Source organism: Tachyglossus aculeatus, chromosome 3 (assembly GCF_015852505.1).
Source record: "Tachyglossus aculeatus isolate mTacAcu1 chromosome 3, mTacAcu1.pri, whole genome shotgun sequence".
Classification (NCBI taxonomy): domain Eukaryota; kingdom Metazoa; phylum Chordata; class Mammalia; order Monotremata; family Tachyglossidae; genus Tachyglossus; species Tachyglossus aculeatus.
Genome location: NC_052068.1, coordinates 22266398 through 23419830, shown reverse-complemented (window position 1 = coordinate 23419830; position 1153433 = coordinate 22266398). Strand labels below are relative to the sequence as shown.

General features: G+C 44.8%; 6 protein-coding genes and 7 non-coding genes across 15 annotated transcripts; 9 read left to right on the top strand and 4 right to left on the bottom strand.

Moving 5' to 3' along the window:
* The first annotated feature begins 97251 nt into the window (after positions 1 to 97251).
* On the top strand, positions 97252 to 126648 carry GOT1 (glutamic-oxaloacetic transaminase 1). Its single transcript, XM_038744070.1, has 9 exons — positions 97252 to 97434; positions 114788 to 114969; positions 118444 to 118567; positions 120338 to 120450; positions 120709 to 120813; positions 123775 to 123925; positions 124066 to 124231; positions 125173 to 125315; positions 126120 to 126648. Exons 1-9 carry the CDS (start codon positions 97317 to 97319, stop codon positions 126257 to 126259), a joined length of 1242 nt encoding a protein of 413 aa, XP_038599998.1. The 5' UTR covers positions 97252 to 97316; the 3' UTR covers positions 126260 to 126648.
* Positions 126649 to 132143: 5495 nt separating this feature from the next.
* On the bottom strand, positions 132144 to 167298 carry CNNM1 (cyclin and CBS domain divalent metal cation transport mediator 1). Its single transcript, XM_038743354.1, has 9 exons — positions 166992 to 167298; positions 166292 to 166304; positions 160863 to 161006; positions 149592 to 149749; positions 140179 to 140213; positions 139681 to 139829; positions 139398 to 139547; positions 136404 to 136520; positions 132144 to 132223 (listed from the first exon to the last, which is right to left on the bottom strand). Exons 1-9 carry the CDS (start codon positions 167187 to 167189, stop codon positions 132144 to 132146), a joined length of 1044 nt encoding a protein of 347 aa, XP_038599282.1. The 5' UTR covers positions 167190 to 167298.
* A 15750-nt stretch (positions 167299 to 183048) lies between these two features.
* On the top strand, positions 183049 to 183186 carry LOC119925972. The gene has a single exon (XR_005449892.1). It is a non-coding gene; the product is annotated as a small nucleolar RNA SNORA7 (small nucleolar RNA).
* Positions 183187 to 218339: 35153 nt separating this feature from the next.
* Positions 218340 to 927791, top strand: HPSE2 (heparanase 2 (inactive)). The gene is made up of 12 exons (XM_038744163.1): positions 218340 to 218599; positions 223189 to 223346; positions 282589 to 282750; positions 590224 to 590397; positions 593248 to 593419; positions 608347 to 608394; positions 667456 to 667549; positions 707178 to 707284; positions 717623 to 717737; positions 873043 to 873188; positions 887960 to 888106; positions 927500 to 927791. Exons 1-12 carry the CDS (start codon positions 218340 to 218342, stop codon positions 927663 to 927665), a joined length of 1749 nt encoding a protein of 582 aa, XP_038600091.1. The 3' UTR covers positions 927666 to 927791.
* Positions 291119 to 291256, bottom strand: LOC119926220. Its single transcript, XR_005450113.1, has one exon. It is a non-coding gene; the product is annotated as a small nucleolar RNA SNORA7 (small nucleolar RNA).
* LOC119926181 lies at positions 326534 to 326671 on the bottom strand. Its single transcript, XR_005450079.1, has one exon. It is a non-coding gene; the product is annotated as a small nucleolar RNA SNORA7 (small nucleolar RNA).
* Positions 358259 to 358396, top strand: LOC119926148. Its single transcript, XR_005450052.1, has one exon. It is a non-coding gene; the product is annotated as a small nucleolar RNA SNORA7 (small nucleolar RNA).
* LOC119926204 lies at positions 490878 to 491015 on the top strand. The gene has a single exon (XR_005450099.1). It is a non-coding gene; the product is annotated as a small nucleolar RNA SNORA7 (small nucleolar RNA).
* Positions 528852 to 528989, top strand: LOC119926444. The gene has a single exon (XR_005450319.1). It is a non-coding gene; the product is annotated as a small nucleolar RNA SNORA7 (small nucleolar RNA).
* LOC119926046 lies at positions 634585 to 634722 on the bottom strand. The gene has a single exon (XR_005449963.1). It is a non-coding gene; the product is annotated as a small nucleolar RNA SNORA7 (small nucleolar RNA).
* A 16872-nt stretch (positions 927792 to 944663) lies between the features above and the next one.
* HPS1 (HPS1 biogenesis of lysosomal organelles complex 3 subunit 1) lies at positions 944664 to 983748 on the top strand. Of its 2 annotated transcripts, XM_038744167.1 has the most exons (21): positions 954038 to 954072; positions 955009 to 955157; positions 957366 to 957482; positions 959838 to 959975; positions 960162 to 960304; positions 963176 to 963284; positions 964380 to 964540; positions 964629 to 964731; positions 964959 to 965063; positions 965290 to 965359; positions 971130 to 971459; positions 972517 to 972584; positions 973504 to 973671; positions 973785 to 973964; positions 975479 to 975540; positions 975815 to 975949; positions 976081 to 976146; positions 978793 to 978937; positions 979164 to 979277; positions 981489 to 981571; positions 982507 to 983748. In XM_038744167.1, the coding sequence occupies exons 3-21, from the start codon at positions 957366 to 957368 to the stop codon at positions 982667 to 982669; spliced, it is 2460 nt and encodes an 819-aa protein (XP_038600095.1). In that variant the 5' UTR covers positions 954038 to 954072; positions 955009 to 955157; the 3' UTR covers positions 982670 to 983748. The 2 variants fall into 2 exon arrangements, with proteins under 2 accessions (XP_038600096.1, XP_038600095.1); XM_038744168.1 differs by lacking the exons at positions 954038 to 954072; positions 971130 to 971459 and adding an exon at positions 944664 to 944693 and having other exon boundaries at positions 982507 to 982669.
* Positions 983749 to 993297: 9549 nt separating this feature from the next.
* PYROXD2 (pyridine nucleotide-disulphide oxidoreductase domain 2) lies at positions 993298 to 1030737 on the top strand. The gene is made up of 16 exons (XM_038744122.1): positions 993298 to 993424; positions 995148 to 995167; positions 998178 to 998271; positions 998350 to 998423; positions 1005492 to 1005647; positions 1007039 to 1007192; positions 1007677 to 1007738; positions 1007981 to 1008078; positions 1008768 to 1008909; positions 1009718 to 1009852; positions 1011922 to 1011994; positions 1019707 to 1019863; positions 1021888 to 1022042; positions 1024263 to 1024369; positions 1025782 to 1025902; positions 1030603 to 1030737. The coding sequence occupies exons 1-16, from the start codon at positions 993298 to 993300 to the stop codon at positions 1030671 to 1030673; spliced, it is 1746 nt and encodes a 581-aa protein (XP_038600050.1). The 3' UTR covers positions 1030674 to 1030737.
* Positions 1030738 to 1053596: 22859 nt separating this feature from the next.
* LOC119925766 (U-box domain-containing protein 70-like) lies at positions 1053597 to 1134069 on the top strand. 2 transcript variants are annotated; one of them, XM_038744192.1, is made up of 16 exons: positions 1053597 to 1053662; positions 1061542 to 1061721; positions 1095960 to 1096063; positions 1105197 to 1105280; positions 1115578 to 1115631; positions 1116349 to 1116486; positions 1117589 to 1117634; positions 1118324 to 1118414; positions 1118931 to 1119072; positions 1121322 to 1121426; positions 1123483 to 1123573; positions 1126083 to 1126158; positions 1126390 to 1126467; positions 1129088 to 1129190; positions 1129766 to 1129878; positions 1130758 to 1134069. In XM_038744192.1, exons 3-16 carry the CDS (start codon positions 1095989 to 1095991, stop codon positions 1130891 to 1130893), a joined length of 1332 nt encoding a protein of 443 aa, XP_038600120.1. In that variant the 5' UTR covers positions 1053597 to 1053662; positions 1061542 to 1061721; positions 1095960 to 1095988; the 3' UTR covers positions 1130894 to 1134069. The 2 variants fall into 2 exon arrangements, with proteins under 2 accessions (XP_038600120.1, XP_038600119.1); XM_038744191.1 differs by having other exon boundaries at positions 1126080 to 1126158.
* Positions 1134070 to 1153433: the final 19364 nt, after the last annotated feature.

Below are 1153433 nucleotides of genomic sequence, written 5' to 3'. Positions count from 1 at the left end.
TAACTTCTCTGTGCCACTGAACTACCCTGTGCCTCAGTTTCCTCAGCTGTAAAATGGATATCTGACCACTTCTCCCTCCAAGTTAGACTGTGAGCCCCATGCGGGACAAAGATTGTGTCCTACCTGATTAAATTTTATGTTCCCCAGGCTTAGAACGGTGCTTGACACATAGTAAGTACTTAACAAATATTGTTTTCCAAAAATGATCAGTCCTACATGGGAAGATAGAAACAGTGTAATAGGCATTTATAATCCAAGGGACTAAGTTTTCAGGCAGCAATGTGGAGTGAATTGGCCATTAAGACCAATCACAGTTTTATATCACTTAACTAGAGAAATCCAGCAGCAAATCTGAAATCAAGATTTAGTCTTGGAAATGTAAAGCTTATCTTAGACAAAATTATTCTTTCTGGCTAACAGGAAAGTGTTTTTTTTCTGTGAGCCTGAAGGGTTTGTTATGTGATAATTGTCCATTAAATGGTTAAAAAATGAGAGAAAACTTGCTTGATGATATGGTGGTTAATGAGGAAATTCAACATGAAATTGGAAGAGGTCTTTAGTAGATTGTTGAGACATATACCAAAAGGCTTGATAATGTCACCAGATTGTACATCTACAATTATCTCTTAGTTGAAAACTAGTCAATGGATTAGTACCAAATTATAAAAATACATCCAGGAGATTTTAATTCAATTAGTAGTAATAGCGTTTACCACAAGGAGTTTACACTTGAATAGGGGAAATAGACATAAAAATTTACAACTAAAGTTCTTAAAATAAATATTTGAATATTCAATTGAATAAACATAAACATAAGCACTAAGGATGGATGTAGATAAAAACTTCAGCGTTAGAAAAGTCTGATGGATTTATGAAATTAATATACTGGGCTTGGATAATCAGCCATATTGTAATTAGTTCTCAGGTTAGTTTGAGAAATTAAAATGAACGCTATTCACAATGATATTATACAGTTCTACACTCTTTAATCTTCAATGGATTTATAGTTTGCCTTGTTTTAAGCATCCAATAATTCTTTCCATATTCCCATATCCTTCCTGAAATTTCAGAAAACATTTCTTGCACAAAATTAATTTCCTTAATCTCTTCAGATGAAAAAAAAATCTGTTCCAAGGGTGTAAAGTGATGACACAGATGAAGTTAGGGAAAAGATAGTTAAGGAGTTTAGTTATCCTGATTAAGAGGAAGAGGTCATAGATGAGAAAAAAGAGAAATAACTAAACTGACCTCTCGAAGTTCAGTGCTATTTTTCTCCATGTAAGAAATTTACATGAAAATTTAGGATGGGACTGAAAATTTAGGATGGGAAAAGAACTCATTTGGTTTACAAGCCAGTCTGGCTAACTAGACAGTGTGGATATTGGAATTTCTACATCAATTTTATCATCTGTAAATAAGTAGATGGCAAACACTGATGAAGGACTGCAGAGTACTACAGGCAGGATTAAATGACATATGTTTCAATCAAACAATCGATCAGTACTATTTATTGAGCACTTACTAGATGCAGGGCACTGGACTAACTGCTTGGGAAAGTACATTACAGGGAACAATACGAACATTATGGGCAGGGAATATAATGATTTTACCATCTAAACAGGGGAGAAGCAGCTTGACCTAGTGGAAAGAGCACAGTCCTGGAAGTCAGAAGGGCCTGGGTTCTAATCCTAGGTCTGCCACTGATCTGCTTGGTGACCTTGGGTAAGTCACTTAACTTCTCTGTGCCTCAGTTACCTCATCTGTAAAATGAGGATTGAGACTGTGAGCCCCATGTGGGACAGGAACTGTGCCCAATGTGTTTGGCTTGTAGCGCTTAGTACAGTGCCTGGCACAATTACTATTGAAGGGGGATAGAGACTTTTATTCATTTATTCGATCTTATTTATTGAGCACTTACTGTGTGCAGAGCCCTGTACTAAGCACTTGGGAGACATGAATTTGAATACATTAATATGAATACATAATTTATAATACATAATTTACAGATTACTCTGTTTTGAGGTGGAGAGATGTTGCACTAGGGACCATTTTATGAGTTCCTCAGAGGACAGTACTGCCGAGTTGCAGCTGGGATGTGTTACGGTGCAGAAGAGCACTCCATCCGGCCTTCATTCTCATTTGCGCTACAGTCATTTAGAGTTAGAACGTATAATGTCTCCATGTGTTTTACATAAGGACTTGCATTAGCTCAGAATCACGCTATGGATCTCCTAGGCAAGCAGACATATCTCCCCAAATCTGGGTAATTCTGGGTTTTCTGCATAATTAGAATCTGTAGATGAAGGTCTTTAGTCTACCCCTCTTCTGGAGCGTCTCCCTGATTTATAGGCTGGTAGGCAGATCGTGTAATCCGGTTTAGCCAGGTCATCTGTAATCCGTCCTGGATAATTTGGGGAAGTGTACTAATGTCCCAGGAAGGGGATTATCCTGGAGAAACCGGTCCGGCCTACCGTGTACCACCCTCGGCTGCTCTTGCTCACTTTAAATGCTGGGATTTTCCTGTCTGGGTTTGAGCATGCTCAGACCATGCTTAGTTTAGGTCCCACAGAAATCTGGAATTTACTGTGTGGACATACCAGAATTTTACTCTACTCTCACTGTTCCTGCGAAGGAAGGGAAAAGCCAAAGAAAGTTTCCCAGAATTAAATCTGCCCAGTTTATAGAGAACGGGTCTTCCAGACCGTCACCTCCCGTATTCATCTTCTGAACACGATAACAGCTGCACATTGGTGCCACCCATTCACCCGCCACCCAGAGCACACGCAAACCGCACACCTGACACTTGAGTCATGCTTTCCTTCTGGGTACCCCCCTCTCCCCGAGGGCCACCTCAGCCTCCTTGCCGAAGCCATAGTGGCACAATTTGCCCACTCTGGGGCAGGGTTTCTCCTCTCAGCCCGCCAGACAAGACCCTCCAATTCCTGGTGCTCCGCACACTCAGCAGAGAGTCTGGAAACTTCAAGCCGTGACCTTGAGATGACCTAGAGCTGACCCTTCCTCAATGTTCCATCAGCCGTCGGAAAGGATTGCTCACTGTGGAGGCCCGGCGCTTCCAGGGAATTAGTCAGCAGGCTGGAATCGGGGTGTGTGTGTGACCCTCTGCCACTCTCCCCTTCCCCCCACGGCTCACCCCTTCCCTCTCCCCACCCTTCTCTCACCTCTGGAGTTGGCCCGGTCCTAGAAAACCATTGCTAGGGTGTCAGCGAGGTGTGATGGATGGACAGAGTGGATGCAGAATGGCAGTGGCGTTGGTCAGTAACCCAGAACTGTGTTTATAAGAAGGAAGAGGCTGTTTCCTGGAGGGAACATAATGCAGCTCTAAAAAAGGCAGGGGAAATACATCATGCAAAGAGAGCACAGCTCCGGAGGGCCGCAGGGGAGCTGAGTACCACAGAAAACCCTTCAGGTCAAGGTGCCTTTGACAGGGCTTTTTTTATAGGCCATTTGCGTGAGAGCCTGCTGCTGTTTCTCTGCAGTCCTGACAGCAACTCAAGGTCCGGCTGGGGAGCTGGGGGATCTAATCTTAGCTGCTTCTGTCCAGCCCATCAATGGCAGCCCTGCTGATTTATTTGGAAAATGAATGACCAACTTGGACTATTGTTTAAAAACCACCCAAAATGACAATTTCTCCCAATGAAGTCACCTCCGTCTACCGTCCCGCTGCAGCCAGTCAATCAATCAATGGTATTTGTTGGGCGCTTACTGTGTGCAGAGCACTGTACTGAGTGCTTGGGAGAGTACGATTCAACGGAGTTGGGAGACTCTTTTCCTGCCTGCAAGGGATTAACGGTCTAGAGGGTGATACAGACATTAAAATCAATTATGGATCTGGACATAAGTACTGTGGGGATGAGGGTGGGGTGAATTTCAAGTGCTAAAAGGGTACTGATACAAGCCCCCTCCCCCTTTTAGACTGTGAGCCCACTGTTGGGTAGGGACTGTCTCTATATGTTGCCAATTTGTACTTCCCAAGCACTTAGTACAGTGCTCTGCACATAGTAAGTGCTCAATAAATACGATTGATGGTGATGATGATGATGCGGAAGGGAGAGGGACTAGGGGAGCTGATGGCTTAATCGGGGAAAGCTTCTTGGAGGAGAAGTGATTTTAATAAAATTTTCAAGGTGGGGAGAGTGGGAGTGTAGCATCTGCTCCTGCCTCACTTGGCCAGGTCCAAAACAAACTAAAGTTTAACTGTGCTTCTCGGCAGAGACACAAGAAGGTTAGTTTATCTCAGTTTATTACTATTGTTATTATTTGTTAAGTGCTTACCATGTGCCGAGCACTTCAGATCCCACATGGGGCTCACAGTCTAAGTAGCAGGGAGAACAGGTATTTAATCCCCATTTTGCAGATGAGGTAACTGGAGATACAGAGAAGTTAAGTCACTTGCCCAAAGTCACCTAGCCTTCAAGTGATGGACCTGAGATTAGAACACAGGTCCTCTGACTCCCAGAAGCACTAGGCCATGCTGCTTCCCCTGATTAGATTCACTCCCCATCCTACCCCCTCTTCCTTTTGCAGAGGAAGGCTTCACCATGAGTCTAAGGGGCAAATGAAACCAAATTTGTCTTTTCCTAATGTCCGTCTCCTCCTCTAGACAGTAAGTTCATTATGTAGAGTAAACATGTCTGTTTTTGTTCTATTGTACTCTCCTAGGCGCTTAGTGCAGTGCTTTGCACACAGTAAGTGCTCAATAATATGATTGAATGAATGAATGAACAAATGAATGAACAATAGAAGAGGAAGGTCAATTTTCTACCTCACCGAGGAGGTCCTGGCCTCAGGGATCCTAACCTCTGGACCACCTTGGCTGCTCCTCGTGGTCAAATAAACCCCCATGTCACTGTCCACTCCTGGACTCTCTCCTCAAACCAGGATTGGGCTTGGCTTCCCTCTCTCTCTCTTCGTCGACCCTTGCTCACTCCCTCCCTCCTGCCTGGAACTGGGAAGCAGCTTGTGACCTTGGGGAAGTCACTTAACTCCTCCGGGCCTCCGTTCCCTCCACTGTAAAATGGGGATTCAATACCAGTTCTCCCTCCCACTTAGTCTTTGAGGCCCGTGTTGGACAGGGACTATGTATGTCTGACCTGATTTCCTTGTATTTACCCCAGCACTTAGAACAGTGCTTGACACATTGTAAGCACTTAACAAACACCATAAAATAAAACAAAACAAAACAAAACCAAGCTCCCTCCTCTTTCACATCTCCCTCAAAGTGCTTCATGTACATCGGGCTGCAGATCTATAAGCAGCAGCTGAGCGTTTTGGGCCCCTCTCCCCTGCGGCTGAGTGAAGGGGCAAGGGAATATTTCTGCCTTCCCTCCCCATCACTGAGGAGAGCTCCTGGCCCCAACATGATCTGCATTTGCTGGGCTGCAGGGATATAAGCTGCAGCGGCCTGTCCTTCATGCCCCCAATGCTGGACGCCCAGCCACGCTGCCTCCCCAGGATCCCGAAACTGGCTCTCCTTCCTCCCTCCGAGGAGACTCCATCCTGCCCTGCCTTCCCCAAGTTCGTGTGGAAAGAGAAAAGCAGCTGCAGCATGAAGCCTTCACAAAACCTCGGAAAGACTGTTTCCCGCTGGGGCAGTTGTTGTGCCCTGAACACTGAGGTCCAGAGAACCTGAAATTCTGCTCCTTGAAACATAGCACACTACTGATTTTTGTTTTCATTTTGTTTATTTGTCCTTGTGTTTTATAGGGATTGAGTGTTTTACTATTTTATTGCTCCTTTGGGACCTCTCTTCCTCAACCATAATCTGCATTTGTAAACCCCTTGAGGGTCAGGGACTTTGTCTAATTCCCACATCTGTATACGTTCCCAGGGCTTAGTACAGTGTTTTGCACATAGCAAGCACATAGTAAATACAACTGCTGGAGAAACAGCGTGTCTTGGAGAAGCAGCGTGGCTCAGTGGAAAGAGCCCGGGCTTTGGAGTCAGAGGTCAGTGGTTCAAATCCTGGCTCCGCCAATTGTTAGCTGTGTGACTTTGGGCAAATCACTTCATTTCTCTGGGCCTCAGTTACCTCATCTGTAAAATGGGGATTAAGACTGTGAGCCCCACATGGACAACCTGATTACCTTGTATCTACCCCAGTGCTTAGAACAGTGCTTGGCACATAGTAAGCACTTAACAAATACCATCATTATTACTACTATTACTGCTACGACTTCCACGCTACTCCTGGAGGACCTCTGGTTTCCCCATCTTTAAAGCCCTTCTAAAATCACATCTACTCCAAATCTGCCTTCATCATCACCATCAATGGCACTTATTGAGTGCTTTTTGTGTGCAGAGCACTATGCTAAGCACTTGGGAGAATACAATGCAACAGAGTCGGTAGACACATTCTCTGCCCATGACAAGCCAGCAGTCTAGAAGTGGAGATACTGGTATATATTATGTATATGTAAGTACATGCTGTGTGACTGAGGTTGGATGAGGTGGATATCGTGCTTCATATCTGAGAGACCACCACTTTCCCCATCTTCAAAGCCCTACTAAATGCAGATCTCCTCCAGGAAGCCTTCCCTGATTAATGTCTCAACTCTCCATCTTATTTCCCTCCCTATTATGTCACCTATGCACTTGTCCTCAACCCCTAAGCACTTAGTAGTCACGCCCTCTCCCCACAGCACTAATGTATGCATCTTTATAAAATAGATTTTAATGTCCATCTCCTCAGCTAGATTGTGAGTTCCTAAAGGGCGGGGATTTTGTCTGGGGATTTTGTTTGGGGATTAACTCTATTGAGCTCTCCCTATTGCTTACTACCTACAGTTCTCTGCACAGAGTAAATATTCAATGAATATTACTGATTGATTGATTGATTGAATTGAGAAGAAAATGGTTGCCTTGCAACAGGGGACCTCAGAGACTGCTGCTTGGGTTCACACACATCTCACTTGGACATCTCACTTGGGGATCAAGAAGTCACTTCAAGAGGGTGACAGGATGACTGATTAAGAAAGAGACAATTGAAGCCACTCAGAGAAGCAACGTGGCTCAATGGAAAGAGCCCGGGCTTGGGAGTCATAGGTCATGGGTTCTAATCCCGGCTCCACCAATAGTCAGCTGTGTGACTTTGGGCAAATCACTTAACTTCTCTGAACCTCAGTTACCGCATCTGTAAAATGGGGATGGAGACTGTGAGCCCCACGTGGGACAATCCAGTCACCTTGTATCCTCCCCTGTGCTTAGAACAGTGCTTTGCACATAGTAAGCGCTTAACAAATGCCATCATTATTATTATTTTCAGGATGAGATCATGGTTTCCTCAGGGCCAGTGACAGGGTCTTTTTCTGAAGGGGCAAGCTTTCATTCATTCATTCAATCATATTTACTGAGCACTTACTGTGTGCAGAGCACTGTACCAAGCACTTGGGAAATACAAATCAGCAACATATAGGGACGGTCCCTACCCAACAATGGGCTCACAGTCTAGAAGGGGGAGACAGACAACAACACAAAACAAGTAGATAGGTGACAAGTAGACAAGCTTGTGTAGCAACTGCTCTGCTACAGGCCGAGGAGCTACCCAAAAGTTCAGATTCCTTTCATTTAATCTTTGGATCCTCTGAATGCTGACCTCACCAGGTTTTAGGGTGCACAGAAGCCTTTCTTTACTAATAGCTGATATTGGAATTGTATCATTCCAATGAGCCCAAATTTCCTCTCAGCAATTTCCAAAGAGGGTGTGACCCAGGCATTGGGGAGAAGGACGTTGACGGTTCCTATAAATGCGTGTATGTTGGGAAGAGGGGGTGGGAGGGAGTGTTTGAGTGCGTGCGAGCGCTTGTGTGAGTCATCCCTCAGGAAAGAAATCTTGGAATCCTCATGGACAGACAGTTCTTCTAAATCATTGGTTTAGTGGGTGGCGGCAGCCAAAAAAGCCCGGCCAATTGGTAGCCACCATCAAGATGGAGCTAGAAAACAGAACAGAAGGCAGACTTTCACCATTTTTTAAAGCCATGGCACATCCCCCCCTGGAATACTGCCGGCTGTTCTGGCTGCCACGACACCTGAAGGCCATATTAAAGCTGGCACCAAGAAGGGCAACCAAGATGATCAGGGAATGGAGTATCGTCCTGATAGGGAGAGACTGAAAGAGTTAAGGCTCCGACGTCTAGAAAGGTGAAGGCTGGGAAGGGCATGACTGAAGCCTACAAAATCATGAAGGGTGCGGACACAATGAACCTGGATTATTATTCGGCAAATTCTGAAGCACCAGATATCTACTGAAGCTTGAAGATGGTAGACTCCTAACAAATAAAAAAGATATGTTTCTTCACACACCAGGTGCAACTTGGAAATTGTTCATTCATTCATTCAATTGTATTTATTGAGTGCTTACTGTGTGCAGAGCACTGTACTAAGCGCTTGGGAAGTACAAGTTGGCAACATATAGAGACAGTCCCTACCCAACAGTGGGCTCACAGTCTAGAAGACTGTGAAAATCGTTGCCACAGGAACTTGCCCAGGCTCCCAAAGGGACTGGATTGAGCTACAGAAAAGAAAGCAACTCTGGGAAGACAAGCCGATGGAGAGAAGACTGGGGACATAGAGGCAAAAATTAGGAATGTTAGATGGTCCATCCTCTGGGGAAGTCCACAATCACGTGGTTGTTGATCTCATCTATCTCATCGCCGACCTCTCGTCCACATCCTGCCTCTGGCCTGGAATGCCTCCCTCCTCATATCAGACAGATAATTGCTCTCCCCCACTTCAAAGCTTTATTGAAGGCACATCACCTCCAAGAAGCCTTCCATGACTAAACCTTTCTTTCCTCTTCTCCCACTCCCTTCAGCGTCATTCTGACTTGCGCTCCTCATTCATCCTCCTTCCCAGCCTTGCAGCACATGTGTACATATCTGTAATTCACTTATTTATGTATATTAGTGTCTGTCTTCTCCTCTAGACTGCGAGCTTGTTGTGGGCAGGGAATGTGTCTGTTTGTTGTCATGTTGTACTCTCCCAAACACCTAGTACAGTGCTTTGCAGACAGGAAGTGCTCAATAACTATGAATGAATGAATGAATGAAGATGATTTTCTCCTGTTGCTGCAGTTGGATACAGAACAAGCTAGATGGTTTGTTGGCTATTGGTCTGATTCAGGAATGGTATTACTTAAGTTCGTGTGTGTGTGTGTGTGTGTGTGTGTGTGTGTGTTCATTCATTCATTCAATCGTATTTATTGAGCACTTAGAGTGTGTGTTGTGTTTGCATGATACTAATAAACATTCCTTTTTGCCAAAGGCTTGTGGGATGACAGAGCTGGAGGAAGAAGAAGCAAATGGGGAAATAGCCTTAGACTCCATGCTTGGCACGGTGCCTGTGGCCCTTTGGCCTATAAGGGGCAGTGGAATGGGCCTATTGAGATTCAGGCTCAACCCTTTCAGTGTCCCAAGGGTGAGTAAGCTTCCTCAGCCAGGGAGAAGGAGTGTTGGATGGCACATCTTCTAGACGAGGAAGTCATGACAACAATTATTCCATTTGTATAGGGATGTGAGGAACTTACTTACCTTAGATACTTAGGTAATAATAATAATAATAATAATGGCATTTATTAAGTGCTTACTATGTGCAAAGCACTGTTCTAAGCACTGGAGCGTTTACAAGGTGATCAGGTTGTCCCACGTGGGGCTCACAGTCTTAATCCCCATTTTACAGATGAGGTAACTGAGGCACAGAGAAGTGAAGCGACTTGCCCAAAGTCACACAGCTGACAAGTGGCAGAGCCAGGATTTGAACCGATGACCTCTGACTCTAGAGCCCGTGCTTTTTCCACTGAGCCATGCTGGTAAGGTAAGGTACTTGCAGGTATGCAAGTATGTAGGTAGGAGGTAGCGCTCTTCCTCCCTTCAAAGCCCTACTGAGAGCTCACCTCCTCCAGGAGGCCTTTCCAGACTGATCCCCCTCCTCCCCCTCCCCATCCCCCCCGCCTTACCTCCTTCCCCTCCCCACAGCACCTGTGTATATGTATATATGTTTGTACGTATTTATTACTCTATTTATTTATTTATTTTATTTTGTTAATATGTCTTGTTTTGTTGTCTGTCTCCCCCTTCTAGACTGTGAGCCCGCTGTTGGGTAGGGACCGTCTCCATATGTTGCCAACTTGTACTTCCCAAGCGCTTAGTACAGTGCTCTGCACACAGTAAGCACTCAATAAATACAATTGAATGAATGAATGAAAGGTAGGTAGAGAAGCAGCTAATCATTGGCGGAGCTGGGGTTTGAACTCATGACCTCTGACTCCAAAGCCCATGCTCTTTCCATTTAGTGGTAGTAGTAGCAATATTTAAGTGCTAACTTTGTACAGAACACTATTTTAAGTGCCAGAAAAAAAATGCAAGCTGAAAATCATTATTGTGATTGTTAATAAATGATAATAATTTGTTATGGCAGGATTCGCTAAACACGAACTATGTGTCAGACAGTGCTAAGGGATGGGGTAGATACAGACTATTCATTCATTCATTCATTTATTCATTCAACCGTATTTATTGAGCGCTTACTGTGTGCAGAGCCCTGTACTAAGCGCTTGGGAAGTACAAGTTGGCAACATATAGAGACGGTCCCTACTCAACAGTGGGCTCACAGTCTAGAAGGGGGAGACAGAGAACAAAACAAAACATATTAACAAACTAAAATAAATAGAATAAATATGTACAAATAAAATAAATAAATAAATAGAGTAATAAATGCATACAAACATATATACATATATACAGGTGCTGTGGGGAGGGGAAGGAGGTAAGGTGGGGGGGTTTGGGAGGGGGAGGAGGGGGAGAGGGGGCTCAGTGTGGGAAGGCCTCCTGGAGGAGGTGAGCTCTTAGTAGGGCCTTGAAGGGAGGAAGAGAGCTAGCTTGGCAGATGCGCGGAGGGAGGCATTCCAGGCCAGGGGGTGACGTGGGCCGGGGGTCAATGGTGGGACAGGCAAGAATGAGGCCTAACGGTGAGGAGATTAGCGGCAGAGGAGTGGAGGGTGCTTGCTGGGCTGGAGAAGGAGAGAAGGGAGGTGAGGTAGGAGGGGGCAGACACAGTCGCTTTCCCACATTGGGTTCACCATCTAAATAGTCTAAAAATGTGATGATATCTACCCTGGTCGTCAAAGGGCTCCCAGTCTGATAAGGATGGGAAAAAGGAAAGATGAAGGAACATAAGGATGGGTGAAACCATAAAAGCACAAAAACAAAGACAACAACATATATAAAAAGAGGAAGAGGGCACTGGGGCTGGAGGAGCAGAATTTTGGGCTTCTCGGAGTCTAAAGTCCAACAGACATAGCCACGGCTCAGTAATAATCATGGCAGTGGCCACAGCCTTCTGACATTCTGAGAGTTGAACCAGACTCCCATTGTTTCTGTTCCTCACTCTCCTAGTTGGAGAAGGAGGGGATGATGGGAGCACTACTGGGATAGGTATATGGTGGGGACAGCTTTTCTCCCACATGGTGGGCTCCAGTGGCCTAGTGTCAGAGAACGACAGTGGATTCTCAATTTCAGTGCCCCCTCAAGTTACTATTATGGGTGGAAAGAAGAGAACCCTAGACTCTGAATACTCCACGCCATTCTCTCTCTCTCTCTCTCTCTCTCTCTCTCTCTCTCTCTGTATGTGTGACAGAGAGGGAGAGAGAGAGACTAAACTGACCAGATGTACTGATTTGAATGGGACAGTCCCCAAATCTCAGGATCAAATAATAATAATAATAATATTGATAATAATGATAGTAGTTAAGTGCTTACTACATATCAAGCTCTGTTCTTAACATTTTGGAAGATACAAGTTAATCAGGTCAGACATAGTCCCTGACCCACCTGGGGCTCACAGTCTAAGTAGGAGGGAAAAAGGATACTGAATCCCCATTTTACAGATGAGGAAAACTTAGGTACAGAGAAGTTATGTGACTTCATTCATTCATTCAATCGTATTTATTGAGCGCTTACTGTGTGCAGAGCACTGTACTAAGTGCTGTACAAGTTGGCAACATATAGAGATGGTCCCTACCCAACAGTGGGCTCACAGTCTAGAAGCTTGTCCAAGCTTCTTGACTAGTCCAAAGTCATACAGCAAGCAAGTGGCAGAGCAAGGATTGGAACCCAGGTCCTCTGATTCCTAGGCTTTGATTTTCCATTGGGCCACACTGCTTCTCTGTTCTGCTTTAGGTTCTTTAGGACAGGTTTATGACTCAGAGAACATAAAATAAAAAAAGTTTGGCTGATTTGTCTCTTGTGAGACTCTCCCTCGCACATTCTCTGTTTCTCACCACTGCCTCTCTTTTTCTAAAAAATTGAGGGTCAAACAGGCTGTCATTGAAAAGGATTTGTTTGCAGATCTATGTTTTATATAGATTTGAAAGCTGTTAGTCATCTAACCATAAACCAGAGCCAGAAGGGGCCAGCAGGATATGTAATGTGACACTTGGGGGTGTCAAACCACAAACCCCATCCCATGTCCACGAACAATCCCTTCTGAATCAAATTTGACATATGAAACCTCCTTGAATTTCCTGCTCAGGGGACAGATGAGGTTAGGGCAGTTGGGGTTAGGCTAGGTGACTTCGTACTACAGAAGAGATTGGAATAATGGAAGGCAGATGGCTGGGTCCATTGGTAAGGAGAGGAAGGATTGGTATGAGCAGACAAGGGAAGCTATGAGAAAAGAGGAGATGGACGTCAGAGAATCAGTGAGAAGTAAGGGGTGGAGGGTGAAGCAGAGGTGTGGGTGCAGCGTGGAGTTATGAAGAACTCAAAGGGAAGAATGAGGAGGTGGAAGATTGGGGTGGGAAGCTGAGGCTTGAGGGGAATGGTCAGGGATAGAAAAAAGGAGGTTTGGGAAGTTTTACCTAGCAGGAACAGGAAGAGGAACTCAGGAACACAGTGGTGAAAGTGGGCGGTGGAGGGGGCGGCGAAGGGTATTAAAAGAAGCAGCATGGCCTAGTGACAAGATCACAGGCTTGGGACTCAGAGGTCTTGGGTTCTAATCCTTGTTTCTCCACTTTTCTGCTGGGTGACCTTGGGTAAGTCACTTCACTTATCTGGGCCTCAGTTCCCTCAACTGTAAAATGGGGATTAAGACTGTGAGCCCACTGTGGGCAGGGACTGTCTCCATTTGTTGTTGAATTGTTCTTCCCAAGCGCTAAATACACAGTAAGTGCTAAGTAAATATGAGTGAATGAATGAATGAATGTGGGGCATAGACTGTGTCCAACCTGATTACCTTGTACCTATCCCAGTACTTAGAACATTGCTTGGCATATAGTAGTAATAATAATAATAATGATGGCATTTATTAAGTGCTTACTATGTGCAAAGCACTGTTCTAAACGCTGGGGTGGTTACAAGGTGATCAGGTTGTCCCACGGGGGGCACACAGTCTTAATCTCCATTTTACAGATGAGATAACTGAGGCCCAGAGAAGTTAAGTGACTTGCCCAAAGTCACACAGCTGACAATTGGTGGAGCCGGGATTTGAACCCCTGACCTCTGACTTCAAAGCCCGTGCTCATTTCACTGAGCCACGCTGTTTCTCCATAAGCACTTAACAAGGACCATTGTTATTATTATTACTGTTATTATTATGAGACTAAGGCAGGACATGGACAGGAACAAAGTTCTTGTTGCTTAGGAAATATTGGAATATCGATTCCAGCTTAAAAATAAGTCTTCAAACTTTTCATCCAAATGACATTCCCTACTTCATATCCCTTTTCATAAGGGAAACCCCATTAGAGGCATTGATTGCCATTCCTGTCCAGAAGAGATAACTTCCAGTTTCAATAGGGTGATGAGAACCAAGTCCATAGCAGAAACCCCTTAGGACCCAGGGTCTGCTTAGGTGGAAGAGATGAAACAACCTGAAGGATAGGCCACAAGGAGAAAACCGCCACAGTTTGCTTTGAATTTTCCCCACTTTCAAAGCCTTACAGAAGGCACATCTCCTCCAAGAGGCCATTCCAAACTAAGCCCTATCTTTCCTCATCTCCCACTCCCTTCTGCATCATCCTGACTTGCTCCCTTGGCTCTTCCCACCTCCCAGCCCCACAGCACTTTTTTACATATCTGTAATTTGTTTATTTGTATTGATATTTGTCTCCCTGCCCTCTAGACTGTAAGCTCACTGTGGGTAGGGAATGTGTCTGGTTATTGTTGTATTGTACTCTTCCAAGTGTTTAGTACAGTGTTCTGCACACAGTAAGCGCTCAATACGATTGAATGAACGAATTAATAAACTGTACAAGAGAGTCAGAATCCAGGAAAGGGATGTTATTGAAAATACCCATTCTTTCTCTAGAAGTGAGTCAATTCCCCTCACCCCCCACCCTCCTGCAATTTTTATAACCTGAGGTCCTGTGATTTCCATGAAATGGAGATTCTACCACTTTTACTGTTATGGAAACTAAGGTGAGGACCTGTTTAAGGACCAGGAAGTTTTCTTGTGCAATTTTCTCATTCTAGAATACAGAACAGACCGTGAGGCCTGGTGAAAAGAAATTGGAACTGGGAGTCCAGAGACCTGGGTTCTAGTCCCTGCACTGCTGTATGACCTTGGCCTGCTATATGACTTTGGGCAAATCACTTAACCTCTTTGGGTCAGCTTGTTATGGGCAGGGAATGTGTCTACCAACTCTGTTATATTGTACTCTTCCAAGCATTTAATACTGTGCTTTGCACACAGTTACCAATCAACAAATACAATTGATTGACTGATAGTCTAATTAATCATCATCATCATCATCATCAATCGTATTGATTGAGCGCTTACTATGTGCAGAGCACTGTACTAAGCACTTGGGAAGTACAAATTGGCAACATATAGAGACAGTCCCTACCTAACAGTGGGCTCACAGTCTAAAAGGGGGAGACAGAGAACAAAACCAAACATACTAACAAAATAAAATAAATAGAATAGGTATGTACAAATAAAATAAATAAATAAATAAATAGAGTAATAAATATGTACAAACATATATACATATATACAGGTGCTGTGGGGAAGGGAAGGAGGTAAGATGGGGGGATGGAGAGGGGGACGAGGGGGAGAGGAAGGAAGGGGCTCAGTCTGGGAAGGCCTCCTGGAGGAGGTGAGCTCTCAGCAGGGCCTTGAAGGGAGGAAGAGAGCTAGCTTGGCGGATGGGCAGAGGGAGGGCATTCCAGGCCCGGGGGATGACGTGGGCCGGGGGTCGATGGCGGGACAGGCGAGAGTGAGGTACAGTGAGGAGATCAGCGGTGGAGGAGCGGAGGGTGCGGACTGGGCTGTAGAAGGAGAGAAGGGAGGTGAGGTAGGAGGGGGCGAGGTGATGGACAGCCTTGAAGCCCAGGGTGAGGAGTTTCTGCCTGTTGCGCAGATTGATTGGTAGCCACTGGAGATTTTTGAGGAGGGGAGTAATATGCCCAGAGCGTTTCTGGACAAAGATAATCCGGGCAGCAGCATGAAGTATGGATTGAAGTGGAGAGAGACACGAGAATGGGAGATCAGAGAGAAGGCTGATGCAGTAGTCCAGATGGGATAGGGAGAGTAGTGATCTGTTGTATAGGAAGAGGAACAGAGTTCCAGGCCAGAAGGAGGATATGGACAAGGGGTTGACCGCAAGATAGATTCATTCTTTCATTCCTTTATTCATTCATTCAATCGTATTGACTGAGCACTTACTGTGTGTAGAACACTGTACTAAGCTCTTGGGAAAGTACAACTCATCAGTAAACAGTGACATTCCGTGCCCACAATTAGTTCTCAGTCTAGGATAGGGGAGACAGACATCAGTACAAATAAATAAAATTACAGATATGTACATAAGTGCTTTGGGGCTGGGAGCAGGGAAGAGCAAAGGGATAAATAAAATTACAGGTATGGACATGAGTGCTTTGCCGCTGGACGTGGGGAAGAGCAAAGGGAGCAAATCAGGGTGACGCAGAAGGAGTGAGAGATGAGGAAAAGTGGGGCTTAGTCTGGGAAAGCCTCTTGGAGGAGATGTGACTTCAATATGGCTTTGAAATGGGGAGAGTGGTTGTCTGTCAGATTAGAGGAGGGAGGGCATTCTAGGCCAGAGGCAAGACATGGGCTAGGGGTCGGCAGCAAGACAGGTGAGATTGAGGCACATTGAGAAGATGACACTGAGGTATAATGAATAGGTTAGTGTTAAAGGAGCAAAGTATATGGACTGGATCGTAGTAGGAAATCTGTGAAGTGAGGTAGGAGGGTGAGTTGATTTGAGTGCTTTAAAGCCCGTGGCAAGGAGTTTCTGTTTGATGTAAAGGTGGTTGGGCAAACACTATAGGTTCTTGAGGAGTTGGAAGACATCAATTGAGTGTTAGTTTAGAAAAAGTGAAGTAGAGACTGGGTGGGGAGCATCAGGAAGCAGGGAGTTCAATGAGTAGGCTGATGCAGTAGTTGAGGCAGGGATCTCCCCACTTTCATAACCTTATTAAAATCTTATCTCCTCCAGAGGGTTTCTCTGACTAAGCTCTCCCTTTCCCCTACTTCTTCTTCTTCTGTGTCATCTATGCACTTGGATCTATCCCCTTCAAGTATTTGGTATTCACTTTACCCTCATCCCCACAGCACTTATACATCAACCCATAATATATTTTAATAACTCTCTTCCCCTCTACACTGTAAAATCCTGCTGGGCAGGTAATGTGTCTTCCAGCTCTATTGTATTATACTCTCACAGGTGCTTAATACAGAGCTCTCCACACAGTAAGTGCATAATAAATACAATTGATTGATTATTTGATATGAAAACCAAGCAATCAATCAATCAATAGTATTTACTGAGCGCTTCCTATGTGTAGTCATTCTGGTATTGGAAGGCCAAATAACTAGATTTAGATCAGCATATTTTGGCCAAATAATCAGGGGACTAATCCTCTGGAAAAGACACTTATGCTAGGAAAAGCCCAGGGAAAATAGGGAAGAGGCAGACCAGCAGCTAGATGGATAGAGACCATAACAGCCACAACAGAAGAACTGTTAGAAAGATTGCGGATTATGGCAGAGGACAGGACGTTCTGGAAAAAGTATATCCATGGAGTTACTATGAATCAGAAGTGACTCGATGACACTTAATAACAATAACTATGTGTACAGCACTGTACTAAGTGCTTGGGAGAGTATAATGCAATCAATATCAATCAATCAATCATATTTATTGAGCACTTATTGTGTGCAGAGCACTGTACTAAGTGTTTGGGAGAGTAATAATAATAATGATGGTATTTGTGAAGTGCTTACTATGTGCCAAGCTCTGTTCTAAGCGCTGGGGGAGATATAAGGTAATCAGGCTGTCCCACCTGGGGCTTACAATCTTAATCCCCATTTTACAGATGAGGTAACTGAGGCCCAGAGAAGTGAAGTGACTTGCCCAAAGTCACACAGCTGACAAATGGCAGAGGTGGGATTAGAACCCATGACCTCTGACTCCCAAGCCTTAGTAGACACCTTCCCTGCCTACCACGAACTTACAGTCTAGAGGGGCAGACAGATATTAAAATATATTATGGAAAGGTACTTAAATATAGTGGGGTTGGGGTGAGGAGAATATCAACTGTCCAAAGGTCATAGGTCCAAGTGCATAGATGTGGCAGAAGGGGGAGTTGCCAGGGAAAAAAGGGCTTAATTGGGGAAGACTTCTTGGAGGAGATGCAACCTAAACAATGCTTTGAAGGTGGTGAGAGTGGTGGTCTGCTATATATGGAGGGTGAGGGAGTTCCATGCCACGGGGAGGACATGGGAAAGCAGTCAGTGGTGAAACAGATGAGATCGGGGCAGAGTGTGTTTGTTGGTACTAGAGGAGCCCAGTGTAAGGAAATCAGTGAGGTGAGGTAGGGTGGGGTGAGATGACCCAGTGCTTTAAAGCTTATGGTAAGGATTTCTGTTTGATATGGAGGTGGATGGGCAGCTATTGGACCATCTTGAGGAGTGGGGAAACATAGACTGAACATTCTGTTGAAAAATTATCTGTGCAGCAGAGTGAAGTGTGGACTGGAGTGGGGAGAGACAGGAGGATGGGAGGTCAGCAAGTAGGCAGATGTAGTAATCAAGGTGGAATAGAATAAGTGCTTGGATCAGCATCATAGCAATTTAGATGGAGAGGAAAGTGGGTATTTTAAAAATGCCGTGAAGGTAGAACCAACAGGATTTGGTGACATTGAACAGATTGGTGGAACGGGAGAGATAATAATAATAATTCTGGTATTCGCTAAGCACTTACTTTGTGACAGGCACTATACTAAGTGCTGGACACTTTACTAAGTGCTGGGGTGATTACAAGCAGAGAAGCCAACAAGCGCTGGTGGGGTTGGACACAGTCGAGGACAACACCAAGGTTTCAGGCTGTGAGATGGGGAGGATAGTGGTATAGTCTATAGCAATGGGAAGGAAAGAAGGGAGGATAGGGTTTGGGTGGGAAGATGAGCTCAGTTTTGGACATGTTTAGTTTGAGGTGTCAGAGGGACATCCAAGGTAGAGATGTCCTGAAGGCAGGAGGAAAGGCCAGATTTCAGGAAAGGAAAGAGGTAAGGGCTGAAGATATAGATTTGGGAATCTTCTGCATTTGAATGGTAGTTGAAGCCATGGGAGCCAATGAGTTCTCCAAGGGAATGGATATGAATGAAGAGAAATGATAGGAGGAAAATTGGGGAATTTTAGGAGGTAGCTGTGGGGTCAAAGGAGGGTTTTTTTAAAAAAACATAGGGGATACATAAGCATGTTGGAAAGCAATGCGGAAGAAACCTTTGGAAAGTGAACAGTTGAAGAAGGCAGTCAAGGAGGGAAGAAGGGAAGTGGATAAGTGTTTAAAAAAGGTATGAAGGGATGGGGTCAGAAGCACAGGTGGAGGGTGTAGAATTAAAGAGTAGGTGAGAGAGCTCACCTTGAGTTTTTATAGGGAATATCGGGAGAGTCTAAAAGGGTGGAGAAGGAGGTGGGGATTGGGGGTGAGCAGGGGAGATTTTAAGAAGATCATGCCTGATGGTTTCAATTTTGTTGATGAAGCTTAGCAGTAGCATTCATTCATTCAAACGTATTTATTGAGCACTTACTGTGTGCAGAGCACTGTACTAAGCGCTTGGGAAGTACAAGTTGTAACATATAGAGACGGTCCCTACCCAACAGCGGGTAGCAGTAAGGCATGTCCTCTGCCTCCATTGTTTCTTCCCTGGAAACTCTGAGGCTTCCTCAGCCCTGGGAAGGGCTGGCCTTGGCCCCAGAAGCTGTGCTGTCTTTCACAAATGGGAATCCTTGGATCCCTGAGAACACAGGGAGCAACAGGAGCATGGGAAACAATGGACATTCTCATGGCGTAGTGGCTAGAGCACGGGCCTGGGAATCAGAAGGTCATGAGTTCTAATCCTGACTCCGCCATTTGTCTGCTGTGTGACTTTGGGCAAGTCACTTTACTTCTCTGCACCTCAGTTACCTCGTCTGTAAATTGGGAATTGAGACTGTGAACCCCACGTGGGACAAGGACTGTGTTGAACCCAATTTGATTCTATCCACCCCATTGCTTAGTACAGTGCCTGGCACTCAGTAAGCACTTAAAAAATAACATAATTATTAATATCAGGAGCACCGGGGACACTGGGAACATTGGGAAAACCATTCATTCACTCATTCAATCATATTTATTGAGCGGTTACTGTGTGCAGAGCACTGTACTAAGCGCTTGAGAAGTACAAGTTAGCAACATATAGAGACGGTCCCTACCCAATAGCGGGCTCACAGTCTAGAAGGGGGAGACAGACAACAAAACATATTAACAAAATAAAATAAATAGAATAAATATGTACAAATAAAATAGAGTAATAAATAACTAAATAATAATAATAAATAAATAAATAATAAATAAATACCAGGGGCTCTCTCCAAGGGACAGTCAGCTGCATCTTCTCTTGGCTTGAGGAAAACTTGGTCAAAGAAAATCCAGATGGAGGAGACAGGAAATGACTGTTCAAGGTGTATTTTTGAGGGCTATCTTCTGTTCAACGACGATGCCGCAAACTAGATGTAATTCTACATTTCAGTCCACCTGCAACTACTCTGTCTCTACTGTTCCTTACCTCTTGTTGCCAAGCCAAACTCATTATTGGCTCAGAATCCAATCCACCCCATGTAGAACTATTTTTAACCTCATCCGGCTGAGGACCTTTGGATAAGCACTTACTATGTGCCAGGCACTGTTTAAAGCACTAGGGTAGATACAAGCTAATCAAGGTCCCACATGGGGCTCACAGTGCTAATCCTCATTCTACAGATGAGGTAACTGAGGTCCAGGGAAGTTAGATGATTTTCCCAAGGTCACACAGCAGACTTCCAGTGCTTAGAACAGTGCTTTGCACATAGTAAGCGCTTAATAAATGCCATCATTATTATTATTATGTGTTGGAGCTGGGATTAGAACCAAGGTCCATCTGAGCCCATGCTCTATCCACTAGGCCATGCTGCATCTCAGCAAGAGTTAAAGGAAGAAGATGGTAGGGGTGGGTTTGGGTTACAGGGTCCTGGGTTTGTACCGTTTGCAGTTACAGAATGCAGGGGAGTGGCAGACACAGATGTTTAAAGCGAGGGCAGAAAAGCAGATGTAGAGGTCAGGAAGGGTCATGTCTACCAATTCTGTTATACTGTACTCTTTCAAGTGCTCAGCACAGTGCTCTGTCCACAGTAAAACACTCAATAAAGCAATAAAGTAAGCGCTCATGCTGCTGAGAAGCAGCATGGCATAGTGGCTAGATCAGGAACCTGAGAGTCAGAAGGTCATGGGTTTTAATCCCTGCTCCCCCACTTGTCTGCTGTGTGACCTTGGGCAAGTCATTTCACTTCTCTGGGCCTCAGGTACTTTACATGCAAAATGGGAATTGAGACTGTGACCCCCATGCAGGACAGGAACTGTGTCCAACCTGATTTGCTTGTATTCACCCCAGTGCTTAGAACAGTGCCTAGCAATCAATCAATCAATCAGTCAATCAATCAATTGTATTTATTGAATGCTTACTGTGTGCAGAGCACTGTACTAAGCGCTTGGGAAGTACAAAGTAAGTGCTGAACAAATACCATTATTATTATTGATAATAAATATGATTGACTGATTGATTAAGGAGGCAAGGGGAGGTCAGGAAGCATAAAGAAAAATAAATAATTCATAGCTCCCTTAGGCGGCAGATAGGGCAGTAAAGTATGATTACATCCAGAGGGTATTGGCCAGAAGGAAAAGCCCCCAGGGAACAACTTTATGCTTTCCACCTCTGCCCTATGATGACATATTCTCTCAGTCAGTCAGTCATATTTATTGAGCACTTAGTGTGTTAAGAATACTGTACTAAAAACTCAGGAGAGTACAATGTAGCAATGTAACAGACACATTCCCTGCCCCAGTGAGCTTACAGTCTAGAGAGGGAGACAGATATTAATATAAATAAATAAAAAATAAATAAAATAAATAAATAAAATAAAAAGTTACAGATATGTACATGTTACATACATAAGTTATGGCTTCAGCTATCATCTCTACGCTGATGACACCCAAATTTACATCTCTACCCCTGCTTTCTCTCCCTCCCTCCAGGCTCCTGTCTCCTCCTGCCTTCAGGACATCTCCATCTGGATATCTGCCCACCATCTAAAACTCAATATGTCCAAGACTGAACTCCTTATCTTCCCTCCAAAACCCTGCCCTCTCCCTGACTTTCCCATCACTGTAGATGGCACTTCCATCTTTCCTGTCTCACAAGCCCACAACCGTGGTGTCATCCTCGACTCTGCTCTCTCATTCACCCCTCACATCCAATCCGTCACCAAAACCTGCCAGTCTCACCTCCACAACATCGCCAAGATCTGTCCTTTCCTCTCCAACCAAACCGCTACCTTGGTGGTTCAATCTCTCATCCTAACCCGACTGGGTTACTGCATCAGCCTCCTCTCTGATCTCCCATCCTCCTGCCTCTCCCCACTTTAGTCTATACTTCACTCTGCTGCCCAGATTATCTTTGTGCAGAAACGCTCTGGGCATGTTACTCCTCTCCTCAAAAATCTCCAGGGGCTGCCTGTCAACCTACGAATCAGGCAAAAACCCCTCACTCTCGGCTTCGAGGCTGTCCATCACCTCGCCCCCTCCTACCTCACCTCCCTTCTCTCCTACAGCCCAGCCCGCACCCTCCTCTCCTCTGCCGCTAACCTCCTCACTGTACCTCATTCTCACCTGTCCCACCATCGACCCCTGGCCCACGTCCTTCCCCTGGCCTGGAATGCCCTCCCTCCACACATCCACCAAGCTAGCTCTCTTCCTCCCTTCAAAGCCCTACTGAGAGCTCACCTCCTCTAGGAGGCCTTCCCAAACTGAGCTCCGTTTTTCCTCTCCTCCTCTCCATCCCCCCTGCCCTACCTCCTTCCCCTCTCCACAGCACCTGTATATATATTTGTACAGTTTTATTACTCTATTACTTGTACATATTTACCATTTATTTTGTTAAAGATGTGCATATAGCTTTAATTCTATTTGTTCTGATGATTTTGACACCTGTCTACATGTTTTGTTTTGTTGTCTGTCTCCCCCTTCTAGACTGTGAGCCCGTTGTTGGGTAGGGACCATCTCTAGATGTTACTGACTTGTACTTCCCAAGTGCTCTGCACACAGTGCTCAATAAATACGGTTGAATGAATGAATGAATAAGTTCTGTGGAGCTGGGAAGGGGGATGAATAAAGGGAGCAAGTCAGGGTGGTGCAGAAGGGAGTGGGAGAAGAGGAAAGGAGGGCTTAATAAGGGAAGACCTCTTGGAGGAGATGTGTCTTCAGTAAGATTTGAAGAGGGGAGAGTAATTGTTGGATATGAGTAGGGAGGGTGTTTCAGGCCAGGGGTAAGATGAGGGCGAGAGGTTGGTAGTGAAATAGATGAGATCGAGGTTGGCATTAGAGGAGTGACATACTGGCTGGGTTGTAATAGGAGAGTAAAGAGGTGAGGTAGGAGGGGGCAAGGTGATTGAGTGACTTGAAGCTGATGGTGAGGGGGGCATAACCAAGCTCAACAGAGGCTGTTTGTGGCTGCCCAGCCTGCATTTTGTCTTGGTCCTTGGGGGCAGGGGAAGTCATTGGGGGATGGGGGTGGGAGGTCTGGGCCGAGTCTTGGGTGTGGGCTTTGGCTGGACAGCAATAATAGGAAGTAGGATGGAGATTCAGGATACTCTTGGGGAATGGAGGAAGGTAAGGGAATGGAGGGAAGCCAGTAAGCATGTAATTCCTGAAATTGAGGCAGGAATCCTATTCCTATTCCTGTTGAATGGGATTCTCTCCTCCTAAAAGCCACTTCAGCCCCATCAGATCCTCAGCTGCGACCCCTGGACTGTGTCTGCGGCAAGTAGGCCAGAAGGCCTGCCTACCCACCTCCCATCTTGCTGGCTGGCCTACTCGCCCATCTGCTTGCCTGCCTGGCTGCCTGCCGGGCTGCCAGCCTGCCTGCTCATCTGCTTGCCCACCTTCCTGCCTGCCTGCTCATCTAACTATCCACCTCCTTTTCCACCTGTCTGCCTGCCTGCCCCCCGACTTAATAATAATAATTTTTATTATTATGGTATTTGTTAAACGCTTACTATGTGCCAGGCACTATAGTAAGTACTGGGTAGATGCAAACAAATCGGTTGGACATAGTTCCTGTCCCACATGGTGATTACAGTCTCAATCCCAATTTTACGGATGAGGTAATTGAGGCCCAGAGAAGTGAAGTGATTTCATTCATTCATTCAATCGTATTTATTGAGTGCTTACTGTGTGCAGAGCACTGTACTAAGCGCTTGGGAAGTACAAGTTGGCAACATCTAGAGACGGTCCCTACCCAACAGTGGGCTCACAGTCTAGAAGGGGGAGACAGAGAACAAAACAAAACATATTAACAAAATAAAATAAATAGAATAAATATGTACAGATAAACTAAATAAATAAATAGAGTAATAAATGTGTACAAACATATATACATATAAACAGGTGCTGTGGGGAGGGGAAGGAGGTAAGGAGGGGGGATGGGGTGGGGGGGAGGGGGAGAGGAAGGAGGGGGCTCAGTCTGGGAGGAGGGAGCTCAGTCTGGGAGGAGGGGGCTCAGTCTGGGAGGAGGGGGCTCAGCCCAAGGTCACACAGCAGACAATAATAATAATAATAATAATAATGATGGCATTTGTTAAGCACTTACTATTTGCCAAGCACTGTTCTAAGCGCTGGGGTAGATACAAGGTAATCATGTTGTCCCACGTCAGGCTCACAGTCTTAATCCCCATTTTACAGATGAGGTAACTGAAGCACAGAGAAGTGAAGTGACTTTCCCAAAGTCACACAGCTGATAGGTGGCGGAGCCGGGATTAGAACCCTCAACCTCTGATTCCTAAGTCCGTGCTCTTTCCACTAAGCTATGCTGTTTCTCCATAATGATGGCATTTGTTAAGCACTTACTATGTGCCAAGCACTGTTCTAAGTGCTGGGGTAGATACAAGGTAATCAGGTTGTCCCGTGCGGGGCTCACAGTCTTAATCCCCATTTTACAGATGAGGAAATTGAGGGACAGAGAAGTGAAGTGACTTGCCCAAAGTCACACAGCAGGCAAGTGGTGGAGCCGGGATCAGAACCCATGACCTTCCAACTCTCAGGCCTGTGCTCTATCCAATAGGCCAAAATGCTGCCTGTCTTTTCATCTGCCTGCCCACCATCCTGTCTGACCATCTTCCTGCCTGCCTGATGGCCTGTCTGTCCATCTGCCTGCTCGCCTGCCCGCCTGAGCGGTGGAGAGGAGGCTGCTGCCCGGAGTGAAAGGGTCAGGATATCTGCCGGAGTCGCTGTTCCCCTGCAGGGTCTGAGGAGAGGGTGGGGGTGGCTGCTCCTCAAACCGGGCAGAATCCCAACATGATTTCACTTGTTCCCTGTGAACGTTTTGAGAACTGCAGAAAAATGTTATTTGAAAAAATTAAGTCGAGAAAATCTCTCTCCTCTGGCTGAGTGACATTTCGTGCCCGTTCACATCTTTGTGTCAATCTCTGCAAACCAAGGAGATAAAGCAGCGTCTCATCTCGTTAAACAAAAGGAAGAACAGGGTGTTTCCTGAGTAGGAGTCCACGGTGCGATGAATGAAACATTGGGAATGAGACTGAGTCATAGCAAGCTGTAGATGGGTGGTCAGAGCTCTTCCCCGAGCTCCCAGAACCAAGAAATCTGCTGTCCTGCCGGGGTTACACACATCAGAATAAGGACGTAGCATCAAGTCCAGAACCAGCATCAGAGCTGGGACTACTGCCAGAACCAACGCCGATGACAGCATCGGTGCCAGTGTCCGTGCCAACACCAGTGCCAACATCAATGCCAGCACCAGTCCAAGTGCCAATGTCAGTGCCAGCATCCATGCCAGCATCGGTGTCAATACCAGCATCGGTGCCAATGTCGGTGCCAGGGCCATCACGACTGCCAGTGCCCTGGCATCCCGCTCAACATTATCCTAATCTAGCTTTTCCCTTAGAAGAGACTAGGGGGGAGGTGGGGGATGAGAAGAATCGGGCAAAGATAGGGAAGAGGGAGAGAGTGATCCAGGCCCCACGTGGGACAACCTGATGACCTTGTAGAGAAGCAGTGTGGCTTAATGGAAAGAGTACGGGCTTTGGAGTCAGAGTTCATGGGTTCACATCCTGGCTCCGCTGATTGTCAGCTGTGTGACTTTGGGAAAGTCACTTAACTTCTCTGTGCCTCTGTTCCCTCATCTGTAAAATGGGAATTAAGACTGTGAGCCCCATGTGGGACAACCTGATCACCTTGTAACCTCCCCAGCACTTAGAACAGTGCTTTGCACATAGTAAGCGCTTAATAAATGCCATTATTATTATTATTATGGATTTATTAAATCATATTGAGCTCTTACTATGTGCAGACCACTGTACCAAGTACTTGGGAGAGTACAATATAATAATAAACAGATGCATTCCCTGACCACAATGACCTTACAGTCTAGAGTATGAGCTTATAGTCTAGAGGATTCAGGAAGAGACCTAAAAGGGAGGTGGGGTCCTCGCCCCATCTCTCCACTTCTTTCCCCTGAGAATGTCCCCAAGATTGGAGTGCAGAGGCAGCAGCTATCTCCTTGACCACTGGAGCGGGAAACCAAGGCTGGGAGCCAGGATGTAGCATGGTGATAAGATCCTTCTTCCCACCTTGGCAGTAGCATCTGCAGGAGCTGGGATGAGAGCTCTGGGTGTCTGAGGAAAGATAGTCCTCTCCCTGCTGCAGCAGGGAATGGAAGAGGCCAGGCGTGGAGCTCCTGGGTTTCCCACGTCCTGCCTCTGGCCTCTGCCTCTGGCCTGGAATGCCCTCCCTCCTCAAATCTGACAATTATTATTCTTCTTTCAGAGTCTTAGTGAAGGCACATCCTTTTCTCTTCTCCCACTGAAGGCACATCCTTTTCTCTTCTTGCATTCCCTTCTGTGTCACCCTGACTTGCTCACTTTATTCATCCCCACTCCCAACCCGACAGCACTTATGTATATACCTGCATTTTTATTTATTTATATCAATGTTTGTCTCTCCTTCTAGACTGTAAGCTAATTGTGGGCAGGGAGAGTGTCTGTTTACTGTTATATTGTACTCTCCCATGAGCTTAGTACAGTGCTCTGAACACAATAAGTGCTCAATAAATCCGATTGAATGAATGAATGGATACAGCTATCCCGGCATGACCTGAAAGGGCACCAGTGATGGGGCAGTAACCTGGAAACGTTGGCAACTACCCTATGGTCCTGACTGCTCCTGGGAGGACATCTTCGTGACTTTATTCTTCATTTCTGCAGCTCTGTATCCTGGCCAAACCCCCTCTTGTCATTCCGATTTGGTTTCTTTCATGGCATTCCTGTTAGATCCCTTCCCCAGGGGAGGTAACCGAGGCCCCAAGAGGAATTGGTCCGCCCAAGGTCCCAAGAGGAATTGGTAGCTGGGTCAGGGGAGGACGTGAAAATTCCTGAGAGCCTGCTGGAGTGTCTGGGGAACTCTGCCACTACTCCTTGGTTGGTTGGTGGCAAAGACAGCTTTGTTTTTCATTTTCTTCCCCATTTATTTACTTAAGGGCTTACTGTGTGCCAAGCACTGTGCTAAATCCTGGGGCAGATATAAGAGTATCCATTTTCTTCCCCTCTAAAAAGGATATTTAAGTGCTAACTATGCTGTGCCTCAGTTAACATCTAAAAATAGGGATTAAGACTGTAAGCCCCATGTGGGACATGGACTGTATCCAATCTAATTAGCTTCTATGTACTCCAGCATTTAGTACAGTGCCTGGCACACAGTAAGCACTTAACAAATACCATAAAAAGCACTGTACTAAACGCTGGCATAGATAGAAAATAGAAGATATAATCAAAATTGATACAGTCCTAATAGGAAGAAGAATAATTGAGGTATTTCCTGTACCACATGGACTCACAGTCTGAGGGGGAGGGAGAACAGGTATTTTAATTCCCATTTTACATATGAGCAAACTGAGGCCCAGAGACTGGCCCAAGAGCACCTAGCAGGCCCATGGCAAAGTTGGAATTAGAGCCTGGCTCTTCTGACTCTTAGCCCCTTAGTCATTCCACTGGGATGAGCTGCCATTCTAGAGAATGAAAATCCAGTTGGCGGCCTTGGCAGGAATGCTCTGGACACAGTAAGCACTCAATAAATACCACTGATTGTTGTACTTTCCCAAGTGCTAAGTACAGTGTTCTGCACACAGTAAGTGTTCATTCATTCATTCATTCAATCGTATTTATTGAGCGTTTACTGTGTGCAAAGCACTGTTCTAAGTGCTCGAGAAGTACAAGTCGGCAACATATAGAGATGATCCCTACCCAACATCGGGCTCACAGTCTAGAAGGGAGAGACAGACAACAAAACAAAACATGTAGACAGGTGTCCACATCGTCAGAACAAATAGAATTAAGCTATATAATAGTGATGGCATTTATTAAGTGCTTACTATGTGCAAAACGCTGTTCTAAGCACATCATTAACAAAATAAATAGAATAGTAAATATGTGCAAGTAAAATAAAATAAAATAAAATTCAATAAGTACCACTGATTGATTGATTGTTTGATTGATTGATTACCTTCTGTCTACTCCAGCCCTGAGTACGGTGCTTTGGCACACAGTAAGTACTTAGCAAAAACCTTAGCAAAAACCTCAATTCTTCTTCTTCTTCATCGCCTTCTGAAACCATCCCAGGGCCGCCTCCTTGTCCCTCCGCCCCCATTCCAACTTTGTTCTCTGCCTCTCAGTCTGGGCTTCACTCTGCAGCCCCTGGAAGTGGGTTGGAAAAGCAGCATGGCTCAGTGGAAAGAGCACGGGCTTTGGAGTCAAGGGTCATGCGTTCAAATCCCAGCTCGGCCAACTGTCAGCTGTGTGACTTTGGGCAAGCCACTTAACTTCTCTGGACCTCTGTTACCTCATCTGTAAAATGGGAATTAAAACTGTGAGCCCCCCGTGGGACAACCTGATCACCTTGTAACCTCCCCAGCACTTTGAACAGTGCTTTGCACATAGTAAGTGCTTAACAAATACTATTATTATTATTGTGAAAGGAGAAGGCCCATGGGGCCGAGCCTGTGAGCTCGTGGTGGGCAGGGAATGTATCAAACAACTCTGTTGTACTGTACTCTCCCCAACATTTAGTACAGTGCTCTGCACAGAATAAGCACTCAATAAATACCATTGATGGATGGATTGAGGCACAGAAGAATTCATCCCTGCTGGGGAGAGTCCAGGGGAGTCTGGCTGTGGAGTGGAGGGGATGGCCGGGTCGCTGTGGGTGTGGGAATACAGTGACTCCAGCCGGAGAGAGGTCAGACTCTTTTCGTGGACAGTATTTTTGCTGCAGGAGAGTTTATCTCTAGGGATCTGGACTGGATTCCTGGGTCAACCCTCACCTCCTCTGATAGCAGGAAACAAAGGAACAGTTCCTTGCAGGGGCAGCCTGGGTTAGACAGCACTCGACCGCTTCTCTCCTGGACAATGGGCAGCCATATCCCTCCCACACAATGAGTTCCTTAATGTCATCACCCAGATGGGCTAGGGCTTCTTCAAACGCACACAGACCTGCACATGTCTTGTCATGTATGTGTATTCATCAAGTCACACATGCACGAGCATGCACGCACACACAAACACACTCACCATCTCTCTCATTTACACACATAAGTACTACCCACGTGTACATTTGACCTTGGCCCTGAATTCCTGAAAGTCCTTAGAAAAGTGCACACGCGCCTGAACTGATTACCAAGAAGTTCACATTTGGGCAAGCAAATACTCTGCATTCATGAGCCTAAACACATTTAACTTACAGGCTTAGAACATGCACAAAGAACGACCGAACTCGCCTACTAATGATTCCTTACTGGTAACACATTAAAATGTATCTGCCGTTACCCATGTGCTTCCAATACTGGAGCCCATATATGATCCTACACTTACCTCTCCACTCACCTGAGCAGTATTATTTGTGGTCTTTGTTAAGCACTTACAGTATGCCAAACATAGCACTAGCCCTGGGGTAGATACATGATCAGCATGGACACAGTCTCTATCCCACATGGGGATCAAATTCTAAGTAGGCGAGAGAACAAGTATTTGATGCCCATTTGCAGATGAGGAAACTGAGGCGCAAATATATTGAGTGACTTGCCCAAAGACACCCTGAAGGCAAGTAGCAAAGAGTGACTCCTGGGCCTGGGCTCTTTAATGATAATAGTAATAATAATAATGGTATTTGTTAAGGGCTTACTATATGCCAAGCACTATACTAAGCACTGGGGTAGATACAAAATTATCAAATCCCATGCGAGGCTCACAGTCTGAGAAAGAGGGAGAACAGCTGTTGAATTCACATTTTGCAGATGGGGGAACTGAGGTACAGAGAAGTTAAATCAATCATCTTTATTGATAGCTTACTATATACAGAGCACTTAACTAAGTGCTTAGGAGAGTATGGCACAACAGAATTGGCAGTCACATTCCCTGGCCATAATGAGCATACTTGCCCAAGGTCACACAGCAGATGAGGAGCAGCATAGCCTAGTGAATAGAGTTAGGAGGCCTGGGAGTTAGAAGGACCTGGATTCTAATCCCAGTTCTTCCAATTGTCTACTGTGTAATCTTGGGCAAGTTGCATCACTTCTCTGTGCCTCATTTGCCTCATCTGTAAAATGGGAAGACTGTGAGCCCCATGTGGAACATGGACTGTCTCCAACCTGATTATCTTGGATCTAACCCAGCACTTAGGACAGTGCCTGGCACATAGTAAGTGCTTAATGAACACCATAAAAAAAGTGGCAGAGCTGGGACTAATAATAATAATAATGATAAGAATGGTATTTGTTAAGTGCTTACTATGTGCCAAGCACTGGAGTAGAGACAGGTAATCAAATTCTCTCACCTGGGGCTCACAGTCATCATCCCTATTTTCCTGATGAGGGAACTGAGGCCCAGAGAAGTGAAGTGACTTGCTCAAAGTCACACAGCTGACAAGTGTGGGCAGCATGGCTCAGTGGAAAGAGCATGGGCTTTGGAGTCAGATGTCATGGGTTCAAATCCCGGCTCCACCAGTTGTCAGCTGTGTGACTTTGGGCAAGTCTCTTAACTTCTCTGTGCCTCAGTTACCTCATCTGTAAAATGGGGATTAAGACTGTGAGCACCCCGTGGGACAACTACCTTGTAACCTCCCCAGTGCTTAGAACAGTGCTTTGCACATAGTAAGTGCTTAATAAATGCCATCATTATTATTATAAGTGGCGGAGTGAGGATTAGAACCCAAGACCTCTGACTCCCAAGCCATGCTCTTTCCAAAAAGCCACACTACTTTCCAGACTAAAACCCAGATCTTGTGGCGCTTGAGCCTGTAGTCTTTCCTCTGGGTCCTGCTGCTTCTTTAGCTGTCCTTGAATTCACAGCTCCATTCTCAGCGCCTAGGCGTAAATATCACCTCCCTTAATTCATGTAACCCTTTGGTTTCCCAAAGCACTTTCCCATCAGCTGCACTGAGTTCTGCCATAGTGGGTTTTCACTGTGCCTTTTGCTACATTGGTTGTTTTTAGTGTGAGTTCCACCTAGCTCACTGCTGGGAATGTTTGTCCGACAACGCGGGCCCGTGTGGATATAGCACGCCAAGGAGTCGGAAAGAATGATCTGTGCCCGTGCTCCTGATGCCGAGATCAGTGGTGCTCAGTGGGAACTCTCCTTAACCCAGGGCTTTGCCGGGATGCAACCCCTGCATTATCGGAGATCTTGATTCCACAACAACCCCTTGAGTCTGGAGAAGGCAGGGGTAAGGGTCTTCATTTGCAGGGGAGGAAATGGAGTCCCCCAAAAGCCACCAGGCCCCGTCGACCAGAGCTGGGACTAAAACTCGGGTTTCCCGGCTCCTGGTGTCGCAAACTCACCCTGCTGCCCAGCGTAGGAAGCATCTAGGATTAAGAAGGAGCAGGGCAGCAGGAAGGAGCAGACTTTCTGCCCAGGGATCTCCAAGAAAGCTCATACCAGAGGGTCAGTTCTGGGTTCTTCTCCACTGACCCTGACCCCACCCCTGCCCCGAGAGCCCCAGTTTCCTTCCCAGCAAAGCCGGCCCGGTTTCTCCAGCTGTCTCCAGTGCGACGTCTCTGTAAATGCAAACTATTAGCATTTCCTGTTAAAAAACATTTCTAATAAATAAATTAATACATCATCTCCCCGTCCACGAGTGGGACTGCAAATGACCTAGGAGCTACTTTGAGCCCTGGATGGACGGAGACCACCCAGCACCCAGTTGATTGGCCAGGGGCCAGGACTGCCTTTGTTTGAGTTTCCCTATGAGTAAGTGCTCGGGCTGACGCCAGCCAAATTCTGTGAAAAATTATTTTTAATATTAAATAAATAGTTGGTGGAGGGTTCTTTTTTTTTTTCCTTCAGCAAACTGCAACATCATAGCCTAGAGGCCAGCTCTGGAATCCAGATTTCCTCAGAAAGCAGCCAGGAGGGGGGACATTTTCTTGGGTCTTTTTCATAGCAGAAAAGTCCCCGGAACTCCTAAGCAAGAGTCGGTAGGTCCAGCTGAGAGCCCAGAAGCCCACTAATCCAGTGGGATCCATGCCAGTGTCCAGGCCCGGGGTCTGCTCTGTCCCTGTGCTGCTTGGCACTGGGCTGATTCTCATTAAAGGTCACCACTGCAGAGCTGAGAAAGCAGCTTGGCCTACTGGAGATGGCATGGGTTTGTTGAGAGTCAGGGGATGTGGGTTCTAATCCTGGATTACCAGTTGCCTGTTGTGAGACCTTGGGTGAGTCACTTAATTTCCCTGTGCCTCAGTTTCTTATCCATAAAATGGGGATAAAGTACCAGCTCTCCTAACGAGCCCTACGGGAGATAGAGATTATGTCTGATCCGATTAGCTTGACTCATTCATTCATTCATTCATTCATTCATTCAATCGTATTTATTGAGCGCTTACTGTGTGCAGAGCACTGTACTAAGCGCTTGGGAAGTACAAGTTGGCAACCAGCACCCTGTTTTTATGGTATCTGTTAAGCACTTACTATGTAACAGGCACTGTGCTTAATGCTGGCATAGTTACAAGGTAATCAGGTTGGACAGATTCCATGTCCCACATGAGGCTCACAGTTTTAATCCCCATTTTACAGATGAGATAACTGAGGCACAAAGAAGTGACTTGCCCAAGGTCATACAGCAGACAGGTGGCAGAGCCAGAATTAGAACCCAGGTTCTTCCAACTCCCAGGCCCATGCTCTATCCACTAGGCCATGCTGTTTCCTTAATACAGTGCTTGGCACAGTGTTAGCATTTTACAAATATGACGATTTTGATACCAAAATCTACATCTCCAGCCCTGATCTCTCCTCCTCTCTCCAGTCTAGCATTTCCTTTTGCCTTCAAGAAATCTCTACTTGGATGTACTCCCATCACCTAAAGTTTAACATGTCCAAAACAGAACTCCTTATCTTCCCACCCAAGCCCTGTCCTCCTGCTGACTTTCCCATCACTTAGATGAGACCACCATCTTTTCTGTTTCACAAGCCCATAACCTTGGTGTTATCCTTGACTCCTCTCTCTCTAACACACATATTCAATCTATCACTAAATCCTGTAGGTCCTGCTGTCCTAACATTGCTAAAATCTGCACTTTCCTCTCCATCCAAATTGCTACCATGCCAATACAATCACTCATCCTGTCCCACCTGGATTACTGAATCGGTCTCCTTGCTGACCTCCAGCCTCCTGTCCCGCCCCACTCCAGTCCTGTCTCTCTTCACTCCTGCCCGACTTGTTTTTCTATAAAAACATTCAGGACTTGTTTTCCCACTCCTCAAAAAATTCCAGTGGTTGCCCATCCACCTCTGCATCAAACAAAAACTCCTCACCACTGGTTTTAAAGCACTCTACCACCTTGCCCTCTCCTACTCTCACCTCGCTTTTCTCCTACTACAATCCAGCCCACAAACTTCACTCCTCTAATGCTAACTTTCTCACTGTGCTTCTATCTCATCTACCTTGCCACCGACCGCTCGCCCACGTTCTGTCTCTGGCGTGGAACACCCTCTCTCCTCAAATCTGACAGACAATCACTCTCCCCGTCTTTAAAAGCTTATTGAAGGCACATCTCCTCAAAGAGGCCTTCCCTGACTAAGCCGCCTTTCCTCTTCTCCCATTCCCTTCTGCGTCGCCCTGACTTGCTCCCCTTGTTCTTCCCACCTCCCAGCCCCACAACACTTATGTACATATCTCATTCATTCATTCAATCGTATTTATTGAGCGCTTACTGTGTGCAGAGCACTGTACTAAGTGCTTGGGAAGCACAAGTTGGCAACATGTAGAGACGGTCCCTAGCCAATAGTGGGCTCACAGTCTAGAGGGGGGAGACAGAGAACAAAACGAAACATATTAACAAAATAAAATAAATAGAAGAAATATGTACAAGTAAAATAAATAGAGTAATAAATATGTACAAACATATATACATATATACAGGTGCTGTGGGGAGGGGAAGGAGGTAAAGCAGGGGGATGGGAAGGGGGAGGAGGGAGAGAGGAAGGAGGGGGCTCAATGTGGGAAGGCCTCCTGGAGGAGGTGAGCTCTCAGTATGGCTTTGAAGGGAGGAAGAGAGCTAGTTTGGCAGATGTGTGGAGGGAGGACATTCCAGGCCAGGGGGAGGATATGGGCCGAGGGTTGACGGCGGGACAGGCGAGAACGAGGCATAGTGAGGAGGTTAGCGGCAGAGGAGTGGAGTGTGCGGGCTGGGCTGGAGAAGGAAAGAAGGGAAGTGAGGTAGGAGGGGGCGAGGTGATGGAGAGCCTTGAAGCCGAGAGAGATATCTGTAAATATCTGTAATTTATTTATTGAGCATGTTGTTTCTAGACTGTGAGCCCATTGATGGGTAGGGACTGTCTCTATATGTTGCCGACTTGTACTTCCCAAGCACTTAGTATAGTTCTCTGCACACAGTAAGTGCTCAATCAATACAATTGAATGAATGAATTTATATTAATATCTGTCTCCCCCCCTCCCGCCCCCCCGTATAGACTTTAAGCTCATTGCAGGCAGGGAATTTGTCTGTTATTTTGTTATATGGTACACTCCTAAGCACTTAGTACAGTGCTCTGCACACAGCAATCACTCGATAAATACGATTGAATGAATGAATGAATGAATGAACAATTAATATCATTGGGTGAGAGTCCCTTTCTCCTCCCCTTGGAATGGTGTTTTTTTTTTAACTGGTATTTTTTAAGCGCTTACTATGTGCCAGGCATTTTTCTAAGTGCTGGTGTAGATACAAGCTAATCAGATTGGACACAGACCCTGTCCCATGTGGGGCTCACAGTCTTAATCCCCACTTGACAGATGAGGTAACTGAGGCCCAGAGAAGTGAAGCGGCTTGCCCAAGCTCACACAGCAAACAAGTGGTGGAGCTGGGATTAGAACCCAAGTCTTTCTGACTCCCAGGCATGGGCTTATCAGCCCAGGCCCTCATTTCCAGGCTCTGCCCTCCACAGCCGTAAAGAAGAAAACCCTGTCCCGGGACGGGCCTTTGTTGGTTATCAGGTAGTGTGGAACCTGGTTAGATGGTTAAAAACCCCAGGGTGAGCATCAGCTGGATAGAGAGTCACTGCTGGAGACTGAAAAGGCCATATCGAGGCAGCTCCTGTCCCTCAAGACCTAGCTTTGTTTCTGTGATTTCTTTTTATTCATTCCAAGTCACCAAGTGAGTTAGGAATGTGGGACATAGGACCTGTGGGTCACAGAACCTCCTTCCTTTCCCCAGATGGAAGTAGGGGCAGGAGTGATGGAATCATATTTTAGGACTCTTCATCCATCCACCTGTCCATCCTCCAATCCACCCATCCACCCATTCTATGAATGTGCACTGAGCACTCCATGGCCCGGGGGAAAGTGATCGGCAGGGGTGAGAGAGGGTTAGTGCAAACCACTTGCTCTATAATTAGTTGCTTCCCACAGGAACTCAGTTCTGAGGTGTTAATCCATCATTCTTGACATCATCACTAAGCCCTTTTAGAGTGTCTGTGGCAGACAACATCAAGAAGAAATGGCAATCAATCAATGGTATTTATTGTGCGCTCACTGTGTACATAGCCTGTACTAAGTACTTGGGAGAGTGCAACAGAGTTGGTAGACATTATTATTATTATTATTTTTATTGATGGCATTTGTTAAGCGCTTACTCTGTGCAAAGCACTGTTCTAAGCGCTGGGGAGGATACAACGTGATCAGGTTGTCCCATGTGAGGCTCACAGTCTTAATCCCCATCCTACAGATGAGGTAACTGAGGCACAGAGAAGTTAAGTGACTTGCCCAAAGTCACACAGCTGACAAGTGGCAGAGCTGAGATTTGAACCTATGTCCTCTGACTCCCAAGCCCATGCTCTTTCCCCTGAGTTACGCTGCTTCTCACGCTGCTGCTAGACATGTTCCCTTCCCACAAGGAGCTTACAATCTAGAGCAACATGGCCTAGTGGAAAGAACATGAACCTGGAAGTCAGAGGACCTGAGTTCTAATTCCAGTTCTGCCATTTGCCTGTCGTGTGACCTTGGACAAGTCCTTGACTTATCTATGCCTCAGCTTCTTCATCTGTAAAATGTGAATTCAATGCTTGTTCTCCCTCCCGCTTAGACTTTGACCCCAGGTGGGACAGGGACTCTGTCTAACCCGATCATCTTTATCTATCTCAGCATTTAGTACAGTGCTTGGCACGTAGTAAGTGCTTATCAAATACCAATATTTTCATTACTTTATGGGAATTTTCAAAATAATATAACAGATAAGGTAGCTAAGCTTCCCTCATTCTAATGAAGTGTTTTGGACTTTGGGACAGCTAAGCAGAAGAGGTAGGGATTCTGGGATTACTTTAGTTCAGGGAAGCAAAAGACAGTCAGATGAGAGTCATTACCGGGTTGGGGGCAAGGATAATCTGCTGTGTGACCTTGGGCAAGTCACTTAACTTCTCGGAGCCTTAGTTACCTCATCTGTAAAATGGGGGAGATGACTGTGAGCCCCACATGGGATAAACTGATCACCTTGTATCCCCCCCAGCACTTAGAATGGTGCTTTGCACATAGTAAGAGCTTAACAAATGTTATTATTATTATTATTATTATTATTATTATTATTATTATTATTATTATCACCACTGACAAACTGGGGTCAGGGTAAAAGCAGAAGCATAAGCTGGTTGAGAAAGGGAAGGGAGAAAAGATCAGAGGGCTCAGACCTCAGCCAGGTGAACCAGCAAGTTGAGACAGGACACGGAAGGTTCTCAAATGGGTAGGTTAAAACAGGCTGGACCCCAGTGACCTAGGAGAGCCAAACTCACTATTCATTCAATCATATTTATTGAGCGCTTACTGTGTGCAGAGCACTGTATTAAGTGCTTGGGAAGTACAAGGTGGCAACATATAGAGATGGTCCCTACCCAACAGTGGGCTCACAGTCTAGAAGATAATAATAATAATGATGGCATTTTTTAAGTGCTTACTTTGTGCAAAGCACTGTTCTAAGAGCTAGGGGGGACACAAAGTGATCACGTTGTCCCCCGTGGGGTTCACAGTCTTAATCCCCATTTTACAGATGAGGTAACTGAGGCTCAGAGAAGTTAAGTGACTTGCCCAAGGTCACATAGCAGACACGTGGGGGAGTCGGAATTAGAACCCATGACCTCTGACTCCCAAGCCCGGGCTCTTTCCACTGAGCCTCACTAGCCTGTTCCCTCTAGGGACCGGGGTTGAAGTAGAATTCAGATTCCAAGTAAGGCATTTCTGGTGACTTCAGCCTTAACCTCATCCAATCAATCAATCAATCAATCAAGGGTACTTACTTACTGCCCACTTACTAAGTGCAGAGCACTGTACTAAACACTTGGGAGAGAATAACATGGGTTTTTAGTGACATTTATTCTAAACACTCTAAACTGTTCTAAACATTTGGGTAGATACAAGCTAATCTGGTTGGACACAGTCCCTGTCCCACACAGGGTTCACAATTTTAATGCCCATTTTATAGATCAGGTAACTGAGGCATAGAGAAGACATTTGCCCAAGATCACCCAGCGGACAAGTGGTGGAGGCAGAATTAGAACCCAGCTCCTTCTGTCTCCCAGGCCCAGGCTCTATCCACTGGGCCATGCTCTCTTTCCCCCCTTCCCCTCCCGGCCCTCACCCAGAGTGGCACCCCAATTCCTCTCCCAGGAGTTCACCTTTGCACTCCAGTGAGCTCAAGTCCCTCCCAACCCAACCTTCCTCATGGGCTCCATCTTCCCAAGCCTCAGATGGACATTGCGGGATTCCTCCCTCCTCCCACCCTTCACCAGCCACGGATATGTCCAATCCCCGGGGCGAGGGAAGATGGATGGAAAGATGGAGATAGGGGAACTTCTGAGGGTTCATCTTGCCTCTGACAGTGTTGAGGGCAGTGGGAGGGCTGGAGGTTAAATTTAAGGAAGGCCCGAACCTCTGCTCTCTCTCTGGCCCCATGTGTTGGGAGACACATTCCCTGCCCACAAGGTGCTTGCAGTCAAGAGGGGATAAACTGTAGTAGTTCCTGCAGTAGATTATTTATTCACAGCCATTCCAGTGAAGGTGTGTGTCTGTCCTGGGAAGGCTGTAGAGAAAAGCCAAGGGGGAATTCTTCTTAGATGTCGTCAAGGCGTTTCCGATTCAAACCGACTCTATGGTTCTTTTTTCATAGTTTTTTCTTTGTAAAAAATACAGAAGTGGTTTACCGTTGTCTTCTTATGCACAGTTAATACTTAAGTCTCTGCCATTGTCTTTGATCAACATTTTGATCACTCCATCATCCGCCTTTGACACTTTCCCATGCCTCTGTTGCCCAGCACAGGTGAATCAACTTTGTCTGATGCTTCGGCTAGGACCTTTCCAGTACGGGTAACCCTGATGAGAGAGTATCTCTCAATAACATAGTACTAAGTTTCATTAGTGTACGCAAACTCTCCTGCCATGGTAAGACACTGATTCATAGAAAACAAGGGGGGAACAGGACAGTAAAAAAGGACTCCGCAGAGCTGTGCACAGAGCGGGAGTTGGGGTTTTTCAGATGGAAGTCCTTCCCTGGCAGGGACTCTGCCTTTTAGAGCTCCTCTGAAGTCTGAATTAATAACATCTCTTATTAATAAAATAGGAATTAGAATCATCCACTTGGGACTGATTTGGGATGGTGAACATCACATGGCACCCGCAAACTTACCTGCCTAGCTGACCCCAGCTCTGACTGCTATTTTAGAGCAGCAGATGCAGCCGTGGGGGGCAGAGTTGAATCAGCCCAACTTTATCTCCATATTCTTCTCCCAAGTCCCTAGGCCACTTCCTGAACTATCCATTCAACAGAGAGGAGAGCACAGATAAAAATACTTCGAAAAATATGCATGCAGTTGATTTCAACACGCAAATAATAGCAGTAGGAGGAAGAGGAAGAACAGGAGTATTTATCGAGTACCCAGTGTGTGCAAAGGACTGTTCTAAGCACTTGAGAATTACACACTCCCTCTCCAGGAGCTTACACTCTAATGGAGTGTAATAGTAATAGTAGTGGGCTTACTAGAGTGTTAATAACCAAGAGAATCAAAGGGGGAAGGACTGGATTGGAAGCTCCTTGAGAGCACAGACTATTATTGTACTCTCCCAATTGCTTAGTACAGTGTCTAGCACACTGAGTGCTCACTAAATACCATTGATTGAGTCGTTGATAAGGAGGAGGAGAAGACTGGGTGATCAGAGGAAGGGAAAGGAAGTTGAAGAGCTGCAGAAAGGAAAATCAACAGGGGAATTTAGGCCCAAATTAGGCTGCTCTACACTTCTTAATTCATTCAATTGTGTTAATTAAGTGCTCATTGTGTGCAGAGCACTGTACTAAGCACTTGGGAGAGTATAAATACAACAATAAACAGACACATTCCCTGCCCATAACGATCTTACAGTCTAGAGATGTGTTTACAATCTAGAGGCAAGATTAAAGTCTTCTCGTGACAGCATTCCCAAGCCATGACCTCTAGGGCTGAACCTACATTTGGATGGGGCCAGGTCTTTGGAAGTGAAGCTGTGGCCTCTTTTTAGGATAATTCAGCCCCTGGCTTGCCTTAGGAGAAGATCCTGCAATCTCTGTCTACAGAGGCCAATCTGTCATCACCCCCAGTGACTGACAGACTCCATCCTCGCACCCTCCGAATGGGAGACAGTCTGCCCCAGCTTGGAAACCAGAGGCTCCCTCTCGGTGTTCATTTCCTTAGCACTCTCAGCTCTCTTCTCCCATCTGTCACCCACTATCTCTCCTCTTCCCTCTCACTTCCCCATTCACCCCCAGAAGCCCATGCCCCTTTCCATTTCCCTTTTTCAGATGCTAACTGAAAGACTTTTGCACTCTGCTTTTTCTTGTTTCCTGTTCAAACCTCCTCTCCCTCCTATTCTTTTTCCACATCTCCCCAAATCTCCCATTCTCCTTCCATCCCCCAGCTTCCCACCAACTCTGATGATCATCTCCCAAACTGTATCTGTCATCAACATTTCAAGCCACTCATGCTGACCTCGCCTTGAACCTTGACTTCCCCATTGGCATCTCTTCCCAACTTGGTCTCACACTTAAGGACCCGTCTCATTCTCCAGCCCAAGATAGATATTTCCCTCCAAGCCACTCAGACATTAATGGCGAGGCCACATGGTGTGGTTCCTTTTGCATCACTGAGGGGAGAGAAGTTCCCTGCGAGCATGCTGAACGTGCTACTCCCCTGAGCCAAGAGGAGCTGGAGTCCGGACTTTTTCTCTTAGAATGAGAGGAATCTGGAGCCCTTTTGTTTGAGGCAGTTAGGCCCTGCTCTCCTGCCACAAAATGTGTGGCCTAGTGAATAAAGCACAGGCCTGGGAGCTAGGGAACCAGATTTGAATCCCGGTGTGCCACTTGTCTGCTGTGTGACCTTGGGCAAGATACCTCACTTACCTCAGTTTCTTCAACTGGAAATGAGGATTCAATACTTGTTCTCCCTCCTAGTTGAACTGTGTGGTCCATGGGGGTCGGGGGCTGTGTCCAATCTGATTAGCTTTTATCTACCCCAGCGTTTAGAACAGTTTGTGACACATAGTAAGTATTTAATAATTAACATTAAAAATAAAACAGTTGCTCTAGACATTCCTAAGGATAAGCAGCAACAGAAGCAGCATGGCTCAGTGGAAAGAGCACAGGCGTTGGAGTCAGACGTCATGGGTTTAAATCGCAGCTCTGCCAATAGTCAGCTGTGTGACTTTGGGCAAGTCACTTAACTTCTCTGTGCCTCAGTTACCTCATCTGTAAAATGGGGATTACGACTGTGAGCCCCCCATGGGACAACCTGATCACCTTGTAACCTCCCCAGTGCTTAGAACAGTGCTTTGCATGTAGTAAGCACTTAATAAATGCCATTATTATTATTATTATTATAAGCCTGTTGAGCTATTCCCCAACACATAAGAAGCAGCATAGCTTGGTGGATAGAGCATGGTTCTGGGAGTCAGAAGGACCTGGGTTTTAATCCTGGAATTGCCACTTGTCTTCTGTGTGACCTTGGGCAACTCAGTTAACTTCTCTGTGCTTCAGTTCCCTCATCTGTAAAACGGGGATTAAGACTGTAAGCCCCATGTGGAACATGGACTGTGTCCAACCTGATAATCTTGCATCTATACCAGTGCTTAGTCCAGTGTCTGGCACATAATGAAAGCTTAGGCCCCCATCTATTTTCTATACCTGAGCTGTCCAGAGCCAGTGTGCAGAAGGATGCTGGGAGATGCTAACAGGAAGGTCAAGGGCAGGGACTACAATCCTCATGATCTGTGCTGCTTAGCTGGGTCTCTGGTTCATTCATTCATGCAATCGCATTTGTTGAGCAGTTACTATGTGCAGAACACTGTACTAAGCACTTGGGAAGTACAAGTCGGCAACATATGGAGACAGTCCCACCTTGCTCATTGTGGGAAGGGGACAGGTCTGTTAACTCTGTTGTACTGTACTCTCCCAAGCTCTTAGTTCAGTGCTCTACGTGTAGTAAGCGTTCAATAAATACCTTTGATTTGGAGGCAAACAGGCGATTGGGTGTTCAGTCATTGACTGGGAGCTCAGCCTGGGATCCCAAACCATTCTGGGGAGTTCCATTCTCACCTTTCCCAGTAGTGTTAATCCCTGGGAGGGCTCCTTTCTGGCTTTTCCCCATCAGAGGGCTAATGTGTCCAACATTAGTGGACTCACCACTACACAGGACTCCTTGGATTAGAGTGGAAGTTCGGCTAATTGGGAAGGGGATGACACGGGTAACTTAAATTTACAGGCACCTCCCAACTCTCATTTTCATCCGTAGTGCCCATCTTTCTTCCTCATGATAGCTTTAACCACATCCATTAAACTCTTCTGAACTTCTCCTATTCCAGAAAACAGAAGGAGGAGATGCTTAAAGGTACTAAATGATCTTCGGAAGAGGAAGCGTGGCCTAGTGGAAAGAGTGCAGGATTTAGAGCCTGGAGCAGACCTGGGTTTTAATACCAGCTCTGCTACTGGCCTGTTGTGTGACCTTGGACAAGTCACTTAACCTCTCTGGGCTTTAGTGTCCTCATCTGTAACATCGGGCAAGATACCTGCTTTTCTTACCTGTAAGAGGGTGAGTCCTGTGAAAGGGATTGCTTCTGATCTGATTATAATGTATCCACTGCAGCCCTCAGCACAGTGCTTTGACACATAGTCAGCATTTAGTAAAAATAGGGTGTTTATAGGCTGAATTAACTTTATTATGGACAGAGAGGTTACAGTGATGAACAACCAGTGGGATTGGTGCTTGATGAGTGCCCACTGGATGTAGTGCACTGTAATAAATGTTTGGTAAAGAACAACGGGAACATAAAGTACCTTCCCTGCTCACAAGGAGCTTACACTCTAACAGGGGAGACAGATATGAAAATATTTACAACAAGAGTAATCAGGAGAAATATTTGAATGTACAATTGATGACACACATATACACAAGTGCCGAGGAAGGGTGTAAATAAATACGTAAGTGCTGGAAGGGCTGTAAAATTGAAGAGCTCTGCATGGACTTATCGCTAAATTCTAAAACAGCCTGGCAGTTACTGCTTCTAGAACCATCCCTGGGGTAGGGCAAGAAAATCCCCTTCTCTAATGTTGGCTCTCGAGGGGTCTTACCCTCTCCCCGACTCTCTGCCTGTTCTCTGCTCCATGCACCAGCAACAGGAATACCCAGAGGCTAGTTACTTTTCCCTTTTTAAAGAGCAGACACCTCCAAGAGATGACTTTTCAGCATTAATGGATTAAATTGGTCAACTAAGCACCAGAGAAAACTTGAAATAAGCAGCCCCAACCTTCATGGAATTTATCCTCTAAGGTGGCAACATAGACAAATGCAGTCAAGGCCTAACAATCAATCAATCAATCAGTGGTATTTATTGATTGACAAATACGATAGATATCACTGATAGATTGCTATTTATTGAGTGCTTACTGTCTGCAAAGCACTGATCTAAATGCTTGGGAGAGTACGTTACGATAGAGAAGCAGCATGGCTTAGTGGGTAGAACCTGGGAGTCAGAAAGTTTTGGGTTCTAATTCCAGTGCTGCCGCTTGTCTGCTGTGTGAGCTTGGGCAAGTCATTTCACTTCTCTGGGCCTCAGTTACCTCATCTGTAAAATGGGGATTGAGATGGTGAGCTCCATGTGGGACAGGGACTAGTCCAACCCTATTTGCTTGTATCCACCCAGTGCTTAGCATAGTGCCTGGCACATAGTAAATGCTTAACAAATACCATCATTATTATCATTTATAGAGTTCATGGACTCGATCCCTGCCCTTGAGGAGTTTACAATCTAGCGGGGGCAGACAATCTAGTGGGATTGGTAATCTTTCTGGTTTTGAAAAAGTGATACCATAGGGGAGGTGCATGTTAATTATTGCAGGAGTCCATCCTCTCTTACATCCTTCTCCCTCAAATTGCAAAGAAATGGAAACTACAAATGAAGGTTCTAGACTAAGCTCATTGTGGGCAGGACATGTGTCTAATAACTCTGTTGTAGTCTACTCTCCCAAGCATCTGCACACAGGAAGGGCTCAATAAATGCCACTGATGATGACAAACACTATGATGAGGAGCTATGAGGTGGCTTAAAGTACATGAGATGGCAGGAACAAGCCTTGAAGTAAGACTGGGGCAAGCAATCTATGCTTCTGAGGCATCCCAGCCCTCTGCCCTCCAGTGGTGTTCACAGCAGTGGTAATAGCAGTGATGATGTAGGAGGTTGTGAAGGTGAATGGGAGGGTAGAGACAGGAGGGATAGGCAGTGTGGCTTAGTGGGAAGAGCCCGGGCTTGGGAGTCAAAGGACTGGGATTCTAATCCCAGCTCCACTACTTGTCTGCTGTGTGACTTTGGACAAGCCACTTAACTTCTCTGTGCCTCAGGTACCTCATCTGTAAAATGGGGATTAAGACTGTGAACCCCATGTGGGACAACTCGAAGACCTTGTATCTACCCAGCGTGACTCAGTGAAAAGAGCCCAGGCTTTGGAGTCAGAGGTCAGGGGTTCAAATCCCAACTCCGCCATTGGTCAGCTGTGTGACTTTGGGCAAGTCACTTAACTTCCCAGTGCCTCAGTTACCTCATCTGTAAAATGGGGATTAAGACTGTGAGCCCCCCGTGGGACACACTGATCACTTGTAACCTCCCCAGTACTTAGAACAGTGCTTTGCACATAGTAATCACTTAATAAATGCCATTATCATTATTATTATTATTACCCCAGAGCTTAGAACTGCTAGAACTTCTAGTCTTCTAGTGTGAGCCCGTTGTTGGGTAGGGACTGTCTCTATCCGTTGCTGAATTCTACTTTCCAAGCACTTAGTACAACACTCTGCACACAGTAAGCATTCAGTGAATATGATTGAATGAATGAATGAACAGTGCTTGGCACATAGTTAGTGCTTAACAAATACCATAATTATTATTAATTATTATTATTATAACTGGGATCTCTTCCTCCCATTCAGCATCTAGGACAACCCTGACCACTTCATCTCTTGCTGCTAATTCTGTTGCATTGTACTTCCCCAAGCACTTAGTAGAGTGCTCTGCACATAGTAAGCACTCAATAAATACCATTGACTGATTGATCAAACTCAGTGCTCTACTGGGAACATGACAAGCAGGAAGAGAGAACTTGCAGGGTGATGCCTAAGCCACTGGCAATATAAATCAACTTCTCCGGAAGGGATCTTGGTTCCTAAGTGTCAGGACCAAGGTTTGTCTGTCCTGGTCCGGAGACTCTACCATACAAAAGCCACACCCTCCCTCTGGCCCGGAGTAGTAGTGATGTTATTTGTGAAGTGCTTACTATGTGCTAAACACTAAACTAAATACAAGGCAATCAGGTTGGACACAGTAACCGTGCCACGTGGGGCTCACTGTCTAAATGGGAGGGAGAACAGATAATAATCAATAATAATGCTGGCATTTGCTAAGTGCTTACTATGTGCCAAGCACTGTTCTAAGCAGTGGGGTAGATACATGGTAATCAGGTTGTCCCACGTGGGCTCACAGTCTTCACCCCCATTTTACAGATGAGGGAACTGAGGCACAGAGAAGTCAAGTGACTTTCTCAAAGTCACAGCTGGTCAGTGGCGGAGCTGGGATTAGCACCCATGACCTCTGATTCCAAAGCCTGGGATCTTTCCGCCATGCCATGCTGCTTCTCATCTAAATCCCCATTTTACAGAGGAGGAAACTGAGGCACAGAGCAGTTAGGTGACACAACAGGCAAGTAGCAGAGCTGGGATTAGAATCCAGGCCTTTCGAGTCCCAGACACTGCTCTTTCCACTAGGCCAAGCTGCTTCCTGGCATGGACGAAGGTGAATAGGCCACCAAGCAACTTGATGACTATAAGGTGGCAGGGAGTAATTTAGATTTTATGGAGAAGGTGACCGGAAGTTTTCACAGGGAGGGAAAGGGATTTAAGCAACAGCTGAAGGAGATGATTTTAACTCTTTTCTGATAGGGGTGTTTGTGTGTGTGTGTGTGTGTGTGTATACACGGGAGAAAAGTCAAAACAAATTGAAATGGAGCCCTGCTAACTCATTTCCCGTCTCCTCAGAGAAAGAGGCTGGACCCAGACAGTTCCTGCTGCCGGTTACCTTGTCCTGTCTGAGCTCCACTGATCCCTTTGGTTGAGTTATTTATCCACCTCTCAATCCCTTCTCTAAGCCCCATGCCTTTCTTTTCCCACCAGATCTCTGGAGAGATGCCCTTTCAACCTTCTGTCTTTGAGAAAGGCCTACTGAATAAGGGCTGTGGATGTGTCCAACTGCCAGGTAAGAGCTGAGAGAAAGAATTATTTTCGGCTCCTCAGACTGTCTCCTGGGCCCAGGGGAGAGATGGCAGCACTTTGCTTCTCCCGGATAGTCCTCACACTGTACAACAGCCAAAGCTACTGTCCCGGGGTTTGGGGGTGGAGCGGCTGGGAGGTGGAGGGGGTGGTAAAGGGTTAATACTGCTGACCCCCCCTTATCCCCCAAGTCATACTGCCAGAGATCAGCTAATCTGATAATTACAGCAACAAACACAGTTTAGACAAACGTGACCTGACCCTGAGGGTTTGGAATGAAAACATTTACTCTCCTCTCCCCAAGAGGCACTGCCTGGAGAGAACCATCAGAGAAACACTGGGAAAATACCCCTTCACTGGAGGAACAGGGTGAAAACATCTGTATTCCTGAGCTGTTCAGGAAGATAACGTTAATGGGGAGGGGGATGGAGGGAGGAGGAGATGGGAGTGCATGTTTAGAGCAGATGGAAAATGTACCCGTAACTGGGGCAGTAAGTGGAGTGTGGTTGTTTAAACTGAGATGTGGTGAGAGAGGAGAGGAGCAAACTGAGTAGCCTGTATCTCTGCAGAAGTCATGGGGGATGGAGCGAAATACAGGGGTGTGGTCTGTGAAGAAGCAATAGCGAGAACTTTTTTTTAGAAAAACTACAACAACTCTAAAAAACAAAGTATGGGACTTAGACCTGAGAACCCGAGGGGAGGAATGTTTTAAGCAGTAGGTGATTCTAGGTGAATTGCTTTCTGGTCTCTGGGGAAACAGATGACTTCCAGAGGTAGTAGTGTGGTCTAGGGAGCAGAGGTGAGGAATTTCACATGAAGAGATTTTATTCCTGATTTTACCGTACACCCTTAGGCAAATAAGTTTCCACCTCTAATAGCAACTCCTCCATAAAATGGACAGAATAGTTATAAAAGGTGCTTCAAATTATTTCTGCGGCTGAGTCTCCGGAACCTGAAAAGACATGGGTAAATCTGCTGGGGCAATGATCTGTTTTGGAAGACTATCAGTCTAAAAGGCCAAATTTCCTGAACACCAATCGTATTTTCTTTAGAAGGACCACGTTTTAAGCCTCCATTTGGAGACCATCCACTTAATGGGTCCACCGGAGACGTTCAAAGAGCACTTATAGATGAAAAACCTGTTGAAGGAGGTTAGTGTAACAGAATGTTGAATGGTACTTTGATAGTACTGGAAGGTAATAAGGAAACTCCTTAAGCTTCTGGGATTCAGGGTCAACAGTGAAGCATATAATTCCAGGGAGGAAGGGGGTCCTTGATGGTGGGAAACTTTAGGAAGTAACTTTAAGAAAGAAGTCAGATCCCAACGGATAGATACATTCTCAGGGTGGGAGGAAGGAGTTTAGAGAGAAGCCTTTAACCTGAAGTTCCTCTCCCCATCCTGGTAAAGAACAAAGAGTTTGGAGAGGGTCCCAGCCACTCAGAGAATCTGTGGATTCCTTAGGGTTACTGGTAAAGGAGCTTTTGATGACTTGGGGGGATGGACCCCAATATCCCTGTTAAGAGAATGGAGGTGGGGATCCTGCAGGTCGCAAAACATTGTTTCACCTCCCAAAACTGAATACTGAATATTCCAAAAAAATATAGACTTGGTTTGCAAACAATAGAGCAGTATTAGAACAGAACAGTGGGGAGAAGGCATGTAGAGAAGCAGTGTAGTCTGAGTCAGAGGACCTGGGTTCTAATCATGATTCTTCCTCTTGCCTGCTGTGTGACTTTGGGCAAGTCACTTACCTTCTCTGTGCCTCAATTTTCTCCTCTGTAAAATGGGGATTAAGACTCTGAGACCCATGTGGGACATGGACTGTGTCCAACCTGATGATCTTGTATCTACCCAGTGCTTAGTACTAAGTACAGTGCTTGACACATAGTAAACACTTGACAAATATCAAAAACCAAAACAAAATAAAACAAGAACAAAAAACCCAGAACTTGAATTCAAAGATTCCCAACTAATAATAATAATAATGGTATTTGTTAGGTACTTACTATGTGCCACACACTGTTCTAAGTGCTGGGGGATATACACGGTTATCAAGTTGTCCCACGTGGGGCTCACAGTATTAGTCTCCATTATACAGATGAGATAACTGAGGCACAGAGAAGTTAAGTGACTTGCCCAAAGTCACACAGCTGCCAAGTGGCGGAGCTGGGATTAGAGCCCACAACCTCTGACTCCTAAGCCCGCGTTCTTTCCACTAAGCCATGCCTGGTTGTTTTCCTGGAACCAAAGGTGGCCTTGATTGACTAGCCTTTGGGCATTTTTTTGTTATTCATGCATTTGTACAGGTTGGATGGTGAGGGTGAGGGCGAGAAAGTCATCCAAATGGATAAACAGTTGTATGTCTGGGTTTCATTTTTACTTGTATGCCCTCATTAGGTTGCAGGCTCTTTGAGGGTACAGAACCTTGTTTTATATTTTTCTTGCCATCCCTCTCAGGACTTGGTATACTGCACTGTGGAAGCAGGTGCCTAATAAAAGCTACTGATAGTGAAGATGATTCTGCTCTATTTGTCATCTAGGTTAGGCTGAATCAGATTGATCTCTCAGTTGTATCAAGAAGATGTAGATGTTTCTAGACTGTGAGCCCATTGTTGGGTAGGGACCATCTCTATATGTTGCCAACTTGTACTTCCCAAGCGCTTAGTACAGTGCTTGCACACAGTAAGCGCTCAATAAATACGATTGAATGAATGAATGAATATAGTCTGTGCTTTATTCTTGAAGCCAGCAATCTCATGCTCTGCAAACTAAGAAGAAGGTGTTCTAAGCAGCTGGCCCTTTTCTACTTTGTTTTTAGGACATATTCCCACCAGAGATCTTCCTTCAATCAATCAAAGGTATTTACTGAGCATTCACTGTATGAAGAGCACTGTACTATGCGCTTTGAAGAGTACAAAACAACAGAGTTGGTAGACACATTCTCTGCTCACAAATGAGATGAATAACATGCATTGTCAGAAAGGCTACTGATCAGAGCTTTTCAAAATTTTGTGGGTGTGAACACACACACAACACACACACACAAATATGTTTATAGCTGCCTTTTGTGTTCAAAGAAAATGCCACTGAATGGTGAAATTTATGAATGAGTGCATGTGTGACTGAAAAGGTCAATGTGAGATCCACTGTGCCAACCACAATGTGCACACAACAAAGATTGTACTACATTGTGCTGTTATGTTTGCTGACCAGCACCTCACAGTCCTTATGAAACTTCAACTCCAGAAGACCTGTTCCAGTTTTATTAGTAGAATTCCATGTCAGTTTGTCTACAGCAGTGGACTTCCAGTTTTCAGTCAAGATGTAACGCTGCCTGAGCCTTTGTTTTTCTGTAGCCTTAAGATGCATCCTCTGCTCTAGGGTTTTGGAAATCAAAGAGTAGCTCAGTCTGCTCCTTCTGCTGTATTGTACTCCTCCCAAGCACTTAGTACAGTGCTCTGTACATAGTAAGCACTCAATAAATACCACTAATTGATTGATTGGATGGTATCTTGGCATAGTTAATATTCAAGCATGCAACAGTAGCTACAGCAGATATTTAGGGTACGTAAAATTCTCTCTTGGCTCACCCAGAGTCATCTCCAACACCAAGCATTACAGCAGAACACCCCCAAGTCCTCCAACCACAGACTTTTTTTATGGTATTCGTTAAGCACTTACTATGTGTCAAGTACTGTTCTATGCACTTGGGAAGATACAAGTTTATCAGTTTGGACACAGTCCCTGCCAGACATGGGACTCACAGTTTAAGAAGGAGGGTGAACAGGTACCGAATCTTAATTTCACAGTTAAGGGAACTGAGGCATAGAGAAGTGAAGTGACTGGCCAAAGGCTACCCAGCAGGAAAGTGGTAGAGGCAGGATTAGAAGCCAGGCCCAAGCTCTTTCCACTAGGCCACACTGCTTCTATGTCTATCTAGACTGCCATTTATCTGAGAGCTTCCCAGACTTCTTTCCTGCTGGGACCCTCTCCCTGCTTGTGCTTGTCCATGAAGGCCACCTCCTGGTCTGACCGATGTGTTTGGGCAAGCACCAGACATGTTTGGGCAAGCGAAGCGTGACATCCATTCACTTTGCTGGAGCTTGTGCGCATTGGGCATGTGCAATCGCTTCTAGAAGTAGGCCTGGGCAGCGAAGACGAATCCAAAAGGCCCACGCCCAAGATTGCTAGGGATCGTTGGTGAGCTTGGGCTTCTCTGCTGAGAAGTGGATTCATACAGATCTTCAGGGGTGGACATTTCACCATCTTCCCGTGTTGTCTCTGCTGATATTTACTCACCTTGATTGGCAACAAATTCTCCTCCCTTCTGACTTCCCTCAATTGCTCTGGCCTCATCTCAAGCCCATCTCTTCTAATTCTAGGGTGGCTACCAAGGGCCATCATGGATATTGGACAGGTGGTTGTCACGTGCATTATGCCGGGCACAAAGCTCAAAGTGATGATTTCGCGGGCACCATTTTATGCCTGAGGTCACCTGAACCCCAAGCATTTCTCTGAGGAGGCTCCCAATCACTCTAACTTGTTTCAGAGCCTTTGTATTCCCCTCCGACATCCCCTTAAATGTGAGCACTGCTTCTGAGCTGCAGAACTCAGAAGCAGAAGCTGAGTTGGAGGGAAGCTGGGCACTCCAGTAAAAAATGCTGGACATAAGGCATCCTGTAGCATAGCTGTTCCGGGATAGGGGACAGACAGTTGAAAACCAAGCTGTCTAATATAAAACAGGATGAATGGCCACCCTATCTAGACAGACTCCTATGAAAATAGGTGGCAGCTGGTTAGTGCTTCATTTTGACTACGTTTCACAGATTTTAAAAGAATTGTCCCCCCCACCCCCCCGGCCCCTGGCCCCTGACTTGCAAACTACAGGCTAAATGATCTCCATTTTTCCAAGGTTTCCTGTTATCTCCAAATTTAGATTTTGAGAAGCCTCCACTTTCTCCACAGCTGGGACATCCTGCAAGGTCAAAATTAAATTGAATACCCTGGGAGATAAATTTCATATTGATTTTATAAGCAGAAATATCCCTACTTTGGGACCTTACCTTTTCTGGAACCTCCCCCAACAAACTGAATAATAATAAGAATGGCATTTCTAAGCACTTACTATGCGCAAAGCACTGTTCTAAGCACTGGGGGGATCAGGTCGTCCCACAGGGGGCTCACAGTCTTAATCCCCATTTTACAGATGAGGTAACTGAGACACAGAGAAGTGAAGTGACTTGCCCAAAGTCACATAGCTGACAACTAGTGGAGCCGGGATTTGAACCCCTGACCTCTGACTCCAAAGCCCGTGCTCTTTCCACTGAGCCACACTGCTTCTCCAGCGTGAATCAATCAATCATATTTATTGAGAGCTTACTGTGTGCAGAGCACTGTACTAAGCGCTTGGGAAGTACAAGTTGGCAACATATAGAGACGGTCCCTACCCAACAGTGGGCTCACAGTCTAGAAGGGGGAGACAGAGAACAAAACAAAACATATTAACAAAATAAAATAAATAGAATAGATATGTACAAGTAAAATAGAGTAATAAATATGTACAAACGTATATACATATATACAGGTGCTGTGGGGAAGGGAAGGAGGTAAGGTGGGGGGGTGGAGAGGGGGAGGAGGGGGAGAATACCACCTCCTGTAAGGTTCCAGCTTGGATCTCCCCTAGATGAAAGATTTTTTCTACAGAAACATTTAGTCCATGGTTCCCCACTCCTCAAGAACCTCCAGTGGTTGCCCATCCACTTCTGCTTCAAGAAGAAACACCTTAACGTCGACTTTCAAGCACTCAATCAGCTCTCTCACTCCTACCTTATCTGGCTGCTTTCCTACAACCCACTCCACACACTTCTCTCCTCCATCAACCTCCTCACTGAGCCTCAATTTCATCTATCTCGCTGCTGACCTCTCACCCACGTCCTGCCTCTGGCTTGGAATGCCTTCCCTGTTCATATTAATCAACCAATCTTATAACTGAGGCACAGAGAAGTTAAGTGACTCACCCAAGGTCACGCAGCAGACTACTGTATTTAACCAATCAATCATATTTTAATCAATCATATTTATTGAACACTTACTGTGTGCAAAGCACTGTACTAAACACTTGGGAGAGTACAGAATTAGCAGGCACATTCCCTGTCTATAAGGATGATCACTCACCCCACCTTCAAAGCCTTACTGAAGGCACATCTCTTCCAAGGGGCCTTCCCTGGCTAAGCCCTCATTTCATCATTTCTCCTACTCCCTTCTGTGCTGCTCTGGCATTTGGACTTGATCTTTATCCAAACTTCCCTCAGCCCCACAGCACAGGTGCGTATGAGCTCACTGTGGGCAGGAGATGTATCTATTTATTATTACACTGTACTTTCTCCAGTGTTTAGTACAGTGCTTTGCACACAGTAAATGTTCAATAAATTTGATTGAATATACATAATGTATTTATTCATAATAATGTCTGTCTTCCCAACTAGACTGAAGACTTGCTGTGGGCAGGAAACACGTCTACCATCTCTGTTATTTTGTACTCTCCCAAGCACTTAGTACAGTGCTTTGCACACAGTAAGTGCTCAATAAATATGATTGATTAAAATACAATTGGTTGGTTAAATACAGTAGTCTGCTGTGTGACCTTGGGGGAGTCACTTAACTTAGTGCCTCAACTACCTCATCTGTAAAATGTAGATTAAGATCAAGAGCCCTTTGTGGGTCAGGGACTATGTCCAACCCAATTTTCTTTTACTTACCCCAGTGCTTAGTGCAGTGCCTAACACACAGTAGGCACTTAAATACCGTTTAAAAAAATTGTAAGTTGAAATTGAGGCAGATAGTGATCCAATTGACCTGCCTTCACCTCCTCCGCAGCTTACTTCTAGAAAAAGAGTTTAAGGTAGAGCAGTAGTTTGTATATACAGTACAGTCTGTCCTCTGAAGAGATCAAGATGTTAAATAATGATCTTTACAACAGCGAGCAGACCTTAAGATCAAACTAGTGACGGGACAGGGAATGGTGGAGGGAATCAGAGGGGAAAGGCCCCAGAGGAGGGGGATCCCAAAGGCGAGGAAGGAAGACGAGCCACAGCAAACTCAGAATGCATCCCGACTGTCAGCTCGTCTTTAGACTGTAACCTCTTTTTTATGGAATTTAAACATTTACTGTGTGCCAGGCACTGTACTAAGCACTGGAGTAGATACAAGCTAATCAGGTTGGACATAGTCCCTATCCCACATGGAGTTCACAGTCCTAATCCCCATTTTACAGATGAGGGGACTTAATTATAACAACTGTGGTATTTGTTACATGTTTTCTATGTGCCATTCACTGTTCTAAGCACTGGGGTAGATAATAATAATAATAATAATAATAATAATAATAATAATAATAATAATAATAATAATGGTATTTGGTAAGTGCTTACTATGTGCAAAACACTGTTCTAAGCGCTGGGGAGGTTACATGGTGATCAGCTTGTCCCACAGAAGGCTCACAGTTTTAATCCCCATTTTACAGATGAGGTAACTGAGGCATGGAGAAGTTAAGTGACTTGCCCAAAGTCACACAGCTGACAGTTGGCTGAGCTGGGATTTGAACCCATGACCTCTGACTCCAAAGCCCGGGCTCTTTACATTGAGCCATACTGATTCTCAAGATAATTGGGTTAGACAAAGCCCCACCCCGAAGTGGAGTTCACTGTGTTAATCCCCATTTTACAGCTGAGGGAACTGAGGCACAGAGAAGTTAAGTGAGGTGCCCAAGGTCGCAAACCAGACAAGTGGCGGATCTGGGATTAGAACCCAGGTCCTCTGACTCCCAAGCCCATGCTCTGTCTAGTATGTCACATGCCTTCTTGCTCCCCATTTCTCTTCAGCACTGCACCTGCTTCCTGGAGTTGGGACAGCAGATTTGGGAAGGGCTGATACCACAGCCCATAGTTCCTAGTCACCAAAATCCTCCGTTACTGACTTCATAAAGCAGAAAAGGGGTGATTAGGGAAAGGGCATTCCCCTTCTCTGGGGTGACCTGGGAAGGCTCTGAACTTCCTTCCTAACCTCTGGCTGTCCTTGATCTGCACCCCAGATTCCATAACGAATGGACAGTGCCCGCAGTACCCATATTTCCCTCAAGACTCAGCTGAGGCCTTTTGACCTTTTCTGAAACAATGTCTAATAATAATAATAATGACATTTATTAAGCACTTACTATGTGCAGAGCACTGTTCTAAGCACTGGGGAGGTTACAAGTTGATCACATTGTTCCACGGGGGGCTCACAGTGGTAATCCCCATTTTACAGATGAGGTAACTGAGGCCCAGAGAAGTTAAGTGACTTGCTCAAAGTCACATAGCTGACAATTGGCAGAGCCAGGATTTGAACCCATGACCCCTGACTCCAAAGCCTGTGCTCTTTCCACTGAGCCACTCTGTAAACTCAGCTTGCTTTGGAAAGAGCTAAATTGTGGTATTGTGTGGTTCAGTGTGCCAGGCACTGAACTAAGCCCTGATACGGGTATAAGCAATTTGGGTTGGACACAATCCATGTTCCCGGTGAGGCTCACAGTCTTGATCCCCAGATAACTGAGGCCCAGAGAAGTGAAATAACTTGCCCAAGGTCACATAGCAGACAAGTGGCAGAGGTGGGATTAGAACCCAAGACTTTCTGAATCCCAAGCTTGTGCTCTATCTACTACGCCATGCTACTAAACCCAAAAGCCAGGCTAATGATGCCAGGCTAACAATGCCAGGCTAACAATGCCAGGCTAAAGATCAGGATTCCCAACAGCTCCTTGCTTGTTCTCATCACTGGAGCACGTAGAAGATATCGACTCCTAATGGAGCCTGGCCTGGGCCTGGGCCTGGGCCTGGTGGAGGTAATGGGACTACTTACTGCCACTAAAGTGGCTAGGCAGGCCCCTTTCTGCTGGGAAAATCTGCCAGGCCTGATCCTCATTGTCTGCAGGGAACAAGTCTACCAATTCTGTTACATCGTACCCCCCTAAGCACTTGTACAGTGCTCTGCACATAGTTAGTGCTCAATAAATATGATTGATTGATTGATCTGGCCTAGCCCTTTCTTTTCCAGTACATTTGGGTGATGATACTCTACCCCGTCCTCAGCAGACTTAGGTTAGCTCACAGATTGATGCTAATGACACTGCAGGTAGTATAGGCAGGGCCAAGAACGGGACTGGTTTCAATCAATCATCAATCAATGGTATTTATTGAGCACTTACTGTGTGCAGAGCACTGAACCAAACACTGGAGAGTGTACAGTATAATAGAGTTGGTAGACAAGTTCCCTGCCCACAAGGAGCTTAAACTCTAGAGGGAAGCTAGAGGGATTTCTTCGTAAGGATGATCTCATGGCTTTCATATAAAAGAAAATGAGGGCTTAGTAAGGGAAGGCCTCTTGTAAGGTATGTGCCTTCAAGAAGGCTTTGAAGGTGGGGAGAGTGATCATCTATGGGATATGGGCTGGGAACATGTCTGCTAATTCTGCTGTATTGTACTCTCCTGAGTGCTTATTACAATGCTCTGCTCAGCAAGTGCTCAGAGGGCAGCGAAAGTGGGTTCCTGATCTCCACCAGTCATTCTGCTGGAAAAGACTTTCCTGGAGAAAAAGTCCCCAGAGTACGGAAAACGTGAGTCCAGTCCTCTGCTTCTGTTCAGGCCCAGCTGGTGGAGAGGGAGGGAGGGAGTCTGAGGATGTCCGGGGTCTGGCTAGCATAGCTTGATTCAGGTGTGTGGGAGGCTTTCAGCTGGGTGACACATACTCCCCTTATTTGTCAAACAAAGGCAGACAGGGGGGATTGGGGCGCCTGGGGGGAGTTACCGCCTTGGTTTTCCCCATCACATTTGGTGTCAAGCTTTGTAACTTGAGGAAATGAAAAGAGAGCTCCAGAAGGACAGATTTTAATGAGCTGTCAGCTTGGCCCCACCAAGGGGCTGGGAGCCTCCCTCTTTGTGTCTGTCTGTCTCAGATCTGACTTTGTTCCAGTACTATTAAGGCTAAAGATGTTTGAATTCCTCGTGGGGCAATGAAAGTAGGCCTCAGGCTGAGAACTGCAGATAAGTCATTTCCCTCTTTAGAATGGCGAGTTCTGCACGGTGAGTTTCGAAGAGGAAGAGATATTACTGAAGGCCCCTTAACTCTTCCTCGCAAGTGCCTGAAGATGTCTCAATGTAGAGCTCCACTGGGAAATTTTTTAGATTATTGTTAACACCTGAAAAGGGGAAACTGGGTAACCTAAATACCCTGATAATTCTCAGGGGTTGATACTGAAGTAGAATTTGCCTGGCCCATGGACGAAAGAGACAATGACTGTCTTCCCCTTTGGACTGTAAGCTCACTGTGGGCAAAGGAATGTGTCTGTTTATTGTAATAGTGCACTCTCCCAAGTGCTTAGTACAGTGCTCTGCACACAGGAAGTTCTCAATAAATATGATTGACTGACTCTAGGAGTTGGTTTGTCCTCTTAGGTCACCAAAGGAAAGCTGGAAGGGTAAGTAGGCAAAAAGACTGTGAGGGACAAAGTAAGAAATAGGGCCGAGCTGATGGACAGAGGAGTCAGAGCACATAGTTAAATGGATAAAGATGGGTGAGAAGAGGAAGGCCATGGGGTGAAAGAGGTGGGTGTTTAGCAGGCAGAAGCAGCATGGAGTAGTGGATAGAGCATTGACTCGGAATCAGAAGGTCATGGGTTCTAATCCAGCCTCTGCCACATGTCTACTATGTGACCTTAGGTGAGTCACTTCAGTTTTCTGGGCCTCAGTTACCTCATTTGTAAAACAGGGATTGAGACTGTGAGTCCTACTTGGGAAGGGGACTGTTCAACCCGATTTGCTCTCCACCCCAGGGTTTAGTACAGTACCTAGCATATAGCAAGTGCTTAACAATTACCATTATTAGAAGGGAATGGGAGCCAAAATGTATGTCATGGGGTTTGGTTAACTCATTCATTCATTCAGTCAGTCATATTTACTGAGAGCTTACTGTGTGCAGAGCCCTGTACTAAGTGCTTGGAAAGTACAATTCGACAACAAAGAGACAATCCCTACCCAACAACAGGCTCACAGTTGAGAATTAGGGGTGGAATAATGGCATTTGTTAAATGCTTACTATGTGCCAAGCACCGTTCTAAACTCTGGGGTAGATACAAGGTTATCAGGTTGTCCTGCGCGGGGCTCACAGTCTTAATCTCCATTTTACAGATGAGGTAACTGAGGCACAGAGAAGTTAAGTAGCTTGCCCAAAGTCGCACAGCTGACAAGTGGCAGAACAGGGATTCGCACCCATGACCTCTGACTCCCAAGCCCGTGCTCTTTCCACCTAAATGATGGCCAGCTCTTGGTACCAACTGATGCTGACTCTGCTCTGGGAGAGGAAGGCTAAGGGGGAGCTGTGTTTGTTGAATGTGGTAAAGTCCAAAAGGCAGAGCAGTGATCAGCATCATTAGGTATTGGATGAGCTGGGGTCAATAAGCAGGAAAGTTCACAGATTTGTAATAATGGAAGTCAGCATAGACACTCATCTTCCTGCAAAGCCATTTCCTGTTGTACTTTCCCATGTGCTTAGTATAGTGCAATGCACTGGTGAGCACTCAGTAAACACCACCACCAGCACCACTGTTCAACAGTATGAGGACAGGGGAAGTGGGGGCAGACAGTGGAAGTGAGCTTGGTTTCCAGACTGATGGTTTTAAGGTCTGAAAATAGCAAATTATTCTGTGATTCACACTGCAATGCCCATTATGCCACAATTATTACACCTAGCATGCCTCAAAATCAATCGATAGTATTTACTGAGCGTTTACTGTATGCTGAGCACTGTACTAAATGCTTGGGTGAGTACAATAGAGTAGATCAATCAATCAATCAATCAATCATATTTATTGAGCGCTTACTATGTGCAGAGCACTGTACTAAGCGCTTGGGAAGTACAAATTGGCAACACATAGAGACAGTCCCTACCCAACAGTGGGCTCACAGTCTAAAAGTGGGAGACAGAGAACAGAACCAAACATACCAACAAAATAAAATAAATAGGATAGAAATGTACAAGTAAAATAAATAAATAAATAAATAAATAAATAGAGTAATAAATATGTACAAACATATATACATATATACAGGTGCTGTGGGGAAGGGAAGAAGGTAAGACGGGGCGATGGAGAGGGGGACGAGGGGGAGAGGAAAGAAGGGGCTCAGCCTGGGAAGGCCTCCTGGAGGAGGTGAGCTCTCAGCAGGGCCTTGAAGGGAGGAAGAGAGCTAGCTTGGCGGATGGGCAGAGGGAGGGCATTCCAGGCCCGGGGGATGACGTGGGCCGGGGGTCGATGGTGGGACAGGTGAGAACGAGGTACGGTGAGGAGATTAGCGGTGGAGGAGCGGAGGGTGCGGGCTGGGCAGTAGAAGGAGAGAAGGGAGGTGAGGTAGGAGGGGGCGAGGTGATGGAGAGCCTTGAAGCCCAGGGTGAGGAGTTTCTGCCTGATGCGCAGATTGATAGGTAGCCATTGGAGGTTTTTGAGGAGGGGAGTAATATGCCCAGAGCGTTTCTGGACAAAGATAATCCGGGCAGCAGCATGAAGTATGGATTGAAGTGGAGAGAGACACGAGGATGGGAGATCAGAGAGAAGGCTGGTGCAGTAGTCCAGACGGGATAGGATGAGAGCTTGAATGAGCAGGGTAGCAGTTTGGATGGAGAGGAAAGGGCGGATCTTGGCAATGTTGCGGAGCTGAGACCGGCAGGTTTTGGTGACGGCTTGGATGTGAGGGGTGAATGAGAGAGCCGAGTCGAGGATGACACCAAGGTTGCGGGCTTGTGAGATGGGAAGGATGGTAGTGCCGTCAACAGAGATGGGAAAGTCAGGGAGAGGACAAGGTTTGGGAGGGAAGACAAGGAGCCCAGTCTTCTACATGTTGAGCTTTAGGTGGCGGGCGGACATCCAGATGGAGATGTCCTGAAGGTAGGAGGAGATGCGAGCCTGGAGGGAGGGGGAGAGAGCAGGGGCAGAGATGTAGATCTGGGTGTCATCAGTGTAGAGATGATAGTTGAAGCCGTGGGAGCGAATGAGGTCACCAAGGGAGTGAGTGTAGATTGAGAACAGAATGATCTGATCTGAAATGATATGATATGATCTGATTCCTGCCCCCAAGAAGCTTACAATGTAGTAACAAGGTGACACAAGTGGGAAAGGAGGCAGGGTGTCAGTCCCCTCAGCTATCACCTGTAGTGAGGGGAACCCAAACACCCAGAAAAGAGGTTATTATCTTTCCCTACTTCTTCCCTTGACAAATGCCAAGTGTCTCTTCCCCACCCAGAGGGAGCATGCTACCACAGATTGGGTCAAGCGAAAGCCAGGGTCTCCCTCCTCTTCCCTGGAACTTCAATGCAGGGGATGGCAGGAGAGTAGGAGTGAGGGAGGAGGGAGCAAGCCATCTGCCATTTGTGGGGTCGGGATTGTTTCTACCCATTGCCGAATTGTACTTTCCAAGCGCTTAGTCCAGTGCTCTGCACACAGTAAGGGCTCAATAAATGCGATTGAATGAATGAATTTTATCTCTTTTGTCCTAGGCTAAGGATAGGGCAGGGACTGGGGTACAGTAATGGGTACTAAGCAACAGGGCCTCACTGGCTGTGTTGGGATATGCTGGCTGGACTGGTCTATGTTAGCTGGATAAGGCCATGCTGGGCTGTGCCAGGCCAGAAGGACCTGGGTTCTAATCCCAGCTCCCCCACTTGTCTGCTGTGTGACCTTGGGCAAGTCACTTCACTTCTCTGAGCCTCAGTTACCTCATCTGAAAAATGGGGATTTAGAGTGTGAGCCCCATGTGGGACAGGGACTGTGTCCAATCTGATTAACTTGTATCTACCGCAGCGCTTAGAACAGTAGTACAGTGCTCTGCACAAAGTAAGCGCTCAATAAGTACGACTGAATGAATAAACAGTGCTTGACATTATTGTGCTGGCTGTACTGGGCTGTGCTGGTTGGACTGGGCTAGCAGCGTGGCTCAGTGGAAAGAGCACGGGCTTTGGAGTCAGAGGTCATGGGTTCAAATCCCGGCTCCGCCAATTGTCAGCTGTGTGACTTTGGGCAAGTCACTCAACTTCTCTGGGCCTCAGTTACCTCATCTGTAAAATGGGGATTAAGACTGCGAGCCCCCCATGGGACAATCTGATCACCTTGTTACCTCCCCAGCACTTAGAACAGTGCTCTGCACATAGTAAGCGCTTAATAAAATGCTATTATTATTATTATTAGGCTGGTTGGTCTGGGCTGTGTTTGCTGAGCTGGGCTATACTGGTTGTGCTGGGCCACACTGGTTGGACTGGGCCAAGCTGACTGTGTTGGGCCATGCTGGCTGGGTTGGGCCACACTGAGAAGACACCTCAGAGACCCTCTAGCCATAATGACATTATGACTGGCCACCTCCCCGATGATGCTGGCTCTCCACAGGTCTCAGAGAGCGGGGTTTGTTGCATTCGGTCCATTACTGAGTGGGTGGCTCACTTCCCCACCGGGACTGGGACTAGGGGTCAGGGCTGGGGCAGCCCAGTTCCCCAGTTTCCTGTCTCGGGCCGGCCCTGGGCTCTGCAGAGACAGGGCAGGCAACTCCTTTGGCAGGTTGGATGGTGCCCAGCCCCAGGCACATGAGGTCTAGGCCTGAAATAAATACGATTGATTGACTGATTGATTGACTAGTATCTGAAGTAGGTGGCAGAAGTGGATGCTATGGGTTTCAAAGGAAGGGAGAGAGAAGGACGACGGAGGTGGAATGATGCAAAACCACAAAGCAGAACCAGTCTGCTCTGGACCACAGACCGTAGTCCCTCTAGACTGTCAGTATGTTGTGGGCAGGGAATGTGTTTATTATTTAGTGTCTGTTTACTGTTGTACTATATTCCCCCAAGGGCTTCGTACAGTGCTCCACACACAATAACCCTCTCCATCCCCCGCATCTTACCTCCTTCCCTTCCCCACAGCACCTGTATATATGTATATATGTTTGTATATATTTATTACTCTATTTATTTATTTTACTTGTCCATCTTCTAGACTGTGAGCCCGCTGTTGTGAAGGGACCATCTCTATATGTTGCTGACTTGTACTTCCCAAGCGCTTAGTACAGTGCTCTGCACACAGTAAGCGCTCAGTAAATACGATTGATTGATTGATTGATTGATTGATTGAAAATTGCATAGGATCTGGGGCAGAGGGACCCGAGCCACCATCCAGAGGAGCTGCAGAGCACCCTGGCTGCCTGAGCTGCCCTGGACTGCTGGGCAAGCCCCATGGCCTAATGGATACAGCTTGGGCCTCAGAGTCAGAAAGGCCTGGTTTCTAATTCTAGTTCTGCTGGTTGACCTTGGGTGAGTCACTCCACTTGTCTGGGCCTCAGTTATCTTATCTGTAAAATGGAGATGAAGATTGTTGTTGACTTGTACTTGCCAAGCGCTTCGTACAGTGCTCTGCACACAGTAGGCGTTCAATAAATACGATTGAATGAATGAATGAATGAATGAATGAATGAATGAACCCCATGTGGGACTGGGACTGTGTCCAATCTGACAACTAGCATGGCTTAGTGGAAAGAGGATGGGCTTGGGAGTCAGGGGTTGTGGGTTCTAATCCTGACTCTGCCACATCAGTTGTGTGACTTTGGGTAAGTCACTTAACTTCTCTGTGCCTCAGTTGCCTCATCTGTAAAATGGGGATTAAGACTGTGAGCCCCATGTGGGACAACCTGCTTACCTTGGATCTACCCCAGTGCTTAGAACAGTGCTTGGCACATAGTAAGCGCTTATAAAATACAATCATTATTATTATTATCTACCCCATCACTTAGTACAGTGCCTGACACATGGTAAGTGCTTAACAAATATCATTAAAAAAATTGCTGACACCCCCCACCCCCCAACACCCTGATCCCCAGTGGGAGCTCACCTCTTACTGGCAAGCGGGCTGATGACTGCAGCCCCTCTATGACAAAAGAGTGTTTTGCCACCACCACTCTCCCACCTTTGAACAGTTTCCATAACTGGGAAGGAGGTTCTGAATCTTTCCCTTATTCCAGAGCAGAATTTCAGCCAACGTGTTCCGCAGCGGGATGACAAAACCTAGGTGCCTGTGAGGGTGGGGCTGAAGATGGATGCTAACAAATCCACAGTAGGCTGGGAAGCAGCTGTCAAAGCGAGTGGGGCTCAGGCCTCAGAGCAACATATGGGATCCATAAGGAAGATATCGTCGAAGGGCCGGGTGGCAGGCTCTGGCTAGGGCAGGGCCGGAAAAGAACCAGGACAGGAAGTTGGGTTCGGAGAGAGAGAGCACTTTGCTGGAGGTTTCACAGGTGCAGATGGTGACAGGGTCAAAGATGTGTTCTTGAAGATGGGAGGGGGAAGGGGCAGGTTCGAAAGGGCCAGAGGGAGACAACAGAGTCAACAGTTTGAGGAATGTTTAGTCTTGAATGTGCTACACATTTTTGTGCTAGGGAAAAATAGTGTTCTTTTGTTCCAACTTTCCATTTCTTTAAAAAACATGCAAGAAGCATGCCTGATTGTTTCCTCTGAAACTTCTCTTGGTTAACAAAGACTGAAACTCCCTCGACGCTTTCGAAAGCTCTGTGGGTTCGGGTTTGCCTTGAGACCATTAGGTTTGGAGATCCAACTCTGAGCCAGAGCCAGGCTCTATATTGGGTTCTCTCCACTTCTCTGCCCCTTTTAGCAGGTGGGGGGAATGCGAGCTCCTCATAGCCAGGGAATTTATCTCAGATGTCTATTGTACTTTCCTGAGAGCTTGGCATAGTGCTTTGCACTCAGTAAATGCTCAATGCGTACCATTACTATTAAATGACCAGGCCCCAGGCTCTATATTGGGTTCTCTCCACTTCTCTGTCCCCTCTTAGCAGGCGGGGAGATGGGGATTAAGAAACAAGTCCTTCTTGAATGGCTGTTCCCATCTCCTCCTTGCTGGGAGAGCCCACCCCTGTTCTCCACACCACCCCTCTACCAGTATTGCAATCTTTCTAGCTTCCTTTGCTCTTTTCCTCCTGCCTCACCAGCACAGCGGACATTGATGGGCTAGGACACTAGGGTGTGACTTGGTTGGTTTCTCACTTCCTCGAGCCTGATGATCTCTCATCAACCTGGTTGGCCCCCCCAGATAAATGTCCCAACCTCCATCAGGGGCCTTTATAGATTAGGAGAGGATTAACCTGCCCCCTGAGCCCCAGGAAGCCAGGAACTTTAGCCTCAATGATGCTGCTCCTGAGGAGTTGCACTCCTGAAGACAATGGTTTCCATGAAGACAGACTCTTAGGGAAACAAAGAATTTAATAACAATAATAATAATTTTAATTAAGGGAGTCAATTGGGAAGCAGGGTGGCCTAATGGGAACAGCCGGGGCCTGAGAGTCGGAAGGTCACAGGTTCTAATCCCAACTCTGCCACTTGTCTGCTGTGTGGTCTTGGGCAAGGCACTTCACTTCTCTGTGCCTCAGTTACCTCATCTATAAAATGGAGATTGAGCCTGGGAGTCCATGTGGCACAGGGACTGTGTCCAACCCGACTTGCTTGTATCCATGCCAGCACTTAGTACGTGCCTGGCACATAGCAAGCACTTAACAAATACCAAAATTACTATTGCCATTTTTATTATTAATTCTAGCTCTCACATTCTTCTGCTGTGTGACCTTATGCATTCTGTGTCTCAGTTTCCTCACCTCATGCTTAGACTGTGAGACCCTTGTGAGACAGGGATTGGATCTAACCTGATTATCTAGTGTTCACCTCAGATCTTAAAACATAGTAAGCACTTAAGTACCATAAAAATAAGAACAATAACAGTAATTAATACTGATAACTAGCATTATTAATAATAATTAGGTATTATAGTCTAAAGAAGGTACAGAATTTACAGCCTGATGGGGTTAGATAACTCTAAAGTTCCGGAAGGTTCACAGAACTCCAGCATGGTACTCCCCAGTGCTCCCCAGTGAACACAAGTCATTTTCCCCTCTCAGCAGCCTCCCAGGCAGAGACGCTTCTTTTGTTTTGAGGCCCCCAGCTGGAAAGGAGCAGAGATTTTTGGGTGGATGAGAGTTGGGAGGAAGCAGGCTTCAAAGAGTTTATAATCCAGAAAGTCACCAGTCTGAGTCTTTTCAACCCTGACTGGAAATTCTTATCTGAGTCATAGGAAGAGCAAATTTGGGAATCATCGGCCCCATGGAGTGGTCACCCGCATCCCCAGGAGGGGAGGATGAAACCCTCCAGCGGGTAGAAGACCACCGGCAATAATTAAGACACCCGTTTTTGATTGGCATCTACAATTCTCACTTTGATACCTATCTTTATTCCCCCCCTACACCCTATTTGTGTAAAGCATCACATGAAATGAATTCCTCACCCTCGTTTCAATTATTTAATTAACTTATTAAATGTGGCCGCAGAACTTGCATCCACCCCAAACAAAATAAATATTTCCAGCTGAATAAAAATCTGCCCATATGGTTCCCCGCAGTGCATCTTAATGGCTGAACTGGAGCCACCCAATAGGACGTCTGTAGAATTGTGCTCGGTCCATTCTGTTCCTTCATATTAAGGCATGTTTTACAGTTAATGTGATTTATTGGCACTTACTAAAACAGCTGCAACAATTTGGTCATCGGGGCGCCTCTGTGGCCTGTCTGATTGGAAGGAAGGTTAGCTGATGGTTGGAGTATTCATAGACACTAGTGCCTTTTCACCTCTCCTCTCCAACTTCTGCTTCTCCCCTATTTCCAACCGCAGGCCCTGCTCTTCTTGCAACACCCATCATCAACATCATCACCATCATCATCATTATCGATGGCATTTATTGAGTGTTTACTGTGCACTAAGAGCTTGGGAGAGTCCAATACAACAGAATTGGCACACACATTCACTGCCCACAGTGAGCTGAGAGGGGGAGACAGACATTAATATAAATGATTTAATATATAATTTAAAGATACGTACTGAAGTGCAGTACTGCCTGGTGGGGAGAGCATGGGCCAAGGCGTCAGAAGGTCCTGGGTTCTAATCCTTTCTCTGCCAGTTGCTTGCAGAGTGACCTTGGGCATGTTGCTTAACTTCTCTGGGCCTCAGTTTCCTCTACTGTAAAATGGGGATATCTTTTCTCCCCCTGACTTAGACTTTGAGCCCCATGCAGGACAGGGACTGTGCCTGACCTAATTAACTTGTTTCTACCCCACCAATTAGGACAGTGTTTGACACAGAGTAAGCGCCTAACAAATACTTTTAAAAGAAAGTGCTGTGGGGTTGAGCAAATATCAGCTGCCTAAAGGTCACAGATCCAAGTGTGTAGACAACCCAATTCCTCACTCCTCACACGCTATTCCAACAACTAGATGGGCCTTTTTATAAAATGGTATTTGCTAAGTACTTATGCTGTGCCAGACATTGTACTAAGCGCTGGGGTCGATACAAGTTAATTGGGTTGGACGCAGTCCATGTCCCACAAAGGGCTCTTAATTCCCATTTTACAGATGAGGTAACTGAGGCCCAGAGAAGTGAAGTGACTTGCCCAAGGTCACACTGCAGATGAGAGGCAGAGCTGGGATTAGAACCCAGGTCCTTCTGATTTCCAGGCCTACGCTCTATGACTTACGATGCACTGGTCATGCAGGAAGGAACTGAGAGCCACCAGAGGATTTGGAGGTGGATGGGATAGGATGGGAATATGGCAGAAGGGCAGGGTCAGCCTGATCATCATCATCATCAACCCCAACAACATTTATCTAGTGCCTGTGGTGCTCGGGGAACATACAGTAGAAGTTAAAGAAACGGTCCCTGTCCTGGAGGATCTTACAACCTAAAAAATCCCTAATATCCAGGAAGTAAAAGGGCAAGAGATAGATTTGAATGACAAAAAGCACAAGGAAACAACTAAATAAATAGCCACATATTATATGAGTGTAAAGAGGCTGATGGGATGACATGGGCTTGGAATGTTTGGTGGCAGCAGAGGAAGCTGAGAAGGCCAAGGAAGCAGCCTGGCCTAGTGGCTAGAATACAAGCCTGGGAGTCAAAAGGACCTGGTTTCTAATCCTGGCTCCACCACTTTACTGTGTGACCTTGGGTAAGTCACTTAACTTCTCTGTGCCTCAGTTCCTTCATCTGTAAAATGCGGATTAAGACTGGGACAGGCACTGCAACCAACCTGTTTACCTTGTATCTACCCCAGCACTTAAGACAGTGTTTGATGCTTTTAGGGCTTAACAAATACCATCATCATCATTATTATCAGCAGAGGATTGAGGTTAGGAGCTGGAATCTGAGAGCTGAGTGCTAGAATGTGAGCTCCTCATGGCCAGGGAATAAATCTCATACTTCAGATGTATTTTCCCTAGAGCTTGATATAATGCACTGCACTCAGCAAATGCTCAATAAATACCATTACTACTACTTGACCAGGCCCCAGGAGACGGAGTGGAAGATCAGAGCTAGTGTTGGGTGTGGAGGATGTGGCTGGTTCTGTCCTTGGTCCTGGGGTGTGCTCTGGCCCAGGATTAATGCGTATGTGTATCTGGGAACCTAGCCAGCCCAAAAGACAGAGTACCTTTGTTTGCTTCTGATGTGTATCGTTTCACAGTATATGTTTGCACAAAAAACAATTCAAGCCCGCAAACCCCGTGGTTGCCAGCACGTGTGTCTAGTGGGCCCTTATCCTGGGCTGGAGGAAGCTTCCAAGATCAATATGACTTGGGAGGGAGGAGCTGGGAAATCAATCAATCAATCATATTCATTGAGCACTTACTTTGTGCAGAGCACTGTACTAAGTGCTTGGGAAGTACAAGTTGGCAACATATAGAGACAGTCCCTACCCAACAGTGGGCTCACAGTCTTAAAGACTGAGCACCTTTAAACTGTCACTAGCTTTTACCCAAGAGCACCGATTTACCTCAGGCTTTCTCCACACTCCACCATCCAAGAACTCCATCCTGCAGCTCTTTAATGGAAATATTGAGGCCAGACCTAAAAAATAAACCCAGAAGAGATAGAAAGATGGTTATACAGATAAGAGACTAGGCATCTGCCTCAGCTCTGCCCTGCTCTGCCCTCGTGACTGAAAAACCCCAGGCACTGGAGAAACTTGTGGAAAATGACTTTACCTCTCTGGGTTCAGTTTTCCCATCTGTAAAACCAATCTTATTTATTTCCCAGGAATGTCCTTTTTTTCCACTGTAAGGTCATCTCTTGAATGTCGGTGGGGCGACCTCAGCCCCAAACCTTCAAAATAGTTTGGTCTTGGCTACACCTTGGTCTGGCTAGAGAGGCAGGAGATGACCCTTCAGGAAAAGGCTCACTAATGGCTGCTTCCAAACATATTCACATCCTCATCACTTATCCTAAAAAAATCCACTCCTGACCCTACTATACCGTCTAGCTAGCCCCCCATTCCCTTCTACTATTCCTGTCCAATCACCTCAGAATGTGTTGTTTACCCCCTGCTGCTTTCATTTCCTCTCCTCTAACTCCCTCTTTGGCCCTTCTACCCCTCTGCTCCACTGAAACTACCCTCTTTGAAGTCACCAAGGAACTCTATCTCGCCAAATCTAATGGACTCTACTCCTTGACTTCTTTTTTTATAATGGTGTTTGTTAAGTACTTATTATACATCAAACACTGTTCTAAGCACTGGGCTAGGTACAAGAGAATTATGTTGGACATAGTCCCTGTCCCACATGTTGTTCACAGTTCTAAGAAGGAGGGAGAACAGGTATCCCCATTTTACAGTTTGAGGAAACTGAGTTACAGAGAAATTAAGTGACTTGCTTAAGCCAGCAAAATGGCAGAGTTGGGATTAGAACCCAGGTCCTTCTGACACCAAAGTCTGTGTTCTTTCCGCTAGACCACACTGCCCTTGGCTGCCTTGGATATACTGGACTGCCCCTTTCTCCTGGAAACACTATCTAACTTTGGTTTCTCTCACAGTCCTCCCCTGATTCTTTTCCACATCAGTCAATCAATCAATCAAAGGTATTTATTGAGCACTTACTCTGTTCTGAGCACTGTACTAGGTGCTTCGGAGACTAGATAGTCAGTTCCTTGAGGGGAGGGAAAATATCTACCAACTCTGTTGCACTGTACTTTCCCAAGTGCTTAGTACAATGTTCTGCACATGGTAAGTGCTGAATAAATATGTGCTCAATAAATACCATCGATTAATTGATTGATTGATTGAGAGAACAATATAGTAGAGTTGGAAGACACATTCCCTGCCTTCAAGGAGCTCATAGTTTAGAGGGAAAGCAGAACAAGCCAAACTCCTGCCGTTAGCTTTGATTTACATAATCAGCTCTCTCCCTGCTGTTCATCCATGTTCCTCTCCCTCTATGCACTAACCAACATGCTCACTTCCTCTCAAACCAACCTACTACTTCCTCTCAAACCAACCTACTCAGTGTGCCTTGTTTTTGTGTCTCATCATTGACCTGTGGACACCCTCCTGTATGTCTGAAATTCCTACCCACTTCACATTCATCAGACCATTGATCTCCCCATCTTCAAGGCTCTTCTACCAGGAAAATTGATTTTCCACCAGGAGGCCTTTTCCTGAATAATCTCTAATCTCCCCACCCTATTTCTCTTCCTTACTGGCACTTCAGCACTTTCCCGCTAGCTAATCTCTTGGGTGCTCGTTCTTCCGTTCCTTCTCCACCTTAGTCCTTATGTCCAGATCTGTACTTCCCCCTCCCTGTGTCTGATTGTCCTGTTAGATTGTAAGTTTCCTGCGGGCAGAGCTCTTATCTACTAACTCTATTATACTCTCCGAAGCACTTGGTACAGAGCTCTGCACAGAGTAAGTGCCCTCATTTCCTCTCTCCCACTCCCTTCTGCGTGGCCCTTGCACTTAGATTTTCATCCTTTATTCATCCCAGTGCTTAGAACAGTACTTTGCACATAGTAAGCACTTAATAAATGCCATTATTATTATTATTATCCTTCCTTCATCCCGACAGTACTTTTGCTCATATGCATAATTTTTAAATTTATATTAATGTCTGTCTCCCCCTTTAAATTGTTAGCCTCAGGGACTTCGTCTACCAACTCTGTACTATTGTACTCTCCCAAGTGCTTAGTAGAGTGCTCTACACCCAGTAAGTGCTCAATAAATACAATTGTTTGATTGATTGATATGCTCAAACAATATTATTGATCAATTGATTGATTGCTTGACAGGGAGTTCTCCCAGATAATAATAACAGTAATGATAATAATAATAATAATAATAATAATGATAATGACATTTATTAAGCGCTTACTATGTGCAAAGCATTGTTCTAAGCGCTGGGGAGGTTACAAGGTGATCACGTTGTCCCAAGGGGGGCTCACAGTCTTCATCCCCATTTTACAGATGAGGTAACTGAGGCCCAGAGAAGTGAAGTGACTTACCAAAGTCACACAGCTGACAATTGACAGAGCCAGGATTTGAACCCATGACCTCTGCCTCCAAAGCCCGGGCTCTTTCCACTGAGCCACACTGCTTCTCTGATGTCCTGCAGATGTCCTACAGCTTGGAAGCTTGTCTGCTAGTGGCCCTGTAGCCTGAAGCTAAGGGTGGGGAGAGAAGGAACAGGAAACCCACTGGGGGTAGGTTGGGTATTTGTAAGCACTTACTATGTGCCATGCTGTGGTGGATACAATAATAATAATAATAATAATAATAATAATAATAATGGCATTTATTAAGCACTTATCATGTGCAAAGCACTGTTCTATGTGCTGGGAAGGTTACAAGATGATCAGGTTGTCCCATGGGGGGCTCACAGTCTTAAATCCCCATTTTACAGATGAGGTAACTGAGGCCCAGAGAAGTTAAGTAACTTGCCCAAAGTCACACAGCTGACAGTTGGCGGAGCTGGGATTTGAACCCATGACCTCCAACTCCAAAGCCCGAACTCTTTCCACTGAGTCATGCTGCCTCAAGAAAATCGGGACTCACAATCTCAATCCCCATTTTACAGATGACGTAAGTGAAGAACAGAGGAAGTGAAATGACTTGCCCAAGGTTACACAGCAGACAAGTGGTGGAACTGGGATTAGAACCCAGCACTTCAGACTCCCAGGCCCTTGCTCTGTCCATCACACACGTGTTGAGCTGATCCGTCTTCCGGTTGCAAGATTGGGGCTCTTCTAGGTCAGTTCAGACCCTTGGTTCTGGTGGTAGACTGTAAGCTCATCATGGGCAGGGAATGTGTCTGCCAACACCGTTCTATTGTTAAATTGTACTCGCCCAATTCATCAATCAAATTTACTGAACATTTACTATGTGCAGAGCACTGTACTAAAGCTTGGGAGGGGGCTAATACAACAAAATTAGCAGACTATGCCTCACCGTGCCTCGTTCTCGCCTGTCCCACCGTCGACCCCCGGCCCACGTCCTCCCCCGGGCCTGGAATGCCCTCCCTCCGCACATCCGCCAAGCTAGCTCTCTTCCTCCCTTCAAAGCCCTACTGAGAGCTCACCTCCTCCAGGAGGCCTTCCCACACTGAGCCCCCTCCTTCCTCTCCCCATCACCCCCATCCTACCTCCTTCCCCTCCCCAAAACACCTGTATATATGTTTGTACAGATTTATTACTCTATTTATTTTACTTGTACATATTAACTATTCTATTTATTTTATTTTGTTAATATGTGTTGTTTTGTTGTCTGTCTCCCCCTTCTAGACTGTGAGCCCACTGCTGGGTAGGGGCCGTCTCTATAATAATAATAATGATAATGGCATTTGTTAAGCGCTTACTATGTGCAGAGCACTGTTCTAAGCACTGGGGGGGATACAAGGTGATCAAGTTGTCCCACTTGGGGCTCACAGTCTTAATCCCCATTTTACAGATGAGGTAACTGAGGCTCAGAGAAGTTAAGTGACTTGCCCAAGGTCACACAGCAGACATGTGGTGGAGTCGAGATTCGAACCCATGACCTCTGACTCCAAAGCCCGTGCTCTTTCCACTGAGCCACGCTGCTTCTTAATGTTGCCAACTTGTACTTCCCAAGCACTTAGTACAGTGATCTGCACACAGTAAGCGCTCAATAAATACGGTTGAATGAATGAATGAGCAGACATGTTCCCTGCCCGTAGCAAGCTTACAGTCTAGAGGGGGAGATAGATATTAATATGAATAATTTATAATACACAATTTAAAAACATGTACTTTAGGGCTGTGGGGTTGGGGTGAATACCAAATGTCCAAAGGTCTCAGATTAAAGTGCATGGATGTCCAAAGGTCTCAGATTAAAGTGCATGGATGATGCAGAAGGGAGAGCGAGCCAGAGAAAAGAGGGCTTAGTTGGGGAAGGCCTGATTAAGCTTCCAGTGATGATGATGATGATATTTGTGAAGTGCTTACTATGTGCCAAGCACTGTTCTAAACACTGGGGTAGATACAAGGCAATCGGGTTTTCCCACGTGGGGCTCACAGTCTTAATCCCCATTTTACAGATGAGGTAACTGAGGCACAGAGAAGTTAAGTGACTTGCCCAAAGTCACACAGCTGATAAGTGGTGGAGCCGGGATTAGAACACACAACCTCTCACTCCCAAGCGCGTGCTCTTTCCACTGAGCCACGTTGCTTCTCTCCAAGCACTAGGGTAGATAGCAAACTAATCAGGTTGGAAACTCTCCCTGTCCCACGTGGAGCTGACAGTCTTAATCCTCATTTTACAGATGAGGTAACTGAGGCACAAATCAATCAATCAATCAATCGTATTTATTGAGCGCTTACTGTGCGCAGAGCACTGTACTAAGCGCTTGGGAAGTACAAGTTGGCAACATAAGAAGCTAAGTGACTTGCCCAAAGTCACAGAGCAGACAAGTGGCAGAGGTGATATTAAAACCCAGGTCCTTCTGCTTAGTATAGTGTCCTGCACACAGTAAGTGCTCAATAAATATGATTGATTGATTGATTCGGTCAGACTGGACTGGCTCAGTCTTGGGACTCTAGGGAAGGAAATGAGTGACAGCAGCAGCTCCTGATCAGTCCACTAGCCCCCCCACACACTCCCCACGCCCCCAGGGGCTCTGATTACAGGTCCTAAAAGAGGCTTATTAGGCTGCTGCAGATTCAGCAGAGCAAAATCTTTCTTGGGAAATAACAATAATAATACTTCTTAAGTGGTTTCTTTGGGCCAAGCACTGTACTATGTAAGCACTGGGATAGATATGAGACAATCACGTCCCACATGAGGCTCACAGACCAAGTAGGAAGGATAACAGATATTGAATCTCCATTTACAGCTGAGGAAACTGAGGAATAGAGAAGTTCAGCGATTTGCCCAAGGTCACACAGCAGACAACTGGCACAACATAAGTTCTCTTACTTCCAGGCCGATGCTCTTTCCACTAGGCCATGCTGCTTCTCAAAATAAAAAAAAAAAAAAAAAGAGAGGCAAGGAGCCATTGCTCTCAGATTGCCTTTATATGGAGAAAGTTTAAACACCTTCTATTTTTACATTTTCACATTTTCAACCTCAAATTATGTTTTGTTGCCTTTATCCCCTTTCCATTTCTTAAACAGAATGTTTCCCTGCTCAGAACACGTAACAGTTGTTGTAGAAATGATAACGATGTCAGAAAGGAAAAGACCTCATCAAGGGAAAAAGGGACTTAGATTCATATGTAAACTGTATTTGTAAGGTTAATTTAATTAACATCACTGGGGCTTTTTTGAGGGGGGGAGTAAGTGGAAAGAGAAAGTCTTGTATTATTATTTTTAATCCACATGGATGTGGTGAAGATGACTGCCTATTAAATAAGATTTATCCTGAGAACTTTGGGTTCTTTGGAGGACAGGCCCTTTATAAGTGAAGAATAAAAGCAACAATAGTCAAAGTAATTTACTTCCAGTAATTAGACATGTCAAAAACTCTGAAAATCAAGTGACTGGCAAATAGGTTGTACTTTATTTTCTCTTACTCAGAAAATATATTTTAGATGACTACTCCTCCTGGAATAAGAATCTCTAAATTCTTCATAGGCATGAATTCAAGAATCTTCAGTACTCTTCATTATGCTTACAGCAGTCAGTCGGTCAGCCAAATATTGAGCGCTTACTGTGTGCAGAGCATTGTACTAAGCGCTTGGCAGAGTATAACAATAAACAGACACATTATTCCCTACTATGGTGCTTTTCACACATGAAACACTTAAAAAATACTATTTACTGCTACATTGAAAGCCTGTTGAGCAGATTAGCACTATCCCCTTCATTTTGCCTATGGAGAAGCCAAAGCAGAAAGAAGAGGAAATGCTCCACCCTAGGTTACAAAATATGGAAGTAAATGGTGGATGGAGGCAAAGCAAACATCTCCTAGCTATCATCTGGCCTTCGCTGTCCCGAGGCCAAAAGTTTTGTTTTTTCCTTCAGGCTTTGGCCAGGCCGGTATAAGGCTGGGAGAGCCTTGAAGGCTGAGGATAGTGATTTCTCTCTGATCTCCCAAAAGGGTTTTCAATGCCACCTCTAGACTGTAAACTAGTTGAGGGCAGGGAACGAGTCTACCAACTCTGTTATATTGTACTCTCCCAAGTGCTTAGTAGAGTGCTCTGCATGCAGTGAGTGCTCAATAAATATCATTAATTGATCTCAAAATTATACAACTGATCCAGATACATTTCCTCTAATAACCTGGCTAGAGCGAAAGAAGGTTTTTCTGTGTTTCCTTTGCAGTGGATTAAAAGTGGAACTTCACTAGACCTAGGATTATGTCTATAGTCCAGTCCTGTCTTTGTATTGGAACTGTGTGATTCTTAAATGTTTTAAAATTGAGAATACACAAGTAATAATGACAGTAGTAGTTAAGTGTGTACTCATTCATTCACTCATTTATTCATTCATATTTATTGTGTGGAGAGCACTGTACTAAGTGCTTACTCTGTGCCAAGGCCTAAATTAAGCACTGGGGTAGATACAGTGCAATCAGATCAGACACAGTCCCTGTCCTACATGGGGTTCAGAGTCTAAGAAGGAATAAGAACCGGTATTCAATTTCCATTTTACAGAAAAGGAAATTGAGGCACAGAGAAGTTAAATGACTTGCCCAGTAATATTAATAATAATAACAACAACAATAATAATAATAATAATAATAATAATAATGTGCAAAGCACTGTTCTAAGCGCTGGGGAGTTTACAAGTTGATCAGGTTGTCCCACGTGGGGCTCAAAGTTTTATCCCATTTTACAGATGAGGTAACTGAGGCACAGAGAGAAGTTAAGTGACTTGCCCAAAGTCATGCAACTGACAAGTGGCGGAGCTGGGATTTGAGCCAATGACCTCTGACTCCAAAGCCCGTGCTCTTACTACTGAGCCACGCTGCTTCCCCAAAGAGCACACAGAAGGCAATTGGCAGAGCAGGGATTAGAAGCCAAATATCCTGACCCCAGGCCCATGTTCTTTCCATAAGGCCACATGGTTAACATCCTCCCTGTAAGTATAGTACTCTGAATTGCCTATAAAATAGCTCAAAATTGCCATCTAAAACAGAGAGGAAAAATAAGCCAGAGACTGAGCTTTATCTTGCCTAAAGCCAGTGATTGGTTCTTTAACCCCAGGCCTTTTCCATAGCCAACAGCAACAATTAGAGAAACAGTATGGCTCAGTAGAAAGAGCATGGGTTTGGGAGTCAGAGGTCATGGGTTCTAATCCCTGCTCCACCACTTGTCAGCTGTGTGGCTTTGGGCAAGTCACTTAACTTCTCTGAGCCTCATTTACCTCATCTGTAAAATGGGGATTAAGACTGTGAGCCCCACATGGGACAACCTGATCACCTTATATCCCCCCCAGCACTTAGCACAGTGCTTTGCAGATAGTAAGCGCTTAACAAATGCCATTATTATTATTATGAATTGTGGTGTGTTTGTTGAGTGCTTACTTTGTGCCAAGGACTGTTCTAAATGCTAGAGAAGATACAAGATAATCAGGTGGACCCGGTTCTCTAGTCCTCTAGATGGTAAGCTTGTTGCGGCCAGGGAATGTGTCTATCGACTCTGTTATATTGTTCTTTCCCAAATGCTTAGTACAGTCCCCCCAGACCGTAAACTCTCTGTAGACAGGGAAGCAGCGTGGCTCAGTGGAAAGAGGCTTTGGAGTCAGAGGTCATGGGTTCGAATCCCAGATCCACCACAAGTCTGCTGTGTGACCTTGGGCAAGTCACTTAACTTCTCTGAGCCTGTTACCTCATCTGTAAAAATGGGTATTAAGACTGTGAGCCCCACGTGGGACAACTTGATCACGCTGTATCCCCCCAGCGCTTAGAACAGTGCTTTGCACATAGTAAGCGCTTAACAAATGCCATCATTATTATTATTATTATTATTAATGTGTCTGCTTACGTTATATTGTCCTGTCCCAAGCACTTACTGCAGTGCTGTGCACATAGTAGGTGTTCAGTGAATACGAATAACGGACTGACTACAGCTTTCTGTATACCATAGTGCTCAATCAGTATGATTGCCTGATTGACTGAGTTATTGATCCACATGGGGCTTACAGTTTTTGCCACAATGCATCTCTGCATGTGGCATGCTTACAGTTTTTGCCACGATGCACGCTGGCCATCCAGGGTGACCTGAGCCCGGCAAGGCCAGGGCCACTGGAACATTCACAAGGCAATCCCGTTGGACCAGGCAGGGCCAGGCTGCCCTTTCCCTGTGTCCTGATCCAACCCGCTTCTGGATCAGGAGACTTGAGCAGTCCCACGTTTCGCCCCACAGACAGGCTGCCTCCGTCATAGATCCTGCTATTTCCTCAGTTTGCCTTCCCTCCCCTTGCCACCACCCCCAGACAAAGACAGACAGACAAAAAGAAAAATAATCCTAATGCAAAAACAATAATGAGTAAAGATAAACAAGCTTTTACTGGAAAATAATGTTTCTTTCCAGTGTGACTTAGAGGCGTCTGGGACTATTTTCCATCTATGGATCCCAGCTTGTCCTAATGAAGAGCTGTTCTGCTCTCTGCTGCTGATTTATAATAGTGCAACTAGGAAAATTCAAACATTCGGTCGTGGTGTGGCCAAGTTCCTTCTGGAAAACGGCAGGGAGGGAATACGGCATTCATTCAATCACATTTATTAAGTGCTTACTGTGTGCAGAGCACTGTCCTAAGCATTTAAGAAAGTACAATGCAGCACTAAAGAATGGCAATCCCTGCCCACAAGGAGTTGATAGTCTGCGGGGGGGGGGAAGACAGACACAAATACAAATAAACAGGCATCAATTTAAATAAATAAAATTACAGATTTCAGAGCCAAGAAAACCCTGACTGAGGAAATTTTCTTCTACCACTTTTAAGGGAGTGTCCTGCTCCTTCTCAGACACTTGGAGTTTCTTCAATTACGTCCTGTTACATAATAATAATAATGGTATTTGTTAAGCATTTACTATGTTCCAGGCACTGTACTAAGTTCTGGGGTGGATAATAATAATAATAATAATGATGGCATTTGTTAAGCACCTACTATGCGCAAAGCACTGCTCTAAGCGCTGGGGAGTTTACAAGGTGATCAGACTGTCCCACGTGGATACAAGCAAATTGGGTTGGACACAGTTCCTATCCCGTGTGGGGCTTATAGTCTCAATCCCCATTTTTCAGATGGGGTTACTGAGACACAGAGAAGTGAAGTGACTTGCCCAAGGTCACACAGCAGACAAGTGGTGAAAGCAGAATTAGAACCCATGACTGTCTGATTTCCAGGCCCGTGCTCTATCCACTTGAGATACAGAGCCTGCGGACACCAGCTCCCTGAAACAAATTATTATTATTATTATTATCATCATCATCATTATTGTTGTTATTATGGAATTTGTTACGTGTGTACTATGTGTCAAGCACTGTTCCAAGTGCTGGGGTATTCATTCATTCATACAGTCATATTTATTAAGCACTTACTGTGCGTACAGCACTGTACTAAGTGCTTGGGAAAGTACTATACAGCAATAAAGAGCAACAATCCCTGCCCACAACGAGCTCACAGTCTACAGGAAGGGAGACAGACATCAATACAAATAGACATCAATATAAATAAATAAAATTACAGATATATACATAAGTGCTGTGGGTCAGAGAGAGGGGAGAAGAGCATGGGGAGCCAGTCGGGGTGACACAGAAGGGAGTGGGAGATGAGGAAAAGTGGAACTTAGTCTGGGAAGGCCTCTTGGAGGAGATGTGCCATCAGTAAGGCTTTGAAGGGCCAGAGAGTAATTGTCTGGTGGATTTGAGGAGGGAGGGCATTCCAGGCCAGGGGCAGGATGTGGGTTAGGGGTCGGTGGCCAGACAGGCAAGATTGAGATTGAGATCGAGGCACAGTGAGAAGGTTAGCACCAGAGGTGTTAAGTGTGTGGGCTGAGTTGTAGAAGGAGAGAAGTGAGGTGAGGTAGGAGGGGGCAAGCTAATGGAGTGCTTTAAGGGCAATGGTGAGGAGTTTTACAAGTTAATCAGATCAGACAGATACTCTGTCCGACATGGAGCTCACAGGCTAAGGATAAGGGAGAACAAGTAGTGAATCCCCATTTTACAGTTGAAGAAACTGAGGCACAGAGAAGTTGTGACTTGCCCAGGGTCACACTGCAGGCAAGTAGCAGAGCTGGGATTAGAGCCTAGATCTTCTGATTCCAGGTCTGTACTCTTTCCACTAAGCCATGCTGCTTTTTTTTTATGGTATTTGTAAAGTGCCGGGTACTGTACTAAGTGCTGGGGTAGATTCAAGATAATCAGGTTGGACATAGTCCATGGGACTATGTTGCTCTATATGTTGCTCCACCTGGGACTCACAGCCCTAATCCCCATTTTACAGATGAGGTAACTGAGGCACAGAGAAGTTAAGTGACTTGTCCAAGTCCCACATCAGACAAATGGTCGAGCCTGTGGACTGTAGTTGAGCATGAGCTCATTGTTGGGAAGGGATTGTCTCTATATGTTGCCAACTTGTACTTCCCAAGTGCTTAGTACAGTGCTCTGCACACAGTAAGCACTCAATAAATATGATTGATTGAATGAATGAATGAAGTGACAAATATGGGATTAGAACCCAGGTCTTCTGATTCCTAGACCCATGTTTCCCAAAAGAGTCTGTAAAGCTTCTCTGAAAATGAAATACAAATGAGTACATTTCAGAAATACCTTGCAGCACTCCAAATGTCCTATGTCATGAACAGTGTCAGTCATCCTTTATCCAGTGGCTGTCCCAAATTTAAGTGACATAACTCAGCCAGTAAGTGATGGATAGGTCAATCAATCAATCAATCAATCAATCATATTTATTGAGCGCTTACTATGTGCAGAGCACTATACTAAGCGCTTGGGAAATACAAATTGGCAACACATAGAGACAGTCCCTACCCAACAGTGGGCTCACAGTCTAAAAGGGGGAGACAGAGAACAAAACCAAACATACCAACAAAATAAAATAAATAGGATAGAAATGTACAAGTAAAATAAATAAATAAATAAATAAATAAATGGAGTAATAAATATGTACAACCATATATACATATGTACAGGTGCTGTGGGGAAGGGAAGGAGGTAAGATGGGGGGATGGAGAGGGGGACGGGGGGGAGAGGAAGGAAGGGGCTCAGTCTGGGAAGGCCTCCTGGAGGAGGTGAGCCCTCAGCAGGGCCTTGAAGGGAGGAAGAGAGCTAGCTTGGTGGAGGGGCAGAGGGAGGGCATTCCAGGCCCGGGGGATGACGTGGGCTGGGGGTCGATGGCGGGACAGGCGAGAACGAGGTACAGTGAGGAGATTAGCGGTGGAGGAGCGGAGGGTGCGGGCTGGGCAGTAGAAGGAGAGAAGGCAGGTGAGGTAGGAGGGGGCGAGGTGATGGAGAGCCTTGAAGCCCAGGGTGAGGAGTTTCTGCCTCAGGTCACATCTGAGTCCCATTTTGCCACTGACTTTCAAATTTACCCAGCAATTTTACTAGAAATAATGGCCCACCAGTCTTAAATAAGTTAAGGACCACAGAAGATGCAATACTTTTTCCTTATAAATCAAATATAGGTTCTGGGTGAAAGATGAGACTGGGAAATATCTCCTTAGCTAGAATGAGGAGCAGAGGATTCCAGACTACTTTGGGCCACTGAGTCATGGTTACCTGGATAGCCAGCATTCCCAACTGCAGGAAGCACTTTTGGATGATAAGCTCCTTGATTAATTAATTCAGTCATATTTATTGAGCCCTTACTGTGTGCAGAGCACTGTACTAAGTGCTTGGCAAGTCTACCCACTCTATTATAATCTCCTGAGGGCTTTGTACAGCACTCTGCACTCAGTAATACCACTGATGTTTCAACCAGAATGCAATTCTGCTGTCCCCTTCTTAGTTCAGGTCAGTGATCCTCGACGGGGTGGTCAGCAGATAATTTCAGTATGGCCATCAACAATCAATCAAAATAATCTCCAAAAATAATTGAAATTGGTATTTTCAATGGACGCAAGGAGGTATTTGAGCACGGGCTTGGGAGTCAGAGGTAATGGGTTCTAATCCCGGCTCCACCACTCGTCAGCTGTGTGACTTTGGGCAAGTCACTTAACTTCTATGTGCCTCAGTTCCCTCATCTGTAAAATGGAGATTAATACTGTGAGCCCCACGTGGGACAACCTGATCACCTTGTAACCTCCCCAGCACTTAAAACAGTGCTTTGCACATAGTAAGCGCTTAACAAATGCCATCATTATTGTTTATTATGTACCTACTTTGTGCAGAGCACTGTACTAAGCACTTTGGAGAGAGCACTAGAGTTGCTAGGCATGATCCCTGCCCTCGAGGATCTTACAACCTAATTGGAGAGATAGACATCAGTATAGTTGTTCTGCACACAGTAAGCGCTCAATAAATACGATTAAATAAATGCATGAATGATAAATGACAAGTAGGTGAAGAAGCCGAGTACAAAGATATATATATTATACATATATAATGGAATTTATTAAGCTCTTACTATGTGCAAAGCACTGTTCAGAGGGCTGGGGAGGTTACAAGGTGATCAGGTTGCCCCACAGGGGGTTCACAGTCTTAACCCCCACTTTACAGTTGAGGGAACTGAGGCACAGAGAAGTTAAGTGACTTGCCCAAGGTCACACAGCTAATTGGAATGTCCTCCCTCTGCACACCCGCCAAGCTAGCTCTCTTCCTCCCTTCAAAGCCCTACTGAGAGCTCACCTCCTCCAGAAGGCCTTCCCACACTGAGCCTTCTCCTTCCTCTCCCCCTCCTCATCCTCCCCGCCTTACCTCCTTCCCTTCCCCACAGCACCTGTATATATGTTTGTACGTATTTATTGCTCTATTTTACTTGTACATATTTATTCTATTTATTTTATTTTGTTGATATGTTTTGTTTTGTTGTCTGTCTCCCCCTTCTAGACTGTGAGCCCATTGTTGCGTAGGGACCGTCTTTAAATGTTGCCAACTTGTACTTCCCAAGCGCTTAGTACAGTGCTCTGCACACAGTAAGTGCTCAATAAATACGATTGAATGAATGAATGAATGACAAGTAGGTGAAGAAACCGAGTATATAATGGCATTTATTAAGCGCTTATTATGTGCAAAGCACTGTTCAGATGGCTGGGGAGGTTGCAAGGCGATCAGGTTGTCCCACGGGGGGCTCACAGTCTTATCCCCCATTTTACAGATGAGGGAACTGAGGCACAGAGAAGTTAAGTGACTTGCCCAAGGTCACACAGCTGACAATTGGCGGAGCCGGGATTTGAACCTGTGACCTCTGACTCCAAAGCCCATGCTCTTTACACCGAGCCACGCTGCTTCTTATGTATGTAAGTGCTGTGGGGTTGGAAGGGAGTACTTAAGTGCTGGGAAGAGGGGTGGGGGTGGGACCAAGTGTGTGGGAGAGGCAATTGGGATAGAAACAAGGATGGGAGGATGAGAGCTTAATCTGAGAAGGCTGCCTGGAAGAAATATAATTTCAGTAGGTCTTTGATGATGGGGAGAGTGCCAGTCTTCAGATAACCTCTAGATTGTAATCTCATTGTGGGCAGGGAATGTGTCTACCAGCTCTGTCATATTGTGTTCTCCCCAATGCTTAGTACAGTGTTCTGCACAGTAAGTACTCAATAAATACCACTGAATGATTGATTGATGAAGGGGGAAGTAATTTGAGGCTGGAAGTTGTGGGCAGGGATTGTCTCTATTTGTTGCCGAATTGTACTTCTCAAGTGCTTAGTACAGTGCTCTGCACACGGTAAGCGCTCAATAAATACGATTGAATGAATGAATGGAAGGAGGGTGTGAGCAAGAGGTTATTCATTCATTCAATCGTATTTATTAAGCGCTTACCGTGTGCAGAGCTCTGTACTAAGCGCTTGGGAAGTATAAGTCGGCAACATATAGAGACGGTCCTTACCCAACAACAGGCTCAGAGTCTAGAAGACGGGCTCAATAAATACCACTGATAGATTGACTGATTGATGAAGGGGAAGATAGGTCCAGGCAAGAAGGAGGGTGTGGGAAAGAGGTAGCTGCCCATTCATTCATTCATTCAATCGTATGTATTGAGCGCTTACCATGTGCAGAGCACTGTACTAAGTGCTTGGGAAGTACAAGTTGGCAACATATAGAGACGGTCCCTACCCAACAGTGGGCTCACAGTCTAGAATGGGGAGACAGAGAACAAAACAAATTAACAAAATAAAATAAATAGAATAAATATGTACAAATAAAATAGAGTAATAAATGCATACAAATATATATACATATATACAGGTGCTGTGGGGAGGGGAAGGAGGTAAGGCAGGGGGATGGGGAGGGGAAGGATGGGGAGAGGAAGGAGGGGGCTCAGTCTGGGAAGGCCTCCTGGAGGAGGTGAGCTCTCAGTAGGGCCTTGAAGGGAGCCCTATCTCCCAAGCTTGTCTGGGAGATGATATTCTACCACACCGTCAGCCCTGTGGGCTGGAGCGGGCTTAGGTTAGCTCCCAGGGAGCAAACTAATAACTTGGCAGGGAGTAAAGGCAGAGGGTGGGCATTCCACTCTAGGCCCCCGATCGACAGTGGTAAAACCCACAGAAACAGGTTTCTCATACTGTGGAGCCCCACTGGCTTGCAAATCCTTTGATAGCATCCTCAAAGAAAGTCATTTTTCCAAAGCATCCCCTGATAAAGTCATCCCCCAGCCCACCCACAGTCACCCGAGGTGACCAGAGAACATAGAACTAGAGTGTCCCCCAGAGGCTGTAATGGGCTGAGTCTGCAGGGAATCAGCAGTTCCTTTTCTGGCCAGAGCCTTCTCTTCATTGAGGCTGAATCCTTAGAGAATAAATAATAATAATAATAATAATAATAATGGTATTTGTTAAGCGCTTACTATGGGCAAAGCACTGTTCTAAGCACGGGGGAGGCTACAAGGTGATCAGGTTATTGATTCAATCATATTTGTTGAGCACTTACTGTGTGCGGGGCACTGTACTAAGCGCTTGGGAAGTACAAGTTGGCAACATATAGAGACGGTCCCTACCCAACAGTGGGCTCACAGTCTAGAAGAGGGAGTACTTGGCAAACGGCGAGCATTTCACAAATATCACCATTATTACCAGCATTATTACGGGGCCCGCCGCGCGAATTGCCCCCTCACAGTTTTAATCCCCATTTTCCAGATGAGGTAACTGAGGCCCAGAGAATAATAATAATAATGATAGCATTTATTAAGCGCTTACTATGTGCCAAGCACTGTTCTAAGTGCTGGGGCTGTTACAAGGTGATCAGATTGTCCCATGGGGGTCTCACACTCTTCATCCCCATTTTACAGATGAGGTCACTGAGGCCCAGAGAAGTTAAGTGACTTGCCCAAGGTCACACAGCAGACATGTGGCGGAGTCAGGATTCGAACCCATTACCTCTGACTCCAAAGCCCGTGCTCTTTCCACTTGGGCCATGCTGCTTCTCTAAGCAGTGAAGTGCTTAGCTTTTCTAAGTGCTTCTCTAAGCAGAGAAGTGAAGTGACTTGCCCAAAGTCACACAGCTGACAGTTGGCGAAGCCGGGATTTGAACCCATGACCTCTGACTCCAAAGCCCATGCTCTTTCCACTGAGCCATGCTGCTTCTCCTAAGTGGTGGGGCCTAGTGGATAGAGCACGAGCCTGGAAATCAAAAGGACCTGGGTTCTAATTCTGGATCTCCCACTTGTCTACGGTGTGACTTTGGGCAAGTCACTTAACTCCTCTATGCCTCGGTTCCCTCATCTGTAAAATGGGGATTAAGACTTTGAGCCCCATTTGGCACATGGACTGAGTCCAACCTAATTAGCTTGTAACTACCACAGTGCTCAACAAATATAATTTTAAAAAATACCTGCTGAACACCTCCAAGTAATTCCAGGTGGCTCCTTTGACTGTCCACTAGATCCCTTGGGAACGCTAGTCACAACTTGGGAATTTTTACATAGATGGTGAGAGAAAAATCCAGTTTCTAAACTGAGCCTTTCACTCTAGGTTGCTTCCCCTACCAGTAATTTATTTTAATGTCTGCCTCCCCTGCTAGGTTGTGAGTTCCTTGAGGGCAGGGATTTTGTCATCCCGCTCTATTGACCTTTTCCAAGCATTCCAAGTGAGAAGGAGGGGTTGGGGTGGGTGGGGGGAGGGAAGGGACAGGGAGAGAGAAGAGAAGTAGGGAAGATAAGAGGGAGGTGGGGAGGAGAGAGTGAAGGAGGTGGGAGAAAGAGAATTGGAAACCTGTAAGCACGCTGTGGACAGGGAATCTGTTTATTGTTATACCGAACTCTCTCAGATGTTTATAATAATAATAATAATAATGATGATGGCATTTGTTAAGCACTTACTATGTGCAAAGCACTGTTCTAAGTGCTGGGGGGATACAAGGTGATCAGGTTGTCCCACGTGGGGCTCACAGTCTTAATCCCCATTTTACAGATGAGGTAACAGAGGCGCAGAGAAGTTAAGTGACTTGCCCAAGGTCACACAGCAGACATGTGGTGGAGCCGGGATTCGAACCCATGACTGCTGACTCCAGAGTCCGTGCTCTTTCCACTGAGCCACGCTGCTTCTCTAATTACAGTGCTTTGCACATGGTAAGTGCTCAATAAATATGATTGATGGGTGAATTAAGGACAGTGCTCCACACACAGTAAGTGTTCAATAAATACCACTGATGGACAGGTAAAGTACATGCCCCATCATGTACTGTGTCATCTATGCAGGGAAGCAGCGTGACTCAGTGGAAAGAGCCCGGGCTTGGGAGTCAGAGGTCACGGGTTCTAATCCTGGCTCTGCTGCTTGTCAGCTGTGTGACTTTGGGCAAGTCACTTACCTTCCCTGGGCCTTGGTTACCTCATCTGTAAAATGGGGATTAAGACTGTGAGCCCCACCTGGGACAACCTGATCACCTTGTATCCTCCCCAGCACTTAGAACAGTGTTTGGCACATAGTAATCACTTAACAAATGCAATTATTATTATTATTATGCACTTGGGTACGTACCCTTTGGACACTTGATAGTCACCCCATTGTCATCCCCACAGCACATACCTGGAACTTCTCTCTGCTAATTCTATTGTACTGAACTCTCCCAAATGCTTATTACAGTACTTCGCACATACTAAGCACTCAATAAATGCCATTGATTGATTGATTATATTAATGTCTGTTTCCCCCTCTATACTGTAAGCTTGCTGTGGGCAGGGAATGTGGCTACCATCTGGGTTGTATTGCCTCGTTCTCGCCTGTCCCGCCGTCGACCCCCGGCCCACATCCTCCCCCTGGCCCGAAATGCCCTCCCTCCACACATCCGCCAAACTAGCTCTCTTCCTCCCTTCAAAGCCCTACTGAGAGCTCACCTCCTACAGGAGGCCTTCCAAGACTGAGCCCCCTCCTTCCTTTCCCGCTCCTCCCCCTCCCCATCCCCCCCACCTTACCTCCTTCCCCTCCCCACAGCACCTGTATATATGTTTGTACATATTTATTACTCTATTTTACTTGTACATATTTACTATTCAATTTATTTTATTTTGTTTTGTTGTCTGTCTCCCCCTTCTAGACTGTGAGCCTGCCGTTGGGTAGGGACCGTCTCTATATGTTGCCAACTTGTACTTCCCAAGCACTTAGTACAGTGCTCTGCACACAGTAAGCACTCAATAAATATGATTGAATGAATGAATGAATTGTCCTCTCCCAAGTGCTTACTGTAGTGCTCTGCACATGGTAAGTTTTTTAAAAAATTGTTCTTGCTAAGCACTTATGTGTCAATCATTTTTCAAAGCCCTGGAGTAGATACAAGTTTATTAGGTTGGACGCGGTTCATGTCCCACATGAGGTTCTCAGTCTAAGTCAGAGGAAGGGAGAGGGAGGCACAGAGAAGTCAAGTGGCTTGTTGAAGGTCACACAGCACATAAGTGGCAGAACTGGGAATAGAACCCAGGTCCTCTGACTTCTAGGCATTGCACTCTTTCCATCAGGACACACTGCTTCAATAAATGCTCAGTAAATGCCACCGATTGATTGATTGATTAATCATCTGAACCATTAAAGTGTGCTTGTTTCTGGGACAGACTGAAAGCACCATGCATTCCACTCATTCCTTTGCCTCACTTCTGGGTTTGCAGTGGCTCTGGGGAAGGGAGCGCAGATGAGAAGAGTAATTGCATCTCCCTTCTCCTTCCTCTGTTCCTCCACCTTGAAATGATGCTAGCCCAAGCATATCATCCTCTTGGGAAAGAAATCCCTAAGGCCTCAAGCAGCCCAATTTATCCTGCTGGTTCCATGGAAGGAAAAGGTCAGGAAGAGAAGGGCAAGTGGGAAATAGACCTGCCAGGTATTTCCATGGGTTCCAGTCCTCGGGCACAAAATTTCCTCCCACTTAAGCTCTGTTGATGGACGATCCAGGAAAGAACAGGCTACGGCCACTGAAAGGCGAGGGCAGCAAGAACCACCATCAGTCTGTCTTCTCTGGTATCCTTTCAGCCCTCTTGTTGGAAAAGGATCATTTTTATCTGGCTCTTCACTCCTCTGGGCAGTGTCTGCTTCCTCAATTCAGTTCAGCTGACCGAGCTTCTCTCTGGCTCTGGACACTCAACAGAGTTTCAGGCTAGTCAGCTCTGGGTCAAAGAGCTAAACTTAGCTATGGCCTGTAAAGCATGTGGTTTACATCAAGATTGGAGTCTCACATTAGGGAGGACTTCAGGCTCTCAATCAGAGGGGAACGGAGTCCAAAAAGTCATTCTCCTTGAGTACCGAATCGCCGAGAAAAAGTGGGGTGGAGTGGGGCGGGGGGAAGGAAGGGCCAGGAGGAGGAGGAGAGAAAAAGTGGCTTCAGGAATTTCGGTCCTGTAGAATATAAACAGCAGCTGTGGCCTTTTCCCTCCCAGACCAGTCCTGCATACCCTTTTCAGATTCAAGCCAGGCAGCCGAGAGGAGTCTTGGAGATTCCCAGGGTAGCTGTCCAGGCAGGATTAGTATTGGGCTTCGTGACCAAGCCGTTTAGGTTATCGAAATCTGTTCCCTGGAGATATGCCAGTTCTGAGGTTAAATAGGGTCTTTCCACAGGCCATGGGGCAGGGAATGATATAGCTATTGGTGGACGTGAACTAAAAAGGTTACCTCTTCTCTGGGGAAGTTTTGGCTCAAAAAGGCAAACCGGGTCCTATATGACCTTGAGATCTTCTTAAAGGGATAGCTGAAAAGCAGTTCTTGATCCAAAACTTCCCAGGGGTTGGAAGAAGTCTTTTTCATATAGGTCTCTCAACTTTGATTTCAACGTTGGTTGCTTGTCAACCTACAAATCAAGCAAAAACTCCTCACTCTTGGCTTCAAGGCTGTCCATCACCTCGCCCCCTCCTATCTCACCTCCCTTCTCTCCTTCTCCAGCCCAGACCGCACACTCCGCTCCTCCACCGCTAACCTCCTCTCTGTCCCTCGTTCTCACCTGTCCCGCTGTTGACCCCCATCCCACATCCTTCCTCTGTCCTGGAATGCCCTCCCTCCACATGTCCGCCAAACTAGCTCTCCTCCTCCCTTCAAAGACCTACTGTGAGCTCACCTCCTCCAGAAGGTCTTCCCAGACTAAGCCCCCCTTTTCCTCTCCTCCTCCCCATCCCCCCCGCCCTACCTCCTTCCCCTCCCCACAGCACTTGTATATATTTGTACAGATTTATTACTCAACTTTACTTGTACATATTTACTATTCTATTTATTTTGTTAATGATTTGCATATAGCTAGAATTCTATTTGTTCTGATGATTTTGACCCCTGTCTACATGTTTTGTTTTGTCGTCTGCCTCCTCCTTCTAGACTGTGAGCCCATCGTTGGGTAGGGACCATCTCTATATGTTGCTGACTTGTACTTCTCAAGCGCTTAGTACAGTGCTCTGCACACAGTAAATGCTCAATAAATACAATTGAATGAATGAACGAATGAACGTGAGGATGAAAAAGGGTGAAGGCTTCTGCTACTCCAAGCTTAAAATTCCCTTTGGGCAGGGGAATGTAGCTGCCAACCCTCCTGAGAAGCATCATGGCCTGGTGGATAGAGCACAGTTCTGGGAGTCAGAAGGACCTGGGTTCTAATCCCAGCTCCACCCCTTGTCTACTGTGAGACCTTGGGCAAGTCACTTCACTTCTCTGGGCCTCAGTTACCTCATCTGTAAACCGGGGATTAAGACTGTGAACACTAGGTGATGGAAACATAAGATTGAAATGATAAAACCAGCGTAATAAGCTCCCCTTAGTCACTTAATGTCTCTGGGCCTCCGTTGCCTCATCTGTGAAATGGGGATGAAATACCAGCTCTCCCCTTCCTCCTACTTCAGACTGTGAACTCCATGTGAGACAGAGAGGATCCAATCTGGTTTATCCTGTAGCAACTCCAAAGTTTGGCGTATAATAATGATAATAATATTGATAATAATAATTGTGGTATTTGAGAAGCAGCATGGCTCAGTGGAAAGAGCGCGGGCTTTGGAGTCAGAGGTCATGGGTTCAAATCCTGGCTCTGCCAATTGTCAGCTGTGTGACTTTGGGCAAGTCACTTCACTTCCCTGTGCCTCAGTTTCCTCATCTGTAAAATAGGGATTAAGACTGTGAGCCCCATATGGGACAACCCGATCACCTTGTATCACCCCAGCGCTTAGAACAGTGCTTTGCACATAGTAAGCGCTTAACAAATACCATCATTATTATTATTATTATTTGTTAAGCTCTTACTATGTGCCAAGCACTGTTCTGAGCACTGGGGTAGATACAAGGTAATCATGTTGTCCCATGTGAGGCTCACAGTTTAATCCCCATTTTACAGATGAGGTAACTAAGGCACAGAGAAATTAAGTGATTTGCCCAAGGTCACACAGCAGACAAGCAGTGGAGCTGGGATTAGAAGCCAGGTCCCCTCCTTCCTCTCCCCTCTTCCCCCTCCCCATCCCCCCCCACCTTACCTCCTTCCCCTCCCCACAGCAGCTGTATATATGTACATATGTTTGTACGTATTTATTACTCTATTTATTTTACTTGTACCTATTTATTCTATTTATTTTATTTTGTTAAAATGTTTTGTTTTGTTGTCTGCCTCCCCCTTCTAGACTCTGAGCCCGCTGTTGGGTAGGGACCGTCTCTATATGTTGCCAACTTGGACTTCCCAAGCGCTTAGTACAGCGTTCTGCACACAGTAATCGCTCAATAAATACGATTGAATGAATGAATGAATGAAGGTCCTCTTGATTCCCAGGCCCATGCTCTATCCACTGAGCTATGCTGCTTACTACTAAGCCAGGGTGCTCACCATTATTAATATTGTTTTATTAATAAGGGAGCAGCGTGGCTCAGTGGAGAAGAGCACGGGCTTTGGAGTCAGAGGTCATGGGTTCAAACACTGGCTCCGCCAATTGTCAGCTGCGTGACTTTGGGCGAGTCACTTAACTTCTCTGTGCCTCAATTACCTCAACTGTAAAATGGGATTAAGATTGTGAGCCCCCCGTGGGACAACCTGATCACTCTGTTACCTCCCCAGCGCTTAGAACAGTGCTTTGCACACAGTAAGCGCTTAATAAATGCTATTATTATTATGTAGACAGGTGTCAAAATCGTCAGAACAAGTAGAATGAGGAAGGCATGATTGAGGGCACCTTTTCTAGTCCTTCAGCATTCAGAGTGGGCAGGTGCCCAGAGTGGTTTTAGGATGATCTGGGTGATTGGTCCATTTGGGGTTCCTAGTAAGTTCCAAATAACTGTTTCCAGGGATTGGGATCGAGGAACTCTTGAGCACTTTTAGGCGTATGGATGAGTGATCCCAATCCACCAAGACTGCCCCAATCTTGGCTTCCACAGCTGTAATTAAGACCTGCACCAGCCAGGCCAGAAGCCCAGAGCAAAGCTACTCCTAAAATGGGGATTGAGACTGTGAGCCCCACGTGAGACACCCTGATCACCTTGTAACCTCCCCAGCGCTTAGAACAGTGCTTTGCACATAGTAAGCGCTTAATAAATGCCATCATTATTATTATTATTATGTTCTGTCACTCAGGCAAGCCAGTCCAGAGCCCAGCAGTCCCAGCGGATACAACCTCCCCAGTGTTGGTTAGTGCTGTGTGGAGCAGGGTCTCCTCATCCTCCGCACCCCCTGATCCTTGTATCCCTGGTGTCCCGCATCCACCCAGGCGGCCAGGGCAGGATCCCCAAGGTGGCACTGGGTGGAGGGGAGGCTCCTCGGGCCATGCCATTCTATTTTCCATATATGTGGCAAGTGGAATGAACAATTCCTCTGGAGTTCCTGGAAAGTCCAAATGACTACTTTCCCCAAGGGCTTCCTTTCTTCTATGACATCATCATCCAGGCCTAGTAAAATCAGACTTTTTAGACTTTTATGTGTGACACTCCCAGGGCCCAACTCTGTGCCCTGTGTAGTTTTGGTGGACGGAAGGCCCTTGGCAACTCCAAGAGGCCTTTCTAGACTACGTCCCACTTTTCCTCATCTCCCACTCCCTTCTGCCTCACCCTGACTTGCTCCCTTTGCTCTCCCCTCTTCCTGCCCCACGGCATTTATGTATATACCTGTAATTTTATTTATTTGAGAAGCAGCGTGGCTCAATGGAAAAGAGCACGGGCTTTGGAGTCAGAGGTCATGGGTTCAAATCCCAGCTAAGCCAATTGTCAGCTGTGTGACTTTGGGCAAGTCACTTCTCTGGGCCTCAGTTACCTCATCTGTAAAATGGGGATTAAGACTGTGAGCCCCCTGAGGGACAACCTGATCACCTTGTAACCTCCCCTGTGCTTAGAACAGTGCTTTGCACATAGTAAGTGCTTAATAAATGCCATCATGATTATTATTATTTATTTCTATTGATGTCTGTTTATTTGTATTGGTGTCTGCTTCCCCTCCCTCCAGACTGTGAGCTCACTGTGGGCAGGGCTTGTCATTCTTTATTGCTGTATTGTACTTTACCAAGTGCTTAGTACAGTGCTCTGCACACAGTAAACGCTTAATAAATACAATTGAATGAATGAATTTGGGACAGGGACTGTTTCCAACCCAATTAGAGAAGCAGCGTGGCTCAGTGGAAAGAGCATTGACTTTGGAGTCAGAGGTTATGGGTTCAAATCTCAGCTCCGCCAATTGTCAACTGTGTGACTTTGGGCAAGTCACTTAACTTCTCTGTGCCTCAGTTGCCTCATCTGTAAAATGGGGATTAAGACTGTGAGCCCCCGTGGGACAACCTGATCATCTTGTAACCTCCCCAGCACTTAGACCAGTGCTTGGCACATAGTAAGCGCTTAATAAGTGCCATCATTATTAGAGAAGTAGCATGGCTTAGTGCAAAGAGAACAGGCTTGGGAGCCAATGGTTGTGGATTCTAATTCCGACTCCACCACTTATCATCATCATCATCATCATCAATCGTATTTATTGAGCGCTTACTGTGTGCAGAGCACTGTACTAAGCGCTTGGGAAGTACAAATTGGCAACATATAGAGACAGTCCCTACCCAACAGTGGGCTCACAGTCTAAAAGAGAGAGACAGAGAACAAAACCAAACATACTAACAAAATAAAATAAATAGAATAGATATGTACAAGTAAAATAAATAAATAAATAGAGTAATAAATATGCACAAACATATGTACATATATACAGGTGCTGTGGGGAAGGGAAGGAGGTAAGATGGGGGGATGGAGAGGGGGACGAGGGGGAGAGGAAGGAAGGGGCTCAGTCTGGGAAGGCCTCCTGGAGGAGGTGAGGTCTCAGTAGGGCCTTGAAGGGAGGAAGAGAGCTAGCTTGGCAGATGGGCAGAGGGAGGGCATTCCAGGCCCGGGGGATGACGTGGGCTGGGGGTCGATGGCGGGACAGGCGAGAACGAGGCACGGTGAGGAGGTTAGCAGAGGGTGTGGGCTGGGCTGTAGAAGGAGAGAAGGGAGGTGAGGTAGGAGGGGGCGAGGGGATGGACAGCCTTGAAGCCCAGGGTGAGGAGTTTCTGCCTGATGCGCAGATTGATTGGTAGCCACCGGAGATTTTTGAGGAGGGGAGTAACATGCCCAGAGCGTTTCTGGACAAAGATAATCCAGGCAGCAGCATGAAGTATGGATTGAAGTGGAGAGAGACACGAGGATGGGAGATCAGAGAGAAGGCTGATGCAGTAGTCCAGACGGGATAGGGTGAGAGCTTGAATGAGCAGGGTAGCGGTATGGATGGAGAGGAAAGGGCGGATCTTGGCAATGTTGCGGAGCTGAGACCGGCAGGTTTTGGTGACGGCTTGGATGTGAGGGGTGAATGAGAGAGCGGAGTCGAGGATGACACCAAGTTTGCGGGCTTGTGAGACGGGAAGGATGGTAGTGCCGTCAACAGAGATGGGAAAGTCAGGGAGAGGGCAAGGTTTGGGAGGGAAGACAAGGAGTTCAGTCTTCGACGTGTTGAGCTTTAGGTGGCGGGGAGACATCCAGATGGAGATGTCCTGAAGGCAGGAGGAGATGCGAGCCGGGAGAGAGGGGGAGAGAGCAGGGGCAGAGATGGAGATCTGGGTGTCATCAGCGTAGGGATGATAGTTGAAGCCGTGGGAGTGAATGAGGTCACCAAGGGAGTGTGTGTAGATCGAGAACAGAAGGGGACCAAGCACTGAACCTTGGGGAACCCCCACAGTAAGGGGATGGGAGGGGGAGGAGGAGCCTGCATAAGAGACTGAGAATGAACGACCGGAGAGGTAAGAGGAGAACCAGGAGAGGATGGAGTCTGTGAAGCCAAGGTCAGATAGCGTGTTGAGGAGAAGGGGGTGGTCCACAGTGTCGAAGGCAGCTGAGAGGTCGAGGAGGATTAGGACAGAGTATGAGCCGTTGGATTTGTGACTTTGGGAAAGTCACTTAACAACTCTGTGCCTCAGTTATCTCGGCTGTAAAATGGGGATGAAGACTGTGAGCCCCACGTGGGGCTCACTGATTACCTTGTATCGACTCCAGCGCTTAGAACAGTACAGTGCTCTGTACACGGTAAGTACTTAATAAATATGATTGAATGAATGAATGAATGAACAGTGCTTTGCACATAATAAGCGTATAACAAATACCATTATTATTATTCTTATTATTAGCTTGTATCCACCCCACGGCCTAGTACAGTGCCTGGCACATAGTATGTGCTTAAGAAATACCACAATAATAATAATTGTTATTATTACATTGTACTCTCCCAAGGGCTTAGTGCAGTGCTTGGAACACAGTAAGTGCTCAATAAATAAGATTGACAGTATGATTGAGCAAGTGGAATGGGGTTTGGGAGGAGCAGGCAGGCCTCAGAAATTAAGGAAGCTTTCAGGTCTTGTTGGAATAATAAGCGAGGCTGCAAGTGTAGCAGAAAAAAAGTGGAATAAAAACAATGATTTTCCTCCCCTCCCTATTTCCCTCCCTCCCCTTCACTGCCCAGCCTCTTACCTCCCCGTAGCTGGAAAAGCCAAGTGAGGGAACAGTCCCTATTATCTCCAACTAGGGTACATTGCTAAGCCACGAAAATCCAAACCCAAATTTGAGTTTACAATCTCTTCTGAGGGGAAAGAGGAAGGTTTCGGAGGTAGATCTCTGGTTAAAAGCAGGAGACAAAAACCCGCAAGAAGGGCGAACAGTAGGAGTAACCTGCAAATCAAACTGCCGAGGGTTGGTTTTATTTGGAGGTCTCCGCTAGACGATGGTTGCCATTTCTTGAATCTCTTTTACGTGGGGGGAAACTGAGGCCTGGTGGTCTGCCCAACATCACTAGAGCCACGGGGGCAGCCTTCAAGGCCATTTGGGCTGTCAGACCCCAGACAGGCTTGGACGTAGCTCAGGGCTCTGCAGTTGTTTCACTCTCCCAAGTGCTTAGCACGGTGTTCTGCACTTAGTAAGCTCTCAATAAATACCATTGATCGAATGATTAATTGGGAGGTGGAGAAGTGGAGGAGAGGGCTTGAGAGAGAATAGGAACTCCAGGCTCCTGGGACCTTGGGCCAGTCACTTTATTTCTCTGTGCCTCAGTTTCCTCATCTGTAAAATGGGGATTGGGACTGTGAGCCCCTCGTGGGACAGGGACTGTGTCCAACCCGATTTGCTTGTGTCCACCCCAGCACTTAGTACAGTGGCTGGTACGTAGTAAGTGCTTAACAAATACTATTATTATGATTATTGTTACTAAGCGCTTGAGAGGACACTAGAACAGTACAGGGAAGCAGCTTGGCTCAGTGGCAAGAGACCGGGCTTGGGAGTCAGAGGTCATGGGTTCTAATCCCGGCTCTGCCACTTGTCAGCTGTGTGACCTTGGGTAAGTCACTTAACTTCTCTGGGCCTCAGTTCCCTCATCTGGAAAATGGGGATGAAGACTGTGAGCCCCATGTGGGACAACCTGATTACCCTGTATTCCCCCCCGGTGCTTAGAATGGTGCTTGGAACATAGTAAGTGCTTAATAAATGCCATTATTATTATTATTATTATAACAGATACGTTCCTTGTGCACCATTTATTCAATCGTATTTATTGAGCACTTACTGTATGCAGAGCACTGTACTAAGCGCTTGGGGAGCACAAGTCGACAACGTGTAGAGACGGTGACTGTCCAACAATGGGCTCACACCAGGCCTCTCCCCTTCAATCGATCCCCCACATTCTCCCTTCCCCCATCTCAGAGTCACTGTGGCTTAGTGGAAAGAGCCCAGGCTTGGGAGTCAGAGGTTGTGGGTTCTAATTCCGCTCTGCCACTGGTGTGCTGTGTGACTCTGGGCAAGTCATTTGACTTCTCTGTGCCTCAGTTACCTCATCTGTAAAATGGGGATTAAGCTTGTGAGCCCCACGTGGGACAACCTGAAAACCTTGTATCTATTCCAGCGCTTAGAACAGTGCTTGGCACATAGTAAGCGCTTTAGAGAAGCGGCGTGGCTCAATGGAAAGAGCACGGGCTTGGGAGTCAGAAGTAATGGGTTCAAATCCCAGCATTGCCAATTGTCAACTGTGTGACTTTGGGTAAGTCAGCTGATGTCTCTGTGCCTCAGTGACCTCATCTGTAATAAACCCCACGTGGGACAACCTGATCACCTTGTATCCTCCCCAGTGCTTAGAACAGTGCTTGGCACATAGTAAGCGCTTAGCAAATAATAATAATAAGGGTGGTATTTGTTAAGCGCTTACTATGTGCCAAGCACTGTTCTAAGCACTGGGGTAGAGAAGCAGCGTGGCTCAGTGGAAAGAGCCCGGGCTTTCGAGTCAGAGGGCAGGAGTTCAAATCCCTGCTCTGCCAATTGTCAGCTGTGTGACTTAGGGCAAGTCACTTAACTTCTATGTGCCTCAGTTAACACATCTGTAAAATGGGGATTAAGATTGTGAGTCCCATGTGGGACAACTCGATCGCCTTATATCCCCCCAGCGCTTAGAACAGTGCTTTGCACATAGTAAGCGCTTAACAAATACCATCATCATTATTATTATTATTATTATTACAAGGTCATCAGGTTGTCCCACATGGAGCTCACAGTTTTCACCCCCCCCATTTTACAGATGAGTGAACTGAGGCCCAGAGAAGTGAAGTGACTTGCCCAAGGTCACACAGCAGACAAGTGGCGGAGGCGGGATTAGAACCCACGACCTCTGACTCCCAAGCCCGGGCTCTTTCCACTGAGCACGCTGCTTCTCAATGCCATCACGATAAAGCACACTCTGCATTCACCCTTTTGTGGCTATGAGGGCTGTAGCTATCCTTGCCTGACTAGGCATGAGAAATAGCTACCCCAGTGAGATTCGTCCCCAGGGGAAAAGGGAGGAGAGCAAATATATATATATATATAGGCACTTATAGTTCTGATCCAAATGCTATACGGTGTGATTGGAGAAGCAGCGTGGCTCACAGGAAAGAGCCGGGGCTTTGGAGTCAGAGGTCATGGGTTCAAATCCCAGCTCCGCCACCTGTCAGCTGTGTGACTTTGGGCAAGTCACTTAACTTCTCTGAGCCTCAGTTACCTCATCTGTAAAATGGGGATTAAGACTGTGAGCCCCCCGTGGGACAACCTGATCACCTTGTAACTTCCCCAGCACTTAGAACAGTTCTTTGCACGTAGTAAGCGCTTAATAAATGCTATCATTATTATTATTATTATTTAGGAGTAGCTTTGCTCTGGGCTTCTGGCCTGGCTGGTACAGGTCTTAATTACAGCTGAGGAAGCCGAGATTGGGGCAGTCTTGGTGGATTGGGATCACTCATCCATACGCCTAAAAGTGCTCAAGAGTTCCTCGATCCCAATCCCTGGAAACAGTTATTTGGAACGTAGTAGGAACCCCAGATCATCCTAAAGCCACTCCGGGCACCTGCCCACTCTGAATGCGGAAGGACTAGAAAAGGTGCCCTCAATCATGCCTTCCTTATTCAATTTGTTCTGACGATTTTGACACCTGTCTACATAATAATACTAATGATAGCATTTATTAAGCGCTTACCTTGTGCAAAGCACTGTTCTAAGCGCTGGGGAGGTAACAGAGTGATCAGGTTGTCCCACGGGGGGGCTCACAATCTTAATCCCATTTTACAGATGAGGGAACTGGGGCACAGAGAAGTGAAGTGACTTGCCCAAAGTCACACAGCTGACAATTGGCGGAGCCGGGATTTGAACCTGTGACCTCTGACTCCAAAGCCCGTGCTCTTTTCCACTGAGTCATGCTGCTTCTCATGTTTTGTGTTGTTGTCTGTCTCCCCCTTCCAGCCTGTGAGCCCACTGTTGGGTAGGGACCGTCTCTATATGTTGCCGCCTTGTACTTCCCAAACGCTCAGTACAGTGCTCTGCACACAGTAAGCGCTCAATAAATACGATTGAATGAATGAACAAATATCATCATTCCGGGCCTGGAATGCCCTCCCTCTGCCCATCCGCCAAGCTAGCTCTCTTCCTCCCTTCAAGGCCCTGCTGAGAGCTCACCTCCAGGAGGCCTTCCCAGACTGAGCCCCTTCCTTCCTCTCCCCCTCGTTCCCCTCTCCATCCCCCCATCTTACCTCCTTCCCTTCCCCACAGCACCTGTATATATGTATATATGTTTGTACATATTTTTTACTCTATTTATTTTACTTGTACATATCTATTCTATTTATTTTATTTTGTTAGTATGTTTGGTTTTGTTCTCTGTCTCCCCCTTTTAGACTGTGAGCCCACTGTTGGGTAGGGACTGTCTCTATATGTTGCCAATTTGTACTTCCCAAGCGCTTAGTACAGTGCTCTGCACATAGTAAGCGCTCAATAAATACGATTGATGATGATGATGATCATTCTTATCTCTCATCTTACCTCCTTCCCTTCCCCACAGCACCTGTATATATGCTTGTACATATTTATTACTCTATTTATTTATTTATTCTACTTGTACGTATCTATTCTATTTATTTTATGTTGTTAGTATGTTTGGTTTTATTCTCTGTCTCCCCCTTTTAGACTGTGAGCCCACTGGTGGGTAGGGACTGTCCCTATATATTGCCAACTTGTACATCCCAAGCGCTTAGTACAGTGCTCTGCACACAGTAAGCGCTCAATAAATACGATTGATTGATTGATCTCCGGATCCCCGGTTTTTTTACGTTCCCTGCGAGCACTGGGGGAGGCGGGGAAAGAGGGTGGGGCAACGCTGGATACAATGACGCTATTCTCCCTTGCAATAGGTGGAATGTTCTCGTCAATCAACGTTCGGACGCGGCTATTGGCTGAAAAAAGAAACCAGCCCGCCGTTGGAGCTCTGCGATTGGCCGGGGGATCCCGTCTCCCCGCGCGAGGGCGGCCTGCGATTGGCTGGCTCGGGGAGGCGCTCCGGGATTGGCGGAGGGCGACAGCGCTCCCCGCGGGCCCGGCTGAAGGTGAGCGTCTCCTCCAGTCGCGCCGGCCGGGTCGTCTCGGCGACAGCGGGGCGGGTGTCGGCGACAGCGACCGTTGCCATGGCGACCGCCTCCCTCTTCCGCCACGTCCCGCAGGCCCAGCCCGTTCTGGTCTTTAAACTCACCGCCGATTTCCGGGAGGACGCGGACCCCCGCAAGGTCAATCTGGGGGTGGGAGGTGAGTGTCGCGGGCCGGAGGGGTTAAAAATAATTAATAGTAGTCATCATCATCATCATAGTGGTCTTTGGGAAGCGCCTACTATGTGCCGGGCACTGTACTAAGCGCTGGGATGCGTGCAGCGTGGCTCAGGGGGAAGAGCCCGGGCTTTGGAGCCAGAGGTCACGGGTTCAAACCCCGGCTCCGCCGATTGTCAGCTGTGTGACTTTGGGCGAGTCACTTCTCTGGGCCTCAGTGACCTCATCTGTAAAATGGGGATTGAGACTGTGAGCCCCACGTGGGACAACCTGATCGCCTTGTGACCTCCCCAGCGCTTAGAATCAATCAATCAATCAATCGTATTTATTGAGCGCTTACTATGCGCAGAGCACTGTACTAAGCGCTTGGGAAGTACAAATTGGCAACACATAGAGACAGTCAATCAATCAATCAATCAATCAATCGTATTTATTGAGCGCTTACTATGTGCAGAGCACTGTACTAAGCGCTTGGGAAGTACAAATTGGCAACACATAGAGACAGTCCCTACCCAGCAGTGGGCTCACAGTCTAAAAAGGGGGAGACAGAGAACAGAACCAAACATGCCAACAAAATAAAATAAACAGGATAGAAATGTACAAGTAAATAAATAAATAGAGTAATAAATATGTACAACCATATATACATATATACAGGTGCTTTGCACATAGTAAGCGCTTAATAAATGCCATCATAAAAAAAAAAGAGCCCGGGCTTCACTGTTGTCTCTATATGGTGCCAACTTGTACTTCCCAAGCGCTTAGGACAGTGCTCTGCACCCAGTAAGCGCTCAATAAATGCGATTGATTGATTTGGAGTCAGAGGTCATGGGTTCAAATCCCGGCTCTGCCAATTGCCGGCTGTGTGGGGAAGTCAGTTCACTTCTCTGGGCCTCAGTTACCCCATCTGTAAAATGGGGATTAAAATTGTGAGCCCCCTGTGGGACCACCTGATCACCTTGTATCCACCCCAGCACTTAGAACAGTGATTTGGATATAGTAAGCGCTTAACAAGTGCCGTCATTATTATTATTACAGGCAAATTGGGGGATGGATGCGTGCCCGAGGCCTGTGGCCGAACCTCCGGTATTAATAAATAATAATTATAATTATGCTATTTGTTAAGCGCTTACTATGTGCCAGGCACTGCAGTAAACGCTGGGGTGCGTACAGGCAGATTAAGGGATGGAAATCTGTGGCCGGACCTCCGGAATTAACAAATAATAATTATAATTATGATATTTGTTAAGCGCTTACTATGTGCCAGGCACTGTACTAAGCGCTGGGATGGATACAGGCAAATTGGGGGAGGGATGCGTGCTCGAGGCCCGTGGGGGAGCCGAACCTCCGGAATTAATAAATAATAATTATAATTATGATATTTGTTAAGTGCTTACTATGTGCCAGGCACTGTACTAAGCGCTGGGGTGGATACAGGCAAATTGGGGGATGGATGCGTGCTCGAGGCCCGTGGGGGAGCCGAACCTTCGGCATTAATAAATAATGATAATGGTATTTGTTAAGCGTTTACTGTGTGCCAGGCACTGTACTAAACGCTGGGATGGATACAGGCAAATTGAGGGATGGATGCGTGCCCGAGGCCCGTGCGGTAGCCGAAGCTCCGGAATTAATAAATAATAATAATAATTATGGTATTTGTTAAGCGCTTACTATGTGCCAGGCACTGTAGTAAACGCCGGGGTGGATACAGGCAAATCGGGGAATGGACTTGTGCCCGAAACCAGGGGCCGGTGGGGTAGCCGATCCCCCGGCCAGGGCCCGGGAATCACAAGGTCATGGGTTCCAACCCGACTCCGCCATTTGTCTGCTGTGTGACCTTGGACAAGTCATTTCACTTCTCTGGGCCTCAGAGACCTCATCCGGAAAATGCGGATTGAGACCGTGAGCCCCACGTGGCACAGGGACCGTGTCCAACCTGATTACTTTGTGGCTACCCCAGCGCTTAGTACGGGGCCTGGCACATTCATTCATTCATTCAATCGTATTTATTGAGCGCTTCCTGTGTGCAGAGCACTGTACTAAGCGCTTGGGAAGTACAAGTTGGCAACATATAGATACGGTCCCTACCCGACAGTGGGCTCACAGTCTCTGCTTAATAAATTCAATCGTATTTATTGTATTTATTGAGCGCTTACTGTGTGCAGAGCACGGTACTAAGTGCTTGAATAATAATGATGGCATTTATTAAGCACTTACTATGTGCAAAGCACTGTTCTAAGTGCTGGGGAGGCTACAAGGTGATCAGGTTGTCCCAGGGGGGCTCACAGTCTTAATCCCCATTTTACAGATGATGGAATTGAGGCCCAGAGAAGTGAAGTGGCTTGCCCAAAGTCACGCAGCTGACAATTGTCGGAGCCGGGATTAGAACCCATGACCTCTGACTCCAAAGCCTTTGCTCTTTCCACTGAGCCATAATTATTATAATGGCTGTAATTATTGTTACCGTGGGAGGAGGGGTGGAAAGAGACACAAAATGCAGCGTGGCCTAGGTGGAAAGCAGGAAGGGAATCGGGAGACCTGGGTTCCAATCTCGCCCCCTCCTCTTGCCTGCTTCGTGACCTTGGGCGAGTCCCTTAACTTCTCTGGGCCTCCCTTTCCTCCGCTGAGGAATGGGGATAAAATCGTGGGACAAGCGCCGGGTCTGACCTGATGGGAGCCACCGCAGAGCTTAGCACAGTGCTTGCTTTAGAGAAGCAACGTGGATCAGTGGAAAGAGCTCGGGCTTTGGAGTCAGAGGTCATGGGTTCAAATCCTGACTCCGCCACTTGTCAGTGATGTGACTTTGGGCAAGTCACTTAACTTCTCTGGGCCTCAATTCCCTCATCTGGAAAATGGGGATTAAGACTGTGAGCCCCCCATGGGACAACCTGATCACCTTGTAACCTCCCCAGTGCTTTGAACAGTGCCTTGCAAGTAGTAAGCACTTAATAAATGCCGTTATTATTATATTATTATTTATGGCGAATGTTTGACAAACGAAAAGCGTTTGTAACAGATACTACAATTGATCTTCCCCTCCTCCCCCTCTCCATCCCCCCCTTACCTCTTTCCCTTCCCCACAGCAACTGTATATATGTATATATGTTTGTATGTATTTATTACTCATTTATTTTACTTGTACATATTTATTCTACTTATTTTATTTTGTTAATATGTTTTGTTTTGTTCTCTGTCTCCCCCTTCTGTGAGCCCACTGTTGGGTAGGGACCGTCTCTATATTTTGCCAACTTGTACTTCCCAAGTGCTTAGTACAGTGCTCTGCACACAGTAAGCGCTTAATAAATACAATTGAATGAATGAATCCCCAAGTCTGGCAGGGCCGAGGGGTGGGCCGCCAGGGCCGAATGGATCTTAGAACAGTGCTTGGCACATAATAAGTGCTTAACAAATGCCGTTATTTTATTTTATATATCGAGCCCGGGCCTGGAAGCCTGAAGGTCATGCACTCATGTTGCCAACTTGTATTTCCCAAGCGCTCAGTACAGTGCTCTGCACACGGTAAACGCTCAATAAATACGATTGAATGAATGTATTTATTCTGATGACACCTGTCCACATGTTTTGTTGTCTGTCTCCCCCTTCTAGACTTTGAGCCCGCTGTTGGGTAGGGACCGTCTCAATATGTTGCCAACTTGTACTTCCCCAGCGCGTAGTACAGTGCTGTGCACACAGTAAGCGCTCAATAAACACGATTGAATGAATTGAATGAATGAATGAATCTCCGTTCTGTCACTTGCCCCCTATGTGACCTTGGGTTAGTCACTTAACTTCCCTGGGCCTCCATTTTTTATCTGTGTAATAAGAATTAAATATCTGTTCTCTCCCACTTAGATCCGGACCCCCTGAGGAACAGGGATTGTGTCCAACTTAATTACTTAATCAGTTACTTAATTACAATGACTCTCCCCACCTTCAGAGCTTTTTTGGAGGCCTTCCCTGACTAAATCCTCCTTTCCTCTTCTCCCACTCCCTTCTGTGTTGCCCTGACTTGCTCCCGTTATTCATCCAGCGTGGCTCAGTGGAAAGAGCCCGGGCTTTGGAGTCAGAGTTCATGGGTTCAAATCCCAGCTCTGCCAGTTGTCAGCTGTGTGACTTTGGGCAAGTCACTTCACGTCTCTGGGCCTCAGTTACCTCATCTGTAAAATGGGGATTCAGATTGTGAGCCCCCCGTGGGACAACCTGATCACTTTGTAACCTCCCCAGCGCTTAGAATGGTGCTTTGCACATAGTAAGCACTTAATAAATGCCATCATTACTATTATTATTATCCCCCCTCCCAGCCCCACAACCCTTATGTACATATCTGTAATTTATTTACATTATTGTCTTTCTCCCCATCTAGACTGTGAACTCGTTGCGAGCAGGGAATGTGTCTGTTATAGCAGCGCTTAGTACAGTGCTGTGCACACAGTAAATGCTAAATAAATTCATTCAATCAAGCACTGTACTAAGCGCTTGGGAAATACAAATCAGCAACATATAGAGAAGGTCCCTACCCAACAGTGAGCTCACAGTCTAGAAGGGGGAGGCAGACAACAAAACAAGTAGACAGGTGTCAATGCCATCAGAATAAATAGAATTATAGCTATATACACATCATTAATAAAATAAGGTAATAAATATGTACAAATGAGTAATAAATATGTACAAATATACACAAGTGCTGTGGGGAGGGGAAGGGGGCTGGGCAGAGGGAAGGAGAGGGGATGATGGGGAGAGGAGAAGGAGAGGAAAAAGGGGGGAGGCTCAGTCTGGGAAGGCCTCCTGGAGGAGGTGAGGTCTCAGTAGGGCTTTGAAGGGAGGAAGAGAGTTAGTTTGGCGGATGTGTGGAGGGAGGGCATTCTAGGCCGGGGGATGACGAGGGCCAGGGGTCGACGGCGGGACAGGCAAGAACGAAGCCCAGTGAGGAGGTTAGTGGCAGTGGAGTGGAGGGTGCGGGCTGGGCTGGAGAAGGAAAGAAGGGAGGTGAGGTAGGAGAGGGTGAGGGGATGGACAGCCTTGAAGCCCACGGTGAGGAGTTTTCGCTTGATTCGAAGGTTGATAGACAACCACCGGAGATTTTTGAGGGGGGCAGTGACATGCCCAGAGCGTTTCTGTACAAAGATAACCTGGGCAGCAGAGTGAAGTATAGACCGAAGTGGGGAGAGACAGGAGGATGGGAGATCAGAGAGGAGGCTGATGCAGTAATCCAGTCAGTATAGGATGAGAGATTGATCCAGCAAGGTAGTGGTTTGGATGGAGGGGAAAGGGCGAATCTTGGCGATGTTGTGGAGGTGAGACCGGCGGGTTTTGGTGACAGATTAGATGTGTGTCAGTGTGACCAAGCCTGTACTAAGGAAATGATGTTGGTTTTAATGCAAGTATAATTGGAAACAAAAGCCATTCATTAATATTGGTTAAAAATCCCTTTGATGGTAATGCTTGGGTGCTTTTCTTAAGTAATAGAGCCACCCAGAAGGTGCCTTTGTTATCAACAGTAAAATCAAACGAGTGACTTCAGGGACCTATTATATTGGGTAGTGGGTGGTTCTGCCCGGAAGGCCATCAGCAGTAAGAGGTTCAGTCTCAATTGTGACGGCGTCTGTGTGATGATGTGATGCCATGTCGTCTAGAATCCACAGAGAACCTGGTTCACTCCAAACACTAGCTCCCTAAAAATAAGAATTGGATATGAGCTTTGGGCTTCTCAGCCCAGGGATGTGTTTCCTGTTTTTAAAATGTTCCAGGTTAAATATGATCTCCTTTTCTACCTTCCCATGACTGCCATAGCTCCAGTAACATCACCTTATTTGCTTCTTTAAAACAGCCTTCAGAAAAGCTGTTTGGTAACTGTATATGAGCTGTCTAAGGGAAACCATCTGAAACCCCCTTCCCGCCCACCTTCCAGTGTTAGTTGAGAGCTGTACAGTATTTTCAGTAGTATTTGTGAGCATTTACTGTATGCAGATCACTGTATGGAGTACAGATAAAGGTACAAAGGACATTAATTCAAACTCAGAGTTTATCAGTGAGGAGGAGGGGAAGGGTGGCCATGGAAACATGAGATTGAAATGATAAAAACAGCATAATAGGCTCCCCCCTAGTCGCTTAATATCTCTGGGTCTCAGTTGCCTCATCTGTGAAATGGGGATGAAATTCCAGTTCTTCCTTGCCCCCTACTTTAGATTGTGAACCCCATGTGAGACAGAGTGGGTCCAATCTGATTTATCCTGTAGCAACTCCAGTGTTTGCTCTGACAGAAGCTTTTGTTCATCACGTGCTTTAGGTGTACATAAAACCATTTTTTCTCGCCTATTCCAAAAGCTAAAATGAGGCCTTCCCAGACTGAGCCCCCTCCTTCCTCTCCCCCTCCTCCCCCTCCCCCCCCCTTACCTCCTTCCCCTCCCCACAGCACCTGTATATATGTATATATGTTTGTACATATTTATTACTCTATTTTATTTGTACATTTTCTATTTTATTTTGTTAATGTGTTTTGTTGTCTGTCTCCCCCTTCTAGACTGTGGGCCCGCTGTTGGGTAGGGACCGTCTCTATGTGTTGCCAACTTGTACTTCCCAAGCGCTTAGTACAGTGCTCTGCACACAGTAAGCGCTCAATAAATACGATTGAATGAATGAATGTTTGGCATTTAGTAGGGGTTAGTAAAAATAATAATATGATGATGGTATTTGTTAAGCACTTACTATGTGTCAAGCACTGTTCTAAGTACTGGGGCCGATACAAAATAATCAGATTGGACACAGCCCCTGACCCACATGGGGCTCACTGTTTTAATCTCCATTTTACAGATGAGGTAACAGGCACACAGAAATGAAGCGACTTGCCCAAGGTCACACAGCAAACAAGTGATGGAGCTGGGATTAGAAGCCAGGTGCTCTTGACTCCCAGCTCATGCTCTATCCACTGAGCTATGCTGCTTACTACTAAGCCAGGGTGCTCACCATTATTAATATTGTTTTATTAATAAGGGAGCAGTTTTCATGTTGTCTCTCACTCAGGCAAGCCAGTCCAGAGCCCAGCAGTCCCAATGGATACAACCTCCCCAGTGTTGGTTAGTGCTGTGTGGAGCAGGGTCTCCTCATCCCCCGTGCCCCCTGATCCTTGTATCCCAGGTGTCCCGCATCCACCCAGCCGGCCAGGGCAAGATCCCCAAGGTGGCATTAGGAGGAGGGGAGGCTCCTCGGGCCATGCCATTCTATTTTCCATATATGTGGCAAGTGGAATGAACAACTCCTCTGGTGTTCCTGGAAAGTCCAAATGACTACTTTCCTCAAGTGCTTCCTTTCTTCTATGACATCATCATCCGGGCCTAGTAAAATCAGACTTTTTAGGCTTTTATGTGTGACACTCCCAGGGCCCAACTCTGTGCCCTGTGTAGCTTTTTCCATACATTCAACTCCCTTCTCAGGCCCCCGGTTCCTCACCCTCTTCCTTCCCTCACCCCCAACGATCTGGCCTCCTACTTCATTAACAAAATTAAATCCATCAGGTCCGACCTCCCCAAAGTCACTCCCGCCCTTCTCCAACCTGTCGGCTCTCAACACTCTCTGCTACTCTCCCATCCTTTCCAGTAGTATCCTCAGAGGAGCTCTCCTCCCTCCTCTCAAGTGCTACTCTGGCCACCTGTGCTTCTGACCCCATTCCCCCTCATCTCATGAAATCTCTCGCTCCATCCCTTCTCCCCTCCTTAAATTCCATCTTCAACCACTCACTCTCCACTTGTTCCTTCCCCTCTGCCTTCAAACATGCCCATGTCTCTCCCATCCTAAAAAACCCTCTCTTGACCCCACCTCACCTTCTAGTTATCGCCCCATATCCCTCCTACCATTCCTTTCCAAACTCCTTGAACGAGTTGTCTACACGCGCTGCCTCGAATTCCTCAACACCAACTCTCTCCTCGACCCCCTGCAGTCTGGCTTCCGTCCCCTACGTTCCACGGAAACTGCCCTCTCAAAGGTCACCAATGACCTCCTGCTTGCCAAATCCAACAGCTCGTACTCTATCCTAATCCTCCTCGACCTCTCAGCTGCCTTCGACACTGTGGACAACCCCCTTCTCCTCAACATGCTATCCGACCTTGGCTTCGTTCTCAGTCTCTTTTGCAGGCTCCTCCTCCCCCTCCCATCCTCTTACTGTGCGGGTTCCCCAAGGTTCGGTGCTTGGTCCCCTTCTGTTCTCGGTCTACACTCACTCCCTTGGTGACCTCATTTGCTCCCACGGCTTCAACTATCATCTCTAGGCTGATGACACCCAGATCTACATCTCTGCCCCTGCTCCCTCCCCCTCTCTCCAGGCTTGCATCTCCTCCTGCCTTCAGAACATCTCCATCTTGATGTCTACCCGCCACCTAAAACTCAACATGTCCAAGACTGAACTCCTTGTCTTCCCTCCCAAACCCTGCCCTCTCCCTGACTTTCCCATCTTTGTTGACGGCACTACCATCCTTCCTGTCTCACAAGCCCGCAACCTTGGTGTCATCCTCGACTCCGCTCTCTCATTCACCCCTCACATCCAAGCCGTCACCGAAACCTACCGGTCTCAGCTCCGCAACATTGCCAAGATCCGCCCTTTCCTCTCCATCCAAACCGCTACCCTGCTCGTTCAAGCTCTCATCCTATCCCGTCTGGACTACTGTATCAGCCTTCTCTCTGATCTCCCATTCTCGTGTCTCTCCCCACTTCAATCCATACTTCGTGCTGCTGCCCGGATTGTCTTTGTCCAGAAACGCTCTGGGCATGTTACTCCCCTCCTCAAAAGTCTCCAATGGCTACCAATCAATCTGCGCATCAGGCAGAAACTCCTCACCCTGGGCTTCAAGGCTGTCCATCACCTCGCACCCTCCTACCTCACCTCCCTTCTTTCCTTCTCCAGCCCAGCCCGCACCCTCCGCTCCTCTGCTGCTAATCTCCTCACTGTGCCTCGTTCTCGCCCGTCCTGCCATCGACCCCCGGCCCACGTCATCCCCCGGGCCTGGAATGCCCTCCCTCTGCCCATCCGCCAAGCTAGCTCACTTCCTCCCTTCAAGGCCGTACTGAGAGCTCACCTCCTCCAGGAGGCCTTCCCAGACTGAGCCCCTTCCTTCCTCTACCCCTCGTCCCCCTCTCCATCCCCATCATCTTACCTCCTTCCCTTCCCCACAGCACCTGTATACATGTATATATGTTTGTACATATTTATTACTCTATGTATTTATTTATTTATTTTACTTGTACATATCTATTAGAGAAGCAGCGTGGCTCAGTGGAAAGAGCATGGGCTTTGGAGTCAAAGGTCATGGGTTCAAATTCCGGCTCCGCCACCTGTCAGCTGTGTGACTTTGGGCAAGTCACTTAACTTCCCTGTTCCTTAGTTCCCTCATCTGTAAAATGGGGATTAAGACTATGAGCCCCCTGTGGGGATAACCTGATCACCTTGTAACCTCCCCAGTGCTTAGAACTGTGCTTTGCACATAGTAAGTGCTTAATAAATGCCATCATTTATATCTATTCTATTTATTTTATTTTGTTAGTATGTTTGGTTTTGTTCTGTCTCCCCCTTTTAGACTGTGAGCCCACTGTTGGGTAGGGACTGTCTCTATATGTTGCCAACTTGTACTTCCCAAGCGCTTAGTACAGTGCTCTGCACACAGTAAGCGCTCAATAAATACGATTGATTGATTGATTGGTGGGCGGAAGGCCCTTGGCAACTCCAAGAGGCCTTTCCAGACTATGCCCCACTTTTCCTCATCTCCCACTCCCTTCTGCCTCACCCTGACTTGCTCCGTTTGCTCTCCCCTCTTCCTGCCCCATGGCATTTATGAATATATCTGTAATTTTATTTATTTATATTGATGTCTATTTGTATTGATGTCTGCTCCCCCTCCTCCCAGATTGTGAGCTCACTGTGGGCAGGGACTGTAATTCTTTATTGCTGTATTGTACTTTCCCAAGTGCTTAGTACAGTGTTCTGCAAACAATAAGTGCTTAGTAAATACGATTGAATGAGTGAATGAATTCCTCCTTGGCACTATGGCAGAGACTATCATTCCCCTCTCCCTCAGCCATCTCTCTTCCCTTCCCTTCTAATTTCACACCCTGGTACCTAGAGTCAGAGTGACTTTCTAGACTGTGAGCCCACTGTTGGGTAGGGACTGTCTCTATATGTTGCCAACTTGTACTTCCCAAATGCTTAGTACAGTGCTCTGCACACAGTAAGCGCTCAATAAATACAATTGATTGATTGATTGATTTCCCCTAGATTAGGTCTATGCCACCTCTGCCCAAGGTGAGCAAAGGGGAAGGGTCCGCGGAGGGGGTGGGTTGTGGGAGGGAACATGCCTGCCAACTCTGTTGTATCGTACTCTTCCAAGCGCTTAGTACAGGGCTCTGCACATAATAAGCACCCAGTAAATACCATTGATTGATTGAGTTCCTATCTGGATCAGGGTACTACTTCAGCATGTTGAATCCAATCCCCTCTCCAAATCAAGGAGGTCAGTCAGTCAATCGTATTTATTAAGCACTTACTGTGTGCAGAGCACTGTACTAAGTACTTGGGAGAGTGTAGTATAACACACATTCCCTGCCCACAATGAGCTTACAGTCTTACAGATGAGTTTATAATAATAATAATAATAATGATAATGATGGCATTTGTTAAGTGCTTAGTAGATGCAAAACACTGTTCTAAGCATTGGTGGGACATACAAGGTGATCAGGTTGTCCCACGTGGGGCTCACAGTCGTAATCCCCATTTTACAGATGAGGTAACTGAGGCTCAGAGAATTTAAGTGACTTGCCCAAGGTCACACAGCAGACAAGTGGCAGAGCTGGGATTGCAACCCATGACCTCTGACTCCCAAGCCCGAGCTCCTTCCACTCAGTACACTGTTTATGTGGAGTAGCTGGGGCCACTGCAGCACTGTGAATGCTTATTCCAAATGTGACCTCCTAGACTGATTCGAATCACTTACATTAGAAAGCCCGCTGTTGGGTAGGGACCGTCTCTATATGTTGCCAACTTGTACTTCCCAAGCGCTTAGTACAGTGCTCTGCACACAGTAAGCACTCAGTAAATACGATTGAATGGATTCATCAAATTGTAGGCTAGGGGAAAGAGGCTTTATAATGAGTGTGTGTCCCCAGGATAAGGGCAAGGGCAGGGATTCTCCCTAGTGCTGAGGACTAAAAAAATGTGTGCAAGGATTTATGCCGAGTCCTCTGGGAAATGCTCTGGTAGAAGCCCTGAAACATGTTGTAGGGGTGGGGTCCAAGTGCCAAGGATGATAATAATAATGATGATATTTATTAAGCACTTACAATGTGCTGAGCACTGTTCTAAGTGCTGGGATAGATACAAGGTTATCAGGTTGTCCTATGTGGGGCGCCCAGTCTTAATCCCCATTTTACAGATGAGGTAACTAAGGCACAGAGAAGTTAAGTGATTTGCTCAAAGTCACACAGCAGACAAATGGCAGAGTCGGAATTAGAACCCACGACCTCTGACTCCAAAGCCTGTGTTCTTTCCACGAAGCCACGAGGGTGGTGGCAGGCAGGGAACTAAAGACATCGGGATTACAGTTTGTCTTGATACCTGGGGACGGTTCTGAACTTCTCTTTCATTTATTTCTGTATATCAGTGTGACCGGGCCTATACTAACGAAATGATGTTGGTTTTAATCCAAGTATAATTGGAAACAAAAACCACACATTAATACTGGTTAAAATCCCTTTGATGATAATACTTGGTTGTGTCTCATGAACAATAGAGCCACCTGGTAGGTGCATTTATTAGTAAGAGCAACATGAAACAAGTAACTCCAGGGGCCTATTATCTTGTTATGGAGCTGCCTACCTGCTCTGGTTTGAAAGGATCACTGCGTGGCTTGGTGGAAAGAGCACGGGCTTTGGAGTCAGAGGTCATGGGTTCAGATCCCGGCCCCGCCAATTGTCAGCTGTGTGACTTTGGGCAAGTCACTTCTCTGTGCCTCAGTTACCTCATCTGTAAAATGGGGATTAAGACTGTGAGCCCCCCATGGGACCACCTGATCACCTTGCAACTCCCCAGCGCTTAGAACAGTGCTTTGCACATAGTAAGCGGTTAATAAATGCCATTATTATTATTATTATGAGAAGGACTAGGGTGAAGCAGGAGAAGGAAGGAGTGGTGAAAGAGGAGGTCTTTTTCCTGTTTCCCAAAGTCCTTGCTTTCCTAGTGACTGTGACTCATCAAAGCTGGTGTGCTCACATACTGGCATCCCTGTGGGCTTTAGGAATCCTAACGTGCCACCAAATGGCACCCCATATGCACTTGGCTGTGTTCCCCATAAGTACTTTGATGCTCACCCCAGCCCCACAGCACTTATGTACGTGTCCTTATACTCTACTATTTCCCCTAACTGTAATTTACTTCAGTGTTTGCCTACCACTGTAGACTGTAAGCTCCCTATGGGCAGGGTTCTTGTCTACCACCTTGTATTGTACTTCCCCAAGACTTAGTACAATGCTGTGCACACAGTAAGTGTGCACACTGATTGGTGCTAGGGAAACAAGAAGGATGCTCTGTTATAATAATAGTAATAATAATGGAATTTGTTAAGTGCTTACTGTGTGCCAAGCACTGTTCTAAGCCCTGGGGTAGATACAAGGTAATCAGGTTGTCCCACATGGGGCTCGCAGTCTTAATCCCCATTTTACAGATGAGATAACTGAGGCACAGAGAAGTTAAGTGACTTGCCTGAGGTCAAACAGCAGACAGGTGGCAGAGCCGGGATTAAAACCCACAACCTCCGACTCCCAAGCCCACACTCTTGCCACTAGACCACGCTGCTTCTCATATTATTAGTCTGTTATTCACTCCAGAGGGCATTTCAGGGCTGGGGGTGCCCCTGACCCAAGCTGTCCTGGGGACCCTGGAGTCCTGCAGCCCCTCAGGATCCAGCAGGATCCAGTAAGCTGTGGGGGGCTGGGCAGCACCATTGCTCTTTGGTGTTCAAGCTGGGGTGGGTGCACAAAAATGATTTTACCTCATGAAACATGGCCTAGTGGATAGAGCACGGGCCTGGGAATCAGAAGGACCTGAGTTCTAATCCTGCCTCCTCCACTTGTCTTTTGGGTGACCTCCTCAAAAATCTCCAGGGGCTACCAATCAGTCTGTGCATCAGGCAGAAACTCCTCACCCTGGGCTTCAAGGCTGTCCATCACCTCGCCCCCTCCTACGTCACCTCCCTTCCCTCCTTCTCCAGCCCACCCCGCACCCTCAGCTCCTCTGCCGCTAATCTCTTCACCGTGCCTCGTTCTCGCCTGTCCTGCCATTGACGCCCGGCCCACGTCATCCGCTGGGCCTGGAATGCCCTCCCTCTGCCCATCCACCAAGCTAGCTCTTTTCCTCCCTTCAAGGCCCTACTGAGAGCTCACCTCCTCCAGGAGGCCTTCCTAGACTGAGCCCCTTCCTTCCTCTCCCCCTCGTCCCCCTCTCCATCCCCCTCATCTTACCTCCTTCCCTTTCCCACAGCACCTGTATATATATGTATATATGTTTGTACATATTTATTACTGTATTTATTTTACTTGTACATATCTATTCTATTTATTTTATTTTGTTAGTATGTTTGGTTTTGTTCTCTGTCTCCCCCTTTTAGACTGTGAGCCCGCTGTTGGGTAGGGACTGTCTCTATATGTTGCCAACTTTTACTTCCCAAGTGCTTAGTACAGTGCTCTGCACACAGTAAGCGCTCAAAAAATACGATTGATTGATTGATTGACTTCACTTCTCTGTGCCTCAGTTACTTCATCTGTAAAATGGGGATTAAGACTGTGAGCCCCATGGGAGACAACCTGATTACCTTGTATCTACCCCAGCACTTAGAACAGTGCCTGGCACATAGTAAGTGTTTAACAAATACCATTAACAACGATAACAAAAAGGCCCATGGTCATTCATTCATTTAATCAATCGTATTTATTGAGTGCTTATTGTGTGTAGAGCACTGTACTAAGCATTTAACATTCACTGTGGATGCCAATACAAGATCATCAAGCTCGATAATGTGGGAGATGGGTCCACTGAATAGAGCAGCTAAAGGATAGCTCAAGAAGTCATTTTTTATCAGGAGTTTTAGTGATAATAATAAAAACTGTAGTATTTGGAAGTGGAGGAGAAGATTAAGAAGAGAAAAGGCAGAAAGAGACCAAGCAGGGAATGAAAATACCGAAGACTCAATTGATTAATCAATCAATCAGTGGTATTTACTGAGGGCTTATTATGGGCAGAGGACTGTACTAAGTGCTTGGGTTGGGAGGGTATAGTACAACAGAGTTGGTTGTCACTTTCGTTGCCCACAAGGAGCTTACAGTCCAAAGGGAAGAAAGACATTAAAATAAATAAATTATGGACATGTACGTAAGTGCTGTGAGGCTGAGGGTGGGTAGAATAAAAGGTACAAATCCAAGTGCATCTAAGTTCTGTGAACGTTTCATGTTTCTAAGCCCCAAAGCACTTACGTACCTATCTGTAAATTATTTATATTAATGCCTGCCTCCCCCTCTAGACTGTAAGTTTGCTACGGACAGGGGACATTTCTACCAAATCTGTTGTATTTTACTCTTTCAAGTGCATAGAATAGAGCTCTCTGCACGGTAAGCACTCAAAAAAATACCATTGATTTACTGATTGATCTAAGTAGCCCTCACACGCTTCAATCCTAGTTGTAGGGATTTTCAGCTTCCTACTGGACCTGTGCCTTCAAGTCAAAAAACTAATTAAATAGAGGGAAAAGCCAGTTTGAATTTAACTGGAGCTTTCTTTGGCTTAGAAATAGGCCTTTAAAAACCCAGATTAGGGACTCGAAATAACCGTAGTCCTTTAGACTGCTAAACGTGATGAAGACTAAACTGAACAGTGAAAGGGGAAAGAGCCACCAAAATTTGGGGGTGGAAAATGCAGAGGGGTAGCAAATGGAGCGGAGGGCATGAGAGGGAGTCCTTGGAGAGTTGCATAATATGTTGTGCACAGCCCTTTGTTAGAGGGTTTTGCTTAATCCTCGTCGGTAAATAGCAAGGCCCTCCTGCCCGAAGGATGGAGAACGGGCGTTTCCCCATTCCGCCCCTCTCCACCTCCGTGTTCATATTTACAGAGGCAGAGTCCACCTGAACTTGGGACCAGGCTCTTTTGGGAAAGCTCCGGAGTGACCAGGAAGGGTGAAGGGCAAAGGGTAATCCTGGTGAGGGAACAAACCCGGAGATCTTCTGCTCTTATCCTGCTCAGGGATCCTTCTCCTGCCTGTTCCAGGAGCTCATGGTCAGGAATTTGGGTTCCTCATGGATAGGAATAATCTGATAAACCAGCCACTGACCTGCAAAGGAAAGACCCTGTGAGGCACTTCTGTTAGGCAAAACGGAGGCAAGTTTCCTCCTGGTTATTTTGGCAAACGCAAGTCAGGAGCAAGGAGCCTTGTTGAGCGGCTGGCTTCCTGATGGCAGTTTGGCGTGGCCGACACTCTGCTATCCAAAAGAAAATGAATTCATGAATTGTGGTACTGGTTGAGCGGTGACTGTGTTCCAAGCCCTGTGCTAAGCGCTGTTCTAAAAACAGTACAGTCCGATCATGCACAATCCCTGTCCCACTTGGGGTTCACAAAGTGTGAGGAGGGGAGAGAGCAGGTAATTTAAAAACCACAAAATGAGAATGAAAATGAAAACCACAGATAATCCCTAGACCTCAGTCTAACCATTACTTTCAACATCCTTTTCCATCACATCTTTACAAGAGCAGAAAGAAGTGCATTCAAAACCCAAGCCAATCTTGAGTTTCACTTCTTTTCCCTCTTCCTGCCCATCCACTGGTGAAAGAATTAATAATGGGAGAAATGGGCAAATGTGAGCGGCACTTTTGTTTAAGCCTAGTCCACAAATAACCCTTTCTCATCTCTCTGAGAGGAGGAGGAGGTAAGGGAGAAGAAAGCCAAAGCTCTGAAACTTTGATTATCTGGGAAGCAGCATGGCCTAATTGAAAAAAGCATGATCCTGGGAGTCAGAGGGCCTGGGTTCTAATTCTGCCTCTGGCACGTGCCTTCTGGGTGACCTTGGACAAGTCACTTAACTTTTCCGTGCTTCAGTTCTCTCATTTGCAAAATGGGGATTCAAAACCTATTCTCCCTTCTACTTAGACTGTGAGTCCCGCATGGCACCTGATTATCTTGTGTCTACCCCAGCACTTAGTTCAGTGCTTGGCACATAGGAAGTGATTAACACATACCACAATTAGTGTTATTAGGGATGGACAACAAATACTCAGGTCTTGGAAAGGCACGTATTTCCTTCAGTACCTATCTTTCCTGTGAGTTGATAGTCCATCAGCTGGATAATCAGACCAGGAATAAAATACGGTAACTGGAAGTGGTTTGTATTCAGGTCTTGGAGACACTTTCATTCATTCATTCAATCGTATTTATTGAGCACTTACTGTGTGCAGAGTACTGTACTAAGCGCTTGGGTAGTACAAGTTGGCAACATATAGAGACGGTCCCTACCCAACAGCGGGCACACAGTCTAGAAGGGGGAGACAGACAACAAAACAAAACATATTAACAAAATAAAATATATAATATATATAACATATTATATATATATATATATATATATATATAACAAAATAAAATATAAAAATATAGAGACACTTATGGGGAGTCAGAGGACCTTGAGACCCTCAGCCTCACAGCACTTATGTCTCTGTAGCATATCCCTCCTGTCCGGAAGGTGGGAAGTGAAGGTGACTCCAGGTTCCCATTCAGGTAGGGGAGGAGGGAGAAAAGACGGAGGAGTGTTGTTAGGGGACAGCAGAGAAGCTGAGTTGCTATGGAGGCAATGAGCCACCACAGTTTCACGCCCCCAGTCCAAAATGCCAGCTCATTTTGCGTGACTTCCCACTTCCCATCCTCCAGGCTCTCCAAAGTCCCTGCTCTCCTGGAAGTGCATGGGGGTGTCTGGTGAGGGGCAGCTTGGATTTATCCGTTTTGGCCTCTGAGTCGTCAAGGCAGAGACCTGCACAGCTTAGACCGGCCCCTCCACCTCTTGGCTTCCTCTGGCTGAAATGTGTGGGCCGTTACTTAGAAGGAGCTGATAATAGCAGCAAGAACCCCACTTCCCCTCTGCGACCTCAGTTTTTCTCAGCTTGTCATCATTAAAATCTGACCCTCACCATGTTGCGTTGCCCGTCACCAAAGTGGCGGAGGGGGTGAGGGAGAAAGGATGTCCTGATGAGTCATTCATTCCAGACTTTTGCAGGAGTGAGTTGGGGGTGTTCATTAGGTGACCTCCCCGCCATTTCTGTATTGCAGCTTATCGGACAGATGATTGCCAGCCCTGGGTTTTGCCCGTTGTGAAGAAAGTGGAGCAGAAGATCGCTGGTGACAACACGCTGAACCATGAGTACCTCCCCATCTTGGGCCTGCCCGAGTTCCGAGCCAATGCCTCTCGCATAGCTCTTGGGGACGACAGTCCAGCCATCAAGGAGAAGCGGGTAAGTGTGCTTAGTACAGTGCCTGGCACCTAGTAAGTACTTAACAAGAAAGAGAAGCTGAGGAAGCAGCTTGGCCTACTGGGTAGAGCATAGGCCTGGGTGTCAGAAGATCATGGGTTCTAATTGCGGCTCTCCCCCTTGTCTGCTGTGTGACCTTGGCCAAGTCGCTTCACTTCCTCTGTGCCTCAGTTCCCTCATCTGTAAAATGGGGAGTAAGACTGTGAGCCTTATGTGGGATGGGGACTGTGTCTAACTGGAGAAGCAGCGTGGCTCAGTGGAAAGAGCACGGGCTTTGGAGTCAGAGGTCATGGGTTCAAATCCTGGCTCTGCCAATTGTCAGCTGTGTGACTCTGGGCAAGTTGCTTAACTTCTCTGTGCCTCAGTTACCTCATCTGTAAAATGGGGATTCAGACTGTGAGCCCCACGTGGGACAACCTGATCACCCTGTAACTTCCTCAGCGCTTAGAACAGTGCTTTGCACATAGTAAGTGCTTAATAAGTGCCATCATTAAATGCCATCATTAACCCAATTATCTTGTATCTACCCCAGTGCTTAGAACAGTGCCTGGCAAATAGTAAGCGCTTAACAAATGCTATTATTATTATCATTATTATTATTATCATCAACAAATACCATTTTTAAAGAAGTGCTGGGCAGGGGTTGCTGCTCTCCCTTGGAAAGACATTGAGGGATTCGCTCGATTCAGGGCCTCACTTGGTTTTTTTTTAAATGGCATTTGTTGAGCATCGATGTGTCAGGTGCTGTACTAAGCACTGGAGTAGATACAAGCTAATTAATTAATTCATTAAATTATATTTATTGTAATAATAATAATGGCATTTATTATGCGCTTACTGTGTGCAAAGCACTGTTCTAAGCGCTGGGGAGGTTACAGGTGATCAGGTTGTCCCATGTGGGGCTTACAGTCTTCACCCCCATTTTACAGATGAGGGAAGTGAGGCCCAGAGAAGTTAAGTGACTTGCCCAAAGTCACACAGCAGACAAGTGGTGGAGCTGGGATTTGAACCCATGACCTCTGATTCCAAAGCCCAGGCTCTTTCCACTGAGCCATGCTGCTTCAAAAAAAAATTAACACTGTTCTAAGCGCTGGGGGGTTACAAGGTGATTAGGTTGTCTCACGTGGGGCTCACAGTCTTAATCCCCATTTTACAGATGAGGTAACTGAGGCACAGAGAAGTGAAGAGACTTGCCCAGAGTCACACAGCTGACAATTGGCGGAGCCGGGATGTGAACCCATGACCTCTGACTCCAAAGCCCGGGCTCTTTCCATTGAGCCACGCTGCTTCTCTAAGTTTGAGCGCTTACTGTGTGCAGAGCACTGTACTAAGCACTTGGGAAGTACAAGTCGGCAACATATAGAGACGTTCCTTACCCAACAACAGGCTCACAGTCTAGAAGCGGGGAGACAGACAACAAAACAAAACATGTAGACAGGTGACAAGCTCAGCAGGTTGGACACAATCCATGTCCCACATGAGGCTCGAAGTCCTAATCCCTGTTTTACAGACGAGGTAATTGAGGCACAGAGAAGTGAAGTAACTTGCCCAAGGTCGCAAAGGAGACAAGCGGTGGAGCCGGGATTAGAACCCAGGTCCTCTGACTCCCACGGCCATGCTCTTTCCACTAGGCCACATGGCCTGATGTCAGTGTATAAGCTCCTGTGTGGGCCAGAATGCCTCAACCTGATTAGGCCTACATCACTCTCCCTGTGCTAAGTGAGGTAACACACATCCATGGGAACTGTCTCCCTGACACGCACACTGACACACATTTTGTGCTGAGTATGAAAGGCTACAAGCCAGTTCCTCTGCTATTACCTACCGGAAGGCAGCTGAGCGCATCATCAGCAGTTCAACCCGCTGCCCTTGACTGCTCCTCCAGAGTTCCTGGCTCTGAGCGTTCAGTACAGTGCAGCATCTGGGCAATGAGGGAGGGGGGAAATGGGGATGGACAGCAGAGAGAGAGGGATAACACAGGGAAAGAGCAGCGTGACAGTAGTGGAAAGAACACGGGCCTCGGAGTCAGAGGACCACCTGTCAGCTGTGTGATCTTGGTCAAGTCACATAACTTTTCTGTGCCCCAGTTCCCTCATCTGGAAAATGGGGATTAAGACTGAGCCCCATGTGGGACCTGGATTGCGTCCAACCTGATTATCTTGCGTCTACCCCCAGTGCTTAGGACTGGTGCCTGCCACAGAGTAAGCTCTTAACAAAAGCCATTGAAAAAAATGAAAGGGAGAGAGATTACAGGGTCGCCAAACACCATACACCACACACCCCCTCGAGCCACAGTCGCACATCTGATTTGGAGAAGTAGATAAACTCGGGCCAAAGGACTGCTTCTCCTTGGGAAGCTTGGGAGGTGAGAGGGTGAGCTATCCCAGGACAGGGAGTCAAGCCTCTAAAGTGCCTGGCTCATAGTAAGTGCTTACCATTACCATTTGGAAAAAAAGTCTTAAACAAGGTGAGTTTGGAGATTGCCCCCCTCTCCCAAAATGGTCCTCAACCAGGGGAGATTATGGATTGAGAAGCAGTGTGGGCTTGTGTATAGAGCACAGGCTTTTTCCTCTCCTCCTCCCCATCCCCCCACCCTACCTCCTTCCCCTCCCCACAGCACCTGCATATATGTTTGTACAGATTCATCACTCTATTTTACTTGTACATATTTACTATTCTATTTATTTTGTTAATGATGTGCATCTAGCTTTAATTCTATTTGTTCTGATGACTTGACACCTGTCCACATGTTTTGTTTTGTCGTCTGTCTCCCCCTTCTAGACTGTGAGCCCATTGTTGGATAGGGACTGTCTCTGTATGTTGCCAACTTGTACTTCCCAAGCACTTAGTACAGTGCTCTGTACACAGTAAGTGCTCAATAAATACGATTGAATGAATAAATGAATGAGTCAGAAGGACCTGGGTTTCAATCCCAGCTCTGCCATTTGTCTGCTGTGTGACCCTGGGTAAGTTACTTCAATTCTCTTTGCCTCAGGTTACCTCACCTTTATAATGGGAATAATAATGTGAACCCCATGTGGGACATGGATTATGTCCAACCTGATTAGCTTGTAGCTACCCCAGCACTTAGTACAGTGCCTGGCACACAGTAAGTGCTTAACAGATACTATTAAAAAAAATTGCCGTGTCTCCTCTCTGTGAGCCCAGTTTTGGAAGCTGAAGCTATTACACTGGAAAGCTTCTCTTGAACAAGAGAACAGAGTTCAGTCCTTTCTTACTTAAATGTCCCTTTGCCTGTAATCTTTTCAGCTTTGGCAGTTGAAACTGCTGACGAAAGCCCAGGGTTAATTGTTCAGCTGTAGGAAAGTCGTCACCTGAGCTTCTGTCCCATCTGGATGATTTGCTCTTGGAACAAGCGGTCACATTTCTTGTGGGGCCACTGCCCGTATCGCAGTGCCCTTGTTGGTCAGTGACCCCTGCCTTTTCTCTGTTCAGGTTGGAAGTGTGCAGTGTCTCGGGGGCACAGGGGCTCTTCGCATCGGAGCAGAGTTCTTGGGCAAGTGGTACAATGGAACAAACAACACAGCAACCCCTGTCTACGTGTCTTCGCCAACCTGGGGTGAGTGGTTCAACTTCGGGGAAAGGAGAAAGGGAGAATTGATGAAGTAGCATGGCCTAGTGGAGCATGGGCCTGGCACTCAGAAGGACCTGTGTTCTAACATTGACTCCGCCACTTGCCTGCTGGGTGACCTTGGGAAAATCACTTCACATCTCTGGGCCTGAGTTCCCTCATCTGTAAAATGGGGATTAAGACTGTGAGCCCTATGTGGGTCGGGGGAATGTGTGCCGCCCAATTTGCTTCTGTTCACCCCAGCGCTAGGTACAGTGCCTTGTACATAATAAGTGCGTAACAAATGCCACAATTATTATTATTGTTATTATTAAAACTAACCAGAGCCGCTGGGGAATGTGTGATTCAGGGATGACCCGGCAGGTAGGGCGGAGGCCGGTTTGGAGCAGCTGTGTGAGCCCAGGATGCTTTAACGTGCTCCAGTCTTTAAAATGCTCCAGGCCTGAGTCTACCTGCACCGAGCCCCCGGGCAAGGTGACTGGTGAAAGCTTGACCTGGGTTCGCAGCATGACCTAGTGGATAGAGCCGGGCCTGGGCATTATCCTCGACTCATCTCTCTCATACAACCCGTCACCAAATCACCTTCACAACGTTACTAAAATCCACCGTTCCAACTGCTACTGCCCCTCACTCGCTGAAACCAAAATACACAACTGAGGCAACAAGCTTAGGGAGGCTAAATCTACACACTCCGCTCCTCTACACCAACCTATCCGCTGGATCGCGACCACATCTATCTTGCTGCCGACCCCAGCGCGTCGTCCGGTGCCTGGCACGTGGGAGGCACTTAAATACCGCAAAAAAAGATGATGGCGAAAAATGGCTTCTTTATAGGGGTCAAAGTGAGATTAATTAGGACAAGCGGGTACGACGGGATTTAGGTACGAGGGGAGCTGACCCTTGCTGATCCCGTTTCAGAAGTCATGGATGGGCGCGGTGATCCCCTTTCAGAAAACCACCGTCAAGCAGTAAGCAGCTTACGCATTCCCATGAGGAATGCCAACTTGTACTTCCCAAGTGATTAGTACAGTGCTCTGCACATAGTAAGCGCTCAGTAAATACGATTGATGATTGATGATGATGGGAGCCAGAAGGCCCTGGATTCTAATTCCAGCTCTGCCACCTGTCTGTTGTGTGACCTTGGGCAAGTCATTTCAGTTCTCTGATTGAGGCCCTCTCATCTGTAAAATAGGGATTAAGATTGTGAGCCCCATACGGGACAGGGACTGTGCCCAACCCAATTATCCTGTGTCTGTCCCGGCACTTAAAACAGTGCCTGGCACGTAGTAAGCGCTTAACAAATAACCATTATTATTATTATTCTACTACCATGAGAAGCAGCGTGGCTCAGTGGAAAGAGCATTAACTATATTTATTATTATTATTATTGTTATTATTAGTGGAAAGAGCACGGGCTTGGGAGTCAAAGGTCATGAGTTCTAATCCCAGCGCTGCCACTTGTCAGCTGTGAGACTTTGGGCAAGTCACTTAACTTCTCTGTGCCTCAGTTCCCTCATCTGTAAAATGAGGATTAAGACTGTGAGCCCCACGTGGGTCAACCTCATTGCCTTGTAACTACCCCAGCACTTAGAACAGTGTTTGGCACATAGTAAGGGCTTAACAAATGCTATTATTATTATTTTTTTTAATTTTACCATGGCCTTTTGTCTGGCAGCCACTCTGATACTGGATGAAATGTTGAGTTTCCCAATTATAGACCTGGGGTTTTCCTGAGAGGAATTGTCTTTTTTCTTTCAGAGAACCATAATGGGGTCTTCATGGCTGCCGGCTTTAAAGACATCCGAACTTATCGCTACTGGGATGCGGCTAAGAGAGGGCTCAACCTCCAGGGCCTGCTGGAAGATATGGAGGTTGGTCCTAGGCAAAAGCTGCAAAGAGGGCACTTAGGGCAATCAGGAGAGGCAGGTTGGCTGGCGATGAATGGAGGGCTGAAGCTGTTTTTCCTTCCAGTTCATTCTAGTATTCAGCGGCTTGGGTGGAACAGGTTCAGCTCCCTGCTGCTTGCCTTTCATTGGCTCACCAACTCGCTAGTGATTCTGCTTTGTGACTTTTGCTGTTGTTGCCGTGGCTTCCAGTGAGAACTGACTGGTTTGTTCACCCCTTGGCAGAGTGCTCCAGAGTTCTCCATTTTCGTCCTTCATGCCTGTGCGCATAACCCAACGGGCACCGATCCCACCCCTGACCAGTGGAAGCTGATTGCTGACGTCATGAAGGTAACTGCCGTTGACAACATCTGTCTTGGTGGTGTTTGTTCATTCATTCATTCAGTCGTATTTATTGAGTGCTTACTGTGTGCAGAGCACTGTACTAAGCGCTTGGGAAGTATAAGTTGGCAACATATAGATACGGTCCCTACCCAACAGTGGGCTCACAGTCTAGAAGGGGGAGACAGAGAACAAAACAAAACATATTAACAAAATAAAATAAATAGAATAAATATGTACAAGTAAAATAAATAAATAGAGTAATAAATACGTACAAACATATATACATATATACAGGTGCTGTGGGGAAGGGAAGAAGGTAAGACGGGGGGATGGAGGGAGGGAGGAGGGGGAGAGGAAGGAGGGGGCTCAGTCTGGGAAGGCCTCCTGGAGGAGGTGAGCTCTCAGTAGGGCCTTGAAGGGAGGAAGAGAGCTAGCTTGGCGGATGTGGGGAGGGAGGACATTCCAGGCCAGGGCGATGTCGTGGGCCAGGGGTCGACGGTCGGACAGGCGAGAGCAAGGCACGGTGAGAAGATTAGCGGCAGAGGAGCAGAGGGTGCGGGGTGGGCTGGAGAAGGAGAGAAGGGAGGGTGAGGTAAGAGGGGGTGAGGTGATGGACAGCCTTGAAGCCGAGTATGAGGAGTTTCTGCCTGATGCGTAGGTTGATTGGTAGCCCCTGGAGATTTTTGAGGAGGGAAGTAACAGGCCCAGAGAGTAACATGCCCAGAGGTTTGCACACCTAAAGACTGCTAGTATGAGCCAACAACAGTTTTTGACCCCAAAAACCAAAACACACTGTCTGTGGACCTGATGGGGGATGGTGACCCTAGCGTGAAGGACTCTGGCCAAGTGGTTAAGCCCACTGTCTAACTAGAAACTGTGAGAAGCAGCGAGGCCTAGTTCAGAGAGCATGGGCTTGGGAGTCGGGACCTGTGTTCTAATTCCTGCTCCACCACTTTCATTCATTCATTCATTCAATTGTATTTATTGAGCGCTTACTGTGTGCAGAGCACTGTACTAAGTGCTTGGGAAGTACAAGTTGGCAACATATAGAGACGGTCCCTATCCAACAGCTGGTTCACTTGCCTGCTCTGTGACCTTGGACAACTCACTTCATTTCTCTGTGCCTCAGTTTCCGCATCGGTAAAACGGGTATTTAATGCTTGTTCTCCCTTCTACTTAGGCCTTGAGCCCCATTTGGAACAGGGACTGCACCCAACTTAATTAACTTGTATCTATCCCGGTGGTTAGAACAGTGTTTGGCTCATAATAAGCACTTAACAAATACCATAATTGAATACTATAATTATACCAGCATCCCAGAACCGTCTTGGGGTGGAACACTTGAACTGGGAAGGAGCCTGTGTTGACCTTATCCTTTAACCTTGCACTAGAATTGACTATCATGAAATTTCCTTTCCAGTTCCCCAGGATGTAGTTAAGTCTTGCCCTATAGTCTTGGGGAAAGCAACTGTCTAATCAGAATTTCTTGAAGGGGCTAAGACAGAGCAGGCTTTCCTTTTCGCATTCCCGTATCCTAGACAAATAGATGAGCTCTGATGTTGCAGGTTCTAGCCCTGTTTCTATGAAGCCGTGCTTCTCCAGCTCCCTGCAACTGAATGTCCCCTTGGTAGAGGGTGTACCATCCCCAATTGTTGAGAAGTGGTGTGGCTCTAGACTGTGAGCCCTTTGTTGGCTAGGAACTGTCTCTATCTGTTGCCAAATTGAACTTTCCAAGTGCTTAGTACAGTGCTTTGCACACAGTAAGTGCTCAATAAATTAAGTGCTTACTGCAGTGCAAGCGCTTAGTATATTGCTCTGCACACAGTAAGTGCTTAATAAATATGATTTAATAATAATAATAATAATGGTGGCATTTATTAAGCGCTTACTATGTGTAAATCACTGTTCTAAGCGCTCGGGAGTTTACAAGGTGATCAGGTTGTCCCACGGGGGGCTCACAGTCTTAATCCCCGTTTTACAGATGGGGGAACTGAGGCCCAGAGAAGTGAAGTGACTTGCCCATAGTCACACAGCTGACAAGTGGCGGAGCTGGGATTTGAACCGATGACCTCTGACTCCAAAGCCCGGGCTCTTTCCACTGAGCCACGCTGCTTCCCTGTATTTATTGAATGAATAAATACGATTGAATGAATAAATAAAGCATGGACTTGGGAGTCGGAAGGACCTGGATTGTAATCCTGGCTCCACCGAATAATAGTAATAATAATAATAACTGTGGTATTTGTTAAACGCTTATTATGCACCAAGCACTGTTCTAAGCACTGGGGTGGATAGAAGCTAATCAGGTTGGACACAGTCCCTGTCCCACATGGGGCTCCCAGTCTTAATCCCCATTTTACAAATGAGGTAACTGAGGCATAGGGAAGGTAAGTAACTTGCCCAAGACCACACAGCAGACTTGTGGCAGAGCTGGGATTAGAACCCATATCTTCTTACTCCTAGGCCCATACTCTTTCCACTATGCCATGCTGATGTATGACCTTGGGCATGTCACGTAATTTCTCTGTGCCGTAGCTACCTTATCTGTAAAGTGGGGATTAAGATTGTGTGCCCTATTGTGGATTGTGTGTCCAACCTGATTAGCTTGTTTCTACCCCAGCGCTCAATACAGTGTCTGGCATATAGTAAGTGCTTAACAAACACCATTAAAAAAAAAATATGCCACCGAGTCCAATCTACGAACAGCGTTGCCTGTGGAGCAGAGCCCTTCCCAAGGGCTGATATTTTCACTCAACAGAAACTCACGAAGAAGTGCAGGGCCTGTAGGTCAGGGACGTAGAGTGGTGCACAGTAGAGCAGGTACAGGGCTTGGCTGGAAAAGTAGCAGTTGCTGAGCAGTTGAGGAAGGAGTCATTGTCTGCGAGGGCGAGAAGGTAGTCAGAACAGGTAACGTCAGGGCTGGGAGGTGAAGGATTATCTCTCCTAATTGTCCTCTTCTCCTTGCAGCGCCGGTTTCTGTTCCCTTTCTTTGACTCAGCCTACCAGGGATTTGCTTCTGGAAACCTGGACAAAGACGCCTGGTCCGTCCGCTACTTTGTATCTGAGGGCTTTGAGATCTTCTGCTCTCAGTCCTTCTCCAAGAACTTTGGGCTGTACAGTGAGTGTTCCCCAGACAAATGCCGTCAACCATAGCTCACGGCCGGGGCTGCAGCAGCAAGCAAAGCTGGTGGGGCCGCCGGACAGGGGTGGGGAAGGGAGGGCTGGAAGGGTTTGTTTGACATTTCTTTCTCTCTCTAGATGAGCGGGTGGGAAACCTGACCGTGGTGGGGAAAGATGGTGATAACGTCCTGCGTGTCCTTTCCCAGATGGAGAAGATTGTGCGCGTCACTTGGTCCAACCCCCCTTCTCAAGGAGCTCGCATTGTGGCCACTACCCTTACCAACCCTGAGCTCTTTGCCGAGTGGTAAGGTATAGGGAGGAGTGCGTTGGGAGGGGGAGGGAGGAGCTGTTGTCCTGAAACCAGGCCGTTTCATCCAAGTTGTTCCCAGATGCGTTTGTTCAGCACTTACCATTAGCCCAGAGGTTGATATTCTAGGCCACCCATTTCAGCGTTCTTAAAAATGGCTCCCCAAACATAAGGGAGATGCCGTCTTAGGGGGTCTGCCTTCAGGTGCATTGGTGGCCTGTCAGGCTCCCTTCCATCATTCTCTGGTGGTCCACTTTCAGTAACTATCAAAGGGGAAGGAGAGCAGTCCAGTAGTCCTCTACCCCTCTTCCTGGAAAACCCTACATTGTTTCTTTTCATCTACACTTTCGAAAACCCCATTCCAGTCCCGGGGATGGTAGCTTTGTCCCTCCTCCCTCCCCTAGGCCTTTTATTGCTGGCTTCAGAGTTGAAGGGGCCATGGTGGAGAAAATGGGATCAGCAAGGGGAGCCTGGGGATTGGAGGACAGGGGCTCCTAAATTGGATTAATGAGTTTAGCAGACGAATTCCACGTGACGACCATGGCTCTCTTTTGGATGGTGAAGTGATCCCTAGTTCAGAGACTGTCAGAATGCTAAGACATGCTGTTGTTTTTGCTAGTATATAGATGGTTGGCTTATTTGCTCTGTTGATTTTACATGGAATGAGGGATGCCCCTCTACTGCCCTCAGAAACTCCTGCTAGGTTCTCCTTCTCTGTCTCTCGTAACATGGGACCAAATGCAAGCATTGTGTTCTATTTATCACTTCAACAAGTGGGAGGGTGTCCTTGGGCCCCCTTCCAGAGTGCATCTTTCAACACCTGCCTAGAGCATTTTGTTTGAAAGCCAGTTCTTTTTCAGTTCATTCAGTAACCGTGAACTTAAGCTCCTTGGATCCCTGCCCCAAATAACGGTTCATTTCCATCCCCTCTCCTCTAGGAAAGGTAATGTGAAGACAATGGCGGACCGAATTTTGAAAATGAGATCAGAACTCCGGGCACGACTGGAAGCCCTGGGCACGCCAGGAACGTGGAACCACATCACTGAGCAGATCGGAATGTTCAGTTTTACGGGCCTGAACCGTAAGTCCCTTCAGACCTGCTTCTGAGTTGCCCAGGCAGGTGCATTCTGGCTGCAAGAAGTAACCAGAAGCCTAACTCAATCTTGAGATCTCTTCCTTGATCTCACTCCCTCCTTTCCCCATCATGCAGTCATTTGTAATATGATATTTGTGGTATTTGCTAAGCGCTTACTCTGTGCCAGGCACTTTTCTAAGCACTGGGGGGGTTACACACACAATGGGTTGGATACAGTCCCACTCCCACATCAGGCTCACAGTCTTAATCCCCATTTTACAGATGAGGTAACTGAGGCCAAGAGAAGTGAAGTGACTCACCCAAAGTCACACAGCAGACAAATGGCAGAGCCGTTTATGACTCCCAGACTTGTGCTCTGTCCGCTTAGGTCATGCTTTGTCCTAGTGCCTAAGGAGCCACAAACCTGAATAGAAAATAAAGTCCAAATCACTCCAAACGATAAAAACCAAGGCCATATCTGGATTCTGGGACTTGTGAGAGGCAGGGAGATTTGAGGCTGGTCACTCACTGCGGTATTCGTTAAGCGCTTACTATATGCCAGGCACTGTACTAAGCACTGGGGTGGATACATGCAAAGTGGGTTGCACACACCAGGCTTGGGGTTAGGTGTTGGGGTGGCTGGACAAAAGCAGCTTTAATGGAGGGGGTCTTAAAGCTTTCCACTAGAATAGCCTAACGGTCATTTGAACAGCCCCAGTGTTCGGGGAGGGGCTGGAGGGCTGATTTGAATTGGGGCAGAGTTGGTGTGGCCCCCTGCTCCTCTGACAGTGACTCTTGGTTGACTTGCAGCTAACCAAGTGGAGTACATGATCAAAGAGAAGCACATCTATCTGCTGCCAAGTGGCCGCATCAACATGTGTGGTCTGACCACCAAGAACCTGGATTACGTGGCCACTTCCATCCATGAAGCCGTTACTAAGGTCCAGTGAAAGCCACCGCTGCAACCAGCGTCACCAAAGCTGCTTTGTGTAATGTGTCCATTCTCTGCTTGTGTGACTGTATTCATGTGTAGTTGATTTTAAGAACATAAATGGAGCGGGTGCCATTGTTCAAAGTGGCTTTGGAGGCTGGAAAGCCTACACCAAAGCTGAAGAGGGGCAAACTATGTCAATTAAAAAATGTAAGACTTAGACATCCTGGCCATTCTATCATAATGAATGGGTTTTTAGCTTTCACTTGCTTCTGTACGGGTATTGTTAAGGATGGACTCCAAACATCTTTGCCAGAAAGCAAAATCTTTTCCCCAAAATCAGTCTTGAAGGAGCTCATTGTGATTGTAGCTGTTGCCCAGGTCATTAAAGAGAACATTTCATCTCTCTGCAGACTCCGTCTTACTTCCTTGCTCTCTGTCTCCTCCGGCCCCGAGCTTTCAAACTCTAGAAGGGAGCGCTGTGTTGTAGCACTTTCCATTCAGGCTATTCAGTAGCACAGGGGGGTGGATGAGAGGGCAGGCAGTGCTGTGACTGGACCAGTTGAGAAAGGGAGTAGTGGTAATGATAATAAAAATAATAATAATAATATTAAGCACTTACTATGGGTCAAGCCCTGTTCTAAGTCCTGAGGAAGATGCAAGGTAATCAGGTCAGACATAGTCTCTGTTCCATACAGGGTTCAGAATCTGAGGGAGAACAGATATTGAATCCTCACTTTACAGATGAGGTAGTTGAGGCTCTGAGAAGTTAAGTGATTTGTCTCAGGTCACCTAGCAGGCAAGTGAGAGAAGCAGCGTGGCTCAGTGGAAAGAGCATGGGCTTTGGACTCAGAGGTCAAGGGTTCAAGTCCTGGCTCTGCCACTTATCAGCTGTGTGACTTTGGGCAAGTCAGTTCACTTCTTTGTGCTTGTTACCTCATCTGTAAAATGGGGATTAAGATTGTGAGCCCCCTGTGGGACGACCTGATTACCTTGTAACCTCCCCCAGCGCTTAGAACAGTGCTTTTCACATAGTAAGCGCTTAATAAATGTCATTATTATTATTATTAAGTGGTGGAGGCAAGATTAGAACCCTGGTCTTCTGACTCCCAAGCCTGAGCTCTTTCCATCTTTGCATTAGGTCACGCTGCTTCTCCCATGAATATCAGAGACCCCCATGAAGTATACAATGGAGGCCTCTGCTAGACATGATATATACCTCCCTTCAATGCTGCAGTGTCCACAAGGAACTCTACTACTCTAGGTGGGTCAAGACAAGTTATCCACACTTAGCAACCAGGGCTTTGAGTGTCATTAATTTGCAGATCCTTCAATATCAAAAGGAAACTTCACTTTTCCTTCTTATAGGCGGACACTGCCCCTGGCAACATCCTGCACATTCAACCAAAGCTCTTCATTAATAATAATAATAATAGTATTAAGTGCTTACTATTTGCAAAGCACTGTTCTAAGTGCTGGGGAGGTTACAAGGTGGCTCAGTGGAAAGAAGACGGGCTTTGGAGTTAGAGATCAGGGGTTCAAATCCTGGCTCTGCTGCTTGTCAGCTGTGTGACTTTGGGCAAATCACTTAACTTCTCAGTGCCTCAGTTACCTCATCTGTAAAATGGAGATTAAGACTGGGAGCCCCCAGTGGGACAACCTGATCACCTTGTAACCTTCCCAGTGCTTAGAACAGTGCTTTGCACATAGTAAGCACTTTATAAAAGCCATCATTATTATTATTATTATTATCAGGTTGTCCCACGGGGGCTCACAGTCTTAATCCCCATTTTACAGATAAGGTAACAGGCACACAGCTGACAATTGGTGGAGCTGGGATTTGAACCCCTGACCTCTGACTCCAAAGCCCTGGCTCTTTCCACTAAGCCATGCTGCTTCTCATACCACAATTTCTCATGAGCACTTGGGCTCGGGTCCTACCAGTGCACAGAACAGCACTTGGCCTATACAGACCTAGATCTACCAAGTCTGGCCACTGATCCTGGGCCAACAGACTGGTCAGGCCAGCAAAGGGTCAAACTGAATCAGGTTGAGTCTGTGGCATGGGAATCTCACCAGGACAGGCTTCTCTCTAATAGATTGAATTCTGGTAGGGACAGGATTGATTGTCAGCCTTAGCAGTCCACGGGGAAGGGACAGAGGAGCTGTTGTGGGAAGTTCTAATTTTGTGGAAACCTAGAACCAGTGCCTGGTCAGAGGAGCTAGGGACTCTGCAGTTAGATTAGGAAAAACCACTCGGCCTCTGGAGGAAAAATAGTTCAGGTTCCCGGTCTTTTTTATAAGTCGAGCCCTGGTGTGGGGTCCAGGGTTCATTCATTCATTCATTCAATAGTATTTATTGAGTGCTTACTGTGTGCAGAGCATTGTACTAAGCGCTTGGGAAGTACAAGTTGGCAACACAGAGATGGTCCCTACCCAACAGTGGGCTCACAGTCTAGAAGCTGGATTCTGTCCAGCTTCACCTGGGCCACTTTAAGGCACATGTGAACCTGGAGTGGAGCAATTTAAAAGGTTCCCAGGCCTTGATTCTCCCCAGCCAGGCTTCCTGAGAGCATACAGGTGTGCACTCCCCTTCTTAGCCTAGAGTCTCTGTCATGGCTTTGGTAAGAGTGGAGGTGGGAGTTGCTGTGCTAAAGCAGTTCCTCAGAGATGTGGGGAAAGGATGGTAAAATGGTCATATCTTAGCCTTCAAGGCTCTTCAATAAGATACAACTGTCCTATCAATCACTAGCATTTATCGAGTGCTTATTCTGCACCAGAGCACTTTATTCATTCATTCAATTGTATTTATTGAGTACTTACTGTGTGCAGAGCACAGTAGTAAGCACTTGGGAAGTACAAGTTGGCAACATATAGAGACGGTCCCTACCCAACAGCAGGCTCTCTTTATTGCTGAATTGTACTTTCCAAGTGCTTAGTACAGTGCTCTGCACCCAGTAAGCGCTCAATAAATACGACTGAATGAATGAATGAATAATAGCACTTGGGAGACAACAATAGAGTTAGTACACTTAAGCCCTGCTTTCAAGAAGTTTATAATCTAGTGTTGGGGACAGACACTAAAATAAATTCCAGGTAATGGAAATAACAGAGTATAAAGCTATGGATGTAAGTCCTGCGGGTGGGGGTAGGGCAAGCACCTCAGTGCTTTGGTGATGCTAAAGTGCTGAAGTGGCAATAGAGGGGTCAAAATAGAGAGGGGAGATGAGAGATTAATCACAGAAGGCCTCTTGGAGGAGAGATGCTTTCAGAAGGGCCTTGAAAAAAGGGAGAAAAGTGGTCTGTCAGATGAGCAGAGGGAGAGAGCCAAGGAGAAAGGAGGACGTGAGCATGAGGTCACTGGTGAGAGAGGTGGGAACAAGCGTGGCTGTCAGTCACACTGGCACAAGCTTTCGACAGGGAAGATCAGCAGACCCCTGAGCTGCACCCACGGCCTGCTAAACAAAGGGTTAAAGTGAGAGGGTCTTGCCTAGATCCTTGCTCACTCCTCTTCATCACAGAAAGGGAAGGAAAAATAATAATAATAATAATTGTGGTATTTGTTAAGCACTTACTATGTGCCAGGCACTCTACTAAGCTCTGGGGTGGATACGAACAAATCCAGGTTGGATAGAGTCCCTGTCCCGCATGGGACTCACAGTCTTAATCCCCATTTTACAGGTGAGGTAACTGAGGCAGAGAGAAGGTAAGTGACTTGCCCAAGGCCACACGGCAGACAAGTGGCAGTCAGAATTAGAACCCATGACCTCGTGACTTCTAGGCCTGTGCTGTATCCACTATGCTTATTTTCCTGCCTGACTCCCATCCCTGGGACCAGGGAATAGAGCACTAGGCTAAGGGCAGAGTCCCAGGGTGCTGGCTCCAGTGGTTCCTGTCCCAGCTCCAGAGAGGGAGGGCTCCTTCTTTCCAGGAGGTGATGTCTCCTCTCCATCCCCTGGTCTTGGTGGCCACCCTTGCTGGCCAAATTAATTGCCAGAACTCCAGGGAAATGCATTTGCCTTTTATTTAAAAACTATTTACATTGGTTCGAACCTTCAGAAATACTTTATCTAAAATCCTCCCCCCTGAAGAAAAATCCCTGAAGGAAAATCCATGACAGAGGAACTAGGCTGCTCCTCAGTTGGTTGAGTCAGGGGGTGAAAGCGACAGAAAAGAGCCCTGAGCTGAACCCTGGGGCCCCTTGGGCAGGGAGGACTGCTGGAAGCAGGGGAGGGTACCCCCTACCCCACCGTTCCCTGTGCAGGGGGTGGGGGCCGGGTGAAAGTAGCTGATTACAGGTCTGAGGGGTGTAGACCTACTTCTTGGCTACTGGCCCCGAATGCCAGGTAAATGACTGACAATGGGTGGGGTGGTCAGAGGGTCAGCACACACTCATGCATTGCTAGGCTTTAGGCCATGCATGAAAGGGACGGGTTTATATTGGGCTAGGCCACAGCTCTCTAGCTGGGGTTTGTTCCTGCGGTCAGTGCCGCCTCCTGACTCCACAGCGATTCAAGTCGGACAGCTTGACTTTCACCACCTTTCTCATCATCAAACAGTGGGCTCACAGTCTGAAAGGGGGAGACAGAGAACAAAACCAAACATACTAACAAAATAAAATAAATAGAATAGATATGTACAAGTAAAATAGAGTAATAAATATGTACAAACATATATACATATATACAGGTGCTGTGGGGAAGGGAAGGAGGTAAGATGGGGGGATGGAGAGGGGGACGAGGGGGAGAGGAAGGAAGGGGCTCAGTCTGGGAAGGCCTCCTGGAGGAGGTGAGCTCTCAGTAGGTCCTTGAAGGGAGGAAGAGAGCTAGCTTGGTGGATGGGCAGAGGGAGGGCATTCCAGGCCCGGGGGATGACGTGGGCTGGGGGTCGATGGCGGGACAGGCGAGAACGAGGTACAGTGAGGAGATTAGCGGTGGAGGAGCAGAGGGTGGGGGAGGAGGGAGGGACTGAGAAGGGTTTTTCCATCACTTCTGCCCATGTGACTCAGCCAGCTCAGGCTGCCCCACGTGAGGGGGTAACAGGCACATCCCGCCTTCCCTTGCGGTCCACTTAGCTCTCTTTGGTTTACAAATGGCAAAACTCATCAACAACTGAAAAGGTGCTTTAAATGAAACTTGAACTTCCGTCCCTGGCTTTAACTCAAGGTCTGCCTCGCTATGACTGGTGCAAAGTGACCAGCTGGGGGCCCAGATGCCCTGAGGGTGGGCAGGATGAACAGAAGTTATGGTCTCCCTGCTCTCTTCTCCTCTGAGATCCACTTCACAACTTTTTCACCCCGTTCAGATCCCCAGCTCCTCTGCTAGCCAAAATCTTGCTTTGCAAGAGACCTATACAGAACAAATGCTGGGTCACCCAACTTGGTTTGGGCCCAACTGTAGCCTAATTCCATCTGCTGGGGCAGAGACGTCACCCACCTTCAGGGCACTGCTAGTCCAGGGGTAGCCCGGGTGCTAGGTTATGTGCAGGGGGTGGCATCAATGGCTCTTCATTCCAGAAGGAGGAGGAAAGGAGACTCCAATGCCTACGCTCTTGCTCATCTACTGTCTCCTGCTGGACCCAAGGACACGGAACAGGCAGAGAGAGGCTGGTCTCTGGTCTGGTCTCTGGTCACTCTTGGCAAGCTCCTTCTGAATCACTGCTAGAGTGTCTCCTTTGGAGGTGGCTTTCATCAGCAGTGTTTTGGGCCACATTGTTGCTGAGAGAGGTGGGCTATTGATCTGACAGGTAGGGATGGAAACATGAAGAGGAAAAGCAAACAAGTGTCTCTGATTCCAGGGGCTGGCCTCTGGGACGGAGAAAGCGATGGAGAGGCAAACCCCCAAGGAGCAGCATCAGAATCCTGGCCATTCACACCTCCGGCCCCTGCTCCCTTCTGCTTCCTGTCAGGTGATAAGAGGTGTCAAATTGGAGTTTTCCTCAGGCGTCTGTTCTCCCTCAGATGATCGCTTTCTCTTTCGACCACCTGGAAATACATTACCTGCTCAGTAACATGCTTGTGAACTCCTCTTCCTTCTCCTAACCACCCCTCTGTGATTCCTACGGAGGTCTGGGGTCTAGATGTTTTGGGGAGGGGCTTAAGGTGGGACTTGGATGGGAGAAATATGGTGTAGGCTCAGTTTGTAATCAATCAGTCAGTGATATTTATTGAGCACTTACTCTATGTAGAGCACTGCACTAAGCATTTGGCAAAATACAATCGAGTTAGTAGACATGATCCCTGCCCTCCAGGAGTTGGTAGGTGGCCTTCCTGGCTAAAGTGGGGCTGTACTGGGGAAGCCAACAGCATGGCTTAGTGGAAAGAGCCCGGGCTTGGGAGTCAGAGGTCATGGGCTCTAATCCCGGCTCTGCCATTTGTCTGCTGTGTGACCTTGGGCTTAACTTTTCTGTGCCTCAGTTCCCTCATCTGTAAAATGGGGATTAAGACTGTGAGCCCCATGTGGGACAACCTGATTATCGTGTATCTATTCCAGTGCTTAGAACAGTGCTTGGCATATAGTAAGTGCTTAACAAATACCATCATCATCATTATTATTATTACTAATATTATTATTATTCAGCTGCCCCTCAGACTACATTTGAACCCCACACTTAGCTGACAGCTCCGGGAGAAGCCCAAACTGCAAAGATGAATGAAATCATTTCCTGCTAGGAGGCAAGAGCTGTAAAAGACCTATCAAAGCTAGGGCCACCCACCTGGCCAAACAGAGGGCTTGCCAGCATCCTTCCATTTGCTTTGGAGGCAAGTCTGTATTATCTTAATCAATCAATGGTATTTATCGAGTACTCAAGTGCGCAGTGCTTGGGAAAGTACAATACAACAGGGTTGGTAGATGCAATCCCTGCCTACAAGGAGCTTGTAATCTACAGGAGGAGATAAGCATTAAAGTAGAATAGGGATAGGGGAAATAGTAGAGTCCAACAATATTTACATAAGTAGTATGGGGCTTGGGTGAGCTACCCTAGTATGTTATGAATTCAAACAAACACTTGACTCACTCAGAGATTGAACTGGGCACCTGTATCATCCACCAGGAATACTAAACAATACTACCCGTGGCCCTCGGATTACAAGGGGATAACCCAGTGATAAAGTTACCAGTTACTGGAGAGGCACTAGTAATATTTGTGATGTTTATTAAACATCACTTGTGATGGACAGGGCTCACAGTCTAAAAGTAGAGAGTGCAGGCATTTTATCCCCATTTTACAGATGAGGAAACAGGCACAGAGAGACTAAGGCACTTACCCAAGGTCACTCAGCAGGTCTGTGGTAGAACTGGACCACAACCCAGGTCTCTTGACTCCTAGTTTCCTGTTCTATCCACTACTACCAATTTATCCAAAATATAGGGGGTGAAAAATCCCTTCATTTGCCTTGAGATGATTCAGGCAAACACAAGTCACTGAACGGTTGCCCTCATTCATCATCACCTTGCTCAACAATCTCCCAGCCCAGGGTTCTGCTTAAGTGGGTCGGCTTTCCTCTATAGTAGAAGCCCAGAATTCTACTGTTTCTCCCTCTGGACTGTAAGCTCATTATGGGCAGAGCAACATGTCTACCAACTCTGTTACATTGTAATAATAATAACCGTGGTATTTGTTAAGCACTTACTATGTGCCAGGCACTGTACTAAGCACTGAGGTAGATACAAGCTAATCAGGTTGGACACAGTCCCTGTCCCACATGGACCTCACAGTCTTAGTCCCCATTTTACAGCTGAGGTAACTACAGAGAAGTGAAGTGATTGCACTCTCCCAAACGCATAGTACAGTGCTCTGCACACACAGTAAGCACTCAATAAATACGACTGATTGAATGAATTATTGCTTCTCTCAGCCTCGCAGGCACCAAGTTAAATCTGAGGGGACCCAGGGGAGGAGGGTGGTAGGGATCTCATCTGTGGGCCAAGGCCAATGATAAAGTTTCCTGTGTGATCCTGTAGGTGTCCAGGGTAGACTGTCCCCAAGGAGTCTGGGTGTGTGAATGGCTGTGGGTATTTGTGCTGCCCATGGAGTCACCCCAAAACTGGACTTCAATACCCAGAGAAACCTCTGAAGAAGGACCCCATGAAGACCCCAAAACTGGACTTCAATATCCCCAGAAACCTCTGTTCACCCTACAGGAACCCCTCACAGGCCAGCTCTGAATGCTGGGAGAGGTCCCACTCTGAAAGCGGAGTGTCAGGGAGCTGTGACTTCTCTTCTGAGAGGCACAGAACCCCTTCCCTGGGAACTCTGGTGGAAATTTTACCGGCAGCCTCCACCTCCCTAGGAGTTATTCAGCAGATGGGGTGACCTTGGAGCTGGTCAGGGGTGCCAGTGAACTGTGTCTCCTGGAGAGCCTAGGTACCAGGCCTGCGGGTGATGGAAGAGGGGGAAAACTGTCCACTTTCACTTCTGTCTCTGCAATGGGCCAGGGGGAGGTGGATGGGGGCGACCACCTGTTCCTCTGGTTCTGGGCCTAACCTTCACATCCTTTCTCATCTTGCTCATCTATTTGACTTTCCTCTGTATAGTGACTTACCAGGCCTATTCATCATTTGTTAAGAGCAGAGACACAGGGTGGGAAATACTGGTGTTAGGGTCCTTAAGGGGCCCACAGGGCAAAGTGTGTGCATATCATAGGCAGCTGGTAGATGAGAGTATGATGCTCTCCCTCTTTGCAGCTGTATCTTGCTGCTTGGGCTATTCTGCCCATTTGATCGTCTCTGAACTGCCTTCTGCTTCCAGCCTGCTGCCAGCTGGCCCCTTTAGGCAGGTGGCCACTCTGCTACTTCTCTCCCTAATAATAATAATGATGGCATTTGTTAAGCACTTACTATGTGCCAGGCACTGTACTAAGTGCTGGGGTTTATTTATCCTTTTAATCTTCCCCCCACTCCCAGCCCCAAAGCAATTATGTATATATCTGTAATTTTATTTACTTGTTTTGATGTCTGTCTCCCCAACTCTAGACTGTGAACTCACCGTGGGCACGGAATATCACTGTTTATTGTTGTATTGTACTTTTCTAAGCGCTCAGTACAGTGTTCTGCACACAGTAAGCACTCAATAAATACGATTGAATGAATGAATGAATGAATACAAGCAAATCGAGTTGGACATTGTCCCGGTCCCATCTGGGGCTCACAGTCTCAATCCCCATTTTACAGATGAGGTATTTGAGGCACACACAAGTGAAGTGACTTGCCCAAGGTCCCCCAACAGACAAGTAGCAGAGCTGGGATTGGAATCCATGACCTTCTGACTCCCAGGACCGGGCTCTATGCACTACAGGGTCAGTGGCTGGCAAATCAACCTTTCTGCCAGCCACCTGGGACAAATGATTACTGAATCTCTGGCTGTTGGGGACTACCGCTAGGTTGGGAATTTTACCCGCAGCTAAAAACCCCTACATCCAGGCCTCCACCTCCCTAGGAGTTATTCAGCAGATGGGGTGACCTTGGAGCTGGTCAGGGGTGCCTGTGAACTGTGTCTCCTGAAGACCCTAGGTACCAGGCCTGCGGATGATGGAAGGAGGGGAAAACTGTCCATTTTCACTTCTGTCTCTGCAATGGGCCAGGGGGAGGTGGATGGGGGCGACCATCTGTTCCTCTGGTTCTGTGCCTAACCTTCACATCCTTTCTCATCTTTCTCATCTATTTGACATTTCTTTGTATAGTGACTGCTAGCTACCTGTATATATGTATACATGTTTGTACATATTTATTACTCTATTTATTTATTTATTTTACTTGTACATATCTATTCTATTTATTTTATTTTGTTAGTATGTTTGGTTTTGTTCTCTGTCTCCCCCTTTTAGACTGTGAGCCCACTGTTGGGTAGGGACTGTCTATATGTAGCCAACTTGTACTTCCCAAGCACTTAGTACAGTGCTCTGCACACAGTAAGCGCTCAATAAATACGATTGATTGATTGATTGATTGATTGCTAGTGGCTGCTGGCTACCCACTGGACATGGCCATGCCCAGGCCACTGCTGCTGCAGGGCAGTCTTATACCGGTAGGTCCCAGGTGAACCCCCAGCTGCCTTCTGGTCTCCTCCACCACCAACGGGGATTTCTGTTCCCCAGGAGGCTGGGGAGCTCCTTCTGACCTTTCCATCCATCAGCGGGCTGAGCGGGTGAAGGGTCTACTCACTCAGTGTTCTCAGCAGCTTCTTGCCCAGAGTTTCCTCGAAACCACTCCCGGAGGGACTGGTCATCAGGTCCAGGTTTGGAGCGTCGGCGTCCAGGATGACGTTACAGGATCTGCCAGCTGGCACCAAGTGAGGGGGATAGACCTGTGGGAGGAAAAAGTTCATTTCAATTTTTCATTCATTCATTCAATCAATCAATCAATCAATGGTATTTATTGAGCACTTACTGTGTGCACAGCACAATCTTAAGCACTTGGGAAAATATAAAACAATAATGTTGGTAGACATGATCCCTGTTCAAGGAACTTACAGTCTTTCAGGGCTGCACACCCAGCAAAAACCAAGCTGACTGCCTGATGAAATGAGACAGAGCCAACATTCTTGGCTAAAGGTTTAAGTGACTGAGGGGTGAAGAGGAGGGCATATGAGGCAGTGGTCTTAAGCAGTAATCAGGAAGCAAAAGATCTCCCAAGTCGGATGGGAATCATACCAAAATAAGCCAAAAATAATCACCTTCACTGCCTGTCATAAACCACTGAAGGCAATGAAAGTCTGGTCAAGAGGGCATCTTCTCCTGGTGAGATCCTAGGTAGGCAGAAGGCTATTCTCTTCCGCATAGCACCTGGCACACAGAAGATGCTAGATGTGAAGTACTTTACTAGAGTTATCCTTCAGGCCTGTGGGGTCAGCAGTCAGCTCTGCTGCCACACCTGTGACTACCTCTCATCCAGAGACCTCTAATCAATCAATAGTATTTACTGAGCACCAACTCTGCTTGTCAATCAATCAATGGTACTTATCAAGTATTTACTGTGTGCCAAGCATTGTATGATACGACAGAGTTGCTAGACATGATCCCTGCCCACAAAGAGCTTAATAATTGTGCCATGTGTTAAGCGTTTACTATATGCTTGGGAGAGAAATAACATTAATTGTGGAATTTGTTAAGCACTTTATATGTGCCAAGACCTGTACTAAGCACTGAGCTGCTTAGAACAGGGCTGGGCACATAGTAAGTGCTTAACAAATAATAATATTAATTATAATAATAATGGTATTTGTTAAGCGCTTACTATGTGCCAAGCGCTGGGGCAGACACAAGTTAATCACGTAGTCCCACGCCGGGCTCACAGTCTTAATGCCTATTTTACAGATGAGGTAACTGAGGCCCAGAGAAGTTAAGTGAGTTGCCCAAGGTCACACAGCTGACAAGTGGCAGAGCTAGGATCAGAACGCATGACCTCTGACTCTCAAGCCCGGGCTCTTGCCACTGAACCACGCTGCTTCTCTACCATCATTATTATTACAATATGAGCAGACCACCCTTGGGACTCACAAGTCTAAGGGGGAGGGAGAGCAGATATTTACTCCCCCATTTTACGGATAAGAAAACTAAGGCATAGAAGTGACTTCCCCAAGGTCATACATCAGATACACGGTAGAGCCAGGACTAGAACCCAGGTCCTTCTGACTCCCCAGGGCACGATCTGACCACTAAGCCATCCCAGGTCTCTGCTTTATCCACTCAAGTCTGTAATGATGCCACAGTGCTACAGTAGAGCAATTGGAATCTTTAGTTAGGGTAACAGGCTCCCTGGTATTCTTTTCCGGCTTTCTCCCTTGAGTTCCAAAACCTCCTTGCGATAATCAAAGGGACAGAAGAGCCTCAGAGTCCTCAGTGAGGGAACACCCTTGTTAGTTGCACAGAAAGGGGTTCTCTGAGGAGCCTGAACACTGTAGACCTCAACCCAGTTGAGTTTGGGTTGGGGGAATCCTGGAAGACGGAGGGTGGGCTTCTGAGCCAAATGGGGCCAGGGGCCTGAGGATAGGGGATGGAGGGTGCAGGGGTTTGGAGGGTCCCAAGCAGTGAACTAGGATTTATATCTGCCTCTCCCATTAGAATGCAAGCCCTTCGCGGTCAGGGAATGTGTCTTGAGCTTCTGTTGTACTTTCCCAATTGCTTAGTACAGTTTCTTGCACTCAACAGGTGCTCAGAAAATACCATCACTACTACTACAACTACTATTGCTTGACAGGGCCTGAGGAACAATTGGTCTTGCCCCGGGACACTCACTTTCAAGATGGAAATAATAATAATAATTAAAGTAATAATAATTTTGATATTTGTTAAGCACTTACTATGTACCAAGCACTGTACTAAGTGCTGGGATGGATACAAGATAATTGGGTTGGACATAGTCCCTATCCCACATTCATTCATTCATTGTACTAGGCACTTGGCAAAGTACAACACAACAATAAACTGTGACATTCCCTGCCCACAGAGAGTTTACAGTCTTTGGGGGTGGGGCGGGGTGGGGGAGACAGACATCAATAGAAATAAATAAAATTACAGATAGGTACGTAAGTAGATGAGGCTGGGAGCGGGAAAGAGCAAAGGGAGCAAGTCAAGTCTCATAGCGCTCACAGTGTTAATCCCTATGTTACAGATGAGGTTACTGAGGCACAGAGAAGTAAAATAACTTGCCCAAAGTCACACAACGGATGAGTGGCAGAGCCAGGATTAGAACCCATATCCTTCTACTCCCAGGCCCATGCTCTGTCTACTAGGCAACACTGCCTTTTCATGAAAGACTCCTCAAGATCTTCTCCCAGCCTCCCAGCTGGCAGGAAGTTTAGGGGAAAGGGATCTGGCTTGGAAGGGAGGGCAATGAGGTTGGGGAGGTCCTACCCATCATGCCTCCTTAGTTAGCCAGGTCTGTGGGCATGGAGCTGGCCAAAGGCTGTAAAAGGACTCCTTTAAGACCCAACCTCGAGTCCTGGCCTGCAGATACCTCCAGATTATAAGCAGAAAACAGGTGAACATTTGGAAATGAGAGCTGGGATGGGTCTCTGTTCTTGGCCTGTCTAGATGGTGCGCCGGGGCCCCGAGACATGAAGATATGGGATATAAAGAGGCAAGGCAAGGAAAGTTACCCTCTGCCCTCACCATCCCTCCTCCCCGAATACCCCACTTCCAGATGGCCGCGCCTGACCTGTCCCATCTGAGGCAGGGGCCTTGGGTGGCAAACACTGCCATTTCCCATTCTCCTCATTGTCAGCCAGCTCCTCTTGGATGAAGGAGACCTCCTCCATCCTCAGGTAGCCCGCATCGCTGGGGCTCCTCGGCCCATCTGACCGGCTGCCTGCAGGAGAGAGAGTAGGCCCCCACCCACCTGGGTCAGAGAATCGGGTGGGGTTGTCCAGGGAGCTGGAGTAGCTGGAGAAGAGGTGTAAGTAGTTCCCCTCTTCACACCCAGATCCAGCATGCAAACTCACACTGATGGCTGCTCCAATCATTCAGGAGGGTGGCGGTGGGCTCGTCCTTGGGGGTCTGTGGTGCCCCCCGGACCGTCGAGGCCTTGGTGAAGTCCCCATTGGTGAAGGCCTCTGTGTCGGGGGACTGGGGCGAGTTGTCCATGTGACATAATAATAACATAATATAATAATTATAATTAAAATAACATATTATTTTGTTAATATCATCATCATCATCATCAATCGTATTTATTGAGCGCTTACTGTGTGCAGAGCACTGTACTAAGCGCTTGGGAAGTACAAATTGACAACATATAGAGACAGTCCCTACCCAACAGTGGGCTCACAGTATAAAATGTTTTGTTTTGTTCTCTGTCTCCCCCTTCTAGACTGTGAGCCCACTGTTGGGTAGGGACTGTCTCTATATGTTGCCAACTTGTACTTCCCAAGTGCTTAGTACAGTGCTCTGCACACAGTAAGCGCTCAATAAATACGATTGATTGATTGATTGATTGACAAGTGGTCAGGGCATTCTGGTACTGCTGCCGGGTGATCTGGGAAGAAGCAGACAGAGGCCAAGGCGGCTCAGGTGGGCAAAGAGAGCCTGGGGCTGTGGCGACTGCACCTGCACACCACAAACTGGGCCCAATGCAGGGGTTATTCATTCATTCATTCAATCACATTTATTGAGCACTTACTGTGTGCAGAGCACTGTACTAAGCACTTGGGAAGGATGTTTAGGGAAGCACCATCAAAGCCATAAATGGCACACTCTCTCCCGCCTCTTGTAGGAGCCCAAGCACGGAGGACCGGTTTGCACTTGGGTCCTGGGTTTGCTCAGGATGAGGCCAGTGCTCTGAGCTGAGCCACTTTCCCAGATGAAAGCACTTTCCTAGGAGCCCATGCCAAGAATTCTAAGGTTCAGGAGGGCCAGAAAGCAGCTCACATGGGCAAAGATGGGTGCAGCACCACGTCCAGCTCTCCCATCCACTCCAAAGATGAGCTGACTCCTTGTGGCTAGAACAAGGTGCCAAGAGATCCATTTTGACTCTGGGGAAAGGCACTGGGTATCTGGGGTGAGGGGAAGTGAAGGGACGGTGGAAGGAAGTCTGGGGGCAGAATTATTTCCATTACCTCTACCACCCCTGCAAACTTCTGCTCCTTCCCTGGCACAGCAGCAAAATAAATGCCAGCAAAACACAGGTTGGCCAAGTCACACAGGGCGACATCAGTTTCCAAGGTCGCCTGTGGCTTTTTGAGAGGCAAGCAGAGGGGGTTTAGCTCAGGATTTGGGTGTGGGATTAAATTAGGTGGTGTGGTTCTGACTGGCAAGGGCACAAGTATTTTGTGAAATTTGTCAAAATATGAGCTCACCCTACGTATTCCTGAAGTGGCCAAGTTTCTCAGCCCTCAAGGGGAGAGAGGGCCTGGGGTCTTTGAACTGAAAGACCCCAGGGGGTCTGCGGCTGGTGGGGAAACAGTAAAGGGAGACAGATTCACTCACACACAAACTCACATCAACACAGGCATTATATACAAACTCATACACACAAAGACTTCCACAGGTAAACTCCCAAACTTACTCTCCTACACAATTACATGCAAATTTACACACAAACCCCCACACACATATGCAGAACCTCACCCCCACCCCCGCCAACCCCTACATTGACTCTCTCTCTCTCCCACACACACATCTGGACTGTCTCACTCAAGCCTTCAAACTCAGCATGAGCAGAAGCAAAGGCAACAGGAGGAAAAGGAAGTGTCCAGTGGTAACAGTCAAGCACAGCAGCTTCCTGGCCCCTGGATTTAGCCGCAGCGGCCACCCCAAAGGCCAATCTTTTCAGAAGTAGGAAGAGCTGGGAATGCTGGCCATCTGGACAGGGAGGCTTCACTGCTCTTCAATGTGAAATTACCTCTTCCTGCTGCTGAGTCCTAACTTCAAGCTAAGTTCCTAAAATCCCTATTCTTACCTCCACCTTTCCAGAACTGGGGCTCCTTTCAGACCCGCTGGCCTTCTGCTGGGTGTTAATCAGGGGTGATGGGAAAGGTGAGGAATGTGGAACTGTCCAGGGCATGCTGGATGGAGGGTGACTTTGATCACAGGGTGTAGATTTCACTGATCCCCAAAGACATCAGAATAGAAAAAAGGCAATGTGGAAATCCAGCAACGTCATTATCTCTGAAAATTAGGGACAAGATGCACCCATTTGCTGTCCTGATCATTTCTTCCTTTTGACAAAGTATATAAAATACAGAAAACCTGGATAGCACTCTGCTCTACTCTACCTTGGGCTACCTTAGAACACCAAGATCTTTTACACACAGTTATGTGGCACTCACATGGTATCCTAAGACCCTTGGAAACCTCCAGAGCCCTTAGAAACGAGGATGGCTCAATTAGAGTAATCTCTCGGGGATTGTTTATAGCCTGAACCAAAGCCTAGGGATGGCTGAGGTGGGCTGGTGGTTCGTCTGATTAGCCTGAACAGGTTGGAGGAAAGGGAGATAGTCTCCAAGCTGTCCTCTCCACTCCTGACACCAAGATTTCTCCTCCTCCTCCACTGTAAACTGCCTCCTAATCTCTCTCAGGTTAAGATCTTGCTGCCACACTGAAATGTGGAATTCTCTAATTCCTTGCACCTACACCTCACCCCAGCAGTCAGGAGAGGACTGAGTTTTTCACTCCCTTCTCTTAGCTTTCCTTGCCATTTAACTCCTGGTTTACCATTAACAAACTTTTTTTTTTCATCTTCTTTGCAATGTATTTTGGGCTTGGATTGGAGCCAACGGGAACCCTGCAGTTTTCTGTGGAAATTCCTGGAAGTTCAAAGTTCAACAGGTGGTACAGTTCCAACTTTGGTGTTGTCAGGAAGCCAACATCAGGGGCTGCCCTGAGATTATACAACAGCTGTGCTCCTCTAGACTGTAAACTCCATGTGACGCATGAGAATCAGCGTGGCTTAGTGGAAAGACTCCGGGCTTTGGAGTCAGAGGTCATGGGTTCAAATCCTGGCTCCGCCAGTTGTCAGCTGTGTGACTTTGGGCAAGTCACTTAACTTCTCTGTGCCTCAGTTACCTCATCTGTAAAATGGGGATTAAGACTGTGAGCCCCCGTGGGACAACCTGATCACCTTGTAACCTCCCCAGCGTTTAGATCAGTGCTTTGCACGTAGTAAGTGCTTAATAAATGTCATCATTATTATTATTATGTGGGCTGCAATTGTGTTTACCAACTCTATTGTACTGTTCTCTCCCAAGTGCTTAGTATAGTGCTCTAAAAAACCACTGATTGATTGGAATGGACACCACTTTAAAGTGATAAAATTTATTTAAAAAGCCAGGGATGCCAGTAGCCTAGCACAAATGGCTGATAGCACTGCTCAGGCCCCCTGCCTCACCAGAGAAAAAATGTTGGGAGTCTGATTTGAGCCCAGGCCTGCTCCAAGGCAAGGTGTTACAAACGAACAGGTGGGTGGTTGGTCGTGGAGCTGTTTAGAGCTTCAATAGGGATGAGGCTCGGGATGAAGACTGTTCCAATGGCATTTGGGAACACATCCCTTTTCCTGGGAATATCTGGGGCTTGCCCAGTCTGGAGAAGGGTCTCTCAGGTGCCTGGGTCTGTTCTGGTCCAAACCCTCACTACCAGGGTTGTTTGGGAAGGAGCCCTCAGAGAGGTCTTGGATTAGCAAGGTGCCTGGACCCAGGGGCTAGCAGCCTCAAGCACTATGGGCCTTTGCCAGATAGCCACTCTGGCAGCCACCAACTATGAGAATGCCTGGCAGTTTGGGGCCCCTGGGGATTCTTCCAAGAACCATCCTGAATGAAAAGAAGAAAGACTGGCTGGTCCTGATCTTAATGTCCAGTCTGCAGGGGAAAAGTAAAAGTCACAATTTCTATTCTGCGAACAGAAAGCAATGACTCCCCCTGTGACCCTTGCTCTCTAGAGGGCTAACACATTAGTTAGTTCTGAATTTCCTACTTCAGGCATAACACTGCAGTCTGTTATGACTGCAATTCTGCTTCCTGCAGTAGCTAATACATAATGGTTCAACAACAACGGCAGGCATGATGTCCGCAGAATGAACTAGTCCCTCAACAGGCCTTACATTTCTTCATTAGTCTAGTGCTACTTTATGACTATTGTTTTTTTGTCCCCTGTTGGGTTGGAAACTCCTTAAGGGCAGGGATTGTGTCTATTGACTTTGTTGTACTCTCCCACACTTATAGTACAGTGCTCTGCACAGAGAAGGTGCTCCGTATGATTCATTGAGGGATTGTCTATGGCAGGTATTCACTGCAACACCAGATCCTATTACCCCTCCAAATGCTCCACCATATATGAGAATCTCATAAGCTGTGTCCATCACTCCTGCCTGGCTGAAGAGTAGCCACTGGGGATACTGGCTAGGACTGGACTTCCTGCTGCCCCTGGTAGGTCAGGCAAACTCCCATGATGCCAGAGCCCTGGGCAGAGCTTCTAAATGTGGGGCCTGAAGGGACGGGTGACATCCTGTGGGCTCTCCCAGAGGGACTGGGCTAGGGATGGGGCTGGAATTACATAGGCCCAGAGCCCTCACTGCCATGGCTTCCCTCAAGAACTTCAGAAAACAGCAGGCCAATTGGCACATGCTTGGGTCCCTTTGATGGTGGCTCAGGGGTAGCAGGGGCCAATTAGCAGGTTCTTCAAATGGGGCTCTGGACCAAAGTAGGAAACATTCTGCTAGCTCTCCTTCTGAACTGAAATTCTCTATGATTCCAAGGTCCCTTGGTCAACCCATCCTAGGCAGGGCTCCTTTTCTTGCCAAAGCCCCAGGTCATCGACATCCTGGCCCTGGGCTTTGCTCCTTTCTGCCTCTCACCTGTACCACACTCCTGCCTGAGCAGTTCTGGTCCTCTGGGGGCAGAGCCCTGCAGGGCCTGGAATGCCCTCCCTCTGCCCATCCACCAAGCTAGCTCTCTTCCTCCCTTCAAGGCCCTACTGAGGGCTCACCTCCTCCAGGAGGCCTTCCCAGACTGAGCCCCTTCCTTCCTCTCCCCCTCGTCCCCCTCTCCATCCCCCATCTTACCTCCTTCCCTTCCCCACAGCACCTGTATATATGTATATATGTTTGTACATATTTATTACTCTATTTATTTATTTATTTATTTTACTTGTACATATCTATTCTATTTATTTTGTTAGTATGTTTGGTTTTGTTCTCTGTCTCCCTCTTTTAGACTGTGAGCCCACTGTTGGGTAGGGACTGTCTCTATATGTTGCCAATTTGTACTTCCCAAGCGCTTAGTACAGTGCTCTGCACACAGTAAGCGTTCAATAAATACGATTGATGATGATGATGATATCAGGGAGTTGTCACATCTAGTCCAAGCACCAGGGACATGATAAATGTAAGGATCTGATCCTTCTTGGATCCCCAATTTTTTTTAAAGAGGCCTTGGCATGAGGCTGACAAAGTTAAAGAGGTCATGACCCCTTTAAAGGGTCACTGGGTGACTTTTTGAATGGACAGTTCCAGTAGAAGCAGTCCTGGCTCTCAGGGAAAGGAAATGTGGAATGTCTCGTTTCTCTTCAGCCTGTCTCTCTCCCCCACCCCTGATAGGTGAGGAGATAAAGCCAAATATAAAGAACAGGCAAATGTCCCTAAGTGCCTGCCCTCCCTCTCCATCTCCGTGCTGCCTAATCACCGGTAAGGTGGAGGCAGCAGGACTCATCTTGAACCCCCTAGGGTTGGCCTCTGTGATGGCCTGACCTAACCCTTCCACCTTGGTACTTACAGGATCCTTGGTCCAGGCTGGAACCTGTGTAGCGCTATACCCTATTTAATACTCCAAAACATCTTATCTGGCCTAAGGAGATGGCTATGACTTGGCCAGAATAGTCAATCAAATCAATTAATTGTATTTATTGAGCCCTTAAGGTGTGCAGAACACTGTACTAAGCACTTGGGAGAGTACAATCCAGTGCTCTAGACTTTTGGCAGGGAATATGTCTGACAACTCTGTTATACTCTCCCAAGTGCTTAGTGCAGAGCTTTGCATGTAGTAAGCATTCAATAATGCTTGATGATGACATAACGGAGCTGGTAGACACTATCCCTGCTTACAAGCGGCTTTCAATCTAGAGGAGGAATAATAATAATAATAATGATGGCATTTGTTAAGCGCTTACTATGTGCAAAGCACTGTTCTAAGCACTGGGGGGGGATACGAGGTGATCAGGTTGTCCCACGTGGGGCTCACAATCTTAATCCCCATTTTATAGAAGAGGTAACTGAGGCACAGAGAAGTGAAGTGACTTGCCCAAAGTCACACAGCTGACAATTGGCGGAGCTAGGATTTGAACCCATGACCTCTGACTCCAAAGCCCGTGTTCTTTCCACTAAGCCATGGAACTCCCCTACCCAGCCAGGAGGGGGTAGAGACCCTTTGTACCACCCTGTGATAGCAATGACAGGGTTTCCCAGGGCCAAGACAAGGAGGGGGCATATTTACCTCTTGGCCTGGGAGGTCCCCTGGTGACCAGGAAATAGGGGACTCCAGGTCAGAGCAAAGGAAGGGACCTGACTCTATGGGAGAATGGCCCTGATTCTTTAACTGCAGGCAAAGGGAAGATAAGGAAAATAGAGGTTCACTTGTGCTTTTAACCCCCAGCCTCACTGTTCCCAGGAGCTGGATTCCCCACTTTAATCCCAATTTACCTGAGCAGGGTACAGACAGTGTTCTTGCCTTGGGGCGTGGGGGACTGAAAGGGGGACCTACTTCTCCAGAGTTAAATATTTTTATGTCTGGATTTAGAGTGTAAGCTCCTTGTGAGCTGGGGGTACCCGCCATTCTTTTGTTTTGTGCTTTACAAGCACTGAATACAATGCATCACACCCAGTGGGCATTCCATAAATATTATTGCTGTGCGGAGCACTATAATAAAAGCTGAGAAGGAATATAAAGGTGGAATTAGACACAGTCCCTGACTCTTACAGGGTTCGGAGTAGTAAGGGGATTTTGTAACTGGCTTTCATAAAACGCGTTTTGCAGGACTGCCTGTTGAAACCAGGATCACAGTCTTTAGCCTCACCACATCCACTGGCAACACTGGCACCCTGCCTCCATCTCTTCTTTCTTTTTTTTTTACTGGTATTTCTTAAGTGCTCACTATGTGCCAGGAACTGTACTAAGCACTGGGATAGGTACAAGTCCCTTTTCAGAGCATTTAGTTGGCAGAAGACATAAGGGAAGGAGGAGGAGAACCAAAGACATTTTGGGTTGATTGGCTAGTTGAGCTTAAAAGCAGACAGATAATATTTCAGTAACAAATGTCCACATGTAAAAAAGCTGCATGACTTTCCTTTGTCTAGTATGCATTTATCTGCTCCATGGCTAAATAGTACCAGGACCACAGAGTGATTATATAAGCCTGCTTTTGCATTTAGGACCAGGATAAAAATGAACTGACCCGACATTTCATGCTCCAAAACAACGAATGACATTCTTTCTTGGACTATTAAGATAAATGCAATTTAGGTAACCAGATCACAGAATAGGATTTTTCATTCTTTTCACTATAGCTGAGTTTTAAAAGCTGCCTGCTGCCATGTGACAGAAAATAGCATGTCATTTATTTTAGTTCTGCCTTAGTGGGTAAAGTTATGAGTCACTATGAAACATTCATCCTTTCAGCACATTTCTCCAAGGATATCCATTGTTGGGTAGGGACTGTCTCTATATGTTGCCAACATGTACTTCCCAAGTGCTTAGTACAGTGCTCTGCACAAAGTAAGCACTCAATAAATATGATTGAATGAATGAACTGCTACCAGGTAACGCTAAGAAAACACAATAGTAGTTTTTGCCCAACAGGGAATAATGCTGTGAGGCCTCTTTGGGTCTCTCAAGCTGAGCACTCAGTCAAAGAAAGCCTCTACCTCTTCCTTTCCAGATTCAACAGCCAAATGGTAGCTCTCCATGATGCAAACATACCATGCAGCTCCTCTCGTCACCAATGTACTCTTAACCATTTCGACTGCCTTCTCTATCTCTTCAGCAAAGGTGACCCTAGCTGCATTCAGATCCAACAATTGCTTTACATTGTCCTTGGTGTGCTCTCTAGTTCCACCACTGTAGGGCCCAGGCAGATCCCTTCATCATTGCTCCCATCCTGCGCCCAGCTTGAGCGCTGTACTAAGTGTTTGGGAGAGTACAATATAACAGGGTTAGTAATGATAATAATAATAATGATGGTATTTGTTAAGCACTATGTGCCAAGCACTGTTCTAAGCACTGGGGTAGACACAAGGTCATCAAGTTGTCTCCCGTGGGGCTCACAGTCTTCATTCCCATTTTACAGATGAGCTAACTGAGGCACAGAGAAGTGAAGTGACTTGCACAAAGTCACACAGCAGACAAGTGGTGGAGCTGGGATTAGAACCCACGACCTCTGACTCCCAAACCTGGGCTCTTTCCACTGAGCCACGCTGCTTCTCTAAACGTTCTCTGACACAGGGACCAAAGTGGACTTAGTGGACATAAGTGCTTGGGACATTGAGTCCTTCAGGGCAAGAAGTGACCAAATGACATAGAAGGTGGCCAAGGCGCATGGTGTAGTGGATAGGGCATATGCCTCAAGTCAGAAGGACATGGGTTCTAATGTCAGCTCTGCCACTTGTCTGTTGTGTGACTGTGGGCAAGTCACTTCACTTCTCTGGGCCTCAGTTTCCTCTGTAAAATGGGGATTAAGACCATGAACCCCATTTGGGACATGGACTGTGTCCAACCTGATTAACTTGTCTCTACCCCAGTGCTCAGTACAGTGCCTAGCACAGAGTAAGTGCTTAACAAACACCATTTTAAAAAAATGTGCCTTGGCCCCGAGTGAATTCCTGCTCTTACGGCCTGGTGGGAAGGGCATGGAGCTGGGAGTGAGGAGACTTCAGTCCTAATTTTTGCTCTGCCTCTGGTCTGCTGTGTGACCCTGAGTGTGTCACTTAAGCCCAATGGGCCTCAGTTTCTCCATCTATGAGAAGGGGATAAGATACCTGGTCTCCCTCCCTCTTAAGACTGAGCATGCTTGTATAGGGGTTTGATCTGATTTTCATGCATCGACTCCACCACTTAATAAATAAAATTATGATAATAATAATCCCGTAGAAATTATCAACAGCCAAAAGCCCTATGTTATCTCAGACTCACAGGGATGGCAGAAGCACAGGTGGTGAGATTGCAGAAGGGAAAGTAATGGGGAAAGAGGCGAAAATTAGTTCCCTTGAGGATCCTGGATTCTTCTGCTTCTGTCTCGGTCTCTAAGCAGCATGGCTTAGAGGACAGAGCATGGGTCTGGCAATCAGAAGGACCTGGGTTCCAATTTCGGCTCTGCCACATATCTGCTGAGTGAACTTGGGCAAGTCAATTCACTTCTCTGGGCCTCAGTTACCTCATCTGTAAAATGGGGATTGAGTGTGAGTCCCATGTGGGGAAGAGACTTTGTCCAACCTGATTAACTTGTATCTACCTCAGTGCTTAGAAAAGTGCTTGGTACAGAGTAAGAACTTAACAAGTACCATAATAATTAGGATAATGATTATTTCTCCCTGAACACATGTGCCTGTCTTTGGGACTCCCAGAGAAGGTCTCTCAGCTGAGAGTCCCAAAAAGAGCAAGATCTGGGACTTTCTCTGCTCTGTGATCAAGAGAGAGAGGGAATGTAAGCCAGTCCTAGAGCATTGGCCTGGGAACTGGGGGCTGTGGTTGTGCTTACTGAGTGCTTGGGAGAGTACAGCATTGGGTAGTGGTCTAAGTGGTCTCTCTCATCTCTTCCTGCCAATTTTCCTCTGGGGTCCATCCTGCATCTCTGTTCCCTGAGTGGGTAGGGGCTGGGGAGGAGGGGGTGAGGGGAGGTGGAGGGAAGAGGAGCAGGGAGTCCTCTTGGCGGTTACCTTCACAAACTGAACATCACTGAGGATGTGGACTGAGTAGTCAGGCGTGTTGAGGTTGTTGGTGTACAGCTGAGTGGTGCTCCCCCCATGGTCACTGCGCTCTCGGTTTGGAGACTCTGAGCAATTCAACCCACTGCAGCGAGAAGGGGATCGGTTTACTGCAAATGTTGGAAAAGGAAGGAGAAGGGGGAATAGGAAAGAGGGAGAAGACAGAGCAGGTTGGGGATGGAAAAGGAAAGAGAGGGGACAGAGAAAGAGAGGGGAGAGAGAAAAAGAGACAGAGGGAGAAAGAGAGAGGCATGTTGTTTACTCTTTGCCCTCTGGACTTTGAAGCAGTGGTAATTGAGGGCTGAGTTAACAAGCACCTTGCACTGTCTCGCACCCTGCAGTGGCAGGAAGAGCCGTGCAGTGATTCTTGCTCTTAACTCCCCCCTCAGCTGGCATCAATGCCCTTCGCACAGAGAGGCACCACAAAAGCCAACAGGAAGCAGTGCGGCCTAGTGGAAAACTGCCCGGACCTTGGGGGTCAGAGGACCTGGATTCTAATCTCAGCTCTGCCACTTGTCTGCTTTGTGACGTTGGGCAAGGACTTGATTTCTCTTTGCCTCAGTCACCTCTTCTGTAAAATTGAAATTTTACTCCCTACTCCCACGTACTTAGACCACGAGTCCCATATGGGACACTGACTGTGTCCGACCTGATTATATCTTATATCTATCAAAGTGCTTAGAAAGTGCTTGGCACATATTAAGCGCTTAAAGCGTACCATTAAAAAATAAACAAAATGCTTCCCTGCCTTCCAAGAGCTCTATTCCTCTTAGCTTTGCCATCAACACTCCTGCCAGCCCTCAGCCCAATCTCCTTTTTAGGCTCCTCTGAAAGCAGGGCTGACCCCAGATGGTAAGTCAGTGTCAGGCAGGGCAGCTGCAGGGGCTGAGAATCTGGAAGTTCCTAGCTTCCCTCTCTCCAAGTTGGAAGGGGCTCCTGTGCCAACAGGGGCCTGGGAGGAGAAAGCCATGACTCTGGATCAAGTTAAGGCAGGGCAATGGGGAGAATATATCATGGCTGCCCTGGAGAATCGGGAGGGCTCCCATAAGACATTATGCTCTTCTGTGGGCTCGATGTAACACATACAGCATAACATAATGGTATCATGTTGAATGGGAAGGTGTGGCTATTTTTTTTCCACTTCAGGGCAGTGCAATATCTGAAGCTGGCCCCTTGTCTAATTGGGGTTGGGGAGAGAGTACACAGGGAGACCAACCCATCCTCCCCAGGCTAGGCAAGAATAGAATAGAAAAACAAGGTAAGGGGCTAGAAACTGGTTCAGGACGGGCACCAAATCGTGGGAGGAAATATCTTCTTGCTCATTGCTGGTGGGGTGACCTTGGCCTTCTTCACTGCAATGAATTCACCCATAAAACTAACTCCAGGAAGACAAATGCAGAATTTAGGTTCTCTGAGCAGCATTAACTCACTCACCGCATTCACTCTTCCTGCAATACCGCCTTTACCCCAACTGCAGCTCTCAGACCCTCACTTTCTCTGGCTTGTAACTTTCTAAATGCCACAGAATTATTCACGGCTGAAGAGTCCGGAGCTTTATCTAAGCCCAAAGGGGAATGTATCTGTTGATATGATTCAAGCAACGTTGCTCTGGCACTCTCTAGCATTCACATCACAACCTGGAAGGTCTGCATAACCAAAGCAAGATTAAACCAAGTCCACCCCCTCCCCCAACTTTCTCCTGCATCCCTAATCTCCCTGCGATCTTTTTTACACATGGAAAGGCAGAGCTGGCAAGAGTTGGATGCCAGTCTGAAAGAGGAGGATGGATGGCTTTGGGGACCTAGACTGGGCTTGGGAATTTGAGGCTGGCAAGTTCCTTATCTTGAGAAAAGTCTCAGGGCTCTGCCTGTGAAGCAGGGACTTGAAGCTGCCACGATCTCTCAGGGACCCCAGGAAAGGCAGTCGAAGTGCTTTCCAGAAAGCAGAGTCAGTGAGCAGTTGCCTCTTTCTTACAGGGGATCAGCCACCAGCTCCGTGACTAGGGGAGGAGGCCCCAGATGCTCTCTTTGGGGCCCAAGGAAACAAGCCAGTCTAACCAATTGGGAGCCAAGGCTCTGGAGTTCCATGACCACAGCTGGTTGCCTCCCTGCCGGGGTCTTAGGTTTCCCCACCAACCAAATGGAATGAGGAGAAGCAGTGTGGCCTAGTGGAAAGAACATAAGCCTAGTAGTCAGAGGACTTGGGTTCTAAACCAGTATCTGCCACTTAACCTGCTGTGAGTCCTTGGGCAAGTCACAACTTCTCTGTGCCTCAGTTCCCTCATCTATGAAATGGGGATTCAATTCCCTTCTACTTAAAATGTGTGCCCAATGTGGAACCTGATTATCTTGTATCTACCCCAGCACTTAGTACAGTGCTTGGCACATAGTAATTGCTGAAGTACCACAATCGTTAGTATTATTCTTACAACTAATAATAATAATAACCTCAGTCACTCTAAGTTTACAAAACTCCCAAGGGTTGAAGTACTGATGAAAAGGTGGAATCTATAATGAAGTAAGGATCAGCAAAGCTTGAGAAATACACAGTCTTCTGGGGGGAAGAAAGAAAACATGCTGCTCTAGGGGGAAATCATCCCTCAATAGTCCACTGGAGTCATTCAAGGGGCCAGAGGGTGGGAGCTTTGGAGGGGGGTACCGGGGGACAAAATTGATTGAGAGCTTTCAAAAGCTCTAAGGTTCCAATCCAATACCCTTAAAACAAAACAACCCTCCCTCAAAAAATGAAGTAAACACAAGAATGGTGTTCAGTCCTGAACAGAAAACTGGATAGTAACAGTGTGCAAGAAAACCATGTAGAAATGGGGAATGAAGGATTGGGAAGAAATGCACATTTTTTGGGAAGGAGAAGAGCAAGGAGTGAGGATCCCTCAGAAGAATAGTACCAAGACTGGATTCATAACAACGTAGATGAGGACCCCTGCCATGATACCTTCACATTTGCCAATGCCAATGGAGAAAAACCAGGCAAGAAGCTCCAATAGAGGTGAATAGGATCGAAGGGGCCAGATGAGCTTCGGGGCACCAAGTACAAGAAAGTGCAGCTGGGAAATCTAATCCCCACTCTTATGAAGGCAACATCCATCCCGGCTCAAGAAAGAGATCTCAAATCATGGTGGACAGCTCCCTCATCTCATCCATTCAGTGTGAGCGATCCACCAAAGAGGCCAACAAAATACTGGACATATTTGAGAAGAGCCCAGGGACCAAAGACCCAGTTTAGCTCCTTGCAAACTCTGGAATTCTGCAGCATGAGCTTCTGATTGTCACTTCTAACGAAGAGCATGGCAGAGCTGAAGGTGGGGCAGAGAGGAGCAACTGAAAAGCAACCAGGACAGAAGGGAAAACATAGAATTGTCATTTCCCAAATCCCATGACCAAACGTTGAGGAGAAATGGGATTCAAAGAAGTGGGTTCAAACACCAAACACTTTTTGGTGCAGTCAGTACCTTTAGCCTTTGAAGTTGTGTGGCCTAAAAATCTCATTACGTTCAAGAAGAGTTTGAATCAAGTTATGGATGAGCAGTCCATAAAGGGCTCTTATAGGGCAGGAGGAAGATAGATGGTACATCATTAAGCATGAAATTTGGATATTAAGGCAGAGGGACTGAATGGGAGACAGCATGGCCTAATGGAAAGAGCACAGGAATGGGAGTCAGGAGACCTGGGTCCTAGTCCTAACCCACTACTTAATTAATTAATGAATGATGGCATTTGTTAAGTACTTACTATGCGTGAAACACTGTTCTAAGCACTGGGGGGGATATAAAATAATCAGGTTGTCCCCTGTAGGGCTCACAGTCTTAATTCCCATTTTACAGATGAGGTAACTGAGGCTCAGAGAAGTTAAGTGACTTGCCCAAGGTCACACAACTGACAGGTGGTGGAGTCAGGATTAGAACCCATGACCTCTGACTCCCCAGCCCGGGCTCTTTCTGTTGGGCTACCTTGGACAAGTCACTGAACTTCTCTATGCCTCAGTTTCCCCACCCATAAAACGTGGCTAAATTACCCATTCTCCCTCCTTCTTAGACTGGGAGCCCTGGGACAAACAAAGACTGTGTCCAATCTATTTTGTATCTATCCTAGGGCACCTACTAAATGTTTACCATCATTATCAGGGAGGGAAATCATTATATTGTTCCTCCAAGTATACTGTTTTGCCACTGTTGGAGTTGGATTATGGGCTGTCTGGATTATTGGTCTGCTGTGACAGGGTTGCTTATGCTGAAAATGCTTTGGACAGTGGCATTTTCCATGCTCCATGGTTGTCAATGATGGGCTTGTCAATTTTTTTTATGGTATTTATTGAGCTCTTACTATGTGCCAGGTACTGTTCTAAGCACTGGGTGAGCACTGATACAAGGTAATCAGGTTGGACACAGTCCATGTCCCACAGGGGGCTCGCAGTCCCCATTTTACAGATGAGATAACTGCGGCACAGAGAAGCTAAGTGACTTGCCCCATGTCACTCAGCAGACAAGTGGCAGAGCTGGGATTAGCACCCAGGTCCTTCTGATTTCCAGGCCTGTGCTCTTTCCACTAGACCATGCTGCTTCTCAATGAAGCAGTCAATGAAAAGTCTATGGGGAGAAAGCACCATTCACTACATGTGTGGTTAAGGTAGCCTTGAAAATAATCTAATTGGCAGCAGCATTAGCTACTCCATTTTGGCAGGTGTTCCCCGGTGGCGGCTGGCAAAGGGGAACTTTGGCTCCCTTCCCTTCACCACTCTTTTCCCAAGTTATGGTTTTTGACTTCTTCCTTTCAAACATGATCCGTACTTGACTCCAGGACACCAGGTCTCAACCTCTGCCCAGGGTGGCTTAGCCAGTGGGGAGGAAGGGTGATGGAGCAGTCCCCTCTCCACCCTCTTCCCACACTCCATACCCTCGGCCCTGTATGGGGTCTCCTGCAAGGTTTCCGGGTTTAGTTATTCTGAAAAACAAGAGAAAACTGCTTCCTGATCATCCCTTCAGCTTCCCAAGTTCAAAATATGGGTCCATCCCAAGTCCAAAAGATGGAATGGCAAAGGTCACAGTGGCCCCCTATGGCTGTTAGTTGTCTTCTCCACTTGAGCCAGCCCAGCTAGAGTCAGATGAGCCTGAAAGGAGAACGGTGGCCATCTGTGTCTCTTTTGCTGTCATGGCATCCAGTACAGTCCTCAGCCCCAAGTGAGATCCTTAAATACCTCCTGACTGACTACTATCACTCTCATTCTCTACCTCAGTGCTTAAAAAGAGTGTTGGGAAAATAGTGAGAGCTTAACAAATACCACAGTTATGATTTTTTAAGCCATTTCAAGCTAGGAAATTGTTTGGCATTATGGGAGAGATGAAGAGTGGGGAGATTTATAGCTCTTTGCCTGACCCAAACCAAGGGGTCAGAACAGTATCTGAGTGAGAAGAGTCAGAGTTCAAATCTGGCCCAGTTCGTGAGGGCCTTGGGCATGGCCTGGCCTGGCACGGGGAGGGGGCAGTCAGCCTACAGTGTGGCTTAGTGGAAAGAGCACAGAACCGGGAGGCAGGAGATTTCACTTCTATTTGCCTGCTGTGAGATCTTTACTTCTCTGTGCCTCAAATTTCCTCATTTGTAAAATTAAGTACTGTGGTCCCTTCCTCCCTCTTAGAAACCCCATGTGGGACAGGGACTCTGTCCAATCTGATTGTATCATATCTATCCCAGCACTTAATACAGTACTTGTTCTATACTAAGCACTTAAAAGATACCACAGTTATTATTAATATACTTATTGTTGTGCCTGCTCTTGCCACAGTTACCCACCTGCAAAACGGAAAATAGGACCAACCTCACGACCCTCCTCTCAAATTAGACTCCTTTCCCTGGCCCTGCACTAGAGAAGGGCTGCTGGAGAGACTCTATCTATGAAGCTTAGAGCTTTGCCTGGTTCCAGGGGAGGGCTGGGGTCAGAACGGGGAGGATCCACTGTTGGGAGAGAGGAGGAGGAGAGGGAAGAAAGTGAAATAAGGAGTGACACCTGCTAGCAATAATAATAATAATAATAATAATAATAATAATAATAATAATGGCATTTGTTAAGCACTTACTATGTGCAGAGCACTCTTCTAAGCACTGGGGGGGATACAAGGTGATCAGGTTGTCCCATGTGTGGCTCACAGTCTTAATCCCCATTCTACAGATGAGGTAACGGAGGCTCAGAGAAGTGAAGTGACTTGCCCAAGGTCACACAGCAGACATGTGGTGGAGTAGGGATTCGAACCCATGACCTCTGACTCCAAAGCCTGTGCTCTTTCCACTGAGCCACGCTGCTTCTCTATATATTGAGAAGCAATATATTCTCTCTATATAGAGAATATATTCTCTATATATTCTCTCTCTATATGTTGTCAACTTGTACTTCCCAAGCGCTTAGTACAGTGCTCTGCACACAGTAAGCACTCAATAAATATGATTGATTGATTCTCTAGTTATTAGTAAAATAATAATAATATTTGTTAAGCTCTTACTATGTACCAGTGGAAACAGCATGGGCCTGGAAGTCAGAGGACCTGGGTTCTAATCCAGACTCTGCCACTTGTCTGTTCGATGACCTTGGGCAAGTCACTTCACTTTTCTATGCCTCAGTTACCTCATCTGTAAAATGGGGATTAAGACTGTGAGTCCCGTGTAAGATATGGACTGTGTCCAACCTGATTGTCTTGTGTCTGCCCCAGTGCTTAATACAGTCCCTGGCACACAGTAAGCACTTGAAAAGTATCATTAAAAAACAAAAACAAAAACCAAAAAACTGTATTAAGTGCTGGGATAGATACAGGTTGGATACAGTCCCTGTCCCACGTGGGGCTCTCAGTCTAAGTGGGAGGGAGAACAAATATTTATAAAAATGGGGATTAAGACTGAGCCCCATGTGGGACAGGGGCAGTGTCTAAGCTGATTATCTTGTCACTACCCCAGCATTTAGTTCAGCACCTGGCAAATACGTAAACACTTAAAATACTATTTTAAAAAAAGGACAGGGGAGTCTTTTGGATTTTCTCTGAATACCTGGGGAAAAGAAAAAATAAAACAAAGAACAATAACAAAAAAAATGCACAGTTGTCCTCCTCACAGTTTGATGGCCTCCAGTCAGAAAGAATGAGGAACATAAAAGTAGAGAAGCAGCGTGGCTCAGTGGTAAGAGCACGGGCTTTGGAGTCAGAGGTCATGGGTTCGAATCCCAACTCTGCCACACATCTGCTGTGTGACCTTGGGCAAATCACTTAACTTCTCTGAGCCTCAGTTACCTCATCTGTAAAATGGGGATTAAGATTGTGAGCCCCACATGGGACAACCTGATCACCTTGAATCCCCACAGCTCTTAGAACAGTGCTTTGCACATAGTGAGCGCTTAACAAATGCCATTATTATTATTATTATGTGGAGCATCAGAGGAGGGCATGTGTGGGCAGGTTTGTTGTTTCAGTGGGAAGCCCAGCACTTCTAAACAGTCATTCTACTTCTGGGTAGATCTGGCAAGCTGAATTCCAGCAATTGCTACAGTAGTTATCTCCCCCTCTAGACTTTAAACTCATTATGGACAGCGTGCATGCCTGCCAATTCTGTTGTACTCTCTCAAGTGATTAGTACAGTGCTCTGCAGATAGTAAGTGCTTGAAAATGTCACTGATTGATTTTACATATACAGGGACCTGAGATTCAGAAAAGTGAAGTGATTTGCCCAAGGTCACACCACAGGAAAGTTGTGGAGCTGGGATGAGAAACGCAGGTCTCCTGTCTGCCAAGTTTGGACTCTTTTCATTACGCTATGCTGCTTCCCATATGGGCTTTAGTGGTTGGGAGAGGAGTGGTGCATGTTGAGAAGACTTTCCTCCCTGCGGAGTTTGAAGGACCCAATAATAATGATGGCATTTGTTAAGCGCTTACTATGCGCAAAGCACTGTTCTAAGCGCTGGGGGGATAAAAGGTGATCAGGTTGTCCCATGTGGGGCTCACAGTCTTCATCTCCATTTTACAGATGAGGTAACAGGCACAGAGAAGTTAAGTGGCTTGCCCAAGGTCACACAGCAGACAGGCGGCAGGTCAAATCCTTGACCTTTGACTCCCAAGCACGTGTTCCTTCAACTGAGCCATGCTGCTTCCCAATCTGCCCCTGAATTAACCCTAAGACCCCCCTGTGTGGACTTGACTAGTTCTGAGCAGCGGTTGCCTCAGTGGGGGCGGCCAGGGAGCCTCTCTGGTTCAGTTAGGACAGAAATGGCACTAGCAGCAGCAGTGCTTGACTCATCATAAGTGCTTAACACCAAACTATTATTATTATCATTATTATTACTACTACTAGTAATGAGAAGCAGCATGTCTTAGATGGGTTCTAATCCCGACTCTGCCACTTGTCTGCTGAGTGACTCTGGGCAAGTCATTTCACTTTTCTGGGCCTCAGTGACCTCATTTGTAAAATGGGGATTGATATTGTGAGCCCCACTTGGGACAAGTGGCTGTTTATTAACCCACTGCTTAGTACAGCGTCTGGCACATAGTAAGCACTTAACAAATACCATAATAATAATGATAATTATTACTACTACTACTATTAAGCCCTTGCAGGTCTCTGGCCAGATCTCCACTTCCTGACAGGTGGTAGGTTACTGCCTGAGATCATCATCATCAAAGGCATCTTTTGAGTACTTACTGTGTGCAGAGCAGTGTACTAAGCACTTGGGAGAGTACAGTACAACAGAGTTGGTAAACATGTTCCTTGCACACAAGGAGCTTAAAGTCTAGATGAATTAGGGAAGCCGTTCTGGCTGATAAAAACTCTGAGCAGACGTTTACTTTTGTCTCCAATCAATCAGTGATATTTTTGAGTGCTTACTGCAGGGCAGAGCATACAAAGCACTGTACTAAGCACTTGGGAGAGTGTAATACAACAGAGTCGGTAGACGAGTTCCCTGTATACAAGGAGCTCACAGTCTAGAGAAATTAGGACAGCAATTCTGGCTGGTAAGAACTCAGAGTGGAAACTAACTTTTGCCCTAGCTGATCAGCAGGACTCTCCAGTTGCTATTTGAGGGCTAAATCACCATCCAGATGAAAAGGAAGCTAAGCCCTCCCCTTTGCGGATGGAGAAACAAGAAACAGAAGTCGCACAGCAGTTCAGTGGCAAGGCTGGCATAAACTGTTGGGTCTTGGTTCTGGGCCAGCTACACTGAGCCTCCCTCGTCCTTATCTCCCTTCCATTCCCCAAAGAAGGCCCAATTTTGGCACCTTTAGCTGGCTTTTCTCCAGCAGGGATGTGCCATGCCATGCCATTGCTGCCTCTGATGGGAGCAGGCAGGCAGATTGCCAACAGCCTGAGTCACCTCTGAAGCAGTGAAAGCAAATAACAATCCGTGGGGAGTGTTTTAAAAGGAAAGGCCCCAGATCCAGGGAGACCAGGAAGGTGAAATACTGCCTGTCCAGTGTCCTAGCGGGGTTTCTGCTTTTCTAAAAATAGCATTTGCTAAGTGATTGCCATGTGCCAGATACCGTATTAAGCACTGGGGTAGATAGAAGATAATCAGGTTGGACACAGTCCATGTCCCTTGTGGGGCTTGCAATCTTAATCCCCATTTTAAAGATCAGGTAACTGAAGCCCAGAGAAGTGAAGTGATTTGCCCTAGGACACATAGCAGACAAGTGGCAGAGCTGGGAATAGGACCCAGGTGCTCTGACACCCAGGCCCGTGCTCTAACCACTAGGCAACACTGCTTCTCTGGGGTTCAGGGTACAGCTGGGCCTAGGTTCCCCCTCTAAGTTGTGGGATCAGGCGATCTGCTCCCTCTGGCCCTCTGGCCTCGGGCTGTGTTTCATTCATTCATTCATTCATTCAATCATATTTATTGAGCGCTTACTGTGTGCAGAGCACTCTACTAAGCGCTTGGGAAGTACAAGTTGGCAACGTATAGAGACGGTCCCTACCCAACAGTGGGCTCACAGTCTAGAAGGGGGAGACAGAGAACAAAACAAAACATATTAACGAAATAAAATAAATAGAATAAACATGTACAAATAAAATAAATAAATAGAGTAATAAATATGTACAAACATATATACATATATACAGGCACTGTGTGGAGGGGAAGTAGGTAAGGCGGGGGGATGGGGAGGGGGAGGAGGGGGAAATAATGGCATTTATTAAGTGCTTACTATGTGCAAAGCACTGTTCTAAGCGCTGGGGAGTTTACAAAGTGATCAGGTTGTCCCACGGGGGGCTCACAGTCTTAATCCCCATTTTACAGATGAAGTAACTGAGGCCCAGAGAAGTTAAGTGACTTGCCCAAAGTCACACAGCTGACAATTGGCAGAGCCGGGATTTGAACCCACGACTTCTGACTCCAAAGCCCGTGCTCTTTCCACTGAGCCACGCTGCTTCAGATTGAGATAGTTGAGATTGAGATTGTTTACCCCTTAATCTCTGCTGTCTGCAGTTTGCCTGAAACGGGCAGCATTTCCAGTGAAGGAGGAGATCTCTTCCAAGAGTGCCTTCTCATCACAGCATTCAAAGGTTCCTCAGTTTATGACTGCTTCTTTCTCCTTTCCACTCATTCTAGAGCCCAGGGGCATCTCACAGAAACAGGACTCAGGAAATACCAAGAATGCTCTACTGCCTCTCTCTATTCTTTTGGTAACAGACAGAAGCAGTGTGGCCTAACGTATAAAGCACGGGCTTGGGAGCCAGAGGACCTGGGTTCTAATCCCAGCACTGCCACTTGTCTGCTGTGTGACCTTGGGCAAGTCACTTAGCTTCTCTGTGCCTCAGTTTCCTCAACTGCAAAATGGGGATTCAATACCTGTTCCCTCTCCCACTTAGATTGGTACTGTATCCAGCCTAATTAGCTTAAAACGGTGATTGATACGTAATAATAATGATAGTATTTGTTAAGCACTTACTATGTGCAAGGCACTGTATTAAGCACTGGGGTGGATACAAGCAAATTGAGTTGGACACAGTCCCTGTTCCAGAAACAGCTCACAGTCTCAATCCCCATTTTACAGCTGAGGGAACTGAGGCACAGAGAAATGAAGTGACTTGCCCAAGGTCACACAGCAGACAAGTGGCGGAGCTGGTAGTAGAACCCAGGTCCTTACGCGTATCCATTACGCCATGCTGCTCCCTAATAAGCACTTAACAAATGTAGTAGAACCTTGGGATCCCGGCTTGATGAGAGCAGAGGTCAGGTACTTACTGTAAAGGCCAGTTTCATCCAGGATCTCTGATTTGATGATCTCCTCTATGATGTCTTCCAGGGTGACGATGCCCATCACCTCATAGAATGGATCCCCTTCTCCGTCGTTATTTACCCGCTGGACAATGGCCAGGTGATATTTCCCTACTGAGTCAAGAACAAAAGGAAAAATAGAATCACCTCCATTTTGGAAACCAGTACACCTGGGACAGACAGCTAAGGACCAAGACATGGCAGGGATGAAGAGAGTCAGGATGAGCTCCATTTTGAAGAGGTGCAGATGTGTATCAGAAATAAAAGCGAAAGAACAGAGCATTATGCGGAACACACCTCGTCACTAACCTCAAGAAGAGTGGCAGCTGGGTGAGGGTAAACCGGGAACTAGGCAGGGGCCTTAATGGGACCTGGGCGAGCCCCAAGCATTCAGTTGTCTAGGTGAATTAGCTAGTTTTTCCATGAGCCAAATACGGACCCAAACCTCAGGGGGATCCTAAGAACCAGCCCATTCATCCCAAAGCCCTTCAACATAGGATAATTCTCAACCTGAACCCAGAATCAGAACCTTACAGGCCTGAGGCATTTCACTACCTTCCTACAGCCCCTGGGCTCCCTTCTCCCTTCAGGGATGGCTACAGCACCTCAAGCCTCAGTGGCATAAGTCCCACAGCTTTAGCAATCTAGTCTGGCATAGCCTAGTTCTGCCTAAGCCCTGACTATGCCCCCTTTCCCTATTCTTCCACTCCCTTTTGTGTTGCCCTGACTTCCTCCCTAATTCATACCCCTTCCCAGCCCTACAACACGTGTACATATCTGTAATTTATATATTAATGTCTGTCTCCCCCTCTAGACTGTAAGCTCGCTGTGGGCAGGGACTGTGTCTGTTCAGTCCCTTCTAGACTGTGAGCCCATTGTTGGGTAGGGATTGTCTCTATATGTTGCCAACTTGTACTTCCCAAGAGCTTAGTAGAGTGCTCTGCACACAGTAAGTGCTCAATAAATATGATTGAATGAATGAATGTTAGAAAGTTCCTTCCCAAGTGCTTAGTACAGTGCTCTGCACACAGTAAACACTCAATAAATATGATTGACTGGCTGACCTAACACCCTGTCTTGGGCACCCAGATCTCTCCTGGAGAGATTGTCCTGGTAATGAACTAACCTAATTAACCATCTATCGAGGCTGGCTTGTCTGTCCAGCCTGAATCACCTTGACTTTGCCTCTAGACTGTAAGCTTGTTGAGGGTAGGGGATGTGCCTGTTATATTATTATATTGTACTCTACCAAGCACTTAGTACAGTGCTCTGCACACAGTCAGTGCTCAATATATATGATGGACTGACACTGCCTGTAGGACACAGCAGAGGACCCGGATGATAATATTGTTGCTCCGTTGAAGATTGCCTGGTGGTCCTTGGGTTGGCTGAAGCTCTCTCTTGAGAAATCCATTTCCTTGTGCTATTTGCTTTTTTCCTTTCCTTAGCCTGCTTCACCCCCATCTTTTTAACTATGAGACTGATCTCAGCATCACTGGAGTCCAGGGAACAATCAGGAGTTCTGCAGAAGAGCTGCTTTATCTAATGGCTACTTGATGGATTTTTTTGTGCCATCACGGTTCGCTTGACCCATGGTGGCATCTACAACATATATGGTTCATTCATTCATTCATTCAATCACATTTATTGAGCACTTACTATGTGCAGAACACTGTACTAAGCGCTTAGAAAGTAGAATTCAGCAATAAGGAGAGACAATCCCTGCCCACCACCGGCTCATAGTCTAGAAGGGGGGAAACAGATACCAAAACAAGTAAACAGGCATCAATAGCACCAATATAAATAAATAGAATTATAGACATATGCACATCAAAACAAGTAAGCAGGCATTAATATAAACAGAATTATAGATATGTACATATATACACAAGTGCTGAGGGGTGTGGGGAAGAGCAAAGGGACCCAGTCACAGTGATGGGGAGGGGGAGCTGAGGAAAAGAGGAGTTTAGTCTAGGAAGGCCTCTTGGAGGAGGTGAGCCTTCAGAAGGGCTTTGAAGTGGGGGGAAGTGTGATTGTTTGGCAGATTTGAGGAGGGAGGGCATTCCAGGTCAGAGGTAGGATGTGGGCCAGAGGTCGACGGAGGGACAGGTGAGAACGAGGCCAAGTGAAAAGGTTAACACCAGAGGAGCGAGTGTGTAGGCTGGGATGTAGAAGGAGAGAAAGGAGGTGAGGTAGGAGGGGGCAAGATGATGGAGAGCTTTGAAGCCAGTGGTGAGGAGTTTTTGCTTGATACGGAGGTTGATAGGCAGCCACTAGAGCTGTGCATCAGCTGTTTTGGATTCATAAGACTGCATTTTCAATTTTTGCTTTTTTTTTAGTGGAAGCCCTTAATGGTCCTGATAATTGAAAGAACTCCCTTCTCCTTGATCCCCTCTAGAATGTAAGCTCGTTGCAGGCAGGAAACATTTCTTTAAATGGTATTTGGTAAACGCTTGCCAGGCACTACATAAAGTGCTGGGGTAGGTACAAGCTAATCAGATTGGACACAGTCCATGTCTCACATGGGGCTCACAGTTTTAATCCCCATTTTACAGATGAGGTAACTGAGGCACAGAGAAATGACTTCCCTAAGGCCCCACAGCAGACAAGTGGCGGAGTAGGGATTAGAACCCAGGTACTTCTGACTTTCAGGACTGTACACAATTCACTAGGCCATGCTGCTTCTCTTTTCTGAGGAAGCTAGTACATGTGGCAGTGCATCCTACGCAAACCCTGCCACTTCCTGCTGGTCTGAGACAAGAAATCAATCAATCAATCAATCAATCATATTTATTGAGCGCTTACTGTGTGCAGAGCACTGTACTAAGCGCTTGGGAAGTACAAGTTGGCAACATATAGAGATGGTCCCTACCCAACAGTGGGCTCAGAGTCTAGAAGGGGGAGACAAAGTACAAAACCAAACATATTAACAAAATAAAATAAATAGAATAGATATGTACAAGTAAAATAAATAAATAAATAAATAAATAAAAAGAGTAATAAATATGTACAAACATACACACATATATACAGGTGCTGTGGGGAAGGGAAGGAGGTAAGACGGAGGGATGGAGGGGGGGCGAGGGGGAGAGGAAGGAGGGGGCTCAGTCTGGGAAGGCCTCCTGGAGGAGGTGAGCTTTCAGTAGGGCCTTGAAGGGAGGAAGAGAGCTAGCTTGGCGGATGGGCGGAGGGAGGGCATTCCAGGCCCGGGGGATGACGTGGGCCGGGGATCGACGGTGGGACAGGCGGGAACGAGGCACAGTGAGGAGATTAGCGGCAGAGGAGCAGAGGGTGCGGGCTGGGCTGGAGAAGGAAGGTGAGGTAGGAGGGGGCGAGGTGATGGACAGCCTTGAAGCCCAGGGTGAGGAGTTTCTGCCTGATGTGCAGATTGATTGGTAGCCACTGGAGATTTTTGAGGAGGGGAGTAACATGCCCAGAGCGTTTCAGGACAAAGACAATCCTGGCAGCAGCATGAAGTATGGATTGAAGTGGGGAGAGACACGAGGATGGGAGATCAGAGAGAAGGCTGATGCAGTAGTCCAGATGGGATAGAATGAGAGCTTGAACAAGCAGGGTAGTGGTTTGGATGGAGAGGAAAGGGCAGATCTTGGCAATGTTGCGGAGCTGAGACCGGCAGGTTTTGGTGACGGCTTGGATGTGAGGGGTGAATGAGAGAGCGGAGTCGAGGATGACACCAAGGTTGCGGGCTTGTGAGACGGGAAGGGTGGTAGTGCCGTCAACAGAGATGGGAAAGTCAGGGAGAGGGCAGGGTTCGGGAGGGAAGACAAGGAGTTCAGTCTTGGACATGTTGAGTTTTAGGTGGCGGGCAGACATCCAGATGGAGATGTCCTGAAGGCAGGAGGAGATGCGAGCCTGGAGGGAGGGGGAGAGAACAGGGGCAGAGATGTAGATTTGGGTGTCATCAGCTTAGAGATGATAGTTGAAGCCATGGGAGTGAATGAGGTCACCAAGGGAGTGAGTGTATATCGAGAACTGAAGGGGACCAAGAACTGAACCTCGGGGAACCCCCACAGTAAGGGGATGGAAGGGGGAGGAGGAGCCTGCAAAAGAGACTGAGAATGAATGACCGGAGAGATGAGGAGAACCAGGAGAGGATGGAGTCTGTGAAGCCAAGGTTGGATAGCATGTTGAGGAGAAGGGGGTGGTCCACAGTGTCGAAGGCAGCTGAGAGGTCGAGGAGGATTAGGATAGAGTAGGAGCCGTTGGATTTGGCAAGCAGGAGGTCATTGGTGACCTTTGAGAGGGCAGTTTCCATGGAAGTAGGGGATGGAAGCCAGACTGGAGGGGGTCGAGGAGAGAGTTGGTGTTGAGGAATTCGAGGCAGCGCGTGTAGACAACTCGTTCAAGGAGTTTGGAAAGGAATGGTAGGAGGCATATGGGGCGATAACTAGAAGGTGAGGTGGGGTCAAGAGAGGGTTTTTTTAGGATAGGAGAGACATGGGCATGTTTGAAGGCAGAGGGGAAGGAACTAGTGGAGAGTGAGTGGTTGAAGATGGAAGTTTGATTGATTGATTGTTGGGGAGCAAAGGAGTCTCCCTGCATAAAACAGGAAGGCAGACTAGAGGACCATTCAAGTTTCCATTCTGTGATCATTTGACATTTCTTTTGTTTGACCTGAAATGCTGCTGGACCTCCAGAGAATATGTCAAATCAAAGTTCTCACCGGATTTTTTGGTGAAGAAATAATTTTACCACATAACAAGGTCCATGAGAGCCAGCAGGGAAGTGATGAAATGATATTCTGGGACAAGTCCTTTAAGGAAAGGACTCAACACGGAACTACCCCAAGGAGGAAAAGACACCATTAACAATAAATATTCCTTCACTGCAAATCTGCAGCAATGTATTTTTTCATTCTTCTATTCTGAAGGCAGATATTTACCATAATAAACAAGAGTATTAAAGCAGCATCCAAAAGCCTTTTGAGAAATACAGGTGATAACACCACAGTCAGCTTTTGTCTTCAGTTCTTACAATGGTTGTCTTCCCCTTCAATGTGTCAAATGAGAAGAGCCACTGTGGAACTGCCGCATCCACACTAAATGTCAGAACATGGAAGGGAACTAAGACTGCCGACCATCACCTAGGACAAGAGAGAAATGATACCCAACCACGAAATGAAGAGTGTGTTCGCAAGTGAGGGCCCACGCGGCAGGCCCACCACCGCCTTCTTTTCCCAACTTTGAACTACCATGGATCCTCTGCACAAAGTAAGCGCTCAATAAATATGATTGAATGAATGAACCAGGGACAACCCACGAAACCGGACTTTGGTTCTGTTCATTTGCAGGGGGACAAGAAAGCTATTCAAGTTCAAACACGGAGGTCCCCCTCAGTTTGTTTAAACACCCTTTCTGCCATAGGTGGGGCTTTGCCCAGGGTCACCCACTAGGACAGAGGCAAAGTGCAGGTGAAAAATTAAAACAATACCTCAGAGAGCATTACTTTTGTCACATTTAACTGCTCCCTTCTGTATGGTTCAAAGGTGATGAGTACTCTGAAATGTAGCAGCCAGTCAACGAATGCAACCAGATCTTGCTCAACAAGCAAACGGGCGGCATTAACGAAACCCCTCGCCCCTCTCTCCCCTCTCTCCCCTCCCTCGGTCACTCCCCGACCCGCTGAGCTGAGCAAAGGGCATTTCTTCTATTGTGGACCTCCAGGCCCACAGGACACCCTGCCTCTTCAAAATTTCACCCCCCAGTAGTGAAAACAATGCTTTGCACATAGTAAGCACTTAGTAAATACCACCATGACGATGATGAAGAATTATAATTGTGCTCACCTCCTCCACTGCCTTGGTGCAACATCACCCTGGATGATGTTGAGCTCCTCCTTGTATCCCCCCAGCACTGAAAACAGTGCTTTGCACATAGTAAGCGCTTAGCAAATACCACCATGATGATGATGAAGAATTATAATTGTGTTCACCTCCTCCACCGCCTTGGTGCGCAGCTCCAGGGTGCCCTGGATGATGTTGAGCTCCTCCTTGTATCCCCCCAGCACTGAAAACAGCACTTTGCCCATAGTAAGCGCTTAGCAAATACCATAATGATGAATGATGATTGCGCTCACCTCCTCCACCGCCTTGGTGCGCAGCTCCAGGGCACCCTGGATGATGTTGAGATCCTCCTTGAGCAGGTCGCGGTAGGGGTGGGTGGCCCTGAGGGTCTCCAGCAGCTTCTCCCGGGTGTAGAAGGTGCCGATGTCTGGGCGCAGGGCCCAGTCGAGCAGGCGGCTGAGCGGATAGCAGAGCGGGAAGGCCAGGGCCATGAGCAGGCGGGCAAGGCCGACGCTGCGAGTGGCAATGGGAGCAGAGCGAGTAGGGCCTGAGCTCGGTGCCCAGGAACACGACCCCAGCACCCAGCAGCGCCGGCAGCCAGGGGAAGGGCCCTCTGGAGGGGGCCGGGGTGGCATTGGCTCATTCATTCAATCGTATTTATTGAGCGCTTACTGTGTGCAGAGCACTGTACTACGTGCTTGGGAAGTCCAAGTTGGCAACATTTAGAGACGGTCCCTACCCAACAGCGGGCTCACAGTCTAGAAGGGGGGAGGCAGACAACAAGACAGAACATATTAACAAAATAAAATAAATAGAATAAATATATACAAATAAACTAAATAGAGTAATAAATATGTACAAACATATTCATTCATTCAATCGTATTTATTGAGCACTTAGTGTGTGCAGAGCACTTGTACTAAGTGCTTGGGAAGTCCATGTTGGCAACATCTAGAGACGGTCCCTACCCAACAGTGGGCTCACAGTCTAGAAGGGGGAGGCAGACAACAAGACAGAACATATTAAAATAAAATAAATATATACAAGTAAAATAAATAGAGTAATAAATACGTACAAACATATATACATATATAGAAAGAGAGAGGTGCTGTGGGGAGGGGAAGGAGGTAAGGTGGGGAGATTCATTCATTCATTCATTCAATCGTTCATTCATTTATTCATTCAATCGTATTTAATGAGTGCTTACTGTGTGCAGAGCACTGTACTAAGCGCTTGGGAAGTCCAAGTTGGCAACATCTAGAGACGGTCCCTACCCAACAGTGGGCTCGCAGTCTAGAAGGGGGAGGCAGACAACAAGACAGAACATATTAACAAAATAAAATGAATAGAATAAATATGTACAAATAAAATAGAGTAATAAATCCGTACAAACATATATACATCTCTACAGGTGCTGTGGGGAGGGGAAGGAGGTAAGGCGGGGGGGATGGAGAGGGGAAGGAGGGGGAGAGGAAGGAGGGGGCTCAGTGTGGGAAGGCCTCCTGGAGGAGGGGAGCTCTCGGTAGGGCTTTGAAGGGAGGAAGAGAGCTAGCTTGGCGGATGTGCGGAGGGAGGGCATTCCAGGCCTGAGGTATTCATTCATTCATTCATTCAATCGTATTTATTGAGCTCTTACTGTGTGCAGAGCACTCTACTAAGCGCTTGGGAAGTCCAAGTTGGCAACATCTAGAGACGGTCCCTACCCAACAGCGGGCTCACAGTCTAGAAGGGGGAGGCAGGCGGACGAGGGCGGGGACGAGGAGGAGGCTGCCCCCGGAGGGAGGGCACCGCCCCCGGGCCCGCGGGGCCCGGACCGGCGGGGGGAGGAGAGGAGGGGGGGGAAGAGGAGGAGAGGGGAGGGGGAGCAAGGGGGAGAGAGGGGAAGGGGGAGAGAGGAGGGGGAGGAGGGAGAGAGGAGGAGGGAGGAGAAGGGAGGAAGGGGAGAGAAGGAGGAGGGAGAGAGGACGGGGAGGAGGGAGAGAGGAGGAGGAGAAGGGGGAGAGGGGAGGGAGGGAGGAGGAGAAGAGGGAGAGGGGAGGGAGGGAGGAGGAGAAGGGGAGGGGGAGGGGAGGGAGGGAGGAGGAGAAGGGGAGAGAGGAGGAGGGAGAGGAGGAGGAGAAGGAGAGAGGAGGAGGGGAGGGAGAGAGCAGGGAGGAGGAGAAGAAGAGGAGGAGGGGGGAGGGAGGAGAAGGGGAAGAGGACGAGGGGGAGGGGGAGGGAAGGAAGGAGGAGGGGGGAGGGAGGGAAGGAGGAGGAGAAGGGGAGAGAGGAGGAGAGGAGGAGGGGAGGGAGAGAGGAGGGAGAAGGGGAAGAGGGGGAGGGAGGGAGGAGGAGAAGGGGAGAGAGGAGGAGGGGAGGGAGAGAGGAGGGAGGAGGAGAAGAGGAGGGGGAGGGAGGAGGGAGAGAGGAAGAGGAGGAGGGAGAGGAGGAGGAGAAGGGGAGAGAGGAGGAGGAGAAGGGGAGAGAGGAGGAGGAGAGGAGAAGGGGAGAGAGGAGGAGGAGGGGAGGAGGGAGAGAGGAGAAGGTAGGGAGGGGGAGGAGAAGGTAGGGAGGGGAGAAGGAGAAGGGAGGGAGCGGGAGGAGGTGGAGGGGGAAGGAGGTGAGGAGGAGGAAGGGGAGGAGAGGGGAAGGAGGTGACGAGAAGGGGAGGAGGGGGTTGAATGCCTTGTTGGGTAGGGACCATCTCTATATGTTGCCGACTTATACTTCCCAAACGCTTAGTCCCGTGCTCTGCACACAGTAAGCGCTCAGTAAATCCGAATGAATGGGGGCGGGGAGAGGTGGGGCGGGGGGTTGGAGCCCTAGCCCTCCCCGGCCGGGTGGGCGCTCCGGACCGAGTGGACGGGGGAAACCGGGGGGGCTTCTCCGCCTCCCCCAAACCGCCCCTTCGGAACCCGCCCCGGGAAAGGCAATCAGTCGGACTTATTGGACGTTTTACCTTGTGCAGACCACTGTACTAATCGCTTAGGAGAGAGAAGCAGCGTGGCTTAGCGGAAAGAGCCCGGGCTGGGGAGTCAGAGGACTTGGGTTCTAATCCCGACTCCGCCACTGGTCTGCTGTGTGACGTTGGGTCAGCCACTTCACTTCTCTGGGCCTCAATTACCTTATCTGTAAAATGGGGACTAGGACTGGAGGCCCCATGTGGGACAACCTGATTACCTTGTTTCTTCCCCGGTGCTTAGAACAGCACTTGGCACATAGTAAGCACTTAACAAATACCATTATTATTATTATTATTATTAGAACAGTGCTTTGCACATAGTAGGTGCTTAATAAATGTCATCATTATTATTATTATTATTACTATTATTATGATATAGTTGAGTAGATAGACCGGTCCTCGACGAGCTTACCGTCTGGCGGGGGTGGTTATCTTAACGGGGCAGGCCCAGCGTTAGGCCTTGGTTGTTGGGGTCTCGTTGCACCCGAAGGGGGTTCAGTTGACCACCCCCCACCTTCCCAGCAGCTGCAGAGCTGCTCCACTTCCCCCTCAGGACCCAGCGTTCTGGATCATTCAGGGACCCTGAGCCGTTCAGGGAACAATAGTAACAATAACTGTGATAGTTATTAAAATCTCACTGGCTGTGTGGTGCTGTACTAAGCGCTGGGTTGGAGACAAGAAAACCGGGTTGGACACAGTCCCTGTCCCACGTGAGACTCTTTCACAGTCTCAATCCCCCTTTTACTGATGAGGTAACTGAGGCACAGAGAAGGGAAGTGACTCGCCCAACCTCACACAGCAGACAGACAAGTGGCAGAATTGGGATTCCCAGACCTGTGCTCTAGCCAATAAGCCAACTCGGACTGGTCCTAGAGGCCCCCGACCCATGATAATGAGCCCATTGTGGGAAGGGATTGTCTCAATTGGTTGCTGAATTGTAATTCCCAATCACTTAGTACAGTGCAGTGCACACAGTAAGCGCTAAATATTTATTTTATTTTGTTATGTTGTCCGTCTCCCCCTTCTAGACTATGAGCCTGTTGTTGGGTAGGGACCGTCTCTATATGTTGCCAACTTGTACTTCCCAAGCGCTTAGTACAGTGCTCTGCACACAGTAAGTGCTCAATAAATACGATTGAATGAATGAATGATTGAATGGATAATAATAATGGCATTTCTTAAGCGCTTTCTATGTGCAAAGCACTGTTCTATGCACTGGGGAGGTTACAAGGTGATCAGGTAGTCCCACGGGGGGCTCACAGTCTTAATCCCCATTTTACAGATGGGGTAACTGAAGCACAGAGAAGTGAAGTGACTTGCGCAAAGTCACGCAGTTGACAGTTGGCGGAGCCGGAATTTGAACCCATGACCTCTGACTCCAAAGCCCGTGCTCTTTCCACTGAGCCATGCTGCTTCTCCATTCATTCATGGATGAATAAATGAATAATTGTGGGATTGATTAAGCACTGCTCTGGGCCCTGAAGTATGCAATTGAATGAATGAATGAATGAATAATGGTGGGGCTGATTAAACACTGCTCTGGGCCCTGAAGAAGAGAGAAAATAATTCGTTTGGACACAGTCCACGTCCCACATGGGGTTTGTAATCTAAGGGACTCGATTTGGATTTGACCAGATTACTGATCCCAACTCCACCCTCTCTACTCAACTCGCTCACTCCCCTTTCCCTTCGCCTCTCTCGCACCAATAACCCACAGCCTTGGATCACTGCCACAGTCTGCCTCTTTCACTCTTATGCTCGAGCTGCTGAACGTTGCTGGCAGAAGTCTAAACACAAAGCCAAACTTGTTCCCTTTAAATTTATCCTTCCCTGCCTTAACTCTACCCTCTCCTTATTGACACCCATGTCCATCATCCCCATCAGCTGTTCCATACATTAACTCCCTCCCGAGGCCCCCTGTTCCTCCCCCTCCTCCATCCCTCACCCCCAACGATCTGGCCTCCCACTTCATTAGTAAAATTAACTCCATCAGGTCTGAGCTCCCCAAAGTCACCCCTCCCCCTTCCGCATCCCCCCACCCCCAAGCTCTCAACCCTCTCCGCTCCTCTCCCATCTTTCCCAGCAGTATCTTCAGATGAGATCCCCTCCCTCCTCTTAAGTGCTAGTCCATCTACCTGTGCTTTGGAACCCACTCCCTCTCATCTTATGAAAACTCTCGCCCCTTCCCTCCTCCCCTCCTTAACTTCCATCTTCAACCACTCACTCTCCACTGGTTCCTTCCCGTCTACCTTCAAACATGCCCACGTCTCCCCCATCCTAAAAAAAAACCCTTCTCTTGACCCCACTGCCCCTTCTAGTTATCATCCTATCTCCCTCCTACCCTTCCTTTCCAAATTCCTAGAATGAGTCATCTACACTCGCTGCCTCGACTACCTCAACTCCAACTCTCTCCTAGACCCTCTCCAGCCTGGCTTGTGTCCCCTACACTCCACTGAAACTGCCCTCTCAAAGATCACCAATGACCTCCTTCTTGCCGAATCCAATGGGTCCTACTTTATCCTAATCCTTCTCAACCTCTCAGCTGCCTTCTACACTGTGGATCACCCCCTTCTCCTCAACATGCTATCCAACCTTGGCTTCACAGACTCTGTCCTCTCCTGGTTCTCCTCTTATCTCTCTGGTCTTTCATTCTCAGTCTCCTTTGTGGGCTCCTCCTCCTCCTCCCATCCCCTTACTGTAGGGGTTCCTCATGGGTCAGTTCTTGGTCCTCTTCTTTTCTCTATACACTCACTCCCTTGGGGAACTCATTCGCTCCCACGGCTTCAACTATCATCTCTACGCTGATGACACCCAAATCTACATCTCTGCCCCTGCTCTCTCTCCCTCCCTCCAGGCTCGTATCTCCTCCTGCCTTCAGGACATCTCCATCTGGATGTCTGCCCACCATCTAAAATTCAATATGTACAAGACTGAGCTCCTTATATTTCCTCCCAAACCTTGTCCTTTCCCTGACTTTCCCATCACTGTGGACGGCACTACCATCCTTCCCGCCTCACAAGCCCGCAACCTTGGTGTCATCCTTGACTCTGCTCTCTCGTTCACCCCACCTGTCCAATCCGGCACCGAAATCTGCCGGTCCCACCTCCACAACATCGCTGAGATCTGCCCTATCCTCTCCATCCAAACTGCTACCTTGCTGGTTCAATCTCTCATCCTATCCCGACTGGATTACTGCATCAGCCTCCTCTCTGATCTCCCGTCTTCCTGTCTCTCCCTGCTTCAGTCAATACTTCACTCTGCTGCCCAGATTATCTTTGTACAGATACACTCTGGGCATATCACTCCCCTCCTCAAAAATCTCCAGTGGTTGCCTGTCAACCTATGAATCAAGCAAAAACTCCTCACTCTCGGCTTCAAGGCTTTCCATCACCTCGCCCCCTCCTACCTCACCTCCCTTCTCTCCTTCTCCAGCCCAGCCCACACCCTCCGCTCCTCTGCCACTCACCCCCTCACTGGGCCTCGTTCTCACCTGTCCCGCCGTTGATCCCCAGCCCACGTCCTTCCCCTGGTCTGGAATGCCCTCCCTCCACACATCCGCCAAACTAGCTCTCTTCCTCCCTTCAAAGCCCTACTGAGAGCTCACCTCCTCCAGGAGGCCTTCCCAGATTGAGCTCCCTTTTTCCTCTCCTCCACCCCATCCCCCCCACCCTACCTCCTTCCCCTCCCCACAGCACCTGTATATATTTTTGTACAGATTTTTTACTCTATTTATTTTACTTGTACATATTCACTATTCTATTTATTTTGTTAATGATGTGCATATAGCTTTAATTCTATTTGTTCTGACGATTTTGACACCTTTCTACATGTTTTGTTTTGTTATCTGTCTCCCCCTTCTAGACTGTGAGCCCGTTGTTGGGTAGGGACCATCTCTGTAGGTTGCCGACTTGTACTTCCCAAGTGCTTAGTACAGTGCTCTGCACACAGTAAGTGCTCAATAAATATGATTGAATGAATTGGCTCCCTCTGGGCCAGACTGGATAATGATAAGAATAATAATCGTGGTATTTGTTAAGCGCTTACTAGGTGCCAAGCACTGTATTAAGCGCTGGGGTGGATACAAGCAAATTGGGTTGGACACAGTCCTTGTCCCACGTGGGGCTCACAGTCTCAATCCCCACTTCCCAGATAAGGTAACTGAGGCCCAGGGATGTGAAATGACTTGCCCAAGGTCACACAGTAGACAAGTGGTGGAGTCAGGATTAGAACCCACAACCTTCTGACTTCCAGACCTGGGCTCTGGGGATGTTCTGCATGAGTCATTAACACCCTCTGACCCAATCCCCCTCGCACCTGGAGTTCCTATGTTCCAATGACTCACTCGAACCAGTGATCAGAACCTGCTACGACCGCGGTTGGGCAGTTTATTTGGCCCCCTCAGCCTGGGCTGTACTTGCTAAGGCAGGTCCTCATTCCCCTCGGGCCCCCTTTTCCCAGGAGTGGAAGTTTCCTCTCCACATCAGCTAACTCCCTCCCTCTCTCTTCGTGCTGATCGCCCACAAAGGTGTGCATTTACGGGGCTCTGAACTAAACTCAGCCATAGCCCGGGTCCCCTCGATGGACTCTGCCTTGGGTTGCCCTGGAGGCAGTCAGAAAGGCTGGGCTGGAATCCTCACCACATCTGTTGAGCCTTAGGGGGTGCAAAACACTGAAGCCCCAAATAATAATAATAATAATAATAATAATAATAGCATTTGTTAAGTGCTTACTATGTGTGAAGCACTGTTCTAAGCGCTGGGGAGGATCCAAGGTGATCACGTTGTCCCACATAGGGCTCACAGTCTTAATCCCCATTTTACAGATGAGGTAATTGAGGCTCAGAGAAGTTAAGTGACTTGCCCAAGGTCACACAGCAGACATGTGGGGGAGCCGGAATTAGAACCCATGACCTCTGACTCCCAAACCCGTGCTCTTTCCACTGAGCCATAGAAGTTAAAGCCACAGGGAACAATCAGTCTAACGGGACTCTGAAGCAATACACATCTAGAATGGGCGAGGCTAAAAAGCTAAAGAGGTATTGCTGGCATTTGTCAAGCACTACTGGTCCAAGTTTTTGATAAGGGAAAGGAAAAGTGAACCAGGCTTGTTTAGAGCAAATGTGGTCCCTTCTCTTTATTTACTCGCACTTCCTGTTCTTCTTCCTCCCATCAACCCCCACCCCCATCAATCCAAGGTATTTATTCAATCGTATTTATTGAACGCTTACTGTGTGCAGAGCACTGTACTAAGTGCTTGTATAGTATTTGTTAAGCACTTACTATATGCCAAGCACTGTTCTAAGTGCTGGGCGGGGGGAACCCAGGGTAATTAGGTTGTCCCACGTGGGGCTCACAGTCTTCATCCCCATTTTGCAGATGAGGGAACCGAGGCCCAGAGAAGTGAAGTGAGTTGACAAGTGGCAGAGTCGGAATTCGAACCGATGACCTTTGACTCCCAAGCCCGGGATCTTTCCACTGAGCCACGCTACGGAGCAGCATTTATCCAGCACTTATTGTGCGTAGAGCACTGTACAAGTGGTGGGGAGAGTGTTAATACACCACAGTTGGAAGACACAAGTCCAGTCCTCAAGGAGTTTTCAGTCTAGTGGGAGGGTCAGACATTAAAATAAATTGCAGATATGGGAAATGATAGTATAAATACCCCCAGCCAACAAAAGTCCCCAAAAGTTACCTGAAATCCAGCGGGTCCCTCGTTTTTTTAAAATTACTGGACTGACCAACACAAGAGTCAGACTTTTACTGGAGCAAGGCCTCACCCCACTTCAGAACAGTTATCTTTCTGTCTCACCCATTATCTCTATCGATGGAGAAGAGGAGGACCTGGGAAATGTGCCCCGATGGGAAAATGTCCAGGATCTTTCCTTTGACCATCAAAACCCTGATAAGAAATTCAGATGCATTGTCAATGCCCTCTTGAAGACTAAAGAGGCAGGATGTGAGGTGGAGCATCCTGGGAACAGAAGGGCTGCCAACTGAAATGTCCATTACTGTCCTTCCATCTCTCCCACTGGCTCACATATTTTTTTTGGAATACAAATTACTCGATCAATCAATCAATCAGCTGTATTTACTGAGCACTGACTGTGTTCAGGACAGTGTACTGAGCACTGTACAAAGTATAATATAACATAGTTGGTAAACATGTTCCCTGCCCACAACGAGCTTACAGTTTAGAGGAGGAGACAGGAGACAGACATTAATATAAATGTATTACAGATATGTAATAATAATAGTAATAATAATGATGGGGGCATTTGTTAAGTGCTTACTATGTGCAAAGCACTGTTCTAAGCTCTGGGAGGATACCAGGTGATCAGGTTGTCCCATGGGGGGCTCACAGTCTTAATCCCCATTTTACAGATGCGGTAACTGAGGCTCAGAGAAGTTAATTGACTTGTCCAAGGTCACACAGGAGACATGTGGCGCAGCCGGGATTAGAACTCATGACCTCTGACTCCCAAGCCCGGGCTCTTTCCACTGAGCCACGCCACTTCTCTTAAGTGTACGGAGGTGCTATGGGGCTGAGGGGAAGCTGAATAAAGGGTGCAAATCCAAGTGCAAGGGCACTGCAGAAGAGGAAATGAGGGATTAGGGAAGGTGTCTTGGAGGTCCCTTCAATAAGGCTTTGAAGATGGGGAGAAGTGATAGTCTGTTGCATATGAAAAGGGAGGGTATTCCAGGCCAGAGGCAGGACTTGGTAGACAGGTCTGCAATGAGATAGATGAGATTGAGGAACACTGAGTGGGTTGGCATTAAGGGAGCAAAGTTGTGTGGGTTGGGTTGTAGGAAAACAGGTAAGGTGGGAGGGGCAAGGTGATTGAGTGCTTTAAACACTCACCTGTTTGAGCCTCAAATTACTCATCTAGGAATTGAGCAGAAAAATGCTGCTCCTAGACTAGATCCTAAGAAGCTGTAGAGATGAATGACTTGATGGTGAGTGTGATTCTCTTCATAGGAAGGGGTGAAGGGAAGAGTTGCACGCCACTCCATTGGCTGCCCACATCTCCCCAACCCCCCGCCCTACCCCCTTCCCCTCCCCACAGCACTTGTATATATTTGTACATATTTATTACTCTACTTATTTTACTTGTACATATTTACTATTCTATTTATTTTGTTGATGTGCATATAGCTATAATTCTATTTGTTCTGACGATTTTGACACCTGTCTACATGTTTTGTTTTGTTGTCTGTCTCCCCCTTCTAGACTGTGAGCCCCTTGTTGGGTAGGGACCTTCTCTATATGTTGCCGACTTGTACTTCCCAAGCACTTATTACAGTGCTCTGCACACAGTAAGTGCTCAATAAATATGATTGAATGAATGAATGAATGAATGAATGAATAAATGAAAAGTCAGCCCCCAGTTGTCCCAGTGAGGGCATTTTTGGAAGGGAGGTCAGCCAGCCTGCTCTCCCTGTCGTCCGTGAACCACTGGCTCTGTGGTTATCACTGTGCCTCTCCTACTCCCCTTTAAAAGTGGCTTAGAAAAACGAGTTACGCTTGCAGCCAAGGATCAGAACATCCATAAATTAGTAGTATTTATTGAGAAGCTGTGTGCAAGAGCGCAGTACTAAATGCTTGGGGGAACACAGTAGAGTTAGACATGATCCCTATATTCAAAGAACTTACAGTATAGTGGGGAATAATAATAATAATAGTGATAGCATTTGTTAAGCGCTTACTATGTGCCGAGCATTCATTCATTCATTCAATCAATCATATTTATTGAGCGCTTACTGTGTGCACAGCACTATACTAAGCACTTGGGAAGTACAAGTTGGCAACATATAGAGACGGTCCCTACCCAACAGTGGGCTCACAGTCTAGAAGGGGGAGACAGACAACAAAACAAAATATATTAACAAAATAAAATAAATAGAATAGTAAATATGTACAAGTAAAATAGAGTAATAAATATGTACAAACATATATACAGGTGCTGTGGGGAGGGGAAGGAGGTAAGGGGAGGGATGGCAAGGGGGAGGAGGGGGAGAGGAAGGAGGGGTCTCAGTCTGGGAAGGCCTCCTGGAGGAGGTGAGCTCTCAGTAAGGCCTTGAAGGGAGGAAGAGAGCTAGCTTGGTGGATGTGTGGAGGGAGGGCATTCGGGCCAGGGGGAGGATGTGGGCTGGGGGTCGATGGTGGGACAGGTGAAAACAAGGCACGGTGAGGAGTTTAGCGCAGAGGAGTGGAGGGTGCGGGCTGGGTTGTAGAAGGAAAGAAGGGAGGTGAGGTAGGAGGGGGCGAGGTGATGGAGAGCCTTGAAGCCGAGGGTGAGGAGTTTTTGCCTGATGCATAGGTTGATTGGTAGCCACTGGAGATTTTTGAGGAGGGGAGTACCATGCCCAGAGCGTTTCTGCACAAAGATGATCCAGTCAGCAGCGTGAAGTATAGATTGAAGTGGGGAGAGACAGGAGGATGGGAGATCAGAGAGGAGGCTGATGCAGCAATCCAGTTGGGATAGGATGAGAGCTTGAACGAGCAGGATAGCGGTTTGGATGGAGAGGAAAGGGCGGATCTTCGCAATGTTGCGGAGGTGAGACCGGCAGGATTTGGTGACGGATTGGATGTGAGGGGTGAACGAGAGAGCGGAGTCGAGGATGACACCAAGTTTGCAGGCTTTTGAGACGGGAAGGGTGGTAGTGCTGTCAACAGTGATGGGAAAGTCAGGGAGAGGGCAGGATTTGGGAGGGAAGATAAGGAGTTCAGTCTTGGACACATTGAGTTTTAGATGGTGGGCAGACATCCAGATGGAGATGTCTTGAAAGTAGGAGGAGGCCCGAGCCTGAAGGGAGGAAGAGAGAGCAGGGGCAGAGATGTAGATTTGGGTGTCATCAGTGTAGAGATGATAGTTGAAGCCGTGGGAGCAAATGAGTTCACCACTGTTCTAAGCACTGGGGTAGATACAAGGTAATTGGGTTGTCCCACGTGGGGCTCACTGTCTTAATTCCCATTTTACAGATGAGGGAACTGTAAAATTTCCCAAGGTCACACAGCAGACATGTGGCAGAGCAGGGATTAGAACCCATGCCCTCTGACTCCCAAGCCCGTGCTCTTTCCACTGAGCCACGCTGCTTCTCACGCTGCTGCTTGATGCCTGCCCACTTATTTTGTTTTGTTGTCTGTCTCCCCCTTCTAGACTGAGCCTGTTGTTGGGTAGGGATTGTCCCTATCTTTTGCCAAACTGTACTTTCCAAGCACGTAGTACAGTGCTCTGCACACAGTAAACGCTAAATAAATACAAGTGAATGAATAAATGAACTATATTGTATCTCTCCCAGTGCTTAGTACAGCGTTTGGCACATAGTAAGTGCTTAACAAATACCATTATTATTAGTGTTATTTTTATTATTGTTCAGTGAAGAGAATGTGTCTCTTGGGAAAGCCAAGTGGGAGGGGTTCTAGAAGTGGAATACTATCCTGCAAAATCTGGAGCCCTGTTGAGTGGGCAGGCTGTTGGCCCTGGGGAAAACATTCCTGACTGAGGGACAGTTTGGTGGGGGAAAAACCAAATTGTTCTTTGTGGGCAGAGGTTTTGTTTTGGAGGTCTCCTCCGTGGAGAGAGATGTGGAGGGAATTTAGTAGAGTTTGAATTTTAGACAAGAAAGAACACCTGTGTTCATCAACTCTCCAGTGTCTTTGCTCTAGCAAAGGGAGAGACCCCGACAGTTCCCCCCTTTGTTGCATCCTCTCACAAACGTGTTAATGAAATTTGCAGATGACACTCAGTGAGGAGATGCCGCAAGCACCAATAAAGGCAGGAATGTTTTGTAAAGGGGTCTAGAAAGGTTAGGGATAGCAGAAAAAAAATGATGCTCAACTCGGAAAAACACAAGTTAGCGCATCTAGGGAGAAATAATCAGAATAGCAAATATTATTTAGGAGGGCAACACCTGGAAGTCAGAAATGGCTGAAAGAGGCCCAAGGGTGATGCTGAACAGCAAATTGCTGTAGATAGGAGTCTGTAATGTAATATTCCAGCAAAAATATGATTAGGCCACTCACACAGGCTTCATGTCACAAAGTAGAGAGATATAATAGTCCTTCTTCTATGGCCCTAGTGAGACAGCACCTGCAATACTGTGTTAAGTTTCAGACACTTCATTACCAGGAAAATAGAGATAAACAGTAGAGAATTTGGAGAATTACATTAACAGAAACCAACTCAAAACATTGTTTCTTTACTAAAGAGAAAGGAAAGGGTAGAGGTAGGGGCATGATACTTCCTCTTTTTCAAAGCTGTGTCTGCATGAGGAAAGCATTGTGGTATACTTGGGGGAAAAAAAGCTTTCCTTGCTCAAATTTCAGCATTTAGCAAATGAAAAAAAAGTGACATGAGAAGGAGTTACTTAGCAATAATCTTACCCAGCATCTATATTGCCAATCAGCGTAATTACCAATAACTGGTATTTATTATTAATAATAATAATAATAATAATGATGGTATTTGTTAAGCACTTACTATGTGCAAAGCACTGTTCTAAGCGCTTGGGGGATACAAGTAATCAGGTTGTCCCACGTGGGGCTTACAGTCTTAATCCCCATTTTACAGATGAGGTAACTGAGGCCCAGAGAAGTGAGGTGACTTGCCCAAAGTCACACAGCTGACAATTGGCGGAGCTGGGATTTGAACCCATGACCTCTGACTCCAAAGCCCAGGCTCTTTCCACTGAGCCATGCTGCTTAGCACTTACTAGGTTACTACCTACTAGGTAACAGAACAGGTATTGTATTCCTATTTTACAAATGAGGAAACTGAGGCACAGTGAAGTTAAATGACTTACCCAAGGTCATATAATAGGCATTTGGCAGACATGAGATTAGAACTCAGGTCCTCTGACTTCTAGGCCTGTGCTCTTTCCACTAGGCTATGCTCTGCACCCAATAAGCGCTTAATAAATGCCATCGATTGATTGATTCTGTGTCACCAGTCAGTGCCAGCCATTACTCAACAGATCAGCGGATTAACCTTTCCGGGGAGAGGTACACCCTCAACTGTAAAGATGAGAGTTATACCAATCAATCAATCAATGCATTAATAGGTAGTGATGATGATGGCATTTGGTGCACTCTCCTGGGCTCTTGGGAAGTGCAGAGTAAAGAATTGACATTTTCCTGGTCCACAAGGGTGCTTAAACTCTTAGGGGGAGTCAAACAAAACACTTTAGAATTAGGTCAAAATGATTGAGTACACATATATACATGAGTTCTGCGGAGGGTGAAAATGAGTTCATAAGTTGGCTGAAGGAATAATAGTGGTCAGGGAACACTTTTGGTATAATTTTCCAAGCCTTTAGTACAGTACATTGTATCTGGTGGCTGCTCACTCAGTAAATACCGGTGATAAAAATACAACTTGACCACTCCACTAGGGTTCAAGGTAAGGCCATTACAGTCTCTCATACTGGTCAAGTTTAAATGGGGCAAGAACCAGCATGTGTTAAAAACAAACATATTTTAAGCCCATGTTTCTTACAGAGAAATCTCCTTTCCTTCAAACTAAAGGGGATTGCTGAACAGTGGGCTTCGTCATGCTATTCATTCATTCATTCAATCGTATTTATTGAGTGCTTACTGTGTGCAGAGCACTGTACTAAGCGCTTGGGAAGTACAAGTTGGCAACATATAGAGACAGTCTCTATCCAACAGCGGGCTTACAGTCTAGAAGGGGGAGACAGACAACAAAACAAAACATGTGGACAGGTGTCAAGTCGTCAGAACAAATAGAATTAAAGCTAAATGCACATCATTAACAAAATAAATAGAATAGTAAATATGTACAAGTAAAATAAATAGAGTAATAAATCTGTACAAAGATATATGCAGGTGTTGTGGGGAGGGGAAGGAGGTAGGGTGGGGGGGATGGAAAGGAGGAGACGAAAAAGGGGGCTCAGTCTGGGAAGGCCTCTTGGAGGAGGTGAGCTCTCAGTAGGGCTTTGAAGGAAGGAAGAGAGCTAGCATGGCGGATGTGTGGAGGGAGGGCATTCCGGGCCAGGGGAAGGACGTGGGCTGGGGGTAGATGGTGGGACGGGCGAGAACGAGGTACAGTGAGGAGGTTAGCGACAGAGGAGCAGTGGGTGCTGGCTGGGCTGGAGAAGGAGAGAAGGGAGGTGAGGTAGGAGGGGGTGAGGTGATGGACAGCCTTGAAGCCGAGAGTGAGGAGTTTTTACTTAATGTGTAGGTTGACAGGCAGCCACTGGAGATTTTTGAGGAGGGGAGTAATATGCCCAGAGCATTTGGTTGTGTTATCACAAAATGTTCATGTAACTGGACCATTAATACACCTGATTGAACAATCAATTAATCAATCAATGGTATTTAATGAGCACTTATTGTGCGCAGAACACTGTACTAAGTGCTTGGGAGATTACAGTATAACAGAGTTGGTAGACACATTTCCTGCCCACTGCTGTCCAGGAGTAATTATAATAATAACAATAGTACTTCTTAAGGGCTTACTATGTGCCAAGCACTGTTCTAAGCACTGGAGTAGATACAAGTTAATCAGGTTGGACACAGTCCCTGTCCCGCATGGGGCTCATATTCTTAATCCCCATTTTACAGATGAGGTAAATGTGGCCCCGAGAAATGAAGTAACTTTCCCAGGGTCACAAAGCAGTCTTGTGGCGGAGTCAGGTCTTTCTGAATCCTAGGCCTGTGTTCTATTCACTGAGCCACACTACTGATCCCTTCTCCTTGCTTCCAGCCTCCGTGGACTCTGAGCACTGCCATTAGGCTCCTCAGGTTGGCGAGTAGATGGAGGGACAGGATTTGGGGCAGGCATCAGCTAGAGGTCTTCGATTCAGGGGGTGATCTCTGAACTAGTAGCAACAGCACTAATAGTATTTATTAAGTGCCTTTTGTGCTTAATGTTACTTGAAAATACTTAATAGTACAAAGCACTGTACTAAGCACTGGGAAAAAACACACAGGTGAGAATTAAGAATGGTGCCTGGTCCTCCCAGAATTCATGGTTGAAGAATTGGAACTGGGAGGGGTTTGGCAACAGACACAGTAGGAAAGAAGATAATCTAAATACACAACCAATATAAGAGACAAAGCTCAGAGCCCAGGCATGCTGGAGGTTTAGAGTCCTGGGAGAGGTCACTCAGGCATTCCAGAGTCCACTCACAATCAAAGCCCGAGGAAGGAATGGTAGCCCAAGGCTCCAGAGACATTACCCACCATCTGCCCAGCCCCAGCTCATAAGCCCTGCCCTGGCCCTGGAAGCTAACCTTGATCCAGGCAGATCCGGGATTAGAACCCATGACCTTCTGACCCCCAGACTGTTGCTCTATTCACTATGCCATGCTGCTTCTATGATATATACAATCTCTACTTCTAGGCACCCATTAAATGAAGTGCAGGTATTCCACATGTAAAGTTAGCCTCCCCTCTCAGGGTCGCACCTGGAGAGTTTCCAATACTCTACCAGTCTCGGCTATGGGAGGGAGAATCAAGCAGAGGCCTACCCATTCCATTCCTAACTTGGGCAGTGGCTAGCGAGTGGAAGGCAATCTGCTACAAGTCAAAACTCACCCGTGCTGGGCAACAGCAGCATGGGCAAGAGTTGAGGGTGGAGACTCGAGTTTCCTGTGTGGAAGGCGGCAATGGTAAACCACTTCCATATTTTTACCAAGAAAATTCTATGGATATACTACCAGAATGATTGCAGATGGAGAGCGGGGCGTTCTGGGAGAGATGTGTCCGAGGTGTCACTATGGGTCGGAAACGACTTGACAGCATAAGACAAGACAAGAAAGTTAGCCTGGTTGAAGTGGTTTCCATATTAACTTGCTGAAGTCTTAAGTTGCACAATTTGTTTTGTTTTACGGCATTTGTTAAGCACGTATTATCTGTCAAACACCGTTCTAAGCGCAGGGGTAGCTACAAGTCAATTAGGTCGAGCACTGTCTGTGTCCCACATGGGACTCCCAGGCTAATTAAAAGGGAGACCTTAAGTACAAAGGAGCTTGGCCATTGTTGCTTCACTGCCCAGGACTCTGGACACTTGCCACTTGTACGGGGCACCAAGGGAGGGTGAGAGAGTGGGTGCATCTGTGCCCAAGATCGAGTCACCAGAGCCTTCTTGGTTCTCTCTCACCTGCCATGGCACAAGCCAGAAGCTCCCAGAGTTTCCCTGTCAGGGATGGACTGGGTTTGTCTCAGGCCCATGGGGGCCAGGGGCCACATGGGGGCCGTGGGAAAGTTGGGGGAGGTGCCAGGAGGATGCCAGTTCAAGGCAGAGAGAAGGAGGAGGAGGCTTAAGAATGCAATTTCCACTCTTAAATTTCTCCTTCCTGGTTCAATACCTGCTTCCCCTGATGGGACTCTGGGTAGCCAACCCTGGGGAAGGAAATTCCAGTGTCCAGGGGATGGGATGACAGGGTGAAGAAGCCCCAGCGGTGCTTAGTACAGTGCTCTGCACACAGTAAGTGCTCAATAAATACGATTGAATGAATGAATTAGTTAAGATGCACCTCAGCCCTCATCGTCCTCTTGCTGTGCCTCACAGAAGCAATAATGCATCACCTAGAATCAAGAGTCAAAAATAGCCAACCAGAGCTAGTGGAGCACTGAATTAGATGTTTCATCTAATTAATTAAGAGCACTAATTAATTAAGAGCACTGAATTATTCATTCATTCAATCATATTTATTGAGCGCTTACTGTGTACAGAGCACTGAATTAGATTTAGAGCTACAAAATTAGTTGTTTTCCACCTTCTGACTCTTATCATTTCAAGCTAAACAGTCCTCACTGTACCTTTAATTCTTCTGTAATGTGTATTTCAGATGAATAGCTCATGCCAGTCTGGATAGAATGCTTTTTTATGGTATTTGTTAAGTGGTTACTATGTGGTAGGTACTGTACTAAGCACTGGAGTGAATAAAAGCTAATCGGGTTGGACACAGTCCATGTCCCAAATGGAGCTCACAGTCTTAATCCCCGTTTTACAGATGAGTTAATTGAGACAAAGAGAAGCGAAGGGACTTCCCCAAGGTCACACAGCAGACAAGTAGAGGAGCTAGGGATTAGAAATCAAGTTCTTCTGATTCCCAGGCCCATGCTCTATCCACTAGACCATGCTGGTTCTCTAATGCAATGCGATGTTCGGAGGAACAGTCTTGTGCAGGCTTGTGGTCAAGGCCCACCTACTCGAATGTGAATTTTCCTTAATGTGGGGGTTCATTAAGAACATAATCCCCAACTGATAGGGCTGAATGTATTAAACTTTTCATTTAAAATCATTTAAAACCTCTACTGTCTGTGAACTTAATGTCCTCTGTCTAGTAAAAAAAGAATTTCCCTGGGACCTCAGTCCCATTTACATAACTTCTTATGGGGAGATTGGATTTACTTTACAGATACGCTTAGTAAAACATTTTGGGCAGGGATCATGTCTATCAATTCTATTGTATTGTAACAATCAATGATATTTATTGTGCGCAGAGCACTGTACTACATGCTTGGGGAAGTACAAAACAACAGATCTCCCAAGGATTTAGCATAGTGCTCTGCATCCAGTAAGCTCTCAGTAAATACCACTGATTGATTCTCAATAACAGAAATATGTTAATTGAGGCCCCACATTTATTGCTGTTTCTGGACCTAATGATCCGTAAGAATCTCTGTAATGTCCAAAGGTGCCTGGCTTAAGCCCATCCATTGAGGAGTACAAATAGAACATTTTTGTTTTTGTTTTGTTTCTTGGTATTTATAAAGTGCTTACTGTGTGTCAAATATTGATCTAATTGCTGGGGTAGGTACAAGTTAACTTTTTAGAAATTCCTCTCTGGGACTAGCACTCAATCAATGCCCATGTTTGTCTATCTCCCCGACTTTAGACTGTAAGCTCATTGTGGGCAGGGAAAGTGTCTGTTTATTGTTGTACTGCACTCTCCCAAGCACTTAATGCAGTGCTCTGCACACAGTAAGGGCTCAGTAAATATGATTGAATGAATGAATGAATGTAGCGAGGGACAACCCAGCCCTAGCCTCTATCAGCCGCTATATGTTGGGCCAAGTCTGTATCCCAGGAATCCTGAACCTTGGGAACCACATCTTCCTTGGCCCAAAATGAACTTGATCACTTTGGTTCCAATTTGAAGCCCCCTGTGCCCCTGCCACCCCTGTTTTCAATCAACTTTATTTCAACTCCTTACTTTCCCATCCAAACCCTGACCTCCCCTGTCTTTCCCATCACTGAAGGCTATCCTCCCTATCTCACAAGCCCACAACCTTGGTGTCTTCGACTCATCCCTCTCATTCATCCAATTCATTTGTTCAGTGTCACCAAATCCTGTTGGTTCTACCTTCTCAACAATGCTAAAATCCCCACTTTCCTCTCCATCCAAGATGCTACCTCACTGATACAAGGACTTACACTGTTCCACCCTGATTACTGCATCTGCCTCTTCGTTAACTTCCTGGCCGCCTGTCCTTCCCCACTCGAATCCAATTCACTCTGCTGTACAAGGCATTTATCAACAAAAACGTTCAGTTCATAATAATAATGCTGGCATTTGTTAAGCGCTTACTATGTGCAAAGCACTATTCTAAGTGCTGGGGAGGTTACAAGGTGATCAGGTTGTCCTACGGGGGGCTCACAGTTTTAATCCCCATTCTACAGATGAGGTAACTGAGGCACAGAGAAGTTAAGTGACTTGCCCAAAGTCACCCAGCTGACAGTTGGCGGAGCTGGAGTTTGAATCCATGACCTCTGACTCCAAAGCCCGTGCTCTTTCCACTGAGCCATGCTGGTTGTCATGTCTCCCCACTCCTCAAGAACCTCCAATGGCTGTCCATCCACTGTCTCATCAAACAGAAACTCCTTACCGTTGGCTTTAAAACGCTCAGTCAGCTCACCTCATCCTACCTCACCTATGTCCTACTACAGCCCAGCTGGCATATTTGGCTCTTTTATCACCTGCCCTGATCTCACCTGCCATACCACTGACTCCTTTGCCATATTCCCCCCCCCTAGCCTGGAACTCCCTCCCCCTCCGTATAAGCCAGACCACCATTCCTCCCACCTTCAAAGCATTATTAAGGTCACATCTCTTCCAAGTGGCCTTCTCCTTTTAAGCCCTCTTTTCCTCAGATCCCTCTTCCTTCTGTGTCATGTATCCACTTGGATCTGTGACCTTTGGGCATTTGATATTCACCCCATCCTCAACCCCACAGCACTTATGTACATATATTTAAATTATAAATTATAATTTATTTATATCAATGTCTGTCCCCCACTATAGACTTTAAGTTCATTTTGAGCAGGGAATATGTCTGCCAACTCTGTGGTACTCTCCGAAGCACTTAGTACAGTACTCTGCACATAGTAGGTTCTCAAGAAATGCCAATGATGATGATAATAATAATAATTGTAGTATTTGTTAAGCATTTATTATGTACCAAGCACTGTACTAAGGGCTGGGGTAGACACAACATCATCAGGTCCCAGGTGAGGCTCAAAGTCAAGTAGGAGGGAGAACAGGTATTGAATCCCCATTTTGCAGATGAGGGAATTGAGGCACAGAGAAGTGAAGTGATTTGCCCAAGGTCACACAGCTGGTAGGTGGTGAACCTGAGACTAGAACTCAGGGCCTCCGACTCCCAAGCCCGTGGTCTTTCCTCAAGGTCACGCTACTTCCCATGGTGATGATGATGATGATGATGATGATGATTCAATTAAGATCACGTTTTGAGTCACAGCTATTTGGCCATGGTATTGCTGAGCCAGAAGAGGCTTGAGTCTTACTTGCAGGGCATCTCCTCGCAACATACAAGCAGTGGTTTGTCCCTGGCCCTGTCCCTAGCCTGCTGAGCCACTTATCTCCCATTTAGTGTTCTGTTTCAAGTTGTTCCCCAGCAGCTCCTTGAGGAAGCCATGCATAAATAGCATTGGCCACTAGAAAGGAGCTTTTTGCTACTAGTTTTAGTAGTAATAATGATGGTATTCATTAAACGCTTGTTATGTGTCCAGCACTGTTCTAATCGCTGGGGTAGATACAAGCTAATCAGGTTGGACATAGTCCCTGACCCAAATGGGGCTCATAGTCTTAATCCCAATATTTAAAGATGAGGCACAGAGACGTTAAATGACTTGCCCAAGGTCACACAACAGGCATGTGGTCTCCCCCTTCTAGACTGTGGGCCCGCTGTTGGGTAGGGACTATCTCTATATGTTGCCAACTTGTACTTTCCAAGCGCTTAGTACAGTGCTCTGCACACAGTAAGCGCTCAATAAATATGATTGAATGAATGAATGAATGTGGTGGAGCTGGGATTAGAACTCAGGTCCTTCTGACTCTAAGGCCCATTCCCTATCCACTAGGCCATGCTACTTCTCTAGTAGCAGCCTGTAAGCTCTTTGAAGGCAGGAATCATGTCAGTTAACTCTATTGTACTCTTCCATCATTCATTCAATCAATTGTATTTATTTAGCATTTACTATGTGCAGAGTGCTGTAGTAATAATAATAATAATAATAATAATGGCATTTATTAAGCACTTACTTTGTGCAAAGCACTGTTCAAAGCACTGGGGAGGTTACCAGGTGATCAGGTTGTCCCACGGGGGGCTCACAGTCTTAATCCCTATTTTACAGATGAGGGAACTGAGGCACAGAGAAGTTAAGTGATTTGCCCAAAGTCACACAGCTGACAATTGGCAAAGCTGACCGCTGACTCCAAAGCCCATGCTCTTTCCACTGAGCCACGCTGCTTCTCTCTTTTCCACTGTACTAAGATCTTGGGAGAGTACAATAATAATGATGGCATTTGTTAAGCGCTTACTATGTGCAAAGCACTGTTCTAAGCACTGGATACAACACAATACAGTACAACAGAATTAACAGTCATGTTCCTTCCCCATAACAAGCTTACAATCTAAAGGTGGAGACAGACATTATATGAGTAAATAGGTAATTTATAATGTATAACTTAAAGATATGATATAATTTAAAGTGCTTCCAAATGCCTAGTACAATACACAGAGTAAGCGCTCAATAAATACTGTTGATTGATAATAGTAGTAATATTTAATGAACACCCACTTGTGGTACACTTGGGAAGTTCAGAATAAAGGTGTTACAAGTTCTTTGCTCACAAGGAACTTATGCTTTAATGGGGAGGCAAAAAATGAAAATATTTACAACTAGGGAAGTCAGAATAAATCACTGTGTAGACATATTCGTAAGTTCATTAGTTAGACCGGACTCAATCATATTTATTGAGTGTGTATAGTGTGGGCAGAGGATTGTACTGTGTGTTTGAGAGAGTACAGCCCAACAGTTTTGTAGACACGTTTCCTGTCCACAAGTCACTTACAGTCTAGAGGGGAAGACAGACAAAATAAAATACAGTTATGTACTTAAATATTGTGGGGCTGAGGGTGGGGTGAATAAAGTGCAGAAATTCAGGTGCAAGGGTGATGCAGAAATGAGAGGGAGTAGGGGAAATGGGGGCTTAGGTGGGGAAGACCTATTGGAGGAGATGTGACCTTAATAATGCTTTCATCATCATCATCAATCATATTTATTGAGCGCTTACTGTGTGCAGAGCACTGTACTAAGCGCTTGGGAAGTACAATTTGGCAACATATAGAGACAGTCCCTACACAATAGTGGGCTCACAGTCTAATGCTTTGAAGGTGGAGAGAGTGATCGTCTGTCAGATAACAAGGGGGAGGAAGTTCCAGGCCAGAGAGAGAACATGGACGAGGGGTTGGCAGTGAGATAGATGAGATTGAGGTACAGTGAATAGGTTGGCATTAGAGGAGCAAAATGAGCGGACTGGGTTATAGAAAGAAATCAGCTAAGATAGGAGAGGACAAAGTGGTTGAGTACTTTGAAGTCAATGGAAAGGAGTTTCTGCTTGAGGTGGAGGTGGATGGGCAACCACTGGAGATTCTTGAGGAGTGCAGAAACATAGACTTTAACAGATTAGTAGAAAAATGTTCCAGGCAGCAAAATGAAGTATGGACTTGAGTGGGGAGAGACCATGAGCAGGGAGCTCAGCAAGGAGGTTGATGCAGTAGTCCAGATGGGATAGAATGAGTGCTTAGATCAATGTGGTAACAGTTTGGATAGAGAGGAAAGGGCAGATTTTAGAGATGTTGTGAAGGTAGAACAGACATGATTTGTTAGCAGATTGAATATGTGGCTTGAATGAAAGAGATAATGCCAAAGCTAGGGGCTTGTGAGAAGCAGCATGGCTCACTGGAAAGAGCACTGGCTTGGGAGTCAGAGGTCATGGGTTCTAATCCCGACTCTGCCGCATTCATTCATTCATTCAGTCGTATTTATTGAGCACTTACTGTGTGAAGAGCACTGTACTAAGCGCTTGGGAAGTACAAGTTGGCAACATGTAGAGATGGTCCCTACCCAATAGTGGGCTCAGTCTGCTGTGTGACTCTGGGCGAGTCACTTAACTTCTCTGAGCCTCAGTTACCTCATCTGTAAAATGGGGATTATGACTGTGAGCCCCACGTGGGACAACCTGGTCACCCTATATCACCCCCCAGTGCTTAGAACAGTGCTTTGCACATAGTAAGCGCTTAACAAATGCCATCATTATTATTATTATTATTATTATTAAAGGGAGGTTGGTGGTGCTGTCTACAGTGATGGGGAAAGTCACGGGGAGGTCAGAGTTTGGTTGAAAAGATGAGGAGTTCTGTTTTGGACATGTTCAATGTTGGCGGTACATCCAAGTAGAGGCGACCTGAAGGCAGGAGGAAATACCAAGAAGCAGAATCAGCATGGCATAGTGGATAGAGTTTGGGTCTAGAAGTCAGAAGGTCATGGGTTCTAATCCCAACTTTCCCTCTACTCTGCTGTGTGATCTTGGGCAAGTCACTTAACGTCTCTGGGCCTCTGTTACTTCATTTATAAAATGGGGATTGAGACTGTGAGCCCCACAAGGGACAGGGGCTGTGTCTAAACCGATTTTCTTGTATCCACCCCAATGCCTAATACAGTGCCTGGCATGAATACCATCATTATTATACGAAACTACAGAGGAAGAGAAAAATCAGTCCTGGAGATGTAGATTTGGGAATCTTCTGCGTAGAGATAGTAGTAGAAGCCATGGGAGTGAATGAGTTCTCCAAGGGAGTGGATGAAGATTAACTTTTGGCCTGGACTGTTTGGGATCCTATGGTTTAGGACTTTGTTCAGACACAGCTGTGCAGGGGATTTGGGGATTGGGGGAAGGGGGAGGGAAGGGGTGCAGGGACAGGCAAAATCAGTTCACCTTGGATATTTCCAGCTCGAAGCAGGATTTTACTCGCTGGTATTGTAGTAAATTTGGGGAGTAGAGAAATTGACGAGCTTGGGCCTGGAAGTCAGAAAGTCATGGGTTCTGATCACAGCTCCGCCACTTGTCTGCTGTATGATGTTGGGGAATTCACTTCACTTTTCTTTTCCATCCAAACTGCTACTATGTTAGTACAAACACTCATCCTATCCTGCCTAGATTATTGCATCAGCCTCCTTTCTGACCTCCTAACCTCTTGCCACCCCTCAACTCCAGTCCATACTTCATTCCGCTGCCCAGATGAATTTCCTACAGAAACATTCAGGGCACATCACCCACACCTCATCAAAAATCTCCAGTGGTTGCCTGTCCACCTCCAGCCCACACACTTGGTTCCTCCTTTGCTAACTTTCTCACTTTGCTTCAGTCTCATCTGTCTCATCGCCGACCCCTGGACCATTTTCATTCAGTCATATTTATTGAGCACTTACTGTGTGCAGAGCACTACTAAACACTGGCCTGGAATGCCCTCCCTCCTCAGATATGCCAGACAATTGCTCTCCCCCACTTCAAAGCCTTACTGAAGACACATCTCCGCCAAGAGGCCTTCCCATGCTAAGTCCCACTTATCTTCATCTAATATAATAATAATAATAATAATGGCATTTATTAAGCACTTACTATGTGCAAAGCACTGTTCTAAGTGCTGGGGAGGTTACAAGGTGATCAGGTTGTCCCACAGGGGGCTCACAGTCTTAATCCCCATTGTACAGATGAGGGAACTGAGGCACAGAGAAGTTAAGTGACTTGCCCAAAGTCACACAGCTGATAAGTGGCAGAGCCGGGATTCAAACCCATAACCTCTGACTCTAAAGCCTGGGCTCTTTCCACTGAGCCATGGTGCTTCTCACTGAGCCACGCTGCTTCTCCCACTCCCTTCTGCGTCACCCTGACTTGCTCTCTTTGCTCTTCCCCCTCCCCCTGGCCCCACAGCACTTACATGTACATCTTTAATTTTATTTATTTACATTGATGTCTGTTTACTTGTACTGATGTCTGTCTCGAGCTCGTTGTGGGCAGGGATTGTATCTCTTTATTGTTGTACTGTACTTTCCCAAGTGCTCTGCACACAGTAAGGGCTCAATAAATAAATTGAATGAATGAATGTGCCTCAGTTACCTCATCTGTAAAATGGGGATTGAGACTGTGAGCCTCACCTGGGACAGGATCTGTGTCCAACCTGATTTGCTTGTATCCACCCCAACACTGAGAACTGTGCCTGCCCTTAACAAATACCATTATTATTATTAGTGGTAGTTGTCTCCCACTTCTAGACTGTGAGCCCGTTGTTGGGTAGGGATCATCTCTATATGTTGCCAACTTGTACTTCCCAAGCACTTAGTACAGTGCTCTGCACACAGTAAGTGCTCAATAAATATGATTGAATGAATGAATGAATAGTAATATTATGAATTTCTTAAGTCCACTAAGGTAGCATTCACTCATTATCTGGCAGGGTACTAACTGGCAACCTAGTTCCTTAAAATACTTTATCTACCTCTTCATAACCTAACTGGGATTTTGACACTGGGGAGAATCTTCTTCTTGTAATTAAGGCATTTTAAGGTCCTTGCCAAAAAAAGAAAAACCTGGCTCTTCATCATCATCATCAACATCATCAATCGTATTTATTGAGTGCTTACTGTGTGCAGAGCACTGTACTAAGCGCTTGGGAAGTACAAGTTGGCAACATATGGAGACAGTCCCTACCCAACAGTGGGCTCACAGTCTAAAAGGGGGAGACAGAGAACAAAACCAAACATGCAAACAAAATAAAATAAATAGAATAGATATGTACAAGTAAAATAAATAAATAGAGTAATAAGTATGTACAAACATATATACATATATACAGGTGCTGTGGGGAAGGGAAGGAGGTAAGATGGGGGGATGAAGAGGGGGACGAGGGGAGAGGAAGGAAGGGGTTCAGTCTGGGAAGGCCTCCTGGAGGAGGTGAGCTCTCAGTAGGGCCTTGAAGGAAGGAGGAGAGCTAGCAAAGGTACCCCACAAAGATACTATAAATTTATATGGTAACAAGAACAGAGAACAATTCAGATTCATGATGAAAGGAAGCTATTTCCTCTCTGTGCTTTTTTTGTGTTCTCCCCTTGCCTAATTCCTACTGCAGCCTATCTAAAAGCTCATTACAAAACAGGCAAAATCACTGCCCTGCAAGCAGCTTCATTTCTTTCTGTGATGAGTAAATAACCAGCAAATGCTTCATAACAAGTTGTGGAAGAATACTGAATGCAAACAAATCCAACTCCTTTGAGGATATCTTTGATCACTATAATTCCTGTTGGAAGCAGTGCGATCTGGTGGAAAGAGCCCAGGCCTGCGAGTCAGAGGACCTGAGTTCTAATCCCATTTCTTCCATGTGTCTGCTGTGTAACTTTGGGCAAGTCATTTAACTTCTGTGGGCCTCCGTTCCCTCTTCTGCAAAGTGAGTATTGAGTCAATACCCGTTCTCCCTCCTACTTACAGTGTGAACCCCACGGGGGACCTTATTATCTTGTATCTACCCCAGCACTTACTACAGTGTTTGCATTGTACTCTCCCAAGTGCTTCGTACAGTACTCGGCACACAGCAAGCGCTCAATAAATACCGTTGATTGATTAGCATGTAGTAAGCACTTAACAAATACTGCAATTGTTGCTATCATTATTATTATTCATAATTAATAATATCTCTGCTGTTTCAAACCAAAATTGAGAAACTCTTGGAAACTGTTTCCCTTTCCTACCTTTCATACTTACCATCATTACTGCACCAGCCTCCTTGCTGACCTCCCAGCTTCCTGTCTCTCCCCACTCCAGTCCACGCTTCACTCTGATGCCTGGGTCATTTTTCTACAAAAATTTTCAGGACATGTCACCCTGCTCGTCCAAAAAATCCAGTTGTTGCCCATCCACCTCTGAAACAAGCAAAAACTCCTCACCATTGGGTTTATAGCATTCTGCCACCTTGCTACTGTCCTTCTACAACCCAGCCCGCACACTTTGTTCCTCTTATACTAACTTTCTCAATGTGCCTCTATCTAGCCTATCTTGCCACCTGCTCCTAGCCCATGTCCTTCCTCTGGTCTGGAACATCCTCCCTTCTCAAATCTGACAGACAATTTCCCTCCCCCTCTTCAAAGCCTTATTGAAGGCACATCTCCTCCATGAGGCCTTCCCAGACTAAGCCCCTCCTTCCCTCTTCTCTCACTCTCTTCTGCATCATCCTGACTTGTTCCCTTGTTTCTTCCCCCCTCCAAGCCCCACAGCAAAGTGAATACCTGTAATTTATTTATTTATACCTCTAGAACGTAAGCTCGTTGTGGGTAGGGAATGTGTCTGTTTATTGTTGTATTGTACTCTCATAAGCACTTAGTACAGGGCTCTGCACACAGTAAGTGCTCATTAAATATGATAGAATGAATGAATGTCATCAATATGTATCTATCCCAAGTCTTCTCCATGCTTCAATAACTACCCCAGGAACAGGAGGAGTTTTCATTCTTTCAGGACTTGCTTACTGCCAAGTTGTGATAAACCCTGGGGAGACTAGAGGCCAACTGGTTGCTTGGTGACTGAACTTAGGTTATAGCTTCTCTTTGAACTCAGGCCCAGTGTACAAATGACACCAAGCTGTGCTCAATGAAGCAAGCCTGACATATTTAAATGATAGCCCTCTTTGGTTTAAGTCTAATCTTTTTGCTGCTGTGTCCATTTTTCTTTTGACATCTAGACATTTCCAAGGTTTTTTACTCTTGGCTCTTTGGCCATTTCAACTGATTAAGTTTAAGGTACTTTGCCCAGTTAGGTAGGCAGGATGTCCCCAGTCTCCAGTAAAGAAATCCTGATCTTTTATTTTTTTTCCCCAAGAGATATACATTTGTTTAATACAGAGTACATTCCTAAACATAGATGATCCACATAGGTCAAATTTGAAAGTACTCTCAATAGGATAGTTGGCTTCGTTGCTTAAGTGCATAAAAGCTTGTCCAACTTATTTTGAATGTACATTTTTCTCCAAGAACTGAAGTATCACCATCTGTCATATGTTGTCTTCCCCAATTCAGGTTTGAAAACATTTACAGAATGGTAAGCGTTTAGTACAGTGCTCTGCACACAGTAAGTGCTCAATAAATACGATTGAATGAATGAAGAGAAATTAAGCAATGTTCTTGATTAATCAGGTAGGTGTTTAACTTTTCAATCAACCAGTCAGTCAGTGGCATTGAGTGCTTACTATGTGTAGTGCACTGTACTAAGAACTAGTAAAGCAGAGAGGCCTAGTGGAAAGAGCACGGGCCTGAGCATAAGCTCTGACACATAACTGCTGTGTGACTTTGGGCAAGTCACTTCTCTGTGCCTCATTTCCCTCATCTGCAAAATGAGGAGTCAGTACCTTAGACTGTAAGCCCCATGTGGGACCTGATTATCTTGCATCTACCCCAGTGCTCGACACTATAGTAAGTGATTGTCCGTCTACCTCCATATCAGACAGAAACTCCTCCACCACTGGCTTTAAAGCACTCAGTCACCTTGACCCCTCCTACCTCACCTCACTACTCTCCTACTGTAATAATAATAATACTAATGATGGCATTTGTTAAGCGCTTACTATGTGCAAAGCACCATTCTAAGCGCTGGAGGGTGGGTTACAAGGTGATCAGGTTGTCCCACGTGGGACTCACAGTCTTCATCCCCATTTTACAGATGAGGTAACTGAGGCTCCGGGAAGTTAAGTGACTTGCCCAAGGTCACACAGCAGACATGTGGTGGAGCTGGGATTCAAACCCATGACCTCTGTCTCCAAAGCCCATGCTCTTTCCACTGAGCCATGCTGCTTCTCATGCTGCTTCTACTACAACCCAGCCAGCTCACTTCACTACTCTAATGCTAACCTTCTCACTATGTTGCCAACTTGTACTTCCCAAGCGCTTAGTACAGTGCTCTGCACACAGTAAGCACTCAATAAATACTATGGAATGAATGAATGAACTTTACCTGAATCTCATCTATCTTGCATCCGATCTCTCTCCCAAGTCCTGCCTCTGGCCTGAAATGCAGTCCTTCTTCATATCTGACAGACAGTTACTTTACCCCCACCTGTCCCCCCAAAGCCTTAGTGAAGGCATGTCTCCTCCAAGAGGCCTTCCCTGTCTAAGCCCTCTTTTCCTTTTCTTCAACTCCCTTCTGCATTGGCCGGACTCACTCCATTTATTCATTCCCCCTCCCAGCCCCATAGAACTTACACACTCAGCTGTAATTTATTTATTTATATTAATATCTGACTCCCCCTCTAGACTGTAAGCTCACTGAGGGCAGGGAATGTGTCTGTTATATGTTATATTGTACTCTCCCAAGCACTTAGTACAGTGCTTTGTAAGTGCTTTGTGCATTGTGCATTGTAAGCACTCAATAAATATGATTGACTGACTGACACATAGCACTAAACAGATACCACAGTTATTAGTAAAAAACAGGACTGCTGAGCAGTTATTTGCAAGCTAAAATCATTGCACCCATAATTTTTAATTTAGTTGCAAATCGTGTTTGTGTAGGGGAAAATACAGGAATTACATTTCACTGTTGCAGGCCTAGTTTTGATCACCTCTGGATGTTGCCAAGAGGAATTTCCTAATGTCACAGTGAACTCTTCATCATTTCTGAAGCCAGGTTGCAATGAGCGCCTTATTTTTCAAAGAGCCATAAAAATGATACAGCTCGTTGTTTTTTATGCTTTTGCTCCTCAGGGAAAGCCCCTTTGGTTTGTATGGTGGATGAATTAACTCTAAACAGTTTCGAACATCTGTTTCCTTTAAATATTTCTATTCTGTAATTAGGTCAAAATCCACAAGATGGCAATCACTGCTCACTTTTCCTCAGCAAACCTTGCATTCTTTGGAAAATCCTCTAACTCAGAAGTTGGAAGAATGTTTTTGGTTGATACAGAGACCTTTATTAATGCAACCCTATAATTTTTAGTTTTCATCCCCAGCCCAGTTTTCTCATTCATAATTAAAAGCACCTACAGTCGCTGAATTTAAACTTCTCCAATATTATTTCAATACTACAACCTTAGACTGTGAGCCCCATGTGGGTCAGGAACAGTTTCTGACCTGATTGCTTTGCACCTACCCCAGCACTTAGTACAGTGCTTGGCAAAGAATAGTGCTTAACAATTATTATTATTATTGTTGTTGTTATTATTATTATTATCCAATGGGCTGCATTCTTCCCTGAAGTCAAGTCACTACTTGTTCTTGCTGGCTAAGACAGTATTCAGGAATAACATTTTTTGCATCATGGCTAAGGTATGATTTAATACTAATGCATCCATCATGCAGAAACTGATCTAATCTGATATGGTCCAGTGGGGGCAGATACACCTCCCAAAGTGCCCACTTGATAACGGGGAGTAGCCCTGGTCATGGGGTTGGAGGGTGGTGGGTTGGGGGAAAAGCGAGATAGGGGAAGGGAGCGTGAAGCTTTTTTTCAGTCACTTGATTCACACTGGCTAGAGCTACAAAATGTTATTTATGGAGTCATTCAGCCTGGGAGGGAGCGCTATTATTTCCACTAATCTCAATAATCCTGGTAAAAAACAAAACTGCTTTTAAAGGAAAGAGTGCCTGCTAATGGCATTGTTAGCTCTTCCGTGCTTCATCTATGTTGGTTGTAATTGAATAGATCTGCAATTGGAGGGAGTTTAGAGGCAACTCAGAAAGATGGTTCAGTGATTGAATAATGGGGTCTAAAAGGAAAAATCAAAAGGAATGGATTTTTGAACCAGGAGACGAAGTCTGGGGGAATGGGTTGATAACTTCCCACTCCTCCCAGTCCCATTACTCAGCATGCTTCCTTAGAATTGGGTGCAGCCTGTGAAGAGGCCTTAAGGAAGTCCTTCCCCACCTGGGATCTGCAGCCTAGTCATCAAGCAGCAGAAGGTGGAACCCCAGGAAATAGGCTTTAAGAGACCTGGCTCCTTCTGCCTGCTCGTAAGAAAGGGAGAATCCCTGGGCTACTTCTTGGTGTGGCATTCATTCTGCCTAGGAGGACATTTAATAGTGAAACCACTTCTGCTGCAGCACCTTTTCATCATGCAATTTGGAGACAACATGATGACCTGGGTTCTAATTCCGACTCCATCACGTGTCTGCTGGTGAGTTTGGAAAGTCACGTAACTTCTCTGGGCCTCAGTTACCTCAGCTGTCAAATGGGGATTAAAACTGTGAGCCCCATGTGGGACATGGATTGGGTCCAACCTGATGAGCTTGTATCTACCCCAGTGCTTAGTACAGTGCCTATGTTAAGTAAGTGCTTAACATAGACTATTAAAAAACAAACAAAAACATTCTTCTCCCAAAATGAGTCCTTTCTGTCAGAACATGATATAAATTGGCAAAAGTAGCTTCAGTCTAGGAAGAGCTCATGATAGCATACCACTCCTGTGTCCACTGCTCCCTACTCACTTTTGTTGCTATTTCATGGATCTCGTCTTTGTCCCTGTCCCTTATGCTGTTTCACTGTTTTAATGTTTCATTGCTCCTGATGGGTCTCTGTCCAATTCTACCCATTCCCATACCTATATCCATAGTCTAGGGGCCCATTGAAGGACTGCATCCATGTCTAATTGATTTATTTATTTGTAATTTATTTATTTATCTATGATGATGATGATGGTGTTTATTAAGCACTTACTATGTGCAAAGCACTGTTCTAAGTGCTGGGGAGGTTACAAGGTGATCAGGTTGTCCCGTGGGGGGCTCACAGTTATATTAATGTCTGTCTCCCCCTCTAGACTGTGAGCTAGTTGTGGGTAGGGAATGTGTCTGTTGTTGTCTTGTACTCTCCGAAGCACTTAGTACAGTGCTTTGCATACAGTAAGCACTCAAGAAATAATAGAATGAATGAATATTTACTACCTATCTATTCTATCCCAGTGCATAACACAGTATTCTGTTTACAGAAGGGCTTAATAGTTACTACTATCAGTACTACAACGCTTTCCAGCCTCTGCTAGTGCTTTGCACATAGTAAGTGCTTAACAAATGCCATTATTATTATTATTATTCTACTGTTCCATACTGAAATTTGTCTTTCATTCTCACCCCAAAGGTTACCAGGGACCCCAGAACTACTGTAGCTTACTAGACTCAATCTGACCTTCTCTGAGATGATTCCAACTTGGAATCGTTCTGCTGGGGTGGCCCTAAATCCTTACGTGATCCTGGGATAGCCTGACATAGGCCCAGGAGATGAGACGGGGGGAAGGGGAGTTTCTTTCCCTTTGGAATTTGAGCTACAGCAGCACCAATAGCTGGAGCTTCTCTTGTGGCAGGGATTACAAAATGAAACAGTTATTTCATTTCTTCTTCTCCCATTCCCTTCGGCATCACTTGGATTTGCATCCTTTATTCATCTCTCCCTTAGCCCTTGAGCACATATGCATTTTTCCACAATTCATGCATTTATATTAATGTTTGTCTCCCCCTCTAGATTGTAAGCTTCTTGTGGGCAGGGAACATTTCTACCAACTCTCTTATATTGTATTTTCCCAAGAGCTTGGTACAGTGCTCTACACACGGTAAGCACTCAGTAAATACAATTGATTGATTATGATCCAAACTGATATCAAACCTGTTATTAAAGATCTCCAGTTAATAGGAAATCTCTACAGTGGTTGAGAGGCCTCTGAGGCCACAGATGGGTTATTTCAGAGAGGGCATCTTCATTGCATCATCAAGTATTCAAGGTAGCTTTAAGAAAGATTGCTCTGACTGACAGAATCATTGGGATGGATTCTGAAGGAAGGTTGCCTTGACTGTAGATCTTTTGAATAGAGTAGATTGCACCCACCTGCTGTGATGTTAACTGTAATAACTTTAGGATTCTCTAATTATTGCAGTTTTTTTTCTTGGGCTAGTCAGCATAATTCATTCTCCTTTGGTGGGGAGAGGAAGAAGGGAGTAGTGGTATGATGGTGGGTAGGCTCATCATCAACATCATTAATGGTATTTATTGAGTGCTTATTATGTGCAAAGCAATGTACTAAACACTTGGGAGAGAACAATACAAAAGAGTTGGCAGACACATTCCCTGCCACCACAAGCTTACAGTGTAAAAGACTCACATGAAGAAGTATCGGCTCCATCTGGCTAACCTTACCTATCAATTAATACCATACAAATATCATAAAGATTGTATTTATTGAGCATTTACTCTGTGCAGAGCACTGTACCAAGTGATTGAGGGAGTACTGTAGAATTAGTAGATATGATCTCTGTCCTCAGGAGTTTAAAACCAGCAAGGGAGATGGTCACTAAATTAAATTACAGGTAGGAGAAAGCAATAAAATATGAAGATACAAGAGGAGGAATCACTCTTCACAATGAATGATGATGATGATGATGATAATAATAATGATATTTGTTAAGTTCTTATTATGTACCAGGCACTGTACCAAGAGCTGGGGTGATTACAAGCAGATCAGGTTGTACACAGTCCCCACCCCAAGTGGGGCTCACAGTCTCAATCCCCATTTTACCGTTGAGGTAACTGAAGCCCAGAAAAGTGAAGTGACTTACCAAAGGCCACACAGCAGACAGATGGCAGATCTGAGATTAGAACCCATGATTTTCTGTCTCTCAGACCCATGCTCTATTTGCTACACGATGCTACTTCTGAGTGCTGGTTCCTCAGACAGCAGCCTAGTCCATCAGCTGAGAGTGCACTGGGACATGACACCCAAAGAGGCCTGGTCAGAATAAGACTGACAAAAATGCAAGCCCCACATTTTCTAGGATGAACTCTCAGCTCACTTTTGTCCCTCTATCTGCTCCCTGCACAGGACCCTTTCCACTCAAAGTGGGTGTACTGTTATACGTGGCAGAGGGCTCAGCTCCTGGGGCAGGGGGAAGGGAGAATGCAGGATGGAAAAGTCTCCTTTACTCGTTTACATTTGTGAAACTCGTGGTGTGGAAGAAGAATTGATCATGAGATGCGGTTTTCTTTATACCAAATATCTCTGTTGAAAAACCGCAATAGTCATTTAGCTATTAATAATAATAATAATAATAATAATAATAATAATGGTATTTGTTAAGCACTTACTATGTGCAAGCGCTTAATACAGTGCTCTGCACACAGTAAGCGCTCAATAAATATGATTGAATGAAATACGATTGAATATGTGCAGAGCACTGTTCTAAGCACTGGGGGATACAAGGTGATCAGATCATCCCACGTGGGGCTCACAGTCTTAATCCCCATTTTACAGATGAGGGAACTGAGGCACAGAGAAGTGAAGTGACTTGCCCAAAGTCACACAGCTGACAATTGGCGGTGCCGGGATTGGAACCCCTGACCTCTGATTCTAAAGCCCGGGCTCTTTCCACTGAGCCATGCCGCTTCTCTCTATTTGTGTGTGTGTGTGTGTGTGTGTGTGTGTGTGTGTGTGTGTGTGTGCAGTATATGTATGTGGCTACATATAGTTCAATCATCCTAAATTCTGTCATCTGTCTCCCCTTTCTTGACTGTGAGCCCGCTGTTGAGTAGGGACCGTCCCTATATGTTGCCAACTTGTACTTCCCAAGCGCTTAGTACAGTGCTCTGCACACAGTAAGCGCTCAATAAATAGGATTGATTGATTGATGGTGTAAATGTAAGGAAATTCTAAACGAGGGTCTTTACAATTCATGCCAATCAGCCTGTGTGGTGACTTATAGAGATTTGGCCAATAGGTGGCGCTCCAGAATCTACATCGCACGAGCTTTACGGGCACTCAACCGTTCAATTCACCTTTGGGAGAAAAAAATAATTCATTCAATTCTTTCAATCGTATTTATTGAGCGCTTACTGTGTGCAGAGCACTGTACTAAGCGCTTGGGAAGTACAAGTTGGTAACACGTTCAAATTCCGGCTCCGCCACTTGTCAGCTGTGTGACTTTGGCCAAGTCAATTCACTTCTCTGGGCCTCAGTTCCCCCATCTGTAAAATGGGGATGAAGACTGTGAGCCCCACGTGGGACAACCTGATCACCTTGCAACCTCCCCAGCGCTTAGAACAGTGCTTTGCATATAGTAAGCGCTTAATAAATGACATTATTATTATTATTATTAACATATAGAGACAGTCCCTGCCCAACAGCGGGCTCACAGTCTAGAAGGGGGATACAGACAACAAAACAGCACATATTAAAATAAAATAAATAGAATAGTACGTATGTACAAGTAAAATAAATAGAGTAATAAATCTGTACAAACATATATACAGGTGCTGTGGGGAGGGGAAGGAGGTAGGGCGGGGGGAGGGGGAGAGGAAGGAGGGGGCTCAGTCTGGGAAGGCCTCCTGGAGGAGGTGAGCTCTCAGTAGGGCTTTTCATTCATTCATTCAATCGTATTTATTGAGCGCTTACTGTGTGCAGAGCACTGTACTAAGCGGTTGGGAAGTACAAGTTGGCAACATATAGAGACGGTCCCTACCCAACAGTGGGCTCACAGTCTAGAAGGGGGAGACAGAGAACAAAACAAAACAAAACATATTAACAAAATAAAATAAATAGAATAAATATGTACAAATAGGGAGGAAGAGAGCTAGCTTGGTGGATGTGTGGTGGGAGGGCATTCCAGGCCAGGGGGAGGACGTGGGCTGGGGGTCGACGGCGAGACGGGCGAGAACGAGGCCCAGTGAGGAGGTGAGAGGCAGAGGAGCGGAGGGTGCGGGCTGGGCTGGAGAAGGAGAGATGGGAGGTGAGGGAAGAGGGGACGAGGTGATGGACAGCCTTGAAGCCGAGTGAGGAGTTTTTGCCTGATGCTTAGGTTGACTGGTAGCCACTGGAGATTTTTGTGGAGGGGAGTAACATGCCCAGAGTGTAAAAATAATTATGGTATTGTTAAAGTCTTAATATGTGTCATGCACTGTTCTATGCTCTAGATAAAAGTTAATCAAGATGGACATAGTCTCTGTCCCACAAAGGGCCCACAGTCTAACTAGGAGGGAGCCTAGGTATATAATTTCCAATTTATGATGAGGAAACTGAGTCAAAGAAATGTTAAATGACTTGTCCAAGGCACACAGCAAACAATTGACAGAGCAGAGATTAGCACCCAGGTCCTCTGACTTCCAGACTTGTGGTCTTTCCACTAGGCCATGCTGCTTCTCAGAAAATGATATCTCTACCCAGTGCTATACACAAATAGGAGGAGCAGTATGGCCTAGTGGCAAGAGCACAGATTTGGGAGTCAGAGGTCATGGGTTCTAATCCTGGCTGTGGCACTTGTCTGCTGTGTGACCTCGGGCAAGTCATTTCACTTCTCTATGCCTCAGTTACCTCATCTGTAAAATGGGGATTGAGACTGCGAGCCCTACGTAGGACAACCTGATTACCTTGTATCTATCCCAGAGCTTAGAATAGTGCTTGGCACAAAGTAAGCACTTAACAAATACCATAATAATAATTATTATTAACCTAAAAACACAAGAAGGAGTAGAAAGATTAACCCAACCTCTCTGACCCGTCCTCATGCTGTTTCCCAGCCAGGAACTTCCCCTCTTCCTCTGCTCCCCACCCACTTGTGACCCCCACAAATTAGCCTGACCACAACCTCTCCCAACTTCAAAACCCTCTGAAAATCCGGAAGCCTTCCCTGATTAATTCCCAACACCCTAAGTTGTATTAACTCAACTGCCACCTCTAGTATTTACTTATTTATACCCATCCTAAGCATTTATCCATATTTAATGCTATATTCAAATATTTATTATGATTTATTATATTGGATCTTGTGAATATTTGTTCTAGTCCCTATCTGATCCTTGTTCTTCCTGCTACTCACACTATTTGTACTGACTAGTTGTACTATTTTGCTTGTCAATCTCCCCTATTAGATTATAAATTCCTTGTAGACAGGGAATGTGTGTTTGGCTTCTGATATACTCACCCAAGTGCTTAGTATAGAGTATTGAAGTCAGTGGGTGCTCAGTAAATACCATTACTTTTAAAACTGATGCCCTATGGGAATTGCTTTTTTAACAAATACCATATTTATACAAAACACTCAAAACACAGAATCACCTTAAAGAGTTTCCTTAATCCATGATTTTCATATTTCACATTGTAAAAACCAGGGAACATCTATTAAGCACTTACAGGGTACATGGCACTGTAGTAATTACAGTAACACCAAACACTGAAACATTATGGAGCATAATAGAATATTATAATATATGATCTTATGAATTTTGAATAATCATCCTTGTTTGTTTCCCCATGATAATACAAAGAAGATTCCCATTTTTCAACCAGTTACTGTACTTGGAGAATTCACCCTTCAGATGAATGGCTTCTTCCAGTTAATCATCACCAAAAGTCAGTCTTCACAAATGACATTTACTCACTATCAATCAATCAATCAATCAATCAATCGTATTTATTGAGCGCTTACTATGTGCAGAGCACTGTACTAAGTGCTTGGGAAGTACAAATTGGCATCACATAGAGACAGTCCCTACCCAACAGTGGGCTCACAGTCTAAAAGGGGGAGACAGAGAACAGAACCAAACATACCAACAAAATAAAATAAGTAGGATAGAAATGTACAAGTAAAATAAATAAATAAATAGAATAATAAATATGTACAACCATATATACATATATACAGGTGCTGTGGGGAGGGGAAGGAGGTAAGACGGGGGGATGGAGGGGGGGGGGACTATCAGTCAATCAATGGTATTTATTGAGACTTACTGAGGGTAGGGCACTGTACTAAGCTCTTGGGAGAGTACAACTCACATAGGGCTAACAGTCTCAATCCCCATTTTACAGATTAGGTAACTGAGGCCCAGAGAAGTGAAGTGAGTTGCCTAAGATTACACAATAGTATTAGCGGACCCATTCCCTGCCCATATGGAGCTCACAGTCTATTCACTATCGATCAATCAATCATATTTATTGCACACTTACCATGTACAGAGCTCTTTACTAAGCGTTTGGGACAGTACAATATAACTGTTGGTAGACATGTTCCCTGTCGACAAGGAGTTCATTCATTCTGTCATATTTACTGAGCCATTACTGTGTGCAGAGGTCAGTCCAGGAATGGAGAGAATGAAGGAGAGAGAAAGAATATTCTTGCAAGAGTTCACCTGAGAGAATGATCCCTTTTGATGACTCTTGATCCTTTTTACCACCTGGGGTGCTGGGCACGGGACAGCTGCCTTGGTTGACCAATGATGTTGGTATTTGTTAAGTGCTTCCTATATGCCAAGCACTGTTCTTAGCGTTGGGGTACATACAAGCTATTCAGGTTGTCCTGCATAGGGCACACGGTCTTCATCCCCATTTTACAGATGAGGTAACTGAGGCACAGAGAAGTTAAGTGACTCGCCCAAGGTCACACAGCTGACAAGCAGTGCAGCTGGGGTTAGAACCCATAACCCCTGACTCCCAAGGCTGTGCTCTTTCCACTAAAGCAGGATTGCCTCCTACCTGCTGCAGTCTGGTGATGTGTGAATTCCATCTTTATATGGTTTCACGAACACAAGTTGAAGCAAAAACATCCAACAGGAAGCCTAGAGAAGCAGTGTGTCCTAGTGGAAAGAGCACAGGCCTAGGTCTCAGAGGACCTGGGTTTTAATCTTGGTTCTGCCACTTGTCTGCTGTGTGACCTTGGGCAAGTCACTTCACTTCTCTGTACCTCAGTTACCTCTCTGTAAAATGGGATTAAGACTGTGTACTAAACTGTGAATTTAGTACAGTGCCTAGCACGTAGTAAGCGCTTAACAAATACCACAGTTGAATTGTTGTTATTATTAGCAGACAGCTCCTGGGTCCATAGGGATCCAGGGGAATTGTTTTCTCAAATAACCCTGGGTTGGACTCCCACTTTTCATGAACCCTGAAGTGAAGGCTAGGATGTGTGTGGTGTTTGTTTGGAACAGGACAGAGTGGTTACAGCGGAGAGAAGCTGACTTTTGAATCTAATTAGTTGGTTCAAGTTTCATGTAAGAGGTGGGATTTCAGGAGCGTTTTGGATGATGGAAGGGAACTAGATGAGCTGGGAGAGAAGGCTGTTTGATATGTTGGCCACATAGGGCCAAGCATGGAGTCTGGTCAAAGAATAATCAGAAAAACATGAGGAACCAATGTTGAATGACTGCATGCGTGGTGGGGATGTCAAGGGCTGTTAGGCAATTTAGGCCTTGAAGGTAAGGGGGAAGCCTTGATGCTAGAAACAGTTAATCAGTCAGTCAATTGTATTTATTGAGTGCTTACTGTATGCAGAGCTCTATACTAAGTGATTGGGCAAGTTCAGCGTGGCTTAGTGTCTAGAGCATGGGCCTGAGAGTTAGAAGGTCATGGGTTCTAAGCCTGGCTCTGCCACTTGTCTGCTGCGTGACCTTGGGCAAGTCACTTCACTTCTCTGGGCCTCATTTACCTCATCTGTAAAATGGGGATTGAGACTGTTAGCCCAAAGTGGGCAGGGACTGTGTCCAACCTGATTTGCTTGTATCCATCCAGCACTTTGTACAGTGCCTGGCACACAGTAAGCGCTTAATGAATACCACAGTTATTATTATTATTATTGTTACAATATAATATAACAGGCACATTCCCTGCCCTCAACAAGCTTACGGTCCAGAGGGCAGATTACAGTAGACCCGGGTGGAGATCACTAGGGGCATCTGGGAGAGGTGAAGTGTAGTGGATTTGGGTTTCAAAGGACACTGAGGAGTCACTCACTGTTGATTCTTAGATTTATTGGTTGCCAATCAATCAGTCAATCAGTGGCATTTACTGAGTGCTTAATGAGTGCAGAGCACTGTACCTAGCACTTGGGGAAGTACAATGCAGCAGAGTTAGTAGGCATGATCCCTGCCCACAAGGAGATTAGAGTCTATAGTGGGAGACAAACAATGCATTAGATTAAGGATAAGGGAAATAAAAATAAAACATTCCTTAGTAGAATGACTGGAATCTGCTCAGGGTCCCCATACTGAGTCAAACTCCTGTTGAGAAGGGAGCAGGAGATGAAGGAACAGGAGAAGGAAGAGGAGGAGAAGAAGGAGGTACTTTCCATCCTGTCTGGAAGAAGAGGAAAAGTAACTACACCTGCCCAGGCAGAATACCAACCCCAATAGGGACAAGTCAGTGAACAGAAAATGTGCTGGTTAAGGAGCATGGCCCATGGAGGTGGAGGTTTGCCAAGGGGTGAGGCAGTAGCTGTAAAGCTGATGGGTGACTTTGGTATAGAGAAGGGTGTGTTTAGCTCTATATTCACTGTGTTTAATTTATATTGACTATCATCAAGTTGGAAGTGTCTTGAGGGCAGAATGTAATGCCCTTTTCAGAGATTTTGATTTATCAGTGACAGCTCCGAAAGCACCTGCCCTCTTAAAGCCTGTGCTCCCCAATTACCCAATCCTTGGTTCATGCTCCACCACTTACCTGCTGTGTGACCTTGGGTAAGTCACTTAAACTCTCTGTGCCTCAGATCCCTAACTTGCAAAATGGGGATTCAATCCCTGTCCTCCCTCCTACTTAGACTGTGAGCATCTGATTATCATATGTTTACATCAGAGTTTAGTACAGGGCTTGGCACATAGTAAATGCTTAAATAGTATTATTATTGTTGTTAATAATAATAGTCAATAATTATTATAATTGATACCACTGTACAAAAGAAATAGTTAATCAGTATCAAGCCCCTCAGTACGCCAAGGATATCCTGTGAATAGGTTTGCTGTATTCTTTCTGTTGGAAACCATCCTCAATTTTCCTCTTTAATCCTCTCCTCCATGAACTTTCCTAGCACAGTTGAGTGCACCACCATTCTCCTTATCTCTGAAGCTTGTAACCATTTCGTTATTCTTGACTTCTCTCTCTCTTTCAAGTGCTATACTCAGGTGGCTGCCAAATCTTACCAGCTTTTCTCCACAATATTTCCATAATCGAAAAGCAGTGTGGCTTAGTGGAAAGAGCATGGGCTTGGGAGTCAGAGGACATGAGTTCTAATCCTGACTCCACCACTTGTCTGCTGTGTGACCTTGGGCAAGTCACTTAACTTCTCTGTGCCTCAGTTACCTCATCTGGAAAATGGGGATTAAAGATGTGAGCCCCACGTGGGACAACCTGATTACCCTGTATCTACCCCAGAGCTTAGAATAGTGCTTGGCACATAGTAAGTGCTTAACTATTATTATTATTATTATTATTATTATTATTATTATCCCTTCCACTTTTCCAAATGACCCCCTTGCTAATCCAGGCCCTTGTCGTAGTCCAATTTTCCACTGCATGAGTCTCCTCATTACTCTTCCTGTTTCTAGTCTTCCCCACCTTCTCTAGTCCATATTTCACTTTGGCCTGGATCATTTTTCTACAATATTGTTCTGCACATGTCTTCCTACTCCTCAAAATCCCCCTATCATTACTCATTCATCTCCATATCAATCAAAAACTCCTACTCTTCTCGCTCTCTTCTTCCACTACTCTCCAAGTCACATCCTTCATTTCTCACCAACTAACGTACTTACTTTGCATCATTCTCATATCTTGTCACTGACCTTTTGTTCACATAATAATAATAATAATGGTATTTGTTAAGCGCTTACTATGTGCCATGCACTGCTGTAAGTCCCGGGGTAGATACAAGGTAATTGGGTTGGACACAGTCCCTGTCCCACATGGGGCTCACAGTGTTCATTCCCATTTTACAGATAATTATTTTCTAATTTTTCCTCCTTTTAGTGTCACGACCGATACTTCAGCATTTCTTACCACCTAAACCCTTAAATTATCATAGACTCCCTAGCACTTCCTTTATCTTATGTACTCCTATCACTTCCTCTTATCTGTAATTTATTTCAATGTCTGTCTATCAGATTGTAAACTCCTTCAGAGTTTGTATCACACACACACACATATGTATGTATCATACACACATAATATATATATTATTCTATTATAGTCTCCCAAATGCTTAGTTCAGAAGCAATGTCAATAGTGGAATGAGCACAGGCCTGGAAGTTAGAGGACCTGGCTTCTAATCCTGGCTCTGCCACTTGCTTGCTGGGGTGATCTTGGACAAGTAACTCAACTTCTCTGTGCCTCAGTTTCCTCATCCATAAAGTGGGGATTCAATACATGTACTCCCTCCTACTTAGACTCTGAGTCCCACATGGGACAGGGATTGGGTCTGACCCAATTATCTTGTATCTACCTTACTGTTAAGGTAGATAGTGATTAGGAAGAACAGCTAGGGGTTGTTTAGCCAGGACAATCCCAACTCTGAGACATTTATATATTTTTCTAAAGTTACTCAAAAGTCTTCAGAAACCCAGAACTGTCCCAGTTAAACCTGGATAAATGGTCAACCTTCCTAGGCAGAACTTGGTGAATCATTGTCTACTACAGGTATCAATCACTCATCAATGTAACACCTCCGCTGACTTGGAGGCCAGGCTAAGTGACTTCAGGAAATCTGGGCCATATGAAAACTCTTGCTGTTTGTGGACAAAACTCTTCAACCGCCCTACAGTTTACTCGTCATTGAGATTTTTTTTTTCTTTGGTCCAGTGTCCCAGAGCAAGACACGCCTATGGAATCATGCTGACTCAAGGAATGGTTTTCATTAGCAATTAAGAAACAAGTGCTTTGTTGTAGCCCTTACCATCTGTCCTCCTGGTTTTAGACCTTCCACCCCACCTAGGGGCTCTGCAGAACACATTTCAGACTGGCTAGTCCCTAGGCAACCAACCTTTACAAATGGGGTCAGCTTGAAAATTCAAATCGCAGCTGTGGCCAAGCAGGCTATGGTGCATGTTGGGTTTGATTCTTCCCCCTGCAGCCCAGAGGGCTCTAGCAATAAACTCTCCCAGCCTACCTTTTTCTCCCTCCTGAATTCTTTCCAGCCACCAGCAGCCCACTCAATACCAACATGTTTTTGTTACATTGCTTCAAAGACACTCTAACAAAGGTCCTGGGAAGAGGCATTTGAACTGTCTAAACTGCCTGTAGGTTAGTAGCAGAACAATTGCTTATGTGCGGTTGCTGGCTTCTCCCTAACACACCTTGGCCCTGAAGAGCTGCAACATCTGTGGAGAAGAATAAGCACCCCGTGGCTAGCTTGATGGTTGCCCAGTGATAGTGAGTACAGCAAATGAAGGAGTATTTTGTCTGGACTGGTGAAAAGGGGTTTTTCTAAAAAAGATAACAATCTGAAAAACCCATCACAAAACAGACACTTAGTACAAAATGAAAATTCTCCCCAAATAAGTGCAATTTTATAAAGAGAGCTGCTCCCGTGCAAAACAGTGCCTGCAGCATAGCTCCCATTCCAACTTCGTGTTTTTCCCTACAGCCAACCAGAGGTGGGTAGAGTGGGCACTAATGCAGAAAGCCACTGGTGTACCTTCTCATCAGGTGTGTCTTCTGCAAAGCTCATAGGTGAGAAGCAGGAGAGGCAATTGCCTGATTTAAATTTTGATAATACAATCTGCATATGGCTTCACCTACCCTTCTCATTTGTGGAGAGGGATACCTCGGGCTACTAAAATACAGAACAATTCTGCATCCCTTTCCAGGAAAGTGAGACAAGACAATGAAATAAGAATAAGTTTCAGGAGTACAGACTTCCCAGTAACCTCATGACTCTTTTATGGCTGGGAGGTAGTTTTTCTGCGCTTTCCATGGATGGACTGTCAAACTGACTTTGGAACATATCTTTTCCTTCTCTAAGTGAACCACCCCTCACTTCGGACTTTCTCATTTCTCACCTATTGAGCTCAGGACATTGATTCCACTTGCCAAGCCCTTCCTATTCAGTTTCAGTCTTCTCTTTCCTCAAAGCCACCTTCTTTAGGATCATCTAGCCTTTGTCCATCCACCTCTTCAGTCCTCAGGAGTCACTTTATGTATTTGTTAGTGAATCATCTTGTAGTCATTAAAAAAAAATCTATTCTCACGTTCTCTGAACTTTGTCTTCTTGGAGGTTTTACATGTGTTCTTCCCCATTAGCTTGTAAACTTGAGGACAAAGATTGTGTCTCCTAAATTTTCGGGATATTCCGTAAGTGCTTAATCAGTGCACTGTGCATAGCCAATAAGTGTTGTGTTGTTGTTGTTGTTTTAAATGGTATTTGTTAAGCACTTACTATGTGCTGGGCATTGCACTAAACACTGGGGTTAATGCAAGCAAACCAAGCATTGATGAAGATAAGCTACTTGGGTGAACGATCTCGTCTTTCGTATTCTTTCTCTCACAGTGCCTGCTGTAAAGCAGGTTTGGGATGCTGGAAAATTCCAGTGGGAATAGAGGTGATGGGTGAGACTAAAGGTGAACAGGACACAAACCTTGTACTGGTGGAATGACCTTGGGCAACTCTTTTTGCTTCTCTAGGCCTCAGTGCCTTCAGCTGCCAAATGGGGATTCAATACCTGCTCATGTATTCGTTCAGTCGTTTTTATTTAGTGCTTATTGTGCACAGAGCGCTGTACTAAGCACTTGAGAAAGTACAATCTAACAATAAACAGTGACATTCCCTGCCCAAAATAAGCTCACAGTACCTGTTCCCCCTCCTACTTTGACTGTGAAACCCGTGAGGGACCTGATGATCTTGGAGCTCCCCCAGTGCTTAGAACAGAGAAGCAGTATGGCTTAGTGGGCTTGGGAGTCAGAGGTTGTGGGCTCTAATCCTGCCTCCGCCACTGAGCAGCTGTGTGCCTTTGGGCAAGTCACTTGACTTCTCTGGGCCTCAGTGACCCCCGTCTACATGTTTTGTTTTGCTGTATGTCTCCCCCTTCTAGACTGTGATCCTGTTATTGGGTAGGGACCATCTCTATATGTTGCCAACTTGTACTTCCCAAGCGCTTAGTACGGTGTTCCTTTTACAGTAAGTGCTCAATAAATGTGATTGAATGAATGAATAAAGTGGGGATTAAGACTCTGAGCCCCCTGTGGGACAACCTGATTACCTTGTATCTACCCCAGCACTTAGAATGATGCTTGGCACGTAGTAAGTGCTTAACAAATACCATAATAATAATAACCTACCAACTGTGCTGTAATGTATTCTCCCAAGTGCTTATTACCATGGTCTGCACCAAGTCAGTGCTCAGTAAATACCATTGATTGATTGACTGGATGCAGCACGGAGTGGTAGTCATTTGGCCCCAGAACTGGAGCAAGTACATCAGCTCCCTGGCCATCACAGCAAACTCCAGGTAACTCTGCCCAGAGTATTGTCGCACCATGTGCCGAAGACCCAAAACACTGTACTTCCCAAGCACTTTAGTATAGTTCTCTGCACACAGTGAGCGCTTAATAAATACAATTGAATGAATGAATGAATGAATTAGAGTAAAAATAGCAAGTCCAATTGCTCACTAGGCCTGCGATCATAAACACAACACCTGGAGCAGATTTAGGACTGCAGAGCCAAAGGTCTTGTTTTTCCTGTCACCTCCAGTAATGAATGCTGCACCGTCTTCCCGCCCCGCCCTCTTGGGGACTCCTTCGAAGCTCCCCTCCTATCTCAAATCCTCCAGACAATCACTCTCCCCCCACCTTCAAAGCCCTACTGAAGGCACACCTCCTCCAAGAGGCCTTCCCAGACTAAGCCCCAGCAGCGTGGCTCAGTGGAAAGAGGTCAGGCTTGGGAGTCAGAGGTCATGGGTTCTAATCCCAGCTCCGCCACTTGTCAGCTGTGACTTTGGGCAAGTCACTTCACTTCTCTGTGCCTCAGTTCTCTCATCTGTAAAATGGGGATGAAGACTGTGAGCCCCAGGTGGGACAACCTGATTACCTTGCATCTCCCCCAGCACTTAGAACAGTGCTTTGGCACATAGTGAGTGCTTAACAAATGCCATCATTATTATTATTATTTTCCTCATCTCCCATTCCCTTCTGCGTCACCCTGATTTGCCCCCTTTGCTCTTCCCCACTCCCCATAGCACTTATGTACATATCTATCATTTTATTTATTGACATTGATGCCTGTTTACTAGTACTGATGTCTCTCTCACCCCCGTTTGGCTGTGAGCTCATTGTGGGCAGAGATTGTCTTTATTGCTGCATTGTACTTTCCACCGCTTAGTCCCGTGCTCTGCACGTGGTAAGTGCTCAGTAAATACGATTGAATGTATGAACGAATGAGTGAATCCTTAGAATGGGTCCGAGGACAAGCTCACATTGGGGCCGCCGTGAGACCTTCATGGTGGCGAACAAAGGGGAAGGAGGGTGGCAGAAGTGCCAAGGAGCATCCTTCGAGTGCATGTGCATACAAGAGAGGGCTCCACGTGCCACCCCTCCGGCAGGGGGCAGTTCGCGCTTCGCATGAGGCCGGTCATTCATTCATTCAATTGTATTTACTGAGCACTTACTGTGTGCAGAGCACTGTACTGAGCGCTTGGGAAGTACAAGCCGGCAACATATAGAGACGGTCCGTACCCAACAACGGGCTCACAGTCTAGAAGGGGGAGACAGAAAACAAAACATGTAGACAGGGGTCACTGAGGCCCAAAGAAGTCAAGTGACTTGCCCAAAGGCACACAGATGTTCAGTGACGGAGGTGGGATTAGAGCCCACGACCTCTGACTCCCAAGCCCAGGATCTTTCCACTAAACATACTGCTTCTCTGTACTAAGCACTGGGGGAGCTCCACGATCCATCACAGGTTTCACAGTCTAAGTAAGAGGGTGAACAGGTACTGTGAGCTCATTGTGGGCAGGGGATGTCACTGTTTATTGTTAGATTGTACTTTCTCAAGTGCTTAATATAGCGCTCTGTGCACAATAAGCGCTAAATAAACACGACTGAATGAATGCATGAGCAGGTATTGACTACCCATTTGGCAGACGAAGGCACTGAGGTCTAGAGAATTCATTCATTCATTCAATGGTATTTATTGAGTGTTTACTGTGTGCAGAGCACTGTACTAAGTGCTTGGGAAGTTGGCAACATACAGAGACGGCCCCTACCTAACAACAGGCTCACAGTCTAGAAGGGGGAAGACAGATAACGAAACAAAACAAGTAGACCATTCATTCATTCATTCAATCGTATTTATTGAGCACTTACTGTGTGCAGAGCACTGGACTGAACACTTGGGAAGTACAAATTGGCAACAGATAGAGATGGTACGCCGCATCCAAACCGCACGTGTTGGGCCGCTGGCCCCCGCCCCTCCCAGGCCTTCCTGATGATGAGGTACCCCAAGGAGTTGGGCCATGGGGTTTTTCTCCAAGTCCCAAGGGGCGGCTAAGTGGGTAAGTGGGAAATAATGATAATAATGGCGAAGCTCTGTAATAAGCGCTGGGGAAGTTACAAGGTGATCAGGTTGTCCCATGGGGGGCTCACAGTCTTAATCCCCATTTTACAGATGAGGTAACTGAGGCCCAGAGAAGTGAAGTGACTTGCCCAAAGTCACACAGCTGACAAGTGGTGGAGCCGGGATTTGAACCCTTGACCTCTGACTCCAAAGCCCATGTTCTTTCCACTGAGCCACGCTGCTTCTCTTGAGGAAAGGACCTCATTCTCGCCTGTCCCGCAGTCGACCCCTGGCCCACGTCCTACTTCTGGCCAGGAATGCCCTCCCTCCTCACATCCGCCAAAGCCCTACTGAGAGCTCATCTCCTCCAGGAGGCCTTCCCAAACTGAGCCCCACTTTTCCTCTGCTCCTCCTCCCCTCCCCATTGCCCCACTTCCTCCCTCTTCCCTACCCCCTTTCTCCTGCCCAAAGCACTTGTGTATATTTGTACATATTAATTACTCTGTTTTATTATTGATGTGTATATATCTATAATTCTATTGATCTATTTCGATCAATAGATCAAATTGATCAGTAGACACTGTCTACTTGTTTTGTTTTGTTGTCTGTCTCCCCCTTCTAGACTGTGAGTCTGTTGTTGGAGAGGGATTGTCTCTGTTGTCGAATTGTACTTTCCAAGCGCTTAGTACAGTACTCTGCACACAGTAAGCTCTCAATAAATACGATTGAATGAGTGAATGAATGAAAGGACCAGCTGACTCCGAAAAATGGCTATGGAGGCTGTTGAATCCCGCCCCATCCCCCGGCCCCGCCTCCCACTCCCCGGGTCTTTCATTGATGTCTTGGTGCCTGTTTACTTGTATTGATGTCTGTCTCCCCCCCCACCCCCACCCCCACGTAGACTCTGAGCTCATTGTGGGCAGGGATGATCCCACTTTATTGCGGTATTGTACTTTCCCAAGCGTTTTGTACAGTGCTCTGCACATAGTAAGGGTTCAATAAATGCAATTGAGTGAATGAATGATCCTCCCTCTTAATAATAATAGCATTTATTAAGCGCTAACTATGTGCAAAACACTGTTCTAAGCGCTGGGGAGGTTACAAAGTAATCAGTTTGTCCCACGGGGAACTCACAGTCTTAATCCCCAATTGACAAATGAGGTAACTGAGGCACAGAGAAGTGAAGTGACTTGCCCAAAGTCACACAGCTGGGAATTGGCGGAGCCGGGATTTGAATCCATGACCTCTGACTCCAAAGCCCGTGCTCTTTCCATTGAGCCACGCCGCTTCTCAAACTTCCTTTCCTCCCAGCATTTGGGAGCCCAGACGAAGGGCGAGACATTGGGGGCGATGGATTTGCCGCGCTGGGTCTGGGGACGGGTGGCAAATGGGGAACACGTGGGTGGGAAAAAGGACCTGCAGTCCCCCCGTCCCTGCAGACCCCGAAGTCTCCTCAGCTTCTGTCCGACAGAGCCCATTGTGGGCAGGGATTTTCTCTATTTGCTGCTGAATTGTACTTCCCAAGTGCGTAGCACAGTGCTCTGCATACAGTAAGCGCTCAATAAATATGATTGAATGAATGAATGATCCAGGGCCCAAGCCGACTGGGCTAGGGCCACGAGGCTGGAGGTGGGGGCCACCTAATCAAGTACTCTTTTCCTTCTCGGGCTGCCCTTTGCTATCTAAAAGTCGGAGGATTCAATCAGTCGAACTTATTGAGAACTTACTGTGTGCAGGGCACTGGCCTGAGTACTGGGGAAAGTACAGTATGGCAATAAAAAGCCAAGTGAAGCAGCATGGCTCAGTGGAAAGAGCACAACTTGGGAGTCAGAGGTCATGGGTTCTAATCCCCACACCACCACTTGTCAGCTGTGTGACTTTGGGAAAGTCACTTCACTTCTCTGGGCCTCAGTTACCTCATCTGTAAAATGGGGATGAAGATTGTGAGCCTCATGTGGGACAACCTGATCACCTTGCATCCCCCTAGCCCTTACATCAGTGCTTGGCACATAGTAAGCGCTTAGCAAATACCATCATTAAAAAAAGAGACAATACCTGCCCACAAGGAGCTCACAGACTAGATGATATTGCCATCCAGTCAGTCTGGGCTAACTCAAGCGCACGAGGGGTCTCCAAAGTCACCATAATCACGCTGTGGTCCCGGCAGATCCTGGTAGATGACGGGGGCGGTGGTGATTAACTCAACCTCTTCTGTAAAATGGGGATTAAGATTGTGAGCCCCATGTGGGACAACCTGATCACCTTGTAACCTCCCCATAGCTTGGAACAGTGCTTGGCAAATATTAAGCGCTTAACAAATACCATTATTATTATTATTATTATTTTATTTTTTTTTTTTTATTATTATTATTATTTTATCCTGCTTTCCAGGTCCGGGAAGGCTCATTGTATGCCAACCATCCCAAACTGCCCGAAAAGCCCCCTGCCATCAGAAATGATTGCACAGGGAATCAAATAGACAGGCAGCCTAGAGTCTGGCGTTAAGATGGGCTCTGCCTTTCACTGTTTCAGCATCTGGATCACACTTCCAGTTACCTCACATGGAAAACAAACAAACTATTCATTCAGTCCTATTTATTGAGCACTTACTGTGTGCAGAGCACTATACTAAGCGCTCCAAAAACTTTGGGCAAGTCACAACTTCTCTGTGCATCAGTTACCTCATCTGTAAAATGGGATTAAGATTGTGAGCCCCCCATGGGACAACCAGATCCACCTTGTAATAATAATAATAATGGCATTTATTAAATGCTTACTATATGCAAAGCACTGTTCTAAGCACTGGGGAGGTTACAAGGTGATCAGGTTGTCCCACAGGGGGCTCACAAGCCCTACTGAGAGCTCACCTCCTCCAGGAGGCCTTCCCAGACTGAGCCCTCTTTTTCCTCTCCCCCTCCCCATCCCCCCCACCCTACCTCCTTCCCCTCCCCATAGCACATGTATACATGTATATGTGTTTGTTTATTTGTCTATTTATTTATTTTACTTGTACATATTTATTCTATTTATTTTATTTTGTTAATACGTTTTGTTTTGTTGTCTGTCTCCCCCTTCTAGACTGTGAGCCCGCTTTTGGGTAGGGACCATGTTGCCAACTTGTACTTCCCAAGCGCTTAGTACAGTGCTCTGCACACATTAAGCGCTCAATAAATATGATCGAATGAATGAATGAATATGTTTGTACAGATTTATTACTCTATTTTACTTGTACATATTTACTATTCTATTTATTTTGTCATTGATCAATCAATCAGTCGATCATATTTATTGAGCACGTACTGTGTGCAGAGCACTGTACTCAGCGTTTGGGAAGTACAAGTCGGCAACACATAGAGACAGTCCCTACCCAACAGTGGGCTCACAGTCTAAAAGATGTGCATCTAGCTTTACTTCTATTTATTCTGATGACTTGACACCTGACCACATGTTTTGTTTTGTTGTCTGTCTCCCCCTTCTAGACTGTGGGCCCGTTGTTGGGTAGGGACCGTCTCTATGTATTGCCAACTTGTTCTTCCCGAGCGCTTAGTACAGTGCTCTGCGCCCAGTAAGCGCTCAATAAATACGATTGAATGAATCCCCATTTTAAAGACCTCCCCAGCACTTAGAACGGTGCTTTGCACATAGTAAGCGCTTAATAAAGGCCATTATAATTATTATTAGAAGTAAGAAACCACCCTCCCGGTCTGTCGAAGGTTATCGTTACGATCTCCTTTTCTAGTTTCCGACCCGAGAGGGTTAAATTCAGAAGCCTCCAATGCCCCCTCACTCTCCTCCTCCCCACCCCTCCCCGCCTTACCTTTAAAAAGTTAAAAAATGTCTGCAGTCTAAATCTCTTAAAGGGGCGGCGCTGGTGAACGAGGACTCTTGGCACCAGTCTCTGAAAAGGCTGGCCAGGGGCGTGAGTTCCCTCCACCAGCACCAAAACACAGAAAGAAAAAAAAAAAGGGGGAAGAAAAAAAAAGAAAAAAAAAAGGCAGACAGACACACACTTTAGATAAGGACAATTAGTCACCAGCAAGACCCTGTAGACAGAGGGGTTTAAATCAGAGGGATTTAATTAGGTGTTCTGTGCCTTCTCTCCACGCCATGCCCTATCCTAGCTCCTGCCCCCCTGCGTTTCTAGCCCCGATGGCACTGTTGCTTGCTCTGATGGCTCATCTCTCCCTTTCCTCCCAAGCTGGAGACAGGAGAACTTTTCCTGTAGACAAATCTCAAGGTGTGAAGGAAAAGACCCTGGTTCTTCTTGATGTGAACACCAAGAGCCCTGTCAGGACAGTCAATGAAAACTTCCTCTCTCTGCAGTTGGATCCTTCCATCATTCATGATGGCTGGCTCGATTTCTTAAGGTAAGGCAGGGGCTTCGATGTATCATCTTTTTTAACAACCTCCCCCTCCCCCTCCCACCCCCCCACTCTGAAGAGGGAGGAAAAAAAAAATCCCAAACAGATCTCTCAAAGCGAAGATAGAAGAAAGGAGGTTTTCCTCTTGGATATTTACGCCGGGGCTGTAATTTGTGATTGAGAGAGGCAGTGTTTTCTATTAAGATGCACATGTTTGCACTGCAGAAAGCATTTCAGAAACGTATCAGTTGTGACTGAAAAACTGTTGTGCTTACATATATCCACAGCAATTAGCCTTGCCGTCTCCCTCTGAAAAGAAACAAGAGATGCAGGGCAGTTGCAAAGAGAAGAAACGTCTGCAGCAACAAAGACCTGAGAGGAAGGGGTGTGTGTGTTTGTGTGTGTGTGTGTGTCTGTGTGTGTGTGTGTATGTATGGGTGTGTGTCTGTGTGCGCGTGTGTGTGCGTGCCTGTATGTGTGTGTGCGTGCGCGTGTGTGTCTGTATGTGTGTGGAAGCGGGGAATCGCACGAAAGTGGAATTTTCCACGGAAGATCGTTTCTGTAATTTTTCCCCCACCCCCGCCCAGAGAACTAACTTGAAGAGAGGCTGATGGGTGCGCAAGAAGGATTTGATTTTTTTTTTTTTGTTTAATATCTTCCGCTGTCTCCTCCACCGCTCAGGACTTTGCAGGAGTCTTTTTATAGACGTAATGGACCCCGTTTCCTCCTCCTCAAATCTCCTGCGGTAACTGTGCGTAGTTCAGTTCTTCTTAAAAGGAAAAAAAAAAAGAAGAATGATGCCCCCCTCTCCCCTTCGCTCGGGTCGCAGAGGGTTTAAGGGGAGCCGAAAGTATCCCCGAAGTACTCCGGGGATATTTCCCCTTCTGAATGGGGCGCAGGCGGATGAGCCAACCAGGAGGTTTCCGAGTTGCTGTGCATGCTTCGGAAACTAATTCGGTTCGCCTTCTCCCAGGTTTTTGGCTTTTTTAGCAGTTACGCAACCGCGATCCGTCCGCATTAGAGACGAGGAGACGCGATGTAAAAATAAATAAATAAATAATCGATCCGCTATGTCCAAACGAGTGTTGCTCTTTTAAAATTCCCTCCACCGCGGAGCCTCGGCTGCGGGTAATCCCGGAGTCCTGACACTCCAGCGGAGCGATGGCCCAGGCCGGCTTTCCCATTCCCGAGGCCGCTGTCCGATGCTCATCTTTCGTGAGTACGTCTCGCTCCTTGGGAAACCATCAGTTGGGTTCCTCGGGATCCCCCCCTCAGCCGCCTTCTTCCCAACTCCGAGGTCCGGCCGGGGTCCCGGGGGGATCCTCAGGGACCGGCCCACGTGGAGCGCATCTTCCGCGTGGAAAGGACGGGCCTGGGAGACAGGGCCAATCCTCCTTTTGAGGTGGCGACGGTTTCGGTGTTTTTTCCATGTCTCGGCTGGGAAGAGGGAAAGGAGCCCCAACCCGCCCGGGATTTTGGTTTTTTTTTTTCTTTGAGAAAGCACGAAAAGCCTGATCCCGGTCTAGAAGAGTCGGTCTGGTTCCACGTGAGACATCACAGATGGGGCTGTGGGCAACAGATTTGCGCTCCTGGAAACCAACCCGGGTCTCATCGCCCCCATCGCTGGGGGTGGAGCGGGGGGGGACGGTAGAAAAGTGAAGGAAAATCGTGCTAATGCGGATTGCCGATCGCAGTCATTATTGACAATGTTGCCTTTCGGGGGAAGGCGCCGGGGGTGTAGTTGGTTGCGAGTTGTCACAGGTTATGCCGGCGTCGGGCAGCTAAATCCTGATTATAACGCCCAGACCGCTCCTTTCACCTGAACGCGGACTCCAGGGTGCTCAGATACATCACCTGCAGAAGTAAGTTTATCTGCAAGGGCAGAGCCAGGTTTTCTTTAACGCAGTTGGGCCAGGAGCGTGCTCTTAGCCTCGATTTTACTCGCCAAATGACCGTTCTACTAGTAAGCTCCCTCTGAACCGCCCTGCTCCAAAACTTGAATTGTGATCCCCGGGGAGAGGGGGACTGTATATTCTCTTATCGTCTCTCTCGCTCCCCGTCTCTCTCTCTCGATTTATTCCTCTTGCATTCCTCCTCTATCCATGCCTCCAGGTGGGGTAAGGGCCTCTTCCTAAACCGAGCCAGTTAAGTGTTAAAAATGACAAACCAAAAGCCCTGAACTCAGACCCCGGCTTGTCATTTTTCCCACTCGGCCAGCAGCTTCTCTCTCAGACCTTGGAAATGTCCCCGGGCTGCGAGGGAACAAGGAGCAGGAATTTAGCCCTCTGTAGAGCCCATGCAGATCCCTGGGGGAGGGGTTCCAAGCGCTCCCAGGGCTCTGTACCCCGAAACCACGGGCGCCCCGTCCTCTGTCCACGCCGACTGGTTCGAAAATGGACTTTTGGGCGCCTTGGGCACGTTTTCTCCAAGGCTTTGCAACAGTCCCTTCTCCGCCCCCTACCCCAAGAGGAGGGTGGGGGGTAGAAGAAAACAGAAAAATCGGAGATCTCCCCTCCAGACACCCGATGGGCTCTCGGAGAGCGAGGAAGCGGCCCCTTGTAGGAGAAGAGCTCCGAAGGTTGTCAGGGCAGGCGCTGGGGTCGGTCAGAGAAAGTTGCCTTGTCTGTCCCGGAGGTCGTTGATGGCTGGAGAAATACGGATCAGCTCCCACTCCCTTCCTCGTCTGCTCTTCCTTTCTCTCCCCGCCCCACAGCACTTATGCATCTATGTGTATATCTATAATTCTATGTATTTATATTGATGCCTGCTTACTTGTATTGACGTCTGTCCCCCCCCCCCCCCCCACTTCTAGACGGTGAGCCCGTTGTGGGCAGGGATTGCCCCTCTTTATGGCTGCATTGTATTTTCCAAGGGCCTAGTCCAGTGCTCTGCACCCAATAGGCGCTCAATAAATACGACTGAATGAATGTTTGTTAGTATGTTTGGTTTTGTCCTCTGTCTCCCCCTTTTAGACTGTGAGCCCAATGTTGGGTAGAGACTGTCTCTATATGTTGCCAATTTGTACTTCCCAAGCGCTTAGTACAGTGCTCTGCACATAGTAAGCGCTCAATAAATATGATTGATTGATTGAATGAATGAATGAATGAAGAGGAGGGGGAGGGGGCGGGAGGGGAGATGGGGGCGTCTTTCATTGGGATACCACAGGCCCGATGGCCTGGACGCCCCGTCGGGGTAAGGAGTTCGGGTTGGGAGGCCAGGCGATGGACGAACAGGTTTACCTGGTCCACTTCTGGCTCAGCGCCGGAGAGAGCTGGCTCCCTGGACCCCGATGTGAAGGAGGAGGAGGAGGAGGAGGACGAGGAGGAGGCGGCAGCAGGCCCCAGTGGGAGTCCGGCGTCTCCCCAAATGCCCTCCCCAGCTCCAGGGTGGCCAAACCATAGCCCAAGAGGCGGAGAATGGACGGATGTACTAGGTTGGGCTGGCAGAGATCTGGGTGGGACCGGCCTGAAGTGCGGAGGGAGGAAGGGAAATAATAATGACAATAATGATGTTGAGCGTTTGCTCTGCGCCAGGCACTGTAGAAAGCGCTGGGGTGGATACAAGCAAATCGGTTTGGACATGGTCCCTGTCCCCCATGGGCCTCACATTCTCAATCACCATGGTCCAGATGAGGTCACTGAGGCCCAGAGAAGTGAAGTGACTTGCCCAAGGTCACTCAGCAGACAAGTGGTGGAGCCGGGATTAGAACTCATGACCTCTGACTCCCGGGCCCGTGCTCTATTCATTCAACCGTATTTATTGAACGCTTGTGTGCAGACCACTGTAATAAGCGCTTGGAAAATACAATAGAGCAATAAAGAGAGACATTCCCTGCCCACAACGGGCTCACACCATGCCATGCTGCTTCTCATGAGCTCGCAAACCACGATCCACATATTTATTCTATTTATTTTATTTTGTTAATATGTCTTGTTTTGTTGTCTGTCTCCCCCTTCTAGACTGTGAGCCCGCTGTTGGGTAGGGACCGTCTCTAGACGTTGCCAACTTGGACTTCCCAAGCGCTTAGTCCAGTGCTCTGCACATAGTAAGCGCTCAATAAATACGATTGAATGAATGAACGAATGCATGAACGATTGAATGAATGAATGAATCCCCCCGCCTTACCTCCTTCCCCTCCCCACAGTACCTCTCTCTTTCTATATATGTTTGTACAGATTTATTACTCTATTCATTTTACTTGTACATATTTATTCTATTTATTTTATTTTGTTAATATGCCTTGTTTCTTTGTCTGTCTCCCCCTTCTAGACTGTGAGCCAGCTGTTGGGTAGGGACCGTCTCTAGATGTTGCCAACTTGTACTTCCCAAGCGCTTCGTACAGTGCTCTGCACACAGTAAGCGCTCAATAAATACGATTGAGTGAATGAATGAACGATCCGCGGGGAGTTGGGGCAGACAGGGGGGAAAGGGGCCGACAGACTCGAGCAACAACCCTTCCCCATCACCCCTACCCCTTCCACCCATTTTCTCATCCCTGCCCGGCTCGGCCCAATTCGGCCCAGTTAGCCAGGCCCCGCAACTGGTCTCCCAGCCTCCTGCCCCTTTTCTCCTCCACTGTCTCTTTGTCTCCGCAGCTCCAAGCGGCTGGTGACCCTGGCCCGGGGACTCTCCCCTGCCTTCCTGCGCTTCGGGGGAAAAAGGACCGACTTTCTCCAGTTCCAGAACCTGAGGAACCCGGCTAAAAGCCGCGGGGGGCCCGGCCCAGATTACTATCTCAAGAACTACGAGGATGGTGAGAGTCTGATGACCCCCTTTCCTCCAGAGGCGAGGGAGAGGGGCGGGAGCCTGGCTTGGAGAAATAAATAATAATAACCGCGGGTTGGGGGTGGGGGTGGGGGGGTCTCTGTGGCTGGGGAAGATGTGGGGAGTCCCTGGCTCTCCAGGACGGAGTTTGAGTTTCAGGAGTAATGTTGGCACGTATCTGATTAGACGGGGCTCCTCTAATGAAACGAACAGGCCCCGGGGTTTCTAGAAAGAATAGAGCTTCTAGGAAACGTGTCTATATTGTTACATTGTTCTCTCCCAAGCGCTTACTACAGTGCTTTGCTCACAGTAAGCGCTTAAAAAATACGACTGACAGTGCTTTGGAGGATGATTAGTGCTTTAACTGTTCTTTGATCCTCTGGTTCTCCATGAGAATGAAGAGGATTTTAATATCCAGCGCCTCTGCGGGTCTTTATCTGCCCTGCCCGCTTTGGGAATCCACCTTTTTAGGTCGGTTCGGCTGACCCCTTTCTACTGGCCCCTTGACCTGTAAAACCTTGTAGCGTGCTAAATTTTTGTTCAAACGTTTTCCGCGCTGTGCCGCAGGACCCCTTATTAGTCAAATCACAAAACCCAACGCATTTTATTGGAGGTGAGTTTCTAGTATTGTCAGTGCCTATGCCCTCCGTGCGCTTTAGAGGTGAGTCCCTCATTCAAATTACCTTAAGTACTTCTGCCTTCAGCAGCTGAGAGTTTGAATCGGGAGGAGAATTCAGCTCTGATTCTTTGATTTCTGTCTGCTGATGGCCGTGCGGTTACCTCTTGGGGAGTTGAGGGGGCGGCGGGATAGTTTTGTTTTCCGGTGACTTGAAGGTCTGTGGCCTGTCGTAGTTAAATTTTGTCTCCCGTTTGACCAGCCCGGGAGAAGAAACCTGTCCTTTGCCGGCATCGCAAAAGCGTTGGGCAGAATGACCGCTGAGCGTTAAAAGGAGTGGAAAAAGGGGCACAGCGAAAGTCCCGCGAATTGGCTTTCTGCATAGTCTTACAATAACAGAGCCCTTCAAAATATTTGCCCCGGGACAGAGGGCTGAAAATTCAATGTGCCCGCAAGTAGTCAAGGAGGGCTCCCGGGAGTTCACAAGGCTGGGAGTTTTTAAGAGGTAAATGTCATTTCGAGGATGAGTCACTGTCACTGACTGTAAATGCTGAAAGGTAAATTGGAACGGAATAGTGAAGCAGCAAACTACTGGTGGGATCCGGACAGGGAGCCTCAAGGAGGTTCACGCTACCGCTACCCCTGAGGCAGCACCCTGACGGGAGTTGGAGATGAGAGGAGCAATGGAGATTTTACTAATTAAATCGCATTTCCTAGTCTTTCCCTTTTGTTTATGGCGATCCCTGCAAGAGCTCAGGAAGCCCCGGAAAAAAGACTTGTGTCAGTTTAAGAGTTGGCTTTCTTCTGACAAACGCGTCCCTGGGATTGAATTACCAATTCCCCGAGAACAATGAGATGTGTTTAAAATGAGGGATGCAGTCCGCCTCCTTTGTAAAAGGAGAAAGTGGGCACCCCGGGGAGAAGGGAAATTGGCAGAAGGCCTGGGCCCATAAAACTGAATAGTATCACCAAAATGAGAGATGGAAAAGATCTGAGAGGACATCTCCATCCATCCACCACTTCAGGGGTGAGGTTAGGCTGGATTCTTTCCCTACGGGGTCCCCTCTCTGGGGTTTGGTCCAGGCCGGTATTAAATGTCTCCAGGAATGCCACGGAGTCGTCGGTTTGGTCATCCTCTTGGTCTCTCCTGTCAGCAAGTGTCTCCCGAGGTTCAGGTCTAATTTTACCTTTTCAATATCTTCTCAATCCTTCCAGATAATCTGGTTTGCCCTTCCTGAATTCCCAGGATCCCCCCTGTGAAATCCCCATCCTTTGCCCTAGACAGGACCAATTTTGGAAAATATTTCTCCTAAGACTGCTGTTTATTCAAACTGCTTAGTTGGAGTCATTAGTGCAAACCATAATCTATTTTACTGCTCTTAGTCCAGTTCTTTTTGATTTGATTTATAGCTTGGATAATGTATTTGAGGTTTTAGCTGAGTTACAGAATATCTCTCCCCTTCTCTGGCCCGAGAGGTGAGATGAGCTACACTGGCAGACCTGCAACATGACTTTTTTCTTGTTGCTTGTTAGGCTGCAAAAATCAAGGCTAATTTGTTATCTGCTTATGCCCTTAGAACTCCTTGTATCGATATTACTCTGCAGGGGTCTCCTTCCCATCAAATGCAAAATCCGTAAGGTCTAAAATCCTTTTAGACTGTGAGCCCACTATTGGGTAGGGACTGTCTCTATGTGTTGCCAATTTGTACTTCCCAAGCGCTTAGTACAGTGCTCTGCACATAGTAAGCGCTCAATAAATATGATTGATTGATTGATCAAATGCAGTACTGTATTGGTATTTTAAAATTAAATGACTACCCCTGGGTACATTTTGATGTATTTTTTTCATGGTGGAACCACATTCATATTTAGATGTTGTTCATATAATCTCGACATTTTCTTTTCCTTTGGTGAGATACATCAGTAAATCCAGGTTGCTTGCTATTTAACTTTACTTTCCAGATTCATCATCTATCAGTTTAGTGAAGGTGGGCTCAGAAGAACATCTCTCTCTCTCTCGCCCTTTTTCATCGACCTCAGTGAACCTCTTTATGCAATATATATATATACACATATATATATATTTGCAGACTTTCTATAAAGCATTTTCCCTTCAATCTAAACACACATCATTTCGCTCTCAGAATAATCACACATTCCATTCCATTTGGATACCTCTCTGCCTTTCAAGTTAAATACAAAGTAAAACGACAGGGGGCAGCATGTTTTAAGGTGGGGAAGGAAGGGAGTTGGGTGGGAGGGCCACTGGCACAGAACAGTTTAAAGAAGAGAAGTGAGGAAATTGGGGAAAAAGATGGACCCTTCCCCCAGGTTGAGGCCCTCCCTGGCCCCACACTGCTGGTCCCCAAACTTCACTCGGTCATCTTTCCCTGAGGCTGAATGTAGGTTGACCAGAAGTTCCTGGATAGGTGCCTTTTTTAGCTAGTACACGATAAAGACAGAGCTTTTTTTTTATTTCAAGTCTTCCCCTCAATCCAATTGTCCTGCTTGCTTCCAAGAAAAAAAACAAAAAACAAACCCATACCAAATCAAAACAAAACAAGAACTCAAAAACCCAAACCTTGGAGTGTTCCAGGATTTCTCACTTTTACTGTATTGCCAAATCTTGCTGCTACTACTACTTCCTGCACAGCATGGGCTGCTTTCACTCTTTCTTCTCTTCTCTTCTATTCATTCAATCATATTTATTGAGTACTTACTATGTGCAGAGCACTGTACTAAGCACTTGGGAAGTACAAATTGGCAACATATGGGGACGGTCCCTACCCAACAGCGGGCTCACAGTCTAGAAGGGGGAGACAGACAACAAAACAAAGCATATTAACAAAATAAAATAGAATAAATATGTACAAATAAAATAAATAGAGTAATAAATACGTACAAACATATATACAGGTGTTGTGGGGAAGGGAAGGAGGTAAGGCAGTAGGTAAGGTAAGATAAGGTAAGGGAGGTAAGGTAAGGTAATTCCTTTCATACATGAAAGGAATGCTACAATGCACTTGTACTGTGATGACATCAACCATCCTAAGTGGCCAGAAGGGTTGAAGGGGAAGCGGGGGATGCGACAGAAAGAGATGTGGTGGTACCCTCTGGGGACAACTGTCCTAGGGCCCTTGGAAGAGGCAAGCACATAGCTTCTCTCTACAAGGCCAGACCACACAAAAAAGGGCATGATATTTTACTGCGTTTCATTCCCATCACCTTCTAGTCAAATGCTTAGTGAAGGCCCGGGAAATCTCCCATCTGGACTATTGCAACCCCTTTGCTAGTGATCCTTGAAGCTGTCTTCCAAATTCTCTTTCTAGTCATCCCCTGACCATTCATTCATTCATTCAATCGTATTTATTGAGCGCTTACTGTGTGCAGAGTACTGTACTAAGCACTTTGGAAGTACAAGTTGGCCAGATCACCCATCTTACTTAAAACCCTATGGTGGCTCTGTTTCACCCTAGGAATCATTACTAACACCCTCTCCTCAACTTCAAGAGCTTCCACTAGGGTAGTTAAGCTTTCTAACTTTTCTGACTGCCCCTTTCTCCCTTCCTGATTTCTCGACTCTGCCTAAATGAACCAATGTACAGTTTCTTTTGGTTGTTTCTCCATTCCTGACTTTTCTTTTGCCATTCACTAACCTTTATCTCCTTTTTTCCTCTGTCCTTCAGAGATCTCTGCAAGTCCCACTTCTGCCTTACCAGAGACAAGATGATGATTTCTTCTTCCTGTAATCCCAGCAATTATTTTTCCTCAGATTCCAATAATTAATGGACACATTACTTAACACAAACCCCCTGGATTCCAAAGCCAGTACATAATGTAAATATTTATTAGCTTGTCCTGAGCTCTTTCACTATATAATATCTTTGTGGATGTGTTGTGCTAGCATATGGAGTTTCACATTAATGACCATAATCCTGCTTTCAGAATTTTGTGCTTCAGAATATAAGAGTCTTGAGGATTAGGGTCATGTTGAACTTGCCTCCTCCCCCCTCCATCCCCCCTGCCTTACCTCCTTCCCTTCCCCACAGCACCTGTATATATGTATATATGTTTGTATGTATTTATTACTCTATTTATTTATTTTACTTGTACATTTTTATTCTATTTTATTTTGTTAATATGTTTTGTTTTGTTCTCTGTCTCCCTCTTCTAGACTGTGAGCCCACTGTTGGGTAGGGACCGTCTCTATATGTTGCCAACTAGTACTTCCCAAGCGCTTAGTACAGTGTTCTGCACACAGTAAGCGCTCAATAAATATGATTGAATGAAAAACAAAAGGAGACCATAGTTTCCAAAGCACAATGAGACTAGGGAGCAGGATTTCTGTGGGGGTATGACCAAGGTTCAGAATTAGGGGGAAGTAGAAGGAAGAAAAAGGAGACAGAGAAGACTGAGGTAAGGACACACATGGAGAGCTAAGAAACAGGGGGGGAGAAAAGGGAAGGGACATGAGAGAACAATAGAGAGAAATGGGAGAAAGAGGGGGAAAGATATACATATACACATATGTATGAAGAGATGGGGAGAGAGAGAGACAGAGAAAGAAACAGAAACAGCAGGGATGATAAATACATACATACAGCTCCTCCCTTGAAATAAAGTCCCAATCAACAGTATTCACAAAAGATGTCTTCTGCTTGGACAGTTGAGCATCCCACTGCTGTTTCCCATCAGCATCAGGAAGCCCTGCTTCCAGCCCTGCTTCTGCTCCAAGATGGGTTTGCTACTGTGGCTCCTGTAACTACTACTGCCAGGGTCTGGTCTGAGGGATTTCTGGCACTGAGGGACTGCCAGAAGGGGCTGGAACCTTTGGGGATGACCTCAAGCATCTGGCTGCTGGCTATAGTGGGAAGGCATGGGAAGCAGCGTGGCTCAGTGGAAAGAGCACGGGCTTTGAAGTCAGAGGTCATGGGTTCAAGTCCCTGCTCTGCCAACTGTCAGCTGTGTGACTTTGGGCAAGTCACTTAACTTCTCTGGGCCTCAGTTACCTCATCTGTAAAATGGGGATTAAAACTGTGAGCCCCCCATGGGACAACCTGATCACCTTGTACCTTGTACCTTCTAGACTGTGTGAGCCCACTACTGGGTAGGGACCATCTCTATATGTTGCCAACTTGTACTTCCCAAGAGCTTAGTACAGTGCTCTGCACACAGTAAGCGCTCAATAAATATGATTGATTGTAACTTCCCCAGCGCTTAGAACAGTGCTTTGCACATAGTAATCGCTTAACAAGTACTATCGTTATAACTATTATTATGGGTTGGAAGTGAGGAGGGTGGCATGACTTCATCTCTCCCTGCTTCCTACTTTGGTTTTGGCGATAGCAGTACCAGTAAGAGAAGCTGTGCTCCCTGAGAAGCCTTTCTCACTGCTCCCCTGCTGCCATCATCTTCCTTGGGGCTAACCTCTACTTTTGAGGGTTTAAAATTTTTTCATGATACTTGTTAAACACTTACTATGTGCCGGGCACTGTTCTAAGCATTGGGGTAGCTACAAGCTAATCAGGTAAGACACAGTCCCTGTCCCACATGGGGCTCACAGTCTTAATCTCCATTTTACAGATGAGGTAACTGAGGCACCGAGAAGTGAAGTGACTTGCCCAAGGTCACCCGACAGACCAATGGTAGTGCGGGGATTAGACTCGAGGTCCTTCTGAATTGCAGGCCCAGGCTCTACCCACTAATAATAATAATGAGGGCACTTATTAAGCCTTACTATGTGCATAGCACTGTTCTAAGCACTGGGGAGGTTACAAGGTGATCAGGTTGTCCCACATGGGGCTCACAGTTTTAATCCCCATTTTACAGATGAGGTAACTGAAGCCCAGAGAAGTTAAGTGACTTGCCCAAAGTCACACAGCTGACAACTGGTGGAGCGGGGATTTAAACCCATGACCCCTGACTCCAAAGCCCGTGCACTTTCCACTGAGCCACGCTGCTTCTCCGCTGCTTCGCTGCTTCACTAGGCCACACTGTTTCTCTATTATTTCTGCCATGACCTGGGTTGCTCCCCAGGGATCACAATGGACATGATCTCAGAAGTCAAGGTCAGAAACTGGTTGTTTGGTGACGGCGGAGTTGTGTAGGTGATGGCCACTCTACAATTGTTGCTGCTGTTGCGGCGAACTGCCGACTGCAAGTGGTGACAACATAAGGGCTACTTCCACAGCCAGCATCACAACCAGTGTCACAACCAAAGCCACAGCCAGAACCACAGTAAGAGCCACCCTCTCCCCCAAGTTGCTGCAGCTGCCACTAGCACCTCAGCCACAGTTTGTGTTAGTGACACAGGGAGAAAGATGTAACTGTCCTGCCTAGTGAGAGACATCTGGTTACTTTAAAAGAACCTGAATTGTGAGGGAACTGAATGTGTTAAACCATTGTAGCAGGAGAATCTGTGTCTGGAGAAGAAGTCAGGCTCTTTTGGAAGGGGCATTATCTCTTTGAAGCCACAAAGGCAACGTTCAGTACTCTGAAATACTAATTTAGAAGATGGTCATGCAGTGGCTTGAAAGAGGTAATGTAAGTTTTGAAAATGTCTGTTTTCTTCCTAAAATACAGTTCTGTCTCCTAGAAAATAATACTTTTAGCTCTGGGGATATTGGGGAACTTTTCATACATGCTGGTGTGTCCACACAGCCACCAGGTTCTACTTCCTTTTGATCTTTTTCCTTTTTCCCCCTTCTTCTTAGCTTTTTGCTTCCCACTCTTTTGCTCCTCACATATTGCCTCACTTAACAAATACCAAAAGGAAAAAGGGATATGATGTCCCTGTCATCATATCCCTTTTTCCTTTTGGTATTTGTTAAGCGCTTACTGTGGACCAGACGCTGTACTGGGGTAGATACAAGTTAATCAGGTTGGACACAGTCCCTGTCCCACATGGGGCTCACAGTCAAAATCCCCATTTTATGGATGAAGAAACTGAAGCATAGAGAAGTTAAGTGACTTACTCAAGATCACATAGCAGACAAGTGGCAGAGTCAGGATTAGAACCCAGGTCCTCTGACTCCCAGGCCCCGGCTCTATCCACTAGGCCATACTGCTTGGTGATGTATCAGTGTGGAGTGGAGTGTTAAAGTACTAGAGTACTTGAGAAGCAGCGTGGCTCAGTGGAAAGCGCACGGGCTTTGGAGTCAGAAGTCAATCAATCAATCAATCAATCAATCGTATTTATTGAGCTCTTACTGTGTGCAGAGCACTGTACTAAGCACTTGGGAAGTACAAGTTGGCAACACATAAAGACAGTCCCTACCCAACAGTGGGCTCACAGTCTAGAAGGGGGAGACAAAGAACAAAACCAAACATATTAACAAAATAAAATAAATAGAATAGATAATAAATAAATAAATAAATAGAGTAATAAATATGTACAAACATATATACATATGTACAGGTGCTGTGGGGAAGGGAAGGAGGTAAGACGGGGATAGAGAGGGGGACGAGGGGGAGAGGAAAGAAGGGGCTTAGTTTGAGAAGGCCTCCTGGAGGAGGTGAGCTCTCAGTAGGGCCTTGAAGTCATGGGTTCAAATCCCGGCTCCACCAATTGTCAGCCGTGTGACTTCGGGCAAGTCACTTAACTTCTCTGGGCCTCAGTTACCTCATCTGTAAAATGGGGATTAAGACTGTGAGCCCCCTGTGGGACAACCTGATCACCTTGTAACCTCCCCAGTGCTTATAACAGTGCTTTGCACATAGTAAGTGCTTAATAAATGCCATTATTATTATTAGAGTGAAGTACTTGCATCCAAAATGATAGGCCATAGGAGTCTAAACTGAGAAGCCAGTAGTTGGGAAAGGAAGGGTGAGGCACTATGTGAGAAGCAGTTTTGCCTAGTAGAGTATGGGTCTAGGAGTCAGAAGGACCTGGGTTCTCATCCTAGCCCCACCACTTGTCTGCTTGTGACCTTGGACAAGTCACTTCACTTCTCTGTGCCTCAGTTACCTCATCCGTAAAGTGGGGATGGAGACAGTGAGCCCTATGTAGGACAGGACATTGTACAACCTGATTAGCCTGTATCCAACCCGACCTCTTAGTAAAGTGCCTGGCACATAGTAAGCACTTAAATGCCAATAACAAAAAGAAGCAAGGGAGCAGTGAGGTAAGCTTCTTCTCAGTGACCACCCTTTTCTTGCTGGCACCGCTGCCTCTGCCACCGAAGCAGGACCTCTACATAAACTGGGTGTGGGTATAGCCATGCTGGCTGCCGAGGAGAGCTGCCTTCAGTTCCACAGACACAAACAGGGTCCTCACATTAGAAAATCACTTCACAATGGACACTGTGATTCACAAGCAGATCTAGGGAGGGAGCATGGCTGGCTCTGGGACAGTCCATCACCATGACTGAAGAAGCAACCCTGGAAGGCAATTCTTCAACAGGCCCTGGTCATTTTAAAACAGCCTTTTTTAAACAGACAGACTTCAATTTATAGCAGACTTTGACAGGGACAAACATATAAAAAGGCATTCAGATAAATAAACATGGAGCCAAACAAATACATACATTACATTCAATTAAATAAACACAACATTTAAAGTACATACAGACATTATGCAAGTATTTGGCTTTCCAAGTGGTGGGAAGGGAAGAAGGCAGTGTTATTTGTGAATTGCATGGCAGGAAAAGATGGGGGCAGGGGTTGGGAAGAAGGTGAGGAGGCGGAAGGGACTCATCCCCCTGTTTCCAGCTGGTCTTCAAATGTAATGACTCATTAGAAGGGAGGGAGCTTCGCAAGTTGGAATGGGTTCAGAAGTTCAACCTAGGCAACGTTGTCCTGCCCTTTAAACATTCTTGCACATTTGCATTCCCTGTCTGCCTTTGGCTTCTGTGTTACTTCTCTCCTTCCTGAGGTGTTCAGATTTTTGCCACATGATAACTATCACTTATTGCCACATTATCATTATTCATTCATTGATTCATTCATTCAATCGTATTTATTAAATGCTTATTGTGTACAGAGCACTATACTAAGTTCTTGGGAAAGAACGGTACAACAATAAACAGTGATAATCCCTGTCCACAAGGAGCTCACAGTCTAGAAGTGGGGTGACAGACATCAATACAAGTAAATAAAATTACAGATATATGCGTAAGTGCTGTGGGGCTGGGACTGGGCGCGGTTGAGGGGAGGAGAACAAAGCGAGACAAGGAAGGAAATGGGAGATAGGAAAAGTGGGGCTTAGTCTGGGAAGACCTCTTGGAGATGTGCCTTTAATAAGGCTTTGATGGTGGGGAGAGTAGTTGTCTGTTGGATTTGAGGAGAGAGGGCGTTCCATGCCAGAGGCAGGACATGGGCCAGGGGTCTGCAGTGAGACAGGTGAGATAGTGGCACAGTGAGTAGGTTAGCACCAGAGGAGTGAAGTGTGTTGGTTGGGTTGTAGAAGGAGAGAAGCCAGGTGAGGTAGGAGGGGGCAAGGTGATGGAGTGCTTTAAAGTCAATGGAAAGGAGTTTTTCTTTGATATGGAGGTGGATAGACAACCACTGGAGATTTTTGAGGAGGGGGTTGATGTCCTGAATAATAATAATAATAATAATAATGGCATTTGTTAAGCACTTACTATGTGCAAAGCACTATTCTAAGCACTGGGGGGAATACAAGGTGATCAGGTTGTCCCACGTGGGGCTCACAGTCATAATCTCCATTTTGCAGATGAGGTAACTGAGGTTCAGAGAAGTTAAGTGACTCACCCACGGTCACAAAGCAGACATGTGGCGGAGTCGGGATTAGAACCCATGACCTCTGACTCCCAAACCAGTGCTCTTTCCACTGAGCCATGCTGCTTCTCACAAGCCCCTAACTTTGGTATTATCTTTTTCATTCAAGCCACATATTCAATCTGTTAACAAATCATTTTTGTTCATTCAAGCCAAATATTCAATCTGTTAACAAATCACATCTGTTCTACCTTCACAACATCACTAAAATCTGCCCTTTCCTCTCCATCCAAACTGTTGAATGTTTTTGTAGAAAGATCAATCAATCAATCAATCAATCGCATTTATTGAGAGCTTACTGTGTGCAGAGCACTGTACTAAGCGATTGGGAAGTACAAGTTGGCAACATATAGAGACGGTCCCTACCCAACAGTGGGCTCACAGTCTAGAAGGGGGAGACAGAGAACAAAACCAAACATATTAACAAAATAAAATAAATAGACTAGATATGTACAAGTAAAATAAATAGAGTAATAAATATGTACAGACATATATACATATGTACAGGTGCTGTGGGGAAGGGAAGGAGGCAAGATGGGGGGATGGAGAGGGGAACGAGGGGTAGGGGAAGGAGAGGGCTCAGTGTGGGAAGGCCTCCTGGAGGAGGTGAGCTCTCAGTAGGGCTTTGAAGGGAGGAAGAGAGCTAGCTTGGCGGATGTTGGGAGGGAGGGCATTCCAGGCCAGGGGGAGGATGTGGGCCGGGGGTCGACGGCGGGACAGGCGAGAATGAGGCACGGTGAGGAGATTAGTGGCAGAGGAGCAGAGGGTGCGGGTTGGGCTGGAGAAGGAGAGAAGGGAGGTGAGGTAGGAGGGGGCGAGGTGATGGACAGCCTTGAAGCCGAGGGTGAGGAGTTTCTGCCTGATGCACAGATTGATTGGTAGCCACTGGAGATTTTTGAGGAGGGGAGTAACACGCCCAGAGTGTTTCTGGACAAATGCAATCCGGGCAGCGGCGTGAAGTATGGATTGCAGTGGGGAGAGACATGAGTTGGAGAGGTGGCTGATACAGTAGTCCAGACGGGATAGGATGAGAGCTTGAACGAGCAGGGTAGCGGTTTGGATGGAGAGGAAAGGGTGGATCTTGGCAATGTTGCGGAGCTGAGACCGGCAGGTTTTGGTGACAGCTTGGATGTGAACTGGGAAGTGGCGTGAAGTATGGACTGGAGTGGGGAGAGGCAGAAAGAAGGTTGGGAGGTCAGCAAGGAGGCTGAAGCAGTAATCTAGGTGTAATAGGATGAGTGATTGCATTAACGTGGTAGCATTATCATTAGATAATATAATTAGATAATAGCATTAGAGAAGCAGCGTGGCTCAGTGGAAAGAGCCCGGGCTTTGGAGTCAGAGGTCATGGGTTCGAATCCCGGCTCCGCCATGTGTCTGCTGTGTGACCTTGGGCAAGTCGCTTGACTTCTTGGAGCCTCAGTTTCCTCATCTGTAAAATGGGGATGATGACTGTGAGCCCCACACGGGACAACCTGATCACCTTGTATCCCCCCAGCACTTAGAACAGTGCTTTGCACATAGTAAGCACTTAACAAATGCCTTTATTATTATTATTATTATTATCAGAGAGGCAGAATGGCTTAGTGGATCAAGCCCAGGCCTGGGTGTCAGTAGCACCTGGGTTCTAATCCTGGATGCCACACTTATCTGCTGTGTGACCTTGGGCAAGTCACTTCATTTCTCTGGGCCTCAGTTACCTCATCTGTAAAATGGGAATTAAAACTGTCAGCCCCATGTTGGACAGGGACTGTGTCCAACTCAATTAGCATGTATCTACCCCAGCACTGAGGACAGTGCTTGATACATAGTAAATGCTTAACAAATACCATTACTATTATTATTACTTATTGAGCACTTCCTGCATGTAGAGCACTCTCTGGGCACTTGAGAACATACAGTAGCAGTTAAAGGCAGCCCCAGTCAATCAATCAACCAATAGATCAATCAGTGATGTTTATCTAGTGCTTACTGTGTGCAGAGCATGGTACTAAGCACTTGGGAAAGTACAATGCAATAGACTTGGTAGACATGTTGCCTACATGTACTTACCAAGCGCTTAGTACAATGTTCTGCATACAGTAAGTGCTCAATAAATATGATTGAAAGAATGAATGAACATGATCTCTGCCCACAAGAAGCTTACTGTCTAGAGGGGGATAGGGATTTTGAAAAAAATTACAGATTGGGGAAATGGGAGAGTAGAAGGATATGTACACAAGTGCTCTAGACTGTGAACTCATTGTGGGCAGGGAATATTCATTCATTCATTCAATCGTATTTATTGAGCACTTACTGTGTGCAGAGCACTGTACTAAGCGCTTGGGAAGTACAAGGTGGCAACATATAGAGACGGTCCCTACCCAACAGTGTTTTTATAATGTACTCTCCAAGCGCTTAGTACAGTGGTCGGCACACAGTAAGTGCTAAATAAATATGATTGAATGAATGAATGAAAGAGCTGCAGCGTTGAGGGTGGGGTAATTATCAGGTACTTGATAGGTACAGATCCAAGTGCATAGGTGCTTCAAAGCCCTACTGAGAGCTCACTTCCTCCAGGAGGCCTTCCCAGACTGAGCCCCCTCCTTCCTTTCCCCCTCCTCCCCCTCCCCATCCCCCCGCCTTACCTCCTTCCCCTCCCCACAGCACTTGTATATATGTATATATGTTTGTACATTTTATTACTCTATTTATTTATTTTACTTGTACATATCTATTTAATTTATTTTATTTTGTTAATATGTTTTGTTTTGTTGTTTGTCTCCCTCTTCAAGACTGTGAGCCTGTTTTTGGGTAGGGACTGTCTCTATATGTTGCCATCTTGTACTTCCCAAGGGCTTAGTACAGTGCTCTGCACACAGTAAGTGCTCAATAAATATGATTGAATGAATGAATGAGGTGTTGCCAGAGGGAGGGAGGGCTAGAAGGGATTACTTATTAATATTAATATCTGTCACCCTCTAAACCTTCCAGACTGTGAGCCTGCTGTTGGGTAGGGACCGTCTCTATATGTTGCCAACTTGTACTTCCCCAGCTCTTAGTACAGTGCTCTGCACACAGTAAGCGCTCAATAAATACGATTGAATGAATGAATGAGGTGCTGCCAGAGGGAGGGAGGGCTAGTAGGGATTACTTATTAATATTAATATCGTCTCACCCTCTAAACTGTAAGCTCATTGTGGGCAAGGATCGTGTCAACCAACTTTGTTGTATTGTATTGTATTGTGCTATCTGTACTTGTAGAGCAGTAGCATGGCATAATGGCTAGAGCTCAGGCCTGGAGGTCAGAAGGTCATGGGTTCTAATCCCGGCTCAGCCACTTGTTTGTTGTATGGCCTTAGGTAAGTCCCTTAACTTCCTCTGTGCTTCAGTTACCTCATCTGTAAAATGGGGATCGAGACTGTGAGTCCTATATGGGACAGGGGCTGTGTCCAGCCCAATTTGCTTGTATCCACCCCAGGGTTTAGTTCAGTGCCTGGCATACAGTAAGTGTTTAATAAATACCATAATTATCAATATTATCATTATTACTCTCCCAAGTGCTTAACACGGTGCTCTGCACAAAGTAATGGCTCACTAAATACTAATCATGATAATAGGGGAAATAAGGACTTAGTCCGGGAGGAGTTATTCTAGTAGGAGAGAAAAGCAGACACAATTTAACAACATAAAATATTTAAGAGGAAGAGTATAGTTGAAAATGATAAGAACAAAAGTAATTAAATAAATATAAATAAATAAACAAATGACACATACCCTTCAATGGTGAAGTAACTGATAGGTTAACATGACCAGAACGGTGGGGATTAATCTGGAAAAGTTTCCCAGAAGAGTTAACATTTTAGGAGGGTGTTGAAGATGGGGATGGATGTGGGCTTTTTTATGTGTGTTTTTATGAGGAGGGGAGTGATACATTTTATGAAAATGCCAAGTACATTTTAAGAAAACGATACATTTAGCGCTCTGCAGGATAGATTGAAGAGGGGAGAGGCTTAAGGAAGGAAGATCAGTAAGGATAATGTTATAGAAATTCAGCTGGGAAGTGAGATGGGCTTGAACCAATGTAATGAGGAACAGCTGTATTTGTGAAATATAGAAAAGTAATTCATAGGATTTAGAGGCAGACTGAACGTTTCTTCAATTTTATGTAATGAACTTCACCTGCTCCACCCCAGCCCGCAGGCTTCACTCCTCCCAAGCTCAACTTGAAACTGAACCTTGCCCTTGAATCCCTTGCCCCTTGGTTCATGCTGTTTCCCTGATCTGGAATTCCTCTGCCACCCCAGTATTTCAGACCATAGCTTTTTAAAGCCCTGTTAAAACCCTACTGCCTCTGAGAAGCCTTCCCCAATGAATTTATAACTCTATAGTCAGATCAAACCAACAACCACTCTTAAAACTTAAATATGTAAATTCTATTCTCAGCATTTATGCACATGTGAATGTCTTTATTTCTGTATTTCATTATTCAATAATTTTACCCTGACACATTTGAGGTACTTCCTGCTACCACCCATTCTTCTTCCTGCTCTCACTCTTTATAAATAATTTCGATCTGTTGGTCTCCTCCATTAGATTGCAAGCTCCCAGTGATCAGGGAATTTATCACTTGCTTCTGTTGCCCTTTCTCAAGCTCTTAGTATAGTGCTTTGTCCTCAGTGAGCACTCTGTAAAGATCTTTGTTTTTGAGGTAAATGACAGAGAGGCATAAAAGTTGGCACCAAGGTGCCATGCTGGAAGCAGCATCGCGTAGTGGATAAAGTACGGTCCTGGGAGTCAGAAGATCATGGGCCTAATCCCGGCAGCTGCATTTATCTCCTGTGTGACCTTGGGTAAGTCACTTCACTTCTCTGGGCCTCAGTTACCTCATCTTTAAAATAGGGATTGAGACTGTGAGCCCCATGTGGGACAGGGACTGTGTCCAACCCGATTTGCTTGTATCCATCCCAGCGCTTAGTACAGTGCCTGGCACATAGTAAGTGCTTACCAAATACCATAATTATTATTATTATTAAGGTGCTGAGCTCTTGGTGCAAGGAGAATAGAGGGAGCCTTGATGACAGTGGGAAAGTTAGGAGTCTGGAAGGTTTAGGAGGGAAGATGAAGAATTCCATTTTTGACGTTCTGAATTTCACGTGTTCATGTGCCATCCAGGTGGAAATGTCCTGGAGGCAGGGGAACATATATAATTGTAAACAGAGAAAAGCTGAAGTTGGAGAATTAGAGTGGCTATATAGAAGTGGTAGCTGAAACTGGGGGAGTGGATGGGTTCTTTCTAAAGAATGAGGGTAGTTTAAGAATAGCGCTCCCAGAGTAGAGTCTTTCAGTCAGTAAGTCAGTCAGTCATATTTACTGAGCACTGATCATGTGCAGAGCTCTGTACTAAGCACTTGAGAGAGTACAATTTAATAATAAAAAGACATATTCCTGCCCACAACGAGTTTATAGTCTTTAGACACAGTATTAATCTGGTTCTCCTACTTCTCTGACTGCTCCTTCGTAGTTTCATTTGCTCCTCTTCTGCTTCTCACCCTCCTAGTGTGGACACTCTGCAAGCCTCTGTTATGGATTACTTTCTTTTCTCGCTTAACTCTTGTTCTCTCTGGCAACTCATCAGATTGCATGGCTTCAAATGACCTCCAAATCTATCTCTCGATTTCTGACCTCTCACCTGAACTGCTGCTATCCTGCAACTCCTCTAGCTTCCAGGACACTGCCACTAAGATATCCTGCCCCAACTTTAAACTCAAAATGTCTAATGCCTCACCTTTCCCCTTGCAGCTTGATAGTGAATAGGGCATGGTCCTGGGAATCAGAAGGATCCAGATGCTAAACCCAGCTCTGCCACTCGTCTACTGAGACCTTAGATAAGTCAGTTCACTTCTCTGTACCTCAATTATCTCATCTGTAAAATAGGGATTAAAACTGGGAGCCCCACGTGGGACACGGACTGTGTCCTACTTGATTTGCTTGTATCTTCCCCAGCACTTAGTACAGTGCCTGGCACATACTAAGTGCTTAATGAATATCATAGTTATTAAGCCCTCCTCTCTCTCTAACTTTCCCATTTGAGTTTAAAATACCATCATCCTTCCTGTCCCAGAAGCCCACAAGCCAGTGTCATCTTTGATCCATCACTCAATCAATCGTTGGCATTTATTGAGCTCGTTCCGTCTGCAGGGTATTATAATAAGTGCTTGGGAGAGTATAATGCAGCAGAGTAGGTAGACACACTCCTGCCCAAAATGAGATTACAGTCTAGAGGGGGAGCTCGATTTCTCGTTATATTTCATCTCCCACATTCAGTCCTGTCATTTCTTCCTATCCTATCCTATCCCTAATCCACTCTTTCCTCTGCACCCTAACCATTACTGCCTTGGTTCAAGTTCTGGTCATATTGCTGCTAGACTACTGCACCAGGGAATGTGTCTACCAACTCTGTTGTTCTGTACTCTCCCAAGCACTTAGTACAATGCTCTACACACAGCAAGTGCTTAATAAATACCAATGATTGATCAGCCTCCTCACTGGTCTCCCTGCCTTCAGCCTCTCCAGTTTAACTACACACTGCTTCATCCATTTGATGTGTCAGCCCACATCTCTACTCTCCTCAAAACCCTCCACTGCTTCCTGCATCTCTCTTCATCAGTCATTCAATCAGTGATATTTATTGGGCACTTACTGTGTGCAGAGAATGTTTGGTAGAGTACAACACAATAAAACAGACACATTCCCTGCCCACAATGAGCTTTCAGTCTATTCCCCAATACACTGCCTTCATTTCTCCCAACAATCTTTTAGCTGTACCTCACTCTTATTCCTCTCACCTCCATTCCCTTGCTTATACTGTGCCCCTACTTCCCCCTTCCCACCTCAAATATGACTGACCACAACTCTCTCCACATTGAGAGCTCTCCTAAGATCCCACCTCCTCCAATAAGTCTCACCGATAATTTTCCAACAACCTAAACTTTATAAAACTATTAGCCAGCCATTAACCCTAATGCATTTATTGAGAACCATCCTTAGCACTTATATATGTATACTTATATTCAGAGGTCAATTCCTCTAGATTGTAAGCTTGCTGTGGGCAGAGAACCTGTCGACCAACTCTGTTTAATTGTACTCTCCCAAAAACTTACTACAGTGCTCTGAGACATTAAGCACTTAATAAATACAACTGATTGATTGATTGACTGTTGGAAATTATTTGTGGTGCTTGTTAAGCACTTACTATGTGCCAGGCACTGTCTTTAGCGCTGAGATAGATACAAGATAATCAAGTTGGACGCAGTCTCTGTCCCACATGAGGCTCACAGTCCATGTCAGAAGGAAGAAGATTTAATCCCCATTTTACAGATGAGGTAACTGAGGCACAGAGAAGTTAAGTGGCTTGCCCAAGATCATAGAGCAGACAAGGGGCAGAGCCAGAATTATAACTCAGGTCCTCTGACTCCTGAGCCTGTGTTCTCTCCACTAGAGCATGCTGATTCCCCTAAATATGTTTCTTCTGTCAGAGTACTGAGAGCTCACCTCCTTCAGGAGGCCTTCCCAGACGGAGCCCCCCTCCTTCCTCTCCCCCTCCTCCCCCTCCCCATCCCCTCTGCCTTACCTCCTTCCCCTCCCCACAGCACCTGTGTATATGTTTGTACAGATTTATTACTCTATTTATTTTACTTGTACATATTTACTATTCTATTTATTTTATTTTGTTAATATGTTTTGTTCTGTTGTTTGTCTCCCCCTTCTAGACTGTGAGCCCACTGTTGGGTAGGGACCGTCTCTATAAGTTGCCAACTAGTACTTCCCAAGGGCTTAAAGGTACAGTGCTCTGCACACAGTAAGCGCTCCATAAATACGAATGAATGTGTGAAACCTCCTTGTGGGAAATGTACACTTGATTCTGTATGTCCCAAGGGACTAGTACAGTATGCTGCACCGTGTTCAATAAATAATAATGATAATAATAATTATGGTACTTGTTAAGTGCTTACTATTTGCCAAGCACTGTTCTAAGTGCTGAGGTACATACAAATTAATAAATTGGTGTCACATTCATTCATTCATTCAATCGTATTTATTGAGTATTTATTTTATGCAGAGCACTGTACTAAGCACTTGGAAAGTACTCTTTGGGAACAAATAGAGACAATCCCTACCCAACAACGGGCTCACAGTCAAGAAATGGGGCTCACAGCCTTAATCCCTATTTTACAGATGAGGTAACTGAAGCCCACAGAAGTGAAGTGATCTGCTCAAGGTCTCACAGCAGACAAGTGGCAGTGCTGGGATTAGAACTCAGGTCCTTCTGACTCCCGGGCCTATGGTCTATCCATTACTTCTCAGTAAATACTACTATGGCTACTACTTCTACACCCACAGTTAAGAGATGAGGTCAGGAGGAAGAGCCAGCAAAGGGAGTGGTTAGAGAGCTAGAATTGCTTGGAGAGTCAGAACAGGGATATGGGCAACAGTATTTGGACAAAGACAGGGGTGTTATGCATGAGTCGTCTGTGAACAGGATCTGTTGGAGGTCCACTGGATCACAAGTTGGGGTGGTAAAGATCAGGCAGTGTGGTTTAGTGGCTAGACTACAGATGTGGGAGTCAAAAGGACTTGGGTTCTAATTTTGACCCTGCCACATGTCTGCTGTGCAATCTTGAGCAAGTCACTTAACTTCTTTGGGCCTCAGTTGCTTCATCTGTAAAATGGAGATTAATGATAATAACAATAATTTTGGTATTTGTTAAGCACTTACTATGTGCCAAGCACTGTTCTAAGCACTGGGTACGTACAAGGTAATCAGGTTGTCCCATATGGGGCTCACAGTCTTAATCCCCATTTTCCAGATGAGGTAAGTGAGGCACAGAGAAGTTAAGTGACTTGCCCAAAGTCACACAGCTGATAAGTGGCAGAGCTGGGATTAGAACCCATGACCTCTGACTCCCAAACCGGGGCTCTTTCCACTGAGCCATGCTACTTCTCTAAAATTAAGAGCGTGAGCCCTTTCGGGGACAGGCACCGTGTCCAATCTGATTAACTTGTATCTACCCCCCGTGCTTAGAACAGTACCTTGCACAGAGTAAGCATTTAACAAGTACCATAATTATTGTTATGTTGGTGGTGGGTGAGGAGAGGGAGTGCTTAGACTGTGAGCCCCATGTGGGATAGGGACTATGTCCCATCGGATTATCTTAGACCTACGTCAGGGCTGAGAGCAGTGCTTGGCACACAGTAAGCACTTAACAAACACCACCTAGACTGCGAGCTCCTTGTAGGCAGGGATTGTCACCGTTTATTGTTGTATTGCACTTTCCCAAGTGCTTAGTATAATGCTCTGCACACAGTAAGTGATCAACAAATACGATGGAATTGAATGAATGAATTTTCCTCAACTCCGACTCCCTTCTGACTCTCTCCCTTTCCCCTTCTCCCCACCAGGCCCACTGCACTTATGTATAGATCTGTTACTTTACTGATTTGTACTGATGTATGTCTTCCCCCCTCTAGACTGTGAGCTCGTTGTGGGCAGGGAATGTCACTGTTTATTGTTTTATTGTACTTTCCCAATCATTTTATACAGTGCTCTGCACACAGTGCTTAATAATTATAGTAATGATGGCATTTATTAAGCGCTTGCTATGTGCAAAGCACTGTCCTAAGCACTGGGGAGGTTACAAGGTGATTCGGTTGTCCCATGAGGGGCTCACAGCCTTAATCCGCATTTTACAGATGAGGTAACTGAGGCAACAGAGAAGTTAAGTGACTTGCCCAAAGTCACAGCTGACAATTGGCGGAGCCGGGATTTGAACCCCTGACCTCTGACTCCAAAGCCCATGCTCTTTCCACTGAGCCACACTTAGTAAATATGATTGAATGAATGAATGAATGAATGATTATTATCATTTAGTCCCAGGCCAGAAGCAGTGAGCTCCCCTTTGCAACCACTGTGGGGCTGGACCCCTTGGTATTACTCCTCTAGACTGTATATATATATACAGTTTAGAGGAGTATATACATATATATCTTGATTACATTAGAATGTGGAGCCCCAGAAATGCCATCTCAGAATATGAAAATGGCCATTTCAGGGGAATTAATGGGGAGTAGGTAGTGATGGCAGAGAGGTAGTGAGGCACAGAGAAGTTAAGTGACTTGCCTAAAGTCACACAGCTGACAGTTGGTGGAGCAGGGATTTGAATCCATGACCTCTGACTCCAAAGCCCATGCTCTTTCCACTGAGCCACGCTTAGTAAATATGATTGAATGAATGAATGAATGAATGATTATTATCATTTATTCCCAGGCCAGAAGCAGTGAGCTCCCCTTTGCAACCACTGTGGGGCTGGACCCCTTGGTATTACTCCTCTAGACTATATATATACATATACAGTCTAGAGGAGTATATATATATATATATATATGTATGTATGTGTATATATATATGTATGTATGTATATATATCTTGATTACATTAGAATGTGGAGCCTCAGAAATGCCATCTCAGAATATGAAAATGGCCATTTCAGGGGAATTAATGGGGAGTAGGTAGTGATGGGGAGGGTGTCTTGTAGGATGGGAAGGAGCATGGCTTAATGGATAGAACACAAGCCTGAGAGTCAGAAGAACCTGAGTTCCAGCTCTGCCACTTGTCTGCTGTGTGGCCTTGGACAAGTCACTTCACTTTGTGCTTCAGTTACCTCATCTGTAAAATGGGGATTAAGATTGAGAGTCTCATGCAGGACAGGGATTGTGTCCATCCCGATTAGTTTGTATCTACCCCAGTGCTTAGTATAGTGGCTTGCACATAGTAGGAGCCTAACAAGTACCAAAAAAAGAGAGAGAGGGAATCTGTGCCTTTGTGGACTTCAGCATCCCAGACATTTATCCACTTACCTACCCCTAAGGCCTAGTATGAGTCTGAGGAGAGGGGACAAGAGCCTTCATCCTCTGTATCCTCTTCAGCTATCCTTTTAAAGCAATAGCTACTTTTCACATTTATCAGATGGTAAAAAATCTAACTGGTACCTACTTTTATATGATGTTTTTGAACTCCATATTTTAGCCAATTCACTAATTCATCCCAACCAGTTCAAAAATTACAAAGTGAAATGCTAGATGATTAACAAATCAAAAATCTGCTCTCTATGATTGCACCCTTTTTTGGCATTTATGCTCATTATCATGGGTTTGATTTTACTCACAAGATACATGGATTAAATGAATGTTCAAAAGATACTCTGCAGTTTTGCATTTCCTCCTGCCTTTAAGACATCTCGACTTGGCTGTCTTGCCATCACCTCAAACTTAACATGTTCAAAACAGAACTCCCTATCTTCCCACCCAAACCTTGTCCTCCCTGTGATTTTCCCATCACTGTAGACAGCACCACCACCCTTTCCATCTCACCAGCCTGCAACCTTGGTGTTATTTATTCATTCATTCAATCGTATTTATTGAGAGCTTACTGTGTGCATAGCACTGTACTAAGCACCGGGGAAGTACAAGTTGGCAACATATAGAGACGGTACCCACCCAACAATGAGCTCACAGTCTAGAAGGGGGAGACAGACAACAAATCAAAACATGTGGACAGGTGTCATGTCGTCAGAATAAATTGAATTAAAGCTAAATGCACATCATTCTCTGATCTCCCATCCTCGTGTCTCTCTCCACTTCAATCCATACTTCATGCTGCTGCCCGGATTATCTTTGTCCAGAAACGCTCTGGACATATTACTCCCCTCCTCAAAAACCTCCAATGGCTACCGATCAATCTGTGCATCAGGCAGAAACTCCTCACCCTGGGCTTCAAGGCTGTCCATCACCTCGCCCCCCTCCTACCTCACCTCCCTTCTCTCCTTCTACTGCCCAGCCCGCACCCTCCGCTCCTCCACCACTAATCTCCTCACTGTACCTCGCTCTCGCCTGTCCCGCCATCGACCCCTGGCCCACGTCATCCCCCGGGCCTGGAATGCCCTCCCTCTGCCCATCCGCCAAGCTAGCTCTCTTCCTCCCTTCAAGGCCCTGCTGAGAGCTCACCTCCTCCAGGAGGCCTTCCCAGACTGAGCCCCTTCTTTCCTCTCCCCCTCGTCCCCCTCTCCATCCCCCCGTCTTACCTCCTTCCCTTCCCCACAGCACCTGTATATATGTATATATGGTTGTACATATTTATTACTCTATTTATTTATTTATTTATTTTACTTGTACATTTCTATCCTACTTATTTTATTTTGTTGGTATGTTTGGTTCTGTTCTCTGTCTCCCCCTTTTAGACTGTGAGCCCACTGTTGGGTAGGGACTGTCTCTATGTGATGCCAATTTGTACTTCCCAAGCGCTTAGTACAGTGCTCTGCACATAGTAAGCGCTCAATAAATACGATTGATTGATTGATCATTAACAAAATAAATAGAATAGTAAATATGTACAAGTAAAATAGAGTAATAAATCTGTACAGACTTAAACAGGTGCTGTGGAGTGGGGAAGGAGGTAGGGCAGGGGGAATGGGGAGGAGGAGAGGAAAAAGGGGGCTCAGGTTTGGGTTATCCTTGAGTTGAGTTATCCTTGATTCATTCTTTCAATCATATTTATTGGGCACTGACTGTGCACAGAGCACTATACTAAGTGCTTGGGAGAGTACAAAAAAACAATAAACAGACACATACCCTGCCCACAACGAACTTACAGCCTAGGAAGTGGGAGACAGACATGAATATAAATAAATAAATTACAGATATGTACTTAAGTGCTGTGGGGTTGGGAGTGGGGAGAACAAAGGAGCAAGTCATGGCTATGCAGAAAGGAGTGGAAGAAGAGGAAAAGGGGGGTGCTTAATCTGGGAAGGCCTCATCGAGGAGATGTGCCTTCAAATAAGGCTTTGAAGAGAGGAAGAGTTATTGTCTGTCAGATTTGAGGAAGGAGAGTGTTCCAGGCCAGAGGCAGGATTTAGGCGAGGGGTTGGCGGCAAGATGTTGCCAACTTGTACTTTCCAAGCACTTAGTACGGTACTCTGCACACAGTAAGTGCTCAATAAATACGATTGAATGAATGAATGAAAGATAGGCGAGATAGAGTTACAGTGAGAAGGTTAGCATTACAGGAGCGAAGTATGTGGGCTGGGTTGTAGTAGGATAATAGCGAGCTGAGGTAGAAGGGGGCAAGGTGATTGCTTTAAAGCCAATAGTGAGAAGTTTTTGTCTGATGAGCAGATGGATGGGAAACCACTGGAGTTTTTTGAGGAGCAGGTGACAGGTCCTGAATGTGTCTGTAGAAAAATGATCTGGGCAGCAGAGTGATGTAGGGGCTGGGGTGGGGAGAAACAGGAAGCTGGGAATTCAGCAAGGAGGCTAGTGCAGTAATCCAGGTGGGTTACTGTTATCGACAAGTAGAGGGAAAAGAAAAATAAGTTAACCAGTGTAAATCGGCCGCAGTGTTCAAGAACCCAAGGTGGAGACGCAGATAGGAAAAAAGCGACTCGGAGACTTGAGTTCAGATAGAGCAGTAGAGGTAGGAAAGCTGACTGCTCGCCCGTTTACCTCCCTAGAGGTACGAGTGATGAACAGCCCCACTTTCAACCGCTTCTTCCCTTTTATTTGGTTCCCCATCGGGGTTACCCTTTGGTACCCTGTTGTGAGGAGATGAGAAGCAGCGTGGCTCAGTGGAAAGAGCACGGGTTTTGGTGTCAGAGGTCGTTTGAATCCCGCCTCTGCCATGTCTGCTCTGTGACCTTGGACAAGTCACTGAACTTCTCTGAGCCTCAGTTACCTCCTCTGTAAAATGGGGATTAAGACTGTGAGCCCCATGTGGGACAACCTGATCACCTTGTATCCCCCCCAGCGCTTAGAACAGTGCTTTGCACATAGTAAGCGCTTAATAAATGCCATTGTTATTATTATTATTATTATCATTCTTATGTTAGCAGGAGACATCACCCACACAGGATGGGGTCGTTTTAGACAGGGCATAGCGGCTTTGATCAATCGCTTTTATCAGTGTCAGCCCTCCTGGATTACAGAATCTTCCCCAAGGCCGACGCCTATTCCTCACATACACTGCCGTTGAGCTCTGCATGCAATGGAGTCGGTTAAGGTAAGCTTTTAGGGAAAATGCAGTCAATACCGATTCTGCTGGAATACTCGGCTAGGATGGACAACAGTTAAGATGAGTATATTAACGTGGTAGCAGTTTGGATGGAAAGGAAAGGGCAGATTTTAGCGATGTTCTCAAGGTGGGACTGACGGGAGTTAGTGATGGATTGAACATGTGTGTTGAATGAGAGAGAGGAGTCATGTGGGACAGGGACTGTGTCCAACCAGATTTGCCTGTACAGCGTGGCTCAGTGGAAAGAGCACGGGCTTTGGAGTCAGAGGTCATGGGTTCGAATCCTGGCTCCGCCACATGTCTGCTGTGTGACCTTGGGCAAGTTACTTTGAGCCTCAGTACCCTCATCTGTAAAATGGGGATTAAGACTGTGAGCCCCATGTGGGACAACCTGATCACCTTGTGTCCCCCCCAACTCTTAGAACAGTGCTTTGCACATGGTAAGCACTTAACAAATGCCATTATTATTATTATTATTATTATTATTATTACCCCAGTGCTTAGTAAAGTGCCTGGCACATAGTAAGCACCTAGCAAAAAACATAATTATTGTTATTATAATAGTGCTCTGCATACAGTAAGTGCTCAATAAATACAATAGACCGACTGAATGAACTAAGACTGCAGCAGTGGGAGACTAAGACATCCTCCTGCTCATTCTCGGTGCTGCAGTGCTATGATGCAGTTACCTCAAACTTAAGTGGGTCCGGCCTGTACAAAATGTTGATATGACACTTGGCAATGTGCTGCCCCTCTGCCCACCTCCTTGCTCCTTGCACTGTGTGCTCCAGGGGGAACATGACTGCCAAGGATAAGAGAGTGTGAATGACCCTGTGCTAATCGCTATCACTACAATCAGTTCCTTAACACAGATTTTGGGTCCTGAAGTCTCATGCTCCTTGTGGGCAGCAATCATATCTATGAACTCTATTGTATTATATTTTCCCAAGCTCTTAGTACAATGCTCTGGCAGTGAGTTCTCAGTAAATACCATTGACTGATTAATCCCAGGACCAAGGTTAGTCCATTGTTCTTGATGGGAGACTCTTTACTTTCAGTTAGGTACTGAAATACTGATTATGTATTCTTGGGCTACTATAACCTTATGTAAACTTAGAAAAGCAGCGTGCATGGCTCAGTGTCTCAGTGGAAATAACACAGGTTTTGGAGGTAGAGGTCATGGGTTCAAATCCTTGCTCTGCCAATTGTCAGCTGTGTGACTTTGGGCAAGTCACTTCACTTCTCTGTGCCTCAGTTACTTCATCTGTAAAATGGGAATTAAGACTGTGAGCCCCCCATGGGACAACCTAATCACCTTGTAACCTTCCCAGTGATTAGAACAGTGCTTTGCACATAGTAAGTGTTAGTAAATGCCATTATATATATATATATATATATATATATATATATATAATATATATATACAGAAAGTTAAGAGTCTCCCATCAAGAACAATGGATGAACATTCACCCTATGATTAATCAGTCAATGGTATTTACTGAGCGCTTACATGTATACATGTATATATATATATTATACATAATAATAATAATAATAATGATGGCATTTATTAAGCACTTACTATGTGCAAAGCACTGTACTAAGCACTGGTTTTTGACATTTGTTAAGCACTTACTATGTGCAAAGCACTGTATAATATATATATACAGAAAGTTAAGAGTCTCCCATCAAGAACAATGGATGAACATTCACCCTATGATTAATCAGTCAATGGTATTTACCGAGCGCTTACATGTATACATGTATATATATATTATACATAATAATAATAATGATGGCATTTAATAAGCACTTACTATGTGCAAAGCACTGTACTAAGCACTGGTTTTTGACATTTGTTAAGCACTTACTATGTGCAAAGCACTGTTCTAAGCACTGGGAGGGATACAAGGTGATCAAGTTGTCCCACGGGGGCTCACAGTCTTCATTCCCATTTTACAGATGAGGGAACTGAGGCTCTGAGAAGTTAAGTGACTTGCCCAAGGTCACACAGCAGACATGTGGCAGAGTTGGGATTCAAACCCATGACCTCTGACTCCAAAGCCCGGGCTCTTGCCACTGAGTACTTCAGTACCTAATTGAAATATATGTACATACACACATGATTAATGTGGAGGAAACAGCCATTGCAAGCCACGTACAGAACAGAGTTCTTTTAACACTGCCTTTGATTTTTAAAAAAAGTTCCTGGTGGTCTGGAATATTTACAAAGGATAGACTGTATTTAGCTGCACTTTCTTTAAAACTTTGTTGTTGTTTCAATAAAGGCAATCTAAAATGGCTCACCATGGTAGCTGTACAATTAATATGGTATCCAAGGGCTTGACCACAATTTTAGAATTGAAAACTATGAAGTAGAGATATCTGTAAATTATTTCTATATCCGTAAATTATATATCTGTAAATTATTTGTATAGCCCTGTTATTTATATTACTGTCTGTCTCCCACTCTAGACTGTAAACTCACTGTGGGCAGGGATTGACTCTTTTTGTTGTTGAATTGTACTTTCCAAGCACATAATACAGTGCTCTGCACACAGTATGCGCTCAGTAAATACGATTGATGAATGAATGAATGAAAGAACATGTCTACCAACTCTGTTGTATTGTACTCTCTGAAGTGCTTAGTAATAGTAATAATAATAATGATGGCATTTGTTAAGCGCTTATTATGTGCAAAGCACTGTTCTAAGTGCTGGGCAAGGTAATCAGGTTGTCCCACGTGGGGCTCACAGTCTTCATTCCCATTTTACAGATGAGGGAACTGAGGCAATTGAAATGAATTAAATATTCAATATTAAATGAATGAAAGTGGGGGGTGGGGGGAATGTGTCTGTTTATTGTTCTATCATCCTCCCCCAAGTGCTTAGGACAGTGCTGTGCACCCAGGATGTGCTCAATAAATATGACTGAATGAGGGGGACGAGGAGGGAGCAGGAAATGTGACTTGTTTATTGTACCATCCTCTCCCAAGCGCTCAGTACAGTGCTCTGCCCCCAGTAAGCGCTTGATAAATACGATTGAATGGATGAAAGAAAGTGAGGGGGACGGGGGACAGAGAGAAGAGAGGGTGAGGGACCTTGAACGAGTTGTCTACACGCGCTGCCTAGAATTCCTCAACAACAACTCTCTCCTCGACCCCCTCCAGTCTGGCTTCCGTCCCCTTCATTCCACGGAAACTGTCCTCTCAAAGGTCACCAATGACCTCCTGCTTGCCAAATCCAACGGCTCATACTCTGTCCTAATCCTCCTCGACCTCTCAGCTGCCTTTGACACTGTGGACCACCCCCTTCTCCTCCACACGTTATCTGACCTTGGCTTCACAGACTCCGTCCTCTCCTGGTTCTCCTCTTATCTCTCCGGTCGTTCTTTCTCAGTCTCTTTTGCAGGCTCCTCCTCCCCCTCCCATCCTCTTACGGTGGGGGTTCCCCAAGGTTCAGTGCTTGGTCCCCTTCTGTTCTCAATATACACTCACTCCCTTGGTGACCTCATTCGCTCCCACGGCTTCAACTATCATCTCTACGCTGATGACACCCAGATCTACATCTCTGCCCCTGCTCTCTCCCCCTCCCTCCAGGCTCGCATCTCCTCCTGCCTTCAGGACATCTCCATCTGGATGTCCGCCCGCCACCTAAAGCTCAACATGTCGAAGACTGAGCTCCTTGTCTTCCCTCCCAAACCTTGTCCTCTCCCAGACTTTCCCATCTCTGTTGACGGCACTACCATCCTTCCCGTCCCACAAGCCCGCAACCTTGGTGTCATCCTCGACTCCGCTCTCTCATTCACCCCTCACATCCAAGCCGTCACCAAAACCTTCCGGTCTCAGCTCCGCAACATTGCCAAGATCCGCCCTTTCCTCTCCATCCAAACTGCTACCCTGCTCATTCAAGCTCTCATCCTATCCCGTCTGGACTACTGCACTAGCCTTCTCTCTGATCTCCCATCCTCGTGTCTCTCTCCACTTCAATCCATACTTCATGCTGCTGCCCGGATTATCTTTGTCCAGAAACGCTCTGGACATATTACTCCCCTCCTCAAAAACCTCCAATGGCTACCGATCAATCTGCGCATCAGGCAGAAACTCCTCACCCTGGGCTTCAAGGCTGTCCATCACCTCGCCCCCTCCTACCTCACCTCCCTTCTCTCCTTCTACTGCCCAGCCCGCACCCTCCGCTCCTCCACCACTAATCTCCTCACTGTACCTCGCTCTCGCCTGTCCCGCCATCGACCCCCGACCCACGTCATCCCCCGGGCCTGGAATGCCCTCCCTCTGCCCATCCGCCAAGCTAGCTCTCTTCCTCCCTTCAAGGTCCTGCTGAGAGCTCACCTCCTCCAGGAGGCCTTCCCAGACTGAGCCCCTTCTTTCCTCTCCCCCTCGTCCCCCTCTCCATCCCCCCATCTTACCTCCTTCCCTTCCCCACAGCACCTGTATATATGTATATATGGTTGTACATATTTATTACTCTATTTATTTATTTATTTATTTATTTTACTTGTACATTTCTATCCTACTTATTTTATTTTGATAGTATGTTTGGTTCTGTTCTCTGTCTCCCCCTTTTAGACTGTGAGCCCACTGTTGGGTAGGGACTGTCTCTATGTGATGCCAATTTGTACTTCCCAAGCGCTTAGTACAGTGCTCTGCACATAGTAAGCGCTCAATAAATGCGATTGATTGATTGATTGATTGATTGAGGGGGATGGGAAGAGACAGGCAACCCAGTGCTCTGCACACAATAAGTGCTCAATAAATATCATTGAGATATATGGACATATTTATTGATTTTATTTGATTGATATTTTATATGTGCATATATCTATATCTATTTACACCCCCTACTCATATCTATCTGTGTGCGTTTGTATGTATACAAGTAAATCCATCCATTCATTCAATCACATTTATTGAGTGCTTACTGTATGCAGAGCACTGTACTAAACGCTTGGGAAGTACATATTGGCAACATATAGAGACGGTCCCTACCCAATTATAAATGTAATATGTATTTAAAGATATATAGATACACTTTCATATACATATATGTGTGAGTTCCTTGAGGACAAGGTGCAAAGTATACTTTATTGAACTCTCCCAAATGTTTAATACAGTGCTCTGCACATAGTAAATCCTCAATTAATACCATTAATTGATTGATTCCCTGATCATTTTAACTGATCATTTTACAAGATCTTTATCAGTTGCTAACTCTCCACTATTTCTATTTTACCAGAGCGATTTAATAAAAGAATCCTGTATTATTCTCTTCTCAGTTTTCATTGGTAACTTTCTCTAAAGTGTATCTTTCCCTGCTAACATCCTTTAAACAACCGCCTATTCCCCTTAATCCCTCTCACTACAATAAACTATTCGAGTAAGTGTCAAGAATGCCAAATTATAACCTTATGCATCAAAGTATAATAGTCTTTAAATGCGACATGCTAAGTGTTTTGACTACAAATGGAAAACGACACTAAAAATATTTTGACTTTTCATTTAAATAGTGTATCACTCGAAAGAGGTTTTAGATGGAAATTTTCCAAGAGCCATTTAAAATTCATATCATTAATCTGAATGCGAGTTCTGGTATGCCGAGATCGAGTGTTGTTTAAAGCAGGATCAAGAACCCAGAGAGGAGACACATGGACCAGGTCTTTGTATGAGAGCAGTAAGAAATCTTGCAATGAAGCTAAAGACACAGGACAAATTTTCCAGTACCCTTTACCTTGTCCTCCCTAATCCTGCCGACTAGGGTGGGTCCAGACTGGTTTCTAGCTGACCCAGATCACTCTTCACCCCAAGGATCCTGGCCGGCGGTGGGGGGCATTCTGTATTCCTGCTCTCTGGTACCCAGAGGATTCAATTCAGTGATGTCTAGCCCCCAGATTGGCTTTGAACCTCTCTAGCTTCTCAAGGAGTTGATGCATTGTTCCCTCTGAGTTCCCCATGGTTTGGACTTAGCCCGTGGCTCCGACTTCTGGAGATGGGAAGATGGACGAATTACAAGACTCAGGGACCCCCTGGAATATGGCAGTATTGGGATCACTGCCAGCCAGAGGGAAGACTGAGGGCACCAGCTATTGTCTCTGGTCTGTACTCAATCAATCAATCAATCATTGGTACATATTGAGCACTTACTATGTGCAGAGCACTGTACTAAGCACTTGGGGGAGCAACAGAGTTATCAGTCATTCCCTGCCAAGGCAGCTTTAGGGCCTCCAGAACCTTTTCAAAAGTGCAGGCCTATACTGGAATGGGCTTGGGACAATCCTTGCTTGAGATCAATGCTTGGCACATAGTAAGCGCTTAACAAATACCATCATCATCATCATCATCATTATTATCCTGGTCTCAGGTACTCAGTTCTGGGCATTTACTAGCTCCAGAGAAGCCTAGGTAGGTAAACATGTTTCCCAATCTGTCCTACCTTCTTGGCATTGAGGCTGGACCAGGGACTAGGGAGTTTCCATTGCTGAAAAATTCCAGTTGGTGAAAGAGCACAGGCTTGAGAGTCAGAGGACCTGGGTTCAGGATTAGAACCACCTGCCTGCTGTGTTATTTTTGTCAAGAACATTTCACTTCTCTGTGCCTCAGTTTCCTCAACTGTCAAATGGGGATTCAATAACTGTTCTCCCTTTTGCTAAGACAGTGTATTCCATGTATCCTGGTCCGTAGTTTATAAGCTCTGTAACATCAAGCGCTGTCCAGTACCCTGCACACAGTAAGCATTCCATAAATGCCATTGTACATATCTATTCTTTGTACATATCTATTCTATTTATTATATTTTGTTAGTATGTTTGGTTTTGTTCTCTGTCTCCCCCTTTTAGACTGTGAGCCCACTGTTGGGTAGGGACTGTCTCTATATGTTGCCAATTTGTACTACCCAATCTCTTAGTACAGTGCTCTGCACATAGTAAGCGCTCAATAAATACGATTGATGATGATGATGATGATGTAGCATGGTGATTGTCTGACCTGACTTTCTTGTATTTACCCCAGTGCTTAGTTTGATCGTTTGGCACAAAGCACTTAACAAATACTATTATTATTAGTACTACCAGGCTGTAAGAGGGTATGGAGGAGGGGAGCTTTGGCACACTGCAATATATTCTGCAGCCAACACCATGGTGAAAAAGCAGCAGAAGTTTGTGGCCTCTCTGTGGATAGGAAGTTGAGGAGCTGTTCACCTTTAAACTATAAGTTGAATACGTCTACCAACTCTGTTGTATTGTACTCTCCCAAGAGCTTGTAGAGTGCTCTGCACATAGTAAGTGATCAATAAATATGATTGATTGATTGTTTGGTTGCCATCATCACCTTCCCAAGCATCCAGCTCTCTTTCAGGTCCACAGGAGTCCACGGTAGTGCCCTTCTCCGATTTCTCCCACAGCACTTATGTACATACCTGTAATTTATTTTTTTATATTAATATCTGTCTCCCCATCTAGACTGTAAGATCTTTGTGGGCAGAAAATGTGTCTGTTAATTGTTAAATTGTACTCTCCCATGCACCTGGTACAGTTCTCTGCAAACAGTAAGCGTTCAATAAATATGATTGAGACATTCAAAGCACTTTACATGCAGCTTCTTGCAGGGCCCTTAATGAGACAGAGGGACCATGTTCACTCCATTTCTCAGATGAGGAAATTAAAACCAAACGGGATGGCCTAGTGGATAGAGCACAGATCTGGGAGTCAGAAGAACAAGGAGAATCATAAAGAAGAATAAATTATCAACTCTCTACCTAATGTTATGACTTTTCTGGTTTATGACCCCCATATGTCCATAGCTGCCCTTCATTTTCAAAGATGACACTTTAATAATGATGGCATTTATTAAGCACTTACTATGTGCAGAGCACTGTTCTAAGCGCTGGGGAGGTTACAAGATGATCAGGTTGTCCCACTGGGGGCTCACAGTCTTCATCCCCATTTTACAGATGTGGTAACTGAGGCGCAGAGAAGTTAAGTGACTAGCCCAAAGTCACACAGCTGACAATTGGCAGAGCCGGGATTGCTGACTTGTACTTCCCAAGTGCTTAGTACAGTGCTCTGCACACAGTAAGTGCTCAATAAATATGATTGAATGAATGAATGAACCTGGATTCTAATTCTGGCTCTACCACCTGTCTGCTCTGTGACGTTGGGCGACTCACTTCACTTCTCCGTGCCTCAGTTACCTCACCTGTAAAATGGGGATGAAGTCTGTGAGCCCTATGTTGGACATGGACTGTGTCCAACCTGATTAGCTTGTGTCTATTCCATCATTTAGAGCAGTGCCTGGCACATAGTATGTATTTAACAAATACCATTAAAATAACCAAAAACAAAAACAAAAACTTGCCCAAAGTTACACTTAGTGGCAGAGATGACAATAACACTCAATTTTTTATTGACTCCAAGCCTAGTGATGGATCTTCCAAACCTGCCACCTCCTAAAAAAATCATTTAAATTTGTTTCCAATAAATCTAAGTGTATCTGGCTGTCTATGGATAAATGAGCTATTCACATTTGGATGCTTGTTCCCACTCTGTGGTTCACAGAGAAAACTAATCATAGTCTTGCTGGGACTCCCTATGAAGTTGTAGTGAATCTCTCAGGAAGAGCAATCTTAAATTCAGTCAGGTGAATGTATGTTCCAGGGGAATGCTGACGCGCTCCGGTCAACCTCAAGTCCATAGGAGGATGTAAGCATGCAGCCTAAAACCATTTGAAAAATAAATTCTGTTGGTTCAGAGAAAACATTTGTTGAAGCGAATGAATAGTTCTGCAGTCCAAAGGTCACTATTGGGACAACTCACAGCAGAGAACTTACCCTTATTAAATGTCTTCACTGGCAGGGGTTCTGTACTAGTATATGACTGAAGTCTTTTGTTTCTTCTGTTTTCCTCATGGCAGTAAAGTTGAAATGTAGCAGCCTTTCAAAATGAAATTTCTCATAGAAGTTATAAGCACAGGTCTTAAGTTTTCATCACCTAAATGTGGAACAGAACCATGGCAAACCTGGGGAGGGGGAGTGGGGAGGAAGGGACGCATGTGGAGTGTATCAGGAATCAGTGTAAATCAGCAAGGTGTGGTAAGGGACATTTCCTGTGTTACAGAGCTGCTGAAATGAACGTTCCCCAGGCCAACTTGTAAACTCCATGTGAGGACACTGGCCCCTCAGAGGCGATGTTGACCTGAGGGGATCTTGGAGCCTCAAGGCTGCACTGAAGAGTTTGTTGTGAGCAAAAATGGGTCATACTTTTCCTTTTTAATGGTGGTATGCTCTTTCTATTTCCCTTCCTTAACAGTACTGGGAGAATAAGTGTCATGAAGGATGTCCTTTCAGCCCTTTAGAGTCTTAGGAAGGAGCCCAATCTTCTAGTGAGATCTTGGAGTTCCTGGAGAAGAGGCCTCCAGTCCTTAAGTCCAGTGGAAAGAGTACAGTCTTGGGAGTCAGAGGTCATGGGTTCTAATCCTGACTCTGCCACTTGTCAGCTGTGTGACTTTGGGCAAGTCACTTAACTTCTCTTTGCCTTAGTTACCTCATCGGTAAAATGGGGATTAAGACTGGGCACCCCACATGGGACAACCTGATCACTTTGTATCCCCCCAAGAGATTAGAACAGTGCTTTCCACATAGTAAGTGCTTAGCAAGCACCATTATTATTATTATTAACACTCTGCCTCAACCAGAGATTGCAAGTTTCCTTAATATCTGCTGTTCCCAAGGAGTGTGCATACCCCTAGCTCAGCTGGGATTCATCTACACCCACCTGTGAGTTGGTTTCTCTTTCTGTAGAGGAGGCAGCCTGTGGGCACCCCTGCAAAGTTAGAATGAATTTGGGACTTTTTATTGACTCAATTGTGGGATTTTGCTGCTAGGAGGATGGCCATGTATCAGGGCCAGTAAAATGGACCAGAGCTTTCAAAATCCTGCTCCATCTTTCTCCATTTCCTCCCAAGAGGAAGAGAGGAGTTAGGGATGGAAAAGATATTGAGCTAAACAAACTCTCTTGAGTGCTCTTTTTAAATGAATGATCACTGTGATGACTGACATTTTAAGTGCTATGATCTGGGGTGTAATCTTGAGCAAGATAGGTTTCATGGGAGAAATAACACGATCAGGACTTCCACGTGTTGCTCCCCTGATGGCTCCAGTTGTTTTGGGACTTTGGAGATGGGAATTACACTACAATTATGCTGATTTTCATCTATGCCTAGTGAAAGCCAAAATGGTTTCATTCATTCAATTGTATTTAGCACTTACTGTGTGCAGAGCTCTGTACTAAGTGCTTGGGAAAGAACAATACAACAACGAACAGTGACATTAACTGCCCACAACTAGCTCACAAAAGGAATGACTTGTTTTCTAGGCAGATTGACTGGAATCACTACAACTCTTCACCAAGCGCTGTGAACAGATTCTTTCCCAAGGTCAGAGTCAGGCACCATCTTTTTCCTTATTTCTATTCACCCTTATCCTAGCCTACAGGTTCTTTGTAGGTATTTCCCATCAGCTACGGGAATGAGACTGCTTCGGATGAGAAACAGGGTCTTCCCACCCCCCCGACCCACTCTACAAGGGCACTTAAAATGCTTCCTTTAAGGATATTAGATGTCATCTCTGGCTGGTCGATTTAGGAAAAGAGGTGTATCCTTTATTCCCCTGTCCCTCTGCCGATCCTGTACCACTAATCCACAGCTCCAGGTCTCCTGCACAGTACACTTCCTTCTCTCCTGTGCTTTCATTCTGCCCTCTCCTCTACCTGGTAACATTATTTCTTCATCAGTCAATCAGTCCTTATTGACCCCCTTGCCCTTGCCCAAATCAGCTGTTTCAGACATTTAGCTCCCTTTTCAAAACTCTGTCCCCCCATCTCTTGCCCATAATGATCTGGCCATGTACATTATTGATAAAATTAAAATTGTCAGTGTGATCTCCCTAAAATCTCCCTTGCTCCTCCCTCCCTCCTCCTGCTCCTTCTGTAGAGGAAATCTCTCATCTTTCTCAGAGGGGATCTCCCACTTCCTCTCAAATCTACCCCCTGTACGCATGCCTCCTACTGCATCCCTTCACACCTTATCAAAACACTTGCCTCATCTTTTCTTCCCTCCCAGACCACCATCTTCAACTGTTCACTTTGCAGTAGCTGCTTCCTCATTGTCTACTGCTTCCTCATTGTCTTCAAACACTCTTATGGCTCCCCTATCTTAAAATTATCCTTCCTTGACTTCATGGCTCCCTCTAGTTGTTGCCTCAACTCCTTCCTACCATTCCTCTTAAAACTCCTTGGGCTAGTTGTCTACACCTTCTGCCTCCACTTCCTCTCCTCCAATTCTTTCCTTGTCACTCTCCAACCTCGCTTCCACCCACTTCATTCCCCAGAAACTGCCTTCTCAAAGGTCACAAATGACCTCCTTCTTGCTAAATCCAACAACTTCTACTCCATCTTAATCTTCCTAGACATCTCCGCTGCCTTTACACTGTGGAGTACCTCCTTCACTGACATTGTCCTCTCTTGGTTCTCTTTCTTTGTTTCACATTGTCCTCCTCTGTTCTTGCACTTGGATTTGCACACTTTATACATCCCTCCTTCAGCTGCACAGTATTCATTCACATATTCATAATTTATTGAAATTAATGTTTGTCTCCCCCTCTAGATTGTAAGCTCATTGTGGGCAGGGAACACAAGGGCTATCCAACCTTGGCTTCACAGACTTCGTCCTCTCCTGGTTCTCCTCTTATCTCTCTGGCCATTGATTCTCAGTCTTCTTTGCGGACTCCTCCTCCCCCTCACATCCCCTTACTGTAGGGGTTCCTCAAGGGTCAGTTCTTGGTCCCCTTCTGTTCTCTATCTACACTCACTACCTTGATGAACTCATTCACTCCCACGGCTTCAAATATCATCTCTACGCTGATGACACCCAAATCTACATCTCTGCCCCTGCTCTCTCTCCCTCCCTTCAGGCTTGTGTCTCCTCCTGCCTTCAAGACATCTCCATCTGGATGTCTGCCCACCATCTAAAACTCAATATGTCCAAGACTGAACTCCTTATCTTCCCTCCCAAACCCCTCTCCCTGACTTTGCCATCACTGTAGATGGCACTACCATCCTTCCCGTCTCACAAGCTCGCAACCTTGCTGTCATCCTCGACTCCACTCTCTCATTCACGCCTCACATCCAATCCGTCACCAAAAAACTGCTGGTCTCACCTCTGCAACATCGCCAAGATCCTCCCTTTCCTCGCCATCCAAATCGCTACCCTTCTGGTTCAGTCTCTCATCCTATCCCGATTGGATTACTGCATCAGCCTCCTCTCTGATCTCCCATCCTCCTGTCTCTCCCCACTTCAGTCTATACTTCACGCCACTGCCTAGATCATCTTTGTATAGAAACGCTCTGGGCATGTTACTCCCCTCCTCAAAAATCTCCAGTGGCTACCAGTCAACCTACACATCAGGCAAAAACTCCTCACTCTTGACTTCAAGGCTGTCCATCACCTTTCCCCCTCCTGCCTCACTTCCCTTCTTTCCTTCTACAGCCCAACCCACACCCTCTGCTCCTCTGCCACTAAACCTCCTCACTGTGTCTCATTCTCGCCTGTCCTGCCATCGATCCCTGGCCCTCGTCCTCCCCCTGGCCTGGAATGCCTCCCTCTGCACATCTGCGAAGCTAGCTCTCTTCCTTCCTTCAAAGCCCTACTGAGAGCTCACCTCCTCCAGGAGGCCTTCCCAGACTGAGCCCCTTCCTTCCTCTCCCCCTCCCCATCCCCCTGCCCTACCTCCTTTCCCTCACCACAGCACCTGTATATATGTTTGTACAGATTTATTACTCTATTTATTTTACTTGTACATATTTACTATTCTATTTATTTTATTTTGTTAATATGTTTTGTTTTGTCGTCTGTCTCCCCCTTCTAGACTGTGAGCCCATTGTTGGGTAGGGACCATCTCTATATGTTGCCAACTTGTACTTCCCAAGCGCTTAGTACAGTGCTTTGCACACAGTAAGCACTCAATAAATACGATTGAATAAATGAATGAATGAATACGTGTCAACTGTTATAAAGTACTCTCCCAATTGTGTTCTATACAATTAAATGTGCAACGAATATGACTGATTACCTCCCACCCTCTAACAATAGGTTCAGGCTCAGTTCTGGGTCGCCTTGTATTTTCCATCTGCACCCATCCCCTTGGAGAACTCTTTCATTCCTGTGGCTTCAGCTGCCATCTCTATTAGGATGATTCCCAAATCTCGATCTCCAGCCTGGATTTCTTTCCTTCTCTGCAGTCTTGCATTTCCTCCTATCTTCAAGACATCTCTACTTGGTTGTCCTGCTGACACCTATAACTTAACATGTCCTAAAAAGAACTCTTCACCTTCCCACCCAAACTCTGTCCTCCTCATGACTTTCCCATCACTGTAGACGACACTATTACCCTTCTTCTCACAAGCCCTTAACCTCGGCATTATCCCTCTCATTTGCTCTCATTCAACCCACCTATTCAGTCTGTCACCAAATGCTGTCAATTCTGTCTTCAGAACATCTTTAAAATCTGCCCTTTTCTCTCCATCCAAACTACTGCTACTCTGATTCAAGCAATCATCATATGCCATCTGGACTACTTTTATTAATGGTATTTGCTAAATGTTTACAGTGCATAGGCACTGTAATAATAATAATCGTGTTTATTGTACTGCACTGCACTAAGCACTGTATTAAGCACTGGAGTAGATACAAGGTTCATATCCCATCTGTGACTCACGGCCTTAATTCCATTTTGCAGATGAGGAAACTGAGGGTACAGAGAACTTAAGTGACTTTCTCAGGATCACACAGCAGACAAGTGACAAAAACATTATTAGAGTCCAGGCCTTGTGTCACCCAGGCCCACACACTTTCCATTAAGCCATGCTGCTTCCCACACCAATCAACCAATCAATCGTATTTATTGAGCACTTACTGTGCGCAGAGCACTGTACTAAGCACTTGGGAAGTACAAGTTGTCAACATATAGAGACAGTCCCTACCCAACAGTGGGCTCACAGTCTAAAAGGGGGAGACAGAGAACAAAACCAAACATACTAACAAAATAAAATAAATAGAATAGATATGTACAAATAAAATAAATAGAGTAATAAATATGTACAAACATATATACATATATACAGGTGCTGTGGGGAAGGGAAGGAGGTAAGATGAGGGGAATGGAGAGGGGAACGAGGGGGAGAGGAAGGAAGCGGCTCAGTCTGGGAAGGCCTCCTGGAGGAGGTGAGCTCTCAGTAGGGCCTTGAAGGGAGGAAGAGAGCTAGCTTGGCGGATGGGCAGAGGGAGGGCATTCCAGGCCAGGGGGATGCTTGCAGTCTAGTGGAACTAGAATAAGGCTTCATCTTTCTATTGGTTTGGGCCATATTTGTCTTGGAGAAGTGAGACTCTTGTAATTTTCCTCAAAGAAGTGTTTTGGGGTTAAACATAATTCTTATGGGAGCTCAAGGACTAATAGCATTGGTATGAATCAGATTTTATGCAACAAGCACCGGGCACACTGTTCTGCCAATTTATCTTAACCTTAACTGGAAGCAGCCTTGGCTCTTCAAGCCTGAGATCTCCCTGAAAGGGCAAATTATAGCAGACAATTGAGGGTCAATTGGGGATGATATGATAATTTTTTCTGAGGGCTTGGACTAGGGTAGAAAATTCCTTTGTCTTTGAGTCTTCACCAAGTTCCCTGCTGTGGTTTGAAACCCAAGCTGATGCACAGGGTTGCTTGTGTAACTGGTTTGGACTCCAGAAAAAGGGGAAGGGTAACCTTCCAAAATGTTTAGTGTAGGGCATTGCACATCAGAGACATTAAGCAAGGACAGACCAACTGATTGCTTGACTAACTGGGCCTCAGTTCCCTCATCTGTAAAATGGGGATTAAGATTGCGAGGCCCATTTGGGAGACATAGACTGTGTCCAACCTGATTAACTTGTAACTACCCCAGCACTTAGTACAGTCCCTGGAACATAGTAAGCACTTAATACCATTAAAAAAAAAGGGTCCCATTCCTTCTCTGCTCTACACTTACTGGTAATGAGAGGGGCCTGTTGAATGGCTGATGGCAGGAGAAGCTCTCCAAATAATGGGGATGTTTCTGGTGCCTCCTTGGTTTGAGAGCCCTGAGGGTGAGTTCTGTCAGCCTTGTCCTTCTGCCAGTCTCCGGGTCTTGGGCCAAACTATTGGAATTCATCATCAGTGGTATTTATTGAGTGCTTACTATATGCAGAGCACTGTACTAAGCACTTGGGAATTCCAATCTGTTGATGATGATGATGTTTGTTAAGCACTTACTATGTGCCAAGCACTGTTCTAAGCGCTGGAGTAGATATAAGGTTATTCATTCATTCATTCAGTCAATCGTATTTATTGAGCACTTACTGTGTGCAGAGCACTGTACTAAGCGCTTGGGAAGTACAAGTTGGCAACATATAGAGACGGTCCCTACTCAACAACAGGCTCACAGTCTAGAAGGGGGAGACAGACAACAAAACAAAACATATTAACAAAGTAAAATAAATAGAATAGTAAATATGTACAAGTAAAATAGAGTAATATATCTGTACAAACATATATCCAGGTGCTGTGGAGAGGGGAAGGAGTTAGGGCGGGGGGGAGGGGGAGGGGGAGAGGAAGAAGGGGGTCAGTCTGAGAAGGCCTCCTGGAGGAGGTGAGCTCTCAGTAGAGCTTTGAAGGGAGGAAGAGAGCTAGCTTGGCGGATGTGCAGAGGGAGGGCATTCCAGGCCAGGGGGAGGACATGAGCGGGGGGTCGACGGCAGGACAGGCGAGAATGAGGCCCAGTGAGGAGGTGAGCGGCAGAGGAGCGGATGGTGCGGACTGGGCTGGAGAAGGAAAGAAGGGAGGTGAGGTAGGAGGGAGCAAGGTGATGGACAGCCTTGAAGCTGAGAGTGAGGAGCTTTTGCCTGATGCGTAGGTTGACTGGTAGCCACTGGAGATTTTTGAGGACCACTGGAGGTTATCAGGTTGGATGTGGTTCCTGTCCCAAGTGGGGCTCACAGTCTCAATTCCCATTTGAAAAATGAGGTAACTGAGGCACAGAGAAGTTAAGAAACCTGCCCAAGGTCACACAGCAGACAAGTGGCGGAGTCAGAATTAGAACCCAGGTCTTTCTGACTCCCACGCCCGTGCTCTCTCTCCTAGGCCTCTACTGATCCTCTGCATTTGTCTATACTTGCATATTCAATTGTACGTACACTTATTCATCACGATTCCACTGTTAAACAGTATTTTTATATCTGTTTTGTGTAAGCTCCCTGTGGGCAGGGAACACCTCTTGTGCTTCTACTGTACTTTTCCAAGTGCTTAGTATGGTGCATGGCATACATTGGGAGCTCAGGAAATACCATAGTGGAAAGCTAGACTCGTTCTCTATTAAAAACACTTCACAGCGACTAAACTAGAGCTCGTACCCATCTAAGTCATTATTTAGGCCTCGAGGGTTTGTGTCAGGTAGGTTCGGTTTTTTCATCCTTCAGAGCCAGGATTGACAGAAATGATTTTTATTGTACTTTTTGTTTGTTTTAAGTATGGTACTTGACAGAAATGACTTTTATTGTGGTTTGTTTTAAGTATGGTACTACCTTTCCAGTAAACCAGCCTTGTGGACTTCAATGAGGTAACTTCACTGTTACATTTGAATTCTCTTACACCCTTCGGTGACAATCAGGGTCTCCTGGCCCTTTTTTTTTAATGGCATTTATTAAGCGCGTACAATGTGCAGAGCACTGTTCTAAGCCCTTATCCTTCTGCTTCCACTGTTAGAGGAGAGAGAAGACTCTATCACCGGCTTTAATTCTATTTGTTCTGACGACTTTGACACCTGTCTCCGTGTTTTGTTTTGTTGTCTGTCTCCCCCTTCTAGACTGTGAGCCCGTTGTTGGGTAGGGACCGTCTCTATATGTTGCCGACTTGAACTTCCCAAGCGCTTATTACAGTGCTCTGCACACAGCAAGTGCTCAATAAATGCGATTGAATGAATGAATGAACCATAACTTTACTACTGATCTAACCATGTACATTTGGGAAGTAGGAAAATGGAAGCACAAGCCATGAAAGTGAATTTCTCAAGGTGACAAGGAAAGTTGCCCCAAATTCTAGATCTGGGTTGACCGGTAATGTGCTTTTAATTATTTATGGCTCCTTTAACCACAACTGGCTTTTGGAGTTATAAATAGAATCTGCTTGGGGCCAGATAAACAAGAATGATTGGAAACCCCCAGTCCTAGATTTCTTAACAGCAAAAACAGATCGGTGTGGCCTTCTCAAAAATAGAGAAGCAGTGCGGTCTGGCGTCTAGAGCATGGGTCTGGCAGTCAGACGGACCTGGGTTCTAATCCCAGCTCTGCCACTTGTTGCTGTGTGACCTTGGGCAAGTCACTTAACTTCGTCATGCCTCAGTTGCCTCATCAGTATAATGGGGATTAAGATTGGGAGCCCACTGGGACATGGACTGTGTCCAAACTGTTTTAAAATCCGCCCTTTCTAGATTGCTAACATTTAGAATGCAACATTCTAAAATTCTCTATCTAAATTGCTACCACATTAATAAATCACTCATCTTATCCCTCCTAAATTACTACATCAACCTCCTTGCTGACCTACCAACCCCCTCCTTTCCCCAATCCAGTCCATACTTCAATCCACTGCCTGGGTCATCTTTCTATAGAAACGTTCAGGATATGTCACACCCCCTCAAAAATATCCAGAGGTTGCCCATCCACCTCCATATCAAATAAAAACTCCTCACCATGGGCTTTAAAGCACTCCATCACCTCACTCCTTCCTACCTTACTTTGCTTCTCTCCTTCTACAGCACAGCCCACACACTTCACTCCTCTGCTGCTAACCTTCTTACTGTGCCACAATCTCTCCTGTCTCACCACTGACCCCTGGCCCACATCCTACCTCTGGCCTGGAATGTCCTCCCTCCTCAAATCCGCCGGACACTTACTCTTCCTTCTTCAAAGCTTTACTGAAGGCAAATCTCCTCCAAGAGGCCTTCCCTAAACCCCTGACTAATCCCTGTTACTTGCACGAGAATGACCATACCTAATATGTGGCCTAGTAGAAAGAGCACTCATTCAATCGTATTTATTGAGTGCTTACTATGCGCAGAGCACTGTATTAAGTGCTCAGGAAGTACAAGTCGGCAACCTATAGAGACGGTCCCTACCCAACTACAGGTTCACAGTCTAGAAGTGGGAGACAGACAACAAAACAAAACATGTAGACAGTGTCAAAATAGTCAGAACAAATAGAATTATAGCTATATGCACATCATTAACAAAATAAATAGAATAGTAAATATGTACAAGTAAAATAAGTAGAGTAATAAATCTGTACAAATATATACAAGTGCTGTGGGGAGGGGAAGGAGGTAGGGTGGGGGAGTGGGGTGAGGAGGAGGAGAAGAACAATCCAGGAGAGCCAGAGTCTAAACCCACTTCAGTCACAAGCTTGCTGTGTTACCTTGGGCAAGTCACTTAACCTTTCTGTGCCTTAGTTTACTCAACTGTAAAATGGGCATAAGACATAAATACAAATGAAATATGATGAAGGAATAAGATACTTGATCATTTTAAAAATTAGACATAAGGTACCTGCTCACTCTTCCTCTTAGATTGTAAGTCCCTTGTTGGGGCATGGACTGGATATGATCCAATCATTTTATGTATGGCCTAGCACTTAGTACATTCCTCAGCCCATAGTAAAGCTCTTAATAAATATTGCTAGTATCAATGATACTAGCAATAACATGCTTATTTCACTCTGGCAAATTGTCTTCTTTTGACTGGAAATATGTTTCCTGGTGTTTGACTCTTGATTCACCCCAGAAATTGTCCTGAGTGTCTTGAGCATGGATGCTGGAGATTGGGGCCGCCTACTGTGCCACACTAGCTGCCTAGGTGAACTCTGGGTAATAATAATAATAATAATAATAATAATAGCATTTATTAAGCACTTATTATGTGCCAAGCACTGTTCTAAGCACTGGGGGAGATACAAGGTAATCAGGTTGTCCCATGTGGGGCTCACAGTCTTAATTCCCATTTTACAGATGAGGTAACTGAGGCACAGAGAAGTTAAGTGACTTGACCAAAGTCACACAGCTGAAAATTGGTGGATGCAGGATTTGAACCCATGATCTCTGACTCCAAAGCCCATGCTCTTTCCACTGAGCCGCGCCGCTTCTGAGGCTCCCCTGATAGCGGTGATCAGGGTGATCAGGCTCCCGATTGATTGAACGGTGCAGGGCTGGGCCTGGCAAATCCCTTCATGCTCTTTGCCAGTAGGACTGGACTAACTGCCTCCACCAGGCTGGAAGAGGCAATTTTTACAAGGATAAATATTGTCCACCCCATTTCATTTCTTAACAATTCTCAGAAGAAAACTTTGCATTCCAGCATATTAAAGACATTTTTTTTTCATTGGACTGAATATTCTTTCTTTTTTATGTCTCTTGATTGGACACCATCTGAGTGTTTCCAAATGCCATAAGTTGCTCATTATCCAACTATTCCAAATGTTTCACGTTGCAATTAGGGGACATGGTTTCTCTGGTGGACAAGTTTTGTTAGTTATCTCTCACATCCCATGCTGTCTTGGAGGGAGGGCCCAAGAACGAGTGCCCAACCATGGAAAAAACCCTTGACTTATTGGGTTATAGTTCTAAATTTGCCTCTGACTCATCTGTCCTGTGAGATGGCAGAGGCTCAGGCCGCTGTTTTCATTGCCCGGGTCCTCTTCTCGCATTTGACTTCCGCACTCTCATAAAACACCGCCAGGCATCTAATTAATTTTTCTCGCCGTGTGCAGCTGACACCAACCAATCAGACCGAGGGGAGGAGAGAAATGGGGCTGGTCCAAGATTTACTGATGAAAACATACTTTTGGCCAATCTGGAACTGGTACTATTTCTAAAAGGCCTGAGGACTCTTATAATTAGCAGACTTATCTGGACAACTGTCCAACCAATGGGAGTTTCTCAGTAAAGAGACTCAGACCAAGAATCTTGTAGAGCTGAGCTGGTTTATCAACTGAGGAAGCTGCTTCTGCATATCTCTTGGGATCTCTCGTTATTTAATTTGCACTGGTCTCTGACATTTGAAATTTAGATAAGCAAAAAGTCAAGCCTACGACCACAAAGATTTTAGATGGAAGCTCCCCAGTGCACATAACCCCAAAGAAGCAACTTCCCTCTTTCCTGCCCACTGCCACAACCAGTGCCAGAACATTGAGCTAAGAAAAAGAAAACAAAACCCCATGTGTTGCCAGTGGAAGGGAAGATTGGATATAAGCAATAGCTTGTCTGGAGAACCCTCCAGACAAACCCTCATGACACAGTAAGAAGGTTAGCAGCAGAGGACTGAAGTGTGTGGGCTGTGCTGTAGAAGGAGAGAGTTTACCTCACTCCGTGGAAATTCTAATAAAGAGGATCTACTTTGTGTCTAATGTTAATTAAATGCAAAATATGACCTTAGCACCATCCAAAATCTGGAGCCTTAGCTCAAAAGTCAGGAGTTGCAAAAGTTTGTACTCTGACATTACTTGTCCATGTGTGCTAGATGCCCATCTAAAAGGCAGCATTTTGTAGAATTTGTCTTTTTGTGAGTTTCTGAAGGCTTATTACTCTTACGTAGCTAACATTTTGTGTTTTCAGCACTCGTTTAGAACTTTAAACTCTTTTAAAAAGTTATTCCTCATGAAGGCGTGGTTAGATCATGGGCCTGGGAGTTAGAATGACCTAGGGTCTAATCCCCGCTCTACCACTTGTCTGCTGTGTGATTTGGGGCAAGTCACTGAACTTCTCTGTGTTTGTTAACTTATCTGTAAAATGAGGATTAATACTGTGAAGCCCCATGTGGGACATGGACTGTGTCTAATCTCATAACCTTGAATCTACCCCATCTCTTAGAACAGTGCCTGGCACATAGTAAGTGCTTAACAAATACTGCAAAAAAGGTGTAGTGACATTTTGGATGGGACCCGGTGTCTATGGTCAAAAGAGACTGTGGGTTCTAAGCACTCAGTGTGCTGCCTAGTGGAAAGATCATTGGCCTGGGTATCAGAGAAGCAGGGTTCTCAACCCAGCTCTACCACTTGCCTGTTTGACTTTGGGCAAATCACATAACTTCTCTGTGTCAGTTTTCTCATTTGTAAAATGGGATAAGGTATCCATTCTCTCTCTCCTTCTTAAACTGTAAACCTCATATAGGACAGAGACTGAGTTAAATTGTTTTGACCCAAGCTTTCAGTCCAGTGCCTGGCACATGGTGAGTGCTTACAAATACCATAAGTACCACAAGAGACCAACTTCCCAGTGGAAGAGTTAACTATGGGCTTCTCTGCTGCGCATCACATAAGAATCTGCTGTCTCCATTGCAGGGGTTAGAGAGAAGCCAGCTCTGGGCCTGCTATGCAGCTGATGAGATATCCTTAACCCAGAGGAAACTGGTTTGAGCCCTGAAGGACTCAGCCCCGAAGGATTTGAGGAATCCTTCCTGGAGTTGCTCTCGACCTTCAGAGCATTATTGTGCCGTATCTCCTCCAAGAGGCCTTCCCAATTAAGCACTTTTCCCCCAACTTCTTTTCATTCATTCATTCATTCATTCATTCAATCATAGTTATTGAACACTTACTGCATGCAGAGCACTGTACTAAGTGCTTGGGAAGTACAAGTTGGCAACATATTTTCCCTTCTGCATCATCTATGCCCTCGGATCTGTGACCTTTGGGCTTTTGATATTAGATCCACCCTGAACTCCATAAATTATTCGTTTATATTAATGTCTGTCTCCCCCTCTAGAAAGTAAGCTCATTATGGGCAGGGAATGTGTCTGCCGACTCTGTTGTATTCTCCCATGTGCTTAGTACAGTTTTCTGCATAGTAATCATTCAATAAATACCATTGATGGATTGATGGATTGACTGAGTTTGGTCCAGAAGTGTTCATTTCTCTTGCTGGGTCATCCTGGGGGAATCCCTGAGGTGACATATCTGTCCCTGTTGCTCAGAAAATCTCCATTCCTCTTCATTTTTCAAACGGGAGACCTGAAGTCCAGAGCCATTAGAACTTGTTGCGTTACTCATGGTTTAGCTCAGTGAGCATCACTGGGGCTAACAAGATCAAGGTTTGAAATTTGATATCTTCCTCAGAACCACTCAATACAGCAAATACATTACAGAATGGACCACATTCTCCCCTATTTTCCTCAACGTGTAAATGTAACTCTGTAGGGTTATAGGAGCCAACGTGCAAATCACTGCCAACTACTTTGTCCCAAATGATTCCAGATTCCTCATTTTATCTGCATATAAAAGGAAGGGAGAATTAAACTCATTGTGCAGAGTGGATTTCTTCAATTCTGCTCTCTGCTTTCTTTCATCTGGAAATGTTCCCTGGCCCAAGGTGGCAGATCTCAGAACATACTTGAAGAATCTCCCTAGGATTATACAGAGGTGTCTTGGCCCTTCTTAAAGAGTCTCAGTTTCAGGGTAGTGGCTCAAATTTAGATGAGTTTTCCTATCGAAAGTTGCTTTGATTACAGAGACAGTGTTAGTGATTAAAGCACAGTACTGGCTACTGTTCTGAGCTTTGCATGATTCATTTTTCCTCAACCTTCCTTTCAGCCAAGTGTTGTTTTGAAGATTAATGAGGTTCAGTGTCCAATACTCACCTATGAATATTTTCCCAGTACCGTGGTATGTTCACAGTAGTTACTGAATACTATTACTGTATTTTTCTAAGAAAATATTCAGTTCATCTCTCTCCACACCTCAAGAAACTCCAAAGGTTACCCATCCACCTCTGCATCAAACAGAAACTCTGTACCATTGGCTTTAAAGTGTTCAATAAGCTCACCGGCCCCCTCCTATCTTACCTCACTGATTTCCTATTGTAGTCCAGCCTATACACTTTACTATGCTGGAGAAGCAGCGTGGCTCTACTGAGAGCTCACCTCCTCCGTGAGGCCTTCCCAGACTGAGCCCCCTCCTTCCTCTCTCCCTCCTCCCTCTCCCCATCCCACCCGCCTTACCTCCTCCCCCTCCCCACAGCACCTGTATATATGTGTATATGTTGGTATATATTTATTACTCTATTTTATTTGTACGTATTTATTCTATTTTATTTTGTTAATATGTTTTGTTTTGTTCTCTGTCTCCCCCTTCTAGACTGTGAGCCCGCTGTTGGGTAGGGACCGTCTCTATATGTTGCCAGCTTGTACTTCCCAAGAGCTTAGTACAGTGCTCTGCACACAGGAAGTGCTTAATAAATACAATTGATGATGATGATGATGATGAAAGAGCATGGGCTTTGGAGTCAGAGGTCATGGGTTCAAATCCCGGCCCCGCCACTTGTCAGCTGTGTGACTTTGGGCAAGTCACTTAACTTCTCTGGGCCTCAGTTACCTCATCTGTAAAATGGGGATGAAGACTGTGAGACAACCTGATTACCTTGTATACTCCCAGTGCTTAGAACTGTGCTTTGCACATAGTAAGTGCTTAATAAATGCCATTATTATTATTATTATTATTATGCTAGTGTCAGCTTACTCACAGTGCCTCAGTCTCATCTATCCCACCACCAACCCCTTTCCCACATCTTCTTCTAGCCTGGAACCCCCTCCCCCTTCCTCTATCTCAGACCTCCACTATCTCCACCTTCAAAGCCTTATTAAGGTTGCATTTCTGCCAAGAGGCCTTCTCTGATTAAGCTCTCTTTTCAATCACATTTATTGAGCACTTCCTACGTGCAGAGCACTGTATTAAGTGCTTGGGAGAGTACAATATAACAATAGACACATTCTCTGCCCACAGTGAGCTTACAGTCTAAAGGGGGAGGCGGACATTAATATAAATAAATTACAGATCCGTACCTAAGTGCTGTGGGGCTGGGAGGGGACATGAATAAAGGGAGCAAGTCAGGGTGACATAGGAAGGAGTGGGAGAAGTGGGAGTGCACTTGGATCTATGACCTTTGGTTATTTGATATTTGTCTCACCCTCAACACCACAGACATTATGTTGATGTTGTAGTTGTCTTATGCTGTCGAGTTGTGTCCGACCCATACTGATGCCATGGATGCATCTCTCCCATAATGTCACACTTCCATATGCACTCGTTCTGGTAGTGCATCCATAGAGTTTTCTTGGTAAAAATATGGAAGTGGTTTCCCATTACCTCTTTCCATGCAATAAACCTGAGTCTTCCCCCTTGACTCTCTCATGCTGCTGCTGCCCAGCACAGGTGAGTTTTGACTTGTAGCCGATTACCTTCCACTCGCAAGCCACTAGCCAAGGTAGGAATGGAATGGATTTCCCTCTGCTTGACTCTCCCTCCCATAGTTGATACTGGAAGAGTGCTGGAAACTCTCCAGGTGTGACCCTGAGAGGTGAGATCTTATATACATAACTATAAATTATATATTATAAAATATTTATTTACAATAATGTCTTTCTCCCCTTCTAGGCTCAAAGCTCACTGTTGGCAGGGAATGTGTCTACCAACTCCATTGTGTTGTACTCTCCCAAGTGCATAATACCGTCTCCGCACTCAGAAACAATCAATTGTATTTATTCATTCATTCATTCATTCAATCATATTTATTGAGCGCTTCCTGTGTGCAGAGCACTGTACTAAGCACTTGGGAAGTACAAGTTGGCAACATATAGAGATGGTCCCTACCCAACAGTGGGCTCACAGTCTAGAAGAGTAGGTTCACAGTCTATTATTGAGCAGTTGCTGTGTGCAAAACACTGTACTGAGTGCTTGGGAGAGTACAACATAACAATATAACAGGCACGTTCCCTGCCTACAACAAGTTTAGAGTCTAGAGGATGAGCTTATAGTCTAGAGGGGGAGAAAGACCTTGATATAAATTAATATTTTATAATATGTAACTTACAGTCTGCTTATTGTTATATTGCACTCTCCAAAGCACTTACTACGGTGCTCTGCACACAGAAAGCACCTAATAATTATGATTGATTGAATGATTGAATAATAATAATAATAATGATGGCATTTATTAAGCGCTTACTATGTGCAAAGCACTATTTGAAGTGCACTGTTTCATCAATAACTACCATTGATGATACTACTGCTAGCACAAGCAGCTTGGCTTAGTGGAAAGAACACTGGCATTGGAGTCAGGTCATGGGTTCAAATTCCAACTCCACCACTTGTCAGCTGTGTGACTTTGGGCAAGTCACTTAACTTCTCTGTGTCTCAGTTACCTCATCAGTAAAATGGGGATGAAGACTGTGAGCCCCATGTGGGACAACCTGATTACCTTGTATCCCTCAGCGCTTAGAACAGTGCTTTGCGCATAGTAAGGGCTTAATAATGCCATTATTATTACTACTACTACTACTACTATTACTCCAACTACTATTTCATCCATTCATTCATTCATTCAATCGTATTTATTGAGTGCTTACTGTGTGCAGAGCACTGTACTAAGCACTTGGGAAGTACAAGTTGGGAATATATAGAGACGGTCCCCACCCAACAATGGGCTCACAGTCTAGAAGGGGGAGACAGACAACAAAATAAAACATGTGGTCAGGTGTCAAATCATCAGAATAAATAGAAGTAAAGCTAGATGCACATCGTTGACAAAATAAATACAGTAGTGAATATGTACAAGTAGAGTAATAAATCTACAAACACATATACAGGTGCTTTGGGGAGGGGAAGGGGAAGAAGGTAGGGTGGGGGGGAGGGGGAGAGGAAAAAGGGGGCTCAGTCTGGGAAGGCCTCTTGGAGAAGGTGAGCTCTCAGTATTTGAGTACTTTCATTCATTCATTCAATCATATTTATTGAGCGCTTACTGTGTGCAGAGCACTGTACTAAGCGCTTGGGAAGTACAAGTTGGCAACATATAGAGACGGTCCCTACCCAACAGTGGGCTCACAGTCTAGAAGGGGGAGACAGACAACAAAACATATTAACAAAATAAATAGAATAAATATGTACAAATAAAATAAATAGAGTAATAAATATGTACAAACATATATACATATATACAGGTGCTGTGGGGAGGGGAAGGAGATAAGGTGGGGGGGATGTGGAGAGGGAGGAGGAGGAGAGGAGGGACCTAATTTGTAAATTATTTTATACCTGCTTCCCTGTTTGATTGTAAATACTTGTGGCCAGAGATTGTGCCTTCTACCTCTACTATGGTTAATATGGTGCTCAAAAAATACTCCTGATTGATCATCAGGCTATTCAGCAGTGGGAACTCCTTGGAGAAAGGTGACATTTACAGAGTTTTAAGAAATACCATTCCCTTATACACAGAGATGTTAGTCTATTTCGCTTACCTTTTTTTAATCACCCTTCAAAAAGGTTCCAATCTTAACATTCTGTGGAATCCAGTCTGATCAATCAATCAATCAGTTGTATTTATGGAGCGCTTACTGTGTGCAGAGCACTTTACTAAGTGCTTGGGAAATACAAATTGGCAGCATATAGAGACGGTCCCTACCCAACAGTGGGCTCACAGTCTAGAACTGGAATGCCAGGACTGCACTCTCTGAGCAGAGAAGCAGCGTGGCTCAGTGGAAAGAGCATGGGCTTTGGAGTCAGTGGTCGTGGGTTCAAATCCCGGGTCTACCAAGTGTCAGCTGTGTGACCTTGGGCAAGTCACTTAACTTCTCTGGGCCTCTGTTGCCTCGTTTGTAAACTGGGGATTAAGACTGTGAGCCCCCCGTGGGACAACCTGATCACCTTGTATTCTCCCCAGTGCTTAGAACAGTGCTTTGCACATAGTAAGCGCTTAATAAATGCCATCATCATCATCTTCATCATCATCAAGGAGCGTTTTTTAGTGTGGTGAGGTGTGATGTCACCAGAGGCAGCCACTAGGCGGCTCCAAAGCCAGCCACATAAATGAGACCCTTTGTCCCCACCCTGGACGGACATGAAACTGTTTAAACTAATAATGATGGCATTTGTTAAGCGCTTACTATGTGCAGAGCACTGTTCTAAGCGCTGGGGGGGGACACAAGGTGATCAGGTTGTCCCACGTGGGGCTCGCAGCCTTAATCCCCATTTCACAGAGGAGGTAACTGAGGCTCAGAGAAGTTAAGTGACTTGCCCAAGGTCACACAGCAGACATGTGGCGGAGCCGGGATTCGAACCCATGACCTCTGGCTCCAAAGCCCCTGCTCTTTCCACTGAGCCGCGCTTCGTTAAGCACTTACTACGTGCCAAGCACTGTATTGAGCTCTGGGATAGATACAAAATACCATTCATTCATTCGTTCAATCGTATTTATTGAGCGCTTTCTGTGTGCAGAGCACTGTACTAGGCGCTTGGGAAGTCCAAGTTGGCAACATATAGAGACAGTCCCTACCCAGCATTCATTCATTCATTCATTCAATCGTATTTATTGAGTGCTTACTGTGTGCAGAGCACTGTACTAAGCGCTTGGGAAGTCCAAGTTGGCAACATCTAGAGACGGTCCCTACCCAACAGTGGGCTTGCGGTCTAGAAGGGGGAGGCAGACAACAAGACAGAACATATTAACATCTTCTAGACTGTGAGCCCACTGTTGGGTAGGGAACGTCTCTATATGTTGCCAACTTGTACTTCCCAAGCGCTTAGTACAGTGCTCTGCACACAGTAAGCGCTCAATAAATATGATTGAATGAATTAACAAAATAAAATAAATAAAATAGTAAATATGTACAAGTACAATAGAGTAATAAATACGTACAAACATATATACATATATACAGGTGCTGTGGGGAGGGGAAGGAGGTAAGGCGGGGGGATGGGGAGGGGGAAGAGGGGGAGAGGAAGGAGGGGGCACCCAACATAGGGCACTGGGACATGGGGTATTGACTGTGAGCCCCACATGCTAGACTGTGAGCCTGTTGTTGAGTAGGGACCGTCTCTATATGTTGCCAACTTGTACTTCCCAAGCTCTGCACACAAGCGCTCAATAAATATGATTGAATGAATGAATGCCTAGAGAAGCTGCGTGGCTTAATGGAAAGAGCCCGGGCTTTGGAATCAGAGATCATGGGTTCAAATCCCAGCTCTGCGAAGTGTCAGCTGTGTGACTTTGGGCAAGTCACTTCACTTCTCTGGGCCTCAGTGACCTCATCTGGAAAATGGGGATTAAGACTGTGAGCCCCCCGTGGGACAACCTGATCACCTTGCAACCTCCCTAGCACTTAGAACAGTGCTTTGGACATAGTGAGTGCTTAATAAATGCTGTCATTATTATTATTATTATAGGGCACTGGGACATGGGGTTTTGACTGTGAGACCTACATGCTAGACTGTGAGCCCGTTGTTGGGTAGGGACTGTCTCTCTATGCCAACTTGTACTTCCCAAGCGCTTAGTACAGTGCTCTGCACACAGTAAGCGCTCAATAAATACGATTGAATGAATGAATGAATGCTTAGAGAAGCAGTGTGGCTCAGTGGAAAGAGTATGGACTTGGGAGCCAGAGGTCATGGGTTCTAATCCAGGTTCTGCCACTTGTCAGCTGTGTGACTTTGGGCAAGTCACTTAACTTCTCTGGGCCTCAGTTACCTCATCTGTAAAATGGGGATTAAGACTGTGAGCCCCATGTGGGACAACCTGATCACCTTGTATTTCCCACCCCCCAGTGCTTAGAACAGTGCTTCACACATAGTAAGTGTTCTAACAAATGCCATCATTATTATTATTATGGGACAGAGACTGTGTCCAACTCAGTTTGCTTGTATCCACCCCAGTGCTTAGAACAGTGCCTGGCACATAGTAAGCATTAACAAATACCGTCATTATACTCTAGACTGCAAACTTGTTGTGGGCAGGGAAAGTCACCGTTCATTGTTGTATTGTACTTTCCCAAGCGGTTAGTACAGTGCTCTGCACTCAGTAAGTGCTGAATTAATACAGTTGAATGAATGAATGAATCACAAAGTAGAGGGGAACGTGCTTTCCACCTCCACTGAACTGAGGCATCAGTAGAGGTTTGTTGGGCTTCAGGTGAACCTGAACTATAGATTGTAAGCTTCTTGTGGGCAGGGATTGCATCTACCAACTCTGTAGTACTTTCCTAAGCACTTAGTACAGCACTCCGTACACAGTAAGTGCTGAGTAAATACCACTGATTTGGTAACTGATTGAACTGGCTCTGTCATAATTGCTTGGATGAAAGAATTGAATGGAACTTCTTAAGCACTTATTATAGAGCTCTGCACACAGTAAGTGCTCAATAAATATGATTGATTGATTCTTCTTTGCCAGATCAGATAGGAACCTCTGCTTCTTTTTTGTTATCATCGTCTTCAGCATTATCATCATCTTCTTCTACCTCCTCCAATTTTGTATTAAATGCCTTTCTGAATACCTGAACAGTGCATTTGTGAGGTGCTGTGTAAGAGCAACTTCATTTCCTCATCCATTCAACAGTATTTACTGAGAGCTTACTGTGTGCAGAGCACTGTACTAAGTGCTTGGGAGAGTACAACATAACAATGAACAGACACATTCCCACACTGAGCTTACAGCCCAGAGACTTATTCCCTACCCTCTAAAATCTAAAAAGCTAAAGATAGACAACATTAATATGTATAGACATAGAAGGGACACAAACAACTGAACAAACATGGAGAAATTACATAAAATATTACTGGAATTTTTAATCCAAGGTGTACGCATGTTTTCTGGAGTAGTGTGAGTGGGGGAGATGCTTGTAGGTGGGGTAGAACTGAGAATGTTATCGCTAGTTTAGGTAGTCAGGGAAGGCTTCATGGAGGAGTGGTTCATATAGTCATTTTTCTACAAAAACGTTCAGGATATGTCTCCCCACTCCTCAAAAAAATCCAGAGGTTGCCCATCCACCTCCGCATCAAACAAAAACTCCTCACCATTGGCTTTAAAGCACTCAGTCACCTTGCTCCCTCCTACCTCACTACAATCCAGCCCACACACTTCACTCCTCTAATAGCTAACCTTCTCACTGTGCTTCGATCTGATCTATATCACACTGACCCCTGCCCCACGTCCTACCTCTGGCCTGGAACTCCCTCCCTCCTCAAATCCGACAGATAGTTACTCTCCCCCACTTCAAAAATGTTATTGAAGACACATCTCCACCAGAAGGCCTTCCCTCGCTAAGCTTCCCCTTTTCCTCTTCTCCCACTCACCCTGTCTGTTCCCTTTGTTCTTCCCCCCTTCTCCACCCCTCAGCACTTATGTCCATATCTGGCCATGGGTTCTAGTCCCAGCTCCACCACTTGCTTGCTCTGTGACCTTGGGCAAGTTACTTCACTTCTCAGTGCCTCAGTTCCCTTATCTGTAAAATGGGGATTGAGACTGTGAGCCTCATGTGGGACAGGGACTATGTCCAGCCCGATTTGCTTGTATCCACCCAGCGCTTGGTACTGTGCTTGGCACATAGTAAGTGCTTAACAAATACCATAGTTATTATTATCTGTAATTTATTTATTTCTATTAATGTCTTTCTCCCCCTCCTCAAGTCTGTAAACTCGTTGTGGGCAGAGATAGTGTCCACTTACTGTTGTACTGTACTGTCCCAAGCGCTTAGTACACTGCTCTGCACATAGCAAGCACTCAATAAATACAGTTGAATGAATGTATAATGGAAGAGAGAGAGAGAGAAATGGAAAGTGAGAGGGAGAAAGATAGAGGTAGAGGCAGAGAGAGCTATCTTGGAGAGCTATTGGGGAAGGGCATCCAAGGCATAGGTAGGGGGGCCGATGTTGAGAATGGGTTGAATTGGGTGTATTTTTCTTAGCTGTGATGGGAAAGGTCAAACCTTAGTCTTAACACCTCTATTTCCTCTGTATGGGAACCAAGACTCTCCAGCCTTGTTGTCACTCAGTCCCCCCGGCCCCCGACCTCCCCATCTTTTTTCAGATTTTATTTTTTCTTCCCACCATTTTCTAATGTGTGTTTGAGGTAGTTCTCTCTTCTCGGAAGTGAGGTGTCCTTCTTTCATCATCATATTCATCATCAGTGGTATTTATCGAGGGTTTACTCTGTGCAGAGCTGTGTACTAAGTACTTGGGAGAGTATAATACAACAGAGTTTTTTATGGTACTTGTTAAGCACTTACTGTGTGTCAAATACTGTTCTAAGCACTGGGGTAGGTACACGTCAATTAGGTCGGACGCAGTTCCCTGTCCCGCATGGGGCTCACAGGCTAAGCAGGAGGAAGAACAGGTATTGAATTCCCATTTTACAGTTGAGGAAACTGAGGCACTGAGAAGTCAAATGAGTTGCCCAAGATCACACAGAAAGCAATTGGCAGAGCCCGGATTAGAACTCAGCTCATCTGACTCCAAGGCCTGTGCTCTTTCCACCAGGCCATGCTGCCACGTATGAGTTGGTAGATAATGATAACAATAATAGTTAAGGTATTTGTTGAGCACTTACTATGTGGTAAGCACTGTTCTAAGCACTGGGGTAGTTAGATACGTTCCCTGCTCACAATTTCCTGGGTTGTGATTCCCCTGCCCTTCTAGGGTAGTGGATTGTAATGCTGAGGCAGGCTCAGTGCAGCAGATGCCTTATTGCTACCTTCAAAATAAGCACCTTGGGCCATCACAGATGAAGAGCATGTGTGCTTAGTGGAGGCCCATTCCCCAACCCTACTTCTACAAACATTCTTGAGACAGATCTTGTTTCTCTCCAGGGAAATGCTCTGACATTGGGTACCCATCAGCTTGTTTCTAAAACTTTCCAAAACTGTTCTTCTCTCAATCAATCAATCAATCAATCATATGTATTGAATGCTTACTGTGTGCAGAGCACCGTACTAAGTGCTTGGGAAGTACAAGTTCTCTCCTTAGTCTGTTGGCTCAGGAGGAAATTGCTGCTCATAAAAGGCCTTTTAGAGACAGTTGAACAATAGGTAATGTTATTGATAGTGGCCTTAGTTCTGCCTCCTCTTGGTCCAGGAAAAGTCTCCAAGTTTGTCATGGGCAGGGAACATGTCTACCTGCTCTGTTATGTCGTATGCTTCCAAGTGCTTAGTACAGTACTCTGCACACAGTAAGCACTCAAAAAATATGATTGATTCACTGAATTATTGGTTTTTCTTGAAAGATTAAATATCAGTGTCGTTAAACTTCTTACCACTAAACTTCAATGATCCCTTCCATTCCCATCTTCAGTAGTTCAAGACCTTTGATTTTTGTGGCTGTGATCCTTGCCAGAGTAAACTTTAAGCTCACATTTCCCAGTGAAGCCCAGACTCTTATGCTAATTTTTTGTTTTTAGTGAATCCTCAAACTTAAGGGTAGGCATTACTATTTTCCAAGAGCTAACCAGGATGACTTAATGCCTTAGATAAGGTGGAAGAAAAATGTGGAACTACTCAAATACTTCAAGTAACTAATTTTGCTAGATTAGGCATGCTTTACGGTCAGAAGAGGGTTGTCCTCAATGACTAGCTAGGAAGAGTGGATTACTTCTTGGTGGACATACCTTTGAGTAATGACCTTCTAAAGAACCCTTCTTTGTATTGCCTCATGTTACGTGGCTGATGGCTGCTCATGAATATATATGGCTTTATTCCCCTCATAAAAGCTTCTTTAGCATGTTTATAAAGATCAAATTATGCCACAAAACTGATTGCTTTTTCTGATGGAATTACAACTGCAGAAGAAGGAAATGAAGTAATGAAGGAAATGAAGTAGATATATCTTGATTTCTTCAGAGCATTTGACAAGGAATCTCATAGAATCTCACTTGAAAATAGAATTCAAGTTGGTTTTAATATGAGCATTGACATGTAGATTAAAGAGGGGCTAAAGGATTCTTAACGAAGGACAGTAATGACAGACCCCTTAGAGATATTTAAGTAGATGATGAATGTGGTGGTGAATTAGGAAGTCATAGGAATTGTCTCTTGTAGATTTTAGTGCCAAATACAGTTGCTTTTAATGTTTGCAAACAACCCCAAGTGGGTCAAACAGGCTGTTTGCTACTGGCGCAGTTCAAAATTGGAGGTTTGGAGCATTAAATTGGCAATATTGGATGTTAGAGCAGTGAAGGGTGACTCTGAGGTCAATGGTGGGGCCCCATTGGAGGATGGAAGAAAAAGAAATGCTGAGAAATCTGACGGGGATGTAGGGATCACCTATGATCAGGTTAGGGAACTGGGAGGAAAAAGGGAGACTACCAGCATGGTTTGAAAATCATTTGGGAAGGAGTACAGCCAGATCATTAGTAGGTGGCAAGGATCATGAGTTGCAGGTGTGAGATTCGAAGGTGAGTAAGAGTCAGATGAAACACCTGGGCTGGACAGTGGGCAATGAGAATAAGGCAAGCTTCATCTCTTAGGTCATTAGGCTGTGGGGAACTAAGGCAGTAGGATGGGAGCCATATTTCAGTGGTGATGAGGAGCTTTTGGGATCAGGTGAGAAACAGGCTGATTAAAATGGCAACATGAGGGTGGGGGGAGGAACTCCTGGAGGCTGACGAGGAGTGAGAGGCAATGAGGAGCAGGTCAAGTTGTGAGAAACAATGAAGTTGACTGCATTGAGCTATGGCAGGTGAGATTCACGTGGGAATAGGATAGTTGGGTAGAGGAACAGGAATTTGTTGGAGGAGGGTTAGGTAGGTCTGGAATTCTGGAAATTTTTCAGGTGCTGTCTTGGGGGCCCTGGGAGGAAGGGAGGAGAGAAGTGGAGAGGTGGAATGGGAGGTTTGGCTGGTTCCAGTGAAAGGGCACTCATTTTTTCTGCTGTCTGCCTCAGAGAGGCACAGCATCCAGGCAGAGGATCCTGGGCAAGGGAACAATTGAGGGAGAATGGGCCATGAGGTGGATTGTGAGTATCTTTCTAGTGGGATAAAACGTTTGCAGCCACTTTTGTCCTGGCAGAGAAAACAAGTGAGGCTGTCAAGGTTGCTGAATCACTTTTTTATTGCCCCAGTTCACTTGACAACACTAACTTGGGGAACAAAAGATTCCTTTTTAGGATGGATGTTTCTACAGGCAGGGGATTATTACTATACACTTCCACATTGTACATCTGCTTTGAGTGAAATTAAACTGAAGCATAAAAAGCAGCCGACCACTAATGGGAAAATAATTGTGGAAGAGGCAGAGTTGCAAAGTGACTCCAGCCCTTCTCTCGCTCTCATCTGAGATCAACAAAATACCTCTGTGAAGGAAGACTGATTACTGAATTGGGATGGGGGAATCTAGTGGCTCTTTACCATGTACCACTGAGGCACATGGTAAAGAGCCACGAAATGCCCCAAATGGGGTAGCAGACTTATACCGAGCTAAGTTGATGGGTTTGGTAAGTGATTTGTTGGGGGTCTTAAGTATTGGTTGAGGCATTGCAGCCCTCACCAGCCCCAACCCCCAGAAGATTGGAGACATGAAGTCAGGAGTGTAAGGGTTTAAGAGCAGGTATTCCACAAAGAAAGGGAAGGGGTGAGATACGAGAGCAGAAAGGTCATCACCATCAGTGATATTTATAGAATGCTCATTGTGTGCCTAGCGCTATACTAAGTGCTTGGGAGAGCAGAGTTGCTAGAGGACAGAGGAATAAATGGGAAATGAGACCAGACTCTTAAAGAAGATGGGGCCAGTATCCCCTTAAAACCCAAATTCGTGGCCCTCATCTTAATGATGATTTTGACTGCAATGCTTTTGACCATTTTAGGTGGAATGCCGACTTTGTTTTTGCAGCCTCCTTTCTTTCTTTCTTCCTGTAGATATTGTCCGAAGTGACATCGCCCTGGATAAGCAAAAAGGCTGCAAGATTGCTCAACATCCGGATGTGATGCTGGAACTGCAGAGGGAGAAAGCAGCTCAGATGCACCTGGTTCTCTTAAAGGAACAGTTCTCCAATACATACAGTAACCTCATATTAACAGGTAAGGCTGACACTCCAAAGCAGCACTGGAGTGGGCACTTTAAGGTAACATGATGGGGGAAACACATGGGGGAAGCCAGAGTGGCATCCAGTTAGTTGAGCTCAAGCTCACCTTCACTCCATATATTCCATTTGTCTTTTTTTTTAAAGTAACTTTAGCTTTCCTGACACAACATTTCTTGTAGTTTGCATAGGTATTTTTCTTATTTTTGCTTGAGATTTTTAAAGTTATAACATGTTTCAAAAGTCAGAATTAATGAGAACCTAAAGGAAACAGAAGGCTTGTAAAAATATAACTTGCGATGTGTGCCAGTGGATTTGGGAGAATTACTAAATTTGGTGTCCTTCAAGCTGCAGCTGATTTCCCTCCCCCGGTTCTGAGTATGTCCTTTCTATGAACCCAGTAAATATAAAGATGAAATGTAAAAGAGATAATGGACCCCAGACAAAACCCACACTCCTTCATTCCTCGTGGAGTTTGAATGATCTGAATAAGACAGACTCTGCTCTTACAGTCTTGCTCTAGAGGCAAATGTGCATGAATTGGAGCTTTTGGGAAAAGGGATGGCAGGTAGGATGAGAAGCACCTTTTCTGGGGGCTGCCTACGACTGTTGCTAGTAGCAACAGGGACCTTTGCCATGTGATTGAGTGTGTTGTAACAGCTGAATACAGTGTGAGAATTCCCAGTTAATCACTAAGCATTTTAGACGGGATCAATGGCAGCAACAGAAAAGTCACCCAGTTTACTTGAGGGAACTGGGAAAAGTCCTGTTTTATATTGGTCCAAGACAAAAAAAAAAATCCCATAAAATCCCAGAATGTGCATATCTCCTGTTTATGGATATTTTATAAAAGAAGGTGGAATGCTTTTCAGGCAGTGAACAGCTCACGTTTTTACACCCCCAAGCCAAACTGGGAAAGTTTTAGCTTTCATTATGGGCTTCCTGGCTTTCCTCCAGGAATTTCTGAGCAGTCCACAGATCGTTTTGATTTTTTTGAAAGCCTGAAGCCCATCCTCACCTTTCAAAGTCAACCTGAGACAAAAGCTTGAAGAGTCAACTGCTGACTTTGACCATGTTTTTAGTGAAGACTGATTAGGGCAGGCAGGAATCTAAGGATCATTTTTGCTGTCTGAAAGAGCTCTAAGGATTTAAGGGCCCGAGGGTGGTGTGTTTAGCTTTCTGTTATTTTTATTTATTTTGGTGGGGGCTTCTTCGAAATGGTAAGTTTTATATGCCTGTAGGTGGGAGGGCATACAAGATGATGCTGAATTTCCCCATGCTCCTCCACCCTTTTCTAATTCGTGGGGAAAGTCCCATATTCAGGTTCCTCCTTCCCCATGCCAGTTTTCACTCTTTGCCCAAATTAGGGGTTTAGACCACAGAGTCCCTCATCAAAACATGGGGGAAAGGGGAAGTTAACCCCAGCCCCAAGCCCAGGATCCACGAATGTAGTCGAAGGGCAGAATTTCTCTGAAAACAAAAGCATGAAAAACTGAATTCAATGGAGTCATTTCTAATTCTCAGTAACCTAATCCTTTTGGATGTTTATTCTCAGTTCAAACGGTTGAAATCAACATTGTCAACTTTTACCCTGACAACTTGCTTACTTTCCACTAAACAAACTTTCCCCAAAGAAGAGCTCTTCTCTGCTTGTGCTTCTCCCAGGCCTGCTTCAAAGAGACCTCAGACATTTTTCATGTTTTTCATCCAAGTGGCTGGGCAGAGGAGATACCTTGCTTCAGCTTTTGGTGTTTCCCAGTTGGTTTATGCGAGAGCTCAGAAGGCTGTGATTCCAGGTGTTGAGAAGCAACAGAGTCATTTCAGTTTAGCACCTTTGGTGAAACTATTTTAATGTCCTTTAACTAGGTCTTTGATTTTGAGCAGTGTGGTTTTCTAATTGTTATGAAGTTTAACCTTGATTTCTTATATAAATCTTGAGAACATGGTCTCCAGACAGCTAAACATAATATTTAAACATAACCAAACTCACTTTTGTAAATATTTCCCTTTTCGGTGATGAATGAGTGTTGGTAAGGGCGGTTGTGGGGGTTGTGGGGGAGGGGGTGGGTGTGTTTGAAGGGGTAGAGACCTCTAAGATAAAGGGATTTTCCAACCTTTCCACTCGAAATACCTTCATTGGGACCTCTGGTTGTTGATGCTCTATTGATTGGTCCCTGTGGTCCAAGGTTCACCTTATCTGCAAGGTAAGGATTTATTCATTCATTCAGTCCTATTTACTGAGTGCTTACTGTGTGCAGAGCACTGTACTAATTGGAAAGTACAAGTCAGCAACAAATAGGGACAATCCCTGCCCATAATGGGCTCACAGTCTAGAAGAGGGGAGACAGACATCAAAATAAGTAAACAGGCATCAGTAGCATCATTATAAATAAATAGAATTCATAGATATATAGACATCATTAAAAAAAATAAATACAATTATAATTATAAATATGTACATATATACACAAGTGCTGTGTGGCGGGGAGGGGGGATAGAGCGAGCATAGGTCATGGGTCAGGGCAATGGGGAGGAGGGGGGAGCAGAGAAAAAAGGGGGCTTAGTCTGGGAAGGCCTCCTGGAGGAGGTGAGCTTTCAGTAGGGCTTTGCAAGGGGAAAATGTGCTAGTTTGGTGGATTTGAGGAGGGAGGGCATTCCAGGCCAGAGGTAGGATGTAAGTCAGGGGTCGATGGCGGGACAGGTGAGAACGAGGCACAGTGGGAAGGTTAGTACGAGTGGAGTGTGAGGGCTGGGAGAAGGGAGGTGACGTAAGAAGGGGCAAGGTGTTGGAGAGCTTTGAAACCAATAATGAGGAGTTTTTGCTTATGTAGCTGAGGCCTGAGTAGGTCATGGGAGCCCCATATGAGACAAGGACTGTGCCCAACCTGAATATCTTGTATCTACATCTGTACTTAATATAGTGCCTGGCGCATAGTAAGCACTCAATAAATACCATTTAAAACAAAAACAACAAATTCTAACCCATGGAAGAGGTCTCTTCTATGCATTTTTTCTTTTTAGAGATTGTTGGCAATTCAGATGCACCTTGAGATCATCCATAGACCTCAGATTATCTTTTATGCCTCATCCAGACAGCCCAGGGCCTTTCACATACTTCATTCAGTGAAGCCATTCCAGCAGCCCAAGTGTACTAATCCTCATTTTCCAATTGAGGAAATTAAAGCACACAAGGCTACAGGGTGCTAGGGGGTGCCCTATCAAAAATACAGAGAACTATTAAAAAGACATATTAAAAAGGATAAAAAGAGGTAGAGCCATTCTGAGCCTCTCCCAAACACCTAGGACAGTGCTCTGCATATAGTGACCACTCAGTGAATGCCATTGATAATAATAATGGCATGTATTAAGTGCTTACTATGTGCAGAGCACTGTTCTAAGCGCTGGGGTGGTTACAAGGTGATCAGGTTGTCCCATGTGGGGCTCACAGTCTTCATCCCCATTTTACAGATGAGGTAACTAAGGCACAGAGAAGTGAAGTGACTTGCCCGAAGTCACACAGCTGACAATTGGCAGAGTTGGAATTTGAACCCATGACCTCTGACTCCAAAGCCTCTGCTCTTTCCACTGAGCCACACTGCTTCTCTATCATCTATCGATGATGATTGATCACTGATTGGCTTGTCTAAAGCCCAGGAAATCTCCATGAAGGAGAGAGGGTTGGAGCCTCCTTTCGGTAGTTGCTCAGTGAAAGTGGTGTTGACAGTGGCCTGGGAACTGGCCCAGGGCCAGCAGTATCATCTTCAGCCGGCAAGGACACACATGGACAATCACTGTAAGCCAAGTCAAGTTTTGGAAAACTGATTTTTCTGACATTATTCATTCAATCATATTTATTGAGCACTTACTATGTGCAGAACCCTGTCAGAAGATGTTGTGAAGTGTCTTGGTTCAAGATGTCAGAGTGAAAACTTAATTCCTCCAGAGGAGGAATTAACAAACACATTAGGTCACAAAAGTGCTTCCCAAGTGCTTAGTACAGTGCTCTGCACACAGCAAGCACTCCGTAAATACGATTGAATGAATGAACAAGGAAACAATCTTTATCCATGATTTGTTATTGTTGTCCGAGTGTTCCTTTTCAGTTATCACGTATGTCCTTTCTTCTGAAAAACAAGAATGACATCAAGTTTGCCTAAAGATAAGCTTTGATTTGCAGATAGACTTCCTGTAGATGAACAACCAGTGGGCACTGTTACTATAATAATAACAATAATAATAACAAAAAACCAATTGGTATTTATATGCTTACTTTGTGCCAAGCACTGTACTAACTGTTGAGGTATATACAGATAATCAGATTGGACACAGTACCTGTCCCTCATGGGGTTCACAGTCCAAGTAGGAAGGGGAACAGGTACTGACTCCCCATTTTACAGATGAAGAAACTGAGGCACAGAGAAGGGAAGTGATTTTTCCAAGGTCACACAACAGGAAAGGGGCAGAGCCAGAGTTAAAAAAACCTACTGTGAGAAGGACTCCAAGCCACACAAGACTCTCTTTTTAATCCAACAAGAACTGATTCATTCAATCGTATTTATTGAGCACTTACTGTGTGCAGAGCACTGTACTAAGCGCTTGGGAGTACAAGTTGGCAACATATAGAGATGGTCCCTACCCTACAGTGGGCTCACAGTCTAGAAGGCTGTGTTGGTAACTGATGTTACCAACTGGACAGCCAACAGAAACCAGATTATTGGCTGATATAGGATGTGTTACCAGGATCATCTTTTCATTCAGTTCTTCCATAAAGCAGGTTTTCACTACACATTTTAGTTAGGATGAGATTAGGGACTATGGCCTAGTGAAAAGAACAAGGGACTCAAGGGCCAAGAGCCAGATTATAGTCTCAGCTCTGCCACTTGCCTGCTGTGTGACCTTAGGTGAGTTACCTGATTTCTGAGCTTCAGTGTTCTCAGCTATAAAAATAGGGATAGAATACCTGTTCATCCTCCTTCCTAGACTGTTTCATATGAGATGAGACTGTGTCTGATCTGATTACCTACTGGGTACCTACTGAGTGCTCATTAATGCCATCATCATGCTTCAGACAACTTGAGCCTATTTGGGTTTGGCATACCACATAGAAGAAACTGTGTGCATACCTAAGTCATCTGAATGGGTGATTACTACAGCACAAGTTTTCCTTAACTTCCTCCCCTATGACAGACTACCACTCTCCCTACCTTCAAAGGCTTACTAACATCACATCTCTAAAAGGCTTTCCCCAGCTGCCCTCATTTTCTCTACTCCATTTCCCTTACACTATACACCTGGATCTGTATCCTGTAAGCATTTGATATCACCCCCCAACCCCATCCCCAGCCTTACAGCACTTACATACAAATCCATAATTTATTTTAATGTCTTTCTCCCTCTCTAGACTGTAGACTCTTTATGGGCAGGGGACAAGTCTACCAATTCTGGTGTACTCTCCCAAGCTCTTAGTACAATGCTCTGCAAGCAGTAAGAGCTCAATAAATACCACTGATTGATTTAACATGACATTTTTCAAGAACATAACCCTAACATTCTAGGGTAGAACAGGGTGCATTGATTTAGCATGCTACCGTACACAGCCAAGTGCTAGACACTGTTCAGGGCAAGATAAACAAACTTGGGCCCTGTTTCTCTACATGCTCCTTTGGGATACTTAGCTGCACCATTAAACTGTAAGGTCCTTGAAAGCATAGATTTATCTACCAACTCTATTGTACTTTCCCAAGTGCTCTGTTTAGTATTTGGTACAAAGTAAGTGCTCAATGAAAATACAGATCCAAGTGCATAGGTGATGAAGAAGGAGGAGGGGTAAAGAGGGCTTTGTCAGTGAAGGGCTCTTGGAAGAAATATGATTTTAAAAAGGCTTTGAAAGTGGGGAGGCTGGTGGTATCATATTTGAAGTGGGAGGGAGTGCCAGGCCAGAGGGAGGATTAGTACAGTGCTCTGCACACAGTAAGTGCTCAACAAATACGATTGAATGAATGCGGGCAAAGTGTCAGGGGTGAGATAGATGAGGTCAAGGAACAGTGACTAAGGTTGGTGTTGAAGAAACAAAGCATGCAGGGTGTAATAGGAAATCAACAAGATAAGATGTCAGAGGGCATTATTGAGTGCTTTGAAGCCAGTGGTAAGGAGTTTCTGTTTGAGGAGGTGTATGGGCAACCATTGGAGGTTTTGGAGGTGTGGGGAGATGTGAAATGGCCTTTATTTTACAAAATGATTCGGACAGCAGAGTGGAGTAAGGACTGGAGTGGGGAAAGACAGAGGCAGGAAGATCGGCAAGCCCACAGAGACTGTAGCCCAGGTGGGATATACTAAGTTCTTGGATCAGCATAGTAGCAGTTTGGATTGAGAGGAAAGGGTGGATTTTAGCAATGCCTCTGTGAAAGTAAAACCAGCAGGATTTGGTGACAGATTGAATATGTGGGTTGAAGCAACATGGGTGTGTAGAAAAGACCATGGTCCTGGGAGTTAGACAATCTGGCTTCTAATTCTGGCTCTGTGAATTGCTTGCTGTGTGATCTTGAGCGAGTCACTTAACTACTTTGAGCCTCAATTTCCTCATCTGTAAAATGGGGATTCAATATGTGTTCTTCCTCCTACTTACACTGTGAGCTCCATGCAGGACAAGGACTGTGTCCAATCTGATTAACTTGTATCTACCCCAGTGTTTAGAACAGTGCTAGACACATAGCCTCCAGGAGGCCTTCCCAGACTGAGCCCCCTTTTTCCTCTCCTCCTCCCCCATCCCTCCCTGTCCTACCTCCTTCCCCTCCCCACAGCACCTGTATATATGTTTGTACAGATTTATTACTCTATTTATTTTACTTTTACATATTTACTATTCTATTTATTTTGTTAATGATGTGCATCTAGCTTTATTTTTATTTATTCTGATGACACCTACCCACATGTTTTGTTGTCTGTCTCCCCCTTCTAGACTGTGAGCCCGTTGTTGGGTAGGGACCATCTCTATATGTTGCCAACTTGTACTTCCCAAGTGCTTAGTACAGTGCTGTGCACACAGTAAGTGCTCAATAAATACGATGGAATGAATGAACATCGTAGCTGCTTAAGAAAAACCACAAAAAAGGAGAGAGATGAGTTGAGGATAATGCCAAGGTTGTGGCCTTATGAGACAGCTGTGATAGTGATGTTGTCTGCTGTAATGGGAAAGACATAGGGAGAGCAGGGTTTGTGTGGGAAGATAAGGAGTTCTTTTTTGGACATGTTTAGTTTGAGGTGTTGGCGGGGCATCCAAGTAGAGCTGTCTTGAAGTGTCCTTCTACACTGTGAGCCCGTTGTTGGGTAGGGACCGTGTCTATATGTTGCCGATTTGCACTTCCCAAGCGCTTAGTACTGTTCTCTGCACCCAGTAAGCGCTCAATAAATATGATGGAATGAATGAAAGTATGAGGCTGCAGAGAAGGGGAGAGGTCAGGGTTGGAGATGTAGATTTGGGAATCATCTTCGAAGAGATGGCAGTTGTAGCTGTGGGAGAGAATGAATTCTCCAAGGGAGTGGGTGTAGATGGATAAGATAGAAGGGCACCCAAAACTGAGCCTTGAAAGACTCCCACAGATAGATGTTGGGAGGCAGAGGAGGAGCTGTTGAAAGGGATAAAGATGGAGTGGCAAGAGATATTGACAGCATCAGAAACTCCTGAATTTTTTTCAATGAGATCAAGAAGCTAGCTCTCTTCCTCCCTTCAAAGCCCTACTGAGAGCTCACCTCCTCCAGGAGGCCTTCCCAGACTGAGCCCCCTTTTTCCTCTCCTCCTCCCCATCCCCCCGGCCCTACCTCCTTCCCCTCTCCACAGCACTTGTATATATAGTTGTACAGATTTATTACTCTATTTATTTTACTTGTACACATTTACAAGTATTCTATTTATTTTGTTAAGGATGTGCATATAGCTTCAATTCTATTTGTTCTGACGACTTGACCCCTGTCTACATGTTTCGTTTTGTTGTCTGTCTCCCCCTTCTAGATTGTGAGCCCATTATTGGGTAAGGACCGTCTCTATATGCTGCAGACTTGTACTTCCCAAGTGCTTAGTACAGTGCTCTGCACACAGTAAGCGCTCAATAAATATGATTGAATGAATGAAAGAAGGGCTTGCTTGCCTTGTCTTATGCCGTCAAGTAGTCTCCGACCCATAGTGACTCCATGGACACATCTCTCCCAGAATGCCCCACCTCCATCTGCCATCGGTCTGGTACCGTATCCATAGAATTTTCTTGGTAAAAGTACAGAAGTGGTTTGCCATTGCCTCCTTCCACACAGTAAATTTGAATCTGCCCTCTACTCTTTCCCATGCTGCTTTTGCCCAGCACAGGGGAGTTTGGACTTGTAGCAGATTGCCTTCCACTCGCTAGCCACTGGGCAAGCTAGGAGTGGAATGGTTATGCTTCTGCTTGACTCTTCCTCCCCTAGTCAAGACTAGTAGAGCACTGGAAACTCTCCAGGTGCTACCCTGAGAGGGGATTGCTTGCCTTACTGATGATGAAAACAGTGAACCTCAGGGAATATGGATCTATGGCTTAGTGGGAAGAGCCTGGGCTTGGGAGCCAGAGAACCTGGGTTCTAATCCTGACTCCATCACTTGTCTGCTGTGTGACCTTGGACAAATCACTTAACTTCTCTGTACATCAGTTACCTCATCTGCAAAATTGGGATTCAATACCCATTCTCTTTCTTAGATGGGGAGACCCATGTGGGATGTGGTTACCTTGCATCTGCCCTAGTGCTGTGTATATAGCTATAATTTGTATATAGCTATAATTCTATTTATTCTGTTGGTATTGACACCTGTCTACTTTTTTTTTTGTCTGTCTCCCCCTTCTAGACTGTGAGCCCTTTGTTGGGTGGGGACCGTCTCAATATGTTACCGATTTGTACTTCCCAAGAGTTTAGTGGAGCGCTCTGCACACAGTAAGCACTCAATAAATACTATTGAGTGAATGAATAAATACAGTGCATGACACATTGCATTTATCAAATACAACAATTATTAGTAGTAGTTGTAATAAACATAACCAATTAGCATAGCTTGAGAGCATCTAGCTACCTACCGCATTTTGGGGCACCACTTTTAAAGACCTTTCTATTTCTATTTGAGGACTGCAGCCTCTTTGTTCCTGATAATTGAGCACCAGATGTCAATAGAATCCTAAAATGGCTTCTAGAAGTTAACTGAGAGGAAAAATCCCTCCCCCAGGGGGAATGGGTTCAAAGAATTTGCAAGGAGGGACAGGTCCCCACATAGAATCTATTGCACTGCTCTAGAGAGCAGCATGGTAGACATGGTGGCTGTACCAGTGATTCAGTTATTATGCAGGAGCAATGTCTTAACAGGAGCTACAATAACCAAAATCATTAGCATGAAATCTTTACTTTTTTTCGCTGTCAGGATAAAGTTTCACTCTGGGAGAAGTCATATTGCAGAAGGAGAAAACAAACCCTTTTCATTCCTATTATAATTTCTGAAAAAAGCATAATTGCCATCTTCTGGTGCTCTACGCCTTAGGAGATGGGAAATGTCCTTCTTTAAAGTTTCTTTTTCTGTGCTGCTTTCCAGTCTTTGCTCATTCTGAATCTATGAAGGTTCCAGCTGTAAACTGTCACAACCACAAGCTACTTGCTCCCTTAAATGACAGGCAGTTGTAAGGCTAACTTGATTCCAGGATGTCACACTCTCTTGGTTGAATGGATTTGATGTCTTGTCAAAGAGGCAGTCTGATCCCAAAGGGAAGAGGCAGGAGAAGTCCACGGGCGAGAATGACAGAGAGTGGTTTCAAGTTCTGTAGCCCTTCCTTTCCTCCAATTTCCTCAGTTACCTTCCCTTCTTTCTTGGTTCTAACTATTCTCTTCGAAAAAGCACTTAGTGTCCATTCAGATCTTCATAAGAACCGCAAACTAGTGCTCACATGTGCCAAAAGAACGAATAAATTGGGGTCTCAGATCCATGACAATGCCAATTTTAGAGTTGGTAGATGCTATGGGGAACAATCAGTATTTCCATCCTTTCCTTTTCCTTGCAGTAAAACAGGCTACTGATCTGTGACATGTATGAAGGTGTCTGTGATGAGGCTGCGATTTCCGTAATAGACAATCTAGTATGTAACCATGTGGGGTCCTCACCCACCTCACTATTCCTTCCTGCTAGACCCAATCACAAATTCTTGCATAGTCAATATCTTATATGAGGTGATTCCCCCACATACTCCCTCACTCTTTGCTTCATAGGAAATTCCCCATGTAACCTTCCTTTGGGCATTCCACTCTTGTTCTTCATGAGGTATAAGATGGGATCAGGGCCAACTACTGGAGTGAAACTGAAGAAAATGTTGCTGTCATAAGTCTGTCTCCTCCTGATTCTGAGAAGCAGCGTGGCCTAGTGGAAAGACCACAGGCCTTTTAGTCAGAGGACCTGGGTACTAATCTGGCTCTGCCACATGTCCCCTGTATGATCTTGGGCAAGTCATTTAAATTTCCTGGGCCTCAGGTACCTCATCTGTAAAATGGGGATTAAGACTGTAAGCCCCATGTTCATTCATTCATTCATGCAGTCATATTTATTGAGCACTTACTGTGTGCAAAGCACTGTACTAAGCGCTTGGGTAGTACAAGTTGGCAACATATAGAGACGGTCCCTACCCGACAGTGGGCTCACAGTCTGTGGGTCATGGACTGTTCCCAACCTGATTAATTTACATTTATGCCATTTACATCTACACATGGACTTAGTACAGAGCCTGGCCCATAGTAAGCAATTAACAAATAGGAAGGAAGGAAGACAGGAAAGAAGGAAGACTGAACCAAGGGTAATAGAACCTAGTCTTTTCCAAGTGGTGTTCTGTAGCCTTGAGGACTTCCCTGGTGTGACCTGAAAAGTTCAGGAGTCACCAAGTTTCTTTTATTTTAAATTCAAAGTAGGTGGTGCTCTGAAATTGGCATCCCACTGCAATGCCCTGAGCTCCTCACCCAGTTATCTGAGTGGATATTAGGGATGTGGGCTGACCATTGGCTCCTCAGGTCTGCCCCCAACCAAAAACAAATCATTGGGAAGCACTTGTACCAGGGCAGGTCCAATGTTCCTCTTTCAGGAACATATATAAGGAGTTTATAATCTAGTGGGCTTAGCCAGTGGCCATTCATTTTTGTAAACTTCCCTTTTCTTCTTGGTCAGAATGAAGGATAGTTTTAAAAAGCAGCTGGGGTTCTGGTTTGGAAAATCCAGGCTGCTTCTGAGGCAGGAGTGGGAGCCCCGGAGTAGCTGATGTAAGCTTTCCTGGTTCATGTCAAGAGCAGAGCCACCTTGCAGACCTGTTCCAGGCCCTTCTCAGAGCCATTCATACTTTGTCTTCCCCAAGGATCACTCCATCTGGGCTAAGTGGTCTATTTATATCCTGGTATCACTTACTGGTGTGGGTCGCACCCAATTCCCTGTAGATGATGAAAATCAAGCAGAAGGTTAAGGCTGAATTAATTAGTTTTCTATTAGATTTAAACTTTCAGTTCTTTTTTTCTCCATATTAGGATACGATGTGACTGTTTCCCTTCTTAGCCTTCTGTTTTTTTTTTAGCTTCAACTGCCAATCAAAGAGGCCTTTCTGCTATAACAAGCCCACACACAGCGAGAACTCAGCAGCGTCGTGTGGTCGCTGTCACAGATGTGTGCAGCTGTGGAGTCACGCCAGTTTTTATCCATTTTAATTTTTAGTTGGGTGATAGATATTTTCCCTTTATAATTCTAGGTAGACTTTAGATGCTGGAAATCAATTAGACAATATCAAAGAGGAAATCAGTGATTTTGCTGATCTTATTATCATAATACGGAGTTTGATCTTTTCAGTCATCCATTTTTAAAAAGTCAAATGCTTTTCCTAGGGGAAGTCCAAATGAATGTTTAATGGGCATGCTCTCCTATCCAGTAATAATTATTACTATTATCATTTTTGTCAAGCACTGTCAGAGGAGGAGGAGTTGGCCTAGTGGACCCAGCATGGCCCGGGGGTCAGAAGAACCTGAGTTCTAGTTCTGGCTCTGCCACTTGTCTGCTGTGTGACCTTGAGCAAGTCCTTTAACTGTGCCTCAGTTGCCTCATCTGTAAAATAGTGATTACAACTGTGAGCTTCATGTGGGACGTGAACTGTGTCCAACCTGATTGCCTTGTATCTACTCCAGCAATTAGAACAGTGCTCGGCACATAGTAAGTGCTTAACAAATACCATAAACCCCCTTACCCCCCAAAAAACTGTGTGTCAAGCACTGTTCTAAGCATTCATTCAATTCATTCAATTGTATTTATTGAGTGCTTACTGTGTGCAGAGTATTGTACTAAGCGCTTTGGCAGCAATTCAGCAACAAATAGCTAAACACTGGGGTAGATGCAAGTTAATCGGGTTGGATACAGTCCCTGAACCACATGGTAATCAGAGTCTAAGTAGTCTACCTTATTTAGTCTCCATTACCGTCTTTCTGTGGTAGTTTTTTGCTTTGGGAAAGCTTGCCTAAGACAGTGCCGTGCACCCAGTAAGTACTCAATTACCATTGCTTGAAGTCACTCATTTTATTGAGGAAAACACAAATGAAGGAGAATGTTTTTAGGAATGGAGATTCTCAGGGCTTTGTTTTCCTTAGTCATCACAATTTTCTTTATCTGATGATCTTGTATCTACCCCTGAGCTTAGTACAGCACTTGGCCCATATTAAGTGCTTAAATATAAAATCATCATCAGTAGCAGCAAGCATGGTTGGGGCATGCGTTTTGGAGTCCTTAGAGTTTTGAGTAGTAAGGGCTTAATAAATACCATAAGTATTATTAATCATGGTCCTCATGGTGATAAGGTGGAGAAGCAGAATGGCTTAGTGGATAGAGGATGGTCCTGGGAGTCAGAAGGATTTGTGTTCTAATTCTGGCTCTTCTACTTGGGTGCTGTGTGACCTTGGGCTAGTCACTTAATCTCTCTGTGCCTCAGTTACCGCATCTGTAAAATGGGGATTTAAGACTGTGAGCCCCGTGTGGGACATAGACCATGTCCAAACTGATTAGCTTGCATCTACCCCAGAATGGCACCTGGCACATAGTGCTTAACAAATGGCATTTTTAAAAAAACAGAGTGGGAGAGCATGCCCACTCTTTTCCTGGAAAAGAAACCTGGACTCTTCCTCACCCTTCTTGAGAGAAGGAAACTTGGCTTAGAAAGTAGTGGGGGACACCACTAGAACTTATCTAATGGGGCAAGCAGAATATTTTCTGATTCAAGATCCAATCTGCATCTAGAGACTATTGATCCTCAGTTCAGCTCCTGGCATTGGGAAGTTGGCCTTCCTCTAGGACAAGGGAATCGGTTGCCCTGGACAAGGGAATTGGTTGCCCTGGACAAGGGGGGAGCTCAGTTTCCTCTAAGTTGGCCAGAAGGACGTGGGCTGTCAAGTTAGGAGCTTCTAATTTCCACTCTGCTCCACATTCGTTCATTGTCGTATTTATTGAGTGCTCACTGTGTGCAGAGGACTGTACTAAGCACTTAGGAAGTACAAGCTGGCAACATATAGAGACGGTCCCTACCCAACAACGGGCTCACAGTCTAGAAGGGGAAGACAGACGACAAAACAAAACGTGGTCAGGTATCAAATCATCAGAATAAATATAAGTAAAGCTAGATGCACATCATTGACAAAATAAATAGAATAGTAAATATGTAAAAGTAAAATAAATACAGTAATAAATCTGTACAAACATATATACAGGTGCTGTGGGGAGGGGAAGGAGGTAGGACTGGGGGGATAGGGAGGGGGAGAGGAAAAAGGGGGCTCAGTCTGGGAAGGCCTCTTGGAGCAGGTGATCTCTCAGTAGGACTTTGAAGGGAGGAAGAGAGCTAGCTTGGCGGATGTGCGGAGGGAGGGCATTCCAGGCCTGGGGGATGATGTGGGCCGAGAGTCGACGGCGGGACAGGCGAGAACAAGGCACAGTGAGGAGATAAGTGGCAGAGGAGCAGAGGGGGCAGGCTGGGCTGGAGAAGGAGAGAAGGGAGGTGAGGTAGGAGGGGGCGAGGTGATGGACAGCCTTGAGTGAGGAGTTTTTGCTTGATGCTTAGCCTGACTGGTAGCCACTGGAGATTTTTGAGGAGGGAGTAACCTGCCCAGAGCGTTTCTGCACAAAGATGACACATCTCCTGATAACAAGAAGCTTACAGTCTAGAGGGGGAGACAGACATGTAAATCAATTCCCACCCTTCTTCCCTCAGTTACATATGCAAATTAATCAATTATATTTCTTGAGTGCTTACTGTTACAATCCACAGGGATTGGGCTGACAAAACCTCCAACTTCTCTAACTCCTCACTGAGTTTTCTGTAGTAGGGTCATTCCTCAGGTGGAGAATTCTGGATATAGATCATTTTCTGCTCAGCAGCCTCAATCAGTCAATGGTATTTATTGAATGCTTACTCTGTGCAAAGCACTGTACTAAACACTTGGGAGAGTGCAATACAACAGAGTTGGTAGGCACATTCCCTGCCCACATGCAGCTTACAATAATCCAGGTAACCAGAAACAAATGAACTGAAGGGGCTCCTTTGAGATAGCAGCTCTTCACTGCTACAATTCCAGTGGGCAATTCAGACTCACAATGAGCAGGGGACAATGTTGCTGGCAAGACTACCCTTCTGGGGCATTTTTGAGCAGAAATGTCTCCTTAATTACTTCCTCTGAGGTGACCAAGTCCTTGGTAAGAACAGCTTCTCCCTTTAGGTCCGAATTTAGAGTTCTCACACAATTTTCCCTCCTTAGCTCCTCATGATTCCTTGGACTTGCTTGGGAGTGTTCCAGCTGCAAACCTTTTAGCATTTGAATCCAGTCCTGTTTTATCTCCTCCATACTCTGAAACATATGGGCCTGCAAACTCAAAAGAGAGTTCATCCATAAAAATACTATGTGTCTGCTCAGAAATTTCTAAATCCAACACTCTTTCCTCTGAATTGTAACAAGTTAGTCCCTTCGTGGTTGCCAATTTGTTTCCCGCTAAAATGTCAAGAATGAGACACTCTAGCGGCCCCTCTTCAGATTAGGCATTCAAAAGGTGAAACAGTGTGGCCTAGGGAAAAGAGCATGAACCTCGGAGATAGAAGGACCTGGGTTCTAATCCTGATGCTACCACTAGTCTTCTATGTGACCTTGGGCAAGTCACTCAACTTCTCTGTGCCTCAGTTACCTCATCTGTAAAATGAGGATTAAGGCTGTGAGCCCCATGTGGGACAGGAACTGTGTCCAACCTTATTAGCTTGTATCTACTCTAGCGCTTAGTACAGTTCCTGGAACATAGTAAGCACTTAACAAATACCATTAAAAAAAGGAATAAAAGAGATCTGGCATCTGGACAGAATCTAAAAATAGTCTCTGCCTGAGTACTTTAAAGAATTATAAAACCCTGATTTATTTATGCCTGCTAAATAATATTCCTTGTGGTCAGGGAATGTGTCTACCAATTCTGGTATATTGTACTTTCCCAAGTGCTTAGTACAGTGCTCTGTGCATAATAAGAGCTCAATAAATACAACTGATTGATAAATTTAATCAGAGATACAATGAAAAAGAATGCAAAAAAGTAAATTCAAAGAAAGGTTTAAAACCACAATCAACAATCTTATTGAGTGGTTACTGTGTGCAGAGCACTGTACTAAGCACTTGGGAGAGTTCAGTAGGACAATATAACTTGGGTGGTAGACACATTCCCTACCCACAACAACCTTCTGCACCTGAAACATCACCAGGAAATCTCCAGAATAGATAATCAACTCCACCTCTTTTCCATTCAGTTAATTAGGGAGTAAGGGTTTACTTCCATGGACCCAGTTTTGAAGAAGCTCCTCATTAATCAGTGTCCAGATTTGTGAATCTGCAGATCCAGGTCATCCTCCTTTCTATCAAGGGAACTCAGGAGCTTGGCTCTGTCCAATACCACTCCCTTCTGTGGTGAAAAGAGGCTGCAAGTCAGCCTATTTGCCACCTGGGAAAAGTAGATTTTCCTTTCCTTCCCTGCAATTCCCATGCCAACCTTCAACAGAACAACTGGGATGATTTGAAAGGCTCTCATCCAAGACTTGGGTTCGAGTCCCTGCTCTTCCACCTTCCTGGTTGCTTGACTTTGAGCAAGTCATTTCATTTCTCTGTGTCTGTTTCCTTATCTCTAAAATAGTATCTTATCCCTCCTTTTCCTACCTGTTAGATTGTGAGCCCCATATGACTGGGACTGTGGTCATCTTTGGCCTGGCCAAGGCACAGATGGTAGAAATGGACCTAAGAGATTCCTCAAAGACAGACCCGCCAGGATTTGGCAATTGAGCACATGCCTGAGGTTAGACAAAGGCTGTTGTTTTTGAGGGCAGGACTGGTGATGGTGTCTTTGATAATGGGAAAACTGTAGGGGATTTGGGATTCAAATCCTGGCTCCAGCAATTGTCAGCTGTGTGACTTTGGGCAAGTCACTTAATTTCTCTGTGCCTGTTACCTCATCTGTAAAATGGGGAGATAAGACTGTGAGCCCCCCGAGGGACAACATGATCACCTTGTAATCTCCCCAGCACTTAGAACAGTGCTTTGCACATAGCAAGTGCTTAATAAATGCCATAAAATAATAACAATGATAACAATAACAACAATAATCATATTAAGTACTTACTAAGCGCCAAGCACTGAGGGAGATCTACGATAATTAGGTTCCTCATGGGACACGGTCTAAGTAGGAGGGAGAATAGATTTTTGAATCCCCATTTTGCAGATGAGGGAACTAAGCCACAGAGAAGTTAGGTGACCCACCCAAGGTAGCTCACAGGTAAGTGGCAGAGCTAGGATTAGAACCCAGGCCCTCTAACTTCCAGCCCTGTTCTTTTTCCACTAGGCCACACTGCTTCCCTAATCTTCCTAAGCTATATTGAGTTCCAGATCACAGTGCGGACATTCGGTTGGAAATACCCTCCAAGCAGTAGGAAATAGAGGCCCCAGACCAATCAAAAGTGGGTAGGGAGGCCAAGGTTAGGGAGCTAGATTCACAATCATCCGTGTTCCAGTGGTAATTGAAGCCATGAGAGTGAATGATCTCTCCAAGGGAGCAGGTGAAGAGGAAGAAAATAGCAGGCCAAGAGTTTGTAGTAGAGCTGAGATTAGAATTTACAACCCTGGAGTCACATTACCTCCTACCTCTCTCTGGGGTTTTCTCATGGTCTTGTGGAGAGTTATTGATGCAGCCGGAATTAGAACTCAAGGCCCAAGAGTCAATCTATTAAATGACTGTAGTATTGGAGCTCCTCTCGCTTCATTTGAGACATGATCCCATACTGTGAGGGTCTTCTGGTCACAATATTCTTGTTTCCAGATATTTGTGTAAATGTTCCTTTTTTTAATCTTAATGTAGAGTGATTGTCTACTCCATTAGTGCCATGTTAAATAACTCTCCAGCCTTCCTCCCCATGGTGTTTATGCCTTTCAAGTACACAATATATATTCTGGCCATATCTCATTTTACATGTTTTTCAGTTAAACTCTGCTCACCACATTTTACTCTTCTAGTATTTCACCCTAAATCCTTCCCTTCAGTCCTTGAATTAATTTTCTTGCTTTTGTTGCTTTCCTCTGAACTTCTTCCAACGCATGAGCATCATCTTCTGGCACAAATGGGCACACATTGAATGTAGAATTCCAGGTGTGGTCTCACCAGACTTGGGTGGGAAGGGACTTTCATTTCCCTGCTCTGATGCAATGACTCTTTGTACACAGCTCAAAACAACTGCCACATCACTTTATAGTCTCATAGTTAATTTGCTGTGACTCTTAGGTCTCTTCTGGCATTTCTGGTTTCCAGGTTTCTCTCCCAAATGAGTATCTGCATTTCAGATTACTTTTCTTACATGTGTATTTCATTTTGGTCAACTGGAGCTCACTTTGTTCTTTTCTGTCCTGGTCTCTAATTTCCTTGGTCCAGTTGGACGATTTTTCTCTCCTCGCTAGTGTTTGCAGCGCAACTCCCTGTTTAGTGTATTCTGCAGATTGCATTAATGTGCTGTTTATTCCGTCTTCCTAATCATTAATTAAGATGTTAAAAGTAGAATAGGACCTAAAACTGACATGTGGAACACCCTCCCCAGACAGCTGTTCCCAAGTGGATCGAGGGTTATTTATCATTGCATTTTGTAGGAGGCCTTGGGACGTTTTCACTCCATGGAGCTGTGTTCCTTCCAAGAGAACTTGAACTGTCCTTTCAGGTATAAATTCCTGAGCCGAATGCATTGCTAAGATTCTACTGCAGTTTATCCCCTATGTTCCTGCTAGCCACTAAATTTACGTGCGGAAGACACGAAACAGGTTTGTCTGTAATAATACTATTCATTCTAATTCTAAATAAATTTACATTCAATTTTGAACATTTTTATTATGAATACTTGTTCCATTTTGTAATTATTGATATTAGGTTTCTAGGTGAGGAAGTCTCTTCCAGCCCTGCCCTCCCTGCCCTGTGCCTCCACTAATAGCCCCATGTATTTCTTTCAATGTTATGTTATTTCCAGGCTGGTCCATGGTTTTCTAGGGGGAACAAAATGCTTAGAAAATTATTCTAGTAATTCAGGCTCCCTGGCTTTAAATTCTCAAGGTATTTAAGGTGAAAGCAGTTTTTTTGGGATTCAAACAGCTGGATAATTGGACTTAAATAGCCGACTAATTGGAGTCAGAGTAGTTTCTAATTTGAATTTTCTGGATAAATTATTACCATGGTTTTAGTTTAAATGTTTTTGAACCAATGCACTCATTTCTTATGGTGTGGGATAATCCTAGGAAGTACTTTGGAGCCTATTCAACCATACTGAAAATATATTTTCAAATAATTTCCTTACTGCTTCCTGGAATCCTCTTCCTATAGGATCCTCTAGACTGTAAGCTGGTTGTGGGCAGGGGATGTATCTACCAACCTTGTCTTCTTGTACTCTCCCAAGTGGTTAATACAATGCTCTGCGCATATAATGGTCTGCACACAGTAAGCCCTCAATAGATGTTGTAGATTTATGAAATATGGAATTAAGGCCCTTTTGAATTAGACACTTCAATTAATCTGGAGTTTCCCACTGTAGCTTCATTGTATCGGACTTGAGAAACCTCCCCCGACCCCAACCAGCTGTTGCCGCCGCCTCCTCCTCCTCATCATCCTACTGTTCTTCTCTTCCTCCTCCTCTTCTCATCTTTCCCATCTCCCTGTCTGTATGTCCTAACTTGCACTTTTTGCTCCTAACTTTGCTCCAAACTAACCTCCTAAATGTGCTTCTGAGACCTCAACTCTCTCATTTCTGACTGATTACTCACCTCCTTTTCCATGGCTGGGAGCCCCCTCAACCAATTAATTCAGTGAACCATGGTTCCTCCTCACCTAGAAAGACCATTTTAAAAAGGCATCTCTTCCAGGAGGCATCTGTTCCCAAATGGATATATTGTTTTATCAGTGTATTTTGTTGGAGTCCTTAGGACATTTTTACTAAATCTGTCTATTGATTTATTTTTTGGTAGCATTTGTTTGTGCCCATTGTATGTATGTTTTTACTCTTGTTCCCATTTTAGGATTACAATTTGTGTTTGTCTCTCCCTTCATTCCATTGTAAGCTCCTTGAGGGCCAGGGCCCTGCATTCTACTTTTCTATTGAATGTTCCCAAGTACAGTTCCCAAGTACACTGTACTAATGTACATTGTTCTGCATATAGTATCCACTCAGTATTTGAAACATTATCCAACCTTGGCTTCACTGACCATGTCCTCTTCTGGTTCTCCTCCTGTCTCTCTGGCCATTCATTTTCAGTCTTCTTCCCGGGCTCCTACTCCTTAACTGTGTGGGTCCCTCGAGGTTCAGTTCTGGATCTCCTTCTATTCTCCTTCTACACCCACTCCCTTGGAGAACTCATTCGCTCAGATGACTTCAACTATCACCTTTATGCAGATGATACCCAAATCTACCTCTCCAGTCCTGATCTCTCTCCCTCTTTGCAGGCTCACATTTCCTCCTGACTTCAAGGCATCCCTACTTGGATGTCCTCCCGTCACCTCAGGCTTAACATGTCCAAAACAGAAAGTCTTATCTTCCCACCCAAACCCTGACCTCCCCCATCACTGTAGATGGCACCACCATCCTTCCTGTCTCGCAAGCCCTTACCTTGGTGTTATCCTTGACTCCTCTCTCTCATTCAACCCACATATTCAATCCATCACTAAATCCTGTTGGTCCCCCCTTCATAACATCACTAAAATCCTCCCTTTCCTCTCCATCCAAACTGCTACCACATTAATACAGTCACTTAGCCTATCCTGCCTGGATTACCGTATCAGCCTCCTTGCTGACCTTCCAGCTTCCTGTCTCTCCTCACTGCAGTCCACACTTCTCTCTGCTGCCTGGATCATTTTTCTACAAAAAGTTTCACGACATGTCACCCCACTCCTCAAAAACCTTCATTTGTTGCCCATCCACCTCTGTATCAAACAGAAACTCTTCACCATTGGCTTTAAAGCACTCAATCAACTTACCCTCTCCTACCTCACCTGGCTCCTATTACAACATGGCCTGTACACTTCGCTCCTCTAAAGCTACCTTTCTCACTCTGCCTCTATCTCTTCTATCTTGCCGCCCACCCACTGCCACGTCCTACCTCTGGTCTGGAATGCCCTCCCTCCTCAAATCCAACAGACAGTAACTCTCCTCTCTTCAAAGCCTTATTGAAGGCACATCTCCTCCAAGAGGCCTTTACTGACTAAGCTCCCCTTTCCTTTTCTCCCACTCCCTTCTGCATCACCCTGACTTGCTCCCTTTGTTCCTCCCCCGACTCCCAGACCCACAGTACTTACATACTTAACTGTAATGTATTTATATTAATATCTGTCTTCCACCCCGCATGCCCTTGCCCTCCCCCCGCCACTTCCCCTCTCCTCCCAGACTGTAAGCTCGTTTTGGGCAGGGAGTGTGTCTATTGTTGTATTGTACTCTCCCAAGTGTTTAGTACAGTGGCCTGCACATAGTAAGCGCTCAATAAATACTATTGAATGAATTCCCACCATTCCCTCAGCAAACTCTTCTTTCCATCAGCAAACCCTCTCCATTGCAAATCACTCCTCCCTTCAGCAATGTTCCCACCTTTAATAACCTACTTGACTCTGCCTCATTCACCCACTCGTCTAATGCTGCAGGAAATAGGAGAAATTTCAGCAGTTGCTCCTTTGAGGGCTGCTTTGCTTTATTAATAATAATAATAATAATAATATGAGTAGTAAATAGTGGCTTTTAAGTCCTTACTATGGATTAAAAACTGTTCTAAGCACTCGAGTAGGTATAAGTTAATCAGGCTGGACATAGTCCCTTCCTCACATGGGGCTCAATATCTAAATAGGAGGGAGAACAGTAATTGGACAGTGACTGGGCAGCACCGAAATAATCAATCAATCAGTGGTATTTTTTGAAAACTCACTGTGTGCAGAGCACTACACCAAGCGCTTGGGAAAATACAAGAAGACAAAGCTGGTAAGCCTGTTTTCTGCCCACCAGAAGCTTCCAGTCTAGAGGAGAGGTAGAAACCTGGCCAGGTGGGGTTGAGAATGAGGGATGATGATGGCATCTTCCACTGAAACCATCTGATATCTCAGCTCTGAGCCTTCAGGACTGAGAGCTTGCATGAGCCCGCTGTTGGGTAGGGACCATCTGTATATGTTGCCAACTTGTACTTCCCAAGCACTTAGGACAGTGCTCTGCACACAGTAAGCGCTCAATAAACACGATTGATTGAATTAATGAATGAAGAAATTGATTCTAGTGCTAGTAGTTTAAGCAGTGTCACCCTCCTCTTCCTATCCCTGCCAGTCACTCTCCTGCTTCAGGGGTGTGATACACTGTGAGGGTTTTTATGTGCAGGGCCCATTTTTGGCCAGAGTGACCACAGCATAGTGCTGATGCTGTGCTGTAACAACCTGGGTCCAGATGACCATTACCTTGGTAGGTTCTGAGGTTTTGCTTTGTCACCAAATCTCCAGGATTCCTGCTGGGCCTGTCCACCTTGCTGAACGCCTTAAACATTCCTGACTTAGGAACCACCTACCACTGGTGGCAGAACTCCCCCAGTAAACCTGAATTTAAGAGCAAGAAAGGCACCCAAAGTCCACCCCGCCCAGAGAGGAGTATACCCTGCATCTCATTTCTCAGGAAGGCAGTCTTTTCTGAAAGGGTGAGCCCAGTGTTGTCTTGCTGACCAAGATGTATCCCATCAGCCTTTTCTCCATTGCCAGAACAAAGCTCCAGCTAGAATGAGGCCTATCCAGCTCTCTCTAAACAGAGCAAGATATTGTATCCTGAAAACAATTATCGACTGTAGACATGTAGTGCTGATTTCAAGATTGAGGACCTGTTATGTTTTGAGGGTCCCCCATGCCCTATTTTTCAGAGATAGGTAGAGTGTTTTTTCTTTTCCAGTCTTCAGGCAACTCTCCTGTTCTGGATGAGTTCCTCAAAGTAGAACCTAATGTCTCTGCATCGTTGCTAATTCCACAATAATAATAAATAATAATAACGGCATTTATTAAGCACTTACTATGTGCAAAGCACTGTTCTAAATGCTGGGGAGGTTACAAGGTGATCAGGTTGTCCCACGGGGAGCTCACAGTCTTAATGCCCACTTTCCAGATAAGGTAACTGAGGCACAGGTCGGTTAAGTGACTTGCCCAAAGTCACACAGCTGACAATTGGCAGAGCTGGGTTTGCCGACTTGTACTTCCCAAGCACTTAGTACAGTGCTCTGCACACAGTAAGTGCTCCATAAATATATATGAATGAATGAATGTGGATTCTAATTCTGAATTGAACCCAAAGGCCTTTCCAAGTGCTCTTTCCACTGAGCCACGTTGCTTCTAGAACACAAGAACTTTAGGAATGTGTCATAAACGTTCTGTAAGTTTGAAATGTAGAGTCCAAGCATTTTCTTTCCCATTTTGGATGAACTTTCTACTCTTCCCTCTCAAGTGCCACCAGCTCTCATCTTCTGATCACAGTTGAATATTTGCTTTGTGCTCTGCCCCTAGAACACACTTGATAAATGGTGTTGAGGGTGATCTGTAAAATGCTGGGAAAGTCTCTTACATATTTTCATGTTTTAGGTTTCTCTTCCTTAGTGCTTCTCTTTTCTAATATAATGAAATAATATTTCCATGCTACCATTTCTATCTTTTCCAAGATGTGCTTCACTTTGGATTTGCCTTTATTGATTCCCCCGTCCCCTGCCCCATCCCCCACTTAAATCAAGGCAGGGAATGAACTATTATATTGTACTTGACCATGTGCTTAGTACAGTACTCTGGACATGCAGTAAGGGCTCAATAAATAAGATTGATTGATACCACTTCTTGTAGTCATATCTCAGAAAAAGCAAAGCAATTACTCATGATTTTACTGACCCACTCACAAGGTTTGCCTTTTTTCTCAAGCAGAAATAACCACATTTTTCTCATGGTAGAAAGTGCAGTTATACTTTTTTCAAGGGAAATTGAAATCTCAGACCTATTCACATTTCTCAGATTTGTTTTTCTTACTTCCCTATGGTTGTTGTAACATTTTTATGAGTTGGCTGTGCACTGTATGATAAAATAGCTCCTCTAACTGCAATACTAAATGTTCCCCATTGACAAATGGCAAAATAACCTTTTTATTCACGAAGTACATTTTAATGTTTATAGTACTATACAAGCATTTAAATTTACTGTGTAATTCTGGATATTGACCCTAATCAAAAGCTAGACTCTAATTTAAGACTTTGTACTTGTCGAACAGTTTAGGTCCGGAAATATTGTAACTTCATCTGAAACTGACGGTACAGTATGGTAGGAGTTTTCCTTAGGCAGTTTTTTACACTCCTTGTTTGTAAGTCTGCCATTAGCCATTTATCATTAAACAAATCCCCAGACATTATTTTTCCAACGTCTTGAAATGACTCATTAAAGAATTGTTTACAGATAGTATGCTCTAAAACAAATGAATGGTTGTTCTATTGTTTGCATCTTAACTTTGAATTTTCCTTCATTTTTCAAACCATCATTCCACTTTGAGAGAACTAACTTAAGAAAAGTCCATGTTAGGAAATAAAATTATCTCAAATCTTTTGCGGGGAACGGGAGGGTAAAACTTCTAGACTTTCGAAGCCCCATAAATAATTTTATTGGTTCTGCTAAATTATACATGCCCCGCACGTATCACTCATTCCACCCATTCTACACCCATAGATACACGTGCCCAGCTCCCCATGCAATATTTAGATTGTGAGCCCGGAATGGGACAGGGGTTGTATTCGACCTGATTATCTTGTATCTACCCATTGCTTAGTGCAGTGCTTGGCTTATAATAGTAATTATAGTACCTATTAAGTGCTTACTATATGCCAAGCACTGTTCTAAGTGCTGAGGTAGATACAAGGTTGTCAAGTTGGGCACAGTCCCTGTCCCACATAGGGCTCACAGTCTTAACCCAGTTTTACAGATGAGGTACATGAGGCCCAAGGAAGTGAAGTGACATGCCCAAGATCACACAGCAGACATGTGGTAGAACTGGGGTTAGAATCCATGACCTTTAGACTCCCGGATCTGTGCTCTATCCACTAAGCCATGCTGCTTCACTTAACAAATGCTACAATGACTGTTGTTTTTATTATTGCCGCCCATTCATATTTTCTCCTTTGTCGTTTAGTTGATGCTGACCAGGAACTTTGACCCACCCTCTGCCCCCACAGGTGAGTGGGTGGGCCACTTGAAAGGCTGGCCCAGTCCACCACTGGTCAACCCTCTCTGCTCCCACAACAACCTCTGAGAGAACAGAAGACAAGGAGGATGGAGCCTCACTTATTCTGGGGGAAGAGGCAGCAGAACCAGCATTCTGGTCTGTGTAGTCAGTCAACAGCACTTACTGAGCCCTTTCTGTGTGCAGAACACTGTAGAACACTTGGGAAAGTACAACATAGCAATATAACAAACACATTCCCTGCCCACAATGAGCTTACAAACTAGAGAGGAACTGCCGTGGTCGTCTTCTTACCCCTTGCTCTCCTCATCTTCCTCCTGCAGTCTTAGGAAAGGGGAGAGCACAAAGGAGGCATTAAAACCAATTTCTGTGTGGCCCCAATTTCTGTTTAGACAAGCGAGCAATGCTGGTTCCACCTGGGAGAAATCCATTCGGGGCCCAGGCCAACAGGTGATCCATTTCATGACTGGGCTTATATTCAGAACAGTTGCTGTTCCTGTTTTTGGTAACTAGACAAGAATGCTATGAGCCTAATAAAAATGTGAACAGCCAACTTGATAGAACGCAGCAAGTGATCAGAGTCTATATTTTTACCACTCGCTATAAATAATTTCCTGGGGACTCGAGGAATTATGTCTGGCTAAGAACTGTGAAAGACTGCGGAACTGGATTGAGGAATGTCTGCAGTGGGGTCTGGGAGTGTACTGTGGGGGATGGGGAGCTGAGCACAGCATCTACAAAATGACCTCCAATGACTCTATTGTTTACTGCACTTGTCTCTCTGGGAGTCCAAGAGCTCTTTACTTAGCCCCTCCGGTGGGCTCATGGCGGGGAAGCCTCTCTCTTCTCTGTCACCAATTCCTGTCCAGTCATCCAGTCAAGAATTCTCTAGACAGACTGAGGAATACCCCGGACCCTACCATTGTTGCATAGAGATTGTCTCTATCTGTTGCCGAATTGTACTTTCCAAGCACTTAGTACAGTGCTCTGCACACAGTAAGCGCTCAATAAACATGATTGAATGAATGATACAGTCATACCCTTCGTGGTGGCCAGAAATGGAGGGAAGTCTTTTATGCTATTTACAGTTTATATATGGGTCCTTTCCTCCCCCGTGTAAGTAGGTAATGACCTATTTCCCTCTGCCCCTGACCTCACTAACTTGTCTCTGACCTCTTGACTGCCTCTGGCCTGGAGGGCCCTCCCTCCTGATATCTGGCAATTACTCTCCCTTCCTTCAAAGCCTTATTGAAGGCACATCTCCTCCAAGAAGGCTTCCCTCACTAAGCTCTCTTTTCTCACTCCCTTCTGTGTCGCCCTGACTTACTCCCATTATTCATCCCCCCTCCCAGGCCCCAAGTACTTCTGTACATATCTATAATTTATTTATATTAGTGTCTGTCACCCTCTAATAATAATTATGGTATTAAGCGCTTACTATGTGCCAAGCACTGTTCTAAGAGCTGGAGTAGATGCAAGGTAATCAGGTTGTCCCATTTTACAGATGAGGTAATTGAGGCACAGAGAAGGTAAGTGACTTGCCTAAGGTCACAGAGCAACAAGTGGAGGAGTTGGAATTAGAACCCATGTCCTCTGACTCCCGAGACCTTGCACTTTCCACTAAGCCACGCGGCTTCTCTAGATTGTAAGTTTATCGTGGGCAGGGAATTTGTCTCCCAAGCGCTCAGTACAGGGCTCTGCACACAGTAAGTGCTCAGTAATTGCTGACTGATGGACTCTGCATCAAACAGTAGTAGTAATAGTAATGCTATTTAATAGTAATAATGATAGAATTTGTTAAGCCCTTACTATGTGCCAAGCACTGTTCTAAGAGCTGGGGTAGATACAAGGTAATCAGGTTGTCCCACATGGGGCTCATAGTCTTAATCCCCATTTTACAGATGAGGTCACTGAGACACAGAGAAATTAAGTGATTTGACCAAAGTCAAACAGCTGACAAGTGGCAGAGCCGGTATTAGAACACATGACTTCAGACTCCCAAGCCCGAGGTCTTTCCACTGAGCCACGCTGCTACTCTATTATTTATTGAGCACCTGTTCATTCATTCATTCAATCGTATTTATTGAACACTTACTTTGTGCAGAGCACTGTACTAAGTGCTTGGGAAGTACAAGTCGGCAACAGAGACGGTCCCTACCCAACAACGGGCTCATAGACTACATTGTACCTGTTGAGTGCAATGTACTGTACCGAGCACTTGGGACCAGAGATCAGGGATGGTAACCACCTGATTTTCTGCCTTTCACTTCAGTGCTTTAACCAGTCTAATTGTGCCAAGCAGTGTGATAAGTGCTGAGGTAGATACCATCCAGTTGTCCTTGTCTCACATAGAGCACACAGCCTGAGGGGGATGAGGAACAAGTATTTAATCCCCATTTTACTGATGAGGAAACTGAGGCACAGAGGAGTTAAGCTTCCAAAGGCCACATAGCAGACAAGTGGAGGAGCCAGGATTAGAACCTTGATCCCTTGATTCCCAGGCCTGTGCTCTTTCCTTTTGGCCACGCTGCTTGTCTATCTGTCCCTCCAGTTCAGCATCATAGTTGTTCTTTCTATCTTGAAGGGACATCAGAAACCCAGAGAATAAATAAACCCACACTTGTGGCCTTTCAAAACACAGCAGAAAGTGTGGTTGTGGGACCTATTAGAATTTAAGCTCCTTGTGGATAGGGATCATGTCACTTCTTTATCCTGTACTTCTGAAGTCCCTAGTACAATGAACCACACCAACTGGGTGCTCAAGACTATAGGACTTTACTATTATTTTGTGACAGAGCTCAGTGGGTCATTGGATCGGGCACAGGACTACGGTCAGGGGCGCAGATCTTGGCTGGATTTTGATGACCGTTGCAATAGCAGAGGGGCCGATTGAGGTTTTAGAATTACTGCCAGCGCCCACTGCATTTTACCCTCCTCATCCTCACCAACTTCAGCACTCTTTCTGGCTACCAGATAGAGCTAAATTCTCTCCCTTCCCACCTCCCCACCACACATCACCACCACCTACGTCTTCCCCTGCCTCTAGACCCCAGGGTGGCTGATAATCTGCTAGTTTACAGGCCTCCAGATCCTGGGCTTAGTTCCCCAGGGTCCTACTGCTGTCCACCTATAGATTCTGTAATATGTCTCAGCATCTTATACCCAGCCCATCCCTGTTACCCCAATGGCCTCTTCATAACGTTTCCCCTTCCCCTAGAGAAGCAGCGTAGCCTATTGGAAAGAGTCCAGACCTGGGAGGGGATGTGGGTTCTAATGACGGCTCCACAACTTGCTTGGTGTGTGACCTTGGGCAAGTTACTTAACTTATCTGGGCCTTACTTTATTCCTTTTCAGCCTTCTTTCACTTGTGGGACAGAAACTATGTCTAACCTAATTATTATCTTGCATCCACCCCAGTGCTTACTACAGTGCTCGATACCTAGGAAAGCAGCATGGCCTAGCGGATAGAGCATGCGCCTGGGAGTCAGAAGGACCTGGGTTCTAATCCTGCTCCACCACTTGTCTGCTATGTGAACTTGGGCAAGTCACTTTACTTCTCTGTGCCTCAGTTACCTCATTCATTCATTCATGCAATTGTATATTTTGAGCGCTTACTGTGTGCAGAGCACTGTACTAAGTGCTTGGGAAGTACAAGTTGGCAACATGTAGAGACGGTCCCTATCCAACAGTGGGCTAATAGTCACATCTGTAAAATGGGGATTAAAACTATGAGTCCCATGTGGGACAGGGACTGTGTCAAACTGATTACCTTGTATGTACCTCAGAGCTTAGTACAGTGCCTGGCAATATTATTATTATTATTAGTGAATGTTTAACAAGTATTACAATTATTATTATTACCCAGTTTTGGTCCATTCTCTTCCCACTGACATCCTCTGTTTCCTACCTTTACTCGGCTGTGCACTCAGGCCTTCCTCCCACTGTCTTATTTTATGCTTTCAAGGCATCTCCAACCCATAGCGACTCCAAGGACGCATCTCTCCCAGATCACTCCACCTCCATCTGTACTTGTTCTGGTAGTGTATCCATAGAGTTTTCTTGGTGAACCATATGGAAGAGGTTTACCATCACCTCCTTCCATGCAGTAAACTTGTCTCCACTCTCGACTCTCTCCTATGCCACTGCTGCCCATTACAAGTGAGTTTTGACTTGTAGCAGTTTGCCTTGCACTTGCTAGCCACTGCCCAAGCTAGGAATGGAATTGGTTTGCCTCTGCTTGACTCTGCCTCCCGTAGTTGAGACTGGTAGAGGACTGGAAACTCTCCAGGTGTGGTCTTGAAAGGGGGGGCCTCCCACTGTACCTTGCTCAAATACACTTAGTTTATAGAGCTATCTGAAACCTGGCAAATAATAATAACAATAATGGTATTTAAGTGCTATGTGTCAGCAATGTATGAAGTACTCGGGTGGATACAAGCAAATCATGTTGGGCACAGTCCCTGTTCCATATGAGGCTCACAGCCTCAATCCCCATTTCACAGATGAGGTAACTGAGGCCCAGAGAAGTAAAGTGACTTGCCGAAGGGAACACAGCAGACAAGTGGTAGAGCTGGGATTAGAACCCAGGTCCTTCTGATTCCCAGGCCAGAGTGCTATCCACTAGGCCATGCTGCTGCTTATGCTGCTTCACAAAGAGGCTAGACCTGTGTAGGCCTGGGAAGCTTAGGCAGTTACCTCTCAACTTTCTGCTGAGACAAGCTACAGTGCTCAAGGATTGAAGTAGGATGTGGCCTGGCAGGCTTCCCGCTCCAAATGATGAGTGACAACCTTCCTTGGTGCATTCAGTATGCACCAGAATGGTGACCTCATTCGCCTCATTCAGAATGGTGACCTCATTCACTCCCACGGCTTCAACTATCATCTCTACGCTGATGACACCCAGATCTACATCTCTGCCCCTGCTCTCTCCCCCTCCCTCCAGGCTCACATCTCCTCCTGCCTTCAGGACATCTCCATCTGGATGTCCGCCCGCCACCTAAAGCTCAACATGTCGAAGACTGAGCTCCTTGTCTTCCCTCCCAAACCTTGTCCTCTCCCTGACTTTCCCATCTCTGTTGACGGCACTACCATCCTTCCCGTCTCACGAGCCCGCAACCTTGGTGTCATCCTCGACTCCGCTCTCTCATTCACCCCTCACATCCAAGCCGTCACCAAAACCTGCCGGTCTCAGCTCCGCAACATTGCCAAGATCCGCCCTTTCCTCTCCATCCAAACCGCTACCCTGCTCATTCAAGCTCTCATCCTATCCCGTCTGGACTACTGCACCAGCCTTCTCTCTGATTTCCCATCCTCGTGTCTCTCTCCACTTCAATCCGTACTTCATGCTGCTGCCCGGATTATCTTTGTCCAGAAACGCTCTGGGCATATTACTCCCCTCCTCAAAAATCTTCAGTGGCTACCAATCAATCTGCGCATCAGGCAGAAACACCTCACCCTGGGCTTCAAGGCTCTCCATCACCTCGCCCCCTCCTACCTCACCTCCCTTCTCTCCTTCTACTTCCCAGCCCGCAACCTCCGCTCCTCCACCGCTAATCTCCTCACTGTACCTCGTTCTCGCCTGTCCCGCCGTCGACCCCCGGCCCACGTCATCCCCCGGGCCTGGAATGCCCTCCCTCTGCCCCTCCACCAAGATAGCTCTCTTCCTCCCTTCAAGGCCCTGCTGAGAGCTCACCTCCTCCAGGAGGCCTTCCCAGACTGAGCCCCTTCCTTCCTCTCCCCCTCGTCCCCCTCTCCATCCCCCCCATCTTACCTCCTTCCCTTCCCCACAGCACCTGTATATATGTATATATGGTTGTACATATTTATTACTCTATTTATTTATTTATTTTACTTGTACATTTCTATCCTATTTATTTTATTTTGTTGGTATGTTTGGTTCTGTTCTCTGTCTCCCCCTTTTAGACTGTGAGCCCACTGTTGGGTAGGGACTGTCTCTATATGTTGCCAATTTGTACTTCCCAAGCGCTTAGTACAGTGCTCTGCACATAGTAAGCGCTCAATAAATACGATTGATTGATTGATTCAGTAACAACCAGTGATTGATTGATTGCTAATAGCTATTTTGAGGCATGTGTTGTGTGTGTCCTTTTGTCCCTCCCTTCTGTGTCACCTTTGCACTGGATTTGCCCCCCTGTTCCTCCCCCTCCTCCTTCCCTCACCCCTTCCCTCATGATCTGGCCTCCTACTTCATTAATAAAATTAACTCCATAAGGTCTGAGCTCCCCAAAGTCACTCCTCCCCCTTCTCCAACCCCCTGGCTCTCAACCCTCTCTGCTACTCTCCCATCCTTCTCAGTAGTATCCTCAGATGAGATCTCCTCCCTCCTTTCAAGTGCTACTCCAGCCACCTGTGCTTCTGACCCCATTCCCTCTCATTATATGAAATCTCTCGCCCCATCCCTTCTCCCCCCTTAACTTCCATCTTCAACTGCTCACTCTCCACTGGTTCCTTCCCCTCTGCCTTCAAACATGCCCACATCTCCCCATCCTAAAAAAACCCCTCTCTTGACCCCACCTCCCCTTCTAGTTATCTCCCTATCTCCCTCCTACCATTCCTTTCCAAACTCCTTGAATAAGTCATCTACACCCGCTGCCTCGAATTCCTCAATGCCAACTCTCTCCTCGACCCCCTCCAATCTAGCTTCCAACCCCTACATTCCACGGAAACTGCCCTCTCAAAGGTCACCAATGACCTCCTGCTTGCCAAATCCAACGGCTCCTACTCTATCTTAATCCTCCTCGACCTCTCAGCTGCCTTTGACACTGTGGACAACCTCCTTCTCCTCAACACACTATCCAACCTTGGCTTCACAGACTCTGTCCTCTCCTGGTTCTCCTTTAATCTCTCTGGCCATTCATTCTCATTCTCTTTTGCGGGCTCCTCCCCACCCCCCAACCCCTTACTGTAGGGGTTCCTCAAGGGTCAGTTCTTGGTCCCCTTCTGTTCTCTACACTCACTCCCTTGGTGAACTTATACACTCCCATGGCTTCAACTATCATCTCTACGCTGATGACACCCAAATCTACATCTCTGCCCCTGTTCGCTCTCCCTCCCTTCAGGCTCGTGTCTCCTCCTGCCTTCAGGACATCTCCATCTAGATATCTGCCTGCCATCTAAAACTCAATATGTCCAAGACTGAACTCCTTACCTTCCTTCCCAAATCCTGCCCTCTCCCTGACTTTCCCATCACTGTTGACGGCACTACCATCCTTCCCATCTCACAAGCCCGCAACCTTGGTGTCATCCTTGACTCCGCTCTCTCGTTCACCCCTCACATCCAATCCATCACTAAAAACTGCTGGTCTCACCTCCGGAACATCGCCAAGACCCGCCTTTTCCTCTCCATCCAAACCGCTACCCTGCTGGTTCAATCTCTCATCCTATCCCGACTGGATTACTCCATCAACCTCCTCTCTGATCTCCCATCCTCCTGTCTCTCCCCACTTCAATCTATACTTCACGCTACTGCCTGGATCATCTTTGTGCAGAAACGCTCTGGGTGTGTTACTCCCCTCCTCCAAAATCTCCAGTGGCTACCAGTCAACCTGTGCATCAGGCAAAAACTCCTCACTCTTGGCTTCAAGGCTCTCCATCACCTTGCCCCCTCCTACCTCACCTCCTATCTTTGCTTTTATAGCCCAGCCTGCACCATCCGCTCCTCTGCCACTAACCTCCTCACTGTGCCTCGTTCTTGCCTGTCCCGCCATCGACCTCCAGCCCACGTCCTCCCCCTGGCCTGGAATACCCTCCCTCTGCACATCCACCAAGCTAGCTCTCTTCCTCCCTTCAAAGCCCTACTGAGAGCTCACCTCCTCCAGGAGGCCTTCCCAGACTGACCCCCCTCCTTCCTCTCCCCCTCCCCACCCCCTGCCCTACCTCCTTCCCCTCCCCACAGCACCTGTATATATGTTTGTACAGATTTATTCCTCTATTTTACTTGTACATATTTACTATTCTATTTATTTTATTTTGTTAATATATTTTGTTTTGTTGTCTGTCTCCCCCTTCTAGACTGTGAGCCTGCTGTTGGGTAGGGACCGTCTCTATATGTTGCCAACTTGTACTTCCCAAGTGCTTAGTACAGTGCTCTGCACACAGTAAGCGCTCAATAAATACAATTGAATGAATGAATGAATTTGCGCCCTTTATTCACCTCTCCCGCGGTCCCACAGCACTTATGTATTTTTTTTAATGTCCTTCTAGACTGAAAGCTTCTTATGGGCAGGAGACATGTCTACCAACTCTGTTGTATTGTATGCTCCCAGTCTCTTAGTACAGTTCTTTGCACACAATAGGTGCCCAATAAATCTGATTGATTAATATGTCCAGTCGCTGGAGAAGTGATGTGTTGGGAGTTACAGAATGAGTATGCAGGTTGTGTAGTTAACTGTATTCTAATCTGGGATGGGCTATTCTTAGCCCCATGATGAGTGGGTGTATTGAGTTTTCCCATGTGGTGTTTGAACAGAGAAAATTTGGATCCTGTACTGTTGTAGGTGCATTGAGGATCCAGGTGCAAGACTCACTGTGAGTGTGAAGGACTGCTCTTCTCTCTAAGTTCGTTCATTCATTCAATCATATTTATTGAGCGCTTACTGTGTGCAGAGCACTGTACTAAGCACTTGGGAAGTCCAAGTCGGCAACCTATAGAGACAGTCCCTACTCAACATCAGGCTCACAGTCTAGAAGGGGAAGACAGACAACAAAACAAAACACGTAGACAGGTGTCCAAACCGTTAGAATAAACAGAATTATAGTTCTAAGTTCTAAATTATAGCTTTAAGTTGCCCCTCCATCCCTGCTGTGGACATAAAATTCTGGTATGTGTGAAACTTTGTGACCTTGATATGGGGTAGATAATGTCTAGGATGGGTGTGTATATCACCATAGGTTTGTCCAGTTCCTTTCACTTTGGGAGAAGTGAACCCATGATCTCATTCATGCTTCTAGCATTCTATGAGGTTGAAAGCAGTTTTGTCGATGAATACAAGCAGAGGCATAGAACGAGTAAGTGTGTTGGCTATAGACAAAGGAATGAAGCTAAACTGGTACCTATATACCTCAGAGCCTATAATTCTCTGCTTTTCCCACTAAACCATTCTATCTTTTGTTTAATATTGTCTTGAAGAACCAAGGGTTCACACAGGGGACAAGGAGAAATGTGTTTTAGCTGGAATTGGATGCATTTCTCTCTCTTTTATGAAGGATGCACATGTTTGAAGAATCCATAAGCAAACCCAAATCAACAGTGCCATATTTTCGGCACCTTTGCTTTACTTTGGTACAAACACACATATCCAACCTTATAGGTCCAATGTATTATTCATTCATTCATTGTCACATTGAGCATTTACTGTGTGCAAAGCACTGTACTAAGCTCTTGAAAAGTACAAGTTGGTAGCATATAGAGACGGTCCCTAGCCAACAACGGGTTCACAGTCTAGAAGGGGGAGACAGACAACAAAACAAAATGTGTAGACAGGTGTCAAAATGTTCAGAACAAATATAATTATAGCTATATGCACATCATTAACAAAATTAATTGAATAAGAAATATGTACAAGTAAAATAGAGTAATAAATCTGTACAAATATATACAAGTGCTGTGGGGAGGGGAAGAAAGTAGGGCGGGGGGGATGGGGAGGAGAGGAAAAAGGGGGCTCAGTCTGAGAAGGCCTCCTAGAAAAGGTGAGCTCTCAGTAGGGCTTTGAAGAGAGGAACAGTGTGGCTTAGTGGAAAGAGCCCGGGCTTTGGAGTCAGAGGTCATGGGTTCAAATCCCAGCTCTGCCAGTTGTCAGCTCTGTGACTTTGGGCAAGTCACTTAACTTCTCTGTGCCTCAGTTCCCTCATCTGTAAAATGGGGATTAAGACTGTGAGCCCTCCGTGGGACAACTTGATCACCTTGTAACCTCCCCAGCGCTTTGAACAGTGCTTTGCACATAGTAAGCACTTAATAAATGCCATCATCATCATCAGGAAGAGAGCTAGCTTGGTGGATGTGTGGAGGGAGGGCATTCCAGGCCAGGGGAAGGACATGGGCCAGGGGTCAACATCAAGACAGATGAGAACGAGGCACAGTGAGGAGGTTAGCGGAAGAGTAGCAGAGGGTGCGGGCTGGGCTGGAGAAGGGAGGTGAGGTAGGAGGGTGTGAAGTGATGGACAGCCTTGAAGCCGAGAGTGAGGAGTTTTTGCTTGATTCATAGGTTGACAGGCAGCCATTGGAGATTTTTGAGGAGGGGAGTAACATGCCCAGAGTGTTTCTGTACAAAGATAATCTGGGCAGCAGAGTGAAGTATAGACTGAAGCGGGGAGAGACAGGAGGATGGGAGATTCAAGAGGAGGCTGATGCAGTAATCCAATCAGAATAGGATGAGATATTGAACCAGCAGGGTAGTGGTTTGGATGGAGGGAAAGGGCAGATCTTGGCGATGTTGTGGAGGTGAGACCGGCAGGTTTTGGTGATGGATTGGATGTGTGAATGAGAGGAACAGGGGGCCTGAGAAGGAAGTTAAATGTACGGAACAGCTGACGGGGATGATGGGCATTGGTATCAATAAGGGAGGAAAAATAGTTTTGCCTGGCAGAGGAGAGGGCAGAGTTAAGGCAGGAAAGGATAAACTTAAAGTGAACAAGTTTGGCTTAGTGTTTAGACTTCTGCCAGCAGCATTCAGCAGCTTGAGCATAAGAGCGAAGGAGGTGGACAGTGGCAGTGATCCAAGCCTGTGGGTTAGTGGTGTGAGAGCAGCGAAGGGAAAGGGGAGTGAGCCAGTTGAGTTATTATAGATATTATAGATGCATCTTATAGCTGTCCTTCTGATTTGAATAAGATATCACTGATGGTGATATCAATACTTCCAAAATGATTATGGTAAAAGCACTGGATGCAAGGCACGGTAGTAAAGAGGGATTTCATCATTTTCTCAAAAACTAAGGAACAGAACCATAGATGCAAAGACATTGGCCCCGGGATTGAAAGCGAGAAAACTGGGAACTCTTGAGAACTGAGAACAGGGAAGTTTTTGATTTCTCCACTCAGGTTGAAAACCCCCCGGTCCCTCAGCTGATCCCAGCCCCCACCCATCGGTGGTTTGGTGCACGCTTCTAGACAGGGAGCCCAGATAAAACAAGGGAAGTTTCCACAGTCAGTCACGTGATAAGAATTTAGAGGGCCAAGTCCTGCCCCCAGATGCACACACATAATTTCCACTGACATTAATATTCATTCATGAATATTAACATTCACTCAATCAATCGTATTTATTGAGCATTTACTGTGTGCAGAGCACTGTACTAAGCACTTAGCACTGTACTAAATGCTTAGCACTGTACTAAGTGCTTGTATTTATTACTTGCACGGGTCCAAGGACATGATCTGGCCCTTAGAAATTAAATTAAATAATTCCCTATGTGAGGTGCCAGAAAGTATCACAGATATGCTGTAAGAGACATGCTATGAACTAGGAAGTGAAGTATTTATGCAGGAATGTCAACACCAACAGTTTAAGATGATCCAATGATGAAAATACGGGCCCTACCCTGTGCCTCTTCAGTTTACAAACAATTCATGATGTGTTTTCAAGTGTAAATGGGACCTTCCAATTGGACAAGACAGGGAGAAGGCAAAGTTTTTATTATTCCCATCCCTGTTCAAAAGCTGAGGTGGTTTGTCCTGGAGTGAGCCTGCCCTGCACTCCAGATCTTTTTCTTTATCCCCCTTTGGCCTTTAAGCAGCTGAGAGAAAAGCTGTCACTGCCGTGAGCGTGGCGTGGCCTCCGTCTAGACTTGGCTACAGTCTGAACAAAGGCTGGGCACCTTTGGGCTGGAACTAGTGTAACAGTAAAGGTGGTGGCGGGTGGCGTTTATTTTCTTCTGGTGGGATGATGTGTAGGTACAAATCTGTGGGTTACTGGGCTCATGGGTGTGGAAATCAATCAATCACCATCACCTCTCTCTACAGGGATTTCACATATTCACATGCTTCCAAATAGAGAACTCAACATATTGTTCCTGAGCAAATCCAGTATAGGTTGACTCCCCTTATGATAATCCCAATTTACTTTGATCCTGGTTTGCCCGATGAAAAACTGGTCCTGGGCATTACTGGTACATGGGTATTTCAGTAGCTCACTGTCCCTCTCCTGCCTCACCACCTTGCTTCAATCCAGCATCAGAATGTTCCCTCCTCTTCAGAGCTTTGTCCCACCTCTGCCCTCAAAGAAGGATGATAACAATAATGGTAACAAAGTGGCTCAATGGAAAGAGCTCGGGCTTTGGAGTCCGAGGTCATGGGTCCAAACCCCGGCTTCACCAATTGTCAGCTGTGTGACTTTGGGCAAGTCACTTCACTTCTCTGTGCCTCAGTTACCTCATCTGTAAAATGGGGATTAAGACTGTGAGCCCCCCATGGGACAACCTGATCACCTTGTAACCTCCTCAGCACTTAGAACAGTGCCTTGCACATAGTAAGCGCTTAACAAATGCCATCATTATTATTATTATTATAACAGCATTCGGTAATTGATTAGTATGTGTCAAGCATTGTACCAAGAGTTAGGGTAGATTCACAGTAATCACATCCCATGTAGACCTCACAGTCTAAGTAGGAGGGAGAACAAGTATCAAAATCCCATTTTGCAGATGAGGGAATTGAGACACAGAGAAGTTAAGCAACTTGACCTAGGTCACATGGCAGACAAGGGGCCGAACCGGCATTAGAACCCGGGTCTTCTGATTCCCAGGCCCGTACTCTTTCCACTAGGTCACCCTGCTTCCCAGCCATTCCCAGATACTTATTCCAGCAATTACTTTGAAGGAGGAAATCCTAGATCTTGCCTTTCTCTTTCTGTTTAACCCCAGTTGGGGTTTACTCAATTTCAACTCATTTCCTCTAGGAACTCTCCTCAGGATCTGACCTTGGAGACCTCTGATATTAAGCAGCTCTTCTTACTTCCTCGTTTCACACCCTTGAGAGTTTTCATTTTCCTGAGTCCTCCTGAGGCCACTTCACAGCTGTGTTGCTATATCCTATGGGGTTAGTCTGTGGGAACGCCTACAGTTTGGGAAATTGTGCCCTGGGGCCCAACCGAAAGGGGTGTTGGTGAAATCTGGGACTGCAAGAGGGAGGGAGAAAAGATGGCACAAAGAGCAGGAGAAGCCCCACTGCTCAACCTTGGCCTATAGCACTAGCCTTGCCCCGTAGCCCTCTTCTTTAGAAGAGGCCATTGGAAAAATCCAGTCGTGTTAAGGGAAATGGGAGTCGGGCTGCCGAAGGGGGGAGAGAGGAGCTGATGAAAGAGGAAAAGGAGGAGTGAGGGAAAAGGGACAAAGAAAACAGACAGGAAGGGGCAAATGGGAGCAGGAGTAGGTTAAGATGGAAGTGGGCGAGGTTGAGGTTGGGGGTACTTTTATAGATCCTGAGGTGCCAAGTCCTTCTAGATAAAGCATGGCAGAATTCACTGCTGACAGGTCCACACAGATATTAGCAGAAAACGTAAGTAAATTTGCAGGGATGTAGCTGCAGGGATGACTATTGAAGAAGCTGTGTGGCTTAGTGGATAGAGCACGGGCCTGAGAGTCAGAAGGACCTGGGGGCTGGGCCTGCCTCCAGCACGTGTTTGCTCTGTTACCTTGGGTAAATCACTTCACTTCTTTGGGCCTCAGTTGCCTTATCTGCAAAATGGGGATGAGTGTGAGACAGGGGTCGTGTCTAACCTGATTGACTTGTATCTATCCCAGTGTTTAGAACAGTGCTTGGCACATGGTGAGCGTTTAACAAGTACCATAATTATCACTCTCTGTTAAATTGGCTTTAAATCGCTCAATCATTTTGCCCCCTCCTACCTCACCTTGCTATGCTCCTATTACAACTCATTCCGCACACTTTACTCCTTTACTGCTAACCTTCTCACTGTACCTCAATCTCACCTATCTCACTGGTGACCCCTTACCCAAGTCTTCCCTCTGTCCTGGAATACTCTCCCTCCTCAAATTTGGCAAACAATTACTCCCCCACCCTTCAAAGCCTTATTGAAGGCACCTCTCCTCTAAGAGGTCTTCCCTAAATCCTCCATTCCTCTTCTCCCACTGTCTTCTATGTCACCCTGACTTGCTGTCTTTATTCATCCCCTTTCCCAGCCCCACAGTACTTATGTACATATCTGTAATTTATTTATATTAATGCCTGTCTCCCCCTCTAGATTGCAACCTTGTTGTGGACAGGGAATGTGTCTGTTTATTGTTGTAGTCTCCCAAGCACTTAGTAAAGTGCTCTACACAAGTATGCACTCAGTAAATACAACTGAGTAAATGAATGAAAGTGAGCTTGTTGATTTTATTTGTACATATTTATTCTATTTTACTTTGTTAATATGTTTTGTTTTGTTCTCTGTCTCCTCCTTCTAGACTGTGAGCCCACTGTTGGGTTTAGGAACCATTTCTATATGTTGCCAACTTGTACTTCCCAAGTGCTTAGTACAGTGCTCTGCACATGGTAAGTGCTCAATAAATATGGATGGATGAATGAATGAATGGGCAGGGAATATATCTGTTGTTGCATTGTACTTGAATCCCGGCTCCGCCACTTGTCAACTGTGTGACTTTGGGCAAGTCACTTAACTTCTCTGGGCCTCAGTTACCCCATCTGTAAAATGGGGGTTAAGACTGTGAGCCCCATGTGGGACAACCTGATCACCTTATATCTTCCCAGTGCTTAGAATGACAGTGCTTTGCACATAGTAAGCGCTTAACAAATGCCATCATCATTATTATTATTATTACTCTCCCAAGTGCTTAGTACAGTGCTTTGCACAAGTAAGCACTCGATAAATGCAACTGAACGAATTAATGAATGAAAAGTGGAGAGACAGGATTAAGGAAGAAGTTGGAGTGAGTTTACCTGTTTATTGTCCTCTTCCTCCTTTGTGATTTATCATCCCTTGTCTTCTTCCATCCACCAGGCTTTCTGCCCCACAGACAGGGTGGCTATGGGCACTGGTTAAGGGGAAGCAGGCAGAGTGGCTAATGGTGATAGTGGATGGTATTCTGCTGGGGTTGTTAGGCCAAGCCAAAATGACTGCCTGGGCTGGAGATGGGAGTTTCCAGGCAGTGAGGTATGCCTTTCTGTCTGCTGCCCCAGTCATGAAGTGGGGAGAGGGTGTGTATAAAGCTGCTATCTGCTCTGTTACTCCTCACAGTCAGCTCTGTGACTGTGTCAACTCACGACATCAGTTCCTCAGCCCTGTCAGGGTCTTGGACACATCCTGGGTTCCCTCAGGACCCAGAAGCCATCCTCACCCCACCTCCCTGTCTACAGAGAAGTAACATGGCCTAGTGGATAGATCTTGGGCCTGGGAATTAGAAGGAGCTGGGCTCTAATCCTGGCTCTGCCACAAGCCCACTGTGTGACCTTGGGCAAGTCACTTGCAGCATGGCTCAGTGGAAAGAGCACAGGCTTTGGAGTCAGAGGTCATGGGTTCAAATCCCGGCTCCACCAATTGTCAGCTGTGTGACTTTGGGCAAGTCTCTTAACTTCTCTGTGCCTCAGTTACCACATCTGTAAAATGGGGAGTAAGACTGTGAGCCCCACGTGGGACAACCTGATCACCTTGTAACTTCCCCATTGCTTAGAACAGTGCTTTGCACAGAGTAAGCGCTTAATAAATGCCATTATTATTATTCTCTGGGCCTCAGTTAACTCATCTGTAAAATGGGGATTAAGACTGTGAACCGCATATGGGACAGAGATTGTGTCTAACTCAATTTGCTTGTAATCACCCCAGTGCTTAGTACAGTGCCTGGCACATAGTAAGTGCTTAACAAATACCACGATTATCATTATTATTAATATTATTATTGCCATTACTATTATTATTATTATGTGGTGGGGGTTGGGAGGGAGAAGGGACTCAAAGGTTGGGGGAATTAGACCCTACAGAAGCTAGTGCTGGGCCTCTCCTTTCCCCGAACGATCACCAGTAGCTTCTCCACCTATGCAGCTGCCAGATGGGGTCTGTGAGCAATGGTGTGAGTTGGAGCAAAATCCAGAACCCAAAAATCTGTCCTTCCTCTTGAAGGCCTGGGAAGCTGGTGAGTAAAGTCACCCTCCCCTTCCTCCCTCCTCCCCGCCCTGACTGCTGGAGCTCGTATCACCCAGCCGGACAGAGGCATGCCAACACAACACCCCAGCCCAGCCACAGTGTGGGTAGAGCCAGGGGTGTGCAGGGCAAGAGCTGGAAATGGTAGTGTCATTGCTCCTCCCCACTTTCTCCATTTTCAGCTCTTTCTAACTCTTCAAGAAGCTCCAGTGGCTGCCCACCCACCTCTGCATCAAAAAAACCCCCTCCTCACCATTAACTTCAAAGCAGTCTATCATCTTGCCCCCTCCTACCTCACCTCACTACTCTCCTACTACAATCCAGCCAGCACACTTCATTTCTCTAATGTTAACCTTCTCACTGTTCCTTGATCCCATCTATCTCACTGCTGACCCCTTGCTCACATCCTGTCTCTGGTCTGGACCACCTTCCGTCCTCAAATCCAACAGACAATTAATCTCCCCTCCTTCCAAGCCTTATTGAAGGCCCATCTCCTCTGAGAGGCCTTCCCTGACTAAGCCCTCCTTTCTTCTTCTCCCACTCCCTTTTGCATCGCACTGACTGACTCCTTTTATTCATCCCCGCTGCCAGTCCACAGCATGTATGTGCATATCCCTGATTTATTTATGTGTTTATCTTAATATCTGTCACCCCCTCTAGACTGTAAGCTCATCGTGGGGAGGGACTGTGCTTATTGTTGTACTGCACTCTCCCAAGTACTTAGTACAGGGCACTGCACAGAGTAAGTGCTCAGGAAAAACAATTGAATAATAATAATAATGATGGCATTTATTAAGTGCTTACTATGTGCAAAGCACTGTTCTAAACGCTGGAATGAATGAATAAATGAGGGTGGCTTGGTCGGACTTCTGCTCTTAATCAATCAATGATGTTTATTGAGCACTTACTGTATGCTGAGCACTGTGCTCTTGGCTGTGAATCACAAGCAGGCTGAGAATCTAAGTCTCTGAACTGCCTCCCAACCCTGATTCCGAAGTAGGAGAGGGTCAGGGGGGAACGAGGCCATCAGCTCACTGTCTGCTCATGTTAATCCTGACTCTACCACTTGTCTGTTGTGTAACCTTGGACAAGTCACTTCACTTCTCTGGGCCTCAGTTACCTCATCTGTGAAATGGGGTATGAGACTGTAAGCCCTATGTTGGGCAGGGACGTTGTCCAACATGATTTGCTGGTATCCATCTCAGTGCCTGGTGTACCTGGTATTCATTTAAGAAATACCACAATAACAATAATAATTCTAGCCCTACACTGCTCTCAGGAGATCTGTTCCATTACATCTCACACGTCTCCTTGTTGTCAATCAGAGCTGGGGCTATATACTAGTATTCTCCACAGTTCCTACTTGCAGCCCAGACTTTCTGCATAGAGGCATACCCCATGATATAATGGAGTTATAGTCCTTAAGAATGTAGCTGGATCATGGATTCATTCAATCATATTTATTGAGCGCTTACTGTGTGTAGAGCACTGTACTAAGCACTTGGGAAGTACAAGTTGGCAACATATAGAGACGGTCCCTACCCAACAGCAGGCTCACAAAGGGGGAGACAGACAACAAAACAAAATATATTAACAAAATAAAATAAATAGAATAGTAAATATGTGCAAGTAAAATAGAGTAATAAATCTGAACAAACATATATACGGGTGCTGTGGGGAGGGGAAGGAGGTAGGGCGGGGGTTGGGGAGGGGGAGAGGAAGGAGGGGGGGTCGGTTCTACTGTGGGATCATTGTCCCATAGACTTAACTGTCAAGAGTTAGGATCGGTTCCAGAGCCTCTGGAGATGTAATGTGAAATTACTTTACGTGTTACATACTTGGACAATTATTCCTAAAAGGTTATTTAACCTTTAGTAATGTGAGTCAAAGAATAACATCACAATATTAAATACATAAGGAGTTTTAATATGATTATTAGTCTTTGCCAGGGGCTGTAGAAATAGAAGCCTGCTCATACTGGAAATAATTTTTCCAATTTAAATTGAATAGAAGCTTTCTTTTTTCTTCATAGAGCAGTTTGTTACACATTAGTCATTTCTGACCATCACTGCTTATCTTTGAACTCCTCCATTTGGTTCTTCTACTTCAATCGTATTTGTGAATTTAACCGCTTTCTTGAAAATGATGCAACACATTTTAATCTCAATTTTATAATTTTTAGCTATTGGTGGAGAAACCCAAAGTTCCTCATCTGTTTCGACAACTTGCCATGGACTTATTAGTGTTCAGTCAGATTCTCAATGGATAGTAATTCCTCTGAATGTAATACAATGAACTCATCGATATTCACATTATTTTTAAATTATTGCCTCTCAATTCAACAACTTCTTGTCTATCTGTTCTGGGATCTCTTCAACACCTTAAAAATCTGACACAAATAATTGTCAGAGCTTCCTCCAAGATCCCAAAATGCAATCATTGTTGATTGCATCATCTCAATTAATGAAGAAGGAGTTGGGGAGGGATCAATCAGTTCATCAGTGTTATGCACAGAGTAAGCACTCAGTAAATATGATTGAATGAATGAATTTCTTGAGCACTTACTGTATATTTACTGTGTACTAAGGTCTTGTTTTGTCTTGTCTTATGCTGTCGAGTCATTTCTGACACATAGCAACATCATGCACACATCTCTCCCGGAACACCCCGTTCTCCACCTGCAGTCATTCTGGTAGTGTATCCATAGAGTGTTCTGGTAGTGTATCCATAGAGCTTTCTTGGTAAAAATACAGAAGTGGTTTACCATTGCTGCCTTCCAAGCAGTAAACGTGAATCTCTGCCCTTGACTGTCTCTCACGCCGCTGCTGTTACCCAGCATGGGTGAGTTTTGACTTGTAGCAGATTGCCTTCCACTCACTAGCCACTGCCTAAGCTATGAATGGAATGGGTAGACTTCTGCCTGACTCTCCCTCCCATAGCCGAGACTGCTAGAGTACTGGGAACTCTCCAGGTGTGACCCTGAGAGGGGAACTAAGTGCTTGAGAGAGTACAATATAGTTGGTAGACATTACAACTGCCCTCAAGGGGCTTACCATCTAGTTGGGGGAGTCAGACATCAAAATAAATTGTAGATAAAGCACGCAACAGAGTATAAGATGATGTGCATCAGTGCATTGGCTAAGGAGTGAGTATCAAAGTGCACAAGGGGATTGGTCCGTAGTGTAGAGGTGATGTGGAAAGAGAGCCTCTATATGTTGCCAACTTGTACTTCCCAAGCACTTAGTACAGTGCTCTGCACACAGTAAGCGCTCAGTAAATACGATTGATTGATTGATGAGAAAGTAGTCGGGGAAGACATTCTGGAGGAGATACGATTTTAGTATCTTATCTTGTAGCATTTGCTTGAAACATCAGGGCCTGTCTGTGTGTGCCTCTCTGGATATCTATTTTACTTGTACATATTTACTATTCTATTTATTTTATTTTATAAATATGTTTTGTTGTCTGTCTCCCCCTGGTAGACTGTGAGCCCGTTGTTGGGTAGGGACCGTCTCTATATGTTGTCAACTTTTACTTCCCAAGTGCTTAGTACACTGCTCTGCACACAGTAAGCACTCAATAAATATGATTGAATGAATGGATAAGGCTCATGTAATGACAATGGTATCCCCCGGATGGTTGCATGGTGGGATAGTTGTAACCTGGTAGTAAGGCATCGAGCAATGGTTATATTCAGTTAATCAATCAATGGCATTTATTGAGTGTTTACAGTGCCTGGAGCACTGTACTAAGTACTTGGGAGAGTTTAGTACAATTAAGTTGGTAGACAACAAACCTGCCTGCAAGGAGCTTACAGTCTAGAGTGGGAGACAGACACTGAAATACATGACAAATATGGGAAGTTGCAGAATGTAAGGATATATAGATATATCTATATATCCTTATATCCTTACCAACTCCATTGTACTCTCCCAAGTGCTTAATACACAGTAAACATACCTATAGTAAGTGCTTAGGAAATACCACTGATGAATTGAGTTATCCCTCCCAATCTCCTTCTTCATCAGTTGAGATTAAGCAATCAACAGTGAATTCATCTTGGGAGATATTTATGTATATCTCATTTTTTCAAGCAAAAACTCCTCACCCTCGGCTTCAAGGCTCTCCATCACCTCGCCCCCTCCTACCTCAACTCCCTTCTCTCCTTCTCCAGCCCAGCCCGCACCCTCCACTCCTCTGCCATTAACCTCCTCACTGTGCCTCATTCTCGCCTGTTCCGCCGCCGTTGACCCCCAGCCCACGTCCTCCACCTGGCCTGGAGTGCCTGCCCTCCCTCTGCACATCCGTCAAGCTAACTTTCTTCCTCCCTTCAAAGCCCTACTGAGAGCTCACCTCCTCCAGGAGGCCTTCCCACACTGAGCCCCCTTTTTCCTCTCCTCCTCCCCATCCCCCACACCCTACCTCCTTCCCTTCCCCACAGCCCCTGTATATATGTTTGTACAGATTTATTACTCTATTTATTTTACTTGTACATATTTACTATTCTATTTATTTTGCTAATGATGTGCATCTATTGCTTTGCACATAGTAAGTGCTTAATAAATGCCATTATTATTATTATTATTATCTAGCTTTATTTTTATTTATTCTGATGACTTGACACCTGCCCACATGTTTTGTTCTATTGTCTGTCTCCCCTTTCTAAACTGTGAGCCCGTTGTTGAGTAGGGACTGTCTCTATATGTTGCCAGCTTGTACTTCCCAAGCGCTTGGTACAGTGCTGTGCACACAATAAGCACTCAAATAGGATTGAATGAATGTGTGTGTGTTGTGGGGTTGAATAGAATTTATTGAGCACTTACTATGTGCAAAGCACTCAACTAAGCATTCAGAAAGTACTACTGTTTGATTATAAGCTTGTGGGCAGGGAAAGGGTCTGTTTATTGTCATATTGTATTCTCTCAAGCACGGAGTACAGTGCTCTGCACAGAGTAAGCCCTCAATAAATATAATTGAGTGAATGCAACCACCCCAGAGATACGATCTGGATTGTTGGGAGTTTGTAACCTGTCTTGAGCAGCACTGGTCTTGTATATCCTCCTTCTGATACCACTTGATCACAGAAATGAATCTATCATTTCAAAGCTTCCTTGTCAGCTGTATGACTTTGGGCAAGTCACTTCACTTCTCTGTGCCTCAGCTACCTCATCTGTAAAATGGCGATTAAGACTGTGAGCCCCATGTGGGACAACCTCATTATCTTCTTTCCTTCCTCTTTCTTCCTCTCCCTTCCTTCCTCTCCCCCTTGTCCCCATCTCCATCCCCCCATCTTACCTCCTTCCCTTCCCCACAGCACCTGTATATATGTTTGTACATGTTTATTACTCTATTTATTTTACTTGTACATATCTATTCTATTTATTTTATTTTGTTAGTATGTTTGGTTTTGTTCTCTGTCTCCCCCTTTTAGACTGTGAGCCCACTGTTGGGTAGGGACTGTCTCTATATGTTGCCAACTTGTACTTCCCAAGCACTTAGTACAGTGCTCTGCACACAGTAAGTGCTCAATAAATACGATTAATTGATTATCTTGTATCTACCCCCGTGCTTAGTACAGTGCTCCGCACACAGTAAGCGCTCAATAAATATGATTGATTGATTGCTTGGCACATAGTAAGCGCTTAACAAATACCATCGTTATATATTCTACTCACATTAAAGGAGCCCGCTGTTGGGTAGGGACCGTCTCTATGTGTTGCCAACTTGTACTTCCCAAGTGCTTAGTACAGTGCTCTGCACACAGTAAGCGCTCAATAAATATGATTGAATGAATGAATTAAAGGCCATTAAAAAAAGAAATACTCTATCTAGAAGGCACTGATCCAGGATGTAGCTACAAAGCAGAATTTTGGCCTTTGTATGGGAAAGAGTTTTATTATGTTTAAGACTTTATTAGAGAATTTGTTTGGCCAGGGTCAGATATTAACAGTGGAAATTAGAGAGTTGGTTTACACACATTGTTTTTAACCCATCTGCCAAGACGGCGATGTCTTCTACGTCAGGCTCCTTGCTGAAGATGATAGCATTCTTACAGCTTCTTAAATCTCAAACAGCTCTCATAAAACAGCACTTTAATCATCTTCGTGAAACCAAATCAGAAAACAGCATTCTTGGCATCAATTAAGTTTGTAGGATGATGGAATGGGGCCACGTGATGCCAAGATTTACAACATGATTCAAATCCACACACTCTTTTCTTGTGTTGCTAGTGGGTACTTGGTTCCAGATTCTCCAGTTTCCAAGCCAACAGGAACTTGCCCTCAGACACAGAGTCTATATGAGAAGTTGGATTTGAAGAGGCCACTTTGTTTAGCATTTCTCATCTAGAGCCACTAAAGCAATAAATACCTATTGCACCATTTTGATGTGGTCTCTGGCTCTTCTTTTCCCTAGACATCATTTGCTAGGGAAATGCTGAGCCTGCTCTATATTTGTAAGGGGAGAGTTCTTCTCCTCCTTCTTCCCAACATCCTTATAGGGCAGTCTAATGAGGAGAGAAGCAGCATAGCCTAATAGGTAGTTCACTGTCCTCGGCGCCGGAAGGACCTGGATTCTAATCCTGGCTCTGCCACTTTGTCTGCTGGGTGACCATGGGCAAGTCACAATTTATCTGTGCCTCACTTCCTTTACCTGTTAAATGTGAGCCCCACGTGGGACATGGACTCTGTCTAACCTGATTAGCTTGTATCTATTCCGGTGCTTAGTGAAGTGCCTGGCACATAGTAAGTGCTTAACAAATACCATTTTTTTAAAAAAAAGAGGGGAGAGGGATGGGGCACAATCGGGGCCCACAGTCAGTCACAAAAAGCAGCAGATGAATCAGAATAGAAATGGAATTTCTTATACCTAGTGTGCCTCCTCAGCAGAAGTCTGTCCCTTTATCCAACTCCAGTTCAACTTCCAGCTCTTGGGAAGTACAGTAGTTCGGGATCCTCGACCTAGTTGGGAAGACATTGGAGCCAGATCTGGAGCCAATCAGAGACATTATATAGGAGGGCTGGGTGAGGGACAGAGAATGCGGGGTGGGGGACACCCTAAGAACCCTTGGGATCCTTCTCCTTTCAGTCTTGGCTTCCCAAAGCAAGATTTTGCCAAACATCTGGCCATCATTGTTTATTACTGATTAAAGGGTGCCCTTAGCAATCAAACTGTGTGAAGACAAAGCATGTCTTTAAAACTCAGACTGAAATATAGCCTCATGATGCTGGACCTCACAGCAGATTTTTTTTTTTACTTGCACCATCCAATCTACTTGCCTCACCTTCCCTCATCCTGCCATCCATCCAGTCCCATATACCTATCCCTCTGACCCAGCCCCGTTTCTGTCCTGTCCTGGCTCATTCTCTGCCCTTCCCCTCAAGTCCCTTACCTCCTATAGCTTTGGAAAATTTGGGTGGCAGAGACAAGGCTGGGTCAGGAATATGGTGGGAAATGATGAGCTACAGGAGGAGGGGGGTGGTTTCAGCCCTCTGAGTCCCTGATTTAATCCAGCCCTGAGTAGGTGGTAGGATCTATCTAGGGGGCAGGGTTAGAGGGAAGGAAGGAATAAGGGACCAAGGAGAGTGGAGATGCTGACAATCTACATCTTCAGCCCTGATCTCTCTTCTTCTTCAAAGTCTCGCATTTCTTCCAGCCTTCAGGCCATCTCTACTCGGATGTCCCACCAACACCTCAAACTCAACGTGTCCAAAAAAGAATTCATCTTCTCACCCAAAAGCTGTCCTCTCCATGATTTTCCCATTACTGTAGACAACACCTACCACCCCATCCTGTGTGTCAAACCTGCCACCTTGGAGTAATCCTCAATTCTTCTCTCACGTTAAACCGTATTCAATCTGTCACCAAATCCTGTCCATTCAACCTTCACAACATTGCTAAAATCTGCCTTTTCCTCTCAATCCAAACTGCTACCACCTTAATCCAAGTACTTAACCTGTCCCACTATAACTACTTGTCCAGGATCATTTTTCTACAAAAGCATTCAGTCCGTGTTTCCCTGCTCCTCAAGAACCTCCAGTGTTTGCCCATCCATCTTTGCATCAAACAAAAACTCCTTATCATAGGCTTTAAAATACTAACTCATCATGCCCCCTCCTACCTTACCTTACCTCTCTGACTTTCTACTTCATCCCAACTTACACATTTTGCTCTTCTAATGTCAACCTACTTGCTATACCTCCCTCCCTCTTCATATCTGACAAATGATCACTCTTCCCACCTTCAAAGCCTTATTAAAAGCAAATCTCCTCCAAGAGGCCTTCCCCAACCAAACACTCATTTCCTTTTCTCCCATTCCCTTCTGGGTCACATTTGCACTTGGATTTGGATTTATTCACCAATCCCTTAGATACCAACACTTACATTCCTATCTATAATTTATTTATATTAGTGCCTTTATCCCCCTCTAGAGTGTAAGCTTACTGAGGGCTGAGAACATGTCTACCAACTCTGTTATATTGTACTCTCCAAAGCAATTCACTGTACACAATAAGCGCTCAATACATATGATTGACTGACAAGCTTATTAAAAGAAAAGACTGGCAGGCCAAAAGGGACAGGGGAGGGGAAGGTGAACAAATTGTTTGAGAAAGTTTCTCCCACCAAGTGGCCATAAATTTAGTGGCTACAGGGAGGATTCTGATGTGGTACCCTTCAGTGCAACCCACCAAGGCTCTGTAGGATTGGTAGGGTCAGTAGTTCATTAGCTAACATATTCTTCTCCAGGTTTAAAAATCCCAACCCCTTTCACCTTACTTCAAAGTTTTTATTTTTCAATTCTTAAGTCATTTTTGTCGCTCTACTATGAGCCCTCTCCAATTTTTTTCATAGCCCTCTTAAAATGCCTAGACCTAAATGAAACAACAGACTCAAAAATGAAATTACCAATATAGCTCAGAAACATGCCATTTTTTCAGCTTTACATTGTTGGTTATAACCAACTTGTAATGATCCAGTGGAACTCTTAGCTCTTACACGTTTTCCACGTTGTATTACTGCATTTTATTCCCCTCACAAAATTATATTCCTTCCTTCATTCATTGTCACATTTCCTGAGAGCTTACTGTGTGCAGAGCACTGTACTAAGTGCTTGGAAAGTACAATTCAGCAACATGTAGAGACAGTCCCTACTCAACAACGGGCTGACAGTCTAGGAGGGGGAGACAGACAGCAAAACAGAACAAGTAGACTGGTGTCAATACTATCAGAATGAATAGAATTATAGATCTATGCACATCGTTAATAAAATAGAGTAATAAATATGTACAAATATACACAAGTGTTGTGGGGGGGGGGGAAGGGGCAGGGCAGAGGGAGGGCTCTCCATCACCTCACCCCCTTCTACTTCACCTCCCTTCTCTCCTTCTCCAGCCCAGCCCGCACCCTCTGCTCCTCTGCCGCTAATCTCCTCACCGTGCCTCTTTCTCGCCTGTCCCGCCGTCGACCCCTGGCCCACATCATCCCCCTGGCCTTGAATGCCCTCCCTCTGTACATCCACCAAGCTAGCTCTCTTCCTCCCTTTAAAGCGCTACTGAGAGCTCCCCTCCTCCAGGAGGCCTTCCCAGACTGAGCCCCCTCCTTCCACTCCCCCTCCTCCCCATCCCCCCCGGCCTTACCTCCTTCCCCTCCCTACAGCACCTGTATATATGTATCTATGTTTGTACGGATTTATTTATTTTATTTCTACATATTTATTCTATTTATTTTACTTTGTTAATATGTTTTGTTTTCTTGTCTGTCTCCCCCTTCTAGACTGTGAGCCCACTGTTGGGTAGGGACCGTCTCTATATGTTGCCAACTTGTACTTCCCAAGCGCTTAGTACAGTGCTTTGCACACAGTTAGCACTCAATAAATACGATTGAATGAATGAATGAGTGGGGGGGATGGGGAGAGGAGGAGGAGGAGAGGATGAAGGTGGTGGGCTTAGTCTGGGAAGGCCTCCTGGAGGATGTGAGCTCTCAGTAGGGCTTTGAAGGGAGGAAGAGAGCTGGCTTGGCAGATGTTTATAGGGAGGGCATTCCAGGCCAGAGGTAGGATGCAGGCCAGAGGTCATCATCATCATCATCATCAATCATATTTATTGAGCGCTTACTATGTGCAGAGCGCTGTACTAAGCGCTTGGGAAGTACAAATTGGCAACATATACAGTCCATACCCAACAGTGGGCTCACAGTCTAAAAGGGTCGACAGTGGGACAAGTGAAAATGAGGCACAGTGAGGAGGTTAGTGGTAGAGGAGCAGAGTGTGTGGACTGGGCTGTAGAAAGAGAGAAGGGAGGTGAGGTAGGAAGGGACAAGGTGATGGAGATGATGATGATGATGATGATGATCCCTTTTTAGACTGTGAACCCACTGTTGGGTAGGGACTGTCTCTATATGTTGCCAACTTGTACTTCCCAAGCGCTTAGTACAGTGCTCTGCACACAGTAAGTGCTCAATAAATACGATTGATGATGATGATGGAGAGCTTGCATTCATCCCTTGCAGTCATCCCTAGAGATTTTCATTCTGTTGATGTCTTGACCCTGCTCAATTAAGTGGCATTTATTGAGTGCTCCAAAGATGAGCGTACCCAATACCTGCTGGTGCCATTATTTTAATGTCTCATGCTGAGCGATATGACATTCTGATGAAATATGATTTTAATGCAGAGTTTCTGGCTGTAGACTCAGTGTTTGTTGCCAGGAGGTCTCAAAATGAATAGCTCATCTCTGGATATTCAGGGATTAATGTTTGTCTAGCAGCTCCCAGAAGGAGAGATTTAATTGTGATGTTTGTTAAGCACTTACTATGTACCAGGCACTGTTCTAAGTGCTGGGGTGAATATAAGAAAATCAGGGTGAGCCTGTACCACGTTGGGCTCACAGGCTCAATCCCCATTTTGCAGATGAGATAACGGAGGCACAGAGAAGTGTAGTGATTTGCCGGGATTAGAACCCATGACCTTCTGAATCCCAGGCCTGTGCTGTAGCCACTACACCAATGCTGGAAGCATCACAGGGCTTCCAGTGAAGATGCAAGTGAAAGATCCTGGACTGCCTGACAGTAATAATGACAATTATGGCATTTCTTTCATTCATTCATTCATTCAATCGTATTTATTGAGCACTTACTGTGTGCAGAGCACTGTACTAACCACTCGGGAAGTACAAGTCAGCAACATATAGAGACGTTCCCTACTCAACAACGGGCTCGCAGTCTAGAAGGGGGAGACGGACAACAAAACAAAACATGTGGACAGGTGTCAAGTCATCAGAATAAATAGAAGTAAAGCTGGATGCACAAGTAAAGCTAGACACACAAGTTTAAGTGCTTACTATGTGGCAGGCAGTGAAAACAATATTCCTCTACTCCAATCATTTCCCAATGGCTAGCAGCTCTTTCCTTTGAAAGGGAGAGGTAAGAGTAGACCAGAATCAAATTGCACTGAGAGCTCAGCGAACATATTTTTTCTGGTATTTATAAGTGCTTACTATATACTGGGCACTGTACTAAGCACTGGGGTAAATTCATTCATTCAATCGTATTTATTGAGCACTTACTGTGTGCAGAGCACTGTACTAAGCACTTGGGAAGTCCAAGTTGGCAACATATAGAGATGGTCCCTACCCAACAACGGGCTCACAGTCTAGAAGGGGGAGACAGACAACAAAACAAAACATGTGGACAGGTGTCAAGTAATCAGAATAAATAGAAGTAAAGCTAGACGCACAAGTGTAAGTGCTTACTATGTGGCAGGCAGTGAAGACAATGTCCCTCTACACCAATTCTTTCCCAATGGGTAGCAGCTCTTTCCTTTGAAAGGGAGAGGTAAGAGTAGACTAGCATCAAATTGCACGGAGAGCTCAGCAAACATTTTTTTTTTCTGGTATTTATAAGTGCTTACTATATACCGGGCACTGTACTAATCACTGGGGTAAATTCATACATTCAATCATTTATTGAGCACTTACTGTGAGCAGAGCACTGTACTAAGCGCTTGGGAAGTACAAGTTGGCAACATATAGAGACGGTCCCTACCCAACAACGGGCTCACAGTCTAGAAGGGGGAGACAGACAACAAAACAAAACATGTGGACAGGTGTCAAGTCTTCAGAATAAATAGAAGTAAAGCTAGACGCACAAGTTTAAGTGCTTACTATGTGGCAGGCAGTGAAGACAATATCCCTCTACTCCAATCCTTTCCCAATGGCTAGCAGCTCTTTCCTTTGAAGCAGCGTGGCTCAGTGGAAAGAGCCTGGGCTTTGGAGTCAGTGGTCATGGGTTCAAATCTTGGATCCGCCAGTTGTCAGCTGTGTGACTTTGGGCAAGTCACTTAACTTCTCTGTGCCTCAGTTCCCTCATCTGTAAAATGGGGATGAAGACTGTGAGCCCCACGTGGGACCACCTGGTCATCTTGTAACCTCCTCAGCACTTAGAACAGTGCTTTGCACATAGTAAGAGTTTAATAAATGTCATTATTACTATTATTATTACTAAAGGGAGAGGTAAGAGTAGAACAGAATCAAATTGCACTGAGAGCTCAGCGAACACTTTTTTTCTGGTATTTATAAGTGCTTACTATATACCAGGCACTGTACTAAGCACTGGGGTAAATACAAGTTAATCAAATTGAATGCAGTCTACATCCCACATGGAGCTCACAGTCTTAATCCCCATTTTTCAGATGAAGTAACTGAAGCACAGAGAAGTGAAGTGACTTCCCCAAAGTCACACAGCAGACCCAGTGCTGAGTTGGGAGTGAGGTGACCTGGCTTCCCTTCCTGCTGGACTCTCTGGTCCCTAGCAAGGCCAAAGTGATTAGGAATGTTGCCCTTTGACATTGATTTTTGAGGCAGCTTCTAATTTGTGCTTATGATTTGGATGATGGAATGGAAGATGTGCCCATTAAATATGAGAAGCAGTGTAGCCTAGTGGATAGGGCACAGGCTTGGGAGTCAGGAGGACCTGGGTTTTAATCCTGGCTCTGCCATGTGGCTGCTATGTCATCTTGGGCAAGTCACTTCACTTGGCTCAGTGGAAAGAGCACAGGCTTTGGAGTCGGAGGTCATGGGTTCAAATCCCAGCTCTGCCAATTGTCAGCTGTGTGACTTTGAGCAAGTCACTTAACTTCTCTGTGCCTGTTACCTCATCTATAAAATGGGGATGAAGATTGTGAGCCCCGCCGTGGGACAACCTGATCACCTTTTAACCTCCCCAGTGCTTAGAACGGTAGTTTGCACATAGTAAGCACTTAATAAATACCATTATTATTATTATTCTCTGTGCCTCACGTTATCTGCAAAATGGAGATTGACTGTGAGCCCCATGTGGGACATGAACTGTGTCCAAATTGATTAGCTTGTATCTACCCCAGGGCTTAAAGTGCCTGGCACATAGTAAGTGCTTGGCAAATACTATAAAAAAATAAATCTGCACAGAATTCTACATTGGGTGGGGAGGTGAACACCTATCCTGGAGGGTTGGATTTAAATTCAGTATGACTTGGCAAGTAGACAAAATGAGGGGATGCACACTGAATGCAATGTAATTTTCTATTGTATTGTACTCTCTCCAGTGCTTAGTACAGTGCTCCGCACACAATAAGTGCTCAGTAAATACCGATTGTGATGATGACACACAGAGAAAAATCTATGTTTGGAAGCCCTGTTCTACTACACACTCCACCTCTGAATCCATCCCACCTGATTCCACTTCCTTTGCCTGAACAGAGAGCATTTTAATTCTTGTCAAGCAGAGCAGCTGTCCATGGTGCATGACTGGCCTCTGACCAATTAGGAAGCACCTTAGAGGAGGGAATTTCCCAGTATTCCCACCTTAGCTCCATGAACCCAAATGAAGGCTTTGTAGCACTTTAGAGCTTAATTCATAACAAAATAACGCATGCCAAGTCCCCTGTAGTGAGCCACCTAACAAATCAGGTCACCTAGTGCCCCAGACAGAATTTTTTTCTACCCAGTGTCAGGTGGTTTTCCTGATCTAACATTGCCAATTAGAACTTTAATGAATGCAGGTGAAAATGTGACCAAGTGATTAAGGCTTTTACTGTGACAAATAGGGAGCTCTACATAGAGGTGGGGGGAAAAGCATATGGCTATAATGAGCTGTTTCATTTGAAACCTCACTCTAGTCAGAGGGTGAGAACCATCTTTTTAAGTGCTTAGTACAGTGCTCTGCACACAGTTAAGTGCTTAATAAATACAATTGAATGGATGGTATTTGTTCATTCATTCAATCGTATTTATTGAGTGCTTACTGTGTGCAGAGCGATGTACTAAGCGCTTGGGAAGTATTTGTTGTGCCAGGCACTGGAGTAGATATAAGCTAATCAGGTTGGACACAGGCCATGTCCCATGTGAGACACACAGTATTAATCCTCATTTTACAGATGAGGTAATTGAGGCATAGAGAATGATGATGATGAAGGTATTTAGTGCTTACTATGTGCCAAGCACTGTTCTAAGCCCTGGAGTAGATACAAAGTAGTCAGGTTGTCTCACTTGGGGTTCACAGTCTTAATCCCCATTTTACAGATGAGGTAACTGAGGCACAGAGAAGTTAAGTGATTTGCCCAAAGTCACACAGCTGACAAGTGGTGGAGCCAGGATTAGAACCCATGTCTTCTGACTCCCAAGCCCGGGCTCTTTCCATTAAGCCACATTGCTTCTCAACAGAGAAGTGACGTGACTTGCCCAAGGTCAAACAACAGACAAGTGGCAGAGCCGGGATTGGAACCCAGGTCCCCTGACTCCAGGCCTATGCTCCATCCACTAGGCCACACCGCTTCTCACTTTGAAAGGGTCACTTTAAAACATTTCTCTTGAGTTAATAACTCTTGTTGACATAAGTTGAAGCAGAATGGGGAAAAAGTTGTCTCCAGCAGCAATAAAAAAAAGGGAAGGGGAACTGCTGGTACTTCATGCCCAGAAGATCCAGCATTACTCCAGGTGCCGGGTTCGGACCGCAGGAGAAAGGGGACTCACTATAATAAAACCCTTTTAAAGTGAATGGGAACAAGGGCTTCATCCATGACCAAAGAAAGTCAATGAGCCTTGTGTTAGCAAGGTTTGGGTCAGACAATGATAAGCTTGTAAATGTTAGGATTTTGTTTTAAACTGTAAGCCTGATCTTGAAAGTAAGGGAATCCCTATAAGGAGCAGGCTGACCCAAGTTAAATCGTTCATCTGGACCGAGGTAGACTGGAAGGGGACTCTCTCCAACCAGCCAAGGAGAGGGGCTGGCTTTGTTGTAACTCTGTTTCCCCTCACCCACAGAAACTCTGTGCATGACAGTCAGAGACTACTGGGAATGTTGGTTTGAGTTGTGAGGAGCCTGAAACCCTCCTGCTCTTTTTGTGTTTACTGTCATCCTTGTCTTTTATAATTTTTTTGGGCCTTTCCTTACCTATGCGCTTCTCCCACTTATTCCTAGATTGTGATACCCTTGGGGGCCAGGGACTGGACTTGGATTTCATCCTTTTATTTCTTTTCTAGTGTTTAGTACAGTGACTTGAACATAGTAGGCATTTAATAACAACTGTTACTTCTATTATTGCTTCTAATAGGGACTGGTGCTTTGGTGGAGAGAGGGTGAAGGAGTAAGGAAAGAGATGCAGCTAAAAATGTCACCTTCCCTTGATTGCACACTGAGTGTAGTGTAGAAGTACAATATTTATTTTAGGAGTGTGAGAGTATGTGTGTTTGTGTTTTGGGAAGGGGGCTGCATGTGTGTGGTTAGATGCTTGGTGTAGGATATGAGGGGTTCTTAAATGACTGCAAGAGGAAGTAGACATAATTCATTCATTCATTCATTCAATCGTTTTTATTGAGCGCTTACTGTGTGCAAAGCACTGTACTAAGCGCTTGGGAAGTACAAGTTGGCAACATACAGAGTCAGTCCCTACCCAACAACGAGCTCACAGTCTAGAAGGGGGAGACAGACAACAAAACAAAACATGTGGACAGATGTCAAGTCATCAGAATGAATAGAAGTAAAGCTAGATGCACATCATTAACAAAATAAATAGAATAGTAAATATGTACAAGTAAAATAGAGTGATAAATCTGTACAAACATATATACAGGTGCTGTGTGGAGGGGAAGGAGGTAGGGTGGGGGGATGGGGAGGGGGAGAGGAAAAAGGGGGCTCAGTCTGGGAAGGCCTCCTGGAGGAGGTGAGCAGGTGGGATTTTGATTAGACAGCAGGGAAAGACTTCCTGGCTGAATGCTGAGACTTTGATTGAGTCCTGGAACTAAGGAAACTGGGGAGTCTCCTTCTTTGGACATGTTTATCCATCTTTTTGAAATGGCTTGAGTGAAGACTGACCCGTGGAGTAAGATGACTTCCTGAGGCCCACCTTAGGCACGGGCAGAGAAGCTTGTTTACTTCCTGGCCCACACCGCTTCCCTAGAGACCAAGTTGGAGGCCAGGGTGGGTAGCAAACTCTCACCTCACCCTGCCCCCACCCACAAAATTTGAGGTGGAAGAGAAGGCAGCAGCGGGACCTCCGGGCCCATGGACATGGAGAGAGCAGCCAGGAGGACATTGCTGGGCCGGGGTGATCCGAGAGCCCTGTCTCATGTGGGGGCCTTGGAGCCTAGCCTGGTGCTGTGCCTCCTCACTGCTTACAGACGGAGGGTGTTGAGCAGAGCTGCCTCCCCCCTTTGTGTGCTCCGAGACACTGCCCATTGCGAATGTCACACCCCAGAGGCTTTTCCTTGGCCTTGGAAATAGGCCATGTACCCTAGAACTGCTCTCTTCATCCTTCCTCTTCTGCCTCCACCGCAGCCAATAAGAATAGGAGGAAATGCTCTGGAAGCCAGGCCAGGAAGAGGGTGAGGAAGCACTGCCTCAGGCTCCTTTGACAATAATAATAATGATAATGATAGTAACAGCCTAGGTGCTCACTATGTGGCAAACACTGTACTAATCAATCAATCAATGGTATTTATTGAGCACTTGCTGTGTGCAGAGCACCATACTAAGAGCTTGGGAGAGTACAGTACAATAGAGTAGTTAGAAACGATCTTGGCCCACAAGTAGCTTACAGCTTTGCGGGGGAGACTGAGGTATGAACAAGATAATCAGACTGGACACAGCTCATATCCCACGTGGGACATCATCTAAGTAGGAGGGAGAGCAAGTACTTAATCTACATTTTACAGAGGGAAAGAAGCATGGCCTAGTGGAAAGAGCATGGGTTTCTTAGGGTCTGATAGGCTCTGCCACATATCTGCTGAGTGACTTTGGGTAAGTCATTTTACTTCCCTGTACCTTGGTTTCCTCATCTGTAAAATGGGGGTTAAATACCACTCCCTCCTTTTAAAATCCATCAGATAATTACTCTCCCCCTCTTCAAAGCACATTCCTCCCGGGGGCCTTCTCTGAGTAAACCCCTCCTTTCCTCTTCTCCCCTTCCCTTTCGCATCACCCTGATTTGCTCCCTTTGTTCTTCCCCTGTCCCAGCCCCACAGCACTTATGTACATATCTGTAATTTATTTACATTAATGTTTGTCTCCCCCACTCTAGACTGTAAGATCATTATGGGCAGGAAACATATCTGTTTTTGTATTGTACTCTCTCAAGAGCTTTGTACAGTGCTTTGCATGCAGTGCATTCAATAAATACGATTGAATGAATGAATAACTTAAGATGAGGAAATTGGGTTACAGTTAAGTGACTTGCCCAAAGTCACACAGCAGACAAGTGGGGGAGCTGGAATTAGAACCCAAGTCCTTCTGTCAGGCTCATGCTCCACCCACTTGGCCACATTGCTTCCTTTCTGTGCCCCTTCCTCTGATACAAGTGTCTCTCTCCCCACTCTTCCTGGCTTTCCTCATTCCACTTCTGATTTTAGGCTGCAGTTCTAAGTCATTTCTCTCTTTAGCACTTGATTTCTTCACTTGTAGAAGAGTTGAATCATCATTATCACTATCAAAGATATTGATTGCAGGCCCGAATGAGTGTTAAGCAATACCCTAAACCCTCGGGTGAGAATAACAGAAACAAGACAATCACCTTTCCTCAGAGCTTACCTTCTAATGGGGGTGGGCAGATAGACAATAATTATTGACTAATAGTGGGCTCAGGAGGAAGAGGAAGGTGGCTATATTAAGAAGTCCAAATGTATCAGGATGAAAATAGCCAAAGAAATAACTGAACATGTGAATAAAATGCACATGGGCACAAATGGGCTGAAGATGGGAATGAAAGAAGATGGGTGTTTGCTGTGAATAGAGGGTTGAGAATGAATTGAGAAAGTCTTCCCAGAAAGGGTGGATTTTAAAGAGAGATTTGAATTTGGGAGAATTGTGGTCTGGCAGATTCGTTGGGAGAGAAAGTTCCAGGATGGAAAGATAATCAATCATATTTATTGAACACTTACTGTGTAGACACTGTTCTAAGCGCTAGGGAGAGTACAAAATAACAGTTGGCTGAGTCAGGGTGAGGTACTATTGATGGAGAACATAGGTGGAGCAAACATTGTAAAAGAGAGTAATTGGGTGAAGAAAGCCTTGGAACTAGAGGGGAGTTTTTGATGAAGAGGGAAATGAGAAGCCATTTGAGGTTTTTAGGAGTGGAGAGATTTGTGTTTGAAGGATACTTCAGGTAGATGATTCTTGCAGGAGTGAAAACAAGTCCTGGGCCTGGTGTTTATTGAGCACTAACTGTATTAAGCACTTGGGAAAGAACAGCAGAAGTGTGGGTCCATAGTCCCTGTCCAAAGGAGCTTACTTTCTATAGGGAGAAAGAGACCTAGAAATGCTTATGATCTGGTCCATAACTAAGCGATTAGAATATATCAGAGCTCAGTGCAGAAGAATAAGTAATCTAAGGGAATGACTTTTTTTTCCTGTGCTATGGGTCCTAGGGAGTACGCTTTTGGAAATACTAGACTCAAATGCTTTAAATTTAAATTTAAATACAATCTTGCCATTTCCAGCTCCTGCAAGCTGTCTATTATAATCGCCATAGTTTTGTGCCAATAAAGTGATCCTGATGATGAGGTGATAGGTAACCTGGGAGGCCGCTCAGTGCAGTGGCACTATCTTTAGAGGGCAGGGGGTAGCAGGCAGGCTGACAGTTGGAGGAGAAGGATCTGGAAGAGAAGGAACAGCGGATGATCTCAGAAAGAAAGCATGAGGGTGAAAGCAAAATCTCTCAGTAGAGGGAAGGAGCTGAAGCACAGTTGGAAGCTCTCTTTTCCTATGCTTCAACTTCCTTCTGTGTCACCCTGATGTGTTCCCTTTATTTATCCCCCCCCTTCCCAGCTCCACAGCATTTATGTACATAGCTGCAAGTTATTTATATTAATGTCTGTCTCCCCCTCTAGACTGTAAGCTCATTGTGGGCAGGGACTGTGCCTGTTCTATTGTTATATTATACTTTTCCAAGCACTTAGTAAGGGCCCTGCATACAGTAAGTGCTCAAAAAATATGATTGACTGACTGACTGAACTAAGTGACTGAAGACATAGGTCAGAAGGGAAAGAATCAGTGGAGATGATTTCCCCCTCCCCATCCCCCCTGCCTTACCTCCTTCCCCTCCCCACAGCACCTGTATATATGTATATATGTTTGTATGTATTTATTACTCTATTTTATTTGTACATATTCTATTTATTTTATTTTGTTAGTATGTTTTGTTTTGTTCTCTGTCTCCCCCTTCTAGACTGTGAGCCTGCTGTTGGGTAGGGACCATCTCTATATGTTGCCAACTTGTACTTCCCAAGTGCTTAGTGCAGTGCTCTGCACACAGTAAGCGCTCAGTAAATACGATTGAATGAATGAATGACCCTGGGAGAGGAAGAGGTATGAGACTGTAAAGATGGTGAAATGATAGGACTGGAAATATAGATTTGGGAATCAACTGTCTGTCAGTGTTCCTGTACCCCTGGGAATTGATGAACTCCCTGAGAGAATAAATATAATAATAATGATGGTATTTGTTAAGCACTTACTATGTGTCAAGCACATAGTGCTGGAGTAAATATAAGCTAATTAGGTTGGACACAGTCCCTGTCACACATGGGGCTCAAAGTCTTAATGCCCATTTTACAGATGAGGTAACTGAGGCACAGAAAAGTTAAGTGACTTGTCCAAGGTCATAGAGACAGTAAGTGGTGGAGCTGGGATTAGAACCCATGACCTTCTGACTCCCAAGTCTGTGCTCTATCCACTCTGCTATGCTGCTTCATATGCCATGGAACAATAATAATAATAATAATAATAATAGTGACGGTATTTGTGAAGCCCTTACTATGTGCTACGCACTGTTCTAAACGAATAGAGAACACAGAACTGAGCCTTTGGGGGCCTCTGCAATTAAGGAGGTGAAGAGCCAGAAAAAGAAACTGAGGAAAAGCAGTCAGAGAAGCTGGAAGAGAGCCAGGAGAGCCTCCCTGCTGGCAAATTCCATGCTGATAAAGAGTTTCTAAGAGAAGGGTTGGGTGGCAAGGTGGAAGGCAGTCAAGAGGTAAAGGAGGTTTAAGATGGGGTGTAGCTAGCCATCAGTGGACACCCTGGAGAATGCTGTCTCAGTAGAGGGTGTGGGATGAAATCCAGATTTCAGGAGATCTTAGAAGGGAGCTGTTGGAGGCTCCAGATGTTTGCAGTTCATTCCAGGGAGTTGGACAGGGAGGGGGTGGTATCTGGAGGGTGCAGTGGAGTTGAGGGGTGGGATTAGATTAAAGGAGTCCAATGCCACACAGCAGGCAAGTGTCAGAGGTGGGATTAGAATCCAGGTCCTCTGTCTTCCAGCCCACACTTTCTAAAAGGGCGTATAGTGAGGTCCTTGGGGCTCAGAGAAGGAGGAGTTGGGGGTGTGCAAACCTTCAGGAGGAAGTGGTAAGTTTAGAATGGTCTGAGAGGGCTCTGGGCAAGAGAGTCAGTAAGGAAGAAAGTAGTGTCATCCAGATGAGAGAACAACATTATAGCATGAGAGTACATATTTCTAATGGCAAAGGGCAGCTTGGTTTTTGGATTTCCATCAAGATTGCCAATACTGGGTGGGAGAGAATCTGGACAAAGAGATAGGATTCTTTAACTTTTGAAAGCAGGGAAGACTTTTACTGAAACTGATTTTGGAAGCTAGAAAATTTGCTCTTACAGAACAAATGAGAAGCAGTGTGGCCGAGTGGAAAGAGTACAGGCCTCCAAGTCAGAGGACCTGTGTTCTAATCTGTGTTCCACCACTTGTCTGCTGTGTGACCTTGGGCAAATAACTTAACTTCTCTGAACCTCAGTTACCTCATCTGTAAAATGGTGATTAAGACTGTGAGCCTAATTTGGGACATGGACTGTGTCCAACCTGATGTGCCTGGTACATAGTAAGTGCGTCACAAATAACATAAAAAAAAATCCAAACATTTCCATGATCCTGGGACAATCTGAATTGCTGTGCACTGCCAGAACCGGGAAATGTGCAAAATAGTGATGGAGCCCCTCGGTCACAATTTCTAGACTGTCAATTTGGGTGATCCACCTGGGAGAGAGAAGTGTCTGACCCTGTGTATGTTGATTTTCATCTAACAATGCAAGACATCCCTGAGAATGGTGAGGGGAAGGGAGACTCTAAAGATGTACTGGCCAGCCTGCCCTTGGTGTTTAGACCATAAATGATCCCTTCACCACTGCTTTGGGCCACTGTGCCAAGGATCGTGGCTTCTAACTTTATGAAGAAAGATTTTTAGGAGTTAAACTTCAACTCTGCAACTCTCTGCTGGAAAGAAAAAAAAGAACCAAGAGGCAGATTTGGAGGAGAAGCTGAAACTGATTCAAACAAGATTCCATTAACTAATTAGGGGAGCATTGGGTCTGAGTCTTCCAATCCCTCCTTTTCTCTTCTCCCCGGGCACTCCAAGAATCAGATCACCTGGGGAAAGCAGATTTAAAAAATACCAGATGGTGTGTGCGATGGCCCAGCTGTGGAGACTCACTCCCAGGCAGGCAATCTGCCTTTCTGTCGGGGCTTTCTAAAACTGTGCTGCCCATTTGTCATGCTTCTCCAATTGCAGCCTTCTGGATAGCCTCTTTTTGCCTTGTCTGACTCTTCCTTTCCAGTTTTTATCATTCCCCCCCCTCCATGAGCTAATGTAGTAACATCCCTTCATTGGCTATAAATCCATTGAAGAACTGTATGTAAAATATGGTTGTTTGAAGGAAAATTGGAAAACATCTGTTTTTTTTACCCCTAATATTCAATGCTCACTTGTCTCATATGACGACGTGACTGTTTGTGCATGTGTGAAAAAGGAAAGAGACAGGAAGGGGAGAAGCTTGTATTGTAGGGAGGGTGGGTGTGTTAGGGGCGTGCTTGTGTACGTGCATGTATCCAAATGGACAATTGTTTCCCCCAGTTGTGGCCTAGTGGGTAGAGCATGGTCCTGAGAGTCAGAAGGACCTGCATTCTAATCTTGGCTCCGCCACTTGTCTGCAGTATGACCTTGTGCAAGTCACTTAACTTCTCTGTGCCTCAGTTACCTCATCCGTATAATGGAGATTGACTGTGAACCTCACATGGAGCAGGGACTGTATCTAACCTGTTAGGCTTGTATCTACCCCAGTGCTTAGAACAGTGCTTAACACATAGTAAGCACTTAACAGATACCATCATTAATTCCAGCTCTGCTGCTTGTCTGCTGTGTGACCTTGAACAGTCCCTTCACTTCTCTGGGCCTCAGTTGCATCATCTGTAAAATAGGGATGAAGACTGTGAGCCCCATGTGGGAAAGGGACTGTGTCCAACCCGATTTGCTTGTATCCACCCTAGTGCTTAGTACAGTGCCTGGCACATAGTAAGCTCGTACCAAATATTCATTCATTCATTCATTCAATCCTCATTTCTCAACCTCATTCATTCAATATCATCCTCACGATTATTATTATAGCTATTATTAGATGGGTAGGACTGAGGACTAGGTGGGTAGTTGTGCTCTTCTGACTCATCATCTGACTCATGGGGCTGCAGTGGTCATGTGATGCCTGGGCGGATCATCCTCTGGACAAGATAGGCTAGGCTCTCCCTACCTATTGTACATATTTACTATTCTATTTATTTTGTTAATGATGTTCATCTAGCTTTATTTCTATTTATTCTGATGACTTGACCCCTTTTCGCATGTTTTGTTTTGTTGTCTGTCTCCCTCTTCTAGACTGTGAGCCCGTTGTTGGGTAGGGACCATCTCTATATGTTGCCAACTTGTACTTCCCAAGCGCTTAATACAGTGCTCTGCACACAGTAAGCGCTCAACAACTGCAATTAAATGAATGAATGAATACCGATCACTTCATCCAGCCTCCAGACTTCATTCATTCATTCAATCGTATTTATTGAGCACTTACTGTGTGCAGAGCACTGTACTAAGCACTTGGGAAGTACAGATCAGCAACTTATAGAGACAATCCCTACCCAACAACGGGCTCACAGTCTAGAAGGGGGAGACAGACAACAAAACATTTGCATTTGAGACCTTCCTGGTTTGAAGGTCGTCCATTCTGTGAGGGGAAGAGGTTGGATATTAAGCCTCCATTCCACTGGCTCTTTGTGTTGTGTGTGTGTGTGTGTGTGTGTGTGTGTGTGTGTGTCCTTTGGGATGCAGGTCCCTCCTAACTTAGGGTGTGATTAAATTGATTCATTTAAAAATCTGTTTGGTAAGTCACCTTCTGCAGGTTGGGTTTGATGACAATGGCCTCAGGTGGCATGTATTGCTCTTTATTTATTGGCCAAACTTAGAACTAGGGCCTCTGGAATCAATACAAAAATTTATGGAAAATAATACACAGAGTAGCAGAACTCTAGCACTTTAGAAAACAGTGCCATATCACAGGATCTTCAGTTGCTGCTCTATGTTTCATTATCCTATCCTTGGAATACCTGATGTCATGGGAACAGTGCCTGTTCCTCACTTCTCCAGTCCATATGCCACTTGTCTGCTGTATGACTTTGGGCAAGTCACTTCTCTGTGCCTCAGTTACCTCATCTGTAAAATGGTGGTCAAGACTGGGAGCCCCCATGTGGGACAGGGACTGTGTCCAACCTGAATTGCTGCTATCCACCCCAGTGCTTAGTACAGTGCCTGGCACACAGCAAGTGCTTAACGAATACCACGATTATTATTATTATTATATTTCATTCTGCCGCCTAGATCATTTTCTAGAAAACACTATTCAGTCCATATCTTTCCACTTCTCAAATACCTCCTATGGTTGCTTATCAACCTCTGCAGCAAGCTGAACCTCCTTACCATTGACTTTAAGGTGCTTGCTCAATCAGCTCTTCCCTCCCTGCCCGCCCCTCCACCACACCTAACCTCACTGATCTGTAAACCAGCTTGCACATTTCACTCCTCTACCAACCTATTCTCTGACCCTGAATCTCCATGTCTCACCACTGACCTCTTGGCCAAGTCCTCCCACTGGCCTGGAACTGTGAGCCCGTTGTGGGGTAGGGACCGTCTCTATATGTTGCCAACTTGTACTTCCCAAGTGCTTAGTACAGTGCTCTGCACACAGTAAGCGTTCAATAAATATGATTGAATGAATGAATGAACTGTCCCTCCTGACATTAGACAGACCACCTCTCTCCCCACCTTCAAAGCCATCCTAAAATCACATTTCCCCCGAGATGCCTTGCCTGACTAGGCCCTCACTTTTCCTAATGCCCTCCTCTTCTGTGTCAGCTATGCATATGGATCTATTACCTCTTAAGTGCTTATTATTCACTTCTCATGTAGCCCCACACATAATAATAATAATAATAATAATAATAATAATGGCATTTAAGTGCTTACTATGTGCAAAGCACTGTTCTAAGTGCTGGGAGGGTACAAGGTGATCAGGTTGTCCCATGTGGCGCTCACAGACTTAATCCCCATTTTACAGATGAGGGAAAAGAGGCTCAGAGAAGTTAAGTGACTTGCCCAAGGTCACACAGCAGATATGTGGCAGAGCCGGGATTCGAACCCATGACCTCTGACTCCCAAACCCGGGCTCTTTCCACTGAGCCATGCTGCTTCTCCTTGTGTACATGTGTCATATACCTACACTCTCCCATTTCCTATATCTGTAATTGATTTTAACATCTGTCTCCCACTCTAGACTGTAAGCTCCTTGTGGGTGGAGTTTATGTCAATCAACCCTACTATGTTGTTCTCTGCCAAGCCAGTCTGGGAAGGCCTCCATGACATCCAAGTAGGGATGTCTTGAAGGCTGGAGGAAATGTGAGACTGCAGAGAGGGAGAGAGATCGGGGCTGGAGATGTAGATTTGGGCATCATCTGCATAAAGGTGGTACTTGAAGCCACCGGATCGAATGAGTTTTCCAAGGGAGTGGGTGTAGATGGAGAATAGAAGCGGACCCAGAACTGAACCTTGAGGGACCCCCACAGTTAGGGATTGGAAGGCAGAAGAGGAGCTCACAAAGGACACTGAGAGTGAACGGCCAGAGTGATAAGAGGAGAACCAGGAGAGGACAGTGTCAATGAAGCCAAGGCTGGAAAACTTTTCCAGGAGAAGGGGGTGGTCCACAGTGTCAAAGTCAGCTAAGAGATTGAAGAGGATTAGGATTGAGTAGAAACTGGTTGATTTGGCAAGAAGGTGATCATTGGTGAGCTTTGAGTCCCTTTGTAAGATTCTTGGCCTAGTGGAAAAAGCACAGGCCTGGGAATCAGATGACCTGGGTTCTAATCCTAGTTCTGCCAATTGCTTGTTGTGTGACCTTGGGCAAACCACTTAACTTCGCTGTGCCTCAGTTCTCCTCATCTCCCTCCTACTTAGACTCTGAACCCCGTGTGGAACAGGGACAGTACCAAACAGAGAAGCAGCATGGCTCAGTGGAAAGGGCATGGGCTTGGGAGTCAGAGGTCATGAGTTCTAATTCCGGCTCCACCACTTTTTGGCTGTGTGACATTGGGCAAGTCAAAAATGGGGATTAAAACTGTGAGCCCCATGTGGGACAACCTGATTACCCTTTATCTACCCCAATGCTTAGAACAGTGCTTGGCACATAGTAAGCACTTAACAGATAACATCATTAAACCCAGTTCATTTATTCATTCATTCAATTGTATTTATTGAGCGCTTACTGTGTGCAGAGCACTGTACTAAGCGCTTGGGAAGTACAAGTTGGCAACATATAGAGACAGTCCCTACCCAACAGCGGGCTCACAGTCTAAAAGGGGGAGATAGAAAACAAAACATATTAACAAAATAAAATAGAATAGTAAATATGTACAAGTAAAATAGAGTAATCTGTACAAACATATATACAGGTGCTGTGGAGAGGGGAAGGAGGTAGGGCGGGGGAGATAGGGAGGGGGAGCAGAATGGGGGGGCTCAATCTGGGAAGACCTCCTGGAGGAGGTGAGCTCTCAGTAGGGCTTTGAAGGGAGGAAGAGAGCTAGCTTGGCGGATGTACAGAGGGAGGGCATTCCAGGCTAAGGGGAGGATGTGGGCTGGGGGTTGACGGCGGGACAGGCGAGAACATGGCACAGTGAGGAGGTTAGAGGCAGAGGAGCGGAGGGTGCGGGCTGGGCTGGAGAAGGAAAGAAGGGAGGAGAGGTAGGAGGAGGCGAGGTAATGGACAGCCTTGAAGTCGAGAGTGAGGAGTTTTTGCCAGTTAACTTATACCTACCCCAGCGCTTGGAACAGTGTTTGACACATAGTAAGCACTTAATGCATACCATTAAAAAAAGTGTCATCAAATATAGGACTGCACAGATAGGACTGGAACGGCACAAATGAGAGAAGCAACATGGCCTAGTGAAAAGAGCATGAGCCTGGGAGTCAGGTGATCTGGGTTCTAATCCTGGCTCTGCCACTTGCCTGATGTGTGACCTTAAGTCACTTACCTTTTTCTGTGACTCAGTGTCTTCATTTGTAAAATTGAGATTCATTATCTATGCAGAAGTAGCGTGGTGTAGTGGATAGAGCACCGGCCTTGGAGTCAGAAGGTCATGGGTTCTAATCATGGCTATGCCACTTGTCTGCTGTGTCTGTGTGACCTTGGACAGGTCACTTCACTTCTCTGTGCCTCAGTTACCTCATCTGTAAAATGGAGATTGAGACTGTGAGCCCCATGTGGGCCAGGGACTGTGTCCAACCCAATTTGCTTGTATCCACCTCAGCACTTCGTACAGTGCCTGGCACACAATAATAATAACAATAATAATAATAGCATTTAAGTGCTTACCATGTGCAAAGCACTGTTCTAGGTGCTGAGGAGGTTACAAGGTGATCAGGTTGTCTCACGGGGGGGCTCACAGTCTTAATCCCCATTTTACAGATGAGGTAACTGAGGCCCAGAGAAGTTAAGTGACTTGCCCAAAGTCACACAGCTGACAGTTGGTGGAGCCAGGATTTGAACCCATGCCCTCTGTCTCCAAAGCCCTTGCTCTTTCCACTGAGCCACGCTGCTTCTCTACTGCTTCATGCTGCTTCTCAGAGCCACGCTGCTGATGTAAACTATCGCCACAAAAATACAAATTATCAACTCTGTGGTGTTTCCAGTGACAATGTATGGTTCCCCAAAGCTGGACAGTGAAAAAACAGGTCTACATGGTAAGTACTTAACAAATGCCACAATTATTATTATCATTGTTGTTATTACTATTCCTCCTCTCCCTTAGACAGGGAGACCATCATGAGATAGAGACGGTGTCTGATCTGATTATCTTGTCCTGTTCCTCAGTGCTTAGGACACTATGGTATTATGGTATTACAGTATTTGTTAAGTGCTTACTATGTGTCAAGCATTGGCCTAAGCACTGGGGTAGATACAAGGTAATCAGATTGGACACAGTCCACCTTAATCACAGTCATAATCCCCCTTTTAGAGATGAGGTAACTGAGGCACAAAGAAGTGAAGTGAGTTGCCCAAGGTCACACAGCAGACAAGGGGCAGAGCCGGGTTGAGAAATCAGGTCCTTCTGATTCCCAGGTCTGTTGTTTATCCACTGAGGTACACTGCTACTTTAATTTCCTCAGCTACTGTGAGTGTGCCACTTAAACTAGCTGTCCTCAGATATTTGCAGGGCGATCTTTGCCTCTTTTCTAAACTAGTGGACATGAGAATTTGAGCGTAGCATTGGGTATTTCATAATGTGGAAACAGATATATTTTCAGAAGTGATTGAAATGAATATTCCCTGATGAATTTGAAGAGAAGCAAAGGAAAAAGTGGCCCATTAACAAATGGAAACCAACATCTGTACGGAGTAATGACCAAAGATGGACTAAGTAGCTTAAATTGGCCTTTCCTGGCTTTCAAATGGACTTGGTTGTACTAGTGTTTCACTCACAATCCATCAGCTGTTCTGTCTTGTACATGAAACTGCTCCATCACAGTACCTGCCAAGGGACTACTTCCTGGAACCTCCATTTCTTGAAGCTGAAGAAACCTACGGGTTCAGGCCCAGTATTACCATCTTGTTTACAATCTCTTCCCCTGGCTCTGAAATAAAGAAATGGGTGAATTTGCAGTGGATTTTTGGGAAGTTGCACTTTGTTGGTACTCCGTTTGAATTTTCAGATCAAGAATTTCTACCCAGAAATCATGTCCAATGGAGAGCATGTTATGTAACCAGGTCTTCAAACTGCACCTCTTGAGAGATCTCCGAGGTGTCTGGCTCCGATGTGCGTCATTAGGCAATACCAAAATAGTCATCAAGCTGAGCAACAGCTTATTTTATAAACTGTTTCTTAGAGAGTTAAATATTTCCCCATATCCCACCACTGATTGGTGTCTTGAATCGGTTCCAAATGTTCAACCTGTAAAGCTATTTGAGCAGCCCAGGACCTCCTCTCTCTCCCCAAAATGATAGATTTCACTTGAATTTTCACAAATGGAAAACCACAACTCCCCATAGCTACAAAGAAGCAGCTGTCACCCCAGGTCCGGAGCATGAGAAAACACTTCCGAAAGAGCTCAGGGACTTCCCATTATCTGGGAGTTTTTAGTGCTCTTAAACTTTGTGAAGAAAATAAAAGTTTTTCAGGCCGAGAATTTGCTGCAGATAATCGGCTGCACCTGCTTGGAAGGAGCACTTCACGTTTTCTCCCTAACATGGTGGTGCACGTGTTTGGTTCATTCCTCCCAGAAATGGGAATGTTGTCAAACCCAGACCATAAAACACTGCCCTGAATTAAACAGACTGTGACTGGCATTTTCTAAAAGCCAGGAATGCCTACTGATTTTCTCCATCACTTTAATTCAGGATTTTCAGAACAATATTTTTGGAGAATAGAAGAACAATCAGTCCCTGATGATTTTATATGTATGCATGTTTATATATGTGTGCATATTCATTCATTCATTCATTCAATTGTATTTATTGAGCACTTACTGTTTGCAGAGCACTGTACTAAGTGCTTGGGAAGTACAAGTTGGCAACATATAGAGACGGTCCCTACGCAACAGTGGGCTTATATATATGTTGTCTGTCTCCCTCTTCTAGACTGTGAGCCCGCTGTTGGGTAGGGACCATCTCTATCTGTTTCTGATTTGTATTTCCCAAGCGCTTAGTACAGTGCTCTGCACACAGTAAGCGCTCAATAAATATGATTGAATATCTGTGTGTTTGTGTGTTTATATGCTTTGTGTATCTATGTATGCATCCGCACACACAAATTGATCACTGTCTTTTGTATTCTGTTTAATGATGGAGAGGACCTCTCTATGTGGGCAGATATGGGAATCAGTGTATCCTAGTGGAAAAAGCTCAGGGCAAATATGGGAATCAGAGTATCCTAATAGAAAGAGCCCAACTCTGGGAGTCAGAGGACTTGGGTTCTAATCCTCGCTTTGCCACTTGCCTGCTGTGTGCTCTTAGGCAAGTCACTTAACTTCTCGGTGCCTCAGTTTCCTCAACTGTAAAATGGGGATTCTCCCACCTATTAAACTCTGAGCCCCATGTGGGACAGGGACAATTTCCGACCTGACTGATCTATCTGTGTTTAGAACAGTGCTTGCCACATAGTAATTGCATAACATATACCATTAAAAAAATGACTACAAAGAGCCATCCTGGGTTGACATACCCTACCATATTGTTTATGCATAAAGTATTATTACAGTTCACCCAAAATGGTCCTCTGGTGTTCTGGTTTTGATGTTGAGAAGGCAGACAATGCTTACGTCCCCTTTTCTAGTCTCCCCACCCCCATGCAGAGTGAGCAGTGCAATTGTATCTAGCATCCAAACCAAGGACCACCAAAACAAGGCAGTGGTCCAGAGAGTAGGCATCCAGAATTTAAAAGAACAGGACAAAAAAAATATTGGTCTTCAGTCAGAAAACAGATCTATTTAGAAATTGACAAGATTGGTGTTTGTAACAAGGGCAGTTACTTTTATGAATTGACTATGATTAGCTACATCTCAGGTGAGGGAATGTTCTAAACTCCTTTAAGTGGAGAATGATGTGTGTCACTCTAAATTGGCAAGTGTTTCTTTTTTATGAGGTAGTCGTTTGATTTGTTTATACTCCCTAATCCCAAATTTTGCTTCTAAGCTTTGTTTAATAGTGTGTGAAATGGAAATATCTGGACATCATGGACTCAGAGGAAGCTGGGAAGCCTTTAGCTAAAGCTAATGGGTGTAACCCCTAATTATAGGGCACTTGTCTTTCCTTGTACTAGTCTAGGTCTCTTGGACAGAACTTTCCTTTTAATAGATTTGCTACCCAGCATGTTCCATCTCCTTTCTGTACATCACCCAGCGGGAGACTTTTTCTAGCCTCTGAACACTGCTGAGTTTATTCACTTTCTGCATTTGCATTCAGCCAAGAGGAAACATATTTTCTCATTGAGTTATTTGTAAAATTCATAACTGGTAAAATCTTTGGATGAGAGCATTCAACCGTTGAAGGCCCTTCTACAGTATTCATTATGCTAATAGAGTTGAGCGCTTTGGGAGGAGCACTGGGATACATTCTCTTCAGGGCCAAAGGCCCTTCCTTATTCTTCAAGGAACTTCATTGACTGTCAGGTTGATAGTGGACCTTAAGGCATTACTAAGAATGGAGGTGACTAGAAGTCTGATAAGTATGTAAGATGAGAAGGAAGCACATGTGTTTGAATAAATAATACTCCCCAATGCCTTAGCAATAATGATAATAATAAGAATAACATGTAATCCCCTTGTGAGCAGGGAATATGTCGCACTGCTTTGTATTTCCCAAGCATTTAGTACAGTGTGTTGCACCAAATGCGCACTCAGTAAATATTACTTCTAGTCCAGTAGATGGATCCAGATCTAAATCCAGCCTGTAGCTACTATCTGAGATTTCCTGTCACTTTCCTGGGCTCGTGCAGGACTTTTATCCTCAGTTTTGAAATAGAAGCTTTCTGGAATCGTAATCAGATCTTCCCAGAGTCACCCCTGCCATTTACCCATTTCATCCTCAGTGGGAGGGACAGGAAGGCCGATGAGCTGTCCATATGCTTGTCACAGGTGAAGTGTGGAAACACATGCAGGAATATATGAAAAATGGGTAGCCATGACCCACGCTTCACATCCTCCTCCTCCTTGTTATACGTGTGTTGTATTATTTCTGTAGGAATGCACAGAGCTGGGGTTCTGCCACAGAATATGTCTACCAACTTTATGTTGTGCTCTCCCAAGCACTTAGTATAGTGTGGTGCACACAGTGAGCATTCAGTAAATACAATACGATTGATTGACTGAGCTCTTTAATGTGGGAGTTGACCAGCACACAGTGTTCAGTCAATTAGCAATTAAAAACAAAGGTAAATATGTGGGATAGCCAACATAAGGCTGACTTTATGAGCCAGCAGCCAAACAGCCATGACAAAGCCCATGCACTTATGGAAATGTCTGATTCCAGGAGCACTCGGCTCTCATTTAAGGGCCTAAATCTACTCTCTTGGTGCTCATTAGAAAAGAGAGCAAGAAAAAGTTAGGGAAGCAGCATGGCCTAATGGATAAAGCCCGGGCCTGGGAATCAGAAGGACCTATAGTCTAATCTCAGCTCTGCCACTTACCTGCTGGGTGACCTTGGGCAAGTCACTTCACCTCTCTCTGCCTCAGTTACCATGTGAGCACCAAGAGGGACAGGAACTTTGTCCAACTCAATTAGCTTGTATTTCCCCCAGTGCTTAGTACAGTGCCCGGCATATAGTAATCGCATAAAAAGTACCATATAAAAAGCACCCATCTGGCTTGCCAGACACTATGACTATAGTTCATAATGGAAGAAGCAGCATGGCTCAGTGGAAAGAGCCTGGACTTGGGAGTCAGAGGTCATGAGTTCTAATCCCGACTGCCACATTCATTCATTCAATCGTATTTGTTGAGCGCTTACTGTGTGCAGAGCACTGTACTAAGTGCTTGGGAAGTACAAGTTGGGAACATTTAGAGACAGTCCCTACCCAACAGTGGGCTCACAGTCTAGAAGAAGCCACACGTCTGCTGTGTGACCTTGGGCTAGTCACTTAACTTCTCTGAGCCTCAGTTACCTCATCTGTAAAATGGGGATGAAGACTGTGAGCCCCATTGGGACAACCAGATTACCTTGTATCCCCCCCCCCCCCCCGCAGTGCTCAGAACAGTGCTTTGTACAAAGTGCTTAACAAATGCCATTATTATTATTATTAATGTGCGTGCTGTAAGCCCTGGGGTGTTATATGTGGCAGGAGCACCGGAGCTCCTTAACCCCTTGTCCTCCCACTCTCTACCCTTCCCCCCCAACCTCCACACCACCCCTCTATCTCCTCCAGGACCAGACCCCTGCTGTGAGGTCCATAAGGAATTGATTTTGTCCTTGGGTGCAATCACCTAGGATGGAGATTTATATCTAGCTGTTCTGCTTCCCCTCAAGTACAGTGCACTCATGCCCTGCAGTGATAGGGGGTCCCCCCCATTTCATTCACTTCACAACCCCACCTCCACCCCGAGCCTCTTAGCCAGTTCGATTCCACAAGTCAACCCCCCTATAATCTTTTGATTTTTCTAGAAGGGGCATTCAATAATAATAATAATAATAATGGCATTTATTAAACACTTACTATGTGCAAAGCACTATTCTAAGCACTGGGGAGGTTACAAGGTGATCAGGTTGTCCCATGAGGGGCTCACAGTCTTAATCCCCATACTACAGATGAGGTAACTGAGGCACAGAGAAGTGAAGTGGCTTGCCCAAAGTCACACAGCCGACAATTGGCAGAGCCGGGATTTGAACCCCTGACCTTTGACTCCAAAGCCCGTCCTCTTTCCATCGAGCCATACCTGTGAGCCTACTTTAATGTAGAGCTGTGAGCCCAAAGCCTACTGTATAAAGAGTGAGTCCACAGTATTTCAGGCCCTTGCCAGACAGCGGTGGACCTTTAGAAAGTGAGTAGTGGCTGAGCTTTCCCTGGCTTGTTTCAGGGACGATTTCAGACCCGGCTGGTGCTGCTACTGTTGCCACGGAGCTCAGCTCTGAGACAGTAAAAAGTAAGTGGAGCTGGAATTGGAAGACGCAGCAGGTGCCAGCCATCTGCAGGAACAAATCTTTCCCTCCTTGGGTTGTCACTGGGTGGGGAAAAAGTCCTTGGAGCATTCATTCTAGACTGTGAGCCCACTGTTGGGTAGGGACCGTCTCTATATGTTGCCAACTTGTACTTTCCAAGCGCTTAGTCCAGTGCTCTGCACACAGTAAGCGCTCAATAAACATGATTGAATGAATTCATTCACTCATTCATTCAATCGTATTTCTTGAGCAATTACTATGTGCAGAGCACTTGACTAAGCACTTGGAAAGTACAATTCAGCAACAAAGACAATCCCTACCCAGCAACGGGCTCACAGTCTAGAAGGGAGGCAGGGAGAGGGGTTGAAAAATGTTTGCACGTCTATCAGTCAATCTGAAGCATTTTTTAGCATTTATGCTGTGCATACTGAGCATTTGGGAGAGTTCAATAGAGTAAGTAGTCACAATCCCTGCCCTCAAGGAGCTTGGGACATTGGTCCCAGGAATGCCAGGGGTGCTGATAATGATGTTGGTGAGGAAGCTGGTTAAGATGGCAGGAAATTACACTTACTTCTGACATGAGAAGCAGCATGGCTCAGTGGACAGAGCACAGTCTGTGGACTCCGAGGTCATGGGTTCAAATCCTGGCTCTGCCAATTGTCTGCTGTGTGACTTTGTGCAAGTCACTTCACTTCTCTGGGCCTCGGTTCCCTCATCTGTAAAATGGGGATTAAGACTGTGAGCCCCCTGTGAGACAAGCTGATCTTCTTGTAACCTCCCCAGCACTTAGAACAGTGCTTTGCACATAGTAAGCGCTTAATGAATGCCAATATTATTATTATTATTATCCCAGCCATCTTCCATGCCCAGCCTTTCTCTGGCCTCAAGGTGCCTCTGCCCAAGGATAAGTGCAGTTATGCACTGATTCAGTGCAATGATGATGATAGTAATGATGGCACATTCTTTGTGCCAAGTGTTGGACTAGATACAAGATATTCTGATTTAACACAGGCCCTGACCGAAACAGGGCTTGCCACCCTAAAGGGAGGGAGAACACACTTTCTATCTCCATTGTAACTGAGGTACAGAGAAGGTCCCCCTCTCAGGGTCACACCTGGAGAGTTTCCAGTACTCTACCAATCTCGGCTTTTGGAGGGAGAGTCAAGCAGAGGCCTACCCATTCCATTTCTAGCTTGGGCAGTGGCTAGCAAGTGGAAGGCAATCGGCTACAAGTCAAAACTCACCCATTCTGGGCAGCAGCAGCGGCATGGGAGACAGTCGAGGGCGGAGACTCGAGTTTACAGCATGGAAGGCCACCATGTTAAACCACTTCTGTATTTTTACCAAGAAAACTCTATGGATCCATTACCAGAACCATGGCAGATGGAGAGCGGGGCATTCCGGGAGAGATGTGTCCGTGGTGCCGCTATGGTTCGGAAGTGACTCGACATGTAAGACAAGACAGACAAGTTAAAGTGACTTGCCCAAGGTCACATAGAGGCAAGTGTCAGAGATGTGACTAGACTTGGGTCTTCTGATTTCCAGTGCCAGACTCTTTTCAGTCTACTTTTCAACCTGAAGGCACATCTCCTCAAAAAGGCCTTCCCCGACTAAGCCCTCAGTTCCTCTTCTCCCACTCTCTTCTGCATCACCCTGATTTGCTCTCTTTATTCACCCCTCTCTCAGCCCCACATAATTTATGAATTTTTAGACTGTAAGCCTACTGTTGGGTAGGGACTGTCTCTATATGTTGCCAATTTGTACTTCCCAAGCGCTTAGTATCTACCAGCTCTGTTGTACTCTCACGAGTGCTTAGTACAGCACTCTTCAAACAGAAAGTGCTCATTAAATATAATTGATTAAATACAAACTTTTATGTTATGAAGCATCTTATAATGAGTTCCAGTGGGAGTCGATATGTCTATGTAACTGAATGAATATTAGTGAGTGTGGAGAGAGAGAAAGAGGGAGGGATGAAGAGTCTCCTGATTTCTGTCCATGAGAACAGCTTTGCAAATTATTGAACTGCAAGCCAAATGCTTCAGAAGTTTTCCCGGGGAGTGGCTGAACAGCTTCCATTGTGAGGGCTTCTTGGTGATGCTCTTATTCTGCGCTCAAGAGTGTTGCTGGAGAAGAGAGGAAGGCTTCTCTGACTCCTCTGTTGCGTGATGTAAAAATCTGTAAACAGAAGTTCTTGTTTGATTAACCAGTTTATGTATATGACTATAACTGTCAATTATGAGCAGAGGAGAGCTTATAAAACATCTGCCCTGTCTGGAATACAGTAAGAAAATTGGGTGTAACCTTATTATCAGAAACTGCCAGGGAGAATAGACTTTGGGCAAGTTGGAAACAGAGGACAGATCTTGGTGGAGGATCAATCAGTCAGTAGTATTTATTGAGCGCTTACTGAGCCCTGGGAGAGTACAGTGTTACAGAGTTGATAGACACTTTGCCTGCCCACAAGGAGCTTGCAGCCTTGAGGAGGAACTTACGATCTAGAGGTGATGGGTGTCAGGAAAGGGGCAGCTGCTATGTGAGGTGTGGAATATTAGGAAGCAATGAGAGGCAAAAGAAAAAAGTGTCAGGAAGCAGCGTGGCTCAGTGGAAAGAGCACGGGCTTTGGAGTCAGGGGTCATGGGTTTGAATCCTGGCTCTGCCACTTGTCAGCTGTGTGACGTTGGGCAAGTCACTTAACTTCTCTGTGCCTCAGTTCCCTCATATGTAAAATGGGGATGAAGACTGTGAGCCCCCTGTGGGACAACCTGATCTCCTTGTAACCTCCCCAGTGCTTAGAACAGTGCTCTGCACATAGTAAGCACTTAATAAATGCTATTATTATTATTATTATTATTATTACAACATTAAGCATGAAAGCACAATTAGGGACAACCAATGTAGTCAAAACATTGGGCCCTGCACTGATCTTTTCAGCCACACACACACTTATAGGTGAATTTCACTGTCAGTGGTGTCAGTCAATTGTAATTATTAAGTGTTTACTGTGTGTAGAGCACTGTACTAAGTGCTTGGGAGAATACAATGCAACAATGAACAGACATATTCCCTGCCCACAGCGAGCTTGAAGTCTAGAGGGGGAGACAAACATTACTATAAATAATACTGTGGTGTTTGAAAAATAAGGACAGTTGTATTTATATTCAAAAGGCAGGCTCAGATCAATTAATCATACTGAGCACTTACTGTATATGGAGCACTGTACTAAGCACTTGAGAGAGTACAATATAGCAATATGACAAAGTTGATAGACACATTCCCTAACACACAATGAGCTTAGTTTAGAGGACAGAATGCTGAAGATACTCATGGCATTAAAAAATAAGAAGAAAAAAAATTCACCACATGCATTTTTTGTTCAAGTTCCCAGAAGGTGCTCGGGGGTGTGTCTATTTATAGGCCTTTATTTGGCTTTTTAAAAAATGATGTACGTTTCCCTGCATTTATGGGAAACGTATGGAACTTGGTCAGAGTCCATTTCGTGAAATATTTTGAACCCAGATTAGAATTTAGCATGTGTTAGAGAAAACAGTGGACCTGTGCAGTTGAATGGAAAATAAATAAAAGAATCAGTAGAGGAACCAAAATAACATCTTAATGGGGAGGCTCCTGGGAGGCAGCTTCCGGGAAACGCAAAGCCCATCGTCCTGCACAGCCTGTCCCAGGGAGATGAGCCAGAGGCAGTGAACTGGACACCATCTCTGCCAGCCCCCACTCCAGAGTTTTGCCCCACCTGGGGCTTCAGACTCCATCCTGGACACTAGGGTACAGAGAAAGGAGGGAGGACCAGGTGACTTCCCAAGCGCTTAGTACAGTGCTCTGCACACAGTCAGCGCTCAATAAGTATGATTGAATGAAATGAATGAAACCAAAACTACAAAGCCCCACTAGGAACAGCGTGGCTCAGTGGAAAGAGCATGGGCTTTGGAGTCAGAGGTCATGGGTTCAAATCCCAGCTCTGCCACTTAGCTGTGTGACTTTGGACAAGTCACTTCACTTCTCTGTGCCTCAGTTACCTCAACTGTAAAATGGGGATGAAGACTGTGAGCCCCCTGTGGGACAACCTGATCACCTTGTAACCTCCCCAGCGCTTAGAACAGTGCTTTGCATATAATAAGTGCTTAATAAATGCTATTATTGTTATTATTATTATTATTATGCAAGGGCCTCTACTTCACACCTTTCTCCATTGTGCACAGAGCTATCTGCTAGCGCCCTCTTGTGGCTGGGATGATTCATAGGCGCCTTCTCTGCAGTCATTCATGTATTTTTGGAACTTTTTCGTGTTATTTAGGAAAATGTACTTATCTTTTTGGCATTAACTCTTCTTTATGAATCCAGAAACAGTTCATTTTCAGCCTGAAGCAGGTTTTGCAGACAACAGCGGTGACGGAATGAATAATTTTTGATCTCTGTGTGAATGAGTGTGATAACAGTTTGCCATCATTTCTCTTCCGATTTCAGAGCTCTTCAGAAGTTGGGGGCAGGGAATGTGTCTGTTTATTGTTATAGCATACTCTCCCAAGTGCTTAGTACAGTGCTGGGCACACAGTGAGGGCTCAGTAAATATAATTTACTGGCTAAGAGAAGAAGCGTGGCTTAGTGGAAAGAGTCCGGGCTTTGGACTCAGAGGTCATGGGTTCAAACCCCGGCTCCGCCAATTGTCAGCTGTGTGACTTTGGGAAAGTCACTTAACTTCTCTGGGCCTCAGTTCCCTCATCTGTAAAATGGGGATTAAGATTGTGAGCCCCACGTGGGACAACCTGATCACCTTGTATTCCCCCCAGTGCTTAGAACAGTGCTTTGCACATAGTAAGTGCTTAACAAATACCATTATAATTCATTCATTCATTCAATCGTATTTATTGAGAGCTTACTGTGTGCAGAGCACTGGACTAAACACTTGGGAAGTACAAGTTGGCAACATATAGAGACGGTCCCTACCCAGCAGCGGGCTCACAGTCTAGAAGACTTGACTGACAAGTGTTGCTACAGTGTCCCCTATTCCTTTAATTCTAGGAAGAAAATAATTCACTTATTCTTCAAGAGATGCAATCTCTTTGTCAGGAACTTTTGGATCATTCATGTATTTTTGGAATTTTTTCGTGTTTTTATCGTTTTGGCATTAACTCTTCTTTATGAATTCAAAAACAGTTCATTTTCAGTTAAGCATCTGCCACTTTTGCAATGAGGTCATATCAAATGCCTACCGAATATAGAGCAAGATTATTTTGGTGAATATAATGGAGTTAGAAAACATGAGCCCACAGGGAGCTTACAGTCTCACTGACTCAGTTATCTTAAGTGGAATCTTGGAATACAAAGTCAACTATGCAATATAATGTGTATGAGGACCCACTGTATGCACAGCACAGTTTTAGATATTGTAGGCTGAGATTGTAAGCTCCTTGAGGACAGGGATCTTGTCTACTTAAATTCTTGTATTTTTCCAAACGATTAGTACAATACTTTGCCCAGAGAAAGTACTCAACAAATACCACTGACTGACTGATTCAAAAGTGGTAGGTTGTACTGTCCCTTCCAGAAGAAGGTTCCAATGACATGGAGAAAAATAGGACACTTCAAAAATACCAAGATCAATCAATCAGTGGCATTTATTGAGCACTTACTGTGTGCAGAGCATTGCATCAAGCACTTGGGAGACAAGAATACAACAGGTTTGGTAGATCTATTCCCTGCCCACAACATTACAATCAATCAATGTATTTACTGAGTGCTTATTGTGTGCAGAGCACTATATTAAGCATTTGGGAGAGTACAACAGAATTGGTAGACATATTCCCTGCCCACAATGAGCTTACTGTCTATAGGGGAGACAGATGTTAATATAAATAAATTAAATTATGGCTATGTTCATAAGTACAATGGGGCTGAGAAAGGGGTGAATAAAATGAAAATAATAATAATAATGATGACATTTATTAAGCACTTACTATATGCCAAGCACTGTTCTAAGCCCTGGGGGGGATACAAGGTAATCAGGCTATGTCTCACATGGGGCTAACAGTCTTAATCCCTATTTTACAGATGAGGTGACTGAGGCACAGAGAAGTGAAGTGACTTGCCCAAAGTCACACAGCTGACAATTGGCAGAGTCGGGATTTGAACCCATGACCTGTGACTCCTATGCCCGTGCCCTTTCCATTGAGCCACGCTGCTTCAAACCCTAATGATAATGATAGCATTTATTAAGTGCTTACTATGTGCAAAGCACTGTTCTAAGCGCTGGGGAGGTTACAAGGTGATCAGGTTGTCCCACGGGGGGCTCACAGTCTTAATCCCCATTTTACAGATGAGGTAACTGAGGTGCAGAGAAGTTAAGTGACTGGCCCGAAGTCACACAGCTGACACTTGGCAGAGCTGGGATTTGAACCCATGACCTCTGACTCCAAAGCCCGGGCTCTTTCCACTGAGCCACGCTGCTTCTCTAACCCTAGTGCAAGGATGCTCCAGGAGGCCTTCCCAGACTGAGCCCCCTCCTTCCTCTCCCCCTCCCCATCCCCCCCCAACCTATCTCCTTCCTCTCCCCACAGCACCTGTATATATGTTTGTACAGATTTATTGCTCTATTTTACTTGTACATATTTGCATATTCTATTTATTTTATTTTGCTAATATGTTTTGTTTTGTTGTCTGTCTCCCCCTTCTAGACTGTGAGCCCGCTGTTAGGTAGGGACCGTGTCTATATGTTGCCAACTTGTACTTCCCAAGTGCTTAGTACAGTGCTCTGCATGCAGTAAGTGCTCAATAAATATGATTGAATGAATGAATGAAGAGGAAATGAGGGCTTAGTTGGGAAGGCCTCTTGGAGGAGATACTTTTATAGTAAGGCTTTGAAAGTGGGGAGAGTGATTTCTAGACTGTGAGCCAGCTGTTGGGTAGGGACCGTCTCTATATGTTGCCAACTCGTACTTCCCAAGTGCTTAGTACAGTGCTCTGCACACAGTAAGTGCTCAATAAATACAATTGAATGAATGAATGAATGATTATCTGTCTGATATAAAGAGGGAGGGAGTTCCAGGCCAGAGTCAGGGTATGGGTGAGAGCTTACAATCTAGAGACCCAAATTTCCTAACTCTTCCACTGCATGTGTTCAGAGATATACACGAAAGTCCTGTGAATTGGGTAGGTGGGAAGAAGAAGAAGCAGGGGTAGGGGGATTGCTGGAGATTGGAATGGCCGCAGCGGGGTAGGATGGATCTGAAATTGCTTCATGGGGAAGGTGAGTCTTCAGCAGGACGTTGAAAGTCAAAGGATGGAGAGGGACATGTTAGGTGGAGAGAAGAAGCACCTTTGGCTCAGTGGAAAGAGCCCGGGCTTTAGAGTCAGAGATCATGGGTTCAAATCCCGGCTCCACCACTTGTCAGCTGTGTGACTTTGGGCAAGTCACTTCACTTCTCTGGGCCTCGGTTACCTCATCTGGAAAATGGGGATCAAGACTGTGAGCTCCACGTGGGGCAATCTGATCACCTTGTATCCCTCCCCCAGCACTTAGAATAGTGCTTTGCACATAGTAAGCGCTTAATAAATGCCATTATAAAAAGCAGGGGGATGACACTAATGATTCCTCAGAGGTGGGAGACAGTGTAAGCAGGTTTGGTTACCTGGAGAGAAGAATAGGGAAGAGAATGTAAATGAAGACAAGAAGAGTCCGTTAAGTGGGCAGGGAGGAGAGAAAGAGGATAAAAGGAGGGAGTGAAGAGGGGGACAATTTTAAATTCTTAAATGTTTGATTTAGTTTTGTTTTTCTCATCTGTCATCTCCTTCTCTTCCATGGCTTCCCCGTTCTTCCACTGGTGCATAGTTTTCCTTTTCTTTCTTCTGACCTTTTCCTCTCTCCATCTGTCTCGTTTAGCAAAGGGAACAGAAATGCTGGTTTCATGATCTGTAGAAAGCATGAAACAGGTTATAGACATTTTCCAAACATTACACTTTGTGCAAATATTTTTCTGTGGAGTAGATGAAACAGCTGTTTCTCTCTTTCTCACTGTTGCGCTCCAAGCTCACAGCAGTATCCACTGGAAAACAGACCAATGGTCACCTTCAAACTGTTTTATTTATGAAGTGTCAAGTGACAATTAAGAGGACTGTGCTTATGTGAGAGTTAGATATATGTGGTGATATAGACAGTCAGACAAACTCAGACTAAGGACCCAAGAACAAAGTTTCCATGTTTTTGATAATTCTGGGTTGAGTGCCATAGCTTTGAAAGTAAGTCAGTGGAAATGGCACAAAGACCAATTTCACAACATGCTGCTCTTTTGAGAATTTTTGTCCACCACAGACTCTGAACAGGACTTTCAGTGGAATCAGTTGTTCATTTCATTGCAGATACCTTGTGAGTTAGAGATAGGTTAGCTATCCTAGATTAGGCAACCAACAACGACAAGAAGAATGTATCTAGGAATGGTCTACTGTATACTTTTCTCCAAACCAATGTGCGTTGCTGGGTTTTAGCACTAAAAAAATTAAAAAAGACATCTTTAAAACTCTAAGGATTTTCATCTAAGCTGCTGATGCTGAGGCCATTTCCTCTTGCCTCCCCTTTCCCCTTTTCTCTCCCACTTTGCCCTCTTTTCATGAATGCTAAAGCAGGGGCCATGTTAAGGGAGAAGATACTGGAAAAAGACTAAGATCTTGGTTCTCTGTGTGTTCGTGTCTCTGGTGTACCTCTCCAATTCTTTGCTATTTCTCTGTGTGTGAGTGGGTCTGAGGGGTTTGCCACCTAAGGCATAGAGCCAATCCTCCACCTGCCTTCTGATCTGACTACAATCAACAGGTCTGAATCTAAAATAAAGGAGACACTGGATGTCACTTAGAGAAACCAGAAAGAAAAGGTGTGAAGACCAGCAGGATGACTTGCAGAGGTGGAGAAAAAGGCATGGAAAGATGAATTATTTTCATACACAATCATTATTAGTTTTATATGGGTTAAGGATCTTGGTGTTCCCTGTTGTAATTAAGAAGAAGCAAATAACCGTCTAAGGTCATATTTGAATATGTTCACTGTCTTGGACCAAAAAGGTTCCAGCCCCCAGGTCTTCACCTTCCTTAATACAACCTTCAGCGGTCAGAAGTCCCTGGCAATAATATCTCATTGCCTGCATTTAGGGTACAGCTAAAATCTTTGAAATGGCTAGGTTTGTTAGATGGCCAAGGACAATTTGAGCTTTGGATAGGACTTGTAAACTCTGTTTTCCCCTCCTACTTTCAAATCATCACAATCATGGACAGGGTACAAGAATTAAAGTCATGGGGTGGCCACTGGCAATTGGATATTCTGTTGTGGGTTCCAGAGGAGAAGAGAACTAAGAACTTGGGGGCAGCAGCATGGCTCAGTGGAAAGAGCATGGGCTTGGGATTCAGAGGTCATGGGTTTGAATCCCAGCTCAGCCACTTGTCAGCTGTGTGACCTTGGGCAAGCAACTTAACTTCTCTGTGCCTCTTACCTCACCTGTAAAGTGGGGATTAAGACTGTGAGGCCCAAGTGGGACAACCTGATCACCTTGTATCCCCCCAGCACTTAGAACAGTGCCTCACACATAGTAAGCGCTTGACAAATACCACTATTATTATTATTATTATTATTATTATTATTATTATTATTATTATTATTATTATGTAAACCTCATGGCGACCAGCTTGTTGCTTCATCTGGTAGTGACCTCCTAGCCATTAGAGAACACTGTCTCAAAAGTTCACTAGGCTCTTGAAACCTTCTAAGAGGTCAGGCTGCAGTTTGAGGAAGCCTATTTGATGAAGCCAGATTCCATCGTTATCATTCAATCAATGTCGTATTTATTGAGCGCTTACTGTGTGCAGAGCACTGTACTAAGTGCTTGGGAAGTACAAGTTGGCGACATATAGAGACGGTCCCTACCCAACAGTGGGCTCACAGTCTAGAAGGGGGAGACAGAGAACAAAACCAAACATATTAACAAAATAAAATAAATAGAATAGGTATGTACAAGTAAAATAAATAGAGTAATAAATATGTACAAACATATATACATATATACAGGTGCTGTGGGGAAGGGAAGGAGGTAAGATGGGGGGATGGAGAGGGGGAGGAGGGGGAGGAGTGCTTACTGTATGCAGAGTACTGTACTGAGTAATAATAATAATAATAATAATAATTGTGGTATTTATTAAGCATTTACTATGTGCCAGCCAGTGTACCACCCTGGGATGGATACAAGCAAATCGGGTTGGGCACAGTCTCTATTCATTCAATCGTATTTATTGAGTGCTTACTGTGTGCAGAGAACTCTATCCCATGTGGGGCACTTAGTCTCAATTTCCATTTTACAGATGAGGTAACTGAGGCACAGAGAAGTGAAGTGACTTGCCCAAGGTCACACAGCAGATAGGAGGAGATGGGATTAGAACCCACTATCAATCAATCAATCAATCAATCGTATTTATTGAGCGCTTACTATGTGCAGAGCACTGTACTAAGCGCTTGGGAAGTACAAATTGGCATCACATAGAGACAGTCCCTACCCAACAGTGGGCTCACAGTCTAAAAGGGGGAGACAGAGAACAGAACCAAACATACCAACAAAATAAAATAAGTAGGATAGAAAACGTACAAGTAAAATGAATAAATAAATAAATAAATAGAGTAATAAATATGTACCTTCTACCTTCTAACTCCCTGGCCTGGGCTCTATCCACCACACCACAGACAATTGAGTTGGTAGACATGTTCCCTTCCAATAATGAGCTTACAGTCCAGAGGACATGGCAGGATTCAATCTTGTCTTCACAATGGGCTACAGATCCTCCTTTTTCCAACCTGAGGATGGACCTGGGCCAGCAGAATTAGAAGAGTTATTAGCAAGTTTGTGAGGGCCAGGTCAGCTATGCTGCCTTACACTTAGTAATTTCATGGCCACTCTGGAATGAACCTTCTCTCCAAAGACCTGAATCCTACTCTCTTGAGTCTGAACAGTTCATATAATCTTAATATTTGTTAAACCCTAACAAATGTCCCAGTGGACAGTGGAAAGAACCCAAAGGATCAGGGAAAAAAAGTATTTTTAACTGAAGGGTAAGGAAGAACAGAAATGAATTAAAACAAGCAGCCTCAGAAAATAATTCTGGGCTTTGCTGTTAACTTGGTTCTTTTTGTATCAGTATCACCATCATCATCATTATCATATTTGCTGAGCATTTACTATGTGTCAAACACTTTCCTAAGCACTGGGGTAGATACACGGTCGGACACAGTCCCTGCCCCACATAGGGTTCCAAGTCTAAGAAGAAGGGAGTATAGGCACTGAATCCCCATTTTACATATGGGGAAACTGAGGCACAGACATGTTAAGTGACTTGCCCAAGGTACATAACAGGCAGATGATGGAGCAGGCATTAGAAACCAGGTCCTTTGATTCCCAGGCCTGGGGTCTTTCCACTAGACTATACTGCTTCTCCTGCATACAGTTTAACCATCGTGGTTATGTTCTGTTGTTTGAATGAAAACTGTACATAAAAATTAACTAAGAAGCTCAACAGACTTTTAGCCCTTTCCCCAGCACTTACGTTACCCAAGGCTCAGAAATTTGACCAAGGTAGTAGTAGTAGTAGTAGTAGAAATAGTAGTAGTATTTACTAAGTTCCTACTGTGTGCAGAGCACTGACCTAAGCTCCACTCGATGATAAGAGTTGCTATGGGCCATCAAGCACTGAGCAAGTAACTGCAAAAATACCAAAAGTCTTGGGTCTTACCTTTGAACTGAAGGCATCAACTGGTTGGATGTGTGGAGTCCTTAGAAGTCAGAAGGACCTGGGTTCTCATCCTGGTTCTGCCACTTATCTGCTGTGTGACCTTGGACAAGTCACTTAACCTCGCAGTGCCTCAGTTACCTCATCTGTAAAATGGGGATTAAGACTGTGAGTCCCATGTGGGACAGGGACTGTGTCCAATTTTATTAGCCTGTATCTACCCCAGCGCTTAGAACTGTGCTTGACACGTAGTAAGCTCTTAGCAAATATGATCATTATTATTATTCTCTTCTTAGAATAAGAGAAGAGAAGAAAGGAGGAGGAGGAGGAGAGGGAAAGGGGCTAGATGGAGAGGATGGTGGGACCATTCATATATATGATCATTATTATTATTCTCTTCTTAGATATGAATGGTCCCACCATCCTCTCCATCTAGCCCCTTTCCCTCTCCTCCTCCTCCTCCTTTCTTCTCTCCCTGCTAACCCCTAGGTTGGATCACTTCAGCAAGCCCCTCCCACCTCTTCTGCATCCTTGAAAGCATGGCATAGAGGACAGAGCAAGGGCCTGGGAGTTAAAGGGTAATGGGTTCTAATCCTGACCCCCACCACTTGTCTGCTGTGTGGCCTTGGGCAAGTCATTTCACTTCTCTGTGCCTCAGTTCCTTCATCTGTAAAATGGGGATTAAGACTGTGAGCCCCATCTGGGACAGTGACTGTGTCCAACCCAATTTGCTTGTACCCACTCCAATGCTCAGTACAGTGCCTGACACACAGTAATCACTTAACAAATACCACAATTATTGTTATTATTACTGAAACTGAGCATCCCTGGCAGAAATGCACACTGTGGCTTGGCAGAGCAGTTCCACACTGATACTGATCCAAATGTGGTTTTACTTGTTAGAAGATAGCAGGGGGACTGGCATGTCTGCACCCTGCAAAGCCCTACTGAGAGCTCACCTCCTCCAGGAGGCCTTCCCAGACTGAGCCCCTTCCTTCCTCTCCCCTTCCCCATCCTCCCGCCCTACCTTCTTCCCCTCCCCACAGCACCTGTATATATGTTTGTACTGATTTATTACTCTATTTATTTTACTTGTAAATATTTACTATTCCATTTTATTTTGCTAATATGTTTTGTTTTGTTGTCTGTCTCCCCCTTCTAGACTGTGAGCCCACTGTTGGGTAGGGACTGTCTCTATATGTTGCCAACTTGTACTTCCCAAGTGCTTAGTACAGTGCTCTGCACACAGTAAGTGCTCAATAAATACGACTGAATGGATGTCTGGCCTGGGGAGTGGTCTCTGGGTTTCTGTCTTCAGTTTTGTTGCTGTGCTGAAGGCTCAGCTTCTATTATTCAATCATATTTATTGCATTTTCATGTGTGCGCAGCACAGTACTATGCGCTTGGGAGAATACAAAATTACAGAGTTGGTACACACATTCCTGGCCCACAATGAGCAAAGAGTCTAGAGAGGAAGACAGGTATTACTATATATAAATAAATTATGGATATGTACAGAAGTCCTGGGAGCTGAGGGAGGAGTGAATAAAGGGAGATGCAGAAGGGAGTGGGAGAAGAGAAAAGGAAGACCTAGCAGGGGAAAGCCTTTTGGAGGAGATGTGCCCACAGTAAGGCTTTCAAGGTGGGGAAGGGATTATCTGTCTGAAGAAGGAGGGCATTCCAGGCCAGCAGCAGGATGTGGGTGAGAGGTTGGAGGCAAGATAGACAAGACTGAAGTAGGGTGAATAGGTTGGCAATAGAGGAGAAAGTGTGTGGCCAGGGTTAATTTAAGAAATCAGTGAGATAAGGTAGGAGGGGGCAAGGTGATTGAGTGCTTTAAAGGCACCCACTCCAAGGGTCTTCTGTTCTGAAGCCTCTAGGGTAGGTAGTGATCTATAGGATGGGGAGAGGAGAGTGAGAAATGCCCCACATTAATAAAATGTTGAGGAGTAAACTACATAAATATTAAGTGCTATGTTGGACAATGGAGGGGGGCTAAGGGGAGAGAATTCCAGACCAGATTTGGAAATGTGTGAGGAAGAAGTTGGAGGAGGGAGAGAGTCCCGAATGAAATACAGTTAGAGGGTGAGATGTGGAAGAGTGAAGGGTACAAGTTTAGGGAATAATGGGTGGAAAGAATCAATATGAGAAGGAGTGGAAAGCGTATGGGGCTGGGTGTCAGAGGACCCAAATACCAATCTCGACTTCATCACTTACCTGTTGTGTGATGTTGGACAAGTCACTTCGTCTTCCTATGCCTGTTTCCTCATCTTTAAAATGGGAATTCATTGCCTGTACTCCCCTCTCCCCTCATAAGACTGTAAGCCCCATTTGGGACAGAAGCTGCGCCCAGCCTGATTATCTTGTATCTACCCCAGCACTTAATAGCAAGCTTGGCACATAGTAAGCACAAAACAAATACCACAATTATCATGTAAAATGGAGAAAGCTTGGGGAGGATCCTGGAGCCACTGAGCCAAAGTTTCGGTTGGATGTGGAAGGAGATGGGTAACTCCTTGGAAGTTCTTGAAGACTGGAGAGATGTGTACCGAGTGACACTGAAGGAAGACAATCTGGGTAGAAGTTCAGATTGAAGGAGGGAGATGTTGGAGGCATTGGAACTATAATAATAACAATAATAATAATGGCATTTATTAAGCACTTATGTGCAAAGCACTGTTCTAAGCACTGGGGAGGTTACAAGGTGATCAGGTTGTCCCACGGGGGGCTCACAGTCTTAATCCCCATTTTACAGATGAGGTAACTGAGACACAGAGAAGTTAAGTGACTTGCTCAAAGTCACATAGCTGACAATCTGCCGAGCTGGGATTTGAACCCATGACTTCTGACTCCAAAGTCCATGCTCTTTGCACTGAGCCATGCTGCTTTCCAACTAGTAAAGGGGCAAGAAACTGACTGCTAGAAAACTGAAGGAAAGATCACTGGGGTTGGGGAAAAGCAGTCTACTGAATACTGAATTATTTTTTCCTTCAGGAAAAACTATTGACATTTCCTGAATTGCCCAAGGTCAAATGGTCAGGGTTGCAACATATAAAATTATTTTTAAGAATTTTTCATGGAAATTGAGAGTGTAAGTGAGGCCTGGGGATATCCATTATAAGAAGCAGCATGGCTTGCTGGAAAGAGCAGGGACCTGATTTCTAATCCACACTCTGCCAATTACTCGCTGTGTAACCTTGGGCATGTCACTTAACTTCTCTTTGCCACAGTTTCCTCAACTGTAAAATAAGGATTCAATACCTGGTCTCCCTCCTACTTAGATTATGAGTCCCAAATGGGACTGTGTCCTACCTGATTACATAGTAAGTGCTAAATGAATACCATAACAATGATGATGATGATACAGAAAGAACCAAGTTGAGACAAGCCCAGAACTCTTTTCCCAGACTGCTTGTTTTAATTCATTTCTGCTCTTCCTTACTCTTCAGTTATAAATATTTTTTGTTTCCTGATTCTTTGGCAATGAGTTTTTTTCTTCTGCCCACTCAGCCATCCAGCTGATTTTAACTCTACTGACCCCATGAATATGACCTGTTTCTTGAGGAATAGGTCCCCAGGTCTTGGCATACATTTTTATGATAATTAGCCCATTCATCCTCAAGATGGTTCTCTCAAACATTAATTCAATCAATCAATCAATCCATCATATTTATTGAGAGCTTACTGTGTGCAGAGCAATGTACTAAGCACTTGGGAAGTACAAGTTGGTAACATATAGAGACAGTCCCTACCCAACAGTGGGCTCAGAGTTTAGAAGGGAGAGACAGAGAACAAAACCAAACATATTAATAAAATAAATAGAACAGATATGTACAAGTAAAATAAATAAATAGAGTAATAAATATGTACAAACATATATACATATATATAGGTGCTGTGGGGAAGGGAAGGAGGTAAGACGGGGGGATGGAGATGGGGAGGAGGGGGAGAAGAAGGAGGGGTCTCAGTCTGGGAAGGCCTCCTGGAGGAGGTGAGCTCTCAGTAGGGCCTTGAAGGGAGGAAGAGAGCTAGCTTGGCAGATGTGGGGAGGGAGGGGATTCCAGGCCAGGGGGATGACGTGGGCCCGGAGTCGATGGCGGGACAGGCAAGAACCAGGCACAGTGAGGAGATTAGTGGCAGAGGAGCGGAGGGTGTGGGCTGGGCTGTAGAAGGAGAGAAGGGAGTTGAGGTAGGAGGGGGCGAGGTGATGGAAAGCCTTGAAGCCCAGGGTGAGGAGTTTCTGCCTGATGCGCAGATTGATTGGTAGCCACTGGAGATTTTTGAGGAGGGGAGTAACATGCCCAGAGCGTTTCTGGACAAAGACAATCCAGGCAGCGGCGTGAAGTATGGATTGAAGTGGGGAGAGACACGAGTATGGGAGATCTGAGAGGAAGCTGATGCAGTAGTCCAGACAGGATAGGATGAGAGCTTGAACGAGCAGGGTAGCAGTTTGGATGGAGAGGAAAGGGCAGATCTTGGCAATGTTGCGGACCTGAGACCGGCAGGTTTTGGTGATGGCTTGGATGTGAGGGTTGAATGAGAGAGCGGAGTCGAGGATGACACCAAGGTTGTGGGCTTGTGAGGCAGGAAGGATGGTAGTGCCATCAACAGTGATGGGAAAATCAGAGAGAGGGCAGGGTTTGGGAGGGAAGACAAGGGGTTCAGTCTTGGACATGTTGAGTTTTAGGTGGCGGGCAGACACACCCAGATGGAGATGTCCTGAAGGCAGGAGGAGATGCGAGCCTGGAGGGATGGGGAGAGAGCAGGGGCAGAGATGTAGATCTAGGTGTCATCAGCGTACAGATGATAGTTGAAGCTGTGGGAGCGAATGAGGTCACCAAGGGAGTGAGTGTAGATCGAGAAGAGAAGGGGACCGAGAACTGAACCTTGGGGAACCCCCACAGTAAGGGGATGGGAGGGGGAGGAGGAGCCTGCAAAAGAGACTGAGAATGAACTACTGGAGAGATAACTGGAGAACCAGGAGAGGACGGAGTCTGTGAAGCCAAGGTTGGATAGTGTGTTGAGGAGAAGGGGGTGGTCCACAGTGTCGTGATCCCACCTTTCCTGAGATGCCAGTGAGTGTATCCATGCTGCTGTGAGTGAGAGAACAGAAGCCAGAGAGCCAGCTGATGAAACACCAAGCAGTATTGAGTGCTTACTGTGTGCAGAGCACTGTACTAAGCACTGGGAGAGTACAGTACTATAGAGTTGGTAGACACTTTCCCTGCCCTCGAGCAACTCAGGAGTTCCCACTCCCCAGACTTTTACTGTATCTCCCTGGCTGAGACTAGGGCATCCTTAGCAGTCAGTTTCTACTGATTTTTTTTTTCAACATTTCCATTCTGTAAAAATAGCCCATCAGCTTCCTCTGATCATTGTTAGCCTAAAATTGAGCCTTTAACATCTTTCATTTCTGAGACAATGTTCTCTCTGAGAATATGGTGAGCATGTAAAGCAAGGGCATGGAGAGATAGATCATTTTGCAATTTAAATTCCAGTGTTGAGCATTCTTGAGTTCTGAATGGTAAATCACTGAAGTGATGGAAGTGGTTCTAGCATCCTAAGCATTCAAATATATTTCTAATAAAAAACGATCTCAGCACCACCACAAATCACTCACTTTAGATATCCCCATGGTTGCTGAACTGCATAGAGCACATTATTGCTTCTCTGAAACTACATATAATGAAAAAATAATTTAATGAAGCAAACATTCTAGCTACACGGCCTGATTTGTGCCATTGATTTTATATATAACTTTACAAATATGCATATAGTTGTCATTATTTTCAAAGATGAAACTACTGACAATAAAATCCTGTCCATGCTTGTGAGTTGACTGAAAAGACTAATGTACAATCAACACTTCCTTGAATATTGCCTGTGAATGGGAGGGTAGTTCTCTGCTGAGCTAATGAGAAGCAGCGTGGTTCAGTGGAAAGAACACAGGCTTGGGAGTCAGAGGTCATGGGTTCTAATTCCAGCTCTGCCACTTGTCAGCTGTGTGACTATGGGCAAGTCACTTCACTTCTCTGTGCCTCAGTTACCTCATCTGTAAAATGGGGATGAAGACTGTGAGCCCCACGTGGGACAACCTGATCACCTTGTAACCTCCCCAGCGCTTAGAACAGTGCAACCACTTAACAAATACCATCATTATTATTATTAATGTCCTCATTCCACTCAGGGCCTTTCTCTTTTCAAGATGGCCCCTTGAAAGTCCAATCTTCACAAAGGTCTTGGCGTAAGGAGAGCAGTACCTCTCCCGATTGCTGCTTGCCAGTAAGTTTTTCTTCCCCTGTGATCTCCCAACAGTCCATACTGCTAGGTCACACTGTTGGAGGCTGTGCATCTTTGGGCCTTTCAAGAGTTTACTCTGTACTCCCGGTTTAGGCGTGCCATAGAATAGCTGGTTGGGAATCCTTGTGTAATCTAATCTCTTCACAAGCCTTCCAAGAAAAGCTGTGTGGCTGTGAACTCTGTCTCTGTTTGCCAAGAGTTCTGTCTCCATGCTGGTGAACTTGACTAAGCTCCAGGACCTTGTAGTTCCTCTCCTTATCCTGCATTTGGTGGTGCGTTTGGTTGGCAAGCATCAGTAGAAATGCCCAGGAAGCTGTGTACCTCTTCTGAGGAAGATCCAAGTCCCACAGTCCTCTAGAAGATGAGATGTCATATCCAGTAAAGGGAAATCAATAGCTCAGATCACTGATGATAATAATAATAATAATGATGGCAGTTGTTAAGCACTTACCAAGTGCGAAGCACTTTTCTAAGCTCTGGGGGGGATACAAGGTGATCAGGTTGTCCCACATGGGGCTCACAGTCTTAATCCCCATTTTACAGATGAGGCTTAGAGAAGCTAAGTGACTTGTCCAAGGTCACAAAGCAGACATGTGGCGGAGCTGGGATTAGAACTCAGGACCTCTGACTCCCAAACCTGTGCTTTTTCCACTGATCCATGCTACTTCTCACAATAATAATGGCATTTGTTAAGCGCTTATCATGTGCAAAGCACTGTTCTAAGTACTTGGGGGAGACAAGGTGATCAGGTTGTCCCACGGGGGGCTCACAGTCTTAATCCCCATTTTACAGATGAGGTAACTGAGGCTCAGAGAAGTTAAGTGACTTGCCCAAGGTCACACAGCAGACATGTAACGGAGCCGGGACTAGAACCTATGACCTCTGACTCCCAAGCCCGGTCACTTTCCAATAAGCCACGTTGTCTAGGGGCCATTATGTTTGTCTTGACAAGTTTCTAAGCAACACAAGTAATTATGATGTCATGAAGGCAATATGGCTCCCATTTCATGAAGATGGATATGCCCAAGTCTCAGCAATGGGGATAGCTGCATGAGAAACCAGCCATATTGAAAATGGGGATGACATCAATCAGTTAATGGTATTTGTGTGCATGCTATGTGCTGATCACTGTACTGAGCGCTTAGGAGAGCATAGTGCAACAGAGCTGGCAGACATGTTCCTTGTCCACAGTGAGCTTAGAGTCTAGAGGGGGAGACAAGACATTAATATAAAGTATTTATAAAATATGCAGATATGTACATAAGTGCTGTGGGGTTGAAGGTGGGGAAAGAGGGCAAAATCGGAGAAGGCCACTTGGAGGAGACCTTACCTTAATAATGCTTTGAAGGTGGTCTGGTGCATGTGGTGTGGAGTTTCAGGCTAAGGGAAGGATGTGGGAAAGGGGTCAGCAGAGAGATAGACAAGATGGGAGCTCAGTGAGTAAGCTGGTGCTAGAGGAGCAAAGTTTAGTAGGAGATCCATGAGGTGAGGCTGGAGGGGATGAGGTGATTGGACCTGAGTACCTTCCCCACCTTTGGGAAATTCATCTCTGGGTAGGTTTGGCAGAGTATAAGGGGAGGGGAGTACCTGCCTTTAATTCTGATTGTGGTGGCTTCTTTGAGGGGGTGTGCCATTTTTGCAAGGAGGCAGGAGGAGCAGCCCCACACCTGTTCAACAGTGGTCCCCAGCACAACAAAATCCTGGGAGTTATCATGGGATTGTCTGTTCAGTTTATTAATATTAATAATAATAATAATGACATTTATTAGGTGCTTACTATGTGCAAAGCACTGTTCTAAACGCTGGATAATAATAATTGTGGTATTTGTTAAGTGCTTAGCTGTGTTCCAGGCACTTTACTGGGGTGGATACAAGCAAATCGGGTTGGACACATAGTCCCTGTCCCATGTGGGGCTCACAGTTTCAATCCCCATTTTACAGATGAGGTAACTGAGGCCCAGAGAAGTGAAGTGACTTGCCCAAGGTCACACAGCCAAGGCCTGTGCTATAATAATAATAATAATAATTATGACAATTATTAAGTGCTTACTATGTGCAAAGCACTGTTCTTAGCACTGGGGAGTTTACAAGGTGATCAAGTTGTCCCACATGGGGCTCACAGTCTTAATCCCCATTTTACAGATGAGGGAACTGAGGCACAGAGAAGTTAAGTGACTTGCCCAAAGTCACACAGCTGACAGGTGGCAGAGCCGGGATTTGAACCACTGACCTCTGACTCCAAAGCCCGTGCTCTTTCCACTGAGCCACGCTGCTTCCCCATGGTGCTCTATCCACCACGCCAAGCTGCTTAGCTGAAGCAGACTCAATTCTGGGACCTATGTGTTTTCAGACATTTGCTAGGCCAGTCTATAAAAATCCCAGCTAAGTCTTATTTTAAAAGGACACAAGGTTAGTCTGTGGAGGAGAGATCTTGCTGATGAATGAACTGGGGCCAACCAAGTTAAGTTAATAGACATTAATCCAGACCTAACCCAATCCCTGCTAATTTGTACACTCCCAGGCAACTAGTACAGTGCTCTACACACACTAAGCAGTCAATAAATACAACTGGTTGATTGACGACAAAGGCTCAACTTTCCCACAACCCAGTGGCTCCTGCATTTGAAGAGAGGCAGGCTGGGCTGGCGCACGTGGAAGTAATACAATTTACTGAGCACCTCCCGAGTGAGACATGCTGTACTAAGCACTTTGGAAAGCAAAATAGATGCAAGAGGCACATCTCCTGCCTACAAGAAGCTTCCCCAAAGAGTCCCCTTTTTCCTTGCTCCAGTTGAATGTTTCAGTGGAATTCCAGGATGGGCTGGAGTGTCTCTCCCCCCACCTCCCACCCCTCCCTGCAAAGTTTCCATTCATTCATTCATTCCAGAGTACTAAATTGCTAATCTGAACTGAAGGCTCTTCTTACACTATTACAATGAGCCTGTAGCTTTCCAGGAAAGGCAGTCTTTCCCTTTCCCCTTGGGGCTGCTGCATTAGAACTTACCTCTCCTTTATCTTTCAGCCTTGTTAATGTTTCCATTTTATCATTTTCCCCTTTGGGGCTGAGATATTATCTCTCCTTTCATGTCAGGTTCAGGTCTCTGAATGTAATTTCTTCACTTGTCAGTTTAGATAATGAATCCGTTGATCAACACCCCACTAGGCTATAAATAAATGTACGTAACTCGTGTGTTTCTTCTCTTGCACTGTGATGTTCGAAAATGGCATCCCCCGTTTGCTTATTGGACAGAGGTCCTGTTTCTTTGATGATGAATTGCACTCTGCGGTGGAGCAGATAAAACCCATTTGCATAATAAAATGAGCCTGGTGGCTTCACTCTCTGTCAGCGGGCTGGATGGTCATTAAGCCAGGCAGATCCTGGTATTGTATGTGTAGGGGAGGATGCCATCATTCTCTTTCGACAATAATGGATCCTGTCTGATCTCCCTTGGCTTTCATCAAGTTTCAGCCTATTGGGAGAATAAATGAGATACCAGACGTGAAGAAACTTTGAGCTCTTCAGAGGCAAACCATTCTCTCAGTCAATAAGAATAGTTTTATCTCTGTGAATCCCCGGGAGAGGTTCAGGTGTTGTGTCCTTCCCCTAGAGGGTTTTGTTTGACCCCTGTTGATGTAATCAGCTTTTGCAGAATCAATCAATCAACCTGATCACCTTGTAACCTCCCCAGCACTTAGAACAGTGCTTTGCACATAGTAAGCCATAGAGCTTACACTATCAGTATCCCATTGAGCCCTTGCTGTGTGCAGAGTACTGTACTAAGCACTTGGGAAGTACAAGTTGGCAACATATAGAGACAGTCCCTACCCAACAGTGGGCTCACAGTCTAGAAGGGGGAGACAGAGAACAAAACAAAACATATTAACAAAATAAAGTAAATAGAATAGATATGTACAAGTAAAATAAATAAATAAATAGAGTAATAAATACGTATAAACATCAGAAGACCTGATGCATTATTTTGAAGGACATCTAGAAGTGAGCACACTGTGCTGGCCCTTTCCAGGGCTTTAGAGTTGAAGGTCTCAGTCTTCTAGACTATTAGCTCACTGTGGGCAGGGAACGTGTCTCCCAACTCTGTTGTATTGTACTCCACCAAGTGCTTAGTACAATCAATCAGTGGCATTTGCTCTGCACATAGTAAGCACTCAATAAATACGATTGATGATGATGATTTATTGAGGCTTACTATGTTCAGAGTGCTGTACTAAGTGCTTGGGAGAGAACAACCCAACAGAATTAGGAGACACATTGCCTGCCCATAATGAGTTTATAGCAAGTGATTTACACAAAGCAAGTACTCAATAAATATCACTGATTGACGTGCCTCACACGGACCACTCTTCACCACCTGAGCAAGGGAAAATAATATTAATAAGAAGAATAATATTAATTGTGGTATTTGATAGGCTCCTACTACGTGCTGGGGTAGATACAAAGTAATCAGGATGGATAAATTCCATATCCCACATGGGGCTCACAGTTTAAGCAGATTTAATCCCCATTTTACAGATGAGGGAACTGAGGCACAGAGAAGTGAAGTGATATACCCAGAGTCACACAGCAGTCAGGTGGAGGAGCCTGGATTTGAAACTAGGCCCTCTGACTTCCAGTCCTGTGGTCTTTCCACTAGGTCATGCGCTGTACTAGTAATTCTCTTTGCCAAGTTTGGAAACTGAGGTCTAGAGAGATTAATCATTTGGCAGGTTATAGGAAAGTTCTGAACAGTCCATGGAATTCCAGACTTACAGGTTTAGGCTTTGCTCCTCCTAAAATACTTTTGTCTGACACAGAGTTTCAGGCTTTTTGCTAGCAGTCACCATAACCAAAGATTTCTTTGCCATCTTGGCGTTTCATATTCTATAGAGTAAAACCTCTCTGAATTCACCGATCCTTATGGGATTATTCAAATGACTCTCATCCTTGTTATTCTTTGTGAGAGTTTTGGAAAGTCAGGTGCCCATAAGAGCCTTTACACTTAGAAACAATGTGCTTTCTCAAGGCAGTGGCAAGGAGGAGAGGTTAGAGTAGGGATATTTAGAAGCTTCTTGAGGAATTCAAAGTAATAATAATAATAATGGCATTTATTAAGCGCTTACTATGTGCAAAGCACTGTTCTAAGTGCTGGGGAGGTTACAAGGTGATCAGGTTGTTCCACGTGGGGCTCACAGTCTTAATCCCCATTTTACAGATGAGGTAACTGAGGCCCAGAGAAGTTGTGACTTGCCCAAAGTCACATAGCCACTCTCCCTCTCCCTACTTTCTCTATGAAGTAATATGGGAAACAGCATGGCCTAGAGGAAAGAGCATGAGTCTGAGAGTCAGAGGATCTGGGTTCTAATCCTGTTCCACCATGTAGCTACTGTGTGACCTTGAGTAAGTTATTTAACTTCTCTGTTCCCTCATCTGCAAAATGGGGATTCAATACCTGTTCTACTGCTCACCCCATGAGCCCCATATGGGACCTGATTATCTTGTATCACCTTCAGTGTTTAGCACAGGGCTTGACACACAGTAAGGATTTAACAAGTACCACAATTATTATTCTCTCATACTTCTTATTAATCGGAACCACCTGTAGCACTTTTGTACGTAGCTTAGATTTCCTATTATGTAAGCCCTAGCAAATTGTACACTTCCCCTTCTCCTTCGGCTTCTTAGCTGTAAATGATTTTAGGATCTGCGTCTCCTAGATTGCAAGTTTCTCCTCGCCTCTCCCTCCCCATCCCCCCTCCCTTACCTCTTTCCCCTCCCCACAGCACCTGTATATATGTTTGTACAGACTTATTACTCTATTTATTTTACTTGTACATATTTACCATTCTATTTATTTTATTTTGTTAGTATGTTTTGTTTTGTTGTCTGTCTCCCCTTTCTAGACTATGAGCCTGCTGTTGGGTAGGGACCGTCTCTACATGTTGTCAACTTGTACCTCCCAGGAGCGTAGTATAGTTCTCTGCACACAGTAAGCGCTCAATAAATACGATTGAATGGATGAATAAAAGTTTTTTTAGGAAACGATATAGACCTCAATGAATGCTATTGATTGATTAATAAAACAAAGTAATTCCTCCGTGCAGTCTTACATTTCCAGTTCCCATGGAGATAGCAGAAGGATTGGTTTCATTTCCCAACAGAAGGAAGGGCTTAGAGCCATTTTCACTGGAGGGAAATCTATATTTGTTTCTCTAGGTTTGGCCAAATGATTTCATGCCCCCAGCCCCTGAGTACTTATGTATATGAACTTATACACTGCTGCTGCTTCCCCTATCTGTAATTTATTTTAACATCTTACTTCCTCCACTTACTCTATTTATTGTTATTTTGTACCGTCCCAAGCAATTGCACACAGAAAATGCTCAAAAAATACAAGTGACTGACTGACTAGCTCCTTGAGGGGCATGATTATATCTACCAAATCTATTGCATTGTACTCTCCTAAGTGCTTAGTATATTGCTCTGCACCCATTAATAATAATGATGATATTTATTAAGCGCTATCAAGCACCGTTCTAAGCGTCGGGGTAGGTACAAATTCATCAAGTTGGACACAGTCCCTGTCCCACATTAGGCTCACAGTCTAAGTAGGATGGAGTATAGGTATTGAATCCCCATTTTACAGATGATGAAACTGAGGCACAGAGAAGTTGTGTTCAGTAAATAACGTGGACTGATCAGTGGACTTATAGGAGCTGCCCACCTTGTCAAAAGCTCAGATAGATTGACTTCTGGCCACATTTCTCAGGGAGTTTTGAGCCCCAACCTGGCCTGCATCTGGGATCTCTAGTTGGCTCTGCAAGCCAGCATGGTGAGGAATTATTGCAAAGAGACACTTTGTCAAGTCAGTCAGTGGCATATATTGAGCACTTACTGTGTGGAGATCACTTGGGGAAGTACAATTTAACAATAAACAGACCTATCCCTTGCTCACATCAAGTCTAGAGGGGGCCTTTTGGGAATGAACATGCGACTATCCTGGGAAGAGAATACGAGGCTGTTACCGTTATCCAAGGAAGGTGGTATTTCTTAAGCACTTACGATGTGCCAAGCACTGTGTTAAGCTCTAGGATAGATGCAGGATAATCAGGGGTCCCCAGAGGGGTTCACAGTATAAGCAGGGAGGGAGAACAGGTAATGAATCCCCATTTTGCAGATGAGGGAACTGAGGCACAGAAAAGTTAAGTGACTTACCAGAGCAGGCAAGTGGGGGAACCAGATTTAGAACCCAGGTCTCATGACTCCTGTGATCTTGCCACTGGGCTGTGCTGCTTCTAACTAGGCCACCATGCCTCTTGAGCAGAGTTCCTTACTGAAAGTTTCTGCCTGGCCCAAAAGTAATCCAAAAACTTCTGCCTTTAAAGAGAGAATTATCCCAGTTCTGGAAACATTTTTAAGGAGCTTAGGATGCAGCAGGCTTGACACTTAGTTCAGTACCCATGCACACTGTAAAGATTCCATAAATACAATTGACTGAGGAACATCTGGCAGATAACATTTCTATTTAGGTGGAACAATGGAAAGGCTAAAAGGAACTGTGCCCATCTTCTGTAGGCCCAGTGTGGGTCAATGCCAACCTCAAAGAGCAAGGTGGGAGGTTTGGGAGTGAGGTTTTAGGGCCAAATGATTAATCCAAAGACCGCAATGAAGAGAGAGGTAGTTCAGCAGTGAGCCGGGACAGTTTGGTGGCTGCCCATCGTACTATTATGAAACTCTCAAACTCCCAGTGGGTGGAAGACTTCTGTGTGTGAGATGCCTGCGTGGCCTCTGTATCTGGAGACATCTTGAAGTAATATGCTGTGCTTGATGACACCTCTTCAACACTTAGTAAATCTGACCTCTTCTTTCATCTGTCATTATGCTGGATCATTTGGCGCAGCTAGAAGCTAACACATTGCATCCAAACTTCCCATTTGCAGGCTGGGAACATGTGCTCCCTCAATTTGATTAGTGATATTACCAGTGTTTCAACCCATTTCCTGTCACCTCGGGGGGGGTGGGGCGGGGGGATAGAGGTCACTTGACAGGAAGTCATTTTGCTGTCATCCTGTGGGACTTCCAATGTAATTCCTTGCCTATGTCTGTGAATGGGAAGGAATCAGACTAAGCAGGCCTTTTTCTAGGGCTCTTGTTACACAGTTGAATAATGTAGGCATTTGAACATATCATGGAAGCACTTAGTTGCACTATTAACAAAATGTACATTTTTAAAAAAATGACACTCCCATAGCTTTATATGAATGGTGAAAAGGAAACCGTTTTTGTTAAAAGTGGGTTTACCTTGGGCTGAGTAGTCATGGAGTATTAAGAAGTATATTAAAACTTCTGTAGAAAATTACCTTTTTTGGGATGGGGATAAGAAGTAGAGCCCCAAGAGACACCGATTTCCTCTAATAAATTCAAAAAGTTTTTTTTTGTATTGAAGAGATTATTTGTCCTATGTTTTACTTGTCATGTGGAGCATTCTCAGGCCATTTAAAAAATAGATCTCTAATTTAGACTATAATTTTGGCACCTGTGTATCTATTACAGCTATGTCCTATGTAGCTTTACTGTTCTGAAAATGAATACTCTGTTAGGGCCTAAATGTCACCATTTTCAGCAGATTGGCCTCTGTGGATCTGACTAGAGTTATTTATGACACTTCTGTGCTTAATCTGGATTAAGTGAGAGTTGCTCCCAATCCCTGGGGGATGAATTTCCCACCTTAAGGCAAGTTGAAATCATTCTCCATATACTTGTCAGTGTTAACAGAACAGAATGGGTAATTGCAGGTACCTTGGGTTGCAAATGACTCAGATGGGTTTTCAGCAGCTGAACTAAAGGCATAATGTTAGATCAGTTGTCTTCTGTTTCAACCATCTTTAACCTTGGCACTTTCCTGCCTGTGAGTCCAAGTCACGTGTTTCACTTGACCTGTATTTCTTCAATCAGAGAGTTTAGTGTTGTGCTCAGTCCTCTTCTATTCTGGAAGAATGTGTCAGTTTAAGTTAGGGAAATTGGGTTGGGTGACTGAATCATAATAAAGAGCATTTAGGTGATTCTACATGTTTACATCCCCTTTGCGGCCTACAGAGCAAAGGTAGGAATTCTTCCAAATAAGAGGAGATTTGAGCTAAATATCGGGATTGATACTGATAAAACTTGTCACACCTTTTAAACAAAGGATTTCAGTGGCTTTGCCAGGTATTACTGTAGTTCATTAGAGCTTCTTACACATTCATATGGAAGCAACTATTGTGGCCCCCATTTTGCAAACAAACTTTTAGAAAAGGAGGTGAAGGGAGATGCATATCCTCCCAATCATATAGGAATGAAGAGGTTGGAAAAGAAACAGGAGGACACATTGTGACCTCCCTTAAACAGACTTTTTCTAAAGGGCCAGTCCTTCAATCAATGAAACAGTGGCATATATTGAGCTCTTACTCTATGCAAGGCACTATCCTAAGTGCTTGGGTGTTGGCAGGCACAGTCCCTCCCTTCAAGGATTTTATAATCTGGCAGGGAGCACGGAAATTTAAATGAATGATTGGTAGGGGAAGCAAATGTAGAGATATGTCCATGAGTCTTGTGGAAGTAGATGGGCGAGGTGAGCTTCAGGGGACAGAGGTAGGAGCATAGGGGATGCAGAAAGGAGGGAAAATAGACTGGGGAGAAGAGAGATTAGTCAGGGAAGGTTTTCTGGAGGAGATGTCATTTAAGTAAGGTTTGGAAAATGGGGAAAGCAGTTATGTACTGGATGTGAAATGGAAGGAAATTCCAGGCAAGAGGAAGGGCATGAGCAAGAAAGAGGTCAACTTTCTTCTTCCCTGGAAGGTTTCAGTTTCTTCTGGTAAGGTTTTGTTGAGAATTTTCACAGAAATGTTTAATGGTTCTATGTGTGTGCTCAAATTAAGACTGCATTCTGATTTTGACTCAGGCGCCTCATAAGTCGGACCAGTTTTTTGAGGAGAGGAAAAGCAGTCCAGGCTTCAATTAGCCAGGGCAGGTGAGCGCCTGCCATCGCTGTTGCTGAGGAGGAAGGGTCAGTTACGATCACCTGTGAACTTTGGGCGCAGAAGTGGCTTGTGGGCTGTATAACTTGACCTGGAATTCGGGTGTCTCACAGTTATAGCTGCACATAGATGAATGTGCTGGGCGGAATTTGGTGGGCAGTTTTCCGATCTCAAGCTGGGATCTTGGCAGGCCCGAACTAAACAGGATCGGTTCAGGTTCAGCCCTTAGACCCGTGAGCCCTCCGGAGAGCCCAGGTGCTGCAGGAAATGAAGTGTGGGGCTCAGCACGGGGTTGCTTTTTGCTCGGGAATCTCCGTTGGACCAATGCACCAAGCTGGATGTGAGGGGATTAGGCTGCCAGAGACTGTCCTTAGGGGGCCAGTCAGAAAACTGCCTGTTGGCCCAGAGCCCTAGAGAGAGATCCCTCAACAGGCCTGTGTGGCTCTGCCCTGCAAAGCTAAAGAACTGAGTGGGGAAAGATGTTTCATTAATGCTTTTTCAGCGAAAGCACTGCATTCATCACAAAGTCGGGGCAGATTCTCTATCCAAGTGGTCTCACCTATCAGCTGATGAATACCTATCAGATGCCTAATACTTTGGATTATAGAACTGTAAAGCTACCGAAAATTCCAGAGTCAATGTTAAGAAATGCTTCATGGAAGCTGTCATCCAGATTGGCTTCATTCTATATCCATTCCAGACTCCAGGAATCGAGACTGGTTGCTTTAGCATTCAAATGGCCTCAAAGGACCATCTCTGTCTCTAATTATACGGTAGCATATCTCTTGAATATTAACACATTAAAAACAGTTCACTTCCAACTAAGAAATCTGATCCTAATTGGTCCTTGAATATTGTATTTTTAAAGATCTTTTCCCATTCGGGATGGTGAAGTGCCCTGCTTCTTTACTGAGGACTAAAGAAAACATTCAATTCACCAAAAACACTTTGTTCAGTGCAGCAAGAAAACTGGAATCTCTGTGCTTACCTGCCAATCTTCTATTTCCAAATCTTTGGTCCAGAAACAGGCCAACAAACTAATTGACTTCTGTTCTTTCCCTCCCAGCCTCCCATTTTTCTGAACATGGTGACTCAAATTAAAACAAAGATAAAATTCCAAGGGAAGCTGGCATTGATCAAGGTTTGGATTAAATTAAATTAAGTGCATTTTATTGAACTCAGCAGTATTAGTTATTAAAACCAGAAGGTTTGCCCCAGCTAGTGTAAAAAAAGAAAACAATGACTCATACTGGGGCACAGATTTTATTGGGAAATTGAAGTGCTCATTTTCTCTTATTCCATAAAAACATTTGCCGACAAACACATGTAAACAAGATCAGGAGATGGAAAACAGTGAGGAGTCAGCCTTCCTAGGTTTCTGGAACCCTGTAGCTTCCAGGTTTCAGTTGCGGGAATTGAAAAAAAAAAATATTAACAGGGGATGGTACCAGAATTGAATCTTGGTTGTCTGTTAGTGGGGTTGAGAAAAGTGTCCCTTTGTTGATGTGGAGACTATTCCAATTTCATGGCTTTCCTTGCTAGTCCTCTGCACTGTTCAGAAACCATGACACCCAGTGTGAAAACTCAATTTAATCTAGGCTGATTCTTGTGCTTTTCTTGCCTTGTTGCGCAGGCTCCATTTACTGAAATGTCACTTTTTGGGCTTTCCGGCTTCAATTGGATGGGGCTTCATTGAGCCCTATTTTTCCACCCCAAACTTCTCCCCCTCTAGACTGTAAGCTAATTCACTGTGGACAGGGGGCATGTCTACCAACTCTGTTGTACTGTACTCTCCCAAACAGTATAGTCCTCTGCACACAGTAAATGCTCAATAAATACAGTTGATTGGTTGATTAATTATGGACACAGAGAAGAATCTTCATTAATGCTGTCAACAAGTACTTAACATGGCCTAGTGGAAAGACCATGGGCCTGCCAGTCAGGGGATCTAGGTTCTAATCTGTCACTTACCTGCTGTGTGACCTTGGGCAAGTCACGTAACTTCTCTGTGCCTTGGTTTCCTCGTCTGTAAAAAATGAGGATTCAGTACCTGTTCTCTCTCCCCCTTAGACTGTGAGCCCCATGGCGGACAGGGACGGTGATAGGCCTATTTAACTTGTATAATAATAATAATAATAATAATAATAGCATTTATTAAGCACTTACTATGTGCAAAGCATTGTTCTAAGCACTGGGGAGGTTACACAGTGATCAGGTTGTCCCATGGGGGGCTCACAGTCTTAATCCCCATTTTACAGATGAGGTAACTGAGGCACAAAGAAGTTAAGTGACTGCCCAAAGTCACACAGCTGACACTTGGTGGAGCCGGGATTTGAACCCATGACCTTTGATTCCAAAGCCTGTGCTCTTTCCACTGAGACACGCTGCTTCTCTTGTATCTACCCCAAGGCACAGAACAACCTTTTGAGAAGGTTGAGAACCTTTGAGAAGGTTCTAGACTGTGAGCCCACTGTTGGGTAGGAACCGTCTCTATATGTTGCCAACTTGTACTTCCCAAGCGCTTAGTACAGTGCTCTGCACACAGTAAGTGCTCAATAAATACAATTGAATGAATGAATGAAGCAGCATGGCTTAGTAGATAGAGCATGGTCTGTGAGTCAGAAGCACCTGGGTTCTAGTCCCAGCTTTGCCACATGCCTGCTGTATGATCTTGGGCAAGTCATTTCACTACCCTGTGCCTCAGTTACCTCATCTTTAAAATGGGGATAGGAGTGTGAGCCCCACGTGGGATGGGGACTATGTCCAACCTGATTAACGTATACCTACCCCAGTGCTTAGAACAGTACTTGGCACATAGTAAGTGCTTAACAAGTACCATTATTGTTATTATTATTGTATAGTAAGTACTTAACAAGTGCCATTATTATTAGTAGTAGCAGTAGTAGTAGTAGTATTAGTATTTAAGTGGGTGCCTAGCAATGTTCGTACCTAGGAAAGCCTTCATTACTTGGTGCCTGTTGATTTCTATTTTGGGTAAGCCACTTAACTTTTCTAGGCCTCAGTTACCTCATCTGTAAAATGGGGATTAAGACTGTGAGTCCCCTGTGGGACAACCTGATCACCTTGTAACCTCCCCAGCGCTTAGAACAGTGCTTTGCACATAGTAAGTGCTTAATAAATGCCATTATTACTATTATTGTTATTATTATTATTATTTCTAACCTGGTGGCCCACATGGTTTCCATTCTCATGTGAAGAATACTTGAGAGTAGAGGAAGGGGCTTGGAGCAGTGGCAGCTCCCCTTCTTTCATAACTTCTTATTAGTCTCCTCATGGACCCTCAGTGACTCTTTGCTGGAAGTTCTTCTCCCCAGCTCTTAGAATATGCTTAGCTAACAGTAAGCACTTCAGAAATACCCAAAACCAAATAAGTTGGGAGGCCCAGGTGGGCATCACCCTTTTGTCTTTATACCAATTTCAAAGAATAAGTGCACTTTTCCAGTAGAAGCTAAAAAACTGGAGGAATTGGGAATGAAAACCAACCCATCCACTGTTCCTGTCTCTCACCTTTCCCATGGCCAACCTCTTGCTTTAGAGCTCTCTCCATCTTCACAACTGACAAACCACTGCACTCTGCATCTTCAGAGCCCTTCCAAAATCACATCTCTTTAGGAAAGTTTCCTGATTAATATTTCATCTCCCCACCCTATTTGTCCTATGCTGCCACTACAGCACTTCTGAGACATCTAAGCCTTGGGTGATCCACACGCCTTTCCTCTCCTGCAGCACTTATGTCCATATGTTTATTCTCCATTCCTCCTACCTGGAATTTATTTTAATATCTGTCTTTTCCACTAGATTGTAAGCAATTTGAGGGCAGGAGTCAAAACTACCGACTCAGCTGTATTCTCCCAAATGTTTAATAATCTGAACACAGTAAGTGCTCAATAAATAATATTGATTGATTGATTATTGATTCAACCCTGAACGCAAGTCAAAATGACATTGTTGGGAACTCTGATTCTTAGGTGCCTTTGCTAGAAACATAAACACTTTGTATTCACCCTTCCCCCAGTCCCATAGCACTTACATATATATCCACAGGTAATGTATTTTGATGTCCTTTCTCCTTGTAATCTGTAAACTCTTTGTGTGCAGGGATCATCTATATCTACCATTTTGTATTGTACTCTCCCAAGTGCTTAGTATGGTACTCTGCATACAGTAAGCCCTTAATAAATACGATTGATTGGTGGTGTAAACTCAAGCAGTTTCCTATAAAACTGATGATGATGATAATAATACTAAAAATAATAAAAATAATCATGGTATCTGTCAAGCTCTTGCTATGTACCAAGCACTATACTCAGTGCTGGAGTAGATACAAGATAATCAGGTCAAACACAGTCCCTGTCCCACATGGGACTCACACAGACTAAAGAAGAGGGAGAACAGGTATTGAATCCCCACTTTACAGATAAGGAAACTGAGTCAGAGGGAAGCTAAGTGACTTGCCCAAGGTTCCACAGCAGATAGTTAGTGGAGCTGAGATTAAAGCCCAGGTTCGTTTACTCACGCTCTTTCCACTAGGACACTCTAATTCCCCAAAAGTAGTGATAGTATTTATTGAGCACCTATCCAATGCAATGCACTGTACTAAGCACTAGAGAAAGATTGAAGCCAGGAGTCCGTTGGGTCTTTGACTTTTATACTTTGAAAAAGAAAAAAAAAAGCTTTAGTGATAGCCAGCATGGTGGAGAGTGTTTTTTAAACTATCCTATCCATGAAGTTGAATGTTTTCCCAGGAAAGCGGCTTTGTCCGTAGCACCCCAAGGGGCCAGATGTATGGATAGTTTAAGGTGATATGAATCAATGTTCACTAGAGTTTAAACCGAGCCCATCAAACGTATTTCATTTGTGACTTTACTCAGATTAGAACCAAAGACTTCCAGTAGTGAAATATGAGGGCATTAGCCTACCTCTCAAAAGTGTTCTCAAAACCATGTGCTTTGACCTGTAGCGAGAGAGAAAATAAATCATCAGGCTCCGTGTGCTTTAATGTGTCTGAACATCTGGATGTAGAAGTAAATCGTATTTCAGTAGGTTTTTCACACACCGATATCATCATCTCTCCAAATTAGTAAAGTTGTCAATAGACAGTGATTAGAAAGTCTGGGTGATTTATTGCAAATAATAAAGACATAAAAATATCCCCCTGAGGGATATATTTAGGTTATAGGATGAAAATCAAGACATCAATAAGCATAAAAGTTGTAACACGTATTACCTTTTATACATATCTTTATATAGGGTTTTTTTGGTATTTGTTAAGCGGTTACTATGTATCAAACACTGTTCTAAGCACTTGGGGAGATACAAATGAATTAGGTTGGACACAGTCCCGTTCTGCATGAGGCTCACTTTTTGAAAAGTCTGAAATTTCTTAATGATTACTTTGACCGCCAGGCCCGTGCTCTTTCCACTAGGCCACACTGCTTCTCTGTTGGAATTACCATCAACAGTCTTCATCGATAATATTTGCTGAGCATCGCAACAGAAAATGCAAGATCTAAAGTAATACCCACAAGTGCTGGGAGGTGGGATGGAAGGTGGCCAGACCCTGGGGGATTAATCTGTGAAGATTGCATTTGAGAGGTGGGAATTTAGTAGTACTCTGGAGGAACAAGAGTTTTGCTCCTCCAGAGCAGAAATTGTTTCATTTACTTCTTTGGTTCCCTCAGGGCCTTCAACAGAGTTCTTCATATGGTAAGTGCTCATTAGATGTAGGTGAGAGAATGTGGATTGGGAGTAGTAATACTATTAAGTGCTAATTATATGCAGAGGACTGTACTGAGCTCTGGGAGATAATACCCATGGAGAAGCAGCATGGCTCAGAGGAAAGAGCACGGGCCTTGGGAGTCAGAGGTCATGGGTTCTGATCCTGGCTCCGCCACTTGTCAGCTGCGTGTCTTTGGGTAAGTCACTTAACTTCTCTGTGCCTCAGTTCTCTCATCTGGAAAATGGGGATTAAGACTGTGAACCCCATGTGGGACAACCTGATTACCTTGTATCCCTGCCAGCGCTTAGAACAGTGCTTGGCACATAGTAAGCACTTAGCAAATGCCATCATTATTATTATTATTATGATTAGACACGGTCCTTGTCCCTTGATGGGTGAAGAAGGAAAGGGTGAGGGGCATTCCACGTAGCCGCAATGACTTATGTAATTTAATGGTTCTTGCTCTTAGAGAGTCATGTCTGGGGACCAGTAAACAGGTTAATTTGGGCAGGGTATTGAACACAAGCTGGGGTATAATGGGAAGAGAGGAAGATTGAAAGGGGACACCAGTTGGCAGAGATCCTTGAAGCCCACGCTCAAGAATTGCTGTTTTATTCAAACAGCAAAAGAGAAGACTCAAACAATATTCACCACATACTTGATGGAAGTTTGAGAAAGATAGATCTTGCACTTAAACAAGACTGAAGAGGAGAAATGTAAAGTCAGGAAATCCAGCAAAGAGGCTTGTAAGATGGTCTATTTGCAAGGTGATTAGGGAATTAGACTGTAAGCGTGCTGTGGGCAGAGAACACATCTACCAACTCTGTTACGTTATACTCTCCCAAGCACTTAATATAGTGCTCTGCACACAGTAAGCATGCAGTAAATACCATTGATTGAACCTGTTTTGGGCTATCTATGGTTTTTAGAATGGAGAAAAAGGGGCAGATCCATGAAATACTGTGGTGGGAAAATCAGCAAGCATTGGTGACAGATTGCAAGAAAGAGAGAGGAGTCAATGATGGTGCCCAGATTTCAAGTGTGGAGGATGGGATGCTGGTACTATTTGGTAGCTTTGTAAGAGAGGAATGCTTAGCAGGGCTGGATCTGATATTTTGCCTCCCTTTAGTATTTTCATTAAAAATTCCAAATGGTTATAAAATGAATTTACTATAATTATGTAAATTAAATTTTTATTATGATTACAATCCCCCCCTGCCACTTGTCAGCTGTGTGACTTTGGGTAGTCACTTCACTTCACTGTGCCTCAATTACCTCATCTGTAAAATGGGGATTAAAATTGTGAGCCCCATGGGGGTCAACCTGATTACCTTGTATCTACCCCAGCACTTAGTGCTTGGTACATAGTAAGTGCTTAACAAATACCATCTTTCAAGTGCTTAGTACAGTGCTCTGCACACAGTGAGTGCTCAGTAAATACGATTGAATGAATGAACAATTATGACCTTTGAAATTTATATAGCCCAATGCCTTCCCTTCCTTTTTGCAAAGGGTTTGATGATGTGAAGTTAATTGATGACAGTTTCTCTCCAAAGCACCTTTCTCTATGACTTTTTTCTTTAGCCCATTTCAAAATCTGAATAGTAGTAATAGTATTAAGTGTTTACTCTGTGCATAACACTGTACTAAGCACTGGGAAAGAATACACAGATGGGAATTAGGTCTTTGTCCCTCAAGGGGGCTCACAATATAGAAAATATTGAGCTCCACTTAATCTTTTTCTTCCATCACCCCTGAGGCAAACTCACTTCCCAGCCACTGGGTTCTGATCAAGCAATCTGTCACACTGTTTAATTTGTGGCAGTGAGCTCGAATATTTGGTATGGGTGGTACAAGGAAAATTGCAATGGAAAGAAATTTGGGCCTGAGGGGTTAAGAGGAAAACTCAGTTCAAAGCTGGAGATGTGGATTTGGAAATTATCCACCCAAAGGTGGGGTCAAAATTTGGCAAGCCGAATTAATCCCCAAATAATAATAATGATGGTATTTGTTAAGCACTTACTATGTGCCAAGCACTGTTCTAAGCACTGAGGTAGATACAAGGTAATCAGGTTGTCCCACGTGGGGTTTACATTCTTAATCCCCATAGTCACACTCCTGACAAGTGGCAGAGCTGGGATTAGAACCCGAACCCAGGCTCTTTCCACTAAACCATGCTGCAAAGCAGTGGACCCAGGACTGATCTTGGAGGAAAATCACAGTTAAACATGAAGGAAAAAGGCAAAAGAGGAGGAGACAAAGAAGGAGGGGTGAGAGGAATCCCAGGATAAAGCCTAGTCCCTGAAGTCATGGCCAGAGTTTTGAGGAGGAGACTAAGGCGGGAGAAAGGTCAAGAATGATTAGATTAGAGAAAAAACTTCTGGATTTGGCATGAAAGAAATATATCCCCAGAGTAACTTGGGCCATGACCTGGCTTTCCCCAGGTTTTTAGTTTCACTGTGTTTCAACCAGAGATTAACCTGTTCTGAAGCTGTTAGAGCTTAGCAGGCAACGCATTAAATCAGGGAGTGAACAGGGGAGCTTCAGAACTGAAGGTAAATCAAATCCAAAAGCAGTTAAGCCAAATAATACCCAAACTAGAGTTGCACAGAGACTGAGAAACTAAAGCATTCTTAGTGAACTGGGAGAGGAACTTTCCATCCTTTGAGATTGGCTGCTATTACCCAGTTGATTGACAAGCAACTAGTCATATTAGAGGTCAGAGGAGTTTCATAATCTCTGCCTTGCCCTGTGGGAGAAGCCCTGAGAGATGCAGAGCCCTGGGTAACTCACTAGGAGAGGCGGGAGTGAGCTAAGGTGTGGAAATTCTACCCCAAGGCCACCCTACCGGACTGGCCAATCTATTCATCATCGCCACCTCTCCACTCCCTTGGCTGGGGTCTGGATGCCTCTAGGCTTTGGCCGTAGGTGGGTGAATGGGTTTCAGAAGAATTACCTTCATCTGGGGTGGAGATGGAGGGAAGGGGTGATTAGCCCAGGTAACTGATGACTCGGGTGCACAACTGCTCCTGTCCTACAAGCTATCCTGGGGTTCTCTGAGGGTGAGACTTCTTAGGGCACGATAGTTGGGGCCATTGCTCAGACTGGCTCTACCCTAGGGACCAACCTGCCTGCCCACCCATCCTAACACTCTAAGCCTAGCCCCATTGGGTTGGGGGCAGAGAAGAGGGGCCAGGACTCCCAAGGCGAATGAGTAGGCGAAGTCAGGATTGGGAGATCACGAGCAACCACAGCTCTGGGACTCATGGGTCGGGGCATAGCCTGGGCCATTTACCCCTGAAAGGAGAGCTCTCTGCTCCTAGGAAGACCCTGCTGGCTGTTTTATACTTACGGTATTTATTAAGCACTTACTATGTGCCAGGTACTGTAGTGGCACAAATCCCGGCTCCGCCAGTTCATTCATTCAATCATATTTATTGAGCGCTTACTGTGTGCAGAGCACTGTACTAAGCGCTTGGGAAGTACAAGTTGGCAACATATAGAGACGGTCCCTACCCAACAGAGGGCTCACAGTCTAGAAGGGGGAGACAGACACAAAACAAAACATATTAAAATAAATAGAATAATTATGTACAAGTAAAATAACTAAATAGCGTAATACGTACAAACATATATACATATATACAGGTGCTGTGGGGAAGGGAAGGAGGTAAGGCGGGGGGGATGGAGGGGGGAGGAGGGGGAGAGGAAGGAGAAGAAGTCCCCCTTTCTGACCTCTTGCCATTGAGGCGCTTGAGTTTGGTGCATTGAGCAATTACTATGTGCAGAGCACTGTACTAAGTGCTTGGGAAAGTACTCAGCGTGGCTCAATGGAAAGAGCCCGGGCTTTGGAGTCAGAGATCATGGGTTCAAATCCCGCTCCGCCAACTGTCAGCTGTGTGACTTTGGGCAAGTCACTTAACTTCTCTGTGCCTGTTACCTCATCTGGAAAATGGGGATTAAGATGGTGAGCCCCCCATGGGACAACCTGATCACCTTGTAACCTCCCCAGTGCTTAGAATAGTGCTTTGCACATAGTAAGTGCTTAATAAATGCCATCATTATTATTATTACTAAGCTCTGGAGAGCTCACCTCCTCCAAGTGGCCTTCCTAGACTGAGCCCCCTTTTTCCTCTCCTCCTCTCCACCTCCCCCCCACCCTACCTCCTTCCCCTCCTCACAACACTTGTATACATATTTGTAAAGATTTATTACTCTATTTGTTTTACCTGTACAAATCTACTATTCTATTTATTTTGTTAATGATGTGTATATAACTTTAATTATATTTGTTCTGCGATTTTGACGCCTGTCTACATGTTCTGTTTTGTTGTCTGTCTCACCCTTCTAGACTGTGAGCCCATTGTTGGGTAGGGACTGTCTCTATATTTTGCCGACTTGTACTTCCCAAGCCCTTAGTACTGTGCTCTGCACACAGTAAGCGCTCAGTAAATACGATTGAATCAATCAGTGAATACAAGTTAATGAGGCTGGACACAGTCCATGTCTCACAAGGGCTCACAGTCTTAATCCTCACTTTACATTTAAGGTAACTGAGGCACAGAGAAGTGAAGTGACTTGCCCAAGGTCACAGAGTAGATGGAGTGGTGAAGTTAGGATTAGAATCCAGGTGCTGGGTGCCTTGGGTCATCTGGTGGAGAGGCGGGATCATTGCCACTGTCCCTGCATTACTAGAGTCTTGTAGCTCTCCGATCTGTCGTCCAGAGCAGTATCTAGTGTCCAGGGTTGGTTGATGATTACTACTTTACATAGTGTCTTCTTCACTGGGCCTTTCCTCTTGTCAAAGTCTTCCCACTGCCTTGCATAGCAGGTTGGTCTTCCAGTCCAATGTTTGGGGACCCTACTCACCTCTTCCATGTTGTCTTCTCCTTTCAGTCTGAACGAGGGCTCAGTAGGGCTCAAGGCCCTACTGAGAGCTCATCTCCTCCAGGAGGCCTTCCCAGACTGAGCCCCCTCCTTCCTCTCCCCCTCCTCCCTCTCTCCATCCCCCCTGCCTTACCTCCTTCTCCTCCCCACAGCACCTGTATATATGTATATATGTTTGTATGTATTTATTACTCTATTTTATTTGTACATATTTATTCTATTTATTTTATTTTGTTAATATGTTTTGTTTTGTTCTCTGTCTCCCCCTTCTAGACTGTAAGCCCACTGTTGGGTAGGGACCGTCACTATATGTTGCCAACTTGTACTTCCCAAGTGCTTAGTACAGTGCTCTGCACACAGTAAGTGCTCAATAAATACGATTGAATGGGAATGGGAATGGAACCTGTGCTCACCTACTTAAGGTTTTCCCTCCCAAGTGGAGGAGGTTAGGGGTATGATGGCCTGTGTGGCTCAGTGGAAAGATCCCGGGCTTGGGAGTCAGTGGTCATGGGTTCAAATCCCTGCTCCGCCACTTGTCAGCTGTGTGACTCTGGGCAACTCACTTAACTTTTTTATGCCTCAGTTCCCTCATCTGTAAAATGGGGATTAAGACTGTGAACCTCACTTGGGACAACCTGATCACCTTGTATCCTCCCCAGCGCTTAGAACAGTGCTTTGCACACAGTAAGTGCTTAACAAATGTGGGCTTGTCTTCTTCTTCTCTTGCTCAACCCAGAGCATGGCCCTGTAAGGTGGTTGGACCGTGCCCCAAGGAATCCAATCGATCAATCAATTCTTCAATAGTATTCATTAAGTGCTTACAGTGTGCAGAACACTGTACTAAGCACTTGAGAGAATACACTATTAAAGAATTGGCAACCATGTTCCCTACCCACAAAGAGCTTACAGTCTATATGGGGAGACAGATATCAAAGTGAATTATGCATATGTAGATAAGTTCTATGGGGCTAGGGGTGGACTGAATATCAAATGTTTAAAGGGTAGAGATTCAAGTGCATAAGTGACATAGAAGGGAGAGAGAGAGTAGGAGAAATGAGGGTTTTCTCAGAGGAGGCCTCTTGGAAGAGATGTGATTTTAATAAGGCTTTGAATTTGGGGAGAGTCATGGTCTGTTAGAGATGAAGCGGTGGGGGGACTTCCCGCTCAGAGGTCAGGTGTGGGAAAGAGGTTAGTGGTGAGATAGACAAGACTGAAGTACACTAAGTATGTTGGTCTTAAAGGAACCAAATGAGCATGCTGAGTTGTAGTGGGATATCAGGAATAAACTTTTGAAATATTAAGGATGGGTGTTGGGTTGACCAATTTTTGTGGGCTTGTCAAGTGTTTATTTTTGTTTGCCAAGTTGTTCTAGGAGCTGCTCACAATCCGACATTGTGGAAGCTGGTTTATCTTCACCTCTTTTTTCTGGTTACTGGAGAATAGTGATAGAGAGGATGCTGATTCATTCATTCAATCGTATTTATTGAGCGCTTACTGTGTGCAGAGCACTGCACTAAGGACTTGGGAAGTACAAGTTGGCAACATATAGAGACGGTCCCTATGCAACAATGGGCACTAAGTGCTTGGGAGAATACAATAAGATTTGCTAGACATAATCCCTGTCCACAAGGAGCTCTGGAAAGAAGTTAGGTTTGTAGAGAAGCATCCTGGCTCAGTGGAAAAGAGCATGGGCTTTGGAGTCAGAGGTCATGGGTTCAAATCCTGGCTCTGCCAATTGACAGCTGTGTGACTTTAGGCAAGTCACTTCACTTCTCTGTGCCTCAGTTACCTCATCTGTAAAATGGGGATTAAGACTGTGAGCCTCACTTGGGACAACCTGATCACCTTGTAACCTCCCCAGCGCTTAGAACAGTGCTTTGCACATAGTAAGTGCTTAATGAATGCCATTATTATTATTAACTCAGACAAATTAATGGAGTAGAGAATGGAGCTGTGGTTGCAAAGGCAAAAACGTTTTTTGTGATTCTGATTTTGTGATGCTGTGGAGGAAAAGAAAAGCTGGTGGAATTTATTTTATCTGCCTATTCAGACTGTGAGTCCCATGTGGGACAGGGACTCTGTCTAAACTGCTTTACCCCAGTACTTAGTACATCACTTGGTACATAATAAACATTTACCAAAGACTACAGTTAGCATTATCTGCAGTCGATAAACAAAATTTGTTGTGCTATTATAGGTGGTATTGCACAGTATCAGAGGCTTGTGGATTTTGCATCCTCAACCAACATTTGCTGTACACATTGTGCGGTTAACATTTACACTCTGTACTCTCTATGTCAGCCCTGCTGTTGAAGGAGTGGAAAGCATCGTGGCTTAGTAGATAGAGCACAGGCTTAGGAATAAGAAGGACCTGGGTTCTACTCCCAGCTCCACCACTTGACTGCTGTGTGACCACAGGCAAGTCACTTAACTTCTTTAGGACTCACATCGTCTGTAAAATGGGGACTGAGACTGTGAGCCCTATGTGGGACATGGGCTTTGTACAACTTGATTAGCTTGTATCTGGCCCAGAGCTTAGTATAGCGCCTGGCACATAGTAAGTGCTTAACAAATATCATAAAAAAGGCCCTTTGCCTGGAAATCAGGAGACCTGACTGGGTTCTAGTTCGGGATGCTGGAGATATACCATCGGTGAAGATTTGGGGCCGAAAAACCACCGAGGACATCCTGTGAGGCTGATAAATCTAGCAGGAATCCTGAAAAACAGCTGATCACCATGAGAGGCAAAGACCACAGCGACTACCAAGGCAACCATCTCCTGGGTTCTGGTGCTGTGGAGCAGCATTGGTCACTTTGGCTATCAAAGAGGCCTGCAATGCTCTTCACAATATGCTGCACTCCTGCCTGTCTACACTTGTTGAACTCTGGGCCCGAGAAAGAACATGACTGGCGGAAATGAGGCAGTGCAATTGGCCCCACACAAACTAGTAGCATTAGAATTAATTTCTTTACGCAGATTCTCAGGCCTGAAGTATCAGGACTGATGCTTGACTGTCAAATTAAGTAGGAGGGGCTCCTTCAACATCATCATCGTCTTCATCAGCAGCCGCAGGGCATGGATAATGAGATTGTTCAAGGAAAAGACATTTCTTTCCTGACTTTAAGGAGCTTACATTCTAAAATGGAGACCCTATCAAAGTGTACACGCAAACATCAGAAGAGTCAAACGAGCTTGAAAGCAGATCCAACTGTAATATTCATTCATTCATTCATTCAATCGCATTTATTGAGTGCTTACTGTGTGCAGAGCACTGTACTAAGCGCTTGGGAAGTACAAGTCGGCAACATATAGAGATGGTCCCTACCAAATAACAGGCTCGCAGTCTACAAGGGGGAGACAAACAACAAAACAAAACATGGAGGCAGGTGTCATAATCGTCAGAACAAATAGAATTTAAAGCTCTATGCTCATCATTAACAAAATAAATAGAATAGTAAATATGGACAAGTAAAATAGAGTAATAAATCTGTACAAATATATACACGAGTGCTGTGGGGAGGGGAAGGAGGTAGGGCTGAGGGGATGGGGGGAGAGGAAAAAGGGGGCTCAGTCTGGGGAAAAAGGGGGCTCAGTCTAGGATGGGAAGGGAGGCCACTCTTCAAATATAAAATCCAGATAATGATTTTACATTTTTAAGAAAATTTTACTTATTTTGCTTTTTATAAGGTCTCTCTTTCTCTACTTCCTCCTCCCTCTCCTTTATCCCTTCCAACACTTCTTCCTCCCTTTGGTGAATAAGCAAGGCAGAGTGAAAAGCAGTGAAAAAGAGAGACAGTCAGGAAGAGTCAGAGGGAGAGAAAGGGAGAGAAACTGTAAGAAAGCAGAAGGAGAGCGACCATGAGAGAGAGCAGGAAAGACAAGGGAAGGGATACAGGGAAGCGGAGGAAGAAAGAAAAAGAATGAAAAATGAGCCTAGAACAGAGGAGTCTTGGGGAATCAGGAAAGACTTGCTGTGTGACCTTGGGCAAATACTTAAATTATCTGTGCCTGTTTCTTCATCTGTAAAATGGAATTCGTTGTTCCACCCATAATAATAATAATAATGCTGATATTTGTTAAGTGCTTACTATGTGCCTAGCACTGTTCTAAGTGCTGGGGTAGATACAAGGTAATCAGGTTATCCCACATGGGGCTCACCGTCTTCATCCCCATTTTACAGATGAGGGAACTGAGGTCCAGAGAAGTTAAGTGACTTGCCGAAGGTCACACAGCTGAAAAGTGGCAAAGCTAGAACACATGACCTCCGGCTCCCCAGCCTGGGCTCTTTCCACTGAGCCACGCTGCTTCTCTATAAGCTCCTTGTGGGCAGCTAACATGTCTACCAACTCTATTATACTCTCCCAAGAACTTAGAACAGTGTTCTGCACACAGTAAGCACTCAATCAATTGCATACTGCATACAAAGAATTGTATTAAGCGCTTACAATATAACAGAGTTGGAAAATATCATTGATTGATACTGTGAACCCCTTGTGGAACTGGGACTGTGTTTGATCTAATTATCTGGTATCTCTCCAACATTTAGTACAGTACTTGGCACATAGTAAGTGTTTAACAAATATCAAAATTATTGTTATTGGGGATGCAGAACAGAGAAGCGGCATGGCTTTGGAGTCAGAGGTCAGGGGTTCAAATCCCTGCTCCACCACTTGTCAGCTGTGTGACTTTGGTAAAGTCACTTCACTTCTCTAGGCTTCAGTTCCCTCATCTGTAAAATGGGGGTTAAGACTGTGAGCCCCATGTGGGATAATCTGATAACCTTGCCAGTGCTTAGAACAGTGCTCGGCACATAGTAAGTGCTTAACAAATACAATAATAATAATAATAATAATAGTAACTCAGAGGAGAGGAACCTAATAGAATGCTTAGGTTGAAGAGGAGAGGATCATGACAGCAAAGCCCTCAGCCAGGGTGTAGGGGAGGTGGAGATGCCTAGCACACCTAACAGCCTCGCGTATCCTCCTCGTGGACTGGCAACAGGTTATGCGCTTGTGCCAAGGGAAGAAGGGAACCCCTCTGTCAGGGAGCCGGCTGAGTTCTAGCTCTGCTGGGGTTTGAACGTGTGAATCACAGACTAGGGCACCCTTTCTCAGGGTGGTGTGAGGCTCACTGTGTCTTGGAGGAAGGCAGAAGTCCCTCTTTAGGATGCACCTTTACACTGCCATTAAGCCTTGCTGATATATCTCTACCCTCCAGTGCTCCTTCTGCCACCCTGAGCATTACCGGGGAACCAGCATGGACAGCAGAGGCAAATCAGGGTGACAGAGGACAGGGCGGAAGGTGACAGAGAAAGCTCCAGTGGTCTTCCTTCATCCATTCAGCCCCAGTGCTTCTCCTGTGGTCCCAACATCTGGGCCACGTGCTGATATGCTTTGTCGGCAAAGTGCCTCTGGGTCACCAAGGGGAAGGATAGCTTCCAACTCTGAATTATCTCCTCTGGCTTGGCAGCAGCCCCAGAGGTTTTCAGCAAGTGTCTGGCAGGAGCCAATTTCGATGGCAGCACATCCAAGTTCGCAGCTAAAAATTTTCGGATCCTAAACCAGAGTCCGAGCTAGCTCTGTTATGCTTAATGTCAGTCACATCCACCCTAGCTAAGCCTTACCCTGCTGGGGTCGGTCGATCCCTGGATGGTCACTGTGGGGTCAGCAGCCGAACCTGAGTCATCCAGTGGTTTTGGCAGTTCTTTAGGTGACATGGTTTCTGCTGAATCAGAAATGAGCCAATGCCCTAGCGAGGAGTTAAGGGTCACTGGGCTGCTGGAGACATCGTATTTCAGATGAGACTGCGACCACTAATGGTCCTTAAAGAGCTTGTGCTTTTCATTAGGACAGAGGTGTTAACCACACAGACCTGGCTCGGAGCCAATCGGTGCAATTGCATTCTGCCTCTGAAATCCCTCCTCCTCCTAGTTTCAATTGGCTAAGGAATTCCCTGCTTCCTGTCCTAAACTTTTGTGAGGTGTCATGGCTGTTAAACAGTTGCCATGTTGCACTCCAGATGTGGCTGCCCTCCAGTGTGCTTGAAGTGTTCTTCAAATAAAATGCTAGATAGTGTAAAAAACAGTTTTTCCAAGTTTGTCAATCCCTTGGACTTTTTGCAGATAAACTCGCTCTTGGCACATTTGCACAGCCGGTAAAAATGGTGTGAAACTTTTTCGAGTTGAAGGTTAGGAAACGGAGGGTGGGAAAGCATCCTCTAAATGTCTGGGGTCAACAGAGGCGAGTGTAGTTATCCTACGTGCCTAACGAGGCCAGGTGATGTGTGCGGTTCGTGGTGGTAAAGTTAGAGTGTGCCGGTATAAACCAGGTAATCCAGCCATTGCATGGCCCAGGAGGGCTGAATCAGTAGCGGGCCTGCAGTTTAACTTGCTTAATGTCCAGAAAGGGAAGGTGATGGGGCTTAATTACCTCCGGCTGTTCTGACGTGGACTCACCCTCCATCTTCTTAACCCACATCTGACTTTCTTCATCCCTAGAATATAAAAATGCAAGCAATACCACCATGAGATCTGGCCAATGGTCCATCTATGTTATTCTCTTCCTCCAATAATGAACAACTAGACACTTGGAGGAGGAACGGGTCAATAGTTAGCCCCACCTTAACTAAGTATTCTCGTACTTAGTAGGGATAATGATGGCATTTATTAAACGCTTACTGTGTGCAAAGCACTGTTCTAAGTACTGGGGAGGTGCTTAGGAAATCAGGTTGTCCCACGGAAGGCTCACAGCCTTAATTCCCATTTTACAGATGAGGGAACTGAAGAACAGAGAAGTTAAGTGACTTGCCCAAAGTCACACAGCTGACAATTGGCAGAGCCGGGATTTGAACCCATGACCCCTGACTCCAAAGCCCGTGCTCTTTCCACTGTCATCTCTACATCTCTAACTTTCTCTCCCGTGACTATAATAATAATAACTGTGGCATTGAAGTGCTTACTATGTACCAGGCACTGTTCTAAGCGCTGGGGTAGATATAAGGTAATTAGGTTGGATGTGGTCCTTGTCCCCATGGGACTCCCAGTCTTAATCCCCACTTTACATTTGAGGTAACTGAGGCACAGAGAAGTAAAGTGACTTACCCGAGCAGATTTGCCTTGTCCCACAGTAGACAACTGGTAGAGCTGGGATTAGAATCCAGGTCCTTTTGATTCCCAGGCTCTGCCCACTAGCAAGCTGTTTCTCGACTGTTAGTACTCTCCAAGAGGCCAGGCACGTAGTAATCACGATACAAATACCATTATTAGTGTTATTATTATTTTGTACATTTGTCAACAAAAAATTCAGTTAATGTCTCCCCACCTTTCAAGAACCTCCAATGGCTATCTATAATAATAATAATTGTAGTATTTGTTAAGCACTTACTATGTGCCAGGTACTGTACTAAGCACTGGGGTAGATAGACGGTAATCATGTTGGACTAGGTCCCTGTCCCACGTGGTGCTCACTGTCTTCATCCCCATTTTACAGATGAGGACCAGAGAAGTGAAGTGAATTGTTCAAGGTCACACAGCAGACATATGGCAGAGCAGGGATTAGAACCCAGGTGCTTTTGACTCCCAAGCCCACGCTCTATCCACTAAGCACTGCTGCATTCATTCATTCATTCATTCAATTGTATTTATTGAGCGCTTACTGTGTGCAGAGCACTGTACTAAGCACTTGGGAAGTACAAGTTGGCAACATATAGAGATGGTCCCTACCCAACAATGGGCTCACAGTCTAGAAGGGATCTCTAACCATCCACCTCTGCATCAAACAGAAACTCCTCACCATTGACTTTAAAATACTCAATCAACTTACCCCATCCTAACTCACCTCACTGATCTCCTACATCACCTCAGCCCTCATAGTCTCTTCCTCCGTTCAAAGCCCTAATGAGAGCTCACCTCCTCCAAGAGGCCTTCCAAGACTGAGCTCCCTTTTTCCTCTCCTCCTCCTCATCCCCCCTACCCTATTTCCTTCCCCTCCCCACAGCACCTGTATATATGTTTGTACAGATTTATTACTCTTTTTTACTTGTACATATTTACTATTCTATTTATTTTGTTAATGATGTCCATTTAGTTTTAATTCTATTTGTTCTGACGCCTTGACACCTGTCCATATGTTTTGTTTTGTTGTCTGTCTCCCCCTTCTAGACTGTGAGCCCATTGTTGGGTAGGGACCATCTCTATATGTTGCCAACTTGTACTTCCCAAGTGCTTAGTACAGCGCTCTGCACACAGTAAGCTCTCAATAAATACGATTGAATGAATGAATGAATACTCTGCTCCTTTAGCTCCAGTTTACTCACTGTGCCCTGTTCTTGCTTGTCTTACCGCCAACCTCTTTCCCACATTCTTCCACTACCCTGGAACCCCCTCCCCTTCCATGTATGCCAGACCACCACTTTCTCCACCTACAAAGCTTTATTAAGGTCCCATCTCCTCCAAGAGGCCTTCCCCTGTTAAACCCTTTTTCCCCCGGCCCGCTCTCCCTTCTTCAACACCTATGCACTTGGATCTGTGACTTTTGGACATTTGATATTTGCCCTTCTGCCACCCCAACAGCACTTATGTGCATATCTTCAAATTCTATATTATAAATTCTTATTCATATTAATATCTGTCTCCCCCTCTAGAATGTAAGCTCGTTATGATCAGGGAATGTGTCTGCTAATTCTGTTGTATTGTACTCTCCCAATCACTTAGTAAGTGCTCAATAAACATGACTGATTGACATATCTTGTACTCTGCTATTTCCCTTATCTGTAATTAATTTGTCTGTCTCCCCCTCTGGACTGTAAACTCCTTGTGGAGGGATTGAGTCTACCAACTCTTTTGTACTGCACTCTCCCAAGCCCTTAATACAGTGCTCTGCACAGAGAACACACTCACTAAATACCACTGATCATTTGATCAATTGATTTCTGTCTCCTGGCAGTCTTTCACATCATCCCCATCACCAATGACATCAGAAGTTCAGGACCAGTCCACTGAACTCAGAAGCAGGGATGGCACCTGCTCAAATGGATGAGAAACCTCCCCAAATTTGGTGCTAGAGGTGGCAAAGACTGCTGCTGATACTACTATCGTCATTATCAAGTGCCATTGAGTTGTTTCCAATTCATAGCGACTCCATAGGTATACTTTCTTCAGAACATCCCGTCCTCTGCCATAAGCCACAACCTTTCTAATTTTTCTTCTGTTATCGCTGTTATGGTCTCTATCGATCTAGCTGTTGGTCTGCCTTTTCCATGTTTTCTCTGGATTTTTCCTAGCATTAGTGTCTTCTCTAGAGAATTAGTCCTCTTGATTATATGTCCAAATATGCTAATCTAAGTTGAGTCAATTTGGGCTTCCAAAGACCACTTTGGTTTAATTTGTTCTAAAATCTATTTGTTTGTCTTTTGGGCAGTCCATGATATTTGCAAAAGCCTTCTCCAACACCACAATTCAAAAGAGTCTATGTTCTTTCTATCCTGTTTTTTCACCTTCCAGCTTTTGGAACCATACTGGAAACACCATAGAGTTGATAATTTGTATTTTTGTGGCAATTGTTTACATCAGCACATTTCATGACTTTTCCGGGCTCTTCATAGCCAGTTTTCCTAACATGAATCTTCAGTGTATATTTCTTTTATTATTGATTATTGATCCCAGGAGAGAAAAAGTTTCAACTATTTGAATCTTCTCTTCATCCACTACAAATGTGTTAAAACTTCCAGTTGTCGTGATCTTTGTTTTCTTGACATTCAAATATAGGCCCAACTTTTTGCTCTGTTTCTTAACTTCTAATAATAAGCACTTTAAGTCTTCTTCACTCTCTCCTAGTAGAGTTGCATCATCAGCATAACAGAGGTTGTTTATATTCCTTCCTCCAAATCTTTACTCCCCATTCATCTTCATCCAATCTGGCTTCTCTCATTAGGCATTGAAACTACATTGTCAATAATTGAAGTGGCCTGTCTGGGCATTGCCACAACATCTAAGTCTTCAGCTTGATAGTTTAGAACAACTTGGGAAACCCAAGCACTTTGTTAGCTGGAGCATGCTGGAAGATATCACCCCCAAATCCGTTGACAAGCACCTTGAAGAGAGCAATAGAGGCTAATAAACAGCACAGCTATATACAGAGAAAATTTTCTCTTTCTCTCCCTTTTTTTGGGTTGCTTTCTTTGTGTTCTTTTTCTCTGTGTCCCCTTGTCCCCCATGCCATTGTGACCTAGATGCTGCCATACCAAGAGAGTGCCTAACTTTGCTATAAAGGAGGTCCCAGGGCACAAGCCATTACCTAATATTTCACTTAAATTTGCAGTGATTGAGTGGGAAGTGGCAACCTTGTCATTCCATAGCAATGGCAATTATATCACTTCATGTATCACCAGAACACATGTATTTGAAAGAGCTTATTCGTACCATAGTATTAAACCAGTGTCAGGTGCCAATATCGAAACTGTTAATCTAAAATGTTGGTTTTACTTAGACTTTTATATCTGAAGGGTGAAGATCTAAAGGTGCCAGGGCTATAAATTGCCAATTCCAGAGGTGCCAGTGCTCTGAACTCTGGGAAGTCCTGGAACACAGTCCCAAGAGCAGCAGCAGTGACAACCAGACAGTTCTGTGAGCCCCACATGGGACAACCTGATCACCTTGTATCCCCCCCAGAGCTTAGAACAGTGCTTTGCACATAGCAAGTGCTTAACAAATGCCATTATTATTATTATTATTATTATTCTGTAGTGCTGACTTCCAGCCCAACAGCCCTATTGCTCACCTTGCCCATTCATTCAATCATGTTTATTGAGCACTTACTGTATGCAGAGCACTATACTAAGCACTTGACAGAATACAGTATAACAATAAATTCCCTGCCCACAAAGAGCTTACAGTCTAGAGGGGGAGGCAGACATTTATATAAATAAGCACATTACAGATATGTACATAAGTGCTGTGGTGCTGGGAGAGGGGATGAAAACAGGTAGCAAATCGGGGTGACCAGAAGGGAGTGGAAGAAAGAGAAAAGGAGGGCTTACTCAGGGAAGCCCTCTTGGAGGTGATGTGCCTTCAATAAGGCTCTGAAGTTGGGGAGAGTAATTGTCTGTCAGATTTGAGGAGGGAGGGAATTCCAGACCAGAGGTATGAGGTGGGCGAGCCCCTACCTGGGCTCCTGATTCAGAAAAAGGGAAAGGTGGGGAGGAGGGGCCCCAGGTATGTGGCAACCTTCTCTCTGGTCTCTACTTTGCTCCCTCTCTCCCTCCCCTACAGTAAACCACACAGAGCTGCCTCATTTCTCACCAGCCTGCCTACCATAGACTCTGTATCTGAAAAAAAAGCCCTTTCCATCATCAAAGGGTGTTTTCTCAGATCTTTTCTGAGTGGAAAGGGTTAATGAGGCATCCAGAGGTTTCTAATATGCAACAGGGAGTTGCTTAGGCCATGGGAGAGTCTGTTCCAGTAAACAAACTAATATCAGATTAAAAATAAGCCTAAGAGCTCTGAGTGTGTTGGTGTATCTGACTGTATCCTTTAAGGAGGCCTTTGCCTGTTTGGTGGTCCTTATGGTTAAGGGTTTTTCTTTAATGTTAACTGAAGTCTATATATGTTGGAATAATGCCATAAAACATAAACATATTCCCAGTCTTTGGATAAAGATTACATGAGGGATAGCTACTGAAGTTTCAGAATTTAGAAAGGATCTTACCCCAATATCCTATCTTACTCCAAATCCACTGCCAGACCGCAACTGAGAATGAATAGCATAGTGGGAGAACATTTCAGCTTTGCAGCCAGAATACACAGTATTTAAATGCAAAGGGCTGTGCAAATGCAACAAGGATACTAAATTTAACATTATCTCTATGCAGATGATTCCCAAATCTACATTTCTAGCCCTGATCTCTCTCCTTCTTTGCAGTCTTGTATTTCCTCCTGCCTTCAGGACATCTCTACTTGGATGTCCCACTGATGCCTCCAAGTAAACATGTCCAAAACAGAACTCGTTATTAAACCCTGTCTTCTTCCTGATTTTCCATTACCGTAGACAGCACCACCATCCTCCCTGCCTCATAAGTCTGTAGCCTTGGTGTTATCCTTGACTCATTTCTCTCATTCAACCCACAAAGCCAATTCATCACCATATCCTGTCTGTCCCACTTTCACAACCTTCCTAAAATTTGGTCTTTCCTCTCCATCCAAACAGCTGCCACACATGCAAGCACTCATCCTGTCTTGCCTTGATCACTATATCAGCTTCCTTGCTGACCTACCTCTCTCTTTTCTCTCCCTACTTTAGTCTATACTTCATTAGGCTGACCAGAACATTTTTCTCCTATAAGGTTCAGTTCATGTTTTCCTCGAGACCCTCCAGTGGTTGCCCATCCACCTCCACATCAACCAGAAATCCATTACCATTGGCTTTAAATCACTTGCCCCCTCCTTCCTTACCTTCTTGATTTCTTATTCCAACCAAGCCCACACATTTTGCTCCTCTAATGCTCACCTACTCACTCTTTCAACACCGGCCTATCACTCACATCCTGAAAATCACTCTACCCACCTTCAAAGCCTTATTAATAGCAAATCTCTTCCAAGAGGCCTCCCCGAATAAGCCCTCATTTCCTTTTCTGTGTCACGTTTGCCCTTGGATTTGCACCTTTATTCACCTCTCCTTCAGTCCCACAGTACTTCCCGGGCTTTAGAGTCAGAGGTCATGGGTTCAAATTCCAGCTCTGCCAACTGTCAACTGTGTGACTTTGGGCAAGGCACTTAACTTCTCTGTGCCTGTTACCTCATCTGTAAAATGGGGATTAAAAGTGTGAGCCCCCCGTGGGACAACCTGGTCACCTTGTAACTTCCCCAGTGCTTAGAATAGTGTTTTGCTCATAGTAAGTGCTTAAATACCATCATTATTATTATTATCAATAATTGTATTTATTTATATTAATGTTCACTTTCCCTCCAGATTGTAAGCTCATGGTTGGCAGAAAATGTGCTTACCAACTGTGTTATATTGTACTCTCCCAATCGCTTAGTACAATGCTCTGCACACAGTTATGTGCTCAGCAAATACCATTTATTAGTTAGCTACCAATCCTGAGCAGTTCTAATGTGCTCTTAGTAAGTGCTTTTCACACTGCAAGTGAGCCAGGCAGACAGGTGTGTAGTCCACACCTGGGGAGAATCAACTGAGTAGTCATTGGCATTCACTGAGCACGTACTATATGCAGACCACTGCACTTTAGCACTTGGGAGACTATAAAGGAAATAGAAGATTCATTTGTACCTTCAAGGGGCTTACAGTCTAACATGGGAGGCAGACAAATAAATTAGAGATAAGGTGAGAAATAGTGAATGCTTCTGGGAAGGAGGAGTCTTCCCTCTCTGAACATCTTTGGGCCTTGGCAGGGAAATTTGGAACAGCTGAGAACTCAATGACCCTTGCTTTGAATGCTCTCAGGGGCTTAATACAGTGCTCTGCACACAATAATAATGATAGTATTTGGTAAGTGCTTAGCTGAGTACTGGTCTAGGCACTGGGTGAGGTACGGGTAGAGAAGCAATGTGGCTTAGTGGAAAGAGCACAGGCTTTGAAGTCAGAGGTCATGGGTTCAAATCCCGGCTCTGCCAATTGTCAGTTGTGTGACTTTGGGCAAGTCACTTAACTTCCCTGGGCCTCAGTTCCCTCATCTGGAAAATGGGGATTAAGATTGTTAGCCCCACGTGAGACAACCTGATCACTTTTTATCCCCCCAGTGCTTAGAACAGTGCTTTGTACGTAGTAACTGCTTAACAAATGCCATCATTATTATTACAAGCTAATCAGCTTGGACAAAGTCCCTGTCCTATATGGGGCCCATGGTCTTAATCCCCCTTTTACAGATGAGGTAACTGAGACACAGAGAAGCCAAGTGGCTTGCCCAAGGTCACACAGCAGACAAGTAAGTGCTCAATAAATTCCATTAATGGACTGATGATCTGATCGAGGAAGAAAAAGTTAGGGACAGTGCTCAATCTGTCAATGGTATTTGTTGAGCACTTACTATGTGTAAAGCACTGTATTAAGGGCTGGGAGGGTACAATACAACAGAATTAGCAAACACATTCCCTGCCCATAATGAGTTTACAGTCTAATCTGTTGATGAACTGATTGGTTGGTTAAGGGAAAAGAGTCATTCTCATAGCCTCAAACTCAGCTTCTGTAAGAGGATGTGTGTGAGGGGTTGGGCTCTGCTCACCAGAAAGTGAACAGGGATATTTCTGATGCACTGATGTTTCCACAGTGATTTGAAGGGCCTGAAGTCTCTGAATGCAGGAGAATGTTGAGATCCCAAGGTCTGTTCCAGATATTCAGTTGCATTATTTCTCCCAGTGGGCCTCACTCTCCCCTTTGGGGTCTGGAAAATAATTGCAGTGTGCCTTTCTGGGCAAAGAGAACCCTGCTGCCTTTACCCATCTTCTGTTTTCTTTAAATACTGATGGCATTTGCTAAGTGCTTATTATGTGCAAGGCAGTGTTCTAAGCGCTGGGGAGGATACAAGGTGATCAGGTTGTCCCCCGTGGGGCTTAATCCCCATTTTACAGATGAGGGAACTGAGGCACAGAGAAGTTAAGTGACTTGCCCAAAGTCACACAGCTAAGTGGCAGAGCCAGGATTAGAACCCATGACCTCTGATTCCCGCAAGTGGTTAGTTGTGCACAGTCTAACTCTTCACTGCTACAGAGGGATCTCTCACCCTTAGAGCTCTTTGCTTTGTGGTGGCTAAACTTAATGAACAAAGTACAGCATTACCTCCTCATAGGGACAGGGATGGGTTCTAATTCCCACCTGTATATAATAATAATAATAATGGCATTTATTAAGTGCTTACTATGTGCAAAGCACTGTTCTAAGCACTGGGGAAGCTACAAGGTGATTAGGTTGTCCCATGGGGGGCTCACAGTCTTAATTCCCATATTACAGGTGATCAGGTTGTCCCACGGGGGGCTCACAGTCTTAATCCCCATTTTACAGATGAGGTAACTGAGGCACAGAGAAGTTAAGTGACTTACCCATTCTCTCCCAGCACTTAATATGATGCTTTACCCACAGTAAGTGCTTGATAAATACCATTACTAATAAATGTGGCATTTGTTAAGCGCTTACTACGTACCGGGCACCATAGTAAGTTTTGTTTTGTTCTCTGTCTCCCCCTTCTATAGACTGTGAGCCCACTGTTGGGTAGGGACCATCTCTATATGTTGCCAACTTGTACTTCCCAAGCGCTTAGTACAGTGCTCTGCACACAGTAAGCGTTCAATAAATGCGATTGATTGACTGATTGGAGTGGGCATTTGTTAACCGCCTACTATGTGCCAGGCACTATAGTAAATGCTGGAGTGGGCAAAAGTAAATCGGGGTGGACACAGTCCCTGTCCCACATTCATTCATTCATTCATTCATTCAATCGTATTTATTGAGTGCTTACTGTGTGCAGACGTGGCTCAGTGGAAAAGAGCCCGGGCTTTGGAGTCAGAGGTCATGGGTTCAAACCCTGGCTCTGCCAATTGTCAGCTGTGTGACTTTGGGCAAGTCACTTAACTTCTCTGTGCCTCAGTAACCTCATCTGTAAAATGAGGATTAGGATTGTGAGCCCCACGTGGGACAGCCTGATCACCTTGTAACCTCCCCAGCGCTTAGAACAGTGCTTTGCACATAGTAAGCACTTAATAAATGTCATCATTATTATTATTATTATTAGGCAGAGCACTGTACTAAATGCTTGGGAAGTACAAGTCGGCAACATATAGAGACGGTACCTACCCAACAACGGGCTCACAGTCTAGAAGGGGGAGACAGACAACAAAACAGAACATGTGGACAGGTGTCAAGTCTTCAGAACAAATAGAATTCTAGCCATATGCACATCATTAACAAAATAAATAGAATAGTAAATATGTACAAGTAAAATATAGTAATAAATCTATACAACTATATACAAGTGCTGTGGGGAGGGGAAGGAGATAGGGTGGGGAGGATGGGGAGGAGGAGAGGGAAAAGGGGGGCTCAGTCTGGGAAGGCCTCCTGGAGGAGGTGAGCTCGCAGTAGGACTTTGAAGGGAGGAAGAGAGCTAGCTTGGTGGATGTGTGGAGGGAGGGCGTTCTAGGACAGAGGAAGAATGTGGGCCAGGGGTCGATGGTGGGACGGGCTCACAGTCTTAATCCCCATTTTACAGATGAGGTAACTGAATCATAGAGAAGAGAATAATAATAATAATAATAATAATGGCGCTTATTAAGTGCTTACTATGTGCAAAGCACTGTTCTAAGCGCTGGGGAGGTTATGAGGTTATCAGGTTGTCCCACGGGGGGCTCAGAGCCTTAATCCCCATTTTACAGATGAGGTAACTGAGGCACAGAGAAGTTAAGTGACTTGCCCAAAGTCACATAGCTGACAAGTGACAGAGCTGGAATTTGACCTCTGACTCCAAAGCCTGTGCTCTTTTCCACTGAGCCACGCTTCCCAAGGTCACATAGCAGGCAAGTGGTGGAGCCAGGATTAGAATCCAGGTCCTTCTGACTCCTGGGCCTGTGCTCTATTCACTAGGTCACACTGCTTTTTACTATAATTACTACTACTACTACTATTACTACTACTACTAATAATAACAACAATAATGGCATTTGTTAAGCGCTTACCATGTGCAAAGCACTGTTCTAAGCGCTGGGGAGGATACGAGGTGATTAAGTTGTCCCACATGGGGCTCACAATCAATCCCCATTTTACAGATGAGGTAACTGAGGCTCAGAGAAGTTAAGTGACTTGCCCAAGGTCACACAGCGGACATGTGGCGGAGGTGGGATTCGAACCCCTGACCTCTGACTCCAAAGCCCGTACTCTTTCCACTGAGCCACGCTGCTTCTACTACTACTACTACTGCTACTCCTCCTCCTCTTCCTCCTCTTCCTCCTCCTCCTCCTCCTCTTCAGTGTTAGCCAATGCTCCCCAGCTCTACACAGGGGAAGTTGGGGCACTGGAAAGAGCCCTTTGGGAAATCATAAGGAGGAGGATTCACCTTGGTCTCTTATGCAATGCCCTTTTTAGGTTGTGTCCTGGAGCCTAGCATATGCCCATGTAGCTGGGAGAGAGACATTAGCTCCCTCTCTTGCTCCCCGCAGCTAACTGGATGCTCATGGGCCATGCAAGTACATAATCGTTTAGCCATTCATTCATTAATTCAATCATATTTATAGAGTGCTTACTGTGTGCAGAGCACTGTACTAAGCGCTTGGGAAGTACAAGTTGACAAGATATGGAGATGGTCCCTACCCAACAACGGGCTCACAGTCTAGAAGGGGGAGACAGACAACAAAACAAAACATGTGCGCAGGTGTCAAGTTATCAGAATGAATAGAAATAAAGCTAGATGCGTGTCATTAAAATAAATAGAATAGTAAATATGTACAAGTAAAATAGAGTAATAAATCTGTACAAACATATATACAGGTGCTGTGGGGAGGGGAAGGAGGTAGAGCTGGGGGGATGGGGAAGAGGAGAGGAAAAAAGGGGGCTCAGTCTGGGAAGAGTCCAGCTCGGGAGAGTCTGATTGTCATAGAGCTGTGGGGAAATGGAGAAACTATTTTGTTTAAAAGACACATTGGAGTGTTGGAGGGTGAGAAAAATGTAAGGACCTGAGGGTAGGTGGAACAGGAGAGAGGAGGGGACTGGTTTATGACCGGGTGGAGTCACCAAGGAAAGTCCATGTGTCCCTTTCATTTTCAATGCAGTTCAAATCAACTACCTTGTTGTGGAACCTCTTGGACAGGATGAATACATTAATGAAATGTTAGCACTCATTTATAATTGGTTGACTACATAATTCTGGATAAGAGATGGGGCTTCTGACTTGGGGTCAGAAACCAGTCCCCTATTTCTAATATTGATTCGGACTTACAAGGTCTCGATTTAAGGCACAGGTTTCAGAAGTCGGCCTGTAGGCTGATTACATCCTAGGACATTGCTTGCGATCCTTTACCTACTAAGGTTGAGAGTGGTATAAAGGTGATCCTGATGGAGTTGGCTGATTAAGGATATTGAGGTTGGGTAGGTCAAATCTCACAACTCATAGGACAGTCACAAGTAGGGGTCCTTCATCTTTGAGGATGGCACCTTGATTGTGAAATAATAATAATAATAATAATGGCATTTATTAAGTGGTTACTATGTGCAAAGCACTGTTCTAAGCACTGGGGAGGTTACAAGGTGATCAGGTTGTCCCATGGGGGGCTCAATCTTCATCCCCATTTTACAGACGAGGGAACTGAGGCAAAGAGAAGTTAAGTGACTTGCCCAAAGTCACACAGCTGACAAGTGGCGGAGAGGGATTTGAACCCATGACCTCTGACTCCAAAGCCCGAGCTCTCTTCCACTGAGCCAAGCTGCTCATTGGAATGTATCCAGTGAAATGATGATGATGGCATTCATTATATATCCAGCAGGGAGGAGAGGGTGAAACAGAGGGAAAGTAGCCCAAAACTCCTATGTCTGGGGATTCTTGGGGGCTCCATGGTCTTGGTTCTACCACTCAAACTTTATTTCCCATCATGGCAGCAGAAACAACTGCCCCTCATGGGAGTGTGAAGCGTAATCAGAAATCCTGGAACGTCAGGGATTTTCTGGAGGTGGGAGGGAGAGAAAATTTATCTTGCTAGGAAGCAGCCTTGCCTAATGGTTAGAGCACGGGCCTTGGACTCAGAAGGTCACAGGTTCTAACCCTGGCTCTGCCACTTGTCTGCTGTGTGATCTTGGGCAAGTCACTTCATTTCTCTATGCCTCAGTTCCTTCCTCTGTAAAATGGGGATTAAAACTGCGAGCCCTACGTGGAACAGGGACTGTGTCTAACCCGATTATCCTATATCTATCCCAGCACTTAGAACAGTGCCTGGCACATAGTAAGCACATAACAAATCAATCAATCAATCAATCGTATTTATTGAGCACTTACTGTGTGCAGAGCACTGTACTAAGTGCTTGGGAAGTACAAGTTGGCAACATAATACCATAATTATTATTATTATTATTGCCGTGCAGAGGAGTATTGACAGTTTTTAGACTGTTTAAGATTAAAGTGTTTGTTACGTCTATGATTGTCCCCTCCTCCTAGACTGCGGACTCCTTGGGGACAGGGACTTCTTGTTATATAATTTTGCTGTGTTTTTTCCCAAGCACTTAGTATAGTGATATGGACATCATAGTCATCGAATAAACATTAGCGAGCAGGAAGAAAAAGCGGTGTGGGAAAATAACAGTACACACCTAGATTGCAAGTCCTTTTGAGTTATTGTATTCAGGTCAGACATTCAGCAGCCTTCAAGTGGGGAAAAATTGTCTTCCCCAACCCCCTTAATCCATTTTTCCCCAGCAGTTGCCCCGTGCTAGCTCTCTTCCTCCCTTCAAGGCCCTGCTGAGAGCTCACCTCCTCCAGGAGGCCTTCCCAGACTGAGCCCCTTCTTTCCTCTCCCCCTCGTCCCCCTCTCCATCCCCGTCTTACCTCCTTCCCTTCCCCACAGCACCTGTATATATGTATATATGGTTGTACATATTTATTACTCTGTTTATTTATTTATTTATTTATTTTACTTGTACATTTCTATCCTATTTATTTTATTTTGTTGGTATGTTTGGTTCTGTTCTCTGTCTCCCCCTTTTAGACTGTGAGCCCACTATCGGGTAGGGACTGTCTCTATGTGATGCCAATTTGTACTTTCCAAGCGCTTAGTACAGTGCTCTGCACATAGTAAGCGCTCAATAAATGCGATTGATTGATTGATTGATTGATTGATTGCAGTTTGGCACTGAAAGTATGACATACCTCACTACCACATTGGACCCTAAGAGACGGCCATATGGGAGAGGTCTGGAAGTGGTGGCCACCTCTGGGAGGTGGTTTAGCCATCATTGAGAGAAGCCACCCAGTCCCCATCTTTGAGAAGGCAGCATTGCTTCTGTCTTTAGGAGGAGTACCTTGGGGAGATCCCATGCGTTGGCCACGTGGTTTCATTCTGAGGCAGTGGCTTTCCTCACACACTGAAACGGGCCTGGTTTTTGCCTGGTGTTTTCTGTTTGCCATGCCTGATGCTGTTTTTAGTTTTGCCTCTTGGACAGCACCACAGCACTGCAAACCAATAACTTGGTTTGAAACCTGAAGTCACTCTTTATCAAAAACTTACTATCATCTTATTCTGTTGGGTAGTTTTCTAAAGGATAAGCCAACATCGATTGAGATTTCTACTTTGTAAGCTCTGGAAGGTAAGGGTTGTGTCAACTGGCTCTATTGTATTTTCCCAAATGCTTAGTACGGTGCTGTGCCCAGGGAAAGCCATCAATACCACCGACTTATTGTTTCTCATTAGAACATATGCTCCCTAGGAAATAGAATTCTGGGATAGCTTTTGTTCCATTTTGTTGAAGTTCTTTGGTGAAGATTTCAGGTTGATTGCCAATAAATATTTGTCTATTGCATTGTTTTATTGTGCTCTCCCAAGTGTTTACTACAGCGCTTTGCACACAGCACTCAATAAATACAATTGATTGAAATACGATTGACTGAAATAGTCCTGGGTGGAGTTGGGAAAGCAGATTATAATCAATTGCTTGTCTTCTTGCATGCCTTCTTGCAAGTGTGCCTCTTAAGCTACAGTCATCTTTATGTAGCAACGTCTGAATAACCCTCTCTAGAAATTGTAATGTTTGTAGTTTCTCTTACAAGTATCATTCCCACTTTGCAGGTGGTAGAATGGAGGCCAGGAGAATAAAAATTAGAGCATTTATGAAGTGCTTACCATGTGCTAAGAGAATGTAGGTTTTCCTCAAGGTCACAGTGGCACTGACACCCTTGGAAGAAGACGACTGGGCCTCTCCCTTGGTGGGTTTTCCTTTCACAGTTTTGCTTTCTCATGGCCACCCCCTGTATATACTAACTCCCAGTTTGTGGCACATTCCCTCAATTTTTCATGGTTTTCACTCCACAAAGGCTGGTTTTTCACTAGTTTGCTGCAGCAGTTGCAGCCCAATGGCACAGCTCCAGTTCAGCACAAAACTTATTCTCCTCACATATCTTGCAAAATTATTTCAGTTCTGCAGAATACTCATTCCTTTTCTCTTTGCTCATGCTGATAAGTAGTTTCACAACACAGTTTTATGTCAAAATATTATTAATTCCACTCAAGCATCATTCCACATGGTTTGCGATTTGTATACTACTGGTGTGGTTGAATAAGCAAAGAAACATGCAGAGTGCTTTATGACAACATGGATCTTACAAAAGTGTTTTCCACCATACCTAATAATAACAATAATAATCATATAGTGGTATTTATAAAATACTTACTGTTGCATGAAGCACTTCGGTTGATACAGGATAATCAGATTGCACTCAATCCCAATAATAATAATAATCATAATAACAGTGGCATTTGTTAAGTGCTTACTATGTGCCAAGCACTGTACTAAACACTGGAGTAAGTAATCAGTTCAGACACAGTCTCTGTCCCTCATGGGGGGTACTAAAGGGGAGGGAGAACAAATATTTCATCTCCATTTATAGATGAGAAATCTGAGACACAGGGAAATTTAGTGACTTGCCCAGAGTCACACAGCAGTGGAACAGGGATTCAAACCCTGATTCCCTTGTCATCCAGACCAGTGTTCTTTCCATCAGGCTACACACTGCTTCTCATGTGCAGACTTATGTGAGTAGAAGGGAAATAAAGCAGGTAGGTGAGTGATTAATCAGGGAAGACTTTCTGGAGATGAGATATTAGAACTCATTAGCTCTCATGACTTCAACCACCATCACTACAAGGATGATTCCTAAATCTATGTCTCCAGCCCTGATCTCTGTCCTCTCTATAGACTTATTCATTATTTCATTCAATCGTATTTACTGAGTGCTTACTGTGTGCACAGCACTGCATTAAGCGCTTGGGAAGTACAAGCTGGGAGCATATAGAGACGGTCCCTACCCAACAACAGGCTCACAGTTTAGAAGGGGAAGACAGACAACAAAACTAAACATGTAGACTGTGAGCCCACTGTTGGGTAGGGACCGTCTCTATATGTTGCCAACTTGTACTTCCCAAGCGCTCAGTACAGTGCTCTGCACACTGTAAGCGCTCAATAAATACTATTGATTGATTGTAGACAGGTGTCAAGTTGACAGAACAAATAGAAATAAAGCTAGATGCACATCATTAACAAAATAAATAGCATAGTAAATATGTACAAGTAAAATAGAGTAATAAATCTGTACAAACATATACAGGTGCTGTGGGGAGGGGAAGGAGGTAGGGCGGGGGGATGGGGAGGAGGAGAGGAAAAAGGGGGCTCCGTCTGGGAAGGCCTCTTGGAGGAGGTGAGCTCTCAGTAGGGCTTTGAAGGGAGGAAGAGAGCTAGCTTGGCAGATGTGTGGAGGGGGGGCATTCCAGGCCAGGGGAGGATGTGGGCTGGGGGTCGACAGTGGGACAGGCGAGAATGAGGTACAATGAGGAGGTTAGCGGCAGAGGAAAGGAGGGTGTGGGCTGGGCTGAAAAAGGAGGGAAGGGAGGTGAGGTAGGAGGGGGTGAGGTGATGGACAGCCTTGAAGCTGAGAGTGACTCGCATTTCTTTCTGCCTGGAGGACATCTCTACTTGGCTGTCCCACTGACACCTCAAACTTAACATGTCCAAAACTCACCTTCCCAGGCAGACTCTCTCCTCCCCTTGTGTTTCCCATCACTGTAGACAACAACCACAAAGCTCCCAGTCTCACAAACCCATAGACTTGGCATTATTCTTAACTCATCCATTTCAATCAACCCATATATTCAATGTGTCACCAAATAATAATTATAATAATAATGATGGCATTTGTTAAGGGCTTACTATGTGTAAAGCACTGTTTTAAGTGCTGGGGGGATATAAGGTGATCACGTTGTCCCATGTGGGGCTTGCAGTCTTGATCCCCATTTTACAGATGAGGTAACTGAGACTCAGAGAAGTTAAGTGACTTGCCCAAGGTCACATGGCAGACACGTGGGAGAGCCGGGATTAGAACCCATGACCTGTGACTCCCAAGCCCGTGCTTTTTCCACTGAGCCACGCTGCTTCTCTAAATAATAATTATGATGGTTTTTGTTAAGCACTGATGGCATGCCAAGCCCTGTTCCAAGTGCCTGGATAGATACAGGTTGTCCCATGTTGGGCTCACAGTTTCCATCCCCATTTTCCACATGAGGTAACTGAGGGCACAGAGAAGTTAAGTTGAGAAACAGCGTGGCTCAGTGGAAAGAGCCCGGGCTTTGGAGTCAGAGTTTATGGGTTCAAATCCTGGCTCCATCACTTGTCAGCTGTGTGACTTTGGGCAAGTCACTTCACTTCTCTGTGCCTCAGTTACCTCCTCTGTAAAAATGGGGATTAAGAATGTGAGCCCCCTGTGGGACAACCTGATCACCTTGTAACCTCCCCAGTGCTTAGAACAGTGCTTTGCACATAGTAAGCATTTAATAAATGTCATCATTATTAGTATTAAGAAGCTTGCCTAAGGTCATACAGTAGACAGATGGTAGAGGAGGGAATAGAACCCACGTCCTCTGACTCCCAAGCCCGTGCTCTAGCCACTAAGCCACACTGGCAAATTCTCTCACCAAATCCTTTCAGCTCTACCTCCCCAGCATTGCTAAAATCTGCCCTTTCCCTCCATTTAAACTGCTACTTTGCTGATCCAAGTACTTGTCATATCCCGCCTTGACTACAGCGTCAGACCTCCTTGCTGAACACCTCTTGTCTCTCCCAACTCCAGTCCATACTGCAATCTGCTGCCCAGATCGTTTTTCCAAAAATAAATCAGTTCACGTTTCCCCACTCTTCAAGGACCTCCAGTGGTTGTCCATCCACCTCAGCATTAAACTGAAACTCCTTAGTTTTTGATTTTAAACCCAGTCAGCTCGCCCCCTCCTATTTTACTTGGCTGATTTCCAACTTCAACCCAATCCACACACTTCACCCATCTAATTAATTCATTCAATCGTATTTAATGAGTGCTTACTATGTGCAGAACACTGGACTAAGCGCTTGGGAAGTACAAGTTGGTAACATATAGAGACGGTCCCTACCCAACAACGGGCTCACAGTCTAGAAGGGGGAGACAGACAACAAAACAAACCATTTTAAAATAATAGAATAAATAGAATAGTAAATATGAACAAGTAAAATAGAGTAATAAATATGTACAAACATATACACAGGTGCTGTGGGGAGGGGAAGGAGGTAAGGGGGGGAAGGGGAGGAGGAGGAGGGGGAGAGGAAGGAGGGGGCTCAGTCTGGGAAGGCTTCTTGGATGAGGTGAGGTCTCAGTAGGGCTTTGAAGGGAGGAAGAGAGCTAGCTTGTCAGATGTGCAGAGGGAGGGCATTCCAGGCCAGGGGGAGGATGTGGGCTGGGGGTCGATGGCAGGACAGGTGAGAACGAGGCACAGTGAGGAGGTGAGCAGCAGATGAGCGGAGGGAGTGGTCTGGGCTGTAGAAGGAAAGAAGGGAGGTGAGGTAGGAGGGGGCGAGGTGATGGACAGCCTTGAAGCCGAGAGTGAGGAGTTTTTGCCTGATGCGTAGGTTGACTGGTAGCCACTGGAGGTTTTTGAGGAGGGGAGTAACATGCCCAGAGTGTTTCTGCACAAAGATGATCCGGGCAGCAGCGTGAAGTATAGATTGAAGTGGGGTGAGACAGGAGGATGGGCGATCAGAGAGGAGGCTGATGCAGTAATCCAGTTGGGGTAGGATGAGAGGTTGAACCAGCAGGGTAGCAGTTTGGATAGAGAGGAAAGGGTGGATCTTGGTGATGTTGCGGAGGTGAGACTGGCAGTTTTTGGTGATGGATTGGATGTGAGGGGTGAACGAGAGAGAGGATTCGAGGATGACACCGAGGTTGTGGGCTTGTGAGACGGGAAGGATGGTAGTGCTGTCAACAGTGATGGGAAAGTCAGGGAGAGGGCAGGGTTTGGGCGGGAAGATAAGGAGTTCAGTCTTGGACATATTGAGTTTTAGATGGTGGGCAGACATCCAGATGGAGATGTCTTGAAGGCAGGAGGAGACTGCCCTTCTATGTAGACTGTGACTGCTTAGGGGACAGGGACTGGGTCTGACTTAACTTGTATTTTTCCCAGTGCTTAAAATATTGTTTGACACACGATAAGTTCTTAACTACCATAACTATTAATTTGCTATTATCACCACTGAGGAGAAGCAGGTCTGCATCCAATTTTGTTCAATTTATTCTATTCTGCCTCCCTGAGGATTTGACAAGGAGCATAGCATAGAGCACAGAGTAGTGCACAGGCCTGAGAAGCAGAAGGTCATGGGTTCTAATCCTGCCTCCATATCTTGTCTGCTGTATGGCCTTGGGCAAGTCATCTCATGTCTCTGGACCTTGGGTACCTTATTTGTAAAATGGGGATTGAGACTGTGAGCCCTACATTGGACAGGGACTGTGTCCAACCTGATTTGCTTGTATCCACCCCAGTGCTCAATACGTGCCTGGTACGCAGTAAGCGCTTAACAAATGCAAGAGAAACAGCATGGCTCAGTGGAAAGAGCACGGGCTTTGGAGTCAAAGGTCATGGGTTCGAATCCGACTCCACCACAAGTCTGCTGTGTGACCTTGGGCAAGTCACTTAACTTCTCTGAGCCTCAGTTACCTCATCTGTAAAAATGGGGATTAAGACTGTGAGCCCCACGTGGGACAACTTGATCACATTGTATCCCCCCCAGCGCTTAGAACAGTGCTTTGCACATAGTAAGCGCTTAACAAATGCCATCATTATTATTATTATCATTATACCACAATTTTTCATAATTATTACAAATGACCAGGAGATTAGACCCAGAATCTGCTTCTGATGCCCCAAGAAACTCTTCCAGCTTAACAGGGCTGCGAGAACAATTGCAAATATTTGATCCAGTCATCTAAGGACTGTGAACGCTCCTGACTGTTCTTGAGGAACCAACACAAGGTGAAGCAGCATGGCCTAATGAACAAAGCCCAATTCTGGGAACCAGAGGACCTGGGTTCTAATCCTGGCTCTGCCACTTGCCTGTTGTGTGACCTTGGGTGAGTCACTGCTCCGTCCCTCAGTTTCCTCAACTGTAAAATGGGAATTCAATACTTGGTTTCCCTTCTACTTGATTGTGAGCTCCACATGGGACAGGGATGGTGTCCCTCCTGATAAACTTGTATCTACCCCAGAGCTTAGAACAGTGGTTGACACATAATAAGGGCTTAACAAGTACTGTATCAAAAAAAAAGGAGACATTCAGATGATTATGAACCACTTCACAGAGTCAACACAGCTGTGTGGAATGGCAGTAAGTAATGGCAGAACCAAGGCTCTGAATCAAACTGTATCCGTGAAGCCTGACCCTCGCCTAAGATTTTCATCCACAGCTCAAACATGAAATACAGTCCCTGAACTAATCAGTACCGTATCCTTTGCTGCACAAATAGGCAAAGATGTAGAAAATCAAATATGAAGGCCAGCAAGGCTTTGAAGAATAGAGTTTGAAAACAGGGCATCAAGTTTCATATCAAATTAAAGCCTGTAAAGCTGTAGTGATCTCTAACCTCATTTAGAGCTTAGAAGACACATCCAATTTCTTGAGGCATTCATTAAGTAGGCAGGCTCCTACCACACAGACTCAACAAATTAAATGGTTTTCCAACAATAAGGTTCTGGGACACAGTCAGCTCACTAGTGTTTCCACAGTGTTAAGGGCAACACAGTTTAGATGGGCGTGACACGGGAGGAGAATAGATTTTACTTGAATTCTCCAGTAGCAACTGAATGGTGAACTAATAGGGGGCACACATAAGCAGAGGAAGCAGATACTTGTCTTAAAAGTGAAGCACAGTCTCAAAAAAGGTGATATAGTAGTTGGCATTCATTCAATCATATTTATTGAGCACTTACTGTTTGCAGAGCATGTACTAAGTGCTTGGGAAGTACAAGTTGGCAACATATAGAGACGGTCCCTACCCAACAATGGGCTCACAGTCTGGGAGACTGGGAGACCACAGCAGAAGACAGACCAGACTGGCAAGCATCAGCCAGAAGAGAATGTTCATTTTGAGAGGAGGCTTTATAAACAGCAGGATGCCAAGAGGAGTCCCAAAAAGTGACAGACACCAGGCCAGCAAAGAACAATCTGTTCAGGCACTCGATATATAATGGATGGCAGCATGAATAGAATTTCACCAAAAGTAGTGTCATCTTCAGAAATGAAGAACAAATACTTTACATATTGGTGTGGGAACAAAATTTCTCTTTTCCCATTATTTTCAGATTTGAACTTAAATCACCTCCTTATGAACAGGGAACATTTCTACCAATTCTATGGTACTGGACTCACCCAAATTCTTAGTACAGTGTTCTGCACACAGGAACAGCTCAATAATAATAATGATGATGGCATTTGTTAAGCGCTTACTATGTGCTGAGCACTGTTCTAAGTGCTGGGGGGGATACAAGGTAATCAGGTTGTCCCACATGGGGCTCACAATCTTAATCCCCATTTTACAGATGAGGTAACTGAGGCCCAGAGAAGTGAAGTGGCTTGCCCAAAGTCACACAGCTGACAATTGGCAGAGCCAGGATTTGAACCCATGACCTCTGACTCTGAAGCCCGGGCTTTTTCTATGGAGCCACGCTGCTTCTCAATAAATGCCATTGATAGATTGGTTGATTGTAGCTCACTGTGGGCAGGGAATGTGTCTGTTTACTGTTGTACTTTCCCAAGCACTTAGTACAGTGGTTTGCACATGGTAAGTTGCTCAATAAATACAATTGAATGAACAAATGCAATTTTGACAGAATGTTACCTCTGCTAATGGTTAGAGCTGTGTGTACTATTTCACTCATTCTACCAATTGGCTTCAAACTACTTCCCCACCAAACCTTTACTAGAACTGCTATCAAGAATCAACATTATATATGTATGTGTTTGAATCTATATAGATTTGTGTATATATATATATATGTACATCCTCAACTATATCTTTCTGAGTTGCCTTCCATCCCTTTCTGTTCCCATCTGCTCCCATTATTCAACAAGATAGAAATAGCCAGGAGAAGTAAGAGGAAGGGCAAAGAGCATAGAGGGTGCAGAAACTGGATAATCCATCCATTATTAGTTGAAAGTTCCCTGTAATTATTATTATTATTATCTTGTGAGTTGGTATAATCTTGTCTATCTTCATTGACTTCCTCCGCCAGTAGTATATGTAACTCAACAATACAATACCAGCAGGTTTTATAGTTTTTTGCTAAATCCAGTTGTCTACTATAGCTGAGGCAAACAAATGCACTCCCAAATAATTGTGAAATAGAAACTCCCCAGGAGGTATTACTGGCGATAATAAATGTTAAATGAGAGGGAATGCGTTACTTCTTAAATTTTATCTTCCATATTTTAGCTTTAATTCATTTTATTCATCAGTAAGAATTATTACTTTTGGCCCCCAGAGTAGGCAAATTTAGCATTCAATGTGTTTCTTTGGGCAGCTTTGAAGATCACTGTAGCCGTGTCTCTGTTCAAGTTCTTATCTTTATGAGATTATACTTCTCTGTTAGCCACCTCAGTGGACGCCCTGTCTCCAATCCTCTCCCTACTTCATTTCAGCTTCCACACTGCTACCTGGTTCATCTTCCAGAATGATCACTCAGCATGTGTCTTTCTACTCTTCAAAAACCTCTAGTGGCTGCCCATCTCCCTCCATATCAAACAAAACCTCCTTTTCATTGATTTTAAGGCACTCTGCTCCATTTCTCTGTCTCACATATCACCTGTCACTCATCAGCTAGCACTCTTTAATCTTTCCAAGCTGACTGTACCTTATCTTTGATTCGCCTGCCTCCGATCCCCTGCTCACATTGCTCTTCTGCTCTCTGCCATGTCCAAGAAACCTTAGCCCTCCTCATCTTCTAAAATCCCACCTCCTCCTGCAAGCCTTCCCCAATTTATTCCCAACATCCTAAGTCACATTAACCCAACAGCTGCCTCTGGCATGTAGGCATTTATACCCATTCTTAGCTCTTCTTTATATATACAAATTCAATTATGCACTCAATAATTTATCTTGATAATTCCTCCTGGCATATTCATTCTTCTCCTTACCGATTTTTGTTCTTCCTACTTCTCCCACTGTTCATTGTCTCCCCCTTCTAGACTGTGAGCCCGTTGTAGGGTAGGGACCGTCTCTGTATATTGCCGATTTGTACTTCCCAAGTGTTTAGTGTAGTGCTGTGCACACAGTAAGCGCTCAATAAATATGACTGAATGAATGAATCATACTTACTGAGTGCTTATTGTGGGCAGAGCACTGTACTAAGTTCTTGGGAGAGTACAGAATAACAGAGTTGGTAGCCACATTCCTTGACCACAGTGAGCTTACAGTCTAGAGGGGGATACAGACATTAATATAAGTAAATAAATTACAGATATGTATAAAAGTGCTGTGGGGTTGAGGGAGGGGTGAACGAAAGATGCAAATTCAGGTGCAAGGGCAATGCAGAAGGGAGTGGGAGGAGATGAAATGAGGGCTTAGTCTGGGAAGGCCTCTTGGAGGAAATGTGCTTTTAATAAGACTCTGATGCTGGAGAGAGTAATCATCTGCTGGAGATAAAGAGGGAGGAGTTTTCATACCAGAGGCATATTTTTCAAGTCTATCTGCTCCTTTAGATTATAAAATCCTTGTGGGCAGGGAACACATTTTCTACTTCCATTATACTTTCCCAAGTACTCAGTATCACACTCAGATCAGATTTAAGAAACACCGTTACTTCTACAACTGCTATTCAAACTTTCGCTACTACTAAACCAAGAGTGGGTCTTTGAATAAGAGTTTGAGCTTGTCTTTATTCTTCATCAAATGCCTAGCATTGGAAAACCTAACTCCGTGCCATCTACACCAGAAACACTTAATAGCTTTCTGTGATGAGTAAACAGGCCCCAGACATGCTCATATAAGAAGATCCAATGTAGATACTACCAATCAAAGTGGTGGAATAGAAGCGGATACGACATTTAGTCACTCACAGTGATTTCACTGAGACTTAATGAGTTGCACTTGTACATCCAGCTTTGGCAGCCCGTCAGAAGCAGCAAGAGCATTGTAAAATCTAATTGCCGAATCATTTTTTCCTTATTTGTGATACATCTATAAAAGTCTTAAATTACAGATGCTTTGTCTCACTAAGAAGGATCCAAGCCTTCTCTCTGGTTCATTCTAGCCTGTGAACCCGCTGTTGGGTAGGGACCATCTCTATAAGTTGCCAACTTGTGCTTTCCAAGTGCTTTGTACAGTGCTCTGCACACAGTAATTGCTCAATAAATATAACTGAATGAATGAATTCAGTTGTTCAATTGTTTTTATTAAACTCTTACTGTGTGCAGAGCACTATACCCAGAGCTTAGGAGAGTACAATACAACAATAAACAGACACATTCCTTGCCTACAATGAGCTTGCAGTCTAGGGGTCGGGGAGACAGACATTAATATAAATAAATTGATTACAGATATGTACGTAAGTGCTGTGGGGTTGGAAATGGGGAGAAATCAAGGAAGCAGTTAGGGGTGACACAGAAGAGAGTGGGAGAAGAAGAAAGGGGGCACTTAGGGAAAGTTCCATAAGACTCCCTTTAGATTCTGAATTCCTCTTTTACTGTTCGATACTGTATTTTAGCATTTATATATTCTGGGAAATTCTTTCTGAAAAAGGGAATCAGTTTCCTTTTGGGGAATCAAATCTGTTCTTGTTCTGCAGAAACTGACAGCATGCAGCAAAGCAAAAATAAAAAAAAATTATATTATGCTCCTGGTTGAAATTCACCTTAGTATTGTTGTCGCTTATCTTGTAGGATTCCTTTGGCTTTCCCTTGAGAAACAACACCTTTACTTTTATTTAGGCTGCGAACCCTGTGGGGGACAGGACCTGCATCAGACCCAATTAACTTGTATCCACCTCAGCACTTAGAAAAGTGCTTGACACATAGTAAGTGCCCTTTTTTCTTTAAAGTGCATTTGTTAAGTGTTTACTAAGTGTCAGGCACTGTTCTAAATGGTTGGGTAGATACAAGGTAATCAGGTTGAAGGTAGTCACGAGGTTCAAAGTCTTAATCCTAGTGGATAGAACAAGGACCTGAGAGTCAGAAGGACCTGGATTCTAATCCTGGCTCCAACACTTGTCTGCTGGATGACCTTGGTCAAATCATTTAACTTCTCTGTGACTTCCCTCTTCTGTAAAATGGAGATTAAGACTATGGGCCCCAGGTGGGACAGGGACTGTGTCCAACCTGATTGTCTTCTATCTATCCCAGTGCTTAGAAAAGTGCCTGACATATAGTAAGTGTTTAACAAACACCACAGTTATTATTATTATTAGCAGCATGGCTCAGTGGAAAGAGCCCGGGCTTTGGAGTCAGAGGTCATGGATTCAAACCCCAGCTCCTCCAGTTGTCAGCTGTGTGACTTTGGGCAAGTCACTTCACTTCTCTGCACCTCAATACCTCATCTGGAAAATAGGGAATAAAACTGTGAGCCCCCCGTGGGACAACCTGATCACCTTGTAACCTCCCCAGTTCTTAGAACAGTGCTTTGCACATAGTAAGCACTTACTAAATGCCATTATTATTATTATTATTGTTAGTAGTAGTAGTAGTATTAGCAGCAGCATGTAGTAGCGGATAGAGTACAGGCCTGGGAGTAAGAAGTTCGTGGGTTCTAATCCCGGCTCAGTCTGCTGTGTGGCCCTGGGCAAGTAACTTAAATTCTCTGTGCCTCAGTCTCCTCATCTGTAAAATGGGGATTAAGTGAAAACAAAACCAAAAAACCCAGATACTGTAGGAGGCAGGGAGAGGGGAACGTTTGGAAGTGCCCGGAAAGATAGGGAAGATGTTTGAGCAGAGTCGAACTTCCTGCTGCTCATCCCGGACCAGATCCTGGGCTCTGTCCCCAGGCCCGAGGTGATGGGGAGTAGTGGGTTCAGAATCTGGGGGGAATAATAATAATAATGATAATAATAATAATGGTATTTGTTAAGTGCTTACTATGTGCCAAGCACTGTTCTAAGTGCTGGGGGCATACAAGGTAAAATATAGAGATGGTCCCTACCCAACAATGGGCTCACAGTCTAGAAGGGGGAGACAGACAACCAAACAAAATATGTAGACAGGTGTCAAAACTGCTGTCAAAACTGCCAGAATAAATAGAATGATAGCCCTATGCACATCATTAACAAAATAAGTAGAATAGTAAATATGTACAAGTAAAATACATACAGTAATAAATCTGTACAAATATATACAAGTGCTGTGGGGAGGGGAAGTAGGTAGGGTGGGGGGGAATGGGGAGGGGAGGAAAAAGGGGGCTCAATCTGGGAAGGCCTCCTGGAGGAGGTGAGCTCTCAGTAGGGCTTTGAAGGGAGGAAGAGAGCTAATTTGGTGGATGTGTGCAGGGAGGACATTCCAGGCCAGGGGGAGGATGGGGACCAGGGGTCAACGGTGAGACAGGCGCGAATGAGGTACAGTGAGGAGGTTAGTGGCAGAGGAGTTGAGGGCGCGGGCTGGGCTGGAGAAGGAGAGAAGGGAGGTGAGGTAGGAGGAGGCGAGGTGACGGAGAACCTTGAAGCCAAGAGTGAGGAGTTTTTGCTTGATTCGTAGGTTGACAGGCAGCCACTGGATATTTTTGAGGAGGGGAATGACATGATTGAATGAATGAGTGAATTTTAAGAGGGCTAAAAGGATGGAGAGAGCAGTGGTCTCATAGATGGGGGGAAAAGGAAGTTCCTGACAGGAGGAACAGCATAAGTAAAGGTTAGAGACAGGAGAGTCAAGAGCAAGATACAGTTAGGTTTTAAGCATGGAGGATATGAAGAGTATTAGTTGGGGAAGATTCGAGTTGGCCACCGAGATGATCTTTTAGTTACATACTGAATTTCAAATGATTTCACTTCTAGTAGAGCCAGCGCTGCTATTCAGAGTCAAGGGGGAGTGCTGAGGAATGAAGAAAGGGCAAGTTCACCCTTGATCTATGGCACTTGTTAACAAGGCCATTTAAATTACTGATTGATCTGTAAAAGCAAAGAAAAATTTATCTTAAAATTATTAAGTACAGTAAAAAAAAAAAACCCATGCAATTACTGTGGAGCAGAAACATGACTGAAAAATATAAAATATTTGTGTTGTTTCAAATATAATTATTAAGAAGCACATTCTGTGGAGTCAGAGGTCATGGGTTCAAATCCCAGCTCCTCCAATTGTCCGCTGTGTGACTTTGGGCAAGTCACTTAACTTCTCTGTGCCTCAGTTCCCTCATCTGTAAAATGGGGATTAAGACTGTGAGCCCACCCGTGGGGCAACCTGAGCACCTTTCAACCTCCTCAGCACTTAGAACAGTGCTTTGTACATAGTAAGCACTTAATAAATGCCATTAAAAAAGTAGCCCTGATGTGCATAAATGCATATTCATTCCAAACTCTTCCCCATTACACCCACAGGATGTCATACAAATAGAAAATGCCACTAAGTTCAAGAAGTTTGGATAATGGTATGGATGAGCGATCCAAAGTGGATTGCTAGAGGGAAAAGTTACAGGAGTTTGAGAGCACATTACTAACCCCAACGATGGATATTAAGGAGAGTCAACCCCACCAAGCCCCACATCACTGTTGAAAATAGAATACTGGGCAGGATGAGCCATTCATCTGTCACCAAATGCTATTTCTTGTATTCTTCTTTCCACTGAAAATTGCAATTACTGCTTTTACGGAAATTCACATTTTTACTCTTATTTTGCCGTAACGCAACTTTGCTCTCTATTTCCCATTTCTACAAATCTGGGGACTGTGAGAAAGGGACCTACGAACTATCCCAGGCCTAAGGTTACTGCCTCCCAGCTCTAAGAGTGTGGGAAAGGAGGCTACTCAAGCTCACTACTGGATGCCTGACAGCAACGGGAGGGTGGGGCAGGGAAGAAGGAATAAGGGGATAAGTATTAGGGAACAGGACTGTGACCATTCAACCCAACCCTGGGGTCCATTTTTGGGAGGGGCCAAGTGCACCTCTGGTGCTCTCCCAAGTGCTTAGCACAGTGCACACAGTAAGCACTCAATAAACATGACTGAATGAATGAATGGTGTACATTCCTGAAAATCCTGAGATCAGAGAACTCTAATTCCTTAGGGCAGCTAGGGCTTGGGTGGCAATTCGAGATTGGTAGAGTTTCTAGTTTCTCCATCCATTGCCCTCACCTTCTGGCTAACCTGAATTGAGTGCAGATTTTGGGAGACATCCATGCAAGCCTGAAGGAAGGTTGGTAATCCTCAGCGGGACTAGGTGAATGTTTCAACTCCGTTCATCCAGATAAACATGAAGACTTAATTTTAGCTGCAGGATTGTAGAGTTGCATAATTGCGCTTACACAACTCTCTTGGGTCTTATATAGAACCACCAGATACTGAGAAGTCTATCTGTGCCATGTGGCATTTTGGGTCACTGATGGTTACTCAACTGAAACATCATCAAAACATTTGACTTTGTGTCCCCAGAAGCAAATTTTATTTGCTTTACAATTTCATTATTTAAATGATTTTTTCAAACTTAGCAAAGTGCCTCGTCTAAGTCTCAGCCACATGTGAAGTCTGATGTTTTAAAGATCAGCTGGTTTGAGTTATTTGTGTGCAAGAGTCAACAGATTTTTCCTTTTTAAACAGGGAAAAGTATATTGCTTTTTCCACTTGCAAAATTAAATAAAACAGACAAACAGCTCATGAGTGTTCCTCAAACTTTCCAGGAGGAGTTCATCTTCAGGCTGAGAGTATGCACAAGGACATTTCAGCACACACAAAAAAATTCTTTGTGAAAGTGGTTGTTAGAATGCTTTTTTAACCAGCAGCAGGAAGCAAACATTGAGTGTGTCTTCACAGAGAGAACTATGGGGCAGTTTAAAAAACAAAAGGAACATTTTGCATCCCCAAATGGGTCTTCCCAGTAAACATTAGCAAAGTCGTTTTTAACCTGATGAAAGTGGGTTGGTAACTAGTATTTTTTTTTCTGCAAACCAGTTTGTATGGGTTGGAGACCTCTATGGCTGCCTCCTTATCTTTTCCTCCTGCCTGAAAGCAGAGTCCATAATTGAAAACCACTTCCTGAGGGGGCTAGCAGGCCTGTATTTCCCTGCTGTCTGCCAGATCCCCTTGGGGACTGTTTTTCAATCATTCAATCAATCAATTGTATATATCAAGTATTTATTGTGTGCAGAACATATTACAGAGCAGTTGGGAGAGTACAATGTAGCTGAGTTGTTCTTCAATCCATCAGGCCAATTAACCTGATGGGGAAGCAGGAATGGGTAGCTAGAAAAGCCAGAATCACTCTCTCCCATCAGGATTTTGAGGGCAGGTTTTGTGTGGCATGTTTCCCAAATGTTTGTGTTATCAACCAGACTCTAGAACTACAATGGTTAGTAGTATTATTAGGTTCTGCTTCTGAGTATTTCATTCACTCACTACTCTTTCATTCATACAATCGCATTTATTGAGGGCTTACTGCATGCAGAGCACTTTAATAAGCACCTGGGAGACTGCGACAATAAACAGACTCATTCCCTGTTCACAACAAGCTTACAGTCTAGAGGAGAGGAGACAGAGACATCAATACAAATATCTGTCTGTAGCTTACGCTCTAGAGGAGAAGAGACAGACATCAATACAAGTAAATTACATATATGTACGCAAGTGCTGTGGGGCTGGGAGGAGGGGAGAACAAAGGGAGCAAGTCAGGATGCAGAAGGGAGTGGAAGAAGATGAAAGGGGGCTTAGTCTGGGAAGACCTCTTGGAGGAGATGTGCCTTCAGTAAGGCTTTGAAGTTGGGGAGAGTTATTGTCTGTCAGATTTGAGAAGGGAGGATGTTCCAGACTAGAGGCAGGATACAGGCTAGGGGTCGGCGGCAAGGTAGGCGAGATTGAGGAACAATGAGAGTGATAGCACTAAAGGAGTGAAGTGTGCCGGCTGAATTGTAGAAGGAGAGTAGTGAGGTGAGGCAGGAGGGGGCAATGTGGTGGAGGGCTTTAAAGCCAATGGTGCCGAGTTTTTGTTTGATGTTGAAGTGGATGGGCAAACACTGGAATTTTTTGAGGAGTAGGGTGACATGTCCTGAACGTTTCTGTAGAAAAATGATCCAGGCAGCAAAGTGAAGCATGGCTTGGAGTGGAGAGAGGCAGGAGGCTTGGAGGTCAGCAAGGAGGCTGATGCAGTATTCCAGGCATGGTATTAACATTACCGTTGTATTAACGTGGTAGCAGTTTGGAGAGAAAAGGCTGGATTTAAGCAATGTTCTGAAGGTGGGACTGACGGGATTTATTAATGGATTGAGTGTCTGGGTTGAATGAGAGAGAGGAATCAAGGATAATTCATTCATTCATTCAATCATATTTATTGAGTGCTTACTCTGTGCAGAGCACCATACTAAGTGCTTGGGAAGTACAAGTTGGCAACATATTCATTCATTCATTCATTCAATTGTATTTATTGGGCACTTACTGTGTGCAGAGCACTGTACTAAGTGCTTGGGAAGTACAGGTTGGCAACATGTAGAGACTGTCCCTACCCAACAGCAGGCTTACAGTCTAGAAGGGAGAGACAGACAACAAAACAAAACATATTAACAAAATAAAATAAATAGAATAGTAAATATGTACAAGTAAAATAAATAGAGTAATAAATATGTACAAACATATATACAGGTGCTGTGGGGAGGGGAAGGAGGGAGGGGAAGGAGGGAGGGCGGGGGGATGGGGAGGGGGAGGAGGGGGAGAGGAAGGAGGGGGCTCAGTCTGGGAAGGCCTCCTGGAGGAGGTGAGCTCTCAGTAGGGCTTTGAAGGGAGGAAGAGAGCTAGCTTGGCGGATGGGCAGAGGGAGGGCATTCCAGGCCAGGGGGAGGACGTGGGCTGGGGGTCGACGGCGGGACAGGTGAGAATGAGGCACAGTGAGGAGGTTGGTGGCAGACGAGCGGAGGGTGTGGGCTGGGCTGCAGAAGGAAAGAAGGGAGGTGAGGTAGGAGGGGTGAGGTGATGGAGAGCCTTGAAGACAAGAGTGAGGAGTTTTTGCCTGATGCGTAGGTTGATTGGTAGCCACTGGAAATTTTTGAGGAGGGGAGTAACATGCCCAGAGTGTTTCTGCACAGAGATGATCCGGGCAGCAGCGTGAAGTATAGATTGAAGTGGGGAGAGACAGGAGGATGGGAGATCAGAGAGGAGGCTGATGCAGTAATCCAGTTGGGATAGGATGAGAGATTGAACCAGCAGGGTAGTGGTTTGGATGGAGGGGAAAGAGCGGATCTTGCGGAGGTAAGACCAGCAGTTTATGGTGATGGATTGGACAGATAATGCCAAGGTCATAACCTTGCTTTGCACATAGTAAGCGCTTAATAAATGCCATGATTATTATTATTATAGGAAGGATGGTGGTACCGTCTACAGTGATGGGAAAGTGAGAGGAGGAAAGGGTTTGGTTGGGAAGATAAGGCACTGAGAGATTCAACAGCTAAATGCTATTTCCAAGTGGACATGTTTTTTTCCCCCAAACAGGTATAGCTATAGCTATGTCTTGGGATGCCAAAACAATGGGAGGCAAATCTAGCTGGGCAGGAATGAAACAAATAACTGAATATTCTGGACAATGTTCAATGTGTACACAGCACCTCTGAAAGCTGGTGCAATACAAAACCTTACAGGTAGACATAAGCTTGTGTTTTCATTTGCCCAACTAAAAGGATCCCTACTTAAGACATGAGTGATGGCAAGTATTGTAATCATTATTATTATGAAATTGGTTAAGTGCTTACAGGAGGTAAACAATGGGGTAGTTACAAGTTAATCAGATCTAACACAGATTCTATTCCATGTGGAGCTCATGATGGAAATCACCGGGGAGCTGACAGTCGTGGTCTGGAGGTGTGGCCTGTTTAATTGTGCTGAAAAAGCACAGCCACAGATTCTCACTGGGATGCATTGAGTCAAAATGAGTTAAATAGATGGTGGGTCTAGAAGAAAGGACCCAGGAGGTTGCTCCACATAGTAAGGAAGCTGGGGAAGAAAATCTTTGGGAATTCTGTTAGTGTAAAGAGGGGTTTTTGATCATTCTTGTGTTTGTATGATTTCTATCTTGACAACCCTTAAGGGACGAGTTCTCCTGAAAGTTAAGCTAATTTTTATCCTTCTCTGATCTCTGAGTTTACAATTACTGCTGAAGTGAACTCTCCCTTTCAGTAGAGCGGGTTCATTTAAGTAGTTGGATTACACTTGTAAATCGCACAGAGGCCTGTTGGGTTGATCAAATCACACAACCTCTTCAGGAGAGCTTTTTTTGCTAAAGTTAAGCATTGCAATTCTCCCCTCTTTCTCCTTGTATGACGAAGCTATTGTCCTGCCCATTTCTTTGGCCAGGATTCACCCTGCCCAATGCACTGTGTCCTGCAGAGAAGCCAGGTGGCCTAGTGGAAAGGGCACAGGACTGGGAGCCAGAAGTACTGGGTTCTAATCCCAGATCTGCCACTTACCTGCTGTATGTGACTTTGGGCAGACCACTTCGCTTCTCTGTGACTCAGTTTCCTTATCTGTAAAATGGGAATCAAATACCTGTTCTCCCTCCCATGTGAGCCCCATGTGAGATAGAGATTGAGTCTTATCTGATTATCTTTTATCTACCACACCACTTATAACAGTGGGTGGCACATAGAAAGCACCTGACAAATGCCACAGTTATTTTTACTATCAATGCAGGCAATAATAATACTAATAATGATGGCATTTATTAAGTGCTTACTATGTGCAAAGCACTGTTCTAAGCAATGGGGAAGTTACCAGGAGATCAGGTTTTTCCACGGGGGGCTCACAGTCTTAATCCCCATTTTACAGATGAGGGAACTGAGGCACAGAGAAGTTAAATGACTTGCCCAAAGTCCCCCAGCTGGCAATTGGCAGAGCCGGGATTCAAACTCATGACTCCTGACTCCAAAGCCTGTGCTCTTTCCACTGAGCCATGCTGCTTCTCAACAATAACAGTAAAGACAAGCAGGGCCTGTTTCTGATGTGGATCCCTTTCCAGGACACACACTCTTCCTCTTTCCTTTGGGATTGATTCTTAACCTTTATCTTATTTACTCAGTGCAATCCTTTTTGTGATCTGGAAAATTGTAGACAGGGATTCCTTCCAAAATTATTCTCATCTTTGCATAAGAAAGTATCAATAATAACAATAATATTGTGGTATATTGTATATTGTTAATTGCTTACTCTGTGCCAACACTGTGTTATACACTTGGGGTAGATTCAATATAATTAGATCTGACACAGACTATGTTCAACATAGGGCTCATAATTTAAGGGGGAGGAAGAACAGGTATTTATTTCCCATTTTAGAAATGGGGAAACTGAGACATGGAGAAGATAGATGACCTGCCCAAGGTCACACACAGCAGGCAGGTAGCTGGGATTAGAACCCAGGTCCTCTGACTCCCAGTCCTGTGCAACGTGAGGCGTCGAATGAGTCATCTACACCCGCTGCCTTGAATTCCTTAGCGCCAACTCTCTCCTTGACCTCCTCCAATCTGGCTTCTGTCCCCTACACTCCACTGAAACTGCCCTCTCAAAGGTCACCAATGACCTCCTTCTTGCCAAATCCAACAGATCCTATTCCATCCTAATCCTTCTCGACTTCTCAGCTGCCTTCAACACTGTGGACCACCCCCTTCTCCTCAACACGCTATCCAACCTTGGCTTCACAGACCCCATCCTCTCCTGGTTCTCCTATCTCTCTGGCTATTCATTCTCAGTCTCCTTTGCAGGTTCCTCCTCCCCCTCCCATCCCCTTACTGTAGGGGTTCCTCAAGGGTCAGTTCTTGGTCCCCTTCTGTTCTCTATCTGCACTCACTCCCTTGGTGAACTCCTTTGCTCCCATGACTTCAACTATCATCTCTACGCTGATGACACCCAAATATACATCACTGCCCCTGCTCTCTCTCCCTCCCTTCAGGCCCGGGTCTGCTCCTGACTTCAGGACATCTCCATCTGGATGTCTGCCTGCCATCTTCTAGACTGTGAGCTCACTGTTGGGTAGGGACTGTATCTATGTGTCGCCAACTTGTACTTCCCAAGGGCTTAGTACAGTGCTCTGCACACAGTAAGCACTCAATAAATATGATTGATTGATTGATCTAAAACTCAATATGTCCAAGACTGAACTCCTTATATTTCCTCCCAAACCCTGCCCTCTCCCTGACTTTCCCATCACTGTAGATGGCACTACCATCCTTCCCGTCTCACAAGCCCACAACCTTAGTGTCATCCCCGACTCCGCTCTCTTGTTCACCCCTCACATCCAATCCGTCACCAAAACCTGCTGGTCTCACCTCCGCAACATTGCCAAGATCCACCCTTTCCTCTCCATCCAAACCACTATCTTGCTGGTTCAATCTCTGATCTACCATCCTCTTAACTCTCCCTACTTCAGTCTATACTTCACGCTGCTGCCCGGATCATCTTTTTGCAGAAACGCTCTGGGCATGTTACTCCCCTCCTCAAAAATCTCCAATGGCTGCCAGTCAACCTAGGCATCAAGCAAAAACTCCTCACTCACGGCTTCAAGGCTCTCCATCACCTCACCCCCTCCTACCTCAGCTCCTTTCTCTCCTTCTACAGCCCAGCCCGCACCCTTCACTCCTCTGCTACTAACCTTGTCACTGTGCCTCATTCTCACCTGTCCCACCATCGACCCCCGGCCCATGTCCTCCCCCTGGCCTGGAATGCCCTCCCTACCCACATCCGCCAAGCTAGCTCTCTTCCTCCCTTCAAAGCCCTACTGAGAGCTCACCTCCTCCAGGAGGCCTTCCCAGACTGAGCCCCCTTTTTCCTCTCCTCCTCCCCATCCCCCCGCCCTACCTTCTTCCCCTCCCCATAGCACCTGTATATATGTTTGTACAGATTTATTACTCTATGTTACTTGTATGTATTTACTATTCTATTTATTTTGTTAATGAAGTGCATCTAGCTTTATTTCTATTTATTCTGATGACTTGACACCTGTCCACATGTTTTATTTTGTTGTCTGTCTCCCCCTTCTGGACTGTGAGCCCGTTGTTGGGTAGGGACCATCTCTATATTTTGCCAAATTGTATTTCCCAAGTGCTCTGCACACAGTAAGCACTCAATAAATACGACTGAATGAATGAATGAATGAGGCCTGCAGTTTAAGGGATATTTAATCCCCATTTTACAGATGAGGAAACCGAGGCCTAGAGAAGTTAAGTGACTTGCCCAAGGTCACACAGCAACTTAATGGCAGAGACAAAACTGAAACTCAAGTCCCCTGACTCCCTGTCCTGCTCTTTCCAATAGGCTATTCTCTTTCTCAGTATGGGCAAAGTAGATCAGACTATCTGTTTCAGTGTCCCCTGTCTAGGCCGATGATCTTAAATGGGATGATGTGATGAGATGAGATGATAATGATGCCTAGTGGAAAAAAGCATGGGCCTGGGAGTTGGAAGATGTAGGTTGTAATCCAGCTCTACCAGCAGCGTGGCTCAGTGGAAAGACCCCAGGCTTGGGAGTCCGAGGTCATGGGTTTGAATCCCGGCTCCACCACATGTCTGCTGTGTGACCTTGAGTAAATCATTTCACTTCTCTGAGTCTCAGTTCCCTCACCTGGAAAATGGGGATTAAGACTGTGAGCCCCACTTGGGACAACCTGATCACCTTGTATTCCCCCCCAGCGCTTAGAACAGTGCTCTGCACATAGTAAGTGCTTAACAAATGCCATTATTATTATTATTATTATTAGATGCCAGCTGTGCAGCCTTGGACAAATAACTTCTCTGTCTCAGTTTCCTCTATAAAATGGGGATAAGATACTTTACCTATTCTCTGAGCTTCATGACAGATAGGGACTCTGTCTGACCTGATTAACTGATTAACAATAATGATGATGGTATTTGTTAAGCGCTTACTATGTGCCAAGCACTGTTCTAAGAGCTGGGGTAGAGACAAGGTAATCAGGTTGTCCCACGTGGGGCTCACAGTCTTAATCCCCATTTTACAGATGAGGTAACTGAGGCCCAGAGAAGTTAACTGGCTTGCCCAAGGTCACACAGACGTCAAGTGGTAGAGTAGGGATTAGAACCCACGTCCTCTGACTCCCAAGCCCGAGCTATTTCCACTAAGCCACGCTGCTTCTCAATCTACTACTATGATTACTGCAACCACTATGACTATTACTACTACAACTACTACCACTAATAATGACATCTTTTTCTCACACATCAAATTGGACAGCCTTTTGGCCTTAGACATTCTCAGGAGCCCTTCACAGCTAAGTCTGCAGCCCACAGCTGAAAGTCACAGATTGTTTAGCAGTTGGCCAACAGCCATCCTTCTCAAGTTTTCTGAGAAAGTCTGGATCAGTGAAAGAGAGGCAAGGCCAAGGTAAACATGCAGACCTTCTTTCCCTACTCCCAAACCCATTTTGGTGCTAATGGAAGTGAGACTCTAAAGCAACTGCTACCAGGTTCCTCACTTCATACTAGGCCAGTGTGTAGAACCACTGTCTCCTGAGAAGCTACTTTAACGTGCTCCAATTTATCAACATTCTGGATTAATCAATCAATGTCATGTTTATTCAACGCTTACTGTGGGCAGAGCACTGTACTAAATACTTGGAAGAATACGATATAACTGAGTGGGTAGACATGTTGCCTGTCTACAAGGATGTTGCCGACTTGTACTTCCCAAGCGCTTAGTACAGTGCTCTGCACACAGTAAGCACTCAATAAATACGATTGAATGAATGAATGAGCTTACAGTCCAGAGGGGGAGGCAGACAGTAATATAAATGCATTATGGATATGTACGTAAGTGCTTTGGGGCTGAGGGAGGGGTGAATAATGAGTGCAAATTCAGGTGCAAGGGCCACACAGAAGGGAGTGGGAGAAGAGGAAATGGGGGCTAAAACATCAGTACCAGTTTGGAAAAGGATTTAGCTTCTTCCAGAAGTTAGGTGCCTGCAACACATCAGTGTCTTCAAAGCAGACTGAAGAGTTTGAGTATCAAAGTTCGTAAAATGAGAATGTTTTCAATTGGAAGGAAGGTGTCAGAGAAAAAAGCTACAATTATCTTCCCCAAAGAGAGGCAGAAGGATTCTGAGAAACTTAATCAGCTTCTTGGTTCTTTTTCTTTTTGGGATGCTGTGGCTCCCCTGACAAAAATCTCTTTTTTTACTTTTCCAGCTGTTTTATGCTCAAACGATTTTCTTCCTCAGATTGACACCTACATATGAGTGGCTGTTTCCTAGAGAGGCTTTGACGACTTTGGTTGGTGCACTAGGAAATGAAAAGTGTAACCTTCAGGATAGGGTAGCTATTTGTTGTGTTTTATCCTGGACAATCCGCTTTTTGCTGGTCTGACATCCATCCAAGATGGATACGGCACTGGCTGCCTTTATGAGCAGCGTGGCTTGGGGGAAAGAGCATGGACTTGGGAGTCAGAGGTCATGGATTCTAATCCTGACTCCGCCACTTATCAGCTGTGTGACTTTGGGCAAGTTGCTTAACTTCTCTGTGCCTCAGTTACCTCATCTGTAAAATGAGGATTAAGATGGTGAGCACCACGTGGGACGACCTGATTACCTTGCATCTACCCCATCATCATCATCATCATCATCAATCGTATTTATTGAGCGCTTACTATGTGCAGAGCACTGTACTAAGCGCTTGGGAAGTACAAATTGGCAACATATAGAGACAGTCCCTACCCAACAGTGGGCTCACAGTCTAAAAGACCCCAGCGCTTAGAACAGAGCTTGGCACACTTAACAAAAAGTGAGCACTTACCACAATAAGTAAAGTGTGGTACTTATTAGTGCCAAGCACTGTACTAAGTGTTGTGGTAGATACAAGATTATCAGGTCCCAAGTGGGGCTCACAGCCTAAGTAGGAGGGAGAACAGATGTTGAATCCCCAATTTGCAAATGAGTTAACTGAGGCACAGAGGAGTGATTTGCTCAAGGTCACATAGCAGATAAGTGACAGAGCTGGCTTTAGAATCCAGGTCATCTGACTCCCAGGCTTGGGTTCTTTCCTCTAGGCCATGCTGCTTCCCTAATATGCCTAGTATTTTTATTTTAAGGATGCACTCTCACTCCACTTGGCTACTATCACTGAGTTCCCAAGCACTCTGCATACAGTAAGCACTCAATAAATATGATTGAATGAATGAATGAGTTCCACAACTTGGAACTGGCCCCCAGGTTCAAAGGGAATCAGGAAATCAACATCAATGAACAGGCTCTGAAGCCTTTGGGGGTTGTTCAGGAATCCCTCTAAAGAAATAATAATAATAATGTTGGCATTTGTTAAGCACCTACTCTGTGCCAAGCACTGTTCTAAGCACTGGGGTAAATTCAGGGTAATCAGGTTGTCCCACGTGGGGCTCACAGTCTTAATCCACATTTTACAGATGAGGTAACTGAGGCACAGAGAAGTTAAGTGACTTCCCAATGCCACATTGCTAAGTGGCAGAGGTGGAATTAGAACCTATGACCTCTGACTTCTAAGCCTGTGCTCTTTCCACTAAGCCACGCTGCTTCTGGGTTTGCATGGCTTTGGGCATATATCAGCAAAATGGCACTTATGACGTCATCACATTACATTACATGTCCAGTGTAACACATATAATGCCACTTATACCTCATTGGTATGCATGAGCACCATCAATGGCCTCCCTTCTTCAGGCGAGGATCCCTGTGTGACCTTGAGCAAAGAAGTAAAACCACACTGCCTTTCAGTTCTGCCAATTTAGCTTGTAGTAAAGATTAATGTGACTTGCAGTTCCCCCAAGAATGGTGCTTCAGCAATACAAAATGACTTATGCTAGTATTTTTATAGGTTACATTCTAACATACAAATTTGACACCAGTGGAACCTTTCTAGTTAGTGACCTGTCTGAAGAACAACCATGAGAAAACCAATTTCCCAAATGTCTGAGGAAAGTTGGCAAGTGTCTAGTAAACGTGCCCAATCAATCAATCAATCAATAAATCATATTTATTGAGCACTTACTGTGTGCAGAGCACTGTACTAAGCGCTTGGGAAGTACAAGTTGGTAACATATAGAGACAGTCCCTACCCAACAGTGGGCTCACAGTCTAAAAGGGGAAGACAGAGAACAAAACCAAACATACTAACAAAATAAAATAAATAGAATAGATATGTACAAGTAAAATAAATAAATAGAGTAATAAATATGTACAAACATATATACAGGTGCTGTGGGGAAGGGAACGATGTAAGATGAGGGGCATGGAGAGGGGGACGAGGGTTGCCCAGCAAACTCTTCTATTTATGTTGAGACAGTTGCCTCAGTGGTGGCACTGTTTAAATTAGGTGTTCTCCTTAGTACACTGCAGCTCACTCTAACCTATTCTGTCAATCATTGGAATTTATTGAATGCTTAATGTAGGCAGAACACTGTATTAAGAGCTTGGAAGAGTACAATAGAGTTAAGTAGACACCATCCCTGCCCTCAAGGAGATTATAATCTAGTGCAGGAGAGACATTAAAGTAAATACCAAGTATGGGAGGCACTGAATATAGGTTGTGAACCCTCCTTTCCATCTAAATGGAGCTCTTATTCATTCATTCATTCAATCGTATTTATTGAGTGCTTACTGTGTGCACAGCACTGTACTAAGCACTTGGGAAGTACAAATTGGCAACATATAGAGACGGTCCCTACCCAACAATGGGCTCACAGTCTAGAAGGAGGAGACAGACAGCAAAACAAAACAAGTAGACAGGTGTCAATACCATCAGAATAAATAGAATTATGGCTATATACATCATTAATAAAATAGAGTAATAAATATGTACAAATAAAATAGAGTAATAAATATGTACAAATATATACAAGTACTGTGGGGAGGGGAATTTTGTTATTCCGTGGGTCTGAATCAGGAAAGCTACTGTGGCAATATTCATTCATTCATTCATTCAATCATATTCATTCATTCATTCACAATCGCATTTATTGAGCGCTTACTGCGTGCAGAGCACTGTACTAAGCGCTTGGGAAGTACAAGTTGGCAACATATAGAGACGGTCCCTACCCAACAGTGGGCTCACAGTTTAGAAGGGGGAGACAGAGAACAAAACAAAACATATTAACAAAATAAAATAAATAGAATAAACATGTACATATAAAATAAATAGAGTAATAAATGCATACAAACATATATACATATATACAGGTGCTGTGGGGAGGGGAAGGAGGTAAGGCAGGGGGGATGGAGAGGGGGAGGAGAGGGAGAGGAATGAGGGGGGCACAGTCTGGGAAGGCCTCCTGGAGGAGGTGAGCTCTCAGTAGGGCTTTGAAGGGAGGAAGAGAGCTGGCTTGGTGGATGTGCGGAGGGAGGGCATTCCAGGCCAGGGGGAGGACGTGGGCCGGGGGTCGATGGCGGACAGACGAGAACGAGGCACAGTGAGGAGGTTAGCGGCAGAGAGCGGAGGGTGCAGGCTGGGCTGGAGAAGGAGAGAAGGGCGGTGAGGTAGGAGGGGGCGAGGTGACGGACAGCCTTGAAGGTGAGGGTGAGGAGTTTCTGCCTGATGCATAGTTGGTAGCCACTGGAGATTATTGAGAGCTTACTGTGTGCAGAGCACTGTACTAAGCACTTGGAAAGTACAATTTGGCAACAGTGACAATCCCTACCCAACAACTGGCTCACAGTCTTGAAGGGGGAAGGCAGACAACAAAAGTAAACAAGTAGACCGGCATCTATAGCATCAATATAAATAGAGTTATAGATATATACACATAATTAATAAAAATAAATATAATAATAAATGTGTACATATATACACAAGTGCTATGGGGTGGGGAGAACGGTAGAGCAGAGGGAGGGAGTAGGGATGATGGGAAGGGGAGGAGGAGCAGAGGAATGTTGCTGACTTGGACTTCCCAAGCGCTTAGTACAGTGCTCTGCACACAGTAAGCGCTCAATAAATATGATTGAATGAATGAATGAATGAAAAGGGGAGCTCAGTCTGAGACATTGGAAACCTTGTGAGTGGTCAGGCTTTCTGTTTCCATCAGCCTCGTTCATGTGCTTCTTGTTGTTACCTCTGGGGCTTCTCCATGTCTGTACCAGAAAGGGAAGGCTCTCCCAGAATCAGGGAGTCTGGCAATGGCTTCTGTAGCTTAGCAGGTCAGTGAAGAGTGGTGGAAGATGGGGATAGCTTTCACCCACCCGGAACAGAAGAATCATCCTCACCTCAGCTAAGGGTGATGAGTTGGAGAAGAGGAAGCCTGGAAATGGAATTTAAGTTCTGCTTCCTCTCTCTCCTTCACCTTCTCTCTCTTTCATTCTGATCTGCCTTTTGAGGTGAGACTATGGGAGAGCAGAACTCTATTATGCCTGCCACACTTGGGCTCACTTTCTGGATCCCCACAGTGGGCAACCATTCTGAGGCCCAGATGAGTGAGCACCCCAGAATCTGCATGCTTGGCTGCTTTTGGTGCTAAATGATCGTAATAATAACGATTGTATTTGTTAAGCGCTTACTACATGCAAAGCACTGTTCTAAGTGCTGGGGGGATACAAGATGATCAGGTTGTCCCACATGGGGCTCACAATCTTAATCCACATTTTAACAGATGAGGTAACTGAGGCCCAGAGAAGTTAAGTAACTTGCCCAAAGTCACTAGATTAGAACGAATGACCTCCGACTCACAAGCCCGTGCTCTTTCCACTGAGCCACGCTGATTCTCTGATAGCTCAGTTGCGATTAATAGCTCTCCCTGGGAGGTCCAGTTTACATTAGGCAAATAGATGGTGCCATGCCGAGTTTATCGACTTCAGAAACAGCCACGTGAATGAAGATCACCAATCACATAGCTATCATTTCTCAAAACATCTCAAAACAAACAATGCTTAGAAATAGAAGATATATATTGGCAGTCAAGATAGAAAGTGATGCCTCTTTCCTGGGCTAAATCATTGGAGAGTTATGAGCTCTTGAAATTGGCCGGACACCAACCCATTTGGACTTGCTCCCTACTAGCCCTCTGTGGACAGATTTGACATGGCGGTGGAGGAAAGTTCTCTTAGTACTAGGAGTATGGGCTTGGTGTCGTTTCAAAGTTTATATCATCTTTTGCTTCTATAGAGAGCATCATTGCACATGTCCCCTTTTAGACTGTGAGCCCACTGTTGGGTAGGGACTGTCTCTATATGTTGCCAATTTATACTTCCCAAGTGCTTAGTACAGTGCTCTGCACATAGTAAGCACTCAATAAATACGATTGATTGATTGATTGATGTAAAGAATAACATTTTGCAGCAAAATCCTGTGGAATAATGACATCATTCCCTTAGAAACTCTCAGAGTGTTACCTAGGATATGATCCATGAGGACTTGGGAAGGGGGAGGAAGTGGCAGTAGTATCTTTGAGAAAGTGAACTGTTTAAATCCAATGACATAGAAACACGAGACCTGACTCATATAATCATTTGTCCACTTTTACACATTGGTATCACATCCAAATTTGACAGGCCGGATTCCTAAAGTTTTATGACAGAAATGTTCATTGGTTATCGGAAACTCTCTTGAGGAGTGGCTGGGGGTCAGGGAGAGATGGGAGGTGCTGGACACCTTCTATCTCAGTCTCTCACCAGTACTGTGATGGCCTCTCTCTGGTTCTCCTGACCTACTTGGGCAAAGCTTCTCTGAATCAGCTCTTTCTGGTCACCTCTCCCTCCACTCTGTTGTGGTTTCTCCTATCCCCCTTCCCCCTGCTACCGCTTCTGCCATTTGTTGGAGCTCCCAGAACGACAATTAGAAGCAGATATGCTTTTCTTTTTTTCTAATTCAGGCCTTGATTTATTGCCATCCTCCACTTATTCTCAACTTCGAGTATGTACAAACTAATTAAGTTCCCACAAACCAGTTGCCTCATTTTCAATCCAAATCTCATTCTACCGGTTAATAAAAGACTTTTTCCCACTGATTCTGTTCCTTTCTTTGCCCAATTCATGTCCTTCATTTCTTTTTTGAAACACTCCCGATTCTTGTCTATTTCATGACTTCCGTCTGTATGAATTCTGACTTTGTTTTTAACTCTCGTTATTAAAACTATCCCACAGGAACAATAGCATTTATCATTCTTAAAGCATCTGCTTCTGGGATTTTTTAAAAATCCCACAAACTCCTCTTTATATCATAAGCTTTTTATCCATTTCATTTTCAAATCTGTTGCTAATTCTTTCAAAACAGTTTCTTTCCTCTTGCCTACCCCCAAACCAAATGTCCTTCATTTGCTTTGATTCTTCACAATATTCTGAGTCCCAACTAGAGTTTCAACAATTTAACTTCTCATTTTTTTACTAATAATTTCTCATTTGGGTTACTAGTAATAACAACACTAATGGCATCTATTAAGCCCTTACTATGTGACGAACATTGTCTTAAGCAATGGGGTGGATACAAAATAACCGGATGAGACACAGCCCTTGTCCTGCAAGTGGTTCACAATCTAAGAGGTAGGGAGAGCAGATATCTGATTCCATTTTGTAAATGAGGTAACTGAGGCACAGAGGAGTTAAGTGGTTTCTGCAAGGTTATACAGCAGGTCGTTGACAGAGCTGACATTAGAATATGGGTCTCCCGACTTTCCATCCGATGTCCTTACCTATAGACCAACCTGTCTCCCTAAAGGACAATATGTCTATGTATCTCTACGACAACCATGTGGCCTCAGGATCTCCCGTACTCCCACTTTTCATAGCCTTCTATCTAATCAAATTTGTCCTTTAAGACGTCTATGTATGTTTCTATTCAAATGATCCATATTACTTCCTCAACACACTTATACATTTTGCCAAAATACTTAAATACCTTGCCCTTTTGCTACCCAGTGTTTAATGTCTTTAGTATTGAGGCTCCACTCATTAAGTAATGAAGGGGGTAGGAGCAATTATTCCTTCACTGAATTATTTGCTTTCATTTTCATATAGAAAAAACTCAAAAGAAAGTTTGGGGGTTTCTCATATATAATTTCATTTCCTTTTTCAGCATTTATCCCAACTGGTAATTTTCAAGGTTGATGTTATTTTTCTGTATCAAAGTTCGACATGAATACAAAAAAACCAAGAGCAAAATGAAACTAATAAAAATAATAATAATGGCATTTATTAAGTGCTTACTATGTGCAAAGCACTGCTCTAAGCACTGGGGAGGTTACAATGTGATCAGGTTGTCCCTATCTTAATCCCCATTTTACAGATGAGGTAACTGAGGCACAGAGAAGTTGAGTGACTTGTCCAAAGTCACACAGCTGGCAATTGGCGGAGCCGGGATTTGAACCCATGACCTCTGACTCCAGAGCCCGAGCTCTTTCCGTTGAGCCATGCTGCTTCCCCAATCCCAAAACTAATCCCAAAACAAGAAAGAAAAGAAAGAAAGAAAACCCAACATAAGAGAGATGGTGGCATCTCCTTTCAGGGGAGCTGACGTTGTCTTCTAGACTGTAAGCTTGTTGTGGCCAGAGAATATGTCTGTTTATTACTATATTGTACTCTCCCAGTAGTTTAGTACAGTGCTCTGCACACAGTAAGTGCTCAATAATAATAATAATAATAATAATAATAATAATAGCATTTGTTAAGCACTTACTATGTGCGAAGCACTGTTCTAAATGCTGGGGTGGATACAGGGTGATCAGGTTGTCCTACATGGGGCTCACAGTCCTAATCCCCATTTTACAGATGAGGTAACAGGCACAGAGAAGTTAAGTGACTTGTCCAAAGTCACACAGCTGACAAGGGACAGAGTCAGGATTAGAACTCATGACCTCTGACTCCCAAGCCCGTGCTCTTTCCACTGAGCCAAGCTGAATGAATGAATATGATTGATTGAAAGTTGTGGTGTCTTTCTTGAGGGTAACGTTTTAAGTAATGGAATAAGAAATCCCCTTTCATTGATGGTATAGGCTTTCACCTGCTTGGAGACCGGTGATTAGACCAGATGATTTCTTGAGGTTTTTTCCCCATCTGTGAATACAGGGATTACTGTGAATTTTCATTGTATCCTTTCAGACTCTTACCTCCTCACTTAGTTTTGTTTTTGAACTCAGTGATCATCCATTCTTTTCTGCCATCCAGAGACACAGACTCCTGCTGAACTCCTCTTATAATGTCTCTCTGTAGATTTTGGGTGATGGATAGCAAACTCTTTGAATAAGACCCGCCAATAGACTTTAAGAATTTTCATGTCTAGGACATTTTTGTTTTGAAGATGTCTTTGTCATAGAGAACTGAGTCAAAAGCTTTGCTAAAGCCAGATAAAGTAAGTCTGTCACTTTCCTTTGATCTAAAAGAATCACCCCCCTATTATAGGGAGGGATTTGATGAGGCTGACAGGACTCGTTATTTTCAAAGGCATGGAAAGTCTGATGCCTTATGCTTGCTGGTTGATTTTGAATTTTTCCAGATAGGCAAGCTGAAGTTGCAGGCCCATCATTTCCAGGTATATTCATTTTATGGTTTGCCTATGAAGCAATCAATCCATCAATCAGTTGTACTTATTAAGTGTTTACTGTTTTCAGAGTACCATACTAAGCACTTGGTAGAGTACAATATGACAGTATAACAGAGTTGGTAGACGCGTTCTCTGCCCACAGTGAGCTTACAGTCTAGAGGGCGTTAATCAGTTATTTTCCAGTCATCACTACTTCCTCAATATTCATATCCTCCACAGTATCTATCACAGTAGTAACTAGTGTTCCTGCAATAATGTCAGCTTCCTGACTAACCTAGGATGCAGTTTGACAGTTGGCAAAGTTAATCAGGTAGGACACAGTACCTTTCCAACATAGGGCTCGCAGTCTTTATCCCCATTTTACAGATGAGGTAATTGAGGCATAGAGAAGTTATGTGACTTGTCCAAGGTCACACAGGAGACAAGTGGCAGAGCTGGGATCAGTACACAGGTTCTCTTACTTCCAGGCCCATGCTTATCAGTGCTTTCCACAGATGAACCAAGAAGCCTCTTATAACCAAGATAGTTATGTTCAATGAACTTAATTTTACTACTGAATGAGACATTTTCTTTTCAAGCTCGTTGTGGGATGGGAATGTGTTTTATTGCTGTATTGTACTCCCCAAGTGCTTAGTACAGTGCTCTGAACACAGCAAGTGCTCAATAAATACGATTGAATGAGTGATGGAATAGTAAATTTGAAGTGAAAGGGGGAAAATATAGATTTTTAGCCGCTACCTGTAGTGCCCATGAAATTTCAGAAATATTCTCAATGATCTCTGTTACTTTTAAATCCTGAATCCCTTTAAATTATCCTTAGCATAGCTTCTGCTTTGAGCTGCCCGCAGAGCACGCTGGATTATAAATCTGTCACACTGTGGAAGCGAGGCAGGGAAATAAAATGAAGCTTAAGAGGGCCACTTAGCCTTCCTCTTTAATCAGGCTCAGAACTGTACTTAACAGCACCCCATGAACACTCATAGTATCTTCTTTTTTAAAACAATAATGAGGTAAACCTGTGAGTCCTAAGTCTTATTTGAGTATCTCAGGAATGACCCTTAACAAAAACTGCAATTCCCCATAGAGATTTTCTACATATACAATCAGTCTGGCCCACTTCAAAAGTCTCTCCCTCTGATGTTGAATCCCTTTGAAGTCCTCTGCTCTCAGCTAATGCACCCTTTAACCCATCCTTACTGTCTGGTGGGCCAGATATTGTACCTCATGCGTTATTTTCTGTCACTTCCCTGGGACTGCTCCAAAGCAAATCCTCTGTGTGATCTGGAGAAAGTGATTCCTCCCTGGAAGAACATCCAGTCCTCTCTCCACTTTAACATTAAAGGAGAAAATAGAGTGCTTCTTCCTGCCTGACGTGGTGACCCAACGGAGGCATTCCTGAGATAACCTTTTTGGCTTTTAACCTTACTCGTGTCATTTAAAAACATCAATCCATCAGTGGCATTTATTGAGTGCTTGCAGTGTGCAGAGCACTGTACTAAACACTTGGGACAATACAACACAGTAGAATTGGTGGCTGCGATGGCAGCTCACAAGTAGCTTACATCTAACCTCTTGTAAAGAAACAACTCGACAAAGCCTGAAATCAACTGTACAATTGAACGTGCCCAGGGAGTGTGAAGTTTGGGAGGTCTTGGATGGCTCAGATTAAGAAAAGTCTACGTTCCCTTTCTCGTCCCTCAAAGCTGGTAGGTCATTGTTCAGAGGCAGAAAAAAGTGTAATTTTATGGCAACGGTGGGTGTTTTTGCAAGGATGCTTGCAGTCTCTGGGATGCCATGTGCATTTATTGCAGAGCAGCAAAGATCGCTGGATTTCAGCTTGAGAAAAGGACAACCTAGGGCCACACCTGCGAATTCAGAGGGTCAGTCAGTTACTTACTGCTTAGTCTCTTGTCCCACCTACTCTTTTTTTTATTGGGCTGGAATGAACCCACCCTTCCCTTAAAATTGTCTTTGTGCTGATTTCAGTATACTTGTCATCTTTCTTCACCTACTCCCTCTTTTCTTCAACCATCCCACCAATGTATATTTCCCTCCTTGGTGTTCTCTACTTTTCTAAAAGTGGAAATGGCATGGGACTGGGGGTCAGAAGTCATGAGTTCTAATGTACTGTGTGACTTTGGGCAAGTCACTTTGCCTTTCCCTGCCTCAGTTCTCTCATCTACAAAATGGCAATAAAATTCCTACTCTCCCTACTTCTAAACCTGTGAGCCCTCTGGAGGACAAGGACTATGTCTGATCAGATAATCATGAATCTACCCCATATTTGGCACAGTGTTTTAGTAATGAGTGAACATTTAATAAATATCATTAAAATTAAATGCATTAATTCATCCAAACTTTCCTCTCCTGTTCCTGTTTATTTTGCTGTTTATTGTCCATCCCTTTCTGGGTCCAATTTCACCCATACCATTCCTCTTAGACTTTCTTTTCCTTTCCCTCTGCACAATTCAGGAATGAAAACCCTTATAGCTCCTCCTGATCCTCCTTTTCAATCAAGCAATCATATTTATTAAGCACTTAGTGTGTGCAGAGCTTAGTACTAAGTGCTTTGGAGAGTACAAGATAACAGAGTTGGTAGACATGTTTGCTGACCACAGTGAGTTTACAGGTTGGAGGGGGATACAGACATTAATATAAAATAAATTACTTTTTCCTTTTCTTTCTTTTCATATAGCTACTAATCGATCAATCAGTGGTATTTATCACTGTGGTATCTATCAGTGGTAGAGAAGCAGCGTGGCTCAGTGGAAAGAGCCCGGGCTTTGGAGTCAGAGGTCATGGGTTCAAATCCCAGCTCCGCCACTTGTCAGCTGTGTGACTTTGGGCAAGGTCAGAGGTCATGGGGTCAAATCCTAACTCCGCCACTTGTCAGCTGTGTGACTTTGGGCAAGTCACCTAACTTCTCTGGGCCTCAGTTACCTCATCTGTAAAATGGGATTAAGACTGTAAGCCCCACGCGGGACAACCTGATCACCTTGTATCCCCCCCAGCACTTAGAACAGTGCTTTGCACATAGTAAGCGCTTAATAAATGCCATTATTATTATTATTATTTATTGAGCACTTTCTATGAGCAGAGCACTGTTCTAAGCACTTGGAAGAGTACAATACAAGAAAATAAGCTGACACATTCCCTGCCCATATGAACAGTCTCAGGGGGAGACAGACATTGATATGAATAAATAAATACTTTATAATAAATTATTTAAATATATAAGGATAATAATGATTGCATTTGTTAAGCGCTTACTATGTGCCATGCACTGTTCTAAGCGCTGGGGTAGATATAAGGTGATCAGATTGTCCCATTTGGGGCTCACAGTCTTAATCCCCATTTTACAGATGAGGTAACTGAGGCACAGAGAAGTAAAGTGACTTGCCCAAAGTCACACAGCTGACAACTGGCGGAGCCAGAATTAGAACCCATGACCTCTTATTCCCAAGCCTGTGCTCTTTACACTGAGCACCACTGCTTCTCTAAGTTCTGGGGGTTCAGTTTGGGGTGCATGTCAAATGTCCAAAGGACCTTACTACAAGATTTTGCTCCACATTGGGTACTAGTTAACTCGTTTCTTCCTGAAGGTAGAAGCTATGTAGTGTGGGCACCGATGGCCCTAAAAATACGGGCTTTGGAAGCACACAAGATGGTAATGTGCTGTTAGGGATATGCAGCTTAAAGTAATATCATCAGAAATTCAATTTTGAGTAAGGTTCCCAAGTTTGGCTGAACTCAGGCTATTTCTTTGGGAGACTCCTGACCACCATAACCACCCCGACTTACTCCAGAGCCTTTGTGTTCTCCTCCGAGGTCCCTCTGAACAGAGACGCCACTTCTGAGCCATAGAATCCTTGGGCAGGAACTGCCGAGGAGGAGTACAGTGCAAAGCATTTAGTACAGTGTTGTGCACACAGTAATGGATTAATGAATATGATTATAGATTAATTGATTGATTGAGGTGGGCTCTGAGAATAAAACTACCAGACAATAACAGCAACTGGTATTGTGTGAGCCCACTGCTGGTTAGGGACTGTCTCTATATGTTGCCAACTTGTACTTCCCAAGCGCTTAGTACAGTGCTCTGCAAACAGTAAGCACTCAATAAATACGATTGATTGATTGACATACCTTCCGGGCAGAGTATAGAACAGCTGAAAATCAGACTGCTCAGTAGAAAACCAGATGTCTGGCCAGCCTGTTTCTATGGTTAAAACACCCTAAAGTGACTTGGGACCTGTTCACCTAGATTTTATCCCTGCGTACTGTCACCAAGTTGAAATCAACTGATGGGCTCCCACTCATGATCCCAAGCTCTGTGTAGAAGGATCTGGGGACAAGAGGTTTTCCGCGGAAATCCCGGTTTTGAAAATTTTGTCTTCTCAGCCTGAGAGGTTAGGCATACGCCGCTGATATTCTGTACCCAATGCAAAAGTCTATATCTCTAAGTGCTTTGGGGCATGTGCTTTCTTGCCGAAACTGAGCCTCTCCTCCAATACCTCCATGTTATACTACTCCTTTGTGGCTGGGTTGCCCTGCGGTAACTTTAATTGGTTTTAGGAAAAGACCTGGAGAGAGGAATTCCTCATTAGGAGGCAGACACATTCTGAGTTACAACAGCGTGGAATGTCTTGCCCGGGATTGGAACGCGTGTCTCACCTATGCCCCCTGCTCAATTCCAGGCAATATTTATGCTGTAAATGGATCTTTTCCCTCGCCAATTTCTCACCTCACCAGATGCTACTGGTCGTAGTAAAAACAACCCATTTGTGAAACTCATAAAACTAACTCTAGAGAGGGAAAGGGTTTCTTTTCTTTCCTTTTTTCTTTTTCTAAAGTTTAGATTTTCCTGATTCTTAGAGAAGAAAAGAAAGTGATTTGGGTCAGGGTTTTGGGGCAGAATTGCAAGGGAGGGAATGAGTTACAGAGATGCGTGATTGTTCTCAGTCAATGTTTGAAACCTCGATATTTGGGAATTCTTAGGATTTAAGGCTGAGTTATAATGTTAATGTCTATGCATAATTCAAATTAAGAATTCAAGTGCAAAGAAAGGGCAGAACATTCCAGACTTCTCTCTCTACATGTATATTTAGATATAGTTGTCTTTGTTTTAAGAGTCAGTCAATCCTATTTATTGAGCGCTTTTGTCCCCGGAACTCTACTAAGTGCTTGCAAGAGTACAATATAACAGTATAATAGACACCTTCTCTTCTCACAATGAGCTTACAGTCTAGATGACACTTCTGACAGTGAAGTCCACCTAAGAGTGTATGTATGTGGCTGAAAAGGCTAAATGGGATTCCTGGTCCCAGTCACATTGGGGACACACGTGCACACATACACACACACATCCAACAGTATCAGTCTCTCTGAGGTTGTGTTAGAATCTGGGTTCTAATCCTGGCTCCACCACTTGTCTGCTGCGTGACCTTGGGCAAGTCACTTAACTTCTCTGTGGCTCAGTTATCTCATCTGTAAAATGGGGATGAAGACTGTGGGCCCTATGTGGGACAGGAACTGTTTCCTACCCAATTACCTTGTATCTACTCCAGCACATTTAAACACAAGTATAAATAACAAATACCAGTTATTTATTATTACTATTATTATTATTATGACTATGATTATGTGTCACCTTGGCCTTCTTTCTATTTAGTTTGTCCCAGCATTCATTCATTCAATCGTATTTATTGAGCGCTTACTGTGTGCAGAGCACTGTACTAAGCGCTTGAAGACTCTGGGGCCCCCAAACCATAGCCCCATTGGCTGTGTCCTGCTTAGTCTGTGTCCTGTTTTGTTCTCCATGTCTCCTTAGTGGTAGTAATGGAGTTCATGAAGCAGATCCTGGATGCAATACATTTTACCAAGTACTTTTGTGGTACAACACATGAACAAGACCCGTTTCCTGCCCTCAAGGATCTTCCATTCTATTGGAGGTGATGTAGAGAAGAGCACTTCCTTCTGGTGTTGTCTGGATCAGTAGAGGCTCTGTAAAGAAGCAGCGCAGCTCAGTGGAAAGAGTATGGGCTTGGGAGTCAGAGGTCATGGGTTTGAATCCCAGCTCTGCCAATTGTCAGCTGTATGGCTTTGGGCAAGTCACTTCTCTGGGCCTCAGTTACCTCATCTGTAAAATGGGGATTAAGACTGTGAGCCCCACGTGGGACAACCTGATCACCTTATATCCTCCTCAGTGCTTAGTACAGTGCTTTGCACGTAGTTTGCTTAGCAAATGCCATCATTATTCTTCTTCATATTATTATGAGTAAATCCAGGCTCACTGAGCTCTGCCCCAGTTTCCAACCTATAGAAGCAGTGTGGCTCAGTGGAAAGAGCCCGGACTTGGGAGTCAGAGGCTGTGGGTTCTAATCCCGGGTACACCACTTGTCAGCTGTGTGACTTTGGGCAAGTCACTTAATTTCTCTGTGCCTCAGTTACCTCATCAATCAGATGGGGATTAAGACTGTGAGCCCCACGTGGGACAACCTGATAAACCTTGTATCTTCTCTGATGCTTAGAACAGTGCTTGACACATAGTAAGCGCTTAACAAATACCATCATCATCATCATCACTTTAGGCTGTCATTTCTAGAAGTCCAGCAGTCTGAGCACAGCAAGTCCCCGAGTGCAGCTCTCCTGCACAGTTGCTTCTTGGGGCCACGTCTGTTCAGGGCCCTGCACTGCCCAGTTGTCTTGCAAGCAGCATGGCCTAGTGGATAGAGCATGAGCCTGGGAATCAGAAGGATTGGGGTTCTAATCCTGGCTCCCCCAGTTGTAAGCTATGTGACTTTAGATAAGTCATTTCACATCTCTGGGCCTCAGTTCCCTCGTCTGTAAAATGGGGATTAATAGACTGCCCTATGTGGGACAGGGAATGTGTCCAATCTGATTAGCTTGTATCTACACCAGTACGTAGAACAGTGGCTGGTACATTTTAAGTGCTTAACAAATACCGCAATTATTATTATTGTTACTCTGCTCCTCAACCCAGCCTGCCTCTCACCCTCCCTGCCCTCTGCCTGCCAGGCATGCCCTTTGGTGTGGCTCCCAGAGGCCAGCGGGGTTTGGGAAGAGGCAGCAGTGGAGGGGCCTGAGGGGCAGAAGTCACGATCATGCATCTCTCTGGTACATGCTGGGCACAGACATCCTGTGGCCAAATCCTTGCCCTGGCCCTGCCAGCATGCATCAACTTCTTGACACTTTGTGGTTTGTCTTGACCTAAAAATGCCAAATGGATTATCTTGGTCCAAATGGCTCTTTTTCTCCTTCCATTCAGTACGTGAGAAGCACTAGCAGGCCTGACTCTGTCAATGGAAAAAGGCCTAAACACTTTGGAACCTCAAGAAAGGTGGGCTTTTCATTCCCGGTCTATTTTGACTTGTTCCGCTTTGATTTTCTGAGGTATTTGATTCTTGTCCATTGCTAAGCCACTCTTTCCCTCTCCTGCCATGCTATGAGGGCCTGGAAACACGCAGTTGGCTCAGAGCTGTCTGGCAAAATCTTAAAAATGTGCATTTATTTTTAGGACTATTAAAAGGTTTTCCTCTTCTCTCCGCCCCTTCCCATTCCTTCACTCCTAGTTCCTTGGTGCATGAGACATGCTTTTTCTGCCCAAGAGCCACAGGAACTTTAATAAAAAAAAATTGCCATGAGTGACTCTCTTGTTGTAGGTACTTTATTCTTACCTTCATCCTGGCAAGATTTAAGTCACTTAGTGGTAGTGGCATAATACTACATATTATGGCATAGTCCCCTTTTAGACTGTGAGCCCACTGTTGGGTAGGGACCATCTCTATATGTTGCCAACTTGTACTTCCCAAGCGCTTAGTACAGTGCTCTGCACACAGTAAGCGCTCAATAAATATGATTGAATGAATGAATGAATAATACTAAACACTTAGAAAGTACAAAACTAGCAAGTGACCCATTCCCTGCCTTCACGGTGCTTACATGTTAATGGGTGATACAGACTTAAAAATATGTATGGAGTAATCCAAATAAATAACTGAATTTACAGTCGGATATACATATATATATTCTTGATTGATTATGCCTTAGTGCTGAGAATGAACACCAATAGATCAATGGTATTTATTGAGCACTTACCGTGTGCAGAACGTGGTACTAAGCACTTGGGAGAGTACAGTACAACAGAGTTGGTAGACACATTCCCTGCCCACAACGAGCTTATAGTCAAGAGTATAAATGTCTTCCACAACCATTCTGGAGTGGATTTGAGCAAGGCATTCTCAATGTGCTGCCGGCCAAGGGGCTGCCTTAAAAATCCAGTCCTGACCTGACAGGGTGATTATCTTCCCCTTACCATCTCTCTAAGACTGGGAGAAGACATGCTCTGCTAGCCACATTTTACAACTGGCTAGCCCAGTGGACCTTAATGACTGCTCCAGTCATACAGTGACTCGAAGGTCAAATGGGTACAAAGTCTACATCTTCTGCCAACCTCTTTGGCTTCAGAGGCCAGTTTCTCTTACCCACTCCAAATTTCCTCTCTGCACTGTCTTCCTATTTGTTTACCCTCTGACTTCCTTCCTATTCCTAGATTGCTTCCACTCTGAATAGAAAGTGTATCACTTCAGTACTTATTGCCGAAATGCATTTTCCAAGCGCTTAGTACAGTGCTCTGCACACAGTAAGCGCTAAATAAATACAATTGAATGAATGAATGAATACTCACAAATATAGATTGAGGTCCCATCCAAATTACCCTGACATGCTTATGACCTGCTTAGAACAGTGCTTTGCACATTGTAAGGGCTTAATAAATGCCATCATTATTATTAAGTCAAATAATGGCTGCTGGACCATTACAGCACTGCAGCAGATAATCCGCTGCCAGTTGAGATTGGTGCTCATTCTCGGCACTAATTGGCCAAGCAATTAGACTAATGGGCTAGGAATGAGGTGTGATGGACAGTTTTGGAGTAGTTGGTGCCCCCCAAACCAGCCTATGTTTGGATCAGGTATTGTCCTCTGTCATGCAGCAGGCTTTAGCGTATGCCACAGTCAGACACCAACACCAGCATGTACTAATAATATTAATAATTATGGTGTTTGTTAAGTGCTTAGTATATGCCAAACACTATTCTAAGCACTGGGGTAGATACAAGTTAATCAGGTTGGACACAGTCCCTGCCAACATGGGGCTCACAGTGTAAGTAGGAGGGAGTAGAAACACATCCTCACTCTTCTCCCTCCACAGCCCATTCCACACACTGCACTCTTCTAACTTGGGAGAAGCAGCATGGCACAGTGGAAAGAGCACAGGCTTTGGAGTCAGAGGTCATGGGTTCAAATCCCGGCTCCGCCAATTGTCAGCTGTGTGACTTCAGGCAAGTCACTTCACTTCTCTGGGCCTCAGTGACCTCATCTATAAAATGGAGGTTAAGACTGTGAGCCCCCCGTGGGACAACCTGATCAACTTGTAACCTCCCCAACACTTAGCACAGTGCTTTTCACATAGTAAGCAGTTAATAAATGCCATCATTATTATTATTGATAATACCCACTCACCATGTCTTGCTCTCATTTCTCTCACTGTCAAACCCTTGTTCTGCCCTCCCTCGTGCTTGGAATGCCTTCCTTCTTCACACCTGGGAGACCACTGCTCTCTGCATCTTATTCATAATTTTATTCATACTAATGTCTGTCTCTCCCTCTAGACCAATGAGCTCGTTAAGGGAAGGGAACATGTCGGCTAATTCTGTTGTATTGCACTCTCCTAAGCACTTAGTACAGGGTTCCGCACATAGTACGTGCTCAATAAGTACGATTAATTGATTGATTTTCAGGGTCCTACGAAAGTCTCATCTCCTCCAGGATGCCTTCCCTGACAAATCCCACATTTCCCCACCCTAATTACCTCCCTACTTCTTACCACTTACCCAAGCCTAGCTTTACTGCTATTTATTCTGATGACTTGACACCTGACCACGTGTTTTGTTTTGTTGTCTGTCTCCCCCTTCTAGACTGTGAGCCCACTGTTGGGTAGGGACCGTCTCTATATGTTGTCAACTTGTACTTCCCAAGAGCTTAGTACACTGCTCTGCACACAGTAAGTGCTCAATAAATACTGATTGAATGAGTGAATGAATGAATACTCAATGCACCCTCTCCCCACAGCACTTAAAAACATATCTGCCTATTTGGTTCCTTCAAATATCTATAATTTATTTTAGTGTTTGCCTCCTCTGCTTGATTGTAAACTCCTAGAGAGCAGGGATTGTCTCTACTGGCTCTATTGTACTCTCCCAAACACTTAGTACAGCACTTAGCACAGAATCAAAGCTTGATAAATATAATTTTTCTATTTAATTAAACATTTGAGCCCACATCTCTGAGGTCTCTGGGACCATCCTGGGGAGAACACAGAAGGGCAAAGAGAAATGATAATTTGCTCCTACTGCCAAAAGAATTCCCAGACTAAGCCCCTCTTTTCCTCAACTTCCCCTTCCCTACCCATCCCCCTGCCTCTCTCCCTTTGCTCTACCCACCTCCCTGTCCCACAGCACCTATGAATATAGACTGTCAGCCCGTTGTTGGGCAGGGATTGTCTCTATTTGATGCTGAATTGTACTTTCCAAGAGCTCAGTACAGTGCTCTGTACACAGGAAGTTCTCAATAAATATGACTGACTGAATTAATGTACGTATCTATAATTCTATTTAGTTACATTAATGCCTGTTTACGTGTTTTGATGTGTATATAGCTATAATTTTGTTTATTTATATTGATGCTATTGATGCCTGTTAAGTTGTCTTGCTGGCTGTCTCCCCCTTCTAGACTGTAAGCCCATAGTGGGCAGGTATTGTCTCTATTAATGAATTGTACTTTTCAAGCACTTAGTACACTGCTCTGCACACAGTACACACTCAATAAATATGATTGAATGAATGAAGGAAGGAAGGAACGGTTTATTTTGTGATAACTTTCTGGCCCGGATTCTGGTATTGCTTATCTGCTACTGGAATGAGCTTGCTCTTTAATCACGGGATGTTTCTCTGGACGGAGCCCAAGCTAGAATTTGATTTCTGTCCTGCTGCTCTGATCAAGTACGGAGACTCTCCCTATTCTCTTACAATTTCATCAGCAGAAAATTATGCCACTGAGGGCCCTGGCCACTTCAGTTTGCTCTAAAACTGCCAGATGCCGAAATTTGAACTCATAGATAAACTTCTGAGAGACTTTTAACTCTATTCCATATATTCCAGTATCCACAATGTTAAGCTGTTTGATTTTTCCCCTTGTTTGGGTTAGGTGAATTTAGTGTTACTTTATGGAGGAAATAGGAGTAGTGACATTGAGGCAATACTTAGAACAATTTAGAGACACCTAAATGATAGATCCACATGCCTTTCTGTGGCCTTCCATTCATTGTTCTCTCTGTTGAACAGCCTCTGGGTTGCCAGCCAGAGAAGCAGTGTGATCTAATTGGAAAGAGCATAGGCTTGGGTGTCTAGAGGACCAGGGTTATAATCCTGGCTCCAACACATCAATCAATCAATCAATCGTATTTATTGAGCACTTACTGTGTGCAGAGCACTGTACTAAGCGCTTGGGACAAGTTGGCAATATGTCTGCTCTGTGACCTTGGGCAAGTCACTTAACATCTCTGTGCCTCAATATCCTCATCTATTGAATGAGGATTAGACATTAGTCCACGTGAGACATGGATTGTGTCTGACCTGATTATCTCATATCTACCTGAGCACTCAGTACCATGCCTGGCACTTAGTAAGTGCTTAACAAATATCATTAAAAAACAAACAAGTATTTAATGGGCATTTAACGAATGTACTTCTCTCTTGCTACCTACGCACCACTGAAGACACACTTGGAGCAGTTTTATCAGTGCCATTTTCAACCATAATTTCTATTAAATGGCAGACATTACCAACACTGAGGTTCTGGAATGGAATTGGCTCACCAGAGTTGAAACAAGGGTTGCAGCAACACAGTTCCTCCGGACAGGACATATGAGGAGAATGGATGACAGCAGGATACCCGAGCAACTGCTGTATGCTCCTTAGGACTGTAAGCTCCCTGTGGGGAGAGAACAAATCTACCAATTCTGGTATATTGCACTCTCTCAAGTGGCTACAACAGTGTTCTGCATACAGTCAGTGCTCAATAGATGCAATTAATTTACTATATCATCCCTTGGAAGGGGTCATGTGCTACCATAGAGAACAGAAAAAATAATTCAACAACACAGCGAAACACTGGCACATGCCATTTGGCCTCGTGGAAAGAGCACAGACCTGAGGATCTAGGTTCTAATCCTGGCTCCACTACTTGCCAGCTCTGTGATCCTGGGCAAGTCAATAATTACCTCATGCCTCAATTCCCTCTTACTTAGACAGTGATCCCCATCTGGGACAGAGACTGAGTTCAACCTCATTATCTTATATCTACCACAGTGCTTAGTACAGTGCTTGGAACCAAGTAAACCCTTAACAAATGTCACAGTTGCTCTTATTGCTTATAGTTCACAGGAGATGCTGGTGAAATCACTTAAGAAGTTGGATGTGCATTTTGTGGGGGCTAGGGACCTTGGAACTTCTGCCTCTGAAGCTTGTAAGCAGTCTGAATTGTGCCCCTCGATTAGAAGCACTGCATAAATATACAAGTGCTTAGTACAGTGCTTTGCACACAGTAAGTGCTCAATAAATATGATTGTATGAATTAGCAGTTTACAAGGTCCACTGTGTAACTGCATAAAATCCACTGTTTCCAGTAAATGTATAACAGCGAACCTTTAACACTTATAATTAAGTCTTTATACAATGCTGATGAACTGATACAGTGTTTCTGCAATCTAGTTTGAAGGTGTTCTTGTGCAGAATCTCCTTGTTTTATCAGCCAATGAATCAATTAGTGATATTTACTGAGCACTTAATGTGTTCAGAGTACTGTCCTGACTGCTTGGGAAAATGCGATAAATTAGAGATGGTTGATGCTAACCCTGCCCTCAAGGAGCTTACAGACTAGAGGGGGAGGCAGACATTAAAATAATCAGACAGGTGAATGAGTGTAAGGACATGTGCATAAGTGCTGTGGGGTGACTATCAAGTACTTTAGAGGAAAAGATCAGAGTGCAGAGATGATTCGGGGGAGAGGGTAGATAGGGGCCTCTTGGAAGAGAAATAATTTTAGAGGGTTATCAAAGGTGGGGAAAATGGTGGTCTGTCAGGATACGAAGGCTGAAGGTTTTCCAAGATGTAGACAAGAGGTCGACAGTGGCGTAGAGAAGATTGAGTAGGTTGGATAGTTGTTGGGAGTTTCTGTTCTATGTGGAAGTGAATGGGCAACCATTGGAGGTTTTTGAGGAGTGGGGACATATGGATTGAATCTATTTTTAGAATAATGACCTAGGTGACAGAATGAAGTATGGGCTGGAGAGGGGAGAGACAGGAGGCAGGATGGTCAGCGAGGAGGCTAATGCAGTAGCCAAGGTGGAATATGGTAAATACTTGGATCAATGTGGTAGAGAAGCAGTGTGGCTCAGTGGAAAGAGCCTGGGCTTTGGAGTCAGAGGTCATGGGTTCAAATTCTGGCTCTGCCAACTATCAGCTGTGTGATTTTGGGCAAGTCACTTAACTTCTCTGTGCCTCAGTTACCTCATCTGTAAAATGGGGATGAAGACTGTGAGCCCCACATTGGGACAACCTGATCACCTTGTTACCTCCCCAGCGCTTAGAACAGTGCTTTGCACATAGGAAGTGCTTAATAAATGCCATTATTATTATTAGTAGTAGTAGTAGTTTGGATGAAGAGGAAAGGGTGGGTTCTAGAGGAGCTGGGAAGGTAGAACCCATGGGATTTGGTAACAGATTGAATATGAGGTTTGAGTGAGAGAGATGAGTTGAGGATAATGCCGAGGTTAGGAGCTTGTTAGGGAGAGTAATGGTGTTTTCGATAAAGATAAGGGAAGTCAGCTGGAGGACTGGGCTTAGGTGGAAAGTTATTGAGTGCTTACTGTGTGCAGAGCACCGTACTAAGCACGGGAGAGCACAATGGAGTAAGTAAGGATGGTTCCTGCCTTCAAGGATCATATTCACGCCTATATTATGGCACATGGTCTCCTAACCTTTCATCTGTCCTCCCTAAATCCTGTGCTACAAAGTCACATTCAGTAAGAATGTCTGTGCTTCCCAGGGAAAATTGTACTCAACTCTCAGGGACACACAGTGCTCTTAAAGGTACCACACAGATGCTCTTCTCCCTGGAGCATTTATGATGTCATGACCTCTTTATTTCAATGCCCTGAGGTTTTCATCTGCGAAAAGTTTCCATTAAAAGTATTCTCGGTTCTTCCTCAAGCATAGATAATTTCAGGGCTGTAGAAATGGAATATCTCGCTTGGAAAATTGTTTATTGATAAAATGTTCTTGGGATAGGCCTTGCTGTTCGCCTAACATCTGGAAAGAGCATTTCCTCCATGAGCTGGCCCAAGCTGGATTTGCTTCCGGGCCACCATGTGAGCTTCATTTTCTTTTTAATAAAGAGGGTCATAAATGAGAGGCAAAAGGGAGCTTCTTGCTAGACCCAAATCAGCTCGCGCTCCCTTCGGATGGAGACTTTTTTAAAGCAGAGCTCTCAAGAAGAAGAGGGTGGTGGGCCTGGTTGCAGTGAAGTTTCTGGGTGAATGATCCTTGCTCTAGTTAGGACAGACGAAGCATTGCCAGAGAGATCAGGGACAGAGTGTTGGCCATGGTTATGCGTTAAGACAAAGCAGAGTAGATGATTGGAATATCTTCCAGAATGTGGGCAGCCCTATTGCTTAATGGTTCTATTTATGGAGAAAGAGATCAGGAAACAAACTCTGTTATATTATTTTGAAAAAATGTGTCCCGATGCTAAGCAGAACCAGAGTATTTCATATTCTATGCAAGCCAGGGCTGGCCCAGTGTGATAACTTTTCCTTTTTGAAAGCACTTGATTTTATCAGCTTGTTTACCAATCTGTCACAATAGGGCACAAAACCCAAGAAACACTCTCACATGCTGATATCGAAGAAATGTGTGTTCCTAGTAGCAGAGGAGGAACAAGAGAGTCATGTATCAACTTTCTGCTCTTCGTTATATGAAGTAATAAGCCAGTTCTTCTAAAACCACCTAACTGGATGTCAAATAGAGTGTGACAGTGGACAGATTTATAGCAAGGGGTAGCCATTCTGTGTAACAAATTGCTCTCTTATACCAGTATTTCATGCCCCATGCAGATAAATAAAATGTGATTTGTCACATTCTAAAAAATTCACTCCCATTAAGTTGTTTACCAAAGCAAATAATTTCAAAATAAAGTCTTCAACAGGTCCCCCTCCTCCAGACTCCCAGTCAAAGGTCACCCTCTAGCTCCTGACAAGCTAAGCCATTCGTTATACCAGGAGCCGAACTGGTTAAATCACATTCTGCCTTCCAACAGGGAGCTAAAAGTAATTGCAAAATATTTGGTCCCCCTTGGCTCTGCGTGTAGATTTAAAATTAAATTGGTTCTGGTTAGCAAACTAGAACAGGGCAACAAAATTGAATTTTCTGAGGAATGTTGTGAATCCTGTGTGAAAAAAAATAAAGCACATTGGCAGTCTCTCTCTCTGCCTCTCTCCTCCCTTTTTGAGTCTCTCCTTCTCCTCACACTCCTCCCCCCCTACACTGTTCTCATTTGCCTTTCCCTACCTCTGCTCCATGTCTCATTTACATTCTCACACACACTCATGCATATGGATATCCTTTCTGGTCGCCCCCACTTGCTTTCTCTGTCCGATTCACTGTTTCCACATCTTCGGCCTCTTGCATTGTTGGCTGCTGCTGCTAGTCCCCCTCTACTTCCCTCCCTCTCTCCCCCCACCCCCCTCCACTCAACCCCAGCTCTCTCCCACTCATAGGCTTTTCACACGACCAGTTCAAGTGAACAAGAAACATGTCTGTTACAAGTTGGGGCTATTTAAATTATCTTCTCAGCCTGCCTCCCCCTTCCCCAGTATGTCAGGCAACCCCTCACTCAGCCCCGCTGGGCCCCTCATCTCCCCCAGGCTCCTTTGTGACAGCAGAATCCCAGAACCCGGTTCACATGAGTTCCTTTAATATTTATTTTGCAAGCAAGATGTGCCGGGATTGACACATAACAGAAAACAACTTGTTCGTCTTTGAATCCGAGGTTACCGTAGGTTGACAGAAGTTCTGCTGCCCTGTACTGGAGAGTGTTTACTGTTTGGTCTTCTGGCAGCATATTGGACTAATCCAGCCTTTATTTGATGCTGCTTGCTGTGTGGTGGAAGCGTTCCAACTGATATCTAATTGGACATCTCTTGATTGTTTAAGAAACACAACTGTCAATCTGACCAGGCATAAAGGCTCCATTTTCACCTCCTCAAAACTGCATTTCCTTTTTGGTATCAACAGCATTTATGAAGCACAGGTGTTGGCATTTGGGGAGCGTACATTAGAACATGTCTCTCTGGCCTCCCAGAAAACCTAGCCTCATCAGCGAAAGAAGAGCTGTAAATTGGGGCCTGTAAGGCACAGGAAACTGGAGGGTGAGTCCTGTCTCTGCTGCTGGGAGATGGCGACTGGAGTTTGCTCACTCCAAGCCTGACAGGGGAGCACCAAAAGAGGGAGAGATGGAAGCAGGGTCAAAGAGGGAGGAAAAAAAAGATGAGGGATGGAGGGAGAGAGAGGGTGACTCAGGAAAGATAGGTGACTCAGTGATAGTGAGAAAGAGGAAGAGAGATCCCTCATCCACTGTTACCATCCTGTGCCCTTCAGTGTTGCCCCAGAACTCACTGGCCTCCAGCACTCCCTGGATGTGGTGGTGGTGGAGGAGGGAAGGGTGGCAGCCCCCACTGAGCTGGCTGTGTTTCTTTGGGCTCCCAGCAGAGCTGGAAGCACATCATTTCAACTGCACCAGAAACTCCCAGTTACAGCCTGGGAGAATCCCAGTTCAGCGCCAGTGTTGATGGTAGTTGACTTTACCACTGAAGAGGAAGGGGATGAGATTGGCCAAGTCTTTCCCCACTTCTTTCTTCTTTCTGTAGGCGACCACCACCATCACTGCCAACCATCTGGCTACTTCTCTAATGGCTCCTTTCAGGGTAAGATATGGAAACCCTAAATCTAGCAGACTCACTCCAACTGGAAAGTCTGGTCACTTTAGCTGGGATTCAATAATAATGATAATGACGATTGTGATATTGGTTAAACACTTACTTTGTGCCAAGCACTAGGCTAAGCATTGGGGTAGAAATAAGATGAAACAGATTGGGCACAGTGCCTGTCTCATATGCAGCCCACAGGCTAAAGTAGAAGGGGGGACAGGGATTTAATCTCCCATTTTATAGATGAGGAAACTAAGGCACAGAGTATTTAAGTGACTTGCCCAAAGTCCCACAGCAGGTCAAAGAGGCAGAGTCGGGATTGAGAACCCAGGTCACCTGATTCCCAGCCCCATGGTATTCTCACTAAGCTGCGAAGCTTCTTTGGGCTTCTCTGGCAATAAATACCATTGATTAATTGATCCATTGAAGTGCTTGGAGATGCTTACTTGAGGTGAGCTGTATTTTGTAAGGGTAATTATATTGCTGGCTTGTAGGGAAAACCAGAGAATGGTCAACTCTTAAGCCCCTCTTCTCCAATGTGCCATAGGCCCTCATTCGCGTATGCATCAGGTTGCACTGCTGATGTGATGTTAACCCAGATTTAATATTAACATTTGGATAGAGATGGACACCATATATGAATTCAAACTGCTGCCTGTTTTCTCATTTACTTTCTCGTTCTGGGGAAATTAAAGAAATATAGTAATGGCCTGATAGGATAGAAAAAAATGACATACCTAGAGGAATTTGGGGGCTTGAGGTGAAGAGGCTGTGTGCAGAGCCCTTGATTGATTGATGTATTGACTGACTGCATAGTTATGGGAGTGGTGGAAACAGTCAGCTGTAACACTGTCCAGTCCTTCATTCTGCTGCCTGGATCATTTTTCTAAAACAACATTCACTTCATATATCCCCACTCCTCCAAAACTTCCACAGTTGCCCATCCACCTGTCATCCACTTGATACATCAAGCAAAAATTCCTCACTCTCGGCTTCAAGGCTGTCCATCACCTCACCCCCTCCTACCTCACCTCCTTTCTCTCCTTCTCCAGCCCAGCCCGCACCCCCTGTTCCTCTGTAATTAACCTCCTCACTGTACCTTGTTCTCACCTATCCCACCGTCGACCCCCGGCCCACATCCTCCCCCTGGCCTGGAATGCCCTCCCTCCACACAACCACCAAGCTAGCTCTCTTCCTCCCTTCAAAGCCCTACTGAGAGCTCACCTCCTTCAAGAGGCCTTCTCAGACTGAACTCACTTTTTCCTCTCCTCCTCCCCATCCCTCCCACTGTACCTCCTTCCCCTCCCCACAGCACCTGTATATATGTTTGTACAGATTTATCACTCTATTTTACTTGTACATATTTACTATTCTATTTATTTTGTTAATGATGTGCATTTAGCTTTAATTCTATTCGTTCTGATGACTTGACATCTGTCCGCATGATTTGTTTTGTTGTCTGTCTCCCCCTTCTAGACTGTGAGCCCATTGTTGGGTAGTGACCGTCTCTATATGTTGCCAACTTGTACTTCCCAAGTGCTTAGTCCAGTGCTCTGCACACAGTAAGCGCTCAATAAATACGATTGAATGAATGAATGAATCCACCTCGGCATTAAACGGAAACTCTTTACCATCAGCTTTAAAGCACTCCCTAAATAATTTCACCCCGTCTTACCTCACCTCACTCATTTTCTACCACAAGCCAAACCCAAATGCTTCGCTCCTCTTAATGCCTACCTGCTTACTGTACTTCAGTCTTGTCTATCTTGCCACCGGCCCCCTGTCCACATCCTCCCTCTGGCCTGGCAATCTCCCCTTCTTCATATACAACAGACCACCATTCACCCAACCTTCACAGCCCTATTAAAATCACATCTCTTCCCAGTGGTCTTTTCCAAATAAGCCCTCGATTCCTCAACTCTCTCTCTCTCTTTTCTATGACACCTTTGTATTAGATCTGTACACTTTAAGCACTTCATCATCATCAATGATATTTACAAACACTTACTATGTGTAGAGCTTGGTACTAAGTGGTTGGGAGAGTGCCATACAACAAAGTTGGCAGACACATTCACTGTCACAGTCAATTGTATTTATTGAACACTTACTGTGTGCAGATCACTGTACTAAGCACTTGGGAGAATACAATATAACAATAAGGATATAAATTCCCTGCCCACAAGGGGATTACAGTCTAGAGGGAGAGACAGAAATTAATATAAGTGAATAATCCCTTACTCTCCTCCCCTCCCCTCCTGTATTCTCCTCCTTCTAGACTGTGAGCCCGTTGTTGGGTAAGGACTGTCTCTATATGTTGCCGACTTGTACTTCCCAAGAACTTAGTACAGTGCACTGCACACAGTAAGCACTCAATAAATATGATTGAATGAATTAATTCCCTATGCACTTGGATCTGTATTCTCTAAGACCTCATGTACTTATCCATAATTCATTCTAATGTCTATCTCCCCCTCTAATGGTAATAATAATAATAATAATGTTGGTATTTATTAAGTGCTTACTATGTGCCAAGCACTGTTCTAAGCATTGGGGGAGATAGAAGGTTATCAGGTTGTCCCAAGTGGGGCTCACAGTCTTAATCCCTATTTTACAGATGAGGTAACTGAGGCATAGAGAAGTTAAGTGACTTGTCTAAAGTCACACAGCTGAAAAGTTGCAGAGCCAAGGTTAGAACCCATGACCTCTGACTCCCAAGTCCGTACTCTTTCCACTAAGCTGTGCTGCTTCTCATAGTATAAATTCCTTGTGGCCGGGGAACATGCCTAGTAACTGTTATACTTTACTCTCTTTAGCTCTTAGAACTCTGTTCTGAACACAGTAAGTGCTCAGTAAATATCACTGATCAATATTAAAAATTGTAACATTTGTTAAACTCTTACAATGTGACAAGTACTGGGATAGAGATACCAAATGATATCAGACACATTCCTTATCTTAAATGGGGTTCAAAATCTAAATGGGAGGGAGAACAGATATTTAATCTCCAGTTTAGGGATGAAGAAACCAAAGCACGGAGATGATGGATTCGGGATTGGAATCCAGGCCTCTGGACTCCCAGTCTTGTGCCTTTTCATTAGGCCATGCTTTTCTCACTTGGAAAGACTATTTGACCATAAATAGAAAACTGGCTACAATATTGGAAACAAAGGGTTTAGGATGGATGAAAAAATGTAAACAGGAGCTGTGCTAGGAGCAGAATTATTTGTTATCTTCATCAGTGATGTGAAAGAGGGAATTTACAGTGAAATTTCAAAGTTTGCTGATTATACTAACCTCTGGGGGATGATGAAATGGTAAGAAGGCTGAGTAAGTGGGTTAAAAATGGCACATTTGCTTTAGTTGAGTGAGTAATGATTGCTGCTTTAGAAGTACTATAATTATTATGTGCCACGTGGTGAGAGAGATGCTACGTCCTCAGATTGTACGCAGTCCTGTCCCATATGGGGCTCACAATCTGTTTTATCCCTGTTTTACAGATCATGAAACTGAGGATCAGAAAGGTAAAGTGACTTGCCCAAGGTCACACAGCAGGCAGAGCTGGGACTAGAACTCTCAGGCCTGGGCTTTTTCCATTAAGCCATAGTTCTTCCTTAATACTCAGAGAGAAAAAATAATTGAAAGGCCCAACTACCTGGCGATGGGTTCACGGCTATCCATCACCACTCTGGGAAGAGATCTCAGAGTCACTGTTGATTGTTCTTTAAAACTATCGGTCGATTTATGGTAGGAGGTGGGTGTCATCGGGGAGGGGATAGAAAACCATACTCAAGGCAGAGTGTCACCACTCTGTGAAACATAGTGTGCTTTCTCCAGGAGCAGTAATTTCTGTTCTGATTGCTGAATCTCAGGAATTGCCCAAAGAGTTGGAGAATAGTAATAATAATGATAATAATAATAATGGCATTTGTTAAGTGCATACTACGTGCCAAGCACTCTAGTAAGCTGGGGTAGATAATAATAATAATAATAATAATAATAATAATAATAATAGCATTTATTAAGCACTTATTATATGCAAGGCACTGTTCTAAGCACTGGGGAGGTTACAAGGTGATCAGGTTGTCCCACGGGGGGCTCACAGTCTTAATCCCCATTTTATAGATGAGGTAACTGAGGCACAGAGAAGTGAAGTGACTTGCCCAAAGTCACACAGCTGACAAGTGGCAGAGCCGGGATTTAAACCCATGACCTCAGACTCCAAAGCTCGGGCTCTTTCCACTGAGCCACGCTGCTTCTCGATTCAAGATACAAGATTATCAGGTCCCACATAAGGCTCACAGCTGAAGTAGGAGAGAATGTATATTGAATTCTCATTTTGGAGATGAGGAAACTGAGGCACAGAGAGTTAAGTGACTTTTCCAAGGTCACACAGCAGGTGAATGGTGGAGCCAGGATTATAACTCAGGCTCTGTGACACTCAGGGCTGTGCTTTTTCCACCAGGCCATGCTGTTAGTTATGGTTGACTGGGGAAAATACAACCAAGCAAGTTGATTAGGGGAATGGAGCCTTTTTCTGTTGAGTGCGGACTGATATTGTTAGGATGACAGTCTGGAAAGGGGTATACTGTGAGGGGACATCACTGAAGTCCACCAAGTCACCAAGGGTGTAGAAAGATCAGATCCATAATTGTTGCTCATAAAATTCCACAAGGGTCACTAGAAACTTGGAGTGGAATGATCATTGTGTATTTATCTACCCCTGCACTTAGTACAGTGCTTGAAACATAATAAGCACTTAACAAATACCATAATAATAATAATAATTATTATCATTTTTATTGTTACTACTTTCAAAAGAAACAAAAAGAAATAGTTCTTCACAGAGAGGGTGATATGTAGATCAGTCAATAGTATTTATTGAGTGCTTTTTTGTGCAGAGCTGTATATTAAGCACTTGGGACAGTGCAGTAGTAATAATAATAGTAATAATAATAACATTCATTCAGTTAATTGTATTTATTGAGTGCTTACTGTGTGCAGAGCACTGCTTGGGAAGTACAAGTCAGCAGCATTTAGAGACGGTCCCTACCCAACAACGGGCTCACAGTCTAGAAGAATAACAATAATGATGGTATTTATTAAGCATGTACTGTGTGCCAGGCACTGTACTAAGAGTTGGGGTGGATACAAGCAAATCGAGTTGGACACAGTCCCTGTCCTGTGTGGGGTTCACGGTCTTACTCCCCATTTTACAGAGGAGGGAACTGAGGCCTAGAGAGGTGAGATTCATTCATTCAATCGTATTTATTGAGTGCCTACTGTGTGCAGAGCACTGTACTAAGCGCTTGGGAAGTACAAACTGGCAACATATACAGACGGTCCCCACCCAACAGTGGGCTCACAGTCTAGAAGGGGGAAATGACTTGCCCATGGTCACCCAGCAGACAAGTGACAGAGTGGGATTAGAACCCATGACCTTCTGATTCCCAGGCCCGGGCTCTATTCACTGAGCCAGGCTGGAGAGGGACACGATCCCTGCCCTCGAGAAGCTAGCAGAGGAGACCGGCATTAAATTAGATAACAGGTAGGGAGAAACAATAGAATATAAAGATATGTACCCAAGTGCTGAACAGAGAATGGGGGCAGATAGAACTAATGACAACAGGAAGACCTACAGGCTGTTTCCAGTAAGTTCAAGGTTGGAATCAAATTCCTAGGCAAGTTGTCCTTAGTGAGTTAGTAGAAGCAAAAAGAAATGGGGGGAGACTTAGGGATGTTAGATGGCTCATTCCTAAACATCGGTTTTATGTCGGCAAGGGCAATTTTCTGTTGCCCCTGTCCTAGACCAAATATGCCGGAGAGACCATTGGCCAGATCCAGCAGTGGCACTGCTTATGCTCTTATGACCTTTAGAGGAGATTCGGACCACCCTCTCTATCTGGAATCTCTTCTGTAGTTGAGGCTAAGCTCCCTTCTCCTTGCCTAATAGTGTGTTCTCAAAGGGTATGGTGAGCAGCTGGTCCATCACTAGTCCCTGTGGAACAATCTAAAGGGGGTGGAAGTAGTTACTTGCCATGCCCCCAATTCTTTCTTTGATTTGGGCTCTTGATTTGTATTCCAAGCAAAACCCATGTATTCATTCATTCATTCATTCAGTCATATTTATTGAGCACTTACTGTGTGCAAAGCACTGTACTAAGTGCTTGGGAAGTACAAGTTGGCAGCATATAGAGACGGTCCCTACCCAACAACAGGCTTACAGTCTAGAAGGAGGAGACAGACAACAAAACAAAACATATGGACAGGTGTCAAGTCTTCAGAACAAACAGAAATAAAGCTAGATGCACATCATTAACAAAATAAATAGAATAGTAAATATGTACAAGTAAAATAAATAGAGTAATAAATCTGTACGAACATATATATGTGCTGTGTGGGGGGGAAGGAGGTAGGGCAGAGGAATGGGGAGGAAGAGAGGAAAAAGGGAGCTGAGTGTGGGAAGGCTGAGTGGGGAGGTGAGCTCTCAATAGGGCTTTGAAGGGAGAAAGAGAGCTAGTTTGGCAGATGTGTAGAGGGAGGGCATTCCAGGCCGGGGGAGAATGTGGGCTGGGGGTCGATGGCAGGACAGGTGAGAACAAGGTACAGTGAGGAGGTTAGCAGCATAGGAGCGGAGGGTGCAGGCTGGGCTGGAGAAGGAGAGAAGGGAGGTGAGGTAGGAGGGGGTGAGATGATGGACAGCCTTGAAGCCGAGAGTGAGGAGTTTTTGCTTGATGCGTAGGTTGACTGGCAGCTACTGGAGATTTTTGAGGAGGGGAGTAACATGCCCATAGTGTTTCTGCACAGAGATGATCCAGGCAGCTCCTGAATCAATTGAACAATCAATGGTGTTCATTGAGCACTTACCATGTGCTGAACACTGTACTAAGCACTTGGGTGAATACACTGCAACAGAGTTGGTAGGCATATTCTTTGCCAGATTCTACCTCTACTGCAGTGCCTCCCTTTCCCCTCTCCTCCACACCCACCTTTCTTTTATGGGAGATGCCATCCTTTGGAAGGTCAATTAAAGCCCACTATGCATTGTAGTTGGGTTTCTGGAAGGTAGCATGCCTTATGAAGCTACATGTAGCTTAGTGAGAAATAGGACGAGCAATATGGCTCAGCAGAAATAACAGACCTTGGAGCCCGCTGTTGGGTAGGGGCTGTCTCTATATGTTGCTGATTGCACTTCCCAAGTGCTCAGTACAGTGCTCTGCACACAGTAGGTGCTCAATAAATACAATTGAATGAATGAATGAATCAGAGAACTGGGCTTCTAATCCTGGTTCTACCACTTGTCTGCTCTGTGACCTTGGGCAAATCACTTCACTTCTCCGAGCCTCAGCTTTTCACCTGTAAAGTGAGGATTTAATACCTATTCTCCCTCTTACTTAGACTGTGAGCCCCACATAGGGCAGGGACTGTGCCAAACCTGATTAACCTGAGCACTTAGAACAGTGCTTGACACACAGTAAGTGTGTAACAAATATGATGATAATAATAATAACAATGCCTGACATCCCCTATGAAACTTTCCTTCTCCAGGCTAAATATCCCTGGTTTCTTTGCCCTAAGCTACTAGACTCAATCCTGGATAGATTTCCTTTGAATTTTGGGTAAAGTGGCACTCTGTCCCTGGTTTGTGGAATGCAGAAGTGGCTCCAGGATGTGTTTTTCCTCTCTGCTTTCTGCCTTTGGTCCTATCAGGGGAAATTAAAGGAGGTGAAATTCCAACCAACAGTTTTGCTTCTCCTTAGCACCTTTGGTTGAAATGTAGTGGGGAAGATTCCCGATGGATTTTGGGTCTCCAGGCTGTTCCTGGCTCATCACTATGGGTACTTGAGACTTGGTTACGATGTAGTAAATAAAAAAAAAAAAACTCCACAAAAAAACTACAGTTTCATTAAGGTTTAAATTTAAGCCCCCAGTAGTCAGTAAATTCAAATATTAAGTGCCTAGTAGCAACACTAACTCTGCAGTATTGCACCCAGGAATATCTTAGGTTACCGTTTTAAGTTTTCCATCTATTCTTAATGTATTCAGTCTGGGCAGTGGGACCAAATGAATATTGCTGTAACTTTTGCATTTCCAGACTTTAATGGGCTTATTGATTAACTTGCTCTTTTATATCCAGCTTCCTTTGATATTCTTGTTAAAGGGGGGAAAATTATGGAGAAAACCCTGTGTCTGCCAGTTGACACCATTTTGCAGAGAAACAACTCTTAAATCAACAAGAAAAAGAGCTGTTGCAGTTCCAGCTCATTTAGTGGTTCAGCTACTCATTTGTGGAAGATTTGAGCCAAAGCAGAACCTCACACTTAAATTAGTCTGGAAAATGACATCTTCTGTACTGATTAAGCTGCAGCTTTGCTCTTGTGTGGAGAGTTGACAGAAAAAATGGCAAATTCTCAATTAGTCACTCAAGTGGCTCTTTACACTGCAAGTCTGTAGTGCTTTGCCCTCTTCAACATGTTGTCTCCTGCCATTCTTATAATCTGTTCCAGTTTAATTTCTGATCAGTCAATCAAACAATCGTACTTGCTGACATTTATTGAGGGCTTCTTCTGTCCAAAGCACTGTACTAAAAGCTTGGGAGAGTACACTAGAGTAGACATGAAACCTGCCTTTAAAGAGTTTATAATAATAATAATAATAATAATGGCATTTATTAAGCACTTACTATGTACAAAGCACCGTTCTAAGTGCTGGGGAGTTTACAAGGTGATCAGGTTGTCCCACGGGGGGCTCACAGTCTTAATTCCCATTTTTACAGATGAGGTAACTGAGGCCCAGAGAAGTTAAGTGACTTGCCCAAAGTCACACAGCTGCCGATTGGCCTAGCCGGCATTTGAACCCATGACCTCTGACTCCAAAGCCCGTGTTCTTTCCACTGAGCCATGCTGCTTCTCATAATCTAACTGATTAATAATTATGGTATTTGTTACGTGTTTAGTAGGTGGCAAAGAACTGCGCTAAAGAACTGGGGAAGATACAAGATAATGAGATCAGAAATAGTCCCTGTCCCTACTGATTAATCAACTCAATTGAACTCAAGTGCTTACTGTGTGTAAGATAGTCTAAAATGTAGCAGGCATTTATCCTCATTTTAAAGATGAAGAAACTGAGGCATGTAGAGGTTAAGTGACTTGCCCAAAGTCACATAGCAGGAGAGTAGTGGAGCCAGGATTAGAACTTGGGTCTCCTGACACCCAGTCACTGCTTTCCTGGCCTGCTTCTTCCATGTTGTCCTCCACTTCTTTTCAGCCCCACTGTTGGACCAGTGGAAAGACCACAGCTCAGGGAATCAAGAGAGCTGGGTTCTAGTCCTGCCTCTGCTGGGATCAGCTTGCTGCTTTGCCATCAGTGGTGAGGGCTTTTGATCAAAGAATCGCCTAGACCATTTGGTGGGAATCTTAAAATAAAATAGCCAGCAGTCAGTCATATTTATTGAGAGCTTACTGTATGCAGAGCACTGAACGAAGCTCTTGGGAGAGTACAATATAATATAGCGGGCCCACTTGGGAAGCAAAAGCTATTATGCTACTGCCTGCTGAACCATAGTGCTACAACTCAGCATCGTCACTGGGCCGCAGTCTTTGTGGCTAAGTGTGAGTCCTTTATGTAAAAATAAACTTTGCTAAGCTCTGTTCAGACTCGAGACAACAGGTGGGGAAATTGGGCTAGGAGATTAGAGATTAGTCATGGAAGGCTTCCTGGAGGATGTGATTTTAATAGGGCTCTGAAGGTGGTCTCTCAGATATAAAGTGGGTGGGAACTCCAGGAAGGAGGGAGGAGATGTGAGCAAGGGGTCGAAAACAAGGGAGATGAGAGCTAAGTACAAGACTGAACCCCCTTTTTTCTCTCCTCCTCCCCATCCCCCCGCCCTACCTCCTTCCCCTCCCCACAGCCCCATATATATGTTTGTACAGATTTATTACTCTATTTTACTTGTACATATTTACTATTCTATTTATTTTGTTAATGATGTGCATTTAGCTTTAATACTATTTGTTCTGATGACTTGACATCTGTCCGCATGTTGTCTGTCTCCCCCTTCTAAACTGTGAGCCCATTGTTGAGTAGTGACCATCTCTAAATGTTGCCAACTTGTACTTCCCAAGTGCTTAGTACAGTGTTCTGCACACAGTAAGTGCTCAATAAAAACGATTGAATGAATGAATGAATGGTGCCAGATGAGCCATTTGTATGGGGCTGGGTTATAGTGGGAGGAACAAGGGTAGTTAGGGGAGAGAGAACGGCCTTAAAGCTGGTGATGAGCAATTTCTACTTGATGGGGAGACGGATGGACAACCACTGGAGGTTTTAGAGGAGTAGGGAGCTGTATGCAGAGTGATTTATTTAGAAAAAATTATCCAGGCAGCATAGTGAGGAAGACTTTAAGCTCCTTAGGGGCAAGAATCATATCTACTAACTCTGTTGTATTCTCCTAGGTACTTAGTTCATCTCCCTGCAGACAGAAGTGTTCAAAAAATAACTGATTGATTGATAGACTGGAAAATGGAAATGTTGGTCATTACGGTGGCATTATTATTATTATAATAGCATTGATTAAGCACTTATGTGCAAAGCACTGTTCTAAGTGCTGGGGAGGTTACAAGGTGATCAGGTTGTCCCACGTGGGGCTCACAGTCTTAATCTCCACTTTACAGATGAGGTAACTGAGGCACAGAGAAGTTAAGTGACTTGCCCAAAGTCACACAGCTGACAATTGGTGGAGCCGGGATTTGAACCCATGACCTCTGACTCCAAAGCCTGTGCTCTTTCCACTGAGCCATGCTGCTTCTCACATGCACCTCTGTTTCAGGCATAGGCATATCATCATTTTTGAATCCCATAAGGGACAGGGACCATTTCTAATTTCCATGGCTGTATTCTCTCCCAGTGATTAGTCAGTGTTCTGTACAAAGTAATCGCTTAATGAATAATAATAATTATGGTATTTGTTAAGCACTTTCTATGTGCCAAGCACTGTTCTATGAGTACTATGAATACTATGAGTACTATTATTACTTATACTTTGGACACATTTTGGAGGCTCGGTATGCCAAATTCTTTCTAAACACATTGGAATGTAGGTATGGTTTTATCAATAAATCAATAATATCATTTATTAAGTAATTATGATGTGGGATAGGGACTGTTTCTGATTTAATTATCTCATATGTACTTCAGTGCTTAGTGGAGCACTTGGTAGATAATAAGAGCTTAATATATTCCATTATTACTATTGATTAAGGCATGGCCACCAACCTAAAGAGAACATAATGCTGCTGCTGATGATGATGATGGTATTTGCTAAGCGCTTACTATGTGCCGGGCACTGTTCAAGCACTGGGGTGGATACAAGCAAATCAAGTTGGACACAATCCCTGTCCCACTTGGGGCTCACAGCCCCAATCCCCAATTTACAGATGAGGTTACTGAGGCACAGAGAAGTGAAGTGGCTTGCCCAGGGTCACACAGCCGACAAGTGGCAGAGCTGGATTAGAACCCGTGACCTTCTGACTGTGCTGTATCCACTATGCCATTCTGCTGCTAATCTAAAGGGAGTAAGGATGACAGACACATAGAGGAAAGAGGAAACAAGATAAAGTAAACAAATGAAGGACAGCATAAAAATAGTTCATTACTAGTTATGGGGCGTGCTCTCCCCCTGGCTCCAGGTTGGTCCTATCCTCCCAGATCCTTTCTCATAACCTGAAGCAGCATAGCCTAGTAAAAAGACAATGGATTTGGGAGTCAGAGGATTTGAGTTCTAATTCTGCCTCATCACTTACCTGCTGTGTGACCTTAAATCGCTTAAGTTCTCTGTGCCTCAATTTTTTCATCTACAAAATGGGGATTCAATCCTGTTCTCCCTCCTGCTTAGACTGTGAGCCTCTTGTGTGGCCTGATATTATCTTGTATCTACTCCAGTGCTTAGTATAGTGCTCAGCACAAAGTAAGTGCTTAACAAATATCATAACTATTATTATTATTATTATTATTATTATTATTATTATTATTATTATTATTACCTGCCTTGTGCCACTCTGGGAGAGGGAGGCATGCAGGATGCTGGGAGTCCTGTTTATCAGTTCCTGAAACTCTGGTGGCAGAGCATATCATGACCCAGACCTCTGCCTGCCCTCCACTCTTTCGTGTTCTCTGACCTCTCCCCGAAACCTCCTAAATCTCAGGCTCCAGGTTAGAACAGGTGTTCTTAAAACAGCGAAACATCAGAATATTAATTTAAATGATACTTCATGCCCCTCATCTGCCTCCTTAGTTATCATCCCTTTGAAATAATAGGAAAATTAAGGATTCCTAGAATTTTTCCCATACGTTAAGCATGCTTTGATGTTGGCAATTTAAAAATCTTCCAAATCATTTTAATGTATTTAAGATAATAATACTAATAATCAATAATAATGATAATACTGTGGACTTTGCAAAACTATTACTATACAGTAAACATTATTTGGAAGAGTTTTAAATCAGATGCATGTAGAATCAGGTGGTCTTTTGCCTGAGTGAATAGGAATGATCCGTTTATGTTTCCTCTGAATTAGCCTCTTAAAGGTTATTATTTTGATACTGGAAGAAATTGCCAAGAAGGGACACGGTATTGTTTGGATGATACCTGCCCTCAGAGAATCTCAGGACTCTTCTGAAGACATGGTCTCACAGCACAGTGGGGATATTCATTAACCCTTTGTCTAACCATGGCCTCACAAAGACCCTCCTCAGAGAGGTCAACACTAAATTGGAAAAGCTCTCCTTTAATGAGCCATAGGTTGAGATGAGGTAGCGTAGGGATCCAAGCTGGGATGACCTGGGGCATTTCTGAGCTGGAGTTAGAGGCTCTGAGAGGAGAGGAGCTGATGAGGAGTGTGGGAGTCAGAGCTATCTTGACCTGAGCACTTATTGTGAGCTCTTCAGCCCAACTCCTGAAGTTAAGTTTTTAAACTGAGCAAGAGTATTTGGTGAACAGTGCAAGTTAAGCCAGGAAAGTTCCTGTCCTGGGGTATTTTGCATAGTTTTCTAAAATGGTTTAGAATAGCTGCCAATTTTTGAGACCACCCTGGCTAAATCAGAATATGTGGTCAGCATAATCTAACTTCACAAACTACGGGGTCACTAGGCATATTCACTCTGGGATAGTCCAATCCCACAGGGAGCCATTGATTGGTGTGGATGGGTTTTCCAAAAGCCACTCTTAGCCTTTAGACAAGAGCTGTGAATGGCTCTGGAGTCACTATTTGACTTCCCCCATGTAGGTTGAGGGGAACAACAAGCAATTAAAATTGAAAGTGTAGATGATAGCTGGGAATACCATCAAAAAACCCACTGAAATCTGTACCAAACTTCTCAGGTGGTTTTCTTTCTTTGAGGAAGTAATCTATATTTACAAACAAAACAGATAAACAAACAAACAAACAAAAACCCAGAGGATATAGGACAGGTTTTCTGAAAAGATCAGACATTGAGTGTAGATTTATTGCAGAATGGGATTTCTTGGACAGAAGGCCAATGATTCTCCTGTATTAGACTCAGTGGACCAAGGGGGGAGAAAACCAGATTGTAGAGGGTTAAGTTGGGAGCTGGAAGGGAGGAAGTTGAGGCATCAGTGTATATAACCCATTCAAAGAGTTTGGACAGGATTGGGAGTGGAGAAGGTGGAGTGTTACCTGGATAGCTGAAAGGAACAGACACATATCTGCTCTGGGAAGTTGGACTTTGGTCTATTCCTTCTTGATTGAGTGATGGGTTATTGCAGAATAGGATTTCTAAAATAGAAATGATTCTCCCGTATTAGACTCTTTGAGTGTAACAAGCTCTCATAAACATCCAAAGTTAACATGCAGAATTTATAGATGGCAAACTCACCAAATACAGAGTGGTGGGCACAACTTTTTATAGCACCAGTATAACATGAATCTCAATTTAGTAAGAAGAAAAAAAATGCAGAGAAAAACGTTAAAGTAATGAGGCAAAAAAGCAAAAGAATGAGGAATGAGGATTACTTAATTTGTGTCTTCCATAGGTTGGGAGTTTGATATCATAATGTGAAATTCCTCTGAGCCTAGCTGCACTGTGTAGATTAGTTTCTCAGTCCAACTGGCATCCTTCTGACAGACCAACAGTATTCATCAAGTGTCTAATAATTAATGCTATTTCAGCTATTTAAGGCCACATTCTGTCTCTGGGGTTTTTTATTTAGTTTCCTAGTGCCTCTGGCTTGTGGGGTTTATAGCAGGGTTTTATGTCTGAAAAGAAGGTCAGGCCCATTTCTTCTCCACTCTTTTTTTAAATCAGCAAGTTTGGATTTATTTTGCAGTGACAGTAATTGCTCTGCCTGCATTAGTTTTTAAAGCATTTGCTTGATTATCCAATAATACCAACTCAAAATGGAAGCTGCCAGTTAAAAAACAAATCATTCTAAAATGGGGACGAATGGGAGTGAAGTAGGAGCATAGTACTGATTAGCATTAGCATTTTCTTTTATAAAAACAGGCTACCCACACTTCCCAGGTTGTTTTCTTATGTACAAGTGTCCCCCAACCCTTCACAAACACACACATATGTTCTCAAGGGCACTGAGACCAATGGGAAATGCGGTCAGCCAGGAATGGTGGTCAGAGTCCCAGTTTTCAGCACACTGAAGTTGTCTGGAATTGCAGAGGAGACTTTGTTTACACTTTTCCAAGTGGGGGCTATCCCTAATTTGTCTCTAACCTAACTCTTGGTGATGACAAACAGGTAACCTATCAATCAATTAATCAGTCATATTTATAGAGTGCTTTCTGTGTGCAGATTACTGCATTAGACGTCCTCATCCCTTTCACCTATTACATACAGAGATGACATCACTAATCCCCTGAAGTCCTGTCTCTTGAAACACTCTGCCCACTCTGCCCAACAATTGGCATTATGGGTGTTTGCCCATAGTGAGAAGGCCTAGCTGAGGATCTAATTCATTCAATCGTATTTATTGAGCACTTACTGTGTGCAGAGCACTGTACGAAGTGCTTGGGAAGTACAAGTTTGCAACATATAGGGACGGTCCCTACCCAACAGCGGGCTCACAGTCTAAGCTGGGTTCTTCTCACCAACTGCCATAAGTTTCCCCTTATGTCCCTTATAAGTGTCAATCAGGCTCAATCTCCACCCAAAACTAGCTCCGCTCCTCCTCACGGTTATTCATTTATAAAATAGAATCTTGTCACTGAAAAAGCTTAACATTTTGGCAGTGAAGGTTGGCAGGGTAGCACAGGTGGAACACCCATGTAGAGATTCCCTGGGGACAGGATGAAATCTGAGAAGGCAGAGGTGAGGTCAAGGTTATCGAGGTAGATTTCAGAGTTAGCCTCATTGAGATGGTATTTTGGATGCATGGGAGTGGATGAGCACCCAAGGAAGTGAGTATAAATTGAAAAGAGAATGGGATCCAGAACTAAACTTTGAGGGGCACCCACAGTTGAGGAGTGGAGCCAGAGGAAGAGTTGGTAAAAAAAAGACCAAGGAGTGGTCAGAGAGGTAGAGAGCTGACTCAGAGAACCCAAAATTAGATAGTGTTTCCTGGAGAAGGAGAATAGCCCACAGTGCCATATTTAAGATGGAGTAGATTCTGTTAGACGTGACTAGAACGAGGTCATTGGTGACTTTGGGGCGAGCCATCTCAGTGGATCCCAGGAAGAGAAAACTGGAATTCTAGAGGGTTAAAAGGGTGCTGGAAGGGAGGAAGTTGAGGCATCAGTGTGTATAACCTATTGAAGGAGTCTGGACAGGAATGGGAGTGTGGAGTGCTAACTGGATACCTGCAGTCACATGTCTGTTCTGGGAATCCAGGACTCTGTGGATCTACTCAATCAATCAATCAATCAATCGTATTTATTGAGCGCTTACTATGTGCAGAGCACTGTACTAAGCCCTTGGGAAGTACAAATTGGCAGCACATAGAGACAGTCCCTACCCAACAGTGGGCTCACAGTCTAAAAGGGGGAGACAGAGAACAGAACCAAACATACCAACAAAATAAAATAAATAGGATAGAAATGTACAAGTAAAATAAATAAATAAATAAATAGAGTAATAAATATGTACAACCATATATACATATATACAGGTGCTGTGGGGAAGGGAAGGAGGTAAGGCGGGGGGATGGAGAGGGGGACGAGGGGGGAGGAAGGAAGGGGCTCAGTCTGGGAAGGCCTCCTGGAGGAGGTGAGCTCTCAGCAGGGCCTTGAAGGGAGGAAGAGAGCTAGCTTGGCGGAGGGGCAGAGGGAGGGCATTCCAGGCCCGGGGGATGACGTGGGCCGGGGGCCGACGGCGGGACAGGCGAGAACGAGGTACAGTGAGGAGATTAGCGGTGGAGGAGCGGAGGTTGCGGGCTGGGCAGTAGAAGGAGAGAAGGGAGGTGAGGTAGGAGGGGGCGAGGTGATGGAGAGCCTTGAAGCCCAGGGTGAGGAGTTTCTGCCTGATGCGCAGATTGATCGGTAGCCACTGGAGATATTTGAGGAGGGGAGTAATATGCCCAGAGCATTTCTGGACAAAGATAATCTGGGCAGCAGCATGAAGTATGGACTGAAGTGGAGAGAGACACGAGGATGGGAGATCAGAGAGAAGGCTGGTGCAGTAGTCCAGACGGGATAGGATGAGAGCTTGAATGAGCAGGGTAGCAGTTTGGATGGAGAGGAAAGGGCGGATCTTGGCAATGTTACGGAGCTGAGATCGGCAGGTTTTGGTGACGGCTTGGATGTGAGGGGTGAATGAGAGAGTGGAGTCGAGGATGACACCAAGGTTGCGGGCTTGCAAGACGGGAAGGATGGTAGTGCCGTCAACAGAGATGGGAAAGTCAGGGAGAGGACAAGGTTTGGGAGGGAAGACAAGGAGCTCAGTCTTCAACATGTTGAGCTTTAGGTGGCGGGCGGACATCCCGATGGAGATGTCCTGAAGGCAGGAGGAGATGCAAGCCTGGAGGGAGGGGGAGAGAGCAGGGGCAGAGATGTAGATCTGGGTGTCATCAGCATAGAGATGATAGTTGAAGCCGTGGGAGCGAATGAGGTCACCAAGGGAGTGAGTATAGATTGAGAACAGAAGGGGACCAAGCACTGAACCTTGGGGAACCCCCACAGTAAGAGGATGGGAGGGGGAGGAGGAGCCTGCAAAAGAGACTGAGAAAGAACGACAGGAGAGATAAGAGGAGAACCAGGAGAGGACGGAGTCTGTGAAGCCAAGGTCAGATAGCGTGTTGAGGAGAAGGGGGTGGTCCACAGTGTCAAAGGCAGCTGAGAGGTCGAGGAGGATTAGGACAGAATATGAGCCGTTAGATTTGGCAAGCAGGAGGTCATTGGTGACCTTTGAGAGGGCAGTTTCCGTGGAATGAAGGGGACGGAAGCCAGACTGGAGGGGGTCGAGGAGAGAGTTGTTGTTGAGGAATTCTAGGCAGCGAGTGTAGACAACTCGTTCAAGGAGTTTGGAAAGGAATGGTAGGAGGGATATGGGACGATAACTAGAAGGTGAGGTGGGGTCAAGAGAGGGTTTTTTTAGGATGGGAGAGACATGGGCATGTTTGAAGGCAGAGGGGAAGGAACCAGTGGAGAGTGAGCGGTTGAAGATGGAAGTTAAGGAGGGGAGAAGGGATGGAGCGAGAGATTTCATACTCCTTCTTGCTTGTTAATAGAGTGTCTCTCCTCAGCTATGTTCTCTATGAGCCCTGAATTTTGAGCTATATAGGGTTGAGAGAGCCTGCTCACCGCTGCCAGAGTTGTGTTTTCTCCATTTGGCATAAATTTGAATTGGCAGGTGGATTTTTGACAGCTCATTCCCTTCTTCTCTAGAGACTTGCACATCTACAAGTTACATAGCTCTCCCCATCTTCAAAGACCTGTTAAAATCACATCTCTAATAACAACAGCAACAATAATAATGATAATAATAATAATTATTATTATTATTATTAAACTATTACTATATGCCAAGCACTGTACTAAGCGCTGGGATAGACACAAGAAATTAGGTCAGACAGTCTCCAATCCCATATGGGACTAAATACTCTAAGTAGAAGGGAGAAGGGGTAAAAATCCCTATCCTAATCCCTCCCTCCAGGAGGACTTCCCTGATTAATTTCTCATCTCTGCACCTGTATCCATCCCCTCCCCGGCCAACTTCCACCTTAGTACTTGCAAATCCCCTAGAACTTGTAAAATCCGTGAAGGCAGGGATCTTGCCTAATCCACTGTACACTCCGAAGCACTTAATATATTGCTGTGCATATAGTAGGGACTCAAATACTATTGATTGATGGATAATTAGTGTTAGGGCATGAGCCTGGGTCAGGTGGGGGCTAATTCCAATGGGTTGAATAAACAAAAAGTTGATACTGCTCTGGGTTGCTGGGATAAAACACGGCCTGAACTTTGCTGCAGCCCATCTGAGACTGCCCTGAGACCATCCTGCCCATTCCCCGTGTTGTCTCCTCCCTCTCCCTCCAGTCTCAGCCCACCCTGTCCCCATTCTGCCCAGTTGGGAGGATGACTGGGTGGGCAGAGTGGTTGCCTATGTAACAGAAAAGGGAGGGTTCATAAGTGACCACTCGGCCTATCGTATGCCCTTTCCCCACTGCTGAGGAGACCTGTATGGTATCCGACTTCTATTAAAGGGGCCCACCACAAAATTGTGGGTTCAGATGTGTATGTAGACTTTCTTTACAGGTTGAGTGGCTAGTCTGTAAGAATGGATCAGAGAAAGCTAGTAAATATAATCAACCCATCAATTAATCAATGGCATTTAGAGAGTGCTTACTATGTGCAGAGCACTGTACTAAGCACGACGGAGAGTACAATACAACAGAATTAGCAGAAACGTTCCCTGTCCATAACGAGTTTACAGTCTACAGGGTCAGGCAGACATTAATGCAAATAAGTAAGTGATTTATAAAACATAATTTAAAGATATGTACATACATGTTGTGGAGTTGGGGGTGCGATGAATATCAAATGTCCAGAGGTCACATATTCAAACGCAGAGACAGTGCAGAAGGGAGAGCGAGCTAGAGACAAGAGGGATTAATCAGGGATGGCCTCTTGCAGGAAATGTGACCTTAATAATAATAAAGGTGGAGAGAGTGGTGGTCTGCCATTTTTGGAGAGGGAGGGAGTTCCAGACTAGGGAGAAGATGTGGGAAAGGGGCCAGCAGGGAGATAGATGAGATTGGGACACAACGAGTAAGCTGGTGATAGAGGAATGGAGCGTGTGGGCTGAGCTCTAGTAGGAGATTCATTCATTTATTCATTCATTCAATCGTATTTATTGAGCGCTTACTGTGTGCAGAGCACTGTACTAAGCGCTTGGGAAGTACAAGTTGGAGATGGTTGAGTGAGGTGAGTTAAGATGGGGTGAGCTGATTGAGTACTTCAAAGCCATTGGGAAGGAGCTTCTGTTTAATGTAGTTGTGGATGGGCAGACAATGGAGGCCCTTGAGGAGTGGGGAGACATGGACTGAACGTTTTTGTTTAAAAATGATCCAGGCAGGAGAGTGAAGTATGAACTGGAGTGGGGAAATAGGAGCCAGGAAGTCAGCGAGGAGTCAGATGCAGTAGTCAAAGCAGGATAGGATAAGAGGTTAGATCAGCATGGTAGCTGTTAGGATTGAGAGAAAAGGGTGGATTTGTGAGTAGGAAATGTGTCTGTCATATTGTACTCTCCCAACTGATTAGTACAGTGCTCTGTGCAGAGTATGTGCTCGATAAATACGACTGATTGACTGGATTGAATTTTAGCAATATAATCTCCTGCGAGATTTTGATCCTTCTCAGGGAGATAGGAGACTTGAGTAACACAACCTCATAGAGAACCAGCGTGGCTCAGTGGAAAGAGCAAGGGCTTTGGAGTCAGAGGTCATGAGTTCAAATTCCAACTCCGCCAATTGCCAGCTGTGTGGCTTTGGGCAAGTCACAACTTCTCTGTGCCTCAGTTACCTCATCTGTAAAATGGGGATTAAGACTGTGAGCCCCCAGTGGGACAATGTGATCACCTTGTAACCAACCCAGCACTTAGAACAGTGCTTTGCACATAATAAGCACTTAATAAATGCTATCAATATTATTATTATTATAATGTCAGTCTATCAATCTATGTTATTTATGGAGCGCTTAGTGTGTGCAGAACACTGTACTAAACAATTGGGAGAGTACAATGCAATAGAATTGTAGACACAGTCAAATTTATCAATTTAATATGAGAAAACAATATTATTCTTTTGGGTAGTCAAAGAGTCACCCAGGTCGGTGAGTTTGGTCCCGCAAATCTTAGCTGAAGGGAATTGCAGTTTCAGGATTCAAATATACTATAAGTAGTAGAAATGTCCATATGGATTTGGCAACTCTTTTGGGGCCTCTAACTTTGTGGCCAACTCGATAGAGCATCAGCCTGGGAGTCTCTGCTCCATTATTTCTTTTCTGTGTGACCTTGGACAAGTCACATAACTTCTCTTTGCCTCAATTACCTCATCTGTAAAATGGGGATTAAGAGTGTGAGCCCCTTGTGGGACAGGGATTGTGTCTAACCCAGTTTGCTTTTATCTACCCCAGTGCTTAGTACAGTACCTGGCACATAGCGCTTTAACAATACTACAACTATTACAGCTTGGAATGAGGTCGTTTGGCGAACATCAGACATATTGGGTTATAGGACTCATTAATTAATTAATTCATTCTTTCAATCGTATTTATTGAGCGCTTACTGGGTGCAGAGCACTGCACTAAGCGCTTGGGAAGTACAAGTTGGCAACATATAGAGACGGTCCCTACCCAACAGCGGGCTCACAGTCTAGAAGACGGAATTGTGAACCTGCAGAAAAGAGTAAATTTCACTGAGGAGCAAGATAAATCAGTGGTATTTACTGAGCTCTTACTGCCTGCTGAGCACTATACTGAGAGTTAGGGAAAAGTACCATACAACAAGAGTTGGTAAACATGGTCCATGCCCAGAAGAAGCTTACAATCTAGAGAGTAATTTTTGTGTCTTTTGTTCTGGATCTTGTTATGACCTCATATTTCATTTTTACATATTAAAGTCTTGTGATCTAATACTTCAAGTGCCAATAATTTCCCATCAGCAACCGAATATGGCCCCAACAGAATATCTCACCTTCTTCATGTCCCCTGGTTCAGTTCAGAAATAATCTCGGGAGCCGCTAATTCAGAAATAATCGCAGAAGCCGCCTGTATGATTCTGCACTTTCCATTGTGCTGTTTTCACACGGTAGGATTTCTTGTTTTCTTCTTTTTTGGAAGCCACATCACCTCTCTTGGGGGAACTTTGAAGCTCTGATGAGCCCCTTGCAATCATAGTACTTAATTATGTTGGCCGTGATTTGAGTTTGATCTTCTGAAAACTGGAACAGCTTTGAGAGTCAGGAGCACTCAAATGCATTTAGATTCTGGCACGAGGAACTTGCCCCCTTCATTAGAACATTTCTTTGATGAGGAGAGCAGATTGTTCTGACACAGCAGGATGCTGTTTAAAAATCTCTACATCAGGAGAGCTCAGCCTGTAGGCCCCCTGGCATCCTTTTATTGCCTGGTTCATCCTGTGCAACTGTAAATGTGGGAATGGGATCAGGAATGAGATTGGTGGTACGAGGGTGACAGAATCTTGGTATCCAAGCCCCACTGCTCAGGCCTAGTTCTGAATAGAATGGACACTGTGGGAAAGCTCTGATCTTTTTTTTTTGAATGGTATTTTTTATGATTGGGACCCCCCCTTTTTCCTCTCCTCCTCCTCCCCTCTCCACCTCTGCCCTACCCCCTTCTCGTCCCCACAGCACTTGTGTATATTTGTACATATTTATTACTCTATTGATTTTATTAATGATGTGTATATAACTATAATTCTATTTATTCTGATGGTATTGACACATCTACTTGTTTTGTTTTGTTATTTGTCTCCCCCTCCTAGACTGTGAGCCCGTTGTTGGGTAGGGACCATCTCTATATGTTGCCGATCTATAATAATAATAATAATGACATTTATTAAGCACTTACTATGTGCAAAGCACTGTTCTAAGCGCTGGGGAGGTTACAAAGTGATCAGGTTGTACCACAGGGGGCTCACAGTCTTAATCCCCATTTTACAGATGGGGGAACTGAGGCACAGGGAAGTTAAGTGATTTGCCCAAAGTCACACAGCTGACAAGTGGCATAGCCAGGGTTTGAACCCATGACCTCTGACTCCAAAGCCTGGGCTTTTTCCACTGAGCCATGCTGCTTCTCCAAGCGCTTAGGAAAGTGCTCTGCACACAGTAAGCACTCAATAAATACAACTGAATGAATGAATGAATATTTGTTAACTGCTCACTATGTGCCAGGCACTGTACTAAGCACTGGGTTAAATACACGTTAGTCAGGTGGACACAATCTATGTCATTCATTCATTCATTCATTCAATGTCCCACATAAGGCTCAAAATCTTAATCTCCATTTTACAGATGAGGTAACTGAGGCACAGAGAAGTTAAGTGAGTTCCCCAAGGTCACCCAGCAGATAAGTGGTGGAGCCAGTTTTAGAACCCAGGTCCATCTGACTTCCAGGGCAATGCTGCTTCCATTTCTTATCGTCAGAAAATATAAGCCTCTCCTTTGGCATTTAGCATTTGGCATTTGGATATCCACATGGATATCCCTAACGACTCCTCTGCCACCCGCCTTCTATCTCTCCTTGACGCTGCCAACCTCTTCCTCCACCCCACCTCACCCACTCACCAACTTGGTCATACCCTCGACCTCATCATGTCCTACTGCTGCACTGTGTCCACCACCCTCACCAACTCTGTAATCCCTCTCTCTGATCATAATCTTCTCACCTGCCTCCTCACTCACACTCCTTTCCCCTGTAAATCCGTATTACTCCCTCACAGAGATCTCCGCTCTCTGGACCCCACCCATCTTTCGGAGCGCCTCACACCCCACCTCGCCGCCCTCTCCTCTCTACCCAGTCTTGATGATCAGATTACTGCTCTCAACTCTACCCTTTCTACTCAGCTGGACTCACTCGCTCCCCTTTCCCTTCGCCGCTCTCGCACCACTAACCCACAGCCCTGGATCACTGCCACTGTCCGCCTCCTTCGCTCTTATGCTCGAGCTGCCGAACCCTGCTGGCGAAAGTCTAAACCCCATGCCAACCTCGTTCACTTCAAGTTTATCCTTTCCTGCCTTAACTCAGCCCTCTCTTCTGCCAGACAAAACTATTTCTCCTCCCTTATGGGCACCCATGCCCATCACCCCCGCCAGCTCTTCCGTACATTCAACTCCCTTCTCAGGCCCCCGGTTCCTCCCCCTCCTCCTTCCCTCACCCCCAACGATCTGGCCTCCTACTTCATTAACAAAATTAAATCCATCAGGTCCGACCTCCCCAAAGTCTCTTCCCCCCTTTCTCCAACCCCCCGGCTCACAACACTCTCTGCTACTCTCCCATCCTTCCCAGCGGTATCCTCAGAGGAACTCTCCTCCCTCCTCTCAAGTGCTACTCCGGCCACCTGTGCTTCTGACCCCATTCCCTCTCATCTTATGAAATCTCTCACTCCATCCCTTCTCCCCTCCTTAACTTCCATCTTCAACCGCTCACTCTCCACTGGTTCCTTCCCCTCTGCCTTCAAACATGCCCATGTCTCTCCCATCCTAAAAAGACCCTCTCTTGACCCCACCTCACCTTCTAGTTATCGTCCCATATCCCTCCTACCATTCCTTTCCAAACTCCTTGAACGAGTTGTCTACACGCGCTGCCTAGAATTCCTCAACAACAACTCTCTCCTCGACCCCCTCCAGTCTGGCTTCCGTCCCCTTCATTCCATGGAAACTGCCCTCTCAAAGGTCACCAATGACCTCCTGCTTGCCAAATCCAACGGCTCATACTCTGTCCTAATCCTCCTCGACCTCTCAGCTGCCTTTGACACTGCGGACCACCCCCTTCTCCTCAACCAACACGCGATCTGACCTTGGCTTCACAGACTCCGTCCTCTCCTGGTTCTCCTCTTATCTCTCCTGTCGTTCTTTCTCAGTCTCTTTTGCAGGCTCCTCCTCCCCCTCCCATCCTCTTACTGTGGGGGTTCCCCAAGGTTCAGTGCTTGGTCCCCTTCTGTTCTCAATCTACACTCACTCCCTTGGTGACCTCATTCGCTCCCACGGCTTCAACTACCATCTCTACGCTGATGACACCCAGATCTACATCTCTGCCCCTGCTCTCTCCCCCTCCCTCCAGGCTCGCATCTCCTCCTGCCTTCAGGACATCTCCATCTGGATGTCTGCCCACCACCTAAAGCTCAACATGTTGAAGACTGAGCTCCTTGTCTTCCCTCCCAAACCTTGTCCTCTCCCTGACTTTCCCATCTCTGTTGATGGCACTACCATCCTTCCCGTCTCACAAGTCCGCAACCTTGGTGTCATCCTCGACTCCGCTCTCTCGTTCACCCCTCACATCCAAGCCGTCACCAAAACCTGCCGGTCTCAGCTCCGCAACATTGCCAAGATCTGCCCTTTCCTCTCCATCCAAACCGCTACCCTGCTCATTCAAGCTCTCATCCTATCCCGTCTGGACTACTGCACCAGCCTTCTCTCTGATCTCCCATCCTCGTGTCTCTCTCCACTTCAATCCATACCTCATGTTGCTGCCCGGATTATCTTTGTCCAGAAACGCTCTGGGCATATTACTCCCCTCCTCAAAAACCTCCAATGGCTACCAATCAATCTGCGCATCAGGCAGAAACTCCTCACCCTGGGCTTCAAGGCTCTCCATCACCTCACCCCCTCCTACCTCACCTCCCTTCTCTCCTTCTACTGCCCAGCCCGCACCCTCCGCTCCTCCACCGCTAATCTCCTCACTGTACCTCGTTCTCGCCTGTCCCGCCATCGACCCCCGGCCCACGTCATCCCCCGGGCCTGGAATGCCCTCCCTCTGCCCCTCCGCCAAGCTAGCTCTCTTCCTCCCTTCAAGGCCCTGCTGAGAGCTCACCTCCTCCAGGAGGCCTTCCCAGACTGAGCCCCTTCCTTCCTCCCCCCTCGTCCCCCTCTCCATCCCCCCATCTTACCTCCTTCCCTTCCCCACAGCACCTGTATATATGGTTGTACATATTTATTACTCTATTTATTTATTTATTTATTTTACTTGTACATTTCTATCCTATTTATTTTATTTTGTTGGTATGTTTGGTTTTGTTCTCTGTCTCTCCCTTTTAGACTGTGAGCCCACTGTTGGGTAGGGACTGTCTCTATGTGTTGCCAATTTGTACTTCCCAAGAGCTTAGTACAGTGCTCTGCACATAGTAAGCGCTCAATAAATACGATTGATTGATTGATTGTGGCTTTTGTTAGTGAAGCAGTGTAGCCTAGTGGAAAGAGACTGGACCTGAGAGTCAGAGGACCTGCGTTCTACTCCTGGCTCTACCAATTGCTTGCTGTGTGACCTTTGACAAGTCACTTAACTTTTTTGTGACTCAGTTACCTCATGTGTAAAATGGGGAGTAAATCCTCCTCCTTCCAATTTAGACTGTGAGCCTCATGGAGGGCAGGGATTGTGTTCAGCTGGATAAACTTGTACCTATCCCAAGAACGGTTCTTGATGCAGAGTAAATACTTAACAAATACCATAAAAAAATGAAGCACGTACTATTTTCCAAGTACTGTGCTAAGGACTAGATCAGATACAATTATAAACAAATCAGGCAGGGATCCTACCCAAAGTGAGACTCACACTTTAAGTAGGAGGGAGCATCAGCATCTTATCCCACATTTTTATAGATGAGGAAATTGAGGCAGAGAGAAGCTAATGAATGACCCCAAGGTCACAAAACGGGCAAGTGGTGAAGCAGGGATTAGAACACAGGTCCCGTGATTCCCAGGTCTGTGCTCTTTCTACTAGGCCAAGTTGTTTCTCCTGGTGTTTATTAAGTGCCCTCTGATTGATGTTCTAAGTCTTTGAGAAAGTACAATGGTAGTAAAACACATGTTCCCTCTCAACAAGGAGCTTACAATCTAATGGGGGAGATGGACAGTCTGAATATTCTAAAATAGTGGGAGCAGTAGGGAGAAGGAGAATCAGCCACTCTGTCCCCATTGCCTTTCCCTTTCTGGTGCCCCATCATTCTCTTGCTACTCCTCTTCTTTTTTGACCCTGAACTACTGACGCCCTCTTAATCTGAAATTAAAATTACCGATAGGAGAAACAGCAATGAATAAGGATATGTACATAAAGTCTCCCCTCTCAGGGTCATACCTGGAGAGTTTCCAGTACACTACCAGTCTCTACTATGGGAGGGAGAGTCAAGCAGAGGCCTATCCATTCCATTCTTAGCTTGGGCAGTGGCTAGTGAGTGGAAGGCAATCTGCTACAAGTCAAAACTCACCCGTGCTTGGCAGCAGCGGCACAGAAGAGAGTCAAGGGCAGAGACTCAGGTTTACTGCATGAAAGAAGGCATTTCTGGAGTTTTACCAAGAAAACTCTATGGATACACTACCAGAAGGATTGCAGATGGAGGTGGGGCGTTCTGGGAGAGATGTGTCCATGACGTCGCTATGGGTCGGGGACGACGTGATAGCATGAGACAAGACAATACATACATTGTGGGGGGCTGCAGTGGTGAGAGAATCGAAGTACTTAAGAGATGCAGATCTAAGTACATAGGTGACTCAAAAGGGAGGTTGAGTAGTTGGGGAAATGAGGGTTTAGTCAGGGAAGGCCTCTTGGAGGAGGTGTGATTTTAGTAAGGCTTTGAAGATGGGGAGAGGGATGGTCTTTCAGATAGAAAGGGAGAAGGAGTTCCACACTAGAGGGAGAACATGAGCAAGGAGTCATCAGCAAGCAGGTTGGCATTGGAAGAGAGACATATAATAATAATAATAACAATAATAATGGTATTTGTTAAGCGCCTACTATGTGTGAAGCACTGTTCTAAGCACTATGGGGGGTTGCAAGATGATCAGTTTGTCCCACGTGGGGCTCACAGTCTTAATCCCCATTTTACAGATGAGGTAACTGAGGCACAGAGAAGTTATCTGAGGCACAGACTACCGATCAATCTGCGCATCAAGCAGAAACTCCTCACCCTGGGCTTCAAGGCTGTCCATCACCTCGCCCCCTCCTACCTCACCTCCCTTCTCTCCTTCTACTGCCCAGCCCGCACCCTCCGCTCCTCCACCACTAATCTCCTCACTGTACCTCGCTCTCGCCTGTCCCGCCATCGACCCCCGGCCCACGTCATCCCCCGGGCCTGGAATGCCCTCCCTCTGCCCATCCGCCAAGCTAGCTCTCTCCCTCCCTTCAAGGCCCTGCTGAGAGCTCACCTCCTCCAGGAGGCCTTCCCAGACTGAGCCCCTTCTTTCCTCTCCCCCTCGTCCCCCTCTCCATCCCCCCGTCTTACCTCCTTCCCTTCCCCACAGCACCTGTATATATGTATATATGGTTGTACATATTTATTACTCTATTTATTTATTTATTTATTTATTTTACTTGTACATTTCTATCCTACTTATTTTATTTTGTTGGTATATTTGGTTCTGTTCTCTGTCTCCCCCTTTTAGACTGTGAGCCCACTGTTGGGTAGGGACTGTCTCTATGTGATGCCAATTTGTACTTCCCAAGCGCTTAGTACAGTGCTCTGCACATAGTAAGCGCTCAATAAATACGATTGATTGATTGATTGATTAAGTGACTTGCCAGCTGACAAGTGGGAGAATCGGAATTAGAACCCATGACCTCTAACTCCCAAGCCCTTGCTCTTTCCCCGGAGCAACGCTGCTTCTCTAATGCAGACTGTGTTGTAATAGGAGATTAGTGAGGTGGGATAGCCCTACTGAGAGCTCACCTCCTCCAGGAGGCCTTCCCATACTGAGCCCCCTCCTTCCTCTCCCCCTCTTCCTCCTCCCCATCGCCCCCACCTTACCTCCTTTCCCTCCCCACACCACCTGTATATATGTATATAAGTTTGTACGTATTTATTACTCTATGTATTTATTTATTTTATTTGCACATATTTAGTCTATTTATTTTATTTTTTTAATATGTTTTGTTTTGTTCTCTGTCTCCCCCTTCTAGACTGTGAACCTGCTGTTGGGTAGGGACCATCTCTATATGTTGCCAACTTGTACTACCCAAGTGCTTAGTACAGTGCTCTGCACATAGTAAGCGCTCAATAAATATGATTGAATGAATGAATGAATAGGATGGGGAGAACTGATTGCGCGCCTAACACCAATGGTTAAGAGTTTCTTTTAGATGAGAAGATGGTTGGGCAGTCATTGGAAGTTTTTGAGGAGTGGGAAGAGGCATCCAGAGTGTTGTTTTAGAAAAATGATTTGGGAAGCAGGGAGTAGAGTGTTCTGGAGTGGGGAGGGACTAGAGGAAGGGAGGTTAGTGAGGGGGCTGATGCAGTAATCAAGGAAGGATATAATATGTACTTGGGCCAGCGAGGATAACAATTTGGATGGAGAGGAAGTGGCAGATTCTGGAAGGAGGGAAGAATCAACAGGATTTGGTGACAGAATGATTATTTTTGGAGTGTTTTTATGGTATTTGTGAAGCACTTACCATGTTCCAGGCACTGTACTAAGCTCTGGGGCAGATACAAGATAATCAGATTGGACACAGTCCCAGTCCCACATGGGGCTCACAGTCTTAATCCCCATTTTCCAGATTAAGAGAGATGAGTCTAGGATAAGGCCAAAGTAACAGGCTTTTGAGACAGGATGGTGGTGGTGTCTATAGTGATGGGATCATCAGTGAGAGGAGACAGTATGGATAGGAAGATGAAGAGTTGAGTTTATTTTTGTTTTGGGGTTTTATTTGTATTTAGGTCCTGTACTAAGTGTTGGGGTAGATACAAGCTAATAAGTTTGGACACAGTCCATGTCCCACATGGGGCTCACAGTCTTAATCCTTATTTTACAGATGAGGGAATCAAGGCCCAGAAAAGTGAAGTGACTTGCCCCATAGCAAACAAGTGGTAGAACCAGGATTAGAATGCTGGTCCTTCTGACTCTCAGGTTCATGCTTTATCCACTAAGTAACACTGCCTCATGCCATTTATGTTTTGAATGTGTAACTTTTGAGGTGTTGGCAGGACATCCAAGAAGAAATATCCTGAAGGCAGGAGGAAGAAGGAGACTGCAGAACAGGAGAGAGGTGAGGGCTGGAGAGATAGATTCGGGGATCATCCATGTAGAGATGGTAGTTGAAGCCATACAAGTGAATGGTTTCTCCACAGGAGTGGGTGTAGATGGAGAATAGAAGAGGACACAGAAATGAGTCTTGCAGGACCCTTGCAGTTAAGGGATGGGTAGCAGAGGAACCAGCCAGTGAAGGAGATTGAGAAAGAGTGCCTGGAGAGATAGGAGACACAGGAGAGGGCAGTGTTAGTGAGACCGCGATTAGACAGGTTAGAGGAAGATGTTCAAACATTCCTTTAATCAGTGGTACTTTCTGAGTGTTTACTGTATGCCCAGCGCTGTATAAGCACTTGCAATAGAGATGGTAGACATGTTCCCTGCCCACAATGAGTTTATACTCTAGAGGACGAGCTTACAGTATTGAGGACTGGAAACTCCTCCCCCTTCATTTCCTCTCTGCCCACCTTCTACAACTCCGGAGGCAGTGCTCCTGGTTTTCAGGAAATTAGCTATGACTGGTCCGGCAGCCAGAGAACATTGTCGGAGGGGATGTAGAAGGAAGGAAAAAGCTCTTCTCAGCTCACGTTTCACCAGGGATCAGGTGCTGGGACTCTCATAGACAACAGGTTGGTGGTCCGCCCTAAAGGTGGACCACCGAAGCAGCGTGGCTCAGTGGAAAGGGCACGGGCTTTGGAGTCAGAGGTCATGGGTTCAAATCCCGGCTTCGCAAACTGTCAGCTGTGTGACTTTGGGCAAGTCACCTCGCTTCTCTGGGCCTCAGTTCCCTCATCTGTAAAATGAGGATGAAGACTGTGAGCCCCCCCGTGGGACAACCTGATCACCTTGTAACCTCCCCAGCGCTTAGAACAGTGCTTTGCACATAGTAAGCGCTTAATAAACGCCATCATTATTATTATTATTATAAAGGCTTGGCGTGTCCCCCTACTCTGCCTCACTTCAGTCCTCTGTCAGACGTTCCCCCAACTGGTGATTTGATTGCCCCACTTCCCAGCCCTACCTCTTGTAGATGTTCAAAGAACTTTTGGGAATCTGAATGGCAGACAGAAAATGGAATTTAGTCATCATAATTGGGATCCTTCCTAACCACAAAGGCACCTTGCATTAAAGAAAATAATAATAATAATTGTGGTATCTTCAGGCCCTTACTACATGCCAGGCACTGTTCTATGTGCCGGGGTAGATACAAGCAAATTGGGTTGGACGCAGTCCCTTTCCCATGTGGGGCTCACAGTGTTAATCCACATTTTATAGATGAGGTAACTGAGGCACAGGGAAATTAAGTGACTTGTCCAACATCACACAGTAGACAGAGCCAGGATTAGAACTCAAGTAATTCTCACTCACAGGCCCGTGCTCTATCCACTAGGCAATGCTGTTAGGCCATGGTAAATGGGGAGGCATGTACTTGCCCACTAACCCAGCCTTGGGACAGTAGCAGCCTTGCCACCTCTCTGAGCACCCAAACCTGAAAGCTCCCCATTCCATGTCCTTCTTTAGATCTCTGGAGACATCAAGCAGCCGCAGAAGAATGGGAGCTACAATCAATCAAATGATCAATAAATCAATCATATTTACTGAGCGCTTACAATATGCAGAGCACTGTATTAACTGCTTGGGAGAAAACAATACAACAGTATTACCAGACGTTCCCTGACCATAACGGTCAGTCTAGAGAGAGGGAGTAGACATTAATATAATAATAATAGCATTTACTAAGTGCTTACTATGTGCCAAGCACTGTTCTAAGCACTGGGGAGGTTACAAGGTGATCAGGTTGTCCCACGAGGGGCTCACAGTCTTAATCCCCATTTTACAGATGAGGTCACTGAGGCACAGAGAAGTGAAATGACTTGTCCACAGTCACATAACTGGCAATTGGTGGAGCCGGGATTTGAACCCGTGACCTCTGATTCCAAAACCCGGGCACTTTACACAGAGTCATGCTGATTCTCTATGAATGAATATATGAGTAAAAGACATAATATGAATAAAATATAAATAGTATGTTAATATGAATTCATCTTAATGACTGATGGTGATAATTAGTGTATTTGTCAAGCACTTACTACATACCGATACTAGATGCTAGGGTAGAAACAAGATAATTAGATTGGACAGTGTACCTCTCCCACAGAGGGCTCATAGTCTAAGGGGAAATTTTACAGATGGGGAAACTGAGACACAGAGCAGTTGCCCAAGTTCACACAACAAGTAAGTGGCAGAGCTCCAAAGAACTCTCCTTTGAAATCTCCCACATCCCTTGACTTTCACTGGTGGAGGCATTTTAAAAAATTCAGATGGGAGATTTACAAATAAAATCTACTCCCCTGTTGATTTGGGAAAGGCACTGATTCTCTTTGTGTTAAAGTGCCACCTCAGGGTGATAAAGTGGCATCGTGTTCTGGAAGTAAGAGTATTGATCTTGGAAAGAGAGGATCTGGGATCTGATTCCCAGCTCTGCACTTTGCCGGCTCAGTGACTTTGAACAAGTCACTTGAACCTCTCTCGTGCGTCTATTTCCTCATCTATAAAATGCTCTCCTTACTTCTCACAGTGTGAACCCTGAGTGGCACAGAACTGGGTCTGACAGATTATTTTTTATCCATCTCAGTGCTTTGCAACATGGTAAGCAGTTACTAACACCAGAATTAAAAATTACTTCAGATCTGATAAACTTCCACTAGTTTTCAACCCTGGCTTTGATGGAAAACTCTCCTGCCGAAGAGAGAGACAGAGATTACCTGGGACCCAAAGAAATAACTTAAATCATCAGGCAAATACACACATGCTCCTCATTTTTTCCAAAAGTGGCCAAATGTAAGATGTGTGGTAAATCTCTTTGTGAAATTTGATAATCATCAGCTGATAATATGGAAGATTCATTTTAAGATTCATTTTTAATAAAATGAATATATTATTTCAGCCTTACAGCACTTATGTACTTATCTATAATTCATTCATCTTAGTGTCTATCTCCCCTTCTGGACTGTAAGCTCCTTGTGGGCAGGGAACATGTCTATTATACTCTGTTGTATTGCAGTCTCCCACTTTCTTAGTATAGGGCTCTCCTCACAGTAAGTGCTCAATAAATACAATTGATTGATTGATTTATAGACTTTGTATCTTTGCATTCCGCATGTGGGATCTTTCTTTAAGTCACTGGCACTTGTTCCATTAGCATACAGCTAATCCATGCTAGCTTTTTATCATGCTGTTGTGAGCACTTCTGCTCTCTATGGTCCAGCATCTTGAAATTAGAGATGAATCGCTCTCAAAGCAAAAAAGATGCTGCAGGAAAATATAATGGTCCACGTCCTGGGCGTTGCACGGGATAGTAAATTGCTCCTTTACACTGTCTTTCCTAGCAAGGCTATACTTCTGGGCTCATCTCTGAGAATATCTGTCAGTATGGCTCATTGAAAAGAGCCCGGGCTTGGGAGTCAGAGGTCATGGGTTCTAATCCCAGCTCCGCCGTTTGTCAGCTGTGTGACCTTGGGCAAGTCACTTAACTTCTCTGTGCCTCAGTTACCTCATCTGTAAAATGGGGATGAAGACTGTGAGCCCTACCTGGGACACCCTGATTACCTTGTATCTACCCCAGCACTCAGAACAGTGCTTGGCACATAGTAAGCACCTAAAAATACCATTATTATTATTAATTATTATTATACTAAGTGCTTGGGAGAATACAATAGAACATTGTTTATATATTATATAATAGATAATATAATATATAATATTATATAACATATATTATGTAATAGACATATTCCCTGCCCGCAACGAGTTTACAATCTAGAGGAGGAGTTTATGCCTGGACTCTGAGCACTGGGGATAGACCCAAGTTACTCGGAACTTTTAAGAAGCCATTCCACTAAACCAAGCTGCTTCTCTATGGAGCTCTGGTGCTCCACACATAGTAAGCACTCAATAAATACAATTGACTGACTGAATGATGGCTGTTCCTATTTCCCATCTCCAGTCTGGGATCAGACATGGGTGCAAAGAGGAGGAGAGATTGCTCAGAATCATTGGAAATGGGGTCTTGAAGGGACCTGCTAAGACCTTCCCTATTCCATCCTCCTATTTCATTGCATAGTTAAACCATCCCAGACAGCTGTTATTTCTCCACAGAATGGAGAAGCCTCCAGAAACCATCCTAGAATTTCCAGACTCATCCCTCCATCCCAGACAGATGTTATTTCTCCACAGAATGGAGAAGAAACCTCCAGAAACCATCCTAGAATTTCCAGACTCACCCCTCCATCCCAGACAGATGTTATTTCTCCACAGAATGGAGAAGAAACCTCCAGTAACCATCCTAGAATTTCCAGACTCGCCCCTTTCCTTTTTAAAAAAGTAGATTTTCTGTTTGTATTTTTCCAGTCTGCAGGCTCCTGAATTGTCCGCTACAATAATTGGGTGTGGTTCTGGGATGATTTCAGAGACATTCCTTAAGAACCTATGATGTCAGTCATTAGGGCCAGCAGACACAATCCCATCCAATTTGGTTAGAGGAATTATCTGCCTGGGGTGTGTGCATTATTTCCCACCAGCCTAAATTCTCACAAAAACCTGATATAATGGGGACAGAAAGGTAGCCAGAGACTATTAAATTTCTCTTAGTCCCCCTGATCAATTTCCTTTTCATATGTTACCTAGTTCTCTTTCAAAGTGAGTTTTCTAAGCAAAGGTCCTTGAGGCCCATTTCATTAGATGAATTTGCTGGTTAATCTTGTCTTAAAATCTTTTATAGTGAATTTTCCATTTGCTGTTGGCTCATGATAGCTTCAGGTGCTCTTGTTTGATGCTTTGTTCTCTAACGTCTGGCCATCTGCCTCTGTTCTTAACCTTTCCCTCCTTAGGCTTCTATTTTTCTTCTTTAATAATAGTTATGACAATAATAATAATAATATAATAATAAGCACATACAATGTGACAAATACTGTTCTAAGTGCTAGGATAGATACAAGATAATCAGGCCAGACACAGTCCCTGTCCTACATAGGACTTGGAGTCTAAGGAGAAGGGAGAACAAGTATCGAATCCCCATTTTACAGATGAGGAAGTTAAATGACTTGCCCAAGATCACTCAGCAGGTGAGTGGTGGAACCATGATTGGAACCCAGATCCCCATAGGCACTACTCTTTGATCATACCTCATTGTCCTGAAGTGGAACCTTTCTTCCCATTTGCCTCCTTTTTGTTAAGATGCTTTCTTCCCATGTACCTCTTCCCTTTTGTATTGTTCTACCTGAATATTTTTCACTAGATAATTTTACCTTCATTGTCCCACTCTTCTCTGGGTAAATGATCTTTCTTAATCCTGTAGTTTTCATACTCCCTTTCCATCTTAAATTCATCTTTCCCTTTCCCTGCTCTTGTGTCTTCCACATGGTTCCTATTTCATTCAACCAAAAACAGCTGCATGGGGAGGAGATCCTAATAATAAATAATTAAATTTAGCACTTTTCATGTCTTTGAGCTCTTTACCAACATTATTTAGATAATTCACACAACAATGCGGTATGCAGGTTGTATCAGCTCTTGTTTTCCCAGTGTAGAAACTGAGGCACAAAAAGGGGGAGTGTCTTTAAGAAAGAGACTGAGGCAAAATCAGGTCAACTACCAGTGTCTCAGTAAATTGGTATGTGCGGGATTTGAGAACTGAGCTTCTAACTCTTCCTCTTGCCCAAAGAAAATTAGTCTCTGCTGCTTCCCGGGGTTTTGGAAACCAGAGAAAACTGTGTGTGGTATATGCTTTTTTGATATCTCAATAGGGAGACTTTAGAATTTTATCACTGCCATATTTGACAAGGGCTTTCTCAAGTCATGTTCACATGGTCAAAATTCAACCTGTGATTCCACTGGTCAAATTTTGTTTCTCAGACCTGACCTTTCATTCATTCATTCATTCAATCATATTTATTGAGAGCTTACTGTGTGCAGAACACTGTACTAGGCATTTGGGAAGTACAAGTTGGCAACATATAGAGACGGTCCCTACCCAACAGTGGGCTCACAGTCTAGAAGGGGGAGACAGAGAACAAAACAAAACATATTAACAAAATAAAATAAATAGAATAAGTATGTACAAATAAAATAGAGTAATAAATACGTACAAACATATATACATATATACAGGTGCTGTGGGGAGGGGAAAGAGGTAAGGTGGGGGGGGATGGGGAGGGGGAGGAGGGAGGGAGACAAAGGAACCTTTGTCCCGACTGCTTTTACCTCTTAGTTCTGTGTGGTTCTCCTTGATCCCTCTTGACGTTCATTTACTTAATTGAACAAAATTTAAAATTTTGAAAGTTCAAAAGACAAGGGATGCTTTCCGAAGAGCAACGTGATGGTGAATTCAACCCATCCCCTTTACTTGGATTCTCCTCATATTAATGAAAACAAGAGTAACAGAGAGCTTGAGACTAACAATAAATCAATCAATTAATGTGTACAGAGCACTATACTAAGCTCTTGGGAGAGTACAGGACAACAGAGTTGGTAGATACATACTCTGCCTACAAGGAGTTTACAGTGTAGACGGGTAGACCAATAAAAGTGCTTTATGGATGGAGTGAATATGAAGTGCTTAAAGGGTTTAGGACCAAGTACGGAGGCAATGTGGAACGGAGAAGGAGTAGGGGAAAGGAGGGTTTAGATGGGGAAGGTCTCATTGAGTAGATGTGATTTTAATAAGGCTTTGAAGGTGGGGAGAGTGCAGCCAAATACGGTAGCATGGCTCAGTGGAAAGAGCACGGGCTTGAGAGTCAGAGGTCATCAGTTCTAATCCCGGCTCCACCACTTGTCTACTGTGTGACTTTGGGCAAGTCATTTAATAATAATAATAATGATGGCATTTGTTAAGCGCTTACTATGTGCAAAGTACTGTTCTAAGTGCTGGGGGGATACAAGGTGATCAGTTTGTCCCACATGGGGCTCACAGTCTTAATCCCCATCTTACAGATGAGGTAGCTGAGGCACAGAGAAGTGAAGTGACTTGCCCAAGGTAGCACAGCAGACTTTCATTCATTCATTACAGTACTAAGTGCTTGGGAAGTACAAGTTGGCAACATATAGAGACGGTCCCTAGACATGTAGGGGAGCCAGGACTAGAACCCATGATCTCTGACTCCCAAGCCCGTGCTCTTTCCACTGAGCCACGCTGCTTCTCTTAATTTATCTTAACTTCTCTTAACTTATCTGTGCCTCAGTTACCTCATCTGTAAAATGGGGATTAAGACTGTTAGCCCCATGTGAGACAACCTGATGACCTTGTATCCTCCCCAGAGCTTAGAATAGTGCTTGGCACATAGTAAGCACTTAACAAATGCCATCGTTATTATTATTATTATTTGAAAGGTTTTGGTTATAGGGTGAGTGGCCCAGTAGGTTCCTTGTGGACAGCGTATGGGTCACTTCCTTATTCTATACTTTCCAAGCACCATATCAAGTGGACACTTGTCTGTTGTGTAACCTTGGCCAGACTGAGCCCCCTCCTTCTTCTCCCCCTTCTCCCCCTCCCCATCCCCCCGCCCTACATTCTTCTCCTCCCCACAGCACCTGTATATATGTTTTTTTACAGATTTATTACTCTAGTTTTCTTGTACATATGTACTATTCTATTTATTTTATTTTGTTAATATGTTTTGTTTTGTTGTCTGTCTCCCCCTTCTAGACTGTGAGCCCGCTGTTGGGTAGGGACCATCTCTATATGTTACCAACTTGTACTTCCCAAGTGCTTAGTACAGTGCTCTGCACACAGTAAATGCTCAATAAATACGATTGAATGAATGAATGAAATCATTTACCTTCTCTTTGCCTCAGTAACCTCATCTGTAAAATGGGGATTGAGACTGTGAGCCCCAGGTGGGACAAGGGATTGCCTCAAACCCGATTTGCTTGTATCCACCCCAGGGCTTAGTACAGTGGCTAGCATATAGTAAGCACTTAACAAATACCATAATTATTATTCAATAAATGCTACTGCTACTCAGAAAAGAGACCCAATTCTTGAAGACAGCAACCCAGAGCCTTGGAAGCTTAGAAACAAGAGTGGGGAAGAGAGAGTGCAAGAAGAGAGGGTGATGGGAAGTCATTTATCAAGAGAGGTGTCTTCAGTAAAAATTCCAGGTAGTTATTCAGTCCTTTATGATAGCAAAACATTTTGAAAACACAGCCATTTCTTATAACTGACACTTTTGTGGTGGAGGCAGAACTGAGAAAATGCCTTACCAAAAGCTACTCAAGGAAAATCAATTTGCAACTCTAATGAATAAATTACGTTGATTCTCCCCTTTGTATCAGAGGGTGTCTAGCAGTGAATGAGCACACCCGAGATCAGAGGAGACAGCCCTTTCACAGGCCCTGACTTGGAATCTGCTTCCAAGCTGGGCCCCCTGCTCCAGCTCATTGTGGGCAGGGAAATTGTCATCAACTCTGTTGTGCTGTACTCTCCCAAGTGCTTAGTTCAGTGCAGGGAAAGAGAAGGGAGTGAAGAAATAGTGCTCATTCTCAGGAGGCAGATACAGTAGTCAAATGTGAAGGGGAAGCCAGTTAATTGCAGGGCTGGGTGGGCTGAGGAGGATTTGATCCATAGCTTCAACGGGAGAGAGAGCCCCAGGTCCTCATAGGAGGTCCTGGGCAGTCCAGAAGCACAAGTATGGAGATCATATTGAGGTCTTAACTTGAAGGAAGAAGAGATTATACTGACCCAAGATCCTGACCATTCTCAGAGAGGGGAAAGGTAACTCAGGAATGTTGTTGTTAAAAGCAGAAAACGGAATCAAGGTGAGCTGCTGGAACATTTCTTTGTCATTTACCCCATTACCCATTCCTAATAAAAGGCCACCTTGTGAAATGGTTTGAAGCTGGAAGAGGATTTTACATGAAAGCTAACCAAGAGAGGGACAAAAGAGATGGTCGAGAACAGAAAGTAAAATGAATGAAAGGCAATGTGGTATAATATTCTATCTCACACAACAACCAAGCAGAATACCTCACTCTCAGCATGGTTCTAGACTGTGAGCCCACTGTTGGGTAGGGACCATCTCTATATGTTGTCAACTTGTACTTCCCAAGCGCTTAGTACAGTGCTCTGCATACAGTAAGCTCTCAATAAATACGATTGATTGACTGATTGATGGTGCCTGGCAACACACCCATCTAATGGCAAGGAAGAAACAGTTTGACCAAACTTTGTTTCACCTTTATTTACAAACTGGAAGTTCTGCAGATGAAAGCTGATCTGCTGCTGGTGGAACACATCTTCACCCTCCTCTGTCTTTAAGACTCTCTCTCCCTTCGTTTGGATGGCCTTGTGTAACGTACAGCTCGAAAACACTTGTCCCTGTAAACCCACCTACAGCCAGCATCTTCATGAGAAGATTAAGTACATCCCCCAACGTGTACTCCCCAAGTGCTTAGTACAGTGCTCTGCACACAGTAAGCGCTCAATAAATACGATTGAATGAATGAATGAATTAAGCCTGGGAGTCAGGGAATCTGTCTTCTAATCCTAGCTCCACTGCTTGCCTGCTGTATGACTTTGGGCAAGACACTTAACTTTTCTGGACCTCAGCTTCCTCATCTGTAAAATGGTTTTTTTATGGTATTTGTTAATCTGTTCAAAGTGCTGGAGTAGGTACAAGTTAATTAGGTCAGACACCGTCCCTGTCCTGCATGGAGCACTAAGTAGGAGGGTGAACAGGTATTTAATCCCCATTTTACAGTAAAAAAAACTGAGTGTTAAAATGCGATGTGGCCTAGTGGATACAACCCAGGCCTGGGAGTCAGAAGGACCTGAGTTCCAATCCTGTCTCTACCATTGATCTGCTGTGTGACCTTGGGCTAATCACTTCGCTTCTTCTGTGCCTCAGTTCCCTCATCTGTAAAATGGAGATTATGACTGTGAGCTCCATGTGGGACACGGACTATATTCAAACTGATAGGCTTGTATCTACCCCAGTGCTTAATACGTTTCTTGGCAAATAGTAGGTGCTTTAATCAATACCACAAAAAAGTACCTGTTCTCCTTCCCCTTTCTACTGAGCCCCATGTGGGACAGAGTTCATGTCTGATCTGATCATTTTGTATCTACTACAGCCCTTGGCCCATGGTAAGCACTCAGTAAATACAATTGAATGAATGAATAATAACCACTGAATAAATACCACAGTTGTTGTTATGACTGCAACTCGGTAGATCAGGACACTAAGTTGAGCCCAGATTTATGTCTGGATTAGTTAGCTGCCATCATCTCTGTCTGTGAGTCCATTCCAGATTGAATCGCATGGCTCTTCTTTTCCTCCTCTCATTTGTGTCTGGAGTGGTAGTTTGGTGTGCTCCAAACCAGTGAAGTCAGTCACCAGTGAAGTCAGTCCCAGTCACTGGTGTGACTCTCCACTTTTAGCTAGTAATGATGAGCGTTAGGGAAGTCTGTGATCTAATAGCCAAAGGAGGATCTTCAAGCTCCTAAGGCATTTACATTGTGGCCGCTGGCAACTCTCAACATGTCCTGGACACCCTGTTTGCTGCCCACATGTTTCATACCAGAACCTCGTCTGGGGACAGTCCAGCAGCACCTTAGACCCCCGATCAGAAATGTAATAATAATAATAATGATGATGGCATTTGTTAAGCACTTACTATGTGCAAAGCACTGTTCTAAGCTCTGGGGAGGATACAAGGTGATCGGGTTGTCCCACGTGGGGCTCACAGTCTTAATCCCCATTTTACAGATGAGGGAACTGAAGCCCAGAGAAGTGAAGTGACTTGCCCAAAGTCACACAGCTGACAATTGGAGGAACTGGGATTTGAACCCATGACCTTTGACTCCAGAGCCCGTGCTCTTTCCACTGAGCCAAGAATGACCATGCTGGGTAACTTACAACTGTAATTTTCAGTTGTTGCTGTTCCCTAAACAAAAGAACTAGGGTATTTTTTGTTCTGATGACTTGACACCTGTCCACATGTTTTGTTTTGTTGTCTGTCTCCCCCTTCTAGACTGTGAGCCCGTTGTTAGGTAGGGACTGTCTCTATATGTTGTCAAGTTGTACTTCCCAAGTGCTTAGTACAGTGCTCTACACACAGTAAGTGCTCAATAAATACGATTGAATGAATGAATGAATATTGTGATAATTTTCTTAAATGGTATTTGTTAAGTACTCACTATGTTTCAGACAGTGTATTAAACGCTGGTGTAGAAACAAGCTGATGAGGTTGGACACAATCCATGTCCCACGTGGGGCTCACAGACTTAATCCCCATTTTGCAGCTGAGGGAACTGAGGCACGGGGAAGTGTAGTGACTGGTCTAATGTCACACAGCGGGTAAGTGGCAGAGCCGGGATTAAAACCCTGGTCCTCTGGCCTCCAGGCCCATCATAATTGGCACAGGAAGCACCAACAATGACCCTGAAAAAAGGGTGCCCCAAATCTCAGTTGTTCTCTTGTTACACCGTCTTCTCTCATATCTCAAATTGAGAAGCAGCGTGGCTCAATGGAAAGAGCCTGGGCTTTGGAGTCAGAGGTCATGGGTTCAAATCCTGGCTTCACCATTTCTCAGCTGTGTGACTTTGGGCAAGTCACTTAACTTCTTTGGGCCTCAGTTACCTCATCTGTAAAATGGGGTTTAAAACTGTGAGCCCCCTGTGGACAACCTGATCACCTTGTAACCTCCTCAGCCCTTAGAACAGTGCTTTGCACATAGTAAGTGCTTAATAAATGCTATTATTATTATTATTATTAAGGCTTCTGTGGCTTAAATGACCTTTTCTGGATTCTGTTGCAGCCCTTTTTGAGGGTGGAGTTGCTGTTGATTGAAGGTGAAGTTTGAGGACTTAGGGAAGAGTTGGCCTGGAAAAGGCCAACTAAGGATTCCATTTCCACCATGGCATTGTAGGTGAGAAGGCAGTGCCAACAAATCCTTAATAGCTTCCCTTTGGTCTAGGCAGTAGGAGCTAATGGGCCAGAGTAAGCATCTGCATTAAAGAAGCCATTCACCTTCCACTGCATACTGGCAATGGAGGGTGAATTCTTCTTGTTCAGAACCCAGGAAAGCCAAGAGCTAGGAATCAATCAATCAGTGGTATTTTTTGAGAGCTTACTGTCTGCAGATCACTGTACTAAGTGCTTGGGTATATACAAGCTAATCAGTTTGGACACAGTCCACATCCCATGTGCGGCTCACAGCCTTGATCCCCATTTCACAGATGAGATAACTGAGGCACAGAGAAGTCAAGTGACTTGCCCAAGGACACACAGCAGTAATGCAGCATAGCTGGGATTAGAACCCCGGTCCTCTGACTTCCAGGCTACATCTCTTCAATCCTCTGATCTCTTTTGCAGTGGAGGAAGAAGTGGATTGAAATTTCTAAGTAGGTCAAAGGGAATTTAAGCTAAAGTTTCCCTGTAGGGCTAAGGGCCAGTAGGGGTGAAGGCAATTTCTTCAGTGAATGGGGGAACCAGTAGTGACCCACAGAGTAACAAAGCACTGAGAGAAACCCATTTATAAAATGTTCCAAATCCTGCTAGAAGGTGAAGGTGAGCAGAGCTAGGAGGTTCAGTGCCCACCACAGGAAGCTGCCAGGAATTATACCACCAACCCTGAACACTCCATTACCCCAAGGATATTGACAAATGAGAGGGAATCTCCGAACAGCAACCAATGCAATTAAAAAGTGGGCCAAGTTTGATTCATAGGCCATTGAGAGAGCTGACAATGAAGAGGTTGGCTGAGCAGCATCAGAGGTGGTGTGGATGGGGCATGGAAACTGCTTACAAAAGCATAGCCAGTTTACTCACCCAAGAACAAATCTAAAAGCCATTATGTCATGGTGATTTGCCAGGGCATGGGTCATAAACTGGGGGGGTTGGGGGGAGGGATGGGGATGGGTAATGGATGGGTGATGGGGAAGGTGAGAAGGAAGGGTGTTAATTTTCTTCTTACAAGAAGGTAGCTTTAAGGGAGAATTCCGGGAGAAGGGAGACTGGAAGAGAGAAGGGAAAATCCAATTTAAGCCTTAGGAAAGGCAGTGCAACGGTTTGGACTGTTACCCCATGTGAACTTGTTTGCACAATAAGGTGTTGGAAACAGTCCCAGCTAGAGCGGCTTGTTTGTTGATTCTGTATTAAGGAACCATGGACTTCGTCTACAAAAATAAGTGTCTTTGTTGAGTTGATCTTTCCAGAGGAAAGTACATTTTTGACCTGACTAGCGGTGGGACACAGCATATACCCAGAGGCAAAACTGTGCTCTGAAGTTGGGGAGATACTTGTGGAGTCTGATAGTCAATCAATTAACGCTGTCTTATGGTGTACTAAAGGCTGGGAGAGTACACTAGGATAGGTGGACATAAGCCTTGCCCCCAGAGAGGTGGAATTGATGGAATAATAATAATGATAATAATAATAATAATGGCATTTATTAAGTGCTTTCTATGTGCAAAGCACTGTTCTAAGCACTGGGGAGGTTACGAGGTGGTCAGGTTGTCCCAAAGGGGGCTCACAGTCTTAATCCCCATTTTACAGATGAGGTAACTGAGGCACAGAGAAGTTAAGTGACTGGCCCAAAGTCACACAGCTGACAATTGGCAGAGCCAGGATTTGAACCCATGACCTCTGACTCCAAAGCCCATGCTCTTTTCACTGAGCCATGCTGCTTCCCCTATTCTCAGAAGATTAGCCTCAGAAATCATAATGTCACCATTCCCCCTGATGGACAGATGGTTTTTATTATTATTATTATTATTATTATTATTATCATTAACAACTACAATTATAATTATTTAAAACTATCATTAATAATAATGATGATAATAATATGCCAGGATCTGTACTAAGCGCCGGGGTAGATACAAGTAAATCAGGTTGGATATAGTCCCTGTCTTTCATTCATTCATTCAATCATATTTATCGAGCGCTTACTGTGTGCAGAGCACTATACTAAGCGCTTGGGAAGTCCAAGTTGGCAACATATAGAGACGGTCCCTACCCAACAGTGGGCTCACAGTCTAGAACAGTCTGTCCCAGATGGGGCTCATAGTCTTCATCCCCGTTTTACAGATGTTGTAACTGAGGCACAGAGGAAGTGAAGTGACTTGCCCCAGGTCACACAGCAGAAAGGTGATGGAGCTGGGATTAGAACCCATGCCCTTCCAACTCCCAGGCCCATGCTCTATCCACTGGGCAACACTGCTTCCCCAGTGCTGCCAGAGCTCTGGTACCCTGGGCCCTCCTGGTAATCCCTGGATCCGGACTGAGAGACTAGATTAGAGCTCCTAGCCCCCCTAAATATTGGGTAGCTCTTACACCAACCAAGAGGCCTGCATGGGCATCAGCTGGGGAATGCCAAACAACAGGCCAGCTCCGTCGATCCAGCATTATTCCAAAAAGAACTCATTGAAATTTCCCCTTTCATTGGATTGAGAATGAGGCTCCTTCCACTTATGCCATCAAGAAATGTACGGATTCAGGATTTTTTTTAAGAGTTTCTATCTTGCCCTGTGCAGACTTAGCCATTGTCTGTTGGATTAGAGATCACATGGTTTGTGATCTCTAATTGTGATTTTATGGTGGATTTGGGAAAATGGAGAGGAGGTGTTTTGACAAAGGCCGGCTTCCTCCGTTTAGATGAGTCTAAATAATTAGTCCTTGATGGGTAAAGGTGACCCCGAGTTGGGGGTGTTTGGCAGTGGTTAACTCTATAACAAAAAAATTGGCGACAACTAGCATTTCAATTCCCAACTACGGGCTGAGTCGTCGGCCGCAGCATTTCAATTCTCAACTACAAACTGAGTCGTCGGCCGCCGAAAGTGACATTGGAAAGCTCGCCCAAACAAGCAAATGTAGTCTGGAAAATCCTGGAGAGAGCAGACAGAGATCTAAATTTTTTATTATTATTATTTAGCACCGGGGACAAAACAGAATGTGTGTGTGTGTGTGTGTGTGAGAGAGACACAGAGAGAGCGAGAGCATATGTGATTCTGTATACTGTACATTACTACAGCAGGGAGCAAGTGTTTTGCATTACCATTTTTTTGCCATTCTGTACATTACTGTACCCTTGCTGAAGCTGCTACAGTGCTGGTAAACTCTGATGTTACTTTAGAGCAGCTGGAGGCATCTCTTTTGGCAAGGTTCTGTGTTTATTATAATCTCTGTGATGTGCAAAAGTGAATTTCTTCTTTAACTTTCTCTTTAAATACTTAGAATTATGAATGTGGTTTTAATCAAGGGTTTCAGATTGAAACATTTCCTTTTCCTTGGGACCGTTTCCAGTGAGACTGTTTTGGACTTTTGAAACATACCAGATGCCCAGCTCAGAGAGCGTCTCCTCTCCTTTCCCTGTCAGTCAGCCCCCACAGCTCTGAGGGCAGGGTTGGTTGCCAAGGTGTGGCTTGTGGGGTCCGGGCAAGGTGATAGATGCTCTGCAATTGCTTTTCTGGCCTTCTGTAAAAAAAACTGATCTGCTTATTGGGAAAATATTTCAAAAGTGATTTGTGGGGGATTTTCCTTTATATAATAATAATAATAATAATAATAATAATAATTGCATTTATTAAGCGCTTACTATGTGCAAAGCACTGTTCTAAGTGCTGGGGAGGTTACAAGGTGATCAGGTTGTCCCATGGGGGGCTTCACAGTCTTCATCCCCATTTTACAGATGAGGGAACTGAGGCACAGAGAAGTTAAGTGACTTGCCCAAAGTCACACAGCTGACAATTGGTAGAGCAGGGATTTGAACCCCTGACCCCTGACTCCAAAGCCCGTGCTCTTTCCACTGAGCCATGAGACTGTGAGCCCATTGTTGGGTAGGGACTGTCTTTATATGTTGCTGACTTGGACTTCCCAAGTGCTTAGTACAGTGCTCTGCACACAGTAAGCGCTCAATAACTATGATTGAATGAATGAATGATTAGAACCCGCGAATCGGACTCCCAAGCCCAGGCTCTTTCCACTGAGCCCCACTGCTTCTCTACTTGGGACTTCCCAAGCACTTCAACCAGTGCTCTGCACACAGTAAGTGCTCCGTAAAGACGACAGAATAAATGAATGACGATGACTGTTCTTAATCGCAGGCCTCGCCCTTCCAGAAGCTCCACTAATCTCAGCCTGCTGAGAATCGATCAAAGTTCAGGAGGTGGTTCACAAGAAGGCATGTGAGGGAGAAATCCATCAGAGCTTGGCTTGATGGAGGTGGTTGTCTTAGTAATAAATAAATAAATAATGTTGGTATTTGTTCAGCATTTACTACGTGCCAAGCACTATTCTAAGTGCTGGGGAGGATACAAGGTAATCAAGGCTTTCCCACGTGGGGCTCAGATTTTTGCAGATGAGGAAACTGAAGCACAGAGAAATTAAGTGACTTGTCCAAAGTCACACAGCTGACAAGTGACAGAGCCCGGATTAGAACCCATGACCTCTGACTCGCAAGCCCGGGCTCTTTCCACTGAGTCACGCTGCTTCTCAGTAGAAAGCGGGTGTCACGGGGTAGTGTTCTGAGTACGGTGATCAAAATAACAATAATAATGATAATAATGTAATGATGGCATTTATTAAGTGCTTACTATGTGCAAAGCACTGTTCTAAGCGCTGGGGAGGTTACAAAGTTATCAGGTTGTCCCACATGGGGATCACAGTCTTCATCCCCATTTTACAGATGAGGTAACTGAGGTACAGAGAAGTTAAGTGACTTGTCCAAAGTCACACAGCTGACAATTGACGGAGCCAAGATTTGAGCCCATGACCTCTGACTCCAAAGCCTGTGCTCTTTCCCACTGAGCCACGCTGCTTCATGATAATGCTAATCATGCTAATGATAATAGTGTTTCTTAAGCACTCACTATGTACCGGACAGCAATGAGCAGCTATTGCAAAGAGCAGAAGCTCCTTTCATCAATCAATCAATCAGTCAATCAGTGGTATTTGTTGAGCACTTACTGTGTTAAGAGCACTGTTCAAAGCCCTTGAGTATGATACAAGAGAGCTAGCAGAAACATTCCCTGCCCATAACAAATTACCCACCTTTCTCCTCTCCTCTTTCACTTTCCCCTTGCACCAAGCCCTTTGGGACCGTACAATACAGTCGAATTAGCAGACAGGTTCCCTGCCCATAAGGAGCATCCCACCTTCCTCCTCTCCCCTTTCACTTTTCCCTGAGCCCTTGTAGTAGTAATAGTAGTATCTATTAAGCACCTATTGTCTGCTAAACACTGGAATAAATTCACTGATGAGAATTGGACCTTGTCACTGGCCCCCAAGGAGCTCAGATGGGGCAGTGGTCCTGGATGCAGTCAGAACAAGTGAAATTATATATATATATATATATATATATATATATATATATGTCTTTGTTCTTTGCTCTTCTTTATTCTGACTTTATCTTGTAGCCCCAACTGCATCTGGCCTTGTGCCGACTCAGCCTCAGGCTGCACTATCCCTACCTGAATGGGCTTTCTGTCTAGAGAGAGAAGCCACTTAACCTTTCTAGGCCTTACTTCCCCTCATTTCCTGACTTTGTCTTGAATAATATGAACAGGCAGAAGACTTTGGTCAGGATTGATTTAAACAAGCCTTAAATGAAACACCGAAAGGTCCGGGGAGGACCTGTCCGCTCACCTGAAGCTGAGTCTCCCTTCTTTCATGAAAGCCACCGTTGCCGCAGAGTGTGGTAAATGTGCAGTCCCAGAGCAATCAATCACCAATCAATGGTATGTATTGAGTGCCTTCTATGTGCAGAGTGCTGTACTAAGCTCTTGGGAGAGTCCAATACAACAAAATTAGTAGAGTCTGCTCTGTGATCTTGGGCAAGTCACTTCATTTCTCTGGGCCTCAGTTCACTCATCTGTAAAATGGGGATTGAGACTGTGAGCCCCTTGTGGGACAGGGACTGTGCCCAACCTGATTTGCTTGTACCTACCCAGCACTTAGTACAGTGTCTGACACATAGTGCTTACAAATACCATAATAATAATATAATAATAATAATATAATTATTATTATTATCACCTGCTCCCTGCCAATAGTGAGCTTACAGTCTATAGAGGGAAACAGACATTAACAGGAATAAATAAGTAATTTATAATATATAATTTAACTATATGTACATTAGTGCTGTGCGGGTGGGGCTGAGGTGAATACCCAATGTCCAAAGGTAACAGATCCAAGTCCATAGGTAACACAGAAGAGTCCTTGGCATGGGGGAGGTTGCTCTGATCCTGAAACTCGCTCTGTTTGAGCAGTCAATCAATCAGTAGTACTTAGTCAGTTGGTACGGTCGTGGCTCAATGGAAAGAGCCCGGGCTTTAGAATCAGAGATCGTGGGTTCAAATCCCGGCTCCACCACTTGTCAGTTGTGTGACCTTGGGCAAGTCACTTAACTTCTCTGGGCCTCAGTTACCTCATCTGGAAAATGGGGATTAAAACTGTGAGCCCCACGTGGGACAACCTGATCATCTTGTAAACTCCCCAGTGCTTAGAACAGTGCTTTGCACATAGTAAGCGCTCAATAAATGCCATTATTATTATTATTATTATTACTGTGTGCTAAACACAATACTAAGTGCTTGGGAGAGTACAATTTCATAGACCTGGTAGCTTATAGTCTAGGGCAAGTTGGGCATTGAAATACATTCAGATAGGGGAAATGGGAGAGTATAAGGATATGTACTGAGGCTGAGGGTAAGGTGAATATCAATTGCTTAAGGGGTACAGGTCCAGCTTCATAGACGATGCAGGAGGTTGGGCGAGTAGGAGGAATGAGGGTTTACTCAAGGAAGACCTCTTGGAGCATATGCAATATGAATATGGCAGAGGAGAGAGGTTTACCTGGATCAGAATGGCTTCCTCTGCTCTAGTGACACACTGTTCACAGACTGGTGACAGACTGGGGGAGTGGGAAATTAACTAAAATTAAACACCAGAAAGTGAATCTTTGACAAGTTCTAAATAGCTACATTTCTGAAATCAATCCAAAGTACTTATTTGGATAAGAAGCCATTCTGATCCAGGTAAGTACTTATTTTCCCCCTTCTAGACTGTTCTCCCCCTTCTAGACTGTGAGCCCGCTGTTGGGTAGGGACCGTCTCTATATGTTGCCAACTTGTACTTCCCAAGCTCTTAGTACAGTGCTCTGCACATAGTAAGTGCTCAATAAATATGATTGAATGAATGAATGAATGAATGAATGAACTGGTTTGGGCTGAGACTCATACTGATCCAGGATTCCAGGGATCGTCTGCAAATCCAGCATTCAGGGGTTGGGATCTGCCACATAGAGTGACTTAGAATGGATTGCAACTGAACTTACCTGCAGCTGGCTGACCTACCCCTGGACTAACCTGCCTTTGACTGGATGGCAGACAACTTCAGGACAGGATAGTTGGAACCAACTCTGTGGACTGGACCCAGCTGGTTTGATCAGGACAGGCCTATACTTGGGGGTGACTTGCTTGCAGCCCCAATATCTTGGTGGCTACCTGGCAGGCAGGCAGAGAGGTGGAATGCTGGGAAGATCCAAGACTGCCATCCCCATACTTCATGCTGCTGCCCGGATTATCTTTGTCCAGAAACGCTCTGGACATGTTACTCCCCTCCTCAAAAACCTCCAATGGCTACCGATCAATCTGCGCATCAGGCAGAAACTCCTCACCCTGGGCTTCAAGGCTCTCCATCACCTCGCCCCCTCCTACCTCACCTCCCTTCTCTCCTTCTACTGCCCAGCCCGCACCCTCCGCTCCTCCACCGCTAATCTCCTCACTGTACCTCGCTCTCGCCTGTCCCGCCATCGACCCCCGGCCCACGTCATCCCCCGGGCCTGGAATGCCCTCCCTCTGCCCATCCGCCAAGCTAGCTCTCTTCCTCCCTTCAAGGCCCTGCTGAGAGCTCACCTCCTCCAGGAGGCCTTCCCAGACTGAGCCCCTTCTTTCCTCTCCCCCTCGTCCCCCTCTCCATCCCCCATCTTACCTCCTTCCCTTCCCCACAGCACCTGTATATATGTATATATGGTTGTACATACTTATTACTCTATTTATTTATTTATTTATTTTACTTGTACATTTCTATCCTACTTATTTTATTTTGTTGGTATGTTTGGTTCTGTTCTCTGTCTCCCCCTTTTAGACTGTGAGCCCACTGTTGGGTAGGGACTGTCTCTATGTGATGCCAATTTGTACTTCCCAAGCGCTTAGTACAGTGCTCTGCACATAGTAAGCGCTCAATAAATACGATTGATTGATTGATTGATTGATCCCGATATGCAGGGTGAAAACGGCCTAAGGGTGGGGCTGGACTCACAAAATGAATGCAGGGAGACAACAGATAGGGCTCCACTGTACAGCTTCTTCCCCTCCCACAGTCAGTGCTCTGATTTGAGCCAATTCATTGGAACAGAGCAAACTTCTCTGACTAGTCTATCCTCCTGGAAGGAAGACATTGAGAATTCATACCTGGCTTGGGGGTATTTGATCAATTTTAACCTACAGTTCTTTTGACAATTGATTTTGTAGTTTGGTTAATTCTCTTTTTCATGTAGCAGTAATAATCACATTTGTTAAGTGCTTACTATGTATCAAGTACTGTGCAAAGCACTCCGGTAGATATGTTACAGTCAGATTGGATATAGTCTCTTTCCCGTGCACAGCCCATCGTCTAAGGGAAAGGGAGAACAGATATTTTACAGTTTTAGAGATGAGGAAACTGAGGCACAGAGAAGATAAGGGACTTGTCCATAGCAGGCCAGTGGCAGAACTGGGATTAGAACAAAAGTCTCCTGAACCCTCAGGACCTTGCTTTTTCCACCAAGCCAGACATATCTTAACTATCATTCATCTAGATATCCTTTCTTTTCAGCTATTCCTTTGCTTTCAATGGTCATCGCATTTTCAAATAATAATGTAATAATAATAATAATGGCATTGTTAAGCACTTACTATGTGTGAAGCACTGTTCTAAGCACTGGGGCGGGGGGGGGGATACAAGGTGATCAGGTTGTCCCACGTGGGGCTCACACTTTTAATCCCCATTGTACAGATGAGGTAACTGAGACCCAGAGAAGTTAAATGACTTGCCCAAAGTCACACAGCTGACAAGTGGTGGTGCCAGAATTAGAACCCATGACCTCTGACTCCCAAGCCCATGCTCTTTCCACTGAACCATGCTGCTTCTCTACCCTTGTCCGTCCGTTCCCCATCAGACTATAAGCTTCTTGAGGATGGGGTCCTTGTTTGTCACTCAGCAATACTCTCCCAAGTTCTCTGCGGTGCTTCACAGACAGGAGCTCAATAAGTACTTTGGATTGATTTCAGAAATGTAGCTATTTAGAACTTGAAAAAGATTCACTTTCTGGTGTTTAATTTTAGTTAATTTCCCACTCCCCCAGCCCAACTCTTAGTGAGAGCTCTCTTTCCTCTCTGTAACATCTTCTACTCTGAAAGCATCACAGCTTCATGGAGGGAGATCAGAGATCCGGTCCTGGTTTGACCTTCGCTTTCATCTTCCCATCGCAAAAATGGAGACATTTTCATTCTGAAGGATCAGTAAGTTTTCCAAAATTTATTTAGGCATTGAATATTCTGGTGATTCTCCACTGTAGGTCAGCAGGAAGGAGAGGGTCTCCCATGCTTATATGGCATCTCTTCCTTCTCAGCAAACAAAGTTGAGGAAAAGTGAACTGACCCTCTCAACTAGCAGAGGTTGGCAGACACACTGTGGCTGATATACTGGAATTGGAAATTGCAGGGATTTTAAAGCAGATTTCAATCTTCTCTATATGATCAGCCCATTTAGCATTATATAATTGAATCTATATTAAGTGAACCTTGAGACAATTCTCTCTCTGCCTGATTACACAGCAAACCATTACTCTGACAAGAATCACCAACTCATAAAATAGGCATTATGGAACAAAGTAGCCATGAAACGTGCAATATGGAGAAAGCAGCTAGGATGAGATTGAGGGGAAGAGCTAAGGACATTGAGGAAGTCATCAATTATTTTAAATTAAATTCTCCTTGACTCTAGAGTCCTCAAGATTCCCAGGGCACCGAATAGGTTCTTTGTCCACATTATTTCCACCTCTTCCTCCCCATCCAAATGGCTTCCACAGTGGCCTGGTACTGGTCATACCTCAGCTTGTCCATTGACCAAATCAGCTTTCTCACTGGCCTCCCTGCCTCCAGTCTCTCTCCTCTCTCTATTCTATACTTCAATCTTCTATTCAGATCATCTTTCCAAAGTGTCATTCTACACCTGTCAGTAGTCTCTGATAGTTTCCCATTCATCTTTGCATCAGACAGAAACTCCTGACCATAGACCTCAAGGTAAGCCATCCAAGCCTCTGAGAAAGTGAGCAATCCGAAGACCATAGTTTGGGCAATGAGAGGAGCAGCACAAAGAACTGAGAGGTGAATCTGTAGCTTGGGAAAAACTTAGGCTCCCATTGTTCCACTCTCTGTCCCTTGGGGAGCTCTTCTGCTCACAAGGTTTCAGCTGCCTCTTCTCTATGCTTCTCTCCCACGGCTAATTTTTATCCCTGACATCTCAGTCACAATACAACTCAGATTTCTTTTTGTTTTTATGGTATTTTGTTAAGTGCTTACTATTTGCCAGACACTGTACTAAGCACAGGGGTAGATACAAGCCAATCAGGTTGGACACAATCCATTTCTCACGTGGAGCTCACAGTCTTAATTCCCAATTTACATCTGAGGGAAATGAGGCACAGAAAAGTGAAGTAACTTGACCAAGGTCACACAGCAGACATGTGGGGGAGCCGGGATTAGAAGCCAGATTTTCTCTTGCTTCCTGAACATCTGAACCTGGATGATTGGCTACCACCTGAAATATATTGTGGAAAAAAAACTCTTCCTCCTTGTTGAACCCTCTCAGCTCCCTAATTTTCCCATCCCCATCACCAACATAATTTAACCTTGGCATTGTCTTGGACTCTTTCTCTCTACACTTACTTGCCATGTTTAATCTGCCTCCGCATTCTGCTGGTTCTTTCTAAATAATTTCTTCACCCTGACAGCCACTCTCCTGTTGCTTGCTGAACTATAGGTTCCTTGAGAGCAAGGATTGTATGTACTAATTAGTACAGTGCTCCGTGCAGAAAAGGCACTCAATCCAAACTAGTGATTGATCATTCATTCATTCAATTGTATTTATTGAGCGCTTACTGTGTGCAGAGCAATGTACTAAGCACTTGGGAAGTACAAGTTGGCAACATATAGAGACGGTCTACACAACAGTGGGCTCACAGTCTAGAAGGGGGAGCCAGAGAACAATCCAAAGTGAATGATTGAAATAAATGCCTTACTTTACAGATCCTAAAAATCAGCTGCAAGTCTCTCCATCAACTCAGCTCTCTCTTTTCTCATGCCACATTCCTTACATTGTTTATTCTTCCAAAGATCGTTATCGAACTACCTCTCACCCTTGACTCTTCTGCCTCCAACACTTTACTCACTCTTTTGCCCCTGCCTGGAATCCACCCCTTCCTCATATTTGCCAAATCACATCTCTTTTCTCTTTCAAAGTCCTCCTAAAAAAGTCACCACCTCCAGGAGGCATTCCTAGGTTAATTCTGCCGACCTTTCCAGTCATACCTTCTAGCAGCCTCCTCAGCCATCATGCATACATCTTTTATTTATTTTATATTACTTGCATGGCCTACTGGAAAGAGCTTGAACTTGAGAGTCAGAGGACCCAGGTTCTAAACCTTCAGCCCTGACATTTGCCTGCTGCATGACAATTCACGTGGGCAAGTCGCTTAACTTCTCTGGTCCTCAGCTTCTTCATCTGTAAAATGGAGATAAAATACCTGGTCCCCTCCTACTTAGACTGTGTGCCTCTTGTGAGTTAGGGACTGTCCGATCTGCATATACTGGGTCTGTCACAGTGCTTAATACTGAATCTGGCACATAGTAATCACTTGACAAATATCGCAATTATTATGATAATTACTGGGGTAAGTACAAAATAATCAGGTTGCACCCAGTCACTGTCCCACATAGGGCTCGTATTCCAAGTTGGAGGGAATAGGATTGAATCCCCATTTTACAGATGAAGCAACTGAGGCACCGAATAGTTAAGTGACTTGCCCAAGGTCATATAGCCAAAAAGTAGTGGAGCCAGAATTAAAGACCAGGTTCTCTGATTCCCAGTCCCATGCTCTTTCTAGGAGGCCACACCACTGTATTGTTATTATACTGTCATTATTTTAACCATGATATATCAATCAATTTTGATCTCCACTCTCCCCTGTGGGTTATAAGATCAGTGAGGAATCCCGTATTTTATTTTATTTGTTCCTTAAATGCCTAGCAGTGCTCTGCAGCCAGTGAACGTTCTTGATACTTATCCTCCTGATACTCCATGCAGATGGAGGATTATGTTAAGCTTCAAACATCACAGTGTACCTTAGGTAGAGAGTGAGAGAGACCAAGAGTCCCACGTAGGAACATTGAGCAACTGGCCAGAGCCTCAACAGTACATTGTTGAGGGGGAATCACACTGCCTCCTATACAGGACTGACCTATTCGGTTTTCTATCCAGAGAGGCCTCAAGATTTGAGGATGTGCCTGGGGCCACCATGGTCAGCCTTGAGCACAACACTTTTGGATTCTCTAGACTTTTAGATGAAAGCCCCTCAGCCAGAGGTGTCTGAACTGATTATCTTGGATCCACCCTAGAGTTTAATATCATTATGATGGTATTCGTTAAGCGCTTAATAGGTGGCAGGCATTGTACTAAGCACTGGGGTGGATATAAGCAAATCATTTTTGGACACAGTCCCTGTCTCATATAGGACTCTCAGTCTCAATCCCCATTTTAAAGATGAGGTAACTGAGGCACAGAGAAGAGAAGTGACTTGCCCAAGGTCACACAGTAGACAAGTGGTGGAGTCAGGTTTAGAACCTGTGACCTTCTGATTCCCAGTCCCACGCTCTGTCAACTATACCATGCTGCACAGTGTTCATCATTCATCATTCATTCAATTGTATTCAGTGCTTACTGTGTGCAGAGCACTGTATTAAGCCCTTAGGAAAGTACAATGCAATAATAGACACATTCCCTTCCCACAATGAGCTTACAGTCTAGATTGGGGGGGTCTGGGGGGAGTGCTAAAAAATGCCAGAGTGTCACTGCTCCTACCTTGGAGGGTGGTTGGGAGCCTTGGCCACTGGGATTGGAACAGAGGAAACGGGAAGGAAGAACAGCTGCCGTTGTCAGGGAGTTGGCAATGTGAACATCTGGAGGAGGGTGAGGGATATAGGGCCAGTGGTTCCCACTCTTCCTCCATCATCCCAGCTCTCAGGATTTCTGTTTGCCACCAGTGGCCAATCAGAGTCCTAGGGGACAGAAGGGGCAGATTAGAACACTGATTCCTTGTGACTGTCCCCACTGAGCTATGTGGTTCATCTGGACAGCAATATATATCTATATTATATATCTATATTATATATGTATTTATATATGTATCTTTATATATATTTACCCAGCTCTCTGTGTTTGGCTTTATGACAAGTATAATAGTAAAAACATCTCACTGATGTTTGTATTTAGTTGAATGTTGACTATATATGCACATAATTTTCAGGGAAGTTGAGATTTCCCTCCTCATTCTGCACCGAGAGGAAAACTGCACTTCTACGGCCCCACATTTCATACATGGCTGATTCCATGGGAATTTTTGAAAAAAAGATTAACAAGAATATTTATGAAAATGTCTCTGTGACTTATATTGGGAACTATTCAGATATGTGGCTTTGACCATTTGTATTTAATTTACGTTTTTTAAACACTTTTTATCTGGAGCCAAGCCAGAAAAGCATGTAGCCTGGTAAAGTGCTTTTCCAAATAGCAAACAAATAAATAAAAAGAAACAAAAACAATTAACCCTGGTGTTCTCAGGGGCTCAGCATTTGTCCTCTGTTATTTACTTTTGAAGAGGTGACAGGTAGTCAAGTGGAAATTTTTTGGAGTTTTTACTCTCCCCACCCCCCCAATTCCATTTCCCTCTTCACCAAGGGATCTTTGGGAACATAGAAGAGAGGGTTTTTCATTTCTTCGTATGAAGAGGATCAGTTTTCCAAATGTAAATGAAGGTGTGGATGGCCATAACTGGCTGTCAGTCTTGCCGACAGCATTTCTGACCGCTTAGGACACTGTTCAGTGGCAAAACTAACTGGAGTTGTTATTTGAATGATCTAAAATAGAAATTCCTTTTTGGAAAAAGCATGTCTGCTTGGTACACTGTTAGAATAAATAATTGCTTGATCATTGTCCTAATGGCAGAAAGAGGAAGATATTACCATATAATTATGAGCTACATTTACCTGAAAAGTTTTACATAATTAAGGAAGAATTACCAGAAATATCTAAAGGTTCAGAGAAAGACTTAGAATGAGGACCTAATATGGGACAGGGACTGTGTCCAACCTGATTATCTCATATCTAACCGAGCTTAACTACCACTAAAAAAAGATTAAGACATCAAAACAGGATGTAGAGTGAGTGGAAGAAGCAGGTGAGAAGAGAGCTGGGAATGGTGAAGGATTGTTGTTCAAGCAGAAAAGTGGGAGCTACTTCAATCCTTTCTGATAGAAAGGGGAGGGGACCTAGTTGGGACTGGACTGACTCTCTAGATCTCATATGTTGCCAACTTGTACTTCCCAAGCACTTAGTACAGTGCTCTGCACACAGTATGATTGATTGATTGATTGCTCCCTTCCCAAGAGACCCTCTGTCTGTTATCTCCCCCTTCGCTGCCATCCCCCAAGACTTACTATTCCAGATTCTATCTGATCCTGAATTCACATTCCTTCCCCTGACCTTTAAGAATCTGCACAACCGTGGATAATTGCAGCAGTCACGGGGCGGAAATACATAGAGTTGAAAGCCGCTCAGGTCCAAGGTCACCTGAAGGCAACTTGTATTCCGGATCATGCTTATCAGTTTGTGTGAAGCTGGAGAGTAAAGACATCTGCAAGGAGCTTCCTGACAATGTCCTAGACATTCTCTTCTTCTAATAATGGCATTTATTAAGTGTTTACTATGTGCAAACACTGTTCTAAGCACCGGGGAGGTTACAAGGTGATCAGGTTGTCCCACAGTCTTAATCCCCATTTTACAGATGAGGTAACTGAGGCCCAGAGAAGTTAAGTGACTTGCCCAAAGTCACACAGCTGACAGTTGGCGAAGCTGGGGTTTGAACCCATGACCTCTGACTCCAAAGCCCATTCTCTTTTCACTGAACCCCGTTGCTTCTCTGAATTACTAATTTGAACAATGAATGGGCAGCTTTGCGATGCCTACCAGCTGGTCATCCAGTGGACCTGCTAAGACAAGATTTCCAAGGCAGGTTTTGTAAGAACAAATCAAAGTTCACAGAACTTTACTGGAAGCCAAGCAAATAGCGTATTCTGATCACCTCTCTGGCCCTTTACATGTGAAATGCTTAAAGAAGCCACATGCTCACACGCAGATCTAGTTAAGTAGTATGTGGGACCAGTGGAAGGATCCATGACAGAAGAATTGTGGGCATATCAATCAATCAATCAATCAATCAATCGTATTTATTGAGCGCTTACTATGTGCAGAGCACTGTACTAAGCGCTTGGGAAGTACAAATTGGCATCACATAGAAACAGTCCCTACCCAACAGTGGGCTCACAGTCTAAAAGGGGGAGACAGAGAACAGAACCAAACACACCAACAAAATAAAATAAGTAGGATAGAAATGTACAAGTAAAATAAATAAATAAATAAATAGAGTAATAAATATGTACAACCATATATACATATATACAGGTGCTGTGGGCAAGGGAAGGAGGTAAGACGGGGGGATGGAGAGGGGGACGACGGGGAGAGGAAAGAAGGGGCTCAGTCTGGGAAGGCCTCCTGGAGGAGGTGAGCTCTCAGCAGGGCCTTGAAGGGAGGGAGAGAGCTAGCTTGGCGGATGGGCAGAGGGAGGGCATTCCAGGCCCGGGGGATGACGTGGGCCGGGGGTCGATGGCGGGACAGGCGAGAGCGAGGTACAGTGAGGAGATTAGTGGTGGAGGAGCGGACGGTGCGGGCTGGGCAGTAGAAGGAGAGAAGGGAGGTGAGGTAGGAGGGGGCGAGGTGATGGAGAGCCTTGAAGCCCAGGGTGAGGAGTTTCTGCTTGATGCGCAGATTGATCGGTAGCCATTGGAGGTTTTTGAGGAGGGGAGTAATATGTCCAGAGCGTTTCTGGACAAAGATAATCCGGGCAGCAGCATGAAGTATGGATTGAAGTGGAGAGAGACACGAGGATGGGAGATCAGAGAGAAGGCTAGTGCAGTAGTCCAGACGGGATAGGATGAGAGCTTGAATGAGCAGGGTAGCGGTTTGGATGGAGAGGAAAGGGCGGATCTTGGCAATGTTGCGGAGCTGAGACCGGCAGGTTTTGGTGACGGCTTGGATGTGAGGGGTGAATGAGAGAGCGGAGTCGAGGATGACACCAAGGTTGCGGGCTTGTGAGACGGGAAGGATGGTAGTGCCGTCAACAGAGATGGGAAAGTCAGGGAGAGGACAAGGTTTGGGAGGGAAGACAAGGAGCTCAGTCTTCGACATGTTGAGCTTTAGGTGGCGGGCGGACATCCAGATGGAGATGTCCTGAAGGCAGGAGGAGATGCAAGCCTGGAGGGAGGGGGAGAGAGCAGGGGCAGAGATGTAGATCTGGGTGTCATCAGCGTAGAGATGATAGTTGAAGCCGTGGGAGCGAATGAGGTCACCAAGGGAGTGAGTGTATATTGAGAGATTTTCAAACAGTGTGGCCTAGTGGGGAAAGCACAGGCTTGGGAATCAGAAGACCTGGTTCCAATCCAGGCTGTACTACTCGTCTGCTGTGTGGCTTTGGGCAAATCACTTCACTTTTCTGTACCTCAGTTTCCTCATCAGTACAATGAGGAATGGAATACCTGCTCTCTCTATTTAGACTGTGAGTCCCATATGTGACAGGGACAGTAGCTGACATGATTATCCTGTATCTATCCTAATGCTTAATACAGTGCTTTATTATTATTATTATTATCACTATTATTATTTCAAACTGAAGACCTCTATAGCACCCAGGAAAGATTAGCAGAGAAGCAGCATGGTCTAGCAAATAGAGCGTGGGCTTGGGAATATGAAGGACCTGGGTTCTAATCTTGGCTCTGAAACTTTTCTGCTGGGTGACCTTGCCAAGTCACATAACTTCTTTAAGCCTCAGTTATCTCATCAGTAAAATGAGATCAGTAAATCAGTAAAATGGGGATTAAGATTGTGATTCCTATGTGGGACGTGGACTTTGTCCAACACGATTTGCTTGAATCTACCTCAGTGCTTAGTACAGTGCCTGGATCATAGCAAGAGCTTAACAAGCACCATATTATATGCATGGGAATAGGGGTTCTCTGGAGGGGGCAGCCTCACTTCAGAAATCAATCAATCAATCATATTTATTGAGTGCTTACTATGTGTGGAGCACTGTACTAAGTGCTTGGGAGAGTAAATGCAACAGAATTAGCAGACATGTTCCTTGCCCATAATGAGCTTACAGTCTAGAGAGGGCAGGTGGATATTAATATGAATAAATAAGTAATTTATTCTATGTAACTTAAAGATATGTTCATAAGTACTGTGGGGTTGGGTACGGGGCAAATATCAAATTTCCAAAGGTCACAGATCCAAGTGCATAGATGATGAAGAAGGGAGAGCCAGCTGGAACAAAGAGGCAAAGACGGTTTAATTGGGGAAGGCCTCTTGGAGGAGATGTGACCTTAACAATGCTTTGAAGATGGACAGAGTAGTGGTCTGGCCTATACGGAGTGGGAGGGAGCTCCGGGCTGTGGGAAGGATGTGGAAAAGGAGTCAGCAGTGAGATAGACGAGATCAGGGCACAGTGAATAAGCTGGCACTAGAAAAGCGAAGTACGTGGGCTGAGCTGTAGTTGGGGGATTAGTGAGGTGAGGTAGGATGGGTTGAGCTGATAGAGTGTTTTATAGCCAGTGCTAAAAAGTCTCTGTTTGATGTGGAGGTGGATGGGCAGCCACTGGAGATTCATGAGTTGTGGGGAAACACAAACTAAACATTTTTGATGATAAATGATTTGTGCAGTGGGATGAAGTATGGATTGGAGTGAGTACAGCCAATAGGGTGGAAGGTAGGTGAAGAGGCAGATAATAATAATAATGGCATTTATTAAGCACTTACTATGTGCAAAGCACTGTTCTAAGCACGCACTGGGGAGGCTACAAGGTGATCAGGTTGTCCCCCGGGGGGCTCACAGTCTTAATCCCCATTTCACAGATGAGGTCACTGAGGCACAGAGAAGTTAAGTGACTTGCCCAAAGTCACACAGCTGACAATTGGCGGAGCCAGGATTTGAACTCATGACCTCTGACTCTACAGCCCGTGTTCTTTCCATTGAGCCACGCTGCATCTCTAGTAGTAGATCTCTACATCTCTAGATGCAGTAGTCAAGGCAGGATTGGAGAAGTGCTTGGAACAGCATGGTAGTGGTTTGGATGGAGAGGAAAAAGTGGACTTTAGCAATGTTGTGAAGGCAGAACTGACGTGATTTGGTGACAGGTCGAATTTGCAGGTGGAAAGAGAGAGATGAGTTGAAGACAACATCACGGTTATGGGCTTGTGAGGTAGGGAGGATAATGGTGTTGTCTTCAGTGATGGGAAAGATAAGGGGAGGAGAAAGTTTGGGTGGGAAGAAAAGGCATTCAGTTGTGAACATATTTAAGGTGTTGGCAGGACATCCAAGTAGATATGTCTTGAAGGCAGGAGAAAATGCGAGATTGCAGGGAAGTAGCGGTAAGGGCTGGAGGTGGAGATTTGGGAATCATTTGTAGAGAGATGACAATTGAAATCATGGGAGAAATTGAATTCTCCAAGGATAGAAGAGGACTCAGAACTGAACCTTGAGGGACGCTCACAGTCAGAACGGCAGGTGGGGCGGGGGAGAGGCAGAAGAGGAGCCAGAAAAAGAGATTGAGAAGAAGCCATCAGAGAGATGGGAGAATCAAGAAATCACCTCATTACCACCTCCCAGCTTCCCCCTACTTTGGACAGAGTAATTTCTGAAGCTGGGTGTCAGTTCAGTGCTGACTTTTGGCATGCTCAGAATTAGTAAGAATCGTTACTAATGATGTCCTCCTGGTCTGGATGACACACCTGCTGAGATTTTCAAGCAGAGGTCTGGGACAAAGTGGATGTTTGCATCAGATTTTCCTCAACATATGGAGCACTGAGGAAATGCCCAGGATTTCAAAGATGCCTCCATCATTACCACTGCACATCAAATTTACTGCAGATGACATGAAATTGGGAAGGATGGCTAATGTTTGGTGAAGACAGGAATCAAGTTCAAATTAGAAAAATACAACATGGAGATGCCATTCAGGAGGAGCAAGTCCAGAGGGGGAGATTTTGGCCAGCAAGTGCTGTAAAGTCAAGGTTTGGCTACACCTAGTTACAATGACTGGAGCTCTTCACTCTCTCTCTCCTTCCCTCGCCTCCTTCTCTCTACCTCCTCTCACGCTCCTCTGCCAGCTCCTGCGTGCATCAGAGCTCCAAGAAATTTTAGGGGGAGCTTGATGAAAGGGACTCCCTCTCACTAAATCACACTGGGGCACAAATTTTGACTGTATCCTGGAAAGGGAAAATAGAAAGAGGGCTTTTGTAGGGCTTAAAATGCGAAAAAGTGAAAAAAAAATAAGAACTAGACAAATAGGACTATTAAAGACTAAGTACAGTCGTCTCCATATAGCCAGTGTTCAGTAAATACTACTGATTGCTAAGTTGGAACTTTCAGCTTATCCAGTGAGGAAAGTTTCAAATTTGAACTCCCATGGGGCTTTATTTTTACTATAGTTTTGTGTATATTTATTGAGAATTAAATATTCTTATTCCGCTCCTTAGATGGTCAACTCTTTGAAGGCAGGTACTCAGGGTAGTATGACCTAGTGGTTAGAGCACAGAATCGGGAGTCAGAAGGGCCTGGGTTCTAATCCTGGTTTTACCACTTGTCTGCTGTGCGATCTTCGTCAAGTCACTTAACTTTTCTGCGCCTCAGTTACCTCATTTGTAAAAAGGGGATTAAGACTGCGAGCCACATGTGGAACATGGACTGTGTCCAACCTGACTAGCTCGTATAGACGCCCAGTGTTTAGTACAGTGCCTGGAACATTCATTCATTCATTCAATCGTATTTATTGAGCGCTTACTGTGTGCACAGCACTGTACTAAGCGCTTGGGAAGTACAAGTTGGCAACATATAGAGACGGGTCCTATCCAACAACGGGCTCACAGTCTAGAAGGTAAGTGTTTCACATGGTAAGTGTTTCACAAATACCATTAAAAAAAAAGTTCTGTGATTTCATTGTATTTTCCTCATCACCTGGAGAACTAGTCTGAAAACTTCTGTGCATAAAAAATGATTGATGGTGATGATGGTGAGATGTCAACCGTAAGTTGAATGAGCCAATTAGGCAGTATGGTTATTTTAAAAAGCTAAAATAACACTAAAACAGATTAATAGGACTATGACAAGCAACATTTGGGAAGCAATCCTTCACTATACAGCCATCAACACTCTTCTTTTTGCACTCTTTTGCAATAGTTCTAATGGATTTTAATGTCAGTCTTACTGCTCTCTTTCATGTAGAAAGAGCAGCAGTATTTGAGTGCCCACTTGGTGTAGTAATAATAATAATAATAAAAATGATGGCATTTATTAAGTGCTTACTATGTGCAAAGCACTGTTCTAAGCGCTGGGAAGATTACAAGGTGATCCGGTTGTCCCATAGGGGGCTCACAGTCTTAATCCCCATTTTACAGATGAGGTAACTGAGGCCCAGAGAAGTTAAGTGACTTGCCCAAAGTCACACAGCTGGCAATTGGCGGAGCTGGGGTTTGAACCCATGACCTCTGACTCCAAAGCCCGTGTTCTTGTACTGTAGTAAGCATGGGGAGCTTGCACACCAAGGCATTGCCAAATTATTTACCTGGGCTTCTACCAAGTCTGTTATACACTCCCAAGAGCTCAGTACAGTATTCTACACAAAGTAAGCACTCAATAAATGCCATTCATTGACTAACTGGTTCCCTGACACTTCTGTTCCTCCTCTTCTGAAGTGGTTTGACTGACTTGAAAAGTAATTAAAGCTGATTTCCATATCATCTATTTAGCATAGATGTGTTGGGTTTTGCACCAATGTGTTAGTTAGTACAAGGTGCCTTTGTGCTGAATAGAATGAGAAAGGAAGCACTTTGACTTGATAAGTAATTAAAGCTGATTTCCATATCATCTATTTAGCATAGATGTGTTCTATTGCTTTTTGTACTAATGTGTTAGTACAAGGTGCCTTTGTGCTGAATAGAATGGGAAAGGTAGCACTTTGAAATTCTGTAAATATGCACACACACAAAAATCCTATGCAAAATTTTTCGATTATTGTTGACAATGTAACTATATTATTCTTTTTATCACTTTAAAAATATATTGGTCAGTTTGGGACATATTGGGAATACAGTACTCTTTCCTGTGGGAAACTCTACTTTGTATAGTGCTCTTTCAGTAGGTACACAGTTTTCATGGAACCAGTTAAGAAACAATCCTAGGCTCTGAGAACTACAGTGTGGCTTTAGGTCACATTATAGCATAGGAGAGACACTTTCTGAGGCATGAGAAATTCAGAAGAGCTCTGCACATTGACCTTTTCAAAGCCTTTCAGGTCACCAGTAAAGTCCCCTTTCTAGACTGTGAGCCCGTTGTTGGGTAGGGACCGTCCCTATATGTTGTCAATTTGTACTTCCCAAGCACTTAGTACAGTGTTCTGCACACACAGTAAGTGCTCAATAAATATGATTGAATGAATGAATGAATAGAAGGAAGAGAATGAATAGAATGGTCATGGGTTCGAATCCCGCTCTGCCAATTGTCAGCTGTGTGACTTTGGGTGAGTCACAACTTCTCTATGCCTCAGTTCCTTCATCTGTAAAATGGGGATGAAGACTGTGAGCCCCCCGTGGGACAACCTGATCACCTTGTAACCTCCCCAGCGCTTAGAACAGTGCTTTGTACATAGTAAGTGCTTAACAAATGCCATCATTATTATTGTTATCATTAATATGATCACTATTAAGCAGTTATGCTGACAAGATTTCTTCAAACTTTTAAGGCTACTCAGAGTTGAAGTCAACCAAATGGAACCAGTACCCATCATGAGTCAAATGAGTCAGGATGCGTGACAGGGCTAACAGGTCCGATTTAATTCAGAAAAGGATCTAGAAACTGGTGCTGGATTATTCTTGATGCTCTCTGGGAAGCCTAACATCATACAGGCATTGATCATTATGAAAGCACCAGGCTTTAGCCTAGGGTATAAAGCATGGGACTGGAAGACAGAGGAATTGGCTTCTAATCCCAGCTCCACCACTCGCCCGCTGTGTGTTCTTGGGTAAGTCATTTAACTTTTGCATGCCTTAGCTTCCTCATCTGTAAAATAGGGATTCGACACGTGTTCTCCCTCCTACTGTGACTATGAGCCCCAATGCTCATCAGGGACTATGAGCTGGTAAACTTGTATCTTTTCCAACACTTAAAACAGTACTTGCCATGTAGTAAGTACTAAACCAATACCATAAAAAGTATTTAAGACAGTTAATACTTGATGCTGGCGATCATACTGATCATTAAGACATAGAGGAGATCCTGGATCATTTTGCTAATATAGCAAAGTTCCAAGACTGAAGAAACCTGAGTTTCTTCCTGAATGGTATTAGGGAAATCCTGAATTCAACCAAAGAGGACAGTTCAGAGCAGAGTTATTCATCGATCATATTTATTTAGTGCTTACTTTGGCAAAGGACTGTACTAAGCATTTGGGAGAGTACAGTATAAAAATTAATAGATGCATTCCCTGCCCACAGCAAGCTTACAGTTTACAGTTCTTGTGAGCAGCACACTATACACACCAAACTGAGCTGCAGTTTATCAACAGTATTTACTGAGTGCTATCAACTCTACTCACCTCTCAGAGTCACACCTGGAGAATTTCCAGTACTCTACCAGTCTCAACTATGGGAGGGACAGTCAAGCAGAAGCATCTCCATTCCATTCCTAGCTTGGGCAGTGGCCAGCAAGTGGAAGGCAATCTGCTACAAGTCAAAACTCACCCATGCTAGCAGCAGTGGCATGGGAGGGAATAAGGGTGGAGACTCAGGTTCACTGTGCGGAAGGAGGCAATGGTAAACCAATTCTGAATTTTTACGGAGAAAACTCTATGGATACACTACCAGCACGATCGAAGATGGAGGTGGGGCGCTCTGGGAGAGATGTGTCCATGGCGTTGCCATGGGTCGGAGATGACTTGACAGCATAGGACAACAACAACAACAATCAACTCTACTGTATTGCACTCTCCCAAGATAGACAGGCAGATGGATAGAGTGATAGGCACATTCCTCCTTACACTTTCCAGGGGGAGACAGTCAATAACATAGATAAATCATTTAGAGATATGTTTATAAGTGCTGTGGGGTTGAGGGTGGGGCAAATACCAAATGCCCAAAGGGCAAAGATTCAAGTACATAGATTATGAGGGCTTAATCAGGGAGGGCATCTTGGAGGAGGTGTGACTTTACAAGGCTACAATAATGCAAACAGATGCCAGGTTAAATGAATAGTGGTACAGAAGCAAACGGTAGAAAAACATACTACCTTTCATTTGTGCTAGCAACATTGTCACTGTATGATCTACTTCAGTAACTTGAACATTAATTATTGAACATGGGATCACCTTGATTTTTCAATTATAGAACACAATCAATTCGACAACTTGTCCAGAGTAACCATTATCCACATGACTCATTGTTGCAAGCACTTTCATGGGAAACAAGACAGCTCTGAAGCTTTTCTGAGATCTTCTCTTTCCCATGCCCGGTGTAGTAAATGGAACAGAGCTTTGTTACCTGTCACAACTGTTTCTTTGCCTTGCGTTGGATTAATTATTTCAGATTCCAGTTCTCTGACTCAACGTTTTCTAGAAAAAGAAAGCCAAGAAAGCCAAAAGGCACACCAGACTCTTAGGACGGAAAAAATGTTCATATGTGCAACAGATATACGTAGACATTCCTCTTATACACACACACACACGCGCTTGTAATGCACTGTTAGATTATTTTTCTCCTAATCATAAACTCTCTAACCATGTCAGCAATTGAAAAAAAATCAACCTAAACACTGTATATTAATCCAGTTTATTACCTTGCTCCTTCCGCACAGGTCTTGACTTCTGTGCTGCTATCATTTTTTTTTTTAAATATCCATCCCAATGCGTACCATCATCTTAACCTGTGACAGTTATCACCACTTCAAGTCTGTTATATTGTACTCTCCCAAGTGCTTAGTAAGTGCTCTGCACACAGTAAGTGCTCAATGAATATGACTGACTGACTGTCTGACTTTTCCCAGAATGCTTTTACAACAATGTACTACATTTTCTTTTTTCAAATTACAAGAATGCAATCTCTGCATCAACGTTGAACTCAGCATTTCAAGTGCCTGCTAAATCTACCTTAGAAAGGAGAAAAGTGATGGTCAAAATAAGTGGTTTTGTAATTTGCACCTATAGCTATTAAAATTACTTTATATTTCAAATTTTTAAAAAATGACATGTACAGCTAAAATGTTACATACATCTCTGCTTCCACATAGCCAGCCAGTTTCTTTCATAGCTATTAATACTAAATTAGCAGAAAAAAAAGTTACACTTAAATGCTCTCTGTTTTTAAAATCTCAGGAGCTGATTTGGCCCTGCTACTCTTTGTGATTTCCAGTTTGTCTATTCATACCATACTGAAAAGGTCTATCAAGTAAACTCATAATATCACGTTCCCATGCAGGCTCAGCCATGACAAAAATCCATCCAACGATGAATAAACTAAAGCTGTAAAGAAGAGCTATAAATTCATCTGGCCTAATAGAAAACAGAAATCCTACCCCACGTGCCAGACCTGAGTCTTCTGACCTTGGAAAGACACTGGGAATAAAAAGAATTCCTATTGGATGGGTAGCACAATTAATTAACAAGCTCTTATATCTGGCCTGGAGGAATCCCAAGATAGTCTGTATAGGCAGTGTGCTGTCTCTAGCCCGCCTCAGCTTAATGTGTCATTAGGGGACCTTAGTTGGAAACACTGGCTCTCGTTTGCTACCTGCCCAGCCTTCTCCATTCATTCATTCAATCGTATTTATTGAGCACTTACTGTGTGCAGAGCACTGTACTAAGCGCTTGGAAAGTACAATTTGGCAACAGATGGAGACGGCCCCTACCCAACAATGGGCTCACAGTCTATTCATGACAGACAGGAAGAAAGGCATCATCTGGCTCACTGCCACAGGTTGTTGCCCCTAGGTGTACACGATAGGGATACTCCTAATCGAATACTCCTTTAAAAATGATTTTTTTAGGGGCAACTTTGATTTTTCAGATTCCTCCAATGAAAACACGGTTTGATGATCCTCCCCTTCCACTCCCTCCTCTAAGTGATTCCTCCAGACAGGATCTGACTGGCAGACAAATCTGTCTGTTGAGTACTCACCATGCCCAGGCCAGTTTGGATTGGTGGGAAAAACTATTTGTTGAGTCCCCCACACCAGTGTTACAACCCCTTCTGTTTGAATGACAAGGGTGGAGTGAGGGGAGGGGACACTTATTCCAGGGCCCTGGCAGCTCCTTCTCTTGTGTCCACTTGCACAGAGCATCCCCTCCAAACCAGCAGCTAAACTCCCTCCCTCAAACACTCATACCAGGATCTTATTCCCAGTTCATCCCCTATCCCACTTTGTACCCAACTGTACCCTGCTCGTGGCAGCAAACACTCTCAATTTCCCGGGCCTCCTGATTATGAATCCTGAGCTCTTTTCTTAGGACTTCCAAGAGGAAAAACTCTGGGAAAAGGATTATCCGAAGCTGTAGGAAGTGAGAAATCTGGACGCAATTGCTGAAGTTTTGGGAGGGGGGCACTCTGGGAAGGGAAAAGGCAGGAAAAGGGGCAAGAGGAAGGATCAGTTTCAGGAGATACTTCTGGAAACAAGGAGTGGTGAAAGGGGAGAGAGATGTTTTTTTCCCCTTAAAAGCTTGTCAGAGTTTCAATACTTTTAGTAGAAGTGGATAAGAAAAAAGTCTGACATAAACTACAAGCAAGTGGGCAGAAAAGGAGAAAACATTCTCCAGTCCCTGCCCAAGGACTGCAGCCTATTGTTACATGTAAGGGCAGCCAGGAGATTGAGTCTGAGCTGTATCTCATTCGCTCAGGGCTCGGAAGCCTTTCCCTCCCAGACTCCTTCCCCACTCTGCCCCCTCTTCACTAGGAATGCTAAAATTGAAATTTAGTAGAGTTCAGAAAGAAAAGAATCACTTTATAAAGCCACCGCTAAAGCAATCAGTCATGGAGAATTTGCCAAGCAGGAGATACTGTGCATAAAGTCAGATCAGCTTCATGATAACACCCCCACTTCCTTTCTCTCTGTGGTCAAAAAGACTTTCTCAGAGCTTCTGGCCCCATCCTCAGGTGTCAGAGAGTTGAATCTTCATATGTCCTTTAAGGCATGGCAATGCCTTCAGCCACCATTTTGAAATTGCTATCCCCGGCTTGTTAAGCACAGATGCTAATTAGAAAGCTACGGCCTGATCCTTCCCACTTTCAAGAAGCATCTGGAATGGCCCTATTAGGGAGGAAAACTCATGGGTGAATCGAGGAGTTGTTAAGATGTCTTAATGGCACAAAGTTCATGCACCCAAAGGTGCATTTCACCATTAGTGGCATCTTCTTCAAGTACAAAGGGCAGTTATATAGTGGTAGTAGTAGTAGTAGTACTTGATTACTGCCTTGATGAGCCTCCTTGCTGGCCTCTCTGCCTTCTGTCTCTCCCCAGTCCAATACGTACTTTACTATTCTGCCTGGATCATTTTTCTATAAAAACATTCAGTCCATGTTTCCCCACACCTTAAGAACCTCCAGTGGTTGCCCATCCACTGGGGCTCAGTGGAAAAAGCCCAGGCTTTGGAGTCAGAGGTTGTGGGTTCCAATCCTGGCTCTGACAACTGTCAGCTGTGTGACTTTGGGCAAGTCACTTAACTTCTCTGTGCCTCAGCTACCTCATCTGTAAAATGGGGACTAAGACTGTGAGCCCCCTGTGGGACAACCTGATCACCTTGTCGCCTCCCCAGCACTTAGAACAGTGCTTTGCACATAGTAAGCCCTTAATAAATACCACATTATTATGATTATCCACCTTCTCATCAAAGGGAAACTCCTTACCACTGGCTTTATAGTACTCAATGACCTTTCCCCGTCCTACCTCACTTAAATACTCTCCTTCTACAACCCAGCCCACACAATTCATTTCTCTAATGCCAATTTACTCACTGTACCTCAATCTCATCTGTCTCTCGCCCACATCCTGCCTCTGGCCTGGAACGTACTCCCTCTTCATATCCAACGGACAATTACTCTCCCCCACTTCAAAGCCTTATTGAAGCCATGTCTCCTTCCAAGAGTCCTTCCCTTACTAAACCCTCATTTCCTCTTTTCCCTCTCCCTTCTGCATCACTGTGATTTGCTTCCTTTATTCACCCCTTCTTCAGACCTACAGCACTTATGTTTGTACATATTTATTACTCTATTTATTTATTTATTTATTTTATTTGTACATATCTATTCTATTTATTTTATTTTGTTCGTATGTTTGGTTTTGTTCTCTGTCTCCCCCTTTTAGACTGTGAGCCCACTGTTGGGTAGGGACTGTCTCTATATGTTGCCAATTTGTACTTCCCAAGTGCTTAGTACAGTGCTCTGCACATAGTAAGCCCTCAATAAATACGATTGATGATGATGATGATGATCTCTGTAATTTATTTATTGATATTATTGTCCTCTCCCACTTTAGACTCTAAGTTCGCTGTGAGAAGGGAATGTGTCTACCAACTCTGTTTTAGTTTCCCAAGTGCTTAGTACAGTACTCTGCACAAAGTAAGTCCTCAATAAATATGATTGATCGATTGATTGTAATAATTGTAGTATTTATTGAACACCCACTGGATACAATGCCTTGGACTAAGCATTTGGGATGTACACACAAGCAAATGGCACATGCCCAGCCTAATCAATGGTATTTTTTGAGCACTTACTGTGTGCAGAGCATTGTACCAAGTGCTTATAAAAGTACACTACAATGGAGAAGGTTGATCCAATCCCTGTCCACAAAGAACATATAGACTAAAGGGGGAGACAGTCATTAAAATAAATGCATGTGAGTGCTGTGGGGCTAGGGATGGGATGAATATTAAAGGACTGAAAAGGCACAGATCCAAATGTGTAGATATTGCAGAAGGAGGGCTAATAGGAGCAGCGAGGGCTTAGACAGGGAGCTTAGCCCACAAGGAGCTAATGCTCTAATAGGGGAGATAGACATAAAACTACCAAGAAATAGCATAGTCACGTTAAATGTACATTTGATTCAACTTGTATACACAAGGGCTGAGGTTGCATCTAAGCAAATATGTAAGTGTTAGTGATGCTTGATGGGATGCTGGGAAATAATTGAGGATGGCAAAGTTGGTCTTTGCCAAGGGGAGAACCATGGTGAGGTAAGTTTTGGGAAGACAGGAATTCCATGGCGGGGGACCCTTTGAGGAGGGTTATGGGGGTAAAAGACTTGAGAATGAGGTTCAGTTAGAAGGACAGCAAAACTGGTACTGCAAACTGTGGCCCCATGGGTAAGTAAGGACAAACACTTTCAATCTGAAGGTATCTCAGACTGAGTGTACATCCCAAATGCTTAGTCCAAGGCATTGCATCCAGTGGGTGTTCAATAAATACTACAGTTATTACAATCAATCGATCAATCATATTTGTTGAGGACTTACTATGTGCAGAGTACTGTACTCTTGGGCAACTAAAACAGAGTTGGTAGACACATTTCCTCCTCACAATGAACTTAGAGTCTAAAGTGGGAGAGGACAATAATATCAATAAATAAATTACAGAAATGCACATAAGTGCTGTAGGTCTGAAGAAGGGGTGAATAAAGGAAGCAAATCACGGTGATGGTTTTTTAATGGTATCTCTTAAGTGTTTATTATGTGCCAGGCACTGTACTGAGTGCTGGGTAGATACAAGCTAATCAGTTTGGACACAGTCCAAGTCCCACATGGGGCTTACAGTCTTAATCCTCATTTGTCAGATGAGGTAACTGAGGCCCAAAGGAGTGAGTTGACTTGCCCAAGGTCAAACAGCAAACAAGTGGCGGAGCCAAGATTAGAACCTAGGTCCTTATGACTCCCAAGTCTGTACTCTATCCATCTATCTAGTCCATGCTGCTTCTGGATAAACAAGAATTTTAATGAAATAGAGTCCTTGTAAAATGAAATTTTCATTGAGAGTACTTTTTCTTGATTCTTGGCTGCATTTGAAAAATCCGTAATAAAGCCCCTCTTCTAAAGGGAAAGTCTGAATAATGGAGGCCGAAGTGAAATCTGAAAGAAGGTAAGAGATCAATATTTTAAGATGCATTATATGGCTTCAATGGTTCCACTCTGCAGTTGGTGTCTTTTTTGTCAGTGGGCCAAATCAGTTACTCTCCTAATGGGCTCAACTCCCCTAACTGGAAAAAACAGATTGCTCCTCTTCCTAGGAAAGTTGTGTAAAATTATTGCAATGATGTCTGTTTAAACTTGAGTAACTTGGACTATTTATCTATCTTTTTCACTATAATGTGTGTCATTAAGAACAGAAGAAATACCATGTTGTGTCAGAACCATTATTTTAATAGCAAGAGTATTTTTAAGTGCTTTACTGTGTCATTAGGGTCTTGCAAAACATTCAAAAGAAGTCACTTCTGACCTCAAGGAGCTTACAATGATAATGGGAAAGAAAGTAGGCATAAACTAGCAAGCAGTTTTTCCATAATGCAAGTTTTCACTATGCATTTTAGATAGACTGTGACAGCAGAATCAGGGAATGATCTTTCCATAATGTTCATCTGCCTGGTTTTAGCATGATTTTGTATCGTAAGAAATGGCTGTGTGCAGTGTGTAGGGTTGGACAGTGGGGGAATGCTACAGTGTGAATTTTCCTGAATGCGGGTTTTGCAGTAATATGATCCTTTTACGTTACAGGGGAACTAACCTTAATCCTTCCAACCCGGTACTCTGTCTCTAACTAAGGCAATAAAGGGTGTTTGGAAAATGCTGTGTTTTTTGCCTTCCTTGACTGTACCATCCAATATACTTAATCTTTCCCTTTACTAACACTTTATGTACTTATTGACCATGCATCTACTCAGATTCAACCTTAGACTTCTACTCTCCTAACTTTTACCCTTCTAACTTTTCCAAATCCTTCTTGAGTCTACTGATATTCTCTGCCTGCACAACATCCTGTGGTAATGAATCCTGTGTGCTTACCACCCACCGTGTGAATAAGTTTTTTCTTTTCTTCTTCTTGAACCTACTACCTTCAGGCTTGTATGTCTGACGGGGGACGGAGAGAAGGGAGGGGTTGATGAACAGCAATTTCATGTTTGCCTTGTCCACACCCTTCATGACTATGTAAACTTCAGTCATGCTGTCTCTCAGCCTTGTCTTTCTAGACCACAGTCTATTCCCAGACAGAAGCTGCTCATCCCCACCCTGTCCCCCTGTCCCTCCATCCCTTCGGTGACTCTTCTTTGTACCTTTTCCAGGCCTTTTTTGGTCTTTCTGAGTTGTGGTCTTCAGATCACATGCAGACCTCCAGGGAGGGACTGACCACACTTCTAGAGAATGGCAGCCCTCAGGTTTTTGTTTTATTTTCTGACAGTGCCTAACATTTGGTTGTCTTCCCAGCATTTTGCTGTCACTTCCTTAATGTCAGTATAATGTTTAGAGAAAGATATATTTATATATTAGTAAAGATATATTTCTGCTAGACAGAAAAACATCAGGAGGAAGTGTATTTCTCTGTTGAGAGGAAAGGAGACCGAGGGTGGTCTCATGGATAATGTCTCTGGGAGTCTCCGGCCATGACCCTCACTCCTTCATTCAATCGTATTTATTGAGCACTTACTGTGTGCAGAGCACTGTACTAAGTGCTTGGGAAGTACAAGTCAGCAACATATGGAGACGGTCCCTACCCAACAATGGGCTCACAGTCTAGAAGGGGGAGACAGACAACAAAACCAAACATGTAGACAGGTGTCAAAATCGTCAGAACAAAAAGAATTAAAGCTATATGCACATCATTAACAAAATAAATAGAATAGTAAATATGTACAAGTCAAATAGAGTAATAAATCTGTGTATGTATATGTATATATATATATACATACCCTTATATATATATGGGTGCTGTGGGGAGGGGAAGGAGGAGAAGAAAAAGGGAGCTCAGTCTGGGAAGGCCTCCTGGAAGAGGTGAGCTCTCAGTAGGGCTTTAAAGGGAGGAATAGAGCTAGCTTGGTGGATGTGTGGAGGAAGGGCATTCCAGACCAGGGGAAGGATGTGGGCTGGGGGTCGACGGCGGGACAGGCGAGAATGAGGTACAGTGAGGAGGTTAGCGGAAGAGGAGCAGAGGGTGTGGGCTGGGCTGGAGAAGGAGAGAAGGGAGATGAGGTAGGAGGGGGCGAGGTGATATCGTCATATTGTCCCCAAAGTCACAAAGCCTCCCCACCTCCAGCCTCAGTCTTCAGCCCCAGGAAATCAAACTTGATCCTTCCCTCTTGCTCCACCCTGAGTTATTTCCACAGTTGCTAGGTATGCAAGAGTGGCAACACCTCCCCACCTCCAGCCTCAGTCTTCAGCCCCAGAAAATCAAACTTGATCCTTCCCTCTTGCTCCACCCTGAGTTCTTTTCACAGTTGCTGGGTATGCAAGAGTGGCAACAACTCTTCAAGCCTTTTCGGAGAGCAGGAGGCAATATGGAAAGAAGATATCGTCACCTGCTCTTCGAAAAGGCTCTCTCTCCCAGCCCTCTCCCAGCACACTCCCTCCTTCTCTGGAGCCCATGCAGTTAGAAGGCGTGGAGATGTGGCAGTTCTTGCAGTTAGGAGCATTGTCTCTGGGGAGGATATGGATGGGTCAAACTTGAATTCCATGCCATGAAATTTGATTAATAAGTTTGGGGGATGTGGAGAACCACTGCAATCTTCAAGAGACCCAGAAGCAACTGGGAGTCACAGCATGGCCAAATGAGGTAGACTTCCCTTTTTATGGCCTTAGTTAAATGCTTAGTTATGTGTCAAGCACTGTTCTAAGGGCTGGGGTAAATACAATTTTATCAGACATAGCCAGTGTCTCATATGGGGCTCGCAGTTTAAAATGGAGGGAGGTGGATTTAATCCTCATTTTCCAGATGAGGTAACTGAAACACAGAGAAGTTAAGTGACTTACCCAAGGTCACATAGCAAGCAATTGGCAGAGCCGGGTTTAGAACCAAGGTCCTCTGACTCCCAAGTCCATGCTCTTTTCACTGCTTCCTTTTGTGTTTTTATGATCATTCAGCTTAAAAAAAAATAATTCATTACATAGCTCTTTCTGACCCACCCTGGTTACTGCACCCCAGAGGGAAGTCATCCACTGTGACATCTTCGTCAAAGGCTTTATGAAAGAGCAGAAGCAATTGTAACATTAATCACTCCATCATCCAATGCCAAATTCTACAAGTCTGCAGTATGTGTTAGAACACTAGGCATCAATAAGATGAGACACTTCTAGTTTCTGATCTTTGGGTATTTAAATTTGCAACTTTAATGTTGTGTGACAATATGCCGAGGGCTTTAATTTTAAATCATTCAACATTTTAATTATTGCCAGTTGAATGATCTCATACATTACTTATATGCTCCATTTCTTACATTGGTGAAAAAAGTACTTTAAATTCACATTGCCGTTTCTTATTGCATATTTCTAGAACAGATCTGCCGCCATTATTTCCTACACGTTCATTAATTTTAAGGATAGTTTAAATTATGTCTTTCTGTCCTCCTGTGGTAGGGTGGAGACCCTGTCCTATTAAAGAGAGCCAATAGGAGCCAACAACCCTGAGGCGATTGCTCTATTGTCTACTCATTCTTTTTAAAACCAGTTTGGCTTGAAAACGGGTAACGTCATTCCTTGGAAACTGGCATTGAAAATGTCCTGAATAGCATTTTTCATTCATTCATTCAATCATATTTATTAAGCTCTTACTGTGTGCAGAGCACTGCATTACACGCTTGGGAAGTACAAGTTGGCAACCTGTAGGGATGGTCCCTACCCAACAACAGGCTCACAGTCTAGAAGGGGGAGACAGACAACAAAACGAAACATGTAGACAGGTGTCAAAATCATTAGAATAAATAGAATTATAGCTATCTGCACATCATTAACAAAATAAATAGAATAGTAAATATGTACAAGTAAAATAAATACAGTAATAAATCTGTACAGGTATATACAAGTACTGTGGGGAAGGGAAGGAGATAGGGTGGGGGGGATGGAGAGGAGGAGAGGAAAAAGGGGGCTCAGTCTGGGAAGGCCTCCTGGAGGAGGTGAGCTTGGAGGCATTGAGGTGATGTGGGACTATAAACAGCAGTGCATTATGCTCAAGCGAATCCAGCATTGCCCCCTTGGCAACCAGTCACTTTGAAAGCAAATGGCCACCTCAGGGGTGCAGCTCTGGAGCTGGGCAACTCCTGAAGGATTCATTTAATCCTGTCCTTGGCCAAGGTAGGTTCCTGACAGTGCTGAATTGGATTCTTCCTCCAAAGGTGGACCCAAATCCCCACTGTAACCCTGGAACCTCTCAGGCTATTCCATGTAGGGCCTCAGGGGTAGGTAGCATCTCCCTCTCTCTTTCTCTCTTTTTAATGGTATTTGTTAAGCACTTATTATGTGCTGTACACAGTACCAAGCATTAGGGTAGACACAAGGTTGGACACAGTTCATGTCCAACGTGAGGTTAACAGTCTTAATTCCCATTTTACAGATGAAACAACTAAGGCACAGAGAAGTTTAATACTTTGCCCAAGGTCACAGAGCAGAAAGTGGTGGAGCCAGGATTAGAACCGAGATCCTTCTGAATCCCAGGCCTGTCCTCTATCCACTAGGTCACACTACTTCTCTTGGAAGTGTGGAGGAACGTTTCCTGCCGGTGGCATTTGCCCAGTAGACCTGTCAGATTCTAGGATGCTCCCTGTTCCAGAAGTGTCCGAAGTGTGTTCCAGAGATACCTCCAGAGCTCCTTTTGTTCATCTTGGTGAACACTAGAATAACACTGAGAAATTTTATTTACCTAGAAACCCTTTAATAATGTCATTTATTAAGCACTTACTATGTGCAAAGCACTGCTCTAAGCACTGGGGGGATACAATCAATCAATTAATTAATTGTATTTATTGAGCACTTACTGTGTGCAGAGCACTGTACTAAGTGCTTGGGAAGTACAAGTTGGCAACATATAGAGACAGTCCCTACCCAACAGTGGGCTCACAGTCTAGAAGGGGGAGACAGAGAACAAAACCAAACATATTAACAAAATAAAATAAATAGAATAGATATGTACAAGTAAAATAAATAAATAAATACAAGGTGATCAGGTTTTCCCACGTGGGGCTCACAGTCTTAATCCCCATTTTACAGATGAGGTAACTGAGGTCCCGAGAAGTCAAGTGACTTGCCCAAAGTCACACAGCTGACAAGTGGCGGAGCCGGGATTTGAACCCATGACCTCTGGCTCCAAAGCCTGGGCTCTTTCCACTGAGCCATGCTGCTTCTCTATGTCAACCCTTTGTCATCCACACCTTGTGATTCTTCATTGCTGGTGTTTGGAGGCAGAGAGGGGGCTGAGGGAACACAGGTGTCTAGGAAGCTCCTGGGATATCACCATGAAAGGCAGCAAATTTCATTATGGTATTAATTATGTATATTATTTATTACTTTGATTAAGCACTATGCTTAGCTCTGGGGTTGATAAGATGTAATTAGATAGGCCACAGTCCTTATCTATTATAGGCTCACAATCTCAGAGGTAGGGAGAGTAGGTATATTCTTCTCCACATTTTATAGAAGAGAAAATAGGATGAGAGAGGTTAAGTGACTTGTCCAAGGTCACACAGCAGGCCTGTGTTACAAATGACAATAGACCCTGGATCTATCAACTCTCACATCTATGCTCTTTTTTCTAGGATGATTTTATGTAATCTGTAGTAAACTGGAATTCTCCAAACAAGTTGGGGAAGCAGCAGGGCTCAGTGGAAAGAGCACAGGCCTTGGAGTTAGAGATCATGGGTTCAAATCCCATCTCCACCATGTGTCAGCTGTGTGACTTTGGGCAAGTCACTTAACTTCTCTGTGCCTCAGTTACCTCATCTGTAAAATGGGGATTAAGACTGTGAGCTCCACGTGGGACGACCTGATCACCATGTAACCTCTCCAGCGCTTAGAACAGTGCTTTGCACATAGTAAGCACTTAATAAATGCCATAATAAAGTTGTTTCTTTTCTTCATAGCCATCTTCCACCTTCCCCCTTCAAGTCCTGAATCTGCAGAAAAATAACTGAGATGAAGAGCGCTTGTCATCTTTTATAGATGTTGTCTAGGTCCAAAGTCCTAGAAATTACTTTCTCATGGTTTCTGGTTCCCCCTTCTAGACTGTGAGCCCACTGTTGGGTAGGGACCGTCTCTGTATGTTGCCAACTTGTACTTCCCAAGCGCTTAATACAGTGCTCTGCACACAGTAAGTGCTCAATAAATACGATTGAATGAGTGAATGAAAAAAGCAAAGGGAGATGAACAAGTGAATAAGGATTAATAGAGGCCATATACTGAAAAAAGAAAAGTCACTGGTAGTCAAAACTAGTTTTCCTTAGTTAATCTTTTAAATGATATTTTACCCAGGTCTTACAGTCCTCTGGACTGTAATCATTCTACAACGCAGCCCACACAGTTTGCTCCTCTAGCGCTAACCTTCTCACTGTGCCTTGATCTCACCTGTCTCACCACTAACCCCTGGCCACATCCTGCCTCTGGCCAGGCATGCCTTCCCTTCTCAAATCTGACAATTACTCTTCCCCACTTCAAAGGCTTATTGAAGGGGCTTTCACAGACTAAGCCTCACTTTTAGTCATCTCCCACTCCTCTGTGTTGCTCTGACCCCCTCCCTGCCCCACTGCACGTATCTGTAATTTTATTTATTCATATTGTTATGAATATGTTATTCATATGTTTTGTTTTGTTGTCTGTCTCCCCATTCTAGACCATGAGCCTGTTGTTGGGTAGGGACCATCTCTATATGTTGCCAACTTGTACTTCCCAAGCGCTTAGTACAGTTCTCTGCACACAGTACGCGCTCAATAAATAAAATTAAATGAATGAATGAATATTGGTGTCTGTCTTCCTCATCTAGACTGTAAGCTCATTGTGGGCAGGGATTGTGAATGTTTATTGTTAGACTGTATTCTCCCTAGCTCTTAGAACAGTGCTCTGCACACAGTAAGCACTCAATATATACGATTGAATGAATGAATGAATGAATAATCTCGTGGGCAGAAGGGAAATATCAATCAACTCTGTTGAATTGTACTTTCCCAAGCCCTTAGTACAGCACTCTGCACAGTCAGTGCTCAATAAATAATAATACTAATGATAGCATTTATTAAGCACTTACTCTGTGCAAAGCACTGTTCTAAGCTCTGGGGAGGTTACAAGGTGATCAGGTTGTCCCATGGGGGGCTCACAGTCTTAAACCCCATTTTACAGATGAGGTAACTGAGGCACAGAGATGTTAAGTGACTTGCCCAAAGTCACACAGCTGACAATTGGAAGAGCCGGGGTTTGAACCCATGACCTCTGACACCAAAGCCCGGGCTCTTTCTACTCATAGATTGATTGATTAATCTAAATCTTTGGGTCATCTTAAAATAAGTGAAGACAATCAAGTCTTGCTTCTCCTGTCGTTAAAGGTTCCCGCAAGACTGTTCTTTAGAAAGCATTTTAACAGTCTTTGTCACATAAGCTCCTTCAAGGTAAAACAGTCAAGCTTGTCTCAGTTCTCTTGGCAGATCATTCCGTCCCCTAAACACACCTCGTGGTGAGACCATATTTCTTGGGATCCAATTTGGATTGCCACACCAATTCATTCATTCATTCATTCATTCATTCATTCATTCATTCGTACTTATTGAGCGCTTACTGTGTGCAGAGCACTATACTAAGCCCTTGGGAAGTACAAGTTGGCAACATAAAGAGACGGTCCCTACCCAACAGCGGGCTCACAGACTAGAAGGGGGAGGCAGACAACAAAACAAAACATATTAATAAAATAAACCAATGAGAGCCAACCTTCAGAAAGGAGGCTTTGTTGGTAGATTGGCCCCTCTCCTGCTTCTCTAAGGAATCCAATTCCATTTTTGTCTCTCTGTTCAGTGGTTTGTAGACTGTTGGGTGTTTGGAGAGCTGTCTGCGTCTTGCCTATTTGGGAATGCTTTTAAAAGGTTCCAGAAACTGCTGTTTGTTGATAAATCAGGGTGATCAGAGAGAAGTGTTTTAGTGAAACTGTGTAAAAGTAGGAACAAGATCTTGTGCAGTGGTGCCAGCTGTCAGCTCACTTAGGAACACACATCATAGATTTCAGTGCTTTTCAGACATCTGCTCTCATAGCCATATAAAACAGTCTTTCTGTCAGCAAAAGTCCTGGCAAAAGAATTACATTATTTCAGGAATCACATTCCCAGGCCTGGTGCGTGTATCCTCCTCCATAGTTATGGGTATGGATAAGTCACATAATATTCTTTTGCTATGTTAGTCCATGACCTGGCACTAAAGCTTGTATTTTCATATTGACAGGGGTCGGGGGTGGGGGGGGTCGGAGGGGTGGGAAAGGAAAGTTCTAGCCCATGGACTTCCGTCATTCAGGATCCTCGTTCGACGTAGATGAGGAATAAATAAGTCCTGGCCGTCCCACAGCCACGGGGCCACCCTCTTTGCCTCTTCTTAGGTGGGATCTCAGTCCAACAGCCAGCATCGAAACTCCCTACAATCTGGGCTTTCCTAAGGCCACAAATGACAGATCCTAGAGCTACCTCTAGGCTTTCTGAGGCCTTCAAACTGAACTCACTCCTTATGACAATTAGCTAAACCTTTTACCATTTTGAGAGTGAACCCAGATCTTGCAGTTTATTTCAAGCTGTTTGTCAGCTTTCACTTGAACCTAGAAACCATTGTTGTCATCTGAACTCTTTACCATCTGACGATTGAAACCAGATCCCACGCTGGTCTTCCAAGCTCTTTAATGACAAGAGATTGAACCCAGACCTCATTCCTGTCATCCAAACCTCTTACCATTTGAGGATTAAACCCATTCCCAACCGCATCCGGATGTTGCCATTTGGGGACCAAACTCCAGGTCCTAGGACTTTTATCTAGATTCTTTACAATTTCTGGATTTAACCCATGCTGCTTGTTTGTTATCAAAGCATTCTATCAATTGGAGATTGATTCCACACAACAAGGCTGGGAGCCAAGCTCTTGAGCAGTTGGATATTGAACCCAGACGTCATAGTTATCTTCCAAGTTCTGTGCCAGCTGGGAATTGGGTCCACACAATGTGGCAGCCTTCCAACCCCCTTATTGGTGGGGGAGAGGCACGAAGACCCCAAACTACTCTTTTGGTATTCCATAGTGAGGGACAAAATCTATCTGTGGTCATCATTACACAACTTCTTTACCCGCTGTGGATTGAACCCAGCTGTCAAAAATCAAGGGAAGGGCTTGACTGAAAGCCTACGTTGTTGGTTTTTTTTTTTTTTTTTTTTTTTTTACTTCTTCAGCTGCTAAAGATCTTGGATGATGATATTAGTAACTTCTAGAGCAAGATCTCCTTGTTATCTGTGGGGGAATCAGCCCAGGTCTTCCAGCTGTCATCCAGCTGCTTGCCAGCTGGGTATAAATTGCAGGTTCCTATGAATGCACTAGATCAGTGTATTACTTTATTAGTTGGGCTCTTCGAGCCAAGTTTCCCTGGCTATCATTCGGCGGTGCTATTACCTAGGATGAGACAGCATTCCCCTGGCTTGCCTGAAAATGCCGTGGAGCAATAGGAGAGCAACCAGATCTGACAAAGTTCTTCCCTCATTCCCAGTGGTCCACCAATACTGTACCTTGCCTCCTGGACCACACCCAACAATCCCGAAGGCAGAGCTCTTCAACCTCCCTCACTCTCCACGCAGTCACCGGAAGGGCAGGCATAGTGTTCAGTGGACGGAGACACTTGGTCTCGCCCTCTCCTCTTCTCCATCAGACGGTCAGGTGAGTTACTGGACTCCTAGCCTGATGCACTCCGGTATTTTTGACGCATTTGGAAGTGGACGGAATTATGGTGACTTGTTGAAGGATGTAGAATGAAAGAAGGACAGTCTGGATGCTAACATCTGGAGCAGGCAAAATTATAATGTAAGGACTCGTTACTGTACTGAGTCTGGGAAACTTTTAAACCTAAATCTGGGTAGAAAATTTGCAAGAATGCTTTAATATAAAAATAACTTAGAAAAATCTGTATGGGTTATTGTGAATCAAATTGAATTTCATGTCAGGAAGTGAAAATGTATGGAATTGCTTTTCAGTTGAATTTAAAGGGAAACACTGTACTCTCTCTCCAGGGCTGAAATATGCATGTTTGCTTTACAGCAGGGGATGCTGGTAATTCATCAAGTCTTTAAGACCCCAAAGGCCCTTTTCCACTTGGGGATTTTCTGTGTGCCTTTTCTTACATTATAATGATGATGCTGAAGGCCTTCCTAAAATCCCACCTCCTCCAACAAGCCTCCTCCAATTAACTGTCCTTTCATTCATTCATTCAATCATATTTATTGAGCACTTAGTGTGTGCAGAGCACTGTACTAAGCGCTTGGGAAGTAAAAGTCTGCAACATATAGAGATGGTCCCTACCCAACAACAGGCTCACAGTCTAGAAGAACACCAGGAGAACAGCAGAAAGATATTGTAGTAGTGGGGTCCGATTCTGGTTCTCGAGGACTAACCTTGCAATTTAGACTACAAAGCTTCTGGGAGGTTTGCTCAAATACTCGCCCTCACAATTATTATAGAGGTCAGCAGGTGTAAACGCCCCAGCAGGCAGAACCTGGAGAGGAGGTGAATTAAAGGAAAAAATCCCAGAGGATTGGGAAAAGAGACACTTCTTTTCACCAGGAACTTCCCTCCCTCACTTACTGTTAATGAGCAACCATTACAACCCCTCTCCACGATGACAAACTCTAAACCTACCTCCTGTCCACCTGCCCACTCTTGTGAGCTGTCAACAAAATTCAAGTTACTAAATTTATTCATTCATTCATTCATTCAATCGTATTTATTGAGTGCTTACTGTGTGCAGAGCACTGTACTAAGTGCTTGGGAAGTACAAATTGGCAACGTATAGAGATGGTCCCTACCCAACAGCGGACTCACAGTCTAGAAGGGGGAGACAGACAATGAAACAAGACATATTAACCAAATAAAATAAATGGAATAAATATGTACAAATAAAATAGAGTAATAAATATGTACAAACATATATACATACATACAGGTGCTGTGGGGAGTGGAAGGAGGTAAGGCGGGGGGATAGGGACGGGGAGGAAGGGGAGAGGAAGGAGGGGGCTCAGTCTGGGAAGGCCTCCTGGAGGAGGTGAGCTCTCATAGGGCTTTGAAGGGAGGAAGAGAGCTAGCTTGGTGGATGTGCAGAGAGAGGGCATTCCGGGCCAGGGGGATGACGTGGGCCGGGGGTCGACGGCGGGACAGGAGAGAACGAGGCACAGTGAGGAGATTCGTGGCAGAGGAGCGGAGGGTGTGGGCTGGGCTGGAGAAGCAGAGAAGGGAGGTTAGGTAGGAGGGGTCGAGGTGATGGAGAGCCTTGAAGCCTACACAGTGACACAGTCCTCCCAAACTACCCAATAGTATCATCTATCCTCCTCGAACTGTCTGACATTCTTGGAACTTCTATGTTTTTCTGCCCTTAATTTGCAGCCATGACTATGATATATAGTTGGCTTTCATCATTATTATCATTTCAAATGAACATTTTATGTAGCAAAGTAAAGTGAATGGGGAGCATGGAATTATTCAAAACAGAGTCAATGGTTGGAAGACATGGTGATTCTCTGTTAGTGTTGTTAAGTGCTTACTATGTGTCACGCTCTGTTCTAAGCATTGGGGTAGATACAAGTTTATCATGGTGGACACAGTCCCTGTTTCACATGGGGCTCACCATCTGATTAAAAGGGAGTGAGATTTAATCTCCATTTTACAGCAGAGGAAACTAAGGCACAAAGAAGTTGATTCTCCCTCTCTCTAAATATATATATAGAGTGATTCTCTTTATGTTGCCAACTTGTACTTCCCAAATGCTTAGTATACTGATCTGCACATAGTAACCACTCAATAAATATGATTGAATGAATGAATTAGTGGTGACTTTTCCATGGACTGTTTCCTTTTATTCTTGCAAATGGGGTTTAGAATATAAATTCTAACACCTTTCACCTTCCATCATTGTCCCAGTTTCCACGGATCCTTGAAGACTCCTGAGAGACCCAGGTGAGGGTTATATATTTCATAGGAATGATGGTCTCTCTTCCAAACCAGTTCTGAAGCAATGGAAGGATTTAACAGTCAATTAGACAATCATATTTAGTACATATTTACTCCTATTTATTGAGCACTTACTGTGCACAGAGCACCATACTAACCACTTAGGAAGGTATAACATAACAGAGTTGATAGACATGTTCCCTTGCAGCAGCAAGCTTACAGTCTAGAGAGGGAGACAGACATCAATCAAAAAAAAAAAATTAGAGATATGTACATAAGTGCTGTGGAGCTGAGGGTGGGTTGAATAAAGGGAATAAATCCATGTTCAAGGGTGATGCAGAAGAGAGTGGGAGAGGGAGAAGAGAAGTGGGAGAATAATAATAATAATAATAATGGCATTTATTAAGCGCTTACTATGTGCAAAGCACTGTTCTATGCACTGGGGGAGATACAAGGCAATCAGGTTGTCCCATGGGGGCTCACAGCAGTATGGCCTAGTGGAAAGACCATGAAAAAGCCTTTGGCCTAGGAGTCAGAGGACCTGGAATATAATCCTGGCTCTGACAATTGCTTGCTTTGTGTCCTTGGCCAAGTCCCTCAACTTTTTTGTGCCTTAGTTTCCTCAACTGTAAAATGGGGATTAAATCTTACTCCCTTTTAATCAGATGGGGAGCCCCATGTGAAACAGGGACTGGGTCCACCATGATAAACTTGTATCTACCCCAATATTTAGAACAGATCTTGACACATAGTAAGCACTAAACAAATACCATAAAAAAGAGGAAATTGGGGCTTAGTTAGGGAATTGCTCTTGGAGGATATGTGTTTTAATTAGGTTTGGAAGGTGCGGAGAGTGATTGTCCGTCAAATGAGAAGAGGGAGGGAGTTCTTGGGCAGAGACAGGACATAGCCAAGGGACCAGAGGAGAGATAGGTGAGATCAAGGTACAGTGAATAAGTTGGCATTAGATGAGCCAAATATGTGGGTTGGTTAGTAGTAGGAAATCAGAGAGGTAAGAAAGGAGGAGGCAAGTTGACTGTGAACTTTAAAGTCAAAGGTAAGAAGTTTCTTTTTGATGCAGATGTGGATGGGCAACGACTGGACGTTCTTGAGGAGTGGAGAAACATGGACTGAATGGTTTTGTAGAAAAATGATCCAGGAAGAAACTGGAAGCAGAGGTCAGCAAGGAGGCTGATGCAGTAATTAAGACGGGGTAGGATAAATGCTTGGATTAATGTGGTTGCAGTTGAGATGGAGGGGAAAGGGTGGATTACAGGGATGTTGTGTAAGTTGCAGCTGCAGGATTTGGTGACAATGAATTTGTGGTTTGAATGAAAGAGATGAGTTGAAGATAATGCCAACTTTTCAGGCTTATGAAACAGAGAGGATGTTGGCTCTGTCAGCTGTGATGGGAAAGTCAGTGGGAGGACAGGGTTTGGGTGGGAATTTCCGGAGTTCTGTTTTGGACACGTTAAGTTTGAAAGATAATAACAATAATAATGATGTTGGTATTTGTTAAGCTCTTACTATGTGGCAGGCACTGTACTAAGCACAGGGGTGGATACAAGCAAATCAAGTTGGACAAAGTCCCTGTCCCATGTGGGGCTCATGGTCTCAATCCCCATTTTACATATGAGGTAAATGAGGCACTGAGAAGTAAAGTGACTTGCCTAAGGTCACACAGCAAACAAGTGGCAGATCTGGGATTAGAACACATGACCTTCTGTCTCCCAGATCTGTGCTCTGTATACTATGCCATGCTGCTTCTATAAATGGGACATCCAAGTAAAATTGCCCTGAAGGAGAAAATGCAAAACTGCAGAGAAGGAGAAAGCTCAGGGCTGGAGATGTAATTTTAGGAATCATCCCTATAGAGATGGTAGTTGTAGCCATGGGAGTTAAAGAGTTTTCCAAGGGAGTGGGTGTAGGTGGACAATAGAAGGAGACTCAGAATTGAGCCTTGAGAGACTCCCACACTTAGGGGTTTGGTGACAGAGGGGGAGTCCACAAAAGGAGAAGCGGCCAGAGAGATAGGAGAACCAGTGTTTGTGAAGGCAAGTTAGATAATGTTTCCAGGAGATGAGGGTGGTCCAGACTGTTGAAGGCAGCTGAGATGTCGAGAAGGATCAGGATGAAGTAGAGGTCATTGGAATTGGCAAGAAGGAAATCATTTGTGACCTGTGAGAGGGCAGTTTCTGTGGAGTGCAGGGGGTGGGAGCTGGATTAGAGAGGGTCAAGAATTGGAGGAGAGGAAGTAGAGCTAGCGAGTGTAGACAACTTGCTCAAGGAGTTTCGAGAGGAATGAGAGGAGAGAAATGGGGTGATAATTGGAGGGAGCTGTGGGGTCAAGGGTGGTTTTTTTCGGATAGACGATAGATGAGCATGTTTAAAAGCAATGGGGAAGAAGCCACTGGAGAGTGAACAGTTGAAGATGATGGTCAAGGAGAGAGGGAGAATGGGGAAAGCGCTTTGATAAGGTGTGAAGGAATGGGGTCAGAGGCACAGGTGGAGGGGCTGGATTTTGAGAGGAGGTGGGAGATCTCCTCTTGAGTTATTGCTGGGGAAGATGGGAGAGTCGAACAGGGGGCAGAAGGAGGGGGGTTTGGAGAGCAGCAGAGGAGATTTTAGGAAGATTATGCTCGATGATTTCGATTTTCTCAGTAAAGAATGTGGCCAGGTCATTAGGGGAAAGAGATGATGTGAGGAGGTAGATAGGGGGTTGAGAAGGGAGTTAAACATCTGAAGCATCTGGAAAGAGCAATGGGCATAGGAGTGGTCGTTACTTGGAGAGGAAAGGGATTCCTTCCAATAATATAGACCTGCCAGTTGGGTGCAAAGATGACATTAAGGACCCTGACTGGGTGGGGCTGGTTAGACCCTCCTTATTTAAACAAGGAAAGCTTGCTCTTTGCTGTTGACAAGGCTTAGCATTGAATTACAATTCATCTTGCTATTAAAGCTTCCACTGGAGAAGAAGGAAGCATTCTTCAGTGCTGTAAGCCAGGCAAATCTGTCTGCAGTTTTGCATTCTAATGTTCACTTTTGTCTCTCTGTAGTTCACAAATCTAATAATAATAGCAATAATAGTATTTATTAAGTCCTTTCTATTTGCTAGCACTATTCAAAGCAAACCAATCTGGTTGGACCACTCATCATCCCATAAGGAATTTATGGGAATCTATTTATTCTGATGGTTTTGACACCTGTCTACATGTTTTGTTTTGTTGTCTGTCTCCCCCTTCTAGACTGTGAGCCCGCTGTTGGGTAGGGACCATCTCTATATGTTGCCAACTTGTACTTCCCAAGTTCTTAGTACAGTGCTCTGCACACAGTAAGCGCTCAATAAATTCAATTGAACGAATGAATGAATGCTTCATTGAAACTTTTCAAACCAGGTTTCTGCTTCAATTTCTGCTTCAGAGAAGCAGCGTGGCTCAGTAGAAAAGAGCATGGGCTTGGGAGTCAGAGGTCATGGGTTCTAATCCCAGCTCTGCCGCTTGTCTGCTGTGTGACTCTGGGCAAGTCACTTAACTTCTCTGTGCCTCAGCTCATCTGTAAAATGGGGATTAAGACTGTGAGCCCCATGTGGGAGAATCTGATTACCTTGTATTCCCCCCCGCCCCAGTGCTTAGAACAGTGCTTGGCACATAGTAAGCACTTAACAAAAAGCACTTAACAAAAAGCCATCATTATTATTATTATTATTATTATTATTATTATTATTATTCAATTTACCACTTAGGAATTCCTTGGGTATTGCTGGATCTTTGTCTCCTAATGCGCCCTCAAATTATGATAGACATTGCTTTAATGCTGGATTACTATGTTCCAGGATTTCAACATTTGTAATCCAATCTTGTCATTTGCTTGTAAAGTTAAATTGTAAGCTCCTTGTAGGTACAGAAGAAGTGTGTTTCTGTTTTATTTTCCTCATGCTGAGTAAAGTGCACTGCACTTAATAACTGTTATTAATACCATCAATGTCAGTGGTACTTATTATTAATATTATTATTATTATTATTATTAATGGTGGTATTTGTTAAGCATTTACTGTGTGCCAGGAACTGTCCTAAGCACTGGGATGGATACAAGCAAATCTGGTTGTCCCACATGGGGCTCCCAGTCTCAATCCCCATTTTACGGATGAGGTAACTGAAGTCCAGATAAGTGAAGTGATTTGCCCAAGGTCACACTGCAAACAAGTGGCGGATTAGAACCCATAGCCTTCTGACTCCCAGGCTTGGGGTCTACCCACTAAAACCATGTTGCTTTGAGCACTTACTATGTGCAGAGCATTGTACTAAGCCCATGGAGAGTATGATGAAACAGAATTAGCAGAATTACTCTCTGTATTACTAATACTGTACTATTACAGCTGCTCTGTAGAGACCTTCAGATTGACTGGAGGCTGATTCATTCATTCAATCGTAATTATTGAGTGCTTACTGTGTGCAGAGCACTGTACTAAGCGCTTGGGAAGCACAAGTCCGCAACATATAGAGAGATGGTCCCTACCCAACAACGGGCTCCCAGTCTAGAAGGGGGAGATGGACAACAAAACAAAACATGTAGACAGGTGTCAAAGTCGTCAGAACAAATAGAATTATAGCTATATGCACATCATTAACAAAACCATTTGTAGGTTTTGTGTTAGCAAAACTGAGTCGGGAAGGTGGTTACAAGTAGATCAGTGTCTCAGTGAGAATAAAATATAATCTCCATATTCATTCATTCATTCCTTCAATTGTATTGAGCGCTTAGTGTGTGCAAAGCACTGTACTAAGCGCTTGGGAAGTACAAGTTGGCAACATATAGAGACGGTTCCTACCCAAAGTGGACTCACAGTCTAGAAGGGGGAGACAGGGAACAAAACAAAACACATTAACAAAATAAAATAAATAGAATAAATATGTACAAATGAAATAGAGTAATAAATACGGACAAACATATGTGCATATATACAGATGCTCAATTAGGAAAATTCCAGGATGACACTTTATTCCAAGATCACAAAGGACATAGTTCCTTGACAATGTCAGAAACTATTGATGTAGAATTGACAGGTAAATTAGCCAGGACAAAAATAGTTTTGACCCAGCTGGGGAATAATTGCTTTGCACATAGTAAGTGCTTAACAAATGCCATCATTATTATTATAATTCTTCTTTCCCTTCACTGACTGCAAACTGGGATACTTGGGTTCTTTCATGACTCCAGAAATTACTCAGCCAAATCATCTAGTCTCCATACTACAGCATCTCTAAGGAGATGCTTGACTCTCAATAATATCACTCAAATATTTCATCAGATGAGTTCAGTACTCTGCACACAGTTAACACTCAATAAATGCCACTGATTGATTGAAACGTGCTAATAAAAATAAAATTTACGCTATTGATGTTTTTATTGTCAGATTTATATTGGATTAAACCAAACGTTCATAAACTAAACTCTGTATACATTTTCAGAATCTGTATCTCTAGGGTACAAACCTAGTTTTGGGTTGGCTTAGTAGCTAGTGCTTAATATTTATTGTGGTAAACACAGTTGTGTTATCCAAGTTACTTCACTTGAGGTATCGAGGCAGCAATTTACTAAATAGAAACCTTTATATAATGAAATTGAAGTCTATAGCTAGGACATTGTAATACAGGAACCTATATGGATGTCTTTCTTGGTTTACCCAGTAGCTTGCCGGAATGAATAGAAAACAGTATGCGTGGAGGTTGTGCAAAGAAATTTGAACTCTAGTGCATTTTTTATGATATTTAAGCACTTACTATGTGTCAACACTGTTTTAAGTCCTGAAATAGGTACAAGTTAATTAGGTCAGAAACAGTCCCTATCCTACATGGGCCTTATGGGTCTGAAAGGATTAACGCAGCTCCCAGAAGTTTGTACCTTTTGAGGAGGGAGAAACTTTCAGAATCTGGATAATCAAGAGTGAATAATAAATGGCAATGGGAATATTCTAAATTCAGAATTCAGGAAGAATTTCTCTTTCTAATAAACATGCCCAGCTATTTAATTTGTCCAGCTCTCCCAGGTTTCCCTTTTGGCCCCTTTTTGGGAGGTGCTAAATTGTTCCTTAGAAGCCCCAAGGGGTAAAAACAAGGGAACAAAATGAATCTTGGTGCTGGAATAGGATTAGTGGTCTTCCAAAGTGCCTTGTGAACTCTGGTGTTGAATTCAGGCCTTGAAGAATATGGGGAAGCAGTAGCTAGAAACAGGAAGGTCAGATGGTCCTGTTCTCTTTTACCTCTCCAAACAAAAGATAACGCTGAGTAGAAACATGTGTTTGGATAGGTGGACTGTGAGCCCGTTGTTGGATAGGGACCATCTCTATATGTTGCCAACTTGTACTTCCCAAGCGTTTAGTACAGTGCTATTCACACAGTAAGCACTCAAATATGATTGAACGAAGGGATATATTTCCAGTTACAAGGCCTTTGAAGGCAGGATCACTTGGCTCTACACTTGGTTGTGTGACCTTGGGGCCCTTGGTATTCAACCCTTCCCCAGTCCCTCAGGACTTTTGTCCATATTTATAAATTATACATTATAAATTATTTATATTAATGTCTGTCTCCCCATCTAATAATAATAATAATGGCATTTATTAAGCGCTTACTATGTGCAAAGCACTGTTCTAAGCGCTGGGGAGGTTACAAGGTGATCAGGTTGTCCCACAGGGGGCTCACAGGATTAATACTATTAATAATAATTAATCCCCATTTTACAGTTGAGGTAACTGAGGTACAGAGAAGTTAAGTGACTTGCCCAAAGCCACACAGCTGACAATTGGCAGAGCTGGGATTTGAACCCATGACCTCTGACTCCAAAGTCCGGGCTCTTTCCACTGAGCCACGCTGCTTCTCTGATTGTAATACCACTGTGGGCAGGGAATGGACCTACCAATTGAAATTGTAGTCTCCCAAGCATTTAGTAGAGAAGTAGCGTGGTTCAGTGGAAACAGCCAGGGCTTGGGAGTCAGAGGTCATGGGTTCTAATCCTGGCTCCGACATATATCTGCCGTGTGACCTTGGGCAAGTCACTTAACTTCTCTGAGCCTCAGTTACCTCATCTGTAAAATGGGGATTAAGACTGTGAGCCCCACGTGGGACAACCTGATCCCTTTGTATCCCCCAGCACTTGGAACAGTGCTTTGCACATAATAAGCACTTAACAAATGCCATCATTATTATTATTACAGTGGTCTGTGACAGTAAACACTCAATAAGCTATTTTTTTATGGAATTTACTGAGCACTTACTATGTGTAAAGTACTGTTCTAAGCGCTGGGGAGGTTGTCCCATGGGGGGCTCACAGTCTTAATCCCCATTTTACAGATGAGGTAACTGAGGCCTAGAAAAGTGAAGTGGCTTGCCGAAAGTCACACAGCTCAAAGGTGGGGAGCTGGGATTGATTGAATGATTTATCAGCTCTCATCAAAATGCCCAGAGTGACAGAGTATGCATCCACTAAACCTTCCTTGAACCTGATGTCCCTTGCTCTCATTGTGTCCTTGGTTAAAAATGAAGTGGGAAATGGCAGATCACACCATAAGCAATGGTGTTACAAGACTAAAGCCGTGGTACATCTGCCCCAATTTTCCTGAACCTATTACTATTTTCAGCCTGTGTAGTTTACTTGGGGTAAAGTGATTCCATATGTCTGCCATCTACTGAATAAAATATGTGTTTCATTTTGATTATTTTGAACATGCTTCTGTGAAGCTTCAGTGTTTGCCACCTAGTCATAGTGGTGTGGTTATTTGATAACTTTCAATCATGTCCGCCCTCAGTCTTCATCTTTCCTGACTTAATCCTTTCTTAATCATCAATCATCAATCGTATTTATTGAGCGCTTACTATGTGCAGAGCACTGTACTAAGCGCTTGGGAAGTACAAATTGGCAACATATAGATACAGTCCCTACCCAACAGTGGGCTCACAGTCTAAAAGGGGGAGACAGAGAACAAAACCAAACATACTAACAAAATAAAATAGAATAGATATGTACAAGTAAAATAAATAAATAAATAGAGTAATAAATATGCACAAACATATATACATATATACAGGTGCTGTGGGGAAGGGAAGGAGGTAAGATGGGGGGATGGAGAGGGGGATGAGGGGGAGAGGAAGGAAGGGGCTCAGTCTGGGAAGGCCTCCTGGAGGAGGTGAGCTCTCGGTAGGGCCTTGAAGGGAGGAAGAGAGCTAGCTTGGCGGATGGGCAGAGGGAGGGCATTCCAGGCCCGGGGGATGAAGTCTTAATCCTTTCCATCTCTCCTTATAATAAAGCGACCCCTTTTAACCTTAATTGCCCTTCTTTGGTTTTCCTCCTGCTTTATTATTTCCTTCCTAAAATACAGCCGCAGCCAGAGTGGTATGGATGCCCTATGGTTTTGGTAATATAGTGGCATGACATGGTAAATGCTCAATAAGTACCACTGATTGATTGAAAAACCATGCCTTCTTCTGTCTATCCTCTTCCTGATGATACCCAGAATTTTGTTCCCCTTATCAGTTTTGAACCAATGTTTTAAAGGAACAGTGATCAGGATGCAAAGAATTCTTCCCAGAGAGCTGATTAATAGTTTCAAGCCCATTTTCACGTAGCTGTAATCTGGATTGTTTTCCCAATCATGTTTTACTTTGCACTTGTTCTCAGTGAAGACCACTGCCTTTCTCTCCAAACTCTCCAGTTTATAAAGCTTTCTTGCAGTTTGTATCTTTCTACCTGGAAAAATATAATTATCATCAATAATATTGAGAAGTAGCCTGCCCTAATGGAAAGAGCATAGGCCTGTGAGTCAAAGGTCCTGGGTTCTAATCCAGTCTTGGCCATCTATCTGCTGTGGGATCTTGGGCAAGACACTTAATTTCTCTGAGCTTCGATTACCTTATTTGCAAAATGGGGATTAAGACTGTGATCCCTATGTAGGTCAGGGACTGAGTCCAACCTGATAATCTTGTATCTTACCTAGCACTTGATACATAGTAAGTACTTAACAAATAGCGTTGAAAAAAAATTGAGCAACTATTATACTTGGCACATACCATAGAAGTGATAGATGCAGTCCTTGCCTTGAAGGGTTTACAGTCTAATGGGGGAGACACAAAGATGTAAATTATAAGTGTATATTGAAACCAAAAATACACATGAGCATTGAGTAGACTGATGGGATAACATAACTAGGATTTTTTACTCTATTTATTTATTTAGTTTATTTGTACATATCTATTCTATTTATTTTATTTTGTTAGTATGTTTGGTTTTGTTCTCTGTCTCCCCCTTTTAGACTGTGAGCCCACTGTTGGGTAGGGACTGTCTCTATATGTTGCCAATTTGTACTTCCCAAGCACTTAGTACAGTGCTCTGCACATAGTAAGCGCTCAATAAATACGATTGATGATGATGATGATTTAATTTCCAGATCACTAGAAAAAAAGTTACATAAAACTGCTCTTAGAACGAATCCTTTGAGGATTCTTTCATTTATAATTTTTTAGCCAGAAAACTGTCCATTTACCCCTACCCTTTGTTTTATTTTAGTCTGCTTTTCACTCCTGAAAGAAATGTTCTCTCCAATTCCATGATTAGTCATTTAAAAATCTCTACTGAATGAAATATTTTCTATGACTCTTTGAAAATCTAAATATATTAGTTATATTAGCTCTCTATTCACTCTACTTGTACGTCAAAGAATTGCAGTAGACTAAATTGGAATGATTTCCCTGTACAGAAGCTGTTAGCTGTCTCCCACATTTTGTTTTTTTAAAGTATTTATTGATCCTAACTTTGATTAATAGACTTTATCAATTTACCAGGTATTGATGTGACACTCCCTGAATTCCCAAAATCTACAATTCCTCGAGTCACCTGTTGAGCCAGTCTTATAGCTGGAAGTTCTGTAGAACATATGCCAGTCGTCTGATACAGTGGCCATTTGTAATGATAGGGCAGTAATAGTAGTAAATGTAGTAGTTGTTACAGCAGTAGAGAAGGTCATTAGACATTCTTTCCAGAAGTGCTGCAAATCTCCTCCAAGTTTCTCAGAATTTAAGTATGTTACTAACCAGTTCTGGTTATTTGATTATAGCCATTTTATCAATCTGGGAAGCAGCAGGGAATAGTGGAAAGAAAATGGGCCTGGGACTCAGGGGACCTGCGTTCTAATCCCTGCTCTGTCATGTACTTTCTGTGTGACCTTGAGCAAGTCATTTAACTTCCCTGTGCCTCAGTTGCCTCATCTCTAAAATGGTGATTAAGACTGTGAGTCCCATGTGAGACTTGGACTGTATCCAATTTTGTATAATAATAATAATGATGGTATTTGTTAAGTGCTGACTATTGCAAAGCACTGTTCTAAGGACTGGGGAGGTTACAAGGTGATCAAGTTGTCCCACAGGGGGCTCACATTTGCCAGATGAGGGAACTGAGGCATAGAGAAGTTATGTAATAATGATGGCATTTGTTAAGCGCTTACTATGTGCAGAGCACTGTTCTAAGCGCTGGATACCAGGTGATCAAGTTGTCCCACATGGGGCTCACAGTCTTGATCCCCATTTTGCAGATGAGGTAACTGAGGCTCAGAGAAGTTAAGTGAGTTGCCCAAGGTCACACAGCAGACATGTGGCAGAGCCAGGATTCGAACCCATGCCCTCTGACTCCAAAGCCTGTGCTCTTCTCCACTGAGCCACGCTGCTCCTCTAAATGACTTAAGTGACTTGCCCAAAGTCATACAGCTGACAGTTGGCGGAGCTGAGATTTGAACCCATGACCTCTGACTCCAAAGTCCGTGCTCTTTCCACTGAGCCATGCTGCGTGCAGTGCCAGGAACATAGTGAGCATTTAACAAATACCACCAAAAAAATAAATAAATAAATAAATTTCATCTAAAACATTTTGTGAGCCACCACAAGTTGATCTACACCTTTTCTGTGTAGGATCTTCCCTAGCAACTTCCTCCCTAAAGACTAAACCAAATAATTATTTGAGCTAATAATACTACTAATAATAATTGTTAAGCACTAACTAGGTCATGCAGCTTCTCATCTACCAATCTTTCTGGGCTTTCCCTTTGGTTTGTTTTTTCACTTTGATGAGCTTTCCATACATCAAAGGATTATTTTTCCCCCTTAACTTCTTTAATTTTTCCAGTTAAATGTAAAGGCTCTCTGTGTACATGCTTTTTATTTTTTTTAATTGGCTAATTAATTTTTAATTAGTTAATTGGGAGAATATGGGCAAGGGAAAAGCAAGGTTCTTCTGCCCACTACATTAGGGATTGAACATTGGTGACACAATCCTATGAAGGGGAGAAACGAACTGAATAAATTACTTGTTGGGGATGATGACTATTTAAGCATTTTGGCAGTTTATTGTTTGTAAATGATCATTACAAAGAAGGTAATGCTTTCTTTAGGGGCATTACTCAGGGGTATTGCCTTCCCTGAGGGCAAGACCCCTCTTTATGTTGTTAAACTCTAACTCCTAATCTATTCATTCAATCATATTTATTGAGCACTTACTATATGCAGAGCACTGTACTAAGCGCTTGGGAAGTAATCAGTCAGTGCAACATTAAACATTAGGTGATCTAATTAACAAGCAAATGAATGAATGCTAAAGGCAGAGAAAAATTGTACTTCCCAAAAAAAGAACCATTCAATCAATCAGTCATCATCATCATCAGTCATATTTATTGAGCGCTTACTGTGTGCAGAGCACTGTACTAAGCACTTGGGAAGTACAAGTTGGCAAAATATAGAGACAGTCCCTACCCAACAGTGGGCTCACAGTCTAGAAGGGGGAGGCAGAGAACAAAACCAAACATATTAACAAAATAAAATAAATAGAATAGATATGTACAAGTAAAATAAATAAATAAATAGAGTAATAAATATGTTCAAACATATACATTCAGCACCTTCCTGTGGTAATGACTGTTCTTCTTCCTCTTTCAATTTAATTCTTTTTTTAATACAGTTTTTCCCCTTTACTAACGCCTCTGGGTTCCCATATTCCTTCCACATATGCTAATGATCGAGTGTGTGGTACATTTAGCCTTCCTCTCTTTCTACTCCCGCACCATGTTTCTTCTCATGAGTACGGGGTTCCAGAAATGGAGTTGACACTCACTGCTCCCAGAAGTGTGGAAAAGTGGTTTACGTTACAGACAAAATCTAGATTTGCATCACCTGTCAATTTCATGGATCCAAGCAGTATGGCAAAGAGGTCATGGGTTCTAATTCCAGCTCTGCCACATGTCTGCTGTGTGACCTTGTTCAAGTCACTTCACTTTGCTGTGCCTCAGTAACCTCATCCGTAAAATGAGGACTGGGACTGTGAACTCCATGTGAGCCAGGACTCTCTCCAACTTGATTTGCTTGTGATAATAATAATGATGATGATGATATTTGCTAAGTGCTTACTATGTGCAAAGCACTGTTCTAAGCTCTGGGGGGGAATACAAGGTGATCAGGTTGTCCCTCATGGGTCTCACAGTCTTAATCCCCATTTTACAGATGAGGTAACTGAGGCCCAGTGAAGCGACTTGCCCAAAATCACGCAGCTGACAAGTGGAGGAGTCAGGATCAGAACCCACGACCTCTGGCTCCCAAGCCCGGGCTCTTTCCACTGAGCAATGCTGCTTGTCTTGTATCCACCCCAGCGATTAGTACAGTGACTGGCACATAGTAAGTGCTTAACAAATACCATCACTATTATTATTATTACCACACTTTTCCTGACCTTCAACACCAGAGGAAACTGAAACTTACCTATTTAAACAGGCTGAAAACAGAGTTGCTGACCTGCACCCGTCAACTGGTACTGCTCCTTTCATTATCAAACTTTAGTCTTCTCCGTCTTTCCCCCTCTATCCACTTCAGACCAAAGCCCAAGGAAACGGATGGGCTTTGCCCAACCCCCGGAGGTCAACGAACTCAATATGCCTCCTTCGGTTTTTCATTTGCTCTGGTTCTGCTTATAAATGCAAGAGTTTCTCACATTGTTTTCATCTCCTTAGGCCAGCTTCCCCTAAGATTAGACACAGGAGGACTAAGGGCAGGGCTGTTTTAATAAGGGCCAGCACAACAAACTTGCCTTTGTGCATTAAGCTAGATCTTCCCCTTGAGTGTACAGGCTTCCATTCCGCAGGCCCCTAAATCCTTTGGTCAGAGCACACCCGCTGAAGGAGCTATTGTTGCTATTAAGAGGATACAGCCGGAGACGACAGAGCTTCTGCTGGTGCTTTCATGTACACTAAGTGGATAACATCCCATGTTTCCTTGGATTATGTGATTAATTACAGCTCTGCCTCTCAACAGGCTGAACATTTACATACTTGTGTAATCTGCTTTGTTAAAAATACCATATCATTCATCATCCAAGCACCAAATTTACAAATAGAGTTTCACAAGACACCAGGGTTTTCAAAGGTTTAAGGCTCATCCCCTTCTCTGATTACCAAGTCCCGGTGCTGTTTCTCCCATCTAGGATATCTTCCAGCAGCTAGGAATCTTCTGGGGGCCGGGGTGGGGGGTGTTGAACTTTGGCTGCTGCTCTCTCTCACCTCAATTAGAAGCTTTTGTGGAAATTCTTTAATTAGTGCTAAGCCAGTTCACTATCTTTGTCTTGTTAGTACATTAAGAAACATACTAATCATTTTGCCTTTTGAAAATTTAACAATTTGGGGGTTTCAGATGTATGTATGTATGTATCTATGTAGATCATGCTCAGTTATTTAAAGTATGGTACTACCCTATTCATTCATTCATTCATTCATTCATTCAATTGTATTTATTAAGTGCTTACTGTGTGCAGAGCACTGTACTAAGCACTTGGGAAGTACAAAGTTGGCAACATATAGAGATGGTCCTTACCCAATAATGGGCTCACAGTCTTGATATATAAAATGCACAATATGATATGTACATATATATATATACATATACATATATAATATGATAAACAATATAAAGTATATATCATAAGTGCTTATTACACAGCTTTGCACAAAGTAAGTTCTCAGTAAATACGATTGAATGAATCATAAATTATTTCTTTATATTAATATCTGTCTTTCCCTCTAGACTGTAAGCTCATTGTTGGCAGGGAAAGTGCCTGGAAACTCTGTTATTAATAACTGTATATATGATACATGTTTGTACATATTTATTACACCATTTATTTTACTTTTACATATTTATTCTATTTATTTTATTTTGTTAATATGTTTTGTTTTGTTGTCTGTCTCCCCCTTCTAGACTGTGAGCCCGCTGTTGGGTAGGGACCGTCTCTAAATGTTGCAAACTTGTACTTCCCAAGTGCTTAGTACAGTGCTCTGCACACAGTAAGCACTCAATAAATACGATTGAATGAATGACTGAATAATAATAATTATAATTATGGTATTTGCTAAGCCCTTACTATGTATCAGGCACTGTACTAAGCACTGGGATGAATACAAGCAAATTGGGTTGGAAACAATTGCTTTACTACGTGCGGCTCACAGTCTGAATCCTCGTTTTACAGATGAGGTAACTGAGGCACAGATAAGTGAATTGACTTGCCCAGGTCACACAGCAGACAAGTGGCAGAGCCAGGATTAGAACCCATAATCTTCCAACTCCCAGGCTTGTGCTCTATCCACTATGTTGTGCTGCTTCTACTATGCCATGCTGCTTCTGTTGTACTCTCCCAAGCACTTAGTACAGTGCTCTGCACAGAGTAAAGCCTAAATAAATACCAGTGATGGTGACGATGATAATGCTACCGTGCATTTGCAGGCTTGATCACAGCAAGTCTACAAAGGATGTCATCTAATGAGAAAAATGGGGTTCCAGCCAAAGGGGAGGCCTTAGAATAAAGCATAATATGTCCTATCCCATTGCAGGGGTCATTCTACGAGTCCACTCAATCCAACATTCTGTCTCTGATCGCAGAATTGGAGGAACAATTCTATGACTGACTCTGTTGTCATCCAACTCAACAATGTGGATATGTCATTCATTCATTCAATTGTTTTTATTGAGCGCTTTCTAAGTGCAGAGCACTGTACTAAGTGCTTGGAAAAGTACAATATAGCAATAAAGAGTGACAATCCCCAACCACAAAGAGCTCACAGTATAGAGGCCTGGAGACAGACATTAATACAAATAAACAGACATCAATATAAATAAGTAAAATTACAGATATTACAAAAATTGCAGGGAAGTGCAGTAGGGCAGGGAGATGGGGGAAGTGCAGTAGGGCAGAGAGGTGGGGGAAGAGTAAAGGGAGAAAGATCAGGGTGACGCAGAAGGGAGTGGGAGATGAGGAAAAGTGGGGCTTAGTCTGCAAAGACCTCTTGAAGGAGATGTGCTTTCAGTAAGTTTTGAATGGCGGGGAGACTAATTGTGTGGTGGATTTGAGGATGGAGGACATTCCAGGCCAGAGGTAGGATGTGGGCCAGAGGTTGGCAGCAAGACAGGAGAGAATGAGGCACAGTGAAAAGATTAACACCAGAGGAGTGAAGTATGTGGTCCCAGTTGAAGAAGAAGAGATGTGATGTGAGGTAGGAGGGGGGTGAGGTGGTGGAGTGCTTTAAAGCCAATGGTGAGGAGTTTTTGTTGGATACAGATGTGGATAGGCATCCTTAACCTTCCTTCTACAATCCTAATCTGCCCTCCAGTAGTAACCCCTTATGGATCTTTGCTCCATGAATGTGTTATATAAAAATATCTCAAACCTATTGCTATTTTTTGGCCCACACGACTTCCTGTGGTGTCAATTTCCATACCCAATACCGCTGGGGCAAGTGTTTACCTTTATTTTGAATCTATCACAGTCACACTCCCATGGATATCTTCTTATCCTGTTGTATAATTTGGGTATCAACAAATTTGTGTTCACCCTGTCTCCTCTATGATCTTATGAGTTCTAATTATGGTTCCTCCCAGCCTCCACATTTTCAGACTAGAATGCTAACCTTTTCAGCCTTCCTTCACTGCTGCTACTTTCCTACTCCCTCAACCGAATTCCTGAGCTGCAGCCTACACCCTCCTGTCTTGATAAATTTGAAGAATGAGAACCATCATCAGTCTTTATTGAAAGCCTCCTTTGTATAGAGAAGCAGTGTGGCTCAGTGGAAAGAGCACAGGCTTTGGAGTCAGAGGTCATGGGTTCAAATACCGGCTCCGCCAATTGTCAGTTGTGTGACTTTGGGCAAGTCACAACTTCTCTGTGCCTCGGTTATCTCATCTGTAAAATGGGGATTAAGACTGTGAGCCCCCCATGGGACAGCCTGATCACCTTGTAACCTCCCCAGTGTTTCGAACAGTGCTTTGCACATAGTAAGCACTTAATAAATGCCATCATTATCATCATCATTATTATTATTATTATTATCAGCAGAAGAAGTGATGGTATTTGGTAAGGCATTGCTTTGTCCTAAGCGCCTTACTAAGTTCTAGCATGGTTACATATTAAGTGAATCAGGCATGATTCTGAGTTCTTGTCCAACGAAGGGAAATAGCATCAATACTCCAAATACCCCCCGATCACATCTTCCACCAGTGAAGAAGTGACAGGCTGGCTGAGCTCTATTAAAAGGGATGATTTAGTTTTTTCTTTGATTTACTTTTGTTCCTGTTATCTGTATTCGATCCATGTCTGTCTCCTCCATTTGAGTTTAAACGTCTACAAAGCAGGGACTATGTCATTTGATCAGTGGTATTTATTGAGCCCTTACTATGTGCAGGGGACTGTACTAAGCAATCAAACAGTCAATCGCACTTACTGAATGCATTTTGTGTGTAGATTTCCCTGCCCACAATGAGCTTATAGTCTAGAGGAGGAGACAGGGGAAGCAGCATGGTGTTGTCGACAGAGCATATGGGCCTGAAAGTCAGGTCATGGGTTCTAATCCCAGTTCTGCCACTTGTCTGCTGTGTGGCCTTGGTCAAATCACTTCACATCTTTGTGCCTCAGTTATCTCATTTGTAAAATGGGGATTAAGACTGGGAGCCCTATGTGGGACAGGGACTGTGTCCACCACAATCTGCTTTTATCCACCCCAGAGCTTAGTTCAGTGTCTGGCACATAGTAAGCACTTAACAAATATCATTATTATTATTGCATTAATACGTAATTACATTAATATAAGTAAATCAATTATGGGTATGTACTTGATTGCTGTTGGGCTTATGAAGCAGCGTGGCTCAGTGGAAAGAGCTTGGGCTTTGGAGTCAGAGTTCAAGGGTTCAAATCCTGGCTCTGGCAATTGTCAGCTGTGTGACTTTGGGCAAGTCACTTCACTTCTCTGTGCCTCAGTTACCTCATCTGTAAAATGGGATTAAGACTGTGAGCCTCACGTGGGACAAACTGATCACCTTGTAACCTCCCCAGTGCTTAGAACAGTGCTTTGCACATAGTAAGCGCTTAATAAATGCCATTATTACTAAGGGAGTAAATCAGTGTGATGCAGAAGGTAGTGGGAAAAGAGGAAATGAGGGCTTAGTCAGGGAAGGCCTCCTGGGGGAGATGTGCTTTCAGTAAGGATTTGAAGGTGGGAAGAGTGATGGTTGAGTTTGAAGAGGGAGGGTATTCCAGGCCAGAGGCAGGACACTTCATTCATTCATTCAGTCGTATTTATTGAGTGCTTACTGTGTGCAGAGCACTGTACTAAGCGCTTGGGAAATACAAGTTGGCAACATACAGAGATGGTCCCTACCCAACAGCGGGCTCACAGTCTAGAAGGGGGAGACAGACAACAAAACAAAACATATTAACAAAATAAAATAAATAGAATAAATATGTACAAGTAAAATAGAGTAATAAATATGTACAAACATATATACATATATACAGGTGCTGTGGGGAGGGGAAGGAGGTAAGGAGGGGAGATGGGGAGGGGGAAGAGGGGGAGAGGAAGGAGGGGGCTCAGTCTGGGACATGGGTGAGAAGTTGGTGGCAAGATAGACAAGATGGAGTTACAGCGAGTAGGTTGGCATTAGAGGAGCAAAGTTTGTGAGCTGGGTTATAGTATGAAATCAGGGTGGTAAAGTAGGAGGGGGCAAGGTGATTGAGTGCTTTAAAGTCAATGGAAAGGAGTTTGCGGAAGTGGATGGGAAAACCTTGTAGGTTCTTGAGCAGTGGAGAAACATGGACTGAATGGTTTTTGTAGAAAAATAATCCAGTCAGCAGCGTGAAGTATGGACTGGAGAAAGGGGAGAACAGGAAGGTTAGCAAGGAGGCCGATGAATAATAATAATAATAATAATAATAATAATAATAATAATAATGGCATTTATTAAGTGCTTACTATGTGCAAAGCACTGTTCTAAGTGCTGGGAAGGTTACAAGGTGATCAGGTTGTCCCACGGGGGGCTCACATTCTTAATCCCCACTTTACAGATGAGGGAACTGAGGCACAGAGAAGTTAAGTGACTGGTCCAAAGTCACAAAGCTGACAATTGGCAGAGCTGGGATTTGAACCTATTACCTCTGACTCCAAAGCCCGGGCTCTTTCCACTGAGCCACGCTGCTTCTCTGAGTAAGCAGTCAAGTCAGGAAAGGTTAAGTACTTGGATTAATCAAGCGCTTAGTACAGTACTCTGCACACAATAAGCACTCAGTAAATACGATTGAATGAATGAATTAATATGATAGCAGTTTGGTTTGAGAGGAAAGGGCAGAAAGAGAGGAAAGCACTTGAGAGTACAATACAATAGAATTGATAGACATGGTCCCTGCCCCAAAGGAGTTTACAGTCTAGAGAAGCAGCGTGATTAAGTGGAAAGAGCCCAGGCTTGGGAGTCAGAGGTCATGGGTTCTAATCCCAACCCCACCACTTATCAGCTGTGTGTCTTTGGGCAAGTCACTTAACTTCTCTGTGCCTCAGTTACCTCATCTATAAAATGGAAATTAAAACTGTGAGTGCCACGTGGGACAACCTGATTACCTTGTATCTACCTCAGCGTTTAGAAGAGTGCTTGGCACATAGTAAGCATTTAACAAATACCATCATCATTACAGGAGGAGACGGATGTTGAAATAAATTAAAAATATGGAAAATAGAGTATGAGGATATGTACACAAGTGCATATCAAAGGGCTTAAAGGGCTCATGGCCAAGTGCATAGGTTCAAAGCCCTACTGAGAGTTCACCTCCTCCAGGAGACCTTCCCAGACTGAGCCCCCCTTTTCCTCCTCCTCTCCATCCCCCCTGCCCTACCTCCTTCACCTCCCCACAGCACCTGTATATATGTTTGTACAGATTTATTACTCTATTTATTTTACTTGCATACATTTACTGTTCTATTTATTTTGCTAATGATATGCATTGAGCTTTATTTCTATTTATTCTGATGACTTGACACCTGTCCACATGTTTTGTTTTGTTGTCTGTCTCCCCCTTTTAGACTGTGAGCCCGTTGTTGGGTAGGGACCATCTCTATATGTTGCCAACTTGTACTTCCCAAGCACTTAGTACAGTGCTCTGTACACAGTAAGTGCTCAATAAATGCGATTGAATGAATGAATGAATAGGTGATGCAGAGAGGTGAATGGGTAGGGGAAATGAGGACTTAATCAGGAGAGGCCTCTTGGAGGAGATGTGACTTTTGGTTGAAGGTGAGGAAAGTGGAGTATCAGATAGTACTTAGAACAGTGCTCGGTGCTTAGAACAGTGCTTGGCACATAGTAAGAATGTAACAAATACCATTATTATTCTTATATGAAGGGAAGGAAGTTCCAGGCCAGACAAAAGATATGTACAAGTGATCGGCGGCCAGATAGTTAAGAGTAGGTTGGCATCAGAGGGGTAAAGTGTATGGATTGATTGTAGTAAGAGATCAGCGAGGTAAGATGGAGAGGGAGAGCTGATCGAATGCCTTAAAGCCAATGGTAAGGAGTATCTGCTACGGAGGAGGACGGGCAATCAGTGGAAGTTTTTGTGAAGTGGGAAGATATGAACTTAATGGTTTTTCAGAAAAATGATCTGGGCTGGAGAGTGAAGAATTGATTGGGGTGGGGAGAGATGAGAGGCAAGGAAGTCCATGAGGAGGCTGATGCAGTATTCAGTATTACATGTCTTTTTTTTAATTATATTCTCCAGAGTACCTAGTAAAGAACATGTACCCGGAATGGGAAAGGTGATCATGACTTTTGATTAGCTCATAAACCTTCCTATTTCCCTAGCTTTGAGATCATTTTCCTCATGTGTTCCGGTTGCTGTTCCCTCCCTGTGTCTGTGGTAGTGTATATGGGTCAGTGTAACTTATTCAAGGATGCAGAGAAATCCTTGATTTGGTGGTTGTCTATATAGTCTAGGATCTTCTAAGCTTTGGTGTCCCATCTTTCATAATAGAGAACAACGTGACCTAGTGGGAAGAGCACAGGCCTGGGAGTCAGGTCATGGGTTCAAATCCCAGCTCCGCCACTTGTCAGCTGTGTGACCTTGGGCAAGTCACTTAACTTCTCTGTGCCTCAGTTCCCTCATCTGTAAAATGGGGATTAAGACTGTGAGCCCCACGTGGGACAACCTGATCACCTTGTATCCCCCCAGTGCTTAGCACATACTAAGTGCTTAACAAATACCATCATCATCATCATCGTCATCAGAGGACTTGTTTTCTAATCCCAGCTCTGTCACTCACCTGCTGTGTGACCTTGGGCACGTCACTTAAATTCTCTGTGCCTCAGTTTTCTCACCTGCATAATGGAGATTCACTACCTGTTCTCCTTCCTACTTAGATTTGTGGGACCTGATTATTTTTACCTCAGAGCATGGACTTATAGGCATTTAACAAATATCACAATTATTAGATGTTTCTGAAGTGAAATTTAGACTGTGTAACTATCCTTTTTCCTCTCATGAGAAACTGCCAATGTTACTGCATTTCTTGAACTGCTGCTCGTAGTTCTTCTAGCTCAAAGTCCTCGTCACCAAATCCCCCTGGCATGGTCTTCTAACTGTGCCTTCAGGCTTAATGGCTCTTTGTTAAGCACTATCTGGTGAAGAATCCAATTTTTCATTTGCATCAGTTGGTGCAGATTGCACTTGGGATCTATGCCCAGCCCCATAGCATTTATAAAGATATCCATAATTTATTTATTTATATTAGTGTCTGTGTCCCCCTCCAAACTGTGAGCTCGCTGTGGGCAGGAAACCTGTCTACCAACTCTGTTGTACTGTACTCACCTAACCATTTAGTACAGTGCTCTGAACTGCATTGTAATTGTTTGATAAATACCACTGATGCAGATAGGATTTCTTATTCAGATAAGGCTGTTGTTATAGTGTCACAAAATTTCCTGCAAATACCTTCCTTCTCAAAGAATTTGTTATTAAGCCACCAGGATGGCTTGCTTACCACTTGGCAAATCAAATTTTGCGATATCTCTGCTTAGTTACCCACAATCAGTACTCTTATATCCAAAGGCAAACTCAAGGTTCAAACCTTTCCCCAATTTGTGCTCTCCAACTCTTTGTCCCTCAGTTTCCAAATATCTCATCTGTAAAATGGAGATGTGGACACTAATTTGTGATTTGTCAAGTGCTTTTGAGGATTAATTGATACCAGAATTTCTTAAACAATGTGCTAAGTAACCCCAGCATTCCTCACTTTAGCTTCTTTAGCTCTCCTAAGCCCTCTATAAAGCCATCCTCATTTCTGCTCTTGGTCTATTATTTTTCTGGAAAAGCATTGGCTCCTGCTCAAATAATTTACAATATTTTTAGTGTTTTCATTGTTGGAAAGACTGTGTTGATGTTTGTGGCTGCTATACCCTAGTAAGCCTCTGTTGCTACTTACCCTAGTAGCAGTCCTGGCTCTGAACTCCAACCAACAGAAATCATTTCATTTTCCCTTTTTACACTGAGCTTGTGGAGAGCTGGGCTGTTCTAGGTGCTTTGAAAATCTTACCAAACACCAACCATGCTTCAGAGATATGATGGCTTCTGTCAGTCTGAGAACTAAAGAGAAAGTCTTTTTTATTTGGTAACTACGCTGTTCTCCTGGAGGCCTTCCCTTAAACCAAGTTTGTAGTGTGCGTTGTTCAGCTGACTTAATTTTTGGTAAGCAATAGAAATGCACTGACGGTGAGAGAAGAAAGTCAAAGCTGATGATGTATGCCTTTCACTCTTCCATCTGTTGAAAATGACTGAACAGATTGTACTCATATGTTACGCACACTCACACTTGACCTTTGTTTAAAAAAAAAAAAACAGTCAGGGAGGAGTGCTCCAAGGTGGGAGGTGTCCGCTGAAAAGCAAAATATTTTAGAGAGAGAACAAAAACAAGATTGTAATGGAGATCTCTTTCCATCTGCAAGATCAACCACAGAGTGGACTACAGGGAAAAGAAGAATAATTGACGAGATTTCTATTTTAGATTGGACAATCATTCTCCAAAGCACAAAGCAAAGATGATACTGGTGCCTTTTGTTCAGGGGTTCTAGATTTGAAAAAAACTGGAATTCACTTGGGTGTTATTCTTGAGCAGGTCACTTTTTAACTGCTAAATGGCTAAAACATTGAATTTGAATTTGGGTGATTAAATAAAACTACTGTCATTTTCATCACTTGCAGGAAAATTGATAAAGTGGTTGTAAATGGAATTTTTTTAAGGAGTATTTAATCAAGTGGAAATGCCTCACCATACCACTGCATATGCCCAGAGAGAGAGTAGTCATTTCCTCGGGGGTTCAGGCTGCTGATCAACTTTCCTGTTCCAGAAAGGAAAATTGAGTTGTTTTCCAGGAAGCTTTATAGAAGAATTTGATCGAGTATGTATGACAGCTTTGTGATTAACTCTGGCATCTCAGGACTGGGTGAAAATAGAAAATGTACAAAATTCTAGTAAAGAATGGGTTGATCGCCCATGATTGCTTGCTTCCCCAAAATATAGCATAGTAAAACTTGACCAAGTGGAAGAGAAAAACAGGTTCCGTCTTCTAGATCAGAAGCTTACCCTACTCCTCCACCCTTCTATTCAGAGTAGAGAAGCGATGTTCTGTGAGGGTCTGAACCATCTTGTAAATGCAAGCGCTAAGCACTAATACTAAGCACTAATACTAAGCACCATCAAGTGCTTAGTACAGTGCTCTGCACACAGTAAATGCTCAGTAGATACAATTGAATGAATCTTGCACCCCTCTTTGCTTAAAATCCATGCATCGGCTGATGAGGTAATGGAAACTGTTGGTTTTGTTTTCCGGAATGAAAATGTACAAAAGTTTGAGATGAATCCAATCTCATTTCAACGTAGGAGTGATAGGAATAGGGCTTTGGAAATTGAAGATGTCATTGGTGGTCATGGTAATGAGACCTATCATGCATTTGGGCCAGCTGAATAAACTTATCAGGGACTGACAAACCACTCTACACTTTGAAATGTGAACTTTGTTTCACTGTTGCATTTGAGATGGTTCCCCAAAGGACTACTGTCATTATAAGCTACGATTCGCTTATTTGGTGCAGTCACCCAACACGAGCAGGTAAGATGCTGCAGTATTCTGCTGTCTCATCCATTGACTAAGTGGTTCAAATTATGATAGTCGCCGGCCTAGTGATAAGGGAGTGGAGACAGAGAAGTGGGAAGTGCCCTATTCCTACACATCCCAGAGCAGCCTCTCTGTTCCTCAATAAATGCTACTGAATGAATGAATGGGTATGGAGATGCCGAGGCACAGTTTTACTTCGTTATTTTTTTTTAGGCTTCTTATTAGCCCATATAACTGTGCTATGGATATAGTCATTATCAACTGCATATTATTCTGTGAAAAGACTTCCAGGACACCATCATCAGTTTTGTCATTAGGTCTGTCGATGATATTCATAAGCTTTTGAGGTGGAAGGGTTTTCTGGAGGACCACAGGCACATTTTAACACCAGTTTCCAGGTCTCTTGTTGCATCCTCAAGCCTGACAGACTAAATTGAGCAATTGCACTCCTTATCTGCTCCTTGAGGGAATCAGTCATTTTGACTAACTCTATTGTACTCTCCAACATGCTCAGTGCGGCACTCTGTACACAGAAGTTAGCCAAATATTTTTGATAGAGTGATGCATACTTTTTAGTCCTGATTTATTCCAATGGTTGTAGGGAATTTGATCGATTCAGAGATGAAGGAGCCCAGCCATACCGAGGAATTGTGTCTATCTGTTGCCGAATTGTACTTTCCAAGCACTTAGTACAGTGCTCTGCACACAGTAAGCACTCAGTAAATACAATTGAATGAATTAATGAATGAATACTGTTGAGGAGAAGGCAGCCAAATTTACTTGGAAACTGCTAGAGTCTGAGTATTCTCATGGTGTCTGTTGCATTTGTGAGATCTATGAATGGGATTTAGCAATTCTGGGGACTTTTTCCTTTACTTCTTTGCAGCAAGGAGAATGTGTCTATCAAGTGTTATATTCTCCCAAGTGCTTAGTAAAGTGCTCTGAACACAATAAGTTCCCAATAAATATGATTTATTGATTGATCAATATAGAATATATCTGCTATGTTGCATTTTGATTTGATTCCTCATTATGATTCCTGATATGCCTTTTTTAATGATTTACTTCCAAAAGAACTCTGGCTAAGATCCTGCCGGCAATGGAGGGCAATACCCTAATAATTTTTGGAATCAGCCCTCTTCTCTTTCTTCTTGATGATGGGGATTATGATGTGTCATTCACTTATCAAGCACTGTACTAAATGCATGGGAGGGAACCACCAACCATCCCACCTAAGCTAAAGCATATTTTTTGCTTCTCCCAAAGCCCTTCTAAAGAGGCTCTTCCTGCCCCTGCAAGAAGCAACGTGGCCTAATGGATAGAGCATGGACCGGGAGTTGGAAGGACCTGAGTTCTAATCCTGGCTCCATCACTTCTGTAAAATGGGAATTAAGATTATGAGCCCCATGTGGGACAACCTTATCTCCTTGTATCCCCCCAAGCACTTAGAACAGTACTTCGCACATACTAAGTGCTTAACAAATACCATTATTATTATTATTATTATTATTATTATTATTATTATTATTATTATTACCACTTGTGTGACCTTGGGCAAGTCACTCACTTCTTTGTACCTCAGTTCCCTCATCTGTGCAGTGGAGATTAAGACTCTGAACCCCACGAGGGAAAGGGGCTGTGTCCAACCCAGTTTGTTTGAATCCACCCCAGCACTTAGTACACTGCCTGGCATATAGTAAGTGGTTAACAAATACCACAGTTATTATTATTATTATTCTGTGACAAATGCCCCCACCATCCTGACCAAAGCTATCTTTGGTCGTCTCTCCTTGCAGGCTGTGATGGTGATTACTCATTCTACTGGGCTCTCCAAATTCTTTGCTATGGGCAGGGAATGTGTCTGCTATGTCTGTTGTATTGTTACTCTCCCAAGCCATTAGTACAGTGTTCTGCGCATATTAAGCGTTCAATAAATACCACTGATTGATTTAGTACAGTGCTCTGCAGAGGACAAGTACTCAAATACTATTAAATGATCTGTCCTGAGTTAGACCAGCTCGGTTTACGAAACCTTCGGCAGTCACAAAAGCTTCTTGATTCTCCCCTCTGTAATTAGATGGTGAGTTCCCTGAGAGACAGAGTGTACTTATTAGTACAGTGCTCTGCAACAGTAAATGCTTAATAAGAAACTATCATTACTACTACTATCCCCCTCCTCCAAGGCTCCACCTAGAACAAAATACCACAAGTTAGAAGCACAAGATTTCTTAGGTTTCTCCAAGTCAAATCTGGGTTTGAGATTAGAATTGAGCTGAGCAAATCCAAAATAAAGCAGCTCTGAGGTGACTTTAAAACCTGATGAAGAAATGACTGGCAAGAGTCTTCTAAGGGCAGGTGAAGAGAAATGTAAATGATGAGGAGCAAGACAGGGCAGGGGCCTTTATTCTTTGTAATAGATGCCTTCTTCGGATCTGGAACTATGGCTTCCTCAGGGAGACTTATGGAAATGTCAACTAAATGACCACCATGGATGAAATATTTAGCCTGGGAAAAGGTGGTAAAAATAGGGGAAATTGGGTAAAATTAAAGACCAATAAATTCCTGCCATCATTTTCATTGGCTTTAAAAAAGCTTTGCTGAAGCCAGTTTGTTTCCTGGCCTCTTGCCACCCATCTCTCCCTGTCCCCAGAGAGGGCCTGAAGTCAGAGTTATCAGATTTGAACTGATAGGCTCCCATGGCTGTCAGCTCTGAGGTAGTGGTATGCCTCAAGGCAATGCACAGTAATCCCACGACAAGGTCACTGGGGTCTCTACTTCTAATTTTAAGCAACGGAGTCGGTTCCTGGACGTGCCACTAATGTTAATCATGAAATTTATTGAATGTCCATTGGTCCAGGCTGCATAATGTTGCGCAGGAACGCTATATATCCTGGAACTACTCTCCAAGTGGAAAGAGGCAAGGAGCTAGGAATCCCACCTCCATCCATGGATGCACACAGTGAGCGCTCAATAAATATGAATGAATGAATGAATTACTCCATGGGCTTCCTCTAGTGCCATTTTTCAGGTGGTTGGAGAGCAGAAGAAAGGAGGAGCTACACAGAACACAAATGGACAACAGTTTTGTTCTGAGAAGCAGCATGGCCTAATGGATAGAGTATGGGCCTGTGAATCAGAAGGACCTGGGTTCTAATCCTCCCTCCGCAACTTGTTTACTGTGTGGCCTTGGGCAAGCCACTTCACTTCTCTGTGCCTCAGTTACCTCAACTGTAAAATGGGGACTAAGACTCTGAGCCCCATGTGGGACAGGTACTGTGTCCAACTGATGAGTTTGTTTCTACCCCAGATCTTAGTACAGTGCCTGACACATAATAAGTGTTTAATACCACAATCAGAAAGAGCACGGGCTTTGGAGTCGGGGTCATGGGTTCGAATCCCGGCTCTGCCAATTGTCAGCTGTGTGACTTTGGGCAAGTCACTTAACTTCTCTGTGCCTCAGTTCCCTCATCTGTAAAATGGGGGTGAAGACTGTGAGGCCCCTGTGGGACAACCTGATCTCCTTGTAACCTCCCCAGCGCTTAGAACAGTGCTTTGTACATAGTAAGCGCTTAATAAATGCCATCATTATTATTATTATAACTGGATTTCCAACATTTCAATATTCCTCGACAGAAACCTGTCTATGTTTAATTTGAGTGGCTGTAGCTATGCTCCTCTTTTATTCCAGCATGAATCCCCCACTTGCTCCTTTTTTTTCTTGGTGGTATTTGTTTAGCGCTTACTAAGTGCCAGGCCCTGTACTGAATCCTGGGGTAGATACAAACTAATCAGGTAGGACACAGTCTAGGTCTTATTCCTGGATTTTTTTGAGTCTTAATCCCCATTATACAGGTGCAGTAGCTGAGGCACAGAGAAGTTAAGTGACTTGTCCAAGGTCACACAGCAGACAAGTGGTGGAAGCGGTATCGGAACCCAGGTCTTTCTGACTCCAAGGCCCATGATTTACCCAGTAGGCCACGCTGCTTCTCAGTATTTACTGAACATTTACCACCTTAGAGAAGAATTAACTCTTCTCCTCAACACTGGCTTCTCCTCAACACGCTATCCAAATTTGGCTTTACAAACTGTCCTCTCCTGGTTCTCTTCTTATCTCTCTGGCCATTCATTCTCAGTTTCCTTCGTGGGCTCCTCCTCCCCCTCCCATCCCCTTACTGTAGGGGTTCCTTAAGGGTCAGTTCTTGGTCCCATTCTGTTCTCCATCTACACTCACTCCCTTGGTGAACTCATTCACTACCACAGCTTCAACTATCATCTCTATGCTGATGACACCCAAATCTACGTCTCTACCCCTGTTCTCTCTCCCTCCCTCCAGGCTCGTATCTCTTCCTGCCTTCAGAACATCTCCATCTGGATGTCTGCCCGCCACCTAAAACTCAACACGTCCAAGACTGAACTCCTTGTCTTCCCTCCCAAACCCTGCCCTCTCCCTGACTTTCCCATCACTGTTGACGGCACTACTATCCTTCCCGTCTCCCAAGCCCGCAACCTTGATGTCATCCTCAACTCCGCTCTCTCGTTCACCCCTCACATCCAATCCATCACCAAAACCTGCTGGTCTCACCTCCACAACATCACCAAGATCCGTCCTTTCCTCTCCATCCAAACTGCTACCTTGCTCGTTCAATCTCTCATCCTTTCCTGACTGGATTACTGCATCAGCCTCCTTTCTGATCTCCCATCTTCCTGTCTCTCCCTGCTTCAGTCTATACTTCACTCTGCTGCCTGTATTATCCAGCACTTAGAACAGTGCTTTGCACATAGTAAGCACTCAACAAATGCCATTATTATATTATCTCTGTACAGAAATGCTCTGGGCATGTCACTCCCCTCCTCAAAAATCTCCAGTGGTTGCCTGTCAACCTTCGAATCAAGCAAAAACTCCTCACTCTCGTCTTCAAGGCTCTCCATCACCTCATCCCCTCCTACCTCACCTCCCTTCTCTCCTTCTCCAGCCCAGCCCGTACACTCCACTCCTCTGCCGCTAATCTCCTCACTGTGCCTCGTTCTCACCTGTCCTGTCATCGACCCCTGGCCCACGTCCTTCCCCTGGCCTGGAACGTCCTCCCTCCACACATCTGCCAAACTAGCTCACTTCTTCCCTTCAAAGCCCTACTGAAAGCTCATCTCCTCCAGGAGGCCTTCCCAGACTGAGCCCCCCCATTTTTTCCTCTCCTCCTCCTCCTTCCCTCCCCATCGCCCCCTCCCTCCCTCTGCCCTACCTCCTTCCCTTTCCCACAGCACTTGTATATATTTGTACATATTTATTACTCTATTTTATTCTTTAATTTGTAAATATTCATTACTCTTATTAACAATGCGAATATAGCTATAATTCTATTTATTCTGATGGTTTTGACACCTGTCTACTTGTTTTGTCGTCTGTCTCCCCCTTCTAGACTGTGAGCCTGTTGTTGGGTAGGGACCATCTCTATACGTTGCCGATTTGTACTTCCCAAGTGCTCAGTATAGTGCTCTTGCACACAGTAAGCGCTCAATAAATACGATTGAATGAATGAATGAATAAACTCATTCCCTGCTCTTGAAGACTACCTAGTGGAGAAGATAAGCTAACTTAAATGAACCAGACAATACCTAATAGAGAAAGGATTTATTTTTAGATTTGTACCTACCCAAATAAGACACTATTGATAGGAAAAGTCTAGGGAAAACGAGGAAGAGGCAGACCAGCAGCTAGCTAGATAGAGACTATAACTACGATACAGGAAGAACCATTACAAAGGTTGCGGATTCTGACAGAGGACAGGAGGTTCTGGAGAAAATGTATCCAAGGAGTTACTGTGAATCAGAAACAACTTGACGGCACTCAATAATAAGCTCACCCAAATAATTTTTCCTTAGGACTAAACGCCTACCAAAAAACCTGAAATTTTATTTTTAAATCCATTTTGGCAGTGGAATTGTTCAGAAAAATGTTGTCTTTTTCTGTACCCATCATATTTCACTAATATTTGTGATGAATTTTCAGTATCTCTACTGTCATTACTAGACTCTATATGTAGTTTGGCGTATGGTATCTTGCAGATTTGATCATTTTCAAGTGTATCAGAAATATTCGTTTTTTCTGATCAATTTCTCTTCGCACTGGAGTTTCTCTGAGCAACTGGCACTGCTGCTCAGTTCTTGCTTATCTCTTGTGAAAATGACATTATTGCTTTTGCTCCCCAATAAAATGTGCATCTCTCCACCAAGATTTAGATATTGTAAAGTTTTGTATGGTGAAAAAAGTGCTAGCTGAAAAGAGCCTTTTCATTTACTGGATACAAGGAGTTAGTAAAGGGAGTTAGTAAAGGAGTTAGCAAGGAGTTAGTAAAGGGAGAAATTTTGAGAACTTATAATATCAGTCCTTCCCTTCCCCAGTACAGAAGTCCTCATTCAGGAAAATCAATGACTATGGCATAAATTATGCCAGCGTACTCAACTTGTCTCTATATTTTCCTCTGTCCCTTTCCATCTCTTCTGAAATTTAGTAGTCTGCAATAGACTGTGTAACTTCATTAATTAATATTTATTTGAGGACTCACTTGGTGTTTCCCAGAAGCCCCCTAATCCCCCTCCCTACCCCTCATGCTGTCTCCTCATCCCCCATCCCCACACTGGCCTCGGTCAGCTCACTCTCTCCCAGTGCCAACCCCCCTAACCCCCAGCCAAGTACAGCCCTTGGAACCCCCTGCTCCGTCATCAGAAAGCTTCCCTTCACCCTAGACAACTCACTGCTCCTTCTTACTGCACTGAAATTGGGCTTCCCTCAGATGATACTGCCTCTCCCGAGAGGGCCTTATCTTCTCCCACTCCCCAAGACTCACAGGAAAAGGGGGTGGACTTAGCTTTCTTTTTGTTCCCCATTACAACTTTTGAACAATTATCCTCAAGCCCTCTCTTTTCCTTCCTTTGAAGTCCATATCATCCACCTCTACCACCCATTCCAATTAGTAGTAGACATCATATATAACTCTCCACGTCCCTCCTCCATCTTTCTGAACCATTTCAATTTATTTCTCACATTCCTTTTCTCTTTTTCCATTCCTGCACTGATCCCTGAAGACTTCAGTATCCACGTGGATGTCGCTGACAATCTTCTCACTGCTTGCTTCCTCTCACTCCTCAACTCCACTGACCTCCTGCTCCCCCCTGACCTCACCCACTCACCAACTTGGGCACTCTGCTAAATCTCATCATTGCTAGTCACTGTGTAATCTCCAATCTTGCCAACTCTGAAATTCCACTCTCTGACCACAATTTCCTGACCTGACTTCTCTCCCGCACGCCCCATATTGTTCCTGCACAGAGACTGCCTATCCTTTGATTCCCTCCAGTTTTATAAAGTCATCATGCCTCATTTGGTCTCAAAGTGCAACCTACTTCTCTTGTTGCACAAATCCATGCCTTCGACACCATCCTCTCCACTGAGCTCAATTCCCTCACTTCCCTATCATTCGATCATATTTATTAAGCACTTACTGTGGGCAGAGCACTGTACTAAGCACTTGGGAGAGTACAATACAACAATAAACAGATACATCCCATGTCCACAATGAGGTTACAGTCTGGGGAGTGGTGGCAGAGGGCAGGGAAGCGACCTAGCAGTTTGAGCTATGCCCTCCACTGATCTTACATGGGGTTAAGAACCAGCGTGGCTCAGTGGAAAGAGCCTGGGCTTGGGAGTCAGAGGTCATGGGTTCTAATCCCAGCTCCACCACTCATCAACTATGTAACTTTGGGCAAGTTACTGAGAGCTTCTTCCGAGAGCTTCAAAGCCCTACTGAGAGCTCACCTCTTCCAGGAGGCCTTCCCAGACTGAGCCCCCTCCTTCCTCTCCCCCTCCTCCACCTCCCCATCCCCCCCTCCTTCCCTTCCCCACACCACCTGTATATGTGTATATATGTTTGTACATATTTATTACTCTATTTTATTTGTACATATTTATTCTATTTATTTTATTTTGTTAATATGTTTTGTTTTGTTGCCTGTCTCCCCATTCTAGACTGCAAGCCCACTGTTGGGTAGGGACCACCTCTATATGTTGCCAACTTGTACTTCCCAAGCGCTTAGTACAGTGCTCTGCATGCAGCAAGCGCTCAATAAATATGATTGAATGAATGAATGAATGAATGAATGAATGAAAAAGTCACTTCACTTCTCTGGTCCTCAGTTCCCTCATCTGTAAAATGGGGATGAAGACTGTGAGCCCCACGTGGGACAACCTGATCACCTTGTATCCCCCCCGGAGCTTAGAACAGTGCTTCACACATAGTAAACACTTAACAAATGCCATTATTATTATTATGCCGCCTACCTACAGCCTTGTATGACCTCCACCATACACTTTCTCCACTTTAGCACTTACACTGTGCAGCAATGCCAAAGGAAATCCAGACTCCTGGTCAAACTTGTCCATCTTAAACTCAGTCTCATAACTGGGCTGGGACATAATGCTTCTCCATCCTTATTGACTCTCACACCCACTGCCCACGTGAGCTGTTTCAGATATTTGCCTCTTTCCTCAAACTCCTTGTATCCCATCTCTTGGCTCAGTGACTTTACCACATGCATTACTGATAAAATTGAAATCGACAGGTGTGATCTCCTTAGAATCTCCCCTGCTCCTCTCCAGTCCCTAACCTCCTCCTTCCCAGCAGTATTTCAAGAGATCTTCTGCCTCCTGTTAAAATCAACCCCCACCACCTGTGCCTCCAACCCTATCATTTCTCACTTTATCAAAACACTCTCCCCCTCCTGTTGCACCTTCCTGGCCACCATCTTCAACTGTTCACTCTCCAGTGACTTCTGCTTTCAAACTTTTTCAAACGTCTGCTTTCTGCTCCAGTCACTGCTTTCAAACTTGTTCATGTCTCCCTTATCCTAAAAAAGACTCCCTTTCCCCCAACAACTCCCTCCAGTTATTGCCCAATCTCCCTCTACCATTCCACTAAAACTCCTTGATCAAGTTGTCTACATAGAGAGGCAGCGTGGCTCAACAGAAAAGAGCATGTGCTTTGGAGTCAGAAGTCATGGGTTCAAACCCAGGCTCCGCCAATTGTCAGCTGTGTGACTTTGGGCAAGTCACTTAACTTATCTGTGCCTCAGTTCCCTCATCTGTAAAATGAGGATGAAGACTGTGAGGCCCCCTGTGGGACAACCTGATCACCTTGTAACCTCCCCAGCGCTTAGAACAGTGCTTTGCACATAGTAAGTGCTTAATAAATGCCATTATCATTATTATTATTGTTTCCTCTCCTCAAATTCTCTCCTTGACCACACTCCAGCAAAACTGCTTTCTTAAAGGTCAGTTGACCTGGGAAGTTTTGTTGGCATTTTAGGGGGGATTTGGATGTGGGGAGAGCTGCGGTCTGACTGACGTGGGGAAGGAGGGGGTTCCAAGCTAGGGGACAGCATAAGTGAGGGGACATAGGAGGGAAAGTCGAGAGGGAGGTGTAGCACAGAAGGTTGGCTTGGGAGGAACAAAGATAGTGAGTTGGGGAATAGGGGCAGAAGAAAACCGATAGGGAAGGTGGGGCCAGGTTGGGGAGAGTCTTAAAGACAACTGTGATAGGATTTTGTTTAAGGTGAAAAGACACAGGGAACTAGTGGAGTGTTTTGAGGAGAGGAGAGAAGCAGCATGTTTCAGTGGAAAGAGCATGGGCTTTGGAGTCAGAGGTCATGGGTTCAAACCCCAGCTCTACCAATTATCAGCTATGTGACTTTGGGCAAGTCACTTAACTTCTCTGGGCCTCGGTTACCTCATCTGTAAAATGGGGATTAAGACTGTGAGCCCCCGAGGGACAACCTGATCACCTTGCAACCTCCCCAGCACTTAGAACAGTGCTTTGCACATAGTAAGCACTTAATAAATACCATTATTCTTATTATTATTATGAATAGGCAATGCTTCAGGAAGATGACCAGTGCAGCTGCATTTTTTAGAGTAGATTGGAGGGGGGGAGGCTTCAAGTTGGATGGCTATTGGAGAGATATTTTCAGTCAGTCAAGCATATTAATCACCTACTGTGGCAGACCACTGTCCTAAGCACCTGGGAGATACAATGGAAGAGGTAGTCCCTGCCCTCAAAGAGCTTATGGTCTACTAGAAGAGGCAGAGCAAAAATAATTGGAGACAGGAGGGCAAGGAGAATGAAAAAATGGCTGTGTGCATCTGTGCTTCTGCATTTGCATTGGACTGTGGAAAAAAATGGCTCAGGCTCCACAGCATGAGGAAAAGCTGGCCTAGAGGATGTTCTTCCAGCTCCATTCCTGAGTACAGTGTGCACTCCGACTCTGCAAAATTCCTTTGCTTTCCCCTCTGACTGCAAGTCTTGGCATCTGTGTGGAGGGAGGAACGATTCCGAACCCCATCACTCCCGAGCCGTGCTGGAGGAGAGTCTGTCGAAGATGATGGTTCTTCGCTGGCACTTGGAAAAAGAAAGCAAAGAAGGGAGGAATCTAGGGCATAAAGTAAAAGGACTAAATGAAGTGAAGAAAAAGAGAGCCCAACTGGGCCTTCTTGGTAAAGAGGCAGCAGAAGGCTGTGGGAAGTTCTCATCTGCCAATACCTGTTACTCAAAGGATCTTGACATTTTCCAGACATCCTTGCTGGGAAGGCAACACCTGATTTCACTTAAAACTGCTGTGCCTGTCCCTGCTGCTCCCCCTCACCGCCCCCCCACCCCAGGCCAGCCCCACACCTAACACTCAAAAGCCAAGAGTCCCAGAGCAAAGGAGGATGTAATTATCTAGGGAGTGGGGGGTTGGGAAGAGAAGAGAAACCTTCTCAGAACTTCCATGAAAGTTCTGACTGACTTTGCAACTGTTTGGGGGGCGGATTTCTCACACATGTACAGCACACACCCACAAGGAAGCTCAGAGATGGGAGGGAAAGAGATACATTCATTAAGCTGTTGAACGATTTGGTTTCAGCTGTTATTTTTGGGTCACCCAGACTGCTTTGGCGGGTTGTGTTGAGCAGCCAGGAATGTGCTGTCGGGCATGGTTTGCACAGGACCGTAAAGGAAGCCCCTTGCTCTGTGTCTTAATGTCTGAAGAATAAGTATGTCATTGTCTGACTTTATTGTGAACTCTTCTCCTTGACTCGTTAATTTTTCCCATACTCTCCACTCATTCGTTCAGATGTATAAGCACTTACAGGGAAGATGATCCTGATCCCCAGATGTTGGGTGTCTGGATGTCCTGCTTGCTTACTAAGGATTGAACAAGACAGAAAGACAGAACATTGCACCAGGAGGCAGTAGTGATGGGGGAGGGGGGTAAAAGGAGTGAGGAGGGAAGACAATGGGGAAGGAATTTGGGTTCGACCTAGGAAAGACATTCCTTAACATTAGGCTGATTCGACATTGAAATGGGATTCTCATGGAGATTGTGGACTCTCCCTTTCTGGAGAATTTTAAGGTCATGCCTCTGTGGAGAAAGCATATTGTTGTAATTTGGAAAAGACCATATTTTCCATGCTCAAGGAGAAGAGAAGGTGAAAAAAATAATGGTACTTGTTAAGCCCTTATTATGTGCCAAGCATCGTTCTAAACACTGAGGTAGATATGACTTAATCATGTTGGACACAGTCCCTGTCCCACACGAAGCTCACGATCTCAATCCCCATTTTACAGATGAGGTAAGTGAGGCACAGGGTAGTGAAATGACTTGCCCAAGGTCACAAAGCAGAGACATGGCAGAGTCAGGATTAGAACCCATGACCTTCTGACTCCCAGGCACATGTTCTTTCCACTAAGCCATGCTGCTACTCAGCATGAAAGCCCAAAGGGAGGACCCTCTCCCCTGGGTGACCGACTGAGCCTAGTAGTGAAGCAAATCCTCTCCAGCCCCGAGGGGTCGGGGCCTACCCGAGGTGTCCACATCAGCTCAGCCTCTTTAGGAAGAAAGGTGGAGGAAAGAGCAGAGAAGGGAGTAGACTATCTAGTTCCCTTGAAGGATTTAAGAGGGTGCTAAGTATCCATGTTGGGGATATTTTCTCTCCAATCAATAGTATTTGTAGAATAATAATAATTAATAATAATAATTATGGTGTTTGTTCATTCATTCATTCAATCGTATTTATTGAGCGCTTACTGTGTGCAGATCCCTGTACTAAGCGCTTGGGAAGTACAAGTTGGCAACATAGAGAGACAGTCCCTACCCAGCAGCGGGTTCACAGTCTAGAAGGGGAAAATGAATCGACCACTTTTAAATCACTTGTGAAAATATTGGACAATTATATACAGATGCCTATCTTATCCTTTAAAACTGTACAGTTGTTAGGGATTGAAGTTTTATTTTTTGTTTGCTTCATTTTCTATGGTATCTGTTAAGCACTTACTATGTGCTAGGCACTTTACTAAGCACACTGGGGTAGGGATAAATTAATCAGAACAGACACACTCCCTCTCCCAAGTGGGGCTCACACTTTTGTTTGTTTGTTAAGTACTTACTATGTGCCAAACACTGTTCTAAGTGCTGGGGTAGATACGAGGTAATCAGGTTGTCCCATGTGGGGCTCACAGTCTTAATACCCATTTTACAGATGAGGTAACTGAGGCATAAAGAAGTTAAGTAGCTTGCCCAAGGTCACACAGCAGACAAGAGGCAGAGCTGGAATTAGAACCCACTTTCATTCATTCAATCGTATTTATTGAGAGCTTACTGTGTGCAGAGCATTGTACTAAGTGCTTGGGAAGTACAAGTTGGCAACATAAAGAGACGGTCCCTACCCAACAGCGGGCTCACAGTCTCCGAGTCCCAAGCCCATGCTCTTTCCACAAAGCCACGCTGCTTCTCTACATTCTCCAAATGCCTATTCTGTGAGGAGCTCTGTACTAAGCATAGTCTTAAATTATGTATTATAAATTATTTATTTATATTAATCATCGTCTCCTCCTCTAGACTGTAAGGTCCTTATAGCCATGGAACGTGTCTGCTAATTCTGCAGGAGCAGCGTGGCTTAGTGGAAAGACCATGGGCTTAGGTGTCAGAGGTTGTGGGTTCTAATCCTGCCTCTGCCACTTTTTATGGCGTTTATTAAGTGCTTACTATGTGCAAAGCACTGTTCTAAGCGATGGGGAGGTTACAAGGTGATCAGGTTGTCCCACAGGGGGCTCACAGTCTTAATCCCTATTGTACAGATAAGGGTACTGAGGCATAGAGAAGTCAAGTGACTTGCCACAAGTCACGCAGCTGATAATTAGCAGAGTAGAATTCGAACCCATAACCTCTGACTCCAAAGCCCGTGCTCTTTCCACTGAACCACGTTGCTTCTCTAGTCACTTGTCAGCTGTGTGGCTTTGGGCAAGTCACTTCACTTCTCAGTGCCTCAGTTACCCCATCTGTAAAATGGGGATTGAGACTGTGAGCCCTTAGAGTGTTTAGAACAGTGCTCGGCACATAGTAAGGGCTTAGCAAATACCAACATTATTATTATTATCATTAATTCTGCTGTATTGTAGTCTCCCAAGCTCTTAATACAATGCTGCGCACATACTGAGTGCTCAATAAATGCCACTGATTGACTGAGAGGAAGGATGCGGATAAGGGGTTGGTGGTGAAATGGACGAGATCAAAGTACAGTGAGTAGGTTGGTGTTAGAGGAGCAAAGTGAGTGTGCTGGGTTATAGAAGGAAATCAGCATGGCAATATAGGAGGGAGCAAGGTAATTGTGTGGAGCTGGCCAAGCTCAATAGTTAAGACAGGTTGAAAGTGTAAGTGATTGTAGTATAGCTGCCTGGTGAGATTTCATGCTTAGAAGTATGTGGAAGCTCCTATGAGAATCCAACTATTGTCTTCATCACTATTATCTTTTTTAATGGTATCTGTTACGACCCTACTATGGGCCAGGCACTGTAATAAGCACTGGGGTAAATACAAGCTTATCAGGTCGGACACAGCCCTTGTCCCACATGCGGCTCACGGTCTTAATCCCCATTTTCCAGATGAGGTAGCTGAGACACAGAGAAGTTAAGTGACTTGCCGATAAGTGGCAGAACTGTAAGCTCCCTCAGACTTTAAGCTCCTTTAGACTGTAAGCTCCCTCTACACTGTAAGCTCGCTGTGTGCAGGAGATGCATCTATTTACTGTTAAATTAATAATAATAATAATAATAATAATAATAATAATAATAACAACATTTATTAAGCACTTACTATGTGCAAAGCACTGTTCTAAGCGCTGGGGAGGTTAAAAGGTGATCAGGTTGTCCCACGTGGGGCTCACAGTCTTAATCCCCATTTTACAGATGAAGTAACTGAGGCACTGAGAAGTTAAGCGACTTGCCCAAAGTCACACAATTGACAAGTGGCAGAGCCGGGATTTGAACCCATGACCTCTGACTCCAAAACCCGTGCTCTTTCCATTGAGCCACGTTGCTTTATATTGTACTCTCCCAAGTGCTTAGTATAGTGCTCTGCACACAGTAAGCGCTCAGTAAATGTGATTGTTTGGCTGGGATTGGAACCCAAGAACTTCTGACTCCTAATCCTGTGTCTTTTCCACTATGTCACACTGCTTCCCAACAAAAAGAAGAAGTGTTTAATGACCACCCTGAGGGGGGCACGGTTCTGTGTGAGGCCTAGTTACAGCATCTCTATAGCGTCATAAAAACTATCTTTTCCTGAAAACACCTCCGTCTGTGAGTGAACAGACTTGTTTCCATAGCATTCTTAACCAAAACATCATGCCACAAAGAGCAGTCTCCTCATTATGCCTCTCTCAGACAAGGCCATATGGAAAGAGTGAGTAGGGCTAGAGGATCACGTAGGGCGTTAGGGAAAGCACCATCAAGCTTGGCTGGGATGTTCTATGGATAGGCAACCAATGGAGATACTTGAGGAGTGAGGAAACATGGACTGAAGGGTTTTTGTAGAAAAATGTTCTGGGCAGCAGAGTGAAGTATGGACTGGAGTTGGGAAAGACAGCAGGCAGGGAGGGCAACAAGGAGGCTGATAAAATAATCAAGGGAGGATAGGATAAATGCTTGGATTAATGTGGTAGCAATTTGGATGGACAGGAAAGGATGGATTTTAGGGATGTTTTGGAGGTTGGACCTACAGGATTTAGTGATAGATTGGCAGTGGGCGGCCCCTCCCCCCGCCCTTGTCCTCTGTGCCCCCTGTGAGTGGCTCCTTGGTGGCCATCACCATGGTGAAGGAGCAGTTCCGTGAGTCAGATGTGGCCAAGAAAATAATAATAATAATAATAATAATAATGGTATTTGTTAAGCGCTTACTATGGGCAAAGCATTGTTCTAAGTGCTGTGGAGGATACTAGGTGATCAGGTAGTCCCACGGGGGGCTCACAGTCTTAATCCCCATTTTACAGATGAGGTAACTGAGGCAGAGAGAAATTAAGTGACTTGCCCAAAGTCACACAGCTGACAATTGGCAGAACCTGGATTTGAATCCATGACCTCTGACTCCCAAGCCCGTGCTCTTTCCATTGAGCCATGCTTCTTCAGTGTAAGGAACACTGCTGGCAAGACACAAAAGTTTGGGAATCAATCAATCCGTGGTATTTATTGAGCGCTCACTATACTAAGCGCTTAGGAGAGTAAAGCATGACAGAGTTGGTAGGCAGGAGCCTTGCCCTCAGGAGCTTAGTCAAGCCGCGTGGCCTAGTGGCTACAGCCCAGGCCTGGGAGTAAGAAGTCCTGGGTTCTAATCCCTCCTCCGCCACTTGTCTGCTGTGTGACCTTGGGCAAGTCACTTCACTTCTCTGGGCTTCAGTGGCCTCGTCTGTAAAATGGGGACTGTGTCCAACCTGATTACCTAGTACCTACCCCAGCACTTGGAAAAGTGCTTGACACATAGTAAGCGCGTAACAGATGTCATCATCATTATGATCATTTTTACAGGCCAGAGGGTTCCTTGAGATGGAGTCAGGCCATCCGAGGTTATAAGTCCATCATGGGCATGGATAGTCTCTCTTTATTGCTGTATTGTACTTTCTGAGCACTTTTGGTACAGTGCTCTGCACACAGTAAGCACTCAATAAATATGATTGAATGAATGAATATATGGGTTGAATGAGAGAGAGGAGTGAAGGATAATGCCAAGGTCATGGGCTTGTGAGACAGGAAGGATGGTGATGCTGTCTAGAGTGATGGGAAAGTCAGGGGAAGGACCAGATTTAGATGGGAAGATAGTTCTGTTCTTGACATGTTAGGTGTGAGGTGACTGCAGGACATCCAAGAAGAGATGTCTTGAAGGCAGGAAGAAATGTGAGACTGCAGAAAGGGAGAGAAATCAGAACTGGAGATGTAGATTTGGGAATCATCTGCATAGAGGTGGTAGTTGAAGTCATGGGAGTGAAGGAGTTCTCTCAGGGAGTGGTGTAGATGGAGAAGAGAAGGGGACTCAGAACTGAGCCTAGAGGGACACCCACAGTTAGGGGGTGGGAGGCAGAGGAGGAGCCCACGAAAGAGACCGAGAATGAGCAGGTAGAGAGATAGGAGGGATAAAATATGAAGATAAAATATTTGCTCTTATTCCCTCTGGGACTTTGAGCCTGCAGCAGAACAGGGATTGTGTCCAGCATACTTATCTTGTATCATCATCATCATCTATCATATTTATTGAGCGCTTACTATGTGCAGAGCACTGTACTAAGCGCTTGGGAAGTACAAATTGGCAACATATAGAGACAGTCCCTACCCAACAGTGGGCTCACAGTCTAAAAAGGGGAGACAGATAACAAAACCAAACATACTAACAAAATAAAATAAATAGAATAGCTATGTACAAGTAAAATAAATAAATAAATAAATAAATAAATAGAGTAATAAATATGTACAAACATATATACATATATACATATATACATATATACAGGTGCTGTGGGGAAGAGAAGGAGGTAAGATGGGGGGATGGAGAGGAGGACGAGGGGGAGAGGAAGGAAGGGGCTCAGTCTGGGAAGGCCTCCTGGAGGAGGTGAGCTCTCAGCAGGGCCTTGAAGGGAGGAAGAGAGCTAGCTTGGCGGATGGGCAGAGAAAGGGCATTCCAGGCCCGGGGGAGGACGTGGGCCGGGGGTCGATGGCGGGACAGGCGAGAACGAGGTACGGTGAGGAGATTAGCGGCAGAGGAGCGGAGGGTGCGGGCTGGGCTGTAGAAGAAGAGAAGGGAGGTGAGGTAGGAGTGGGCGAGGTGATGGACAGCCTTGAAGCCCAGGGTGAGGAGTTTCTGCCTGATGCGCAGATTGATTGGTAGCCACTGGAGATTTTTGAGGATATCCATCCATCTAGATGCTTGACACATAATCATAATGAGAATAATAATACTATTTGTTAGGTGCTTACTATGTGCCAAGCACTCTGCTAAATCCTGGGGAAGATTCAAGATAACCAGGCACTACATGGGGCTCATGGTCTAAGTAGGAGGGAGAACACATATTCATTGCCCATTTTGCAGATGAGCTAACTGAGGCAAAAAGAAGTTCAATGACTTTGGCTGAGATCACCCAGCAGGTAAGTAGCAGAGGAGGGATTAGAACCCAGGTCCTCTGACTCACGTGCCTGTGCTCTTTCCACTAGGCCATGCTGGCTTAAGAAATGCTAAATGCATATCTTATAAAAAAAGAAAAGGGGGTTAGAGAAATCTAAACTAAAGCGAGTGTTTAGCTTTTTTCTTCCTCAGATTTGAAATCTTGAAAGACTTTTTTAAGATGGTTCTTTGAGGAAAAGTTGAATAGTTTGGGGAAGAATAGTTTGGGTATCATTTTAAGGTAGGATGAAAACAAGTGTGGTTTCCAGTGTGGAAAGGGATGCATATCTATTTACATATACATGTTTCTCTTTTATTGTATGAGAGTGGAGGGAGGTTTCTGCAGCTAGTTGAGTTTATGATTTTCATGTTGAAGAGCAAGACTGTTTCGTGGCTAGAAATGAAACACCTGTTAGTACCCAAACATATGCTTTTAAATTTAATTCCCAATGCGACACTTGCTCAGCCATGTATCTAGAGATAAAATCGTTGTGGAGAAGTAGCATGGTCTAGTGGATAGAGCATGGGCTTGGGAGTCAGAAGGTCATTGGTTCTAATCCCCACTCTACCTCTTGTCTGCTGTGTGACCTTAGGCAAGTCACTTCGCTTCTCTGTGCCTCAGTTACCTCATCTGTAAAATGGGGATCAAGACTATGAGTCCCATGTGGGACAGTGACTTTGTTCAACCCAATTTGCTTATATTCCCTCCAGCGCTTAGTACAGTGCCTGGCACCTTGTAAATGCTTAACAAATACCGCAATCATTATGATTATTATTCAGCTAAATTATATGTCCTCTTACTTTTGAGATATGGTAATGGCATTTATTAAGCGCTTACTATGTGCAAAGCACTGTTCTAAGCGCTGGATTTCTAAGCGCTGGTATTTCTAAGCACTGGATGTGGTCGGCTTATTTTAGCTCTGATGCAGATGGTTCTTTTGGGTTCCGTTTAAACTGAGTTGGTTAGCTCTATTCCAACCCTTCCAGCACCGCATAGGTATGTGTGGAGCTTCTCTAAGGCCTTCTTAGGAACATCTCCCCAAAGTGGTGTATCTGTAGGTGATCAGATCCCTGTAGGTTATCTAATGAGGTGGAAAAAGCTTCACCCCACAGAACTGGTCTCAAATTCCTGATCGTGGAGGACAAGGGGTTCAGACTTGTCCTGGAAGCAGATTTAGAGCAGACACTATAGTGCCTACCTGCAGAGCCGGGGAAGCGGGAAGAGGGGCCCCGCGGGAAGCCGGGAATGTTCCGCTTCACAGCGGGATGACAACTAACGAAGCGCAGGTGTGCACACGGGGAGCCTCGAACAGATTAAGAGAATCACCCCCTGCCCAGTAGCTGGCCGAGAACTAGGCCTTCAGAGGAGCTGACAGTGACAGAGTGTGGAGCTGGAGAGAGTTCCTGGAGGGACCAGGATGCCTGAGACCAGCGAGGAAGGAATAAATCATAGGGGAATAAGAAATACTTTGATGTCGTCCTCACAGAGAGAGAAGGGAGCTCTCTCCCCCACCCCACCCCCAGCAAACCCTGGATAACCCAGGAGGACACACGAGAAATACCGCGTTGGAATAGAGAAGAGTCCATGCCAGGTTCGACTCTCTATGCATTGATTGCAATGTCACGCTGTGGGGGATTGCTTAATAACACCAACCAATTCACCTGAGAACTGGGCTCTCCTCCACAAGAGAGCCTAAAGAGGAGTGAAGCTGGAAGCTTGTCTGTCACACAGTTATTTATGTAGCTTGGAATCGTTTGAGAGTTACAAGCCTTTTTTTGCTTCTTCCCAGCCAGGTCTCTAGACAAACTTTATAACTTTGCTGACTGCTCTGGACTCCACCTGATATTTGCCCTGAATGCACTGCGCCGTAATCCTAATAACTCATGGAACAGCTCGAGTGCCCTGAGCCTTTTGAAGTACAGTGCCAGCAAAAAGTACAACATCTCTTGGGAGCTAGGAAATGGTGAGTAGCAATCAGCTGTGTTTGCTGGGCACTATCTGTATGCAGTGCACTGGACTGAATCCTTGAGATACTAGATTAGAGGTGGTAGAAGATGTGGTCCCCTCCCTGAAGGAGCTCGAAATACTACTAATAATAATGATAATAATAGTATTTTTAAGTGCTTATTATGTACAAAGCACTGTTCTAAGAGCTGGGGCAGATGCAGGGTAATCAGATTGTCCCTGTCACAGTTTTAATCCCCATTTTACATATGACGTAACTGAGGCACAGAGAAGTTAAGTGGCTTGCCCAAAGTCACACAGCTGACAAGTGGCAGAGCCAGAATTAGAACCCATGTCCTCTGACTCCCAAGTCCAGGTTCTGTTCACTAAGCCCCTCTCCCCAAATCTCATGGAGGAGAAGAGACTTGGCCTAATGGATAGCACATGGACCGAGAGTCAGAAGGACCTGGGTTCTAATTCTGGCTCCATCATTTATCTGCTATGTGACCTTGGGCAAGTCACTTCACTTCTCTGTGCCTCAGTTGCCTCATCTGTAAAATGAGGATTAAGACTGAGGGCCCCATTTGGGGAATGGACTATGTGCAAACTGATTAGCTTTTATCGACCCCAGCATTTAGTATAGTGCCTGGAACATAGTAAGTACTTAATAAATACCATAAAAAAATTTAAAAAGCTGCAGATAAGAGGAAGAAGTGCTGAGAAAAAGAGGAAGGATTCAAGAAAAAACTCAGGCAAGTTGCAGGTACTATAGAGGTGAGAGAAGCATCCCAGAAAGCAATTGGTTCCCAGCGCCATGATCGTAATTGTCACCATCAAAAGCATTTATTAAGAACACACTTCTGAGTGTTGAATAAAGCCAGCCAAATGCATAAAGCCCTTGCTCTTTAGAAATTTGCTGTCAGACAGGAATTGTGGTGGTTCTGTCTGAGCTGGACCCCTAAAAATGTGAAGACGAGTTCTTAACCTCTGACTTCCCATCTGAACATTCACAATGGCCCCTCTCCCCACTAGGTTGTCTGGGAGCCAACTCCTCGGGACATTATGTGGCTCAGGAAATTAGCATGGCCTAGTGGAAAGAGCATAGGCCTGGGGGTTAGAGGGCATGGGTTCTAATCCCTGCCCTACTGTTTGCTTGCTGTATGACCCACAGCAAGCCACTTTACTTCCCTGTGCCTCAGTTCTCCTGTTCTCCCTCTAAGTCTAAGTAGACTGTGAACCTCCTATGTGACGGGGACTGTTTCCAATGTATTAACTTGAACCACTCCAGTGCTTAGAACAGTGTTTGACATATAGTAAGTGCTTATCCAATACCACTAAAAAAAACTTGGCGAGCGCTGAGATTCGGTTATCAGCTTTCACAGGGAGTGGGCCAGGGCTGGCTGTCTCCTGGAGAGTTAGTTGCAGGCCATTTTGAACTCCCCCTTCCTGGGGAAGAACCTTAGCTCTTACTGTGCTTGTTTTGCTTCACACTTCTGGAGAAGAGAGGTCAGGAGAGTGAAGTTCATGTTGTTCTGGGTAAAAGAAAAAAAAAACCTCAATCCAGTCAAGAAAAATAAGCAGAGTCATTGCTCTGCCAGCCGACTGGTGACATCTGCTCTAGGATCCTCAATCCCCTCCAAGACTGATTTATTTTCGTTGCCAAGGTTTATTTACCCAACTGAGAAGTCTTGAATTACTTGCTCTGAAGCAAGTTTGTCATTCTCCTTGTTTCCCTATCCCACTCATTCCCTTTTCTAATTGAATTTGAAATGTCAAACTTGTTATTTTCCCAGCAATATGAGTGTGTGTCGAGGATGGGGCTGGGCTGGATGTCCTTGGAATCTGCAGACCCCTTGTTGTCTCTTGGGGTGACTGAGAGAAGATGGGGAGTTGGGAGAGGGGGCAGGGTGTTCAGGACATAGGTTTGTCTGTCCTTTAATTCCTCCAATATCGTGTTGCAAAATGTGTCTGCCTAAGGCATATCAGGCTTGTTTGGAGAGAGATTGGGAAGATGAGTCCAAGATTGGTCTACCAACCTGGCCTCTGCCAGGCTTTAATAATAATAATAATAATGGTATTTGTTAAGTGCTTACTATGTGCCAGACACCTTTCTAAGTACTGGGGTAGGTATAAGATAATCGGGTTGTACACAGTCCCTGTCCCACATAGGGCTCACAGCCTAAATCCCCATTTTACAGATGAGGGAACTGAGACACTGAGAAGTGCCTTGTGACTTGCCCAAGGTCACACAACAGACAAGTGGTGGAGCCAGAATTAGAACCTATGAACTTCCGACTCCCAGGACCATGCTCTATTCACTGCCCTAGGCCTTCTTTTGGACTAATCTGATGCCTCCGCCTCCAACCACCCACTTCTCAGATATTTCCTTCCTAATCCTCAAGAGATGCACAACTCAAGGCCCAGGTTGGAGACAAGCATCTCCATGGGGTCAGGCTTTCCTTACACACAGTAAGTGCTTATCAAATACCATTAAAAAAAATTGGCAAGTGCTGAGATTCAGCTGAGAAGTAGTATGGCTCAGTGGAAAGAGCACGGGCTTTGGAGTCAGAGGTCATGGGTTAAAATCCTGGCTCTGCCAATTGTCAGCTATGTGAATTTGGGCAAGTCAATTACCTTCTCTGGGCCTCAGTTACCTCATCTGTAAAATGGGGATTAAGACTGTGAGCCCCCCATGGGACAACCTGATCACCTTGTAACCTCCCCAGTGCTTAGAACAGTGCTTTGCACATAGTAAGGACTTAATAAATGCCATCATTATTAAGTGGGGGCCAGGCAAGGGCCAAGCCAGGGATGGGGACAGGAAACCTGGGCTGCCCAAACCTAACTCACACATCTGCTTTTAATCCAGAGCCTAATAACTATCGGACTATGAAGGGCCGTGCGGTGAATGGCAGCCAACTGGGGAAGGACTACATCCAGCTGAAAAGCCTGCTGCAACCAATTCGGACTTACTCTAGAGCCAGCTTGTATGGACCTAATATTGGGCGCCCAAGGAAGAATGTCATAGCTCTCCTCGACGGGTAAGTAAAATCATTCAGCCCAAACAACATTTCACCCTCCTAAAGCCATGGGTGGATGGTTCAGATGCCTTCTTCTCCTCGGCTGACAGAAACCAAGAGAAGGTTCTTCTTGGTCTCCAAGGGGGAAAGGAGTTCACCTTAAACCAGAGGTTTGCAATCTATTTTGAGATAGTTTATTTCTGCGGCCTCAGGATTTCACTAGAAGATCACAAATACACATTCTACCTCCACATCCTACACCTGTCTTCATAGGTGGCCCTAGGTTTTCTGAGTTGGACTCCCAGCCCTATCATCAATGGTTATTTATTGAGTGCTTACTACATGCAGAGCACTATACTAAGCACTCAGGAGAGTACAGTACAATAGAGTTGGTAGATATGTTCCCTGTCCAAAAAAGCTTAGAGTCTAGAGGAGGAGAGGACACAAATACTAGTAAATAACATACAATATGTAACAAAGATATCTACATACCTCATTCATCCCTGGTCTCTGATAAGATGTGTGAGTTTCCTATCAGGTTGGGAAGCCCCAGAGTGGTAGCTTCCTGAGATATTTGTTCTACATAGCCTGTCCCCTCTCAATCTATGCTCGAAATGAAAAGTTGTCACCTGTCTCCCCCCTCATATACTTTCTCTCCTTCTTCACCCCACTCCTCAAAGAATGTTAGTGAGAGCCAACAAAGGGAAGGAGCAGGAGCAGGTAAGAAGGGAAACCACAATAGCTGCCAGCTCCCCAGAGTTCTTACTTCTTTCTGTGCCCCTGGCAGAGCTGTGAACTCCAGGGAGTGAGTAACAAGGGCAGCTGGAGAGGCTCATCCACTCTCTGTCTGTGGCTCTCTTGCCGCTGACCTCTCGCCCTCATCTTTTCTCTTGCCTCAGACGCCCTCCGTCTTCATAGCGACGGATGATCACTCTCCCCACCTTCAGAGCCTTATTAAAAGCACATCTTCTCCAAAAGGCCTTCCCGGACTAAGCCCTCCTTTCCTCTTCTCCTACACTCTTCTACGTCACTGTTGCACTTGGGATTTGCAACCTTCATTCACCCTTCCCTCAGGACTTATGTGTGTATCTGTAATTTTATTTATTTATATTAATATCTGCATCTACCTCTAGAATACAAGGTTGTTGTGGGCAGGGAACGTGTCTACCAACTCTGTCATATTGTACTCTTTCAGGCATTTAGTGCCGTGCTTTGCACACAGTATGCACTCTGTAAATACAACCGATTGATTGATTTTTTTCTCCAGATCTTGCCAACTATAACTCTGGCCTTGAAGGCTGTGCCTGAGATCTGGTCTTACTGCAGAAGGTACATCCAGCTTCTTGGGTGGTTTCACCGTTCTCCCCAGTGAGCCATCCTCAACATGAAATAGTTAACAGTGAGTGCCTAGAAGACTGACAGCTCACCAGGATTGAGGCTGTGAGAGCAGCCACAGAACCTCTCTGGGTGGGTCAATGGATGACAGCCAGATTCCCCAATAGCTGAGGGATAGTGAACTGAAAGAGGACACATCCAAGCATTTTAATGACACGGTGAAACACAGTGACCCAACAAGGGACTATTGAGTGACTGTCAATCAAACAATCGTTTTGAGCACTGCCCTGAGTGCTTGGGAGAGTACAAAATAACATAACAGAGTTGAGAGTCACCATTCCCTGTCCACAATGAACATACAGTCTAGAGGATGAGACAGACATTAAGATAAATAAATTATGACAGAGAGACCACTCTAATGTGGCAGTGGCTGGAATGGGGGTTTCTCTCCTTTGAGAAAAGACTACAAAGATCAGGACACAAAGAGGAGGACTTGAGAATAGGGGCAGGCAAATTTGTCAAAGGACCAAGAGATTAGCTTTTAAGACCCACAGTGCAGAAGGGAGTCAGGCACCTGCCTTTTCAACCGTGCTCATGGACAAGGATCTTCAGAAACAAAGGAAAGATATATACTTTATGAGGAGTAGTGTGACTTAGTGGAAAGAGTACAGGCCTCGGAGGCAAAGGGCTGAGATTCTACTTTCAGCTCTGCCACTTACCTACTGCTGTATGACTTTAGACAAGTCACTTAATTTATCTGTGCCTCAGTTTCCTCATCTGTAAAATGGAGATTCACTAATAACTGATCTCCCTCCTCTGTAGCCTGGGAGTTCCATATGGGGCAGGGACTGTGTCCAACTTGATTAATTTGTGTTTTCCCCAGTTTTAGAACAGCATTTGACACATAGTAAGTATTTAACAAATACCATAGTAATAATAATGATAATACTGTATCTATTATATGTAGTTAGGATACAGGTGTATACATGTATTTGTATATGCATATACAAACACACATCCCAAAGTATTGTGCATCAAAGGTTGGGATATCCCTTTTCCTGTTGTCCTGTTGTCATGAAACATGGCTCAGCTAGTAGAAATTGGCAGGGAGTTTTGGAAGCTTGCTAAATCCTCAAGAAATGATTAATTCTCCCAGAATGGGGAACAGGTCTGTAGTCTATTATAGAAGGGACACACAACCTCAAGTTCCACAACTCTAGAGCATTCTTCCACACCTGCAGGTGCGTGAAATTCTCAGCACGGTAAGTCTACTTGATCTTTTAAGGCCAAAGGTCTACCTTCGGAAAGAATCAGTACTTTGTTCTCCTAACCACTTCACTCACCTTAATCACACAACATTTCTCTCCTTGTCAAAACCCCAAATCAGTGGTGAGAGGACAAACTCTTGGATTCTGAGCAGACTTTTCCCTTGGGAAGTCAGATGTCTGTTGAATCTCACCTGAGTGTTTGACTTTTAGCCCTCAGTACGCTCTGTTTTTAAGTATCCTAAGTAAAGGGACTCACTGATTTTCCAGAGGAGTTGATTCTTTCGTAGAATTCTTCTTACTCTGGGGAATACAATCCTGGTATCTTCCTCTTTGGAATTCTATCTAATATCCCATTATGGTCCTTGTTAAATGATTTCTGCCTCCCTTCCTGATGACTGTATCGTTCCAGGGCTTCAGACATTGATCACATTCTGGTTTACAGGATTATAGTTTTGTTTATTGAGTAGCTGACCCTGGAGAGATTTAATAATCAAAGAGTTGGTAGTTAAATTGTCCCCTCCAGTTATGTAAATATTTGCATTTTCAGTTGTATTCATTAATGGAAGCAGAATTAGCAAGATAAAGGAAATCCTTAGGCAATTTTCAAAGATATTTTCAGCTAAGAGTTTCAGCCATCTTCTCACTTCATCATTCCTTTACCAGACATTTGCAGGACTGATTTGATTTGCATGTGTCTTCTCTTGCCCTGTTCACTCCCTGTAGTAGGGGCAAAAAGCAGTGAAACAGCCAAAAGACAGCTTCAGGAAAGGTAATGATGCAGGAGATGTGGGTAAATCTTAAATACTGGAGAGCTGTTTCTCCGATCTGCCTTCAACTTCAATTCTCCCTCTGTGTCCAAATGGAGAAATCCAAAGACTTGCAGAGCAGGCTGGGCCCCTCCGTTCCTTGAAGCAACATCTGTTAACCCACAGTGACTTTATTGAAGGTTCTGATCCAGGGGGCTTAACGCCAGTTAGCTGGTGTAAAAAGTCAAGTTTGCTGGGCTGCTGAAAGAGCTCTCTTCCTTTGGGACACTGGAGGCTCCCACCCTCAATCCTGACATCTTGGATACACAAGGCACAAAGTGGGTGTTTAGGTATTCTGAGGACTCTCCTACCGCTTCCCAATACTTGCTTTCGTCTTCCCATAGGCTCAGGTTGACTAGGGGCTGCAGAGAAGCCCAACCACCATGTAACCTGGCTCCAAAATCCCAAGAAGTTCTCCAGGAGCTGGAGATGTAGAACAAAGCCACTGTTCCATTGCTCCCGGGCTATAGGACTCTCCTTGGAGCTTCAAAAAGGATGGAACCTGTCCCTCCCAGCCCCCTCAGATGGGCAAATGGAGTCCATGGAGATTCCAGTATGAGATAATTGCGGTATCTGTTAAGCACTTATTTTGTGCCAGGGACTGCACTAAGCTCTGGGTTGGATACAAGCTAAGCAGTTTGGACACAGTTCCTGTCCAACATGGGGCTCACAGTCTCAATCACCGTTTTACAGATGTGGGAACAGACACACAGAGAAGTGAAGTGACTTGCCCCAGGTCACATAGCAGGCAAGTAGTGGAACAGGATTAGAATCCAGGTCCTTCTGACTCCCGGGCTCCGTCTCTATCCACTAGGCCATGCCGAGAGTGGGAGCTGGAAATCCCCACAGCCTCTGGCCACCCCAAGGCTCCAGGGCCGGAGCACTGTGATCGCTGAAGCCCATGCAACTCAGAGCCCATGGGAGTGTGGCCAGGATTCTCCTGGGATTTCCATTAAGCCTCTGTGACCTGAGGGATAAAAATACATTAATCTGCGCCTGCCCCTCGGGGGCTCTGATCTGGATTCTGAGTCCGTAGGTGGCCGGGTGCTTAGTACAGTGCTCTACACACAGTAAGCGCTCAGTAAATATGCTTGAATGAATGAATCCATGTTCCCAGGGGAGGGCTCCCTCTCAGCCCACCCACATCACATCCCCTGCAGTACTTCTCTCTGGCGAGCATACCCACGTCCTCTGGCAACCCACCAGGACCCTCGGTATTTATCTGGCACAGGACAGAGATCATATTGATTTGGATCACTGGGCTGTCACACTCCTAACCCATTTTCAGCCCCAGGCCTATTCCAAAGGAAAAGCAGAGCTAAGTCTCCGGCTACTTATAGTTTCTTTGCACGTGACAGTGTGCAGTGTTCCAAGCAGCTCAAATGAGGGGGAGAAGAGGGGACTTGGAAAGAAGGGCCGGGGCAATGTGTCATTGGATTGAGAATGATCTAGGACTTCTGCTCCCAGCCAGGAAACCTGTTAATTCCACGCACTCCCAGTATAGTGGGAAGATCCACAGCTGGGGACGATTTGCGGGGCAGGGTAATTATCACAGAGTTATTCCTAATAATTGCTCTGTTTTGTTTCAACTGCAAAGTGGTTAAACTATTTAACCAAATTACAATGGAAAGGCGCAGATTCCTCCTTTCGGTTCATACTGGGAGAGACGTGTTCCATCTCCGTCTCTGGAGGGAGGGCGGCTCTTCCAAACAGCTGTTCAGTGCTCACTGGTGCAATGTCATGGCTACTGCAATTCCTGCTCCCCACCAGAGAAGTCTGGGCCAATTACCCCCAACTTGCTCACTTGTTTGGTTCTTCCATGACCAGGATTCCCACCCTCTCTGTTTGCTCCAGACAAGCTTCCATCCTGAGTTATTCTCCCTGCCCCTTTTGTTGGCCGCAGAGACACTGTCTTTGGGCTAAGTTGGTCCAGTTTTTCAGGGCCCAGTGTTCTTCTGTTTAGGCTAGTAGCACTAGCCAAGGACAGCTGCAACGCAGTAGCTGGGAGCCAGATGGCTTCCTATAGCTCAGTGGTTCTCAGCCCTTGACTTCCAGGCCAGCAGGGACTGGACTCATAGAAGACAGACAAATTTTTGGTAGGGCTGTAGTGCACTGAGACCTCTGAGCTCATTTCACATATGATTTATTTTAAGTTAGAATCCCATCTCCAGAAGCAGGAACTACTTAACCCTGCACAGCCTTAGCTGGGTGCGCTCGCCTGAAGCCTTATCCTGGCTTTCCGAACTAATATTTATTTTAGGATTGGAGACGGCACTGTCTGGTGGAAAGTAACTGAAGCCGATCAGGAAATGTGGGTTCCTCTCCTGCCTCTGTCACTCATTGCCTGGGCTAGGCACCTAATTTCTCCAGGCTCCGGTTTCCCTGGCTTCAGAATGGGGATAATATTCCGTGGCCCTCGTCTCCTCAGAGGAATGTGGAGGGGGCCAACTCGATAACAAACTCCACTGAGGAATTGGTTTATGCTCCTCTAATTAAAGCTTGTGTTCTCAGCTGCAAAATCGCCACCCGGCCTGTTCCCAACTTGGATTCTACTTCAGCCGCTCCATGGGTAGGGGCTCCATGGTGCTCAGGGACATTTGGGATTAAGGTTCTGGAGCAGGCCTTGGCAGGGATAACCAACTTTGCCAGGACAGGTCTTCAGCCAAATTCAGCATTCAGAAGAATTCTTCCCTTGGTGATCAAATCCTGAAGGGTCTTTTTTTCCCTTCACAATATCTTAAAGATCTGACCTTTCTTCTTAGCCAACTCTCTGGGTCAGGCGCTAGAGCATCTCACACCTGGTGTAATGAAATCCCCTCCTCACAAACCTCCCCAACTCCCTCAGGTCAGTCCAAAGCGACTCTGAGGAAATGAGTCTTCTGCCAGGCACTTTAACAACTCCCTTGCTGAATGTCCTCTCTCACAGACTGTAGTCATTTGTGAACACTGTGGCCTCCTCATTCTGGGTTCTAAGGAAGTCCACACATCTGCCATCATCCCTCACTTTCCCTTTTCTCTCTGGAGTGCTCCTTCCTTATCATTCTCCTCACCTCATTCTGGTCATCTCCGTTTTTGATGTCCCTAGGCCCGAATGAGTCTCTTGTTCCCATGAACCTCATCTCTTGTTGTTTTAGTATTATGCTTTCCCAAGCACTTTGTACAGTGCTCTGCACATATTAAGCACTTAATAACTATTATTGAATTGAACAAATGAATGAATTTCTCATTCACCTCACTGAAGACTCTTCTTCAATTCCATTTTTCTTTAATGATACTTATTAAGCACTTTCTATGTGCCAGCATTCGGGTAAATACAAATAGGTTGGACAGAGTCTGTGCCAGCATTCGGGTAAATACACATAATCAGGTTGGACACAGTGTGTGCCAGCATTTGGGTAAATACAAATAATCAGGTTGGACATAATCTGTGTCCCACATGAGGCCCACAGTCTAATTCAGAGGGAGGAAGAGGTTGAGGATGATTTAATATGTATTTTATAGATGGGGTGACCGAAGCACAGAGAATTTAAATGACTTACCCAAGTTCACATAGAAGACAACTGGTGGAGCAGGAATTAGAACCCAGGTCCTCTGATTCCCAGGCCCATGCTCTTTCCATTAGTCCACGCTGCTTTCCATCCAAAGACTTTTCAACTGAGATGAACTGAGGGAAGAATCTCCCCTCCGCTCAGCAGCATCCTTCAAATCTTTGAAAGAGGATGACATGATTATCATTAAAATAATTGCAAACAATATTATTACTATATGTTGAGGGGGTACTCTAGGTTAAATGTGTATGCCGGTCAACCATATTTATTGAGCAGTTAACTGAGTGGACAGCCTGTACTAAGCAATTACAAGAATCCAACCGAGTAAATAGATACAATCCCTGGCCTTGAGGAGAGTGTAATCTAGTGGGAGAAACAGACACACCAAAAAAATAGGAGTAGGAGGAAAAGTGGGTACTTAGATGAGTAAATTCCTGAGTAATAGAGTAATAGTAATAATAATAATGGTATTTGTTAAGCACTTACTATGTGCAAAGCACTGTTCTAAGCACTGGGAAGATGCAAGGTGATCAGGTTGTCCCACGTGGAGTTCACAGTCTTCACCCCCATTTTACAGGTGAGGTAACTGAGGCACAGAGAAGTGAAGTGACTTGCCCAAAGTCACACAGCTGACAATTGGCGGAGTTGAGATTTGAACTCCAAAGCCTGGGCTCTTTCCACTGAGCCACGCTGCTTCTCTACTTACAAAAGTTCTTACCAAAGTTCTGCCCAGAAAGTTGTGAGAGCATAGGTGTGCACAGAAGTACTAAGGAGGTAGTTGGGGAGATAAGCCCTGGGGAAAGAAGAAATAATCAGGGAAAGCCTCCTGGTGCAGATGTGATTTCAGCAGCGTTTTGAAAGTGGGGAAAGCTGTGGTGTGGCGATTATGTTAGGGAAAAGAATTCCAGGCAGCAGGAAGGGGAGGAACAAGGCACAGTGTTTAGGTTAGCTGGAATGGAATGAAGTGTGTAAACTGGGATGTAGTCAGAGAAAAGAGTTGGTAAGTAGAGGGAGGTTTGCTGATAGAGGGCCTTAATGGCCATAGGTTTATTGTGCCTGATGCAGGGAGTATTGTTGAACCCACTGAAGGTTTTCAGGTAATGGGGAGATGTGGACAGAATGAAGTCTTTGTAAAATGATGCTAGTGGATAGAGTACATGCCTGGGAGTCATATGGAACTGGGAGCAAGAAGGACCTCTGCCACTTGTCTGCTGTGTGACCCTGGGCAAGTCACTTAACTTCTCTGTGCCTCTGTTCCCTCCTCTTCAAAATGGAGAGTGAGACTGGGAGCCCTACATGGGAAAGGGACTGTGTCCAACACAGTTATCTTGTATCTACCCCAGAACTTAGTACAATGCCTGGGAAAAAATGTAAGTTCTTAACAAATACCGCAATTATTAATTATGTTTAATAATCAAGTGAAGCATTTATGGAGAGGGAAGAAAATAGAGCCAGGGAGATGTATGAGAAGGCATGACAGTCTAAATATGGGATTTGAAAAAAAGCGAGAAGTAAGGATCAATCAGCCAATCAGTGGCATTTATGTAAGCTCCACTAAAACGTAAGCTTTTTGTGGATTGGGAATGTGTCTGTTTATTGTTGTATTGTACTCTCCTAAGCACTTCGTACTCTGCACACAGTAAGCACTCAATAAATATGATTGGATGAATGAATAAATGAGGGCTTAATACAGGCAGAGCACTGAGATAAGTAATCGGGGTGGTACAATAGATTTAATAGACAAGATCCTGGCCTGCAAAGAGCTAAAATCTAGTTGGAGAACAGATATTAAATTCAATTTCACTCAGGGAAAGCAACCAAATAAAATGATTGGCATATATGTGCTGTGGGGGTAGGGAGGGTGTAAGTTGGCTGACTTTGGAAATGGGAAGGATGGCTGTGTTCTCAGCTAAGATAAGAAATTTAGGGGGAGGACAGGGTTTGGGAGGGAAGATGAGGCAGTCTGCCAGACTGTAAGCTTCTTGAGGGCAGGAATCATGATTACTAACTGTATAGTGTCATTATCATCAATGGTATTTATCTAGGGCATGCTGTGTGCAGAGCTGGAAGCAGCATGATTTAGTGGAAAGACCATGGCCTAGGAACAGGAGGAGATAATAATAACAATAATAATAATAATAATAATAATAATAATGGCATTTGTTAAGCGCTTACTATGTGCAAAACACTGTTCTAATCGCTGGAGAGGATAGGTGATCAGATCGTCCCACGTAGGGCTCACAGTCTTCATCACATTTTACAGATGAGGGAACTGAGGCACAGAGAAGTTAAGTGACTTGCCCAAAGTCACACAGCTGACAATTGGTGGAGCTGGGATTTGAACCCGTGACCTCTGACTCCCAAGCTCAGACTCTTTCCACTGAGCTATCCTGCTTTGCTGTGTGACCCTGGACAAGTGACTTCACTTCTCTGTGCCTCATTTATCTCATCTGTAAAATGGGGACTATGAGCCCTATGTGGGAGAGGGACTGTGTCCAACCTGATTACCTTGTATCTACTCCAGCTCTTAGAGCAGTGCTTGGCATCTAGTGTGCTTAACAAATATCACAATTATTATTATTATTGTTGTTATTAATTATTAACAGAGCTGGTAGACACGTTCCCTGCCTACAGTGAGCTTACAGTCAAAGGGATAAGGAGGAGTACTCTCCCAAGTGCTTAGTACACTTCTCTGCACAATACCTTTGATGGATTGAGGTGTTTTGTTGCAAACCTATTGAGTGTGAGTTGTCAATGCAACATTCAGGTAGAGATGCTTGGATGCAAGAAGAAATGTGAGATTACAGTGAGTGGGAGAGGTCAGAGTTAGCAAGGTAGATTTGTGAGTCATCTGCCCAGAGGTAGTGGTGGCACTCATGGGAGTGGATGGACTCCTTGAGGAAATGAATGTCAAGTGAGAAACGAAAGGGACTCAGAATGGAACCTTGAAGGACACCCACAGGTGCACGTCAATCTCAACTATCTCATTCATTCATTCAATCGTATTTATTGAGCGCTTACTGTGTGCAGAACACTGTACTAAGTGCTTGGGAAGTACAAGTCAGCAACATATAGAGATGGTCCCTACCCAACAGCGGGCTCACAGTCTAGAAGGGGGAGACAGACAACAAAACAAAACATGTAGACAGGCGTCAGATTCATCACAAGAAATAGAATTAAATAGAATCTCACTGCTGACCTCTGGCCCACATCCTGCCTCTAGCCTGTAACTCCCTCCCCACTTCATATGTGACAGACCATCACTCTCCCCACCTTCAAAGCTTTGTTACAACACATAGCCTCCAAGAGGCCTTCCCCGATTAGGCCATCCTCTCTCTCCCTTCTGCATCACCTAGGCACTGGATCTGTACCCTTTAACCACTTAATATTTCATCCCACCCTCAGTCCCGCAGCACTTACTACATATATGAAGCAGCATGGCATATGGATAGAGCACGTGACCTTCTGACGAGTTCTAATACCGGCTCTGCCCACTTATCCGCTGTGTGACTTTGGACAAGTCACTGTACTTCCCTGAGCCTCAGTTACCCCATCTGTGAAACGTAGATTAAGACTATGACAAGAGGGACAGGGACTGTATCCAATGCTATTTGCTCGTTTCCTCCCCAGTTCTTAGTACAGTGCTTGGCACATAGTAAGTGCTTAACAAATACCACAATTATTATTATGATGATATCCATGTTTTCCACGTGTCCACCAAATCTGTTGTACTGTACTCTCCCAAGCACTGAGTATCGAGCAATCAATCAACTACGATTAATTGATTGAATGGTTGCTCTGTACATAGTGAGCACTTCATAAGTGCCATTGATTGATTGATTAATTGATACAGAAAAAGCTGGACAGTGAGATTGAGAAGAAGAGCCCAGAGAAGTAAGAAGAGAACCAGGAAAGAAATCTGCCAGTAAAACAAGGTTAGATAGTGTTTCTAGAAGAAGGGAGTAGTCCACAGGGTCAAAGTCAGCTTAGAGGTTGAGGAAGAATAGGAGTGAGTTGAATCCATTAGATTTGGCAAGGAGGAGGTCATTAGTGATCTTGGAGAGAGTGGGTCTCCCTAGAGTGAAGAAGGGGGAAAGCAGATTGTAGAGGATCAACAAGGGAGCTGGAAAAGAGGAAATGGAGGCAGCAGTTGTGTTGTATAGAGACTGTTTGAAGTGGCTGTATTGGAATGGGAGCCAGGAGATGGGGCAGTAGCTGGAAAATGTAGCATGATTTAGAGAGGGTTTTTTTCTTAGAATAGGGGAGATATGAGCATGTAGAAGGCAGAAGGGAAAGAGCCATCAAGACAAAGATGATAGGCAGGGAAGGAATCAATCAATGATATTTGTTGAGCATTTACGATGCTCAGAGCACTGTACTAAGCACTTGGGAGAGTACAATTCAATGGAATTAGTGGACACGTTCCCTGTCTGAAGATAATAATAATTATTGTGGTATTTGTTAATAATAATAATAATAATAATAATGATGGTATGTGTTGAGCACTTACTATGTGCCCAGCACTGTTCTAAGGGCTGGGGTAGATAAAATAATAATAATGACGGCATTTATTAAGTGCTTACTATGTACAAAGCACTGTTCTAAGCACTGGGCACTGTTCTAACAAGGTAATGAGTTTACAGTCTAGAGAAGGGACTTAGGGAAGAAGAATGGGTGCAGATGTTTTCATAAAGTGAGAAAGAATGGGATAAGAATTAATCCAACAACAAATCTATCTATGGTAATAATAATAATACTAATAATAACAATGATGGTATTTATTAAGCACTTAATAAATGTACCAAGCAATGTTTTAAGTGGTGGGGTGGATACAAGGTTATCAGGTTGTCTCACGTGGGCTCACAGTCTTTAATCCCCATTTTACATATGAGGGAACTGAGGCACAGAGAAATTAAGTAACTTACCCAAAGTCACACAGCTGACAAATAGCCGTCAGGATTTGAACCCATGATTTCTAACTCCCAAGCCTGTGCTCTTTTCACTAAGCCAGACTGCTTCTCTAGTTACTGAGCACTTACTGTGTGCAGAGCTCCCGAGTACTCCCAAGTGCTTTTAAGTACTAAGCACTTGGAAGAGTACAATGTAATAGAGTTGCTAGACATGTTCCCTGCCACAGAGAGTTTACATTCTAGAGGAAGTACAGTTAGAGGGAATGGATTGGGAATATGAGGAGAAGAGTTTGGGAGAGGATGGGTAGATAGAGAGAGAGAGAGAGTGGGTGCATGTGTGTTTGTGTGTTGTGCAAACTCTCTTATTCAAATATAGGGTTAATGCTATTATCCTATTCATGTATGCAGACCTATGAATGACCAACAAGCCCTTGTACCTGAGGGAGATTGTGGGCTTAGAATATTTCACAAGCTATTTACAATGAAAATTCCTTCTGGACAGCACTCTTTTCTGTACTGCAGTCCAATTAATTTAAGTCAAGGAAAAGCAAGGAGCTCTGCAGTCATCATAGAAGATGCCCTGGGTTATTATCCAGGACTTTCCAATATGCAGGTTGCAGTTTCCTCTCTTTTTCTAGAACTGTTATTTAGGATGGCTATTGTTCCTTGGCTCGGGGAGGTAATTCACATCACTGTGTATTTTGCCTGGACAAGAGGAACTCACGCAGGCTTCCTCACTGTTGGAACCTGTGAGAACTTGGTGGGGCAGGGGGGACAAATCACCTATTGTGAAGGATTTATCGGCTTTCCCTGGGAGCCGGATTCACAGTGCAGCACAGAACAAGGAAATAAACCAAAAAGGCCAGGAAGAAAGATGTCCCTTATTCTAGGAGAGAGCTGCAATACTCCCTGAGGGAGATGGCCTGACAATATTTCAGACACGTCACACCTGCACGTGGATCACGAAAGAGAACAATCCTCCCAGATTTGGGGATCCTTGGGGAGGAGAGAAATGGTTGAAAACATGAGGGGCTATTTTTGTTGTTATTTATAGCAGTAATTCAGGCCTAAAGGGGGAGGCTACCAAATGCTGAACTATCTGCTGTTGCACAGATTTGTCTCTCTTGTTTCCTGCTTCAGTTGGAGAGGTTCCCGCCTCTTTCCTCACAGAGTCGGGCATCAGCCTGAGAGGAGGCACTCTGTCTGTTCCTCTGAATAGGACCACCCAAAAGGTTATTCACTGGGCATGAGACCTTGGAAAACCAAGCTCATTGATTCCTGGCAGGTTTAAGCATTGGCCTGAACATTGCCAATGGGTCCATGGTGGTCTTTAGATTTCAGATTCAGCCACCAAGCTCCAGAAACCAAAACAGAATCAGTCACCCAGAGATGCTGGTAATCCCGGTTTCTGATTTAAGATTCCCCTGCTTCCTAACAATATTGTTTTTCCTCCTGGATCAGTATTCTGCATATTATTTCATCTTTAAAATTTCTCTTGCATAGCATTTTGTATTAGTCTAGAAATTCATTTCATTTTTCTACTTCAACAACTTAGAATTTAAGGCCAAGTATCCTTGTTAAATAAATCTGAGGGTGTGAGTCTCTCTGAAAAGATCTCTGAGTGTCTCTCTGATGGGAGCAGTGCTCCTACCCTGATCTTTCGATGGCATCTGAAAATGTCAGGGAAAGATGCAAAAAGAAACTGTGCTTCCAGAGGCAAATCAGGGATTCTCTCCATTGATTTGGTTTGAGTGGAGAAAAAAGGGAAGCAGCATAGAAAGAACTCAGGCCTAGGAGCCAGGGAATCTGGGCTCTAATCTCAGTTCTGACACTTTTCTGCTGCGTGACCCTGGGCAAGTCACTTAACTTTGCTGTGTGTCAGTTACTTCCTCAGCAAAATGGGGATTAAAACTGTGAGGCCCATGTGGGACAGGGACTCTGTTCAACCTAATTATGTTCTATCTATCCCAGCACTTAGTACAAGGTCTAGCACATAGAGCTCAACAAATATCAAACTAAAATGAGAATGGAGTAGAAGGAGGATTTTCTCCATGTTCTGCCATGAGGACTAGGAGAAAATAATTTATAACTTCCTTAACCTTGTTAATAATAATAATAATAAGAATTATGGTACTTGTTAAATTCTTACTGTGTACAAAGTAGTGTTCTTAGATCACGGATAAGATACAAGTTAATCAGGTTGGACACAATCCCTGTTTCTCATGGGGCTCACACTCTTATCCCCATTTTAAAGATGAGGAAACCGAGGCCCAGAGAAGTTAAATGACTTGCCCAGGGTCACACAAAAGATATGAGGCAGAGCTGGGACTAGAACCTAGGACCTTATGACTCTTAGGCCCATGATGCATCCACTAAGCCATGCTACTTCTCATAACCTTCTCATAACCTTCAGCTACTATGGCCTCTAGTATTCCTCTGGACCAGAGGTCAGTATTTTAAAGATTTGAAAAGTTAACTGAGAATATAATTCTGAGATCCACCTTCTACCTAAGTAAACCAATTAACTTCTCAAATCTGAATTTCCCCCATTGTGATTTGGTTGTTATAACTTGCAGAAGGAAAAGCAAGGGCTTCTGCCCTCTTTTGCACATGATTAGTCTGGCCAGACAATTCTATAAGACCTACTAATTGTATATATTCCATTAAGAATGAAAATAACCAAGCAACGATGTAGGCATTTTCTATAGGTCTTTAGGTCTGAAAAATCCAAATCTAGTGTCAGAGACACTGCACCAGAGGTCAGTACTGTCAGTCAGTCAGTCTGTCAGTAGGTCAGTCATATTTATTGAGCGCTTTCTCTGTGTACAGCACTGTCCTGAGAGCTTAGAAGAGTAAAATATAACAATGAAAAAACACATTCCCTGCCTACAGTGATCTTACAATCTTAAGAGGGAGAAGGGCTACCTCCAATATTCAGAATAGAGCAGATGGAATCTGAGTTAGGCTTGTTAGACCCACTGACACCACCAATATCAAATTCACATATTTGTATCATGTCCTTCTTAGATGTGTGGTCTCTTATTTTTAGGTTTACTCAATTTCTCCCTCTGTTTTTCACAGGTTCATGAAAGTGGCTGGGAGCACCGTGGATGCTGTTACCTGGCAACAGTAGGTATTCGTCACTCTTAGTTTCTTTTCATTTTGTGAGTGATGTGAAGTGCAAGGACCTTAATCATACTTACCGAGCCTGAGCTTTAGTTTTCTCCAAATTGTCCACTGTTCCATAGTATTACAAGAGCACTGTTTTCAGAGTAAGCAGTGTCTTCCGGTCCTCTCGATGCATAGGTCTTGTCACTCTTGAGACATGTGGGATTTGGTTATTTGATTAAACTCTTAGTTCAAAGGTAATAGTAGTCTGGGGTTTTCTACAGTGGATACCTTCTCTTACCAACCAGCATTTTTGTGGTGTGCATATAATTCCCACAGCTATTTCAACTAGGCGAGACACAAGATAGGGTTGATTATTCTAAGGGGCAAATCAAATGAAAAGCAAACCCCTGATGCTACCTAGAGTGGAAAAGAGGAAGATGCTCCACTAACCTGAAGATAGTCCAAGCAGGCGACAAACTTAATTGAACGGAAACAATGTGACCTGTAGCAAAATCAGCATGGTTCCATGGGGAACTGGAATCAACACCAATCAATCAATCAGTGACATTTATTGAGTGTTTGGGTTCAGAACATTGTAGTAAGCACTTGGTGGAGCATAGTACAACAGTGTTGGAATAAAGCTTACTGATGAGAGGAAATGATGGGTATTAAAATAAATTACAGATAAGGGAAATGGCACAGTGTAAGGATATGCACATAAATGCTGTCAGTGTTGGGTTAGGATGGATATCCAGTGTTTAAGAGGCACATAACCAAGTGCAAATACTATACCAGAGAATAGGGAAATGATATATTTCTTATGGTATTTGCTAAGTGCTTTCTATGTGTCAGGCACTGTTCTAAGCACTGGAGTAGATACAAGGTAATGAGGTTGGACACAGTCCCTGTCCCACACAGGGCTCACAGTCTTAATCCCCAATTTACAGATGAAGTAACCGAGGCACAGAGAAGTAATTTGCCCAAGGTCACATACCAGACAAGCAGCAGAGCCAGGATTAGAACCCAGTTCCTTCTGACTCTCAGGCCCATGCTCTATTCATTCATTCAGTCGTATTTACTGAGCGCTTACTGTGTGCAGAGCACTGTACTAAGCGCTTAGTACTAAGCTCTATCCCCTAGGCCTCGCTGTTTCTCAGAGTGGTTTAGCAGACTTAGGGAAGTCCTCTTGGAGGAGATGTGTTTTTTAATAAGGTTTAGAAGGTGAGGAGAATGATGTGATGTCGGATGTGTATGCATATGTCTATGAATATCAATATGCTTGTATGTACAAATCCATAATTTATCTATTTTAATGTCTGTCTCCCCCTATAGGCTGTAAGATCTTTATGGGCAGGGAATGTGTCTGCTGAATCCCTCTCCTGAGTTCTTAGTACAGTGCTCTTCCCACAATAAGCGCTCAATAAATATAAAACTCATAGACTGATGCTTTGAAACTGGGCCAGTTGTTCACCCCTGTTCCTTCCTAAATTCCCATCCAATGCAGAACCCCTTCTTATCATATTTCAAGTCCAGTGGTGACTTTCATGAGCAGCTCTATTGTCTGTATCCATCCAGTATTCTTTGACTATCGCTTAATCAAGAACATTTCTTAAGCTCTTCGTTCAGACATGGTCCGGTACCCACAGGAGGACCAGATAAACAGGGAAAAGTCAACAGGTAACATGAATCAGAACAGGTAAAGATGAAAGTCAATGACTGAACCGAATCAATAGCCACAACAAAAGAAAAACATGACATTCATAACAGATTGGGAGAGAGCATATGGAATCTGCAAGCACAGGAGGTTATGCAGGCAAAAAATGTCAGTAGGTTCATTAGGTATTTTGTTAAATTCATAGGGCAGTAGTCCATAATAGATTATTACGTAGTAAGTTGGGGATTTAGAGGAGAAAATTAGAGATGTTAACTGGTACATTCACTCCCATCAGGATAAATGGCAATGGGTGGCTTAAAAGAGCACAGAGCTGCTTGTCTGGAGACATGGGCTCTTACCCAGCCTGCCATTTGCCTGTTGAATGATCACGGGTAAGTCACTTAACGCCTCTCTGCCTCAATCTCCTCATCTGTAAATTGGTGCTAAGATACCTGTTTGCCCGTCCTCTTTGACTATGAGCCCAGAGTAGTACACAGACTGTGTCCAATCTCTTTATATTGTATCTTCAAGAAAGGTTAGCACAGTGCTTGATACGTACGTGTTTAACAAATACCAAAGTGGGGACAGCCATTTTACAGTTCCTCCAAGTAGGTAGATGACAACATGGTGATTTTCACTTTTTCAGGAAGTAAGTAGCCATGTCATTCTTAATAATAATAATAGTAATTGTGGTATTTATTAATTGCTTACTATGTGCCAGAAACTATACTAAGTGCTGTGTTGGATACAAGCAAATTGGGTTGGGCACAGTCCCTGTCTCATGTAGGGCTCATAGTCTCAATCTCCATTTCACAGATGAGGTAACTGAGGTATAGAGAATAATAATAATAATAATACTGGTATTTGTTAAGCACTTACTATGTGCCAAGCACTGTTCTAAGCACTGGAGGAGATACTAGGTTATCAGGTTGTCCCAGGTGGGGCTCACAGTCTTAATCCCCATTTTCCAAATGAGGTAACTGGGGCACAGAAAAGTGAAGTGATTTGCCCAAGGTCACACAGCAGACAAGTGGCAGAGCCAGTATTAGAACCCATGACCTTCTGATTCCCACTACGCCATGCTGTTTCCAAGTCCCTGGCTGTAGCCAAATTTCATCCCACTCCTCTCCTCTTTAAAATTTTCCCCTTAAATCCCTCCACATTGGCTTTAGATAGGGTTTTTTTTTTCCATTTCCTACACTTCTCATGCACTCTCTCTGAAGCCCATTGATAGGAGGCCAAAAAATTTTCCAGGGATCTGAGGCAATCAGGAGTGGGCAGGATCTAGGAAGGTTGTATAATTTGAAATAGCCAAGAATCGGTTTGCATTGCGTGAGGCAGTCTCCTTGCTGACCTCCCTGCCTCCTGTCTCTCCCCACTCTAGTCCTTACTTCACTCTGCTGCAGAATCATTTTCCTAAAAAAGCACTCAGTGCAAGTCTCCCCTCTCCTCAAAAACCTCCAGTGGTTATCCGTGCATCTCCACATTGAATAGAAACTCCTAACCATTGGCTTTAAAGCACACACTCAGTCAGCTCTCTCCTTCATATCATTAATCATCACTGGTATTCACTGAGTGCTTACTGTGTGCAGAGCACTGTACTAAGTGCCTGGGAGAGTACAATACAATATAGACATGATTCCTGCCCACAGAGAGCTTAAAGTCTAGAGAGGGAGACAGACATTAATTTAATTATTAGAATTGTATTTATAATATAATTTATAATATGTGCATATCCATCTGTACTTTATTTTTATATCTGTTTCCCCCTCTGATCTGTAAGATGTTTGAGGGGAGAGATCATGTCTATATACTGCATTGTGTTGCACTTAGAAAAGTGATCTGCACACAGTAAGCGCTCAATAAATACCACTGATAAATGCCACTCCCCAGATAAAAACATGCAGGTTCAAAGCTCTCTTCTCTGCCTAAATTCAGAAATTATCTCCTTAACTCTCAGTGTCTGTGAGGCAATTAATGAACAGGAACCAGTAATTTTAGCAGAAATCCTGGGCCAGAGAAACAAAAGAAGTGGAAATAGTCTAATACTCCCAGGCCTGTGTTCCACTTGGAGAACTATCCATATGTCTCCCAGCTATATGAACTCCCAGTTCAGTCCATAATAATAATAATATTAATAGTGGCATTTGTTAAGCAATGTGGCTTAGTGGAAAGAGCACGGGCTTGGGAGTCAGAGGTCATAGGTTCTAATCCCAGCTCTGGCACTTGTCAGCTGTGTGACTTTGGGCAAGTCACTTAACTTCTCTGTGCCTCAGTTAACTCATCTGTAAAATGAGGATTAAGACTGTGAACCCCACATGGGACAACCTGATTACCTTGTATCTACCCCAGTTGTTAGAACAGTGCTTGGCACATAGTAGGCGCTTAACAAATACTATTACTACTATTATTATTAAGTACTTCATATATGCCAGGCATTGTACAAAGCTCTGGAGTGGACACAAGCATATCAGGTTGAACACAGTCCCCGTCCCATGGGGGCTCACAGTTTCAATCCCCATTTCACAAAATGAGGTAACTGAGGCCTAGAGAAGGTCACACAGCAGACAAGTGGTGGAGCCAGGATTAGAACCCGTGACCTTCTGCTCTCAAGCTGTGCTCTGTCCACTACACCATGCTACTTCTATTGCCAATTGTCCATTCAGGTCATGCTGCCATACTCGCTTCAGTATATATTGCACAGGAATGTCAGAAAATAGGCGGAAGGGCTGCTGGCTTTAATACATCAATAAACTTTGCAGGCAGCCAGCAATGGGCTCTCCTGTGCCCATCCTTCCTGGGCCTGTTGCTCATCTAATCCTTAGCAGTATCGGGATTTTGATGCAAGAGTCTCAATGCATAGACTGTTTAGGGAAACAAATAGCAGATACTCCAGCAATTCATTGAGTCATATTTATTGAGTACTTACCGTGTGCAGTGCACTATACTAAACACTTGGGAGAGTACAGTACAACAATAAACAGACACATTTCCTGCCCACAACTAGCTTGCAGTCAATGGTATTTACTCCAAGTGAAGCCAATTTTTCTGGGCTTATTTCCAGTTGCAGCTACAAGGGAACACTCTCTGAGTACCCGTGAGGATTTGCTGAGGTGATTGAGAATTTCTCTTCCCAGCCCACTAAAGGAGAGGGGCCGTGTCCAATTCCTACCTGTTTTTTCCTTCCCAGTGCTTAGTACAGGGCTCTGCACGCAGAATGGACACAGGAATGCTGTCGGGAGCCACATTTGGGGTAAACAAGGAGCAGAGTAGTGGACCCAGGCACCAGTGGCATCTCGCTGCTCCTCTGGAGTGGTGGGATCTCCTCCACCTTGAGGAGGCAGGTCTTCTCTCCTAACAGCCTCCCAGGGAGAAGGCCCAGCCCTTTCCAATTCCATTCCAGGCTCCCCTTCAGGTAGCGATGAACTTGGCAATCATCATCATCCTCATCATAAGTGCTTACAATGTGCAGAGCACTGTACTAAGTGCTTGGGAAACTCCTATACAAAAGAGTTGGCAGGGATGCTCCCTGCCCATGGGAGAGGATGAGGCGGAGGAAGACCCTCAGTGTGTGACGGGCAGCCTCTTGGGCTCAGAGGTGAGAGTCAAGCTCAATGTTTCCTTTTATTGGAAAAACAAAATTTCCTGGAAAACTCATTCCATTTATTGGCCCCTTTCAAAAATATTGGCCGTTGTTCAAGACAAACACCATGTGTTTGCAACTTGTTCAAATATACACAAAACCAAGTGAGGAGTATGTTGTGTTTCTTTTGGCTCAAAGATCTGTACTCTTTGGGGGCAGCAGATAGCACCTGGACTCCACTGTTCTCCCTCCTATCCATAGCCAATGCTCAAGCTAGTCTCACAACAGCTAGAACACATCCTCCCTCATCTCCCCTCTGAGCCCCACAGCACTTACGTGCATATCCGTAATTTATTCATTTATATTCATTCAATCAATCAATCAATCAATCAATCGTATTTATGGAACATTTACTGTGTGCAGAGCACTGTACTAAGCGCTTGGGAAGTACAAGTCGGCAACATACAGAGATGGTCTCTACCCAACAACGGGCTCACGGTCTAGAAGGGGGAAACAGACAACAAAACCAAACATGTAGATAGGTGTCAAAACCATCAGAATAAATAGAATTACAGTTATATGTACATCATTAACAAAACAAATAGAGTAGTAAATATGTATAAGTAAAATAGAGTAATAAATCTATACACATACAAGTGCTGTAAGGAGGGGAAGGGGGAAGGGCAGAAGGGGGGATGGGGAGGAGGAGGAGAGGAAAAAGGGGGCTCAGTCTGGGAAGGCCTCCTGGAGGAGGTGAGCTCTCAGTAGGGCTTTGAAGGGAGGAAGAGAGCTATCTTTCTCTGGATTGTAAGCTCAATGTGGGCAGGGAATGTGTCAGTTTATTGTTGTATTGTACTCTCCCAAGCACTTAGTGCAGTGCTCTGCATACAGTTAGTGCTCAATAAATATGATTGAATGAATGAATTCATAAAGGATAATCTCCAAAAATCTCACAACCAAAGGACTGAGAGAAAGAGCCTGACCTGAGCTTAGTTTCCACAATGTTGAGGTAAAGCTCAGAAGCAATGGAGACTTTCTCCCCAGCACCAATGGGCCCTGTTACACCAAAGGGTATATTAGTGTTCCCAGGAATCGGGCAACCATTTTCAAGCATGAAGGTTTGGGGGACAGCCGCACCCAACGCTTCTCACAGTATCTTTAAAGAACACACATAACCAAGACATGCAATCTAGTACCGTGATCTAGAGTAGCAGCAGGGAGAAGCAGCATGCTGTACTGAATAAAGCACAGACTTAGCAGTCAGAAGGTCCTGGGTTTTAATCCTGGCTCCACTGCTTGCCTGCTGTGTGACCTTGGGCAAGTCACTTCACTTTGAGGGGCCTCAGTTACCTTATCTGCAAAGTGGGGATTGAGACTTTGAGCCCACCATGGGACAGGGACTGTGACCAACCCAATTTGCTTGTATCGACCCTAGTGCTTAGTAAGGTGCCAGGTATATAGTAAGCACTTAAAAAATACCACAATTAATTAATTAATCTAGAATTTGAGGCTTGATGAGTTGGTGCCTCCAATCCTAATTTGGAGAGCAGAGATACATGTACAGTCAGGGTGGGCAATCAATTAATCAGTCAATCAGTGGTATTGAGCGTTTACTGGGTGCAGATCACAGTACTAAATGGAGTCAGCAGACATACCCCAGGGCTTAGTACAGTGTCTGGCACATAACAAGCAGTTAGTACAGTGCTCTGCACACAGTATGCGCTCAATAAATGATTGAATGAATGAATAAACCCTTAACAAATGTCATTTAAAAAACACACACATAATCTAGTTGGAGAGACAGATATTAAAATCAGTTAGAAATAGGGAATGCAGCAGAGCATATGGATAGATACATAAATCCTTGGGGAATGGAATGAGGATCAAAGTACTTTGGGGTCGTGGACCAAAGTGCATTGATAACAGAGAAGGAAACAGGAGTAAAGTTGGGGTGGTGAAAGGTCATTTGTAATTTTAATAGGGCTTTGAAGATGGCAAGAATGGTGATCTGTTGAATATGAAGGGAGAGGGAATTCTAGAAAGGAGGGAGGATGTGAGCAAGGTGGGAAAGATGAGATCAAGGCACAGAAAGTAGGTTTGTGTTAGAGAAACGAAGTGCACAAGCTAGACAACAGTGGGATAGGAGCAAGGTTAGGCAGGATGGGGAGAACCTGTTGAGTGCCTTAAAGTCAATGGTGAAGGGTTTCGATTTGATCTGGTGGGAGACATGTGTGACTGAGTGAAGTATGGACTACATTGGGAAGAGCCTGGTACAGGGAGGTCAGCTAGGAGGCCGATATGATAGTCGAGGTAGGGTATGACAAAGAGAAGTAGAAAGAGCATAGGCCTGGAAATCAGAGCCCCTGGGCTCCTGTAAGGAACAACAGGAGGGAGGTAGAGTGAACCTAGAGGATGCAATGGGGTCAAGGGAGATTATGTTTGGGATGGAAGATCTGTAGGCACATTTGAAAGCAGTGGGAAAGGAGCCATTGGAGAACGAGCAGTTGAAGATGGTCATCAGGAAGAGAAAGATTGCCGTCAGGGAAGTCACAAGTGTTGAATAAGTTGCAAAGGGATGGGGCTGGAGGGGCAGGTGGAGGGGGTAGATTTTGAAAAGATGAGAAAAATATTTTTAGTGATGGCTGGGAAGGTTGAGAAATGGTCGTGAAGAGTCAGTCGATTTTATTTATTGAGTGTCTATTGTGTGCAGAACACTGTTCTGAGTGCTGAAGATGAGAGTGTTGATCTGAGGGCAGGAGGAGTGTGGGCTGAGAGAGGTGCATAGGGAAATTTTATGGAGTTCATGCCTGATTATTTCAGTTTCATTAATGAAATAGAAGGCGAGGTCATTATGGTTCAAGAGATGGAGGAAGCTGGGAACAGGGGATTTAAGAAGGGAGTTAAAATTCAGAACCAGCTGGACTGTTCAATAGGCATGGGAGTCAAGAGTGGAGAAAGATTGCTGCTTGACAGAGGAGAAGTCAGAGTTCTAGCAAGTCTGGATGAGTTTGGGGTGGATGAAGTCGGCTTCAATATCTGGACGCTTGCAACAGCATGAACACACGAACAGAAGAATCATACTGTGCAGGTGACCTGGGGCTGTGGGGTGGTAATACGACAGAGATACTCTGTGGAATTTGCTACCGATAGAAAACTAGTGAGCTGTGTCTCTTTTCATTCATTCATTGATGCAGTCATATTTATTGAGCGCTTACTGTGTTCAGAGCACTGTACTAAGCGCTTGGCACCTTCTAGCTGCAAAGAGAAGCAGCATAGCTCAGTGGAAAGAGCATGGGCTTTGGAGTCAGAGGTCATGGCTTCAAATCCCAGCTCTGCTGATTGTCAGCTGTGTGACTTTGGGCAAGTCAGTTAACTTCACTGTGCCTCGGTTACCTCATCTGTAAAATGGGGATTAAGACTGTGAGCCCTCCGTGGGACAACCTGATCACCGTGTAATCACCCAGTGCTTAGAATAGTGCTTTGCACATAGTAAGTGCTTAATAAATGCCATTATTATTATTATCCCCCCCTCCGTCCCCCCCATCTTACCTCCTTCCCTTCCCCACAGCACCTGTATATATGTATATATGTTTGTACATATTTATTACTCTATTTATTTATTCATTTTATTCGTACATATCTATTCTATTTATTTTATTTTGTTAGTATGTTTGGTTTTGTTCTCTGTCTCCCCCTTTTAGACTGTGAGCCCACTGTTGGGTAGGGACTGTCTCTATATGTTGCCAATTTGTACTTCCCAAGCGCTTAGTACAGTGCTCTGCACATAGTAAGCCCTCAATAAGTATGATTGATGATGATGATGATGATGATGATTATCCACAAACCATTGCTACTCTTGGTCTTACCTGATTTAATGAATGATTCCCTGCACATTCCAGGCAACAGCATGTGGAAACAGTGTGGCTTAGTGGAAAGAGCATGGGCTTGGGAGTCAGAGGACATGAGTTCTAAATCCCGGCTCCTCCACTTGTCTGCTGTGTGACCTTGGGCAAGCTGCTTAACTTCTCTGTTACCTCATCTGTATTGTGTGCAGATCTGGTTACCTCATCTGTAAAATGGGAATTAAAACTGTGAGCTCCCCATGGGACAACCTTATTACCTTGTATCTACCCAAGTGCTTAGAACAGTGCCCGACACATAGTAAGTGGTTAACAAATACCATAATAATAATAGCAATTATTATTATTATTATTAACAAGCCCCACTGGCAACTGTCTCTCCAGGTATGGCTGGTGGAAAACCATCAACCTAAAGCAGTAGCCTCCTACCAGCTTTGGTCCCGTCTGAAGAAGTTAAATGAGTATAATCTGGGGCAGTCCTAGAATATGTTGTCATCCCAAGGCCACTCTGGATCGGACCAGACAGGAATGCCATTTGGTCAGTTCCATTCCCATCTGGAGAGCCAAGGCCATTCAAAAGGCGCTAGACTTATGAGGATCAACCTACACTGATCCTGTTTTATTGATTTATTACAATTTAATCTAGTGTATTGATTTATTCATTATTTGTTAAGCCCTTCCTATGTGTCAAGTACTTTTCCAAACACAAGAGTAGATATGAGTTAATCAGGTTGGACCCTGTTCCTGTCCCACAAGGGGCTCACAGTCTAAGAAAGGGAAAACATATTGAATCCTTATTTTATATTGTTACATTGTGCTCTCCCAAGTGCTTAATACTGTGCTTTGCACACAGCAAGCACTCAGTCAATACAATTGATCGTTTTTCAGTTGAGGGAACAGAAGTACAGAGATGTTCAGTTACTTACCCAAGGTCACACAGCAAACAAATGACAGAGCCAGAATTAGAACCCAAATCCTCTGATTCCCAGGCCTGTCCCCTTTCCACTGGGCCACGTTTTCTCTGATAAAGCCCTGGTCTGCATAAAACCATAACGTTTGGCCTACCCACCACAAAGTTAGCAATCAGCATTCCCCTTTTAGACTGTGAGCCCACTGTTGGGTAGGGACTGTCTCTATATGTTGCCAACTTGTACTTCCCAAGCGCTTAGTACAGTGCTCTGCACACAGTATGCGCTCAATAAGTACGATTGATGATGATGAGGTAGACCACCTCCCAGAATCAACTGACTTGGACCTCTGAAAACAAGTCCAAAATGGATTGGACCAGAGGCTACCAGCACTGTCACTCAAAAGGCTCCATATCTTACTGCCCTGCACCATGTAGGTAGGGCTCATCATGCCCGTTCATTCATTCATTCATTCAATCGTATTCATTGAGCGCTTACTGTGTGCAGAGCATTCATTCATTCATATTTATTCAGCATTTACTGTGTTGCCAAATATGTGTCACTCTACCTTACCCATTGGTCTTCCAGGGAATGCCTTGCCTGCCTATCAATGGTATTCATTCATTCAATTGTATTTATTGAACGCTTACTGTGTGCAGAACACTGTACTAAGTGCTTGGAAAGTATAATTCAATGACAAATAGATACAATACCTGCTCTCAACGGACTCACAGTCTAGAAGGGGAGACAGACATCAAAACAAGTGAACAGGCATCAATAGCATCAATATAAATAAATGGAATTATATATGGATATATATATATATACATGTCATTAATATGAATGATCAGAATTATAATTATGTACATGTATATATATACAAGTGCTTTGGGGTGGGGAGGGGGCAGAGCAAAGGGAGTGAGTCAGGGTGATGGGGAGGGGAAGGGGAGCAGAGGAAAAGGGGGGCTTAATCTGGGAAGGCCTCCTGGAGCCTTCAGTAGGGGTTTGAAGTGGGGAAGTGTGATTGTTTGGTGGATTGGAGGAGGGAGGGCATTCCATGCCAGAGGTAGGACGTGACCTGGGGGTCGATGGTGGGGCAGGCGAGAACAAGGAACAGTGAAAAGTTTAGCACAAGAGGAGCAGAGTGTGTGGGCTGGGACTTAGAAGGAGAGAAGGCTATTGAGGTAGGAGGAGGCAAGGTGATGGAGAGCTTTGAAGACAATAGTGAGGAGTTTTTGCTTGATATGGAGGTTGATAGGCAACTGCTGGAGAGTTTTGAGGAGGGGGATGACATGCCCAGAAGTTTCTGTAGCAGATAATCCGGGCAGCAGAGTGAAGTATAGACTGAAATAGGGAGAGACAGGAGTTTGGGAGGTCAGAAAGGAGGCTGTTGCAGTAATCCAGTCGGGATATGATGAGTGATTGTACTAAGGTGGTAGTGGTTTGGATGGAGAGGATAGGGCGGATCTTGGTGATGTTGTGAAGGTGAGATCGGCAGGTTTTGGTGATCAACTGGATATGTGGGCTGAATGAGAGAGCAGAATCAAGGGTGACACCAAGGTTGTGGACTTGTGAGATGGGAAGAATGGTGGTGCCGTCCACAGTGATGGAAAAGTCAGAGGACGGGGCTTGGGATAGGAGATAAGGAGCACAGTCTTGGACATGTTTAGTTTTAGTTATTCATTGAGAGAAATAAATTAGTAGAGTACACCTGAAGGAAAATTAACACTCTCTGCTCTCCCGAAGCTTACAGTCTAAGGAGGGAGACTGATGGACATAAATTATTTATAAACAGTGGGAGCAGGAGGAAGAGCCAGGATATAATAGTAAGAATGTCAGGATGAAATGGCCGAATAAATAACTGAATATACTTAAGATCTGGGGTTGGATATGAAATTACAATGGCTGTTGGATCGCTACAGCTGGGCATGTTGGTGATTAATTAGGGAAGGCTTTCTGCTGGAGATGGAATTTTAGAAGGGCTTTGTAGATAGAGAGAGCTGCCCTTGGGCAGATCTGAAGGAAGTTCCAGGTAGGTGAAACAGCCAGGGCAAGGAAATGGAGGCAAGAGAGTCAAGAGCAAGGTTCAGTTATATTAATGTCTGTTTCCCCCTCTAAATTGTATGTTCATTGTGGGCAGGCATCCTCTCTACCAACTCTATTAAATTGGACTGTCCCAAGCACTTAGTCCAGTAAGCACTTGATAATTACGATTGATTGGTGGATTGATTCAGTGAGAACGTTAGGTTGGAATAAATGAAGAATGTAAATTGAAGGGCAGCAGGTGAGGAAAGTCGATATGTGATATTCATTCAATCGTATTTACTGAGCACTTACTGTGTGCAGAGCACTGTACTAAGCACTTGGGAAGTACAAGTCGGCAACAGGTACAGATGGTCCCTGCCCAACAATGGGCTCACAGTCTAGACAACGGGCTCACAGCCTAGACAGAGAAGCAGCGTGGCTCAGTGGAAAGAGCCCGGGCTTTGGAGTCAGAGGTTGTGGGTTCAAATCCCGGCTTCGCCAACTGTCAGCTGTGTGACTTGGGGCAAGTCACTTAACTTCTCTGGGCCTCAGTTCCCTCATCTGTAAAATGGGGATGAAGACTGTGAGCCCCACGTGGGACAACCTGATCACCTTGTAACCCCCCAGTGCTTAAACAGTGCTTTGCACATAGTAAGTGCTTAATAAATGCTATTATTATTATTATTATTATTATTATTATTATATGGGGAGAGCTGGTGGACTGTCTTGAAACCCGTGGGAATGTGTTTTTCTTAATGTGGAGGGAAAGGGTACCTTTCTTCTATCTTTCAGTTCCAACTCATAATGCAGCACTCATATAAAGGAAAGACTTGCTTAGTCCCAGTTTTACTGCTCATTTCCAAGACTGCCCTGTGTTGTGCTGACTTTTTTTGCTGGCAATGTCTGGTTCCATGTTTGCTTTTTCCCCCTTATCCTTCCAACACTCAAAAACAGCCTCTCTGTGCTGGATTAAATCTGGATTAATTAGGAACCTCCTTTTAACCAAGATGAAGCCATATCTTTCTCCAGATGACTGCCTTCTGGCCCACACCAAACATCTGAAACCAATACTAGCAGAATGGCAATTTCCATTTCCTAATGGATCCCCAAAGAAAAGTAAATTGCCTTTGGAAATCTTCTCTAGTAGAGAATATCCCAAGAACAGAAATTGGGAACTGCTTTGGATCACTATTTCTTTATTTTAATGGTATTTGTTAAGTGGTTACTATGTGCCAGGCAGTGTACTAAGTGCTGGGGTAGATACAAATTAATCAGGTTGGACACAGTCCATGTCCCATATAGGGCTCATAGTCTTAATCCTCATTTTACAGATGAAGTAACCGAAGCCCAAAGAAGTGAAGTGCCTTGCCCAAGGTCACACAGCACACAAGTGGCAGATCTGAGATTAGAACCCAGGTCCTTATGGCTTCCAGGCCCATACCCTAATTGTACTTTCCAAGTGCTTAGTACAGTGCTCTGCACACAGTAAGTGCTCAACAAATACGATTGAATGAATAAATACCCTATTCACTAGGGCACTCTGCTTCTCCTCACTACAAGGCTATAATCCATTTGTATGAAAATGTTCATTCTTTTGTGTTTCATGATGGTTGGTGCACTTTGCACTGCTACTCATTATTTAGGTGAAATCCTTCAAGATGGTATGATAAGCAAGCAGTATATAATGGCTATTGATTGATTATTTCATAGTTGAAATTACTAGGTCCCCCGAACTTCCAACCAAGGGGCGGCACCAGGGAAGAGAGAGGCGGGATTTGTTCCCCAGGGATGGGTACACACGGTTTTCTCCAAATGCTACGTGGCTCTGTTGGGGACTCTCCCTCAGAATCCCTCTGCCACCCCTCCAGGAGTCAGAGAAGAGGCAGAGGGGCCAGGGGGATGAAGGGTTTCCTTCTCTGGACCAGGGGGTTGAGCGTAGGCGGGGGCTGCGTGGGAGAAGGGGGACAGGCAGATGTTTTCAATCAATCATATTCTCTGAGTGCCTACTGTGTGAAGAGCACTACACTAAGTGCTTGAGAGAGTACAGTAAAATAGAGTTGGTAGATATGTTCCCTACCCCAAGCAAGCTTACAGTCTAGAGCGGGAGACTGACATTAGCCAGTCAGTCAGTCGTGTTTATTGAGCCCTTACTGATGATAATGATGATGATAATGGCATTGTTAAGCACTTACTATGTGCAAAGCACCGTTCTAAGCGCTGGGGGGGATACAAGGTGATCAGGTTGTCCCGCGTGGGGCTCACAGTCATCATCTCCATTTTACAGATGAGGTAACTGAGGCACAGAGAAGTTAGGTGACTTGCCCAAGGTCACACAGCAGACATGTGGCAGAGCCAGGATTCGAACCCATGACCTCTGACTCCAAAGCCCATGCTCTTTCCACCGAGCCATGCTGCTTCTCTGTGTGCAGAACACTGTATTAAGCACTTGGGAAAGTACATCATAACAATAAACAGGCACATTCCCTGCGAACAGCGAATTTACAGTCTAGAGGGGAAGACAGACAGTAATATTTAAATAAATAAATTTCATATATAATAATAATAATAATAATGGCATTTACTAAGCGCTTACTATGTGCAAAGACTGTTCTAAGCCCTGGGGAGGTTATAAGGTGATCAGGTTGTCCCATGGGGGGCTCACAGTCTTAATCCCCATTTTACAGATGAGGTAACTGAGGCCCAGAGAAGTTAAGTGACATGCCCAAAGTCACACAGCTGACAATTGGCAGAGCCGGGATTTGAACCCCTGAGCTCTGACTCCAAAGCCCGTCCTCTTTCCACTGAACCACGCTGCTTCCCCATAAAGCCCACAAGTACAGTCGTTTTTTTCAAATGGGATTCTTTTAAGCACTTATTATGTGCCAGGCACTGTACTAAGCACTGGGGTAGATACAAACTAATTAGATTGGATGCAATCCATGTCCCACATGGAGCTCACAGTTGTAGTCTCTGTTTTACAGTTGAGATAACTGAGGCACAGAGAATAATAATAATAATAATAATAATAATACTGGATTTAACCACTTACTATGTGCCAAGCATTGTTCTAAGTGATGGGGTATATACAAGGTAATCAGGTTGTCCCACTTGGGGCTTAAGGTCTTAATCCCCATTTTCCAGATTTGGTAAATGACGCCCAGAGAAGTGACTTAATAATAATAATGGTATTTGTTAAGCGCTTACTATATGCAAAGCGCTGGGGGGATACAAGGTGATCAGGGTGTCCCATGTGGGGCTCACAGTCTTGATCTCCATTTTACAGATGAGGGAACTATGCATAAATGCTGTTGGACTGCAAATCCAAGTTCAAGGGCAGCACAAAAGGGAGTGGGAGCCCTTCTTATCTTCCTCCTCAAAGCAGGAAAATGGTGCAAAACCAGCAGCTCTGTTCCAACTCCTAGGAAGCTTTGTGCCACCTGAGGGCCTTCTTCACATTCATCAGCATATAGCTTTGACACCTGTCTACATGTTTTGTTTTGTTGTCTGTCTCCCCCTTCTAGACTGTGAGCCCGTTGTTGGGTAGGGACCGTCTCTGTGTGTTGCCGGCTTTTACTTCCCAAGCACTTAGTACAGTGCTCTGCACACAGTAAGCACTCAATAAATACAGCTGAATGAATGAATGAATGAATCAACCCAGGCTCTGAAACAGTGGCCGGGGTAGGGGAAGCAGGAAAGCACTTGTGGCTCCTCACCAGACCTAGGGCTCTCTGGCCCTGGCCCTAGGGCAGGTGGAAGAGACAAAATGAGAAGGCTAGTGATTGTTTAGTTTTGTATTTTCATTTAAAAAACTGACAAAAAATAATCTCCTGAGGCCAGTCATTCGCTCCTGTTTTAGGATTAACCGGGAGAAGCGATGCTATAATGATCATAGTTCAACCCCGTCTTCTGAGGAGACATAGATTTGATAAATAAATCAATTGTATTTATTGAGAACTTTCTGTACACAGAACACTGTACTAAGCACTTGGTAGAGTACATTATAATAATATAATAGACACATTCCCTACCACAATGAGTTTATAGTCTAGACACTGTAATATGACCAAATGCCTTGTATGCAGATCAGTTCCCTGGTGGAGACCCCCTGTGAATACAGAACTCTGTGTTTCTGACCTAGAAGAGTAGTAATAGCATTTTTTGGTGCCCAGTCTGTGTATTGCACTGTATTAGGCACTGAGAAAGTATAGAATAATGGAATGACCCATCCCCTGCACATAAGGAGTTTATAAAACTATTTAGAAGTAGAACGGTCAAAAATAAATGACAGACCTATAAACAGGAATGCTAAAGAGGGTGGAAATAAAAATTTGGTTGAAGAGCATGTTTTGTATATCAATAAAGGATGTAGAATGTTGGCTGTGGGCAGGGAATGTGTCTGTATATTGTTATATTGTACTCTCCCAAGTGCTTAGTACAGTGCTGTGCACATAGTTAGCGCTTAATAAATACGATTGAATGAATGAATGAATATAATTGGCTGACTTCAGTATGTTTGTCTATCAATCATGTCCTTTTAACGTCAACAGTAAGCGCTCAATAAATACCACTGAATGAATGAATGAATATAATTGACTGACTGACCCCAGTACGTGTGTCTATCAATCATGGCCTTTTAACGTCAACAGTAAGCGCTCAATAAATACCATTGAATGAATGAATGAATATAATTGAATGACTGACTCCAGTATGTGTGTCTATCAATCATAGCCTTTTAACATCAACGGGAAATATATAGTGATGCAAACTGATTCCTGTATCTTTGAAGTAGAACAAATAAAATACACTTTAGCATCCATATATATATATATATATATTTGGATTCTAATTCATTTTTAAAAGTACTGAGAAACTTACCTAAATGAATGGTAGTATTTTGTTTTGAACTAATAGATGCTCAGATACTCTGAATCCCACTACATATAATAGATCTGACTACATTCTCCTTAAAAGTATGAGAAACTTACCTAAATGAATGGTAGTGTTTTGTTTTGAACTAACAGACTCTCAGATACTCTTAATCCCACTAGGTGTAACAGATATGACTATATTCTCCTTAATATGAAAAGAAAGAACTGGCATTGATGTGCACAGAAAGATTTTTTAGAAAAGTGATCAGGGCAATAGAGTGAAGTAAGGACTGGAGTGAAGAGAGATAGGATGCAGGGAGGTCAGTGAGGAGGCTGATGCAATAATTAAGTCAGGATAGGACAAGTGCTTAGACCAGTGTGTTAGCCATTTGGATGGAAAGGGAAGGGTGGATGACTGGAAAGGTTGTTAAGGAAGAACTGAAAGGATTTGGCAAAATCAGTGAATCAATTATACTTATTGAACATTTACTCTGTGGAGAAAATGGTACCAAGTGCTTGGGAGAGTCCAGCATAACAGAGAAGCAGTATTGCCTAGTGGGTACAGCACGGGCCTAGGTGTCAGAAGAACCTGGGTTGTAATGCCGGCTCTGCCACTTGTTTGCTGTGTGACCTTGAGCAAGCCACTTCACCTCTCTAGGCCTCAGGTACCTCCTCTGTAAAATGGGGACTAAGACTGTAAGCCCAAAGTGGGGCAGGGACTGTGTCCAGTCTGATTAGCTGTATCTATTCCAGAGCTTAGTATCATGCCTGGCACATAGTAAGCACTTAACAAATTCCAGAAATAAGAGGGTTGGTAGAAACATTCCCTGCCATAGAGAGAAAGGTAGCTGACTTGGGAAAAATGAATGATACTGGTTTTATCCATAGTTATGGGAAAGCCTCAGGAAGAGAAAATGTGGGTGGGAAGATGCGTGACCTTTTTTTTTAAATGGCATTTATTAAGCGTTTCTTGTAACTGCAGAGCTTGGGTCAGCGTGCTATCCATAGATCCTTGCACAAATAGGTTGATTCCATATCAGTCCTGCCTCTCATTTTTTTTTCTATGTCTATATTAGTCAATGTGGTATTTACTGAGCGTTAACTGTGTACAGAACCCTCTATGAGGTGCTTGGGAGAAAACAATACAAGGGAATTGGTAGACACATTCCCTGCCCACAGTGAGCTTATATCCCAAACTTCCCACAGGCTTTGAGCTGGAAGAGTAATCCCTCTCCTGGTTTCTGCCCACCAAGCTGGTCTATCTGCTGCAGTGGTTTTAGCAGTCTCCTGAGACTGGGTTCCATTGTGTCTTTCAAATAACATTTCTGCCCTCTGGGATTTGTATTGACCCCCTTTCAGTTACTTCTTCAGCAGCTGCTGTTATTCCATTCTCCTCACATGTTCCAATCAATCCATCAATCATTCAATAGTATTCTTTGAGCATCTGTTGTGTGCAGAATACTGTACTAAGCCCTTGGAAAAGTACAAGGCAGTAGAAATGAGAGATACTCTCTCTGCCCTCATGGAGCTTACACTGTAGTCAGGGAGAGCCACAGAATAAATTACAGGTAAGGGAAGCAGCAGAATTTTATGATATGTACCTAGGTGTTGTAGTGTCTGGGGTGGGGTGAGTATCAAAGTGCTTGAGTGATTTGGACTCAAGTGCAGTGCAGAAGGGAGGATGGTAGGATGTAGAAAGGCTTCTTGGAGGAGGAGAGGTGAGGAGAGATGGAGGAGAGATGAGGAGCAACATGGCCTGGTGGAAAGAGCATGGCCTTAGGCATCAAAGGACCTTCATTCATTTATTCATTCAATCATATTTATTGAGCACTTACTGTGTGCAGAGCACTGTACTAAGGACCTGGGTTCTAATCCCAGCTCCACCACATCTGCTGTGTGACTTTGGGCAAATCACTGTTGAATATGAGCTGGGAGGGAGTTTCAGGTTGGAGAAAGGATAATATTTAATAATATATATTTATTAGTATTATATTATTATAATTATAATATATAATAATTATTGTATATTATATAATTATTATTGTTATTATTATAGTATTTAAGTGCTTACTATGTTCCAAGCACTGTTCTAAGTACTGGTGTAGATAGATACAAGGTACTCAGGTTGTCCCACATGGGGCTTATAGTCTTAATCCCCATTCTATAGATGAGGTAACTGAGGCACAGAGAAGTTGTGACTTGCCCAAAGTCTCGCAGCTGACAAGTGTCAGAGTCAGGATTAGAACCCATGATCTCTGGCTCCCAAGCATGTGCTCTTTCCACTAAACCACACTGCTTCACTGAACAAGAGGTCAAATCCAAGAAAAAAGTCGTTGAGGTAGAGTAAGAAGATTGACATTAGAGAAGTGTGTGGGCTGGGAGTAGTGCTACTGTGAGAATTTAGATTGGTTAAAAATAGCTCTTCCTCCTCTTACCTCACTTCGAGTCCAAAGCTTGCTACTAGGAAAGGGGACTCCTCTCCTGTTCCTGTTATGACCCAGGAACTTTATAAGACTTCCCAATGGAGATGTTCTAGAAGCAAGAGGAAGTGCCTAATTGCAGGTGAGATGAGGGGCAGGACTAGAGAAATAGATTTGGGAGGTATCCACGTAGAGGTGGTAGCCAAAGCCAGGTGAATTGATGAGCTCCCAGAGAGAGTGACTATGAAACGAGGAAAGTCTAGGACCTTCTGTAATCAAGCTAGTGCCAGAGGTGGAGGCAGGAAACGAAACTGAAAATCAATATGTTGTCATTTCATTTGAGAAACAAATGATCCATTCCACATTCACTGAAGTGTAAAGCACCACAAAGTTGATAAGCTGATACTAAACAATTGGATCCAAAAGCAATACACAGAGGATGTGAGCGTGTGTGTGTGTGCAGTTTCCACTGCCTTTCAGTCCGAGCCATTCATTTTGGAAATTCCAGGCTACCCTGAAGTTTTGGGGGAAAGCCCAACATTGTGGACATCCAATGGAAACGCTAGCAGTGAGGATTCTACCAGGGCTCTCCACTGGTGACTACGTGTACAGATCAAATGGGGGACAGACCACAGGCATGCAGAGATGAAAAATCTAGGGAGTGAGTCAGAGAATGTCTTTTTATGAGCTAGGAGGTATTTTTATGGTGCAGGCCTGATGTTGGGTCTCTGATGTTGGGAACGCAGACTGAAAACAGCTGGGCAGTACTTTGTGTCAGTTGCCATAGCAACTTGATACATTTGTCTCATGTCATTTGATCACTTTGGGAGCTGGATTGCCTCAATGTGGATGTTTGACTTTCGGGATTACTCTGTGCGGTGATTACGTCTGTTTAGCTGGGTTCCCGGGATTACATTGTGCAGTGATTACATTCGGTTTGGGAATTTGGATCCTGGGATTACACAACATGGCTGTACCTTGGGAACTTTCCTCTCAAGATTACCTAGCCCTGCCATTCCATTCCCAGCACTGAGGACAGAGTTCCAGGTGTGCTCTGCAGGACTGATTGCTTGATATAGGGGCTGCAAAACTGAACCTTGCTAAATGAAGTTTTAGTGCATGTTTGGATTCTAAACCTCCATTTCCCCCTTTTTCCTCTTACTCCTTCTCCCCTTCCCTCCTACAACCAAAAATGCAATCTTTGGGGGCCCAGCGTTCTTGGTCTCAATCCAAAAGTGATTTCTCTTAATTGGAAAACTGAAGATTTAGATTTCTGGGCAGGTAGCAATAAATATATTGGTCCCATTTTAAGAACTGCAAAAGTATTTCCAAATGCTATTAAATGGCTCCAAAATGGATGAACTTTCAGGGTCAGTGGGAGAGAGAGGCTCTCCTCCTTCACACTATGCACAATTTCGATTTCAAAAGAGGTTAGTAGGTAAGCAATTGGTCCTGGATTCTCCTAAATTCTCTAATAGGGAATTGGCATATTTCCCCCTCCATTGTGTAAAGAGAAATGGCCAACGGCTTCCCAAATTAGCTAGGCACAATGGCCTCACCCCCAAATATTTCAGGGCAGAATGGCAGAAGATCCAAGCAAAGCAAATACCTCTTTAAAAACTTAGACCCCTAAGGTGCAAATTCTCCATGTGACTCATTGCCTTGGAGAGAGAATCTCCTGGATGATTTCTGGGAAGAAAAAAACAAAACAAAACAACAAAATACACAATGAAATAATGAAGTTAGAAGCAATGGAAAGATGGCTTTTGAGCGTGCGCAGGATGTAATTTCATGACTGTCTAAAGTTACACGGCTGTTTCTGGTACTGGGGAGTTTCGTAAACACAAAGTATTGTTGTTTGATGGCAGCATAGCTGTGGTTTTCTGCTGGTATTCTTATGCGGAGGTGGATAGCTACATCCTGACTTTTCTTCCCCTTTTCTTCTTCACTCTTTCAATGGGTGTAAATAAATAATAAAACAAACAAACAAACAAACAAACTTCACAGTGAAAATCTTTTCTGTTTTGGTGAGCTGCACAAAAGTCAGAGAATGCAAGCTTCTCGGGGTAAATTTTAATTTTCCAGGTTGCATAGATGTAGTTTTTTTCCAGAACCAGTTAGAATTTCAACTACACTTTTTCTAATGTGCATCACATGAGAGGAAGATTCTGGATTAATTAGTATTGTGAGAACTGTAACAGTTGTGTTTCATCCTGTGTGTGAATAATTGTCAACCGTCATGTTCAAACTGACATTTTTATTTTTTCTGCTTATTTAGTTCACTTCCTCTGGGGGAAATTCCTCCCCTTTTGCAAAAGGACCTGGTAACTTTGCTATTTGGCAAGGATGGGAGTAATTAACCCTGATACATATCTGGTTATTTGTTAGACCCCAAAAAAGTGAAATATCAGGAAGCTAAGTGAAATGGTAGCCAGGTTATTAGTGCCATTTGAGAGTAGGGAGAAATTATTCCAATTTTCAGAGTGCCTGATGTTAGACTGTAAATTCGATGTGGGCAGGGAACACCTTTGCCAACTCCATTGTATTATACTCTCCCAAGTGTATAGTACAGTGCTCTGCACATAGTAAATGCTCAATAAATATCTTTGCTGTTGCTGTTGCTTCTGCTGCTGCTTCTGATGATGATGTTAGCAGAAATAGTTTAGAAAACATCTTTAAACTGTCATAATAATAATGATGGCATTTGTTAAGCACTTACTATGTGCCAAGCAGTGTTCTAAGCACTGGGGGAGAGACAGGGTAATTAGGTTGTCCCACGTGGGGCTCACAGTCTCAATCACCATTTTACAGACGCGGTAACTGAGGCACAGAGAAGTTAAGTGACTTGCCCAAGGTCACACATGTGACAAGTGGTGTAGCCGGGATTAGAACCCATGACCTCTGACTCCCAAGACCGGACTCTTTCCACTGAGCCGTATTGGTTCTCTATCAGATGGTCATCACCATCATCTTCACCACCAAAAGCTTTTGTTAAATGAATGTCGGCAACTCTTGGCTCTTTTATTGGTCCATCTTCAGCTCATGAGATTTGGTCATCCCTAACCGCTGTTATGCCTCTACCACTTGCTTAAGAGTCCCTCTTTCATCTGGGATGACAGTGGTTTCACCTAAAATTCAGTGCAGGTTTGGATGGGGCCCCATAGTTGTTGCGGTGAGGAAGAAGAGTCCACAGTAAGTGCACAATAAATAGCATTGATTGATACTATTATTAGTAGTAATAAGAGTAATAATGATACCCCTTTCAGGGTTGCACCTGAAGAGTTTTCAGTATCCTACCAGTCTTGGCTACAGGAGGGAGAGTCTAGCACGGGCATACACATTTGATTCCTAGCTTGGGCAGTGGCTAGTGAGTGGAAGGCAATCTGCTATAAGTCAAAACACACCCATGCTTGGCAGCAGCGGCGTGAAAGAGAGTCGAGAGTGGAGACTCGAGTTTATTAATTCATTCTTTCAATTGTATTTATTGAGCGCTTACTGTGTGCAAAACACTGTACTAAGTGCTTGGGAAGTACAAGTTGGCAACATATAGAGATGGCACCTACCCAACAATGGGCTCACAGTCTAGAAGGGAGGGACAGACAAAAAAACAGAACATGTGGACAGGTGTCAAGTTGTCAGAACAAATAGAATTAAAGCTAAATGCACATCATTAACAAACTAAATAGAATAGTAAATATGTACAAGTAAAATAGAGTAATAAATCTGTACAAATATATATACAGGTGCTGTGGAGAGGGGAAGGAGGTAGGGCGGGGGGGTGGGGAGGAGGAGAGGAAAAAGGGGGCTCAGTCTGGGAAGGCCTCCTGGAGGAGGTGAGCTCTCAGTAGGGCTTTGAAGGGAGGAAGAGAGCTAGCTTGCAGATGTGTGGAGGGAGGGCATTCCAGGCCAGGGGGAGGATGTGGGCCGGAGGTCGACAGTGGGACAGGCGAGAATAAGGTACAGTGAGGAGGTTAGCGGCACAGGAGCGGAGGGTGCAGGCTGGGGTGTAGAAGGAGAGAAGGGAGGTGAGGTAGGAGGAGGCAAGGTGATGGACAGCCTTGAAGCCGAGAGTGAGGAGTTTTTGCTTGATGTGTAGGTTGACAGGCAGCCACTGGAGATTTTTGAGGAGGGGAATGACACGCCCAGAGTGTTTCTGCACAAAGATGACCCGGGGAGCAGCGTGAAGTATAGACTGAAGTGGGGAGAGACAGGAGGATGGGAGATCAAAGAGGAGGCTGATGCAGTAATCCAGTCGGGATAAGATGAGAGATTGAACCAACAAGGTAGCAGTTTGGATGGAGAGGAAAGGGCGGATCTTGGTGATGTTGTGGAGGTGAGACTGGCAGATTTTGGTGATGGATTTGATGGGAGGGGTGAACGAGAGAATGGAGTCAAGGATGAAACCAAGTTTGTGGGCTTGTGAGACGGGAAGGATGGTAGTGCCGTCTACAGTGATGGGAAAGTAAGGGAAAGGGCAGAAGGAGGCAGTGGTAAACCACTTCCATATTTTTACCAAGAAAACTCTGTGCATACACTACCAGAACAATTGTAGATGGAGAGCGGGGCATTCTGGGGGAGATGTGTCCGTGGTGTCGCTATGGGTTGGAAACGACGCAATGGCATGAGACAAGACAAGTAATAATGATAATGGGTCAGAGCTGTACAAGTTTGGTTGTCTGGAGAAATTCACTGAGGTTATTGGTGAATTTCTCAGAATTGGCTGGAGTTCCTTTAATTCTTTGCCCAGTCACAATTGGGATGATGTAGAGCTTGGTGGTGGGTCCAGTTCTGTTCAAAATTTTCCTCAGTCTTTGCTTGAAGATGTAGAGAGAGCTAGTACAGTGCCTGGCACATAGTAAGTGCTTAAACAAATGCCATTTAAAAAAAAAAAACAAACAAAAACTGTGTACCAGAAGATGGGCAAGTGTTCGTGAATCTCTTCACTTAGGCCTAGTGACAATCAGTCAAGGAACAACAAGCATCTAGAAGGGAAGTGTTTTCCAAATATTATATATAAGCTTTGAAGGAGAATGGTCAACAGGAATGATTGGGGGAGCAGTGTGTCTGTTCTTTGTCTTCATGTGCTCAAGTACGGGTTTCAATCAATCGATTAATCAGTAGTGTTTATTGAACGCTTTGTGTGTGCAGAACACTGAAGTAAGTGCTTGGGAAAGTACGGTATAATAGAGTCGGTAGACATATTCCTTGCCCAGTGAGCTTGCAGTCTAGATGGGGAGACTGACATTAATATAAATAAATACATTATGAATAGGTATATAATTTCTATGGGGCTGAGGGTGGCTTAATAAAGGAAGCAAATCCAAGTGCAATGAAAAAGGGAGTGGGAGAAGAGGAAATGAGGGCCTAATCGGGGAAGGCATCTTGGAGGAGGTGTGCCTTCAAGAAGTCTTTGGAGGTGAGGAAAGTGATTATCAGTCAGATATGAAGAGGGAGGGCATTCCAGGTTAGAGGACATAGGCATGGGGTTGGCGGTGAGATAGGCGAGATCAAGGTACTGTGAGTAGGTTAGTATTAGACGAGTGAAGTATATGGGCTGGGTTTTAGTAGCAAATCAAGAAGGTAAGGTAGGAGGGGGCAAGGTGGTTGAGTGCTTTAAAGCCTATGTTAAAGAGATTCTGTTTGATGTGGAGGTAGTTGGGCAACAACTGAAGGTTCTTGAGGAGTGGGGAAACATGGAATGAATGGTTTTATAGAAAAACGAACTGGGCAGCAGAGTGAAGAATGGATTGGAGTGGGAAGAGACAGGAGGCAGGGAGGTCGGCAAGGAGGCTGATGTAATCAAGGCGGAGTAGGATAAGTACTTGGATTACATGGCAGCAGTTTGAATGGAGAGAAGAGGGCAGATCTTAGTGATGTTGTGAAGGATTAGAATTTAGGACCTCACAGCCCTCTCCTTCTACTACTAGTTTATGCAGTGCGGCTTCCCTTATTGGAAATGTTTTATTCAAAAGTTTGACTGAGAGCCAATCAGAGATTACATCTCTGAAAGCATTTTCTCTAAACTTCGCTAATTATAGCAGGAGAAGAAGCTAGAGACATTAATCAGAAGCAAAACCTAAAAAGGGGAACTCTAACCTGGTATTCCAGAGTAATAGTAGTAGTATTTCTTGAGTATCCACAGGAAAAGATTCCATATAATAATAATAATAATAATAATGGTATTTGTTAAGCATTTACTATGTGCCAGGCACTATACTAAGCACTGGGGTAGATACAAACTGATCTGGTTGGACACAGTCCCTGTCTCAAGTGGATCTCACAGTCTCAATTCCCATTTTACAGACGAAGTAACTGAGGCACAGAGAAGTGAAGTGACTTGCCCATGGTCACACAGCAGACAAGTGGTGGAGCTGAGATTAGAGCCCACAGTCTTCTGATTCCCAAGCCCATGTTTTATCCTCTACACCAAGTCCTTGGCAGGGAGATTTCAGACAACTGTTTCAGTGGATGCAGCTGAAAGATTCAAATGCCATGCTAGTTATCAGGAAGATGGGGAGGCAGAGATTCCTGTTCTTCTTGACTCAGGATGCTGGGAGATTAATCAAGAAGTCTTGTTGGAGAATGGGACACCATTCTTTCCCTGACAGGCCTGCCAAATATCTAGCATCTCAGCCTTTAGTGATTTAAGATGGACATATTGTCTTGTCTTATGCAATCAAGTCATCTCCGACCCATAGTGATGCCATGGACACATCTCTCCCAGAACGCCCCACCTCCATCTGCAATTGTTCTGATAGTGTATCTGTAGAGTTTCCTTGATCAAAATGTGGAAGCGGTTTACTGTCGCCTTCTCTCACTCAGTAAACTAGTCTCCTTCCTTGATTCTCTCCCATGCTGCTGCTGCTGCTGCCCAGCACAGATGAATTTTGACTTGTAGCGGATTGCCTTCCACTCACTAGCCACTGCCCAAGCTAGGAATGGAATGGGTAGGCCTCTGCTTGACTCTCCCTCCTGTAGTCGAGACTGGTAGAGTACTGGAAACTCTCCAGTTGTGTCTCTGAGAGGAGGAAGATGGACTTATACCAGGCTAATAATCACTAGATTGTAAACTCAATGAAGGCACAGATCACATCTACCAAGTCAATTGTGGTTTACTCACACAACCGTTTAGTATAGTGCTCTGCAGACAATAAGCACTTTGTTAATACAACTGATTGACTGGTTCCTCCCTCTTAGATTGTGAGTATTGTGAGGAACAGGGAATCTGTCTGATCTGATTATGTTATATCTACCCCAGTTCTTGCACACTGTAGCTCTGCTGTATGACTTTGGGCAAGTTGTTCGACTTCTGTGTGCCTCAGTTGCCCTATATGCAAAATGGGGATTCAATAACCTGACCTCTCTCCTTTCACTCATTCAATTCGTTCAATCATATTTACTGAGTGCTTACTGTGAGCAGAGCACTGTACTAAGTGCTTGGGAAGTACAGTTCAGCAGCAAGTAGAGACAATCCCTGCCCAATCTGGGCTCACAGTCTAGAAGGGGGGAGACAGACATCAAACCAAGTAAACAGATATCAGTAGCATCATTATAAACAGAATTATAAATATAGACAGATCATTAATAAAAATGAATATAATTATAATTATATATGTATATATATATATACACAGGTGCTGTGGGGCAGGGTGATAGAGGAAAGGGAGTGAGTGGGGGCAATGGGGAGCAGAGGGAAAGGGGGGCTTATTCTGGGAAGGCCTGCTGGAGGAGGTGAGTTTTCAGTAGGGATTTATTTATTCAGTAGGTCTCCTATTTAAACTGTGGGACAGGGACTGTGTCAAACCTGAACTTGTATCTACTATGGCACTTAGTATGAAGCTTGGCACATAGAAACTGCTTAACAAATCTCAGTAGTAATAGTAGTATGTTATTATTACTGTTATAATTATCATTGGATCTACTCCAGTGCATACCACAATGCTTGCCCTACAGCAAATGTTGAACAAATAGAACAAATGTTATTATTATCATTACTAGTAGTAGTAATAAGCAATTAATGCTATCATTAAAAAGGTGGAACTTTTCAACCTAACAACTAAAAAATTTAAATTGGAGAAACAGTTTTGCAATTCCAAGAGATTTCTGCCTTAGAGGAAATTTAAATTTGAGGCATTAAAATATCAACATACACATGGTATTTGCTGATAATTATAATAATGATGATAATAATAATGATGGCATTTATTAAGTGCTTACTATGTGCAAAGCACTGTTCTAAGCACTGGGGAGGTTACAAGGTGATCAGGTTGTCCCACGGGGGGCTCACATCCTCATTTTACAGATGAGGTAACTGAGGCCCAGAGAAGTGAAGTGACTTTCCCAAAGTCACACAGCTGACAATTGGCAGAGTCGGGATTTGAACCCATGACCTCTGACTCCAAAGCCCATGCTCTTTCCACTGAGCCACACAATTATGGATTGCAACCACTGAGACCTAGTCAGGAGGTAGAATGGACTTAACGCATATGTGAGAAAGCTTACCTTTCATTTGTTTTCTATTGAGACTTAATAGAAATCACAAAACTGTAGAGCATTCCAGTACAAAATGTAATAATCCAAAATAAACCTTTATTTCCAAGCATGTTGTACCTTCTAAATATGGGAGATAATAAACCATAATTTAGTAGTGCTGAATTTGAGAAATTTACAATGGATTAAAAGTTTCTACATGCTTGAGATACCTTTAGTCAAAGAAGTTAGTAGAAAATGAAATAATCAAAGTATTGTTCACTCAGCAGAATATTCTGAGTAGGACCCCTATTTGGCATTATTAAATTTCTGAACTGTTCCTCTGACAATAGGATGATTCCCAGAAGAGTGAGTACTTGGGAAGAAAGTTAGAAATAGACTTCCAACAAATTTGGAAATGAAATAAGTGAAGAGGATGTTTAATAAGAGACAGGATGACAAGAAAATGACGCTCTGGGCATGTCACTCCCCTCCTCAAAAATCTCCAATGGTTGCCTATCAACCTTCACATGAAGCAAAAACTCCTCATTCTTGGCTTCAAAGCTCTCCATCACCCTGCCCCCTCCCACCTCACCTCCCTTCTCTCCTTCTCCAGCCCAGCCCACACACCCTGCTGCTGTGCCGCTAACCTTCTCACTGTGCCTTGTTCTCGCCTGTCTTGCTGTTGACTCCAGGCCCACATCCTACCTCTGGCCTGGAATGCCCTCCCTCCTCACAACCGCTAAACTAGCTCTCTTCCTCCCTTCAAAGCCCTACTGAGAGCTCACCTCCTCTAGGAGGCCTTCCCAGAGTGAGCCCCACCCTTATCCTCTGCTCCTCCTCCCCTCCCCACTTCCCCCACTCCCTCCCTCTGCCCAATCCATTTCCCCTCCCCACAGCACTTGTGTATATATTTATACTATATATAAATAATACTAGTATACTATTAGTATACTATTAGTATATTAGTATACTATTAGTATACTATTAGTATACTAGTATACTATTTATACTATTGTGTATATATTTATAATAGTACATATTTATTACTGTATTTTATTAATGATATTTTTGTGTCTATAATTCTATTTTGATGGTATTGACACCTGTCTACTTGTTTTGCTATCTGTCTCCCCCTTCTAAACTGTGAGCCCGTTGTTGGGTAGGGACTCTTTCTATATGTTGCCAAATTGTACTTTCCAAGCATTTAGTCCATGTTCTGCACACAGTGCTCAGTAAATACAATTGAATGAATGAATGAAAAGCTGTGGTATGATAGATGCTATGAGCCCATCTCTTGGGATTCCCCTTCCCCTAATTTCAGGCACTAAAGCTATGAGCCCATCTCTGGGGATTCACCTTCCCACTATTTTCAGGCACTTAAATTACGAGCCTGTCTCTGAGGTCCTTGCCTAGTTCAGCCTCCCTGCAGGCAACTAACAAAGGCTCATACCCTCTAACCCACGCGATTCGGTTGGCATTGAGCGCCAAAGGATCCCCATCAATGTTTTGGCCCAAGACCCAATTCAGACTCCATCATGAAGCCAGGCCTAGACTTTATTCAGGCACTCAATGACAAGTTCAAAGTGAAACCAAATCACTACTGAATACAGCAAAAAACTTTATTCAATTCTTAATCTAATTGAAGGGGTAAACACATGCACACACACACCCATACAAATATGCATAGCTATTCATCTGACTGTTTGCCCCAAATTCAGGCAGACGGTCTCATGCCAGAGGATTTCAAGGAGTCCAGCTGGCTCTTGATGGCTGCTCTAATTTGTGATTTCTGTGAGTGGCAGCCTGGACTCCTGGACTTGTTTAGGTTGTTGGGCTGCAAATTTTAGGTGGTACAGCCCCCGTGGCCATGTTCTTAGATCATGGTGGCAGACCTTGTTCGTGACTCATGGCAACCTCCTTGTTTCGGTTGTTCGGCCGCAATTCTTAGGTGGTACCACCCCCAGGAGTTAGGATCTTCCCCCTTTTATTCTTACTAGCCAGGATAAAAAGTCCGTATTGGCTGACCCGGGTGTCATAGTAGTTCCTAATTTGCTGTTTTGGTGGTTGATACTGGCCCATTACTGCATAAAAAAGGGAGGGAAGACTATCTCCCCATCCATGCCCATCCTGCCGGCTGGTTTCGAGCTAATCTGTGCTCATTCCTTCTGTCCTGAGGCAAAATAACATGTGTATGCATTAGCGACAGATCCAGCCTTCAGTGATGTTCAGGTCATTTGCCTAGTTCCTTCTCCAATTCCTTCTTCAGTGTTGTTGTTCACAGGGTCAAAAAGCAGTCACTCGTAAAATGGCTTCTTGACCAAGAAAATGGCTTCCCATGGGCACGCTACAGCAGAATTTATCATAGTGTACTTAAATTAAAGTAGGGCATTACATTTAAGTGGATGAGTGAAAAATATCATAAGGGTAGGGGGCTGTCATTATGTGAGAAGTGGCACCAATAATAACTGTGGAATTGGTTAAGCAATTATTATGTGGCCTAGTGGAAATACCATAGGCCTGGGAGTTAAAAGACCTGCTGTGTGACCTTGGGCAAGTCATTTCTCTGTACCTCAGTTCATGCCTCTGCAAAATAAAGATTCAAAACCTATTCATTCATTCATTCGTATTTATTGAGTGCTTATTGGGTGCAGAGCACTGTACTAAGCACTTGGTAAGTACAAGTCAGCAACATATAGAGACGGTTCCTACCCAACAACGGGCTCACTGTCTAGAAGGGGGAGACAGACAACAAAATAAAACATGGAGACAGGTGTCAAAACTGTCAGAATAAATAGAGTTATAGCTATATGCACATCATTAACAAAATAAATAATGTAGTTAATATGTACAAGTAAAATAAATAGGGTAATAAATCTGTACAAATATATACAAGTGCCGTGGGGAGGGGAAGGAAGTAGGGCGGGGGGAGGATGGGGAGGAGAAGAGGAAAAAGAGGTCTCGGTCTGTTCTTCCTCCTACTTAGACTGTGAGCCCCACGTGGGACCTGATTATCTTGTATCTACCCCAGCGCTTGGCACACAGTAAGTGCTTACTGAGTACCACAATTATTATGTACCAAGCACCATACTAAGCATCGGGGTAGATATAAGTTAATCAGGCCGGATACAGTCCCTGACCCTGATGGGGTAATCAAAGTAGGAAGGAGAACGGATATTGACTGTCCATTTTATAGATAAAGAAACTGAGGCCCTGAAAAGTTAAGTGACTTACCCAAAGTCCCACAGCAAGCTCAATTAAAGGCTAAAATTGAAAGGACCCCAAAATAGGGAATTGGAGAGTCCTGTAACTACTACTGTCTCCGGATAATACAATATTAACAGCAGACATGGACAATAACATTTTAGGGAAAATAATAATAATAATAATAATGGCACTTATTAAGCACTTACTATGTGCAGAGCACTGTTCTAAGCACGGGGGAGGTTACAAGGTGATCAGGTTGTCCCACGGGGGGCTCAGAGTCCCATTTTACAGTTGAGGTAACTGAGGCACAGAGAAGTTAAGTGACTTGCCCAAAGTCACAAAGCTGACAATTGGCGGAGCCAGAATTTGAACCCTTGACCTCTGACTAAAGCCCATGCTCTTTCCACTGAGCCATGCTGCTTCTCTAGAAAACTAGATACTAGGAAGATGAGTGAGGTTTTCCATCCCATATTATGCTGGAGTTTACGTGGAAGCATAAAGAATAATGACAATATCCAAAACAGGGATGGATAAGATGTTTTAGTAATGTTGGTTAGTATGAATAGATGAAAGACCAATTAGTATAATTTTAATCATTATTATTATGGTATTTATTGAGGACTTATTATTTGCCAAATCACTGTGTTATGTGCTGGGGTAGATTAAGACAATCAGATCAGACAGTCTGTGTCCCACACAGAGCTCAAACTGTAAGAGATAGGCAGAGCAGATGTTTTACTCCATTTTACAGATGAGAAAATTGAGGCCCTGGATGGTCAAGTGACTTTGCCAAGGTTACATAGAAGGCCAGTGGCTGAGCAGGGATAATTAATCAATCAGTCATATTTATTGATCATTTACTGTGTGCAGAGCACTGTACTAAGCTCTTGGGAGCATACAAGTGAGGTGGTAGACATATTCCCTGCCCACAAGTCCTCAAGTAAGCTCATTATGGGCAGGGAATATGTCTGTTTATTGTTGCATTGTACTCTCCCAAGTGCTTAGTACAGTGTTCTGCACACAGTAAGTCCTCAATGAATACAATTTAAAGAATGAATGAATAAGCTTACAGTCTAGAAGCTTAAGAAACCAAGTCTCTTTTTTCCCAGCCTACTTAGGCTGTGTGACTCCAGTGGGACAGGAATTGTGTCCAATCTAATTATACATTGTATCTACCCCATCACTTAGAATGGTCCTTGGTACATAGAGAAAACTTAATAAATACAATTCCCGAAGTCCATTCTTCTCACTCGTCCATGGTGCCTCCTCGATATTTCAATAAAGTATCCTGGTGAAATGTGGAAAGTTTCTATCACCTATTTTTATCATCCAAGGTATGTATTTTTTTTTTATTCCAAGGGAAAAATGCCAAAGTGATCATGTTATGCCTTTAAGAGTTAGGAAATTTACAGAAGCAAATACTATGTACAGGAATACACAGCTGAGAATAAAGAGAAGCAAAAGACCATAAGTTTAAAACTTGTCTAGACACCAATTATTTGTTGTTCGACAATCTGCCTTTCCCGCCTTCAATATCAGAGACTAATTAAAATCCTGTCACTGAGCTGCTGGCAGGTGGGACGGAGGAAGAACTCCCTATGGCTGGGTCTTCCTCATGTTGATGAGCAGTGTTCTTGACTTTCTCTCACCTACCCTTACCTTCCCCGCCAGTGGAAGGGTATAAAATCCATCCTTTTGCACTGCTACAATGTCTTCCTCCCTGTAAATATGGAGTGGGAGTCGAGCTCTTGGGAGCGTACAAGTGAGCTGGTAGACATATTCCCTGCCCACAAGTCCTCAGGTAAGCTCACTGTGGGCAGGGAATATGTCTGTTTATTGTTGCATTTTACTCTCCTAAGTGCTTAGTACAGTGCTCTGCACACAGTAAGTGCTCAATAAATACAATTTAAAGAATGAATGAATGAGCTTACAGTCTAGAGGGTTATATTTATATTTTATAAAATATAAAATATTTTATATTTTATCAAAATATAAAAACGGAAGGTAGTGTGACTGCATATTTATGTTTTCAATGTACATAGGTCTAATTGACATTTTGGGATTGTATGGGAGGATGGGGTTTGGTGTCAACAAAAGGAAGGTGAACTCATTCACACACGTGGCTCTCTAACATCAAATATTTTAAATATTTTTGAACCTGGATATAAATATATGTGTATGCCATATATATTTTATTATATAGATATACATCCAGGTTTTTGAAATATTTATAATGTTTGCTATTAGGAGAGCCATTCATCTGGTTTTCAGATGGCCTGTCCCCTGTCTGGAACAGATTTGGCACCGGACGCCTTTAGACCTAGCAGAAAGAGAATGGGCTTGGGAGTCAGAAGACCTGGGTTTTAATCTCTGCTCTTCCCATTGTCTGCTCTGAGACCTTGGGAAAGTCACTTTACTTCTCTGTGCCTCAGTTACCTCATCTGTAAAATGGGGATTAAGACTATGAGCCTTATGTGGGAAAGTGACCCAATCATCTTGTGTCCACCTCCGTGCTTAGTAAAGTGTCTGGCATATAGTAAGTGCTTAACAAATATCATTATCATTATAATTACCGTTATTACTTATATTTCCAGCATTGGAGCTCCCGCGTCCAGAATCTGGAGCTCAGAAACAATGGCTGGGTTCCAAGGGATCTGGGAAGAATGTGATGAAAATGTAGCAGGGCAGGAGGGGGCTAGAGCATCTTGGAGACGTGTTCTACCTTGGGGAAAAATTGAGAGGACTTCCAGAAAATGGTGTCCGTCCCATAATTTGTGTCACCCACTTCTGGAGTACAGTGTTGCTGGCCTCCCTAATCTATGTTGATATGAATGTTAGAAGTGTTGGGTTTGGAGGGCGGGGAGGGTATGGTGTTGAGGAGCAAGCTGTGCCATTTGGGGTTAATTTTTGCACAGTTCTATGAGCATATGGACACTGAATAATAATAATAATAATAATAATGATGGCATTTATTAAGCGCTTACTATGTGCAAAGCACTGTCCCCTTCTAGACTGTGAGCCCACTGTTGGGTAGGGACCATCTCTATATGTTGCCAACTTGTACTTCCCAAGCGCTTAGTACAGTGCTCTGCACACAGTAAGTGCTCAATAAATATGATTGACTGACTCCACGGGGGGCTCACAGTCTTAATCCCCATTTTACAGATGAGGTAACTGAGGCACAGAGAAGTGAAGTGACTTGCCCAAAGTCACACAGCTGACAATTGGCGGAGTTGGGATGTGAACCCATGACCTCTGACTCCAAAGTCAGTGCTTTTTTCACTGAGCCACACTACTTCTCTACAGTTGTACTGAGGGCAACAGACCAATAGGCATTTTAGTCAGTGAGTCAAATGTATTTATTGAGCATTACTCTGTGCAGAGCACTGTACTAACTGCTTGAGAGAGCACAGTATAGCAATCACATTCACTGTCCCACATGGAGCTCTACAGTCTAAAGGGGGAAAAAGACATTAATATAAATGAGAAGAAGCATAGCGTAGTGGATAGGTCATGGGCCTGGGAATCAGAAGGTCATGGGTTCTAATCATGACTCCACCACTTGTCTGCTGTATGACCTTGGGAGAGTCACTTCATTTCTCTGTGCCTCAGTTACCTCTTTTGTAAAAAGGGGATTGAGACTGTGAGCCCCACATGGGACAGGGACTATGATTTGCTTGCATCCAACCTGACACTTAATAATTATAATGATAATAATAATTATGGTATTTGTTAAGCACTTGCTACGTGCCGAGCACTGTTCTAAGAACTGGAGTAGATGCAAGGTATTTAGGTTGTCCCGCGTGAGGCTCACAGACTTCATCCCCATTTTACAGATGAGGTAACTGAGGCACAGAAAAGTTAAGTGACTTGCCCAAGTGGTGGAGCCGGCATGAGAACCCACTCCCAAGCCCATGCTCTTTCCACTAAGCCACACTGCTTCTCTTAGAACAGAACTAAGAACGGTGTGTGGCACCTACTAAGTACTTATCAAGTGCCATAATTATTATTATAAATAAGTAAATTATAGGTGCATATATAAGTGCTACACCCAAGAAAGGGAATCTATCTCTGTGCATCTCTTTCTGGTCCTGGCAGCAGTTTAGCAGCCACAGGCAAGCTAGAACTTGGCAGGGAGCGGGAAGAGGTTATAATCTTAATTCCACCCAAGTAGAGTTTCTTTTGGTTCTGAGGTCCAGGGGGAGAGCACTTATAGGAGCAGAACTATTCGAGGTGCAGGTAGTTCTTTTTAACTATATCGTATTCTCCCAAGTGCTTAGTCAGAGTGCTCTCCAATAGTAAGTGTTCAGTAAATACCACTGATAGACTAACTGGCATCTCCTTCCCTCCCCAGCTTGGGGCAGCATGGCTTCATTCATTCATTCATTCAATCCTATTTATTGAGTGCTTACTGTGTGCAGAGCACTGTACTAAGCGCTTGGAAAGTACAAGTTGGCAACATATATAGACGGTCCCTACCCAACAGTGGGCTCATTAGTGGCTAGAGCACGGGCCTGGGACTTAGAAAGACCTGGGTTCTAATTCTGGCTCTGACACTACCTGTTATGTGACCTTGGGTAAGTTGCTTCACTTCTCTAGGCCTCAGTTACCTCAGCAATAAAATGGGGATTAAGACTGTGAGCCCTTTGTGGGACAGGGATTGTGTCCAGCCTGATTGTCTTGTATCTACCCCAGGGCTTAGTATAGTGCTTGGCACATAGTAAGCGCTTAACAAATACCCCAAGCATTATTATTATCATTATTATTATGGCAATAAAATCCAACTTTTCTGCCCATCTTGGTTTTGCCCCCCTGGGACCCAACCTGCTCACTCCATCCAAAATAGGGGTGGAATGTGGTCTTTTAGTGCAACAAATCCATCCTTTCACTTTCTTTCAGTCTCATGGCTATTTTATTCCCAGTTCCTATTTTATTCCCAGTTCTTCTAGTTAGCCAGCTCACATTTACCCTGCTTGGACAACTTCTCACCATCAGTGAATCTAACACAACACAGCTGTAACCCGCTAGCAGTTGCATTACCCAAGCAAGACTCATCTTCAGTCGCCTAGATGAGATTTAGGGTGCCCCCAAAATTGCAGAAAGCATTTTCCAGCCTCTATGCCTCCCTCCCCTGCAGCCCAAACTTGGGTTAACATAATTATAATGTTCTAGTATTCCAGGCACACGGTTAGTATTACAACAGGATCAGTGTTACAGAATTACAGTACAGACAGCTCTCGACTTACAACATGATAGCTTCTGAAAAGCACATTTTAACCTAAATTTTGTAAGTCGGAACCAATTTTTTATAGAAAAAGTTACCAATGATGAATTGGTTTCTGACTGATTCATTCATTCATTCAATCATATTTATTGAGGGCTTACTGTGTGCAGAGCTAGATGGCTGGATGCCCCATTTTTACCCAACTTCTCTAAAGTATTATAGATGAGTAATATAGACACATTAATTTATATTGATCCAGAGAGATTCCACGATATGGTAGCCAACTTTTACTTCAACCAGATGTAAAATGGATGGATTGGTCTTCCTTGGTGACACCCCTTGGCGTTTGGGTAAATACCTCTCACATATCTCCCAACCTGGGCCTCTCTGTTCCCTTTAAAATTTCCTTCCTTCCCCTCATTGTGGCTTTTTAAATCGTTGACCCATTTCTTTGTAGTTCCCATGTGCCCCATCTTCCTCCCGGCTGCACCCACAGAGCTAGCCCCATGCAGGATGTTCATGTTGTTAAGTCAGACCTCATTGTTATAAAGCTGAAGCAAGTTATAAATTTAGAAACTTGTCATGTGCAGTTCATCCTAATTTGAAATTTCTTAAATTGAGGACTGCCAGTACACCTTCACAAGCTCACAAAGTTACGGTGTCTGAGAAATAATTTCAAGAAATGTGAACATGAGGGATGCTAGTGAGTTCAAAGAGGTCAATTTTTAGCCTTTTCTGTGGTATATGTTAAGTGCTTAGTCTATGCCAGGCACTGTACTAAGTGCTGAGGTGGATACAAGCAAATCAGGTTGGACACAGTCCCTGTTCCACATGGGGCTCTTAGCCTGAATCCCCAGTTTATACATGAGGTACGGAGGCACGGAGAAGTGAAGTAACTTGCCCAATGTCACACAGCAGACAAGTGGTGGAGCTGGAATTAGAACCCATCATCTTCCAACTCCCAGGCCCGTGTTCTATCCACTACGCCGTGCTGCTTTACCTATCAAGTCAATTGAAATGTTATTAATACCTCAAAAGAGCCACAGAGACTCAGGCATTCTTTGTCCTCCACCAGGCACTGAGTTGACAAGCTTCCCCAGTGGATGGATGAATGGATAGATGGATGGATATAATCCTGTGTCATGGGATTTACCTTAGTTTCTCTCCATCCTTTTGTTTTGTTATTAAGCTAACTTGGTCCTTCCAGCAGTTAGCTTAGTTTCTCTCCATCCTTTTGTTTTGTTATTAAACTAACTTGGTCCTTCCAGCAGTTAAAAGCTTACTACTCTCTAAGTCTCTTGAGATACATGCACTTTAACTTGTTCACCTTAAAATTATAACTCTCTTTCCATCTTGTCATCCATTCAATCAGTGGTATTTATTGAGCTCTTAGTGTGTGCAGAACACTGTACTAAGCACTTGGGAGAGTCCAGTAGACTTGGTAGTCATGTGGGATGGGGTGGTATCATTCATTCATTCATTCATTCAATAGTATGTATTGAGTGCTTACTGTGTGCAGAGCACTGTACTAAGCGCTTGGGAAGTACAAATCGACAACATATAGAGATGGTCCCTACCCAACAATGGGCTCATAGTCTGGAAGGGGGAGACAGACAGCAAATCAAAAAAAAAGGAAACAGGTGTCAAAACCATCAGAATAAATAGTTATAGCTATAGATCAATCAATCAATCAATCATATTTATTGAGCGCTTGCTGTGTGCAGAGCACTATACTAAGCGCTTGGGAAGTACAAGATGGCAACATATAGAGACAGTCCCTACCCAAAAGTGGGCTCACAGTCTAAATTAAAGCGCGATCCTCCACCCAGGCTCGGTTCTCTCTTTCGCGGAGGTTTCTGCGCCTCAAGAGCCCGACTTTCTTCGCCCGCCCATCCATCCATCCATTCAATCGATCGGATTGATTGAGCGCTTACTGTGTGCAACCGTAGTAAGCGCTTGGGAAGTCCAAGTCGGCAACAGTCCCAACGAAATAACGGGCTCCCATGGGAGATGCGGCAGGTTTTTGTAGACACATCATTAATAAAATAAATATAGTAAATATGTACAAATAAAATAAATAGAGTAATAAATATGTACAAATATATGCAAGTGCTGAGGGGAGGGGAAGGGGGTAGGGCAGAGGGAGGAAGGGGAGTATCAAGACATTACTACTGGTAGCTATTCTCCAGCCCAAACATGAATCACAGAAGGAAAATATTCTCAGCTTCCCAAGGCCCAGCTACCAAGTAGAGGAGACTAGGAGGGAGAGGAAAAGGCAAAATGTGGGCTCATTGCCTCTGCTCCAGGCCTTCCAGGGCTTTTGACCCCTTCTGGAGTGTAGGGGGTAGGAGAGGAAGGAATACACTCCAATGCAAAGAACTCTAGACTGAGACTAGAGATGAGTCATACAGCAAAATTGATTCATCTGCTGCATGAGAGGACCCAGCAGTTGTCACAGCCCAAAATGTACAGGGAAGCTACTTGAATGCACATGTTGGAATGAACTAAAAAAGGCACCAGGACAGTCAACTTTTGGGTCCGAGCCTGGCTAGGGTGGGGATGAAGGAGGTGAATGATTCCTGAATAAATGTTGGCCTTGGGGTCTCTGAGCCAGTGTTGGCAGGACAGAGGGTCTTCCTGAAAAACACCTCCTCCCTTGCTCTTCATTTCCTAACTTGGAAGCAACAGGGAAGCAGTGTGGCCTATTGGATAAAGCCTGGGCCTGGGAGACAGAAGGTCTTGGGTTCTAATACTGGCTTCTGCCATGGGCAAGTCACTTCACTTCTCTGGGCCTCAGTTATCTCAATCTGTAAGACTGCAAACACCATGTGGGATGGGACTATGTCCAACCTAATTAGCTTGTATCTATCCCAGTACTTAGTGTTTGACATATAGTAAGCGCTTAACAAATACTCTTATTATTATTATATGGTTGCTCTCCTGAACCTTCCCTGTTTGTTACCTGTTTATGGAGTACCTACTAAGCTCTAATCACTTAATAATAATAATGATGGCATGTATTAAGTGCTTACTATGGGCAAAGCACTGTTCTAAGCACTGGGGAGATTACAAGGTGATCAGGTTGTCCCACGGGGGGCTCACAGTCTTAATCCCCATTTTACGGATGAGGTAACTGAGGCACAGAGAAGTTAAGTGACTTGCTCAAAGTCACACAGCTGACAACTGGCGGAGTGGGGATTTGAACCCATGACCTCTGACTCCAAAGCCCGTGCTCTTTCCACTGAGCCACACTGCTTCTCACTTACTTCTCGCTGCTTCTACTTACCACATTAGTGAGGAACTAGAACTCATTCACGCAGAGCCCTGCAGAAACTGAGCTCTGAGAAAAAATAGGAATTTGTGGTTAGCAGAGAAGATCTGGGGAAGAGTTGGCTGGATCATCCGTATTTTGAGTACTCTGAGGTTTTCATATTTTTTCAGGGTCGTTTGACTTGGAAAACACTCTTTAATATCTCATATAAATGATTTACCATGGCACACTCAAAGAAACACGTTTTCCATGTCTCTTCAAGAAAACTGCGAACCCAATAGCAAACAAATCTATTAAATGAGCTGTAATATATATAATATGTAATTATACAATAAATATTTGTTGCTTTGGCAAATAAAGCAGGCTATATAGGAGAATATTTAATTTGTGGCCTCATGTATATTGTAAAACATATTTATAATTAGCATATAATTATGTTCTACAGTATTCTGCCTTCAACATCATTTCTGTTTAATATAATTACATTTGTTATACTCACATAATGTTCTGCCAAGTCTTGATGATTCAGGATAGTAGAGAAACGCCTTGGCATGGATTATCCCAAACCATAGATAATTAACCATATATGCAAATTACACCCTGATTCCCATCACTTATTAGCCCTGCCATTTAAATCTTAATTCAGCAGCCTAAGCCCGTATGAATTATTTCACAAACTGAACAGTCCAGTTGAAAATCCAACAGTTATAGTACAGGAGATATTTATAAGACCTCAAGACGGAACTCCTCCTCTAAGCTATCCCTAGGAGAGCTCAAAACAGATTCATTCATTCATTCATTCATTCAATCGTATTTATTGAGTGCTTACTGTGTGCAGAGCACTGTACTAAGCGCTTGGAAAGTACAAGTTGGCATCAGATAGAGATGGTCCCTACCCAACAGTGGGCTCACAGTCTAGAAGGGGGAAACAGACAACAAAACAAAACATATTAACAAAATAAAATAAATAGAATGGTAAATATGTACAAGTAAAATAGAGTAATAAATATGAACAAACATATATACAGGTGCTGTGGGGAGGGGAAGGAGGTAAAGCTGGGGAGATGGGGGGAGAGGAAGGACGGGGCTCAGGATTATAGATAGTAGAATAATTCATTCATTCATTCATTCAATCATATTTATTGAGCACTGTACTAAGTGCTTGGGAAGTACAAGTTGGCAACACATAGAGACGGTCCCTACCTAACAGTGGGCTCACAGTCTAGAAGACAAATGGGGATTAAGATTGTGAGTCCCACGTGGGACAACCTGATCACCTTGTATCCCCACACCCCCACCGCTTAGAACAGTGCTTGGCACATAGTAAGCGCTTAACAAATGTCATTATTATTATTATTATTCTCTGGCCCTCAGTTCTCTCATCTGAAAAATGGGGATTAAGATTGTGAGCCCCATGTGGAACAACCTGATCACCTTGTATCCCCCCCAGCGCTTAGAACAGTGCTTGGCACATAGTAAGAGCTTAACAAATGTCATTATTATTATTATTCTCTGGGCCTCAGTTCCCTCATCTGGAAAATGGGGATTAAGATTGTGAGCCGCAAGTGGGACAACCTGATGACCTTGCATCCCCCCCAGCACTTAGAACAGTGTTTTGCACATAGTAAGCGCTTAACAAATGCCATAATCATCATCGCCGGCCTGCCTCCCTCCTGGGCCGCCCCCGACACAGTCTGGGGCCTAGTGAAGGGCCCTGGCACCCCTGTGCTGCTGCAGCCTTCTCGGCGTCCCCCTGCTTGGTGGTGGCGGTGGCAACGGTCACTCACCAATCAATCAATCAATCAATCAATCGTATTTATTGAGCAAGTACTGTGTGCAGAGAAGTGTACTAAGCGCTTGGGAAGTACAAGTTGGCAATATATAGAGATGGTCCCTACACAACAGTGGGCTCACAGTCTAGAAGGGGGAGGCGGGCAGGTGTGGGGCGGCGCTTCTGGACTACAGACTAGAAGGAAGCAAGTGTCAGCCCACTGTTGGGTAGGGACTGTCTCTATATGTTGCCAACTTGTACTTCCCAAGCGCTTAGTACAGTGCTCTGCACACAGTAAGCGCTCAATAAATACGAGTAATTGATTGATCTGACCTGCTTCTTCTCTCTCTCTTTCCCCACTGGAGAGACAAGGAAGTAGTGAGGTCGCCAAAGGCAGGCAATCTCCAATGTGCCTGAGGCCTAAAGGACAGTGAAGGAAGATGAGTTATCCGCAAATGGATATCATTGTTTCAGTCCCCAAAGAGCAGTTTCTACAGTGCAGGGGTTTGGGGGGACCCCCCACCCCCACCCCTTGTCCTATTCCCTTCAACCCTTGGAATCCAGGAGAGCTATAGCTGTTGGGCAACATGAAAATAAATGAGGGGGCAAAATATACAAGCAGAGAAGCAGCATGGCCTAGTGGTTAGAGCCCAGATGTTGGAATCAGAAGAATTTGGGTTCTAATTATGGCTGCCATTTGCCAGCTGGGTGACCTGGTGAAAGTCATTTCACAAGCGTGGCTCAGTGGAAAGAACACGGGCTTTGGAGTCAGAGGTCATGGGTTCGAATCCCAGCTCTGCCAATTGCCAGCTGTGTGACTTTGGGCAAGTCACTTAACTTCTCTGTGCCTCGGTTACCTCATCTGTAAAATGGGGATGAAGACTGTGAACCCTCCGTGGGACAACCTGATCACCTTGTAACCTCTCCAGTGCTTAGAACAGTGCTTTGCACATAATAAGCGCTTAATACATGCCATCATCATTATTATTATTGTCATTTAACTTCTCTGTGCCTCAGTTACCTCATCTATAAAATGGGGATTAAGACTGTAAGCCCCCCATCTGACAACCTGATCACCTTGTAACCTCCCCAGCGTTTAGAGCAGTGCTTTGCACTTAGTAAGCACTTAATAAATGCCATCATTATTATTATTATTTCACTTCTCTGGGACTCAGTTATCTCATCTGCAAAATGGGGATTAAGACTGTAAGCCTCCCGTCCAACAACCTGATCACCTTGTAACCTCCCCAGCGCTTAGAACAGTGCTTTGCACATAGTAAGCGCTTAATAAATGCCATCATTATTATTATTATTTCACTTCTCTGGGCCTCAGTTATCTCATCTGTAAAATGGGGATTAAGACTGTGAGTCCCATGTGGGACAGGGACTGTGTCCAACTTGATTATCTTGTATCTTTCCCAGTGCTTAGAAAAGTACCTGGCACTTACAGCACTTTATATGTAATACAGCTAATATATATATATATTAGATATGTATACATCCTGAAGATGATGGCATTTATAAAATGATTACAAGGTGCCAAGCACTGGAGTAGATACAGATTAATCAGATCAGACATCTTCCCTGACCTTCATGGGGCTCACAATTTAAGAAGTAGAGTGCTTAGTACAGTGCTCTGCACACAGTAAGCGCTCAATAAATATGATTGATGATGAAGTAGAGTGTGATTTTCCACTAGATACTCCCTAAGCTCACTCCCTAATAATAATGATGGCATTTGTTAAGCGCTTACTATGTGCAAAGCACTGTTCTAGGCGCTGGGGAGGATACAAGGTGATCAGGTTGTCCCACTTGGGGCTCACAATCATAATCCCCATTTTCCAGATAAGGTAACTGAGGCCCAGAGAAGTTAAATGACTTGCCCAAAGTCACACAGCTGACAAGTGGCAGAGCCGGGATTAGAACCCATGACCTCTGGCTCCCAAGCCTGGGCTCTTTCCCTGAGCCACGTTGCTTGTCGACACTTCAAAATTGGTGGAATCATTCTAAACATTTTCATCAAGCATGGCTCAGTAAATAGACTTTTCTATTATTTTGTGTTCCAATATCTTAACCAAAATTTTTCTGGATGGGCTATAGTCTACTTAAACTTTCAATTATCCCTCTTTGAAGGCAGTCATCTAGTTCCCCCACTGGGAGAGACTGAAAGACACTGTGGAATCCATGCCAATTTCCTAGACTTAATATATGATGTTTATTTAATATCTTTACAATTAAGCCACATTAAACAAATGAAACAAATACCCTTCCTGTCCAAAGGTGCAACAGGACATTTTTTTTTAAAAAAGTTGCAACTGAATGAATTTTGGCACTGACAGAAATCCAATCCAATAATATTATCTGGCCTAAGACGTGTTCCTTTTGATTGACAATTGAAATACATTTTCTTTTATTTTCATTTTTCCTTCTGCTTCAATATTTTGTTCTGAAGTAGTCCCTTGGGTAGGGCTGCTGAGTTCATTAAAATTTCCTTGGTGGTGAAAATGATCTTATTTCAATTGTACTGTTGCCTGTTAAAGATGACCTCATGATATCTGCTATTAATCATGCAAGTATTTACTGAGTATGGGGAGCATTGATCCCTAGTGGAAAGAGTATGGGCCTGGGAATGAGAGGACCTGGATTCTAGTCACTTAACTTCTCTGTGCCTCAGTTACCTTATCTGGAAAATGGGGATTATGATTGTGAGCCCCACGTGAGACAACCTGATTACCTTGTATCTACCCCAGCTTAGAACAGTGCTTGGCACATAGTAAGTGCTTAACAAATGTCATTATTATTATTACCCCAGCTCTGCCACTTGTCTGCTGTGTGACCTTGCACGTCACCTAATTTCTCTATGCTGCAGTTACCTCATCTGTAAATGAGGATTTGTCAAGCAGGGAATATGTCCATACTGATTATCTTGTATCTGTGCCAGGGCTTAGTACAGTGCATGGCACATAGAAAGCATTCAAAAAATACCATTAAAAAATAAGAAAGAAGCAGTGCTGTTTTCTCCCCTGTTCTAACTCCTCCTCCATCTACAGCCTCCTTGCATATCTCCTCCAAGAGGTCTTCCCTGATTAAATGCTCCTTTACTCCTCTCCCACTCTCTTCTGTGTCACCTTGACTTGCTCCCTTTATTCATCCCCTCCTCCCAGCCCCAGAACACCTATATTCATTCATTCAATCGTATTTCTTTGATCCATTCATTCAATCATATCTATTGAGCGTATTTATTGTACTAAGTGCTTGGGAAGTACAAGTTGGCAACATATAGAGACAGTCCCTACCCAAAAGTGGGCTCACAGTCTAGAAGGGGGGCTCCTGAGTGCTTACTGTGTGCAGAGCACTGTACTAAGTGCTTGGGAAGTACAAGTTTGCAACATATAGAGATGGTCCAAGATCCGTTCTTTCCTCTCCATCCATACGGCTACCCTGCTTGTTCAAGCTCTCATCCTATCCCGTCTGGAATACTGCATCAGCCTTCTCTCTGATCTCCCATCCTCGTGTCTCTCCCCACTTCAATCCATACTTCATGCTGCTGCCCGGATTGTCTTTGTTCAGAAATGCCCTGCGCATGTTACTCCCCGACTCAAAAATCTCCAGTGGCTAGCAATCAATCTGTGCATCAGGTAGAAACTCCTCACCCTGGGCTTCAAGGCTCTCCATCACCTCGCCCCCTCCTATCTCACCTCCCTTCTCTCCTTCTACAGCCCACCCTGCACCCTCCGCTCCTCTGCCACTAATCTCCTCACCATACCTCGTTCTCGCCTGTCCCGCCATCAACCCACGTCCCACGTCCCACGGCCCACGTCCTCCCCCGGGCCTGGAATGCCCTCCCTCTGCCCATCCTCCAAGCTAGCTCTCTTCCTCCCTTCAAGGCCCTACTGAGAGCTCACCTCCTCCAGGAGGCCTTCCCAGACTGAGCCCCTTCCCTCCTCTCCCCCTCGACCCCCTCTCCATCCCCCTATCTTACCTCCTTCCCTTCCCCACAGCACCTGTATATATGTATATATGTTTGTACATATTTATTACTCTAATTATTTATTTTACTTGTACATATATATTCTATTTATTTTATTTAGTATGTTTGGTTTTGTTCTCTGTCTCACCCTTTTAGACTGTGAGCCCACTATTGGGCAGGGACTGTCTCTATATGTTGCCAACTTGTACTTCCCAAGCGCTTAGTACAGTGCTCTGCACACAGTAAGCGCTGAATAAATACGATTGATGATGATGATGATGATGATGATTGGCTGAGTGACTCCCCCCCCTGCCCTCACAGTTCTGCCCTTTCTCTTCTTTGAAGCAGTTATAAATCTGGCCAAGAGAGTGTTCTTGAAGAGCATCCCTCTCCGCTCATCATTTTCTAACTTGGTTGCTCTCCCGAACCGTACTCGCACTATCTTTGCTGTCAGTCTCTTACTGGCCTTCCTTCCTGGCTGGAACTCTCTCCCCCTTCACATACCTCTAGACCATTGCTCTCCCTATTCTCAAGGTTTTTCTGCAATCACATCTCTCTCAGGAGGCCTTTCCAGGATAATCTAATTCTGTTGTACTCTCCCCAGAGTTCAGTAAAGTGCTCTGAACATAGTTAGCACTCAAAAATACCAATGATTGACTGATTGACTGAGAATCTGTCATATCCCCAACCTTTTTCCCCACTAACAGCACCTCAACACTTTCATCAATCAGTCAATCAATCGTATTTATTGAGCGCTTACTGTGTGCAGAGCACTGTACTAAGTGCTTGGGAAGTACAAGTTGGCAACATGTAGAGACAGTACCTACCCAACAGTGGGCTCACAGTCTAAAAGGGGGTGGGGGTGTCACCAAAGAAGTCACCAAAGAAGTTTCATGTCACCAGAGAAGTTGGGTACTCACCCCCCGACACCCGCATAGCAATTAGGAAAGCTTCTTGTGTGCAGGGAACCTGTCTTCCAACTCTAATATTGTTCTGTCCCAAGTACAGTGCTTTACACACAGTAAGCTCTCAGTAAATACCATTGATTGATTCATTGGTGATTGATTATGGTAATTGTCAAGTACTAACTAAGTGCTAGTTAGCGCATGCAGTAAGCACTCAATAAATACGATTGAATGAATGAATAAATGCTAGGCACTGTACTAAACTCTAGGGTGGATATAAGCTAATGAAGTTGGACATTGTCCCTGTCCCATGTGAGGCTTACAGTCTCAATCCCCTATTTACAGATGAGGTAACTGAGGCACACAGAACTTAAGTGATTTCCCAAGGTCACACAGCAGAGTAGGGATTAGAACTCCTGACTTTCTGACTGGCTTTCTGACTCACAAGCCTATGCTCAACCCATTATGCCATGCTGCTTCCCTTGCTTCCCTTTTACTTTTAATTTACTTTAGAGTCTGTCTTCCTGCCTCAGTGTAGTATTCCTGAGGGCAGGGCTGATGTTTACATCTGTATCTTTATCTATCTCTAATGTACTTTCTCGAGAGCACAGTACATTACTGCACAGAGTAAATGGTCAAATATTGATTGATTGATCGACTCACAAAAAAACACATTCAAAGCCACAAAATAAGCCAGCTTCAGGTCCTTTCACCTTCCTCTCAGGCTCAGTTCAACTGTAGGCCAAGCCACCAGTGAATTGGTGGCTGGCAGTACTTAGTCAGTCAATTGTATTTACTGAGCACTTACTGTGTGCAGAGCACTGAACTAAGTGCTTGGGAGAGTTATTATTATTATTATTATTATGTGCCATCTAGTCATTTCTGATTTATAGTGACTCCATGGATATACTTTCTCCAGAATGTCCTGTCCTCTGTCATAATCAGCAACCTTTCTAACGGTTCTTCTGTTATCATTGTTATGGTCTCTATTCATCTAGCTGCTGGTCTGCCTCTTCCAAGTTTTCCCTGGACTTTTCCTAAGATTAGTGTCTTCTCCAGAGAATCAGTCCTTCTGATTATGCATCCAAAACATGCTAAATTAAGTCAAGTCATATGGCCTTCCAAAGACCACTTTGGTTTAATTTGCTCTAAATGACATCTGTTTGTATTTTGGTATTCGCAAAAGCCTTCTCCAACATCACATTTCAAAGGAATACGATATAGCAATATAACAGACTCGGCAATATAACATGGCTTTGTGCATAAATGCTGTTGAGATGAAGGTGGTGTAAATATCCAATGCCTAAAGGGTTCAGATCCAAATGCTTAGGTGATGCAGATTGGAGCGTGGGTAAAGGAAATCAGGGTTTAGTCAAGGAAGGCCTCTTGGAGGAGATGTAATTTTAATAAGTCTGAAGATGGGGAGAGTGATAGTCTCAAATATGAAAGGGGAACGAGGCCATAGGCAAGGGGGCAATGGTGAGATATACAAGATTGAGGTAACAATTAATAATAATAATTATAATAATGGCATTCATTAAGCACTTACTATGTGCAAAGCACTGTTCTAAGCGCTGGGGTGGTTACACGGTGATCAGTTTGTCCCACGGGGGGCTCACAGTTTTAATCCCCATTTTATAGATGAGGTAACTGAGGCACAGAGAAGTGAAGTGACTTGCCCAAAGTCACACAGCTGTCAATTGGTGGAGTCGGGATTTGAACCCATGACCTCTGACTCCAAAGCCCGGGCTCTTTCCACTGAGCCACGCTGCTTCTCTGGTTGGCATTGGAGAAGTGAATTGTACGGGCTGGTTGTAGAAGGAAATCAGTGAGGTAAGATAGAATGGGCGGGGGCGGGGGGGGAGGGATCTGATTGAGGGCTTTAAAGCCGCTGATAAAAAGTTTCTGTTCAATGCCAAGATGGATGGGCAACCACTGGAGATTCTTGAGGAGTTGGGAAACATGGACTGAACTACTTTTAAGAAAATGATCTAGAACTTAGAGTGAAGTTAGGATTGGAGTGGAGACAGACCGTAGGCAGGGAGGTCCAGCGAGAAAACTGATGTAGTGGGGTGAGATATAGTTGGATCAGTTGTAGTAGCAATTAGGATTGATTCATTCAATCGTATTTATTGAGCGCTTACTGTGTGCAGAGCACTGTACTAAGTGCTTGGGAAGTACAAGTTGGCAACATATAGAGACGGTCTCTACCCAACAAAGGGCTCACAGTCAGGACGGGAAAAAATGGCACCATCCATAGGTGGGCGTGAACTGCCAACATTTCGGTTAACAGTCGAAGGCACAAAGGGTGGATGTTATGAAGGTAAAACTACTGGATTAGGTGACAGGTTGGATATGTGGGCTGAATGAGAGAGATGAGGCCAAGATAATGCTAAGGTTACAGGTTTATGAGACAAAGATGATAGTGGTGTTGTCTGCAGGAAAGAGAAAGATGGGGGTGGACAGGGTTTGGGTGGGAAGGTGAGGAGGTCTCTTTTGGACATGTTAAATTTGAGGTGTCAGTGGGACATCCAGATAGAGATGTTTTGAAGGCAGGAGGAAATGCCTGACTGTGAAGAAGGAGAAAGGTCAGGGCTGGAGTGGTAGCTGTGGTGTTTGTTATGTGCTTACTATGTGCTAGACACTACACTAAGCGCTCAAGTAGATAAAAGCAAATCAGGTTGGACACAGACCCTGTCCCACATGGGGCTCACAGTCTCAATCCCCATTTTACAAATGAGGTAACTGAGTCCCAGAGAAGTTAAGTGATTTGCCCAAGGTCATACGGCAGACAAGTGGCAGACTTGGGATTAGAACCTATGACCTTCTGATTCCCAGGCCTGTGCTCTATCCATTACACTGTGCTGCTTCTCTAGAGGTAGTTTGGGGAATAATCTGCTTAGTGATGGTAGTTGAGGCCATGGAAGCAAATGAGGTCTCCAAGCAATTGAGAACAGAGTCACTCAACTGTAGAAAAGAAACTGAGGCTGTCAGTTTTCTTCACTTAGAATCTAACCTCTTGTCAGATTCATGCGGGGATTTTCTCTGGGACAGCTCCAGGGTCAGAATATCCAGGGAGCTCCTGTTACAATCGGCATTTGGAAATCCCAGCGAGCAGCGTTGGGTACGGACAATTTAGCATTCTATTCGGAACACCCAGAACAGATGAAAAAAAAAATTCAAAAAAACAGCCGGATCTTATGCAACGCTGCACTCAAACTGTCATCAGATTGGGAAGAGAAATTTGCAGAAAGAAGGCTGCTGAGGATTGCTCCCTGATCTGCTCCCTCTTGCTCATTAACACATGTCCGTACCTCTCCCTCCATGTGCTCCAATTTCCTCTGCACCCCGCCCCTTTCTCCCTCTTCATTCAAACAAACAAACAACAACTCGAGAAGCCAAGAATGAAATTAGGAGCAGGCGGAACAGCTTAGTTTAATGAGACTGCAACCAAATTGTTATTGAACTGAAAATCTGAGCCCCTACCCCCTTTCTTTCTGGGTCCTTTTCATGCCTCAAAAGTACTCACTGAAGTTGGTCACACCTGGGTCTCTTAGGGAGAGGAACATAAATGTCAGTGTGTGGGTACTGGACCTTCTCCTTCCCCTCTGGAAGTTGTCTGACTACCATGTACAGTTTCAGCTTCTGTCCTTTCTGTGTTTTTCTAATTTTCCTTCCTATTTTTATGATTAATTCAACACAGGCCATTTGTTGGATTGCTAATGTCAGGGAAATAGCCCTTCCCCACAGTGAAATGGCTGGGTGCTTAGATAATGAATCATTTGTGATTAGAGGCTTTTTCTCCCTGTACTCACTTTGACTTTTCTAGAGCTATGATAGGAGAAAGGAGAATCAGATTGGGTGCTTAGAAGTTAAGCTTATGTGGTAGAAAATATCTTTGGTAAAATATGAAAAATAAACTAAACTGAGTGAACAGAGGTGTTACCTAACAGTTTTCCCAGACAAAATAATCAGTCATGTTCTCCCTCACCCCCTCCTTCCTTTCTCTCTCTCTCTCTCTCTCTCTCTCTCTCTCCCTCCCTCCCTCCCTCTCCCCTTCCTCATTTTCTTTTCCTCTCTCACCTTGCTCACTTTTCATTTCCTCACTTCCCCCTCTAGATCTCCCCCTCTTCCCCTTTCTCTCTCTCCTCTTTCCTTTTTATGTCTCCCCCTCTCTTTCTTTCCTTTTTTTTCTCTATCCCTAGCATGGTTTAGTGGAGAGATCAAGAGCCTGGGAGTCCGAAGTTCATGGGTTCTAATCCCGGCTCCACCATATATCTGCTATGTTACCTTGGGCAAGTCAGTTCACTTCTCTGAGCCTCAGTTACTTCATCTGTAAAATGGGGATTAAGAGTGTGAGCCTTATGTGGGACAGGGACTGTGTCCAACCTGACTAACTTGAATCTACCTTAGTGCTTAGAACAGTGCTTGGCACATAGTAAGTACTGAACAAGTACCATCATATTATCTCACTCTCCTACCTTTCTTTGTCTTCTTCTCTCCCTCTTTCATTCTTCCTCCCTCTCTCTCTCATTCCATCTCTCTCTCTCTCTCTCTCTCTCTCTCTCTCTTTCTCTCTCTCTCTCTCTCTCTCTCTCTCTCCATCTATCTATCTATCTGTCTCTTGATTGGGACTTGGGAGGAAGGCATGGTTCATATGAAGGAAAAAGAAGACTAACCTAATGATGTTAATGATTATTGTCAGCGATTTGTAAAGAGAGTATCCTAAGAGAGAGCACTGGACCAGAAGCCAGAAAGACAACATCTCCAAGCCCTGCTTAGCTGGGCAGTCATTAAGCTTCATTATCCCTCCTTGGATAGAATTGAGAAAAAATCTCAACCCCAGCCTTCCTCAGGAGAGTATTTTTAAGGATGAATTCATGGTATTTATGAAGCACTCTGCAAACTTATGGTGGCAATGACGGTATGATTTACTCATTCCAGTCTGACACTTGGCTGCCACTACTTCTGAGAGCCAATTCCAGCTCCCAAACTACATGAAAAATGGCTACCAAATGCTCATGAGGGGAAATCCTTTAAGAACAGGTTAAAGGTTAACAATTTTGTGATCCTTCCTAAAACTGATTTTCAGGGAATGAAACTTCGAAATAGAAGGGGATGGAATGTTTTTAGCAACTGAACTTTTTCAGAACCTAACAATCAGGGGAGCAAGAGAAAGGCAGAAACTGATGCTCCAGAGAGAACAAAGCTAACAGTCCATCACCACCCTATTAGTCCCCCCATTATCAGCGTGGTTGGTTTGAGAATGTGTTAATTGGTTGGGGGCTAGATTGCAGTGTTGAGACTTCTGAGAAGGCTACTGGCCACTGGTTACTGTCACTTCCCCTAGCGTGCTTCAAAGCCCAAATCCAAGCCCCTCAGCAAGTTTGGAAAGGGTGAATGGGAGAAAGCACATGGAGCAGAAAGAGAAGGGGCAGGAGATGGCTGATTCAGCTACCATCATAGTCATCAAGGCCCAGAGCAGTGGCATATGTAATAATAATAATAATAATAATTGTGGTATTTGTTAAGGATTTACTAAGTGCCAGACACTTTACTAAGCACTGGGGTGGATACAAGCAAATCGGGTCAGACACAGTCCCTGTCCCACATGGGGCTCACAGTCTCAATCCCCATTTTACAGATGAGGTAACTGAGACCCAGAGAAGCAAAGTTGCCCAAGGCCACACAGCAGAAAATTGGTAGAGCCAGGATTAGAACCCATGTCCTTTGGACTCCCGGGCCCATATTCTACCCATTAGGCCAAAGCCAAAACAAAGAAGGAACAGGAAGGATTGGGGAGGATGAGAAAATGGTCATATTTGGAGTCTGGGTGACTCAGATTTTCTTTCTTGGGAAATTACGGATTCATCATTCAGGCCCTGAGAAGCCAACTAATGGATTAGCCACTGGCCTTTTGACCTCTGATTGCTCCATTCATTGGAACCGCTACTTGAGGATGAGCAAAGAAAGAGAGAATCTTAGAACAGAGAGCTGTCAATGGGTCCAGGGCCCTGCAGTGTCCAGTGGCCAGGTGCAAAGCCAGATCATCGAGAACTGCTGGTGGCCAGTTCTTTACTAAGAGATCTCCATGGATAGAAACTCTGCACTGCCACTTGGGAGATTATTTCAGTGACTACTTTGATAAAATAAGAAGTTCTTCCTTGCGTCCTATTGAATTCTTTCCTGCTTTAATTTAAGCATTCAATTAAGCATTTCTTCTTGTTCCATCCTTGGGTCGGAGTTGCTTCCATAAAAGCCTTCATGAGCTGAAAGGCAGGTTAGCCTTCTCTCTCTAGGTTAAGCAAATCCAATTCCTCAAGCCTTTTCTCATAGGAATAATTATTCCATCTGCTTCCTGGAGCCGATATTATCTTCCACACTGCGATCTGCCTAATAGAAATGTGAGGCAGCATGGTTGAATGCTTTCTCTAAGCCGATCGCTTTCCTTTTCACACCACAGCAAACTTCCTTTTGACGTCAAGTTCAGGTCACAGGAGGAGAACGTCCTGTAACCCAGACCATAGAGGAGGGAAGGAAAGCCATGGCAAAGAGAACCAAATGGGAGGGCAAATGAATGTCAGTCATTCCACATGGGCCTAGGTTGCAGGCACCAGAGGAAGTGGGGGCATCTGTCTGTAAATCTTTATGATCTTTCTTCGCTCCTGTACTGAGCCTGGATCGGAGGTGTCAGAAGGGATTTTATGAGTCTAGCAACGTAGTAGTTGTAATTTGGAGCCCATTTAGGCTTTTTCCCCTTTGGTGGAATAGGCCCCAGTTTTATGAAATACCTGCTTTCCTCCAGCAGACGGGTGTTATAATTCTTAGCAGACTATCCCCCTCCCTCCAGAGCAGCAGGCGACAAAGTAGATCCGGAAATTCCTGAGCGTAGGGAAGTCGGCTCTAATGCAATTACCTGAAATAAAAGAAGGGGTCAGATAATAAGGGGCAAAGGTTTTCCCTTTTAAAATAAAGGGCAGCGTAAACAAAACCAGCTGCCTGGGAGCCAACAAACCCTTCTCATTAAAATTTTTAAGAGCTAATGGGCACACGTGACTAATTGTGAAAGATCTCGCAATGGGGTTCAGGGGGTTATTAAATCGGGGTGAGGGCATTGCCCATCTTCCCCACTGGGACTGCATAAGGCTAGACTGGAATCGGTGGGATGTAAAGGATCGGCAATGTGCGATCACACCAGCGCTCTTGGTCTCCTGTAGATCCAGAGATTTGGTAGGTTTCCAGGTAAAGATACTGAGCCCATGATGGGCAGAAAAGGATTGATCACCCGAGTTCAAGTGAGTGGTTGAAGGGAAGAGCCATCACAGACGAGGTATAATGTAGATCAGTCAATCAGTCGTATTTATTGAGCGCTTATTGTGTGCAGAGCACTGTAGATGTAGATGGTTTCTTTCACTCTGTATGCACTACCATCTTCCACTGCCATCCAGCACTTTTGCTTCAGGTACCTCCTCTCTTGGAGCCAGAAAAGGGACAGTGTACTGCAGAAGGAAACCTGATAGACTGTGAGTTTCATTGAGAGTCTCCTGCCCAGTGCTAGGCTCCTAATTCTACAAAATGAGAGCTGCCTCAGAAAGATTCCTCACTTTATAACTGATTTTTCATCTTCATTTTCATCACCATAATTCTTAGTAAATTATTGGCCTTTGGGGGATCCTTTGGAGGCAGCTAAGGATCACCTTCCCCCTGCCTCTGATGAGGAAAGAGGCAGAAAGATGCAAAGATAACTGTACAGGACGTCCTGTCCCCATTGTCAACTTCATCATCATCATCACTATCATCTTTGACTTATCATCATCATCATCATTAGTAGCTATTAATTGGATGGCTCCATGGATCTGACTCTGGGCTAGGCTTAAGTCATTATTCCACATCCAATATTAACTCGGTGCTGAGCTTCCAGGAAATAAATTTCAAAGTAGAAAATTGAAACTTTGTATTCCACCTCAACTAGCCAAGTAGCCTGGTGAATTTTCTAGAATTTCAACAGTGAAACCAGCTAGTTTGGGCAAGCTCTTTTCAGAAGCAATTTTGTTGTTCCTTTTAGGGACAAGGGCAAACTAATTACAAATTTATTTTCTCACCTCTTAGTAAGCACATAAGAGCAGGCTTTGTTTTGTGCAGACCTGGGCTCTAATAGAGTAATAAAAATTAAGTTGTGTAAAAATCCCCCTAAATAAAGCTTTTGTTGTTGGTCAAACTGATGTGATATGTTAGCCTCACGTAGGTGTTAGTTTATGGTGTATGGCTATTTAATAATAATAATGATGATGATGGCATTTATTAAGCGCTTTCTATGTGCAAATCACTGGTCTAAGTGCTGGGAAGGTTAAAAGTTGATCAGGTTGTCCCACGGGGGGCTCACAGTCTTAATCCCCATTTTACAGATGAGGTAACTGAGGCACAGAGAAGTTAAGCGACTTGACCAAAATCACACAGCTGACAGTTGGTGGAGGCGGGATTTGAACCCATGACCTCTGACTCCAAAGCCCGTGCTTTGTACTCTGTGCATGTACTCTGTGCTTACTGTTCTGAGATCTGAAGTAGATACAATGAGATTGCACACCATACCTGTGGAGCGCAGGTCTAAGGCTGGCTTCCCTCCCTCCTCATGTATGACAGACAATTACTCTTTCCCCCTTCAAATCCCTATTGAAGGCACATCCCCTTCAAGAGGTCTTCCCTGAATAAGCCCTCTTTTCCTTTTCTTCAACTTCCTTCTGCGTCACCCTGACTTTCTCCCTTTATTTTTCCCCGCTCCCAGCCCGACAGCACTTACGTACATGTCTACAATTTTATTTATTTATGATAATGTCTGTTTCCCCCTCTAAATGGTAATCTTGTTGTGGACAGGGAATATGTCTGTTACATTGTTCTATTGTACTCGCCCAAGCACTTAGTACAATGTTCTGCACACAGTAAGCACTCAATAAATAAAATTGAATGATTGACTGACTGATTGGCTTCAGAACAAAGGTAAGTAAAAATCACACAGAGCCACATCAGAGTGGGACACCCAGAATGACAGCGCTTAAAAATCTGAAAGCACCCAGCCTGTGTTGGAAGAAGCCACTTGTGAGAACAGGACCCTGGGAGGAAAATGCAAAACCTCTTGAACAAGGGGAGAAGCATCTGGGTTCCCTCTGGAGAATTCCTCCTAGTTTGGGGATTCAAACAATGACTCAATCAGTGGTATTTATTGACTATTTACTGCATGCAGTTCGCTGAACTAAGCACTGAGTGAGCTGGCGTATGATCTATGGAAAGAGTCAAGGGAGGGAGGCGGCAAATTGCTCTCTGGGCCGGAGTGGCCAAATGTCGGAAGGCGGTTCTGGGAATGGAGAGCAGAAACCTAACCGCTTAACTGCCAAATTTCTTTGGGACTATTATTGTCATCATAATAATGATGATAGTAATGATGATTGTAGTGTATCAGAGTAAGCATTTACTCTGCACTAAGGGTAGGTACAAAGTTATCAGTTCTGACTCAAACCCTGTCCCAGATGAAGCTCGTGGCCTATCTTTCCCCATTTTACAGATGCAGAAATTGAAGCCCAGAGAGTTAAATGACTTGCCCAAGGTCACACAGCAGGCCCGTGGCAGAGCTGGAACTAGAACCCAGGTCTCTGACTTCTGGTCTTATAATAATAATAATAATGGTATTTTCTAAGCGCTTACTATGTGCAAAGCACTGTTCTAAGCACTGGGGAGGTTATAAGGTGATCAGGTTGTCGCATGGGGGGCTCACAGTCTTAATCCCTATTTTACAGAGGAGGTAACTGAGGCACAGAGAAATTAAGTGACTTGCCCAAAGTCACACAGCTGGCAGAGCTGGGATTTGAACCCATGACCTCTGACTCCAAAGCCCGTGGTCTTTCCACTGAGCCACGCTGCTTCTCATGTATCTTGAATGAAGAAAGCCACAAATTAAGCTGCTGTGCAATCTTTGGTAAATCACTTAACTTCTCTGTGCCTCAGTTTCCTCATCTGTAAAGTGGAGATTTAGTATCTGTTCTCCCTCATACTTAGACGGTGAACCCCTTGTGGGACAAGAATGTATCTAACCTGATTACCTTGTACCTACCCAATGTTCATTCAGTACAGGGCCTAACAAATACCATCGTCATCATCATTACTATTATTATTATTATTATTATTATTATTATTAGGCAACAAGTATTTAGTGAGCATCCCCAGGGTGCATAGCACTCAGCTGTACTCCACAAATTGAACTGGTCTCTGTTGGATGACTTACTGTCTTTGTAGGACAGGATAATAGATAAGACTTGGGCCTAGGTGACATCTCAATCAATCAATAAATTGGTAGTACATCAATAAATCGGTAGTACTTATTGAGTGCTTACTGCATGCAGAGCACTGTACTAAGTGCTTGGAAGAGTACAATACAACAAAATTAGCAGAAAAGTTCTCTGCCCATAATGCGTTTATAGTCTAAAAGATCAAAGATGTCAAGGGGGCACAGAAGTACTAAACAAACAGCAATGAATGATTTTAAGTATCTTGATTTGTCAGTTTCTCTGGCTCCTCTTTGCCCCCCTCCTCATTTTGTAGGCATCCCTCTCCCTGCCCCCACCAGACTCTGTCATGAGTCCTCAGCAATTTTTAGTCTACACCCACTTTTTTGGAGAGCACAACTGAGAAGCAGCATGGTATAATGGATAGAGCACGGACTTGGGAGTCAGAAGGTCATGGGTTCTAATTCTGGCTCTGTGTGATCTTGGGCAAGTCACTTTACTTCTCTGTGCCAAATTATTGCATCTGTAAAATAGAGATTGAGACTCTGAGTCCCACATGGGGCAGGGACTTTGTCCAACCTGATTGGCTTGAATCCACCCCAGTGCTTAGTTCAGTGCCTGGAACATAGTAAGTGCTTAACAAATATCATAATTAATATTATTACTAATAGGGCTTCAGCTACCACCTCTGTGATTCCCAAATTTACCTCTCTATCCCTCACTTCTCTTCTGACCTGCAATCCCACATCTCTGCCTTCCTCCAGGACATCTCTACTTCAGTATCCTGCTGGAATGTCAGACTCAACAGGTCCAAAACAGAGCTCCTCATCTTTCCCCATAAACCCATTCTTCCCCATACTTTTCCATCTCTATCGATAAAGGGACCTTCCTTCTTGCCCCAGAAAACTGAAACTCTAGGGACCATATTCAACTTTTTCCTATCATTCAACTTTCTTGTTTCACTCCTCCTCCTCCCCCTAAATAGCCACCACCCTGAAACTCTGAGCTCCAAGCGAGACAGAGACTTTATCCAACTTGATTTTCTTGTATCTACTCCAGTGCTTAGTACAGGGCCTGGAACATAGTAAGCACTTAACGAAGTACCATAAAAACCCAGCTGTGATCTTACTACAGTTAGATTATTGCATCGGCCTCCTTGCTGGATCCCAGCTTTCCACCTCGCCAATCTATACTGCACAGTGCTGCATGGACCATCATCCTCAAACATCCATCAGCCCACATCTCTCTTCTTTTCAAAATGTACACTGACTTTCTGTGTCTCTCTGCATCGAACAACAACTCTTCATAATTGTTCATGAGGCTCTCCACTGTCTGTCTCCTCCTTACCTGTCTGCTCTCTTCATCTGCTATTTCCCAGCCCATTGTATTCCTCTTCCCAAGCCAATCTTCTAATTGTTCCTCAGTCTTGACTCTCCTCCCATTGTCCCCTCCTTCACTCTGTCTCCCAGCTTGGAATTCCTTCCCTCCCCACGTTAGACAAAGCACAGCTCTTCCCACGTTCAAATCCCTCCCAAAATTCCCACCTTCTCCAACTAGCCTTCCCCCCCTCTAATCTCTCTGTATCCAGAATCATTTAGTTCCATCAGATATCTTAAGGGCTTATGAATCTATTTTTACCCATCCTCAGCATTCTTAAATATATGTATTCTCAAGTATTTATTTTGACAACTCTGTGAATATTTTTATGTTCATCTCCTCAATAAGAGTATAAACTCCTTGTTGGCAGAGAATATGTCACTTTTTATTCAGTATTTCCCAAGCCCCTACTATAGTACACTGCACCAAGTGGGTATTCAATAAATATCATTACTATCACTGCTACTAATTCAGCTGAAATATCACAAGCCCAGGTCCTTAAAGAAATTGAGCAGAGGATGAGGGAGAATAGTAATCAAAATGTTAAAACTGAAACCCTAGCACTATAACTGTTCTCTCCTTGCCCCTGGCCACTCGCTGTTATTGTTATGAAATGTTTGTGAGGAATATGATGCTTTTGAATCTATATCCAAAGCTGGTCTGGTTTATCTGACCACCCTCAGAGGAGGCATTGATGATTTTTGAGAGACCTTAAGTATGCACAAATGAATTCTGCTTTGGAGTGAGGGCCATGAAATAAAACTGGCCTGACTTACTGCCAGTTTTTCAGCCTTTGAAGAAGTAAGACACTATTTTCAAATGTTTTACAATTCCTGGGAACACTGTGCCCTCACCTAAGTTCTTAAACATGCCTCAGCTGAAGTGAAAGTATTACTATCCCCACGCTTTTTCACTTTGAGATTCATTCACCAAAGATTTGTTGGCTAAAAAAATAAAGTATCTTTGGATCAGCTTTTTGATCACCCACCCATCTCATTTTCCCTCCCCCACTTTCTCTTGCCACCTCCACCCTCCCCAGCCCCAACTTTCTGTCTTGGAACTGCTACAATTTATAAAATACAGGTTGAAAATCCACACCCTGAGCCATAGTATGGGTGGCAGTTGGGAAAACAGGCTTGTTTGGAAGGATCCAGGAGCTGAATTTTCCCTTGGCATAAGAGAGGTACACGGATCAAATTTTCATTGCCAACAGGGTTGACAATGCCTAGGAAATCAGTCTCTGTGGCCCTTGGCTTTAGATGTCTTCTGACTCTCCTATTATCTTCATTTCAGCTACTACATTGACGGCCGGGTGGTCAAGGTGATGGACTTCCTAAAAACACGACTCTTAGATACACTCTCCGACCAGATTCGGAAAATCCAGAAAGTAAGTAAGAAGTGATGTGGAAAGAAGAGAACTGGGTCTGAAAAGGGGCAAAGGAAAGAGAAAAATGTGACTCTCAGATGTCATAAAAGCCAGACATTGGCAGGAGAATTGATATAGGGAGTGGCGTCTATATTTCAACTCAGTCCCCACAGCCTAAGGGTCTTGTTATTTGGACTTTTGGGAGGGTGTTGTGTTAAACACTTTTCTTTCATGTTGACTCTCTTTTGGTTTGCTATTCTTCTCAGCACATAGCAAAATGTCATATACTTAATGAGTTCTTGAACTAATGATTGAATTAATTAATCAATAACTAAATGGATCAGTCAATCAACCCTAGGATGGGAAACATGGCCTAGAAGCTCATTGTGGGCAGGGATTGTCTCTCTTTGTTGCTGAATTGTACTTCCCAAGTGCTTAGTATAGTGGGCTGCACACACTAGGTGCTCAATAAATTTGATTGAATGAATGAAAGCTATGTATATTAATTTAGCCAACAGTAAATTTTGAATGCCCACTGTGAGTTGAGCCCTATGCTGTAGTGGATCCTATGGAGAATTACACAAGAGTAGAGTTTATAAATTCATTTTGATTCCTGGTTATCTAAAAATCAAATGACAACACTGGAACGGGAAAGTGTCCCCATAGTTATGTCATACTATATGTAATTTTTGTACATATCTGGAATTCATTTGAATGTCTGTCTCCCCCTCTAGAAGGTAAGGTCCTTTTGGGCAGGAAGTGTACCTACCAACTCTACTCTCCAAAGAATTTAGTACAACACTTTGCACATAGGAAGCGCTCAATAAATGCCACACGATGATGATGATTGATTGATTGATGGACAGAATAAAAAAGGGAGAAAAAAGGACAGATATGTGGAAAGGTGATGCAGGCTGTGAAAATCAGATTATAGGTAATAATGGTGACTGGAGAGAGAGAAGAAGTGCAGAGAGCAGAGCCGTTGATTAGGTGTGTCTCTCTACCTCTGCTCTTCCATCCTAAGCATCTACATACAGTTAAATAACCAAGCCATAGATGGCTCTTCCTTAATTGACACCCATGCTCATCACCCTCGTCAGTTGTTCCAGACATTAAATTCTCTCCTCAGGCCCCCCATCCCTCACCCTCATTGAATTGGCCATCTACTGCTTAGGAAAATTAATACCATCTGGTCTGAGCTCCCCAAAATCATCCCTCCTCCTCCTCCATCCTCCCTCCTCCTGGCCCCCTTTTCAACTTTCCCATCCTTCCCAGCATTATCTTCAGAGGAGATCTCCTGCCTCCTCTCAAGTGCCATCCCCTGCATTGGATCCTATTCCTTCACACCTTATAAAACTCTCACCCCTTCCCTCCTTCCCTCCTTAACTATTCATTCATTCATTCAATCATATTTATTGAGCACTTACTGTGTGCAGAGCACTGTATTAAGCACTTGGAAAGTACAATTCAGCAGTAGAGACAATCCCTGCCCACACCAGGCTTGCAGTCTAGAAAAATAATTATGGTACCTGTTAAGCACTTACTATGTGCCAAGCACTGTTCCAAGTGCTGAGATAGATACAGGGTCATCAGGTTGTCACACGTGGGGCTCACACTTTTAATTCCCATTTTACAGGTGAGGTAGATGAGGCACAGAGAAGTTAAGTCACTTCCCCAAGGTCACACAGCAGACAAGTGGCAGAGTCGGGATTAGATCCCACATCCTCTGACTCCCAAGCCAGTGCTCTTTCCACTAAGCCATGTACTGTCTTCAACCGCTATTGTTCCAATGGCTTCTTCCCTACTGCCTTCAAACATGCCCACTTCTCCCCCATCCTAAAAAAAAAAAACCCTTGACCCCACAGCTTCCTCCAGTTACCACTCCATCCGCCTCCTACCCTTCCTTTCCAAACTCCTTGAGTGAGTCATCTACACTCACTGCCTCAAATTCCTCTCCTCCAACTCTCTCTTTGACTCCCTCCAATCTGCCTTCCGCCCCCATCACTTCACTGAAACCACCCTCTCAAAGGTCACCAAAGACCTCCATCTTGCCAAATCCACTTGGCTCCTACTCCATCCTAATCCTTCTCGACCTCTGTTACCTCTGACACTACGGACCACCCCCTTCTGCTCGATACATTATCCAACCTTGGCTTCACTGACTCCATTCTCTCCTGGTTCTCCTCTTATCTCTCTGTCTGTTCATTCTCAGTCTCCTTCGCGGGCTCCTCCCCCACTTCCCATCCCCTTACAGTAGGGGTTCCTCAAGGCTCAGTTCTTGGTCCCCTTCTGTTCTCCATCTATACTCACTACCTTGGTGAACTCGTTAGTTCCCACCGCTTCAACTATCATCTCTACGTGGATGACACCCAAATCTATATCTTCTTCCCTGTTCTTTCTCCCTCCCTCCAGGCTGGCATCTCCTCCTGCCTTCAGGGCATCTCTACTTGGGTGTTCTCCCACCACCTTAAACTCAACATGTCCAAGACTGAGCTCCTTGTCTTCCCTCCTAAACCCTGTCCTCTCCCTGACTTTTCCATTACCATGGACGACACTACTATCCTTCCCACCTCACAGGCCCGCAAACTTGGTGTCATCCTTGACACCACTCTCCCATTCAATCAACATATCCAATCTGTCACCAAATCCTGCTGATCTCACCTTCATAATGGCACCAAGATCCGCCCTTTCCTCTCCATTCAAACCACGACCACCTTAGTACAATCACTTATCCTATCCCTACTGGATTACTGCATCAGCATCCTTTCTGACCTGCCAACCTCCTGCCTCTCCCCACTTCAGTCCATACTTCACTCTGCTGCCCAGATTCTCTTTCTACAGAATCGCTCAGGGCATGTCATCCCACTCCTCAAAAGTCTTCAGTTGTCTTCCAACCTCCGTATCAAACAAAAACTCCTCACTATTGGCTTCAAAGCTCTCCATCACCTTGCCCCTTCTTACCTCTCCTCCCTTCTATCCTACTACATCGAAGCCTGCACATTCTGCTCCTCTGTTGCTAACCTTCTCACTTTGCCTCTTTTTCGCCTGTCCCACCATCAACCCCTGGCCCACATCCTACCTCTGTCCTGGGACACCCTCCCTCCTCAAATCTGCTTACTCATGTACTTCTCGAATTGAGAAGCAGTGTGGCTCAGTGGAAAGAGCACAGGCTGGGGAGCCAGAGATCTTGGGTTCTAATCCCAGCTCCACCACTTGTCAGCAGTGTGACCTTGGGCAAGTCACTTAACTTCTCTGTGCCTCAGTTCCCTCACCTGTAAAATGGGGATGAAGACTGTGAGTCCCACATGGGATAACCTGATTGCCTTGTATCTACCCCAGTGCTCAGAACAGTGCTCAGTACATAGTAAGCACTTAACAAATACCAACATTATTATTATTATTATTATTAAATCCACCAAACAATCACACTTCCCCCCTTCATAGACCTATTGAAGGCACTACTCCTCCAAGAGGCTTTCCCAGACTAAGCCCCCCTTTTCCTCAGCTCCCCCTCCCTTCCTCATCACCTCAACTCGTTACCTTTGCTCTTCCTCCCAACTCCCCAATATATGTATAAATCTTTAATTACATTTATTTTTATTGATGTCTGTTTCCTTGTTTTGATGTGTAAATATATCTATAATTTAATGTCAGTTTACTTGTTTTGATATCTGTCTCCCCCTCTCTAGACTGTAAGCCTGGTGTGGGCAGGGATTGTCTCTATTGCTGAATTGTGCCTTATAATGATAATAATAATAATAATAATAATAATGGCATTTATTAAGTGCTTACTATGTGCAAAGCACTGTTCTAAGCGCTGGGGAGGATACAAGGTGATCAGGTTGTCCCACGGGGGACTCACAGTCTTAATCCCCATTTTACAGATGAGGGAACTGAGGCACAGAGAAGTGAAGTGACTTGCCCAAAGTCACACAGCTGGCAATTGGCAGAGCTGGGATTCGAACCCATGACCCCTGACTCCAAAGCCCATGCTCTTTCCACTGAGCCATGCTGCTTCTCTAGCATTTAGTATGGTGCTCTGCACACAGAAAGCGCTCAATAAATATGACTGACTGAATGAATTAAAAATCCTGGCTCCACCATTTGTCTTCTCTGTAGCCTTAGGCAAGCCACTTCACTTTTCTGTGCCTCAGTTACCTCATCTGTAAAATAGGGATTAAGACCGTGAGCCCACATGGAACAGGGACTGTGTCCAAGTCAATTTGCCTGTGTCCACCCCAGGGCTTAGTACATTGCCTGGCACATAGTAAGCACTTAACAAATACCATAATAATAATAATAATAATAATAGTAATTATTATTATTATTATCATTACCCTGGGCTCATAGTCCAGGAGTGGGAAGGATAGGTATGATATTCCCGTCTTGTAGAGGAAGAAACTGAGATATAGATTTTTGTTTGCTCTGCACACAGTAAGCGCTCAATAAATACGATTGATGATGTTTTTTAATGGTATTTGTTAAGTGCTTACTATGTGCCAGGCACTATGCTAAACACTGGGATAGGTAGAAGATAATCAGGGTGGACACAGTCCATGTCCCACATGTGGCTCGCAGTCTTAATCCCCATTTTACAGATAAGATAACTGAGGCAGGGAGAAGTTGAATGACTAGACACACAGTAGGCATGTGGCAGAACTGGGATTAGAACCCAGGTTTTCTGACTCCCAGGGTCGTGCTCTTTCCACTAGGCTACACTAAGTGATTTACCTTTACTTGACAACTTCTGCAGGGATGGAGATGGGGAGGGAGATGGAGAAACTCTTTCTAGCCACAGGAATAGGTTTTGCTCATTCCTAGCCAAAACTGCAAGAGCCCCACGCAGGAAAATAGAATGTCTCCCCCTCATCCCCCTCCCCATCCCCCCTGCCTTAGCTCCTTCCCCTCCCTACAGCACCTGTATATATGTATATATGTTTGTATGTATTTATTACTCTATTTTATTTGTACATATTTGTACATATTTATTCTATTTATTTTATTTTGTTAATATGTTTTGTTTTGTTCTCTGTCTCCCCCTTCTAGACTGTGAGCCCGCTGTTGGGTAGGGACCATCTCTGTATGTTGCCAACTTGTACTTCCCAAGCACTTAGTACAGTGCTCTGCACACAGTAAGTGCTCAATAAATACCACTGAATGAATGAATGAATGAAAGCGAGAGCTGGGACTAGAACTTAGGTCTCCTGGGATCTTCCCAGTGCTCTTTCCACTAAACTATGCCACCTCTCAATTGTCACTCAATTAATCATTTGGTGATTTAAAAAGTACCTAATCTGACAGAATGTTTCCAAGTGACTGTTTGGTTCCCTGAACTTCATTTCATGACCCTTTGAGTTCACATTCACCAGTTACCCCTCTACCCCAGGCTACTGTGCAATTTCTTTATTTTGGAAGGTGCTATTCTTATCCATGTACCCGAATCTTCAAAGACAAAGATAGCCACCCACCATAGCACTTATGTAAGCTCCTTATGGACAGGAAATGTGTCTACCAACTCTGTTATATTTTACTCTCCCAAACATTTAGTAAAGTGCTCTGTATACAGTAAGTGCTCAATAAACACCATTGATTGATAGGTAGGAAGAATTTCTGCGTCCAGGTAGTCAATGTTGAAATCAGAGGTTGAGGCAAGGAGTGTGGTTTAATTAGATGCTTGATCACTCAGATCAATCAATCAATCAATCGTATTTATTGAGCGCTTACTTTGTGCAGAGCACTGTACTAAGCGCTTGGGAAGTACAAGTTGGCAACATATATCTGAATCACTGAATAGTATGGATATGAGGACTGCATCTCAGGCTAACAGGCATAGTTGCCTTTTATTAAATATATATTTTTCTCTGAATGTGCACAATAAAGAGCTCGATCTTTATGTGGTGATAAACATATTAAGGCTCTGTTTGGTTCCAATTTGTACCAGGAAAGCATTCAACTTGACAACTTCTGCTGGGATGGAGATGGGGAGGGAGATGGAGAAACTCTTTCTAGAAACAGGAATAGGTTGTGCTCATTCCTAGCCAAAACTGCAAAACCCCACACAGGAAAATAGAATGGAAAACCACAGAACCTGTGGTGGTGTCTGACCTTTGGAGCCCTCCAAGAAACAGAAGAAGCAGTGTGGCCTTGTGGAAAGAGAAGGGGCCCGGGAGTCAGAGGACCTGGATTCTAATCTTGGCTCTTCCAATTGATTGCTCTGTGACCTTGGGCAATTCACTTAACTTTTCTGAGCCTCAGTTCTTCTGTTCTTCATCCAGCTTAGATTTTCATCCCCATGTGGGACAGGGACTCTGTGCAACCTCGTTAACTTGTACCTACCCCTGCCCCTAGAACAGAATTTGGCACATAGTAAGTGCATAACAGATACCATAAAATAACAAAAAAGCAAACCCAAAAAAAAAAAGCCCCCCCAAATCACCAGGGAATTCCCTGACCCTTTGGGAAGAATGCCCAGAACAGTTTAGGAATAACATTGACAGTGTGCAGCCTATCAGGACTAATTAGACCAGCTGGCCCTGTCCCCTATTCTTGTTTTATTACTTCCTCCCTAATTAGGAAAGGTGACAATTTAGGATATCCACAGGCAAAATGCCTACCCCTATGAGATCCACTACAGACATTACTCACTGTCAGTTTACACAGCCCCCAGCTAGAACAAGGAGTCTGGAATCCCTTCTGAAGCATTTCTGAGCAACTCAAATTATGTGGCTGAAGGGATTTGCGAATATAGCCAGATAGACAAATACCTTACCTACAAGATTGTAAATTCCTCCACTAGACTGTAAGCTCTTTGAGGGCAGGAACCACGCCTACCAAATCTGTTGTGTTGTATTCTCCCAAACACTTAGTACAGTACTCTTTACAAAGTAAGCCCTCAGTAAGTACCATTGATTGATTGAGTCTCACTGTGTAAAAGAGGAACAGGTTTTGCTTCCCAATAAAATAATTGCTAATTCATCTTAAATAGGTTATAGATAAAGCTGTTTCACTGAGACTTTTAGGTTAAAATCAATCAATGAATAACATTTATTGAGCTCCTATTGGGTGCAGAAAATTAAATTAAGCATTTGGGAGAATACAGTGGAGTTAGGAGACTCAACTCCTGCCCTCAAGGAGTTGAAAATCTAATGGGGGAGACACATATAAAATAACATTGAGTTAAGAGGAAAAAGAAACTAGAAAGATGGATAAGTGGATGAGTATGTGTTTAAATAGAAGGTGTTTAAATTGAAATGTACAGAAGTGCTATGAGTAGTTGAGACTGCCTCAGTGCTGAGAGGGGTGTTTAGGGTTGTAGGGAGGAGAGATGAGAGATTAATGGGAGAAAGTCTCTCCAAGGAGGTAGACTTTCAATCAATCAATCAATCAGTGGTATTCATTGAGTGCTTACTGTATGTGGAGCACTGTGCTAAGTGCTTGGGAGAGTTTCCCTTCCCGCAGTGATCTTACAGTCAAGAGAGGGAGACAGATATTAATATAAATAAATAATTCATAGATACATATATAAGTGTTATGGGGCTGAGGGCAAGGTGAATACCAAATGCCAATACGATACAGATCCGAGTCCATAGGTGATACAGAAGGGAGAGGGGGTTGGGGAAAAGGGGGTTTAATCAGGGAAGGATCTTGGAGGCGATGTGAACTTAATAACACTTTGAAAGTAGGAGACTGGTGATCTGGAGCATACAGACGTGGAGGGGTGTTCCAGCCAGAGTGAGGATGTGGGAAAAGGATCAGAAGTGAGAGAAACAAGATCAGAGCACAATGGGTCAGCTGGAGTTAGAGGACCAAAGTGTGTGGGCTGGGCTGTAATAGGTCAGTAGAGTAAGGAAGGAGGAGGGCAAGCTGACTGTGAGCTTGTTGTGGGCAGGGAATGTGTCTGTTGTTGTATTGTACTCTCCCAAGTGGTTAGTACAGTGTTTTGCACACAGTAAGCGCTCAGTAAATATGAATGAATAAATGAATGAATAATTGAGTGCTTTAAGGCCAGCAGTAAGGAGTTTCTGTTTGGTGTGGCAGTGGATGGGCTACAGCTAGAGGTTCTTGAGGAGTGGGGAGATGATGATTACGATGGCATTTGGTAAGCGCTTCCTATGTGCCAAGAACTGTTCTAAGCGCTGGGGTAGGTACAAGGTCATCAGGTTGTCCCACGTAGGGCTCACAGTCTTAATCCCCATTTTACAGATGAGGTAACTAAGGCACTGAGAAGTTAAGTGACTTGCCCAAAATCACACAGTTGATCAGTGGAAGAGTTGGGATTAGAACCCATGACCTCAGACTCCCAAGCCCGGGCTCTTTCCACTAAGCCACTCTGCTTCTCTGCAGCGTGGATGATGTGGATTGAGTGGTTTCAGAAGGATTTTGAAGATGGGAACAGCTGTAGTCTGGCAGGTTTGAAGTGTGAGGGAGCTCTAGACAGGAGGAAGGGTATCAGCCAGACATTGCAAACAGGAGAGATGAGAGGGCTTCTTGTTCCTCCATTATATTGCTGTATGCTAATGTGCTAACAAGGAACATTTAACCATCATATTTTATCGTTCTTGGTTCTTTAGCTTCTCTGGATCCTGCTGAAAATTACTGTAGATTGTTTGGGTATTTATTAAGCACTAATAATAATAATGGCATTTATTAAGTGCTTACTATGTGCAAAGCACTGTTCTAAGCACTAACTATGCACTACATACTATGTTATGTGCTGGGGAAGACATGAGTTAATCAGATCAGCCACAGTTGTCCTTAGCCCTTAAGAGGCCCATGTGCGCATAGGATAGGGAGAATGAGCATCTTATCCTCATTTTATGGTGGAAACTGAGGCTTAGAGGGGTTAAATAACATGCCCAAGGATACACAGCTGTGCATTAGAATTGAGATTAGAATCCACATCTCCTAGATCTTCTAGACTGTGAGCCCACTGTTGGGTAGGGACCGTCTCTATATGTTGCCAACTTGTACTTCCCAAGTGCTTAGTACAGTGCTCTGCAAACAGTAAGCGCTCAATAAATACGATTGATTGATTGATTGATCTCCTGGCACCAAGGCTCATGCTCTTTCCACTAGGCCCTACTGCGTTCCTAAACTGTACTTGACTTGTTCCTAAACTGTAGGCGGCTTGTGCAAAGATTAAGCTCAGGCTAATCAGATATATTATAGGTTGTTGTTTTGGTGACTCTCAATCAATCGATCAATGGTATTTACTGAGCACAAAGCACTACGTTAAGCATTTGGGAGAGTACAATACAACAGTGTTGGCAGACACTCTCCCTGTTCACAGTGAGTTTAATAAAGTGACCTTAATAACGTGACCTTAAAAACGGCTTTATGAGTCATTTTCAAATGGTAAATGGATATACTTTGATAATAATGATGGCATTTTTTAAGTGCTTACTATGTGCAAAGCACTGTTCTAAGTGCTGGGGAGGTTACAAGGTGATCAGGTTGTCCCACGGGGGGCTCACAGTTTTCATCCCCATTTTACAGATGAGGTCACTGAGGCCCAGAGAAGTTAAATGACTTGCCCAAAATCACCCAGCTGACTACTGGTGGAGCTTGGATTTGAACCCATAACCTCTGACTCCAAAGCCCAAGCTCTTTCCACTGAGCCATGCTGCTTCCCTTTAAAGGCATACTTTCTAAACTCCAGTTGGCAGATCCGACTGAACGGGACTCTTTCCTTACAAATTTCAGCAAACTGCATCAATCAATCAGTCAATCATATTTATTGAGTGCTACCATGTACTGAGCACTGAACTAAACATTTGAGAGAGTACAGTATAACAGAGTGGGCAGACACATCCCTGCCCACAAGGAGCTTTCAGTCTAGAGGGGGAGACAGGCATTAATATAAATAAATGAATTGCCGATATATACATAAGTGCTATGAGGCTGAGGGAGGGATGAATAAAGGCTGCAAATCCAAGGAGCTGCAGAAAGAAAGAAATAAGAGGAAATGTGGGCTTAATCAGGAAAAGCCTCTATAAATATTATATACTAAGTGCTTAATAAGTGGGGTAGTAGTGGATAAAACAATTTACTGCTAAACTATAATAGTAATTTTTAATATACAAGACATGATTTTATCTTTTTATTTTTTAGTGTGTCAGGGTACCATTGTCATCTTCCTGAGTAAAACTTAATGCAATTTGCTTCAGCGTGAATGAAGTGAAACCAGAAATCTTCAACGAGCACCTCAGTCATTCTAACCTAAATAGTCATTTCCTCCAATATCTGTGCTTGACTTTGGTACCACTATAATTATCAAAAGTCACGGCACTTGTTAAACATTTGCTATGTTTTAAGTACTGGGGTAGACACAATTTATCAGAACAGTCCCCAACCCAAACTGGGTTTGCAGTCTGGTGTGGAGATGTGAGTGGATGTTTAGTCCCCATTTCGCAGATGGTTAGAGCACAGAGAAGTTCTTTAGCCCCGGGGTCACACAGAGGGCAGGTGGCAGGGCCAGGATGGGAGCCCAGGTCCTCTGATTCCTGATCCTGAGCTACTTCCACTAAAATAGATATCTCAATGAAGTTAATGAGATATTTCCCCCACAGTACATGAATCACACAGTCAACTGGGAACTGCACTTATTTGACTCTGATTAAATATGTCTTGGGCTCCCACAGAGTTTTAGAAGAAAGTCCAGCTTAATTACTTGAGAGGTGTGTATACCAAGATTATTTATTTCATTTCTAATACCATTTAATAATAAAATATTCTAAAATGGTACAAATATCCAGTGGTTTGGCTGTTCAGGTGCAGAGACATCCTGATTAAAGACTATCCTCTAATAGAACAGTGTTTAACTAACATGTGGAATATGAGAAAAGGAACAATATTTTTCTGACTTTGATTTGCACCATTTATTAATGCCACCCTCAGCCCCACAGCATTGGTGTACAGATACACAATTTATGTATTAATATCTATCTCCCCTTCTAGCCTGCAAGTTCACTTTGGGCAGGGAAAACGTCTGCCAACTCTGTTGGATTCTCCCAAGTGCTTAGTACAGTGCTATACTCACTCAATAAACATCACTGAATAATTGATTGGGGGAGATATGCCTTTAATAAGGCTTTGAGGATAGGGAGAGAGAAATCATCTGTCAGATATGAAGAAGGAGGGAGGTCTAGGCCAGAGGCAGAATACGAGTGAGAGGTCAGTGATGAGGTACAATGATTAGGGTGGCATTAGATGAATGAAGCAGGTGGACTGGCTTATAGTAAAATCAGAGAAGAAAGGTAGGAGGAGGCAAGGTGACTGAGTGCTTTAAAACCAGTGGGAAGATGTTTCTACTCAACGAGGAGGTGGACGAGCAACCACTGGAAATTCTTTAGTGGGGTAATCAATCATTCATATTTATTCATTCATTCAATCGTATTTATTGAGGGCTTACTGTGTGCAGAGCACTGTACTAAGCACTTGAAAAGTGCAATTCAGCAACAAATAGAGAAAATCCCTGCCCAACAACGGGCTCACAGTCTAGAAGGGCAGAGAGAGACTCAAAACAAGTAAACAGGCGTCAATAGCATCAATATAAATAAGAAGAACTGTAGATATATGTAGATCATTAATAAAATAAATAGAATAGTAAATATGTGCTTATATACACAAGTGCTGTGGGGCGGGGAGGTGGGTAGAGCAGAGGGAGAGAGTAGGGTTGATGGGGAGGGGAGGGGGAGCAGAGGAAAAGGGGAGCTTAGTCTGGGAAGACCTCCTGGAGGAAGTGAGCTTTCAGTAGGGCTTTGAAGGGGGGAAGTGGGCTAGTTTGGCAGATGTGAAGAGGGAGGGCATTCCAGGCCAGAGGTAGGATGTGGGCCAGGGGTCGACGGCGGGACAGGTGAGAACAAGACACAGCGAGAAGGTTAGCACCAGAGGAACGGTGGGTGCGGGCTGGGCTGTAGAAGGAGAGAAAGGAGGTGAGGTAGGAGGGGCAAGGTGATGGAGAGCTTTGAAGCCCATAATGAGGAGGTTTTGCAACCACTGAAGATTTTTAAGGAGGGGTGTGACATGTAAAGGGAGTTTCTGTAGAAAGATAATCTGGGCAGCAGAGTGAAGTATAGACTGAAGTGGGGAGAGACAGGAGGTTGGGAGATCAGAAAGCATGCTAATGCAGTAATCCAGCTGGGATATGATGAGTGATTGTACTAACAAGGTAGCAGTTTGGATGGAGAGAAAAGGATGGGTCTTGGAGATGTTGTGAAGGTGAGACCGGCAGGCTTTGGTGATGTGGGGTGAATTGAATATGTGGAGCAGAGTCAAGGATGACACCAAGGTTGTGGGCTTGTGAGACAGGAAGGATGGTAGTGTCATCTACAGTGACAGAAAAGTAAGGGAGAGGACAGGCTTTGGGAGGGAAAATAAGGAGCTCAGTCTTGGACATGTTGAGTTATAGGTGGCGAGAGGACATTCAGGTAGAGATGTCCCGAAGGCAGGAGGAGATACAAGCCTGGAGGGAGGAAGAGAGAACAGGGGAGGAGATCTAGATTTGGGTATCATCCACATAGAGATGATAGTTGAAGCATGGGAGCGAATGAGTTCACCAAGGGAGTGAGTATAGATGGAGAACAGAAATAGACCAAGAACTGGCCCCTGAGGAACCCCTACAGTTAGGGGATGTGAAGGGGAGGAGGAGCCACAAAGGAGGCTGAGAATGAACGGCCAGAGAGGTAAGAGGAGAATCAGGAGAGGATGGAGTTAGTGAAGCCAGGGTTGGGTAGCGTTTTGAGGAGAAGGGGATGGTAAACAGTGTCAAAGGCAACCGAGAGTTCAAGGAAGAGTAGTATAGAGTAGGAGCCATTGGATTTGGCAAGAAGGTAATTGGTGACCTTTGAGAGAGTGGTTTCAGTAGAGTGGAGGAGATGGAAGCCAGATTGGAGGGGGTCCAGGAGAGTCTTGGAGGAGAGGAATTTGACGCAGCGAGTGTAGATGACTCGCTCCATTTATCGTACACTTTCCATGTGCAGAGCACCATACTAAGTACTTGGAAGAGTAAAACCCAACAATGTAAAAGATACATTCCCTGCCCACAACCAGCTTACATTCTAGAGGGTAACATGGATTGAATGTTTCATAGAAAAATAAACTGGACAGCAGACTGAAGTGGGAAAAGACAGGAGGCAGGGAGGTCATCAAGGAGGCTGATGCCTTAGTCAAGGTGGGATAGGATAAGTGCTCGTATCACTGTGGTAGCAGTTTAGATGGAGAGGAGAGGGCAGATTTTAGTGCTGCTGTGAAGTCTTAACCGACAGGATTTGGTAACAGATTGATTATATGCGTTGAATGAGCAATATGAATCTAAAATAGTGCCAAGAATCACCCATGTGGCTGGCTCCATTTTCATTTTTTACTGAAATTTTTGTCTTCCATCTGCTTTCCTTAGGGTCTAATCTAATTTATTTCAGGTCTTTGAGCAATGGGTCTAGATTAATATTCACAATATTGAACATTAATTATGACAATCGTCAAAATAAACTGGAGGGAAATGTGTACACCTTCAAAATCAATCAATCGTATTTTTTGAGCACTTACTGTGTGCAGACCACTGGACTAAGCGCTTGGGAAGTACATGTTGGCAACATATAGAGACAGTCCCTTACCCAACAGTGGGCTCACAGTCTAGAAGGGGGAGACAGAGAACAAAACCAAACATATTAACAAAATAAAATAAATAGAATAGATATGTACAAGTAATATAAATAAATAAATAAATAGAATAATGAATATGTACAAACATATCTACATATATGCAGGTGCTGTGGGGAAGGGAAGGAGGTAAGACAGGGGGGATGGAGAGGGGGATGAGGGGGAGAGGAAGGAGGGGGGTCAGTCTGGGAAGGCCTCCTGGAGGAGGTGAGCTCTCAGTAGGGTCTTGAAGGGAAGAAGAGAGCTAGCTTGGTGGATGTGTGGAGGGAGGGCATTTCGGGCCAGGGGGATGACGTGGGCCAGGGTTCGACGGCGGGACAGGCGAGAACGAGGCACGGTGAGGAGATTAGCGGCAGAGGAGCGGAGAGTAGCCATATGATTAAGGGGTTGGAAAATAGGACTTATTAAGGAATCTTAAAGAAATAGAATTCCACAGTTTGAAGAAAGGTGGGTTGAGGATTAGTTTAGCAGCCTTCTTCAAAACTGGGAAAGATTCTTTTGGACTATAGTGACTGATTGCTCCACATCTCCATGAACTAATAGTATAGAACAAAAACAAGTGAAGAGCTTGTTGATTGATTCTCTCCCCACCTCATCACCAAACCACCTTTAGGCACACTGATACTCTATCTCAGTCCCACAGCACTATTGGCTCCTATGCTTATGTTCTGCTGCTTCCCCTATCTGTAATTTTAATGTCTCTCTCCTGACTAGATTGTATGCTCCTTGAAGGCAGGGATCATGTCTACTTTATTGTATTGTAGTCTCCCAAATGCTTAGTGCAATGTACTACACACTGTAAGTGCTCAATAAATACCATTGATTGGCTTGATTGAATGATTGATAAATCTGCTTACGCTGCCAGAAACACTATGCAGAGCTTGCTCTCCAACGGGAACTTCTGCCTGCATATCTTGGTACCCTACCTACTATTCTTCTGACTCCCTTCCTTCTTTCCCCTGGATCCTTCTGCATTATTATTGTTCTTGTTGAATCGGAAAAGACTGACTGTCCCACTAATCAGTAAAACGTGGAAAATAAAAATCTCTTGGGTATCCCTGTCTTCAGTCTTTAGCCACCACTGTGAATTCATTAGCTGCACATCTCCCTTGCTGTGGAGAAATCGTCTTAACTTCAGAACAGTTGAAAATGAAAATGAAAAACAGTTGAAAATGGAGCCCCGTAACCTAGGAACGGCCAGTTGTAATGAATAATCTTTCAGAAGCAGGAAATAAGATGGTGTTTTATTTTTAAGTACCCCTGGAGACTATAATGATTGTATTAACATTTTAGACCCAGTCTTTATAAGTAAAAAAAACCTAAAGGCTCATTTGCACAGCAGTGTAAACTGCTGCATACTCTGGCCTGAATAAAATATTTATTTTTACTACTTGCAGTCTTCTAAGGAGCAGTGAGGTCTCTTGAGGAAAGCATGTGCCTGAGAGTCAGAGGGCCTGGATTCTAATCCCAGCTCCCACATGGGGTTCATCCTCTAAGTAGGAGGGAGAACAGTTATTTAATTTTCATTTTACAAATAAGAAACTGAGGCACAGAGTAGTGAAGTGACTTGCACAACGTCACTCAGCAGACAAGTGGCAGGGTCAGTATTAGAACCCAGGTCCTCAGGTCCCACCTGAGGCTCACAGTCTAAGTAGGAGAGAACAGATATCCCCATTATGCGGATGAAGGAACTGAGGCATAGAGAAGTTAAGTGTTTTGCCCCAGGTCACCCAGTAGATCATCATCATCATCAATCATATTTATTGAGTGCTTACTATGTGCAGAGCACTGTACTAAGTGCTTGGGAAGTACAAATTGGCAACATATAGAGACAGTCCCTACCCAACAGTGGGCTCACAGTCTAAAAGGGGGAGACAGAGAACAAAACCAAACATACTAACAAAATAAAATAAATAGGATAGATATGTACAAGTAAAATAAATAAATAAATAAATAAATAGAGTAATAAATATGTACAAACATATATACATATATACAGGTGCTGTGGGGAAGGGAAGGAGGTAAGAAGGGGGGATGGAGAGGGGGACGAGGGGGTGAGGAAGGAAGGGGCTCAGTCTGGGAAGGCCTCCCAGAGTAGATGTGTAGAGTAGATGTGTAGACACCTGTTCTCCCTCCTACTTAGACTGTGAGACCCCAGTGGGACCCGATTATCTTGTATCTTCCCCAGCACTTAGTACAGTGCTGGGAACATAGTAAGTGCTTGGCAATTCTTAATACATCCTGGACCTATTTATGGGCAAAGTGACTGCAACACAATGACGACAGAAGGCAGCAGATCCATTAACCACTTGGTGGTTTTTCTCGGCATCTGTGGCATATAGTCTATGCTATGCATGTTTGCCAGTCATATCTCCAGATTCCTGCTCGTCCTGTCCACCTCGCAGACAGTCCAAGGTAGTTCTCTGGTCAGAAATTTTCACCACTGAAGTCATGGTGCCAGCAGGCAGAACCAAGATTAGAACTCAGGTCTCCCAATTCCCAGAGCAACACATTCGCCTAAGGACCAATAATATTTTCGAGAAGTAGCATGGCCTGGTGGCCAGAGCACAGTCTTCAGAGTCAGAGGATATGAGTTCTAATCCCGACTTTGCCACTTGTCTGCTATATGACCTTGGGCAAGTCACTTAACCTCTCCTTGCCTCAGTTACCTCATCTGTAAAATGGGGATTAAGACTGAGCCCCATGAGGAAGTGGGACTGTGACCAACCTGATTAACTTGTATCTACCCCAGCACTTAAAACTCTGCTTGCCACATAATAGGTGCTTATCAAATACCACAACTATTAATTGTTATTGCTACCATTGTGCCTCCTTCCCCTGTTGAGCTGACATTAAGGGATTCATATGTTCACATATTCAAAAATGAATATATTTAGGAGGAAGTTCTGCCCAAAGTTTGTTTCAGATTTGGGGGCCATAGGAGACACTGCTGAGCAGATAAATCAAGAAGTTTAGACCTGGAAAAGCATGGTAATTTTACAATGGGTGATGGAGACATCAATGGGTTAATCTCATCTCATTCAGAGAATTATCATCCCATGAGGCACTCACGGAATTTCAATAATCCAATGCATCATTGTAAGATGTGGAAATAGGTGAAGAAGTAGTTGTGTTGTTTCTACCACCTGCTAAAACTGTAGGATTAAAAATCTCGCATGAGTTTTCAAGAAAGCAGAATGGATTTCTAAATAGAATCAGTGACCAAGATCCTAATAGAGAGAGAGGTTCAAAGAGGTGCAGAGGAGTTTAAAAGCTTTTCCCTAGCTACCAGGTCCATTTAAATTGGACACGTTTCTCACTGAAATGGAAAAATCACTACCTCAGTCAACAGAACAAATTTGTATTTCTCCAGCTTCTTGGAAAGGTTTCTAATCCAATTACAATTCATTTATTTAATAGTAGGTTATACTTTGAATTACTTCAATAAAGATCAAATGATAGTTTACTGATTTCAATCCTTCTAGTATAAAGAACATAAGGGAATTTTATATTGCTTTCCCAGAGGTTCTGGAATGGATCCTCATTTGTAACATGTCAGTGTATAAGAAAATATAACATGCCATACCATTTATGATTCCATGTTATTTTAAAGGAGTGTAGCCTATTGTATCATGGGATACTCGTGTATCATGGGGTATTCCTGTATTACAGATTAAGATTAAAGTGATGTTTAGCAGTCAGATGTATTTATTGAATGCTTACTTGTACATACTACTGTACTAACTGCTTGGGAGAATACAATATAACGCTATAACAGACACATTCCCTGCAAACGAGCTTACAGTCTAGAATACTGTCTATAGTTTATTGTAGCTGTACTTAAACCATTTCATTTTTAATTAAATCCAGTACTATGTATAAATGTATTTGTACATGTATTTCCCATTTGTGGACTTTAGAAAAGAAACAGTAAAATTAGAGTGACCAGTGAAAGTTACCTTAAGTGAGTTAGTGATGAGGCCTAATAAGGAACACGTGTAGAGGGAAGGAGGAGAGAGAAAAGGACAGAGGGGCAAAGAGAGGGAGAAAGGACAGAAGGGAACATACAATACCCACCATGGCCATGGCCATCACAGTCTTCTCTCATCTTCTATTGCGGCCCTTCCAGCATTATCCGACAAATACTCTTCCCTACCTTCAAAGCCTTATTGGAAGCATAACTCCTCCAAAAGGCCTTCCCTGACTAGACATTCCTTTCCTCTTCTCCCACTCCTTTCTGTGTCACCCTGACTCACTGTCTTTATTCATCCCCCACTCCCAGCCCCACAGTACTTATGTACCTACCTATAGTTTATTTATATTAATGCCTGTCGTCCTCCTCTAGACTTGTAAGCTTATTGTGGGCAGGGGATGTGTCTGTTTATTGTAATATTGTATTCTCCCAAGTGCTTAGTACAGAGCTCTGCACACAGTAGGCACTCAATAAATACAATTGACTGACTGATCAATGCCTTGAGTGCCCCTGTCCATGATGGTCTATTTTATCCAAAGGCACTGGGCAGAAGTAGAACTGGTTTTGTCAGCAACCCCAAGCTGAATGATCAGTCTAGAACTGTCTTTGAATGGATGGTCCTGACTGGGTTGGAAACTCCCATCAATACAACATGGTGGCGAGGGTGGCAATGGCCGCTGAAGAGGAGGAGAAGGAGGAGGCTAGCCAACCGCCTCCTCCTCCCTGCAACTGAGCTCCCTCAACCCCTGCTGTACCCTGCACATGTGATAACCACCTCCATGCCCACCACCATCACAACTAGGACTGTGGGGGCGGGAGAGAAGCCTGAACTCCCTGACCAACCGGCCTCAAGTGGGATATCTCGTTATGTCAGATAAAATAGACCGATTGAATTTCCTGAACTGCTTCCTGCTTTGCTCAGGTATACCTGGCTTATTCAATTTTGGACTCCTCGCTTTTCATAAATACTGGGCTTCAGTTCTTACCATATGTAACGCAGGAGCTTAGCTCCAAGCAGATTCATTCTGGATTCGGTGAGACTGAAGAAAGAGAGAGGAGCCTTTGCAATGGGGTTCATATCACCTTTAATCTCGCGGCGGCTGGTCGAGGTCCTGGTGCAAGGACAGCCCCCTTCCACGGGACATCTTTGGAGCATCCACACCGCAACAGGTGTGGGGTGGGTTTTATACAGAAATGGACAAAGGTGGCCGCTTGCCAAAGGCTTATCTATGGCCTACATAAGTGTGGCGCAGTTAGAAATATATGGCGCATGAGCAGAAAGCAGAGCAAGGAATTCTAGGTATCGTAACAAAGTGAGGGATCCTGGATATCATAAAAAAGTGAGGGATTCTAGGTATCGCAGTATTCTGTAGACATACACCATTTATCTGTATTTGAGGTTTCTCTGTATTTGGAAACTCTGCCTTTTAAATGTCTCAAGACTTGAAAGCCCCACCAAGGAGCCTAAAGGAATCAGCTGCCTGGCCTCCTCTGAAGGGGCAGACAATTCTAAACTCCCTGAGGGAAGGTAATGTATGGAATAATATAGTACTCCATACTATATGGAGTATAGAATAAAGTCTATACTCAAGGCTGGCTACAGTCAGTCAGTTAATAATAATAATAATAATGATGACATTTGTTAAGTGCTTACTATGTGCAAAGCACTGTTCTAGACTGTGAGCCTGTTGAGTAGGGACCGTCTCTATATGTTGCCAACTTGTACTTCCCAAGTGCTTAGTACAGTGCTCTGCACACAGTAAGCGCTCAATAAATACTATTGAATGAATGATTGTTCTAAGCACTGGGGGGATAATAATGATGGCATTTGTTAAGCACTTACTACGTGCAGAGCACTGTTCTAAGCACTGAGCACTGTTCTAAGCGCTATTCTAAGGGATACAAGGTGATCAGGTTGTCCCACGTGGGGCTCACAGTCTTAATCCCCATTAATCCCCATTTTACAGATGAGGGAACTGAGGCACAGAGAAGTTAAGTGACTTGCCCAAAGTCACAAATCCTGAGCCGGGATTTGAACCCATGACCCCTGACTCCAAAACCCGTACTCTTTCCACTGAGCCACGCTGCTTCTCTAATGGTTAATGGTATTTACTGAGCGCTTACTGGGTTCAGAGCACTGAACTAAACACTTGGGAGAGGACAATATAAAAGTAGACACATTCCCTGCCCACAATTACCTTTCAGGCTAGAGGGGGAGACAGGCATTAATATAAATAAATATTGCCCCAGCCACTCGCTAAGTGCTTAGCAAGCAGTAGGTGCTCTTTCAATGCGATTATTTGATTGACTGATAGTCCAGTCTTGCCCAGGGAGTAGTCTCCCTGAACTAAAGAATAGCCACAGTTGCATCTAAGGAGCATCACCCAGCTGACTGCACTAAGACATCCGTTGGTCAGAGGGAATCACTGCATCTTTGTACAGGACATTGTGGAAGAGGCAATCCTGGGATTCAGTAGCCAAAACGGACTTTTCAGTGGCTGCAGCCAGCCACATCACTCGTTTTTGAGGCACAGTTTACTTAGTGTCAGTACAAATGACCCCAGAGATCTCACTGTAAGCCTCCATGGTTAAGGGGCCCAAATATTTGTGCAGCCAAGTCTTTTAACAAACATCACAATAACAAACTATTGGTTGCATTTTTAAAAGTATATTTGTATGTGTTCCTAAGCTAAATGAAGATAAACTATTCTGAAAGGATTAAGGTTCCCCGGAGACCCATCCAGATGAGAGTTTACTAAAGTGCCGTTGCACTGTTTCTTTAGCCTCAAGATTTGTGATTACTGCCTGTATAATTGGAATCCCAATTGATTTGGATTGGGCAAATGTGTTTGTATGTCTCCACTTCCTTCTGAAGTGGAGATTAGGAGACAAGTAAGTAGATGGCAGGGCAGGGAAGGGCATATGTTTGTGGGAAGCAGTGTGGTCTAGTGGAAAGAGCACGGGCCTTGGAGTAACAGGACTTGGGTTCTAATCCCAGTTCTGCCACTTGTCTGCTATGTGACTGGGAAGTCACTTAATTTCGCTGTGCCTTAATTTTGTTCTCTGTAAACTGGAGATTAAATTCCACTCCCTCTGACTTAGATTATGAATCCTGTGTGAGATAGCGATTGTATCCAAACTGATCATCTTGATTCTACCCCAGCGCTTAGAGCAGTGGATGGCACATAATAAGTGCCATTTTTTCCCTCCAGAATGTAAGCTCCTTGTGGGCAGATAATGTGTCTGCCAAGTCTGCTATATTGTACTCTCACAAGACCTGAGTACAGGGTACTGCATCCAATAAGCACTCCATAAATACAATGGAGTAATTGGCATGCAGGGTTCAATAAAACAATTAATTTGGCTGATAATGTAACTAGGGTACAGTATTGCACCGGTAAAATAACATTTATTACCATTTCAGTTATTGAGCACTATTGAGCAGCGTGGCTCAGTGGAAAGAGCCCGGGCTTTGGAGTCAGAGTTCATGGGTTCAAATCCCAGCTCCGCCAATTGTCAGGTGTGTGACTTTGGGCAAGTCACTTAACTTCTCTGTGCTTCAGTTACCTCATCTGTAAAATGGGGATTAAGACTGTGAGCCCCATGTGGGACAACCCAATTACCTTGTAATCTCCCCAGCACTTAGAACAGTGCTTTGCACATAGTAAGCACTTAATAAATGTCATCATCATCATAGAGCAGAAACTGTTCCTCCTTCCACTAAAAACCCTTTTCTCCATGAAGATGAGATAAGCTGTCTTTCTACTTTGACAAAATGCATTGTCTTTCAACTCTCTCTCCCCTGCCCTCATCCTACCCAGTTTGAGCAGTTACAATGGTTATCACCATTGTGTTGTTGTCTTTGTTCTTTGCAGAACTTGGTGATGGTTTGACTTTAGCCTATTTGTCTCCAGATACTCATGAAGCACCAGCCCCCAAAACTCCCTACACCTGTATTACAGTCCACCATGCTGGTCTGTCTATCCAAGGAGGATGCCAACCTCCAGCTATGACATCACATTTTCTTAGGCTGCTCTTTACTGAAACCTTATGTGGTTTCCTTTGTCCTTCTATCCTTTCAGTTGTCTCATTTCCATTCAACACACTGCAACTGTTTGGGCATCTTATGATTACCCATTCCCCTCATGTGCCCCTTCTTGGGTAATAATAATAACTGTGGTAATTGTTAAGCAATTACTTTGTGCCGAGCATTGTACTAAGCCCTGGGTTAGGTAATAGATAATCATATCTTACACAGTTCCTGTCACACATGTTGCTCACATTCTGAGTAAGAAGGAGAACAGGCATTTATTCTTCATTTTGTAGATGAGGAAACTGAGGCACAGAGAAGCAAAGTGACTTGCCCAAGGTCACACAGCAGGCTCATAGTGGAACTGGGAGTAGAACTCAGGTCCTCTGATTCCCAAGCTCATGACTTCTATGCTTATAGATTGACTTCTTTCCAGGACTTCATGGTGGATGATTCGAACTTGTTCCTTGATGTTGAGTAGGTCACAGGTGACGCTGGCAAAACCACCCTAGATTCTGGGCATTGCGTCTATGAAAGACCTACAGAAGACTGGGCATCTCTACAGCATTATAGATTGCAATTTGGTCTGAAGTTGGATATCCTGTCGCACAATTCTATCTTTCAATCTCCTGAAAGCAGTGGTCATCTTCTTGATTCTGTCTTCTATCTATTTAGCAGAGCGTCATTGGCGAGCATACCATTTCAGTGATAACTTTATGTTCTGTGGGGTTAAAGAAAATCTTTGTCCTGTAGAATGTTACAGAACTCAGTTTTCTTCTGACATATTCAATCCCCAGGATGATGCAAACTCTATGAAGCAATTCATAATCTTCTATTTGTCTTCCAGTGTTCAGAAACCTCAGCATACAGCAGTTGCTGAGTGACTATTTCAAGGATTTGGGATGAAGCTCCTTGCATGTCCAATTGGGACAGTTTCCTGGAGCCTAGAATACTCAAATCCAATCTCCAGGCTCCTGATCACATTCTCAAACATGGTGACAGAATGGGTTGTATAGTACTGGACAGCAAGCAATCAATCAGTGCTATTTAATGAGTGTTTATGGGGTGTAGAGTACTATACTAAGTGCTTAGAAGAGTATAATTTAAGAGAGTTGGCAAACATGATCCCTGCTCTCAAGGAGCTTATTGTCTAGTGGGTTTGCCCTGACATGATGGGAAAAGGATCAGGTGCAGCACCTCCGATTCTGATTCAACCAACCATCCCACCGTAGATCTTGGGGAATGAATATTCCAAGGTGGCCCAAATGGGCCTAACCATTCCCAAAGCCCAGGCCACTTGATGATATCACATGTTGATGGATTTTCTAATATCTAAAAACAGTTTAGAGATGCCTGCATTACTCCCTGCGTTTTTCCTTTATCTGTCATATAGCACAGAGCAAGCTATCATATTTACTGAGCATTTACTGTGCTAATAATAATAATAATAATAATAATAATAATAATAGTATTTGTTAACTGCTTACTATGTGCTGAGCACTCTTCTGAATGCTAGGGTAGATGTAAGGTAATCAGGTTGTCCCATGTGGGGCTCCCAATTTTAATCTCCATTTTCCAGATGAGGTAACTGAGGCACAGAGAAGTTAAGTGACTTGCCCAAAGTCACACAGCTGACAATTGGCGGAACCGCAGTTAGAACTCATGACCTCTGACTCCCAAGCCCGTGCTCTTTCCACTGAGCCATGCTGCTTCTCTATGCCTCGGTTCCCTCATCTGTAAAATGGTGATTAAGACTGAGAGCCCCATGTGGGACACTATCTTTGTCCAGCCTGATTATCTTGTATCTACCCCAGCACTAAGAACAGTGCTTGGCACATAGTAAGTGTTTAATAAGCACCATAATTGCTATTATTATTTTGACAGATGTCTCATCCGATGTGATTTTCTTACATCTACCCAAGTTCTTGGCACACAATAATTACTTCATAAATACTGTCTTCATTAAATAGTATGTGATCGACTCTTCTTCAGTAGCCTGATCAGAAGGGTTCTTTCTAGATTCTTGCTGGCAAGGGACAGACATAGTGTGATATATGGGCAGTTTCCACAGGTCACTCTCTCTCCTCTTTCTCCTTGAAGATTGTGAGGTGAAGGTATCTTTGGAGATCTGTGGCATTTCTCCAACATTCCATATGTTGAAGAAGAGCTTATTCAGTTTGATTTTTAGGACTCTCTTTCCTTGAAGGTTTCAAAGGAATGCCATCAGATTCAGATGCTTCACCATTTTTTCTTAGGCTATAACTATAGCAATGTCTTTCTCAGAAATTGAAGTCTTGCCTTCATATTGTGGCTGGTTTTCTCTGCTTCCAAGGACCTTTTCCTCAACAGAAGACTTTTCTGAAGATTAATGTTGTATTTTTGCCACCCATGCAAGATTCCTTTCTTCTCTGCAAAGAGGGTGTCTCCATTTATAGTCTCCAGTGTTCTCGTAATGTGGATGGGGTTGAATAGTTTCTTTAGCTATGAGTGAAAATCCTGAGTTGGTGGCGATCATCATATGTCTTCTGCTTTGGCACCTCACTACTGGTCAAGAGTGTTTCTTAACGTGATTGATCTACTTGACCTGGGACAGAAGGTCTACTCTGTTGGAATAATAAGGAGCTCCAAGGTCTTACTGACGCCCTTTTTGCTGTGATGCAAATGGTTTTTTAAATGAGTCATTTCCTCAAACCATCCTTGGTGGAAGCAGCATGGCTCAATGGAAAGAGCCCGGGCTTGGGAGTCAGAGGTCATCGGTTCAAATCCTGGCTCTACCAATTGTCAGCTGTGTGACCTTGGGTAAGTCACTTAACTTCTCTGGGCCTCAGTTACCTCATCTGTAAAATGGGGGTTAAGACTGAGCCCCACCTGATCACCTTGTATCCCCCTACAGCACTTAGAACAGTGCTCTGCACATAATAAACGCTGAACAAATGCCATCGTTATTTCTACAACCTTGAGTGTCTTTGTGGGCAGGGATAGCATTTACGAACTCTATTGTATTATGTTCGCCCAAGTACTTAGTACAGTGCTCTGCACTCAGTAAGCAGTCAATAAATATGAGTGATTAGTTTATTGGGTATTTTGGAGAAGAATCTCTTTGCTCTGAATTCAGTTCTTGAAACTAGGAGTTTCTTGGTCCAATATGGATACTTGTCATATTGTTAAAAAAAAGTCTTGCAGCTTTCTTTATTCCCCAGTAGGTTGATCTGGGTCTTTTATGGTGTTTTGAATCCACTTTCTGATGCATTATTTGTATTAAGAGCTCAGGTTTTTTATAATTGTAATTTATAAACCAGTGGGTGATCTGGTACTTAGCCCCTTGCATGGCTGCAGTGGGACTGTACATCTTTCAAATCCAACTGCGGCATGACAATATCATCTATCTGATGCAACTGTTGGGACCTTGAGGACATCCATGGTGTCTTTCTCTTATTTCATCATCATCATCATCAATCGTATTTATTGAGTGCTTACTATGTGCAGAGCACTGTACTAAGTGCTTGGGAAGTACAAATTGGCAACATATAGAGACAGTCCCTACCCAACAGTGGGCTCACAGTCTAAAAGGTGAAGACAGAGAACAAAACCAAACATACTAACAAAATAAAATAAATAGAATAGATATGTACAAGTAAAATAAATAAATAAATAAATAGAGTAATAAATATGTACAAACATATATACATATATACAGGTGCTGTGGGGAAGGGAAGGAGGTAAGAAGGGGGGGATGGAGGGGGGACGAGGGGGAGAGGAAGAAAGGGGCTCAGTCTGGGAAGGCCTCCTGGAGGAGGTGAGCTCTCAATAGGGCCTTGAAGGGAGGAAGAGAGCTAGCTTGGCGGATGGGCAGAGGGAGGGCATTCCAGGCCCGGGGGATGACGTGGGCCGGGGGTCGATGGCGGGACAGGCGAGAACGAGGTACGGTGAGGAGATTAGCGGCAGAGGAGCGGAGGGTGCGGGCTGGGCTGTAGAAGGAGAGAAGGGAGGTGAGGTAGGAGGGGGCGAGGGGATGGACAGCCTTGAAGCCCAGGGTGAGGAGTTTCTGCCTGATGAGCAGATTGATTAGTAGCCACTGGAGATTTCTGAGGAGGGAGTGATATGCCCAGAGCGTTTCTGGACAAAGATAATCCGGGCAGCAGCATGAAGTATGGATTGAAGTGGAGCGAGACGTGAGGATGGGAGATCAGAGAGAAGGCTGATGCAGTAGTCCAGACGGGATAGGATGAGAGCTTGAACGAGCAGGGTAGCGGTATGGATGGAGAGGAAAGGGCGGATCTTGGCAATCTTGCGGAGCTGAGACCGGCAGGTTTTGGTGATGGCTTGGATGTGAGGGGTGAATGAGGGAGCGGAGTCGAGGATGACACCAAGGTTGCGGGTTTGTGAGACAGGAAGGATGGTAGTGCCGTCAACAGAGATAGGAAAGTCAGGGAGAGGGCAAGGTTTGGGAGGGAAAACAAGGAGTTCAGTCTTCGACATGTTGAGCTTTAGGTGGCGGGCAGACATCCAGATGGAGATGTCCTGAAGGCAGGAGGAGATGCGAGCCTGGAGGGAGGGGGAGAGAGCAGGGGCAGAGATGTATTTGGAAGGCAACACACAGTGTCAGTAACTATGAGTCTGTGTTGGGTTTATTCGCTGAGCAGTTCAGTGCCTGGCACATAGTATGCAAGTAAACAAGTACCATAAAAAATTAACTCATTAACCATTTTGCTCTCCAAACCCATGGTGACATTTTACCACCTAACAGAACTGCTATCCTTCCATGCTTGGAAAGTTCCGGTGACAGTCTGTTTGCCAGATTCTGAAGCAGCTGTCACGATTCTGCCTAAATCGATATAGAACATTTCCTTTCATTGCTGTTTGTTCATGATTAGGTCATATGGGCTAATCACCCCCATGATAACGGGAAGCCAACTGGAAAGAGTGCAAGACAGGGAATTGGGAGAACTAGGTCCTAATCCCAGTGTGACCTGGAACAAGTCACTTAACTTCTCTGTGCTTCAGTTTCTTCATCTGTAAAATAGGACTAAGATACCTATTCTCTTTGACTGTGAGCCTAATGAGGAACAGGGACTTTGTCCTATGGGATATCTTCCATCTATCCCAGCACTTAGCTTATGGCTTAGAACATAATAAGTGCTGAATAAATATTATCTTCATCATGAATCGCACAAATAAAAATGGTTGGATACGGAGGCATGGTGGGAATTTTGCCAAATTGGTTCTGATGCAAATGTTGCCTCTCAAAGAGTGGGTTTGAAGCCACTAAGACTGCGAAGGATAATTTAATAGGATAAACTATATCTGCTGATGTCTCTTTTACGTATGAGGCAAATTGCCAGTAATGTAGATTTTCTAGAAAGGAAGATCTAGTTTATTTTTAGAATAACCTATTACTTAAACTGATGTGGGATTCCTGGACACTGTTAGAAGGAGTCACCTCTGTTTCATCACCGCCCCTCTATCCCATGCAATCCAAGACTTGTGAGCAGACGAGAGTGAGTGTCTAGATCGTGCCCTACGAGAAGGATTGTCCCCTGTTGACTGTGGGAAGGTCTGGGGGAAGATATTCACAAACGTCCTGTCCTTCCTCCTGGACTCATCTTTTTTAACTGTTGGAATAGATTGTAGTTGATTATCTCACAGCAGTTTATTCATAGGACACGCTGAACATTGCTTAATGCTCATGGAACATAAAGTAGCCAAAGAGACCCGTGTGACCGCCCTTCTTGGCTCTCGAAATTAAAAAAAAAAAAAAGGATAAAGATTTGGAGAGCACAAGCTTGCCTAGGGGAATGGGTAGATCTGCCTGTGAAGGCCTTAGAAGCAGAAGGGAAGGCTCAGAGAATTTCCGTTCTGAGACAATAGTCTTAACTCTCTTCAACCTGGACTGGGCTGTTAAGGGAGAAGCAAGGTTTGGGAAAGGAAGAAATGATGATAGTTTTAATTCAGAAACTGAAGTCAGGCCAACGTTTTCATTTAAAAGAGCCTCAGAAGACCATCTAGTTTAAGCGGCAAGAGAGGGGATCAAAGGTGAGGTTCTGATTTCCTTTTGTTGGCAAGAGCCTTGATCTTCTGTTATGAGGAAGAAGGCTTCAAACAATTTCAAGGGAGACAGATAACCCTTTGGGGTCTATTAGAACCTAGTATGGAGCCTTGCACTCACTGGGCACTCAATAAATATTAACTGATAATGATGATAGTGGTGGAAAGTAGGTGCTATTTTAACTACAGGCCATCTGGAGTGGATTTCTTCACTCCAGTGGTGAGAATAATACATTGCTTTGGCTGAAAAGTTCCTTCCTGTACCCCCTCTTCAAGGACGTTGCACCAAAGGAAAGGAAGTAGTCTAACAGCTGTTTTCTTCTTCTAAGATATATCAGAGATGACCCCTTTTTAAAAAATACTACTACTCAGGCACAGTTGACCCACCATTTATATGTGAAAAGTTCAACATTTTGATTCATGATTTGATGGCGAAGCACGAAGCAAAGAGAGAAGGAAACAAAACTTCAGAAGCAAAGTCCTCATCTACCAGAGAGCAGAGGGTAGTGTTTGCACCATAATTTGTGATATATTGCTGCGATGATGGGTTGTGGAGCGAAATTGTTTTCCATCTCCAATCAGGGCAGCATAATAGGAATGGGGCTTAATGGCAGGATTTGGAATTTGAGTTCAATATCAGGAAGAATTTCCTGCCACTCCGCATTGCTAGACCTGTAATGAATTTTAATTGCAGATTGTGGCATCCCCATCTCAGGAGATTTTTAAGAAATTTGTAGTAATAATACTAAGAAGAGGAGTAGTGATAGTAGTAGTAGTAGTAGTAGTAGTAGTAGTAGTAGTGGTAGTAGTAGTAATAATAATAATAATGGTATTTATTAAGTGCTTACTATGAGCAAAGCACTGTTCTAAGTGCTGGGGAGGATACAAGGTGATGAGGTTGTCCCACAGGGGGCTCACAGTCTTCATCCCTATTTTACAGATGAGGGAACTGAGGCCCAGAGAAGCTAAGTGACTTGCCCAAAGTCACACAGTTGACAATTGGTGGAGCCACAATTTGAACCCATGACCTCTGACTCCAAAGCCCATGCTCTTTCCACTGAGCCACGCTGCTTTATTGTTGTTGTAATAGCAGTAATGATGGTAGTAATAGTAGTAGTAGCAGCATAGCCTAATGGATAGAGTACAGGCCCGGGACCCAGAAGAACCTGAATTCTAATCCCAACTTCACCACTTTTCTGCTGTGTGACCTTGAACAAGTATCTTCACTTCCCTGTGCCTCAGTTGCCTCATCTGTAAAATGAGGATTAAAATCATGAACTCTATCTGGGATAGGAACTGTGTCCAACATGATTACCTTGTATCTTTTCTGGTGCTTAGTACAGTGTCTGCCACATAGTAAATGCTTAACAAATACCATGGTCTGTGCTTGGGAAGATATAACAGGAGCATCAGACATGGTCCCTGCCTGCAAGGAGCTTGTACTCTAGCAAAGTATACATATTTAAAAGGACTTACAAGCTATGCAATTAAAATAAGTGAATTGAATGTTCAATCATATATATACTTGTCCCTAGCACTTATGTGACTGTGAGCTCATTGTGGACAGGGATTGCCTCTCTTTATTGAGGTATTGTCTACACGTTTTGTTTTGTTGCTTGTCTCCCCCTTCTAGACTGTGAGCTCGTTGTTGGGTAGGGACCGTCTCTATATGTTGCCGACTTGTACTTTCCAAGCGCTTAGTACAGTGCTCTGCACAAAGTAAGTGCTCAATAAATGCGATTGAATGAATGAATATTGTACTTTCCCATGCACTTAGTACAATGCTCTGCCCACAATAAGCACTCAATAAATACTATTGAATGAAAGATTAAGTGCTAGAGATGGTGGTTGGGTTGGTATAACTCAGGATGGGTTGGTATAACTCAGGATGTGGTAAATTAATCTGGTAATTCTTGTTGGAGAAGGAATTTTAAGAGGGATTTTAGGGTGGAGAGAATTAAAGTCTGGTGCAGTTTGAGGGGAATGGAGTTCCAGGTTGGGAAGACTGCATGAACAAGGGATTAGTGATAGGTGATTCAAGAATGGGGTGCATTTAGGAAGAGGGCTTGAGAGGAGTGAAGAGAGCAGAGTGGGGAGGAGGGGAGGAGAACTGATATATAAAATAAGTAGCTAATTTTGGAAAGTCTTGAAGACAACAGTAAGGACTTTTTCTTTAATATAACTGTGCTTTAACCAGGGTGGTGGCTGCTGGGGTGGAGAAGAAGGGATGGATGCGTGAAAGGTTTGAGAAGAATGACAAAGAATTAACAGTTGATTTAGTGTAGACGGGGAAAGGGTCAACCTTAAATCTTTCTGAAGGAGAATGGAAAGAATGTAACTGTGGAATGGGTGTGAGAGTTGAAGGAAAATGAGCAGTTGAGGATGACACCAAGGTTATGGGTTTCAGCTACAGGGAGGATGAGGATGTTGCAATAATAATAATGGCATTTATTATGCACCTACTATGTGCAAAGCATTGTTCTAAGAACTGGGGAGGTTACAAGGTGATCAGGTTTTCCCACGGGGGTCTCACAGTCTTCACCCCCATTTTACAGATGAGGTAAATGAGGTACAGAGAAGTGAAGTGACTTACCCAAAGTCACACAGCTGACAATTGGCAGAGCCAGGATTTGAACCTATGACCTCTGACTCCAAAGCCCGGGCTCTTTCCACTGAGCCACGCTGCTTCTCTGGAGATGTAACCAGCATTCGAACTGGGATGATTTAAGTGAGAAGCAGAGTAATTTAGTGGACTGAGCATGGGCCTGGCAGCCAGAACAACCTGGGTTTTAATACCAGCTCTGACTGCTGCCCGCTATGTGACCTTAGATAAGTCACTTTACTTGTCTATGCATCTGTTACCTCACCTTTAAAATGGGGATGAAAACTGTGAGCCCCATATTCATTCATTCATTCAATCGTATTTATTGAGCACTTATTGTGTGCAGAACACTGTACTAAGTTCTTGGGAAGTGCAAGTTGGTGACATATAGAGACGGTCCCTACCCAACAGTGGGCTCGCAGTCTAGAAGGGGGAGACAGACAACAAAACAAAACATATTTAAAAAATAAAATACATAGAATAAATATGTACAAGTAAAATAAATGAATAAATAGAGTAATAAATATGTACAAACATATATACATATATACAGGTGCTGTGGCCCCCCAGGAAGGACGTAAGGTGGGGGGATGGGGAGGGGGGAGGAAGGGGAGAGGAAGTAGGGGGCTCAGTCTGGGAAGGCCTCCTGGAGAAGGTGAGCTCTCAGTAGGGCTTTACAACTTGTACTTCCCAAGTGCTTAGTACAGTGCTCTGCACACAGTAAGCACTCACTGTTGGGTAGGGACCGTCTTTATATATTGCCAACTTGTACTTCCCAAGCGCTTAGTACAGTGCTCTGCTCACAATAAGTGCTCAATAAATATGATTGAATGAATGATTGAATGAATGAATGGTCTGTAACAATAATAATAATAATAATTGTGGTATTTGTTAAGCACTTACTATGTGCCAAGCACTGTTCTAAAAGCTGGGGTCGATACAAGCTAATGAGGTTGTATATAGTCCATGTCCCAAATGGGGCCCACAGCCTTGATCCGCGCTTTACAGATGAGGTAACTGAGGCACAGAAAGGTGAAGTGACTTGTCCAAGGCCACAGAGCAGACAAGTGGTGATGCCGGGACTTGAACCCAGGTCCTTTTGACTCCCAGACCTGTGCTCTATCCACTAGGCCACCCTGCTTCCAGCCTGATTATCTTGCATCTACCCCAGTGTTTAGTACAGTCCCTGGCACATAGCAAGTGCTTAACAAATACCATAAAAATATTATTTTTCATTCATTCATTCAATCATATTTATTGAACGCTTACTGTGCGCAGAGCACTGTACTAAGCACTTGGGAAATACAAGTTGGCAACATATAGAGACGGTCCCTACACAACAGCGGGCTCACAGTCTATTTTTACCTCAAGCAGGGAAATAGAGCAGATGACATTGAGAGGGACCACCCATCCAGATCTCTTTCAGAAAAATGGGCATATCAACAACACTGTCACTCTACCAGTCTTTGTTCATGCTCAATTCTATCACTGCTGCTGATTATTATCTTTTCTTGGTCCCCATCAACTCGTTCTTAATCCACAGGAAGACAGCCTAAACGGCCAATCAGGACCTGGAGGAGTGAGTCAGGTTTCAGGATGCTTTGAGCCAAATATATTACATGATAGATGATATATATTAATCTTATTAATTGAGTATCTTGGGGGGAATGGAGTTCCAGTTTGGGAAGACAACATGAACAAGGAATCAGTGATAGGTGATACAAGAATGGGATGTAGTTAGGAAGAGGGCTTGAGAGGAGTGAAGAGAACAGGGTGGGGTGAGGAGAACTGATATATATATAATAAGGAGCTAATTTTCTAAAGCCTTGATGACAGTGAGGACTTTTTCTTTAATACAGTTGTGCTTTAACCAGGGTGGTTAGAGCACTGTACTAAGCGCCTGGGAGAGTGCAATAAAACAGCCCTGGTAGACACATTCTCTGCCCACAAGGAGGTTACAGTCTAGAGGGGAAACGGACAATAATGTGAATAAATAATGAATACGCATTTTAGTGCTGTGGGGCTGAGGGTGAAGTCTAAGTTCAAGTGCAAGGGTGATGAAGAATGGAGTGGGATAAGAAGAAATGAGGAATTAGGTGAGGAAAGCCTCTTGGAAGAGATGTGATTTACTAAGGCTCTGGAGGTGAGGAGAGTGAATGTTTGTAATATATGAAGGGGGAGGAGAGTTCCAGACCAGAGGTAGGATGTGGATGAGGGGTTGGCCATGAGCTAGCTGAGATTGAGGTACGGCGCATAGATTGGCATTAGAGAAGTGAAGTGTGAGAGCTGTGTTGTAGTAGTAACGATGAGGGAAAACAGGAGGGGGCAAGGTGATTAAGTGCTTTAAAGCTAATTGTAAGAAGTTTCTGTTCGATTTGGAGGTGGATGGACAACTACTGGAGGTTCTTGAGGAGTGGGGAGACATGGACTGAACAGTTCTGTAGAAAAATGATCCGGGCAGCAGAGTGAAGTATGGACTTAAGTGGGGAGAAACAGGAGGCAGGGAGATCAGCAACGAGACTGAAGAAGTAATCAAGGCAGCCTAGGATAAGTGTTTGGATTCATGTGGTAGCAGTTTGGAAGGAGAGGAAATGATGGATTTCAGCAATGCTGTGAAGGTTGAACTTACAGGATTTGTGAATTTGGTGACAGAATGAATATATGGGTGGAATGAGAGAGATAAATTGAGGACAATGCCAAGATTACAGGCTTCTGAGTTAGGGAGGTTGGTGGTGCTAGCAGTCACTTTCTAGACTGTGAGCCCGCTGTTGGGTAGGGACTGTCTCTATGTGTTGCCGACTTGTACTTCCCAAGCGCTTACTACAGTGCTCTGCATACAGTAAGTGCTCAATAAATACGATTGATTGGTGCTGTCTGTAATAATATAATGATGGTGTTTATTAAGCGCTTACTATGTGCCAGCACTGTTCTAAGCACTGGGGAAGATAAAAGGTTAACAGGCTATCCCACGTGGGGCTCACAGTCTTAATCCCCATTTTACAGATGAGGTAACTGAGGCCCAGAGAAGTGAAGTGACTTGCCCAAAGTCACACAGCTGACAAGTGGCAGAGCCGGGATTAGAACCCATGACCTCTGACTCCCAAGCCCACGATCTTTACACTAAGCCACGGTGCTTCATCAGCAGTGTTGGAAAAGTCAGGAGAAGGACAGGGTATTGGTGGGAAGATGAGGAGTTTGTTTTGAGCATGTTAAGTTTGAGAGGTGTCAGTGGGATATCCAAGTAGAAGTGTCCTGAAGGCAGGAGGAAATATGAGACTGAAGAGAAATGGCGATATCAGGGCTAGAGGTGTAGAATTTGGAATTAGCTGCATAGGGGTGATAGTTGAAACCAAGGAGTGAATGAGTTCTCCACTAAATCTACTGCATTCCCTCAACTGCTCACCTGGCTATTGATTTTTAAAAATGAATTGAGTTTAGATGGGGTGAATTTATCTTCTCCAATTCACATACCCTTTTTCAATTTACATTTTTCTCTTGAATTCCACCTCAATTTCTTTTCATTTACATTTATATTTCCTTCATTTTTACATTCCCATCTCTGATTTTGCTTGTTGCTCCCAGAATCCTTTATTGTGATTTATTAGCTCCTGTCTCTGAAAAGCTCCAACTATTCCTCAGGCAGAATTTCATTCCACTGAGTAACATCCCTGTAAGATGGGGAGAAAAATGCAATTCTTTATGTTGTAGATGGGACTTGAATCCAGAGGCCCAGCTCAGAAGACTCTGGGGTACCTGTGTCCTAATTGAGAACTCTGTCTATTATTCTGTGTTTACACATTTTTAAAAACTTGCATGTTCCATGATTTTTCAAATATTATGATTAGTTTTCATGGACTACTGTTAAGGACATCAGCTTTTCATTTGGCTATGTGAACACCTTTAGTATCTGTCTATCACTCCATAATTTTTAAAACAATATTCCACAGTTAATTTAATTGACTTCCCTCAGAGAAGGAAGATGTGACTTCACAGACTTTTTATCTGGGTTCTATTTGGAGCTGCAAGCTTAGCTTCTTTTTTTTTACTGTGAAAGATTTGGGTTTTCATGACACTAATTTGAGTTCTTCATCTTCAAAAAACATATATGCAATCCCCATCCTGAGTATGGTACGATGGACATAGATATGACTCAAGCTAAATAAATACAATCAATTAACAATGAGAGCTCACAGTCTAAAGTATATGACATTGAGAAGTAATTAAGGGACATATAGTAGTATCAGTAGAAGTAGCAGCAGCAGAAGTAGCAGTAATCAATCAATCACTCATATTTATTGAGTGTTTATTGTGTGCAGAACATTGTACTAAGTGTTTGGGAGAATACAACATAACAGAGTTGGTAGACACAGTCCCTGCCCACAGTGAGCTTACAGCCTAGAGGGGAAGACAGACATTATTACAAATAATTGTTACAGATCTGTACATAAGCGCTGTGAGGCTGAGGGAGGGGTGAAAAAAGGGAGCAGTAGCAGTAATAGACGTACCGGTAGTATTAGAAGGAATTATTGAGTGCCCATTGCGGGCAGAACACTGTGCTAGGAGCTTGGAAAGTACAGAATAATAATAATAATTATTATTATAGTACTTATTAAGCACTTATTATGTGTCAAGCTCTCTTCTTAACTGGTGTAGATACAAGTTAATCAGGTTGGACACAGCCCCTGTCCTTCATGGTGCTCACACTCTTATCCCCATTTTAGAGAGGAGGTAATTGAGGCACAGAGAAGTTAAGTTACTTAACCAAGGTCACACCACAGACATGTGGTGGAGCAGAGTAACAAAGTGACATGTTCCCTGCCCACAAGGTGCTTACACTGTAAAGGGTAGACAAGCACAAAAATATGTAAAACTAAAGGCACCCAAGTAAATATTTTGAACAGACGCATATATATGATCATTCATTCAATCACATTTATTGAGCACTTACTGTGTTCAGAGCACTGTACTAAGCGTTTGGGAAGGACAGGTGGGCAGCATATAGAGATGGTCCTTACCCAACAATGGGCTCACAGTCTAGAAGGGGGGAGACAGATAACAAAACAAAACATGTAGACAGGTGTCAAAACTGTCAGAAGAAATAGATTCTTAGCATATGCACATCATTAACAAAATAAACGGAGTAGTAAATATGTACAATAATAATAATATAGTATTTATTAAGTGCTTACTATGTGCAAAACACTGTTCTAAGTGCTGGAAATAATAATGGCATTTATTAAGTGCTTACTATGGCAAAGCACTGTTCTAAGTTCTGGGGAGGTTACAAGGAGATCAGGTTTTCCCACGGGGGGGCTCACAGTCTTCATCCCCATTTTACAGATGAGAGAACTGAGGCACAGAGAAGTGAAGTGACTTGCCCAAAGTCACACAGCTTACAATTGGGAGAGCCAGGATTCGAACCCATGACCCTTGACTCCAAAGCCCAGGCTCTTCCCACTGAGCCATGCTGCTTCTCAAAGTAAAATAGAGTAATAAATCTGTACAAATATATACAAGTGCTGTGGGGAGGGGAAGGGGGTAGGCCGGGGGCGATGGGGAGGAGGCGAGGAAAAAGGGGCTCAGTCTGAGAAGGCCTCCAGGAGGAGGTGAGCTCTCAGTAAGGCTTTGAAGGGAGGAAGAGAGCTAGTTTGGCAGATGTGTGGAGGGAGGGCACAAATGTGCTCATGAACGTTAAAGGTGGTTAAAGGATGATAGAGGTGGGAAATTGCTGAGGAAGGTTTGTTGGATGAGGTGGAATTTCAGGGGGTTTTTAAACATCGGGAAAGCTGTGGTCTGTCCGATGTGGGAAGAGAGAGAGTTCCAAGCTGAGGGTACAGCAAAAGTGAAGAGACCGAGTAAGGAGGGTTGAGAGTGAGGTAGTTGTGGTAATAGTAGTGGTAGCATTTATTAAGAACACTCTACTAAGTGGTGGGAAGGGGAACACCAGTGGAATTTAGACACAGGTCCTCACCTCAAGGGGCTTGCAAGAAACAGCTAAAAGTTATTGCTGGTGAGAAACAAAGACAGCAAGTTGGGAAACAGTGAGTAAAGAGAGCAAATAAGCAGATGTGGGGGCTTAGGTATGGCAGATAATAATAATAACAATAATAACAATAATAATAATAATAATAATGACATTTGTTAAGTGCTTACTATGTGCAAAGCACTGTTCTAAATGCTGGGGAGGATACAAGGTGATCAGGGTGTCCCACGTGGGGCTCACAGTCTTCATCCCCGTTTTACAGATGAGGGAACTGAGGCCCAGAGAGGTTAAGTGACTTGCCCAAGTTCACACAGCTGACAATTGGAGGAGCTGGGATTTGAACCCATGACCACTGACTCCCAAGCCCGGGCTCTTTCCATTGAGCCACGCTGCTTCCAGATGATGGAAAGCTTCTAAGCCAATTCTAGGGGTGGGGCCGGGGAGGGTTGGAGGAGTGGAGAGATGTGGGCTGAGCTATGTTTCAGGAAGATGATCTGTTCAGCAGTGTGAAGGGTAGTTTGGAGCAGGGAGAGCTTAGAACAGTGTGCTGTTCTAACAGAGAGCTAACAGAGAGCTTAGATCAGCGCTTAGAACAGTGCTTTGCACATAGTAAGCGCTTAATAAATGCCATAAAAAAAAAGTCTGTAAACTGACACCTGCATATATGTATTATAATGCGATGGGCAATGAAAGGTGGAGATTGCTGTCGAGAATAAATGATGAGTTTCAATCATGAAATCTCAGGACCAAGAATCGTGGTATGGGGAAGAAATTTCTAGGTGACAGTGGTTTGCACAGGAACACTGACACTTTCCCATCCATGATCTCCGTGGGGTTTATAGAGTAAAGCGTGCACTGAGGCAGGCAGAGGAACCACACATTGCAAAGTGCAGGCAAAGGTTATTTATATGCAGCATGACTTAGTAGATAGAGCACAGGCCTGAGAGTCTGAAGGACCTGGGTTCTAATTCCGGCTCCATCACATGTCTGCTCTGTGACCTTGAGCTTGTCAGTTAACTTCTCTGGGCCTCAGTTACCTCATCTGTAAAATGAGAAGAATGTGAGCCCCACGTGGGACAGGGTTTGTTTTCAACCTGATTGATTTGTATCTACCCCAGTTCTTAGCACAGTGCTTGGCACATACTAACCACTTAACAAGTACCATAATCATCATCATCACGCAGATCCCATTAAGGTCGAACTGGCTGCAGCTTGCAAGTTTCTGATCCTGTGCCACAACTCCATAACCTAGCAGGCAGCCACTTGTTGTGGATTTTGCAATCTCCCCCCAACCCCTGTCCCTCAGTTGTTCAGGATAATCAGTCAGCAGTATTTATTGAGTGCTCGCTGTGTGCAGAGTATTGTACTAAGCACTTGAGAGAATAAAACACAATAGAGTCGTTAGACGTGATTCCTGCCCTTCAGGAGCTTACAGTGTAGAAGGGGAGAAAGGCATTAAAATAAATTACAGATAGGGGAAATGGCAAAATGTAAGGATAATGCATAAGGACTGTCGAGTTGAGGGTGCTTTAAGATTAAAAATATAGTAAAGAAATAAAGGACTACCAGTGAGCTCAATTCTCCCCTTCACACTTTCAAGAATGCTGGAAAATGGTTTACCAGATACGAAAGGAAGAGCATCATTTTGCTTCTTCCCCGAGTATTCTTCTCTGGATTTATTGCCATGGGTCCAATACAGAGACTACCAGAAAGATGTTGATTCCAATTTGACATGCCGTAACACGGATATCTACATTTGAGAAGCCATCATTCATCAATCAATGGAATTAAGTAAAAACTTACTGTGCCTACAACACTTATGTAACATATTCTCTACTCTGCTACTTCTCCTATCTGTAATTTATTTTAATGTCTGCTTCTGGGACTAGACTGTAAGTTCCTTGTGGCTAGGGATCATGTCTACCGTGGAGAAGCATCATGGCTCAGTGGAAAGAGCCCGGGCTTGGGATTCAGAGGTCATGGGTTCAAATCCCGGCTCCACCACTTGTCAGCTGTGTGACTTTGGACAAGTCACTTAACTTCTCTGGGCCTCAGTTACCTCATCTGTAAAATGAGGATTAAGACTGTGAGCCCCACGTGGGACAACCTGATAGTCTTCTATCCTCTCCAGTGCTTAGAACAGAGCTTTGCACATAGTAAGCAAATTCCATCATTATCATTATTATTATTATTACCAACCCTACTGTATTGTTCTGTCCCAAGCACTGTGTTCTCTACACAGTAAGTGTAAAAAATAGCATTGATTGATTGATGGATGGATTGGTCATTGAGTCCCTACGGTGTGCAGAGCACTGTTCTGGGTTCTAAGTTCCTGCACATGCTTGCCAAATTGAAGACCCCCTTGCACATGGATGGTGGTGTGGGAACACTCCTCAAGCCCTACTCCTGCAGATTTTTGCTGGGTGATGCTTCATGTATGTCAGTTCAGTCTCCCACTCAGGATAGGAAGCTTGCACGGACCATTCTTGGCTCTCCAACTAAGGCTGCATTTCCCTGCTGTCAGATCACCATGGAAGAAGCCTCCAAACCCTCCCTTAGAGGCTCATTCCAATGTTTACCATCTGTATCTTTCTTTTTGTACCTTATCTAAATCCTGTCTGCTGCAATTCAAGCCCTTTACATTTTGTTATGCTCTTAGTAGGGGTGAAAAACAGATAATAATTCTCTAAGTGCCGAGGGCAGCCTGGTCTATGGGAAATAACAGGGGACTGGGAGTCCAGAGACCCTAGCTCTAACTCCAGCTTTGCCACTGGATTTCTCTGTGACCATGGGCTAGTCATCAAACTGCTCCGGTCCTCAGATTCCTCCTATGTAAATCTGCTCTCCCTTCTGCTTAGATTGCCAGCATGGGACAGAGACCAGATTCATTCATTCAATCGTACTTATTGAGCGCTTACTGTTTGCAGAGCACTGTACTAAGCGCTTGGGAAGTACAGGCTGGAAACACACAGAGATGGTCCCTACCCAACAGCGAGCTCACAGTCTGGAAGTCTAGATAATCTGATCTGATTATCCAGCATCTATACTAGCACTTAGTACAGTGCTTAGTACTTAGCTAGGAAGTACTTCATAGGTACCACAGCTAAACCTATGAGAGCATTATCAAGCCACTCTCATGGAACCCAGTCGGAGCTCTTATAACCTCTCCTCTGAGATCCTTTTGCCCAATCATTTAATCTGCTTTTCTTGCTTCCTCATGACCTTTCCATGTTCTCTTAAATTGGAACGCCCAATCCACTAAATAAAGACCCAACCTGTGCTGAGTATGTTTAGGAATTCTTCTGAAAGGCTCAATGCACAGCATGTTAATTGACTGCACTTTTGTTTTATGAATAGGTGGTAAACACATACGCCCCAGGAAAGAAGATTTGGCTGGAAGGAGTTGTGACCACCTCTGCCGGAGGCACGAACAACCTATCTGACTCCTATGCAGCTGGATTCCTGTAAGTTAAGTCAGAACTAATGTATGATTAATTCCAGTAATGGAGCATGAAGCTGGCTAGACTGGAAGCTCCTTCTGGGCAGGGTTAGTGATAATAATAATAATAATAATAATAATAGTATTTGTTAAGAGTTTATTATGTGCCAAGCACTGTTCTAGGCACCAGGGTAGGTACAAGGTGATCAGGTTGCCCCTAGTGGGGCTCACAGTCTTAATCCCCATTTTACAGATGAAGTAACTGAGGCACAGAGAAGTTAAGTGACTTGTCCAAAGTCACACAGCTGACAAGTGGCAGCACTAGGATTAGAACCCATGACCTCTGACTCCCAAGCCCGTGCTCTTTCTACTAAACCATGCTGCTTCTTAGTTTCTTCTATCGTGCTTCCCCAAGTGCTCAGTACAATACTCTGCACACAATAGTCATTCAATAAATACTCCTGACTGATTGACTTAAAGCCCCTTGTAGCACAGGAACTGTGTCCAACCTGATGATCATGTATCTCCCCCAGTGTTTAGGACAGTGTTTGGCTCAGAGTAAGTGCTTAGGAAATACCACAATTGCTATTCATGTGTTTCTAAAGCCCAGTTCCCTAGAAGCTTGCCTGACTGTGTCTGACTGCTCTGGGCATATAGGGGGACACTTCAGTCAGTCAGTCAATCATATTTATTGAGCACTTATTGGGTGCAGAGCACTGTACTAAGCATTTGGGAGAGTGCAATATAACAATGAAGAGATGCATTCGCTGCCCACAATGAGCCATCCAATTAGACTGCGGCAGGGATGCAGCTCTTAAGGTGGCAGGATTCAATTGTCCCCCAAGAGGGGCCCTGGAAAGAATCTTCCAGGAAATCATTTGATTCCAATAGACCAGTTGTCCCAACATTATTTGATCCCTTCAGGCCTCCTACTCTTCCCTCTCCATAGACCAGTTTGCCTGTTTGTAAGATAAGGGCCTAACCAGAAGGGGCTCTAATCAATCAATCAATCAATCAATCAATCGTATTTTTTGAGCGCTTACTGTGTGCAGAACACTGTACTAAGCACTTGGGAAGTGCAATTTGGCAACATACAGAGACAGTCCCTACCCAACAGTGGGCTCACAGTCTAAAAGGGCTCCAAACACATAGTGCAATGTTAAAATCAGATGGAAGATCCGGTGAATCCAGGAGGACTGAAAAATACTAAAACTGGGTTTCAGTGCCCCATGAGAAGACAACTTTGGCATTCACAAGATTTATATCCTTGGAGGTGAGGCCCCTGTGGACCGCAAACCTGGATTCAGCCTCCTTACTGACCTCCCTGCCTCCTGTCCTTCCAACTCCATTATGTTCTTCATTCTGCTGCCCGGATCATTTTCCTACAAAAGTGGTCAGGCCATGTTTCCCCACTCCTCAAGAAACTCCAGTAGTTGACAGTCCGCCTCCGCAGCAAACTGAAAATCCTCACCAATGGCTTCAAAGTAGTCAATCACCTTGCCCTCTCCTACTTCAACAAGCTAATCCACTGCAACCCAGTCTGCACACTTTGCTCCTCTAATGCTAACCTTGTCACTGAACCTCAGTCTTATCTATCTCACCTCTGACATCTCACCCACATCCTGCCTCAGGCCTGGAATGCACTTCTGCCTCATATCTGATTGATAATTATTCTCCCCCCTGCCAATTTGTACTTCCCAAGCGCTTAGTACAGTGCTCTGCACATAGTAAGCGCTCAATAAATACGATTGATTGATTGATTGATTGATTGATTATTGAAAGCGCATCCCCAAGAGGCGTTCCCTGACTAATCCCTCCTTTCCTCTTCTCCCACTCCCTTCTGTGACACCTTAACTTGCTCCCTTTATTCATCTCCATTCCCAGCCCCAGAGCACTTAAGTACATATCTGTAAATTACTGATTTATATTCATGTCTTTCTCTTCCTCTAGACGGTGAGCTAGTTGTTGGCAGGGAATATGTCTGTCTATTGTTCTATTATACTCTCCCAAGCTCTTAGTAAAGTGCTCTGCAGAAGCTCAATAAATATGATTGACAATCCCTGCCCACTAGGAGATCAATCAACAGTGTCATTTATTAAGCACTTGTGGTGTGAGCAGCACTGTTCTTGACCACAGAAAGAATGCCTATCGACTGTTTCAGACACAGTCCCTGGTTCAATCTAAAATGGGGAGTTGGGGGTAACCACAGTGCCATTGTCCCACTATCCTGCCATCTCGCACAGACAAGGATTAAGCCACAAACTAAGAATGAAACAAAATCAGAAACAGGCGTAGTTTACAAAGCGGTCCAGTTGTTGATCTTTTCAGTGCTCCAGGCTAGGCTGCCTGGTGTATACTGTCACAACCTGCCCTCCGTTTGAAGTTGTGGCAGGGTAGGTTTACACCCTTGCTACAGGAGTCTCAGCTCCCTCGGGGTCAAGCAGGAGGACATCGGTGGCCTCCACACAGCTCCAGTCCTCCAGGGACTAAATTCTCAAAGGAATCATCTTTTTTATTTGTTGGAGTCAATTCCTTGGAATCGGCTAAACTTGAACGTGAAGATTCCTTCCTGCTTGAAACTTCATCTTTGACTAATGGCCTTCCTAGGAATCCTTCTTTGCAGTGAGTTGCACATTACATTGCTGGCGGCTGTTCATGAATATATATGGGCTTATTTCCCCATCAATGTAGCAGCTTCTTTAGCATCTTTATAGGGAACAAATCACACCAGACAAACTGATTGCTTTTCCCTGAAAGAATTACAACAATTGCAGATGAAGGGAATGCAATGGATATCATATATCTTGATTTCCGCCAAACTTTTGACACAGTGTATCATGGAATCTTACTTGAAAATAGAATTCAAATTGGCTTGGCTATGACCACTGTCACGTGGATTGAAAACTGCCTGGAGGGGCATAAACAGTGATCCTTGTAATAATGGTTTTGACAGTAATAGTTATCTTGGAAATATTTTGATAGATGAGTAATGGCGGTACTTTGAGTGGCCACAGAAGTGTTTTGCTAAATTCTGGTCTGAATTCTGAATATGTGAATAAAATCATTGATTTGGTAAAAGCGATAATGATGTAATGTTCAGGGACTGAGCGTCAAAGAAGGATTCGAACTAGGCAGAGCTTGATCCTTCAGTCTTCCATCTTCCCTCCGTTCTCCGAGGCAATAGAAGTCACTTTTGAGCCTGATCTCTCAATAATAATGATGGCATTCGTTATGTACTTACTATGCCCCAAACAATGGGCTAAGCTCAGGGGTAGATACAACGTAATCAGTTGAGATACAACCCCTATTCCAGGCACCATCTTCCCATTTTACAGAAAAGGAAAGTGAGACTCAGAGAAGTTAAGGGAATTGCCCAAGTTCTTTCCACTAGGTCACACGCAAACCTTGGGGAAGATTGAGGCTTAGTGAGGTGCCACATAAACCCTCTCACACCATTAGGGTGACACAACATGCAAATTTGTGAAAACTTCGGTAGGTTTTTCAAAGCCACCCTAAAATCTCATCTCCTCCAAGGGGTCTTCCTTGACTTAATCCCCTTTCCTCCTACTCACTCTCACTCTGTGTCACCTATGCATTTGGATCTGTAGAGAAGCAGCATGGTGTGGTGGATAGAGCCCTATCTGCCCATAAGGAGCTTACAATCTAAACAGGGAGGCAGACATTGAAATATATTACAGATAGGGGAAGTGGCAGGGTATAAGAATGTGTACCTAAGAGCTGTGGGTCTGAAAGAGGGGTGAATATCAAATACTTAAAGCATAATAATAATAAAAATAATTATGGTATTTGTTAAGCGCTTACTATGTGCTTACTTACTATACACTTACTACTTAAGCACTTACCTTATCTGTAAAATGGGTATGAAGACTGGTAGCCCCGATGTGGGACAATCTGATAACGTTGTATCTAACCCAGCACTTAGAACAGTGCTCGGCACATAGTAAGCGCGTAACAAATACCATCATTATTATTATGTGCCAGGGACTCTACTAAGCACTGGGGTAGATAAAATCAAATCGGTCCCACATGGGACTCACAGCCTCAATCCCCATTTTACAGGTGAAGTAACTGAGGCACAGAGAAGTTAAGTGACTTTACCCAGGTCACACAGTAGACAGGTGGAGGAACTGGGATTAGAACCATCCTTATACCCTGCCACTTCCCCTATCTGTAATATATTTCAATGTCTGCCTCCCTGTTTAGATTGTAAGCTCCTTATGGGCAGATATCATTTTTAGTACTAGTAATAGTATTTATTAAGGGCTAACTGTGTATAGAGCACTATACTAAGTACTAGAAAAGTACTGTTCTTCTGGAGGCTGCATTGTACTCTCCAGCACTTAGAACAGTGCTTTGCACATAGTAAGCGCTTAACAAATGCCATCATTATTAAATGCGCAGTTCAGTGTTCTGTACAAGCACTCAGTGCATACCAATCAATGAATCAGGAAATGTTTTTTATTGAACACCTACTGTGTGTTGAGCACTGTACTAAGCGTTTGGAAAAGTACAAGACAACAGAGTTGTAGACACTGTCCTTGCACGAGGAGCTTACAGTCTCCAGGGAAGATTGCATTATTGATTGATTGATTGACTGACTTAGCAAACAGTTGATGGAGTAAATAATAGCCAGACTAGTGAACCGACAAAACCCTTTCACTTTCCAAAATATCCAACTTCCATCCAGTGCAGCGGTCACCTCCTGGGAGAGTTGGAAGACATACAGTAATAATAATTATGGTATTTGTTAAGCACTTACTATGTGCCAGGCACTGTACTAAGTGCTGAGCCCATTGTTGGGTAGGGACCGTCTCTGTATGTTGCCGAACTGTAGTTTCCAAGCATTTAGTACGTTGCTCTGCACATAGTAAGCGCTCAATAAATACGATTGAATGAATGAATGAATGAATGAATGAATGAATGAATGCTGAGGTGGACATGAGCAAAGCGGGTTGGACACAGTCCCTGACCCGCATGGAGCTTACAGTCTTAACATAATAGTGATGACAGTAAAGTCTTTGAATGAGACTCGTTTGAATGAGACTCATTCGTTCAATTCAATTCATTCAATCATATTTATTGAGCATTTTCATTCAATCGTATTTATTGAGTGCTTACTGTGTGCAGAGCACTGTACTAAGCACTTGGGAAGTACAAGTTGGCAACATATAAAGACAGTCCCTACCCAACAGTGGGCTCACAGTCTAGAAGGGGGAGACAGAGAACAAAACAAAACATATTAACAAAATAAAATAGAATAAATATGTACAAATAAAATAGAGTAATAAATACGTACAAACATATATACAGATATACAGGTGCTGTGGGGAGGGGAAGGAGATAAGGGGAGGGGGTTCATTCAATCGTACTTACTGAGCGCTGACTGTGTACAGAGCACTGCACTAAGTGCTTGGGAAGTCCAAGTCGGCAACATATAGAGACAGTCCCTACCCAACAGCGGGCTCACAGTCTGCATCTTGTCCACTTTACTAAGCGTTTGGGAAGTACAATTCAGCAATAAATAAAGACAATCCCTGCCCACAATGGGCTATCATAATAATAATAATGATGATGATGACATTTATTAAGTGTTTACTATGTGCAAAGCACTGTTCTAAGCTCTGGGGGGATACAAGGTAATCAGGTTGTCCCACATGGGGCTCACAGTCTTCATCCCCATTTTCCAGATGAGGGAACTGAGGCCCAGAGAAGTTAAGTGGCTTGCTCAAAGTAACACAGCTGTCAAGTGGCAGAGCCAGGATTAGAACCCATGACCTCTGATTCCCAAGTGCTCTTTCCACTGAGCCACGCTGCTCAAGTGAAAGCTAGTGACTGATATTTCAGCATCTTCATAAGTGAAAGTGGACTTAGATTTTATCAGGAAGGATTTAATATTTAGTATTCATATTTCCATAGGGAGAATGACTATTCAACTTTAGAGACCAGAAAAAAATGGTAACCCATAGATGTTGGGAAGTACTTGGTCTATTTTGGACTTGACAAATAGAAGGCTGCCAGCTAGTTCCTTCACAAATGAATCCTAGCTATCTATGCTCATCTGTAAACAAGACTGTAAGCTCAATGTGGACAGGAGTGTGTCTACCAACTCTGTTGTATCATGTCTTCCCAGGCACATAGTACATATGTTGTCCACACAGTAAGTGTTCAATATATACATATATCATGGATTGATGGTCTTCTGCATTAGGTAATCAGGTCCTTGAAGTCAAGAATCTTCCCTTATACTTCTTTTGGATGTCGTCCGTGCATTTAGTTCAGGGATTGGCACACTGAAACCCCTCAATAAACACTGTCATTGATGATGATGATGATGATGATGCTACATAAGAGGGAAGGAATATCTTTGGTCCGTCCCTCTCCGCCTAGTTCCCATGATGGAGAAAAGGTCCCTAGAACCCGGAAGGGATTGAGCCCTATCAATCAATCAATTGTATTTATTGAGCACTTCCTGTGTGCAGAGCACTGTACTAAGCACTTGGGAAGTACAAGTTGGCAACATATCCTCCCCAAAGAGCCATTCAGAGGTTTCACTGCTGTACAGAAAAATTGTCAAAGCTTTTCACTGCACTGTTTCCAGGGCACACCCAATTCCTAAGCTTGGGAAATGGGGTGAAGTATATTTCACTCTGCGTATCAACTGTGTGAAGCTGCCTAAGTTCCAGGGTCAGTAGGTCCAAAACAGGTACATAAAAGTGTGATCAGCATTGTGCATCCTGTGATTCACACGGGCTCTGTGATTCACCCTTATTCATCCAGCCACAAATTCACAGATGCAGAACAGCCTAACAGAGATACAGACACTTACCTATACACAGCATTTGAATGTGCACATGGGCTTAATAGAGTTAAATGCATGCTCAGTATAGTGCTGTGCACATAGCACTCAATAAATGATGCTGATGAATTGATTGATCCTTCAGAAATGGGAAAAAATAATTATTCAGGACTCTATAATCAAACACTTCTCTCTAGAAGATGTAAATATTTAATTATGTTATTGGAAGCTTACTTTGAGCTTATTATTTTTTCTCAGTTTATGAGAATATAGCTCCATGGTTAAAAGACGCTACCCACAAATAGCTGGCTATTGATGTAGAGGGTTATTTTGGGAGCTCATGTCACTGTTGTTATTATTATATTTAAGTGCTTACTATATGTCAAACACCATACTAATCGCTGAGGTAGCTTTCCTATGTGTAAACAGTGCTCTGCACACAGTAAGCGCTCAATAAATACAATTGAATGAATGCATGAATGTATGTGTGAGAAACTCACTTCCTCCAACCCATCCATTAGCTACTCTTTCCTTCTCATGGGATCATGTGTGGGTAAGGGGAGGGTGAATAACAGAGAGCACATATACAATGTAGGTTGAGTTTGATGTATATGGGCTGCTATCAGAGAAAGGCCTGAAAGCTGCTAGGCTTTTCAGAGTACATGTAATCGGGATTAGAGAGTATGCTTGGCACTGGGAAATACCAAAATTAACACCTCTTCTGGATATGACCTCTTACTGTATATTATGATCCCTCTCAGAGATAGGATCTTTGTCTAATTCCCACCTATGTTCTCATTCCCAGTGCTTAGCATGGTGCTCTGCACACAGTAAGCACTTCATAAATACCATTACTACTGTAATTCTAAGACACGGAGGAAAATGAGTGACCTTTGGAGATAATGAGTCCTTAGACGTTTCTCTGACAGTCCGCCAGTAGTAGTAATGGCCATTATTTCCTGCATTTGTATGAAATATACTGATGCAACTGTTTTCATAAATACCATTATTACTGCTGTAGGTCTAGAGAAGCAGTGTGGCTCAGTGGAAAGAGCACAGGCTTTGGAGTCATAGGTCACAGGTTCAAATCCCGCTCCGCCAATTGTCAGCTGTGTGACTTTGGGCAAGTCACTTAACTTCTCTGTGGTTCAAATCCCGCTCCGCCAATTGTCAGCTGTGTGACTTTGGGCAAGTGACTTAACTTCTCTGTGCCTCAGTTACCTCATCTGGAAAATGGGAATTAAGACTGTGAGCACCCCCTGGGACAACCTGATCACCTTGTAATCTCCCCAGTGCTTAGAACGGTGCTTTGCACATAGTAAGAGCTTAACAAATGCCATCCTTATTATTATTATTATTAGGACATTATACATACTGGAGAATGATTGACTTTTGAGATAATGAGTCCTTGGAAGCGCCTCTGACAGCCTGTCAGTAGTATTAATGAGCAATTTATCAATCATATTTATTGTTTGATTACTGCGTGCAGAGCAGTGTTCTAAGCACTTGGGAGAGGACACTATAAAAGAGTTGGTAGACACATTCCCTGCCCACAGAGAGTTTACATTTCAGAGGGGGAGTGTTGTGGGGCTAAGTGCGAGGGCAATGCAGAAGGGAGGGGGAGAAGAGGAATGAGGCCTTATTCAAGAAAGGCCTCTTAGAAGAGATATGCCTTCATTAAGTCTTTGAAGGTAGGGGAGTATTTGTTCATCTGATATGATGAGGGAGGGCAATCCAGGCCAGAGTTTGGCAGCAAAATAAATGAGATCAAGGTACAGTGAGTAGCTTGGCCTTAGAGGAGTGAAGTGTGCAGACGGGGTTTTAGTAGGAGAGCAATGAAGTGAGGTAGGAGGGGACAAAGTGATTGAGCACTTTAAAGCCAATGGGGAGGAGTGTTCGTTTGATGCGGAGGTGAATGGGAAACCACTGGAGTTTCTTGAGGAGGGGGGAAACACGGTCTGAACGTCTGGTAGGAAAATGACCCAGGCGGCAGAGTGAAGTGTGGTCCAGAGAGGGGAGGGACAGGAGGCTGGCAGGTCAATCAATCAATCAATCAATTGTATTTATTGAGCGCTTACTGTGTGCAGAGCACTGTACTAAGCACTTGGGAAGTACAAGTTGGCAACATATAGAGACAGTCCCTACCCAACAGTGGGCTCACAGTCTAAAAGACCTGTCAACAAGGAGGCTGATGCAGTAATCCAGGTGAAGTGACTGGATTAATGAGGCAGCAGTTTGGAGAGGAAAGGGCAGATTTTAGTGATGCTTTGAAGGTTGGAATGACAGGATTTAGTGACAGATGGAATATATATAGAGTGTGTGTGTGTGTCTATGTGTGTATGTGCATGTAGGGAATATATATGCACTGAGCCCCCTCCTTCCTCTCCCCCTGCTCCCCCTCCCCATCCCCTCCACCTTACCTCCTTCCCCTCCCCACAGCACCTGTATATATGGATATATGTTTGTGCGGATTTATTACTCTATTTATTTTACTTGTACAAATTTATTATACTTATTTTATTTGGTTTATATGTTTTATTTTGTTGTCTGTCTCCCCCTTCTAGACTGTGAGCTCACTGTTGGGTAGGGACCATCTCTATATGTAGCAAACTTGTACTTCCCAAGCACTTAGTACATTGCTCTGCACACAGTAAGTGCTCAATAAATATGATTGAATGAATGAATGAATATGTTTGTGTGTATGTATTGTGTGTGTGTGTGTCTATGAAAAATATAAGGAAGTAGCATGGCCTAGTGAAAAGAGCATGTGCCTGGAAGACAGGAAGACCTGGGTTCTAATCTTGGCTCTGCCACTTGCCAGCTGTGTGACCTTAGGCAAGTCACTTCACTTCTCTGTGCCTCAGTTACCTCATCCGTAAAATGGGGATTAAAACCGGGAGCCCTATGTGGTACAGAACTGTGCCTTGTATCTACCCCAGTGCTTAGTACAGTCTCTGGAACATAGTAAGTGCTTAAAAATACCACAATTTATTATTATTATTATTATTATTATTATTATTATTATTATTATTATTATTATTATTATGTGGATTGAATGAGAGAGATGAGTTGAGGATAATGCCAAAGTTCATTCATTCATTCATTCAATTGTATTTATTGCACACTTACTGTGTGCAGAGCACTGTACTAAGCACTTAGAAAGTACAATTCAGCAATAGAGACAATCCCTGTCCACAGCAGGCTCACAGGCTAGATGGGGGGAGACAGACATCAAAAAAAGTAAAGAGACACCAGTAGCATCAATATAAATAAATAGAATTATAGATGTATACTCACCAAAACAAGTAAACAGGAATTGATGTAAATGAATAGAATTTTACATATATACCTACATACACAAGTGCTGTGGGGCAGGGAGTTATGGGCTTGTGAGACAGGAAGGATGGTGGGGCTGTCTACAGTGTTGGGAAAGTCAAGGGGAAGACAGGGTTTGGGTGGGAAGACGAGGATCATATTAATATTAATGGTAATCACTCCCCACATTTGAATGAAATATCTTAATACAGCTATTTCTCTGCCTTCTAGATGGTTGAACACTTTAGGAATGTTGGCCAACCAGGGCATCGACGTAGTGATTCGACATTCATTTTTTGACCATGGATACAACCACCTCGTGGACCAGAATTTCAACCCATTACCGGTAAGTGAGGGATAAAGATCCCACTCATCTGCTTTGGTTTTTCCTTTTTGCCGCCACATGCTTCTGTTTTGATGTCCCATTTGGTTGGGAGAATTTTCTCTTTTTCTTCATGTTTCCAGTCAGTAAATCAGAAAGATAAATTCTTGTCTTCTGTTCTCTTGACCCATTTCACAGACTTTTGGCTTCACTGTACTTCCCAAGCGTTTAGTACAGTGCTCTGCACACAGTAAGCGCTCAATGAATACAATTGATTGATTGATTGGTTGATTCACCGCAATACCCAAGTGCATTTGAGAATCCGTTTTGCCTTGTGGCCTGTTTGAACTCTACTTGAAAATGAATTTTCCCAGATTGGTTTCTTTCAGTGCTAATAGGAGACATTAGCTAATGTCAAATGCAAACATGTTGAAAGCCGATGGGATTGTATTACCTCTGGAGCTGAAATTTCCGCCAAAATAATAGAGAGTATGAAACGCTGTCTGAAAAAGGAACAAGCAGGTGGGTTACAGAGAGATACTGACCCTTCAGCTGTGATGGAGTTCCCAGAGTCCACTAAAAGGAGAGTAAGAGGTTGGGAAAATTCAGGTGGGAGGGACAAAGCCTATTTCATTCAGGAAGCTTGCCCTAACAATTACTGCTCACCTCACCCAAGCCCAAGTGATCAGTAACCACCCCTATCCCAGGGCCATACTAAATACAAAATTTAAAAATGAATCTTGAGACTTTGCACCTGCCTTCCACTTTGCTTTAGAATGAAATTTCTAGAGGGAAGGCAGTTTCCACTGTAGGTTGTGAAAACTTGTGAATATTAATCTGGAAGAAATGCTCAGGTGATTCAGTGACGTGAGTTTTAGTCACTGATTTGTCATATGCTTTTGATAAGATATAGCCCCTCCAGTCTCCTCATCGTATATGGATGGGATATGATATTTATAGAACTGAGATTTTTGTTTATTTTTTAATAGCATTTGTAAAGTGCTAACTATGTACCAGCACCGTAATCACTGGGGTAGATACATGATAATCAGGTTGGACACAGTCCATGTCCCACAGTGGGCTCGCAGTCTTAATCCCCATTTTACAGATGAGAGACAACTGAGGCACAGAGAAGTGAAGAGACTTACCCAAGATCACACAGCAGACAAGTGATCTTATAGAAGCACTGTGGCTTAGCGAATAGAGCACGGGCCTGAGTGTCGGAAGGACTGGTCCTTCTGAAGTTCTAATCCCCACTCTGCCACTTGCCTGCTGTTTGACCTTGGCAAGTCAGTTAACTTTTCTGGGACTCAGTTTCCTTGTCTGTAAAATGGGGATAAAGAGTGTGAGACCCATGTGGGACAGGGACTCTGTACAACCTGATTAACTTGTATCTACCCCAGTGCTTAGAGCAGTGCTTGGCACGTAGTAAGCACGTAACAAGGACCATTATTAATTATTAATTAATTAATTAAGTGGCAGAGACAGGATTAGAAACCAGGTCCTTTGACTCCCAAGCCCATGCTCTTTCCACTATGCCATGCTGCTTCTCACAGTTGTAATATTGTACTCTCCCCAGAGCTAAATATCATCATCATCATCAATCGTATTTATTGAGTGCTTATTCTGTGCAGAGCACTGTACTAAGCGCTTGGGAAGTACAACTGTAGTGCTTTACACATAGTAAGCACTCAATAAATTCGAATGAATGAATGAATGAATGAGCAAATGGATTGGCTTTAGTTCAGAAAATCTTGAGGCAAGTGGACTAATCCTAAATTAGCCAAAGGACAGACCCAAAGGATTAGGGAACTGGAGTTTCTATTCCTCTTTCCAGTTTATTAAAGTGTACGTGAAAAAACTTCACGGCTTCCTTCTACCAAGCCAGTCGCATCCGCTGAGCACAAAGCTTCTCATTTGTAATTCTTCCCGAGGGAGCTGGGTTTCCAAAAGCACAAAGCTCTCATAAAGAAACCTTATGTAAAAGCACTGTAAAAAGTAGCCGGTTTTCTTTTCATCTTTTTTTGCGCTAATAAATTCTACACCTTGTAAGTGGAGAACTTGGCAGCAAGAGGAAGAGAAGAGGTGCTTGGTGGATCTCCTCCAGAAGGAATTTCCAAGGCCCATCCAGGGCACCTATCTGTCAGCTCCTGCCAGCAAGGCCCTTGGAATGTGTAATGGAGACCTGGGAATCATAATGGCGGCTACTTCAGAGAGTTATTCATTCGATAACCAAACACTGCCAATAAAATCCTGAGGATTTTACATGGCTTTAAAATCTTCAAGGGAGTTTGTTTGGGGCATGAACGCTTGCTAATTTGGTTACTCACGTTTTTTTTGCCTAGAGATATCAACTCCAGTTTGTTAGCTGGTTCATGTAGCCTAACATTGTCCCATCTTAGAGATGCTTATTAGCTCTTGTGCCGGTAACGTTTATTTTATTTTTCTATTGTGTTCTTGGGTGAGTTATTTGAAAGAGGCAGAGCTCATCCTATCTGCATCATCTCAATATCTATTATTTTCCCAACATGCTGCCCTTCAGCCCCACTCTGTGTGCCTCAGTTCCCTCATCGGTGAAATGGGGATTAAGACGTGAGCCCCACCTGGGACAGGAACTGTGTCCAACCTCGTAACCTTGTATCTAGTGCTTAGAACAGTACTTGGCACATAGTAAGTGCTTAACAAATACCATAATCATCTAGTGGGACTTAAAGAGATCATTTAAGAACACCCAGGAGAAGTCAGGAGCCCGTGATAATATATTTGTAGGCTTTTATGGTATTTGTTAAGCTCTTATTGGGTGCCAGGCACTGTTAATTCATTCATTCAATCGCATTTATTGAACACTTACTGTGTGCAGAGCACTGTACTAAGCGCTTAGAACACTGTTCTAAGTGTTGGGTGGATGCAAGGTAATCGGGTTGGACACAGTCCCCGTCCGACGTGGGGTTCACAGTCTCGATCCCCATTTTACAGATGAGGTAACTGAGGGACAGAGACGTTAAGTGACTTGCCCAAGATGACACAGCAGGCAAGTGGCGGAGCCAGGATTAGAGCCCTATACCTTCTGACTCCCAGGGCAGTGCTCTATCTGATACACCATACTGCTTTAATAATAATAATAATAATAATAATAATGGCATTTGTTAAGCTCTTACTATGTGCAGAGCACTGTTCTAAGCACTGGGGGAGATACAAGGTGATCAAGTTGCCCCACGTGGGGCTCACAATCTTAACCCACATTTTACAGATGAGGTAACTGAAGCTCAGAGAAGTTAAATGACTTGCCCAAGGTCACACAGCAGTCATGTGGTGTAGTCGGGATTCGAACCTATGACCTGTGACTCCAAAGCCCGGGCTCTTTCCACTGAGCCACGCTGCTTCTCAAGAAGCTTTCCATGGTTGTTTCATATTACTCCAAAACACCCCATTGTGAAGACTTTGCTCTCTCTCAGTCAAGGAGTGAACAAGAGAGCGAAGTAAGCTTCCAGTGCCGGCAGGGTTGACTCAAGATATTTTGGTGTCCTAGAAGATTGGAAGGGATGTGAAAGGTATCTGAACTATGAAGAGAGAAGCAGAAATCACAAATAGAAAACCGTTGTCCCTAAATACAAACTCCTCTAGGTCACTGCCTACTTGGCCGAAGCAGCGTGGCTCAGTGGAAAGAGCTCAGGCTTAGGAGTCAGAGGTCATGGGTTCAAATCCTGGCTCCACCAATTGTCAGTTGTGTAACTTTGGGCAAGTCGCTTCACTAAATAAATAGTTATAATTTATAGTTGTCTTGTCTGTAAAATGGGGACTAAGACTGTGAGCCCACTGTGGGACATGGACTGTGTCCAACCTGATTATCATGTATCTACTCCAGCGATTACGGTGCTGGTACATAGTAAGCACTTAACAAATGCTATTAAAAAACAAACATAAAAATCCCAGTTCTATAAATATCCCATCCCATCCATATACAGTGAGGAGACTGGAGAGGCTATCTTACCAAAGCGCTTAGTACAGTGCTTTGCACATAGTAAGCACTTAATAAATGTCATCATTATTATCATTATTATTATTATTATTACTTGGCCCTTATGGTAGAGCAGGTTCTGAAAATTGGGTTACTTCAATTCCAAAATGGTGTAGTCAGTGCTTTACCAATCAGATTCTGGCCCCCCCTTCAGCCTGCCCTGGGACAATCCAGGAATACTGGGAAAGGATGCACTAATTTCAACTTTTCCTTTAGACTGTGAGCTCATTGTGGGCAGGAAATGTGTCTGTTTATTGTTACATTTTACTATCCCAGGTGTTTAGTCAATGCTCTGCTCACAGTAAGCGTTCAATAAATATAATTGACTGACTGACTAGTTGAGTGACTAGATACCTTATCAAACATATTTGGTTTCCTCAGACATCCTCTGGCACCTCCTGCCAGTGTCGGTCCTTCCTCGGGAAGAGATATTCTGAACTTGGCTGAGTTCAGAAAATGGACCCTGGAAAGTTATTTAATGAAAGGATTAAGGACCAGGCAGTCATTCCTACTGTTAGTTTTGGTAAACTTCCATTGCTAGTCCACACAGAGGGCAAATGTCACCTCCCATGAAAAGGGTTGATGCCACTGGTTTTCATCATCATCTTAATGGTATTTGTTGAGCACTAACTGCATGCAGAACATTGTACTAAGTGCTTGGAGGAGCACAGTACAGCAGAGTTGGTAGACATATGAGAATCAATCATCAGTGATGTGAAATGAAGAGTGGGGAGGGACAATTACTTCATGGATGTTGAAAGGGAAAGCATCTGCCTGTTAACCAATCCATCAATAGTATTTATTGAGTGTTTACTCTATGCAGAGCAATGAACTAAGCACTTGGAAGAGTGCAATACAACAGAGCAACAGAGTTGGAAGACATGATCCCTGTTCTCAAGGAGCTGAAACTTCCTCCAATAAGGAGCTGATCCCATTTCTCACCACCCCCAGGCCCCTTTCCCAGAAGAATCATATTGGGAATGATATATGAAGCCTCACTCTCAGCTTCAAGGCTGTCCATACCCTCAACCCCTTCTACCTCACCTTCCTTCTCTCCTTCTCCAGCCCAGCCCGCACCCTCCGCTCCTCTGGTGCCGCTCACCTCCTCCCTGGGCCTTGTTCTCACCTGTCCCGCCATCGACCACTGGCCCACATCCTTTCCTTCACCTGGAATGCCCTCCCTCCGCACATCCGCCAAACTAGCTCTGTTCCTCCCTTCAAAGCCCTAATGAGAGCTCACCTCCTCCAGGAGGCCTTCCCAGACTAAGCCTCCTTTTTCCTCTCCTCCTCCCCTCCCCATCGCCCCCCCCAGCCCTACAGCACTTGTATATATTTGTACATATTTATTACTCTATTTATTTTACTTGTACATATTTACTACTGTATTTTATTAATGATGTGCATATAGCTATAATTCTATTTATTCTGATGGTTTGGACATCTGTCTACATGTTTTGGTTTGTTGTCTGTCTCCCCATTCTAGACTGTGAGCCCATTGTTGGGTAGGGGCCATCTTTATATGTTGCCAACTTGTGTTTCCCAGGTGCTTACTACAGTGCTCTGGACACAGTAAGTGCTCAATAAATACAATTGAATGAATGAATGAATGAAAGTGGTGGAGCCAAGATTAGAACCCACAACTTCTGACTCCCAAGCCTGGGCTCTTTCCATTAAGCCATGCCGCAGAGCACTGAACTAAGCACTGAGGAGAATAAAGTACAACAGAGTTGGAAGACATGGTCCCTGTCCCCAAGGAGCTGAAACTTCCTCCAAAAAGGAGCTGATCCCATTTCTCACTACCTCCAGGCCCCTTTCCAGAAGGATCATATTAGGAATGTAATTGAAAGCTTAAGCGCTTAGTACAGTGCTCTGCACATAGTAAGCGCTCAATAAATACGATTGATGATGAAAGCACATATTTAAATGGACTTGTGACTTAAACATAGTGACTTAAACCCTGGAAGAACTTCCTGAATCCTATAGTGGATGCGTTCAATTCCCTGGGAGGCTAGAGGACCAGAGCCTAGGGATAGAGCACACAGGCCTGGAAATCAGAAGGACCTGGGTTCTAATCCCAGCTCTGCCACTTTTCTGCTGTGTGACCTTAGGCAAATCCCTCAACTTCTCTGTGCCTCAGTTCCCTCATCTGGAAAATGGGGATTAAGACTGTGAGCCCCATGTGGGACAACCTGATCACCTTGTATCCCCCCCCAACACCAGCACTTAGAACAGTGCTTCACACAAAGTAAGCCCTTAACAAATGCCATTATTATTATTATTATCTACCCAGTGATTAGAATAGTGCTTAACACTCAGTTAAGTGCTTACTATTACTAAGTATGATTATTATTTATTGTTAAGATTTGGTGAGGTTGCCTACCTTCTTCTCATCCTATCTTTGGGAAATAGGTATAATAATAATAATGATAATGACATTTATTAAGTGCTTACTATGTGCAAAGCACTGTTCTAAGTGCTGGGGAGGTTACAAAGTGATCAGGTTGTCCCACGGGGGGCTTACAGGCTTAATCCCCATTTTTACAGATGAGGTAACTGAGGCACACAGAAGTTAAGTGACTTTCCCAAAGTTACACAGCTGACAATTGGCAGAGCCGGAATCTGAACCCTTGACCTCTGAGTCCAAATCCCGTGCTCTTTCCACTGAGCTGCTTCTCAATAGGTGTCTAGCAATCAGTAGGTATAGGAAGTACAGGATAGTTGAATATTAAATAATTAAAAAGCGGCAGCTCTTGGGAAAGATAAACAAGGCTGCATCTTGGCCCCATTCTAGGCGTAGCAGTTTGTGTCTCTTTCCTGTGGGAGCAATCAGGAAGATGAAAGAAACTGAGGGTACTGGGATGTGAAAAACGATCATCTCATTAGCCGCCGTGACAAAGACTTTTCCACATGCGGCCTTTGTGTGAGTCAGCTGGCCGCTGAGAGAAGTGTAGCTTCAACTGGAGTACCCATCACTGAGAATCAAGCTGGCTGATTGTCAGCTGGCTGAGACCTCGGGCTCCCCTCCCAGTGAGGGTGACTTTCTTCGTTTCCCGTCCATGGCACCGCTGTCCCACACTTGTCAGATCACAGCCTGTGCTGCTGGCTTTGTGCTACGGCCTTTCGGGAAGTTTCAGTGAAGTCTTTAATGGCGTTCCTCTTTTCACATGACAAGCCGTCCTCCTCCTCTTTAGCTTTCCTGATTCAGCCTGAGGGCTTCCGTCCTCACAGAGCCATCAGCATCATATGCTACTGAAGAGAACAGTACATTCTGAGAAGCAGCATGGCTCAGTGGAAAGAACATGGGCTTTGGAGTCAGAGGTCATGAGTTCAAATTCCGGCTCCACCAATTGGCAGCTGTGTGACCTTGGGCAAGTCACCCTCCTTCCTCTCCCCCTCCTCCCCATCCCCATTCCCCCCGCCATACCTCCTTCCCCTCCCCACACCACCTGTAGAGATGTTTGTGCAAGCGCTTAGTATAGTGCTCTGCACACAGTAAGCACTCAATAAATACGATGGATTGATTGATTATACAGATTTATTACTCTATTTTATTTGTTCATATTTATTCTCTTTATTTTATCTTGTTAATATGTTTTGTTTTGTTGTCTGTCTCCCCCTTCTAGACTGTGAGCCCGCTGTTGGGTACGGACTGTCTCTAGATGTTGCCAACGTGTACTTCCCAAGCGCTTAGTACAGTGCTCTGCACACAGTAAGCTCTCAATAAATACAATTGAATGAATGAAGTCACTTAACTTCTCTGTGCCTCAGTTACCTCAACTGTAAAATGGAGATTAAGACTGTGAGCCCCCCGTGGGACAACCTGATCACCTTGTAACCTCCCCAGCGCTTAGAACAGTGCTTTGCACATAGTAAGCACTTAGTAAATGCCATTATTATTCTGGTCGCCAAGATAATACTGGTTGAAAAATGCAAAGGCTGAGATTCCCACAGAAACATTATGTCCTCTACTTTGCCCAACCCCACAGACTGATGTGAATCAACGAATGAATCAATCAATAGTATTGATTGACTGCTTACTATGTGCAGAGTGGGCAGTGAAAGGATCATAAGGAACATCTATATGAGTATTGACGTCCCCAAGGATCAATGCAGGAATGGAGAAAGAGAGAGGGAATGTGAGAAAGGAATCAAGAGGGTTCAAGAAGTTGGAAGTGGCCTGGGGGATAGTAAGTACTATCTGTAGTGGGTGGTAGAGATGGAAACAGCGTGGCTTAGTGGCTTTGGAGTCAGAGGTCGTGGGTTCTAATCCTGACTCCGCCACTTTGCTGTGTGAGCTTGTCTGTTGTGTGCGCTTGGGCAAGCCGCTTAACTTCTCTGTGCTTGTTACCTCATCTGTAAAATGGGGATTAAGACTGTGAGCCTGGTGTGGGATAACCTGATTACTTTGTATCTATCCCAGCACTTAGAACAGTGCATGACACATAGTAAGCGCTTATCAAATACCATAAGTATCATTATGATGATGAGTGATATGGGCTCCAAAGAAAAGAAAAGAGAGGGCTAGGGGAGGTGGAATGGTGTGAAAGTAGCAATGGGAATTGAGAAGCAAGCCCACTCCTCCCCCTTTCACAGAGAACCCCAGGTCATCTAGGAGGAGCCAGAATTCAGTGATCATGAGGGGAAGCAGTGACTGGCTCAGGAACAGGTCACGGATGAAAGGAACCTTTTCCATAATGGAGAGGGGGTTCCACAGGCCGTAATTGGCTCAGACTATGGAAGAGGGAGTGGGGGTACAGAGGGAGAGGAAGGGGTGAAGGGTTGGGATGGGGATGGATAGGAGTGAGCTGATGGGGGCCGGAGAAGGGGATGAGCAGTGGTGCTGGGACAGGATAACAGGGATAGGATCAAGGATGAGAGCCCCAGATTGAGCCCCCTTTTTCCTCTCCTCCTCCCCATCCCCATCACTCTACCTCATTCCCCTCCCCACAGCACCTGTATTCATTCATTCATTCATTCAATCGTATTTATTGAGCACTTACTGTGTGCAGAGCACTGTACTAAGTGCTTGGGAAGTACAAGTTGGCAACATATATACGTTTGTATAGATTTAGGACTCTATTTTACTTGTGCATATTTACTATTCTATTTATTTTGTTAATGATGTGCATTTAGCTTTAATTCTATTTGTTCTGATGAGTTGACACCTGTCCACATGTTTTGTTTTGTTGTCCGTCTCCACTTTCCATTCATTCATTTATTCATTCATTCATTCAGTCGTATTTATTGAGTGCTTACTGTGTGCAGAGCACTGTATGAAGGGCTTGGGAAGTACAAGTTGGCAACATATAGAGATGGTCCCTACCCAACAGTGGGCTCACAGTCTAGAAGAGATGAGAAGCAGCGTGGCTCAGTGGAAAGAGCCCGGGCTTTGGAGTCAGAGGTCATGGGTTCAAATCCCGGCTCCACCACATGTCTGCTGTGTGACCATGGGCAAGTCACTTCACTTCTCTGTGCCTCAGTTCCCTCATCTGTAAAATGGGGATTAAGACTGTGAGTCCCCCGTGGGACAACCTGATCACCTTGTAACCTCCCCAGTGCTTAGAACAGTGCTTTGCACATAGTAAGCGCTTAACAAATGCTATTATTATTATTATTATTATTATTATTATTATTATTATTATTATTAAATTAGTCAGGGAAAGCCTGATTTCAAAATGGCCCTGAAGTTGGGGAGAACAGTGGTCTGCCAGATGAAAAGGAGAAGGGAATTACAGGAGGGAGGAGGTGAGCAAGAGGATGATAACAAGCGAGACAAGACTGGGGCACAGCGAGTCCAGATGATACATGCGAATTAGCGCACAGCTTGCTCCAAAAAAAGGATGTTCCATGCATGAAGAAGTGTCCCTCCAGCACTTAAAACAGTGCTTTGCACATAGTAAGTGCTTAAATACCATTATTATTATTATTATTATTATTATTGTGTGAAACAACTTTGTAGTGAACTGACAGTGCAGCTTCAAGGATGTGGTCGATCCATTCTCTATCAAGATTTTATCTACTAAAGGAACGGCCTACATTTGATTTCATCCTCCTCCAGAGTTAAGAGAACACAATTTTCCGTTGAAGACAATACCTTCAGCCCCTACATGGAAGTAACTTACAAAAGGCCATTTTGAGGGGGGAAACACCATTTAAGTCTGGCTGGGCTGAGGGCCTGGTGTTGGGGCTCGAGTGGTGGGAAGTGCTTGACCTCAGCTCCAAGACCATCTGCATTCATAAGACCAATTCCAGAGCACAAAAGGATGGTGTCATGGAGAGCAACTTGACTCCAACACACATCCACACTGCCTTTCTTCTAAATTCTATGAAACCAAAAGGTGAACACACTTTATTGAAACAGTTGACACTTCGAGAAAGCACATTCAAACCTCCTGTTTTAACAGCCAAAATCTTCTTTCTCCAGTGTTGTGGGGACAGTTAAGTAAAACCTTGCCAAACAACATTTTGGAAATGAACAGAGTACATGACCTAAGCACTTGCCATGTGCCAAGCACTATACCAAGTGCTGGGGTAGATACCTGTTCTCCCTCTTTTCTTGACCGTGAGCCCCATGTGGGACAGAGATTGAATATGATCTGATTAACCTGAATTTACCCCAGTGCTTAGTACAGTGCTTAGCACATTGCAAGCACCTAAGTACCATAATACTAATACTGTTATTATGATGATTTTCATATTTGTACATATATCCTATTTGGAACATTGTGTTAGCTCATCACTCTCATTTCTGTATATTCTGCAAACAGACAGCTCCTTGAAATCAGGGTTGTCTCGCTTCCTTAATCTTCCCCCAGAATTCCAAGTACAATGCCATACGGTCCAGTAGAACTCAATACAAGTTAATGATAATTATGAATTTGGTTGTATGTTGGGGGGCTTCAGGCTTAGAGCTCAAGGATCAAGGACCACTGGGTTCCTACTTTCTCTAGTCTACGCCTTCTAGGATTCAAAGCCTAAAGGCAGGGATTGTGTCTCCCAATTCCATTGTACTCTCCTAAACCCTTAGTACAGTTCACTACTGTGAGCTCGTTGTTGGGTAGGGACTGTTTCTTTAAGTTGCCAACTTGTACTTCCCAAATGCTTAGTACAGTGCTCTGCACACAGTAAGTGCTCAATAAGTACAATTGAATGAATGAATGAATTTAGAATTCTTAAATGTATCCTATATTCTTTCAACTGGATATTGTTAAGAATACCTAGGCTCTTAAGGCAGTTTTGTGACCTTTCAAAGTTAAAAATGGAAAAAGCTACAACATTACCATTCTAAACTTATGGTATTAAATTGGTAAATAATTTCATCATGCATCTATTTTAAGCTTCTGAAACATGGTGGGGAGATGGGCGAGACCCTAATGGGCAGAACCCCTAGTGGGCAGGTCTTTCTGGACTGGAACCGATGGGAAATGTCGCTCCTTAGCAGTCCGGAGAAGCAGTAAGGCATAGACGATAGAGCCCGGGGCCTGGGAAGGTCATGGGTTCTAATCCCAGCCCCTCCACTTGGGCAAGTCACTTCACTTTTCTGGGCCTCAGTTACCTCATCTGCAAAATGGGGATTGAGACTGGGAGCCCCTCGTGGGAAGGAGACCGTGTCCACCCCAATTTGCTTGTATCCACCCCAGTGCTTAATACAGTGCCTGGGACATAGAGAAGCAGCTTGGCTCAGTGGAAAGAGCCCGGACTTTGGAGTCAGGCATCATGGGTTCAAATCCCAGCTCTGCCAATTGTCAACTGTGTGACTTTGGGCAAGTCACTTTACTGGTCTGGGCCTCAGTTCCCTCATCTGTAAAATGGGGATTAAGACTTTGAGCCCTCCTTGGGACAACCTGATCACCTTGTATCCCCCCAGCGCTTAGAATAGTGCTTTGCACATAGTAAGTGCTTAACAAATATTATTATTATTATTATTATTATTATTATTATTATTATTATTATTATTATTTGGCTTTAATTCTATTTGTTCTGACTACTTGACACCTGTCCACATGTTTTCTTTTGTTGCCTGTCTCCCCCTTCTAGACTGTGAGCCCATTGTTGGGTAGGGACGGTCTCTATCTGTTGCCGACTTGTACTTCCCAAGCGCTTAGTACAGTGCTCTGCACACAGTAAGTGCTCAATAAATATGATTGAATGAATGAATGGATGAATGAAAGGGTGTGGATGGAGAGGAAAGGGGGAGGAGGGAGTGTGAAATGGGTTTAAGGCAACTGAGTAAGTGATCCTCCCACTGTTGGGTAGGGACTGTCTCTATATGTTGCCAACTTGTACTTCCCAAGCGCTTAGTACAGTTCTCTGCACACAGTAAGCGCTCAATAAATACAATTGATTGATGGATTGATTGATCCAGGGGACATTTTAATTTTTTCATTTTCCATCTTTGTGCCCTTAAAATCCTTCACCAAACGTTCCCCATGCGTGGCCTGCCAAAAGGGCTTGATGTAACTTTAAGAACACCCATAGACATTGTCTTCAGGGAGTTTACAGTTTCATAGATTGACCAGAGTTTTTCTGTGAAATTGGTCTTGTGGCGTTTAGAGTTAACAATTGCTTAGTACTTGATTTTGTATTTGATTTGTTGTACTAATAATAGCAATAATGTGGGTGTTTAGTATTTACTATGCACCAAGCACTATACTAAACCCTGGGGTGATGATGATGATGATGATGATAATAATAATAATAATAATAATAATAATGATAATTGTGGTATTTGTTCAGTGCTTACTATGTGCTGGGCACTATACCAAGCACTGGGGTGGATACATGCAAATTGGATTGTACACAGTCCCCAACTGAGGTGAGGCTCACAGTTTCTGCCCTCATTTTACAGATGAGGAAACTGAGGCATAGAGAAGTTAACACAACAAGCATGTGGTGGGGCCAGGACTAGAACCCAGGTTCCAAGAGTCTCAAGCTCATGCTCCTTTCACTAGGCCACACTCTAGCTCTCATCCTACTGCTTCTCTCTTATGTATTGGTTTCATGACTTTACAGGGTAAACTGGTGCCTGGGAAGAAAGGTCATGTTTCATATCATATGAGGGAACACTTTCACCTACAGAGGAGGGTCTGCCTCGGTGTCCCTGACACACTGTCCAGATATCTCCCACTGTTGAGTAGGGACCGTCTCTATATGTTGCCAACTTGTACTTCCCATGCACTTAGTACAGTGCTCTGCACACAGTAAGCGCTCAATAAAGACGATTGAATGAATATCTGTGTTCCCACTGGCTAAGGACAGATGGTATGTCAAGAATGCCAGGGCTGACGATATATAGGAACTTTCACAATGCATCCAGAAGGAGAGTCTGGGAAATACACTCTCACTATACTGGGAAAGACAAGCAGTACTTTTTTTGAAAAAAAAAACATTAAAATGCTAGAGAGGAAACTATTCTGCAATGGGACATTCTAGCTGTAGTAGTAATGTTATTTACTGAGTGCCCACTGAATGCAATTCAGTGTATGGAGAGCTTGGGAAAAGCAATAGAAGCATGAGACACGTTCTCTGCCTACAAGGCACTTATGCTGTAGTGGGAGAGACAGACTAAAAAATTTTTAAAAATAGAATGGACATACAGTTGATTTTGTACCATTTCTCTTTAAGTCTCTAGGAATTATGCATGGCATTTGAGGATAGAATTTGGTCAAATCAGGATGGAAATAGAAACAATTTTCGTTGTTGGTAATGCTGCCAAGATCCTCTTCTGTGCTCATTGCTTTCTCAATGTATTAGATCCCATCAAATACTTCTAGCAATTTTTCACACATATTTTTGTGACGATGCAGGCATTTTTCTTCTTCATCTTATCCTTCTTCTTCTCCTCCTTCTCCTTCTCCTTCTCCTTCTTCTTCTTCCTTCTTTCTTCTTTCTTCTTCTTTCTTCTTCCTTCTTCTTCCTTCTTCTTCTTCTTCCTCTTCTTCTTCTCAATAATAATAATAGCAATAATAATGTGCTCATATATCCCTGCCTGACCCTTCCTCTACCATTACTGAAGTAAAGGAGAGTGGTTCTAGTGGTTGCTTTGTGGGACTTCAAAATACACTTCTGATCCACCCATAAACTTCAATCTCAAATGACAGCAGGAATCGCCACTGTGACCATTTCTCAGGAAGTACTGTATGCCAATAGCTCTTCCTCTGGAGGCCCCTGTCATCATCAATGGTATTTACTGAGTATTTACTCTGTGCAGAGAACTATGCTGAGTATTTGCCCATAACCCAAGAAAGCACGGAGATGGTGGGGAACAACTTTCAGAGTCAGCTCAGAGCTATGGATTGATAGTAAAGCAACCAGCAACCAAGATTATGTGCTTAAAAGTGATGTCATCTAAAGGCTTCCATCTAAGCCTTCTATCTTCTCTAAGGTCTGAGAGACCAAGACAAATAATAATAATAATAATAATAGTACTCGTTAAGCACTTACTATGTGCCAGACACAGTTCTAAACGCTGGCGTAGTTGCAAAACAATCAGGTTGGACACAGTCCATGTTCCACATGGGGTTTACAATCTTAATCTCCATTTTACAAATGAGGAAACTGAGGCATTGAGAAATTAAGTGACTTGCCTAAAGTTACACAGCAGACCAGTGGAAGAGCCAAGATTACAACTCAGGTTCTCCGGCTCCCAGGCCTGTGCTCTTTTCACTAGGCCATGCTACTTCTCAACAACAGCATCATCTCTAGCAGTTCCCATGCAGCTGCTGAACAACAAACTGAATCAGGACATGGGTGAGCAGGGAGGGCAGAACGAACATTTTATGAACACAATGAAGCACAGTCCAAGTATAAGTATCATGCTAAGGGCTAGGAAAGGCAGTGCTTTGTCCAATGGGAAAGACAGACAGCCAAAAAATATTTAGAAATAGCAGGAGCAGGAGAAAGAACGAGAATACAGCTGGAAATAATACAAATGTATCAGGATGAAATTGCTGCATAAATAATTGAATGTATAAATAAAAACATGCATAGGTACATAGGTGCTGAGGATAGGAATGATATGCATCAGTGAGACACACACATAGTACCTGATTGACTGTAGTATCTGATCTGAGAAGCGGCGTGGCTCAGTGGAAAGAGCATGGACTTTGGAGTCAGAGGTCATGGGTTCAAATTCCAGCTCTGCCAATTGTCAGCTGTGTGACTTTGGGCAAGGCACTTCATTTCTCTGGCCCTACTGGCCCTGGTCAAGGCCCTACTGAGAGCTTCTAGGCCCTACTGAGAGCTCAAGGCCCTACTGAGAGCTCACCTCCTCCAGGAGGCCTTCCCAAACTGAGCCTCCTCCTTCCTCTCCCCCTCATCCCCCTCTCCATTCCCCTCGTCTAACCTCCTTCCCTTCCCCACAGCATCTTCATATATGTATATATGTTTGTACATATTTATTACTCTATTTATTTTACTTGTACATATCTATTCTATTTATTTTATTTTGTTAATATGTTTTGTTTTGTTCTCTGTCTCCCCCTTCTAGACTGTGAGCCCACTGATGGATAGGGACTGTCTCTATATGTTCCCAATTTGTACTTCCCAAGTGCTTAGTACAGTGCTCTGCACACAGTAAGCTCTCAATCAATACGATTGATTGATTGATTAATTGATTCTCTGGGCCTCAGTTACCTTATCTGTAAAACAGGGCTGAAGACTGTGAGCCCCCCTTGGGACAACCTGATCACCTTGTAACCCCCCCAGCACTTAGAACAGTGCTTTACACATAGTAAGCACATAATAAATGACATTATTATTATTATTATTATTGACCCTTGAATCTCGAGTTTCTCAGTCTGCCAAGAAGAATTGAATTCTGGCCTAATCTCAGGTGGGGCGAGCTCTTAACCAGTCAGAATTGGACTGATGCTACCAACTCAGTGCTCCAAGATCCATTAAGCTTTAATGACTTTAGTTACTGTCACTCTGGATCTGCTTTCCATCTGGCAGTTTTGAAGTGAACAAAGCCAATAGCCTTTTCAGGCCCCTGAGTAGTTAAAATTCTCTCATACGCATCACAGCATTGCATAACCAACACATGTTTGTGTCAAATACAAGGCACAGATTCCCCTCTAAAACTTTTTTCTTTCTTTCTTACCTGCCAAATATATTTTAGAGCTTGAATTTACTTATACTGGGGCAAGATAGAATGTGGATAAGTCTTAAAGATATACCCCTCCTTCTCTCCCAAAACAAGAGTGCATGTCCCAGGTCAGGGATATGGTTATCAAGAATAATGCTTAAAGGCACCATTGCACCTCTGAGAGAGTCTGTGTCATGTTGCTCAGTACCTATAACAGAAGGTCTCAGAGTGGTGATGGAATACAAGGGTGGTTGTTTCATCTATCAGCTTTCTTGCCTTTCTTCCTGGCAGAACTTTCTCCATTTCTCCACAGATAGAGAAGCAGCATGGTTCAGAGGAAAGAGCACGGGCTTTGGAGTCAGAGGTCATGGGTTCAAAGCCCGGCTCCGTTAATTGTCAGCTGTTTGACTTTGGACAAATCACTTCACTTCTCTGGGCCTCAGTTCCCTCATCTGTAAAATGGGGATTAAGACTGCGAGCCCGCCGTGGGACAACTTGATTACCTTGTAACCTTCCCAGCACTAAGAACAGTGCTTTATATGTAGTAAGCGCTAAATAAATGCCATTATTATTATTATTATTGAGGTAAGTAGCACTCTTCAAGAACCGCCTATTTCCTGCTTGTAAATCTTGGCATTTGAGATAGGTTCAGAAGCTTTATTGTGATTATTATTATTACTACTATTACCATTATTATTATATTTGTTCAGTGCTCGATATATGCCATTCATTCATTCATTCAATCGTATTTACTTAGTTACTGTGTGCAGAGCACTGTACTAAGCACTTGGGAAGTACAAGTTGGCACCATATAGAGACAGTCCCTTACTAAGCCCTGGGGTTGGTACTGGGTAATAAAAGCAGACACACTCCCTGGCCCACATGGGGCTCACAGCCTAAGTAAGAGGAATATAATTTAATCCCCATTTTACAGATGTGGAAACCGAGGCCAGAGATGTTAAGTGACTTGACCAAGGTCATGCAGGAGACAAGCAGCTCAATCTTGTACCAGTCTTGTAGCTCTGGCTGCAGAAGTGAGTTTCCCCTACTCGCCTTTACTTTCCCTACTCCCTCTCCCTTCTGTGTCACCTATGAACTTCAGTCTGTATCCCTGAAGCACTTGATGCTCACCTCAGCCCCACATCACTTCCGTACATATACTTTCTGTGGCCTAGTGAGCAGAGCACATCCTGGGTGTCAGAGGGACCTGGGTTCTAATCCCAGCTCGACTACTTGTCTGCTGAAGACCTTGAGCAAGTCACTTCATTTCTCTGAGCCTCAGTTAGCTCATCTGTAAAATGGGGATTAAGACAGTGAGCCCCACATGGAATATAATAATAATAATAATAATAATAGCATCTATTAAGCACTTACTAAGTGCCAAGCACAGTTCTAAGCGCTGGGGAAGTTACAAGGTGATAAGGTTGTCCCACGGGGGGCTCACAGTCTTCATCCCCATTTTATAGATGAGGTAACTGAGGCCCAGAGAAGTGAAGTGACTTGCCCAAAGTCACACAGCTGGCAACTGGCAGAGCCGGGATTTGAACCCATGACCTTTGACTTCAAAGCCCGGGCTCTTTCCACTGAGCCACGCTGCTTCTCTAAACTGCTGCTTCTATAAACTGTGTCCAGCTTGATTTGCTTGTATCTATCCCAGAGCTTAGTACAGTGCCTGGCACATAGTAGGCACTTAAAAAACACAACAATTAGTATTATTAGTATTGGTTTTTGTAATTTATTTCAATGACTCATCTCCCCCACTGGATCATAAGTTCCTTCTGTGCAGGGATAATGTCTACCAACTCCATTGTATATTACTCTCCCAAGTGTTTTATTCATTCATTCTTTCATTCATTCAACTAGTGGCATTTATTGCGAGCTTACTGTGTGCAAAGCACTGTACAAAGTGCTTACTACAGTGCTCAGCACAAAGTAAGCTCTCAATACATACCATTGATTGATTTTTCAAAGGTTAGAATGAATAACAAGTCTTTTTGCAGCGGGGAAGCAGCGTGGCTCAGTAGAAAGAGCCCGGGCTTTGGAGTCAGAGGTCAGGGGTTCAAATCCCAGCTCTGCCACTTGTCAGCTGTGAGACTTTGGGCAAGTCACTTCACTTCTCTGTGCCTCAGTTACCTCATCTGTAAAATGGGGATTAAGACTGTGAGCCCCCCGTGGGATGACTTGATCACCTTGTAACCTCCCCTGTGCTTAGAATAGTGCTTTGCACATAGTAAGCACTTAATAAATGTTGTTATTATTATTATTATTTTTGGATGGTCGGGTTTTCAAGACTTCATTCAGCCTTATCTTTAATGGTGGGGAGCATATTCAGAAGGCCAGGGTATCGCTGCCAAGCCTGCAGCATTGGTTAATGCAGATCTTGAGGAGAGAATAGTCTATATGGAGAAAGCCATCCCCATTCTTCAGTGATCCTGTGGGAAGGAGGATACTTTCATTTAGCCTCTTCAGAGGCTGAACGTTTTAGATGCCAAGTCCCGAAGAGGCCGTGCAACCCTATCCAGTATATAAAATGCTGCCTTTGAGACTTGATCCTACTACAGAGGACACATTACCTTTTAGAAGAGTTTCACCTCTCTCCATAATCTCCACCTTCTGGTTTCCATTGCTTTCTCTTTCTTTCTGGTTTTCCTTCCAGAGCTTCTTCCGAACAACTTCTCTAGTTTTCAGCTTTGACCGCATTAACTTCTTTTGAAGTATGAGGTTTTTGAACAGACTAATTTCTTTTTAAATGAAGACTGGACTTCCAGTTCGTGTCCTGCAAGGAGAATCATGCCAGAAGAGGCATCTGAGGAAAGATAATATTATAAGCAGGTTTTTTGATGGAGAGGCTCAGCGGGGCTTAGTGGAAATCAATCAATCGTATTTATTGAGTGCTTACTGTGTGCAGAGCATTGTACTAAGCGCTTGGGAAGTACAAGTTGGCAACATATAGAGACAGTCCCTACCCAACAGTGGGCTCACAGTCTAAAAGTCTAAAAGACTAAAAGTCCAAAAGTCTAAAAGAGCACAGGCTTTGGAGTCAGAGGTCATGGGTTTGAATTCCGCCTCCACCACATGTCTGCTGTGTGACATAGGGCAAGTCACTTAACTTCTCTGAGCCTCAGTTACCTCATCTGTAAAATGGGGATTAAGACTGTGAGCCCTACATAGGACAACCCGATCACCTTATATTCCCCCCAGCACTTAGAACAGTGCTTTGCACAAAGTAAGTGCTCAACAAATGCCATCATTATTGTTATTATTATTATTAAGATATTCTGGGAAAGAAGATTCAGAGGGGGAGAAATTATTCAGCTAATGGGGGTTACTCTGAGAAAAGAAAAGGTCTTTGGGGGGAACAGAGACGAAGGCCTAAAAATGGTGAGCAGCCAGGAAAATATCTATCTTATAGGGCTGAACCAGAAAGGGAGTGACACTTTTTTTTTATAGTATTTGTTAAGCACTTACTATGTGCCAAGCACTGAACTAAGCTAATCAGGTTGGACACAATCCCTGTCTGAGACAATCCCTGTCTGACACAGAGCTCACAGTCTTAATTCCCACTGTCGACCCGTGGCCCACATCCTTCCTCTGGCCTGGAATGCCCTCCCTCCGCACATCCACTGAACTAGCTCTCTTCCTCCTTTCAAAGCCCTACTGAGAGCTCACCTCCTCCAGAAAGCCTTCCCAGACTGATCCCCCCTTTTTCCTCCCTTCCTCCTTCTCCCCTCCCCAATGCCCCCCTCCCTCTGTCCTACCCCCTTCCCCTCCCCACAGCACTTGTCTATATTGCTACGTATTTATTACTCTATTTTATTTGTACATATTTACTCTATTTATTTTATTAATGATGTGTATATAGTTATAATTCTATTTATTCTGATAGTATTGACACTTGTCAGAGCACTTAGTACAGTGCTCTGCACACAGTAAGCGCTCAATAAATGCAATTGATTGATTGATTGATTGTCTACTTTCATTCATTCATTCAATCATATTTATTGAGTACTTACTGTGTGCAGAGCACTATACTAAGTGCTTGGGAAGTACAAGTCGGCAACATATAGAGACAGTTCCTACACAACAACGGGCTCACAGTCTAGAAGGTTTTGCTTTGTTGTCTGTCTCCCCCCCCCTTCTAGATTACCAGCCTGTTGTTGGGTAGGGACCGTCTCTATATATTGCGATTTGTACTTCCCAAGCACTTAGTACAGTGATCTGCACACAGTAAGCGCTCAGTAAATATGATTGAATGAATGAATGAATTCCCATTTTACAGTTGCGGTAGCCGAGACTCAGAGAAGTTAAGTGACTCACCCGAGTTCACCCAGCAGACAAGTGATGGAACCAGAATTAGAACCTAACTAGAGAAGCAGCGTGGCTCAGTGGAAAGAGCACGAGCTTTGGAGTCAGAGGTCATGGGTTCGAATCCCTGCTCCGCCACATGTCTGCTGTGTGACCTTGGGCAAGTCACTTAACTTCTCTAAGCCTCAGTTACCTCATCTGTAAAATGAGGATTAAGACTGTGAGCCCCACGTGGGACAACTTGATCACCTTGTATGCCCCCCAAGTGCTTAGAACAGTGCTCTGCATATAGTAAGCATTTAACAAATCATCATCAATCGTATTTAGACTGTGAGCCCACTATTGGGTAGGGACTGTCTCTATATGTTGCCAACTTGTACTTCCCAAGCGCTTAGTACAGTGCTCTGCACACAGTAAGTGCTCAAGAAATATGATTGATGATAACAAATGCCATTATTATTATTATTATTATTATTATTATTATTATTATTATTATTAGAACCTATGTCCTTCTGGTTCCGAGGCCTGGGCTCTATCCACCTGTCCACATGGCTTTTCATTGAAGCTTGAGGATGGCACGTTTAAAACAAACCAAAAGAAACACTTCTACACACAGCAGGTGGTCACCAAATGGAATTGGTTGCCATGGAAATTGTCCAGGCAAGGAATATCAATAGATTCGAAAGGATAAATTTATGGACAAGAGATTCATAATGAGCTATTTCACGGAATGTTAGGGAATTAATCTGGAAAAGGTAGGAAGTTATATGGCACACCACTAAATATTAGTATGGATGTGAAAGAGGGCAACCCTCGTGTGGTTTCTCCAAATCAATCAGTCAATCAATCAATTGTATTTATTGAGTGCTTACTGTGTGCAGAGCACTGTACTAAGCGCTTGGGAAGTACAAGCTGGCAACATATAGAGACAGTCCCTACCTAACAGTGGGCTCACAGTCTAGAAGGGGGAGACAGACAACAAAACAAAACATACTAACAAAATAAAATGAATAGATAGGTACAAGTAAAATAAATAAATAAATAAATTGAGTAATAAATATGTACAAACATATATACATATATACAAGTGCTGTGGGGAAGGGAAGGAGGTAAGATGGGGGGGATGGAGAGGGGGACGAGGGGGAGAGGAAGGAAGGGGCTCAGTCTGGGAAGGCCTCCTGGAGGAGGTGAGCTCTCAATAGGGCCTTGAAGGGAGGAAGAGAGCTAGCTTGGCGGATGGGCAGAGGGAGGGCATTCCAGGCCCAGGGGAGGACGTGGGCCGGCGGTCGATGGCGGAACAGGCAAGAATGAGGCACGGTGAGGAAATTAGCGGCAGAGGAGAGGAGGGTGCGGGCTGGGCTGGAGAAGGAGAGAAGGGAGGTGAGGTAGTAGGGGGCGAGGGGATGGACAGCCTTGAAGCTCAGGGTGAGGAGTTTCTGCCTGATGTGCAGATTGATTGGTAGCCACTGGAGATTATTGAGGAGGGGAGTAACATGCCCAGAGCATTTCTGGACAAAGACAATATGGATTGAAGTGGAGAGAGACACGAGGATGGGAGATCAGACAGAAGGCTGATGCAGTAGTCCAGACGGGATAGGATGAGAGCTTGAATGAGCAGGGTAGCAGTTTGGATGGAGAGGAAAGGGCGGATCTTGGCAATGTTGCAGAGCTGAGACCGGCAGGTTTTGGTCACGGCTTGGATGTGAGGGGTGAATGAGAGAGCCGAGTCGAGGATGACACCAAGGTTGTGGGCTTGTGAGACGGGAGGGATGGTAGTGCTGTCAACAGAGATGGGAAAGTCAGGGAGAGGGCAGGGTTTGGGAGGGAAGACAAGGAGTTCAGTCTTGGACATGTTGAGTTTTAGGTGGTGGGTAGACATCCAGATGGAGGTGTCCTGAAGACAGGAGGAGATGCGAGCCTGGAGAGAGGGGGAGGGAGCAGGGGCAGAGATGTAGATCTGGGTGTCATCAGCGTAGAGATAATAGTTGAAGCCGTGGGAGCGAATGAGGTCACCAAGGGAGTGAGTGTAGATCAAGAACAGAAGGGGACCAAGCACTGAACCTTGGGGAACCCCCACAGTAAGGGGATGGGAGGGGGAGGAGTAACCTGCAAAAGAGACTGAGAATGAACGACCAGAGAGATAAGAGGAGAACCAGGAGAGGACAGAGTCTGTGAAGCCAAGGTCGGATAGCGTGTTGAGGAGAAGGGGGTGGTCCACAGTGTCAAAGGCAGCTGAGAGGTCGAGGAGGATTAGAATAGAGTAGGAGCCGTTGGATTTGGCAAGCAGGAGGTCATTGGTGACCTTTGAGAGGGCAGTTTCCGTGGAATGTAGGGAATGTAGGGGATGGAAGCCAGACCAGAGGGGGTTGAGGAGAGAGTTGGTGTTGAGGAATTTGAGGCAGCGTGTGTAGACAACTCGTTCAAGGAGTTTGGAAAGTAATGGTAGGAGGGATATGGGGCGATAACTAGAAGGTGAGGTGGGGTCAAGAGAGGGTTTTTTTAGGATGGGAGAGACATGGGCATGTTTGAAGGCAGAGGGGAAGGAACCCTGTTGCCTCTGTCAGAAACAAACTATTGGGCTGGAGGACAAACTGATCATCCTACCCATGGAATGCCTTATGTTCTTTCACTTTTTTTTCCTCGCAGAGGAGAAGCAGCATGGCCCAGTGGATAGAGCACAGGGCTTGGGAGTCAGAAGGACCTGGGCTCTAATCCCAGTTCTGACACTTGTGTGCTCTGTGACCTTAGGAGAATCACTTGACTTTTCCATGCCTCAGCTGCCTCTTCTGTAAAATGTAGATTAAGACTGTGAGCCCCGTGTGAGACAGGGACTGTGTCCAACCCTATTTGCTTGTATCCATCCCAGCACTTAGTAGAGTGCCTGGTTGAGAAGCAGCCTGGCTCAGTGGAAAGAGCACGGGCTTTGGAGTCAGAGGTCAGGGGTTCAAATCCCGGCTCCACCAATTATCAGCTGTGTGACTTTGGGCAAGTCACTTAACTTCTCTGGGCCTCAGTTACCAAATCTGTAAAATGGGGATCAAGATGGTGAGCCCCACGTGGGACAACCTGATCACCTTGTAACCTCCCCAGTGCTTAGAACAGAGCTTTGCACATAGTAAGCACCTAATAAATGCCATCATTATTATTATGATTAAATAGTAAGTGCTTAACAAATACCACAATTACTATTATTATTATTAGGAAAGGGTGACCTCAAAGTCCTTGAAAGGAGGGTGTTCTGTGTCCCAGGCAAGAGGGGAACCTCTTATATGGGACCAGTTTTTCCCAAGAACAAAGGCAGTGCTGTTGGATAGAGTAAATAATAATAATAATAATAATAATAATAATGGCATTTATTAAGCACTTACTATGTGCAAAGCACTGTTCTAAGCACTGGGGAGGTTACAAGGTGATCAGGTTGTCCCATGTCGGGCTTATAGTCTTAATCCCCATTTTACAGATGAGGTAACTGAGGCACAGAGAAGTTAAGTGATTGCCCAAAGTCACTCAGCTGACAAGTGGTGGAGCCAGGATTTGAACCCATAGCCTCTGACTCCAAAGCCCGTGCTCTTTCCACTGAGCCATGCTGCTTCTCATAAGAGACGCATTCCAGTGTGCATGGAGTGTCATGTTGTGAAGCTCCAGGCATAACTTTGGAAGAACAAAAGTTTATCCTGCTTAATTTACTTTTCACCTCTCTAATTGAAAATACCTCTATATTGGTCTCCCCCATTATAGTGTAAGCCTTTTGCTCGGAAAACATATCACTTCTTTATCTTGTACTTCCGTGGCATCTAGTACAGTGCACAGAGCCAAATGAGCACTAAATAAATGCTGCTGCTACTACTACTTCATATCCTAGCCATATGTCTGGATATAATTTAGTAGTTTAAATCCCTTTGAGGGAGTTCAAACCTATTTGTTTATAGTTATTTTATACAACCACCATAAATCTTGAATTTTCTGGCTGCCATCAATATGCTGATTTACTACCTTGTAAAACCAGGGGTGTAGCGTTCCCCGTTGTCAAAGACTCAAGGGGTCTACTTGAAGAAGAGGGCACAGTGGAGATGCTCACGGGGAGGCAGGTTTTGGGCTCATCCAATAATGTTTGTAAAGTTGGGTACGATGCTGAATGTTGCACAAAACCAGGAAGAGAAGACCCTGTGTCTGTCATTCAGAGTCATCATTTTCCAGTTTTAAAATATGTGGTGGGTACTGAATTTTTTTGTGTGCTTATCAGTTTAAGGATAACTACTTGTTTTGTTTTGTTGTCTGTCTCCCCCTTCTAGACTGTGTTGGGTAGGGACCGTCTCTATATGTTTCCGATTTGTACTTCCCAAGCGCTTAGTACAGTGCTCTACACACAGTAAGCACTCAATAAATACGATTGGATGAATGAATGTATGATAACTCAGATGCTGGGACGAATTAAGCGTCTCATTGTAGCCAGTGGTCTCCACCTCCTTCTCAGTTCTTGCCAAAGCTGGAGGAAAACAAGCAAATTGAATAAGTTGTGGTTTCCTTTATCTATTCCTGCCCAAACTGGCTCTCAGGTAGAAGTGTTCATTGGTAGGGAATTGGCCAGAAAGAAGGAGCTCTGGAGGAAGGAAAAGGAGAAAGGAGCAAGGATATGGGAACAGCATCTCATTCAAAAGAGGAAGAAAACATAGAAAGGGTGTGGGACTCTGGAGAAACCAGATTCTTGTTGGTGATGCTCTCTGCAGGGCTCCACCTTTCTCCGGCTCTCTTCTCTGCCTCAACACTCTTCAGGTTCAGCTCCCATTGCACATGATAACGTTCTCTTTCTCAGTCCATCTTTTCGCTTCTCCTCTGTCAGTCCTTCTGGAGTATTAAAACTACTATGGGATGCCCAGAAGCTCCAAGCAGGTTTGCAACCAAGGCAGAAACTAAAGACGGCCTTCAGCTTACAGCGTTTCAAGTTACAAATGGAACTTACAACTGTTCTGTATGTATATGCTGATTCAACTTTGGAACTGTCGCAAACCCCCGGTCCGTACCCATCAGGACCTTCCCGGACCAGGGGAGCCTCGGTGACACGTAGTAGGGTTCAAACCACACCTCTGATCACCATGGTTACTGTGGAAAGTTTTTACTTCATTTTTCCAGCATGCAAGGGTAACACATACAGCATGCAACATATACATACACTCACTCCACTCCACCAAGGGTCCAATACCAGTCTGTGGTGGTACAGTGCTCTGCACACAGTAAGCGCTCAATAAATACGATTGAATGAATGAATGAATGGTGAAAGGAGCCCGTTAGAACAGTGCTTGGAACATAGTAAGCGCTTAACAAATACCATCATCATTATTATTATTATTCTGCCAATGCTTCTTCTTTCTGCTTCCAAGTGCTGCTGCCTTCTGCTGTTTTTGAGTACTGCTCTTCTGCTGCTTCACTGTTTTCTTCTCTGTTTGTGATTCAAAAGGACCACCGTCCATCTGCCCTAGGAGTCGCAGCTGGGGTTCCTTGTGGCAGTCACCGTTTGGTCCAGGCCTGCTACCCGGCAGAGCAAGGAGAGAAAACCCCTCCTCCCTCCATGCTCCTCCCCCAATAGGCCTGCAATCACCTGTCTCAGGTAGAGCCCATCAGTGGCTTTGCAAAGTCTCTTCTTCGTTGTTCACGGGATCATAAACAGTCATTAATAAGGCAGCTTGTTGTGGGCTCACCACAGGAAAGCTTTCATTCATTTAAACAATTGTATTTAGTGAGCACTCACTGTGTGCAAAGCACTGTAGCAAGCACTTGGGAGAGTCAGCGTGGCTCAGGGGAAAGAGCCGGGCTTTGGAGTCAGAGGTCATGGGTACTAATCCTGGCTCTGCCCCTTAATAGCTGTGTGACTTTGGGCAAGTCACTTCACTTCTCTGTGCCTCAGTTACCTCATCTGTAAAATGGGGATTAAGATTGTCAGCCCTACGTGGGACAACCTGATCACCCTGTATCCCCCCAGTGCTTAGAACAGTGCTTTGCACATAGTAAGCGCTTAACAAACACCGTCATTATTATTATTATTACAATATAACAATAAACAGACACATTCCCTACCCACAGTGAGCTGTTGGTTTTACATTTACAACGGTGGCCATCTTTATGGCAGGAGCTCCGATTAACGCCTAAAGTCCAGTGGTTTGTCAGAGTTGTGGGGAATGGAGAACAGGCCAGCTTCCCTGAAATGCTGCATTGACAGTCTACTTATTAGGGCTTTTTGCCATTAAGCCCTAATAAATGGTCTGCTCCCAGGAGGAAAGATGAGGTTGATACGCTTCCGCCCTGCTTCTTCCCTGAAATGATTTTCCTCCGATTGTTTTCGTTTGAGAAATTGAACTTCAAAGAGCATTAAAGCTCGCCAGTCTCAACTCATGTAATCTCCCAAAATGGTCAACTAATAGGAAACGGGGCTCCTAAATACGGTGCTTGTGGCTTAGTGCTCCTGCAAGTTGAATTCAGCATTGCCAAGAAATCTTAAGTTCATCCAGCCAGAGAGGGAAATGACATCTCAAGGGCTCTCAGAGAGAATTCCTCAACTCCCTTTACATTCTGCTAGCGGTGCCGGCCCCCTCCTGAGATTGTAACGCTTTATCGTAGCCAGGAGTCGGTGAGAGCGACTGGAATTTGACATGGGTGATTTACAATAGCCCCTACCTGTCAAACCACCGGCAATCCCTATCCAGAACACATGCTTCTTCCAGGATCTTCCCATTCCCAGCCTTCTGTCTGCTCCCATTAGGAGCATCATCGCACTTCTCTTTCCTTCCATCTTGTCCTCTAGTTTGAAAGAGAGTCTTCGCTTTACAACTCTGCCTCTCAGAGTCAGTCTGAGGTGGAGTCTCCCATCCGGAAAGACAGATGCGCCTTGATTTGAAAGTTTGGGTGGCATGAACATGGGCCCTCAATGTGAGACTGTATCCAACCCAATTATCTTGTTTCTACCCCAGTGTTTAGTACAGTGCCTGGCACTTTTGTTAAACCCTTAACAAATGCCACAATTATCATTATTATTATTATAAGCTTGTGAGTTCTTGTCCCGAGTTCCCTAGTGACTTAGCTTTTACCCTTCTATAACTCTGTTTCCCCATCTATATCAAAAGGAAAGACTTTCCATATTAGGTTACTGTGAAGAATAAATAAATTTGAGATCAAACTGAAAGGTAAACTCCTCCCACTAGATTGTAAACTCCTGGAGGGCAGCTAGGTTGGAACTCTCCCGAGTGCATAGTATAGTGTTCTTCACATGCTAAGTGTTTAATAAATACCATTGATTTATTGATCAAACTAATATAAAGTGGTAAGCCAACAGACATTCACATAATACTGAAGAATCTGATTTTCCCCATTCACTCCTCAGTGTCCAGTTTTTGATATAATAGAATGTGAATACAAGAGCTTTGATATGGTTCCTGTAGTTTGGGCAACTGGAGTGGCCAAGTGCAGTTAAGTGCAAGCGCTTAGTACAGTGCTCTGCACACAGTAAGTGCTCAATAAATACAATTGAATGAATGAATGAATAGCCCAAGTTATTTATCCCTTCATTAGCCCTTTCCAGACATGACAATTCAATTGTCTCCATTTTACACACTCCCGATGGCCACAGGAAACCAATCTGTGGGCAGAAAATTGAGTAGAATTCCCTTTAACTGATTCGAAAATGGAACAAATTAATGAGTCTCATTTTCTCAACATAACACCTGCTGAAAATGAGTGAGACTTTATGAATCTGTCCAAGGCAGATTAGGACCTGAGATGGTCTAAGCCAAAGAGACTGAAAAGGTTCGTTCTAAGATTTACAGCTAGACATGATGCCGATGGAGAATTTAGCCTCTCACAGAAAGCGAAATTTAGCTAGAACTGAGACATCAAGAAAGGGGCCAAAGTTGTGCAACCAATTTAGATAACTCTTGTTTCTCAGCCACATCAAAGCATCGACAGAGTGGTTGGCCTAGATTAAGTGTCCCAAGGCGTATTAATCACAGACCATGCCCTCAGGGAGTTTACAGTCTAGTAGGGTTGGTTCAGGCCAAAGAAGACTTGTCCGTGGATTACCCAAGAACTCACATGATTGCTAGAATATGCAGAGTAAACGTCAACTATAACTTGAGAATTCCTTTGTACATATAAAAATAGTATCTATGTCAAAACTGTTACAGTAAACAATGATCCACTTGCCATTTAGCAGAAGCTAAGGTACAAACTAGCTTTTTCCACCTTAATTTCTAAATTTTTACTTGACTTCTATTAAGGGGAGTTTTCCAAACAAAATGTGCTGTGGCGCTATCAGAGAGACATTTTACACCACCATTCAGGTAATATGAAGAGAGGAAAGAGTTTGGAGTCCAATGTTAGAGGACTTTAAGTATTAATTCATTAATTCATTCGATCGTATTTATTGAGCTCTTACTGTGTGCAGAGCACTGTACTAACCACTTGGGAAGTACAAGTTGGCAACATATAGAGACGGTCCCTACCCAACAATGGGCTCACAATCAATCAATCAATCAATCAATCATATTTATTGAGCACTTACTGTGTGCAGAGCACTGTACTAAGCACTTGGGAAGTACAAGTCGGCAACATATAGAGACGGTCCCTACCCAACAACGGGCTCACAGTCTAAAAGAGGGAGACAGACAACAAAACAAAACATGCAGACAGGTGTCAAAACCGTCAGAATAAATAGAATTATAGCTATATGCATATCATTAATAAAGTAGAGTAGCAAATATGTACAAGTAAAATAAATATGTACAAATATATACAAGTGCTGTAGGGAGGGGAAGGAGTTAGGGAAGGGAAGAGTATCACTTTCTTCAAAATAATGAATATGATTGTGATATTTGTAAAGTGCTCAATATGTGCTAAGCACTCTACTAAACACTGAGGTAAATACAAGATAATCATATCACAGTCCCTGTCCCACATGGGGCTCTCAGTCCAAAAAGAAAGGAGAACCACTATTAAATCCCCATTTTACAAATGAGGAAACTGAGGTACAAAGATGTGAAGTGACTTGCCCAAGGTCAGTTTTTGAAAAATAGTTTAGTCCTTGTCTCCCCAGTCATCAGAAAGCTTCAGTGGTTGGATGCCTATCCACCTCTTCATCAAACAGAAACTCCTTACCATTGAGAAGCAGTGTGGCCTAGTGGAAAGAGTATGGGCCTGGAAGTTAGAGGACATGGGTTCTAATTCCAGTTCTGCCACATGACTACTATACGACCTTGGGCAAGTCCCATAATTTTTCTGTGCCTCAGTTACCTCATCTGTAAAATGGGGATTAAGACTGTGAGCCCCATGTGGGACAGGGACTGATGTCATAATGCAACCCATCCTGCGCGCTTTGCTCTTCTAATGGCATCCTACTGACCATGCCTCTGTTTTAGCAATCTCATTGCCAACCCCTTGTCCACAACACCCCTTTCATCTCCAAGTTCAAAGCCCTCCTAAAATCACGTCTCCTCCAAGAGGTCTTCCCCGAATTAGCTTCATTTTTCCTACTCTCCCTCCCTCCTTCATCACCTGGACCTCTTAAGCACATGATATCCAACAACGTCTAGCCCCAAAGCACTTGTGTATGTATCCTTAAATTCTGTACATATCCTTAAATTCTTCCATTTCCCCCATCTGTAACGTATTTTGATGTCTGTTTCCCCCTATAATAATAATGATAATAATAATAATGGTGGTGGTATTTGTTAAGCGCTTACTATGTGCAAGGCACTGTTCTAAGCACTGGGGGGATACAAGGTGATCAGTCCCATTATTGTCCCATGTGGGGCTCACAATCTTAATCCCCATTTTACAGATAGTGGAACTGAGGCCCAGAGAATAATAATAATAATAATAATGGTATTTGTTAAGCACTTACTATGTGCAAAGCACTGTTCTAAGTGCTGGGGGATACAAGGTGATCAGGTTGTCCCATGTGGGGCTCACAGTCTTAATCCCCATTTTACAGATAGGGGAACTGAGGCCCAGAGAATAATAATAATAATAATGATGGTATTTGTTAAGCGCTTACTACATGCAAAGCACTGTTCTAAGCGTTGGAGAGGTTACAAGGTGATCAGGTTGTCCTACTGGGGGCTAACAGTTTTAATCCCCATTTTACAGATGAGGGAACTGAGGCCCAGAGAAGTTAAGTGACTTGCCCAAAGTCACACAGCTGACAATTGGTGGAGCTGGGATTTGAACCCATGGCCTCTGACTCCAAAGCCCGTGCTCTTTCCACTGAGCCATGCTGCTTCTGTAGACTGTAAGCTCCTTGTGGGCAGGAATAATGTCTATTAACTCTAATGTATTATACTCTTCCAAGTTCTTAGAGTACAGGCCGCTGCACACAATAAGTGCTCAGTAAATTCCACTGATTGACTGACAGCAAGACCAACCAATCTTTTAAGCTTTGAATAGAGCCTGAAAGGTAGTCCTTTTGGGGGGAATTGGTATGGCCAGGCATGCTGCAAGCCCAACTTTGAATTTTTTGGCTCTCGCACTTCTGCTGTGGTGCTGTACTGCCATTACTATAACACCCTTCCAAGATTTCCCAGGAAACCTGAATTGATGGCAGTTTCTATAGCTCTGGGGTCCTTTTGAACACCTCTCTCTTTGAATTGGCCAAAGGGGAGAGCCCGAGGGGAAACAGAAAGAATTTTTCTTACTTCCATGCCAGGGCTGGGTGGAGGAGAAAAAAGGAGAAAGGAGAGAGGAAGGAAGTCTGGTGAGCCCACTACAAGCTGCCTTATTTAGTGACTGTTTGTGATCAGTGCTCTGCCCACAGTAAGCACTCAATAAATACGATTGAATGAAATGAATGAATCCTGTGAACAACAACAAGGAAGAGACTTGCGAAGGCACTGATGGGCTCTATCTGAGACAGGTTTCTGCTGGCCTGTGTGGGTGGAGCATGGAGGAAGGAGTGGCTTTGTCTCCCTGTTCAACTGAGCATCAGTTACTGCCACGTAGAGTGAAAGCTGCCGATGCCTAAGGCAGATAGAAGGTGATCGCTTCTAGACTGTGAGCCCATTTCTAGACTGTGAGCCCGTTGTTGGGTTGGGATTGTCTCTATCTGTTGCCAAATTGTATTTTCAAAGTGCTTAGTACAGTGCTCTGCACACAGTAAGTGCTCAATAAATAAGACTGAATGAATGAATGAATGGTTGAATGAATCATGAGGAGGCACGCAGAAGACAGTGTAGACACCCACACAGGAGGCACACAAAGGGCATGCAGATAGAGACGTGCAGAGAAGCTGCACAGAGGCACGCAGAGAAACAGAGGGAAGTACCTAAAACAGCAGAAGGCAGCAGCTGTTGGAAGCAGAAAGAAGAAGCATTGGCAGAACAGGCTCATTTGACCACAGACTGGTGTCGGACTCTTGGTGGAGTGGAGTGAGTGAGTGTGTATATGTGTCACTCCCTTGCACACGGCAAAATCAAGTAAAAATCCTTCCATAGTAACCTTGGTGATCAGAAGTGTGGTTTGACTTCTGCTACGTGTCACTGAGGCTCCCCCGATCCAGGAAGGTCCTGCTTAGTACCAATTGTGGACTTGCGACAGGAAGCGTGTTGCTTTGACTCTCCCAAATCAATCAATCAATTGTATTTATTGAGCGCTTACTGTGTGCAGAGCACTGTACTAAGCGCTTGGGAAGTACAATTTGGCAACACATAGAGACGGTCCCTACCCAACAGTGGGCTCACAGTCTAGAAGGGGGAGACAGAGAACAAAACAAAACATATTAACAAAATAAAATAAATAGAATAGATATGTACAAGTAAAATAAATAAATAAATAAATAGAGTAATAAATCCGTACAAACATATATACATATATACAGGTGCTGTGGGGAAGGGAAGGAGATAAGGCGGAGGGGATGGAGAAGGGAAGGAGGGGGAGAGGAAGGAGGGGGCTCAGTCTGGGAAGGCCTCCTGGAGGAGGTGAGCTCTCAGTAGGTCCTTGAAGGGAGGAAGAGAGCTAGCTTGGCGGACGTGGAGAGGGAGGGCATTCCAGGCCAGGGGGATGACGTGGGCCGGGGGTCGACGGCGGGACAGGCGAGAACGAGGCCCGGTGAGGAGGTTAGCGGTAGAGGAGCGGAGGGTGCGGGCTGGGCTGGAGAAGGAGAGAAGGGAGGTGAAGTAGGAGGGGGCCAGGTGATGGAGACCCTTGAAGCCGAGGGTGAGGAGTTTCTGCCTGATGCGTAGGTTGGGTCCAAAGGGAAAACAGAAAATTTGAGGGTCTTCATGGTTGAGCCTCACTAGACAGTGATCGACGTTGGAAGAGCCAAGTGACACCTGTTCAAATCTCTCTCAGTTGGGAAGGGAAGGAGCTTGGTTCTCTGTTCTGGATCAGACTGAGTATTGGCTGACTAGCCTCGGAGATTGGAAACTGCACTAATTGCTAAATCAGCTTATATTATAATGTGCCAATTCCTTGAGGTAATCCTGAACTACTGGTCCAATTGACAGTCATCCATAGGGGAGGCCGGATTCGTGCTCTATTTTAACCAGAGGGTAAGGATCCATTCTCAAGTATCGCTGACAAGGAATGCCATTTCCCATTCAATGAGCCAGTGCCTCTACCATTTCACTTTCGCTTCAGGCAATGACCTGGCAAATTCCAGTTCGGTCCAGTGTCCACTATTACTTCTGGTCCCTTTGGTCACCATGGCTCTCTTAGTTTCTCCCTCCAACCAAATTTCTCTGTTTCTGATTATTTTACCCCAGATGTATCTGCTGCATTTTTCCAGGCTGACTCTCATTTCCTTATTTCCTGTCCATATTTCTAACTTCCCTGGTCCCTCTGGATAATTTATCTATCGCACTAACATTTGCAGTTTGAGAAGCGCGGACCTGCTCCCGCTTACTCTTTGGGTTCAGGAAATGTCTCCAATCATTTTTCAATCACTTAGGGTCCAGAGAGAACCAAAACATGTTTTTCTGGGGAAATTTAATCCACATGTTTATGATTAATTTATACGTAAGTCATTAAAATGGTGTTTTTAAGATGTTTCATTTGGCAAGCTATCCCTCTCACCCTTCAAATCCCAGTTCTAGTCTCTCCGGTGAGATGATTTTCGGGGCCACCGTTCCCAGGTGTTAGTCAGGGCTGGGGGTGGGCAGGGAAAGGCTGCCACGAGAAGCAGTGTGGCTCAGTGGAACGAGCATGGGCTTTGGAGTCAGAGGTCATGGGTTCGAATCCCTGCTCCACCCCATGTCTGCTGTGTGACCTTGGACAAGTCACTTGACTTCTCGGAGCCTCAGTGACCTCATCTGTAAAATGGGGATGAAGACTGTGAGCCCCACGTGGGACAACCTGATCACTTTGTATCCCCCCAGTGCTTAGAACAGTGCTTTACACATAGTAAATGCTTAATAAATGTCATTATTATTATTATTATAAACCGTGGTGGGGCGCATCTGCTGCTCCATACATGCCTAGGGTGGAGACTCGGCCTGCCAGTTACACCGGCAGAAACCCACCCAAGGTCATGACTGTGTGGAATCCTCTTGGGGGGTCCCAGCATAATGCCCCTTCAATTAGTCAATCAAGAAAGCAAGCAATGCTATTTCCTGAGCATTTACTCTGTGTCGAGCACTTTGTTAACCATGTGGGAGCCTGCAATATGACAGAGTTTGGTAGACATGTTCCCTGCCCACGAGCTCTGGGCCCGGCCCCAGGTTGGTCTCTTCTTTGGGGAAGGTGGTTTTGGCTCGATCTCCTGAAATCTGGCTCCTTCCCATCCCTGCTCACTTAAACAACTAAGCATGCCCCAAATCTCCAGAAACCAAATTCCCTAGGCCTGAAATCCACCCACTTACTAAAAGATCATTGGGGAGGGGTCCTTCCTCTCCCCCTCCTCCCCCTGTTGATCCACCCCGCCTTACCTCCTTCCCTTCCCCACAGCACCTGTACATATGTATATATGTTTGTACGTATTTATTACTCTATTTATTTTACTTGTACATATTTATTCTACTTATCTTATTTTGTTAATGTGTTTTGTTTTGTTCTTTGTCTCCCCCTTCTAGACTGTGAGCCCACTTTTGGGTGGGGACCATCTCTATATGTTGCTAACTTGTACTTCCCAAGCACTTAGTACAGTGCTCTGCACACAGTAAGCGCTCAATAAATATGATTGAATGAATGAATGAATTAAGGGGTCTTTCTTTTTCTAATAACAGTAATAATAATGATGATGTTAATTAAGCACTTACCATGTGCAAAGTACTGTTCTAAGTGCTGGGGAGGTTACAAGGTGATCAGGTTGTCCCACAGGGGACTCACAGTCTTAATCACCATTTTACGCATGAGGTAACTGAGGGCCAGAGAAGTTAAGTGACTTGCCCAAAGTCACCCAGCTGACAATTGGCAGAGCCGGGATTTGAACCCATGACCTCTGACTCCACAGCCTGGGCTCTTTCCACTGAGCCACGCTGCTTCTCTAGTAATACTGATGGTATTTGTTAAGTACTTACTGTGTGGCAAGTACTATACTAAGCGCTGGGGTAGATGCAACCTAATCAGATTGGACACAATGCCTGTCTCCCATCAAGATAACAGTCTTAATCCCCATTTTACAGATGAGATAACTGAGGCCCAGAGAAGTGAAGTGACTCACCTAAGGTCACACAGCAGACAAGTGGCAGAGCCGGAATTGGGACCCATGATCTTCTGGCTCCTAGGTTCGTGCTCTATCGTTACGACACCAATACCTAATGGCATATATTCCCAGGCTGAGGACTTTTATTTATATTAATGTCTCTCTCCCCCCTCTAGACTGTAAGCTTGTTGTGGGCAGGGAATGTGTCTACTTACTGTTATATCATACTCTCCCAAGCACTTAGTACAGTGCTCTGCACACAGTAAGTGCTCAATAAATGCACTTGAAAGAACCAGCCACTCACTCAACTAGCTCACCATTCTAAAGAGGTGATTGCTTTACACTTCACTCGATGGCAAATCTGTTGGAGCTTTGTAAACACAGTCATAATCAGTACAAGGCATTTCTTTTTTGCCTCTGGTCAACCCATCTGAACGGACTTAAGTACCCAGAATCTCTAGGTTGAATAGACTAGTGAAATACAAGTGGGAAGAGCCGTTGGTTGGTGGCAACATAACCAAAGCGGTGGATCGGGCTGGAGATCTGCAAGGAGCAGTTCCCATGGGGTCAAAAATTCCTGGGACTCAATAGGATGTGTTATTAGGGTGGACAAAACAGGGATTTAGATGCTTAAATAATTCACAGAAGTTTAGCTTAAATAATTCACAGAAGTTTAGAACCATAGAGCCTGGGAAATGATCAGAGCCAGGAATAGATGTATCCCAGCTCCGCCACACGTCTGCCATGTGACCTTGGGCAAGTCACTTAAACTTCTCTGAGCCTCAGTTACCTCATCTGTAAAATGGGGATGAAGACTGTGAGCCCCATATGGGACAACCTGATCACTTTGTATACTCCCCAGTGCTTAGAACAGTGGTTTGCACGTAGTAAGCGCTTAACAAATGCCATCATCATCATCACGGCTAGCACAAATGAACGACTATTTCATTTTTCAAGATCTCCAGGGATGAGGACTCCTATGACTTCCTTTGTTATCCTGTTTCACTTCCACCTTGTACTTCCCAGTGCAACCTACCGCTTCTGACATTTGATATGACCTATCACATCTCTCAGCCTTAAGCTCGCTGGTGAACTACATTCTTGGCTCAAAATCAACTTCTTATCCTCAGTGGCCAACCCCGTAGATCATTTTTCTGCCAAATTGCTATATTATTCAGTCATTTCCAATCCTGACAATGACACTGAGTCAATCAATCAGTCAACTGTATTTATTGAGCACTTACTGTGTGCAGAGCACTCTACCAAGTGCTGGGGAGAGTAAAATAAAATAATAGATCCATTCCCTCCCCACAACGAGTTTACAGTCTAGAGGGGGAGACAGATATCAATATAAATAAATAAATTGCAGCTTTGTAAGTGCGTGCTATGGGGATGGGAAGGGGGATGAATAAAGGGAGCAAGTCAGGACAATGCAGAAGGGAGTGGGAGAAGAGGAAAGGAAAGCTGTACTAAGTGTTTGGACGAGTACGCTTGTATCAGAGTTAGTAGACGTGTTCCCTAACCACAAGGAGCTTTCCAATGTCAGCTTACCACCTTGCTCTTTTTCATATTGATCTTCATTTTGGTTCAGTCCTGCAAAAGGTTTTGATTATGGAGATTTTCTATAGGATAAATGAACACTTTTTAGGGTATCTTCTCTTAGAAACTCTGGAGGTTGATATGAGGAGACCAGTCTACCCACCAATACCATGAAAGTCTGGATGGGTAATTGAATCCAACAGGTGGAAATGAGCCCTCAACAAGAAGTGGAGAGGACGAAACACTTTGGAAGTGAGGGCTGAGAAAAACCTCTCGCAGACATTAGAAAGCGTCTCATGCCCCTTGCCTATTTTGAAAACAGAAGTGTTTTCTACGATTATCGGCATAGCAGAAACAGCATGACGTAGTGGATAGAGTCAGAAAATCATGGGTTCTACTCCTGACTCTGCTACCTGTCTGCTAGGTGACCTTGGGCAAGTCACTTAACTTCTCTGGGCCTCAGTTACCTCATCTGTAAAATGGAGATTGAGACTGTGAGCCCCACATGGGACAGGGACTATATCCAACCTGATTTACTTGTATCTACCCCAGCACTTAGTACAGTTCCTGGTACAGAGTAAGCACTTAAATAAATACCATAATCATTATTACTATTATTATCAGTACATTTATGCCCACCATAATTGACACCAGTGAACAGATAGGACACTTAATAAAAATAATGATGGCATTTATGAAGCGCTTACCATGTGCAAAGCACTGTTGTAAGCTCTGGGGAGGTTACAAGGTGAATAGGTCGGCCCACGTGGGGCTCACAGTCTTAATCCCCATTTTACAGATGAGTTAGCTGAGGCACAGAGAAGTTAAGTGACTTGCCCAAAGTCACACAGCTGACAAGTGGCAGAGCCGGGATTTGAACCCATTACCTCTGATTCCAAAGCTCATGCTCTTTCCACTGAGCCACGGTGCTTCTCTGCTTCACGAGCCACGCCGCTTCACTTATATAAGAAACTAGATAGAATCAAACCAACAGGGCCAATATTTGCTAAGCTGATTACTATGGGAAGCTTCAACATCCATATAGGCAAGTCATACAGAAATTTGGACAAAAATTATTAGATGCTGTGGAATTACAAATTTAAAGAGCAATCGTCTACTGTTGGTCAGTGGCCGTATTGTAATTGTGAACATAATTTTCCATTTATGGAATAAAAGGTATCTGGGAAATACCCAAAAAGCTAAGAGGTGGTGACATTTTGACTTTTATCATGATCCAAATGGTGAGAAGTCATATGCCTGCAAACTCTTCCCCAGTACAGAATGCTGAGGAAATGTCAGGGAGTTTCAAAGATGCAGCACATTACCAAAGTCTTAAGTCAGTCAATCATGTGTATGTCAATTGTATTTATTGAGCACTTACTAAGAACTTGGGAGAGTACAACAATATAAAAGACACATTCCCTGCCCACAATGAGCTTACAGTCTAGAGTGGGGGCAACGAGGGGGAGGCCCGGGCTTTGGCGGGAGGCTTGCTACAATCCTCCTCATTCATTCATTCATTCATTCATTCATTCATTCATTCATTCATTCAATTGCATTTATTGAGCACTTACTGTGTGCAGAGCACTGTATTAAGCGCTTGGGAAGTACAAGTTGGGAACATATAGAGACGGTCCCTACCCAAAAATGGGCTCACACTCTAGAATGGGGATACAGACAACAAAACAAAACACGTGGACAGGTGTCAAGTCATCAGAACAAATAGAATTAAAGCTAAATGCACATCATTAACAAAATAAATAGAATAGTAAATATGTACAAGTAAAATAGAGTAATAAATCTGTACAAACATGTATACAGGTGCTGTGGGGAGGGGAGGGAGGTAGGGCGGGGGGGGATGGGGAGGAGGAGTGGAGAAAGGGGTCTCAGTCCTCATCATCTATGGCATATATTGAGCCCCTACAGAGAGTGAAGCGCTGTGCTAATCAATCCACTAGCAATGGGGCCTAGTAGAAAAGCACAGTGGCCTAGTGGCCAGAGAATGGGCAATGGATGCCATAGGAACTCTCTTCAAGAAGAGAGACAAGAAAATGACTACGGAGTCTATTGTGGAATCTTTCCATTGCTATCTAGACCCCAGTCAGATGGACTAGCAGCCGAAGGCCATTGCCAACCACGTACAGCCAAATTCTCAAAGGGCTTCACATCCCAGTAAGACCTCTATTACAGTCCAACTACAGGAGAAATGTAGGGAATATCAAGGCCTTTACTCAACCTTAGTAGAACTTACCAAAATATTTGTCATCAGCAGCAGACCAGAGCTGGGTCCGTTTCAAATTCCCACATTTACTCCTTCCCTTCTCCTTAGTACAGTGCTCTGCATGAAGTAAGTGCTTAATAAATACTATTACTACTACTTCTACTGCTACTACACTTCTCCATAGTTGCCTCAAATGCTATGAAAGCATCATTAAAATAGTAAGACTACTCCATGATCATTTGGCTGATTGTTTCAGAACTGATCATTTCTCTTTTCCCAAACTGAATGAAGAAAGACTACATATGAGTTCCTTCCTTCCTTCATTCAGTCATATTTATTGAGCACTTACTGTGTGCAGAGCACTGTAATAAGCACTTGGGAAGTACAATTCCGCAACAGAGACAATCCCTGCCCACAAGGGGCTCACGGTCTAGAAGGGGGGAGACAGACATCAAAACAAGTAAATAGGCATCAGCAGCATCATTATAAAGAAAAATTAAAATAATAATAATGGCATTTGTTAAGCGCTCACTATATGCAAAGCACTGTTCCAAGCGCTGGGCGGATACAAGGTGATCAGGTTGTCCCATGTAGGGCTCACAGTCTTAATCCCCATTTTACAGTTGCGGTAACTGAGGCTCAGAGAAGTTGTGACTTACCCAAGGTCACACAGCAGATATGTGGCAGAGTCAGGATTAGAACCCATGACCTCAGACTCCCAAGCCCGGGCTCTTTCCACTGAGCCACTCCCAAGCCCGGGCTCTTTCCACTGAGCCACGCTGCTCTCATTATCTCAGTATATAACTATAGGTATGTACACATCTATATATTATAGATATATACACACACAATAAAAATACACACCTACTTGAAATAAAATAAAAATAAAAATTTATTTTATTAATAAATTATATTTGTATTAATAAAATAAAATAAAAATGCACACATAATTAAAATAGAGTTATAGTTATAAATATGTACATATATACACAAGTGCTGTGGGGCAGGGAGGGGGGTAGAGGAAAGGGAGCAAGTCGGGGTGATGGGGAGGGGAGGGGGATTAGAGGAAAATCTAAACTATAACCTCGTTGAGGGCAGGAAATGTACTTTCCCCAGCACCTAGCATATTGCTCTGCACACAGTGAGCGCTCATTAAATGCCACTGCTAATAATCAGGCTCTGTCTTCAGCAACACTAAGGACACCCACAAAGAATCTGGAAGCTAGTGTTGGAATACAAGCTAGTGTTAGAATCCCTTTTTGAGAAGCAGCGTGGCTTAGCGGAAAGAGCCCGGGCGTAGGATTCAGAGGTCGTGGGTTCTAATCTCGGCTCCACCACTTGTCTGCTGTGTGACCTTGGGCAAGTCACCTCACTTCTCTGTGCAGTTAGCTCATCTATAAAACAGGGATTATGACTGTGGGCCCCACGTGGGGCAACCTGATCACCTGATCTCCAGCGCTTAGATCAGTGCTTGGCACATAGTAAGTGCTTAACGAATGTCATTATTATAATTATCCTTTGGAAACTCTTCCAACACAACAGGTGATGAGCTTCTTTTAAAATCTTTTTTAGACATTTACGTGTATATTTGCTGTACTTCCCAAGTGCTTAGTACAGTGCTCTGCGCACAGTAAGTGCTCAATAAATACAATTGAATGAATGAATGAATGTTCATATTCCAAGATGCCACTGATGGCGAAATTCATCTTTAGTTATGTGTGACTGAAAAGATCATTGCAGTTTCTTCAGTCCCTACTGCATTATAATAACAGTGATTGTGGCATTTGTTAATAATAATAATAATAGCATTTATTAAGCACTTACTATGTGCAAAGCACTGTTCTACATGCTGTGGAGGTTACAAGGTGATCAGGTTGTCCCACAGTGGGGCTCACAGTCTTAATCCCCATTTTAAAGATGAGGTAACTGAGGCCCAGAGAAGTTAAGTGACTTGCCCAAAGTCACACAGCTGACAACTGGCAGAGCTGGGATTTGAACCCATTACCTCCGACTCCAAAGTTCGTGCTCTTTCCATTGAGGCACGCTTCTTCTTAAGCACGTACTATGTGCCAAGTGATGTATTAAGCACTGGGGTGATTACAAATAAATCGGGTTGGACACAGTCCCTATCCCATGTGGGACTCAAAGTCTCATTCCCCATTTTAAAGATGAGGAAACTGAGGAATAGAAAAGTGAAGTGATTTGTCCGATGTCACTCAGCAGACAAGTAGCTGGGATTAGAACCCATGACCTGCTGTCTCCCAAGCATGGGCTCTATCCTCTACAGCATGCTTGCTTTGTTTTGTTGTCTGTCTCCCCGTTCTAGACCGTGTGCCCGTTGTTGGGTAGCGATTGCCTCTGTTGCCTAATTGTACTTTCCAAGTGCTTAGTACAGTGCTCTGCACAGAGTAAGCGCTCAATAAATACAATTAAATGAATGAATGAATGAATGCTGCTTCTCCTCACATAAAGGCTCTGCTCACATAAAGGCTGTTCCTGGAATAGCATTTAGCTCTGTGTTGCCAATACAGATTTTTCTCTGTGTGTGTGCTGTATAAGATGCCGGCTGATCTAACAATCAATCAATCAATCGTATTTATTGAGTGCTTACCATGTGCAGAGCACTGTACTAAGCGCTTGGGAAGTACAAGTTGGAGACATCTAGAGACAGTTCCTACCCAACAGTGGGCTCACAGTCTAAAAGGGGGAGACAGAGAACAAAACCAAACATACTAACAAAATAAAATAAATAGAATAGATATGTACAAGTAAAATAAATAAATTAATAAATAAATAGAGTAATAAATATGTACAGACATATATACATATATACAGGTGCTGTGGGGAAGGGAAGGAGGTAAGATGTGGGGGATGGAGAGGGGGACGAGGGGGAGAGGAAGGAAGGGTCTCAGTCTGCGAAGGCCTCCACATCACCTCTGTTTTCTTTTCATTCATTCAATCATATTAATTGAGCACTTACTGTGTGCAGAGCACTGTACTAAGCGCTTGGAAAGTACAATGTTTGCAGGTCTCCTGTTGTATCTTCTTCCAGCAGCGTGGCTCAGTGGAAAGAGTATGGGCTTTGGAGTCAGAGGTCATGGGTTCAAATCCCGGCTCTGCCAATTGTCAGCTGTGTGACTTTGGGCAAGTCACTTCATTTCTCTGGGCCTCAGTTACCTTATCTGTAAAATGGGAATTAAGAATGTGAGCCCCCTGTGGGACAATCTGATCACCTTGTAACCTCCCCAGTGCTTAGAACAGTGCTTTGCACATAGTAAGCACTTAACAATGCCATTATTATTATTATTATTATTGTTATTATTATTATTATTATTATTATTATTATTATTATTATTATTATTCCAGCATGGTTGCCCTGAATAAATTGAATGGAACTGGGGCCACTATGCATCCCTGTTTTTTCTCTCTAGACTGTAATCTAGCTATAGATAGGGAACGTGCCTAAGAACTCTATTATACTACCCTAAGCTCTTAGTACACTGCTCCGCACACAGTAAACACTGAATTAATATGAACGATTGATTGACTTCCCATTGGTGATGGGGAACGAGTTGTCAATCAGTCAATTGTATTTATTGAGTGCTTACTGAGTGCAGAGCACAGTACTAAGCACTTGGGAGAATAATTCTCTGAGCCCCACGTGGGTCAATCTGATTACCTTGTATCTACCCCAGCGCTTAGGACAGTGCTTGGCACATAGTAAGCACCTAACAAATACCATAATTGTTATTATCATTACAATATAACAATAAACAGACACATTCCCTGCCCACAATGAGCTTACAGTCTAGAGGGGGAGACAAACATTAATATAAATAAATAAATTATAGATATGCATATAAGTAATGCATTATACTGTGAGCCCTCTGTTGGGTAGGGACTGTCTCTATATGTTGCCAACTTGTACTTCCCAAGCGCTTAGTACAGTGCTCTGCACACAGTAAGTGCTCAATAAATATGATTGATTGATTGATTGATTGATTATAGACTGAGCCCCCTCCTCCCCATCCCCATCCCCCCTGCTTTACCTTCTTCCCTTCCCCACAGCACCTGTATATATGTATATATGTTTGTACGTATTTATTACTCTATTAATTTATTTCTTTCATTTGTACATATTTAATCTATTTATTTCATTTTGTTAATATGTTTTGTTTTGTTCTCTGTCTCCCCCTTCAAGACTGTGAGCCCACTGTTGGGTAGGGACAGTCTCTATATGTTGCCAATTTGTACTTCCCAAGCGCTTAGTACAGTGCTCTGCACACAGTAAGTGCTCAATAAATACGATTGAATGAATGAAAGTACTGTAGAGATGGGAGGGAGTATGAATAAATGGAACTAGTCAGGGCGACGTAGAAGAGAGTGACAGTGAACGTTTCAGGACCAACAAAGTTCTGACTAATTTCTGGAGTCCACATCTACCGATGGTATCAAAGCTTATGTGAGGTCTGTGGAAACTGTGTAGAGGTTTCAGTTCTGTTCCCTACATTTTTTTCTGTATCTGACGCTCTGCAAAGACCAGATCTGCTGTGCCACAGTGTTATCTGAAGCCTCATTCTGATTCTGGGAGCAATTGGCCGACAATATTCTTTTCGTGTAGAAGTTTCAGTTCTGTTCCCTACATTTTTTCTGTATCTGACGCTCTGCAAAGACCAGATCTGCTGTGCCACAGTGTTATCTGAAGCCTCATTCTGATTCTGGGAGCAATTGGCCGACAATATCCTTTTCGTGTAGAAGTTTCAGTTCTGTTCCTTACATTTTTTCTGTATCTGATGCTCTGCAAAGACCAGATCTGCTGTGCCACAGTGTTATCTGAAGCCTCATTCTGATTCTGGGAGCAATTGGCTGACAATATTCTTTATTTAGCAGCCAATCCTGCAGTGCCCTGGCCAGGAGCGTGATGAAATTCTTCGCAATATTTATCATTATCTGATTTTCCTCCTGTCTTCTTGAAGATGAAGGTGATGGTGGCATCTTTGAGATCCTGTGGCATTTTCTCAGGGTTCCATATTTTGAAGCACTTGTGTAAGAGGCTTAGCAGGGTGCCCCTTCTGTGCTCAAAGAACTCAACATTTTTCATAGTTTTGACAGCTGAAGTAACTTTCTCAATAGTTGGGATGAGTACCTGGGGTTGTTGGAAGGTTTATTTTGTTTTGTAGGATCGCATCCTCAAAAGCATTCATTCATGCATTCAATCGTATTTATTGAGCACTTACTGTGTGCAAAGCACTGTAGTAAGCGCTTGGAAAGTACAATTTGGCAACAGATAGAGGCAGTCCTGACCCAACAATGGGTCTCACAGTCCAGAAGGGGTAAACAGACAACAGAACAAGTAGACAGGCACATGAATAGCATCACTTAACTTCCCTGGGCCTCAGTTACCTCAGGTGTAAAATGGGTATTGTTAATAGTAATAATGGTAATAATAATAATACTAATAATGGTATTTATTAAGCACTTACTGTGTGCCAGGCACTGTACTAAGCACAGGGGTTGGCACAAGCAAATCCGGTTGGACACAGTCTCTGGCCCAAGTGGGGCTCACAGCCTCAATCCCCATTTAACAGATGAGGCAACTGAGGCCCAGAAAAGTGAATGACTTGCCTAAGATCACACAGTAGACAAGTGTAAGTCTGGTATGGACAGGGATTGTCTCTCTTTATTGCTGAATTGTACTTTCCTAGCGCTTAGTACAGTGCTTTGCACACAGTGCACACTCAGTACGCTTGAATGAATGAATAAATGAATGGTGGAGCTGAGATTAGAATCCATGACCTTCTAACTCCCAGACTTGAATCTACTTGTATCTACCCCAGTGCTTAAAACAGTGCTCAGCACATAGTAAGTGCCTAACAAGTACCACAGTTACTATATTGAGGAGAACATTTAACTATCCTTGCCATCTCTTTAGGATTCCTTCCTGATCTGTGATGAATCAGTGGTATTTACTGAAAGCTTACTTTGTTCAGAACAGTGTTTTAAGCACTTGGAAGAGTACAATATCATAGAGTTGGTAATAATATTAATAATGATAATAATAATGATATTTGTTAAGCACTTACTCTGTGCCAAGCACTGTTCTAAGCACTGGGTTAGAAACAAATTAATCAGATTGGATACAGTCCCTTTCCCAAGTGGGGCTCACAGTCTTCACCCCCACTTTACAGATAATAATAATAATAATAATGGCATTTATTAAGTGCAAAGCACTGTTCTAAGCACTGGGAGGATACAAGGTGATCAGGTTGTCCCACGGGGGGCTCACAGTCTTCATCCCCATTTTACAGATGAGGTAACTGAGGCTCAGAGAATTTAAGTGAATTGCCCAAGGTCACACAGCAGACATGTGGCGGAGCCAAGATTCGAATCCATGACCTTCGGACTCCCAGGGCCATGCTCTATCCATTATGCCGTGCTGCTTCTGATCCCTGTCCTTAAGGAGCAGGTAAATGTGGAGCCTCAATTGAGTCATACAGGAATTCCTGAACGCTTTTCCTCTTGTTGCCTGGGATGCTATAGGTCTGAGTTCTGGCCCTATCAGCATCTCCTTTCCTTATTCTTTTTACCCAGCATATTTCAGCCCAGCAAGATCTTGGTATTCTAAAGACAGTGCTGAAGAGGGGAAAGAATGTGTGAGGCCAGAGGGCATTCTCAACTCCTTGCTCCCATCCTCAAAACGGAAAGCCGGTACCCCCGCTTGGAATGATGAGTTCAGACACTTGATTGTAACCCAGTGGAAAAAATGGTCAGAATTCAACAATCAAACGGTAAATTGCTGTCTGGAGTGGTGCTGCGGTCCGTATAATTTGCTCTTGAAGTCTCAGGCTGTAATTAAATCAGCCCTCCCTGAGGGTGTATTTGTACAAAAGGTAATACAGTGTCTGCGATTCCAAATGCAAGAAGGATTTTCTTCTTTAAATGAGGATGTTAGAAACAGACTAAAGGGAAACGTTAGGAAATTGCAATCCATGGAATCAGCCTGGAGACTGCTTAAGGATCTCATTAGTCACAGAGGATGGCTTTACCCTAGAGCAGGGAAAAGAGGAGAGCAGGATCAATTCGGTTAAATGCCAGGTAGAAGAGTTTATGAAGTGCTTTTTAAGAGAACGTGCCAAGTATCCTCACATTTTTGGATAGTGCATAGAAAAAAAGATTTGAAAATGGAGAAAATTGGAAGTAGCCAAAGCCAAAGGCACACACTGAGAACTGGACATCAGGTGGCAAATTCAAACCAAGTTTGAATTTGGATCATTGCAGATGATGCACCAGAAGTACAGAATACATTTCCTCAAAGGAAGTGAAAACCCATAGTTGTAAAATGGCCTGGGAAAGAGCCCAAGGCTGAGAACAGACAAACACTTAGCATAAAATCCAAAAATAAAGGGGACCACTGATATTTTGTTCCGGACTCCTAGACTCATAGTTTCTCAGGAGGCTGGTAATCTTACATTCACAAACTAGTGAGACTGTCTAGTAGAAATGATAATGGTATTTATTGACCAACCATTCCTCCTGTCTCACAAGCCCATAATTTGGGCATTATCCTTGGCTCATCTCTCTCATTCAACCCGCATATTCAATCTGTGATCAAATCGTTTCGGTTCTATCTTCACTAAATCACTAAATGTCGCTCTTTCCTCTCCATCCAAACTCCTACCATGTTAATTCATTCATCCATTCGATCATATTTATTGAGCGCTTACTGTGTGCAGAGCACTGTACTAAGAGCTTAATGAATGAAGTGCTTAATTCAAGCACTTAACCTGTCCTTCCTTGATTGCTGCATCAGCCTCCTTGCTGACTTTTTTGCCTCTTATCTCTCCCCATCTCAGTCCACCCTTCACTCTGCTACCCACATCATTTTTTCTATAAAACCATTCAAGACATGTTTCCTAATTTACTAATTCACTAATCCTCCACTGATGAACAGTGGCTCAGTAGCTGGGACTCAGTTTTAGGAGGAAGGAAACCCTGAAAATACAGTCCCAATACTGTCACTGGCTTGCTGAGTGACTGTGAACCCCTTATAATATCTCTTTGGGACTCAGTTTCCTCAACTGCCAAATCACGATAATTCAGATTTTAAGCAGGCATTCCCAGGAAAATTCTGAGAATGGGCAAGATGTGCAGAAAGTGCTTTTGGTTCCTCTGAAATGGGATGAGCAGTGACCCCAAACACAAGCCCAAGTGACAGCAAATTCCAGTAGCCAATATTTCTAAAAATCAGAGTCAATCCATTTGACAGCCTGGTCAGATAAAAACCTCCTTGAGGCTAGTGCGTTAAAACGGAGTTTAGAGGTGCGCCCTTCAATGAATGGATATCCAATTTAATAGCACAGAAATGTACTCACATTTAAGCAACTGATAAGGGCTCTGGTCTCCCCCATGCCAAATCATTCCAAGACGTAACAACCATCAATCAATCAATCAATCAATGGTACTTATTGAGGGCTTACTATGTGCAGAGAAAATAGCAAATGATGCTTGGAAAGACACGGGAAATCTTTTTTAAACTTAGTATTATTAATTAATTATAGCATTTATTAAGCACTTACTATGTGCAAAGCACTGTTCTAAGCGCTGGGGAGGTTACAAGGTGATCAGGTGGTCCCACAGGGGGCTCACAGTCTTAATCCCCATTTTACAGATGAGGTAACTGAGGCACAGAGACTTTCTTGCCCAAAGTCACACAGCTGACAATTGGCAAAGCCGGGATTTGAACCCACGACCTTTGACTCCAAAGCCCGTGCTCTTTCCACTGAGCCACACTGTTGTGGTGTCCTTAGGGCCAGAAAGAATGACTTACTGCCAGGGAGGGAGGTCAGAGCTGACAGTTTATGTTGAAGAGCAGCATGGCCTAGTGGATGCAGCATGGACCTGGGAATCAGAGGACCTGGGGAATTTTCTATGTTCAGATTTTCAACCTGTCTTTTTTCAGAGCACTTGCTAATATCCAAGAAGATAAGTTGCATCTGCTTTCACAGCCACTCTACAACTTCTACGGCTACTACACTACTATTACTACTATTACTACTATTACTACTAATAATAATAGTCGTTAAGCACTTGCTACATGCCAAGCATACCTGATAATAATAAGAAGAATGTTGGTATTTGTTAAGCGTTTATTATGTGCAAAGCACTGTTCTAAGCGCTGGGGTAGATAGAAGGTAATCAGGTTGTCCCACGAGGGGCTCACAGTCTTCATCCCCATTTTACAGGTGAGGGAACTGAGGCCCAGAGAAGTGAAGTGACTTGCCCAAAGTCACACAGCTGACAAGTGGTGGAGCCAGGATTTGAACCCACAGCCTCTGACTCCAAAGCCCGTGCTCTTTCCACTGAGCCATGCTGCTGATCACCTTTTATTCCCCCAGCACTTAGAACAGTGCTTTGCACATAGTAGGCGTTTAACAAATACCATCATGATTGCAGAGAAGCAGCATGGCTCAGTGGAAAGAGCACGGGCTTTGGAGTCAGAGGTCATGGGTTCAAATCCCACTCCGCCACTTGTCAGCAGTGTAATTTTGGGCAAGTCACTTCACTTCACTGTACCTCAGTGACCTCATCTGTAAAATGGGGATTAAGACTGTGAGCCCCCATATGGGACAACCTGATCACCTTGTAACGTCCCCAACACTTAGAACAGTGCTTTGCACATAGTAAGCGCTTACTAAATGCCACCATTACTACTATTACTACTAAGCTCTGGAATAGATACAATACAAGCAAATAAGACACAGTCTCTGGCCCACACAACACGCCCCCTCTAAGTCTAGACTGGAAGTTCCTAATGGGAATCGACAGTAATATTAATAATAATCTTTGTATCTGTTAAATGATTGCTTTGTGCCTATCACTGTACTAAGTGCTGGGGGTAGAAACAGGATATTCAGGTCCCAAATGGGGCTCACCCTGTAAGTAGGAGGGAGGACAGGTACTGAATTCCCATTTTGCAGATGGAGAAATTGAGGGCCAGAGAAGTTAAGTGACTTGCCTGAGGTCACATGGTCACAGCATTGTACTGTAATAATAATGTTGGCATTTGTTAAGCGCTTACTATGTGCAAGCACTGTTCTAAGCGCTTGGGGATACAAAGTGATCAGGTTGTCCCATGTGGGGCTCCCAGTCTTAATCCCCATTTTCCAGATGAGGTAACTGAGGCTCAGAGAAGTTAAGTGACTTGCCCAAGGTTACACAGCGGACATGTGGTGGAGCCAGGATTCGAACCCATGACCTCTGACTCCAAAGCCCGTGCTCTTTCCACTGAGCCACGCTACTTTCCCAAGTGCTCAACGCAGTGCTCTACACATGGCAAACACTCAATAAATACCACTGATTGATTGAAGGTGGAGGAAAAACAGGTATTTGATCCCCGCTGTTCAGATGAGGAAACTGAGGCACTGAGAAATTAAGTGACTTGCCCAAGGTTACAGAGCAGGCAAGTGACAGAGTGGGATTTAAAACTAGGTCCTCTGAGTCCCTAGCCCAGGATCTTTTCACTAGGCCAAACTGCTTCCTGGCCCATCACTAGCGGCTGCTCCTCAGGATGGAGGCATGACGGTGAGAAAGGGTTCTAATAATAATAATGATGGTATTTAATAGTAGCAGTAATAGCATTTAGATAGTCTACTGACTCTGTTGTGTTGTAGGAAAGGCAGCATGGCATTCATTCATTTATTCATTCAATTAATCATATTTATTCATTCATTCAATCGTATTTATTAAGAGCTTACTGTGTGCAGAGCACTGTACTAAGCACTTGGGAAGTACAAGTTAGCAATATATAGAGATGGTCCCTACCCAACAACGGGCTCACAGTCTAGAAGGGGGAGACAGAGAACAAAACAAAACGTGGACAGGTGTCGTGTCATCAGAATAAGTAGAAATAAAGCTAGATGCACATCATTAACAAAATAAATAGAATAGTAAATATGTACAAGTAAAATAAATAGAGTAATAAATCTGTTCAAACATATATACAGGGGCTGTGGGGAGGGGAAGGAGGTAGGGCCGGGGGGATGGGGAGGAGGAGAGGAAAAAGGGGGCTCAGTGTGGGAAGGCCTCCTGGAGGAGGTGAGCTCTCAGTAGGGCTTTGAAGGGAGGAAGAGAGCTAGATTGGAGGATGTGCCGAAGGAGGGCATTCCGGGCCAGGGGAAGGACGTGGGCCGGGGGTCGACGACGGCCGGACAGGCGAGAATGAGGTACAGTGAGGAGGTGAGCAGCAGAGGAGTGGAGGGTGCGGGGGCTGGACTGGAGAAGGAGAAAAGGGAGGTGAGGTAGGAGGGGGTGAGGTGATTGAGAGCCTTGAAGCTGAGAGCGAGGATTTTTGCTTGATGCATAGGTTGACTGGTAGCCACTGGAGATTTTTTAGGAGGGGAGTAACATGCCCAGAGCATTTCTGCACAAAGATGATCCGGGCAGCAGTGTGAAATATAGACTGAAGTGGTGGGAGATACGAGGATGGGAGATCAGAGAGGAGGCTGATGCAGTAATCCAGTTGGATTATTAGAATAATGGATAGAGCCTGAGTCTAGAGTCAGAAGGTCATGGGTTCTAATTCTGACTCCACCAATAGTCTGCTCTGTGACCTTGGGCAAGCCACTTCACTTCTCGGTGCCTCAGTTACCTCATCTATATAATAGGGATGAAGACTGTGAGCCCAATGCGAGACAGGGACCATGTCCAACCTGATTTGCTTGTAACTACCCCAGTGCTTAGTACGGTGCCTGGCACATAGTAAGCACTTAATAAATCACATAATTAATATCAGTATTGTTATTGAACTCTCCCCAGCTCTTAGTACAGTGCTCCACATCAGTAAATGCTCATTAAATTCCATTGAGTAACTGATGGAGTTTACATGAGAAGCAGCATGGCTTAGGGGAAGGAGCATGGGCTTGGGAGTCAGAGGTCATGGGTTCCAATCCTGCTCCATCACCCGTCAGCTGTATGACATGGGGCAAGTCACATAACTTCTCTGTGCCTCAGTTACCTCATCTGGAAAATGGGGATTAAGACTGTGAGACCATGTGGGATGACCTGATAACCTTGTATCTACCCCAGTGCTTAGAACACTGCTTGGCACATAGTAAGCGCTTAACAAATACCATCGTTATTAATCAAATTGGACACAGCCTATGTCCCACAGGGGACTCATCCTGAGAGGGAGGTAGTACAGGAATTTTGTCCCATTTTACAGAGATGGAAACTGTGATAGAGTATAGTTAAATGAGTTGCCCAAGGTCACAAAGCAAACTCTCTTCTAGTGGCTAACAAGTAGCATATTGTATATCACATGGGTTCTAGTTTGAGCTCCTTCACTTGTCTGCTGTGTGAACTTTGGCAAGTCATTTCACATCTCTGGGCCTCAGCTCCCTCATCTGTAAAATGGGGATTGAGACTGTGAGCCCCACATAGGATAGGGTTTATGTCCAACCTGATATGCTTGTATCCAACCCCTGGGCTTAGTACAGTGCCTGTCACATAGTAAGCACTTAACAAGTACAACAACTATTTTTATTATTATTATCCACCGAGGCTTTTGGCCGGTGACTTGATTTTATATAAATTCTCAAAGTCCCTCATCCAGTGTCAGTTCATGGTGCTGTTGACCTTCCCAGAAATATTCATTCATTCAGTCGTATTTATTGAGCATTCACTGTGTGCAGAGCACTGTACTAAGCGCTTGAGAAGTACAAGTCGGAAACATATAGAGATGGAAACATCTCCATCTGGATGTCTGCCCGCCACCTAAAGCTCAACATGTCGAAGACTGAACTGCTTGTCTTCCCTCCCAAACCTTGCCCTCTCCCTGACTTTCCCATCTCTGTTGACGGCACTACCATCCTTCCCGTCTCACAAGCCCGCAACCTTGGTGTCATCCTCGAGCGGAGTCACATCCAAGCCGTCACCAAAACCTGCCGGTCTCAGCTCCGCAACATTGCCAAGATCCGTCCTTTCCTCTCCATCCCAACTGCTACCCTGTTCATTCAAGCTCTCATCCTATCCCGTCTGGACTACTGCACCAGCCTTCTCTCTGATCTCCCATCCTCGTGTCTCTCCCCACTTCAATCCATACTTCATGCTGCTGCCCGGATTATCTTTGTCCAGAAATGCTCTGGGCATATTACTCCCCTCCTCAAAAATCTCCAGTGGCTACCAATCAATCTGCGCATCAGGCAGAAACTCCTCACCCTGGGCTTCAAGGCTGTCCATCCCCTCGCCCCCTCCTACCTCACCTCCCTTCTCTCCTTCTACAGCCCACCCTGCACCCTCTGCTCCTCTGCTGCTAATCTCCTCACCGTACCTCGTTCTCGCCTGTCCCGCCATCGACCCCCAGCCCACATCATTCCCCGGGCCTGGAATGCCCTCCCTCTGCCCATCCACCAAGCTAGCTCTCTTCCTCCCTTCAAAGCCCTACTGAGAGCTCACCTCCTCCAGGAGGCCTTCCCAGACTGAGCCCCTTCCTTCCTCTCCCCCTCGTCCCCCTCTCCATCCCCCCATCTTACCTCCTTCCCTTCCCCACAGCACCTGTATATATGTATATATGTTTGTACATATTTATTACTCTATTTATTTATTTATTTATTTATTTATTTTACTTGTACATATCTATTCTATTTTATTTTGTTAGTATGTTTGGTTTTGTTCGTTGTCTCCCCCTTTCAGACTGTGAGCCCACTGTTGGGTAGGGACTGTCTCTATATGTTGCCAACTTGTACTTCCCAAGCTCTTACTATAGTGCTCTGCACACAGTAAGCGCTCAATAAATACGAATGATGATGATGATATAGAGACGGTCCCTACCCAACAACAGGCTCAATGTCCTATCAGTGACAGACTCTGCATTCACTCATTCATTCATTCAATCAATTGTATTTATTGAGCGCTTACTGTGTGCAGAGCACGGTACCAAAGGCATGGAAAATACAATTCGGCAACAAAGACAATCCCTACCCAACCACGGGCTCACAGTCTAGAATGGGGAGACAGACAACATGAGGTTCAGGAGGTCCTGGACCCCAGAATTAGTGCCCACCCTGACCCTGATTCACTCATTCATTCATTCATCTGTATTTATCGAGCGCTTACTGTGTGCAGAGCACTGTACTAAGCATTTGGGAAGTACAAATCGGCAACATATAGAGACGGTCCCTACCCAACAACGGGCTCACAGTCCATCCCCACCATTAACCAGCCCCAGCCCCCGGCAGCGTGTCCAAGCGGCCTTTCTGTGCAAAGCGAAGACTGTGAATGATCCAATTGTGTACAAAGTAGAAAACTATGCAATTATATGACAATCTTTGTGTAGGTACTGTTCCATATTTATGAACTCTCCTGAGCACTTAGTACAGTGCTCTGCGCACATTAAGTGCTCAATAAATATCATTGATTGTTTCCAGATGTTGTGCTGTCCTATCTCTGGGGCCATTTTCCTAGGTTTTAGCTCGACTTGCTTAGTACAGTGCTCTGCACACAGTAAGCATTCAATAAATACAATTAACTGACTGACATTGCTTTGAATGTGACTGCAGGTGGAGGCTGGTTGTGGTTTTCCAGCCTTGGATGTTTTCGCGGCCTCCAGCCCAGGACAAATCAATTTATCAATCATATTTATTGAGCACTGCACAAAGCACTCTAGACTGTGAGCCTGTTGTTGGGTAGGGACTGTCTTTATATGTTGCCGACTTGTACTTCCAAAGTGCTTAGTACAGTTCTGTGCACACAGTAGGTGCTCAATAAATACGCCGCACACACTTGGGAAAGCACAATAGAACAGAGTTGGTAGACATGTTCCTTGCTACAAGCTTGTAGTATGGGGGGAGGGGAACAGACATTAATATAAATAAATAAATTGGATATGTACATAAATGAAATCCCTCTGAATCTGAAATCCCTCTCTCTGATCATAACCTTCTCACCTGCCTACTCTCTCACACTGCTCCCCCTGTAAATCTATATTACTCCCCCACAGAGACCTCCACTCTCTTGACCCCATCCATCTCTCTCAGCGCATCACACCCCACCTCACCTCCCTATCCTCTCTACCCACTCTCGATGACCAGATTATTACTACTCTCAACTCCACCCCTCTACTCAACTCACTCGCTCCCCTTTCCCTTCATCGCTCTCGCACCACTAACCCACAGCCTTGGATCACTGCCACTGAGAGCCTCCTTGGCTCTTATGCTCGAGCTGCTGAATGCTGCTGGCGAAAGTCTAATCACCAAGCCAAGCTTGTTCGCTTTAAATTTATCCTTTCTTGCCTTAACTCTGCCCTCTCCAAAACTATTTTTCTTCCCTTATTAACACCCATGCCCATCACCCCCATCAGCTGTTCCAGACATTTAACTCCCTCCTCAGGTCTCCTGTTTCTCTCCTTCCTCCATCCCTCACTCCCAATGATCTGGCCACCTACTTCATTAGGAAAATTAACACCATCAAGTCTGAGCTCCCCAAAGTCACCCCTCGCCCTTCTCCATCCCCCCTGCTCTCAACCCTCTCCTCTACTATGCCATCCTTCCCAACAGTATCTTCAGATGAGATCTCCTTTCTCCTCTCAAGTGCCACCCCATCCACCTGTGCTTTCTGTCCCCATTCCCTCTCATCTTATACATTTTATACATCTTATACATCTCTCCTTCTACAGCCTATCCCGCACCCTCCACTCCTCTGCTGCTAATCTCCTCACCGTACCTCGTTCTCGCCTGTCCCGCCATCGACCCCCGGCCCTGTTCCGCCATCGACCCCCGGCCCACGTCATCCCCCGGGCCTGGCATGCCCTCCCTCTGCCCATCCGCCAAGCTAGCTCTCTTCCTCCCTTCAAGGCCCTACTGAGTACTAGACCTTCCCAGACTGAGCCCCTTTCTTCCTCTCCCCCTCGTCCCCCTCTCCATCCCCCCCCATCTTACCTCCTTCCCTTCCCCACAGCACCTGCATATATGTATATATGTTTGTACATATTTATTACTCTATATATTTATTTATTTTACTTGTACATATCTATTTTATTTATTTTATTTTGTTAGTATGTTTGGTTTTGTCTCCCCCTTCTAGACTGTGAGCCCACTGTTGGGTAGGGACTGTCTCTATATTGTGCCAATTTGTACTTCCCAAGCACTTAATACAGTGCTCTGCACACAGTAAGCGCTCAATAAATACGATTGATGATGATGATAAAAGCCTCTCCCCCCTCCCCCCTCCCCTCCTTAACTTCCATCTTCAACCGCTCACTCTCCACTGGTTTCTTCCCCTCTGCCTTCAAACATGCCCACGTCGCCCCCATCCTAAAATAAAAAAAAACCTCTCTTGGCCCCACTGCCCCTTCTAATTATCACCCTATCTCCCTCCTAGCCTTCCTTTCCAAACTCCTAGAATGAGTCATCTAAACTCACTGCCTCGAATTCCTCAACTCCAAATCTGTCCTAGACCCCCTCCAATCTGGCTTCCATCCCCTACACTTCCCCGAAACTGCCCTCCCAAAGGTCACCAATGACCTCCTTCTTGCCAAATCCAATGGCTCCTACTCTATCCTAATCCTCCTCGACCTCGCAGCTGCCTTCGACACTGTGAACCATCCCCTTCTCCTCAACACGTTATCCAATCTTGGCTTCACAGACTCCGTCCTCTCCTGGTTCTCCTCTTATCTCCCTGACCATTCATTCTCAGTCTTTGTGGGCTCCTCCTCCCATCCCCTTACTCTAGTGGTTCCTCAAGGGTCAGTTCTTGGTCCCCTTCTGTTCTTCATCTATACTCACTCCCTTGGTGAACTCATTCACTCCCATGGCTTCATCTATCATTTCTATGCTGATGACACCCAAATCTACATCTCCACCCCTGTCCTCTCTCCTTCCCTCCAGGCTCGTGTCTCCTCCTGCCTTCAGGACATCTCCATCTGGATGTCTGCACGCCATCTAAAATTCAACATGTCCAAGACTGAGCTCCTTATCTTCCCTCCCAAACCATGTCTTCTCCCTGATTTTCCCGACATTGTAGATGGCACTACCATCCTTCCCATCTCACAAGCCCACAACTTTGGTGTCTTCCTTGACTCCGCTCTCTCATTCACCCCACACATCCAATCTGTCACCAGAATCTGCCAGTCTCACCTCTACAACATCACCAAGATCCACCCTTTTTCCTCTCCATCCAAACGGCTACCTTGTTAGTTCAAGCTCTCATCCTATTGTGTATATTGTACATATTTTTTACTCTATTTATTTTGTCAATGATGTGTATATAGCTATAATTTTATTTATTCTGATGGTATTGACACCTGTCTACTTATGTTTTGTTGTCTGTCTTCCCCTTCTAGACTGTGAGACCATTTGTGGGTAGGGACCACCTCTATATGTTGCTGATTTGTACTTCTTGACTGCTTAGTATAGTGCTCTGTACACAGTAAGCGCTCAATAAATCAATTGAATGAATAAATGAATAAGTGCTGCGGGGCTGAGTCAGTACAATTGTATGCACCATTGTAAGTAAAAACATGGGGGAAAATCAACTTCTAAAACAAAAAAGAAGAGGGGAGACTATACAAAACATCATTCTTGGTTTCTCTTCACTCCCAAATCAACTGGCAATAATAATAATGATAATAATAATAATAATAATAATTATGGTACTCGTTAAGTGCATACCATGTGCCAAGCACTCTTTAAAGTTTTGGAGTAGATCCAAATTCATCAGGTTAGACATTCATTCATTCATTCAATTGTATTTATTGAGCGCTTACTGTGTGCAGAGCACTGTACTAAGCGCTTGGGAAGTCGGCAACACATAGAGACGGTCCCTACCCATCAGCGGGCTCACAGTCTAGAAGATATAGACATAGACCCTGTCCCACGTAGGGGGTCACACTCTAATCCCCATTTTATAGCTGAGGTAACTGAGGCACAGAGAAGTTAAATGACTTGCCCAAGGTCACACAGCAGACACGTGGCAGAGCCGGGATTAGAACCCACATCCTTCTGATTTTCAGGCCTGCGCTCTATCCACTGAGCCATGCTGCATCTAACTTCTCCCCATCGATTCCTCTTTGCCTGTGGTCTGTCAACCAGAGGTGATGACAAGCAGCACTTCAGACCGTTTCTCCATCTGTTGCAGTAACCAGGAAGCCGCAACCCTGCCTTCCCCTAGGCCAGTGTAGAAATGCCGGTGTCAGGTCAGGACAGGCTTCCAGAGCCCAACCACAGAACATTTAATACCTGTGCAAACTCCTCATAGAATTCCTATGCCATAGATTCATAGCGCTATGGGTTTTTCCATGACATAGTGTTATTACACCCTGGATTTCTCACCTCATATGTCACTCAAGCATTATCTGTCAGGAAACCAAGGAGTAAACAGCGAGAAGGAAGATTAATATTGGAGCGAGTGGAAAAAAGAAGCTTGAATTTGCCAGATTTCAAGGAAACATCCGACCATATGGTTCAGCTCAGAAAGGGTGTTTATCAGAAAATAAGTTCCTTCTCTTTTTAATCTCACTTCTTGGACATCCACAGTTTTGCTGATTTTCTCCTGCCTTCATATATAAATATAAATATATCTATATATGTAGACATATAGATAAATGTATAGACATTCATGTTTCTATAAATAGAAAAAGATATATCTCCACACATACACACACATATAAATATATATAAATATATATATATATATATATATATATAAATTTATATACCAGCTCAGACTTTTACGTCCCACCTCAGAGGTTGATAATAATAATCAATAATAACTGTGGTGTTTGCTAAATGCTTACAATATACTAAGCAATGTTTTAACTACAAATAATCAGATTAGACACAGTCCCTGTTCCTCATGAGGCTCACAGACTAAGGAAGAGAGGAAAAAAGTTATTTCATTCCCATTTTGCAAATGAGAAAACTGAGGCATAAAGAAGTTGAGTGACTTGCTTAGGGCCACAAAGCAGGCGAGGGGCAGAGCTAGGATTAGAACCAAGGCGAGTCCTGTGCTCTTTCCTCTAAACCATGTATTTTCCATGTATTTTCCAGGTTAAACAGTGAGTCAATTTACAGGTCATCCAAGCAATCAATTAATTAGCGGTTTTTATTGAGTGCTTATTGTGGATAGATCGCCATACTAAATGCTTGGGAGAGTTTGGGAGGGTGATGGGGTGATGACTGGAGGATGAAGAGAGGCCAAGGGAGGATTTTTTTTTGAGAGGGATTACATGGGCATGTTTAAAAGCAGATGGGAGGAGCCATTGTAGAGTAAGTGTAGAAGACGACTGTCACAGAGGGAAGAATGGAGTGTGTAAATGTTTTGCACATAGTAAGCCCTTAATAAATGCCATTATTATTATTAAGTGTTTTCATAAAGTGCAAAGGGATGGAGAAAGGGCATTGGTGGAGTGGGTAGATTTTGAAAGAAGTCAGGAAATCTCTCTTAAGAGATGGCTAGGAAGAATGATAGAATCCGTGAGAGGTTGGAAGGGGATTGGGACTTGGGAGATGTGAGGGAGATTTCACCTTGATGGTTTTAATTTTGTTGATGAAATAGGTGACGAGGTCATCAGAGGTCAGGGATGCTGAAAGGACTTTAATTCCCAAGCAACTCTGAATGAAATCCTGGAGTATGGTTGTACTCTGGCTAGCTAACCCAGATCCTCACCTGCTTTTTCATTTTGTTTTATGAAATGTGCCCGTGGTGTATAGACTGCAAAACTCTTGCACAACATTTTGGCTATCATGTCAAGCCAAACGCTAATTCATTCATTCATTCAATCATATTTATTAAGCGCTTACTGTATGCAGAGCACTATACTAAGCACTTGGGAAGTACAAGTTGGCAACATATAGAAACGGTCCCTACCCAACCCAACCTCACAGTCTAGAATAGTGGGCTCACAGTCTAATGCTTTCTGCACGTTGGGTTACTGAGCGAGGAGTCTAAAGTTGCCACCTCTCTCACAGTGCTTTCTACTGGTGAATGAGGCTGAAGCTCTGTGAACCTGGACTTTTCCTTGAAGCAGTGTGTCCTAGTGGGTAGAACGCTGGCCCAGAAGTCAGCATTTCCTGGGTTCTAATGCTCACTCCGTCACTTGTCTGCCACATGTCCAAGACTGAACTCCTTGTCTTCCCTCCCAAACCCTGCCCTCTCCCTGACTTTCCCATCTCTGTTGATGGCACTACCATCCTTCCCGTCTCACAAGCCCGCAACCTTGGTGTCATCCTCGACTCCGCTCTCTCATTCACCCCTCACATCCAAGCCGTCACCAAAACCTGCCCGTCTCAGCTCCACAACATTGCCAAGATCCGCCCTTTCCTCTCCATCCAAACCGCTACCCTGCTCGTTCAAGCTCTCATCCTATCCCATCTGGACTACTGCATCAGCCTTCTCTCTGATCTCTCAGCCTCGTGTCTCTCCCCACTTCAATCCATACTTCATGCTGCTGCCCGGATTGTCTTTGTACAGAAACGCTCTGGGCATGTTACTCCCCTCCTCAAAAATCTCCAGTGGCTACCAATCAATCTGCGCATCAGGCAGAAACTCCTCACCCTGGGCTTCAAGGCTCTCCATCCCCTCACCCCCTCCTACCTCACCTCCCTTCTCTCCTTCTCCAGCCCAACCCGCACCCTCCGATCCTCTGCCGCTAATCTTCTCACTGTGCCTCGTTCTTGCCGGTCCCGCAGTCGACCCCCAGCCCACGTCATCTCCCTGGCCTGGAATGCCCTCTCTCCCAACATCCGCCAAGCTAGCTCTCTTCCTCCCTTCAAGGCCCTACTGAGAGCTCACCTCCTCCAGGAGGCCTTCCCAGACTGAGCCCCTTCCTTCCTCTCCCCCTCGTCCCCCGCTCCATCCCCCCATCTTACCTCCTTCCCTTCCCCACAGCACCTGTATATATGTATATATGGTTGTACATATTTATTACTCTATTTATTTATTTATTTATTTATTTTACCTGTACTTATCTATTCTATTTATTTTGTTAGTATGTTTGGTTTTGTTCTCTGTCTCCCCCTTCTAGACTGTGAGCCCACTGTTGGGTAGGGACTGTCTCTATATGTTGCCAACTTGTACTTCCCAAGCACTTAGTACAGTGCTCTGCATACAGTAAGAGCTCAATAAATATGATTGATTGATTGATTGATTGATTACCATGTGACTATGGGTGTGTCGCTTAACTTCTCTGGATTTCAGTTACTTCCTCTGTAAAATGGGGAGCAAGACTGCGAGCCCCACTTGGGATATGAACTGTGTTCAACCTGACAAGTTTGTATCTACCCCAGTGCTTAATTCAGTGCCTGGCACATAGTAAGTGCTTAACAGATACCATTAAAAAAAAAGGTTCTGCAGAGACCTCTCATTCTTTTCCCACAGAATTAAGAACTACAGGTCAGGCCTCTAGGTAGGGTCAAACAAGATAAGGAAGCATTATGTGTGAAAGTTCTCATAGGAAAGACAAGTTCAAGTTTGAGTACTATTTGCGTGACTCATTTGATTTGAGAATGGTTGTGCCTGGGTGCCCCTATATGATCTACAGCTGCGTGAGGCGAGGTGAGCGTGAGTGTGAGGTGTCAGCAGAAGCAGCGTGGCTCAGTGGAAAGAGCCCGGGCTTTGGAGTCAGTGGTCATGGGTTCAAATCCCAGCTCTGCCAATTGTCAGCCGTGTGATTTGGGGCAAGTCACTTCTCTTCTCTGTGCCTCAGTTACCTCATCTGTAAAATGAGGATTAAGACTGTGAGCCCCTGTGGGACAACCTGATCACCTTGTAGCCTCCCTAGTGTTTAGAACAGTGCTTTGCACATAGTAAGCACTTAATAAATGTCTTTATTGTTATTATTATCTACCTCCTCCTAGTTGAAGGTGTAGACTTTTTTTTATATGATATTTGTTAAGCACTTGCTATGTGTCAAACACTGTTTTAAGCACTGGGGTAAATATCAGGTAGGACACAGTCCCTGTACACCAAGCGGGACACAGTCTAAATAGGAAGGAGAACAGATACTGAATCCCCACTTTACAGTTGAGGAAACAAAGGCACAGAGAAGTTAAAGTGACTTGCCTAAAGCTATGTTAAATCTTTCAAGACTGGAGGATAGTTTCCTTTACTGGGGTGATGTAGATGCTGGTGGAAACAAATGCTAAGTAAACCTTATAAATTGTCAATAAATGTCTAATATGTGAGGCTCTGGGGGGGTCTCAGTTGAGCCAGAAGAAAAATTCTCCTGAGTAGGGGGCTTTGAAACTCACCTCACATACTTGGACAGAATAGAAGTGGGTGGTGGGTGGCGGAAGGGTAGGGAAGAGGCTCTAAGAATACTTTAATTATGCTCTTCTTTAGTGTTTGAAAGCAGCCATGGAGAATTCTGCCTCTGCTGTTGAATAATTTGCTTTCTTGGGGTTGGAAAATTGGGTGGTGGAGAAAAATTTTGATCCCAGACGAGCAGACTGTGTGGAGTTCCGACCTGGCAGAGTCCTATGAGCCTCTTCCCTCCCCCTCCACACTCCCCTCATAAAATCAAGTGTCTGAATTTCAATCACTCATATGTGATTGCTTAAAAAATATTCCAGTCATAGTTTCCATGGCATATTTAATGATTTTCTTCTTGTTGAATTCTCGTAGACTTGCATTTGTACACTGCCTTAATCGTATAGGAAGTTTCCCTTTCTTTGATTATGTCTTTCATAACTCTCTGAAGCAAGAGTCAGTCAATCATCAACTTTTATTGCATTCCCATTATGTACTGAGTATTGTCCTGGGCGCTGAAGAGGGCGAATGCAAATTGAATCATCCCACTTGATCAGTATGAATTAAAGTAGTCCTTTTTCTTTAGATCTGTTCCTTATTTTGGCCATGCTCTTTCATGCCTGAACTTGATTTCTATTTTAAGCCAACTATGGCTTCTGCAAAGAGAGTTGTTCCTGCACTGTGATAAAATGGGAGGAAAAAAAAACCCACTAGAAGATTTTCATTGTAACAGAAAAAGATGTCTTTGAAAAATCTTAATTTAATCATAAATATTGAGGTTATAGGGAGGAGAATGGGAAACAAAAAAGAGTTATTTTTTGCACTATTCAATCTGATTTTAAGTTTTTAATCAATTAATCAGTGGTATTTACTGAGCACTTTCCACGTGTAGAGCACTGTACTAAGTGTTTGAGAGAGTACAGTACAATAGATCATCTCTCTCCAATCCAGTCTAGGCTTCACTCTGCTTCTCAGATCATCTTTCTATAAGAGCGTTCATGCTGTGTTTCCCCACTCCTCAAGAAACTCCAATGGCTGTCCATCCACTGCTGCATCAAACAAAAAATCTTCACCATGGGCTTTAAAGCGCTCAATCACCTTGCCTCCTCCTACCTCACCTTGCTACTCTCCTACTATAACCCAGCCCTGCATACTTCATTCCTCTAATGCTAACCTTCTCACCATACCTCCATCTCTTCTATCTCACCCACCTCCTGCCTCTGACCTGGTATGCCCTTCCTCCTCATATCAGGTAGACAATTGCTTTCCCCACCTTCAAAGCCTTATTGAGGGCACATTTCCTCCAAGAAGTCTTCCCTAAGTCCTCCTCACCTCCTCTCCCACTCCCTTCTGCACCACTCTGACTTTATTCATCCCCCCTACCAGCCCCATGATGCATATATCTGTAATTTATTCATTTAATTACTTATGTATTCATTCAATTGTGTTTATCGAGAGCTTACTGTGTGCAGAGCACTGTACTGTACTGTACTGTGCTTGGAAAGTACAATTCAACAATAAAGAGAGATGATCTCTGCCCACATTCGGCTGTATATAAATGTCTGTCTCCCCCTCTAGACTGTGAGCTCGTTGTGGGCAGGGAATGTGTGTGTTAACTTTTATATTGTACTCTCTCGAGCGCTTAGTACAGTGCTTTGCAAACAATAACTTTAAATAAATAGGATTGAATGAATGTATGAATGGGGAGGACAGGGTCTGGGTGAGAAGATAAGGAGTTCTGTTTTGGACATGTTAAGTTTGAGGTGTCAGCGGGATATCCAAATAGGCAGGAAGAAGTGTGAAACTGCAGAGAAGGAGGGAGATCAGGGCTGGAGATATAGATTTGGGAATCATCTGCTTAGAGATGGTAGCTGAAGCCATGGGAGTGAAGGAGTTCTCCAAGGGAGTGTGTGAAGATGGAGAATAGAAGGGGACCCAGAACTGAACTTGGAGGGATGCCCACAGTTGGGGGATGGGAGGCAGAGGAGGAGCCCTCAAAAGAGACTATGAAAGAACAGCCAGAGAGATAGGAGGAAAACCAGGAGAGGACAGTGTCAGTGAAGCCGAGGTTGAATTATGTTTCCAGGAGACGGGGGTGGTCGGTAGTGTCAAAGGCAGTTGAGAGGTTGAGGAGGATTAAGATGGAGTAGAAACTGTTTGATTTGGCAAGAAGGAAATCTTTTGTGACCTTTGAGAGGGCAGTTTCTGTGGAGTGAAGGGGACGGAAGCCAGATTGGAGAGGGTCAAGAAGAGACTTGGAGGAGAAGAACTTGAGACAATGGCTGGAGACAACTCCAAGGAGTTTGGAGAGGAATGGTAGGTGGAAAATGGGGTAATAGGTGTAGGGAGCCATGGGAAGACATGAACATGTTTGAAAGCAGTGGGGAAGAAGCCATTGGTGAGGAAACAGTGGAAGATGGAGGTTAGGGAGGGAAGAAGGGAAGGAGCAAGTGCTTTGATAAGGTGTGGAGGGGGTGGATTTTGTGAGAAGGCCGATCTCCTCTTGAGATACTCCTGGGAAAGATGGGAGAGTTGAAGAAAGCACAGGAGGAAGGAGGGACTGGAGAAAAGCAGAGGAGATTTTAGGGAGATCATGGCTGATACAGCGTGACTCAGTGGAAAGAGCCCAGTCTTTGAAGTTAGAGGTCATGGGATCAAATCACAGATCTGCCAATTGTCGGCTGTGTGACTTTGGGCAAGTCACTTAACTTCTCTGTGCCTCAGTTACCTCAACTGTAAAATGAGGATTAATACTGTGAGCCCCCTGTGGGGCAACCTGATCACCTTTAACCTCCCCAGTGCTTAGAGAACAGTGCTTTGCACATAGTAAGCACTCAATAATTGCCATCATCATTATTTTATTTTTAATTTTCTCAATAAAGTAAGTAGCCAGCTGATTAGGGGCCGGGGATGGGGGGTTTTTGGGGGTCAGGGGGTTTGAGGAGGGAGTTAAACATCTGTAAAAACTGGTGAGGGCAGTGGGCTTGGCACTCCCTTCCCCTTTATATTATTATTAATAATAATAATAACAATAATATTTATTGAGCACTTACTATATGCAAAGTACTGTGCTAAGAGCTTTATATCCAACAGATCATTACTCCCACACCTTCAGAGCCTTAGTGAGATTACATCTCCTCCTAGAGACCTTTCCTGACTAACTCCTATTTGCCCTACTCCCTCACTTACCTTGTTGTGTTGCTCTTATAAAGGATTTGTACACTTTATTTACCCTTCCCTCAGCCATAATGTACAGCACTTATGTTCAGGTCCCTATTTTATTTTAACGTCTGTCTTCCCTTCTCGACTGAAAGTTCCTTGTGGGTAAGGAACATGTCTGCCAAATCTGTTATATTGTACTATTCCAAATGCTCAGTACAGTGCTTCGCACATAGTAAATATTTACTACTACTAATAATAATTCTGGTACTGGCTAAGAACTTACTGTTTCCCAGGTACTGTACTAAGCACTGGGGTCAATAGAAGCAAATCAGGTTGGCTGCAGTCCATGTCCCAAGTGGCCTTACAACTTTAATCCCCATTTTATGGATAGACTACCACTCTCCCCATCTTCAAAGTCCTACCAAAGTCTCCAAGAGGTCTTCCCTAAGTCCTCATTTCCTTCAATCACCCTTCTGCATCCCTCCCCCATGCACTTGGGTTTGTACCCATTAAGCGCTTTAATATTCAATATTATTTATTAAATATATTAATATTAATTAAATATTATATATACTCATTCCCTCCCATTTACCTATCTATAATTTATATTAATGCCTGTCACCCCTTTTAGATTGTAAGCTTTGTTGGCAGAGATTGTGTTTATTATTAATAATAATTATTATTATTGTTATTATGGTATTTGTTTAGCACTTATTGTGTGCCAGGCACTGTGCTAAGTGCTGGGGTGGATACAAGCGAATCGGGTTGGACACAGTCCCTGTCCCACGTGGGGCTCACAGTCTCAATCCCCATTTTACAGATGAGGTAACTGTAGCCCAGAGACGTTAAGCGACTTGCCCAGGGCAACACAGCAAAGTGGCAACATCAGGATTAGAACCCCTGACCTTCCGACTCCCGGGCCCATGCTGTATCTGCTTCTCAATTATTTTCAGAAAATGGGCTCATCTGTAATATGTACCTGGGATGTCTAGTACCCTAAGTGAGAATCGTACCCCTAGACCCCTAAGGTGTTTACCAACCCTATTGAAGTGTACCCTCCTAAGCTCTTAGGTACTCCGTAAATGCCATTGATTGACAGACTGATGGATGTGCACAGATCAGTCATTCATAAAAATGACGTAAGCAGCGGAGTGAAGTATGAACTGGAGACAAGAGAGCCTGGAGGCAGGAAGGTCAGCGACGAGGCTGATGCAGTAATGGAACTGAGATTTGAGAAGCTTCTAGATCAGTGTGGTACTAGTTTAATTGGAGAGAAAGGGGTGGATTCTAGGGTTGCTGTCAAAATGAAGAACTGAGGGGATGTGGTGACTGACTAAATACTGAGAGCTCACCTCCTCCAAGAGGCCTTCCCAGACTGAGCCCCTTTTTCCTCTCCTTCTCCCCATCCCCACCACAACTACCTCCTTCCCCTCCCCACAACACTTGTATATGTAGTTGTACAGATTTATTACTCTATTTTACTTGTACAGATTTACTATTCTATTTATTTTGTTAATGATGTGCATATAGCTTTAATTTTATAATGGCATTTATTAAGCGCTTACTATGTGCAAAGCACTGTTCTAAGCGCTGGGGGGTTACAAGGTGATCAGGTTGTCCCACGGGGGGCTCACAGTCTCAATTCCCATTTTACAGATGAGGTAACTGAGGCACAGAGAAGTTAAATGACTTGCCCAAAGTCACACAGCTGACAATTGGCAGAGCCGGGATTTGAACCCATGACCTCTGACTCCAAAGCCCAGGCTCTTTCCACTGAGCCAAGCTGCTTCTCTAATTCTATTTGTTCTGACAACTTTGACACCTGTCTACATGTTTTGTTTTGTTGTCTGTCTCCCCCTTCTAGACTGTGAGCCTGTTGTTGGGTAGGGGCTGTCTCTATCTGTTGCCGACTTGTACTTCCCAAGCACTGAGTACAGTACTCTGCACACAGTAAGCGCTCAATAAATACGATTGAATGAATGAATGAATGAGTGAAGGGTAGTAGCAGAGGGGTTGGTTTATGACAAGAAGGATGATGGTGTTGCCTACGATAAAAAAAAATTGGAAAGAGGAGAGGGTTTGGGTGGGAAGATGAGGAATTCGGTTTCGGACATGAGATGCAGCATGGCATAGTGAATACAGCACGGGTTGGGGAGTCAGAAGGTCATGGGTTCTAATCCCAGCTCCGCCACTTGTCTGCTGTGTGACCTTGGACAAGTCACTTCACTTCTCTGGGCCTCAGTTACCTCATCCGTAAAACGGGGATTGAGACTGTGAGCTCAAAATGGGACAAGAACTGTGTCCAGCCCTAGTTGCTTGTATCCACCCCAGTGCTTAGTACAGTGCCTGGCACATAGTAAGTACTTAACAAGTACCACAATCATTATTATTATTATTATGTACACTGTACTAAGTGTGGACTAAGTGTGCACATAGCTGGTCCTAAGTGAGGAGCATCATGGCTTAGTGGAAAGAGCCCGGGCCCGGGAGTTGGAGGTTGTGGGTTCTAATCCCAGCTCTACCACTTGTTGGCTGTGTTACTTTGGGCAGGTCACTTCACTTCTCTGTGCCTCAGTTAACTCATCTGTAAAATGGGGAAAAAGACTGTGCTTCGAACAGTGGTTGGAACAGAGTAAGCGCTTAACAAATACCACAGAAGACCACAGAATACCAGATACAATAGAAGCATCATGGCTCAGTGGAAAGAGCCCGGGCTTTGGAGTCAGAGGTCATGGATTCAAATCCCGGCTCCGCCAATTGTCAGCTGTGTGACTTTGGGCAAGTCACTTCACTTCTCTGTGCCTCAGTTACCTCATCTGTAAAATGGGGATTAAGATTGTGAGCCCCCCGTGGGACAACCTGACCACCTTGTAACCTTCCCAGTGCATAGAACAGTGCTTTGCACATAGTAAGTGCTTAATAAATGCCATCATTATTATTATTATTACCATCAGTATTATTATTAAGTACTTTGAAGGGTACAATAGAGTTAGTAGTTTAGTGAGGGAGTTTAGAATGCTATTTATTGATTAGCACTTGCCTATTTTAATTTAGTGATTCTGCCATTTGTACCCACTTTTTTGCCCAACCTCCAAATCTTGGTGAAAAAATACCCATGAGAACAAGGAAGAGTCACCCAGTTACCCCAGATAGAGATAGTGATGGCTTATGTCAGTGGTGATTTGTTTTGTTGTCTATCTCCCCCATCTAGACTATGAGCCCGTTGTTGGGTAGGGACCGTCTTTATATATTGCCGACTTGTACTTCCCAACCACTTAGTACAGTGCTCTGCACACTGTAAGCGCTCAATAAATATGATTGAATGAATGAATGGTGTCACAGAAGTCTGTGTGGCTACTTTGCTTAAGACTTTGAAGGATGAGGTAAAACGGAGGTGTTAATGTACGAAAGAATATCCATGAGAGCCAGAGTGTGCCAAAATTCACAGCCCTACATGGAGAGATTAGACAGCCCTCCAGGAGAAGCAGAGTGTGCACAAATATACAGCACTCAGAGGGGAAATCAGTATGTGTGAATGCACTCTGTGGTCTGCCAGGGAGTGAAGTCCACAGGAAAAGCAGGGTGTGCAAAAGCCTACTCAGAAGGGAGATATAAAAAATACAGAAACTTAGTCATTAGAGATGGAAAAGGCTTATTAAATTCCACTTAGTCCATATCCCCGGGACCAGTGTAAATTATTCCGTGCAAAACACTTTGTTTTGCTATGTTCAGCTGTGTTATCTGTGGCTTAAGGGACGGTATTATTGCCATGGCTTTCCTTGGGGAGACCATCTCCAGGGTAGGTCTGGCAGGATTCCATGCTAAAGTTGTCTGAGATCAGTGCCTCATCCCCTGGAGGCAGCGTGGTGGGGTCCCCTCGTTCCTGGAGTTAGTATGGAATTAGGGAATTGACTAGGAACCCGTGGTATTCCTGGAGGCTAGGGATGAGCTCTGTGGCTCAGTTGCCTCATCTGTAAAATGGGGATGAAGACTGTGAGCCCTATGTGGGACAGGAACTGTTTCCTACCCCAGCGCATAGTACAAATACAAGTATAAATAACAAATACCAGTTATTTATTATTACTATCATTATTATGACTATGATTATGTGTCATCTTGGCCTCCTTTTTATTTGAGTTTCTTCCCAGCAGACTCTGGGGCCCCCAGAACATAGCCCCATTGACTGTGTCCTGCTTAGTCTGTGCCCTGCTTTGTTCTCCATGTCTCCTTAGTGGTAGTAATGGAGTTCATGAAGCAACTCCTGGGTGCAATACATTTTACCAAGTGCTTTTGTGATACAACTAAGAGGCCTTCCCAGACTGAACCCCCTCCTTCCTCTCTCCCTCCTCCCCCTCCCCATCCCCCCACCTTACCTCCTTCCCCTCCCCACACCACCGGTATATATACATATATATATACATATGTATATATATATATACATATATATATATATGTATTTATTACTCCATTTATTTTATTTGTACGTATTTATTCGATATATTTTATTTTGTTAATATGTTTTGTCTTTTTGTCTCCCCCTTCTAGAATGTGAGCCCACTGTTGGGTAGGGACCGTCTCTATATGTTGCCAACATGTACTTCCCAAGCTCTTAGTACAGTGCTCTGCACACAGTAAGCGTTCAATAAATGTGATTGAATGAATGAATGAAACCTGGCTGATCAATGAGGGAGTCGTCCTCCTCATCAATCAATCAGTGGAAATTTATTGAGCACTTATGTTACACAGAGCACTCTACTAAGTGCTTAGGAGAGTACAATATAACAGAGTTGGTAAACACATTCCCTGCCACAATGAGCTTACAGTCTAGAGGGGGAGGCAGACATTAATGTAAATAAATAATGCATAATATATAATTTATAAATAATTTCTGATACATAATTTATAAATGATCCCAGTGGTTCGATGGATCTCATCTGATCTCCCTCTACTACCACATGAAATGATGTGCCATGAGCATTAGTAGTTTCGTGGCAAGATTCTGACTTCCTTTTCCTCTCCATCCAAACTGCTATGACATTAATATAATCACTCATCTTGTCCCAGTTGGATTACTGCATTAGCCTCCTTTCTGATCTTCCAACCTCCTGCCTCTCCCCACTTCAGTCCATACTTCAGTCCACTGCCCTGATTATCTTTCTACAGGAATGTTCAGGGCATGTCACCCCCCCCACTTCTCAAAAATCTCCAGTGGTTGCCTGTCAACCTCCATATCAAACAAAAAATCCTCACTATTTGCTTCAAAGCTCTCCATCACCTTGCCCCTTCTTACCTCACCTCCCTTCTCTCCTTCTAGATCCCAGCCTGCACACTCCGTTCCTCTGGTGCTAACCTTCTCACTGGGCCTCGATCTCACCTGTCTCAATGCTGACCCCTGGCCCACAGCACTTAGAACAGTGCTCAGTGCTTAGAACAGTGCTTTGCACATAGTAAGTGCTTAATAAATGCCATTATTATTATTATTATTATCCTATCTCTGGCCTGGAATGCCCTCTCTCTTCAAATCCTCCAAACAATCATTCTTCCCCCTTTCAAAGCCTTACTGAAGGTGGAACTCCTCCAAGAGGCCTTTCCAGATTAAGCCCCCTCTTCCTCAGCTCCCCCTCCCTTCCACGTTACCTTGAATTGCTCCCTTTGTTCTTCCCTCCCATCTTCTCCCACCCCACTTATGTATATATGTATATATCTATAATTCTATATATTTATACTGATGCCTGTTTACCTGTTTTGCTGTCTGTTTCCCCCCCTCTAGACTGTAAGCCCCACTGTGGGCCAGGATTGTCTTTCCTTATTGCTGTATTGTACTTTTCAAGCACTTAGTACAGTGCTCTGCACAGAGTAAGTGCTCAATAAATACGATTGAATGAATGAATGAATGAATGAATATGGGTGACCCGGGTTTGATTTCCAGGTAATGCTTTGTCTCTAGACCATAAGCCTGATTGATCGATACCTAGTAAGTACCATGCTGTACACACAGTAAGTATTCCACTGACTGACTGATACTCACTGATCCAACAGTGACTATTTATTGTCAGAGCTTCTGGACTTCATTAACATTTTGCCCACATTTTGATGATGATGGCATTTGTTAAGCGCTTACTATGTGCCAGGCACTGTACTAAGTGCTGTGATGGATACAAGCAAATCAAGTTGGACACAGTACCTGTCCCATGTGGGGCTCACAGTCTCAATCCCCATTTTACAGATGAGGTAACTGAGGCACAGAGAAGTGAAGTGACTTGCCCAGAGTCACACAGCAGACAACTGGCAGAGCCAGGACTGGAACCTATGACCCCCTGACTCTCAGGCCCCTGCTGTATCCACTAGGCCATGCTGCTTACCCTTTTTCTTCCTAGTACAATCCTAATCTTGTCTCTCTCCCTGTCCCCCTCTCTCCCCTTCCTTCCTCTCCCCCTCGTCCCCCTCTCCATCCCCCCGTCTTACCTCCTTCCCTTCCCCACAACACCTGTATATATGTATATATGTTTGTACATATTTATTACTCTATTTATTTATTTTACTTGTACATATCTATTCTATTTATTTTATTTTGTTAGTATGTTTGGTTTTGTTCTCTGTCTCCCCCTTTTAGACTGCGAGCCCACTGTTGGGTAGGGACCGTCTCTATATGTTGCCAACTTGTACTTCCCAAGTGCTTAGTACAGTGCTCTGCATACAGTAAGCGCTCAATAAATACGATTGATTGATTGATTGATTGATTGATTCTAAACTGTGAGCCCACTGTTGGGTAGGGACTGTCTCTATATGTTGCCAACTTGTACTTCCCAAGCACTTAGTACAGTGCTCTGCACACAGTAAGCACTTAATAAATACAATTGATTGATTGATTGATTGATTTCCCGCCACTTGTTCATTCAGTCATATTTACTGAGTGCTTATTGTGTGCAGAGTTCTATACTATGTGCTTAGGGGTGTATAATATGACAAAAAACAGAAACCTTCCTTACCCACAACAAAATTACAGTCTAGAGGGTGGGACCATCTCTCCCTCACTGAAGGGCTCACCTTCTTTAAGAATTCATTCAAAGCCAATTACCATCTTTTCATCCAGAGTACAGGCTTGGGAGTCAGAGGTCATGGGTTCAAATCCCAGCTCCGCCAACTGTCAGTTGTGTGACTTTGGACAAGCCACTTAACTTCTCTGTGTCTCAGTTACCTCATCTGTAAATGAGAATGAAGCCTGTGAGCCCCATGTGGGACAATCTGATCACCTGGTATCCTCCCCAGCGCTTAGAACAGTGCTTTGCACATAGTAAGCACTTAAATGCTATCATTATTATTATTATTATTATTATTATTATTATTTAGGTTCAGAGCCATTAATCTTCCCTTAATGATCCATTTCCCTAACCTCTTCATCATTCTGGGTGGGCTTTTCCCTGAAATCATTTCCAATTTACCTGCACTTTTCTGGTGTTGCCAAAGAATGCACATGGTTTCAGTTTTGGTACCAGAACTGGGTTGAGAAATCCTTACCTGTACAGTGCTTGACACATAGTAAGTGCTTGCTAAATGTCATTATCATGACTACTGTTACTATTACCTCTGTACATATCCACCTACTTGATTTTTCTATGATGCAGGGAATGTGTCTGTTTATTGTTGCATTGTACCCCCCCAAGTGCTTAGTACAGTGCTCTACACAAAGTAAGTACTCAATAAATATGATTGAATGAATGCTGTTCACCATAATTCCAGGTTCACAAGAGAGGACGGAGTCTGTGAAGCCAAGGTTGGGTAGCGTGTTGAGGAGAAGGGGGTGATCCACAGTGTCAAAGGCAGCTGAGTCGTCGAGGAAGATTAGGATATAGTAGGAGCCGTTGGATTTGACAAGAAGGGGGTCATTGGTGACCTTTGACAGGGCAGTTTCGGTGGAGTGTAGGGGATGGAAGCCAGATCAGAGGGGGTCAAGGAGAGAGTTGGCATTGAGGAATTTGAGGCAGTGAGTGTAGACGACTCATTCTAGGAGTTTGGAAAGGAAGGGTAGGAGACAGATAGGGCGATAACTAGAAGGGGAGGTGGGCTCAAGAAAGGGTTTTTTTTAAGGACGGGGGAGACGTGGGCATGTTTGAAGGTAGAGGGGAAGGAACCAGTGGAGAGTGAGTGGTTGAAGATGGAAGTTAAGGAGGGTAAAGGAGGGTTAAGTTGAGTTCTGAATCACCCTTGCACTTGGATTTGTGCCCTTCATTAAGTTCTGAATCACCCTTGCACTTGGATTTGCGCCCCTTATTTGCCCCTCCGTCAGTCCCACAGAGGTTATGTATTTACCATAATTTATTTACTTATATCCATGTCTGTCTCCCCCTCTGAAATGTAAGCTCATTGTGGGCAGAGAATGTCTCATATTGTACTCTCCCAACCTCTTAGTACAGTGCTTGGCACGCAGTAAGTGCTCAATAAATATGACTGATTGATGGAAGACGACCATCCTCTTCTTTCTCTATTCTTGCTTCCTCTGGGACTCACCCATTTCTGTGTCTTTCAACCAGTGGTGGGTCTGGGGGAGGAGAAGGTGAGTGGGTGCAAAGTAACCACCAGTGTTTCAGAAAATCCAAATTGAGCACAAAGCTTTTAGTGATATTGCAATTGAAGAAATGTAAGGACTTTTTCTATTAGGTCTTGGAACAAAATTATCATTTAAATTATTCAAGGTTTAAAAGGGAAAAGTAAGGAGGTGGAAGATTCACTTCAAATTTCTTCACTTGGGTTTTCATCTGAAGCCCACTTGTATGAGAGGAGGCTTTTGAAGGTTGCTCAAAAGAAAATAATGTTTGTCAAGGATACTATGTCCATATGTTTCGCGATTTGGCTTATGCAGCACATTTCAAATGAAAAAAGTTGAACTTCTGCAAACTGAATTTTGACAAACACTGATGTAGCTGAGTATGAGGTTTTTTAAAATGTTAAACTGTATTATATTATTGACAAAGCAATGTTTATTTTCTCTGATTATGAAGAATCCAAACATTTGCTTGATACTAAATTTACTTGTATCAGAAAAAAAAAGAAACCACAAAAAAGATGAAATGTGTCTTTGGAAGGAGATGATGGAGGATTAATGATTAATTCTATTATCCCAGAAGTCTAAGGATTTAATTTGAATCATATATTGAGACTATGTCATATTTAAAAGCTGTGGTCATTTCTCTTCTTTAAATTTTCTTTTCCCCTCTTTTCTTGTATTTGATGCGGTTTCTATTATGGTCCCCAGGTCCAAACGGCTTTAAATTTAATTACCCTGATATTTCCTTTTCAGATCTGGTATCCAATTGTAGTTCAGCTGATGTATCTAAAATCCCTGTGCTTTTCAGACTTTACCCAACTGGATTATAAATCTCCTTAAATGTGCTAAAGGTTTAGTTGCTTTCATTTATTTTATGTCCTTCCTCTTAAAGAGCTTCATCTGCCTTTCAAGCTGAGGTTTCAGAGGGTGAAAGTTATTCACATAGGATATTTATGTGTTTCGAAAAGATATTTTATCTTCTCTTTTGGTGAAATCCTTTCGTCCTCTCTCATTCTATTCATGTGGCCTTGATCTTCAAAATGATAAATTGCTTAAAGAAGTCTTGCTAACAGTTTCTAAAGCAGAAAATGGTTAGATCTACCCACATTTCACTGGGCCTGCTGAGTTTGTTGGCCTTCTTCTTATAAGTCTGGATTCCTCAGTCTTCCCTCCCAGTTTCACAGTCCACTCATTCAGATTCACCTGTGCACCATTTGCCTAAACTCAGAATTCAGAATCTTACAGATTTCTCTCTCTTAAACAGCGTGGCTCAGTGGGAAAGAGCCCGGGCTTTGGAGTCAGAGGTCATGAGTTCAAATCCCGGCTCCACCAACTGTCAGCTGTGTGACTTTGGGCAAGTCACTTAGCTTCTCTGTGCCTCAGTCACCTCATCTGTAAAATGGGGTTAAAACTGTGAGTCCCCTGTGGGACAACCTGAACACCTTGTACCCTCCCCAGTGCTTAGAACAGTGCTTTGCACATAGTAAGCGCTTAACAAATGCCATTATTATTATTATTATTATTATACACACATACACAGACACACACATGCATACACACACACTCACACATGCACAAACATATGCACCACAAAGCATGCTTTAAGGATGGGTCATCAATCAATGGTATTTATTGAGCACTTACCGTGTGCAGAGCAGTCTACTAAGCACTTGGGAGAGTACTACACAGGCCAAGTGGGCCAGCCATCCAAGGTTGCCAGTTTTCATTCATTCATTCATTCTATCGTATTTATTGAGTGCTTACTGTGTGCAAAGCACTGTACTAAGCGCTTGGGAAGTACAAGGTGGCAACATATAGAGACAGTCCCTACCCAACAGTGGGCTCACAGTCTAGAAATCTGGTGATGGAGCCCTGAATGTAAGAGTTCCCAGGCCGGAAAGAAGGAGGGAATGGGAGAATGATTTAAGGAATGGAGTAGCAAATCGCACTTCCCAAGCAGCTTGGGTCTTTAATCTCCTTTTCTTCTCCCTCCCTGTCCCATTTTTCCGCACCCTGGGCCTGGCATTGGTTCTAACCTGGAAGCAGGGCCTCGAGATGGACAGATCGGCCTGGAGCTACCAGATGTCCAGGGCCAGCCCTATGAGCCCGTGGTGGGCAGGGATTGTCTCTCTTTGTCACTGAATTGTACTTTCCAAGTGCTTAGTACAGTGCTCTGCACACAGTAAGTGCTCAATAAATATGATTGAATGAATGAATGTTAGCCTCAACACTGACTGTTTACAACCTCAGTTCTCAGCGCAGTGCGTGGTGCAAGGTAAGCATTTAATAAATACCATCATCATAATAATAATAATAATAATAATGGTATTTGTTAAGCGCTTACTATGTGCAAAGCACTGTTCTAAGCGCTGGTGAGGTTACAAGGTGATCAGGTTGTCCCACGGGGGGCTCACAGTTTTAACCCCATTTTACAGATGAGGCAACTGAGGCACAGAGAAGATAAGTGATTTGCCCAAAGTCACACAGCTGACAGTTGGCAGAGCTGGGATTTGAACCCATGACCTCTGACTCCAAAGCCTGGGCTCTTCCCACTGAGCCACGCTGCTTCTCCAGCTTCCCAACACTTTCCTATTTTTCTGTGTCTGAGATCAGTCAGCCACACGCTTGCAGTCCCAGAACCCTCTCTCCTCCTCTCATGTCTCCTTCTCTGTGATTCTTGGCGAGACTGTCAAAAGAAGGGTTATTGGACTGATTTATTCTGGAGTTTGGTTTTAAGTATTACTTGTAAGCTCCTGGCTTTCCACTTTCATTTTTTAAACTTAGCTGCAAGCCCGAGGGATCTGATCTCCTACAAGTGGCTTCCTCTTTTCCCCACTTGAAAGGAGTTTGCAGTTTGTTGTTCATCCACAGTAGATTGTCTGTTTCCTACAGGTAAATTTATAAGACATATTGATTCCATGTGTTCTGAGAAACCAGGATCTCGGTTGAGAGGTGAAAACTAAGCATTCGGAGAAGCAGCGTGGCTCAGTGGAAAGAGCCCGGGCTTTGGAGTCAGAGGTCATGGGTTCAAATCCCGGCTCCACCGATTGTCAGTTGTGTGACTTTGGGCAAGTCACTTCACTTCTCTGTGCCTCAGTTACCTCATCTGGAAAATGGGGATTAAGACTGTGAGCCCCGCCGTGGGGCAATCTGATCACCTTGTAACTTCCCCAGTGCTTAGAACAGTGCTTTGCCCAGAGTAAGCATTTAATAAATGCCATTATTATTACTATTATTATTTGTATTAGGGAATCTTCACATCAACTAGGTGATCGGGTTGTCCCACGTGGGGCTCACAGTCTCCATCCCCATTTTGCAGATGAGGGGACTGAGGCACAGAGAATTGAAGTGACATGCCCAAGGTCACACAGCTGACAAGTGGTGGAGCCGGGATAATAATAGTAGTGATGGCATTTGTTAGGCACTTACTATGTGCAAAGCACTGTTGTAGGCACTGGGGAGGTTACAAGGTGATCGGGTTGTCCCACGGGGGGCTCACAGTCTCCATCCCCATTTTACAGATGAGGTAACTGAGGCCCAGAGAAGTCAAGTGACTTGACCAAAGTCACAGAGCTGACAATTGGCAGAGCTGGGATTCGAACCCATGACCTCTGACTCCCAAGCCTGGGCTCTTTCCATTGAGCCACGCTGCTGCTTATAGCATGGAGGGATGGTGGGCAAGTCCGGTTTGGACCTCAGGGAGGAAGGCAGTTGGTTCGCTGCTGGTGGGGCCTGTTTTAGATGTCATCCTTTGGCAGGGAGAGAGGCAAGAGGGAGAAAGCTAGCATTTCCCCAGGGGGAATGGGGTTGGAGGAAAGTCCCCCGGGGTTTGCTTACACTCTCTATCATATTTACTATTCTGTTTATTTTATTTCTGTTAATATGTCTTGTTTTGTTGTCTGTCTCCCCCTTCTAGACTGTGAGCCCGTTGTTGGGCAGGGACCATCTCTATATGTTGCCAACTTGTACTTCCAAAGCGCTTAGTATAGTGCTCTGCACACAGCAAGCGCTCAATAAATACGATTGAATGAATAAATGAATGAACTTCTGTTTTGAAGTCAGTGCTGCATAGAGGCGCTATCTTCTCTAGTGACAATAGTAATGAAGGCTACATGCCTGGGAGATGAACAAGCACATGAAGGGAAGGCTAGAAAACAGAAGTAGGAGCCTGCATTATCATTTGCAGAACAAGAAACAGTGCGGACTCCTGGAAACAGAATATTCCTGGGAGTCAGAAGGACTTCGGTTCTAATCCCAGCTTCACCACTTGTCTGCTATGAGATCTTGGGCAAGTCACTTAGCTTCTCTGTGCCTCAGCTAGCTCATCTGTAAAATGGGGATTAAAACTGTGAGCCCCATGTGGGACATGGACTGTGTCCAACCTGATTAGCAGCACTTAGTGCAGTGCCTGGCATGTAATATGTGCTTTACAAATACCATTAAAAAGAAAAGAAGCCTTCCTCCCTGATATTGCTTCAGTGAAACAGTGAGACCCAATGGAAAGCCCGCACCCTCCGCTCCTCCGCCGCTAATCTCCTCACCGTACCTCGTTCTCGCCTGTCCCACCATCGACCCATGGCCCACGTCATCCCCCGGGCCTGGAATGGCCTCCCTCTGCCCATCCACCAAGCTAGCTCTCTTCCACCCTTCAAGGCCCTACTGAGAGCTCACCTCCTCCAGGAGGCCTTCCCAGACTGAGCCCCTTCCTTCCTCTCCCCCTCCTCCCCCTCTCCATCCCCCCATCTTACCTCCTTCCCTTCCCCACAGCACCTGTATATATGTATATATGTTTGTACATATTTATTACTCTATTTAATTATTTATTTTACTTGTACATATCTATTCTACTTATTTTGTTAGTATGTTTGGTTTTGTTCTGTCTCCCCCTTTTAGACTGTAAGCCCACTGTTGGGTAGGGACTGTCTCTATATGTTGCCAACTTGTACTTCCCAAGTGCTTAGTCCAGTGCTGTGCACACAGTAAGCGCTCAATAAATACGATTGAATGAATGAATGAATGAAAAGGTTCTCCTTCTAGCTCCTCCACCTACCTGATGTGTGACCTTGAGCAAGTCACTTAAGTTCTCAGCACCTCAGCTTCTTCATCTGTAAAATGGGAGTCAATACCAGTTCTGCCTCCTGCTTAGACTGTGAGCCCCATGTGTGACCGTGACTGAGTCTGACCTGCTCAGCTTGTATCCAACCCACCATTTAGTCCAGTGCCCTGAGTGAGCACTTAACAAGTATCACAGTAATTATTCATTCAGGATGGGGCAAAGGAGTTTTGGCATTTCAAAAACAATATGGGATCCGAAAAAGAGAAGTTACTGGGGTGGCCTCCCAGCAGGCCTGACAGATTCCCAGAGTTCCAGAAAGAGCTTCCTAGAGGGAGGCTTCTCCGGGAAAGGTAAACTCCTCCCCTCCTCAGCTCTGGAAAAAGCACCCCAAGCCAAGCTTGAACAAACGTCTGCCTGCCCTCTGCAGTCTGCCAGCCCAGGGAATGAATCAAAATCGGATTTGAAGAGGAAGCCCGGAAAAAAAACAGGACCGGAGTCTTCTCTGCTAGTGGAAAAGTCCTTCGGAGATTGTATGCCCTTGGGTTAGAAAACCATTTATGGTTTGCAGCAGAGTTTTTAAACAATTAAAGTGGAAGGCCTAAAGCTTACAAGGAATGCTGAAAGCCAAACACCAGATTGAATCAGACTCATAGTCCCCCTTCATGTAAGAATCACAGATCAACAGAAAATCGTGAAAATATGAAAATGAAGAAATTAGAGGTTACAGGAGTTTATCATTAAGGTATAAAGTGTCATCCCCCAAGGGAGGGGGATGGTGCCAGGAGATAAGAAAGTATTGTCAGGAGGGAAGAGTATGAACTAGATGATTCTAGGATTCCTAAGACATGGGGAACAAGTCCTAAGGTCTATAGGTCAGAAGGTAAACAGGGGTGCTTAACTATTGGGGATCAAAGTCTGGACAACATAAGCTGCATATAAGGGGTCATCATTAGGACATATTGTACAGGGAAAATGTTCCTCTGGGCCCCTGGCGATGGGAGGCAACCAGAGTGAAAAGCACTATTGAAATGTGAGAATAATAATGTAGTGCAATGATGTAACCCTATTAAATTTTATGTTCTGGCAATTTGGGGAAAATATATTATCTTGGGCCTTGGCCAGTATTAGGACTCACCCTCGGCTAGGCAGACACGAGTTCGGAGTGGGGTATGCTCTACAATAAACTCATAAATGCTCCAGATTTAACAGTCTCTCACATCATCAATTTGCCCTTTAGGTGATGAGAACTTTCACTTCGGGGAAGGGGAATCGATTCCAGTCAGCACAGTCAAATAGAGAGTACAGGGGGCTAGCTCAATAATGATAATAATAATGTTGATGGTATCTGTTAAGCACTTATGTGCCAAGCACTGTTCGAAGGACTGGGGTCGATACAAGGTAATCAGGTTGTCCACATGGGGCTCACTGTCTTAATCCCCATTTTACAGATGAGGTAACTGAAGCACAGAGAAGTTCAGTGACTTGCTCAAAGTCACACAGCCGACAAGTGGTGGAGTAGGAATTAGAACCCACGCCTTCTGACTCACAAGCCCGGGCTCTTTCCATTAAGCCACGCTGCTTCCCTAGCCACGCTGCAGCCACTGACTTACTGTGTGACCTTGGCCAAGTCACTTAACCTTTATGGGCCTCGATTTCCTCCTTTGTAAATCAATCAATCAATCAATTGTATTTATTGAGCGCTTAGTGTGTGCAGAGCACTGTACTAAGCGCTTGGGAAGTACAAGTTGGCAACATGTAGAGACAGTCCCTACCCAACAGTGGGCTCACAGTCTAGAAGAAATGGTGATATGATACCTGCTCTCCCTACTTGGATTGTGAATTCCACGTAAATAGCTGTTATTTATTTATGTATATTAATGCATGACTCCCCCTCTAGACTGTAAGCTCACTGTGGGCAGGGAAGTGTATACCAACTCCATTGTATTGTACTCTCCCACGGGCTTACTGCAGTGCTCAGCACACAGTAAGCTCTCAGTAAATACCACTGATTGATTATGGGCAGGAAACATCTCATGTGTCTTCTACTTTCCCAGTATTTAGTACAGAGCATTAAACCCAGTGTGTGCTAGATAAGTAATTATTATTATTATTATTATTATTATTATATTTATTAAGCAATTACTAAATGCCAAGCACTCTACTAAGCACTGGAGTAGACACAAGATAATCAGGCTGGACACAGTCCCTGATCCACATGGGGCTCACAGTCTAAATAGGAGGGAATAGCATCATTGTTATTATGGTCCTTGTATATATGTTTGTACATATTTATTACTCTATTTATTTATTTATTTATTTTACTTGTACATATCTATTCTATTTATTTTACTTTGTTAGTATGTTTGGTTTTGTTCTCTGTCTCCCCCTTTTAGACTGTGAGCCCACTGTTGGGTAGGGACCGTCTCCATATGTTGCCAATTTGTACTTCCCAAGCGCTTACTACAGTGCTCTGCACATAGTAAGCGCTCAATAAATACGATTGATTGATTGATTGATTGATTAAGCGCTTACTATGTGCCAAACATCGTACTAAGTGCTGGGAAAGACACAAGGTTACCAGGTTGGACACAGTCCCTGTTTGATATGGGGCTCACTGTCGAGGTGGGAAGGAGCCCCCTGACTCAGCCCCCTTTTTCCTCTCCTCCTCCCCATCCCCCCCGCCCTACCTCCTTCCCCTCCCCACAGCACCTGTATATATGTTTGCACAGACTTATCACTCTATTTATTTTACTTGTACATATTTACCATTCTATTTATTTTGTTAATGATGTGCATCTGGCTTTACTTCTATTTGTTCTGATGACTTGACACCTGTCCACATGTTTTGTTTTGTTGTCTGTCTCCCCCTTCTAGACCGTGAGCCCATTGTTGGGTAGGGGCCGTCTCTCTATGCTGCCAACTTGTACTTCCCAAGCGCTTAGTCCAGTGCTCTGCACACAGTAAGCGCTCAATAAATACGATTGAATGAATGAATGAGTAGGATTTAATCCCCATTTTACAGATGAGAAAACTGAGATACAGAGAAGGGGCACCCCCTTCTAGACTGTGAGCCCACTGTTGGGTAGGGACCATCTCTATATGTTGCCAACTTGTACTTCCCAAGCGCTTAGTACAGTGCTCTGCACACAGTAAGCGCTCAATAGGTACGATTGAATGAATGAATGAATGAGTGAGTAGGATTTAATCCCCATTTTACACATGAGAAAACTGAGATACAGAGAAAGGGCTCCCCTTCTAGACTGTGAGCCCACTGTTGGGTAGGGACCGTCTCTATATGTTGCCAACTTGTACTTCCCAAGCGCTTAGTCCAGTGCTCTGCACACAGTAAGCACTCAATAAATACGATTGAATGAGTGAATGAATGAATGAGTAGGATTTAATCCCCATTTTACAGATGAGAAAACTGAGATACAGAGAAGGGGCTCCCCCTTCTAGACTGTGAGCCCACTGTTGGGTAGGGACCGTCTCTATATGTTGCCAACTTGTACTTCCCAAGCGCTTAGTACAGTGCTCTGCACACAGTAAGCGCTCAATAAATACGATTGAATGAATGAATGAAAGTAACTTGCTCAAGTCATGTAGCAGACAAGTGGCAGGGTCTGGATTAGAACAGAGTAAATACCGTTACTACTATGACTATTACTACTATTAGTGCAGAGCTCAGTGGGCCCTGGAAGAGGATGGGACAACCAGGAGCCCATGGAGCAGCATGGCCTAGTGGATAGCGCACGCTTACTATATGCCATACACTGTAAGTTCTGGGGTAGACATGAGCTAATCAGGTTGGACACACCTGCATATATTATATATCTTTATACGTATTTATTACTCTATTTTATTTGTCCATATTTATTCTATTTATTTTATTTTGTTAATATGTGTTGTTTTGTTCTCTGTCTCCCCCTTCTAGACTGTGAGCCCGCTGCTGGGTAGGGACCGTCTCTATATGTTGCCAACTTGTACTTCCCAAGCGCTTAGTACAGTGCTCTGCACACAGTAAGCGCTCAATAAATACGATTGAATGAATGAATGAATGAACCTGTGAGTCAGAGGACCTGGGTTCTAATCAATCAATCAATCAATCGCATTTATTGAGTGCTTACTGTGTGCAGAGCACTGTACTAAGCGCTTGGGAAGTACAAGTTGGCTACATATAGAGACGGTCCCTACCCAACAGTGGGCTCACAGTCTAATCCCAGCCCTGCTACTTGTCTTCAGAGTGACCTTGGGCAAGTCACTTAACTTTTATGTGCCTACATCCTACTGAATCCTAGTCCCTCCTACTTAGAATGTGGGGGACAGGGACTGTGTCCAAATTGATTATCTTGTATCTCCCGAGGGCTTGGTGGCACATGGTAAGCACTTAACAAGTACCATAATTCTCATTATTATCACGTGACAAATCCTGACAGGAAGGAAGTCCAGAGCCTAATTATGCTGAGCAGCAGCCATTCCAGACATGGATCCCTCCATCCCTCCCTCTCATTCATTCATTCATTCATTCATTCATTCATTCATATTTATTGAGCGCTTACTGTGTGCAGAGCACTGTACTAAGTGCTTGGGAAGTACAAGTTGGCAACACATAGAGACAGTCGCTACCCAACAGCGGGCTCACAGTCTAGAAGGGGGAGACAGAGAACAAAACAAAACATATTAACAAAATAAAATAAATAGAATAAATATGTACAAATAAAATAGAGTAATAAATACATACAAACATGTATACATATATACAGGTGCTGTGGGGAGGGGAAGGAGGTAAAGCGGGGGGGGATGGGGAGGGGAGGAGAGGGAGAGGAAGGAGGGGGCTCATTCATTCATTCAATCGTATTTATTGTCTGTGAGCCCACTGTCTCTATATGTTGCCAACTTGTACTTCCCAAGTGCTTAGTACAGTGCTCTGCACACAGTAAGTGCTCAATAAATATGATTGAATGAATGAATGAATGAAAGTAAATAAATTACAGATATGTACATACGTGTTGTGAGGGTGAGGGAGGGGTGAGTTGAGGGTGCAAATCCAAATGCTAGGACAACGCAAAAGAGAATGGGAGGAGAGGAAAGGTGGGCTTAGTCAGGGAAGGCTCTTTCCAGGAGATGTCCTTTTAATAAGGCTTTGCAGGTGGGGAGAGAGATCATCTGTCGGAAATGAAGAGGGAGGATGTTCCAGGCAAAAGGCAGGATGTGGGGAGAAAGGTCAGTGGCCAGGTAGATGAGAGAGTAGTTTGGCATTAGAGGAGCAAAGTGTGCAGGCTTGGTTTAGTAGGAGATTCGGGAAGTAAGGTAGGAGGGGGCAAGGTGATTAAGTGCTTTAGAGAGAGGGGCAAGGAGTTTCTGTTGGACACAAAGGTGGATGGGCAATCCTTGGAGTTTCTTGAGGAGTGGGGAAACATGGACTGAGCATGTTTGTAGAAAAATGATCTGGGGAGCAGAGTGAAGTACGGGTTGGAGAGGGGAAAGACAGGAAGCAGGGAGGTCAGCAAGGAGACCGATACAGTGATCAAGGCAGGACCGGATAGATGCTCAGATTAATATTAATACTGTAGTACTTAAGATGGAGAGGAAAGGGCAGATTTTAGCGATTGTGTGAAGGTTTAAATGACAGACTCTAAACTGTAAGATTAGAAGTTCATTGTGGGCAGGAAACGTGTCTAACAATGCTTTTATGTTGTACTCTCCCAAGGCTTTAGTACAGTGCTCTGCGCAAATTAAGTGCTCAATAAATTTGATTAGTTGATTGACAGAATTTGATGACAATGAATATGTAGTTGAAAGAGAGAAATGAGCCAGAGCAGCATGGTTCAGTGGAAAGAGCACAGGCTTGGGAGTCAAAGGTCAAGGGTTTGAATCCCGGCTCTGCCACTTGTCTGCTGTGTGATGTTGGGCAAGCCACTTAACTTCTCTGTGCCTCAGTTACCTCATCTGTAAAATGGGGATGAAGACTGTGAGCCCCACATGGGACAACCTGATTACCTTGTATCCCCCCAGCACTTAGAACAGTGCTTTGCACATAGTAAACACTTAACAAATGCCATTATTATTATTATTATTATTAGATAATGCCAAGATTATGAGCTTGTGAGAGAGAGAGGATGGTGGTGCTGTCTACAGTGATGAGAAAGTCAGAGGGAAGACAGTATGTGTGGGAAGATGAGGAGTTCTGTTTTGGGTATGTTAAATTTGAGGCATCAGGAAGACGTCCAAGTAGAGTTGTCTTGAAGGCAGAAGGAAATACGAGACTATAGAGAAGAAGAAAGATCAGGGCTGGAGATCGTAGATTTGGGATTCAACCACCTAGAGATGATAGTTTGTTTTTAATAATATTTGTTAAACACTTCCTAGGCACTAAGCACTGTACTAAGTGCTAGGGTAGACACAAGCTAATCAGGTTGGACATTGTGCGTGCCCCACATGGGGCTCACGATCCTAATCCCCTTTTACAGATGGGGTAACTGAGCCCCAGAGAGGTTACGTGACTTGCCCAAGGTCATAGAGAAGACAAGTGGAGGATCCAGGCTTAGAATTCAAGTCCTCTGACACCCAGGCTTTGTAGTTGAAGCCACGGGAGTGAACGATTTCTCCAGGTGATTGTGTGTAGATGATGAATACAAAGGAACCCAGAACCGAGCCTTGATGGACTCCTACAGTTAGGGGTAGGAGGCAGAGGAGGAGCCAGCAGAAGAGACACCAAGAATGAGAAGCCAGAGAGAGTGGAGGAGAATCAAGACAGGACAGTGTCACTGAAGCCAAGGTTGGATATTTCCAGGAGAAGGGAGTGGTCCACAGTGTCAAAATGACCTAAAAAGTCAAGGAAGATTAGGATTCATTCATTCATTCAATTGTATTTATTGAATGCTTACCATGTGCAGAGCACCGTACTAAGCACTTGGGAAGTACAAGTTGGCAACATATAGATACAGTCCCTACCCAGCAGTGGGCTCACAGTCTAGAAGGGGGAGAGAGTAAAGACCATTTCATGTGGCAAGAAGGAGATCATTAGTGACTTTTGTGAGGTTGGTTTCTGTGGAGTGAAGGGTGTGGAGGGAGTAAAGAGAGAATTGGAGGAGAGGAAGTGGTAGTTGTAGAGAACTCACACAAGGAGTTTGGCGAGGAATGCTAGGAGGGAGACAGGGTGATGATTAGAGGGAGCCATGGGAGTCAAAGGAGGGTTTTTTTAGGATATGGGAGTCATGAGTATGTTTGAAAGCAGAGGGGAAGAAGCCATCGGAGAATGAACAGTTGAAGATGGAGGTTAGGGAGGGAAGAAGGGAAAGGATGAGCATTTTGATAAGGTGTGAAAAGATGGGGTTGAAGGCACAGATGAAGGGGGTTGATTTGGGGACAAGGCAGGAGATCTCTTGAAATACTACTGGGAAACATGAGAGAGTCAAAGAAGGGTGAGGAGGAGGGAGGGATGGGAGAGGATCAGGAGAGATTTTAGGAAGATCACTCCTGATGATTTCTTCCAAGGCTAATCCCGTTCCTTTTGTTTTTCTGACTCTCAGTTTTTCTTAAACAACAGAACATTTTTCCTGCCCATTCTTCTGAATTTGCATTGTTCAATTCCCACTTGATGTCACCTCCTCTCTTGTCTGTTGTAACCATGTGCCTGGGTAGCCCCAGGCAGATGGAGAAAGGAAAGAGGGGAGGAGAAAGGGAGAGAGTACTGGGATGATTGGGGCCGAGAAGAAAGGAAATATTATTAATAAAGCCTTGGAAATGCATTACCACAAAGGTAATCTACCTCTACTGGTCAAGGCAGATGATAATAATAATAATGATAGTATTTGTTAAGTGCTTACTAGGTGCCAAGCACTATTCTCAGCGCTGGGGGAGATACAAGGTAATCAGGTTGTCTCACGTAGGGCTCACAGTCTTAAACCCCATTTTACAGATGAGGGAACTGAGGCCCAGAGAAGTTAAGTGACTTGCCCAAAGTCACACAGCTGATAAGTGGCGGAGCTGGGCTTAGAACCCATGTCCTCTGACTCCCAAGCCCGGGCTCTTTCCACTGAGCCACACTACTTCTCTGTAAGAAGCAGATAAGAATCTTTTCCATCAAGAATGGAAAAACAAGCACTGAATGGGGTCATCACAGAGAAAAGAGGTTGAAAGATGACTGTTTTTACAATGAGGATATTTGTTTGGGTCTTCTGAGCTAGCCAGAAAGAGAACTTGGAATTTTGCTGGAGTCACTGTTGAAAAATCATGCTGCACGTGAAAAATTATGCCAACAGGAAGTGAAGTCGGACCAAAATCACTTACTGACCTGAGTTCTCAGGTCTATAATCAGAGCATGGCACTGCAGTTTAGGGCAAGAGAGTTTTCACAGATTCTAGCTGGTTTTATTTTGACAGATGATGCCATCCCAGTTTTGTGTTCAACCCAACAATAATAACAATAATAATGGCATTTGTTAAGTGCTTACTATATGCAGAGCACTGTTCTAAGCGCTGAGGGGGAATACAAGGTGATCAAGTTGTCCCACGTGGGGCTCACAGTCTTAATCCCCATTTTACTGATGAGGTAACTGAGGCTCAGAGAAGTTAAGTGACTTGCCCAAGGTCACACAGCAGACATGTGGTGGAGTCAGGATTCGTACCCATGACCTCTGACTCCAAAGCCCGTGCTCTTTCCACTGAGCCACGCTGCTTCCCTATAAGGGGTTTTAGTAAGTGGATTGAGTAGGTGACTGAGAGTCAGAAGGACCTGGGTCCTCCTGTGCCTGCTGTCCGACCTTAGACAAGTCACTTCACTTCTCTGTGCCTCAATTATGATATCTGAAAAATGGGAATTAAGACAATGAGCCCCATGTGGGCCAAGGACTATGTCCAACCTGATTAGCTTGTATCTACCCTGGTGCTTAGAACAGTGCTTGGCACATAGTAAGTGCTCAATATATACTATCATCATCGTCATCATCATAATGGCATGTTGGATTTCTGGAAATAAGCAGGGGAGAAAGGATAAAGACATAGAAACCCAAATCCGCTATAGCCACAAAGAGCGATGAATGGGAACTGGATACTGGGAAAGCTGGAAAGGTTGAATAGCTAGGGACCCACTTGGGAATGGGCTGGGAAGATTTCAAGGATGAGGAACAAGAAGTCAGAATTATTTTGCATAACTCCACTGAATACCTGAGGTTCTGATTCCTATTCTCCATATATTATATTGTATGTTGAAAACACTCCAAAGAGCTCAAGGCGCTTTGTAGACATTTCATTCTTTATAACTGTGACATTCCTCCCCTAAACTCCAAAATTGAAACTGGAAAAGAAGAGATTTTTTTTTTTTTGCAGTTTCATTCTCTGTGAAAGGTGACACGGGTATTGTACTGAACGGAGTGACCATCTGTTCCTCATCTCCTTCCAGGAGGAAACTAGAGGAAATTGACTCGAACTTCAGCATAGATAGGTCAGAACAAGGTCAGCACAATATTCTTCCTGCCCGAGGTTCTCTCTCTGTGACTGTAAAATGGGGGTTAAAACCGCGAGCCCCATGCGTCACATGGACCGTGTCCAACCTGACTTGCTTGTATCTACCCCAGTGCTTAGTATGGTGACTGGGACATAATAAGCCCTTGACAATTTTTTAAAAAACATATGATGGTGGGTCTCATGGACATCCATTCCAACTCCTGATGGGCAATCAAGCAACTAGTGCCCCATTATGAACATTGAACACCTACCCCTAATATTCCTCCTAGAAACCCAATATAGACTCTTTATCCATGAATTTAATCTTCTACCTCTCGAACCAGTTGATATTTTTGACCTCTATACCTTTGTGTTGCAACAAATTGTATATCTGTGCCCCACATTGTGTTAGTATGTTTCCTTTTGTTCGTGATGATGATGATGATGATAGATGATGGTATTTGTTAAGCACATTGAAGTCTAAAAAGTCATGAAGAGTGTACCAAGCATTGTTCTAAGCACTGAGTTTGTGTAAACCTTCCACCTTCAAGCTTCAGTGTGCATTCTTTAATCCTGTTGAAAAGGGATCTGGAGAATAACACGTTCATGTTGGCCCTGTCCACACTCTTCATGACTTTTTAGACTTCAATAATGACCTGGTCCCTTCTAGACTGTGAGCCCGTTGTTGGGTAGGGACCGTCTCTATATGTTGCCGACTGGTACTTCCTAAGTGCTTAGTACAGTGCTCTGCACACAGTAAGCACTCAATAAATATGACTGAATTAATTAATGAATCAATCAATAGTACCTATTGATCACTCACTCTGTTCAGAGCAGTGTTCCAAGTGGGAAAGTGTAAAAGAGTTAGTCCTGACATCAAGGAGTTTAGAGGGTGAGGCAGACACTAAAATAAATGTCAGGTAGGGAAGAAACAACAAAGGCTAACAGTATGAGGGATCCAGCTGAAAAATCAGAATTCTAATCATTTCCTTTATCTGATCATATTGGTTGCCCTTTTCTATACCTTCTCCAGCTCTGTGATGCCCTTCCTATGATGCAGTGACCAGGTATGGGTGTATCTTGTGTTTTTTTTTCAAATTGGACAAGCAATGACATGCATTTGTTTGGTTTTCTCTCCTCTTCCAAGAGATGCCTGGAATCTGATGGTATTGAAACAGTGACTTAAAAGAACAGCCAACAATTAATTTCCAAATCTCTTTCCTGAGTCACAACCTTTCACCATGTAGTTAAAATTTAAATTCTTTTTCTCTACATACATTGCCTCGCCCTCTCTTGTACTGAAGCTCATTTGCCATTTTTCAGCCACGCTACTCAGATTTATGAGCTCCTCCATGCTATTTTCACCACCCCAAAGAGTCTGAAGTCACCAACAAATCTAAATATTTCACTGGACATTTTTTTCTTGCACGTCATGGAAGATGTTAACAAAACTAAATCTAGTTCTGATTCCTGGCAGTCTCCAGTTCTTACATTCTCCATCTTAAATGGTGCTATTGATCCTCACTCTGTTTCCTATCATTTAGCCAGTTTTCTGTCCATAATAGAACATTCCTTCCTTAGTCATGATTTTTCAAATTTTTAAGTCTTGGGGGTGAAATTTTTCCAGAGATCTTTTGAAAGCCTAACTACATTGTGTCCACTGATTCTCCTGTATCTACATGTTTATTGATCCCTTCCAGCAACTCACCAGCAGATTAGTAGCAGGGAACCGCTCAGTTCTAGACTGTGAGCCCGTTGTTGGGTAGGGACCATCTCTTTATGTTGCCGACTTGTACTTCCCAAGTGCTTAGTGCAGTGCTCTGCACACAGTAAGCGCTCAATAAATACAATTGAATGAAATGAATGAATTAGTAGTAGTAGTAATAATGGTATTTATTGAGCACCTACTGAATACAGTGCACTATCCTAGGCACTTAGGAAATGTGGCATGGTTTCCACTTACAGGAACCATCTTGTATTTCCCGCAGTAGGTAAAGCTTTTCTGTTTTGCTCACAGATTTGAAATTAATTTAGTCCTCTTCTAATTTTCCAGTTATAGAAATAGCACTCACTAAACTATAGTCCCCAATGACTCCCCACTTGAGTCCCCTTTTATAGATGAGAGTTTGATTGGCATTCCAATCAAATACAATGCAATGTAAAATCAATACAGTGCTCTGCACATAGTAAGCGCTCAATAAATACGATTGATGATGATTCCACCAGTCCATGAAGATAGTGGCTTGATATGCATTCCATCACTTCCTCTCAGAGCCCATCAGGTGCTTTTAGGTGAATACCTTCCTTCCCTATCATAGGTTTACATCTAGTGGATCAATTTGGACTAAACATTGTGAATGATCACCTCAATTTAATCCATTTGCTCTGACCTACTTTTTTGTCTACAAAAAATAATTTGGGTAGAGTAGAAGCAGTGTTGCCTGTTGGAAACGGCACAGGCTTGGGAGCCAGAGGCCTTGGGCTCTAATCCCTGTTCTACTTCTCTGCTGTATGATCTTGGGCAAGTCACTTAACTTCTCTGTGCCTCAGTTACCTCATCTATAAAATGGAGATTAAGACTGTGAGTCCTATGTGGGGCATGGACTGTGTCCAACCTGATTAGCTTCTAACTACCCCAACGGTTAGGACAGTGACTGGCACATAGTAAGCATTTAATAAATACCAATAAAAATAAAAAAAATGTGTGCAGAAGCCTCCTTAACACATTCCTCAAGAATAATCAAATCCAAGAAGTCACCGAGCTTTTCTGTTCTTACTTTTGATTGCTGATTTCACCTTTCACTGCACAATCATTCTGTGACCCCAGTGATTCATTCATTCATTCAGTCGTATTTATTGAGTGCTTACTGTGTGCAGAGCACACTACTAAGCTAGTTTCCTGCCCTTAACATATTTGAAGACTCTTTGGCTTTTAGCTTTGGCATTCCCTGCAAGAGCAGTGGTTCTTTAGCCAAAATTTGTCTTGTCTTATGCTGTCGATCATTTCAGACCTGTAGTGACACCAAGGACATATCTCTCCCATAACACCCTACTTTCCATCTGCAATCGTTCTGGTAGTGTATCCATAGAGTTTTCTTGGTAAAAGTACGGAAGTAGTTTACCATTGCCACCTTCTAGGCAGTAAACTGAGTCTCTGCCTTCTACTCTTTCCCAAGCCACTCCTGCCCAGGATGCGGCCAAAGGTTTGACTCCGCCTTACCTCCTTCCCTTCCCCACAGCACCTGTATATATGTATATATGTTTGTATGTATTTATTACTCTATTTATTTTAGTTGTACATATCTATTCTATTTATTTTATTTTATTAATATGTTTTGTTTTGTTCTCTGTCTCCCCCTTCTAGACTGTGAGCCCACTGTTGGGTAGGGACTGTCTCTATATGTTGCCAACATGTACTTCCCAAGCACTTGGTACAGTGCTCTGCACACAGTAAACGCTCAATAAATATGATCGATTGATTGTAGCAGATTGTCTTCCACTCACTAGCCACTGCCCAAGCTAGGAATGGAATGGGTAGGCCTCTTCTTGACACTTCCATCCATAGCCATGTCTGGAAGAGTACTGGAAACTCTCTGGGTGTGACCCTGAGAGGGAGCCAACATTTAGTTCCATTTTATTTCTGGTTTTCAGGTCTCTTTGGCCTTTCCAGTTCTCACCCTCAGGTGAGGTTTCCACTGTCTAAAGGATGGACCAATCAATCAATCAATCAATCAATCAGTACTATTTATTGAGTGCCTACAGTTTGCAGAGCATTGCACTAAGTATTGAGGACAGGATGAGGGGGTTGGAAGGCATGATCCTTGATCTCAAGGAGGTTACAATCAGGTGGGTATTTTTCCCTTTGTTGACCTCTCATATCCTCTCGAGTTTCGTTTTGTCACCTGTTGTTGTTCTTTGAAGTGTGGGACACATTTTGGCTGAGTCCTTAGGCTTCAAGTAAGTTATTTGTTTCCTAGCTACAAGCTTTTTTAAATGTGGCGACAGCAGGTACGCAGTACTCCAAGGCTATGACCAATGCAAAATGTAGAGGAAAGCTTACTTCCCAGCTCTTGTATCAATCAGGCAGTCAATACCATTTATTGAGTGCTTACTGCATACAATGCCCAGGACCAGACACTTGGGAGAGTCCAATATAGTAAAGTAGACAGGATCCCTACCCTCGAGAAGCAGCGTGGCTGAGTGGAAAGAGCATGGGCTTGGGAGGTCGTGGGTTCTAATCCCTTCTAATCCCTGCTCCGCCATTTATCAGTTGTATGACTTTGGTCAAGTTACTTAACTTCACTGTGCCTCAGTTACCTCATCTGTAAAATGGGGATTAAAACTGTGAGCCCCATGTGGGACAACCTGATTACCTTGTATCATCCCCAGTGCTTAGAACAGTGCTTTGCACATAGTAAGCGCTTAACAAATATGATAATGATCATTATTATACAATCCATCCATAAAGACAGACACTAAGATAAATTAAAGGTAGCGGGAAACAACCAATTGTAAGGAAACATACTGAAGTGCTGCTGGAGTAAGGGTGGGTGGTGAACTTAGGGGAAAATGACTCAAGTGTATAAGTGATGCAGTGTGGAGGGAAAATGGGAGGGGAGGAAGATGGGAAATTAGGAAGACTTCCTGGAGGAGATGGGATTTTAGTAGAGCTTTGAAGATGGGGAGCACAGTAGTCTGCCAGATGTAAATTTGTCTGTTTATTGTATTTTACTCTCCAAAGCACTTAGTACAGTACTCTGCACATAATAAGTGCTCAACAAATATGGTTGAATAAATGACTGTGAAGTGGGAAAGAGAGCCAGGTGGAAGGAAATACCTGAGAATGAGAAATGAGGCTCAGCAATAAAGTTGATGTGAGAGGAGAAAAGAGTACAAACTGGGATGTAGTGGGAAAGGAGCATGGATAAGTAAGGGGGAAATAGATGATTGAATACCTAAAGCCAACAGTCAGGAGTTTCTGTTTGATGAAGAAAGGAATGGGCAACCAGTGGAGGTTTTTAAGAAGCATGGAGATGGGCTCAAAATAATTTTTGACAACTGGACCACAGTTCCCCCAATAAAAATTATAATGGTTTTGTTTATGCACTCACTTAAATGTCATGTCCTGTGCTAAGCACTGGGCTACATGTAAGTTAATGAGCTCATCACAGTCCTATCTCACATAGAAAAATCTTTGTCTTCCCTTAGCTTTGTCACCTCCAGGATAATAACTTCAATTCCCATCACCTTCCCTTAGAGCACCTGTTCCAACCAATTAATTGTTCTTTACCAGTCCTAAACCATCCAGGACAGGTAGTTCTTATCTCTTTTTCAAACAATTTCTCCAGGAACAGAAACCCCACATCCTCTCTTTTCTGCTCACCCCAGTTTTTAAACACTTTTGCAGTCAGTATGCTGTCCTTGTGCCCCACTGCAATCTAAGCTATTCGGAAAAGAAGGTGGAAATCTAAGATAAAACCAGTTCTCATATCTACTTTCTCAAATAATCGAGATTATTCCAGAATTAAGAATGAGATTGAAATGCAATGAGTATGTCAGTGTCATGACCTAACTGTACCACAATGACCCAAACTGGGACAATTCCTTGGGGACCAGCGACAGTCTGGAGTTGGGAGCTCAGAGGAGGGGCAGCTGGCCAAGAGGTGGCTCCAAGGGGAGTCCAATATGTAAAGGATGTGAGAGGAGTCTGGCTGGCAATCAAAGAGACACCTGCCAGCTGTCAGAAGATGCTGTTCTGCATGCAGCACCTCATTGCTGTCCTTCCCACGCTCCACCTATTTAAGCTACCACTCCTCCACATGCAACCTCCTCATCCTCCCCCTCTCCATCCCCCCTGCCTTACCTCCTTCCCTTCCCCACAGCACCTGTATATATGTATATATGTTTGGACAGATTTATTACTCTATTTATTTTACTTGTACATATTTATTCTATTTATTTTATTCTGTTAATATCAATCAATCAATCGTATTTATTGAGCGCTTACTCTGTGCAGAGTTACTGTGTGCAGTTAGTATGTTTTGTTCTCTGTCTCTGTCTCCCCCTTCTAGACTGTGAATCCACTGTTGGGTAGGATCCGTCTCTGTATGTTGCCAACTTGTACTTCCCAAGCGCTTAGTACAGTGCTCTGCACACAGTAAGCGCTCAATAAATACGATTGAATGAATGAATGAATGAACCAGCCAGACAAAAAGCACAGAAAGGAAATGGCGTGGGCTGGGCTGAGCAGCAGTGTGGCTTCGTGGAAAGAGCCCGGGCTTGGGAGTTAGAGGTCACGGGTTCTAATCCCGGCTCCGCCGCTTACCAGCTGTGTGACTTTGGGCAAGTCACTTCACTTCTTTGGGCCTCAGTTACCTCATATGTATCCATTCATTCATTCAATCATATTTATTGGAGAAGCAGCGTGGCTCCGTGGAAAAGAGCATGGGCTTTGGAGTAGAGGTCATGGGTTCAAATCCCTATACCACCACTTGTCAGCTGTGTGACTTTGGGCAAGTCACTTACCTTCTCTGGGCCTCAGTGACCTCATCTGTAAAATGGTAATTAAGACTGTGAGCCCCCCGTGGGACAACCTGATCACTTTGTAACCTCCCCAACGCTTAGAACAGTGCTTTGCACATAGCCAGCACTTAATAATGCCATTATTATTATTATTATTATTATTTATTGAGCACTTACTGTGTGCAGAGCACTGTACTAAGTGCTTGAGAAGTACAAGTTGGCAAAAAATAGAGACGGTCCCTACCCAACAGCGGGCTCACAGTCTAGCAGGGGGAGACAGACAACAAAACAAAACATATTAACAAAATAAAATAAATAGAATAAATATGTACAAGTAAAATAAATAAATAAATAGAGTAATAAATATGTACAAACATATATACATATGAACAGGTGCAGTGGGGAGGGGAAGGAGGTAAGGTGGGGGGAGGGGGAGAGGAAGGAGGGGGCTCAGTCTGGGAAGGCCTCCTGGAGGATTAAATGTGTGAACCCCACAAATACCATTATTAATTAATTAATTAAGCCTGGATATACTGAATATACTCCAGGCATGGAGCGTCACTGGAACAGCTTTGTTTTTGATTGAAAAAAAACTCAACACCCCAAACACCCCTGAAGCCAGTTCTAGCCTAGGAGTCTTACCCTGATTTAAAACAGTGAGGACCATACATGAGGTCACAGGGCTTAAGAGGTCACCAAGTCCATCTTTCTGCATCTAGCCATGGCTTGATTGTCAAATCTCCAAGGAAAATAATTTCCCAGTCTCCCATGGAAGCCTGTCCTAGCGTTCAACAACAACTTTTATCTCCCTTGTTGCAATTTAAACCTGCTTCCTCTCGTTCAGTCCTCGGAGGAGATGCTGAGCAGCTGGTCACCATCCTCCTGATTATACACATCAACCACTTAAAGACAGCTATTAAGTCACCTCTCAGCCGCCTTTTCTTCAGACGAAGATACACAAAGGCAGTGGAGAAATCCACTGGAAGCCAATGAAAGCTCTGCTTAATAGCTCTCTGAGGACTTAGTGGATCAGCTTCACGTCATCTGACAAAAATGAAAATAGGTATTTTGAAACTCAGAATGACTATTCATGATCAGCAAGATCAGTATGGTATTTATATGCATTTGAAGTCCCCAGGAAGCTGCTCTGAGGCTGACTCTCATTGGCTGGAAATGCTATCCATTTTCTCAACTTCCAGATTTTGCTGCTCTCCCTCTGCCTTCTTCCCAACTTCCTCCAGTACTCGGGATGAGCAGCATTAACTCAACCACTGAACCACTGATCCTACCTTGACTCAAAAAAAAAAAAGAATTCCTCTTCCTCTATTAAGTAACCTTCTCTCTGGGAGAGTCTGGAAGTTTCCCCTCCTGAATTCCATCCCAGGGCACCCCAGGAAATTTAGACCCACTTCACATCAAAGAGTTAACTAGAGTTTGGAACCGTGCAGGTCGAGTCAATATAAAAAACATATGTTTAAAATCGACAGTTGGACCCACTTTTGCATCCATTAGATCCCACGTTTAGAAGAAATGCATGTGATTAGCATTACGAAACATAAACACTGTGTTCCAGTGACTCTAAAGAGGGCCAGGAAATTCAGTATTAAGGCTGCATTATGTCTTTAGAATATCCCACTGTGACCCCCACAAGTACCACCAAAATGCTATTCCTTGGTCTTGAGAAATCTTCCCACAGATAACGTTCAGGTCTAGCTAATGCTGTGATCAAGACTCCCGACTCCGCAGGCAGGTCATATACAGGGTCCTCTCCGATTGGCCCAAATGAGGCCCTGTCATCTAATTTGTTGGTACCGCTCTCAGCCATCTAGATTATTCAGTCGTATTTATTGAGCACTTACTATGTGCAAAGCACTGTACTAAGCACTTGGGAGAGTACAATGCAACAACAGACTCATTCCCTGCCCACAATGAGCTTAAAGTCTAGAGACGACCTCACGGTCTATAGATGAAATCTGAATCCATAGTGCCAATTCCTCTCAGGCGTGCAGCCTATGCATGTAGCTACAGGGCTATGGTGGTCCTGCCAATTGAGTGCTTACTCTGTGCAAAGCACTGTACTAAGCGCTTGGGAGAGTACAATGCAACAACAGACTCATTCCCTGCCCACAACGAACTTAAAGTCTAGAGACGAGCTCACAGTCTAGAGATGAAATCTGAATGCATAGTGCCAATTCCTCTCAGGTGTACAGCCTATGCATGTAGCTATAGGGCTATGGTGGTCCTGCCAATTGAGTGCTTACTATGTGCAAAGCTCTGTACTAAGCGCTTGGGGGAGTACAATGCAACAACAGACATATTCCCTGCCCGTAACAAGCTTACAGTCTAGAGATGAGCTCACAGTCTAGAGATGAAATCTGAATCCATAGTGCCAATTCCTCTCAGGCGTGCAGCCTATGCATGTAGCTGTAGGGCTATGGTGGTCCTGCCAATTGAGTGCTTACTTTGTGCAAAGCACTGTACTAAGCGCTTGGGAGAGTACAATGCAACAACAAACTCATTCCCTGCCCACAACGAGCTCACAGTCTAGAGATGAGCTCACAGTCTAGAGATGAAATCTGAATCCATAGTGCCAATTCCTCTCAAGTTCACAGCCTGTGCGTGTAGCTATAGGGCTATGGTGGTCCTGCCAATTGAGAGCTTGCTTTGTGCAAAGCACTGTACTGAGCGCTTGGGAGAGTACAATGCAACGACAGACTCATTCCCTGCCCACAACGAGCTCACAGTTTGTAGACGAGCTCACGGTCTAGAGATGAAATCTGAATCCATAGTGCCAATTCCTCTCAGGTGCACAGCCTATGCATGTAGCTATAGGGCTATGGTGGTCCTTCCCACAAGCCTAGGAAAAGGCACCATGGAGCGATAAGGCCTATTTGAGTGGACAGCAGAAGGGCGAGGGGATTTCAGGGGACTGGGGTAGGGCAGGGCCATAAGGCAGGACCCTGGTGGACTCAGAGGTCAGAGGAGAGACAATCCCCACTGGTGCCCCAGATGAAATGACAGTGGTCATGACAGCATTCATTCATTTATTCATTCAATCATCTTCATTGAGTGCTTACTGTCTGCAAATCAATCAATCGTATTTATTGAGCGCTTATTGTGTGCAGAGCACTGTACTAAGCGCTTGGGAAGTACAAGTTGGCAACATATAGAGACAGTCCCTACCCAACAGTGGGCTCACAGTCTAGAAGGGGGAGACAGAGAACAAAACCAAACATACTAACAAAATAAAATAAGTAGAATAGATATGTACAAGTAAAATAAATAAATAAATAGAGTAATAAATATGTACAAACATATATACATATATACAGGTGCTGTGGGGAAGGGAAGGAGGTAAGATGGGGGGTGGAGAGGGGGATGAGGGGGAGAGGAAGGAAGGGGCTCAGTCTGGGAAGGCCTCCTAGAGGAGGTGAGCTCTCAGTAGGGCCTTGAAGGGAGGAAGAGAGCTAGCTTGGCAATAAGGCCTATTTGAGTGGACAGCAGAAGGGCCAGGGGATTTCAGGGGACTGGGGTAGGGTCGGGCCATAAGGCAGAACCCTGGTGGACTCAGAGGTCAGAGGTCAGCGGAGAGACAATCCTCACTGGTGGCCCAGATGAAATGACAGTGGTCATGACAGCATTCATTCATTTATTCATTCAATCATCTTCATTGAGTGTTTACTGTCTGCAGAGCACTGTTCTAAGTACTTGGGAGAGTACAGTACAACAATAAGTAGATACATTCCCTCCCCTCAACGAGCTTACAGTCCTTTACAATCGCTGCTTAGAGAACCAGCGTGGCTCAGTGTCAAAAACCTGGGCTGTGGGTTCTAATCCCGGCTCCACCACCTGAAGCAGCGTGGCTCAGTGGAAAAGAGCCCAGGCTGTGGAGTCTGAGCTCATGGGTTCAAATCCTGGCTCTGCCAGCTGTGTGACTTTGGGCAAGTCACTTCACTTCTCTGTGCCTCATTCCCTCATCTGTAAAATGGGGATGAAGACTGTGAGCCCCGCTTGGGACAACCTGATCACCTTGTATCCCCCCCAGTGCTTAGAACAGTGCTTTGTACATAGTAAGCGCTTAATAAATGCCATTATTATTATTATTATTACTGTCTGCTGTGAGACCTTGAGCAAATCACTTAACATCTCTGTGCCTCAGTTCCCTCATCTATAAAATAGGGATTAAGACTGTAAGCCCCATGTGGTACAACCTGATTACCTTGTATGCACCCCAGCGCTTAGAACAGTGCTTGGCACATAGTAAGCACTTAACAAATACCACCATTATTTTTATTATTGTTATCATTATTACAATCTAGAGGGCCCACCAGGTGCCTGAGGGACTTTGGCAGCAACAGCAAAGCTTGAAATCAAAGGAGAGCAGGGTAACCCTACTCAGCGGTCAGGATCTCGGACCCCCAGGGAGGGCACGGGGAATCTAAAAGAAGGAAGGGACGGAAGGGGAGACAAAGTGAGGGATGGGAGTGTAGGATGAAGAAATCACAAAGAGAAGTTACAATAGCAGCCGTAGGCCTCCGGTTAGTTCTTTCACTTCTTTTACAAACACGTTCCACCTAGCACCAGCACAGAGGTCCCCAAGAAGGCTGCAGCTGATGCAGAGCTTGGCAGATTCCCCACCGAGGGGACTCGACCACTGAGCCTAGTAATCTGTTCCCTGTTAATACCTCACAAATCCAGCTTGGAGACCTTCGGCTTGAGACCCCAGGCTGGGAGAGATCCCAAATAGCAGAGGAGCTATCCCCCGTCCATTCTCCCCAATCGGGCCAGCTGGAACTACATAGATTTTATCCAGTATCGATGGTGAGGGCAGATCTCTACAGACTCTTTCACTGTGGCTGTGTATAATCCATGGAAAGACCCAAGGCTCCTACATGCAGCACGGAGAGGGCCTCTGTGCCTCCGTAAATCTGCAGGAGAGATCTTCCCAACTCTAACATTCTTTCAGAGTCACTCAGCCAGCAGGGAGAACACTGGAAAGAAGCGTACTTCCCATCAAGGAAACGTCCTGGCCATGGCATGACTCAGTTGACCATATGGAGTTGTCTCAGATAAGGTGTCCTGCAGCGAGACGGATGGTAAAATCCCCACCGTCCACTACATCGGAGCCGTGGCCTAAGTGGAGGAAATCGGGGCTTTGCAAGTCGGAGGGCTCCCAAGCCCCCTCATAAATCATTTGTGACACACTAAATTCTTTAGCAATTCTCTGATAGGCTCCTTTAAAGGAGTTTAGCAGTTTGGTTTAATAAGTAACTTTATCGGCGTTGATGAGACAGTCACTAACCTTTAGAGTGTCCACTAGGCACTGCTGAAGTTGCCAAGAGTGGGATCCCAATTCCTGTCCTTGAGAAGCTTAGTGTAATTGTTTAGTGAGAATCCCTCTTTAATGGACACAACCCTAAATAGAGATCCACTTAATGTTTCGACTCCAGTGCTCAGACCCTTAGGAAGTGCGTAACCAGTGCCAGAAATAAAATAATAAAAATAAGCTTGGATGTAAAATGAATATAATCATTATTATATATAATATAAATAAATAATAAAAACAGTTAAGACAGGCACATTGTCCCAAAATGACCGATAAGAACACTAACAATAGAAATAGGTGCACTTTGTTCAGAAGGAAATAAGTGCAGAGGGCTGTTGGAGTGATCTGTTGGAAGCAGAGGTGGCGTTGAGTGGGACTCATCTGGAAAGCTTCTGGGAGCAGGTGAGTTTTTAGTAGAGCTCTGGTGGAGAAAGGAGTTTGACAGAGAACAAAGCAAGGAGGGCATTCCACCCAAAATACCAGCCAAGGCCACTTTCACCTGAGATGCAGAGTGTACAAATATTATGTTGTTTGTGCCAATCTAACAGTCCTTGGCTCCAGGTGCACTAGTTAAGAGGATCAGTGGGACGACACTGTAGAGCTGAAGTTGTCTTCATAGACACACCGGTTCTAGTTCTATCTATAATCTTTAACGGCAAGGTAGCGATCAGTAGAGTCTGCCAGCTCTGCGGATAAGTAAAAAGGGTTTTCTGAGTGGGAGAGGCAGAAGAAAAGGGAGAATAGTAATAATAATAATAATGGTATTTGTTAAGTGCTTACTATGTTCAAAGCACTGTTCTAAGCACTGGGGAGGTTACAAGGTGAAAAGGTTGTCCCACGGAGGGCTCACAGTTTTAATCCCCATTTTCCAGATGAGGTAACTGAGGCCCAGAGAAGTTAAGTGATTTGTCCAAAGTCACACAGCTGACAGTTGGCGGAGCTGGGATTTGAACCCGTGACCTCTGACTCCAAAGCCCGGGCTCTTGGCAGGGAAGATGAGAAGCAGTGTTACCTAGTGGAGAAAACACAGGCCTGGAAGTCTGAAGTAGCTAGATTCTAATCCCAGCTCTGCCACCTGTCTGCTGTGTGTCCTTGGCAAGTCACTTCACTTCTCTGGGCTTCAGTTACCTCATATGTAAAATGGGGACTAAGACGTGGCTTGCATCCAACATGATCATTTTATACCCACCCCAGATCTTAGATCAGTGCCTGGCATGTAGGCCAACAAATATCAAATTAACAAATATCACAAATATAACAAATATCATAACAGGCTTAACAAATATCATAAAAGAATGAGAAAAAGGCAAAACATTTGGTTTAGTGCAGGGATTGCCTAGTGGGAAGAACACAAGCCTGAGAGTCAAAGGACTTAGCTTCTAATACCAGCTCTGCCAAGTAAATGCTGTGTGAATTTGACCAAGTCATTTATCTTCTATGGATCTCAGTTTCCTCGGATGTAAACTGAAGATTTAATTCCTATTCTCCCTCCTACTAAAAACTTGTGGGACAGGGACTATGTCTGACCTGATAACCTTGTCTCTTCCCCAGTGCTTGGTATAATAATAATAATAATAATGGCATTTATTAAGCGCTTACTATGTGCAAAGCACTGTTCTAAGCGCTGGGGAGGTTACAAGGTGATCAGGTTGTCCCACGGGGGGCTCACAGTCTTAATCCCCATTTTACAGATGAGGTAACTCAGGCCCAGAGAAGTGATGTGACTTGCCCAAAGTCACACAGCTGGTAATTGGCAGAGCAGGGATTTGAACCCATGACCTCTGACTCCAAAGCCCGTGCTCTTTCCACTGAGCCACGCTGCTTCTTTATAATACTTGGCACACAGTAAGCACTTAACAAATAGCACAATTATCATGATTACATATTTGACCTAGGGGTACCTCTGAGCTTGGTAACGATTTTACGCAGAGCATAACTTGCTCCTTGCCTTTCTATCTTTTCAGGTTCATTCTTTATTTTGTGCTCCAAGGTCTCCATGGCTCCTCATTCCTTTCTCACCCTCAGAGAAATGAAGCTTGTAATCAGAGCTAGACATATTCTGGCACTGAAACAAGAAGAAGCTAAGCCTTAGAAATAGCATTTGCCCGGGAGGTCCTACAGGACAAAGGAACCTCTCTGCTAGCAAAATAATTTACCCTAGGCTAAACAGATTTTGTCCAAATCAATTGTATTCATTGTGCACTTACAGTGTGCAGAGCACTGTACCGAGTGCTTGGGAGGATACAATAAAACAATAGGTATTATTGGTAAGCCTACTGTTGGGTAGGGGCTGTCTCTATATGTTGCCAACTTGTACTTCCCAAGCGCTTAGTACAGTGCTCTGCACACAGTAAGCGCTCAATAAGTACGATTGATTGATATTATTGGTAATTAATTATTGGTAACAATAATAATAATAATAATTGTGGTATTTGTAAAGTGCTTACTGTGTGCCAAGCACTGTACTAAATGCTGGGGTAGATAGAAGATAATCAGGTCTCACATGGAGCTCATGTAGTAGGAGGAAGAACAGATATTAAATCCCTATTTTGCAGATGAGGGAACTGAGGCACAGAGAAGTTAAGTGACTTGCCCAAGGTCACACAGCAGGGAAGTGGCAGAGATGGGATTAGAACCTAGGTCCTCTGGCCCGTGCTCTTTCCACTAGGCCACGTTGCTTCCCCTAGACACTTTCTCTGCCCGCTGCAAGCTTACAGTCTAGAGAGGGAGACAGATGTTAATATAAATAAAAAATTTACAGATAAGCAAGCTTCACAAAAGTCTTTTGGGACCTAACTGGTTCCACTATAAATGCATTATGGGCCTACAGTGTTAAAATAACATTCCTGCCCTCTCCCTTCACACTTCCACCCCCAAGGTGGAATGCTCTGAGAAGCAGCAGACCCATTGAGACTCATCGTATTCACGGCCAATCTAAACAGACAAAGTGAGAACACAAATCAGCATTGCCAGGATACGAGGAGTATTTTCTATCCACTCTAATTCTCAATAACTCTTACCAATTTATATTTTATTTTAATAATGATGGTATTTTCCTCTATTTCATTTTTCTTTAATAACCAATCATTCATTCATTCAATCATATTTATTGAGCACTTGCTGTGTGCAGAGCACTGTACTAAGCGCTTGGGAAGTACAAGTTGGCAACATATAGAGACGGTCCCTACCCAACAGCGGGCTCATAGTCTAGAAGGGGAAGACAGACAACAAAATAAAACATATTCACAAAATAAAATAAATAGAATAGTAAATATGTACAAGTGAAATAGAGTAATAAATACATACAAACATGTAATCAGAACCCCACAGACTCAAGTGTACATCTATCTTCTTTTACTCTGGCTTCAGGGGACTTGAAAATCATCCTTCATAAGCTGAGATGCTGATATCAAATCACCCACGGCTTTCTCTTCTGTAGGCTGAATAATCCCAGAACAAACCATTTTTTCTCATAAATTTCATTTCCAACCTCTAACCATTTTCCTAGATAATCTCAGAGCTTTCCCTTAATTCTCCATATTTCTCTTGTCTTATGGGGCACAGAATCCTACCCTGTTTTCAAATAAGCGCTGATTATATTGGGAGTTTGACTATTCCTATGTTAGGTATTTTAAATTTTTCACCTTTGCATACAATACTATGATTTCTTTTTTGAGTGATGACTCATGTTGAGCTCATTGTCTTAAGTTTTTTAAATTCATTTTACTCATCTGTAGTCACTCCACAGTAATAATAATAATGATAGTATTTATTAAAAGCTTACTATGTGCAAAGCACTGTTCTAAGCACTGGGGAGGTTACAATAATAATAATAATGTCATTTATTAAGTGCTTACTATGTGCAAAACACTGTTCTAAGCGCTGGGGAGTTTACAAGGTGATCAGGTTGTTCCACGGGGGGCTCACAGTCTTAATCCCCATTTTACAGGTGAGGTAACTGAGGCCCAGAGAATAATAATAATAATGGCATTTATTAAGTGCCTACTATGTGCAAAGCACTGTTCTAAGCACAGGGGAGGTTACAAGGCAATCAGGTTGTCCCTTGGGGGACTCACAGTCTTAATCCCCATTTTACAGATGAGGTAACTGAGGCCCAGAGAAGTTAAGTGACATGCCCAAAGTCACACAGCTGACAATTGGCCGAGCCGGGATTTGAACCCATAACATCTGACACCAAAGCCCGGGCTCTTTTCCACTGAGCCAGTGAAGTGACTTGCCCAAGATCACCCAGCCGACAAGTGGCAGAGCAGGGATTTGAACCCATGACCTCTGACTCCAAAGCCCAGGCTCTTTCCCCTGAGCCACGCTGCTTCTCCAATAGTTATAGTGATATTTGATAGTAATAATAATAATAGTATTTGTTGGAGAAGCTGCTTGGCTCAGTGGAAAGAGCCCGGGCTTTGGAGTCAGAGGTCATGGGTTCAAATCCCAGCTCCACCAATTGTCAGCTGTGTGACTTTGGGCAAGTCACTTAACTTCTCTGTGCCCCAGTTACCTCATCTGTAAAATGGGGATTAAGACTGTGAACCCCCCTGTGGGGCAACCTGATTACCTTGTTACCTCCCCAGCGCTTAGAACAGTGCTTTGCACATAGTAAGCACTTAACAAATACCATTATTATTATTTGTTAAGTGCTTACTATATCCCAAGCAGTATACTAAGTGCTGGGTTATCTACAGGATAATGAAGTCCCACGTGAGGCTCATAGAGTATGTAGGAGGAAGAAGAGGTATTGAATACCCATTCCACAGATGAGGGATCCAAGACATGGAGAAGGCAAGGAATTTGCCCCAAATCTCACAGCAGGTACTCAAGCCTGTACTCTTTCCATGAGGCCACACTCTTTCTCAGTGCTTATTTTGTGTTAAGCATTTTACTGGGGTAGATTCAGGATAATCGGGTTGGACAGAGTCCCTTGTATCATATGCACCTCACGGTCTAATGGGGAGGAAGAACCGGTATTTAATCCCCATTTTACAGATGAGGAAACTGAAGCACCACGAAGTTAAGTCACTTGCCCAAAGTCACACACCAAACAAGTGTAGAGCGAGATTACAACCTACGTCCTCAGACTCTCGGGACAATGCTCTCTCATCTAGGCCACGCTGCTTCTCGATCTGCTTTCCTCCCTCCTTCACGGGTTGGGATACTTTGGTAAGATCTGTGAAAACTCTGTAGTGGTCCTGGTGCTGTTCTTTGTAATCAATAAATTAGTCCATTGTATTTATAGAGCACTTACTTGGTGCAGAGCTCTGTACTAAGCACTCGGGAGAGTACGATACAACAGATTTTAGACTGTGAGCCCACTGTTGGGTAGGGACTGTCTCTATATGTTGCCAACTTGTACTTCCCAAGCGCTTAGTACAGTGCTCTGCACACAGTAAGCGCTCAATAAATACGACTGATTGATTTAGTAGATATGTTCCCTGACCGCAGGGACCTTACAGCCTAGAGGACTTCTCCTGTATCTGTTGTACAGCTAAGATCATGCCCCTTGTGACACATTGTACCTGTATATATGTATATAGGTTTGTACATATTTATTACTCTATTTATTTTACTTGTACATATCTATTCTATTTATTTTGTTAATATGTTTGGTTTTGTTCTCTGTCTCCCCCTTCTAGACTGTGAGCCCACTGTTGGGTAGGGACTGTCTCTATATGTTGCCAACTTGCACTTCCCAAGCGCTTAGTACAGTGCTCTGCACACAGTAAGCGCTCAATCAATATGATTGATTGATTGATTGATTTCCTGCTGCTTGTTCATTCAGTCATATTTACTGAGTGCTTATTGTGTGCCGAGTTCTATACTAAGCGCTCAATAAATACAATTGATTGATTGTTGTCTGAAACTAGAATGGGATTCTAAGGAGTGTTCAATTGACAATATTCTTTAGTGGCTAGTCCAGTGCAAAGCCTTCATTCACTCAATCGCATTTATTAAGCATTTACTGTAAACAGAGCACTGTACTAAGAGTGTGGGAGAGTACAGTATAATAGTAAACAGTCACATTCCCTGTCCAAAGTGAGCTTATAGTCTAGAGGGGGAGCTTATCATGGTTTTCCATTTTTCAATGGTAACGATGATGATGATGATGGCATTTGTTAAGCGCTTACTATGTGTCAAGAACGGTTCAGTGGTAGGTGAGGAGGTAAGGATAAGGACAAAGGGAAAAATCAGAACTGTACTAAGCAATTGGAACGAGTACCTGAGTGAAAATGATCCATGGTCCCTGACCCTCAAAAGACTCACAATCTAAGAATAATGGGGGGAGAGCAATGGTGTTGGTTGATAGAAACACAAGGGTAAGGACTGTCTCTATATGTTGCCAACTTATTTACCCTTAGTAAAACGGAAGTATCATTTGGCCCCTTTTCGGACATCTGGCATCACCCCAGGCCCTCTGAATGCCCCGCCTGAAGTGACATTGGCCAACTCTTGGGCATGAAGCATATGACACTTGAAAGGAGGAAATATTTGGACCATATGTTTACTGGACCCTCTCTTTCTCCAAGTCCTTTCTTGGGTCATTTCTTCCTCTCTGGCCTTTGCTGTTTCCAAATCCTTAGAGCTTTTCTCTGTGCTTTCACGGCCTCGCCCTTCACTGAAGCAATATCCGGAAGGGAGGAATGTCCTGCAAATGAGAACGCAGGCTCCTCCTTTCTGTTTTCTAATTGACCCCTCCTGTTCTCTAGCATATCCCAAGCGTGTAGCCTGTCTTACTTTTCTCATTACAACAAGATGGACTCTGTAGGCAGTAACTCAAAGCAGAACTTCCTTCTAGGAGTTCCTTAGGATGCCCACCAAGCCCTTGGCCCTAAAATGGTGATGCCTACAGCCCCTATAACATGGCATCTTTACAGACTGATGAGGAAGAGGAAAGAGGGTATAACAGTGTCCTGCCCGATTATCTTTTACCAACCCCAGTGCTTTGTAGAGTGCTTGGCATATAGTAGGCGCTTAGCAAATACCCTAGACTGTAAACTCACTATGGGCAGAGAATATGTCTACCACATCCATTATATTGTACTCTCCCAAGTGCTTTAGTACAGTGATCTGCACACAGTAAGTGTTCAATAAATTCGATGGGTTGATCGATCGATTGATTAGCGCTTAAACTTCGGTTATTATTAATGAGCCACCTGAGCTGCAGAGTTAGAAGTTTCAGTATAGCAATGGGGAGTTTTGATACCGCAAAGAATGGAGGAATGGTGAAGATTTGCGAGAAGAGTAGCTCAGGGAGAATTTCTGGAAGGAGGGTGGATAAGGAAAGAGACATGCTGGATCAGGGATCAAGAGGCCTTCCCAGACTGAGCCCCCTCCTTCCTCTCCCCCTCTTCCCCCTCTCCATCCCTCCCGCCTTACCTACTTCCCTTCCCCACAGCACCTGTATATATGTATATATGTTTGTACCGATTTATTACTCTATTTATTTATTTATTTTACTTGTACATATCTATTCTATTTATTTTATTTTGTTAATATGTTTTGTTTTGTCCTCTGTCTCCCCCTTCTAGACTGTGAGCCCACTGTTGGGTAGGGACCGTCTCTATGTGTTGCCAACTTGTACTTCCCAAGCACTTAGTACAGTGCTCTGCACACAGTAAGCGCTCAATAAATACGATTGATTGATTGGTCGGAACCCATTGAAAATTATCATAGACACAGAGCTAAGCACTTGAGAAGCAATGTGTCATAGTGGGAAGAGCACAGGCTTGGGAGTCTGAGGACCTGGGTTCTAGTGCTTAGAACAGTGCTCAGTGCTTAGAACAGTGCTTTGCACATAGTAAGCATGTAATAAATGCCATTATTATTATTATTGCTATTATTATTATTGCTATTATTATTATTACTATTATTATTATTATTATTTTTATTTTTATTATAGCACTGGCTCTGCCACCTGTGTGATACATGTGCAAGTCACTTATCTGTGCCTCAATTCCCTCATCTATAAAATAAAGTTTAAATCCGTGAGCCCTTTGTGGGACAAGGACTGTGTTCAACCTGATTTTTAGACTGTGAGCCCACTGTTGGGTAGGGACTGTCTCTATGTGTTGCCAATTTGTACTTCCTAAGCGCTTAGTACAGTGCTCTGCACACAGTAAGTGCTCAATAAATACGATTGATGATGATGATGATGATTACCTCGAATCTTCTCCAGAATATTTTATTTTATTCATTCATTCAATCATATCTATTGAGCACTTACTGTGTGCAGAGCACTGTACTAAGCACTTGGGAAGTACAAGTTGGCAACATATAGAGACGGTCCCTACCCAACAGTGGTCTTACAGTCTTTTCACTTTATTTTAATTTGTTTTATTTTTATGGTATCTGTTAATGGCTTACTATGTGCCAGGTACTGTACTAAGCACTGGGGTAGATACAAGCTAATCAAGTTGGGCACAGTCCCCATTCCACATAATAATAATAATAATGATGGCATTTATTAGGCGCTTACCTATGTGCAAAGCACTGTCTTAATCTCCAGTTTACAGATGAGATAACCAAGGCAAAGAGAAGCAAAGTTACTTTACAGAGGTCACACAGCAGAAAAATGGCAGAGCCGGGATTAAAACCTTCTGACTCCCAGGAGCGTGCTCTAGCCACTAGGCCATGATGTTTCTGACTTAGTAATGTGTCTGTCACATAGTAAGTGCTTAACAAATGCCATAAAAAATATGCAATTCATTCTTTATCCATATTTATTAACTAGAATTAGGTGAACAGTGCCCTTTAGAGGCTGTCCCCTATCTGTGCCTTCCTTAGGTTCAGTCAATCTTTCCTGCTCCTTGGTAGAGCAGTGCTTGGCACATAGTAAGCGCTTAACAGACACCATCATTATTATTATTACTATTGGAATATACTGAGCACCCTCTTGTTCACTCTGAACTCCACGGGCAGACTGCTATTGAACAAACTGTCTGTGATCTGTGCCTTCCTTGGGTTCAGTCAATCTTTCCTGCTCCTTGGTAGAGCAGTGCTTGGCACATAGTAAGCGCTTAACAGACACCATCATTATTATTATTACTATTGGAATATACTGAGCACCCTCTTGTTCACTCTGAACTCCACGGGCAGACTGCTATTGAACAAACTGTCTGTGATCTGTGCCTTCCTTGGGTTCAGTCAATCTTTCCTGCTCCTTGGTACAGCAGTGCTTGGCACATAGTAAGCACTTAACAGACACCATCATTATTATTATTACTATTGGAATATACTGAGCACCCTCTTGTTCACTCTGAAGTCCAGGGGCAGACTGCTACTGAACAAACTGTCAATCAATCAATCGTATTTATTGAGCGCTTACTGTGTGCAGAGCACTGTACTAAGCACGTGGAAAGTACAAGTTGGCAACATATAGAGACAGTCCCTACCCAACAGCGGGCTCACGGTCTAGAAGGGGGAGACAGAGAACAAAAGCAAACATATTAACAAAATAAAATAAATAGAATAGATATGTACAAGTTAAATAAATAGAGTAATAAATATGTACAAACATATATACATATATACAGGTGCTGTGGGGAAGGGAAGGAGGTAAGACGGGGGGATGGGGGGGACGAGGGGGAGAGGAAGGAGGAGGCTCAGTCTGGGAAGGCCTCCTGGAGGAGGTGAGCTCTCAGTAGGGCCTTGAAGGGAGGAAGAGAGCTAGCTTGGTGGATGTTGGGAGAGAGGGCATTCCAGGCCAGGGAGATGACGTGGGCTGGGGGTCGACCGCGGGACCGGCGAGAACGAGGCCCGGTGAGAAGATTAGCGCCAGAGGAGCAGAGGGTGTGGGCTGGGCTGGAGAAGGAGAGAAGGGAGGTGAGGTAGGAGGGGGCGAGGGGATGGACAGCCTTGAAGCCCAGGGTGAGGAGTTTCTGCCTGATGCGCAGATTGATTGGTAGCCACTGGAGATTTTTGAGGAGGGGAGTAACATGCCCAGAGCGTTTCTGGACAAAGACAATCCGGGCAGTGGCATGAAGTATGGATCGAAGTGGGGAGAGACACGAGGATGGGAGATCAGAGATGAGGCTGATGCAGTAGTTCAGACGGGATAGGATGAGAGCTTGAACGAGCAGGATAGTGGTTTGGATGGAGAGGAAAGGGCGGATCTTGGCAATGTTGCAGAGCTGAGATCGGCAGGTTTTGGTGACGGCTTGGATGTGAGGGGTGAATGAGAGAGCGGAGTCGAGGATGACGCCAAGGTTGCGGGCTTGTGAGACGGGAAGGATGGTAGTGCCGTCAACAGAGATGGGAAAGTCAGGGAGAGGGCAGGGTTTGGGAGGGAAGACAAGGAGTTCAGTCTTGGACATGTTGAGTTTTAGGTGGTGGGCAGAAAGTCACTCTGTTCACTCTGAAGTCCAGGGTCAGACTGCTATTGAACAACCTGTCTGTGGTCCGCCTTGTTGTCCATCTTCGCTGGGTGGGGAAGAGCCACTAGCCGGAGAATTGCCATCATCAACTCAGGCAAAGCGGTTTTTCAAGTCATGCCTTTGGGAAGTAAAGGGAAAATGATATTCCCTGCAAATTACAGGGTATAAACTAAACTCCTCTGCCCTGGAAAAATATTGAAAAATTCATCATAAAGTCTATTTATACACATCTCAAAAAAAAAAAACAAAAAAAACAAGCCCAATGTCCTGGACAGCGCAATGTAGTAGTAGTAGTAATAATAATAATGGCATTTATTAAGCACTTACTATGTGCAAAGCACTGTTCTAAGTGCTGAAGTCATAGTAGCACCAAGAAGCAGTGTAGTCTAGTGGAAATAATAATAATTGTGGTATTCGCTAAACACTTTTTGTTGTGTGTCAGGCACTGTGCTAAGTGCTGGGTAGGTACAAGCAAATGAGGTTAGACACAGTCCCTGTCCTGCATAATAATAAAAATAATAATTATGGTATTTGTTAAACGCTTACTATGTGCCAAGCACTGTTCCAAGCGCTGGTCACTCACAGTCTTAATCCCCATTTTACAGATGAGGTTACTGAGGGACAAAGAAGTTCATTCATTCAATTGTATTTATTGAGCACTTACTGTGTGCAGAGCACTGTACTAAGCACTTGGGAAGTAGAAGTTGGCAACATATAGAGATGGTCCCTGCCCAACAGTGAGCTCACAGTCTAGACGGGGGAGTGAAGTGACTTGCCCAAGGTCACACAGTAGACAGGTAGTGGAGTAGGGATTTGAACTCAGATCCTTCCGACTCCCAGCCCCGTGGCCTATTCACTAGGCCATGAGAGGACCTGGGTTCTAATCCCATATTTAACACATGTCTGCTGTGTTAACTTGGGGAAGATTCTTAACTTCTCTGTGCCTCAGTTCCTTCATTTGCAAAATGGGGATTCAGTACCTGTTCTCCCTTCTACTTAGATTGTAAGCCCCTTATGGGACCTGGTTATCTTATATCTGCCCCATCACTTAGTACATTGTTTAGTATAAAGAAAGCCCTTAACAAATACTGGTAGTAGTAGTAATAATAATAATAATAATGATGATGGCATTTGTTAAGCACTTACTATGTGCCAAGCACTGTTCTAAGCACTGGGGTAGATATAAGGTAATCAGGTTGTCCCACGTGGGCCTCACAATCTTCATCCCCATTTTACAGTTGAGGTAACTGAGGCACAGAGAAGTCAAGTGACTTGTCCAAAGTCACACATCTGACAAGTGGTAGTAGTAGTAGTAATAATAATACTAAATAATAATTTAGTATTTGTTAAGCGCTTACTATGTGCCAAGCACTGTTCTAAGCACTGGGGTAGATACAAGGTAATCATGTTGTCCTACATGGGGCTCACAATCTTCATCCCCATTTTACAGATGAGGTAACTGAGGCACAGAGAAGTCAAGTGACTTGTCCAAAGTCACACAGTTGACAAGTGGCGGAACCGGAATTCGAACCCATGACCTCTGACTCCCAAGCCCGGGCTCTTTCCACCAAACCACGCTGCTTCTCTAGTAGAAGTAGTAGCAGTAGAAGAAGCAGCATGGCTCAGTGGAAAGAGCCTGGGCTTGGGAGTCAGAGGTCATGGGTTCAAATCCCGACTCCACCACATGTCTGCTGTGTGACCTTGGGCAAGTCACTTCACTTCTCTGAGCCTCAGTTACCTCATCTGGAAAATGAGGATTAAGGTTGTGAGCCCCATGCGGGACAACCTGATCACCTTGTATCCCCCCCAGCGCTTAAAACAGTGCTCTGCACATAGTAAGTGCTTAACAAATGCTATTATTATTATTATTATTAGTAGTAGTAGTAGTAGTAGTAGTAGTAATATTATTAATGGCATTTCCTGTTCATGTGAGTACAGTGTACTGTACTAAGGGCTTGGGAACACAGCAGAAACAAAAGACATTCACTCATTCCCTGCTCACAAAGAGTTTACACTTTCCTGAGCCCTTAATATAGCATTTGGTAAACAATAGGCACTCGATAAATATAATTTATTGACTGTACTCACTGAAAGGTAATAGAAATATCCACAAGCAGTAGAATCAGAATACATCAGTCGAATGCTAAGGTGGATATCCATTTATCCTCAAGTTCTGTGAGTGAGTATAAATTAATAAATATCTAAGTCCCGGAGACAGCTGAATAGTTGAGAAGATTCAGGAATACTTATAATTAGCTGGGGGAGGCTTATGAGAGGAGAGCGGATTTTAGGAAGGCTTTGAAGGTGGGAAGGGCTTTGGTGATTAGCTAATCTAATCTCTTCTATGACTGAAGGTCAGGCTACTATAACTAGGGAAAGCCCTCTCTGCACAGTGCAGTAGCTGGGCTTAAGGAGAAATGGGATTTATTGATTGCCTAGTGTGATGTATTCATTCATTCATTCACTCAATCGTATTTATTGAGCGCTTACAGCGTGCAGAGCACTGTACTAAGCACTTGGGAAGTACAAGTCGGCAACATATAGAGACAGTCCCTACCCAACAGTGGGGTTCACAGTGTAGAAGGGGGAGGCAGACGACAAAACAAGACATGTGGTCTGGTGTCAAGTCGTCAGAACAAATAGAAGGAAAGCTAGATGGACGTCATTGACAGAATAAATAGAATAGTAAATATGTACAAGTAAAATAAATAGTCATAAATCTGTACAAACATATATACAGGTGCTATGATGGTACTGAGCCCTTAGTTCTGTTTCTTCTGTGATAAGTGAGGATACTGCCCCTCACCCCAGGGCTTAGCGCAGGATTTTGTTAATATGTTTTGTTTTGTTCTCTGTCTCCCCCTTCCAGACTGTGAGCCCGCTGTTGGGTAGGGACTGTCTCTATATGTTGCAGACTTGTACTTCCCAAGTGCTTAGTACAGTGCTCTGCACACAGTAAGTGCTCAATAAATACAATTGAATGAATGAATGAATGAATGAATGAATGAATGAATGAATGAAAGACAGGTGCCTTGCTAGCACTGTCCTGGTCTGGGAGAGAATCGAGCTAAAATTTAGTAAATCTTAGAAGCCAAACACACCCTAGAAGGGTCAGTCATGAATTAGACATTTGTCCAAAAGGCAAAAAAATAGGAGAGGGGCTTGCTTGCACACACACACACACACACACACACACACACACACACACACACACACACACACACACACTATTACTTTTATGTTTTGCCTTTTTTATTTTCATTCTTATGAGGCCAAGCAAGATTTTTTGGGCAAAGGAGGGGAGGAGGTTGCAGGGAGGAGAATGAATTTGAAAATGCCATTAGGGGAATAGGAAAAGACAAGCCAGTTTCCCATGGGAAAGGAACTGAGGAAGGCGTTGTACATGTGGGAGAGTAGGGAAGTCAGGTGGGGAACAAGGACAAGGAGACAAAGAGTAGCAGAAGGATAAGAAGGAAGAGTATCATCAAAGGCAGGTTGCTTGAATTCCCTCAATCCCACACGAGTCCGCCAGTCAAGTCTGTAGAGGGTGCAGGGCACCTAACTAGGTTTTCTGTGAAGGGTTCCAAAGAAAGAATAAGTTGTTCTGCCTGCCCTCAAGGGGTTTACAATATAATGGGGAAGACAGGACCAACAAATGCAGATACACAGACACACAAATAGACACAAAAACTGATGAGCAAAAAATACAAACAAAAGAATAAACTATAAAGTTCAGTGAGGTCATTCATTCATGCATTCATTCAATCGTGTTTACTAAGAGCTTACTGTGTGCAAAGCACCGCACTAAGCACTTAGGGGAATATAATATAAAACCAAACAGACACATTCCTGCCCACGACAAGTTCACAGTCTAGAGGGGGAGACAGGCATTAATATTTATTCATTCATTCATTCAATTGTACACCAGTTTTCTTGTTTTGATATCTGTCTCCCGCCCTTCTAGACTGTGAGCCTGGTGTCGGGCAGGGATTGTCTCTTTTTGTTGCTGAATTGTACTTTCCAAGCGTTTAGTACAGTGCTCTGCACACAGTAAGCACTCAATAAATATGATTGAATGAATGAATTAATATAAATAAATAGATAAATAAATTATTGATATATATATATATATATGTGTGTGTGTGTATGTGTGTGTGTGCTGTGGGGATGGGAGGGAGGATGAAATGAGGGAGCAAATAAGAGTGGTGCAGGAGGGAGTGAGAGAAGACGAGAGGAGGGCTTCGTCAGGGAAGTCTTCCTGGTGGAGATGTGCCTTCAGTAAAGTTTTGAAGTGGGAGAGGGCAATTATCTGTCCGATATGAGGAGGGAGGACGTTCCAAACCAGAGGTAGGATGTGGGAGAGAGGTCAGCGGAAAGATAGACGAGATGGAGGTACAGTGAGAAGGTCAGCGTTAGAGGAACAAAGTGTGCAAGCTGGGTTGAAGTAGAAGAGTAGGTCACGAACGCAAGAAGCCTACTTACATAACATTCAGAGATAGTCACAATCGTGAGGGGCCAGTCACAGTGATTGGCCTGTCCAGAGTAAGTGGGGGTTAATGGGCCTGGGTTGTTCCTTCCCAACTTCAATCTGGGAATTCAAAGGAGTTGGCGGTCTGATTGCCATTCATCGCAGCCATTCACGTGACTTTGCCATCATGGCCCACCCTTCTCCAGCTCAACCTAATTGAGGTTGGGAAGGAGACAGAAAACTGCTACAGATATTGCAGCTATCACATGATATACATGACTGAGCCCCCTTTCTCCTCTCCTCCTCCCCATCTCCCCCACCCTACCTCCTTCCCCTCCCCACACCACCTGTATATATGTTTGTACAGATTTATTACTTTCTTTATTCATTCATTCATTCATTCAATTGTATTTATTGAGTGCTTACTGTGTGCAGAGCACTGTACTAAGCACTTGGGAAGTACAAATTGTCAACATATAGAGACGGTCCCTACCCAACAATGGGCTTACAGTCTAGAAGGGGGAGACAGACAACAGAATAAAACAAGTAGACAGGTGTCAGTACCATCAGAGAAGCAGCGTGGTTCAGTGGAAACAGCCCAGGCTTGGGAGTCAGAGGTCATGGGTTCTAATCCCAGCTCCATGCTGCTTCATGCTGCTGCCTGGATTGTCTTTGTCCAGAAATGCTCTGGGCATGTTACTCCCCTCCTCAAAAATCTCCAGTGGCTACCAATCAACCTACACAACAGGCAAAAACTCCTCACTCTCGGCTTCAAGGCTGTCCATCACCTCGCCTCCTCCTACCTCACCTCCCTTCTCTCCTTCTCCAGCCCAGCCCGCACCCTCCGCTCCTCTGCCGCTGATCTCCTCACCGTTAGGCCTCTTTCTTGCCTGTCCCACCGTCGACCCCCGGCTCACGTCCCCCCCTGGCCTGGAAGGCCCTCCCTCTGCCCATCCGCCAAGCTAGCTCTCTTCCTCCCTTCAAGGCCCTGCTGAGAGCTCACCTCCTCCAGGAGGCCTTCCCAGACTGAGCCCCTTCCTTCCTCTCCCCCTCATCCCCCTCTCCATCCCCCCGTCTTACCTCCTTCCCTTCCCCACAGCACCTGTATATATGTATATATGTTTGTATGGATTTATTACTCTATTTTACTTGTACATATCTATTCTATTTATTTTATTTTGTTAATATGTTTGGTTTTGTTCTCTGTCTCCCCCTTCTAGACTGTGAGCCCACTGTTGGGTAGGGACTGCCTCTATATGTTGCCAACTTGTACTTCCCAAGTGCTTAGTACAGTGCTCTGCACACAGTAAGTGCTCAATAAATATGATTGATTGATTGAATGATTTAACTTCTCTGAGCCTCAGTTCCCTCATATGGAAAATGGAAAGACTGTAAGCCCCACGTGGGACAACCTGATCACTTTGTATCCACCCCAGCTCTTAGAACAGTGCTTTTCACACAGTAAGCACTTAACAAATGTCATTATTATTATTATTATTATTACCAGAATAAATAGAATTATAGCTATATAACATTATAAAATAGAGTAATACATATGTACAAATAAAATAGAGTAATAAATATGTACAAATATATACGGTGGGGAAGGGGAATTTATTTTACTTGTACATATTTACTAGTCTAGTTATTTTGTTAAATGATGTGCATCTAGCTTTATTTCTATTTGTTCTATTTCTATTTCTATATTTCTATTTGTTGGACATGGACTGTGTCCAACCTGTTTAGCTCATATCTACTCCAGGGCATAGTACAGTGATGACTATGATGGCATTTGTTAAGCACTTACTATGTGCCAAAAACTGTTTTAAGCGCTGGGGTAAGTAAAAGGAAATCAGGTTGTCCCATGTGGGGTTCACAGTCTTAATCCCCATTTTACAGAAGAGGTAACTGAGGCACAGAGAAGTTAAGTGACTTGCCCAGGGTCACACAGCTGATAAGTGGCAGAGCTGGGATTAGAACCCACAACCTGGGACTCCCAAGCCCGTGCTCTTTCCACTAAGCCATGCTGCTCCCACAGTGCCTGACAAGTGCTTAAAAAATACCATAAAAAAAGAATCTGGCTGCTTCATCATCATCATAATAATAATGATGGTATTTGTTATGCGCTTACTATGTGCCAAGCCCTGTTCTAAGTGTTGGGGTTGATACAAGCTAACCAAGCTGGACATCTTTGAAAAGCCTTAAAGCAGATGGGGTACAACTGTTTCTCTATCGCCTATTGACATAATATTCCACACTTAGTCTTCCTAAGACAGTTTTCCAATTCCTTGGCTATCAAAGTATCATCGTTATGTTGCCAGTCCTTTGTTGTCTGTCTGAGTATTGCCGGCAGGATGTGGAGAGACCAAGCTGTTAGTTGGTTGAAACTATGGGTGGCACTTGGGAGCAGTTCATTCAATCATATTTATTGAGCACCTACTGTGTGCAGAGCATTGTACTAAGCGCTTGGGAAGTACAAGTTGGCAACATATAGAGCCCAACAGTGGGCTCACAGCAATGCTGGGAAGGATGGAGTGTGGTCTACTAGAGAAGCAGGGTGGCAGAGTGAATCATTCATTCATTCAATCAGTCATATTTATTGAGCTCTCACTGTGTGCAGAGCACTGTACTAAGCGCTTGGGAAGTACAAGTTGGCAACATATAGCGACAGTCCCTACCCAACAATGGGCTCACAGTCTAGAAGGGGGAGACAGACAACAAAACATGTAGACAGGTGTCAAAATCGTCAAAACAAATAGGATTTAAGCTATATTCATTCATTCATTCAATCGTATTTATTGAGCGCTTACTGTGTGCAGAGCACTGTACTAAGCGCTTGGGAAGTATAAGTTGGCAACATATAACGACAGTCCCTACCCAACAATGGATTCACAGTCTAGAAGGGGGAGACAGACAACTAAACAGAACATGTAGACAGGTGTCAAAACCATCAGAATAAATAGAATGATAGCTCTATGCACATCATTTACAAAATAAATGGAATATTAAATATGTACAAGTAAAATAAATAGAGTAATAAATCCGTACAAATATATATACAAGTGCTTTGGGGAGGGAAAGGAGGTAGGGTAGGGGGGATGGGGAGGAGGAGAGGAAAAAGGGAGCTCAGTCTGGGAAAAGGGGGCTCAGTCTTGGGGTTCAGAATCGAACACAGTCCTGGAAGTCAGAAGGGCCTGTGTTCTATTCCCAGCTCTGCCACTTATCTGCTGTGTGTCCTTGGACAACTCACTTCATTTCTCAGGCCTTCAGTTACCTCATCTGCAAAATGGGGATTAAGATTGTGAGCCCTATGTGGGTCATGGGCTCTGTCCAATCTGATTATTTTATATAATAATAATTATGGTATTTATTCATTTATTATTACTGTCACTGTAATAAGCACTGGGGTGGATGCAAGGAAATTAAGTTGGACACAGTCCTTGTCCCACATGGGGCTCACAGTCTCAATCCCCATTTTACAGATGAGGTAACTGATGCACAGAGAAGTGAAGAGACTTGCTTAGGGTCACACAGCAGACAAGTGGCAGAGCCGAATTCATTCATTCATTCATTCAATCGTATTTATTGAGCACTTACTGTGTGAAGAGCACTGTACTAAGCGCTTGGGAAGTACAAGATGGCAACATATAGAGACGGTCCCTACCCAACTGCAAGCTCACAGTCTAGAAGGGGGAGACAGACAACGAAACAAAACATATAAACCAAATAAAATAAACAGAATAAATATGTACAAGTAAAATAAATAAATGAAAATAAATAGAATTAGAACCCATGTCCTCTGACTCCCAAGCCTGTGCTCTTTCCACTAAGCCACACTGCTTTGGCTGTGAGATCTTGGACAAGTAACTTACTCTCTCTGAGGCTTTTGTTTCATCATATGTAAAATGGAGGTTAAATATCTATTCTTTCTTCGTTAAATATCTATTCTTCCTTCGTTGAATATCTATTCTTCCTTCTCCATGGACCGTGAGCCCCAGGTAGGACAGGGACTGTGTCCAATGTTAATTATCTTGCATTTACCACAGCACTTGGCACATAGTAAGTGCCTCATAAATACAATTGTTACTATTATTATTATTATTATTATTATTATTAAAGAACAGCTGAAACAGCAGTCTCCAGAAAGCTGTGTGCTGTCTTTGAAATGGTGGAGCTAACTTGTTCTGTTCTGTGTGCCCTGTCTCTGCAAAGCCATCCATGACCCCTTACATTGTGTGGATTAATCATTTCCTAGATCTTATTTGCAAAGTTGGAAAAAGTAAGGCTATGTTTTCCCAGACTCGCTGACTGCCACTCTGGGAAGAACAGAATGAGACCTAGATTTTAGCTAAAAAAAAAAACCTGAAGCCATTAAGTATAGGGAAAAAATCAGTGATCTGTAGTCACTTGATGTTTCTGCTATGGCTGTCATTTTAGCTGTTGTGAAGATATAATGATGATAAAAATTATAGTATTTGTTAAGTATTTACTACGATGATGATGATGATGGTATTTGTTAAGTGCTTACTAAGTGCCAAGCACTGTTCAAAGTGCTGGGATAGAAACAAGGTTATCCGGTTGTCCCATGTGGGGCTCACAGTCTTAATCCTCATTTTAGAGATGAGGGAACTGAGGCCCAGAGAAGAGACTTGCCCAATGTCACACAACAGACAGGTGATGGAGGAAGAATTAGAACCCATGGCCTTCTTACTCCCAGCCCCACGCTCTATCCACAAAGCCACACTGCTGTTTTAAGTGCCAGGGTCAATACAACATAATCAAGTCAACCATAGTCTCTGCCCCACATGGGGCTCACAGTCTAAGAGGGAGAGACAACAGGCGTTGAATCCCCGTTTTAAAGATGAGGAGACTGAGGAACAGATGTTAAGTGACTAGCCCAATGTCACACATATTTTTGTGATCTGGCATTTATGTGATATCACACAGATATCAATATTCTCATCTATCACGTCCTGTTTTAGAAAAAGGAACTTTCCTGTGAGCTCGGACCCTGCTATGCTTTGAAACTGCATTTCATTTCACACAAATTGAAAGATATGAGCAGTGCTTTCTTCGCAAACAATAGGTCCGTGACAGTTAACTTCAGAGTCCAGGCTTTCCTTTAGGTCTGTGGGAAGAGATAAACCTGGAAACTGGAGGTGGGAAAAGGTTGGAAGGCAGGGACGAGTGCTTAAACAGTTTCCTAATGGAAGTGTGACTGTTGTGGCTCTCTATGAAAGCCTCCTCCCTTCATTTATTTCCGTGAATTACACCAATACTTATTAAACACTTATTAGTCATTCCTCCACCTGAAATGAACGTTCAGTCTAGTGGAGGAGACAAAATAAACTCCAGATATGTACGTAAGTGTTGTGAAGCTGAGGCTGGGGTGAATAAAGGGCACAAACCCGAGGGCAAGGCCGATGCAGAAGGGAGAGGAAGTAAGGTAAATGAGGACTTAGGGAAGGTTTCTTGGAGGAGATGTGATCTTAATAAGGCTTTGAAGGTGGGGAGAGTGGTCATCTGTCAGATATGAAAGAGGAGAGACTTCCAGGCCAAAGACAGAAGCATGGGCAAGGAGTCATCAGTGCGATAGACGACACAGCTCTGCCAATTGTCAGCTGTGTGACTTTGGGCAAGTCACTTAACTTCTCTGTGCCTCAGTTCCCTCATCTGTAAAATGGGGATGAAGACTATGAGCCCCATGTGGGACAACCTGATCACCTTGTATCCTCCCCAGAGCTTAGAACAATGCTTTGCACATAGTAAGCGCTTAACAAATGCCATCATCATTATTATTAGTAGTATTAGTATTATTATGGAGTTACAGTGAGGAGGTTGGTGTTAGAGGAGCGAAGTGAACATGCTGGGCAGTAGTAGGAAATCAGTGAGGTAAGATAGGAGAGGCCAAACTGACTGAGTGTTTCAAAGCTGACGGTAAGGACTTTTTATTTGATGTGGAGGTGGATGGGCAATCACTCGAGGTTCTTGATGAGTGGGGAAATATGGACAGAACGTTAAAAAAAATGATCCATGCACAGAGTATTAATGATAATAATAATAACGATAGTATTTGTTAAGTGCTTACTATGTGCAAAGCACTGTTCAAAGCGCTGGGGAGGTTACAAGGTGATCAGGTTGTCCCAGAGGGGGCTCACAGTTTTAATCCCCATTTTACAGGTGAGGTAACTGAGGCCCAGAGAAGTTAAGTGACTTGCCCAAAGTCACACAGCTGAGAGTCGGCGGGGCCGGGATTTGAACCCATGACCTCTGACTCCAAAGCCCGTGCTCTTTCCACTGAGCCTAGCATTAAGATTCTAGAATTTATGCTCTCCTTCTCCCTTCCTTTTCTAAACCCAGCTGCATGATCCTGTCACCCCTTTCTGCCGCTTTCCAGCCCACCACCGCTCCTCCGACCACCGTTCCTGACATCCTGCGCCTTATCCTAGCAGACTTGGCTCAGCAGATAGAATAAACAAGACTGGGAACTGTAGGCCATTTTGTAAGGACTATTTTCGGTTGTGGCGTCTACCCCGATATGCTTCTCCGCAGCCTCCATTGGCTCCTTCTGGTCAGCCGGCGTGTTGATTGCGATTCTGGTATGCTTTGAACCGAATTCTCGGAGTGTATTTCACCAGCCACCTGCGGTCTCCACCGCTGATTTTCCGCAATGCCCTCCCGCTCCGCAGGCAGCTGTCAAAGGAGTTTAATGGCTCGGGTGGAAACGGATGGGGATTGGTGAGACAGAACGCAGGCTGTCAGATTTATATGGCTTGGAAATGCACAGAGTCTTTCTTTATCATTTGCGGATAACTGTGAAGTTCATTTCAAGCTGTTGCTTCCAATCCCTGTATTCCCTGTACAGTAATGACTGCCCTAGGGAGCCCTCAAAAATGCAGCTTCTCCTGGCTGATGCTGCAGGCTGAAAGCTCAAATCGTTGGTTTTTTTTTATTTTGTCTTCCCATTCTTTCTGCGGGTCCAGGTTTCCATAAACCTTTTCCTCTCAATAGCCAGTCAAGGATGGTTAGATCTGATTAGGTGCCACTGCTGAGCCAGGTTTCCCAAATGGATCTGAAGACAGATCACCAGGTGACCTGGGAAACCAACGCTGATCAAAGCTTCCCTCGGTCTCGGCTGAAATCACTTTCCCCCTCATTCACTTATCACCCTCTTCAAATATTAGGAGACATCGTTTTGGTCAGCTGACAAGATTTCAGGAATGTAAAGTATCCAAAATAGCATCCCATAAAATCCAACATTGAAACCGAATTTGTGTTGGTTGAGCCAGAGCCAGTCAAATGAAGTGAAAAGGGGCCAAAGGATCCAGGCCCAGGAAAATGGTAGGTGATTAATGACCCGTGGGCTGAACCGGGGGACCTGCTTGGGGTGGGGACTTTCAGAGATGAGCAGTAATTCCATCTCCGTCACTATCATCATCATGTGTAATCTGGAAGGCAGATGTTATTAGCGCCATCGTGCAACCTCAGTTGATGTGAGATGGGGCGGAGTTCCAAAAAGCATTTCTTTCTAGGGAAGAAAATACTGTACATTTTGCACTCTGCTAATCCTTGGCCAAGTCCCTCCCTTCAGCAGGACGGAGTTTCTCCTGGATTCCTGCAGCCTTTAACAAATCTTCTTCACAGTGGTGTACGGGAACGGGGGAGACTTGTTGCTTCAAAAAAGAAACGTGATCCTGAGAGGCATAAACAGGTATTTATTGAGCCTTTACTGGGTGCAGAGCACTGAACTAAACACTGTGCAGCAGTCAGTCAATTGTATTTATCGAGTTCTGACTGTGCACAGAGCACTGTACTAAGCATTTGGGATAGTATAATATAACAATAAACGAGACACATTTCCTGCCCACAACAAGCTTACAGTCTATCGGGGGAGACAGGTGTTAATATAAATAAATCAATTACAGATATGTACTTAAGTGCTGTAGGGCTTGGAGGGGGAATGAATAAAGGGACCAAGTCAGAGCAACCCAGAAGGGAATGGGAGAAGAGGAAAGGAGGGCAGTGAGTTGATAGACGACATCCCTGCTCACAAGATCTGAGTAGGACCTTGGGAAGACTTTCAGAGGAAAGCCTTTATGGTCATTAGAATTAGGAAGAGATGCTAGAGGAACCAATCAGTCCGTCAGTGGTGTGTACTGAGCATTCACTCCATGCAGAGAACTGTATTGAGAGCTTGGGAGAGTACAGAACAATAGAATTGGTATTCATGATCCTTACCCTCAAGAAGTTCCTTATACTGTAAATTCACTGTGACCAGGGAACCTAACAACTCTGTTATGTTATACTCTCTAACAACTCTGTTATTTTATGTTATACTCTCCCAAGCACTTAGTGCAGTGCTCTACACACAGTAAGCACCCAATAAATATGATTGATTGATTAAAGGAGTTTATGATCTAGTCGGAATTGGAATTATTTAACCTTGGGAAAGAAGGCTGAGAGACTGTTAGTAAGGGTCCTCTGTTTTATGCAGTTCATTCATTCATTCATTCATTCAATTGTATTTATTGAGCGCTTACTGTGTGCGGAGCACTGTACTAAGCGCTTGGGAAGTACACTGTTCACTGGGCAGGGGTTATTATTACTACTGTGATATTTGCTAAGTGCTTTCTATGTGCCAAGCACTGTACTAGGTATTAGTACAGTATTAGGAAGCTGCGTGGCTCAGTGGGAAGAGCCCGGGCTTTGGAGTCATCAACATCAATCGTATTTATTGAGCACCTACTATGTGCAGAGCACTGTACTAAGCTCTTGGGAAGTACAAATTGGCAACATATAGAGACAGTCCCTACCCAACAGTGGGCTCACAGTCTAAAAGAGGGAGACAGAGAACAAAACCAAACATACTAACAAAATAAAATAAATAGAATAGATATGTACAGGTAAAATAAATAAATAAATAGAGTAATAAATATGTACAAACATATATACATATATACAGGTGCTGTGGGGAAGGGAAGGAGGTAAGGTGGGGGGAATGGAGAAAGGGAGGAGGGGGGAGAGGAAGGAAGGGGCTCAGTCTGGGAGGGCCTCCTGGAGGAGGTGAGCTCTCAGCAGGGCCTTGAAGGGAGGAAGAGAGCTAGCTTGGCAGATGGGCAGAGGGAGGGCATTCCAGGCCCGGGGGATGACGTGGGCCGGGGGTCGCTGGCGGGACAGGCGAAAACGAGGTACGGTGAGGAGATTAGCGGCGGAGGAGAGGTCAGGGGTTCAAATCCCGGCTCTGCCACCTGTCAGCTGTGTGACTTTGGGCGAGTCATTTAACTTCTCTAGGCCTCAGTGACCTCATCTGTAAAATGGGGATTAAGACTGTGAGCCCACAGTGGGACAACCCAATCACCGTGTAACCTCCCCAGTGCTTTGCACATAGTAAGTGCTTAATAAATGCCATCATTTTTATTACTAAACACTGGGGTAGACACAAGATTATCAGGTTGGACACAGTCCTTAGCCCACATGGTGCTATTTCCACTGTTTCCACTAGGCCCCGCTGCTTCCCTAACTGTAAGGCCTAAAACCAAAATCTTCCCAAGATTTCCCCACCTGCCCCTCCAAGATTTCTGATTTCATTCAATCGCATTTATTGAGCGCTTACTGTGTGCAGAGCACTGTACTAAGCACTTGGGAAGTCCAAGTTGGCAACATATAGAGACGGTCCCTACCCAGCAGGCTCTTTCAAGTCCTAGTCCAGACTATACACCCGAGTCACATAGCCAACATTTTAATAAAATGACACCTACGATCCCAACTCCTGTTTAGATTAAGGCCCAGTCTTCCTTTTTCTGTCGAGCCCGCTCCTAGCAAGTCCTTCCCCATCTTGCATGTGTCTTGTGTGCTTTTCATCTCTAGGTATAATAATAATAATGATAATAATAATAATAATAAGGATGACATTTATTAAGTGCTTAATATGTGCAAAGCACAGTTCTAAGTGCTGGGCAAGTCACTTAACTTCTCTGGGCCTCAGTTACCTCATATGTAAAATGGGGATTAAGACTGTGACCCCCCCTTGGGACAACCTGATCACCTTGTAACCTCCCCACCGCTTAGAACAGTGCTTTGCACATAGTAAGCGCTTAATAAATGCCATTATTATTATTATTATTACAGTGCTCTCCACAGGGCAAGTCCTCAATACCATTGATTGATTGACTGATTAAGCTCCTTGTGGGCAGAGAATGTGTCTACCAACTCTGTTGTAATGGACTCTCCCAAGCGCTTAGTACAGTGCTCTCCACATGGCAGGTCCTCAATAAATAAGATTGATTGATTGATTGGGGACAGGGCTCGGGGTGGGATTTGATGATGCTGATTTCAGCTCTGGAGTTTTCTCTGTTCGCCCCCTAAGCCCCCAGCCCAGCCCCTTCCCTAACAGTGGTGGTATTTGTCGATCGCTGACTCCATGCCGAGCACTGTACTAAGCGCTAGGCTAGCTACAAGATCATCAGCCGGGTTCAAATCCCGGCTCCGCCCCTTGTCAGCTGTGTGACTTTGGGCAAGTCACTTAACTTCTCTGTGCCTCAGTGACCTCATCTGTAAAATGGGGATTAGGACTGTGAGCCCCGCCCGTGGGACAACCTGATCACCTTGTATCCCCCCGAGCTCTTAGAACAGTGCTTGGCACATAGTAAGCGCTTAACAAGTACCATTATTATTATTACGAGGTGATCAGGTTGTCCCACATGGGGCTCACAGTCTTAATCCCCATTTTATAGATGAGGTAAAGAGAAGTGAAGTGACTTGCCCAAAGTCACAGAGCTGACAAGTGGAGGAGACGGGATTTGAACCCATGACCTCTGACTCCAAAGCCCAGGCTCTTTCCACTGAGCCACGCTGCTGTTGCCCTGCAATTGTTCCAGTTGATTTTCATTTGCTTTTTTTGTTAGGACCACTGTTAGTATTTCTCGAGGTTACTTTAAATTGTGTTCTGGCCTTCCAAATTGTTCATAATCCTACTTAATTTAGTGAACTCAGCAAATTCATGAGCAAATTTCCAGTCCCATTATCCATGAATCCAAGACATTATTGGCAGAAACCCATGGGATGAAATTAAAACTTCGGTTAGAATTTTGATCGATTACATCCATTTCTTTCTTTTGATCCATTATTCCATCACAGAAAGAAATTAACTCTTCCCAAAGCCATTTGAGTTATTTCCTGATATCATCCTCTCTTTTTTTCCAGGTTGACCCATAGGCATATTTTTCTATAGTATCTGTTAAGCGCTAACTATGTGCCAGGCACTGTATGAGGCGCTGGGGTAAATATAAGGTAATCAGGTTGGACACAGTCCATGTCCCACATGGGCTCACACTCTTAAGCCCCCTTTTACAGATGAGGTAACTGAGGCACAGAGAAGTTAAGTGACTTGTCCAAGTTTACACCGCCTAAGTTTACACCGCAGATAAGTGGCAGAATCAGGTTTAGAACCCGGTCCTTTGAATCCTAGGTTCGTGCTGTTTCCACTATTTCTTTTCTATTGCATTGCCACCAGTTTGTGGAAGTGGATGGGACCAGGGAATAGAGTCCAAGAACTCAGGTGCTGAATTCTGGGTGAGACCAATGGATAGAGCCCAGGATTTCAACTTCCGAATGCTCTCGTACTGGATAAAAGGGGAGGCCAAGGTGGATTGGGAGATTGCAGTAGTAGCACAGTGTTTTGGAGGGAGGAGAGAGAAGTTCCATTTCTTATAGAATAATAATAATGATAATAATGGCATTTATTAAGCACTTGGGAGGTTACAAGGTGATCAGGTTGTCCCACGTGGGGCTCACAGTCTTAATCCCCATCTTACAAATGAGGTAACTGAGGCACAGAGAAGTTAAGTGACTTGCCCAAAGTCACACAGTTGACAACTGGCAGAGCCGGGGTTCAAACCCATGACCTCTGACTCCAAAGCCCGGGCTCTTCTCCACTGAGCCACACTGCTTCTCTACCTGAGTGGGTTGTGGTTTTATCTCCATTCAGATTCTTCACCTGCCTCTGATGCCTCTAGGGAATTTCAGAAACATCTTTCTGAAATTGTGATGCCAATTTGTACTTCCCAAGCGCTTAGTACAGTGCTCTGCACATAGTAAGTGCTCAATAAATACGATTGATTGATTGATTGATTGATCTTTTCTCTATTAAAAGCTAGCTATCCTTCCAAATTCTCCTGGCAGTCTCTTCCATTCTTTCTGAATGGATTGTAAGCTCCTTGCAGGTAGGGATCACGTACAACTCTATTGTACTCTCCAAAGCACTGAGTATGGTGCTCTGCACACATAAGCGCTTACCTTATGTGTGACAAGATGCCTCTCCCTGGCTCTCAGCAAGCTTCCATGAGACAGGTGGCTGAGAGCTGCTGGTAGAGAAAACCTGCTGCTGATGGTTTCGCTCTGAACTCCAATGCCAAGTTTGAAGACACATTTTCAGATTCCTCTTACGGTTTTGAAACAGCTGCTGGCACTTGATGCTGAGGAAGAGTGTTCTGAACAAATTAGGATAATATTTTCCATCCAGCTCATTCTGTGGGGCGAGTTCCTCTTTGTGAGAGTCAAGATTAATGTCATATTGTACTTTGCAAATGTCAGAAATATTCAATTATATAATGAGATTTGTAGTAATGTCCCTACATAATGTTCAAGAAGCACTTTCCCAGTTGTCAGCAGTTTGCTGGAGCTGGTCTTGTTTCTTGATCACTGAGAATTTCCCACATTTCAAAGACTCTGTATTCTATCCCGTGGCACAGTTCTGCTTCAGGGTTTCAGTTCACTAAGCCTTCCCAAATAATCCAATATTGAATTAGGCAAAGACAATGAAGCATATTGGATAAAGTGTCTACCTTGGGTTTCTGAAACACCAAGTTCAAATATTTGGGGATTCATATTATGGAAAGTTCACTGAGCCAGATTCACCCAGTGCCTAAACTATTCTGGGTTTCCACTAGGCATTAACCGTTTCAGAACAGCAGAGACAGCATTTCACTGAAACGAAATGGGCCATAGTTTATCCTACAATAACTAATTAAATAGGCTCTTGGCAAAACTTTTCCCTTTTTTACAATATTTGTTAACCACTTACGTTATCCCAGGCACTGTACTTAGGGCTGGACTAGATACAAGCTAATCAGGTTGGACACAGTCCATGTCCCACATGGGGCTCACAGTCTTAATCCCCATTTCACAGATGAGGGAACTAAGGCACTGAGAACTTAAGTGGCATGTCTGAGGCCATACAGCCGACAAGTGGTGGAGCCCAGATTAGAAGCCAGGTCCTTGGATTCCCAAGCCTGTGCTACTTTGACTAATCAATCAATCAATCAATGGTATTTATTGAGCACTTACTATGTGCAGAGCACTGTTTGAAGCATGAGGGGAAATATGGTACAACAGAGTTGGCAAACGCATTCCCTGTCTACAGTGAGCTTACAGTCTAGAGGGAGAGACACACATGAATACAAATATATAATTTTATAATATATTATTATAGATATGTATATAAATGCTGTGGAGTTGGGGGGTGGATATCAAATAATAATAATGATGATATTTGTTAAGCACTTACTATGTGCAAAGCACTGTTCTAAGCACTGGGGGATACAAGGTGATCAGGTTGCCCCACATGGGGCTCACAGTCTTAATCCCCATTTTACAGATGAGGTAGCTGAGGCACAGAGAAGTTAAGTGGCTTGCCCAAGGTCACACAGCAGACAAGTCGCAGAGCCAGGATTAGAAGCCCTGTCCTCTGACTCCCAAGCCCGTGCTCATTCCACTAAGACAAGCTGTTTCTCCAGCCACGCTGGTATTAAGTCAAATTTTTAACTATTCTGGCTTTGCTTTTGAAAATTTAATTGAAGATTGGGAATAACTATTTTCTGAAGCCTTTACATTCATTCATTCATTCATTCAATCGTATTTATTGAACACTTACTGGGTGCAGAGCACTGAACCAAGCGTTTGGAAAGTACAATTTGGCAACAGGAAGAGGCAATCCCTACCCAACAGTGGGCTCACAGTCTAGAAGGGGGAGACAGGCAACAATAGCATCAAGATAGATAAATAGAATTACAGGTATATACACATCATTAATAAAATAAATAGAATAACAAGTATGTCCAAATATACACAAGTGCTGTGGGGCCGGGAAGGAGGGAGAGCAGAGGGAGGGAGTAGGGGTGATGGGGAGGGGAGGAGGAGCAGAGGAAAAAGAAGGCTCAGTCTGGGAAGGCCTCCTGGAGGAGGTGAGCTCTCAGTAGGGCTTTGAAGGGGGGAAGAGAGCTAGTTTGACAGATGTGAGGAAGGAAGACATTCTAGTCCAGAGGTAGGACATGGGCCATTAGGGCTTATTGTGTGCAGAGCACTGCACTAAGCTCTGGAGAGAGTACAATAAAACAATAAGCAGACACATTCCCTGCCCACAATGAGCTTACAATCTAGAGGGGGAGACAGACATTAATACAAACAAATAAATAAATACATAAATACATAAATAAATAAATAAGTAAATAAATAAATAAATAGATAGATAGATAGATAGATAGATAAATTACAGATATATACAGAAGTGCTGTGGGGATGAATACAAGGAACATGTCAGGGTGACGCAAAACGGAGTAGGAAAAAAAGAAAGAAGGGATTAGTCAGGGCAGGCCTCTGGGAGGAGACGTGCCTTCAATAGGCTTTTTGAGATTGGCCTTTGAGATCCAGTATTATCCAACATAAAAATCAGTTTGAGGGCCTGCAAGTCCCTAGTAAAACATTTTCTCTCGGAAAGGGCCAAGAAGAATCCAGGCATGGAGATGGCCCTCCAGCATAGCAGATGATGATGGTGATGGCATTTATTAAGCACTTACTATGTGCAAAGCACTGTTCTAAGTGCTGGGGAGGTTACAAGGTGATCAGGTTGTCCCACGGGGGGCTCACAGTCTTAATCCCCATTTTACAGATGAGGGAACTGAGGCCCAGAGAAGTTGACTTCCCCAAAGTCACACAGCTGACAAGTGGCGGAGCTGGGATTTGAACCCATGACCTTTGACTCCAAAGCCCGGGCTCTTTCCACTGAGCCATGCTGCTTCTCTAATGCTTCCTGCAGGTCTTTGGCTGAGAAGGGCAGCTCTGATGACACCCCTTTCTAACCGAGCCCAAATCGGGGTCGCCTGTCTTTAATTGTGCAGTCAATGGATTGATAGACAGAATTAATTCTGTCATGTTTTCCCACAAGTTGCACATTGTTGCCCTTTCAGGTTCAGTCACGCATGCCAAATTGAATTAAACGCTTTTTTAAAAGTCTCCGAAGCAGGAAAACATCTTTCCCGGCTGTTATTTTTTTTTTTAACATATTTGTTAATGAGTGTCTGCACAGTAAAGATGTGGTCTGTAGTTTGTTTTCCGGGGAGGAATCCAATTTGGCTCTTGTGGATGTTGTTGTTGCTCTTCAGATATTGTTTAATTATTTTACTGAAACCTGCTGCATAATCTCCTGGGAGCCCAGCAGACCGCTCTAGTGTCTGGGTGGAGATCACCTTCCCTTTCATGTACCAAGACCTCTGGTCTCCTTGGGAGAATCATTTTTTTTAACAGTATTTGTTTAGCGCTTACTATGTGCCAGGCACTGTACTAAACTCTGGGGTAGATGCAAGCTAATCAGTTTGGACGCATTCCCTGTCCCGCACAGGGCTCACAGTCTTAATCCCCATTTTACAGAGGAGGTAACTGAGGCACTGAGAAGTGAAGCGACTTGACCAAGTTCACAAAGTGAACAAGTGGCGAACCCATGATCTTCTGAGTCCCAGGCCCGTGCTCTACCCACTTAGGTCAAGCTGCTTCTCAATCTCTCCTCCGTCTTGAAGCTGGGAAGGTCCAGTCCACTCCCTGCGCTGAATCATCAGGGTTAGGATTCTGAGGTCCAGCGATTGGGTCTACTAATAATTATAATAATGATGGCATTTGTTAAGCGCTTACTATATGCAACACACTGTTTTAAGCGCATGACTACTAGTAGTCATGGCATTCCTTCAAGCAATTGTATTCATTGAGCACTTACTAAATGCAAAGCACTGTACTTAGCACTTGGGAGAGTGCAAAAAAACAATATAACGGAGTTGGTAGACACATTCCCTGATTGAGAGCCCAGTGAGGGCAGGGAAATACCAAACAAGTAAACGACACTTTCCTTCCATACAAGGAACTTACACTCAGCAAGTTTCTGGACTCGGTGCTCTCTTTCCCTCCAAATCCCTCCCAGGGCTGGACTTCAGGTGGGCTTCCTCCTTGCTGAAGGGGAGAGTGTCCAGCGGCTACTTTGGGTTGGGCAGCACTGAGGGTGGGTTCCAGAAGCAGAAGGAGGGCACCTAAAATGTGTCCTACATGCACAAAAAATGTTCAAATCCAGATAGCATTCCAGGAAGGACTTGACCCAAACCAGGGAATGGACTGAGGGAATTGCTGTAATGTGGACTTTCTGATTCTATCCTGTCCTTCCCCTGTGCTTTGCTTCACTGCTTTTGAGACGTCGGACGGGCAGAGCAGCACCTGGCAACAGTAGGCATGAGAGGGAGAGAAATTATCATGGCTTTTCCACCCCTTCTCTGTCTCCCACTCCTATCCATATATAGGCAAACACCTAGAAGAACCAACCCACTATATGTTGAAGTCATGGGATGCACACTGGAACATCATTATTATCATTATTCATTGGCATTCATTAAGAGCCTACTACGCACCAAACACTGAATTAAGCTCTGGAGTAGATACAAAATAATCACACTGACACTGTCCCTACCCACCCAGAGCTAACATTCTAAGAGAAGAGGGGATCGAATAATTTATTCATCATTTCACAGATGAGAAATCTGATGCACCGAAAAGTTAAGTGACTTGCTCCATGTAGGAGAGTAATTCAACCCCTTCACCTTGACGTTGATAGGCTTGAAAGGGTGAGCAGACAACCTCAGAGATCTATGTTCTTTCCACTAGACCACACTGCCACCCCATAGTTGAAGGGAGATAAACCATCCTTCTACAGGCATTGTGAGAAATAGCTCAATAAATGATTACCTGTCAACAGACAAATGCTTAAGCTTTGACAAGTACCTTATACTGAATGCTTTCTGGCCACTGGTCTCCAATGACCTTTTCATAGCCAAATTTAATTAGGTTTTCCCTGTTCTATTCACCTTGGCCCTCAGCAACCTATAATACCATGATCTGTGCCACCTCCTGGAAATTGTATCTTACCAGGGTTTCCAGTCAATCAATCAATCGCATTTATTGTGCACTTACAGTGTGCGGAGCACTGTAATAAAGGCCAGTACAATACACACTTGGTTCTCCTCTTTCTTTGATTGCTTCTTTTCAGTCTTTAATTCATTCATTCATTCATTCAATCGTATTTATTGAGCGCTTACTGTGTGCAGAGCACTGTACTAAGCGCTTGGGAAGTACAAGTTGGCAACATATAGAGACGGTCCCTACCTAACAATGGGCTCACATCTTTTAATAATGATGGTATTTGTTAAGCGCTTCCTAAGTGCCAGACACTGTACTAAGCACAGAGTGGATACAAGCAAACCGAGTTGGACAAAGTCCTCGTGCCATACGGGGCTCACAGTCTCAATCCCCATTTTACAGATGAGGTAACTGAGGCACAGAGGAGTGAAGTGGCTTGCCCAAGGTTGCACAGCAGACAAGTGGTGGAGCCAGTAGCCTCTTCTCTGGCTCTTCTTCCATCTCTCATCCCCTGCAAGCTCCTGTTCTGGGTCCCCTACTCTTCTCAGGCTTTAGGCATTCTCTTGGGAGGCTCATATGCTATCTTATGTTACCACACTATAAGCAGCGTGACTCAGTGGAAAGAGCCCAGGCTTGGGAGTCAGAGGTCATGGGTTCTAATCCCGGCTCCACCACTTGTCAGCTGTGTGACTTTGGGCAAGTCACTTAACTTCTCTGTGCCTCAGTTACCTCATCTGTACAATGGGGATTAAGACTGTTAGCCCCCTGGGGGACATCCTGATTACCTTGTATTCCCCCAGTGCTTCAAACAGTGCTTGGCACATAGTAAGCGCTTAACAAATGCTATCATTATTATTATTATTATTATTATCTTCAGTAATCAATCAATCGTATTTGTTGAGGACTGTACACGGCGCTTGGGAGAGTGCAACAAAGTTGATAATCATGTTTACTGACCACAATGAGCAAGGAGCTTTCAGTTCAGAAGGGAGGATGGGCATTCTACTGTTAATGGTGAAAATTCCCTAATGTACCTCACCAGCCCCCATCTCTCAACTACTATTAACTGCCCCACCCTCAACCTACAGCACTTTTGTAAATATCTTTAAATTGTATATTATGAATTATTCATTTCCATTCACATGTGTCTCCCCCTCTAGGCCATAGGCTCACTGTGGCCAGGGAACATAATAATAATAATAATGGCATTTATTAAGAACTTACTATGTACAAAGCACTGTTCTAAGCTCTGGGAGATTACAAGGAGATCAGGTTGTCCCATGGGGGGCTGACAGTCTGAATCCCCATTTTACAGATGAGGTCAGTGAAGCCCAGAGAAGTTAAGTGACTTGCCCATAGTCACACAGCTGACAAGTGGTGGAGTCGGGATTTGAACCCATGACCTCTGACTCCAAAGCCCATGCTCTTTCCACTGAGCCACACTGCTTAACATGTTGGCCAACTCTGTTGTATTGTACTCTCCCACATGCTTAGTATGGTGCTGTCCATATAGTAAGAGCTTACTAAATGCCATTGATTGATTGACTGATTCAATCAATGATTGAATGATTTTTTGATTCATTGATTGATTAATCACTACCAATTCCTGGATTTCATTTTTGCTTCAGGGACTTTCCACATGGATGTCCTACAGGTAGCACCTCAAGCTCAACATGCCTAAAACTGAACTCCTTATCTTCCTCCTAAAGCTATTGCTTTTCCTATCTTTTCCATCCCATGCCAAATTACCTCCATAGTCCCTCTCCTAGAAGTCCTTAGCCTTGGTGTCATCTTCCAGTATTCTCTGCCTTTTAGCTCTTACATTCAGTCCGTCACTGACTCCCGCCAAGTTTTCCTCCCCAATGTTTCCCAGATTCAACCTTTTCTCTCAACCCAGAGTCAGCACCCTTTTTTAAGCTCCTTCATCTCAAAACCAGACTACTGTACCAGCCTCTTCACTGGTCTACTATCCTCCTTCCTTATATCCGGCCGGCAATTACACTCCCCAATTTCAAAGCCTTATTGGAAGCACATCACCTCCAAGAAGCCTTCCCTGACTAAGCCCTCTTTTCCTTTTCTTCCACTCCCTTCTGTGTTGCCTTGACTTGCTCCCTCTAGTTCATCCCTGCTCCCATCCCCACAACACTTATGTACAAAGAGAAGCAGCGTGGCTCAGTGGAAAGAGGCCGGGCTTTGGAGTAAGAGGTCATGAGTTCAAATCCTGGCTCTGCCAATTGCCAGCTGTGTGACTTTGGGCAAGTCACTTCACTTCTCTGTGCTTCAGTTACCTCGTCTGTAAAATGGGGATTAAGACTGTGAGCCCCCCGTGGGACAACCTGATCACCTTGTAACCTCCCCAGCGCTTAGAACAGTGCTTTGCACATAGTAAGTGCTTAATAAATGCTATCATTATTAATTATTTATTTATTATATCTGTAATTTATTAATACGGGTGCTTGTTTCCCCTTCTAGACTGTAAACTCACTGTGGACAGGGAATATGTCTGCTATATCATTATACTGCACTCTCCCCAGCACTTAGTACAGTGGTCTGCACACAGAAAGTACTCAATAAATACCATTGACTGACTGACTAATTTTCTCTTCAGTCTATAGTATAATCTGCTGCTGGGGTCATTTCTGCTTTGCTGCCCAGATAATATTACTTGGCACTCATCTTTTCCTGCCATAGAATCCTTCAGTAGCTACGCACTTCCCTCTTCAAAAATCCCTCACCATTGACTTCAAGGATCTCCGAGCTCTCTCCATCGAGTCATGCATTCATTCATTCATTCATTCAATCATATTTATTGAGCACTTACTGTGTGCAGAGCACTGTACTAAGCGCTTGGGAAGTACAAGTTGGCAACATATAGAGACAGTCCCTACCTAACAGTGGGCTCACAGTCTAGAAGGGGAAACATCAATTCTGAACACCTGTCACACCCCAGTTGGCACCATTTCTGCTCCTAAGCTCCCTTAACTGTACCTCACTTCCTGCTTTCCTGCCTCCCACCCTCTGCTTAGGTTTCATCCCTGCCTGTAGCTCCCTGCCTCTTCACATTTGGGCCAGACCAAAACCTTCCCCATTTTTGCTCACTGGAAAGCTCACCCTAATTAAGCTTCAACACATCATTCTGTTGTCATCTCAATAACCAATCTTAGCATTCTCTTTCACAGGTTCCTCTTCTGTCTCCCAGCCCTTAATTGTTGGAGTCTCTCTGGCTCCGTTCTGAGTCTCTTTCTATTCTCCATATAGATCCACTCCCTTGGAGAACTCATTCACTCCCATGGCTTTAACTACCACCTCTATGTGGATGATACCCAAATCTGCATCTCCAGCCCCGATCTCTCTCCTTCTCTGAGTCTTGTATTTCCTCCTGTCTTCTGGACATTTCTACTTGGATGTCCCACTGATACCTCAAACTTAAAATGTACCAAACAGAGCTCCTCATTTTTCCACCCAAACCCTGTCGTCTCCCTGACTTTCCCATCACTGTAGACAGAACCACCAACCTCCCTGTGTCACAAGCCCATAAAGTTGGCGTTATCCTCAACTCATCTCTTTCATTCAACCCATATATTCAGTCACCAAATGCTGTCAGTTCTACCTTCACAACATTGCTAAAATCTGCCCTTTCCTCTCCATCAAAATTGCTATCATGCTGATCCAAGCACTTTTCTTATCCCCCCGCCACTTGGCTACTGCACCAGCCTCTTTGCTGACTTCCCTGCCACCCTTCTCTCCTTACTTCAGTTCATATTTTATTCTGCTTCCCGATCACTTTTCTAAAAAAAGTTCAGTCCATGATTCCACACTCCTCAAGAAAGTCCAGTGGTTGCTCATCCACCCTCATATTAAACAGAAACTCCTTACCATTGACTACGAAGCCTTCAGTCACAATGCCCCACCTATCTTACCTCACTAATTTCCTTCTACAACCCAGCATACTCACTTCGCTCCTTTAACAGCAACCTATTCACCATACCTCAGTCGCTTCTATCTTGCTGCCCACCCCTTTCCTACATCCTGTCTTTGGCCTGAAACTCCCTCCACCTTCATATTCAACAGACCATCACTCTCCCAACCTTCAAAGCCTTATTAAAATCACATTTCCTCTAAGAGTCCTTCCCCAACTAAGCCCTCATTTCCCCTACTCCTTCTCCCTTCTGCATTTCATTCATTCATTCAATCGTATTTATTGAGCGCTTATTGTGTGCAGAGCACTGTACTAACCACTTGGGAAGTACAAGTTGGCAAGATATAGAAATTGTCCCTACCCAACAACAGGCTCACAGTCTAGAAGGGGGAGACAGACAACAAAACAAAACATCTGGACAAGTGTCAAGTCATCAGAATAAATAGAAGTAAAGCTAGATGCACATCACTAACAAAATAAATAGAATAATAAATATGTACAAGTAAAATGAATTGAGTAATAAATCTGTACAAACATATATACAGGTGCTGTGGGGAGGGGAAGGAGGTAGGGCAGGGGGGATGGGGAGGAGGAGGGGGAAAAGGGAGCTTAGTCTGGGAAGGCCTCCTGGAGGAGGTGAGCTCTCAGTAGGACTTTGAAAGGAGGAAGAGAGCTAGCTTGGCAGATGTGTGGAGGGAGGGCATTCCAGGCCAGGGGAAGGATGTGCATCATCTTTACACTTGGATTTGTACCCATTAAATACCCTCAGCTCCACACCACTGGCATACATATCCATAATTTATTTTAATGCTTATCTCCCCATGTATACTGTAAGCTCATTGTGGGCAGGGAATATGTCTACTAAATTGTACTCTAATTGTTATATTGTACTCTCCCACGTTCAGTGGTCTGCACACAGTAAGTGCTCAATAAACGTGACTGATTATAAAGAATATCAGTCAATGCATTTTACTTTTAATTCACTCCCCTTTTCTTCTCTGTATCTTTCCATATTCATCCTACTATGTTGTACACTTGTTCTTCCTGCTCTCAGTTGATGTAAAAAAATTCTGTCAGCCTCTCTCCCCATTACACTGTATATTCTGTCGGGACAGAGATTCTTTTGTTTCTGTTGTACTCTCCTAAGCTTTTAATAACATGCTCAGCACACAGTAGGTGCTCAATAAATACTACTTGGGAACTTACCTCTCCCAGAATGCAAAATGGAGCCCCAGAGAGCTTAAGGATTAAAACTCTGCTCCCTCCTGTCCATCCTCTTCTCCCAATAATCCTCACAACAGTTCCATGAGGAACAAAGAGGACAGAGCCATTTCTCCCATCTAAGACAATTCATTCATTCATTCATTCAATCATATTTATTGAGCGCTTACTGTGTGCAGAGAACTGTACTAAGCACTTGGAAAGTACAATTCGGCAACAGATAGAGACGATCCGAACCCAACAATGGACTCACAGTCTAGAAGGGGGAGACAGACAATAAAACAAAACAAGTAAACAGGCGTCAATACCATCAAAAAAGATAAATAGAATTATAGATATATACACATCATTAATAAAATAAAGTAATAAATATGTACAAATATACACAAGTGCTGTGGGGAGGGGAAGGGAGTAGGGCAGAGGGAGGGAGTGGGGGCGATGGAGAGGGGAGGAGGAGCAGAGGAAAAGGGGGGGCTCAATCTGGGAAGGCCTCCTGAAGGAGGTGAGCTCTCAGTAGGGCTTTGAATGGAGGAAGAGAGCTAGTTTGGTGGATGTGCGGAGGGAGGACACTCCAGGCCATAGGTAGGACGTGGGCCAGGGGTCGACTGTGGGACAGGTGAGAACAAGGCACAGTGAGGAGATTAGCGGCAGAGGAGCAGTGTGTGTGGGCTGGGCTGTAGGAGGAGAGAAGAGAGGTGAGGTAGGAGGGGGCAAGGTGATGGAGAGCTTTGAAGCCAATAGTGAGGAATTTTTGCTTCATGCGAGGGTTGATAGGCAACCACTGGAGATTTTTGAGGAAGGGAGTGACATGCCCAGAGGGTTTCTGTAGAAAGATAATCTGGGCAGCAGAGTGAAGTATAGACAGCAGAGTGAAGTGTAGACTGAAGCGGGGAGAAACAGGAGAATGGGAGATCAGAAAGGAGGCTGATGTAGTAATCCAGTCGGGATATGATGTGAGATTTTATGAACAAGGTAGAGGCTTGGATGGAGAGGAAAGGGCAGATCTTGGCGATGTTGTGGAGGTGAGACCTGCAGGTTTCGGTGATGGATTGGATGTGTGGGGTGAATGAGAGAGCAGAGTCAAGGATGACACCAAGGTTGTGGGCTTGTGAGATGGGAAGGATGGTAGTGCTGTCCACAGTAATGGGAAAGTCAGGGTGCAGACAGGGTTTGAGAGGGAAGATAAGGAGCTCAGTCTGGACATGTTGAGTTTTAGATGGCGGGCGGACATCCAGCTGGAGATGTCCTGAAGGCAGAAGGAGATACGATGCCACCCGTGCCCATCACTCCCATCAGCTGTTCTGGACATTTAACTCCCTCCTCAGGCCCCCTGTTCCTCCCCCTCCTCCATCCCTCACCCCCAACAATCTGGCCACCTACTTCATTAAGAAAATTAACACCATAAGGTCTGAGCTCCCCTTAGTCACCCCTCCTCCTTCTCCATCCCCCCACTCTCAACTCTCTCCTCTACTATGCCATCCTTCCCAACAGTATCTTCAGATGAGATCTCCTCCCTCCTCTCAAGTGCCACCCCATCCACCTGTGCTTCTGACCCCTTTCCCTCTCATCTTATAAAAACTCTCACCCCTTCCCACCTCCCCTCCTTAACTTCCATCGTCAACTGCTCACTCTCCAGTGGTTTCTTCCCCTCCGCCTCCAAACGTGCCCACATCTCTCCCTTCTTAAAAATCCCTCTGTTGACCCCACTGCTCCTTCCAGTTATCACCCTATCTCCCTCCTGCACTTCCTTTCTAAACTCCTACAATGAGTCATCCACACTTGCTGCCTCAAATTCCTCAACTCCAACTCTCTCCTAGACCCCTTCCAGTCTGGCTTCTGTCCCCAACACTCCACCAAAACTGCCCTTGGTGTCATCTGCGTAGAGATGATAGTTGAAGCCATGGGAGAGAATGAGTTCACCAAGGGAGTGAGTATAGATGGAGAACAGAAGGGGACCAAGAACTGACCCTTGAGGAACCTCTACAGTTAGGGAATGGGAGGGGGAAGAGGAGCCCGTGAAAGAGATTGAGAATGAATGGCCAGAGAGATGAGGAGAACCAAGAGAGGATGGAGTCTGTGAAGCCAATCTTGGATAACGTGTTGAGGAGAAGGGAATGGTCCACAGTGTCATTGGTAGCTGAGAGGTCGGGGAGCGTTAGGATAGAATAGGAGCCATTGGATTTGGCAAGAAGAAGGTCATTGGTGACTTTTGAAAGGGCAGTTTCGGTGGAGTGTAAGGGATGGAAGCCAGATTGGAGGGGGTCCAGGAGAGACTTGGAGTTGAGGAATTCGAGGCAGCAAGTGTAGATGACTCATTCTAGGAGTTTAGAAAGGAAGGGTAGGAGGGAGATAGGGTGATAATTGGAGGGGGCAATTACTGGAAGGGACAGTGGGGTCAGTCAAGGAAGTCACAGTGCTTTGCCCACATTTGATGCTCAATGAATCTTGTTACTACTACTATTCGTTCATTCATTCAATCGTATTTATTGAGCGCTTACTGTGTGCAGAGCACTGTACTAAGCGCTTGGGAAGTACAAGTTGGCAACATATAGAGACAGTCCCTACCCAACAGTGGGCTCACAGTCTAGAAGGGGGAGACAGACAACAAAACAAAACATGTGGACAGGTGTCAAGTCATCAGAACATTACTGTCTAATGAATTAGAGTCTTGAGTTGAGGAGATTTGGAGTTCAATACCCTACTGAATACCCTAAGGGAAGCAGCGTGGCTCAGTGGAAAGAGCACGGGCTTTGGAGTGAGAGGTCATGCGTTCAAATCCCGGCTCCGCCAATTGCCGGTTGTGTGACTTTGGGCAGGTCACTTAACTTCTATGTGCCTCAGTTACCTCATCTGTAAAATGGGGATTAAGACTGTGAGAACCCCCCGTGGGACAACCTGATTACCATGTATCCTCCCCATTGCTTAGAACAGTGCTTTGCACATAGTAAGTGCTTAATAAATGCTATTATTATTATTATTATTATTATTATTATTATTATTATTATTATCATTATGCATTAGGGCAGGACAGCCCAGGCCTGAGAGTGGATCATCTGTTACCTCAGTGTTGTAGCCCTAGGAAGGGGTTTTGAATCATGATCAATGGGGAAAGAGTCAGGCTGTGGGCCTGGTAATTCTCTGGACTACTCTATGCTGAAAGACATCTCATCACCGCCTCTACTCCCATGACTCTACTCCCAGTCAAGTGCTAAGAACCATATTTTATTCCTCAGAAAATAGCAGGGGGCAAGGTGGGAGTACTGATGTCTTTACCAGGGGTTCAAAAACTCTTTCCTCTCTTGAATGCTTTTCCTGGGCTTCCCTTGCTGTCTCTCCTTTGCTGAGAAAGGAGCCACGGGGTTTCTCCTGCAGAATGTTTGCTTTGGCTGGTCTCCACTTCCAGCGGCAGAATCCAGTGATGTTGTTACACTCAATTTCTTCCCTGCTCTCCAGGGTCAAATATCTAGGTGAAGGTTGGCTACCGTAGTATTTCGGCTCTGCTGCTCAGGAGAGAAGCAGCAGGCTGGGTCTTTCAGAGTCCGACCCAAGGCCTCAGGCAGAAAAGTAGAGCTAGATGTGACACCATTAAATCTCATCCCATATATTCTGCTTAGAAGAAGAAAGCACTGAGAGCAATCAATCAATCAATCAATCGTATTTATTGAGCGCTTACTGTGTGCAGAGCACTGTACTAAGCACTTGGGAAGTGCAAGTTGGCAACATATAGAGACAGTCCCTACCCAACAGTGGGCTCACAGTCTAAAAGGGGGAGACAGAGAACAAAACCAAACATACTAACAAAATAAAATAGAATAGATATGTACAAGTAAAATAAATAAATAAATAAATAGAGTAATAAATATGTACAAACATATATACATATGTACAGGTGCTGTGGGGAAGGGAAGGAGGTAAGATGAGGGGGATGGAGAGAGGCAGAACAAATTCTAGACAAACCCTGTCTGTCCTCAGCGAATTAAAGATGTCCAGGTCCTAGGAGCTTGCAGGGAGCTACTCTGTGCCCCATTCATTCATTTATTCAATCGTATTTATTGAGCGCTTACTGTGTGCAGAGCACTGTACTAAACGCTTGGGAAGTACAAGTTGGCAACATATGAAACCATGTGTGGCCCCAGTGAAACCATGGTGGTGGTTGCAAGGCAGGGGTGCAAGTGGAGCTGCATAAATCACTAACACACCAATATTATTATTATGATTATTATTAGTAATGATGGCATTTCTTAAGTGCTTACTTTGTGTGAAGGACTGTTCTAAGCACTGGCGGGGTGGGGGGGAATACAAGGTGATCAAGTTGTCCCACGGGGGGCTCACAGTCTTAATCCCCATTTTACAGATGAGGTAACTGAGGCTCAGAGAAGTTAAGTGACTTGCCCAATGTCACACAGCAGACATGTGGCGGAGCCAGGATTAGAACTGTTATTACTGTTAATAATAATTCATTCATTCATTCATTCAATCGTATTTATTGAGCGCTGACTGTGTGCAGAGCACTGTACTAAGTGCTTGGGAAGTACAAGTTGGCAACATCTAGAGACGGTCCCTACCCAACAGCGGGCTCACAGTCTAGAAGGGGGAGACGGACAACAAAACAAAACATATTAAAAATAAAATAAATAGAATAAATATGTACAAATAAAATAGAATAATAAATATGTACAAACATATGTACATATAAACAGGTGCTGTGGGGAGGGGAAGGAGGTAAGGCGGGGGGGGATGGGGAGGGGAGAGAAAGGAGGGGGCTCAGTCTGGGAAGGCCTCCTGGAGGAGGTGAGCTCTCAGTAGGGAGATTGCATTATTTGTTAAGCACTTACTATATGTCAAGCAGTCTACTAAGCCTAGGATAGCACTAGTTAATGCGGTCAGACAAAGTCCCTGTTCCACATGGTTCACTCTGTCTAAAGGACAGGGAGAACAGGTATTTCATACCTGTTCATAGATTAGGCACAGAGGCACAGAGAAGTAAAGTGAATTGCCCAAGCTCATACAGTAAATAAGTAGAGAAGCCAGGATTAGAACCCAGGCCCCCTGACTCTCGGGCCCCGCTCTTTTCAACTAGCCCACGCTGCTTCTCTGGATAATCAAATTCTTTGCACAAGTTCCCAGTCCTGAAGTCTAGGGACTGAAGCCCATCATTGTTCTTGACTCAAGCCACCATTCCTCAGCATTACTACTGGATTCGTGAAGTGATGGTCCTTCTGCTACCCATCCTACTATGGCCAAATTTTCTTACATCTGGGGGTCAGTTCAGTAGTAAAGGCAACTCTCCCAGCAATGGAGCCTGTGTCCTGTAGCACAGAGAAGCAGCGTGGCTCAGTGGAAAGAGCCCGGGCTTTGGAGTCAGAGGTTGTGGGTTCTAATCCCGGCTCCACCAATTGTCGGCTGTGTGACTTGGGGCAAGTCACTTCACTTCTCTGGGCCTCAGTTACCTCATCTGTAAAATGTAGATGAAGACTGTGAGCCCCCCCTTGGGGCAACCTGATCACCTTGTAACCTCCCTAGCACTTAGAACAGTGCTTTGCACAGAGTAAGCACTTAATAAATGCCATCATTATTATTATTATTATTATTCAATCGTATTTATTGAGCACCTACTGTGTGCAGAGCACTATACTAAGCTCCTGGGACTGTACTAAGCACTGTACTAAGCTCAACAATAAACAATCACATTCCCTGCCCACAACAAGCTTACAGTCTAGCGTGGGACTTAACAAATACCATAAAAAAACTCAGTTTGAGCTCCTCTTAGTTGACCCAGGCATGCTCAGACAAACCGTTAATAACGGGGGACTCTGAACACAACCACTGGCTTGCCTACTCTCTGGGGACTGTCCTAAGCTCCCTGGTCAGCTTCTGCATTGGGGGCCAAGATGAAGCAGAGGTGAGAGAGTGGAAAAGCATTATGGCCTAGTTTGCAAATCACGGGTCTGGGGGCCAAAGGACCTAGGTTCTAATCCCCACCTGTGTGACCTTCTCTGTGCCTCAGTTTCCACTACAGTAAAACGGGAATTCAATACCTGTTCTTCCTCCTACTTGACTGCAATCCCCATGTATATATGTTTGTACATATTTATTACTCTATTTATTTATTTGTTTTATTTGTGCATATCTATTCTATTTATTTTATTTTGTTAGTATGTTTGGTTTTGTTCTCTGTCTCCCCCTTTTAGACTGTGAGCCCACTGTTGGGTAGGGACTGTCTCTATATGTTGCCAATTTGTACTTCCCAAGCGCTTAGTACAGTGCTCTGCACATAGTAAGCACTCAATAAATACGATTGGTGATGATGATGATGATGATGATGATGATGATGATGATGATGATGATGATGTGGGATTGATCTGGCCTGATTCATTTGAATCTACCCCAGCTCTTAGAACAGTTTTTGACCCATAATCGGCGTTTATCAAATTTGAGCCCACTCTTCTAGACTGTGAGCCCACTGTTGGGTAGGGACCGTCTCTGTATGTTGCCAACTTGTACTTCCCAAGCGCTTAGTACAGTGCTCTGCACACAGTAAGCGCTCAATAAATACGATTGAATGAATGAATGAATGAAATACCATTAAAGAAAAAAAGGCTGTGATGTCCTCTGTCATACATGACAATGTCCTGACTTCAGGGTAACCAAGCAGGTTTGGGAGTTGCACCGGTCATTCTGGACTCTACTAATATTTCCTGAACCTTCTAGCACAAGCAGCATGGCATAGTTAGACCACGGGCCTGGGAATCGGAAGGTCATGGGTTCTAATCCCGCCTCCGCCACTTGTCTGAGCAAGTCACTTCACTTCTCTGTGCTTTAGTTGCCTCATCTGTAAAATGACAGACTGTGACCCCAAGGTGAGCCAGGGACTGTGCCAACACATTTTGCTTGTATTCACTCCAGCACTTTACAGTGCTGGGCACATAGTAAATGCTTAACAAATACCATAATAATAATAATAATAATAATAAGCACCATGAGTGTTGGGCTTGCCTGTGATTAATAATAATAATAATAATAATAATAATAATAACAATGATGGCATTTGTTAAGTGCTTACTATGTGCAAAGCACTGTTCTAAGTGCTGGGGAGGATAGAAGATGATCAGGTTGTCCCACGTGGGGCTCACAGTCTTAATCCCCATTTTACAGATGAGGTAACTGAGGCACAGAGAAGTTCATTCATTCATTCAATCCTATTTATTGAGCACTTACTGTGTGGAGAGCACTGTACTAAGTGCTTGGGAAGTACAAGTTGGCAACATATAGAGATATCCGTACCCAACAGCAGGCTCATAGTCTAGAAGGGGAAGACAGAGAACAAAACAAAACAAATTAACAAAATAAAATAAATAGAATAAATATGTACAAATAAAATAAATAAATAGAGTAATAAATACATACAAACATATATACATATATACAGGTGCTGTCGGGGGCAGGGAAGGAGATAAGGCGGGGGGGAGGAGGGGGAGAGGAAGGAGGGGGCTCAGTGTGGGAAGGCCTCCTGGAGGAGGTGAGCTCTCAGCAGGGCTTTGAAGGGAGGAAGAGAGCTAGCTTGGCGGATGTGCGGAGGGAGGGCATTCCAGGCCAGGGGGAGGACGTGGGCCCGGGGTCGACGGTGGGACAGGAGAGAACGAGGCACAGTGAGGAGGTCAGTGGCAGAGGAGCGGAGGATGCTGGCTGGGCTGGAGAAGGTTAGAAGGGAGGTGAGGTAGGAGGAGGCGAGGTGATGGACAGCCTTGAAGCTGAGAGTGAGGAGTTTTTGCCTGATGTGTAGGTTGATTGGTAGCCACTGGAGATTTTTGAGAAGGGGAGTAACATGCCCAGAGCGTTTCTGCACGAAGATGATCCAGGCAGCAGCGTGAAGTGTAGATTGAAGTGGGGAGAGACAGGAGGATGGGAGATCAGAGAGGAGGCTGATGCAGTAATCCAGTCGGGAAAGGATGAGGGATTGAACCAGCAGGGTAGTGGTTTGGATGGAGAGGAAAGGGCAGATCTTGGCAATATTGCGGAGGTGAGACCAACAAGTTTTGGTGACTGATTGGATGTGAGGGGTGAACGAGATAGCGGAGTCAAGGATGACACCAAGTTTGTGGGCTTGTGAGACGGGAAGGATGGTAGTGCCGTCAACAGTGATGGGAACATCAGAGGGCAGGGTTTGGGAGGGAAAATAAGGAGTTCAGTCTTGGACATATTGAGTTGAGAAGTTAAGTGACTTGCCCAAAGTCACACAGCTGACAAGTGTCAGCAACTGAACTGGATACTGAAAACTTCAGTTAGAAGAAACGTGATTGTCTGGGGGTAAAAATGACCTTTGTCCCTGTTTTTCCATTTGTCAGATAAAGCTATTAATCAAGACTGACAATGGAGATGTAGTGGGAGCAATGAACTATGAATAACGACCGAGCAGTTCAGAAACGTAATGGGCCGGTTCAGAAAGAACTAATAATGTCGAAGGAAACTCTTGGAGCACATTTCAGGGAATGGCAGAAACATTTGTTCAGAGTAGACTTTTGTCCCATACAACTTCATTAGACATTACTTTTCCTTGAAGAAATTGGAAGCTATCACCGTGGTCGTTTGAAACTACCTTTTTTTATCAATTTTCCAAAGAGGCAGACCAATCAAAGTTAGGACTTAGGTAGTGAAGTGTTCAAACACTAATACTCATACTGTCTGATATCAGTGACCCCGCTGAAACTTCGCTTTTAAAAGGAGTGTTTCAATCAGATAATAATGTGCAATTTCTATAGTATGTATGCAACTAACCGCTACCACAGAGCATGCATGAAAATTGTTTTCGACAAGAATTTTTTTCCTGGGAAAGGGCAGGCATTCGGCCTTTTTATTATATGTTTCTGCCACAGCACTGAGAGGCTGGAAGGAGAATTACCCAAGTCAGGGGCCTCTGACAATTGCTGCTGTTTGGGGCAGTGGGACCCACTGACAATCAATGGTATTTATTGAGCACTTACTGTGTGCACTTAGTACAGTGCACACAGTTAATAAATGGTGCTAACCCATTACCCGGTATCCATCATCTTTTTCTGTACTATTTACTATTGTGTGGCTCCTGATACCTGCCTTTGCATGTTACTGCCAGGAACGACCTGCTCCATCCCATTCTCCTGGTCCTTCCAGTATTTCCCATTCAAACTGTTTGAGTACTCCATGTTGGGGAGTACCCAAATCTACACCTCCACCCCTGCTCTCTCTCCCTCCCTCTAGGCTCTTATCTCCTTCTGCCTTCAGGACATCTCCATCTGGATGTCTGCCCACCATCTAAAACTCAATATGTCAAGACCGAACTCCTTATCTTCCCTCCCAAACCCTGCCCTCTCCTTGACTTTCCCGTCACTGTAGATGGCACTACCATCCTTCCCGTCTCACAAGCCTGCAACCTTGGTGTCATCCTCGACTCCGCTCTCTCATTCACCCCACAAATCCAATCCCTCACCAAAGCCTGCCAGTCTCATCTCCACAACATCGCCAAGACCTGCCCTTTCATCTTCATCCAAACTGCTACCTTGCTGGTTCAATCTCTCATCCTATCCTGACTGGATTACTGCATCAGCCACCTCTCTGATCTCCAATCCTCCTGTCTCTCCCAGCTTCAGTCTATAGTTCACTCTGCTGCCCGGATTATCTCTGTGCAGAAACGCTCTGGACATGTCACTCCCCTGCTCAAAAATCTCCAGTGGTTGCCTGTCAACCTATAAATCAAGCAAAAACTCCTCACTCTCAGCTTCAAGACTTTCCATCACCTCGTCCCCCGCCCCCATTCTACCTCACCTCTTTTCTCTCCTTCTATAGCCCAGCCTGCACCCTCCGCTCTTCCACCGCAAACCTCCTCACTGTACCTCATTCTCACCTGTCCCACTGTCGACCCCCAGCCCACATCCTTCCTGTGTCCTGGAATGTCCGCCCTCTACACATCTGCCAAGCTAGCTCTCTTCCCCCCTTCAAAGCTCTACTGAGAACTCACCTCCTCCAGGAGGCCTTCCCAGACTGAGCCCCCTTTTTCCTCTTCTCCTCCCCATCCCCTCAACCCTACCTCCTTCCCCTCCCTGCTGCACTTGTATATATTTGTACAGATTTATTACTCTATTTATTTTAATTGTACATATTTACTATTCTATTTATTTTGTTAATGATGTGCATATAGCTACAATTCTATTTGTTCTGATGATTTTGACACCTGTCTATGTGTTCTGTTTTGTTGTCTGTCTCCCCCTACTAGACTGTGAGCCCGTTGTTGGGTAGGGACCGTCTCTATATGTTGCTGACTTGTACTTCCCAAGTGCTTAGTACAGTACTCTGCACATAGTAAGCATTCAATAAATATTGTTGAATGGATGAATGGAGATTAGCTATGGGCTTCTCTAGTGGCCTAGTGATTAGGAGTGAGCCCTCTTCCTGCCATGGCCGGTGTTCGATTCCTGGTCAGGGAAGTTTAATTTGTACATTCATCTCTGAGAAGCAGCGTGGCTCAGTGGAAAAGAGCCCGGGCTCTGGAGTCAAAGGTCATGGGTTCAACTCCCGGCTCCGCCAATTGTCAGCTGTGTGACTTTGGGCAAGTCACAACTTCTCTGTGCCTCAGTTCCCTCATCTTTAAAATGGGGATTAAGACTGTGAGCCCCCCGTGGGACAACCTGATCACCTTGTAACCTCCCCAGCGCTTAGGACAGTGCTTTGCACATAGTAATCACTTAATAAATGCCATCATCATTATTATTATTATGGACCCTTGTACTCCTCATCCTCAGTGCCTAGTCTCCCTAACATCATGGTCTGGAAGATTTGAAGAGGGAGGGAGTTCCAAGCAGCAGGAACAGTGTGAGCAGACATAGGAGGTGGATGAGTCAAGAACAAGACACAGTCAGAAGGTTGCTTGAGAGATACTGAGAGTGTGAGCTGGGGTGTAGTGGGAGAAGAGAGCTGATAAATTAGAGGGCAAGGGCTGGTGGGGAGGTTAAATCCCATGACCGGAGCTTAAAGCCAATATTTGATGAAGAGGAATGGCTAGCCCTTGAAGATTTTGAAGAATGGAGAGACAGCCAGAGTATGTTAGAAAAAGGATCCCAGCTGCAGAGTGAATTATGGACTGGTGAGAGGCGAGGCCAGAGGCAGGGACAGACCTCTAATCTGTTGTTGCTCTGCCTTTCCACTTCGATCAACTGACCCCGCTCCCTGCCTGCCTTTTATAAATGTAAGAATGTAGTCATCAGCTTCTGCCACGTTCTTCCCAAAAAGGGGCTTTTAAATTCCAAGATATGATACCTTGCCTGGGCTGCGCTGTTCCCCAGCAGTCAAATTTTGTAACTCCAGCAGGGAGGAGAGAGGAGAGCAGGGTGCAGGGAAAGAGGGAGGCGGTCAAAATCTTGGGAAGGTCCCGGGCAGTGCTATTTACATGAGGCATTCTCCGTGCTTAGAACAGTAATTGCTGGGGGAAATAACATAATAATAATAATAATAATAATAATAATAATAATAATAATAATAATAATGGCATTTATTAAGTGATTACTATGTGCAAAGCACTGTTCTAAACACTGGGGAGGTTACAAGATGATCAGGTTGTCCCAGCGGGGGGCTCACAGTCTTAATCCTCATTTTACAGATGAGGGAACTGAGGCCCAGAGAAGTTAAGTGACTTGCTGAAAGTCACATAGCTGACAATTGTGGGAGCCGGGATTTGAACCCATGACCGCTGACTACAAAGCCCATGCTCTTTCAACATATCACCTCACTCTTCCCCCAGGTCCCAAGGCAGTGAGGAGAGGCACTTCTTGGCCCAGGAACCAATCACTGAGAAATGAGAAGCAACATGGCCTAGTGGAAAGAGGCCAAGCTTAAGAGTCAGGGGACTTGGGTTCTCATCCCAGCCATGCTTTGTGACCTTGGGCAAATCACTTCACTTCTCTGAACCTCAGTTTCCTTATCTGAAAAGTACTTGTTCTCCTTCCCCCTTAGACTCTGAGCCCCATGTGAGACAGGAACTATGTCCTATCCGATTATCTTGTATCTACCCAGCACTTAGTACAGTGCTTGGCTTGTAGTAAACTCTTCATAAATTGCACTATTATCATTATTGTCACCATCATTATCATAAAACAGGGTTTAGGTCTCATGAATGAGGATAAAATAGGATGGTAAGTCCCCATGAATGAGGATGAAAGAAGTAGTGGGGAGAACCTCTTGGGGAGTGTGTGGACTAATTAAGTTGGGACTAATGTAGTGGTGGTGGGCCTGCATCTTCCCTCTCAACCAGGACCAAAGATAGAGCTGAAACACCATCCATCTTCTCCTCAGTCTTCCCCAGATCACTGGAAGGAAATTCCAGAGCCCTTCAGTGATGTCTCCTGGAGCCCCCTAGACCCTATTTGCCCTCCTGATGGCCAGATGCAGCAGAATCAATGTCTTCTGCCTGGCCCTGGATTCTCCCCAGCCACTCACTGGCGTGGGCAAGAAAATTGAAAAAGACAAAGATCAGGATAGAAAAGAGGGACAAAAAAGGAGAGTGAACCAATCGAAAGGAGCAGAAATACAGGAGGGGGAAAAGAAGAAATAGTATGAAGGGGGAGCAAAAATAACACAGGAGTTGACATGGAGAACATGGCGGAAAAATAATGAAAAAGGAGCAAGATAAAAGACATGAGGAAACACGCAGGGAAGTCAGATCCAAAACAAGAGAAATGGAAATAGGCAAGGGGAAGTAGAGAGGAGACAAAGAGAAAGAACAAGAAGAGGAGAAAGAAGCGGGAAGGAAAAAAAATTGCAAGACTGTGTAGGCTGGTAGATGTCTAATGAAAGAATAGATGGGTGAGAGGAAGGAGGGGGTTAGGCAGAATAGAGACAATGGAAGGAGGGTGGGAGACTGAAGACAGGAAGTGGGAAAGGGGCCAAGCATGTTTTTCTGAATTTTGAAATCACTCATCAGGCCCCAGGACATTTGAAGGTTGGTATTATCCAACTTCGAAGCCCCAGTTCCTCACAGTCCCACCCCGTGGTCTGGCCTAATGAATTCCTGAACCTTTTTTCCTTGGAAAATAAGCGCATCCCCCCACCCCCTGCATTCTGGCTACCCACTCACCTCAGTTCAGAGGAATGGGAGCCGCCAAAATTGCTATAGGGAAGTGTTTTTCAGATTATTTTCAGGTCTCTCCGGGCTCCCTGGGAAGCCTGTGGGAGGGCGCCGATGACCCTTCCTTCTCTGGAATTTCCAGATGAGCTATAATTCTTGTAGTCATGCAAACTCTGCATTCTAGAGCTTTCATAAATTTCACTCTAAAAACCGAGCAAAGTCTTGATCCTTGGGTTTCCACTGTACATATTGGTTTTTGCCCCTATTTCTCTTCAACTTGAAAATTTAGATGAGAGTGCAAGATGATTAGAAACAGAAAACTTTCCCTCCTGTCCTTCTCCCATAGGCTATACACTCACCTGCTTGTCCTATATTGATGACCACCCCTGGAATATTTTTGAGGGGGTTGGGTTTTCCCAAGGGAAAACCCTTTCCTTTGACCCATTTGAGGGGTCAGTGGGGCCATTTCACTGGGCCACTCTGTAAGACGTTTTCCTTCTCTCTGAAAGCTATGGGAGCATTTGGAGATGGAAGAACAGTGGAGGCTGGAAATATAGGAGGGGGTAAGGAACTCCATGGACCGATCTCATGATTCTCCTCCTCCCTAGGAGAAGCCTTCAGTGGCAGCTATCAGCACCAAAGTGGGAGAGAATAGAGAGACTGCTAGGGAAGGTGGGGCAGGTTAAGCATTTTGTGCTTCGTAATAATAATAACTGTGGTATTTAGTCAACACCTACTATGTACCAAGCATGGTTCTTAGTAATGGGGTAGATACAAGTTAATTAATAATAATAATAATGATGGCATTTGTTAAGTGCTTACTATGTGCAAAGCACTGTTCTAAGCGCTGGGGAGGTTACAAGGTGATCAGGTTGTCCCACGGGGGGCTCACAGTCTTAATCCCCATTTTACAGATGAGGTAACTGAGGCCCACAGAAGTGAAGTGACTTGCCCGAAGTCACCCAGCTGACAAGTGGCGGAGCCGGGATTTGAGCCCGATTTGAACCCATGACCTCTGACTCCAAAGCCCGGGCTCTTTCCACTGAGACACGCTGCTTCTCCTAAAATCACAGTCTAAGTACTTGAACTTAGTAACTGGTACTTCCCAAGTGCTTAGTACAGTGCTCTGCACACAGTAAGCGCTCAATAAATATGATTGAATGAATTAATGAATAAGGAAGAAGGAAGAAGCAGCATAGCCTAGTGGAAAAAGCATGGACCTGGAGGACCTGGGTTCTAATCCCAACTCTGCCACATGTCTACTGTGTGACCTTGGGCAATTCACTTAACTTGTTTGTACCTCAGTTACCCCATCCTTAAATTGGGAATTAAATCATACTCCCTCCTATATAGACTGGGAGTCCCATGTGGGACAGGGACTGTGTCCATCCAACCTAATTAATTACTCAGTGCTGAGAACAGTACTTGGCACAAGTATCATTAAAAAAAAAGTATCCCCATTTTGCAGGTGAAGGAACTGAGGCACAGAGAAGTTAAGTGACTTACCCAAGATCACCTATAAACAAGTAGAGACATGCTTAACCATGAAGGTGTTCTGTGGAGAACACATATGGGGTAGACAGAACCCGAGATCCTGCCTAAGTGACCTATCAAAATGGGGAAGCTGAGTTGGAGAGGGGGCAGACAGTTAAATCTAGGAATTGAAAATATAACTCCCCTCAGTCAACCACTCAAGTGTCCACTGAGTGTATGACATATACAGAGTTGTTTGAATATAGAGTCACCCTCCAAGGATCGAATCCTGGTCTCCCAGATGATAGACAGGAAAGCTAACTGGTCAATTAATTAGAACACGGTTGCCCCTTAAGCCCCATAACACAGAACCCCACAAATCCAACCCACATTTTTCATATGTTCATATGTTTTCATATGTTCCTCAAAAATCTCCAGTGGCTACCAATCAATCTGCGCATCAGGCAGAAACTCCTCACCCTGGGCTTCAAGGCTGTCCATCACCTCGCCCCCTCCTACCTCACCTCCCTTCTCTCCTTCTCCAGCCCAGCCCGCACCCTCTGCTCCTCCGCCGCTAATCTCCTCACCGTACCTCGTTCTCGCCTGTCCCGCCATCGACCCCCGGCCCACATCATCCCCCGGGCCTGGAATGCCCTCCCTCTGCCCAGCCACCAAGCTAACTCTCTTCCTCCCTTCAAGGCCCTACTGAGAGCTCACCTCCTCCAGGAGGCCTTCCCAGACTGAGCCCCTTCCTTCCTCTCCCCCTCGTCCCCCTCTCCATCCCCCCATCTTACCTCCTTCCCTTCCCCACAGCACCTGTATATATGTATATATGTTTGTACATATTTATTACTCTATTTATTTATTTATTTTACTTGTACATATCTATTCTATTTATTTTATTTTGTTAGTATGTTTGGTTTTGTTCTCTGTCTCCCCCTTTTAGACTGTGAGCCCACTGTTGGGTAGGGACTGTCTCTATGTGTTGCCAATTTGTACTTCCCAAGCGCTTAGTACAGTGCTCTGCACATAGTAAGCGCTCAATAAATACGATTGATGATGATGATATGTTGCCAACTTGTACTTCCCAAGCGCTTAGTACAGTGCTCTGCACACAGTAAGTGCTCAATAAATATGATTGAATGAATGAATGAATGAATGAATAAACATAAACTTCAGTCATGTTTTGATGTTCTTTTTTTTAATGACATTTATTAAGCACTTACTATGTGCAAAGCACTGTTCTAAGCGCTGGCGAGGTTACAAGGTGATCAGATTGTCCCATGTGGGGCTCACACTCTTAATCCCTATTTTACAGATGAGGTAACTGAGGCTCAGAGAAGTGAGGTGACTTGCCCAAAGTCACAGAGCTGACAAGTGGCGGAGTCAGGATTTGAACCCATGACTTCTGACTCCAAAGCCTGGGCTCTTTCCACTGAGCCACGCTTCTTCTCTGAGCATCTCCTTAGGAAGCAGCATGGCCTAGTAAAAAGAGCACAGATCTATGTTTGGTTTTGTTCTCTGTCTCCCCCTTCTAGTCTGTGAGCCCACTGTTGGGTAGGGACTGTCTCTATAGGTTGCCAGCTTGTACTTCCCAAGTGCTTAGTACAGTGCTCTGCACACAGTAAGCGCTCAATAAATATGATTGATTGATTGATCTTGGAGTCAGAGGACCTGTGTACTAAGCTTGACTCCATCACTTGTCTACTGTGTGATCCTAAGCAAGTCACATAACTTCTCTGCGTCTCAGTTTCCTCAACTGTAAAGTAGATATTCAATGCCTGGTCTTTCACCTACTTAGACTGTGAGCCCTTTGTGGGCAGGGATTCCGTCCAACCTGATCGATTTGTCTCTATCCCAGTGCTTAGAACAGTGCTCGAAAAAAGGGACGTTTCTAAGCATTTGGAAAAGTACAAATGAAGTCAAACACAGTCCCTGTCCATAAAGGAGCTTAAAGTCGAATTTACAAGCAATGGAATATGAATAAACTGGACTGTTAATCAAATTTGCCCATCTTCACAAGTGCTGAGGATGGTAATAATTAAATGTGCCAATGCTAATGGCAACTGCTGGGATGACACAACACTCTACAACTCTGGCCTCTGGCCTTTGGCCTCTGTCCCTCTCTCCCAGGAGCCTATCACCTTTGTATTTTGGAAAGCATATCGATCTGAGAAACCTCACAGAATTCTCTGCTTCCCCTCACACCCTTCACATGGACAAATAAGCCTTGGGAGCCGCTGAATCAACTGATGTGGTTTCCTAGCGGGTCACTTCCAACACCAAAAGTTCTCAAAGTTTTTTAGGGTAACTGCTTCATAATGAAGAAGGGGCTCTTTCTGGTCTTTAACTTAAAAAAAGAAAATCCTTCTGAAGTGGAACTGGTTGGATAATCATCATCATCATCATCATCAGTCGTATTTATTGAGAGCTTACTGTGTGCACAGCACTGTACTAAGCGCTTGGGAAGTACAAATTGGCAACATATAGAGACAGTCCATACCCAACAGTGGGCTCACAGTCTAAAAGGGGGAGACAGAGAAAAAAACCAAACATACTAACAAAATAAAATAAATGGAATAGATATGTACAAGTAAAATAAATAAATAAATACATAGAGTAATAAATATGTACAAGATAATGGATAATGGAGCATGTCCCTGGCTGCTTAGAGCCTCTGCAGTTCCACAATGTTTGTGAGCCCCCCGTGGGACAACCTGATCACCTTGTATCCCCCCAGCACTTAGAACAGTGCTTTGCACATAGTAAGCGCTTAATTTCTAGACTGTGAGCCCACTTTCTAGACTGTGAGCCCACTGTTGGGTAGGGACTGTCTCTCTATGTTGCCAACTTGTACTTCCCAAGTGCTTAGTACAGTGCTCTGCACACAGTAAGTGCTCAATAAATATGATTGATTGATTGATTGATTGATTAATAAATGCTATTATAAAAAAAAAACACGTTTGGGCAGGGAATGTGTCTACTAACTCCACTTTATTGTACTCTCCCAAGTGCTCCCATCCCCCTCACCCTATCTCCTTCCCCTCCCCACAGAACTTGTATATATGTATGTACAGATTATTACTCTATTTATTTTACTTGTACCTATTTACTCTTCTATTTCTTTTGTTAATGATGTGCATTTAGCTTTAATTCTATTGATTCTGACGACTTGACACCTGTCCACCTATTTTGTTTTGTTGTCTGTCTCCCCCTTCTAGACTGTGAGCCCGTTGTTGGGTAGGGACCATCCCTATATGTCACCGACTTGTACTTCCCAAGCGCTTAGTACGGTGCTCTGCACACAGTAAGTGCTCAATAAATATGATTGAATGGAATGCACACAGTAAGTGCCTCAATAACTACCACTGTTGATTGATTCCACACCTATTTTCATCTGGTGTGGAATCAAGAGCTGACCAGCTCTGACAGCTGGCCCAGGAACACTGAGCACTTATTTTGGAGATGTCCAACAGCACCTGGCCCCGTCCTAACACACACAACACACACATAACATACCACACACACACACACAACTTTACAGTCCAAGTCCCCAGACCCTATAGGTTGCTTAACCCACATCTGCCTGGGGCAGACCACATGGTAATTAGACTGATTTTTCTTTGTTGCATCCTACCTTAACATGGGGGGCCAAGTCTCAGAGGAGTGATGTGGAAAAATAAAAATATGAATTGGGCATTTCCAGCATCCTTCTTTAGCATATCCAATTTTCCATTTATTTTGACAAAAAACTTCCATGAGATATTCCTCCTCGATGGGCTCCCTCTGGAAGGGACTGGAGTCAGAATAATAATAATAATAATAATTGTGGTATTTGTTAAGCACTTACTATGTGTCAGGAACTGTACTAAGTGCCAGGGTAGACACAAGCAAAATGAGTTGGACACAGTCCCTGTCCCACGGGGAGCTCACAGACTCAATCCTCTTTTTACAGATGAGATAACTGAGGTCCAGAGAAGTAAAGTGACTTGGCTAAGGTCACACAGCAGACAAGTGGCAGAGCCAGAATTAGAACCCATAACCTCTGACTCGCAGGCCTATTCTCTATCCACTACTTCAGGCTGCTTTGCCAAGGGTTTACAGTTAATAATAAAAATAAGGATGGCATTTGTTAAGTGCTTACTATGCGCCACGCACTGTTCGAAGCGCTGGGGGAGATACAACGTAATCAGGTTGTCCCACATTGGGCTCACAGTCTTAATCCCCGTTTTACAGATGACGTAACTGAGGCCCGGAGAAGTAAAGTGATTTACAAAAGGTCACACAGTTGGGATTAGAACCCATGACCTCTGACTCTCAAGCCCGGGCTCTTTCCACTGAGCCACGCTGCTTCTCATACAGTTGTATAAAGCCCTTCTCACTGGGGGTTTCCATCCTACTGGTTGACCTTCAGTGGATGAAAAGTCACTCCTTTGCCTCCCTCCCTCCCTGCTTCCCTTTCTCTCCAGGACTATTGGCTGTCTCTCCTGTACAAACGGCTGATCGGCCCCAAGGTGTTAGCGGTGCACGTTGCCGGTCTTCAGAGGAAACCCCGGCCCGGCAGGGTGATCCGGGACAAGCTAAGGATCTACGCTCACTGCACCAGCCACTATAAGTAAGTTCCCGGTCGAGGCGCCGATGCAGGACAGCTTCCAGCTGCCTTTCTCCCCCTCCCACTGCAGGATGCTTCAAGCAAGGGCCCAGAAATTCATTCATTCATTCATTCAATCGTATTTATTGAGTGCTTACTGTGTGCAGGGCACTGTACTAAGCACTTGGGAAGTACAAGTTGGCAACATATAGAGACGGCCCCTACCCAACAATGGGCTCACAGTCTAGAAGGAGGAAATCAACGCTACAGCCATTATGAGGTTCTGGGGAACATTCATGGGTCCTTCAGGATCAATCTCCTTGCTCCTCTCCTGAACCTGAAAAATGTGCCCTAGGATCTCATTCTAATAACAATAGTAATTGTGGTATTTGTTCAGTGCTTTCTATGAGCCAGGCATTGTACCAAGTGCTGGGGTGGATACAAGCAAATCAGGTTGGACGCAGTCCCCGTCCCATGTGGGCTCTCACGGTCTTAATGCCCATTTTACAGTTGAGGGAGCTGAGGCCCAGAGAAGTGAAGTGATTTGCTCAAGGTCATACAGCAGACAAGTGGCAGAGGCGGGATTAGAACCCAGGACCTTCTGACCCCCAGGCACGTGTCCTAGCCACTAGGCCACGATGCTTCTACATTGAGCGATTCCATTAAATCTGCTTTTCAAATCCATCCAACCAAGACTTCTCCCAGTGGATAGCCCTCAAAAAGTTTAGAAAGTGCACGCCCAATGCCTCTACTCCATAACATCGCCAAGATCCGCCCTTTCCTCTCCATCCAAACCACTTTCACCTTAGTACAGTCACTCATCCTATCCCGACTGGATTACTGTATCAGCATCCTTTTTGACCTCCCAACCTCCTGCCTCTCCCCACTTCAGTCCATACTTCACTCCACTGCCTGGATTATCTTTCTACAGAATCGTTCAGGGCTTAAAAATCTCCAGTGGTTGCCTATCAACCTCCATATCAAACAAAAACTCCTCACTATTGGCTTCAAAGCTCTCCATCACCTTGCCCCTTTTTTTACCTCACCTCCCTTCTCTCCTACTGCATCCCAGCCCACACACTCCACTCCTCTGGTACTAACCTTCTCACCGTGCCTCGATCTCACCTGTCTCGCCGCCGACCCCTGGCCCGTATCCTACCTCTGGCCTGGAATGCCCTCCCTCCTCAAATCCACCAAACAATCACTCTGCTCCCCTTCAAAGCCCTACTGAAGGCTCACCTCCTCCAAGAGGCCTTCCCAGACCAAGCCCCTTCTTCTTCAGCTCCCCCTCCCTTCCAAGTCACCTCAACTCGCTTGCTCTTCCACCCCTCTCCCTGCCCCACAACACTTATGTATATTTGTATAATTCTATTCATTATTATTGATGCCTGTTTACTTGTTTCGTTGTCTGTCTCCCCCGACTCTAGACTGTAAACCCATTGTGGGCATGGATTGCCTCTCTTTATTGCTATATTGTACTTTCCAAGCACTTAGTACAGTGCTCTACACACAGTAAATGCTCAACAAATACAACTGAATGAATGAATAAATCTACAAGCCCCACATTGAAGGCAGGCGATGACGCCACTTGTAGCCGTGTGACCTTGGGCAAGCCACTTAACTTCTCTGTGCCTCAGTTACCTCATCTGTAAAATGGGGATTAAGACTGTGAACCCCAAGTGGGACAACCTGATCACCTTGTAGCCGCCCCCCCAGTGCTTATAACAGTGTTTTGCACATAGTAAGCGCTAAACAAATACCACCATTATTATTATTATTTCTAGAAACCCATCCTGGGAATTATTCCTGCCTGGCAAACCCCTGAAGAAGCCCCCTGCCTGGCCCCCCATCTTATTCTGGGATGTGATCGGATGATCATCCTCCTAGAGAGGAGACAGAGAATCTCTGAAAATGAAGAGGATATTGGGGTTGGAGACATCTCCCTATCGGAGGGATCAGGAGGGAGAAGGACAAAAGGCCCTCGAAGGTCGGGTTACCCAGCAGCCCCAACTCCTTCCCCTCCTGATAAGAGGGGAGGCCCATCCCATTTCATTTCTCTGTGATAAGACTGTCAGTGAACCATTAGAGGAGGAGCCAGGGGGCTGGGGTCAGTTGTCTTGTCTGCAGACACAAGTACCTATTGTCAATGAGGACAGTCAGGGTTGTCACATTCCTGCTGGTTTTCAACATCCCTCCTGCTCAACAGGAAGCCCTACCCCGTATCTGAAAGGACTGACTGCTTCATGGCTTTAGTTTCACGTTATCTGATCTCCAGACAAGGAGCCACTGTCCTCCTTGCCCCTGCTAGTCTCTGGGATAACTACAAAAAAGCTGGACCTCATCCATAAAAGAGAAAAAATACACTCAGTGCCTCAGCACCACCACTACCAACACAACCTCCCATGGGGCACAACCTGCCACAGAGGTCATTTCTTCAACTGGCCCATTCCAGGGAACCAATCAATCGGTGGTGTTTATTGAGCGCTTACTGTGTGCAGATCAGTATACTAAGCACTTGGGAGAGTACAATACAGTGGAATTGTACAAACACGTTCCATCCCACAATGAATTTACAGTCCAGAGATTAGCTTACAGTCCAGAGATGAACCAACTGGAAGAAAAAGAGAATTGAAAGAAAGAGTACTCCCTGCCAGAGTAACGATAGGATAATAATAATGATGGTATTTGTTAAGTGCTTACTATGTGCAAAGCACGGTTCTAAGCACTGAGGAGGTTACAAGGTGATCAGGTTGTCCCATGGGGGGCTCACAGTCTTAATCCCCATTTTACAGATGAGGGAACTGAGGCACAGAGAATTTAAGTGACTTGCCCGAAGTCACACAGCTGACAATTGATGGAGTTGGGATTTGAACCCATGACCTCTGAATCGAAAGCCCGGGCTCTTTCCACTGAGCCACGCTGCTTCTCTAGGATAGGCAGGAGGCCTGGTCAGGAGACCGGAACAGATTTGAGTGAGTGTCTAACTTAGATCCTGCAGTTTGTCAGCTCTGTGTTGACTTAATAACTCTCCTCATTGTTAAGCAGGCCTTGACAGGCCAGTGACCATGATGGAAATGATCTTTTGGAAGACAGGACCCCTTCCCTCTTTAAAGCAAAGTCCTTTGGCCACTTCGTGTGTCTTGTAGCTGCTCACTAGCCTCAGCTCTAATGGCTCCACCATTTCTCACGTAGCAGTTCAGGTCAGTTCTACTCCAGCAGTCAGTCAGTCAATCGGATTTATTAAGTGGTAACCGTGTGCAAAGCACTGTGCTTAACCAGTTAGGAGAGGACAATATTATAACCTACACATTCCCTGCCCACAACGAGCTAACAGTCTAGAGCAGTGCTCTGGAGGGAGGTGTTTATCAAATAATAATAATAATAATGATGGCATTTATTAAGCGCTTACTATGTGCAAAGCACTGTTCTAAGTGCTAGGGAGGTTACAAGGTGATCAGGTTGTCCCATGGGAGGCTCACAGTCTCAATCCCCATTCTACAGATGAGGTAACTGAAGCCCAGAGAAGTTAAGTGACTTTCCCAAAGCTACACAGCTGACAATTGACAGAGCCGGAATTTGAACCCATAACCTCTGACTCCAAAGCCCGGGCTCTTTCCACTGAGCCATGAAGGGCCTGCAGGTGACCCCATTGGGTCCCCGCTGTTCATTCATTCATTCATTCATTCAATCGTATTTATTGAGCACATACTGTGTGCAGAGCACTGTACTAAGCGCTTGGGAAATACAAGTCGGCAATATTTAGAGACAGTCCCTACCCAACAACGAGCTCACAGTCTAGAAGGGGGAGACAGACAAAAAAACAAGCCCAGTCCTTGAGAGTCAATCAATCAATCAATCAATGGTATTTATTGAGTGCTTACTGTGTGCAGAGCACTATTCTAAGTGCTTGGTAGAGTACAATATAAGAAGAAGTGGTAAAACACGTTCCCTGTTCACATTTATTCATTCATTCAATTCTCAATCGTACTTATTGAACGCTTACTGTGTGTGGAGCATTGTACTAAGCACTTGGGAGAGTACAGTATAACAATACACAGAAGCATTCCCTACAGTCTAGAAGGGAGTTTACAGTTCTTTTAACACTTGTCCTTAATCTGGACAATAGGGCATTAGGAGACAAACGCTTAAGACTTTCTGATCTTCCGGACCGCCTCTATATGTTGCCAACTTGTACTTCCCAAGCGCCTAGTACAGTGCTCTTCACACAGTAAGCGCTCAATAAATAGGATTGAATGAATGAATGGTGAAACCAGCTTAGTACCTGCTCCTCAGATAAGCATGAATCAGAAAATGGAGATGCTAGTGACCAGGGGATGTGGTGGGGGACACATTGTCTTGTGGAGTAAACGGGTTTAGTTCTAGCACTGGCTTATTATCATCAATCGTATTTATTGAGTGCTTACTATGTGCAGAGCACTGTACTAAGCGCTTGGGAAGTACAAATTGGCAACATATAGAGACAGTCCCTACCCAACAGTGGGCTCACAGTCTAAAAGGGGGGCGGCACTGTCCACATGTTTTGTTTTGATTTGTTGTCTGTCTCCCCCTCCTAGACTGTGAGCCCGTTGTGGGGTAGGGACCGCCTCTATATGTTGCCAACTTGTACTTCCCAAGCGCTTAGTACAGTGCTCTGCACACAGTAAGCGCTCAGTAAATATGATTGAATGAATGAATGAATATAATATTGAAGACACTGACTTACTATATAACGGTGGGTAAGTCGCACTGCCTTTCACAATACAGCAATAGCGCTTGATTTATCAAAAATAGAGAGGCACATGCCAATTCCAAGCGCTTAGTACAGTGCTCTGCACACAGTAAGCGCTCAATAAATACGATTGATTGATTCCCAGGAATGCTCTCTGATTGCCACTCTGGATTGGAGGGATGAGAACCAGTCATCATCAGTCGTATTTATTGAGCGCTTACTGTGTGCAGAGCACTGTACTAAGCGCTTGGGAAGTACAAGTTGGCAACATAAGTTTACGCAGTCTACCTAGAACCCCTCAGAAAGGGAAAAGGGGATTCTGGGTGGAAAAAATCCCGAGACACGAACCATTCTGGTGAGATAACGTATGTTTCTGAGGAAGTGGAGGGGCCCTTAGACAAGTTCAAAACCTCCTGGATCCCAATGAATCTTGAAGAAAACTCAAACCTTTTGGGGTTCAGTTTCATCTAGTCTTGGCCAAACACGACTTCCTGCTTCTCAGAAAAAACCAACACCACAACAAAACGGCTCATAAAAAAGATTCCTGAGGCTTCTTGGACATCCAATGACTCTTACAAAACCGTATTTTGATGAGTTAAGTGTAAATGAATCAGAGACATGTGGATTAAATTTCCCTTCAAATTCACAGGGGCTTCAGAATTACGGGGAAAAATGTTTGGCAAAACGGGGTCCAACTTGCCGAACCCAAGAAGTTTGAAACGGGCTCGGAGACCGTGGGTAAGGCCTGATTTCAGGAAGGTTTGCCTAAACCCGAGGTGGCCAGGCTCCAGGCCGGGCCTCCGCGCCCAGCGTCCCCTCTCCGCGTCAAGGGGAGTGTTTGGCGTGAGCAGAGATCGTGTGGGATCTGGAGGCCTTCCTGAAGTCCTCCACCTCTTCCACCCAGGACAGCCACAACCCCAACCCTCCCACTCCCATCCCCCACGGCAACCGGGGAAGGATGTCAGATGGGGAAGGAACGGCCAGAGAAGATAAACTCCAGACACGGAGAACTGCCGTTGGTGGGAATACCGTGAGCAGCAGTGAATGGAGCAGAGGTGGGAAAAATACAACCCAGACACTTCTCCCTGGGACGATTTATGGGCCAAAAGGATCTGCACTTGGATCTGTACCCCTTAAGGACTTAATCATGACTATGGTACTTGTTAAGCACTTACTATGTGCCAAACACTGTTCTAACCACTGGGGTAGGTAATAATAATAATAATTATTATTATTCATTCAATATCATTATTATTACTCAAGCGCTTAGTACAGTGCTCTGCACATAGTAAGCACTCAATAAATACGATTGATGAATAATAATAATAATAATAATAATAATAATGATAATAATAATAACACTTGTTAAGCGCTTACTATGTGCAAAGCACTGTTCTAAGCGCTGGGAAGGATACAAGGTGGTCAGGTTATCCCATGGGGGGCTCACAGTCTTAATCCCCATTTTACAGATGAGGTAACTGAGGCCCAGAGAAGTGAAGAGGGCTTGGAATGCCCTCCCTCTGCCCATCCGCCAAGCTAGCTCTCTTCCTCCCTTCAAGGCCCTACTGAGAGCTCACCTCCTCCAGGAGGCCTTCCCAGACTCAGCCCCTTCCTTCCTCTCCCCCTTGTCCCCCTCTCCATCCCTCCATCTTACCTCCTTCCCTTCCCCACAGCACCTGTATATATGTATATATGTTTGTACATATTTATTACTCTATTTATTTATTTATTTTACTTGTACATATCTATTCTATTTATTTTATTTTGTTAGTATGTTTGGTGTTGTTCTCTGTCTCCCCCTTTTAGACTGTGAGCCCACTGTTGGGTAGGGACTGTCTCCATATGTTGCCAACTTGTACTTCCCAAGCGCTTAGTACAGTGCTCTGCACATAGTAAGCGCTCAATAAATACGATTGATTGATTGATTGAAGTCACTTGCCCAAAGTCACACAGCTGACAATCGGCAGAGCCGGGATTTGAACCCATGACCTCTGACTCCCAAACCGGTGCTCTTTCCACTGAGCCACGAGTCCCTGTCCCACATGAAGCTCACAGTCCAAGTATGAGGGAGTAGGATTCCACGTCCATTTTACAGGTGATGTCACGGAGGCACAGAGAAGTTAAGTCACTTCCCCAAGATCACACAGTAGACACATGGCAGAGCCTGGATTAGAACCCAGGTCCTTCTGACTCCCAAGCACATGCTCTATCTACTGAGCCATGCTGCCTCGCTATCTACCGCCCCCTCAGCCCCACATCACTTATGTACGTATCTGTAATTAATTTTAATGCCTCCCACGACTTCTGGACTGTAAACTCCTTGTGGAAAGGGAAAATGTCTACCCATTCTGTTGTATTCTTTCAATCGTATTTACTGAGAGCTTACTGTGTGCAGAGCACTGCACTCAGCACTTACTATTGTACTCTCCCAAGTGCTTAGTGCAATGGTCTGCACACAGTAAATGCTCAATAAATACCACTGATTGATTGAGCCCCTTCTTTCCTCTCCCCCTCGTCCCCCTCTCCATCCCCGTCTTACCTCCTTCCCTTCCCCACAGCACCTGTATATATGTATATATGGTTGTACATATTTATTACTCTATTTATTTATTTATTTATTTATTTTACTTGTACATTTCTATCCTACTTATTTTATTTTGTTGGTATGTTTGGTTCTGTTCTCTGTCTCCCCCTTTTAGACTGTGAGCCCACTGTTGGGTAGGGACTGTCTCTATGTGATGCCAACTTGTACTTCCCAAGCGCTTAGTACAGTGCTCTGCACATAGTAAGCGCTCAATAAATACGATTGATTGATTGATTGATTGTAAAAAGGCTAGCTGATCTCGGGATGTGGCCAAGGCTTCAAACATTCCTGGGGAACCATTACCAACTAGGCCAGCTGCTCCCTAAAGGTATCTTCTTTGGAGTCAGAGGTCAGAGGTTCAAATCCCGGCTCCGCCACCTGGTAATACCAATAATAATGATGGCATTTATAAAGCGCTTACTATGTGCAAAGCACTGTTCTAAGCGCTGAGGAGGCTACAAGGTGATCACCTCCTCCAGGAGGCCTTCCCAGACTGAGCCCCCTCCTTCCTCTCCCTCTCCCCATCCCCCCGCCTTACCTCCTTCCCCTCCCCACAGCACCTGTATATATGTTTGTATAGATTGATTACTCTATTTATTAATTTTACTTGCACATATTTATTCTATTTATTTTATTTTGTTAATATATTTTGTTGTCTGTCTCCCCCTTCTAGACTGTGAGCCCGCTATTGGGTAGGGACCATCTCTAGATGTTGCCAGCTCTCTTCCTCCCTTCAAGGCCCTACTGAGAGCTCCCCTCCTCCAGGAGGCCTTCCCAGACTGAGCCCCTTCCTTCCTCTCCCCCTCGTCCCCCTCTCCACCCCCCCATCTTACCTCCTTCCCTTCCCCACAGCATCTGTATATATGTATATATGTTTGTACATATTTGTTACTCTATTTATTTATTTATTTATTTATTTATTTATTTATTTATTTATTTATTTTACTTGTACATATCTATTCTATTTATTTTATTTTGTTAGTATGTTTAGTTTTGTTCTCTGTCTCCCCCTTCTAGACTGTGAGCCCACTGTTGGATAGGGACTGTCTCTATATGTTGCCAACTTGTACTTCCCAAGCGCTTAGTACAGTGCTTTGCACACAGTAAGCGCTCAATAAATACAATTGGTGATGATGATGATGATGCCAACTTGTACTTCCCAAGCATTTAGTACAGTGCTCTGCACACAGTAAGCGCTCAATAAATGCAACTGAATGAATGAATGAATGAAAGGAAGGGGAAGGAAGAGGATGAACATTCTTCTGAGAACCTAATTTCTCGCTAAAATACTTCAGCACTGGGCCAAGCTTACCAAGCTGTGAAAATCTCTAGCCCCTGCAGTCCTGGTGCAATCTCCATCCCAGCTATAGGGACCCAGGGAGAGATGATTTAGCCTGTTCCATCGTGGGCAAAGTAAAAACTCTCTCTGCCCGTTTAAAGGCATCAACCCTTTCTGACTTGGTTTGACCTTATGTTGCCAACTTGTACTTCCCAAGCGCTTAGTACAGTGCTCTGCACACAGTAAGCGCTCAATAAGTACGACTGATTGATTGATTGATTGATTGACCTCTGCAGGGAATAATGGAAGGGAAGTAGGAAGGTTCATTCATTCATTCATTCATTCAATCGTATTTATTGAGCGCTTACTGTGTGCAGAGCACTGTACTAAGCGCTTGGGAAGTCCAAGTTGGCAACATATAGAGACGGTCCCTACCCAACAGCGGGCTCACAGTCTAGAAGGGGGAGACAGACAACAAGACAAAACATATTAACAAAATAAAATAAGTAGAATAAATATGTACAAATAAAATAAATAAATAAGTAGAGTAATAAATGCGTACAAACATATATACATATATGCAGGTGGAGTGGGGAGGGGAAGGAGGTAAGGCGGGGGGATGGGGAGGGGGAGGAGGGGGAGAGGAACGAGGGTCAGTCTGGGAAGGCCTCCTGGAGGAGATGAACTCTCAGTAGGGCTTTGAAGGAAGGTTGTCAAGCAGCTTGGAGAGGCAGTTTCTTCTAGTGATAATAATAATGATGATGGTATTTGTTAAGGGCTTACTATCTGCCAAGCACTGTTCTAAGCTCTGGGGGAGATACAAGGTAATCAGGTTGTCCCACGTGGGGCTCACCATCTTAATCCCCATTTTACAGATGAAGTAACTGAGGCACAGAGAAGTTAAGTGACTTGCCCAAAGTCACACAACTGACAAACGGCAGAGACGGGCTTAGAACCTACAACCTCTGACTCCCAAGCTCTTTCCACTGAGCCATGCTGCTTCTCCTCCTAGTATTGTGTAGTGACCATAAGTTTCCCTCTCATTCTTCACTTCCCATTTATTCCAGAGGACAATTAAGTGCTAAGTACAGTGCAAGCGCTTAGTACAGTGCTTTGCACACAGTAAGCACTCAATAAATACGATTGATTGATTGATTGACTCCTTTAGACCAAGCAGCTGGAAGAGCAAGTGTGTCCATGCAGACAAGTTGCTGGTTCCCAATGGTGGGAAATCCAGTGTAGCCTCAGCAGAAGAACCATCCTCTAGTCTTGGCTAATAGAGGCATCGTTGTTGATGTCACATCTCCGGTTTTCACCTTCAGACTAAATCCCCTCTTTTTTCTACGGGGATTCCCCAAAAGGGCTCCCATCCAAACCAATATCAATGCCCATCATTAGAGTAATTGGGGGGAAGTCGAACCTGAATGAGAAATTATTTCCTTTCCTACAGGATTTGTCCATCAGAATGTAAAGGATCTGCTCCCCGTTGCTTGTTATTAACACAATGAAACTCTCTTTTCCCAATTGGGAATTTGTTTCTCTTCATGCAACACCTTAATTTTTGACTCTACTGAGAGCTCACCTCCTCCAGGAGGCCTTCCCAGACTGAGCCCCTTCCTTCCTCTCCCCCTCGTCCCCCCTCCATCCCCCTCATCTTACCTCCTTCCCCTCCCCACAGCACCTGTATATATGTATATATGTTTGTACATATTTATTACTCTATTTATTTATTTATTTTACTTGTACATATCTATTCCATTTATTTTATTTTGTTAGTATGTTTGGTTTTGTCTCCCCCTTTTAGACTGTGAGCCCACTGTTGGGTAGGGACTGTCTCTATATGTTGCCAATTCGTACTTCCCAAGCGCTTAGTACAGTGCTCTGCACACATTAAGCACTCAATAAATACGATTGATGATGATGATGATGATGATGATGATGATGATGACTCTATTAAATTTCTGTTGCTGATGATAATAATACTGCTACTGCTAAGAATAACCATGGCATCTGTTAAGCTCTTAGTGTAACAAACACTATACTGAGTGCTGGGGTACTTGACAGATGATCAGGTTGGACACAGTTCCTGTCCCACCTGGGGCTCGTGACTGAGAACAGGCATCAAATCCCCACTTTAGAGATGAATAAACTGAGGCACAGAGAGGTTAAGTGACTTTCCCAAGATCACATAGCACTCAAGTGGTGGCGCTGGTACTAGAACCCCAGTCCTCTGATCTCCAGGCCCATGCTGGGCATGGTGAAGCAGCGTGGCTCAGTGAAAAGAGCCCGGGCTTTGGAGTCAGAGGTCATGGGTTCAAATCCCAGCTCCACCAATTGTCAGCTGTGTGAGTTTGGGCAAGTCACTTCACTTCTCTGAGCCTCAGTTACCTCATCTATAAAATGGGGATGAAGACTGTGAGCCCCCCGTGGGACAACCTGATCACCTTGTAACCTCCTCAGTGCTTAGAACAGTGCTTTGCACATAGTAAGCTCTTAATAAATGCCATCATTATTATTATTATTATTATGCTCTCTCCATTAGGCTATGCTGCTGATATCCATCAAAGTGAATTTCCTCCTGTTTGAACTAGTTGAGAGAGCAAAGCTTGGGCTATTGTACTCTCCCAAGCTCTTAGTACAGTGCTCTGCACACAGTAAGTGCTCAATAAATACAATTGATTGACTGATTGATTGATTGAGCCAAGTGGCCTGGCATGCAACTGGTTAGGGTGAGGAGGAGGAAGCCCTGAGAGAAACCACTTGGCAGTGTCCTCAGTAGCAAAAGAGGCCTGGGAGCCCACCTGGGTGAGCCCGCTGTTGGGTAGGGACCGTCTCTATATGTTGCCAACTTGTATTTCCCAAGCGCTTAGTACAGTGCTTAGTACTACACACAGTAAGCGCTCAATAAATATGATTGAATGAATGAATGTGGGGTGGATGGGGGCAAGAGTGGACAACTTGCTTCTTCCTGGGAGATGGTGGAAACCAAGGTGAGAAGCAGCATAGCTTAGAGGCAAGATCGCAGGCTTAGGAGTCAAAGGATGTGGGTTCTAAACCTGGCTTCACCACTTGACTGCTGTGTGACCTTGGCAAGTCACTTAACTTCTCTGTGCCTCAGTTACCTCATCTGTAAAATGGGGGTTAATACTGTGAGCCCCATGTGGGGTAGGGACTGCGTCCAATCTGATTGCCTTGTACCTTGGCGCTCAGAATAGTGTTAGCCAACTTGTACTTCCCAAGCGCTCACTACAGTGCTCTGCACACAGTAAGCGCTCAATAAATACGATTGAATGAATGAATGAATGTTTGGCATATAGTAAGCACTTAACAAATACCGTGATTATTATTACTATTATTATTAAGGTTGCTTGGGGGGCTGGAGGGAGGGCAGGCACCAGAGGAAGCCCCAGACATCTGCTCTCAGAAAGAGGGAGGAGGGAGAGAAGAGGAGGAAGGAAGACCTTACCTGTTCCCTAAAGAGATCTCCACTCCCACTCTCAGGGCTAAGAATCTTCTGTCACTCTAGTTCATCATCAATCGTATTTATTGAGCGCTTACTGTGTGCAGAGCACTGGACTAAGCGCTTGGGAAGTACAAGTTGGCAACATATAGAGACAGTCCCTACCCAACAGTGGGCTCACAGTCTAAAAGGTGGGCTCACAGTCTAAAAGACTGTTCCCCACCTTCTCACAAGGAGTGGGAAAGGTGTTCCCTAGTTCAGCTGTGACCCTGACACTGTCTCAACCTTGAGAAATTGGAGAGATCTCTGAGGGAAAAGGGCAAAGATATCCTCTTTCCTCACTGCCTCCTCTCCCCTCCTCTCTCTCTCTTTCTTTTTCCTCTTTCATACCTGACAGACAATTACTTTCTCCCCCTTCAAGGCCTTATTGAAGGCACATCTCCTCCAAGAGGTCTTCCTTGACTAAGCCCTCTTTCCCTCTTCTCCCATTCCCTTTTGCATCACCTTGACTTGCTCCCTTTATTCATCCCCTTCCCAGCTCCACAGCACTTATGTAGTAATAATAATAATAATAACAATGGCATTTATTAAGCACTTACTATGTGCAAAGCACTGTTCTAAGCACTGGGGAGGCTACAGAGTGATCAGGTTGTTCCATGGGGGGCTCACAGTCTTAATCCCCATTTTACTGAAGAGGTAACTGAGGCACAGAGAAGTTAAGTGACTTGCCCAAAGTCACACAGCTGACAATTGGCGGAGTCGGGATATACTTGGGATATATGTACATATATGTAATTTTATTTATTTATATTAATGTATGTCTCCCCCTCCAGCCTGTACGCTCACTGTGGGCAGGGAATGTGTCTCCTACAGTGTTATTTTAGACTGTGACTGCTAGACTGTGAGCCTTCTGTTGGGTAGGGACCTTCTCTATATGTTGCCAACTTGTACTTCCCAAGCGCTTAGTACAGTGCTCTGCACACAGTAAGCGCTCAATAAATATGATTGAATTAATGAATGAATGTTATATTTTTTATTGTATTCTCCCAAGTGCTTAATGCAGTGCTATATACACAGTAAGTGCTCAATAAATGCGTAAGATTGATTGACTAATTTTCATTCCTTTCCTCTTCTTATCCCTCCTTCTCTTCCCCTCCACCCTTCTCCTTAAACTTCAACCCTTCCTTTCTTCCCTTTCTTTTCTACCCTTGCTCATCTTCCTTCCTCTCCCAAGCTAATAGCAGGTGCCAGAATTCCAGCAGCTGCCAGCCTGCTTAGCTTGACTTTCCCTGTTTTTTCCTCCCAGAGAAAGGATCAATAAATTGTATTTACTGCGCGTAGAGCACTGTACTGATCGCTCAGAAGAGTACAATATAACAGAGTCGGTAGATATGTTTCCTGCCCACAACAAGCTTACGGTCTAGAGGGATGTCTTCAACTTCTTCAGTTTAATTCCCTGCAGGAAGATTATGGAATAAAATGGGAGAAAAAAAACACCAAAAAAACAAAAACCCAAGATTAGATGAGCAAACTGTGTTTAAATGCCTTGTCTTCAAATGTAAGAACATTACCATTTCTGTGTATATCATAGTACACTAAGAAATGTCCTAATTAAATGAATCCTATATTTACCTTTCCTGCTATTTGCGTCACTTTCTCCCCAAGCTTCAATAAACTATAATAAAAAGAGCGCACCGTATTGTTAACAAGCCTACGTTTTTCACGTTAACCCTTTTGAGAGAAGCATTAATCCTCTAGACTGTAAGCACCTTTTGGGCAGGAAATGTGTCTATCAGCTCTAATGTATTGTATTCTCCCAAGTATATAGTACAATGCTCTGCACACAAAAAGCACTAAATAAATACCAGTGATAGGTGGATCCTTTAAGACCAATGCTCTAACCAGTCCCCTAGTGACCTGAAAGAGCACCCTGGCCTTTATTAATGTTATGATTTCCTTAGTATCTCCAAATACATGGCTATTTGAGGGGTTATCCAAACTTAAACTAAAAGATGGTCCTTGCCCTCCAGGTGACTATAATCTAACAGAAATTCAAGGAGTAGTGAGAATGAGAAACAGTGTGGACTAATGAATAGAGCATGAGTCTGGGAGTCGGAAGGATCTGGGTTCTAATCGTGGCTCCTCAACGTACCTGCTGTGTGATCTTGGGCAAGCCGCTTAACTTCTCTGTGCATCTGTAAAATGGGGATTGAGCTGTGAGACCTATGTGGGACCAGAGACTGTGTCCAAAATGATTAGCTTGTATTTCCCCCGGTGCTTAGTACAGTGCCTGTCACAAGGTAAGTGCTTAACAAACGCCATAAAAAGAGTAAAACAGTACCAGAATAAGGATGTAAGGAATCCAGCATCCACAGAATAAGGTTTTTCCCCAAAGGGTAAGGTAGGAAAGAAAGAGGGTTAAAGGGTTATAGACACAGTCAGCCAAAAAAACTGACAGGCTTCTCCTTCCCTTACATGTTTTTGTTTTTATTAATCTGGAGCCAAGTAACACATTAGGAACAAGGGGGAATTGGAGGCAGAAAATACAGGAAACAGCAGAAGAGTGAAAGCAGAATCTCTGCTCCAGAATTCTTCTCACCTTCACTCTTGTAAACAAACTATCCTCCACGTTTTGATTTTTTTTTTTTTTGCTTCTTGAAAGCAACTTATATAGAACAGCGAGGCCTTCCTCCTGACCCCTATGTTTTCATCTTCTCCCCGTTTCTGTCTTCCCAATTAACAGCCACAACTACGTCCGTGGATCCATTACCCTTTACATCATCAACCTGCATCGATCGAGAAAGAAAATCAAACTGGCCGGAACACTCAGGGACAAGATCGTTCACCAGTATCTCCTGCAACCCTACGGGCAGGAAGGGCTCCAGTCCAAGTGAGTGAAATCTAAGAGGGGCAGGTGGCCGGCAACCACTAACGTGGCAGGAGAATGGGGGACTAAGGGTGGAGTGCCTGCCGATCACCACCACGTTTTACGCCAGGTGGGTTTTCAGCTGGCCTGTACCCTCTCTGGGACCTAAACAGAACCAGGCGCTTTTATGTCCATTTTTTTCTCCTTAAGCAGGTGGCCTCCCTCCACTGCCTAATTCAGCTGCTGCAGTGCATCACGGAAAGCAGCATGGCTCAGTGGAAAGAGCCCGGGCTTTGGAGTCAGAGGTCACGGGTTCTAATCCCCCTTCTAGACTGTGAGCCCGTTGTTGGGTGGGGACCGTCTCTATATGGCGCCAACTTGTACTTCCCAAGCGCTTAGTACAGTGCTCTGCACACAGTAAGCACTCAATAAATACGATTGACTGAATGAATGAATGAATAATCCCGACTACCACCATTTATTACTCTATTTATTTATTTATTTATTTTACTAGTACATATCTATTCTATTTATTTTATTTTGTTAGTATGTTTGGTTTTGTTCTCTGTCTCCCCCTTTTAGACTGTGAGCCCACTGTTGGGTAGGGACTGTCTCTATATGTTGCCAACTTGTACTTCCCAAGTGCTTAGTACAGTGCTCTGCACACAGTAAGCGCTCAATAAATACGATTGATTGATTGTCAGCTGTGTGACTTTGGGTAAGTCACTTAACTTCTCTGTGCCTCAGTTCCCTCATCTGTAAAATGGGGATTAAGACTGTGAGCCCCCCATGGGACAAACTGATCACCTTGTAACCTCCTCAGTGCTTAGAACAGTGCTTTGCACCTAGTAAGCACTAAATAAATGCCACCGTTATTATTATTATTATTATCATGGGTTAATGTGGACCCTGAAGGAGAACGCAATTTATTCATTCATTCAAGAGTATTTATTGAGTATTTATTTATTGTGTGCAGAGCACTGTACTAAACACTTGGAAGGGTACAATGTAACAATATAACAATAACAATATAGCACGATGGTCCTGAAGCAAGGGTTGGGGGGTCAGAGAGCCCCAGAGAAATGCTCTCGGGTTGGCCAGACTCAAGTATGCAGCCATAAAATGGCCACTGTGACACCATCACATGAATCCTGAGTGAGGATGAGCAAAGGCAGAAATTGGTCTGCCCTAGGATAAGGACTGTTGGGTTCAGGGAGGCTGTTGGCACTAACTGTGTGACTCTGGGCAAGTCACTTAACTTCTCTGTGCTTCAGTTACCTCATCTGTAAAATGGGGATTAAAACTGTGAGCCCCCCATGGGACAACCTGATCACCTTGTAACCTCCCCAGCACCTAGAACAGTGCTTTGCACATAGGAAGCGCTTAATAAAAACCATCATCATTATTATTATTATTATTAAACTCTGTCATTCCCAGCCATCAAAACCACAGAGACTTTACAGCTTCCATTCTCTCCCAGCACGAGGCAACCCAGGTCAAAGTTCTGAAGGCCTTTGTAATGGGAGATCTCCCAACCCCTGAAACGCTCCTCCTCTCTGGAAGGAAGGCACTCTGAGGAAATGTACTAATTCCATTCCATTTTTGCTGTTTAATAAGTTTACCAAAGCTGGAAACTTGGAGCAGGTGGCCTGCACCCTCCACAGCTGCCCACCGATATTTGTGCCGTAATTGTTCACCATTTCACTGCAACTTCGGGGGCTCTCACTGGGCTTCTGGCCGCCTGTGTGTAGCAAAACAAAGCGAGCTGGGGAGTCATTTGCTGAAGTTGTTTCCCCCTCACTGCCTCAGCGTCAACACCCGCTTTCTTCCTGTGCCTTCTGAGAAGGAGACTTAACTCTTCACGTGGGTGGCACCGTTCCAAACTTTGCCTATAGTTACTTAAGAACAGACTGAGAAATGTCCTGATGATGTTCTAAGAGCTAATAGACTAAGAAAATGGCTTGCTGCTGGAACAAATGGCCTTAAACCAGAATTTAGATCTTAACAGTTTAGAGGAGAAGTTTGTCTTTACATGCTGCTGGCAGCTACTGCCTTCATGAAATGTACTCCTTCCTATCAAAACCTCATACAAGAATTCTCAGTTATAGATAAATCTCCCTTCTTTTCTTTCCGACTACGTTCCCCCTTTTAGACTGTGAGCCCAATGTTGGGTAGGGACTTCTCCATATGTTGCCAATTTGTACTTCCCAAGTGCTTAGTACAGTGCTCTGCACATAGTAAGCACTCAATAAATATGATTGATTGATTGATTGATTGATTAGAGTGGCCATCCACCCAGTTTTATACTGGGAGGTCCGTTTCTCAAGTGGTGTGTGCAACTTTATCTCTGGTATTTTTGTTTTAAGCACCAGTCTCCCGCCACCTCAGCTCCTGCTGTTGAGTCCTGTGGCTTGGAAGTGGCACCCATGTTCAGGGGGATCTGGAGGGGAAGACAGTGCCTCTGGAGCTCCTAGGATCTGCAGATGCCCGCCAGCGGTTACTCTCTCTGGGTTGAGTCTTCGTGGATGCTACCTGCCCTCCCTTCTAGGTGGATTCCTAACAGGCTCTGCTTACTTGTCTCCAATGCTGCTACCAGATGCCTAATCTAGCTCCTGCTGCACCACTGGCTGCTGAGCCCCTATAGTACTAGTAATAGTATTTAGCGCTTAGAACAGTGCTTTGCACATAGTAAGCGCTTGACAAATACTATCATTATTATTATTATTATTTATTCAGAGCTTACAGTGTGCACTTAATACAGTGCTGAGAGAAAATACATCCGTGGGAATTAAATAGGGCCCCTTGTCCGTCATGGGGATCACAATCTAAAAGTTTAAATAGGATGAAGGTATTGGAGTCTGACACAAAAGAAGTGATGAAACATCATCATCATCAATCGTATTTATTGAGCGCTTACTATGTGCAGAGCACCGTACTAAGAGCTTGGGAAGTACAAATTGGCAACATATAGAGACAGTCCCTACCCAACAGTGGGCTCACACATTAAAACATAACACAAACAAATAGACAGCAGAGGCTCCAAGTTCAGGAGGAGTCTGAGAGCACACGGTAGCAAGCCAGGAGCAAGGACCCTTGGTGAGAGGGACGATAGTGGTTGCAGAGTTCTTTCTGCAGTGGTGATGGAAACTTCCAAAAGCACATGGCCAGCTATTATGCCCAGCCACCATACGTGGAGCATGCAGGGAGCAGGGACCCTCAATGGTGGGAGAGAAGGCAGTGTCTACTGCAGTGCTTTTCTCCGTGACAATGGAAAGATCTGGGACTGTGTGGGAGCACGTTTTATCCCCAGCCTGGCAAGCACAGATCAACCTTGGGAGGGACGGTGGCACTTAGTGCTTTTCTCGGCAAGGAGGGAAAAGTCCCTGGGACATCAGAGGGTCCCTTGAGGGCTGCAGGGGTGTTCCAGGGTGATGCCAGATGAGAGTGGATCTCCCGTCACTTCTGGGGGACCTCCACTGGTCACTGTGGCAAAAGGGACTCATTCAACAGGAACTCAAAGGGTGTCCTGTAATAATGGAAGCTATTTAGGACAGCTGAGGGGCAGGAGTGACTCTGGTTGGGGAAGCTTTCTCCTGCCCAACCAGTGTGGTACTAGGAGTTTCATTCATTCATTCATTCATTCATTCATTCATTCATATTTATTGAGCACTTACTGTGTGCAGAGCGCTGTACTAAGCGCTTGGGAAGTACAAGTTGGCAACAGACAGAGACGGTCCCTACCCAACAACGGGCTCACATTCATTCATTCATTCATTCAATCGTATTTATTGAGTGCTTACTGTGTGCAGATCACTGTACTAAGTGCTTGGGAAGTACAAGTTGGCAACATACAGAGACAGTCCCTACCCAACAACGGGCTCACATTCATTCATTCATTCAATTGTATTTATTGAGCGCTTACTGTGCGCAGAGCACTGTACTAACCCAGTGCTTAGAACAGTGCTTTGCACATAGTAAGCGCTTAACAAATGCCATCATTATTATTATTATTACTAAGCGCTTGGGAAGTACAAGTTGGCAACATACAGAGACGGTCCCTACCCAACAGCGGGCTCACAGTCTAGAAGGGGGAGACAGACAAACAAAACATGTAGACAGGTGTCAAGTCATCACAATAAATAGAGATAAAGCTAGATGCACATCATTAACAAAATAAATAGAATAGTAAATATGTACAAGTAAAATAAATAGAGTAATAAATCTGCACAAACATATATACAGGTGCTGTGGGGAGGGGAAGGAGGGAGGGCAGAGGGGATGGGGAGGAGGAGAGGAAAAAGGGAGCTCAGTCTGGGAAGGCCTCCTGGAGGAGGTGAGCTCTCATGATAGGGCTTTGAAGGGAGGAAGAGAGCTAGCTTGGCGCATATGTGGAGGGAGGGCACACCTCCCCAGCTCCTCCAAGACCCACAGGGAGCAGAACTATGAGAATGGCCATAGCCATCACCCAAGATCGGGGGGGGGGCACGTGAGCTTCTCAAGCTGCCTACCATCCCGTGATACCAGGTACCAGGTGGATAGGAGGGAATGGCAGTAATGTGAGCAATTGAAGCAATGAAAAAGTGGGGACATCAAATCAGTAGAGAAGGAGCATGGCCTAGTGGAAGATTTGGAATCAGAAGAGGTGGCTTCTAATCCCAGCTCTGCCACTTGTCTTCTGTGTGACCTTGGGCAAGTCACTTCACTTCTCTGGGCCTCGGTTACCTCATCTGTAAAATGGGGAATAAGACTGTGAGCCCCATGTGGGAGAGGGACTATGTCCAACCTGATTACCTTGTATCTACCTCATTGCTTAGAACAGTGCTTGGCACATGGTAGGTGCTTAACCAATACCACAATTATTATTATTACTATTATTATTATTATTAAGACTATTCTCATCTCTGCCCATTCTCCTGCCAACTCTTTTCACTCTAGTCAACCAGTCAATTATTTATAGAGCACCTATTGTGTGCAGAGCACTGTACCGTGTTTGGGAGAGTACAATATAACAATGAACATACGTTTCTAGACTGTGAGCCCGTTGTTGGGTAGGGACCGTCTCTATATGTTGCCAACTTGTACTTCCCAGTACAGTGCTCTGCACACAGTGAGTGCTCAATTAATACGATTGAATGAATGAATGAATTCCCTGCCCACAATAAGTCAGACATCTTTGTTCTCAGCCTCCCTTCCCTTTTCCAGGCTGTTCCAGATTCCTGGCACAAATCTTCACCTCCCAACTGCCAAGCCCCTTTTCTTCCCTTTCAGGAAAAGGGAGAAGAGGAGGGGAGGAGGGGCCAGACAAGGACTCTTCAAACCCCTCAGTCTGGTGATTACCCTTTCCCTCGGGGGCTGCTTTAGGCCTTTCAAATGTAAAATCACTAAAACAGAAATCAAGAACAAACATATACTAAATTAGGATAGCAGTCGGTTTGGGTTTGTGTTTGTGTGGCATTTGCAAGCTAATCTAATGGGCTTGTCATGGTGGATTTCCCCTGGAGTGGAAAAGAATCTCTGCCCCTTTGCCACGGGTGCTACTGAAGTGTGAAGAACTCATTCTTACCCTAATTTCGAGCCTGGTGTAGTGGAGAGAGCATGAGCCTGGGGGTCAGAAGGTCATGGGTTCATTCATTCACTCAATCGTATTTATTGAGTGCTTACTGTGTGCAGAGCACTGTACTAAGCACTTGGGAAGTCCAAGTTGGCAACATATAGAGACGGTCCCTACCCAACAACGGGCTCACGGTCTAGAATGGGGAGACAGACAACAAAACAAAACATGTGGACAGGTGTCAAGTCATCAGAATAAATAGAAATAAAGCTATATGTACAACATTAACAAAATAAATAGAATAGTAAGTATGTACAAGTAAAATAAATAGAGTAAGAAATCTGTACAAACATATATACAGGTGCTGTGGGGAGGGGAAGGAGGTAGGAGGGTTCTAATTCCAGCTCAGCCACTTGTCTGCTGTGTGACCTTGGAGTCACTTTGCTTCTCTGGGCCTCAGTTACTTCCTCTGTAAAAGGGGAATTGAGACTGTGAGCCCCACGTGGAATAGGGACTGTGTCTAACCCAATTTGCTTATATCTACTCCAGTGCTTAGTATAGTGCCTTGCACATAGCAAGCGCTTAACAAATGCCAGAATTATTATTATTATTAACCTCCAAAAGGCCCCTAATCTACAGCAGAGCTGGGAGGAGGGATGCACAGATGACTGACACTTTATGGTGATTCCCTTCAACAGGCAGCTGCTTTTGCTACTGAGAATTATAATAATAATAATTGTGATATTTGTTAAGCACTATGTGCCAAGCACTGTTCTAAGCACTGGGGTAGATACAAGATAATCAGGTTGGACACAGTCCCTGTCCCTCATGGGCCCACAGTCTTAATCCCCATTTTACAGATGAGGTAAATGAGGCCCAGAGAAGTGATGTGACTTGTCCAAGGTCACACAGCAGACACGTGGCAGAGCGGGAATTGGAACCCACGTCCTCTGATTTCCAGGCCTGTGCTCTTTCCACTAAACCACGCTTCTTCCCAGTATACTTATGTAAGTAGCCTCTTCGGCTGCCAGGATTGTTTGTGCCAGCCTAGGATTAGTCCATAGATGTTTTGTGTCTTGCCCACCACCTTAGGTCCTCGAGAGCAGGAACCAGGACCTGTGCCCAATATGGAGACTCAATAAGCACTAAATGACAACACGAAGAGGCAGTTGTCTGGGGATGGGGTGTCTCGCAAGAAGGGTGTGGTTCCTGGTACAGATCTGCTCTACAGTGGAAATTAAAAGGAAAGGAAATGCCAGGAAGTGATTTTATTCTTCTGATGTCTCTCTTGCTCTTTTATAAGCCTTTTGGGGCCAGAATGTCTATTCCGCTCATTCCTTGAGGCAACATGAGGCAGTGCTGGCTCAAGATAGGGGAAGGGGGGCTTGAGGAGGAGGAACAGGAGGAGGAGGAGAGGAGAGAGTCAAGCCTGGAGTAAATTTGATGTTATTGCTCAGAAAGACAACAGAGTTAACTCAAGTAAACCTTCAAACCTCCCTCTGCCACCACCTCTCCCAGTTCCCCAGCCCAGTAGCCTCTCAGGGGCACTGACCACCATGATAGGCAAGGTTTCTGGACAAAGAGAGCCATCTAACTCCTTCAGTCCTTAAGCAGCACTCTTGAGGATTTACCAAACAATAGCTCTAGTTTCCAAAATCCTCTGTGACATCCAATTAGAAAGAACATCCCCTCTCACAAAATAATCTTTAGATTTAGCTGTCCACTTCACAATGAACCCCAAAGAGGTTCAATCTCTCCCAGATCAGTATGTCCACAAAATAGGAGGTAGGCACCTTACAGGGCCAAAAATTACAACCCACTTTTTCCAGGACTTTCCCACTATTGGAAAGGGCATCATTTAGCTCAATAAATTGACCATATACCATATACCACATACCATATTGGTATAGTACAGTGCTCTGCACACAGTAAACGCTCAGTAAATACGATTGAATGAATGACCTTTGCTTCAAAGACAGTGTGGCTCACAATGAGATTGTATTCATGGGTGTTAGTGTCGTATTTGAAAATCTCTTGCACAGATTTTCGTAGTGTCTCAGAGAGTACAATAATGCACATTTTCTGGCCACTGGCCATTCAGGATGAACACCGATCAGACACCAATGGTTAAAGGGAGAAAGGTAGAGAAGCAGCATGGCCTAGTTAATAGAACAAGGAGCTGGGAGCCAGAAGGATCTGGGTTCTAATTCTGGATTCACCACTTGCCTGCTGTGTGACCTTGGGCAAGTCACTTAACTTCCCTCTGTCTCAGTTCCCTCATTGTAAAATGGGGATTAAAACTGTGAGCCCCATGAGAGACGGGACTGTGTCTGACCCAATTATCTTATATCTACCCCAGCGCTTAGTACAATGCCTGGCATATGGTAAGCACTTGAAAAATACCACTTTAAAAAAAAGAAAAGTATGTCCTTCTTTTATCAGGACATATGTTTGAGTTCTTTGGGCAGTAGGTCCCTCTTTCAGAGGGCAGTTACCCATCCTATTAATATTATTTTTATTATCATCATCATCGTCATCATCATTATATTTGTTAAGCCCTTTCTATGGGTCAAGCATTATTCTAAGCGCAGAGGTAGATACAAATCAATCAATCAATCAATCAATCGTATTTATTGAGTGCTTACTGTGTGCAGAGCACTGTACTAAGCACTTGGGAAGTACAAGTTGGCAACATATAGAGACAGTCCCTACCCAACAGTGGGCTCACAGTCTAAAAGGGGGACACAGTTCTTATCCCACTTGGGGCTCACAGTCTAAATAGGAAGGAATAGGATTTAATCCCCATTTTACAGTTGAGGAAATTGAGGCACAGAGAAGACCTTCCCAAGGTCACACAGCAAGCAGTTGGCAGTCAGGATTAGAATTTGGGTCCTCTGACTCCCAAGCCCATGGTCTTTCCACTAGACCACGATGCTTCTCATAATGACTTGTACTTCCTAAGCACTTAGTACAGTCCTCTGCACACAGTAAGCGCTCAATAAATATGATTGAATGAATGAATGAATGCCCCATGCCCAAAGGCACATAATGCTAGTCTGCTGGTCCAGAGAACAGAGTATCTCTGAGCACTTAACAACAGTAGGGCAAATCAAACAATATTTATTCAGTGCCCAAATGCCAAGTAGCCATTTTTTGTAAGTGAATGTAGACTGTAGATTGCATGCTCTGACTCTGGCTTTTGGCCTGCTGTGTGACCTTGGGCAAGCTGCTTAACTTCTCTGGGCCTCAGTTCCTTCCAGCAAAATGGGGATTCAATATCTGCTCTCCGTTTTACTTAGACTGTGAGCCCCACGTGGGACCTGAATATACCCCAGCGCTTAGTACAGTGCTTGGCACCTAATAAGCACGTAAAAATGCCACAATATTATTATTATCTCCTTGTGGGCAGGGAATATGTTTGCCAACTCTGTTGTAGTATGCTCTCAGTACAGTGCTCCGCAAACAGTAAGCACTCAATTAATACCACTGATTGATTAATTGCCACCAGCAGAACTGGCACCACTATAGGTGCTTTAGAACACGTAGATGGCCTTTGGCCCAAACTCTGTAGTAAAGCAAAGGAGTTCTAAATGAATTCTAAAAGAGAATGAGTGCAATTGGTTTGTTTTTGATACAGTTTGGTCTCTTTAATGCAAAAAGGATGTTTGCCATTAAGGTTTGTTATTTCCTTGTCAGGGTTGTTTTAGTTCTCCATTCTATATCAGTCCCCTGTTCCTCCTCATTGGAGTTTCTCTGGTGGCCTAGAACAGGGGCCAAACACCATCTGAGTCCAATTCTTAAATAAGAGGTTGGAGAATATTATGCCTAGGCAGTCAGAAATCAATCAATTCTGTTCTGTGAACCCAATGTTGGGTAGAGACTGTCTCTATATGTTGTCAACTTGTACTTCCCAAGCACTTAGTACTGTGCTCTGCACACAGTAAGCGCTCAATAAATACGGTTGATTGATTGATTGATTGATTGATTGATTCTGCTAGGAGAGAACATCTCTTGAGAGTTCCTGGCTTCCTCTCCCTTCTGGGTCATCTATGCAACTGGATCTGTGCCCTTTAGGCATTTGTTATTTACCCCACCCTCAACCCCAAGGCACTTTTGAACATATCTATAAATTATTTATCTATATAAATACCTCTCTCCCCATCTAGACTATAAGCTTGCTGTGGGCAGGGAATGTCCCTAGGAACATGTCTACCCACTCTGCTATATTGTACTCTATCAAGTGCTCTGCACATAATAAATGCTCAATAAATCCGATTGATTGATCGATTAATAGATTAGGAGCCTAGAGACTTGGACGATGGGAGATCTTGGGGAACTATCACCACTCCCCCATGGTGAGGCAAAAAACAGATGATAATAATAGTAATAATAATAATTACAATAATAATAAATAACCGTGGCATTTGTAAAGCCTTTACTATGTGCCAGGCATTGTACTAAGGGCTGGGGTAGATACAAGCTAATCAGCTTGGACACAGTCCCAGCCCCCACATGGGGCTCACAATCTTAATCCTCATTTTACAATGAGGAAACTGAGGCAAAGAGAAGTTAAATGCCATGTCCAAGGTCACACAGCAGACAAGTAGTAGAACTGGGATTAGAACCCAGGTCCTTCTGACTCTCAGGCCTGTGCTCTACCTACTAGGCTATGCTGCTTCAGATGGAGAACACATTTTTTCATTACAAATTCACCATTTACCAACAAAACAAGACTAAAAAATAGAAAAGGGTAAGCCAAGATCAAATTTTCTGTCAACTTCCTTAATGTTCTTCCCTACATATCTCTTTTAATTGGCAAAGGAGAGTCTCCTAGGGTGCTAGCTGCTCCAATCTGTCTGTCTGATAAGAAGGAATCAGCAATTACATCTGTACATGGAATTATTCCATGAATTATGGAAGTCTAAGCCACCCAGTCCATTTTACTGCTAAGCCATTGGACAAAGGAACAGCTCCCCAGTTTTCAATCATAACTGGGGAAGGACCATTTACAACCACATTGGGTTTTTCTTAGTTATTCCTAAATTTTTACTGAAATTTTCAAAGCTTTCCTTAGATCTAACTCAAATCTCTCCTGATGTGGCTTAACCAGTTTACCTGGATCTGCCTTCAGGTGAAAAGGAATAGAGTTAGTTATTATCTTCTATGTAGAAGGCTTACAAACATTTGAAGAGTTATTAGGACTCCCTTCGTTCTTCTTTTCTCTAGACAACATAATCCCAATTTCTTAGCCTTTTCATCACAAGTCTTTAATCAGTTTAATCAATTTAATCATTAATCATTAATGATTTAACCCTTACTTCTTCACTAAATCCCCTTCAACAGAACTGAACCAGGGTGGGCTGAGCATAGTGCAGGTTTGCCACCTGAATGTCCCATTTTCATTAGAGTTCAAAGGTAAAAATGAAATAATAATAATAATTAATAATGATGACTGTGGTATTTGTCAAGCATTTACTATATGCCAGACACTGTACTAAGCGCTGTGGTGGATACAAGTTAATCAGTGTGAACACAGTCCCTATCCCAAACGGGGCTCACACTCTTATCCCAATTTTACAGATGAGGTAACTGAAGCACAGTGAAGTGAAGTGACTTGCTCAAGGTCACACAGCAGACAAGTGGCAGAGCAGGAATTAGAACTCAGATCCTCTTACTCCGAGGCCTTTGCTAATAACAATAATAGTAATTGTATTTCTTAAGCGCTTACTATATGCCAGGCATGGTACTAAGTGCTCTATCCCATTAGACCATGCTGCTTCTCATGAAATGAAAGCACTGGTAACTGCCTTGCCATCCGATGTTGACAAGGGCTCATAGGGTGTTGCCGAAGAAATCACTTAAGAAAGTGGATATGCCTTCTCTGATACATCCAGATCTTTCAGTCAACCAGGAAATATACTTTGAAGCAGCGTGGCTCAGTGGAAGTAGCATGGGCTTTGGAGTCAGAAGACATGGGTTCAAATCCCAGCTCCGCCAATTGTCAGCTGTGTGACTTTGGGCAAGTCACTTAACTTCTCTGTGCCCCAATTACCTCATCTGTAAAATGGGGATTAAGACTGTGAGCCCCCTGTGGGACAACCTGATCACTTTGTAACCTCCCCAGCGCTTAGAACAGTGCTTTGCACATACTAAGCGCTTAATAAATGCCATTATTATTATTATATGCCACTAAATGTCAAACTCTGTCAAACCCCCAAAAGCTAATGCTGGCCATTTTGCATATAGAAGGATTTCTTTGGTGTAGCCTGGTAGAAATCCTCAATTTTGTTTTTTGGGGTGATTTTTGTTGTTGTTGTTGTTTTGCCTTTTTATGGTATTTGTTAAGCACTTTATGTGTGTCAGGTACAATACTAAGTACTGGGGTGGATACAAGCTAATCATGTTGTACACAGTCTATGTCCCACACGGGGTGCACAATCTTAATCCCCATTTTACAGATGAGGTAACTGAGTCACAGATAAGTTAAGTGACTTACCCGAGTTCACATAGCAGACAAGTAGTGGAGCCAGGATCAGAACCCAGGTCCTTCTCACTCCCAGACCAGTGTTCTAGCCATTAGATCACACTGCTTCTCAAGCTTTTGTTGAAGCTGATTGTTTGCCTCTATCACCGAGCAGTCATCAGGCTACAGTGATCCTAAGAAACTATTTCAAAAAGTCCTGTTGATGCCTGTAAGCCTGTTGCCCTTAAAAGTTGGATCAGAAGCATATTCTGACAACAGTTTCCATGTCCCCTTGTCACATCCCCAAATATGAAGCCGGGAAATAGAATTTACAAGATTGGACCTACCAACTTCCCATCTGACTTTGATGACAGTGGAAGAATGATTCAAACGAGACAACTTCAACTGAGACTTGAGTAACCATAATATTTTGGTTAGTGGTATTTATTTAAGCGCTTACTACGTGTCAAGTACTGTTCTAAGTGCTTGGGTAGACAAAAGTTAATCAGACCAGATACAGTCCCTACCCCATATCGTGCTCATAGTCTAGGTAGGAGGGAGAGCAGGTACTGAATCCACATATTGCAATTGAGAAACAGCATGACTCAGTGGAAAGAGCATGGTCTTTGGAGTTAGAGATCATGGGTTCAAATCCCAGCTCCGCCAATTGTCGGCTTTGTGACTTTGGGCAAGTCACTTAACTTATCTGGACCTCAGTTACCTCATCTGTAAAACGGGGATTAAGACTGTGAGCCCCCCGTGGGACAACCTGATCACCTTGTAACTTCCCCAGTGCTTGGAACAGTGCTTTGCACATAGTAAGCGCTTAATAAATGCCATTATTATTATTATTAATTGAGGAAACTGTAGTACAGAGAAGCTAAGTGACTTGCCCAAAGTCACACAGCAGGCAAGGGGCAGAGCCAGGATTAGAACAGTGCTTTGCACACAGTAAGCTCTTAATAAATGCCATCATCATCATCATCCCAGGGCTATGCTTTATCCACTAAGCTACACTGTTTCCTCATTGTGAAGTATAAATCCATCAGCCATCTCTAGTACTTATTAACTTTTTAATAGGCATCCTTAGTACTTTTGGAGATATATTTATGAAATTTTACATTCAATTTTTTATACTGACTATAGTGTTTGTAAATATTTTCATGTCTGCTCCCCTGTGGTAGAGTGTACTTGCTCCTTGTGAGCAGAGAATGCGTCATTTTTCATTTTACACTTCCCGAGTAGAGTGCAATGTACCAAATGGGGTCTCAATAAATACCATTACTGCAGAGAAGCAGCATGGCTCAATGGAAAGAGCACGGGCTTTGGAGTCAGAGGTCATGGGTTCAAATCCCAGCTCCTCCACTTGTCTGCTGTGTGACTTTGGGCAAGTCACTTCACTTCTCTGGGCCTCAGTTACCTCATCTGTAAAATGGGGATGAAGACTGTGAGCCCCCTGTGGGACAACCTGATCATCTCGTATAATAATAATAATGATGATGGCATTTGTTAAGCATTTACTATGTGCAAAGCACTGTTCTAAGCCTTGGGGGGATACAAGGTGATCAGGGTGTCCCACGTGGGGCTCACAGTCTTAATCTTCATTTTATAGATGAGGTAACTGAGGCTCAGAGAAGTTAAGTGACTTGCCCAAGGTCACACAGCAGACATGTGGCGGAGCCGGTATTTGAAACCATGACCTCTGAATCCAAAGCCTGTGCTCTTTCCACTGAGCCATGTTGCTTCTCCCCACAGCGCTTAGAACAGTGCTCTGCCCATAATAAGCATTGAACAAATGCCATCATTATTATTATCATTATTATTATTATTATTACTACTACTACTACTACTATTACTACTACTACTACTACTATAGTGGTTACCCATCCACCTCAGCATCAAACAGAAAAGCCTTGTCATGGGCCTTAAGGCACTCAATCAACTTATCCCCTCCTGTCTTAGCTCCTGGATTTCCTAATACAACTCAATTGGAACACTTAACTCCTCTAATGCCAATCTACTCACCTTACCTCAGCCTTGTCTATCTCTCCACGACCTCCCTCCCATGTCCTGTCTATGGCCTGGAATACCCTCCCTCTTCATATCTGACAGACTAGCACTCTCCCCACCTTGAAAGCCTTAAAAAAAGCACATTTCCTCCAAGAAGTCTTCCCTAAGCCCTCATTTCCCCTTCTCCCATCACCTTCCACATTAACCTTCCATTTGGATTTCCATCCTGACTGACCCCTCCCTCAGCCCCAAAGCACTGCTGAACATATCCGTAGTTTATTTATTTATATTAATGTCTGTCTTCCCCTCTGGATTGTAAGCTTGTTTTTTTTTTTTGATGGTATTTATTAAGCGCTTACTATGTGCAAAGCACTGTTCTAAGTGCTGGGGAGGATACAGGCTGATCAGGTTGTCCCACGGGGGGCTCACAGCTTGGCTCAGTGGAAAGAGCATGGGCTTTGGAGTCAGAGGTCATGGGTTCAAATCCCGGCTCCGCCAGTTGTCAGCTGTGTGACTTTGGGCAGGTCACGTCACTTCTCTGTGCCTCAGTTCCCTCATCTGTAAAATGGGGATTAAGACTGTGAGCCCCCCATGGGACAACCTGATCACATTGTAACCTCCCCAGCACTTAGAATAGTGCTTTGCACATAGTAAGCGCTTAATAAATGCCATTGTTATTATTATTATTATTAGTCTCTATTTTACAGATGAGGTAACTGAGGCACAGAGAAGTGAAGTGATTTGACCAAAGTTACACAGCTGACAAGTGGCAGAGCTGGGATTTGAACCCATGACCTCAGACTCCCAAGCACGGGCTCTTTCCACTGAGCCACGCTGTTTGTTGTGAGCAGGGAACATATCTACCAACTCTGTTATATCGTACTCTTCCAAGTGCTTAGTTCAGTGCTCTGCACACAGTGAGTTCTCAAGAAATACATTTGATGGATTGACTGATTGAAGCAGGTGGAAAAATCATTTGGGGTGAGGAGTACTTGTCATTTAACATAGCTATTCTAGGTTTAGGATTGATTGATCGATTGATTGATTACTACTACTGATTACTGCTGCTGCACTGCCATTAACCATTGGCACATAGTAAGTGCTTAACAAATATTAACATTAATTAATTAATTAATTAGAGAAGCAGCGTGGCTCAGTGGAAAGAGCACGGGCTTGGGAGTCAGAGGTCATGGGTTCAAATCCCAGCTCCGCCAATGGTCAGCTGTGTGACTTTGGGCAAGTCACTTCACTTCTCTGTGCCTCAGTTACCGCATCTGTAAAATGGGGGTTAATCAATCAATCAATCAATCAATTGTATTTATTGAGTGCTTATTGTGTGCAGAGCACTGTACTAAGCACTTGGGAAGTACAAGTTGGCAACATATAGAGACGGTCCCTACCCAACAGTGGGCTCACAGTTAAGAATGTGAGCCCCACGTGGGACAACCTGATCACCTTGTCTCCTCCCCAGCATTTAGAACAGTGCTTTGCACATAGTAAGCACTTAACAAATACCTTCATTATTATTATTATTATTAACCTAAGGTGAATTTTTCAGGGAAGCCAAATTTGCTTAGCAGTTTCCTAAATAATGGCCGTGAATGTGCCAATATTTTTGTAAGATATACAAACACAGTATACGGATCTTGGTGTGGCTCCCCGCTCTTCTTTACTCTTCCGTTGGAATTGTCTAGAAGCAAGGACATCACTGCTCTGCTACTCTTTATTGGCATAAAGAGTAGAATTGGAATTGTCTAGAAGCAAGGACATCACTGCTCTGCTACTCTTTATTGGAATTCACAATGTGATTCAAGGATAATCATCAGTAACCGAACCAGAAGGATTCTAGTTAAAGTCTTGCCAGGCAGTTGAGAGCCGTGAGAAGTCCCAGTGGTTTCTACAGTCAGTTCTCAGATTTTTCTTGGCAATGGAGATCATGGCCCTATGGAATGCTTCAAAGTTCCACATGTTGAGGAGCAGCCTGCACAGACTATTAAGCATTAAATCCTCCCTTTTTTAAATAGATTTCATCAGATCCAGTTGTTTTACCATCTTTCATGGCTTTGACTGAAGAACTACCTTCCTCCAAAGTTGGGGCAAAGGGCCCGACTTCAAACGTGGGCTGTTTTTCTGACATTTGAAGGGTTCACCTTCAGAGGCAGAAGAAGCATCCAGAAGAAGCAGCGTGGCTTAGTAGAAAGATCACTGGCCTGGGAATCATATGACCTGAATTTTAATCCCAGCTCTGCCATTTGCCTACTGTGTGAACTTGGGCAAGTGATGTAGCTTCTCCATGCTTCAGTTTCCTCTTCTGTAAAATGGGGATTCAGTGCCTATTCTCCTTTCTACTTAAACTTTGAGCATCGTCTGGGGCAGGGACTCTGTCCAACTGACTATCCAGCACTTAATATAGTTCTTGTCACGTGGAAGCACTTAACAAATTTTATTATTATTAAGTTCCGTCCAGTCATTTCCAATTCATAGTGACTCTATGGATATACTGTCTCCAGAACGTCTTGTCCTTTGCTATAATCTGCAACTTTTCTAACGGTTCTTCTGTTATCATTGCTCTGGGCTCTATTCATCTAGCTACTGGTCTGCCTCTTCCAAATTTTCCCTGGACTTTTCCTAGCATTACTGTCTTCTCCAGAGAATTAGTTCTCCTGATTATGTGTCCAAAATATGCTAATCTGTCATGTCATTTGACCATCCAAAGATCACTGGTTTAATTTGCTCTAAAATACATTTGTTTGTCTTTTGGGCAGTCCATGGAGTTTGCAAAAGCCTTCTCCAACACCACGTTTCAAAAGAATCGATGTTCTTCCTATCCTGTTTTTTCATAAATACCACAAATGCCACAATTATTGTCATTATTATTACTATAATTAATATTGTTGTTAGATCACGATAGTGTTCTTGCCATCTCCTCAAGATGCCCTTTTTTATCTGTGGTGTTAGAGGATCCATTAGAACTCTTCAGCCATAGAGTAGCAATGGGTCCAGGATCTCTGTATTTAGTGATCAATCAATCAATCAATGGTACTTATTGAGCACTTACTGTTTGCCGAGCACTGTACTAAGCACTTGGGAGAGTATGATACAGTAGAAATGGTACTATGTGTTCTAAAGCACCTACAGTTGTGCCAGTTCTGCTGGTGGCAATTACTAAGCGCTCGGGAGAGCCCCATATAGCTTTAAAGACACATTCCCTGCCCACAACAAGCTTACAGTCTAGAGGGCAAGCTCGCAGAATTAGTAAGCGCTCAGTCTTGATGGTCGTCTGGAAGACAGAGTCCAGGATTGTCTTCTCCATTCCCACTGGACTTTGCAGTTCCAACAAGGAACTGTTGCTAGGGTATTGTCACAAAGCACCAGGCAAATGCCTTCATTCTCCAGGAATTCAATATTAAGCTGCCTTAATGGTTTGGATGTCACATCCAATATGTTGGAAGCTTTCTTCTGCCTGGTTTGACCTCTTTAGGACATTGTCAAAAATACACTTAGAATATGTGAGTCTGTATCAGATCTTACGGTTTCCCTTCTGCCAATCTCCCTCTGACCTCAAATATTGTGATTGAGACGATAGGTCAAGGATGACAGAGATCAGACCATCCAAAGAGCCATCACCCTCCTCTGCTTCAAAGCCTTATTCAAATTGCATCCATTAATCAATCAAACTGATTGATTGAGATCATCACACTGCCTATGCATAGTACAGTGCTCTGCACACAGTAAGAGCTCAATAAATACTGCTGATTGATTGATGTCACATGGTTAAAGTGACACACACATCTTCGAAATTCCACTGTCAATGATGGCACTGTTTCGATCTCGGCTCTAGATTAGATTAGATTTAGATCTATAGAATTAGCTGATTATTGGTGCAGAGGGATTGAATATTTTTCAAATCCTCCCTTTCAAGGCAAATCACTTTTCTCCTTCTGCTAGCTTTCTGAACGTGACTATTACAGGAAGACAAACTTTGGCAGTCTTGAACCAGCCTCAGAAGTGAGGAGAAAAGTGGCGGAGGCACTGGGAAAACCCCACAGATGTCTGTCACCCCCTCTAGACTGTAAATTCCTTGTGGGAGAGAACATTTCCACCAACTTTATTTTTGTTGTACCCTCCCAATTGCTTAGTTCAGTGCTCTGCACTCAGTAAGTAGTCAGTAAATGCAATTGATTGATTGATTGATGCAATTTGAATAAGGCTATGAAGGAGGGGAGACTGATGGCTGGCTGGAGATGAAGGGGATGAGTTCCAGAACAGATGCAGAACAAAGACAGGCAAAGGGTTGCCAGCAAGATAGAGGTTCAATGAGTAGATAGATTTTAGAGAAGGGAAGTGAAGGTTCTGGGTTGTAGAAGGAAATGAGTGAGGTAAGATAGGAGGGGGCAAGGTGATTGAGTGCTTTAAAGCTGATGGTAAGGAGTTTCTGTTTGATTCAGTGAGTAGATAGATTTTAGAGAAGGGAAGTGAAGGTTCTGGGTTGTAGAAGGAAATGAGTGAGGTAAGATAAGAGGGGGCAAGGTGATTGAGTGCTTTAAAGCTGATGGTAAGGAGTTTCTGTTTGATGTGGAAGGGAATAGACAACCACTGGAGGTACTTGAGGAGAGGGGGAACGTGGACTGATCATTTTTTTAGAAAAGTGATCCGTGCAGCAAAGTATGGACTGCAGTGGGAAGAGTCAAGAGGCAGGAAGGTCGGTAAGGAGGCCGACGCAGTAATCAAGGTGGGATAGGCCAAGTGTCTGCATCAGCGTGGTAGCAGTTTGGATGAAGAAGAAAGGGAAGAAGGGCTTCCTGTCAGCACGGCAAAATTTAGCCCTTTGTTGAGTGCTGCACAAAAGCAGAGCCTCCTGATGAGCTGTTGAAACAGACTGCACCCCTTTGACCCTCCCTGATCTCCCACTCTTCACTTCCTACCCCCCTCCCAACACTCCAAACCCACCAGTCCATCCCATGTTCCCCTTCTCTCCCATTTCTATTAATGATAATGATAATGGCATTTATTAAGCGCTTACTATATGCAAAGCACTGTTTTAAGCACTGGGGAGGTTACAAGGTGATCAGGTTGCCCCCGTGGGGCTCACAGTCTTCATCCCCATTTTACAGATGAGGTAAAGAGAAGTGAAGTAACTTGTCCAAAGTCACACAGCTGACAGGCGGCAGAGCCAGGATTTGAACCCATGACCTCTGACTCTAAAGCCCGGGCTCTTTTCCACTGAGCCACGCTACCTCTAACTGCTTCTCTTCTTCTACTGTTGCTACTACTGCAGCTGCTACCATGACTCCCACTGGACCTTTTTCTTTAATGAGGTATTAATAGTACTTAACAGGAGTAATATTATTTATTAAGTGCTTACTGTGTCCAGAGCACTATACTAAGTCTTGGAAGAAAATTAAACATGGTCCCTGTCCCTCATGGGGTTTGCAATCCAAGAGCAAATCTACCAAAATCTTAATGCTATTTGTTAAGCACTTACTATGTGCCAGGCATTGTACTAAGCATGGGGCAGATAGAAGATAATCAGATCATTAAATACAAGATAATGGCCATGAGAAGCAGCATGGCCTAATGGACAGAACTTGGACCTGGGTGTCAGAAGATCCTGGGTTCTAGTCCCGAGCCTGCCACTTGTTGGTTGTGTGACCTTGGACGAGTCACTTAATTTCTCTGCGCCTCAGTTGCCTCATTTGTAAAATGGGGATTAATGCTGTGAGCCCGATGTGGGGCATAGACTGTGTCCGACCTGATTAGTTTGAATCTACCCCAGAACTTAGTACAATGCCTGGTAAATAGTAATAGTATTTAAGTGCTTATTACATGTCCAGCGCTCTACTAAGCATGTTTAAACAAGAAGTGATTTCCACCAGGCTGAGGTGGGGAAATTGCGGAAAGGGGGTATGCTTTTATGCACCAGGTCTATTGTGTTGTACTCTCCCAAGTGCTTAGAACAGTGCTGTGTACCTAGTAAATGCACAATAAATACTGCTCTCTGCCAAGCTGTAGCTGTCTCCTCCTCATCAGCCCCTGTAGACAACCTCCACCAGGCTCCAGTTCCTCCTTACACACCAAGAACTCCAAAACATCAGGGGACTGGTAACAGGACAAAAACCCAGCCTCTGTAACTCTGTTCAGCTACTAATTTTGATTTTTTTTAATTTTTATTTTAATTAATTTTATTATTTATTAAATTAATTTTAATTAATTTTATTAATAGTTGTTAACTACTTGCTACACACCAAGCACTGTGCTAAGCACTAGGGTTGGGCAATAAGGCCCTGTCCCACATGGAGCTCACAGTCTAGGTGGGAAGGAATTAGTACGGTATCACCATTTTAAGGATGTGGGAACTGAGGCACAGAAGAGTTAAGGGCATTTGCCAAGGTCACCCAGCAAGCTAGCGATGGAGCCAAAATGCCTACTGTGGTGGGGAGATTTGGGGGTAAGAGAGGAGCTTTCTTTCCCTTAAACATTCTTTCTTTCTTTTCTCCTTATGTCCACTTCTGTGTTCCCTTCCTCGTGGAGCTGAGGCTGGGAAATTCATGGTGCCTCAGTGGGCTCCCGGACAACTCCGGGAGAAGCAGCGTGGCTCAGTGGAAAGAGCACAGGCTTGGGAGTCAGAGGTCATGGGTGACTGTGAGCCCGCTGTTGGGTAGGGACCATTTCTATATGTTGCCAACTTATACTTCCCAAGCGCTTAGTACAGTGCTCTACACACAGTAAGCGCTCAATAAATACGATTGAATAAATGAATGGGTTCAAATCCCGACTCTGCCACTTGTCAGCTGTGTGACTTTGGGCAAGCCACTTAACTTCTCTGTGCCTCAGTTAACTCATCTGTAAAATTGGGATTAAGATTGTGAGCCCCACGTGGGACAACCTTATCCCCTTCTAATAATAATAATCATAATTGCGGTATTTAAGCGCTTACTATGTGCAAAGCACTGTTTTAAGCACTGGGGAGGACACAAGGTGATCAGGTTGTCCCATGTGGGGCTCACAATTTTAATATCCTCCCCAGCGATTAAAACAGTGCTTTGCACATAGTAAGCACTTAACAAATACCAAAATTATTATTATTATTATTACTGAATGTGGCTTTTCTGTCCCTAGGGCCACAGAGGTGGTAGAGAAGCAGCTTGGCCTCATGAATAGAGCATGGGCCTGGGATCTCATCCCAGCTCCGCTGCTTGTCTGCTGTGTGACCCTGGGCAAGTCACTTCACTTATCTGGACCTCAGTTTCCTCATCTTTAAAATGGAGAGTCACTGTCTGTTCTCCTTCCTACTTAAACTGAGAGCCCTACTGCGGGGTAGGGCCTGGGTCCGACCAGACTCTCTCGCATCTAACCCAGTGCTTAATAAAATAATAATAAGCATGCTATTTGTTAAGCGCTTAGTACAGTGCTCTGCACACTGTAAGTGCTCAATAAATACGATTGAATGATTGAATCTTCCAGGCACTGTACTAAGCGCCGGGTTGAATACAAGCAAGTCAGGTTGGACACAGTACCTGTCCCGTGTGGGGTTCACATTTTCAATCCCCATTTTAGAGATGTGATAACGGAGGCACAGAGAAGTGAAATGACTTGCTCACGGCCATGCAGCAGACATGTGGTGGAGGTGGGATTAGAACCCATGACCTTCTGACTCCGAGGCATGTGTTTGATCCACTATGCCAGGCCTGGCACGTAATAGCAAGTGCTTAATGAGTAACCCAAAAAGGTGTTTGGAGGAGGGTGAGGTTTGAAAAGCTTGTCTCTAATAATAATGTCATTTGTTAAGTGCTTACTATGTGCAAAGCACTGTTCTAAGCTCTGGGCAGGCTACAAGGGAAGCAGCATGGCTCAGTGGAAAGAGCACGGGCTTTGGAGTCAGAGGTCATGGGTTCAAATCCCAGTTCCATCAGCTGTGTGACTTTGGGAGAGTCATTTCACTTCTTTGGGCCTCAGTTACCTCATCTGTAAAATGGGGGTGAAGACTGTGAGCCCCCTGTGGGACAACCTGATCACCTTGTCACCTCCCCAGAGCTTAGAACAGTGCTTTGCATGTAGTAAGTGCTTAATAAATATTATTATTATTTATTACAAGGTTATCAGATTGTCCCACATGGGGCTCACAGTCTTTATCCCCATTTTACAGATGAGGTCACTGAGGCCCAGAGAATTGAAGTGACTTGCCCAAAGTCACACAGCTGACAATTGGCAGAACTGGGATTTGAACCCATGACCTCCTACTCCCAAGCCTGTGCTCTTTCCATTGAGCCACGCTGTGCTCGTTGTAGGCCCAGAATGTGTCTGTTTATTGTTATAGTGTACTCTCCCAAGCACTACGTATGGTGCTCTGCACACGGTAAATGTTCAGTAAATACAATTGAATGAATGTATGAATGAAAAGAGCAGCCCTAGCCTTTAGTTCCATAGGAGGGTCTGTAAGGGGAAGGATTTCCAAGCACTACGTATGGTGTTCTGCACACGGTAAATGCTCAGTAAATACAATTGAATGACTGTATGAATGAAAAGAGCAGCCCTAGCCTTTAGTTCCATAGGAGGGTCTGTAAGGGGATTTCTTCCATAACTTCTGGCACTGTGGCTCAGTGGAAGGAGCCTGGGCTTTCGAGTCAGAGATCATGGGTTCAAACCCCAACTCTGCCAATTTTCAGCTGTGTGATTTTGGGCAAGTCACTTAATTTCTCTGTGCCTCAGTTACCTCATCTGTAAAATGGGGGTGAAGATTGTGAGCCTCCCGTGGAACAACCTGATCACCGTGTAGCTACCCCAGTGCTTAGAAAAGTGCTTTGCACATAGTAAGCACTTAATAAATGCCATCATCATTATTATGATATCCTCACGGAGATTCTAAAAATACCTTCCTCTCTCTGTCCTCCACCAGCTGCACACAGCCTCCCCGGGGGGTGGGGGAGAAAAAAAAGGAAGCCCTCTCCCCTCCCCACACCTCCAAACCTCCCACCCTCTCCTCCCCCCTCCCCAGCCCCCCACCCTCCTTTTTAACCTGCGGGTGACCCGGAGGAGTTGGGGCAGCTGGAAATACCACCTTCCCAACTGTACGGTGGGGGCCAGGAAAGTGCAAACAGGTGACCCCCAGGCTTCTCTCTCAGCTTGGGAGAGTTGGACAGGCCGGAATGGCAGGGGAGGCCAGCCAACAGCCCGCACCTGCAGCGAGGCCGCTGCGGCTCCTTGCTGGGAAACCAGGGCCAAGGAACCCACCTCTCCCCCAGCAGGCTTGCTCAGCCCCCTAATCACACGTTTTCTTAATATTAGCCTGGACTTCGGGCCCGCTCCCTGCCAAGTCGACTGCAGGGAAGGCCGGTGTTCCTGCAATGGGATTGATGTTGGGGTTCAGTCGCAGGCAAGGCCGGGGGTGGGTCGGGGCTGGGTGGACTGAACGGGTGGGGGTCGGGCCTGGGCTGATGGGGAGAGAGGGAGGAGGAGAGGTGGAAGGGGAGAGGAGGGAGACAGGGAGAGAGGGGAAATGGAGAGAGAGAGGAAGGGGAGAGGGAGAGAGGGGAATTTGGAGAGAGAGAGGAAGGGGAGGGGGGAGAGGGAAAGAGAAAGGAATGGGAGAGGAAGGGGAGAGGGAGAGAAGATAGAGAGGAAGAGAAGAGGGAGAGATAGGAGGGAAACGGTGGGGGGAGTAGGGGAGAGGGAAGGAGAAAGAGGGGGGAGGGAGAGAGGAGGAGAAGGAGAGGGAGGGAGAAAGAGGAGGAGAAGGAGAGAGAGGGAGGGAGAAAGGAGGAGAAGGAGAGGGAGGGAGAAAGAGGAGGAGAAGGAGGGAGAAAGAGGAGGAGAAGGAGAGAGAGGGAGGGAGAAAGGAGGAGAAGGAGGGGAGGGAGAAAGAGGAGGAAAGGGAGAGAGAGGGAGGGAGAAAGCGGAGGAGAGGGAGAGAGAGGGGTGGAGAAAGAGGAGGAAAGGGAGAGAGGGAGGGAGAAAGCGGAGGAGAGGGAGAGAGAGGGAGGAAGAAAGAGGAGAGAGGGAGGGAGAAAGAGGAGGAGAGGGAGAGAGAGGGAGGGAGAAAGAGGAGGAGAGAGAGAGAGGGAGGGAGAAAGAGGAGGAGAGAGAGAGAGAGGGAGGGAGAAAGAGGAGGAGAGGGAGAGAGAGAGGGAGGGAGAAAGAGGAGGAGAGGGAGAGAGAGAGAGGGAGGGAGAAAGAGGAGGAGAGGGAGAGAGAGAGAGGGAGGGAGAAAGAGGAGGAGAGGGAGAGAGAGAGAGGGAGGGAGAAAGAGGAGGAGAGGGAGAGAGAGAGAGGGAGGGAGAAAGAGGAGGAGAGGGAGAGAGAGAGAGGGAGGGAGAAAGAGGAGGAGAGGGAGAGAGAGAGAGGGAGGGAGAAAGAGGAGGAGAGGGAGAGAGAGAGAGGGAGGGAGAAAGAGGAGGAGAGAGAGAGAGAGAGAGGGAGAGAGAGAGGGAGAGAGAGAGAGAGAGGGGGGGAGAGAGAGTGGGGGAGGGAGAGAGAGAGAGGGAGGGAGAAAGAGGAGGAGAGGGGGAGAGAGAGAGAGGGAGGGAGAAAGAGGAGGAAAGGGAGAGAGAGGGGTGGAGAAAGAGGAGGAAAGGGAGAGAGAGGGGTGGAGAAAGAGGAGGAAAGGGAGAGAGGGGTGGAGAAAGAGGAGGAAAGGGAGAGAGGGAGGGAGAAAGCGGAGGAGAGGGAGAGAGAGGGAGGGAGAAAGCGGAGGAGAGGGAGAGAGGGAGGGAGAAAGCGGGAGAGAGGGAGGGAGAGAGGGGAGAGGGAGAAAGAGGGGAGAGGGAGGGGAGTGGGAGTGAGAGAGGGGAGAGAGAGAGTGAAGGAGGGGAAAGAGAGAGGGACAGAGGGAGATGGAGAGATGGGGGAAGGGAGAGAGAGATCTAGGGAGAGAAAGACGGGGGAGGGAGAGAGAGAGGGAAAATGGAGAAGCAGCATGGCCTAGTAGCAAGAACACAGGCTTGGGAATCAGAGGACGTGGGTTCTAATCCCGGCTCTGCCACTTGTCTGCTGTGTGACCTTGGGCAAGACGTTTCACTTCTCTGTGTCGCAGTTCCCTCTGTAAAATGGGGATGAAGACTGTGAGCCCCACGTGGGACAACCTGATTACCTTGAATCTACCCCAGCGCTGAGACTAGTGCTTGGCACATAGCGCTTAACACATACCATAATCACTATTATTATGGAGGTAGAAGAGGAAGAGAGACAGAGGGGAGATGGAGAGTGGGAGAAGAGGAAGAGAGACAGAGGGGAGATGGAGAGAGGGAGAAGAGGAAGAGAGACAGAGGGGAGATGGAGAGAGGGAGAAGAGGAAGAGAGACAGAGGGGAGATGGAGAGAGGGAGAAGAGGAAGAGAGACAGAGGGGAGATGGAGAGAGGGAGCAGAGGAAGAGAGACAGAGGGGAGATGGAGAGAGGGAGAAGAGGAAGAGAGACAGAGGGGAGATGGAGAGAGGGAGAAGAGGAAGAGAGACAGAGGGGAGATGGAGAGAGGGAGCAGAGGAAGAGAGACAGAGGGGAGATGGAGAGAGGGAGAAGAGGAAGAGAGACAGAGGGGAGATGGAGAGAGGGAGAAGAGGAAGAGAGACAGAGGGGAGAGGGAGAAGACGAAGAGAGACAGAGGGGAGAGGGAGAAGAGGAAGAGAGACAGAGGGGAGATGGAGAGAGGGAGAAGAGGAAGAGAGACAGGGGAGATGGAGAGAGGGAGAAGAGGAAGAGAGACAGAGGGGAGGTGGAGAGAGGGAGAAGAGGAAGAGAGACAGAGGGGAGGTGGAGAGAGGGAGAAGAGGAAGAGAGACAGAGGGGAGGTGGAGAGAGGGAGAAGAGGAAGAGAGACAGAAGGGAGATGGAGAGAGGGAGAAAGTGGGGGAAGATGGAGAGAGGGAGAAGAGGAAGAGAGACAGGGGAGATGGAGAGAGGGAGAAGAGGAAGAGAGACAGAGGGGAGATGGAGAGAGGGAGAAGAGGAAGAGAGACAGAGGGGAGATGGAGAGAGGGAGAAGAGGAAGAGAGACAGAGGGGAGATGGAGAGAGGGAGAAGAGGAAGAGAGACAGAGGGGAGATGGAGAGAGGGAGAAGAGGAAGAGAGACAGAGGGGAGATGGAGAGAGGGAGAAGAGGAAGAGAGACAGAGGGGAGATGGAGAGAGGGAGAAGAGGAAGAGAGACAGAGGGGAGATGGAGAGAGGGAGAAGAGGAAGAGAGACAGAGGGGAGATGGAGAGAGGGAGAAGAGGAAGAGAGACAGAGGGGAGATGGAGAGAGGGAGAAGAGGAAGAGAGACAGAGGGGAGATGGAGAGAGGGTGAAGAGGAAGAGAGACAGAGGGGAGGTGGAGAGAGGGAGAAGAGGAAGAGAGACAGAGGGGAGGTGGAGAGAGGGAGAAGAGGAAGAGAGACAGAGGGGAAATGGAGAGAGGGAGAAGAGGAAGAGAGACAGAGGGGAGATGGAGAGAGGGAGAAAGTGGGGGAAGATGGAGAGAGGGAGCAGATGAAGAGAGACAGAGGGGAGATGGAGAGAGGGAGAAAGTGGGGGGAGAAGGAGAGAGAGAAAGGGAGCCTGGAGCCCAGGCAATTTCCCGCTACGTTGGCGGGAGTTTTCTAGGACACGAGTGCCCTCTAGTGCCGCTCCAGGAAGGTGAGAGGGACAACGCTGCGGCCTTGCTAAGCCTCATAATAATCATGATGGCATTTGTGCTAACTATGTGCAAAGCACTGTTCTAAGCGCTGGGGAGGTGATCAGGTTGTCCCACGTGGGGCTCACAGTCTTCATCGCCCTACCCCGCATCCCCACATCTTCCCGTACCCTCCTCGTGGTGGAGAGAGAGAGAGAAGGAGGGCCACCTGTACCTGAACAGAGTCTATTTGGGAGATTGCCTCCAACCTGAATTTCTGGGCTCCCCTGGAGCTCGACGGACTCTCTCCTCAGCTCCCTACCTCAACACTCAGTCAATAATAATAATACTAAAATGCTGGTGGCATTTGTGAAGCCTTTACTATGTGCTGAGCACTGTTCTAAGCACTGGGGAGGATACAAGGTGATCAGGTTGTCCCACAGGGGGCTCACAGTCTTCATCCCCCTACCCTGCATCCCCCTCCTCGTGGTGGAGAGAGAAAGGAGGGCCACCTGTACCTGAACAGAGTCTAAGTATTTGGGAGATTGCCTCCAATCTGAATTTCTGGGCTCTGCTGGAGTTCGACGGCCTCTCCTCAGCTCTCTACCTCAACACTCAGTCAATAATAATAATGATGATGGCATTTGTTAAGCCCTTACTATGTGCTGAGCACTATTCTAAGCACTGGGGAGGATACAGTGTGATCAGATTGTCCCACGGGGGGCTCACAGTCTTCATCCCGCTACCCCGCATCCCCCCCAGCTTCCTGCGCCCTCCCTGTGGTGGAGAGAGAGGAGGGCCACCTGTACCTCAACAGAGTCTAAGTATTTGGGAGATTGCCTCCAATCTGAATTTCTGGTCTCCCTTGGAGCTCAACGGACTCTCTCCTCAGCTCTCTACCTCAATACTCAGTCAATAATAATAATAATAATGGCGATGGCATTTGTGAAGCCTTTACTATGTACTGAGCACTGTTCTAAATGCTGGGGAGGATACAAGGTGATCAGGTTGTCCCACAGTGGGCTCACAGTCTTCATCCCCCTACCCTGCATCCCCCCAGCTTCCCGTGCCCTCCTCATGGTAGAGAGAGAGGAGGGCCACTGGTACCTGAATAAGATCCAGTTATTTGGGAGATTGCCTCCAATCGGAATTTCTGGGCTCCCCTGGAGCTCAACAGACTCTCTCCTCAACTCTCTACCTCAACACTCAAAATAATAATAATGGCATTTGTTAAGCCCTTACTATGTGTCGAGCACCGTTCCAAGCGCTGGGGTAGATACAAGGTAATCAGGTTGTCCCATGTGGGGCTCAGTCTTAATCCCCATTTTACAGATGAGGTAACTGAGGCACAGAGACGTGAAGTGACTTGCCCAAAGTCACACAGTTGATATGTGGCGGAGTTCATTCATTCATTCAATCGTATTTATTGAACGCTTACTGTGTGCAGAGCACTGTACTAAGCACTTGGGAAGTCCAAGTTGGCAACATATAGAGACAGTCCCTACCCTACCCAACAGCGGGCTCACGGTCTAGAAGGGGGAGACAGACAACAAAACAAAACATATTAACAAAATAAAATAAATAGAATAAATATGTACAAATAAAATAAATAAATAAATAGAGTAATAAATACGTACAAACATATATATATATATATATATATATACAGGTGCTCTGGTGGGGAAGGAGGTAAGGCGGGGGGATGGGGAGGAGGGGGAGAGGAAGGAGAGGGAGAGGAAGGAGGGGGCTCAGTGTGGGAAGGCCTCCTGGAGGAGGTGAGCTTTCAGTAGGGCTTTGAAGGGAGGAAGAGAGCTAGCTTGGCAGATGTGCGGAGGGAGGGCATTCCAGGCCAGGGGAAGGACGTGGGCCGGGGGTTGACGGCGGGATTAGAACCCATGACCTCAGACTCCCAAGCCCAGACTATTTCCACTAAGCCATGCTGCTTCTCACAATCAGTCGGTGGTATTTGCTGAGAGCTTACCATGTGCAGAGCACTAATGCTAAGCCCTTGGAGGGGAACAGTACAACAGAGTCGGTAGGACATTCCCCTTAGGCCCCTTTGTAAGGTGCGACATACCCAACATTCCCCTTTCCCATCCTTTGCCTTCTGTCCCCAGCACCCCAGCAAAACTAGCCAGGTCCCAGGTGGGGCAGGGAAGCAACAGCGCATCACACTGAATGTTGAGTGAAGCTGACCAATTAGCTAACAAATCCTACATCATTAACTCCAGGCTGAACTGTTCTGTCCAACTGCTCCGTTTTGCAGATGAGGAAACTGAGGCACCAAGAAGTTAGGTGACTTGCCCAAGACCACACAGCAGGCAAGTGGCGGAGCTATCCATAAGCCTATGCTCTGTTTAGGCCAGGTCTATTCTCAGGAAGAGGGCAATCAGCCCTTCCCTAAGGCTTTTTGAGGAGAGCATGGGCTTCGTCAGAGGTCCTGAGTTTTAATCCCAGCTCTGCCACTTGTCTGCTGTGTGACCTGGGACAAGCCACTTAACTTCTCTGGGCCTCAATTACCTCATCTGTAAAATGGGGGTGAAGACTGTGAGCCCCACGTGGGGTAACCTGATTACCTTGTATCTACCCCAGCACTTAGAACACTGCTTGGCACATAGTAAGAGCTTGACAAATACCATCATCATCCCCATTGTTGATGTTTAGGGGCAATTCTCCCCAAGGTTTATGCTCAGTTTGCTTACACAGTTCTCCCTCAACACCTGTTTTCACACCTTAATTAGAGAGCTTTCTCTAGACTGTAATTTCCTTATGGAAAGGGAACGGGTCTGCTAATTCTGTTGCACTGTGCTCCCCCAAGCATTTAGTACAGTGCCTGTACATAATCATCATCATCAATTGTATTTATTGAGCACTTACTGTGTGCAGAGCACTGCACTAAGCGCTTGGGAAGTACAAGTTGGCAACATATAGAGACAGTCCCTACCCAACAGAGGGCTCACAGTCTAATAAGCTCTCAATAAATACCATTGATTGATTTATTTTTTTTTCCCAGCCAGTTGGGATGCAGTGTGATCTGGGGTTGGACAGAAGTCTTGCTTAAGTTCTACAGATCCGGAAATCAGGGGATCTGGGTTCTAATTCCCGATCCTCTATCTCCCGGCTGTGTGATCTTTGACAGGTCACCTAACTTCTGTATATCTCTCGATTTCCTCCTTTGTAAAATGGGTGCTAAATATCCGTTCACCCTCCCCCTTCGGTTGTGAGCCCCATGTGGGATAGGGAATGAGCCCAACCTGGGGAACTTATATCTCTCCCAGGGTTTAATTCAATGCTGTGCTTAATAGAAGTAGTAATATCTATAATACACTTACTGTGTGCAAAGCATTCATTCATTCATTCATTTAATCATATTTATTGAGCACTTACTGTGTGCAGAGCACTGTACTAAACGCTTGGGAAGTACAAGTTGGCAACACATAGGGACGGCCCCTACCCAACAGTGGGCTCAGAGTCTAGAAAGGGGAAGGGGGAGCATTCTATTAAGCACTGGGAAAATATACAGAGGTGGGAATTATCAAGGTCCCTGGTCCTCAAGTTTCTCTAAATCTGAGAATATAAACCAGGTGAGGGAACTAGCGACAGACACATAAGGAAGGATGAAACAATAAAATGCTAAAAAAGCATAAAGGACCAGGACTAATACACAAAATAAAATAAAAAAATCAGTAGGGTGCTGTGGCTAGGGGAGAATAATTTCAGGCCCCTCGTTATTCAGAGTCTCAGGCAGACCTGTAGCCACAACAACTGCTACAACAGCCACTAGTCTTCCCAAAGCTTAGTGGTGGCCTCAAGCTGCAGTTGCTTTTCTCTTTCCCACCAGATTGGTGCAGAACAGGAAGAGGTGAAATCTCCTCAATGAAACGGAGAAAGCAACTTAATAAATGCTATAATTATTAGTATTACTACAGAGCTCCGTAAGAGAGCAGCCCCTGGATTATAGGAGAGTTAGGTATATGTGCTCATGCAGACAGTAAGCGCTAAATGCATGCAATTGAATGAATGAATGTTTTGGCCCCATTAGATGACCAACCAGAGAAGGTATCATTAGAGATTTTCTGTGATGCATCTCTCACTGCTCAATCTTTTTGGCAATCAGTCCCTTTCTATTCCCTCTGAGTGGCTCTGGTCCTCATCCTTTAGATTTTGACACTGCTCCACTGGAGAGCGGAGGCTGAATTTTTTACATGGTATGGTAGAACATCTCACACCTACCTGCACTTCGTTAGACTTGGATTCTCTCCTCCCCGGTACAAGCCAGAGGGGAAAAGCCCATGCCCTTCCTTGGCACGAAAAGAAGATATCCCACTTTGCATACCTCCCTTCTAAGATTCTTTTCACATCAGCCCCTTTGCCAGGATGAAGAGAGGAAGAGCCCAGAGGCCAAAAACAGCTTGTGTCCTGGCAACAGGCCTAACATCTTCCATCCTGGACTGAGACAGGGGGAATATAGAGAGGATGACAAATTGAGCTAGAGAACTAACACCAGTGAGGGCAGAGAGGAACTACAGAGAGACCCAACAGGAGGTTAGGAAGGACTTGCAGAAATTAGGAACATGGCTATGAGAAGGAAAAATGCAATGGCATTTGGGTAAATGCAGATAATATGCCCCGGGAGAAGAGTTAACATCTGTTCTTACTCTATTTACATCGGTCTGTCTGCCATTTACTTAAGGTGTCTATTCCTGTAGTTTCTAAAACACAGCTGTTCGTTCATTCATTCATTCAATCGTATTTATTGAGCGCTTACTGTGTGCAGAGCACTGTACTAAGTGCTTAAGCTCAGGAAAGAGCAAACACGACTTAGGCCAAGGAAGAGAGATGAGACTTTCTCCATTCCCTTCTAGTTTAAGGATTATAACCTAGATAAGGTAAAGGGCCACGTGTCACGTGGGAGAAAATATCCAGAGGAATCCTCTGATAAATCCAGACATAATCTGGATTTTATCTAATCTTTCCATGGACCATCTGAAAATATGAGGAATTGGGATAATAATAATAATAATGGTGGCATTTATTAAGCACTTACTATGTGCCAAGCACTGTTCTAAGTGCTGGGGAGGTTACAAGGTGATCAGGTTGTCCCATGTAGGGCTCACAGTCTTAATCCCCATTTTACAGATGAGGCAACTGAGCCACAGAGAAGTGACGTGACTTGCCCAAAGTCACACAGCTGACAATTGGCGGAGCTGGAATTGGAACCCATGATCTCTGACTCCAAAACCCGGGCTCTTTCCATTGATCCACGCTGCGGCTTCCTGGGCTGTTAATGGAATCGGGGGGAGCTGGAATAATGAAAGTTTGGGGACCTTAACGGGGACCCAGAAATCATTTGAGAAAATGATTGGCCTATACACTTCTGTAGCCAAGCTTACAAAGCTAGGGGCAACCAGAAGCCCACCCACCCCAGCAGCCAACAGTCCATAGTCTCTGCACGTACAGAACATCATCATCATCATCATCATCATCATCAATTGTATTTATTGAGCGCTTACTGTGTACAGAGCACTGTACTAAGCGCTTGGGAAGTACAAGTTGGCAACATATAGAGACAGTCCCTACCCAGCAGTGGGCTCACAGTCTAAAAGGGGGGAGACAGAGAACAAAACCAAACATACTAACAAAATAAAATAAATAGAATAGATATGTACAAGTAAAATAAATAAATAAATAGCGTAATAAATATGTACAAACATAGATACATATATACATCTTCCTAACCCTCTTACCCACCCCTGGCCAGGGCTGCCCTTGGCTATGAAGTGAAGGCCCCTAAACAGCAATCAATCAATCAATCATATTTATTGAGCACTTACTATGTGCAGAGCACTGTACTAAGCGCTTGGGAAGTACAAATTGGCAACATCTAGAGACAGTCCCTACCCAACAGTGGGCTCACAGTCTAAAAGCAGTCCAGTCTCCCTGCCTTGTGAAGTACAGACTTGTTCTTCTAAATACCTGACTCAGGAATAAGTCTTTGAAGAACATAAGTGTCCCAGGCCTGGTGTCATAGTAGGAGGAGTTGTAATAGAAGGAGGAGAAGGAGGAGTAGCAGTAGTAATGGTAGTACTAATCAATCCATTATATTTACTGAGTGCTTACTTTGTGCGGAACACTGTAGTAAGTGCTTGGGGGAGTACTAGTAATAGTAGCAGTAGTGCTAATAATAATAGTAACAGTACAGTAGCAGCAGCAAGATTTATAAAAGTCCACAATTGGTGCAGTACACCATACAAGGCACTGAGTAGACATCTTCTAGACTGTAAGCCCGCTGTTGGGTAGGGACCGTCTCTATATGTTGCCAACTTGGACTTCCCAAGCGCTTAGTACAGTGCTGTGCACACAGTAAGCACTCAATAAATACGATTGAATGAATGAATGAAAATAAATAGAAGTAAAGCTAGATGCACATCATTAACAAAATAAATAGAATAGTAAATATGTACAGGTAAAATAGAGTAATAAATATCTCTATTTATGATCCCTGCCCTCAAGGAGCTTATGGTATAGCCCACAAAATTGTAATTTCCTTGAGGGCAGGGATCAGGTCTACCAGAGGATGTGGGTTCTAATCCCGGCTCTCCCACTTGTCTGCTGTGTGACCTTAGGCAAGTCACTTCAGTTCTCTGTGCCACAGTTCCTTCATCTCTAAAATGGGGATTAAGACTGTGAGCCCCACGTGGGGCAATCTGATTACCTTGTATCTACCCCAGTGCTTAGAACAGTGCTTGACACATAGTAAGCGCTTAACAAATACCAAGAAGCAGTGTGGCGCAGTGGAAAGTGCCTGGGCTTGGGAGTCAGAGGTCATGGGTTCAAATTCCTGCTCAGCCGCTTGTCAGCTGTGTGACTTTGGGCGAGTCACTTCACTTCTCTGAGCCTCAGTTACTTCATCTGTAAAATGGGGATCAAGACTGTGAGCCCCACGTGGCACAACCTGATCACCTTGTTTCCTCCCCAGTGCTTAGAATAGTGCTTTGCACATAGTAAGCGCTTAACAAATGCCATCATTATTATTGTTATCATCATTATTACCAACTCATTTGTATTATACTCTCCCAAGTGCTTAGTACAGTGTTCTGTACATAGAAATGCTCTAGAAAAAAACATTGATTAATTGTTGCTCTTTCTGAATCAGACTGGGGGCTTATATCTCCCAATAATTTCTCCTATAAAGTAAACTCTTGAGCAAGATGCAGATCTGCTCAAAAATGGGCTTTTTGGACCATTCTCATCTGGATCAGACCTCCTGAACCCATCCTGGTCCCAACCTGAGTCCCCGAAGCTGTCTTCAGATTGATGGTCTTCTGCTGGGTCATGCCATAGAGCCCCAGTCAATAATAGTAGGGCTAATGGTATTTATTGAGCACCTATTGAGTAGGATGCTTGTCCTAAGTCCTTGGGAAAGTACATATTCCCTGTCCACAAGGAGCTTGCATTCTAACAGAGGAGGCAGACATAACCACCACGTCTCCGTATCCTCAGGGTTTCCAGAGCCATGAGGGGATGGAGTGAGCAGAATCCTGGAAATATTCAGCCAAAGGGAGTATCCAACCAGGGATCTAATGGTGCTGACCTCCTTCTCCTCCCCACAGCACTTGTATATACATTTCTACAGATTTATTACTCTATTTTACTTGTACATATTTACCATTATATTAATTTTGTTAATGATGTGCATATAGCTTTAATTCTATTTGTTCTGATGATTTTGACACCCGTCTACATGTTTTGTTTTGTTGTCTGTCTCCCCCTTCTAGACTGTGAGCCTGCTATTGGATTGGGACTATCTCTGTTGCCAACTTGTACTTCCCAAGCCCTTAGTACAGTGCTCTGCACACAGTAAGAGCTCAATAAATATGATTGAATGAATGAATGATTGGCAGGAGAAATACTGCCAAGGCTTTTGCAGACCAGTAGAAGATGAGAGAGAGCGTACATTCCCTTTGTGGCCTGAGAGCTAATGCTCTCCCTAAAGTGCATAATACTTAGGGTTTTAGCCAGAGCCTTGGGACATTTGGGCTCAATACATTTTGGAAATTGGAAAGTAATCAAAACTTTGCAAAAGGAGTTAAGAATTAAATCCAATTGCCCTAAGACTTTTGGACAATTTAATTGTGCACCCATCTGGCCAGGCATTCTAGAGTGTTAAGGGAAACAGTCAAAAGGCAGACTGGAACACTTAGAATTTAGCTTGCAAAGTCAGGGAGAACTGGGGAGGTAGCGGAAGATTGAGAAAATATGATACCAAACGTTTAAAAAAAAAGGAGAAATGTGATCCTGGAAATTAGCATCTGGTAAGTATAATGTGAATTCTTAGCAGAATAATAGAACAAATGTTAAAAGAAAAACTATAAACATCTACAGGAAAATAGAACCATGGGCAATAAACAGAGGAGTGTTTTTTTTCTCTGATGGATAGTGTTATTAAATTAGTGGATAAGGAAATGTAATGATGCGGGGGTCTCACAAAATTTTACTTGCAAAGTTAACTCAGATTAGCCCAGTTAAGCAATGATCACGTGGATTGATTTAAGGATTATAACCTAAGATAATAGTAAAAGGGCTATGTGTCATGTTGGGAGAAACTATCCAGAGGAATCCTAGGGGGATCAGAGATAATCTGGATTTTATCTAACGTTGCCATGGACCATCTGAAAACCTGAATAATTGGCATGTTAATGGAATCCATACATGATATTCTGGGGGCTTCCCGGGGGGCTGGAATAATGAAAGTTTGAAGACCTTAATGGGGATCCTGAAATCATGCAAGAAAATGACTGGCCCATAGTAAGTGCTTAACAAATACCACTATTATTAACACAGCCAAGTTGGCAAAAGGGGCAGAGTGAGATTCAATTTATAAAATCAAATTGATGCTATTCATTCGGAAAAACTAATGAGAAATTGCAACATTTGGGAAAGCAGGAACTTTGGGAAGAGGCCACACTCTGAAAGCGGTCAGCGGAATCGTTAGAGGTTACGCTAGGGGGTGGGAGACTAGATGGGCATTGCTGTTAGTTTCCTACAAAATATGAGGATCATAATTCCAGATGGACAGAACACTCCCTCGTCTTCCTTAGAGCTCCAAGGCATCATCCCCAAACTGTTTAGTTTTCTTTGATCCTACTCCTCAGGGCCCCCAAAATGTCAGGTCATTGAAAGAAATAATGTGAAATAGAAAACCTTCCTTAAAAATAAGAGGATGAAATTAAGAGAATTAAAATGAGTTTCATCCTTAGGGTCGGGGTGGGTGGAGTGACCATGAAAAGTGGGAGAGGAAATGAAGTGGGCTAGGGTCAGAAAAGGGTAAGACCAAACATGTAGTGGCTGATCTGTAAGTGATCCAGCACTTCTTAGTGAGCTCTCCTGGCTTGGTTGCCCAGGGGCCTTGCCACTACCCCTTTTGGGTTGCACAGGCTTGCCTTGAAGCTCCTAGGGTCATTTTTATAACTCACTTGGGTTGGGAATCAGAGAGTCAAGGCTGGGAGACGGCAGCTTGAAAAGAAGCTTTCCTCCTCATGTGACTTCTCTGGAAAAACCAGTGGAATCCCCCAAGCAAAATAGAGGGGTGGGGACCCACCTGTGGAGGGAGGGAGGAAGGGAGAAAGAGAGAGAGAGAAGGTGAGTACAAAGGGCCACAGGATGATGAGGAAAATTCCCCGTTCCCAGGAGGCTTAAATCAGTCAAGGGAGAAACCGCACCCCAAGATTTCTTTATTTCTACTTTGAGCTCCAGTGGAAAGTAGGAAGCCAATTCTATTCTCCTTCTTGCCATACTTGTCCTCAAACAACAATAGATCTGCAGGCCTGTGAGGTCCTGGCCCACTTAAACTAGAGGCAGTACTGGAAGCAATGAAGAATTTGAGAAAGCCTGATTTGCAAAAAAAAAAAAATGTTACTTGGGAAACTGGGCTGGAGTTTCAGCATTCAACTCAATGCTGGTTCAAGATTGAGCACCCAGAGGGCTCTTCATATGCCTGACTGGCCGACCAACCAGCAGACAAGGGACTTGCCAAATTAGCCTGAACAAATAAGAGCAAAAGGATTCATTGTCCCTCCGTATCCCTTCCACATTCCTCCTGTTGTTTTTTTCCCTTCTGCTTCTGCCCTTTTTCAGCTTCAGGACCTGACACCATCCTTTCAGCTTTCTTTCCTGTTTCCCAAAGAAGTGAGTCGACACATTGAATGCCTGTGGCTCTAGTTGAGTAGGATTTGATTACAAATAGGAATCAGATGCTTTCGCCTTACATCCCTGTAGCCTGGCGACCTCCTCCCCTCTTCCTCTTACCCTGTGATGCTAAAGTTGCCTTCTTTCCCAGCTGTGGGTTGGCAAGAAGAGTCAGACAATTAAACTAGGGAAATAAGAATCCAGGCCTAGATTTGCCCTTACCCTCCTGCTTCCAGTGCTGAATGCAGACTGTCAGTCACGAAGAATTGTGTGTGTATGTTTGTGTATGCTTAAGGAGGCAACTTGGGACAGGAGACTGGGTAACAGACTGATAAAATCAAGTCTATGAGTCAAACTCCATTCACAGCCCCTGGCCTTCAGTTTGGACTTAAGGACTTTGGGTCAATTTCCTCATTTGTGAAATGTTTCAGGTAGAGGTTGTGTTTCCATAGCAGACCCCTGAAACAGGCTGACTCAGGTTTCCCACCTCAGAGAAAATCCCTCCAATAACAAATGCAGAGCTAGACTATAGGTTAACTATACTGCTTATTAAATTCTTACTAGGTGCCAAGCTGTGCGCTAAGCGTCGGGGTAGATACACATCATCAAATAGGGTACAGTCCCTATCACATGTGGGGCTTACAGTCTAAGCGTTTAGGGAGAACAGGGAGCATCTCCATTTTATAGATGAGGAAACTGAGGCCCAGAGAGGTTAAGTGACTTGCCCAAGAAAATCTCGACATGTTCAAGACTGAGCTCCTTATCTTCTCTCCCAAACTCTGTCCTCTCCCTGACTTCCCCGTCACTGTGGATGGCACTACCATCCTTCCCTTCTCACAAGCCCGCAACCTTGGCACCATCCTTGACTCCGCTCTCTCATTCACCCCACACATCCAGTCTGTCTCACCTTCGCAACATCACCAAGATCTGCCCTTTCCTCCCCATCCAAACCGCTACCTTGTTGGTACAATCTCTAATCATATTCTGACGGGATTACTGCATCAGCCTCCTTTCTGATCTCCCATCCTCCTGTCTCTCCCCGCTTCAGTCTACACTTCACTCTCTGCTGCCCAGGTTATCTTTCTACAGTAACGCACTGGGCATGTCATCCTCCTCCTCAAAAATCTCCAGTGGTTGCCTATCAACCTTCGCATGAAGCTAAAACTCCTCACTATTGACTTCAAAGTTCTCCATCACCTTGTCCCCTCCTACCTCACCTCTCTTCTCTCCTTCTCCAGCCCAGCCCGCACACTCTACTCCTCTGTCGCTAACCTCCTCAAGGTCTCATTCTCGCCTGTCCCACCGTCGACCCCCGGCCCACATCCTACCTCTGGCCTGGAATGCCCTCCCTCTTCACATCCACCAAACTAGCTCTCTTCCCCTGCTTCAAAACCATACTGAGAGCCCACCTCCTCCCGGAGGCCTTCTCAGACTGAGCCCTCCTTTTCCTCTGCTCCTCCTCCCCTCCCCATCACCCCTACTCCCTCCCTCCCTCTCTACCCCTTTCCCCACCCCACAGCACTTGTGTATATTTGCACATACTTATTATTCTATTTATTTTATTAATGATGTGTCTATATCTATAATTCTATTTATCTATTCTGATGCTATTGATGCCTGTCTACTTGTTTTGTTTAGTTGTGTGTCTCTCCCTTCTAGACTGTGAGCCTGTTGTTGGTTAGGGATTATCTCTATCTGTTGCCGAATTGTACTTTCCAAGAGCTTAGTACAGTGCTCTGCACCCAGTAAGCGCTCAGCAAATATGATTGAATGAGAATGAATGAATGAATGAAAACCGGAGTCTCTTGACTTCCTGTCCTGTGCTTTTTCTGCTACAAACAAAAGAAAGACAAGTCAGAAAATGCCAGGAGTAACTGAATGAATGAGTGTTTCTACCAGGCTGATGTAATAATGTTTACATTCATTCATTCATTCAATTGTATTTATTGAGCGCTTACTGTGTGTAGAGCACTATACTAAGTGCTTGGGAAGTACAAGGTGGCAACATATAGAAACGGTCCCTACCCAACAACGGACTCACAGTCTAGAAAGGGGAGATGGACAACGAAACAAAACATGTGGACAGGTGTCAAGTCATCAGAACAAATAGAATTAAAGGTAAATGCACATCATTAACAAGATAAATAGAATAGTAAATATGTACAAGTAAAATCAATAGAGTAATAAATCTGTACAAACATATATACAGGTGCTGTGGGGAGGGGAAGGAGGTAGGGCGGGGGGGATGAGCCCACTGTTGCGTAGGGACCGTCTCTATATGTTGCCAACTTGTACTTCCCAAGCACTTAGTACAGTGCTCTGCACACAGTAAGCGTTCAATAAATATGATTTAACGAATGATGGGGAGGAGGATAGGAAAAAGAGGGCTCAGTCTGGGAAGGCCTCTTGGAGGAGGTGAGCTCTCAGTAGGGCTTTGAAGGGAGGAAAAGAGCTAGCTTGGCAGGTGTGTGGAGGGAGGGCATTCCAGGCCAGGAATGCCCTATATTCTACAACTACAGAGGTTCCTCTGGAACAAGTGGCCTCCTCCTTGAGGGTCACTGACCTTTCAAAGAGTCATCATGTTGTGAAATAATCACCCAACTCTGTTTGTCCCCTTTCTAGGTCAGTGCAACTTAATGGCCAGCCCTTAGTGATGGTGGATGATGGAACTCTCCCAGATTTGAAACCCCGACCCCTCCGGGCTGGCCGGACATTGGTGATCCCGCCACTGACCATGGGCTTTTACGTGGTCAAAAACGTCAATGCCTTAGCCTGCCGGTATAGATAAGACCCTCCCACATGCCCACGCCACGGATGGACCTGCTGGACCTGATTTCACTCTTCAGACCCAACAATTATCCTTTTTTTGGATGGACAGCTTCCAGAGTAACCCACACTAGTCTTCGCTTCCAGATCCCACTGGAATCAGCATGGGCCTTGCTTCCCATCGAAAGGAATGCTTTTGACGGTCGGAAGGTCTTGTGCTCCCCTGGAATGAATATTGAAAGTATGTAAACACACGTGCATGTCTACATGTCTCTATGACCCCTGAAAACAGGCAGCCCTCATTCAGACCCAGGGGACTGGCTACCTGCAATATGATGGCACTCACTCAGCCCTCCCACCACGGTCCCCTGCTTCCTTCGGTGGTGGAGAAGCTGGAGGGATCAGAAGACAGGAAGGAATGGATTTAAAGCCCAACTCCAGTTCCACACTTTTCCTTTCCTCTTGTCTTCTGCTGTTGTCTGTGGTTTCTACCCGCTATTTCCCCCTAACCCAGTGGGAAGCAGATGGATGAATCAGATTGGAACCTGGAAATGGAAGCTTGAGAACTTTATTTTTTCGGCTGATATAATCACGTGTTTGTGCCTATGACTCAAATGCTGATGCCAATCAATTGCTCTTCCTCTGGGATTCGTGCTCTTCATCAAATGTAGCTAGTCAATCAAATGCCAGAACTTGTAAGAAATGTTCCGTTCCTCCCTCACTATAGATCTCCCTGGGGATGAAAGTTTCATTGCTCCTTGGCCACGCTTCGTGGTTGTCTTTAGAATCGAGTGTTTCTTGCTCACTGCTAGGAAAGGTTTTCCTAAGGATGCTGCTATAACTGGGAGGAGAGGAGAGGAGAAGAGGCAAGAAGAGGAAGTTTGACTTCATGTAATCTAAAATAAGTGAACTGCAAATGCATCCAACATCATTCTAGAAAAGGAAGATTAGAGATTAATAATAATGGTGGTATTTGTTAAGCGCTTACTATGTGCAAAGCACTGTTCTAAGCGCTGGGGGGCTACAAGGTGATCAGGTTGTCCCACTTGGGGCTCACAGTCTTAATCCCCATTTTACAGATGAGGTAACTGAGGCACAGGGAAGTTAAGTGGCTTGCTCAAGGTCACACAGCTGACAGGTGGCAGAGCCGGGATTCAAACCCAAAACCTCTGACTCTCAAGCCCTCGCTCTTTCCACTGAGCCACGACATAGTAACTACTTGGAGGGAGATGTGGGGATGATGGGGGAGACAGGGAGAGATTAAGAGAAGCGGGAAGAAAAGGAAAGTTTTGGAAACCAGAAAGGGTGCTGGGCAATGATCTGAACTTGACCAAATCAGCGTTTCCTCAATAAATCAATCAATTGTATTTATTGAGCGCTTACTGTGTGCAGAGCACTGTACTAAGCTCTTGGGAAGTACAAGTTGTCAACATAACATCCTCCAAACATTTAGAGTAAATCAAGACTCAAAGGAGATGAATTAAGATTTAAGAACTATTTTAATAAGACAAATGAATCCCTTATTGACTCAGAAAAGGCTGAATTAAGGAGATGATAATGGAAAACAAATAAGAAATTAGGTTATTTGCTGAGAAGGTTTCTTTCCCCTCCTGGTTCTGGAAGAGATTTTCTTCCCTTTTCCTCTAGAAAGGTGGAAAGGAGGTTAAGACCGCACCTCAACTATTTGTTGGAGAGCAAATCTGGAGGCTGATACATTTCTTACAACTCGTTCCATCTCCCTGGAACAAGGAAAAAGATTTGTAATATCTGAGTTGGAGTGGAAGGAAGGGGATGTGTTCACACAAACTGAACTCCCAGTAGGGCTGCCCTGAGAACGCGGAAGACTCTTGCGCTTGGAACCCCAGGAAAGGGCACTGGGAAATTTCCCAGTCTGCTCCATATCCCGGGGCCTTGTCAGAAAACTTGGCTCCCACTCCACACCCTCGCTGAAATCATGGAAATAGGGAAGTCAGCCCCTCAGGTGCAGGGGGAGTTTTGAGAGCCTCCTCACATAGAACCAAATTTCACTCTATGGCAAATGAATGTCACCTGCCAAGTGCGGAAAGCAAAATCAAACAATCGCAGGCAATCCACCTACTTTATGGCAGAGGCTTCATTTCACTCCACCTTAGAGAGCTGGCCAAAAGGATGCAAATTCTTCAATGTGCAATTGAGAAAACCCCGTTGTGTCATTATTAAAATGGATCGGGTGAACCCTGCCTACCCCTGAGTCTGACAAGAAGGGGCAGAAGGGGAAGGGAAGCATGAAATCTTTCAGGCAATTTCAAAATATCTTAAAATCCTCAAATAAATAGGGTCAAACATCCCATCGAAAAGATGAGTAGCAGGAGCAGTGGAAAAACAAAGCAAAGACAGAAAAAGAGAAGGATAATGCCGACCTTAATCCTTACCTCAGACTGCTCACTTTCACCTATTCTTCCAAGCATCACTACAGCCAACCTGACCTGATCTCACTCAGTCAATTAATTGTATTTATTGAGCATCTGCTCTTGTAGCACATTGTACTAAGGACTTGAGGGAATACAATAGAGTTAGTGAACATGACCCCTGCTCTCAAGGAGCTAAAATCTAGCAAGGGAGGCAGAGACCAAAATAAAGGAGGAAGAAGGAAAAGAGGATCCAGGCTTGAGTTAGTGTTAGCGTGAAAGGTATGTGAAACATGTGTGAAAGTGAGTACTTAAGTGCTTAGATGGTGTAGAAATGACAAACAGGCAATGGGGGGAACATAAGCAGTGGAAATTCTAAGTTAATCAGGGAAGGTCTTCTGGAGGAAATGTGAGTTTAGAAACTCATGGTCTCAATCCAAATGATCCCTAGTATCCTCTCTGCCAATTAATTACCCATGCGTGAACTGCCAATCAATCATCAGTATTTATTGAGTGCTTACTCTGTGCTGAGAACTGTGCTAAACACTTGGGAAAGTACAATATAATAGCACTGGTAGAAATGACCCTGCCCACAAGATGCTTACAGTCTACAGGGGGAGACCGATGTTAAAATAAATGATAGATAGGGCAAATAGTAGAGAACATGGATATTTACAAAAATGCTGTAGGGCTGGGGTAAGTATCAGAGTGCTTAAGGGATACATAGACAAGAGCAGAGTTGACTCAGAAGGGAGAGCACGTAGGGAAAATGCAGATTTAGTCAGGGACCGACCCCATTTGCTCTTGGATTCCAGCAGCCTTGTCTCTTCCATTCTGCCCATCTCCAAGCCACAGCCCTCCAATTCTGCTGATTTATGATGAAATTGTGCATGATTGAAGGACTGTTTTCCAGTCACTTTTTGGATTGAAATGAGGATTCAAAGAAATGGAGGAAATGCCCCAGAGCCAGCTAACTTTAAAATGAGGGAATCAATTCTTCACATAAAAACTCCTCGAGGGAGAACCGAACAAATATGGTCGTTTAGAGCCTGAGCCAATTAATTTCCACCAGAGGTGACACACAACAAGCCCTCCACCTACTTCTCAAATAGCCTAGTTACAAATAGCTCCCACATCCTCTCTAGAAAACAACCCCTGGGTATTTTCTTAATTCCTTGTGTACTAAGCTATCCATAGGCCTTGTTGCTGAGTTCTAGCCAAGCAGTTGAGCTGTGTATCCAACATGAGGTCCTTAAGCCTAGTGCTATTCTGGCCATTAAGCTAACCAGATCTTTCAAAATTCAATTCAAGTCCTGACTGTTTGCTTTGTAGCCAGGGTCCCCCAAGCCTTATCACTGTTGCAACTAGTAAATTCCTCTGAGAGGTCCTCACTTTCTTCCCCAAGTTGAAATAGGGCCCTCCCTGCCCTAGCCATTAAGAAGAAACTTCACTAGGAGTTATTGAAGATCTTGATGGGCTCCTGCTGGTCTTCTTTCATCAGGATGTTGCCAAAGGATCACCTTCTGGATATCTATTTAGTATCAGACGCAAGACCCTGGAACTAAAAGATTCAGGACCTCTCCACATTGTATTATTTCTATCTTGGACTGTCCATGGCTCCATTCCAGAACTTCAGGTATACTGGTGTAACGTTGCCTGCTGTACTGGAGCTTGTGGTGGGCTTGGACCTATAAAGTAGGAGAGGACAAGGATGACCATTTCCTCCCAGAAATCCCGTGGGCAACCTTCCCTTCCATCCTCACAGTAAGCGCTCAATAAATACGACTGAATGAATGAATGAATCCCCCAACATCCTAGCCTGGACCGTGTGGACTTCATTCAATTGTGGGCTTCTGGTCCTCTGGTCCGATCTTAAGGCTAGTCTCCTAGGAAATGCTGAGGATCACCTCCAGGATGACAGCTTTCACCTTCTCCAGACCTCAGTGGGGATTCCAAGGGCAGGGAAGACTTGTCCAGGGTAGTGCTTTTAGTGGTAGCGTTTTTAGTGTTTCCTATATTCAATCGTATTTATTGAGCACTTACTGTGTGCAGAGCACTGCACTAAGTGCTTGGGAGAGAACAATAAACAGACACATTCCCTGCCCACATGAAACTTGAACCTTCAACATGAACCACATGATTGAGGGGACCTGTATCACTATTGTTGACTAACATCAAAGGAAACCAAACCAAAACAGTGGTTTAGGCTCTTTCTCTATTGAAATATAGAGGCAGCTGCTACAGGCCAGACTGTGGGGGTGGGGGGGATACAAAGGAGAAGTCAGTGGAGGGGGAAAAGAAAAGCTTATTTCTTTTCTTTTAAGAGGAGAGGGGAGGAGAAGAGTTGACATTTAACGTTCAGAAGTTACAGGAAACAGACTCCGGTGAAGAAGATGTTTCGACCCAGCCTTAGCTGCACGGCCCAGGCTCCAGAAGCCTTGCCTGGCCTGGAGCAGGGAGGACTCCTTCTGAGAAACGTACTCAGGATGTGAAACAAATTGGAAGAGAAGAGAGGTCTCACTCAATCCCCACCCACTTCAGTTGTTCCTTATTCCCCTGCCTCACTAATATTGACTATTCTCATCGTGATTAGAGTGGAAATAGTCTGCGATTTTCATGTTGTAAATGTTATGTATTAAATTATATTTTCGGAAGAAGCAAGAGGAAACTTTAAAAGTTCTATTAATCTGGAAGTTGGCCGAGGGGAGTGAGTCCGAGCGACGCGTCCAGGAGGAGAGTCTCTTCCAAGTGCAGGGGATTTTTACAGGTGTTAATATTTTCTTCCAGAAAACAGATTTTATTAAGGATTATATGAGTCTGATGACTGCAGAGAATTTGGGTCCATGAGGTATTTTATATTTTGAGGTAATATTTTGAAAGTAATAAAATGTGGAATATTCAACTTTCAGTCATCCGAGTGCTTTGTGGAGAAACACAGGGGAATCAATCAATGAGAACGCATGCCTCTTCCTCTTAGATCATTGGAAAACATTTCCAATATCCCACAGAGGCACTTTTCCAAAATTTTTTTAGCGAGAAGAACCAGGGATGAAAAGCTTCACGGAGGCCTACAACTCGGGTCAGTTCAGAAAGGGAACATAGGCTAGACTGTAAGCTCTAAGGGGGCCGTGTCTACCAACTCTCATATTGTACTCTCCCAAGCACTTAGTACAGTGCTCTGCACAAGGTAAGTGCATGATAAATGCTACTGATTGACTGATTGATGGCCCAGCCCCAGCAAGAGCAGAATCACAGAGAATTGGCCAACGGGACATGCATTTGATTTATTTTTGCAGCCATGGCAATGGCTTCCACTGAGCCACTCATGATCTCTCACCTGGCCCCCAGTCAATCAATCAGTGGTCTTCTGAGAGCTTCATCTACATAGAGCACTGTCCTAAGCACTTGAGAGAGTAAAATGGGGTAGTTAGACACCATTCCTACCCTCAAGAAGCATACGAGACTCCAAGACCACACATTGCAAATCAGCAGCTGAAACAGCAGGTGCATTGTGTCATTGGAAGATAGAATACCTCCATGGGACCCTCAGCAGCAGGGACAGCGGATCCTCACCCAAACTATAAGCTAATACTAAGTGTAGCACTCAGGTCGGTCAATTTAGATGTGTGTAGAATGGAATGGAGACTGGAGAGGCTGAAGTTGCAAGATGGATTCAGTCTGGACTGAGGTACAGATGCCAATGGAAAGGATACCATTTTGAATGTTGTCTTCATTAAGATTCCTTCATGGATAAATTTTAATCATTAATGAGACTCGTCTCAAGAGCCTTCTTGAAGCTGGCTCATATGATTTACCAACACCTGCCATAGATATTGAAATACGATGATGCCTGCAGACTTGTCAATGTTTAAGGCTCTACAAGAAGTTTAAGTGCTGATTTAATTCAGAGTTCTGCACAACAGTGCATTAGAAGAGAGGCCAAGTTGGTAGCAAGACCATAAACTTGACTCAAAATAATCTGAGCTGTTAGAAGACTGTTTCCTTGCCTTTATTCCAAAGAAGATCTTGCACCTGTTTCCTTATGACTTAAATTAGCATTACTATTGATAAAACCTCACATAACAGTACCTTGTTTTCTGAAAAGTACTTTCATTTTTGCAAAGCACTTTCATGCAGTTTTCTCATTTTAACCTCACAACATCCCTGGAAAGTAGGCAGAGGCAGGTATTTTTAGCCCCATTTTACAGGTGAGAAAACTGATGCCCAGAGAGGTTAAGTGACTTGCTGGCAGGCATACAGCAGACCAGGTAGATTTGAAAACCGAACTGAGGTCTCCTGACTCTCAGCCCCATAGTTTTTCCACTAGACAGTGCCTAGTATGAGATCCTACACAAGTACACAAAAAGAAAGTAGTCTTATGTGTGAAGTATCTACCACCTAAAGATCCAAAAAAGACCCATGCCAGAAAAGCAGATGTTCCCGAACTGAAATTATCACCTGCTTAAATTGTGATTTTGTTTCCATCCCCTTGGACTACTCAACACCATGGCTCCCAGTCATATCCTTAATGGCCTTGGCCCATGGCTAGTTAAGAGACCAAGGGTTGATCGCAGGAAAAGAAAGGTGTCAGCCACATCTCACTTTCTTGTCATTTATCTCTCTTCCATACCTGGGCAAAGAGTTAATTTTATTTATCCCCTTAAAGGACTAAATAGTAATAATAGTATTTTTTATGTGCCTAATGGGTATTGAGTATTATGAATAAGGCTGGAAAAATCTAAGAATAAAATGGGGAGGGGCATCATCATCATCATCAATCGTATTTATTGAGCACTTACTGTGTGCAGAGCACTGTACTAAGCGCTTGGGAAGTACAAATTGGCAACATATAGAGACAGTCCCTACCCAACAGTGGGCTCACAGTCTAAAAGGGGGAGACAGAGAACAAAACCAAACATAGTAACAGAATAAAATAAATAGAATAAATAGAATAGAATAGATATGTACAAGTAAAATAAATAAATAAATAAATAGAGTAATAAATATGTACAAACATATATACATATATACAGGTGCTGTGGGGAAGGGAAGGAGGTAAGATGGGGGGATGGCGAGGGGGACGAGGGGGAGAGGAAGGAAGGGGCAGTTGACGACAGATACACAAGGAGAGATCCAACCATAAAAACAAAAAAACAACTGAGGATTCCAGAACAATGATAAATACAGTGAAAGTACTATTGGGTGGCTAGAGAAGCAGAGAGGATTCTGGAGATTGAGTACATCAGTAACAGCCTCAGCCACAACCACAGACACATCCTACCTGATGTTCTAAAGGTTGAGAAGACTTCATGCTCACTGGTTTTTCTTCCCCCTTCCCATGCTAGAGCAAGGGCTCTTGAGCAGTTACAATGGGGTGGGAGCTAGGCTTCCCTTCCCCGATGCCAAAGGGCTGGCGGTAAAGAAGACCGGCAAGGTTTCTGCTTTATGTCTCCACACCCTTGCTGGGTGAATTAAATTCAGAATTACTTTCGTACTCCTCTACAGGTCAGCTCTCACTGTGGGCAGGGACTGTGTCTCCCAGTTCTATTATACTGTACTCTCCCAAGCACTTAGGACAGTGCTCTGCCACAGTAAGCACTCAATAATTATGAATGACGTTGATTGATTGATTATATCATTGCCAATCATCAGTACTGCCCCATCAGTACTAGCATGAAACTCAACTAGTCCCTGAGCCTGTCTTTGCCTAAGAATAACAGCACTACTTTATTAAGAAGCAATTAAGTCAGCAGGTAAATTCCTCAGGAATACCTCCATTTTCCCCCTAGAGAGCTTATTATCGGCTAAAACCCAATGGAGATTAAATCCTTTGTCCTAATCCCCAAATTAAACCTGCTTCAGTTTTGACGGGAAAAGAACACCTACTGAAATAGGTATTAAATCATGGACACAATCAATCAATTGTTTTATTGAGTGCTTACTGTGTGCAAAGCACTGTACTAAGCGCTTGGGAAGTACAAGTTGGCAACATTTAGAGACAGTCCCTACCCAACAGTGGGCTCACAGTCTAAAAGGGGAAGACAGAGAACAAAACTAAACATACTAACAAAATAAAATGAATAGATATGTACAAGTAAAATAAATGAATAAAATAGAGTAATAAATATGTACAAACATATATACATATATACAGGTGCTGTGGGGAAGGGAAGGAGGTAAGATGGGGGGATGGAGAGGGGGATGAGGGGGAAGACACAGACGGGGAGACACAGAGGATAGTGACTCCAGTCCTTGTTTTGAATTTCAAAATTGGCAGATCGAAAGTCAAAACAAGGACCTGGAGTCATTATCCTCCGTGTTTACGGTTTAGTGCCTATTTCAGTCGCAATGTTTATTAACAAGTTGACATGGGGTAATCTAAACATTTCACATTAGCTGGACATCTGAGAATAACGAACAATGACCCCGGTGTCTTATTATACATGTAAGTTTCTATTGACCTAAGACATTCTCTGGCTGGGTTTGTAGCCTCGTGAGATAGTCATCTGACTGCTTGCTATGGGAGCCCGAGGACAGCAGTCAGCCTTGTTATTCGAGTGGCCTCCATCCCATAGAAGCAACAAGATGAAGACTATACCGTGTAACCTAACAGACAGTCCTGAGTTGGGGAGTCTTTTTCCCAGACCAGGCTCCTCAAGGTGAAAGATCAGAAGGGTTTTGAAACCAGACGAGACTGGCGCCTGTTTCAGAGGAACAGGTAACTTATTCCAGCTGTCTGGGGCCACGGCCCTCAACGTCTCTGCCTTTCGTAGTCCGCTTTGCTTCAGGCCCTTTAAAATGAGCGGGCTGGTTCACGCAGAGGGTACGTTTCCAGACTAAGTTACATTGGGGGGGGCTGACGCACAAATTCACACTGCAGAACGCAAGACAGGACCAGTCATTTGCTATATAAGAAACTTAATCACTTCATTGATTCTATTTATTTTATTTTGTTAGTATGTTTGGTTTTGTTCTCTGTCTCCCCCTTTTAGACTGTGAGCCCACTGTTGGGTAGGGACTGTCTCTATATGTTGCCAATTTGTACTTCCCAAGCGCTGAGTACAGTGCTCTGCACATAGTAAGCGCTCAATAAATACGATTGATGATGATGATGATGATTTGCTAGAAGACTCAGCCAGTGGAAGGGCCTATAAAGCCCTGAGATCCTCAGAAAGCCCAAAGTTGAAGAATTCACCCATCCTCCCTCTGCTTCTCTAATTCATATTAGAGTGCAGCATTTACCTGAATTCCTGGTTCACCCTCTCTAAACTGTGAATCAGCAGAGACCTACTGGTCTGGAGCTGAGAATGAAACAGGCTAGACATAATCATCATCATCATCGATGGCGCTTACTATAATAATAATACTAATGATGGCATTTGTTAAGTGCTTACTATGTGCAAAGCACTGTTCTAAGCACTAAGGGGGATACAGTGTGATCAAGTTGTCCCATGTCGGGCTCACAGTCTTAATCCCCATTTTTACAGATGAGGTAACTGAGGCTCAGAGAAGTTAAGTGACTTGCCCAAGGTCACACAGCAGACTTGTGGTGGAGCTGGGATTCGAACCCATGACCTCTGACTCCAAAAGCCTGGGCTCTTTACACTGAGCCACACTACTATGTGCAGATAACTGTACTAAGTGCTTGTGAGAATACAATAAAATTAAATATATGCTCATATCCATAAACTATTAATTTATATTAATGCCCATCTCCCCCTCTAGACCGTAAACTTGTTGTGGATGGGGAATGTGTCTATGAGAAGCAGCGTGGCTCAGTGGAAAGAGCCCGGGCTTTGGAGTCAGAGGTCATGGGTTCAAATCCTGGCTCCGCCAATTGTCAGCTGTGTGACTCTGGGCAAGTCACTTAACTTCTCTGTGCCTCAGTGACCTCATCTGTAAAATGGGGATTAAGACTGTGAGTCCCACGAGGGACAACCTGATCACCTTGTAACCTCCCCAGCGCTTAGAACAGTGCTTTGCACATAGTAAGCGCTTAATAAATGCTATTAAAAAAAAATCCCAGCTCTGCCAATTGTTAGCTTTGGGCAAGTCACTTCACTTCTCTGGGCCTCAGTTACCTCATCTGTAAAATGGGGATTAAGACTGTGAGCCCGCCGTGGGACAACCTGATCACCTTGTAACCTCCCCAGCGCTTAGAACAGTGCTTTGCACATAGTAAGTGCTTAATAAATGCCATCATTATGATTATTATTATTATGAAGCTGTTGTACTGTACTCTCCCAAGTGCTTAGTACAGTGTTTTGCACACGGTGACTGCTCAATAAATATCACTGATTGATTGATTGAAAAGAAAAACTGCTCTGGGAAAGGAAGAAGGTCAATAAAAAATGGATTTTTATCCATCACAACCTGGGTCGTCACTGCTGTTCACTGCCTTCAGATGCAGCATCATTCCATAAGTGAAGAAAGGGGGAGAAAAATATCTTGCAGCTGTTACAAATGCTTTAAATCAAAATATTTATAATACAGAAGTAAAGGCAGTGGTTGCATGTTATAATAATAATATTATATAAAATATAATAATTATTATAATAATTCTGTATTATAAATATTTTGATTTAAAGCATTTGTATCAGCTGCAAAATATTTATAATAATAATAATAATAATAATGGCATTTGTTAAGCACTTACTATGTGCAAAGCAGTGTTCTAAGCGCTGGGGGAGGGGGGATACAAGGTGATCAGGCTGTCCCGCATGGGGCTTACAGTCATAATCCCCATTTTACAGATGAGGTAACTGAGGCTCAGAGAAATTAAGTGACTTGCCCAAGGTCACGCAGCAGACTTGTGGCGGAGCCAGGTTTTGAACCCATGACCTCTGACTCCAAAGCCCAGGCTCTTTCCACTGAGCCACACTGCTTCTCCCCCTTTCTTCACTTATGGAATGATGGTGCATCCGAAGGCAGTGAAGACAGTGGTTGCGTTCCTCCAGCTCAATCAGTCAATTATATCTATTGAACACTTACTGTGTGCATAACACTGAACTGAGAACTTGGGAGAGTACAATACAATGGAGCTGATGGACACATTCCCTGCCCACTTGGAGCTTACAGTCTAGAGGGGGAGACAGATGATAAAATAAATTACACAAATGTACATAAGTGCTATCGGGCTGAGGGTGGGGTGAAGAAAGGGTACAACTCCGGAATGAGATGAGGATTCCCACCTCCTCACTTTTTCCCAAATCCACCAGTCCCACCCTCCACCCCCATCTCTAATCCGAGCCCTACTTGGCTTCTGAGCAGTGAGCGCTTCCAGTTCCATGTTTGGCCAAGTGACCAAGTCATCAAAGTCAGTCAGAGAGGGAAGATGAAGATCCCAAAGAGAACAATCTGAATGAGACCACTTGCAATAACCCTTTGCCTGGCCCTTGGAAGACGCGAGGCTTGTTTTCCAAGAGGAAAACACAGCAATAAGAGAACCAAGATAGATGGGCAACCAGGATCTCTGAGTCCAAGGTTTTCTAAAATCACTCTGGTTGGAGTTAGACGTGTCAACGTCCTTAGCTGAAGAGGAATAACGGAATTCAATAGGATGACGAAGACAGCTGGGGTGCCTCTGTAATGGAACATCTGGATAGCACCTGAATGCACATCTGGAACATACGTGACAAAGCAGCTGGAGTGGGTTTGGGAGAACAGCTGTGCATTATGCCATCACTGCTTGGAACCGGATGCTTAGCTATAAAAATAATAACAATAATGGCATTTATTAAGCGCTTACTATGTGCAAAGCACTGTTCTAAGCACTGGGGAGGTTACAAGGTGATCAGGTTGTCCCACGGGGGGCTCACAGTCTTCATCCCCATTTTACAGATGAGGGAACTGAGGCCCAGAGAAGTGAAGGGACTTGCCCAGCTTCACCCAGCTGACAAGTGGCGGAGCCGGAATTAGAACCCATGACCTCTGACTCCCAACCCCGGGCTCTTTCCACTGAGCCATGCTTAGCGTTAATGATGTGAATCTAGCTTTACTTCTGTTTATCCTGATGACTTGACACCTGTCCACATGTTTTGTTTTGTCGTCTGTCTCCCCCTTCTAGACTGTGAGCCCGTTGTTGGGTAGAGACCGTCTCTATATGTTGTCGACTTATACTTCCCAAGCGCTTAGTACAGTGCTCTGCACACAGTAAGCGCTTGTGTGGGCCAGGCCACTTTGGGGTCTAGCGATGCCTCCATTAAATATTATTAAATTACCAGGTGGAGGAGGGTGGGCTTCCCTCGCTGACATCCACATTATCACCTGTATATATGTTTGTACAGATATTTATTACTCTATTTTACTTGTACATATTTACTTTTCTTTTTATTCTAATAATAATAATAATAATGATAATGATGGCATTTGTTAAGCGCTTACTATGTGCCAAGCACTGTTCTAAGTGCTGAGGGGGATACAAGGTGATCAGGTTGTCCCACGTGGGGCTCACAGTCGGAATCCCCATTTTACAGATGAGGGAACTGAGGCTCAGAGAAGTTAAGGGACTTGCCCAAGGTCAGACAGCAATCAAGTGGCAGAGCTGGGATTCAAACTCATGACTTCTGACTCCAAAGCCCGGGCTCTTTCCACTGAGCCACGCTGCCTCTGTTAATGATGTGCATCTAGCTTTACTTCTATTTATTTTCATTCATTCATTCAATCGTATTTATTGAGCGCTTACTGTGTGCAGAGCACTGTCCTAAGCGCTTGGGAAGTACAAGTTGGTGACATATAGTACAGTACAGTGCTCTGCACACAGTAAGGGCTCAATAAATATGATTGAATGATTGAATGAATGAATGAACACCTGGAAGCAGCGTGGCTCGGTGGAAAAAGCACGAGCTTGGGAGTCAGAGGTCATGGGTTCTAATCCCGCCTCCGCCATTTGTCAGCTGTGTGACTTTGGGCAAGTCACTTCACTTCTCTGGGCCTCAGTTCCCTCATCTGGAAAATGGAGATCAGAGTGTGAGCCCCATGCGGGACAGGGACTGTGTCCAACCTGATTAACTTGTATCTACCCTGGTGCTTAGAAGGGTGCATGAGGCATAGTAAGCATTTAACAAGTATTATTAATATTATTATTATTATAGGAGGGAGGGCATTACAGTCCAGAGGTAGGATTCATTCATTTCAGTCAGTCGTATTTATTGAGCGCTTACTGTGCGCAGAACACTGCACTAAGCGCTTGGGAAGTACAAGTCAGCAACAGAGACAGTCCCTACCCAACAACGGGCTCACAGTCTAGAAGGGGGAGATAGAAAATAAAACAAAACATGTAGACAGGTGTCAAAATCGTCAGAACAAATAGAATTAAAGCTAGATGCACATCATTAACAAAATAAATAGAATATAGATGTGGTCAGGGGTCAGCGGCAACTGCTGTGGGAAGATTTGTCTCTTTTTATTGCAGTATTGTACTTTCCAAGCGCTTAGTACAGTGTTCTGCACACAGATAAGCAGGGTGGCGCAGTGGAAAGAGCCACGGCTTGGGAGTCAGAGGTCATGGGTTCTAATCCCGGCTCACCCACATGCCTGCTGTGTGACCTTGGGCAAGTCACTTAAGTCCTCTGATCCTCAATTACCTCATCTATAAAATGGGGATTAAGACTGGGAGCCCCACGTGGGACAACGTGATCACCCTGTATGCCCCCGCCAGCGCTTAGAACAGTGCTTTTCACATAACAAATGCCATCATTATTATTTTTGAGAGAAGCAGCGTGGCTCAGTGGAAATAGTCTGGGCTTGGGACCCAGAGGCCATGGGTTCTAATCTCATCTCGACTCCCCCACATGTCTGCTGTGTGACCGTGGGCAAGTCACTCAGCTTCTCTGTGCCTCAGCCACCTCATCTGGAAAATGGAGATCGGAGTGTGAGCCCCATGCGAGACAAGGACTGTGTCCAACCTGATTAACTTGTATCTACCCTAGTGTTTAGAACGGTGCATGAGGCATAGTAAGCCCTTAACAAGTATTATTATTATTCATTCATTCAATCGTATTTATTGAGCGCTTGCTGTGTGCAGAGCACTGTACTAAGCGCTTGGGAAGTACAAGTTGGCAACCTATAGAGGCGGTCCCTACCCAACAATGGGCTCACAGTCTAGAAGTCTAGTCACAGTCTAGAATAATAATAATAATGGTAATTATTATTATTATTTGTGTCTACCCCAGTGCTTAGAATTGTGCGTGAGGCATAGTAAGCACTTAACAAGTACTATTATTATTATTCATTGATTCAAGCGTATTTATTGAGTCCTTACTGTGTGCAGAGCACTGGACTAAGTCCTTGGGAAGTACAAGTTGGCAACATACAGAGAGGGTCCCTACCCAACAGTGGGCTCACAGTCTAAAAGTCTAGTCACAGTCTAGAATAATAATAATAATAATAATAATAATAATAATAATTATTATTATTATTATTATTATCATTTCTATCTACCCCAGTGCTTAGAATTGTGCATGAGGCATAGTAAGCACTTAACAAGTATTATTATTATTATTCATTCATTCAATCGTATTTATTGAGCGCTTACTGTGTGCAGAGCACTGTACTAAGCGCTTGGGAAGTACAAGTTGGCAACATATAGAGACGGTCCCTACCCAACAACGGGCTGACAATCTAGAAGTCTAGTCACAGTCTATAATAATAATAATACATATTATATTATATTATATTATTATATTATATTATTATAATATTAGACTATTATATTTATTAAATCATGTCGTTATATTACATTATAATTATATATAATATTATTATTATTATTTGTATCTACCGCAGTACTTAGAATGGTGCATGAGAAATAGTAAGCATTTAACAAGTATTATTATTTAATTAGTATATTTATATTTACATATCTATATATCATTATTCTATTATATTTAATAATGATAATAATCATTATGATTGTGATTATAGGAGGGAGAGCATTACAGGCCACGGGCAGGATGTGGTCAGGGGCCGGGGGCAACCGCTGTGGGCAAGATTTGTCTGTTTTTATTGCCGTATTGTACTTTCCAAGCGCTTAGCCCAGTGCTGTGCACACAGTAGACGCTCAGTAAATATGACTGAATGAATGAATGAATGAATGACCCTGGAGAGCTGGAGGCAGCCAGCCCCGCCCCTTGGCTCAACTTCTCTTTGCCCCCGCCCCGCCCTGGCCCCGCCCCCATCCCCTTCTCCAACCAATCGCTGGCTTCACCCCTGCCATGGCCCCGCCCCCTTCCTCTCTCCCGCCAATCTCTGGCCACGCCCCCAGCCCCTTCTCCAGCCAGTCGCTGGTCTCGCCTCTGACTTGGTCCCGCCCCTCAATTGGCCACGCCCACGGCCCATTCCTCAGCCAATCGCTGGCTTCGCTCCGTTTTGGCCCCGCCCCCTGCATCCCTCCCGCCAATCCCTGGCCCCGACTCAGACGTGGCCCCGCCCCCAGCCCCTTCTCCCAATCAATCAATCAATCGTATTTATTGAGCGCTTACTGTGCGCAGAGCACTGTACTAAGCGCTTGGGAAGTCCAAGTTGGCAACATATAGAGACGGTCCCTACCCAACAGTGGGCTCACAGTCTAAAAGGGGGAGACAGAGAACAAAACCAAACATACTAACAAAATAAAATCAATAGAATAGATATGTACAAGTAAAATAAATAAATAAATAAATAGAGTAACAAATATGTACAAACATATATCCATATATACAGGTGCTGTGGGGAAGGGAAGGCAGTAAGATGGGGGGATGGAGAGGGGGACGAGGGGGAGAGTGTGAGCCCTTTTAGACTGTGAGCCCACTGTTGGGTAGGGACTGTCTCTATATGTTGCCAACTTGTACTTCCCAAGCGCTTAGTACAGTGCTCTGCACACAGTAAGCGCTCAATAAATACGATTGATGATGATGATGCCTCGTCCCCCTCTCTATCCCCCCCTTCCCTTCCCCACAGCACCTGTATATATGTATGTATGTTTGTACATATTTATTACTCTATTTACTTATTTATTTTACTTGTACATATCTGTCCTATTTATTTTATTTTGTTAGTATGTTTGGTTTTGTTCTCTGTCTCCCCCTTTTAGACTGTGAGCCCACTGTTGGGTAGGGACTGTCTCTATATGTTGCCAATTTGTGCTTCCCAAGCGCTTAGTCCAGTGCTCTGCACACAGTAAGCGCTCAATAAATACGATCGATGATGATGATGAGAGGAAGGAAGGGGCTCAGTCTGGGAAGGCCTCCTGGAGGAGGTGGCCACGCCCCCAGCCCCTTCCCCCGCCAATCCCTGGCCCCGCCCCAACCTTGGCCCCGCCCCCTTACCGTTTTACAGCCAATCGCTGGCTTCGCCCCTGTCATGGCCCCGCCCCTTCCCCCCCCTCTCCCGCCAATCCTTGTCCCCGCCTCAGATTTGACCCCGCCTCCATCCCCCTTCTCCCGCCCCGCCCCGGCCCCGCCCCCTGCCTCTCTCCCGCCAATCGCTGGCCCGCTCCAACCTTGGCCCCGCCCCCGTCCTCTCGTCCCGCCAATCGCTGGCTGTCCCCGTCGGGGCCCCCGGCTCCCTATTGGTCCCTGGCCTGTCCGTGGCCCCGCCCCCTTCTCCCTTCCTGGAGTTTCTTTCGGTCACGTGGTCGGGGTCCCGTGTGTGGGCGCAGGGAGCGTCCGCGCCGCCGTCCGGGGGTACGTAATCAGCGCACTGGGGAAGCGCTTACTACGGGCCAAGCACTGTACTGAGCGCTCGGGACCTTACAGGGGGACCGGCTTCTCCCACGGGGGGCTCACAGTCTTCATCCCCATTTGACAGACGAGGTCACTGAGGCCCAGAGAAGAACAATAATAATAATAATGATGGCATTTATTAAGCGCTTACTATGTGCAAAGCAGTGTACTAAGTGCCGGGGAGGATACAAGGTGATCAGGTTGTCCCATGGTGGGGCTCACAGATTTCATCCCCATTTGACAGACGAGGTCACTGAGGCTCAGAGAAGAACAATAATAATAATAATGATGGCATTTATTAAGCGCTTACTATGTGCAGAGCACTGTACTAAGCGCCGGGGAGGATACAAGGTGATCAGGTTGTCCCCCGTGGGGCGCACAGTCCTCATCCCCATTTGACAGACGAGGTCACTGAGGCCCAGAGAATAACAATAATAATAATAATGATGGCATTTATTAATCGCTTACTATGTGCACAGCACTGTACTAAGCCCTGGGGAGGTTACAAGGTGATCAGGTTGTCCCATGGTGGGGCTCACAGATTTCATCCCCATTTGACAGACGAGGTCACTGAGGCCCAGAGAAGAACAATAATAATAATAATAATGGCATTTATTAAGCGCTTACTATGTGCAAAGCACTGTACTAAGCGCTGGGGAGGTTACAAGGTGATCAGGTTGTCCCCCGTGGGGCTCACAGTCTTCATCCCCATTTGACAGACAAGGTCACTGAGGCTCAGATAAGAACAATAATAATAATAATAATGATGGCATTTATTAAGCGCTTACTATGTGCAAAGCAGTGTACTAAGCGCTGGGGAGGATACAAGGTGATCAGGTTGTCCCATGGTGGGGCTCATAGATTTCATCCCCATTTGACAGACGAGGTCACTGAGTCTCAGAGAAGAACAATAATAATAATAATGATGGCATTTATTAAGCGCTTACTATGTGCAGAGCACTGTACTAAGCGCTGGGGAGGTTATAAGGTGATCAGGTTGTCCCCCGTGGGGCTCACAGTCTTCATCCCCATTTGACAGACGAGGTCACTGAGGCTCAGAGAATAACAATAATAATAATGATGATTGCATTTATTAAGCTCTTACTATGTGCAGAGCACTGTACTAAGCGCTGGGGAGGTTATAAGGTGATCAGGTTGTCCCCCGTGGGGCTCACAGTCTTCATCCCCATTTGACAGACGAGGTCACTGAGGCCCAGAGAATAACAATAAAAATAATAATGATGGCATTTATTAATCGCTTACTATGTGCACAGCACTGTACTAAGCCCTGGGGAGGTTACAAGGTGATCAGGTTGTCCCCCGCGGGGCTCACGGTCTTCATCCCCATTTGACAGATGAGGTCACTGAGGCTCAGAGAATAATAATAATAATGATGATTGCATTTATTAAGCGCTTACTATGTGCAAAGCTCTGTACTAAGCGCTGGGGAGGTTACAAGGTGATCAGGTTGTCCCATGGTGGGGCTCACAGTCTTTATCCCCATTTGACAGACGAGGTCACTGAGGCTCAGAGAAGAACAATAATAATAATAATGATGGCATTTATTAAGCACTTACTATGTGCAAAGCACTATACTAAGCGCCGGGGAGGATACCAGGTGATCAGGTTGTCCCATGGTGGGGCTCACAGATTTCATCCCCATTTCACAGACAAGGTCACTGAGGCTCAGAGAATAACAATAATAATAAGAATGATGGCATTTATTAAGTGCTTACTATGTGCAAAGCACTGTACTGAGCGCTGGGGAGGTTATAAGGTGATCAGGTTGTCCCCCGTGGGGCTCACAGTCTTCATCCCCATTTGACAGACGAGGTCACTGAGGCTCAGAGAAGAACAATAATAATAATAATGATGGCATTTATTAAGCGCTTACTATGTGCAAAGCACTGTACTAAGCTCTGGGGAGGATACAAGGTGATCAGGTTGTCCCATGGTGGGGCTCACAGTCTTCATCCCCATTTGACAGACGAGGTCGCTGAGGCTCAGAGAATAATAATGAAAATAATAACGATGGCATTTATTCAGCGCTTACTATGTGCAAAGCACTGTACTAAGCGCTGGGGAGGTTACAGGGTGATCAGGTTGTCCCCCGTGGGGCTCACAGTCTTCATCCTCATTTGACAGACGAGGTCACTGAGGCTCAGAGAATAATAATAATAATGATGAGTGCATTTATTCAGCGCTTACTATGTGCAAAGCACTGTACTAAGCACTGGGAAAGTTACAGGGTGATCAGGTTGTCTTACGGGGGGGCTCACAGTCTTCATCCCCATTTGACAGACGAGGTCACTGAGGTTCAGAGAATAATAATAATAATGACATTTATTAAGTGCTTACTAGGTGCAAAGCACTGTACTAAGCGCTGGGGAGGATACAAGGTGATCAGGTTGTCCCATGGTGGTGCTCACAGTCTTCATCCCCATTTGACAGACGAGGTTACTGAGGCTCAGAGAATAATAATGAAAATAATAATGATGGCATTTATTCAGCGCTTACTATGTGCAAAGCACTGTACTAAGCGCTGCGGAGGTTACAGGGTGATCAGGTTGTCCCCCGTGGGGCTCACAGTCTGCATCCCCATTTGACAGATGAGGTCACTGAGGCTCAGAGAATAATAATAATAATGGCATTTATTAAGTGCTTACTAGGTGCAAAGCACTATACTAAGCGCTGGGGAGGATACAAGGTGATCAGGTTGTCCCATGGTGGGGCTCACAGTCTTCATCCCCATTTGACAGATGAGGTCACTGAGGTTCAGAGAATAATAATGAAAATAATAATGATGGCATTTATTCAGCGCTTACTATGTGCAAAGCACCGTACTAAGCGCTGGGGAGGTCACAAGGTGATCAGGTTGTCCTCCACGGGGCTCACAGTCTTCATCCCCATTTGACAGACGAGGTCACTGAGGCTCAGAGAATGATAATGAAAATAATAATGATGGCGTTTATTCAGCGCTTACTATGTGCAAAGCACTGTACTAAGCGCTGGGGAGGATACAAGGTGATCAGGTTGTCCCATGGTGGGGCTCACAGATTTCATCCCCATTTGACAGACGACGTCACTGAGGCTCAGAGAATAACAATAAAAATAATAATGATGGCATTTATTAATTGCTTACTATGTGCACAGCACTGTACTAAGCGCTGGGGAGGTTACAAGGTGATCAGGTTGTCCCCCGTGGGGCTCACAGTCTGCATCCCCATTTGACAGACGAGGTCGCTGAGGCTCAGAGAAGAACAATAATAATAATAATGATGGCATTTATTAAGCGCTTACTATGTGCAAAGCACTGTACTAAGCGCTGGGGAGGTTATAAGGTGATCAGGTTGTCACCCGCGGGGCTCACAATCTTCATCCCCATTTGACAGACAAGGTTACTGAGGCTCAGAGAATAACAATGATAATAATAATGATGGCATTTATTAAGCGCTTACTATGTGCAGAGCGCTGTACTAAGCGCTGGGGAGGTTACAAGGTGATCAGGTTGTCCCCCTTGGGGCTCACAGTCTTCATCCCCATTTGACAGACGAGGTCACTGAGGCTCAGAGAAGAACAATAATAATAATAATGGTGGCATTTATTCAGCGCTTACTATGTGCAAAGCACTGTACTAAGCGCCGGGGAGGATACAAAGTGATCAGGTTGTCCCCCGTGGGGCTCACAGTCTTCATCCCCATTTGACAGATGATGTCACTGAGGCTCAGAGAATAATAATGAAAAGAATAATGATGGCATTTATTCAGCACTTACTATGTGCAAAGCACTGTACTAAGCGCTGGGGAGGATACAAAGTGATCAGGTTGTCCCGTGGTGGGGCTCACAGTCTTCATCCCCATTTGACAGGCAAGGTAACTGAGGCTCAGAGAATACTACTACTAATAATAATGATGGCATTTATTAAGCACTTACTATGTGCAAAGCACTGGTCTGAGCGCCGGGGTGGGGGGAGGGGGAACAGTAAGTGCTCAATAAATACGATTGAATGAATGAGTAAATGAATGAATGAATGAATACAAGGTGACCGGGTTGTCCCATGTGGGGCTCACAGTCTTCATCCCCATTTGACAGACAAGGTCACTGAGGCTCAGAGAATAACAATAATAATAATAATCATGGCATTTATTAATCACTTACTATGTGCAAAGCACTGTACTAAGCACTGGGGAGGATACAAGGTGATCAGGTTGTCCCATGGTGGGGCTCACAGATTTCATCCCCATTTGACAGACGAGGTCACTGAGGCCCAGAGAAGAACAGTAATAATAATAATGATGGCATTTATTAAGCGCTTACTATGTGCAAAGCACTGTACTAAGCGCTGGGGAGGATACAAGGTGATCAGGTTGTCCCATGGTGGGTCTTACAGTCTTCATCCCCATTTGACAGGCGAGGTCACTGAGGCTCAGAGAATAATAATGAAAATAATAATGATGACATTTATTCAGCGCTTACTATGTGCAAAGCACTGTACTAAGCGCTGGGGAGGTTACAAGGTGATCAGGTTGGCCCACGGGGGGCTCACGGTCTGCATCCCCATTTGACAGACGATGTCACTGAGGTTCAGAGAATAATAATAATAATAATGGCATTTATTAAGTGCTTACAAGGTGCAAAGCACTGTACTAAGCGCTGGGGAGGTTACAAGGTGATCAGGTTGTCCCATGGTGGGGCTCACAGTCTTCATCCCCATTTGACAGATGAGGTCACTGAGGCTCAGAGAAGAACAATAATAATAATAATGGTGGCATTTATTAAGCACTTACTATGTGCAAAGCACTGTACTAAGCACTGGGGAGGTTATAAGGTGATCAGGTTGTCCCCCGTGGGGCTCACAGTCTTCATCCCCATTTGACAGACAAGGTCACTGAGGCTCAGAAAATAACAATAATAATAATAATGATGGCATTTATTAAGCGCTTACTATGTGCAGAGCGCTGTACTAAGCACTGGGGAGGTTACAAGGTGATCAGGTTGTCCCCCGTGGGGCTCACAGTCTTCATCCCCATTTGACAGACGAGGTCACTGAAGCTCAGAGAAGAACAATAATAATAATAATGATGGCATTTATTCAGCGCTTACTATGTGCAAAGCACTGTACTAAGCGCTGGGGAGGTTACAAGGTGATTAGGTTGTCCCCCGTGGGGCTCACAGTCTGCATCCCCATTTGACAGACGAGGTCACTGAGGCTCAGAGAATAATAATGAAAATAATAATGATGGCATTTATTCAGCACTTACTATGTGCAAAGCACTGTACTAAGCGCTGGGGAGGATACAAGGTGATCAGGTTGTCCCCCGTGGGGCTCACAGTCTGCATCCCCATTTGACAGACGAGGTTGCTGAGGCTCAGAGAAGAACAATAATAATAATAATGATGGCATTTATTAAGCGCTTACTATGTGCAAAGCACTGTACCAAGCGCTGGGGAGGATACAAGGTGATCAGGTTGTCCCATGGTGGGGCTCACAGTCTTCATCCCCATTTGACAGACGAGGTCACTGAGGCTTATAGAATAATAATGAAAATAATAATGATGGCATTTATTCAGCACTTACTATGTGCAAAGCACTGTACTAAGCGCTGGGGAGGTTACAGGGTGATCAGGTTGTCCCCCGTGGGGCTCACAGTCTTCATTCCCATTTGACAGACAAGGTAACTGAGGCTCAGAGAATACTACTACTAATAATAATGATGGCATTTATTAAGCGCTTACTATGTGCAAAGCACTGGTCTGAGCGCCGGGGTGGGGGGAGGGGGAACAGTAAGTGCTCAATAAATACGATTGAATGAATGAGTGAATGAATGAATGAATGAATGAATACAAGGTGACCGGGTTGTCCCATGTGGGGCTCACAGTCTTCATCCCCATTTGACAGACGAGGTCGCTGAGGCTCAGAGAAAAATAATAATGATGGCATTTATTAAGCGCTTACTATGTGCAAAGCACTGTACTAAGCGCTGGGGAGGTTACAAGGTGATCAGGTTGTCCCATGGTGGGGCTCACAGATTTCATCCCCATTTGACAGACAAGGTCACTGAGGCTCAGAGAATAACAATAATAATAATAACGATGACATTTATTAAGTGCTTACTATGTGCAAAGCACTGTACTAAGCGCTGGGGAGGTTACAAGGTGATCAGGTTGTCCCCCGTGGGGCTCACAGTCTTCATCCTCATTTGACAGACGAGGTCACTGAGGCTCAGAGAATAATAATAAAAATAATAATGATGGCATTTATTCAGCGCTTACTATGTGCAAAGCACTGTACTAAGCGCTGGGGAAGTTACAGGGTGATCAGGTTGTCCTGCGGGGGGGCTCACAGTCTTCATCCCCATTTGACAGACGAGGTCGCTGAGTCTCAGAGAAGAACAATAATAATAATAATGATGAAGGCATTTATTAAGCGCTTACTATGTGCCAAGCACTGGTCTGAGCGCCGGGGCGGGGGGTGGGGGGGACAGTAAGCGCTCAATAAATACGACTGAATGAATGAATGAGTGAATGAATGAATGAATAAATACAAGGTTATTGGCTTCTCCCACGGGGGGCTCACAGCCTTCATCCCCATTCGACAGACGAGGTCACTGAGGCTCAGAGAATAACAATAATAATAATAATGATGGCATTTCTTAAGCGCTTACTATGTGCAAAGCACTGTACTAAGCGCTGGGGAGGTTACAAGGTGATCAGGTTGTCCCCCGTGGGGCTCACAGTCTTCATCCCCATTTGACAGACGAGGTCACTGAAACTGAGAGAATAATAATAAAAATACTAATGATGGCATTTATTAAGCGCTTACTATGTGCCTAGCACTGTTCTGAGCGCCGGGGCGGGGGGAGGGGGGAGAATACCCGTATATATGTATATATGTTTGTACGTATTTATTACTCTATTTATTTCTTTCATCTGTACATATTTATTCTATTTATTTTATTTTGTTAATATGTTTTGTCTTGTTGTCTGTCTCCCCCTTCTAGACTGTGAGCCCACTGTTGAGTAGGGACCGTCTCTCTATGTTGCCAACTTGTACTTCCCAAGCGCTTAGTACAGTGCTCTGCACACAGTAAGCGCTCAATAAAGACTATTGAATGAATGAATGAATGAATACAAGGTGACCTGGTTGTCCCCCGTGGGGCTCACAGTCTTCATCCACATTTGACAGACGAGGTCACTGAGGCTCAGAGAATAACAATAATAATCAATCAATCAATCATATTTATTGAGCGCTTACTGTGTGCAGAGCACTGTACTAAGCGCTTGGGAAGTACAAGATGGCAACATATAGAGGCAGTCCCTACCCAACAGTGGGCTCACAGTCTAAAAGGGGGAGACAGAGAACAAAACCAAACATACTAACAAAATAAAATAAATAGAATAGATATGTACAAGTAAGATAAATAAATAAATAGAGTAATAAATATGTGCAAACATATATACAGCTGCTGTGGGGAAGGGAAGGAGGTAAGACAGGGGGATGGAGAGGGAGACGAGGGGGAGTCAGAGGTCATGGGTTCAAATCCCGGCTCCACCACTTGTCAGCTGTGTGACTTTGGGCAAGTCACTTCACTTCTCTGGGCCTCAGTTCCCTCACCTGTAAAATGGGGATGAAGACTGTGAGCCCCCCGTGAGACAACCTGATCACCTTGTAACCTCCCCAGTGTTTAGAACAGTGCTTTGCACATAGTAAGTGCTTAATAAATGCCATCATTATTATTATTACAATAGTGTTGGTAGACATGATCCCAGCCCTCAAGCAGCTAACAATCCAACAGAGGCTTCCAGGAACCAGTTCTCTGCCTTGGGTTAATTTTGGTTCCAAAGAGCAGGCAATTTTAGGAGTCAGGTATCTAGTATGCTCTTCCTGAGATTGCCCCTGTATGGTTTCTCTATCTGCAGAAGATCATTGACGAAGTTTGCAGTTTTCCTATCTGTAAAGGAGAGGAGGGTGCTAGCGGAACTCACCACTCATTCCCCAACTGATAAGAAAGATGCAGCGTTATGCCGTGGAAAAACACAAACCCGCTAGTGGCCATCTTCTGTGAGCCTCATTCCATGGAAGGCTGAATTTGCCTGGAGAAATCAATCAATCAATCGTATTTATTGAGCGCTTACTGTGTCCAGAGCACTGTACTAAGCGCTTGGGAAGTCCAAGTTGGCAACGCATAGAGATGGTTCCTACCCAACAGTGGGCTCACAGTCTAGAAGACGAAGGCAGCAGCCTTCCCTGCGCTTGACTGAAGGAGCTGAAAAGGCCGCCCGTGCAGCTTGAGAAGCAGCATGGCCTAGTGGAAAGAGCACAGGGCTAGTATTTTATCTATTTATTTATTTTATTTTGTTAATACGTTTTGTTTCGTTGTCTGTCTCCCCTTTCTAGACTGTGAGCCCGCTGTTGGGTAGGGACCGTCTCTATATGTTGCCGACTTGTACTTCCCAAGGGCTTAGTACAGTGCTCTGCACACAGTAAGCGCTCAATAAATACGGTTGAATCAGATCTGAGTTCTAATCCTTGGCTTTGCCACTTGCCTCCTTTGTGCCCTTGGGCAAGTCACTTGGCATCTCTGTGCCTCTGTTTCCTCATATTTTAGATTGTGAGCTTCCAAGGGACTGACATCAGATCTAATTCCCAAGTGTGCTTTCTTTCCTGCCACGTAGCACAGGGCTGTGCACACAGTACCTGCCTAATAAATACTATTACTACTCTTAAAAGAGGGGGACTAAATGTCTGTTCTTCCTTCCCTTTAGATGGTGTTTAGTTGTTCCCTTCCCTTTAGATGTTCTTCCCTTTAGAGGAGCCGCTAATCTCACCGTGCCTCGTTCTCGCCTGTCCCGCCGTCGACCCCCGGCCCACGTCTTCCCCTGGCCTGGAATGGCCCTCCCTCTGCCCATCCGCCAAGCTAGCTCTCTTCCTCCCTTCAAGGCCCTACCGAGAGCTCACCTCCTCCAGGAGGCCTTCCCACACTGAGCCCCCTCCTTCTTTTCCCCCCCTCCCCTTCTCCACCCCCCGCCTTACCTCCTTCCCTTCCCCACAGCACCTGTATAGATGTTTGTACGTATTTATTACTCGATTTATTTTACTTGTACATATTTATTCTATTTATTTTATTCTGTTAATATGTTTTGTTTTGTTCTCTGTCTCCCCCTTCTAGGCTGTGAGCCCACTGTTGGGTTGGGACCGTCTCTATGTGTTGCCAACTTGTACTTCCCAAGCGCTTAGTCCAGTGCTCTGCACACAGTAAGCGCTCAATAAATATGATTGAATGAATGAATGAATGGTGAGCTCCATGAGGAACAGGGAGATCCTATTGCTTGGCCCATAGTAAGTGCTTAACAGATACTATTATTATTATTATTATTATTATCATTACTGTTATTATTATCCCCTTTAGGCTAAGTTCACTGTGGGCAGGGAATATGTCTGTTTATTTTTGTATTGTATTCTTCCAAGCACTTAGCACAGTGCTCTGCACACAGTAAGCACTCAATAGATGCGACTGAATGAATGATTATTGTTATTATTATTATTATTACTACATTTTAGGCCACTGGGGTAAAGTCCCCTCGGGATCCACATAGCATCTCTTATACACCCACTGTGCACAGAACACTGTAAGAGCAGCCCAAGCCATGAGATATTAATTCCTACTCCATCTTCCCTGGGAGCCGATCTCAATTCTCCGCCAGAATGGAGCCGGGTTCGTTCGTCTCTCTCCCAAATCCCCTTTGGATGGACATCTTCCTTCCCTCAGCCAGAAAGGAAGGGGTGAACACTTAAGCCAGCTCTATGGGCCACGTTGTTGGAGAAGAGAGCTAACCACCATCTAATAGGCGCTTGGGAGAAGCCAGCAGAAAACCTGGTGTCTTCCCTCAAGGGGACATCATATTCCGGGTCAGCTCTCGTTCAATCAATCAATCAATCGTATTTATTGAGGGCTTACTGTGTGCAGAGCACTGTACTAAGCGCTTGGGAAGTACAAGTCGGCGACACATAGAGACAGTCCCTACCCAGCAGCGGGCTCACAGTCTAGAAGGGGGAGACAGAGAACAAAACCAAACATACTAACAAAATAAAATAAATAGAATAGATATGTACAAGTAAGATAAATAAATAGAGTAATAAATATGTACAAACATATACAGGTGCTGTGGGGAAGGGAAGGAGGTAAGATGGAGGGGATGGAGAGGGGGAGATTCTCAGCAGCAGAGAGAAGAGCAAGGAATGAAGTGCCAGTGTCTTTCTCCCCTGCATCTGCAGGAACAGAGCTTCAGCGTGGCCTTTCTGTGATGGCTCCTGCATCTCTCCGCCGGTACAGCCCCTGACCGTCTTCCTGCCTGGAGACCACTCCGGCCATCTTCTTCAAGGCACCGTGGCATCTTACCACCGTTTTCCCCAGGAAAGTGAAGGTGTGGCGTTGCAAACCCTAGCTGAAATGCTTTCGGTGTCTCCCACGAAGCTCTAGTCCTCAGTCCTTGGAGCCATTCGTCTGGGTTCACTGTCGTCTCTCAGGTTGGGCAGGAGGGGTGTGGGCTGAAGCTTAGCGTGCAGGGGCCTCTTGGGAGAGTTCCTGGCAAACTCGCAACATCAGTCTTCCACCCCAATCCGTGATGTGTCCATACCCATTGGGAGCCAGTCTCATTTACCATGCAGAATGCAGCCGGATCCGTCTCTCTCCCAGACCCTTTCTGGGTGAACATCTTCCCTCTCTCAGCAGAAAGGAGAGGCTGGACACTGAAGCCAGTCCTATGGGCCACACTGTCGAGGATGAGGGTAGATCACCATCCTTCCTCTAGGCTGGGGGATGGTTTAATAATAATAATAATGGCATTTATTAAGCGCTGACTATGTGCAAAGCACTGTTCTAAGCGCCGGGGAGGTTACAAGGTGATCAGGCTGTCCCATGGGAGGCTCACAGTCTTAATCCCCATTTTATGGAGAAGTTAAGTGAGTTGCCCAAAGTCACACAGCTGACAAGTGGCGGAGCTATCCATGATGTGTCCATCCCCCTCCATCCTCACTGGGAGCCGGTCTCATTTACCATCCGGAATGCAGCCGGATCCGTCTCTCTCCCAGACCCTTTCTGGGTGGACATCTTTCCTCTCTCAGGCAGAAAGGAGAGGCTTGACCCTGAAGCCAGTCCTATGGGCCACACTGTCGAGGATGAGCGTAGATCACAATCCTTCCTCTAGGCTGGGGGATGGTTTAATAATAATAATAATGGCATTTATTAAGCGCTTACTATGTGCAAAGCACTGTTCTAAGCGCCGGGGAGGTTACAAGGGGATCAGGTTGTCCCACGGGGGGCTCACAGTCTTAATTCCCATTTTACAGTTGAGGGAACTGAGGCCCAGAGAAGTGAAGTGACTTGCCCAAAGTCAGCTGACAATTGGCGGAGCTGGGATTCGAACCTACGATCTCTGACTCCAAAGCCCGGGCTCTTTCCACTGAGCCACGCTCCTTCCTGGCGGAGCCAGGATTAGATCCCAAGTCCTTCTGAATCCCGGGCCCATGGTCTCTCTACTTTTTTTAGGCCATGCTGCTTCCCTAAGTTTTTGACTTCGTGAAGGACCAAGATTGGGAGCTGAACTCCTTGATGCTCTTACCTGGATTTTTTTTTCAATCAATGGAATCTTTTGAGCGCTTTGAGTGTGCAGAGCTTGCACTAAAGTGCTTGGGAGAGTGCAGTGCACGCCCTGGCCCCGTCCCAGCCGTAGAAACATTCCCTGCCCACCGTGAACCTCCAGTCTAGAGGGATTTTAGTCACCTGTGGGGCAACTGACTCCCTGAAGGAGACAAACCTTATTATCATCCTCCCCCTGGCCTGGAATGCCCTCCCTGCACACATCCGCCAAGCTAGCTCTCTTCCTCCCTTCAAAGCCCTACTGAGAGCTCACCTCATCCAAGAGGCACTTAGAACAGTGCTTTGCAATCAATCAATCAATCATATTTATTGAGTGCTTACTATGTGCAGAGCACTGTACTAAGCGCTTGGGAAGCACAAATTGGCAACATATAGAGACAGTCCCTACCCAACAGTGGGCTCACAGTCTAAAAACTTTGCACATAGTAAGCGCTTAATAAATACCATTATTATTATAAGAGGCCTTCCCAGACTGAGCCCCCTTTTTCCTCTCCTCCTTCCCATCCCCCTGCCCTACCTCCTTCCCCTCCCCACAGCACTTGTATAAATATTTGTACAGATTTATTACTCTATTTTACTTGTACATATTTGCTATTCTATTAATTTTGTTAGCAATGTGCATTTAGCTTTAATTCTATTTGTTCTGACGACTTGACCCCTGTCCACATGTTCTGTTTTGTTGTCCGCCTCCCCCTTCTAGACTGTGAGCCCGTTGTTGGCTAGGGCCCGTCTCTATCTGTTGCCGACTTGGACTTCCCAAGCGCTTAGTCCAGTGCTCTGCACACAGTAAGCGCTCAATAAATACGATTGAATGAATGGATGAATCTTGTAAATGACCGAACCCTGCCTGCCATCAGCCCCTCCTGGCAAGCCCAGCCAACCATTTCCCGCTGTAGTAGTGGTTTGGGCATGTAAGTCCAAGGAAGGGAAAGCAAAAGAGCTCTGGGAGCCTGACTTATCCTTCTCCTGGCAGATGAAGTGTGTGCTAGTGGCCAGTGAAGGGGCTGAGGTCCTGTTCTACTGGACAGACAAGGAGTTTGAGGACCGCCTACACCAGAGGTTCGGACTCTCGGAGCACGGGGAAGAAGAGGTGAGAGCTGGAATGGGAGGGGAATTGGGAGAATGGGGATTAATAATGGAGATCAATTATCATGCTTGCAATATAATCGTAAAGATGGCATTTGTTAAGCCCTTACTATGTGCAAAGCACTATTCTAAGCGCTGGGGAGGTTACAAGGTGATCAGATTGGCCCATGTGGGGCTCACCGTCTTAATCCCCATTTTCCAGATGAGGGAACTGAGGCCCAGAGAAGTGAAGCGACTTGCCCAAAGTCACGCAGCTGACAAGTGGCAGAGCAGGGATTTGAACCCATGACCCCTGACTCCAAAGCCTGGGATCTTTCTACTGAGCCACGCTGCTTCTCTGCTTATATGCCAAGCACTATTGGAGGACAATGCAGTTAGATCAGACACGGTCCATGTCGCACGTTGGATTTACAGTCAAGGAGGAGGAATAAGTGCTGTTTAATCCTCATTTTATAAATGAGGGAACTGAGGCCCAGAGAAGTGAAGCAACTTACCCAAAGTCACACAGCTGACAAGTGGCAGAGCAGGGATTTGAACCCATGACCCCTGACTCCAAAGCCTGGGATCTTTCCACTGAGCCACGCTGCTTCTCTGCTTATATGCCAAGCACTATTGGAGTACAATGCAGTCAGATCAGACACGGTCCATGTCGCACGTTGGATTTACAGTCAAGGAGGAGGAATAAGTGCTGTTTAATCCCCATTTTATAAATGAGGGAACTGAGGCCCAGAGCAGTCAAGTGACTTCCCCAGTGTTACACAGTAGGTATGTGACATAACTGGGCTTTGAATCCCGATCTACTGATTCCCACTCCTGGACCGTTTCCAAGCCCTTGGAGACAATCCACTGTTGAGTAAGGAGTCTGGACCCCGTTGTCAGCCCCCATCCCAGTCCTCTGTGGTTCGTCACCCCCTCCTCCCAAGTTCTGGCACAGTGGAAAGAGCATGGGCTTTGGAGTCAGAGGTCATGGGTTCAAATCCCGGCTCCGCCAACTGTCAGCTGGGTGACTTTGGGCAAGTCACTTCACTTCTCTGGGCCTCAGTTACCTCATCTGGAAAATGGGGATCAAGACTGTGAGCCCCCTGTGGGACAACCTGATCACCTTGTAACCTCCCCAGTGCTTAGAACAGTGCTTTGCACATAGTAAGTGCCTAAATCCCATCATTATTATTATCTATGGAGTGACACTACTCACTTCCCCTTCACTCCTCAGCCTGTCTTCAGCTCTATGTCTTACAGAGGATTGAAGTGACTGACTTGCCCAAGGTCACCCAGCAGACAAGTGGCAGAGCCAGGATTAGAACCCATGACCTTGTGACTCGCGGGCCCGGGCTGTCTCCACTTCATAGCCCCTCTCACTGACCCCTGCTTCCTCAGAAAGGACAGACACCCAATTGCTTTCAGCCAGTAGTAACAAATTGGTTTGCCCGCCGTGTGCCGGTTACCCTGCTCTCCAAAAGACCGTGAAAACCCAACACAAAACCAAGGATGAAAACATTCGAGAGACATATCGGAGCCCAAATATATTTCTTTTAGAGAGGTCTCTATAAATTTTGTTTTCCTATTCTGTCATAATAATAATAATAATGATGGCATTTATTAAGCGCTTGCTATGTGCAAAGCACTGTTCTAAGCACTGGGGAGGTTACAAAGTGATCCAATTGTCACACGAGGGGCTTACAGTCTTCATCCCCATTTTACAGATGAGGGAACTGAGGCCCAGAGAAGTGAAGTGACTTGCCCAAAATCACACAGCTGACAATTGGTGGAGCCGGGCTTTGAACCCATGACCTCTGACTCCAAAGCCCAGGCTCTTTCCACTGAGCCACGCTGCTTCCCGTCATGGGTTCCCAGTTTAGTTAGAATGAGGCATAATAATAATAATAATAGTAATTTGGGTATTTGTGAAATACAAACACTGTACTAATTATTGGAATAGGTATGAGATAATCAGGGTGGACACAACCCCTGACCTACGTGGGGCTCATAGTCTGAGTAGGAGGGCAAACCACGCTCAGAACAATGATTAGCACAGAGTAAGCACCGTAATTATTATTGAATTATTATTGAATCCCCATTTTACAGATGAGGAAACTGAGGCACGGAGAAGTGACTTGTCTACAGTCACACAGCAGGCAAGTGGCAGAGCTGCAATTAGAACCCAGGCCCTCTAACTTCCAGGCCAATGTTTGAGCGTGCAGGACCAGGATTCCTACTGTCCTTCGTCCTTGATCCAAGAGGCAGCCCCCAGGGAGTCACCGTGGCCGACGGGCTGCCGGTTGTGGGCAAGCACCCCGAGGAGCTGGCGGGGCGGGAGTCTTGAGGCTGAACCGTGCCCCGTTCTTTTCCCCAACCGCAGCTTCCTGCTCTTGAGGACGGTCTCACTACCCTCCTCGCCCCCTTGGTCATCTCCTGCATGACCATGCTGGAGAAGATCTCAGACACATATACCTGCTTCTCAGCCGAGAATGGGAATCACCTGTATGTCCTGCACCTGGTGAGTTCGCTGCCTCGGGGTCCCCTTCCTCATTCGTCGTGGGCGCCCCGGCTCCCCAAGGACGGGGCGGGTGGAGGTGACGTCACTGGGGAGGGGCAGGAGCAGCCCCTCCCCCCCCCCACCCGGGGCCCTGGGTAAGATGAGGGGGTCCTCGGGATCTGGTCCCCATCAACGAATTGCTTGCAGTTCGGTGAGTGCTTGTATATTGCGATGAACGGTGACGGCACGGAGGGCGAAGACCAACTGCGGCGGAAGTTATACGTGCTAAAGCAGCTGACGGAGATGCACTTTGGACTGGTCACCCTGGATGGTCACCTCATCAAAAAGGAGTGAGTTTTCCCCCCCCTCGACCCTAGCTCTCTTCCTCCCTTCAAGGCCCTACTGAGAGCTCACCTCCTCCAGGAGGCCTTCCCAGACTGAGCCCCCTCCTTCCTCTCCCTCTCTATCCACCCCCGTCTTACCTCCTTCCCTTCCCCACAGCACCTGGATATATGTATATATGTATATATGTTTGTAGACTGTATATGTATATTTGTTTCTAGACTGTGAGCCCACTGTTGGGTAGGGACTGTCTCTTTATGTTGCCAGCTTGTACTTCCCAAGCGCTTAGTACAGTGCTCTGCACACAGGAAGCGCTCAATAAATACGATTGATTGATTGATTGATTTGTATGTATTTATTACTCTATTAATTTATTTATGTATTTTACTTGTACATATCTATTCTATTTATTTTATTTTGTTAATATGTTTTGTTCCCTGTCTCCCCCTTCTAGACTGTGAGTCCACTGTTGGGTAGGGACCATCTTTATATGTTGCCAACTTGTACTTCCCAAGTGCACAGTGCTCTGCACACAGTAAGCACTCAATAAATATGATTGAATGAATGAATGAATCCCGCCTCTGGCCTAGAATGCCCTCCCTCCTCATACCCTACAGACAGTTACTCTCCACCACTTCATCATCATCATCATCATTATTATTATCATTATTATCATTATTACTCTATTTTACTTGTACAAATTTATTCTATTTATTTTATTCTGTTAATATGTTTTGTTTTGTTCTCTGTCTCCCTCTTCTAGACTGTGAGCCCACTGTTGGCTAGGGACTGTCTCTATATGTTGCCAACTTGTACTTCCCTAGTGCTTAGTACAGTGCTCTGCACACAGTAAGCGTTCAATAAATGCGATTGATTGATTGACATCCCTTCCCCTCCTGCCCTGCTGCCAGTTGTGGTCTCTGCATGAAATGGTTGCACCCCCCTCCATTCATTCAGTTCATTCAGTCGTTTTTATTGAGCGCTTACGGTGTGCAGAGTACTGTACTAAGTGCTTGGGAAGTACAAGTTGGTGACATCCAGAGACGGTCCCTACCCAACAGCGGGCTCACAGTCTCAAATGGGGAGACAGACAACAAAACAAAACATATTAACAAAATAAAATAGATAGAATGAATATGTACAAGTAAAATAAATAAATAGAGTAATAAATATGTACTCCAGTGCCAAGACATCAAGCTGGTCTCAAAGAATCATTCATTCATTCATTCATTCATGCATTCAATCGTTTTTATTGAGCGCTTACTGTGTGCAGAGCACTGTACTAAGTGCTTGGGAAGTACAAGTTGGTGACATATAGAGACGGTCCCTACCCAACAGCGGGCTCACAGTCTAGAAGGGGGAGACAGACAACAAAACAAAACATATTAACAAAATAAAATGAATAGAATGAATATGTACAAGTAAAATAAATAAGTAGAGTAATAAATATGTACTAAACAAAACAAAACACGTAGACAGGTGTCAAAATTGTCAGAACAAATAGAATTAAAGCTGTATGCACATCATTAATTAAATAAATAGAATAGCCAGGTGTCATTCAATTCATTCATTCATTCATTCTCATGTAGTGAGCACTTACTGTGTGCAGAGCACTGTACTAAGTCCTGAGGAGAGTACAGTTCAACAATAAGCAGACACATTCCCTACCCACAGCAAGCTTACGGTCTTGAGGAGAAGCTGATCCTGATCTTTCTCCTACTTGAGGCCAGGCTTTTCTGCTCACTCCCCGTTGCCCACATTAGTCTGTTAGGATTTGGTAGCTATTATTACTGTGGCGGCGGGGTGTCCCCTAGGTTGTTAACTCTCCCTTCCAATGCCACTTAGAGCTTTTGTGCCATTGAATTAATGGGCGCTGCCTTGCCAATTCCAAGAAGAAAAGGGAGTGGGAAGTTATTTCAAGTCTCTGTGTCTGGCTGCTTTTGTGTCCATGTGTGTGTCCATACACATGCTCATAGGAGCCTTAAATCAATCAATCAGTATTATTTATTGAGGGCTTACTGTATAAAAAGCACTGTACCAAGTATTTAATAATAATAATAATGATGGCATTTATTAAGCCCTTACTATGTGCAAAGCACTGTTGTAAATGCTGAGGAGGTTACAAGGTGATCAGGTTGCCCCACGAGGGGCTCACAGTCTTAATCCCCATTTTAAAGATGAGGGAACTGAGGCCCAAAGAAGTGAAGTGACTTGCCCAATGTCACACAGCTGACAATCAGCAGAGCCGGGATCTGAACCCATGACCTCGGACTCCAAAGCCCGGGCTCTTTCCACTGAGCCACGCTGCTTCTCAGTTTGGGAGAGTACAGTACAGCAGAGTTGGTAGACACTTTCCCTGCCCTCAATGAGCTTACAGTCTAGAGAGAAGTGGCTCTCTCTGTTCAGTTTCTACAGAGCAGCGTGGATTCCTGTTATGTGCCCGGTGATGTCTTTCTCCCTGAATGAGAGAGGCCTTCCCAGACTGAACCCCCTCCTTCCTCTCCCCCTTCTCCCCCTTTCCATCCCCCCCCCTTACCTCCTTCCGTTCCCCACAGCACCTGTATATATGTATATATGTTTGTACATATTTATTACCCTATTTTACTTGTACATATCTATTCTATTCTATTTATTTTATTTTGTTAATACGTTTTGTTTTGTTGTCTGTCTCCCCCTTCTAGACTGTGAGCCCACTGTTGGGTAGGGACCGTATCTATATGTTGCCAACTTGGACTTCCGAAGCGCTTCCCAATCAATCAATAAATACGATTGATTGACTGATTGATTGATTGAGAGATAAGTGACTGGATTTGGTTGGTGGGGGCCGTGGGTTTTTCTGGGCTCGGTGCTGAGCTGGTCGCCCCCTGATACCCATCCAGGCTGCGCCCCTCGGACTCGGAACAGCGTGGTCAGGTGTGGGGGCTCTTCCAGAGCCTGCTCTCCACGTACAGCCGCCTGCAAGAGGAGGAACAGAGCTTTGCCGTGGAGGTAACTTTCTTCCTGTCCTGATCAGAGAGCTCCCAGCATGAAAGTTTTGAGACTGAAGAGGCCCCCGAGACTGAGTGGGTGACTGGGCAGGAATCATGGCCCCCATGTTGCCGAGGAAGTGAGGAGAAGCAGGAGAGTGGGAGGAAGCACGGTGGACCTGGGAGGAATTGGTTTCTGTGACACACCAAGGGTTAGGGGAATTCCTGCTGAACTCTCCTGTTTCAGAGAGTGATGAGATTTTTTTTTTTAATGTGCCGGTTAAGCGTTACTGTTCTAAGTGTAGGGGAAAATAATAATCGTAGTATTTGTGAAGCGATTACTATGTGTAAGACACTGTACTAAGCACGGGGTAGATACAAGCAAATCAGGTTGGATACAGTCCCTGTCCCGCATGGGGCTCACAGTCTTAATTCCTGTTTTACAGATGAGGGAACTGAGGCACAGAGAAGTCAAGTGACTTGCCCACCGGTCACACAGCAGACAGGTGGTGGAGCTGGGAGTAGAACTCAGGTCCTTCTGATTCTCAGGCCCATGCTCTATCCACTAGGCCGTGCTGCTTCTCATTAGGTCTTCTCATTAAAATCCATGTTAATCAGGTTGTCCCACCTGGCGCTCGCAGTCTAAGTAGGAGGGAGTAGGATTTAATCCCCATTTTACAGCTGGGGTAACTGAGGCACAGAGAAGTTAAGAGATTTGCCCGAGATCACACAGCAGCCACATTAGAATCCAGGTCCTCTGAATCCCAGGCCCTTGCTCTTTCCACTAGGCCATGCTGCTTCTCATAAGATCTAGGAAGCAGTCCAAGGGTCAGAGGGCAAACATCCTGTGCCTTCACTCGATCTGGTCCTCCATCTACTGGGTTGGGTGCCGATCCCCTCAGGCTCCCAGGTCAAACCACAGCCCCGAGAGGTCCCAGCATTCCCGGACGGGTCCGTCCCCTCATTTCCCATGAGGCTGAGAAGTTGGGGCGGGATTGTGGGGTTGGGACAAAGTTGCCGTTGACCATCTCTGCAGCAGACCCGTCTCCGGTCGCCATGAGTGTGGTGCTGATGCGCGTTATGGGGTGGTCCCTAAAATTGCCATTCGCATTGCCAGGCGGTGGAGAGGCTGATCCATCCCCAGCTTTGTGAGCAGTGCATCGAGACACTGGAGCATAAGGTCGTCCAGCACATCAACAGCAGCCCCGAGCACGGTGGGGAAGAGGTCCTGCACGCCTTCCTCCTGGTTCACACCAAGCTGCTGGCCTTCTACTCTGGGTGAGCCCCTCTGCGCCCCGCCGCTCCCTCTGGTTCGGAGAGTGCAGCCAGCTGACCTCGGGTCTGGTCTGTCCCCCCATGTCCCCAGCCACTACGCGAGCAACTTGCGCCCGGCAGATCTCCTGACCCTCATCCTGCTGGCTCAGGACCTTTACCCCCCGGACCGCTCGGAGGAGGAGAACGACGTTCAGGTTGGTAGACGGCTTCCTGGGCCGCGCCAGGCTCGTGATGACACGAGAGCTTGCGACGGGGAACTGGAGGGGAAGGCATCCTGGACCGAGGCTCGGTGTGGGTGATGAGGGGGCGTAGCCCCATTGTACCACATAAAAGTGGCTGCGGCCAATGCTGTGGTAGAGAAGATAGAGAGGTGAGGTGCAGGTCATTCATCTCCCAGACCACCATCCTGATCTCCCTTCAGCCGGCGAGGCCCGGGCCCTTGGAGCAGAGACCCAGTAGCAGCCAGAGCATCCCTGTGCTGCCGCAGACCGACAGGAGAAACTCCTGGAGAGACTCCGAGGAGACGGTACGTGCCTGGGGAGCAGAAGGGCTCCTCCAGAATAAGTTATGCCCCCATTCCCACCTCAGAGACCCATGTCCCTTTCCAGCCATTCAGCACTGCTTCCCCTCCGCTGATAAGGGACCCTTTTAGAGGGGGACGGAGGGTCCACAATGGACTCGTAGACCCTTCTGTCCAGAAGCGGTTGGAAGAAACAGCTCTTATTCTTTGGCTTCCCGCTTCTCTGTCACAGGAGACTGACAATACTTCGATGTCAGAGGAATATTACACTCCCAAGCCTTCTCCTAGCGGAAGGAGCTCAGGTAAGGCCGGGTGGGTGGGAGCGAGAGGATTGCTGAAGGACCCAATAATGAAGCGGGTCTGAAGTCCTAGGGAGGGGGCTGAGAGGGAGGAGAATGGAGTCAGTGATGACACTTCATTAATGAGGACTGGGGTGGGTGAGGGAGGGAGGACCCCAGCGTTTCTCACCCGAAACTTCAAGGAGGCCTCGGCAGACGTGAGAACCTCTCGAAATGCTGACTATTTATTTATTTATTTATTTATTTTACTTGTCCATATCTATTCTATTTATTTTATTTTGTTAGTATGTTTGGTTTTGTTCTCTGTCTCCCCCTTTTAGACCGTGAGCCCACTGTTGGGTAGGGACCGTCTCTATATGTTGCCAACTTGTACTTCCCAAGTGCTTAGTACAGTGCTCTGCACACAGTAAGCGCTCAATCAATACGGTTGATGATGATGATGATACCAACCTGATCCGAGAGGAGGGCTCTCACTGTGACCTTGGGCAAGTCACTTCTCCGTGCCTCGGTTTCCTCATCTGTAAAAAGGGATTCAATACTAGTTCTCCCTCCCTCTTAGACAGTGAGCCCCCTGTGAGCCAGGGACTGTCTCTGATCTGCATATGCGGTATCTACCCCAGCACTTGGCTCATATTCATTCATTCATTCAATCATATTTATTGAGCGCTCTCTGTGTGCAGAGCACTGGACTAAGCGCTTGGGAAGTACAAGTCAGCAACATAAAGAGACGGTCCCTACCCAACAACGGGCTCACAGTCTACAAGGGGGAGACAATTTTCATTGTTATTTTTATTGTCCTCTCCGCACCCGCCCACAGCTATTTCCTTCGGTGGTTTCCCTCCATTCAGAGCATTAAGGTAGTTTCTGCATTTCTGTGAGGCATGGAATAGTAATCATAATAATTATCGTTATTATTATTGTATTTGCTAAGCACTTTCTATGCATCGAGCACTGTTTTAAGCATTGGTGTAAATACAGCTTAATCAGGTTGGACACAGTCCAATCTCCCAAGGGTTGGATACATTACATGGGTATCTTGGCTGTGTGGCCCACCTGGCCACCTAAAGCAGCTTGTTTCTGGGAAACCCTCTCAGGGCACACTTCCACCATTTCCACAGGCCCTACATCCACGGGAATTATCGAATTTAACTGTTAACTTCAGTGGTTAGTATGTCTCTGGGTCTTTTTCCTCCCCAATATCAAGTTGCAGTTGCTTCAGTTCTCTAGTTACGTTTGTTGCCGTAAAACATAAATCCAGTGCCCACTCATATCTCCTTTAACGTGGGAAGAAGAAATTACACCATAGTTTTTATTAGCTTGAGCAACAGTTATATTTTTATGTGGTACTCCCTCAAGTAATAATAATAATAATGGCATTTATTAAGCGCTTACTATGTGCAAAGCTCTGTTCTAAGTGCTGGGGAGGTTACAAGGTGATCAGGTTGTCCCATGGGGGGCTCACAGTTTTAATCCCCATTTTACAGATGAGGTAACTGAGGCACATAGAAGTGAAGTGACTTGCCCAAAGTCACACAGCTGACAATTGGCAGAGCCGGGATTTGAACCCATGACCTCTGACTTCAAAACCCGTGCTCTTTCCACTGAGCCACGCTGCTTCTAGTGCCTAGTATAGTGCTCCGCACACAGTAAGCACTCAATAAATGCAATTGATTTGGTAACACTGATCACCGAACCTTTCCTTTTAGACTGTTAGCCCATTGTTGGGTAGGGACTGTCTTTATATGTTGCCAACTTGTACTTCCCAAGCGCTTAGTACAGTGCTCTGCACACAGTAAGTGCTCAATAAATACGATTGATTGATTGATTGATTTCCTTGTGACAGCCACATTGCACTCTGCCCCGTGCAACTCGTGTTTTGGGGTTTTTTTCCAGGTTTTTTTGTTGTTTGTTTTTTTATGATATTTTTTAAGCACTAATTATGTCCCAGGCACTGTACTGAGCACTGGGATAGATACGAGCTTATCAGGTTGGGCACAGTCCAGGTCCCACACGGGGCTCACAGCCTGAATCCCCAGTTCACAGATGAAGCAACTGAGGGATGTAAAAGTTAAGTGATTTGCCCAAGGTCACACAGCCGTCAAGTGGAGGAGCTGGGATTAGAACGCAGGTCCTTCTGAATCTCTCTCTACTCGGCCATGCTGCTTCTCAGGTTGTCAGAACGTCAATCAATCAATCAATCGTATTTATTGAGCGCTTACTGTGTGCAGAGCACTGTACTAAGCACTTGGTAAGTCCAAGTTGGCAACATATAGAGACGGTCCCTACCCAACAGTGGGCTCACAGTCTAGAAGGGGGAGACAGAGAACAAAACAAAACATATTAACAAAATAAAATAAATAGAATAGATATGTACAAGTAAAATAGAGTAATAGAGTAATGCCGTCATTCCCTAAACCCTCCAAGGCGCCAAAACATATAGTGAAAACCTGCATTTTGGCAGAACTCACTGTATTTATAAAAAACACATAGGTTGCAGCATTGGTGTTCATGGAGATTGCGGTGTAACAAAGCAGTCCATTGTTTCTGTCTTTAAAGTTGGCCACCGCTGGATTTTGCAGGGAAATTGCACTGAGGGTTAGTTATTATAACTGACAAAGACTCATCCTCTTAACCCCGAAGAGAATCAGAGCTGTTTGCTTAGTAATCTCCTCTCTTTATCTGTCTTTTTCGTCCTTCCCTTCCTTCCCCAAGCGACTACCATCCTTCAATCAATCAATCAATCAATCAATCAATCGTATTTATTGAGCACTTACTGTGTGCAGACCACTGTATTAAGCGCTTGGGCAGTACAAGTTAGCAACATACAGAAACGGTCCCTACCCAACAGTGGGCTCACAGTCTAGAAGGGGGAGACAGAGAACAGAACAAAACATATCAACAAAATAAAATAAATAGAATAGATATGTACAAGTAAAATAAATAGAGTAATAAATACGTACAAACATATATACATATATACAGGTGCTGTGGGGAAGGGAAGGAGGTAAGGTGGGGGGATGGAGAGGGGGACGAGGGGGAGAATCCTTGATTCAGCCATTGCACTCCCAGTGGGAAGTGGTGTGGCCTAATGGATTGAACACAGGCCTTGATGTCAGAAGGACCTGGATAATAATAATAACAATAATAACAATAATAATAATTTTGGTATTTGTTAAGCGCTTACTTTGTGCCAAGCACTGTTCTAAGCGCTCAGGGGGGGATACAAGGTAATCAAGGTTGTCCCATGGGGGGCTCACAGTCTTCATCCCCATTTTACAGATGAAGGAACTGAGGCCCAGAGAAGTGAAGTGACTTGCCCAGAGTCACACAGCTGACAAGTGGCGGAGCCGGGATTAGAACCCATGACCTCTGATTCCCAAGCCCGGGCTCTTTCCACCGAGCCACGCTGCTTCTCTAATCCTAATCCTGGCTCTGCCGTTCGTCTGCTCTGTGACCCTGGGCAAGTCGCTTCATTTCTCTGTGGCTCAGTTACCTCATCTGTAAAATGGGGATTAAGAATGTGAGCCCCATGTGGGACAGGAACTGTGTCCAACCTGATGAACTTGTATCTACTCCAGCTTTTTAGAACAGTATCTGGCACATAGTAAATACTCTCCAAGAACCAAAACTGTTATTATGGTCTTCTCACCATCCTTCAAGATGCCTTGCACAATGTCAAATGCAATCTGATTCAGGTTGCAAATTATTATTATTATTATTATTATTATTATTATTATTGTTGTTGTTGTTGTTGTTATTATTATTATTATTATTATTATTGTTATTAGAAGCAGTGTGGCTCAGTGGAAAGAGCCCAAGCTTGGGAGTCAGAGGTCATGAGTTCTAATCTCAGCTCCGCCGCTTGTCAGCTGTGTGACTTTGGGCAAGTCACTTCACTTCTCTGGGCCTCAGTTACCACATCTAGAAAATGGGGATTAAGACTGTGAGCCCCATGTGGGACAACCTGATCACCTTGTATCCTCCCCAGTGCTTAGAACGGTGCTTTGCACATAGTAAGCACTTAACAAAAGCCATCATTATCATCTTACTGAGAACTCACCTCTTCCAGGAGGCCTTCCCAGACTGAGCCCCTTTTTTCCTCCCCCCATCCCCCCCACCCTACCTCCTTCCCCTCCCCACAGCACCTGTAGATATGTTTGTACAGATTTTTTACTCTATTTGTTCTACTTGTACATATTTACTATTCTATTTATTTTGTCAGTGATGTGCATCTAGTTTTACTTCTGTTTATTCTGAGGACTTGACACCTGACCACAGGTTTTGTTTTGTTGTCCGTCTCCCGCTTCTAGACCGTGAGCCCGTTGTTGGGTAGGGACCGTCTCTATATGTTGCCAACTTATACTTCCCAAGCTCTTAGTCCAGTGCTCTGCACACAGTAAGCGCTCAATAAATACGATTGAATGAATGAATGAAATTATTATTAGTCATCATGAATGATATTTGAGTACCTGAACCTTTCTCTGACTGACCCCTCATTTCCCCCACGCTGTTCTCCCTCCTTTCTGCATTGCCTATGATCTTGGCTCTGTATCCCTTGAGCAATTGGGTACTTGTCCCACAGCACCTGTGGACATATCCTTATCCTCCTTATATCCTGCTGCTTCCCCTAACTGTACTTTATTTTAAATGTCTTTCTCCCAAACTAGACTGAAAGATCCTTAAAGGCAGGGAACTCAAATACCAACTCTTGTTGTATTGTACTCTCCCAAGGGCTTAGTACAGTGCTCAAACTAAACGCTCAAAAAATACCACTGATTGATTGATGGATGAATTGCTAATTGCAGAGCTCTGTACTGAGCTCATGGGAGACTACAACAGGAGCTAAAGAGTTGGACCCTGTCCTCAAGGGGCTTATGTATATATGTTTTTAAGTATTTATTACTCTATTTTTATTTTATTTGTACATATTTATTCTATTTCTTTTATTTTGTTAATATGTTTTGTTTTGTTCTCTGTCTCCCCCTTCTAGACTGTGAGGCCACAGTTGGGTAGGGACCGTCTCTGTATGTTGCCAAGTTGTACTTCCCAAGCTCTTAGTACAGTGCTCTGCACACAGTAAGCGCTCAATAAATACGACTGAATGAATGAATGACTGGATTCTCATTTATTCTTTATAAAATAATTTCATTCGTTCATCAATCGTATTTACTGAGCACTTACTGTGTGCAAAGCACTGTACTAAGCGCTTAGGAAGTACAAGTTGGCAACAGAGATGGTCCCTACCCAACAGCGGGCTCACAGTCTAGAAGGGGGAGACAGACGACAAAACAAAATATGTAGACAGGTGTCAAAATCATTAGGATAAATAGAATTATAGCTATATGCATATCATTAACAAAATAAATAGAGTAGTAAATATGTACAAGTAAAATAGAGTAATAAATCTGTACAAATATATACAAGTGCTGTGGGGAGGGGAAGGAGGTAGGGCTGGAGGGGATGGGGAGGAGGAGAGGGAAAGGGGAGCTCAGTCTGGGAAGGCTTCCTGGAGGAAGTCAATGCAATATATTATTATTAAATGGAAGAAAAGGCACACTGGGTTAGATATAATCAGACAAAAAACCATGCCTGTCTTACACGAGACTCACATTCCAGGGAAAGGAGGGCAGGTATTTGTTCCCCATTGTACATATGACAAAATGGAAGCACAGGGAAGTTCAGTGACTTGCCCATGGTCATGCAGGAATCAAATAGCAGAGCTGTGATTAAACCCCAAGTCCTCTGACTCCCAGCTCCGTCTTCTTTTCCCTAGGCCAAGCAGGTTCGGGGGGAGCTGCCCACAGAGGAGAACCGGCACCCCAAAGAGTAGTGGCAACAGGGACAGAAACAGATCCTTCATCCTGGAGCAGGAGTCAGGATCCGGAATCCTGCAAAAGTGTGGAGTGGGCGCTTCCTCTGCCTCTCTCTTCCTCTTGCTGCAGCCTACTGCCCTGTTTCCGGTTTACGCCTCCCAAACTCAGACTTCCCATTACCTGTCTACACTGCCTGGGGAGAGCTCGCGGAACTTACTCGAAAGCAAAGAAGACTCCTGCATCTCTTCTGATTTCTTCCTCCCTTCTGACCTCCAGACTGCCTCCTCTGTGTAAAGAAAGAAGGCCCTTTAGTCATGAATGTGCCTTTCGCTCTGACGCTACCACAGTCCACAGCAATGGGCCTTAGTGTTTTTATGGTCTCCGTCCCTTGTGCTGATAGTCATTTCCTTCTTATCGTAAGGGGTTTCTTATGGCCTGCCCAGTCCCCAGTAACTCAAACAGATGGTGCCGCCAACTCTTCACCAGACCATCTGGGCTCCAGCCCCACCTCCATACTTCTTCCTTTCCTTTCTAGTGGAATCCGTTCCAGAAAGAACTGGGACAATCAAAACATCACCACCTTGGCTTTCCAACCCCCAAATGGCCTTTTCCTCCTAATTTCCAGTCTCCATCCTCTCCTATTCTTTGTCCCTAAGCACCACCTCTGCCACTCCCCACAACCCTGATTCTCTGGGTATGAGAATCTTTCTCCTTCGCTTGGTCTTTTTAAACAGCAGCCTCTTCTTTTTTTGAGTCTTTTCCTGTTCTACTTGACCCTCCTGATTCCTTTCACTCTTTCTCCCGCTGTTGTATACCTATGTGCCCTTCACTGCTCCAACCATGGCCATTTCATGGTGTCTGGAGATGGTAGCATGGGGGGAAGATTCTGGGTAGCATCTAGTTTGCACTTAGAGGCACAGCGGCTCTCTTAAACATGGTTGCCCAAGCTCCTTTGCCAGGAAATAATAATAATGATGATGGCATTTATTAAGCACTTACTATGTGCAAAGCACTGTTCTAAGCGCTGGGGAGGTTACAAGGTGATCAGGTTGTCCCACGGGGGGCTCACAGTCTTAATCCCCATTTTCCAGATGAGGGAACTGAGGCACAGAGAAGTTAAGTGACTTGCACAGTTGACAATTGGCAGAGACGGGATTCGAACCCATGAGCTCTGACTCCAAAGCCCGTGCTCTTTCCACTGAGCCACGCTGCTTCTCTGATTTTTGTGGGGTGAGTTCCTGGGGGTGATGCCGGTTAGAAAAGGCAATCTCTGCCTCTTCGTTCTGAGTGGTCCAACTAATGTCCCAGCTGGGCCCAAACCACACTGTACTCTTTTCTGGTTTGTAGGGAGTACCATCTGGTTGGAGGGTGGGACGCCACCAGTCTTTGGGGACGTAAGTACTGCCAGTGTCCAGGTGAGTGCTTCTTAGCGGAATAGGTGAGCTCCTTGGGACATCTTTCTGGGCTGCCCATCCGAGACGGGTCTGGGAGGGCTCTGGCATCATCATTAATGCCCACCTTGGGTCATCCCCCAGAAGGCTGTGTCTGTAGGGGAGGACATCCGCTGGGTAACAGAGGCCCGTGGGTCCATGGGGTCTGCTGATGAGGGCCTCTCAGCTCTCCCCTTGATAGCGAAGGACGATCTCCCCACCCCCTTTGGTCGGTGGCAGGTGCCACCCACAGGAACTGTTCTCTCTCCTTGGACGTGGACAGTTTCTCGAGTCACAGAACTCTGCTTCCTTCTCCCATTATATCTCCATGTTTCTGGCACCTGATTCTTCAAAAGGGGGCTTTGGTATGTTCCACTGCAGGTCGTCATGCCCAAATGCCAAGGGTTCAGGCTCGGAGGAGGGGTCTTGGATCCTACTTAGGCTCTTCCACTAACTCAACACTGCTGTGCCTCAGATTCCCCGCCTGCAGAGTTGGCCAGATTCTGAAGTGCCCAAGGATCGATGGGATGGCAGACCATTGCTTAATTTGGCTCAAACAAAAGCAGGCCTTGCTTTGGCATTATCCCCGCCCACCAGTCCATTTCCTTTGTTCCTTTTTCCACCTCTGCCATTCCGTTCCCATTTTCCTGCTTCCCCGGTTTGTCCCGTTCCCGTCTTCGAGTGGGATGTGGAGTGAACTGGCATCAGTTGGGGAACAAGGCTGGAAACCAAGACTCTGATGGGGATATTTATGTCGTAGGATTGTTCCTAGGCATCTTTCACAGGGAGGTGACGAGGTCGGCCAGAGGAAGGGAGGTGAAGGTCAAGTTGAGATGGGTGAGAGAAGGTGGGAGCAGACTGTCGCTGCGTTCCCTCTCATGAGTGGCTCTGTCTCCCCTTGCAGATAGCTGAAGACACTTTGCAGACTCTGATACCTCCCTTGCCCGCGGCCTCCAATCCCAGAAGAGTTTTCCTTAATGCCAGTATACGGGAGAACTACTGTCCAGTGATGCCCCACACCATGTATTGTCTGCCCCTCTGGCCCGGAATGTCAATGGTGCTTCTGACCAAGGTGACGAGACCCTTAGCCTGACCCTGCCTCCCTGGGGCTCACCCCGGGACTGGCTGCCCTCTCTGCTGGGCACCCCCCTCCGACCTCCAAGCCCCCCTGCTTTTTCTCTGCAGAGTCCTAATTGGCATTTGGCCCTCTCCTTCTACCAACTCCTGGATGGGTTTTACGTGCTGGAGAAGAGGCTAAAGGAAGGGCAGGAGGGCGGGAGCAGCTTGAGGTCCCACCCTCTCCTGGGAGATTTGCGCCAGAGGATGGATAAGTTTCTCAAGAACCGAGGTGGGCCGGAGATTCAGGTGAGATTCTGTGGGCTTTTGGCACTGCCCGTCCCCCGTGAGAGGCTAAGAGGGTTGATAATAATAATAATGATAATAATTGTGGTTATTTGTTAAGCGCTTACTGTGTGCCAGGCACTGTACTAAGCACTGGGGTGGACACAAGCGAATCGGGTTGGACACAGCCCCTGTCTCGTGTGGGACTTATCGTCTCAATCCTCATTTTACAGATGAGTAACTGAGGCACAGAGAAGTGAAATGACTTACCCAAGCTCGCACAACAGCCATGTGGAGCCGGGAGGTTGGAGGGAGACGGGAGGGCCTGACAACTTAGCCCTGGGGATGTCGAAATCCGCATCCGAGGGCAGATACTGCCTGGACTTCCTCTGGTTAAGCCATTTCCATTTTTTGTGCCTCAGTTTCCCCAACTCTAAAGTGGGGAGCTTGGCTAAAGTATAAGCCGATGTTAACTGACTCTGGAGATATTAATCGTTATAATATTAAGCACTTGCTCTGTGCAAAGCACCCTACAAGCCGTGGGAGAGAAGCAGTGTGGTCTAATGGATAGAGCACTATCCACTAGAGGTCTATTGACTAGACCACAGACCTGGGAGTCAGAGAGGGCCTTGAGTTCTAATCCTGCCACCCCTGCTTGTCTGCTGCGAAACCTTGGGCAAGTCACTTAATTTTTCAGTCCCTCAATCAGCTTACCTGAAAAGTGGAGACCAAGACTGTGAGCCCCATTTGGGACATGAACTGTATCCAGCCTGATTAGCTTGTATCTACCCTGGCAGTTAGTACAGTGCCTGGCACATAGTAAGCACTTAACAAATTTAAAAAAAGAAAAAGGAAAGTGCATGGATGAGCTGTAGAGACAATCCCTGGCCCCCAAGGGACTCATGGGCCAAGAGGAACTGTGAGGAGCCGGTTGTTGACAAACATTTATTCGTATTTATTGAGCACTTCTGTGTGCAGAGCACTGTACTAAGCGCTTGGGAAGTACAAGTTGGCAACATATAGAGACGGTCCCTACCCAACAGCAGGCTCACAGTCTAGAAGGGGGAGACAGACAACGAAACAAAACACGTGGACAGGTGTCAAGTTGTCAGAACATGTAAAGGAAGATGAAACAAAGATATAAAAGCAAGGACGATGATAAATATGAGCAGAGCAGCAGGATTACAGGCCCTTCACAGCTCAGACCATAGGACCAACAGTCACCAGAGCCACAGCCTGTAAAAGTTGAGAAGGCCTCGTGTTGCCGGTGGTCGGAGTCCTTTCTGAGCTGGAGTCAGGGCCGATGGGAATCCCCGTGGCATTGAGGTGGGGTGTCTTCTCTCCCCAACCAAAGGCCCTGCGGGGTTGGGAGTCAGGGAAGAGGTGGGCACCTCCCACTGCTGCCAATGAAATCTGAAGATTTGAGCCCTGGGGAGTGACGGAAGGCTGAAATTACTGTTGAGAAAGAGAAAACCCGGAGTCCCCTGGTGAAAAGAAGTTGGGTGTGAGTTGACGTTTCATCTCTGGGCTCATTACAGAGCACGTGGCTGGAGTTTAAGAACAAGGTTTTCTCCAGAAGCGAGCCTGGATCCTCTTGGGAGTAAGTTGTGAAGAAGTGAGAGAAGCTGGGTCAGAAACGAGAGAGGGAGTGAGGTGGTAGATGCCCCCTCTGAACGAAGATTGGAGGGAGGCCCAGAAAATAGGAGGGTGTGCGAGGGGCTGGTCTTGGGAAGGGAAGAGTCACGGGGAAAACTCGAGGGTGGGTGATTGGGGAAGTGCAGCAGGACGGTCCAGGCGCTGGGGAGAAGGCAAAACTGGATGGGATCTCCTGTCATCTCCTGCCCTTCCCCACCGCCTTGTCTCCGGGTGGCCAGGCTCCTCCAGGCCTGTGGGAAGTTGAAGCGGCAGCTCTGCTCCATGTACCGTCTCTACTTCCTGACCACGGCTCCGGGCCCGGGAGGGCCCTGTCTCCCCCAGAGCCTTCAGGGCCAAGTTCAGAAGCTCATGAAGTAAGTACAACTCTTTTTCACCTCGGGACCCCAGGGTAGTTCCCTCTCTCAGGGTTGGGGCCCGGGGGCCTGAGCCATTAGCGGACTTGATTCCCCAAATAACCGGACCTCCCTCTGGCTTCCTTTGGCAGAGAAAAGCTGCTGGACTGGAAGGACTTTCTGTTGGTGAAGAGCAAGAGAAACGTGACCATGGTGTCATATCCTGATAGAGAGGTGCTAAGGTGTACTAGGGGGTCACTTGGTGGGGGTGAGGGTGTCCTCGGCCATAGCTCTGTGAAACAGTTGGAGGGCTCAAGGGAGGAGTCTTTATCCCACTACCTTAATCCTCGCTTCTCCCCTGTTATTCCCCAGTGGAGAGGCTGAGAAATCAATCATTCGGATTAATAGAGCACTTACTGTGTGCAGATAACTGGACTAAGTGCTTGAGAGAGTATAATATAGCAGAGTTGGTAGACCCGTTCACTTGAGAGAGTATAATACAGCAGAGTTCCCTGCCCACAAGGCGCTTCCAGTCTTGGGGGATGTCTAGAACAGTGTCCCCTCTTGCTCCTTGTAGCTATAAAGGCCCCAAAGTTCAAATAATAATAATAATGGCATTTGTTAAGCACTTACTATGTGCAGAGCACTGTTCTAAGCGCTGGGGGGATACAAGGTGATCAAGTTGTCCCACGTGGGGCTCACAGTCTTCATCCCCATTTTACAAATGAGGTAACTGAGGCTCAGAGAAGTTAAGTGACTTGCCCAAGGTCACACAGCAGACCTGCGGCGGAGTCAGGATTCAAACCCATGACCTCTGACTCCAAAGCCCGTGCTCTTTCCATTGAGCCACGCTGCTTCTCAAACATTCAAAGCATTACTAAGGTCACATCTCCAAGAGGGCTTCCCTGATAAAGCCCTCTCTTTCCTCACTCATTCTCCCTTCTGCATTATGTTTGGCACTTCAATCTGTCACCTTTGGACACTTGATATTTGCCCCACCTCCAACCGCACAGCTGTTATGTACATATCTGTAAATTATATATTGTATGTTATTTATTCATATCAATGTACCTCTCCCCCTCTAGACCGTAAGCTCATTACGGGCAGGGAACGTGTCTGCTAATTCTGTTTTATTGTACTCTCCCAAGCACTTAATACAGCGCTCTGCACATAGTGAGCACTGGATAAATACGATTGATTGAAGTGGAAATTCAAGAGAATTTAGAGAAGCAGCGTGGCTCAGTGGAAAGAGCGCAGGCTGGGGAGCCAGAGGTTGTGGGTTCTAATCCCGGCTCCACCACTTGTCAGCTGTGTGACCTTGGGCAAGTCACTTAACTTCTCTGCGCCCTGAAGACTGTGAGCCCCATGTGGGACAACCTGAGTACCTTGTATCTCCCCCAGCGCTTAGAACAGTGCTTGGCATGTAGTAAGCGCTTAACAAATACTAACATTAATTAATTAAGTGAGTCCTCTGGGCCAAGTTTAACCCTAAACAGTCCTGGGGGCAGAGAGGAAGAGCAGTGGCCTGGAGTCAAAAGCCTTGGGTTCTAATCCTGGCTCTGCCACTTGCCTGCTGGGACACCTTGGGCAAGTCACTTCATTTCTCTGTGCCTCAATTCCCTCATCTACAAAATGGGGATTCATAGTAATAATAATAATAGTATCTGTGAAGTGCTTACTGTGCTCGAGGCACTGTATTAAGCGCAGGGGTGGCTACAAGCAAATCGTATTGGACACAGTCCCTGTCCCACAAGGGGCTCACAGTCTCAATCCCCGTTTTACAGATGAGGTAACTGAAGCCCAAAGAAGTGAAGTGACTTGCTTAAGTTCACACGACAGACAAGTGATGGAGCCGGGATTGAATACTTGTTTTCCCTCCTACTTAGACTGCGAGCCCCTTGTGGGACTTGATTATTTCATATTTACCCCAGCGCTTAGTACAGTGCTTGACACATAGTAAGCATTTAACAAATACTATTGTTACTGTTATTATTGTTATTACTATTATGGAGAACCTCTAGGCAGAGTTCCTTCACGGTCAAGGGAAGAGCCTTCCTTAGGTCCCAGAGAGTATTCTGAGGGCTATTTTCTAAATAATAAATAATAATAATAATGATGGCATTTATTAAGCACCTACTATATGCAAAGCACTGTTCTAAGCTCTGGGGAGGTTACAAGGTGATCAGGTTGTCCCACGGGGGGCTCACAGTCTTAATCCCCATGTTACAGATGAGGGAACTGAGGCCCAGAGAAGTGAAGTGACTTGCCCAAAGTCACACAGCTGACAATTGGCAGAGCCGGGATTTGAACCCATGACCTCTGACTCCAAAGTCCGGGCTCTTTCTGCTGAGCCACGCTGCTTCTCTAACCTGAGAACCTAAGAGGAAGGAAGTTCCTTGTCATGCCCAGGCCCTGGACCCTCCCCACATCCCTGCCAAAATGATAACACCGTCAACTCACTTTGTCGTCCTAGGCCAGTTCCTCTCCAGGGCCTCAGTTTATCCATCTGTTAAATGTGTTTCCCTGGGGGAGGGCCAGAGATAGCTTCATAACTAACAGCACCGACCTACTATCCCCTTCCTTATCTTGGCACTCTGACCCTCTGGCACTTCTGGGGACACCCAGAAGACTCCACCAGTACCCGAGAAGGTCCCCGAGAGCACTTTGTCCGAGCAGCAGCAGCAGCAGTGTGGGCCTGGGGAGTCAGAGAAGGGGTTCATGGAAACAGAGGGGCTGGCTGCCGGGCTTGGGGGATCTTGCCGTCTGCTCCGGGATGGCTCTCCGCGCGGCTGAGCTGGTGGAAAGGATTATTGGGTGATCCCGTCTGACCCTGAAGCCAAACCTCCTTAACCCCCCACCCCCACCTACCTGGAAGACTTCCCAGGCTTGGTTCACTTCATCTACGTGGATCGCCTCGGTGGGCAGATGGTGGCTCCTTCACTCAACGTCAACGAGAAGACCTCGTCAGAGCTAGGGAAGGGGCCCCTGGCGGCCTTCGTCAAGGGCAAGGTAACCAACACACCTTCCCAGCCGGAATTCAAACCGTGGGCCGTCTTTGAAACCCAGCATCATGTACCCAGTTCCCTTAGGTTCCACCTGCTCTCTCAGGGTGGCCTCGGGTGATGGCGGTTTTAAGCGTAGCCTGATCTTTGGCCTGTGGGGAGCTACCTAGGGGTTAGTTGGGAGAGGCGACCGCCGACATCTCCTCCCCCGACCCCCCTCTCCTTCCCCACAGGTCTGGGCTCTAGTCAGGCTGGCGCGGCGATACCTCCAGAAAGGCTACACCACGCTGACATTTCGAGACGGAGACTACTACTGCTCGTACTTCCTGTGGTTTGAAAATGAGATGGTGAGCGAGGCCCTTCCTGACACCAGGGTGGGGCCTCTGGTCCCTTCTGGTGAGGCTAAAGATAGAGAGGCAGAGCCGGCACGACCAAACGGGGGCTGCCCTGGGTGGATCGGAAGTCCGCGGTCATCTCGTGGGCTTCTCCCGGCTTCCCTCAGTCCCTGTCACCGAGGCTAAGGAAAGAGTTCTCTCTGTTGGCCAGCACAGAGAGCAGAAGAGATAGAGTTGGCAGCAGGCAGAGAATGTGTTTGAAATATGTTTCATTACTTTTTCTCTGCCTGCTCTCTTCTTGTCCCTCTTCACTTTCTCTTCATTTTCTCTTCGTTTTTTTCTCTTGTCAGCCTTCTTCTTCTCCTTTCAAAATGCTCTTGCATCTTCCTTTGGTCTTGAAACTTTTCTCTTTCTTTTTCTATGTCCCTCTCTCTTTCTCTACCATTTCTTCAGTGCTCTGCACATAGTAAGCGCTCAATAAATGCGATTGATGATGATGATTTTTTCAGTCACCATGAGAGGGTCCAGGGCCCCCCTCAACCCCTGCATCCTCTTGATCTCCTCGCTGACCTCCTTCCTCTCCCCCTCCTCCCCCTCTCCATCCCTCCCGCCTTACCTCCTTCCCTTCCCCACAGCACCTGTATATATGTATATATGTTTGTACATATTTATTACTCTATTTTACTTGTACATATCTATTCTATTTATTTCATTTTGTTAGTATGTTTTGTTTTGTTCTCTGTCACCCCCTTCTAGACTGTGAGCCCACTGTTGGGTAGGGACCGTCTCTATGTGTTGCCAACTTGTACTTCCCGAGCGCTTAGTACAGTGCTCTGCACACAGTAAGTGCTCAATAAATGTGATTGATTGATTGATATCTGCTCCACCGTCCTCATTGTTCCTACTTCCTCCCCTACAGTTCGGCGCAAAATTCCCCTTCCCCTAATTCTTCCTTCTTCCTAGCAGAGCAGTGAAGTATGTGAGGAGTAGTTTGATGACTGACAGTATTTGAGGAATGAAGCCACCCAGGTTGTAAATGTGGGATGGGTGCCACAGGGACCTGTGACCTCTTCTACCTCGGCCCATCCACCGCAGCTGCCAGGGAGAGTGAGAAGTCCCGTTTGCACTCTCCCATCCTTCTTTGCCAGTTAGCCATGTCTCTCCTGGGGCAGCATCTTCTCCTGAGAACCATTCATTCATTCAATCATATTTATTGAGCGCTCACTGTGTGCAGAGCACTGTCCTAAGCGCTTGGGAAGTACAAGTTGGCAACCTCTAGAGACGGTGCCTAACCAACAACGGGCTCACAGTCTAGAAATGGGAGACAGGCAACAAAACAAAACATGTAGATAGGTGTCAAAATCGTCAGAACAAATAGAATTAAAGCTATATTCACTCAATCGTATTTATTGAGCACTTACTGTATGCAGAGCACTGGACTTAGCGCTTGGGAAGTACAAGTCGGCAACATATAGAGACGGTCCCTACCCAACAACGGGCTTACAGTCTAGAAGCGGGAGACAATGAAACAAAGCAGTGTGGCCTAGTGGCAAGAGCTTGGGAGTCAGAGCATGTGGGTTCTAATCCCTGCTCTTCCACTTGTCTGCTATGTGACCTCGGGCAAGTCACTTCACTTCTCTGGGCCTCAGTTACCTCCTCTGGAAAATGGGGATTAAGACTGTGAGTCCCACGTGGGACAACCCGATTACTTGTACCTACCCCATTGCTTAGAACAGTGCTTGGCACATAGTAAGTGATTAACAAATACCATAGTAAAAATAATAACCTTGATTCCGCCACTTGTCTGCTGTGTGGCCTTGGGCAAGTCACTTCATTTTCCTGTGCCTCGGTTACCTCATCTGTAAAATGGGGATTAAGGCTGTGAGCCCCATGTGGGACATGGCCCGTGTCCAACCTGATTAGCTTGTACGTATCCCAGCTCTTAGATCAGTGCCTAGCACATAGTAAGTGTTTAACAAATGCCATTTACATTTTTTTTAAACGGGGGGAAGGTGCACTTCCATGTTCAGGAGGATCCTTTGCTTGTCATTCATTCATTCATTCAATTGTATTTATTGAGCGCTTACTGTGTGCAGAGCACTGTACTAAACGCTTGGGAAGTACAAGTTGGAGTTGTGTTGTCGAGTTCCTGCTTTCCGGTCTCTCCCCATTCAGTTTCCCTCACCAATCCTCACCCCATCCCTGCAAATTTTCCCTCTACAGGGCTACAAGCTACCAACCATGGAGGTGCCAGTCCTGTCAGATGACTCAGCTCCCGTTGGCATGCTGGGGGGAGACTACTACAGGTAGGAGGAGTCAGTCAGTTGTATTCATTGAGCATTTCTTTGTGCAGAGCACTGTACGAAGCACTTGGGAGAGAAGGAGCGTGGCTCAGTGGAAAGAGCCCGGGCTTTGGAGTCAGAGGTCATGGGTTCAAATCTCAGCTCCGCCAATTGTCAGCTGTGTGACTTTGGGCAAGTCACTTAACTTCTCTGGGCCTCCGTTCCCTCAATCTGTAAAATAGGGATTAAGACTGTGAGCCCCACGTGGGACAATCTGATCACCTTGTATCCCCCCAGCGCTTAGAACGGTGCTTTGCACATAGTAAGCACTTAACAAATACCATTATTATTACCCTACAACAATAAACAGACACATTCCCTGCCCACAATGAGCTTACAGTCTAGAGGTGCAATGGGCAAGTCTAGAGGAGCAGTGAGAGCCCAATCCAGCTGTCTTCTCCACCAGAAAAACCCCAATCCTGGCACAAGACACAGCTCCATGGGGTAAGACTCAGTCACCATTAAGTTGTCTAAGCATCCCTGTGGGTCTCCAGTGGGCTGGGCAGCACGGGTAACCTTAGTCTTCTGTTCCGTGAACAGAGAGAGCTTTTTCTGCTCCTTCTGTGGCACCACCAATGCTGCTTGGGGTTATAGATGCCGCAGGGGCCGGGCCCAAGGTAAAGCCTGGGAAAACCAGCAGGGAAATCAGGAAGGTTGCAAATAGAAGTAATGGGATGGTCCCAAGCTAAGGAAAATAGGGAACAGGGAGGCCTCGTTTCCTGTCCAAAAAGGGATGGGAACCTGTGGCTTGGAGCTAGAAGGAGCCGGAGGCTTGCCTGTCCTAAGTGAGATTTGTGTTGGAGCCCGGGCCTGGTTGGGTGGAATGAGTCTGCCTCTTTTCCTGGGGGTTAGGGGAATCCGTCCGCTTCCTCACTGACTGCCCTTTGACTTCTCTCTAGGAAACTGCTCCGCTATTACAGCAAGAGCTATCCAGCGGAGGTGGTCAAGTGCTATGAGCTGATGGCCATCCATCTGGCCATCATCCCCACGGACCTGGTGGTCCAACAGGCGGGCGAGCTGGCCCGACGGCTGTGGGAGTCGTCCCGGATCCCTCTGTTCTAAGCTGAGAGAGTGTCGATCTGTCCGTTCCCCTGCCTTAGCCGCTTCCCCCGTTGCCAACAGCCCCTCCTCCTCTGAAGGACTATGGCTCTGTCGGGGACCGGCCCGCCTGGGTGCTCAGACAGAGGGCCACCCTGCCCCAGATTGGGGCTACAGGACCAGACTCGTGAATCTCGAACTGGCTGGCGGAGGGTGGCACCCGGATTTGGTGGGCGACTGCAGTGAGCGGGAGCTGCCTGCTCCAGGAATCTGAGCCAGGAAAGAGCGGGACTGTGAGAGCCAAGGTCCACACGGTCCAGAGGAGCCAACTTGGAGGCCGAGGCTGCCCTGAGAAGGGGCTTCTTCGCTCCGCAGCAGAAATCACAAGCAGGAGGAGCTGGAGGTGATCCGTTACAAACTGTAGTTGCTGTAACGATCCCCTGCCATGCCTGCTCTTCCTCATCTTCCTCTCGGAATTTGCACCCCTGATTTTGGGGGCGCAAGGGGCCTCTTCTGAGGGGATCCCAGGGATCTATTCCTTCCTTTTCTCCTATTCAGGACCCGATCTCCTTCTAGACTTCCAGTTGGCCTCAGTGTCCTCAAGTGGAAGACTCCATCCTTGGTTTGAAGAGGAGAAATCTTATTCTGCACTAAATCTTGAGCATCCACCGCACGACTGCCTTGCCCGCAACAGCGGTTTCCACGTGTTGATCACCAGCGAGTGCAAATAGTGAGCTGGCTGGAGCCCTGGCAGCTGCTGCAGGGGCTGAGAAGACACAGCTGCACACACAAACGTTTTCCTCTTCCAGGCAAAGTGGCTAACTCTTAGTCCCGGCTCCCAGGGCTGGTGAAGTCCCTCCTCTGGCCCACTTCAGAGGACATCACGTGGCTTGGGATCAGATGACAAACCGAAGGTCAGAAAAGCCACACCTCCAGGACTTCTGCAGTTCTGAGACATAGTGACTGAACTTTACACCAGAGAGGATGAATGGAAATAAAAGTTTCAGAAGCCACAGAAGAGCTCAGCCTGCCTTGTAGTTCCTGGGGCTTCCATAATGACAGGGGCAGAAAAACATAGGAACCGGAATACCACTGCGGGAAGTTCTCACCTCAATCAATCAATTAATCAATGGTATTTATTGAGCGCTTATCTTGTACAGAACACTGCACTAAATGCTTGGGAGAGTACAACAGAGTTGGTAGATGTGTTCCCTGCTCACCAGGAACATGCAGTCTAGTGGGAGAGACAGACATTAAAATATATTGTGGATATGTATGTAATTTCTGTGGGGCATGTATCAAGTGCAAGGGAGATGCAGAAGGGAGAGGGAGTAGAGAAGCTGAGAACTTAATCAGGGAAGGCCTCTTGGAGGAGATGTGATTTTTAATAAGTGCTTAGTACAGTGCTCTGCACAAAGGAAGCGCTCAATAAATACGATCGAATGAATGAATAAGCCTTTGAAGATAGGGAGAGTGGTGGCCTGTCGTATTTGAAGGGAGAGGGAACTTACGGTCCTCAAGGCTGCAATCTTGTGGGCAGGGAACGTGTCCTACCAACTGTTGGATTGTATTTCATTCATTCGATCGTATTTATTGAGCGCTTACTGTGTGCAGAGCACTGTACTAAGCACTTAGGAGATTGTACTCTCCTAAGGGCTTAGTTTGATGCTCGGCACACAGGAAGCACTCAATAAATACCATTGATTGATTGGAGTTCCAGGGAGGATGTGAGCAAGGGATCGGTTGATGAGACTGAGTTACAGTGAGTAGATTGGATAAAGGAGCAAAGTGAAGGGACAGAATTGTAGCAAGAAGTCAGATAAGATAGGAGGGAGCAAGCTGATTTAATCCTTTAAAGCAGATGCTAGAGGAGTTTCTGTTTGTGGAGGCAGATGGGCAATCATTGGAGGTTTTTGAGGAGCTGGGAGATGTGAACTGAATGTTTTTTCAGAAAATGATCTGGGCAGCAGAAGGAAGTAAGGATGGGAGTGGGGAGAGACAGGAGACAGAGTAGTCAGTCTGGGAGTTGTGGGGAGTGGGGGAGGTGATTCATGTAGAGATCAAGGCAGAATATAAATGCTTGGATTAGCATTATTGCAGTTTGAATGGAGCGGAACAAACAGATTTCCTGGTTGAGACCTTGGTTTTACCTAGCGCTTTCTCAAAGGCCTGTCTAAATACTTAGCTCATTAGTGTTCTCACAACATCTCTGTGAGGAAGGGAGAAAGAAGCATTATTATCCCCCTTTTGCAGATTAGGGTACTAAGGTATTGAAGTCAAGTGCCTTGCCCAAGGTCAAACGGCAGGCTGGGATTTTAACAGGGGCCCTCTCAACTCTCAGACCAATGATCTTTCCAGGACCCCATGCTGCTTACACAGTGTAAGAACATTTCCAGGACTATTATTGTTTTTTCTTGGGGTCACCAAGAGACCAAACTCCTGACCAAGAATTCACAGGAGAAAGAACTTAGTGCTATCCAACCTAGGCAGGAAGAGGTGCTGATGGGACACATCTTTCTCACATATCTGACTATTTGGCTACAAAACGGACTTGTGGTTCAGCTCAGCTGTGGAAAGTGAATTCATCAAACGCAAAGGAAAGGGGAAATAGAAATGGAGCCGCTAACCGCAAATTTTCCCGTGAATGGAAAGGGGGCAAGTTCCAGAATCCACTCTTTACACTTCACCCAAGTGCTGACACTTTTTTTAGACCCAGTTCACGCAAGAAGAATCCAAGGAGCTTAGCCAAGTGGAAGGAGAAAGTCAGGGAGTCAGAGGACCTGGGTTCTAATCCCTGCTCTGCCATTTACCTGCTGTGTGACCTTGGCCAAGTCACTTAACTTCTTTGTGCCTCAGTTCCTTCATCTGAAAAATGGGGGATTCAATACCTGTTCTCCTCCCTACTTTGTGAACCCCTTGTGGGACTTGATTTTCCTGTACCTACCCCAGAGTTGGTTCATTGCTTGGCATATAGTAAATATCACAAGTAAATGAAAAGTAAGCTGCGGATGGCTTGGTTTAGCCAGTCCACGTTTTCTTCCTGAGCAGAGGCGAGCGATGGAACCTCATCCATTCAGTCCCAGATACCTTATCTGAGAAGCAGCATGGCTTAATGAGTAGTGCACGGGCCTGAGCGTCAGAAGGATCTGGGTTCTAGTCACGGCTAATTCTAATCAGACAAGCCACTTAATTTTTCTGTGCCACAGTACCTCATCTATAAAATGGGGATAAAGACTGTGCCCCCCATGTGGGGCAGGGACTGTCCAATCTGACTTGCTTGTACCACCCCAGTGCTGGGTATATATCATCATCATCATCATCATCAATCGTATTTATTGAGCGCTTACTGTGTGCAGAGCACTGTACTAAGCGCTTGGGAAGTACAAGTTGGCAACATATAGAGACAGTCCCTACCCACCAGTGGGCTCACAGTCTAAAAGGGGGGAGACAGAGAACAAAACCAAACATACTAACAAAATAAAATAAATAGAATAGATATGTACAAGTAAAATAAATAAATAAATAAATAAATAAACAGAGTAACAAATATGTACAAGCATATATACATATATACAGGTGCTGTGGGGATGGGAAGGAGGTAAGATGGGGGGATGGACGAGGGGGAGAGGAAGGAAGGGGCTCAGTCTGGGAAGGCCTCCTGGAGTAGGTGAGCTCTCAGTAGGGCCTTGAAGGGAGGAAGAGAGGTAGCTTGGCAGATGGGCAGAGGGAGGGCATTCCAGGCCCGGGGGATGACGTGGGCTGGGGGTCGATGGCGGGACAGGCGAGAATGAGGTACGGTGAGGAGATTAGCGGCAGAGGAGCGGAGGGTGTGGGGTGGGCTGGAGAAGGAGAGAAGGGAGGTGAGGTAGGAGGGGATGAGGGGATGGACAGCCTTGAAGCCAAAGGTGAGGAGTTTCTGCCTGATGCGTAAGATTGATTGGTAGCCACGAGATTTTTGAGGAGGGGAGTAACATGCCCAGAGCGTTTCTGGACAAAGACAATCCGGGCAGCAGCATGAAGTATGGATTGAAGTGAGGAGAGACACGAGGATGGGACATCAGAGAGAAGGCTGATGCAGTAGTCCAGACGGGATAGGATGAGAGCTTGAACGAGAAGGGTAGCGGTGTGGATGGAGAGGAAAGGGCGCATCTTGGCAATGTTGCGGAGCTGCGACCGGCAGGTTTTGGTGACGGCTTGGATGTGATATAGTAAGCGCTTAATAAATGCTGCAATTATTATTATTTATTATCATCTATAAAAGGGGGATTAAGACTGTGAGACCTCATGTGGAACAGGGACTGTGTCCAATATGATTATTTTGTGTCTCCCCCAAGACAAATACCCGAAAGAAAAAAAAATACCTCCAGCCCACTATTTCTGATGTGACTAACTAAAATACCTCCCCAATTCAGTTATAGTACCCCTATAACTTTTGAGGGGAGGGAATCCTTGAATCAGTCAATTATTAAGCCTGGGCCGCTGTTCTGATGCCCCATGCTTAATAATTGTTTGAAATATTCCCTTCCCTCAAAAGTTGTAGGGGTACTATAACTGAGTCTAAGCACTGTTCTCCTCTCAGGTTCGCACCTGGAGGGTTTTTGGTACGTTACCAGTCACGACTACAGAAGGGAGAGTCAAGCAGAGGCTTACCCATTCCATTCCTAGCTTGGGCAGTGGCTAGCGAGTGAAAGGCAATCTGCCCCAAGTCTAAACTCACCTATGCCGGCAGCAGCAGCGTGGGAGAGAGTCAAGGACGGAGACTTTTTTTACTGCGCGGAAGGAGGCAATGGTAAACCACTTCCATATTTTTACCAAGAAAACCCTGTGGATATGCTACCAGAACAATTGCAGATGGAAATGGGGCCTTCTGGGAGAGATCATCATCAATCGTATTTATTGAGCGCTTACTGTGTGTAGAGCACTGTACTAAACGCTTGGGAAGTACAAGTTGGCAACATATAGAGACAGTCCCTACCCAACAGTGGGCTCACAGTCTAAAAGGAGAGATGTATCTATGGCGTCGTTATGGGTCGGACCCGACACCATAAGACAACAAGCACTGTTCTAAGCACCTGGAAGAGCGCTGCACAAATAAAATACACATTCCCTGTTTTCAAGGAGATTATAATCTAATGGGAGAGATTGTAAGATTTAAAAACAGTGTTTACAAATGAAGGGAGCAGGAGGACAAACAATCGATCAATCATATTTATTGAGTGCTTACTGTGTGCAGAGCACTGTACTAAGTGCTTGAGAAGTCCAAGTTGGCAACATATAGAGACAGTCCCTACCCAAGAGTAGGCTCACAGTCTAGAAGGGGGAGACAGAACAAAACCAAACATACTAACAAAATAAAATAAATAGAATAGATATGTACAAGTAAGATAAATAAATAGAGTAATAAATATGTACAAGCATATATACATATATACAGGTGCTGTGGGGAAGGGAAGGAGGTAAGATGCGGGGGATGGAGAGGGGGACGAGGAGGAGAGGAAGGAAGGGGCCCAGTCTGGGAAGGCCTCCAAGGACACAAGGACACAACAGGAATTTACACGGATGAGTACGGATGCTACTTGGGTCTTTTGGTGCATATGTCACGTCTGGCCATTGGTACTGTCATGGAGACCATATTCCTGTAATATGTTTTGTTCTCTGTCTCCCCCTTCTAGACTGTGAGCCCACTGTTGGGTAGGGACCGTCTCTATATGTTGCCAACTTGTACTTCCCAAGCGCTTAGTCCAGTGCTCTGCACACAGTAAGCGCTCAATAAATACGATTGAATGAATGAATGAATGAATGAATGAATGAAAGAGAACAAAATGGAGGCACGGAGTGCAAAGTTTCTGCACCTGCCGGGAAATAATGCCCTGGTTAGGCTTGTAGGGAACTCCTTTGTGGTGTGTCCTGTGTGCGTCTGGAGATACTGCTGGTGCTGTCAGGCATAAGTGTGTGGAAATGTATGGTCTAGTGGAAAAAGCACTGGATGGGAGTTAGGAGAGCCGAATTCTAGTCCTGGCTCTGCCATTTGTCAGCCAAGTGAACTCAGACAAGTCATTTTCCTTCTCTGAGTCTCGGTTTCCTCTTCTGTAAAATGGGGATAAAATACTGTTCTCCTTCCCTGTGCGACTGTGAGCATCAGGTGGGACAGGGACTATGTCTAATCTGTATCTAATAATAATAATAATGGCATTTATTAAGCATTTACGATGTGCAAAGCACTGTTCTAAGCGCTGGGGAGGTTACAAGGTGATCAGGTTGTCCCACGGGGGCCTCACCATCTTAATCCCCATTTTACACATGAGGTAACTGAGGCACAGAGCAGTCAAGTGACTTGCCCAAAGTCACACAGCCGACAATTGGCAGAGCTGGGATTTGAACCCATGACCTCTGACTCCAAAGCCCGGGCTCTTTCCACTTAGCCACACTGCTTCTCTATTATCTTTTTAAGCACTGTGTCATGAATTTAATAAAGTGTTAATAAATACCTTCATCAGAACCTAGTTAATTTGTCCTGTGAAGCATCTGAATGGTTTACAGTCTCCACTGAGCCATACTGCTTCTCTATTATCTTTTTAAGCACTATGTCATGAACTTAGTAAACTGTTAATAAATACCTTCATCAGAACCTAGTTAATTTGTCCTGTGCAAGTGGAGGTTTACAGTCTCCACTGAGCCACACTGCTTCTCTATTATCTTTTTAAGCACAGTGTCATGATCTTAGTAAACTGTTAATAAATACCTTCATCAGAACCTAGTTAATTTGTCCTGTGAAGCATCCGAATGGTTTACAGTCCTCTAAACTGTAAGCTCACTGTGGGAAGAAAACACGTCTACCAACTCTGCTGTATTGTACCCTCCCAAGCACTGAGTAAAGTGTTCTGCACCCACTAAATGCTCATTAAATCTGCTTGATGGGTTGATGATGTAGAAAGTGGTGAACTTTCAAATGGTTATCCAAGTTTTCCCAGGTTGGCAGGGCTTGCTGTGTTCAATGCATTGTAGGAAGCACTGGGAAAGAATGCACAGGTGAGGATTAGCAGTCGGTGGCCCTGAATAATAATAATAATGATGATGGTATTTGTTAAGCGCTTACTATGTGCAAAGCACTGTTCTAAGCACTGGGGGGATACAAGGTGATCAGGTTGTCAGTCTTAATCCCCATTTTACAGATGAGGGAACTGAGGCCCAGAGAACTGGGTGACGGCCACCCTGTCTATCACAGCAGCAGGCTCAGCGCTGACCCCTCAAATGACCTGCCTCTTCTCCCAGGGCCAGAGTCCCTGCAAAATCAGAATTGTGAAGCAAACTTAGTACAATCATCAGCTCCCACAGGGGTAATGATTGTAACTTATCGATGTCCGTCTCCCCCTCTAGACTGTAAGCTCACTGTGCTCAGGGAATGTATTAAATTGTTATCAATCAATCAATCGTATTTACCTCCTCCATCTTACCTCCTTCCCTTCCCCACAGCACCTGTATATATGTATATATGTTTGTACATATTTTTTACTCTATTTATTTATTTATTTATTTTATTTGTACATATCTATTCTATTTATTTTATTTTGTTAGTATGTTTGGTTTTGTTCTCTGTCTCCCCCTTTTAGACTGTGAGCCCACTGTTGGCTAGGGACTGTCTCTATATGTTGCAAATTTGTACTTCCCAAGTGCTTAGTACAGTGCTCTGCACATAGTAAGCGCTCAATAAATACAATTGATGATGATGATGATTTATTGAGCACTTACTGTGTGCAGAGCACTGTACTAAGCGCTTGGGAAGTACAAGTTGGCAACACATAGAGACAGCCCCTACCCAACAGCGGGCTCACAGTCTAGAAGGGGGAGACAGAGAACAAAACCAAACATACTAACAAAATAAAATATGTTGTACTCTCCAGAGCACCTAGTACAGTGCTCTGCACACAGTAAATATGATTGACTAATAATAATAATGATGGCATTTGTTAAGCGCTTACTATGTGCAAAGCACTGTTCTAAGCACTGAGGGGATACAAGGTGATCAGGTTGCCCCACGTGAGGCTCACAGTCTTAATCCCCATTTTACAGGCGAGGTAACTGAGGCTCAGAGAAGTGAAGTGACTTGCCCAAGGTCACACAGCAGACATGTGGTGGAGCTGGGATTCGAACCCATGACCTCTGACTCCATAGCCCGGGCTCTTTCCACTGAGCCATGCTGCTTCTGTAATGAGATCCACCTTAACTCCTTCCCTTTCCCGCAGCACCGTATATATGTTTGTATGTATTTATTACTCTAGTTATTTATTTATTTTATATCTATTCTATTTATTTTATTTTGTTAATATGTTTTGTTTTGTTCTCTGTCTCCCCCTTCTAGTCTGTGAGCACACTGTTGGGTAGGGACCGTCTTTATATGTTGCCAACTTGGACTTCCCAAGCACTTAGTACAGTGCTCTGCACACAGTAAGCGCTCAATAAATACGATTGATTGATTGATTGATGGATTGAGATAGAGGGTTTCCCCCATTCAGGTGGAAAGGAGAAGGAGCAACAGTAAGTAGGTGGTGGGGAGGGGGAAGTATAGCATAGGTTGATCACAAAGACAGTCCTTTTAGACTGTGAGCCCATTGTTGGGTAGGGACTGTCTCTATATGTTGCCAATTTGTACTTCCCAAGCGCTTAGTACAGTGCTCTGCACACAGTAAGTGCTCAATAAATACGATTGATGATGATGATCAGAACTGGTCTGCCTCTTTTGGCCCCATGGTTGAAAGGGAGGGGTCAATGGAGCCCTCCCTTCTACTTCAGCCTATCTCAAGCCCCAAAGTGTGTGGGGTAAAGGGAAAAGGACACTGACAGCTCTCTCAGCTGTTGTAAGACATAGTGAGAAGCAGTATGGCCTATCGGATAGAGCACGAGTCAGAAGGTCAAGGGTTCTAATCCCGGCCCCGCCACTTGTCTGCTGTGTGACCTCGGGCAAGTCACTTCACTTCTTTGTGCCTCAGTTACCTCGTCTGTAAAATGGGGATCAAGACTGCGAGCCCCACATGCGACAGGGACTGTGGCTTTAAAGCAGTTCATCACCTCGGCCCCCTCCTACCTCACCTCCCTTCTCTCCTTCTACAACCCATCCCGCACCCTCCGCTCCTCTGCTGCTAAGCTTCGCCTCGCTCACCACCAACCCCTGGCCCCCGTCCTGCCTCTGGTCTGGAATACCCTCTCTCCTCAAATCCGACAGACAATTCCTCTCCCCCTCTTCAAAGCCTTATTGAAGGTACACCTCCTCTAAGAAGCCTTCCCTGACTAAGCCCTGCTTTTCCTCATTTCCCACTCCCTTCTGCATCACATTGACTTGCTCCCTTTGCTTTTCACCCTCCCCGCTCCCTGGCCTCCAGCCCCACAGCATTTATATATGTGTAATTGTATTTATTTGTATTGATAGCTGTCTCCCCTCTAGACTGTAAGCTCACTGTGGGCAGGGAATGTCACTGTTTATTGTTGTATTATACTTTCCCAAGCACTTAGTACAGTGCTCTGCATACACTAAGCACTTAATAAATCAATCAATCAATCAATCGTATTTATTGAGCATTTACTGTGTGCAGAGCACTGTACTAAGCACTTGGGAAGTACAAGTTGGCAACATATAGAGACAGTCCCTACCCAACAGTGGGCTCACGGTCTAAAATATGATTGAATGAATGCCCAACCCAGTTAGCTTGTGTCCAGCCCAGCGCTTAGTACAGTAAGTGCTGAACAAATACCAGAATTATAATTAATGGGTGGAGAATTGCACATGAGGTCACACGAATTACACCAAGCTTGCAATTCAATTAATCAATATTACTTATTGAGCACCTAATGTGTTCAGTGTGCTATATTAAGTGCTTGGTAGGGTACAATAGAATTAGTAGGCGTGACCCCTGTCTTCAGAGTCTAATGGAGGGAGACAGACATTAAAATAAACGGGAGGTAGGGGGAAGTAATGGATTATAAAAGTATTTACAGAAGTATTTTGGAGCTGGGGTGAGTAGCTAAATGCTTAAGGTGTAAGAGCCAAGTGAACAGTTGACATGGAGAGGAGAGAGGCTAGAGGAAATGAGGGCTGAGGGAAGGCCTCTTGGAGGAGGTGTGATTTTCGGAGGGTTTTGAACGTGGGAGGGTGGTAGACTGACAGATATGAAGGGGGAGGGATGTGCCAGACCTGAGGAAGAATTGGGGCACGGAGCCAGTGGGGGGATAGATGAGATTGAGGTAGAGCGAATAGGTTTTTAGAGGAATGGAGTGTGCAGGTGGGGTTGTAGTAGGAGATCAGCGTAATTAGGTATGAAAGAGATTGAATGCCTTAAGGATGATGATACAAGTCAGATCTTTGCCCCATTGTGTCCTTAATGACAAAGTCTAGGGTCTAAAGCCAGTTAATGAGTAGCCCCTGCTCCTCTAGCACAGCTCTGGAACTGACTAAAGGGTAATGTGAGGGAGAAGAGTACAAAACAAGGCAAGCCAAATTCCTTCTCCTTCCAGCAATGGCTGGAAGCCAAGCCGTTGGGGGTTGGGGAATTCTGTCAGCTCCTCCTCTTACATGTTCCTCCCCTCTCTGTCACTGCTGCTGTTAGCTGGGAGGCAGAGCCCTGGTCTTTCTGAATCTGAGGTCACCGTCTGGGGCAGAAATGGCTGCAGGAAGCCAAAGGACACGAAAAGCCTTTGCCTTCTGGACCCTCGTGGGCAGGAGACAGACTCACGCTGCAGCTGGGAGCCGCCTGAAAGCGGAGTACGACGCAGTGGTGATAGGAGCAGGTAAAGTCACAGCTGGGACAGGATTTGAAGGGCACAGAAGGAAGCGAGTGTCCCGGAAGACTTCCCGGTCCTCGAGGAAGCCAGCCAAAAAGCTTGACAGCTGATTGCCCAGGTCCCTGAAATTCCCAATGCTTTAATAGCTGAGCCTGATTCTTATGGGCCAAATTGGCCCAGAATAGCAGGGTAGGATAGAGGTGGGGTAACCTTGAGCTGAAGATTGGGGCCTAGAATTTACTCATTTATTGAATGTTTACTGTGTCTGCAGAGCACTGTACTAAACCCTTGGGAGAGTACAATATAACAATAAACAGACACATTCCCCGCCCACAACGAGTTTACAGTCTAATAATGATAATGATGGTATCTGTTAAGCGTTTACTATGTGCCAAGCACTGTTCTAAGCACTGGAGTAGATAGAAGGTACTCAGGTTGTCCCATGTGGGGCTCACAGTCTTAATCCCCGTTTTACAGATGAGAGAACTGAGGCACAGAGAAGTTAAGTGATTTGCCCAAGGTCACACAGCAGACAAGTGGCTGAGCCGGGATTAGAACCCACATCCTCTGACTCCCAAGCCTGGGCTCTTGCTGCACCGCTTCCCCAGAGTCCAGACTTCTCATCATGATAGTGATGAAAATAATAATAATAATGATGGCATTTATTAAGTGCTTACTCTGTGCAAAGCATTGTTCTAAGTGCTAAGGAGGTTACAAGGTGATCAGGTTGTCCCACGGGGGGCTCACAGTCTTAATCCCCATTTTACAGATGAGTTAACTGAGGCACATTCATTCATTCAGTCACATTTATTGAGTGCTTACTGTGTGCAGAGCACTGTACTAAGCGCTTGGGAAGTACAAGTTGGCAACATATAGAGACGGTCCCTACCCAACAGTGGGCTCACAGTCTAGAAGGGACAGAGAAGTGAAGTGGCTTGCCCAAGGCCGCAGACCAGACAAGAAACCATGACCTTCATACTCCCAGGCCTGTGCCCTATTACGCTCCTCTGCTCCTCAGTGCTCTGCACACAGTAAACGCTCAATACCATCGACTGATTGAGAAGGGCTCATTTATACCATTTATTGGTCCCCATACAATAAAATTTCCTATGACCCAGGTTGACAGTGGTTCTCTCTGTGGCCAGAGTCAGATTTTACAGTCATCATCATCATCATCATCAATCGTATTTATTGAGCGCTTACTATGTGCAGAGCACTGTACTAAGCGCTTGGGAAGTACAAATTGGCAACACATAGAGACAGTCCCTACCCAACAGTGGGCTCACAGTCTAAAAGGGGGAGACAGAGAACAAAACCAAACATACCAACAAAATAAAATAAATAGGATAGATATGTACAAGTAAAATAAATAAATAAATAGAGTAATAAATATGTACAACCATATATACATATATACAGGTGCTGTGGGGAAGGGAAGGAGGTAAGATGAGGGGATGGAGAGGGGGACGAGGGGGAGAGGAAGGAAGGGGCTTCCTTCCTTCAATAGGCTTCCTTCCAGTCAATAGGCTTAGCCAATTCCTGGACCGTCCCTCTACGAGAATGAAATTTTGACTGGGCGGACCTCTGAGGGATTGATAGCTCCTTCCCAACACTCTCTGGAAAAGTGCAAAAAGTGAAGCTTAGCCTACAGACCACCGGATAAAGGGCCAGATTTCCTCGTTGCAACCCAACTCCGCCTCTGAGTCCAGCACTCCCCTTCTCATTGCAGGACACAACGGGCTGGTGGCCGTGAGTATCATCGTCTCTTCCTCCATCCTCACACAGTACTCGGACTCTGTGCCTTTATTGGATGTGTAACACCAAGACTGGGAGGAAGGGGATAAAAGGACTTAGTCCAGTAAGAGGGAGATTTAATGGGGTGATGGCCCTCTGTACCACAAAACCTTGGCAGCCATTAGTGGATGGGGAAACAGTCTCTGCAGAACACAGATGGCTCCAGATGTATATATTTCCATCACTTTAATGGGCTGGGAGTTAATAACAATAATAATAATGGTACTTGTTAAGTTGCTTACTATGTGTCAATTACTGTTCTAAGCACTGGGGCGGATACAAGCAAATTGGATTGGACACCGTCCCCATCCCACTGGGGCTCACATTCTCAATCCCCATTTTACAGATGAGGTAACCGAGGCACCGATAAATGAAGTGACTTGCCCAGGGTCACAAAGCAGACAAGTGGTGGAGCCGAGATTAGAACCCATGAACCCATGACTCCCGGTCCCATGCTCTAATCCACTCTATCTTTCTACTTCCCAGCTAGAGTCAGAGGTCCCAGAAATCTCTAGAGGGAATTGGACACAAGCTGGATTTGGACAGGGGGAATCAGAAATTCTCTTAAGAAGCAGGCTAAAGCCCCCATGAGTATGGTTGTTCACACTAGCTGGGTTGTGAGGTTGTCATTCAAATCTGAGAGTGCAGGGCTAGAGAGAAAGCCCAGGGAAATCATTCATAGTTTAGCAAAGGCACGCATTTATCATGAAATCCGTGATAGAGAGCTAGCCCCCACCTTCCCTTTACAATCTCCCTTGTTCCATGGTTAGTGTGGACTAATTTTCAGAGAGGAGGAGAAGTTGGGGTCCCAGGGAACCAGAGCAGGACAACGAAGGATTGGGGGACTCTGAGATGGCAAGATTGCCACTGGCTGCTGGGCATTGCCAAGGCTGTCCATCATCTCGCCCCCTCCTACCTCACCTCCCTTCTCTCCTTCTCCAGCCCAGCCCGCACCCTCCGCTCCTCTGTGGCCGCTAACCTCCTCACTGTACCTCATTCTCACCTGTCCCACTGTCGACCCCCGGCCTACGTCCTTCTCCCTGGCCTGGAATGCCCTCCCTCCGCACATCCACCAAGCTAACTCTCTTCATCCCTTCAAAGCCCTACTGAGAGCTCACCTCCTCCAGGAGGCCTTCCCAGACTGAGCCCCATTTTCCTTTCCTCCTCCCCATCCCCCCACCCTACCTCCTTCCCCTCCCCGCAGCACCTGTATATATGTTTGTACAGATTTATTACTCCATTTATTTTACTTGTACATATTTACTATTCTATTTATTTTGTTAATGATGTGCATCTAGCTTTACTTCTATTTATTCTGATGACTTAACACCTGTCCACATGTTTTGTTTTGTTGTCTGTCTCCCCCTTCTAGACTGTGAGTCCGTTGTTGGGTAGGGACCGTCTCTATATGTTGCTAACTTGTACTTCCCAAGTGCTTAGTACAGTGCTCTGCACACAGTATGCGCTCAATAAATACGATTGAATGAATGAATTGTCCCAGCTGAGTCCTTAAGGGCCTCTTCTCCATCATGACAAGCAGCGTGGCCTAATGGAAAGAGGAAGACCCGGAGAGTCGAGGATCTGGGCTATAATTCCAGCTCTGCCACTTGCCTGTTGTGTAATTTGGGCAAATCACAACTTCTCTATGCCTCTGTTACCTCACATGTAAAATGGGAATTCAATATCTGTTCTTCCTCCCCTTTTGATTATAAGCCTCATGTGAGGCAGGAACTGTGACTGATCTGATTATGTAGTATCTACCCCAGTACTTGTCCCTCTCAGAGTCACACCTGGAGGGTTTCCAGTACTCCACCAGTCTCGACTATGGAAGTGAGAATGAGGCAGAGGCCTACCCATTCCATCCCTAGCTTGGGCAGTGGTTAATGAGAGGAAGGCAATCTGCTACAAGTCAAAACTCACCTGTGCTGGGCAGCAGCAGCACGGGAGAGATTCGAGGGTGGAGACTCAAGTTGACTGTGTAGAAGGAAGCAATGGTAAACCACTTCTGTATTTTTAACAAAAAAAACTCTTTGGATACATTACCACAACGATTGGTGACGGAGATGGGGCGTTTAGGGAGAGATATGTCCATGGCATCGTTATGGATCAGAAATGACTCGACAGCATAAGACGAGACCCCAGCACTTAGTACAGCACTTGGCACATGAAAAGCACTGAACAAATACCACAGTGATTATTATTATTAGGACAAGCCCAGTTGACGTACTATGCCTCGGTTGGCACGGTACAGTGGTCACCGCAGGGAGAGATGTATCCATGGCGTCGCTGTGGGTTGGAAACAACTCGACAGCATAAGACAAGACCACAGCACTTAGTACAGCACTTGGCACATGAAAAGCACTGAACAAATACCTTAGTATTATTATTCAGACAAGCCCAGTTGACATACTACGCCTTGGTTGGCACTGTACAGTGGTCACCGCAGGGAGAGATGTGTCCATGACATCGCTATGGGTTGGAAATGACTCGACAGCATAAGACGAGACCCCAGCACTTAGTACAGCACTTGACACATGAAAAGCACTGAACAAATACCACAGTAATTATTATTATTTGGACAAGCCCAGTTGACGTACTACGCCTCGGTTGGCACGGTACAGTAGTCACCGCAGGGAGAGATGTGTCCATGGCATCGCTATGGGTTGGAAATGACTTGACAGCATAAGACGAGACCCCAGCACTTAGTACAGCACTTGGCACACGAAAAGCACTGAACAAATACCCAGTAATTATTATTATTCGGACAAGCCCAGTTGATGTACTACGCCTCGGTTGGCACGGTACAGTGGTCACCGCAGGCATGGAATATCTGCCAGGGCAAAAAGGCTCCAGCCACCATGACCTGTAAACCTACCAGTGATGTAAGTAGGACTCCTCCGGGAGAGGGGGGTGGGAGAGAGAGAAAGAGAGAGAGAGCACATATTAGCTGTCTGGTCTCCCCCAGGCGGCATATCTGCAGAGATGGGGGGTGAAAACAGCTGTCTTCGAGAAACGTCACTTGATTGGAGGGGCCGCTGTCACCGAGGAGATCATCCCAGGTAAGCTTCTGAGAGGCAAGTGGGGAAGGGGCAGACTGGGGACAGCTGACACTGATGTCTGTTTGGTTTCTATTTCAGGGTTCAAGTTTTCTCGTGCCTCCTACCTCCTCAGCCTGCTGAGGCCTCAGATTTACACAGACCTAGAACTGAAGGTAATAGCAGTAATTATTTATAATTATGGCATTTATTAATGATTAAGTGCTTACTATGTTCCAAGCACCGTACTGAGTGTTGGGGGACAGTCCATCATACACAATTCCTGTCCCACAAGGGGTCACAATCTATGAGGTAAGGGGGAGCAAATATCCTATCCCCATTTTGCAGATGAGGAGGAAAAATCAATCATATTTATTGAGTGCTTACTGTGTGCAGAGAACTGCACTAAGCACTTAGGAGAGTACACTATAACAGAGTTGGTAACTATGTCCCCTTCCCATAATGATCTTACAGTCTAGAGGGGGAGACAAATGTTAATATAAATAAAGAAATTACAGATATGTATATAAGTGATATGGGGCTGAGAGAGGTTTAAATAATAATGTTGGCATTTGTTAAGCGCTTACTATGTGCCGAGCACTGTTCTAAGCACTGGGGTAGAGCCGAGGTAATCAGGTTGTCCCATTTGGGGCTCACAGTTTTAATCCCCATTTTACAGATGTGGGAACTGAGGCACAGAGAAGTGAAGCAACTTGCTCAAAGTCACACAGCAGACAAGTGGTGGAGCCGGGATTAGAACCCCTGTCCTCTGACTCCTAATAAAGGGTGTGAAATAAAAGGTGTGAATCCTAGTGCAAGGATGATGCAGGAGGGAATGGGAGAAGAGGAAATGAGGGCCTAGTCAGGGAAGGCCTCTTTGAGGAGAAGTGCCTTCAGTAAAGCTTTGAAGGTGGGGAGAGTGATAATTTGTTGAATTTGGAGACAGAGGGCATTCCAGGCCAAAGGTAGGACGTGGACGAGAGGTCGGCGGTAATATAGATGAGATTACGGTACAGTGAGCAGTGAGTAAGTTGGCGTTGAGGAGTGAAATGTGCGGGTTGGGTCGTACTAGGAAACCAGGGATGTAAATAAGGTAGTAGGGGGTAAGTTGATAGAGAGATTTCAAGCAGATGCTAAGGAGTTTCCGAGTCCAGGGAAGGTAATAATAATAATAATAATAATAATAATGATAATAATAATGGCACTTGTTAAGCACTTACTATTTGCAAAGCACCGTTCTAAGCTCTGGGGGCATACAAGGTGATCAGGTTGTCCTTCGTGGGGCTCACGGTCTTAATCCCCATTTTACAGATGAGGTAACTGAAGCTCAGAGAAGTTAAGTGACCTGCCCAAGGTCACACAGGAGACATGTGGTGGAGCTGGGATTCGAACCCATGACCTCTGACTCCAAAGCCCGGGCTCTTTCCACTGAGCCACCTGCCTAAGGTCTCACAGCAGGCCAGGGGCAGAGAGTCCGTGTTTCCGGCTTTACAGTTCCTAACCTTTCCGTTAGGCCATGCTGCCTCCCAGTTGAAGTCCCCTGGAGACTTGATTTCTAGAGGCCTTTAGGAACTCACATCCGGACCCTAGAACCCATCAAATCCCAGGCTGCAATCTCCCACTCCCAACCCTCCCACTACTCTGAGCCTCAGTGTCCCTGTTACTTCCCTTTTCATTCATTCAATCATATTTATTGAGCACTTACTGTGTGCAGAGCACTGTACTAAGCGCTTGGGAAGTACAAGTTGGCAACATATAGAATCGGTCCCTACCCAACAGTGGGCTCACAGTCTAGAAGAACTTCCCTTCCCTGTGCCGTTTCCTCCAGGGCTTGAATCTGCAACTTCTAATCTCTTTGATCATTCTTGACTCCTTGAGTCAGTCAGTTATTCATATTTATTGAGAGCTTACTGTACTAAGCATTTGGAAGAGTACAGTATAATAGCTGGTAGACCCCTTCATTCATTCAATCGTATTTATTGAACGCTTATTGTGTTCAGAGCACTGTACTAAGCGCTTGGGAAGTACAAGTTGGCAACATATAGAGACGGTCCCTACCCAACAGCGGGCTCACAGTCTAGAAGGGGGAGACAGACAACAAAACAAAACATATAACAAAATAAAATAAATAGCATAAATATGTACAAGTAAAATAAATAGAGTAATAAATACGTACAAACATATATACATATATACACAACATGTATGTATTCCCCACCCACAACATGCTCTCAGTCTAGAAGGGGAGACAGACAATATGAATGAATATGCGCGATAATATCAAGTTTTGGAAATGTCCAGCTGAAAGCTTCATGTTTTTCCTCCTTTCCTAAATTGGTTGGGAATATGAATGGGTTTTCGGAGAAGCTAGAGACAAATGGGTTCCTGCTGAGATAAACCAGGAACCCACAGAGTTAAGAGCAGCCCTTGAACAAATGCAGACTAATTATTGCTGCTGCTACTGGGGACCTAGATGTCATAGGATTGTGGATATAAAGACTGCTCTATTGTACTCTCCCAAGTGCTTAGTGCAGTGCTCTGCACACAGTAAGCGCATAGTAAGTGCCACAGATTTTGATGATGATGAAGTGGGGGAGAGTAATTGTCTGTAGGGTATGAGGAGGGAGGGCATTCTAGGCCAGGGGCAGGATTCATTCATTCATTCAATCGTATTTATTGAGCGCTTACTGTGTGCAGAGCACTGTACTAAGCGCTTGGGAAGTACAAGTTGGCAACATATAGAGACGGTCCCTACCCAACAGTGGGCTCACAGTCTAGAAGGGGGAGACAGACAACAAAACAAAACACATTAACAAAATAAAATAAATAGAATAAATATGTACAAATAAAATAAATAAATAAACAGAGTAATAAATACATACAAACATATATACATATATACAGGTGCTGTGGGGAGGGGAAGGAGGTAAGGCAGGGGGGAGGGGGAACAGGGGGAGAGGAAGGAGGGGGCTCAGTCTGGGAAAGCTTCCTGGAGGAGGTGAGCTCTCAGTAGGGCCTTGAAGGGAGGAAGAGAGCTAGTTTGGCAGATGTGCAGAAGGAGGGCATTCCAGGCCAGGGGGATGACGTGGGCCGGGGGTCGACGGCGGGACAGGCGAGAACGAGGCACCGTGAGGAGATTAGCAGCAGAGGAGCAGAGGGTGCGGGCTGGGCTGGAGAAGGAGAGAAGGGAGGTGAGGTAGGAGGGGGTGAGGTGATGGACAGCCTTGAAGCCGAAGGGTGAGGAGTTTCTGCTTGATGCATAGGTTGATTGGTGGCCACTGGAGATTTTTGAGGAGGGGAGTAACATGCCCAGAGTGTTTCTGGACAAAGACAATCCGGTCAGTGGCATGAAGTATGGATTGAAGTGGGGAGAGACAGGAGGATGGGAGATCGGAGAGGAGGCTGATACAGTAATCCAGACAGGATAGGATGAGAGCTTGAACGAGCAGGGTTGCGGTTTGGATGGAGAGGAAAGGGCAGATCTTGGCGATGTTGTGGAGGTGAGACAGGCAGGTTTTGGAGACGGTTTGGATGTGAGGGGTGAATGAGAGAGCGGAGTCAAGGATGACACCAAGGTTGCGGGCTTGTGAGACGGGAAGGATGGTAGTGCCGTCAACAGGATGTGGGTGAGAGGTTGGCGGCGAAATAATTGAGATCGAGTTACAGTGAAAAGTTTAGTATTAGAGGAGCAAAGTGCGTTTGAACAAAGTCTGAGTCTTCATTTCTGCCCTGAATTGGACTTTTCCCTCTCTTCCCACCCCATTTTGGTTTTGAGCTTTGCCCTCCTCTTCCCCTCCTGATACAAGTCTTTCAGTTGGACATCTTCCATGGAGAAGTGGAGCCAGTGCCATCACTTCCTCTTCTGTTCTTCCCCTGCTGATCTGTCTACCCATCTGGACCCTGTCTCTTCTGATTGCTTCAGAACTTTTTTGCAGCTGAGTGTCTCTGCCGTTCTCCTCTCGGCCAAAGGTCCCATTTGGGAGGGTCCACCAGCCATCATACTCCTTAGCTCAGACTTTGCTTTCAGATCTCTAAGTGGGCAACCAACTCTATTGTATTATACTCCCCAAGTGCTTACTACAGTGCTCTGCACACAGTAAACACTCAATAAATATGATTGATTGATCGATTGACCTGTGAGCTTTGGTTTCCGTAACGCTGAGTGACACATCTCTCCACCCTTGGTTGGTACGTTACCCAGTTCCATTTCCAACATCCTTCCCAGCCAAGATCCTCTCATGTTGAACCACTTTATTCCCCATATTTGCCAGCCCAGCCTCAATTTGAGGCATTCTTCCTTTCCCAGAGTGTCCTAGGTGCCTGAACTTTCCTTGCTGGGACTTTCCAGTTAAACACTCAGTGAAAGCTAGTTTTAGGGTGGGGATCACTTTAAGTTCACTGTGGGCCGGGAAGTGTCTACCAAGTCCATTGTATTATATTATCCCTAGTTCTTAGTACAGAGCTCTGCACACAGCAAAGTACTCCATAAATATCATTGATTGATGGCCTGCTGTCTTACAGTAACTTTCATTCATTCATTCATTCATTCAATCATATTTATTGAGCGCTTACTGTGTGCAGAGCATTGTACTAAGCGCTTGGGAAGTACAAGTCGGCAACGCATAGAGATAGTCCCTACCCAACAATGGGCTCACAATCTAGAAGGGGGAGACAGACAACAAAACAGAGCATGTGGACAGGTGTCAAGTTGTCAGAACAAATAGAATTAAAGCTAAATGCATATCATTAACAAAATAAATAGAATAGTAAATATGTACAAGTAAAATAGAGTAATAGTTCTGTACAGACATATATACAGGTATTGTGGGGAGGGGAAGGAGGTAGGGCGGGAGGGATGCGGAGGAGGAGAGGAAAAAGGGTGCTCAGTCTGGGAAGGCTTCTTGGAGGAGGTGAGCTCTCAGTAGGGCTTTGAAGGGAGGAAGAGAGCTAGCTTGGCGGATGTGCGGAGGGAGAGTGAGGACGTGGGCCGGGGATCGATGGCGGGACAGGTGAGAACGAGGTACAGTGAGGAGGTTAGCGGCAGAGGAGCAGAGGGTGTGGGCTGGGCTGGAGAACTTTTCTGCACCTCTTCTCCAACCCTGAGAGCAGGAGATGGATGGGGAGAGAGGCAGTTTGTCTAATTATTCTCCCCCACCTTCAAAGCCTAATTGTAGGCACCTCTCCTCCAAGAGGCCTTCCCTGACGAAGCCCTCCTTTCCTCTCCTCCTACGCTCTCCCTTGTCACCCTGACTTGCTCCCTTTATTCATCCCCACTCCCAGCCCCATGACACTTATGTACATATCTGTAATTTATTTATTTAAATTAATGTCTGTTCCCCCCTCTAAACAGTAAATTAGTTGTGGGCAGAGAATGTGTCTGTTTATTGTTATATTGTACTCTCCCTAGTGCTTAGTAAGGTGATCGGCATACAATAAGCACTCAATAATTACAACTGCCTGACTGAGGAACAACTGCCCTGGTCACCCGACCTTCTTCCTTCTGCTCTCACAAATCAAGATAAACTCATCCTTTTCTTTCCATATCCTCCTTCTTGTTCCCATGCTCTTCCATTCCACTGCTAATTCCAATTTCCCACATTCATTAAAGATCTTTTCTAATCTGTCTGCTCACTCATTGCTCATCTCCATTTGATCTCTTTTTTTAAAAGGTATTTGTTAAGCATTTACTATTTGCTAGGCACTGATGTAAAAGCTGGGGTAGATACAAGCTAATCAGGTTGGACACAGACCATGTCCCACATGGGGCTCACAGTCTTAATCCCCGTTTTACAGATGAGGTAACTGAGGCACAGATAAGTTAAATGACTTGTCCAAGGTCACAAAGCACCCCCTCCCCCTTTATTCATTACCCCACCAACTCCCTCAGCACTTATGTACATATTTGTAATTTATTTATTTATATTAATGTTTGCCCTTCTAGACTGTAAACTCATTGTGGGCAGGGAATGTGTCTGTTTATTATTATATTGTACTCTGTCATCATCATCATCATCAATCGTATTTATTGAGCGCTTACTGTGTGCAGAGCACTGTACTAAGCGCTTGGGAAATACAAGTTGGCACTCTCAAGTGCTTAGTACAGTCCTCGGCACACAATAAGCACTCAATATATATGAATACAGGAGAAGCAGTGTGGCTCAGTGGCTTTGGAGTCAGAGGTCATGGGTTCAAATCCCAGCTCCGCCAGTTGCCAGCTGTGTGACTTTGGGCAAGTCACTTCACTTCTCTGGGCCTGTTACCTCATCCGTAAAATGGGGATGAAGACTGTGAGCCCCATCGTGAGACAACCTGATCACCTTGTAACCTTCCCAGTGCTTAGAACAGAGCTTTGCACATAGTAAGCGCTTAATAAATGCCATTATTATTATTATTATTATTATTATTATTATTATGAATGAATGTGCTCTTTACACTAAGCCATGCAGCTTTGTCCATTGAATTCCTGCAGCTGGATGGCATGTAGTGGTGTAGGGGGAGGGATGAAGCGGTGGGGAGTGGCGGGGGGCACTTTGGAGAGTTGCTTCTTCACCCCTACTACTACTGTCCATTCCCTCCCGGTCTGTCCCTGTGAAGATTTTCTGTTGGGCTAGAGTGCAGTTGCCTTGTTAAGATTTGAAAGTTTCTTCAGGTTAGGATTTGATTCTCTCAGAATGACCCTATTACTTCTAGGTTTTAAAGGAACAAGTACCTGTCCTCAGACTGTGAGCCCATTGTTGGGTAGGGACCGTCTCTATGTGTTGCCGACTTGTACTTCCCAAGCGCTTAGTACAGTGCTCTGCACACAGTGAGCGCTCAATAAATATGATTGAATGAAAAAAATCCTAGGCGGTCAAGAGCCTTCAGATCAGTCCAAGCCTGTCACATAGAGAAGCAGCGCGGCTAAGTGGAAAAGAGCCCGGGCTTTGGAGTCAGAGGTCATGGGTTCAAACCCCGGCTCCACCAATTGTCAGCTGTGTGACTTTGGGCAAGTTACTTGACTTCTCTATGCCTCAGTTTCCTCATCTGTAAAATGGGGATTAAGACTGTGAGCCCCACGTGGGACACCTGATCACCCTGTAATCTCCCCAGCATTTAGAACAGTGCTTTGCACATAGTAAGCGCTCAATAAACACTGTCATTATTATAATTATTATTATTATTATTATGGTCACCTCAAGCTTGAAAATGATGTGCAAGGAGCAAAGGCTCCATCTGAAGCTTACAGGGCTGTTTGTTTTCTTCAGAAACACGGACTGCGGGTGCACCTTCGGAATCCCTACTCCTTCACTCCAATGCTGGAAGAGGGAGTCACGGGGAAAGGTCCCAGGTCCCTTTTACTGGGCATGGATATGGCCGAAAACCAGCAGCAGATCGCCAGATTCTCCCAGAAGGATGCCCAGGTATGGGTGATGGTGACAGTTCTTCTTCACGGAACTGTGTGGGTAGGGGATTTTTCCACCGTATCGTTTTCCTGAAGAGAAGAGATGGGCCAAGCTTGGAGAAGGCAGGGTGAAGGTAGGTTTGGGAGTGGACAGAAGCATTGGAGGGAGCAATAACCATCCTTCTAAGCCTTCACAGTTTTAGAATACCAGTTCTCGGCTTTGCATAGAACCTCAAACAATTGCCCTCACCACTCCACCTTCTTAATAATAATAATAATAATGGCATTTATTAAGCACTTACTATGTGCAAAGCACTGTTCTAAGCACTGGGGAGATTACAAGGTGATGGTGATCAGGTTGTCCCATGGGGAGCTCACAGTCTTAATCCCCATTTTACAGATGAGGTCACTGAGACCCAGAGAAGTGAAGTGACTTGCCCAAAGTCACATAGCTGACAAGCGGCAGAGCTGGGATTAGAACCCATGACTTCTGACTCCCAAGCCCAGGCTCTTTCCACTGAGTCACACTGCATGATCATCACTGTCAGAAAGGCCTTTGCTTCTGCTGGCGGAAGAGCAGTTTTATCTGCTCACCTGCGAGCCAAACTAATTACTTAGAAGGTTACTTCAATCAATCGATCGATGGTATTTATTGAGTGCTTACTATGTGCAGAGCACTGTACTAAGTGCTTGTTGGCCATCCTTGACTTTTCCTACCTCCCTCAGTTGGCCTCAATCCCACTCTGTCTCTAATGCCCCTTTTCCCTTCGACCCTGGGATCAGGGCAAGCTTGAGGGAACAGAGAGCAAAGCAACCAAAGGTCAGCACATCCCTCCACTTGGTCAACAATAATAATAATAATAATAATAATGGCATTTATTAAGCACTTACTATATGCAAAGCACTGTTCTAAGTACTGGGGGGGTACAGGGTGATGAGGTTGTCCCCCATGGGGCTCCCAGTCTTCATCCCCATTTGACAGATGAGGGAACTGAGGCCCAGAGAAGTGAGGTGACTTGCCCGAAGTCACACAGCTGACAAGTGGCAGAGCCGGGAAATGCCAAGTTGGACCGAGGAGGCGCGGGGACAGGGGAAGTGCCGGGTTCGGGGGAGGGGAAGGCCTTACCATGGGGGGTCCGGGGTCCGCATCCACCTGGGGGTTTCCAGCGGCGGGGCTGGGCGGGGGGCTGCCCGTGCCCGCCGTCTCCCCCCACCCCCGGGACTGGAGGGTGGTGTCACCGAATCCCAAGTTGATCAGTTTCCTGAGGGCCTGAAGCTGGCCCGAACCCAAATGGAGGAGCTTCCAGGAGCCCGAAGGCTACAGGTTTTAGGCAGAGTCACAGGGTCAATAAGAGGAGGCTTTCCCCCTGGCTTGGACTATGGCCTCTCCCTCCTCTTTCTCCATTCTAGGCCTTCCCAGAATATGAGAAGTTCATGCAACGCTTGGCATCCGCCATTGAGCCATTGTTGGATGCCCCTCCGGTGGACCCAGCTGCCTTCAGTCGGGGCTCCCTCCTGCAGAGACTGGGGTCCCTCCGCACTCTCAAACCCTTGCTACAGGCAGGTAGGCCTGAAGGTTTAGTGCAATCTGGGCAACCGAGGGGGTGTGTATCCCCCTAGTATCTCCCAAGTATCTCCCCAAGTAGAGGGAGCCGAAGGAGAGTGGGGAGGTTCTTCTTCAGGTTTAGTGATTCACCCGAGACATCCCCAGGGAGCGGCTTCTCTTCCGGGGTTGAACTGGGGTTTCCCCTTTATTCATTCAATCGTATTTATTGAGCGCTTACTGTGTGCAGAGCACTGTACAAAGCGCTTGGGAAGTACAAGTTGGCAACATATAGAGACGGTCCCTACCCAACAGTGGGCTCACAGTCCTTTACCCTCCATCCCATTTTGGATCACTCATTCATTAATTCTATCATATTTATTGAGCTCTTACTGTGTGCAGAGCACTGTACTAAGCACTTGGAAAGTACAATACAGTAATCAAGAGAGGCAATCACTGCTCACAATGGACTCACAGTCTGGAGGATCACACTCTTCTCTTCCAGGCTTCATCTTAGGATCCCAGCTTCCACAGTATTACCAAGTCCTCACTGCCCCAATTACCAAGGTAAGGTTGGGAGACTCCCAACTTCTCCCCAGGCCCTCGCCATTCCCTTCAGGAAGCCCAAATCCCAGGAATGTCCCTTTCACAAGGTTAAGGAGCCATTCATTCATTCAATCGTATTTCTTGAGCCCTTACTGTGTGCAAAGCACTGTACTAAGTGCTTGGAAAGTACAATTCGGCCACAAATCATGGTCCCTGGGGGAAGGGAGAGGGAGGGGTGACTTTCCTTCCTGCTGTTGGCCCAGGTGTTGGATCACTGGTTTGAGTCCGAGCCCCTGAAAGCGACTCTGGCGACCGACGCTGTGATTGGAGCCATGACAAGCCCCCATACTCCTGGTAGTGGGTGAGTGAACAGCCATTCACTCATTCAATCGTATTTATTGAGCGCTTACGTGTGCAGAGCACTGCACTAAGCGCTTGGGAAGTACAAGTTGGCAATATATAGAGACGGTCCCTACCCAACAGTGGGCTCACAGGCCAGGCTCCAGGGGAGGGGAGGACAAGTGGGAGGTCAGCTAGACAAGGCTGCCCGGATTCTTCTCCGGCTGCTCCATCAGTTCTGGAGCATCTTCTGTGTGTGGAGCTTCTGTGGAGGAGGAATCTGGGAGACAGAGCAGCTTGGAGACGGCATCTGTCTCCTTTTGGATGAGTGTGGAGCATGGGGTGGAGGGTACCTGCCTGGGACCCCCTGATTGATTTGGCAAACAGGCCATGTTGTCCCGTTTCATCGTCCCTGCCTGTTTACTCCTACTTCAACTCAGTAGTCCGGTTGTCTCCCCACCTCTAGACTGTGAGCTCACTGTGGGCAGGGATTGTCTCTCTTTATTGTATTTTCTCAAGCTCTTAGTACAGTGCTCTGCCCACAGTAGGTTCAATAAATACGATTGAACGAAGCCTCTTGTCCCTCTTCCCTTAGTCACCATCATCATCATCAATCGTATTTATTGAGCGCTTACTATGTGCAGAGCACTGTACTAAGCGCTTAGTCCTTCAGAAACCCCAAGGTTTGAACCGCTGATGTCTCCCTCCTAGGTACGTGCTGCTACACCATGTGATGGGAAGCCTGGAGGGGCAGAAGGGGGCCTGGGGATATGTAGAAGGAGGCATGGGGGCGGTTTCTCAGGCCATCGCGAACTCAGCTGCAGCCCACGGAGCTGACATCTTCACAGAAAAGGTACGCAACCCCCTCAAGGACGGCAACAGCCTCTCACAGCCCTTCTGCTTGTTCCGCAGCCATGATCCTGAGCCCCAAGGGTGGAGTTGGATGGGCTAGGGGAAAGCCTTGAAAATCCAGTGTTGGACAATTTGGGGGTTGGAAAATTTTCAGACATTTCCTCAGTAGGGATTTCTGTGAGAGGGTCTCTTTTCTTTTTCGTTCTTTCTTTAATGGCATTTGTTAAGAGCTTACTATGTGTCAAACACTGTTCTAAGCTCTGAGGTAAGTACAAATTAATTAGGTTGGACACAGTCTCTGTCCTGCCTGGGGCTCAAAGTCTGTTGTTGCTGCTGTTGCTCCTCTGATGGGTCGTAGGGACTTAAGCAGCGTGGCCTAGTGAGACCACTGTTGGGTAGGGACTGTCTCTATATGTTGCCAACTTGTACTTCCCAAGCGCTTAGTACAGTACTCTGCACACAGTAAGCGCTCAATAAATATGATTGATGATGATGATGATGATAGAGCATGTATCTAGGAGTTAGAAGGACCTGGGTTCTAAGCCTTGCTCCGCCGCTTGTCTGCTGTGTGACCTTGGGCAAGTCACTTCACTTCTCTGGGCCTCAGTTCCCTCATCTGTAGAATGGGGATTAAGACTGGGAGCCCCCATGTGGGACAGGGACTGTTTCCAATCCAATTTGCTCGTATCTACCCCAGAACTTAGAACAGTTCCTGGCAAATAGTAAGCACTTAACACATGCCACAGTTATTATTATTATTATCATTATTAATGTTTCCTTCTGTCTGTCTGTCTCTCGGGCTGCTGTAGCCAGTTGTCCAGGTGCAGGTGAGCAGTACTGGGCAGGCGCGGGGAGTCCTGTTGCAAGATGGCACTGAAGTGAGGAGCAAACTGGTCCTGTCCAACGCTTCTCCCCAAATCACCTTCCTGAAGCTCACGGCACCGGTGAGGGCCCATGGGACTGGGAGCATGGCTCAGTGGAAAGAGCCTGGGCTTTGGAGTCAGAGGTCATGGGTTCAAATCCCAGCTCCGCCTCTTGTCAGCTGTGTGACTTTGGGCAAGTCACTTAACTCCTCTGGGCCTCAGGTACCGCATCTGTAAAATGGGGATTTAGACCTTGAGCCCCCCATGGGACAACATGATCACCTTGTAACCTCTCCAGCGCTTTGAACAGTGCTTTGCAATCAATCAATCAATCAATCGTATTTATTGAGCTCTTACTGTGTGCAGAGCACTGTACTAAGCACTTGGGAAGTACAAGTTGGCAACATACAGAGACAGTCCCTACCCATCAGTGGGCTCACAGTCTGAAAGGGGAGTCTAAAACAGGGAGTCTAAAAGGGGAGTCTAAAAGTGGAGTCTAAAGGGGGGGAGTCTAAAAGGGGCTCATAGTTTGCACATAGTAAGCACTTAATAAATGCCATCATTGTGATATTATTATTAATTGCTCGCCCGGGCCAAAGATGGGCAGCCTGAGTAAACATTAGCAAGCTTCTTTAATCAGGCCTGAGGCCTTCACTAAGATATCCTGAGACAGTGGGTGATATCAGTTAACGCTTACTCTTCTTGGCTTAGTGGAAAGAGCATGAATCTGGGAATTAGAGGCCTTGGGTTCTAATCCTGCCTCTGCCACATGCATGCGATGTGACCTTGGGCAAGTCACTTCACTCTTTGTGCCTCAGTTCTTTCCTCTGCAAAATGGGGATTTGATACTTATTCTCCCTCTTACTTGGACTGTGAGCCCCATGTGGGACCTGATTATCTTGCATCTACCCCAATAACAATAACAATGATGGTATTTGTTAAGCGCTTACTATGTGCCAGCCACTATTCTAAGCACCGGGAAAGATACAAGGAAATCAGGGTGTCCCACGTGGGGCTCACAGTCTTCATCCCCCTTTTACAGATGAGGTAACTGAGGCACAGAGAAGCTAAGTGACTTGTCCAAAGTCACACAGCTGATAAGTGGGTGGGCCGGGATTAGAACCCTCGACCTCTGACTCCCAAGCCCGGGCGCTTTCCATTAAGTCACCCCAGCGCTTCATACAGTCCTTGGCACATAATAAGCACTTAACAAATACTACAGTTATCATCATTATTATTATTATTATTATTATTATTGCCATCATGTCCCATCATCCCCCGATAAGCCGTGAGGGAAAGTTAATAGTACATAGGACTGGGAGTTCTAATAATAATAAATAATAATAATGATGGCATTTGTTAAGCACTTACTATGTGCAAAGCACTGTTCTAAGCTCTGGGGGAGATACAAGGTGATCAGGTTGTCCCACATGGGGCTCACAGTCTTCATCCCCATCTTATAGATGAGGTAACTGAGGCTCCGAGGAGTTAAGTGACTTGCCCAAGGTCACACAGCAGACATGTGGTGGAGTCGGGATTCGAACCCACGACCTCTGACTCCAAAACCTGGGCTCTTGGAAAGAGCCGCAGTGCTTCTCTTCCACTTGTTTGCTGTGTGACTTTGGGCAAGTCACTTAACTTCTCTGTGCCTCAATAGCCACATCTGTAAAATGGAGATTAACTATGAGGCCCATGTGGGACACGGACTGTGTCAGACATGATTATCTTGTATCTACCCCAGTGCTTAGTATAGTACCTGCTATAGAATAAGCACTTAAATACCATCAAGTATTTAAGTAATACCCCTTTTAGACTGTGAGCCCACTGTTGGGTAGGAACTGTCTCTATATGTTGCCAACCTGTACTTCCCAAGCACTTAGTACAGTGCTCTGCACACAGTAAGCGCTCAATAAATACGATCGATCGATTGATTGGTTGGTTGATTGATTGAAAAAGGAGCAGGGGGCAGGGATTTGGGATCAGGGAAGTGGTACCAGGGCTCTTAATCCATTGCTTGGGCTGGGGCTTGGCAGCTCAGTGAGTTGGCCCTACCTGCCATGGTCCCAAACACTCCTAACTCCAAAAGGGTCTCAGCTGAATCAGTTTACCCCCTAGGGTGACATTTTGCACTGAATCCTGTTTTCTTATAGGAGCAGCTCCCAGAAGAGTTCATCAAGAGGATTTCTGAGTTTGATTCCCAGTCACCTGTAACCAAGATCAACGGTAGGTGCTGAGCCCTACCTCTGGAGAAAATAACTTTAGGACATCCAACTGAGGTCCTCCTTTCCCCACATACTAATCATCATCATCAATCATATTTATTGAGCGCTTACTATGTGCAGAGCACTGTACTAAGTGCTTGGGAAGTACAAATTGGCAACATATAGAGACAGTCCCTACCCAACAGTGGGCTCACAGTCTAAAAGGGGGAGACAGAGAACAAAACCAAACATACTAACAAAATAAAATAAATAGAACAGATATGTACAAGTAAAATAAATAAATAAATAAATAGAGTAATAAATATGTACAACCATATATACATATATACAGGTGCTGTGGGGAAGGGAAGGAGGTAAGATGGGGGGATGGAGAGGGGGACGAGGGGGAGAGGAAGGAAGGGGCTCAGTCTGGGAAGGCCTCCTGGAGGAGGGGAGCTCTCAGTAGGGCCTTGAAGGGAGGAAGAGAGCTAGCTTGGCGGATGGGCAGAGGGAGGACATTCCAGGCCCGGGGGATGACGTGGGCCGGGGGTCGATGGCGGGACAGGCGAGAGCGAGGCACGGTGAGGAGATCAGCGGCGGAGGAGCGGAGGGTGCGGGCTGGGCTGGAGAAGGACAGAAGGGAGGTGAGGTAGGAGGGGGCGAGGTGATGGACAGCCTTGAAGCCCAGGGTGAGGAGTTTCTGCCTGATGCACAGATTGATTGGTAGCCACTGGAGATTTTTGAGGAGGGGAGTAATATGCCCAGAGCGTTTAATACCTTCATTTTGTATCGTGTGTTTATTCCCAAAGCATTTTCTGATTAATTCGCTCTTTTATTGTTCTCACAGCATCCCCGTGAGGTGGAGAAAGAAAGATATCCCTATTTTGAAGATGAGGAAACTGAGACCTAGAGAGGCTAAGTGACCAAAGTCACTTATCAGACAGATGGTAGAGCTTGGACTAGAACCCAGGTCCTTTGATTCCTAGACTTGAGACCTTTCCACCATCCCTGATGCCTGTCTACTTGTTTTGTTTTGTTGTGTGTCTCCCCCTTCTAGACTGTGAGTCCATTGTTGGGTAGTGATTGTCTCTATCTGTTGCCGAATTGTACTTTCCAAGTGCTCTGCACACAGTGAGCACTCAATAAATACGATTGAATGAATGAATGAATGAACCAGATCAATCCTGGTGATGGGTTGGGTGGATAAGGACTGTACTGCCAGCCATTCCCTTTTATTATATTTTTTTCTCTCAGCAGTCTTTCGAGCTAGTGCTATCACTAGCAAAGTTTTCTTCCATTGCTATATGGCAAATATTTCCTTTCTCTCTTCCCCAACCTTTGAAGAATTTGACTGACTAGAATTCTATTCTAACAATTAAGGTCCATGTCAGTTTATAATTTGATAGTGACAAACCTATGTAATCCAGATAATAATAATGATAACAATAATAATGGCATTTGTTAAGCGCTTACTATGTGCAAAGCACTGTTCTAAGCACTGGGGAGGATACAAGGTGATTAGGTTGTCCCACATGGGGCTCAAAGTCTTAATCCCCATTTTACAGATGAGGTAACTGAGGCTCAGAGAAGTTAAGTGACTTGCCCAAGGTCACACAGCAGACATGATAATGGCTAAGTGGCTAATAACCATTCCTATTTATTGAGTGCTTACATTGTGCAGAGCACTGTACTAAGCACTTGGGGGACTACAGTACAACAGAATTAGCAGACATGTTCCCTATCCATAACGAGCTTACAGTCTAGAGGGGGAGACAGACTTGTTTATAAATAATTTATAACATGATAATGGCTAAGTGGCTAATAATTAATCATTCCTATTTATTGAGTGCTTACTCTGTGCAGAGCACCATACTAAGCACTTGGGGGACTACAGTACAACAGAATTAGCAGTCACGTTCCCTGTCCATAACAAGCTTACAGTCTAGAGGGGGAGACAGACTTATTTAAAAATAATTTATAACATGCATTTTAAAGTTATGTACATAAATGTTGTGGGGTTGGAGTGAGAAGCAGCCTGGCTCAGGGGAAAGAACACGGGCTTTGGAGTCAAAGGTCATGGGTTCAAATCCAGGCTCTGCCACTTGCCAGCTGTGTGACTGTGGGCAAGTCTTTTAACTTCTCTGTGCCTCAATTACCTCATCTGTAAAGTGGGGATTAAGACTGTGAGCCCCCCGTGGGACAACCTGATCACCTTGTAAGCTCCCCAGCGCTTAGAACAGTGCTTGGCACATAGTAAGTGCTTAACAAATACCGCTATTATTATTATCATCAAGTGTCTAAAGGTCACAGATTGAGGTGCTTAGACACCAAAGGGAGAGTGAGCTAGGGAAAAGAGGACTCAATAGGGGATGGCCTCTTGGAGGAGATGTGACCTTAATAATGCTTTGAAGGTAGAAACGGTGATGATTTGCCTTGAATGGACAGAGAAGGAGTACCAGGCTAGCGAGATGGCATGGGAAAGGAGTCTGCGGCAAGTTAGAGATAAGGGTACAGTGAGCATACTGGTGCTAGAGGAGCAGAATGTGTGGGCTGGGCTTTATTAGCACCAAGCGCCTTTTTACTAAGGAAGTTGTGAAATATAACAACTTGAAAAATGAAATATTTACATATCTACTTTGCACTCTACCAAGTGCTTTCTTAGTAGGCAGAAACTCCTCACCCTGAGCTTCAAGGCTGTCCACCCCCTCGCCCCCTCCTACCTCACCTCCCTTCTCTCCTTCTCCAGCCCAGCCCGCACCCTCCGCTCCTCTGCCGCTAATCTCCTCACTGGGCCTCGTTCTCGCCTGTCCCGCCATCGACCCCCGGCCCACGTCATCCCCCGGGCCTGGAATGGCCTCCCTCTTCCCATCCGCCAAGCTGGCTTTCTTCCTCCCTTCAAGGCCCTACTGAGAGCTCACCTCCTCCAGGAGGCCTTCCCAGACTGAACCCCTTCCTTCCTGTCCCCCTCGTCCCCCTCTCCCTCCCCCTCATCTTACCTCCTTCCCTTCCCCACGGCACCTGTATATATGTATATATGTTTGTACATATTTATTACTCTATTTATTTATTTATTTTACTTGTACCTATCTATTCTATTTATTTTATTTTGTTAGTATGTTTGGTTTTGTTCTCTGTCTCCCCCTTCTAGACTGTGAGCCCACTGTTGGGTCGGGACTGTCTCTATATGTTGCCAACTTGTTCTTCCCAAGCGCTTAGTACAGTGCTCTGTACACAGTAAGAGCTTAATAAATACGATTGATTGATTGATTGATTGCACAGAGTAAGTGCTCAATAGATACTATTAATTCATTGATTGGTACGAATAGAATAAAAAAAGCATCTAATTCAAAATACTTTATGATTGGGATATGTTGCTGTTACTACATTTATTGTGTTTCAGCAGTTTAGAATAGCGTGCTGCCTTCAAAGCCCTACTGAGAGCTCACCTCCTCCAGGAGGTCTTCCCAGACTGAGCCCCTTCCTTCCTCTCCCCCTCCTTCCCCTCCCCATCCCCCCACCTTACCTCCTTCCCCTCCCCACAGCACCTGTATATATGTTTGTACATATTTATTACTCTATTTGTTTTACTTGTACATATTTATTCTATTTATTTTATTTTGTTAATGTTTTGTTTTCTGTCTCCCCCTTCTAGACTGTGAGCCCGCTGTTGGGTAGGGACCGTCTCTATATGTTGCCAACTTGTACTTCCCAAGTGCTTAGTACAGTGCTCTACACACAGTAAGTGCTCAATAAATACGATTGAATGAATGAATTTATATGTTTATAAGTATAGAAAGAGAGAGGGGGATGGTGGTATCTTGTTTTGTTGTTTGTCTCCCTCCCTCTAGACTGTGAGCCCATCGTTGAGTAGGGATTGCCTCTATTTGTTGCCAAATTGTACTTTCCAAGAGCTTAGTACAGTGCTCTGCACACAGTTAGCACTCAGTGAATAACAATTGAATGAATGATACTTGAAGACACCTCTGGTGATGAAGTTCACCTGAGTGCATATGTGGCTGAAAGGACAAGTGTGAAACCCACAACCCCAGCTAAATTGGGCACCCGAAAAGGCTGTCTCTTTTGGCTTGATCATTTTTTTTTAATATGTTTATAATGTTCTGGAATTTGGGGACCTTTGGGAAGACAAGAATGCAGTTTACGTGATTTTGTCACGAGCCCGCGATTCATCCCAACCAGAACCGGGGAGCTTCAGTGACACATAGTAGAGTTCAAACCACAACTCTGATTTCCAGGGTTACTGTGGAAAGTTTTTTCCTTAGTTTTCTCAATGTGCAAGGGAGCGATACATACATATACTCGTTCTCGCCTGTCCCGCCATCGACCACCGGCCCACGTCATCCCCCGGGCCTGGAATGCCCTCCCCCTGCCCATCCACCAAGCTAGCTCTCTTCCTCCCTTCAAGGCCCTACTGAGAGCTCACCTCCTCCAGGAGGCCTTCCCACACTGAGCCCCTTCCTTCCTCTCCCCCTCCTCCCCCTCGCCTTACCTCCTTCCCTTCCCCACAGCACCTGTATATATGTATATATGTTTGTACATATTTATTACTCTATTTATTTATTTTACTTGTACATATCTATTCTATTTATTTTATTTTGTTAATATGTCTGGTTTTGTTCTCTGTCTCCCCCTTTTAGACTGTGAGCCCACTGTTGGGTAGGGACTGTCTCTATATGTTGCCAATCTGTACTTCCCAAGCGCTTAGTACAGTGCTCTGCACATAGTAAGCGCTCAATAAATACGATTGATGATGATGATGATGATATACACACTCACTCCATCACCCAAGGGTCCAATACCAGTCTGTGGTCAAAGGATCCTGTTCTGCCAATGCTGTTTCTTCTTTTTGTTTCCAAGTTCTGCTGCTCTCCAGCATACTCCGTCCTACCTCCAGTTGTCCCCGCCTGCTTCAAAGCAACTGCCTTTTATGATGATGATGGCATTTGTTAAGCGCTTACTATGTGCAAAGCACTGTTCTAAGCGCTGGGGGGATACAATGTGATCACATTGTCCCACGTGGGGCTCACAGTCTTAATCCCCATTTTTACAGAGGAGGTAACTGAGGCCCAGAGAAGTTAAGTAACTTGCCCAAGGTCACACAGCAGACTTGTGGTGGAGCTGGGATTCGAACCCATGACCTCTGACTCCAGAGCCCGTGCTCCTTCCGCTGAGCCATCTGCCTTAGACGTTGCAGCTGTGGCTCTACAAGGCACTCTGTGTGAAAAGAGCACGGGATTGGGAGTCAGAGGTCATGGGTTCAAATCCTGGCTCCGTCAGCTGTGTGACTCTGGGCAAGTCACTTAAATTCCCGGTGCCTCAGTTACTTCATCTGTCAAATGGGGATTAAGGATGTGAGACAACCTGATAACCTTGTCTCTACTCCAGCACTTGGAACAGTGTTGGACACATAGTAAGCACTTATCAAATACCATCATTATTATTATTATTGATTGGTCCACAGATTTCCTCTAGGAAACTATATTCATTCAATCATATTTAATCGAGAAGCAGCATGGCTCAGTGGAAAGAGCCCGGGCTTTGGAGTCAGACGTCATGGGTTCAAATCCCAGCTCCACCAGCTGTCAGCTGTGTGACTTTGGGCAAGTCACTTAACTTCTCTGTGCCTCAGTTACCTCATCAGTGAAATGAGAAGCAGTGTGGCTCAGTGGAAAGAGCTCGGGCTTTGGAGTAAGAGGTCATGGGTTCAAACCCCGGCTCCTCCACTTGTCAGCTGTGTGATTCTGGGCAAGTCACTTAACTTCTCTGGGCCTCAGTTCCCTCATCTGTAAAATGGGGATTAAGACTGTGAGCCCCCCGTGGGACAACCTGATCACCTTGTAACTTCCCCAGTGCTTAGAACAGTGCTTTGCACATAGTAAGCACTTAACAAATGCCATGATTATTATTATTATTATTATTATTATAAAATGAAGATTGAAACTGTGAGCCCTCCCATGGGACAACCTGATCACCTTGTAACCTCCCCAGTGCTTAGAACAGTGCTTTGCACATAGTAAATGTTTAACAAATACCATCATCATTATTATTCTTATTATTATTATTTATTGAGCACTTACTGTGTGCAGAGCACTGAGTGCTCTTTCACTGTACACCCTATTTTCGTGGGACTCAAGTAAGAGCACCAACTGGAGTTGTGCAGTTTGGGGACCAAGTTATTTAACTCAGCTCCTTTTCAGAGTCTAAAGTTTCATTCCCTCGTTGCTATTAATGGATTCATCCCTGCCTGTGGGCCTTCTGGAAAAGTTAAGCCGAACGTTGTTCCCCTTCTAATCCCGTTTGTGTTGATTTCTACTCTGCTCCCCAAGTCCTTTAAAATACCGCTCACCTGGGCCAGACAGGCCTAGTCTGGCAAGAAGAGAAGCGGCATGGCTTAGAGGATAATGCACGGGCTTGCAAGTCAGAAATGACTGGGATCTAATCCCGGTTCTGTCACATGGCTACTGTGTGACCTTGGACAAGTCGTTTCACTTCTCTGTGCCTCAGTCACCTCATCTGTAAAATGGAGAATGGGAGAATGAGACTATGAGCCCCTCGTGGGACAGGGACTGTGTCCAACCCAATTTTCTTGTATCTACCCCAGCACTTAGTTCTGTGCCTGGCACAAATTAAGCATAGTAATACTAATTGTCATATTTGTTAAGCACTTACTATGTGCAAGACATTGTATCCCAGCTCTGCCACTTGTCTGCTGTGTGACTTTGGGCAAGTCACTTAACTTCTCTGTACCTCACTTGCCTCATCTGTAAAATAGGGATTAAGATTGTGATCCCCACATGGGACAACCTGATCACCTTGTATCCTCCCCAGCGCTTAGAACAGTGCTTTGCACATAGTAAGCACTTAACAAATACCAAAATTATTTATTTTTATTATTTTATTATTATTATTATCATTATTATTATTATTATTTATTATTTATTACTAGGTGAAGGGCTAGATAGAAGGTAACTGGGTTGGTTACAGTCCCGGTCCCACACTGGGCTCACAGTCTTAATCACCATTTTACAGATGAGGTAACTGAGGCACAGGGGAAGTGCAATCATCATCATCATCAATCGCATTTATTGAGCGCTTACTGTGTGCAGAGCACTGTATTAAGCGCTTGGGAAGTACAAGTTGGCAACATATAGAGATAGTCCCTACCCAACAGTGGGCTCACAGTCTAAAAGGGGGAGACAGAGAACAAAACCAAACATACTAACAAAATAAAATAAATAGAATAGATAAGTACAAGTAAAATAAATAAATAAATAAATAAATAAATAAATAAATAGAGTAATAAATATGTACAAACATATATACATATATACAGGTGCTGGGGGAAATGACTTGCCCACGGTCACACAGCAGACATGGGTTGGAGCCAAGATTAGAACCCAGGTCCTTCTGATTCCCAGGCCTGTTCTCTATCCACTAGGCCACACTACTTCCCTAAAAGAAGATATGCTTCTGCCTGGTCTCGAACCTGGGACCTTTCGGGTGTGAGGCACACGTGATAACCGCTGCATTCGGTCATTCAGTCGTGTTTATTGAGCGCTTACGGTGTGCAGAGCACTGTACTAAGCGCTTGGGAGGTACAAGTTGGCACTGCACTATGCAATACCACAATTATTATTATTTTTATTAAGATGGGAAGCCAGCAGGTTCTCCATCTGGACTCTCACTCCCCCCTCCTTTTCTCCCCGAAATCTCCAGTGGCGGTGAATCAGCTGCCCAACTTCCTGGCCGCCCCCAATTCCCCTGATGGTCTGCCACTGCCCCATCACCAGTGCTCCATCCACTTGAACTGTGAAGACACCCGGCTTCTCCACCAGGCCTTCGAGGAAGCCACCAAAGGGATTCCTTCCCTCAGGTGGGTTGCGGAGGGAAGCGTACGGCCAAGCCGGAGCGGAGGAGCCGATGTGACCTCCAACTCATCCCAAAGAAACGGCTCTAAATTGCAGCAAAGGAGCCGTTTCTTGGGATCTGGGAAGTAACAGATCCAAGGCTCCACATAGAAGATGCATAGAGAAGCAGCGTGGCTCAGTGGAAAGAGCCCGGGCTTTGGAGTCACCACATAATAATCAATCAATCAATCGTATTTATTGAGCGCTTACTGTGTGCCGAGCACTGTACTAAGCGCTTGGGAAGTACAAGTTGGCAACATATAGAGACAGTCCCTACCCAACAGTGGGTTCACAGTCTAAAAATAATAATAATAATAATGACATTTATTAAGCGCTTACTGTGTGCAAAGCACTGTTCTAAGCCCTGGGGAGGTTACAAGGTGATCAGGTTGTCCCTCGGGGGGCTCACAGTCTTAATCCATCCCCATTTTACAGATGAGGTACTGAGGCACAGAGAAGTGAAGTGACTTGCCCAAAGTCACACAGCTGACAATTGGCGGAGCCAGGATTTGAACCCATGACCTTTGACTCCAAAGCCCGGGCTCCTTCCACTGAGCCACGCTGCTTCTCTAGTCTGCTGCGTGACCTTGGGCAAGTCGCTTAACTTCTCGGAGCCTCAGTTCCCTCATCTGGAAAATGGAGATTAAGACTGTGAGCCCCACGTGAGACAGCCTGATCATCTTGTATCCCCCAGTGCTTAGAGCAGTGCTTTGCACATAGTAAGCTCTGAACAAATTCATTCATTCATTCATTCAATCATATTTATTGAGCGCTTACTGTGTGCAGAGCACTGTACTAAGCACTTGGGAAGAACAGGTTGGCGACATATAGAGACGGTCCCTACCCAACAGTGGGTTCACAGTCTAGAAGACAAATGCCATAAAAAAAAAAATGTCATCGGTCACTTTGAAATGCCAATCTCTAGAGGGTGTTTGATAAGGGCCGAGTGCTGGAGTAGATAGTAATAATAATAGTAGTAATAATAGTTATGGTACTTGCTAAGCACTTCTTATGTGCTAAGCACTGTACTAAAGGTTGGGATAGATAAAAGTTAAATCAGGTTGGACATGGTCCCTGTCCCACATGGGGCTCCCACTCTTGAGAAGCAGCTTGGCTCAGTGGAAAGAGCCCAGGCTTTGGAGTCAGAGGTCTTGGGTTCAAATCCTGGCTCCGCCAATTGTCAGCTGTGTGACTTTGGGCAAGTCACTTAACTTCTCTGTGCCTCAGTTCCCTCATCTATAAAATGGGGATTAAGACTTTGAGCCCCACGTGGGACAATCTGATTACCTTGTATCTACCCCACGATTTAGAACAGTGCTAGGCACATAGTAAATGCTTTACAAATACCATAATTACTAATTATTATTATGGATCCCCATTTTCCAGATGAGGTAACGGAGGTAATGCAGTTAGATCGAACATAGTCCCTGTTCCACATGAGGGATACAGTCTAAGGGGGAACCGGTATATAATCCTTACTTTAAAGTGGAGGAAACTGAGGCACAGAGAACTTAAGTGAGTTGGCCAAGGTTGCACGGTAGGCAACTGGCAGATCCACTTAGAGAGAAGCAGCGTGGCTCAGTGGAAAGAGCACGGGCTTTGGAGTCAGAGGTCATGGGTTCAAATCCCGGCTCCGCCAATTGTCAGCTGTGTGACTTTGGGCAAGTCACTTCACTTCTCTGGGCCTCAGTTCCCTCATCTGTAAAATGGGGATTAAGACTGTGAGCCCCCCGTGGGACAACCTGATCACCTTGTAACCTCCCCAGCGCTTAGGACAGTGCTTGGCACTTAGTAAGCGCTTAATAAACGCTATCATTATAGTTATTATTATTATTATCCAGGATTTGAACTCAGGCGTCGATCCTTTGCACTTTCTACTAGGTCAGGCTGTTTCAGGTTGTATTAGATCCCATTTCCCAGCTGGCCCCTTTTCGGGCTGCTGTTTCCCCAAGAGACGGATTCTCTTTCCCCTCGTGTCTCCCGCTCACAGGCCTATGATTGAGCTCTGCATCCCCTCATCACTGGACCCCACCTTGGCTCCTCGTGGCTGCCATGTCATTTCTCTCTTCGCTCAGTACACCCCATACACTCCGTCAGAAGGGAAGACTTGGAACGAGCAAGAGAAGAACGCTTACGCCGACAGAGGTAAAAGCGAGCAGATGCTTCCTGCCTCTGCAGCAACACACTCCTAAACTCCATCTTTCCTATCCTTCCCCAATCAGTCAATCAATCAATCGTATTTATTGAGCGCTTACTGTGTGCAGAGCACTGTACTAAGCGCTTGGGAAGTACAAGTTGGCAACACTCTGGTACCTAAATAGCATTTTTACATCCCTACTTGAATCATCGTCATCATCAATCGTATGTATTGAGCGCTTACTGTGGGCGGAGCACTGTACTAAGCACTTGGGAAGTACAAGTTGGCAACACTCTGGTACCTAAATAGCATTTTTACATCCCTACTGGAATCATCATCATCATCAATCGTGTGTATTGAGCGCTTACTGTGTGCAGAGCACTGTACTAAGCACTTGGGAAGTACAAGTTGGCAACACTCTGGTACCTAAATAGCATTTTTACATCCCTACTTGAATCATCATCGTTATCAATCGTATTTATTGAGCGCTTACTGTGTGCAGAGCACTGTACTAAGCGCTTGGGAAGTAGAAGTTGGCAACATATAGAGACGACGGTCCCTACCCAATAGTGGGCTCACAGTCTAAAAGGGGGGAGACAGAGAACAAAACCAAACATACTAACAAAATAAAATAAATGGAATAGATATCATCATCAATCGTATTGAGTGCTTACTATGTGCAGAGCACTGTACTAAGCATTTGGGAAGTACAAATTGGCAACATATGTACAAGTAAAATAAATAAATAAATAATAATAAATAAATAGAGTAATAAATATAATTATATAAATAAATAATTATAAATAAATAAATAAATAAATATGAATCACCACTCCAGTCCCAGGGATGCCATCTTGCAGTCTACCGAAGGACAACATTACTACAATGAGTGACTGTGACTTTCAATTATAATGGCCATTTGACAAGGAATTGATGGATTAATTAACCGACCTTAGGGTGACATCAAGGTCGAAGAATTCATCTTGAGCCCATTGGCAGCCTCCTGAAGGAGCGAGGGTCTGCAGAGGCCTAATGACAAATAATTCCGAGGAGGTCGACTCCCTGGTGTGTTGTGTGTGAACTCAGGAAGTCGGGATACCCCTATTCCCACTGCCCTCCTCCCCCCCATCGTGGCCCCTCAGGGTGCCCAGTACAGCTCTGACGTACAGTGTGGCAGCCCTGAGGAAAACCAGGTGGAAGGGTGCTCCCATCTACCCCTAGGAGAAGCAGCGTGGCTCAGTGGAAAGAGCTCGCACTTTAGAGTCAGAGATGACGGGTTCAAATAATAATAATAATAATTGGCATTTGTGAAGCGCTTACTATGTGCAAAGCACTGTTCTAAGTGCTGGGGAGGATACAAGGTGATCAGGTTGTCCCATGTGGGGCTCACAGTCTTAATCCCCATTTTACAGATGAGGTAACTGAGGCCCAGAGAAGTTAAGTGACTTCCCCAAGATCACACAGCAGACATGTGGTGGAGACGGAATTCGAACCCATGACCTCTGACTCCAAAGCCCGTGCTCTTTCCACTGAGCCACGCTGCGGCTCCGCCAGTTGTCACAAGTCACTTAACTTCCCTGTGCCTCAGTTACCTCATCGGGAAAATGAGGATTAAGACTGTGAGCCCCCCTTGGGACAACCTGATCACCTTGTAACCTCCCCAGCGCTTAGAACAGTGCTTTGCACATAGTAAGCGCTTAATAAATGCCGTCATTATTATTATTATTACAGAATGAGCAGATACCGAGACGGCCCCAGGAATTCAGGTCCAGACTAGGCGTGAGTCCTGGCTGCTCCTATCTGCCTCAGGGGAGGATGTGGCCATTCTGGAGGATCCCCGGGAGGCTAGTGGACTCCACTCAATCAATCAATCAATCAATCGTATTTATTGAGCGCTTACTGTGTGCAGAGCACCGTACTAAGCGCTTGGCAACATATAGAGACAGTCCCTACCCAACAGTGGGCTCACAGTCACACTCCACCCCGGGAGGCTAGTGGACTCCACTCCAGACTGGGGTACATTCTGGAACCCTCCAAGACTGTCCCAGGGCAGACGCGGAAGACCGTGGTTCTCTCTAGACTTGGGATCGCCTAGTCCTGGGCCGAGCATCCCGGGAGTTGTGGGAGAGAGTCCTCCGGCCCGAATAGTTTCTCCTGGACTTTTGGGGTGTTTCTTTTCCTGCCAAAACAAAGTTGCTTCTCCCGCTGCTGTTGTCTGATCTCCCCAGTGTTCGACTGCATTGAGGCCTACGCCCCGGGCTTCAAGGCGTCGGTGATTGGCAGAGACATCCTGACTCCACCGGATTTGGAGAGGCTCTTCGGGCTACCTGGAGGGGTAGGTATATATCGCGTGACTTTTCCCAAGATTTTCCACTCCCAAACTGGCTCTGCCTCCCTTCCCTCAAGGAACTTACGTTCTAATAATAATAATAATGGCATTTATTAAGCGCTTACTATGTGCAAAGCACTGTTCTAAGCGCTGGGGAGGTTACAGGGTGATCAGGTTGTCCCACGGGGGGGCTCACAGTCTTAATCCTCATCCCACCTCCCAGCGGCCTTTTCCCCGATTAATTTCTCTTCTCTCAACTGAGAGCTCATCACTTTTGTGCTACCTCCACACTTAAGCACTCACAGCCACCCATAGCACGTCTATGTCAATGCCTGTGCACCTGCATATATGTATATGTGTCTGTACACATTTATTACTCTATTTATTTTACTTGTACATATCTATTCTACTTATTTTATTTTGTTAGTATGTTTGGTTTTGTTCTCCGTCTCCCCCTTTTAGACTGTGAGCCCACTGCTGGGTAGGGACTGTCTCTATATGTTGCCATCTTGTACTTCCCAAGCGCTTAGTACAGTGCTCTGCACACAGTAAGCGCTCAATAAATACGATTGATTGATTGATTGATTGATTTTACAGATGAGGGAACTGATGCACAGAGAAGTGAAGTGACTTGCCCAAAGTCACACGGCTGACAATTGGCAGAGCCAGGATTTAAACCCATGACCTCTGACTCCAAAGCCTGGGCTCTTTCCACTGAGCCACGCTGCTTCTCATAGATGGGTTCTAGTTCATCACAGGGCAAGCGGACAATGGGATTCATTCATTCATTCATTCAATCGTATTTATTGAGCACTTACTGTGTGCAGAGTACGGTACTAAGCGCTTGGGAAGTACAAGTTGGCAACATATAGAGATGGTCCCTACCCAACAGTGGGCTCACAGTCTAGAAGGGGGAGACAGAGAACAAAACAAAACATATTAACAGAATAAAATAAATAGAATAAGTATGTACAAGTAAAATAAATAAATAAATAGAGTAATAAATCTGTACAAACATATATATACAGGTGCTGTGGGGAAGGGAAGGAGGTAAGGTGGGAAGGATGTGGGGGGAGAGGAAGGAGGGGGCTGAGTGAGGGAAGGCCTCCTGGAGGAGGTGAGCTCTCAGTAGGGACTTGAAGGGAGGAAGAGAGCTAGCTTGACGGATATGGGAAGGGAGGGCATTCCAGGCCAGGGGGATGACATGGGCCGGGGGTCGATGGCGGGACAGGCGAGAACAAGGCACGGTGAGGAGGTTAGCAGCAGAGGAGTGGAGGGTGTGGGCTGGGCTGGAGAAGGAGAGAAGGGAGGTGAGGTAGGAGGGGGAGAGGTGATGGACAGCCTTGAAGCCAAAGGTGAGGAGTTTCTGCCTGATGCGTAAGATTGGTCCCCCCAGGCACCTTGTCTGTTGTCTACAGAATATTTTCCACGGAGCAATGACGCTGGATCAGCTGTACTTTGCCCGCCCGGTACCCTCGTACTCCAACTACCACTCTCCAGTCCCGGGCTTGTATCTCTGCGGCAGCGGGGCTCACCCTGGTACGTGAGTGGTGCTCTCTGCCCTCACTGAAGGGCAGGGTGCTCAACGTGCGGAGCGACGGATGATACATGGCCGGGGTGAGGGAGCCCAGGTGGAGTCCGGCTTCATTGGCTTTCTCCCTCTCTCGCACGCTCACATTCACAAGCGCAATCTTCTAAAGGAATTGAGTGGCATGCTCTGAAGCTGAGGTAAGCGGGGAGGAAACACCAGATGACTCTGAGCCATCCACCTTCATTCATTCATTCATTCAATCGGATTTATTGAGCGCTTACTGTGTGCAGAGCACTGGACTAAGCGCTTGGGAAGTACAAGTTGGCAACATAGATTGTCATCCATCTTGTCACCTTGGCCCCCTTCCAGCACCAACAGGTCCATGTTGGGCCTCAAGAGAAAATTACCCTGGCGGGGGGATGGGTCAGAAGATCATGGGTTCTAATCCCGGCTCTGCCTCGTGTCTGCTGTGTGACCTTGGGCAAGTCAGTTCTCTTCTCTGGTCCTCGGTTATAAATAATAATAATGGCATTTGTTAAGTGCTTACTATGTGCAGAGCACTGTTCTAAGCGCTGAGGGGGATACAAGGTGATCAAGTTGTCCCACGTGGGGCTCACAGTCTTAATCCCCATTTTACAGATGAGGTAACTGAGGCTCAGAGAAGTTAAGTGACTTGCCCAAGGTCACACAGCAGACATGTGGCAGAGCGGGATTCGAACCGATGACCTCTGACTCCAAAGCCCGTGCTCTTTCCACTGAGCCACGCTGCTTCTCTAAGGTTATGAGGTTATCTCATCTGTAAAATGGTGCTTGAAACTGGGAGCCCTATGAGGGACAGGGACTGTGTCCAACTTGACTAGAGAAGCAGCGTGGCGCAGTGGAAAGAGCCCGGGCTTTGGAGTCAGAGGTCTTGGGTTCAAGTCCCGGCTCCGCCAATTGTCAGCTGTGTGACTTTGGACAAGTCACTTCAATTCTCTGTCTCTCAGTTACCTCATCTGTAAAATGGAGATTAAAACTGTGAGCCCCCCGTGGGACAACTTGATCACCTTGTAACCTCCCCAGTGCTTAGAACAGTGCTTTGCACATAGTAAGCACTTAATAAATGACATTATTATTAACTTGTAAGTACCCCAGTACTTAGAACAGTGCTTGGCACATAGTAAGCACTTAACGAGTACCATTATTATTATTATTATTATTATTGTAATTGCCTATTCCCAAAAGCCCATTTCATGTGCTTTGAGATCAGCACTGATTCTACTTGGAATAGAATGGGCCAGAACTTCTACCTTACAGTGAACAAATTCTAGGCAAAATTAAACTCTGAGGCTGGTCTTTCATGTTGAAGTTTCCTGTAGGATTGATTCAGCCTGGACTGAAGCTGTTGGCCCAGTAGGGATCCCAACAGGGCACCCATGCCATCTGCAGAACCCAGATACAGTGGAGCTGATTTTTAGGCATAATAATAATAATAATAATAATAACAATAATAATGGTATTTGTTAAGCACTTCCTATGTACCAGGCACTGCACTAAACACTGGGGTGGATATTATTGTTATCATTATTATTATTATGGTATTTATTAAGTGCTTAGTGCACTCTACTAAGCGTTGGGGTGGATACAACATGGCTTAGTGGAAAGAGCCCGGGCTTGGGAGTCAGAGATCATGAGTTCTAATCCCAGCTCTGCCGCTTGTCTGCTGTGTGACCTTGGGCAAGTCACTTAACTTCTCTGGGCCTCAGTTCAACCTCATCTGTAAAATGGGGATGAAGACTGTGAGCCCCACGTGGGATAAACTGATTACCTTGTATCTACCCCAGCACTTTCAACAGTGCTTGGCACATAGTAAGCACTTAACAAATACCAACATTATTATTATTATTATTAACTTAACAAATACCAACATTATTATTATTCTTACTACAGGCAAATCGTGTTGGGCACAATCCCTGTCCCTCATGGGGCTCTTAACAAATACTAACATAATAATTATTAGTAGTAGTATTATTATTACAGGCAAATCATGTTGGAAACAATCCCTGTCCCTCATGGAGCTCTTAACAAATACCAACATTATTATTATTATTATTATTACAGACAAATCATGTTGGACACAATCCCTGTCCCTCATGAGGCTCTTAACAAATACCATTATTATTATTATTATTATTATTATTACTATTACAGGCAAATCGTGCTGGACATATTCCCTGTCCCTCATGGGGCTCTTAACAAATACCAACATTATTATTATCATTATTATTATTATTATTAGTAGTAGTAGTAGTAGTAGTATTAGTATTATTATTACAGGCAAATCGTGCTGGACACAATCCCTGTCCCTCATGGGGCTCACAGTCTCAGTCCCCATTTTACAGATGAGGTGACTGAGGCACAGAGAAGCAAAGTGACTTGCCTAAGGTCACACAGCAAACAAGTGGCGGAGCCGCAATTAGAACCCAGGTCTTCTGACTCCCAAACCCGGGCTCTTTCCATTAGGCCATGAAGCAAATCGGACTGGACACGATCCCTGTCCCACCCAGGGCTCACAGTCTTCATCCCCATTTTCTAGATGAGGTAACTGAGGCCCAGAGAAATGAAGTGACTTGCCCAAGGTCACACAGCAGACAAGTGGAGGAGCCGGGATTAGAACCCATGACTTTCTATCTCCCAGGCCCATGCTCTTGTCTTCGGGCCCAAATTATTCCCAGTTCCATGGGCAATGTAAGGAGATAATAATACTAATAATAATAATGGCATTTATTAAGCACTTACTATGTGCAAACACTGTTCTAAGCACTTGGGAAGCTACAAGGTGATCAGGTTGTCCCACGGGGGGCTCACAGTCTTAATCCCCATTTTACAGATGAGGGAACTGAGGCACAGGAAAGTTGGGTGACTTGCCCAAAGTCACCCAGCTGACAAGTGGCAGAGCCAGGATTTGAACCCATGACCTCTGACTCCCAAGCCCGGGCTCTTTCCACTGAGCCACGCTGCTTCTCCAGCGTGAGAAGCGACCAGGAGATGAAAGAAAGAAAGAAATCAGGTGAGAGGAGATGAAACCACAGGCTTGAGTCATCAAATAATAATAATAATGGGATTTGTTAAGCACTTACTATGTGCAAAGCACTGTTCTAAGCGCTGGGGAGCTTACAAGATCATCAGGTTGTCCCACGGGGGGCTCACAGTTTTTTTTTTTAGGAGGCCTTCCCAGACTGAGCCCCTTCCTTCCTCTCCCCCTCGCCCCCCTCTCCATCCCCCCATCTTACCTCCTTCCCTTCCCCACAGCACCTGTATATATGTATATACGGTTGTACATATTTATTACTCTATTTATTTATTTATTTATTTATTTATTTTACTTGTACATTTCTATCCTATTTATTTTATTTTGTTGGTATGTTTGGTTCTGTTCTCTGTCTCCCCCTTTTAGACTGTGAGCCCACTGTTGGGTAGGGACTGTCTCTATGTGTTGCCAATTTGTACTTCCCAAGCGCTTAGTACAGTGCTCTGCACATAGTATGCGCTCAATAAATACGATTGATTGATTTTTTAATCCCCATTTTGCAGATGAGGTGACTGAAGCACAGAGAAGTGAAGTGACTTGCCCAAAGTCACACAGCTGACAGTTGGCAGAGTCGGGATTTGAACCCATGCCCTCTGACTCCCAAGCCCGGGCTCTTTCCACTGAGCCACGCTGCTTCTCTGAATTGCAAACCCCAGTGCTTTCCCCTCTCACAGCTCATTCATTCATTCGATCAGTCATATTTATTGAGCGCTTACTGTGTGCAGAGCACTGTACTAAATGTTTGGGAAGTACAAGTCGGCAACATACAGAGACGGTCCCTTCCCAACAATGGGCACAGAAGGGTCTAGAAGGGTCACAGTCTAGAAGTTCTTTCTAGGGCTATGTTTTAATCCATCACTATTTATTTATTATTTGTACATATTTATTCTATTTATTTTATTTCATTAATATGCTTTGTTTTGTTGTCTGTCCCCCCCTTCTAGACTGTGAGCCCGCTGTTGGGTAGGGACTGTCTCTAGATGTTGCCCACTTGGACTTCCCAAGCGCTTAGTACAGTGCTCTGCACACAGTAAGTGCTCAATAAATGCTTTGCACATAGTAAGCGCTTAATAAATGCCATTATAAAAAAAAATAAATACGATTGATTGATTGATTAGTACAGTGCTCCGCACACAGTAAGCGCTCGATAAATAATAATAATAATAATAATGGCATTTATTAAGCGCTTATTATGTGCCAAGCACTGTTCTAAGCGCTGGGGGGATACAAGGTGATCAGGTTGCCCCACGTGGGGCTCACAGTCTTCATCCCCATTTTACAGATGAGGGAACTGAGGCTCAGAGAAGTTAAGTGACTTGCCCGAGGTCACACAGCAGACATGTGGCGGAGCTGGGACTCGAACCCATGACCTCTGACCCCCAAGCCCGGGCTCTTTTCACCGAGCCATGCTGCTTCTCATACGATAAATACGACTGAATGAAGGAATGAATATATTTAGAGTTCCGCAGTCTTCAGGACAGGGGGCTCGGACTTGCAGGGGACCCAGGCTAAGTTTTTCTGAGAAGATTTCTTGGAGCATCACCTTAGTGCAGAGCTCTGTATTAGGTGTTAGGGACTAGGCCATAAAAGTTGAAGGCGCTTAGGGAGCTGAGAGTCACGCACCTGTTTCCTTTCCAGGCGGCGGTGTGATGGGGGCAGCCGGACGCAACGCCGCTCATGTGGCCTTGGAGGATTTCAAGCGCATGTGACTCAGTGGAAATAACCCGGGCTTTGGAGTCCGAGGTCATGGGTTCAAATCCCGCCTCCGCCACTTGTCAGCTGTGTGTCTCTGGGCGAGTCACTTCACTCCTCTGGGCCTCAGTTACCTCATCTGGAAAATGGGGATTGACTGTGAGCCCCGCATGGGACAACCCGATCGCCCTGTAACCTCCCCAGTGCTTAGGACAGTGTTTGCACATAGTAGCACTTAATAAATGCCATCATTATTATTAGATGATTCCTGAATGCAGCAGCTGCAGCCAGCTGGTCCCAAGGTCATTCCCAATCCCAAATCATCCTCCCAAGAGTCTCTCCTTCCCACCAACGTACCCAGGAAACCCACCACCTCACCTTTCTGTCGCTCTTACAAGACACTTCGGCTCCTGAGAAAATGTCTATCCGCTATTCTCCCTCCACAAAAGGGAATTCTTTTTTTAGTGTTTAAGAAAATCCTACATTTTCAGCGTTATCCATGTCTCTGTTGTAAGTCCACATCATTAGCCCACTGCTGGGTAGGGACTGTCTCTATATGTTGCCAACTTGTACTTCCCAAGCGCTTAGTACAGTGCTCTGCACACAGTAAGCGCTCAATAAATACGATTGATTAGTACAGTGCTCTGCACACAGTAAGCGCTCAATAAATACGATTGAATGAATTATCATCTTCAAATGATTTTCTGAGGGGCTATGGTCAGCAGAATACTAGACTAGGCACTTAAGGTTGTAGAGAAAACAAAGGAACTAAATTAAAATGGTTCTGTCAATCAATCAATCAATCGTATTTATTGAGTGCTTACTGTGTGCAGAGCACTGTACTAAGCGCTTGGGAAGTACAAGTTGGCAACATATAGAGACGGTCCCTACCCAACGGCGGGCTCACAGTCTAAGAAACCACTACTAGGGTGAAACGCAGGTATCAAAGGGCTCAACATTGTAGCAGAGAAGCAGCGTGGCTCAGTGGAAAGAGCCCGGGCTTGGGAGTCAGAGGTAGTGGGTTCTAATCCCACTTCCGCTGCGTGTCAGCTGTGTGACCTTGGGCAAGTCACTTGACTTCTATGTGCCTCAGGGACCTCATCTGTAAAATAGGGACTAAGACCGTGAGCCCCCCGTGGGACAACCTGATCACCTTGTAACCTCCCCAGCGCTTAGAACAGTGCTTTCACATAGTAAGCGCTTAATAAATGCCATTATTATTATTATTATTATTATTATTATTATTATTATTATTATCTAAGTCCCCACGGGGGTGTCTTCCCAGCCTCCAGCCTTCCCCTTTACCCCCAACCTTCTGGCCTCCATCGCAGTGTGAACATCACAGTGCAGGGGCTGAAGGTACGGCAGGGACGAACTGTATCAAAAATGACTGTTTCCTCGGTTAAGGACCAGGGGGAAGGGGTTATGAGCAACAACTATTCACTAGGCTATGGGGTAGAGGGATGGGAGGTTATACGTTAACACCTGTTCATTAAACTATGGGGTGGGGAGAGGGGAAGAGAAACTGTGAAGCTCCAAAGTATCCTACAGACTGCAGCGTGGCTCAGTGGAAAGAGCACGAGCTTGGGAGTCAGAGGTCATGGGTTCTAATTCCGACTCCGCCACATAATAATAATAATGACGACATTTATTAAGCACTTACTACGTGCCAAGCACTGTTCTAAACACTGGGGAGGTTACAAGGTGATCAGTTGTCCCACAGGGGCTCACAGTCTTCATCCCCATTTTCCAGATGAGGTAGCTGAGGCACAGAGAAGTGAAGTGACTTGCCCAAAGTTACACAGCGACTCCACCACATAATAATAATAATAATAATAATAATAATAGCAACATTTATTAAGCACTTACTATGTGCCAAGCACTGTTCTAAGCACTGGGGAGGTTACAAGGTGATCGGGTTGTCCCACAGGGGGCTCACAGTCTTCATCCCCATTTTCCAGATGAGGTAACCAAGGCACAGAGAAGTGAAGTGACTTGCCCAAAGTCGCACAGCTGACAATTGGCGGAGCCGGGGTTTGAACCCATGACCTCTCACTCCAAAGCCCAGGCTCTTTCCACTGAGCCACACTGCTTCTCCACTTGCAATTCACCCCACCCTCAGTCCCACAGAATACATACTTACATGTGTACATAGCTATAATTCTTTTTATTCTGATGGTATGGACACCTGTCTACTTGTTTTGATTTGTTGTCTGTCTCCCCCTTCTAGGCTGTGAGACCGTTGTTGGGTAGGGACTGTCTCGATGTGTTGCCAAATTGTACTTCCCAAGCGCTTAGTACAGTGCTCTGCACACAGTAAGCGCTCAATAAATACGATTGAATGAATGAATGAATGAATCTCAGTTACCTCATCTGTAAAACGGGGATCAAAGCTGGGAGTCTTATTTAGGACATGGACTGCGTCCAACCTGATTAGCTTCTATCTACTCCAGCGCTTACCACAGTGCCTGGTACATAATAAGCACTTAAGTACCATTAAAAATATATCTGTAATTAATTTAATAATGTTTGTCTCCCCCTCGAGACTGTAAGCTCCCTATGGGTTGGGAATGTGTCTATGACCTGTGCTCTCCTAAGTATTTAATTCAGTGTTCTGCACACAGTAGGAGCTCAGTAAGTACAGTTGATTGATTTTATTCACCACTGCTTTAGTGCTACAGCCCGACTGCAGCCACCCTCTCTAAAAAGGCCCTGGAGGTGACCCCCCTTACTCCTTCATTCACTGTCTGGAACTGGCCCCAGCAGCTCTCTGGATTCCTCCATACCAGAATAATATCAATCAATCAATCAATCAATCAATCATATTTATTGGGCACTTACTGTGTGCAGAGCACTGTACTAAGCCCTTGGGATGTACAAGTTGGCAACATGTAGAGACCCAACAGTGGGCTCAATAATAATAATAGCATTTATTAAGTGCTTACTATGTGCAAAGCAATCAATCAATCAATCAATCAATCAATCGTATTTATTGAGCGCTTACTATGTGCAGAGCACTGTACTAAGCGCTTGGGAAGTACAAATTGGCATCACATAGAGACAGTCACTACCCAACAGTGGGCTCACAGTCTAAAAGGGGGAGACAGAGAACTGAACCAAACATACCAACAAAATAAAATAAGTAGGACAGAAATGTACAAGTAAAATAAATAAATAAATAAATAAATAGAGTAATAAATATGTACAACCATATATACATATATACAGGTGCTGTGGGGAAGGGAAGGAGGTAAGACGGGGGGATGGAGAGGGGGACGAGGGGGGAGAGGAAAGAAGGGGCTCAGTCTGGGAAGGCCTCCTGGAGGAGGTGAGCTCTCAGCAGGGCCTTGAAGGGAGGAAGAGAGCTAGCTTGGCGGATGGGCAGAGGGAGGGCATTCCAGGCCCGGGGGATGACGTGGGCCGGGGGTCGATGGCGGGACAGGCGAGAGCGAGGTACAGTGAGGAGATTAGTGGTGGAGGAGCGGAGGGTGCGGGCTGGGCAGTAGAAGGAGAGAAAGCACTGTTCTAAGCGCTGAGGAGGTTACAAGGTGATCAGGTTGTCCCACAGGGGGCTCACAGTCTTAATCCCCATTTTACAGATGAGGTAACTGAGGCACAGAAAAGACTGTGAGCCCACTGTTGGGTAGGGACTGTCTCTATATGTTGCCAATTTGTACTTCCCAAGAGCTTAGTAGAGTGCTCTGCACGCAGTAAGCGCTCAATAAATACGATTGATTGATTGATTGATTAAGTGACTTGCCCAAAGTCACACAGCTGACAAGTCGCGTAGCCGGGATTTGAACTCCAAAGCCCATGCTCTTTCCACTGAGCCACGCTGCTTCTCTATAGAAACGGTTTCCACGACTAAGGGAGGCCGTACACTGGGTCTCAAAACATAAGAAACGCGGGCTTTCGCCTGAGCGATGTGGACACGAAATGTGAAGCCATCATCTTTGGAAGAGATGCCAACATTTGAGAAACGGGGCCTTGCGGGCCTGAAAGAATGAACTCATCCGAGAGGGTCACGTTTACACCCGCCCTTCTGAGAGGAGCATCATCAATCGTATTTATTGAGCACTTACTATGTGCAGAGCACTGTACTAAGCGCTTGGGAAGTACCAATTGGCAACACATAGAGACAGTCCCTCCCCAAAAGTGGGCTCACAGTCTAAAAGGAGCAGGGAAGGGAGGCAGTTCCCCACTCCTGTCCCTGGGATGGGAAAATTTGCAGCTTGCCTGCTGTGTGATGTGGGTAAGTCACTTCATTTATCTGTGCCTAAATTCCCTCTTCCCTTCTCAGGGTCACACCTGGAGAATTTCCAGTACTCTACCAATCTCGGACAAGGGAGGGAGAATCAAGCGGAGTCATACCCATTCCATTCCTAGCTTGGGCAGGGGTTAGTGGGTGGAAGGCAATCAGCTACAAGTCAGAATTCACATGCTGGGCACCATTGCCATGGGAGAGAGTTGAGGGCGCAGACTCAAATTTACTTCATGGAAGAAGGAAATGGGAAAGCACCTTTTTTATTTTTATCAAGAAAACTCCATGGATACACTACAGAACGATGGCAGATGGAGGTGGGGGGTTCTGGGACAGATGAGTCCGTGGAGTCGCTATAGGTCAGAGATTCATTCATTCATTCAATCGTATTTATTGAGCGCTTACTGTGTGCGGAGTGCGCTTGGGAAGTACAAGCTGGCAACATATAGAGCAAGCCCTTAACAAATACCACAATTTAGTACTACAGGGGCTAGGATAGTGGAGTTCCTGAGCCCACTGTTGGGTAGGGACCGTCTCTATATGTTGCCAACTTGTACTTCCCAAGAGCTTAGTTCAGTGCTCTGCACACAGTAAGCGCTCAATAAATACGACTGAATGAATATAAAGAAGGTCCCTACCCAACAGCAGGCTCACAGTCTAGAAGCGGGAGACAGACAACAAAACAAAACATGACAAACAAAACAAAAGAGATGACTCGACAGCATAAAGCAAGATTGTACTTCCCAAGTGCTTAGTATAGTGCTCTGCACACAGTAAGCGCTCAATAAATACGATTGAATGAATGAATGAATGATAAGGCAAATTCCCTCATCCGTAGAACAGGGGTTAACTACCTGCTGTACCTCTCTCTCATTCATTCATTCATTCAATTGTATTTATTGAGTGCTTACTGTGTGCAGAGCACTGTACTAAGCGCTTGGGAAGTACAAGTTGGCAACATATAGAGACGGTCCCTACCCAACAGTGGGCTCACAGACTGTGAATTCCAAATGGGTCCTGATTATCTTGTATTTACCTCAGCACTTAGTATATTGCTTGTCATACAGTAAGAACTTAATGAATGTCATTATTATTATTACAATTATTGTAATAAATAATAATAATAATAATAATAATAATAATGATAATAATAATAATAAGTACAGTTGGAAGAATAGTGAAAGGGTGGGAAAAATGCCACCATTTGGTTCTTTCATGCCTCCCTTTGCCCTTTACATACACTTAGTGTCCTTCCTTCTACCTGAGCACAGTGATGATGTTTACGTTTATTACATAATAATAATAATGACGGCATTTATTAAGCACTTACTATGTAAAAAGCACTGTTCTAAGCGCTGGGGAGGTTACAAGATGATGAGGTTGTCCCACGGGGGGCTCACAGTCTTAATCCCCAGTTTACAGATGAGGGAACTGAGGACCAGAGGAGTGAAGTGCCTTGCCCAAAGTCACACAGCTGACAATTGGCGGAGCTGGGATTTGAACCCGTGACCTCTGACTCCAAAGCCCATGCTCTTTCCATTGAGCCACGCTGCTTCTCTCTACATGCCATACATACCATACATGCTCTCTACATACCAAATGATGCTGTTTTGTTTTGTTTTGCACATAGGAAGCGCTTAACAAATACCATCATTATTAAAAGATGTGAGCCCACTGTTGGGTAGCGACCGCCTCTATATGTTGCCAACTTGTACTTCCCAAGCGCTTAGTACAGTGCTCTGCACACAGTAAGTGCTCAATAAATACGATTGATTGATTGATTGATTGATTATGTGCTGGGTAGGTACAGGGTAATCAGATTAGACACAGTCCCTGTTCCTGTCCCACACAGGGCTCGCGATCATCATCATCATCAATCATATGTATTGAGCTTTTACTGTGTGCAGAGCACTGTACTAAGCGCTTGGGAAGTACAAATTGGCAACATATAGAGACAGTCCCTACCCAACAGTGGGCTCACATTCTAAAAGGGGAAGACAAAACCAAACATACTACAAAGTAAAATAGAATAGATATGTACAAGTAAAATAAATAAATAAATAAATAGAGTAATAAATATGTACAAACATATATATACATATATATACATATATGCGCGATCTAAGATGGAGAGCAGGTGTTATAATACTCATTTTACAGATGGGGTAACTAAGACTCAGAAAGGTCAAGCATCTTGCCTAATAACAAAACCCATGAGCCCTTGTCTCACATGGGGCTCACGGTCTAAAAGAGAGCTCATCTCGGGTAAGTCATTTAACTTTTCCATGCCTCAGTTTCCTCATCAGAAAAATGAGGATTAAATCCCTGTTCTCCCTCCCACTTACCTAGGGTGTGAGCCCAACATTGGGCTGGGATGGATTTCAATTTTTAATGGATACCACAGTTATGTGACCTGATCCAACATGCTGAAGTACAAACTCAGATTTTATGGTGCACTCAGTTTTCTGTCTGCCACCGATACGCTGATTGCCACTAAGCAGCCTCTTTCCCTAGACAGGGAATCCTCTGCAAAATAGGAGTAACTCCACTGACTCTCTCCAGAATATCTAAGGTATCATGAGCAGTTGAACGACATTTTGCAAACTGATTCAAAACTTTAAAAAAAAAAAGATATTTTATTCATTCATTCATTCAATCGTATTTATTGAGCGCTTACTGTGTGCAGAGCACTGTACTAAGCGCTTGGGAAGTACAAGTTGGCAACATATACCCAACAGTGGGCTCACAGTCTAGAAAGGGGAGACAGAGAACAAAACAAAACATATGTGTTAAGTGCTTACTATGTGCCAGGCACTGCTCTAAGCACTAGGCTGGATACCAGGTAATCCAACTGGACATGGTTCCTGTCCCACGTGGGGCTGTCTCAATTCCCATTTTATAGACGAGGTAACCGAGGCCCAGAGAATCAATCAATCAATCGTATTTATTGAGCGCTTACTGAGTGCAGAGCACTGTACTAAGCGCTTGGGAAGTACAAGTTAGCAACATATAGAAACAGTTCCTACCCAACAGTGGGCTCACAGTCTAAAAGGGGGAGACAGAGAACAAAACCAAACATACTAACAAAATAAATAAATGGAATAGATATGAACAAGTAAAATAAATAAATAGAGTAATAAATATGTATATACAGGTGCTGTGAGGAAGGGAAGGAGGTACGATGGGGGGATGGAGAGGGGGAAGAGGGGGAGAGGAAGGAAGGGGCTCAGTCTGGGAAGGCCTCCTGGAGGAGGTGAGCTCTCAGTAGGGCCTTGAAGTGAAGAGAAGTGACTTGCCCAGGGTCACACAGCAGGCAAGTGGTGGAGTCGGGATTAGAACCAAGATCCTTCTGATTCCCAGGCCCGGGCTTTAACCGCCAGACCTCACTGCTGCTCCAAAAGTTCACCCTAATGAAGATGTGCAGGGGGTTCAGATGGTGACTGACATACATATCTATTCTATTTATTTTATTTTGTTACATATCTATTCTATTTATTTTATTTTGTTAGTATGTTTGGTTTTGTTCTCTGTCTCCCCCTTTTAGACTGTGAGCCCCCTGTTGGGTAGGGACTGTATATGTTGCCAACCTGTACTTCCCAAGCGCTTAGTACAGTGCTCTGCACACAGTAAGCACTCAGTAAATACGATTGATGATGATGATGATGATGATTTCCTTGAACCAGGAGACCGGTGAGTTACTCCAATAACTGGAAACTTTCCTTCCCTCCAAGCCTCTGGAAAGCATTACTTTGGAGTCATGACACTTACTTGTATCTTACTTACTTACTATCTTACTTGTACATATCTATTCTATTTATTTTATTTTGTTTTGTTAGTATGTTTGGTTTTGTTCTCTGTCTCCCCCTTTTAGACTGCGAGCCCACTGTTGGGTAGGGGCTGTCTCTATATGTTGCCAATTTGTACTTCCCAAGCGCTTAGTACAGTGCTGTGCACATAGTAAGCGCTCAATAAATACGATTGATGATGATGATGATGATGACACGAGGCAGAGGGCTGGCAGTTTGACCGGGTCCAAACGCTGAATGCATAACCAGGCGCCTTTAACTACCAGCGAGGGAAGAGGATGGTTTTTACTTTGGAGGAAGTGTTGCCTGCTGCTTTGGGGAAATATGTGGTTGTAAATCTACCCCCCAACCATCTCTGACTTGTTTATACCTTTTTAAGAGTTTTACAAGCCACGAGCGGCAGGGGACACATTTTCAAATGTTTCTTTATTTTGCAGAGTCATCACTTTGGCACCAGCCAAATCCAGGCTCGCACAAGTACAGCGCGCCCTCATTCATTCATTCATTCAATCATATTTATTGAGCGCTTACTGTGTGCAGAGCACTGGACTAAGCGCTCACTAGTCATGTGCAACATGGAGATTCTGCCCAATTCGGCAGCAGCGTTGTCCGAAGCAGGTTAGTCTATCCAAGCTCCGGCAAAGATCATTCTTCTGGGGGTGAAAAACACCAAGATGGCAAGTGACAGATTCATGATCAGATTTTTTCAAAACAGTGGAATTGGTTCCTCCAAAATGTCCTTTCCTTCCTTTTTTCCTTTCCTGCAGGCATCCTCCGCTCATTCATTCATTGGAGAAGCAGCGTGGCTCAGTGGAAAGAGCCCGGGCTTTGGGGTCAGAGGTCATGGGTTCGAATCCCGACTCCGCCACATGTCTGCTGTGTGACCTTGGGCAAGTCACTTCACTTCTCTGAGCCTCAGTTACCTCATCTGGAAAATGGGAATTAAGACTGTGAGCCCCTCGAGGGACAACTTGATAATAATAATAATGTTGGCATTTGTTAAGCACTTACTATGTGCAAAGCACTGTTCTAAGCGCTTGGAGGGGATACAAAGTGATCAGGTTGTCCCACGTGGGGTTCATAGTCTTAATCCCCATTTTACAGATGAGGTAACGGAGGCTCAGAGAAGTGAAGTGACTTGCCCAAGGTCACACAGCAGACATGTGGCAGAGCCGGGATCACCTTGTATTGCTCCCAGTGCTTAGAACAGTGCTCTGCACATAGTATGTTCTGCACACAGTAAACGCTCAATAAATACAATTGATTGATTGATTAGTAAGCACTTAACAAATGCCATTATTATTCATTCAATTGTATTTATTGAACGCTTACCGTGTGCAGAGTACTGTACTAAGCGCTTGGGAGAGTACACTACAACAATAAGCAGACCCATCCAGCGGGGCTCCAACTTATAATGCACTAGCATGGCTCAGTGGAAAGAGCCCGGGCTTTGGAGTCAGAGGTCATGGGCTCGAATCCCGACTCCACCAACTGTCGGCTGTGTGACTTTGGGCAAGTCACTTAACTTCTCTGTGCCTTAGTTCCCTCAACTGTAAAATGGGGATTAAGACTGTGAGCCCCACGTGGGACAATCTGATCACCTTGTAACCTCCCCAGCACTTAGAACAGTGCTTTGCACATAGTAAGCGCTTAATAAATGCCATCATTATTATTATGATTACTATCAAGCGCTGTACTTCCCAAGCGCTTAGTACAGTGCTCTGCACATAGTAAGCGCTCAATAAATACGATTGATTGATTGATTGATTGATTGATCAATCAATCAATTGTATTTATTGAGCACTTATTGTGTGCAGAGCACTGTACTAAGCGCTTGGGAAGTACAGCGCTTGGAATTACTACTAACAACAACAACAACAACAACAACACTTGTTAAGTGTTCTGTTCAAGCACCGTGCTAAACACTTCTGTAGGTACAAGGTAATCAGGTTGGGCACAGTATCCGTCCCACATGGGGCTCATGGTCTAAAAGTTGGAAGAAAAATGGGTATTAGATCTCCATTTTATAGATGAGGAAACTGTTGGGTAGGGACTGTCTCTATATGTTGCCAAATTGTACTTCCCAAGCGCTTAGTACAGTGCTCTGCACACAGTAAGCGCTCAATAAATGCGATTGATGATGAGGAGGAGGAAACTTGAAGCATAGTAAAGGCAAATGGCTTGCCCAGGTGCACACAGCAGGCCACTTTGTATCCTACGTTCTTCTGTAGTTAAAACATGAACTTTGTGTGTGAATAACAAATAAACCTGGGCCACCTTCCTTTTAACAATCATGTCGAGGACCTTTTCTCAGAAACTCCAAATTAATTACAGACTCTGACGCAGGGAGTTTCCCAGTCTTTCTGTGAGGGTTGTGAGGTGGAGGGGACGGTAACTGGAACTTTTAGACTGTGAGCCCGCTGTTGGGTAGGGACTGTCTCTATATGTTGCCAACTTGTACTTCCCAAGCGCTTAGTACAGTGCTCTGCACACAGTAAGTGCTCAATAAAGACGATTGATTGATTGATTGATTGATTGGAACCCTGATTTTCAGGATGGGGGAAAGAGGCTCGGTAAGGGAAGCAGTGGTAACCCCCCTCAGCACTGGTGTGGACTTCCATTAACTTCAATCTGCCACCTTTGGGAACTTGATATTTGCCCCAACCCCACAGCATTTAGGTACATATGTTAAAATTATATACTATAAATTACTTATTCATATTAATGTCTGTCTCCCCCTTAGACTGCAAGCTTAGAGGATGCGGGTTCTAATCCCGGCTCCTCCAGTTGTCTACTGTGTGACCCTGGGCAAGACAAACTTCTCTGTAACTCAGTTACTTCATCTGTAAAATGGGGACAACCTGATTATCCTGTATCTACCCCAGCGCTTAGAACAGTGCTTGGCACATGGTAAGCACTTAACAAATACCATAATAATTTTAATTATAAAATAATAATATATTTATTATAATATTATAATATTGCAATATATTATATTATCATAATATATTATTATACTATAATAATGTAATAATAATGTATAATAATGTATAATGTAACATTATATATTATATTATATTATATTATATTATAGTATATTATATTATATTATATTATATTATACATTATGATATTATGATATTATACATTATAATATTATACATTATACTATATTATACTATATTATGCATTATAATATTATGCATTATAATGTATAATGTAACATTATATTATTACATATTACATTATAATGTAATATTGTAATAATAATATTACAATATATTATATTATCATAATGTATTATTATAAGATAATAATGTAATCATAATATTGTATGATAATAATGTATAATGTATAATAATAATAATAATGCAATAATAATAATAGAGAATGTGTCTGCTAATTCTGTTGTAGTCTCCTGAGAGCTAAGTACAGTGCTCTGCAAAGAGTAAGCTCTCAATAAATACAACCGATTGATTGATTGATTGACATTCATCTGTTTTCATGTCACTCTTTTTCAACTGGTCTGTCCCCTATCCTCTGTTCTTATGGCACCAGATACTTTTTTACGTGGTATTTTTACTTTTAAATGCTCAGAGCCTACATAGGTTCTGGGAATTTCCCTGAAGGAACTTGGCAGGTTGGCGTCCTGACCAATACTTGGCCTGGGTAACGTCGCACAAGTTACGCCTGTACTTCTGCTGCTTGCGCCACAACAAATGTGAGAGTGATTGTCCTATGAGTTTCTAAACTAAATAACTTGTTAACAGGAATGGTTAGAACAGACTCATTTCTACAAGGTAAATCTGTGCACACAAAGAAGGTGGGACTGCAAGCTCCTTGTGGGCAGGGAATGTGTCTGTTATATTATCCTCTCTGAAGCACTTAGTACAGTGTTCTGCACACAGTAAGTGCTCAATAAATATGACTGACTGACTGAATACCTTAGCAGCTTAAGTCACACATACTCTCACAGGTGAATTGATCATTAGTGGCATTATCTTTGAGTATAAAGAACAATACCATATATTCATTCATTCATTCAATCATATTTATTGAGCGCTTACTGTGTGCACAGCACTGTACTAAGCGCTTGGGAAGTACAAGCTGGCAACATATAGAGACGGTCCCTACCCAACAATGGGCTCACGGTCTAGAAGGGGGAGACAGACAACAAAACAAAACATATTAACAAAATAAAACAAATAGAATAGTATATATGTACAAGGAAAATAGAGTAATAAATCGGTACAAACATATATGCAGGTGCTGTGGGGACTATAAACAAAGTAAATATTCACTTGTTTTATTTTAGACCTTCATTTTTGATCATTTTAATCTCCTAAATAGATGACTATTAAATGCTATTAAGTTATTAATAGTTTTCATGCTTATTGAGTCTAATAAAAATGGAGGGGAGCATCAGCAAAGGAGTTTCTGAGATTCTCGAATGCCTTTATTGGTTACCCCAATGACAGTTCTGCCCAATAATAGTAATGATAGTTGTGGTATTTGTTAAGCACTTATTAAGTACCAAGCACAATACGTGCTAAGGGGGAGGAAGAAGAGGAATTTAATCACCATTTTACAGAGTAATCTAAGGCACATAGAAGTGAAGTGACTTGTCTAAGGTCACACAGTGGACAAGTGAAGAAGTCAGGATTAGCCTCCCCAGCCCATAATAATAGTAATAATTATAGTGTCTGTTAAGCACTTACGATGTGCAAAGCACAATTTTTCTGTCATTTTAGCAGTATAGTTTAGATTGTGAGCCCACTGTTGGGTAGGGACTGTCTCTATATGTTGCCAACTTGTACTTCCCAAGCGCTTAGTACAGTGCTCTGCACACAGTAAGCGCTCAATAAATACGATTGATGATGATGATGATAGTTGTCGAAAGTTGTGTTTACTGAAGCTAACCTTCTTTTAAATTTTTGTGTGTGCACGTGTGTGGTTTTTTCTGTCATTTTTCTGTCATTTTAGCAGTATAGTTGTCGAAAGTTGCGTTTACTGAAGCTAACCTTCTTTGAAATTTTTGTGTGTGCACGTGTGTGTGGTTGCTTTTCGTTTAAAAAAATCAAAGGAAAGGGCTGAATTAATGTAACAAAAGCCAGGGGAAAGCTAAAATTTATTTTTTGGATCTGGGATCGCATAGGAAGCCCAAGATCTAGACGGAGGCTGTGTATTTCAGAGCAAGTGCGTTTTGCTGTCTGGCACTGGTAATCCAGATTTTAGTTTATTACCCATGTGCTTGGAGGTGTTGCATATAAGTGAGAGTGCTAAGTGAGAGTGCTCCTAAGAGGAAGGATATGGCAATGGGATATGACGCCAAAAAACACTTCGTGGGGTTTGAGGGGCCTTAGGGGGCGGGATGGGAAGGGGGATACTTGATGGATGATGCATGATGATGATACTTGCTGATGCCCCCCTCCATTTTTATTAGACTCAATAATCATGATAACAATGAATAACTTCTTAATGATCATCTATTAAGAAGATTAAAATGATCAAAAATGAAGGTCCAAAATAAAACTAGTGAATGTTTACTTTGTATATAGTCCCCAGAGCACCTGCATACATGTTTGTACAGATTTATTACTCTATTTTACTTGTACATATATACTATTCTATTTGTTTTGTTAATATGTTGTGTTTTGTTGTCTGTCTCCCCCTTCTAGACCGTGAGCCCGTTGTTGGGTAGGGACCATCTCTGTTGCCAACTTGTACTTCCCAAGGGCTTAGTACAGTGCTCTGCACACAGTAAGCGCTCAATAAATACGATTGAATGAATGAATGAATATATGGAATTGTCCTTTATACTCAAAGATAATGCCACTAATGATCAATTCACCTGTTAGAGTATATGTGACTTAAGTGGCTAAGATATTCAGTCAGTCAATCATATGTTTGTACTCTGAGCCTTCCATTTTAGCCTTCTGTTCTGCTTTGGGAAGCCAACCTGATTCTAGAAGTGTAACCAAGACCAGACTGTGGCCCCTGGAGGGACAGGGACCTTTTCCAACCTGATTAACTTGCACCCCTCCTATCGCTCATCATCATCATCATCATCATCATCAATCGTATTTATTGAGCGCTTACTATGTGCAGAGCACTGTACTAAGCGCTTGGGAAGTACAAATTGGCAACATATAGAGACAGTTCCTACCCAACAGTGGGCTCACAGTCTAAAAGGGGGAGACAGAGAACAAAACCAAACATACTAACAAAGTAAAATAAATAGGATAGATATGTACAAGTAAAATAAATAAATAAATAAATAGAGTAATAAATATGTACAAACATATATACATATATACAGGTGCTGTGGGGAAGGGAAGGAGGTAAGATGGAGGGATGGAGAGGGGGACGAGGGGGAGAGGAAGGAAGGGGCTCAGTCTGGGAAGGCCTCCTGGAGGAGGTGAGCTCTCAGCAGGGCCTTGGCACGTAGTAAGAGCTTAACAAATGTGATGATTATTATATATTCAAGTCCACTCTGCTGGAAAAGGACCAAAAAGCGGTGATGCCGTTCCATTTGGGGCTCATTGCAAGTGGAAAAGTGAATGTCTTTCCCTACAGTTTTTGAAAATGTGATCGTCCCATTTGTACATATTAGTCTATTTTATTAATGATGTGTCCATATCTATAATTCTATTCATCTATTTTGTTGCTATTGATGCCTGCCTACTTGTTTCATTTTGTTGTCCGTCTCCCCAGTTCTAGGCTGTGAACCCGTTTGCTGGGTAGGGATTGTCTCTGTCTGTTGCTGAATTGTACTTTCCAAGCGCTTAGTACAGTGCTCTGCACACAGTAAGCGCTCAATAAATACGATTGAATGAATGAATTTATTACTCTATTTATTTATTTATTTTATTTGTACATATTTATTCTCTTTAGTTTATTTTGTTAATATGTTTTGTTTTGTTCTTTGTCTCCCCCTTCTAGACTGTGAGCCCGCTGTTGGGTAGGGACCGGCTCTATATGTTGCCAACTTGGACTTCCCAAGCGCTTAGTACAGTGCTCTGCACACAGTAAGTGCTCAATAAATACGATTGATCGAATGAATGAATGAATGAATGGGTTGGAGGGACCCTTGGTTGAGGTTGAGGGTTGAACCAGATGGTCTAAGGGTGGGACAAGAAGAAGAAGTATTCAACCAGCACCACTGAGATTGCTCTGTGCAAGCCTCCCTCCCACAAGAAGCAGCGTGGCTTAGAGTGGAAAGTTAGAGGTCATGCGTTCTAATTGTGCCTCTGCCACTTGTCTGCTGTGTGACTCTGGGCAAGCCATTTAACATCTCGGTGCCTCAGTGACCTCCTCTGTAAAATGGGGATTAAGAATGTGAGTCCCACGAGGGACAACCTGATTACCTTGTATCTGCCCAAGCGCTTAGAACATACATTCATTCATTCATTCAATCGTATTTATTGAGCGCTTGCTGTGTGCAGAGCACTGTACTAAGCGCTTGCACATAGTAAGCACTTAACAAATATCGTAATTATTATTATTGAGAAAACCCTTCCTACCTACCTTCCTAACCTTGTATCTCCCCCAGTGCTTAGAACAGTGCTTTGCACATAGTAAGCGCTTAACGAATACCATCATCATCATCATCATCATCATTATTATTATTACATGGATGTGACTCAGGGGTAATAATGATAATGATGATGGCAGCATTTATTAAGTGCTTACTATGTGCAAAGCACTGTTCTAAGCGCAGGGAGGTTACAAGGTAATCAGGTTGTCTCACGTGGGGCTCACAGTACTAATCCCCATTTTACAGTTGAGGGAACTGAGGCCCAGAGAAGTTAAGTGACTTTCCCAAAGTCACACAGCTGACAATTGACAGAGAGGGGATTTGAACCCATGACCTCTAACTCCAAAGCCCATGCTCTTTCCACTGAGCCACGCTGCTTCTCAATAATAATGATGGCATTTATTAAGCACTTACTATGTGCAAAGCACTGTTCTAAGCGCTGGGGAGGTTACAAGGTGATCAGGTTGTCCCACTAGGGGCTCACAGTCTTAATCCCCATTTTACAGATGAGGTAACTGAGGCACAGGGAAGTTAAGTGACTTGCCCAAAGGTTATGCACCCGGAGGTTTTTCTCCTATCTCTCCCTCCCTCTCTGCCCACTTTCTCAACCCTGGCCAGAAGGCAGTCTAGATGGGAAGAGGTGGGGAGGTGCGGAGGCCCAGCAGGTAATCATACTGAGGTCTTTGGGGAAGAGAAGGTGTTGGAAGAGGAGGGTCATTCCCATTAGCACTTCTTTCTCTCATCATTCCCTCCCCATGGACCAGTTGAAGCCCCCATACCCATAGTCCAGGAAGAGGTGGGGAGGTGCGAAGGCCCAGCAGGTAATCATACCGAGGTCTTTGGGGAAGAGAAGGTGTTGGAAGAGGAAGATCATTTCCATTAGCACTTATTTCTCCCATCATTCCCTCCCCATGGACCAGTTGAAGCCCCGTACCCATAGTCCAGGAAGAGGTGGGGAAGTGCGGAGGCCCAGCTAGTAATCATACTGAGGTCTTTGGGGAAGAGAAGGTGTTGGAAGAGGAGAGTCATTCCCATTAGCTCTTCATTCTCATCATTCCCTCCTCCTCCTTCCCCTCCCCATGCACCAGTTGAAGCCCCCCGTACCCATAATCCAGGAAGAGGTGGGGAGGCGTGGAGGCCCAGCAGGTAATCATACTGAGGTCTTTGGGGAAGAGAAGGTGTTGGAAGAGGAGGGCCATTCCCATTAGCACTTCTTTCTCTCATCATTCCCTCCTCCTCCTTCCCCTCCCCATGGACCAGTTGAAGCCCCCCGTACCCATAGTCCAGGAAGAGGTGGGAAGGCGCGGAGGCCCAGCAGGTAATCATACTGAGGTCTTTGAGGAAGAGAAGGTGTTGGAAGAGGAGGGTCATTCCCATTAGCACTTATTTCTCCCATCATTCCCTCCCCATGGACCAACTGAAGCCCCCTTACCCATAGTCCAGGAAGAGGTGGGAAGGCGCGGAGGCCCAGCAGGTAATCATACTGAAGTCTTTGGGGAAGAGAAGGTGTTAGAAGAGGAGAGTCATTCCCATTAGCACTTATTTCTCCCATCATTCCCTCCTCATGGACCAGTTGAAGCCCCCGTACCCATAGTCCAGGAAGAGGTGGGGAGGTGCAGAGGCCCAGCATGTAATCATACTGAGGTCTTTGGGGAAGAGAAGGTGTTGGAAGAGGAGGGTCATTCCCATTAGCACTTCTTTCTCTCATCATTCCCTCCTCCTCCTTCCCCTCCCCAGGGACCAGTTGAAGACCCCCCATATCCATAATCCAGGAAGAGGTGGGGAGGTGCGGAGGCCCAGCATGTAATCATACTGAGGTCTTTGGGGAAGAGAAGGTGTTGGAAGAGGAGGATCATTCCCATTAGCACTTATTTCTCCCATCACTCCCTTCCCATGGACCAAGTGAAGCTCCCCCCGACCCCGTACCCATAGTCCAGGAAGAGGTGGGGAGGCGCGGAGGCCCAGCAGGTAATCATACTGAAGTCTTTGGGGAAGAGAAGGTGTTGGAAGAGGAGAGTCATTCCCATTAGCACTTCTTTTTCTCATCATTCCCTCCTCCTCCTTCCCCTCCCCATGGACCAGTTGAAGCCCCCCATACCCATAGTCCAGGAAGAGGTGGGGAGGTGCGGAGGCCCAGCATGTAATCATACTGAGGTCTTTGGGGACGAGAAGGTGTTGGAAGAGGAGGGTCATTCCCATTAGCACTTATTTCTCCCATCATTCCCTCCACTTCCTTCCCCTCCCCATGGACCAGTTGAAGCCCCCCGTACCCCTAGTCCAGCTCTCCCCCGCCCCCCGCCCCCTACTCTGGCCTACATTTCCAAAGACCTGTAGGCCGAGGCCCCGTCTGCGAATGTGTGATTTTGGGCAGACACCCAGTTTCCCCATCTGGAAAGTGTGGGTAATTCAAGCCACCTAGCACCCAAGGTTGTTGGGAGGTGGGAGGATTCATGAGGTCATGTTTGCAAAGAATATTATCTTTGGAAGTAAAGCGCTGGGTAAAAACAATGCCTCATTATTCGCCGGACTCACTGAGGTCTACTTTAATGTTATCCAAATGTGGTCTCTAGGCCCTTGCCTCTCAATTGCAGGTGTTGAATGAATTCAGGGCCGCAATCCCTGTTGGAGTGGGATCCGGAGACCTGAGGGTGCTCTATCCACAGTGGCCCTTCCCCACGTACGCTGGTTCTTCCCCGCCCCCTTCTAATAATAATAATAATAATAATAATAATAATGGCATTTGTTAAGCCCTTACTATGTGCAAAGCACTGTTCTAATCGCTGGGAGGAATACAAGGTGATCCGATTGTCCCACGCGGGGCTCACAGTTATCATCCCCATTTTACAGATGAGGTAACTGAGGCTCTGAGAAGTTAAGTGACTTGCCCAAGGTCACACAGCAGACATGTGGTGGAGGCGGGATTTGAACCCACGACCTCTGACTCTAAAGCCCGGGCTCTTTCCACTGAGCCACACTGCTTCTCTAGACTGTGAGCCTGCTCTTGGGTAGGGACCGTCTCTATATGCTGCCAGCTTGTACTTCCCAAGCGCTTAGTACAGTGCTCTGCACACAGTAAGCGCTCAATAAATACGATTGAATGAATGAATGAATGAATATGAGAAGCAGCAACTGTCAGCTGGGTGACTTTGGACAAGTCACTTCACTTCTCTGGGCCTCAGTTACCCCATCTGGAAAATGGGGATTAAGACTGTGAGCCCCCTGTGGGACAACCTGATCACCTTGTAACCTCCCCAGCGCTTAGAACAGTGCTTTGCACATAGTAAGTGCTTAATGAATGCCATCATTATTATTATTATTAGAATGAATGATAGAACAAAATGAATGAATGATAGAACGAATGAATGGTTGAATGAATGAATGATAGAATGAAGGAAGGAATGCTAGCGCTGTTCTAAGCGCTGGGATAGATACGAGGTGATCAAGTGGTCCCACTTGGGGCTCTCAGCCTTGATCCCCATTTTGCCGATAATAATAATAATGTTGATATTTTTTAAGCGGTTATTATGTGCCAAGCACTGTTCTAAGCGCTGGGGTAGATACAAGGTAATCAGGTTGTCCCATGTGGGGGTCACAGTCTTAATCCCCATTTTACAGAGGAGGGAACTGAGGCCCAGAGAAATTAAGTGACTTGCCCTGTCACAGCTGACAAACGGCGGTCCGGATTTGAACCCATGACCTCTGACTCCCAAGCCCGTGCTCTTTCCGCTGAGCCACGCAGATGAGGTCACTGAGGCCCAGAGAAGTGAAGTGACTTGCCCAAAGTCACACAGCTAACAAGAGGCCGAGGTGGGATAATAATAATAATAATAATGATGGTATTTGTTAAGTGCTTACTATGTGTCAAGCACTGTTCTAAGCGCTGGGGTAGATATAAGGTAATCAGATTGTTCCACATGGGGCTCACAGTCTTCATCCCCATTTTCCAGATGAGATCACTGAGGCCCAGAGAAGTGAAGTGACTTGCTCAAAGTCACACAGCTGACAAGTGGCGGAGCCGGGATTAGAACCCACGACCTCTGACTCCCAGAATTGGGCTCTTTCCGCTAAACTACACCTACTTCTCATCGACAGATTTGTTACTCTAGTTTACTTGTATATATTTACTATTCTATTTATTTTATTTTGTTTATATGTTTTGTTTTGTTGTCTGTCTCCCCCCTTCCAGACCGTGAGCCCGCTGTTGGGTAGGGACCATCTCTAGATGTTGCCAACATGGACTTCCCAAGTGCTTAGTACAGTGCTCTGCACGCAGTAAGCGCTCAATAAATATGATTGAATGAATGAATAGAATGAATGATAGAATGAATGAATAGAATGAACGATAGAATGAATGAATGAATGGTAGAATGAATGAACGATAGAACGAATGAATGAATGAATGAACGATAGAATCAAGGAAGGAAGGAAGGAATGCTTGAATGAATGATAGAACGAATGAATGAATGAATGAATGATAGAATGAATGAATGAATGATAGAACGAATGAATGAATGGTAGAACGAATGAATGGTTTAATGAGTGAAGGAAGGAATGCTACGATGAATGATATAATGAATGAATGAATGATAGAACGAATGAATGGTTTAATGAATGAAGGAAGGAATGCTAGAATGAATGAATGAACGAATGATAGAACGAAGAATGAATGAATGACAGAACAAATGAATTCATGATAGAACGAATGAATGGTTGAATGAATGAAGGAATGAAGGAATGCTAGAATGAATGATAGAACGAATGAAGGAATGAATGATAGAACGAATGAATGAACAAACGAATGAATGAAGGAATGCTAGAATGAATGATAGAACGAATGAAGGAATGAATGATAGAGCGAATGAATGAATGTATGGTAGAATGAATGAATGAACGAACGGATGAATGAATGATAGAATCAAGGAAGGAAGGAATGCTAGATTGAATGATAGAATGAATGAATGAATGATAGAGTGAATGAATGAATGATAGAACGAATGAATGGTTGAATGAGTGAATGAATGATAGAATGAAGGAAGGAATGCTAGAATGAATGATAGAACGAATGAATAAAGAATGATAGAACAAATGAATCAAGGAAGGAACGAATGAAAGAATGTATGGTAGAATGAATGAATGATAGAACGAATGAACGAATGAATAATAGAATCAAGGAAGGTAGGAATGCTCGAATGAATTCATTCATTCAATTGTATTTATTGAGCACTTACTGTGTGCAGAGCACTATAGTAAGTGCTTGGGAAGTCCAAGTTGGCAACATCCAGAGACAGTCCCAACAGGGGGTTCAGAGTCTAGAAGGGGAAGACAGACAACAAAACAAGACATATTAACAAAATAGAATAAATAGAATAAATATGTACAAACAAAATAGAGTAATAAATATGTACAAACATATATACATATAATGAATGATAGAACGAATGAACGGTTGAATGAATGATAGAATGAGGGAAGGAATGCTAGAATGAATGATAGAATGAATGAATGAGTGATAGAACGAATGAACGAATGAATGTATGGTGGAATGAATGAATGATAGAACGAATGAATGGTTGAACGAATGAATGGTTGAATGAATGAATGAATGATAGAATTAAGGGAAGGAATGCTAGAATGAATGATAGAATGAATGAAGAATAGAACGAACAAACGAATGAATGTATGATAGAATGAATGAATGATAGAATGAACGAATGGTTGAATGAAGGAAATGATTGATAGAATGAAGGAAGGAATGCTAGAATGAATGCTAGAATGAATGAATGAATGATAGAACGAATGAACGAATGAATGTATGGTAGAATGAATGAATGATAGAACGAATGAATGGTTGAATGAATGAATGAATGATAGAATTAAGGGAAGGAATGCTAGAATGAATGATAGAAAGAATGAATGAATAGAACAAACGAACGAATGAATGTATGGTAGAATGAATGAATGATAGAATGAACGAATGGTTGAATGAAGGAATGATTGATAGAATGAAGGAAGGAATGCTAGAATGAATGATAGAAAGAATGAATGAATGAACGAACGGACGAATGAATGATAGAATGAATGAATGATAGAATGAATGAATGAATCAATGAATGATAGAACGAATGAATGAATGAGTGAATGAATGAATGATAGAGTGAAGGAAGGAATGCTAGAATGAATGATAGAAAGAACGGGCTTTGGAGTCAGAGGTCATGGGTTCAAATCCCAGCTCCGCCACTTATCAGCTGTGTGACTTTGGTCGTCACTTCACTTCTCTGTGCCTCAGTTCCCTCATCTGTAACATGGGGATGAAGACTGTGAGCCCCACGTGGGACAACCTGATCACCTTGCATCCTCCCCAGCGCTTAGAACAGTGCTTTGCACATTGTAAGCGCTTAAGAAATGCCATCATTATTATTATTAATGAATGAATGAAAGAACGAACGAATGAATGTATGGTAGACTGTATGGAGAAGCAGCGTGGCTCAGTGGAAAGAGCCCGGGCTTGGGAGTCCGAGGTCATGGGTTCAAATCCCGACTCCGCCACCTGTCTGCTGTGGGACTTTGGGCAAGTCACTTCACTTCTCTAGGCCTCAGTTCCCTCATCTGGAAAATGGGGATGAAGACTGTGAGCCCCTCGTGGGACAACCTGATCCCCTTGTATCCTCCCCAGCGCTTAGAACAGTGCTTTGCACGTAGCAAGCGTTTAATAAATGCTATCGTCATTATTATTAATGAATGAATGAGCGAATGAATGTATGGTAGACTGTGACTGTGAGCCCGCTGTTGGGTAGGGACTGTCTCTATGTGTTGCCAATTTGTACTTCCCAAGCGCTTAGTACAGTGCTCTGCACATAGTAAGTGCTCAATAAATACGATTGATGGCGATGATGATGATGGTAGAATGAATGAATGGTAGAACGAACGGTCGAAGGAAGGACCATCCCACTGTCTGCCCTTCAGGAAGATGGCGGCGGCAGCTTCCCTGCCCGTACCCGTAAGAAGGGCACGTGACGCGGGGAGGGGCGTGGCCGCGAACGAATGAATGAATGAATGTATGGTAGAATGAATGAAGGACCGTCCCACTGTCTGCCCCTTACAAAGATGGCGGGGGCAGCTTCCCTGCCCGTACCCCGGGGGAGGAGGGGCGTGGCCTCGAACGAACGACCGTCCCACCCTCTGCCCCTCGCAAAGATGGCGGCAGCAGCTTCCCTGCCCGTACCCGGGCGGAGGGCACGTGACGCGAGGAGGGGCGTGGCCTCCCCGGGGGCGCCGCGCGTGACGTCACGGGTGACGCCAGGGCCGGCGGAGGCTCCACCCCAAGGGGCGGCGCGGTCCCGCGGGGGCGCGCGGCGGGCGCGGGAGCGAGCGGCTCCCCGGGGACGGCGGACGCCTCCTGCCGGTGAGAAGCGCGGGCCCGTGGCGGGGGGGGCGGCGCGGGGGCGCGCGGGGCGGGAGCGGGAGCGCGCGCGCGCGGCCCGTGGGGCCCGGGACTCCCTCGACGTCATTCATCCTCCCTCCAAAGCCCTACTGAGAGCTCACCTCCTCCAGGAGGCCTTCCCAGACTGAGCCCCCTCCTTCCTCTCCCCCTCCATCCCCCCGCCTTCCCTCCTTCCCCTCCCCACAGCACCTGTATATATGGATATATGTTTATACGTATTTATTACTCTATTTTACTCTATTTTAGTACAGTGCTAAGCGCTTAGTACAGTGCTCTGCACATAGTAAGCGCTCAATAAATACGATTGATTGGTTGATTGATTGATTTTATTTGTTCGCATTTATTCTCTTTATTTTATCTTGTTCATATGTTTTGTTTTGTTGCCCGTCTCCCCCTTCTAGACTGTGAACCCACTGTTGGGTAGGGACCGTCTCTCAGTGTTGCCAACTTGGACTTCCCAAGCGCTTAATACAGTGCTGTGCACACAGTAAGCGCTCAGTAAGTACGATTGAATGAATTTAGAAGTCCATCTATTGGTATTCACGAGCTCCCTTCAAAGCCCTACTGAGAGCTCACCTCCTCCAGGAGGCCTGCCCACACTCAGCCCCCTCCTTCCTCTCCCCCTCCATCCCCCCATCTTACCTCCTTCCCCTCCCCACAGCACCTGTATATGTGGATATATGTTTATACGTATTTATTACTCTATTTTATTTATTCACATTTATTCTCTTTATTTTATCTTGTTAATATGTTTTGTTTCGTTGTCTGTCTCCCCCTTCTAGACTGTGAGCCCGTTGTTGGGTAGGGACAGTCTCTCTGTGTTGCCAACTTGTACTTCCCAAGCGCTTAGTCCAGTGCTCTGCACACAGTAAGCGCTCAGTAAGTACGATTGAATGAATTTAGAAGTCCATCTATTGGTATTCACGAGCTCCCTTCAAAGCCCTACTGAGAGCTCACCTCCTCCAGGAGGCCTGCCCACACTCAGCCCCCTCCTTCCTCTCCCCCTCCATCCCCCCATCTTACCTCCTTCCCCTCCCCACAGCACCTGTATATGTGGATATATGTTTATACGTATTTATTACTCTATTTTATTTATTCACATTTATTCTCTTTATTTTATCTTGTTAATATGTTTTGTTTCGTTGTCTGTCTCCCCCTTCTAGACTGTGAGCCCGTTGTTGGGTAGGGACCGTCTCTCAGTGTTGCCAACTTGGACTTCCCAAGCGCTTAATACAGTGCTCTGCACACAGTAAGCGCTCAATAAATACGATTGAATGAATTTAGAAGTCCATCTATTGGTATTCACGAGCTCCCTTCAAAGCCCTACTGAGAGCTCACTTCCTCCAGGAGGCCTTCCCAGACTGAGCCCCCTCCTCCCTCCCCCTCTCCATCCCCCTCCGCCTTACCTCCTTCCCCTTCCCACAGCACCAGTATATATGTACATACGTTTGTACGCATTTATTACTCTATTTTATTTGTACATATCTATTCTCTTTATTTTATTTTGTTAATATGTTTTGTTTTGTTGTCTGTCTCCCCCTTCTAGACAGTGAGCCCGCTGTTGGGACCGGCTCTATATGTTGCCAACTTGGACTTCCCAAGCGCTTAGTCCAGTGCTCTGCACACAGTAAGCGCTCAGTAAATACGATTGAATGAATTTAGAAGTCCATTTATTGGTATTCACGAGCTCCCTTCAAAGCCCTACTGAGAGCTCACTTCCTCCAGGAGGCCTTCCCAGACTGAGCCCCCTCCTTCCTCTCCCCCTCCTCTCCATCCCCCCGCCTTACCTCCTTCCCCTCTCCACAGCACCAGTATATATGTACATATGTCTGTACGCATTTATTACACTGTTTATTTTATTTGTACGTATTTATTTTCTTTATTTTATCTTGTTAATATGTTTTGTTTTGTTGCCCATCTCCCCCTTCTAGACTGTGAGCCCGTTGTTGGGTAGGGACCGTCTCTCTGTGTTGCCAACTTGGACTTCCCAAGCGCTTAGTCCAGTGCTCTGCACACAGTAAGTGCTCCATAAATACGATTGAATGAATTTAGAAGTCCATCTATTGGTATTCACGAGCTCCCTTCAAAGCCCTACTGAGAGCTCACTTCCTCCAGGAGGCCTTCCCAGACTGAGCCCCCTCCTTCCTCTCCCCCTCCTCTCCATCCCCCCCGCCTTACCTCCTTCCCCTCTCCACAGCACCAGTATATATGTACATATGTCTGTACGCATTTATTACACTATTTATTTTATTTGTACATATTTATTTTCTTTATTTTATCTTGTTAATATGTTTTGTTTTGTTGCCCGTCTCCCCCTTCTAGACTGTGAGCCCGTTGTTGGGTAGGGACCGTCTCTCAGTGTTGCCAACTTGGACTTCCCAAGCGCTTAGTCCAGTGCTCTGCACACAGTAAGCGCTCAATTAATACGATTGAATGAATTTAGAAGTCCATCTATTGGTATTCACGAGCTCCCTTCAAAGCCCTACTGAGAGCTCACTTCCTCCGGGAGGCCTTCCCAGACTGAGCCCCCTCCTTCCTCTCCCCCCTCTCCATCTCCCCCGCCTTACCTCCTTCCCCTCCCCAAAGCACCAGTATATATGTACATATGTTTGTACGCATTTATTACACTATTTATTTTATTTGTTCATATTTATTCTCTTTATTTTATCTTGTTAATATGTTTTGTTTTGTTGTCTGTCTCCCCCTTCTAGGCTGTGAGCCCGCTGTTGGGTAGGGACCGTCTCTAGATGTTGCCAACTTGTACTTCCCAAGCGCTTAGTCCAGTGCTCTGCACACTGTAAGCGCTCAATAAATACGATTGAATGAATTTAGAATTCCATTTATTGGTATTCACGAGCTCCCTTCAAAGCCCTCCTGAGAGATCACCTCCTCCAGGAGGCCTTCCCAGACTGAGCCCCCTCCTTCCTCTCCCCCTCCTCCTCCTTCCCATCCCCCCCGCCTTACCTCCTTCCCCTCCCCACAGCACCTGCATATATGGATATATGTTTGTACGGATTTATTACTCTATTTTATATAGAGTAGAGATGTAGAGATTCATTCATTCAATCGTATTTATTGAGTGCTTACTGTGTGCAGAGCACTGTACTAAGCGCTTGGGAAGTACAAGTTGGCAACATAGAGATGGAGATAGAGATATATACATATAGAGATGGTCCCTACCCAACCATGGGCTCGCAGTCTAGAAGGTTTACATAATAACAGTAATAATAATGATGGTATTATTTATTGAGCGCTTACTATGTGCCAAGCACTGTTCTAAGCACTGGGGGAGATACAAGGTTATCAGGTTGTCGCACGTGGGGCTCACGGTCCTCATCCCCATTTGATAGATGAGGGAACGGAGGCGCAGAGAAGTTAAGCAGCTTGCCGAGGTCACACAGCAGACAAGTGGCAGAGCCGGGATTAGAACCCAAGTCCTCTGATGCCCAAGCCCGTCCCCTGTGCCTCAGTTACCTCATCTGTAAAATGGGGGTTGAGACTGTGAGCCCTATGTGAGATAGGGACTGTTTCAACCCGATTTGATTGTATGAATGAATGACGGCATTTGTTAAGCGCTTACTATGTGCAAAGCACTGTTCTAAGTGCTGGGGAGGATACAAGGTGATCAGGTTGTCCCACGTGGGCTCACAGTCTTCATCCCCATTTTACAGATGAAGGAACTGAGGCCCAGAGAAGTGACTTAGCCCAAAGTCACACAGCTGACAAGTGGCGGAGTCGGGATTTGAACCCATGACCTCTGACTCCAAAGCCCGGGCTCTTTCCACTGAGCCACGCTGCTTCTCCAGCGCTTAGTACAGTTCCTGGCACGTAGTAAGTGCTTAACAGATACCATAACAATAGTAATAATAGTAAGTAGCATGGCCTTGAGAAGCAGCGTGGCTCAGTGGAAAGAGCCCGGGCTTTGGAGTCAAAGGTCATGGGTTCAAATCCAGGCTCCGCCACTTGTCAGCTGTGTGACTTTGGGCAAGTCACTTAACTCCTCTGGGCCTCAGTTACTTCATCTGTAAAATGGGGATTAAGACTGTGAGCCCCCCATGGGGCCACCTGATCACCTTGTAACCTCCCCAGCACTTAGAACAGTGCCTTGCACATAGTAAGCGCTTAATAAATGCCATTATAAAAAGAGCGTGGGCTTGGGAGTCAGAGGACCTGGGTTCTAATCCCCGCTCCACCACTTGACTGCTGTGTGATCTTGGGCAAGTCACTTCTCTGTACCTCATCTTTTAAATGGGGATTAATAATAATAATAGTAATAATAATGATGATGATGGCATTTATTAGGCGCTTACTGTGTGCAAAGCACTGTTCTAAGCGCTGGGGAGGTTACAAGGTGATCAGGTTGTCCCTGGGGAGGGCTCACAGTCTTTATCCCCATTTTACAGATGAGGTCACTGAGGCACAGAGGAGTTAAGTGACTTGCCCAAAGTCACACGGCTGACAACTGGCGGAGCCGGGATTTGAACCCATGACCTCTGACTCCAGAGCCCGGGCTCTTTCCACTGAGCCACCCTGCTTCTCTGTAAGAAGCTTAAGACTGTAAGCCTCACATGGAACAACCTTGTGTCTACCCCAGCGCTTAGGATGGTGCTTTGCACATAGTAAGCACTTAACAAATACCAAAATTTTTATTAGTAGTAGTAAGCACCCAATAAATACAATTGAATGAATGATACAGTTGAATGAATGAATGAATGAAGCTCCTATGGCCAGGGAACGTGTCCACAAATTGCGTAGGAGTGTCCTTTCCGAAGTGCTTAGTACAGTGCTCTGCACGGAGGAAGCACTCAGTAAATACCGTTTACTGTTTTCCCATGTGCAGAGCACTGTACCAATCGCTTGGAAGAGTAAGTTTCAAAAGAATTGGTAATGCCATCCCTAATTTCTGTCTCCCCCCGAGACTGGAAGCTTGTTGTGGGCAGGGAGTGTGTCTGTATATTCATTGTCATGTTTTTTAAGCGCTCACTGTGTGCGGAGCACTGTACTAAGCGCTTGGGCCAGTACAATTCAACAATAAGCAGTGACACTGTGAGCCCACTGTTGGGTAGGGACCGTCTCTATAGGTTGCCAACTTGTACTTCCCAAGCGCTTAGTACAGTGCTCTGCACACAGTAAGCGCTCAGTAAATACGATTGATTGATTCCCTGTCCCCAATGAGCTCACAGTCTAGAGTTGTTATTCATTCATTCAATCGTATTTATTGAGCGCTTACTGTGTGCAGAGCACTGTACTAAGCGCTTGGGAAGTACAAGTTGGCAACATACAGAGACGGTCCCTACCCAACAGTGGGCTCATTCATTCATTCATTCATCCAATCATATTTATTGAGCGCTTACTGTGTGCAGAGCACTGTACTAAGCGCTTGGGAAGTACAAGTTGGCAACATGTAGAGACGGTCCCTACCCAACAGTGGGCTCACAGTCTAGAAGGGGGAGACAGACAACAAAACAAAACATATTAACAAAATAAAATAAATTGAATAAATATATTGTTATATTGGACTCTCATTCATTCATTCAATCATATTTATTGAGCGCTTACTGTGTGCAGAGCACTGGACTAAACGCTTGGGAAGTACAGGTCGGCAACATATAGAGATGGTCCCTACCCAATGATGGGCTCACAGTCTAGAAGGGGGAGACACACAACAAAACAAAACATATAGACAGGTGTCAAAATCCCAAGCGCTTGGTACAGTGTTCTGCACGCAGTAAGCGCTCCATTCATTCATTCAATCGTATTTATTGAGCGCTTACTGTGTGCAGAGCACTGGACTAAATGCTTGGGAAGTACAGGTCAGCAACATATAGCGATGGTCCCTACCCAACAGTGGGCTCACAGTCTAGAAGGGGGAGACTCACAACAAAGCAAAACACGTAGACAGGTGTCAAAATCCCAAGCGCTTGGTACAGTGTTCTGCACGCAGTGAACGCTCCATTCATTCATTCATTCAGTTGTATTTATTGAGCACTTAATGTGTGCAGAGCACTGGACTAAACGCTTGGGAAGTACAGGTCGGCAACATATAGAGAGATGGTCCCTACCCAACAGTGGGCTCACAGTCTAGAAGGGGGAGACACACAACAAAACAAAACATGTAGACAGGTGTCAAAATCCCAAGCGCTTGGTACAGTGTTCTGCACGCAGTAAGTGCTCAATTCATTCATTCATTCAATCATATTTATTGAGCGCTTACTGTGTGCAGAGCACTGGACTAAATGCTTGGGAAGTACAAGTCGGCAACATATAGAGAGATGGTCCCTACCCAACAGTGGGCTCACAGTCTAGAAGGGGGAGACACACAATAAAACAAAACATGTCAACAGGTGTCAAAATCCCAAGCGCTTGGTACAGTGTTCTGCACGCAGTGAGCGCTCCATTCATTCATTCAGTTGTATTTATTGAGCACTTAATGTGTGCAGAGCACTGGACTAAACGCTTGGGAAGTACAGGTCGGCAACATATAGAGATGGTCCCTACCCAACAGTGGGCTCACAGTCTAGAAGGGGGAGACTCACAACAAAACAAAACATGTAGACAGGTGTCAAAATCCCAAGCGCTTGGTACAGTGTTCTGCGCGCAGTGAGCGCTCAATTCATTCATTCATTCAGTCATATTTATTGAGCGCTTACTGTATGCAGAGCACCGTACTAAACACTTGGAAAGTACAAATCGGCAATTAATACGATTGAAAGGAAGCAATTCTCACACCTGCCTGGCTGTCGGTTTCCTCCGGGAGCAGAGGCAGACCTGTTTGGGGTTCGGATCGGTGGGACGTGCCGGGGTGTAACGCACTTGGTGTTCAGTAAACGTCCAGGAGTGGGTAGGACAAAACATCCTTGTTAAGGAAATGCCACGGAACTGGTTAATGCCGGAGGAAATAAAAATAACTTCATCCCGTTTACAATAAGAAAACGACTCCTATGTGAAAGCCAGCTTCTAACCTCCACCCACCTCGACCTGTCTTCTGCCATTCCCTTTTAGCCCTGAAGTTAAAAGCACAAATAAGTACAGGTTTGGGGGATAAAATTGGAAAACTTGTAAACGTAATCATAATAATAGGAAAGGAGTTGGATGGAAGCAAAGTTAAGTGTTAACAGTTAAGATCTGTGGCTGCTTACCAGGGAACAAAATAGATTTCCAGGACAATTTATTAGCGGTTTCCAGTGGCTTAATGCTTGGCTGTGAGAATCCAGCCCCCTCACCAATTTGGGAAGAGTTTAGTACAGTGCTCTGTGCCCAGTAAGTGCTCAATAAATACCCTTCATAAAAATCTGCTGTGGGGGTGAGGTAGGTTGAAAATAATCATTTGTTTCACCCTCTTCACTCTTTTAAATGATAAAAATCCTCAGTTGCCACTTGTTTGCTGTGAGACCATGAGCACGTCCCTTCATTCATTCATTCATTCATTCATTCAATCGTATTTATTGAGCGCTTACTCAGTGCAGAGCACTGTATAAATACGATTGAATGAATGAATGAATGAATAGTTGAGTGCTTACTCAGTGCAGAGCACTGTACTAAGCGCTTGGGAAGTCCAAGTTGGCAACATATAGAGACGGTCCCTACCCAACAGTGGGCTCACAGTCTAGAAATTTCTCTGTGCCTCAGTCGCCTCATCTGCCAAATGGGGATTAAGACCGTGAGCCCCATATGGGACATGGACTGTGTCCGACCTGATTAGCTTATATCTACTCAAGTGCTTAGTACAGTTCCTGGCACATAGCGCTTAACAAATGTCATTTTAAAAAAAATGTCCTGGGGCTAGGGACGCCAACCGCAGATGGAGTTATATCTTTCATATTCATATCTGTCTTAATAGGTGACCGCTGACAGGGTGTGTGTGGCTGGAAAGAGCTGGCTGATGCAGAACTGACAGCTGAGAATACCATGTATCCGCGAAGATTGCCCCTCGAGCTGTTTGGAAGGGTCACCCTCCAAAGATGAGAAATGACGCTACTCTCCCCTCTTTGGAGTTTGGGGTCCACATTTAATGGAAAGGGTAATCATTTTGACTTTTTGCTGGTTTTTAATAGGCTTTGATTTAAAATTGATTGGGTGTTTTGGTGTGCTTATACATTAGGTTTGCATGGGTTGTGTTAGGTTGAGTGCTCTACTTTGTGGCCGAGGCGTTTGCATTTGCATCTATCAACTTGGAATCTTAAAAGGAGGTTCGTCAGTTCAGTTTGTTGTGATTTCTTATCTGAGCAATATGGAAACGCGATCCCAAGAGGAGTATCTGTGGGCTTCCTGATGCGTTGCTGGGGAAAAGTCTCCTGGAATTTCTCCTCTTGGCAATCCGAACAGGATTTAAACTTGTATTTGCAAACTCCACTGAGGTAAATAAATAGCAGTTTGGAGTTAGGTGAAGGGTGTATTTGTTAAAGTACAAGTGCTGCAGAAAAACACCGGAGGGGAATAGGAGTCGAAAATGCAGTGCCATGCTTCACAAAGCCTGCGTGATGGTGGGGTGTAATATAAAGATTATGACATGGTACAAAATCCAGAAAGTACTCTTTCTAATTCTTGCAATAGCTGGACCTTTTTCGAGTATTGAACCTGATTTTAGTTCATTTTGAAAGGAGAGGATTCAGAGAAGAATAAAAGTGATTTTAGGAGTAATAGCGTTTGAGTGCCCACTTTATATGGTGCACTGTATTAAGCATTTAAGACGTACGGAATACCAAATGACATCCCCTGCTCACAAAGAGTTTACAGTTAGGGGAGACAAGTATAAAAACCTTTCCGACACTGCCAAAATAAATGCAATGAGGGGAACTATGTACTTAAATGTTAAAGAGGGTCCCCCTTTTAGACTCTGAGCCCACTGTTGGGTAGGGACTGTCTCTATATGTTGCCAACTTGTACTTCCCAAGCGCTTAGTACAGTGCTCTGCACACAGTAAGAGCTCAATAAGTACGATTGATGTGATGATGATATAAATAACTTCGTGAATGCTAGGATGGAAAATAAATCTTATGAGGAAAGGCTGAGGGAATTGGGGGGTTGATTATCCCGGAGAAGATAGGGTTAAAGGGTGGTTAAAAATGGCCTTCAAATATGCAAAGGGTTTTTATTCACTGGTTATTATGCTTGTCAGTCAGTGGAACAAGAAGAAATTAACAGAAACTGCAACAGGAAGAGATATAAGTGGACTTAAGGAAGAATTTAACTCTGAGGTGTTGAAACCGTGGAATGGGTTGCTGAGGGAAGTGGGAAATCTTGGGAGAGCTTTGCCATAAGTACGTGGAGAGATGCCCACCGGCTCCGGCTGGACCAGTTTACCTCTCAAGATTCCTCTTCAATGAGCTACTCCATCCAGAGTCGTTAATCGATGTATAAAGTTTAGGTTTCCTCATTTTTTCAGCGCGATTTAGGCAGTATGTACGTGTAGGATCTGAGTTTATATTTCAAGGCTCAGACTTAATCTTTGTATTTCTAGGAATGCCATCCTGGAATCGCCTAGGCTAAAAGTATGAATTTCAGAGCAACGAACAGAAATCATTTACATCTAGTAAAATCTGAAGGTTTCATTCATTTTCATCCCCTTTGGGGTTGAGCACTGCCCAGGCCAAGGCTCGCCCCCTCCTACCTCACCTCCCTTCTCTCCTTCTACTGCCCAGCCCACAACCTCCGCTCCTCCACCGCTAATCTCCTCACTGTACCTCGTTCTCGCCTGTCCCGCCGTCGACCCCCGGCCCACGTCATCCCCCGGGCCTGGAATGCCCTCCCTCTGCCCCTCCGCCAAGCTAGCTCTCTTCCTCCCTTCAAGGCCCTGCTGAGAGCTCACCTCCTCCAGGAGGCCTTCCCAGACTGAGCCCCTTCCTTCCTCTCCCCCTCGTCCCCCTCTCCATCCCCCCATCTTACCTCCTTCCCTTCCCCGCAGCACCTGTATATATGTATATATGGTTGTACATATTTATTACTCTATTTATTTATTTTACTTGTACATTTCTATCCTATTTATTTTATTTTGTTGGTATGTTTGGTTCTGTTCTCTGTCTCCCCCTTTTAGACTGTGAGCCCACTGTTGGGTAGGGACTGTCTCTATGTGTTGCCAATTTGTACTTCCCAAGCGCTTAGTACAGTGCTCTGCACATAGTAAGCGCTCAATAAATACGATTGATTGATTGATTGATTGATTGGACTGGGCATTGGCGATGTGGTCCAGGTCTTGGTGAGGAAGCCCGTTGCCCGTGGGTCACCTCGAATTTCCAGATAGTGTCACGTAGGTGTCTACTCCCCGGAGGCAGTGGAGGCGAGGTTCCCCAGAGCTTTTCGGACTGCGTTCCCAGACTTGCCCCCCTCGAAATCTCTGTCAAGACCCGAGTGTTCTCCGTAAGAACTGAAAAGACCCAGAAGGGTAACTTTCTGGCCTATTAACTCTGCTGTATTGTACTCTCCCAAGTGCTTAGTAAGCACTCAATAAATACCACTGATTGATTGATATTAGTTCGACTCTAAGCTCCGTGCAATTGAACAGTCCACCAACTCTGTCATATTGTACTTTTCCAATCACTTAGTACAGTCCTCTGCACACAGTAAGAGTTCAGTAAATACCATTGGTTGGTTGATTTGCACCCGTGGCTCAGTGGAAAGAGCCCGGGCTTTGGAGTCAGAGGTCATCGGTTCAAATCCTGGCTCCGCCACTTGTCAGCTGGGTGACGTCGGGCAAATCACTTCACTTCTGTGGGCCTCAGTTCCCTCATCTGGAAAATGGGGATTAAGACTGTGAGCCCCCCCGTGGGACAACCTGATCACCTTGTAAACTCCCCAGCGCTTAGAACAGTGCTTTGTACATAGTAAAAGCGCTTAATAAATGCCATCATTATTATTATTATTATTGTCCTAGAGAAGTAGTGTGGCTCAGTGGAAAGAGCACAGGCTTGGAAGTCAGAGGTCATGGGTTCTAATCCCAGCTCCGCTACATGTCTGCTGTGTGACCTTGGGCAAGTCACTTAACTTCTCTGAGCCTCAGTTACCTCATCTGGAAAATGGGGATTAAGACTGTGAGCCCCATGTGGGACAACCTGATCACCTTGTATCCTCCCCAGTGCTTAGAACAGTACTTTGCCCATAGTAAGCGCTTAACAAATGCTATTATTATTCTTTTGCTTCCAAGTCTTCATTCCCACTACAATCCTTGCCCCCCGTTTGCCCCTTTCTCAAAATGAAAAATGGCACCTCTGTGCATATGTGTAAGAGATAATAATAATAATAATAATAATGGCATTTATTTAGCGCTTACTATGTGCAAAGCACTGTTCTAAGCACTGGGGAGGTTACAAGGTGATCAGATTGTCCCATGGGGGGGCTCACAGTCTTCATCCCCATTTTACAGATGAGGTAACTGAGGCCCAGAGAAGTTAAGTGACTTGCCCAAAGTCACACAGCTGGCAATTGGCGGAGCTGGGACTTGAACCCATGACCTCTGACTCCAAAGCCCGTGCTCTTTCCACTGAGCCACGATGTTACTTTACACATTCTTCTAGCCCATCCAACGTGCTTGGGCTACTCCGTCTTTTTGTTTTGGGGCATTCTGAACTGTATTAACCCTTTCAGGCTATCCATTACTTCAGAAAAACATTAAAATACCCACCATAGACTTGAGAAAAAGGGCGATAAAATTCGTCGTACAGTCTCTGTTTTTTACTACTGCGCTTCTGAAAGTTCACGACTGTTCTAGTCCCTAAAGAGGTATTTCTCATTTTCCGATGGTTGGTTTAATGACTCCAAGGCAGTCATATATTACTTAGTCAAGGCAGGTAGACGGGCTGTCTGGTTAGACAAAGATAGGCTGAGGAGAAAAAAGTCGAGCGTACTCGACTCGAGTAATCCCTTCCCTGGGACGGAATCCAAGATAAACTGTCCAACATAGTTGCATCTTAGATAGTAGGCCCTCCGGGAGGGATTTAATTCTGTTTTCAAATGCTTCTTGTTCACTTATCTCAAGCTAATAAATACACTCAGTCCTCCTGGAACACATGGGTTATGTTCTTGGTGAATCCCACATTAAAACTTGCCTCTCAATACGCCGCACGTACGTTCTTTCCGATGTCACACTGCATGTTATCCAGATAGACGAATGGTCCGATATGCAGAGTGAAAATGTACAATATGGTTTTTCGGAAACATTTGGGATTCTTTGTGTCTCAGCACTGTTCAATCATAACATTTTATTAATGATACTTGGCTTACTTGGATACTTGGAGGAGCAGCGTGGCTCACTGGAAAGAGCCCGGGCTTTGGAGTCAGAGGTCATGGGTACAAATCCCAGCTCCGCCAACTATCAGCTGGGTGACTTTGGGCAAGTCACTTCACTTCTCTGCGCCTCAGTTACCTCATCTGTAAAATGGGGATTAAGACTGTGAGCCCCCCGTGGGACAACCTGATCACCTTGTAACCTCCCCAGCGCTTAGAACAGTGCTTGGCACATAGTAAGCGCTTAATAAATGCCATTATTATTATTATTATTATACTTAGCTCATTTCTTCCATGTGGATGGGCATATAGAATCGCAGGGAGGAAAGTTGTCCCAGCGGAACGTAAGCGTGATTTGGGATTGCAATCGAGATTTTCACCGTGTAATCCTGGAGAATTATGAAAGCGTACAGCATAGATTTGCCCCGTGCAGTAGCAGAGCGCTGAATGGATGTGCCTTTCAGACTAGGGGAAGATTTAATGTATTCACAATAAAAAAACAAAGAATTTTTTCCAGTGCACAAAAAGAGCTCTTCATCAATTAGACAACTTTGGAAGACATAGCTTCACTTCCATTGTAGTGGAAGCTACTATGAGATGCCTTTCTGGAGGTTCTACTCCCCCCTTTAGTTCTCTTCTATTTTGTGTCTCTTTGGAGTGATTTCGCTAGTTTCTGCTCTGAAATTTACTTCAGCTGTTCTTTGGATTACGTGACCAATTTGACTAGAAAAATGCATAACAAGTCATCTAGGGAATAATTTTTGAAGCATCAAAGTTTTACGGGTCTGCAAAATTCCATCACCTCTCTCTTCCTTAGGCCAGACCTTCTGTCATCTTCGAATAACTGCACTGTTAATGTGATTCTTGATATGGGACACTCTTTTCTTCACCATATCTGATCTGCTTGACATGTGAAGCAGCGTGGCTCAGTGGAAAGAGCACGGGCTTTGGAGTCAGAGGTCATGGGTTCAAGTCCCGGCTCTGCCGATTGTCAGCTGTGTGAATTTAGGCAAGTCACTTCTCTGTGCCTCAGTTACCTCATCTGTAAAATGGGGATTAAAACTGTGAGCCCCACGTGGGACAACCTGATCACCTTGTAACCTCCCCAGCGCTTAGAACAGTGCTTTGCACATAGTAAGCGCTTAATAAATGCCATTATTGTTATTATTATATGCAGGACACGCTACTGTAATTTATTTATATTAACATCCTTCTCAATCAATCAATCAATCAATCAATCGTATTTATTGAGCGCTTACTATGTGCAGAGCACTGTACTAAGCGCTTGGGAAGTACAAATTGGCATCACATAGAGACAGTCCCTACCCAACAGTGGGCTCACAGTCTAAAAGGGGGAGACAGAGAACAGAACCAAACATACCAACAAAATAAAATAAGTAGGATAGAAATGTACAAGTAAAATAAATAAATAAATAAATAAATAAATAGAGTAATAAATATGTACAACCATATATACATATATACAGGTGCTGTGGGGAAGGGAAGGAGGTAAGACGGGGGGATGGAGAGGGGGACGAGGGGGAGAGGAAAGAAGGGGCTCAGTCTGGGAAGGCCTCCTGGAGGAGGTGAGCTCTCAGCAGGGCCTTGAAGGGAGGAAGAGAGCTAGCTTGGCGGATGGGCAGAGGGAGGGCATTCCAGGCCCGGGGGATGACGTGGGCCGGGGGTCGATGGCGGGACAGGCGAGAGCGAGGTACAGTGAGGAGATTAGTGGTGGAGGAGCGGAGGGTGCGGGCTGGGCAGTAGAAGGAGAGAAGGGAGGTGAGGTAGGAGGGGGCGAGGTGATGGACAGCCTTGAAGCCCAGGGTGAGGAGTTTCTGCCTGATGCGCAGATTGATCGGTAGCCATTGGAGGTTTTTGAGGAGGGGAGTAATATGTCCAGAGCGTTTCTGGACAAAGATAATCCGGGCAGCAGCATGAAGTATGGATTGAAGTGGAGAGAGACACGAGGATGGGAGATCAGAGAGAAGGCTAGTGCAGTAGTCCAGACGGGATAGGATGAGAGCTTGAATGAGCAGGGTAGCAGTTTGGATGGAGAGGAAAGGGCGGATCTTGGCAATGTTGCGGAGCTGAGACCGGCAGGTTTTGGTGACGGCTTGGATGTGAGGGGTGAATGAGAGAGCAGAGTCGAGGATGACACCAAGGTTGCGGGCTTGTGAGACGGGAAGGATGGTAGTGCCGTCAACAGAGATGGGAAAGTCAGGGAGAGGACAAGGTTTGGGAGGGAAGACAAGGAGCTCAGTCTTCGACATGTTGAGCTTTCTCCCCCTCTAGCTCACTGTGGGCAGGGAATGTCTCTATTTATTATTATATTGTACTCTACCAGGTGCTTACTACAGTGCTCTGTACACAGTAAGTGCTCAAGAAATACGATTGAGTGAATGACTTTAGCTTTGTTGCTTCTTCACAAAAACATTTCTTGTTTGTTTTTTGCTTTCTCTGAAAATTGTACGTCCCTTCTCGGCAGTCCAAATTCCAGTTTTCAGAACTTCAACGTGAGTGGTTGTTGCTTCCCTTTCACAAATATTTTAAAGTGTAAGTAGACGCTTCCTGTTACTAAAAATCATTCTGCTTCAATTTTAAAAATTCCTTTTTGATGAGTAAAAATCAAATCTGTCCCTGGCACCTTTCTACAGTCTTATCAATATTGGTACTACACAATTATTACAAAGATACTCCACCAGTCTTGACATATTCCATTTGGGTCTTCATTTTTAGCTGAAAATATTTTCGCTTCCAGACTAACAATAAGGCTTTTATTTCAGTGTTTTAAACCCTAGTAGATTTCAATGTCAAATTGATATTCATGAAGTACTGAATCCATATTGCACATGTTCGGGACAGAGAAATTGAACACAATCTTTTTTGGAATGTCGGATTAGAAATAGAGCAGCGTGGCTCCGTGGAAAGAGCCCGGGCTTTGGAGTCAGACATCATGGGTTTGAATCCCGGCTCCGCCAATTGTCAGCTGTGTGACTTTGGGCAAGTCACTTAACTTCGCTGTGCCTCAGTTCCCTCAGCTGTTAAATGGGGATTAAGACTGTGAGCCCCGTGTGGGACAACCTGATCACCTTGTATCCCCACCAGCGCTTAGAACGGTGCCTTGCACATAGTAAGCGCTTAACAAATACCATCATCATCATCATCATTATTATTATTATTATTAAACAAGACAATCACCACCATATTCCAAAGATTTGATAGGATTGACAGTTTTTAAAGTGGCATTTCAAACGGCAAATGTCATGAGAATTCGATCAATCAGTGGAGTTTATTGACTTTGGGCAGAGTACTTTGTGCTTGGAAGAGTACAATACCAAGTTGGTAGACCAATTTCCTGCCCATAAGAAGCAGGGAAGCAGCGTGGCTCAGTGTAAAGAGCGCAGGCTTTGGAGTCAGAGGTCATGGGTTCGAATCCCGGCTCCACCACATGTGTGCTCTGTGACCTTGGGCAAGTCACTTAACTTCTTGGAGCCTCAGTTACCTCATCTGTCAAATGGGGATGAAGACTGTGAGCCCCACGTGGAACAACCTGATCACCTTGTATCCCCCCCAGCGCTTAGAACAGTGCTTTGCATCTAGTAAGCGCTTAACAAATGCCATCATTATTATTATAAGAAGATTACAGTGTAGAGGACGGAAGACAGATATTAAAATAAATCAGGCTATCTACATAAGTGCTGAAGCCCTCAGGGTGGGGTGAATATCAAGTTCTTAACTTAACAGCCCCATCCATCTCTGTCAACTCATCACACCCCACCTCACCTCCCTATCCTCTCTACCCACTCTTGATGACCAGATTACTGCTCTCAACTCCACCCTCTCTACTCAACTCAACTCGCTCACTCCCTTTTCCCTTCATCATGCTCGCACCACTAACCCACAGCCTTGGATCACCGCCACTGCCCACCTCCTTCGCTCTTATGCTCGAGCTGTTGAACGCAGCTGGCGAAAGTCTAAACACCAAGCCAACCTTGTTCACTTTAAATTTATCCTTTCCTGCCTTAACTCTGACCTCTCCTCTGCCAGAAAAAACTATTTTCCTTCCCTTATTGACACCCATGCCCATCACTCCCGTCAGCTGTTCCGGACATTTAACTCCCTCCTCAGGCCCCCTGTTCCTCCCTCTCCTCCTTCCCTCACCCCCACCGATCTGGCCACCTACTTCATTAGGAAAATTGACACCATCAGGTCTGAGCTCCCCAAAGTCACCCCTCGCCCTTCTCCTTCCCCCCAGCTCTCAGCCCTCTCCTCTACTTTCCCATCCTTCCCAGCAGTATCTTCAGATGAGATCTCCTCCCTCCTCTCAGGTGCCAGCCCATCCACCTGTGCTTCGGACCCCATTCCCTCTCATCCTATGAAAACTCTCACTCCATCCCTTCTCCCCTCCTTAACTTCCATCTTCAACTGCTCAATCTCCACTGGTTCCTTCCCCTCTGCCTTCAAACATGCCCACGTCTTCCCCCTCCTAAAAAAAAAAAACCTCTCGACCCCACTGCCCCTTCTAGTTATCGCCCTATCTCCCTCCTACCCTTCCTTCCAAACTCCTAAAATGAGTCATCTATGCTCGCTGCCTTGAATTCCTCAACTCCAACTCTCTCCTCGACCCCCTCCAGTCTGGCTTCCGTCCCCTACACTCCACCAAAACTGCCCTCTCAAAGGTCACCGATGACCACCTTCTTGCCAAATCCAATGGCTCCTACTCTATCCTAATCCTCCTCAACCTCTCAGCTGCCTTCGACACTGTGGACCACCCCCTTCTCCTCAGCACGCTATCCAACCTTGGCTTCACAGACTCCATCCTCTCCTGGTTCTCCTCTTATCCTCTGGCCATTCATTCTCAGTCTCCTTTGCGGGCTCCTCCTCTCCCTTCCCATCCCCTCACTGTAGGGGTTCCTCAAGGGTCAGAGAGAAGCTGCGTGGCTCAGTGAAAAGAGTCCGGGCTTGGGAGCCAGAGGTCATGGGTTCTAATCCCGCCTCTGCCACTTGTCAGCTGTGTGACTTTGGGCAAGTCACTTAACTTCTCTGGGCCTCAGTTACCTCATCTGTAAAATGGGGATTAAGACTGTGAGCCCCTCGAGGGACAACCTGATCACCTTGTATCCCCCCCAGCGCTTAGAACAGTGCTTCACACATAGTAAGTGCGTAACAAATGCCATCATCATTATTATTATTATTATTCTTGGTCCCCTTCTGTTCTCCATCTATACTCACTCCCTTGGTGAACTCATTTGCTCCCACGGCTTCAACTATCATACCTGTGCTGTTGACATCCAAATCTACGTCTCCACCCCTGTTCTCTCTCCCTCCCTCCAGGCTCGTATCTCCTCCTACCTTCAGGACATCTCCATCTGGATGTCTGCCCGCCATCTAAAACTCAACATGTCCAAGACTGACTTCCTTATCTTCCCTCCCAAACCCGTCATCTCCCTGTCTTTCCCGTCACTGTGGATGGCGCTACCATCCTTCCCATCTCACAAGCCCGCAACCTTGGTTCCTCAACAACAACTCTCTCCTCGACCCCCTCCAGTCTGGCTTCCGTCCCCTTCATTCCACGGAAACTGCGCTCTCAAAGGTCACCAATGACCTCCTGCTTGCCAAATCCAACGGCTCATACTCTGTCCTAATCCTCCTCGACCTCTCAGCTGCCTTTGACACTGTGGACCACCCCCTTCTCCTCAACACGCTATCCGACCTCGGCTTCACAGACTCCGTCCTCTCCTGGATCTCCTCTTATCTCTCCGGTCGTTCATTCTCAGTCTCTTTTGCAGGCTCCTCCTCCCCCTCCCATCCCCTTACTGTGGGGGTTCCCCAAGGTTCAGTGCTTGGTCCCCTTCTGTTCTCGATCTACACGCACTCCCTTGGTGACCTCATTCGCTCCCAAGGCTTCAACTATCATCTCTACGCTGATGACACCCAGATCTACATCTCTGCCCCTGCTCTCTCCCCATCTCCAGGCTCGCATCTCCTCCTGCCATCAGGACATCTCCATCTGGATGTCTGCCCGCCACCTAAAGCTCAACATGTCGAAGACTGAGCTCCTTGTCTTCCCTCCCAAACCTTGTCCTCTCCCTGACTTTCCCATCTCTGTTGACGGCACTACCATCCTTCCCGTCTCACAAGCCCGCAAACTTGGTGTCATCCTCGACTCCGCTCTCTCATTCACCCCTCACATCCAAGCCGTCACCAAAACCTGCCAGTCTCAGCTCCGCAACATTGCCAAGATCCGCCCTTTCCTCTCCATCCCAACCGCTACCCTGCTCATTCAAGCTCTCATCCTATCCCGTCTGGACTACTGCACTAGCCTTCTCTCTGATCTCCCATCCTCGTGTCTCTCTCCACTTCAATCCATACTTCATGCTGCTGCCCGGATTATCTTTGTCCAGAAACGCTCTGGACATATCACTCCCCTCCTCAAAAACCTCCAATGGCTACCGATCAATCTGCGCATCAGGCAGAAACTCCTCACCCTGGGCTTCAAGGCTGTCCATCACCTCGCCCCCTCCTACCTCACCTCCCTTCTCTCCTTCTACTGCCCAGCCCGCACCCTCCGCTCCTCCACCACTAATCTCCTCACTGTACCTCGCTCTCCGCCTGTCCCGCCATCGACCCCCGGCCCACGTCATCCCCCGGGCCTGGAATGCCCTCCCTCTGCCCATCCGCCAAGCTAGCTCTCTTCCTCCCTTCAAGGCCCTGCTGAGAGCTCACCTCCTCCAGGAGGCCTTCCCAGACTGAGCCCCTTCTTTCCTCTCCCCCTCGTCCCCCTCTCCATCCCCGTCTTACCTCCTTCCCTTCCCCACAGCACCTGTATATATGTATATATGGTTGTACATATTTATTACTCTGTTTATTTATTTATTTATTTATTTTACTTGTACATTTCTATCCTACTTATTTTATTTTGTTGGTATGTTTGGTTCTGTTCTCTGTCTCCCCCTTTTAGACTGTGAGCCCACTGTTGGGTAGGGACTGTCTCTATGTGATGCCAATTTGTACTTCCCAAGCGCTTAGTACAGTGCTCTGCACATAGTAAGCGCTCAATAAATATGATTGATTGATTGATTGATTGATTGGTGTCATCCATGACTCTGCTCTCTCATTCACCCCATACATTCAATCCGTCACCAAAACCTGCCGGTCTCACCTCCACAACATCACCAAGATCCGCCCTTTCCTCTCCATCCAAACTGCTACTTGCTAGTTCAGTGTCTCATTCTATCCCAACTGAATTATTGCATCAGCCTCCTTTATGATCTTCCATCCTCCTGTCTCTCCCCGCTTCAGTCTATACTTCACTCTGCTGCCCAGATTGTCTTTCTGCAGAAGTGCTCTGGGCATGTCTCTCCCCTCCCTAAAAATCTCCAGTGGTTGCCTTTCAACCTTCGCATGAGGCAAAAACTCCTCACTATTGGCTTCAAGGCTGTCCATCGCCTCGCCCCCTCCTACCTCACCTCCCTTCTCTCCTTCTCCAGCCCATCCTGCACACTCCGCTCCTCTGCTGCTGACCTCCTCACTGGGCCTCATTCTCACCTGTCCTGCCGTCGACCCCTGGCCCACGTCCTCCCCCTGGCCTGGAATGCCCTCCCTCCACACATCCGCCAAACTAGCCTTCTTCGTCCCTTCAGAGCCCTACTGAGAGCTCACCTCCTCCAGGAGGCCTTCCCAGACTGAGCCCCCCCCTTTTCCTCTCCTCCTCCTTCCCTCCCCATCGCCTACCCTCCCTCCCTCTGCCCTACCCCATTCCCTTCCCCACAGCACTTGTGTATTTTTGTGCATATTTATTACTCTATTTATTTTATTAATGATGTGTATATAGCTATAATTCTATTTATTCTGATGGTATTGACACCTGTCTACTTGTTTTGATCTGTTGTCTGTCTCCCCCTTCTAGGCTGTGAGGCCATTGTTGGGTAGGGACCATCCTATATGTTGCCAAATTGTCCTTCCTAAGCACTTAGTACAGTGCTCTGCACTCAGTAAGTGCTCAATAAATACGATTGAATGAATGAATGAATAACGGGTACAGATCCAAGTGCATATTTATGTACATATTTATTATTCTGTTTATTGACGATGTGTATATATCTATAATTCTACTTATTTATATTGATGCTTTTGATGCCTGTCTACTTGTTTTGTTGTCTGTCTCCCCACTTCTAGCCTGTGAGCCCCTTGTTGGGTAGGGATTGTCCCTATCTGTTACCGAATTGTACTTTCCAAGCACTTAGTACAGTGCTCTGCACACAGTAAGTGTTCAATAAATACGATAAAGCGAATGAATGAAAAAAGTGCATAGGTGGTGCAGAAGGGAGTGTGAATAGGGGATATGAAGATTTAATCAGGGGAGGCATCTCAAAGATGTGGTTTTAGTAAAGAAAGAGATAAAACTTTGAAGTGACTTAATAAGGATTTTCAGAATGTTGCATGTATTCAGTTGCTAGCAATTGCACCTTATGCTATTTGGCGGGTGAACATACACCAACTTAAAAAAAAAAAAACAAAGCAAATCTCATTTTTAAAACTTTGTCCAGATTTTCTTAAATAGCAAAAACCCACAGCCTACTTGTTTTGGCATGCAAACCTAGAAAGATGGGTTTTACATATGCTTAAATGAGTACTGAAGACTTGAAGGAAGAAAGGAATTGGAGAAACAGAGGCTTCCTTCCATTTCGGGGGACTTGGAGTTTGGAATCTGTTAGCAAGAGGGCTCAAGATGGTCGCCACTGTAGTTTCGGGGAAGGTGGTGTATAAGGTAATCAGGAGCCAGAGGAAAGAATTATGAAAGCAAAGGGGAAAGTTGTTTTCTCTGAAGGGAAGAAGGCTGAAATAAGATGGGATCTAAAATTGAAGGGAAATAAACATGCTGACGCATTAAATAGCACAGATGACTTCTCTGGGCCTCAGTTACCTCATCTGTAAAATGAGGATTAAAATTGTGTGAGCCCCCCATGGGACAACCTGATCACCTTGTATCCTCCCCAGCGCTTAGAACAGTGCTTGGCACATAGTAAGCGCTTAACAAATACCCACATTATTATTATTATTATTATTTGTCACCTCATTTTATTTTTAGAGAAGGTAGGGATTGAGAAGGGCGGGGAAGCAGGAAGGTGTGTTAAGGTGAAGTAAGAAATTCCTGGGGTGTCAGATTGGCTGTGGATCACTTTTGAGGGAATGGAGTTGAACAGACCGTTTCTGTTCCTACACTGCCTCCTATTCCACTGAATAGGTGGAAGGCGTTGTGCAATGGAACCGTATGTTTGCCCTTGTGGATTATCTGGAGTGATGTGATCATCACAGTGCTATAATTATTCCTCAGGAAGTAAACTTGTTAAAACTCAGAGGCTGACTCATGTGCTGAGAATGTAGGGGCAGAGTTGCTACTTGCCAGTGGGCCTGGTCTTGTTCCTCTGCTTTAATCTGATAAGCACTCACCTCTTTCCATTTCCTTCTCTTTGTATTTAATCTTCCCTGGTGCTGGATGGGTTTTCTAAATTAATAACTAATTGGCTTGAATCCCAGCTATTCCTGAACCGCTTTAGCGGTGAGGCCTTTGGCTGGAATGCCCGATGTAATTTGATGTTTCAAGAATCTGAATTTCATCCAGTAGGGGTTTTCTCCTTCCAACTGTGGATAAGCTGGCAGGGATGTGTGTCTCAACCTTTTATAACTAGTTCATTTTCACATGCCAGAACGTTGCACGATTTGTTGACTTTCAGTAAGCACTTTTTAAAGTATGAGGCATTCTGATACCACTTTTTTTAGGTCTGTATGAGATGAACGGTTTAAAAATGAGGCTTCCCATCTGATGTAGTGTTGTATTCCTAATTCTGTGTTTACAAGGTTTTGACCCATTATGGCCAATATCTTGTATTGTTTGCATGCATTAGTGTTTTCTTTTCTTTCGTAGATCCAGGACTAGAACTCTTTCAAGTTCTGATCGATGGTACCATTTGGATATGCCTCATGAAAGCAATTGAAAGTGTTTCTAACTCAAGTAGGGTTCAGATCAATCAATCAGTTGTGGCCTGGAATGCCCTCCCTCCACACATCCACCAAACTAGCTCTCTTCCTCCCTTCACAGCCCTACTGAAAGCTCACCTCCTCCAGGAGGCCTTCCCAGACTGAGCCCCCTTTTTCCTCTCCTCCTCCCCATCCCCCCGCCCTACCTCCGTCTCCTCCCCACAGCACTTGTATATATATTTGTGCAGATTTATTACTCTATTTATTTTACTTGTACATTTATTTTGTTAATGATGTGCATATAGCTTTAATTCTATTTGTTCTGATTATTTTGATGCCTGTGTACATGTTTTGTTTTGTCTTTCTCCCCCTTCTAGACTGTGAGCCCGTTGTTGGGTAGGGACCGTGTCTATATGTTGCCGATTTGTAATAATAATAATCATGTTGGTATTTGTTAAGCGCTTACTATGTGCCAAGCACTGTTCTAAGCGCTGGGGTCGATACAAGGTAATCAGGTTATCTCACGTGGGGCTCACAGTCTTCATCCCCATTTTACAAATGAGGGAACTGAGGCCCAGAGAAATTAAGTGACTTGCCCAAGGTCACACAGCTGACAAGTGGCAGAGCCGGGATTAGAACCCATGACCTCTGGCTCCCAAGCCCAGGCTCTTTCCACTGAGCCATGCTGCTTCTCTTGTACTTCCCAAGCGCTTAGTACAGTGCTGTGCACACAGTAAGCACTCAATAAATATGACTGACTGAATGAATTTAATGAGTGCTTATTATTCATTCTTTCAGTTGAATTTACTGAGTGCTTATTGTGTGTAGAGCACTGTACCAAGCGCTTGGGAGAGTATAAGCAGATACTGATCTTTTAGCCATAGGATTGCCCAATTCATTCAGTAGCTTTAGTTATTGTTAGTAATAGTATTAGTCGTAGGTACAAAAGATACAATAGAGATTCTATTTGTATGCCCTTCATTGTGTGAATTGCTTTAGACCATCAGTTATCTTAATGTCCTGGAAAGAAATTGATCTAAAAATTGGGAAAGTCCAGGAACACTGTCTATGCTGTTCGTCCACGATCTTGCCAGTTGGGTGGAAAAGTGGATCATGAGAGAGTAGGGTGGAGGATGGAGTAGTTTGAATCCCGTTAGACTGAACTTCTTGAGGACAGGGACATGTATTTTACTCTGCTACATTTTCCTAAGTTTCTAATACAGTGCCATGCTCAGTAACTGTTGGTAATGATGAATCCTGATAACTAAGTCACTTAGACAGGGGGATCTAGTGGAAAATTAAGTTGATTATCTGAAAAATGGCATATGCTTGTTCTGCATGCAGTAAACGCTCAATAAATGCTAGTGATTGATGCGTAGCCAGGTCAGCCATTTGGTTCAGCTATCTTGTAGTACCAGAGCCTTACACTTCTATTTCCTGCACACATTTATTTTAACGTTGCCAACCAAACTCAGGAAATGCTGGCCTCAGAGATTATGGTATTTTTACTACCTGAAAGCTGGCAGTGCCATTTAGAAGTTATGAAACATTACTTTTTGATTTAGGGATTTGAGACTGAAGCTTTGGCATGATGGTATAAGAAAAAAGGACTTCCCCGTACTTGCTAATCCTTACCTACTCTTCTGCAGAAGTGGTGGGAAATGAAGGGAAAATTTATGAGTGAAACACTGCATTAACTCGTCTCTAGTGGCAGCATGGATCCTTAGGCCAGCAAATTCAGCAAGGAAAGTGGTGGAGTGCCACTTGGCCCGGATACTGGAGAATTCCTTGTGTTTGGGAAGCAGCACGGCCTAGTAGATAGAGCAAGGGCCTGGGGGTTAGAGGTACCTGGGTTCTGATCCCGGCTCTACCACTTGTCTGCTGTGTGACCCTGGGCCCTTCTCTGTACCTCAGTTACCTCATCTGTAAAATGGGGATTGAGACTGTGAGCCTCATGTGGGACATGAACTGTGTCCTAGCCCGATTAGCTTGTCTCTACCCCAGCACTTAGTACGGTGCCTGGCACACAGAAGGCTTTTAGCAAATACCATAAAAAAACCCTCCGCTTATTGTCGTAGGTAGCTGATTAGGTGAGAATCTATACTGAATTACACAGGGTGGGAAAAACAAGGCAAAATCAAAAGATTAGAATTTTTTGTTTTACTCTCCTAAAGAAGCAGTGACTGGGAGTCAGAGGCCCTGGGTTCTGATCCGGGCACCGTCACTTATCTGCTGTGTGACCTTGGGCAAGTCACTTAACTTCTCTGTGCTTCAGTTCCCTCATTTGCAGAATGGGGACTCAATACCTGTTCAATCAATCAATCAATCATATTTATTGAGCGCTTACTGTTATGCAGAGCACTGTACTAAGCGCTTGGGAAGTACAAGTTGGCAACGTATAGAGACAGTCCCTACCCAACAGTGGGTTCACAGTCTAAAAGGGGGAGACAGAGAACAAAACCAAACATACTAACAAAATAAAATAAATAGAATAGATATGTTCTCCCTCCTATGTAGACTGTGAGCTCCATGTGGCACCTGATTATCTTGTTTCTACCCCAGCACTTAGTGCTTGGCTTATATCATTGTTGTTAATAATGATAATGATGATTGTTGTATTTGTTAAGCACTTACAATATGTTTGAGCTTACTAAATATCATAATTGTCATTTAAAGACAAGGGGCCCTAGACATTGTACCTGATGCCTTGTTCATTCATTCATTCAGTCGTATTTATTGAGCGCTTACTGTGTGCAGAGCACTGTACTAAGCACTTGGGAAGTACAAGTTGGCAACATATAGAGACGGTCCCTACCCAACAGCGGGCTCACAGTTAAAACAGGACCTTTCAAAGTCCATAGCCTAGGAAGTAATATTCATATCCTGAAGTCGCAGTTAGTGTAGCCTTAGTTTCAGTTCCTTAGTCAGCGTTTCGTACAATGAAAATCACGTGCAAAAAGTGTCCCGCTGGAGAGGAGCGACCAGTGTAGCTTCCGACCCAGTGAAAATCACTATTGAAAATGAACAGATAAGTCTGAGAGATAGAAACCGATGTCGTCCAGGAAGTCTATTTGGAGAACATGCTCTGAGGTCAGGGTTTATCCGCGGTGATGGCCCAGATTCACAAATCTGGGAATAAAAAAGGTTTCGAAGGACAACAAGAAGGGATTAGAGAAGCAGCGTGGCTTTGTGGTAAGAACCCGGGCTTGGGAATCAGAGGTCGTGGGTTCTAATCCCAGCTCCGCCACTTGTCAGCTGTGTGACTTTGGGCAAGTCACTTCACTTCTCTGGGCCTCAGTTACCTCATCTGTAAAATGGAGAAGCAGCGTGGCTCAGTGGAAAGAGCACGGGCTTGGGAGCCAGAGGTCATGGGTTCGAATGCCGGCTCTGCCACGTGTCTGCTGTGTGATCTTGGGCAAGTCACTTAACTTCTCTGGGCCTCAGTTACCTCACCTGTAAAATGGGGATTAAGACTGTGAGCCCCACGTGGGACAACCTGATCACCCTGTATCCTCCCCAGCGCTTAGAACAGTGCTTTGCACATAGTAAGCACTTAACAAATGCCAATTATTATTATTATTAAAATGGGGATTAAGACTGTGAGCTCCATGTGGGACAATCTGATAACCTTGTATCTAACCCAGCGCTTAGAACAATGCTCAGCACATAGTAAGCGCTCAACAAATACCATCATTATTATTGTTATTGGACATTTCTCACGTTCCTGACCACCATGGAGATGAAAGGATTCTGGTTCATTCTGATTTTTTTTACATGTTATAAACTATCAAAACAATACTTTTGACCATTGAAATCCTGGAAAATCAGTTCATGTTTTTAGGTATTGTCTATGGGCTGTGTTTTTCCACTAGCTGTGCATTTACTACAAAACAGCCATTTTTTTTTTCTTTTTTAAACATGCACGAAACCATTCGATCCTTTGAGGTCTCGTGTTGTAGTCATTTCCAACCCTCCTCCCTTCCACTGGGAACCCATGATTCTAGGGAGAGGCAGGGAACTGGAAATCTAATTCAGTCACAGCACATCTTCCTGGAGACAGAAAAAATAAACACATCCACAAATGTGTCTCATTTACTTTGCTACATTTGGTTCTTTTATAGTCACTCTATTGGCTGCTGGCTTCTAGGTTACAAGCGCAACCTCTTCTATTTCTAGCAATTCCTGCCAATTGAAAGATTGTATTCCGTAAATGTGGAGGGCGATTTAATACTCCTTTTTATAACAGCCGGTCTACGAGTATAGAAAACAGAAGAACGTCATTCTATACGCTCTTGCTGCTGATGGGGTGGGGGGCTGTCTTGCTTATTTTAGAATTTGTTGACATTCAGTGAGTGTGGGAGCAAAATATCACGCGTGACTACTTACCCTCCTACTTGACACGGGCAAGTAACAGTTTATACCGGTCAAGTATAAATTTCCAAGTGCTTAGTGCAGTGCTCTGTACATAGTAAGCACTCAATAAATACCATTGAATGAATGAATGAAATGTGGGACGGGGACTGTGCCTGACCCAGTTTGCTTGTAAAAGCATAGAGAAGCAGCGTGGCTCAGTGGAAAGAGCCCGGGCTTTGGAGTCAGAGGTCATGGGTTCAAATCCCAACTCCGCCACTTGTCAGCTGTGGGACTTTGGGCAAGTCACTTCACTTCTCTGAGCCTCAGTTCCTTCATCTGTAAAATGGGGATTGAGTGTGAGCCCCACGTGGGACAACCTAATCACCTTGTAACCTCCCTAGTGCTTAGAACAGTGCTTTGCACATAGTAAGCTCTTAATAAATGTCATTTTGAAAAAGTAGAAAACAGTGTTAATTTCATTAATTTTGCTGCTGGTGTTCCTTCAGGAGGTAAAATGGAATAGTAAAAGCCCTTTTCGTGGCTGTTTATTTTTGATGGGTTAGAGGTGTTTTTCCTTACAAGTTTCTGATAAGGGGATGTTAAGACCCCCTTTGGGGGGCTGGAATATCAGTGCCATTCTCTTTGACACCCTCCCCTCGGCCCCTTCCCCCTCTCCAAATGCTGGGGTGAGTACAAGCAAATTGGGTCAGACACAGTCCCCATCCCACATTTCATTCATTCATTCAGTAGTATTTATTGAGAGCTTACTATGTGCAGAGCACTGTACTAAGCACTTGGAAAGTGCAGTTCAGCAACAGATAGAGACAGTCCCTACCCAACAACGGGCTCACAGTCTCGAAAGGGGAGACAGACAACAAAACAAGTAGACAGGCATCAATAGCATCAAAATACATAAACAGAATTATAAATATGTACACATTAATAAAATGAATGGAGTAATAAATATGCACAGATATACACCAGTGCTGTGGGGCAGGGAAGGGGCTGGAGCAGAAGGAGGGAGTAGGGGTGATGAGGAGGGGAGGAGGAGCAGAGGAAAAGGGGGGCTCAGTCTGAGAAGGCCTCCTGGAGGAAGTGAGCTCTCAGTAGGGCTTTGAAAAGGGGAAAGAGCTAGTTTGGTGGATGTGAGGAGGGAGGGCATTCCAGGCCAGAAGTAGGACGTGGGGCCGGGGGTCGACGGCGGGACAGGCGAGAACGAGGCACAGTGAGGAGGTTAGCGGCAGAGGAGCGGAGGGTGCGGACTGGGCTGGAGAAGGAGAGAAGGGAGGTGAGGTTCTTTCCTCCTCCTCCTCCCCCTCCTCCCATCCCTGTCACCCCCAGCTCCTTCAGTCCTACCCCCTTCCCCTCCCCTCAGCAATTGTATATATATGTACGTATTTATTACTGTATTCTACTTGTACATATTTACTACTTTATTTTATTAATGATGTGCATATAGCTATAATTCCATTTGTTCTGATGATTTTGACACCTGTCTACATGTTTTGTTTTGTCGTCTGTCTCCCCCTTCTAGACTGTGAGCCCGTTGTTGGGTAGGGACCGTCTCTATATGCTAATGACTTGTACTTCCCAAGCGGTCTGTACAGTGCTCTGCTGCGCTCAATAAATACGATTGAATGAATGAAAAGGAGGGGGCAAGGCGATGGAGAGCTATGAAGCCAAGAGTAAGGTGCTTTTGCTTCATGAGAAGGTTGATAGGCAGCCACTGGAGATTTTTGAGGAGGGAGGTGACATGCCTGTGGCTCAGTGGAAAGAGCCCGGACTTTGGAGTCAGAGTTCATAGGTTCGAATCCTGGCTCCGCCAATTGTCAGCTGTGTGACTTTGGGCAAGTCACTTAACTTCTCTGGGCCTCAGTTACCTCACCTGTAAAATGGGGATTAAGACTGTGAGCCCACCATGGGACAACCTGATCACCTTGTAACCTCCCCAGCGCTTAGAACAGTGCTTTGCATATAGTAAGCGCTAAATAAATGCCATCATCATCATGCCCAGAGCGCTCTCATTCACCCCACACATCCAATCCATCACCGAAACCTGCCGGTCTCACCATCACAACATTGCCAAGATCCGCCCTTTCCTCTCCATCCAAACCGCTACCTGTTGGTACAATCTCTCATCCTATCCCGACTGGATTACTGCATCAGCCTCCTCTCTTCTCCCATCCTCCTGTCTCTCCCCGCTTCAGTCTATACTTCACTCTGCTGTCCGGATTGTCTTTCTGCAGAAGCGCTCTGGGCATGTCACAGTCTTAATCCCCATTTTACAGATGAGGTAACCGAGGCACAGAGAAGTGAAGTGAAGCACAAGGTCACACAGCAAAATGACCGAGCCGGGATTAAAACCCAAATCCTTCTGATTCCCAGGCCTGTACTCTAACCACTAGGCCATGCTGCTTCTCACCCACAATAAACTTTTAGTCATTGCCCGCAATGATTTTATAGTCTAGAGGGGGAGACAGACATTAATGTATATAAATCATCTATGAGATATGAATAGATTGTCCGGAGCTAGACTGTTGAATGCATCCCTGATTAATCCATCCCTCAGGCCCCATCGAAGTCCCCCAACCTATCTCCCCATCCCTAAGACTTGGCTCATTGTCTCTCTTTTTGCTCCGACAGGAGGGAATTCCTCACCTTCCCTCCCCCTGACTCCCAGAAAAAGAGGGAGGAGTTGGATTGCGCCTCACCCTCCAATGCCAGTTTGTCACCACTCTGTCCCTCTGTCCAGCACCTTCTCAATCAATCAGTCAATCAATCGTATTTATTGAGCGCTTACTGTGTGCAGAGCACTGTACTAAGCGCTTGGGAAGTACAAGTTGGCAACATATCGTCCTTTGAAACCCACATCATCTGCCTGGACCACCCGCTTCAATTGCTCGCTTATCATCAGCCCCCACCTCCACTTTCCTGAGTGATTTTGATGTCTTTCTCACTTTGCTTTCCCCGCCCTTCCTCTCCTACAGTGATCTGAGGGGGACCTCAGTATCCGTGTAGACGTTCTTGACGATCACCTAGTTGCCAGCTTCCTCCCACTCCTTAATTCATTCATTCATTCAGTTGGATTTATTGAATTAATAATAACAATAATAATAATGGCATTTATTAAGCGCTTACTATGTGCAAAGCACTGTTCCAAGCGCTGGGAAGGTTACAAGGTGATCAGGTTGTCCCACGGGGGGCCTCACAGTCTTAATCCCCATTTTACAGATGAGGGAACTGAGGCCCAGAGAAGTGAAGTGACTTGCCTAAAGTCACACAGCTGCCGGCAGAGCCGGGAGTCGATCCCGTGACCTCTGACTCCAAAGCCCGGGCTCTTTCCACTGAGCCACGCTGCTTAATTCTGCCACCAACCTGCTCCACCCCACCTCCACCCACACCCAACTTGGACACGTGTGGGATCTCATCTTCACTCGTCATTTTACCATTTCTGTCCTCACCAATTCTGAAATCCCACTGTCTGACCACAACCTCTTAGTCTGCCTGCTCAGCCACACCTCCTCTCCCCACAAAACTCTTTTCTCCCCCATCAGCAACCTCCGCTCTCCAGACTCCCTCCACTTATCCCAGGTCACGGTGCCGTATTTGGACTTCCTGCCTAGCCTCCCCTTTCTTGAAGCACAAAGCCGTACCCTCAGTACCACCCTCTCCACTGAATTCAGCTCCCTTGCTTCCTGCCTCTCCCTCAGTTTTGCCCCACCAACCCCCAGCCGTGGATCACCTCCATAGTAAATAATAATAATAATAATGATAGTATTTGTTAAGCACTTACTATGTGCAAAGCACTGTTCTAAGCGCTGGGGAGATACCAGGTGATCCATTTGTCCCACATGGGGCTCACAGTCTTAATCCCCATTTTACAGATGAGGGACTGAGGCACAGAGAAGTGAAGTGACTTACCCAAAGTCACACAGCTGACAATTGGCGGAGCTGGGATTTGAACCCCTGACCTCCGACTCCAAAGCCCGTGCTCTTTCCACTGAGCCACGCTGCTTCTCTAATCCCATGCATGTGCCCCGTTGGTGAAAACCCAGGCACCAGATTGATTTCAGTTATTTCAGCTTCATCCACGCTTGGTACAAGCTCTTTGTGGGAAGGGAATGTGTCTGTTTATTGTTGGATTACATTTTCCCAAGGGCTCAGTACAGTGCTGTGCAATGACTGAATGCCCTCTTTTCCGCTCAGCAGCTTTACTTCTCCCTGTCACCTGTGCCACCCATTGCCCCCACCAAATTGCTCCAGTCTTTCAAGTCTCCTGTCCCGCCGTTGACCCCCAGCCCACGTCCTTCCCCCGGCCTGGAATGCCCTCCCTCCACGCATCCGCCAAGCTAGCTTTCTTCCTCCCTTCAAAACCCTATTAAGAGCTCACCTCCTCCAGGAGGCCATCCCACACTGAGCCCCCTTTTTCCTCTCCTCCTCCCCATCCCCCCCGCCCTACCTCCTTCCCCACCCCACAGCACTTCCATATATTTGCACAGATTTATTACTCCATTTATTTTAGTCGTGCATTTATTTTGTTAGTGATGTGCATCTAGCTTTAATTCTATTTGTTATGACGATTTTGACACTTGTCTACATGTTTTGTTTTGTTGTCTGTCTCCCCCTTCTAGACTGTGAGCCCGTTGGGTAAGGACCATCTCTATATGTTGCCGACTTGTACTTCCCATGCGCTTAGTACAGTGCTCTGCACACAGAAAGCGCTCAATAAATACAATTGAATGAATGAATGAAGGTCCTCGGTCTCTTTACCTACCCACCTCTTGCCCCTGAAGACTTTTCCAACTACAGAGAGAAGCAGCGTGGCTCAGTGGAAAGAGCACGGGCTTTGGAGTCAGAGGTCATGGGTTTGAATTCCAGCTCTGCCACATGTCTGCTGTGTGACCTTGGGCAAGTCACTTAACTTCTCTGAGCCTCAGTTCCCTCATCTGTAAAACGGGGATTGACTGTGAGCCCCACATGGGACAACCTGATCACGTTATATCCCCCCAGTGCTTAGAACAGTGCTTTGCACATAGTAAGTGCTTAACAAATGCCATCATTATTATTATTATTACTTTGTTGACCAAATCAAAAGAATCAGGTGTGAACTCCCCCCCACTCTCCTCTCCTCCTTACCTCTCCAACCCCCACCCACTCTACACTCACTTTGTCATCCTAAATTCTCTGCCAAGAGATCTCCCACCTATTTTCAAAATCTATCCCTTGGTTTCTTTACCACATATCTAATAATCCACAAGTTTTAGCTTCTCTGACCTTTAGAATTTTCCCCCTATTTTGTGTTTGTCTTCCCCATTAGATTGTAAGCTCCTTGTGAGCAGGGAATGTGTCATTTCCTTACTCTGTACTTCACAAGCACTTAATGCAATGCACTGCATTCACTTGTCCCGCAGTGAATGTTACTACAAGTCACTCCACTCGCTAATCCCCAGAGTTTAGGCAAAAATACCATTGACGGATATATTTCTTTTATCCCTCTTCTGCAGCCCAGCCCTCTCTGAGGAAGTAATCTGACCCCGCCTCCTGTCCACATAGTCACACAATCACCCAATCACCCATACACGCTAAAGTTGGGTTTAATATGTATATTTTTTTCCCCTCCTGCTGTCCAACTAATGGGCCTCAACTCAGCTGCAAAATTTCTTGTTAGAGGGTTATTTGACAGTGTGAAAAGCAGATTGCTCCTCTGGCGACTGTTAACTTCTTTCCCCTTATGGATTTTGTGTATAATTTTCCTATATCTAATAATCTTTGCAATCTATCCACTTTGTCTTGAATGTGGATCTGTTCAATCCTGTCAAATGCTTTCCTCTGACCCAAGCTCTCCAGTTAGCCAGACCAGCCCCCTTCTTCAGCATGTTTCTGTAGCAAAGTGATTAGACAGTCTGCTCTCATTTTTCTTTTTCTTATTTGCAGTTTTGGGTCTCATATTATTCTGATAGCTAACACCACTAAACTTTGTCATAAAATTCACACAAATATTTTATAGCCTGAATTCAGTAGCACTAAATACTTTCAGTTCCGATGTCTTCCTTTTTGCCTTTATGGGACAATATTGCATGGTCAGTAATTCTGGTTTCAAGGATATTGACATTTCCTCCTTTTCTAATACTCTATTGAATATCTTGGCTACTGGCTTGCTTAAACAATTCATAAATCTTGGTTGAAATTCTGAGAACAGCATTGTCACCCAAAAGAGAGCAATATTGGATCCTTAAGCTGGCATGACGAGGCCCAGCGGATATCAGCAAACTGTACATTAGCCTGCATTTCCATCCCAATCTCAGGGGTCATCAGTTCCAAGATAGCTGTACCAACCCAGGCCCGGGGACCTGCTGGAATTTGAATCAACTATCCAATCTTGTTTTCTGCAGGAAAACTTCCCTATCTAATCTTCTGGGCTTTACTACATTTTTGTACGGATGTATATCCTCCCTTTCTGCTCTTGCCATTATTTGAATTTACCCTAGTTTAAGCCATGCTTATTTCAGATTCAATTCAGTCGTACTTATTGAGCGCTTACTGTGTGCAAAGCACTGTACTGAGCACCTGGGAGAGTACAATATAACAATAAAGAGACACATTCCCTGCCCAAAATGAGCTTACATTTTAGAGAAAAGCTTACAGTGTAGAAATCAGCTTATGGTCAAGACGACCTTATATCCTGCCTCCTGACCCCCTTACTTTATGATATAACGCAGAGAACTTCCTCTTCTCAATCAGTCAAACAATAGTGTGTCTTAAATGTGTATTAAATGCTTGGAAGAGCACAATAGAGTTCATAGAAACAAGTAGATTTCCATCAGAGAAGCAGCACAGATAAAGAGATAGAGCACAGGTCTGGGCATCAGAAAGTGGGTTCTAATCCCGGCTCCACCACTTGTCTGCTGTGTGACCTTGGGCAAGTCACGTAACTGCTCTGGCCTCAGTTCCCTCATCTGTAAAATGGGGATTAAGACTGTGAGCCCTATATGGGACAGGGACTGTGTCCAACCCAGTTATCTCATATCTACCGCAGTGCTTAGAACAGAGCCTAGCACATAGTAAGCACTTAAGAATAATAATAATGATGGCATTTATTAAGCGCTTGCTATGTGCAAAGCACTGTTCTAAGTGCCGGACAAATACTATAATTATTAGTATTGTCAGACCGGTATTATCTGTAATATGATATATATGATATGATACTATAATATGATAGTATTATCAGACCAGACTGGTTCCCACATCACTTCAGCTTCCCTGCTTGTTGGAGGTCCTCCTCCTCCTCCAAATGGGAATTTATTTGGTCTCCAGCCAGGAGATCCCAATTCATGATGGCCTTGGTGAGGATTTCTTGAGAAGAAACACATAGTGATAATGTATTGGGGTTGGTAGGTGAGAGATGGTTTCCTTCAAGAAAGAAACCTTCAGGGAGTTAATGTAAGGGAACAGACGGCCAGCTGGAAGGTCTAAGGCTGCAGGACATTTCCAAGAGTGAACCACTCTTCACCCCCCATTGAGTGTCTGCTACTTTCTTTCGTGTAGGGGTTGGAGAAGAAAGTGGGGAGCACCCTGTTCTGATTTATAACCCCACTTTGGAGAGAAATATGGTGTTGGTACAGAACAGGGTGTAATTGTATAGCTTGCAGAGGCTTGTAAGTAGAGCTTTTTGCCCTTGGGCTGTGCAGGTCAGAAGTTATAGTCAGTAACAAGCTTCTCTTACATAAGAGGCATTTGTGGGCATATTCTGGTTGGGTCAAATGGTGGACAGAAAAGTCGCAAGGGCACTCATTGATATTCCAGCATCTCAAGTTTCAGAGCCCTGCCAAAAGTCTGTTAATTCCTAAATTCATTCATTCAGTCAGTCATATTTCTTGAGCGCTTGCTGTGTGCAGAGCACTGTACTAAGCGCTTAGGAAGTACAGATCAGCAACATATAGAGACAGCCCTTACCCAACAACAGGCTCACAGTCTAGAAGGGGGAGAAATCAGTGTGGCCTAGTGAAAGGAACACAGACTGGAAGTCGAAGAACGTGGGTTCTTGACCCAGTTCTCCTATTGGACTGCTGGGTGAACTTGGGCAAGTCATCGTAACCTCTCTGGACCCCCATTGTCCACATCTGTAAAATGGGAATTCTGATACTTGCTTCTGCTTACCTCACAGGGATGTTGTAACGTCAAAAGTATTGTGAAAGTGCTTTGGTAAAAGAAAAGTGTTGGAGAAATTCTAAGTGTTCTGTAAGTGTCAAATTTGTGCCTTTCCACCTCTTTCAAGGTGAACTGCCTGATGTACTCTGATGGACAAAGTCTGAGGCCAGATTAGGTTAAATGGAGAAGAAGCAGATAGAAATGGGATCTCTGGGTTTCAGAGAATGTGTCTGTTTACTGTTATATTGTAATAGTGATAATAATTATGGTATTTGTTAAATGCTTACTATGTGCCAGGCACTTTACTGAGCGCTGGATTTACACTCTCCTAAGCTCTTAGTACAGTGCTCTGCACGCAGTAAGTGCTCAGTAAATATGGCTGAATGAATGGTATCTTTTCCACCTGAAGGAGTTTATCTTTCTAGTAGAGGGTTTGTTGGTTGTGCTGCTCAGTGTGTCTTTGCCTTCCACTTTTCCTTCTGTGACATTCCTTTACTCTTGTTTGCTCTTCCAATTACTGACAACCTCCTCTTATTCCCATCTGCTTTTTCTGCTATTGCTCTGACTTCCCTCTCCTTCAAAGTGCCCTACTTACATTTGGCTTTGTGCCGTAGCAACTTTGGTTATACCTGCTGCTTCCCACTTCCTTCTCCATCAGTTTGTGGTGACTTGCCTCTAGGCACTTGGACGCTTCCAGTCTTTCTTTGCCCAGAGATTATCCAGGATGCAGTATTTTTCATCCACCCCGGAAACATTCTGGGCTTTAGTAAGCGTCTCATGAATCCCATTTATTGCCTGTTTGACTGCCTCTTGTATTTGTGGGACCTTGTCCCAACAGCCAGATCGAAGGAAGTCAAAGTCAGAGAACTAATTGAATCTGACATCATACAATAATTCTAAAATTAGGATTCGGGGACACCTAAAAAATGAGAATGAAGTGGCAGCGACTAGAAAACCTGATGTAGATCGCCAGTGTTGCCCAGAGGCAAGTTAAATTTGGGAAGTCCGTAGCTAGGCTTGCTTCACTGAGGCAGATGGCTAGGAAGAAGGATCTGTTGTGAGTCGGCTTGATAATAATTCTGTTGCAGCTGCTTCTTAAGCATGGTAATTTTTTCTTTTTTCTCTTTTCAAAGGTTACTTGTTAATCGCATTTCATTTTTCTTTTCCGTCCCAAGCTCAGCTCAGTCAGTGGTGTATTTAAGAGCTACTTCTCAGCATGATTCAAGGATCCTGAATCCTTACTTGGCAGAGGTTTGCAGTTATAAAAATCATCCCTTCTGTTTTCCTGAAGAACTTAAGGATTGTTTGAGGTCAGGATTCAGGGAAGTGGCTGAGTCAGTCCTACATGCTGTGTACCTGGGGAGCCGTATTTCTCAATGGCAAAAAGCAATTTGTAGATCTGTGTTTTAGCTGCGGGTCCAGATGTGCATTCTTTGAAACCGTAGCGGACACCGGAGCTTGGGTAGAACCTTTCGGGCAACCTCTTTTCCCTTCGAGATTTGTAAAAGGCTCTACTAAAGGACACGCTGCTGCCAGTTGTGAATTCAGCACCTCGTTTGGTTTTAGCACTGCAAATATTTTCAGAACTCATCTGTTAGAATGGGCTAACAGGGCACGGGGCGATCGATCCCAGTGTCGTATTCTTCCGTGGGATGTTTCCATCAATTCTTTTAAGTTCAAAAAGTGAGCCACATCCACAGTGGGTCCACTGTTGTTTTGAAAGTTTGAGGAATGAACGGCTGCAGATTTCTGCCTCTTCCAGAACAGGAGGACATAACCGAGGGGAGGAATAGAGAAGCCTGTGGGAGCTTAAAGTTTAGAAAAGATCAGGGTTGTTGCTTCCCCGTGAAATATGCCCGAGAGCAGGAGTGGTTTGGAAATGTGGAATTTTCTTCTTTCTTTGCATGCTCTCAGAACTTTAAAACCAACCAGGAAGGTAACTGAGAGGTCGGTTGTCAAGTATTAAAACGTGTTAAAATAGAGTGGTATGTAATGCCCAACAAAAGCAGTATGGTCTAGTGGATAAAGCACAGGTCTGGGAGCCAGAAGACATAATAATAATAATAATAGTAATAATAATAGCATTTATTAAGCACTTACTGTGTGCAAAGCACTGTTCTAAGCGCCGGGGAGGTTACAAAATGATCAGGTTGTCCCACGGGGGGGCTCACAGTCTTAATCCCCATTTTACAGGTGAGGTAACTGAGGCCCAGAGAAGTTAAGTGACTTGTCCAAAGTCACACAGCCAAGTGGCAGAGTCAGGATTTGAACACATGACTTCTGACTCCCAAGCCCGGGCTCTTTCCACTGAGCCATGCTGCTTCTCGGAGCACGGGTCCGGAAGCCAGAAGGATCTGCATCCTTCCCTCCTCCTTTCTCTCCTTCTCCAGCCCAGCCCGCACCCTCCGCTCCTCTGCCGCTAACCTCCTCACTGGGCCTCGTTCCCGCCTGTCCCGCCATCGACCCCCGGCCCACATCCTCCCCCTGGCCTGGAATGCCCTCCCTCCGCACATCCGCCAAGCTAGCTCTCTTCCTCCTTTCAAAGCCCTACTGAGAGCTCACCTCCTCCAGGAGGCCTTCCCAGACTGAGCCTCCTCCTTCCTCTCCCCCTCTTCCCCCTCCCCATCCCCCCTGCCTTACCTCCTTCCCCTCCCCACAGCACCTGTATATATGTGTATATGTTTTTACATATTTATTACTCTATTAATTTTGCTTGTACATATTTATTTTATTTATTTTATTTTGTTAATATGTTTTGTTTTGTTGTCTGTCTCCCCCTTCTAGACTGTGAGCCTGCTGTTGGGTAGGGACCGGCTCTATATGTTGCCAACTTGTACTTCCCAAGCGCTTAGTACAGTGCTCTGCACACAATAAGCGCTCAATAAATACGATTGAATGAATGAATCTGCATTCTAATTCCAGCTCTGCTACTTGTCTGCTGTGTGACCTTGGGCAAGCCACGCCCGTTGTTGCCTAGGGATTGTCTCTGTTGCCGAATTGTACCTTCCAAACTCTTAGAGAAGCAGAGTGGCTCAATGGAAAGAGCACGGGCTTGGGAGTCAGAGGTCATGGGTTCAAATCCCGGCTCCACCAATTGTCAGCTATGTGACCTTGGGCAAGTCGCTTAACTTCTCTGCGCCTCAGTTACCTCATCTGTAAAATGGGGATTAAGACTGTGAACCCCACGTGGGACAACCTGATCACCTTGTATCCCCCTCCAGCACTTAGAACAGTGTTTTGCACATAGTAAGTGCTTAACAAATGCCATCATTATTATTAGTACAGTGCTCTGCACACAGTAAGCGCTCAATAAATATGATTGAATGAATGGCTTTACCTTCTCTATGGCTCAGTTCCATTATCTGTAAAATGGGATTAAGACTGTGAGCCCCATGTGGGACACAGACTGTGTCCAAACTGATTACTTTCTATCTACTCCAACGCTCAGAACAGTGCCTGGCACATTCATTCATTCAATTGTATTTATTGAGCGCTTCCTGTGTGCAGAGCACTGAACTAAGCACTTACAGTAGCACTTAACAGATACCATTAAAAAAAAAATTCCCCAAGTCATTTTTTTTCCCTCTACAGAGCTACATCTCCATTTTTTAAGCATAAGCCTTTTTCGGGCGTTTTCAGACTATTGCACCCCATGAACACTCAGTAAATACGATTGACCGACTGACATATAATTCTTTGAAAAAGAGGGATGCACGGTAAATTTTGCCCTGTGTATTTGCACACGTGCGCATACGAAAGATTTCTCAGTTTAGAAAATAGATCTTGTGGCCATGGATCTTGGTCACTGGAAGGGGAGAATCGACAGAGCAGAGAGTCTAAGCAAACCGTTTGGAGAGATTGAGGAAAACTTTCACATGACTCGAAGATGGTTTGAAGCGTCAGGAAATTCAGGGTGAGACATCTGGGGAGGTCAACCAGAACGCTCATTAACTGGCTATGAATTAGAGTCAAGAAGAAAGGGACTTGGAATGAAGGTGAAGAATCCCATGCTGATCAGGTCATGGCACACAGCTGCAGGAGCAGCTAAGTGTGGTGGAGTGCTAAGCTGTATAGAAGATGTTGCAGTTTGCAGTAATTGAAGCTTCTCAATTCTCAGGAAGACTACCTGTGGGGTGTCATTTCCTAAATGAGATAATGAAAAAAGTTTATATCTTAATTTTCAGGGATTATTTCGCAATATAGTCCATGACATTAAAATCACGTCGCCTCTAAGAGGGCTTACCCATCTAAGCCCTAATTTCCCCTACTCCTTCTTGTATGCCCTTGGATCTGTCCCTTTAAGCACTTCATTCATTCAGTCGCATTTATTGAGCGCTTACTGTGTGCAGAGCACTGTACTAAGCGCTTGGTATTTGTTTATATTAATGTATGTCTCCCCCTCTAGACTGTAAGCTCATTGTGGGTAGGGAATGTGTCTGTTGTTATGTTGTACTCTCCCAAGCACTTAGTACAATGCTTTGCAGACAGTAAGTGCTCAGTAAATACAAATGAATGAATTGGTATTCAACCAGTTGTTGGGGAGGGACCATCTCTATACGTTGCCGACTTATACTTCCCAAGCGCTTAGTACAGTGCTCTGCACACAGTAAGCGCTCAATAAATACGATTGAATGAATACATACACACACACCCCTCCCCCCAGCAACCATAGCGCGTCTATACATATTCATATTCATAATTTACTTGCTTGTCTGCCCTCGCCCGCACATTAAATGGTAAGCTCCTTGTGGGCCAGAAATGTATTGTATTGTTTTCTCTGATGAGCCCAATAAATACAATTGATTGATTGATTGACTTGTTAAATATCCATTCCCAGGCCACCTTAAACAAAGGAGGCAGAGAATCCTACAAATACTAAATCAGAAATGTCCTAACCTTTCCACAGTCTTTGACCAAACGGTAAACATTTTATTCCCTTATTCACTGTAAGCCCATCCCTCCTGCTTATCTTGTTTCATTGTATTTTTTTTTTTGAAGTTCTTTAGGTCCTGTTCAGAGTCTAGGTGGAACACTATATAGTACGCCGTATTCTCCTATAATGTGAGGGTCGTGCACTTGTGAAACATCCCAATAAGGCAAACGTGTTCCATAGCACTCACCAGTTCCAGCGCCGCAAACGTGTGAGCAAACAAGCTATTTCTTCAATACCACAGCACTCCAAGCCCAAGCAGGGTGGTTTTGCTGGACGAACACTCCCCAGTTCCCTAATTATGTTCTAGCCAAAATACACGTTGAAAATGTGTCATGATGGAACTGAGAGTGCCGGAATCGAAGGTGTCTCCGGCGTGTCCCATTAGGGGCAGAGGGAAAGAAACTTTCCTCACCTTGTTTTTTGCCGTCCTCCTCCTACGTGTCCAAACTGGATGATGTTTCAGGTTTAGACCTAGAGGTGTTGAACGTATTTCAGGGACCTGGGTGATGTCCTCCCCCTTTTAGACTGTGAGCCCACTGTTGGGTAGGGACTGTCTCTATATGTTGCCAATTTGTACTTCCCAAGCGCTTAGTACAGTGCTCTGCACATAGTAAGCACTCAATAAATACGATGGATGATGATGATGTCCTAGAGTATATCTGACAGATACGCTGGTGAACCCATGCCGGGGTGAAAGTGGGAGCCACCATTTTAGTGGCTAACCATAGCAAATTGGAGAGGTGTCAAATAGAATGAGGTTAGTCATGAGGTGGAAGGTAACATATTTAAGGAGAAAACATAATGGAGAATTACAAGCTATGTTTGAGTGCGCCTGAAAAATGGGTCATAGGGGTAACCTGCTGGCTGTGAGTCATATCTTATTAGAGAAAAAAAGCAAGCATGTAAGAACAGATTTTTAATCCTGTTGTATGCAGCGTTGATTAGCGATACTTCCTTGAGTATTGTGCCAAGTTCTGGGCTCCTCAATTTACAACGGACGAGACCCGGGATAAATTTCACATCTCCTCCAAGATGCCTTCCCCGATTAAGCCTTCGTTTCCCCTACTCCTTCTCCCTTCTGAGTCACCCTTTAAGTACTTTCTATTCACCCCACCCTCAGCCCCATAGCACTTCTATGCATGTGAGTAATTTATTTATGCTAATGTCTGTCTCCCACTCTAGATTGTAAACTGCTTGTATCCAGGGAATGTATCTACCCACTGTTGTATTTTAGTCTCCCAAGTGCTTAGCATAGTGCTTTGCATACAGTAGGGGAGAGTCACAAAGATGATCAAAGAATTCGAGACCAAAACCTATGAAGAAAATGAGCTGGTTTGATTTATTTAATCTGGAGAGGAGAATCCTGAAGCATGGCCCAATAACAGCTCTTATTTTTGTGGTAGGTTTTAGAGCTATTTATACTGAATGATAAAATTGCTCACCTCATTTTTTGTTGTTGCTCAATTCCTCCCTGTTGTTTCAAGTAGATACAGGATTGTCCTTTCTGTTGTTGGATTCTCTACTTTCCAACAGTATTTTGGTTCATGTTGGGTGATATGGCTTGGAGGCATCTATTTAGTAAGAGTTTCTAGTTGAAGGATTAATCTGAGATTTTAGCCTCTTTGATTATTAATCCATAAATCTGCTGCTTTCTTCCCAGCCTGTCCCTTAGGTTCATCGTGTGCATCTCACAGCTTTATTTTCCATTCCCTGGTTCCTCCATTGCCAGGTAGTAAGTGTCTGAATTGGGCCCACTAGTGTTTTCTCTTTGTAGTATCTTCCCTTTCACACTTCCAAATCAGTCAATAAAATTTGAGTGCTTTCTGGTTACAGAGCACTATATTAAGCCCTTGGGACTGTACTGCAGTATTAAACACAAGTGACAAATTGTCTAGCATTTTTAAAAAATCTCATAAGTCTTTGTTATTTTAGTGTTTGTATTACTCTTTGTGAAGAGTGGTATGCATTGCACCATTAGTGTTGTGTGAATAGTTGGGTTATAACCACAAGATCGTGTATTTTCTATCATTTAAAAAGGCTCCTAGTTTGTCCTGAAAAGGAAAGTCTTGAGGATACATATGGAATATATTCCTTGGGTTTATATTACAAGGGAGCCCCAAGTTCTTTGTAAGAGATGTATAGACTCCTTGTCTACCAGAGAAATGCAACGCCTTTCACCTAAACCCTAGACGCCTTTCCTTCCACCATTAGTAAATCATAGTTTCTGGTAATGGGGAACAATGTCTAATGAAAACGCTGAAGGAAATGAATAAAATATAACCTGGCTCAGTGGAGATTGCGCCCCCGGGAGTATAAGAATAAGACTAGGGATCCTTATATTGATCAGCTCACCACGAATGCCGCACTGATACCAAACAGCTCCATTGCATCAGCACCGATTCAGAAGAGCATCAGCAAAAACCGTATTTCTGTGTGTTACAAGGACAGTCAATCAGTGGTATTTATTGAGGGCTTACTGTGTGCTTGGGAGAGTACAACACGACAGAGTTAGCAGACACATCCCCTGCCCACAGCGAGCTTAAATCCAGAGGGGGAGACATATTCTACACAGATATCAATATCTCACGTTCCCTGACTGATGCCAGCACTGATTTGTCTCCCAGGTTCTGGCCCCTAGGCACCAGAGGATGAGATGGAATGTGGAAAAGATGTTGAAGCCAGTGGCAGCTGTGCGGAGCGGACTCCCAGCCGACACTCTAGATTTCAGGTTTGTGAGTCTGGCCTGGATATCTGGGGGCCTGGAATTGGAGGGGATTCACTCTGTGAATAAAGCCTTTCCTGCAAAACTGCCAGTTGAGCCAGCGGGCTCGGTGGTTTGGCCCTTTGGAGAGGAGTAGTCAGCTCTCTTTCCCTTTTGTTTCCCAACGACACATACCTAGATGAAATTGAATTCCCCATTTAATAACAGTGGATCGGGTGGGCTTTGTGGGTCTCACTTTGTTCCCCCAAAGGGGGCTTGATAAATATTTTCCCTATAGAAAAATTCATCAGTTGTCCCTCTGCGAGATCAATTCAACACAACCTGAAATACCATTTCCCTTCGTCGTCACAGGATTATTTTACTGTGTTTTCGTTTGGGGTGATGTGAATCCCAGTGAGGCAATTAACGTGTACCTTTATTTGACCTTACCGTCTCAGCCAACTGTCAAAGGATAAATAGTCAGAGCCTTAAGGAAGAAGAAAGAGATTATATTAGAATTTTACTTTCATCAAGACAGAGCCAGTACATTCTTATTCAGGTTCAGCAAATGTTTGTATAGACATTTGCCTTGCTTCATTTCTTGAATTTTCCATCCAACTCTCTCCTGTCCTCCTTAACCTTGATGGTTTTACAAATAGGTGTGAGACAAGGTAATGTCCACTGCCAATATCGTAATCGATTAGGGAACCTCATTGAGGTGGGCCTGCAGACAAGTCTAGGTCAATAGGGCTGGGTCCCGCTGTCCTGTAAATAAAGGAGAGGAAAACAGCATTGATTTTGCTTTTTCCTTGTTACCTCACCTCAGTACAATTTCTCACTCTGGGCTGACTCATATGGAATGCGATTCTCAGCATTTTGTTGCATATAGTGTCATTTTCCTGCTGTCTGGGAGTGCTAATTCTTTGCCCTTGTCACCTGTCTGGACTGTTCCCCTTTTTTTTATAGTATTTGTTAAGTGCTTACAAAGTGTCAGCACTGGAGTTAATATAGCTAATCAGGTTGGGCACAGTCACAATCTTAATCCCATTCCGCAGATGAGGTAACTGGTACATAGAGAAGTGAGATGACTTATCCAAGGTCACACAGCGGAGCCAGGATTAGAACCCATGCCCTCTGAGTCCAAGGCCCGTGCTCTACCCATTAGGCAACTCTACTTCTCTACCTGCTAAATATCAGCATTTGATTCTTTTTCCATTGTTCTGTTGGCTGCATTTGACCTGACTGAAACTTCTGCTTTATCTGCATCTATCTTAACCTTGTTAGGTTACTTTATAGCACTTTCATCATTAGAGGTTATTTATAAATGTGCCCGGATGGTTGGTGCTGTCCCTAATGATAAAAAAAAGCAAATTCAATGGAAAGGATTCCTTACCTTCCAGGAGCTTATGGTGCTACTGGAGACCATTATAGAAAGTAGAAATATTGCGGGGATGAGTCATCCTACTGTCAGTAAGACTTGTACTTGAATTGTTTTCCATTAATGGTGATGTAGACCATTTCCCTCTATCAGTCAGGTGTTCCAGCGCTTAGAACAGTGTTTTGCACATAGTAAGCGCTTAATAAATGCCATCATTATTATTATTACAGGCTGATGATCAGTTCATTCAGTTGTATTTATTGAGCACTTACTGTGTGCAGAGCACTGTACTAAGCGCTTGGAAAGTACAAGTTGACAACATATAGAGATGGTCCCTACCCAATAGCGGGCTCACAGTCTAGAAGGGGGGAGACAGACAACAAAACAAAACATAGTAACAAAATAAAATAAATAGAATAAATATATACAAGTAAAATAAATAGAGTAATAAATACGTGCAAACATATATACATATATACAGGTGGTGTGGGGAGGGGAAGGAGGTAAGGAGGGGGCTCAGTCTGGGAAGGCCTCCTGGAGGAGGTGAGCTCTCAGTAGGGCTTTAGAAGGGGGAGACAGACAACAAAACAAAACATGTTGCCAGGTGTCAAGTCATCAAAATAAATAGAAGTAAAGCTAGATGCACATCATTGACAAAATAAATAGAATAGTAAATATCTACAAGTAAAATAAATAGAGTAATAAATCTGTACAAACATATATGCAGGTGCTGTGGGGAGGGGAAGGAGGTAGGGTAGAGGGGATTCATTCATCCATTCATTCAATCGTATTTATTGAGCGCTTACTGTGTGCAGAGCACTGTACTAAGCGCTTGGGAAATACAAGTTGGCAACATATAGAGACGGTCCCTACCCAACAACGGGCTCACAGTCTTGAAGGGGGAGACAGGCAACAAAGCAAAACATGTGGACAGGTGTCAAGTCATCAGAATAAATAGAAGTAAAGCTAGATGCACATCATTGACAAAATAAATAGAATAGTAAGTATGTACAATTAAAATAAATAGAATAATAAGTCTGTAAAAACATATATGCAGGTGCTGTGGGGAGGGGAAGGAGGGAGGGCGGAGGGGATGAGGAGGGGGAGAAGAAAATGGGGGCTCAGTCTGGGAAGGCCTCCTGGAGGAGGTAGGGCTCTCAGTAGGGCTTTCTGAAGGCAAGGTGAAGGAAACCTAGGTGCTTTATCCACCTATGCCAGGGACACCCTACACACAGGCTAAAATGTTTCATTGGTGACACAGACCTGAGAACTGTGACAGAATTCTGTTACCCAGGGAGCATGCTGACCAATGAAGCAGTGATAGACAAGGAAGTAGAAACCTGAATCAAGAAAACCAGTGCACCCTTTGGGAGACGGTCAAACAGTGAGTGGTGGTAGTGTGGTGTCAGCCTCCAATCAACCGTCTCTATCCAAGCAACGTGGCTCAGTGGAAAGAGCAAGGGCTTTGGAGTCGGAGTTCATGGGTTCGAATTCCGGCGCCGCCACTTGTCAGCTGTGTGATTTTGGGCAAGTCACTTAACTTCTCTGGGCGTCAGTTACCTCATCTGTAAAATGGGGATTAAGATTGTGAGCCCCCCGTGGGACAACCTGATCACCTTATAACCTCCCCAGTGCTTAGAACAGTGCTTTGCACATAGTAAGCGCTTAATAAATGCCATTATTATTATTGTTATTATCCAACACAAGTCGCCACTTGGGGCCTCCTTAAGCAGTCCCATCAGCAACATTTATTGGCCATATTCAGTATCAAAAGCTGCTTGCCGTAGTGGATAGAGCAAAGACCCCCGGCCCACGTCATCCCCCGGGCCTGGAATGCCCTCCCTCTGGCCATCCGCCAAGCTAGCTCTCTTCCTCCCTTCAAGGCCCTCCTGAGAGCTCACCTCCTCCAGGAGGCCTTCCCACACTGAGCCCCTTCCTTCCTCTCCCCCTCTCCATCCCCCCATCTTACCTCCTTCCCTTCCCCACAGCACCTGTATATATGTATATATGTTTGTACATATTTATTACTCTATTTATTTTACTTGTACGTATCTATTCTATTTATTTTATTTTGTTAGTATGTTTGGTTTTGTTCTCTGTCTCCTCCTTTTAGACTGTGAGCCCACTGCTGGGTAGGGACTGTCTCTATATGTTGCCAACTTGTACTTCCCAAGCACTTAGTACAGTGCTCTGCACACAGTAAGCGCTCAATAAATACGATTGATAATGATGATGAAAGGCTTGGGAGTCAGAATGACCTGGGTTTTAATCCCGGCTCCGCCATTTGTCCACTGTGTGACCTTGGGTAAGTCACTTCACTTCTCAGGGCCTCAGTTACTTCATCTATCAAATGGGGATTAAGGCTGTGAGCCCCATGTGGGACAGGGATTGTGTCCAACTTGATCAGCACGTATCTACCCCAGTGCTTAGTACAGTGCCTAGTACATGGGTAACACTTAAGAAATATCACTTACCAAAAAAAAATAAAAAGACAAGATCACATAGAAGCCTTGGAACTATGCTCACCGTAACACAGCTATGCTAAATTGGATATATGAAGGAATTGGGCAACAGCTCGAGATTGTAAACTCGTTGTGGTCAGGGGACGTGTCTGCCAACCGTGTTGTATTCTCCCAAGTGCTCAGTACAGTGCTTTGTACAGTAAGCATCCATGAATACCATTGACGATGAGCAGGCTGCACACATCTGCTGCCTGGAGAGCTGAAATTGGGAAACCAAGTAAGGAGGGCAGAGGAATCATTTTCAGAACATTGCTGCATCTCTCAGCTGAAAACCGCAAGTCAGTTAGTGAGGATAGACCAGCCTGTTTGTTGGGTAGGGACCGTCTCTGTATGTTGCCAACTTGTACTTCCCAAGTGCTTAATACAGTGCTCCGCACACAGTAAGCGCTCAATAAATACGATTGAATGAATGAATGGCACCGTTTGGGCAAAAGAGATATGGAGGAAAAAGAGACAAAAGCACCAAGTGTTGCAAATATTAAACATAACACTATAATTGTACCTTTTGGTATGTGTGTTGTGGCTGGGACCATAGGTTCCCACATTGACCTTTTCAGCCTCTCACCCAATCAGATAAACTTCACCTTCAGCAATATTGTCTTTGAATACAAACAACAATATATATGTATGATCTAAACAGACAGCAGTGATATTGCAAACCTCTGAAGAGATATACGGGTGTGAAACAAATTGATAATATTGACAAACAGCAGGGCACATACTTTGTGTTGGAGAATAAGGAGGGTAAATTGTTTGAATTTCTATGTTCAGACTGAAAGAGAATGGGAAATTGTCACTTAATTCATTCATTCATTCAATCGTATTTATTGAGCGCTTACTGTGTGCAGAGCACTGTACTAAACACTTGGGAAGTACAAGTTGGCAACGTATGGAGACGGTCCCTACCCACCAGTGGGCTCACAGTCTAGAAGGGGGAGACAGAGAACAAAACAAAACTTATTAACAAAATAAATAGAATAAATATGTACAAATAAAATAGAGTAATAAATACTTAACTGTCAGTTGAGCAATAAACCAGAATCTCTGACCTATGGGATTCAAGGCTTTCCACCAGCTGGCTCCTCCTTCCCTTGCCACTTTCTTCCACTTTACCCCATCTTGCACCTTACTTCTTCTACGTTAACCTGCTAACTTTTCCTCAGTCACAATTTTGTCTCCGATTCACATGCCCTTTCCCATTGTGGGGAACTCAGTTCTTCAAAATCGCCAGACACATCCCTCTCCACCTTCACAACCCTTTGAAAAACATCCTCCTTCAGGAAGGATTCTTTATCTCCCTGATCAGGTCATCCTGTTAGCCTCCCTGAACACATTAAATCCCAAGGATGGTTTATTATTTGTATATTGGTTTGTACCCTTATTTTATGCCTACTTTTTTCTGGTAACAGTTTTGTCTGTTGTATACAGCTCTCATGATTGTAACCTCATTGTGGGCAGGGAACGTGTCCACCAACTCTGTCATATTGTACTCTCCCAAGCACTTAGTACAGTACTAAGTACTTAGTACAGTACTATACTTAGTACTTAGTACAGTACATATGTTGCCAACTTGTACTTCCCAAGCGCTTAGTACAGTGCTCTGCACACAGTAAGTGCTCAATAAATACGATTGATGATGATGATGATGATGTTTGTCACTCAGTAAGCGCTCAATAAATGCAATTGATCATTTTCTATATTATGAATAATAGCAATCCTAACCACTTATTATATTCCAAAATCTTACTATGTGCCAAACATTTTACTAAGCACTGCAAGGTAATCAAATCGGGCCCAGTCCTCATCCCATGTGGAACTTACAATCTAAGAGGTGGGAAGAGTTGCTATTTTATCCATATTTTCCAGATAAGGAAACAGGTGTAGAGAGGTTAAGTGACTTGGCCAAGGTCACCCAGCAGGCTAGTAGCAGAGCTGGTCGTTGAATTTGGGAGTTGCCTTCCTGCTTGTTAGTTCCACACATAATAATAATAATAATAATGATGTATTTTTATTAAGCGCTTACTGTGTGCAAAGCACTGTTCTAAGCACTGGGGAGGTCACAAGGTGATCAGGTTGTCCCATGGGGGGCTCACAGTCTTAATCCCCATTTTTGCAGATGAGGTAACTGAGGCACAGAGAAGTTAAGTGGCTTGCCCAAAGTCACACAGCCGACAATTGGCGGAGCCGGGATTTGAACCCACGACCTCTGACTCCAAAGCCCGGGCTCTTTCCACTGAGCGACGCCGCTTCACACACATTCCACTAGGGCTTGCTGCCTCAATTATACCAATTCTTCACCTCGTGGAAAAGGTTGAACATACTAGAATCGTAGAAGAAGGATGAACAGTTGTTTTTGCCGTGTTTAAATCGAGTTGACAGGAAGATATCCATCTATAACTATAGCATTCACTTCTAAACAGTGTCTGATCGCCAGAGCTGTATATGGGATCGGAATGAAGGCAGAACATTGGAGGATTCTGACAGTCACATAGAGTCGAGGGAAGGAGACGACTCCGAAAGGGATGCACTATAATCCGTTGTCAAAATGGGAGAGGAGTTGGCTATGGATAGTGCCTTAGACATGGCCAGAGTGTGCTGAGTAGTAATCGGTCTTCAGCAGTGTCTTTTTAGACCTTTGCATAGCCCTCAAAGATGAGGCCTCTTTAGTGATGTCGTAGAAGGCCGTTGTAGCTTTTTAAAATCCCTCTTTTAGACGTCGAACCACAAAATAGCTAGTTTCTCGTCATCCTGCCAGTGGAGTGTACCACTTATCTTAAAGACTGTGTCTAGATCATTCCAAGAGGTTCTGCTAGTTGAAGGAAAGAAGGAATAGAAGGCGAGAAAGGGGACCTCCTCAGTAGACTCTCTGCCTCCACCCCCTCCACTCTTCAGTCTATACTATCAATCAATCAATCAATCGTATTTATTGAGCGCTTACTGTGTGCAGAGCACTGTATTAAGCGCTTGGGAAGTGCAAGTTGGCAACATATAGAGACAGTCCCTACCCAACTACACACCACTGCACAGATCATCTTGAAGCATCATTTGGTACACACCCAAGGGTTCAGTACGGTGCTCTCCAGACAGTAAATGCTCAAATACCATTGACTGATTGATATCTACCGCGTGGCTTAGTGGCAAGAACATGGGCTTGGGAGTTGGAGGTTGCGGTTTCTAATCCCAGGTCCGCCACTTATCAATTGTGTGACTTCGAGCAAGTCATTTAACTTCTCTGTGCCTCTGTTACCTCAATCTGTAAAATGGGGATTAAAACTGTGATTCACACGTGGGACAACCTGATTATCTTGTGTCTACCCCAGCGCTTAGAAGAGTGCTTGGCACATAGGAAGCACTTAACAAATACCATCATTATTATTATTACTCCTCAAAATCTTCCAACGGCTACCCAGCTTTCTGCACATTAAACAGAAAGTCCGTATCATTGCCTTCAAGGTTCTCCATCAGCTCATTCCACCTTACAGATTAACTCCATTATTCATTCTCTATTCTCTAGCTTATACTGGCCGCTCATTACCTAACTGCATCTTCCTCTTGATTCTCCTGCCTCCAAACCCCTTGTCACACCAACCCTCCCAGCCTGGAATGCCCTCCCTCCAAATTAATCAGACCTCAGTTCTCCTCATCTTCAAAATCCTCCTAAAATTTCACTTCCTTTGGAAGCTTTTTCTCCATTAATTCACCCAGTAGAAAAGCAGTGTGGCCTAGTGGATAGAATATGGGCCTGAACGTCAGAAGGATCTGGGTTCTAATCACAGCTCTGCCACTTATCTGCTGTGTGACTTTGGGAAAGTCACTTAACTTCTCAGGACCTCAGTTACCTCATTGGAAAAATGTGGATTAAGACAGTGAGCCCCATGTGGGACATTGACTGTGTCCAATCTGATTAGCTCCCCATTCTAGACTGTGAGCCCATTGTTGGGTAGGGACCGTCTCTGTATGTTGCCGAATTGTACTTTCCAAGCGCTTAGTACAGTGCTCTGCACACAGTAAGTGCTCAATAAATATGAAAGAATGAATGAATTAGCTTATCTACCCAACCCTCAGTAGAGTGCATGGCACATAGTAAGTGTTCACAAATACCATTTAAAAATAATAAAATTCAGTCAACTTCCCCACCTTAGCACTTAGAAATAATGGAATTTTATTTCTATCCTCAGCACCAATGTATATTTTAACTCTATAATTTCTGTGTATACTCAATTACTCAGCTATTTCATCCTTAAAAAAATTGATTTTTATTAAGCCTTTTCTATGTGCTGAGCACTATAAGAAGCACTGGAGTAGATACGAGATCATCAGGTCCCACATGGAGCTCACAGTCAAAGTAGGAGAGAGAATAGGTATTGAATCCCCATTTTACAAAGGAAGGAACCGAGGCACAGAAAAGTGATTTGCCCAAGGTCACACAACAGGTACATGGCAGAGCCGGGACTATATTGTGGTACTATTTTCCGGCTATATTTTTGTTATACCTCCTGCTCCCACTATTTATAAATATTTTTGGTCTGTCGTCCTCATTAGAGTGAAAGCTCTTTCAGGACAGGAAAATGGGTCTTTCTTCTGTTGTAGTCTTCCAAGCATTTAGTAAGTGCTCAATAAATACCACTGATTGCTTGGAGAACATTGAGTAATGGAAAAAATGCAGTTTCCCCAAATATATCATTGTACATGTCACCAACTGGAATAGCCTTATTTTCCAGAAGCAGTATTTACAGATATAGGAATGACTTGAGAACCCGTTTTTCCTGCAAAATTGGGTAAGGCATTCTTCAGAGACCCTCCTTCAAGTTAGAAATTATGTCTGAGTAACTGGCTCTGCTCAGCAGCTGTTCTGTCTACTACACAGGTTGGCACCTAACATCTTTTTTTTTTAGTGATAATACTAAATGAAGCTACTATGTTGACTTGCAGAGTTTTTCTTTGACCTTAAAGTAGTTGTCTAGGAGAAGGTAACCATTAATCAATCAGTGGTATTTATTGACTGCTTACTATGTGCAGAGCACTATACTAACCCCTTGGGAAATTACAATATAACAGAGTTGGTCTACACGGTTCCTGCCCAATTAAATGGTGGAAGCGAAGAAAGGAAAATAATTACGGTGAAAAGAGTTTTTGGTAGGGATTTGGAGATTAGTTGGAAATAAGTTGGAGTAGTGTTTGCTGATCCAGCTCTCTCATCATGTAAGTATCAGACGTGTCCCTTTGCGGGGTGTTCACAAACCTCTGGTCTTGTTTTCAGGAAGAGGAAATTAATTTGGAAGAACATCTTTCTGAGGAGGAACGAGCCAAACAGAAAGCGGAGAAGCAACGAGCAAAGAAAAAGGTGGGGAGGAGTTTTCTGACCCTTGGGATATATAGTTCAAAGTACTGTCCAGGAAAATTGTTCTAGCTGAGACCTGTCCAAAGTTGCAGCTGAACAGTGACTGGGAAATGAAACTTAAATAAAATTGTGTTGGAGGAGAGGAGAGAACCAGAGAAAGAGTACCTATAACTCAGGGTTTAGAATTTGAAGAGAACGAATAAAAAAAATCCCTAGATGGATTAGATTAATTGATTCTTCTTACTCTGCCCAATCTCGGGAGAAGTGAAGAGGTCATTGTCTTCCTCTCCAAACTGGCACTACACAGAGGTTTTGTTTGTGTCTTTTAAGTAGGAGATCTGCTTTTCTTCTAAAATTTTGGAGTACAGCCACTCCCATTAAGAATGGAAACAAGACAGAGCAGCGTGGACCATGGCACTAGTTGTATACAAGCGCTTAGTACAGTGCTCTGCACACAGTAAGCACTCAATAAATACTATTGAATGAATAATACATACTGTCGTGTCCATTACAGCATAAAGTGTTCCAAAGCGGACGCCTTTTATCCTTTCACCTCCATGGTGGCGCGGAGGCTGGTCGGCCCCTCGCTGGCACGTGTGCCAAGGAGCAGACTCGGCCCCAGTGTGGCACCAGTCAGTCATTCAATCACATTTATTGAGCACCGACTGTACCCAGAGCACTGTACTAAGTGCTTTGGAGAGTACAATATAACAGACACAGCCCCTGCTCACGAGTTTGCAGTAAACATTATATTTTCACACATATCATAATAAATATAATATTTAAATATATTAATATTAATATATTTATATTATATTTATATATTGCATAAATATAATATTTAATAACATGAATATTACTCTATTTATTTTACTTGTACATATCTATTCTTTTTATTTTATTTTGTTAATATGTTTTGTTTTGTTCTCCATCTCCCCCTTCTAGACTGTGAGCCCACTGTTGAGTAGGGACTGTCTCTACGTGTTGCCAACTTGTACGTCCCAAGCGCTTAGTACAGTGCTCGGCACACAGTAAGCACTCAATAAATATGATTGACTGATTGATAAACACTATTCCAACGTATTTCCAACTAATCTCAAAATACCTATCAAAAACTGTAGTCATCTTAATTATTTTCCTTTCTTCACTTCCACCATTTAATTGGACAGGAACCGTGTCTACCAACTCTGTTGTATTGTATTTTCCCAAGGAGTTAATAATAATAATAATAATGTGTTCAGTGCTTTCTATGTGTCAGGAACTATACTAAGCACTAGGGTGGATACACCAGATCGGGTTGGACACAGTCGCTGTCCCACTTGGGGCTCAGTCTCAATCCCCATTTCACAGGTGAGGCAACTCAGGCACAGAGAACTGAAGTGATTTGCCCAAGGCCACACGGCAGACAAGTGGCAAAGCTGGGATTAGAATCCATGACCTTCTGGCTCCCAGTGGAGAGCCACTATGTCCACTATATCCACTGTAGAGAAGCAGCGTGGCTCAGTGGAAAGAGCACGGGCTCGGGAGTTACCGGTCGTGGGTTCTCATTCCGACTTTGCCACTTGTCTGCTGTGTGACCTTGGGCAAGTCACATAACTTCTCTGAGCCTCAGTTACCTCATCTATAAATGGAGATTAAGACTGTGAACCCCACGTGAGACAACCTGATCACCTTGTATCCCCCCCACCCAGCGCTTAGAACAGTGCTTTGCACATAGTAAGCGCTTGACAAATACCATTATTATTATTATTATTATTGTATCAGGCTGCTGCTTTGCAGATATGCACAAAAGTGCTGTGGTGTCTCTGCCATCGACATCTCAGTGATCAGAGTCTCTCTGGCAGTGGGATCTCTCCGATCGGGGTCTCTCGGGGATCTCTCCGGGGTCATTCATTCATTCATTCAATCGTATTTATTGAGCGCTTACTGTGTGCACAGCACTGTACTAAGCGCTTAATGGGGGTCTGGGATCCGTAGCCGTCCGGGGTTGGGGCTTTTCTTCCCCTTCCCTTCCCCACATCACCTGTATATATGTATATATGTTTGTACGTATTTATTACTCTATTTATTTATTTATTTATCTGACTTGTACATATCTATTCTATTTATTTTATTTTGTTAGTATGTTTGGTTTTGTTGTCTGTCTCCCCCTTCTAGACTGTGAGCCCACTGTTGGGTAGGGACTGTCTCTATAAGTTGCCAATTTGTACTTCCCAAGCGCTTAGTACAGTGTTCTGCACACAGTAAGCGCTCAATAAATACGATCGATGATTGATGATTGATGATGGTGCTGGGACCTTCCCCACCAGAACTGCAGGAGGGCCATCAGCCCGCTGATCCTCAGAAGTACCATCAATAATAATAGTAACAATAATGATGGTATTTGTTAAGCGCTTACTATGTGCCAAACACCGTTCTAAGCTCTGGGGGAATGCAAGGTGACCAGTTTGTCCCACGTGGGGCTCCCAATCTTAATCCCCATTCTACAGATGAGGTAACAGGCACAGAGAAGTGAAGTGACTTGCCCAAAGTCACACAGCTGACAATTGGCGGAGCCGGGATTTGAACCCATGACCTCCAACTCCAAAACCCCTGCTCTTTCCACGGAGTCTCGCTGCTTCTCAACTCTCCTAGCGGGCTGCCATGGCTCTGGGGATACAGTGAGGGCAAGAAAGATGCTCCGTAGTAGGGACGGAGGAGAGCCAGTCCATGCTCCCACTTTTTCGACCAGCAGGAAGCAGCCCCGGCCGGGCATGGGAATCTGTGACAATCAATCAATCAATTGTATTTATTGAGCGCTTACTGTGTGCAGAGCACTGTACTAAGCGCTTGGGAAGTACAAGTTGGCAACATATAGAAACAGTCCCTACCCAACAGTGGGCTCACAGTCTAAAAGGGGGAGACAGAGAACAAAACCAAACATACTAACAAAATAAAATCAATAGAATAGATATGTACAAGTAAAACGAATAAATAAATAGAGTAATAAATATGTACAAACATATATACATATATATGACATTCCCAGAAGCCTCTCTGGACTGCAGAGTTATCCTGTCTCTCGCGACCGTGGCCTGAAATGCTTTGGCTTGTCCCTGGGAGAACCATCCCGTCCCGTCCCCTGCCCCTAATACCCAGTCTCAACTCTAGACTCCAAGCTCGTTGTGGGCAGGGATCGTGTCTAGCTACTCTGTTATATTATACTTTCCCAGGTGCTTAGTACAGTGTTCTGCACGCAGTAAATGCTCAGTAAGTTCCATGTATTGACTGATTGATCGGAGCAGCCGGACACTTTCCAAAGCCTTGACCCGGCCCTGCGGTCCAGTCTGAATCCATTTTGTACTTTCAGCAGTGACCCTTGTTTAACACTACTCTTTTTGCTTTCTCTTGCACAGCACTATTGAATTTTAATGTCAATATCACCTAGTCTCTCTCACTTGGCGATTAAGCCAAAGTAAACTGTGCAGGTTTTAACAGCTCCCTTCCTCTCAATGTTGGAAAGATTTTGACTGCCGTGAATAAAACCTATTTCAATTCAGCCTTAGCTAATGGGAGATCTATTTAGTATATTTTGTCCTTGAAGCTGTGAGGGGTGAGGACTCTTCCTGCCCAGAACTGTGTCTGGCCAGGTTTACGTTGTTATCTTTGATTGTTGGTTTGGTCATTTATTTTTATTTTGTTTTCCACTGTTCTCTGGTTATGTGTTTATTTACCCTCCCACCCCTACCCCCATTTAGACTGTGTCACCTCCTGGGACAGGGACCTCTTCTAATCTGTTTACTTAGTAATTTCCCCAGCACTTAGCCTGTGGAAGTGCTTAATAAATGCCATTACTGCTACTAAATAGATAATAACAGATCTCTAGTCTGGTAGCACAAGGGGCCTTTTTCTGAATAGGAGGTGACAGACAGCACAATAAATATTTACACATGTGCCTATTTTAAAAAATTAAATTCAAAGTATTTTATTGTTGGTATAATACTTGCTTTACTGTGTAACTATTGGGTTTTTAAAATCACTTTTAAAATATATTCATATTGTTTTCATGCAGCGTGGCTCAGTTGAAAAGAGCATGGGCTTTGGAGTCAGAGGTCATGGGTTCAAATCCCAGCTCCGCCAATTGTCAGCTGTGTGACTTTGGGCAAGTCACTTAACTTCTCTCTGCCTCAGTGACCTCATCTGTAAAATGGGGATTAAGACTGAGCCACCCCCGTGGGACAACCTGATCACCTTGTAACCTCCCCAGCACTTAGAACAATGCTTTGCGCATAGTAAGCGCTTAATAAATGCCATCATCATTATTATTATTATTATGGTATTTGTTAAACACTTACTATGTGCGAGTCAAAACCCCTAATAGAGATTCTTAGTTGCTGTGCTGGATTCAGAGCTGGTTTGTCCTTCACTTGAGTATTAAGAAGCTTTTTCATCGGCTCTTAAATTAATATTGCAAGGTGAAAAACACACCTTAAATTCCTTGTCAACTCCACCTTGTAGAGTCAGTTGTTAACCTCATTTCACTTTGTACACTGGGTAGGGCTGTGGAGGGTTTTTTTTTTTCTCTTTTTCCTAAAATATTTACAATCTTTTTTACTCCATGTCTATCCCCTTTATCTAATTTTTTTAAAAAGAAGAGAGTTTGGGATTGAAGCATTTATCTCTGTTTTCTTGCCTCATCCTGGCACCACGTTTGCCAAAAGCGATATTCCTCCATAACAATTTAAAAGTTACACTAAGGGTGAAAAGGAAAAGTTGCATTCTGCTTCATTTTGGCATTCTGGGCCAGGATTTGTTGATGTTATCAAGGTAGAAAGAGGAATTATTGAGGAACTTAAAGTTTTCGCAGAGAGCTAGGTGAGGGTGCTCCATATCCATTTCACCGGGAAAGCCCTCACTCTAAGGTGAGCAGAATTGATCTAAGTAGCTAGTGTGTTCAGGGGATAAGTTGTTTTGACTCTATGGGACTGTTCTTTTAAGACCGATGGCCATCCTAGAGGTATTTAGGTGTGATGTGCCAAGCTTTTAGGCAGCTTCCTTTTGGGTTTAGAGTTTCGATTATCGGAATGCCGTCACTCGCCATTTGGCCATGCCCTGGGGAAACGGGCATCATCTGTTGGGCCAGGCAACACGGGGGGTTCTCCCTCACCCTGTCAGCTGAAGTCCAATCCTAGCCTCATCCCCGGCTGATTTACTGAAAGATCACAGGGAATATAAGGAAAACGGATCCATTCCGACGACTCTAGAAAGCGACCCACCATGAGTGCACCCTTGCTCCTGCTTTCCAATCCAGTGGTGAAATTTGGACGAAGGTGGAGAGGCCTGGGAGAAAGTGTGTGTTTGTTTTTCCCAGGTTTTTGTGTAGGGTGGTGAGTCGCTTTTTTTTCCCCCAAAGACTATTTTCAAGCTTTTCTTTTTGCACTTGGATAACTCGTTTCACTTTTAAACGTTATAAATACGTAGCTGAATAGGAATTTTGGTGTTGCCAAGTCTGAAAATAGCTATTCGAAGAAAATAGAATGTGAGTAAGCAAATATAGCTCTCTGCATAGGTGCAGTCTCTCATTTTCTTTATTGATTTAAGTGCCCTCTCAGTGCGGTTTTCTAGACACCCATGTGCAGAAGGGGTGTACATTTAAATGCCCACACCCTTGTTTATTTCCGTGATTGAAATTGCATGCGGGTGCCTTATTTGGTAAGCTTATATTCAGAGAAGAGTGTTGAAATAAAAGCCTGGAGATTATTTAATTTAGTATATGGTCACTTATCTTTTAAAACCATAGCTTAGGTACAGGGAATAATTTGTAGAGCCCTTGGATAGAATCAGTAAAATAATAGTCAATTCAGAATGCATTAAATATTTTGCAAAGACAGTATCCTCCTTGAAGTAATCTGACCTTGTCTCCTTAAGACACTTTCAGGGCCTGATGAGTGGAACCTCATTACATCTTGAAATGACAAGTATTAAAAGGGTCATATTCACCGAACTCCTAATTCATTCCAAACTAACGTTAGCAGATTTGTGTAACCATTCATTTTTAGTTTTGGACTTTCTTTTGACTTCATGGGAAGCAGCGTGGCTCAGTGGAAAGAGCCCGGGCTTTGGAGTCAGAGGTCTTGGGTTCAAATCCCAGCTCCGCGACTTGTCAGCTGTGTGACTTTGGGCAAGTTGCTTCACTTCTCTGTGCCTCAGTTCCCTCATCTGTAAAATGGGGATTGAGACTGTGAGCGCCCCGTGGGACAACCTGATCACCTTGTAACCTCTCCAGCACTTAGAACAGTGCTTTGCACATAGTAAGTGCTTAATAAATGCCATCAAAAAAAAACAAAAAAGCTCCAGGAATAATTATTTTGAAGCTCTCCACTCCATTGAAAAACTCATTCATTCCCATCTCTATGCAGATGATTTCTGAATCTATATTTTCTCCTGCATTCAGGACATTTCTATTTGGATATCCTGCCAACACCTCAAACATAACATATCCAAAACAGAGCTCCTCGTCTTCCCACCCAAACCCTGTCCTCCATCTCCCTTTCCCATCACTGAAGACAGCACCGCCATCCTCCCTATCTCACAAGCCTGTAACCCTGGCATTCTCTTCTACTCATTCATTCATTCATTGATTCAGTCGTATTTATTGAGCACTTACTGTGTGCAAAGCACTGTACTAAGCGCTTGGGAAGTACAAGTCGGCAACATATAGAGATGGTCCCTATCCAACAACGGGCTCTCAGTCTAGGAGGGGGAGACAGCAAAACAAAACATGTAGACAGGTGTCAAGTCATCAGAACGAATAGAATTAAAGCTAAATGCTCATCATTAACAAAATAAATAGAATAGTAAATATGTACAAGTAAATTGAGTGATAAATCTGTACAAACATGTATACAGGTGCTGTGGGGAGGGGAAGAAGGTAGGGCGGGGGGGATGGGGAGGAGGAGAGGAAAAGGGGGGGTCAGTCTGGGAAGGCCTCTTGGAGGAGGTGAGCTCTCAGTAGGGCTTTGAAGGGAGGAAGAGAGCCAGCTTGGTGGATGTGTGGAGGGAGGGCATTCCAGGCCAGGGGGAGGACATGGTCTGGGGGTCGACGGCGGGACAGGCACGAACGAGGTACAAAGAGGAGGTTAGTGGCAGAGGAACGGAGGGTGCAGGCTGGGCTGGAGAAGGAGAGAAGGGAGGTGAGGTAGGAGGGGGCGAGGTGATGGACAGCCTTGAAGCCGAAAGTGAGGAGTTCATCTCTCTCACCCAACCCACGTATTCAGTATGTCACCAAATCCTGTCGGCTCTACCTTCTTCACAACATTGTTAAAATCCACCCTTTCCTGGCCTCCCAATTTGCTACCACAATGGTCCAGGCACTTATCCTACCCTGCCTTGACTGTCACATCAGCCTCCTTGCTAGCCTTTCTGCCTTAATAACAGTAATAGTGATGGTATTTGTTAAGTGCTTACTATGTGCCGAGCACTGCTCTAAGCATTGAGATAATAATAATAATAATAATGATGGCATTTATTAAGCGCTTACTATATGCAAAGCACTGTTCTAAGCGCCGGGGAGGTCACAAGGTGATCAGGTTGTCCCACGGGGGGCTCACAGTCTTCATCCCCATTTTACAGATGAGGTAACTGAGGCCCAGAGCAGTGAAGTGACTTGCCCAAAGTCACACAGCTGCCAATTGGCAGAGCGGGGATTTGAACCCATGACCTCTGACTCCAAAGCCCGGGCTCTTGCTACTGAGCCACGCTGCTGATCAGATTGTTCCTTGTGGGGCTCCCACTCTTAATCCCCATTTTACAGATGAGGTAACTGAGTCACAGAGAATAATAATAATAATAATGATGGCATTTGTTAGGCGTTTACTATGTGCCAAGCACTGTTCTAAGCTCTAGGGGCGGGTACAGAGAAGTGAAGTGACTTGCCCAAAGTCACACAGCTGACAAGTGGCGGAGCCGGGATTAGAACCCATGACCTCTGACTCCCACGCTTGGGTTCTTGCCACTAAGTCACGCTGCCTTCTGTCTCTCCCCACTCGAGTCTGTACTTCACTCATCTGTTGTTGGGTTGTTGTTTTTTCCTAAAAAAGTCGTCAATCTGTTTCCCCGCTCCTCAAGAACCTCCAGTGGTTGCCCATCCACCTTTGCAGCAAACGGAAACTCCTTACCGTTGGCTTTAAAGCACTAGATCACCTTTCATTCATTCATTCATTCATTCATTCATTCATTCAATCGTATTTATTGAGCGCTTACTGTATGCAGAGCACTGTACCAAGCACTTGGGAAGTACAATTCATTCATTCATTCATTCAATCATTTATTGAGCGCTTACTGTGTGCAGAGCACTGTACCAAGCACTTGGGAAGTACAATTCATTCATTCATTCATTCAATCGTATTTATTGAGCGCTTACTGTGTGCAGAGCACTGTACCAAGCACTTGGGAAGTACAATTCATTCAGTCGTATTTATTGAGCGCTTACTGTGTGCAGACCACTGTACTAAGCGCTTGGGAAGTCCAAGTTGGCAACATCTAGAGATGGTCCCTACCCAACAGTGGGCTCACAGTCTAGAAGGGGGAGACAGAGAACAAAACCAAACGTATTAACAAAATAAAATAAATAGAATAAACATGTACAAATAAATAGAGTAATAAATCCGTACAAACTTATATACATATATACAGGTGCTCTGGGGAGGGGAAGGAGGTAAAGCAGGGGGGATGGGGAGGGGGAAGTTGCCAACTTGTATGTTGCCAAGTGCAAGTTGGCAACATATAGGGACAGTCTCTACCCAACAGTGGGCTCACAGATCTTGTTGATTTCCTATTACAACCCAGCATGTTCACTGCCGCTCTTCTAACGCCCACCTACTCACTAGGCCTCGATCTTGTCTTTCTCACCACTGACCCTTTCCTTCATCCTGCTTCTGGCTTGGAATTTCCTCCTACTTCACATCGGACAGACGATCAGTCTGCCCATCTTCAGAGCCTTATTAAAATCACATCTCCTCCAAAAGGCCTTTCCCAACCGAGCCCTCACTTCCCCTGTTCTCTCTCCCTTCTGTATCACCTATGCATTTGGATTTGTACCCCACATTCACCCCACCCTCAGTTCCCCATTATTTATTTTATTCATTCATTCAATCGTATTTATTGAGCGCTTACTGTGTGCAGAGCACTGTACTGAGCGCTTGGGAAATACAAGTTGGTAACATATAGAGACGTTCCCTATCCAACAGCGGGCTCACAGTATTTTATTGTCTGTTTCCCTCTCTAGGCTGTAAACTCTTTATAAGCAGGGAACGTATCTACTAAGTCTGTTATATCGTACTCTCCCTGGAGCTTAGTACTGTACCCTGTACTAAGTAGCACTCAGTAAATATGATCGATTGATAGATTAAAAGGAGTACCTACTGTGATTTTTATGAGACTTCAGAGGAAATCATTTGAAGCCGTCAGGAAGGTTTCAGGAATCATAACTTTTTGGTTCCTGTAGAGGCTTAACCACTAAGCCTCAGAACGGCATTCCGGAGGAAAAAAGTCATTTGCCTAGCTTGGTGTTGTCCCATTAGATCGTCTGCTCTTTGGGGACAGGGTTTGCATCTTTGACATATTGTATATGTTCCCCTAGTACAGTGTGGCTTAGTAGAAAGAGCGCAGGCTTGGGAGTCATAGGTCATGGGTTCTAATCCCGGCTCCACCACTTGTCCCCTGTGTGACTTTGAGCAAGTCACTTCACTTCTCTGGGCCTCAATTCCCTCATCTGTAAAATGGAGATTAAGACTGTGAGCGCCACGTGGGACAATCTGATAACCTTTTATCTACCCCAGTGCTTAGAACAGTTCTCTGCACATTCATTCATTCATTCAGTCGTATTTATTGAGTGCTTACTGTGTGCAGAGCACTGTACTAAGCGCTTGGGAAGTACAAGTGGGCAACATAGTAAGCGCTTAACAAATTACTATTATTATTATTATTATTACCTAGTACAGTGCTTAGCACACAGTTGGTACAGGTGTGGGAGTTAGAGGTCATGGGTTCTGATCCCGGCTCCCCCACATATCTGCTCTGTGCCCTTGGGCAAGTCACTTAACTTTCCTGAGCCACAGTTACCTCATCTGTAAAATGGGGATTAAGACTGTGAGCCCCATGTGGGACAACGTGATCACCTTGCATCCCCCCTAGCGCTTAGAACAGTGCTTTGTACATAGTAAGCTCTTAACAAATGCCATCATTATTATACTGATACTCAACCAAAGCTGTAACTTGAAATATTTGCAAAATGTGATTCTTGTCCCCTTTGGACTTTCAGAGACAAAGAGAACGAAGGAAGCTGGGGAGAAAAGGTCATGAGGACAGTGAACAGGTACAGTAATGAAGCTGCTGCTTGTTTCCCAGCCAGAGACTTGGATGGTATAAAGGAGACTCATTATTACAGACAGTGAAACGGAATCTCTCATACAGGGATTTAGCCACTCATTCCTTGTGGCTGCGTCGCCATCCAGTTCTTTCCAACACCTTTCCTCAGTACGTCCGCTAGTTCCCCTTGGTTTCTGTGAATTTGTCAGGAGGCATTTATAGCTATTTGCCCTGTTAGTTTTCTTGAAGGACATTGGCACGTTCAGGGCATTGGATGGGAAGGCTCCTTGTCCGACACTGTTTCCTCCACAACGCGAACTCCTGGGAGCCTAATGCCACGGGGGCAAAAACGGTCCCAAGCTTAATGCAGACGCAGGCGTAATACCTTGGGAGTGGATGTGAATTAGCAGCTTCCCAGATGGTGACCATAACATAAATCCAATTATCAGTTTCTCCTTTTATTACTTTTTATAAAAGGGTTTTGGGGGCATATATGTTTGCGAGTGCAGTCTGAGAGAATTTGGTTAGGGGCAGAAAGTGGGCAGTAAGGAGGGGCCCAGATAGGACTAGCAATTGGCAATTGGGGCTGATGAAACATATATAGGCAGGGACCAATTCAGCCAGCTCGTGAATGTATTTGAACTCCTTGCACCATTAGGTTAACGTTCAAGAGTGGGAATACCGGATTCTCAACTTCTCTCCTCTCTCTTCTTGCTGGTGGCAGGAACCAGAGTGGGATGTCAACAGTGCTTTTGTAGCCAATGCCGCCAGTCACATTAAGTCACGATACAGACCCAAGCAGGAGAAGAAGAGCAGGGAGAACAAGGACAGTGAACCCAAGGCACAGGAGGTGGCACAGGAGGTAATCCAGTCTCTGAAAAACCTGCAGCTACTGGCATTGGACATCCAGGGTCTTGCCATCTTGCTGTCTTTCTAAAATTACCAAAACCAGTTGTGGATAGATAGCTATAGAACCACATGTGTATGGAGAGAGAGAGAGAGGGGCACATGTGTAGTGGTCTATTTTTTTTTCCCTTCCCCATCTGTGTCTTCAACTCCTTGGCCCCTCCAAATGTTCAGAGCAGTAAAATACTCTTCCCTTCCCAAAGGTCTGAGCTGTTTAAAGAGTTGATCTGAAGGTGCCAAGGTAAATGCTGCCAAATGGAAATGCCCCTATTTACCTTATTTGGTTCCCTCTTCAAAATGCCAAGTTTTTCTCAGTGTGGACCATGAAATCATCACCCATATGTGTGCCTCAAGCTTTGGAAGTTTCCTTAATCTTTAATAAATCTTTAAATAAGATGTTAATAAGATTTACCAGTAAGATCACCAAATACCATCATTGTTATAATAAGCACAGATTGAGGATGTTAAACTCAAAACTCCTCAAGGGCAGTTCCTGACAAATGGCTTTAAAGCACTCAGCTTTCTCCCTCTTTTCCATTCTCTTCTTCCGGGCTCTTTCTTCATTCCTCAATCTGATCAACCCACCGTGACTAGTTCTCATCTCTTCAGCCTGCTGACCTCATCCCTTCCCTCCAGCCTAGAATTCCTTCCCTCATCTTACCTGACAGACCACTGCTCTCCCCATCTTCAAAGCCCTTCCAAAATCACATCTCCCAGAGGCCTTCTCAAATTTCCCCACCTTGTGTTTTCCAGCTGCCACTTAAGCCCTTCTGAGCTACCTAAACTCTTAAATTACCACCACCCACAAAGCATTTATATATTCTGTTAAGCTCCCTGTATATAATTTATTTGTTTATTCCCTACCCCTCCACTAGACTGTAAATTCCTTTTACGGGGCAAAGAATCTTGTCTTCTAACTCTCTTGTACTCTCCCACGTGCTTAGCACAGTGCGCTGCCCACAGTAGGTACTCGTTGAACTGTATTGCTTGATTTTCAGTCCAGCTCCTGCAACTCTTCTGTTGCTATCAAAGCATTCACTGGCATTTGCTATTCGTAGGATGATGGCCCGACTCTTGCTGTGCAGAGAAGCAGACAGCTGGCCGGTAAGTGATCCTTTAAGGTTCACGTTAATCCATGGGCTCCCGGTTGTAGAAAGGGAGATTACTTCATTCCAGTCTTAGCCCCTCTACTGAAATCCCTCCCAGTTATGCCATGTGTAACAAAAGTTCTCTGACGGAGCTAAAATTGACAGTCTATCAGCCGTCAAACAGCCGAGATTTTCAAGTCCACTGCCCTGAGTTGGTTCACAACCAGAAGCCCAGCAGTGACAGGCAAATGACCTTCTGTCTCCACCACCCAGTCATATCTCTCCCCCCCCCTCCTTTGGTGCGGTCACTTGGTTCACCACTCCCGTATTTAATTTGGCTTAGGTTCCGCTGATTTTTCTCCGGTCATTTTCTGGTTTATTGCCCATTGCCCGGTTGTTAAGGTTCCCAGTAAATTGCATTGCCCTTCTTGCTGCTCTACCGTTCGTCCAGGTGGAATGAGGTAGTCGCTGTCCTGCTCTTCACGCTGCACCCCAGCCGTGAATTATGGTAAAATGATAGCGATGTCTAAATTCATCTGTCCAGGCTGCTGCGGGCAGGATCACCTCATCTTCTACCGAGGGAGCTCAGCAGAGGTGGCCACAGCGCACACCCCCCTCCCCGCAACCCCCGTAGGCCTAGAGCAGACTTTATACCACAGAGTGTGGGGCTTTTTTTTTTTCCGTTTTGTTTTGTTTTATTCACAGAGAAAGGAATTGACTTGGTGAAAAGGGGAAATTTCTCCCAGGCTGTTGAAATGTTTAGTGAGGCCATCCAGTTAGACCCCAAAGACTACAGGTAATGGTCTGCCTTCCTGAGCCGTGGTAATTTGTCTGGTTTGTTGGGAACGGTGAGCTGAACACAAAACGAGGGAGGGGAGGACTGGCGAGCCAGGCTTTCAGCCAGTGGTTAAGGATGAGATTAGAAATGGTCTCAGATGGGACATTTAGCATCTGCCCTCTTATGCCCCCGCCGCCTCCCCTCCCCTCACTCCCCACCCAGAGGTAAATGTGTGCCCGGGAGCCTCCATTTACCTGCACTGCCCGAGTGCAAAAGCAGAATGTTATATATCCAGTCACATCTTGCCTGCTGCTTGCCTTCCGCCCCTTCCTTTAGACATTTAGTCAGCCTCGGCTACCCTCCCTCAATCCTTAGTGGTTCAAAAACACAAACTTGTGAGCAGGTGTGCTTCCTGCATCTTGCGCTGTTGAGGAAGAAGCGGTGGAATTGAGTCGTTTGTTGTCATTTGTTCATCTCGTTCCACCTAGCAATAGAAGATAAATAGCCCCCCTTCTTTCTTTCCTCTGCTGATAGGTATTTTGGTAACCGCTCTTATTGCTATGAGCAGCTGAAGAAGTATGAAGAGGCCCTGTTGGATGCAGAAACCTCCATCCAGCTGTCAGTAGATTGGCCCAAGGGGTATTTCCGCAAAGGCAAAGCCTTGCTGGGCAGTAAGGTAAGAGCTGCCTGGCATTTTCCGGCTCAAATCCTCTTTTCAGCTGGGCAGCTAACTGCCAGCAAGAACTCCAACAGGGGAAGGACCGTGCTCTGCCGCAAAAAGTGCTCAATAAACACCATTGGTCGATTGAAAGAAACCACACCTTGGATGCTCACTGAGTTGCAAAAAAAGTATTTTTTTTGCATACATGTTATTTTTGTGGCATTTGTTAAGCCTTTACTATGTGCCAGGCACTCTACTAAGCACTGAGGTAGATATAAGCTAATCAGGGAATGTGTCTGCTTATTGTTATATTGTACTCTCACAAGCGCTTAGTACAGTGCTCTGCACACAGTAAGTGCTCAGTAAATGTGACTGAATGAATGAATGAGTGACTGAACGAAAGGTTGGACACAGCCCCTGTCCCACATGGGGCTCACAGTCTTAATCCGCATTTTACAGATGAGGTAACTGAGGCCCAGAAGTGCCTTGCCCAAGGCCACACAACGGACAAGTGGCGGAGCCGGGATTAGGACCCAGGTCCTTCTGACTCCCAGCCCCGTGCTCTTCTCCACTAAGCCACATTTCTTCTTCACACCCTGCTCTCATTATTAGAGGAAGGACCGTTCATTCATTATTCCTTCAGGTGGGCTGCATGAGATAAGTGGCAGGTTGGCCTAGTGGGAAAAGAAATGGGTTTGGGAGACAGGAAACCTGTTTGTAGTCCCAGTTCTATCTCCAGCCTGCTGTATAACCTTAGGTAATTTACTTAACCTCTCTGTGCCTCAGTTTCCTCATCAGTAAAATGGGGATAATAACACCTACCTCAGAGGGTGGCTGAAATGAGGCTATTAGTACTACTAGACAGCACCACTCTCCCTCTTGTCCCTGCCAGTCATGTCCTCTTTGGGGCACGGAGCACAATTCCCGTGGAGGCGGGCATGGGAGCAGCCCATTGCCAAGAGCACCAGGAGGGTTTTTTTTTTTTTTTACGTGCAGTATCCATGGACGGCCAACGATGCTGTGCCGAAGTACCATGACCCAGCAGGTGGTTGCCTTGGAAACCACTTCCATCTTCTCCCCCCCGTCAGCCAGCTGCTTTTCAGTCATCCTGGGCTTGTCCATCTCTTTGTTCTTTGGTCAGAAACTTTGATTACAGATAACGTAGCCCCATAGAAACCCCGGGTCTCCTGATTCCCAGAGCCATGTTCTTTTCACCGGACCAACAGCACTGGCTGAATATACCCAAGTGACAGACATCATTAAAATTCAGTTCAGTCTTCGTAGTGTCGGGTTCTCCAAACTAGCTGAAATTTGACTTAAAGCGAGCAAAAATGAGTCATGCTAGAGAAGTGATGGAATCTGGACCTTTCATTTTTTTATTGCTTAATTTCATATTTTTGCCCGGTAATCATCAGGAACATTGAGTAATGCCCAAAACTCCTTTGCATTTTCTGCTTAGAAGACTAAAGATGGAAATCTAGAAATAGGATTGAATAGGGGTTAGATGAGGAGAGCGGGGATAAAAGAGGTGAGCCTGACAGTACAAGGAGAGTTAATGGAGGGAGTCCTGGTCTGGCACAGGGGGTACATTGTGAGGTAAAATATAGTTTTACCCAAGTTGGCTTATTGAAGGAGTTTCCTGGCCCAGCCTCCTTTGAAGCTGTTTGGTCTCAAATAATCCCTCTCAGCATTTATGTACCTATCTGTAATTTATTTATAGTAATGTCTGTCTCCCCCTTTAGACTGTAAGCTCATAGTAATAATAATAATTATGGTATTTTGTTAAGCGCTTACTAAGTGCCAGGCACTGTACTAAGCGCTGGGGTGGATGCAAGCAAATCGGGTTGGATACAGCCCCTGTCCCTTCGGGTTGGACAGAGTCCCTGTCCCACGTGGAATTCACAGTCTCAACCCCCATTTTGCAGATGAGGTGACTGAGGCACAGAGAAGCGAAGTGACCTGTCCAAGGTCACACAGCAGACAAGTGGCCAAACCAGGATTAGACCCCAGGACCTTCTGATTCCCAGGCCCGTGCTCTATCCACTACACCGTGCTGCTTTTCTGGTGGGAATGTGTCTGTTTATTGTTGTTTCCTTGTCTCCCAATCGCTTAGTACAGTGCTCCGCACACAGTAACCGCTCAATAAATACGATCGACCGACGGACTTTGGCACATTCTCCCGGCATAACAGGTGTTTGACAGAGTGGAATAAGCCGAACGTCTTCAAAGCTCCAGGCTTCTTTCTGTCTTCTTTCGCTGTGTAGAAGCATTCTGATGCAGAGGCTGCCTTTGAGATGGTGCTGCGTTTTGACGAAGGTTGTCATGAGGCTGTGAAGGAGATTTTGACCTGCAGAGTTCTGAGCCTGATGGTATGAGCCTCCACGTTCTCAGCGCCTCCGTCATCGCCAAAGCCCTCACTAGAATATGTAAGGCCCCAGGCTAGATGCCCACCTCCCCTCTTACTAAAGCCATTTTCACTTCATCCACGAAGGGACAAGATGGTAATGTATCCTGTTGTGATCTGCCAGTAGTAATAGCAATCTGTTTTGAGCACCCACTGAGTGCGGTGCACTGTACTAAGTGCTTAGAAAGTACCAAACAAGCAGGTGACGTAATTCCTGCCTCAAGGAATTTGCACTCTAATGGGACGGACAGACGTGAAAGTATTGACAGAGTAATCCAAATGAATAATTGAGTAAATATGTAGCTCTCATAAGCGCTCTCCCACTAGACTGTAAGTTCCTTGAGGATAGGGATAGATGGCTGGCCGATGATTATATGACTTGAGTTGCTGGGAATTCTTTGGGAAAGGCTGGTTGGAAAAGGAGGGATTTAAGGTGGGATTTGATTATCAGAGGAGGACTGTGGCTCGTTGCACTTACGGAGAGATACAAAGGGATGGAGGCAGGGGAGCGGAGAGAACAGGTTGAAGAGAACAGATATGTATGATGAGGGTAAGTACATGTGTTTCCAGCTTGACCAACCCGCTTTGGTTCTTTCTCTCTCTCCCGATTAGTTAACTGAGGGCAGGTAGAAGCAACCGAGGCATGTTCTGGCCCAGAAATCATTCCTCCACACCTTCCTCCTCTTTTCCCCCAGTTTGTCATCTTCAGGAACTATGTTCCAGGCATGTCAAGCTCACCCCCTATCTTCCACTTGCATCCTTCTAGACAGTGAGCCCATTCATTCATTCAATGGTATTTATTGAGTGCTTACTGTGTGCAGAGCACTGTACTAAGTGCTTGGGACGTACAAGTTGGCAACATATAGACAGTCCCTACCCAACAACGGGCTCACAGTCTAGAAGGGGGAGACAGACAACAAAACAAAACATGTGGTCAGGTGTCATCATCATTCATTCATTCATTCATTCAATCATATTTATTGAGCCCTTACTGTGTGCAGAGCACTGTACTAAGCGCTTGGGAAGTACAAGTCGGCAACACATGGAGACGGTCCCTACCCAACAGTGGACTCACAGTCTAGTCATTAGAATAAATAGAAGTAAAGCTAGATGCACATCATTAACAAAAGAAATAGAATAGTAAATATGTATAAGTAAAATAGAGTAATAAATCTGTACAAACATATATACAGATGCTGTGGGGAGCGGAAGGAGGTAGGGCAGGGGGTATAGGGAGGAGGAGAGGAAAACGGGGGTTAAATTGGGTAGGGACCATTTCTATATGTTGCCATACTTCCCAAGCGCTTAGTACAGTGCTCTGCACACAGTAAGCGCTCAATAAATACGATTGAATGAATGAATGAATCCTGCTGCGTGATTTTCTGCAGCCTCTGAAGCTCAGCCACCTCAGCGGGGCAGTGGAGGAAAGAGATACGTAGTTGAACCTGTCCTTTGCCCACCTCTGCCAACAACACAACTCCTTGCTAGGGCCTACTTCCCGGTGGGGAGAGTGGGAAGGGGAGGAGGCCTTCCCATCCCAGTGCAGGGAGCTGGGCTGCCATCAAGTGAGGAGGGACAGGCTCTACTGCATCTCTGTCTTTCTGCACACTTCCCTCCCTCCCCTTCCGTCCCTTGCTCCCTCCTTCTTCCCTTCTCCCCTCTCTCAAGCAATCACCATACTCATCGGAGCAAGGGGATAGTGATGCGGATAGCATCTTGCCCCTATTCCTTCCCAAAAATTTGATTGTATTACTTAGCCGAATGACATTTCCAGCGGAAGGGAGCCGGGGTGCTGTTGAGAGAGGGCATTCATATCCTCCCACCATCACTTCAGGTGCATGCATTGCCCCCTGTCTCAAATAAACATTCTTTCACCCCTTTTTAGCAAGAAAGGAGAGGGTGGACCTTCGTGCTAGTGGCATGGCAAGCGTGGCATTCAGTTCCTTTAAGGAACCCCTGACTGTACCCAATTATCATCATAACTCTTACCTCAACTGATCGCCTACTTCCTTCCGTTCCAGGAAGCTGGTTTTACTCAAGTGCAAAGTGTCAGCTTGCTGGAGGAATTTGAAACAGTCCCGGCTGTCTTGCAAGCTCCCATTGCTGCCCAAGGTAACTAGACATTAGGTTCCAAAAGAATTGGAATCAAACATTTTTCTGGCTCAGATAGATGGATAGAAAGGATTGAAAATCAGATACCTAATTCAGATCATCAAACATCCTTATGTCTAATGGTCACTAATCTGGAGTGGAATCATCTCATAAACTAATCCCAACTCCCTTTCCCAGTTCTTTCCACTATTTGAAGTCTAGTGCCAGAATTTTTTTTCATGGTATCATTTGGGCCATATAACAATGAGTGACTCATTTTTTTAGTGGAATGAACTCCTGTTACTGGAATGGGAAAGAAAAAGCTGGAGTTCCCATCATCATGGGACTCATCTTTCAGTAAAGTGAGCTTCTGTCGGTAGAATAGTGTTAAGGATGTTCTTCTCCTCCTATCAATGGTATGAACTCCTGTAGTTTTGGTTGGGGGGTGGTTAATGGTATTTGTTATGCACTTACTATGTGCTAAGCACTGTAGTTGTGAATTGAGATGTCAGTCGACCAAAGTTTGAGTGAGGGATCTTTTTCATTATTATTGTCAATGGTATTTATTGAGTATCTTGAGTGTGAAGCACTGTGCTAAGCACTTAGAAGAGTTTTCTCCAGTAGCAAGCCAGATGTTCCTTCCCACCCAGGAGCTTGCAATCGAATGGAATGGGCAGCCAAAAATTCTTTAGTCAGTTGGTCAATCGTATTTACTGAGCGCTTACTGTGTGCAGAGCAGCGTGGCTCAGTGGAAAGAGCACGGGCTTTGGAGTCGGAGGTCATGGGTTCGAATCCTGGCTCCACCACACGTCTGCTGTGTGACCTTGGGCAAGTCACTTCACTTCTCTGAGCCTCAGTTCCCTCATCTGTAAAATGGGGATTAAAACTGTGAGCCCCACGTGGGACAACCCGATCACCTTGTATCCCCCCCAGCACTTAGAACAGTGCTTGGCACATAGTAAGCGCTTAACAAATGCCATCCTTTTAGACTGTGAGCCCACTGTTGGGTAGGGACTGTCTCTATATGTTGCCAACTTGTACTTCCCAAGCGCTTAGTACAGTGCTCTGCACACAGTAAGCGCTCAATAAATACGATTGATGATGATGATGATGATGCAGAGCACTGTACTGTTTGGGAAGGTAGTGGATAGAGCATGGGCCTGGGAATCAGAAGGTCATGGGTTCTAATCCTGACACCGACACCTGTCTGCTGTGTAGCCTCGGCCAAGTAACTTCACTTCTCTGTGCCTGTTACCTCATATATAAAATGGGAATTAGGATTGAGTGATATGTGGGTCAGGAACTATGTCCAACCCGATTTGCCTGTATCCACCCCAGAGCTTAGTACAATGCCTAGCACATAGCGTTTAGCAAATAACATAATTATTATATAACAGACACACAAATACGAAATGTATTTCTCATTAATGGGATGGAAATGCATATTTATGGGAGATTCTGGTTTTCCCCCAAGCCATCAGTGGCTCTTTGTGAAAAGATGGGTTTCTCCATCCCATCAACAGGAAGTCACCTTGTGAACTTCTGCCAACCAGATGGGAAAGGGGTCTCCCATCAAACAAGCAGGAAGTATTATGAAGGCAAAACTTGGTGGGAAACCTCAATTCCCACTTGCATCGATAAGAATTCTTATCAAAGTAGTGAGTTTGACTTTGAAACTGGTAGACTGCAGAAAGTGTCGAACAACTGGATTTAATTGTAGTCAAACCAGCATGTTATGGTCAGATCACAGCGTGGCTCAGTGGAAAGAGCATGGGCTTGAGAGTCGGCGGTCGTGGGTTCGAATCCCGGCTCCGCCACTTGTCAGCTGTGTGACTTTGGGCAAGTCGCTTAACTTCTCTGTGCCTCAATTCCCTCATCTGTAAAATGGGGATTAGGACTGTGAGCCCCACGTGGGACAACCTTGATGACCTTGTATTCCCCCCCCAGTGCTTAGAACAGTGCTTGGCACATAGTAAGTGCTTAACAAATACCAGCATTATTAGTAGTAGTAGTAAGCGCTTAACAAATACCATCATTATTATTATTATTTATTATTATCACTCAAATCACTGCTCAAAGGGATAATGTACTTTCTCCCAAGGGATAGGTGAACTCCCCAAAACTCAGACTTCCCTCCAAATAAGTACTGACTGAGAGAAGTGTAGCTGGACAAGAAATGGCCTCTCAACCGTCCCACAAGGTATTTCCCGCTAGACGTTGTTTTGACCACGGGACATAGAAACTCCGCCCAGAGTATACCCTCTTAACTGTTGGAAGAGGTGATGGTACCAAGGAATGTCATTAGTAACCATAGGTTTGGAGGCATTAATTACTTAAGCAGTGATTATTTGAGATTGGTGCACCAGCTCACTGGTGGAAGGGAGGGATTTATGCCCCCTCTCCCCTCCCACCCCACCATCTCAGAGGTTTCTCCTGCATATTTCCCCCAGCCCCTTTCCTTTCCTGCTGCCTAGTAAGGTTTTCAAGTCAGTCTGTGTTGTGTTTCCCCTGCAACCTGCTCCTGGAGCAGTACTCGAGAGAAACTCCAGCGCCTGCCTTGAAGAGGCATTAGAAGAGGCAGTGGTTTGCTTGACGGATCAGCCCAAGTAAGTGACCATTTGGCATTGTTCTGATGGGCTGGGGCTGGGCTGGAAGAAGAGTAAAAACCCAGAACGGCTAAGGGTTTATGGAGGTGGGGGTGGGAGATGAGAGGTTAAAGAAGAATTTTGGAGAACCTTTGGATATTTCTGTGGAAAAATATAATGACCTGCTCACTTGTTGGGAAATGAGGGTGTAGGCCCAATGTGCAAAAAAGCCGTGTACCCTTCCTCCTGTAGGACCCTCTGTGCCTCCCTATGGGTAGGAAACATCACTATGCATGTCAAGGAGAAGCACCTGAAGGACCTCTTCAAGAGGTAAGCATAGACACCTTCCCGTCCATAGGGCGGGCAACATACGGGCACCTCGCACGTTGTCCTTCAGGTCCAACTATGATGAGATCAGATCTGAAGTAAGGCAGGCTTCTGGTTTCTCTCCTCAGTGTCATCAATGTTTGCTGAATGTCCATGGATAGAGCATTCATTCATTCATTCATTCATTCATTCATTCAATTGTATTTATTGAGCGCTTACTGTGTGCAGAACACTGTACTAAGCACTTGGGAAGTACAAGTTAACAACATAGAGAGACGGTCCCTGCCCAACAACTGGCTCACAGTCTAGAAGGGGGAGACAGACAACAAAACAAAATAGATTAACAAACTGGAATAAATAGAATAGTAAATATGTACAAGTAAAATAAATAGAGTGATAAACTTTGTGCACAGCATGGTGCTCAGCCCTTGGGAGAGTACAGTATAACGATATAACAGGCACATTCCTGCCCAGAATAAGCTTATAGTGTAGGAGGACCCAAAGCAGTGGCTCAGGAAGCAATAGAGCAGCACAGAAAGAGGAACACACAGCACCAATTCCTAGGAAACGGGATGACACCCTGTGACCCAAGGGCAGCGGTTCTTGCTTCATACTGAGGAATGAAGGGGATTTTGATCTAGAGATTCCAGACAGTCTAACATTTGGCATTATGGGAGATGGTATTTATCTTTGATTCTTTAAGAGCCCTCCGGGATACCGCATATTAGTTTTCTGGGTGACCAGTAGTAATGCACTTTTTGTCTCTGCCTCAGTTACCATGGGGAGCACAGATTTGCCACAATTAGAATTGTCAAAAAAAAGTTCTTATAGTTCACAAATACTACCTTGTACATTTTCAGAAATATCACCTTGTATTTATATAGTCACCCTCCTACTGAAACTGGGAGCCCCATGTGGGGCAGGGACTGGGTCCAACATGATTATCTTCTATTCTACCCCAGCTCTAAGAAGAGTGTTTGACACACAGGAAGCACTTAACAAATCCCCCAAATTGTTGTAATTTCCACTGGCTCCCAGCACAGACATCTCGTTAAGCCTCACATAACCTTGGGAAGTGAAGAGGAGGCAGGTGACATTGACCCCTCTTTCATAACCCAGACTGAGCCCCCTTTTTCCTCTCCCCTTCCCCACCCCCCCACCTTATCTCCTTCTCCTCCCCACAGCACCTGTAATCAATCAATCAATCGTATTTATTGAGCACTTACTGTGTGCAGAGCACTATACTAAGCGCTTGGGAAGTACAAGTTGGCAACATATAGAGACAGTCCCTACCCAACAGTGGGCTCACAGTCTAGGAGGGGGAGACAGAGAACAAAACCAAACATACTAACAAAATAAAATAAATAGAATAGAATATGTACAAGTAAAATAAATAAATAGAGTAATAAATATGTACAAACATATATACATATATACAGGTGCTGTGGGGAAGGGAAGGAGGTAAGATGGGGGGGGATGGAGAGGGGGACGAGGGGGAGAGGAAGGAAGGGGCTCAGTCTGGGAAGGCCTCCTGGAGGAGGTGAGCTCTCAGTAGGGCCTTGAAGGGACATATTTTGTTTTGTTGTCTGTCTCCCCCTTCTAGACTGTGAGCCTGTTGTTGGGTAGGGACCGTCCCTATGTGTTGCCAACTTGTACTTCCCAAGCGCTTAGTACAGTGCTCTGCACACAGTAAGTGCTCAATAAATATGATGAATGAACGAATGAATATGGGGATATTGAGACAAAGTGACCGGCCCAAGGTCAGAAAGAAGCAAGTGGCAGAGCTGAGAGAGGAGACCAGATCTCTAGCCACATGACCACACGGCTTGCTGAGGGGCTTGGTGGGGAAGAGTAGCCATGTCAGCATGTCCTTTTCTCATTCAGATTCTGCAAGGACAAGCTTTCATTTAACAATACCAAGAGAAATGACAGTGGTTGGCAGGAGTTAGGGCAGGGAAGAGAGAATACCTTCTATGGATCTGGTTTCACAAAACTGTAGCCATTGTGTGCAGAACCTATTCATGGACAGCAAGGTCTTCCAGAATAAGGATATCTATGTTGGTAACTCAAGTTTCCACTCTCTCAAAGCCCAGCAGAATTCCATGCCATCGGAATTCTGGTGGGACCTCTACATGAAGACTGTGAGCCCCCCGAGGGACAACCTGATCACCTTGTATCCCCCCAGCGCTTATTACTCTATTCATTTATTTCTCTATTTATTTATTTATTTTACTTGTACATATGTATTCTATTTATTTTATTTTGTTAGTATGTTTGGTTTTGTTCTCTGTCTCCCCCTTTTAGACTGTGAGCCCACTGTTGGGTAGGGACTGTCTCTATATGTTGCCACCTTGGACTTCCCAGGCGCTTAGTACAGTGCTCTGCACACAGTAAGCACTCAATAAATACAATTGATGATGATGATGATAACAGTGCTTTGCACATAGTAAGTGCTTAACAAATGCCATCGTTATTATTATTATTGTTATTATTATTATTATTATTATGAAGCCAGTCTCTGCCTCTCCTGGGGCCAGGCTAAATCCGGTTTCAGTGGCTGAATGTTGCATTTGAATTGCCAAGTTGCTTTCTTGGGTGCTGACTAACTTTGTCATTCCTGCAGTTATGGGGAGATTGCCAGCGTGCGGGTGCTCCATGAACGCTTCTGCGCATTCGTCAACTTCAAATGCCCCAGTGCTGCTGCCAGAGCCTTGGACAGTTTACAGGTGCGGTCGCTCTGCGCACTGCGGCTCATCTGCGTGACCACCGGGCTAGACCGTCCTCAGATCCAGGGTTGGGGAGGGTCTGCCTTGCTAGACCAAGGAGCGCTCAAAGAGGTATTGGGACAGGAGCAGGGTTAGTGCGGAAGTGGGGTTGGGCAAAACAAGAGCGATCATAAATAAGGCTATTGGAGGAAATGTGTTCCGAACTCAGAGAAGCAGCATGGCTCAGTGGAAAGAGCCTGGGCTTTGGAATCAGAGGTCTTAGGTTCAAATCCCAGCTTCCCCCATTGTCAGCTGTGTGACTTTGGGCTTCCCTATTCCTCAGTTACGTCATCTGTAAAATGGGGATTAAGACTGTGAGCCCCCTGTGGGACAACCTGATCACCTTGTAACCTCCCCAGTGTTTAGAACGGTGCTTGGCACATAGTAAGCGCTTAATAAATGCCATTATTATTATTATTAAAAGCCATTGCCTAAATGGATGGAGTACCAGTGGGCAGTTTTGCTCAGCTGTGTGACCAACCTTCCAATGGGTGGAAAGTCCCGCCTGTATATACCTGAAATTTTTGTTCTTTTAGGGCAAAGAAGTTGAGAATACCAAGCTGTTGATTCGCTACCCTGACAAGCAGCAGCGGTGCCTTGGTGTAAACTCATCACCAGCGCAGACCAAACCAGGCGTTGCTCGACCTGGGTAAGTCGGCCTTAAAAAGCAGAATGTGCCAGACTCTTTGAGGACTTTAAGGTCCAGAAAAGCCCTGGGCAGATTCCCAGCCCGTTCCTATGGGTGAACTCAGCATCATTCTCTATTCAGTGGAATCAGAGGACACAAAGCTATGGAAAGTAGTTTGTGAACAGAAGCTTCGCTTTTTCAGAATACAATCCCCTTTGTGGATCTTCAGTAGGTGGACTCTCTAGGCCCTCCGCTTCCCCCCACATTCTCCTCCTGCTTTTTCGCTCTTTGACCATTTCAGGACTATTAGCATCTCCAGCTAATTGTAGGCAAAGGAGAGGAAACCTCCAAATCAGTTAGCGTTGCTTTGGGTTAGGAGCTCCAATAAGATAGGTTTGATTTAAAAAAAAACAACTGTGTACTAAAATGAGACTTTTGAATTACCTGCATGTTTCATGATATCTTGTCCCCCCCATTCTCGTGGATGCTTGAGAGTTGGCTATATCTGTAATGTTTTGGCAAAACTGAACAGGCTGGATATGAGAGCCCTGAAACTAGGGAGATTTTCTCATACTTGAAGCATGACTGTAACCATCCTTTCCATCCATGGAAGCAGCGTGGCTCAGTGGAAAGAGCCAGGGCTTTGGAGTCAGAGGTCATGGGTTCAAGTCCCGGCTCCGCCGTTTGTCAGCTGTGTGACTTTGGGCAAGTCACTTAACTTCTCTGGGCCTAAGTTACCTCATCTGTAAAATGGCGATTTAAGACTGTGAGGCCCCTGTGGAACAATCTGATCACCTTGTAACCTCCCCAGCACTTAGAACTGTGCTTTGCACATCATAAGCGCTGAATAAATGTCGTCATTTTTATTATTATTATTATTATTATTATCCTGTCCTGCAGATCCCGGCGGAAGGGACCAGTGAAAGGCAACGAGTGCTACTTTTGGAGAACAACCGGCTGCCATTTTGGTGAAAAATGTCATTACAGACATGTTCCTGAACACCGAGGCGTGGACAGGAAGCCCTGGCAGTCATGAAGGAGCTGCAGCAAAGTCCCCAGCCCGGTCTCCCCATCCGCTGGGCATGCACTTCACCCAAAGTGGCCGTGTGCTACTTGATTGCTCGTTATGAGACGAGCGCTCCGAAATGCACTTTAAAGCCAACATCTTGAGTGTCATTCCCAGCTGGCTCCAGGACCAGCAAGGAAGCAGGCAGGTGATGGATCTGTCCGGAACAGGCTGGGTGAGAGCTGGAAAGGACACTAGCACCCCTCTCCGGGGTCACGTGGTTCCTCCTTTTAACTCTCTAACTCTCTTGGATGGGCTCACAGAGCAGGCAGAGAATTAGAGGATCCCTCTTCCTCACTCTGCACCCCTGTGGGCTTTGCCCCTCTCTCCCTTCAACCTTGTAGGAACTAATTCCATGCATAAATTGCCCCATATTTTCATTCATCCCATGCCAGGACTGTAGGGGCTTTGCATCCTCCAAGTCAAGATCCCACATGATGGTCTCGATGAAGAAGCAGCAAATCTAGTACTCGGGCAGTTGATTAAAAGAATTTCTAGGCCCCGGGACCCCTCTGCTGATATCACGGGACCCCGGACCTGAATTAGGAGAGGGGCCTCGGAGCTCTCGATCTGTATCAGAAGGAAGATTCTGGGGATCAGAAAGCCCAGTTGGTTCCACCCCATATTGGGGGAGGGCAGGAACCCCAGCGAATCCCCCGTGCATTTCCACTCCAATATAAGGTTGGTTAATTGGAAAATGCCTCCCCTCATGATGTTTCCAAGGATGGTTGCAGATCAGTAGGGCTGCTAAGTGTCTCATACTGAGAATCAGAAGGTGGTTCCTGTTTTTTAAAGAATCCATGATCTAGTTCTCCTTTAGCAACGCTTCCAATCCACTAGGAGCCGGAGCAGCTCAACCCGGGAATGTCCTGTGACCACAAAGGCCTTGAGCTCCGAATCTGCTCACAGATCCCCTTACTCCACTCACTCTGGGGAGTGAGATCTCTGGCTAGCCTGCCCTCTCCCACCTCCCGGCCACACCATTTAGAGCACGAAGCCTTTCCTCCACACTAGCACATGTCACGTCACACTTCCAGACCTGCCCTCAAGTCCCCTCTGACTATCGTGAATGGTATTTATTGAGTGCAGAGCACTGTACTAAGCGCTTGGGAGTGCACAGCACAACAGTTGGTAGACACGTTCCCTGCCCACACGTGCTTATAGTCCAGAGACAAGCTTGCAGTCTAGGATCTGACTACGATCCATGCGCGGGATGAGCTGAGGTCTCGCCCAAATGTCTGTAACTGATATAAATCATTCTTTAATGCCGGAGTGAACTGTGAATCATAATATTGGGACCAAGTTACCAAGCCCCATATCCATCGGATGGACCCAACCAAAGGACATGGGGCACTCCTCTCCCTGCATCTTGTGCCTTCTTTTTTCTAAAGATTTATAATCTCTGATCACGGCTGGTCTCCTGGGCAGGTAGAGCACACTGGTGCCCATCACCGTCTGGGTCTCTCTGAAATGTGCCAGGCTGTGTTTCAGGTGATGAGGGCACACGTTAAACCTGGAGACAAGGTAGCTTATGGTTTGGCCCAAAGCTACCTTTCCTCTCAAGCTACGTGCCCCAGCCAAGGCCCTGCTGATAGCCCTGTGTCATGGTGGAATGAAAGTTCTCCTTCACTGTCATCCCAGCTGGGAAGGAGGTGTCAAACACCACATTTACCTCCTCAGGCAAGATGGGCAAAAAGCCGGCTTCCTTTTCCCTACCGACTCAAACCCCTACTCTGAGTGGGATTTTTTTTCTTCCCTCAGAATAGCCAAGTCTAGGGCAGGGAGAGAGCACAGAGAGAAACTATCAAGCGGCCCCATGCCTGAACCAAGTCTACTGTTCTTGGTTTTTCATCCCCATTATTAGAGTGTTTAGCACACAGCAAGTGGTTCCCCTTTTGCCTAATTCATTTGCTAATGTTTGCGCCTCTTATACCTCAGCTCCCTATGGGCCTGGACCTTCTGGCATACTCAAGTTCTCCACCTGTGATTCTGTCAACCATACCAAGATAACAGGGACAGAGTAGTGACAGGAAATCCCAAGCCCATTTCATAAGTGATTGAGCCTTTTGGGATGGGGAGTTGGAGTCAGAAGAATTCAAAGAGCTTTTTAACTCCCTCCTTACAAGGGGACATTCAGGCAAGGGCTATGGGCACAGGTACTTGGGGGAACCAAGGGCTATTCAATTGTGTAGCTAAATTCAGGCATGTCCAGATGGTCACTTTCCATCAACTACATTGGAGATGTTGTGCACTATCCTCTAATCCCTCTTGGAAATGTCATTTAATCCCACCAATTTCTCTCTCCACCTTCCCCTCTTCTATTTTTTTTTTTTTGGAAGATCCCCAAAGCGCCGTGATAAGTGGAAGCCAAGGGGAACAGGGGTCCAGTTTAGTCTTTTTATTTACTCCTCCATAGATTCTGTGGTTCCAGACTCCAAGAAAATCCCTGCCTTTTTGCAGAGTATCTCTTGCTCTTAAATTGGTTCTGTAAACTCTCCTGCTTTTCTTCCAACCCTAGTGGGATCCGTAGAAGGGACCTGTCAGTTCATCAATCAGTGGTATTTATTGAGTGCTTACTGTGTGCAGAGCATTGTACTAAGCTCTAGGGAGAGTACAGTGGTGTAAGTAGACACGATCCCCTGTCCCCACCCCCCAAGGAGCTTTAAATGCTCCCCAAACTTCTCAGCCCCTGAGGTTCGGGGGTGTCCACGGCATCACCTCCTGCATTGGAAAAGGATTCCCGGAGCTGAGAATGAGGTTGGACTGTGCCGCTCTGGGAACCGGATTTTGCACGGCACCCTCCTCTGGAGTTTTATAGTACAGTATTTGGCACCAAGATCCTCCTTGGTGTGGGGAAAAAAGAGTGAAATTTTAAATAATGTTCATTAGAGCTTCTAAAAGGTAAATTAAAGCTATAAACTTGAAGCTTTTCAGTACAGCAAATAATTATAGTAATAACAGTATGAGATCAAATATTTATAATTTTGTAGACTGAATAATGTTGCCAGTTGTCTAGCTGCTGCTGCATTATGTATGTTGAAGCCCATTAAAGTGTTTTCTAAACCATTTTTGAGCCCATTTGTCCTCCAAGAAAAGCAGTAAGTTGGCGTGTCCAACTTCAAGTGCCATGAAAACAGCTGTGTAACCCAGACCCTGCCTTCCCCAAAGAGGCACAAGTAGAAATAAAACAAGTGAAAGTGGAGCGTGAACTCAATCTGTAGAGATAGTGATTATGGCGTATTTGACATGTTCGTGACTCCTTTGCTAGAGGAAGATGTGCCGAAAATGGTTGACTAGCAGTCGTCAGTATTTATCGAGCACCTACTGAATACAAAACACAGGCCTGAATGTTTAGGAGAGTATAACAGAAGGAAGACATGTCACTCAGTCCTCCAGGAGTGTTCGACGTGATGGGGGTAGATGAGCAGAGAGAATTGATTTACAAATAGTGGGTGCAGATTATAACAGGTAGTAGAACAAATAGGGTGAAATAGAGAAACAGCGTGGCCTTATGGATGGAACCTGGGCCTTGTCTGCTGTATGACCTTGAACAAGTCACTTAACTTCTCTGCGCTTCAGTTACCTCATCTGTAAAATGGGGATTAAAGCTGTAAAACTGTGACATGGACCTGTGATTAGCTTGATTAGCTTGCATCTACCCAGCGCGTAGCACAGTGCCAGGCACATTGTCCATGGCTCTAAAAAATACCTTGAACGAGTGACTATTCAAATCAATATACATACAAAAGTAAAAAGTCTTACCATAAGATTAAAGTATACAAAAATGCTGAAGGGTGACTACAGATAAAGTCCACTCCTTGGAGTGAGTCCCCTTAGCTCAACCCAAATGAAGCCTTATCTGTTGTGTTAGTTCCAAAGTGCTTATCAGCTAATGCGCTGCTTCTCATCAAATTTTAAACTTCTCTCCTCTTGTATATTCTCTGTGCTGATTTAGATTTTCCATCTGAGTGAGCAGTTCTCATCTGCCATGCGGTGTTGTGAGGAAACTTCAAATGTGCCCCCTTCCCCTGACATCATTTTATTGTTCTTGACAGGTTCAGCCAGTAAGGCTGGGTCAGTCTGTTGGTGGGAGGATGATAAAGTTTCCAGTGAATTGCTTGCGCCATGTGGAAAGAAGAGCCAGGGTAGTAGATATAGGGAAGCAGTGTTGGCTTAGTGGCAAAAATCTCATCTGTAAAATGGGGATTAAGACTGTAAACCCCCCGTGGGACAACCTGATCACCTTGTAACCTCCCCAGAGCTTAGAACAGTGGTTTGCACATAGTAAGTGCTTAACAAATGAAAAAAAAAGAGCATAGGCTTGAGAGTCAGAGGACGTGGGTTCTAATCCCTGCTCCACCGCTTGCCTGCTGTGTGACCATGGGCAAGTCACTTCACTTCTCTGTGCCCCAGTTACCTCATCTGTAAAATGGGGATTAAAACTGTGAGTGAGCCCCACATGGGACAACCTGATTGCCTTGTATCTACCCCAGTGCTTAGAACAGTGCTTGGCACATAGTGCTTAACAAATACCATAATTATTATATAGTGGTGACAAGGGCTGGGCTTCTCTATCTACATCCTACACCTTCCTCCGAGGGCCTCTGAAGTTACCGGGTACCCAAACGAAAAACATACAAAGCATGAATATAAAGCCAATTAGTTTCACTGGACTCCCATTAAATTAAGGAGTGGGTTTTAGAATGAGTAGAGGTGATGGACAGAAAGAGATCTTAATATGATCCTGAATTAGCTGTAGTTATTTTAAATAGATTATTTTAAATAGATTATTTTATTTTATTCATTATGGTTGTTGCTAGGGACTTACTATGTGCCAAGCACTGTTCTAAGCACTGGGGTAAGTACAAGTTAATCAGGTCGTACACAGTCCCTGTCCCACATGGGGTTTCACAGTCCTCAGTAAAAGGGAGTAGGATTTAATCCCCATTTTACAGATGAGGTAACTGAGGCTCAGAAAGGTAAAGTAATTTGCCCTAGGTCATACAGCAAACAATGTAGCAGATCTGGGACTAGAACCCAGGTCCTCTGATGCCCAGGCCTGTGCTTTTTCAACTAAGCCATGATGCTTCCTTTGCCAACATTGTTGCTATCAATCAGTGGTATTTATCGAGTGCTTACTGTGCAGACCACTGTAATAATAATAATAATGGCATTTATTAAGCACTTACTATGTGCAAAGTACTGTTCTAAGCACTAGGGAGGTTACAAGGTGAACAGGTTGTCCCACGGCGGGGGGCTCACAGTCTTAACCCTCATTTTACAGATGAGGGAACTGCGGCCCAGAGAAGTGAAGTGACTTGCCCAAAGTCACACAGCTGACAATTGGCACAGCCGGGATTTGAACCCATGACCTCTGACTCCAAAGCCCGGGCTCTTTCCATTGAGCCATGCTGCTTCTCTAACTGTACTAAGCGCTTGATAATAAGTACAGTACAGCAAAATTAGTGGACATGTTCCCTGCCCATAATGAGCTTACAGTCTAGAGGGGGAGACATCCATTGATATAAATAATTTATAATACATTACTTAAAGATACATACAGTAAGAGTTGTAGGGTTGGGGGTGGGGCAAATATCAAATGTCCCAAGGTTACAGATCCAAGTGCATAGACGACGCAGAAGGGAGAGTGAGCCGGGGAAAAACTGGCTTAATCGGGGAAGGCCTCTTGAAGGAGATGTGATCTTTAATGCTTTGAAGGTGGAGAGAGTGGCCATCTGTCATATATGGAGCAGGAGGGAGTCCCATGCCAGGGAGAGGACATGGGAAAGCCACTAGGGACCAGTGCTTGGTCCCCTTCTGTTCTCAATCTACACGCACTCCCTTGGTGACCTCATTCCCTCCCACGGCTTCAACTATCATCGCTACGCTGATGACACCCAGATCTACATCTCTGCCCCTGCTCTCTCCCCCTCTCTCCAGGCTCGCATCTCCTCCTGCCTTCAGGACATCTCCATCTGGATGTCTGCCTGCCACCTCAAACTCAACATGTCAAAGACTGAACTGCTTGTCTTCCCTCCCAAACCTTGCCCTCTCCCTGACTTTCCCATCTCTGTTAACGGCACTACCATCCTTCCCGTCTCACAAGCCTGCAACCTTGGTGTCATCCTCGACTCCGCTCTCTCATTCACCCCTCACATCCAAGCCGTCACCAAAACCTGCCGGTCTCAGCTCCGCAACATTGCCAAGATCCGCCCTTTCCTCTCCATCCATACTGCTACCCTGCTCATTCAAGCTCTCATCCTATCCCGTCTGGACTACTGCATCAGCCTTCTCTCTGATCTCCCATCCTCGTGTCTCTCTCCACTTCAATCCATACTTCACGCTGCTACCCGGATTATCTTTGTCCAGAAACGCTCTGGGCATATCACTCCCCTCCTCAAAAATCTCCAGTGGCTACCAATCAATCTGCGCATCAGGCAGAAACTCCTCACCCTGGGCTTCAAGGCTGTCCATCCCCTGGCCCCCTCCTACCTCACCTCCCTTCTGTCCTTCTCCAGCCCAGCCCGCACCCTCCGCTCCTCCGCCACTAATCTCCTCACCGTGCCTCGTTCTCACCTCTCCCGCCATCGACCCCCGGCCCACGTCATCCCCCGGGCCTGGAATGCCCTCCCTCCGCCCATCCTCCAAGCTAGCTCTCTTCCTCCCTTCAAGGCCCTACTGAGAGCTCACTTACTCCAGGAGGCCTTCCCAGACTGAGCCCCTTCCTTCCTCTCCCCCTCGTCCCCCTCTCCATCCCCCCCATCTTACCTCCTTCCCTTCCCCACAGCACCTGTATATATGTATATATGTTTGTACATATTTATTACTCTATTTATTTTACTTGTACATATCTATTCTATTTATTTTATTTTGTTAGCATGTTTGGTTTTGTTCTCTGTCTCCCCCTTTCAGACTGTGAGCCCACTGTTGGGTAGGGACTGTCTCTATATGTTGCCAATTTGTACTTCCCAAGCGCTTAGTACAGTGCTCTGCACATAGTAAGCGCTCAATAAATACGATTGATGATGACGATGATGGCTGACATTGAGATGGATGAGCCAATAAGCTACCCCTCTCAGAACTCTCGTGAGACAAGAAAGGTGCTTTTCTCCCAGGAAAACTGAGGCCCGGGATGGCAGAGCAGGTCATCTCATAGAGCCAGGATGAGCACTTGCCTACTCTTCGAGTTTCTTGTTCATTACTTGAAAAGAGACACTCGACTTTGGGTTCATTCAGTCGTATTTAGTGAGCACTTACTGTGGGCAGAGGACTGTACAAAGCCCTCAGGAGAGTACAATATAACAATTAATAGGCACATACCCTGCTAACAACCAGCTTACAGTCTAGAGGGTACGTAGTGGAGAAGGCTTTTCCTCCTGTCCATTTTGGTCCACTCGAGAGTCAGCAGGACCTGGGTTCTAATCCCAGCTCAAACACCTGTCGGTTGTGTGACCTTAGGCAAGTCACTTCACTTCTCTGTGCCTCAGTTACCTCATCTAGAAAATGTGGATTAAGACTGTGAGCCCTATGTGGGGCAGGGACTGTGTCCAACCCAATGACCTTGGATCTACCCTAGCACTTAGTACAGTGCCTGGTACATAGTAAGTGCTTAAGAAATACCATTATTACTATTACTTTGTATGTAAGTGCCTAATACAGCACACCACACCCAAGAGGAAGACCTCTATACTAAAAAGCACAGGCATATAAGCAGTGGAGAGTTTCCCACCCATTTTCCCTTAGCAAAATGACTGATTCTAATGCTAATTTCTACAGCTATTTCTTCCCTCACAACATCCCCCAGATCCACCCCTTCCTCTCCACCCAAACGGCTACGACCCACATGTAAACACTGATTCATTCATTCAATTGTATTTATTGAGCATTTACTGTGTGCGGAGCACTGCACTAAGCACTTGGGAAGTACAAGTCGGCAACATATAGAGATGGTCCCTACCCAACAGCGGGCTCACAGTCTAGAAGCGGGAGAGAGACAAAAAAACAAAACAAAACATTAACAAAATAAAATAAATAGAATGGTAAATATGTACAAGTAAAATAAATAGAGTAATAAATCTGTACAAACATATACAGGTGCTGTGGGGAGGGGAAGGAGTGAGGCGGGGGGGGGATGGGGAGGAGGAGGAGGGGGAGAGGAAGGAGGGGGCTCAGTCTGGGAAGGCCTCCTAATCAACTTGATTAGGTCTCCTAATCAACTTCAATCAACTTGAAGCCCCTCCACTGATTTACCCTCCCAAACAGATCTGTTCTCTTCACCCACTAATCCCAAACCTGCTCTCTTCTTTCCTCCCAAGCCAACCTTCAATCAATCAATTGTATTTATTGAGCACTTTCTGTGTGCAGAGTAAATACTAATACTAAACACTTGGGAGAGTACATTATAACAGAGTTGGTAGGCCTATCCCCTGCTCTCAACTCTTCTGCTTCCCTCCGCTCGCTCATTGCTGTTTCCCTGGTTTAGGACCCCCTCATTCCTTTCCTCCCTGAATCTGACAGACCACAGCCCTCCTGAAATGATAGTTGCTATGCACTTACTATGTGCCAAGCACTGTTCTAAGCCCTGGGGTAGATACAAGAGTTAATCAACTTGGACGGTCCTTTGTCCCACATGAGGCTCATGTACTTAATCCCCATTTTACAGATGAGGTAACTGAGGCCCACAGAAGTTAAGTGATTTGCCCCAGGTCACACAGGAGGCAAGCGGTGAAGCAAGAATTAGAACCCAGGTCCTTCTGACTCCAAGGTCTGTGCTCTATCCACTAAGCCATGCTGCTTCCCTATCCCACATCCTCCAAAAAGTCTTCACTTGATTAACTCCCATCACCCCAAGTTAATAATAATAATAATGATGGCATTTATTAAGCACTTACTATGTGCAAAGCACTGTTCTAAGCGCTGGGGAGGTTACAAGGTGATCAGGTTGTCCCACAGGGGGCTCACAGTCTTAATCCCCATTTTACAGATGAGGGAACTGAGGCCCAGAGAAGTGAAGTGACTTGCCCAAAGTCACACAGCTGACAATTGGCAGAGCTGGGATTTGAACCCATGACCTCTGACTCCAAAGCCCGGGATCTTTCCCACTGAGCCACGCTGCTGCTCTCGGTTGAACCCATCGTCAACCACCTCTAGCAGGTATTTCGACCCTTCAGCACTTACTGTATGTGTTCATTCAGTGGTATCTTTGATTATCTGCTTTGACTACTCTTTGAAAATATTTTTATCTAATACTATGTGTCAAGCCCTGTACTAAGCGCTGGGGTGGATACAAGATAATCAGGTCAGACACAGTCCCTGTCATGAATAGAAGGGCTTGCAGTCCAAGTTGGAGGGCAAGCAGGTATTGTACCTGTCACCCCTGTGAGAGTTTAAGGCACTTGTGGGCAGTGAAAACTTTACCATATTTTACACTTCCTAAGCACCTAGTACAATGCACTGCAACCAGTGGACACCCAATGGGTACTACTACTACTACTATAACTGCTCATGGCACAGTATACTGAGAAAGCTCACAGATTGCCCTATAAAAATGCAGGCTGCCTCTCAGAAAAGAGATAATATGCAGCTGTGTTAACCATCTCAGCACACCAACCAGCCTTTTGATTTTGAAGGCAAGTGTCCGGAGAAACTACTCCAGAGCACTGTACTGAGCACTTGGGAAAATACGCTAGAGTTGGTAGGCGCAATCCCTGCTCACAAGGAACTTGCAGGCTAGAGGAGGAGACAGACCTTAAAATAAATGAACAACTATGGGTTAGTTTTGAAAGTGATCCCTGGTAAACTCAGGACACTGCCAAAAATCTCTTACTGAGGGAGAAAAGGCTAGGCTGGAGAGCCTAAGATGATGATGATGATGATGACGGCCTTTATTAAGCACTTACTATGTGCAAAGCACTGTTCTAAGACAGGTGCTTTCTTTGTAGATCTCCAATGGTGAGAATGCAGCTACCTGTATTTCCAAATCCAAGGTCATTCTGTGTCCCCTCTCTGATCTATTAGGTTTGGAGTTAGCAGGGCAGGAGGGGACCACTGAACCAAGAAGTAAAGTGGATCGGTTGGTTGTTCAAGCTTTTCTTAGAGGAACTGGGCTGTCAAACAAAAGTTCACCATACACTGATCAGAGCCTCTCATTCTAATCTTCCTGTTTTTTTGTTGCATGGCTATGCTCAAGGACTTTTTAAAATATTCCCCTAGCAAGAAAGCTGGATGTTAAAGAAAGCCTCTTACTCACCGCCTCCCGCCCCCCATCTCTCTAACTTCAGCCTCCACATCTAGATGCTCTTGAGGAGGGCTCTTTTCTGCCATATCACTCTTCTCTTCAAGACTCTCCCGAATGTCCCCATTGGTTTCTGTATCCAGGTAGGTTTTTGAAAGCCGACTTCAAATCTCCCCAGTGCTCCCAGTTTCTGGGAGCTGGGTTCAGTTTTCCCATACTGTTGAGTTCCAAGGCCTCAAAGAGGGTAAAAGTGACTTCCACTCCCTTCTAGGGGATTGAAGCAATCAATTTCCACTGCCCCACTCTGGGAGTTGAGGTGAGTATCGCTGCCCCCCATCCCAGGAGGTTGCAGTGAGTTTCAATGCCTCCCTAAAGAATTAAGGTGAATTTCACTGCCTCCGAGGGTAGAGGTGAGTTCCACAGTCCCTCAAAGTGGTGAATTGAATTTTACTTTTCCCCAAGGGTGTTGAGGTGAGTTTCACTGCCCCCCAGGGTTTTTAGGTGAGTGTTACTTCCCCCCGCCCCACAGGAAGATTGAGGTGAGTTTCACTGTCCCCCAAGGGGTTGGGGTGAGTTTCACTGTCCCTTAGGGGTTAATGGCAATCAATCAATCCATCAATAGTTTTTATTCAGAGCTTATTGATGATGATGGCATTTATTAAGCACTTACTATACGCAAAATACTGTGCAAGGTTGATCAGGTTGTCCCACGGGGGCTTCACAGACCTAATCCCCATTTTACAGATGAGGTCACTGGGGCCCAGAGAAGTTAAGTGACTTGCCCAAAGTCACACAGCTGACAATTGGCAGAGCTGGGATTTGAACCCCTGACCTCTGACGCCAAAGCCCGGGCCCTTTCCACTGAGCCACGCTGCTTCTGATTGCATACACAGCACTAAATGCTTGGGAGAGCACAGTATAAAAATAAAACAGAGTTGGTAGACACATTCCCTGCCCACAACAAGCTTACAGTCTAGAGAAGGAGTTTCACTGCCTTCCAGGTGGTTGAGATGAGTTCCATTGTCCTCTACCCGAAACACACATACCCAGAGAGTTGCTGGTTTGGGAGGAAGGACTCCCACTGGCCCTTCATAGTCCGGAGCAAAGTGGGAAAAGAGAGCATAACTCCCAAGTGCTGACTGCTGATTCCTTCAGTGTACTAGGGAGCACAGCCACACAGACAACTTGGGGAGCCTAAAAGTGAGCTCTTGGCCTAGTGAAGATAGATCGAGAACTCTAACTCCCTCCTAGTGACCATCATACAATGCAGAACTCTCAGCCCTTCAGCTCAGGGTTCCAGCAGTGAGTACACAACGTCTTTCCGAAACAAATTCCACTTCCCGGCCCTCGAGTCTACCCTTGGCTGACAGCAGTGAGAACACAGAGGCCCTCAGGCAGCAGTCCCCTCTGTTTGTTCAGTGCATATACCGCACTCTGTTATTTCAAGGAGGCGTACAGAGGTCCTGCTGTCTTATGGAATTGTACTCGGAAGCTAGATCGGTGGCACTGAGCCCCAAGAACTATGACTCAGTGTTGGCTAGTGAAATGTCCAATTCTCCTTGGTCAGCACTTGAATTTGGCATGGAAAAGCACCGAGGGCTAATCGAGAAAAGATCAACGCAGTTCAGCGAGCTGCATCTTGAAGGAGTCTTGAACTGCGGTGCTCGGGCGCAATTATTCAGCTCCTGATTAGGAAGCTCTGTCTGCTCCAAAGACTGGGAGAGCCAAATTGTGCTCCCTGGGTCAACTGAGAGGGAAGGCACGACAGAAGACAACACAATCCCTCTCATTCAGGATTGCTCACATAATTTGGGGGGTTGAATTCCAAAGCATTCAGGGTGGTTCTGACCCTGTTGGGATATTTCTTGATCTTCACTAGGCATGGAGGACTTTCATTCATTCATTCAATCGTATTTATTGAGCACTTACTGTGTGCAGAGCACTGTACTAAATGCTTGGGAAGTACAAGTTGGCGACATATAGAGATGGTCCCTACCCAACAATGGGCTCACAGTCTAGAAGGGGGAGACAGACAACAAAACAAAACAGAGGCAGTGCAGCCTAGTGGGAAAAACACAGGCCCGCGAGTCGGGAAATCCGAGAGAACTTGAGCTTGTTCCCGAGAGGATACACAAACAGTAACACCCACTTGGGTCAGAAAGCTGTAGTAGATAGCGCTTGGTCATGGCTAAGGAGGAATGGGACATGGACCCTGCCCTAGAAAAGTTGATTCTCTGATTAGAGGCCAAGCTCCAGGTTCATTAATAGGGAACAGTCAAAGCATCAGCACTTAAATTCAGAACTCTGCAGCCCACAGAGCTAGCAGTGTTGATTATTCATGGCTCGACCTAGTGTGCAGAAGTCATTTGAGGTAATAATGCTTGTCACAAGTCAAGTCCAAAACTCCAGGTAGGCTTTTTTTTCTTTTTTAAAAATCTTTTTTTCTTTTTTTTTTAATTCTTTTTTTTAATCTTTTTTTAAATTTTTTAAATCTTTTTTTTCTTTTAATTTAGTCACCCTTATTGTCAACAAGTTCTTCGTTAAGTCTACTTGAACCTTCTTTGACCATTTAAATCCATTTCCTCTTATCTGTTCCTCTGGGGAAATGGGAAATATTGGGTTGGCCTCTTCCTCTTCCTCCTCCTCTTCCCCCTTCTCTTCCACCTTCTTCTCTTCCTCCACCTCCTCCTCTTCCTCTTTCTCTTCCTCCTCCTCTTCCTCCTTTTTCCTCCTACTCCCCCTTCTTATAATTTTGCTCTGTGCTTAAAGATGGTTGTTAAATTAATCCTTCATCTTGTCATCTCCAGGTTAAACAACCCCACTTCAGAAAATCAACAGTAGTTATTAAATGTCCATTATGGTAGATTAAGTGCTGGGGGAAGTTACAAAGGAAGAACAAAACCCAAGCCTTGCCCGTAAGGAACGTACAGTTTAATTCATCTCCCCTTTCATTTTATAACCAATTCCCCATTCCAAGATGATTTTTGTATTCCTCTGTATTGTTTATGTCTCTTTTATTTTCAAATTCTGGTTCCCATAAATGAACATTAATAAGAGTCTATACACTGAAATGTGACTACCGACTCCATTGTACTCTTCCAAATGCTTAGACCATACTCTGCCCAGCATAAACAGTAAAGATTGATTGATTGATTGATTGATTGGGCCTGATTAGCACCAAATATATTGGCAGGTTTCGTTCCCTTCTGTTGCACGTTGGGCTCTTGTCTGTCTCCCCGCTTTTAGACTGTAAACCCAGTGTGGACAGGGATTGTCTCTCTTTATTGCTGAATTTTACTTTCCAAGAGCTTAGTACAGTGCTCTGCATACAGCAAGCACTCTCTCTCTCTCTCTCTCTCTCTATATATATATATGTATATATTATATATATATATATATATACATATGATTGAATTAATGAATGAATGAATATTCCAGGATTATAGGTACTGTTTTAATAATAGCCTTGTTGAAGGCCCATCTCCTCCAAGACGTCTTTCCTTACTAAGCCCTCCTTTCCTCTTTTCCCTCTCACTTCTGCTTCTCCCTGACTTGCTCCTTTCATTCATTCCCCCCACCTTCCCAAAGCACTTACGTATATATCTGCAATTTATTTATTTATACTAATGTCTGCCTTCCCCTCTACACTGTAAGCTCGTTGTGGGCAGGGAATGTGTCTCGAATGCTTAGTACAGGGCTCTGCACACAGTAAGCACTCAATAAATACACTTGAATGAATAGAATTGCCCTATACTATTCTTTTTGGGGTTGAGATGGACCCCATCCTTTTCCTACCCGTTCTTATCATCATCATCAACAATCATATTTATTGAGCGCTTACTGTGTGCAGAGCACTGTACTAAGCGCTTGGGAAGTACAAATTGGCAACATATAGAGACAGTCCCTACCCAACAGTGGGCTCACAGTCTAAAAGGGGGAGACAAAACCAAACATACTACAAAATAAAATAGAATAGATATGTACAAGTAAAATAAATAAATAAATTAGTCTGTCTTAGTCTTAGACTTAGACTTAGTCTTAGACTTAGTCTTAGTCTAAAAATCTTTTCCCATCCTTTATTTCTAATGTTTGCCTTTTGTCCCAAAGCATACAACCTTCGTTCATGTTCCTGTTGATTTTAATTAGGTTACTGGAGGACCATTTCAATTTGGCTTTTTTTAAGATGGTATTTGTTAAGAGCTTACTATTTACCAAGCACTGTACTGAGCACTGGGGTAGATACAAGATAATCAAGTTGGACACAGTTCACAGTATTAATGCCCATTTTACAGATGAGTTAACTGAAGCACAGAGAAGTGACTTGCCCGGGGTCACACAGCAGACAAGTGGCAGAGCTGGGATTAGAACCCAGGTCCTCTGACCCCCACGTCCTCTGCCTTTCAAGGTGTTGACTCTCCCACCCAAATCATGTACCTGCACATTTAATAAGGGTACTGCCAATTCCTGATGAGGACAAGGAAAGTAGCAATGAAGATATAAATGCTAATTTTGATCTTACAATTACAAATGTCTCTGTTTTCTGTGAAGACGAAGGAAACTGAAGGACCCAGTGGTGAATTATATGGTTTGCCCAAGGGACAGAGTGTTTGGTTCAGAAGTTCACTCCACTAGACTCCTAGTATTTATGAGCGTGGCTCAGTGGAAAGAGCACGGGCTTGGGAGTCAGAGGTCATGGGTTCGAATCCCTGCTCTGCCACTTGTCAGCTGTGTGACCTTGGGCAAGCCGCTTAACTTCTCTTTGCTCAGTTACCTCATCTGTAAAATGGGGATTAAGACTGTGAGCCCCACGTGGGACCAGGTGATCACCTTGTATCCCCCCCCCAGTGCTTAGAACAGTGCTTTGCACATAGTAAGTGCTTGACAAATACCAACATTATTATTATTATTATTATTATTATTTTATTATCTGTTGACTGACTTCTGTTTCCTGGGCTGACCTCCCTGCTCTTCAGCATGCTTTCCCTACCTAAGTGCGAGCTGCGGAAAGTGTGCTCTTTGACTAACGTGAAGTCAAATAAGGAGCAAGCGTAAATAACGCCGCCAAAGAAGCCCCAGATTGTTTGGGTTCATGCCACCAAGGGCAATGCTGTTTAGAGATCTGGATGGGTTTGCTGTGAATCAGGGTTGGCCGAGGAGAATCCAAGACTCCTTGGAGGGCCAAAAGGGAGGAACAGGATTTATTTATTTATTTTACTTGTACATATCTATTCTATTTATTTTCTTTTGTTAGTATGTTTGGTTTTGTTCTCTGTCTCCCCCTTTTAGACTGTGAGCCCACTGTTGGGTAGGGACTGTCTCTATATGTTGCCAACTTGTACTTCCCAAGCACTTAGTACAGTGCTCTGCACACAGTAAGCACTCAATAAATACGATTGACATTGATTGACTGATTGTTTAACAAATGAGGGAAATGAAGCACAGAGCAGTTAAGTGACTTGCCCACAGAGTGGGCAAGGGGCAGAGCTGAGATTAGGACTGTGAGCCTATCGATGGGTAGGGACCATCTCTATTTGTTGCTGACTTGTACTTCCCAAGCGCTTAGTACAGTGCTCTGCACACAGTAAGCGCTCAATAAATACGATTGAATGAATGAATGAACAGGAGGGAGCCGGGGCCTGTTCAGGCAGCAGTTGTTGGTGCTTTGGGGCTGGTCCTCGTCTTTTCCCCTCGTGGGTCTGCTCCAAGTCCAGCTGGGTAATGCCCCCCAATACCCAATGCCCTCCAACCCCTCTGCATGCGTGTGCGCGCGTACCCCCACACACAAACTCTTATCCTGGTTCCTGAGCCCTCTGTCCCCCCAATAACCCAGTGCGCACCCCAAATGGCCCCTCACCTCCGAGTAGTGGTGGAAAGTAGTAATAGTAATAATAAAGCACTTACAGAGTGCAGGGTATTGTACTAAGCACAGGGAAACATTCTATAGGTGGGAATATGTTGCCAACTTGTACTTCCCAAGCGCTTAGTACAGTGCTCTGCACACAGTAAGTGCTCAATAAATACGATTGAATGAATGAATGAATGAATTAGACACAGACACTGTTTTTCAAGGGGCTACCAATCGATGAATATAGGCATGGGGGCTGGGAGAGAGGACTGGAGACGGGCAGACTGGGATAGGACTGAGAGGGAGAAGGCCAACTGAGAAGCAGCGTGGCTCAGTGGAAAGAGTCCGGGCTTTGGAGTCAGAGGTCATGGGTTCAAATCCCGCCTCCGCCAATTGTCAGCTGTGTGACTTTGGGCAAGTCTCTGGGCCTCAGTGACCTCATCAGTAAAATGGGGATTAAGACTGTGAGCCCCACGTGGGACAACCTGATCACCTTGTAACCTCCCCAGCGCTTAGAACAGTGCTTTGTACATAGTAAGTGCTTAACAAATGCCATCATTATTATTATTATTATTATTAATTCTGGTTCTGCCACTTACCTGCTGTGTGACCTTGGGCAAGTCACAACTTCTTTGAGCCTCAGTTTTCTCATCTGTAGAATGGGATTAAATATCTATTCTCCCTCCCCCTTAAACAGTGAGCCCCGTGGGAGACGGGACTGTGTCCAATCTGATTTTTTTTTTTTAGTGACATTTGTTAAACACTAAGTGCCAGGCACTGGTCTAAAGGCTGGGGTAGATACAAGGGAATCAGGTTGGACACAGTCCCTGTCCCACACGAAGCTCACAGTTTTAATTCCCACTTTACAGATGAGGTAACTGAGGCCCAAAGAAGTTAACTGACTTCATTCATTCAAGCAATCATATTTAGCGCTTACTGTGTGCACAGCACTGTACTAAGTGTTTGGGAAGTACAACTCAGCAATAGAGACAATCCCTGCCCACACTGGGCTTACAGTCTTGAAGGACTTGCCCAAGGTCACAAAGCAGACAAGTAGCAGAGCCAAAATTAGAACCCAGGTCCTTCTGACCCCTGGGTCCATGCTCTATCCGCTCGGCCAAACTACACTTGACGGTCCAAGTGAAGGGCAGGCAGGAAGAAGGGAATGTTTAAAAGGTAATTTTATTGTGTGGATGGACCACCCAACCAGACCTCTCTGGGGAAATGAGATCACGGGAAAATCCATTACAAAAATAAAAGCACTTTACCCGTTCAAGATATTAATTCGGACATAAAAACACAGTTCGGCTTGAATTGTCTAGAGCAAATCAATTGGATTGTTATTTGATATTTCTCTATCAATCTGAATCGCTTGAGGGGAGCAGACTCTGAGTTGACCTGATTGAAAGGTGTACCATTAGTTTGTAAGCTCCTTGAAGGCAAGGATCCTGTCCAGTGTTGTACTGGATTGTTGGATTGGATTCTCCCATGTGCTTAGTACAGTGTTTTGCACTCAGTAGCACTTACTGGTTAATGTACCTTAGCTCTCCTGTACAAATCAAGTTGCAAACCTTACCATTTAATAATAATAATAATAATAAAACAATAATAATAATGGCATTTGTTAAGCACTTACTCTGTGCAAAGCACTGTTCTAAGCGCTGGGGAGGATACAAGGTGATCAGGTTGTCCCGTGTGGGGCTCACAGTCTTAATTCCCATTTTACATTCATTCATTCATTCAATTGTTTTTATTGAGCGCTTACAGTGTGCAAAGCACTGTACTAAACGCTTGGGAAGTACAAGTCAGCAACATATAGAGATGGTCCCTACCCAACAACGGGCTCCCAGTCTAGAAGGGGGAGACAGACAACAAAACAAAACATACAGATGAGGTCACTGAGGCACAGAGAAGTCAAGTGACTTGCCCAAAGTCACACAGCTGACAATTGGCAGAGTCGGGATTAGAACCCATGACCTCTGACTCCCAAGCCCGTGCTCTTTCCATTGAGCCACGCTGCTTCTCTAAATTTTTAAGAACTTGACTCATCTACATATCCATTTTTCCTTTCTCCTCATCCGTGTGTAAATGATTTTATGTCTGTCTTCCTTACTACCATGCACGCTCCTTAACAGCAGGAATTGTGGCTGTTAATTCTTTTTCACTTTCCCACACGCTTAGTACAGCACCCTGCACAGAGTAGAGACTTCATAAATTTGATCTATTGGTTGATTGAAAGAATATACAGGTCTGTTTGCAAAGGGAGTCTACGTGTGGCAAGTCTGATGTGACATTCCACCCTGAGCTGTGATTCCCCACTTCTCCCCAGCAAGGGCTCTGCGCTGCACACTTATCAAGAGAACAGTGCTAACAGCTGGACTCTGTTTCCTCAGTCCAATCAATTAATCAATCAATCGTATTTATTGAGCGCTTACTGTGTGCAGAGCACTGTACTAAGCGCTTGGGAAGTACAAGTTGGCAACATATAGAGACAGTCCCTACCCAACAGTGGGCTCACAGTCTAGAAGACTGTGAAGAAGAAGAAGATTAAGACTGTGAGCCCCACGTGGGACAACCTGATTACCTTGTATCTACCCTAGTCCTTAGAACTGTGCTTGGCACATAGTAAGTGCTTAACAAATGCCATCATTATTAGCTACCCCAGATCTTAATTCAGTGCCTGGCACTTAGTAAGTGCTTAAAAGATACCATAAAAAAACCAACAACCAAGGTTGATGTTGAGGAAGGGGGAGGGTGTTGAGTGTAAGGGGCTGCTCCTTACAGTGTTTAAGCCCCTGAATGTAAGAGCACTGTACTAAGTGCTTGGGAGAGTACAATACAATAATAATAATAATAATGTTGGTATTTGTTAAGAGCTTACTATGTGCCAAGCACTGTTCTAAGCACTGGGGGGGGATACAAGGTAATCAAGGTTGTCCCACGTGGGGCTCCCAGTCTTAATACCCATTTTACAGATGAGGGAACTGAGGCACAGAGACGTTAAGTGACTTGCCCAAAGTCACATGGCTGACAAGTAGCAGAGCCGGGATTAGAACCCATGACCTCCGACAACCAAGCCCAGGCTCCTTCCACTGAGTCACGCTGCTTCTCAATACAACAGAGTTAGCAGACATGTTTCTTGCCTACAACAAGCTTAAGACCCACTTAGTTAGAACAGAGGCCCAGGATACCCAATGGATGTCGGTATTGTAATATAAAATATTACAATATTTTATTACAATATTACAATATTTTACTTGTACATATCTATTCTATTTATTTTATTTATTTTATTTTGTTAGTATGTTTGGTTTTGTTCTCTGTCTCCCCCTTTTAGACTGTGAGCCCACTGTTGGGTAGGGACTTTCTCTATATGTTGCCAATTTGTATTTCCCAAGCGCTTAGTACAGTGCTCTGCACATAGTAAGCGCTCAATAAATACGATTGATGATGTTGATGATGATGTCGAATTTGTACAAGCAATGCTGAACCTGAAATCTCTTTCCTTTCCAAGCAGGCATTGCTTCTCATCAACGCCTCAATCAACCAGTGGCATTTATCTGAGTGCCTACTCTGTGAGGTGCACTGGACTAAGCGCTTGGGAGAGTACAATAATAATAATAATGATGGCATTTGTTAAGCGCTTAATATGTGCAAAGCACTGGTCTAAGCGCTGGGGGGGATGAAAGGTGATCAGGTTGTCTCACGCGGGACTCACAGTCTTAATCCCCATTTTACAGATGAGGTAACTGAGGTGCAGAGAAGCTAAGTGATTCGCCCAAGGTCACACAGCAGACATGTGGTGGGATTCGAACCCATGACCTCTGACTCCAAAGCCCGGGCTCTTTCCACTGAGACATGCTGCTTCTCTATAGCAGAGTTGGTAGATGTGTTCCCTACCCACAACAAGCTTAATTAGAAAGGAAGGCTGATTTTAATATCGATAAATGAATTATGGACACGTACATCAGTGTTCTGTGCCTCAAATGTGCATCCTGCACTCCGCCTCAGAGTGGAGCTGATCCGTTCCTCTGTAGTTCATCCCGACACTGCAGATACAGGGAGATTATCCTCTGACCCCTCATTCATTCAATCATATTTATTGAGCACTTACTGTGTGCAGAGCACTGTACTAAGTGCTTGGGAAGTACAAGTTGGCAACATCTAGAGACGGTCCCTACCCGACAGTGGGCTCACAGTCTAGAAGGGGGAGACAGAGAACAAAACCAAACATACTAACAAAATAAAATAAGTAGAATAGATAGGTACAAGTAAAATAAATAAATAAATAAATAGAATAATAAATATGTACAAACATAAATCTTTCAACAGCACCTCAGACTCCTAATAATAATAATAACTGTGCTATTTGTTAAGCACTTACTATGTGCCAAGCACTGTTCCACACACTGGAGCTAATGAGGTTGGACACAATTTATTTATTTTACTTGTACATATTTATTCTATTTATTTTATTCTGTTAATATGTTTGGTTTTGTTCTCTGTCTCCCCCTTCTAGACTGTGAGCCCGTTGTTGGGTAGGGACAGTCTCTATATGTTGCTAACTTATACTTCCCAAGAGCTTAGGACAGTGCTCTGCACACAGTAAGCACTCAATAAATACGATTGAATGATTGAATGAATCCCTGTTCCACATGGGGCTCACTGTCTTAATCCCCGTTTTACAGATGAGGTAACTGAGTCCCAGAGAAGTGAAGTGAATTGCCCAAGGTCACAGAGTAGACACGCGGTAGAGCCGGGCCCACATCTGTGCTCTATCTGCTAGACTACACTGCTTCTCTCACCCGTGAGCCCTATGTGGGCAGGGATTGTTGTCTATTTGTTGCTGAATTGTACTTCCCAAGAGCTTAGTACAGTGTTCTGCACAGAGTAAGCGCTCAATAAATACGACTGAATGAATGAATCAAATCGGGGCATGAGCCCCAGTCTCCTCTTTCACCTGTTGCATTCCCAGGCACCCACGGACAGTCTCATCTGGCCATCATATAGCACTGACCTCCGGATCTGAAGATGACAGTTCTGAGAGCGGTGGCTCTGAAGACTGAAGTCAATCAATCAATCAATCAATCAGTCAATCGTATTTATTGAGCGCTTACTGTGTGCAGAGCACTGTACTAAGCGCTTGGGAAGTACAAGTTGGCAACATATAGAGATGGTCCCTACCCAACAGTGGGCTCACAGTCTAGAAGGGATAATTTTGGTATTTGTTAAGCGCTTACTACATGCAAAGCACTGTTCTAAGCGCTGGGGAGGATACAAGGTGATCAGGTTGCCCCATGTGGGGCTCACAGTCAATCCCTATTTTACAGATGAGGGAACTGAGGCCCAGAGAAGTTAAATGACTTGCCCAAGGTCACACAGCTGACAAGCGACAGAGCCGGGATTTGAACCCATGACCTCCGACTCCCAAGCCCGGACTCTTTCCAATGAGCCACGCTGCTTCCCTTATCGAGTCCTTTCCAACAGAACCCCCTCCAGGTTGCCCTTGGACTTGAGGCCTCGGCTGCTGTTTGTAGTCTGTGACTTGTGATTGAGAAGCAGCGTGGCTCAGTGGAAAGAGCCTGGGCTTTGGAGTCGGAGGTCATGGGTTCAAATCCCAGCTCTACCACTTATCAGCTGTGTGACTTTGGGCAAGTCACTTCACTTCTCTGGGCCTCAGGTACCTTATCTGTAAAATGGGGATGAAGACTGTGAGCCCCCCGTGGGACATCCTAATCACCTTGTTAACCTCCCCAGCGCTTAGAACAGTGCTTTGCACATAGTAAGCACTTGATAAATGCTATCATTATTATAATTATGGTAATAATAATATACTATAATATATATAGTATAATATATAATATATTATAATATAGTATAATAATTATAGTAAGCACTTAATAAATGCTATTATTATTATTATTATCATTATTATTATTATTATTATTATTCCCTCATCTGTAAAATGGGGATTAAGACTGTGAGCCCCCCATGGGACAACCTGATCACCCTGTAACCTCCCCAGCGCTTAGAACAGTGCTTTGCACATAGTCCCCCTCCTTCCTCTCCCCCTCCTCCGCCTCCCCGCCTTACCTCCTTCCCCTCCCCACAGCACCTGTATATATGTATATATGTTTGTATGTATTTATTACTCCATTTATTTCTAGACTGTGAGCCCACTGTTGGGTAGGGACCGTCTCTATATGTTGCCAACTTGTACTTCCCAAGCGCTTAGTACAGTGCTCGGCACACAGTAAGGGCTCAATAAATACGATTGAATGACTGAATGAATTCTGCCTCTAAGACCCCAACATCTTCACTCGAAAAGAGCTTTTCCATTCTCAGGAGCTATGCTACACCAGAGAAACCTCTGGGCCACGCTGGGAAACAGTGTGGCTCAATGGAAAAGAGCCCGGGCTTTGGAGTCAGAG

Excerpts from the sequence above, each read along its gene's own strand:
- GOT1 (XM_038744070.1), top strand. The coding sequence starts at position 97,317 with ATGGCGACCGCCTCCCTCTTCCGCCACGTCCCGCAGGCCCAGCCCGTT. Across the intron at positions 120,814-123,774 it reads TGATTGCTGACGTCATGAAG|CGCCGGTTTCTGTTCCCTTT; the intron begins GTAACTGCCGTT and ends TTCTCCTTGCAG. Across the intron at positions 125,316-126,119 it reads CAGTTTTACGGGCCTGAACC|CTAACCAAGTGGAGTACATG; the intron begins GTAAGTCCCTTC and ends GTTGACTTGCAG.
- CNNM1 (XM_038743354.1), bottom strand. The coding sequence starts at position 167,189 with ATGGCCCTGGCCTTCCCGCTCTGCTATCCGCTCAGCCGCCTGCTCGAC. Across the intron at positions 149,750-160,862 it reads GGATGAAACTGGCCTTTACA|TAAACCGATCCCCTTCTCGC; the intron begins GTAAGTACCTGA and ends CAACATTTGCAG. Across the intron at positions 140,214-149,591 it reads GTGATGTTCAGTTTGTGAAG|ATCACCCGGCAGCAGTACCA; the intron begins GTAACCGCCAAG and ends GCTTCTTCCCAG.
- HPSE2 (XM_038744163.1), top strand. The coding sequence starts at position 218,340 with ATGCCCTATCCTAGCTCCTGCCCCCCTGCGTTTCTAGCCCCGATGGCA. Across the intron at positions 608,395-667,455 it reads GATGCTGTTACCTGGCAACA|CTACTACATTGACGGCCGGG; the intron begins GTAGGTATTCGT and ends TCTTCATTTCAG. Across the intron at positions 873,189-887,959 it reads CACTGCACCAGCCACTATAA|CCACAACTACGTCCGTGGAT; the intron begins GTAAGTTCCCGG and ends CCCAATTAACAG.
- HPS1 (XM_038744167.1), top strand. The coding sequence starts at position 957,366 with ATGAAGTGTGTGCTAGTGGCCAGTGAAGGGGCTGAGGTCCTGTTCTAC. Across the intron at positions 973,965-975,478 it reads GAGGTGGGCCGGAGATTCAG|AGCACGTGGCTGGAGTTTAA; the intron begins GTGAGATTCTGT and ends GGCTCATTACAG. Across the intron at positions 975,541-975,814 it reads GAGCCTGGATCCTCTTGGGA|GCTCCTCCAGGCCTGTGGGA; the intron begins GTAAGTTGTGAA and ends CCGGGTGGCCAG.
- PYROXD2 (XM_038744122.1), top strand. The coding sequence starts at position 993,298 with ATGGCTGCAGGAAGCCAAAGGACACGAAAAGCCTTTGCCTTCTGGACC. Across the intron at positions 1,009,853-1,011,921 it reads TCCTGAAGCTCACGGCACCG|GAGCAGCTCCCAGAAGAGTT; the intron begins GTGAGGGCCCAT and ends GTTTTCTTATAG. Across the intron at positions 1,022,043-1,024,262 it reads GAACGCTTACGCCGACAGAG|TGTTCGACTGCATTGAGGCC; the intron begins GTAAAAGCGAGC and ends TGATCTCCCCAG.
- LOC119925766 (XM_038744191.1), top strand. The coding sequence starts at position 1,095,989 with ATGGAATGTGGAAAAGATGTTGAAGCCAGTGGCAGCTGTGCGGAGCGG. Across the intron at positions 1,115,632-1,116,348 it reads GTCATGAGGACAGTGAACAG|GAACCAGAGTGGGATGTCAA; the intron begins GTACAGTAATGA and ends TGCTGGTGGCAG. Across the intron at positions 1,121,427-1,123,482 it reads GCAGAGTTCTGAGCCTGATG|GAAGCTGGTTTTACTCAAGT; the intron begins GTATGAGCCTCC and ends CTTCCGTTCCAG.